Source organism: Homalodisca vitripennis, chromosome 2 (genome assembly GCF_021130785.1).
Source record: "Homalodisca vitripennis isolate AUS2020 chromosome 2, UT_GWSS_2.1, whole genome shotgun sequence".
Taxonomy (NCBI): Eukaryota; Metazoa; Arthropoda; class Insecta; order Hemiptera; family Cicadellidae; genus Homalodisca; species Homalodisca vitripennis.
This window is the reverse complement of record NC_060208.1, coordinates 209,760,634-210,914,066: the sequence shown is the minus strand read 5'-3', so window position 1 is coordinate 210,914,066 and position 1,153,433 is coordinate 209,760,634. Positions and strand designations below refer to the sequence as shown.

At 33.9% G+C, this 1,153,433-nt stretch overlaps 7 protein-coding genes and 1 pseudogene across 10 annotated transcripts in view; 2 read left to right on the top strand and 6 right to left on the bottom strand.

Annotated features, from left to right (window-relative positions):
* Positions 1-17,495: 17,495 nt before the first annotated feature.
* On the bottom strand, positions 17,496-31,375 carry LOC124355985 (annotated as a pseudogene).
* A 45-nt stretch (positions 31,376-31,420) lies between these two features.
* Positions 31,421-58,697, bottom strand: LOC124355984 (trichohyalin-like). The gene is made up of 9 exons (XM_046807133.1): positions 58,675-58,697; positions 57,953-58,124; positions 57,516-57,878; positions 56,929-57,114; positions 56,357-56,602; positions 55,182-55,469; positions 53,864-54,069; positions 52,773-52,971; positions 31,421-31,447 (listed from the first exon to the last, which is right to left on the bottom strand). The coding sequence occupies exons 1-9, from the start codon at positions 58,695-58,697 to the stop codon at positions 31,421-31,423; spliced, it is 1,710 nt and encodes a 569-aa protein (XP_046663089.1).
* Positions 58,698-58,928: 231 nt separating this feature from the next.
* Positions 58,929-61,820, bottom strand: LOC124355983 (nucleolar protein 58-like). Its single transcript, XM_046807132.1, has 3 exons — positions 61,764-61,820; positions 61,422-61,608; positions 58,929-59,257 (listed from the first exon to the last, which is right to left on the bottom strand). Exons 1-3 carry the CDS (start codon positions 61,818-61,820, stop codon positions 58,929-58,931), a joined length of 573 nt encoding a protein of 190 aa, XP_046663088.1.
* A 279,737-nt stretch (positions 61,821-341,557) lies between these two features.
* Positions 341,558-364,910, top strand: LOC124355384. The gene is made up of 2 exons (XM_046806507.1): positions 341,558-341,849; positions 363,159-364,910. The coding sequence occupies exon 2, from the start codon at positions 363,168-363,170 to the stop codon at positions 364,596-364,598; it is 1,431 nt and encodes a 476-aa protein (XP_046662463.1). The 5' UTR covers positions 341,558-341,849; positions 363,159-363,167; the 3' UTR covers positions 364,599-364,910.
* A 91,404-nt stretch (positions 364,911-456,314) lies between these two features.
* Positions 456,315-470,332, bottom strand: LOC124355382. Of its 3 annotated transcripts, XM_046806506.1 has the most exons (3): positions 470,162-470,314; positions 461,273-461,574; positions 457,975-458,256 (listed from the first exon to the last, which is right to left on the bottom strand). In XM_046806506.1, the coding sequence occupies exons 1-3, from the start codon at positions 470,174-470,176 to the stop codon at positions 458,112-458,114; spliced, it is 462 nt and encodes a 153-aa protein (XP_046662462.1). In that variant the 5' UTR covers positions 470,177-470,314; the 3' UTR covers positions 457,975-458,111. The 3 variants fall into 3 exon arrangements, with proteins under 3 accessions (XP_046662461.1, XP_046662462.1, XP_046662460.1); XM_046806505.1 differs by lacking the exon at positions 461,273-461,574 and having other exon boundaries at positions 456,315-458,256; positions 470,162-470,332; XM_046806504.1 differs by lacking the exon at positions 457,975-458,256 and having other exon boundaries at positions 459,701-461,574.
* An 11,389-nt stretch (positions 470,333-481,721) lies between these two features.
* LOC124355381 (multiple C2 and transmembrane domain-containing protein-like) lies at positions 481,722-493,697 on the bottom strand. 2 transcript variants are annotated; one of them, XM_046806503.1, is made up of 5 exons: positions 493,225-493,685; positions 491,395-491,485; positions 488,353-488,459; positions 486,528-486,735; positions 481,722-482,544 (listed from the first exon to the last, which is right to left on the bottom strand). In XM_046806503.1, exons 4-5 carry the CDS (start codon positions 486,633-486,635, stop codon positions 482,461-482,463), a joined length of 192 nt encoding a protein of 63 aa, XP_046662459.1. In that variant the 5' UTR covers positions 486,636-486,735; positions 488,353-488,459; positions 491,395-491,485; positions 493,225-493,685; the 3' UTR covers positions 481,722-482,460. The 2 variants fall into 2 exon arrangements, with proteins under 2 accessions (XP_046662459.1, XP_046662458.1); XM_046806502.1 differs by lacking the exons at positions 481,722-482,544; positions 486,528-486,735 and having other exon boundaries at positions 493,225-493,697.
* Positions 493,698-546,748: 53,051 nt separating this feature from the next.
* Positions 546,749-1,136,828, bottom strand: LOC124355380 (multiple C2 and transmembrane domain-containing protein-like). Its single transcript, XM_046806501.1, is given in 16 exon segments — positions 546,749-546,915; positions 546,917-547,061; positions 552,403-552,599; positions 554,539-554,725; positions 557,309-557,464; positions 564,141-564,289; positions 739,456-739,564; positions 742,086-742,165; positions 742,785-742,927; positions 744,010-744,121; positions 755,672-755,755; positions 826,905-827,044; positions 868,837-869,029; positions 887,825-888,033; positions 921,840-921,956; positions 1,136,719-1,136,828. Coding segments are annotated over 16 exon segments (2,211 nt in total). The 5' UTR covers positions 1,136,759-1,136,828; the 3' UTR covers positions 546,749-546,765.
* Positions 1,136,829-1,151,658: 14,830 nt separating this feature from the next.
* LOC124355379 (thioredoxin domain-containing protein 12-like) overlaps positions 1,151,659-1,153,433 on the top strand; it is an 11,761-nt gene continuing 9,986 nt past the window's right edge. The window contains exon 1 of the mRNA XM_046806500.1: positions 1,151,659-1,152,118. Within this exon, the coding sequence (XP_046662456.1) occupies positions 1,152,013-1,152,118 (106 nt within the window). The 5' untranslated portion in view covers positions 1,151,659-1,152,012. The remainder of the gene's footprint in view (positions 1,152,119-1,153,433) is intronic.

Genomic DNA, 1,153,433 nt, shown 5'->3' with positions numbered 1-1,153,433 from the left:
TTTAAATATTGTATTTTGAAATTATTTGAATATAAACAATGTTTTATTGATAAAGGCATCTCAGGATTTGGTTCATAATCTAAGAATAAAGTTAATAGCAAATTCTAACTTATTTGTATCAGATTTGACATGAAATGAAAATAGGACACTCACTCAGTACTTAAATGTACAATCTCATTCAATTGTACACCTGACGGATAAAGAGAACACCTCTCATAGAGATTACACTCGATATTGCTACAGGTGATTTTTGGATCTCTGATTTCAAAAAAATGTAAGGCGTTTTTTTTTTTTAACAACTCCATTGCCTACATGTTTGTATCTTTTCAGATGGGCATGGACTCCTGATTACATGAGGACTATGGTGTACTCGTGCCTCCTCTTATTATTTATAGGAATAAGGTATTAGATTTACAATGTAAAATGTGATGGAACGGAAAGAGAATAAGTTTTTAAATTTTAAAATAAGCAACGAACAGTACATTCCTATGGTATATAAGATTAATTGGATAAAAATAAAAGATGTATATTTATTGTAAATCTGTGTTATTTTTTACAACATATGAGGTGCATTCATTTAGCCATAACAAGTTCATTATTACATTATCAAAAGGCCACATAGAGGAGCAAGTTTTTAACTCAAAGTTACATTTTTAGCATTTTTGCCCACCATAGCTTTTGTTGGAATTTAGTAATTATTGACATTCCAGAATAACAATAGAACATTTGGAATAAACGTTTCATAGAACATGTAGAAGATGTAAAAACTTTTTATAGGTGAACAAAACAATAATCAGTATTTCAATAATAAAAGTACATAGTATCATTAGATGGTAACGTAAGAATAATAATAGAAAAATATAATTACGAGATTTGAAATACTATATCGGAATGAAATAATTTAGATCTGTTATGCATTTTGCACCAAATAATACGAAATGATCAATAAATAATTGAATAAGTAAGTATATTATTTACTAAAATTTTATAATTATTTTACTCACTTATTGCATTCCACAATTGTAGTAGGAAAGTATATTTCCATATATGGTGGTTACGAGTATCAAATGATAATTAGCAACAATTCTAATTGGAAGAAATATCAGTTACAGCAATCAGTCCGGTATTGTTACTGTATGGCAAATCCATACAGCCCGTAACACAGCATTTACACGAGAGACTAAAATGAACTGGGACATTTACGATACCGTCGCGAAGTAACCGTTACCTGTGGTCATGCTCCATTAACATCCTGTAATTTTCCTGTAAGCGAAATTTTCTCCAGGATCAATAAGGTCGTTCAGGAATACGACATACTTTAAATCTTGTGTATCTGACCCTATTAACTAGAATTTTTATACTGAAAACAAGAAAAAATGAAATTAAATGAAAAATGTATTTATTAGAGACGAAGTTAGTTAGTAATATAAATTCCTCTCTACCACTTAACAACGAGAGTATCATTTATAGTTATGATATGAACCGTGAAATGTTCCCTAGGATCAGCAAGGTATTGTCACTAAAGAATACTACATACTTGAAAACATCCATACGTGGGTCCAAAGTATCCCCTTCAACTTTAAAACAGTTCATTCAATTACAATAATGTTGTACCTTTACTAATAATTTGGTAAACTACATTATAAATATGTGGTTAAAGTTTGTCAATCTAGTTTCAAGAATTGATCGCAAGCATTCCAAATCAAAATTTTTAATTCGTATAGTATTTATGATGATTTAAATTATACAGTGACTCTTAAAAAGTACAAGATGATTTTAATAATTAGTTCTAAATGTTCTAGAATCGTGTTCTTAGGTTTAAGAAATATCAAATTATACGTTCTCAATTCGTGTATTGTTTTATTATTGAATTTTAGGCAGTATTTTTCTATAAAAACCTGTTATTTTATAACAATTCTTTCATTTGCTGTTTTCCAATAATTTTTGGACAAATAAATGATACCAGCTTACCGCCTACTCATTGTAATACAACTATTGTAAAAAAATAACTGTGTTCAACTTTTGCTTATGATATTTCTAGAAAAATCGATTACATTCGGTAACTGTTATTACAAAAATAGCGCTGTGTTTGATTGCAAGCGAACAGACCCAACGGTGTACTCAGCACTATAGAACTACTCTCGGGTTCTAGAGCAATCAGAGTTCATTGTTTGGCGTTCGATTTTACAATGCCATCGCCGGCAGTCTGTATTGTTTGATCGACCATACGTTTCATATAAGCTACGGCACTAAAGATACTTTTGTTCTGTATTGCTTACTTTCAACAACTGTTGTTGTTCTCCATAAAATGAGAGAATTGAAAAAGTATTTGTTGTAAAAACCTGTGAAAATGTTATTAAATACCAAAAATGTTTTTTAAACCAACTGAAACTGTGATTTAATGAACAGGATATAATTACGAAGCTCTGATATAATTAAAGTGGAATGTAATAAAGGCTTTTTTTCTCTATTGTTATTCTTTCAAGTATTTTTAAACTTATCGAGTACGTCCGTCAAGGAAAATACAATTTGAAATACCAGTATAGATAAAAATAGTGTTTTATTTAAATTAACCCTTACAATTTCTTGATAACTGTTTAATTGTTATTTGAGTAATTAAATACTAAAGACAAAAACTGTTCTATATTTAAAGACGTATTTGTTGATACAACTTTAACCTGTTCGAGAAGATCGTATATCTCCTATATATCCTATATTTCCTAAGGTAAGTAATATAAACATAATTACCACAGCCATAGTACAAATACTCGTTCTAGCTCAGGAAAATTCAATGTCAGGTTTAGTATGATTGGCTAATAAATCATAAACATAATATTATCAAAGTTCAGTCCTCTTAGACTTTGTAGTTGAAATTAAACTCTGAGTGTCAATTTTTAGTATAGAAGTAACTAGGCGACGAGTAATTTTAAATCATATATGTGTTAAATGTTAGATATGAAGCGATAAAAAATGAGCCGGCTACTCAAGCTCTAATCTTAAATGCTTCTTGTCACTGTATTCACACCTTGCCTAGATAAACCTACGGTAAAAGTGCACAATCCACCTGATCAGTATGATGCTGTATTACTTGCTGGGAATTACAGAAATCAGCATCTGAGAGAATTTGTAAGAAATATTTTTATATGATTCCATGAGATCTCCACCTCTTCGTCCTTCCAGTCTTTGTAACTTTACAGCTTTTATAAGCTTGTGGTGTTCAGATGATCGTAACTGCTAGAAGCTCACAATGAGTTGCTCTAAATTATATGCGTAATAATAAATATATAGTAACAATTCTCGCTCTATAAGATCATTCCACGTCAGTTTATCTAGCATGTGTGAGTCTCCATTGTATGGCTGTTTCCACGCTCTGAACTTATGGTTTCAGGAAGCCTTTGGCGTCTAGAAGTTTTCAGCCTCTAGCAATGTACAGGCCACGGAATTCTCTAACGCACCCGTTTACATGAAAATCTGGCTTTGCAAGATCCGGTTTGGCCTCTTAGTTTACTAGAGATTTCAGTCTGTGACAGGTCCTAGTCTATGCGAGTTCTATTTCTCCAGTAATCAGGTGATTTCAAAAAGGAGAAAAGTGTTAATCATATACTTGGTTTACTAAACTAATTGATACCACAATTTTAATATATTACTTTGATTATTTCCTTGTCCGAAACAAAATACGTTACCCATCAGCCAAAGGGCCAATATCTGTGGAAATACTTCTCATTCTTTGAAGAACCTCAACCTGTGTAATTTTCCCATAGTAAGTTTTGAAGTAATTACAATGGCAATAGTGCCTCGAGTTGACTTCACTACCGGAGTTAAACACTGGGCTTTTCCTCAGGAAATCAAACTCTTCTTGTAAATTGTATTTATTATGAGTAGTTATACTTTGGCCGTTGCTGGGACAACGCACCCGAGACCGGTTCTGGGACAAACCGGGTGAGACCGAATCTGGGACAGAAAATTGTTAGAGAGCGACTAAGAGTGTGAGTACGGGTAGTCAGAACCGCGCCGCGCGAATCACCAAATTACGTTAATGGAAGTCAAATTACGTTTATGAACGTCAAATTACGTTTATACTTAAACGTCAAATTACGTTTATGAACGCCAAATTACGTTTATGAACGTTAAATTACGTTTATACTTAAAACGTCAAATTACGTTTATGAACGTTAAATTACGTTTATTAACGTTAAATTACGTTTATACTTAAACGTCAAATTACGTTTATGAACGTTAAATTACGTTTATACTTAAACGTCAAATTACGTTTATGAACGTTAAATTACGTTTATGAACGTTAAATTACGTTTATACTTAAACGTCAAATTACGTTTATGAACGTTAAATCACGTTTATAAACGTCAAATTACGTTTATGAACGTTAAATTACGTTTATACTTAAACGTCAAATAACGTTTACGAACGTCAAATTACGTTTATACTTAAACGTCAAATTACGTTTTCGCATATTCTATAATGACCCCATGCTAGGGTTCGGATATTGTCTTCGAGTACGAAACGCTTGTCATCCTTTGATGAAAGTACCACTTTATGGGTGTTCTACGCTGTAGAGATTGTGTGCTTGACTCCGAATTGTATTCATCGTTTTGTAGTGCTCGATGTTACTAAACAAACAGTCTTTATAGTTGCTAAAGGTAATTTCATTTTCAACTACAGCTTTTTTCACGCCCTTAGACCTCTTTATGAAATGGTTGTGTTCTATATTGCTCGCATACATCTTGGATCGTAGTCCTACAAACTCTCGCATGATTCGACCATTAAGTTCATCTTTCATTTTACCCAGAACTTTTTTGTTTACGTGGGGAAGCCCATATTGGTTGGGGTTGGGGTAGTCACTTGTATCAAATAATCTAATTAAATGGTTCATGTCTTCATAGAAGTTTTTCGTTTTGATGTCATATATCAAGGAATCGGTATCGGTGTACACCATTTTTTATATTAGATCCATACTTCTCTTTCATTACATTGTAGTGGAAATCATACATCAGTGTCTTTGATATGTCTAGAATACTCATACCTACGTAAATAGGTTTATTTAACAAAAGTTTTTTCTTACTAAAATGTACAGCAACTAGGTTTTCTGTAAAGATGGTTCGACTCTTAAAGTTCGGTTTGCTAACCCATCTTTCCACTAATTTGGACTTAGTACCCAAACGAATGTCCACACGATTTCTCATATTTTCCATTGTTTTTTCCAAAAACTGAGTTGTTCATAAGTTTGAAAAAGTCTTTCTCAAAATCATTTTTCGCCTTTGTACGCTCCATGGTATTCAGATTAATGTACGGTTGCAACCAATTGCTTTGACTGAAACTAAGAACTCTATGAACATGTTTTAGTTTCATACCCAGACTCAAATAAAGCTTTAAATTTTTGTAGTGTACGACATACTTTTCTTTTGCTGTAGAGAGTTGTCAGAAGCTTTGCCATTTTCGATCCTGGTGGGACTCTACGTTCTGGAGCGAGAGGTAGATCAGAGTGTACGTCGTGTAATTCTTCAGGATATTCCAAATCAACTTCTAATATGTAGCCTGTGGGTGAAATCGTCACTAACTTTCATTACATCGATGTCCTGTACTGCTCCACTGAAAGTTTGCATATGGTAGTTTTACAGACATTGCCCACCCATACAGGTTGTTTGCATCCAAGTACATGAGGTAGTTATTTGGTTTTGATTTGTCGTAGTCTTTCATGTAGGGATTGTTTGCCTTCGCATATCGATGAGAACACTGTGAAATACCACCCACAGAATACCCTTTTCAACCATGAGTTACCATATCGATGTCAGTCAATAGAGACAGTTCGACTTTTGTAATTTTTTAGCATTGCGTTCCAAGCCAACCCAGGTGCTGTGAAATGCCATGCAGGATCTAATTTGTATGTATTGAGACATACATCCCTGAAGTTTTCCATAACATCTGCAAGCAGCAAGACATCGGTTTCGTTATATAGCATTGTATATTCTTTCATGTTCTGAATGTTAAAGGCGGTCCATACATCGCACGCATGTTTGTAATCTTCATTTGTTATGTGTTGTTTATTCAGTCTATTGTAAAATTCTTCTTGACTAGGTAGTGATGTTTCACTATATTTTTCTATACTGTCCATGTAGTCGTAAGGGTTACACTCCTTTTTCGTAGCAATAAATTGAGGTCCTTACCATTGTAATATGTTGAGATGTGTTTGAATTGAGATCTAGTCAGATTCTTTGCCAAGCTATCGAGACTTTGTGACATGAACTTGAATGAATCGATGAATCGTAGTTCAATTCCCACCTTTCCACACTGACCCGTAAAGGAAATGTACCGCTCCTCGTTGTTGGGTATCAATGATATGCGATTTTCAAACTTACCAAACTCTTTAATGAATAGGTGAGTGTCGTAACCTGCTAAATTATGAATGAAAACAGGAATGAACCTAGGTTTTTTGAAATTGATGTTACACTTGTTGTGAGCTGCTCCTCTAAACAAACCCGTCAAATGGTTATGGTCTCTAACACGATCATCACCAAGATAATTTCCACAGATATGACACGTAGTAGTAGATTCAAACATTTCCTGTTGCTCTTTTTGTCATCAACTGCATGGGGACTATTGCTTCACTCTTGTAAAGTTCATTAATCCTTATCGACTCCTTAATCAATGATTTTACAAATACATGTGCAGCATCGTCTCCAAAGTATTTAATCGGTGGTTTGGAAAAGCCGTCCTCTGACACCCCATACATACAGAAGGAAATGGCATTATGTTTCTGATATTTAATAGTGAACGACTGGTGATTACCATTACAATCCACTTTTACACGGTTGACATGTTGAAATAGGTGCTAGACAGCATTCAAAGTCTGCGTAATACACAAAGGGCACTCTCATTGAGCAATTGAAATCTTTAAATCTAATTACAGTTCCTGGCTCTGGTAGTTCCAATTTTACAGCATCGTGTGTGTTACAGTCTTCTCTATGCTTGATGAGTAAATCCTCTCTCGTAAAGTGTTGCAAACACCTATTGCATATCCACATCTTATGTCCATTTCGTGAGATCTGTGAACTAACCAAACGGGACATATCTTTGATCCAGCAGTAGTGAGTGTTTGTTTTTTCTCTGATAAACAGTAGATTAACATGTTTTTTCCATCTCGTTATCAGTTATTCTCAGCGGGAATATATCGAACTTGTCATCATAAGCATAGACATTAACAGAAATGCCACTAAGTCTTTCAAACTTTGCTATATCATCAAGTTTCATGGGGCATTCGCAAGTTGCTAGTGCATGAAGCAGCTCTCGTTTGAAAGGTTCGTAATTGCTGATTCTTTCTGGATGAACCTTAACTGGATGTAAAGCTGCCAGAATAGACCACATAAAACATTTCTGATCTTCGTTTTTTACATTAATAACAGCCTTTTTGGATTGAATCTGTTTTGGTAGAACCACATAGCTGGATCCGTGAAAAGGAACGTATCGGTTGACTCTGATCTCCAAGTCTTTCACACTTTTTAGTGACCATTGAGAACCGTTTGCCTCAAACTCCTCCATCTCAACCAACATCTTAAGTTTTGCTGAGTTATAATAGTCAGACAGAGACGTTGTCGAGTAAAGAATTTCATTTTTCGTTTTAAAGTTCATGACTTGAGTCACCTCCACATCGTTTATTATTTTCTTGAATTCAGCATGATAAACCATGTTTACCTTAAGATTCTTTTCTTTTACAGCTTCCTGAAGTTTGTCAACAACGAGTGGTTTGCATATCTCAAGAAACATTTTTGGATCTTTGATCCCACGTTTGTTCATAATCACATACGTTTTCAATCTTCCCGTGAATGCCGACTGGACTTCTGATATTTCATCAAGTATTGTCTGTGACTCCTCTGGAGTACGTACCGGAACCAGATGAGGTGTTGAAGGTGATTCTGTTTCAGACAGAAGCTGTCTCTCTTCCATGGTAGGACTAATCGAATTCTCACTATTAATTGTACTAGTCGGTGTCTCACTAATAATCTTTTTCAACACCTGTAAGGAATCTTTTGTGGTCTAGTCGGTTTTCGGATCATCGCTTCAAGAGCTATGTCGTTTGTATTGACCTTCGGTACTTGTTTTGACTTCCCTTGGTCGTTTTGGGTATTTCTTTACCAGCATGTTGATGTCTGGAGTGGGTGCCGGCAGTCTTGGTGTCAGTCTCGTAATGGGTAATATTTCATTCCTGTATCGAGGACCTTCATGAAGTTGCTGGACAAACGGATATGGCGTTTCGATTGTTTGTGACGGTTCCAGTTGGATGACTCTATTGGTGTTTCACAAATCCAACACATTTTACTTTTAGGAGCTGGTTTGATTTCCATCTTTTTCAGACGTTCGTTATATGTCATACCATGCTGGTTTTTGGCACATTTCTGAGATTTTTTGGTGCCGAGCCATGTTGGAAACCGTTATTTCCTTACTGCATTTTGGACATGGTTTTCTTCTGGGGTTTTATTTGAGCACGTACATCGGTCAGTCAGACTAAGCACGTTGTATGTTGGACTCTCTGGGATATGTAGTGGTGAATGGTATACAGGACTATATGGTATATTCAGTGAATAGTCTGACTTATCCGGAACTTCAAATGGTGGTGGACCAAGTATTGATATAATTTTCGATGAATCGGGGTGTATCCTTTTTACTGGTGGTTTCAAACTTTGGGGCGTCAGCTGTAGATGGACCAATTATAGCTCTAATTTTGGAATAGAAATCTGGAGTGTCTAACATAGACATATCAAAATCCGGAGTTTGTCTGTCTAACGTGGACATGCATTTCTTTGTTTTTTTATGGCGGGACATGGAGGAGTTCCTGACTTCAGCACCACACCTTGAACATACTTGTTTCATCGAAGGAGTTTTTTCATTGAATCCGTTGGAAGAAGCGTAAGCTGGTGGATTTGACGCTGACATACACTTCTTTGTTTTTTGGTGGCGGGATAGGTTAGATGCAGTAACCTCAGCTCCACAATTCGGACATTTCTTGACTGATGATCTTCGAAGACCATCCGTAGCATTGAGAAATGCTGTTTGCTTGCTAGCAGGAGAAAACGCCATTATTATAGAGCTGGCTACTCTCTTACTGTATGGGCGATTGACGATGGAAAAGGATGAGGTATGGATACACTTCTTTGTTTTTTGGTGGCGGGATAGGTTAGATGTAGTAACCTCTTCTCCACAATTCGGACATTTCTTGACTGATGATCTTCGAAGACCATCCGTAGCATTGAGAAATGCTGTTTGCTTGCTAGCAGGAGAAAACGCCATTATTATAGAGCTGGCTACTCTCTTATTGTATGGGCGATTGACGATGGAAAAGGATGAGGTATGGATGGATGAGAATAGGAAGAGGGTGGGATGAGTGGAAGGAGGGATGATAGCATTATTAATACATTTGACTCTGAAAGGAAGAGGAGTAGGAAGAAGGTGGGTGAGTGGGATGAGTAAGGTGCGGTGTCTCGCGCGGCGCGGTGGTGACTGGACAGTGACAAGGCGCGTACCGATTGTTTTGTATACTTATAGAAACAACACGCGGTGACTCACACGGCGCGGTGGTGGTGACGGTTCAGCAGTCGCGCGGCGCGGTGCTGACGAGGCGCGTGCCGATTGCTTGCATACTTACAGTAACAACGCGTGGTGTCGGTGGCGGGACAGCGATGACACGCGTGGTGATTCGCGCGGCGCGGTTCTGACTACCCGTACTCACACTCTTAGTCGCTCTCTAACAATTTTCTGTCCCAGATTCGGTCTCACCCGGTTTGTCCCAGAACCGGTCTCGGGTGCGTTGTCCCAGCAACGGCCAAAGTATACTACTATTATGGATATTGCAGGATCAAGACCTCACTTAACAGCTTGAGGTCGAGTAGAACTCGTAATGAGCCTCAGTTGGTCGTGACACGCAATGGCCGGGCCACGGGCTGAATAAAAGATGAAGTAGCGTCTGATATTGTGTCTTTATTGACATCACCTGATGTTTGTTCTGTGTAAAATACTGCACAGATATTTTTTCAAACATTAAATTCTAATTTGCTGTTGCAGAATTGACTCCTGAAATCTGGAGTCAAGTTTGTCTGAAGGGATCTAAAAATAGGTGACTACAAACGAAGGCGTTCAATCCTCCCCGTATCATTTCGACATTAGAGACGTAAGAGGAAGGTGAACTGGAGATAAAATTCAAAATTCACTTCGAATGTCCCCTTCCTACCATAGCTGCTTTATGTATACAGAATAATACACTTTCGCATAAACTTAACACACACAAAAATTCAAGTAAAATGGATGTTCAACTCCTTAGAGAGTTGATCTGTGGGCCAATGAAAATGTTACGCATGACTAATATTATTCTTACCAAAATTATATAGAGAAGAACAACTTGGATTTTATTATTATACTAAGCGAGAATTATAATTATCTTCTTTATAAGTCAATGATATGATATTTAATTACAGTTTTAGAATTCGCAAAGATAAACAAGTTAAACATGAATTTACGGGTACCATTACGTATATGAAAACGACGACTGGTAACATGAACTGTTAAAAAGTCAATCTGTTTTATATTTATGGCACATGATAAAATTGAATGGAAGCGTGCTGCACGCGGGTTAGTGAATTGCCTGCACATTCATCATCTTGTAGTTTGCAGTCGTCTATTCCCGCGTAACGATACGCTCGTTCTGTTTTATGTCGGTGTGCCTCCGCACATAATCGATAATGTTTCTTCATGTCAAAGTTTGTGGACCCTAATGTGTGGAGCTTTACCTTGAGTAGTATAACCAATGTTTACTGTTAACCTTAAATTTGTCAAACACCGTGAAAAATGTATGAAAAATATAAAGAAATAATATATGTATTCAAACATAGAAGGTTGCATACACAATTTTAATTATAGAACTCATTTCATGTTTGACATGTTACTATGCACCCATTAGTGGTTAGCCATAAGACCAATGTAAAAATATTCACTAACGATCAGGCCATCCCATGTAGTAACATGCACATCTCACAATCACTCGATTTAAAACAAAATGAAACTTCATATAAAATTGCAATTTTATAGCTCAGTACGTTTCCCCATACATTGTGTGGATGGTTATATATAAACAGGCAGACATTGTGTAGCCTCTCAAGTGATATGCTTCGCTGACGCTCAGCCAATTATTTTCATTATTAATACAAAAGTAAAAAAATATTCTCTAAAGATATTAGCATGTATGTCTGTGAACAAAATAATCAAAATTTTTATGCACTCTAGTGCAAAAGTTTTATAGGGAACATGACTATAAATATGGAAATCTTGAGAATTAGAACAAACACCCCACAATATTAATGAGTCAACGGCGTGGGAGGTATTTTCAAGCTCTAGGCAAATCAAACGCAGGTAATTTTATTCAGATCCATCTCCAGACCCCTTTACGGAAGACCACCAACCAAAGTTTTTATTCAAGAATAGGGGTATTTTAGATATATTTTAAAACTTCTTAAATAAAATACATTGTTATCATCTTTAGTGTAGCTTTTGAACCGTATTTTATGTATATCTGAAACAAATCCTGAAAAAAATGTGCTGAAATTTACTGTTTTGCAAAGGGTGATAGTGATAAATTAGTCACCTCTTTAATATACTGAATGCTTAACTGTCTTTAATTTTTTTAAATACTCTCTTGAATATAATGAAAGCACAAAACCCCTTACTTCATTATAAAATGTAAGAAAAGATTGCTGCTTACTTTTCCCTTTTAAATATTTCAATTGGGGATATTAAAATCTCATCAATAAAAAAGCATTTAAAAATGTTTTTAGATGTCACAATGGCCTATATTATCCAAGCTTCACTCCGCCATTATTGAATATTTTAGTTTTAAAATATGTTTTGGTTTAATATGAATCAGAATGTATATCAACTATATTTCGTCGATTTTTAATAAGCAAATAACTTTTAATAACTTTTATCAGACTTGACATTATTGAAATGAATCATTACGTAGTTCTATTGTGCATAACAGTCAAGTTTGGTAGTCGGCTCTCCTTTGTGTCGACAGCCCTCATTGAGAAACAGTCCCTTAAAGGACTCCCCGTCAGCCTACCCTACCATACTTTGTACTTGTATCATTGTGTCACTGGCTACGTGCGCAGCAATTGTATAGTGTAGTGGGGGTAAAGATTTAATGCAATCTATGTGAAGAGGTATTCTCATTGTTTCGTGAGGTGCACAGTTAAGTGCACTAGTATGTTTTAGGCAAGATCTCATAGCATGTCCGGAGCAAACCGAATATTCTACACATAACATGGCTATGGTAATTAATTCAATGTGAATTTTGATTTTAGCTCCAGTTCATGTTTCTCTTAATGCAGCATCTGAAATCATAACTATTCTTTTGAAAGGTAAATTGCAAGAATATAACAAATATAAATAATAAAATCATCACTGCCTCAATTTTAATAAGTTAACGATGAGGGATTATTTTAGGCTGACACGGTATTTTTACTTTTCCTTTTAGCTACTTATATTAGTTAATTAAAAAAATTGTCAAGAAGCCTACAAATTATTTTAAAATAAACACTGAAACAGATCAGTTTTAAATGCCAAGTAAATAATGTTCACATTATGCTTTTGCATAATTTATGATGGTATGATCTCACTTCGACCATGGCTATGACTTAATACTGAATTATATTAAACACATCGCACTAGCAAATTTACTCCGATTTACTCACACATGCGAGTATTTACATACTGCACAGTTCATTGAAAATTTTTCTTAAAATCACCAAGACAGAAAAATTAATATTTCAAAATCCTTTCTAACTTTTTTCTAAACTTGATGTATATCATTAAAAAAAACAGTACTAAAATGTAAACTCGTATTAATCAATAAGATTTAAAATGCTGGAATTAATTATTAAGTAATTTTATAAACTAAAGAATGTATCTCAACTCTACGGAGCGTATGTCCAGTCTCGCCTTCGGAAGATAACCCTTCGATGTTGACTATTGAACCCACCACGCTAGACACAGCGCGACAGAGTGGGCTTTAGTCCTGAATACACAAACAGCTGTTAACTCCATTAGTATGACTTCACGGCTGCCCTGTAAAATATGGAGTGTTTGCTTGGCATTAAAAGTCCTGCGTGGGTCATGGAACTTTGTTAGTCCATCGGTTAGCGTCCTAAATAAATTGGCGTATTTCAAAAAAACGGTAAGGCAACAAACTTAGAAATCTATAATTAGGTTTTCTTGGTCACCACCCTACCGATGCAAAGGAAAAATAACTCAATACAAAGGAAAATTCAATAACTGTCAGGTCAATTTCAAAGTTTTACTGCCGTGAGCAGTCCGCAAATTTCTTAGGGGAAGTTTTGATTTCATGCAGTTTTCCAGCATGTAGTTGGGACTGTTTTATTTCGTAAAATAAAGAATTACAGAAATCATAAAAAGGAGCTCATTCCTCTTTTTCAGATCCTGGGGTTCTCGGGGTGTGTAAAAACGGGCTCATTATAAACACAGTCATAGGACTCGTTGTCATCTTGCCATAAACCTGCAAAACATTTCGGGATTCCCAATACCTTTTTTTTTTTGCTTGGGCAGAGATGATGTAAGGAGGGTAATTGGTTTCCTTACTGAACATGGTCAAACAAAGAGATTTTTTCATATATAAGTTTCTACAACGAAATTTTTGTAGTTTTTGAAGCCATGGCTGCTTTATCTATACAGAATAATACATTTTTGTATGAACGCAAAAGTTTTAAGTAAAATGTATGTTCACCTCCTTAGAGAGATGATCAGTGGGCCAATGAAAACATTATGCATGACTATATTATTTATACCAAAATTATAAAGAAAAGAAACCTTTTATATATTGCACTAGGCGTTTTTTATAATTATCTTTATAATTCAATGATACAATATGGATTATGGTTTTAGCAATCACAAAGATAAATGAGTTATACATCACTTATCGACTCTGGAACTCTCAACTGGTACCATTACGTAGGTGTAAACGACGACTGGTGACAAGAAGTATAAAAACTCCAATCTCTTTTATATTTATGGCACATGATAAAATTGAATGGAAGCGTGCTGCACGCGGGTTAGTGAATTGCTGCACATTCATCTTGTAGTTTGCAGTCGGCTATTCCCCGCGTAACGATACTCGTTCTGTTTATGTCGGTGTGCCTCCGCACAGAATCGATAATGTTTTCTTCACGTCAAAGTTTGTGGACCCTAATATGTGGAGTTTTACCTTGAGTAAATAAAATCAAACCTGTGTTGTTAACCTTAAAATTTTCATACACCATGAAAAATAGATCACAAATAAAAATAAATACCATATTTAAATTCAAATATATAAATATGTACAAAATTTTCAAGTATTTGACTCACTTAACTTATGACATGTTAAGATATCTTAGGTTAAAATTTTATATAATTGTATTAATTTGTTATTCCAAATTTATTTATTCTGCGATTTTTTTCGTTTCCAACCCATAAGAGCAATATAAAAATATTCACTAACGCTCAGCCAATCCCATGTAGTAACATGCACCATCACACAATCACTTTATTTTCTTATATAAATGAAGCTCCATGTAAAAATTGCATATAAAATTGTAAATTGCAACCCATAGTTCAGTTTCATTCCCGATATAATATGTGTATACACATAATGTACATAAGCAGGCAGACATTGCATCCACCTCTCAAGTGGTAGGCTTCGCTAACGCTCAGCAAATTATTTTAATTTAATTTAATTTTTTTATTATTTTATTTTATCCTTATGGTGTAAAAGTAAACAAATGTCCTTTAAAAATTTTTAACATGAATGTTTTTAAACAAAATAATCTAATGCTCAATGCACTCTAATGAAAATCTTTTAAAGTCTGGTCTAATAAATAAAATTTTTGATCATTGGATTCGAAATTATTCTAATATTAACGGTTTTAAATGTCTTCGATTCAAATAATTTGTACAAAAAAAATGATAAAAAAACCTAGTGATTAGTAAAAGCTTTAATAGGGAACATGATTATAAATGTGCAAATCTCGAGCATTAGAACAAACAACCCCCAGATTATTAATGAGTCAACGGCGCGGGATGTATTTTCGAGCTCTAGGCAAATCAAGCGCAGGTAATTTTATTCAGATCCATCTCCAAACTCCTTTACTGAAGGACACCTTTCCAGATATTTTATTGAAGAATCGAGAGTTTTTAGATATCTTTTCATACTATTTGAATAAAAAAAAATTTTTACCTTTCTTTAGTGTAGCTGTTTGAAACGTATTTTATGTATATGTAAAATAATTCCGGAAAGAAAAGTGCTGAAATTTACTGTTTTAACAAATGGTGGGAGTGATGGGTGACATGTCTTTAATTTGCTGATTACTTAATTGTCTTAATTTATATAATACTCTCTTAAATGGAGTGACAATTAATACAAACAAAACCCCTTGTTTTATTATGAACTGTAGCAAAGTTTTACGGTTTACTTGAAGGTTTCACCTGTTTTCTTTTTGTATATTTCAGTAGTGGCTATGAAAACTTCAATAATGATGACGTTTACTACACAATATGTTTAGTAAATCTGTTATGTTAAGTTTTAGTCTAATCTGAATCAGGATGTATATTAACTATAATTCGTCTATTATTAACTAAATAAACAAACTTTTGTCAGATGTGAAATTAGTTTAAATGATAATGACGTAGTCTTACTTTTCAGAATAGTCGAGTTTAGTAGCCGGCTCTCCTTTGTGTCGGCAGCCCCTCACTGAGAACAGTCCTTGAAGGTATTTTCCGCACTCGAACCCTACCATTCTTTGTACTTGTATCGTTGTGTCACCAAGCAATTGTACAGTGTAGTCGAGTTTGCTAGTCGGCTCTCCTTTGTGTCGACAGCCCCTTACTAAGAACAGTCCTTGAAGGTATTTCCGCACTCGACCCTACCATTCTTTGTACTTGTATCGTTGTGTCACCCAGCAATTGTACAGTGCAGTCGAGTTTGCTAGTCGGCTCTCCTTTGTGTCGACAGCCCCTTACTAAGAACAGTCCTTGAAGGTATTTCCGCACTCGACACTACCATTCTTTGTACTTGTATCGTTGTGCCATCCAGCAATTGTACAGTGCAGTCGAGTTTGCTAGTCGGCTCTCCTTTGTGTCGACAGCCCCTTACTAAGAACAGTCCCTTGAAGGTATTTCCGCACTCGACACTACCATTCTTTGTACTTGTATCGTTGTGCCATCCAGCAATTGTACAGTGCAGTCGAGTTTACTAGTCGGCTCTCCTTTGTATCGGCAGCCCCTAACTGAGAACAGTCCTTGAAGATATTTCCGCACTCGACCCTACCATTCTTTGTACTTGTATCGTTGTGTTATCCAGAAATTGTAAAGTACAGTCGAGTTTGCTAGTCGGCTCTCCTTTGTGTCGACAGCCTCTCACTAAGAACAGTCCTTGAAGGTATTTCCGCACTCGACCCTACCATTCTTTGCACTTGTATCGTTGTGTCACCAAGCAATTGTAAAGTACAGTCGAGTTTGCTAGTCGGCTCTGCTTTGTGTCGGCAGCCCCTCACTGAAAACAGTCCTTGAAGGTATTTCCGCACTCGACCCTACCATTCTTTGTACTTGTATCGTTTGTGTCACCAAGCAATTGTACAGTGCGGTCGAGTTTGCTAGTCAGCTCTCCTTTGTGTCGGCAGCCTCTCACTAAGAACAGTCCTTGAAGGTATTTCCGCACTCGACCCTACCATTCTTTGCACTTGTATCGTTGTGTCACCAAGCAATTGTACAGTGCAGTCGAGTTTGCTAGTCGGCTCTCCTTTGTGTCGGCAGCCCCTCACTGAGAACAGTCCTTGAAGGTATTTCCGCACTCGACCCTACCATTCTTTGCACTTGTATCGTTGTGTCACCAAGCAATTGTACAGTGCGGTCGAGTTTGCTAGTCAGCTCTCCTTTGTGTCGGCAGCCTCTCACTAAGAACAGTCCTTGAAGGTATTTCCGCACTCGACCCTACCATTCTTTGCACTTGTATCGTTGTGTCACCAAGCAATTGTACAGTGCAGTCGAGTTTGCTAGTCGGCTCTCCTTTGTGTCGGCAGCCCCTCACTGAGAACAGTCCTTGAAGGTATTTCCGCACTCGACCCTACCATTCTTTGCACTTGTATCGTTGTGTCACCAAGCAATTGTACAGTGCAGTCGAGTTTGCTAGTCAGCTCTCCTTTGTGTCGGCAGCCTCTCACTAAGAACAGTCCTTGAAGGTATTTCCGCACTCGACCCTACCATTCTTTGCACTTGTATCGTTGTGTCACCAAGCAATTGTACAGTGCAGTCGAGTTTGCTAGCTGGCTCTCCTTTGTGTCGGCAGCCCCTCACTGAGAACAGTCCTTGAAGGTATTTCCGCACTCGACCCTACCATTCTTTGCACTTGTATCGTTGTGTCACCAAGCAATTGTACAGTGCAGTCGAGTTTGCTAGTCGGCTCTCCTTTGTGTCGGCAGCCCCTCACTGAGAACAGTCCTTGAAGGTATTTCCGCACTCGACCCTACCATTCTTTGCACTTGTATCGTTGTGTCACCAAGCAATTGTACAGTGCGGTCGAGTTTGCTAGTCAGCTCTCCTTTGTGTCGGCAGCCCCTCACTGAGAACAGTCCTTGAAGGTATTTCCGCACTCGACCCTACCATTCTTTGCACTTGTATCGTTGTGTCACCAAGCAATTGTACAGTGCAGTCGAGTTTGCTAGTCGGCTCTCCTTTGTGTCGGCAGCCCCTCACTGAGAACAGTCCTTGAAGGTATTTCCGCACTCGACCCTACCATTCTTTGCACTTGTATCGTTGTGTCACCAAGCAATTGTACAGTGCAGTCGAGTTTGCTAGTCAGGCTCTCCTTTGTGTCGACAGCCCCTCACTAAGAACAGTCCTTGAAGGTATTTCCGCACTCGACCCTACCATTCTTTGCACTTGTATCGTTGTGTCACCAAGCAATTGTACAGTGCGGTCGAGTTTGCTAGTCAGCTCTCCTTTGTGTCGGCAGCCTCTCACTAAGAACAGTCCTTGAAGGTATTTTCCGCACTCGACCCTACCATTCTTTGCACTTGTATCGTTGTGTCACCAAGCAATTGTACAGTGCAGTCGAGTTTGCTAGTCGGCTCTCCTTTGTGTCGGCAGCCCCTCACTGAGAACAGTCCTTGAAGGTATTTCCGCACTCGACCCTACCATTCTTTGTACTTGTATCGTTGTGTCACCAAGCAATTGTACAGTGCGGTCGAGTTTGCTAGTCAGCTCTCCTTTGTGTCGGCAGCCTCTCACTAAGAACAGTCCTTGAAGGTATTTCCGCACTCGACCCTACCATTCTTTGCACTTGTATCGTTGTGTCACCAAGCAATTGTACAGTGCAGTCGAGTTTGCTAGTCGGCTCTCCTTTGTGTCGACAGCCTCTCACTAAGAACAGTCCTTGAAGGTATTTCCGCACTCGACCCTACCATTCTTTGTACTTGTATCGTTGTGTCACCCAGCAATTGTACAGTGCAGTCGAGTTTGCTAGTCGGCTCTCCTTTGTGTCGACAGCCCCTTACTAAGAACAGTCCTTGAAGGTATTTCCGCACTCGACCCTACCATTCTTTTGTACTTGTATCGTTGTGTCACCAAGCAATTGTACAGTGCAGTCGAGTTTGCTAGTCGGCTCTCCTTTGTGTCGACAGCCCCTTACTAAGAACAGTCCTTGAAGGTATTTCCGCAATCGAACCTACCATTCTTTGTACTTGTATCGTTGTGTCACCAAGCAATTGTACAGTGCGGTCGAGTTTGCTAGTCAGCTCTCCTTTGTGTCGGCAGCCTCTCACTAAGAACAGTCCTTGAAGGTATTTCCGCACTCGACCCCTACCATTCTTTGCACTTGTATCGTTGTGTCCCCAAGCAATTGTACAGTGCAGTCGAGTTTGCTAGTCGGCTCTCCTTTGTGTCGACAGCCCCTTACTAAGAACAGTCCTTGAAGGTATTTCCGCAATCGACCCTACCATTCTTTGTACTTGTATCGTTGTGTCACCCAGCAATTGTACAGTGCAGTCGAGTTTGCTAGTCGGCTCTCCTTTGTGTCGACAGCCCCTTACTAAGAACAGTCCTTGAAGGTATTTCCGCAATCGACCCTACCATTCTTTGTACTTGTATCGTTGTGTCACCAAGCAATTGTACAGTGCGGTCGAGTTTGCTAGTCAGCTCTCCTTTGTGTCGGCAGCCTCTCACTAAGAACAGTCCTTGAAGGTATTTCCGCACTCGACCCTACCATTCTTTGCACTTGTATCGTTGTGTCACCAAGCAATTGTACAGTGCAGTCGAGTTTGCTAGTCGGCTCTCCTTTGTGTCGACAGCCCCTTACTAAGAACCAACAGTCCTTGAAGGTATTTTCCGCACTCGACCCTACTATTCTTTGTACTTGTATCGTTGTGCCATCCAGCAATTGTACAGTGCAGTCGAGTTTGCTACTCGGCTCTCCTTTGTGTCGACAGCCTCTCACTAAGAACAGTCCTTGAAGGTATTTCCGCACTCGACCCTACCATTCTTTGCACTTGTATCGTTGTGTCACCAAGCAATTGTACAGTGCAGTCGAGTTTGCTAGTCGGCTCTCCTTTGTGTCGACAGCCTCTCACTAAGAACAGTCCTTGAAGGTATTTCCGCACTCGACCCTACTCATTCTTTGCACTTGTATCGTTGTGTCACCAAGCAATTGTACAGTGCAGTCGAGTTTGCTAGTCGGCTCTCTCCTTTGTGTCGACAGCCCCTTACTAAGAACAGTCCTTGAAGGTATTTCCGCAATCGACCCTACCATTCTTTGTACTTGTATCGTTGTGTCACCAAGCAATTGTACAGTGCAGTCGAGTTTGCTACTCGGCTCTCCTTTGTGTCGACAGCCTCTCACTAAGAACAGTCCTTGAAGATATTTCCGCACTCGACCCTACCATTCTTTGTACTTGTATCGTTGTGTCACCCAGCAATTGTACAGTGCAGTCGAGTTTGCTAGTCGGCTCTCCTTTGTGTCGGCAGCCTCTCACTAAGAACAGTCCTTGAAGGTATTTCCGCACTCGACCCTACCATTCTTTGTACTTGTATCGTTGTGTCACCAAGCAATTGTACAGTGCGGTCGAGTTTGCTAGTCAGCTCTCCTTTGTGTCGGCAGCCTCCTCTCACTAAGAACAGTCCTTGAAGGTATTTCCGCACTCGACCCTACCATTCTTTGCACTTGTATCGTTGTGTCACCAAGCAATTGTACAGTGCAGTCGAGTTTGCTAGTCAGCTCTCCTTTGTGTCGGCAGCCTCTCACTAAGAACAGTCCTTGAAGGTATTTCCGCACTCGACCCTACCATTCTTTGCACTTGTATCGTTGTGTCACCAGGAATTGTACAGTGCAGTCGAGTTTGCTAGTCGGCTCTCCTTTGTGTCGGCAGCCCCTCACTGAGAACAGTCCTTGAAGGTATTTCCGCACTCGACCCTACCATTCTTTGCACTTGTATCGTTGTGTCCACCAAGCAATTGTACAGTGCAGTCGAGTTTTCTAGACGGCTCTCCTTTGTGTCGGCAGCCCCCTCACTGAGAACAGTCCTTGAAGGTATTTCGCACAATCGACCCCTACCAATTCTTTGCACTTGTATTCGTTGTGTCAAAAAACAATTTTACTGCTGGGGGGGGGGGGTGGGGGGGGGGGGGGGTGGGGGGGGGGGGGGGTGGGGGGGGGGGGGGGTGGGGGGGGGGGGGGGTGGGGGGGGGGGGGGGTGGGGGGGTAACACCTACTAAAAAGCGCTTTGCAGATGACTTATATAATTTGCTCAAGCAGGTCTGCCTTTGTTAATAAACAAAATCTATTATAAAACTGGTATAACGTCGTAGTGATATCGCGCGCTTACAACGAGATTTGGTAACTCAATCAAATAAAATTAGCACTATACTGAATCTTGCAGAATAATTTCGTGAAGCTAAAGAATACTTTATGCAAAATAATCTGGTCGATGTTAGCTGCACACGGAGCTATTTCTAGCTTCTATTACAGTTCCTGTAAGCATGTAAAGGTATAGATTTCCCCTTAATGTATGACAAAATACAGTTGGTTACGAGCGCCTGGTATTCTGAATGAAACGCAGCACGAACGAACAAATAAATCTGAGCGTAAACAGCGTTTGTTTATTAAAATATTAACTCCATGAATATCCTTTGAAAGCGAACTCATGTCAAGAGAGGTTCTTTATTTGTCAAGTTACGAGTAACAACTGATATTCGTGTCGCACAATGGATCTTTGATTTGAAATATCAATGAACTCTGTATTGAGCTGCCAGGAACCTTACTGATTTGTTCTGGATTTGAGAGCTCTTGATCTAAATACACTTCTTACCTGTTATTTAGTTGTATAAAAATATTTTGCGTTCTTTTATATGCAACTAATTAAAAGTTTTGTCTAAAACTTGGCCAGTTAGCCTGATAGGTTTGGGGTTGTTTTAAGTTCAACAAAGTTTCAACCTTGGTAACTAAATGTCCTTCTTAGACTTCTAAGTAAAACTTTTTCTAGTTGGACTATTAATTGGGAACGTAATCATACTAATATTGGTTCACTTTTAACGATTTTCAAAAAGCCGTTAATGGATAATGATTAACCGACAACTAAATGAAAAATTTAACATTATGCCGAAGCAGGAGTTTTGAAAATTGTTTTAGGAATCAAGTTCAAAGGCTACTTTTGGAGTTTTAAACAAATACAATTTGGATTTGGCACGCTCTCATATACACTATGCAATATAACTTAGTCAAGCAACGTCCGACGTGGCTGCTGCTTGGATAGGTGACAGCTGCGCGATCCTGTCCTTGCAAGCAGCCCGTCTGCCTAGCCATTGGTGGTGGATCGGAAGTCACCTTTAAGCCGTTGGTCCCAGGTTGTGCCATTAGAGGGCTTGTTAGCCTTAGCTTTGGAGCCATGACTATTGCGTTATTGGGGATAAATGTGAGCATATTTGTATTTCTTTCGCGGTCATCTGCAATGGAGCATTTCAAAAATACCAGCTTCATCTTCATCACTCCTCCAGCTTAACTACAAGTCTGATCATCGTGCATAAACATTAAAACATTATGTCACCGACCTCAATACGGTATTCAGGGAAAATCCAACGTCCTGCTCAAACCATTAACTTTTCAGAACGTCAATACTGTATTAGGAGAAAAGGGTTTTCATCGTGTTTGCCAACTAACCTCACAATATACCTCACCTACCTCATAGGCTGATTAGGAGAAACTAGCTAACGCCCAGGTTCACCAGCAGATTGTAGTGTTACTTCATCAACTTTAAAGATAGCGCTTAGAAGTATATTGTTTTCAGTACAGTTATGGGTTGTTTCAATAACAGTCTGAGGCTGTGTTCACTATAATAACTAAAAAATTTTAACATCCCTTCTTGGACCAAAACCAAAATTAAATTCATATTTAACCGTAATTTTACAGTTTAGACAAATTTCTCTGAAAAGTGATTTTTGTACAGTTATAGTTGCTAAGGTTTCGTTAACGTTCATTACATTTCTTTTAGATTCATGCTATTAAAATCGAAGGAGATGCAGTAAGGTAGTCGTAAAAATAAACGGTGCTAGGATATTTTTAAATTAGCGACAAATATGTCAAATTTAATCGAAATTGGAAAATTCCATTAGTTTAATTCTTACCATTAGCAACCACTAATGTGCGGATGTACATCTTAAATAGGATGAATATATTTTACAGTGTTAACAGTGTCTAAATTGATTTTCACCTTCATCATGACATTTTTCCACACTACTCGTACTTACATGGAAGAAGATAGAATATATACATATATATATATCGAACTACGTAATACTGACCTTATAAATCGAACTACGTACCCTTATCACGAGATCCTGAATAAACCTCGCTGTGGTGTGCCACCCGTAGCTTTTGCCGTCAGAGTCGGAGACGTCGTCTACAGGTCCAGAGTCCACCCTCCTCGGGCCATCCCCCAGCACCAGGCTGTACCGCACCTGCACTCTGATGGTCGAACCCCGTACAACGGTTTAGATACACGGAGACAACGCATCTGTAAAATCAAACATTGCATCAATACCGTATATAGTCGTGTCTAGTAACCTTGAGATTGGACTTACAAGGTATAATATGATGTTATGTCGTCCGGTAAAGATAATTTTATTAAGACTTGAGTTTTCAGAAAAAAACCATATAGTGAGGATAAAGAATGTGTCTCATTCTTTAGCATAATACTCAGAAACAAATCAAATGGGACTTGAACATTATTCCTCAAATGAATCTGTGAAATGGGTTTCCATATTTATTGGTGTAAAATTAAGTCTTGATACGCTTGGATATATTCCAAACGGATTGAGTTATCGATGTTAAATTTTCACCATACCTCTAAAATTAATTTTTTTGAACTTTTTGAAGAATAAAAATATTTCCCCCCTTTTTTAATGGGGGTAAAAGGAGTGCGTCAGTTTAAATTTTCAAATTAAGACCCCTATCCTGGATGTTTTGAGGGTGACAAGATTTTCACCATCTTTTCAAAGGGGGGCTGAAAGGGGATAACTTTAAAATTTCAAATTTAAACCCCTATCTTAGGGATCTGTAACTTTAAATGTATATTTAACGGAAACACAATGGTAACTCAAAAAAAACCACTTAATAAGTATGCTGAAGGTTGTATATTGATATCTCATTCTGTTTGGAATATATCCAAACGTATCAGGATTTAATTTACACCCTTAGATGTAACGCGTTGTTTGTCCATAACTTTACTAGAGATTTTTTTTATTCATGCAATTGTGTTTCTTTTGAATTTACCTTTCAAATGACATGTTACAAGATAAGGTTTGCAATTTTAAAATTTATAGTCACCCTCCCTCTACCAACCCGCGGGGGAGAAGGAGGGAAACATATGTTTATCCTTCAAAGAGTTTTATAAAAGTATTTTAATAGCTACGATGAAGAGTTTTACATCGATATCTCAATATATTTGGAATATATCCATGCGTATCAGGATTAAATTTACACCCTGTATAAAGCAAGATACATGACAATATTACTAAAGAGATCATAGAAAGTGGCAAATGAAACAAACTTATTTTCCAAATGATGTGATTAGGGAAGAAAGTCGCAGAGTAATGCATGAATAATGCAAACTATGTTAAATCATAGCATTAAAACTGATTTTAGATGGGGGATAGTTATAGTTAATCTGGTTCAACTAAATAGCGTTGCTTTGTGGCCAGAATCCTTTCAACCACATGTTTCATGATGGAGGAAATTGTGACATAGATTCAAAATTCTTTACTGGATGGTAATTTTAAAGGTACAATATTGCCTGTTTAATTTCAAAGATCATACACGTTTGAACCATGCCAATGCGTTGCACATTACAGTCCAGGATCCAAGAACCAAGATTCTGTACAATCCCACAACCTGGTTTTTCTTTAAATAGTTTTAGATAAATTTCTAAGTTAGAAATCGATCGCCAGCCACGTTAATTCTGGTGAAGGTCGGAATAGGAGGATATTGAAAGGAATAAAAGTACGAACCACATTATTGAAGTGACTACTTCTTTTGGCGGGCTATGGATGTATGTTTTTTGCACGGGGGGAAGACTGTCGTTTCGCGTCATAAAAGCCACGTTACGCTAGTTCTATTTCAGTGGCTACACTAAACTTACTAATTTAAAAACAAATTGTTCTATAGTGTTTTTGGAGAGCAGCGTGAAGGTGAAGTCAACATAGACCCTCATAGCCTCCGAGATGCTCCACTATACTATGTGTGCTGTACACGACGTATGCTGCTAAGACTAATCCTGTTTGACCGAGAACACTTCATTATGACTGAAGTGGTCCCTGTTGAGCAGCGTGAAGGTGAAGTCCACATAGACCCTCATAGCCTCCGAGGTGCTCCACTATAACTACGTGTGCTGCTGTGCACGACTTATATTGCTAGGACTAACCTGCTTGCCTGAGAACGCGCTCATTATGACTGAAGTGGTCCCTGTTGAGCGCAGCGTGAAGGTGATAGTGCAGTCATTGAAGCATTATTGCTCAGAATTTTTGTTTACTGTGAACCGAACTTGTATACAATTTTGGAATTAGGTTCATCTTACCCTTTTACTTCAAAAGTGAAAATGATTTGAACTCCGCAACGGGGGTGAAATCTTTTTTCCAAGATAAACCTCAGATATCGATTAGAAGGCCTAATTTTAAGATAAATTTCTAAGTTAGAAATCGATCGCCAGCCACGTTAATTCTGGTGAAGGTCGGAATAGGAGGATATATTGAAAGGAATAAAAGTACGAACCACATTATTGAGTGACTACTTCTTTTGGCGGGCTATGGATGTATGTTTTAGCACGGGGAAAACTGTCGTTTCGCGTCCATAAAAGCCACGTTACGCTAGTTCTATTCAGTGGCTACACTAAACTTACTAATTTAAACAAATTGTTCTATAGTGTTTTTGGAAAAAAATCATATTTATTGAGATACAGGATTACAGATTACCATATTTCTTCGGATAACCTGAAGAATCGTAAATCGCGTACTAGTCAAAAAATTTATGGTGGTATGCGTGTTTTTTAATAGTTTGGGTAATCTGATTTTATACCATAAAAGTTATAAAAATTGGTTATATATATATATATTTAAAATATTTTAATTTTAATTTCTCTAGGTCAAACTGCTGTTGTATATAAAATTTTGGCAAGTTATAAGGATTGTAACACTTATATTCCCAAGATTTATATTCACATCCCGTTATTAAGAAGGAGTCACTTCTATCAGTCAGTCCCGCGACTACTTTTCTATTTTTTTAGTTGTTTTTTTTTTTAGCTTGGAGTTAGACTTAAAACCGATCGTCACCATACACAAATAAATAGTTATAGTAGTCGGATTAAGAAATGAAAGCCACCATCTTAAGGACCTTGCGTATTCTACTTGTCGCTGATTAAAAATGTTTGTACTTGTCTGACGGTTGGTTTTAATCGTGGAAAGTTAAGAAAGACGTGATATTGGAAAAATATTATCCTTTCAGGATTATTACCTTTATGATACCTTCCCCTAAAGTTAGGGTGGCTGACAACCGATTTATTTCGTGGTGGAAATTTCTACATCTATTTCAAGAAACAGAAAAGATTGTATACATACTATGCAAAATTGTTTCTAGATCGTGGACTATGGTCTATTAAATCTAATACTGTGCCTTTTCTGATCTATTGTTTTGATATTTAAAACTGCCTAAGAATGCGTCAACTAGTTCGTAAAAACCAATTCAAATCCTCACATAAAATCTACCCTAATAGCCTACTACAGTTTATATTGTTAAAGTTTTATTCTCTATTCAACTTCTGTTTTACTAAAATACCTGAGTTTTGTAAAGTGAGTGAAGGATTTTTCTAGTTACCTAAAAAACACTACGAGAATCCATGTATAGGGGTGAAAAGTGAACACTGGACTGTCTAAACAATGGTGCAAATAGGGGTCGCCTGTTTGGTGCTCAACTGAAAGTACATGTTGAAACTAACCAAATAGATGTGAGCAAATCTCTACATTTGAATCAAAACTATACCTGTTGAGGGTATTGTGTGTGCAACTTATGATAGATCGATGCTACATAAGTTTCATACAAAAACGTGTGGCTCCAAAAAAGGTGATTAATAACTGTCATTTAGCTTTTTCTAATGCACGGTTATTTGGTAAGGGTAGGGGGCTAGCAGATGAGGTGGTTTTCTCACAGTGATTGATAACTTAACCTTCATTGCTGTTCTCTAAAATCGGCCGAAGTTTGACGCCGTTCTCATCAGCATCTGAGGAAATGCAAATTCATTTTTATATTTTATTCCTGTAATTTACATGCAAATCTATGATTGAATTAGTCAAAGTGGTATTTTGTGCCTTTGTCATACAAAGAAAAGTGCTTGTGTAGTAATCTGAAAACTAAAAATTAACTCAAGGAACATAAAAAATCTCTGTTAACCTGCATTATTTTGAGACTTTTTCACCTCATTTTCACGTCAAAAAAAAATGTCGTGGATGAACAAAAACAGTTTTCTCAGGCTGGTCATATGGCAACGACCCTACAATATTAATTTTAAATGACCGCTTTATGCAAGAAAGGGGTGTTCTATTAGTAATAAAATACCTAAACGGATGGAACTTTGTTCCAAAGAAGCTTAACGTTAAGTAAATTGGAATATAGAGTGATTATGGTAGTAAAACATAGATAATCGTAACAGCTAACCTGGATTGACGTGTAAAAGGAAATAGTTAGAACCAGAAATAAGATGACAGATAATCATTCCAGGCGAGTTTCTTTATAAACCTTTCCAAAACTGAAGAATATCTTAGTATAAGTAATTTAAGTGTTTAATAATCGCATTGGTATTTAAAACGGTTTTCAATTTTAACATAATCTTATTCTGTCATAATTCGATTATGAGAACGAGTCAATTCTAAGAAATACTAACCGGAAGTTCTATTCCGAAGTTGTATTATTTAAAGTTGCCTTGTTATTATGAGTTAATGAATTCTGAAGAAAAGAGCTACTGTAACTTAAACTTCTTAGAGTTAGCAACAAATAGTTGAATCATTACGTTTCTAGAGAGAGAGTATACGTGCCTAAATATAATTAATCGTATAAAATGTCCATGAACAGCAAACGGATCGTCGAGGAATGTTTTTTTTTACTTAATTTGTGATTATGGATAGTTTAAAGAAACAGGTTTTTACATCGTCATGGGCAAAAGTTTGTGTTTTAATGTATACAACTTGTGTTGATATTTTTTGCATATTATTAGTCTATCCAAATTTTTATAACTTGTATTGCATTATGGACTACTGCATTAATTAGGATTTGAAACATGAAGAAGTGGACATACAACACTTCTCGAAACTTTATGTTAATTTGTTGGCCAAAACGGTGGTACAGTTTATTTATTTGTAGTGATCACTCCAATATAACTCTGTCTTATGATTGTAAAATCCAACTACAAAAAATAATACACCAGTATTACATTTTCTATTGTGGTTTCTTGATATATACTTTATAAACTGTTTAGGTAAACGTTTGGACACAAAAGGCATATGCTGCAGCCTATGATTTTTTCCATAGTTCAACTAGTAAACACTATAAAAACTTTAGTTTTATATTTTAATGTCAGAATGTATATCTTCCACTTAGTTTTTGACCCAGAATAGCTCCACTTAAATCGCAGCTCTCACCGTGAATATCCTTGATGCCATTAGGGTAAAGAGCGAGGTTTCCAGTCGAAGCCGCCGTAGGTGAAGTAGGTGGTCTCTAGTTTGGTGGCCTGTGGAGGGTTCTTGGCGGCGCTCTGGTGGTGCTGGCGCGGCATTTGGTGGCCGAATATCGATGAAGGGACGCGGAAGTCGGTGTCGAACATCGTCCTCACATGGCCCATGCTCAGTTCCAGCTGGAACTCCCCGTTGTTGTCAGCGAAGTTCCGGACGTAAAGTTCACTGACAGCGATGTAGTTACGGTTCCCCTGGGCTGGACACTCAGTCGTGAACTTCACCTGGACATAATGTAAGTAGTAATTTATAGAAGTATGTATAATATGCTAGTATGTCCAAATCAGAGGACCTATGGAATCTTATTTTGCGTGAGAAAGTAAGAGATGGAAGTATTGCAAGTACCGAAAAATTATACTTATTCCAGTCTCTTATGTCCTTCCTGCAAGCCAACCACTTGTATACGCTTTAGTTAACCTCCATTCAAAAGCAAAATAGTACGTGTTTCAAATAAGTACACTTTTTTATATGTATTGATAATTATATTGCAGTGTTGCTAGATGTGGAGTAACCAACCTGTAACAAATGTGTCGTTATTGGAAACTCGAGCTATTGTTCAAACAAATACAAGATAAACATGTTTTAGATTTTCTAAAAATGTGGATTGATTATCTACACATTTAAATTTAAAAATGAATTGTTTAAACTCATCCGTATGTTGAATTATGGCGACCGAACTAAATACACGAATAAAGCAGTACAAGTAAAATGACGTCTACCGTAACTACTTGTAAAATACGAAAATTTCACTTCAAAATAAGGTACTTTTAAAGTTTTCTACAGTGTTTTCAGGTTTAGATTCATGGATGCGAATGGACGGTTTTGTTTCATTCAATTCACTGAAATGATACATGACACAAATTAAATTTCTTCAACTGTTAAGTATTAGAAACCAGTTAGGATAGTTTAATGAAAAGTAAAGTGATATTTTGGTTTTTCAAATTCAAATACACTTATTTTTCATGCACTTTCAAAACGGTAAAAAATATTTTTGGAAATAGTTTATCGTAATAATACTGATACATAAATAGTTTTATCTATAATTTGTTCTTTTTTTTTCAATGTTTAAACACTCTCACTTCTGTGTATTACTGAGTGTGTAATGGAAAACCGATTAAAAAACAAAGCAATAAAAAAGATGTAACTTGAGGTACTCCTCTATATTTCAGGTGCTATACATGGCTTATGTTGCTGACACTAATCTATTTTTACAGCATAATATAATTCCACATAAGCCCTCGTAGCAATATTAAGATAAATTTGGGAATTGCAGGTTTTTTCGATATCAAGAACTGCGTGCAATAATTCCACAGCCTCAATCTCACAATACCCTCTTCAAAACCCAACGTTTTGAATTTTTTTGTGCACTGCTGGCAACCAATTAGGACCTGCGATCTTTATGGGTGACTCTACACTAAAAGTTGTCAGGTTTAAGAAATTTCTAGGAATGTACCTCAATCTACGACTGAATTTAATGAGCGCCAAAATCAGCTCAGACATCTATTTTCTGAGGTATTTAGCAAAGTACTGTCCAGGTCAAGTACTGATTACGGCGTATTTTGGCTTGATATAACCCGGTATGGCCTATAAAGTGTTTCCTTTGGGGAACTATGCTTCAAAGACTATTGGGAATCCGAAAAAGTCGAGTCCAACCATCGCAAAAATCAAATTTAAAATCGTGTAGAAAGGTTTTAAAAGAAATTTCAGCTGATAACTCTGCCATGAGTCTACATATTGGAAAACAACTTTTTAATAAATATACCACAACCAGAGGTAAAGATATACATATATATGAGGCATGTTATAGAACAAACAATCGAACTGAGAGACACATAACGGTGGTTTATGAACGCCTGCCCTCGCAAGCGAGTGTTCTATTCCTCAACAGACTACTCCAAGGCTAAATGCGTTAAAGACTTGCCTAAAACACTGTCTTCTTAGTTTCACAGCCATTTTAAAATGCAGGTGAGTTTTTGGAATTTAACTGAGAACCGCCCAAATAATGGACTGACACCACTGCTCGACGTGGGTTGCATTTGCCACGTATGAAAGAGGGTGATTGTAAAGATCTCCGCTGTATGGCATGTGCTGTACACGACATATGTTTCTGACACTAACCTGTTTGCCTGAGAACGCCTCATTATGACTGAAGTGGTCCCTGTTGAGCAGAGTGAAGGTGAAGTCCACATAGACCATCATTGCCTCCGAGGTGCTCCACTATACTACGTGTGCTGTAACAGGAACTCATGATGCTAAGACTAACCTGTTTGCCTGAGAACGCCTCATTATGACTGAAGTAGTCCCTGTTGAGCAGCGTGAAGGTGAAGTTAACATAGACTCTCATAGCCTCCGAGATGCTCCACTATACTACGTGTGCTGTACACGACTTATATTGCTAAGACTAACCTGTTTGCCTGAGAACGCCTCATTATGACTGAAGTAGTCCCTGTTGAGCAGCGTGAAGGTGAAGTCAACATAGACTCTCATAGCCTCCGAGATGCTCCACTATACTTACGTGTGCTGTATACGACTTATATTGCTAAGACTAACCTGTTTGCCTGAGAACGCTCATTATGACTGAAGTAGTCCCTGTTGAGCAGCGTGAAGGTGAAGTCAACATAGACTCTCATAGCCTCCGAGATGCTCCACTATACTACGTGTGCTGTACACGACTTATATTGCTAAGACTAACCTGTTTGCCTGAGAACGCCTCATTATGACTGAAGTGGTCCCTGTTGAGCAGCGTGAAGGTGAAGTCCACATAGACCCTCATAGCCTCCGAGGTGCTCCGCCACACTAGGTAGACCCCTAGCACTTTGTCGGTACGGGAGAAGGTGATTGCCCATCGTTGGTGACCGCAGGTGAACTCCTTGGAAGTGATGTCCCTCTCCAGGTCCCTGGTCACCGACTTGGTCACGATAAACGTGAACACGTGTGTGTCGGCGCGGTCCGGGATCTTGACGAAACGGTACAGCAACGCCATGTCTCGTCTCTATGTGGCCGGTTGTTTCACATCTTCCTGCAACAAAAGTAAACCGTACAGCAACGCCATGTCTCGTCTTTATGTGGCCGGTTGTTTCACATCCTCCTGCAACAAAAGTAAGAACTAGGCAATGCGTATTTAACAGTCTTGTTTCTTTTTTATATAACAGTCTTTCTCAATTTTGTACCTAAATCATACATAAATACAATAGGTATAGCACCTGCTTCTGTATTATTTTCTTTTCCATCACAGTATGTAATCAAATTAGGATTAAAATTACAGCATTTACCTATGTTATAAGATATTTACTTATTTATTGAAAAAAATAGAAACCTTTTTATTAATTATCACTAAACAAAACTTTTAAGAATTAAAATAATTAGAGATAATTTTTAAATGACTGTAACGATGTAACTTTTTTACGTTATTCATAAATACAATTTAATACAAAAAATTCAATATTTATCTTTAAGTAATAATATAAATTTTATTTCATTCTAATATTAGTTTATTAAATTTTAAATAAATTAAAACTGTGTAAAAAGGTTAAGGAATGTTCTTTGGTCATGTTTATAATATTGTGTACACTAATATAATAAATTAAAAATCCGGGTATTTTTCATATGTGTTAATAAATCTTCTATCTGCAGAAAAACGTTAAGTGTATTTTGATATTGGTCACCTTTTCTCTGATTAGGGATTGTGTCTCTCCCACAGTTTGACATAAATTGATCTGAGTCGGAGGTCGTCATTATCTCTATAACGCTATTAATTTGTGGACAGTTTGATATATATTATTAGTTTGATTTATTCCCCAGTAGGTTCACTTCTGGCTGGTTTATAATTATCAGTACGACCCACACTGGGCTCAGCAAAAAACCGATGTGTCACTTAAATCTTGATAACCTTATAGATGTCCAGAAGGAGCACGTCACTAACCGTAAATGACGAGATTCTGGGGCTTAAGGGTAATTCGATAGGTCTAGTCTTCTGCAGGAGATGTCTGTTGGACTAACTGAGGTTCCCTAAGAGTCAAAGGCTCTTAGACAAGAGAGGATGGTTCATAGCTGGATTCCCTTTCTCTGAGGGGACATGACTGAGAATAAAACCCTAAGTTCTTCCTCATGGAGGCTGCCCCTACGCCCAACCAAACCCTCCCAGAATATACTGTCACTCCCAAAGCAGCACTAATCGACCGTTGTATGGTTACTGGAGTATTATATGATTTGCCTTTCAAAGGAGAACGCGAGTACGAATTATTAGCTAGATTTAAAGTTAATTTTTCAATATGACTTGTTTGTATTGACGTTATTTTGTAACTATATTGCCACAACATTCTATAGTGGACTATTTCTAGAATAATTTGTAACATCGTATGTTACAAAATATATAACACTATTTTTTATTACTATATCTATTATTGAGAGATTACATAATGAGAATTGACAAACCGTTTAGTAAATTAAACAAGTTCCTTTGTCAAGAAATAAAAATATTAATCAAATATATCAAACTAAAAATCAGAGCTCTCGTCTAAAATAAAATAATAAAGTTCTAAAATAAAAATCAACTACAACTTGGAAATAATAACTAAAATAAAAATGTTCACTTCTAAGTTAACTCACAATTAAAAAAAAATTAAAATTTAAACTTCTCTTTCCACTAGTTGGACCTTAACTTTCAAGTATTTGCAATTCAGATTACAACTCTCTCAAAACAATTATTAAAGTTCAATACATTACCAATTACAATTCACTATAAAACAGTTCCAATTAAAATATTAATAAATTACTAAATTTCCATTAAAGTTATTGACAAAGTTCAATTTTACTACAAATTTCTTGCAAGTTTGAACCAAATGTAAATTGTATGATTCTATTATGCTCTATTCTTCATCGAGAATTAATTATGCAGATTGCTCTGTAGTTTCTATGAATTTAATTTTTTCCTATAAAAAAGACAACAAAATTAATTTAATATCAGATCAGGAAGACTATTTCAATAAAACGTACAATAAATTTGGTGCTTACCTCAAAATCCTCGCTGAAAAAAATTTAGAAACACGGCGCACTGTAATACACTTAATTCACAAAAATTACCAAAAGAAGGGCGAAAATAAAATTATAAGTTGTCGCTTATATACTCCATCCCTCCAAGCAATTCTGCTGGATATCCTCGGTGTTTTCTCATTGGTCCAGCTGTATCAAACAAGGAGAACAATAGCCGTAACAAGACGAGTTCTAATCAATTCAAGGCTGTCAACCACCTTCCTAACAATTTAAAACTACCAGTACTAACTTGCCAAAGGATTACTTGTTCGTTTTTACCCTGACTTTTCACAATCTTAATTTAAAATTAAATCCCAATATTTCGTTCCCAAAATTTTCATTTAATTTAAGTTTTAATAAAAAATATAATCCAATGTAGCTTTAAAAACCCTACACATACCAATCTCTTTCTAGCAGTTTATTAAATAGCTTAATTTCATATAACTATTGATGTTTTTAGCGTTTCAAGTCTAACCTGACATAAATCTAACATATATAACTATTTCCAGTCTTATACACATGAACATCTTCTCTAATAATATTATACAGCAATTGCACTGTTAGCTTATTTTGAGCTGATAACTAATATTTATTTGAAAAAATGGCGAAAGCCGTGTCGTTATACGGTTTCTTCCAATTACAAATGTATAGCAAAATCGAATTAAGATCTGTGTACCAAGAGTGATATCTTAAATTAATATTAAATTAACTGAAATAATTTATATAATAGGAAACGCAATGAAAGAGCAAAATTAACCAACCTGCCATAACTTACTTTGGTTACGCTAATGCAGTGCTCAATTTAAAAAGCAATAAAAATAGAAAAGTACTCCTTTGAACTTCATCAAACTAAAAGCGCTATTAATTGTCACATGTAACTTTCCCACGTAACAATAGCCTTTCAATGACGCCCAGGGCGCTTCAGTGGCCTATATTGATAGACCTTTGTGTGCTGGAAGTGCTTTGAAAGGGTGCCATAGTATTCACACTGTACAGCTATGTGTTAAAATGCATCCTCTCTAATAGTTTCAATAAATATTCTACAACTATAAGTTAACATTGAAGAATAGAATTCTTCCATTTAAGTATTTTGTAACAAAATTGATTTAATGTTTATTATTTTCTTATGAATAATAAACTAAAAAATAATCTAAATGGGTATTAAGTAATCTTTATGGTATGCAATACCCATATTCGGGTTTTATTATATCTGATGAGTTGAATAAATTTAGCTCCTTCATGTACAACATACATGATGAATCAAAACTACACAACTACTCCTTTGTTTAAAGTTTTGTTATTGACGATGGAAGTTTTGAAAGGATTTCGGACATTTTCCATCGTTATAGGTTATAAAAGGTAGCCTATAATAGGTTACAACCTACAACGGTGGCAAATGTCCGAAGTCCTGTTATCCTTACACAACTACTGTCATAATTAAGGTTTGTTTAAGTACATTTTTGGAATAATGTTTCAAGAACCCAATCAAATGTGTGTAGTTCACCGAAAAAATGTCTTTATGTACCGTAGAAATCGAGGAATATTTTTATTATTACTTTTGACTAAACCCCATATTGTAACATATATTTGCGCAAAGTATAGCCGCTGATATAGATGTCCAAAAACCTTTTTGGTATAAGTGGGAAAAAAAGTTTTACGACTGGCTAGTATGATCTATCCTTATTACGATTGGGTAGTGCTTTTCATCCACAGCTCCCTGGAGAAAATCCAAATAATTACAAAAGAATACAACCACCAATAGCACCGATCTCCGGGTGGACGTTTCTACACAAACAGCACAAAGCTTCATATAATTTATTTCCTGAACACCTGACTCAAGGGTCTGGTAACCTAGCACAGCTCAATGCACATGGCTGGTCCTACTCCATTAGTGTAATCAGAGCGGAAAGGGAAGGATATCGCCACGTAAAAAGGGTTCAAGGGTCCTGCCATATTATTATCCTTAGTTTGCCGTGGTCTCTGTGGTCCTTTACCTTTAGGAATTCGGCTTCCATGATATTCTTAAATTATATTTTTAACCATAAATCTGTATTAACTGGTAATAGTATTATTTCTTTTTCATTAAATCGTATTTTTACGTAAAATCTGAGAGTATTGAATTTTTGTTTAAAGATGGTTATTGACGATGGAAGGTTTCAAAGGATAACAGGATTTCGGACATTTGCCATAATTATTGGTTATATAAAAAGGTATAACACAACGTTTCGAGGATTAGAATTCATCCTCTTCGTCAGGTGGGGGAGGAGGTATTAAGACATACAAAAATAACGAACAGGAGGAAGTAAAGAAAGGAAAGAAAATGGTTCAAACATACCCAAAAGCGGCTTGGAGTCCAGTCTAGGCGTTGTCACTGCACAGAATGCACATCGCGAGCACAAATCACCTATAAACTTTGTGCTATACCTTTTATAACCTATACAAATGGCAAATGTCCGAAATCCATTTATCCTTGTAATACATTTTTAATATAGCATTTAGCATAGAATAATGTAGTTTTTAAATATTTTAAAGTAAACTCAATGTTATATTTCCTGCTAAATAATATAGATTGTGCAATTAGTAAATGATATACTCCTTAATACAATAAACCATAAGTAAGTAGATTACATTAAATATTTATCAATATTCTTAAGCAATTATTCTAAAAAGAGTTCCTGAGATAGAAATAAACGAAAATTATAATTAGTTTTATTATTTGCACAGATTAACTAAGAGTTTGCACGAGTTTCAATAAGTTTCTTGGTTAAACGTCAACTTAAATCTACTCGAGTTGCTGTGGTCTCTGAACTTGTCATCAGAGTGGCATGACTTTCCACCTACATTTAACTATAAGTTTAAGATTAAAGCGCAATTCCTCTCCAATGCAAATTTGTACTGTGACATTATACGAGATGAAGTAAAGAAATGAGAACTTTTTGGTAGTTTATTTGTCTTGAACTACATATATTGGCTTTATAAAATGTACTTATATGAACACTACGATTTGCTTATAAATACGGTATTTCAGCTCAATACGCTGATGTGGCTGGAATGAATACTCTATAGTAAAGTCAAGTAGAATTGGTGAGGCAAGGTCAGGTTTTAAAAATATTCTTATGTATAATATAAAAATGATTGATCAACTAAATTTAGTTTCGTAACCTTGACCAGTCAGTTCTATTTAATTTTGATATAACACATCGCCTATCTTCATAATATCACTTTTGTTCGAAGGTTTTATTCAACTTAAATGTTAATTTTAGCTGCATTTTACATTCCGCTTACTTCAGCGTTTGAAATACGACATTTGCATTGTGTGTAAATTAATACAATGATAAATAATCTACCTCATGAATGATGAAGGTATTATCAATACTACTTAGTACTTAAAATTAATTCAGTATTCTTGAACGCACCAGCACTACAAGGACACTGAGATATTAACTAACCAATGGTTTAAAATAACCTAGGCAGTCGGCGACAAAGACGTTTAAAACGTAATCACCACAACGTAATGAGTTATTAGATGTTTTTGTATTTCTAGTTTTGACATCAAAGACAAATAGTTTACACAATAGATCTTGCTTGCCAAGCAGAAATTTATGTAGATTAATAATTATTCTCACTGTTATATCAAAAAATACTATTGACTGCACTTCCCTAACTATATGTGATTATGGATGAAGTTTTCACACCATTCCTGTGTTACGTGTAGAATAATTAGTTGATCAAGCCTGCTTTGGGGATAGGGACAAAATAATATCGTAGTGCACTCAATATTGTACCTGGAAGACAATTTTAACTCTTACGGATATTTTCCTATTATCGTAATCATTGTAATCACATCATACGAAAATATCCATATCCTTTTATCGTATACATTATAATTCGCTAAAATGCTAACAATGTATGTACGAATGCGTAAACGAACTGATTTATGAATGTATAGTATCAAATTGAATTACGTGTCGCGTGATAAACCAATAAGAAACCAGTTCCATTCTTGTATCGACGTTTCCTCTTACCAAGCGAAGGCGCTCAATGCAGATTACCTCGTATGACGGGCCCACGTATATGGTGTATCTACGAATATAACTGGTGGAAGTTTTTACAAATTTGTGTGTTTGTTATTTATTCTTACAAGAAATAGAAAATAAGGTTAACTTTGGCAAAAACAGCACTTTAAAAAATCTCTCAGTGCGCAAAAATTGATGAGAGGCCAAATTTTCGTCAGCACTTTAAGGTTAAATGCAGAGCACGTTTAAGATGAATGAATGATGTTTATTTCATCAACTTTTATCAATACAATCTACAAAATATAATACCTATAATTAATACACACGATTTTATTCAATATTCATGTTTTTAAATTTTGAATGTATTCTGAACCTTATGTATTTAGACTTTTTGACAACGGCACAGGATAGATTGTAATCCTCGGGAGATATGTTTTATTTTTGGAACATTTGACGATTAGAAATTTCTGAAATCCTTTCATATGGCATGATGTTCATAAACATTTGTTTTATGTAACGGTATTTTATAATTAGTTTTATAATTACCTATTTCTGATTTAAAGTTACAACATACAGTGGAACCTCGATTAGTCGGATTAATCGGGACCGCGGCCGATCCGGGTTAACTAAAATCCGGGTGAGCTGGAGAATTAGGTAAAAATTAATAAAATACGGTATACTTACAGATAAACTCCGTTATAATTGTAAAAACATCAAACATATGCACATTTAATTATTATTAATCCTTACAGTACATTTATAACTGTTCATTTCCTGGTAAAAAAACTCAGTCAGCTTTGGTTGTGCCAATGTCGTCTGCCGCTTGCGTGCTTTGCGATCTCGCAGTCTCTTCAACATGAGCAATTGAGCCGGCGATGTTTTCTGCCTGCCGCTCGAAATAAACCATTAGTTCGTTTAGTTTGGTCACTGCATCTCCATGACTCATCACTGGATCTTCAATGTCACCGTCTGCCTCCTCAGCGTCCTGATTCATTAGCATCAGGTAAAAACGACGCGATCACTTCCTCGTCAGTAAGTGGAAAGGGTCAGGATTTGGGGAAATACGCGTCTGTTATTGTTTCCGAGAATCCGGGACAATGACCGCCACTCGGCCGCCGTGTGCCATGAGTCACATACTCACTGTTGTACAGTCCCATCAAATACTGATGCAACATCGATTTCACGGATACTACACCACTAAAAAATATTACGTTTTTATTATTGAAATGTTTGTCTAATTTTTTTATTTTTTAATTGAAAATCGGTCCGGGCTAGCCGGACTTCCGGGTTAACGGGAGCTGACTTTCGGGGTTGTACTGTAATGCAGCAATGAAATTATTTGGAAAAAAGAATAATCTACTTCATTCTTCACCGACTTTTGAACATTTATGACTTATTATGCATCTTTTATCAACTCACTATGCAATACCCTTTACCGTTCATTGGCAAGTAAATTTTGCCAATATCAGTCTGAAGTCGACAATATTTGTTTATTACTATATTTAAGGGTACTTATACATTATGTGTAAATTAATTTCAGAGCTTTAGCCTAAATATTCTTTGTAAGCAATATTAACTGTTTTTTAATTAATTTTTTTATTCAGACATATAAAACCCGAAAAAGTCTCGTCTCTAACATTGTTCTAAATCATTAAATAGTAGTTACTGATTTCTAATTCATAACTATCTAAGGTTTAGAAACCGTGAGCTATGGATTGTTAGCGTAAACACATAAGAATTTTAAACGATTATGATTATTATAATACACAATGTCGGGTTTTTTTAACCATGACATCGATTGCTATGGTTAGGTATATCAAAGGTAAAAGTAACAGATCATTATCACTGCCGAGTCTAATTGACACGATCGTCGCACCAACATCTCGTCAGCGTCACAAACAGGACTCTCTCGCATTACTCTTCTATAAACTGTTTTATATATTCGATCTTTGGTACACTATTACGGTTAGGTATATCAAGGTAAAAGTAACAGATCATTATCACTGCCGAGTCTAATTGACACGATCGTCGCACCAACATCTCGTCAGCGTCACAAACAGGACTCCTCTCTCTCGCCTTACTCCTTCTAAAACTTTTTTATCTATTCGATCTTTGATACACTATTACGGTTAGGTATATCAATGTTAAGGGATTCCCTACTGAAACTAGTGATATATATATATTAGGGTTCCTCTGGTCCTAGAATAATGATTGCCACTGTTATATTAAAATTATACTCGTATATATATATATATATATATAATATATATATATATATATACGTACTTTTTGCGATTCAGTGTTTTATTGTAATTAAATAAGGCTATTGCCATTTATACAATATTTAATGTAAATAGAAGTCGTTTGACAGGTATTTGGTCTTAGCCCTAGATCCGATCATATGTTAGTTTGCTTATTTAAACGCATATGTGACAGATACGGCCAAATACAAAATAATTGAATCGGAAAAAGTAAGCGCTCTGTGGTATATATATATATATATATATATAATTTACCTCCTTTTTGGAATTGTTGAGTTGTTTTTTAGAAAAAATATATGGGATTCTGAATGTCTTATAACTTTTGTAACCAATATTATTGTTTATTATCTCATTTTGAAGAACATGACAAGTATTAAGTTTTTTTGCATGCTCAAGTTTATTTCTCAAATATTTTTTAAATTTAGGGCTTTACAGTATAGACACATTTTAAAAACATTTTTTTATATAATATTATTTTCTTTTATTTTTTATTTAAACTTTTGATTAACATATAATAATATCCATGCACAAAAAGTTTTACAACATTATAAATAATATGTAGTAAAAGTTTCACTGCTTTACCTTTTATAGTTAATAATTTTAACCTAAGAAATTTTGTTTGAAAAATATAAAAATTTTAAATCTGAGGTAATCAGCGTTTGAAGTTAACACAAGCTATTTAGTACCTATAGATGAAAGTAACTTACCATACTGGTACTTGTTAGTCGGTGGAATGGTATATTTATACATTGAAGACATATGTAGGTCTAATAAACCACTAACAAGAAAGAGAAAAGGCTATATTTTCTATATTATTACCAAAAAGAGATGGCTGCAGTCTGGTTCTGGCACTGGCTGACTAGACCAAAAGTAGGTATGCATGCTCCTCTTCAAATATTTTAACAGTGATAAAAGTTATATTATAGTAAATGTTATGTTTTTATGGTTTCTTATAAGCCATAGAATCAAAAAAATTAAAAGTTAATTTCAATTTCTTTGCCAAATTGGTAATTTTTCAGTAGGGAATCCCCTTTAAACGGAAAGGTAGTGCTCGTGTGCAGCTTAGTGCAGCATATGAAATGTGACACAGTAACGTACATTACTCCTGGAATCCAGAGTCAACCTCTGTATGGGAATTACTAGCAAGAACGAGACATTTAAGAGTTTTTGCAACACTCCTTAGTACTTTCTATTATTACGGTATAATTAGACGCACCAGAATCGCCAGTGTAATGATTCTCTAATCTGCAGGCTATATAGAATCACCAAAGGTTGACAACTACCTGGCTAGTCGGTGAGAAAAGTTTTTTGACCCGAGTTTTCGTGTTGCATCGTTCTGATACCATATACACCTAGGGTACAAAAGAGATCTGCTTATCCAGAAGCGATGTAGTGTAATCTAGATGAAGAGGTGTTCCCATTGTCTAATCAGTTGCAAAATTGAGTGAACTACGGATATAGTGAGGTATAACTGCACACAATAAACTAAAATAAAACCATAAAGATATTCTAGTACGACGCGGGTTACAATGAATAAAGGATAGTACGGATATATCCTTAAGCGTTTGAAAATTGTCTCTTAGGTGCAAAAATGAGTGCACTACGATATTATTTTAGAAACGATCCCCAAAGCAGAATTGAACAACACAAGAATGGTCTGAAATTTACTTTCAACATTAGTCGTGGTTCATTCAAAATCATATAAATGTAGGAAAGTGCACTCAATAGTGTTTATGATAAAAACAGTGAGAATACTTCTTCATCTACGTTACACTCTTGACAAGCAATATCTATCAAAAATTCCAAATAAATAAACTGAGTACAATCACATGCAATTTTATCATGTGACATAGTAGCACATATAGACTAATGAAATGAGGTAAAGACTTTAAATTTTGCATTCAACTTTAGCGAAGCCTGTTACGTGAGAAGTAACGTGGTAGTAAAAACTCGTATAGCTGTACCCAGTGTATCTTCAACTGGAAGTACTTATAAGAGTCACATGTGACCCCTACTGGACAACAACTGGGTTGGGTACCCAGTCTTAGTTGAGCTGTACCCAGTGTATCTTCAACTGGAAGTACTTATAAGAGTCACATGTGACCCCTACTGGACAACAACTGGGTTGGGTACCCAGTCTTAGTTGAGCTGTACCCAGTGTATCTTCAACTGGAAGTACTTATAAGAGTCACACGTGACCCCTACTGGACAACAACCAGGGTTGGGTACCCAGTCTTAGTTGAGCTGTACCCAGTGTATCTTCAACTGGAAGTACTTATAAGAGTCCACATGTGACCCCTACTGGACAACAACCGGGTTGGGTACCCAGTCTTAGTTGAGCTGTACCCAGTGTATCTTCAACTGGAAGTACTTATAAGAGTCACATGTGACCCCTACTGGACAACAACCGGTTGGGTACCCAGTCTTAGTTGAGCTGTACCCAGTGTATATTCAACTGGAAGTACTTATAAGAGTCACATGTGACCCCTACTGGACAACAAACCGGGTTGGGTACCCAGTCTTAGTTGAGCTGTACCCAGTGTATCTTCAACTGGAAGTACTTATAAGAGTCACACGTGACCCCTACTGGACAACAACCGGGTTTGGGTACCCAGTCTTAGTTGAGCTGTACCCAGTGTATATTCAACCTGGAAGTACTTATAAGAGTCACACGTGACCCCTACTGGACAACAACCGGGTTGGGTACCCAGTCTTAGTTGAGCTGTACCCATTTGTAGCTTCAACTGGAAGTACTTACACCATCCACACATGAATCCCTCTGGGGAAAACTTAGCGTTTACAACGCAACATATTAGCATTTATTCTTATTGTATATGAAATATGGACAATCGATTTTTCTCTTTTGTCCATATTTACGTATATTTATTTTATCATGCTAAACATTATATTTTCTTACTTTTTCTAGAATAAGTTTAAAGACTTATATGACTGAAACAGAATTGTATGACGTTGAAAAATGTTTTGAGATTACTTTAATACATTGTGTTGATAAATCGTTGTATGTCACTTTTCACATGGTGTTAGCGTGATGACAAATTGATCTCGAAGCACTTAAAATGTTAACAAGATTTGTATTTGCATGAAATGGGGTGGATAATCCGTTATAATAGTTGCACCTCGAACCCTATTTTGCGTTATAAAAAGCTCAGTTACACTATAAACAAAAATGTTTGCAGAACGGGTTACAAACTGATTAGTCCAACTATCCAATGTATGTAGATTTAAATTAAATAGTGGTAAGTTAGTGTAATGGAAACATCAAGTAGTTAGTCGGATCCTACACTATTATTCTAGAGAAACTACTGCTAAATTTTCATTGGCGTCAATATTATTTACAGTTCCTTACGTTTTGACACAATTTAACTTACATCATAACTTATAAAGGGCTAAGGGTTTTTGGCGACTAGATACTTCTATGGCGTACCTCCACTATCACTAATGAAGCACACGCTGGACACCAGAATTAGGTCACGCTACGCCAGTAAGCTCTGGCGCACAATGGCACTGGGCCTAATTTGCTCGCACGCAACAGCTTGCAAACTTTTTTTATTTTCACGTTACATGTTTTTAGACTAATTTGCGAAGTGGATAAGTTCTCACTCAAATTACCGTCTCCTCGGGATGTGAATAATTTATTGAACATTTCTGAAAACTTCTAAATATTGTAGATTTCTTCTCGTATACCTTCAAATTAATAGTAGTTGACCTAACCCACCAGGCTGGTCTAAGATAAGTGAAACTAACTTGCAGTTTTTACCCCAACTTAGTTAGAATTATTGAATTCACTCCAGAAATGAGCATTCATATAATTGATTGTTTTCCCAAAATTGAATTCAAAATATTTAACGTGTATAAATTACAATTTAACGTTTCCATTTTAATTACAAAAATCTTTAGTTTAAATGTTTCTTGATTATAATAACTAGAGTTGCAGTTATAGGCCTCGGAGTAGTAACGATGGAATATAAGTATAAGTATAATTAGTAAAATTCATCTTACAACAATTAGATATGTTCAATAATTTATCCGAAAAAAATAAATACTTCATAAACATTGCCATGCTAATTAGGATGTTATGATTGAATGTATTGTATCAGGTATTATAATATTTTAATAAAAGCTCTCAGCAATTAGGCTGAATTTAAGGTATTACAAAATATCTTGTTATCTCCGATTCATCCAACGTTATACTGGTATATTGCTTCTTTTATTACTGGATCTTCCTTCGAGACTTGGTTTCCTAACATGATATGAACTGGAAAACTTGGATGTTAATGAAGTAACTGAGTAGTTTTTATGCTTACGAATATAATACTAATGTTAAATATACTGAGATAAATATTAACAAGGATCAAATACTTTCCCACAACACAGATATGGTGGGAAGGGATGATTCAAAGGCAATATTAAGTTTAGCTCCATGTCACCTTCTGCTTTGAGCGCGAGAGTAACCAGACTGAATTCCTTTGTGGCCTACTGAGAGCCTCTGATCACGAGACGATGGAAAGAGTTCATTTTAAACGTAATCGTCAACGACTTTTATGCGTCTCTTCAGACTGACATCAAACTCCAGATTTCAGGAGTCAACCTTTGCCATTGCCGAATTCTAAGGCGCTGCATTGAGCGGAAGGTGAAATGGAGCTAATCTCACATACGCAGAAAACTTACAACTTGTTACAACGAAAATAATAGTAACAAAAATGTGATGGCCCGTTACTATAAAAATTATATCAAGACAAATTAAACGTACTTAAGGGTAAATTCAAATTAAAAAAATATTTGTAAGATCCTTTAAAATTTGTTCAGGGCATTATTACAGAAATAAAAAACACCACATTAAAAAGTATATATCGAATCCTTTCTTTTCCGTCTGTGGATGTGTTTATTAAAGAGGTTTTTCTTGAATTAAAATTATAAAATGTGACTCTGAAATCAAAATTTACACATTTTGATTATGCATAAGTCCAAGCATTTAGGTTATAACGTCAATATCGATTAAACATTTTTAAAATTTCTTTTGGAAATTTAATTTTGTTATTTTTCAAATCTTATCATATTGTTATTGTTTGTTTTCACGTTGCTCTCTCGTTATTGCTTTAAAAATTTTACTGTTGTTATGGTTGTTCAAATTTTATATATAATTGTTGCCCTCCTTATCTTGTCTAGGACACTAGAAATGTTACACTTGTTTTTGCTCACCAGCTCCTGACTGCCTTTTTGTCTTATTGGCTGTCCACATATTTAAATGCATGTATTATTGTATATTCAAATAGTATTAGTAGGTCTATATTTGTGTATTGTATTAATTATACAAATATTGTCAAATGATATTGTAAAAAATTTTGGATACCGTTGATGAATAAATAATTAATAATAGCAAAATTCATGTAAACTGAATGTGCGTTAACTTAAATGTACAACAATGGCAGAATATTGATTCTCGCTACCAAAATATACCACCCATTGATTCCTGATTAGTCCGCCATCTTGTTCTGGCGTGACAATAACAATTTATGGACTGCTGATCAGTTATCTGTGTTGTGGATTGCGGACAGGCGTATTATTAACTCTTTTTTGCTCAGTTTATAATAATAGATTTTTGTTTTGGAGATAATAAGCATCAACTTGACACGCAACGAATTTGTTGTGACTTCTAACCCTCTGCTTTTCAAAACGACCTGAGAAAGGTGTCAGATTGCCAGTCTCGAAATGTTCTGTTACTTTAGTTTGCTACGGGTAACAAATGGCAAAAATTCGAAATAAATTCAAGTTGCCTTTACTAAACTCAGTGGAACTCAGGTTTCATTATTCACTCACATATAAAACGTGTTATTCTATGAAGCGAATTTGATTTATAACAAATCTATTTGTTTAGATGTACTAATATTACTTGCATTAATTTTGCTCTTGATCTGAACTTTAGGTTAAATTTTTTAAATTCAATGTGTATATCCCAGGATTGATTAGAATGATTAAAATTAGGTATAACCTACAGTCAAACAATCCAATGGACATGTTTTATACATGTTTTTTGTGAACATGATCGTAGAAATATATATATATATAATTCATCCTACACCAAACAAGATTATGTTCAATAAATCCTCGGAAAAATTAAATAGTTTGTAAAAATTTGATCGCAAGCTACGTTATCATGAGTGAAGGGTATCATATAAGGTATTATTACTTTAATCAAAGCTTCTCTTCAATTAGACTACATTCAAGTAATTACAAACTATTTTGTTATATCAGATCCATCCTACGTTATACTACTGGTATATTTGTTATGTTTATTATATGTATGTATTAAACACATATAATTAACATAAAAAATATGGTTATTATTTTATAAGCTACGGTAGACAGGCCAACAAGCTAACCGGTTATAGGTACATCAATAATAGGGCAAGGAAATATATATGTTCGCTAGGTGCGCGATGAACCTACACGTGATGTACCAATCCATGTGGGGGTGGGTGAGGAAAATCCGACGCCTCGTTATCAGGTTAGCCCTCAAGGATTGATTGATTAAACTGTTTATTGTGACAGCCGCCCCTCCTTAAACTTAACCTAAGTCAATAAATACAATAATAAAAACTATTTGTAACTAAGCAAAATAGATAATAAGCAATACAAACATGAAAAATAAAGAGGAAAATTCTTAAAATAAAACTTAAAAGTATTATAACTGCTTTGGAAAAATAGACATATATATATATATATTATATATATATATATATATATTTTATGTAAGGTCCTATTAATTTTTTTTTATTTTACAATGGAAATTGGTATTTTTAGTTGTTATTAGTCTCAATATATATATATATATATATTATATATATATATTATATATATATTATATACTATATATATATTATAGGACTTACTTAAAAAATACAAATAATTAATATTTTTATACATGTAAAAGAAATAATACGAAAACAGTTATATACAAAGATAAAAATAATTTAAATTATCACTAACAAAAACTTGAATTAGAGGACTAAGAGAAGCCTGCCACGAACCAAGGCTAGCCACTAAACGGCCCTCGGCCGCCGTTATCACTGACAATTCATTGTACAATCTTGAACTCTATAGTGTTAAAAAAATAATCAATGCCCAGTTATTACGAGTTTTATTTTGACGGTACTTTACACGTTTTAGTCCGTACTTTACAGGTCCAATGTACTATCTCTTGAATGCGTAAGGTAATGTTTCAATTGTTCGATTAATGTAATTTACGTTGCATTGAGAATATATCTAGAGGTAGCCAGCATAAACATGAAATATTGCGTAAGTAAGTGTGGTGTATATATCATGAAACGTACATTTCCAACATTAAGGGACCAAGTATAGACCTTGAGGTACACCACATGTGGTGTCCAAAAATCTCTCCAAGACTTCTCCTTGGTGGGATAGGACAACTAATTTTAATTCTAAGGGATATCAACAGACATCCACAGTAAATCTGTAAATAAATGTTTAATAAAGTTCCTACACCCCAAGGTCATGGTAATTTTTCGTGACCACTCAAAGAACTCATCCACTTTTCAAATGATTCTACAAACATGTGGGGTTGAAACAAACAACACTTTTTGCAAGCCTTTGCGTGCTAACAAATTAGGGCCCAGTGCCATTGTGCGCCAGAGCTCATTGGCGTAGCGTGTCCTAATTCTGGTGTCCAGCGTGTGCATTCATTAGTGATAGTGGAGGTACATCATAAGAAGTATCTAGTCGCAAGAACTCTTAGCCCTTGAGAAGTTATGATGTATGTTAAATTATCAAAATACGGGAAGAACCTGTAAATAATGATGACGCTAATAAAAATTTAAAGGGCAGTAGTTAATTATAAATAATAGTGTAGGATCCATTTAACTACTTGCGTTTTTCATTACAGTAACTTGTCAATATTTAATCTAAATGTACATAAATTGGGTATTGGACTAATCAATTTCAACCCGATCTAAGAGGATTTGGTTATCACTGCAGCTAAGGTTTTTTATAACTCAAAATAGGGTTCGAGGTGCCACTATTAATAACAGATAATCCATCCCATATCGTACAAATATAAATATTTTCTAATGCTTTAAGTGCACGAGATCAATTCGTCATCACCGGAACACCACGTGAAAAGTGACATGCAACGGTTTATCAACATAATCTATTAGAGTAATTTAAAAACACTTTTTCAACATGATTTTATTATGTTTCACTTAGATAAATCTTTAAACTAAGGTTTACTAATAAACGGTGGCGTAACTAACGCCAATGCAACCAATGCGGTGCATTGGGGCGCAGGCCTTCAGGGGGCGCAGGCCCTAGAAGGGCGCAAAAGTGTTTTTTTTTTTAATTGAAGCTAAATTTGTGGGTAACAAAACATTTGACCCCCGAGTTGTATTCGTTATTCTAACAGTACAATAGTATGAACTATTAATACACTATTTAAAAATATTCTCATGATGAGTATATTTGAAATGAAATATGATAACTAGTCCACTCAAGTCTAGGTTATCTGCGATGTTACTATGCCGGACTGATACGTTCAGTTTGAATGTTGGGACAACTACTGAGCCGCGCGCTGTCCCACAACTCAGTTTTACTCCGTAACTGCTGCGCATCTCAAGGTCATGCGGCATGTAAGTAGGCCGCCGCCCCTCCCCTCTCGTGTGCCGGTGCCTGGGCGAGTCCAAGTTTCGCGGGGGAGGGGTGGCCCGCTGCGCACTCACAGACTAGTCACCCTGTCCTGTCAGTCCGGTCCTTGTTAGTACGATTGTGCGGTTCAGTAGTGTGAGTTTTTATACAAAACAATTTTGTTCTGTGTATTTGTTTATACAATTTAAATCAGTGGACCGTTTTTACCGTATAAATTTGTGCGTTTTTTAATGGATTTCGTTATGATTGTTTTGTGATTGAACGAAATGGACGGAAACAAAAGACCTAGTGGTGCCGAGTTCCGAAAAAGGAAAAAACAAGAAGAAGAAAAAAGTGAAGAAACTACCAAAGATTTGACACGTTTTTTTAAAAAACGGGATTTTTGCTGATACCATCTCAAAGTCAATCAGGTGACGATGGTGTTGGTGAGAATGAATGTGGGCTTGGGGGGTAAAATATCCACGTCAGAAGATATCGTCGAAATTGAATGTTCTTGCAATAACCAAACTTCAGAAGTCCACCAAAATGTGAGTAAGTCTGCTGATTTAAATATTACATATACTGCTCCTTCTACATCAGCAAACTGGCGGAAGTATTTCAGTACAAGAAAATACTGATGTCTTTGGTATAATCTGCAATGATGGTGGAGTAGAGAGTACAGACATAGCTCTTTTCTCAGAAGATATTAACAATGATGAATTGAAATCTCGGATTTTGAACTCCGAACCGTGTAGACCTCAAGGGCCATTCCCTAAAGACATTAAAACAAATAGATCCTTTTCGAAAGATTATTATTTTTCCGAAACGAAAACTGGTCAAAAAATTGAGCGCTTTTGGCTTTGTTACTCTCCGTCTTAAATGGCGTGTATTGTGAACCATGTTGGCTGTTTGCTAACAGACTTGATAAAAACTTTAACAATGCATGGTCTACTGGGAAAATTAATGATTGGAGAAATCTGTCAACAAAAATTAAAGACCACACGAATTGAGTAAGTGCCATATTAATGCATGTATCGCATATGGAATAAGACAAAATAATAAGATATCAAAACTCTTTTCTATGACAAAGAAGATAAACTGGTTGAAGTATTAAAGAGAATATTGGATGTTATCATAACAATGTCAACCTGTAATCTAGCTCTTAGAGGTCATCGATCTGAGAGCATAAAAAATGTTAAGAGTGAGTCAGGAAATTTTCTGAATATTATTGATCTCCTTTCTAGATACGACCCTATTTTAAAGAATCACCTGGAAAACGAAGATAGTAGGTAAAATACTTAAGCCCTTCAATTCAAAACGAGCTTATTCATTTGACATCTACATCAGATTTTGAGTGAAAATATTGACTGATGTTCAACAGTCTCCATTTTTTTTCTCTCATTTTAGATACTACACAAGACATTTCGAAAATTGATCAGTTATCAATAATCTTAAGATATGTTTTATACAAACCAGACCTAAATCAGCTTGAGATAATGGAAATCCTTTTTAGCTTTGTGCAAGTACTAGACCAGTCAGCCGAAGGACTAGAGGATCTTGTAGTTAAATTTATAGAAGAAAAGAAAATATCTTTTGATAAGTGCCCGAGGTCAAGGATATGATGGCGCTTCTGTCATGAATGGAATTTACACAGGACTGCAGACCAGAATAAAATCAAAGTCTCCTAACGCTGAGTATGTCCATTGTGCTAGTCACAATTTTAAAAATTTAGTTTTTAAACGACAGTGTAAAAATCGATTTCAGAGATTTCATCATTCTATGATACAATAAACAGTATTTATGTATTTTTCGGCCAAGAGCCTACCAAGATGGCAATGTTTTAAAAGAGTTGACCGACTCCTGTGTTATCAAGTTAACCTTGAAAAAACTCTGTCCTAACTAGGGGTCGTCAAGGTACGACGCTTTTACTATCAATCAATGTAAATTTTGTCGCTGTGCTGAAGTGTCTATCGAAAAATAATTTGACTTCAAGCAAGAACAATGTAGTCGCAGAAGCAACTGGTCTTAAAAAGGAAATGTCTTCTTTTGAGTTTGTTTTGATATTAGTGTTTCAAAGTCGAATTTTAGAAAGAATCCAGATCACGTCGAAAACCCTACAGAGGTCCGACGTTAATCTAGACGATGCAAAAGAATCTCCTTCAGAAGTGTTAAAATACTGTGAGCCAACTGCGAGGAGAATTCGACGATGTCCTAGATCAACCAGGAGGTTAGCTGCTAAGTGGAATATTGATTCGTCAATGACCTCCAAACGTAAAAGAAAAGTAAAGACTTTTTTTGACGAACTTTCTAGTGACTATGAGTTTAGTGATCCTGTGCATTGCTTTAAAGTTAGGGTATTTGTGAGAGCTGTTGATATTTTAAATTTCACAGTTAAACGAAAGGTTTAAATCTATGTTATGTATAACTGACACGTTCAGTTTTTTAAACCCAGATATAATTTGTTACGGTTTTTCTGACGAACAACTCGTACAGTCAGCCTCTGACTTTTGTAAAAAATATGAATCTGATGTGACTCATGCTTTAGTTAACGAAGTCATTTTGCTTTAGAAATATAGTCAAAGACGACATCAGAAGTAATAAAATAAGCAAAATCAGCCAGCTGGCTGATTATCTATTGATTGAAAATAAGTTATTTCATCAAGTGTGCTCAAACGTATGTACTGCATTCATAATGTTTCTTACATTACCCGTGACTGTGGCAAAGTAGTGAAAAGGTATTTTTTCCCAAACTAAAAATAATTAAGAACTACTTAAGAAATTCTATGTCCAATACTAGACTGTTGTGACCTTAGTGTAATTAGTATTGAACATGAGAGAGCTCGGTCTTTAGATGTAAAAAGGTTAGGCTAGACGGTTCTAGAAAGTAAGAGCCGTAGGGGCTTTGTCAGGGAGTGGGAGTAGGAATTAAAAACCCTCAATTAAAATGTCTATGTTTCATGTTTAGCATAAAATTAACATTAAGATAATGTTGGAGCTTCTTACATCATTTATATGTCACTGAATAAATGTAAAAATAAATGTAAAAAGTAAAAAGAAGTAGTTCCCTTATTTTTATCGTCCTGAAAAGTACAATAATTAATTGAAAGTATGTAATGTGATCCTAGTCTTGTAGTTAGCCCTAATTGAAATGTTTGTACATAATCTTTGACAATCAAAAACATGTAAATGTAAACAAAAGATTCATCATTGGTGTTAACATTTACCAGGTGTTTTGCCAAATTTAACATTAGTGTTTACGTTTACCAATTTACCAGGTGATTGAATGATTGATTTAAATTTTACTAAGTTTGAAACTAATATGACCAAGAAATACAAACAGTAAAAAGTCATAACATCATAATTTTAATAATCCATTGATTATAAAACATTAAAAAATTTGAAAATACCGTCATTTTTTGACAGGATGATAACCTAAATAACCTAGTATATATCAAATATCTTTCTCTAATTGGATAGAGATTAGTGCAATGCCGTATGTAGCGAAGCAGTATCCAGGAAGACTTGCATTGGGGCGCAATCAAACTATAGTTTACGCCACTGCTAATAAATAATGTTTTGTATTGTACAATCAATATAAATACAGTGAAAGCAGACTACATCTTTTTCGAGAACCATTCGGAAGAAAGGACTAACAAGTGGCGTTGTAATGTAAACCTTTCCCCAGAAGGATTCACGTGGGGTTATATAATTACTTCCAGTTGAACCTACACTGGGTACAGCAAACACGATGTGGTCACTTAATTCGGCAAACCTGTGTATGTTCAGGAGACTTAATATTGACTGCCCTACCAGGTAGGGCAGTCAATATAAATAGGGGGAGGTATGTGGGCATTGAGGGGGGGAGGGGGGAGGGCTAGGGTGGGGGGAGGATAAGAGAGGAGAGGAGGGGGGGTGAAGGAGAAAAAAGAAAATAGAGGAGGAGAGGGGAGGTTTTGGGAGGGAGAGGGGGAGGGGAGGGGAGAGGTAGGGGCGGAAGGAGGGGAGAGAAGGGAGAGGGAGGGGGTGAAAGAGGAGAGGGGGAGGGAGCAGAGGAGGAGAAGGGAAGTTATAGGGGAGAGGTAGGTTAGAAAGGAGAAGTATAGGGAGGGGGGAGAAGGGAAAGGTAGGGGAGGGGGGGGAGAAGGGGGGGAGAGAGAAGGAAGGGGGGGGGGAGGAAGGGGGGGGAGGGGGGAGGAGAGAAAGGGGTGGAGGGAGGGGAGGAGTAGGGGGGGGAGGGTAGGGAGGGGAGGGAGGGAAGGGGGTAGGAGGACGAGGTGGAAGGGGCGGGAGAGGGGGGCGTAGGGGGGAGAGGAGAAGGGGGGGAGGAGGGGGGAGGGGGGATAAGAGGATAGGGGAAGAGGGGGGAGAGGGGGAGTTAGGGGGGAAAGAAAGAGGGAGTAGGAGGAAGGATAGGATAGGGGGGGGGAAGAGGAGAGGGCGTCGAACGGACTTGTACGGCGGGGAGGTAGGCCGTGTTGGGCTTGCGTGGAGATGTGGGTCGGAGGGAGGCGCGCGGCGCTGGGTTTGGCGTTGGGCACTGTTGGTGTCTCCCTGGCTGGTCGGGGGTGGTGGGTCCGGGTGGGTTCTTCGCTCGTGGTTCTCGTTGTCGGTTGAAAAAAAATTTGTGTGACGTCGTGTTGCCGTTCCGTCTGTTATTTCCATTTACACTTCGTTATGTGTGCGTACAAATCTTGCTTGTCTGGCGCTGGGTCTGCTGGGTGCCTGGGGGTCGTTGTCAGGCGTCTGACTTGGTCTGCGTCCTTGACGGACTTCCTTCTCCAATCTTAATCGTCTTTCTGCTGCTGTGTTTGTTCGTCTTGTGTGTTTGTTGTCCGCTGTGTTTGCCTTCTTGTGGGGGGTCTTGTCGCCTTTGTTTTGTCGACTGGTATTTTGTCTGTTTTTTTTCTCCTCCTGTTCTGCTTTGTTCCTTTGCTGTCCTGTGATTTGTCTTTTTTTTTTTTTGTCGTTCACTTCTCGCCTCCCTTGTGACTTGTTTTCGTTTCGTTTGTTGTTCGTACGTCTTTCTGTGTCTTTTCTTCTTTTTTGTTTGTTTTCATTCTGGCTCGGCTTTCCCGGGCTTTTTATGGTTTCAAGTTTGTCGTAGGTTTTTTTTTTTTCCTCTAAACTTTTCTTCCTCTCTTCTTGGTGTTTGAGGCGTTTCCTGTCTCTGTTTTTTCTTCTGCTTTTTCGTTTTGAGTTCTCTCTGTTATTTCATTTTTCTGTGTCTTTGCTCTTCACTTTCCTTCTTTTTTCACTGTGTCCTAGTGACGCACCTTTCTTCTTTAAAAATATTGTTCTTTACGTTGCTTTAAAATATTGCTTTTTCCCACCTTGAGACTCTGTGGTTTTTCCTCGGAGGCTTCTGTTTTTTTTCGTTATTCGCTCCTCCTGATTAAGATTTTCTCTCTTCACTCCTTCATCTTTTTTTCTTCCTTAGTACTGTTTGTCTTTACTTCTTTTTCGTTCGCCTTCTTTGCTGTCTCTGACTTGACTTACTTCTTTACACTTTCCGCTGCCTGTCCTCTTCTCCTGTGGTCTCACCTTACTCTTTCTTCTCCTCTCTCTTTTCCCTCTTCTTTCTCTGTGCTGGTCTGGTCTTTAATGTTTTCGTTCCGTTCTTCTTCTACGTTCTCCTTTCTTTCTTTCTTTTGCTCGTCTTTTCCGTCTCGCTTCTGTGAGCTTATCTGTGTTTTTTCGTGCTTTTTCCTTCTTTTTCTTGCGAGCCGTGGCGTATCTTCTTTAACTCTCTTGTTTTTTTCTGATTCTCGGTGAAACTGCTTACCTCTGCCTTTCTTCGTGTTTTGTTTCTCTGTCTCCTTCTTTTTTTTTTGTCTATGCTCGTTTTTCCCTTTGATTTTTTCTCATTCGTCTGTTTTCGTTCCTGCCTGGAACCACGTCCTTCTTTTTTGTCGTGTTTTATTTGTTTTTTCCTTGCTCACAGTCGGTTTCTTTTCCTTTGTGGTCGCTCTTCTCTTTCTTGCGTCCCTTCGTTTTCCTGCTCTTTTTCGTCCGTCTGGTGTCTCTTCCGGGTCTCTTCTTTTTTTTGTTCCAGTTTCCTCCCCTTTATGTGTTTTACTTCTCTTTTTTCTCTTCTGTTCATCTTTTCCTCCTTCGTCCCTTGTTGGCTCGGCTACTGGTCTTTTCTGTGCTGTTTTTTGTCACGTTGGTGCTGTCTTAATTTGTTCTGTGCTTTTTTTGTTCTCTTTTTGCTCTTTCCTTCTTATTTGGCTTTTTACGTTTTTCTACTGCCTTGCTGTTCATGGTCGTGTTCGTGTCTGCGACGGGTGCTGGTTTTGTTGTTTTTTCTCACTCATGTCGTTTCTGTTTTTGTACTCTTCTCTTATTTGATTTTTTTATTACTTGCTCTTGTCTTGTTTGTCTGTCGTGCCTTTCCTTTCTTCTTTCTTCTACCTTTCCTTTTTATTGTGCTTCTTCTTTTCCACTGTTTTTCTTGCTTTACCTCTCTCTTGTTTGTTTTTTTTTCCACTTTGTTTAGAACTGTTACTTTCCTTTCTCTTTTTTTGTTTGTTTTCACTGTCCACGGTGCCCTCCTTCGTTTTTCTTTTTGCTTTTTCGTCTTTTGTCGGCAGGTGGTTTGTCGTGCGCCTTTTTCACGTCTTCTTGTTTTTTGTTACTTTGTTTGCGTTACATTCTTGAAAGAACGTGTTTCGTTTGTCGGCTCTCACGTCTGTGGTCTTGTCGTTCACTCTTCTTTCTCACTGTAACTGTTGGGTTTTCCTTTGTTTTGTTTCGTCTGTTCTTTGTCGTTTCTGCTTAAACATCGCATCTCTTCACCTCTGGAGGTGGTTCCAGCTTCGGTCTTTTTCTTCTGAAAAAAATTCTTAAAAAAACAAAAAACCTCCTCGTCTTGGTCTGCTGTGTGCCTTTTCTGTAAGAAGAATATTTGTCTGTTGTTCGACGTTTCTTCCTTCTTTCCTCTGGCTGGTTTTTCCTTGATGTTCCTTTTCCTTCCCTTTTCTTTTTCCTTTCTTTTTTGTGCACTCACTCTACACTTTCTTCTTTCTTCCGGTCTTGTTTGCTGTGCTCCGTTTGTGTTCCCGGACTTGCTGTGTTCTGGGTTGTCTTGTATCTCCGCCAGACTTTGCTGTTCTGCATGCTGTCTCTTCTTTTGGTTGTTTCTTGCGTTCTGTCCCGTGGTGGTTTCTTAAACTAGGCGTTTTGGTTTCTGTTCGTGGAAAAACCGTCGTGGTCGCCCTCTTGTGTATGCGCTCTGGCTGTCTATTTTGACCTGTCAGTCACTCTTCTCGCTCTTGTCCGCTGTGCTTTCGTCTTTACTCTTTTTTAGGTCTCGTGTTGGATGCCCTGTGGTCCTTATCTCGTTATGTTTTGTTCGTGTTCTCTTTACTGATTGTTACCACCCTTTTTTTCGTGCCCTTTTTTTATCGTTGTCCGGGTTGTCTTATTCTTATTTTCGGTCTTCTACTCTCTACCTCTGAAAGTCTGTTCTCTCGAGTTTCGTCCACTTTCTTCTGTCTAATCTTGTTTTTCTTTCTTGTGTCTTTCTTCGAGTCAACCTCTCTTTCTTCTGCACTGTTGTTCGTTGTTTTGCTTTCTCCCCCTCTTTTCCTTTTTTGTGGCGTTTTGCGTTTTGTCGAGCGACTCTGGTGGTTCGCTACTTTCGTACTCTCTTTTATTCTCACTTTCCTTTTCCTCGTTTGTCTTTTCTTCTTGTTTTCTTTGGTTTATTCTTGCGTCTTCTTCTTGTGGCTCACTCTGGTCTTTCTTTGTATAGCTATTTATTCTGTTAAATCTGTTCCACTTCTCTGTGGTTTGGCTCACGGTGTCTTTTTTTTCGTCCTCTTTCTTTTGGTTTTCTGTCGGCGTGTGTCTTCCTGCCGTCGCGTTGTTCCGTTCTTGTTGCGTCACTATCACTTCTCCTTGACTTCTTTGGGTGAAATAAGAAATCTTTTGTTCTGCTGGTGCGTCTTCTGCTTACCTTTCCTCTGTCACTTCGTTTTTCTGCTTTCTGTTACCTCGTATATTTTCTTTTCAACTTTTTTGCGGGTCGTTTACGTGCTCTGCTGTATCTCCGGCTGTTGTCTGGCGGTGCGGGGAGTGGTCTGGATCTTCTGTGTGTTGTGCGATTTTGACGTGCCGTCCGCGCGGGTGCTTGTCATCCTGTACCCCCCTTTCTCGCTGCTCTGGGCCGTTCGTTCGTTGTTTCTGTGGCCTCTTGGGCTTTGTTTTTCGTGTCGGTGCGCGTGGTCTGTCCTGGGTGTGGTGTTTCGTTTGTGTGGTCCTGTTGTCGGTCTGGTTTGACTGTTTTGTTTACTCCTCGTTGCTTTTGGGCGCTTGTCCCCTTGTCTGGCGCACCTTGTGTCGGGTTTTCTTGTTGTCTGTGTGTTCTTTTCTCGTATCGGTTTTGTCTGTGGTGGGTGTTACTTATCGTCAGTGTGTTTTCTTTCTTTCTTTTTACGGTTTTCCTTTTTTTATTTTTTCTTGCTCTGTTTCTTGTTGTCCCGTGGGTGGTGTTTTGTACCGTTCTTTTTCTCTGCTGATCTTGGCTGTTGGCGTTTGCGTTCGCTGTGTGTTTGCCTGTTTAACCCTTCTTTTTTTCTGTGTGTGTGTGCAATGTGATTACTGACGTGTAGTGCTTGTGTTCTTCTCTGTTTCTTTTCGTCCCGTTCAACTCTCTCTTTTCCTCGTCTCTTTCTCTTTGGTCCTTTGTCGTTGGTGTACGGTGAGCTCTGCCTTTGTTTTCTTGCTCTCCGTTCCTCTTCATGTCTTCTTGTTTTTTTTCTCTTCGTCTTGGTGTGCCTTCTCTTGTCTTCCTGACCCGAATGCCACGTTGTTCTTGTCTGTTTGTTTTCTCTGCTTTTTGAGTGTGTTGTTTGTGCTTCGTGAGGTCTTCCACTTCGTTATTGGCTGTGCTCTCTTGTTTTGTTGCTCTGTCCTATTCTGTTTTCTCTCTTTTTCCTGCTGTGTCTGGTTTGCCTGTATTTTTCCTGTTTGTTCTTCTTCTCTCTCCTGTTTACTTCTTCGTGTTGTTCGGTTCCTTTTTCTTGCGTTCCTTCTCTTCGCTCTCTTCTGTGTTGTGTGATGCGCTTGCTTCCGTGTTTTTTTTGTTGTCTGCTTTTTTCTCCTTATTGTTATAAATGTCAGTTCTGTCTTGCCATTGGATTCTGCGCCGCGCGTCTTGCTTGACTTTTGTTTTTTTGTTTTCTCTTTTTACTCGTTTTCCTCGCTTGCTGGGGGTACGTCGTGTGTCGTCGTTTGCTTGTTGGGGTTTTTTTACGTGGTTTCTTCCGTTTGGTCGTCTTGTCCTGGTCTCCTCTTCTGACCTTCCTCTTGCTTTGTTTGACGGTCGTTTCTGATTTGTCTTCTTCTTTGCGTTTCTCTGATGCGGCGTGCGTTCTTTTCCTACTTTTTCCACTGTGTCGTTTGTACTTTGTGCTCTTTTTTCTCGGTTTCCTTTCTTCTTCTCCTGTGTCTCGTCTGTGTGGTCTTCTTCTTTCTGTGCTTGTCTTGTTCCCTGGGTTCGTGGCGAGTGGTTGTTGCGGCTGTTGTCTGCTTTACTCTTCGCCTGTCCTGCTGTCTTAAAAAAAATTCGCTCTTGTTCTGGTTCTCTATGTTATTTTCTTCGTCTCTCGTTCGGTGCGTCTTCTTTACTTTCGTCCGTTGTTCGTGCTGTTGCCGGCGCTTTTTTGTCTCGTTCTTCCGCTGGCTGCGCTTCCTTGTTCTTTTCTGTTCACTCTTTCGTTTCTCCTCTTTCTTTGCCTTTTTTTTCTTCGTCACCCTCAGTCGGGTCCTCTCCTCTTTCGCTTCGTTGACTTCCTCGTTTCTGTGCTCGTCTTTTTGTACTTTCACTTATGTCTTCTTTTTTTTTTGTTACTTCTTCGTCCCTAGTGCTTTCTGTACCTCTGTCGTCGTTGCTTGCGGTTTCTCGGCCATCTGTTGGTTTTGCTTCTCTTCCTGTTTTCTCTTTATTTTTTGTTTTGTGTTTGCTTGCGTTCTGATCTTTGCCTTCAGTTGTTGGGCTTGTTTTCTCTTAATCTCGTTTTTTTTCTCACTTGCTCCGTTCTTGCCATTTCTTGTTTTGATACCTTCTTCTTCAGTGTCTCGTCGTGCGCGTGTTTGGTTGTGATCGTTCTCGAGACTTCTTCTATCCTTTGTTTCTTCTCAGTTTTTAAAAAAATTCCTGAGGTCTTGTCGCTGGTAGCGGCATTCGTCTTTGTTTGCTTGTCTTATCTCCACTGTTTATTCTTGCCCTTGTCTCCAACCACTCTTCTCCTATTCTTGTTTCCGCTGGTGTGTCTCTGTGCTACTTCTGTTGTGTGCTCTTTTTCTACCCTTGCGTTCTTTAGCTGTTTTTTCTCTTCTCCTCGTCTCACTCTGCCTCCTCGTACTCTGGCATGTCGGGTGTGTGGTTCTGGGCGGCTGTCTCTTACGTAAACCTCTCTGTTAACACTTCTTCTTTTTCTGCTTTGGTATTTCGTCGTTTTTTTCTTGTTCTTTCACGTTTTTGCTAATTCTTTTTCTTTTCTTCTTCTTTCTCTCACCTGCGTCGTCTTCGTGGTTGATGCTTTTACGTTTTTTGGACTCGTGTTTGTTATGTTGTTTAATTTGGCTTTTTCGTCTTTCTGGTTTATACTTTCTCTCTTTTGTTCTTCTTTTTGTTTTGCGCTCCCTTTCTTTCTTCTCTTCGTGGGTACGACAGGTGCTTGTGTCTGATGTCCTCCCTGTGGTTGCCACTTTGTTGTCTCGTTCTTTCTTCCCTTTGTTGGGTTGTTGTCAACTTCCTCTGTCTGTCTCTCTTGCTGTTTCTTTTTTTCTTTGTTTGTTCCTGTGCTGTTGAGTGTAAAATAAAAACTGTTTTTTCTGCTGTCTTGTCCTCACCGTTCTCTTTCCTCTTTTTTTTCTTGCTCTTCTTTTTGTTTCCTTGTTTTTTCTTCTTCTTGTCTTTCTGATCTTTCACTAAAAAAAAAACCTCTTCCTCTCTTTTTGTTCCCTGTTTTCTTTTTACTTCACTCCTCAACGTGTCCTATCTCTTTCGCGTCCTCGTTGGTGCGTTCTCTTGCGTTTTATTGGTCTCGTCGTTCTGGTTTGTTATGCGTCTTGTTTCTTCGGTTTTTTCTTCGTCTGTTCCTTGTTTTCGATTTCTTTTTTTTCGTCCTGTTGGTGTGGCTGTTTGCTCTTGCTTTTCGTTGTGTCTTTTGTTTTCACCGTTCTTTTGTTTGGCACTTCTTCACTTTTTCTTGTAGTCTTTGTCTTCCTGTCTGTCTTCTTTTCTTTTATTCTTGTACCTCCGCGTTTTCGTGTTACTCTTTCTTTTTCGTCCTGTGTTCTCCTCTTCTCTGTCTTTCTTCTTTCTTGCACGTTGCACCTCTGTCTCTTTTCGTTCCGTGAAAATGTTTCTGCTTCGTTGTGGTTTCTTTGTGCCTGGAAAATCTTGGCAACCTTCTCTTCTTTGGCTGGATTTCGTTTGTGTGTGTCTGGTGCGTGGGGAGCTTTTCTGTCTCTTTTCTTTTCGAGTTGCTTCCCTTTGCTTTAGGCTCTTTGTTTTTCTTGCTCGTGTCTTCTTTGTCGGGTGGCCCGTTCTGCGTGTCTACGTGCCCGTTCCGAGTAGGCTTCTTGTCTTTCTCTTGGCTTTGTTCGTCGTTGCTTTTAAAAAAAAAAAAACCATCCTTCTCTTTTCTTCTTGTTTCTGTTGTTTCACCTTACTGTGTTTGTCGCCTTCTCTCCTCTGTTTCGCTTCTTTCTGTTGCCGTGGTTACTAAGTGTGCTGTGAGGCCGGTTGTGGTCGCTTTTCGTCCTTTTTTTCTTTGGTTTTCATTTTCTTTCTAGCTTCTTTCTTCATCTTTTCTTTCTTTCTTTTATTTACTGTATGCAAGATGTTGTGTTCGTTGCCGTGTTTCTTACTTTATCTGGCGTGAGACAAGAGTCGTGTGTTTGTCTTCTGTTTTCTGCGGTGGTTCTTTTTTTGTCCTTCTCTGTCGCTTGTTGCCGCTTCTTTTTGCGCGACTTTTTTGTACTTTTTTCTTCTTTCTTTTATTTTCTTTCTTCTTCCTTTTCGCTAGTCCTTTACTTTTTGTTCCTCTTCCTTCTCTTCGCTGGTCTCGTCTTTTGTTTTTCCACTTAAAAAAATTTGTTGCTGCTGTTTTGGTCACGCCGTCCGTGCTGTCTTAGGCGTCTTCGCACTCTTTCTGTATAGGTTCTTTACGCACTTGTGACCATTGTTGTGTGTCTACTATGCGTCTTTTTTTTCTTTCTTCGACGTCTGCTGTTTCATCTCTCTTCTCTTCCCGCGGTTGTCTCTATCTCTTCGCCTTGTTTTGTTTATTTCCTTGTTTCATTTACTGCGCTGTTTCTTCTGTCTTAAACAGTGCTTTTTTCTTGTTCTTATCGCCTTCTTTTCTTTCCTCGATCTTTGTTTTCTTTCTTTTTGTTCTCCCACGCGTTTCTATCTCTTGTCCTTTTTTTTTTGTGTCGCTCTTAGTCTTGCTTCCTCTCGCGTCGTGTCTTGCACTTTCCTTCTTTTGTGTACTGTGGTGTTGTTTGTGTGTGTTTTTTTTTTTTTCGCGCATTCTGCTTTTTGCGTTGTTGTTCCGGGCTCGGGGGCTCCACCTTGGGGCCTCTTGTGCTCTTGTACTGTTTTCACCAACTTCTTTTCGTGTTCATCTTATCTTCTTGCACTCTCTTTTCTGTTTCTGCGCGTGTCGTTCCTTGTCCTACTTTCTGTTGCTGTGCTCTTTTTTACTGTGTTCCACCTTTTACTTCTTCCTGGTTTGTCTTTCGCTTTCTCTGCACTTTGTCACGTTACTCTCTTTTGCTCTGTCTACGCCCGTTTGCTCTTCTAATGGTCCACTGTGTCTCTGTGTCTCTGCTTCCTGTCTCTACTTGTGTCTTGTTCTTGTTTTCTCTCGTCGCTTTCTTCTGTGTTTGCTCGGTCTCTCTTTCACTCTCTTTTTTTTTTCTAAGTCTGTTTGATTCGTTTTCTTGTTTGCCCTGGCTCTGTTCGTTTTTCTTTTGTTGTCTTTTCCGATGACATGCCACATCTTTTTAAAGTCTCCCACTTTGTCTGTGTCTCGTCTTTTTCTTGTTGTTAAAAATTGTTTGTGCTCTCGTGTGTACTTCTTACCTCCTCGCTTGCTGTTTGTTTTCGTTCGGCCACTCTGGTCACGGTTACGTTGGTTTTCCTTGTGCGTCGCTGCTTCACCCGTTTCTCTTGCTCTCTCCTCACGCGACTGTCTGTTTGTTAAAAATTCCTTTAAATTTGTCTTTTTCTTTTTTTGTGTCCCTTTCTTCTTCTGTCTCTGTTGTCTGCTCTGCGTAACCACTTTTTGTTCTTGTTAGAATTCCTTCTTTTTGCGTTTGTACTCTACTGTTTCTTGTCTCGTCTTGTCTCACCTGTTTAAACTGCTATGTCCTCCGCGTTTGTTTGCTTTTTCCCGTTGCTTTTTTTCATCGTCACGTGGTTTACTGTTTGGTTGCTTTCTCTTTCCGTGTCTTTTTTCACTCTTGCTCCACTTTTGCTCATTTTGCTTTGTCCCTATTTTGTACCCTTTTTTTTTGTCCCCTTCCGCGTCTTTGTTCCCGTCCGTGCTCTGCTCTCTGATTCTGCCGACGTTTGGTGCTCTGGTTTAGGGTGAAAAAGGTGGTTTGTTCTTCTTTCCTTTTGCCTTCTTCTCGTCTCTTTCCACGTCCGCGGCCGCTTCTTTCCTGGTGGTGTGTAAAAAAAAAACTGCTCTGTCATTTTTACTTGTTGCGTTGAGTGAATCCGTTTCTTTTCCTTTTCTCTCTATTTGTCTGGTTTCTCTTGTTCGTCTTTTTCTTTTTTGTTCTGCATTTCTTCGGTCTTGTTGCTGGTGTGTTGCCTTTGTGTCTGAGCTCGTTGTTCTTTCTGTTTTCTGTGCGTCGGCGCGCCTTTTTCTTTGTTTGTTCCTTTGACGTTATGTCTGTTTTTTCGAACTGCTCTTTTTTGTGTCGGTACGTGGTGGTCACGCGGGGGTTGGACTACGACTCATCGTTATGCTTTTGCGCTTTTCTCTTTTTTTTTCCTTTATCTTTCGTCCTTTTGCTATCTCTTTTTCTCATTTTGTACGTAAAACCTTTCTGCTGGCCCTTTGGCTTGCCTCCCTCATCTTCTTGCTCTCATCTGGCTTTGTTGTGCTGTAACCCGTGCCTTGAACTTTACCTTCTTATTCGTTGGTCCTTACTTCCTTCCGTGTTTCTTGCTCTTTTTACTTCTGTTACTACTCTCTTTGTTTTCTCTGTTTTGGCCTGCTTGTGTTACGGTCTGCTGCTTTCGCGTCTATCTCGTGTGGTGCCACGTTGCGTTCTGTTTTTTAGCGTCGTTGTACTGTCATTGGTTAATACTTGATCGTGTTCCTGTTTTGTTGCTTCCGACTTGTTCTTTTTCTTGTGTTAGGTCTTCTCTTCTGTTCTTATTTCTTTTTTTGACTGTTTTTTGCCTGGGTTTCTCTCACTATTAAGTCTTTCCTACTTTCCTCTGTTTGTTTGTCTCCGTTTTTGCTCGGGGCGAGTGTGTCTCACTTGCGTTGTCTGTTGGTTTTGGGTGGTCTCCGGGACGGTGTGGTTTGTTCTTGGACGCCTTGCACTTTCCTTGTTTTCTTGTCGACCGTTTTCTGTGTGGTTTGCGGCTTCCTTTTTTTTCTCTTTACTTCCTGTCTTGTCCTGCTACGTTATTTGACCCCCCCCCCCCCCCCCCCCCTTGTCCTCTCATCTTCTTTGCTTACTGTGGCGTTTCTTTTTTCCTGCTTCTTTTGTTGTTTCTGTCTCTGGTGTGGCTCTCTTCCGTTTCTTTCGTTCTGTTCGTTGTCTGTTCTGCGCGCTCCTCTTTCTTGCGTTGTTCTTGTGTTCTCTTTGCGAGTGTGTGCGGCGGTACCCGTCGCACGTTCTACTATCTCTTCTCGTGCTTGGTGTTCTTCTCGTATTCTTGTTCTTTTCTGTTGCTTCTTGTTGTTTCGTCTGCTGTGCCTTTTGGTTGTCTTTCCTCTTTTGTCGACTCTCCACCTCTTTCGCTTGTGTTCTTTCATCTTTTTTTGTCTTGTGCGCCCTCTGGTCCCTTGCTACTTCAGTTTGTGCACGGCGCCTCGTCTGGTGAGCTGGTCTAACGTGTGCTCCCTTCTCTGTGTGCTTGGGATCCGTGTCGTTTGCGTTACTTTTAAAAGTAGTCTGTTAAACAACCCGCTTGGTGAGTGAATCGTTGCTCGTCCTTTGTCGCGGTGGTGCTGCCTCTAATTTGCTCGTTCTGTTTCTGTGTCACTCTTTCGTGTGGTGTTGCCGTCTGTTGAGTGTGGTCTAACTTGGCTTGCTTTGTTCGTGGTCGTCTGCTGCGGTACTTTGTGTTGGTTGGTTTCGTTCTTGTCTCGGTTACTTTTGTTCGTCGTCCAACACCCCTCTCCTCCTTCTCACCCGTTCGTTCCTTTCGTGTGTTGCGCTGTCCGGTTTCTGTGTTTTCTTTTAGCTTCCATACCTCGTCACGCCGTTCAATTCTGTACCTCTTCCTTGGTTGCCTCTGTTCTGTCTGTTTCGTGTTTCTCTTTATTATACTTGTAACTTTCTTCTTTTTGCTCGTGTGTGAAAATCGTCAGTCGGTTTCGTTTTCTGTCGGTTTTTGTACCACGCTTTGGCTAGTTTTCTTTTCTCACTCGTGTTTCTTTGGCGCTTTTTTTTTCGTCCTACGTTAAATCTTTTTCCTTTCTTCGGTTCGTTCGTCTCTGAGATTTTTCTTGTCGCTGTTGCGTAAAAAAGATTCTACCTGCGTCTTTGGTGGTGGTCTACGTCTTACTCAGTCTGTGTTTTCTGTTTCCTGTGTTTTTTTCTTACTCTTTTTATCTTCGCACTTTCTCCCCTTTGGTCGTGTCGTGCTTTGGTGTCTCGATTCTTCTTTTCGCTTCGGCTTGCGGCGGCTGTTTCTTTTGTTTGCTTTTTGGTGCGCGGGTTCTTGTTTTTTCCCCTAAACCCGCGGTTCTTGCTGCGTGTGGTTCCTACTTTTGTTACCGTCACAACACAACACTGAGACCCTCCCATGCCACGCCCAACCCCCCAATTGCCCACACCTCCACAATCCCCCTGAAAATTAACCCCAATCCAGAGCAACCGTCGCAATACAATTAAGAATAACCACCATGTCCGCCCCATGACCACCTACAACGCACCCGCTACCGCTCCACAAACCCCATGACGACGCCCAACATCTCCAACACACGTCTTGCTGAACTAACCTTAGCAGTCTATACGAGCCCCAAAACACCTCAAGAACGTCAAATATGTATACCGAGCCCTCTGAGCGGCGCGTCCACACTGGACGATCGACCAACAAGTCACTTTTATAGACCTGCCTCTCTGAATACAAAGCTTCGTACATCCAACAACACATCATAAAACACCTTTAAATTGTGATCTCATTTCATTACAGTATCGACTTATTAGTTTAAATTTACTTCTTCTCAGCAAATAATTTAATCGCTTACCATAAACACCGTATACATTTATAAACAATACAAAATATTGTACATCCCTGTTGTATTTAATTATTGTTATACTGTTTACTGTTCATATGCTTAAACAAATAATACCGACATCATAAAGAATAGAATAGCAAAACTATTTTTACTGCAGGAATGTACACCCTCATTTTTCTTTCAAATGAAATGAAACAAATAATACATGTTGTTCAAAACAGTTCATAAATATACAATACATACTTACAACTAACAATAAATACTACCACAAAAGTAAGTACTATAAATTATTGAGTAAAATTCCCGCAAAAGGAAGCCCTTACAGGCTTGAAGCCCAATTATAAGGGAACCCTATGCTAAGGTTTAGCTTTCGCTTGTCAAACGAACAATAACATAGATATTCATTTATATTAAATTGACAGAAACTTTTAAAAGAAATTTAATATCTATGGTAAAAGAGTCTGTGCCAAACTAAAACTAATAATAGTAGAAATTAATCAAAACTTATTTACTTGTTACCATAAACAATATATACCTATAATACACTATAGTACTTTAATTGTATAATAAAATGTATATAAAATACCCTTAATGTAATTTTAAATATACAGTTACTAACTAGTAGAGCTACTAACAAATAAAAAACCATTACTACATGTAAAAGGTTTGCGAAATAATATTAAAATCATAGTAATACTTAATTAATAGTTTATGTCTATTTATTATTTACATAATAAAAATAGCACTTGCAAACAGAAAATATAATTATTTGTTAAAGAATCGTAAAAGTGACCATTATATTCTCAAAATTATATAAGACAAGATTTAGTAAACAAAGTAAATAAATTTATTATGAAACATGGGTGAATTTCCCTCTATGATATTTGGAAGAGAAATTGTATAGAGATAATATGACAGCAAAGATATTCTGATCCCTCCCACCGATATTGAAGCCTACTGATAGTTCGTACAGGGAATTCTCGAGATGTCTTGAGGCGTAAAAAGTCAACCAAAGTCACTCCAAGGTTCACACTACTCATACAGTTACTGGTGAAAGGTTATTTTATTTAGCCACACCACTCTCCTTTAAAACTCTTCCTCATTTGAACGAGTTTTGTACAACCAATAAATTTTCGAAACAGAAATTATATATATTATTTCTTTTTGTTGTACATAACACTTAAATTTTTTGTTGGAATTCCAATATATGGGTTTGACTCGAACGGTATTTCACTATTAATTAATGAATTAGTTTAGTTTAAAAATTATGTTGCGATAATTTAGTACTTGAAGAAGAGGTTAGAAATATACGATTGAGAATTTACAATAAGCAGAAAATTTTATTGATCTAGGGATATTTTTAGAAGTAATTAAAATCCAAAATACATAAAAATTCATATTTAAAATTGTTTCAAGCATAAGCTAATTTTCGTACATGTTTTTTTCCAATAGGTTTTAAAAACATCCCAATAGAAACTAATACTATTTAACCATAGGATTACTAATTCCAGAAACTAATTACTCGTATTTTTCTGTCACTCCTACAGTAAATTGGAATATTTGCTAGAGTTGGATTCTCACAGATGATTTGACATTAAAAAATAAGTTTTAATAAGCAATATTACATTTTTAACCTTCAAAATTTTAACTATGCATTGTTACGTAAAGAATTTTCGATATACAAAACAAAATTACTGTATATTTAAACCGTGTTTTTTAATGTGTCCTTATGTCAAGTCAGATAGTTACAACACATTTTGTCATTCTATTAAGGAGCTAGACGTATTTCTGCCTGTATATCTGCACGATGATTTCAGAAATAATTTATCTATAGACATTACATTTTGCAAGAAACTTCTTTCCTACAGACAAGAATGAGATCTATAACATTGCATATCCTTAGTTACACATTTTATCTTTATACATTTATTTTAAAACTTTTTATTGTTTTGTGAGGGTGTTTTGGGTTGATTTATGAATGAGCTTCATTGAAGCCACATTACAGTTTTCTCTTAAGTCTGTCGGTGGTGATTTTTAAAACTTGTTTTTTCTATATGACTTGTGTAGCCTTCTGTGGGAAATTAAAAAAATAAAAGGGATTTTAGACTTTCCATTTTGCCTGCAAACTTAGTGAAACACTTGGTGTCCAACTTTTGCCATTCTATTTCAAGTGAATTTCTTGCTGTAGTTGGGATAATTCGAGTACATACGTTGTAATTTCGACTAAACAAAATCTATATTTATCTCGTTTGTCCACTAATTATATACAATCCATATACACTTTACCCTCAATGTTGCTTTATGAAAGTGGACATAATATAGCGAGCGACGATGTACATTTTATAGGCACAGTTCAATGAACGGAATATAAAACCCAGTTAAGCACAAAGTGAACGTTGTTGAATATGACGGTCGTTTAAACAACCACAACAATCAACGTTGGTCACACGTTGCACTTAGAGTGATGCAATTTTCATTATGAACAAACAAACATTAACAGCAGATAAAGCAAAGCAGTATGTAAACGTGCAAAATTGCCCCACATGACACCATTCCGTATTTGCAACATTATTCAGAGCGAGACTATTATACATACTGACTCGAATTATTATTGGATTATCAAATGCTTACCTGAACAAATATGAGCCTTTTTATAGTACGCACCAATCCTTTCCTCAAATTTATTGAGTTTAGAAAGAATAGTTGATTGAAGCATTTGGTGGGAAATTTAATTGTTATACACGTATATTTTGTACCCTTTCCAAAGCTTCAGATATACTCAATTTTAACAATACTTATAAAGCTCCTGCATGTTAATTTTTTGAGTTCTTTTTTTGTTCAATTTGTTATTATAAAATAGACATTTTGTAATGTAAGATAATATACAGTGCGGGTACTTAGCGTATGTAAGTAAATTTTCTATACACATACATTTCTCTACCTAAAAAATTGAATGTCCAAAACAAGAATTCTTTAAACTTAAAAAAATTTAATATACACAGCCTTATAAAAAAAAAACCATTAAGGTTTAAAATGTACAATTTTTATTCTAGTATTATTTTTTTTTGTGTATTGAATAATAACTCCTTGATTATTTGAAGCCATTAAGTAATGTTGATCGAATGAATTTTTCCTAAAATTTTTATTACTTAACTAAAGTTTTATAACTAATATTCAAATACAAAACTTTCAACCAGTGGGTTTGTATGGCAATTTTGAAACATTTTAGTGTAATAACTTTTCTAAGCCGGAACATGATTGTAACAAAATTTTTAAAAAGTAAATTTCTGTTTCATCAGCTCCCATTATACTCCCACACTTTACTTTTCAAGAGCATGTAAATAATAAAAATAATATCCCATCTGCCATAGAAACTGAATATCATTTAAAAACTATAACACAGCTTTTAATTTTTATTCCGTGTGGAGAGAAAAAAAAATGTATTAGCCAATTCCCGCTAGAGCATCGCTCCCTCCATCTCCTATACGTTAGTTACTGCTTGTTTCAGTTTAAGTTGGTGACTTAAAATTGCTCTCCACGAAAGGAGCCCGAAGGGTTTGGAAGATTTTAATCGTTCTATCACGTAAGCGTTGTGTAAGCCTGGTGTTAGGGTTTTTCGATATTTGAAGTAATTAACAATGTCAAAATAGAAACTACGCTTGAAATTGCAACCGATTCTCTTTATAATATTTAAAGTACCTTAAAGTACGGCTTAGGCAGAAAAAAAACTGAATGTTCAATTAAATGTTACAAAAAGGATAGATTTTCAACCCTCCGAAACATAGTGATCTATTTCTGTAACTGTTAACGATGCTGATCTCCAAAAAACTTTATTATCATATCAAACTCAGCTATCGTCAATAGTGAACGGTAAACTTAAACGATTCTGTGCATTCACCTCAAATCCACTCTTTATGAAATTTTGCTCTTCTAGAAAATCGTACACCAAAGTTTCAATCTGATTTTAACTAATTAAATGTATACGAAGTAAACTAGAACGAAGGCTTTAATTTATATGCTGTAATATTAAGTACCCATGAAAACCATATAAGAAAAGTTTGATTGCATACAAAACGTTTTTTAATTAAAGGACAATAACATTAACAAGTTTTATATTTAAGTTGAAATGTATATAAATTGTATTTCAACATTCATGTAAAGTATTAAACGTTCCAAATCACACTTTCTGTTATAGTTATAACTGAGTATGGTTATAGGAATATTAACATAAAGTTTGTTAGCTTAACCAAATTTGCAAGGGAACCCCTTCGCAATAATCAAGTTTTTTGATTTAAAATAATATATATATTATAATATAAATAACTAACTATATATATATATATAATAAATATAAAATTATAATATCATATATATATATATTATAAATATATATTATACTAACAAATATAAAAATTATAAATAATATCTTATTAAACATATTTCTTAAATATATATATATAGCTATAAACCTTTATAATTATGATGAATCAATAGTACATCCTGAATTTTTGTAACTTAATCATAAAGAATTTTCATATATATTTGATCTGGAATACATTCGTGCGTATCCTGCATCAAATTAATTGTTACAAAATAGGCAGTCATTCCGTTAATATAAATTAAAGCCTCAATTTATTTTGCTGGGTACAAATAATTCCAGTAAAATTATTTATTTATTTTATTTCCATCAATTTTGCATTTGGAAGACCGCAAATTAAAGAACATCGTGCAAGTAAGTAAATTTTCTCCCAAAAAACTATACACCAATGAATTAATTAATAGTAGGAACTAATTCATAGTGGGTTAAACTGGGGTGGTTTTCAAACTAATTGGTTAATAGATAAAACACTAATATAGTTCTCCTACTAATCTAGTCAGAGACAGAGTTTTCGACTCTAAAACTTAGTAACATTGTTTACCATTAGTTTTTAAAAATAAATTATAAAAATAAGCTCAAATAGTTTATTTAGGATAATCTAATATTAAGGGATAAAGTTTTCCTTATTTTTAGTCTTGTATGTAGACATAATTTATAATAGAGAGGTCCTAGAGACTTCAAACGTAATGCGTAGGTATCTCTGGATCCAAGGAACCAAAGTATTGTGTTGGACTTAAACCTGTTATGCATAATTATTGGAAAGTGAACCATACACTGTTTGTCACTTCAATAACAATCACGCATATGCCACAACGTTATTGTCCAGCTTTCTTGTTAAATTCCAGTTGCAATTAGTTCTTGTTATTATTTTAATATTTCATAAAACGTTTATTTTAACTATAGAAAAAAAGAGACACTAATTGGACAGCAATGATAAATCTTCCCACACAGCTTAAAACAAAGACTGTCCGTTCTTGAAAATATCATTGAAACCAAAGAAAATTAGGATATTGCATACTAAAAAGGTATTAATGTCTTAACAGATGGGAAGAGTGCAGCAAACCTAGAGATTACGAGCATTGAGTGCGTTTAAAAAATGCTATCATCCTGCTTTCCTGTACAACCGAACTATTCCTTGAAGGAAATATGATTACAGGATGCTAGCATACAGAGTTAAACCTCCAAGCGACCATTGTGGGGGGAATTTACTGCTGAAACGTCAATGGAAAACATTAACCTAAACTATTCCAACAATAACAACTTAGGCTCTATGGAAATTTTTAAGAAACTAAATAAATATTAAATTCATTTATAAAGTAATTTTGAGACTAATTGATTTGATAAAAAGTAGAGTGAATGATAACAAATATAAAAGACAAAAATGACAGATATTTGATTGCGCTAGTTCTTCAAAATAAAAGATCAATATTTTATTATAATACGCGTTTAAAAGTATTTTTTCCTATTTGTAATTAGTAACATAGAAATGAAATAAAACGTTTAAAATAAAATTGTATGTAGTAATATTTTCGTAAAGCTTGTTAAGTAAGAGATCGGTTACCAAATTAAAGTGTTATAAATGAAAAGAAAATCGGAGAGCCTAACGATAGAGACGGGGTAGAGTAAATAATGAATGTAATTTACAGTGGCTGGCTGCGCGAGCCAGCTATGCTCTGAGGGTGGCCGGCCAGGCCACCTGTAAGAATCAAAGCCCGGACCTGTATGCTTCCTTTCCATCCCATCGTTCCCTTCACCTGGTCCTGTATATTCCCATCACACATCTTGTATTGTCAGCTCCTACCGCAGTGATAGTTGAGAATTTCAGACTTGCAGAACGAGCGGGTTTAATTATCCCTGTGTGTGTGTGTGTGTGTGTGTGTATGTGTGTGTATTGTGGAAATTTGTATTACAGTGTATTGGGGTACATTCACAGGTCCCTGACCTGATCAGAGAGACACTACAGGTAGAGTGAGGTAGTAGGTAACCTGTAGGCAGTAATCCTGTCAGGTGGAAGTCCCTGGTGACGGTGCCTAGCAGCACGGACCACTCGCGGAGAAACTGACGGAGTGTCTCGTCCCGGCTTGGGCAGGCGCACACACCGGTCTGTCGATGTACGGAGACCCGCCAGGTGAATGGCGACTCCACTCCCACCCCTCGCCGCCTTGCGCCCCGCTTGGGATTCTAATGGCTTATACTTCACTCTAGTGTCGGTCAACGGTCGTGCAACTTGTGGTTATTGGATGTAAGAAGCCTAGGTTCCTTCATTTCAAGTGGACACGTGTAAAAATTATGAATAAATATATCTAAGTGTATTGTTAGAAAATAAAACTTTAGTGTACCAGCCACAATTTTGCCAAGCAGTACGAACAATTCAAAAAAACTAAAAATGGATAAAGTCAATAAATGCAAAACATTTAGATTCTTTTAAATTCCAAATTCCCAAAGTCCAAATTCAAATTCACCTCACTGATCTTAGTTTATAATTATTACAAACACCAGAATATTTTGAATTACTGTTATTATTAATAAACATAAGGACTATTTCATATAATAAATAACACATTTCAAATTCAGTAAGTCAAGTTTCTCCCCTTGAATGTCCAGATAAATCAAAATCAATCGAAATCGAACTTATGTCTATACCTAAGTTATAAAAACACATATATTACGATTTTTCTGTATTAGTCCCAATGCATGGATGAAACGAAAAACAAGTTTTTGTGATGAAATTTCAAAGTTTTTACATACTGGTGCGTATACTCTACAAGCCAAAGCCTTAATTAACAGACTATCCTAAACACCTACTTGAATAGATTTAACTATTGCCTTGAATGAATGTGCAATTACAAATACATTGTTTCTGAACTTTTACTCACATAAATTAAAGTTTAAGGACATTTGTTTGGAATATCCTTACTAATTCTTTGTAAAATATACTATCGATCTTATGAGAATGAATACCTTAAGAGTTTTAAGAGGTTCTAAATATTATTTTAACACATACATAATATGTAATAGCCAGAATTTTTACCAAAAATGCAATTTCTATAAATAATATAATTACTTTATCAAACGACCTAATCAAAATTGTAATTGTGAAGTTTTCAGTTTTAAAATTAGTTTACATTTGTATTTGGATAAAGTTTTAGAGTTCACTTATGGACATAAATGCATAGTGTAAAGAAGAAAAAACACATTAAATAGCTTAATTACTGTGTATATTTACTGAAGTACTATAAACTACAGAATAATTATTTCCATGGCTTACACATACATGATACATCAAAAGTATTTGGTATTATTTTACGTAGGCCTTCATTATTACAACACGATTTTAGGCACTCTTAACCCTCTGGGATGCTTGGGTTTTTCATTTTGTAATTCTTGACTATGACATTAATACGATATGAAGAACATGCATACTTCAGGAAAATTACGAAATAAAATGTATAGGAATTTTAAAAATAGTAACAACAATATCAAGCAAATTAATAGTTTGCTGTCTAATACATTGAAATTTATATTAAAATCTGAAATATCAAACAATAATTTGGAAATATCACAAGGGGTATTGATGACAATAACGGTGGTCACAGTTCTAAATTATACAGCGGTAATAAGCTCTGCGGTACAACCAGATTGGGTCGTAATCATACCGCAAGGTTAACCACCTCATGCTTCACATATGCTCTTTTACTGTGTTTATTACATCCCCCACGGTGGTGAGCCAAAAGTTTTACAAACCCATGAAAAATCAAAGTAATTTGTTACTTGCGCACATGATCTGATCCATACAATTTATGGAGGATTTTTAATCGTTGTTTAATGAAATAGGCTACTTTGGTTCATTATATTGGTATCTGAACAATTGTTTATTTTGGCAATTATAAAATTAAAAGTTCAGTTTTGAAACGAATACTAATGGGACCCTTGTTAATTAGAAGAATATTATCAAAATTTAAATTTTGCTCCACGAGGAAAGAAGACAAATATTAAATTTTTATTTTATCAAAAGAACATACTGATATACAAACAATATACCATAAATAAAAAAGCTAATGGACTGATGGTCTCCAACTTTATTAATAGAGCATTTCGGGATATGAAGGGTACTTTTTTCCTGGATAAAATAAAATGTTTATTTAGGTAAACATAACCAGTAATAAATGAAATAAAAATTCACGTAAAATATAACACACCGCCTCATTACAGGACGGAAAAGGTTATACAATATTGCACCAAATACAGTCAATGCGATTTAATGTTTTTCACAAGTAAATTGAAAATTAATCATGCTTGTATCAATGGATTGGCATATAAAACAATGTACCAAACGTGTACTGCATGCGCCAAAATAAACGTTACTGAAACTGTATCATCACTAGTTTGTTTCTTAATCAGCTGTGTCAACAGTTCATTGTTGTTACAACCTTTGTGTTTGTCATTTGTTTCTCACGTGAAGTTAATTTTTGCTGACATTTTGCTAACTACTACAGAGGTAGCTTGTTTCGTTGAGCATTATTTTCACTCATACGAAAGTACTTTGAGTGCTGGTGGGCTAAGTTTGTCACACACCGCATTACATTTCAGTAAAGTCTTCTCAAAAACCCCGTCTAGTAATGTTCTGACCATAAGATTCTGAGAACGGTTAGTGTTTTCACACAGCAAAATGGCTCATCTACTACTATCAGTGAAACTGAAAATCTAAGGAAGAGATATTATTGCCAGCAAATATAGCGGTAACCAAAAACGAAGCCTAAACCGAGACATCTCTTAAACTAAATATAAGCAATACATCGTTTAGAATAATGTTCAAAGACATTAGTGATTTTCTAACAAGATTCATACTGGGCAACATTTGCACCTTGAGTGAAAAATTCTGAGTTAAATTCTGCGCTTCAATGTTGGCAATTCGCTATGGTGAACCTAAGTTTTCTGAGAAAATGCATGCTTTTCAGATGATTTTCATGTGCACTTCGACGATTCATAATCAAGTATACAATGCATTTTCTTGTATTTGACAATCCGTACGTGTTGTATATAGCCCAAGCATAATAAGCATGTGAACTTTGGTTGCGCCGGATCAGGGAGAAACATAACTGATCCGTACTTTGTTGAAGACAACAATAGAAAATCTTCTCATTGTAAATCAGGGCTATTCATTAGTCATTCTTTATCGTTTAATAGGAGCCCTCAGGAGATTTAGTTATGCATGTAACCTTCGTTCACAATGGTTCCAGCAAGATGGCGCAACATAGTGAAGCAGTTGCTGTCAAGAAACTTTTGGTAACTGCCTCATCTTCCTTATAACAAACTTTCCTTATCCAGCCAACTCTCCTTATGTTTACACAGCCTGAGGCCGATGTTTGAGGGATTGTTTCGAAATCAGAAAAATTTGTCTTCTGAAATTTCCGTAGTTCATGATCAAAAGGCAATGCCCTAGGTATTATAAATACGTTTTTTCACAAAATCATCAGTCACTGACGATATTAATGTTTGTAATTAGTACTTTTGTACATATTACAAAATGTTTTAAGTTAGCTTTCCTGCTGCGCAATATTATTCCTATTTTGTAGTTAACGCTTACTTGTGTATTTATTTTTTATATATTTATTCAATTACATTGTTTTATACAGTTTGGCCTCGCCAAGTTACATAAAAAAAAACTTGTCGGTGAGGTCCAGCGATATTTTCTTTACTTCTACTGTTCCACTTCTACTGGTAATAATTTCTTTAATAAGTTGTATCTCTTAAATCAATTTACGAAATTAAAATACTAATGATAATTTATTTGTGGTTTAGGGCAGGCATCATGTTTCTATTTACATTTGGAAATTGTATGAATACGGTTAGAACTTAATACAACAATAACAATAAAATAATAATATAACGATTACATAACGAAAAACAATATAAATTACAATAACATGGTTATATATTTGAAAACGATTTTTTCTAATAATAATAAACAATATATTCTTCTAGGAGTTCAGTGCTGTGTTATACGTGCATACATGTCTGATTTTGTTCCTCTTTGTCTGTCTCCAGTTGTGTGCAGTAGTGTCGTCTGGTCCACATTCCCGCTTTGGTTGTTGAAGTGCTCAGATCGTTGACTTGTAATTTTAGGTTAATAACCTCTGTGCATACGTCCAGATCAATTACTCTGGTAGTGGTAACTACTTTGTGTATAACTGTTTTGTCTAACATCACACTGACCTCTAACTCAAACTACAAATATTTAATACTTTATATATTTTGTAAATATCTTAACATATAAGCTATTAACTTTGAGCCTGTTTAGGCTGGACCTGTCATGTCGACAGGTTTCAGCCTCGCCTATGGAAGCTCATGTCGAGAGCGACATGGAAAATACAAAAGGCGAGTAAAGTACTATTTTGCCCACAGATCATGACTATTCTAACCTAAATCTAAAATAACAGGGGAAACAAAAAGGGTACAAGAAAATAATGACACCAGATGGTTCAGAACAAATTCAATCTACCAATGATTTTAATCCACCATTACTTAAAAAAGCCTCACATACAACGTCTCTATAACCTGAAAATTCAGGGCCTTTTGAGGTAATCATACAGGATAAAAAAAAAGAACAAAATAAAACCCATTTACAGTAGGAAAAAAATACTTAAAAAACATCATATGGACATTGACCACATTACACGAGCTGGTAAGAATATATCTGTTATTTGTTAAAAATAACTATATAGCAGCCAATAATTTAGTAAAATTCACCACATCTGTTAGAATTTAATGTATTTGTACCCTCAATTAGAGTACACACTCTCGGTGTAGTCTATGCAGAGCCCGAGGTAAAGTGAATTAGAAATTTTATCTGAGGCATCGTCAATATACCCAATTATTCAGGCTGAAAGAATCAGACGTAGACGTGAATGGTAATGGACCAACTCACTAACACTCATTTTGTTAAAATAACCTTCGAGTCTGAAAAATTACCAGATTTTGTGTACCTTAATTATGTTCGTATGAAGGTAGACCCCTATATGATTAGAGTGAAACAATGTTATCGTTGTTTTGCCTATGGACACGTAGCTAACTCACCTTGTAATAAACCTAGAATATGTAGGGACTGTGCTGGACCCTTCCACACAGATCCTTGTCAGGCTCCCCGCAAGTGTGTTCACTGCGGTGATTCACATAGCAGTAACTCTAAATATTGCCCAGAGTATATAAGGCAAAAAAATATTAAAGATCGGATGAGTCTCATAAAAGAAGGTTATCATGTGGCAGCACAGTATTTTCCTATTACTTATAAAAAAACAAGGTAAACCATCTCGATTACTAGGCCTATCTTATTCACAGGTCGCCCAATTAGACTTCACTGATGATGAAATTCTACCCAACACTACCAAGCTCACAGGCATCAACACCTATCAGTCAATTAAATGTAAGTAATAGGTATACACCACTGCTTGCAGTCTCAGAACCAAGTTCATCCCCCCAGCAACCGTTTTCGTCACAATTTTTTGTAGGCCCATAAGAAATAGTATTTTATATAAACCTAAAGGAATAAGTAGGCCTATTGTTGATAAAACCAATTCGCCTACCAAACCAGTTCAGGATGATAAACTTAGTGTTCAAGATAAGTCCCACCTCACATCACTCCTAAAAATAAAAATTGAGGAAATCAGAAATAAATTGAACTCTACAAACATTACCAATCTCAAACAAGTTGATGAAATTTTACTAAGCTATTTAAAGACTGGTACAAACAGTTCAACAGAAAATAAATTCACCAAATATCAAAATAAAATCTACTCCCGGAACATCGCCAAGCAACAAACAGTTAGGCCTATCTCAACAAACGAAATTAGTTAATAAGAATGGTAACAAATAAACTTAACATAGTACAGTGGAAATGCAAGGTCTCTTAAGCCTAAATGGCCTGAGGTCATGCATTTATTTACAAAAAAGGAGATCCACATAGGTATTATCCAAGAATCTTGGTTACAAAAAAATGATAACCTATTAGATAATAATTACATTGTACATAACCTTAACAGACCTGATGGATATGGAGGTACCTCCTTTATTATACATAAGTCAATTTCATATAATGTTGTTACAGAATATAACGATAACTATACACAAATGCAAGCAATACAGGTAAAATAATTACAATAGACCTATTATCATTTATAATATTTACTGCACAAATAATAAGATTAGGAATAGTTTTTGGCACGAACTATTTAGCCAAGATAAAGGTTATACTTTGTTATGTGGTGATTTTAATGCCCATCACCCTTATTGGAATTCGAGCAAAGCAAATCACAGAGGTAATATAATTTCCAATGAGTATAATGAATCACAATACATACTATTAAATAATAAAAACCATACAACATTACCAACCCTTTACCACCAAGCATCTACAATAGATCTGGCCTTCGCCACACCCAATCTTCATGCCTTAGTAGACGTATGGGAGGTAGGTAATGATTCGTTAGGCAGCAATCACCTGCCTATATTCATGCAATTTAATATTTAATTCCCTATCTAAGGGACTTCAATGTTACATACAATTTATTTTAATAATAAATGGAACTTTAAAAAGGCAAATTGGTCTCTATATACAGAGACTGTTGAAAAATTGACTAATGAACTGCCAGACATCCCATTGGAAAAACAATGGGATGAAATGTATAGAATAATTAAATTAGCAGCAGACAAAGCAATACCAAAGTACAATATAGCAATTAATAGGCCTAAATTTACACCAAAAACAATGGTGGAATGAAGCTTGCTCTCAAGCTGTTGCCAGCAGAAGGCTTGCATTTAGTAAATTTAAAAACTGTATGACTGCTCTCAATTATCAAAATTATCAAGCTGCACAAATTAAAGCTAGGGAAGGGAAGTAATTAGAATAGCTAAAAAAACAAGGTTGGGAAAATTTATGTCAAAAAAAATTAATGACAAAAATAATTCCTCATTTGCATGGAAAATAATTAAAAAACTTAAAAACTAATAATAATGCAAATACAATTTCTTCAACCATTGAAGACAACGATCTTTGTGACAAATTCATGTGCCATATAGTTCCGGATTCAGTTCCCATGGAAAAGCGAGATAATTATTCCCAGGTACACCTTCTATGAAAATGCTTCTCCTATAGAAACTAATTAAAGAAATAAATGTAGCCATAGATTTTAAGAGGAAGGATACAACACCTGGTTTGGATGGAGTATCTTACAGCATGTTAAGACATTTACCACTCGTTGCTCGATTATATATCCTAAATATATTCAATAATATATGGAATGGAAGTATAGAATTACCAAGTAAGTGGAAACAAAGCAGAATTATAAGCTATCTTGAAACCGGAAAAAAATAAACATTTGGAGACTTCATATAGGCCTATATCGTTAATACCCTGCATACTAAAATTATTTAATAGAATTATTAAAAATAGACTGGAATGGTTTGTTGAAAACTCTAACATTCTACCAAATACCCAATATGGATTTAGGAAAGGAATGGATGTAATGATTATTTAATTAATTTTGTTTCAGAAATTCAAACTGCACTGACTTACAATGAAACTACTATTGCTGCCTCTTTAGATTTATCAAATGCTTATGATACAGTACACATACCAGAATTAATAGGAAAGCTGAAGTGTTATAATATTCCATGGAAGTTTATTTCTCATATTAATTCATGGCTAATCAATAGACAATTAATTTTAATTAGCTCTAAGTCAACTATAACTAGGGTCACAAATAAGGGATTACCGCAAGGTAGTGTTCTAAGTCCCTTGTTGTTCGCACTGTACATAGCTCACATTAATGATTATATTCCTAATTATGTAAAATCACTTCAATTTGCAGATGACATTGTTTTATACTCCTCTGGAAAAACATATCGAGACAGTCTACACAAACATGCAACACACTCTCAGCACAGTACAATCAAACTTCAGTCAACTCCATCTGGAAATTCAATGCAACCAAAAGTAAGGTAATAATATTCACACGAAAAAAAAACATTAACACTGATAAACAAATTAGAATTAATAATCAAATAATACCTGTAGTAAGTTCTATTAAACTATTAGGTATGATTATAGACAATAAGTTAGATTTCAAAACTCATATTAATAAATTGTTTGTAAAATGCCAAAAAGACGTTGATATAATAAAGTCTGTAGTTTGTGGCACTAACGGTGCAACACCTGAGTTTGCAATGATTATATATAAAAGCTTAATAAGAGCAAAATTAGATTATGGGGCATTTCTTTATGGACATGCATGTAGAAAAGAATTAAAAAACTAGATTCAATCCAAAACCAAGCCATAAGAATATCACTAGGTGCTTTTAAAACAACACCAATTATTGCTCTACAAGCAGAAGCCGGTATTCAATCCTTAAGCAACAGAAGGAAGTTTCTATGTGATAAATTTATTTATAAAATCTTAACTCATGAAAATCATCCAGCATACAGAAATTTAATGTTTCTTAAAAATGTTGACAGACTGTATGTCATACTGGAAGAAAAAGAATCAGCCACTGTACATACAATCTATATCAAAAATTCATTCCTTAGATTTAAATATATTAAAAAAGGAAAGTTACAAAACCTTTTGGGATTTCAACAATCCAATATTAATGATGACCAACAATATTAAATTTAAGCACAATATAGATAATCCACATACTACAAAAAAGGTAAGCAATAGTACAATTACCAAACAAACCTTTTTGGAACTAATCAATACCAACTATGAACAACATTTGCACTTCTACACTGATGGATCAAAATCCACATTAGGGACAGGTGCAGCTTACTATGTCCCAGAGCTGGACATCACAGGTAAGTTTTCATTAGAAAATCAGGTTTCTAGTTACTCAGCTGAACTACTTGCTATTTTAAAAGCAACACAAACCTTTAACTCAATAGAACAACAAGATATAGTAATATTTACTGATTCACAAGCAGCTATACAAGCACTCGATAAAGTCTATAAACAGCTATAAAGGAGAAGGCATTCCAGTGAGTATTATCTATGAAGTTATTAAAAGTGGTAAAAATGTAACATTTCAATGGATCCCGGGACACTCCAGGTATTTATTGTAATGAATATGTAGATAGCCTAGCCAAAGACTCAATAACGAACGGCAACAAGATAAACAAATATTTACATTCCACCAGATGATTTCAAAGCCTACCAACGGAGAAAATCTGCAGCAGAAAATGAACAGGAGTACCAACTATCACAAAAAGCGCAATGGTATAAACAAATTCAGACAACGACTATTCATAATCGATGGTATAGTACTGCAGACTTCAACAGAAGGGAAATGGTAAATATTATTAGATTAAGGTTTGGACATGCCAAGGTAAACGCTAGACTATATGATATTAAAAAAATATTTCACACTATTGTGTCTAAGCTGCACTCAAGCTCAACGCGAAAACACTAGACCATGTAATTTTACAATGCCCAGCCTACGAATATGCAAGAGATCGGTGCTTTAAGGTAATTAAAAATTTAACATCAATATCTAATATTAACTTAACGTATTTAATGAAATTAGAAGACATAAAAGTATATAAAGAAATAAATAACTTCCTCATGACCATAAACAAATACATTTAATAATAAATCAACAAAACACAATACATATATGTATCCTGGTTTTGGCCTTTATATCCGTGGTCCATATTTCGGATTAGGAATGCCTGAAGGACCCCTGGCGGGAAGACTCCCCAAATCCTGAATATCTATCTATAGAATCCCATAGTAATCCCGCTATTTATTAACAAACACAAACAATGTAGGTACACAAAACATATATGTCCAATACATTAAACCCAAACTAATAATAATAACTAATTCTTCCCAATTAAATTACCACAGAGGTTTAACAACACAGTGAACCACGAGGCTGCATGGGATTATGCCCGAGCCTTTATTATAAACAGAAAAAAAAAAAAAAAAAAAAAAAAAAAAGTGTCGTCTGGTCGAAACAGTTTCTGCTAATCGTAGTTAGGTTATGTTTTGTTTTTGGGTTATGTTTATGTTATGTTTGCTCACTGAGTAATTTGGGTTTTAGTGGCTTTTTCGTGGTCAGTGGATAAATTAGTGTGAATAAACAACAGTCTAGTACAGTGAGAGTGAATCTGAGTAATGAAAATAGTTTTGTGTGTTGTGCAGTGTAGTGGAATGTCAGTGCAGGCTATTGGAGATTGGGCCAGGCTAGGCCTATTCCTAAGACATCTACAAAATGGCAAGTTTTGTCTTTATAGTTGATATAGAGGTCTAGTTGTACTTAACCAAATGTAGGCTGCCGATTTAAACTTCTTTAGATTTGGTAAACTTTCTATTTTACTAGGCAGTTGATTAAATAGATTCGGTACTATATATTTTGGTAGCCTGCGCCCATAGTCTGTCCTTGGGGTGTGTATTTTGTACTTAGCCAAATGCCTAGTATTATAGCTTCTGTCCAGGGTTTCTTTAAATTGTTTGTTTTCATAATATATCTGTAAAATTTTAAATATATACAATCCTGTTGGTGTTAGTTGTCCCTTTAAACTATAGTGCTGGTCCAATTGATTATCATTTATGTCCAATTCATATCCGTTAGAGAGTGTATATTTGTATCTCGACCAGATTGGGTATATTTCCAATGCACTGTATCAGGCTAAAACATCATTCACTTATGCTGTGAAAAATTTTAAATCCCTTGTCCTTGACGGTTTATATATGAACACATTTCGGAAAAAACCGTGTTTGAAGTCAGGGTTGTGAAAGTGCTTCCTGGAAACAGTTAATAATCCTTATTCCTTTGAGGGAAACCTAAAACCTAATTATATTATTCCAGCTATAAAATTCGTTTTTCGTTTTTCATTTAATGAAAACAGATTTTCCTAAGCAGACAATATCAAGTTTTTCACATTTCAGGCGACATGCTCATCTCAATTAGACATGGTTTGCCACATTTTCAATGAAAAGAAGGATAACAGTCTTTTGTTTAGATGAGGAAACGCTCAACTAGCTACAAGGAGACGTTAGTGTATGTCAAACTGTACCAGATAACTTATTAGGTGAAAATTTGCATCAAAATTACATACAATTTACAGTCATACATTCCTTCGTGTTCTATATTTCCGTTTACTACTTTTCTTTTGTAGTATACTAGCTGTTTCCCCGGCTTCGCACACTTTTCGAAAGCTTTGCCCTTGTGCGAGCATTTCTGGTTCGAGTGAATTATATTTCCAACGCCGATGTAGAGTTTCCCTTGTTAACTTGATCAACAAAATCTTTCAAAAATATGTTTATAGCCATTGTACACGTACATGTACTTTATTATAAAGTTGCCTAACACTCTTAAAAGCTTTAAGTTCAACCAGAAATTTTATTTCACAGATAAATATACACCATAACTTAGCGCCTTCAAGTGTTGTTTGGCTATTTAATATACGTAATTGTTTCATAATTTCAGTTTCTAATGTGCAGGCGCTTGAAAAACTTTTTATCTTTTGCAGCGCAGCCTGGGGGGCGAGTTACATCAATGGGCATATCGTATAAACCTTCTCCGTAGATAAGGAGAGATCATTTCATATTGACAGTACTCATAGTAATCACATTAGAATTGAGAGCTAAACTTAATTTAGTCTATAAATAAAATAAGGAAAACATTATTGTCAGACTTTGTTATAATTTTGAATTAAAATTAAATGTAATATAGGCCTATTTTATAAAATTTGACCTTAACTGAACTCTTGCAATATTATTTCATTTTTAGTACTATAAGATAATACTGGAAGAGTGATATTAATACCAACTAGTAGTTTTAGAACAATACCAATTGCTCCAAGAGTCTTCAATTATATAATATATGCTGACCATTAGGATAAAAATCATTAATTAATTCATTAATTAGCATTAATTTGATTAATGCTTAATTCAGATTTTAATTCGTATTTTAAGTTTAAGTCAAGTGTCACGAACAATTCAACCACCACAAATGCGTCATCTAGGTGCTGGTAACAGCGAATCGAAACTTGCTAGGATGCTAACTTTTGTGACACTTAGTATATAAACCCTATACATTTATCATGACTTGTGAATATTAAGTTTCTCACCAGTTCACCTTCCTCTAAGTGTAGCGTCTGGAATCTGACTTACCTATGGCCCTGATGAGACAATGAGAATACCATTTCACTTACTTTACACTATGTTTTATAGTCTGGGTGTCTCTGATGTCGAAACGATGTGACGAGTTCACTTTGAGCTTCTTCGCCGCCGACGTATTTTGCATCTCTCAGGACGCATATGACTCCAGTTTTCATAACTCATTTATGTGATAACGTCAGATATTAGACGCTACACTAAAAAAGAAATTGGACTGGAACTAAACTCAATATACACCAATCAACCCTTCCTACCATAGCTATGTTATTATGACCTATTGTACATTAGGCGAACTTCATGGAAGAGATGTTTTATACGAAAAAATAACTATTTTCTCCATTAGAGCTTATATTTTTATGTCACACAGATGGAATTCAGAAATGCACTCATAATTTCCAAAGTTTTAAAGGGTTTCTATTACAAAACATAATGTAGCATGCAGTGAAATGAAAGATTTTAGTAATGTAATTTGAACAACAACACATAATATTTTAATTATTTATGCACTTCTATTACGTACTAGAATTCGTATAAATGTGATTGCATAGTGTATAATTAAAAAAAAATTTAAGTACCCTACATTTGCTTTAGATTAATGAGTCACTCCCATCTACAAAACTATATTTATTCAAATGAATGATGAAAAACTTCACAGTAATTTCTTCCTTTACTTAGTAAGTACTTTACTTAGCCGTTCCTTCACTTCCAGGAAGTGAAAAGTGCAGATTGGCTGGAAGTGTTGTTTGGACTACCCTGATTTACTGCCATCGGTACATTACTTTTACAAGACCTTTCAGAAAGTTGAGAAGATAAATATCTTACTACGATAATAACACAATTTTAAACGATATTTCAAAAGAAGTGTAATAAGTTTTTGAGTGTAAAATATATAACAATCTTATTAATAAATTTCAATTGTTTTCTTTATCCTTTCAATCCTTACTAAATAATTTGTTTTCGTAAAATACACCGTCTGTAAAAACTAATATCTCACAATAATGTCAAAGTATTCTAATAAAATATTTAACTCATTACCTTTGCTTTATATTGCTTGCTTTAACTTCTTTACCTTGATTCATTGATGGCGCTTGCTAAAATCAATTCACAAAAATAAATATATAAATTCACATAAGTACATATAAGTAGTAATTTTTTATAGATTACAATTCTGAATTGTAAAGAATTGAAAATATCGAAAGTCCGTAACTTTGTGTTTAATTTCAGATTATAATAAAATAAAAATACATAATCTGCAATGTTAAAAATATAAGAGTTTGTCTATTCTAGACATTTGAACTTTTTATAAAAATGCTTTCGGATAGATAACTTTAATTTCAAAAGTCATGTCATGTAAAAAAACTCTTAAAAATTAAAAAAGTTAAATATATCGCTGCCAATAAATTTTTAGAATATGCACCTCTATGGTACTATGTGCGTTGATATGAATAAGTACCCTCACACAGGTGCCAAATATGTTCCTTAACAAAATATTTATTAATATTTTTTCCCACTAAAATAATTTTGTAATATTATTTAGGCGTTTAGATAATGTTTCTTCAAAATTGTGTGTGTAGGGGGAATGAAGACTACAGTAGTATAATTCAATTTTATACATTTGTAAATGTTTTGTTTAGTAGTAAATGACATTTGTAAGTGAACGATACAAGTATAACATCAAAATAGTTTTGTGTATACCTAAATAACATTTATTTATACGATACATTCACCGGAAAAACATTTCTATGGAAATAAGCTATAAAATGTATCGTTTATGATGAGAAGGAGCATAGGCGCTGTTTAGATGAAAATAGTTTTACTGCCCTCGTTTACGACAGAGTTCAATTCTGCGAGACTGTTACTTTGAACTTTATTACTATTGTTTATGTGCTACACTTTAAGTTTACATCCATACAGGATGTCCAAAAATTACTTCTTCAAACTTCATGAATTATGTATATTTGCCAAGTTTTCCGTCTACATGACAATTCTGTAATAACATTACATATTTCTGGTTCTCCCATTATTGAATTCTAGAACTCGTTTTTAGAACAAATGTTTATCAAACTAAAGGCTATGTGTAAAAATGTTGTTGAGATGTGTCGCTTCCAGTGTCAAAATTTGGGGCTAAAATTAAAAATAAAATACCGACTTCCATTAGGGTTAGTATTAGATTCATAAGAAAGAACGGAAATATTTTGGATGATTTCGGTACCGACTTCAATGCACTTTAATAATCTTATATGAAGTCAAATGTATTTCCAATGAAAGTTTACTGAAAACAGTAAAATTTAATTTCCTCTGTACTTTGATAAAAACAAACTTATAGCAGATACGAGTATACCAGATTCTATAATGTTTATTAGGAAATATTCAAATATTTCGTAAATATTTACTAAAACCAGCTAGAGAGACTTCTTTAGATTCCCAAACTGTATTTTTAATTTCAAAAAGATTATTTTATAGTAAAAGAAAAAATGTGTATAATTTGTAATGAGCAAAAAAGTGTTCAATGTTTACAAGTATACGGCATCATTAACCATGTTTAACAATTTATTGACCACATTTTTAATTTCAGGGTTCAAAATATTTTTAATTATATCTTTATTTTTTATAATGTTCATAGTTTTTAGAGTGCCTGAAAACGATTTGCAAGAAATTTAAATTTAATATCTTTACTGGTTTTTGAAACAAAAAAAATAAAAAGTAAGAAACAGACAGGCGGCCAACAAAAAGAGATGGACCATTTGTTGCATTTAGTTTTTAGGTCCTTATGATCTTTGGAACAATGTCCAAATGATTATTTGGGGAGTTTTGCTACACCCTGTATATTTTATTTTTTATCAAGGCAAAAAAGCGGTTGCTACTGTAGCATGTGCAATATACCGGAATCGAACCAGAAATTATTCTTCATGTGCTAAACTCGAAGTAGAGCCATTGGGAATTTTGCTTAGCCTCTGAACGACTTTAACGGACCCTGAAGTTATATGTACCTTAAATATGCATTCATCCTATTAAAAATCGTAGAGCTCTATCATATTACAGCTTAGGGGATTTCTCTAAAAATACTAACGCTTTAGTATTCCTCCAAAACGACCTAAAATAGTTCATGTTTGCTGAAATTCGTGGAGGTATTCATTTTAATATTGTAGAATGCTCGAGAAATTTGTGTATTATTGAAGTACTCTCTAATAACCTAAAAGCATGAAACAATAAAATTTAAATTTCGAGTTCTTAGGTATAATAAATATTGAAGTTAGTAATAAGAGACTTGTGCAATTTGAAGTAGTTGAAATTATACAAGTATGATAGAAACATTTTATGAAATTAGTCAATTGCCAATTTGGAAGTAGTACTTAAGATTAAATATACATGCTGACTCAGTAGAACGAGTTGTGAACCTTGTATTAATGACTGATACTGTTTCAAAGAAAGAGTACTTGATTAAGTAAAAATATTAAATGAAATATTGTTAATTATAAAAGCAAAGATATACTTGACTATATACAAAGATTCATTTGAGTAAAGAGAGTATCACATATTACTATTTATAGTATACTCTCTACCAAGACCGGTTTCAACCGAGTTAATCATTTGAATTTATTTTTGGGTATAAAGTTTTTAGTTTTTGTTAAATTTTCGTTTGAAATACAGGACACGAATATGCTACACCACATGTCGCGAAAGAGACTTCGCAAAGGTTGCAGGCACAGTTTGAAGTCTATACCTCATTGTATTAAGCTACATGTGCTACAATATCGCAGATTTTAACATGTTAATGTCAAATTATTGTACGCAGTTTCATTATACATTTATTTGTCCTGTAGTTTTCCTGCGGCCATGGTAACCCACAAGAGCAACATAAAAATGTTCGCCAACGCTCGGCCAAATCCCATGAAGCGACGTGCACCATCACATAACTCAATTTTGCTCAAATTGAAATGAAGCTTTATGCAAAATTCCTAACGTACACGTCATTTCGCTCTCGATATATCGTACAGACAAACAGATACACAGGTAGACTTTTTTGCACACCATAGTCAATAGAGCAATGAACTGTTTAGTTGTTTATATATAAATATTCTCTAAACGTTTTTTGTTCCCATGAATTTATTCCCATGGAAAAAAAGGATACAATTTAGGTATTGAAAAAACTCCAGTGAGGGATCACGAAAAATCTAATTCTTTGTGGCTATACTGGATTTATAATGGCTGTCATTTCTATTTTCACTTTCAATAATTTTAATGTTCTAAACTTTGCTTGTTATACGAACAGATGTAGTCATAAACGTAAAGTCTACATTAGAGGTTTTAGTGCATTATATTTGTACTCTGTAACATGGTGTCGTAAGTGAGATAAAACTAAGAGGATTACGGAGAGTTCCCATTTTCCAGGTATAACGTTGGCAAATGTTGGTAATCCTGTTATCGCTTCAAATCATCCATCGTCAATCACGAATTAAAAACAAAGAATACAACAATTGTTCACGAGTCCATTTTTAGGAGTTCATTGCGTGCGTAGTATCAACAGATAAAATACATATTTCTATTTAGTGAATGGAAACGAAAGCCATTACAGACACAGCAAGACATTTTCAGTGAATTTTAGATACTAATTATCCAAATCAAATATGGTTGAAGTTTAGTTACGTGATCTGATGTAGTAAGTAGTTTTAGTACATCGATCTATCTGACGTGACGTCATCAGATATTTAAGCCTGTATGGACTACAAAAAGGAATATAAAACCGTAACAAGAAGTACAGTTAAGGTATAGTAACGAACTGACGTGGTAAATGTGTATCGTTAATTTCAATTATATGTATTACATGTTTTCGCAATCATGTTATTCATTACTGGTTAGGATTATTTTTCGGAACGTTCTTGGAACTAAATTACTGGCGAAATAATTGTCACGCGTAGTAATCTTTCCCCTTTTTAACTTTGTAACCAACAGACAGCTCACCGTTTACCACCTCGCGCGCCTTGTCCGCAAGTAAAATATATACTTTTTGTTTTATAAATTAGCCCTTTCAAGCGAGACTACTATTTTGAACGTATAAAAAAGTAAATTTACAAATAAAAGAGTAACTTATGATAATGTTTTATTTGCCAGGTTAATACAGATATTAGTTATGGTGATGTCCTTCTGATTAGACTATGTTGTTGTTATTATAAGTTGTCTTAATAAATGACTAATACTGTTGAGATTTTGTTTTTGGCGAGATTCGATCTAACTTTCGGTTTCATCATCGAGTTTTTGAGTGCTAGAATGAATCTTCGTAAAGACCTACCTTTATTTAGTCTTTCCATTATGCAACTACAGGATTAGTGTCTAGTCAAAATGCTTACGCAACTATAAGTTTGTAAAACGATCAAGTTCCTAAGCACAATTTTTTTAAATGGAACCAAAGGGCAACCACCAAATATAATTTTAGTGCATTAATATATTTTGGCAATAATGCGGCAAAGTAATATTTTTATTTAATATCTATAAGTAGTTCATATTAATGTATCTACCACAAATAATCTAATAAGTGAACTTTCCATATCGAGTATTAATTACTACACATCAGAGACCTCCAACTCTACGTGTTTCGGAAAAAAAGGAATGATAATATAAAAGACATATAGAACACAAAACAGTAATACGTGGTACTGTTAAAGTGTAATGACGTGGCCTGACGTGGAAAATGTTGTTGATATATCGATATACCAGTCTTGACATGTCCAGGGCGTTACATCTTGAATAGACTCAACAAAGGTATATAAAACAGTAATAAGTGGTACAGGTGAAGTATAGTGACGTGACTTGACGTTAAATGTTGTTGGTATATCGATCTACCTGACTTCATATGTCCGGAGCGTCACATCTTGAATGGCCTACTTAAGGGAGATAAAATCGTCATAAGTGGTAGCAACGTGACTTGACGTTAAATGTTGGTGGTATATCGATCTACCTGACTTAATATGTCCAGAGCGTCACATTTGAATGGACTACATTAAGGGAGATAAAATCGTCATAAGTGGTAGCGACGTGACTTGACGTTAAATGTTGGTGGTATATTGTTCTACCTGACTTGACATGAGCAGAACGTTAAATCCTGAATGGACTCTGGAAAGGAAGGTAACACAGTAATAAGTGGTACAGGTGAAGTGTAGTGACGTGGCCTAACGTGGTATATGTTGATGGTATATCGATCTACCAGACTTGACATGTCCAGAGCGTTACATCTTGAATGAACTCTACAAAGAAATATAAAACAGTAATAAGTGGTACAGGTGAAGTGTAGTGACGTGACCTGACGTGGTAAATGTTGTTGGTATATCGATCTACCTGACTTGACATGTCCAGAGCGTTATATCTTGAATAAAATTTACAAAGGAATATAAAGCAGTAATAAGTGGTACAAGTGAAGTGTAGTGACGTGACCTGACGTGGTAAATGTTGGTGGTATATCGATCTACCAGACTTGACATGTCCAGAGCGTTACATCTTGAATGAACTCTACAAAGAAATATAAAACAGTAATAAGTGGTACAAGTGAAGTGTAGTGACGTGACCTGACGTGGTAAATGTTATTGATATATCGATATACCTGTGTTGACATGTCCACAGTGTTATATCTTGAATAAACTCTACTAAGGAATATAAAACAGTAATAAGTGGTACAGGTGAAGTGTAGTGACGTTACTTGAAGTTAAATGTTGTTGGTATATCGATCTACCTGACTTGATATGTCCGGAGCGTCACATTTGAATGGACTACATTAAGGGAGATAAAATCGTCATAAGTGGTAGCGATGTGACTTGACGTTAAATGTTGGTGGTATATCGATCTGCCAGACTTGACAGGTCCAGACCGTTACATCTTGAATGAACTCTAGAAAGGAGCGTTAAACATTTAATAGACTCTACAAAAGAAAAAAACAGTAATAAGTGGTACAGGTGAAGTGTAACACCTTTTGGCATAAATGTCTAAAAATTTAATTAAAAACGTTGAAAATTATATAAGTTGAACATAAATATAATCAAGCATTTACATGAGAGAAGCATGTTTACTACAGTCATAAGAAAACACAGTAAAATTATATTACTGCACAAAGCAGGTGTAATGTATAACACACTACACACTCAAGAGATGACAGTATAAGTTGTACATTAATAAATTAACAAAGATACTGTAAAGTACAGTGACGTGTCAAGTGGTCTGGGTTTGTACTTTATCGATCTGATCAGACAACCTGGCACTGGCGCTACCACCTGTGTAAATTATAACAAGGCACAGAAATAGAAACAAGAGGTACAGTAAAGTACAGTGACGTGTCAAGTGGTCTGGGTTTTTACTATATCGATCTGTTCAAGCAAACCTGGCACTGGCGCTACCACCTGTGTGGATTTATAACAAGGAACAGAAACAGAAACAAGTTGTACAGTGAAGTACAGTGACGTGTCAAGTGGTCTGGGTTTGTACTATATCGATCTGTTCAGACAGCCTGGCACTGGCGCTACCACCTGTGTGGATTATAACAAGGAACATAAACAGAAACAAGTTGTACAGTGAAGTACAGTGACGTGTCAAGTGGTCTGGGTTTGTACTATATCGATCTGTTCAGACAGCCTGGCACTGGCGCTACCACCTGTGTGGATTATAACAAGGAACATAAACAGAAACAAGTTGTACAGTGAAGTACAGTGACGTGTCAAGTGGTCTGGGTTTGTACTATATCGATCTGTTCAGACAACCTGGCACTGGCGCTACCACCTGTGTAGATTATAACAAGGAACATAAACAGAAACAAGTTGTACAGTGAAGTACAGTGACGTGTCAAGTGGTCTGGGTTTGTACTATATCGATCTGTTCAGACAGCCTGGCACTGGCGCTACCACCTGTGTGGAATATAACAAGGAACATAAACAGAAACAAGTTGTACAGTGAAGTACAGTGACGTGTCAAGTGGTCTGGGTTTGTACTATATCGATCTCCTCAGGCAACCTGGCACTGGCGCTACCACCTGTGTGGATTATAACAAGGAACATAAACAGAAACAAGTTGTACAGTGAAGTACAGTGACGTGTCAAGTGGTCTGGGTTTGTACTATATCGATCTGTTCAGACAACCTGGCACTGGCGCTACCACCTGTGTGGATTATAACAAGGAACATAAACAGAAACAAGTTGTACAGTGAAGTACAGTGACGTGTCAAGTGGTCTGGGTTTGTACTATATCGATCTGTTCAGACAGCCTGGCACTGGCGCTACCACCTGTGTGGATTATAACAAGGAACATAAACAGAAACAAGTTGTACAGTGAAGTACAGTGACGTGTCAAGTGGTCTGGGTTTGTTACTATATCGATCTGTTCAGGCAACCTGGCACTGGCGCTACCACCTGTGTGGAATATAACAAGGAACATAAACAGAAACAAGTTGTACAGTGAAGTACAGTGACGTGTCAAGTGGTCTGGGTTTGTACTATATCGATCTGTTCAGACAACCTGGCACTGGCGCTACCACCTGTGTGGATTATAACAAGGAACACAAACAGAAACAAGTTGTACAGTGAAGTACAGTGACGTGTCAAGTGGTCTGGGTTTTTACTATATCGATCTGTTCAGACAACCTGGCACTGGCGCTACCACCTGTGTGGATTATAACAAGGAACATAAACAGAAACAAGTTGTACAGTGAAGTACAGTGACGTGTCAAGTGGTCTGGGTTTGTACTATATCGATCTGTTCAGGCAACCTGGCACTGGCGCTACCACCTGTGTGGATTATAACAAGGAACATAAACAGAAACAAGTTGTACAGTGAAGTACAGTGACGTGTCAAGTGGTCTGGGTTTGTACTATATCGATCTGTTCAGACAGCCTGGCACTGGCGCTACCACCTGTGTGGATTATAACAAGGAACATAAACAGAAACAAGTTGTACAGTGAAGTACAGTGACGTGTCAAGTGGTCTGGGTTTGTACTATATCGATCTGTTCAGACAGCCTGGCACTGGCGCTACCACCTGTGTGGATTATAACAAGGAACATAAACAGAAACAAGTTGTACAGTGAAGTACAGTGACGTGTCAAGTGGTCTGGGTTTGTACTATATCGATCTGTTCAGGCAACCTGGCACTGGCGCTACCACCTGTGTGGAATATAACAAGGAACATAAACAGAAACAAGTTGTACAGTGAAGTACAGTGACGTGTCAAGTGGTCTGGGTTTGTACTATATCGATCTGTTCAGGCAACCTGGTACTGGCGCTACCACCTGTGTGGAATATAACAAGGAACATAAACAGAAACAAGTTGTACAGTGAAGTACAGTGACGTGTCAAGTGGTCTGGGTTTGTACTATATCGATCTGTTCAGACAGCCTGGCACTGGCGCTACCACCTGTGTGGATTATAACAAGGAACATAAACAGAAACAAGTGTTACAGTGAAGTACAGTGACGTGTCAAGTGGTCTGGGTTTGTACTATATCGATCTGTTCAAACAACCTGCACTAGCGATACAACCTCAATATGAAATAATAAAAGAATATGATTTAAAAGCAGTAGGTCATTAAATCGCAGTAACGTGATCTCTGAGAAGGAGCATTGGTATATCGATCTCCCTTGTCAAGCCGGCGGCAGCGCCACCACCTGTATGATCTACACCAGGTGCACGTGGGACATTCAAGTAATTCATATTACACATGTGAGGTAATGAACTAATGTGATGTACATATACACTTGTACATTAAACACCATTTCCAATACTACAGGTTCTTTTAAGTTTTTATGTCTAATTACCGTTACGTGTTTTGATAATTATGTCAATTTTATTTTTTCTGATAAAAATATTTTTATGACTTCTTTTTATTTATTTCATCGAATGATTTTTTGCTCTACACGGTAAGAGCACATTCTACCTGAGTGTACCTGTGTACTGTAAATGAATAAATTAAAAAAGTGCTTTGGAGAAGTGGAAACTTACGTTCTGTTATTAGGATGGTAATATGTCAATAAGATGGTAGTGGCTAATCTACTATCGATGGCTACTTTTCAACCTATGAATACACATCAGCACAGGGGGGGGGGGGTAAACATATAGAAATGGTAAGGGATGTACTGTGTAGTGACTTACTCTGTATTCTGTAATTACTGACACTGTACAAGTTATCGGAGTGTTTAACCGTTAATTTTGCGAAAATAGAACCCGAAGTTTCGTCTAATAGAATCTACCGTCTTCCTCAGTTGTCAAGTTCATCGCATAAAATTAATCATATATAACAAATATATATAATATATATATATATATATATATATATAAATATATATATATATATATATATATATAATTTCAATAAACATTGAATTGCAAAACTATACCATGGCTCATAAGTCCGTTTCGATTATTATCAATACACGTAAGAAAAACGGTGCGACGCTTTAATTATTCTGGTGGTTGGTTTATGTTAAATTAACCTATTCAATATATCATTAAACTGTATAAATGGCAATAGCCTTATTTCATTTCAATAAACATTGAATCACAAAAAGTACTTGCTCCGCCGGGAGTCGAACCCGGATCTCTCACTTGCCGGGTGAATGTGCTACCATTACACCACAGAGCGGTTACTTTTTCCGATTCAATTATTTAGTATTTGGCCGTATCTGTCACATATGCGTTTAAATAAGCAAACTAACATATGATCGGAAGACCAAATACCTGTCAAACGACTTTTATTTACATTAAATTGTATAAATGGCAATAGCCTTATTTGATTTCAATTTAATCGGTATATATATATATATATATATATATATATATATATATATATATATCGATAATCGTAAAATTATCGATGAACTCGGTCATCATACTTTGACACCACTTCCCAAACCAGTTTACTCTTTTCTATTTCCAAAGACAAGCCTCGATGCAACAGGAAGTTCTATATATTTTTTTTATCAGTCTTTCACCGTCATTGATGGATGCAGCTGTGTTGTTCAGTGCGCATATTCTGTGTAGTAGTATGCCTGGTACTTGTAATCGCCTTAAACTCTTAGGTACATGCTTTAGTTTCCTACGGTGTTCTTAACTATGCCTTAGATGATTTCATTGCAGAATATTTATAATATTTCATTATCATGTATGACTTAATAATTTTAAACATGAAAAAAAAGGATAGATACGATCCCCTGAACATGTTGTGAACACTATCAATGGAAAGTATAAGAAAAACTTAATCCTTTTTAATTGTCCATTTTACCTTGGCTTTATCCCATCTTTACACAAAACAACATTGGTTTTAATTTTATAATAAATAATTATTGCATTGAAGTCTAAGAAAATGTCTAAAGCTGGAATAGGAGTATATTGAACTGTTCAATACACAGCGCTACATAAAGGAAAGTAGTCACAAAAGGGAAAGGCTTTGATGTGTTGAATGGTAAGCAAGCAGTCATAGTCACTTCTGAATAAAACTGTATGGACTATAAAAATGCCTGGAACAATAGTTAGAGCTAAGTATAGTGTGTTGTCCAATAATCGTCTAGATGAATCCCTAAAGTTTGTAGTTTTTCTACTATATTTACAATTGTAAGTATTAACACCAATAAAGGTATTAACAAAAGCTATTGTAAATTATAGTATAATGATCTACAGATGATTTTGGTAAAATGATGAGCTCAATAATGGGAGCTATAAGGTCTAAATTGAAGAATGATTTGAAAAGAAGTTAAATTTTTAATTTTGTATACAAATACCAGACATATGTTATGTTTCGTACCAATATTTTGAAAAGATAAATGTATTTGGTAACAAACTTTACAAAACTTTTTCTCTCTCCTAGAGGTTTAAAAACATGTGCTATATGTCACAGCATTATATATATATAATGTGTGTGTGTGGTTTTGTGTGTGTGTTTGTGTGTAAAACCAATTATAATAATTTATCTTGGATCTTAGAAGCGCAGAAGCGGACGTATCCCCTCCTATATTATGAACTACATTTGATATGATTGATACTGATATTGGCCATGAAATTGATATTGATATTAGACTGATATTGGCTCTTCAGGTTTTATGCACTATGAAATATGAATGGCTGTTCAGTAATTTAATAACGTTAGTTAATTTATGTTAAGATAAAAAGTTTTATACACGATAATAAATCACAACGAACATTGGGTTCACAGTTTGTAGAATAGTGTATTGTATATACCAATATTATTCAATAGCATAATAGTAATACTTGTGTTTATAGAACTTTCTCCACATGAGGTATTTTTTACTAAAATATTATTGCTTAGTACGTAAACGTTTCTTTAGAATCTGCGTTTTTTTTTCATTACTAAAAATCACCGTTGCAGTGAAATTTATTAAACATTTTGCACCCACTATACGCGGCTTTTGAAAGAAGCTTGAACTGCAGGAAACTATTATAAGCCTTCCATGATAAACCCAAATAAAAGTATAATTTTTCACGAAGATGAAAGCAATTTACAGTGATTTCAAAAGCATTGTTATGAAAATTAACCGAAAGGAGAATCCGTAACGAACAATACATTGTAAATTAATTTACGATTATTACATAGGTGCGATATTGTGTAAATTTTTGGCTTTAAAATTTGCTCTATTGAATCGGAATAATTCTAGATTTGAAACTAGATAATAATGGTCAAGAGTTAACATACGGTTCTGGGAACTAAACCTTCTATCTTTGAACTGAGATAAGGAGCTTGGGCTTATCACTCCTCCGTTCTTCCTTACCAGTACTCAGACGATTTACTCTTAGCAAGGAATGATTTAACTTTTAAATACAGTTATATTTCTTTATTAGGATTTACTGTATCAAAAATATATAACCAAGACGTTGTGTAGTTTTATTTATAACTTTATAGTCAAATTTTTTAAATAAACTTTAAACACATTTTTATGAAAATGACAGTTTATATTTAAATTAATTGTGTAATTCATATGTTTAACACAGTGGATTCTGTATTACTGAATTCTTATACTACTGAAAAGCTATTTATTCAATGAATAGTATTTTGAACGAGAAATATACTAAAGCTAAAGTTTAACGAAATAATATAGAGGGGTAGTTTATTTTTAATTTGACGAAATTAAAGTATAGAATGTTGCTCCCCACAGATAAAAATACAATCCCTTATGCACATGTAAACATTTGATCAAATAATGTTTATCTTAAATGAATTAAAATGATTTGAAAATTAAATACATTTGTGCAAATAATAAATCATATAATTAAAATAAAAAAATAACATTGAATATCTCAGCTCAAAATGGTGTAAGCAATAAAAAAGTCTTATTGCCAACGAAATTTAATGAAATGTCTTACGCCTCCAATATAATGCTACATCGTTCCTATTACCTAACCCTGTTTTTCCCTATTTATGACCTTGCCGTTGTTTGTTACTGATAATTTGTATTGGGTGTTACATTGGTTAATTTGTAACCAGCCTATTAATTTTATTATTAGTGGGTGAATATTATTGTTATTTTAGTTGATTAATGGTGTTTCTATAATATTTACTCTCGTGTTATCCGTTTTGTTATCTATTACGAGTAGGTACCTCCTATAACGCTGATCCTGATACGCTAATACTTCTTCCTCCTCAATAACTCATTCACTCAACAAAACCCCAAATGCTTTTACTTTCAAGAAATAACAATATCAGAAACAATCGCTCCTCTACATACCTTGAAAAATATCTTTGCTATATACGATATGTTTTCTTCACTTTTTCCGATATTTTCTCTTCTTTTCAACTTTCCTTCCAGTCAATGTGGATTTCCTATTTAGTAAAAAATAAATTACATCATCAAAATTCACAAAAATAAAAAGCAAATAGTAATTGTTCAAGCTTTTTTATATCGCTCCAATCTTCTCTAAAGTTAAGAAAAACTTTGTTTAATATAATACGTAATAGTTGTTAGTTGGACAAGACATTCTTTCCCCTATATCAGTTTGGACATAGATCCAATATGAAAACCACAAATGCACTTGGCTTCGTTTAAAAACATATCTTGTCTGTTCTGGACTCTGGAGTACATTCTAAGGCATTTCGCACTCTAAGGCCTTAGCATAGCTTTCGGCCTGGTTGATTGTACAATTCTTGCCAAAAATTTGGTGATATATTGCATCCGAGGGGGTAATGTCCAATGATTTGGACGATTTCAATGAGATAAAACATGAAGGACGATATTTTTATGAGATTATTTATTTATGAACGGGTATACCTCAGAGTTCAGTACTTGGACCTCTTTTAATCTTTCTCTTCGTAAATGACCACATAATAGTATCTCTCCTTGCAGATGATAAAAGCCTCTGTATCAATAACAAAAAGCATTTCAGCTAATGGTATGCCTCAAAATATAATCAATATCCTCTCAACGTGGTTTTTTATCAAACAAACTGTTCTTAAAGTAATCAAAAAGTCATTGTAATGGAACTTCTCACTAGAAAAACCACTCATAATTTTTAAAACCAATTTACTATTAGTAATCAAGCCCTTGAAAATGACACTTCACCAAGTTTTAGGTGTACATTTTGATTCAAATTTAAAATGAGGTGACCCATATTACTGAGACTCGATGCACACTTGCGTTTTATATATTATAACAGACTTGATTCCTATTGAATTCCTTTCCCGACTGTGACAAAAAATATTTCACATTTTTTTATTACCTTCTTCCATTAAAAAGCTTTAACGTTTATACTGTTCTAGCTCGAGTTAAATAAAGTCTCGTTCCGCTCCTACATTAAAAATCAGGTCGTATTCTTGATGACTGCAGAAATTCATTTTTATGGATTTTATTTATTATTCATGTTTTACGTTTCCTACGAATACAATTACATGCAACAACTGGCGTTTATTACGTCTTTCGTTGAACGTCTATCATAAACCTAGCAGGGTCAACGTGTTTTTCTTCCACCCCTTCGCATAAATTCGACTTTTAAAAGCTGGTGTGTATTTCAATTGTTTATGAACGTAAAACACGTTATTATAACGAAATGACATAATCACGTGGTCAGAAAAAGCTTATTTTTTGAACAGTTTACAACACTGAGTAGAGAAGCCTATTTTTAACACGCCGTTCTAATCAGATAAGCGTATGTCAACAATTTTGATGTATGTGCGTGTTGGAAAACTGCGACCATCGCATCAAATGATCCTATGACAAAGCACACCACGCTTTTCTTAGGTTGTATGCAATTTTATTTTTCCAAATGTATTACTACACCAAATATTGATATGATTCTACTCAGTCTGTTTACAAATTTCTTTTTGCTGCGATTTTCTCGTTCCCATCAAGTTTACCCAAAACTCAATGTGGGAATCTGCACAATCCTTCAGCCAAATGCCATGGGGTGAAATTCACCATCATCTTAATCGATGTTGCTTATTTACAAATGAAGCTTCATGTAAAATATCAAGTCTATAAGTCGGCTCGTTTCCAATATAATATCGTTTGAAAAGACAGACTGATAAAAATAAAATGTTCAGCTCCTTGAGTTTTTATTGTCCAGCCCTAAGGCTCCGTTAACTCTCATCCAAAGACGAATGCAATGATATATTTTCATTGTGTAGATTATAAAAAAAAATTAAAACCAAATTTTCAACATTTACAGTTTCGTGCGAAAACAAAATAATATTGAGCCGAATATAGTTACATCATATTGTAGCCTGAAGACATGAGTTACAATCTGTGTCCGATATTTTTAAACTCAATTTTCCCAGTAATACACTCTTCGTTTTGAATTTGTATTTCAGGACAAACTCGAGAGCAGGATATCATGATGTTTCAATCACCCGAAATCGTATCTCAAGTTATAAATAGTTTAGTTATAAGTTTGTCTTATCCCTCAATGTTAAAAAATAGTGTATTTTGAGAACGTTTTTAAACAATTAGGAGTAGGTATCAATATTTATGAATAGACTAAAACAACTATACAAACAATATACGAACTGTGTTCTTTGTACACCTCTACTTTGGGGATTTTTATCATTTTACTTAGGGGAAGTGCGCTTTAAATTGCACCTGTGCCTAAAATGCACCACTGGTGTTGTGGCAAAATGAACAGACATACAGCCGCTCCACGAGGGACCAAGGTGAATCTGTAACAGTAAAAACAGTCACCCCACTCACTTGGGTTAATGAGGGAGTTGATTGCCGTTCATATAAAAAAAACTTTTGTTTATTTCACAGTGCGCTAGTTATTTTTGGTGATTTGACTTTTTGGTGCCACGATCCTGTGAAGGGTGAGTAAAATTCTTATTATATCACTATATAGTAGGCAATCTTAGCTTTTAAATGAAACGTAGTTCGATTTAAAAATATGCAACCTAACCTCAAACACGAAGTAGTTAGTTTCAATATGGCGATTTGCCTAAAATGCACCGCACCGGTTTTCCCTAAATTGCACCATTTTTTTTTACTGGTGCAATTTAGGCTAATATGATGTTCATTTCAGATGGCGAATAAAGGCAGAAAATACGGTATATGGAAGGAAGAGGATATGGAAAGGGCGATTGCGTCATTCAAGAACGGCGATATGGGCATTAATGCAGTTTGTCGGGTGTACGGAGTGCCGAAAAAAACATTAAAACGTCGCCTCGCCGGAACAAATACCTATGCAAACTGATTCTAAACAGGTGTTCGGTCGTCCCCAAGACTTGCCCAGCTGAGTTGGAAAATGAATGGTACAGCACGTATTAGATTTAGAGAAAATGTTTCTTGGAGTTACCCGAGAAGATTTGAAGAAGTTGGCGTATTCAACTAGCTGAGGCTAATAGTGTACCGCATAGATTAAATATGGAAACCAAAATGGCAGGGGATAAATGGTATTATTCTTTTATTTCAAGGCATCCACAGTTGTCTTTACGAAAACCGGAGGCAACATCAATGGCTAGGGCCAGTGGTTTATATAAAGGAGAGAACGGATATTTTCTACGATACCCTAACAAAAATAGTTGATGAAAACAAGCTGCAAGCCTGTGACATTTTCAATGTCGACGAGACTGCCCTTTCAACCGTCCGGAGGCCACGTAAGGTTTTTGGCTCAAAAAGGCAAACATCAAGTAGGGTCAATGACTAGTGCAGAAAGGGGTACCCTGACCACTGAGATATTTTGTATGAGTGCAGCTGGTGTTTTTTGTACCACCAATGCTTGTTTTCAAAGGTTTGGAGATTCAAACCGGAATGGAAAATAGGAGCTCCTCCTGGACCACGTTTGACATGACTGAGAGTGGTTGGAGCAATGCTGAGGTATTTTTGAACTGGCTAAAAAAAACCTTTGTATCTTTTATCAAACCTAGTAAAGATAAAAAATGTCTCATTATACTAGATGGCCATACGTCACATACAAAAAAATCTGGAGGTTATAGAACATGCCAGGGATCATGGGGTCATCTTGTTATCCCCTACCATCACACACAAGTCACAGGCTACAGCCGCTCGATGTCAGTTTTCTTTGGAACCCTTGAAAACAATTTCTACAAGGAATGTGAGGTTTACTTTAGAACTCAATTTGAAAAAAATTACTGTAAGCCATATAAGCCATCTACTGAACGAAAGCTATCCAAAATCAGCCGTCGTAGCTACGGCTATAAATGGCTTCAGAGCCACTGGGATTTGGCCTATAAACAAAGAAATTTTTGAAGATCACGATTTTGCCGTTCATACTAATATGCCTGTTTGTCATCAGGAACGACGACGCTGTCACAAGAGATCAGCCATATGATGACGTCAGACCTTCAACCAGCCAAAATTATGAAGAACGGCTCTGACCGGCCTTTTATGCCAGAAACCCCCAGTTCCACTGCTTCCGTTGGAACCTCTAGAGCTAAGAAAACTACATCTATTAAAGACATTTCCCCTTTACCAGATACTAGTGTTTTGGCTAAAGAAAAAAAGAAAATCAAATTCAACACAAATTGTTGAGGTTCTTACAAGTTCACCCTATAAAGCTGAGCTGTTATTGAAAGGAAAAGAGAGAATGAAAAGAATATAAGAATGAGAAAGAAACTCCGAAGGAAAATCCTTAGCAAAGAATGACGCTAAGGAAAAAAGTGTTTCAGCAAAAAGAAAAATTAAATTTGACTCCGCAGAGGATCAATCTCGTTGCACGGAAAACGGTGAAATTAAATAATGATAGGTCTAACTTTAATGAGTCATCGTGGTTTTGCAAAATGTGCGAAGAGGAGAGAGAGGAAGATATGATTCAATGTCTTAATTGTAGTGATTGGTTTCATGTCATTTGTGTGGGGTGAAACCATCCCAAAATATGTTTAATTGCAATGTATGTAAAGATATGGTATAGTAACTAAACGCAAAATGAAATCCAGTTATTTGAGTTAAAAAAATTATGTTGAAATCATTGTAATAATATAGTAAAGTTTTCTTTCCATGTCTATGATTCATAATAAATTGTTTTTTTTTTATGATGTTTCGTGGTTTTATTCTTCCAAAACTTGATTTAAACACGGTGCAATTTAGCATAATGGAGGTGCATTTTAGGCACATAAAGTGCAATTTAGGAAAAACTTTTTTTGTTTAATTTAGCTCGCAATTTTTTTAAAATGGCTACTTATTCCAAAAATAGCCATGAAATCTTCTTTGTATAATCCCTTAATGATAACATTGAAAAAACAAAATATTCAAAAAAAAAATTTTTCCCTGAAATATACATGAAAGTGCTTAAAAGGGTGCGACATAGGCGCACTTACCCTACCTACGCACCATTTCTTCAAATGATGCTAAATTTATACAGTAACATAGAATATTCCCACATTTTTGTCATTGACACATAATCAGCTAACTGGGATATTATTAAAAACATCGACTGCCTAGAAATAATTACTAGTTACAAATCTGTTTGCTCGTCAACCAAACATTATAACGCGTAAAACTTAATTGATTTCGGGAAGTCGATGCAAACATGTAGAGTAAACAAGTTAATCTGATTGTAGCGAGGCAGAGCATCCTCTTGTCGGCAACAAGTTATTGCTAATTAGTCTACGTGGAAGAGGCTGGTGTGATCAGCTTGGTTGATCAACTCGTCATGTTGGAAATTAGTCTACCATTATACATTGTCGCACTTCTTATTTTTTTACTGTATTTATTAAGACTTGAAATTTTGTAAATGGTGTTTAGTCTAAACCAATCATATTTTGTTTTCTTAAGACTAAAAGGTAAGAAACCTCTCATTCACTTAGTCCTAAAAGGAGCTTTTAGTTTCTTTCAATGTGACAGGATGTTCAGGATGGGTAAGTCTAGGGGTTTAGGGGGACCACCTTCTGTCGAGATCCCTTGAGGATGGATATCAATCAGCTTCTATATCTGAGTATTTTTGGAAGAATGAGAGTACAGCTCTGTTTCAGCCACCTCCATTAAAGCAGTCAGGGGGTGTAAGTTGTTCTACTTACACATTTATAGCTAAATCTGTGCAATATGAGTTACTGACGATAAAAAGTTCACCCATTTGGTTTATATAATGAGTTCAAATATTTTGTAAGTAATATTTATTTTGTTTAGAACAAGTTAGGGTTTTGTTGGCTTAAAATCTTATTTATTGTAATTTTCCGATTTTGGATTTTACTAACACGATCCTGTATGCGTGTAAATATTTCCTCGCTTCTGTTCGATCAAACAACAACAGATTTATTATTATTTTTAGTAGATTTATGTTTTAATATATCAGACTATAAATGTTACTTTTATCTTTCCGCACGTATTACTTAACTGTGGTCCATTTACTGTTTCTATACGCAAGACCGATTAATACCTGATTAGGGAAATGTATACTGATTACTTTATTGAGTAAAAAAACTTTGTTTATGTTTCACTGATATAAATAAATAATAGCTATATGATAAAATTTAGTTTAAATAAAAGCTTAATGTATCTCCAAAATAGCAGCATATGTGTACATCATGCGTAATAAACGTCTCCACTATAACAAAGAGTGTTATATATTATTCCATAATCATTGACTTTTAGTTTAATTAAATTTATATTGGTCCCATTTAATTAGCGGAATAAGAATTTAATTGACTTTTTAAGTGGGAAATGTGTTCACTCACCTATCACAATAACAATTTGCGTACTCTTTTTTTATGTGCTTCGTATTAACTTGTTGTTAACTTAAAAATTATTTCTTGTTATTTTAAGAAAAGAGCAGCACAAAGCCTCTGGGTGTTGTTACAGTGAAGGTATTTCTTCTTTTCAGGTCCATATATTTTGAGTTCTGTAAAGTTCTTCCAATTTTAATGTATTACTTTCAACCTCCTGACGTTCTTATAACGCTCTAAAGAGTGACAAAAATGCATCGTACTTTCAAGTGCTACTAAAATATACATGTTACAAATATTGTATTTAAATGAGGACACAATTCAAATATTTAAATCAAAACTAAATCAAGTACACGGTTAGACAAATAAAAATAATCGTTAAATTGTAAAATACACATGATTTTTTACGGGTTTGCTTTAAGAAACACTCGGCAAATATTAAATTCACTAAATATTTATTAATCTTACGAATAAATCTAAATATATCTACTTCAAACTAGGCTGGCTTTACATTAACTACTTTTCTACAAAATTCACTAAATGTCAATAAATTATTCTGTCACAATCAATGATTAGCTAAATTGACTATCTAACTACACACGGGACTAATTTAACAGTTACACAGTCCATAGTTATTACCACAAATCCATATGTCACGATCACGAATATTGCCACTAATTATTTCACTTCACAAGGTCATTTCTAAAACTGTCCTCGCTGCGTCGCTACACTTTATAAGGCCACTGGCGCTGCTTCCACGACATTCAAGTGGAGAAGTCTAGAACCCACTAGACGAGTAAAGAAGAATCACGGAGACCAAGAAAGGAGGATCTGGGACGATCGGATCAAAAATCCTAACCTAACCCACTGACGGCTCCCCGTCCAACAACGCTATTCATGTATTATCCCTTTGTACCGGGGCTTGGCCCGTTCATCTGCAACATTCCCCCACACTCTCGTAACGATATGACTAATAACAGTTTGTATGCATTATTTCGTGTACATATATTAAACTGGTGCCACAAATCCAATTTTGTTTTCATTGATATTCTGATTTCCTAATTAGGTGCCACATGGTATATGACCTCATCAAACTACTGTTTGGTGATAGCCATACAAATATAAAATATGCAAGAAGATTACGTACGTAACACGTAGACATTTTAGAACTGACCACTAATGGTATGAAATGAATTGAACTGACTTGTTGCTTCTATGATAGTCTGTTTAGGGATTACCAACTTAGTGGCGTGCTACAGCGTGTTCAAGCGTATGACTGAATGGAAAATTTACATCAATGCCGTTTATGCCGCTACAAGGGCATTACGCATCGTTAGCGCCGGGGAGTAATTGCTAATTACTTAATCCTAGTGACTGTGTATTGGTCATGATGCTTGTTGGGTACAGATAATCCTAATCTAATTCCAAATGTTAAAGAGAACTACTAAATACCACATTTTGATAAATACTTTTCAATATAATTGTATTTTTTTAATCTAAATGAATATCTAAGAATATAATTATTCTGGAAAACAAATATTTCGACGGGAAAAATTGTTTCAAAGGGAATTCATAGATATTTCAAAATATAAAATTTAACTTTTCGCACACAGCTTCGCCTACTGTAACATCAAAATTACCAAAAAAAATTTTTATTATCATTTTTTTCACTTTTAGAAACTAGCTTAATTATATTTAAATATTGGATTTTGAAATTATTTGAATATAAACAATGTTTTATTGATAAAGGCATCTCAGGATTTGGTTCATAATCTAAGAATAAAGTTAATAGCAAATTCTAACTTATTTGTATCAGATTTCACATGAAATGAAAATAGACACTCACTCAGTACTTAAATGTACAATCTCATTCAATTGTACACCTGACGGATAACGAGAACACCTCTCATCGAGATTACACTCGATATTGCTACAGGTGATTTTTGGATCTCTGATTTCAAAAAAATGTAAGGCGTTTTTTTTTTAACAACTCCATTGCCTACATTTTTGTATCTTTTCAGATGGGCATGGACTCCTGATTACATGAGGACTATGGTGTACTCGTGCCTCCTCTTATTATTTATAGGAATAAGGTTTTAGATTTACAATGTAAAATGTGATGGAACGGAAAGAGAATAAGTTTTTAAATTTTAAAATAAGCAACGAACAGTACATTCCTATGGTATTTAAGATTAATTGGATAAAAATAAAAGATGTATATTTATTGTAAATCTGTGTTATTTTTTACAACATATGAGGTGCATTCATTTAGCCATAACAAGTTCATTATTACATTATCAAAAGGCCACATAGAGGAGCAATTTTTTAACTCAAAGTTACATTTTTAGCATTTTTGCCCACCATAGCTTTTGTTGGAATTTAGTAATTATTGACATTCCAGAATAACAATAGAACATTTGGAATAACGTGTCATAGAACATGTAGAAGATGTAAAAACTTTTTATAGGTGAACAAAACAATAATCAGTATTTTAATAATAAAAGTACATAGTATCATTAGATGGTAACGTAAGAATATGAGAAAATATAATTACGAGATTTGAAATACTATATCGGAATAAAATAATTTAGATCTGTTATGCATTTTGCACCAAATAATACGAAATGGTCAATAAATAATTGAATAAGTAAGTATATTATTTAATAAAATTTTATAATTATTTTACTCACTTATTGCATTCCACAATTGTAGTAGGAAAGTATATTTCCAGATATGGCGGTTACGAGTATAAAATGATAATTAGCAACAATTGTAATTGGAAGAAATATCAGTTACAGCAATCAGTCCGGTATTGTAACTGTATGGCAAATCCATACAGCCCGTAACACAGCATTTACACGAGAGACTAAAATGAACTGGGACATTTACGATACCGTCGCGAAGTAACCGTTACCTGTGGTCATGCTCCATTAACATCCTGTAATTTTCCTGTAAGCGAAATTTTCTCCAGGATCAATAAGGTCGTTCAGGAATACGACATACTTTAAATCTTGTGTATCTGACCCTATTAACTAGAATTTTTATACTGATAACAAGGAAAAAATGAAATTAAATGAAAAATGTATTTATTAGAGACGAAGTTAGGACTATAAATTCCTCTCCACCACTTAACCTCAAGGAGAGTATCATTTATAGTTATGATATGAACCGTCAAATGTTCCCTAGGATCAGCAAGGTATTGTCACTACAGTAATACTATATACTTGAAAACATCCATACGTGGGTCCAAAGTATCCCCTTAAACTTTAAAACAGTTCATTCAATTACAAAAATGTTGTATCTTTACTAATCATTTGGTAAACTACATTATACATTTGTGGTTAAAGTTTGTCAATCTGGTTTCAAGAATTGATCGCAAGCATTCCAAATCAAAATTTTTTAATTCTTATAGTATTTATGGTGATTTACATTATACAGTGACTCGTAAAAAGTATAAGATGATTTTAATAATTAGTTCTAAATGTTCTAGAATCGTGTTCTTAGGTTTAAAGAAATATCAAATTATACGTTCTCAATTCGTGTATTGTTTTATTATTGCATTTTAAGGCAGTAGTTTTCTATAAAAACCTGTTATTTTATTACAATTCTTTCATTTGCTGTTTTCCAATAATTTTTGGACAAATAAACGATACCAGCTTACGCCTACTCATTGTAATACAAATATTGTAATAAAAATAACTGTGTTCAACTTTTGCTTATGATATTTCTAGAAAAATCGATTACATTCGGTAACTGTTATTACAAAAATAGCGTTGTGTTTGATTGCAAGCGAACAGACCCAATGGTGTACTCAGCACTAGGCTATAGAACTACTCTCGGGTTCTAGAGCAATCAGAGTTCATTGTTTGGCGTTCGATTTTACAATGCCATCGCCGGCAGTCTGTATTGTTTGATCGACCATACGTTTCATATAAGCTACGGCACTAAAGATACTTTTGTTCTGTATTGCTTACTTTCAACAACTGTTGTTGTTCTCCATAAAATGAGGGAATTGAAAAAGTATTTGTTGTAAAAACCTGTGAAAATGTTATTAAATACCAAAAATTGTTAAACCAACTGAAACTGTGATTTAATGAACAGGATATAATTATTATTAGTCACACAGCTCTGATATAATTAAAGTGGAATGTAATAAAGGCCTTTTTTCTCTATTGTTATTCTTTCAAGTATTTTTAAACTTATCGAGTACGTCCGTCAAGGAAAATACAATTTGAAAGTACCAGTATAGATAAAAATAGTGTTTTATTTACATTAACCCTTACAATTGTCTTGATAACTGTTTAATTGTTATTTGAGTACCGTAATTAAATACTAAAGACAAAAACTGTTCTATATTTAAAGACGTATTTGTTGATACAACTTTAACCTGTTAGAGAAGATCGTATATCTCCTATATATTCTATATTTCCTAAGGTAAGTAATATAAACATAATTACCATAGCCATAGTACAAATACTCGTTCTAGCTCAGGAAAATTCAATGTCAGGTTTAGTATGATTTGCTGAGCGTTAGCAATCTTTGGAGGGACAGGAACAATTTAATCTCTCTCTCTCTCTCTCTCTCTCCCTCCCACCTCTCTATATATCTCTCTTTCCGCCTTCCTCTATCTATTTCTATATTTCTAGAAAACGAACTGACCTATAGACTTCAAACATATTTAATGTTAGACTTAGTTTCTACATGAGGAACATCGAGTTGAAGGACGGTACAATTAAACTCAATGGGATGTGGTTTAACGCTAGCGAACATTTTAACATTGGTCTTATGGTATAACCACGATGGCAACGAGATAATCATCAAATTAACGATTTAATAAACATATTTCAGTAAATTCATATAAAACTAACACGAGATACTTGGCGAGTGGGAAGGAAATACTTTCGATACATTTTATCAGGTCCCCTTGATACTCCTTTGTATGGTTTTATTTGTGTATGATAGACTTCGGTGAATTTTCCTTCATGAGCGTTGGCTGAGTGTTAGCAAAATCTATAACTTAGGTCATAGATCGAGAATGAATTGAGTTATCTTGAGTATCTTCTGCTACGTCCTCACAACGGGATTGTGCAAAATAATCTTTTTTGCCTTTATGCCTGATTTCAAGTGGACAACAAAAATTAAAATTTTGCTTGAATCCATTCCCGATGAGTTCAATAAAGGTGAATGTATAACCATTCAATCTGACTGATCATCGCTGAAGTCTATCACTCTGTAAGCCGGCAGACCATCTCCTATTTCTCTCTGGTAGCTGTAAAACTTACCTTTCTTCCTGATTGTCTAGATGACATCTCGAGACCAGAAGGAGCTATATCTTGAGAAAACTGTAACTATAATTTGCATTGATACTGTAACTGTTACTTTTGACAATTATTTTTTTAAATATTAAATTTAAGATAGTAAAAGTGGAAGACAGTTTGTACAAAGTCATAATCATAGAGCGGTAGACTGCTCTTTATAGTTGACATATGTATAATAGAACGATATAAAAGCGTCTAAATTTGAATTATTCATTTGGCTGTTATTATTGGACAGAAGACAAACAAACTGACAAACAAGCGCCAACTTCAAAAACTCACTTGTAGGATAGAATTCACTGTGACTTGGCTGAAGAATTGGAATGTAAATAATGGTAATAACTTCCTATTTATAACACCATGTCATTATATATTATTTTAAGGATGAACTTTAGTGAAGATTATCACTCTAGGCACTGTTGTTTTCCGTCCGGACCATATGTGGAAAAGTTACTCACCAACAGACTAGGTTTCATAAATTTTTTTTTCCACGATACCATGAGATTTGGCTGAGCGTTAGCGAATATTTGTACATTAGTCCTACAGGTAACCCTTAAAGGCAACGAGAAAAAGAATAAGTTTCTTTGTAAACAAACTGGATACAACCATTTGCGATTTTAACGTGTGACTTTTTTCATAGAGTCGTAAGTAAAGAGTGGAAATTCAGTGTTAAAACTCGTTGACAACAATTGTTTTCAGTGATCTTTTGCGTTTTAGAATCCTCCTTTCCTCACTGAAACTGTTATTAATTGAACACTGCTATGAAACCTAATTTAATTAACAAAAATGGAAATGCATTACGTGCCAATGATATTTTGAGAAAGACTTCTTTGTTTACTTTGTATCTGCTTACTTTAAGTTTCGCGTGGGACTCCATTTCAACACACATAGTTGGACGTGTTCTATAATGGTGCACGTCCAATTATAGAAATTGGGCGTCATTAATGACTATGACTCAGCTGAGGCAGTTGCTCATTTTCCTGCTGGAGGAAATCTAAAAATGGATCGCCTTTCCAGAGGAAATTTTCAACAGGAAAATGAAAAGTAAATTTTAAACTTTGCTTGCAACATTAGTGAAGCCTGTTACACGACACGTGTTTTAGTGTACTCCTGCCTTTTTATAACGTTATAATCCTCGTTATAATTTTTTTTTTTCATACAACTTTGCTACAGAGATTTTGTTAAGTGCTGGTAGATCTGTTCGATGTGCCGTGGAAGGCAATTACTACGCATCAGCAATACTGATCCCAGGAAATATGTTAAACGTTACAAAACGATAAAATAGAACAGAAGCATGGGCTAAACGAGGGTTGAGGGGGGGCGACATTCATCATCTTGTACCTTGCGGTTCTCCACAAGTGGTGGTGCTTCTCGTCTATTTGTGTCTGAGGTAGACATGATATTAAACTTCCTTCGTGTTAAGGTACGTGAATATATGGTATACAAAGTAGGTTTATACCGATTACAAAAAAATCTGCATATGTTTCATAGATTCTTATAACTGTAATTACTTTTTTATTTATTGTAATAAGTTTACTCCATATGTCATTCGTTAATTTAAATTTTTCATGTTTTAATTGATGCTAATAATTCTTTTCTAATTTAATACTAAAAATACAACTTTGTATTTGTAGGATTACGATTTTTGGTTCAGAAGGTCATAAGACAAAACTTGCAACTTCAATTAAATCGTTCCAGTTTTCTTTGTTTTGGTTAGTTGCTGACGATGGATGATGTGAAGTGATAACAGTACTTCGGAGTTTTCCCATTGTATGTCACAAAAAAAAAGAAACGTAGTACGTTCGTGAACTTTTTTAAAATTCTATTACACAAGCTTTGATACAAATCCGTTAGTCCAGCTCTGTAAAGAAAATTAAATATATATACTATATATAATATAATGTTATATATATATATATATATATATATATATATATATATATATATATATAGAGAGAGAGAGAGAGAGAGAGAGAGAGAGAGAGAGAGAGAGAGAGAGAAAGAGAGAGAGAGAGAGATTACTAGAATTATTCTGATACTTTTCTTTAAGGCAGTTAGAATTCAATTCCAACAAAATTGTACTCTAATAGTTATAAATGTGTATTGCAAAACAGCAAGTTAAGAATATAAGGAAGGGTAAATAAGGAATCCACAAAACGCTATTCCATACAATTCTTTCCAAACCAGGTGTATTTTTAAATAATTAGATTGATCGTTGTTCGATTGAAACTGCAAAATTTTGTTGGTTGAACCTGTGGCCTTCTGGTTTAAGTAAAAATTCTATATTAGGATGGTTAATAAAATATATTAAACTTATCGAGAAGCATAGAATTTCAAATTATGGATTTCCTAGGTATCCTAATTACTAATTATTTATTTACTGCTTGTTCAAATTATAAATCATAAAAATAATATTATCAAAGTTCAGTCCTCTTAGACTTTGTAGTTGAAATTAATACTCTGAGTGTCAATTTTTAGTATAGAAGTAACTAGGCGACGAGTAATTTTAAATGTAATCTCATATGTGTTAAATGTTAGATATGAAGCGATAAAAATGAGCCGGCTACTCAAGCTCTAATCTTAAATGCTTCTTGTCACTGTATTCACACCTTCCCTAGATAAACCTACAGTAAAAGTGCACAATCCACTTGATCAGTATGATGCTGTATTACTTGCTGGGAATTACCGAAATCAGCATCTGAGAGAATTTGTAAGAAATATTTTTATATGATTCCATGAGATCTCCACCTCTTCGTCCTTCCAGTCTTTGTAACTTTACAGCTTTTATAAGCTTGTGGTGTTCAGATGATCGTAACTGCTAGAAGCTCACAATGAGTTGCTCTAAATTATATGCGTAATAATAAATATATAGTAACAACCCTCGCTCTATAAGATCATTCCACGTCAGTTTATCTAGCATGTGTGAGTCTCCATTGTATGGCTGTTACCACGCTCTGAACTTATGGTTTCAGGAAGCCTTTGGCGTCTAGAAGTTTTCAGCCTCTAGCAATGTACAGGCCACGGAATTCTCTAACGCACCCGTTTACATGAAAATCTGGCTTTGCAAGATCCGGTTTGGCCTCTTAGTTTACTAGAGATTTCAGTCTGTGACAGGTCCTAGTCTATGCGAGTTCTATTTCTCCAGTAATCAGGTGATTTCAAAAAGGAGAACAGTGTTAATCATATACTTGGTTTACTAAACTAATTGATACCACAATTTTAATATATTACTTTGATTATTTCCTTGTCCGAAACAAAATACGTTACCCATCAGCCAAAGGGCCAATATCTGTGGAAATACTTCTCATTCTTTGAAGAACCTCAACCTGTGTAATTTTCCCATAGTAAGTTTTGAAGTAATTACAATGGCAATAGTGCCTCGAGTTGACTTCACTACCGGAGTTAAACACTGGGCTTTTCCTCAGGAAATCAAACTCTTCTTGTAAATTGTAAATTGTACTTATTATGGATATTGCAGGATCAAGACCTCACTTAACAGCTTGAGGTCGAGTAGAACTCGTAATGAGCCTCAGTTGGTCGTGACACGCAATGGCCGGGCCACGGGCTGAATAAAAGATGAAGTAGCGTCTGATATTGTGTCTTTATTGACATCACCTGATGTTTGTTCTGTGTAAAATACTGCACAGATATTTTTTCAAACATTAAAGTCTAATTTGCTGTTGCAGAATTGACTCCTGAAATCTGGAGTCATGTTTGTCTGAAGGGATCTAAAAATAGGTGACTACAAACGAAGGCGTTCAATCCTCCCCGTATCATTTCGACATTAGAGACGTAAGAGGAAGGTGAACTGGAGATAAAATTCAAAATTCACTTCGAATGTCCCCTTCCTACCATAGCTGCTTTATGTATACAGAATAATACACTTTCGCATAAACTTAACACACAAAAAAATTCAAGTAAAATGGATGTTCAACTCCTTAGAGAGTTGATCTGTGGGCCAATGAAAATGTTACGCATGACTATATTATTCTTACCAAAATTATATAGAGAAGAACAACTTGGATTTATTATTGTACTAAGCGAGAATTATAATTATCTTCTTTATAAGTCAATGATATGATATTAATTACAGTTTTAGAATTCGCAAAGATAAACAAGTTAAACATGAATTTACGGGTACCATTACGTATATGAAAACGACGACTGGTAACATGAACTGTAAAAAGTCAATCTGTTTATATTTATGGCACATGATAAAATTGAATGGAAGCGTGCTGCACGCGGGTTAGTGAATTGCTGCACATTCATCATCTTGTAGTTTGCAGTCGTCTATTCCCGCGTAACGATACGCTCGTTCTGTTTATGTCGGTGTGCCTCCGCACAGAATCGATAATGTTTCTTCATGTCAAAGTTTGTGGTCCCTAATGTGTGGAGCTTTACCTTGAGTAGTAAAACCAATTTGTACTGTTAACCTTAAATTTGTCAAATACCGTGTAAAATATATGACAAATATAAAGAAATAATATATTTAAATTCAAATATAGAAAGTTGCATAAACTATTTTAAATATATAACTCATTTCATTTTTGACATGTTACTATGCACTCATTAGTGGTTACCCATGAGACCAATGTAAACATATTCACTAACGCTCAGCCCATTCCATATAGTAACATGCACATCTCACAATCACTCGATTTAAAAAAAATTAAACTTCATGTAAAATTGCAATTTTATAGCTCAGTACGTTCCCCATACATTGTGTGGATGGTTATATATAAACAGGCAGACATTGTGTAGCCTCTCAAGTGATATGCTTCGCTGACGCTCAGCCAATTATTTTCATTATTAATACAAAAGTAACCAAATATTCTCTAAAGATATTAGCATGTATGTCTGTGAACAAAATAATCAAAATTTTTATGCACTCTAGTGCAAAAGTTTTATAGGGAACATGACTATAAATATGGAAATCTTGAGAATTAGAACAAACACCCCACAATATTAATGAGTCAACGGCGTGGGAGGTATTTTCAAGCTCTAGGCAAATCAAACGCAGGTAATTTTATTCAGATCCATCTCCAGACCCCTTTACTGAAGACCACCAACCAAAGTTTTTATTCAAGAATAGGGGTATTTTAGATATATATTTTAAAACTTCTTAAATAAAATACATTGTTATCATCTTTAGTGTAGCTTTTGAACCGTATTTTATGTATATCTGAAACAAATCCTGAAAAAAATGTGCTGAAATTTACTGTTTTGCAAAGGGTGATAGTGATAAATTAGTCACCTCTTTAATATACTGAATGCTTAACTGTCTTTAATTTTTTAAATACTCTCTTGAATATAATGAAAGCACAAAACCCCTTACTTCATTATGAAATGTAAGAAAAGATTGCTGCTTACTTTTCCCTTTTAAATATTTCAATTGGGGATATTAAAATCTCATCAATAAAGCACTTAAAAATGTTTTTAGATGTCACAATGGCCTATATTATCCAAGCTTCACTCCGCCATTATTGAATATTTTAGTTTTAAATATGTTTTGGTTTAATATGAATCAGAATGTATATCAACTATATTTCGTCGATTTTTAATAAGCAAATAACTTTTAATAACTTTTATCAGACTTGACATTAATGAAATGAATCATTACGTAGTTCTATTGTGCATAACAGTCAAGTTTGGTAGTCGGCTCTCCTTTGTGTCGACAGCCCTCATTGAGAACAGTCCTTGAAGGACTCCCCGTCAGCCTACCCTACCATTCTTTGTACTTGTATCATTGTGTCACTGGCTACGTGCGCAGCAATTGTATAGTGTAGTGGGGGTAAAGATTTAATGCAATCTATGTGAAGAGGTATTCTCATTGTTTCGTGAGGTGCACAGTTAAGTGCACTAGTATGTTTTAGGCAAGATCTCATAGCATGTCGGAGCAACCGAATATTCTACACATAACATGGCTATGGTAATTAATTCAATGTGAATTTTGATTTTAGCTCCAGTTCATGTTTCTCTTAATGCAGCATCTGAAATCATAACTATTCTTTTGAAAGGTAAATTGCAAGAATATAACAAATATAAATAATAAAATCATCACTGCCTCAATTTTAATAAATTAACGATGAGGGATTATTTTAGGCTGACACGGTATTTTTACTTTTCCTTTTAGCTACTTATATTAGTTAATTAAAAAAATTTTCAAGAAGCCTACAAATTATTTTAAAATAAACACTGAAACAGATCAGTTTTAAATGCCAAGTAAATAATGTTCACATTATGCTTTTGCATAATTTATGATGGTATGATCTCACTTCGACCATGGCTATGACTTAATACTGAATTATATTAAACACATCGCACTAGCAAATTTACTCCGATTTACTCACACATGCGAGTATTTACATACTGCACAGTTCATTGAAAATTTTTCTTAAAATCACCAAGACAGGAAAATTAATATTTCAAAATCCTTTCTAACTTTTTTCTAAACTTGATGTATATCATTAAACAAACAGTACTAAAATGTAAACTCGTATTAATCAATAAGATTTAAAATGCTGGAATTAATTATTAAGTAATTTTATAAACTAAAGAATGTATCTCAACTCTACGGAGCGTATGTCCAGTCTCGCCTTCGGAAGATAACCCTTCGATGTTGACTATTGAACCCACCACGCTAGACACAGCGCGACAGAGTGGGCGTTAGTCCTGAATACACAAACAGCTGTTAACTCCATTAGTATGACTTCACGGCTGCCCTGTAAAATATGGAGTGTTTGCTTGGCATTAAAAGTCCTGCGTGGGTCATGGAACTTTGTTAGTCCATCGGTTAGCGTCCTAAATAAATTGGCGTATTTCAAAAAAACGGTAAGGCAACAAACTTAGAAATCTATAATTAGGTTTTCTTGGTCACCACCCTACCGATGCAAAGGAAAAATAACTCAATACAAAGGAAAATTCAATAACTGTCAGGTCAATTTCAAAGTTTTACTGCCGTGAGCAGTCCGCAAATTTCTTAGGGAAGTTTGATTTCATGCAGTTTTCCAGCATGTAGTTGGGACTGTTTTATTTCGTAAAATAAAGAATTACAGAAATCATAAAAAGGAGCTCATTCCTCTTTTTCAGATCCTGGGGTTCTCGGGGTGTGTAAAAACGGGCTCATTATAAACACAGTCATAGGACTCGTTGTCATCTTGCCATAAACCTGCAAAACATTTCGGGATTCCCAATACCTTTTTTTTGCTTGGGCAGAGATGATGTAAGGAGGGTAATTGGTTTCCTTACTGAACATGGTCAAACAAAGAGATTTTTTCATATATAAGTTTCTACAACGAAATTTTTGTAGTTTTTGAAGCCATGGCTGCTTTATCTATACAGAATAATACATTTTTGTATGAACGCAAAAGTTTTAAGTAAAATGTATGTTCACCTCCTTAGAGAGATGATCAGTGGGCCAATGAAAACATTATGCATGACTATATTATTTATACCAAAATTATAAAGAAAAGAAACCTTGGATTTCCTTATATATTGCACTAGGCGTTTTTTATAATTATCTTTATAATTCAATGATACAATATGGATTATGGTTTTAGCAATCACAAAGATGAAAGAGTTATACATCACTTGAACTCTCAACTGGTACCATTACGTAGGTGTAAACGACGACTGGTGACAAGAACTATAAAAACTCAATCTGTTTATATTTATGGCACATGATAAAATTGAATGGAAGCGTGCTGCACGCGGGTTAGTGAATTGCTGCACATTCATCTTGTAGTTTGCAGTCGGCTATTCCCCGCGTAACGATACTCGTTCTGTTTATGTCGGTGTGCCTCCGCACAGAATCGATAATGTTTCTTCACGTCAAAGTTTGTGGACCCTAATATGTGGAGTTTTACCTTGAGTAATAAAATCAAACCTGTGTTGTTAACCTTAAAATTTTCATACACCATGAAAAATAGATCACAAATAAAAATAAATACCATATTTAAATTCAAATATAGAAATATGTACAAAATTTCAAGTATTTGACTCACTTAACTTATGACATGTTAAGATATCTTAGGTTAAAATTTTATATAATTGTATTAATTTGTTATTCCAAATTTATTTATTCTGCGATTTTTTCGTTTCCAACCCATAAGAGCAATATAAAAATATTCACTAACGCTCAGCCAATCCCATGTAGTAACATGCACCATCACACAATCACTTTATTTTCTTATATAAATGAAGCTCCATGTAAAATTGCATATAAAATTGTAAATTGCAACCCATAGTTCAGTTCATTCCCGATATAATATGTGTATACACATAATGTACATAAGCAGGCAGACATTGCATCCACCTCTCAAGTGGTAGGCTTCGCTAACGCTCAGCAAATTATTTTAATTTAATTTAATTTTTTTATTATTTTATTTTATCCTTATGGTGTAAAAGTAAACAAATGTCCTTTAAAAATTTTAACATGAATGTTTTTAAACAAAATAATCTAATGCTCAATGCACTCTAATGAAAATCTTTTAAAGTCTGGTCTAATAAATACAATTTTGGATCATTGGATTCGAAATTATTCTAATATTAACGGTTTTAAATGTCTTCGATTCAAATAATTTGTACAAAAAAAGTGATAAAAAAACCTAGTGATTAGTAAAAGCTTTAATAGGGAACATGATTATAAATGTGGAAATCTCGAGCATTAGAACAAACACCCCAGATTATTAATGAGTCAACGGCGCGGGATGTATTTTCGAGCTCTAGGCAAATCAAGCGCAGGTAATTTTATTCAGATCCATCTCCAAACTCCTTTACTGAAGGACACCTTTCCAGATATTTTATTGAAGAATCGAGAGTTTTTAGATATCTTTTCATACTATTTGAATAAAAAAAATTTGTTACCATCTTTAGTGTAGCTGTTGAAACGTATTTTATGTATATGTAAAATAATTCCGGAAAGAAAAGTGCTGAAATTTACTGTTTTACAAATGGTGGGAGTGATGGGTGACATGTCTTTAATTTGCTGATTGCTTAATTGTCTTAATTTTTATAATACTCTCTTAAATGGAGTGACAATTAATACAAACAAAACCCCTTGTTTTATTATGAACTGTAACAAAGTTTTACGGTTTACTTGAAGGTTTCACCTGTTTCTTTTTGTATATTTCAGTAGTGGCTATGAAAACTTCAATAATGATGACGTTTACTATACAATATGTTTAGTAAATCTGTTATGTTAAGTTTTAGTCTAATCTGAATCAGGATGTATATTAACTATATTTCGTCTATTATTAAATAAGTAAACAAACTTTTGTCAGATGTGACATTAGTTAAATGATAATGACGTAGTCTTATTTTTCAGAATAGTCGAGTTTAGTAGTCGGCTCTCCTTTGTGTCGGCAGCCCCTCACTGAGAACAGTCCTTGAAGGTATTTCCGCACTCGACCCTACCATTCTTTGTACTTGTATCGTTGTGCCATCCAAGCAATTGTACAGTGCAGTCGAGTTTGCTAGTCGGCTCTCCTTTGTGTCGGCAGCCCCTAACTGAGAACAGTCCTTGAAGATATTTCCGCACTCGACCCTACCATTCTTTGTACTTGTATCGTTGTGTCACCAAGCAATTGTACAGTGCAGTCGAGTTTGCTAGTCGGCTCTCCTTTGTGTCGACAGCCTCTCACTAAGAACAGTCCTTGAAGGTATTTCCGCACTCGACCCTACCATTCTTTGTACTTGTATCGTTGTGCCATCCAGCAATTGTACAGTGCAGTCGAGTTTGCTAGTCGGCTCTCCTTTGTGTCGGCAGCCCCTACTGAGAACAGTCCTTGAAGGTATTTCCGCACTCGACCCTACCATTCTTTGCACTTGTTATCGTTGTTTCACCAAAGCAATTGTACAGTGTAGTCGAGTTTGCTTAGTCGGCTCTCCTTTGTTCGGCAGCCCCCCTCACATGAGAACAGATCCTAGATGGTATTTCCGCACTCGACCTACCATTTCTTTGCACTTGTACGTTGTGTCAGAAGCAATTGGTAAACGAGTGCGGTCGAGTTTGCTGTCACAGCTTCTCCTTCTGTGTCGGCAGCCTCTCCACTATGAAACAGTCCGCTTGAAGGTATTCGTCCGCACTCGAACCCCTACCATTCTTTGCACTTGTATCGTTTGTGTCACCAAGCCAATTTTTTACAGTGCAGTCGAGTTTGCTAGTCGCCTGCTCTACTTTGTGTTCACGGCAGCCCCCTCACTGAGATCAGTCCTTGACTGTATTTCCGCACTCAGACCATACCATTCTTTGTCACTTGAACTATCGTTGTGTCACCAAAAGCAATTGTTACCAGTGCAGTGTCAGAGTTTGCTAGTCAGCTCTCCTTTGTGTAGGCAGCCTCTCACTAAGAACAGGTCCCTTGAAGGTATTTTCCGCACTCGACCCATACCATTTCTTTGCGACTTGTATCGTTTGTTGTCACCAAGCAATTGTACAGTGCAGTTCCGAGTTTTGCTAGGTCGCTCTCCTTTGTGTCGGCAAGCCCCCTCACTGAGAACAGTCCTGCAGGTATTTCCGAGCACTCGAACCCTACCATTACTTTTGCACTTGTATCGTTTTGTGTCCACCAAAGCATTGTACAGTGCACGTCGAGTTTGCTAGTCGGCTCTCACTTTGTGTTCGGCAGACCCCTCACTGAGAACAGTGCTTGAATGGGTAATTTCCGGCACCTCTGACCCCTACCATTCCTTTGTACTTTGTATCGTTTTGACATCCAGCAATTGTACAGTGCAGGTCGAGTTTGCTTACTTGGCTCTCCTTGTGTGTCGATAGCCCTCCTCACTAAGAACAGGTCCTTGAAAGGTATTTCCGCACTGACCCTACCATTCTTTGTATTGTAATACGTGTGTGGTCTACCTAGCAATTGTACTAGTGTGAAGTCGAGTTTGGTAGTCGCGGCTGGCACTGCTTAGTGTCGCTCCCCTCACTGAAAAATCAGTCTCTTGAAGGGTAATTTCCGCTGACCTCGACCCTCTACCAATTCTTTGGTACTTGTATCGTTGTGTCATCCAAGTCAATTGTACAGTGCGGGTCGAAGTTTGCTAGTCAGTCTCCCCTTTGTGTCGGCAGCCTCGTCACTCAAGAACAGTCCCTTGAAGGGGTATTTCCGCACTCGACATACCATTCTTTGCACTTGTTATCGGTTTTGTATCACACCAAAACAATTGTTACAGTGCAGTCGAAGTTTTTGCTAGTCGGCTCTCCTTTGTGTCGGCAGCCCCTCACTGAGAAACAGTCCCTTGAAGGTATTTCCGCACTCGACCCTACCATTCTTTGCACTTGTATCGTTGTGTCCACCAAGCAATTGGAACAGTGCGGTCGAGTTTGCTAGTCAAGCTCCTCCTTTGTGTTCGGCAGCCTCTCACTAAGAACAGTCCTTGATAGGTTATTTCCGCACAATCAGACCCTTACCATTTCTTTGCACTTGTATCGTTGTTTTCACCATAGCAATTGTACCGTTAGTTGTCGAGTTTGCTAGTCCGGACTCGTCCTTTGTGTCGGCTGCCCCTCACCTGGAGACAGTCCTTGCAAGGTATTGTCCCGCACTCGAAACGACCTACCATTCTTTGCACTTGTATCGTTGTGTTCAGGAAGCAATTTGTTACAGTGCGGTCGGAGTTTGCTAGGTCAGCTTCTCCTTTGTGGTCGGCAGCCTTCTCACTAAGAACAGTCCCTTGAAGGTATTTCCGCACTGCGCGACCCTACCATTCTTATGCCACATTGTTATCGTTGTGTCACCAAGCAATTTTACAGTGCAGTCGAGGTTTGTGCTAGTCGGGCTCTCCCTTTGTGTCGGCAGCCCCTCACTGAGAAACAGTCCTTTGAAGGTATTTCCGCACGTCGACCCTAGCCATTCTTTGCATACTTGTATCGTCGAATCTGTGTTGTGTCACCAAGCAATTGTACAGTGCAGTCGAGTTTGCTAGTCAAGCTGCTTCCTTTGTGTCGGCAGCCTCTCACTAAGAACAGTCCCTTGAAGGTATTTCCGCACTCGACGCGAAGTGAAGAAAAAAAAAGACCGACAAAATCGAACGAAAGAAGAAAAAAAAAGGGCAGAGCGAATACGAAAACCGACGTATATCGAGAAAAGGCTGTCGAGAACTACGAAACGGAAAAAGCCGAATAGACGCCAACCATCTTTGCACTTGTATCGTTGTGTCACAAGCAATTGTAACAGTTGCAGTCGAGTTTGCTAGTCGGCTCTCCTTTTGTGTCGGCAAGCCCCTCACTGAGAACAAGTCACGTTGAAGGTATTTCCGCCACTCGGACCCTACCATTCTTTGTAGCACTTGTATCGGTTGTTGTCACCCAAAAGCATTGTACAGTGCAGTCAGAGTTTTTGCTAGTCGGCTCTCCTTTGTGTCGGCAGCCCCTCACTGTAGAACAGTGCTTGAAAGGTGATTTCCGCGCACTCTGACCCTACCATTCTGTTGTACTTGTATCGTTTTGCCATCCAGCAATTGTACAGATGGCAGGTCGAGGTGTTCTGCCTAACTATAGGCTCTCCTTTGTGTCGATAGACACTCTCACTAAGAATCAGTCCTTAGAAAGGGATATTTCCGCACTCGGACCCCTGACCATATTCTTTGATACTTGTAAATCGTTGTGTCACCCAGCAAATTGTACAGTGCATGCAGTCCGAGTTTGCTGAGTCGGCTCTCCTTTGTGTCGACAGCTCCCCCTATAAGAACTAGTCACTTGAGAGGTATTTCACGCAATACGACCCCTACCATTCTTTGTACATTGTATCGTTGGTTTTGTATCACCAAGCAAATTTGTACAGTGCGGTCGAGTTTGATAGTTCAGCTCTCCTTTGTGTCGGCAGCCTCTCTCTAAGAAACAGTCCCTTGATAGGTATTTCCGACACTTCGACGCCTACCATTGTCTTTGCTCTGGTATCGTTTAGTGTCACCCACCCCAGCAATTGTACAGTGCAGGTCGAGTTTTGCTAGTCGGCTTCCTTTGTGTCGACAGCCCATTAATAGAGAACTAGTCCTTGAAAGTAATATTCCGCAATCGACCCTAAACTATTCTTTGTACTTTTATCGTATATGTCACCAAGCATAATTGTACAGTGCGGGTTCGAGTTTGCTAGTCAGCTCTACCTTTGTGTCGTCAGCCTCTCACTTCGAAGACAGTCTTTGAGGGTATTTCCGCACTCGACCCTACAATTCTTAGGTACTTGTATCGTTGTTCAACAAGCAAATGATAACAGTGCAGTCGAAGTTTGCTAAGTCGGCTCTGCTTTTGTGACGATCAGCCCCTTTACTATAGGGTATAATATAACAGTCCTTGAAGGTATTTTGAACTCCCCCCCCCCCCGGAATGGCCCTGAACGACCCTACCATACTTTGTACGTGTATCTGTTTGTATTTTGATCAGCAGTCGAGTTTGGCTAAAGAATCTCCTATTCTGGTATTATTGGAACTAGTTCCACTTTTAGGTATTTCCGACACCTCGACCCTACCATTCTTAGCACTTGTATCGTTGTGATCCAACCAAGGCAAATTTGGTACAGTGCAGTCGAGTTTGCTTAGTCAGCTCTCTTTTGGTGACGACATCCTCTCATACTAAGAACAAAGTACAGGTCCTTGAAAGGTACTTTTCCGCCGCACTCGACCCTTTACCATTCTTTGTACGTGTGTATCGTAGTGTCCCATCCAAGCAATTGTACAGTGCAGTCGAAGTTTTGCATAGTCGGGCTCTCCTTTGTGTCGACAGCCCCTCTCACTAAAGAACAGTCCTTGAGGTATTTTGTCCGCACTCAGACCTACCATTCTTTGCATTGTATCGTTGTGGTCACCAAGCAATTGTACAGTGCAGTCGAGTTTGCTAGTCAGCTCTCCTTTGTGTCGGCAGCCTCTCACTAAGAACAGTCCTTGAAGGTATTTCCGCACTCGACCCTACCATTCTTTGTACTTGTATCGTTGTGTCACCAAGCAATTGTACAGTGCAGTCGAGTTTGCTAGTCGGCTCTCCTTTGTGTCGGCAGCCCCTCACTGAGAACAGTCCTTGAAGGTATTTCCGCACTCGACCCTACCATTCTTTGCACTTGTATCGTTGTGTCACCAAGCAATTGTACAGTGCAGTCGAGTTTGCTAGTCGGCTCTCCTTTGTGTCGGCAGCCCCTCTCACTGAGAACAGTCCTTGAAGGTATTTCCGCACTCGACCCTACCATTCTTTGCACTTGTATCGTTGTGTCATCCAAGCAATTGTACAGTGCAGTCGAGTTTGCTAGTCGGCTCTCCTTTGTGTCGGCAGCCTCTCACTAAGAACAGTCCTTGAAGGTATTTCCGCACTCGACCCTACCATTCTTTGCACTTGTATCGTTGTGTCACCCAGCAATTGTACAGTGCAGTCGAGTTTGCTAGTCGGCTCTCCTTTGTGTCGGCAGCCCCTCACTGAGAACAGTCCTTGAAGGTATTTCCGCACTCGACCCTACCATTCTTTGCACTTGTATCGTTGTGTCACCAAGCAATTGTACAGTGCAGTCGAGTTTGCTAGTCGGCTCTCCTTTGTGTCGGCAGCCTCTCACTAAGAACAGTCCTTGAAGGTATTTCCGCACTCGACCCTACCATTCTTTGTACTTGTATCGTTGTGTCACCAAGCAATTGTACAGTGCAGTCGAGTTTGGCTAGTCGGCTCTCCTTTGTGTCGACAGCCCCCTCACTAAGAACAGTCCTTGAAGGTATTTCCGCACTCGACCCTACCATTCTTTGTACTTGTATCGTTGTGTCACCAAGCAATTGTACAGTGCAGTCGAGTTTGCTAGTCGGCTCTCCTTTGTGTCGGCAGCCTCTCACTAAGAACAGTCCTTGAAGGTATTTCCGCACTCGACCCTACCATTCTTTGTACTTGTATCGTTGTGTCACCAAGCAATTGTACAGTGCAGTCGAGTTTGCTAGTCGGCTCTCCTTTGTGTCGGCAGCTCTCACTAAGAACAGTCCTTGAAGGTATTTCCGCACTCGACCCTACCATTCTTTGTACTTGTATCGTTGTGTCACCAAGCAATTGTACAGTGCAGTCGAGTTTGCTAGTCGGCTCTCCTTTGTGTCGGCAGCCCCTCACTAAGAACAGTCCTTGAAGGTATTTCCGCACTCGACCCTACCATTCTTTGCACTTGTATCGTTGTGTCACCAAGCAATTGTACAGTGCAGTCGAGTTTGCTAGTCGGCTCTCCTTTGTGTCGGCAGCCCCTCACTGAGAACAGTCCTTGAAGGTATTTCCGCACTCGACCCTACCATTCTTTGTACTTGTATCGTTGTGTCACCAAGCAATTGTACAGTGCGGTCGAGTTTGCTAGTCAGCTCTCCTTTGTGTCGGCAGCCTCTCACTAAGAACAGTCCTTGAAGGTATTTCCGCACTCGACCCTACCATTCTTTGCACTTGTATCGTTGTGTCACCAAGCAATTGTACAGTGCAGTCGAGTTTGCTAGTCGGCTCTCCTTTGTGTCGGCAGCCCCTCACTGAGAACAGTCCTTGAAGGTATTTCCGCACTCGACCCTACCATTCTTTGCACTTGTATCGTTGTGTCACCAAGCAATTGTACAGTGCAGTCGAGTTTGCTAGTCGGCTCTCCTTTGTGTCGGCAGCCCCTCACTAAGAACAGTCCTTGAAGGTATTTCCGCACTCGACCCTACCATTCTTTGCACTTGTATCGTTGTGTCACCAAGCAATTGTACAGTGCAGTCGAGTTTGCTAGTCGGCTCTCCTTTGTGTCGGCAGCCCCTCACTAAGAACAGTCCTTGAAGGTATTTCCGCACTCGACCCTACCATTCTTTGCACTTGTATCGTTGTGTCACCAAGCAATTGTACAGTGCAGTCGAGTTTGCTAGTCGGCTCTCCTTTGTGTCGGCAGCCCCTCACTGAGAACAGTCCTTGAAGGTATTTCCGCACTCGACCCTACCATTCTTTGTACTTGTATCGTTGTGTCACCAAGCAATTGTACAGTGCAGTCGAGTTTGCTAGTCGGCTCTCCTTTGTGTCGGCAGCCTCTCACTAAGAACAGTCCTTGAAGGTATTTCCGCACTCGACCCTACCATTCTTTGCACTTGTATCGTTGTGTCACCAAGCAATTGTACAGTGCAGTCGAGTTTGCTAGTCGGCTCTCCTTTGTGTCGGCAGCCCCTCACTAAGAACAGTCCTTGAAGGTATTTCCGCACTCGACCCTACCATTCTTTGCACTTGTATCGTTGTGTCACCAAGCAATTGTACAGTGCAGTCGAGTTTGCTAGTCGGCTCTCCTTTGTGTCGGCAGCCCCTCACTGAGAACAGTCCTTGAAGGTATTTCCGCACTCGACCCTACCATTCTTTGTACTTGTATCGTTGTGTCACCAAGCAATTGTACAGTGCAGTCGAGTTTGCTAGTCGGCTCTCCTTTGTGTCGACAGCCCCTCACTAAGAACAGTCCTTGAAGGTATTTCCGCACTCGACCCTACCATTCTTTGTACTTGTATCGTTGTGTCACCAAGCAATTGTACAGTGCAGTCGAGTTTGCTAGTCGGCTCTCCTTTGTGTCGGCAGCCTCTCACTAAGAACAGTCCTTGAAGGTATTTCCGCACTCGACCCTACCATTCTTTGTACTTGTATCGTTGTGTCACCAAGCAATTGTACAGTGCAGTCGAGTTTGCTAGTCGGCTCTCCTTTGTGTCGGCAGCCCCTCACTAAGAACAGTCCTTGAAGGTATTTCCGCACTCGACCCTACCATTCTTTGTACTTGTATCGTTGTGTCACCAAGCAATTGTACAGTGCAGTCGAGTTTGCTAGTCGGCTCTCCTTTGTGTCGACAGCCCCTCACTAAGAACAGTCCTTGAAGGTATTTCCGCACTCGACCCTACCATTCTTTGTACTTGTATCGTTGTGTCACCCAGCAATTGTACAGTGCAGTCGAGTTTGCTAGTCGGCTCTCCTTTGTGTCGACAGCCCCTCACTAAGAACAGTCCTTGAAGGTATTTCCGCACTCGACCCTACCATTCTTTGTACTTGTATCGTTGTGTCATCCAGCAATTGTACAGTGCAGTCGAGTTTACTAGTCGGCTCTCCTTTGTGTCGACAGCCCCTCACTAAGAACAGTCCTTGAAGGTATTTCCGCACTCGACCCTACCATTCTTTGTACTTGTATCGTTGTGTCACCCAGCAATTGTACAGTGCAGTCGAGTTTGGTAGTCGGCTCTCCTTTGTGTCGACAGCCCCTCACTAAGAACAGTCCTTGAAGGTATTTCCGCACTCGACCCTACCATTCTTTGTACTTGTATCGTTGTGTCACCCAGCAATTGTACAGTGCAGTCGAGTTTGGTAGTCGGCTCTCCTTTGTGTCGGCAGCCCCTCACTAAGAACAGTCCTTGAAGGTATTTCCGCACTCGACCCTACCATTCTTTGTACTTGTATCGTTGTGTCACCAAGCAATTGTACAGTGCAGTCGAGTTTGGTAATCGGCTCTCCTTTGTGTCGACAGCCCCAACTAAGAACGATAGTAGGACTGTAGGTCCCACGCCTAGTGTTGACGAGGGTAGTTGACGTCACGTTTCTGCAGGGTAGGACAGTTAGTCCTTGTCGACACCCGTGGACTATATGTCCTACTTTTCAAAACTGACCTGGCCGTGCAATAGTTTTTCTACCTGCACTCATTCTTCATTCTGATTCTTTAGTCCTCCTTCCACTACATTCGCACAGCGTAGTTTGCTAAGGCAGTAAATATTAACAACAGATTACCAAAACCAAACCTCAAGCTATCCCATATGAATTAGTTTAATAATTGGAATTATATTTAAAAAAATTCCACACAGCACAGTATACATGAGTTTTTTTATAACAGTCTTTAAATTTATAATAAAGTAATATAGTTAATTTTTCTTTGATATCTGCTTTAGAGTACTCACCAAGCACTGCACACTTCATAATTGCTGAAATGTACACTTTAAACTAGATTTTTGCCAAAACTTTTAATTTATTATCTTAATATTTTTGAAAAAGTTGAAAAAAAGAAGTATACTATCAATCTTATTCTATGCTTTCAATATTAATTGTAAACAAATTGAAAATAGTAGTTAAATTAATGACACATATGATTGCTGTGTTATAAAACACTGTTAATTCTGTCATTTACTCTTAAAAATATTCACAGAGTGAACTTTAAAACTGTTTATATAATAGTTTTTATATATTATTTTATCTCATATTCTAAATATAATATATAACAATTGTTTAAAGTATTGATACAAAGGTTTTCCACTTAATATTACATACAAATCATTCCAAAATATAATTCAAATGTAACATTATTAAATGACATGACAACTGTAAATGATTTTCAGATTATGCTTTTGCATAATTTATGATTGTATGATCTCACTTCGGCCATGGAAATGATTTAATACTGGAATATATTAAGTACTTCGCCCTGCAAATTTATTCCGACATACTTACATATTACTTGCATGTAGATCATTAAAAAATATATAGTTCTCCGTCGGTTGTTTATAAAAATAACCTAGACAGGTAAGTTAAAGCTGATTGTAGTAATACCCTTTCTAACTGTTTATCTAAACTTTATGTATTTCTTTATAAAAACAGTGCTAAAATTTCAACTCGTTTTAGTAAATATAAATTAAAAAATATAATATAATAGCTTCTAGACTAAACACGGTAGTGAAAATTAAAATATAAAGGCAACAATAAATAAGGATATGTCCAGTCTCGCCTTCGGAAGATAACCCTTCGATGTTGACTATTGAGCCCAACCACGCTAGACACAGCGCGAGTCCTGAATACACAAACAGCTGTTAACTCCATTAGTATGACGTCACGGCTGCCCTGTAAAATATGGAATGTTTGCTTGGCATCAAAAGTCCTGCGTTGGTCATGGGACTTTTTTAGTCCATCAGTTAGCGTCCTAAATAAATTTGCGTATTTCACAAAACGGTAAGGCAACAAGCTTTGAAACCTATAATTTAGTTTTCTTGGTCACCACCCTACCGATAAAAAGGAAAATAATTCAATAACTGACAGGTCAATTTCAAAATTTCCTGCCGAGAGCAGTTTAAAAAATGTTAAGGGAATTTTGATTTTGTGCAGTTTTCCTGCATCTAGTTGGATTGTTATATTTCGTAAAATCAAGGATAAATAAAATCATAAAAAGGAGCTCATGACTCTTTTGCAGGTCCTGAGGTTCTCGGGGTGAGTAAAAATGGGGTCATGAAGAACAAAGTCCTAGATGTCAGTATTATCTTGACTTAAACATGGAAGGGACATATAGGGAGCCCCAATGCCTCGCTTGCCGGGTCCTTTGTTTGCTTAGGCTGAGATATCCTAAGAAGAGTAAATTTTTTCCTTACAGGACGTGGCCAGATTAGGAGAGTTCTACAACGAGAATTTTGTAGCCTTTGAAGCCAGGAAACCGAAACTGTTGAGCATATCCTCTGTGACTGTGTAGCGCTGGCACCTAAGAGACGAAGACTGCTGGAATCTCAATCTCTGGATGATATCAATCCAACCAGACTTGGGAACCAACATTCTTCAGATCGTGGATAATGCAGCTTAGGACTTCCCATTTAGGAGTCACGTATTTATAATCGCAATTTCGTACGGAACTAGAGACTGTGATATATCCAAACATCACCTCATAAGTAACGTGCACCTAAGCGAAGCCTGTTACGTGACACATAGTGTAGCTTATTCCCATCCTGTTATTATAACAGAAAAAACTGAGGGATACTTGTTTTTATTCAATACAAGTGCAACGGGTGTCATGACAGCCTGTTTTGACATCCAATGACATTTTCTATTACACGTAAAGTCACATATTATGAAGTGTAAATACACGATATATCAGTATCCAGTTACAGTTTTATACATTTCCCTTCTTTAAAAATATCAGTAGCAACACTTCCTGTATGATATGAATTATTTAACATTTATCTCCAAATATTTGTAAAAATCCGTTGGACAGTAGTTACATTCGCCAGTTATACGTGATGAAATACATGATCAAAGTACATTTATCTAAGATTAATCATTTAGTTAAATTATTGAAACTTAATTATCTTAAAAAATTTTAAATGCCAAAAAAATAAATACCAAATGTTAGTTTTAAATTAACATACATTATTTATAGCAGGATCGAAGATAAAAAGGCTAAGTTTCGTTTGTGCTTTCCCAGAACCCTCAGGAGTATTTTTATCTCACAGATACTTTTCTCACACTGAAATTGGATTTTTGGACGATTTAAAAACTACATTCAGAATAAGCTAAGTGGATTGAAATCGTCACTAAATAAATGCTGTTTACAGTACAATATTACTTTTTGGACCACTTAAAAATTGTGTTTCCGGATTTTTCTATTTTCTATACGTAACAAAATAATGAAGATTATAAAGAAGCTTCTTTAGGCAAAATGTGGCCATATTAGTCCAGCCGTTCACCAATGATACTCTTTGCATCGAATGGCATTTCATTTTTATTTCACTACATGATTTTTCTAAATTTAACACTCAATACAATTTTTATAAGGCTTTCAAAAATAATAAATTTCAATCGGAAGCTATTTTAAATTATTTTCAATGTTTCTATATAGTGTTTACCAATTAAGCTAGCCTATAGAAGAGTATAAATGGGTAACATTGAGATTTCAAAAAGAAAACAAGGTAAGAGTATGGAACATCATGTGTCACAGATTTTCCATGCAAATTTTAAATTTATATATAACTAGCTGTTTCCCGCGGAATCGCACGCTTTTCGTAATGCTTTGCTCGTGTGTGTGCACTTCTGTTCAAGTGAATTATATTTCCAACGACGATGTAGAGTTTGTATTGTTGCCACGATCAAGACAATCTGTAAAAAGTGTATGTTTATAGCCATTTTCTACGTACAGGTACTTATTATAAAGTGGTCTATAACATCTCAAGCTTTAAGTTCAACCAGAAATGTATTTTGAAGGACAAAAAGTACATCAAAGCTTAGCGCCTTCAAATAGTTTTTTGCTATTTAATATACTTAACTGTCTAGTATAATCGCAGTTTATAGTTTGCAGGTGCTTTATAAACTTTGAACTTTTGCAGCCGCCGCCTGAAGGCGAGATATATCATCAATGGGGATAACATATAAACCTTTTCCGGTTGAAAAATACATATACATACAAATTATTCATAACGATTGGTCAAATAGTTAACGATTCCATAAAGGACAAACACACAAACACTCATGTTTATATATATATACTAGCGGGCCCGGCGCGCTTTGCTGCGCATTTCCAATAATTTTTTGCAAAAAGTTGCCCGCGGCTTCGCACGCAATTTCCCGTTGAAAAACAGTACACTATATTCACTTATTCTTTTTCTATCACAATCTCTAAACATTGCTGAGAGATTAATTGATAGTCGTTCCATCGTGAGCCTCTTGGGCGTATTATGAAGGTATGTACCATATTCCCTGCCTCTATCTAGCTGGTACCCACGGCTTCGCACGCAAATCTTAAGAACCGAAGTCCTTATATTACTTAGTAAAATTTTTTTTTTTTACTATAATAAATTTTAGATTAAATTAGTTATATCTCCGATGCCACGATTTGAGCTTGCTTTGTTGTCTCGATCGAGAGAATATGTACACACGGAGTTTTGAGAACCCTTACTTCTGTCAAAAAAAACAACTAAGGTCGATTTTATAACATTTCTTTATATTTTTGTAGCCAACGTAAGATAGTAATTATGATATCCTGCATTACTCTTCTGATCAAGCGGATGAGCATGGTTTATATTAAATAAATATTGCAGTTAAAGGTGAATTTTTACGTCAAATTTGAATTGTATTATCTGGAAAGTAAAGTCTATGTTTAACAGTGATTGCAAAAACAGTTTAAACAAAATTTGTCGTTTCTCTTAACTTACTCTATGCTTTAAAACTATAAGTGTAATATTTGTTTACAAAGAACAGCTGATTAAAAATTTGAAAAAGGGAACGTTAACATATGTATTGCTGCAATGCATTTCTTACTGGGTATTTCTGTAAACCAGTGGGGGCGGAATCCTGAATCGGGAAAGGGATGGGAATAGCTTATAAACCTTCTCCGTGGAAAAAATACATATACGTACAAATTTTCATCATGATCGGTCCAATAGTTCACGATTCCATAAAGGACAAACATACAAACATTCATTTTTATATATATAGATATATAGATTTTTTCTGATAGGCAACATGTAGCTCATTACTGTATCACACGTAAAAATGACAGATAATTGTACCTAGTTATTTTTTATTATTTCTGAAACCTTAGCATTAGCTGTGTTCCCTGTTATGTAAAGTACACCTTTTTATCCTGTATATATTTACGTATTTGGACCTCCCCAGGATTTGAACCCATGATCTCTCAGTTAGAGAGCCGAGACTATATCCATTACTCTGCGGAGGAGGACAAATAAATCAGTTCGCGTACATAATGGACAAATAGACAAATAGAGACAGACATGAAGTACTTCTAACCTCTCGAGTAATAGAATTCGCTACCGCTCAGGAAATTAAAATTTTAAATTATAACATCGCCATGTTCAGGCTGAAATAATTTTACAGAATTTCTTGTTCTAGAATGTAACTTACTCGTGTAATACCAAGAAGAACCTAACATTCTCGCAAATATTGAATGCTTTTAAGCAGCTTTGCGCTGTAATACAAGGACGTGCTCAGGATTTTGATTGTCGCTTTAGCATGTCTCACAGCCAAACCCCTCAGTTAATATAATACCAGTTCTGTACCGTACTTAGTTAAGGTGAGACGTATAACTTAAAGTACCTAAAGCGGAGCAAGTGTTAGATTGTAGTTGCCAGGAGATGCGTCCCATATGTTACAAAACGATTAATTACAATACAATAGAGAAAATGTGTACACGAGGGTGGAGGGAGGGGTATTATGGATATTCATCATCTTATAATCGTACCTTGCAGTTCAGCTCGAGACCTGGTTGGTAATCCACGATTAGGTGTAGTATATTTGTCTTACAAAAATAATTGAGAGGTTTATACAAGGTCATTTTACACATATTTCCAGTTAGAGACAATATCATTCGTATATCAGCAAGAGACCGTCTTTTCTCTCTAGTTCTTTCATCGTAATTTTATCTACAGAGACTCCTTGTAAAATATACTTATTATGGATAACATAAGATCAGGGCCTTACTAAAGGGCGGAGAGGTCAAGTCGAACTTCAAATAGACCTCTGTTAGTCGTGACAAGCAATGGCCGAGTCGTGGGCTGAATAAAAGATGAGGTAGCGTCTGATATTGTGTGTGTTTATGGCCATCTCTAGATATATGTTACTGCCATTTTAACAAATGGTTACGGGACAGTGGATGCTCGATGTCATATCAAATTTAATAATAACAATATTACTTAATAAAAGTATACACAACACGATAATGAGATACACATGAGATTAAAGTTTCTTCAAACAATATTTATCTGAGCTGAACATGAGCACCGTAAATGATTGGGAATTCTTAGAAAACTCGATGGTTTTATTTTCTGTCCGCGTTTTGTTTAATTTACTGTCTGTTTCCTTAAACCACTTATTCCATACATAAATTCAGCGTTTGTCAGAGGAATTTTCATGAAACACTCGACGACACTGAAATGTCAGAATTAAACTTTGCTAACCACGATGTGTGTTTTAGCAGCAACGTCACTCACACACTACTAGGTGACCACGGGTACAAACTCAATTAATTAAAACTAAATTATTAACAGCTGTTTCAATTTACTTATGTTTCATTGACTTGCGATCAGTAATGTAGTAGCACAATGTACAAACAATGTTAAAAGTGGGAAATGTGTTCGTAGCCACATTGTATTTTGGATTTTTTTTGTAATAATTTGCAGAAACAATTTATTTCTTACAGTAAAGTTAAAGGTTAATATTTAGCTTTAGTTTGTATAATAAAATTTGAGATTTTAATTTTAATATAAAGTTTCTTCAAAAAATTTCTTATAATGTGAGTTAAAAATGACACCATAAACTTAGGTTAGAAAATATCAGCTGATACTAAAAATTCATTAGCCTATATGTTTAATTTTATTCTTTGCTTGTATACAAAATATTTATACCCTTTTTGAGAACAACGTTTGTCGAAATATTAAAGGATTGTATGAAGTCTTTTTCTTTTATTGTTATATATAGCCTAGACTTGTTTATTAGAATATGCTATGTACAAAGTTTCACATTTACGATCAATTTCTTGCAAAGTCCTATTATCTAAATTAAAACAAAGACCGATAAGAACTATAAATAATACATTAATTTGTGTATGTAGAATACGATAAAATCCAATGGCAGCTTGTGCTGCACGGTGGAAGATGAATTGCTAGACATTCATCATCGTGTAAGTATATCTCATGCTACGATACGCTTGTTTTGTTAATCTCGACACTCTACCACGGTGGGATGACATGATACGTTTATCAAACTTTTTTTATATCACGATATATATGTAGACCATCATTTTTCGAGCTTCGTTGTGGTTAAAGTAGTATGTTTGCACAGAAATTTAGTATGAACATGTATATTTTGACAAATATGGTGTAATACAACAATGTAAGGATAATGCTAAGTACAGCCCGAGCCACCTGGCAAGATCCACACTTCCCTCTCCAGTTCCCACAAAAGCACGTGGTACAGTCCTCTCCAAATGTGGTACAGTCAGTGTATATTAAACGACTTTGTACTGTCAGTTGCGCGTGGATTTTGAGTTGGCTATTCTCTGTCGAGCCGCTTGATGGGCTTGAGGAGGGTGGGGGAACCTTGTAATGTTCCCCTCACCGAGCTTCACGCTAGCTGGCTCGATCTGTAACAAGTATTAAACATCTATGAGATTAAATTAAACAGTAAGAGACCGATTTATTAATAGTTTTAATCTTTCTAGCTAACTTTTCCGTACGTTTGCAATAATTTTAGACTTGGCCTAATCTGTTACTTCTCACTACCTTGTTGGCTGCCAATATAACCTAAATATGTATGATTGTCCCTTTATTTAATTTTTTATATTAATTAACATTCATTTGCTATGGTTGACGTAAACCATTTAACAAAGTACAACACATAATGTCTGTCGTCGAAACGATGAAACATTGAACAAATGTAACCGTGTAGACATGGATTAAATGTATAATTACGTAGTTGTATTGTTTAAAGCAGTCGAGTTTGGTAGTCGGTTCTCCTTTGTGTCAATTGCCCTCCACTGAGAACAGCCCTTATAAGTCTCCCCTTACTCGCCCCTACCATTCTTTGTACTCGTGTCGTTGTGTCGCTGGTTGTGTTATATTGGCGCAACTCTACTATGATAAGGCGCGTTTCTCGTTATTTAGACTGGGATTAGATTAACTAAATTTTTAAGCATAAAATATTATCTCAAAAATATTTCAAAATAGATACCGATAATTTAATTGGATACTCGTCTATTTCCGGTATTTCATCCCAATTATTAATGTTCATTGTTTTAATTTTTTTGAAATCTAATATATATATATATATATATATATATATATATATATAAATATATATATATTCTTTAACAACACCCTTACTTGTATTTATTTACTTATTAACATTTTTTAAACAGTTTTCTGCAAGAAAGCAATTATTTTTATACTTTGCTGCTATATCAAACCGACTTATTCTTTTTTTAAATAATTTAAGTTCTACAATATATAAATATATTATTAATTAATTGAAAAATACACCTCATAACTAAACTTAAATTAATTTAATTATCTTTATGTTACAACAGATAATGCTCTGATTTAGTGAACTTTCAGTAGAGAAGGTCCAACTTCAGGCTTAGTAGTAAATATCAGTGCAATACCAATTTACCCTTGTCATCCATTTTCAAAGTTACAAATTTAAGATAATAAAGGTGTATATATATTTGCCTTGTGTTTTGCTTTTAAATAGTGGGGCGATCTTCTCCCTTTATAAATGGGGAATCTCGGTATTAAAAGCCCGAGATATCCTATTTAAAACACAACGTATTTTAATAATAATGGTTGAACATAGGAAAAATAGTTTAAAAATATAATTATGTTATTAAATATGTTTTACTTCCAATCCAGATAAATAGGTTTCAAATGTAAGACAATCTACAATATGTAAATGAAGCATTACTGATTTTGTTTATGGTTTTATTATCATATCTTTAAAGAAACAAATGAAAACATAGTCATATGAATACATTCATAAATATAATTAATAGTAATTACAATATGGACCTATTTTAAATTGTTAAGGGATTTTCGAGGTTGAAACACCTGACTACCCGTAGAAGCCTCCGATGTCGACTATGAAACACGCCAAACACAAACACGGCCAGAAAGGGCGTTAGTCCTAAATAAACAGCTGTTACCTCCATTAAAATGACGTCACGGCCAGACCACAAAATATGGAATGTTTACCTGTCACTACAGTCCTGCGAGTCAGGCGGTAATATTTTACACATTTTGATCCCCACGGTAAGACATAATTCAGGGTTATATACAATTGTTGTATTACAAACATTTAATGATTTATCAATTAATTGCTAAATAAGTTTGATGTTTTGATCTTAACCATATGTGTGTGGAAGAAATTTAAAAGCTGCTTCATAAATTTGAAAGTTACTTTGTAGAGAATGATTTATAAATGCTAGAAGTATCATGGATTATGCAGAATTCCCATCATCTCAGATTATAGTGGCTATTTATACACGTCAAATTAGTCTTTTTTCACAACATTTTGCACATTCGTAAAGATACCATTCAGCTATTAGAACTATTAGAAAAGTCGGTACCGAAATAAATCAGAGGATGAATCTTTTTGCCAATAAAATCCCTCTAACATTTAATCCGGGACCAACGGCTTAAAGGTGACTTCCGAACCCCCACCAAAGGCTGTGCAGGCAAGCTGCTTGCAAGTACAGGATCGCTCAGCGGTCACTTATCCAAGCAGCAGCCACGCTCGATTGTACTTGATTCGATTATCTTGCGATAAACGCCGTACCCCCTAAAATACGTCATTGGCATGGAACTATTGAGAATATAACTTGAGCTGGTTAATAACACTGGTAAATAAATGTTGCTTAAATCTGATTTGAAACAATCTCCTGTGTTTAATTCGTTCAAGTGAATTTGTGTAAGGTTGTTTCCCGATTGTTTCTTGTGAAAGTTTTCTAAAATTTGCGCAATTTTATATATTCATTATTAATAAACAACCCAAACTTCTAATTCAGGTAAGAAAAAAATAAAAGAGGAAAACAATTCTTGTCAAAACAAGCATTACAGGACAAGAAAGTAGCTCCCTAACAAGAACCTTACGTATTTGTTATTGTAACTTTATTTATCTTATAAATAAGAATTACAACAAATACATAGGATAAAGAGCATTTATAATGTGTGATAAATATTAAATCTAAAATAGAATATGAACAATTTATAACCAACACAACACTATTATATACCAAAAGAGGATTTTAGGAACCTAATGAATTAGAAATAGTCACTGGCTTGTATTTCTTAGTTTAACATGGATCTGTATCAAATTTAGTATATATATATATATATACATATATATATATATATATATATATATATATATATATATATATATATATATATATACAGGGTGTTTATTATGTCTGGAAAACACCCAAATATATCCTTTAATAATTTTTAAATATAAATTTGAAACCTCTTACAATCGTGATAGAGATTGGGCATCTACTTTTTGGAACAATGTTTTGTTATGTCACACCAACGGGGGGACGTCCTGCCGAGGGTATCGTGAATATTCTTAATGGAAGCCTATACCTTGTGATACATAATTTTAAAGGTAATAGCTTACTGAATTGAATGCCACAAACCCGCATCTCAAAGGAATTATTCTATCAGAAAATAGAGCATTTTTAGTATTGAAAATTTACTGATGTTCAACAATGTAATTTTAACATGATTCTTGCCACAAAATGTGTTACACTAATTTTTTAGCATTTTTTTAAATGCTCAATTAAAATAAAATAAACAATTTATTTTTAAGCTGGTTTCATTAGTACAAATTTACCAGTTTTTATTAAAATGAATAAAACTTATGAGTCACTTTCTCTGATTAGTTATGAATCTGTACTTGGTGTTTTTCCAGTCAGCAGGAAGGTTTAAAGAGACAAAGGTCACTAGCCTATTGAGAAACATTATTGTGTTATTAATCATCTGGTCTACAGGTTTCAGTTTGTTGAGCATGGAGCTTTCACTAGACAGGTCTAAGCTTGGGAATTTACAAATGGACAAGGTCATATCATTCCTGTCGAGTTAATCAGTATCTCTGAAGCATTGCTGTCAACAAGTTATCTAATTACAGTAGTTCAGTTTTTATTTGGAATTTTAATGGAATTGTCTGAAAGAGAACGAATTACTCTGTTGATGATGCGAGGATATGGCGATCGTCAAAGATCTTATCGGGGAAGTTTTGTAATTTGTTTAATGACACTTTCCCAGAAAGGAATCCCATAAGTGTTTCAACAATATCAAAAACTATTGAGCGTTTTGAAATGACAGGGAGTGTACGTAATCGGCCAAAGTCGGGTAGGATACAATCTGCAACAGATGAAGAACATGCACTAGATGTTTTGCAAACATTTATTGAAGACCACATACATCGCTCAGAAAAAGCTGCACAGCAACATGATATGCACCCTATGTCTGTGAGTAAGATTTTGAAAATTAATAAATACAAACCATTTAAAGTTCATTTAGTCCAACAGTTAAGTGAGGATGATTACGACAGAAGAGTTGAGTTTTGTGAACTTGTGATAGGCAAATGTGATGACAATAGAGATTTTCTGACCAACATACTATTTTCTGATGAGGCAACTTTTTTCCTAAATGGCAATGTTAACAGGCACAATTGCCGTTACTGGGCTAGTGAAAACCCACATTGGATTACTGAGTCCCATTCACAGCAACCACAAAAACTGAAACGTATGGTGTGGAATTTTAGGTAACAAAATTGTTGGACCCTTTTTCATCAATGGAAATTTAAATGCCGAACTTTACTACAATATGCTCCAAATGAAATAATCCCAGCTATTCAAATTGCATTCAGGAGAATACTTTGATAATGTATGGTTTCAGAAGGATGGTGCTCCACCCCATTATGGGAGACAGGTAAGAGAGTATTTGGATTTAAGGTTTCCTCATAAATGGATTGGCCGAAGAGGAGAAATCGAATGGCCTCCAAGATCTCCGGATTTGTCACCAATCGATTATTTTCTATTGGGTCATTTAAAATCCAATGTTTATAGAAGAAAGCCTCATAATTTGGAAGAACCTAAGAAACAGGATTATAGAGGAGATTGCTTTGATAACTGAAGAAATGTTAGGCAACTCTGTAGAATCATTTTTACACAAGATTGGCTCATTGTCAAACCGTAGAAGGAACACAGTTCGAACAATTGCTTTGACACCAAATGCAGGTAAAACGTTTATTGTAAGACTTTTCTAACAGCATTACATTATTTTTTATTTGTAATAAGAAATCAATAACATAAGTATTTCCATAATTGTACTGTAATAAAAACTGGCAAATTTGTGCTAATAGAACCAGCTTAAAATGAAATTTTTGTTTTTTATTTAATTGAACATTTAAAAAATGCTAAAACATTAGTGTAACACATTTTGTGGCAAGAACCATGTTAAAATTTACATTGTTGAACATCATTAAATTTTCAATACTAAAAATGCTCTATTTTCTGATGGAATAATTCCCTTGAGATGCGGTTTGTGGCATTCAATTTCAGTAAGCTATTACCTTTAAAATTATGTATCACAAGGTATAGGCTTCCATTAAGAATATTCACGATACCCTCGGCAGGACGTCCCCGTTGGTGTGACATAACAAAACATTGTTCCAAAAAAGTAGATGCCCAATCTCTATTCACGATTGTAAGAGGTTTCAAATTTATATTTAAATTATTAAAGGATATATTTGGGTGTTTCCAGACATAATTATACACCCTGTATATATATATATATATATATATATATATATATATATATATATATATATATATATATATATATATATTCAAGGCTCATGTCCAAAAATGGATACTGAACTTTTTGGATCTTAAAGGGCAAAGCAAAGATAAAAGGGTAAGAAATTGTTAATGCTTTTAGCAGAGCCTTTTTACTTTACATTTACTCACAAAACTCCACATGGATATTTTAGGATTCCCAAAATTTTATTCAGTTGTGCTAGAGTGTAAAGGCTTATGGATACGGAAAGACCGTATAAAGCAACTGACCTAGATCTCTCAAAAGTAGGTATACTCGTATCGTCTTTTAAATCAATCTGATTTCAATAAGTGCTCATCAATTCTTCAACAGCCTTTGTTTAAAATAGTTTTAAGTATTAATTTCCTTTAAAGCTTTATTAAAATATCAAAAATGTCATAATATTCAAACATGAATGAACCAAGTAGGTTGCTAATTATTGATATGTATAGAAGAGGTTTAATAGGTTGAGGGAATGTCTCTCTGTTTACATTGTATTCTGTAGTAGATTTGTATTTATAAAAGACTTGTGGTCACAATGCACTAGTGATAAAGAGAATAAGACCCACAAGCTGTAGGCTTGCCGTGGGAACGTCAGAGACAAACACGGTCTGCACTCACTCAAGAAATAGCCTCTTTGGGTGACGGACCACACATCTCGCCCATTGTCTACTGGACACAAAGGCGCCGACCACTTTGTTACATCTTTAATGAGACTTTCTCACAATGCAGTTATGTCTTTCTGTTTGTGTAAAAACCCAAATGAAGCTGCAATTGCGTTTCTAGACTTTACACTCAATGAAATGCACTCTCATTAAATGTTGTATTATTATAGAGATATACGTTTTATTCGCTAGCAAAATATTTTTACGTAGCTTTCCTACGCGGCTATATAATAAAAGAATACAATATACTATACTTTCGTAAATATTTTATGAAGTTTTATTATGTTATATATTTACAAGCCAAAAAGTTCTTCTTTCCGGATGGCATTGCTAGTTTTTTATTGGACCTTGAATTCAACATCAGATCCAATATGAAGCCGCATTGATCCTTCAGAGATTGAATAGGGTGATAAGAGATGCATTGAAGAAAGAAGATTATGAATAAGCTCAAGTCTACAGATGAAAGAAGTCTACATCCAAACTTATCTCAGATTTTATATGGTTTCGGGATAAGCTCAGATTCTATTCCCTTTTTAAAACATTTAGTCCTACCTGTGCATGCGAGTCTCCAGTATTGATTGATTTAATCATCATCGCTGAAACTTAAGTTACCAGTCAAAAGAGCAATAAGTAAAGCGTGTATTCCTTTTTCCTTTTCATTAGTCCCAATATTACAACAATCTAAAAACTGTATTCTACAACACAATGTGCATACTCTATAACGCTACATGTGTATGAATATAATACAATATTAAAAGTAAACTACAAATAATAAAAATTTATTAAAAATAAATTAATCTCTGCAGAGCCACCATGAACACAGAAAAATATTATATACCAACTTCGTTTTTCAGCATATACAGACTAGGAAATTAAAATTAAAATTCTTCTACAACTTTCCACGGCTATGCCCAACAATTACTTAAGTTATTACCGAAAGCCTAGCGGGCCATTTAAAAAGTTAAAAACATTCAATTTCATCTTATACTTTATTTTTAAAGACGTTTTCAAAAAACTTTAAAACATTGGGCATTTGGTAATAAAATGAAAAACAGATTCGTTTTCTTATAAATTGCGTAACGTGCACTGAAAATTTGCATCTTTCATTCATTGTTTATAGTTTAGATTAATCTATTTTGCTCTCGCTTTGATTACCTAAGAAATAGTATTACTGCATCCTAGAATACGACTGTGTTGTAGCACGCAATTTTCTGCTGAACTACCAAACACCTGAGGTAATTTGAGACGTTGAACTTTGAGAACGAACATTTTTTAATAAGTATCAATTAAATAAAAACATTCCAAAATAAAAATCTCCAAAGTTTCAAAAAGTTTGATTGCGTTACTCCATTGATTACAGTCGTAGGTGAACTATTTTAGACCAATGTGGAGAAATTCCGTAGTCTTCATAGTAAAATTGTAGTTTGATTGGACCCTATAACAATTTTTAAATGGAATTAGGCGTATGTTACTTACATTAGGGACATAGCACTATTAGTGCAGTCATTGAAGCATTATTGCGCCGATTTTTTTTACTGTAAACCGGATTGCATACAATTTTGGAATTAGGTTCATATTACCCTTAACTTCAAAAGTGAAAATGATTTGTACTCCGCAACCACCGTGGGGGTGGTTGCCACCCCTTGTCGGGGGTGAATTTTCTTTTCAAAATAACCTCGGGTATCGATAGAAGGCTTAATTTTAAGCGAAAAATCCTTTATACAGTTTTTCGAAAATTCCAATACTTTTAAAGTTATTGGCAATTGAAAATTCGCAATTTTTTTACGTTTTTCATAAGTTATTTTGCAAATATCTCCAAAAATATACGTTTTATCGAAAAGTTTACAAAGAACAAAATTGTAGCACGTACAAAAATAAACAATTTGGTTTTTTATAAAGTATTCTAAGTGCAATAATAAGCTAGATATTAAAGATCAAAGCAGTTTTTTATTTTGTCTGAACTTTAATCGATGTGGTCAATGCCATCTAGCGGCGAAAAGATGCATTTTAGGCATTCTAATAAAAAAGGTTTTTGTAGTGCTTGAAATAAGCTTTAAAATGAGCACTATTAAAAGTCTTTTTCACGTAAAATAAGTGAGCTGTATTGCAAATTAAGAGGAGCATCTAATGTTTTTTCTTTTAAATCAATGGGTTTCATAAGTGCCATTTCCACCAAAATTAAAATTAATCGTATTCTGCCTAGAATTAACTTTATTGTGAAGAGTTTGATAGATTGTATCAGTTTTGCTGCTTCAGGACACATATTTTTCAAAAAAGTCACGATAAACAAAATTTAAAATAAAAAAAAAACCCACCTTTATTGATAATATCTCAAAAATGACGACAGATACGTATAAAAGTGTAGGGATGAAAAATTTATATATTTTTCTGACAAACAATTTGGTTTTTTCCTGTCAAACAAAAATTGACGGAGATATGATTGTTTAAAGAGCGCGTGGCAGCGCAATCACAGCCTCTTTTAAGCCCTTTAACCCTTCACCGTTTTAGAAAAAGGTTTTTTACTGTATATTGGAATGAAGGATGTTGTAGCTCTCTTAATTACCTTTAAAATGGATTTTTATAAATTGTGATAGCATGAAAATTGAAGGAGTTATGGTCCAAAAACTTATCATATTTTTTTTCTACTTAGTATCTGAAAATTTCGGAGTGTGAATATTTGGAGCAATGTGAAAGTACGAAGTATAATAGAAACCCAAAACTATTGTAATGTGTGTGTATATATATATATATATATATATATATATATATATATATATATATATATATATACATAGTATGGCTCATATATTTTGGAAACGTAGGTATGAATACATACCAACGTTCTTATATGTATATATAACACATTTGAGTGAAGGGGCCAACGAAAAAGCCAGGTGATCAGCTGTGCGCGCTCCGATTATTCGTTATAATGTGACCAGTATATTTCCGTCTGCAAAGGAATGAGCACGTGTTTTGATGAATGAGAATATGATAATCATTTTCGAGACTGTGGAATAATATTTAAATCCTTTTCATTTTATCAAAAATAATGTTTAAAAATTTTTTATCAAGGGGTAATTTTCAAGGGTTGAAAGGGGGTTAAAATTTGATAATTATTATAGAGAATATAAAATATTACTTACTATATACTTACATCTTTTGATGTCATACCAAAGTATCTTTTTGTGATTTTTTCAATTTAGGGGTTGTTTGCAAGGGTTGAAAGATTTTCAAGGGGTTGAAAATGATTTTAATATGAGGTAATTGTGTTAGAAAACACTTTACAATTTCACCACTTACTATTAGACATGTTTTCTAGCAATACAATGGCTCAATGTCAATCTTTCCATTAAGGGGTTGTTTACACCCCTTAAAATAATAGGCGGAGTTCAGATCATTTTCACTTTTGAAGTTAAGGGTAAGATGAGCCTAATTCCATAATTTCATGCAAATCGGTTCACAGTAAAAACATTATTAGGTAAAACCGTATTTTTCGCTTCAATGACTGCACTATATTAATTGTATAAATAAGTTGTAATTGTTAAGCGAATTGTAAATGGCTCTTAATTAAGACCCAAGCGTTGGGGTACTTGCAATATTAAAGTTAACTATATTTCCAATATCACAGTTGAGTTAGCTTTTGGCTCCTATTAGTAAAGTCAATAATATATATAAATGCTCGTATATAGATCTCAGAAGTTCATTTTTCCTAAAAGCGTCTATTCGTAGTAGCGCTAGTAATGTACTTCCGGTGTAAGGAGTAGAGTGAAAAATCTTAACTTTCGGCTTTGTCTTACTCCTCAATAGACGATTATTTCAGCTCAGTCTCTCTTCTACACGTGAACGGTTCTATAAATGAATGGTTTATTTCAGAAACCAGTCAAGTGCAAAATTTTTGATTTTGAGAAAATCAAATAAAACTGCCTGGCAACATTAAATCTTTTTAAATAAGGCTGATATTTTGTTCTATTAAAGTGATACACATTACTAATTGTTTTATGAAAGAAACTAAGAAATATATCTTTTATAAAAAACAATTAAATGTTTGCACTTGACTGGTTTCTGCAAAAAAACCTTCATATGTAAATATTGTGCAAAATATTCTAAAATCATGAGGAAATTTAAAATAAAACGATGATTATCTTTTAATAACGTTCTAGTAGAAATTATTCTTTATTTTTTTAATTCATTCCCTTGTGTATATAGACGCCATGTATATCCGTAAAATTGTAGGATTAAAATTGTATTTAGGATTTTAGGATTTAGAATAAAATTGTTAGATTTCGCGACTCAACTTATACCTTCTTTCATTGACCGATATGGATACCTACTCAAAAATAAATCTTATTGGTTATAAAACTTGGTAAAAATTCCACTCGTGATATACCTATTTTAGGAGTATATCCCGATTTGTATAAAAACGCATGTCTATTGAGAAAACAAATCTTTTATTTAAGTTTATTTAATGCTTTTGATTTGTATGCTAGACTTTTAATACATTTATAATTAAACATTAGTTGCACTCACAAACCGTGGGAAATATGTAACATCGTTAAATCTATCAGCCTCAGCATCGAGTCTTCAACCAGCCCAAGGCTGGCCACGATACCCAAAAGCCAACAAGGCACAATAATATTATAAACAACTATTTAAAAATGTTATTAAATAAATATATTTGTGGTTTTAAGGCTTAATACTATCAACAACTAAAAATAAAAAATAAACTTATTTTATTATAAAATTATTGGTAGATATTGTATGTAATATTCTAAGAAATATGATAATTTACTAATAAACCATAAAATATATATCTTGTTAATACGAAATACTATCAATAAGTCATCTGTCTCAATTACAACGCTTTATCTCAAACAGTTTTCAAATTATAGTTGAAATAAGAAGTCACGTTCGAACCAAGTTTCTCTCCTTCAACAAGTGTCGACCTCACTGCGAGACACCGAAATTGTGTTCCATGATCACTACAAAGCCCCGAACAGTAATCAAGAGTAAAATCACCTCCTGCTTACAGTGCATGCTCAACCACCGCTGTTTTCTGCAAAAAAGCACTTATGACGTAGCAGCAGAAGTTGACAAGCAACAACTAGATTAACCCACACAGAGACACGTCACTTAACCGGGAAATCAATGTCCAGTCCTGCGTCGACCGGGCAGTAGGAGAAAATGGGCCGAGACAAAATAAATTGATTTTAACCTTTTAGCTGCATTTGCCTATGTAATTAATTTGATAAAAATAAAACACTATAAAACGTTAAATCCATTTTAATTCGATTTTGCTTGTTTGCAATAAAAATTATATGCATAGAAATTACACAACATTTAGTAGATTTGTAGGTTGAATATTATTTGGGGTTCTAAACACTATGCTATTGTAACACAAGCAAATAAATATTTTTTTAGTAATAGGCCAATAATTATTGGAAGAGGTGTGTATTGGAAGAGGAGAATTTATTGTACTGCATCTAGTAATATTATAATAGGCAGTTTAAAATAAAACTACTACTAATATTAATTTATACGCGGATAGTGTTGTAATTGTATTACTGATATCGATTAATGAATGTCTAATCTATCTATGGCAAGATTTTACCCTGCAAGTTAAGTTGTGAAGATAAAACGCTAAACTTGTCTTGTCGAAACTGGGTCGGTAACTTCATAACTGAGCGATATTGTCAAGTTGTTAAAGTCTAGGGTGATACACATCGCCTGCGTTTATCTATGCGGCATTCAATTAGAGAGAATGTTGTTTGTTCAACATATTTCGATACCGCGGTCACATGATATGGTACTGCTTTCAGTATGTTATATCTATTACAAACGATTTTCGGTATCATGTAGACTACGTATAATTACAATTACTATGTTGTATGGATATGACTGAATTAAATTACTACTAACATTGACATGGACCGGCTGTGTTGGAATTACCTCGATTAGTACAAAATAAGAACATTGTTAAATGTCAAACAAAAAATGTTACGGTCGTAACATTGTGAAAGACATGGTCTCGTTTTAGAGATATGATCAATACGCATTCTAGCGCTGAATTTATTGAATATTGAAACGATGTTATGCAAACATTTGTGGTATGTTTCTGAACATCCAGTAAAAGAAATACTGAAAATCTTCTGCGTGTGTAGAAATTATATGTTTTATGAAACAACTCCCATATTTATATGACTAAAAATAAGGTTGTAGAAGTGTGCTAAATTTACATTGTTCTTCTGGAGCTAAAATCAAGATTGCCACCAGTGCAACCAGCTCTTAACATTCTGAACAATTGTGAATTGTAATAACTATTTCTAAAGTAATTCCAGTCAGTATTTATATCCAAATATTGTTATTATTTTTGGAGTTAGGTTAAACACGACCACTTATTGATTTAATGACGGACTTTTACAAAAAAAGAAGTTTGAGTTAGCCTACGCTGTTTTAGAAATAATTCAGATATACATTGTCGTTATAAGAGAAAAACAAACGTAAAATGAACTAACTATATGAAGAAACATGGATGAAAGTTTTTCCATGGTACACAAGTTATGAAAACACCAATGCAAGCTAAGGCCAAAATTAATCTTTACTTGTACGTGCATGCAACTGAATTTCTGTGCTGTATTCCATACAAAAACACGGTAAGAGTAACCGTTGTTTGAAAGCCAATTTCATATATCTGGCGGTGGCTATAAACACACACAATATCAGACGCTACCTCATCTTTTATTCAGCCCACGCCTCAGCCATTTCTTGTCACGATCAACTGAGGTCTATTACGAGGTCGACTCGACCTCAGTGTCATTTAGTAAGGCTTGGTTTAGGATCCCATGCTATCCATAATAAGTATATTTAGAAAGGAGTTTGATTGGCTGTGGGAATATTTAGCACTCTGCGTCGGTAGTCAGACATTATTAATATTGTGGATTGCCAACACAACGGATGATATTACAAGGTAGGAGTACGTAACACATAGTGGTTACATGCAAAATTTCAAATCTATAGCCCATTTAATTAGAGTAAATGTGCATACTATGTTAATTTAAAAAAATTAAATTAATTTATATCACAGTCTTTTTCAAATTCATTTATTTTGTGATTTCTATATTACCATCATAGTTACCCATAAGACCAGTGTAAAAATGATCGCTAAAGCTCCCTATCGCTGAGCCAATTAAATATTATATGGTGCTTATACGAATATACTTTTCTTAGTAGATGAGGATATTGATCAATACCTCTTGACCAAGTAAAGCCTCATGCTCATGTACGAGTAAAATGATTTCTTTCATTAGAAAGGTGTAAAAGTGGTAAGGCAAAAACTGATATCGATGGTAAAAGTAAGCCAAATAAATGATGAAAATAAAAGTTTCATTTCCCTGTCAGTTGTTTCCCCCATCATCTAAGAATATTTCCGAAAAAAGTCGTATTGCGCTATCATCAGCTTAAGCTGTACAAATGTTTCCTCTATACTTCTTGAGGGTTTTAAAAGGAATTAATCTCAGAAGAGTTGATAACGATCCAGTATAAGAAATTTATGCACAAGAAATGTGTGTACCAATTTTTTTATAACATAGCTCCTCTGGTATGTCCCAGCATTATCTTATCGTAGTTCTACTACGAATCTCTGCTTAAGCAGAACCAATTTCTTTCTCGGAACTTCATGAAGGCTTTTTTAAGAATTCAAATCATAAGAGTTGAGAAAGATCTAAAATAGGAAATGTGTATTATTATTACACAGTGCTACTAATTTGGTGCTGAAACATAGCTCTCCTAGTATGTTCCAACATTATCTTATCACTATATCAATGCTTGTCCCTAGAGAATTAAGCCCCAGGACACCTTGATTCTATATTAAGAATAAGTCTAACTTTATATTTTGCCTACTAAATAATAATTACAAACCAGAGTAGTTCTTCAGCTCATAACTTATCATTTTAGTTTCTGATCCGCCATTGTCAAATAACTTTTATTTTTAAAGCTGAAATGTCTTTCACCTATGCAAACATTTTAACAACAATAAAAAATTCTTAGGTTTAAAACCGTCCTGTGTAAATAATAGTTACCTTCTACGTTTAAAGCTCATACTACACCGAACAACTGTTGAAGCAGTTGAATGACAATTAAAGAAATTTACATCAAAAATTAATATTTCGTCAAATTGTCACCAAGTTGGAAGCCTGAGAGAAAGAAATCAGATTGATCAATGTTGGTCTTGAACTGTAAAGCTTCAGGCGATTGGCTTTGGTTATTTAGGGGGGGGCCGTGATTACATTACAGTTCCTCCCTCCCTCCAATTCATATGGCATTTTGATTATATTTAATATCTTTCTAGAAATTTATTTCCAGTATTTCCCTTAAAACGATAGAAGTTAGTAATTACCTGTTCAATATATGCATTTATCTAATTCCATTTAAATTAATTATAAAGGAAAATTATTCTTGAATCCTTAATAGCCCAAAGCTTATGGCTTCACTAAGCTGTTTATGATTAATTGTAATAAATCTTAACAATGTATTACAATTAATTTTGTTGGAGGATTCGACTTTACGTGACTTCAAAACTTAAAATGGTCGATCACAGCGGTAAGCTTTGTTTGACCTTCCGACCTTTGGAACTGAAACCCTATAAACTTCCTCACAGTGTCAGATTTCTTGGTTGTTTAATTAGAGAGAAATCCGAGCATTAGGTAAAACCAGGGAAATGTTACAAGTCTATATTTATAAGCATTTTCTTACTATGAATTAATTACTACTTTCAAATAGCAACATCGCAAAATATTTTTTTTTATGATAGAAAGTTCTAGTCTGTGTCATTATGTTTGTTGCATACCTTAACATGAAAGAAGTTTGTATCATGACCCTCTATGACACAAATAGACGAGAGTCAACACTTGAGCACAACCGCAAGGTACGTGTACCACATGATGAATGTCTAGCTTCTCCCCTCACCCCTCGTGTACACAATATCTCTATTATATTTTATCGTCTAGTAACATATGAGATGTATCTCCTGGGCATTAATATTGCTCTCACGTGTTGCTTGTCTAGTGGTTTCTCTCTACACCGTCATAACTTACTATAAAGTAACAAAACTTATATAGCAAGCATGCTAAGTACACAGTTTTACTCATAATTACACAATGAGTAAAAGTTTCGGCTTATATAATTATTTCACAAACAGTGTTATAATGAATAATCAACAAAACATTGAATAAGTAAGAAATATTTTAGGTAACAAACAATCAACAAAAAGGTAAAGAAACACAGTCAATAATAGATAGTTAAATATCAAAACGAGCAACAGTAATACATTTGTGATGTTTGATAAGATAGAAATAACAAGAAAGTCATAAAATAAATTTACAACAAACCATAGGCGAAAATAAGAATATTTATCCGGCGACATGCAATACATAACTATTAATCTACAAAAATTTAAATATCTAAGTAATTACAAATAAACAACAAATTTTAATTAATGTAACAACAAATGTGCTAAGGATCGTCATGCGTAGTCACAGTTTAGTTAAACGCCATGTAACGAGACAATGGAAGTAGTAACCAACCGAAAACAATCGTGTTATAAACAAACAACACGAGTCTAAATGTTTATTGTGAAGTGTTACAGAATGAAAGTTCTAGTTGAAACCCCTCGTTCCAGGATGTGGACTATTTGGGTAATAAGCAAGATACTGCGCTGAATATTTCAAAGTTCTAGTTCCAGGATGTGGACCATTTGGGTAATAAGCAAGATACTGCGCTGAATATTTCAAAGTTCTAGTTGCAATTCACCGCACATTGCCACCCCCCCCCCCCCCTGCAAAATGTCAAGGTTACTGATCTCGGTTTGTATCTGACAATTGTACAGAGCTCGTCGTAAACTGCCCTGACCTCCTGGGAGCTGGGACTTTCACTGTGCCGAGAGGGACTCGCTCGAAGTCAGTTTTCAGTAGGCGTTTCCAGCCAACTTATTACACTCAAAACCACGGCATATCCAGACTCCTGAGGACTGGCGAAGCGGCTTCTTCCTCCGTCAATTTCTTCGGGAATTCTTCTTTCCGGACGGATGCTATTGGTTTCCTGAGAGACTGGAAGTGATGCGTGGTGCATGAGCTACGTAGTCACCATGATATTTCCTTTTGTTTCTTACAATTTGTTTGTTGTATTGTTTTACAATTAGTTCCTATCTGTTAAAATACCTTGATATTATTTTGTTTATTTTTTATTTTGTTTTATTATATACTTGTTATCTATTGTTGGTTTCATTCGGATCTACTAGTAATATTTGTAAAATTGGTGTTGTACCGTTGAAATAAATAAATAAGTAATACGTATGAGCCTATGCTAGTAATAATAATAACTTCTTTATTGAAACGATGCTTCATCGTTGTACATTTTTCACCCAACACACACTTAAACACATTCTGACATACATTTTGCAAAAGTCTTACCACCTTTCACACTCATAATACCGGAATATATGGGCGGGAGTTAATTACTGATTATCTCCGTGGCATTGAATGAACTCCTCATTTTTGTAAAATGTACTTGACACCAAAAGACGTTTTTAAAAAGTTTTGAAAGGTTCTGGGATTGATTTTTTATGCTATTAGGGAGGCAACTGATTATTTTGACACCAACTTGTCTTTACTTTACTTTACTTCTGTTTGTTAATATGATCAGATCTCCACTTTGTACACCTAATATAAAAGTAAAGCACTTCGAGATCATTAATTATTAAATAGAACACGTTTTGCGTGTTATTTTTTAATTTTATGAATGTAACTTGAAAATTTGCCAAGATTTAGACAAAGCACAATCCATGTTAATGAGAAATCCATGTTAATGAGATTAACATGGATTTGCGATTCTGGACTATGAGATTCAAAACAACGGTTGCTAGATTATTGGTCAATCACTTCACTTATAATGTTACTTTTACTTTTTACTAATACTGTCTTCACTTATTTCTTTATTTTTAATATTCAGATGATTTTATTGTTTTAATTTTAGTATAGTAATTTTGGTTTTTTAGTTTAGATCTGTTGAACTTTAATTAGTAGTTCAGATTTTCCACTTCAAGTAAACAAAAAAGCGCGTCACAAAGTATGCATAATTAGGCCAGCGAACATGATTGCTTCTCTCGGTTGTAACTTACATTATGGATGATTGACCTGATGATTTGTGATCGCGTTGGATCAGCTATGCATGAAGAGGATGGGGACCATGATTTATTCTCTCGGTATTAACTGATGTGATGGATGAATGACCTAATGACCTGTGATCGTATTACTCCAACTATACATGAACAGGCCAGCGACCATGATTGCTTCTCTCCGTTGTAACTCACGTGATAGATGATTGACCAGATGATTTGTGATCGTGTCGGGCCAGAAAAGCGTGAACAGGCCGATGACCGTGATTGCTTCTCTCCGTTGTAACTCACGTGATAGATGATTGACCAGATGATTTGTGATCGTGTCGGGCCAGAAAAGCGTGAACAGGCCGATGACCGTGATTGCTTCTCTCCGTTGTAACTCACGTGATAGATGATTGACCAGATGATTTGTGATCGTGTCGGGCCAGAAAAGCGTGAACAGGCCGATGACCGTGATTGCTTCTCTCCGTTGTAACTCACGTGATAGATGATTGATTAGATGATTGTGTAAGGCCAGCTATGCGTGAAGAGGCTGGTGACCGTGATTGCTTCTCTCCGTTGTAACTGACGTTATGGATGATTGACTTGATGATTTTTTATCGTGTAAGGCCAGCTATGCGTGAAGAGCCAGCGGGAAATTGGCTGGGTTTAATAAACCTTCCGCTTAACATTTCCGTTTAGGGAATTTGAAATCAATTTGTGCTTAATAAAGGAAAATCGAACATTGTACATAGAGAACTAAAAATTTAGATATTAACGAGAAAATACATCCAAATTATTGAATAGTTGGTATTCTATGACACTCGCATTATTGAAGAAGTTGTACAATACACAATTTATAGATTGGTATACCTATTATTTTGGATATAGTTTTAAACTAGAGCAGTTTGAAATATTGGCACGAAATTTCACATTTAAAAAGTAGGCATGCCTAAATTACTAATCTGATCAAAATTAAATCAAAGTTCAAATGAATTTTTTTTCTGTTTGTCTGTTCGCACGATATTTTGAAAATAAATAAGACTATAGGCTTGAAACTTATCTTCCATATAAGCAAGATTTGGATGATGGACCTTTTTATTGCTTGGGAATTGGAGGAGATATGATATTATGGGTAACTATGACGGCAATGGGAAAATTGCAGAACAAATTAATTTGTAATCTGAGTATAATTATATGACATTCTATCTATCATGTGACGTACTTGAACTCAAATATTAATATCGTCATATATTCCTAAGCAATAATTGGGCAAAGAGGGCAGTCACTGAATTCGCATCATGTATGGAAATGTATTCTGTAGGGGTAACTTTACTACAATATGTTGAGACTGCAATAAAATTAAGTTTCACATTTATCAACAGTTTAAATATTTTAGAAATTTATTCGACACGTTTCAAGTCTTTATTTTACCATGTTCATTGACCATTAATGACTTCCTCATAAACCAGACTACACAGATGATGCACATCCAACTCATACATCAAACATAGTTTTCCCCATAACGTGACAACAGGTTTATTATATGAATATAAAACACAATTTAGAGTAGTAACCTTATATATTCCAGAAATACATGGTTTATTAAGGTCAAGCCATCCCATTACACTAACACTCAACCCAACCTAAGCCCTGTAATAGCAATTAGTCCCTTCTTTGATGTGGGCTCGTCGCTGTAAATTAGAGTCTGATGTGAACTCTCCTTACTTCTACCAAAATTTCTACATTGGCTGATAAGCTTGATAAGTCATGGTGATAAGTAATTCGGTGGTGGTAATGATCTAATAAATTTACTGCGTTAGTAAATTAACCATTTACAGGCAATATAAAACTAAGTATACATACTTATCTCCTTATCTCATTACTTAATTACGGGAATTGACAGTCGAAACATATTACTACTGAGTTCTGTAAATCACTGATCGATGATAAATGTCCTAAGAATCCATTAAAACTGGAACTAGTGGCGGCCATCTCCATTGTAGATTATGAGAACAATGTTAGACCTCATCACTAATACGATTTTGTCGTACTATTATGGGAGATTATTAACTATATTAAACATATCATTAATATGTATCAACAGGCTTTTCAGGTTTTCGATGTTTTTACAGGTTATTCAGAATTAAAATCTCAAATTTGTTGTGCTTCATGCTAGAAATATTGACAAAGTATATACTTAAAAGAATCAAAGTTATTGCTGCCAAAAATGAAAAAATGTGTTATTCACCCCATGTTTTGCATTCGACACGAGTTTTCTAAAAAACTGCTTAAAGTTCCGGGACCTATTTTATTTAGTTATCAGGTCAAACACATGAAGCTCGCCCAGAAGAAAGATTAAAGTTCTGGCCGGAGAGAGAGAGAGAGAGAGAGAGAGAGAGAGAGAGAGAGAGAGAGAGAGAGAGAGAGAGAGAGAGAGAGAATTGATAATAATTTTTTTATAATTTGTTTATTTCCCCTGCAATGGTTTAGACCAATGGTCCAATCCACCACCATGACAGGCATAAAATACACATTTACAACAAATACATGAGTTATGGCCCTTTTACATTAATATACATTTTTGTTTGTCTTATCATACTATTTACTTACTATTAACACTAATTTATATTTAGAAAAAGAAAACATCCGTTTTACACACCAAACAATACTACTATCATTATATTTTATTCTACATTTTATTACTAAAAACACAATTATTTATATATATATATATATATATACACATATACATAAATATATATATATATATATATATATATATATATATATATATATATATACACATATACATATTCTTTCCACATCTTTATTCTGATTCACACTGATTCACAGCGACATGAGAGAGAGAGAGAGAGAGAGAGAGAGAGAGAGAGAGAGAGAGAGAGAGAGAGAGGGAGAGAGAAGAATTGATTTGTTCACTGCAAGTATACGTAGTGCTATTAACTGAGGTTATTTTTACATGTCGTTACTATCTCCAGTTCACTAATGCATTTAATTTGTAATTTCAGAATATTAATTCACTCCTGGCATAAAGTCTTGGTAACTTGCCAGTTTCCTGTAAGTACTGCTTTGTAATGCGTTATTTAGTTATTTCACTATATTATTGAAATCTCCAGTAATGATGTAATTTTGTAATCTCATGGTGCCTGACCAATTACTGTAATTTATCATGTACATATTTTGTTACTCTATAACATTTCTGTAATGTGACAAATCAGTAATTAAGTAGTGTTAATTTTTTATAAAATTCTCGTGCACGGGAATTATACAATTTATTCAAGAAATAATTCTAGAATTGATGCCTTTATAGATTAATGAAATTTTGAACCTTTTTATAAATATAATTTCAATAGTAAGAAATTAATTAGGTATGGGTCCACAGCAGCGGTATAGTCTTGTTTTCAATAAGAATATGTATATTTTCGTTCAATACTTGAAGAAAGTCCCAATTGGGTTATTTTAGACAAAATACAGAGAACTTTTATATTTAATTGCTTTTGTCGTTACAAATATATATCTGAGATGATCATAACTCAGTTCCATTCCCTAAAAATTAAGACGGGTTTGTATGCCTTTAGTTGTAGGAAAATACTTTTATAAGCTACACACTTCCCAGGGTGTCTTATCTGATCAAAACACTTATTTTGTCCCTTTCTTATTCATCATACTACAGTGTGACCAACGCACAATCACGTGCAGCACCTGCAACTCTGGTTATATTAATTTCCCACCAGGACAGCTCACTTGATTGCTTCGGATTTGATTTTAAAATGTAGGTACGTAATAATATCTAAAGTAGCTATTTGGAAATAAATTATTAGGTAAGAATAAAACTACGCAGGTCATCCGCATTCATTCTTTACATATTTATTCCGTGCCACTCCACCATTTTTACATTGTATTGTAAGCAGAATGTAGTATATAAACAACAGTATGAGTTTTTCCACCAGTGGTTTCTATATCACAGACGCAACTGTTCTGTATGGAAAGTATTCAATCATCGTCAGACTGACTACATACTTGTATTCTTACAAAACAATCAATCTGGAATGAAAGCCAGATTCAATGCCGCAATCAGAGTCATCCTCTACTTACCGAGGCTTGGGAGAACACAGAAGCATACAGTTTTAGCGAGCGCTTTGTGCAGCATCAAGAGCCCAGAACAGAGATGTCACTGTACGAGTACCGCCGCCGCTTTGGTTGCACATCAATGAGTATATTCAGCATCGTTGAATAGCACGGCTACTCAACACCAGCGGCACTACAAAGAGTAAGTGCTTTCAGTCATTTCCATCTCTGCTTTCAGTAGTTACTTGTTCCAATACAGGGGATGTATTGTACTTGTTTTTTTTTGGGGGGGGGAATATTACACGGATTGTAAGTACAAAGTAGATTCGATTAACCGAATGATTAAGTTAGTCGAATCGATTTAGCACTGATCGAAGCTTATTGTATATCCAATGTATCTGAAGGCGTACTCCGGCTTTAATGCCTGTTTTGCTGTAAAAATTATTATTTTGTAAGTTACTCTGTATTGCAAGTTAATACACATTACTCTGGATAAATCGTTAATGTTAACCGTTACCTCGATCCCATCAGTTAAACAAGTGTGTTAAAAAAAATTAATTATAACCAAAATACGTTCTAGTGACGTTCTAAAAATATTTTACATTAAAATATTCCTAGTACTGAAATATATAACGGAATATATATTTACGTCCTAACAAGTTATTACATTTTGCTTTTGATTAGTTCTATTTTTTCTACTACTATGAAAATATTTTTTGCTTGGTATTAGAATTTTTGTTACTAATCAATATTATGAAAAACAGGTGGAGGAAGTATTTTTAGAATTATTTATGATAATCCACAAGGCAACCTTTGAAAATATCCATAAACATTTTGTTCACAGCATTGTAACTCAATAGTTAATTACTACTTTAAGCTATACGTTTATAAACAGTAGATATAAATATGTGATAAATTTATTTCAACAAGTGCTGCACAAATCCTGATGGGTGTTCACTAGGCTGTAAATATAAATTTCAATAACGCCTTCAAATATTAAAGATTACTAATCTGATAATAGTGTGTTTTAAGTTTAACAAACACTTTGCAGGCGCTGCTTCAGGTCCAACCTGCAATGAAGTCGTTAATTGAAGGTAATAACTAGCGACCAAAATCTTGGCACGGGTCCAATACTTTTTTTTAATTTTTGTTATATTTCTTTATTAAGTCATAAACAATAATTGATTTTTATCTTCAAGATTATGATTTTGACCTTCTTTAGAAACTTTTTTATTTAAAGTTTGTTATTGACGATGGAATGCTTGTGTGTGTTAACACCTTCCGCACCTGACTAAGAGGATAGAATCCAATTCACCAAACGTTTTGTTATAACTTTTATAATCTATAACGAAGGCAAATGTCCGAAATCCTGTTATCCCATCAGAATCTTCCCAATAAAATCTTCTCAAATAATACAAAGTACTAAACTGGCTAATAATAAACAATAGCTTTACCAGACAATATGAAATTAGTTCAATTTATAATCATTATTTATCCAACATTAGACTACATTACTACTAATCATTAAAAAATATTTTTATACACAATATTTACGGAGGCTTTTTCATTTTTTTTTGGAAATTACCCATGAAAGGACTACTTAAAGTTGCCCATGAGAAAAACACTGATCGCTTGAATCTAATCCTGCAGCATTGAATATTTGACCCCGTGACTTTTAATGGTAATTTAAAAATACTATTTGACAGGAAATTGTAGCTCCCTTAATTTTATTGGAAACGTATGTCTGTAGGGATTAAAGGAATGCGAGGAATCAACGTAACTTCTCTAGTTTCACATCCAGTTAGGATTTTGCATTCTAGATTTTAAAAAATTTATTTACTAATAATCGCATACCATTGTATAATAAATTATGGGGATTCAGGTTATGCAGCAAAATGACACCCTACTTTCAACATTCATTTATGCGGAGATATTCCAGAGGGCTGCAAGGAATATAGGAGTTCTGTAGAAAAATGCACTGCCTCATCAAGGTCTACACAGTGTCTACAGAGTAAAATGTTTACATCTGTGAATAAATTTTTGAAAGAACAAAAGCATTTACTTTGTATACTTGCTCGCTTGCAAATGATATAACTGCTCTATACCTAGACCAAGCTATAGTATTACAAATGACGTTATTGATTTCTCGGCATCATTTTTCAGACAATTCTTGAACGTCATTTACTGTAACAAAAAGTTTTCTATTGTCCAAATTTGTTCTACCAATTCAGCAACAATTCTGAAAAATACGTGTCTTTATGATTAGACAAATAAACTTTAATGTTATTTTTAAGTTTTAATTTATTCACACTGTTGGCCTATATTATAGCCAGATGTGTGATCGTTGTAGTGATGCATTAGTTTTACCATTTGAATCGAACAATAAAATAACAAGAAACGCTAAATTTGAGGATCTATAAGTATACTAAGGTATATTCTACTATCGGATTTACCTAACTGTAGTTAAAGATTTAGTTTATTTTGGATTTCAGTATGATACTTCGCAACGAAGTGTGGTATGATGCCCGCTAGACCATTTAGAGCACAGGCGCTGTTTTTTGGCCATAAGTCGCGCAACATAAACGCGGGTTTTTAAACGTGAAATCTTTTCCCAAAATATTGATCGAAATTATTTGCTAAAAGGAGAAATGTTTCTTAATCTTTACGTATCTTAATGCATTGTTATGGGTCCTTTATTGATCTAAATAGATTTTAAAATGCTAATGAAAACATAAACTTTAAAAAAGAAAATGGTTATGTGTATTATTCTTTGGAGATAGATATATATGGTATCGCAGACTTTTACTAGGCTTTTTTGAAGTGCAAATTTCTGTAGTACATTATTTTGTTATAAGTCGTAAGATTTAGTCAGAAGTTACAAGGAAAGCGGTAATATATTAATGTTCACATTATACAAACTTTTCTATACATTCTATGGTTAAAAATATCCACTATATCACTTGCCACTGCTGTTGCATACAACATTTAGTCTATAGCTATATTACTATACCATACCTTAAAATGGCATATTTAAATGTACTTGATTTATTTACAAATATTTTAATTATGCAATTCTATCGCGGAAATCATGGTTACAATACGACCGATATAAAAGTGTTCACTAACGCTCATCCGCATTTCTGACAGAAAAGGCAGTGAATATTACTAGTCGAGAATTACAGTCAACCTTTCACTTTGGTACAAAGTGCACACTAATAAACCCTGTGTAACAGAATAGAAATCTGGAATCCTTGTTGAAGAGTTTCAAAATCTTCCAAAAATAAGTTTTTAGACCTACGATTAACACAAGGAGAAATCGTCATGAAATATATAATCACTTTAACATTTATTTAATAGTTATCGAGTTGATTAGAGCGAATAAGAGGTAACTAAATAACTCTATAGCTGTATTACGAAAAGAGAAACGATATACACTCATTCCATTTTTTTAATTCCCTGTCTCTAATAATCAACTCTTTGATGATTCTGCTTTGAAAATATTTCCTTATATTCTGTTTTCTGTGCCTACAGTACAGTACTAATCATGAACTCGTTTCCTATGTGTAATTAACCCTCCGAACATTCTGCTTTTGAAATACTTCCTTATATTCTGTTTATGTGCCTACAGTACCCTAATCATGAAACTAGTCTCCCTATGTGTAATTAACCCTCCGATCATTCTGCTTTTGAAATACCTTCCTTATATTCTGTTTTATGTGCCTACAGTACCCTAATCATGAACTAGTCCTCCTATGTGTTAATTAACCCTCCGATCATTCTGCTTTTGAAATACTTCCTTATATTCTGTTTTATGTGCCTATCAGTACCCTAATCATGAAACTAGTCTCCTATGTGTAATTAACCCTCCCGATCATTCTGCTTTTGAAAATACTTCCTTATATTCTGTTTTTATGTGCCCTACAGTACCCTAATCATGAACTAGTCCTCCTATGTGTAATTAACCCTCCGATCATTCTGCTTTTGAAAATACTTCCTTATATTCTGTTTTATGTGCCTACAGTACCCTAATCATGAACTAGTTCCCTCCTATGTGTAATTAACCCTCCGATCATTCTCCTTTTGAAATACTTCCTTATATTCTGTTTTTATGTGCCTACAAGTTACCCTAATCAATGAACTCGTTTCCTATGTGTAATTAACCCTCCGATCATTCTGCTTTTGAAATACTTCCCTTATATTCTGTTTTTTTATGTGCCTACAGTACCCTAATCATGAACTAGTCTCCTATGTGTAATTAACCCTCCGATCATTCTGCTTTTGAATACTTCCTTATATTCTGTTTTATTTGCCTACAGTACCCTAATTCATGAACTAGTATCCTATGTGTAATTAACCCCTCCGATCATTCTGCTTTTGAAATACTTCCTTATATTCTGTTTTATTTGCCTACAGTACCCTAATCATGAACTCGTTTCCTATGTGTAATTAACCACTCCGATCATTCTGCTTTTTTGAAATACTTCCTTATATTCTGTTTTTATGTGCCTACAGTACCCTAATCATGAACTAGTCCTCCTATGTGTAATTAACCCTCCGATCATTCTGCTTTTGAAATACTTCCTTATATTCTGTTTTATGTGCCAACAGTACCCTAATCATGAACTAGTCTCCTATGTGTAATTAACCCTCCGATCATTCTGCTTTTGAAATACTTCCTTATATTCTGTTTTATGTGCCTACAGTACCCTAATCATGAACTAGTCTCCTATGTGTAATTAACCCTCCGATCATTCTGCTTTGAAATACTTCCTTATATTCTGTTTTATGTGCCTACAGTACCCTAATCATGAACTAGTCTCCTATGTGTAATTAATTCCTCCGAACATTTTTGCTTTTGAAATACTTCCTTATATTTCTGTTTTTATGTGCCTACAGTACCCCTAATCATGAACTAGTTCTCCTATGTGTAATTAACCCTCCGATCATTCTGCTTTTGAAATACTTCCTTATATTCTGTTTTATGTGGCCTACAGTACCCTAATCATGAACTAGTCTCCATTATGTGTAATTAACCCTCCGATCATTCTGCTTTTGAAATACTTCCTTATATTCTGTTTTATGTGCCTACAGTAACCCTAATCATGAACTCGTCTCCTATGTGTAATTAATCCTCCAAACATTCTGCTTTTGAAATACTTCCTTATATTCTGTTTTATGTGCCTATAGTACCCTAATCATGAACTAGTCTTCCTATGTGTAATTAACCCCTCCGATCATTCTGCTTTTGAAATACTTCCTTATATTCTGTTTTATGTGCCTACAGTACCCTTAATCATGAACTAGTCTCCTATGTGTAATTAACCCTCCGATCATTCTGCTTTTGAAATACTTCCTTATATTCTGTTTTATGTGCCTACAGTACCCTAATCATGAACTAGTCTCCTATGTGTAATTAACCCTCCGATCATTCTGCTTTTGAAATACTTCCTTATATTCTGTTTTATGTGCCTACAGTACCCTAATCATGAACTAGTCTCCTATGTGTAATTAACCCCTCCGATCATTCTGCTTTTGAAATACTTCCCTTATATTCTGTTTTATGTGCCTACAATACCCTAATCATGAACTAGTCTCCTATGTGTAATTAAACCCTCCGATCATTCTGCTTTTGAAATACTTCCTTATATTCTGTTTTATGTGCCTACAGTACCCTAATCATGAACTCGTTCTCCTATGTGTAATTAATCCTCCGAACATTCTGCTTTTGAAAATACTTCCTTATATTCTTTTTATGTGCCTACAGTACCCTAATCATGAACTAGTCTCCTATGTGTAATTTAACCCTCCGATCATTCTGCTTTTGAAATACTTCCTTATATTCTGTTTTTAATGTGCCTACAGTACCCTAATTCATGAACTAGTCTCCTATGTGTAATTAACCCTCCGATCATTCTGCTTTTGAAATACTTCCTTATATTCTGTTTTATGTGCCTACAGTTACCCTAATCATGAACTAGTCTCCTATGTGTAATTAACCCTCCGATCATTCTGCTTTTGTGAAATTCTTCCTTATATTCTGTTTTATGGTGCCTACAGTACCCTAATTCATGAACTCGTCTCCTATGTGTAATTAATCCTCCGAACATTCTGCTTTTGAAATACTTCCTTATATTCCTGTTTTATGTGCCTACAGTAAACCCTAAACATGAACGAGTCTCCTATGTGTAATTAACCCTCCGATCATTCTGCTTTTTGAAAATACTTCCTTATATTCTGTTTTATGTGCCTACACTACCCAAATCATGAACTAGTCTCCTATGTGTAATTAACCCTCCGATCATTCCTGCTTTTGAAATACTTCCTTAATATTCCTGTTTTATGTGCCTACAGTACCCTAATCATGAACTAGTCTCCTATGTGTAATTAACCCTCCGATCATTCTGCTTTTGAAATACTTTCCTTATATTCTGTTTTATGTGCCTACAGTACCCTAATCATGAACTAGTCTCCTATGTGTAATTAACCCTCCGATCATTCTGCTTTTGAAATACTTCCTTATATTTCTGTTTTATGTGCCTACAGTACCCTAATCATGAAACTAGTCTCCTATGTGTAATTAACCCTCCGATCATTCTGCTTTTGAAATACTTCCTTATATTCTGTTTTATGTGCCTACAGTACCCTAATCATGAACTAGTCTCCTATGTGTAATTAAATCCTCCGATCATTCTGCTTTTGAAATACTTCCTTATATTCTGTTTTATGGGCCTACAGTACCCTAATCATGAACTAGTCTCCTATGTGTAATTAACCCTCCGATCATTCTGCTTTTTGAAATACTTCCTTATATTCTGTTTTATGTGCCTACAGTACCCTAATCATGAACTAGTCTCCTATGTGTAATTAACCCTCCGATCATTCTGCTTTTTGAAATACTTCCTTATATTCCTGTTTTATGTGCCCTACAGTACCCTAATCATGAACTAGTCTCCTATGTGTAATTAACCCTCCGATCATTCTGCTTTTGAAATACTTCCTTATATTCTGTTTTATGTGCCTACAGTACCCTATTAATCATTGAACTAGTCTCACCTATGTGTAATTAACCCTCCGATCATTCTGCTTATTGAAATACTTCCTTATATTCTGTTTTATGTGCCTACAGTACCCTAATCATGAACTCGTCCCGTATGTGTAATTAATTCCTCCGAACATTCTGCTTTTGAAATATTTCCTTAAATTGTGTTTTCAGTGCCTACATTACCCTAATCATGAACTTGTCTCCTATGTGTGATCAACCCTCCGATCATTCTGCTTTGGAAATATTTCCTTAAATTCTGTTTTCTGTATCTCAAGTACCCTAATCATCCACGCGTCTATACAAAAAGGTCAATCAGATACATTAATATTACTATTGCTTTAAAAAAATGTTTTGGTCTAATTTTCAATTGTTATAGTAGAGCATACATATTTTATACTGCAATATTATCAGCAATAATAATAAATTCCTTAAAAATTAAAATTATTATACAGATAACTACATTAATTTTAAAGATAGATAACGTTCGTAAGCGAAGTTATTCTACGAAAGTAGTTAACAGTACAGAGTAAACGAATTCTTGATCGAATGTTCTAGTTAGCTCTACAACATAGTGTAAAATATGAATATAAATTGTTTATCAATGAGTAATTTAATATATAGCAATAAAAAATTAGAGAGCTATAATCGTAAACGTATGGATAAACTTCGAACTTTAAACGATTAAAGTCTCCATAAATAATATCGCCTATAAAGTATAATTTGAAGTCCTAATTTAACTAGCCGTTTTAGGACATAGTAAAGCTAAGCGTTTAATCACATAAACTATCCAACATTATTCTGCCTACCTATTGATGTACATTAAGTAATTTAATCGCAAATTGAGGAACGGAAGCAAAGTCTTCTGTTAGTTCTATAGTTGCGAGTATATCAGAAAAAAAATAAACAAAAGCTCGTTTTGAACTTAAAACAAAAAATTACACCTACAAAGAGAATTAAAATCTTATATATTCATCTATTAGTTAACGACCATCGATATATATTTACTTCGATGTAAATTCATGTATGCCCTGCGTCTTGAGTTTATAAATGTAATCGTTATAGTTTATTCATGGTATAAAGTGAATTGAAAAAGGTATGAATATTTTACAGCCAGCAAAGTAAATTTTAAAATCTGCTTCCTTCTTTGTTAGCGAAAATATCAGTTTGAAGCCGTGAAAGCCCGCAATTTATTGTGTTCTTATAATTGCTTAATAATATATTTTATTCAGAATGAAATATATAGGAGTAGTTCAATAAAAGTTGGATTTCAAACAATATTATTGGAGTTTTGTCTTTTTTTATCATCGGAAACTGATATTGTTGGTTACACAGATATTTGATACTAAATATTTTATATTTTTCACATCGGTTTTATTTAAAGTTTATCAAAATAGATGCAACTATCCAACTCGCAACAAAAATTTATATTTGATTATTGCATATGCAATTTACTGATGTCAAACATACGTCACGGTGGTAATGGAACTGAATAAATATCCCCTGCAAATAGTAAATATTTTCTTTTAATCCATTGGCAGAGCTGTATACACTGGATGGGTTTTAATGAAACTAAAATACTTTGTTGTTTGTAATAAAACATCCCTTCAATTTGAATTATAACCTTTTGCCTGATATACACAAGGGAATTAATAATGTCGATATGTTGATGTTGTGAAACAGTTCTGTTTTCAATACAACACAAGGTTGTTTACTTTATTATGTTAAATTATTGTGCTGTGAACATTCCCTAGATATTAGGGTAAGTGTTAGTGCTACAGCAAGTGGTCTGTTAACTTCATGCTATGGTCTTATCATAGAGTTGCAGCTCACCACCAAGGGCACGGCTAAGCAATGGTTACCCTATCCTTAGTCCTTAGTTCTTATTCCTTTAAACACACTCAGTATTCATATAATAAGTATGATATTTTGCTATGATCCCTGTGATAAAGCGTAACTAAATTAACAAATTTGGAGATGCCAAGATAGGGGTATATTAACTAGTTTTTTAATATGATAATTTTGTAAAAACAAACTGAGGCAGGACCGTGATTCACTCAAAAAGACAAGGTTAACTTTTCAGTGGTAAAAAGTACTTTAACTAACAGTTTATAAAGTTTACAATGACTATTGTAAAGGGTCCACCATTGTACTGTTAGAAAATAAATGAAATGCCCATTTAGAGGCATGTTAAAGTTGTTTGTAAAAGACATATTCAAAACTATTTTAATGTCAAATATGGCGGACATTATTAATATTATTTTGCGTCATTCAAAAGATGTCCAAGGTATTAGTTCTATTTTCTCTTTCCAGATTAGTTTCTGTTTAAAAACGGTACTATTTATGCAACCAAATCTTGTTATTAATGTGGTCCAACAACTTTCCTTTTACAGAATTTCATTACAATCGCCCAACTCTGAAACACCAAGAAATAAATTAAATGGGATATTAATGTTGAGAGATTTTCAGAATCTCTACATTAAATACTTGAACTTTTCACAATTGATAAATGCACTTTAGATTTTCAAACAAATTTAACGACCATGGTGAGCTCAAAATGGTCATTTTGACTGTCACTGTATTTCAATAATAAATGGTGTTCATTTTCCAACAATCAGAATTTTTTAATCAGTCATCTCAGTCAGCAATATACTGCCAAAAGATATGGAAAGGAAGGCAATGACATACATGATTGTTTATTCTGTAATGTCCTTTTTGTTGTATTCAGCAATTAAGTTGTATTTTTTGTTAATCCATTACTCTTATACTGTCTTGGGGTACTCCCCTAATCTGGCTGGCACTAGTTACATAAAAGTGTCGCGTTTACTAAAAAAAAAACTCAATTATTGTTGGCCTGGCCTAGCACATAACCAGGTGAGGTGTGAGCCTAACCTCTCCGTGAAACGTCGTTTCTCACAATATATACCAAAATGTTAATAGTAGAATGATTAAACTGAAAACATTTTTTTTTCAGGCAAACTAAAAAATATTTATTATACTTTACTTATGTAATACTACACCACGAACAGAATTTAAAAGTATTTTCGCATGGACTGTAAGTTGCAACCACTCAACTTATATTAAACTAGGAGTTTCCCGCGTCTTCACCCGCAATTTTCTAGGCACGTGTACTAGAAATTCCGGTTCAAATGAATACATTTCCAACGCCAATGGTGAGTTTGACTTGTTACTACGATCTAGACAATCTATCAAAAAGTGTATATTTATGGCAATTGTAATTCACTGGATATGTATACAACACAGGCACAGGACAGGAAAGCCTTCTTCTTAAAAAATAGACTTTTAGTTTATAATTAAAGTTAGATAGTCACTTTGTCTTTTATATTTACATTACCAAGCACTACATACTTAACATTTTCGAAAATATACATTAAAAATTATATTTGTTAAAAATTTTAATTTTCCTATTTTTATACTATTTATTACTCTATGACAACGGCGTTTGCAGAAAAGATTGATTTAAGAAGCGATATTACTAAATGCTAATAAAAAACGTAACATTAATGTAACTGTTAATAATATTTCAAGTCCATTGAATTAAAAATTAATTTATATCATTTGCTTTTTCAAATTGGTGGAGTAAAGCTCTATGGTTAGTTTCCACTCTGGTTATTGAAACCTTATAATAAATGTACCTTCTTGTCAACCATATTGATGAACTTAATCGGAGAAAAATAAATGTACTACTCAATCCGCTAACGAATTTTACTGATGAATAAATTTAATCTTCCATTCTACTTAATCCCTTGCTGAGCTTGAACACCAATATGAACTTACCCCTAGACATCTCTATCCCATTATTCACTGTATACCTTGTAAACAGAACTCTCCGGTATATTCAAAACTACTTTTAAGGTACATTGTTTGTGGATGACAACCCTCGTGTAAGGGTGGGGGATTGGCAAACCAAGTGCAAATAACCTGAACTTCGAATCGGATATACCAGTTAGTTAAAATGGACCATGGTTAATTTAAGATAGCTGAAACATAAATTTAATGCTGTAGTGTATTATTTAATGTAGACGAGTAGAGCTTACGTTGTTTTCGAGATCAAAGCACTCCGTTGCTCTAAATTCGCAGAAAATATTATTTTATTCAAATTAGTGGCTTCTTTGTTGAGGTTGTGGATTTTAATGTTAGTTTTAATTGAATGGTTATTATTATTTTTTTTAAGTAACTGTTCATATCAAAACAAAAAGAAATTAAATTATAGAGGAAAACCACGTTTCCTTTGTTTGATGTTACTCATTAAATACCGATAATTGTAATAGATAATAGGATTTAAGACAACTTCCATCATTATATTTTTTAAAAATAGTACACTGAGCTTAATTGATTGAAATCTATCCTCTTATTCAGGCGTCAAATATACTAAGAGATAACGTTAAGATACAAAAGTTGAAGATGACAAGTGTGTGGCATTCAACTCGCTTCAATATAATTTTAATAGAAAAAAAACGTACGTAAAAAAACGAAACATATAAACAGTATGTATAAAACACACGTCGCATGCACCAGGTAAGATGAAGCTATGGATGAAAAAAAAATGTCTGAACATAGAAATACTACACAATACATGTCGCATGCACCATGTAGGGTGAAGGTAAGGATGGACACAAACAATTTCACTGCACAAAAACACTACACAACAATTTTAATGTCGAATGCACCATGTACTGTGAAGGTAAGAATGAACAAAAACAATGTCACTGCACAAAAACACTAAACAACAAATTTAGAATACACTATGTACTGAGAAGGTAAGAATGTACAAAACAAATGTCATTGCACAAAAACACTAAACAACAAATGTCGAATGCACCATGTACTGAGGAGGTAAGAATGAACAAAAACAATGTCACTGCACAAAAACACTAAAAAACAAATTTAGAATGCACTATGTACTGAGAAGGTAAGCATAAGCAAAACAAATGTCATTGCACAAAAACACTAAACAACAAATGTAGAATGCACCATGTACTGAGGAGGTAAGAATGATCAAAAACAATGTCACTGCACAAAAACACTAAACAAAAAATTTAGAATACACTATGTACTGAGAAGGTAAGCATGAAGTAAAACTAATGTCACTGCACAAAAACACTACAAAAACACGTCAACATGCCGCAGGTAAAGTTAAAATTTTACTCCCAGTCTTTCACTGTCCGTGTGTCGGTAAAATATAATTAAAAATTAAATTTTATATTTCTTAATTCATTTTTTTGTATAACATTGAAAATGACTTACAGCCTTAAAGAGGGTCAGTGTTATTTCACGGAGTCCTCATTTCCTACTCACGTAGTATTTCTGGGAAAGACACCCATGCAAAATTTAATATCCAACTTCGAAATATACTCAAAACAGTCAACAAATCTACAGGACATACAAAAAAACAATTTTCCATTAAAACGTAACTGCACGACTTCAAAAATGTAATATACTTTTGCAACAGCTGCAAATTAAATCTATCCATAAATCTTGTGTAGATGTAATGATTTACTTACCTGTTGCTTGGATTTCTTTTTGTATCATGACCAGGTCACACTACAATAAGAACTAAATTTTATATTAGGCTGTTGACTTCACTTTGTGCTGAATAGAACGTGAGGTTATAAGACAGAATGAACGCTGGAAATGTTAAACGTGTATCAGCGTTCATATCACATACGCAATATTAGTTATATCTGTTCGTGAGAAAGTGAGAACTAGCGGTGTTTTATCCTGGGATATTAGTATTTGTGGACTGTTACATTATTTACTATTCTATTATCTACTTTCTTTATACTGAAAATAACATTTTATTTTTATAAAACGAAATCACCGAATCAATTAATTAATGGTAACTGAAAAACGAGATCATAGCCAAAAATTGTGACTGAAAAGCTAAGTAATTTATTGGAAAATCTTATATAAGAATTTATTGTCCTTACATACATGCATTTTCTCTGTTTCCATTTACCTTTCGAAAATGTTTCCACCCAGTTTAGAAATTTCTTTGGTTGCCACAATAAAGTGCATAATGTTTGGTGGTCCACCCAAAAATAAACTGTCACTCGTGTAGCTGTAGAATACACCGTCCACTGCCCTCGCCGCCCGGAGTGTAAAATATTGGGATTAAGCAAAGGATGAGAAATCATAATCTCCTAAATTTCTTACAATAAAGCCATTTTTATTGAGAGAAAGCAAAATTTAGGCGCGGCCAAAAGTGGGCGCTTGAACTGCCATATGTAGTTTTAGGTAAAAATCAAAGGTACGTGACGAGCCCTAATGTCGCCCTTTAGAAACTAACTGACATAATTCTCTAGATTCCAGCATACCACGTTTTCATATAAATGATATATTTCACTGTGTAACTAATACAGAGGTACGTGTCGCAGAGGTTAAACTTAACCAAAAAAATAATAAACCTTTCAAAAACGTTTAGGGACTTTTTATTCTGTGTACGACTAACTATTTCAAACCACTCTTAATCACTTTAAAATGGTAATATTCTAAAAATGTTTAGAAATTAAAAAATATTTGTCGTTTCCAGATTTATTTGAAATGTTAAATATTGTAGTCCTAAATGTCCAAAATGTAATCGGGATACTTTTAAAATTTAAAATGTTTTTAATTTAAAAATTTACATTTTATTATTTATTAAAAATCTAACAGAATGAGAGTATCTGACCAAACCCATTTTATACTTATACAAAATATATAATTGTGTTACATCAATAAAATAAAACTCGCAAAAAGTCTCGCCAGTTCAATGATTAAAACCATTAATCACAAAGTAGATTATTTCACAACACCGATACAAGTCAATTGTAGTTATAAGCATTCTTTCAAGCCCTCAGGAAAATGAAAATTATAAATAATTCAGAATATGTTCCAGTTCGGTTTCCTGATACATGCTGTGCACCGATACTAAATGGTGATTAACCTCCGCTACAAATAGTATCTTTGGTTGTTTTTCAGCTTCATTACAGTAATAAGTGTATGCGCACTAAAATTCAAATACTGTTTTATACAAATAAAAAGTACTATTATATTCTTTGTGTGTTTAACACGGATAACTAATCGATAATTAAGCGGCCCACCTGCTGAATATTCTATCGATATTTGTTGTCCAATGAGACAGATTACCTTAAATAAAATGTATTTTATTACATTATCTACACAATTAAATCAGGAGGAAAAATTGTTAAAAATATTATTTTTTTTAAAGTTGTAAAATATCCATAACTCTGGGAATTGTTGTACGGAAGGGTTTGTAAGTACCGAATAAAAGCACATGAACATAATTTTGAAAAAATATTGGGATGCAGTCAATTATTTTCAATAAGTTATACTTTATTATTGAAACTAGTACATGTTATTGTCATGAAACCATTTTTTTTTTAATTACAGAACTATCCGATTTTACACTGAATTGTTCAACCATTACCCTGTTCTTGCCATTAAATAGTACTTAAAATTAAAAAAAATAATTCAATTTCTTTAATAATACTGTATACATTGAAGAACATTAGCAAAATCTCCATATAAAAAATTACACGAACTTTTTTAGTATTTTTGTACTGTAAAGTACAACTTTCGATGAACTATTGTAGCGAAAGTCTAACACAAAAAACACCTTGTGGGGGATAGATATAACCGAACAGAATTTTTGAATCGCAGCGACATACATCTGAACACAGAACAAGTACTAATACAAAAATAAATTAATAAAATGCTGTTGTTTAAAGGGTTCTTTTCCTTCCAGATGAATTTTTAGTGATTTCACTAAATACGTCTTTACGATAAAACAATCAAAACCCATTCTTAAATGTGTATTGAATTCCCTGGAAATCGAACCCTTAACCTCTCGATTAGAGTGAGTCAAAGATGAAGCTATACATATTGTAGAGTGATACTAAAGTGCCCAAGGATAAAGAAATAGCCTGTGTATAACAAAATGTTTTAGCTAATAAAAGTTTTATAACACAACGTTTCGTGGATCCAAATCTATCCTCTCGTCAGGTCAGGTAGGGGAGGTATTAATACACAAAAATAAAACGAACAGAAGAAGTAAAGAAGGGAAAGAATAGGGGTCCAAACATACCCCAAAGCTGATTGTACAGTCCAGGGCGTTTGTCACTGCACAGGATGTAAATCTCAAACACAAGTCACAAGTACGTAGAGTTCACAACCAATCACACACATTCACACTGTGTCTGTATTGATATTCAATATCCTACTCTAGCCTGTGCAAATGATATCCGCAACCTGACGAAGAGGATAGATTTCAGTCCATGAAACGTTGTGTTATACCTTTTATAACCATATATACGATCTGGCAAATGTCCGAAATCATGTCATCCTTCCCAACCGTCCATCGTCAATAACAATCATTAAACAATGAAACTTTTTCAGCTTTCAAATATGTTTAAGGAGATGATGTGCGAAGATTATTTATCAAAACCCAGACATGTGTCAGTCAACCCGTGTTTACATATTGGAGCATGTGATATGTGATGTAGCTGTCACCTTTCCATACATGACACAACATTCCACTACGATGTTGAGAGGGATATTAAATATTGAAACATTAAATATGCACTTGTTGCTGGAGCGTAAGCACACAATTTTAATCTCACAGTTACTTTAGAATACATCAAAATTAAAATTATAATATTTGATAAAAATACATTTAGTATACTTTTTTGTTTAAAATTCCATTTACAATAATTTATCATTAAGGATTTTACAGGGAGGGCTTTATTAAATTTGAGTAGAGTCCGTCTGTGAGTAACTCTCGAAAGAAAGGGCCTAAAGACTTGTAACTTGGTGCATGGGGTCCTCTTGGTGCAAGGCAGAACGATATAAATTTTAGGTGCTGATTTCGGATGCCAAAAATTAAAAAGGTAGTACGTCTTCTTGTTTGTCTATTTCCAGTCTGCGTCATAACTTGATGTGTTCAAGACTTAAAACTTAGTGCATGGTTTCCTCTTTGTCCAGCGAATAACGCTATACATTTTAGGGTCGAAAGCTAAAATGGCTGTCATCCCCCATGAGAAAAAGTCTTTCGCTACTATCCGATGAGCCCGTTAAAATTCCATTTTATTGGTTTATTAGTACACATATTGAGTTTTACCTGATGACGCATGCTGAATATGACTCGTATTGTAAACTAGTGCAAACAACTATTAATTAATCTTGCTTCTAAGAATTAGACTTCACCTGTAACAGTAAATGATATTCTCTTGGAAATTACCATGACATAATACTTCATCCAAATCTTTTATTAAATTCTTCAAAAAATTGTATTTTGATTAATTATGAATAGAGAGTTGGCAGTTAATCAAAACCTTTCCCTTTGCAGTAAATGTGTGTTTATTTATATTTCAAACTAAACAGTATCATTATTCAGTTTATCATTTAGGTGGTAAAAAGTAAAACAAATCAAATAAGTACCATTAAAAATTAACAATCAGTACTCGAAAAGTATCCGATAACTTTGAGTCAAATTTTCTGGAAGTAATTTGAAAGTAAATTTTAAAACTAACATCATTGTTCAAAATAACATCTAAACCCAGGTTTAAAGAAGACTGTTATAAAATATTATCATCTCGTAATCAGCTCAGACGATCTTGTTTATGCAGTGCTTATTTGGACAAATAGAAGAAACGTGGTTCTTCAGTTTTGGAGTTTACCGACTACCACGATTAAAACAATTAGAAGATTGTGCACACAGCCCTGTTCTAGCAGGAAAGCAAACCTTGCTTATTTTGACAAATAGGAGAAACGTGGTTCTTCAGTTTTGGAGTATATACCGACTACCACGATTAAAACAATTAGAAGATTGTGCACACAGCCCTGTTCTAGCAGGAAAGCAAACCTTGCTTATTTTGACAAATAGGAGAAACGTGGTTCTTCAGTTTTGGAGTTTACCGACTACCACGATTAAAAAAATTACAAGATTGAGCACACAGTCCTGTTCTACCAGGAAAGCAAACCTTGCTTATTTTGACAAATAGGAGATACGTGGTTCTTCATTTTTGGAGTTTACCGTCTACTGCGATTAAAACAATTAGAATATTGTGCACACAGCCCTGTTCTAGCAGGAAAGCAAACCTTGCTTATTTTGACAAATAATATGAGAAACGTGGTGTCTTCAGTTTTGGAGTATACCGACTACCACGATTAAAACAGTTACAAGATTGAGCACACAGTCCTGTTCTAGCAGTAAAGCAAACCTTGCTTATTTTCACAAATAGGAGAAACATGGTTCTTCAGTTTTGGAGTTTACCGTCTACTACTACGATTAAAACAATTAGAAGATTGAGCACACAGTTGAATGGGATTTAGTTGTTAAGAAGTTGAGTTGAGTTTTTTTAACCAGATTATTTCTAGTTGAAGAATATAGCTAGAACAATGAAAGAAAGTTCTACTTGTAAAAATACGTACTGTTTTGCATTATTTATTTTTTTACCAGAAAATTAGTTTCTGTGGTAATAGAATAAGTTAAAAAAAATTTAAACATAAAGTAAAATGTAATTATTTTGCATTTTGCAGGGTGGTTGTGTAAGGAGGAACAAACACAACTAAATTATATGCTTACACAACATGCATGGGCGAAAAATTAAAACATCCCTCCTAGCACAGTTGGAAAAATAAATTTCATGTAACTGTCTTGTTACTTGGCTTCATTTAAAATAAAGGTAATATAATATTACATATAGTTGTTGTTTTCATAAAGTTGTTATGACATATCATTCTTGGCTGGTCTGTCATTACATTCAAAAGCCTGGAGACTAAACTAAGATTTTAAAAGACATAGTTATAAGGTCATAAGTGTTTTCCAAAAATATATTGTATTTAACTTCTTATTTCTGAAAATGCAAATAATAAAACGCACTGAATTATAGATGAAAACATTATTCACAAATAAAAGTGTTGCCACTCAGAAACATTCAATCCAACATATATTGATCAATAGTTCGTCCATGGATTTTCAAACAACAACCCAGTTTTGGATGGAAATAATTAAATATTTTTGATAGGCATTGTGTTTATTTTGTTTTGCTACTGCATTATCGCATACTCGTCAAAATAGTTTACTGTCACCACCTCAAAATATGTGGCATACTTAAATAAATTATAGTTCTTTAAAATTACTTTGGATTCTATGTTAATTTTTCTGTTTTGTCCTGCAATACTTAAAGGTTGATGTATTAAAAAATAGATTTTGTAAACAAATAGAAATTTGAATTAATTTGAATAAAATGTGAAAGATTTAAATACTCATTTTAATTCTATACTTTAAAGTTTAAAAATTCACTTCAATATTCTGTATAGTGTAATAAAGCGGAATAGAAAGTGCTTTGAAACTGAAACTGTTATGAAAATTATTTTTGAAATGAGCTAAAGGGCGAGTCTGAGGCATATTTGTTTAGATGAAATGTACATACCAGATCCAAGCATTTGGCACTTGAATGGGTGTAGATAAATAGAAGTTCTATTTACTATCTTGGAAATTTTCAAGACGTTGAAAAATGTATAGGAATAATATTTAAATAAAAGATGTGAACTTTGCTAAACATGTTAGAAACTACCAACATTTCTATCGTAAAACTGATCGTTAGAAAAGGTTGGTAAAGAACCTACCCAATCCATGTAGATGCTAGTAAAAGAAATGGGTTTTGCATTTGTAAAAGGCATAGCAGTAGTTGTACAACCCCTTCGTCAATTTTGGGTTATAAAAAATATTAAAGGAAATAAAGATGGCTTTAAATAATGCGAGTAGTAAAAACCCCTTTTTGTTTCCCGTAGTTATTTTAGTTCCAGCGAACCAGAACTATTACCAGAACTATTTTTCACGGAATGGTGGTGTGTAAGACTGATAAGCTGCACGCAGAGAGCATTTATATTTGAAAGCTTGTGTTATCTGATAAGTATAAAGTTTCGCGATGGCAACACACAGACGCTCTCAGCAGATATCATGATTGATGCTTCAATATCCCAAAGCTGTTTACCTGACTCTGAGAGGTCGAGGTTATGTGGATTTTCTCCGAAGCTAATCCACGTGCCAGGTAACATTTTGTTCAGCTTTGGATCACTTTTATATCGAACTTATTATATGTATTTATAAATATGTTGAATAAAATGTTCTGTTCTTTTTTAAATATGACAAGAGGAATAAATGAACCTAAAATTAATCCACAGTATACTGTTTTAGCATTTTAAGCCATACTTAACTTTATGAATTCTCAAAATTTTGGTCAGGTTTCTGAGGATGGGTCTTGTTTTGGAAGTATTTTGTAATAAATGGTTACAATATTTACAAAAATGGATAGAAATATTTAAACTTTATGACTAAATTACTTGAATTGATGTGTTGCAATAAGTAAAGATTGGGTAAGTATGGAACAATGTTTCTAAACTATAATATAATTATCTTCTTTATATTTGTCTGTTCAATTTATATTCATTGTTGATGGAGGATATCATGGAAAACAAAACGTGTTTTGTAAAAAAAAATATTTACTATCCTAAATAAATTTAAAACAATATATATTTTTGAAGGTAAATAGAGGTAGCCATAAATGACCGGCAGGTATCCTTGTGCAGATGAATTAAAGTATGGATGTTGTTGATATAGTCGTCATTTTCCAATAAACGACAATGTAAATTCTTCTTTCAAACAAGAAACATGATGTTTATTTTTTATGATGGAAATGTATAAATTAGAAGAAAGAATTAATCTGCACATTGAGTAACCTTTTAAAGCAAGAACGCTATGTTACCTTTTATTATGAATTGTATTGTATTCATTTGTTATTTCTGAATTAAGATAAATATTTAGTAATATATTTATTTATTCTTTATTTCTCCTATACCGTAACTCTGTGCCGTAACCTTGAATCACCTGATAATATTCACATTGCATCCAAAACCGGTCACGTTGGTCATTGACATAGAGTGCTCAGTAAGCCTTTTACCTTCAAGTTTCACTTTACATTAGCTTAAAAATACTTATAATACAATTAAACCTATCTAGATCCAACAATTTGACAAACTTTACTTTAACAAACCTATATTTATTCCATAAGAGCTTTATAATCATTGTAGGAACTGAAGAGATCAAGTTATCCTTACGAGTTACGTAGAGTAAAAGTAGAAACCTTAAAAATGAGTATTTGAAATAAATGCACTTCGTCCATTTTCTGATATAAATAAATCAATTTGTTATTCCATATGTTATACTGCAGAAAGAAATCAACAATATTTGATGACTAGACAACTTTCTGTTCAAAAAACTGTTTTTCTTCCCTGTTTCTTAAATCCTCTAGTTTACATCACTAGTATTATTGGATTACACTCTTACCAAAAGGCTTCGAGGCATTATTAGTGCCAAGAATATTTCTAATTTTGAGCGTTATTTAGTTCAGATAAACATGATATTAATGAAAATCGGGATTCCCTAAAACGTATAGTTTTAAAGGACACCTCAAAGTCTGTCGCAACCATTACAATTGAGATAAAAATTGAGATCAATAATTAAGAAATTTTCCATATTAATAATGAATTGATGTATTCTATTTCATATGACGTATTAATTGATATTGCTATACACCTTTACTACGAGACGTAGTACAGATCATAGACACTAACAATATTAAAAATATTTACAGATGTAAGGTAATAAATTCGATCGTTTTTCTTATTTTTTTTATTAAATACTAATAGGATTTATTGTATTTGATATTCGCTAATAGTCAGAAATTCAAAACATCATTAAAAGCCTACGTCCTCTGCAATTGAGTTTATAGCAGAAATATTTCTAAGTAATGGAAACCCTATCTTGGCTATAAACAATAAAAAATAATATAGGACAGAAACTATGTGTTATTTTAACAAAAGGCAATGAAATGTCCCTTAAAATAAATCAAATAAACACAAAAACAAAATAAATATTGTATTCCAACTCAAAAGATTTGAACCACGAGATCAGTGAGGTTATAAAAATCCAAAACTTTGAAACCTTGCAAAGGTAAAACTGAAATTGTGTACTAAAAAGAAAATAAAGGGTTTGTTAAAGCCTGTGTGGTTTAGCCGGAGATTTGCATGTTGAGCAAGGGTGGATTTTGTTACCCATATCCCACTGTGTCCAAACTGCAAATTAAATATATGTACAAAAAGAATACATATCACTGAAGAAACGTTTTTCGTTCATATACCAACCATTAACCATGAATTACAATAGTTATTGAATAAGTGATATTTATATATTTTATAACTGAAGATATTTCAAGTCAATGTGACTGATTCTCTTGGTGTCTAAAACTGAGACTCTTCGTCTTAATGTATTCTTAGTCATTGTAATGTATTATATGCATAGTAAAAATATTGCATAAAATATTTCTACAAGAATCATTTTTATGATGTTTAATTTTTGTGTTAACTTATTTTCATTTATGAAATTGTCTGTCTATTTATTCGCAGCAGATATCAAGCATGAAATGAGCTCTTGATTTAAAATGTTGCATGTAACCTTTGCGAAACCTGTTGATTGTTATATTTCTCCAGATAAGAGTACGCTCCGTAGGGCGTGGCGTACTCTTATCTGGAGAAATCACGAAATCTAATGAAGTGAAGAACCCTGAGGGGTTTTATTTTCAAAATACAGGTTTAAACTTGTTTAAATTTTCTCAACAAATGTTGTTAAATAAGACCTAATATAATATAGGGCCCGAAATTGGGCTATTATGCTGTACGAACGTGGTCATGTCATTCTTTACATTTTGAGCAAATAAATTTGTTGTAAGTAAACAACTATTGAATTGTAATTGGAATACTGCATGTATTTGTTTCACAGTAAAGAACAACATTTTGAAAAAGATACTATTTTGCGAATTTTTTCAAATAATGTCAATATCTTTGGGCTCCGAGACAAATTATTATTAAGTTTTTTTGTTTTTTTTTGACTGATCCTCATTTTTATATGTTTTTACGAAAAATATTTGTCTGGGGAACACGGTACGCTCTGTTAGTGATGGAGATTGAGGTTGAAAATACAATTACAATTTCCTTTGTGGCTAGTTTACGATGGTGTGCAATAGAAGGATTTTCTTCAAGTAATAAGATATTTTGTTGACGATATTTACTATTATGTACACACTTCTTGTATATACATACATACATATATCATTGTGTATATATATATATATATATATATATATATATATATATATATATATATATATATAAAATACTCTACATAACTAATTCGAGTCATGTTTTAGCGTTTTATAAAATATAATATAGAATAATTAATTATTAGGAACAACGATACTATTAGAAATGAAACATAGTAATACCTAAAGGACGGAAAGGCGTTATGGGTACAAATAAATAAATATAATCGCGGTTTTAACATATAAAATCGTATATATATATATATACGATTTTATATGTTAAAAATAAATAAAGGTTTGTTTCAAAATAAATATAATCATGATTTTAACATATAAAATCGTATATATATATATATATATATATATATATATATATATATATAAATGCCATAGTAATAGTTTGCCTTTTTGTCTTGAAGAAAATATATAACTTATATGCGACTGAAAAGTTATTGCGGTCAAAAAGAGTTATTTCCGGCAGACACAGTTCACTTCCGCTCTAATTGTATGTATTTACGGTCTGACAGTTGTTAATCTCCCAATGAATAAATTATAAGGAATGGTCCAACTAAATCGCACGCTGTTAATTTAAAATTAAACAAAAAGTTTTCAAAGAAATATCTTAATATTTTTTTGTTATCATAGAAGGATCTATGTCAATTATGTGTGATACAAAATATCGGCCAAGTGATCTCCAGAGCTTTGGTAGCATACCTCTATCCGATGGTCGATATTTTCCATGACTCTGAGTCATAATTGAAGTCAAATGTTGTTAATGTGCCGAATTATTTCATCAGTTACTTCTTGGATTGTGCTTGGCTATTGACGTACACTTTACTTTCAAATATCCCCAAAGAAGGAAGTCTAACGGTGACGAATCACATGATCGTGACGCCCAGTTAACATCGCCACGACGACGCAACGTGACATGACTCAGCCATTGAGTTTCTCGAGCGAAAAGCCATTGTTTCGTTGGCTGTGTGACAAGTGGCACCATCTTGTTGGACCCACATATCGTCCAGGTCCATATCATAAATTTTTGGCCACAAGAAGTATGTTATCGTCTCGTGGTAGCGATCACTATTCATGGCAACTGCTTGGCGGCCGCATTTTAGAAGAAGACTTCTTGACAGTGACTGGGATTTGACGCTCTTGGACTTCTTTCTTTGGGAATATTTAAAGGGAAAATTGTACGTCAGTTAGCCTAGCTCAATTCAAGGGCTAAAGGATTAATTAATTAATGTGTAATTCGGCACATTAACGACACTGAACCTCAATTATGTAGATGCTATTATTTTCTACCAGAAAAACTTTTTTTTTTTACTTGAGCCAGAGAACAGATTGCAAATCCCAAAATGTAATGTTACTAATTGTTTTGTATCAGCAAAAATTGTAAATGTCCTGAAAATCCTGTTTCCCTCACATTCCTTCCATCGTTAAAAATAAAACTTCAAACAAAGACTTTGCTTCATTATGCAACGATTCTTTGAGGTAGTTTTAAGCTAAGAAAGTGAACTGTAATTTCCAGTAGTTATCTAGAATTTTTTTCCGCTCGGGGTGGTTGTTTTATGGTAGTTTTAGCAAATAATGAAATTCTCCATGCTATTAGTTTTAGGAATTTTAATTTTGTTAAAAAGATTTAAATACAATAAAATTTATCACCTAAAAGTGTTAACTAGTTGACTGTGTGCGCGATATACTATAACAATATTTCATGTTGATATATCTAGTAGAAGCAACATATTTTGTATCATAGTCTTACTTATCTGCTATTAAGATACAAGATATAGGTATATCTCATCTTAACTTGACTTTACGTTAGAGAGCGGATATTGTGTTTGCAGAACGGTTCTGTGTGTCGAGGGTTTTGGCTGTGAAACATAATAAAACAGCCATCAATATCCTGAGCATGACCTAGTATTACATAAAAAAGCTGTTAAGAGGAATCAATATTTGGGAGCATGTATCTTCCAAGAACATATATTTTTAAAAGCATCTGAAATTCAGAAAGATACATTCTGTACCAACAAGTTCATACTGCAGCAATATACGTATTTCATTTATACTACATAAAGGTAAAAAATATTACGTTTTCATTTTGTTTTGTGCATGATAAATTCAAATAAAGAAACACGTTTTTCACCAACAGTGTATTTGACCCTTAATCTTATATTTTCGATCTCGGTCTCCCTTCACCCATAAAACACGATTGCGCTCCGAAAATAACCAATTTTAATCCTAGTGATGCAAACAAGTATTAAAGCTTCTAGCTTCATTTGTTTGCTCTATTTTTATTATTAAAACCTCGTCATGGAAACGATAGATTGCGTTCTTCACTTATTTTATCTATAAATATAAAATATGATGTTTGTATATATGATATTTATTGGCTCAGAAGCTATTTGACCGATCGTTATGAACATTTTTATGTATATGTATTTTTACACGAAGAAGGGTTTGTATAATATATATACAGGGTGTATATTATGTCTGGAAACACCCAAATATATCCTTTAATAATTTAAATATAAATTTGAAACCTCTTAAAATCGTGATAGAGATTGGGCATCTACTTTTTTGAACAATGTTTTTGTTATGTCACACCAACGGGGGACGTCCTGCCGAGGGTATCGTGAATATTCTTAATGGAAGCCTATACCTTGTGATACATAATTTTAAAGGTAATAGCTTACTGAATTGAATGCCACAAACCGCATCTCAAAGGAATTATTCTATCAGAAAATAGAGCATTATTAGTATTGAAAATTTTACTGATGTTCAACAATGTAATTTTAACATGGTTCTTGCCACAAAATGTGTTACACTAATTTTTTTAGCATTTTTTAAATGTTCAATTAAAATAAAATAAACAATTTTATTTTTAAGCTGGTTTCATTAGTACAAATTTACCAGTTTTTATTACAATGAATAAAACTGTATGAGTCACTTTCTCTGATTACTTATGAATCTGTACTTGGTGTTTTCCAGTCAGCAGGAAGGTTTAAAGAGACAAAGGTCACTAGCCTATGAGAAAACATTATTGTGTTATTAATCATCTGGTCTACAGGTTTCAGTTTGTTGAGCATGGAGCTTTCACTAGACAGGTCTAAGCTTGGGAATTACAAATGGACAAAGGTCATATCATTCCTGTCGAGTTAATCAGTGTCTCTGAAGCATTGCTGTCAACAAGTTATCTAATTACAGTAGTTCAGTTTTTATTTGGCATTTTAATGGAATTGTCTGAAAGAGAACGAATTACTCTGTTGATGATGCGAGGATATGGCGATCGTCAAAGATCTTATCGGGAAGTTTGTAATTTGTTTAATGACACTTTCCCAGAAAGGAATCCTTAAGTGTTTCAAAACAATATCAAAAACTATTGAGCGTTTTTGAAATGACAGGGAGTGTACGTAATCGGCCAAAGTCGGGTAGGATACAATCTGCAACAGATGAAGAACATGCACTAGATGTTTTTGCAAACATTTATTGAAGACCCACATACATCGCTCAGAAAAGCTGCACAGCAACATGATATGCACCCTATGTCTGTGAGTAAGATTTTGAAAATTAATAAATACAAAACCATTTAAAGTTCATTTAGTCCAACAGTTAAGTGAGGATGATTACGACAGAAGAGTTGAGTTTTGTGAACTTGTGATGCGCAAAATGTGATGACAATAGAGATTTTCTGACCAACATACTATTTTCTGATGAGGCAACTTTTTCCTAAATGGCAATGTTTAACAGGCACAATTGCCGTTACTGGGCTAGTGAAAAACCCACATTGGATTACTGAAGTCCCATTCACAGCAACCACAAAAACTGAACGTTATGGTGTGGAATTTTAGGTAACAAAATTGTTGGACCCTTTTTCATCAATGGAAATTTAAATGCCGAACTTTACTACAATATGCTCCAAAATGAAATAATCCCAGCTATTCAAATTGCATTCAGGGGAATACTTCGATAATGTATGGTTTCAGCAGGATGGTGCTCCACCCCATTATGGGAGACAGGTAAGAGAGTATTGGGATTTTAAGGTTTCCTCATAAATGGATTGGCCGAAAGAGGAGAAAATCGAATGGCCTCCAAGATCTCCGGATTTGTCACCAATCGATTATTTCCTATGGGGTCATTTAAAAATCCAATGTTTATAGAAGAAAGCCTCATAATTTGGAAGAACCTAAGAAACAGGATTATAGAGGAGATTGCTTTGATAACTGAAGAAAGAAATGTTAGGTAACTCTGTCGAATCATTTTACACAAGATTGGCTCATTGTCAAACCGTTAGAAGGAACACAGTTCGAACAATTGCTTTGACACCAAATGCAGGTAAAACGTTTGTTGTAAGACTTTTCTAACAGCATATATTATTTTTTATTTGTAATAAGAAATCAATAACATAAGTATTTCCATAATTGTACTGTAATAAATACTGGCAAATTTGTGCTAATAGAACCAGCTTAAAATGAAATTTTTGTTTGATTTAATTGAACATTTAAAAAAATGCTAAAAAATTAGTGTAACACATTTTGTGGCAAGAACCATGTTAAAATTACATTGTTGAACATCAGTAAATTTTCAATACTAAAAATGCTCTATTTTTCTGATAGAATAATTCCCTTGAGATGCGGTTTGTGGCATTCAATTCAGTAAGCTATTACCTTTAAAATTATGTATCACAAGGTATAGGCTTCCATTAAGAATATTCACGATACCCTCGGCAGGACGTCCCCCGTTGGTGTGACATAACAAAACATTGTTCCAAAAAGTAGATGCCCAATCTCTATCACGATTTTAAGAGGTTTCAAATTTATATTTAAATTATTAAAGGATATATTTGGAGGTGTTTCCAGACATAATATACACCCTGTATATATATATATATATATATATATATATATATATAATGCCCATTGATGTAACTCGTCACCAGGTAGCGCTGCAAAAGATGAAAGTTTTTATAGCGCCAACACATCATAAACTGCAATTAAAAGACATTTACGTGTATTACATAGCCAAACACTATTAGAAGGCGCTGTTATGATCTATATTTGTCTTTAAAATAAATTTATGGAGAACTTAAAGCTTAAGTGTTATACCACTTTTTAATAAAGTACTTGTACATGTTAAATGGCTATACAAAAATACACTTTTTATAAATTTCCTTGATCGTAGCAACAAGGCAGACTTTACACCAGCTTTAAAAATATAATTCACTTGAACCAGAAGTGCTTATACACGGACAAACTTATGAAAAGCGTGCGAATCCGCGGGAAACAGCTTGTTTGTTATAAAAATAATAAAAAGGTTTGGATTTAAAGATGTTAAATTAAGAAATACAAAAACCAAAAGGAAATAAAATATGGTGCAATGAAAGTTTTAAACATTGAAGTTTATAAACAAATTGAATTGTAGTTACACAATACATTCATTATATTTACACATCTCATATATGAGACACAATGTGGTAGATAATACAGGTGGAACATATTAAAATTAGAAGCATATCACATGTCCACGTCAAATACAGCGACAAAACGTTCATTTTAATTTGAATGTCACTCTGAGATTACACAGGGGCAGTGTTTGCCGCAGAAGTGCCACAAAATTGACAATATCGTTCTGTTATGAAACTGACCCAGTTTTGGATTGTTAGTCTTTCATCAACATAGCTAATTTTAACATAAAACTCTGCAATAAACGTTTCTATAATTCGGTTGAAAAATATTAACACATAACTAAATTTATAAAGATTTGTTTTTAACACCATTATTTCATTAGTCTGATTTCAATTACAGTACTAGAGTTTATAGACTTAAGGTGAAATAGCATGGTCTCGGAATGGTACATTTTAATCCTATGGGATTTGTCTGACCGTTAGTAAACTATTTAAGTTCAAAAACTATTACTGTATTTGTAAAACTTTATATAAAGTAATAAAAACTTCTATTTCAATATACAGAGTCGGAAAAGACAATATTTTTTAGCGATTGTTATGCTAGAAACAGTTATCAAGAGAACACTATTATTGAATAATCATATAGAAGCACGAAATAGGAAATTTCATTCTGATAACAGATTTTAATTTCTTTTTAATGTGAACAGAGAGTAACATTTTTTGTATTGTAGTATTATTCCAACGATTTTGATACTGATAATAATGCTTCTTTGTATCAATTATTGTAGGAGAAGTGAGCTTATAATTCACTTCTTATTGTTTATCAATTACACTCAGGAAACTGATAATAAAGCTTTTTTGTATCAATAATTGCAGGAGAATTGGGTGCTTAAATCCTTCCGAGGTGTGTATCAATTACACTCAGGAAACAGATAATGATGATTTTTGGCTCTAAAGTTTACTCAGATGTAATAAAAAGCGCGTCAGAAACATATCTTTTCTTTCCGTACTTCCACCATTTTCTTCACTCTCCAACAATAAATGTTAACTCTTATGAGCCTGCCTGTAAACACTAAAAAGACTATATTTTAGTAATTTTTTTTGAAAATATAAAACCATTTTTTGGAAAATTTGGCATTTAAATTTGGTTATTTTGCATCGAAGGAGGCCAAACTTACATGAAACATGTTTTAAAGATTATTACACGCGACGATATTACATCAGAGAACCTGACATAGTGTTTCCATAGAAACATTGTACCGTATTTAATTACTTTAATATATGAAAACACTATTATTTTGCTTTTGTTATATTTCATCCAAGGAGAGTCTTAATTACGAATTTTATTCAGTACCATGGTATGTTACATTCAATATGAGTATTGTACTTACTATAGATCTAAAAATGGTATAATTTATGAACGAGTTATTCCTCTTTTTGCCTATTAGCCCCAGCGTCATGGGGTATTCTTTGAGCTCATAAGGGAAATTTCGACCTAGGGATGAATGAATAAATAATGAATGCGAGTGTTCCATATCTGTCAAACAGGGACATTAGGATGGTATTAAATTTCAAAATTAAATTAACATTCAATCAATAGGATGCGCTCGGCAAAGTTTCAAAGAGGTAATTATTTCTAAATCCCTCACCGAGAAAGATATCACATCTACTTGCAACACTGATACAGTCGATTTAATTTATCTTGGGCCTGCTCTCACTCTAAATGTTCTTTCCTTAACATTTTGGTAAATAGTTGTAATTATAGGATATTGTGAGGCTAGTGATTCGTAACACAAAAAGAATAGGGCGAGAGTGTCTAGGTACAAAATAAGAAACATCCATATGTTAGCAAAAGTATTACAAGTAAAACTTTCAATTAAATATTAAAAGAGAGAGAAATCCCTGGGAGATGGGAAAATTTTATCGAGAGCCTGGTCTGGGTCTCTTTTTATTAACCAAATCCAATTTTGGCTCAGATATTCCCCGGTAAGCCTGGGGTAAGCCTATGAGGTACTGATGAAGATTGGAGCCAAGTCGGCATAACACAGGTTGCTTGCAATGCAAAACTCTGTTTTGTGACCTTTCTGACTGAATACATGGAAAACTTGCGTTATTAAATTCTTTAGTGTAATTATTTTAAGACTTCAAGAAGATTAAGAAGCAATTGTTGTTAAATATGGTCATTTATGTCTTAATCAAGGAATATTGAGCCTCAGTTTGGAAATAGAATTCAACAACACTGAAAACATTGTTCGTAAATGGTATCAAAACATACCTTCGCAAAACATAGTGAGGTGATACGAGGCGTTTGTACCATTTCGATTAAATATGACTAGAAAAAGTGACAACCCTTTACGGTTGGAAGTAAGAATCCAAAGGGTCTGGTTTGGGTCTCTTATTATTGGACTAATCTTTTCAAAATTGAAAGGTGATTTTATGGGATACATCATAAGCAAAGATAGATAATTCACAGTTTCAGAGCTTATTGAGCAAACCGTTAGAGTTTAAAGTATTTATTTTTTAATTTTGGAATAACGATATCTTGCAAGACTTGACATATTTGAAAGGATGACAGGATTCCAGACATTTGCCATCGTTATATGTTATAAAAGGTATAACTCAACGTTTCGAGGATTGGGATCTATCCTCTTTGTCAGATGACACTATGCGGTGCCGATGAAAGAGCCCACATCGCCATTCTTGTTAGTATCCCACTGTAGCCTGTGCTGGTGTGATGTGTGATTGTGATCCTCGTACTTGTAATTTGTGCTCGGAGCTTGCATCCTGTGCAGTGACAACGCCTGGACTGGACTCCAAGCATCTTTCGGGTATGTTTGAACCCTTTTCTTTTCCATCTTTACTTCTTTGTGTTCGTTATTTTTGTATGAAATAATACCTCCCCACATGACGAAGAGGATAGATTCCAAACCTCGAAACTTTGTGTTTTAACTTTTATAACCTAAAACGATGGCAAATGTCCGAAATCAAGTTATCCTTTCAACCCTTCCACCGTCAATAACAAACTTTAAATTTTTTACAAAGAATTTACATATTTAATATATTTTACAACATTGTATAAATTAATCCTAAAATTAAAGCGAAAGTTGAGTAATATATGGGTGAACGTCATTTTTAATTACTCCATTTATTTGTTACAAATAAATTTCAAAAAAATTAGTTCAATCTTTATTATATCAAAACAAATTATCTATTTCAGTTTTTACTTGATAATACTAATTGTAATATTGTAACGGTATTGTATGTACAAAATTGTTTTTACTTACTATTAAGTAAAAGAGAAAGCAATAAGTGTAATAACTTTTGGAGTTACTTTGTGAGAAAGTAAACCCAGTGAATTCTACTTTAGATTATTATTTTTCAAGATGTTATATTAACAAGAGATCTTATAAGAGTAAGACCAACAACCAGAAGCCTTGCCGTGGGAACATATAGGAAAAACACGGCCGGTTCTAACACAAGAAATAGCCTCTTTGGTCGACAGACCACACATTTCTCTATTGTCTCCGTAAGACAAAGGGCCCGATACCTTTGTTATGTCTTTAATGAGACTCACTGACAATACAGTTATGTGTTTCTGTTTTGCAAAGAGCAAAACAGGGCATTTGTAAAGACTCAAATGGGGTTGGAACTGTGTTGTAGGGCTTTTCATTATAATATGTTTATAGGTTATGCTGGCTAAGCATTTTCAAATTATGTGTGGGGTTCTAAGGTAAAAATTTAATTTTTTTTTCAAATTTATACTTTCAACTTCTAATGTTATACGGATTTTTTACTCGTTTTCCAAATAATACCCATGATAAATATCCCGCAAAGCTAATTCTTGAGTTTGAAATCTCGGTTGGATTGTTGGAGGCTAAATTCAATATTATACCGGGTTTAAAAAGTCCCGCACGGGCTTGATAATTCCCGAACGATTACAGGTAAAGCAATAAAACTTGGTACATCATTTGCTGCACCTATAAATATACTTTTTTAAGTAACTGCAATTTGTATCATATCAGGGTGATCGCCCGTTAGGGGTAAAAGAAAATCTTACAGTACAATGCCGCAAATATGACCTGAAAAGGTAACCTCTTTAAAAAAATTTTAAAAACTGGTTTAAAGTTTGAAACATTTACAATTTAGATCCTGTTCTAGGTGGTTTATTATTATTGCCTTGGCTCAAGTTTTAAAGTTGGACTTAGTAAACTAATACTGGGCTTAAGAAATACTATTTATGGTAGTTATTGACTCCTCTTTGAATAAAACTGAGGGTGGTCTACCAATTCTTATATAATGTACATCTTGAGCTATGCTTACGTTAATTCCCCCTTCCCCCTGACTATAGTAGACCATCCTCCATTGGATGTGAAGAGACACTAACACTACCTTAAAAACAATTTTTTTTAGTCTAGTATATTCTTTATATATATATATATATATATATATATATATATATATATATATATATATATATATATATATATATATATACAGTGAAAAATAAATGGAAATTAAAAAAATATTAAATAACGTATACATTCGACTTTAGACTTTGAGCAAGCTTTCGCATTAAAACATATCACTATTTCGATCCATCTTCTGTCGACATATATCCATATTTTCCCCTTTTTATTAAATTGATTTACGTAACCATAGTTACAATGAAATCTCCATTCCATATTTAGTTTATAGGATTATAATTTGGATTTAAACTAACTTATACTATTTTTATTTGTATGCTACTATAAGGTTCACTGTATTCTCAAATGATACTGAAACACAATGCTATTTACTCTGTTACAAAGTTATTGGTGAGTGGAAACTATTGTATCATAAGAATTATTAAAACTTATACATAGTACAAAAAGTTTAATTTGTGAGCAGTATTATCTGGTTTTTATCAAAGTATTATATAAACTCAGAAAAAAAATTGTTTATAAGATTGATATAAATATAATTTCACTGACCAAAATAAACTGTTCACTTTATATGGCATGGAGAAACATGTAATAGAATATATCCTCTCTGTATGCGGGGGAGCACCGACATAAACAGGACGACCACAACGTTACACAGGGGATACCGCGAGTTACAAAATGATGAATGTCCAGCAATGCACTATTCCCTGTGCTCGCCACTCACTCCATTCATGTAACAGAATATAACCTCTCTGTATGCGGGGGAGCACCGACATAAACAGGACGACCACAACGTTACACAGGGGATACCGCGAGTTACAAAATGATGAATGTCCAGCAATGCACTATTCCCTGTGCTCGCCACTCACTCCATTCGTGTAACAGAATATAACCTCTCTGTATGCGGGGGAGCACCGACATAAACAGGACGACCACAACGTTACACAGGGGATACCGCGAGTTACAAAATGATGAATGTCCAGCAATTCACTATTCCCTGTGCTCGCCACTCACTCCATTCATGTAACAGAATATAACCTCTCTGTATGCGGGGGAGCACCGACATAAACAGGACGACCACAACGTTACACAGGGGATACCGCGAGTTACAAAATGATGAATGTCCAGCAATTCACTATTCCCTGTGCTCGCCACTCACTCCATTCGTGTAACAGAATATAACCTCTCTGTATGCGGGGGAGCACCGACATAAACAGGACGACCACAACGTTACACAGGGGATACCGCGAGTTACAAAATGATGAATGTCCAGCAATTCACTATTCCCTGTGCTCGCCACTCACTCCATTCATGTAACAGAATATATCCTCTCTGTATGCGGGGGAGCACCGACATAAACAGGACGACCACAACGTTACACAGGGGATACCGCGAGTTACAAAATGATGAATGTCCAGCAATTTACTATTCCCTGTGCTCGCCACTCACTCCATTCATGTAACAGAATATATCCTCTCTGTATGCGGGGGAGCACCGACATAAACAGGACGACCACAACGTTACACAGGGGATAACGCGAGTTACAAAATGATGAATGTCCAGCAATTTACTATTCCCTGTGCTCGCCACTCACTCCATTCGTGTAACAGAATATATCCTCTCTGTATGCGGGGGAGCACCGACATAAACAGGACGACCACAACGTTACACAGGGGATACCGCGAGTTACAAAATGATGAATGTCCAGCAATTTACTATTCCCTGTGCTCGCCACTCACTCCATTCAGGTTTTTTTTTTAATTTGAAATGAATATACATACATTGTAAATTATTTATAGACCTTTCTATCCGCAGTCTTCCGCTCATGTTTACTCAAATAAATTAATAAGCGTGAAACACTAGCAGTTTTGAGTATGAAAATTAAAAAATATGTATTCTTATTCATATGTATATTTTGTTACTAAACATTAGGTATTTAAAAAAAGTAAAATAAATTGTAACTATTGTTTATAACAACTGTTTAATTTCTGAAATTCTTTCATATTTAAAAAATATAAACAAATATGTCATGACAATTAATGGATATTTTACTACAAATAAATTACTTTTAAAAAGTCGAAAATAATTATATTTACAAAATAATTAAAAAATAGTATAAATTAGTAATTTAGCGTTTCAAAATAATCCCCTGAGTAAATTTTAAACAAAACTAAATATAGACCCACCATTTCAGTCGACTTTTAGGGTCCTTATCTAGTTGTCTAAAGGTTATATATGTCTTATTATTGTTCTTTACGGTCGGTTTCACAACAGATAAGCTAATAAATATGTGATCTGAGAATAATATTATCATTATTTATTTGTAACACTTTTTATTCCTTCCACTTTACCTACACCAAAGCTACCACGACTGGTGGTCGGTTACATTCTGACGGGAAATTCCACTAACGATTTGAAGGAAAACCAAGCTGTTATACAATACTAGGAATCGATTCTTAAGTTATAAAACAATAGTTTTCGCTTATCTGCTTGTTGAAAAACAATCAAATACTTTCAAGACAATCTAACACACATTGATTGAATTGTCGCAAATCAGAAATATCTGTGTGGTCCATAAAGCAAACTTACAACTACAACTAGAAGCCAAAGCTAAGAATAACTATAGTGGGAAACTAAATGTTTGTGTGGTTTTCCACACAGAATACACAAAAAGTAACCATTTGTTTCAACAGCAATAACATATATCGGGCGGTGCCAATAAACACACACAATATCAGACGCTACCTCATCTTTTATTCAGCCCACGCCCCGGCCATTGCTTGTCACGACCAACTGAGGTCTATTACAAGGCCGGCTCGACCTCTCTGACCTGATCCCGTGTTATCCATAACAAGTGTATTTTACAAGGGGTCTGATTTCCTGTGGGAGTGTTCAGAACTCTGCCTTGGTAGTGTGACACTATCGACATCATAATAACCGAACGCTTCGGATATTCAACTGAACGTGATGTGACGTTCAATCAGTCGATTGTAGAGAATTATTTAACAATTGGCTGAGCTCTAGTGAAGCCTTATCGTTCGTTGAGAATGGATGATATCTAGAAAATAAACTGATCAATAGACTTATTATTTTGCAAGAAACTTCATTTATATACTAGCAACACTGACTTCGATGATGGTGCATGTCCATATGATTTATATCTTTAGCTATTGATTTTATTGGTTGTAATTATAATGCCAACTAGAAAAAGGAGAATAAGTATATTTGTAAAAAATATAATCCAATCATGAGATTCCAAAATGTAACTTTGATTCATAGAGTAAAAAGAAAAGAGTTGGAAGTTAATGTTAAATCTCGGTGATAAAACTTGATTTCACCGCACTCTGGCGATGCAGTAACCTCTTTCCCGGAATTTTTATTATTTGAGCACTGCTGCGAAACCTAATTTAACGAATAGAATGGAAATGCATTATGTGGCAATATAATTATCTAGAGAATGATTTCATTTGTTGAATTTAAATATTGCTTTTAACTTCATTTCTACATACACCAGAATCGTTTTTATGATGATGAAACCATGGAATTAGCTGAACGTAGTTGAAAGCTATGACTCAGCAGGTTGACACGTTTTCTTTTTTTACTGCAGGTGGGTTTGTAAAAATTTCTTTATGATTGTCCGACTCTCTATTAATTTACAGCGCTCTTATTTCTCAAAAATGAAATGAGCCATAAATTTTTGAAACTTGCGTACAACCTCAGTATTTTATGCTACAGGTGGTGTGATGTACCCTTACCTTGCTATAATTGGTAAGAAATATCTTGCTGATGTGTATATAATTTTAAGTTTAACCGGGAGAATGTGAACCTTATGTCGCAGGAAGGATTGCATTTATGGAGTTTGTGAGTCAAATACACAATTAAGACATATTCTTGTATGTTATTTATATTTTTCACTGAGAAGTGGGAATTTATGCGCGGAGAAATGCTAGCGTAAATAAGTATAAGTGGATCTCCCGAAGGAAGTTTTATACCTTCCAGTTGAAACTTCACTAGGTGCAGCAGAACCCGATTTGTCACATACCTGGGCAACCCTTTGGGATGTCCTGGAGTGACACATCAGTAACCACATATGTAGAGATATTGGAGTAAAAGATATTAAAGGCTTTTCCTAGCTTCCTAGCTTTTGTGTAAGGCAGTGCTATTCCCTGCCCGCTTTGACTCGAAGATGTGAATGATCTTCCGAGATGATAAGGATGAGATATAGAACATTTACTCTCGCGGCCCCACTCCCAACCTTACTCATCCTGAATATACTGTCACTCAAAATACAAGCACTAAGGTATATTTCAAACTAAGTTAAATGAGAGGTTTCTCGAATTCTTCTCTTAAGTAAACAAAACAAAAACAAGCTCGTAAACGTTTCTGTGTTAGGGTTTAGGCTGTGTGGCAGGATAAAACAGTGATCATAATCCGGAGCACGTCCTTGTATTACAGCGCAAAGCTGCGAGAAGTATTAAATATTTGAAGAGAATTTATGTTCCACGTAGCATTTCATTTTACAAGGACGTGACATTTGCTAGAGAAGAAGTAAAATTTAGACCGTACATTTCGATGTAGGAACAAAAATGTTTATGTCACATAATCAGTGGAATATTTTTTAATCATAGAGACTATTGTGTGAAGTGTAAATTAATTGAAAAACTGGTTGAAGGTTGTAGATCTAAAATATCACTATTTACGTCGTTTTGTTAGTTTAGATGTGGCAACTGTAGTATTTTCTTCGTAATTTATGTAATAAAATGTATATTTTAATGAATTACTTTAGAAAATAAGAAGTCCACATATTACCATCTAACAAACTTCATCAAACTTTTGTTGGTCATCATTTTGAAATCTTACAACAAATCAAATAAAACATCAGAAAATGGACGTTTGACATTGTTCATCGATACAAGAAATCAGTAACACCACTTTCCGAGATCCGCAATGTGATCTCTTCCTTTAGTGAACAACTAACCGAAAACATAACTACAATATAGGTTGAAATAACCAATTTATTCCAGAGCATCATGGCACTCAAAAGTCAGGAATCACAACCACCATGTGTATCAACTCCATGCCCACTATCTCTAAAACATGTACTTCATAAAAAAAACCCAAATCATTAAAAACTAACTAAAGAATGCATGTTACAATAGGTCTGCACTGACCGACCATCCACTGAACACTGACAAGAGGCCAATGGCAATCGCCATATTAAAAAAAAGATGGCGGTAAAACAGGAAACGACAATGAGCCGTTTTTACTATTATTTAATTCTAGAAACTTTATTGTTTAAAAATCAAGTTACGTTTTAATATTTGTTATTAAAAATGTTTGTAATGCAATTATAATGTTTCAGTACCTGGATATTAGACAATGATTTCATCCAAATTTGCCAAACATCATAATATACGTATGATGTCTTCATCCATTATGTTGAGTAAGTCCAAGGGAGTTCTGCTTCGGGCCATTTACCGACGTTGGTCTAGCACATGTCGAGGTACTTTGAGCATAATGATTTTATGGGTTATACCAACTGTAAAACCCCAAATTTGGTAAAGTTTATACATCGTGTAGCTGTAGGGGATATGATAAGCAAAGTGATTAGTCTTGGTCTCTTGTTATTAAACGGATATTATTTTACAATTCAACTAACTTTTAATCAAGGATTGTTGAGAAGTTGTTAATCTGAAATTGCTTGATCATGTAAAACTCCATTGTTGATTTACAATATTGATATTGATATACAATACACAGTATGTTTAATATTTTGTATTGTGTAGTTGATGCTCACTATTGAATAAAATCTTTTAAAAGAGGTAAACTATAGCGAAACTGTCTTTAGATTATTCTCCTCTAAAGTTCCTACGATAACTGTGCACTTGTAGAATAAGACTAAGAACACAAGCCTTACCGTGGGAACATATGGGACAAACACGGGTGGTGCTCACTCAAGAAATAGCCTCTTCGGCTCAAGGACCACACATTTCTCAGATTGTCCACTGGAAACAAAGGCTCCGACCTCTTGTGTTATATCTTTAATGACACTCTATGATAATGCAGTTACGTGTTTCTGCATGTCTCGTAAGAACACAAATGGTGTAGTAATTTTTGGCACAAGACAAGTTTCATAAAAAATTCAAATTTATAAAAATTTTCTATGGTGTAAAGATAAGTGTACTTACACTTACTCAGTGACTAAAGGTAGAGTTTGTCACGCCGGTGCGTAATTTGGGGTCTGGGAAGATCAAATTTCAGAATATTCTGAAATATTGACAACGTAAACAGAAGTGTTTGCAAAAAGGGATGGACATCATACTGCAGATATTTGTAAAATATAAGTCGATGACTTCTACATAATTGTAATCAGGGAACTTTGCCTATTGTGCCTAATATAGTTTATGGCCAGTTAGAGAAATCTGTGAACTTATCCTGTTATGTATACATTTACCATTAATCCAAATAGGCATATTTATGTAGGCATAATTATTAAATTAAAATAATTAGTAAATTATGATTATGTTTTTAATATTCAGTATACTATATTTATTATAATTTTTTTTGACACACTTTAAGTTACCGTTATGATCATTTGTTTGAACTGCCTTAATTGTGAGTACTCCAAAGATGTGTCTTATTATAAAATCCGTTTAGCTCTTTACTTACCTTACCCACTTTCAGTCAACACCGTAAAGGAAAGTGGTGATCATATGTAACAAGGGAGTTACATATTGTTTATTGTATATATTTAAGTCATAGGTGTTATACATAATTCCGTTGATACTTTTTTTGAAACTGGAAATTCACTCCTATAAACTGGCTGGAGGTACGTTAGGTAAAGTCAAGAATCCTATAAGATCTGTTATAACAAAAACCGGAAATATGTTGGTTTACGGTGTAAATTATAACAAGTATAATATTGTTTAATGTATTCTCTTCAGTTTAAATCAGGCGTAAAGGCCCACTAATATATAAACGGTGACATTACTGGTGAAGCATACATTAATATAAATATGATTAAGAAAATAAAATTGTATAATATCTGTTTTATTGAAGAAGTAAATGTATGCAAGGTGTTAAATGAACTTTATGGTTCAGTAATAAAGTCTGTTTATAAATGAACGTCCCACGCAAAACTTGACGAGCAAGTATTCCATATTTTACCGACTAGCCATGACGTCATACTAATGGAGTTAACAGCTGTTTGCTTATTCAGGACTAACGCCCACTCTAGACTTGTTTGTATCTGACGTGTTCAATAGTCGAGATCGAATATTACTCTGCGAACGAGAGGTTTTTATTCCCACCTTTCTTCAACGATTTAAACTATCTTTACATAGTTATTTTCGTATTTGTACCTTCATACTTACCTTAATTAATTACAAACCATTTAAAATATTTAAACTTTTCATTGGATATAAACAGTCGATCGTTATTCCGTATACCAAAATCTCGGATGGAAAGGAAAATGTATAATCAACCAAGGCAAAAATATAAAAAATTTTTTTTATGAAACGTAGATTTGGATTTGGATTTTTAATCAATGTAACTATTTTATACGATAATTTTAGTAAGAATCATAAATAGAGGTTATTTCAAGTACTCACTTTTAATACTATAATTTGGCACTGAAAAACCACCATAAGTCCAATAACCAAGGTTTTAAAACGGTCGCTAACAATAAACTATATTACTGCCGTAATATTCTTGTTAATATTTTATTAGTTTGGAGTAATGTAGGACGTCTCGGAATATCGGATAACAGTCCCATCTAAGATTGCATGTAAATTTAAAATTTCTAAAAAATTTCTTTCTCGAGATTTATGACGAGTGGGGTTATAGACACACATATACAACTTGGTGGGTGCTCCAGAACTACTTGCCTTGATCTCCTTCAGATGCCCCACTGCTCATACTAAGTCCAGGGAGCTTTTCGTCCGTTAGCACGTGGACACCAATTATCGGGCCAACTTTTTCAGCAACAGAGTCCATCATTTGGATAATTTGGTGTGCCAGCATCTGGACTATTTCGCATGTAGCTATAGCTTTTTTAGAAGCAGTCTTTTCACCATGCTCAATGATGCTTAATTTATTTATTTTTTATGTTATTATTTTTTTTCTAATAGCTTGGTGGTAAATTGAACTTATTTGTTTTGTACTTTTTTAATGAATTAATAATTGTTTCTAAAATTGCACTGCTGAATGAGATTGTACATTGTGAATTGCCTGATTTCTTGTAAATGTATAGACTTTTTCAAGTAGATCTACTAATTTTATTTCTTGTTGTTTGTTATTTGCTCTAAATTTATCTTGTTAATTAATTCTTAAATGTTTATCATTGTTTTTTTTTTATCTTGTTGTTGTTGTTATTGTTATTATACTCAAGTTATATTAGTTTTCGAGTTAGTTAGTGTTATTTATGATTTGTTATTTTTTTATTCTTATTCCATAGTCAAAACTAACACTCCATGTTTTATTGTAAAATTGTTCGATTATGCTGTCTGTCTTGAATTAACTAATTTGTATTATTATTATAAAAAATGGTTGTCCGTTGATAAATAAATAAATAATAAATATGATTACACAGAACAGAAATTGATACAAAACTTTCGCCCAGCCAAATTTTATAGTGGGACATGCATCATCATAGAACATAATTCTTGTCTATTTAAAAATTAAATCCCATGCAACATTTATAGTCCACCAATAATATATTGGACTGCATATCATGCCAAATTATACATTCACATTTTTGTTCATTAGGTTAGGTTTCATAGCAGTGTTAAAATAATGAAAAGTTCCATTAAGATAGGCAGAGTACTACAATGCAAAATTAACATGAATTAAAATATTGAATTCGACTATCATCATTGATTGTCCACTGTAGTATTTTTCTTTTTAGTCTATGACTAAAAGAGTTACATTTTCAAATATCATGTGAATGTATTCAATTCATTTGTAAATATATTTATTCTGCTATTTTCTCGGTTTTCATCATGGTTAATATAAATATATTCGCTAACGCTCAGCCAAATCTCTAGGAGGAACATGCACCACCATCGAACTCAGTATCCTCATATCTAAATGAAGATTTGTTGAAAATTTCAAGTTTATAGATCAATGTTTTTTTCGAGATACCGTGCAGAAAGACAGACAGAAATGAGATTTTTTCAGCCTCTTGACTGATATACTTAGCTATAGCTCAGCCAATAAGATATCCTTAAGTACTAATTTAATCAATACAATTTCTCGTGTTTCTGTCTTTAGGTTCTGTTTCTGGGTACTAAGAATTTTTAGAATTTAAACAATATTTACCCCTACTAAAATAATCACCGGCTGAACTACCTTATACGAGAATAAACCAACAGAAACGCACGAATACTGCAGATTCCAAAAAAGAACATACTACAGTTCACGTGACCCGTGACACATCGACACAAATAAACAGAGTGGTAGGGGTGGGGATGAGGGGAGATACAAGTGCTGTTCTCTGTAAAGTACTATCGACACAAAGGAGAGTGACTAACACAGTCGAGTGCATTGAAAAATAGAACTATGCAATGAGTCATCTCATTTATGACGTTAAACTAATGAATCACTGGGAAAGTTTCATACAATGTTAAGTTTTTACCCGTATAGTTGTGACATTTTCATATCATACAAAGTAAATAAAGAAACACACTACACAGATTGATCCTTTAATGATTAATTGTATCCCTTTCAGTTCGCACACGATATTATCAGAGCGGCAGTCTTTTTAACAGTGCTCATACATTTAAAAAGCGTACAAGTGTATTTTTTTAAGATATCTATTTCGTAACATTTTTGTATTATATTATACTATTCAAAGTCTTCTTATAATGTTTAAATTAAAGACAAATACAAAACAATTTAACTTAACTATTGATTAAGATTTGAATAATGCATACGGCTCTTTTATTGGTCTGGCACGAAAACCTTCAATTTTCCCATCATTCTTATGTATCCAAATTAATTAAACACAGTATAGACATTCATCTCTCTCATTAATGAAAAGCTAACTTACGACATAAATAGGTAACTTTCAATTTCAAATATTTGAAAAAGCACACAAATCATGAAAATAACAATGCAAACTAGGGCCAAAAATTAAACTTTATCTGTACGTGCAATGGACTGAATTTCTGTGCGGTATTCCATACAGAAAAACGGCAAGAGGAACCGTTGTTTGAAAACCAATTTCATATATCCGGTGGTGGCAATAAACACACACAATAGCAGACGCTACCTCATCTTGTATTCAGCCCACGCCTCAACCATTCCTTGTCACGATCAACTGAGGTCTATTACGAGGTCGACTCGACCTCCGTGCCGTTTAGTGGGGCCTGGATCAGGATCCCATGTTATCCATAGTAAGTATATTTACAAGGGAGTTTGATTGGCTGTGGGAATATTCAACACTCAGCGTCGAGTGAGACTCTATTGGCATTATGGATTTCCAACACATTGGATGATAAAACAAGGTAAGAGTACGCGATGCAACATGGTTACATGCAACATTTCAAGTATATAGTCCATTTAATTAGGCTAAATATGTGTACTATGATACATTTTAAAACTTCATATTATTTTATATAACAGTCACAAATGCGTTTATTTTGCGATTATCATCATAGTTACCCATAAGATCAGCGTAGAAATTATCTCTAAAGCTCAGCTAAATTTTGCGGAGTAATTTGCACCGTCTTGGAACTCGTCGTTACCTCCATATTAATGAAGCTTTCAAAGTCTATAGTCAGTTCGCTCTTGAGAAATCGTGAAGACAGACAAAAAAATATACATTTTCCTGCCTCCCAAGTATTGGTTTCCCTAACACTCATCCGACTAAGTACTATGTGATGTTCAAAAGAAAGCTTAAAATTTCTTTGTAGATAAGTATATTGCAATTAACATCTATGGAGCAGTAAAGCCTTTAGCTAATGTATGAGTAAAATGAATGTTTAGCATTAGCATTAGAAACATGTAAAAGTGCTGTGGTAAAATGTGGTATTGATTATAAAAGTAAGCCATGTAAATGATAAAGATACGATTCTTGTATCCCTATCAACTCTCTCCCTATCATGTAAGAATGTATTTCCGAAGAAGAATCTGCATTATCACCTGCTGAAGCAGTACAGATTTCTTCTACGTAACTTCATGGGGGTTTTTAAAGGAATTCATCTCAGAGCAGTTGAAAAAGATTCAAAATAAGAAATTTTTACACAGAAAATATTTGTGCTAATTTTGTACTACAGCATGGCTCTCCTAGTATGATTCAATATTATCTTATCACGGTTCTATTACGATATCTGCTAAAGCAGGGAAAATTTCTTCTCTGGAACTTCATGAAAGCTGTTAAAGGAATTCATCTCAGAAGAAGTTGAGGAAGATCCAAAATAGGATATGTGTATTATTATTTAATAATGGTGGTAGATTGGTATTTAAACAGCTCTTCTGGTATGATTCAGCAATTTATAAACACTATATCACTGCTTGTTCTCTAGAGAATTAAGATCCTTTAATTTCCTATTAAGATAAAGTACAACATAATATTTTGCCTACTAAATGATACTAACAAACCAGAGTAGTTACTTACCTTGTAAGTTGCCATATTAGGTACTGATCCACCATTGTCAAACTTTTATTTTTAAAGCTAGAATTTCTTTCAACTATACAAACATTTCAACAACAATAAGAAAGTCTTAGTTCTTATCTTTACACTGCCAGCGCCATAGCTAACTTCTACGTTTAAGGCTAAAACTACATCGAACAAATGCAGAAGCAGTTGAACGTCAGTTAAAGAAATTTATTTCAAAAATTAAGATTTGTACCAAATTGACAAAATTTGGAATCCTGGGTAAAGAAATCAGATTGATCAATGTTGGTCGTGAACTGTAAAGCTTCAGGCGATTGGCTTTGGTTAGGTAAGGGGAAGGGGAGTGTAATTACATTACAGTTCCGCCCTCCCTCCAATTCAAATGGCATTTTTATTATATTTACTATTTTCGAAATTTATTTTCCGTATTTCCATTAAAACATAAAGAGTTAGTAGTTAGCTGTTCAATATGTAGATTTGAAGTCCAGTTAAACTGATTATAAAGGAAATTGATTCTTTAATTCTTAATTGCCTAAAGTTAAAGTGGCAGCACCTAGATATGGGTGTAGATATAATATACTATTGTGTTATTACGACTTCACAATGCTTTTTTTTTATTATTAATTTAAAAGGGCTACACTGATCTTGACAATATATTATAATTAGGTTTGTCAGAATATTCGACTGTTAGTTTTACGTGTCTTCAAAATTTGTATGGCCGATTACAGCCTCAAGTTTTGCTTGACCTTATGACCTTTGGAACTGAAAGTCTCCCTATCAACTTCTTCATAATCTCAAACTTCTTGATTGTTTAAGTAGAAGGAAATCTGAACATTAAGTAAAACCCGGGGGAAATTAGTTTTACAAATCTGTATTTTAAGCATACTTCTTCTTATGAATTAAACACTGCTTTCAAGTATCAATAATAGAAGATCACAAAACAATGTTTTTAATTATAGAAAGTTCTAGTATGTGTCATTATGTTTCCTGCATGCCTTAACATAAAAGAAGTTTTTATCATGACCCTCTCAGGCACAAATAGACGAGAGTCAACACTTGAGCACATCCACAAGGTACGTGTACAACATGATGAATGTCTAGCTTCCCCCCTCACCCCTCGTGTACACAACATCTCTATCATATTTTATAGTCTAGTAACATATGAGACGGATCTCCTGGGAATTATTTTTGCTCACACGTGTTCCTTGTCTTGTGGTTTCTCTCGACACCCTCATAATGTACAATGTAACAAAACTCATATAGCAAGTATGCTAAGTACACATATCGAAGTGAGTAAACATTTTGGCTACTGTCTGGACTCAGAGTTTGTCTGTAACGTGCATAAAAATAGTAGTTTTAAATAACTGTAATAATTAAACAAAATCAATAATTTCTTTTAATAATATAGACATAACACAGTTGATATTTAATTAATTTATTATTTATTCTTCCAACGGAATTACTCAGTAGTACAATTAAATGAGTTAAAAATAGTATTAGCGATTAATAACACTAATATTATTTACCTATATATATTAAATAACAAACAGTGTTATGATAAATAAACAACAAAACAATGGATAATAAGTAATATAAGTTAGTTAATAAACCATCAAAAAAAGGTAAAAATAATGCTAAGGCAATGATAGATTGTTAAATATCAAAACGAGCAACCGTAATACATTTGTGATGTTTGATAAGAAAGTAATAACAACAAAGTGATAAAAAATTTGATAAATAACTAATGCAAAAATAAGAATATTTAACTAGCGACATGCGAGAAAAGTTAAATAATCAGAAACATGCGTAAACATAAAAAATAATTAACAACAATCTTAAATATCTAAATAATTACAAATAAACAACAAATTGTAATTAATGTAACAACAAATGTGCTAAGGATCTTCATACGTAGTCACAGTTTAGTTAAACGCCATGTAACGAGACAATGGAAGTAGTAACCAACCGAAAACAATCGTGTTATAAACAAATAACACGAGTCTAAATGTTTATTGTGATGTGTTACAGAATCGAAGTTCTTGTTGAAACCCCTAGTTCCAGGACGTGGACTATTTGGGTAATAAGCAAGATACTGCATGAATATTTCAAAGTTCTAGTTCCAGGATGTGGACTATTTGGGTAATAAGCAAGATACTGCGCTGAATATTTCAAAGTTCTAGTTCCAGGATGTGGACTATTTGGGTAATAAGCAAGATACTGCGCTGAATATTTCAAAGTTCTAGTTCCAGGATGTGGACTATTTGGATAATAAGCAAAATACTGCGCTGAATATTTCAAAGTTCTAGTTCCAGGATGTGGACTATTTGGGTAATAAGCAAGATACTGCGCTGAATATTTCAAAGTTCTAGTTCCAGGATGTGGACTATTTGGGTAATAAGCAAGATACTGCGCTGAATATTTCAAAGTTCTAGTTCCAGGATGTGGACTATTTGGGTAATAAGCAAGATACTGCGCTGAATATTTCAAAGTTCTAGTTCCAGGATGTGGACTATTTGGGTAATAAGCAAGATACTGCGCTGAATATTTCAAAGTTCTAGTTCCATGATGTGGACTTTTTGGGTAATAAGCAAGATACTGCGCTGAATATTTCAAAGTTCTAGTTCCAGGATGTGGACTATTTGGGTAATGATTAAGACACTGCGCTGAATATTTCAAAGTTCTAGTTTCAATTCAGCACCGCACCTTAAGGTTGCTTATCTCGGTTTTTATCTGACAGTTGTATTAGAAGGAAGGATCCTGTAAGGATAAACGGTCATACATGAAGATATTTAAATAACTGCAGGAGTCAGAGCTCGTCGTAATACTTATGATCCTGAGCTAGTGATATTAATAACTTCTTTATTGAAACGATGCTTCATCGTTATAAATATGTTTTTGATCTAATACACACTTAAACACATTCAGACATACATTTTGTAAAAAGTCATACCACCATTACACTCCTAACACCAGAATAGGTGGGTGGGACAATTATTGATTATACGAGTGGCATTGCAAAAACTCCTCATCTGTGTAATATTCAGTTGGCACCAAAAGACGTTTTAAATAAGTTTTGAAAAAGTTGTGGGTTTCATTTTGTATGCTATTAGGGAGGCAACTTTACTTTGACACCAACTTGTGAAGAGAGACGTTTGAAGATGCAACTTGAACATAATCAGACTCACAACACTGATAAGGATGGGCTCACAAACATAAATCTACTAGCTGTTACGCGTGCCTTCGCACACATCATCCATATTCTGGTATGTGTTTAAATTAACTATATTATCACATGTGATATTACAAATTACTAACTAAATATCTATTCATGTTATACAACACCATAAAAGTATTATTCAATCAAAAAAATAATAAACGTAGAGTTATCAAATACGAGATTTGTTTCATCATACGGTTCTGTTGGTTGTACTAAATATAACTAAACTAAGGCAATATTTCGTAAACAGCTTTGTTTATTAGCATCTATTTACATATAATATTACACAGGGATGTTTATATTGAAAGTAATAAAATATGCAGAGAATAAATAAATTCAAGTACAAAAAATATATAAATCTCCTGTATATTGTGAAAGATAATAGTGATACGTCGAATTATGTGGAAGAATCCATAGAAAGTTTTATTATTTGGTAAAAGGTATACTCACATAACACCCTTCATGGAGATAAATATATATTGGATATTAAAAATTCGACAATTAAATCTGTCTTCTAAAAAAATGTAGTTCTTTAAAAATTTAATACTTAGTTATTTTCAGGTGGAAATTAAAAACAAAATTTAGTAAACGTGCACTAGAAGATCAATAGTAGATGATCAATTCTCGATGTAGTCTCTCATATTATCATTTGCTATAAGAAACATCCAAAAGCGTTCCGAAAACCATAATGCCAATAAAGAAAACCATTTGACTACAAAGAAAAGTGTCTATAAGAGTGTAATGAATTAAATACAATGACCCAACTTAATATGTTTTATTTGTTTTTAACCCTTTCCATACACTCAAATCTAGTCACCAATCGATGACTGACTGTGGAATTTCTATTACGGATAATTCTCTGTCAATTTCATGAAAAATAAGAATGGGTGCTTATAAATTGCATTTAATCTCTCTGCTCAAAAAATTACCGTTACTAAAAATACACAAAAAAACTAACCGTCGTACCTACAAAAATGATATAATATAGCTAACTGTAGATTTCGTTTTTACTTTCGTTTGGCATAATTTACAGTTTTTAGACTTATATAATATTGGGAATAATGCAAAGGAAAAGGAATAAACTCCTTGCTCATATTAGAAACAACTTAGGTTTCAGCGATGGTGATTAAATCAATCATTGCTAGAGAATCGTATGCATAGATACGGCTTAATGTGTTAGTGTGGGAAATAAAATCTGGACTCATCCTGAAACCAGATATAATCTGATAAGTTTGGCTGTAGACTTCTTTCATCTGTAGACTTGAGCTTGCTCATAATCTACTTCCTCCTTTAATGTATCTCTTATAGCCCTACTCAATCTCTGAAGGACCAACGCGCTTTCAGATTACATCTGATGTAAAGGGTCCAAGAAAGAAAATAACTTTTTGGCCTGGAAATATACAAAACACTGAAATTGTATACAACGTTTATAAAAGTGCAGTTTATTGCACCTTTCATTATCGAGCCTTGCAGGGAAGATAAACAAAATATTTTGTTAGCGTGTAAAACGTATATCTCTATAATACTAGAAACTTTAATGAGAATGAATTTCATTGTCTATAAAGTCTAGAAACGCAATTGCAGCTTCATTTGGGTTTTTACACAAACAGAAAGACATAACTGCATTGTCAGAAAGTCTCATTAAAGATGTAACAAAGAGGTCGGCGCCTTTGTGTCCAGTAGACAATGGGAGAGATGTGTGGTCCGTCACCCAAAGAGGCTATTTCTTGAGTGAGTGCAGACCGTGTTTGTCTCTGACGTTCCCACGGCAAGCCTACAGCTTGTTGGTCTTATTCTCTTTATCACTAGTGCATTGTGACCACAAGTCTTTTATAAATACAGATCTAATGTAGAACACAATGTAAACATGAGAAACACACCACCAAACTATTTAACCTCTTCTTTACATATCAATATCTAGCAGCCCAAACGTTTCATTCAATGTTGAAATATTATACCATATTCGATATTTTAGTAAAGCTCTTCAGGAAATTTTAAAATATTAGAATTATTCTTAACGAAATCTGTTGACGAATTCATGAGCATTTATTGAAATCAGATTTATTTAAAGGACGAAATACCTACGTCGTCTGAGTTATGTAAGTAACTGTAAACTAAGAAAGCTCTAACAACGTTTTAACCTACGGTTTTGCTCTTTAGGCTCCTAAAATGTTCAGTACCCAGTTTTGGACATGAGCCATGCATTTGCATATATCTATCTACATTTATTAAAACTTCTTCCAATACTCAGAAATACAAGCCAGTCACTGCTTCTGATTCATTAGGTTCCTAAAATCTTCTTTTAATATTTATTTGGATTTGTTAATGTCTGGCATGCCATCTGTTACTTAGATATGCATGATATGTACGAAATGGTTTACCGTTGACTCAATAAATAAATAAATATATAGTGTTCTGTTAACCTTAAATTTTTCATATTCTTTGTTAGATGTAATAAGTGTCACACATTGTAAATGATCTTTATCTTATGTACTTGTTGTAATTCCTGTTTATGAAATAAATAAATGTTATTACAATATAAAATGCGTAAGGTTCTAGTTAGGTACGTTTCTAAGGAGCTACTTACTTATCCTGTAATGATTGTTTTATTAAGAATTGTGTCCTTCTTTTATTTTTTTAACCTGAATTAGAAGTTTGGATTTTTGATTAATAAGGGAAATGTAAAATTTCAAAAAGTTTAGAAATTTGTTACCAGAAACAATTGGGAGAGACAGTTGTTACTTGAACACATTTGACACAGGAGATTGTTTCAAAACAGATTTATACAGAATTGCTTTACCAGTGTTATTAACCAGCTCAAATTATATTCTAGTAGCTGTTTCCCGCGGCTTCGCACGCTTTACGTAAGCCTTGGCCATGTATTTGCACTTCTGGTTCAAGTGCATTATATTTCTAACACCGATGTAGAGTTTGCCTTGTTGCCACGATCAAGAAAATCTGTGTATGCTTATTATATAGCCTTTATACACGTACATGTATTTTATTATAAAGCGGTCTAACAGTAAAGCTTTAAATTCAACCATATATTTATCATAAAGACAAACATATATTCTAACTTAGTGCCTTCAAATAGTCTTTGGAAAAATATATATATATAAGACCAAATACCTGTCAAACGACTTTTATTTATATTAAATTGTATAAATGGCAATCGCCTTATTTAATTTCAATAAACATTGAATCGCAAAAAGTATTTGCTCCGCCGGGAGTCGAACCCGGATCTCTCACTTGCCGGGTGAATGTGCTACCAATTACACCACAGAGCGCCTACTTTTTCCGATTCAATTATTTTGTATTTGGCCGTATCCGTCACATATGCGTTTAAATAAGCAAACTAACATATGATCGGAAGGCCAAATACCTGTCAAACGACTTTTATTTATATTTAATATAAATAAAAGTCGTTTGCAGGTATTTGGTCTTCCTTATTTAATTTCAATTTAAACGCATTGTGACAGATCGCAAATACAAAATAATTTAATCGGAAAAAGTAGGCGCCGGGTGTAGTCGAACCCCGGCAAGTGAGAGATCCGGGTCTCGACTTGCCGGGTGAAATACTTTTTGCTACCATTACACCACAGAGCGATTGCCTACTTTTTATATATATATCCGAATCATATATATTTTATATTTGGCCGTATCTGTCACATATGCGTTTAAATAAGCAAACTAACCACATCGTGGTGATTTGATCGGATAGACCATATAAACCTTCTCCGTCGAAAAGTACATATACATTCAAATTTTGTAGCGATAAATAGTGTACGATTGGATAAACACACAAACATTTATACAATTTAATATAAATAACCATAATGACGCATTTTAAGGGAAATATCGCAAGATAACCGAATCAAGTAACGTCGAGCGTAGCTGCTGCTTGGATGAGTGACCTTTGAGCGATCCTTTCCTTGCAAGCAGCACGTCTGAACAGCCTTTGGGGGTGGTTCGGAAATTACCTTTAAGCCCTGGGTCCCTGGGTTAAATGTTAGATTACTGGTCCTTATTTCACCTGGTAAAAAAATAATTCTTATGGTTTTTATTCCATATCGACATTTCTTAGCAGGTGCTAACTTCAATACTGCACCGTTATGCTCGATGATAACAGAAAATAGTCCTAATAGTTGAAGGGTGTCTTTAGCAATGTGCATTACGGTTTTGTACAAAAGACTACTTGACTTTGAAATAAATAGCCAATATAATCTGAGATGATGGAAATACTACATAATCCAAGATGCCATTTATAAATCATTCTCTAGAACGTAATTTTAAAATATATGAAGCAGCTTTGAAAATTCTTCACACTCATATGGTTACAATCAAAGCATAAAAATATACTTAATAATTAGAAAAATAATTTAATTATGTTTACTACTTTGTAATACAACAATTTATTTAGAACTCTGAACGATGTCTTACATATGTGATGACCATAAAATGTGTGTACAAATTACCGCCTGACTCGCAGGACTGTAGTGACAAGTAAACATTCCATATTTTGTGGTCTGGCCGTGACGTCATTTTAATGGAGGTAACAGCTGTTTATTTAGGACTAACGCCCTTTCTGGCCGTGTTTGTGTTTGGCGTGTTTCATAGTCGACATCGGAGCCTCCACTCAGATATTTCAACCTCACACTTACCAATTTGAAATACTCGTAGTTCCATGTTGTAATAACTATTAATTATATCTATGTAATTATTGTATAAATGTATGTCTGCATGTAGTTCAGCACTTTTTGGTTACAATGAAACTATAATTAAACAAAATCAGTGATGCTTCATTTACATTTTGGCTATTGTCTTGCACTTAAAATCTATTTATCTGTATTGGAAGTAAAACATAAATAATTATATTTTTTTCTATTCTTCCTATATTCAACCATTTGCTACTCAACCAATTCAACCATTCAACCATTCATTAAAATAAATTGTGTTATAAATAGGATATCTAAGACTTACATTTTAATACTGACATTCCCCATTTAGGAAAGGAGGAGATTGCCCCACCAATCAAAAGCAAACACAAGGAAAAGAAACCATCTCTCTACAACTTTGCATATTTATATTTTAATCTATGACTCTGAAAATGGATAGCAAGGGTGAAAATGGTATTGTACTGGTATCTACTACTAAAACTTGAAGTTTGTGTTTCTCTACTGAAATTTCACTAATTCAGAGCTTTCTGTTATAAATGAAAATAATGCAATGAATTAAAATTTAGGTCTAAGGAGTATTTTTTAATGAAATAATAATAAAGTTATACTTTTAAGAACTTCAATTATTAGTTTAAAGGAGTACGTCGGTTTGCTGTAAAAACAAAGTATAAGAATAATATTGGTTTCTTGCAGAGAAGATTTTTTTTTTCATGATAATACTTTTTAAAAATATAATAAATAAATAAATAAAAAGCAAACGTCTTAAAACGTGTATATATATATATATATATATATATATATATATATATATATAATATTACATATATATATATATATATATATATATATATATATTATATATATATATATATGAGTATATATATATAGTTATAGGGATTTAGTTCAAATAATCCCAGTCTAAATGAGCTAAGAGAAATGCGCTTTATTTTAGTAGAGTTGTGTCGCCAATATAACACAACCAGCGACACAACGACACGAGTACAAAGAATGGTAGGGGCGAGTAAGGGGAGACTTATAAGGGCTGTTCTCAGTGAAGGGCAATTGACACAAAGGAGAACCGACTACCAAACTCTACTGCTTTAAACAATAGAACTACGTAATTATACATTTAATCCATGTCTACAAGGTTACATTTGTTCAATGTTCCACCGTTTCAAGGACAGGCATTATGTGATGTACTTTGTTAATGGTTTACGTCAACAATAGCAAATGAAAGTCTTCCAGTTAAGTAAATAAATAAAAAATATGATTTAATAAAGAGTCAATCATACAATTTTAAGCTTATGATGGTAGCCAACAAGGTAATGAGACGTAACAGATTAGACCGATTGTACAATAATGACAAACGTGCGGAAACGTTTATCAGAACGAAATAAACTATTAATAAATAGGTCTTTTACAGTTTAGGTTAACCGAATAGATGTTTAATACGTGTTATAGATCGTGCCAGCTAGCGTGAAGCTCGTTGAGGGGAAGATTACAAGGTTCCCCCACCCTCCTCATGACCCTCACACGGTTCGACATAGTACAGCCCGCTCAAAATTCACAGTCTCTGACAGCACAAAGTTGTTTAATATAAACTGACTGTACCACGTTTGGAGAGGACTGTACAACGTGCTTTTGTGTGAGCTGGAGATAGAAGTTTGGCTCTTGCCAGATGGCTCGGACTGTACCATAAAAAAAGTGATAAATTTTGTGAGAAGAAAAGATTCGTAACTGTAATTTATAAATTATACTAACAATGTATGCCAAAATAAAAGAATTGTTCATACAAGAATTCTGTGCAAACATACTACTTTAACCAAAACGAAGCTCCAAAAATGATGGTCTACATATGATGATATGAGAAAGGTTTGATATAAAGTTGTCTTCCTAGCGAGGTGGAGTGCCAAGATTAACCAAACAAGCGTATCGTAGCATGAGATATACTTACAAGATGATGCATGTCTAGCAATTCATCTTCCGCCGTGCAGCACAGGCTGCCATTGAGTTTTATCGTATACTAAAAACATAAATAAATGTATTATTTATAGTTCTTGTTGTCGGTATTTGTTTCCATTTAAATAATATAACTTGTAAGAAATCGCTCGTAAATGTAAAGTTTTGCACATAGCACATTGCTAAAAACATACTTTATATTGCAATAAATACGATTTGTCAAGAATATAATCTCTAAAAGTTAGCAGCGTAAAATTGCATAAGACCTGGTGAATTATATCACGCGATAGGCTGGATAAATTTCATTTCTGTCTGTCTCTCCGCACAATGTCTCGAAAAAAACTAACGTATATACTTGACAGTTTTCATAAAATTTCGATATAAACAACATCGAGCTTTTGCATTGTGCTTTTCACTCAATAGGGTTTTGCTGAATGTTAGTAAATATTTATATTTTGGTCTTATGGGTAACTAAGATGTCTACCAGAAAAAGGGTTAAATTTGTACTCAAAGTAAGACATATTAACACACGTCGCCTATTAGACCTGATATTCTGAATGAAAACCGCAGCGAGGTCTGTTTCGGGATACTTTGTGTAGCGTACTTCTATCATGTTGTTAAAGGAATACTTATAAGATTCCACTTGTGTTTCATCTAAGCTTATCCAAAGTACGGTTAAAGGAAGTTATTGTTAATAGATGTTGTCATTATTAACTTTATAACGGTTATCTGTATAACACATAACTGTATAACTTTATAACTGTATAACACATGTAGTGGGTAACTATTATTTTAAGAAAAGCTCAAGTATTTGTAATTAACGTTATAAATTAAAATTTGTGTAAATTCCTGAGGTGTATTGTAACAAACATTTGTAGTAATGGCTCAAATCAAATTTTGGGATTTTATTTTCCAAAAATTAAAATCTGTACATTTTTCATTTAGTTATTTATCTTACATTCTCAAATCTCTCAATGGCATCTTGCTTGACTTATACAACATTTTACGATTTCTTACATACTACAAAACACTAGAATTTTTGATTAAATTAAGAAACTAATATTTTAGCTTTGACACATATTTTTTTATCTTAAGGCAAATAAATTGTGCATCATTATGATTTCTTAAGTACACCTTCTGGGAAGTGAGCTAAAATAAACTGGACAGGGGTCGTGTCTTGATAAATTTTTACATTTCTGAAACCAGAATTTATTGTAGGAAAAATTTGTGTTTAGAACATTAGTTTTGATACGAAAATAATATTGAAAGTCATGTAATTTTCTTAATTTATATATAGTTAAGAATATTATTTCCTTCATGCATACACGAATGAAAATGTGTCATAGCATAATTATGTACGTACTGTACAGTAAAATTTCATATTATTTCTTTAGCTGTATGAATTTTGATCTTATTTTGAAAGTGGCCAATTTTGTGAGCAAAACATGTTTTTGTACCTTCAGTATGTTCAATTAAACATAATAAAACAATGTTTTACGAACCCGACATCAATTTCACTACCTTAAGGAAAAACACAAATTTTTGGCAATATATACCATCAGTCGTTACTTTGTTTGAAGTTTGTTTTTTACGATGTGTTAGGTTAGTTACTCACCTGAAGAAGAAATCAGATTGCAGATCTCAAAACGTAGTGTTACTGATTTTTTTATCACTGAACGATGGCAAATGTCCTGTTTCCTTCATCAGTCAGTCATTGTAACAAATGTTTTTGCTTATTTGTTTGTATTAAGTCTAACCATTATTTATTTACAAAAGTTATTTTATCATCAAGGATTGAAATAAATAATGTTTATGCCATTATCGTTCAGGTGTACATCATTACAACTTTTTAATAACACCATTGTTGTTTTATTAATATATAATACTAGTGTATTGTGTAATATATTAATACAAGTTAATATATAAACGAATCCATATACGTATATATTAATAATATTACTATTAACTAATATATTAAGAATTATAATATATTACTCTTAAAAGACTATTTCTTTAAGGAATGTAAGATTCAGATATAACATAAGAAGGTAGGTATTTGTATTAATATTAATTTCTCAATATCAATGCCTAAAAATTAGTAATATCAGAATATCTCTACTTTTGACAAAATAACTATACATAAACTGACAGTAAATTACAATATTTGTTATACTAAATTGTTTCTGCACAGTACTACACAACAAAATAAAGTGTGTTCACAAAGACATAATATCACACTTTTAATTGTTTGTAGCTACTCTATTACTAATCGCATGTTTATAGAAAAGTGTAAATTGAAACAGCTATTAGTAAAGTTTAGTTTTAATTAATTGAGTTACCTGTTGCCACATATCAGTGTGTGGCTAACATTGCTACGAAAACACACATCGCGGTAGGCAAAGTTTAATTCTGTCATTTCAGTGCAACATTATTATCGTCGAGTGTTTCATGAAAATTCCCCTGATAGGCGCAGCATTTATCTATGGAAGAAGAAGTTTAAGAAAACAGACAGTACACTAAACAAAACGTGGACAGGAAATAAAACCATCGAGTTCTGCAAGAAGTCCCAAACATTCACGGTGCTCATGTTCAGCTCAGATAAAATAAGGACAAACTATTTAAAGTACTCCTCACTCAGGTTTATCTCATTATTGTTTTTTATATTTTTATACACAAAAATATTAAGTAGTTTGACATGACATTGTGAACCCACTGTTCAGTAACCATTTGTCAAAATGGCGATTCCATATATCGGGTGGTTGCCAGAAACACACACAATATCAGACGCTACCTCATCTTTTATTCAGCCCACGCCTTGGCCATTGATTGTCACGACCAACGGAGGTCTATTTCGAGTTTGACTCGATCTATCCGCCCTTTAGTAAGGCCGTGATCCCATGTTATCCATCATAAGTATACTTTAAAAGGAGTCTGATTTCCTGAGGGAATGTTCGGCATTCAGCCTTGACAGTGAGACACACATTAGATGTTAAAATAAAGCTTTTTTGTAGGATCTTCAAAGGATGAGAAATATCTCTGTAGAGAAAACTATTTTGAAACAACTAGAGAGCAAAGTCAGCCTATTGCTGATATACTACTGATATTGTCTAGAACTGGAAATACGTGAAAATGACCTTGAAGAAATCTGTTAATTATGTTAGTAAGAGAAATATACTACGTCCAAACGTGGACTACCAACAAGGTCTCGAGCTGAACTGCAAGGTACGAGTATAAGATGATGAATGTCTATCACCCCCTTCACCCCTTCTGTGCACATCGTCTCTATTGTATTGTAATTAATCGTTTTGTAACATATGGGACGCATCTCCTGGCAACTATAATCTAACACTTCCTCTGCTTTAGGTACTTTAAGTTATGCGTTTCACCTTAACTAAGTACGGTACAGAAATGGTATTATATTAACTGAGGGGTTAGGCTGTGAGACATGCTAAAGCGACAATCAAAATCCTGAGCACGTCCTTGTATTACAGCGCAAAGCTGCTTAAAAGCATTCAATATTTGCGAGAATGTTAGGTTCTTCTTGGTATTACACGATCAAGTTACATTCTAGAACAAGAAATTCTGTAAAATTATTTCAGCCTGAACTTTTTGATGATATAATTTAACGATATTTTATTTTTTCTGAGCGTTAGCGAATTCTATCACTCGAGAGGTTTGAAAAATTTCATTTCTGTCTCTATCTGTCTGCCATAGACTAATGGATATATTGTAGGCTCACTACCTGAGAGATCACGGGTTAAAATCCTGGGGAGGTTCAAATATGTAAAGACACGATAAAAAGGTGTACTTTATTAATAAAAATAACAGTGTACACAGCTAATGCTGAGGTTTAAGAATTAAAAATTAAAAAGAAGTAGGTACAATTATTTGAAAGTTTTTGCATGTGATACAGTAATAAGCTACATGTTGCCTATCAGAAAAAATTATCTTTATACTTGAAATTTCGCAAGCAAAATCTATGACACATGATGTGAAAAAGGGAGTAACTTTTGAAGAATTTTGAAATTTTATTGCTACCTATTTATATTTTTTTATAGGCTAGCTTAATTATGAAAGCACTGTATAGAAAAATTTTATATAATTTAAAATAACTTCCAATTCACATGTATTATTGGTGAATGACTTATACCATTGTATTTTAATCTGTGTTAAGTTTCTAAAAACTATCCATACAAATAAAAAAAACTGCTATTCGTTGCAAAGCGTATTATTTGTGAACGGCTGGACCAATATGGATAAATTTTGTCTTAAAAGGTTCATTATAATCCTCATTAGTTTATTATGAGTAAAAATTTCAAAAGTTTGGAATCAATAAAAGTGGTCCAAAAGGTAATAGTGTTCTGCAAACAGCATGTCTGGAGCCAGTTACGAATTCAGACCACCTAGCGTATTCTGAATATAATTTTTTAATAACCAAAATCCAATTTTAGTGTGAATCCAATAATATATTAAAATAGCGAGAAAGTACCTTTCGGTCTCTGTTCCTAGGACTTTCTAAAATAAGAATTTTTATTAAGGAGACGACTGAGAAAATCATCCTGTTACATATAAAAAATTCCTGATATTATTGTGAAAGCACCAATAAGAATTATCTTTTTTATCTTAGATCCTGCTGTAAATAATGTATGTTAATTTAAAACTTGCATTTGATAATTTTTATGTCGGTGATAATTAGGTTTCAATAATTTCAATAAATCGTTAAAGTTAGATAAACGAACTTTGCTCATGTATTTCATCACTCGCAAGCGGAACTGTTGTATAAAATATAAATTAATTCATATCACACAGGAAATGTGGCTACTGAATCTTTTTAAATAAGGGAAATGCAAAAATGCGCAAAACTGTAACTGGATACTGACAAAATGTGTATTTATTCTTCATAATACATGACGGAACGTGTAATAGAAAATTTCATTGGCTGTCAAAACAGGCTTTCATGACACCCGTTACTCTTGTGTTAAATAAAAACAAGTTTCCTTTACTTTTTTGTGGTATAAAACAAGGCCACACCATGTGTTGCGTAAAAGGCTTCGTTTAGGTGCACGCAATATTTGAAGGCTGTACCTCAGCGGTCAAATAGATAGACATCCATCGTACAGAAAAGACATTTTTACATACCTTAGCAGATAAAAGAGAATTACGGTCTACCTAAGAATGCCTAAATTCTTCAATGACGCTCAGCCAAATTCCATGCTTTATCATACAACTCAGTATTTTATATGTGGAAATGAAGTTCCATGCAAAATGAAAAGCCTTTTTTGATCTTTATCGAGACATCTACTCATGTTATACATTCACATTTGTATATGGTGATCTAAGAAGGAACCACGACGTGGAAATCTAATTTTGTCACTAACATCGACTTTCCACTTACATGTTTTAGTGTGTCGAATGCTAGAAACTCATATAAAACTGTCTTCAGCTTGATTACACTATTTTATCCTGCTATTTCCTCGTTTGAATCGTAGTTACCTATAAGACCAATGTAAAAAGCTTTGCTAACGCACGGCAAATCTCTTGGATTTGCATGAACCATAATAGAACGAAGTGTTGCTAATATACAGGGTGTAAAAATGTCCCGCACTGGTTTTATAAATCCCGAACGATTAAAGGTAAAGCAATAAAACTTGGTACATCATTACTGTAACTATCATTTTTTGTCATGTCAAGGGGATGAACCACAAAGAGTCAAAAGAAAATCTTTAATGAGAGCATAGGTCGAGTAGTACATCAAATATTTCATGAGTCCAGTATTCATTTACTAAGTTTAAATTTCACAACTTGAGCCACGAAAATACCCATTAAACCTTCTACAACAGGGCTTTGTTGTAATTTGTAATTGTAATTGTAATTGTTTCAGATTTTAAACCTGTTCAATTTTTTTTTTAAGATTGGACCCTTTGAGGTCGGATTTGCGGTATTGTACTCTAATAATAAAGATCGTTAATTTCATATACTCCTCGATCTATACTCTTAAAAAATGTTTGATCACTCCTCGTGGGTCCCCCCTTACATGACAAAACTATGGTAGTTACTTCAAAAAGTACATTTATAGGTGCAGTAATGAGGTATGTACCATGTACAAAGCTGCCCTTAAATATATGGTGCATCTCATTGTACCAACTCCACATGTCTTCCTGGATTCAATGGCTACATAAATCTTCTCGTTGTAGAATTATGCAAAATGACTTCTGATGTGGCCATGTCCATTAAGGAAAACATTCACTCTCCTTAGTTTATCTTTGCTCATGGAAAACTAGGACCCAGCAAGCAAGTCATTGGGGCTCCTGAGATGTTTCTTGCAGGTTTACGGCAAGATGACACTGACACCTACAACTGTGTTCATCTTGAGCACATTTTTTACACACCCCCAGAATCTCAGGACCTTAAAAAGGGGTATGAGCTCCTTTTTTATGACTTTTGCGATCCTTGATTTTACGAAAGCAAGCAATCCCAACTAGATGTAGGAAAACTGCACAAAATCAAAATTCCCTAAAAAAATCTTGGACTGTTCATGGCAGTAAACCTTCGAAATTGAACTGTTTGAATTGAATTGTTTTCCTTAGTATAGGTAGAGAAAGAAAGTGCGATAAAGAAAACTAAATTATAGATTTCAGAGATTGTTCCTTTACCGTTTTTTTTATACATAAATTTATTTAGGACGCTAACTGATGGACTAACAAATTCCCATGACCCACGCAGTACTTTTAATGCAAAGCAAACATTCCATATTTTACATGGCAGCCGTGACGTCATACTAAATGGATTTAACAGCTGTTTGTGTATTCAGGACTAACGCCCACTCTGTCCCGCTGTATCTAGCGTGGTTGGGCTCAATAGTCAACATCGAAGTGTTCTCTTCCGAAATTGAAACTGAACATTCCCCTATTTCTTATAACCTTTGCATTGTAATTTTTACCACCAGGTTTAATCTAGAAGCTGATAGCCAATTTTGCACTGTATAGGCTTTGGTCGTCCGCTTTGACCTGATTTAACATTTATTTACAAGTTTGAGTGTTGGCGATAAGCTTATAAGAAAAATAGCATTATATATGTTAACCATTTTCATTCCAAAACTAGAATCACTGAGAAAAATACATATTTTAGGTAAAAATCTGTGCTTAAACAATGCAAATTGGTCTGGGCTCCTTGATTATAATCGGCTAGTTTTGTTAAAGTTCGTAAACAATAACAAACGTTATATTAAAACTTTCCACAGATTTCAGATAGATTTTTTTAGTGTGTAAACATTAATTACTAATTACTTTCGGCTATTTTTTAATCATATTTATATATACTAGTTCACATTTTAGCACTGTTTATTTAAAGAAATACATCAAGTTTAGATATAAAGGTAGAAAGGATATTATTACAATGAGCTTTAATTTATCCGCCAAGGTTATTTTATGAAAACTCCTCAACGAATTGTGTAGTATGAACGACCTACATGCATGTGTAACATGTCAAACATACTTACTTGTAACACATACTTGGGAGGGCGACGAGCTTTCCAATATTAAACCATTTCCATGCTTGAAGTGAGATCATACCATCATAAAGTATGCAAAAGTATAATCTGAAAATTAATTACAGTTGCCTTATCATTTCAACTAATATATATAAATGTATATTTTAAAATAATGTTTATGTAATATTAAATGGAAAGCCTTTGTATCAATGCTTTAAACTATGTTAATATATACTATTTAGAAGATGAGCATAATTTGGTAAAATAATAAATAAAATATATGTATACAAGTTTTAAAGTTCATTCTGTGAATATTTTTAAATTTAAAAATTAAGTAAACTAAGTATAAGTACAGTAGCTAAAAGGAAAATAAAAAATATCGTGTCCACCTAATGAAGTAAGGGGGTTTGTGCTAACTTTCATTACATTTAAGAGAGTATTTAAAACAATCAGGACAATTAATTAAGCACTCACTAAATTAAACAGGTGTCTAATTTACCACTCTCACCATTTGCAAAACAGCAATTTTCAGCTCAATTCTTACTGGCCTTATTTTACATATACATAAAATACGGTTCAACAGCTACACTAAAGGTATTAACAATGTTTTTTATTCAATTACTTTAAAAATATATCTACAAACCCTCTATTCTTCAATAAAAACTTTGGAAGGTATCTTTCACTTAAGGAGTCTGGAAATGGATCTGAATAAAATTACCTGCGTTTTATTTGCCTAGAGCTCGAATATACATCCCGCGCCGTCGATTAATATTCTGGGGTGTTTGTTCTAATGCTCGAGATTTCCATATTTATAGTCATGTTCCCTATTAAAGCTTTTTATAATCACAAGGTTTTTTTATCACGGTCCTGGAAACTTGTAAAAATGATTTGAATTCGAAGACACTTAAAACTGTTAACATTATTTTTCGAATCCAATTATCAAATAATGATTGAATTTATAAGACCATTTTTGGCTCTACAGTGGATTGCATTTAAGATTACTTCGTTTACAGAAATCTGTAGCTAATATCTTTAGAGAATATTTGGTTACTTTTGTACAATAATAATAGAAATAATTAGGCTGAGCGTTAGCGAAGCCTATTGCTTGAGAGGCTGAAGCAATGTCTGCCTGTTTATGTATGTCTATCGGCACGATGTATCGGGAACGGACTGAGCTATAGCCTTTCAATTGTAGTTTAAGCTTCAATTTATATAAGGAAATCTAGTGATTTTGTGATCGTGCATGTCATGGGATTGGCTGAGCATTAGTAAATATTTGTACATTGGTCTACAATAAATAAATATGTAATAATAAATTGGTTCAATCAAATAAAGTTGTAACCTATGACAAAGTAACATGTCATAAATTAAGCGAGTTACATATTTGAAATTCAGCATGCATACATTTTAATTTACATATATTGTTTATTTTTATTTGTGATCTGTTTTACACTGTGTTTGACAAATAAAGGTTAACAACACAATTTGATTTCATTGCTCAAGGTAATATGCCAATCATTACGATCCACAAACTTTAACGTGAAGAAACATTATCGATTCTGTGCGGAGGCACACCGACATAAACAGAACGAGTATCGTTACTCGGGGAATAGCTGACTGCAAACTACAAGATGATGAATGTGCAGCAATTCACTAACCCGCGTGCAGCACGCTTCCATTCAATTTTATCATGTGCCATAAATATAAACAGATTGAGTGTTTACAGGTCTTGTTACCAGTTGTCGTTTAGACCTACGTAATGGTACTAGTCGATAGCTCCAGTAGAGTACCAGAGTCGATAAGTGATGTATAACTCATTTATCTTTGTGAATACTAAAAATATATAATATATCATATCATTGAATTATAAAGAAGATAAATATAATACACGCTTAGTGCAATATATTAAGAAATCCAAGTTTATCATCTCTTTATAATTTTAAATATTGTATGTATAACACAATATGAAATTTTTAAATGAACCATATTTTGTACCTGAAGATGAAATCACAGATTTCAAAATGTACATCGGAAGAAAAATAAAAGTTTAAAAAGTGTTAAAGGTTTATTCATATTGTGTTATACATATTTATAAAACACTTTTTGAGGCTACATCTCTAACATAAATATTGTATTTAACTTCAATGTTAAAGAAAATATCTGTGTAATATTTAAAACAGAACAAACATCAAGCGATGCCAATAAAGACACAATATTAGACGCTACCTCATTTTTAATTCAGCCCGCACCCCGGCCATTGGTTGTCACGACCAACTGAGGTCTATTAAGAGTTCTACTCGACCTCAAGCTGTTAAGTGAGGTCTTGATCCTGCGATATCCATAATGAGTACAATTTACAAGAGTTTGATTTCTTGAGGGAAAGCCCAGTGTTCAACTCCAGCATTGAAGTCAACTAGAGGTACTATTTCCATTGTAATTACTTCACGCGTTATTAGTGAACAATTACACAGGTTGACGTTCTTCAAAGGATGAGAAATATCTCCAGAAATGATGGTACTCTAGCTGATGGGTAACGTATTTTGTCTCCAAAAAGCTTCTAGAAGCTTTAAAGTTACGTAAACTAGAAGGGTGACGAGGTAAATATCTCATGGAACCATATACAAATATACCTTACCAATTCCTCTAGAGGCTGATTTCAGTAATTCCTGGTGAATAAAACATTGTCGATTTTAGGGTTCTAGGGTGTACCTAGAATTTAAATATACCACTACATGGGTCATCTTCCTGACCAGGTGAGTTGTGCACGTTTATTTTAGGTTTACTAGGGGAGATGTAAACACAATGAATGCCTATTCAGGATTATGGGTTAAGTAGTGATCAATCCCTTTTTTGATCACTTCATATTTAACATTTAACACAATCATATATGTATAATAAACTTTAAATTAATCGTCATCAAGTTCGCGTTAAAAAAAGTGACGTTCAGATTTGAAATTCAACTACAAAGTCTAGGAAGACTCAATTTTTATAGTTGTCTGTTTATGATTTATTATTTGAACAAGTTGGAAATAAATAATTAGAAATTAGGACACCTAAGAGATACATAATTTGCAATTCTATGTTTTACGATAAGTTTGATATTTTTATTAACCGTCAAAAAACTGGACTTTTCCTAAACCAGATGGCAACAAGTTCAGTCAACAGAAATTTTGCAAGTGGGTTTGCTCAGTTGTAAAACAATCTTCATTCAGTGTAATCAATTAAAAAAAAAAACTGTATAACATTTTTCTTTGTGGATTTACCAGCTGCCCTTTCTTATATTCTCAACTTGTTTATTTGCAATATAGATTTATCATTATTAAATTTGAACTTTTAGTGGAATTGGATTCTAACTGCCTCAAAGAAAAGCACCTAAATACTTCAAGTAATATATATATATATATATATATATATATATATATATATATATATATATATATATACATAGTTTATTTTGTTTAAAGAATTGGACTAACGGATTTGTATCAAAGTTTTTATAATAGAATTTTAGAAATTTTCCATATTTTTAATTTTAAAGGCTTTATCTTAATTTTCTTCCTTAGGTGTAAAAATAGTTTCTCCCTTTGTATATAGTGGTAAGCATATACAAAACCCTTTAAAAATATATTTTTGACACTTAAGGAAGAGGGTGGATCTTCATCTATGAAGCTTAGTATTTCTTTGTTACTCGTACAATGAGAAAACTTACGAATTAATATTATCACTTAAAATCATTCATCGTCAGTAACAAACTAGAACAAAGAAAACCTGGACCGTCTGAATTCAAGTTGCAAGTTTTGTCCTATGACCTTCTGAACCGAGAATTTAGTATCCTACAAATGCGTATTCGTATTTGAGTAATACATTAGAAAGAAATGTCAACATCAATAAAAAAATTAGAGATTTTATATTAATGAATGTCATTTGGGGAGTAAACTTATTCTAATGAACAAATCAGTGTTTAAATGACAATTACAAGACTTCATAAAACATATTCGGGGTTTTGTAATCGCAATAAACCTACTTTGTATACCATATGTTCACGAACCTTAACACGAAGGGAAGTTTAGTATCATGTCTCCCTCAGACACAAATAGACGAGAAGCACCACCACTTGTGGAGAACCGCAAGGTACAAGATGATGAATGTCGCCCTCCTCACTCCTCGTTTAGCCCACGCTTCTCTTCTAGTTTATCGTTTTGTAAAGTTTTAATATATTTCCTGCGATCAGTTTTGCTAATGCGTAGTAATTGCCTTCCGCTGCAAATCGAGCAGATCTACCAGTAAGCACTTAACGAAATATCTGTAGTAAAATTGTATGAAAAAGAATATTTATAACTAGGAATATATAACGTTATAAAAAGGGAGGAGTACGCTAAAACACGTGTCGTGGCAGGCTTCACTAATGTTGAAAGCAAAGTTTCAAATGTACTTTTCATTTCACTCTTGAAAATGTCCTGTGTAAATTCGATCATTTTTATATTCCCTCCAGCAGGAAACTGAGCAACTGCCTCAGCTTACTGAGTCATATTCTTTAATGTGCTCGAATTCCTGGTTGGACGTGCACCTTCATAGAACTCTTCCAAATATGTATGTTAAATAGAGTCTCACAAAGTAAGCAGTCAAAATGTAAACAAAGTGAACTATTTCTCGCGACATAATGCCACATGATGCATTTCCATTTTTGATCATTAAATTAGGTTTCATAACTGTGTTCAAAAAATAAAAATTTCAGTGAGCTGCGGAGGGTACTACAACGCAAGAGTGCGCTGAAATCAGATATTGTCAGCGATTTTTAACATTGAATCTTCCTAAGTTTTATTTATTACTCTATGAAAAAAGTCATACGTTCAAATATGAAATGATTTTTTCCAATTTATTTGAAAATATATTTATTCTTTTTATCGTTGCCTTCAAAGTTAACCATAAGACCAATGTAAAAATATTTACTAACCCTCAGCCAAATCCTATGACATCATCGAATGAAACATTCATGAAAAATTCCAAGTCTGTTGATGAGTCGTTTTCAACATATCTTTCTGACAGACAAATAGAATTGAAGGTGTTTTTAGCCCATCGAGTGATAGTCTGCACTAAAGTTCAGCTATAAAATAATATATAATAACCTGGTGTTATTAATAAAAAGTTATTAACATTATTTACATCTCAATTCTTTAGCCAAGTCACAGTACATTCTCTCCTACAAGTGAGTTTGAAAAGTTGACGTGTGTTTGCTTCTTTGTCGGTTTGTTTGTCTTCATGTCCAATAATGACAGTCAAATGAATAATTCAAGCTTAGATGCTTTTTGTTGGTCTATATGTATTCGTATGTCAACCATTAAAGAGCAGTCGTAGTTATGAATTTGTACAAATTGACTTCCAATATTATTACCTTAAATTCAATAACTCAAAAGTACTGTATACTTGTGGGTACGTATCAGCTACAGTATCACTGCAAATTATAATTACAGTTCTCTCAAGATATAGCTCATCTTGGTCTCGAGATAGCCTAAGGACAACCAGACAAAGGAGAAGGTCTTACTACTGAGTGATAGAGATCATTGACGATCAGTCAGATCGTATGGTTAGTCATCATCGAACTCATCTGGAATGGATTCACAATTTTTTTTAATTTTGGTTGGCCAATGGAAAACAGACATAATGGCACAAAAGAAGATTACTTTGCAAAATCAATTTTAACAAGTCTATAGGTCAATTCATTCCCGATGTATGACCCTTAGTTAAAGACTTTGCTAACGCTCAGCCATCGCTCATAAAGGAAAATTCACTATAATCTCTTTATACAAATAAAACTATACAAAGGAGTATCGTAGGACCTGATAGAATGTATCAAAATTATTTCCTTCCAATGTACCAAGTATCTCGTGTTAAAATTTTATTTGAATATACTGAAATCTATTTACTACATCGATAATTGTATGATTATCTCGTTGGCATCGTGGTTATTCAATACGACCAATGTTAAAGTGTTCGATAAGGCTCAGCCAAATCCTCTTGAGTTGACATGTACCTATTCAACTCGATGTTCCTCATGTAGAAACGAAGTCTAACATTAAATGTTCCTCATGCAAGTCTATAGGTCTGTTCGTTATCTAGAAATGTAAAACGTTCGAGCGAGCGAGCGAGCGAGAGAGAGAGTGAGAAAGAGAGTGTGAGAGGGGGGGTGGAGATAAAATGTAATACAAGGACTTTAATACTATTGTTTCATGGACCTTTGAGCTGCTTCCGGAGTAACAGGATATTCTCGATAGGTAGGGGCCGCCTCCTATCGAGAACCACGAGGAAGAATTTAGGGCATTAATCTTAATGCATATCCCCCCTAAAGAAGGGGATGCCAGCTCTGAACCAGCCTCTCCAGTCAAAGAAGGTACGTGGTGGCACACCCTTATTTTCAGGCTAAAAAGAACCTCTGAGGTTAGGGAACGAACTCCAACAGTCATTTTCCGTAGAAGACTAGACCTATCGAATTGTCCTAGCACTCCGGAATCACGAAATTTGCGGTTAGCGATGTGCCGCTCCTGGACATCCATAAGGTTGCCTAGATTTGAGTGACACATCGATTTTTGCTGTGCCCAGTTGTACGTTCAACTGGAAAGTATAAACCAGCCAGAAGTGATCCTTGCTGGGTTAAAAATATTTTGCTTCAACATGTTTTTAAATTAAGATATCTACAACATGGATTACATATACATTTATAGTTAATTCCTTTCTTGAAAAGACAAACACTTTTATATAATAGTGGTGGAACCCCAAATCTGGCCAAGGCCATAAGGGCAGTATTGCCTTCTATAACGTGGGTAAGTAAGTTTCATATTTCACAGTCAGCCTGATTTAAACATATAAAGTGATGTTTAAATTAAATCTTTGCTAATTTCTGACACAGAATTTTGAAGAAATAAATGAATTCTGTTTAAAGAGTAATACGAAATTTAAGTTTTATAAAATGGAAATGAGCAAAATTGATAAGAAATTGATGTGTGTATAGTTGTATTCGAAGATTAGAAAAAAGGCATGCTAAAACATTCTCGATGTTTATGCAGATAATTTTACATATTTTAGAAAAAAATATGTTTTTCCATTCTAAGGACAATGTATCTCTGAATGATTTCTAAAACATTAAGTCGTGAAATCAATAATTGTTCATATCAAACTTTTTCTTTGTTAAAAGATTATTTTTAAAAGTTATAACAATATTCGGATTAAAATACTGACTGGAAATACGTTAGGAATGATTCAAAATTCTTCAGAATGCTAAGAACCGGCTGTCCTGATGGCCATCTTGATTTTAGCTCAATGAACATAAGAGCAATAAGAACAATGTAAATTCGCACACATTTGCAACCTTTTTTTTGATCAAAGAAATATGGGAGTTGTTTCATAAGATAATATAACTAACACACACGCAGAAGATTGTCAGTATTTCATTGACTGGATATTCAGAAACATGTCACAAATGTTTTGCATATTCAATAAGTACAGCACCTGAATGTGTATTGTGATCATATCTTTAAAATGAGACCCTATCTTTCACCATTTTACGACCAAAATAAGGGCACCACATTTCTGTTTGATATTTAACATTGATCTTTTGGGTAATAATCGAGGTAATTTCATCACATCCGGTCCATGTCAATGTTAGTATATATTGAATTCAGTTATATCCATACAACACATTGATTGTAATTGAACATAGTTTACACGATACCGAAATCGTTTGTATTGAAGATATAACATAATAAAAGCAGTACCATATCATGTGTCATGTGAACAAACGACATTCTCTGTAATTGAATGCCGCATAGATAAACACAGGCGATGTGTATCTCCCTAGACTTTAACAACTTGACAATATCGCTCCTTTATGAAGTTACCGACCCAGTTTCGACCAGACAAGTTCAGCGTTTTATCTACAAAACTTAACTTGCAGGGTAAAATCTTACCATACATAATTTAGACCTTCATTAATCGATATCAATAATACAATTAATTGTGTAAATATTACAACACTAATCCACGTTTATACCGATATTAGTAGTGTTTTTATTTTAAACTGCCTATTATAATATTACTAGAACCAGCATAAGCGATATTCTTTTCACATCTGTTCCAATCAATTACTGGCCTAATACTTAAAACATATTTACTATTCGCTTGTGTTACAATAGCAGAGTGTTTAGAACTCGAAATCATATTAAGCCCAACAAATGTACTAAGTATTCTGTAATTTTCATGCATATAATTTTTATTGCGAAAAAGAGAAATAGAATTTAAATTGATTACACTTTTTATTGTGTTTTTATTTTTATCAAATTAATTACGTAAGCAAATGCAGCTAAAAGGTTAAAATCATTTGTAGTGTCTCGACTCATTTTTCTTCTATCGCCCGGTCGACGCAGACTGGACATTGATTTCCCGGTTAGGTGCTCTCTGTGTGGGTTAATCTAGTTGTTGCTTGTCAACTTCTGCTGCTACGTCATAAGTGCTTTTGTGCAGAAAACAACGGTGGTTGAGCTTGCACTGTAAGCAGGAGCTGATTTTATTCTTGACTATTATTCAGGACTGTCTAGTGATCATGGAACACAATGTCGGTGTCTCGCAGTGAGGTCGACACTTGTTGAAGGAGGAAAACTTTTTTAACTATAATTTGAGAACTGTTTGAGATAAAGCATTGTAATTAAGAGTGATTACTTAGGGATAGTATTATGTATAAAGAAGATAAAAAGATTTGTCCATAGAAATTGATATATTTTATGGATATACAAGGCACCTGTATATGCGATGGATTGAGCTCTTTAAAGTAAAGAATAATTTCTTTTACAATATTATTTCTAGAACCGTTCACGTTAATAGAGAGACTAAGCTGAAATGTTTATTGTAGAGTAAGACAGCCGAAAGTTATAATTTTCACTGCACTCCTTATACCGGAAGTACACTACCAGCGCTACTACCAGTAGACGCTTTTTTGAATAAAATATGGTGCTGAGACCTATATACAATTATTTATGTATATATATTCTTGATATGAGCAAAAGGTGGTCACTCAACTCTACTGTGGTGTTGGGAATATAGTTAACTTTAATTACAACTGCTCCAACACAACGGTCTTAATTAAGAGCCATTTTCAATTTCAATTAACAATTTATAATGTGATAATATGTCCCTGATGTACGTTACATATACATAATTCCATTTAAAAACTACCATAGGGTCACATCAAATTACTTGATTTTACTATGAAGACTTCGGACTTCATTTGACATTAGTCTTCCTCCACTTTGGCCCAAAATAGTTCACCTATGACTGTAATCAATGGAGTAATGTAACGAAACGTCATGAAATTTAGCAAATTTTTATTTTGGAATATTTTTATTTCATTGATACTAATTAAAAATCTTTTATTCTCAAAGTTTAGGGCTTCAAATTACATCAGGTGTTTGGTAGTTCAGCTGAAAATTGCATGCCAAACTGCAATCATACTCTAGGCTGTAGTAGTACTATCTCTTAGGCAATCAAAACGAGAGAAAAATTTATTAATCTAAACTACAAGCAATGGATGAAAGATACAAATTTTTATCGCAGTTTACGCAATTCTTAAGAAAACGAAACTGTTTTTCATTTTATTACCGAATGCCTAATATTGAAAATCTTTAGAAACATTGTTTTAAAAAGAAGTGTAAGACAAATGAATGTTTTTAACTTCTTAAATGGATGGATTAGTGGACATTCCACTGTAAACTAATAGAAGAATTTAATTTGCCGCTAATATAATCAGCAATTAAACCCCACCCCCATACTCCAGTGTTAGGAGTGTGAATGGAGGTGTGACTGTTTAAACAATGTAAGGCTGAATGAGTATAAGTGTGAGATAGGTGTAAAACATATAGCGATAACTCATCAAAATAGCAATTGTATTATTTCAATAAGGAGGTTATTATTATTATTATGAGCGTCACTACTAGCTCCGGCTCATACGTATTACGATCAGATCTGGTTACTGTAGTTCGGTAAATTTCTTTTGTATGACGGCTTATCCTTCCTTTTACTAAAATTGTCACACACAAACCGAGATAGGTCTTTGAGATGGTGGAGGAGGGCAATGTGCGATTCTAAATAGGAACTAGAACTTTGAAATATTCAACGCAATATCTTTCTTATTACCCAAGTGGTCCTCATCCTGGTACTAAGGGTTTGAACAAGAACTTCAATTCAGTAACCCTTCAAGGATAAACATTTAGCATCGAGTAATGTGATTATATCATGGTTACTACTTCCATTGTTTTGTTACGTATTGTTACGAACTAAACTTTGACTACGTATGATGGTTCTTAGCACTTTTGTTGTAACATTAATTTACATTTGTTGTTTATTTGTAATTATATTTATATTTAAGATTGTTATTAGTTATTTGTTATGTTTACGCATGTTTTTGATTATTCTTATTTTATTGCATGTCGCTGGTTAAATATTCTTATATTTTTCACTTTATTGTTTTTAATTTCTTATCACTCACCACAAATTTATTACTGTTTCTCGTTTTGATATTATTTAACTATTTACTATTTTCTCTGCATTATTTTTACGTTTTTGTTGATTGTTTGTTAACTAACTTATATGTCTTACTTATTCATTGTTTTGTTGATTATGTATTATAACACTGTTTGTTTTTTATTATAAGTAAATATTATTTTTGTTATTAATCGTTAATATTCTATTTAACTTATTTAAATGTACTCCTGGTGTAATTCTGTTGGAAGAATTAATTAATTAATTAAATAACAACTGTGTCTTATGACTGTTTCAATAAATGAATGTATTGATTTCTAAACGACGATTTCAGGTAACTAAAACTAGTATTTATATAAATGTTACATACAAATGCTGAATCCGGACATTAGCCAAAATGTTTAATCACTTCGATATGTGTACTTAGCATACTTGCAACATGAGTTTTGTTACATTATGATAAATCATGAGGGTGTAGAGAGAAACCACAAGACAAGAAACACGTGTGAGCAACAATAATTCCCAGGAGATACGTCTCATATGTTACTAGACGATAAAATATGATAGAGATGTTGTATACACGAGGGGTGAGGGGGGAAGCTAGGCATTCATCATGTCGTATACGTACCTTGCGGTTGTGCTCAAGTGGTGACTCTAGTCTATTTGTGTCATAGAGTGTCGTGATACGAATTTATTTATTTTTGTACAATAACTTCGGGTATCTAAAACTAATATTGATATAAGTGTTACAAACAAACTCAGAATCCGGACAGTAGCCGAAATGTTTACTCACTGTGTACATATGAGTAAATATGTGTACTTAGCATACTTGCTATATAAGTTTTGTTACATTGTGCTAAATGATGAGGGTGTCGAGAGAAAACACAAGACAAGCAATACGCATGAGCAAGATTAATTCCCAGGAGATCCGTCTCATATGTTACTAGACTATAAAATATGATAGAGATGTTGTGTACACGAGTGGTGAGGGGGGAAGCTAGACATTCATCATGTTGAACACGTACCTTTTGGATGTGCTCAAGTGTTGACTCTCGTCTATTTGTGTCGGAGAGGGTCATGATACAAACCTCTTTCATGTTAAGGCATGCAACAAACATAGTGGCACAGACTAGAACTTTCTCATTAAAATCATTACAAAAATTTATTTTGCGATGTTGCTATTTGAAAGCAGTGTTTAATTCATAAGAAGGAATATGCTTATAAATATAAACTTGTTACATTTAATTCCCGATGGTATTAACTAGTGCTCAGATTTCCCTCTAATTAAGCAATCAAAAAGTTTGACATTGTGAAGAAGTTGATGGGGAGGGTTTCAGTTCCAAAGGTCATAAGGTCAAGCTAAACTTGCCGGCTGTGATCGACCACTTAAGCTTTGAAGTCACGTAGAGCTTTTAGTTGAATCCTCCGACAAAATTCATTATAATATATTGTTAATATCAGTGTAAACCTTTTAAATTATTTAAACAGTCTAGTGAAGCCATAAGAATAAAGTAGCATATTCTACCTACTCTCTTATGTAGGTGCTGTCACTTTAAACTCTGTACCATAAACGATTAAAAATTAATTTTCCTTTTTAGTTAGTTTTACTTGACTTAGAAATTCCATAATTGATCAGCTAACCACTAACTCTCATCGTTTTAAGGGAAATACGGAAAATAAATTTCAAGAAAGTTAGTAAATATAATAAAAATGCCATATAAATCGGAGGGAGGGCGGTACTGAAATGTAATCCCGCCCCCCCCCCTTAAATAACCGTGGCCAATCGTCAGGAGCTTAACAGTTCACGATCAACATTGATCAATATAATTTCTTTATTCCAGGCTTCCAAATGGTTGTGTATTGATGCTATTCTTGTTTTTAAAGTAAATTTCTTTAGATGGCATTCAACTGCTTCACCATTTGTTCGATGTAGTGTGAATCAAAGGTAGTTGACACCAGCCGGGTAAACCTAAGAACACAAAATTTCTTATTTTTGTTGAAAGAAATTCTAGCTTTTAAAATAAAAGTTATTTGACAATGATGGCTCAGAACCTAAGTTACCAGCAGAGGAACTGCTCAGGTTTGCCACTATCATTTAGCAGGCTAAATATAATGTTAGTATTAATCCAGGGGACTTGGGGCTTAACACGTTTCCCATTTGGATGTTTCTCAACGTATTAATTCATTTAAAAGCCTTCATAAAGTTCCGGAGAAGAAATTTGTTCTGCTTAAGCAGAGATGGCGTAGTAGAACCACGATAACTTACTAAGAGAGCTATGTTTCAATACAAAATTCGCAAAAACATTTCTTGTGCATAAATTTCTCATTTTGTATCTTTTTCAACTATTTTGAGATTAATTCTCCTCCATGACCTCCAAGAAGTAACGGAGAAGAAATGTGTTCTGCTTAAGCAGAGATGGCGTAGTAGAACGACGATAACATACTGCTGAAACATACTTAGAGAGCTATATTTCAATACAAAATTGGCAAAAACATTTCTTGTGTATAACTTTTAAGTTCTTTTCGTTGTTGTTTATTGTATATTTATTTGTTATGGTATTTATAATCTTGCTATTGGTTATATCAATTGATATAGTAGCTCTATTCACTGTTCACCTAATCTCTGCTTAAGCAAATGAATACGTAGAATCTTCTTCAGAATGTTCTTAGATGGTACGAAGACAAATAATTGGAAACAAGAATCATATCCATTTATTTGGCTTACTATTAACATCGATACCACTTTTTACCTCAACACTTTTACATCTTCTCAATGGAAACATCCATTTTACTCTTACATCAGCAAAAGGCTTTAATGATTTAGAGATATTACTAGTAATATCCTTATCTCCAAAGAAATTTTTAGCTTTCTTATGAACATCACATATTATTTAATAGGAAACCAATACTTGGGAGGCAGGAGAAATGCTTATCTGTTTGTCTGTTTGCACGATTTCAAAGGAACAGTGTGACTTGAAACTATGCACGAAGCTTTATTACTTTGTAGGCAACCCTGAGTCCCAAGATGGCGCTAGTTACTCCACAGAATTGGCTGAGCTTAAGCGATCATTTTACGCTGCTCTTATGGGTAACTCTTATAATGGTAGTAAGAAAATAAAAAAATGTATTTATTTATAAAAGAGTGTGATACGAACTAATATAACATTTTAAAATTTAAAATAGTGCACATATTTAGCCTAATTAATTGAGCTGTAGACTTGAAATTGTACATGCAACCGTCATTTTTCACGTAATCCTTCTTGTTTTATCATTCGTTACGTTGGCAATCCATAATGTCAATAGAGTCTGACTACTGACGCAGAGTGCTGAATATTCCACAGCCAATCAAAGTCCTTTCTAAATATACTTACTATGGATAGAATGGGATCCTAAACCAAGCTTTACTAAATGACACTGAGGTCGAGTCGACCTCGTAATAGACCTCAGTTGATCGTGACAAAGAATGGCTGAGGCGTGGGCTGAATAAAAGATGAGGTAGCGTCTGATATTGTGTGTGTTTATAGCCACCGCCGGATATATGAAATTGCCTTTCAAACAACGGTTACTGTTGCCGTGTTTTTGTATGGAATACTGTACAGAACTTCAGTCGTATGCTCGTAAATGTAAAAGTTAATTTTTGGCCTTAGCTTGCATTGTTATTGTAATTGTAATTTGTATATGATTTCCAATATTTAAAAAATTTTTTCATATTAAATATGCAAAATTAAAAAAATAACTTGCACATTGAAAGCAACCTGCTATGTCATATGTGAGTTTTACAATAATTGCAGGGGCGAATGTCCGCAAAGAGTCAGTAATTTATACTATATTATTTAATTAATGAGGCTAGATCAGAATTATGAAAAAACTGAATGCTCTCGGCACAGACAAATAAGATAGCCGTAAGCATTATTTAAATGTTAAACACTGACTGTGTTAAACTATTTTTTCTATTTGTCTATATTCAAACATAAGAAGATTTTAAATAGTATAATATAAGCAATACGTGTTGCGAAATTGATTTTTTGTATACAATTTTTACGCTTTTTTAAATCTGAATGATTACCGATGAAAAAACAGATCTGTCCATAAGAATAAGTCTGTGTTGTGTTGTACCTTTATTTGTTTTTTATGATATTGCAATTTCACATCTAAACGCGGGGACTTGGGAAAAAAATATTTGTAAATTTTTTTTTTTTTTTTTTTTTTTTTTGTAGTTTGACATTTTCGGAATACAAGGATATTAATATTATCACTCACAAAAATTTCTAAATGCTTCAAATAAATTTTTGAAGTTGCCTCTGCAACGCCATTGACGGCTATATCCAGTGTTGAGCTTTCTTATAGTGCTGATTTTACTGATTTATTATTTACTTACTCTTAGGTTTTGTTTCTCTATGACCTTAGCAGTTTTGACAGATGTCTGCTTGTTTTGTTATTGTCAATTGTTTGTAACCTAGCAACTTTGTTGTTCTGACAATATTTTGTTATTATTGGAAGTTGACTCAGTGTTTATAGACTTTTATTTCTAAGTGATCTTTGATAATATAATGACCAGACCTAAAGGAATCTTTAAAAAAACGTACCAATAAAGGTAATAGGTTTTATAAAAGGTTACCTTCAGTTTCACCAGATGAAGACTCAACAGTTAGGCCTCGGCCTACTACTCCAAAAGTTGTAGTGCCACCCAGTTCTTCTGAGAAGAAATTAGGTAGTACTGATGACCAAGGAAAGTCAAGTGAAGAAAAGAAGGAGAGCTCTTGGAGAGGAAGAGGAGAATGATGAACATTATGTTCCTGGAGGGTTTTAGAGCTCAAGTATTGTGAAAAATATACTTTTTATCTAAATTTTTTGGTTTTTTTGCGTTTTCCTGAAAATTTTGATTTTTCACACAAATGACCCGTTTTCTCTGAAAGTATTAAAGATAACAAGCTGAAATTTTTACGGGATGTTTAGTACTTATCTATGATGCTACTGATCTACAAAGGAACAATTATAACAAGTATTGACTTATTAGGCCTCATTTTACTGAAAAATAGTCTATATTTCAGGGTTATTTTGAACTCGCTAGATAAAAAAAAATCATAACTTGGCCAAACAGAGTTATAAGTTCATAAAAATAGATCAGTAGCTTTGTATAGGACCACATAGTAAGTAATAAAAATATCAGGTTGGTATCTTTATTACTTTCTAAGATAATGGGACACAAAAGTACCTAATTTAACTTGGGTTTATATGGAGCGTTCAAGTCCCCTTAAAAAATTAATATCGATTGGACTATTAAACTTTCCCAGTGATTCATTAGCTTAACGTAATAAACGAGATGACTCATTGCGTTGTTCTATTTTTCAATGCACTCGACTGTGTTAGTCACTCTCCTTTGTGTCGACATTACTTTACAGAGAACAGCACTTGTATCTCCCCTCATCCCCACCCCTACCACTCTGATTATTTGTGTCGATGTGTCACGGGTCACGTGACCTATAGTATGTTCATTTTGTGGAATCTGCAGTGATAGAACGCGTTTCTGTTGGTTTATTCTCGTATAAAATGTCGCAATTGGTAACTATTTCTAAAATGTCTCATGATCTTAGTGCCCAGAAACAGGACCTAAACACAGGAACCCGAACAATTATAGTGGTTTAAATTAGTAATAAAGGATATCTTATTGGCTGAGCTATAGCGAAGTATGTCAGTCATGAGGCTGAAAAATTTCCTTTCTATCTGTCTTTCTGCTCAGTATCTAAAAAACATAGATCCATAAACTTGAAATTTTCCACGAATTTTCCTTAATTTAAATATAATGACACTGATTTAGATGACTTAGCATCGTAAGTATGTAAGTAGAAAGGCGAAACTTCGAAAATAACGATGTAAATGTAGTTTAATTCGCAGAATAAATGTGTGAGTGGAAAATTTCTCGCTCGCAAATATTCGATCTCGACTACTTAACACGTCAGATACAAACAAGTCTAGAGTGGGCGTTAGTCCTGAATAAGCAAACAGCTGTTAACTCCATTAGTATGACGTCATGGCTAGTCGGTCAAATATGGAATACTTGCTCGTCAAGTTTTGCATGGGCCAGGCGTTCATTTATAAACAGACTTTATTATTGAACCGTAAAGTTCATTTAACACCTTGCACACATTTACTTGTTCAATAAAATATATGATATATAATTATATATGCTTAATCATATTTATAATAAAGTTTACTTCACCAGTAATGTTTTGGGTTATATATTAGTGGGCATGTACGTTTAATTTTAACTGAAGGGAATAATTAAAACAATTTATTTGTCATCATTTACACCAGAAACCAACATATTTCTGGGGTTTTGTATAACACATATTATAGGATTCCTGACTTTAACTAATGTACCCCCAGCCAGTTTATAGGAGTGAATTTCCGGTTAAAAAAAAGAAATGGATTTATTCAAAGGACCTATCGCATAAATCCATAAAATAAACAATATGAAACTCGCTTGTATGATAACCACTTTACTTTACGGTGTTGACTGAGAGAGGATAATATAAGTAAAGAGCTAAACATATTTTATAATACGATACATCTTCGGAGTACTCACAATGAAGGTAGTTTAAACAAATGATCATAACGGTAACTTAAGGTCTGTCTAAAAATTATTTTAATAAATAAATTATACAAAATATTTAAAAAAACGAATCATAATTTATCAAGCACTTTAGTTCAATAATTATGCCTACAAAAAGATACCTATTTTGATTAATGGTAAATGTATCACAACAGGTTGAGTTCACATACTTTCTGACTTTAACTGACCTTTAAGTACATTAGGCATAATAGTTAAATTTCCCTGATTAGAATTATGTAGAAGTCACCGCCTTACATTTTACAAATATCTGCAATATTATTTCCATTCTCAAACTTTTATTACATTTTTTTACACTGAAATTTTACTTTTCCAAATTTCAAATTAAGCACCATGTTTCTAAATCTACTTTGGCTTGATGTGCTCTGCCTTTAATCACTGAGTAAGTGAGTACACTGATCTTTAAACAATAGAAAATGTTTTTGAGTGTGAATTTTTGATGAGACGTGTCTTGTGTTAACATTACAACGTCATTTGAGTTTTTACGATATAAACAGAAACACATAACTGCTTTATCAGATTGTCTTATTAAAGATTTAACACAAGAGGTCGGAGCCTTTGTTTCCAGTAGAAAATCTGAGAAATGTGTGGTCTGGCAACCGAAGAGGCTATTTCTTGCGTGAGCACCACCCGTGTTTGTTCCATATGTTCCCACGGTAAGGCTCGTGTTCTTAGTCTTACTCCACAAGTGCACAGATATCTCAGGAACTTTAGAGAAGAATAATCTACAGAAATATTCCCTATAGTTTACCTCTTCTAAAAATAGTTGGATTTATATTTTATTCAATAGCATTCCACGTTTTTAATAACATAAAAAAATATTTTATAAATACTGTGTAAAATATTGAAAATCAACAATGGGCAAACAGTTACAGATTAACAACTTATAAATAATACTTGATTAAAAGTTGATTGGATTATAAAATATTATCCTTTTAATAACAAGAAACTAAGACAAGCAAAGTATATCGCTTTTTTAATTATCCTATCTCCTACGGCTTCACTCTTGTATATTTTATACTAAATTTTAGTTTTAAAAATTAGTAAAACCCATAAATCTCGAGGAGCTCTTCAATAACATCTGCTAGACTAATGTCGGTAAATGAATCGAAGCAGAACTCCCTTGGACGGATGAAGACGGCATACGTATATTATGACGTTTGGCAAATTTGGATTAACTTTATCTAATATCAAGGTACTGAAACATAACTTATAACTTCGCCCTAACTGTTATAATGCAAAATATTAAACCTTAACTTGATTTTGTAAACAATAAAAGTTCTTTAATTAAGCAATAATTAAAAACTGCTCACGGCCGTTTCCTTTTTGACCACCATCTTGTTTTGTGACGTTTGCCATTAGCCTCTGGTCAGTTATCAGTGGTTGGTCTTTTAGTGCAGACCTATTGTGACCTGTATTCTTTAATAATTAGGGTTTTGTTTTTATGACGTGCATGTTTTAGAGAAAGTGGGCATGGACTTGAAACTAATCGTGGTGGTTGTGATACTTGACTTATGCCTGCCATAATGTTCTGGAATGATTTGTTTATTTAAACCTATATTATAGTTATGTTTTCGGTTAGTTATTCACCAAAGGAAGATCAAATTTTCAGAACTCTAAAAGTAGTTTTAATGATTTGTTTTTTATCTCTGAACAATTTCAAATCCATGTTCTGATTTTGTTATTTGATTTATTGTAAAATTTCATCATGATGACCAATAAAAGTTTGAATAGTTAAATAAAAGTGTTAAATGTCAATATTTGGACTCTTATTTTCTTCAGTAACCTATAAAAGTAGTTCATTAAAAACATATATTTTATTATAATAATTACGAAGAACATAGCATAATGGTTAGGCACCTAACCTAACAAAATGGCGTACATAATAGTGATATTTCAGATTTTAAAGCAGTTTTTAAATTTACACACATAGTAATCAATATGATCAAAAATATTGCGCTGATTATATTACATAAAGAGTTTTCTTACTACATCGAAATATTCATTCTGAAGGTTTACTTGTTCTGACAAATGTCGCTATGTGAAACATAAATTCTCTTAAAATATTTCATACCTCTTGCAGCTTTGGGCTGTAATACAAGGACGTACTCCGGATTATGATCACTGTTTTATCCTGCCACACAGCTCATACCCACAGAAACGTTTACAAGTTTGTTGTTTTTGTTTTGTCTACTCAAACAGAGAACTTGAGAAACCCACCATATAACTTAGTTTGAAAAGGACCTTGGAGCTTGTTTTAGGAGTTACAGTATACTTGGGATGAGTAAGGTTGGGGGCCTTGAGTAGGGATAGCGGTCTCTACATCTCATCCTTATCAAGTTGGAAGAACATCAGCATCTTCCAGTGAAAGCTGGCAGAGAACAGAACTCTCTCACACCTAAGCTAGCAACAGCCTTTGACACGGAGACTTCTACCCACTCAAACAGCCATCCTCTACAGTAGACTAGACCCATCGGTCCACCCTTTTACTCCAGTATCTCTACATTTGTGGTTAGTGATGTGTCACTCCAAGACATCCCGAAGGGTTGCCCAGATATAGATACATTGGTTTTTGCTGTACCCAGTGAAAGTTCAACTGGAAGGTGCAAAACTTTCTACAGCAGATCCACTTACAATTACAAGGTTATTAGATACTTGTGATTAAAAACTGCTTCAGCCTTTTGGTATAAAATGTTTTTTTTATGTATTTGGATTTTAAGTCTATACCTCCAGGTAACAAAAGTAATGTATTACTTGCTTGTTTATCTTAATAGCCGTAATGTATCTTCACTTTGGGTTTAGATTAGCAAGAGAGTAAATGAACTATACATTTTCTGTCTGGTGTATTCTAAACTTCCTAAAATAGGATTTTTCCTACTTGAATAGATACATGGTAGACATTTTTTCCAGATATAAATTCCCACTTGTCAGTGAGGACTATAAATAGCTATGCAAGATACGTCTTAATTGACTTACAAGCTACTTCAATACAATCATTTCTGACACATAACTGTCTCATCCTCCCAGTTAAACATATAATTCCAAACACATCAGCAAGATATCCCTTACCAACTAATTATAACAAGGTAGGAGTTCCCCACACCACATGTAGCGTACACTAGTGAGATTGTACGGAAATCTATAATATAAGGTTCATTTCATTCTTGAGAATTAGAGCGCTGTGGACAAACAGAAAGGCGGGCATTTATAAAGAAATGTTTACAATCTCACCGGCAGTAAAAAAAGGAAAAATGTGTCAGCCTACTGACTTATAGTTTTCAATGACGCTCAGCCAATTCCATGATTTCACTACCATAGAAACGATTCTGGTGTATATTGAAATTAAGCTAAAAGCAATGTTAAAATTCAACAAATGAAGTCATTCTCTAAATATATTGCCACTTAATGCAATCCCATTCTGTTCGTTAAATTAGTTTTCGCAGTAGTGCTCAAATAATAAAAGTTCCGGGAAAGAGGTTACTGCATCGCCAGAGTGCGGCGAAATCAAGTATTATCGCCGAGTTTTAACACTCCACTCTTTTTCTTTTTACTCTATAAATAAAAGTTGCATTTTGAAATTTCATATGATTAGATTAGTTTTTGTTTACAAATATATTTATTATGCTTTTTCTCGTTGGTATTATGATTATCCATAAGAGCAAAACAAAGATATTAGCTAACGCTTAGCCTAATCATATGGAAATGCACCATCATCGAAATCAGTGTTGCTAAAATATATATATATATATATATATATATATATATATATATATATGAAGCTTCGTGCAAAATGTTACGTCTATTAATTAGTTTATTTTCTAGATACCATCCATCCCCAACGAAAGATAAGCTTCACTAAAGCTCAGCCAATAGCCAAATTCTTCTTTACAATTGACTGACTGAACGTCCCATCACGTTCAGTTGAATATCGGATGCGTTCGGTTATTATGATGTCGATAGTGTCTCACTACCGAGGCAGAGTTCTGAACACTCCCACAGGAAATTAGACCCCCTTGTAATATACACTTGTTATGGATAGCACGGGATCAGGTCAGAGAGGTCGAGCCGGCCTTGTAATAGACCTCAGTTGGTCGTGACAAGCAATGGCCGGGGCGTGGGCTGAATAAAAGATGAGGTAGCGTCTGATATTGTGTGTGTTTATTGGCACCACTCGATATACGTTATTGCCGTTGAAACAAATAGTTACTTTTTGTGTATTCCGTGTGGAATACCAGACACACATTTAGTTTCACATTATAGTTAATCTTAGCTTTGGCTTCTTACTGTAGTTGTAAGTTTGCTTTATGGACCACACAGATATTTCTGTATTGCGATCGTTCATTCCATATGTATCAGATTGTCTGGAAAGTATTTGTTTGTTTTTAAAAATGCAGATAAGCGAAAGCTACTTTTTTGTTTTATGTATTAAGTATCATTTTCAATTGTACACTACAATGCGTAAAAGCCGGCTCAGAAAAATGGCAGTCATATGAATTAATTATAGTCTAGGGGTCCGGGAACTTATTTTTATTGTATGACAGCTTGGTTTGCATCAAATCGTTACAGGAATACCCGGAAGAATGGAATCGACCACCAGCCGCTACAACTTTGGTGTAGGTTAAAGTGGAAGATATCAAAAGGGTTCCAATTAAGATTTACTCCAGAGATTATTTTTAAACCCTAAATAATTAAGTCGTACTATTTTTTGAACTTTTTCGTGAATATTATTGTCATAAAAATTGTTATTATTATTATTTTTGTGTATTATTGTTTATATTTTAAAATTTAATCTACTATAGGAAAATATAAATTAATTGTCATGCAAAGAAATGTTTAAATTATATTTTTAAATATAAACAGTTATAATTAACAATAGATAAAATGTATTTTACTTTTTTTAAATACTGTATTGTTAGTAACAAAATATATTTGGCATAGTAATCTATTCTTTTGTTCATAGTACTCTTAAATCTGCAAAAGTTTCACGCTTACTAGTTTATTTGAGTATATATGAACTGAAGACTGCGGATAGAAAGGACGATGAATAACTAATAATGCATGTAAATTCATGACAAATAAAAAAACACGAATGGAGTGAGTGGCGAGCACAGGTAATAGCGAATTGCTGGATATTCATCATTTTGTAACTCGTGCTATCCCCTGTGTAACGTTGTGGTCGTCCTGTTTATGTCGGTGCTCCCCCGCATACAGAGAGGATATATTCTGTTACACGAATGGAGTGAGTTGGGAGCACAGGGAATAGTGAATTGCTGGACATTCATCATATTGTAACTCGCGGTATCCCCTGTGTAACGTTGTGGTCGTCCTGTTTATGTCAGTCAGTGCTCTCTTGCACACAGAGGGGATATATTCTATTACATGTTTTTCCATGACGTAGAAAAAGGACAATTTATTTTAATCATTGAAATACATTTATATCAATTACATAACCAAATGCTTTCTGAGTTCATATAATACTTTGATCAAAACCAGATAATACTGATCACACGCTATACTTTTTGTATTATGTATAAGTTAAAATAAATCTTATAATACAATAGTTTCCGATCATTAATATCATTTTAACAGAGTAAATTTCATTTCGTTGCTTAAATATCATTTGGTGCCTTTTGAAAATACAGTGAACCTCATAGTAGCGTATACAGCGTGTTTTATTTACATGTTGTGATTACGTTATGAAAAAAGTAATAATATAAGTTAGGTCAAATAAGATATTAATCTTATACACTAGATATCAAATAGAGATTTCACTGTAACTATGGTCAAGTGAATAAGTTTAATATTAAGAGTAAATATGGATATATATCGACAGAAGCATCGTTTCAATTTAGGTTTCAGCTTTGCAGGATCCATCATGCGTTCAGCTTTACATTGGGAAAGCAATGAACAAATCCTTATAATACTACAAAATATAATATAAATAAATTTAATGATATGAAAAGCCCTACAACACAGTTCCAACGCCAGTTGAGTCTTTATAAATGCTTTACGTTGCTCTTTTCAAAACAGAAACACGTAACTGTATTGTCAGTGAGTCTCATTAAAGGCATAACAAAGAGGTCAGGGCCCTTTGTCTTACGGAGACAATAGAGAAATGTGTGGTCTGTCGACCAAAGAGTCTATTTCTTGTGTTAAAACCGGCCGTGTTTGTCCTATATATTCCCACGGCAAGGCTTCTGGTTGTTGGCCTTACTCTTATAAGATCTCTTGTTAATATAACATCTTGAAAAATAATAATCTAAAGTACATTTCACTGGGTTTACTTTCCCGCAAAGTAACTACATTAGTTATTTAACCTATTCCCTTTTTCCTAATTCTAAGCAAATATATTTTTTGCATGCAATACCGTTACAATATTACAGTTAGTATCAAGTAAAAACTGAATTATATAATTTCTTTTAATAAAATAAAGATTAAAGTAATTTTAATGAAATGTATGTGTAAGAAATAAAAGGTGTAGTTACAAATAACTTTCGCGCATATTTAAATGAATCTTCGGGAACGTCGGGATCCCACATTGAGTGTGTTCCTAGACTTATCGAAAGCATTCGACTGCGTTGACCATGTTACAATGCTTGACAAACTTGAAACTCATGGCATCCGAGGCGTGCCTCTCCAGTGGCTCAGATCATATTTAAGCCACAGAACCCAAATTGTCCAGATCTCAAACAAATTATCTGAACCAATTCACCTGAGCTATGGTGTCCCACAGGGCTCAATTCTCAGTCCAATTCTCTTCCTGATCCTGATGTCAATGACGTAGGTTCATCATTTCTGCACGGAAAACTTGTGCAGTATGCTGATGACACGACTCTCTGTTTCACTAGCAAATCAAAACTGATTCTGGAACAGCATAGTTTTGTTGAGATAACAACTGCGTCCAACATTTCAACAGCCTCAATCTTAAGACAAATTCTGCAAAATCTAATTTTCTAAATTTTGCTTTGCGATCAGTAGACAGGCATGACGAGCCAGCTGTTATGTTGGCTGACACAATGCTGGAAGAAGTCTACTGCTCGAAATTCCTGGGAATATACCTAGATCGAGGGTTGACTTGGAATAATCACATCGATCACGTTTGCTCCAAATTGGCCTCAGGCATTTATGTTTTGAGGTCTCTAGCCAAATACTGTCCTATTCAGGTTCTAATGATGGCGTATTATGGCTTGATTTACCCCCATCTCACTTACGGGTTGGTGTTGTGGGGAGCTTGTGCAATTCAAAATCAATTTATGAGAGTGTTCAAGCTGCAAAAACAAGCGATCCGCATTATCGCTCTGTTGAAATTTAGAGAGTTGTGCAAGGAAGCCTTCAAAAATGTACAACTGTTGACGCTGCCCAGTCTCTACATCTTGGAAACAACTCTGTTTTGTATGTCTAAATGTGCCATGACGAATGGCCGAGACATACATGCGTATGAGACTAGAGGCAGAGATAACTACCGAACTGGTAGAAACAGAACGGTGGTGTATGAACGCTTGCCTTCACAGGCAGGTGTTCATTTCGTCAACAAATTACCAAATTCAATAAAAAAACGCTCCAACGCCCAAGGTGTTAAAAACTCGTTTGAATCGCTTTTTATTGTCACAAGCATTTTATAATGTAGACGAGTTTTTAGCATATGATTGGGAGAACGCCAATTAAAAAGACTGACTGAATCCGTCGCTGGAAGTGGGAATCATTGGCGAATGAATGGATGTATGTAAATTTGAAAATTGTATGTTTGAATGAGATCTATTGTGGGGTGTATGGCAAAATTCTAGCAAGTAAAAAGTTTACTTTTGCCATGCATTATAGAATGTTCCGGCAATAAAAATCTGATTTGATTTTATTTGATTTGATCGCTTAGATTTTAGGATTAGCTTAAACATTCTTTTTAATATATAAAATATGTCAGTTATTGACGATGGAAGGTTTGAAAGGATAACATGATTTCGGACATTAGCCAATGTTTTAGGTTACACAAGGTATAACACAGCATTTTGAGGATTTTAAATTATCCTCTTCATTAGGTAGGGAAGAAATTAATACATAAAAGTAACGAACATAAAGAAGTAAAGAAGGGAAAGAAAAGGGTGTCCAGTCAAGGCGTTGTTATTACACAGGATGAAAGTCCTGAGCACAAATCACAAGTACGAGGATCATAATCACACATCACACCAGCACATGCTACAGTGTGATACTAACAAGAATTTCAATGTTGGCTCTTTCATCGGCACCGCGTAGTGTCATCTGACAAGACTAATAAATTCTATTCATTGAAACGTTGTTTTTGCAAGATATTGTTTACTCCAAAAAAAATGAAACTCTAATGATCTGCCTAATAAAGTCTGAAAATATTCACTATCTATCTTGGGATGTATCCCATTAAAATTACATTTCAAAATTTGAAAGGATGTAATTACCTTCCATTTTTTAAAAGAATCGTCCAATTATAAGAAAGCCAAACAAGACGGTTTGGATTCTTACTTCCAACTCTAAAGCCTTCCCCTTTTATACTCATATTTAATTGAACTTTCAATCTGAGGCTCAATATCCCTTGACGAAGATATAAAAGGTCACATTTAAAACTTACTTCTAAATCTTAGTGATGACTTGAAATAAAGTATTTCAATGGTGTACTCTAAATTATTTATTAACAAATGTTTACCATGTATACGATGAGAAAGGTCACAAAACAGAGTTTGGCATTGCAAGCAACCTGTGCTATGCCGACTTGGCTCCAATCTTCATCAGTATCTCATAGGCTTACCCATAAGCCGGGGAATACCTTAGCCAAAATTGGATTTGGGTAATAGAAGAGTCCCAGACCAGGCTCTTGATAAATGTCCCCATATCCTAGAGATTTCTCTTTCTTTAAATATTTAATTAAAATTTTCACTTCTAAATTTTTTACTAATAAATGGTTCTTTTTTCTTATTTTTTTACCCGAAAATCCTCGCCTTGTTATTTTTATGTTACGAATCAAAAGCCTCACACTATCCTATAAATATAACTATTAATTAAAATTTAATAAATAAACATTTAGAGTGAGAGTGGGTATGATACTAATTGACTATATCAGCGTTGCAAATATATGTTATATCTTTCTCGGTAAGAGATTTAGAAATAACAATCCCATTGAAACTTTGCTGCTGAACGCTTCCATCCGCTTTCATTGGTCGAATGGTAATTTAAGTTTGAAGTGTATTAACATCCTAATATCCCTGTTTGTCAGATATGGTTCACCCGTGGTCATTATTTATTCATCCCTAGGTCGAAATTTCCCTTATGAGCTCAAAAGTTTCCCCATCACGCTGGGGCTTACAAGCAAGAACGAAAATTGACTCGTTACTAACTTATACCATTCTTAGATTTCTAGTAAGTACAATACCCATATTAAATGTGCTATACCACGGCACTGTATAAAATTCGTAATTAAGGCTCTCGATGGATGAATTGAAACTAAAACAAAATAATAAAGTTTTTATGTATTAAAGTAAATAAATACAGTACAATGTTTCTATGAAAACACATGTTTTCTGATGTAATATCGTCAAGTATAATAATTTATAAACAAGTTTTATGTGACCTTTGCCTCCTTGGATGCAATAGGACCAAATTTAAAAGTCAAATTAATATTAGTCTATGAAACGTTTTAGACTATCAAACAGATTTATAGGAATATAGTCTTTTTAGTGATTAAGAGCATACACACTAGAGTTGACATTTATCGATGTATTCTGAAGAGAATTTTGGAAATACGCAAAGAAGTTATATGTTTCTGACACACTTGTTACTAGACCTGAGGAAACAGTACAGCCAAAGACCATCATTATCAGTTTCCTGAGTATAATTGATACACATCTAAGAGTGATTTATACACGCACTTCCCTGTTATTATTGATACAATGAAGCATTATAATCAGTTTCAGAATCTGTTGAATAGTACTAAAATGAAAAAAACTGTACTCTTTATTCACATAAAAAGTGAAATTCTGTTATTAGGATGAAACATCCTATTTAATGTTTCCATTAGTTGTTCAATAGTGATCTCTTCATAATTCTTTCTTGTAAAAAAATTGCTAAAAATATTTTCATTTATGACTCGATAGATTTAAAGGGAAGTTTTAATTAATTTTTAGAAAGTTGGACATATAGTACGGATATTCTACCATTTAGACAAGCTGCATCGACGCTATTCTGATAATGACAGCAGACACAGATTTTCTGCTTAATAGTTTGAGGAATCTAAGGACACAAAAGCCTACGTCCGACCATTACAGATCCACGAGGTTATATTACTAGAGCAGCCCGCCCCAAAATAGCCCGACAGTTGAGGCGGTGTTGCCAAATCGCTGCTGACCACGAGCTGTTTCCACTATAACGAGGCTTTCTCCATTTATAATCTGCTTTATTTCCATATTGTTTATAAAACAGATTAATTTAATCGACTGTACGTAGAGTTGTTTACGATAACACGATTGATTGATTTTAAAATTGATTTCATTTTCAATAAATGTCAAATGGCAGCAGTGGGTGGCACTAGGGGATTGAGACCGTCAACTATAGTACTACTTTAGGACGGGCTACTTTAGTAATATCAGTCAAGTAGAAACATGTAAATGATGGTGCAAAAGTTCTGAACAACGTCGGTCGCAATACAAGACGATAGTAGTGCCAACATACAAGCAGCGAAATCACAACTAAAGTAGCAAACCAGGCACAGAAATAGCTGTACCGACCACTATCGAGTAATCGTCAGACACATAGATAGCCAGGACTCGTCATACATTTATTACAAACCACTGTGAAACGTTTTATATTTCAGTACGTTCAAATCCTAATTTCATCTTGTTGGATAACAATTTTTGCGCACAAAGTAGGAGTGTGCCTCACTGCGATTATGTAAAAGGTATTCCTGAGGTTGCATTCAAAACTTCATGTCTGTATTTTTTTCAGTTTTGAGATTGTCCTTCGGATAGAAAACCCTACATATAAGAAATACGTTCTTCCCCTATAGACAGAAGAGAAATATAGTAGCCTTTTGATTAACAGCCTTCAATGTTGCTTATACAAGCTCATGGACGTGCATGCACCTTCATGATAAAACTCTTTCTTATCTATGTAAAAATAAGTTCAATGCAAAGTTTAAAGTTCACAGATGAGAACTCTTTCAAGATATATTTCGAATAGTTGGCCAACATTTGGTACTACGTCACATGTTAAAATTTCATACGCTTGAAGTCTGATAGTTTACTAATGCTCAGCCAAATCCCACAAGATTACATTTTCCATTCCGAGACCATGCTATTTCACCTTAAGTCAATAAAATCTAGTACTGTACCTTAAATTAGACTAATGAAATAATGGTGTTAAAAACAAATCATTATGAATTTACGTATTTGTTAATATTTTTCAATTGAATTATGGAAAGTTTTATTGCAGAGTTTTAGGGTCAAATGAGCTATTTTGATGAAAGACTAACAATCCAAAACTGGGTCAGTTTCATAACAGAACGATATTGTCAATTTTGTGGCACTTCTGCGGCAAACACTGCCCCTGTGTACTCTCAGAGTGACATTCAAATTAAAATGAACGTTTTGTCGCTGTAGTTGACGTGGACACGTGATATGCTACTAATTTCAATATGTTCCACCTGTATTATCTACCAAATTGTGTCTCATATGTGAGATGTGTAAATATTATCAATGTGTTGTGTGATTGCAATTCAATTAGTTTATTAACTGGAACCTTGAAAAACCTTGAATTGTACCATACTTACTTTCCTTTTTGTTTTTGTTTTCCTCAATTTAACATCTTTAAATCCAAACCTTTTTTTATAACAAACTAGCTGTTTCCCGCGGCATCGCGCTCTTTTCGTAAGCGGGGCCAGTGTATTTCTGGTTCAAGTGAATTGTATTTTTAACGCAGATGTAGACTTTGCTTTTTTGCCACGATCAAGAAAACCTGTCAAAAGTGTAAGTTTATAGCCACTGTACACGTACATGTACTTTACTATAAAGTGGTTTTACACTCACGCTTTAATTCCAACCATAAACATCTTTTAATGGCAAATATACATCATAATAGCGCCTTCAAATAGTATTTTGCTATGTAATACACGTAACTGTCTTGTAATTGCAGTTTATAATGTGTTGCCGCTTTAAAACTTTTATCTTTTGCAGCGCCATCTAGTAGCGAGTCACATCAATAGACATAGGCTATCATATAAACCTTCTCCGTGTAAAAAATGCATATACATACACATTTTCATAATGATCGGTCAAATAGTTTTTGAGTCTATCAAATGTCATTAATACAAACATCCTCTTTTATATTTATAAGTAAAATAAGTGCAGAACTGCAATCTCTTGTTTCCAAGACTAAGTTTTAATAATCGAAATAGAGCAAACAAAAGAAGCTAAAGGCTTTAATAATTGTTTTCGTCGCTAGAATGAAAATTGGTTGTTTTCGGATCTCAATCGTGTTTCATTGGTGAAGAGAGGCTGAGATCGAAATTAAGATTAAAGGTCACAACACACTGTTGATCCGTGTGATGAAAAAAGTGTTTCTTTATTTGAATTTATCGTGCACAAAGAAAATTAAAACACACTATTTGTACTATTATGTAGTATAAATGAAGTACGTTTATTGCAGTATGAACTTGTTGGTACTGAATTGATCTTCCCTAATTTCAGATGCTACTATAAATATGCGTTCTTGTAAGATGTAAGAAATGCTCGAATACAGAATGGTCTTAACAGCTTTTTAATGTAATACAAGGTCGTGGTCAGGATATTGATGGTCGTTTTATTATGTTTCAGAGCCAAAACCCACGACGCGCAAACACAATATACGCCGTCTAACATAAAGTCAAGTTAAGATGAGTAATACATATACCTTGTATCTTAATAGCAGATAAGTAGACTATCATACAAAATATGTGCTTCTGCTAGATATATCAACAAGGAATATTGTTATGGTATCTATAAATTGCTATGGGATTACACAATTATTATAAATTTATGGGTAGAAACAAAATGTGCATATTACTAGGAGACATAAACTTGGACTTACTAAAAAATGACGTACACATTGACGAATATAAAAACTGCTGTGTTGAAGCGGGACTTGTACAATGTATTGATAAACCTACCAGAGTAACTGAAAAGAGTCAGTCCAGCATCGACCATATTTTCGTACGATACAGTGACATGACCAAGGTGAAAGCCGCCATTTTCCAGACGGCTTTCACGGACCATTACAGTACTGCCCTTACGATAACAGAAACTGCTACGGACACTGACACTCAACTCCCCCCTCGCACTTACGTAGACCATGCCCTACTCACTGACAACCTCGCCAAGTCCGACTGGGAGGCAGTGTTGAACTGTCTGGAAGTCGATAGTTGTGCTAATATCTTATGCGAAAATATCAAAAACTCAATAGAAAGTTCTAAAAAAGTAGTAAAAAACGAACAGACGAGAAGAAAAAAATTGAAACCATGGATCACATATAAGCTAATCCGAGCAATACGTGAGCGGGATAAATTAAGTAAAGTGGTAAAATAAACAACCATTTAACCCAATTGTCAGAGAAATCTTTCGAGCACATCGCGCAAATGTCAGTAACTTGATCAAGCAAACAAAAAGGAATTATTATAGATCAAAGATTGATCAATCCGGAAAAGATCCAAAAATTCTCTGGGGAATTATTAAAGAATTGGCAGGGAGGGATGTACAAAAAGACGTTTTTAAAATCCAAAAATATTGTCCACATATTAATGTAAACAACGATTTGTTTAAAAATGTAGCAGACGAATTTAATAACTTCTTTGTGAATGTAGGCGAAATATTAGCAAACAACATTAACCCTAGCGGCGACCCAGTTGTGACTGACGAGGACTATCGACAGAACAGTTGTTTCACACTGCATACTGTTACAGAGGAACACATCTTACGTCATGTATCCGGTCTGCGGGGAGGGTCTGCCCCCGGTTGCGATGGCATTTCAGCTGAAGTTCTTAAATTTAATTTAAATATTCTTTGCAAACCTTTACTACACTTAATCAATTTGAGCATTAGTTCTGGTACTTTCCCAAATATTTTTAAAATAGCTAAAGTTATACCGATTCATAAAGCCGACGAATATACCGATAAAAGTAATTTCCGACCGATATCTCTGCTAAGTGTTTTGTCTAAAATATTGGAAAAAATAATAAAAGAACAGCTGGTAGAATATCTCTTTACTCATGATATTATGTCGAAGAATCAGTATGGATTCCGGTCAGACAAAAACATTTCAAATGCTCTATTCGATGTCTGCAGAGAAATAAATCAAGCAATAGCAGGTCAAGAGCGTCTAATGTTAATTTTTTTAGATCTAAAAAAGGCATTTGATTCTGTAAACAGGAATAAGCTCTTAGATAAGCTTAAGGCTGTGGGTGTTCGGGGCGGCGCTCTTTCGTGGTTCCAGTCCTACCTCACAGATAGGCGACAGATAACAACGATCTGTGGTGTCAACAGCGATCAAATGCCCATTAATTACGGAGTGATCCAAGGAAGCACACTTGGGCCCATTTTATTTCTATTATATATCAATAATATATCTAAGTTGAATATAACAAGTAAATTAGTTCTTTTTGCCGATGACACTCTTATTTTAACGCGGGGAAAGACCTGGAATGAAGTACGCTTAAATGCTATAAGTGATTTGGCAATAGTGAAAACATGGCTCGATCAAAATATTTTAACACTAAACATTTCAAAAACTAAATTTATGCCAATTTCGTTGTCTACACAATCAGATTATGTACTCTCTGACTTGACCATTCACTCTTGTGGAAATTACACAAACACTAATTGTAACTGTGGAAATATACAGCGTGTTAGCAGTTACAAATATCTGGGAATTATATTTGATAATCGTATGAAATGGACGGAACATGTTGAGTATTTGAAAAACAGATTAAGGAAATATATTTTTGCTTTTAAAGAGTTAACAAATATTCTGAACGTAAACGAAATTAGAGTAGCTTATTTTGCATTTGTACAGTCGATTCTGTCTTTTGGTATTATTGCGTGGGGTGGAGCAAATAAAACTTTAATTCATAACCTTAGTATAATTCAAAAATCAATATTAAAAGCTGCTTTTAGGAAGAGTAAACGTTGCCCGACCAGTACCCTATTCCAAGAGACTAGAGTTTTTACTGTCAGACAAATTTTCATTAAAACTTTATTAATACACACGTTCAATAATTTTACCGAAATATTTATTCCAATTACTCATAATTACAGCACTAGATACTCTAGAAACATAGGAATTACTACCTCCAATCTTATTAAATCTTTTTCAACTACTAATTGTTATTACATTTCTCAACTACTCTACCGAAATTTGTGCTTAAAATATGAAGGCGTAGAACTTTTTCAAACAACTGCATTATCGACTTTTAAAAGGAAAGTGTCGGAACTGCTTATCAGTCTCAGTGACGAGGAAGTCGAGGCCCTCATTGTGACCGGGTACAACAGGCGGACCTGACCTTGACCCCCCTCACCTACCCCTCAGTCATTGCGTCGTGTATTGTTGCGTCCGGCTGCCCCTGGAAGGAAATAGTTGTATCCGACAGATATTAGATTGTTATGGTTTGATATATTTTTTATTTATTTTTTTATTTTTAGCTTAAAGAGGTGGGTTTGTTGTCATCGTTAACTGATTGCTCCAAAACTATAAACATTAATGTATTGTATTTCTTTTATTGTTTTACTATTTAATTTTTTCTTAATTACAAAATATTCTATCACATAAACTAATTTTTTTTCTAAAAAAATCCGTTCCTATATCGTTGCCATAATGGCTCGGGTCTACGCACAGGCTACTTGCCCATGTAGACCCTATTTTTCCCTGATGGAATAGTATTATTGAATATTTTGCAGCCGTTTTTTACCATATTTAGATGATTATCTATTATGTTAATAATGGATGTAGGATTTATAGTAATATAGATACATTGTACGTGTTATTAATTTGTATTTGGGAAATAAATATTATTCATTCATTCATTCATCTAACATACCCATACTAATTAGTTTAACTAAAAGTTTTCAATTACTTAACATATTTAGAAGTGGTAATCCCAGGTCGACCTGGAAACGAATTGAGAAGGAAACACCTAATTAATATTTAAATTACATTCAAGCCGTATAATTAATTACATCCCATTCATCAAGCATCACAACTGATGAAACATATTTAAGCTTCTGTGTACTTTAATTAACACACAATTAATATTCGTGGCTTTTTTTATCGTCGAGCGTAATTGAAACTACGCTTAATTCTTCCTTAACAGCATACTGACACAATTCTGCTAAATCGATGTTAGAGAGAATTCTTAAGCTACGAAGTTCCTCCCAAGAATATTAATCATTACTGGTTATTAGGGATTAAATAGCATTTTCCAAGATAGGATCTGCTTAGCCTAAGATGTTTATTCTAATACAGTTTGTAATCAGCTGTAATTTTGCCTTCACAAAAATCCCAAGGTCAAAAGACTGAAATATTTCTCCAACTTCAACCTTCATTAAACGTGTGGAGTTATATTCTAATGTTTAGTAGTCAAGTTTTATATTCGTCTTGTCTCTTTTCAAAACGCACTTTCAACTTATTTTTGACACACATTTCTTTATAAATTAACTCTCTAAAAACATTCGTGGAAAGGATCTTTTAGAAAACCATACACAATGCCAATGGCGCAGTGTAGCGGTCATGGCGGTTATCGCAAGATAACTAGATCAAGCAACGTCGAGCGTGGCTGCTGCTTGGATAGGTGACCGCTGAGCGATCCTGTCCTTGCAAGCGGCCCGCCTGCCCGGCCATTGGCGGTGGTTCGGAGGTCACCTTTAAGCCGTTGGTTCCCAGGTTAAGTTTTCTTAGCCCTAACTTCGCCTGGTAAAATAAAACATTCTTTACTTTACTTTTTTACTTTTTACAATAAATTGCTATTTTTAAGAGGTATTTTTTTGACTGGTTCGCTATTTTCTAATTTAAAATCAGCTTGGGCTGAGAAGTTCCTTCTAATACAATTTGTAATCAGCTGTTATTTTGCCTTCAAGTTCAAAAGACTGAAATATACCACCAACTCCAACCTTCAATATACGTGTTGAGTTGTTTTCTAATATTTAATAGTCAATTTGTATATGCGTGTCATCTTTTTTAAACGCGCACTTTCAACTTATCTTTGACACACAATTGGCACGATTCTAAATTAACTCTTTATATACATTCGTGGGAAGAATCTTTTAGGGAACTATTCACAATAAATTGCAATTTTGGAGAGTTCTTTATTGTCTGGTTCGCTTTAAAAGGTTAAAACAGTTGGTTTAGTCCTTTGTTGCCTATCATGCCAAATTTTAATGAGAATTTTAATAGTTAAAATGTGGTTTCAGTGGATGTGGTGTTGGATTCTGACAATGCAATTAGAGAAGTCTTGCATTAGATTCTAAACGGCCGCTCATACACGTAAGGGTAAGTGTGTTGTAATTAGTCTGTTTTTGAGTTTTGTTAAAAGTAACTTCAGTTCTACCAACTTTGGCTAGTATAATATAAGTAGTAAAACGGCGTGAGTTTTGGTCACAACTATTTTTTTTCCTGTAAAAAGAGTGATAGAACGAAACTACTAAGGGAACTATGGTACTTAATGTATAAATGTACTTATTGATTGCGTGATGAATTAATTAATTAACTCACTAAATCCTATTTGTTGGTGTACTTATTGAAGAAGAGGAAATTCGTTACGAACATCACTTCTCACATCTATTAAAACTCTTTAACTAATCGATGCAATCACGATCCAAGTTCCAGTTGACTATTTGGAAGGATTCCAACTTGTGTAAACCATTTACAATAGTTGGTACCCGATTCATTCTATCAGCTCAAGGTACTGATCCACATTTTTTACCTACATAAACTAAGGACAACCGAGCAAAATTAAAAGATACGGAATGTTTTAATATTTAATATAAATATTTTAGTCACCAGTCAGTTCAGCAAAAGACTCCAGTTAAATGTACCTATGCATTTTTTGCATACACTCGTATATTTTAAAATAGATAATCTATTTAATTATACCATTTTAAAACAATTCGAGTCATATTTTAAAGGTGTTATAAAATATACCATAGCGTAATTAATTATTAAGAATAATTATACTATTTCAAATAAAATATAGTGATTTCTAAAGGACAGAAAGGCGTTTATGGGTACAAATAAACATTCAGGGTGTCCCATGAAGAAACGGAGAAACTGTCAGGACTTGTTCTTACGGTGAAAATAACGAAAAAAGTTCAAATACACATAGGTCCAGAAACGCTTAGTTAGCGAGCTATACAGGGTGAAAGATTTCGCCCAGATTTCAGTGCCACCGTTAAAAGGGAGCCCTATTAAATTATTTTGGGCGTTACCCAGGACGTAAAATTTAATGTATATTATGCAAATTGAACTGAAAAATTGAATAAAATTGGTACCAGACCTCTAGCTGCAGTAACTTTTAAGATATCTGAAGAAATACGCAAAATTCGGTGTCCAAAAAACAAGTTTCATTTAGGTTTCAAGTAGATTAACTTTGTTAAATGTGTAACAAACACGTAAAATTCTTTAAAAAAACTTGTAAAGAATTAATTTCTAAAGATAATGATGTAAAATAAGCCAATAAAAATTATACGTAAACTTTAAGAAAATAAATTTTTAATTAAATAAATAACGTATGAAGAATAGACAAAATCGGTTACACTTTTTTTCTTACTGAATGTACATCCTAATATTTGGAGAAAACATGTTAATTATTGAAAATATTATTGAAAATAATTATGTATAGATTTTATTTATAGAAACATTCTTCTATTTTTTTTATGAATTACATACTAGTAAAAAACTTTAGTGTCATAAAATCTGAAACTTAAGAATAATTGCGAATTAATTTATGTTATTCTACAACTTTTGTAACAAAAATATTATTTTCATATGTTGGCAGTACTAACAGCTGTTCAACAATCACAAATACGAATTTTGAATATTTTATATTGAAGTGTCATACAGATAAGTTAAGTGTAAATATTGATACAGTATGAAAGTTAATATGCCGTTTCAATTTTCTAATGAAGAATATGCCGACATAATGTTCTGTTACGGATATGCTAATGGAAATGCGGAAGCTGCTCGACGTGAATATCAGGAAAGATTTCCTGCAAGGCGGATTCCGAATGCGAAAACCTTTTCTTCAGTTTTTCAGTTTTTAAGAACGAATGGATCATTTCCAACAATTTCGTTTTCGGTTGAACGGCAGGCACATCATTGCGTTAACGATGAACTTCAAGTGATTCAACATATTCATCGTAGCCCGGGTACTAGTACGAGGCGAATTGCGTATCGCACTGGTTTATCGAGAAACAAAGTGTGGCGCATCTTGCGTAAAGAGAGACTTCATCCTTTTCGCCTGCAAAAGGTACAACATTTACTGCCGACAGATTACCCTTTGCGTTTAAACTTTTCTCATTGGTTTTTAGACAATGCTGATAGGGTGAATTCAATTTTATTTACTGATGAAGCAACTTTCACGAGAAACGGATCCTTCTATTAATTGTAGAAATAGTCTTTTATGAAGCGAAGAAAATCCACATGGTACCGTAGAAACCTTTTTCCAACACAGATTTCACATTAATGTTTGGTGTGCCGTTATTGATAACAAAATTCTAGGACCATTCCTTTTTGAAGGAAACCTTACAGTAAATATGTACAAACAATTTCTGAAAAATGATTTACCGGCTCTTTTGGAAGATATCCCTTTACAAAAAAGATTAAAAAAGATTTTCCAACACGATGGTGCAACTCCTCATTTTTCTTTAGTAGCTATAAATCATTTGAATGCTAATTTCTTGAACTGGATTGGGCGTGGTGGTAATAAACTGGCCACCACGATCGCCTGACTTATCGCCTCTTGACTACTTCTTATGGGGACATATCAAAGCTGTGGTGTATAAACGTAAAGTTGATACCAAGGAAGAATTACTCGTTAGAATTCGCAACGCATTTGACAGTATAAGAAACAATCCAGACATAATTCGCAGAGCCACCACAAATATTTTACGTCAAGCAGAGTGTTGTGTGCATTGTGAAGGAGGGAATTTCGAACAGTTACTAAACTAAGGTATTTTGTTAGAATTTATTTTTTTTGCAATATTAAGTGAAAATAAAAGTTTATAACACATGTACGTTCAGCAAAAAAAGTGTAACCGATTTTGTCTATTCTTCGTGCGTTATTTATTTAATTAAAAATTGATTTTCTTAAAGTTTACGTATAATTTTTGGCTTATTTTACATCATTATCTTAAGAAATTAATTCTTTACAAGTTTTTTTAAAGAATTTTACGTGTTTGTTACACATTTAACAAAGTTAATCTACTTGAAACCTAAATGAAACTTGTTTTTTGGACACCGAATTTTGCGTATTTCTTCAGATATCTTAAAAGTTACTGCAGCTAGAGGTCTGGTACCAATTTTATTCAATTTTTCAGTTCAATTTGCATAATATACATTAAATTTTACGACCTGGGTAACGCCCAAAATAATTTAATAGGGCTCCCTTTTAACGGTGGCACTGAAATCTGGGCGAAATCTTTCACCCTGTATAGCTCGCTGACTAAGCGTTTCTGGACCTATGTGTATATGAACTTTTTTCGTTACTTTCACCGTAAGAACCAGTCCTGACAGTTTCTCCGAGTTTCTTCATGGGACCCCCTGGCGGAATCACGATTTCATACTTTGGAATTTGTTGAAAAATAAAGCGTTTACTGGAGGTTAATTTGGGTTAAATATAGGTTATCTCCATAAGAGAGAGTACCGTGTTCCCCAAACAACTATTTTTCGTAAACAATTATAAAAATTAGTATCAGTGAAATAAAAAAACAAACCATAACAATAATTTGTATCTGAACTCAGATATATGAATGTTATTTGAATAAATATGCAACCTATTATTTGTTTTTACTTTTTCGTTATTTACCGTGAACAAGTGCAATATTTCAAGTATAATTCAATAATTTCTTACCTGCAACAAACGTATTTGCTCACAAATATAAAGAATAGCATAACCACATTTCTACAGCGTAATCGCTCTATTTCAATTTAAAAACTAATTTAACCTCATTTTATAACTATTTAATCCTCAAGCTACTAATGGTTTTCATGACTTAAATTAGAACTTATTTAACAGAATTTGTGAAAAAACTTGAAAAAGTTAAAACCGGAATTTTGAAAATAAACTTCCTAAGGGTTCCTTAATTTTATAAGAATTCGTGATTTTTCACTATTTAAGTAAGACAAAATAAGAGTAAGCCACACCCCGCACGCGTAACAGGCTTCCCTGAGGATTTACGCAAAATTTTAAATCTATATTTCATTTCATTCATGAGATGTCCTGCGTAAAGATAGACAGACATAATTTCAGGCAATAAAAGAAGTGAAAACAATAATATTATACATCACCCTTGTCATTCTTGTAGAAAGATTTTATGCAAGATTTTTATTATACATATGAAATCTTTCTCGACATAACTTGCCACAACGATACACTCAGATTTTTCATAAGATTGGGTTTATTATAAGTTTTTAAATGTGATTTAAAAAGTCCACACCACGTTACTATAAAATTATTTTGTATGTGTTGAGATAGTTAGGTTACATGTGTTTTGTATTTTCTTCTCTTCTTGTATATAGGCTTCATGCCACAATTTTAGTCTCTTATGTATGTATTGAGTTTGTTTACAGATGTATTTACTTTGATATTTTCCTATTTCCATCATTTTTCCATAAGAATAATGTAAAAATATTCGCTGACGCTCAGCCAACTCCCATGGAGTGACATGCACAAACAGAGAACTCAGTGTTTCCCATATTGAAATGAGGTGTCTTGCACAATTTCAAGTCTCTCTTGGCTGACTATGCCAGTTTGTTTTATTTTGCGGACAGACAGCTGAAAGTTCAATTTTCGAGGTCTGCGAGTTATAGGCTTCGCTGAAGCTTAGCCAACAACTGAGATTGAAAGATTTGAACAAATGTAAATTCAATTAAGACCTATCTATAAGATGCTCTCCTGCACAATAATATGTGTCCCAAAAGATTAAGATCGTTAAGTAGGCTGCTGAAAATTTGGTGATAATATTAACAAAGCCTAAGAATACATTAGGACGTTATAGGTCAGTTTTAAACACCATAAGAATCAGTCACGTTGAGTCGAATTATCCTCAGTTATTAAATTTTAAATATCACTTATTCAATAATTATTTTAATTCAGGTAATTGGTTTTTATATAAACTAAAATCGTTTCTTCAGTGATAGGTATTCTTTTTGTACATATATTTAATTTGCAGTTAGGACACAGTGGGATATGGGCAACAAAATCCATCCTTGCTCAACACGAAAATCTCCGGCTAAATCCCACCGGCTTTAATAAACCCTTTATTTTCTTTTCAGCCTACAAATTCAGTTTTATCTTTGCAAGTTTTCTAAGTTCTAGATCTTTGTGACCTCACTGATCTCTTATTTCAAATGTTTCAGGTTTGACTATAATATTTATTCTGAAATTTGTTTCAGAGGTATCTCGTTATCCGTTGTTAATATAATACATTATTTCTTTCATTTATTATTTGTTACTGTTTATAGCCAAGATAGGGCTTTCATAAGTTATAAATATATCTGTTGGAAACTCAATTCCAGAAGATGTAGCCTTTTAATTATGTTTACAATTTCATTTACGTTAACCTTTAGTGAATATCAAACACAATAAAGCCCATTAGTATTTTATATTAAACAAAATTTAAAAACACTAATCGAATTGCGAGGTTTTTTGCGTTTATGACCTGCATTGCGTCTTGTGGTAAACTTATATAGCAATACCAATTAATACGTCATAGGAAATAGATTACATTAATCAATATGACACGTTTAAGTAATATATTTACTCAGCACTCAATGTCAATGATCAAACGTGACCGGTTTTGGTTACAATGTTACAATGTTATTATCCTGGTTAAGGCACAGAGTTAAGCTACAGGGCAAAACATAAAAAGAATAAATAAACACGTTTTAAAATATTCTAGTATTTTTTACTCTTTCGAAAATAATTAATAAATACAATATAACGAGTGCTAAAATGCAACATAGCGTTCTTTCTTTAAGAGGTTATCATGGGGCAGAATAACTCATTCTTCTTTTTGTATATTTGTATCATAAAAAATAAACAATGCACTTATTGTTTGAAAGAATAATTTACATATGTGTTGGTAAATAACGGCTATGAAGAAACTATATCAAAACCATTAAATAATACTTCAAATAATCTACAGCAAGAATACCTCTCGGTCATTTATCTTTAAAAATATATTTCTTAAATTTTTAGGACAATAAATCCTTTTTTAACGAAACGCGTTTTGTTTTCTTGATTTTCTCTATCAGCAATGAATACAAATTAAATAAGAACATATAAAAAAGACATATATAGTTTTAAAATATTGTTCCATACTTACCCAATCTTTACTTACTGCATAGAAATCAAATCATTTAGTGTTACAATTTTAACTATCTGTTTCCATTTTTGCACCCATTTACTATAAAATACTTCTAAAACCCGTTTTCATAAATATGACCAAATGTTTTTTAGAGTCTATACATTTAAATATACCCTACAATGTTTAAAACAGTATAATTGTGGTTCATTTATTCCTCGTTTCCTATTTTAAAAAGAACAAAATTTTATCCAACATATGTATAAATATATATATATGTTCAATATAAAACTGGTTCCAATAAATCACATACAAAGCTGAGCAAAATTTTACCTGGCACGTGGATTAGCTTCGGAGAAAATCCACACAACCTCGACCTCTCAGAGTCAGGTAAACAGCTTTGGGATATTGAAGCATCAATCATGATATCTGCTGGGAGCGTCTGTGTGTTGCCATCGCGAAACTTTATACTTATCAGATAACACAAACTTTCAAATATAAATGCTTTCTGCGTGCAGCTTTCAGAGATCTTATCAGTCCTACAAACTACCATTTCGTGAAAAATAGTTGTGGCAATATAGTTGATCGCTGGAATGAAAATCATCACGGGAAACAAAAAAGGGTTTTTTACTACTCACATTATTTAAAGCCCGCATCATTTCAATCAATATTTTTAATAACCCAAGATTGACGACGGGACTGGGAAATGACTACTATGCCTTTTACAAATATAAAACTGATTTCTCCCAATAACATCTACATATGGCTTAGGTATAATATTAACCAATTTATTATAACAGTTTCGAGATGGCAACTTTAGTCAAATTTTTTAGGTTGACTAGTAAACTTCATACCTTTTAGTTAAATATTACTCCTATAATTTTTGTAAAATCTTAAAAAGTTCCAAGATAGTAAATGGAACTTCTATTTATCTACAACCATTTCAAGTGCCAAATTCTTGGATTTTGTATAAAAATCTCATTTAAACAAACAAGCCTCAGATTCGCTCTTAGCTCATTTCACAACTAATTTTCATAACAGTTTCAAGATGGTGACTTGACCATTCCAACTTTTTTTTATTCCGCTTTACTACACCATACGGAATATTGAAATGAATTTTTAAACCTTTCGCATTTTATTCCCATTAACACAAATCTGTATATATTGCAAGGTTCTTTTTTATTGGAAAACAACAACCTTTAAGTATTGCACGGCAGAATATAAAATAAAATTTAATGATTAGCTGTCAACTCTCTCCTTTAATCCTTAGTGTGTTGAAATGTTTGGATAAGTATTATGTCATGAGAACTTCCTAAAAAATATTTACTATAACAAGTGAAGTCTACTTTTTATAAGCGAGATTAATTAATAGTTGATTGCAGTTAATAAATACGAGTCATACAACTCATGCGTAAAACTTATAATAAACCAATGAAGTTTTAACGGACTCAGCGGATCGTAGCAAAAGATTTATGTCATAGGGAATGGATACCATTTTAGCTTTCGACCCAAAAATGTATAGCGTACTTTGCTGGACCAAGAGGAAACCATGCACTACGTTTTAAGCATTTTGGACCTTTCTATCGAGAGTTACTCACAGACAAACGAACAGACGGACACAACTCGATTTCAATAAAGCCCTGTCGGGTCCTTAATAGTACATTATTGTAAAAGGAATTTTAAAATAAGACGTAAACTACATGTATTTCTATCAAATATGATAACTTAAATTCCAATTTTTTCTAAAGAAACTATGAGATTAAAATTGTGTGCTTACGCTCCAACAACAAGTGCATATTTCATGTTGCAATATTTAATATCCCTCTCAACATCGTAGTGGAATGTTGTGTCATGTATGGAAAGGTGACAGCTACATCACATGTCACATGCTCCAATATGTCACCACGGGTTGACTGGCACACGTCTGGGTTTTGATAAATAATCTTGCACATCGTCTTCTTAAGCTCAATGGTAAGAAAGAAAATTTTTTTAGTCCAAAGTTTCTTATTGACGATAGATGGATAAAAAGGAAAAGAGGATTTCGGATATTTATCATCATAGGTAATATAAGACATAACACAATGTCTCGAAGATTGGAATCTATCTGACATGCAAAGAAAACTATTTGTAAACACACAGAGAAAACAATTTTTACAATATTAAGGCACCCCTTGTGCTGCTTGATATCGATTAGTTCTTTGTGCTAACACACAGAGAAAACAATTTGTACAATATTCAGGCACCCTGTGGGCTGCTTGATATATATTATTACTTTGTGCTAACACACAGATATAACAATTTGTACAATATTCAGGCACCCTGTAGGCTGCTTGATATATATTATTACTTTGTGCTAACACACAGATAAAACAATTTGTACAATATTCAGGCACCCTGTGGGCTGCTTGATATATATTATTACTTTGTGCTGACACACAGATAAAACAATTTGTACAATATTAAGGCATCCCGTGGGCTGCTTGATATCGATTATTACTTTGTGCTAACACACAGATAAAACAATTTGTACAATATTCAGGCACACTGTGGGCTGCTTGATATATATTATTACTTTGTGCTAACACACAGATAAAACAATTTGTACAATATTAAGGCATCCCGTGGGCTGCTTGATATCGATTATTACTTTGTGCTAACACACAGATAAAACAATTTGTACAATATTCAGGCACCCTGTAGGCTGCTTAATATCGATTATTATTTTGTGCTAACACACAGAGAAAATAATTTGTACAATATTCAGGTACCCTGTGGGCTGCTTGATATCGATTAGTTCTTTGTGCTAACACACAGAGAAAATAATTTGTACAATATTCAGGCACCCTGTGGGCTGCTTGATATCGATTATTACTTTGTGATAACACGCAGAGAAAATAATTTGTACAATATTCAGACAACCAGTGGGCTGTTTGATATCGATTATTACTTGGTGCTAACACACAGAGAAAATAATTTGAACAATATTTCAGGCACCCCGTGAGCTGCTTGATATCAATTATTACTTTGTGATAACACACAGAGAAAATAATTTGTATAATATTCAGGTACCCCGTGGGCTGCTTGATATCGATGAGTTCTTTGTGATAACACACAGAGAAAACAATTTGTACAATATTCAGGCACCCTGTGGGCTGCTTGATATATATTATTACTTTGTGCCAACACACAGATAAAACAATTTGTACAATATTCAGGCACCCTGTAGGCTGCTTGATATATATTATTACTTTGTGCTAACACACAGATAAAACAATTTGTACAATATTCAGGCACCCTGTGGGCTGCTTGATATATATTATTACTTTGTGCTGACACACAGATAAAACAATTTGTACAATATTAAGGCATCCCGTGGGCTGCTTGATATCGATTATTACTTTGTGCTAACACACAGATAAAACAATTTGTACAGTATTCAGGCACACTGTGGGCTGCTTGATATATATTATTACTTTGTGCTAACACACAGATAAAAAAATTTGTACAATATTAAGGCATCCCGTGGGCTGCTTGATATCGATTATTACTTTGTGCTAACACACAGATAAAACAATTTGTACAATATTCAGGCACCCTGTAGGCTGCTTGATATCGATTATTATTTTGTGCTAACACACAGAGAAAATAATTTGTACAATATTCAGGTACCCTGTGGGCTGCTTGATATCGATTAGTTCTTTGTGCTAACACACAGAGAAAATTATTTGTACAATATTCAGGCACCCTGTGGGCTGCTTGATATCGATTATTACTTTGTGATAACACGCAGAGAAAATAATTTGTACAATATTCAGACAACCAGTGGGCTGTTTGATATCGATTATTACTTGGTGCTAACACACAGAGAAAATAATTTGAACAATATTTCAGGCACCCCGTGAGCTGCTTGATATCAATTATTACTTTGTGATAACACACAGAGAAAATAATTTGTATAATATTCAGGTACCCTGTGGGCTGCTTGATATCGATGAGTTCTTTGTGCTAACACACAGAGAAAATAATTTGTCCAATATTCAGGCAACCGGTGGCCTGCTTGATATCGATTATTACTTTGTGGTAACACAAAGTGAAAATAATTTGAACAATATTTGGGCACCCCGTGGGCTGCTGGATATCGATTATTACTTTGTGTTAACACACAGTGAAAATAATGTGTACAATATTCAGGCACCCCGTGGGCTGCTTGATATCGATTAGTCTTTTATGCTAACACACAGTAAAAACAATTTGTACAATATTCAGGCACCCCGTGGGCCGCTTGATATCGATTAGCCTTTTGTGCTAACACACAGTAAAAACAATTTGTACAATATTCAGGCACCCCGTGGGCTGCTTGATATCGATTAGCCTTTTGTGCTAACACACAGTAAAAACAATTTGTACAATATTCAGGCACCCCGTGGGCTGCTTGATATCAATTATTACTTTGTGCTAACACACAGTAAAAACAATTTGTAAAATATTCAGGCACCCCGTGGGCTGCTTGATATCGATTAGCCTTTTATGCTAACACACAGTAAAAACAATTTGTACAATATTCAGGCACCCCGTGGGCTGCTTGATATCAATTATTACTTTGTGCTAACACACAGTAAAAACAATTTGTACAATATTCAGGCACCCCGTGGGCTTCTTGATATCGATTAGCCTTTTGTGCTAACACACAGTAAAAACAATTTGTACAATATTCAGGCACTCCGTGGGCTGCTTGATATCGATTATTACTTTGTGCTAACACACAGTAAAAACAATTTGTACAATATTCAGGCACCCCGTGGGCCGCTTGATATCGATTATTACTTTGTGCTAACACACAGTAAAAACAATTTGTACAATATTCAGGCACCCAGTGGGCTGCTTGATATCGATTATTATTTTGTGCTAACACACAGAGAAAATAATTTGTACAATATTCAGGTACCCTGTGGGCTGCTTGATATCGATTAGTTCTTTGTGCTAACACACAGAGAAAATAATTTGTACAATATTCAGGCACCCTGTGGGCTGCTTGATATCGATTATTACTTTGTGATAACACGCAGAGAAAATAATTTGTACAATATTCAGACAACCAGTGGGCTGTTTGATATCGATTATTACTTGGTGCTAACACACAGAGAAAATAATTTGAACAATATTTCAGGCACCCCGTGAGCTGCTTGATATCAATTATTACTTTGTGATAACACACAGAGAAAATAATTTGTATAATATTCAGGTACCCCGTGGGCTGCTTGATATCGATGAGTTCTTTGTGCTAACACACAGAGAAAACAATTTGTACAATATTCAGGCACCCTGTGGGCTGCTTGATATATATTATTACTTTGTGCCAACACACAGATAAAACAATTTGTACAATATTCAGGCACCCTGTAGGCTGCTTGATATATATTATTACTTTGTGCTAACACACAGATAAAACAATTTGTACAATATTCAGGCACCCTGTGGGCTGCTTGATATATATTATTACTTTGTGCTGACACACAGATAAAACAATTTGTACAATATTAAGGCATCCCGTGGGCTGCTTGATATCGATTATTACTTTGTGCTAACACACAGATAAAACAATTTGTACAGTATTCAGGCACACTGTGGGCTGCTTGATATATATTATTACTTTGTGCTAACACACAGATAAAAAAATTTGTACAATATTAAGGCATCCCGTGGGCTGCTTGATATCGATTATTACTTTGTGCTAACACACAGATAAAACAATTTGTACAATATTCAGGCACCCTGTAGGCTGCTTGATATCGATTATTATTTTGTGCTAACACACAGAGAAAATAATTTGTACAATATTCAGGTACCCTGTGGGCTGCTTGATATCGATTAGTTCTTTGTGCTAACACACAGAGAAAATTATTTGTACAATATTCAGGCACCCTGTGGGCTGCTTGATATCGATTATTACTTTGTGATAACACGCAGAGAAAATAATTTGTACAATATTCAGACAACCAGTGGGCTGTTTGATATCGATTATTACTTGGTGCTAACACACAGAGAAAATAATTTGAACAATATTTCAGGCACCCCGTGAGCTGCTTGATATCAATTATTACTTTGTGATAACACACAGAGAAAATAATTTGTATAATATTCAGGTACCCTGTGGGCTGCTTGATATCGATGAGTTCTTTGTGCTAACACACAGAGAAAATAATTTGTCCAATATTCAGGCAACCGGTGGCCTGCTTGATATCGATTATTACTTTGTGGTAACACAAAGTGAAAATAATTTGAACAATATTTGGGCACCCCGTGGGCTGCTGGATATCGATTATTACTTTGTGCTAACACACAGTGAAAATAATGTGTACAATATTCAGGCACCCCGTGGGCTGCTTGATATCGATTAGCCTTTTATGCTAACACACAGTAAAAACAATTTGTACAATATTCAGGCACCCCGTGGGCCGCTTGATATCGATTAGCCTTTTGTGCTAACACACAGTAAAAACAATTTGTACAATATTCAGGCACCCCGTGGGCTGCTTGATATCGATTAGCCTTTTGTGCTAACACACAGTAAAAACAATTTGTACAATATTCAGGCACCCCGTGGGCTGCTTGATATCAATTATTACTTTGTGCTAACACACAGTAAAAACAATTTGTACAATATTCAGGCACCCCGTGGGCTGCTTGATATCGATTAGCCTTTTATGCTAACACACAGTAAAAACAATTTGTACAATATTCAGGCACCCCGTGGGCTGCTTGATATCAATTATTACTTTGTGCTAACACACAGTAAAAACAATTTGTACAATATTCAGGCACCCCGTGGGCTTCTTGATATCGATTAGCCTTTTGTGCTAACACACAGTAAAAAACAATTTGTACAATATTCAGGCACTCCGTGGGCTGCTTGATATCGATTATTACTTTGTGCTAACACACAGTAAAAACAATTTGTACAATATTCAGGCACCCCGTGGGCCGCTTGATATCGATTATTACTTTGTGCTAACACACAGTAAAAACAATTTGTACAATATTCAGGCACCCAGTGGGCTGCTTGATATCAATTATTACTCTGTGCTAACACACAGTAAAAACAATTTGTACAATATTCAGGCACCCCGTGGGCTGCTTGATATCAATTATTACTCTGTGCTAACACACAGTAAAAACAAGTTGTACAATATTCAGGCACCCCGTGGGCTGCTTGATATCGATTATTACTCTGTGCTAACACACAGTAAAAACAATTTGTACAATATTCAGGAACCCCGTGGGCCGCTTGATATCGATTATTACTCTGTGCTAACACACAGTAAAAACAAGTTGTACAATATTCAGGCACCCCGTGGGCTGCTTGATATCGATTATTACTCTGTGCTAACACACAGTAAAAACAAGTTGTACAATATTCAGGCACCCCGTGGGCTGCTTGATATCGATTATTACTCTGTGCTAACACACAGTAAAAACAAGTTGTACAATATTCAGGCACCCCGTGGGCTGCTTGATATCAATTATTACTCTGTGCTAACACACAGTAAAAACAATTTGTACAATATTCAGGCACCCCGTGGGCTGCTTGATATCAATTATTACTCTGTGCTAACACACAGTAAAAACAAGTTGTACAATATTCAGGCACCCCGTGGGCTGCTTGATATCGATTATTACTTGGTGCTAACACACATAGAAAACAATTTGTACAATATTCAGGCACCCCTTGGGCCGCTTGATATCGATTCGCTTTTTGTGCTAACATGCAGAGTAAAAATAACCGATACTTTTCATTTGTATAACTCAAATACCGAATTACAGTGAGCATACTTCAACACAAAGAACTGTAATTAAACTGAAAAACAAACGATAATATTGCAGCGGAGTTTAACCACCATTTAGTATCGGTGCACAGCGTGTATCAGGAAACCGAACTGGAACATTTTCTGAATTATTTATAATTTTCATTTTCCTGAGGGCTTGAAACAATGCTCATAACTACAATTAACTTGTATCGGTGTTGTGAAATAATCTACTTTGTGATAAATGGTTGTAATCATTGAACTGCGAGACTTTTTACGAGTTTATTTATGGATATAACATAATTGTATATTTTGTATAAGTATATAATTCGCCGGTCAGAAAATCTCATACAATTAAATTTTAATAAATAATAAAATGTACGTTTTTATTCAAATCACATTAAATCTAAAAGTGTTCCAGTTACATTTTCTATATTTATGGAGCATCTACAAAGCTCATTATCATTGAGGTTTGTCTTATTTAACATTTTGAAACGATGACTATTTTTTATGTATAAATTTCTAGAATATCACAATTTTAAAGTCATTGAGAAGGGTCTGGCATACTTAGTCTCCTAAATAGAAGTCCCTGGTCGTTTTTCAAGGTTTATTACTCTTTACGTTTTCTTCGAGAAACAATCCTGCAAAATTTTACTTTTGCGACAAGAACTTGGACCTTTACCTGTATATTAGGTACACAGGGAATAAATCATTGATATAGACGTGGTGTGCTGGAATCTAGAACATTTGTTCAGTTAGTTCTTAATGCCGACGCTAGGGCTGCGCCCTTTACCGAAAACTCTACAGATGGCAGTTTAGGCGCTCACTTTTGCGTTGCCTCATTTTATAGCACTGGATGAGCTATCTCTCTTGTAACTTATCAGCAAAGTTAATACTTCTAACATTAATATGATAATCATATAATAAATGCTAATGAAAATTAAAATCGCTTTTTAAAAACCCTTGTTTCCTTGCGTCCTTGCAACCATTTAGATAAACCCAATTTCCGGACTTTTCCCGCCCTGATAATTGAGATCTTTAAAGTTTTCAGTGATCTAAAGAAATCCTAACGATAAAAATTTTTCTTGCGTGGTCAGAACACCATATCTACCCATCCTTGAGGTCATTAGCAGCAATCATAAGAAAACCTTATTCCCTCACAATATCTCAATTTCTCCCTACTGGAATTGTATAGTCTCCGGATTTTAACAATGCGTCTCGTAAGAACATACTAAAATGTGATAATCTCTCTTACGTTTCAAAGTGGACAATTTCAAGCATTTTCAATAAATGACTGGCCACTTTCGTTGATTTCCTCAAAATTTACAAGATTTCGTATGAATTTTAAACAATATTACTGTTCACAAATTAGATTATTATAAATTGACAGAACTAAAATTATTAACTTTAGATAACTTTCTGTTTCACCTTGAACAAATATGCATCGCATAGTGGCACTATAGCTACTGTGTGTACTGTTAATAGTTAATAGGATTGGGGCAATTCCTTAGGTCTTCATAACTCATAAAAATGAAAAAGGAAAATTCTAGGAATAATTGGTCCTTTCAGAGATTAAATATATCTCGTAGTGTTATAGAGTAGTAATTTTGTATAAAAAGTGTAAGTTCGATAACATAGTAGAAGTAAAAACAGGGAAAATACGTAAGTCACGTTGATACCAATAGCAAGTACAGGTTGTTGCTCCCGATAGGTATTTACCACATTTTTATAGGTATGTGGATACAGAATTAATGAAAAATTGAATAAATTTGGCGTTTTGTAAGACATTTAGGACTAGGATTTCCCATCTTCCGCTTAATTCAAAAATTGCAAACACCGGGTAGTGAATGAAACGGTAGAGTCTACAGCTACACGAGCGAGAGTTTATTTTTGGGAGAACCGACAAAATAGGATTTTTGGGCCACCAAAGGGTTCTATACACAGAGTTAAAAAGTGTGAAAGGTAAATGGAATCAGAGAAAATGCAGAGAAATAATATAATACAGGAATTATTATGTGGACATTATTTGTTACTTTATATGGGGACTTAAATTCCTGCGAGATTTTTTCCATTTCAATAAAACGGGGTTTCAGCTACTCGTGTTGCTATTGCTTAGTTTTTCAGTAACCATTAATTAAAACGATACGATGATTTCGTCTTATAAAAATAAAATTATTATATTCTGGATGAAGAATAAACTGTAACTAATGTAACAACCCACAAATAATAATACCCCTGAATAAAACACCACCAGTTCTCACATTCGCACGAACAGATATAACTAATACTGCGTATGTGATATGAACGCTGATACACGTTTAACATTTCCAGTGTTCATTCTGTCTTATAACCTCACGTTCTGTTGAGACAAGGTGTAGTCACCAGCCTAATATAAATGTAGTTCTTCCTGTAGTGTGACCTGATCATGATAGACAAAGGAGATCCAAACAACATCTAAGTATATCTCAACTTCTACACAAGATTTTTGGATAGTTTGTTTACAAAAGTCAATTACATTTTTGAATTCTTAGAGTTACGTTTTAATGGAAAATAATTTTTGTCTGTCTGTAGATTTGTAGACTATTTTGAGAATCTTTCAAAGCTGGACATTACATTTTGCATGGACGTCTTCCTCAGAAATACTACTTAAGTAGAAAACGAGGACTCCGCGAAATAACACTGACCCTCTTTAAGGCAGCAAGAGATTTTTAATGTTATAAAACAAATGAATTGAGAAAGACAAAATTAAATTTTACATTTTAATTGACCTAATTTGTTTTTTATGTACTACGTTTTCTATTGTTATATTTATATTCAAGCGAGTTCAACGCCACTCACTCGCCGTCTTATCTTATCGTTAAATCTTAGTATTTTAACGCCTGAATAAATGGATAGATTTCAATCAGTTACGCGTAGTGTACTATTTTTACAAAATAAACTATGGAAATTGTCTGAAATCCCTTCCAATTATTCGTATTTAATGAGTAACTTCAAACAAAGGAAACGTGGTTTTCCTCTATAATTTAATTCCCTTTTTTTATAAAATATGAACAGCTGCATTTGTTAAAATAATAACCCTTCAATTAAAACTAACATCAAAATCCACAACCTCAACAAAGAAGCCACTAATTTGAATAAGGAATATTTTCTGCGAATTTAGAGCAACGAAGTGCTTTGATCTCGATAACAACGTGGGCTCTAGACGTCTACACTAAATAATACACTACAGCATTAAATTTATGTTTCAGCTATCTTTGTAAACTATGGTAAAATTTAACTGACTGGTATATCCGATTCGAATTTCAGGTTATTAGCACTTGGTTTGCCAATCCCCCACCCTTACACGAGGGTACATCCACAAACAATGTGCCTTAAAAGTAGTTTGGAATATACCGGAGAGTTGTTTTTACAAGGTATACAGTGGACTAGGGGATATGGATGACTAGAGGTAAGTTCATATTAATGTTCAAGCTCATCAAAGGTTTTTGTAGAATGGAAGATTATATTTATTCGGCAGTATAATTCATTAGCGGATTGAATTGCATATTTATTTTACTCCAATAAAGTTCGTCAACATTATGAGTTAGGAACATGAAAAATGTATGATAAGATTTCAATCACCAGAGTATTAACTAACCAGAGAGTTTTACTCCACCGGTCTACAATGAAATGATGGAAATATTCGTTGAATTCAATGTATTTTAGTATCTTCGTATTAAGAATATTGTATATGAATATTTAATGAAACACTCGGTGAAACAACTAATTTTTTATTTATCTTATAAATAAATCTAAATATAATATCTTAAAACTAGGCTGGCTTTGAATAAATAATTTATTAAATACTGTCTCAATACCACTATTAATGATATTATCTATTATCTACTTACGCAAGAGCCTATATGACACTGACGCAGTCACAATTCCAGCTGTCTCAAGTAATACCACGACTTCTGTCACTAAAGTTCAGTTCTGGGTAGGTCAACTTAGAATCATCTTATTTTGATACTTCCTTATTCTATGGTAACACCAGATTTATGTAATACTAATAAATTCTAATAAAAATTTCAAATTTGTAAATTATTATTTGGATTTAGATATAAGCCACCGACGACTTTTTAGTAGCCCTTTTTGAAAAGTGCATTTCTCTAGTACATTATTTTGTTCGAAGCTGTAAGGTTTAGTCAGTATTAACAATGAAATAGCTTAAAAATATCAATTTTCCCATTGTTCAAAACGTTTCTCTACTTTAATGATTAAAATAAAGCATGATATTTTGCTTTGATCTTTCTTATATATCGGTAACTGAATTCAAAAATTTAGAGATATGGGGTATATTAACTTATTCTTTGACGCGATTCTTTGTAAATAATAAAATTATGGCAGGACCGTGATACACCCAAAAATACAATGTTTACCTGTTAGTTGATAAAATTACCTTAACTAACAGTTTATAATATTTACAATAACTATACAGATCATAAACACAGAATTATAATATATATCCACCATTGTACTGTTGGAAAATGACTGAAATGTCCATTTAGATAGAGGCAAGTTTAAAGTTGTCTGTGAAACACCTATTAGAAAGTATTATTATATCATTATTATTTGAACAGTGGAACGTTTGAAAGTAATAAGAAACACTGACTCAGGATAGAGTAACCCATTGTTTAGCCGTACCCTTGGTGGTGAGCTGCAACTCTATGATAAGACCATAGCATGAAGTTACCAGACCAATTGTCGTAGGACTAACACTTATCCTAATATCTCGGAAATGTTCACCGCACAATAATTCAACATAATGAAATGAACAAGCTTTTGTTGTTTGGAAACAGAACAGTTCCATACCATCAATAGATTGACAATGTTAATTCCCTTGTGTACGCCAGACAACAAGTTAGAATTCAAATTGAAGGGATGTTTTATTACAAACAACAAGGTATTTTAGTTTCATTAAAACCTATCCAGTGTATACAGTTTTGCCAATGGATTAAAAGAAAATATTTACTATTTGCAGTAAATATTTATTCAGTTCCATTACCACCGTGACGTGTGTTTGACATCAGTAAATTGCATATGCAATAATCAGTGATTACTGTTTGTTGCGAGTTGGATAGTTGCATCTATTTTGATCAACTTTAAATAAAACTGACATACGAAATATTAAAAATTGAGTATCAAATATCTGTGTGACCAACAGTTCAATATAGGTTTCCAGTAATAAAAAATAAACAAAAACCCAATAATATTGTTTGACATTCAAGTTTTATTAATCTACTCTTATATTTCATTCTGAATAAAAATATAGTATTGAGTATTTATAAGAACCCAATAAATTGCGAAATTTAACGACTTCAAACTGATATTTTCTCCATCAAAGAAGGAAGCAAATGTTAAACTCTACTTGCCTACCGTAAAATATTCAAACCTTTCTCAATTCATATCATGAATAAACTATAAAGATTAAAATTTTGAAACTTAATAATTACAGAGGGCATATATAACTTTACATCTAAGCAAATATGTATCGATTACCGTTGAATAATAGATTAATATATAAAACTTTAATTCTATTTGTAGCTTTAGTATTTTTTGTTTTAAGTTCAAAACGAGCTTGTATTTTCTCTGATATACTCGCAACTACAACTAACAGAAGACTCGCTTCCATTCCTCGATTTGCGATCACATTATATTAGGTACATTAGTACATTAATAGTTAGGCGTAATTTTGGGTTTTAAGTTCAAAACGAGCTTTTATTTTTTTTTTCTCTGATATACTCGCAACTAGAACTAACAGAAGACTTTGCTTCCATTCCTCAATTTGCAATTAAATTACATAATGTACATCAATAGGTAGGCAGAATAATGTTGGATAATTAATGTTATTATACGCTTATAGCTTTACTATTTTCTAAAACGGCTAGTTAAATTGGGACTTAAAATTATACTTTATGGACAATATTATTTATGGAGGCCTTAATAGTTAAAAGTTCGAAGTTTATCCACCCGTTTACGATAATAGCTCTCTGAATTGTCATTGCTATAAAGATTAATTTAGCCATTAATGAACAATGTATAATCATATTTTAAACTGTGTTATAGAACTAATTGGAACATTCGATCAAAACGTTTACTCTTCACCATGTAAATGCTTTTGTAGAATAATTAACATACCGAGGTTATTTATCTTTATACTTGAAAAGTTATCCGTATAATAAGTTTCATTTTGAAGGAATTTATTAATTACTACTGAAAAGATTGCAATACAGTATACAATATGTATGCTCCAATATAACAATTGAAAATTACATCTATGGAAATCTTAGAACCAATAGTAATAGTAATTTACAAAATGCATCTTTAATAGACGTGTGAATGATTAGGGTTCTGAAGTTAGAGAAAAGTAAGGAAACATTTCCAAAGCAAAATCATCAGAGGGTTAATTACAGACAGGATATTAAAGTAAATTCTAACGTGCGTATATTGTTTGCCTCTTCGTAATACAGCTATGGAATTATTTATTAACGTCTTATTCGTTCTAATAAATTCGATAAAATTATTAAATACATGTTAAATTGATATTTATTGGCAATATCTCCTTGTCTTAATGATTGGTCTGAAAGCATGTTTTGGGGTGATTTTTAAACTCTTCACTGTTCACTTTGTATAAAAGTGAAAGGTTACTCTAAGAATAATTCCTGACACTAATGTTACTGCCTTTTTTTGTCAGAAATACAGCTGAGCGTTAGTTAGCGAAAGTTTTTAGACCGGTCCTATGGTAACCATGATTCCCACGAGAGAATTTCAGATTTAATAAATTTGTAAACAAACCGAGTACAACAATATGACATTTTAAAGTTTGGCATAGTAACATAAATAGCTATAGACTTTAAATGTTGTATACAACAGCGGCAACACTTTGTATAACGGACTATTGATAAGTTTAACTTACATAGACAAGTAAACTGCAACTTTTACCTCCCCGTCTCGCGGAGGTTCCACCGTATCCCCACTAAATGAATCTTGTATGGGTAGTTTTACTACAATAAGTCGGTCTGCAAGAAAATTCAATTTTAGATTTGTCATCAGTCAAATTGTTTTCATAATTTATTAGGACACGTTTAATGACTTCTTCATAATCGAAACTACACAAGTGATGAACATCCAACTCATACATCCATCATCGTTTTCCCCATAATTTCATTACAGATTTTTTATATATATGAATATAAAATAAAAACTCAATTAGCCTAGTAACCTTATATACACCAGAACTATATGGTTTATTAAGGTCAAGCCATCCCATTACACTAACACTCAACTGAACCTAAGCCCTGTAATAGCAATTAGTCCCTTCTTTGATGTGGGCTCGTCGCTGTAAATTAAAGTCTGGTGTGAACTCTCCTTCTACCAAACTGTCTATACATTATCTCCGCGTACGAGAATTACCTGTCGAAACATAGAATTACTGATTTTTGGCAGTCCTGAACGATGAGAAATGTCCTAGGAATCCATTAGAACCGTTAACCAATTAAACCTCATCATTTTTACTATTTTATGTTTAGTTGTACATTTATGGGAAATGTCTTATTTTAAAGATATAATTAACACTCATCTAAATGTTTTTGAAGTTTTCGGTGTTTTTATAGGCTATTCAGAAAGAAAATCCCAACCAACTGTGCCTTATGATATAAATATTGAAAAAGTATATACTTAACAATATCAAAGTTATTGTTTTCAAAGACGAAATATGTGTTATTCACTCCATCTCTTGCATTTGACACTGGTTTTCCAAAAAAACTTACAATTCTCGGACCTATTTTTTCAGTTATCAGGTCAAATCCTATGAGTAACGATTGAAATCGCCCCATAATCTACCTTATCAGAATTTCAGGAAGACCTCGTTTTACATTATGAGCTGAAATCTGGGCGAAATCTTTCGCTGACAATTTATTTCCATAGTTTATAGAAACTTGTTTTATTATTTTAACATATAGAATGAGCTCCCACAGTTTCTGCATACTTTCTTGAATCACCCTGTATATTTCAACCGGGATATCTCTCATATCGCTACAATCAAAGGCGCAAAAGTGTGTAAGGTTTATCATTATTCCTATAAGGACAAAATTCAAAGTTGTGTTAGCTGCCTATAACGCTGGAAAATGTACATAACATTGTTATTCTTTTAAGTCTTCCATCGTCAATAACAAACTTCAAACAAAAATATGATTAATATCTTACTCTTGAAGATAGAAACGAATGATTGCTTATGATTAATAATAGAAATATAACTAAAAATTTAAAAGGGTATTATACCCTTACGAAGCCAGACTGGGTCGCTAGTTATTACCTTCAATTAACGACTTCATTACAGGTTGGACCTGTAGCGACGCCTGCAAAGTTCATGTTAAACCAACAACATACTGTTATACGTTCAGTAGTATTTAATATTTGAAGGCGTTATTGAAACTCATATTTACAGCCGAGTGAACACCGAGCAGGTTTTGTGCGGCACTTGAAATCAATGTGTCGCTTATTTACAACTACTGTATCTAAATGTAAAACTTAAAGTATTAATTAATTATTGAGTTACAATGCTGTGAACAAAAATTAGATAAACTTTTCTGAAGATGCATTGTGGATTATTATAAATAATTTAAATAATTCTTTCTCTGCCTGTTTTCTTATAATACTGGTTTGTAAAAAAAAAACACTAATATTAGGAAAATTTTGTTTTATAGTACATGGACAGAATATAATTTAATAAAGCAAAATGAAATAAATGGCTAGGACTTAAAGCTATAACCCGTTATATATTTTTATACTAGAGTTATTTAAACCTTCTTGTTCAGAACATTCTTGTTATAATTATTTTCCTTTTAAAAATACACTCGTTTAACCTAATCTGATAAGATCTAGGTAACACGGTGAATAGAAAATTTGGGCAATACAGAATAAAATTTAAAAAAATTCTTTTCGCAGCAATAACATGCGTAAAGGCCGGAGTGCGCCTTCAGATATTATACTACATTGAATATACACTGAGCTTTGAACACTAAATCGATTCGACAAACTTAAACATTTGGTTAATCAAAACTACTTTGAACTTACAATATGTGTAGTATTCCAAAATAAACAAGTACAATATATCCCCTGTATTGGAACAAGTAACTACTGAAAGCAGAGATGGAAATGACTGAAAGCACTTACTCTTTGTAGTGCCGCTGGTGTTTAGTAGCCGTGCTATTCAACGGTGCTGAATATACTCATTGATGTGCAACCAAAGCGGCGGCGGTACTCGTACAGTGACATCTCTGTTCTGGGCTCTTGATGCTGCACAAAGCGCTCGCTAAAACTGCACGCTTCTGTGTTCTGCCAAGCCTCGGTAAGTACAGGATGACTCTGATTGCGGCATTGAATCTGGCTTTCATTCCAGATTGAGTGTTTTGTAAGAATACAAGTATTTAGTCAGTCTGACGATGACTGAATACTTTCCTTACAGAACAGTCGTAGGTAATGTAGAAACCACTACGGGAAAACTCGTGCTTTTAATAATAAAACTACATCTGCTTATAATACAGTTTACAAAATAGTGGAGTGGCACGGAACAAATATGAGAAGAATGAATGTGGATGACCTACGTAGTATTATTCTTACCTAATAATTTATTCTCAAATTAAACCTTTTACCTTTTAAAATCAAATCTGAACTAACCAAGAAAGCTATTTTGGCTGGAAATCAATATTACCAGAGGTGCAGGTGCTGCACGTGATTTTGCGTTCGTCACACTGTAATCCTAGTATTGCATACTGAGGTCGATGAATAAGAAGCGGACAAAGGTAAGTAATTGTCTTTGCAATGTAACACTTAAACACCACTTCTTTTCTATTTAGATTTAAAGTTTTCTGCTTCTATATATGCACGAAATATGCGGTTGATTTAGATAAGACACTCTGGAGAGTGTGTTGTTTATGTAAGGATTTTTCGCAACTATGGGCGCACAAACCCGTCTTAATTTCCGGAAATTCAACTGAATTAGGATGATCTACGATATATATCTGTAATGACAGAAGTATTTAAAAAATAAAACATCTGTATATTTCGTCCAAAATAACCCACTTGGGACTTAAGTCAAGTATTCAATGAAAATATGCATAGTTATAGAAACCAAGGTGATAGTAAAATCAATATTAACATACCTACTTAATGTATTATTAATGCAGTTTTACTTCTAAAAAGGTTAAAAATTTCATAAATTTAAAAAGGCATGGACTGTAGAATTATTTTATAAATGTATGATTTTTGTGAAAGAGAAATTTATAAAAATCAATACTACTTAATTATTCATTGAGTACATTACAACGATGTTATATAGTAACAAAACATTTTATATCATAACTTACAATAATTTGCCAGGCATTAAAAGATTGCAAATGTACATCTTGATTTACTAATTACTGGAAATTTCAATAATATTGTAGTAACTGAATAACGCATTATAAAGAAACCGACAAGTTGCTAAGCCTATGTCAGGAGCGAATTAACATTCTGAAATTAGAAATTAAAATCATTAGTTAACTGGAGATAGCAACGACATGTTAAAATGATCCATCTCAGTTAAAAGCAATACATATACTTATAGGGAACAAATTAATTTTTTTTCTCTCTCTCTTAGGACGACAATCTGAGAAACCTCTTCGCTCTGCATTTGCTTCCGGAGTGACAATTCAGGATTGGTAAGGATGGTGATAGGGTCACCGTCTACTGTCGAGATTCATGAGGAGGGATAGTCGACTCTATACATAAGTTATGTCACCCTGGAGGAAAGGGAGGCTAGCTCTGCTCCAGGCTCTCCAGTCAAAGCGGGCAATGGTCAGTACTCACTCGCGCTGTGTCTTGGCTCAGCGGCCTTTAACACTGAGGGAGCTCCCTCACTCCAACAGTCATCCTCCGCAGTACCTCAGCTGTAGACTAGACCTATCGATCCTCCCCTTGCACCCCAATATATCTACATTTGCGATTAGTGGTGTGCCACTCCTGGATATCCATAAGGTTGCCAAGATATGTGACAAATTTGTTATGCTTTACTCAGTGTTTGGCCTCCTACACATGAGGTTTTACCTGGTAATTGAATAAATTAGGTCTTAGAACTGCAAGTAGTTTTTGAGAAATCCCGTGTCAAATAAAAAATATGGAGTGAATAACACATTTTTTCATCTTTAGCAACAACTTTGATATTAGTAAGTATATACTTTTTCAATATTTATAGCATGGAGCACAAACAGTTTGACATTTGTTCTAAATAACCTTTAAAAACGTCGAAAACACAAAAGCGTGTGGATACGCATTAATATTGTTTAGTATAAGTAATATTCTCACATAATTGTACGACTAAAAATAAATCGTATAAGTGATGAGGTTTAAAACTGTGTTCATAGGCTACAATGGAGGCGTCAATACTTCCGGTTCTAATCGATTCTTAAGACTTTAGTCATCGTTCAGTGATTTGGCAAAAATCAGTAATACTATGTTTCGGCAGCAGTTAATTCTCGTATGCGGAGATTAGTATTTATACTTAGTTTTTTATTACTTGTTAATGGTTGATAACGCAGTCAATTCATTGGTCTTGACAAATTCGTTATCACGGCCATATTAAAATACTTATTAAGCTGATCAGCCAATGCAGAAATTTAGGTAGAAGTAAGGAGAGTTCACATCAGACTCTAATTTACGGCGACGAGCCCACATCAACGAAGGGACTAATTGCCATTACATTTTACATTATTTCCCACTAAAGGCCGCATACTGTGTGGCTTTGTGGTTTGCGTAATCAGTGATCGAATCATCCATCACGACAGTTACAACCGAGAGAAGCAATCATGGTCACCAGTCTGATCATGCATAGCTGGCCCGACACGATCACAAATCATCAGGTCAATCACCGATCACGACAGTTACAACCGAGAGAAGCAATCACGGTCACCAGTCTGATCATGCATAGCTGGCCCGACACGATCACAAATCATCAGGTCAATCACCCATCAAGACAGTTACAACCGAGAGAAGCAATCACGGTCACCAATTTGATCATACATACCTGGCCCGACACGGGGGTTATCGGGGGTTATCAGAATACGTGGTTTTTTTCTGGGGGAAATTTATCGACCAGATAAATCCCAAACTGGAGCAATTTCTACAAATTTTGGTCGCATAGACCTTAAAACCGCCTAATATAGCCAATTCATGACAAATATTTTACCATTGAGAGCGTTTGTCGGGCTTATGCAAGTATATACGAAACAAATGCTTGACCTATTTTGTAGATCTAATCATTGTCCAGTTATAAAAAGGTTACTTTTTAAGTTACAACCAATGGTTCAATCGCTACCGCCTCCAGAAACAGAAATCTCATGTAAAAAATTACTAAATATTTGACTATAAACGAGTTTTGCAGTCAAACCATTGACGATAGTGCAAAAAGTCACTGAAATCTTTTTGTAGATCACGTGATTTGCTAATTCCAGTACCGCATCTATTTTGGGCTACGATCAACGGTTTGGCCGCTATGGAGCTCGGAGTCTAAAATTTCACGTGAATATTACGCCCCCAGGCCCTGAAAGTGAATGCTTAAAAATTCGGGGATTAGATAGATTTGGTGATAGGTTCAGTTCGCATATGAGGTTTCATGTTCCCTGCTGCATCCGATTTGGAGAATCGTATGGGTGATAATGCTTCACTAAAGCTCAGCCAAATTGCGTGTGGTATATAAAAATAAACAATGGATTTCGGCGAAAAATTAAGTGACTTGTTAGCAAATTTAGGAGACAAGAGAATTGGGGAGATAATAAAGTCCGAGATTAGGTTCGTCAGAAAGTGGTAGGTTGAATGTTTAATTTTAACCAGAGTTTTGAATTTGAGGGCGTTTTGTGGCTTAACCGTAGAAGTTATGACAAAAATTGACTGAGCTTTTCATTGACTGGAAACACAATTTAATTTTGTGTTTCCATTCTGCCGTTGGATTTGATGTAGGACCTTTGGTTTAGCCGGCACAGAGCTTGCAAGAAAAGTCTGCACTGGTCAGCTTTTGTGAGTTATTTAATGTAAATATTATAAAAACCCACCCTAAGTATTATCAATTTGTGTAGGAGTTTAATCTGCTCAGCGGTTTATTTAGTCATGCAAGGAAATTACGGTGGGGGGGTGTTTAATGTTACCGGGGGTTAAGACATCAGGGGGTTAAATTTACTAAGGATATTATCTGGTCATACCAGGAAATTCCAGGGGGGTAATGTTACCGGCTGTTAAGACACACGTGGGCCTCTTTTGGAGGGTGTTGTGTTTGTGAGCATAAATAAAGTTCACTCTGTCCCTAACTACTATTGATCTTAGCTAACGCTCAGTCAATTCGCCATGTGCTCTAATAGACGTATTATACTAGTCAGTCGTTTACTTGGTAATACAAAATAAATCTGGAACTGTTATGAATTGCACAATTTTTAGTCGGAAAAAAAATAAAAAATCCCTAAAATTGCCAATTCACAAAAAAGATTTTGCCATTGAGAGCGTATAACAAGCTTACGGAAAGATATACACCAAAAAGCTACTGAAACTTTTTTTGTAGATCCTATCAATTTATAAATGTTTTGAGATTTAAGCTAGCACAATCGGGTCAACCGCTATCGACTCCACTAAAAAAATTAAACCATACAAAATATTAACATTTATTAGCCAAACCAATGGAGATAAGGCAAAAAGCCACTAAACCTTTTTTGTAGATCGCATTACTTTGTATTAATAGATTATTAAGTTGATCAGAGGGTTTAACGTAATTAGGAGTTCATCTACCAGGAAATTCCCTTGAGGGGGGGGGTTTATGTTATGAGGGGCGTTTTTATAAGTACGCGAAGTACTTTTGTGGGAAATGTGTGTCTGTGCTACGAGAATATGTTTACAGTAATTTTTATCAAAATAAAACGTTGATCTGGGGGTTTATATTATTTAAGAAAATATAATTCAATATCAGAGTGTTGACAATGAATCACTATTTCATTAAATTGATTAAAAAGTACTCTGTCCCTATCTATTATTGACGCTTCGCTAACGCTCAGCCAATTAACGATGTGGGGTTGTAGTCACTCGTTAACGTAGTGACAAAAGTTAAATCCAGAACTAGAACGGATTGCACAAATTATAGTCGCATCATATTTACAACACTGATATTGCTAATTACGACCAAGATTTTCCATTATGAGAGATTTTAGGGCTTACGTAAGGATATACGACAAAAATCTACCTAACCTTTGTTTTAGATCTCTAGATTGTCTAGTTATTAAAAATTTAGGATTTAAGTTATGACCAATGGTTCGGCTGCTACCGCCTCCAGAAACAAAATTCTCACGTAAAAACAGGTTTTTCGGCCAGACCATTTAGGATAGGGCAAAACGTTACTGATTTTTTCTGTAGAACACGTCATTTACTAAAACTTATTATGATTCGTGTTTTTGGCTACGACCAACCGTTTAGCAGCTATCAAGCGTGGAAGGTAAAGTTTTAGGCTAAAATTTCCAAATATTTTCACTTAATCACGTTTTGCGGCCAAACCAATGGAGATAGAGTAAAAAGTCACTGGACCTTTTATGTAGATCACTTAATTTCCTAAATCCAATCTTTGTTTTATGTTGACTTCCGACCAATAGTTTCCCCGCTATTAACCCTCTGGTATCGCACGAACATAGATTAAGTAAGATAGTAAGTAAAATAAAGAACCACTAATACCAAATGTAAAGGTTAGGTCCGTATTACACGAACATAGGTTAATTAAGATAGCAAGTAAAGTAAAGAACCACTAATCCTAAATTTAAGGGTTAGGTCCGTGTTACACGAACATAGCTTAAATAAGATAGTAAGTAAAGTAAAGAGTCAATAATACCAATAACCAATAACCAATTTAAATGTTAAGTCCGTATTGCACGAACATAGATTAAGTAAGATAGTAAGTAAAGTAAAGAACCAATAATACCAATAAACAATTTAAAGGTTAGGTCCGTATCGCACGAACATAGATTAAGTAAGATAGTAAGTAAAGTAAAAGAACCACTAATACCAAATTTAAAGGTTAGGTCCGTATTACACGAACACAGATTAAGTAAGATAGTAAGTAAAGTAAAGAACCACTAATCTTAAATTTAAAGGTTAGGTCCGTATTTCACGAACATAGGTTAAGTAAGATCGTAAGTAAAGTAAAGAACCAATAACCAATTTAAAGGTTAGGTCCGTATTGCACGAACATAGATTAAGTAAGATAGTAAGTAAAGTAAAGAACCACTAATACCAAATGTAAAGGTTAGGTCCGTATTACACGAACATAGGTTAAGTAAGATAGCAAGTAAAGTAAAGAACCAATAATACCAATAAACAATTTAAAGGTTAGGTCCGTATTACACGAACATAGATTAAATAAGATAGTAAGTAAAGTAAAGAACCACTAATACCAAATGTAAAGGTTAGGTCCGTATTACACGAACATAGGTTAAGTAAGATAGCAAGTAAAGTAAAGAACCAATAATACCAATAAACAATTTAAAGGTTAGGTCCGTATTACACGAACATAGATTAAATAAGATAGTAAGTAAAGTAAAGAGCCTATAATACCAATAACCAATTTAAATGTTAGGTCCGTATTGCACGAACATAGATTAAGTAAGATAGTAAGTAAAGTAAAGAACCAATAACCAATTTAAAGGTTAGGTCCGTATCGCACGAACATAGATTAAGTAAGATAGTAAGTAAAGTAAAGAACCACTAATCTTAAATTTAAAGGTTAGGTCCGTATTTCACGAACATAGATTAAGTAAGATAGTAAGTAAAGTAAAGAACCACTAATCTTAAATTTAAAGGTTAGGTCCGTATTTCACGAACATAGATTAAGTAAGAAAGTAAGTAAAGGAAAAGAATACCAAGAATAATACGTTATAAGTAAATTTCGTGTGGCCCAACATATTAAAATGATACAGAATATTAATGAAAGGTTAATTATGTATAGTATAGTAATTGAAGTAATATATTACCAATAGCAAGAAAAAATCGATACGTCCGTATCTCACGAACAAGTCGGCAGGAGTGAGGTTAAGATCGCAGCGCAGTGTACGTCTTATCGTCGTGATAGGATGGTGTAGAATGACCTCTCGCTCCTCTGCTGGCCGGTCGGTCTAACGAGTTTGCGTTGTAGCGCATGCGCGACTTATCGTTCATGCCGCAACCCGTCAAGCGGCGAACATGTCGTGGAACGATAGCTGAGGCGAACTTGTTTCATCTCGATCCCGTTAATCTTTGTTGACGGGAAAAACTAATCCCACAATAAATCTTGAATGGACGACCCAAGATAATAAAAAAAAATGCACTGTACTTTTTAGTACCTCACACCCCCCTCTTTCTTTCGGGAAGAGAACAAAGCGAACAAAATTAAACATCTTAGTTAAATTCTACAAATTTCTATTTTAAAGTGTAAAACTATAGTAGTAAGATGTAGAAACTAAATTTAACAAAGGAATTATTTACTTAAAATTATAAACAAATTAACATTCTTTTCTTCTGAACACAACAAAATTGTGTACTAAATTATAATAAACATGATATAAAACAATAAAAAGAACACTCAAAAGAACACCATATGTTGATAAATGTATATAAATGTAGTAATAAATTTGAAATGAAAACATGAAAACGAAACTTAAAATGGCTGACCTTTTATAATAATTTTGTTAAAACTAAAAAAAATAAACTGTTTTCAAATTTTTAAAGAGACACACTTCACTGCAGAAAGTTCAGTTGCCTTGAACTAAATAAAACAAAATATTAATCTTCGGTTAATAAAAATAAAAACATTTCCTTCTTGGTGGCTAAATATATGGTAATGGAATAACCAATTCAGCGTAATTCAGGTGGCAACTTTCGCACATCTATTCGGACAAAAGTGCCGTCCGGATTGAATATCCGAATCCTTTTTGGACGATATCTTTTTTGTTTGTTTGAAGCAGCCTGCACGTTTCTGACGTTCAACGAGCAATCCAGGACGTGCTTTATTTCTTCTGGGGCTTCAGTTTTCTCCGGTGGTGGTGGTTGGATTGGTTGTGGAGTGTCTCGTATTGTGGTAATGCACTTGGTGCTGGAATCCATTGCTAGTTCGTTGTCTACCCATTCCGAATCTTCCATGATGGAAAGACATGGAGAAGATGCTCTCGACAACGTCACATCGCATTCATTAACCATCTCAAAGTCATCCTCGGCGGCGGCTTCTTTTTGGATGTTAACATCTTGATGCGATGTGTCTGGCGTTGGACCACTTTCCTTCCTCAGTTCATCCATTTCATGGCCTGAAAGACACTCGGTTCTATTGCAGGTAGATATTGCGTTTTTAACTTCCCTATCAGGCGGATTTGAAAAGGTAATCGAGGATTCGTTTTCCTCATAATTATTGTCGATGGCTTCCTTGAGGGCTTCCAGCATCGGGTCCCATGCCGTCACTACAGTCTGACGACCTTCGGGGAAACATACTGTGAGTTCTGACGTTTCAGGCTGAGCAGAGGGAAGTCTACAATCTCTTGGGTTTGTAATTACAGCAGAGAAATCCTTGTCTGATTCCTTAACTGTAAAATCAGTTTTCCCTAATAGGCTAGATTTTCTTAAAGTCGAAGCCACGGATCGACGGTAGAGATAGGGGTCAAAAGGTACCCCTAGCACTGCCTGGTTCTGGGAAATTTGATCTGCAAACATGCAAACATATACACCACAATCTGTGTTATTATTCTGCTGGGCACAAGGGGCATTATTTTGAAACAACCAAATGTCTTCCTCGATGGGAAAATTCATATTTTTAGCAAACTCTTTGATGTAGCTGAAGACAACTTCAACCAATTTTGGTCGGGGTTTATTCAGTGAGTCAAATACTTGAATTACATTAAGTTTTGGTCTGGCCACAACCAAAACCCAATGTTGTTCCTCGGGGATGTGAACTGGAAAGAAAACAATGTCTCTTTGGAGAATATTAATTCCCTTTGTCCAGCGTTTAACTCGGAGGTATCCACCTTGGATCCATGCTACAAAAAAGAATGTATCGAAAGACCAAACCTTGGGCAGATTTGGTTGTAAGAAGCTTCTCCGCTCTATTAACCTTAAGAATCCCGACACGATCAAATCGTTTACCATAGCACCCTTCCTAAGCAATGAAGCATACGCACTTTCCGGAACATTAAGTGGACCTCTTATTACATCCATGATTCAAGCACAGTTTCATGCACAAGCGCAAAGCAACAATGTCTATCTACAAGTCTAGAAGACCAGCACATGCAACCAAGCAGCAAGCAGAAGACTACTTGAATTTTCACCCTGTAAAACACACACCTTATTAGTATGAAGAAAAGCACAGTAAGCAAATTAATACTATTTTACTACTAAGCATAAAATGATTTTAAATCTTTAGCTTGTACTGTTCCAGATGATTTTCCTCTATCATCCCTTATTTCGTACATGTTAGCACCAATTTTCTTTGAAATGACAAATGGCCCATCAAACTTTGCTGACAACTTGCTGGTTATTGCATTCGCTGCTGAAGATAAAGTGTGTTGCCGTTTCAACACCGCTTGACCTATTTCAAACTTACTCTCCCGCCTGCGAAGGTTGTAATACTTTGCTTGTTGTTTGAATGCTAACGACAGATTTCTCTTCACCCTTTCGATTAGATCAGACCTCGTTTGGGTCCGTTGCGAATAAACATCCTCCAGTGGTCTGTCCTGCGGATGATGCTTGGTGGTGATTAAACTTCCATGGATGGCATTTGGCATTTTAATTTCGCGTCCAAGAGTAAGCATTGCTGGTGAGAACTTGGTGGTGTCATGAACCGCTGAATTCATTGCAAAGCGAAATTCAGATAAATGCTCATCCCAAGTTCGATGATCATAATTCGCAAATTGTGCAATCATAGTTTTCAACACACGATTATAACGCTCAGTTGAATTCGATTGAGGACTATACGGAGCAGTGAATTCCTGTTTAATGTTCCACTCAAGAGCCAAATCCCTAAAGAGTTTCGACACGAATTGGGTCCCATTATCACACCTGATAGTTTCCGGAGCACCATATCTCAATAACACCAGGTCCTTGATGTTCTGTGTGACTTGTTTGGCCGTCGCCATTTTCAATGGTGCAATTTCAACCCATTTTGAAAAGTAGTCCTGAATGACTAAGGCAAAACGATTTCCTCTTTTAGAACGAGGAAGTGGTCCTATTATGTCGACTGTGATCATTACCCAAGGACCTTCAGGTTTTTTAAAATACATTTTTCCGTATGGTTTATTCTGTTCGACTTTAAATTTTTGACATACAGGACATTTTCTTACATATTTCTTAACGTAATTTTGCCATCCAGGCCAGTAGTATCTACTAGAGAGCCTGAGCATAGTTTTACGTATTCCAAAGTGGCCCGCTTCTGGTCTATCATGATTTTCTTGTAGGACTTTAAGTCGAAGTTCTGGGGGTACACATAGTTTCCACTCAGTTGTGAAATCTCCTTTTATATTTCCTTTAATATTTATTTTCTTTAAAAGTCTACCGTCTTCTAAAATTGTATAGTTGTTGTATTTATTAGGGTGTTTACTGACTTGGGCTAACATTCTCTGATACCATCTCCGATGCCGATCGTTTCCTTGAAGTACGGGTTCACTCAACTGTTCTTCTATTAACATGTTATCAACAATATTTACAGCTACTTCAGGAAGTTTGTTTTCCTCCAAAGTTGTATTTCTAATTGGAACATTTGGTACTGGGTAACGAGACAGGGCATCGGCTACTTTATTGAAAGCACCCTTTCTATAACGAATCTCAAAATCATGTTGTTGCAGTTCTAATACCCACCGTCCGAGGCGACCAGAAGGTTCCGGGAGTTTCATGAGCCATTTTAATGCTTGATGGTCGGTCACCGCTATGAAGTGATAGCCTTCTAAATACGGTCTGAATTTTTGTACTGCCCATACCAATGCTAAGCATTCCTTCTCAGTTGTCGAAAATTTTCTTTCACTATCTGAAAGAAGTCGACTGGCGTAGGCAATGACTACCTCTTTATCGTTCTGAATTTGAATCAACGAAGCACCCAGTCCCTCATTTGATGCATCAACATGTACTTCAAAAGGGATTGAGAAGTCTGGACACACTAGTGTAGGAGGAGAAGTTAATCGCTGTTTAATTAACAAAAAAGCCGTAGTCTGTTTTTCTGTCCAGTCCCATCTAGAGTTTTTCTTTAATAACTTTGTTAGAGGGGCCGATAGTTTGGCAAAATCAGGTACAAATCGCCTATACCACGATGCTAACCCTAGAAAACTTCTTAGGCCTTTCACAGATGTAGGTGTAGGGAATTCAAGAATGGCTCTCAGTTTATCTGGATCAATATGAATTCCTTGGTTATTAACCACATGGCCTAAGTATTTAAGCTCCGTTTTGCAAATGTGACACTTATCAGGGTTTATTTTTAGACCGGCTGCTCTCAAACGTTTGAATACGGTTTCTAATAGGTTCAAATGGTCGTCAAACGTTTTTGTAACTAAAACAAGATCATCTAGGTAGGCGAAGGCCATTGGTTCTAAGTCGGGACCAATCACTCGATCCAGTAGTCGCTGAAATGTGGCTGGTGCTGAATGAAGTCCAAACGGCATTACCTTAAATTGGAATAATCCCCTACCTGGAACCGTGAATGCGGTAATAGGACGGCTGTCTGTGGATAAAGGCACTTGCCAATATCCATTTTTAAGATCCAGTGTTGAAATATACCTGGCGTCTCGTAATTTATCCAAAATGCTATTTATTTTTGGCAGAGGGTAAGCGTCTTTCTCACTAGCAGCATTTACTTTTCTCATATCCACACAAAACCGGTATTTCCCTGTCGGTTTCTTTATCAGAATTACTGGCGAGCTCCACGGACTCTCTGAAGGTTCAATAACATCATCTCTAAGCATGGACTCTATTTCTTCGTCCATTATTTTCTGCATCGCTGGATTCAAAGAGTAATGTCTCTGTTTAATCGGAATATCGCTTTTTAACTTTATAATATGCTCTACTAGATTAGTTCGTCCATTAACTTCATTAAATAATGCTAATTCCTTGTGTAGAAATGAGCCTAACCGTTTATGTTCATCTGCCCTCAAGTTTGCGATTAAGTTTATATTGATATTATCGATGTCATTTTGCGTTTCACGTTTGGAAGACGGTGTGTTTATGTAAACTAGATTTAATTCCTTTATTATATCCATCCCCAATACTAAGGACGTAGTAAGGTTTGGAACATACAAGAGTTCTGCCTCAATGTGGGCTTCGTTAACTTCCAAGTTAACCAAATACGAGTGTTTCACATAGGTTTTAAAGCCATTGGTCATTTGCAAAGGTATATTTGTATTTTGGGGTTTTATAGAATTATATTTTAAGTGTTCCACTAAATCTTCGCCTCCTATGCTAACCATAGCACCAGTATCAATCAGTGCCTCAAATTTTTTTCCAAGAAGGTTAACAGTTACATACGGTCGGTCCGAAACTACCCGAGTAGTGTGTTAATTCTTCTGCACAGGAGATTTTCCTCGTTGGAGGTCGCGTTGGAAAATTATATCGGGATGTCCGCTGATCTCTTTGGTCTGGGATCCACAAAGCGTTTCCCGAATTACATCGGCAATCCGTTGTTTTGATACCTTCCGTTTTGCAGTTATAGCAGCGGAGTCTCTTAGGTTTAGTACACTCACTGAATCTGTGTCCAGTTTCTTCGCAGTTCCAGCAAATTGGAACAGCCTCTCTACGGATATTCCTGGTAGGAGGGTTCACTGTAGGTCCTGGACCTGAATTTGACTTTACCTCGCCGATCTTGTACTGTTTCTGATCGTTTTGTAAAGTAGCCGCTTGTGAATATTGCACCGTTTGAACCAAATTGGGTCTAACCGACTGCCTTAATTGTTGGTGTCCCCGGTTTCCATTATCTGTCCATATCCTGGGAGTGGGGTTGTACTGGCGATGTTTCATTCCTTCCATGCTTACCTGCTTATTTTTGGAATAGTATGCAGTTTCTGGGACCAGTGTTTGTGCAGGGTTAGGTGGAGGTTTGTAAAGAAGACGCTCTCTTTCATAGCTTTCGTAATATTCGGCTTCTTTAATCATATCCTGTATAGACTTTACATTCCCTCTTCTCATAATTAGTTTATATTCTGGTCTCATATTGCAATAAATACGATCGAGTTTTTCTTCTAATTTATATCCTCCTCTTCGTCGAATTAGTGTGGTTATGGCCACAATAAAGCTACGAAATGGTTCAGCCTCTCCTTGTGTACGCTGGCGAATTTCATCCTCAAGATTGCGTTGGTAACCTGGTGGTAAGTATTGCATCTCAAACGAAGTCTGAAAATCCTCAAAACTATCCCAAAATTCTCTATGGTTTCTAAACCACAACAGGGCTTTTCCTCGTAATAGTTCGGGAAGAGCTCTTAAGATTTCTTCTTTGGATATATCGTAACATTCCATTAACTCGTTAAGTCGCTCTAAGAAAGATACTGGATCTCCATTTCCTTCGTAATGCAGATTCCATTTCCTGGCAATATTGCATATATGGGCCGAATTTTTAGCACTAAAGGGGGCAGTATCCCGCAACTCGTTACTTTGAACTCCGTTATCTATTGGTACCGTAGTGGTAAATATAGGATCGCGGGGAGCTAAATAAGTAACGGCCGTATTAGGATTTAAAAGTGTATATGGACTTTGGCTTGCCGGTTGTAAAGGTTCTTGCTGAATATGATTGGTTTCGGATGAAGACATATTTTTTAAATTAACTAAAACACTTTTTACTGTTTCTGCATTAGCGCTCGGAGAAAGACCCAAGATTTCTCGAAAACTGGCAAGTTCAAGTTGGGAGGAATCTTCCATTCTGGTATTAAGAGTAGAGGCAGCAGGAATAGTTGAAGTACCCTGAACCTCAGTATTTTCAGCACTTAAGAGTGTATTATCTAAACTCTTTGTATATGTAGAGGGAGTTCGAACTAATCCTTGGCTCCTTAAGAAAGTCACAAAACGAGAGCGTAGATCTTCACTATTTCCTTCGATTGGTAACCCATATTTTGACATTTCTTCAATCAACTCAGGCTTCTTCAGATTATAAATCCATCCAACTTTTTCGGAAACTTCCCCTCATCGTGGTTTGTTTCCCTGAGGCTAATGATTCAGTAGTAACGGGCAATACTTTTGGTATTGTACCGGAATGGACTTGACTTGATGGAGCAGTAGACGTTTTAGTCGTTGTGGTAGCAACATTTGCGTCTTTAAGAGGGCTAGTAATAGCAACATCTGTAGTTAAAGTTCCAGTCTGTGAGTGTGACTTATTATCCTCACTCTTAGGGTCAGTAGTTTTCGAACGACCAGTAGGCAGTATATTTGAATGAAACAGAAGACATAAGAGCCTCCAGATTCGGAGAAAGCTCAATGGAAACATGATGTGTCAATGTAGATACGGTAGGACTAAAATAGAATACGAGTCTAGATATTTAATTTTTATCGGTTGTTTTTACGTGACGATCACTGCAATGTAAACAATCAGTCGAGTCTGTTCGAATATCCGTCCCTGTTCGGGCGCCAAAATGTGACGTGTCTTTTCTCAACACAACCATTTACTGTTAAGAATGACACGTATCGCATACCCTAGATGAGCCCAATCAAGCGGGGATTCGATCCAGGGGTCTAAATTTTATTCTTATGGATTATGTATGTCAGTTGGGTTCAGATATATTGCTATCACCTAAGGTGGTGGTAACGTTCGAGCATTTAGTAAATCATCATTACCCAACTGGCCTTGAAAAAATTAAGAATTTGAAATAAAATGACGTCGTTAAATAAGATATTTACTATCATCAATTGAAGAAAAGACAAAAGTGTAACTTCCTAGATCTCTATCTAAATCAAAGCTACCTCAAATCGCAACACACTGTATGCTATGTAAAATAGTATGAGCAAAAGTAATATCAACAGTAAGAACAATATATAATGTTTGGTCAGTATCGTATTTACAAATATTAAGTAAGAAAAGTGTAAGAGAAATAATAATAGACCCAGAGCAATAATCTATTTGTTAGGTCCGTATTGCACGAACATAAGATAGTAAGTAAAGTAAAGAACCAATAACCAATTTAAAGGTTAGGTCCGTATCGCACGAACATAGATTAAGTAAGATAGCAAGTAAAGTAAAGAACCACTAATCCTAAATTTAAGGGTTAGGTCCGTATTACACGAACATAGATTAAGTTAGATAGTAAGTAAAGTAAAGAACCACTAATCCTAAATTTAAAGGTTAGGTCCGTATTGCACGAACATAGATTAAGTAAGATAGTAAGTAAAGTAAAGAACCAATAACCAATTTAAAGGTTAGGTCCGTATCGCACGAACATAGATTAAGTAAGATAGTAAGTAAAATAAAGAACCACTAATACCAAATGTAAAGGTTAGGTCCGTATTACACGAACATAGGTTAATTAAGATAGCAAGTAAAGTAAAGAACCACTAATCCTAAATTTAAGGGTTAGGTCCGTGTTACACGAACATAGATTAAATAAGATAGTAAGTAAAGTAAAGAGTCAATAATACCAATAACCAATAACCAATTTAAATGTTAGGTCCGTATTGCACGAACATAGATTAAGTAAGATAGTAAGTAAAGTAAAGAACCAATAATACCAATAAACAATTTAAAGGTTAGGTCCGTATCGCACGAACATAGATTAAGTAAGATAGTAAGTAAAGTAAAAGAACAACTAATACCAAATTTAAAGGTTAGGTCCGTATTACACGAACATAGATTAAGTAAGATAGTAAGTAAAGTAAAGAACCACTAATCTTAAATTTAAAGGTTAGGTCCGTATTTCACGAACATAGGTTAAGTAAGATCGTAAGTAAAGTAAAGAACCAATAACCAATTTAAAGGTTAGGTCCGTATTGCACGAACATAGATTAAGTAAGATAGTAAGTAAAGTAAAGAACCACTAATACCAAATGTAAAGGTTAGGTCCGTATTACACGAACATAGGTTAAGTAAGATAGCAAGTAAAGTAAAGAACCAATAATACCAATAAACAATTTAAAGGTTAGGTCCGTATTACACGAACATAGATTAAATAAGATAGTAAGTAAAGTAAAGAGCCTATAATACCAATAACCAATTTAAATGTTAGGTCCGTATTGCACGAACATAGATTAAGTAAGATAGTAAGTAAAGTAAAGAACCAATAACCAATTTAAAGGTTAGGTCCGTATCGCACGAACATAGATTAAGTAAGATAGTAAGTAAAGTAAAGAACCACTAATCTTAAATTTAAAGGTTAGGTCCGTATTTCACGAACATAGATTAAGTAAGATAGTAAGTAAAGTAAAGAACCACTAATCTTAAATTTAAAGGTTAGGTCCGTATTTCACGAACATAGATTAAGTAAGAAAGTAAGTAAAGGAAAAGAATACCAAGAATAATACGTTATAAGTAAATTTCGTGTGGCACAACATATTAAAATGATACAGAATATTAATGAAAGGTTAATTATGTATAGTATAGTAATTGAAGTAATATATTACCAATAGCAAGAAAAAATCGATACGTCCGTATCTCACGAACAAGTCGGCAGGAGTGAGGTTAAGATCGCAGCGCAGTGTACGTCTTATCGTCGTGATAGGATGGTGTAGAATGACCTCTCGCTCCTCTGCTGGCCGGTCGGTCTGACGAGTTTGCGTTGTAGCGCATGCGCGACTTATCGTTCATGCCGCAACCCGTCAAGCGGCGAACATGTCGTGGCACGATAGCTGAGGCGAACTTGTTTCATCTCGATCCCGTTAATCTTTGTTGACGGGAAAACTAATCCCACAATAAATCTTGAATGGACGACCCAAGATAATAAAAAAAATGCACTGTACTTTTTAGTACCTCACAAATAAAAATGTCATATCAATCGGAGGGAGGGCGGTACTGTAATGTAATCACGCCCCCCCCCCTTAAATAACCAAGGCCAATCGTCTGGAGCTTCACAGTTCACGATCAACATTGATCAATATAATTTCTTTATTCCAGGCTTCCAAATGGCTGTGTATTGATGCTATTCTTATTTTCTAAAGTAAATTTCTTTAGATGTATTCAACTGCTTCACCATTTGTTCGATGTAGTGTGAATCTTAAAGGGAGAAGGTAGTTAACACCAGCCGGGTAAACCTAAGAACAAAAAATTTCTTATTTTTATGAAAGAAATTCTAGCTTTTAAAATAAAAGTTATTTGACAATGATGGCTCAGAACCTACGTTACCAGCAGAGGAACTGCTCAGGTTTGCCACTATCATTTAGCAGGCTAAATATAATGTTAGTCTTAATCCAGGGGACTTGGGGCTTAACACGTTTCCCATTTGGATGTTTCTCAACGTATTAATTCTTTTAAAAGCCTTCATAAAGTTCCGGAGAAGAAATTTGTTCTGCTTAAGCAGAGATGGCGTAGTAGAACCACGATAACTTACTAAGAGAGCTATGTTTCACTACAAAATTCGCAAAAACATTTCTTGTGCATAAATTTCTCATTTTGTATCTTTTTCAACTATTTTGAGATTAATTCTCCTCCATGACCTCCAAGAAGTAACGGAGAAGAAATGTGTTCTGCTTAAGCAGAGATGGCGTAGTAGAACGACGATAACATACTGCTGAAACATACTAAGAGAGCTATGTTTCAATAACAAAATTGGCAAAAATATTTTGTGTGCATAAATTTCTCATTTTGTATCTTTTTCAACTATTTCGAGATATCGATTCTCCTCCATGACCTCCAAGAAGTAACGGAGAAAACATTTGTACTGCTTAAGCAAATGAATACGTAGAATCTTCTTCAGAACGTTCTTAGACGTGAGGGAGACAATTGATAGGAAACGAGATCATAGCTTTATCATTTATATGGCTTACTATTAACATCGATACCACTTTTTTACCACACCACTTTTACATCTTCTCAATGAAAACATCCATTTTACTCTTACATCAGTAAAAGGCTTTTACTGCTCTAGAGATATTACTAGCAATATCCTTATCTCCAAGAAATTTTTAGCTTTCTTATGAACATCACATATTATTTAATAGGAAACCAATACTTGGGAGGCAGGAGAAATGCTTATCTGTTTGTCTGTCTACACGATTTCTAAAGAACAGTGTGACTTGAAACTATGCACGAAGCTTTATTACTTGTAGACAACCCTGAGTCCCAAGATGGCGCTAGTTTACTCCACAGAATTGGCTGAGCTTTAGAGATCATTTTACGCTGCTCTTATGGGTAAACTCTTATAATGGTAATAAGATAATAAAAAAAATTAATTAGGTTTATTAAAAGACAGTGATACGAAATAATATAAAATTTTCAAATTTAACATAGTGCACATATTTAGCATAATTAATTGAGGTATAGACTTGGAATTGTACATGCAACCACCATTTTTCACGTTATGCTTCTTGTTTTTGAGTGCTGAATATTCCACAGCCAATTAAACTCGCTTTTAAATATACTTATTATGGATAATATGGGATCCTGATTATCCACTCCCACTAAAATGTTCGAGTCGACCTCATAATAGACCTCAGTTGATCGTGACAAGAAATGGCTGAGGCGTGACTGAATAAAAGATGAGGTAGCGTCTGATATTGTGTGTGTTTATAGCCACCGCCGGATATATGAAATTGGCTTTCAAACAAAGGTTACTCTTACCGTGTTATTGTATGGAAAGCTGCGTAGAAATACAGTTGCTTGCACTTACAGATAAAGGTTAATGTTTGGCCTTAGTTTGCATTGTTATTTTCGTGATCTGTGTACCATTGTAAATATTTTTAACTTTTTTCATTTTTAAAACATGAAAATCAAAAATAAGTTTGAACTTGAAAGTTACTTGTTATGTTATAAATAAGCTTATCTTTAATGGAAAGTACTAATGTCCGTGAAGGGTCAGTGATGCATACTACATTATTTATTTAATAAAACAAGATCAAGAATAATGAAAAAACTGAAAGGCTCTCGGCACAGACAAATAAAGATAGCCGTATGCATTATTTAAATGTTAAACACTAACTGCGTTGCCCTATTTTTTCTATATGTCTATATTACAATATAAGAAGAAGATTTTGAATATTATAATAAAACCTATACGGGGTATACGCATACAAAATTATCATTAATTGGAAATACGAAACCTTCACAGTGATTTATGTTATAAAATGAGATGACTCATTGCATAGTTCTATTTTTCAATGCACTCGATTGTGTTAGCCACTCACCTTTGTGTCGATAGTTACTTTACACAGAACAGCACTTGTATCCCCGCCCCTTATCACCACCCATACCACTCTGATTATTTGTGTCGATGTATCACGGGTCACGTGAACTATAGTATGTTCTTTTTGAGGAATCTGCAGTATTCGAGCGCGTTTCTGTTGGTTTATTCTCGCATAACATGTTGCAGTTGGTGACTATTTTTTAATTTATAAAATGTCTCATGCTCTTATTCCCCATAAACAGGACCTAAAGACAGGAACACGAAGAAAGAATTATAGTGGTTTAAATTAGTAATTAAGAATATCTTATTGGCTGAGCTATAGCGAAAGTCTATCGGTCGTGAGGCTGAAAAATTTCCTTTGTGTCTGCCTTTCTGCTCAGTATCTCAAAAAAAAAAAAAAACATTGATCCATAAACTTGAAATTTTCCACGAATTTTCCATAGTTTAAATATAATGACAACACTGAGTTCGATGACGTAGCATCGTAAGTATGTAAGTAGAAAGGTAAAAATTCGAAAATAACGATGTAAAGGTAGTTTAATTCGTAGAAGAAAGGTGTGAGTGGAAAAATTTCTCGTTCGCAGAGTAATATTCGATCTCGACTATTGAACACGTCAGATACAAACAAGTCTAGAGTGGGCGTTAGTCCTGAATAAGCAAACAGCTTAACTCCATTAGTATGACGTCATGGTTAGTCGGTAAAATATGGAATACTTGCTCGTCAAGTTTTGCGTGGGCCAGGCGTTCTTTTATAAACAGACTTTATTATTGAACCGTAAAGTTTATTTAACGCATTGCACACAATTTACTTGTTCAATAAAATATATGATATATAATTATGTATTCTTAAATATATATTTATAAAAGTTTACTTCACAAGTTATGTTATGGGTTGTATATTAGTGGGCATGTACGTTTGATTTACCTGAAGGGAATAATTTAAACAATTTATTGGTCATCATTTACACCAGAAACCAACATATTTCCGGAGTTTTGAATAACACATATTATAGGATTCCTGACTTTAACTAATGTACCCCCAGCCAGATTATAGGAGTGAATTTCCGGTTAAAAAAAAGAAATGGATTTATTCAAAGGACCTATCACATAAATCCATTAAAATAAACAATATGAAACTCACTTGTATGATATGATAACCACTTTACTTTACGGTGTTGACTGAGAGGGGATACAATAAGTAAAGAACTAAACATATTTTATAATACGATACATCTTAGGAGTACTCACAATGAAGGCAGTTTAAACAAATGATCATAACGGTAACTTAAGGTCTGTCTAAAAATTATTTTAATAAATAAATTATACAGAATATTAAAAAACGAATTCATAATTTATCAAGCACTTTAGTTCAATAAGTATTGCCTAGATAAAGATACCTATTTGGATGAATAGTGAATGTATTACAACAGGATAAGTTCACATATTTTCTGACTTTAATCGACCTTAAAATACATTAGGCATAATAGACAAATTTCTCTGATTAGAATTATGTAGAAGTCACCACTTTACATTGCACAAATATCTGCAATTATGACTTCCATTCATTTTTGCAAAAAACGTTTTTTTTTTATTTTTTTACGCTGAAATTTTTACTTTTCCAAATTCCAAATTAAGCACCATATTTCAAAATCTACTTTAGCCTGATGTACTCTGCCTTTAATCACTGAGTAAGTGAGAACACTTCTCTTTAAGACGATAGAAAATTTTGTTTGAGTGTAAATTTTTGATGAGACGTGTCTTGTGTTAACATTACAACGTCATTTGAGTTTTTACGATGTAAACAGAAACACATAACTGCTTTATCAGATTGTCTTATTAAAGATTTAACACAAGAGGTCGGAGCCTTTGTTTCCAGTGGGCAATCTGAGAAATGTGTGGTCCTTCAACCGAAGAGGCTACTTCTTGTATGAGCACCATCCATGTTTGTACCGTATGTTCCCGCGACAAGGCTTTCGTCTTCTTAGTCTTACTCCACAAGTGCACAGATATCTCAGGAACTTTAGAGAAAAATAATCTAAAGAAATATTCCCTATAGTTTACCTCTTCTAAAAATATTTGGATTTATATTTTATTCAATAGCATTACACGTTTTTAATAACATAAAAAATATTTTATACATACTGTGTAAAATATTGAAAATCAACAATGGGTAAACAGTTACAGATTAACAACTTATAAATAATCCTTGATTAAAAGTTGATTGGATTATAAAATATTATCCTTTTAATAACAAGAAACTAAGACAAGTAAAGTATATCACTTTTTTAATTATCCTATCTCCTACGGCTTCGCTCCTGCATATTTTATACTAAATTTTAGTTTTAAATTTAGTAAAACCCATAAATCTCGAGGTGCTCTTCAATAACATCTGCTAGACTAATGTCGGTAAATGAATCGAAGCAGAACTCCCTTGGACGGATGAAGACGGCATACGTATATTATGACGTTTGGCAAATTTGGATTAACTTTATCTAATATAAAGGTACTGAAACATAACTTATAACTTCGCCCTAACTGTTATAATGCAAAATATTAAACCTTAACTTGATTTTGTAAACAATAAAAGTTCTTTAATTAAGCAATAATTAAAAACTGCTCACGGCCGTTTCCTTTTTGACCACCATCTTGTTTTGTGACGATTGCCATTAGCCTCTGGTCAGTTATCAGTGGTTAGTCGTTTAGTGCAGACCTATTGTGACCTGTATTCTTTAATAATTAGGGTTTTGTTTTTATGACGTCCATGTTTTAGAGAAAGTGGGCATGGACTTGACACTAATCGTGGTGGTTGTGATACTTGACTTATGCCTGCCATAATGTTCTGGAATGATTTGTTTATTTAAACCTATATTATAGTTATGTTTTCGGTTAGTTATTCACCAAATGAAGATCAGATTTTCAGAACTCTAAAAGTAGTTTTAATAATTTGTTTTTTATCTCTGAACAATTTCAAATCCATTTTCTGATTTTTTTATTTGATTTATTGTAAAATTTCATCATGATGACCAATATAAGTTTGAATAGTTAAATAAAAGTGTTAAATATCAATATTTGGACTCTTATTTTTTTTAGTAACCTATAAAAGTAGTTCATTAAAAACATATATTTTATTATAATAATTACGAAGAACATAGCATAATGGTTAGGCACCTAACCTAACAAAATGGCATACATAATAGTGATATTTAAGATTTTAAACCAGTTTTTAAATTTACACACATAGTAATCAATATGATCAAAAATATTGCGCTGATTATATGACATAAAGAGTTTTCTTACTACATCGAAATATTCATTCAGAAGGTTTACTTGTTCTGACAAATGTCGCTATGTGAAACATAAATTCTCTTAAAATATTTCATACTTCTTGCAGCTTTGCGCTGTAATACAAGGACGTACTCCGGATTATAATCACCGTGTTATCCTGCCACACAGCTCATACCCTAACAACAGAAACGTTTACAAGTTTGTTGTTTTTGTTTGTCTACTCAAAAAGAGAACTTAAGAAACCTACCATCTAACTTAGTTTGAAAAGGACCTTTGTGCTTGTTTTAAGAGTTACAATATACTTAGGATGAGTAAGGTTGGGGGCCTTGAGTAGGGATAGCGGTCTCTACATCTCATCCTTATCAAGTTGGAAGAACATCAGCATCTTCCAGTGAAAGCTGGCAGTGAACAGAACTCTCTCACACCTAAGCTAGCAATAGCCTTTGACACGGAGACTTCTACCCACTCAAACAGTCATCCTCTACAGTAGACTAGACCCATCGGTCCACCCTTTTACTCCAATATCTCTACATTTGTGGTTAGTGATGTGTCACTCCAAGACATCCCGAAGGGTTGCCCATATATAGATACATTGGTTTTTGCTGTACCCAGTGAAAGTTCAACTGGAAGGTGCAAAACAATCAAGGTGCAGATCCACTTACAATTACAAGGTTATTAGATACTTGTGATTAAAAACTGCTTCAGCCTTTTGGTATAAAATGTTTTTTTTATGTATTTGGATTTTAAGTCTAAACCTCCAGGTACCAAAAGTAATGTATTACTTGCTTGTTTATCTTAATAGCCGTAATATATCTTCACTTTGGGTTTAGGTTAGGAAGAAGTAAATTAACTATACATTTTCTATCTGGTGTATTCTAAACTTCCTAAAATAGGATTTATCCTACTTAAATATGTACATTCTAGACATTCTTTCCAGATATAAATTCCCACTTGTCAGTGAGGACTATAAATAACTATGCAAGAATATGTCTTAATTGATTTATAAGCTGTTTTAATGCAATCATTTCTGCCACATAAGTGTCTCATCCTCCCAGTTAAACAAAAAATTCCAAACACATCAGCAAAATATTCCTTACCAATTATAACAAGGTAGAAGTTCCCCACACCACATGTAGCGTAAACTACTGAGATTATAGAAAAATCTATAATATAAGGTTCATTTCATTCTTGAGAATTAGAGCGCTGTAGACAAACAGAGAGGCGGATATTCATAAAAAAATGTTTACAACCTCACCAGCAGTAAAAAAAGGAAAATGTGTCAGCCTACTGACTTATAGTTTCAATGACGCTCAGCCAATTCCATGATTTCACTACCATAGAAGCGATTCTGGTGTATATTGAAATTAAGCTAAAAGCAATATTAAAATTCAACAAATGAAGTCATTCTCTAAATATATTGCCACTTAATGCATTTCCATTCTGTTCGTTAAATTAGTTTTCGCAGTAGTGTTCAAATAATAAAAGTTCCGGGAAAGAGGTTACTGCATCGCCAGAGTGCGGCGAAATCAAGTATTATCGCCGAGTTTTAACACTCCACTCTTTTTCTTTTTACTCTATAAATAAAAGTTACATTTTGAAATCTCATATGATTATGAGCCGGGGCTCAGTTTGGACAATTTATTTTTGTCTTTAATTTTGCCCACCTCGGCCACTCTTGTCAGTCGGTGGGGGAGTCACTCCGTCAGAGTATTGATTTTCTGCCTGGTTGAGGTCAGCTGGTTGACCTTGACTAGTTTACCGACCAGCTGTTCACCGGCACCGGCACTGGCTCTGGCTACTGTTCGGAGCGGTCAGACACGTTCGGAGAAGCTTACTGTGTTCTGGCTGTTCTCTGTTCTTCCCGTTTCTCCATGGCTGGCTAATTCACCGACTTTCGGCAGGTAATTGTCTTTTTCACTTTCTTAACTTATTTAGTTGGCGGTTTTTCTCTCCCACCCAGACATATATTATCGTAGATTAGTTATAAGTAATTTATATATATTTATTTTGTAACTTGTGTTCCTCGTGTACGTGTTCGTGTCGCAAAGGTTTCGTTCCTGTCTTTCGTACATTCTAAAATTTGTTAATTTATTTACTTGCTAGTTTAGTTTTTTATCTTTCGCTCTTGTGCTTTCTAACTGATCCGTTCGGCGAACGGAAATTATTTATTCTGTGTACACACCTTGTTTTTATTTAGTGTAAGCGAGACGGTACAGACTTTGCAAATTTTTGTTACCTCGTGTTTTGTGTTGCGTGCAAATTTGGGTGGCAACATCCATGATTTCAATTTTATTATTTAATTATTGCCTTTATAGTAGCGTGAACTGATTAGAATTTAATTATTGTTATTTGGGAAATAATGTATTGTTATTATTTGTAAATTATATAATTATTATTATGCCTACCTTACAATTAATATTTAATAGCAAAATGTAAATTATTATAATATTATAATAGAATGATTAAAATCCAGCGAATTATAGTTACAAGTAATTGTTATCACGCTTAATCATTTAGTATGGCTGTTCTAGCCTATAAGTAAATGTTTATATATTTGAAAATTTGTTTTGTTTGTAATATTTAATATTGTCACCAAGTAGTGTATCTTTTAATACTTGGTGTCTTGAGGTATTTTTGGGAAATAGTCTTCTGATACTTAAAAGGTACTGTTAGTTACAGATTGTTATTTTTTTTAATTGTTAAATTTAAATATTTTATTATACTTTGGCAAACATAATTAAGTTTTTATTATTTCTCGGGTTGTAGTAAAGTTGTTCTGAATATCTACTGGTTATGTTGGGATTCTATAGGGTCCCCGTGAGTGCCGTCAGCGGGACTGGTGCGGCGAGTCTGCCCGAACAACTGAAAAATTGAATGCCCGCGCCCTGCCAGCGCTATTGGACCGGCATCCAACCGGAGTGTAGTGCTCCCATTCATTTCTTCTGGAACAAGGTTGGATTAAAAATGTGTTTTTTTACTTCTTATACTGAACTTGCGAGGACTGGGGTGCAGGGAGCGCTGCCAGATGTTAGATCTGGAGGAGGGCCAGTACCTAGCCAGTATTTATTTAGTTAGTTACATGACCTGAAGGGGAGGATTTCATCTTTAATTCGGATTCGTGGAGGCAACTAAGCCCCCGCCTCCTTCGAAAATTGGCTTTAAATATATTTTTTTTAAATTTCGGCTACAAACTTGAAACAAAATTACTTTTCAAAAATAGTGGGCCTAGAAATTCTACAACCTTTTTCCTCCCCTCAGTTCATAAAAATTACCAGTTAAAATTTTGCTACTGCCGTACCTGATATATGTTATTTATAGACCAAATTTCTATTTATTGTGTTATTATTATATTATTTATTTATTATGTTATTGTCATTATTGGAATTATATTTATTGTTGTTATTTAGTTTTTAAGTTACGCGGTGCACCGTGGTGCTGCATAATTGTATTTTGCATGGAAATGTTTGCCACCTACTAATTATATTTCTTGTACTCGAAATCCTGTCTCGTTTTTGTCTCTTCCCACTAGTGGCATGTGATTGTTTTTTTTTTATGATTTGCTCCGAGTTTGGGAGGGGCACGCTTCCGAGGCCTCCTGTATTTTTCACTAACTCGGAACAATTAGATTAGTTTTTGTTTACAAATATATTTATTATGCTTTTTCTCGTTGGTATTATGATTATCCATAAGAGCAAAACAAAGATATTAGCTAACGCTTAGCCTAATCATATGGACATGCACCATCATCGAAATCAGTGTTGCTAAATTATATATGAAGCTTCGTGCAAAATGTTAAGTCAATTAATTAGTTTATTTTCTAGATATCATCCATTCCCAACGAAAGATAAACTTCACTAAAGATCAGCCAATAGCCAAATTCTTCTTTACAATTGACTGATTTAACGTCACATCACGTTCAGTTGAATATCGGATGCGTTCGGTTATTATGATGTCGATAGTGTCACACTACCAAGGCAGAGTTCTGAACACTCCCACAGGAAATCAGACCCCTTGTAAAATACACTTGTTATGGATAACACGGGATCAGGTCAGAGAGGTCGAGCCGGCCTTGTAATAGACCTCAGTTGGTCGTGACAAGCAATGGCCGGGGCGTGGGCTGAATAAAAGATGAGGTAGCGTCTGATATTGTGTGTGTTTATTGGCACCGCCCGATATACGTTATTGCCGTTGAAACAAATAGTTACTTTTTATGTATTCTGTGTGGAATACCAGACAAACATTTAGTTTCACATTATAGTTAATCTTAGCGTTGGCTTCTTACTGTAGTTGTAAGTTTGCTTTATGGACCACACAGATATTTCTGTATTGCGATCGTTCATTCCATATGTATGAGATTGTCTGGAAATTATTTGTTTGTTTTTAAAAATGCAGATAAGCGAAAGCTACTTTTTTGTTTTATGTATTAAGTATCATTTTCAATTGTACACTACAATGCGTAAAAGCCGGCTCAGAAAAATGGCAGTCATATGAATTAATTATAGTCTAGGGGTCCGGGAACTTATTTTTATTGTATGACAGCTTGGTTTGCATCAAATCGTTAGAGGAATGCCCGTAAGAATGGAATCGACCACCAGCCGCTATAACTTTGGTGTAGGTTAAAGTGGAAGATATCAAAAGGGTTCCAATTAAGATTTACTCCAGAGATTATTTTTAAACCCTAAATAATTAAGTCGTACTATTTGTCGAACTTTTTCGTGAATATTATTGTCATACAAATTGTTATTATTATTATTTTTGTGTATAATTGTTTATATTTTAAAATTTAATCTACTATAGGAACATATAAATTAATTGTCATGCAAAGAAATGTTTCAATTATATTTTTAAATATAAACAGTTATAATTAACAATAGATAAAATGTATTTTACTTTTTTAAATACTGTATTGTTAGTAACAAAATATATTTGGCATAGGAATCTATTCTTTTGTTCATACTCTTAAATCTACAAAAGTTTCACGCTTACTAGTTTATTTGAGTATATATGAACTGAATACTGCGGATAGAAAGGACTATGAATAACTAATAATGCATGTAAATTCATGACAAATAAAAAAACACGAATGGAGTGAGTGGCGAGTAATAGCGAATTGCTGGACATTCATCATTTTGTAACTCGCGCTATCCCCTGTGTAACGTTGTGGTCGTACTGTTTATGTCGGTGCTGCCCCGCATACAGAGAGGATGTATTCTGTTACATGAATGGAGTGAGTTGGGAGCACAGGGAATAGTGAATTGCTGGACATTCATCATTTTGTAACTCGCGGTATCCCCTGCGTAACGTTGTGGTCGTACTGTTTATGTCGGTGCTCCCCCGCATACAGAGAGGATATATTCTGTTACATGAATGGAGTGAGTTGGGAGCACAGGGAATAGTGAATTGCTGGACATTCATCATTTTGTAACTCGTGCTATTCCCTGTGTAACGTTGTGGTCGTACTGTTTATGTCGGTGCTCCCCCGCATACAGAGAGGATATATTCTGTTACATGAATGGAGTGAGTTGGGAGCACAGGGAATAGTGAATTGCTGGACATTCATCATTTTGTAACTCGCGGTATCCCCTGTGTAACGTTGTGGTCGTCCTGTTTATGTCGGTGCTCCCCCGCATACAGAGAGGATATATTCTGTTACATGAATGGAGTGAGTTGGGAGCACAGGGAATAGTGAATTGCTGGACATTCATCATTTTGTAACTCGCGGTATCCCCTGTGTAACGTTGTGGTCGTCCTGTTTATGTCGGTGCTCCCCCGCATACAAAGAGGTTATATTCTGTTACATGAATGGAGTGAGTTGGGAGCACAGGGAATAGTGAATTGCTGGACATTCATCATTTTGTAACTCGCGCTATCCCCTGTGTAACGTTGTGGTCGTACTGTTTATGTCGGTGCTCCCACGCATACAGAGAGGATATATTCTGTTACATGAATGGAGTGAGTTGGGAGCACAGGGAATAGTGAATTACTGGACATTAATCATTTTGTAACTCGCGCTATCCCCTGTGTAACGTTGTGGTCGTACTGTTTATGTCGGTGCTCCCCCGCATACAGAGAGGATATATTCTGTTACATGAATGGAGTGAGTTGGGAGCACAGGGAATAGTGAATTGCTGGACATTCATCATTTTGTAACTCGCGCTATCCCCTGTGTAACGTTGTGGTCGTCCTGTTTATGTCGGTGCTCCCCCGCATACAGAGAGGATATATTCTGTTACATGAATGGAGTGAGTTGGGAGCACAGGGAATAGTGAATTGCTGGACATTCATCATTTTGTAACTCGCGGTATCCCCTGTGTAACGTTGTGGTCGTCCTGTTTATGTCGGTGCTCCCCCGCATACAGAGAGGATATATTCTGTTACATGAATGGAGTGAGTTGGGAGCACAGGGAATAGTGAATTGCTGGACATTCATCATTTTGTAACTCGCGGTATCCCCTGTGTAACGTTGTGGTCGTCCTGTTTATGTCGGTGCTCCCTTGCACACAGAGATTATATATTCTATTGCATGTTTCCCCTTGCCATATAATGTAGACAATTTCTTTTGGTCACTGAAATACACTTATAACAATTACATAAACAAATGCTTTCTGAGTTCATATAGTTTTTTGATCGAAAACCAGATAATACAGCTCACAGATTATACTGTTTGTATTATGTATAAATTTTAATAAATCTTATAATGCAACAGTTTCCGATTATTAGTATCACTTTAACAAAGTAAATGTTATTTTGTTGCATAAATATCATTCAGTTTATTTAGAGTACAGTGGACCTAATAGTAGCGTATACAGCGTGCTCTATTTACATATTGTGATTAAGTTATAAAAAAAAGATAGGTCAAAGAAAATATTAATCTTATACACTAGATATCAAATAGATATTTCACTGTAACTATAGTCAAGTGAATAAGTTTAATATTAAGAGTAAATATGGATATATATATCGACTGAAGCATCTTTTCAATTCAGGTTTCAGCTTTGCAGTATCCGTCATGGGTTCAGCTTTACATTGGGAAAGCAAGTAACAAATCCTTATAATATTACAAAATATAATATGAATAAATTTAATGATGTAAAAAGCCCTACAACACAGTTCCAACGCCATTTGAGTCTTTATAAATGCTTTACTTTACTCTTTTCTAATCAGAAACACATAACTGTATTGTCAGTGAGTCTCATTAAAGACATAACAAAGAGGTCGGGGGCCTTTGTCTTACGGGGACAATAGAGAAATGTGTGGTCTGTCGACCAAAGAGGTTATTTCTTGTGTTAGAACCGGCTGTGTTTGTCCTATATGTTCCCACGGCAAGGCTTCTGGTTGTTGGTCTTACTCTTATAAGATTTCTTATTATTAAAACATCTTTCAAAATAATAATCTAAAGTATATTTCACTGGGCTTACTTTCCCGCAAAGTAACTACATTAGTTATTTAACCTATTCCTTTTCTCCCTAATATTAAGCAAATGCATTTTTTTACATGCAATACCGTTACAATATTACAGTTAGTATCAAGTAAAAACTTAATTAGATAATTTCTTTTAATAAAATAAAACTTGAAGTAATTTTAATGAAATTTATTTTTAAGAAATAAAATGTGTTGTTACAACTAACTTCCGCACATATTTTAATGAATCTTCGCTTCCATTTTAGGATTAGCTTAAAACATTTTTTTAATATATAAAATATGTTAGTAATTGATAATGGAAGGTTTGAAAGGATAACATGACTTCGGACATTAGTCAATGTTTTAGATTATACAAGGTATAACACAACATTTCGATGATTTTAAATTATCCTCTTCGTTAGATAGGGAAGAAATTAAAACATAAAAGTAACAAACATAAAGAAGTAAAGAAGAGAAAGAAAATAGTGTCCAGGCAAGGCGTTGTCTTTACACAGGATGCAAGTCACGAGTACAAATCACAAGTACGAGGATCACAATCACACATCACACCAGCACAGGCTACAGTGGGATACTAACAAGAATGTCAATGTCGGCTCTTTCATCGGCACCGTGTAGTGCCATCTGACAAGAAGAATAAATTCCAATCATTCAAACGTTGTTTTAACATATAACAATATCAAATGTCTGAAATCCTGTCATCTGTTCAAATGTGTCAAGTCTTGCAAGATATTGTTTACTCCAAAAAAATTAAACTCTAATGATCTGCCCAATAAGGTCTGAAAGTGTTTATTATCTATCTTGGGATGTATGCCACAAAATTACCTTTGAAAATTTGAAAGTTAAATATTTAATTACCTTCAATTTTTGATGAGAATCGTCCAATTATAAGAAAGCCAAACAAGACGCTTTGGATTCTTACTTCCAACTCTAAAGCCACTTTTATACTCATATTTAATTGAATTTTCAATCTGAGGCTCCATATCTCTTGACGAAGATATAAAAGGTCACATTTAACATTTGCTTCCAAATTTTAGTGATGACTTAAAATAATTACTCTAAAGTATTTAATAACAAACGTTTGCCACGTCTACGGCGAGAAAGGTAACAAAATTATGTTTGGGATTGCAAGCAACCTGTGCTATGACGACTTGGCTCCAATATCCATCAGTATCTCATAGGCTTACCCATAAGCCGGGGAATACCTTAGCCAAAATTGGATTGGTAATAAATAAGAAGAGTCTCAGACCAGGCTCTTGATAAATGTTCCCATATCCCAGGGATTTCTCTTTCTTATAATATTTAATATTAACATATCTTCGTTTTATGTTACTAATCAAAAGCCTCACACTATCCTATAAATATAACTATTTATTAAAATTTAATAAATAAACATTGAGAGTGAGAGTGGGTATGATATACTAATTGACTATATCAGCATTGCAAGTAGATGTTATATCTTTCTCGGTAAGAGATTTAGAAATAATATTCTCTTTGAAACTTTGCTGAACGCATCCTATTGGTTAAATGGTAATTTAAGTTTGAAGTTTAGTAACATCCTAATATCCCTGTTTGTCAGATACGGAACACCCGTGGTCATTATTTATTCATCCCTAGGTCGAAATTTCCCTTATGAGCGCAAAAGTTTCCCCATCACGCTGGGGCTTACAAGCAAGAACGAGAATTGACTCATTACAAACTTATACCATTCTGAGATATCTAGTAAGTACAATACTCATATTAAACGTGATATACCACGGTACTGTATAAAAGTCGTAATTAAGGCTCTCGATGGATGAAAACACTATGGCAGGTTTTCTGATCGTAATATCGTTAAATATAATAATTTTAAAACATATTCTATGAGAGTTTTGACTCCTTGGATGCAATAGGACCGAATTTAAAAGTCAAATTAATTAGTCTATAAAGAGTTTTCACTATCAAAAAGATTTAGAGAAATATAGTCGTAATATCGTTTAAAGGCATTCACACCAGAGTCGACATTTATTGATGTATTCTGAAAACAATTATGGAAATACGCAAAGAATTTATCTGTTTTTGACACACTTGTTACTAGACCTGAGGAAACAGTACAGCCAAAAACCATCATTATCAGTTTCCTGAGTGTAATTGATAAACACCTAGGAGTGATTTATGCACCCATTTCTGCAACTATTAATACAAAGAAACTTTATCATTAGTTTAAAATTTGTCGAATTGTACTAAAATAAAAAAAATACTCTCTGTTCACATTAGAAATAAATAAAATGTGTTATCACAATTAAATTTCCTATTTAGTGTTTCCTTACGATTATTCAATAATAGTATTCTGAGATAATTCTTTCTAGAATAAAAATCGCTAAAATATTATTATTTTGACTTAGTATATTTAAAGGGTAGTTCTCATTACGTTTCATAAAATTGGACAGTTAATACGGCTATTTTACTATTTTATACAAGCTGCATCGACGATATTCTGATACTAACAGCAGACACAGATTTTCTGCTTAATAGTTTGAGGAATCTAAGGACACTAAAGCCTACGTCCGCCCGTTACAGATCCACTAGGTTATATTACTAGAGCAGCCCGCCCCAAAATAGAACGACAGTTGAGGCGGTGTTGCCAAATCTCTGCTGACCACCAGGTGGTTCCACCATAACGAGGCTTTCGCCATATACTATCTGCTTGATTTCCATGTTGTATACAAAACAGATAAATGTAATCGCCTGTACGTAGATTTGTTTACGATAACATGATGGATTAGTTTAAAAACTAATGTCACTGTCAATACATGTCACATGGCAAAAGTGGGTGGCACGGGGGGATTGAGACGCGCCAACCATAGGACTACTATAAGACGGGCAACTTTATTAATATCAGTCAAGCAGAACAAGTAAAAGATGGTGCAAAAGCTCTGAACAACGTTGGTCGCAATACATGACGATAGTAGTGCTAACATACAAGCAGCGAAATAACGACTAAAGTAACAAACCAGGCACAGAAATAGCTGTACCGATTAGGCTACTATCGAGTAATCGTCAGACACAAAGACAGCCGTGACTCGTCACACATTTATTACAAACCACTGTGAAACTTTTTATATTTAAGTACGTTGAAATCTTAATACATCTTGTTGGATAACAATCTTTGCGCACAAAGTAGGAGTGTGCCTCACTGCGATTATGTAAATGGTATTCCTGAGGTTGCATTCAAAACTTCATGTCTGTAGATTTATTTCAGTTTTAAGATGTCCTTCGGATAAAAAACCCTACAGAAAAGAAATTTTTACTTCCCCTATAGACAGAAGGGAAATTATAGTAGCCTTTTGATGTAGTAGGCTTCAATGATGTTTATCCAAGCTCATGGACGTGCATGCAATTTCATGATAAAGCTCTGTCTTATTTATGTATAAATGAAGTTCAATGCAAAGTATAAAGTTCACAGATGATATCTTTTTCAAGGTATCTTGCGGAAAGTTGTGCAACATTTAGTACTACTTCATATGTAGAAATTTCACATGCTTGAACTTAGATAGTGTACTAACGCTCAGACAAATCCCATAGGATTACAATTATAAGACCATATTATTTCACCTTAAGTCAATAAACTCTAGTACTGTAATTTAAATTAGACTAATGAAATAATGGTGTAAAATACTAATCATTATTAATTTATGTGCTAATATTTTAAAATTGAATTATAGAACAGTTTATTTCAGAGTTTTGGTTAAACGAGCTATTGATGAAAGACTAGCAATCCAAAACAGGGTCAGTTTCATAACAGAACGATATTGTCAATTTTGTGGCACTTCTGCGGCAAACACTGCCCCTGTGTAATCTCAGAGTGACATTCAAATTAAAATGAACGTTTTGTCGCTGTAGTTGACGTGGACATGTGATATGCTACTAATTTCAATATGTTCCACCTGTATTATCTACCAAATTGTGTCTCATATATGAGATGTGTAAATATTATCAATGTGTTGTGTGATTGCAACTCAATTGGTTTTTTAAATTGAACCTTGAAAAAACTTGATTTGTGCCATAGTTACTTTCCTTTTTGTTTTCCTTAATTTAACATCTTTAAATCCAAACTTTTTATAACAACCTAGCTGTTTCCCGCGCCATCGCGCTCTTTTCGTAAGGGTGGCCAGTGTATTAGCATTTCTGGTTCAAGTGAATTGTATTTTTAGCACAGATGTAGACTTTGCCTTTTTGCCACGATTAAGAAAATCTGTCAAAAGTGTATTTTTATAGCCAATGCACACGTACATGTACTTTACTATAAATTGGTTTTACACTCACGCTTTAATTTCAACCATAAACTTCTTTTAATAGCAAATATACATCATAATAGCGCCTTCAAATAGTGTTTTGCTATGTAATACACGTAACTGTCTTGTAATTGCAGTTTATAATGTGTTGCCGCTTTAAAAACTTTTATCTTTTGCAGCGGCGCCGCCTATTAGCGAGTCATATCAATGGACATAGCATATAAACCTTGTCTGTGTAAAAAATATATATACATACATATTTTCATAATGATCGGTCAAATAATTTTTGAGTCTATCAAATGTCATTAATACAAATATCCTCTTTTATATTTATAGATAAAATAAATGCAGAATAGCAATCTCTTGTTTCCATGACGAAGTTTTAATAATCGAAATAGAGCAAAAAAAGGAAGCTAGAGGCTTTAATACTTGTTTTCGTCACTAGAATGAAAATTGGTTATTTTCGGAGCTCAATCGTGTTTTATGGGTGAACGGAGACCGAGATCGAAAATGTTTTTTTCATTTCAATGTATAATACGCAAAAGAAAATTAAAATGTACTATTTCTACTATTGTGAAGTATAAATTAAATACGTTTCTTGCAGAATGATTATACTGAATTGATCGGCCTGAATGTCAGTCGCTACTAAACAAGTGTGTTCTTGTAATATGAAGTAAATGCTCGCAAATATTTAATGCTCTAGTAATCTAATACTAGGTCGTGCTCAGGATATTGATGGTCGTTTTATTATATTTCAGAGCCAAAACCCAGACACGCAAAACCGTTCTACAAACACAATATCCGCTCTCTAACGTAAAGTCAGGTTAAGATGAGATATACCTATACCTTGTATCTTAATAGCAGATAAGTAGACTATGATACAAAATATGTGCTTCTGCTAGATATATCAACAAGGAATATTGTTACGGTATCTCACATACCCATACTAAACTATTATTATAATTAGAAAGTAATGATTACACAAATGAAAATTAATAAAATCAACAACATGGACAATTTTATTATTTGCTAAAAGTACCAAAAAAGACTATCCTGAGTGAAAAATTTAAGATAACGATTGGGAATTATAGTTCGCTTTCTTAGCTTAAAACTACCTCAAAGTCAAATTGAATAATGAAGCAAAATTTTTGTTTTAAAGTTTTGTTTTTGACGATGGAATGATTGTGAAGGGAATGGGATTTTAAGAACATATTTCCATTTTTCACAGGTACAAAAAAATCAGTAACACTACATTTTGGGATCTGCAATCTATTCTCTGCCTCAAGTCAAAAAAAGTTTTTTTTTTTTTAATTATAGTATCTTATTTCAATTCATCGTACGGGATAATTCTCAAACAAAGGGAAGTGAAGCAATAAGTTTTATATTTTATGTTGTAATTACATGTATATTATTTTCATTACCAATGACAGACTAGTCAATTTTTTCTGTGAACAAATGATTAAAAATGTCAGTGTTAGGACGTTAAGAGAGTATGTCATATATTTTTATAATTTGAAAGTAATTATTTTTGATAATTTATTTAAAGACTTAAGGTTTAATGTTAGAGATTATTTTCATATTATCCGCTTTATTAAAATCTTAACTTGTGTTGATAACAAATCGTACAAGTTTATTTGGTTGAATTTTAACGTCTTATTCATGTACTCTTTAAGGATTAAGTGAAATTTGGATAACTCAAGACAAAATTCCAGGATACTCCATGTAAATATTTAGATTAGGTTTTGTTGCCTGATTACAATTAATAAAAATTTGCTGTAATTGTAGTTTTGATGAAGCAATATATAGCTAATTGCTAAAGAGAAGTAGATCTCTAGCCAGGAGATTCATGCTCGGCTATTAGTCTTCCAAACTTTTTCCGTAGTTTAGTAAGGTTGGTTATTTTAGGGACATTCATATAGCAATTTCTTTATTTTATTCTTAACTTTACATAATATAGAGGACCAGGCATAACGTATGTATGTCTTATCGAACAATCCAACAAAGTAACTGCATTAAAAGTTATGGTAATAAGGTTTTTGTAATTATTTTGGAAATTTGTTTGCACTACCGTGTTATATTTTTCGTTAAGTTTACTAAAGTTAAGGGAATATTATTTAAATTACTTCAATTGTTTCCTTTTAACCCCACATTATTCCTTAAAGCAATATAACCTACTTTAACACCTAGAAGCTTTTTGACCTAAGGAGGTCTTACGGCCTAACATAGGTACATATTTTCTTAATCAGAGCATTAACAACTGTCAGACCTTAAGTACATTCATTCATTTTATATTGTACTAAATTAGACCGGAAGTGAACTCTGTTAGCCGGAACTGGCTGTTTTTTACGGCAATAATTTATCAGTTGTGTAAAAGCTATATATTTTATTCATTTTTATCTATTGCATTTAAAAAAATCGTACGCAGAAAGTAAACTAAAAGAGCCGAAATTAGAAACTTTTTAGTTGAAGTTGCTTTTATTGGTATATATTTTCTTGGTCTGGGGCACACGGAAAACTCGACTGTTGCACTGTAAATAGCTTAGACAGAAAGTGAATTTGACATTTTTTCAAAAAAGTATGCCTTACAGACTTTTCTCATAAAACGAAATATCAAATAGAATCAGTCAAAATGTAATTTAACCTTTCAATTATGGATACTAAAGTAATATGTACCTGATACACATACTTCTGCTCAAAAAATACCATGGGGCTCCATTATAGTACATCACAAAACCTTTAAATAAGCAGAGCTCTTTTGACCGTTGAGTTAGACAATTTCAATACAACCGTTATTTTGTAAAGGGTTTTACAGTAAATTCAGATACCCATTTATTCTTCGGAAAAATTAAAACCAGAAGTAAAACTGTTCATTAAAGAGTTCTGTATGACATAGGTATATAAAACTTCGGGTTCTTGCAACATATTGCATTTACGATTTGTGCTTTAAAATTTCCGTTAGTATATACTTTCCAAGAGATAAACAATTCTCATTCGACATATATCATGTGTTGAAGTATTTATGGCAGGAACCTTACTCCTTATTACCTTCTAGTTATTAGTTTAACTAAAATTTTTCAATTACTTAACGTAATTAGAAGTGGTAATCCCAGGTCGACCTGGAAACGAATTGAGAAGGAAACACCTAATTAATATTTAAATTACATTCAAGCCGTATAATTAATTACATCCCATTCATCAAGCATCACAACTGATGAAACGTATTTCAGCTTCTGTGTACTTTAATTAACACACCATTAATATTCGTGGCTTTTTTTATCGTCGAGTGTAATTGGAAACTACGCTTAATCCTTCCTTAACAGCATACTGACACACTTCTGCTTAAGTACTTTTAAGCTACAAAGCTCCTTCCGTAGCTAATTAATGGTTGGCCTATTAGTAATTAAATAGCATTTTATAAGTTAGAATCTGCTTGGGCTAAGAAGTTAATTGTAATACAGATTGTAATCAGCTGTTATATCGCCTTCGCAGAATACCCAAGATCAAAATACTGAACTAATCCACCAACCTTAACCTTCAATATACGTGCTGAGTTGTTTTCTAATATTTAATAGTCAATTTGTATATGCGTGTCATCTCTTTTAAACGCGCCTTCAACTTATCTTTGACACACATTTGGCACAAAGGTAGTTTCTAAATTAACTCTTTAAATACATTCGTGGAAGAATCTTTTAGGGAACTATTCACAAGAAATTGAAATTTTGGAGAGTTCTTTTTTGTCTGGTTCGCATTAAAATTTTAAAACAATTGGTTTAGTCCTTAGTTGCCATTCATGCCAAAAAAGCAAGTTTAATGAGAATTTTAATAGTTAAATGTGGTTTCAGTGGTTGTTTTGTTGGATTCTGACAATGCAATTAGAGATGTTTTGCATTAGATTCTAAACGGCCGCTCATACACTTAAGGGTAAGTGTGTTATAATTAGTCTGCTTTTGAGAGTTGGAAAAAGTAACTTCAGTTCTACCAACTTTGACTAGTGTAATTTAAGTGGTAAAATGTCACGAGTTTTGGTCACAACTAAATGTTATTTCCTGTAAAAAGTGATAGAATAAAACTACTCAGGCAACTATGGTACTTAATATATAAATGTACTTATTGATTACGTAAATTATTAACACACTAAACCCAATTTGTTGGTTTACTTGAAGAAGAGGAATTCGGTAAGATCATCACTTCTAAATCTTTTAAAGCTATTTAACTAATGAATGCAATCACGATCCGAGTTCCAGTTTACTATTTGGATTCCCAACTTGAGAAACCCATTTACAATAGTTGGTACACTATTTATTCTATCAGCTAAAGCTACTAATCTACATTTTTACTACATAAACTAAGGACAACCGATCAAAATTGCCAACTACGGACTGATCAGCTATTTCTGAAAAATAGTTTATTCATTTCAGCAAAAAATGCTCCAGTTAAATATACGTATGCATTTTTCTCATACACTTTTATATTTTTAAATATTTTATATATATAACCAATATTTAACACAATTCGAGTCATATTTTTAAGGTTTTATCAAATGCACTATAGGATAATTAATTATTAAGAATAATTATTCTATTGGAAATAAAATATAGTGAACTCTAATAATGTAAGAAGGGTGATATGTTTACAAAGACAAAATATAATTAAAATTTTTTGTTTATATTTGTTGTTAAATTAAGCTTTTACAGTTGTTTCTGGAGCTTAATTAAGGTTAAATAAAGATTAAGTATTCTTACTAAAACCAATTGTATATATATATATATATATATATATATATATATATATATATATATATATGTAGTATGTACATAACAGTAAATATCTTAAAGAAAATATCTTATTACTTGAAGAAAATCCTTATATTGCAAGCCACCGTAAACAAGCCATAAAGGAAATTGTAATTGTATTTTCAACCTCAATCACCATCAACCACAGAACGTATCGTGTTCCGTAAAAAACTATTTTCGTCAATAATTATCAAAATTAAATTTTGTGAATAAAAGCATAATAATAATTTGTCTTAAAGCTCAGAAATACTAGTATATTTTAAGACATTTGCAAACTATTAACTTTTTAGGCAATAGTTAATAGGCAATAGTTTTATGCACAAAAAGTTGTCTTCTCATGTATTATTTGTTGATCTATTTCTTTAGTATAACACATGGAATAAACATTTATTTATCTAAGTATAAAATTTATAAATTAATTTCATTTTAATAAGAATTTTTTAATAAATTAAACATTATTTAAAATGTTCTCTTTGATTCTACTTAACTAGTAAGGATAACTTGACCTATTCAGTTCCTTGAATGACTACCACATGGAATACATATAGTTTTGTTAAAATAAACGTTTTTGCAAATTTTAGATTTAGATAGGTTCGATTCTGTTATAAATACTTTTCAACGTAAAATATTGTGAAATTTATAAGTAAATGATTTACTCAGCACTTTTTTCCAATGGCCATCGTCACCGGATTTGGTTGCAGAGTTACTCTATAGCACAAAAATAAAAATATTCTTGCATCCTATACTCTTTCATTACTCTTTCCTATTCCTAAAAGTTCATTTAGCAATAAATACTTTAATTTATTTGTATATTAAAAATATAAATTTATATTATGTTTTAAGAATAGTAGAGATGGTTAATTTATTAATGTGTTAAATTTTAATTATTGCACGTTAAAATATTACATTAATTTCACTACTTTGTGTAAATGTAATTATTTCTTTATTTTATTATCTTTATTATGTTTTGTTTTATTCTTAGGTAATATTTATTATTAATGCTTTAAATTTTACATTGCAACAAGTTAAGTGTAAGAAAGGGCCATGCGGCCCTAACTTTGCCTGTAAAAATAAAGAATTTTTCATTTCATTTCTTTCAGAAATAATTAATAAATATAATATATCTAATACTAAAAGGTAACACAGCGTTCTTGCTTTAGGAGGTTATCAAGTTGCAGAATAATTCTTTCTTCTAATTTATACATTTGCATCGTAAAATAACAATGTGTTTGAAGAAGCACATTGAAAGAAGAATCTACATTGCATTGTGTTGGAAAATAACGGCTACGAAGAAACTATAACAACATTAAATCATACTTTAATTAGTCTACAGCAAGAATACCTCTCAGTCATTTATGGCTACCTGTATTTACCTTCCTAATTATTTTTTTGCTTTGTTTTTTGTTTGTTTTTTTTGCTCCGTTGAAAATATTCTGAATTTAAAAACTACATTCTTTTAAGGAGAGGCCGATCTCCTATAAATATATAAATATATATATATATATATATATATATATATATATATATATATATATATATATATAAAGTATATTATCTTTAATTTATTTAGGACAGTAAATCTATTTTAACCAATCACGTTCTGTTCCTCTTGATTTGCTCTATCTACAATGAATATAAATTGATTAATAACATATAAAAAAGACTAATATAATTTTGAAAATTTGTTTCATACTCACCCAACCTTTAGTTACTGTACAAAACAAATCAAATATTTTAGTGATACAATTTTAACCATTTCTTTCCATATTTTTAAATTTTGTAACCATTTACTTAAAAACACTTCCAAAATATGACTTGTTTTCAGAAACCTGGCCAAATTTTTAAAGTTGATAAAATTAAATATAGCTTAAAATTATAAAACAATATACAGTGGATTCATTTTGTTATTACTCTTTTTATATTGTAAAAGAACATTTCATCCAACACACTTATAAATACATATAATAAGTTCGATGTAAAAGTGATCCAAGGCTAAGGAAAATGCTACCTGACACGTGGATTAGCTTCGGAGAAAATCCACATAACCTCGACCTCTCAGAGTCAGGTAAACAGCTTTGGGATATTGAAGCATTAATCATGATATCTGCTGAGAGCGTCTGTGTGTTGCCATGGCGAAACTTTATACTTACCAGATAACACAGGTTTTCAAATATAAATGCTTTCTGCGTGCAGCTTTCAGAGATGTTATCAGTCCTACAAACTACCATATCGTGAAAAATAGTTGTGGCAATATAGTTGATCGCTGGAACGAAAATCATCACAGGAAACAAAAAAGGGTTTTTTACTACTCATATTTTTTAAAGCCCGCTTCATTTCATTCAGTATTTTTGATAATCCAAGGTTGACGATGGGACTGGGAAACGACTACCATGCCTTTTACAAATATAAAACTGATTTCTCCCAATAACATCTACATATGACTTAGGTATAATATTAAACAATTTATTATAACAGTTTCAAGATGGCAACTTTAGTCAAACTTTGTAGCTTGACTAGTAAAGTTCATAACTTTTAGTTAAATATTACTCCTATAATTTTTGCAAAATCTTAAATAGTTCCAAGATAGTAAATGAAACTTCTATTTATCTACAACCATTTCAAGTGCCAAATGCTTGGATATTGCGTACAAATCTTATCTAAACAAACAAGCCTCAGATTCGTCCTTTAGCTCATTTCACAAATAGTTTTCATAACAGTTTCAACATGGTGACTTGACCAATCAAACATTTTTTATTCCGCTTTACCACACCATACGGAATATTGAAATGAATCTTTAAACCTTTCGCATTTTATTCCCATTAACACAAATCTGAATATTTTTAAAGATTCTTTTTTATTGGAAAACGAAAGAACCTTTGGAAAACAACAACCTTTAAGTATTGGAGGGCAGAATAGAAAAATAAAATAGATTAAAGGAGCTGTCCTGTGTATAAGTATGCCACATATTCTGAGGTAGTGGTAGTGCAGTATTCTGACGAATATGTGATAATACAGTAGCGAATCAAAATAAACACAATACCTATCAGAAAGTTGTAGTTATTTTCATCTAAAACTGGGTGGTTGTTTGAATATCCATGGACGAACTTTTAATCAATATATATATTTTCATCTATAATTCAGTGTGTTTCATTATTTGTATTTTCCGATATAAAAAGTTTGAAACTATATAGTTTTGTAAAATAGTTATGAGCTTATAACTGTGTCTTTTAATATTTTTGTTTGGCCTTCAGGCTTTTGAATATAGTCAGATCAGCCAAGAATGATATGTCATAACAACTTTATAAAAGCAACTACCATATGCACTTTTATATTACCTTTATTTTAAATTAAGCCAAGCAACAAGACAGTTACAATTAAATTTATTTTTTCCAATAGTGCTAGAGGGAATGTTTTAATTGTTTAGCCTTGCATGTTTTGTAAATATATAATTTAGTTTAAAATAGTTTGCTACTCTTTAACACAACTACCCTACGAAATAACTACATTTATTTCATGTTTCACTTTTTTAACTTATTTTATTACCACAGGATCTAGTTTTCTGGTTTTTACACAAATAGTGCGAAAAGTACATATTTTTACAAGTAGAACTTTGTTACATTGTTTTAGCTATAACAAAACTCAACTCAACATCTTAACAACTACATCCTATTCAATTGCGTGCACAATCTTCTGTTTTATCGTGGTAGTTGGTAAACTCCAAAATGATAACGCTACGATCACTGTATGAACAAGAGCATCTGAGTTGATTACGAGATGGTATAAATGTCCTTTTTTTAAACCTAGGTATAGATAGTATTTTGAACAATTTTTTTTTTAAATATACTTTCAAATTATTTTCAGAAAAGGTATCGGATACTTATTGAGTAGTGGTTTTTAATTTGTAATGGTAATTATTTGATAACATTGTTATACAATGCACGGTTTACTTTTTATTGCTAAATACCGAATACTAATACTATTCAATGTGAAACATTAATTGACACACATTTACTGCAAAGGGAAAAGTTATGATTAGCTGTCAACTCTCTCCTTTACTCCTTAATGTGTTTTGATAAGTATTATGTCTTGAGAACTTCCTAAAAAATATTTACTGTAACAAGTGAAGTCTACTTTTTATAAGCAAGATTAATTAATAGTTGTTTGCATTTAATAAATACGAGTGAGACAACTCATGCGTCATCAAGTAAAAACTTAAAACTTATATTAAACCAATGAAGTTTTAACAGACTCAGCGGATCTTAGCGAAACAGTTATATCATAGGGAATGGACAACCATTTTAGCTTTCGACCCTAAAATGTATAGCGTAATTTGCTGGACCAAGAGGAAACCATACACTACGTTTTATTACCTTTGGACCTTTCTCTCGAGAGTTACTCACAGAAGAACGGACAGATGGACACTACTCGATTTCAATAAAGCCCTGTCGGGTCCTTAATAGTAAATCATTGTAAAAAGAATTTTAAACTAAGAAGTAAACTACATGTATTTCCATCAAATATGATAACTTAAATTCCAATGTTTTCTAAAGCTACTATGAGATTAAATTTGTGCGCGTACAGTCAAGCAACAAATGCATGTTTCATGTTTAAATATTTAATATCCCTTTCAATATCATAGTGGAATGTTGTGTCATGTGTGGAGAGGTGACAGCTACATCACATGTCACATGTTCCAATATGTCAACACGGGTTGACTTACACTCTAATTACTGATAAATAATCTCACACATCGTCTTCTTAAGCTCAATAGTAAGAAAGAACATTTTTTTAGTCCAAAGTTTGTTATTAAAGATAGAAGGATAAAAAAGAAAAGAGGATTTCGGACATTTATCATCATAGGTAATATAAGACATAACACAACGTCTCGAAGATTGGAATCTATCTGACATGCAGAGAAAACAATTTGTAAAATTTTAAGGTATTAACATTGATATCGATTATTATTTTGTGCTAACACACAGAGAAAACAATTTGTACAATTTTCAGGCACTCCGTGGGCTGCTTGATATCAATTATTACTTTGTGCTCACACACAGAGAAAACAATTTGTACAATTTTCAGGCACTCCGTGGGCTGCTTGATATCAATTATTACTTTGTGCTCACACACAGAGAAAACAATTTGTACAATTTTCAGGCACTCCGTGGGCTGCTTGATATCAATTATTACTTTATGCTCACACACAGAGAAAACAATTTGTACAATATTCAGGCTCCCCGTGGGCCGCTTGATATCGATTAGCTTTTTGTGCTAACATGCAGAGTAAATAACGGATACTTTTCATTTGTATAACACAAATACCGAATTACAGTGTGCATACACTTCAACACAAAGAACTGTAATGAAACTGAAAAACAAACGATAATATTGCAGCGGAGGTTAACCACCATTTAGTATCGGTGTATAATGTGTATCAGGAAACCGAACTGGAACATATTCTGAATTATTTATAATTTCCATTTTCCTGAGGGCTTGAAACAACGCTCACAACTACAATTCACTTGTATCGGTGTTGTGAAATAATCTACTTTGTGTTAATTGGTTGTAATCATTGAACTGCGAGACTTTTTACGAGTTTATTTATGGATATAACATAATTGTATATTTTGTATAAGTATATAATTGGCCGGTCAGAAAATCTTAAACAATTAGATTTTAATAAATAATAAAATGTACGTTTTTATTCAAATCACATTAAATCTAAAAGTGTTCCAATTACATTTTCTATATTTATGGAGTATGTACAAAGCTCATTATCATTGAGGTTTGTCTTATTTAACATTTGGAAACGATGAATATTTTTCATGTATAAATTTCTAGAATATCACAATTGTAAAGTCATTGAGAAGGGTCTGGCATACTTAGTCTCCTAAATAGAAGTCCCTGGTCGTTTTTCAAGGTTTATTACTTTTTACGTTTTCTTCTAGGAACAATCCTGCAAAATTGTACTTGTGCGACACGAACTTGGACCTTTACCTGTATATTAGGTACATAGTGAATAAATCATTGATATAGACGTGGTGTGCTGGAATCTAGAAAATTGTTTCAGTCAGTTCTTAATGCCGACGCTAGGGCTGCGCCACGCAGATGATTGTTGTGTACGTGTTACGGGGAATCGGAATAAAAGACTGAATTAGTTTACATCATCGACTGTGCTCGGTTAAGGTTGGAGGGTAACTGAGAGAGAGACAAGGGCAGGACCCTGGAAGTGGCAGTGGTGGTATGATCTGGTGGCGTGATGAGAACAGCCAATGGCATTTATTCAAACTGATCACCCCATATGACGTCACAGCATCATACGATTATACAGTTGGTCTTTGGCTGTGGCTTTAACTTGCCAGTAACAACTTATAATATGTATAATAATTATTATTATTATTATTATTGTAATTCAATACATTACATTTCCTCCCTTCCAAATTTCAAAATAAATTGAATTCACACAAGTCATAGATAAATTAAACAATACAAGTGTAATAATAAATATATAATAAACACATTTAAATATAAATAACACATATCATTATTAAATGTCATCCTTAAGTACTGTAAGTTATTTACAAGTTTAATTTCTCTACAGGTTTCCTAATACGAGTTGGGTATCTGTTTGTATGATCAGCTGTTCTAGTGACAGGAGAAGGAACAGCTGAGGGTAGAGAAAAACGTGGTCTAGAATGAGGGGTAGTGACGTGACATGGAGAGGTATGATGCGGTGAGGAGGGGGAGAGACCAGCTGATCTAGTGAGGTCAGCGTTACTAATTCTGACTGGGCTTGGAGTTGGCGGACACTGAGCGCCTGTCTCACGCTCCGCAACTGTACGGTCCTGAGATGGTGGAATTTGACTGTCACTGTCAACAATACTACTGTGTAGTCCTATCAGCTGATCAATATTTCTACTCCAAATTAAACCAGTTTTTGTCATAACAGAATACATCACATTATTTAACTGTTTTATTACAATGCCCTCTATCCATTTGTCTTTAGAGCGATAATCTCTCACTAATACAGATTGATTAGGAAATAGAATTCTCGTTTTTCTACCGCCAAAATATTCTTCTTTTTTTGTCCTGTTTTAATTGCACAGTTCTGGCTACATTAGGTCTGAGTAAATCTAGCCTTCATCTTAGTGGTCTATTGAACATTAATTTGGCAGGTGTCTCGTTAGTAGTACTATGAACGGAGTTTCTGTAATCAAATAACATCCTATTCAAGGCTACTTTAGTATCAATATTTTCTTGAAAAGCCAATCTTATTTTACGTTTAGCATAGTTAACTGAGTTCTCAGCCTGACCATTAGACTGAGGATGATAAGCTGGTGAAAATGTATGTCTTATACCATTAAGTTGCATGAAATTTTTAAATTCAACGGAGGTAAATGGTGGTCCATTATCACTATGGATAGTGACAGGTAATCCAAATCTAGAAAATAGTTCTCTTAACTTTTCTATAGCTAGCTTAGCTGAAGTAGAGCCTACTTCAAATACTTCCAACCACTTAGTGTAAGCATCAATTACTACCAAGTAGGTCTTATCTTTGAAAGGACCCAAGTAATCAATATGCAATCTTTCCCATGGCATAGATGGATAGTGCCAAACATGTAGATTACTCTTACTAGGACTAGAACGTTCCATAAGACAGGAAGAGCAATTGTTCGCTAGGCTTTCAATGTTTTCATCTATATTTGGCTACCAAATATAGGATCTTGATACTGACTTCATTTTTACAATTCCCAAGTGAATCGCGTGTAACTCATTTAATACGTAGCTACGCAACTTGTTAGGGACAACAATTTTATATCCCCACATAACAATGCCATGCTCAACTGTTAGCTCGTCCTTCCTTTGGAAATAAGGCAACAATTCCCTATTCTCTCCTGACAAAAAATTTGGCCATCCGTACATCACATAGTTATGTATTTGTTTTATAATAGGATCATTTTGGGTTTCAGCTTTTACATCTTCAAAAGTTAAAGGTACTGAACTTTCAGCGATACAGTGTAAATAGGTACCTTTCCGCCTTGGTTCATTGTTATTATTTACAACGTGTTTAGTGCTTAATGGTAAGCGTGATAATGCGTCTGCGTTACCATGCTTTTCTGACCTTACATACTGTACATCAAAATTGTATCCACTTAAAAATAATGCGTATCTTTGTAATCGGCTTGCTGCGAAAACAGGTAAACCATTTTTCGGTCCAAATATGCTAATTAAAGGTTTGTGATCAGTACACAATGTGAATTTTCGGCCATACAAATATTGATGAAATTTCCTTACTCCATATACTACTGCTAAAGCTTCCTTATCTATTTGTGAATATTGACATTCTGCTGGTGATAAAGTACGAGAGTGGTATGCAATAGGTTTCTCAACGCCTTCAGGGGTTATGATATTAAGTACGCAGCCCAGCCCTGTCGAGCTTGCGTCTACTGCTAGTTTTACAGGCAACTTTGAATCATAATGCGCCAAAACTGGTGCTTTAGTCAAAACATCCTTGACATGGCTAAATGATTTGAGACATTTTTCATCAAAATCAAATGGCACGTCCTTTTTTAACAAGTTGTACAACGGACTCAAGATTGTTGACAAATTATTGATAAACGTTCCATAATAATTTACCAAGCCAATAAAAGCTTTGACTTGAGTGACAGATTTAGGTACAGGTGCTTGATTTATAGCTTTAATTTTAGATTCAGAGGTATGCAGTCCATCTTTATCGATACTAAAACCAAGATACTCGATTTTGTCTACAAAGAACGTACATTTATCTTTCTTTACGGTAAATCCTTTTTCACTCAGGCGTTTACAAACCTCTTGCAACCTACTTACATGAGTTTCGTTATTAGGTGCGGTGATAAGAATATCATCCATGAACACTGATATGCCTTCTAAATTATGCAAGGATTGTTCAATAACTCTTTGAAATATGCCTGGGGCTGATGAGATTCCATAAGGCATTCTACAATATGAGAAAAGACCCTTATGCGTGCTAATTGTACATAATTTTTGTGACTCACTGTCTAACTTTAATTGCATATAGGCTTGACTAAGATCTATTTTAGAGAAACGTTCTCCATGCTGTAAATTTGCAAATAAATCTTCTATTCTAGGTATAGGGTACTTGTCTACTTCTAGATACTGATTTAGAGTAACTTTAAAGTCTCCACATAGCCTAATTTCACCGTTCTTTTTTAATACTGGTACAATGGGCGTTCCCCATTCCGAGCTGCTTACTGGAATTAACACTTGTTCGTCAACTAAGCGTTGTAGTTCTTTTTCTACCTTACTTTTCAATGAGAATGGTATCGGTCTTGGCTTAAAATACCTAGGTCTAGCATTTTCTTTTAGATTTAGTTTTACTGGTTCGCCTGTATACTGACCTAGTTTCTCAGTGAACACTTCTGGAAATTGATTAGTTAGCTCGGACGTCATTGTCTCGAAATTAGCCTTGTTATCTATAGGTCTGTTTATAACACACAAGTTATTTTTAAACGAAATGTCAACTCCCAGTACTTTAAGCCAATCACGACCCATTAAAGGATGTGAACCTCCTCTAATCACATACAAATCTAAGCATTTATGTATTTTCTCATAGCAAACATCAACATTAACTTTGCCCACAGGTATAATAGGTTCATTAGTGTACGAACTCAAAGTTAGGTCGTTTTCTAACAATTTACAAGAACTAAAATTATTTTCATAAAAATCCTCACTACACACTGTGACACTAGCTCCAGTATCAACTTCAAATATGGTTTCTCGACCTTGCACTAGGACTTTAATCTTAATTGGGTCAACTCTAATTCTTTCACCGTGAGTTTCATTTACTTTAAATAAATTCTGTATGTCCTCGACATAACTCTCAAGATTTTCATCACTCTGAACATAATTCTTAGAATTATTTGAATCTGACAGTTCTGAACTATCATTTACAAAATTATGTTTCTTATAATCTTTGTTTTTCTTGTTTTGAAAATTAGACTGATAAGATATACCTTTCTTAACTTTCGAAAGCTGATTGTCTGGTAACTTACTAATTTCAGTAGATCGACATACCTTAGATATGTGATTTCTTTTACCACATTTGTGACACACAACACCAAACAATTTGCACTGCTTCCTATAGTGACCACACTGCCCACAGCACGTACACTGCACCTTGACTTCGTGCCTTGCGTTGTAGCTCGCGCTGCCACCGCTGCCGCCGACTCTCACATGTGGGTGGTGATGCGCTGCCATCCGCTGGACCCGGCTGCCGCCGTTCACTGTCAATGCCGCCGCATTCTTCTCCGCCGCTTCCACTGAGCAGACGATTTTCACAGCCTGGTCGAAGGTTAGAGTGGTCTCTCCCAACAGCCTCTGCTTGGTCGACTCACTCCTGATGCCGCTCACCAGTCTGTCTCTGAGACAGTCGTTGAGGGATGCGCCAAACTCGCAGTATGCAGACAACTTCTTGAGGCTGGCGATGTACTCTGCGACTGATTCTCCTTCCTGCTGATTCCTTTTGCTGAACTTGTACCTTTCAGCTATGAATGATGGCTTTGGGTACAAATGGTCCTGAATTAACTTCACTAATTCATCGAACTTTTTCACTGAAGGTTTTTCCGGCGTACATAAATCTCGCAACAAACTGTACGTTTTCACACCCACGACTGTTAGTAACGTACTAACCTTTTTGTCGTCACTAATACTGTTACAGTCAACGAATAATTCAAATCGTTCAACATACGAATTCCAAGTTTCTGCACTGTTGTCGAAGTCACCGATTCCGCCAATAATTCCCGCCATTTTTACTGTTTCACTAAATAAAGACGAAATGTTCCAATTTACGACCTTGTCTTCCAACATCAAAATGTACCGATTTTGAGTCCACGTGACGCGAAACTACAGACACACTTCCTCCCACTATAATTTTCGGAGAAATTATTTACGCACAATCGAACAGGTTGCATTGCACTCGCGGGATCGCATTAATACCTCGTCGCCAATTGTTGTGTACGTGTTACGGGGAATAGGAATAAAAGACTGAATTAGTTTACATCATCGACTGTGCTCGGTTAAGGTTGGAGGGTAACTGAGAGAAAGACAAGGGCAGGACACTGGAAGTGGTAGTGGTGGTATGATCTGGTGGCGTGATGAGAACAGCCAATGGCATTTATTCAAACTGATCACCCCATATGACGTCACAGCATCATACGATTACACAGTTGGTCTTTGGCTGTGGCTTTAACTTGCCAGTAACAACTTATAATATGTATAATAATTATTATTATAATTATTATTGTAATTCAATACATTACAATGATCTTTACCGAAAACTCTACAGATGGCAGTCTAAGCCCTCACTTTTGCGTTGCCTCATTTTATAGCACTGGATGAGCTATCACTCGTGTAACTAATCAGCAAAGTTAATACTTCTAACATTAATATGATAGTCATATGATAAATGCTAATGACAATTTAAATCGCCATTTAAACACGCTTGTTTCCTTGCATCCTTGCAACCATTTAGATAAACCCAATTTCTGGACTTTTCCCGCCCTCATGATTGAGATCTTTAAAGTTTTCAGTGATCAAAGAAATCCTAACCATAAAAATTTTTCTTGCGTTATCAGAAGTCCATAGCCACCCATCCTTGAGGTCATTAGCAGCAATCATAAGAAACCCTTATACCCTTACAATATCTCAATTTCTCCCTACTAGAATTGTATAGTCTCCGGATTTTAACAATGCGTCTTGTAAGAACTTACTAAAATTTTATAATCTCTCTTACGTTTCAAAGTGGACAATTTCAAGCATTTTCAGTAAATGACTGGCCACTTTAGTTGATTTCCTCAAAATTTACAAGATTTCGGGTGAATTTCAAACAATCTCACTGTTCACAAATTAGATCATTATAAATTGACAGAACTGCAATTATTATGAACTTTAGATAACTTTTCTGCTTTACCGTGAACAAATAGGCATCGCATAGTGCAACTCTAGCTATTGTGTGACGTTAATAGGTTTGGGGCAATTCAATAGGTCTTCATAATTCATAAAAACGAAAAAGGAAAACTCAAGGAATATTGATCCTTTCAGACATTAAATATATCTCGTAGTAGTAATTTTGTATAAAAAGTGTAAGTTCGATAACATAGTAGAAGTAAAAAGAAGGAAGATAAGTAAGTCAGGTTGATGCCAATAGCAATGCCAGACTTTTTAGTAGGTCCGTGGATATATAAATAATGAAAAATTGAATTAGACACAACTGTATTGTAAGAAAGTTAGGACTAGGATTTCCCACCTTCCGCTTAATCCCAAAATTGCAAACACGAGGTGGTGAGACAGTGGACGGTGGAGTCTACAGCTACAAGAGCGACAGTTTAATTTAGGGAGAACCACCAAAAAATAGGGAATTATTATTCGGACATTATTTGTTCATCTTTATGGAGACTTAAGTCCCTGCGAGATTTTCCATCTCAATATATTACCTGGGTTTTCAGCCACTGTTTGGCTATTGCATCGTTTTTCAGTAACCATTAATTAAAATGATACGATGATTTCGTTTTATAAAAATAAAATATTATTTTCAGGATGAAGAATAAACAGTAACTAATGTAACAACCCACAAATAATAATATCCCTGAATAAAACACCGTCAGTTCTCTCATTCTCACGAACAGATATAACTAATACTGCGTATGTGATATGAACGCTGATACACGTTTAACATTTCCAGCGTTCATTCTGTCTTATAACCTCACGTTCTGTTGAGACAAAGTGAAGTCAACAGCCTAATATAAATGTAGTTCTTCCATTAGTGTGACCTGGTCATGATACAAAAGGAGATCCAAACAACATGTAAGTCAATCTTAACTTCTACACAAGACGTATGGCTAGTTTTACTTATTAGGTGTTACAAAAGTCTATTAAATTTTGTAAAGTTGTACAGTTACGTTTTAATGGAAAATAGTTTTTGTCTCTCTGTAGATTTGTAGACTGTTCTGAGAATCTTTCAAAGCTGTATATTACATTTTGCATGGACGTCTTCCTCAGAAATACTACGTAAGTAGAAAACGAGGACTCCGCGAAATAACACTGACCCTCTTTAAGGCTGCAAGAGATTTTTAATATTATAAAACAAATGAATTAAGAAAGACAAAATTAAATTTTACATTTTAATTGACCAAATTTTTTTTTATGTACTACGTTTTTTATTGTTATATTTATATTCAATCGAGTTCAACGCCACTCACTCGCCCTCTTAACTTATCGTTAAATCTTAGTATTTTAACTCCTGAATAAATGGATATATTTCAATCAGTTACGCGCAGTGTACTATTTTTACAAAATAAACGATGGAAATTCTCTGAAATCCCTTCCAATTATCCGTATTTAATGAGTAACTTCAAACAAAAGAAACGTGGTTTTCCTCTATAATTTAATTCCCTTTTGTATAAAATATGAACAGCTGCATTTGTTAAAATAATAACCCTTCAATTAAAACTAACATCAAAATCCACAACCTTAAAAAAGAAGCCACTAATTTGAATAAAATAATATTTTCTGCGAATTTAGAGCAACGAAGTGCTTTGATCTCGATAACAACGTAACCTCTAGATGTCTACACTAAATAATACACTACAGCATTAAATTTATGTTTCAGCTATCTTAATTATGGTAAATTTTAACTGACTGGTATATTCGATTCGAAGTTCAGGTTATTTGGGTGGGGGTTTCCCAATCCCCCACCCTTACATGAGGGTTGTCACCACAAGCAATGTGCGTTAAAAGTAGTTTGGAATATACCGGAGAGTTGTTTTTACAAGGTATACAGTGGACTAGGGGATATGGATGACTAGAGGTAAGTTCATATTAATGTTCAAGTTCCTCAAGAGATTTTGTAGAATGGAAGATTATATTTATTCGGCAGTATAATTAATTAGCGGATTGAACTGCATATTTATTTTACTCCAATAAAGTTCGTCAACATTATGAGTTAGCAACATGAAAAATGTATGATAAGATTTCAATCACCAGAGTATTAACTAACCAGAGAGTTTTACTCCACCGGTCTACAATGAAATTATGGAAATATTCGTTGAATTCAATGTATTTTAGTATCTTCGTATTAAGAATATTGTATATGAATATTTAATGAAACACTCGGTGAAACAACTAATTTTTTATTTATCTTATAAATAAATCTAAATATAATATCTTAAAACTAGGCTGGCTTTGAAAAAATAATTGATTGTATACTGTCTCAATACCACTACTAATTATAGTATATATTATCTACTTACGCAAGAGCCTATATGACACTGACGCGGTCACAATTCCAACTATCACAAGTAATACCACGACTTCTATCACTAAAGTTCAGTTCTGGGTAGGTCAACTTAGAATCATCTTATTTTCATATTTACTTATTCTATGGCAACAGCAGATTTATGTAAGGCGCAATACTACTAAATTCGAATAACAACTTCAAATTTGTAAATTATTATTTGGATTTAGATATATGCCACCCACGACTTTTTAGTAGCCCTTTTTGTAATGTGCATTTCTATAGAAATATTTTGTGCACTATAGTACATTATTTTGTTCGAAGTTGTAAGGTTTAGTCAGTATTAACAATGAAACACCTTAAAAATATCAATTTTCCCATTGTTCAAACGTTTGTCTACTTTAATGATTAAAATAAAGCATGATATTTTGCTTTGGTCTTTCTTATATATGAGTAATGAATTCAAAAATTTAGAGATATGGGGTACATTAACTTATTCTTTGACACGATTCTTTGTAAATAATAAAATTATGGCAGAACCGTTATACACTCAAAGATACAAGTTTTACCTGTTAGTTTATAAAAGTACCTTAACTAACAGTTTATAAGATTTACAATGACTATACAGATCATATACACACAATTATAATTTATATATCCACCATTGTACTGTTGTAAAATAATAAAAATAGTGGAACGTGTTTAAAATGATAAGAAACATTGACTCAGGACAGAGTAACCCATTGTTTAGCCGTGACCTTGGTGGTGAGCTGCAACTCTATGATAAGACCATAGCATGAAGTTACCAGACCACTGGTCTTAGTACTAACACTTACTATCTTCGGAATGTTTACAGCACAATAATTCAACATAATGAAGTGAACCTTTTTTTTTGGAAACAGAACTGTTTCACAACATCAATAGCTTGACAATATTAATTCTCTTGTTTACATGAGGAAACAAGTTCTAATTCAAACTGAAGGGATGTTTTATTACAAACAACAAAGTAGTTTAGTTTCATTAAAACCTATCCAGTATATACAGCTCTGCCAATGGATTAAAAGAAAATATTTACTATTTGCAGGGGATATTTATTCAGTTCCATTACCACCGTGACGTATGTTTGACATCAGTAAATTGCATATGCAATAATCAATGATAACTGTTTGTTGCAAGTTGGATAGTTGCAACTATTTTGATCAACTTTAAATAAAACTGATATAAAACATATTAAAAACTGAGTATCAAATATCTGTGTGAACAACAGTTCAATATCGGTTTCCAGTAATAAAAAATAAACAAACACCCAATAATTTTGTTTGACATTCAAGTTTTATTAATCTACTCTTACATTTCATTCTGAATATAAAAAATATTATTTGAGCAATTAAAAGAATCCAATAAATTGCGTACTTTCATGGTTTCAAACTGATATTTTCACCAGAAAAGAAGGAAGCGGATCTTAAACATTACTTGGTCTGCCGTAAAATATTGAAACCTTTCTCAATTAACTTCATATAATGAAGAAACTATAACGATTACAATTTTAAAACTCAAGAATTACACCGGGCATACATGACTTTACATTGAAGTAAATATGTATTGATGATCGTTGACTAATAGATGAATATATAAAACTTTCATTCACTTTGTAGATGCAGCTTTTTGGTTTTAAATTCAAAATAGCTTTTATTTATTTTTTCTCTGACAAACTCGCAACTACAACTAACGGAAGACTTCGCTTCCATTTTTCAATGTCCGATTAAACTACATACAGGACATTAATATGTAGCAGATTAATGTTAGATAATATATGTGATTAAACGTTTAGAACTTTTATAGTTAAATCTAGTAAAGTAATAATCTAGACCTTAACAGTTAAAAATTCGAATTTTATCCATACATTAACGATTATACCTCTCTGAACTTTTATTGCTATGGATTAAATTTGTCATTAATAAACAGTTTATATTTATATTTTAGAACTAATTTAACATTCGAACAAAAAATGTTTACAATTCTCCGTGTAAATGCTTTCGTAGAATAACTTATATTACTTCGCTTACGTACAGTGGTTATTTATCTGTATAATAATTTTTAATTTTTAAGGAATCCATTATTATTGCTGAAAAGATAGCAATATAAAATATGTATGCTCCACTATAACAATTGAAAATTAGATCGATAAACATCTTAGAAGCAATAGTACTGTAATAGTAATTTATCTGTTGGACCTTTTTTGACAGACATGTGAATTTAGGGTGATGTAGTCACTGAAAACAGAATGTAGGGAAATATTTTCAAAGCAGAATGATTAGAGGGTTAATTACAGACAGGATATTAAAGTAACTGTTAACGTGTGTATATTGTTTGTCTTTTCGTAATACAGTTATGGAGTTATTTAGTTATCTCTTCTTCGATCTAATTCACTCAATATTTATTAAATAAATGTTAACGTGTGTATATTGTTTGTCTTTTCGTAATACAGTTATGGAGTTATTTAGTTATCTCTTCTTCGATCTAATTCACTCAATATTTATTAAATAAATGTTAACGTGCGTATATTGTTTGTCTTTTCGTAATACAGTTATGGAGTTATTTAGTTATCTCTTCTTCGATCTAATTCACTCAATATTTATTAAATAAATGTTAACGTGCGTATATTGTTTGTCTTTTCGTAATACAGTTATGGAGTTATTTAATTATCTCTTCTTCGATCTAATTCACTCAATATTTATTAAATAAATGTTAACGTGCGTATATTGTTTGTCTTTTCGTAATACAGTTATGGAGTTATTTAGTTATCTCTTCTTCGATCTAATTCACTCAATATTTATTAAATAAATGTTAACGTGCGTATATTGTTTGTCTTTTCGTAATACAGTTATGGAGTTATTTAGTTATCTCTTCTTCGATCTAATTCACTCAATATTTATTAAATAAATGTTAACGTGCGTATATTGTTTGTCTTTTCGTAATACAGTTATGGAGTTATTTAGTTATCTCTTCTTCGATCTAATTCACTCAATATTTATTAAATAAATGTTAACGTGCGTATATTGTTTGTATTTTCGTAATACAGTTATGGAGTTATTTAGTTATCTCTTCTTCGATCTAATTCACTCAATATTTATTAAATAAATGTTAACGTGCGTATATTGTTTGTCTTTTCGTAATACAGTTATGGAGTTATTTAGTTATCTCTTCTTCGATCTAATTCACTCAATATTTATTAAATAAATGTTAACGTGCGTATATTATGACAATGTATCCATCTGTTATCATTGGTCTGAAAGCACTTTCTTAGGAGATTTTGAAAATAAATGACATTTGGGCAAAGAGAGTAGTCATGTATCATGTAGGGGTAGCTGTACTACAATATTACGGGTCTGTAAAAAATTATATTTTAGAATTTTCAACAGACAAGCTATTTTCAAAATGTATTCGGACACGTTTCGAGTCCTTATTTTACTTTCTCCATTACCAATTAAAGACTTCTTTAAACGGAACTACGCAGGTGATACACATCCAAGTCAAACATCAACAATAGATTTCCCCATAACTTGACAACAGGTTAATTATATGAATATAAAATAAAAACACAATTTAGATTAGTAACCTTATACACACCAGAACTGCATGGTTTATCGAGGTTAAACCATCCCATTACACTCACCTCAACTCAACCTAAGCCCTGTAATAGCAATTAGCCCCTTCTTTCATTTGGGCTCGTCGCTGTAAATTAGAGTCCGGTGTGAACTCTCCTTACTTCTACCAAAATGAGAATTAAGGAGCGAGAATTACCTGTCGAAACATAGAATTACTGATTTTTGGCAACCCTGTACGATGAGAAATGTCCTAGGAATCCATTAAAACCGTTAACCAATTAAACCTGATCACTTTTACTATTTTATTTTTAGTAGTACATTTATGGGAAATGTCTTATTTTAAAGATATAATTAATACTCATCTAAACGCTTTTGAAGTTTTCGGTGTTTTTATAGGCTATTCAGAAAGAAAATCCCAACCAACTGTGCCTTATGATATAAATATTGAAAAAGTATATACTTAACAATATCAAAGTTATTGTTTTCAAAGACGAAATATGTGTTATTCACTCCATCTCTTGCATTTGACACTGGTTTTCCAAAAAAACTTACAATTCTCGGACCTATTTTTTCAGTTATCAGGTCAAATCCTATGAGTAACGATTGAAATCGCCCCTTAATCTACCTTATCAGAATTTCAGGAAGACCTCGTTTTACATTATGAGCTGAAATCTGGGCGAAATCTTTCGCTGACAATTTATTTCCATAGTTTATAGAAACTTGTTTTATTATTTTAACATATAGAATGAGCTCCCACAGTTTCTGCATACTTTCTTGAATCACCCTGTATTATTTCAACCGGGATATCTCTCATATCGCTACAATCAAAGGCGCAAAAGTGTGTAAGGTTTATCATTATTCCTATAAGGACAAAATTCAAAGTTGTGTTAGCTGCCTATAACGCTGGAAAATGTACATAACATTGTTATTCTTTTAAGTCTTCCATCGTCAATAACAAACTTCAAACAAAAATATGATTAATATCTTAATCTTGAAGATAGAAACGAATGATTGCTTATGATTAATAATAGAAATATAACTAAAAATTTAAAGGGTATTAGACCCTTACGAAGCCAGACTGGGTCGCTAGTTATTACCTTCAATTAACGACTTCATTACAGGTTGGACCTGTAGCGACGCCTGCAAAGTTCATGTTAAACTAACAACATACTGTTATACGTTCAGTAGTATTTAATATTTGAAGGCGTTATTGAAACTCATATTTACAGCCGAGTGAACACCGAGCAGGTTTTGTGCGGCACTTTTTGAAATCAATGTGTCGCTTATTTACAGCTACTGTATGTAAATGTATAACTTAAAGTAGCAATTAATTATTGTGTTACAATGCTGTGAATAAAAATTAAATGGACTTTTCTGAAGGTTGCATTGTGGATTATTATAAATAATTTTAATAATTCTTTTTCCACCTGTTTTCTTATAATACTGGTTTGTAAAACAAAAACACCAATATTAGGCAAATTTTGTTTTATAGTAGTAAACAGAATAGAACTTATTAAAAGCAAATTGTAATAAATGGCTAGGACGTAAAGCTATAACCCGTTATATATTTGTATACTAGAGTTATTTAAACCTTCTTGTTCAGAACATTCTTGTTATAATTATTTTTCTTTTTAAAAATACACTCGTTTAACTTAATCTGATAGGGTCGAGGTAACGCGGTGAATAAAAAATTTGGGCAATACAGAATAAAATAAAAAATAATTCGATATACAGCAAAAACATGCGTGAAGGCCTGAGTGCGCCTTCGGATATTATACTACATTGAATATACACTGAGCATCGAACACTAAGCCGATTCGACTAATTTAAACATTTGGTTGATCGAAACAAATTTTTACTTACAATCTGTGTTGTAATCCAAAATAAACAAGTACAATATACCTCAAAAATGTCCTGTATTGGAACAAGTAACTACTGAAAGCAGAGATGGAAATGACTGAAAGCACTTACTCCTTGTAGTGCCGCTGGTGTTTAGTAGCCGTGCTATTCAACAATGCTGAATATACTCATTGATGTGAAACCAAAGCGGCGGCGGTACTCGTACAGTGACATCTCTGTTCTGCGCTCTTGATGCTGCACAAAGCGCTCGCTAAAACTGCACGCTTCTGTGTTCTCCCAAGCCTCGGTAAGAAGAGGATGACTCTGATTGCGGCATTGAATCTGGCTTTCATTCCAGATTGATTGTTTTGTAAGAATACAAGTATGTAGTCAGTCTGACGATGATTGAATACTTTCCTTACAGAACAGTTGCGTCAATAATATAGAAACTACTAATGGGAAAACTCGTGTTTTTAATAATAAAACTACATTCTGCTTATAATACAGTTTACAAAATAGTGGAGTGGCACGGAACAAATATGTGAAGAATGAATATGGATGACCTACGTAATTTTATTCTTATGTAATAATTTATTCCCAAAAAGTCTCTTCGGATAATAATACGTAAGCGAGGCCTACCTTTTAAAATCAAATCTGAATTAACCAAGAAAGCTATTTTGGCTGGAAATCAATATTACCAGAGTTGCAGGTGCTGCACATGATTGTGCGTTCGTCACACTGTAGTCCCAGTATTGCATATCAAACATGTATATCATAACTTACAATAATTTGCCTGTCATTAAAAGATTGCAAATGTACATCTTGATTTAATAATTACTGGAAATTTTAATAATATTGTAGAATAACTAAACCACGCATTATAAAGAAACTGGCAAGTTACTAATCCTATGCCAGGAGTGAATTAGCATTCTGAAATTACAAAAAAAACCATTAGTAAAGTGGAGATAGTAATGACATGTTAAAATGATCCATCTCAGTTAAAAGCAATGCATATACTTACAGGGAACAAATCAATTTTTTTCTCTCTCTCTTAGGACGAGAAGGTGAAAACCTCTCGTTACGCTTTGCGTTTGCTTCCGGAGTGACAATTCAGGATTGGTAAGGTTGGTGATAGGATCACCCCCTGCTGATTCATTAGGAGGGATATACGACTCTATACATAAACTATGTCACCTTGGAAGGAGGTGCGGCTATCTCTGTTCCAGCCTCTCCAGGCAAAGCGGGCAGTGGTCAGTACTCACTCGTGCTGTGTCTTGGCTCAGCGGCCTTTAACACAGGGAGCTCCGCTCACTCCAACAGTCATCCTCCACAGTACCTCAGCTGTAGACTAGACCTTTCGATTATCCCCTCGCATCCCAATATCTCTACATTTGCGATTAGTGGTGTGCCACTCCTGGACATCCATAGGGTTGCCAATAAATAAGTGATAAATCTGTTTTGCTTTACTCAGTGTAGGATACTGGAGTATATACACCAGCCAGAACTTTAATCTTTCTTCTGGGGGAGCTTCATGTGTTTGACCTGATAAGTGAATAAAATAGGTCCCGGAACTTTAAGCAGTTTTTTTAGAAAACCCGTGTCAAATGCAAAACATGGGGTGAATAACACATTTTTTCATCTTTGGCAGCAACAACTTTAATTCTTTTAAGGATATACTTTGTCAATATTTCAAGCATCAAGCACAACAGAATTTGAGATTTTAATTCTGAATAACCTGTAAAAACACCGAAAACCTGAAAAGCTTGTTGATACGTATTAATGATGTGTTTAATATAGTTAATAATCTCCCATAATAGTACGACAAAATCGTAATAGTGATGAGGTCTAACATTGTTCTCATAATCTACAATGGAGATGGCAAGAACAACAACAGTTCCAGTTTTAATGGATTCTTAGGACATTTATCATCGTTGAGTGATTTACAGAACTCAGTAGTAATATGTTTCGACTGTCAATTCACTTAAGTAATTATACAAGTAGATAAGTATGTATACTTAGTTTTATATTGCCTGTAAATGGTTAATTTACTAACGCAGTAAATTTATTAGATCATTACCACCACCGAATTACTTATCACCATGACTTATCAAGCTTATCAACAAATGTAGAAATTTTGGTAGAAGTAAGGAGAGTTCATATCAGACTCTAATTTACGGCGACGAGCCCACATCAAAGAAGGGACTAATTGCCATTACAGGGCTTAGGTTGAGTTTAGTGTTAGTGTAATGGGATGGCTTGACCCTAATCAAACATGAAGTTCTTGTGTATATATGCTTATGGTTAGTTTAAAAATTCATTTATTCTGCAATGTTCCTGTTGTCATAGTTATCCATAAGGCCACATCTCACCCCATTCTCAAGGAGTAACATGTTCCATCATCCAAATGTTCCTTATATGAAAGAAAAGTGTCGCGCAAAATTTCAAGCCTATAGCCTATTCATTCTCAAAATATCGTGCGAACAGAAAAACATAAATGAAACCATTTAAACTTTGATTTAATATTGATCAGAATACGAAATTAAATGCCTATTATTGTTTAAATGTACAATTTTTGCCAGTATTTTAAACTGATCTAGTCTAAAACTATATCCACATTAATAGGTATACCACTCGATAAAGTGAATGCGTAAGTTGCGTAATGCGTCTGAGTGACATACAATACCAACTCTTTGATTATTGTAACTTAAAATATAATTTTGTAATACTCAATGTACTATTTACAAATCTCCTCTATTAAACACAACTTAATTTCAAATTCCATAAACGGAAATGTTAAGTGGATGTTTTATTATACCATAGCTATTTCCCACTAAGGCCGCATACTGTGTGGCTTTGTGGTTTGCGTAATCAGTGATCGAATCATCCATCACGTCGGTAATAACCGAGAGAAGCAATCATGGTCACCAGTCTGTTCATGCATAGCTGGCCCGACACGATCACAAATCATCAGGTCAATCTTCCATCACGACAGTTACAACCGAGAGAAGCAATCAAAGTCGCTGGCTTGTTCATACATAGCTGGGCCGACACGCTGAAATCTTCAGGTGAATCATCTATCACGACAGTTACAACCGAGAGAAGCAATCATGCTCGTCGGCCTGTTAATGCACAGCTGGGCCGACACGCTCAAAAATTATTAGGTTAATCAGCCATGAAGCAAGTTACAACCGAGAGAAGCACAAAACAACGACTCATATGAAACTAAACATGGATTGTGCTAACTTTGTCAAAGATTTGGCAAATTTTCAAATTAAATAAAAAATAACATGCAAAACGTGTTCGATTTCATAATAATGATCTTTGGTTGTCTTTACTGATCTCTAAAAAAATGCTTTACTTTTATATGCGACGTAAAAAGGGGATATCTTATCATATTATAAGGAATTCTGGTTATATTAACAAATAAAAGTAAAGATGTCTTATTTTACCAGGCAAAGATAGTGCTAAGAATCTCTCTCTAACACTCATTTACAATATATCGACCGCATCATTTGGTTCATATTGCTAGGGGAATATTGTATGATATGATATATAAGAGGGCTAAGAAGCACTCTCTATCACTTAACTTGAGGACCAAAGCTTAAAGATGACTTCCGAACCACCACCAACGGCCACAGGCGAGCTGCTTGCAAGGACAGCATTGCTCAGCGGTCACCCATCCGAGCAGCAGCCACGCTCGTTGCTGGATTCGGTTATTTTGCGATATCCGTTGTACCCGCTACACTGCGCCATTGACTAATACAGACCCAAAACACGCTTGGTAATTCAATATTACACATAAACACTCTCTAAATGTTATGAAAAACGTAATGTGTGTCAAATTTATAGAACAAAAAGTTTGGTTTCTATTTCATTTACTGTTGTAGGAAATTTCACAATTTGGAGATGAGGGGCGCCAAATCGCCACTTTGCATGGTCCAAAAACTTTCATCGATCCAAAACTGTAAATACCCTTTTGTTCTCAGAGCATTAAAGCTAATCGGTTATGAATTAAATAAAACCAAAAATTGTTACTTGAGAACTCAATTACATATTATTCAGTTTCATGTTTAAAATAATATTGAAGTTATTTTTATGTCGGTAGGTTTTGAGATAAAACTAGTTTATCATTTGCTTCAGAGGAAGTTGGCTGCAAATGCGTCTGCAGTTACAGGCGTGGGAGAATGGTAAGGTGGCTCAATACGAAATAACCGTAGCTTTCTTTTAAAATCCAAGAATGTTTGTTTTTCCTCTTTCGATTTCTAATAGCTTCAACTGATTTCTGATAAACTGTACTGATGGCTGCACAAAGTTACAATAGTTATGACCTTGAAGCCCTTGATATAATACTGACAATATATGTACGAGATAAGCGACGCCAGTTTAATAGAAATAAGAATTCAGAGCTAATGTATTTAAACTCATACCTTTGGTTAGTATCTCTTTGGAGGAAGTATGTTTATATCCTTTGTTCTTTAATTTCTGCTTTCCCAATTGAATTTTTAATGAAAACAGTCAAAACAAGATGCTATAACCCAATCATTAATTCCAACTAGATACTTTCTCATAAAATACAATATTACTAAGTTACTCTAAACACAAACTATTACACAAAATATGACAAGTAAGACTGTGTAATCACGCTATGTTGGAATAATTTCGCGTTCCTGTTTAATTTTGAAAGCGCAGTTGATGAAATTCACAGACATTTAAAGTTGGATACGAAAGATTATATATTAATACTGGAGCAATCTCTTAAGAGTTAATTAATAAATATGGTGCAAAAAAAGTCCCGCACATGCTTGATAATCCCCAAACGATTACAGGTAAACAATAAAACTTGGAACACCAATACTGCACCTATAAATGTACTTTCGGAAAATGTAGGAGTTCGCCAAAAACAATTAACTTAAGCATAGGTCAAGATGTACATTGTTTTAAAGTGTAATGTAAGATGTACATCAAGTGAAGTCCAAAGCCCAATCTAAAAATAATAAATTTCCATTATAATAACTGATACCAGGATTTTCCCTTTAGCATCTATCTCTGCTAAACAAGCGCTTTATAATAACGTACGTCTTGAACTAAGCTTACGCTAAAAACTCCTTACAGTCCATTCTCCATTGGATGTCGACTACCTTAAAAACTATTTCTTAAGTCCAGTATTCATTTACTAAGTTTAACTTTCATAACTTGATCTAAGACGAGAATATTAAGCCATCTAGAACAGGATCTACATTGTAAATGTTTCAAACTTTAAACCAACCTAATTTTTAAAGAGTGAACCCTTCGAGGTTAGCTTCGCGACATTGTACTCTACTAATAAAGACCTTTAATTTGATGTACTACTAGACCTAATCTCATATTTAAGATTTCCTTATGACTCCTTGCGGGCCATCCCCCTTGACATGACAAAAAATGGTTACTTCAAAAAGTAGATTTATAGGTACAGTAATGATTTATCAAGTTTTCTTGCTTTACCTATAATCCTTTGGGAGGTACCAAGCCAGTACGGTACTTTTTACAACAAGCATTTAATTTTTAAATTTAAGTTAAATTCAAACAAAAAATCTATCTAAAATAAAATAGAACAATAATAAAATACAAATTTAGTAATTTGGAAAAATTAAAGCTAACTCACTATACAGCAGTGTTACTGCATATTGTTACTGTATGACATGTTTTCCTATTAACTTGTGTGTTCCCTGTGCTAATTGCAAGTGACATGGGCTTTGTATTAGTCGGCAACTTTACATAGAATGGGATAGTTACAATTTACAAAAATTTATCCGTAATGAATTTTAAGGACGGAACCATGACATGACTGAGTCTGTGGAGTTTTAACTTTGTTTACATTTCGTGTTGCAGCGATGACCTAAGCAGTATATCTTCAACGCTATCTGGTCGGTGCGCTAACCTTTCACCTTTAAACTATCAGCACACTTGCAAAATTGTACCACAATAACAATCAATGTCATTTCCGGGTTAGCATTTAATAGATTACTCACTAAATTTATATACTGAAATTTATGTTTATTTACATATTTAGTGGTAAATCATATAAATACTTCAAACGCCTTTGACGCGTATAAGCGATCTCATGACGCCTTTTATACGCCTTTTTTACTTTTTTGCGTCTTAATGGTTACCCTTAGAACGGTTCTGATGTGTTATTTCACGCATGTCATCATCACAGACTGTAAAATGTAGTTTTACGCCCAGGACGCATATGGCTGGGCGCAGGGGGTGGTTGGGCGCAGGGGGTGGTTGGGCGGCTGAAACTCACGTACCACTGATGACGCATATACGCGTGGCGCTAGTCCTAGTCCAACTATTGTGCTCTTCACTTGTAAACAATATATTTGATTTTATACATTTATGTTCTATATATTACAATGCATTTGTAATGAAAATGATCAAATTAAACATTCGTTTAGTTTCTTTCCATTTTTCACACAGGAATGGTCAGAAAACAAATATGGCGCAAGCAACATTTTTAACAATAAAACTAAATATGGCCGTTGTAACCCAAAAATCTTACAATTCTTTTTTATGTTGGTTCATAAAGGTTACATATGTAAAAAATAAGGTACTTGTTAAAACTAACTTTGGCAAATTAGGCAACTATAGCATGCACTCTAAGGGTTAATGCATTGTTACAGCAAAAAGAGCATTAAAATGTGTGCTTTGTCCTGAAAAATGTGTGATTTACGCGTAGATCAATTAATCACAACTATACCATGCTTCATGTAGAAATGTTTCGTTGTTGGATTAAATGACTTGACTCTTGGATAGCTTGTTGTAAAAGTTACATTGGTTTGTATCTCACTGGTATTTTTGTACTATTGCATGTAATGAGGAATTAATAAATAAACTAAATACATTATGTACAAATCATGTATATAAAGATCACTTGGATTCATCGTAAAACTGTTTCTTTTGCTTAATATAAAATTAAATTTTTCGTTACATTAATATATGAATAGGATTGCAAAGGTTTTTGGAGAAATGACAGTGTAATAAAATTACAAAACCATTCATATTTGTTGTAAACGTGTACGTATTGTAAACGTGTGCTCGTCCTAATCATAATAATACTGTAAATGCGAAAGTAACCTTTTTCTTTGTTTTCCTTTCAAGTGTAAACTATCCAACCGATTGTATTGAAATTTTACATACACATTCTTACAGTGCCTAGGATAAATACAGACCTATTCTTATTTCGAAAATCCCTCCGGGCTATGCCCCACAGGCCTTTAAAATAACGGAAAATACCACATTAGTCTCTAAAGTTGAGAAATATTAATTAAAAGAGCATGTCTAATTTAATTAACTGTACTTTGTAAATATTATTAATTACTTTTAATTTGTTCACATGTACAGTAATTACATTCTAATATCAGTAATTTCTAATAATGGTATGAATAACCATTATTTTTAAGGCCGCTTTAGTTGTTAGCTATTAGGTGAGTACTCCACTATCTTCGAAAATCTCCTAAAACACAAGATAGTCAGAATTTGACTCCGAAGATTCCCTTTGAAGCAGTCAGCAAGAACTATGTTATATGAATGTACGCTTGAATGTGCTTTAGGACTAATGTACCAATTTCAGCTGTAAATGTAGTACAATATTTTTCAGTTCATAAAGAAGTAAACGCGTAGTGTCATTATTAACGATAAAAATACTAAGTAGGATATTAGATCTAAAATAAAATGTTACTATATAACTTTTTTATAAATTTAAAGGCTGATATGAAACCCACCTTAATTTACTTTTGACAGAAGTGGGCTTCTCTGATCTGTGATATATATTTTCTTGATCAGGAAACAAGAAAAAATCAAATATGAAACAATTAATACTAAGAACAAGTAAATTACAATGGCCAAAAGTATAAGCTCTTGACGTGTTTTCTTGATCGTGGTAGCAAGTTAAACTCATCAATGGCGTCGGATACAATTCACTTGAACCAGGAATGGTCATACACGTGCAAACGCCTACTGAATTGCGTGCAAAGGAGCGGGTAACTGATAGCAGTGCAGATATAAAAGACAATGAAGTCTAACCTTTACTTTACATTTAAACACTCATATGAAACAAATTAGTTGTCTTTTGACAAAAGTAAGCTTTTCCGAGCTGTGTATGTATATTGTCTTAATCGGGAAAGAGCCAAAATCAGCTATAGAACAAATATATTAAGATCGCAGTAAACTACATTCGCAAGAAATATACAACATTTTACATATTTTCTTAATCGTGCATATACAAGTGCAAAACCTGCGAAGATTTTTATGTTGTCATGCCGTAGAACCAATAATTATCTGTTACTGATAAGATAACCGCTGTGGATATAACCTTTAAGTAATCATAATTACTGTTAATAAGTACAATTTTTGTTATTGTTGTTGTAATAAAACAATAAAAAACATTCATTATTTACTTTATTAGTTATCAATACACAATAATCACATAATATTTATTTTAGAAACTCATTAGTGGCAAGTACATTCAAAACTTCAGTTGATAAATTAAAAGTCACACAAAATCACTATGTACGCATTATAACAAAAAATTAACAAGAGATAGTTCATCTCTTCTATACATATACTTACTAGATATACTTGCAATTTATCATCATATGTATGTTTTTAAGGCTTCGTGAATTTTCTATCTCACAAGTGGTAATAAAGATAAAACTATTTTATTTTATTGTACAAGAAGCAAAAATGAGATATTTTACAACACCTAAAGTCAATAAATGAGTTTATAGAAAGTCTTACGATTAGAGTAGATCAAATCTTTTCAATAAACTCTCAATTGCCGTACAAAAATTTTTACACGGTTTTGTAAAAGGAGTTAAAATATGGCTCTTATCGCTCCCAGACATATGTTTCTGAAATAAAAGCTGAATTAATTTTAGTGATTAGTACAAAATAAATACCCACAATTTTTGAATAGTATTAATTTTTCCATGAAAGTAATCTTAATATAATTCCACTATATAACAGACAAAACTTAAAGTATTTATGTTAAATTGTAATTTTTATGGATATTTTGTTTATTAAATTGTAATTTTCACTTACTTGGATGTTTAAGTACCTATATAAGTTATAATATTTATATAAGTTGGAGCTTGCTGAAAATGTTGTCACGGATAGCGACAGAATAATAATATTATAAGAGTAAATATTAGGACTAGACTTTATATTAGTTTTAATTGTATCTTAATTTTTTTAATGTTGGCCACATTACTGGGTCAGTGGCCAGTGACCTTTTCTTGTTAGTTTGACTGTTAAATGATTATGTAATCTATAAAGGGAAAAATGTATCATTATTTTAAGTAACTTTCGCAAATCAGTACTTCAGTATGAACAATGTTTGTAGGCTACAATAAATCTCCTCTAAAGCTGTCAGTCAATGCACTTCAAGTCTCATACGATATTTATTTTTCCAATATCATAATTTCAGGCGGCACAGTTGGCAGCTCTGCCGCGTTAGTCATCTACAACGCTTACTGGCCTGCATTCAGGCTATTGTGTGTTGCTGCAATAACTGGTTTAGTAGCGGGTGAAGCTTTCCTCGTTGAGTTCTACGTTTCAGTGCTTGAAAAGTTTCCTTATTATTCATTACACTTATGTTTGATAATCTTTGTAACGTTACACGTAAGTGTAAATTTAACTAAGATGTAACTAAATTTCACTAAACTGTCCGTTAATATTTACTTTCCGTTAGTGCAATTGTCTGTTCTCATCTAGAACCTCAAACTGTTTACATCCAGCCCGAGTTGGCATCTTCAAGTACGGTATGTATAACAATGTATACCTGCTACTTTAATGGATAATTACCTGTTGATTATGGAATACCCAATCCAGTTTTATTCACACACTCATGCTAGTGGAGAGATTAGTTCTGAACACACTTCCAACTTGTTAAGCCTTTCTTCATCAGACCCAGTTTCTTTTTATTTATAATTTTATCCGTAAGCATGTCATATATTTTACTTTTTACATTCCCTGCTTTGTAGATCCCCTATTAAAAAAATAATCTGACAGATTTTAACTAATATTATGTTGTGTAGAGTACGATAAACGCACTCGGTTGTTTATATCGATATTGACTAATCAAATTATTTAATTATAACCATCGATATAACCAACCGGGATAGTTTAATTTGAACAAATATAATTAACTTATTAATTAAATACATAATCATCTCTAACAACTTTAAGCACTCAATCATATCAGACAATTAACGTGATACTTTACTTCTTAGTAAGTGACTGCGTCAAATTTAAAATGAAAGTAAATTTTTGAAAACTCAATGACATTGTTTTAAAATGTGATAAAGAATGTTTTTCTTACATAAAATCTTTATTACCTGTACAGCAATATTGCTACAGACCCATTTAATGTTGAATTTCTCTACTAGTTAATATAGTACAATGCATAAGTAACAAAATAAAGTTTAGTTTCTTGTAGAAAATGACCTGTAGAAGTGTTTGATAATTTTTAATAGATTTATTGCTTAGATAAAAAAATTATGAATTAATTAAACTTGAATTGAACTTTAATTTGAATATTATAAAAAGTCTATAAATTAATCCACACAATCAAACACGATATTGGCAAGTTATTTAAATTTAAATAATCAAGAATTGTATTTATATCTTAATGTTTCCTAGAAAATTATTAAGGAGATATCCTCCAGAATTAGGTGGAAGATTTTCATATAGGCTCCGTCTATGCTTATGTGGCCTAACATGTCCATTAAATGTAACATTCGTGAAGTTACATCCCTACCTTATGTCAACTTACATATATAACGATAAAACATAATCGGTTTTATAATGTACAAAGATGTTAGAGTTAAAAAGGCATCAGCATGATTTAATACTGCTAAGATTGGATATCATCCTCAAAGTCTTTTTTCCAATACAATCTTTGTTATTTTCTTCCTGCACATGTACCTCAGACCTCAATACCATGTAATCTTTATGGACAAATTATTCCATAATATGCAGTTAAGAACATTTTTAGGACAGGTCTATGTGATCATGATAGATGTCTGATAATATATATGTTACCAGACACCTTGCAACATAAGTGATTAATAAACATGTTCATTCCAGGTCAGTTCCTTATCCAAAATATTCCCCAGAATTTAATATAACTGAATTCATTCATAATTTAATTATTTATCGTTATTGTTAGCTATATGCCATCAGTAGGACTACCTCAGAAAGTAATACAGTTAAATTTGTTGTATTTACTTTCAAACCATTTTTATCAAAATATTGTGTTCAGGCATTGGCATCCTCAAACTTCTTATTTTCTAAATCAGGTTTATTTTTTTTAACTGATGCACAAAGTAGTATAGTAAGCATACTGTATTAATTTACTGAATTTGATAGTTTATTCACAATTATTTATATAAGGCTATGTTAAAATGATAAAGGACGAAGTACAGATCACTGAAGGACACCATACTTTATATCTAAATGATTAGATAACTACTTGTTGTTTTCTATTTCTGAGATAGGATTCAAGTCATCCAGATGGGACTCCTCTAATTCCATAATCAAATACTTTTTGTAGCAGAATTTTGTGATCCACACAGTAAAAGACTTTAACAGGTCTAGAAATACCCCTATAGCAGGATTTTTTCCAAGCCATCAACATTAGCATCTACAAGTTTTACTATCGCATCTTCAAGATGTTGATTTTATGCCGAAAATCCCAATATAAGAACAACCAACCATAGTCGCAGACATGTGTAATGAATCTTTTATGGATTTTACCGTTAATCAACCAAATTGAAAACATTTTTGAACAGGTATCTGTTGCTAATACCTTTTCTAAAGCTCTCAGAGGACCTTCAAACGAAGTAAAATAAATTGTCATATCAGCCGACCTGCTTGCCGATCATCTCTGTATTTGTACGGAATAGAGGTATGGTTTTCTTGAGTTGACGCTTTCAACCACTTCCACTTCTTGAAAGTGGTTAACCATTGATGCCCGACAGAAAAAAAATATAAATAGTCCAAAAAATTTTATTTTCAGTTCTTAATGTGTTGCTACAATTTCGTTATTATTTATGAGTTTGTCATGTTTTAATTGTCTTTTTGATCTTTATGGTCCCTTTATTATTTATCACTGTGCACAATAAATTAATGACTCTAGTGCAACCTCTCGCTGTAGATCTTGAAGTCTTGTTCCAAAACAGTACATACTTTGCCGTCAAAAACGTAAAAGTTTGTATACACTTAGTTCTTTGTATTCCGTAAATATTCCAGCAGCTCTAGAAAGCAGTGAAATGGCAGATTATGCGTATGCTGTATCAGCTGTGAATGCATTAAAAATAAGCCCCATGCTATTCAGAATATCTGCACAGCGGAACTCGATGTTTGTGAAACAGACGTGCGGCCAACAGAACGAACCAAGTCGGTCAAGGTCACAGGACTGTACTGCATTACCATACATACGCAAACGAAATAGTAAAGATTACGCTGAGCGATTTCATCATATTGTATGTTTAGAAAATCGCTATGTTTTTAGTTAAAATATATCAACATTCTTCTTATGATAATGTATGTTATGAAGGAAACAGGATTTTCCGGACATCTGCCATCGTCCAGTGATACAATAAAATCAGTAACACAGTTCAAGATCTGCAGTCTGATCTCTTCTTCAGGTAAATAACTAAACTAACTAATAATTACAAACTATGTCAAAATAAACAAATCATACCAGAGCGTTGTGACCACCTGCGACTGAGGGTGGTTGGTCTACTACAGTCGTATGTGGTTGGTCCACCAATGCAGACCTATTGTGCCCTGTATTCTGTAGTATAGATTTAATAATTAGTGTTTTGTTTAGTTTTTTTATTAAGTGCATGTTGACACGTGACATGGTGGTTGTGATTCCTGACTTAAGCGTTTCTCAAAACTCTGGTATGGTTTGATTATTTTAACATATTTTGTAGTTATGTGTTATGTTACTTATTTACCTGAAGAATAGATCACATTGCAGATCTGGAAACGTAGTGTTACTGATTTTTGTGTATCACTGAACGTTGACAAATTTCCGTAAAATCCTTCACAGTTCTTCCATCGTCAAAAGCAAACTTCAAACAAGGAATGTATTGTATGTTTAGTATATGTAATGGAGTAAACAAAGTAAAGTAATTAATTGTTATAACACAATTACAGTGTGTTCGGCAGAATACATACATTATGTCTTATTTTTTTAATTTTAATAGAACTGGAGTCAAAACCGTCGACGATAGTCGAATCGGGAATAGAATTTTCATAAATGGTACATATTGGACAAACTAGCCAATAGCATTTAACGTCAAATCCCACCATATACGCCTAAAGTGTTAGCGAGAAACGAGCCCTCAGTTGAAGAGGTCACCCGGGCAGTTCGACCACAATACGCCGTAATGGTCTGGCATCATTGTTTTGTTATCAATCTTAACTCTGCTTATTTCCACGCTCGGTCTGCTGTCTAGTCCATACATGATGTTCAAGCAGTGGATATCACATTTTCTGGTTCAGAGTTACTGTATTACTCTGGAACTTAAAATGTCAAAATTTACTATTCCATATGCTGCTTTTTGTGAACTTATACTTTACAGTTAGTGATTATTAGAAAAATATGTTTGTGAGAATTACTTGCAGTTTAGTAAAATTCAATCTTTCAGGAATAAAAAATAGATTATAAACCAAATTTCAAACACAAAAATTATGGGTCTGTCATGTAAAGTAACACTTAGAAGAAAGTTCAGTAACTGGGTTCAAAATAAATGACAACAAAGAATCGCCACATAAACGTTAAGTCTACTCATCGTAACGGATCTCAAACATTTTTAGAATGAGACAATGTCAGTACAGCACCATTCCCAGGCCATGGAAAAATAATATAAACCTGGGAAACCAACAATTATGACAGTTGGTTAAACCCAATTTGGTTCAAACGGTTCAATATTGACAAGCGGCTACTTTACAAGACGATCAGACACAGTACAAAGGGCGAGGTAAAGACACACTCCGGTCCAGGATCTACAGCATGCCCTCCTATCAGGGATATCCGAAGAGAGACTTTCCGGATTTGCTGGAACTGCGAAGAAACTGGGCACAGATTCAGTGACTGTACCAAACCTAAGAGACTCCGATGTTATAACTGCAAAACGGAAGGTATCAAAAAAACGGATTGCCGATGTAATTCGGGAAACTCCTTGAGGAACCCAGACTAAGGAGGTCAGCTGAGATCCCGATATCGTTTTCCAACGCGACCTCCAACGGGAAAGACTCGTATTCTGCTTTCGTATTCTTGGTGGAAGCGAGTAGGTTTTAATGTAAAAGACATTTTTTATATAAATTACATTATATATTTATTATATGTACATTTCACTTTAAATAAATTTAATGTTGAAGTATAAAAAATGTCTTTTCCATTAAAAGACTCGTATGCTGAAGAAATTAAACACTACTCGGCTAGTTTCGGACTGTTACAATTCTTGGAAAAACGTTTGAAGCCCTGATTGATACTGGTGCTATGGTTAGCATAGTGACCAGACTTAGTAAGAGTAAATCATGTAAAATATAATTGCAGAAAACCCCAAAATATAAATTTACTTTGCAAAAGGCCATTGGTTTTAAAACCTATGTATAACACTTGTATTTGGTTGACTTGGATGGAAAGGGCTCAGCTTTACATTGTTTGAGAGTGTGTAAAAGACTTGCTCCTAAGAGCTGATTGATACAACTTAATCTGTACGAGTTACAAATAAAGGCAAAGTTTTATATGGGGTATCTACTAAAGCCCTCACAACCAAAGCTAGAATGTCCAAATGTGAGTTTGTGTTTTCCTACAAAGAAATTCAACTACTTCAAAGAGGTCGACATTTTTCCAAATTATGCAAAAGAAATTGAAGCAGGCTTATATATTACTAAGAGAGTATTGAATTATTCAAAGTGCCTGTGAAGAGATCTTACTTTCGACTAAACTTTATATTTCTTCTTTGATGTTCGGTATATTTAAATGCAATTCTATACGAGTATATATTTAATATATTATTTATTAGATTGAGTTATATTAGTTTCTTTTGTTAATTAGTGGTTTTCTGATGAAAAGTTCAGGGAACCAGAAAATGATTAACATGAACACTGATTTCCATATTTTCTATAACTTTAACCGACTTAACGGAGTAATACAGCAGTACTGTATATATATATATATATAGTTGTTATTACCTGTAACTTTAAACCATCATGCAAGCACGATGCTGTAATAAATTAAAATTAATTTTGATGTTGCTTGTGAAAAAATTAATATACACAGTGAAATCGTATTATGAGGCACTGTATCACATAAGGTGCTATTACGTTTAATCACGTGTCGCGGAAGAAGCTTAGCTGTAATTTCATGCAAAATTTTAAGATTGTGGATCAATTCATACACAAGACATTCCCTTGTCTGATACGCTTTGCTAAAGCTCACCCATATCCCACGGACGACATGGGCTATTTAATTGAACTCGATTTTGTCATTGTAGAAATGAAGGCTCATACCACAGGTATTTCGTTATTGAGGTATCATGCGAAATGCAGAGAGAAGAAACATTTTGCTAGCCCACTGAGTGGTAACAAAATATGCCAAATTCAATGCTGTAACTCAATCTATTCTCGAGATATCCTACGGAAATTTAGGTTTCGGTCAGCTGAATAACTTTAATGCAACATAATAGAAATTTATGTTGCATACAACGTCTATACCTTAATTTTTTATACGTCGTGCGGACATACAAACATACAGAAGATAAATCTTTCCAGCAACCAGAGTAAACGCTCACTTACATAAAGTAGCACATTTAAGATGAAGACAGGAAGTTTTTCCCTTCATTTTGTTCTCTTTTTATGCCGAATGCATTATTTCTTAGTGCTAAAGTTTACACAAACAAGTCTGAAATTAATAACACGTTTCATAAAAAACAGCATAATGATAATATATATAAAAAGAAACCAATGATCTGATTATCTCAAAATCGGTTAGTAGTATCAATCTCATATTCTTTGTTTGAAGGTTATTTTTGACGCTAGAAGGATTTTGAAGGAAACAGGATTTTTTCCGAACATTTGCCATCGTCCAATGAACAACTCTCTGGTCAGTCGTAGGTTGTTGGTAGACGAATGCAGACGTATTGTGACCTACATTCCGTAGTTCAGTTCTAATGATTAGTGTTGTGTATAGTTCTTTATTAAGTGCGTGTTTTTAGAGTTAGTGAAGTTGACAAACAACATGGTGGTTGTGATTCCTGACATAGGCGTGCTACAACTCTTTGGTATGATTTGTTTATTTTTAACCTAGTTTGTAAATATGTATTAGGTTAGTTATTACCTGAAGAAGAGATCAGATTGCAGATCTTTAAACGTAGTGTTACTGATTTATTATTTCACTGAACGATGGCAAATGTCCGGAAAAATCTCATATTATTGTAATTGAAGTTAAGAAACGTTAGATTTTTTGTAAAAATATCCCTTCCTGCTCACTCGGAAGAAATGTACATTTCACATGAAGCTGTCATCTCGAAATGTGAAACTGAACATGCATTATTAGTTTAGATGATTCAGACAACACCGATGGGACCGGACCTTAACCCTAAATATTCATATTCCATACGATACATTCAACAACATTGCATATCTGGAACCCTTACTTGACATTGACTGTCCGTGTACACACTGTATACCTTGATTTTATTTGTCCAATTTTGAATTCATGTAAGATCCGGCTATGGAAAACTCACCATAAATTTACCCTATATGAAGGATAAATATACTTTAAATACCTTTACGTCCTCATTGTGTGTCTTATAAATACGGTTGATTTCTAATTTCAAAGAATGATATGGTTAATACGCAACCACACAGTATTAACCCATTAACCACTTATTACGGTACCGTCTCTTGATCGGAGTTTCGGTTAGCGCTTGATGACGACATACGTTATTAAATATATATTTAAACATTATTATAGTCTCAAATAATAAAGTTTATATATTAAATTCCAACTAAATAACATGTACTATACAAATGAATACATATTAACCAATGTGAATCAAGGTGTAATACTGTACCTGCACTTTTTGCGTGTTTGCTAGGAGATAACAAATGTTGTATTTTACTAAAAGCTACGTAAAATTCATAAAAATAAGAAAACCCATTGAAATAAGATTGTTCACTCAATGAGTTACATTTCCTACACAACTACACCAGTACCTGGAGACTGCGGAGTGTAGAGTGGAGCCGAGGTTCGAGTCCCCGGAGTCGGAGGACAGCACGCTGAGTCCTGTCTGTCGTTGGAGGATGTGTTACTTGCGTGAAGCCCACCTGCGGAACAACTGGAGACGATGGAAGTGTACCACAAATGATATACCGGTCGAGTATGCACATCGTAGGGATATGTGTACTTTTGTTTCTAACGACTTTGTTATTATCACACGAGACAAGTTTTGTCACGAATGCCACGACATTGAGGCACGTCAGAAATGTTCCCGTCCGTTCTTAGCAAACCCAGTTCGTATCTCATTCAATGAATGTGATGTAACGGTCAGCGAGAAATGTTTAGTGGTTGTGCAGAGAAGTCACGCGGAAGTTTACAACTGCGAATCTTCCGACGACTCGAAATGGTCCATGAGGTATTGTTTCTTTGTTGATGGAACTGAGACATATTTATCAAGTGACACAGCCAAGTTTATAGCTAATGACAAGCGACACAACTACATCAAATCTTATTATTTAACTGGACATTTGTTTTTTTATGTTACAAGAAAAAATTGTGATGTTCACATATAGAGTCTTAACGAAGGAAAAGAATTAATTCGATTTAAGTAGCCTGTGAATCATGAGCTTGCTGGATCTAAAGAAATCGATTACAGAATTATAAATTCCGAGAAAGATTCAAGAGATTTTGTCATAGTTCTGAGCTATTTATTGGGAAATATAGTTGCTAACGTATTCCATGTTTTACAGCCTCGATAGATTACAGTTCCTCCCTTTCCAAGTGCGCCATGACTTTATCAGCAGTCGTGTTAGACGTGTTTTAATGGACCAGTTCGTCGTTGTTGCTGATAAATATGGTCCTGTTTACATATGCAACTATATGAGGTCTGAACTGATTGTGGAGGTGCCAACCATGGCATTGATCGATAACTCCATCTGATACAGCATGGTGGTCTAGTACGTGATTCAGAAGTAGGGTAGTGAGGCGTCTAGAGGTAACGATAGCGTTCACACATCAAGCTATACGCTGTTAGGGGCAGCGAGATTTAGAGATTTCACCAAATAAACAGACCCGTCTGATAAGACAGACAGAAGATACTGAAACTTACTTAAGTTAATGAAGATGAGCAAACTTAGATTCAAAATCACCATGCCGGTAAGAAATCTCTGCATTGTAAGTCTTAATAGTGCAAGGTTGAATTTGAGCGAGTGGAGGGGGCGTGGATTCAATCTTTCACACAAGCTCTCTAATTTTATTGTCACCTCTTGATAGAGTCAGTCTACTTACGGTAAACTAAAGTTTAGGTTAACGAGGTTAACATTATTTAGTCCTGTAAAATAAAGTATAATTAAGTAAAATAATAGAGACATTACATGAGGTAGGTCAGTCACTTTCAACAACGTTAATAACACATAAACTATTATTACACTATAAATATAAAAAAGAAAAAGAACGTCAAGACTTCAGTTGTAAAATCCACAAAAAAGGAAAGCAATTGGCCTAATATAGATTAAAACGCTTTTTAAAATTTAGATTTCGCTTGATTAAGTATGTTTAATAACAACAAAGAATTTACTACACATAATGTAGCTATGATAGGAAGGATTGAACTGAATTTTGAGTTTAGCTCCAGTTAACCTTCCTGGTATTGCAATGTCTGGTATCTGACGCTGACTCCTGAATTCTGGAGTCTTTTTCGTCTGAAGAGACGACAAAGAAGCTCAAAAGGACAAAAAATTTACATCGAACATGACTTCATATTCTAGGAGTCAAGTCTGCGACAGCGTCAGATACCAGACGGTGCAATAAAGGGAAGGTGAACTGGAGCTAAACTAAAAATTGAACAAAGAGGTAATTTACAGTATTAGAATTGAGTGGCAATAAGTGAAAACTGTTAGAATTAAACGATTATCGTAGCTTATCAGCCTGTAATAAGCTATAACTGACAAGATAAAGTATTTATAAGTATGGCTTGATTACGTAGGCCTTATTATTATAGAGTGATAGAGAATCCGCTGTTTTTATTCAATAACTAGCTGTTTCCCGCGGCTTCGCACGCTTTTTGTAAGCGTTACCCTGTATGTGCACTTCTAGCTCAAGTAAATTATATTTCCAACGCCGATGTAGTTTGCTTTGTTGCCACGATCAAGAAAATCTGTATATGTTTATAGCCATTGTACACGTACATGTATTTTATTATAAAGTGGTCTAACTCAAGCTTTAAGTTCAACCAGGAATTTATCTTCAAGACAAAAATATACATCATAACTTAGCGCCTTCAAATAGTGTTTTGCTATTAAATATTCGTAACTGTCTCGTAATTGCAGTTTATAATGTGCAGGCGCTTTGAAAGCTTTGAAAACGAAAAAGTTGACAACATTGACAACATGAACGTAAAACGAACGTGATTTTTGTGTTTTATGTTCTATTTATTGTGATTTTGCATGTGAGTTAAAAAACCACAAAAATCACGTTCATTTTACGTTTATGTTGTCAATGTTGTCAACTTTTACGTTCATGTTGTCAAATTTGTTGTTAATAAATGGATAAATGTTAAAAAAAATGTTCTACTTGTAACATGGTAAAAGATATTGCAGAATTTGGAAAACAACTCGAAAAGATCAGATCATCTTGTAAAAAATGTATAAATAAAAAACGATTAAATCGATATTATAAAAATAAAAATGATAACAAAGACTGGAATTTTATGACAAAAACGATAATAGTCTTGATCACAGACGCGCAAAATTGCATACCAATCAAGGTATAAATCTGTTAAAACAATATAGAGAATCAGGTTATTTTATAAGAGAAAACTTAAAATTTTAAATAGATCACTAAATTTGTCAATATTTTTCTTAAATAAATGGTTAGTGCAATAACACTATTAAAAAGCGACACAGAAAAAATAAAAGAAGAAAGAAATCAAAAAATCTTAGAATTAATACAAAATGCAGAAGCAAACTTTAAGAATTTGAGAAAAAACTAATACAATCTTCTAGATGACAAATTTAAACCAGAGCTTGTAGAAATACGGTTCAAAAATGGTAAGAGTACTGTACTTACATTAAACAATGAAGAATCAGATTCATTAACATTTGATACAGATGATGAAGAAAAAATTTCTGATATAGTCAAAAAGATTATTACTAGCACAATTGATTTAGATGAGTTACAAAATATTTCTGGAGGCCGACTGTATAAATATAGATTTAGACCAAAATACGGTTGTGAAATAAGAGAAAATCTTAAATTCTAAACAAACAACAAGCTTCTTGATGGACACAATTTTATAAGCTCAAACCAGATATCACTGACAATATACTTTACATTGATTCGAAGCGGATTTGACAATATTTCCAAAAGATTATACATTTCTTCCAAACAGATTTTACATTGATTTCAAGCGGATTTGACATAATTTTTAATAGATAGTTCATGGCTTCGTGATAGCTGGCTCCGTGAGCTTGCTTCGTGGTCTAGCTTCGTGAGCTGGCTACGTGGTCTTCCTTCGTGGTCTAGCTTCGTGAGCTTACTTCGTGGTGTAGCTTCGTGAGCTGGCTTGGTGGTCTTCCTTCGTGGTCTTCCTTCGTGGTCTTCCTTCGTGGTCTAGCTTCATGAGCTGTCTTCGTGGTCTAGCTTCGTGAGCTTACTTCGTGAGCTGGCTTCGTGAGCTGGCTTCGTGGTCTTCCTTCGTGGTCTAGCTTCGTGAGCTTATTTCGTGGTGTAGCTTCGTGAGCTGGCTTCGTGAGCTTACTTCGTGGTGTAGCTTCGTGAGCTGGCTTCGTGGTCTTCCTTCGTGGTCTAGTTTCGTGAGCTGGCTTCGTGGTCTATCTTCGTGGTCTTCCTTCATGGTCTTGCTTCGTGGTCTAGCGATTGAGTAAAGCAGATTTAACTACAATTGTTATAGATTTTCCGTTTATTCGAAACATATATGAGAACATTGGCAATAGATTTTATATTGATTCTAGCAGATTGATTAAAGCAGATTTAACTACAATTGTTACAAATTTTCCGTTTATTCGAAACAGATATGAGAACATTGTCAATAGATTTTACATTGATTCTAGCAGATTGATTAAAGCAGATTTAACTACAATTGTTACAAATTTTCCGTTTATTCGAAACAGATATGAGAACATTGTCAATAGATTTTACATTGATTCTAGCAGATTTATTAAAGCAGATCTAACTACAATTGTTACAAATTTTCCGTTTATTCGAAACAGATATGAGAACATTGTCAATAGATTTTACATTGATTCTAGCAGATTTATTAAAGCAGATCTAACTACAATTGTTACAAATTTTCCGTTTATTCGAAACAGATATGAGAACATTGTCAATAGATTTTACATTGATTCTAGCAGATTTATTAAAGCAGATCTAACTACAATTGTTACAAATTTTCCGTTTATTCGAAACAGATATGAGAACATTGTCAATAGATTTTACATTGATTCTAGCAGATTTATTAAAGCAGATCTAACTACAATTGTTACAAATTTTCCGTTTATTCGAAACAGATATGAGAACATTGTCAATAGATTTTACATTGATTCTAGCAGATTTATTAAAGCAGATCTAACTACAATTGTTACAAATTTTCCGTTTATTCGAAACAGATATGAGAACATTGTCAATAGATTTTACATTGATTCTAGCAGATTTATTAAAGCAGATCTAACTACAATTGTTACAAATTTTCCGTTTATTCGAAACAGATATGAGAACATTGTCAATAGATTTTACATTGATTCTAGCAGATTTATTAAAGCAGATCTAACTACAATTGTTACAAATTTTCCGTTTATTCGAAACAGATATGAGAACATTGTCAATAGATTTTACATTGATTCTAGCAGATTTATTAAAGCAGATCTAACTACAATTGTTACAAATTTTCCGTTTATTCGAAACAGATATGAGAACATTGTCAATAGATTTTACATTGATTCTAGCAGATTTATTAAAGCAGATCTAACTACAATTGTTACAAATTTTCCGTTTATTCGAAACAGATATGAGAACATTGTCAATAGATTTTACATTGATTCTAGCAGATTTATTAAAGCAGATCTAACTACAATTGTTACAAATTTTCCGTTTATTCGAAACAGATATGAGAACATTGTCAATAGATTTTACATTGATTCTAGCAGATTTATTAAAGCAGATCTAACTACAATTGTTACAAATTTTCCGTTTATTCGAAACAGATATGAGAACATTGTCAATAGATTTTACATTGATTCTAGCAGATTTATTAAAGCAGATCTAACTACAATTGTTACAAATTTTCCGTTTATTCGAAACAGATATGAGAACATTGTCAATAGATTTTACATTGATTCTAGCAGATTTATTAAAGCAGATCTAACTACAATTGTTTTAGATTTTTCGTTTATTCGTATCAGGTTCAACAATATTTCCAATAGATTGATTCGAAGCAGATTTTACTAAGTTTCCAATAGACAGATTAAGGAAGTAGAAGTAAACAGCTATAGATTCGGTTATTCGTGATTACTTGGATTCATTTATCAGTAACACAGCTAAAGATTCGATTATTTTTTCATTCGTGATTTCTCAGATTCATTTATCGGTAAAACAGCTATAGATTATGTTATTTTTCATTCGTGATTTACCGTTAGATTTCTCAGATTCATTTATGGTTCATTAGACAGTATTTTACATTGATTTACTGTTGGCTCTAAAGTGGTATAGAAACCCCATATTCATATCTACATATATATACAGGGTGTATATTATGTCTGGAAACACCCAAATATATCCTTTAATAATTTAAATATAAATTTGAAACCTCTTACAATCGTGATAGAGATTGGGCATCTACTTTTTGGAACAATGTTTTGTTATGTCACACCAACGGGGGACGTCCTGCCGAGGGTATCGTGAATATTCTTAACTGAAGCCTATACCTTGTGATACATAATTTTAAAGGTAATAGCTTACTGAATTGAATGCCACAAACCGCATCTCAAAGGAATTATTCTATCAGAAAATAGAGCATTTTTAGTATTGAAAATTTACTGATGTTCAACAATGTAATTTTAACATGGTTCTTGCCACAAAATGTGTTACACTAATTTTTTAGCATTTTTTAAATGTTCAATAAAAATAAAATAAACAATTTATTTTTAAGCTGGTTTCATTAGTACAAATTTACCAGTTTTTATTACAATGAATAAAACTTATGAGTCACTTTCTCTGATTACTTATGAATCTGTACTTGGTGTTTTCCAGTCAGCAGGAAGGTTTAAAGAGACAAAGGTCACTAGCCTATGAGAAACATTATTGTGTTATTAATCATCTGGTCTACAGGTTTCAGTTTGTTGAGCATGGAGCTTTCACTAGACAGGTCTAAGCTTGGGAATTACAAATGGACAAAGGTCATATCATTCCTGTCGAGTTAATCAGTGTCTCTGAAGCATTGCTGTCAACAAGTTATCTAATTACAGTAGTTCAGTTTTTATTTGGCATTTTAATGGAATTGTCTGAAAGAGAACGAATTACTCTGTTGATGATGCGAGGATATGGCGATCGTCAAAGATCTTATCGGGAAGTTTGTAATTTGTTTAATGACACTTTCCCAGAAAGGAATCCCATAAGTGTTTCAACAATATCAAAAACTATTGAGCGTTTTGAAATGACAGGGAGTGTACGTAATCGGCCAAAGTCGGGTAGGATACAATCTGCAACAGATGAAGAACATGCACTAGATGTTTTGCAAACATTTATTGAAGACCCACATACATCGCTCAGAAAAGCTGCACAGCAACATGATATGCACCCTATGTCTGTGAGTAAGATTTTGAAAATTAATAAATACAAACCATTTAAAGTTCATTTAGTCCAACAGTTAAGTGAGGATGATTACGACAGAAGAGTTGAGTTTTGTGAACTTGTGATGCGCAAATGTGATGACAATAGAGATTTTCTGACCAACATACTATTTTCTGATGAGGCAACTTTTTTCCTAAATGGCAATGTTAACAGGCACAATTGCCGTTACTGGGCTAGTGAAAACCCACATTGGATTACTGAGTCCCATTCACAGCAACCACAAAAACTGAACGTATGGTGTGGAATTTTAGGTAACAAAATTGTTGGACCCTTTTTCATCAATGGAAATTTAAATGCCGAACTTTACTACAATATGCTCCAAAATGAAATAATCCCAGCTATTCAAATTGCATCAGGAGAATACTTTGATAATGTATGGTTTCAGCAGGATGGCGCTCCACCCCATTATGGGAGACAGGTAAGAGAGTATTTGGATTTAAGGTTTCCTCATAAATGGATTGGCCGAAGAGGAGAAATCGAATGGCCTCCAAGATCTCCGGATTTGTCACCAATCGATTATTTCCTATGGGGTCATTTAAAATCCAATGTTTATAGAAGAAAGCCTCATAATTTGGAAGACCTAAGAAACAGGATTATAGAGGAGATTGCTTTGATAACTGAAGAAATGTTAGGCAACTCTGTCGAATCATTTTACACAAGATTGGCTCATTGTCAAACCGTAGAAGGAACACAGTTCGAACAATTGCTTTGACACCAAATGCAGGTAAAACGTTTGTTGTAAGACTTTTCTAACAGCATACATTATTTTTTATTTGTAATAAGAAATCAATAACATAAGTATTTCCATAATTGTACTGTAATAAAAACTGGCAAATTTGTGCTAATAGAACCAGCTTAAAATGAAATTTTTGTTTTATTTAATTGAACATTTAAAAAAATGCTCAAAAATTAGTGTAACACATTTTGTGGCAAGATCCATGTTAAAATTACATTGTTGAACATCAGTAAATTTTCAATACTAAAAATGCTCTATTTTCTGATAGAATAATTCCCTTGAGATGCGGTTTGTGGCATTCAATTCAGTAAGCTATTACCTTTAAAATTATGTATCACAAGGTATAGGCTTCCATTAAGAATATTCACGATACCCTCGGCAGGACGTCCCCCGTTGGTGTGACATAACAAAACATTGTTCCAAAAAGTAGATGCCCAATCTCTATCACGATTGTAAGAGGTTTCAAATATATATTTAAATTATTAAAGGATATATTTGGGTGTTTCCAGGCATAATATACACCCTGTATATATATATATATATATATATATATATATATATATATATATATATATATATATACGAGTATATTCTTCACACTCACTATATTACTTATTTACTAATACATACTTTACCAATCAAAACACATACAATCATACTCGTAATATACTTGTTCAAATATAACCCATATGCTTACAATGTTTCAACATTTCCAACGTACCCACGCAACTAACACGCACTCACGCGTACATTTTTATATGCCTGTTACACAAACACTTGTATTAATTTTCCGCCTCCCATCATAACCCACATAATCTATTAACTATAATTTGATGTCACCAATAATTCAGTATGACCTCTTTCCACCATGTTTAGCCAATTTAATATTTTTCTTTCTAAAGAAAACATTGTTATATAGATAATGTTTTTTATGGTATCCAGCAATCTTTTGAAAATGATGTGTGCTAGTAGTATTAGTAGTACAGAAGGTTTTAATTAATTTCGGATCTCTAGTCCGTCCTATAGTAGCATATATTGTGGAATATTCATGAGGCAAAGAGTCAAATAGGTTCGATTGATTTTTAAAAACGTAGATAACAAGTGCTATGATGTTTGTCAGCAGCTTGTCCTAAACTTACATCTCAATATACAAAGCATCCGAAGAGTATCTTCGACACCTCCACAATAGATACACCTTCATAATAGATTTCAGTGTGACGAGAAGCCGATTATCACTGCCCTGTAAGCCCCGCCCCATACTAAAATGTCCTCTCAATAATTGACTGCATATATGCGATATGTACCATCCGAACATCTCTAATTTTCAGTACTTAATGTAATTGTTGAAACGCAAGAATCATTGTCCTTAATCTCTTATAGATATAACTTATGTGTGCATCCACGTCAATCGGTTGTCAAAAATAACACCAAGATATTTATACCCATTAACACAATCAATTATGCCACACGGGCAATCACTTTTACGAGTCAAGTCATCGCATACGTCGAGCTTAATACTAATAATAGAAAAGTCGCTGGATTTGCGTAATGATAAAGGCATACATTTTGTTTTAGCACGTTCAACGTTTGATTAAGCATCCTTTGGAGGGAACTTCACAGGGCGAACTCAGTGTCTATGGGTACCCGGAGAGATTTCCCTCACTATCGTCAATCAGTACGTCTGGTACGAGCATCTTCTGGAGGGAACTTCACAAGGCGAACTCGGTGTCTATGAGTACCCGGAGTGATTTCACTCACTAACGTCAATCAGGACAAGCGCTCTGTGTGGTACGTTTGATTTAGCATCCTTTGGAGGGAACTTCACAAGGCGAACTCGGTGTCTATGAGTACCCGGAGTGATTTCACTCACTAACGTCAATCAGGACAAGCGCTCTGTGTGGTACGTTTGATTTAGCATCCTTTGGAGGGAACTTCACAAGGCGAACTCGGTGTCTATGAGTACCCGGAGTGATTTCACTCACTAACGTCAATCATGACAAGCGCTCTGTGTGGTACGTTTGATTTAGCATCCTTTGGAGGGAACTTCACAGGGCGAACTCAGTGTCTATGGGTACCCGGAGAGATTTCCCTCACTATCGTCAATCAGTACGTCTGGTACGAGCATCTTCTGGAGGGAACTTCACAAGGCGAACTCGGTGTCTATGAGTACCCGGAGTGATTTCACTCACTAACGTCAATCAGGACAAGCGCTCTGTGTGGTACGTTTGATTTAGCATCCTTTGGAGGGAACTTCACAAGGCGAACTCGGTGTCTATGAGTACCCGGAGTGATTTCACTCACTAACGTCAATCAGGACAAGCGCTCTGTGTGGTACGTTTGATTTAGCATCCTTTGGAGGGAACTTCACAAGGCGAACTCGGTGTCTATGAGTACCCGGAGTGATTTCACTCACTAACGTCAATCATGACAAGCGCTCTGTGTGGTACGTTTGATTTAGCATCCTTTGGAGGGAACTTCACAAGGCGAACTCGGTGTCTATGAGTACCCGGAGAGATTTCCCTCACTATCGTCAATCAGTACGTCTGGTACGAGCATCTTCTGGAGGGAACTTCACAAGGCGAACTCGGTGTCTATGAGTACCCGGAGTGATTTCACTCACTAACGTCAATCAGGACAAGCGCTCTGTGTGGTACGTTTGATTTAGCATCCTTTGGAGGGAACTTCACAAGGCGAACTCGGTGTCTATGAGTACCCGGAGAGATTTCCCTCACTATCGTCAATCAGTACGTCTGGTACGAGCATCTTCTGGAGGGAACTTCACAAGGCGAACTCGGTGTCTATGGGTACCCGGAGAGATTTCCCTCACTATCGTCAATCAGTACGTCTGGTACGAGCATCTTCTGGAGGGAACTTCACAGGGCGAACTCAGTGTCTATGGGTACCCGGAGAGATTTCCCTCACTATCGTCAATCAGTACGTCTGGTACGAGCATCTTCTGGAGGGAACTTCACAGGGCGAACTCAGTGTCTATGGGTACCCGGAGAGATTTCCCTCACTATCGTCAATCAGTACGTCTGGTACGAGCATCTTCTGGAGGGAACTTCACAAGGCGAACTCGGTGTCTATGAGTACCCGGAGTGATTTCACTCACTAACGTCAATCAGGACAAGCGCTCTGTGTGGTACGTTTGATTTAGCATCCTTTGGAGGGAACTTCACAGGGCGAACTCAGTGTCTATGGGTACCCGGAGAGATTTCCCTCACTATCGTCAATCAGTACGTCTGGTACGAGCATCTTCTGGAGGGAACTTCACAAGGCGAACTCGGTGTCTATGAGTACCCGGAGTGATTTCACTCACTAACGTCAATCAGGACAAGCGCTCTGTGTGGTACGTTTGATTTAGCATCCTTTGGAGGGAACTTCACAAGGCGAACTCGGTGTCTATGAGTACCCGGAGTGATTTCACTCACTAACGTCAATCAGGACAAGCGCTCTGTGTGGTACGTTTGATTTAGCATCCTTTGGAGGGAACTTCACAAGGCGAACTCGGTGTCTATGAGTACCCGGAGTGATTTCACTCACTAACGTCAATCAGGACAAGCGCTCTGTGTGGTACGTTTGATTTAGCATCCTTTGGAGGGAACTTCACAAGGCGAACTCGGTGTCTATGAGTACCCGGAGTGATTTCACTCACTAACGTCAATCAGGACAAGCGCTCTGTGTGGTACGTTTGATTTAGCATCCTTTGGAGGGAACTTCACAAGGCGAACTCGGTGTCTATGAGTACCCGGAGTGATTTCACTCACTAACGTCAATCAGGACAAGCGCTCTGTGTGGTACGTTTGATTTAGCATCCTTTGGAGGGAACTTCACAAGGCGAACTCGGTGTCTATGAGTACCCGGAGTGATTTCACTCACTAACGTCAATCATGACAAGCGCTCTGTGTGGTACGTTTGATTTAGCATCCTTTGGAGGGAACTTCACAAGGCGAACTCGGTGTCTATGAGTACCCGGAGAGATTTCCCTCACTATCGTCAATCAGGACAAGCGCTCTGTGTGGTACGAGCATCTTCTGGAGGGAACTTCACAAGGCGAACTCGGTGTCTATGAGTACCCGGAGTGATTTCACTCACTAACGTCAATCAGGACAAGCGCTCTGTGTGGTACGTTTGATTTAGCATCCTTTGGAGGGAACTTCACAAGGCGAACTCGGTGTCTATGAGTACCCGGAGAGATTTCCCTCACTATCGTCAATCAGTACGTCTGGTACGAGCATCTTCTGGAGGGAACTTCACAAGGCGAACTCGGTGTCTATGGGTACCCGGAGAGATTTCCCTCACTATCGTCAATCAGTACGTCTGGTACGAGCATCTTCTGGAGGGAACTTCACAGGGCGAACTCAGTGTCTATGGGTACCCGGAGAGATTTCCCTCACTATCGTCAATCAGTACGTCTGGTACGAGCATCTTCTGGAGGGAACTTCACAGGGCGAACTCAGTGTCTATGGGTACCCGGAGAGATTTCCCTCACTATCGTCAATCAGTACGTCTGGTACGAGCATCTTCTGGAGGGAACTTCACAAGGCGAACTCGGTGTCTATGAGTACCCGGAGTGATTTCACTCACTAACGTCAATCAGGACAAGCGCTCTGTGTGGTACGTTTGATTTAGCATCCTTTGGAGGGAACTTCACAAGGCGAACTCGGTGTCTATGAGTACCCGGAGTGATTTCACTCACTAACGTCAATCAGGACAAGCGCTCTGTGTGGTACGTTTGATTTAGCATCCTTTGGAGGGAACTTCACAAGGCGAACTCGGTGTCTATGAGTACCCGGAGTGATTTCACTCACTAACGTCAATCAGGACAAGCGCTCTGTGTGGTACGTTTGATTTAGCATCCTTTGGAGGGAACTTCACAAGGCGAACTCGGTGTCTATGAGTACCCGGAGTGATTTCACTCACTAACGTCAATCAGGACAAGCGCTCTGTGTGGTACGTTTGATTTAGCATCCTTTGGAGGGAACTTCACAAGGCGAACTCGGTGTCTATGGGTACCCGGAGTGATTTCACTCACTAACGTCGATTTTAGTTAAACAGTTCTTGAAATAAATTCGTTGATGATCAGTGAAAACTATCATGTTTTTCACACAAAGGAGTAAATAAATTTCTTTGTAGATAGATAATGTAATGATATAGATAAAATTACATAAATAAATAAATAAATATATATATATATTAATGTAATAAAAATAACATTATATATATATATATATATATATATATATACATTCATTAAATTTACATAAATGGCAATAGCCGAATTTAATTTATTTCAATAGACATTGAATCGCAAAAACTACTTGCTCCGCCGGGATTCGAACCCGGATCTCTCACTTGCCAGGTGAATGTGCTACCATTACACCAGTTACATTGAATCGCATTTATACTTAATGAATGTAAATAAAAGTCATTTGACAGGTATTTGGTCTTCCGATCATATGTTAGTTTGGTTATTTAAACACATATGTGAAATAAACGGCCAAATACAAAATAATTGAATCGTAAAAAGTGAGGGCTCTGTGTTGTAATGGTAGCACATTCACCCGGCAAGTGAGAGATCCGGGTTCGAGTCCCGGCGGAGCAAGTACTTTTTGCGATTCAATGTTTATTGAAATAAATTTTATATATATATATATATATATATATATATATATATATATACACATACATATATTCATATATAAGTTCTTGGGAATACCTGTTACAAGCTTTTGAGTTACAAAAAAAATATATATATAAATATATAGGTATAAAAGAAAACAAAACACGTTTCTTCAACTCTAAATGCTTAATATTTCGTTACTTTTCAGTTACATTATCAAAAGCATGTATAAAATAAAATATAAACAAATATAAGAATGAAGGTTATAAAATCATTGCAAACTATATATAGTTCAAAACTCATAATAGCGGTTTGGTATAAATTATTTCTTTCAGAAAACGTAGTTTTTTAGGAATATAATATAAAAATTAACCTTTATTTTCAATTAACGCTGAAATGAATATTTATTGATCAAATTTGTAAATGGTTCTTTATACAATATTGTACTGCTCATAACAATAGACAATTTAAGATGGTTATAAACATACTGTTTAATATTATTGGTATTATTATAATTGAATTAAGTGTTTTCCCTAAATCGCAATATGTAACTTCCGTTTTAGACTTAAGTATGACAAGGAATAAAATTTGTGTTTCAATTCCAGGGAACAGGGATGGAGTCACTTCTTCTAGATGCGGTAGAAGAGGTCACAAAGTATCTAACTCCACAAGAACTATCAGCGTGTTGTGCCGTCAGTGTGGACTGGAGAGATGCCTTCAACCAGGACAGTCTGTGGAGGCCACACTGTAACAAGGACACGGCAGAGTACCTGGAGACGGCGGAGTGTAGAGTGGAGCCGAGGTTCGAGTCCCCGGAGTCGGAGCACAGCACGCTGAGTCCTGTCTGTCGCTGGAGGATGTGTTACATGCGTGAGATCCACCTGCGGAACAACTGGAGACAATGGAATTACGTGAAAGAAATAATAAAGATTGATTGGGAAATAGAGAGTGATTTTAATAGTTTTGTTTCAAACGATTTCGTCATAATTTCAAACAAACAAGAGGTTACTTTGTGGAACGTCAAAGACTCTCCTGTACGTATGGGAAATCCGTTTAGACCACTGTGTGACACTACTGTGTACTGCTGTTATACAATTGGTAAAAACACAATCGCCCTGGTTTTGAGTAGTCATGTAGAAGTTTACAGCTTTGATTCTGTTCATGACGAAACTTGGCGACTTAAGTACTTTTTCTTCATTGATGATTTGGAAAGTCGTCCCCCAAATGAGGCAGATACATTTAAGGCGAAGGGCAATGAACAAGGACATACATTCACCACTAACTTCATCATCGAAAGTTTCTTTATATGCTTCATAACTAAAGGAACTAAAAGTTTTAAAATCTGGGATCTCAGTGTTGGAAAACTATTAAAATGGAGGGGTTTTCCAAAAAGACCTGAGAAAATTGCTTTCAAGGAAGTAAGTTATAGCATTATCGAACCTGAAAAACAATCATCACACTTTGTTGCCAAAGTGAGGTATGACATGGAAAACATTTACAGGTATTATTTCTACATTTATAGCTTGAGAGAAATGAAGTTCATTTCTTTTGAAGTTTGCTGCGAATTCCAGTCTTCAAATGTCCCTTGTGTTTTAGTCGATCGGTTTCTTGCCATAACGAACTACGAATCAGTTCTCATATACAACTACGTCAAACAACAGTTGGTAGTGAAAGTACCAACTAATCATAGTGAAATCATGGCGGTTGGATCCAACATTTTGATCACTGACAATGAATATATCTATGGAATGTTCAATTCCAGAACTTTAAAAGTTGAGATGTTGACAGTAACGAATGACGAGGAGGTGCCGATACTTTTCTGTGGAGAACATTTGTTTGGTGGATTTTTTTCTACGGCAAATTCAGTCACGGGCCTAGAATTTTGGGCAACTGGGAAATGTTTGAACTCAAAAGAGATAACATGTATCGGTCGTTTTTGCTATGTTCAATCTTATGATACCAATAAATCACACACGAAAATAATCCTTAACTCGTACACTCCTAGTTCAAATCCATCTTACTTCGAAGTGATAAGTTTTTGGTAATCCTGACAGTTAATTAATATAATATAATTAGTTGATATATTTGATTTGAACGTAAAATATTTAATTACATACAGTATTGTGATAGTATTATGACTTGTTTGTAATAATACTAAATATATTGTTGTACAAAGATATTTTCATTATTTTTACACAAATTTTAAAAACTCAGCTGATAATATTATTCATCCACCTCATTAACTATGTATGAACATTGCTTTATAAAGTATTATTCATTAAATAATATTTACTTACATTAACACTTGTGTTAACAAATTTATGTTGTTAGCAAACCAATAGATATGCATATTCTTAGATCTTTGTGTTATTTGTGTCAACCCTAAAAAAGATAAAATTGTCCGTACCATTTATTTTGATAAGACCTCCAAACCATCCATTGTAAGTGAGGTTTATGACTATCAATATTTCTTTAGACCTCAGATAATGTTTTTAGTTCAATAAAGGCTACTGCTAATAAAAAACGGGTTTATACTGTAGTACATACATTTTGACTAGAGTAGTTGATTTACGCTTACGTATGCACATATTTTCTTGATTGGAGTAAATATCAATATTACTTTTAGCGTCAGAAACATCACAGACTGTAAATAAACGTTTTTAAAACTAAGTTGGATTTCAAAACCCCCATATGTGTTTATTTTTTTTTTTTTGTCAATGCTACAGTATAAATTGAACTGTGGAACCGTAAATAGATTAGATAAGTAGTGACTCCTTCGGTAGTTTGTAAGCTATATATTTTAAGCTATATATAATAGAAAACTATAACTATTGAACTTGATAAATCTTAGACAGAAAGTGAACTGAAAGGGTCGAAGGTAGACTCTCTTTAATAGAACTTGATTTTTGTTCGTATACATTTTCTTGATCGAACCACAAGTCAAATTCAACTATGGCACCTAGAAAACCTTAAATAGCAAACTAATTTTAACAGACGGAATTTGACACTTTTGGACCAAATAAGGTTTTTAGTACTTGTGTGTATAGATTTATTCATACAACAAAGTCTATACTAGAACCAGTCAAAATTTTATTTACTTTTTGAATCTCAAACATTGATACTGAAATACTCGTAATATGTACCTGATAAATTTACTTGTGATTTAAAAATGGTAAGGGATCGTATTACATTATAAATGCTTTCACTAAGAAAGCCATCGATTTTGAAAATTGCTTGTGAATGAGCGGGTAACTTCTAGTACGTAGCCTATGTTAAATATGGAGCTGTGCCTGCCCCTGTGTTTACTATGACTCCGCAGGTCTGTTATTTACAGTGCAGCCAACTGATGTGGCATTCTTCAAGGTTAAAACACTTGTATTGCCAACCACAATGGTTAAGAATCACCATATTTTCTTGCCGTCCGCATCGCTCTTCTTACTTCAAACAGATAATAATTAGTATTATAATTTTGTTGATTAATGTGCATATTTTATGTTTATATTAAAATATTGTAATATGTAATAATATAAACATATTTTTCAATATATTAAATTAAATATTAACACATTGTTATTATTAATTACTCAGCAATGGAATCCAGTAGTCAAGTCAGCCTGTGAAAATTAACACATTAATTGTGCCGTGATGTTTATTTCAAGAGAATGTCCCTGTCGATATTGTGAGTTATATAATTTAAAAGAGTTAACAAACGTATGGAAACAATATCCTACCGTCACGTCGTCGGTGCGAATTATGGTTAAACTGGGGACACGTAATTTGTGCCATATTTCACAGCTCTCTCAAAATTGAAATACGATAAATCAGTTTAGGTTTTATAAAATTTATTTAATGTATTCGCATGATTAGCCAAAAACATATGTTTTCTTTATTATTTCGCTACTATAACAACCCAGTACGTCCGATAGTAATATTTATCTCTCTTTGAGACAAAATTCATTGTTTTCTCTCTTAAAATTAAATTTTTTAGCTCCCAGGCTGTTTATGTTCCAACACCCAACTTTCGGCTATATTGTATATATTGTGGTACTTTCTAATTCTTTTTATTGTTTCATTATTATCTGTCTTGTACACTGAAACAGGCCCGTGTTGGCACACCGGACCACCGGACGTGTCCTGGTGCTTTTTCCACTTATGGCACTATTAAATATTTTTCCCCCTCAGTCCTGGTACATAGTCTACAGGGACATCGACCATGCCAATTCACAAAGTGAAACTTTATTGTCAAATGTACATTCACTTGCACTAATAACCTGTACCACTAACTTTCAAATTATTTATAGTATTAGCCTACTTACAATCGACTCTCTCCAAACTTTGCTAAAACTAGCAACGTTGTTACTATAGATAAACTGCTCGCCAATAAACCTGCGCAGAAGCAAACATCTGAGCACCCACGCGCAGGAGGGGCCCCCCTCCATTGGTGGGGAGTGGGACAAGTATCTGCTCACCCCTGTTGTATCACCTGTGTGGATGGATCGTGTCTCGCTCGCGCCATTTTGTTTACACTGCAGCTACTTACATACTCTCTAACTATATTGTGTTTTCCTGTGTAGGCCTATACAGGGGTAAAATATTAATTTAACAGACTATGTATCCAGGGAGCTTGCATTTGGTGTAAGGTTAGCCTTTGGCCGTAACAAGGTCAGGAGATAGAGCAAGCGGGCGAGTGCCGAGCAGTGGTGGGATACTGGAAAAGGGAGGCAATACAGTGGTAAAGGGGTATTTACCCCACCCTGCGTGACCTAAAATCGCCCAGTGTCTTTTTGTAAGTGGTTTACCTATAGTCGTAACACTCTTTAACAATCTTAGATCTCATCCTTTTCAACATCTTTATTATATGTATATTTAAGACTCCAGGAAGATCAAACCAAAGCTTTCGGCTGAGATAACCTTCTGCACTCTCTCAAAAGCCTTCCCAAGTGCTCTAGGTACAGCCTTGGAAGGTTGCCTTACTCTTGTTCTATCCATATTATGATCTTGGCTACCTCCAGAAGGAGATCTTCTGTCATGAAAGACTCTAATATATTTAGCTGCAAATTTGGACAAGATGATCCCTGAGGCTGACGGCTTCCACTCTGGTCACAAGCCTCAAACATTTTCTTCTGGCAAGCGCTTCAAGATAGTTGGGAATACTATCAAGAATCACTTTCAAGATACTACGAGGGAAGTAAAAACCTTCCACCAGCAGAGCTAGACTGTTTAACTAAGTCTGTGAGAGTCAGGTCTTTAACTAGAGGACACTAATGTAATAGGGTGTGAATATGACTTTTTGCACATTAAGCAGCTATGGTGGGAAGAGCTGATTCAAAACCAATGTTGAGTTTAGCTCCAGTTCACCTTCTTCTCACTTGCAACACCTGAAATTTGATGCCGTTTCAGATTCGACTCCTGAAATCTGAAGTCATGTTCGTCTGAAGTGATCCCAAGAATTGCAAGAAGAACGGAGTAGTTCAAACGAACCCTCTGAGAAAAAGGCGAACTAGTGCTAAACTCAACACTTGCATGGTATTTTGTTTAGAAATGCACTTCTGTCAGAGATTGTTCCTTTCGTTTCTCGGTAGTGTCAATAGCGTTAGTGTTTTGATTCAATGCCATGATTGAATAGTACGATTAGAGAAGGCTGATGGTGTTGGTGTCTTATTTTCACCAACAAACTTTAGAATACATTTATCATTATGTAGAATACCCAGATGTATGGTTGTTGAACTGTTTCAGACTACACAGTAAATAAACACATGATAAATATAACATTTGTTCGGACTTTAGAGTTCTTGTTCATTTACCTTTTCATAAAATATCATATGACTTTCTCTCCTTGAATATCTGGGAAACCTTCTTCAAATCTGGTTTCTACAGATAATCCACCCTAGGCTAGTGCAATGAGCAAAAACACGCGATTATAAACCATTCGATGTTTTGTACAAGATACATCCTTGTGCGTTGAGGTATTTCTCTCTCATAACGTATAACTTCTGAATGGCAGAAGTAAAATTTGAATACTTCTTTTTATTGCAGTTATGTTTAAATCTCTAAATTTTTAAAATTAAAATTTAATTTTTGATATTGAAACATTTATTTTAAGATAATTTATTAGACGCAATGCCACTAAATAGACAAATCATGTTATCATGTTTTGTATGACTAAAAATCTAAAACGGAATATAAAACTGTGTAGGGCTAAATACATATATAACCTGTATATATATATATATATATATATATATATATATATATATATATATATATATATATATATATTAAAGTTTCAAGAGTTAAATTGTTTTATGAGTTTGTAAAATGCATGGGGCTAAATGTTATAAAACTGTTATAACAAATTTTGACAGCGATTAATATAAAAAGGCATAAAGAGAGAATATTAACGGATATTACATTTTTCAAAAGAAATTGGATGGCAAAATTTCCCAGTTTTATAAAAGGCTTGCACAATAGCCTTATGTAAACGATTATGGAAAGCGTTTAAGTTAATATACTGCACAACTTTACATTACGTTGTCTCATTCTTCAATAACCTACCCTTACCTACCTTTAAGGAACACTTATAATTGCTTTGATTCTTTTAGTAGTATCATTGAAAAATAGCCAATGTTAATTCTTTTATGTTGAAAGGGTAATATCGCACCACCGGCAATTTGTCTTTTGTCAATTGTTATCCTAAGACTTAAAATAAATATGTTTTTAACAATCTTGGAGATATTTTTATTATCTTAAAAAGTTTTTTTCTCTTTTTAACGTGATATGTGTCGAAACCATAATATTACAAGATACTGTAAATATTGATGATGATAGAAATCTCTCCAGATTCTTCTACAATGCTTAATACTTAAGATGTCAATTTGAAAACTCAAACGCTGCAGCTTGAAAACGTTTCCAAAAATGCTTAATAGTATAAGTTGGTTGGGATTGATCAAACTTTTCAAAACATTATATATACCGTTTATAGTACGTATTTAACAAGGTATCGTTGGTCTTTGATTTTGACATTTTGCATTCTAGTCTGACGCTAAGATTCCAGACACTACACTATAAAAGAAAGAGTAACTGGAACTAAGCTCAACATTCACATTGATCAATCCTCCTCACCATAGTTACATTATGTAGAAAATTGGTAATAATTTTTAATTTTTTCGTCTTAAAACCTAGACACCCTTAAAGACTGTTTTGAACTACTGTGAGTTTTTGAAATCAGTTGGTTATCTCTGGCCTTTGTTGTTCATTAACCTAGATAGAAGTTTGGGTCATTTCTACCAAAACCAAAATCTTATCGACAGTTCCTCAGAGTAAATGTTATCCTGTACATTTTACCGTTCATAAAAAGTGGATATCTTAGGCATTAGCGAAAATACACTTGTGGATAAAATAAAATACCAGCTATCTTTAAATCTCACTGGAGTTTTAAAGAAGAATTAAACTGCTGTTTAAAACTGTCTATTTGTGATACATGTAGATGAAGCTGATTTGCATTGTAGACTATATGTGAATTTGTCATATGTTTTGATCATGGATTCTTTATAGCAATGGTCACATAATATTGCTATTTATGTAATTTTAAAAATAGCATACGATGTCCAAACAAGGTCACGTTCTATTACGTTTATCAAAAACTCACGACTGTGACATTTCCTGTTGAAATTAATAGCTATCGTAATATTATTCTCTTAAGAAAAAGGCACACGAAATTAACCTAGATATAGGTCTGGTAAATCTAAAAATTATTAACATGACTAATTCAACGCCCATGAAACAAAAATGTAGCCAGGATTTTTTTTGGGGAGGGGGAGGGTCTAGACTACTATTTTCCCCCTTAGGGAGGCCAAATACCCCTATACTAGGCCCCTATACCTAGAGAGTAAGGCCAAATTTTGTTCCTTAAAGAGTTCATTGCCCGTTTCTTTGTTGAGAACGATCTTTCAGCAGTACATATCATTAATGCTGAATTATTTTAATAATTATAATCCTTTGATAAAAATTAATTGAAAAAGTCGAAAGTTTGGAAGGGGGTCCGCACCCCTAGGAGTTTTCACAAGGAAATTCCTACATTTTCGATGGTATATTTACTCTTCGCATTAAGTTTCCACAAAGAATTCCCTTCATTTTCGATGGTGCATTTATTCTTCCTACCAAGTTTCTGCAAGAGCATTCCTTCATTTTTGATGGTTTATTTACTCTACGCACCAAGTTTCCGCAAGGAAATTCCTTCATTTCACTGGTAAATTTACTCCTCACATCAAGTTTCTACAAGGAAATTCATTAATTTTCGATGGTTTATTTACTCTATGCACCAAGTTTCCATAAGGAATTTCCTTCATTTTCGATGATGCATTGTTCTATGCACCATGTTTCCACAAGGAATTCCTTCATTTTATCTGGTACATTTACTCTTCGCATCAAGTTTCCACAAGGAAATTCTTTAATTTTATCTGGTACATTTACTTTTCGAATCAACATTCCACAAGGAAATTCCTTAATTTTCGATGGTACATTTTCTCTTCACATCAATTTTCCACAAGAAAATACATTAACTTTCGATGGTGCATTTATTATATTTGTCAGCATCAAATCAGTATTTCAGTATTCGTTATCAGTGAGGATATAGGTACTTCAGTAATACTAAAGTAATCAGTATGATAAAATATATATATATATATATATATATATATATATATATATATATATATATATACATATATCTTAACCATTTCTAGTATTAGATAAAAAGTACTAGATAGTAATCTGTCATCATTACGTTAGTTATCAGTATCCGTTACAGATACTGGTGAAAAGTAACCGTTACAAAGTACTGATTACTGAAATGCCGCTTTAACTCTAATTCACAATGTTGTTTACAAGCTGTCCTGATACGCACAGTTTACTATTCTGTTGTAATTCACACATTGAGTTGTTACTGTTTTATATGGGTTACCTAAAAAGCGAACGTATAATTTTGGAGGTGGAACAAAACCCTGTGTGTATGAACCCTAACTTGAACATTTTTTAAATCGGGAATTCAGGAGGAATGCCTGATGTGAACAACCCTCAACGCACACAATTCATTCGCTGTATTTTATTGAAACGTACTAATGGTTGCTGCTTACAATGTTCAAGTAACAAATCCAACGTGAATACTCCGGTTTTCCACGCGTGGAGTGTGACAGGGCCTCCTGGCGGGATACAAGAGCAGCGGGAACACAAGCTACTTTACCACGGGAAAAATCACACGTGTGGCAGTAGCCTAAAAGGAAAGTAAACTGGAGCTAATCCCAACATTCACAAGTGTTATCCAGTCGCTTATCTCACAATAAGTTTAGTTCTCTCACATAATGGCCAATGATTTTCTTTATGTTCAGATGAAAATGTATAGCATTACAAAATATAAATGGATTAAGGAATGGATTTCATGCAAGCCTGTTAGAGACAGGATAGCCAACTAATTCCATTATAATTCCCAGCCACTTGACAAAGAAGGCAATCGTGCCTCCAGTTTCAGCTTTATTCGAACTGAAAGCAGGGAAATTGTTCCACTAAACGTGTCTTTGTATTAACGTTTAGATTGTTGTATTATTTATATAAACTGCTGTGATGCCCAATATCTCTTTCTTGAAATGATTTATTATTGAGTGTAAATAATATTAATTATATAGCTCCAATAAATCGTTCCAATATCACTATTACATTATAGTTTTCCTTAAATGTTAATTTAATATTCAGATTTAATAAAAATATTTTCACGCTTAAATTCGTAGTATATATTATATTCTTCCATGTTCCTATTTACTAAATACTGAAGTGTAAGTTAACTTAGAGCGTGTTCTACATACGATAAGGCTTATGGAAGTTTCATATTAATATTCAAAGCAAATCATATTTACTTTCAATAAGGTATACATGATGTTCGAAAATTATATATACTGTATATACCTGTATATAAACTTCTTAATTTTAATAAGATGTTCAAATAATTTGACATTCTCTAACAAAATATGTACATTTACTTGGATATTAAAGAATAAATCGAAACTAATTCACTATAATTGAAATAACGTTGTCAGAGCTAAACTTTTCTGAATTAATTGACACGTAGAATTACACAAACCAATAATTTTCCTTATAATAGAAACTGTGAATATTCTATTTTTTTATGTAATAAAATTGAAATATTTAAAAAACAAGCAATATCTTAGCCCCTAAAATAGACATAACAGTTGCTATGTATGTCAGTCTATTAAATCATTATGACTACTTCTCTAGTTTTTATTTTATTTGTATTATATTAGTTTTTTCCTTGTATTAGGTGTTATTCCTTATTACTCCAACAATCCTTACTAAAATTTTCCTATAAAGAATAATATTGTACAGGATACAAAAAGTGTTTGACGTGGCTCCTTTGTTATCATAATTCAGTATCTTCCTTATCGGTTAGTTATCTGGATAATCCCGATTGTCTCAGCCGTAAGATAAACTGAGGATAAAACCTTCATCCTGCACTATCTCCAGAGAAGACAAGTACAATTTTCTACTTCAATAACCATAAATGTATGAACCAATAAATTACTATCAATCCACATACCCTCGTATCAAAATATAGGTCACTTCACGTTCAGCATAGACATCTATATATACAAAACTGTTGTAAACTAACTAATTTGTTTACAATGATAATACTTATTTATTTCATTCTTACATTAAATTGAATTTTAAGTTATGGTATACGGTGTATAAACACGGGGTTCTTCGCCCCCCCCCCCATCACGTACTTTCAGGTAGGCATACTTCTTGATAACGATTGATATTTTCAAAATATCAGTGATTAATATTTCAGGTACCAGGTCCTACTTTAAACGACTAAGTGATTTTATAATCAAATATTAGACACAGTTTTGCTCAGTAGCAATAGTTTTTGCCTGCATCAAAATAGTTCTATCACATTCGAGGCGGTGTTGCCATATCGAAATTGGTGTTGCCATTTTGGGAAAGACATCCTAAAACTATGTTACTTTTGATATGGTACGTGTAAACTCATTCCATGATACAGCAAAATTCATGGAGCTTCCGACTACAGACGTTAAATCCATTAATTGTTATACAACCATGAAAACTGAAGCACTGTATTACTTAATTTTAAACAACCAGTTCTTCCAGATATTTTAAGCTATCCAGTAGTTTTTACAATATTTTAAATTAATACACCTATATCCCTCCTGCCAGTTTTGTCAGATTAAAGATTATAAGTCCTGCCACTTCTTATAAAATGAATTTAGTGGTAGTAACCATTAGAACGATATTTTAGAACAATAATATATAATGAAGTATATAAAACCTTTTTAAACTCTAAAACTATTCATTGTTTTATCAATTCAAGTTAGAATACTAATAATTATGATTAGAGGTAAGTAGCATTGTAAACAATCTAAATTCCCAAACTATTTTTAAATTATCTTTCTATTGTTTATTTGAATTTACATGTATGAGTACTACTGGCCAAAAATTTACTTTGTTCTGGAGAAAAGGTCATTAAACTGTGTAATCAGTTAGCCGAGAGCCTAATTGTATCTTTAAGCACACAACTTGGTTTTTATTGATATAAATAAAACACTTCTTTAAGAAATAAGTCGATCTTCAATAATACTAGTTTTTATGGAGGTCAAAATTGAGATGTGTTAATGAGTTGTCAACTTTTTCACAAATTATTATCCTTAACATAACACATTTAAAACACTGGTCTTCAGATAGCTATATAATAGCTATATCACGGCTAGAAATTATAAAAAGCTAACTTTCAGCTAAATGGTATGTGAATCTGACGCCAATTACGAACAATTTACGTTTAGGGGAAGTTTCTCTGTCAAATTGAAGAAAAACAAGGTAGTTAATACAATGTAAATCTGTTCTCGAATCTTGGACTAATACTCGTACACATACACTTCTTGTGTGAAGATGAACAGTCAAGACCAATAGACCGTTTAAATTAGCAGCAAAAGAGAATTATGGTAGTTTTTAATGGAAGAAGTGTCTGGGTAAGATTTAGTTGTCAGATCACGGTAAGCTCCAGCTGCGAAGCAAAGTGGTGGCTTATCGCTTCTCTTATCTACAACCTTTCTTATCCTCATCGCTATTACTCACCTCAGGATAACAGGGGTTTCAAGGAAAAACTGTATCTTTTATACATTATTTATTGTACGAATTCACCTGCTATCCTTTATACAATATAATGGTAATGTAGGTAAGGTAACAAAAACGTAATTAAAAATGCAAAACTCTTAGAAATACACTACCTCATTCAAAACCTTACTGGTAGTTTACCCAACGACCACCAAAATCTGAAGTAACCCTCTTTTTTAGTAAATTGTTAAAAAAAAAAATTTATTCTTTGCAGCCAAAAAGGTGAAGTGCAAGTTTTAAAATTTTAATGTTTCTCATCTTACTACCTTTTAAATAAACGGGATTACTACAAACAAAAAATGTATAGTAGCCAAACGAAAAATTTAATTGAGGTTTTGGCATAATTTTAATGTAAAATATTTAAAAATTTAATACAATTACAGAACATGAAATATATAGCTTTTAAGCTCATTCAAAAAATTATGCAAATTATCATGTTACAGCAATAATAGGCTATTAAACAAATGAAAAAAATAAGTAAATTTTATTACGTTTACAATCTACAAATTTAAAAATTTGAAATTCTTTATAAAATTGTAGGTCGCATTAAAAATGTTGAATAAATTTTATGTCAAAATTAAGAAATTTAGAATTGGAATTCTTTAAGACAAAGGTAACAGCTAAAGATAATTAATAATAATACGTTATTTGTTTACACTGTAAAAGAGATGTTTGAATATGAACAAAAGATTTTTATCTTTACATAAATAAAAGTATTGACAGCTTAGCAAAATATACAAAATTTCATGTTCGTAGGTCATTTCACTATTGAGATATCACCATGAGTTATTACAAGTTACTGGATTTGCTAAAGCTCAGCCAAATTCCGTTGAGATATATAGAACTAAATCTTGTCTATATAGAAAAATTCCGGTACAACAAAGTATTAAAAGGTTGGACAGAACGTAACGAAAGTCGTAATGAAAAAACATTATGAAAAACATAATAACTTTGAATAAACCATTCTTTTCAAGAAAATAGATGCCAGTCAACAATATATCGTATGACTGGCTACCTATAATTTTTGTGTCAATTGAGTGAAAACGGTGCAATAGATTTTAGTTTTTATGGCACCAAAGTTTTCAGTGGAAAAAGCAGTGTTATCGATATGCCACATAATAGCTTCTTATTAAATATTTTTAGTGTGATCCTAATCACCTTGAATCAGAAATGGGTTCCAAGCTATTAAAAATGCTACGTAATAATATACTGGCAATTTAAGTTATATTTATTTTTTTAATGATTAATGGGTTGCTGGAAAATTAGAGCGCAAAATACTAAGGAGCATTTAAGAGTTGGCTAATACAGTCATCAGACGATACCCGAGAACGAAGAACACACAGGATTCTAAAGGATAAGGATGCTTTAAAACAACTCCACTCCCAAGACAAATTAACTTGCTGTAATGATTGAATTTGTGCATAGTAAACAATTCTTCATTTATATTTTTTATTTTTTTGCTGTTGGTTGCTAACAATTATTGATTGTTATTGTTGATATTTACCATTCTATAATGTTTACTGCTACCTTCTGCATGGTGGTGTGTTGCCATACTTTGTTGTTTTTGTTACTTTATTTTATAGATTTATGCGTGCAGTTTAGTCATTCATTTAGTTCCGGCATTGCACCTATGTTTTTATGTTGTTATTTATAAAGTATATTTAAGTATTATTGTTATTTGTTACTGTTAATGTTAAATTTAGAGTTCTAGAATTTATATATATATATATATAAATTGTTGTTGGTATACTGTTTTGCTACTATTGCTACAGTCTGTTACTTATCTTTGTTGTTTTTGTTACACTGTTATTATTTATTTTTATATGCAATGTAGTCTTTCAAAAATTCATTCAGTTTACATATATTGTTAGTTATCGAAAGTACTATTTAAATTATTTTATTGTGGTTTGATGGTGTTATGATTTCTATAGTACTTACTTTCTTTTTCGTTATTTTTTTATGCAGTTGTTACTTTTTTGTTTTTGTTTTGTAAACTGTTACTTTTATAACATATTTATCAGCTTTTTATATGCCTATACGCTACTGTTAACTATTTATTTACATTGTATTATTTGCCATCTAATTTTCACCTTATTGTAAATTGGTCTGTACCGTTGGAATAAATAAATAAGTAAATAAATTCTAAGCGAGTCATGTGCGAGAAGTATACTGAGAAACGAAAATATTAAGATGAACTTTCAGAGTTTAGTCTTGACATAAATTATAAGTTTGTTCCATTTAATGCAGTTGTGAAAAATAACACCTACGTAATATTAATGTTTGAGCTAGTTTGTCCTATTTGAACAAAAGAGTCTGGAAAAGAATGTTATGACTACTGGAAGTCGGCCACAGTTACATACACAAACACACTAGAAGTATGCAATACATTATTACTTTCGAAGATTTCCTAACGTTGTCCAAGAATAAAAGTGGCATTAAAAAAATTAAATAACTTCAATAAAACATATCAGTAAATTCTGTAACTTGAAGACAGAAATGAAGAGGCCATTTTGATTACTATTGGTTAAGCTTCAGCCAATCCCGTTACAGCTCCGCCCATTCAACTCACCTGTACTGGTAGCAGTGTATTATTGGCGATTTTGTTTAACATCGGTTGATTAGAATTGGCTCTATACAGTGTGATCAAAATGAAAGATTTTTAATGTGTTCGCAATGTTTCAATATGGTATTAGGTCCGGGTACAGTACAATAAGCAGCCACTAACAAAATCTCATGATGATTATCGATTTTAAATATCGATACTATCGAATACTACATTTCACCTATAGTTATTCATAATTTTACTATCATTACTAGCTTTGTTTAAACTGTTGACGTCATTACCAGCAGTTGTTATTTCGTTTACATTAAACGAGGGTAGAAACAGGCTATGAATATGTATTGGCTCAAAATGTTTTCATTAATACTGAACAGTGTTTAAAATGGTTGCAAGAAAAGGAGCTAGCGCCTTTAAATCCAAGATATCCCGTTTGTATTGAGGAGATGGAAACAAGGATTAAAGGTGAGAATCAGACAGTATTGCGCTGCAAGAAAAGCTAGAACAAACATGATGTGTCTAAAAACGGAATGGAGAAGACTTGTTTGAACATTCAAAGTTTGGTATTATTAGAATAATAAAAATCATGTTCTATTTAGTTGGAAGAAATTGCTTACCACATTTTGGTAAGTGAGTGTAGTTTAAACGGTATAAGTACATGCAGAAATACGTTTTCGGATTGGCTTTTCCTATTATAGAGAGGTTTCTTTCCTGTGGTTGGAACAAATTTGAACAAGATTATTGGGTGGCGATGGAGTGGTAGTTGAAATTGACGAAGCTAAGATTGGAAATAAGAAAATATAATCGAGGAAGATTGGTAGAATGTACGTTGATAATAGGCATGATGGAAATAAACACTGACGTACACATGTTTTAAAGATAGAGAAGAGGTGGTATAATCCGTTTATATACTTTCCCAGAAAATAAACGCGATGCCGAATCACTAATTTCATATTAATTGCGAAACATGTTAAACCTGGAACAACAATCGTTACTAATTTATGGAAAGCTTATCTTGGAGTAAAAACACAAGGTTATGACAATTTTACTGTTAACCACAGTACGATCTTCATAGATCCGTTGACTTCTACAAAAACGCAAAAAATTAAATAAAATTTGAGATCCACTATAGAGTGTTTAAAAACCTTTAGGTTACCTTAGGTTAGAAGGCTTAAGATTCAACACGTTAATTTATGCCAAGAAATCAGGAGGATGACTCTGAATTCGGAACTGCAGACGCGTGCAGTACAGAAACCTACTCGGTAAGTATCTAAAAAAGATCTTTCAGAATAATATAAATAACGTAATTGATATTGGGGATTAGCAAATTTGTATTTGTAATGTAGGAAAATTAGTCTTATAAGTAAATAACGGTCTTTGAGTTTATCATAGTAAATAGGTCTCTTGTGGTAACAGAAGCTAATAGATTAATGTCGTTTCTAATTAAACATGCAGATCAGTACAACTTATTTCTGTACAGATAAAGGCTAACTATTGGTATGATAACCAATCAGGTTTTCCTGTACCATCAGCAACTAGAAAATGTCCAAACACTTTTAGCACAAGCGGGACAGGACGTCTGGAAGTTCTCAACTTGGTTATCCTCCTCCATATTCAACGAGCCCGGCTCGAGATCTTCCATGTCTCCGGTCGCTTTCACCTAACTGACTGAAATTGACACTAATTCACACTAACCTCAGCTGAAGTTTCAAAATTAATGCTTCCGAAACTTCATCTCTTAATGGGTGTTACTATCTATGATCCCTTGCAAGAAAGGTATCTACTTATAATCTACCCAAGTGCGCTATACATTTGAATTAGTCTTTTCTACCAAATCCAATGTACAGAATGCTGAATTTAAAAAAAAATTCAAAATTCATTACTTCCGTAGTTCTTCATAACTTGTAATCTCAGTGACAACCTTAAAATATTTCTTGCTTAGGGAATTTTCTCACTTAGATCTTATCTCCTTGCCTATATGGCAATACTATTCGATTTTAAATAAGATACAACAGCTATAGTATACAGTAAACACATTAGCTACCAAGTGTTGTATTGCCTAATTTTTATACAGTAAACTTCCGTTAATCCGGCAATGTCAGGACTTGAGGCATGCTGAATTATCAAATTTTCCGGATTATTGGATAAATATCAGATTATGACGCAATAAATAAACAATCAATCACAGTAAACACGTTGTTATTGTTCAAACATAACCCTTAGGTAGTCCTCGTTATATGTGGATTTATAAATACTATTTTGTAAACGGTCTATTTATAGCCGACGTCCATGGTCAGTCACGTGACTCGAGTGTAATCGATGTTTCCCGAAGTCGGCCGAATATGACGGCCTCTTCCCCACAGTCCAACGCTGTGTCCACCACGAACGGATAAAAACATCATTGCGTATTAATTGATTAATTTTTTGTGTTATACAGGAAAATTTAACTTTTCCAAAAGGCGAGCTGGATCATCAACCGTGCCGAAGTACAGGATGCCGGATTAATGGAATTTTACTCTACATACAAATACTACTCGCTATATTGCCGGTGTAATTACGAACGTATTAAATAATATTTATAATTATTACAATATTTATTTCCAAGGAATTTCATTCAATCTCATCTCATTAGCCCTAATGTAACTAGTAGTTATTGTCTAATATTCATACCTTGGTATTATATTCGACAACCGAATGATACAATGTACGTTAGGGGGGAATTCATTAGTTGAATGACGGTGAGCCATATATCGAAGTAAATCTCACAATCAGTTATTAATGACCAATTCCCATTAGGACATTCATTAATTGGAGCGATTCCACCCTTCATTACATTTATCACAATATAGTCCATTCACAACTATACGTCTCCCCACTCTGTTTGGGACCATGTGGAAATTCCGTGAATTATTACTTAAATTAAAAGTTTTATTCTTCAATATTTCAAAGTACTTCGTATTATTTGTCTAGTGGAAGTAAGAGCAAAACCTGACCTGTGTGCTTTTAGTTAAAAATGTCATACAAAAGCTACATTATTAATATCTTTTTTTGTTGACCAGCCTTAATACTTAATAATTTAGCTACGGATAAATTGTGTGTCTGTACACGCGAGAAAACTATAGATATACACTAGAATTTTATTAAGTGTTATTAGTATTAGTTTTATTAGTAGCTGTCTCATATGTACTATGTAAGCAAAAGCTTTTTAAGACGTAAATTCAAGAATTATAAGTACGTCAAAAATTTTATATTTGTGAATAGTAACTTATGATTCTGAAGATGATGTAAAATAAACTTGTAAGTAAGCAACCTATGTTTCTAATGATGATGGAAATAAACTTGTAAGTAGCTACAGATGTATTTAATAATTATATAAAATCAACTTGTAAGTAAGCAACCTATGTTTGTAATGATGATGGAAATAAACTTGTAAGTAGCTACTGATGTATTAATTAATTATATAAAATCAACTTGTAAGTAATAACTAATGTTTGTAATGATGTAAAATCAAGTTTTAAGTAGCAACTAATATTTTTTTGGATGTAAAATCAAATTGTAATTAGATACTGAGGTTTGAAATGATGTAAAATCGACTTATAAGTAGCAACTAATGTTTGTAATAATGATGTAAAATCTACTTGTAAATAATAACTAATGTATGGAATGATGTAAAATCAACTCGTAAGTAACACCTAATGTTTTTAATGATGAAAATCAACTTGTAAACAGTAACTTTTTTTGTAAAGATGATTAAAAACTCATTTCCAATTAGTAACTTATGTCTGTAATAATGGTTTAAATAGCAACTAATGTTTATAATGATAAAATAAGTTTTAAACTGCAACTGATGTCTGTAGTGAACTAAATAAACAAACAATGTCCAGATACGGCAGCAATATGCGGCTCAGTGGAGGTTGTAAACATCCCAGGCTCGGACAAATTAAGCTACAAACTTTATTGTTCTGTACTTCGTAAACTGGAATACGGCTTAACATTAGTAGTGGAGAACCGTATAAATGTTAGTACAGTATTGTTCTATTGTACTGTACTACCAGTGCCGTACTCAAAACTGAATTGTAGGGGGTTTGTCTAAACCCATTATTTCATATTTCTTGTGATGGAGTACAGGCCTCTATTTAATTTAACCGTTTAAAGAAGGTACATAACGATAAAGTTTGGACAAAATTTATATAAGTGCTTAAATTGGGCTTGACTGTACAAATACGTTTTCTACCACCACAGGTATATTTTTGAAACAGCCTATAGTAAAAGAATGTAGGAAAAATTCCAGAGTGAAATTACCACCATATAAAATTTACATCATTACCCCAGTGTGAGTTGATGTGGTAATGAACACATATTTGACTGCTAGAATTCCTTTTATACTCGGTTATTATTTGTACATATAATATCAAAATGTTTATGTAAAACTACCCCATGTTTCACTGTTTTTAAATATATCTCATAAAAATTACCGTTTTTTACTTATTATATTTTGAAAATGTTTATGCCCGCAATGTTTAAATCTGATATCATGTTTTCCTTTTCACAACAGTTCATAATTATACATATCCCAAATTTTAAAATTAATACGCTATTGATTCAATTTCAATAGATATAATTTTCCTAAAAATACACAAATAGGCATAGAGTCAGTATACTAAGATAAAACTAAATATTATACGACATTTCTTCCCTATTTTGACCTGAAAATTCAAACGATGGAGTTTGGAAGAGTAATTTAATTCATGGACGGAGTATATACGAAAGTCGAGTACTCCAATGCGATCGGTTAATGCACAAAGACAGATTGATCACCTGAGTAATCAAATCAAAAACAAAAGCAATTTTTTTGCTTTGGTAAATCGCATCCTATTTTGTTTGGTGATTCAAAACTAAACGTAACTTATATGTCTCCCCTTAATTAAATCTACTTATCTTTAATACGTAACACTACAGCTGGGTTTCAATGAAGTGTTGCAAAATAACTTTTCACACTGAAGCTGGAGCTTTCAGAGTCTACCATGATTGATGCTCCACGCAGCTTTAATGTTTTTCCTTAACGAAGTCTACTTATCTTTAATACTTAACGCTACCACTGAGTTTCCACTAAGTGTTGCAAAATCACTTTTCACACTGAAGCTGGAGCTTTCAGAGTCTACCATGATTGATGCTTCACGCAGCTTTAATGTTTTTCCTTAACGAAGTCTACTTATCTTTAATACTTAACACTACCACTGAGTTTCCACTAAGTGTTGCAGAATAACTTTCCACACAGTAGCTGGAGCTTTCAGAGTCTACCATGATTGATGCTCCACGTAGCTTCAACGTTTTTCTTACTTTTTTGTTCTTATTTTTTTCTAGGAAGATATAAAAATAAAACCTCAATTGTATTCGAACAAATATTTTACCGACTACTATTAAATCAACTACAATATTATTACTGTAAAATTGTAAAACATACAATCTCGAAAATAAAAATTGTAGTTATTACTGTGCCCCTTGAGTTTTAAGTAATTGTAATTGAGTAAATCCCAAGTGCTTTAGTTGTAATGTAATGCTACGTCAGTAATAGTTTTATTACGATCGCGTGAACAAAAATACGTAACTGTACTTGTTACAAAGTTTTTTATTTAAAAAAATTGTAGTGAACTCATTGCAATCTCTTGATGATAATTACTGGCATGCATAAAAAAAATAATATTCAGAGTACTTGAATTGGAAGGAATTACTTTGGATTGTATTTATTCAACAAAAAAACTTATTAGATTACACAGAAAACTGTGATGCTTGTAATAATCAATGCCATATAAGTATTTTTTAATTCTTATAATTTATTTTCTTATTGCGATAACATTTCGAATGATGTGATATTTGAACATTGTAATTATAATTGTGTAATAAACTTTCTAGGTTAGAACCCACAATGGCAATGGAGTAGTGTAGCGCTTATGGTGGTTATCACAAAATAACAGAGTCAAGCAACGTCGAGCATGCCTGCTGCTTGGATGGTTGACCGCTAAGCGATCCTGTCCTCGCAAGCAATTGGTGGTGGACAGTTATCAAAAGATTATTGAACGTTTCAAAATTGTAATATGCACCGTAATTATTAACAGTGTTATTAAAATCTGTCTACTCTATTTTGCCAAGTTTCTTTTGCCCCTGTTGAGTCATCTTTTTCATGCGATTAACTGCATATTGTGACTAATAAACTTTCTAGGTTAGAACCCATAATGCCAATGGAGTAGTATAGGGGGTAGGTGGTTATAGCAAGATAACCGAATCAAGCAACGTCGAGCGTGCCTGCTGCTTGGATGGTTGACCGCTAAGCGATCCTGTCCTCGCAAGCCATTGGTGGTGGTTAAGTGTTAGAGAGAGCTCCTTAGCATTAAGTTGCCCTGGTAAAGTAAGACATACTTTACTCCGTTTTTACCGATAAAATCTCAAGATATAGTACCTCAAAAGAATTCTTGATGCCATCTGAGAATATAAACTGTGTATATTAAATGAAAATTGGTAAATTCCAAACTGATGGCCTTGTTAAAATATGGGTTTTAATTGACATATTTTAAAGGCATAAAAATTCCAGCTCTTCAAGACTAAATTTTTTCTATAAAATTAATAAACCACACTTACGTAATTTACAGCTTATAAAGAAATATGAAGCTTTTTCACTAATTTCTTGCCACGTTCCCTTTCATTTCCGAGTGAGCTAGATTTCTAACAGCATTCCGAATATAATGGGTGGAATACAGAGTTTAAATCTCTATAGCCAAATATTATAATGAGTAAGTAACAGACACATGGGCACAATTTATTATTTTTTTACCTAATGAAATTGTGGCATTAAAATGAAATGCAACCAATAAACTACTGATAGCTTTTTCCCCTAATAGTAAAGGTTACAAGCTCGTCAATTGATTGGCATTGTTGTTTCTAAGCTATCTCAAATTCTCAGAATAAGATATGACTGAGCTTACTGGGGCAAATAACTGTCAAACACAGCCTTCGGCAGTACAAAGCATTTGTTCGCAACGGTTGTAGAATCGTTGTGTTGCATCTGACATTACAGACTCTGTACATATACCAGGCTGTACTGGTTTATGTAATTCAAGTATTAAAAATAAAATACGTATTAGCTTCTGAACCAAGTACCAGTGTGTTATTTAAGCACTCAATATACTTTTTCTATGAGAGATTTCCCTGAGAAAGAAATAGGTTGTTAGCCGTCAGAGTTTCAGTGACGGTTGAAATGAAAGTTATTGGAAGGGTTAAAAATATCAAATAAAGTCTCCTAAAATCCTATTTATTTAGCTTGTCTACCAGTATACACTGACATAATTGTTTTGTTCTCTTAGGATAAGAAGCTTAAGAAATTGCGCCTAATCCTATAAGGACCTTTGTGATGCATCCAGAGTGACAGGACAATCTGAATGGGTGAGGTTTGGGTGTTTTCACGAGGAAAAATATAGGGCACTAATCTCAAGTCATGTTCCCTAGGAACAAGGGGAAGCCAGCTCTGAACCATCCTCTCCAGTTAAAGCAGGCAGGGGAGGCACACCCTTAAGTCTAGGCTGGCAAGAACCTTTGACCCTTAGGGAACGAACCCCACCAACTCCAACAGTCATCTCCCGCAGTAGACTAGACCTATCGAATTACCCTTGCGCCCCAAAATCTCGACATTTGCGGTTAGTGATGTGCCGCTCCTGGACACCCATAAGGTTGTCCAGATATGAGTGACGCATAAGGTTTTGCTGTACCCAGTGTGGGTTCAACTGGAAGGTATAAACCAGCCAGAAATGAACCCTCTGGGGTTGAAATAATAGTTATATCGCTGTCAGCTAAAGAGATGAATGCAGCCAAATAGTCGGTCTTCATTGGCTGAGCGTCAGCGAAGCCTACCACTGGAGGGTTGGATACATTTCATAACTATCTGTCTGTTGGAACGATATCTCGAAAAAGACTAACCTGGGAAATCGGGTTGCGTCTGGGTGTGACCTGTTCTTCGATGGACTTCACCAGGTTCGCCGGCAGGCCTTCTCTCTTCTTTCTGCTGGGGTTGTACAGGCGCGGACCATCGCGCGGGGAGTGGAAGTTCTCACCAATTAAGCTACTGATTATACAGCAGTGGCCAGCTGTTCAGGAGGAAGGTCACCTCACTTATCGCAGCTCAAGAGTGATTGGAAGCGCCTCTACGGAGTGTCGTGTACTGCAATTTTATATAATAATTTATTTCCTAGCTATTATTAATTACTCATTTTTAATACTAATATATGGTATTCTTGTTATTGCTAAATTACATAGTTTATTAGCTGTTAATATTAGTTCTCATTGCTTTTATATATTTATTATATTTTATTTATTCCTGTTATTGCACTTTTATATAGTTTATTATTGTTGGTATTTATTATTATATATATTGTATTGTTGTTAGTATCTGGTTTTTGTTAATTAATTGCTGTATTTGCAGAACACATCTTGCAGTTTCATTGTTTATGTTTCAATAGTTTATATTTTGTTTACATCTTGTTGTTTATAAGCTTCATAATGTTATTGTATCGCATTCTCTCGATTTATACACTTATTCTTTTTTGTATTTTTATTGCCTTATCGCCTGTATCAGCTATTGTGTAATTTATTGTAAAATGGTTTGTCCGTTAATAAATAAATAAATAAATAACCTGCAGTTTTACAACTATACGTGAAGCTTAATTTCTATTTGATGTACACAGTTGGCGAATGCATCTCCTTGAGAATTGGCTGTGCCTTGGCAAATATTTTTAAATGGTCTTATGGGTGACCATGGTGGCGACGAGAAAATATCAATATACATAGATTTGTAAATGGACTTAAAAGACACTCAAAAGATATTTTAACATGTGATATATTAATACATGTACACTAACTATCCCAGACAATGCAACATAATTGTATGGTCACATTGTGTGTACACCTTTATTATTTAAACAATAATATGAAACCCAATATAATTAACAAAAATGTTAATGCACCATCTGGGAAGATATTTTGAGAGAGATTTCGCTCGTAGACTTATAATTGTGCATGAAACTCTATTTCCGAACAGACAAGAATGAGTTGTATGGTGGTGCATATCCAACAAATGGAATTTGGCTGAGCGTCGTTGGAGCGCATCACTCAGTAGGCTGACACAACTCTTTTGTCTGCGGGAGGATGTAAAAATTTCTTTTCCATACTATTTTCTGCCGTTCTATTTGTCAATAATAAAATGGGCTATAAAAGTGAGGTTTTGCATTGATTCTCAGTGAAACCCTTTTTTATAAATTTCTTGAAAATTTAGATTAAGTTATGCAAATTGAATTCCGGCTACCGCGCTACATAGCTTGATTCTAAACCTGCACAGTTTCGTATCATTTGAAGATATTATATTTTCTAAATTCTAAAATATTTCGGGAAACTTTCCTGGTATTTTTCCCATAAAAAGATTTCTCGTACTTAAACGAATATTAAAAATATTAAAAGCTGCATTGGTAGAGCCGTTTCTGAAATCAGCGCTTAGCAATGCAATTAAGGCTAAAAAATAAGATATTATTTTTTAACTTGACACATTTCCACGGGTTTGCTTGGCGTAATGACCGATCTAGCCTAAGTAAATTTACGAGTTAGAAGAAACGAACTCTGTCTTTAGTTGACGGAACTAGAATTAACTAAAACTGAATACTTTTTAACGGGTGGAGGCGAGAGAAGGAGAAAAAATTAGGGTGAAGAGGAGGAAGAGTGAGAGAGAGAGAGAGAGAGGGAGGAGATATAGAGGCATAGAGAGAGGCAGACAGAGAGGGGAAGAGAAAGGAAGGAGGTGGGAGGGAGGGAGATTGAGAGAAAGGGGAAGAGGGAGAGAGAATAAGAGAGAAGGGGGAGAGAGTGAGAGAGATAGGAGAGAGGAGAGGAGATAGAGGTAGAGCAAGAGGGAGAGAGAGTGGGAAAGAAAGGAAGAGGGTGGGAGGGAGGGAGAGTGAGAAAGAGGAGAGAGAGAGGAGAGAGAGGAGAGAGGGAAAGAAAGTTAAAGAGAGGAGAGGGAGAAAGTGAGAGACCCATAGGAGAGAGGGAGAGGGAGGGATGAGAGAGAGGGAGGGAGGGATGAGAGAAAGAGGGAGGGAGGGATGGGAAGGGAGAGAGTGAGAGAGAGATCACGGGGCATTCCAAATTCAAAGGCATTGAAAATCCTGGCACGACTGCGCCGCTACATTACTCTCTAGTCAGGTATTACCCCAGAATAGAACTGTCGAAGTGGACTCCCCTATAAGTGGTATCGTCACACACACTAGCTAAGCAGATCGCAGCTAATTCCTACCTGCTTGTCCGACTTAACTGTGCTATTCTGCGCATCGAAAGTTTTAAGGTCACACAAATGGACTCACACTGAATTATATATCTCCTCGTGTGTTACTTAATCTAATAACACTGACTATATTATATTTATAGTGTACCATAACTATTTCACCATTAGGAAATTATACTTTTTACGAAAACTAAATATAGTATTGATTATTTTATTTTCTAAAATTCTTTGATTGAGACCGTATATATTATGTCTGCCCTTTATACCGTTGGACGATAACACATGGGGGTGGTGACTTCTGAGGTCGTAGTAATAAATACTAGAATTGCAAAGTGACGATGAGTAGAAGTTAATAAACTGGTAGCCATCTACTCAAATAATATGTGCCCTGTGAGCCGTGAGACACGTGGGACACGTAAACTCGCCTAAAACAAATTCGCGACGGTATTAGCCATTTATGATACAAATTACTATTTATAACAACGTGCTCGTCGCCATAAGGACGACGCCACAACTTTTATCTATCTCAATCAAGCAAATAAAAGATCTTCAAGGGTAAGTTACTTTACTATTCACATCTTTACTCTACGTTACATTCATTTTTATATGTTTGGCATCAAAGGGCTAATTTAATAATACGAAAAGATAAATTTTACTTACGGACAAAGCGCGCGAGGTCTGCTCGGTCACATAGTTGGGCTGCTACAAAGGGTTAGAAGAAAATATTCATACGCGTGCCAATTAGGTAGTTACTCCGCCCAATAATTTAGTTCCGGAACATTGGATGTAAAATAATATTATATTATACTGGCTGACTAGGTTGCGAAATTTACATTGTATGAAATTTAATTAACTAATTTACGGTACACCTTAAACAACTATACCGTATGTAGACGGCCGTCACACAGGCAACCAGCCTGTTGCACGGAAGCTATATCGATCGCTGGTTGGTAATATTCGTCGCTGATTGGTTAAAACTTTTGCCAATCACGATGCAGCTTATTGTCTTTAACGTACACAGATATGTATTACTTGCAGTTTTCGATTACAAGCTTTCCACGCGATGCCGGAATATTTCAGGACTTAATTGTATTTAAAATATTTTTATGCTGTGGAAAATCGTAAAACTGATGATAGTGATGTTGAGTCTGATACAAAAAACGGCACCTGATTATTATGTAAGATTCGCAATTTATTTAAATGACGTAAGGTATTGAGCTGAGGAGGAAATGTATTTAATACTTACATACAGTTTACATAACACCCATCGTTTCCAAACCATATATTACACTTTTTAATAATAATTCAAAGCACTGTTTTAACATGACACAATGTTAGCTTATAGGTTTTAATTGGTTTTTATTTAACTTGATATGTAATTCAAGGGTAAACGAACATGAGACTTAGGGTCGGTGTAGGGGGACTTCGTGTTGGCGCCATAGAGAACAACAGCCAGGCCCGGAGATCGATTTCCAATGGACTGATATTTACAAATTTTAATTTACATATACAAGCAGCAGGGGTAGATTTACCCCTAGTTTTAACACTCTAAGTCATCTTGTTCGGCTCCTTCAACACTGATATCGAGTACACATTAGTAACTCTGGGTATGTCATCAGACACTTGCACTAGTTGGCGGGACAGGCTTCAATATGCACTCAGCCAATTAGATTGAATTGAACAAAATATATAAAGTATAATATAGTTATTTAAAGGTTTATGCAATGTACGACAGTCTGTGCCAGGCTAATCCGGTCCACTAAACTGTTTACTGTTTAATAACGCACTGTTGTTATTGGGTTATAACAATGCCACAAAATACACAATTGCATTCACAAAGTTTACTGTTAACTCTTTTAGCAGTCTGGAGCCAATTGTTTGGTTCATTAGGGCACAGTTTATAGCACGAATAAAAGGCGTGTTAATGTTCACTTCATGTAAATATGAACAAACAACGTACCCTTTAATATAAACAAATCCCCATAATTAATATACTGGGTGTCCCACGAAGAGGTTTAAACGTTTGATTTTATATTACATGCCTATTTATGTACCGAACATTTTATAACTACACAATTCATTAAATAGGTTTTAAAAATGTTCTGTGATATTTTCAGCTCTACGACAATATTCATGAAACAAAATGGAGACTTTTCTAAAAACTATACTATAAAAACAGTAAAAGACAACTATTTTTGGTTTTGTAAAGTTATTTATTGTTGTACTTTATAGAAATAACGCATTTCAGTCATAAAATTAGAACATAGCCTATTAAAAAGCCTACTATTACACTCCACAATTATTTGAACTTTACTCCTTCCACATCGACACACTGATAACAGTGCTTAACAAATACATCGTAAGCTTTTACAAAGAAATACTGCGGTATCCGAAGTGCTTTTTATGACACTTCCAGTTTCGAACAGCAGAGTTTTCCACTTAGTTATTGTTGGATTGCTAGGGGTTTCAACTCCTGGGTAGGCAACCTGAAATTTTCTTCTGTAATTTCTTTTGTAATGTTGCCAAAAGCAATATCCCACGCACAACATTTCACTATTTGTTCAACATTAAAAGCCATTTCTCGAACTTCAATATTAGTAAAACTGTAATAGAGGAGGTTAGGTTATGTTTTTATAGCACAAGCAATATTCTTCAATCAAACAGCTGTTTTCAACAATGAGCGTTGGATGATGAGCGTTGGAATGATTTTTTAAACAGCTGTTCTTTAAAAGTGAAACGCAGTAATCAAATCAGGTAGGTAGTTCAAGAAATGAATTTTTACAGGAAGCAAAATGGTAAAATTTTAATATGTCACCATTTTGTTTCTACAATTGTTAGGGAGCTTAATTGTCACAGAATATTTTTAAACCCTACTTTATTAATTGTGTAGAGTTTGAAAATTTTCAGTGCATAAATGGGCATGTAATATAAAATCAAACATTTAAAACACTTCGAGGAAACCCGGTTATATTACAGTTCGGTTTTTAATGCAAGTAGATAAACTAATAAATTAATTGCTTAATTACTTGTTGTCAAAAGCAATTTTCACGCACAATACCTCTTCTCTGATCAACATTAAAAGCCATTTCTCGAATATCAATATCAGTAAAACTATAATAGAGGAGGTTAGGTTATGTTTTTATAGCACAAGCAATATTCATCAATCAAACAGCTGTTTCCAACAATGAGCGTTATTAAAAAGCTGTTCTTTAAAACTGCAACGCAATAATAAAATCAGGTAATTCAAAAAATGATTTTTTTTTTTTTTTTGAAGCAAAATGGTTAAAGCTTTAATATGTCACCATTTTGTTTCTACAATTGTTAGGGAGCTTAATTTTCACAGAATATATTTAAACCTACTTTATTAACTGTGTGTTAGTTTGAGTCGGTTTGTAATGCAAGTAGATAAACTGATAAGTCGAAAATTTAGGTTTACGCTCAAGTTCCCTCCTTAAGTAAATACTTGAAGTGAACATGGTGCGACGTTTTTCCCCAGTGCGATGATTGGAAACCCGGTCCCCGATGACACACTTCACTTCCCGAGATAGAACCTCCATCACCGGTACAAAAGTGAACCCTTAACACAGCTCTGCGTATTTGAAAACCCATCTATTATAAAACTAAATAAATATATGTTTTATGCACCATAAAATGTGTACTAGTTAAAAGTACTTTTAACTCTTTACCTTTTTCTTACGAAATATTGGTTTTTGTGTTATTTAAATAATAACAAAGAAAACAGCTGATCGCCTCTAATATCTGAGTGATAAAAACTCAAACCATCATCACAAGGACCTGGGTTCGAATCCTGATTTGAGCGTGCCATTTTTTATTTGTACGTAAAATAATGGCATAAATGATTCTTGGATAGAACATCAGATCTCGTATTAATTATTTTCTCGTATGAAAAGAGAAAATGTGAGCAAAGCCATTGAAAATGACAAGAATATATGTTTAATACATTTCAGATTGTAATAGGGGTTTCCTCGTTTAGCATTAACAAAATAATCTTTATATCGTGAAGTTTCAGAACAAATCATTTTAATATAACCCACGCAGTAACTAGAGTCTTCTTACCCACGCATTACCTTCGGCTGTTGGAAAATGTTAAACAGGTTATACGAATTCAAGACACGTTTTTTACGTCATTTTAAGGTTGGTTTACAGACCTCCCATTTACAAGAACCCTGCATCTGTTCATTCTGTCAAAGTATGAATTAACACAATATTATTTCTTTATTTTTTTATTAGACACGTTAAAAACACATAACATGAATTATTATTCTTTAGATTTTACAAGAAAGAGTGTGAAATAAAAGTGTACATTTTATTGCAATTACTTTATGTAAAACCAAAAATTCAAGCATAGTGTTTCAGTTATTCAAGAAATCTATGGTTTTTGCATTATTTTATTTAGAACCTGCAAGAAATTCTTAAAATTGTGCAATCTTTCATTTGTGCTATAGCTCCTGAAAGGATTTTCTCACAGACTTAAGACTTGCTAAATAGATCCCTCTTAGTGTGAGAAAGAGGAATATTGATTTTAGGGTCAAAAAGTAAAAGGTCACTCAATCCGTCTGTGCGCTACTCTTTCGCAATATTTTTGCGGGTTTTTCTATACTCAATTGTATCGGATTGTTTCATTTTGCGCAGGTATTTCGAGTTATTATTTACGCCCTAGATAATTTGTTATTCTTTATTAGCAAGATGAATTTATACGAGTCCAGATAGTAAATTTAATTTTGATTATATGTCCTATTTTACTGCAATTATCCACGGCTTCGCTTCGCTTCAATTTTGAAAAGCTGAAACATAGGAGTGATATTTCTTTTGAATGTCGTTATTACACTCATGAGATAAATTCTAGTCACTGAAAGACATTCCAAGCTCATGATCCATTTAAGATTTAAATTTTAAAACAGTCTTCATAGGCACCTGTGAAATAGCTCAAACTTCTTTACAATATACTATGAGTTTTTGTATACAATTGAACTATATTAGCCCAGCGTAGATATGAGTCATAAAGTCGAAGTCATTAACTTTCAGTTAAAGCACATGGGATGTAATGAATGATGGCGTCCAATGTAGTTGTTTTTTATTTTAGGCTTTGCGCGTGTAAGAGCACTTCTGGGTCGAATTAATTGTATTTCAGATACCATGATTGAGCTTGATTTGTTGTCCCGATCAAGAAAATATGTGTGCAAGTAGTTCTGAGAACCATAATTCGGTCAAAAGACAACTAAGGTGGGTTTTATAACTTCTTGATATTTGTAGGCAACTTAAGATAGTAATTTTGATATCTGCATTACTCTACTGATCAAGCACGAGCATAGTTTATATTGGCTAAATATTACAGTTAAAGATGTATTTTTACTTAAAATTTGCATTGTATTGTGTGGTTAGTAAAGTATGTGCTTAAAAGTGATTGAACAAACAATTAAAATAAACTGTGTTGTTACTTTTAAGCAAGCACGTTGTATGCTTTCAAACTATAAATGTAAATAAATTTAAAATGGTAATTAAATGACGTAAATATGTAAGTTTTGCCACATTATATATGTTTACAAAGAACAGCTGATTAAAGTTTAACACTTTTTCAGTCAATGACATATGTTTGCTGCAATGCATTTCTTATGGGTATTTTCGCAACTTTTAGAGGCCAGTGGGGCGGAATCCTTTGAACTTTGTGATATTTTATACTTATTATTCTATTTTTGAAGAAAACAAATCCAAAAACACAAAAATCATAAATGTCTGTCCAACCGTTCTCGAGTTATAAATGATGTAACTAATACGACTTTTATAAAAATGAAGAAGTAGTGCAAAGGTGGCATATTTTTATTTATTAACTTTTTGTAACCATACAGGGTTAGAGTTGCTATTATTTGCTCTTAATTTAAATGATTTCGTTGTATAAAAATATAATATTTTTTTCAAATCTAAAGGAGCTTTTGTGTTTTTTTTCAAATTACAAAAGGTAATTTGTAAAAATGGGTTAAACATAATATTTAGCAGTACTTTATATTCTAAGGGAAGTAGCTTTTCAATCTCCATTATACATTCGGACAGGCAATATTTATACAAAACAATGGTTAATTCATTGAAAATAATGTTACTTTGTTAGCTAGCATTGTGGAAATTAAAAGAAACATCTTGTAAAGTATGAATTGTACCAAAAGAAAACAAATTAAAGCAAATCTTAAATTGAAACTGTGAATGGGTTGCTTGTAATATAACTAGATCATTATATTTCCCAGATGACAATGGAGAGATGATTACCAGTACAATGGGGTGGAAGTTCCATCAGTTCTTTGTCGTATTTAATTAACTTTAATCATCTCCCCGATGGCATTTTGTTTAACAAACCACCCTCGCGCAATTAGTGTAGCTATTGCTCGTTGTCAGTGTCGATCAAAAATTTGAGTTGTTCGAGTTAGATCGGTTATAATGTCGATCAACAATTCGAGTTGTTCGAGTTAGATCGATTATGTTATAATGTCTACTAACAATTCAAGTTGTTCGAATTAGCTCGATTATGTTATAATGTCGATCAACAATTCGAGTTATTCGAGTTAGATTGATTATTTTATAATGTCGATCAACAATTCGAGTTGTTCGAGTTAGATCGATTATTTTATAATGTCTACTAACAATTCGAGTTGTTCGAGTTAGCTCGATTATGTTATAATGTCTATCAACAATTCGAGTTGTTCGAGTTAGCTCGATTATGTTATAATCGCTCCATCGATCTGTGGCTTCCAAACACTTTTATCGTAACAGTTATCGTAACTAGAGATAAGAACGCGATAAGAACCGCAAACCATCGCCCTAGTGATAACAAATCGCATAGTGAAGGAATTTCTTAAGAAACTCGACTTCGTGCGCCTGTTTCTGTTGTTACATCCGTTTATATATATATATGTTTATGTTTTTAATTGCAATATTAGTGCTAAGTTCTGAGTTTTGTGTACAAAATAAACATATTTCGTTTTTACCTACCATTTTGTTGGTTTATTGCCATGTATTATTGATTAAACTTTTTTATTAATTGATAAATAATGCAATGATAAGATGACAATTGTAACATATAACTTTAGGAGTTATCCATAATAGCCTCAACCTTTCAATATTTTCTTGATATCTATTTTTTTATATCTTCTTTTTCTTTATAAATCTTTATATGTAAACGTTGGTAGATACCCATGGTTCTCTTACCGTTTCAATATTTTCTTGATATCTTTTCTCTTTATCTATTTTCTTTATTGCTCATATTTCTTGATATCTCCTTGTTCTTTATATTTGCTTCATATCTTATTTTTCTTGATATCTAAACGTTGGATGATATCAATGATTATCTCACTCTTCTAATATTGTCTTGATACCTTATTCATTTGATATCTTCTCGTTCAAGGTATTACTTTTTATGCCTTGTTTTTCTTGATATCTAATTTTCTTTGACACAACTTTTTCTTTATACGTTCGTTTTCTTCATAAGATAATTAATCCTCAGGAAATATAGAAACTACTTTCCTGCCTAACTTGCAATGTATGCCTTAGGCCATATATACACCGGTTTTGAAACCTTAACTGTCTACTTTTATCACTAATTTAAAATACGATTCAAATTACTGAAACTTCTGATGGTTATAGTCCAATTTTATTAAGTTAGAAGCTATAAACTTGGTTTCCGACGGAAGTCGTTCAGGTGCAGCGAATGCAACTAACCCCGCTCCCCGTCTATGAGGCCAGTCGGCTGCTCGTGCCTTTCTTGCAAAATTTTATGTACATACCAACAGTTAAAATTCCAAAATCATTGCTATACCTTCGAAGAAAGTTTTATATACTTCCATTGAATTTCAACTTGCCAAAGAACCTGTGTCATCTTTGTTTGAGTAACCCACTATACCTTGCCATTGCCTGTAATGAAGGTATGTTGCGATAAGGATAACACTCAACAATGAACTGCGTTGCAGCCCCAAAATACTAGTTTCTATTAGAAACTAGAATCTTTAGTCGAACTTGGCAATATTCGGTTTGTAACTCCGGCGTAAACGCGGCTTTATTTACCTCATAAGAATGAAGAAGTCCATTCTCTCAAATACTAAATCTTCTGTATACTACATAATATTATACTTTTCAAAAATTATGGATTAATCGTTTTGATTTGTTTTATTCTTTGAAGAAATAAAATTGGATCAACCAATTCTCACTCACTGGACTCGGTTTCGTTAGTCAAAACCAGAATATCCAAATGGCAACCCTAAGTTTACTTATTGTGTGATTATTAAAAAGGAAAATGCATATATCTGTACCGAATGTGCGAAACACGTGTGGTTGGATACCGCTGAGGTCGTAGAAATGAGTACTCGATGTGCAAAGTTTACTTATATGTTTAACTGTGGCAAATAATCATAAAAGCACCACTTCTAGATGTTAAAAATAAAATACTGTATTGCCACGTTGCTGCCAAATAGAGAGATCAAGAACACTAAATTATATCATGGGTGTGGGCTTAATGGTTCCAAAGTTCTATGGGTATATTGCATACGAACTTAATCATTATTTAGAACTTTGAAATTAACTTCCCTTCACGTTGATGTCGACTCATAAGCGAGGGGCGTCAGCATCTTGGCTCGACATTGCAGCTGTAGTCGGAAAAAAGTGAAGATTCGTAGACTATAAGTCTAAAAACATAAATGCTGGAAGCACTCGAAGTTGACATCAGAGATTCGAAGTTAAAATCATAAACTCAAAGTTGAACTCGCCTAAAACAAAATCATGCCGGTATTAACCACTTATCAAGACAACGTGATTCATGACAACGTGGTCTCGTCTGAAGGACATCACCATACTATTATCAATATTAATCTGCCAAATACAACATCAACTAAGGTAAGTTACTTTACCATTTACAACGTTACTTTATATTGCATTCAAAATTAGATGTCTTGCATGAAAGGGCTAATTTATATTACGAAAATATAAATATTACTTACGGACATGGCGCGTGAGGTGTTTCTCGGCAGCAAGATGGTCATCTACAAAGTTCTAGAGAGAGAAAATTTAATACGCGAGCCAATTAGGTTATCAATCCGCCAAGAATTTAGTTCCAAGAACATCGGATGTAAATAATATTAAACAGTAACGATTAATAGGGTTGTGAAAATATGAATTATATAAAAGTACATATCAAAGTTCTTTAACCTTTACTGTAAACGGTTAAACTAGATTCATATTGCAGATAAATATAAATACAAACTTGAAGCATACTGTTGTCAGAGTAAACATCAATGGAAGGATAATAGGGACCTGTTGGTAGCCTAGATCCCAGTGGAATGCAATGCAAATGCAATGTTATCTGTTTATGTTTATCTATTCCGAGCATAACATCTGAAACTAAACATTATTTTATGACGCTAGTCTTAGCGGTAAATACCTGATATTATTACATTATATTAAACTCACTACGTTTAAACTAATTGAACTTCAACCTTAGCGGTGAACTCAGTTAATTGGTTTTTATTCGATCTTATGCCCCTTAATTTTATTATGCCCTTTTATTTTATCTTATGGTCTTTCTTGGTCTTTAATTGGTTTTTATGTTTGTATTAGAGCATTTAAAACAAAGGGATTTTCGAGCATTTTTTAAACTGGGCGTTACGGTGATTTTACAATAAATTGCTTACTTTATTATAATTCTAAAGTAAAATTACCACAAAAGAAAACGCGGGAAAAACAGCAAGGCGTGTTTAAAAAAACGTACCGTATTAGGTGTAGAACATTGTCAATTTTGCGCATTATGCATTGATATGACTTCTCCTCCCGTTACGATACCGCTAAAAAATTTATCTTCATCCCTCCAGATGTAAACTAGTTTTTCGCTACTCTGTTCATATGTTTATTTGGCTGAGCATTAGCAAATCATATCACTCGAGGGGCTAAAATATTTTAATTTCCGTCTACCCGTCTCTTTATCTGGGTGCCTGTCAGCAACTTATCTCGTGAACGTACTAACCTATCGATAGGAACTTAGCATAAAGCAATATTGAGGAGAGAGAGAGAGAGAGAGAGAGAGAGAGAGAGAGAGAGAGAGAGAGAGAGAGAGAGAGAGGAGAGTCCTACCTTGCTTGTAGACTGTAATACCGTATGTCTGTCTGTGTTTTTAGAAAAAACTATATCTTTGGAAAATATTTAGTCTTATTAAGGACCTGTTTTAAAAAGTTTCATAAATATCAGTTTTAGGTTTCAAAACAACAGCCATACAATATTTCCAAAACTATTGTAACAATCAAATGGGAAATTTTGTTAAAAACTTATAACAATTGCAAAATATACTTATAACACACACACACACACACACACACACACACACACACACACACACACACACATATATATATATATATATATATATATATATATATATATATATATATATATATATATTCTTATATCAAGTTTATTTCGCTACGTAAAATAATAGTTGGCTGGTGAAGATTACTGTGCGTCCCTCACATAAAATGCAGTAATTGATGTACTCACGTTGATTAACCTCTAAATAATTAAAATTACCCGCTCATTGTTTTACTGTGTAGAATTTGTATAAACTTTTCCGTTTTAATGTCCTGCTTCTCAGTTCTTACAGTTATAATAATTTATATGACGCCCATTTTGAAATGTAAGATATTTTTCTAAACTGGTCTTGATTTAAATAAATATTGTTCTAATTATATACATTCATTCAGTTTGGAGATAATTTAAGTTTTTTTTCTAAAGAACAGAAATAGATAGACAGACTGTAAACCAAGCAAGATTAGACTGTACGATATTTGAGACTTATTTTGACATGAAAAATTAAATAATGAAGTGATGGAATAATTTTTTTACACCCTGTATAAAAGTGTGGATACTGAATTATACTTATTGCTAAATGTTACTGTTCATAATTTACCGTTCATCACTTGACGTTCCAACAGTGAGTTACAGAATGTTATTTATAACTGCAGAAATTTGTTTTTATTTATTGCACAATCTTTCCACACAATGTTCCATTATTTACACATTACACACTTAACTACAAATTTATTGCATACACCAATTGTGTATTGAATACTGTAGAAAACGTAATACAACCTATGCTGAAAGTATTGAACTTTCAAACCTATTTAGGTTTCTAAATAAAATCCAATTATAAAAAGTTAATCAAAGTTTGGACATTGTGCTTAGAACTTTCATTAGGTGTACAAAGCAAGCAAAAGGTTTAACAGTCATACCAAACGCTGTAAAGCGGTTTATTGTGGCCGTTCTGGTGTATATGGAGGTGTAACTGTGTGGTCGGTGTAAGAAATCGCACCTGGACATCCTAGGAAGAAATTCATTCTCTGATTCTTTGGTTTTATAATCTAAGAATGAAACCTGGTATGGCTTTAAATGTCATCTACCCATCAGGAATATAGTCTATAATTATGTAAAACAAATATCAGAGTTTAAATAATTTTTGTAGACACAGATACGATTATTGTGTCTACAAAAATCACATGACACAATATATATATATATATATATATATATATATATATATATATATATATATATATATATATATATATATATATATATATATTGTGTCATGTGATTTTACGTTTTGTATGTTTTTTTTTGTTTTATTATGTACTATCTATATAGTTTCGTATAGTTTAAATTCATTTAATAGTTAATCAATTTAAATGAATTTATAAAAAAGGCAAATGTAATGTGTATAAATATACACATTCCTGCTTACGAAGAGGATAGATTACAGTACTCGAAACGTTGTGTTATACCTTTTATAACCTTAACGATGGCAAATTTCCAAAATCCTCTTATCCTTTTAAGCTTTCCATCGTCAATAACAAACTTTATACAAAGAGCATAAATAAATAAATATATATATATATATATATATATATATATATATAATCATCTACTTCTCCCTGCCCTGTAATGTATGCCGACTCATGAAACTGATTTTACTTTCAAAGAAGGAATTTTTGATAGTACTTGATGTACAACATATTCGATTTCAAACATCTGTAGATAACATGTCTAAACATCACATTTCTATGTTAATGAAGAAAGTAACATTTTCTAAAGTTAGTCTGCGTTAAATTACTTCACGATCGATAACCTAAACTAAGATTATATTAGATTACTTGACGTATATACCTTTGATTAAAACACTAAACTTTTTTCTTAAAAATTTCATTAGTTAAGTTAGGTTCAGTTACGTTATATGAGGTTAATGTATGTTTGTTAAATTGAGGTTAGGTAAAATTAAGTTTAAATAGGTTAGGTTAAATTTCGTTATTTTGGTTACGATAGTTAATGTAAGTTAAGGTAAGGTAAGATTAGGTTAGCTTACGTTACGTTAGGTTACTTTGTGTATTTACCTTTTTAGAATATACTACACTGTACTTAAATATTATAATGTTGCGTCGATTTAATTTGTAAATTTAAATTAAATTTTGTAGTTGTTGTTAGTTTAAGTTTAGTTAGGTTAGATTTGGTAAGGTTAGGTTATGTTAAGTTTCGCTTATTATATTAAGTAAGGTAATGTAATGTTAACAATTGTTATCTTTCATTACGTTAGGTTACTTGACGTGTTTACTTCAGAGAAAAACACTAAGCAATACTTAAACATTATAAATGATTCTAGGATATAATATATACATTTAATATAAAATAAAATGAATATAAATTTCTGAATGTTTCGCATGATTTAGTTTATTGCCACTAAATTGGTAAAAGGCTGGCACATTTATTTACTGTTTCTCAACACTAAAATAAAGTATAAAGAAATTAAATGTATAGTCACTTTTGTTTCTTTAAATAAATTTTGAGAACATATTAGTATAAGCTTTCAACAAGAAAAACTATCAGCGATAATTTAAAACATTACCGGTAAACACTATAACAGTTTTGGTCTCATTGTTCATTCTTATAATACTGAAGTAACACAAATCTTTTCAAAAAGCTTCAATAGTTTTCGTAAGGAATGTTAATGTTACCACGATACTGTTAACTAACGTTATTTAATTGTTTTTATACAATATAATATTATATAACATCGCCGTTTTATAATTCGTTGTGTACAAGTATATACGTACTTATATATTTTGTTATTATAATGACAAGTTAGTTTGTTTTAAAGATCCTATTTCCGCAGTGCCACACAAGTTTGAGGATCCTATCCTTTAAAAAGTCCTTGCTTCTAATCAATTAAAATCTAAATTTGGGGAATTTTTTATTATATTTTTCTCGTCAATGGTTTTAGAGATACATTATAAAAAGGGTTCGTATCTCCGAATTGAAACTTCAGGCCAAATAATTCTTTGCCTTAAAAGTCTCTGTTCCATATAAACATGAAGCCGCCACCAAAGTATAACAACATGTGAATTTAGCCTACATCATTCTCTAGTGAAGGTTTTGTGGAACACTGCTCTCTGGAATGTTTCCAACTTCAGGACAAAACACAAGGGGCAACCCAACAAGTCCTGTACGTCCCAGGACCGCAATGCGTTCGTTGTGCTTTGGTAGTTCTTTCTGTACACATCGCACAATATTACTTTTTCTTACATTACCATAAATTCAAACAGAACAGATTGTGTTTGCTGGACTTCGCGATATAATTAAGAATAAATAACTAATAGGCAAGTTTATTTCTTTATTAAGCAGTTTAATGTTGAAATATAACCCACTATGTAATTTTTAAATAATTGTTACTTGTTGTTATGCAAACTGTAAATACACATGATCTCTAAGCGTGGTGGAAAAACAGAGTTTTCTACAAATAAAGTAGGGTTGAATCAGTGTGAATGTTGACTTTAGCTCCGTTGACATTCCTCTTAGTGCAGCATCTGGAATCTACTTAAATCGTGGAATATGTCCAGAAATCCTCTTTCCTTCACAATCCTTCTATCGTCGAAAACAAACCAAGAATACTGTTATAAAGTAATACAGTGACAGAAAGCTTTTAAAATGTACTATCTCTAAAAACTTAGAGCCAACGTCCGATGCCTTATACCTCAAAACCACTGACTCTTCCAGCCACATGCGTTTCTTGAAATTTTGTGTGTCATCACGATTAACAAGATCCCAAAGCACGGTGGAGCAACCGAGTTTTTTACACATGAAGCATCTATGGTGGTAAGGACTGATTCAACGTGAATGTTTAATTTATTTCCAGTTAACCTTCCCCTTACGTGCAGCCTTGACTCCTGAAGTCTGGGGTCATGTTCGTCTGAAGGGATCCAAATACGAAGAACAAAGACGCTTTGGGATCGTGCCAGTCAACATCGTAGTGCGCTCAATCGTGCACCTGGTGAAACAATGAGAATGTATCTTCACCTAGATTGCATAATATTTTGTAGTCTGGGTGTCTCTGATGTCGAAACGATGCGGGAGTTTGGTTTTGAGCGTCTTCGTTCTTGGTCACCGACTATTTTTATCCCATCAAACGAACATGTATCCATATTTCAGGAGTCAAGTCTGCAACAGTATTTGATTGTGCCGCACGTAAGAGGAAGGTGAACTGGAGCTAAACTCAACATTCGCATCGAAACAGCCCTTCCTGCTTTATATTACTCGTTAGAGTAAAGTATTTTCGAGCGTTTGAAATATATGTTTACTCATTTTAAATTATCTGAAGAAAATATAAATGCCATTTCAACTCTTAGGTGTACTCTTTCAAGCAATTTTAAAATTGACTGTTCAAAACATTAAAAACGACTAGAATAAGCATCAGTGTACATGATTCAAAGTGTGTACAACTAAACAAGCTCATTTGGCCAGAGGTACTAAAACCACTTTTTACGTACAAATATTTCATTCCTTGATGTCACAGTGTACTTAGTATTCATTTCATACATACATTAAATAATATCTATATGTCATTTATTTTTTTCGGAGCTGATGATAAATAATTTATTAATAATGCTGATGATAATACCGTAAATATGTTACGATCCTGTTGAATCCTTTCGTATTCCTGGCCTCGGTTTCCTTTTATTATGTTTAAAAATAATTTAGTTTTTAAGAAATATTTTTTAAATCCTTCTAAAGAATAGTACTTGCTGATGCAGATTATTGTACTTTCATCCTCAACCACAAATACTAAAGGAGAACACACGAAGAGTAATTTACATAATAAATATTGTGCTATAGGTGGAATGTGGTGAATGGAGCAATATATCCATAAATTTAAATATATATTTGTTTCCACAACTGTATTTTACTATCAGGCGTGGTGTTAATATCAACAGCATAACTTAAAGTAGTTGTTCTAATTTATAAAACGTTTCCAAACTGGTAAACAGGTCAAAAAGTAATGCAAACTAGTTTATAGAAAAATATTCGTAAGCAGGAACTATCCATCCGGGTCTTTGACTACTCTAATCAAAACAGAAACAGTGTAAGTATCGTATGATGAATTTATTTTAGACGTAGTACTATTGCATTCGACATATCTGAAAGTTACATTAAAATAATTGTTCAATATTGACGATACTGACATTTTTTCGCTAAGGTGAATAACCCACAGCGTGGCTTATCTGGTTACCAATGTCTAGTTTGACTGTGTAGAGCAGTTTGTAACACAAACGCTCGACTGCAGTTGACTGACTTCCTGGAGGGGTAACCACAACAACCACCTCGTCAGTCTGCGGCTTCCCCTCACTTACCTCGTTAGATGACTTCCCTCACTTAGAGAGTCATCTGTAACCGTGAATAGTCAACTAATTTCGTAAACTACACGATTTGTTTTAGGTTAAAGTGAGTAAGCCACAGCGTGGCTTATCTGGTTACCAATGTCTAGTTTGACTGTGTAGAGCAGTTTGTAACACAAACGCTCGACTGCAGTTGACTGACTTCCTGGAGGGGTAACCACAACAACCACCTCGCCAGTCTGCGGCTTCCCCTCACTTACCTCGTTAGGTGACTTCCCTCACTTAGAGAGTCATCTGTAATCGTGAATAGTCAACTAATTTCGTGAACTATATTATGTGTTTTACGTAAATGTGAATAACCTCCAGCGTGGCTTATCTGGTTACCAATGTCTAGTTTGACTGTGTAGAGCAGTTTGTAACACAAACGCTCGACTGCAGTTGACTGACTTCCTGGAGGGGTAACCACAACAACCACCTCGCCAGTCTGCGGCTTCCCCTCACTTACCTCGTTAGGTGACTTCCTTCACTTAGAGAGTCATCTGTAACCGTGAATATTCAACTAATTTCGTAAACTATATGATGTGTTTTGCGTTAAAAATGGAAACTGTTACAGGATAGGTTACCTAAAAAACTTTAGTATTGAAATAAATTGGTATTTAAAACCTTTTAGATAACAAGTAAATATAATTTTATACTGACAGCAAACACAAATGACAAAGAGAACAAACTAAAACCATCTCTATTTGAAACATTTCTGGTTTATACTTTTGTACAAAATAAATCAAAAATTTGACATTATAAAAACTGGATATTTTCGTTTCGAAATTTCTTAATTAAATGCATCAATGCAATTCATTTCGAGATGTTATTTAAATACATCTCATTCTCTTAAATTATATTTAATGGAAGATTGTAATATTTTTAAGTTATAAAGCGTTCAAAATGACACCACACAAAAGCTACATCGTTGTACTTATCGTAAAATTATATAGTTTTATCTTCAGTTGCTTGTTAATAAATTGGCTAAAATTTTATACTTTAAACCTCTTCAATTTCTCTTGAAGTGATCAACAATATCTGTACTTAGAGAATTTAAATCAGAGGTGTGTGTGTGTGTGTGTATATATATATATATATATATATATATATATATATATATATGAAACAGTGTTATTTCTTAAAATCCTTTGGTGTTGTGAATCTTGAAATTGTAACTACAAGATGCATTGTGAAGACTTCGCGCGCTACTACCGCGGCTGTTGTGACCTGAAAATACGTGTTATTCTTTCATTAGTCGCGCTAACATCTCTTCAACCCTTTGCCCTTTGAACACTCTCCCAGGATGTACCTAGTTCTCGAAGGCTCTTAGCTACCTAAACTCTCTTCATTCCATACTAATTGCATATCACTTATTATTCTTTTTTAGTTGTTGTCAAAGGAACTTCACGGAATACCTGTATTTAGAGAATTATACAACTTATTACAACTTAAAAATCAAAGAAATTTAGCAAAAAGTAAGCATGAAAAGTTTGAAAGTAAGCATGAAACTGAATGTTCCGAAATTGACGAAAGCATTTAATGATTTATGACATATACATAAATTGGAGGCTGTCTGGGGAGGAGAAATAATTAAAATAAGCTTCTGGATTTAACATTGTACTACAGTATTACATTTTAATTGGTAGATTAAGGTGATCAGCTTCATTGTAAGTTACATTACATTTAAGGGGGAAACACTGCGGAGGAAGGATTAAATTAGATTAGTTACTTTAGCTTCAGCCACGATTTCATTTACCGCGTTTTGTACTGCAGGTCCTTAGAATTTTTTTAACTCGATAAATGATATAAATTAAATGTATATTGGAATTTACATTAAATTTTATTTTAAATTAAAAACAATGTAGAAATCTCAAAACTGCTTGGCCTCTGTTATTAAACAAATACGACTTAAATCGTACGTTTACTTATAGGCAAACAAATGTACGTCTTCGACAGTGCTTTCAACTGTATAAAATTTAAAAAGTATAAACTCATAAAAGGCAGGAGTACGTTACACACGTGCCACGCAACAGGCTTTTCGGAGGTAACATGCGAAATTTCAAGTCGATACCTCATCTCATTAGGCTATATGTGTAACTGTGTCACATTTTAGTAAGTTTGTTTACAGATTTATTTATTCTCCGGTTATCTCGTTGCCATCATAATAACCCAATGTAAAAATGTTCAGTAACTTTCGTTAAAAGTTATAGTGAGACGTACCATCATCAAACTCGGAGTATATGCGTAATAGAGAGATGATACTTCATGCAAAATAACACGTATATAGGACAGGGGGAACTGACATTTACAAAAATTACATTCTTCCACAAATTACAACCTACAAGTATCCTTAATGGATTGGATAGATATGGATAAACAATGCGTTGCACGAGATGCTCTATGACTGGGAAATACCGATACTACACAAATTATGTTTCGCATTGTTTTAGTTATATATTTGTTATGACTGTTCGTTTATTATATCATAGGCATGGTTAGTATTTGAATTTGATTTTTCATACGATACTATGTTTATGAACATTTGCTATTGTTAGTCATCTTAAGTAATGTAATTTTCAAATGGTTATACTGTGGGAATTTAATAAATAAATTACATTCATCCACAAATTACTACCTACAAGTGCTATAAATGGATTAGATAGACATGGATAGTCAATGCGTCGGACGAAACACTCTATGACAGGGGAATTCAGACACCCATACAAATTCATCCATAAATTTCAACCTCCAAGTAGTCAAAATATATTAGAATAGAACTTCGATGGCAAGCAGATGAATTAGTAAGAGAAACATTAAATTTACTATTAATAGTATAAAGTTATTTTTATAAATAATTCATAAAATATTTATATTAATTATAAATATATATAATATATTTTATGTATTATTTGTTTTATTTTTTATGTCGGATTGATTCTTTTTCCTTCTGGAACACATTCTAGAGATACCTTTGGTCGCAAATACCATGATTGAAACTATGAGTATTTTGCTTCTCTGCCTATCTCAACGCATTGGCAATGAACTTTGCAGAAGTGGGTGGACTTTTAAGAGGAGAGTTCCCCAGTTTTTTAATCATACGTGAATGAAAACCCTTATACTGTTTTTACTGGAGTTTTTATTGTAAAATTGTTGAATTATCAGCCGCTTGAAATTATTGTGTTTCTAATTATTCTAGTTGTTTTTAATATGTTTATTTTTTACAATAAAGATTGTTGCAAAAATTTATGTACCGTTCATAAATAACTAAATATTGAGACAATAAAAAAGTCCAATTTTATGTCTGCAATGTCCTACAAAATTCTTGTTATAGAAACAGTTGGTCTTATCAACTGAGTGGGAGATAGAGTGGGGGTTTTCTACATACATTCTACATACAAAACGGGTACAAAACGTAAACTAAATGCCCTTTGTAGTTGAGTTTCATTTTACCGTAACTATATTTCATGAAAGTTTAAATTTTTAAATACGTACAAAAACATGGTCCCACTAAATGCATTATTATGTATGAGTAAATAAATTACGTATAAATAAATGGTGGGAGATGCCTGAGTCAAATACAGTCCAACATATAGAATGATATCCAGCTTGCGTACTGAAGTAGTGAAGCGTACAGTTGAATAAAAGATGAGTTACATCTCCACTGTGTTTGGTCACTGATATGACAGTTACGGTGGCATACCTCATGTATAAAAGTGAGTGAAATGACGAGAGATGCCTGAGTCAAATACAGTCCAGCAGATGGAATGATATCCAGCTTGCGTACTGAAGTAGTGAAGCGTACAGTTGAATAAAAGATGAGTTACATCTCCACTGTGTTTGGTCACTGATATGACAGTTACGGCAGCATACCTCATGTATAAAAGTGAGTGAAATGACGAGAGATGCCTGAGTGAAATACATTCCAGCAGATGGAATGATATCCAGCTTGCGTACTGAAGTAGTGAAGCGTACAGTTGAATAAAAGATGAGTTACATCTCCACTGTGTTTGGTCAATGATATGACAGTTACGGCAGCATACCTCATGTATGAAAGTGAGTGAAATGACGAGAGATGTCTGAGTCAAACACAGTCCAGCAGATGGAATGATATCCAGCTTGCGTACTGAAGTAGTGAAGCGTACAGTTGAATAAAAGATGAGTTACATCTCCACTGTGTTTGGTCACTGATATGACAGTTACGGCAGCATACCTCATGTATGAAAGTGAGTGAAATGACGAGAGATGCCTGAGTCAAACACAGTCCAGCAGATGGAATGATATCCAGCTTGCGTACTGAAATAGTGAAGCGTACAGTTGAATAAAAGATGAGTTACATCTCCACTGTGTTTGGTCACTGATATGACAGTTACGGCAGCATACCTCATGTATGAAAGTGAGTGAAATGACGAGAGATGCCTGAGTCAAACACAGTCCAGCAGATGGAATGATATCCAGCTTGCGTACTGAAATAGTGAAGCGTACATATGAATAAAAGATGAGTTACATCTCCACTGTGTTTGGTCACTGATATGACAGTTACGGCAGCATACCTCATGTATAAAAGTGAGTGAAATGACGAGAGATGCCTGAGTCAAATACAGTCCAGCAGAATGGTTTCCAGGTTGCGTACAGAAGTAGTGAAGCGTACAGTTGAATAAAAGATGAGTTACAATGCCGCTTCCCTGTTAACTGATGTGTTCTCTACAACTCATTCCTCAAAAATAAAAGCGAAAAATAATGAAATTAGATGTGTTGGGACAGACGCATTGGATCTGTAGCTTATTTAAATATGATATGTATCCTGCAAGACATCAAAATATGCAATTTCACAACATGCCACAATAACATGAAATGCACAAATACGGCTAGATTGCTATGCCACTATGGTAGAAAATTAGGAATTCCTGCACTTGCACTTGAATAAAATATGAGTTATGAGGCGGTTGGGTTTATTTGGTGATGTGGCAGCCATGCCGGGGTTCCTCGTAGTGGAATAATGAGAGTTACTGTAATCGCATAAGTCCAACGGATATATCCGTCGTGCTTTGCAGCTCTATAAAATATGACGCAAGTTGCTGATGTGTTATATGGTACTTCATTAAAACTCCTTTTCCGCTAGAGTAAGTAAAGTTACAAGGAATATTATCAGCTAGATATTATATTGGCAATATACCGGGTGTCTTAAAAGACCCATCCCCCACCGACCCTATGAATTTTCATGTGAAAATGCCATCTTGGTCTCTAAAGTTGTCAAATATTATTTTAAAGAGCCTGTTTGTTTACATTTATAGTGAGTACATTCCAATATAAGCAGTTTCTAATAATGGTAGGAATAACCATTATTTTAAAGCCGTTTCAGATTTTGGTGATTAGGTACTCATCTACCTTAGAAAATGTCCTAAAACATCTAAAACATAAGGTCAGAGATTGAAACCGAAGATTCCCTTTGAAGCAGTCGGTAAGAACTGTGCTAGATGAAAATTCACTGGACTGTGCTTTTTACTGACGTAACATTACTAAACAAATTAACCATTTCCAGCTCTAAATGTAATAAAACATTAACAATATTTTTCAGTTTATAAAGAAACAAACGGATAGTGTCACTGTTAATGTAATTTTAACTGTACAAGTATTAGACCTAAAAGACAATGTTGTTATCAAACGTTTACTATAAATTTAAAGACTGGTATAAAACTCATCATAGTTCAATTTTATAGTAGTGGGCTTCACTGATCTGTGATATATATTTTCTTGATCAGGAAACAAGGCAAAATCAAATTTAGAACAAATCATTCTAAGAACAAATAACATTAGCCATAACTATAAACTTTCGACGTATTTTCTTGATTGTGGCAACAAGGCAAATTTAAAATTGACGTCGGAAATATAATTCACTCGAACCAGCAGTGGTGATACACGTGCAACACCTACTAAATTGCGTACAAAGCGGCGGGTAACTGCTAGAATTGTAGATATAAGAGACAATGAAGTCTAAGATTTACTTCATATTTTAAAAATTGTTACGGAACTTAAATTAGTTGTCTTTTGACAAAACTAGGCTTCTCAGAGCTGTGTATGTATGTATATTTGGTTGTTGAAGAAATATGCAAAATCAGCTATGGAACAAAGATACTAAGACGGAGTAAATTACAACCACCATAAATTTATATTTAAGATATTTTCTTGGTCGTAGGAAGAAGGCAGACACAATATTGGCGTCGAAAATAAAATTCACTCGAACCAGAGATGCTAATAAAGGAGCTAAAACTGCGATATTGCGTGCGAAGTCGCGAGTTACTACTAGTACATATATAAAACTGAGATGAATTTTATTATTATATAAATTGAGAGAGTACTGTCTATTTCAACTATAGTATATGTTCTCAGAGACCCTAAGCGTAATAAAAATACTGGGATGAATACAGTAAAACAGAATTTCATCGCAATGTTAGACCTGGAGCTTATCGATCTCAAGTTCGTCAAATTGACTGTAAGAAATCTCTAACAACGTTAATATAATCCCATCGCTGTTTTATGAATACAGATTTGATCACACTAAGATGTAATTAAGTTTAGCTAATAGAAGTTACAATACGTAGAGAAGGCAAAAATTATAATATTATTTAGCACTAGTATAGAAAAAACTCAATAGTCTTTATATATGTAAAACAAATCTACTGTTTCTAATGACTCGTAATAAATGGCCAGAAATGACTTAAATTCCTTGAACATCAGTACTATGAGATATCGAAGAGTATTGAGATTGTGATATCTTTTTATGAATATTACTTATTCAAGGACTTACCCATGTACATATAACAATAATCGGTAATGATGCTATTAAATTCCTTGAATTCTAATTCAATGAGATGAGAATGGGTATTGAGATTGAGATATCTTGTGCTGTATATCACTCACTCAAGAACTTCTCCATGTACGGATAAAAATAAACGGTAATGTTCATGTTGAAGGTTATGAGATTTGGTGCAGTGTGGTTGGAGGTTCCACGTTTTTCGAGAAATTTTTCAGTTACGATTACGTACAAATCTTAATAAACCAAAATAAGAACTAAGAAAAGTTCATAAAAATAAAATATCCAGGACTAAATTTGGAGGAAGAATTTGCTAACAAAGGAACTGCAATGTTGACATTAATAATGACATTTGCTAAATCATAAACAAATGCATTAAAAGCTAAAGTACCAATTAAACTTACTTAGGTATTTATCTAACGCGATATTAAACCAAAACTGTCCAATCGGAGCGCGAGGACGAGCAGCCGAGTGGAAACACCACAGGACGTCGGCTGATGGAGTCATCTAAATGGTAATGTCCTTTCACAACATTATACATCATTGTGGGCTCAGTTTGTGACACATTACATGTCAATCACTGGAGTCATTATTCGTCACTGAGTAAAAGGTAATTATAACGCTCTGGCACAATATCGTATGCCACTGCAGGTGAGGGAACAATTCTGGTGACATTCAGAACAAAGTAGACTCATTTAACAGATAAATATCTTGTTATCAAAGTATTTTAAACAAGTTTCAGTTAACTTACGTTCGTCAAAAGCCAATGTTAAAAGCATTATTATATATATAAATATTTGTTTGTTTGTCCTTTATAGAATCATAAACTATTTGGTATATCATTATTAAAATTTGTATTAATATGTATGCTTTCACTACATCGTAACTGTCTTACTTCTTATATGTATAAAAAATTAATGTTTGTCTATATGTCCTTCATAGAATCGTAAACTATTTGACCAATCATTATTTGTATGTATGTGTATTTTTTCACGGAGTAGATTTAAATGCTATGCTTATTGATGTAACTCGCCAACAGGCGGCGCTACAAAAGATAAAAGTTTTAAAAGCTCCTGCATATTTTAAACTGCAGGAGTAATATATTATAATTACGAAGACAGTTAGTATATTAAATAGCCAAACACTATTTGAAGGCGCTAAGTTATGATGTATACTTACCTTTAAAATAAATTCCTGGTTGAACTTAAAGCTTGAGTGTTAGACCACTTTACAATAAAGTACATGTACGTGTACACTGGATATAAACATACACTTTGACAGATTTTCTAGATCGTGGCAACAAGACAAACTCTACATTGGCATTGGAAATATAATTCACTTGAACCAGAAGTGCTCATACACAGGAAAAGCTTATGAAAAGCATGCGAAGCCCCGGGAAACAGCTAGTACGTTCTAAAAGTTATCGTAAGAAAATATAATGTTGAAGTTATTAAAAGTTTAAGTTTCATCGTCTATAACGTGTATATCTTCTTATGACTCTCTTATCGTATAATCCATTATCAGTCTATTATTCAAATATCTAAACAAGATAGCTGCGCAACGCCATTTTAGACTGAATCGCAAAAAACATACAATCCATCTTTATATCCGTTATCATATATATTATCCTATATTGCGTAAACCAATCATTTTCATTTTCCATAGCATGCGTCAGTAACTCTAGTACTAAAATAATTAATTCTTTGGGGATCGTTTTCTAAATCTGAACATACTTAATAAAAATCAGAACTGTGGTTTTACTTTGATTATATATTATAATATTACGATGATTATCTTTATTATTTGATTAAAGAACACCAGAGAGCAAGAGAGCTAGCCGTTATGGGAAGAACTCTTCAACTGAGTAAAACTTCTTGGACACCAGGAGGTGTGTTTAATATTCTCTGGGAGCTTATTGATATTGCCGTCTCACGCCATTTCGAGACGGCAAGTGTTGAAACGCCGGCGTTCGGTGTACATTTCTAAAGTTGTTCTTGCATCTCATCCTGGAATGGTAACACATATAAAGGGCAGCAAAATTTGACGTTACTTGATTCGGTCATATTACGATAACCAATTAATTAGATTATGCCAACAGAAAATCAAGTACATGTAAACTCCAAGATATGGAGACAAAGAAGAATAAAAGATTGACTTGGAAACAAGAAAAAGTGGCTGGAAGAAAAGGAAATATAAGATTGTTCTTGGACTTGGAGTCTAGGAAGAGCATTGATTCGAAGCCAGGAAGTGTACAAAAAAGAGGGACGAGAAAGAGGACAGTTATGACTTAAGTACAAGAAAGAGTAATATATATATATATATATATATATGATTCAGAGACGAGAAAAAGGAAAGGAGATCTCTCGGACTCGGAAATAGTAGAATTGGTAGTTTGGATGCAATTAAGAATAAAATCAATTGTTCGGAGAAAATGAAGAGTAAAAGCCATTCCTTAAATATAAGGAAGAATAACAATCTCTTGGAGACAAACAGAAGAGCAAAATCGATGACTTTGTGATGAGGATGAGTAAATGTAATTTTTAAATATAAGAGTAAAAACCACAACCTAAGTTGTGACGGAAAAATCACGACTTGGAAACGGGGTTTTTAATAGTTACTGAATACAAGAAAGAATAAAAGGACGATTTTGAGATGAGAGGATCAAAAGTAACTACTAAATACAAGCAAGAGTAAAATCGGTAACTTGGAGACAGGAAGAGTAAAAGCGACGAATTAGTTGTGTTTGCAGAGATGAACTCACTCGAGCTGAAACTCAACTGAACAGAAGTTGGTGAACTCAAGTTGGTGACTCAATAAAATAAACAACTTTTACTGTTCAATATTTAATAGTCTACATTAAATGGTGTTACTCAAACCGCTAAGGAAAAACTCCATCTCAATGTGTTCAGTATCAGAAATGCTTAAACTTTAATAAAGGTATTTATACGAGTAATAAGTAAACTTTTCCATTTTTCTGAATCCAGTTATCACACTTTACTTTCTCTCATAATGTAGTATGGTAATAAAGAATTGGTATGATAGAGTCATTGGTTTTGATGGGTAAATTTACCTTTTAGGGACACTACCTAAAAACTCAAAACGTCTCATAGGGCTATCAAAATATACTGTTTGATTTGGCTCTTGAAATCTTACTTACTTACTCCCACTGCCACTTATATCGGAGGTGATATTTAGCCGCACCAACAAAGCTCCTCCATCTTGAACGGTCCTCTGCATCTTCCTCTGAAGCGCCCATCTTCTCCATATCAGCCTTCACCTGGTTCCACCATCTCACTTTTGGTCTCCCCCGGGGCCGTCTTCCTTCTGGGTTACCGTACATTACCCTCTTCAGTTTGCATTCCTCTTCTCTTCTCAAAACATGGCCTGCCCAACGGAGTCTTCTGCACTTTATTTCTCCTATTACATCCGTACTATTGTAGAGCTCCCTGATTTCTCTATTATGTTTTCTTCTCCATACCCCTTGTTCATATGATAGCCCATAAATTTTACGTAAAATTCTATTCTCGAAAACTAGAAGCTTTTTCTCATCCTTTTTATTTAGCCTCCGCGTTTCGGATCCGTACAAAAGCACTGGACATATAATTGTTTTGTATATTCTAGTTTTAGTTTTGTGAGAGAGAGATTTGGTTGAAAGTATCCTATTGCATCCATATACACATCTATTTGCTGAGTTGATCCTATTTTGTATCTCTGGTTCATCTGTGTTTTTATTTGATATTGTGACCCCAAGGTACTTGAAATCACACAAAAAAATAATAATTAAAAAAATACAAAAACGTGCACAAGCCATTGCTTTAATTTAATACTCGTCTTTGCCTAGCTTAAATCACATTCAACCAAAATTTTACTTAGCGTTTTATTGGCTAAACATTTGTAGACTTCCATTGCGGAATTTCGATTCAAAACAGTTCTGGAGCAGAGAAGACAATTTTGTATTAGATTTCGAACATCTACTCCTGTTCCACATTCCAAGGGAACTTCGTAGTCAACACAACACATCTTACAGGATTATGTGTTTCAGAATACCATTTTATCTGAACTTTTTTAGACTAACCTTTTTTAGACCCCTTGTATTAATGACGAAAACGAAGAAGGTAAACTCCTAAGAACTCATCGGATGTTGCCATAGCGACACAATGCCATTACATTTTCGCAGATGTAGCTCTAAGATTACAAAATGGCTGACAGTGAGATGGCGTTAGGGATTTCGCTCTCGCCGCTTATGCAAAGCTTCTCTTGAATCCGATTACCGGTTTTGGCAATCTGTACTCTCCTTTCTACTCGACACTGAACTGCACTCATACAGCTGTGCATAAAGCCTACTCGTCGTACTTTCTTACTGGATTTTCAATGGACATTAAATTACTCTAATTTAAAACGGTAAGTTTAGAGGTTGGATAATGCGATTTATATCAACATAATGGTTTTATACATACTGATTATTTTTGCATATAAAAATGCAATTTCGAAATCTATAATGGATACTATTTTGATTTCAAATGACATTAATTCATTTCAATACTTTTAAATGTTGTTTTGAAAGAAGGTTTTTTACGTATATGCTACTTAATAAACCAATCATCCAGGGACGTAGCCAGAAAGGGAGCTTAAGGGCTCCGAACCCCCGCCCTCCCCACAATTTTCAATTTTGTAATTTTTTTAGTAAACTATTATTATTATTTAAATAATTCAGTATTACTGACACGTACTGCTGAAAGATCGTTCTCAACAAAGAAACGGGTGGTGGTTCACTCTCTGTCCACTACGGGAAAATATCAGTTGTCTAGACCCCCCCAAATTTTTTCCCTGGCTACGTTCTTGCAGTCTGTTCTAAAACATAATTTTGAATTGTTATAATTCTAAGTCAGTTGTCTCACAAATACATATCTGGAAAATAAGAATCATTCTGAATTTGAACCAGAATTGAAATGAAGTAACACAAGAAGGTAAAAACCTTGAACCTAATTATGATCTTTTACATAATTAAAACGACAATTTTAAAAGAATAAACATAAAAATTGCGAATTTTGCAACCTTGTACTGTCAAGTAATATGAACCTCTCAACATATATTACCAATTAACAACACAAACAAGTATTAATATTAAATTTTATGGGGGATTTACGTATGGTGTATTGTTTTTCACCATGTTCAGAGAAGAGTTTTTAGGAAAATCAATGAACTTTTATAGCTTATTTTAAACTTTACATTTTTTAATCTCCGCAGTACATTTAACTCCGGACTATAACGGCACCGAGCATCAAATTGGAATATTAGACGATACAGAATAGACTATTCTTATCACAGGCATATTGAATTTAGAGGGTAATAGTGAAATCTGTAGACAATTAAACATGTAGCTCATTATTACACATTTTCCAATATTAATATTAACTTTCGTTTTGCAAGGCCTTTAGAAATCAGAGATTCCATCTTTAGGCAACTCCACAAAACACTTGACAGTTGCCTCACGATGGAATCTTTGATTTCGAAAGGCCTAGCAAAAAGAAAGTTAATATTGGAAAATGTGTAAAAATTTACCAGTGGTATTAAATTAAAACCATTCTAATGCTCCAAGAATTTAAGTGTTACAGTTCAGGAAACTGTACTAAATTACAATACTGCATTAAAGACAGTAATTTATTATTGAAAACCTGATTTAAATACTACAAAATTATAGACTTTTTATATAAATTCAGCATCACATTAGGCTACCTAATTAATTACTTGGTTGTGCTTTGTTGGGTGGAGCCCATTCAGCGCTATAATTAAGGTTAATTAAACTTGACAAAGTTCTGACAGAGATTCCGCTACTTTGTGGTTGCAGTCGTCTCTCTGTTGTTAGAATGCAATTATAACGCCATTGTTTTAAATAATGTGACGAAATGTCAGCCTTTTACTCGTCAGTTACTCACTTCATTTATTTATCTATCAAAAATGTATTGCATTTATGTGATATTTACGCTTCACTTACGCACTTCCTCTATAACGGTTCAGTTTATTGTTTGTTTATACATGTTGCATATGTGTCAAAATATTCTCCTTGAACAGTAAACCAGAATACCGTACGTTAAGTGTTGAGATTTGCAACAGTTAGTGTTGTACACAGAGATGATTGAACGAACATTTCGAGATTTGAATAATTCATTAACTGTTTATTAAATTTCAAATAAATATTATTAATTTTAGACATATCACAAGTAAAAAATAAACTAGATTGCACAGTATATTGTAACTACACGTTTGTTATACCGTGGTCATCACTGATGTCGCCGGCGAAAATGTAATGAAAATTGATTTCAAACTATAAAAATGATAAATAGTCTTTAATCGTTGACTGAATTTGTATGCGTACAAAATAATATAGTTATTTTTTAAATAATACTTCTAGGTATTGTTTTATAGAAAACAATTCAAAGGCTTAATATTTTATTATGAGCTAATTAAACATTGAGTTGAAGAAACTTTTGAATTTTTGCATACGATTTTTCTTGCATAGTAAAAAAGATAAAATAAGTCGTACATACAAATAAAAATAATAACCAAGCGTTAGAGAGATAATTTCGTTCTAGTATATTTTTGATAAATTATGTCACACAATAATTTTTATTCTTTTGCCAATAATCGCATAATTGGCAACCTTAAGGAACCGTGATGAGAGGTTTGCATAAATACGGGACCAGATCTCTAGAAGGACTTCTGTAACCTTACTCTGTAAGATAAGATAATATCAGGAAATTCTAGAGAGACTAAGATGAATAAAGTATTTAAAGCATAGAAAACGCGAAGCTTCCAGCTGTCTACACGCTTATTTATGGTTAAGCACCCATCTTCCTTGTGTAATTAATATAATTTAATGTCGTAATAAGTCATTAAAACTCTTTGCCAAACTACTTTTGTTTTTGTATAGAGATTCATGTTTCAATTACAGCGACAAAATTAAAGGGAGAATATTTTATGAGGTTTTCTCTCTTGGTAATTAACAAGACACTTCTACCCCATAGACTTTTACACCATCTGTTTATACTACATAGTTTCTAATTCTAGTCATAAACTAATTTGTAAGAACATTCTAGGTCTATGTCACAATGTTTAAATATAAGTAGCATTCATCAGGTAGATGTTCTTCAAGTGTTCATTGCTACGTGTATCAGAGATTTACTTGACGCTTATATAATGTTCTCAACGTTTAGGAGCATTTCTGGTTTAAATTAATTATACTTTCAACGCTACAGCTGGGTCTGCCTTTTACTCCGATCAAGAAAATGAAAATACACTGGTCTTGGAAACCTCCTACAGTACGGTCAAAAAGCGTTTTAATTCTTGCCTCTACCTGTCTAAGATAATTTTAGTACTATATTAGAGTTTGCCTTTTTCTTCTAATAAAGAAACATAATATACATAAGTAGGACTGAGAAGTCTACTTCAGTTACTAAGTATCTGTTTCCGGCCCTTTAAACTTAGCTTCCGGCCTTTTTTTAGCCCATAAAAAATAAATAAGTATGTAGCTCTCGGAAACCTACTTTGGTCAAAAAGCGTCTACGTCCGGCTCTTGCAACCTAATTTCAATCGAAATATTCCCTGTGGATAGTTTAGTTTGCATTGTTGCCTTCACTTGCAGGACTGGATTTTATCGCTTAGAAGAAAATCCTACCTGCTTCCTATTTGCTTCCGGTATATGGGAGAAATCCTTATTAAGTTCATGCAACCTTCCAAAATAATCGTTTATAAGGTTTGCGTTATAGAAGTCTTGTTTTTTGGACTGTAGTCTGGGAAATATTGGATTTCTGAGACAAGTTTGAGCTTATTGTTTTCCATAAGCCACTGTTAAAATGCCATATGACAATTTAAAGAATGCCCACCAGTTTGGAGTGACCTATATAAAAACATTCACAGCTTTGTTCATTAAGATTGGTTTTATAGCAGTGTTTCAATAGTATTTCAAATGCATTAAATACTTTAAACCTGTCATTTGCACAATCTTTAGTAAAATAATAAATTTGTGTTTGCTATCTACATTACAATACTGATCAAGCACTGCAAAACTTAATATTTTATAAAATTTCAATTTAAATAGACGTTTCAGCAAATTTCAGGCTTCAGCTTTAGCTGAAAGTGTCAACAACTGTTTAGTGTCAGTTAAATTTGGATTGATAACTGTCAGATAAATGCTAAACTATTTTTAGTTCCTAAAAACTTTTCTAATCCTCCTCTTCTTAGAAATCTTCCTCTATGAGTATATATATATATATATATATATATATATATTACTAGCCGAATTGGTCCAGCCGTTTTTAAGTTTAGCACTTATCGACACATTTTGTGATTCATTTTTATCTATAATATTCCTGTCGTTTACTGAACGAACGTGATTTGCTCTTCACCCGTTTCACAGCACTTTGAGAAGAACTTTTTATCTGTCGATGATAAAAATGAAATGTATCTCAGTGTGTTGCATTTCAGTGGATTCAACGTTTGTTGATAAAACATTATTGCTTTCCTTCAACCCAGAACGTGTTGATATATTTTATTTAAATACATGTCAACAATTTTACTAGTGCCATTTAATGCCAGGATAGGGTTTCTTATCGTGAAGTTTGATTACAGGACTAATTGATCAAATTCCAATAATTGACCCCATATGACATATTTTTTGTAATTGAATCCATAAATGTATAAGAATATAATGCTGGGTAGTTTACCTGTATTAAGTCGTTTGCATTTTGCGAAGGAAATGCTATTAGGAGTGAATATGCCGTTGGGTATATTGCCTATATTAAGTCGTTTGCATTTTGCGAAGGAAATGCTATTAGGAGTGAATATGCCGTTGGGTAGATTGCCTATATTAAGTCGTTTGCATTTTGCGAAGGAAATGCTATTAGAAGTGAATATGCCATTAGGTAGATTGCCTGTATTAAGTCGTTTGCATTTTGCAAAGGAAATGCTATTAGGAGTGAATATGCCGTTGGGTAGATTGCCTATATTAAGTCGTTTGCATTTTGCGAGGGAAATGCTATTAGAAGTGAATATGCCATTAGGTAGATTGCCTGTATTAAGTCGTTTGCATTTTTCGAAGGAAATGCTATTAGAAGTGAATATGCCATTAGGTAGATTGCCTGTATTAAGTCGTTTGCATTTTGCGAAGGAAATGCTATTAGGAGTGAATATGCCGTTGGGTAGATTGCCTGTATCAAGTCGTTTGCATTTTTCGAAGGAAATGCTATTAGAAGTGAATATACCACTGGGTAGATTGCCTGTATCAAGTCGTTTGCATTTTTCGAAGGAAATGCTATTAGAAGTGAATATGCCGTTGGGTAGATTGCCTGTATCAAGTCGTTTGCATTTTTCGAAGGAAATGCTATTAGAAGTGAATATGCCACTGGGTAGATTGCCTGTATCAAGTCGTTTGCATTTTTCGAAGGAAATGCTATTAGAAGTGAATATACCACTGGGTAGATTACTTGTGTTAAGTCGTTTGCATTTTGCGAAGGAAATGCTATTAGACGTGAAAATGCCGCAAGAGATCTGAGAGACGCGACGAGGCGTGGGTTCTAAGAAACAAAGAGAAACAAGAACTAAAATCTATATAAATTAATATTAGATTAGATGTCATAATAAAGACAATGTTGTAAATATCATATGACTGTTGAAGCACGAAAATATAATGTGTCTAAACGCATCGCAAGAGACAGTGTTTCAATAACAACATTTTCTTTTATACAATGTTACCAATCGAAAACTCTCGTAAGTAGAACGCCATTTGAAGGAGCGCTCAAAAACAAATCAGACTTTACAGTGACTTTAGGAGATCGCAAACTGGATCTGGGTCAGCTCGTTTTATGATTTTCGTGTTGTATTTTTATTCGTTGACTATATAAAGTTGAATCAAAATGTTCCCTAAATAATGGTGTAAATAGAAAAATTACGTCTTTATTTTAATTTAGCCAATATATTAAAATCAGTATTATATGTACTGTAAATAAATGTTCGTAACAATACAGGGTGTGTCCTGATCGTGTACAGCATCTGTAACTCCAGATAATTACGTAAATGGCGTAGATTGTTTTCAAATAGACTTTCATCTAATGGGCTACAAGGTACAAGGTGATGATCCGATTTCAAATTTGATGTTGGTTCACATACTGAGCTTGTAGAACGTTTGGGAATGGAAAAAAGTAAAAATACCTTCAACAATACTTTACGTTGCTTGTTGAGTGATCCCCAAAACATTATTTGTAATTTTACATTTAATTGAGGAAATATATTTTCATGTGAACCAAACAGATTTGTATAGTTTTGACATAATTAAATTCATATTTTAATTCAGTCAAATAAAGGATTGAAATTTTAGTTTAAATTCAAAATTAAATAGAGAAAAATAAAATAATATGTATTAAAAACTCCTATTTAAATTTGAAAATTAACTCTCATAAAACACGAAAATCTAAGTAAACCCGATTTGTCTTCTAAACACAAAGTCATATACTAACGCAACACCTAATATTGTAATAAACGGAAAAAGATCGTAAACTGCATACAGGTAAGAAAATAGACCAAGAAATTATAAAGAGTAACTTTTAAAATAAGTTTGGGTTTATGGAACAACAACAATCAGCGAAAACAAAATTAAAGATTGTTCGTGATTATTCGAGAATATGAAACAGTTAAACTTAGATGATTATCAAAGAATAACTTTTGTGAGAGAAGAACGGACGCGATATTTACTATATTACTAGCGGAGCAGAAAACAATAAAATCTGTGAGTTCATTAGCAGTGCAATAATCCCAACAATGCAGAAACAGCTGTTGACCTATATTATCCAGATGACATTACCAGTTGCTTTAATAGTTAAAACACTTGCAGCATATTTTTATTGTTACGACATTGTTACGCTTTACCATTCTTGTCCAGTCTTGCCAATGTTTTTATTACAAGTCCCTCATTCTTGCTTAATTTTTAAGGAGTAAAATCATGAAGCTATGATATTCCTCCCCCCCCCCATCTAGTAAAAATATAACAATAATATAGCTTTAGTTTTCTTACGTTTCTCTTCGTGTTTATGAACATAGACACGTAAATAGGAAACAAAACGACTGTGCAAATGCTGAAAAATCTGTTTATGGCGTTAGAATTTGGAAATTAAAAGTATAATTGCTCAAAAACCCGTTTAAAATATTACAATTAAATTTATTATAAATGTAAATACATTTTTGTGGATATACTTTCTACTTCTGGAGTTATATTGCAATAATATGGAATGTATGAAACCTTATAAGATATTGCTCGAACCGCAAGAAAATGAGAGACATGTTTTGAGAAAATATGAATCGTTTATAGACGGTCTTAGGTGAATATCTAGCACAAACAATACTAGACAGAAAATACGAAAGCACTCTCTTGTATATGAGTTTTTCGGTATATAATTCCCTTCGCTAAGTTCAGTTGGCGTTGCAGTGGGAAAACACTCAAAGAACTGTAGTTATTATACCTCTGTAATTCTATAAAAATACATTTTTAATAAATATAAGTCTAATTTAAAATTATTTTCCAATCACATAATTCATACGCAAAAATTATTATTTATATTTATTAATTCTACTAGCTGTTTCCCACGGCTACGCACGATTTTTGTAAGCTTTGTCCGTATATGAGCACTTCTGGTTCAAGTGAATTATATTTCCAATGCCGATGTAGAGTTTTTCTTTTTGCCACGATCAAGAAAATATGTCAAAAGTGTATGTTTATGGCCATTGTACACGTAAATGTACTTTATTATAAAGTGGTCTAACACTCAAACTTTATTTATTTTAAAGACAAATATACATCATAACTTAGCGCCTTCAAATAGTGTTTCGTTATGCTATTTAATATGCGTAACTGTCTCGTAATAGCAGTTTATAATGTGCAGGCGATTTAAAAGCTTTTATCTTTTGCAGCGCCACCCTGTGGCGAGCTATTTCAATGGACATAGCACATAAACCTTCCCCGTGAAAAAAAATACATATAAATACAAATTTTCATAATGATCGGTCAAATAGTTTACGATTCTATAAGTGACATATAGACAAACATTCTTAACAAAATAACAATGATTTTTACTGTACGAAACTGTAGAATATCGTATCTGTCTTATATAAATATATAAAATATTCTACAGTTTCGTATAGTAAAAATAATTTTTATTTTTAAATAAATGTTTACTATTATTAGAATAATAAGTTGTAAACTAAAACCCTTTTAAAATTCTTTTATTTCAGACACGTGTTTTCGGTATAAAACCATCTTCAGTGTGTGAACATTAACCTCTAATTAAATAATAAACAAAACAAATAAATATACACCTGTCGACTATTTAAACAGATGTTCAATTTATATGACACAGTTGTAATTTTGATTTGTATTCTGTGTTTAATATTTTTTCAAAGATAGGATTTTTTTTATTTTTTAAATTGTTATTTAATATGTTGTGAGGATCTTTGTTATAATTTAGATAAATATGTAGTTCTTCTTTCGTGTTTAATTTTTCTCCTTTCCTTTCAATGTCCAAAATTTCCATGTTCTTTTCAATACTTTTGTAGTTATGTCCAGTTTCTAATAAATGTTCAGCGAAATTTGATTTTATTGTAGACATGTTATTTGTTTTCAAAGCTTGTATATGTTCTTTAAACCTTTTATTAACATTTCTGCCAGTTTGTCCAATATAATAGCTTTTACATTCACTACAGTTAATTTTGTATACTCCACATTGTTTGCATAAATCTTGTTTGTCATCTTTTTGGTTTACTTTGTTTTCAATTAATTTAAACGTATTATTTCTTGTTTGGTAACTAATGGAAAAATTTTGAATTTTGAAAGGTTTTTTAAACAGCTTTGTTTATGTTTAGTATTGAAAGGCACACATATATATTTCTGAATTTCATTATTATTAGGATTAGGCTGTATTGTGTTGGTTTTATTGATTTTTCTTGTTTTCTTCTGAATCATTTTGTCTACAATATGGGGTTGATATCCATTTTTGACAGCTAGATACTTTATGATTTTCATTTCTTTAGTTTTTATTTTCATCACTCATGTGGTATATTTAACATTCTGTTAATTCATTGAGTGAAAATGTGCTAATTTGTGTTTCCATGGATGGTTAGAGGATGATGGTATTAGAAGATCTGTTTGGGTTGTTTTTCTATAAAATTTCAAATGAGTGGTTTCCATTAAGATTAGAAATGCTTATATCAAGAAAGTTAATTTTGACTTTTTGGATTTCTTTTGAAAACTTCATTGTTGGGGATATAAAATTGAGGAATGTTAAAAACTGGTCTGCTTGCTTCTCATCTCCTTTGAAAAAGACATAAGATATCATCAACATATCTAAAACCAGTAAATTATTTGATCTGTAAATGGATTAGTACCACTCATTATTTTGTTGTTTTCTAAATGTTGCATGTATATATTTGCAAGAAGGCCTGAAAGAGGAGAACCCATTGCCAACCCATCTTCTTGTTTGTAAAAGTCCTTTTTGTATTGAAAATAATTTTGATTAACAGTAGATTTTGTCAATGATAAGATGTCGTCAATTTCATTAATTTCAAGTTGACTGTATTTTATTATATTATCTTTAAGAAATTTGAATTGATTTCTTGTTTTGGAATGTTCGAGTACATGTTGTTAACATCAAAGGAAATAAAGAATGAGTTTAAATGGTATTTGAATGTCTTTAATTTGATTTGCCAGATTACTTGAATTTAATATACTGTAATTGTCTTCAAAATACATGTTGGTTTTTATTTTGTTATTTAAAAATTTACATACCTTGTAAGAAGGAGCGTTACGAAAGTTGACTACTGGTCTAACTGGGATATCCGATTTATGAGTCTTTGGTTGACCTTTTAGTGTAGGAGCTTTTGTATTTTGTCATTTTGAGTTGGTATTGTTCTGCTTTTGTTTAAACTTTTGCATTTAGTTATTGTGGAATTTATAAGTTTTGTGTATTCTTGGGTTGTGTCCTTTTTTAATTTTTTAAGATTGTTGCTGTCAATGAATGTTTCAATCTGTTCTTGATATGTTTGGCTGTCGATAATTACTACTGTATTCCCTTTGTCGGCCTTTGATATTATACAGTTATTATCTTTTAGTTTTCTTGAGATGGACGATTACTAACTTCATATCATTATTTGAAATTTTTATTAATTTGGGAATTTGTACTTTTAAATACTTTTGTTTAGTTCATGGACAAGATTATATCGGAAAGGTTCTTGGAGTTCTGAGTCTATTTTCTTTATGGCTGTTTCTAAATTGATTAGGTCATCTTTGATTATTGGTATTTTATGATCAAGATTTATATTATATTTTAAGGGATTTATCTAATAGTGCCATCTCATCATCATTAAATTGGATACATGATAAGTTTTTAATTCTTGGGCAGAAATATTGATTATCATCCAATGTATAGTGTTTTGAATAATTGTCTTCTTGTGAGTTAATTAATTTATTAATCTTCTTAAGATGAAACTTGTTTTTTCTTCATGATGATGGTTTTAAATCCATTGTTGTGTATTAATATCAATTTCTTCAATGCTGTCTTTGGTGAAATGTTAATTTAATTTCTGTTTTTATTTCTTCGATTGATCTGTTCATTATATTCATTTTTCCATATAAACTGTTAATTTCTTCTTTTATTATTAAACTTAAAGTTTACAATTATGTATTGAGGTTAGAATGCATGTATAACGAACTTACTACGCGTAGTGTGCCGTCTAATATTAATCATCCTGTAATATACTACGGCTACCTCATTGATTAGTACGGAAATTAAAATATAAGTTACGCCTTAACGCCTTAATTCGTTTCAAACTGTGTTTAATATTTAAGGTGCACTTTAAATGAACAGTAGAATTTTGAAAAAATGCCGTAGATAGTCTGATGCATGAGGAGCGAGACACATTGCTTGTAAAATGAATCAATTAACGTAACGAGGTGATTCAATTTCTCCAGTTTAGGGGAGGTCCAAATGGGAATTGGTCATTTATTACTGACATTGTGGAAAATTACCAGTGATGTATTGGGCATCGTCACGCAAGCCCTCGATTTCTCTAATGTACGAGGTTGTTACTTGAGGCTGTTACAGTTTGTTACAAAATACGAACACTATATTTTACAAAAAAAAAATTAAAATCTTAGACATTTCTACGAGGACTTTTCTTTGTTTTGTTGCTTTATAACTCAATAACTCGTGTATTCAACAAAAGTAACACAATTACACGTACTAATTGCACGAACTGAATTGAATTGAAACGTTGTATTTTTTTCCTATTTATAACATATAATGGTGGCAAATGTCCGAAATCCTGTTATCCTTCGAAACCTTCCTTCGTTAGTTTGTAATATTTTTCTATTTCTAATGTTACATATTTCACATTAAACACAAAAATATTAATTAATTTAATTAAACGTGTTTTTAGGTAAATGTTACATTACTTTTTTGTTTTTCGAATTTACATTATAAAAATAACAACTGTTTGTGTGCCTATTGTTGAACATTTATTTATACAAATGTCGGATATATTGCAGTTTATTTAACAATCAACGTAAATATATGTTTCTTTAAATAAATAAAGCCGTTTTCAGTTCACAGATTGCAAATATTTCAAAGTTTATGATTTTATGGCTTTTTGCTATTCCCATGTTTATTTTACCTAACTCTTAACCTCGTGATTAGAAAAACATGATCTGGTACAGGTTCATCTGGTCAGAGCCTTCAGCCTTCATTTTCTAAGTGGCATCTTCCGTGTGCTGACTAGGCTAATGAAAATCTTGGCAATTGTATTAAGCCATATTTAATTCGTTTACCTAACTCTAAACTTCATGATTAGAAAAATAAAACACTGAACATTTAGAACAGTATCAAAAGTTTTTCAATATGGCCGACCACACAGATAGCACTTAATTTATCTACTTAGCTCTAATTAAAATCTTCATTAACTCATTTACAGGTTGATCTGGTCAGAGCCTTCATTTTCTAAGTGGCATCTTCCAAGTGCTGACCAGGATAGCGAAGATCTTGGCAATTTTATTATGCGCTGTGAGCTTTAAAGTGTCGTCTTTGGGCTCTCTTGTACTTGGGTACTATAGTAGTATATGTTATAATCTCCATATAACAAATGAAGGTGATTTAGGTGATTGAATGTCTTCTTGTTCTTCATTTTGAATTTTTCTTTTATTAATTACAACATATATAAACTTTTCTTTTGTATTTTAAGTTTTTTAAATTCATTTTAATATGTAGATTTTTTACTTTAAGGTCATTTAATTTTGTGTTGGTTAAGAAATTTTATTATTTTATATTTAAATTATAATTTTAATAATTTACCGAATTTGTATTAAACTATTGTAAATATACTTTATATAATATGAGGTTGAGTGGTAGAGAGGGCTTGATAGCCCTAGCTCCGCCTCTTTAATAAAGCATTTTTCAATTTTTTTCATGACTGAAGTCTTGGCTAATATATTGGGATGATTTAAAAGCAGGATCTTGTAAAATTACCTTTAGTTATCCCCACAACAACAATGTTAATCCTTATGTAATTTCACTCTCTTATTTTCAATTTTATAACCATGGAAGATGTCTCATAACTAATACGTATCCAAACACTTTTGAGTTTTTTTTAATAACACGAATTTTTAATAGTTGTATAAAATTTTAAAAAAATGATTGAATAGTATGATGTATATTTTTAAAATGATACCTGTTCCATAATGCTACGCTCAAAATTAAGGGCGTAAATTAGAGGGAGGATGTTAATATTGTTATTATGGAGAAACATTCAAAACCATTTACTAAATTTAATACATAGAGTTAGCTACCAAGTCAATTATCACCTGACTGCATATCTTTGACTGTATTAGTTACACAGAGATAACTCATCAATGCTCTATATTGGAGCACGGGTAATGTGAGCGTTGGTGCTGCCATCTATGGAGTAGGATGCTCAGGTATTCGTGGTTCAGCCCTAGCGTCGAATCTCGGAACTAATTGAAATAATCCCACAGTCCTTAGTAAACTTCATTCGTCTCAATGTCGACTTCTGTCACCGACTTTTAATACATCGATTATCGAATTATTCGATAAGAAGAATTTTTTCGGTTCCGTGTCAATGTTTTTACATCGAAGGGTGAATGTATTACACCATCCTCGTATGCTTAAACAAACAACACTGTAACTGCCAAAGACGCAGTGCAGCGGGTACGGTGGTTGTCGCGAGATGGCCGAATCAAGCAACGTCGAGCGTGGCTGCTGCTTGGATGGGTGACCGCTGAGTGATCCTGTCCTTGCAAGCAGCCCGCCTGTCCGGCCATTGGTGGTGGATCAGAGTAGAATAGAATATAATAGAAACACTTCTTCCTTGAGTCAAAATTAGGACCATATTGTCCTTTCTTACATTTAACCTCTTAAACAAAACAACAATAGTAAAAAATAAGGCTTATCTAACATAGTCACGATTCAAAGAGTAGCTCCGCCGCCCGCCACGATCATCCGGTCCAGGTATCTTCGTCTCAGCTCCGCCACAAACCGTTCCCGGCTCTCAATTATTTTGACAGAATACTGGTAAGGAGTTCCTTAATCTACAGACAGTGACGGCGAAGGATCGATTATAGGTTGTGCTTCTGTGTATTAGAATTCTGAGACTTATTGCATCAGACTGAGTTTTCTTGAACCACTCTCTGCCAATAACTGGAAGGTTTTAGATCAATATTTTTAGAAAACCACCACCAGAAGTCACCATACTTTGATCAGAAGTCACCATTAAGCTGTTGGTCCCCAGTTTAAGTGTTAAAGAAAGACTTTTAACTCTACCTTCGCCTGTTACAATAACATATTATTTACATTTACTTGTTTATAATTGAGATCTAATTGTAGTAAGGTTATTTCTGAACACCCTTTCTGTTATATTACAATATAACAGAATGAAGCAGACAGATAGTAAGTAAAAAAAGTTATAACTTTTTAAATATTATAGAAAGGGTATCAAGGAAACGCGCTTCTAAAATTTGCATTGCATATGCTTACCAAGGGTTCAGTGTGCAATAATCAAAAGAGCGTAACTGGACGTAGTTGAACCAGAGAAGCGATTCACTGCTTCACTTAGTAAAATGGATATTTAATTGTCGTGGTCGACAAAGTTTATCTTGTGAAGCGTGTCGTCGTTTGCATTTTGTTTGTCTTCTCTAACATTGAAGTTCTGTCTCAGTTGGAGAATACTTTTCAAACTCGTAGAACTTTTGTAATGCTGTTCGAGTTGGTCTTGCATTTAAGATGATAATTTGTTTTTAAGGATTTTTCCCTTATATATTAAATTTTTCCCTTGCCTCTAACATTAAAAATTTGAGATTTTTTGGGGTTTGAATTAATTTAGCAAGACGTCATTATAAACTACTAGCTGTTTCCCGCGGCTTCGCACGCTTTTCGTAAACTTTGCCCGTATATGAGCACTTCTGGTTCAAGTGAATTATATTTACAATGCCGATATAGAGTTTGTCTTGTTGTCACGATTAAGGAAATCTGTCAAAAGTGTACGTTTATAGCCATTGTACACGTACATGTACTTTATTATAAAGTGGTTCAAACCACAAGTTTTAAGTTTAACCAGAAGTTAATTATAAAGACAAATATACATAATAACTTAGCGCCTTCAAATAGTGTTTGGCTATTTAAAATACGTAACTGTCTCGTAATTGCAGTTTATAATGTGCAGACGCTTTGAAATTTTTATCTATTGTAGCGCCTCCTGGTGGTAAGTTACATCAATAGGCATAGTATATAAACCTTTTACGTGGAAAAAATACATTTACATACAAATTTTCATAATGATCCTACAAATAGTTCACGATTCCGTAAAGGACAAAGACACAAACATTCATTTATATATATATATATATATATATATATATATATATATATATATATATAGATGTTAAACTAATTACGCATGTTCCTTGAAGTGAGATACTATACAAATGTTTAAATTATTTATCTTATCATTAAGGTAATACAATTGTTCCTTGTCTTGTTTGCTCACCAATTTTATTAAATACAGTTTACAATGGATCTTTATTATTTAAAGTTAAAGTTTGTTATTGGCGATGGATGGCATAAAAACGTACAGGAATTACAGATTGTTAGATTAAAAGGTTGTTAGATTAAAACTAAATTTATTAAGTGGGACTACACAATTCACTTATTCTATACTGTTTTGAGTTACCGTACCTTTACTTATGTTCTTCATTTTTATTTCACAGGTATTTATTCAAGATTTTAAAGTTGATCTGGAAGGCTATTTCATTTTATTTTATATTTGCCAACGATTTGAACTTTGAATATACTAGATATTATTTTTTGGCTAAACCTTAATTATTGCCATTAAAACACAATATGTTCAGTATGGTTCAAGTTTGGAACGATTATGTCTGCTAGAACTGTATTGAAAATTGACAAGTATTCAAATTATCCTCAGTCAAAACTTTATATACATCTTCCTATATAGTTCCTTCATTGAAAATTATTTGAATAAATCGAAACTTCTACAGTGTGGTAAGTAAATATATCATACATTAGTAACTTTTATATACTGCATTAATGAAATTCTTTTTTTTCTAGGTAATGAAATAATCTGGAATTAGGGAAATGGCCTTATATGTATATTTTATATATATATATATATATATATATATATATATATATATATATATATATATAAAAGAGCTATTTTTCACGTTTTTATTCTACGTATACCTAAACTAAAACTACCTATAATTATTATAAAACTTTCAAATCTATAATTATTGGTAGCTGTAATGGTATGTCCTTGTTTATGTGTTACACCCATGGAAAGTTCTGGAAATCCAAACTCGGTGTAGACAAGACAGACTAGTTGTAAAGCAGGAGAACATCCTCTTGTCGCTTCCAAGTGATCGTTAATTACTCAACGTGAGACGTGAGCGGAACGAGATCCGGCAAGACAGATGAGCCATTCTGAGTTTGGCATCTCTTATGATGTATGAAATGTTATTCATCACTTGACTGTATATGATTGTAAGGCAGGAGAACATCCTCTTGTCGCTTCCAAGTGATCGTTAATTACTCAACGTGAGACGTGAGCGGAACGAGATCCGACAAGTCAGATGAGCCATTCTGAATTTGACATCTCTTATGATGTGAATGTATAACTACTTGAATTGTAGATATTAATATTCCAGAGTATTAATATTTCAATTATCAATGAGACATCCAAGACGATATAAAATATTTTTTTATTAGTAAACTCCTAGTGAATATTCAGTACAATTTATTACTAAATTTGTTAACTATTAAATATTATCTGGTTTGTATAAAATAAAATCACAGTTTTAAATAAGAATAATGGATTTATTTTAAACTGGCAAATTAACAAGTTCAACGTTAAGTTTCAGAATGTTCATCACTCTATTTTCCACAAAGAATTAACAAGCCGTTTAGTGAATTTAAAAGTTCCTTTGGCAAGAAATAAAAATATTAATCAAATATATCAAGCTAAAAATCAGAGCTCTCTTCTAAAATAAAATAATAAAGTTTTAAAATAAAAATCAAATACCACTTGCAAAGAACTAAAATAAAAATGTTCACTTCTAAGTTCACCCAAAATTAAAAAATTAAACTTCTTTTTCCACTAGTTGAACCTTAACTTTCAAGTCTCTGTAATTCAGATTACAACTCTCTCAAACAATCATTAATGTTCAATTAATTTCCAATTAATAATTCACAATAAAAAAGTTCCAATTAAATATTAATAAATTAACACCTTTCCAAATCTCAATTAAAGATCAATTTTAATTCACTTTTCTTGCAAGTATGAACCAAATGTAACTTGTATGATTCTATTATGCTCTATTGTTCATCGAGAATAATTTATTGAGATTCCTATGTAGTTTCTATGAAATTAATTTTTTCCTATAAAAAGAAAACAAAATGAATTTAATATCAGATCAGGAAGACTATTTCAATAAACGTACAATAAATTTGGTGTTTACCTCAAAATCCTTCGCGGAAACAAATTAAGAAACATGGCGCACTGTAATCAACTTAACTCACGAAAATAACCAAAAGAAGTGCGAAAATTATGAGCAAGCGCTTAAATAATTCCCTTTTCAATCAACTTTGCAGGACATCCGTGGTGTTCTCTCATTGCTCCAGCTGTATCAAATAAGGAGAACAATAGTCGCAACAAGACAAGTTCTAATCAATTTAAGGCAGTCAACCTGCCTTCCTAACAATTTAAAACTACCAGTACTAACTTGCCAAAGGATTACATGTTCGTTTTTACCCTGACTTTTCACAATCTAATCTAAAATTAAATCCCAATATTGCGATCCCAAAAATGTCATTTAATTTAATTTTTAATTTAAAAAAATAAATATATGTAGCTTTAAAAACGCTACAAAATGTTATTCATCGCTTGACTGTATATTATTGTAAAGCAGGAGAACATCCTCTTGTCGCTTCCAAGTGATCGTTAATTACTCAACGTGAGACGTGAGCGGAACGAGATCCGACAAGACTGATGAGTCATTCTGAGTTTGACATATCTTAAGATGTATGAAATGTTTGCTTTTCATTACTTGAATGTATGTGATTGTATTCCCAACGTTTACTCAAAGGTCAAAAACATTACCTGTACTTGTTATACTCCCTTAATTATATAATAGGATTTTTCACTTCAAAGTGTGAACAAGATTACTTCATGTGTGTTTTACTGTAAAATATGACACAAAATATTAATAATTTTAACATATTACTTGTATATTACATCATAAATACCTTTATTAGTTCAAACGTCATTATTTTTCATTTACAAGGACAACAATATTGCAGAATTTAAACACAATTTAATTGATACAATAAACTGAAAACCGACATTTTAAGAAGTAGCCTCCTTAGATGCCAAGCCAATTTTCTAAACGTCAGTTCCATTTTAATTTCTACAGTCGTGACAAATTATCAAAATAATTTGGTCTTTTCATCTAACATAAAGTTATTTATGACGTACAAAATTTGGTTATGATTTCTTAAACACTCACGTAACATGTCAAACTTGAGATTAGTGAACAGATCTTTTAAACATTAAACGAATTGTAATAAGAAGCTTGTTATATTTATAGCAATTCCCTAGAAGGGTTCATGTCTGGATGGTTTGTACCTTCCACTTGAACTGACACTGGGTGCAACAAAAGCAATGGTCATTCAAATCTGGACAATGTCATTAATGCCCAGACATCACTAACCTCAAATGTCCAGAAAATTTGGTGCACGTGTAGATCGATATGTCTTGTCTATTGTGGGAGATGACTGTTGGAGTTGGTGGGGCTTACGAATGTTAAAGGATGTTGGTGGTCGGTCTAGACATAGAGGCGAGCCACTCATGCCTACTTACACTGGAGAGGCTGGTAGAGAGTTGTCCTTTCCTTCTTCCAGAGGGACATGACTTTCAGATTAGTGTCCTAATTTTTCCTCATGGATCTCGATAGGAGGCGGCCCCTACCCCCTAAACTTACCCATCCTAAATACCCTGTCACTCAAGAAGCAGCGCTAAGGTTCTTATAGGATTAAGTGCAGTTTATAAGCTTCTTCTCCTAAGAGAACAAAGAAAAGAAAAGATTAATGGCCAAAATATTGGATGGATCTTGACAAGAGGTGTCCCCACCCCCAGTTATCCATTCAGAATATCTTAACACTTCGTTAGCAGCGCAAAGGTTCTTTTAGTATTACGTGGAATTTCTCAGCATCTTGATGTAATTAAATAAATATATTAAATAGCAGTTACATCATTTCAATGCATCTTATATCTTAAGTGCATGAATATTTTATGCGATGAAAATTCATTGAAGTGGATAATTAAATATAGGTACTTATCTAGCCTAAGTGTTGCTGATTGATTATTTTCAAGAAAAGGAATAATTATTCTTGTTATTTGTTATGTTATTATCAATTGGTATATCCATTTGAGTAAAAAAACCAAACTATATATTTTTTACTCCGTATATATACAGTATTTACGGATGTTAAATTTTTCCTCCATATTATATTTGCAATAAATCACGATACGTTGTTCCGGTTTTAATAAGTATATTAATAGTGGTCGGTACAAAATTATGTGGTATCTTGTACCTGAGTATGGTATTATTTGTAACTTACTTTTTTGAAAGAACGGAATTCTAAAGAAATACTACCTACTGTCTTAACACCATTTATGTCTAAGAAAATATTGTATTTAAAACTAGATTGTAATTACAGGTTTATTTGATTAATTATCCACTTGAAGAAGATATCAGATTGGAGATGTTGAAACGTAGTGTTCGTAATTTCTCGTATTACTGAACGATGACAAATTTCCGGAAAATCCTGTTTCCTTCCGTCGTAAAAACACTCCTAACCAAGAATAATGAAGTTCGTCATTGATTAATAAATACTCCACGAGCCCAATGACGTCATAGAGTTTGAGAACACAACTACGTTATGACTTGGCTCCTTCATTCCTCAGGCTGCAATTAATAGCGGTTCGTAATTAAGCAAATAAGTCACGAGGTTAAACCAAAGCTCAACAGCCACGAGGCCTAATTGTCTCGTAAATCTCACTCCAGTGTTAACGTTATCAGCGCCGCAGTCTCTGAGAGATTGTGGTTCTCTCTAACATGTGTCTCTGGTAATTGCTGCTTCAGTAAAATCCTGTTGGATTCTATTTGGATTATCCAAATATGCATTAAAGGTTGGTTTTGGAATTTATATATACATAGCCGTGGTTTTATAATCAATCATCGGAACTCTAATGAAAAAACTCGTTAATTGTAATTTTGCCATCAACTGGCATATCGTCTCCAGTTTTTGTTTTTAATATAGCATCATCATCTTCAGCTCTTATGAAACTAATGTAAAATTCGCCTTTATAGATTGGAAAATTTACATTTTCAAAGAATCCTAAGCCGAAATGAGCGAAATCACCGACCGCTTCAAATCGTCCAAATTTAAAAGTTGATTCAAAACTGTTTGAAAATAAATCACTTTTGGAATAAGATATGGTTCCTTTAATAGTACTTAATTGACCGCAATTTTCAATTTCTTCTATCAATTTATTGTGTTTTCCTTACTTCAATTTTAGAGAATAAAAATGGTATGAAATTTTAAAAAAAAATGTGTATATTAGAAAAAAACATATTTTAAGTCATTTCAACTAATTTTCACTTATTAATAATTTTTAAATTATCTGTTTAATTGCTATTAATGTAAACAACTGCTAACTCTGGATTGTTGTGCTTTACTCCTTTCATAATAAAAATCCATAACTTTATTTATTTTGATTACACCAGTAGTTTGTTATCGGCATTACTGTTATGGCTCTTACAGTGTGATTTTGGAACTTTTAAAACACTTTAATATTAAAGATACGTTTTGTGGCTTCCGAATTAGTATATTGATGTTCGATAAGGTGATTTATTCCGTCTGATTAAATAAGCAGGACTTTTATATAGGTGTACAACTAACGTAAGAAAGTGTTATTAGAATACATGTATGATGAGAATATTTTGCGAATCTTCAGTGCATTATGTTATCTGATTTGTAGAGTAAAAAGATTATATCTTCTTCAGACAAGAAGTGGAACATTAGCTTCTACCAATCTCACAAATCTGAAACAACGAAACATCTCACGTTTTTTCACTGTTTACTTATTTCTCACTGCTGTGCAGATAATTACGACAGTTTAGATAAGGATTGTTTAATTACAGTTGCAAGTGTGGTATTTTAGAATTTAACTTTCTTTTTACATTACTTTTATTTATTTATTCACTCTTCACTACATTACATAGACATCTGTGAGGGTTAATTGTAACATAGAAATATAAACCATCAATTTTAACTTTTTACTACTTATGTATTGCTACTAAAATAAAAAATGATTTAATTACATGAATTGAAAATTAGTAGATTAGGGCAGGAATCTACACAATAACATACAAAAATGGCAGCCATTCGTTTAGAATGAACATATTGTATGCAATTTAATTATTGTATAGATTTATGCTAGACATCGAGTATTCATTTAAAACGTAAAGGCACAAAAATAAAAATAATATAAAACAAAACAAACTTGACAGTAACAGTAATGGTAGGCTAGATTGTTAAAAAAGGATAAAATAAGAAACGTGAAAAAGAAAGATGTATAGTTTTTTTTATAGTTCAATCATTTGTTTGTTCTGTTTATTGCTGAATAAGCAAGTAACGATAAATATAAATGAACAAATGTTATGGTTTCTAATAATTATGTTTTGATAATATAAATAAGATTCAATAATCATTCACCTAACCTAAATGACTATGTGGCCGCATATTTGAATCTTGTGCTCTACTATCTTTTTCAAGATAAATTTTATGGATGTATGGATTATTAGTCCCATAAGATCCCGTTTTATGTTGGTTTCAGTTAAGTTACAACTCAGCACCATATTCGGCTTTTTGGTAAAAAGTATAAGTTAACATAAACTAATTATTCATAAAGTTGCCACCCAACGACCCAATCAACTTGTATTTAGAAACACAATTTCATCAAGTGATATTAGTTTATCTTATTTTTATGAAATACAGTATAATAATAAACCACGTTAATAAATGCAGTACATCCCTGTGATAAGTGGCTTTGTCCAACGCGTGACCAGAAGATGAATATAATGTTAACGTTGTTCTGTAAGTAACGTTTTTTTCGAGCCTAAACAGTGCCTTTGCTCTAGGTATGTTAATCTGATTTTAGCTGAGTTTAGCTTCAGTACATACTGACTCTATCCTTCCCACCATAGCTTCGTTGTGTAGAAATATGTCCTATCCTGAAATAGAATTGTAGACTTTTGCAGTGATTCATGGTGAACTAACTTAACCATTTCAATTTTCTAAACGTATAATTAGCAGATGTAGCAATGGTATGGCTTTCAAGTTTTAATTTTTTTGGTCTTTAAACGATTTGGCCGCTAAAATAACTTTTCTTGAATAAATAATAGTGATTAAAAACAAATGAGCATAGGTAAAATAAATTACAACCTCGTCAGACTGTAATGGAATAAATCTGTTTTACACTATTCCGAGATGCCAAGTTTACCGGAACAATTTTCTGCGATTAACAAGAGTCCTGGTGACACTCGAGACACGGCAGTCTCCTGTGTCAAGTGGCTGAGGCTGTAACAGGATTACTTAAGCTTTAAATCTCCCGAAAGTGGTTTTCAAATTATATCTATATATATATATATATTTTTATATATATATATAAATGAATGTTTCTGTGTTTGTCCTTTATAGACTCAGAAACTATTTGACCTATCATTATGAAAATTTGTATGTAGTATATGTATTTTTCCACGTAGAAGGTTTATATGCTATGCCCATTGATGTAACTCACCACCAGGAGGCGCTGCAAAATATATAAGTTACCAAAGTGCCTGCACATTGTAAACTACAATTACGAGATCGTTGTGTATAATAACCACACACTGTGTGAAGGCGCTAAGTTTTTATGGATATTTGTCTTTCAAATGAATTTCTGTTTGGCCTTTTAGCTTGAATGTTAGACCACTTTATTATTAAGTACATGTACGTGTACAATGGCTATAAACATACACTTTTGGCAGGTTTTCTTGATAGTGTCAACAAGGTAAACTCTACATCGGCGTTGACAATATAATTCACTTGAACCAGAAGTGCTCATACACGAGCAAAGCTTACAAAAAGCGTGCGAAGCCGCGGGGAACAGCTAGTTTTTAATAAAACAATACTTGAACGATTTCATTTTTGAGGATTATTCATTATATGGTTAATAGTCACTGATTAGTATATGTGCTTCTGTGTATGATTGGATATTTACGGATAATGAAATGGGTAATTCTAAGCAATATATGGGTCAACCTCGATTTTTCTCATATTACAATATAATGTTCCAATAGTCAATTAGAAAAGGAAATGACTAGAACTTCTTGCCGGAAAGCAGTTATAGGGAGCAGGCAACCGCCAGACGGTTATATATTGCTTAGAGTTACCTATTAGTGATCAGGGGCACTGACGTGATCTGGGCTTCAAATTTGGAACTACTCGAGTTAATTTTTTTTTTAAAGGAGCAAGCAGGCATCGTGCGTGATCCTTTTTTTAATTAAAAATTTCTGATAAATTGTTATTACATATTACAATTTAACGTTGGTTAATGTATGTAAAACAATTTTAAACACATAATTACATGCTGAAAAGCAAAGTAAACCAATATAATCCGCCCAATACAAAATCTCCATAAAAATCTGGTAAAGGAATCTGTGTCATTCCTTTGGCCTGAATCAATTCAGTATATACGAAGATCACGCACGATGCTTGCCCGCTGCGCAGCGCTTCGCGCTGCTTGCTCTTTTAGGAAAAAAATTAACTCGAGTAGTTCCAAATTTGAAGCCCAGATCACGTCAGTGCCCCTGATCACTAATAGATAATTCTCGCGGTTGCCTGCTCCCTATAACTGCTTTCCAGCAAGAAATTCTAGTCATTTCTTTTTCTAATTGACTATTGGAACATTATATTGTAATATGAGTTGCCTGCTCCCTATAACTGCTTTCCGGCAAGAAATTCTAGTCATTTCCTTTTCTAATTGACTATTGGAACATTATATTGTAATATGAGAAAAATCGAGGTTGACCCATATATTGCTTAGAATTACCGAGAAAATGCTACTATAAATGTATACGTAGCTTCTTACTTTTGTGAACAAGTTTTGATTAAAAAATGAAGTGCTACGAGTCGCAATCGCGACTTATTAGCGAGAACCGTTACCCTATAGTTGGTGTGTGATTTACTTGCGGAAAAAATACGATTAAAATGTGCACTATGGCACTGAGGTCTGAGGAAAATATGTATGTATATAGAAATAATTACGGATAGACTTAATAGTAAGTTGTGTACCCGATTAATATTAGGGATTATGAGAATGACTTCTGATGTGTGCTAGTGAGTCTTTAAAAAAGAGTTCTTAGGGTAACTAACTTGTAGAAGTTTTCAAATTCAAAATCACAAACATTTTTTATAAAAATTTATATATGGTAACTTATGGTTTTCTCAACTCTTATCAGAAACCTGAGATGAAAGTCCAATATAAATGTGTAAACTCTACATCATATACAAGTAGATGACGTTACGTAACGTTTTAGAATAATTCCTTTGCTAAAGCCAAAGGAATATTGTGTATTGTGTATAAGGAAATGCTTATTGTGTATAAATAAGCTATTTAAACCTAATTTAAATCACTCATACAATTAAAATTAAAACTTTATTACGTCTTTCCACACAAGCAATGTGGTAATTTATAGTGTGACAATTTTTACAATTATTCCAAAGTATATAATTATTCAAATTTACAAACCAAAATTGAATGTTCCTAAATAATTTTAGATTATATGTCGATTAGGAAGTCTTGTTGGTACTTCTTAAGATGCGGCTCTGAGGGGACCAAATATGGTGTGGGATATACGAGTACCTGTTATCTGCAATGTTCCATTCCGGTGTAAACATGCTCCAGATCATGACAACAGTATCTTAACCCTATCCACTAAAAAACAACTTTGTATCCCAGTAAACATGCCCGTATTTCCCATAGTGAATTACATATATACTTAATACCCCTTGCTATATACTACAAACTATATATTCTGTCTTTGAAATATTCACTTTTTAAATTAAACTTAATATTGGTACTACTGATATTGCTGTAAATAACATATATGTTTATGTAATTAAATACATGAATTGATTTGTCTTTGGAGAATATGTCACGCAGAACTTTTTTTACCATTATTTTAGATTTAGAAAGATTCAAGATGGTCTTTTTTGGACATTTAAATTTGTTTTTATATCAAAAAAGCACTATATGACTCTTCATAAAAACATCTTAATATAGCGTTTAGAAATTTCCCCAAGATGAAATTGATACTCAATCTGTATCACGACGTGATATAATCTTGATTGGTGTTGTCAGGTATGTAATGGAGGGGTAGTACATTCACCCCCCCCCCCTTCTACTCCTCTGCAACGCCGCCTCTAGCCACGTCACATATTTGCTCAGCCACTGCGTTGGAAACAAAGGCAACTGTCCCTAAATAATTTAATTGTGGTCTGTTGTTTGGAAACTATGTTTAGTTAGAGTTCTTTAATTACTGTTTATATGCTGTAATGAACAAACTTTGCTTAATATCATTACAAAGTACTTTCACTCTTAATTTGTAATATAAGATGACACTTAAAATAACATATAAGTCAAGTTTGTGGATTTTTAACTATCATATTATTTTCAAAACAACCATACACATTACAAATTCCCCATTTTGTTCAATAATGTTGGTATTAATAGTTCCATTTTCAATACAAAAATAAATATTCTCTAACCTGCTTTATTGCCAAAAAATATACCAGGTACTATATTTTACGAAATGCCTTACAATTATTTGAAAAGTAATTTATTAGTTCGTACATGGTGAAATCAGAGCTGTTCTTAAGTTTTAAACCTCTTACAAGCTTGGTCGGGTGTTTTTTGGATTGTAATTGAAAAAGCAAGAATTCTTTTAAACGGTGACTTCCAGTTGCTTATTTCATAATCTCGGTATCCTCACAAATAATCCATTAGTAAAAATTCAGTTACATTCAGAAATTAAGTACTGCTGTAGGTAATAAGCACATATGAATTATAATTTTAGATTAATGGTTCAATCCAAGTTTTTTTGTTTTAGATATTGATTCTCGACTTTTAATCGTCAACTATGCCAAAGAATCAACTAATAAGTATCAAATTTAAAGTAAATGCTTTACTACCTTTTTAGTGAATAAATTACTTGAATGAATTGCGTTGCATATGACTAACAGTATTGTAAACGTACTATATTCAGTATAATACTGTATTCAGTTGTACAATACAATCAGCAGTGGTATCCTGACCATACACATTGAATAGAACGTTCCCAATCGATAAGAATGTAATATTTAAAAGCTGCATTCTGCTACCTTTCATTGAATTCCCAAGATGAAATTGAATCGAACCGTATGTTACGCAACGGAGAGTGAATTGCCAGTCATTCATCATTTCGCAGCTCGTGGCGATGTTCTTTATCTATTTATGAGAGAGAGTTTTGGTAAATGAGATAAGTTTTCCTCTTGTAACGCACCACTTTAGAGTTGCTACATTTATATGTTTCGGGTGTAGAAACCCCATCGCTTACACTTCACATATATAAACACAATTTAAAACAATTTACAGCATTTAATATTATTTTATAACACACAGTACAGTTTCGTAACGCTTTACTGTTTAAATTATATCAATTAAAATAATCAATGGGCTATAACATTTTTCATTTCAGTTCAATTCAATTAAAGAATCTTTATTCACAATGAATATTCATGTAAATTTACAAGCGGTTATAGAATCAGGCACTTGTGGCTATAGAAAAGCAAACATTGCTATTTAATTTATGAGTGTTATAAGTACAATTCACAAACCATGTTTAATTTACCACATTACGAGCAATTTGTTCCCAACTCGATTCATTCGGTGGTGTGAGCAAATAATCGGTTGTACAACCATTTCCTGCCGGGCATAGGATAGTCATCGGTTTGAGCCTGGCATTTTTGGGTTGGTTTTACAGAAATGAGTCAATACAAGGTATGATGAGAGTATATTTCTAACACTCTAACATATTTAAATTTACAGACTGATATATTTTTTTTAATCGTTACTTTTTCTTACAGGATTAATATTGCATTTATAAATAAATCTGTCCTAAATGTTGCTGTGAAGGTTACTTAATCTAATTTGAAACGTAGAAAGAATTGATATTGAAATAGAGAGACCGCATTTTTTTCTTAAGTGGAATAATATATTTATTTAATGAAAATAGCTTTCACCTTTTGCTATAAAAGGGATGTACCTAAGCTAAAGGTCACGGGTTCGAATACCGGCGAGATAAAAAAAGATTTGGAAATCGGTTTGAACCTATATGTCTCAAAATGTGTAGTATAATCAGATCAAATGACAAAGGCGTAAGAAGAACCCCTATAAAAGAACAGCAGGGAATTACAATACAACCGAATAACTGAAATGAGACGGATGAAGGAATTCATGAAAGCAGTGTATCAAGGAAAATATTAATCCTCTGAAAACACAGGGCGAGTCGTCCATGTAAAAACAACTCAGAGAATTCGAAAACAACCTGATAATTCATTGCCTCGCTTTAAACCGTTCGTCCCTCACACCGCTGTTTATAGTTCATTCTGTAGACTTTGGGGACAACTGAAGGTAATATCTGAGAAAAAATATCAGACGATATTTTTAACCCTTTTAATAACATTATTAAACCCCCACCGACACTAGCGCTGCTAGCTATTAGCTGACGATGGGAAATTATCTTATTAGAAATTCTCACTTATACAGTGAATATTGGCTCTCAGCTCTTGGATTTTAATCATTCAATACGTGAAAGTGAAAGTCACAATACGGTGAAAGTTATACGTAGTTTTAAAGGATCGAATTTGCTTGAAAATCCTGTAATTTATAACATCACTGGCAAATCCTTTAAAGAAAATAACTGATAGGTTCACGTCATCTTTGAAAATAGACTACTTATGAGGGTTATTCAGATATCTTGATTCCAGGTTAAAACGTTCAATTCAATTCAATTCAAATGACTTTATTTGTATCATATACATAACGCACAAATGGGCGAATTTAGGGCCATAAGGCCCTGTCTTATAATTAACCCTAAGATTGGCCCTTGGTTTGATGTTGACGACAGAGACACTCGCGTGCATTCTATTTGAAGCTATGAACAATAATAAGTTCAATTTTAACTTTTCTCTGATTATTTTGTTACGTCAATAATGTTTACACCCCTGCTGAATGTAATTTTGTTGTATTCATGTCAACAACTAATAACCAAACACCATTATTCACCAATAATTTACGTTGTCTGGTTATTTTGAGTCATTATTCAACTTGGATAACGAAGCCATTATCTTTTGGGCAATACATTAAGGACTGAAATTAAATGAAAACAAAACGCAAGCAATGATAATTGGTCACTCTACAATGATAAACCGAATTAATCTTGATACAGCACCGAAACTTAAAGTTAAAAGTTGTGAACTAAATTACCAAAACAAACTGAAAAATCTCGGACTCAATATGAACACTAATCTCAAATGGACTGATCAAGTTATGATAACGTGCAGAAGAGTCTTTGCTGGCATCCACGGTTTGAAGCGGGGTGCCTTGTACCTGCCATTCAATGTTAAGGTGATGTTCATTTATACTCTTATACTACCACACTTCGACTACTGTGACGTCATGATGAGTGTGACCGTTGAGCAATCTGGCAGACTCCAGCGTGCTCAGAACTATTTTTCAGATTTATTTTTTATCTCAGACGTCATGAGCACGTTACACAATATTGTCAGCAATTGTCACTCATGAAACTTCATCAACTACGTAAATTCCACATTATTTCTATTCTACATTTAATTATCAAAACCAAATATCCTGTTTATCTGTCCGATCATTTCAACTTTATCTCTGATATTAGTGAACGATCTACAAGAAGGGGAGCCACATTACTATCAATTCCAATTCAAACTTCAACAATTTTTATTAGGTCCTTTACTGTTCAGACTTGTCGCCTTTGGAACGCTCTCCCCGATAATATCAGATGTATTGAGGACCGTGCTCGTTTCGGGGCGGGGGTTGGGGGCTTGTTGCTGGGGGTCATGTGGGGGTGACGGGTGGTGCTGCTTGTTGAGGTCATGTGGTCAGTCGGTGTGTTGGAGTGATTGAATGTGTCTTGCTTCTTGCTCTTTATTTTGAATTTTCTTGCATTTATCATAATATGTATAAAGTTTTTCTTTTTATTTTAAGTATTGAATTCAATTCAATATATCATTTAATTTTTTATACATTAAGCATTTTTAATTTTTCTATTTAAAGCATAAGTTAATAATTTACCACAATTGCATTAAACTACTGTAAATTTACTGTATACAATATGTCGTTAAGAGGTCTCGATAGTCCCAAATCCGCCTCTTTAATAAAGGAATTTTTCGTTCATTTCATTTCATTCATAATTTTAAATATATTTATTCCATTATCAAAAATCTAACCTAGGGACCCGTAGGCTTTCAGTACGGCCCTGACGTTAACCCCCAAAAGTTCGAGCGCTACTTTAATTGAGATCAATAAATCTGGGACTGAATAATGAAGCGGACCAAGAGTAGATCTAGCTCAATAAGTTGTATGTCTCTTTCTTGATTAGTCTCAAAAGTTTGAAAAGTCATCAGAAAGTCTAATGATAGCTACGATCGAAATTGAGTGCCATTATGTTTTCAACTCTATTTATAACTTATAACTGTACTTTGCCTATGCCTTATGTGGCCATTTTAAAGACAATCTTTCTAAATGATTTACCGGTTTTAATGTTCATTCTTTGCTTTCGATAGCAGATGTGTGATAAGCAATATAATTTTAAAAGCGATCATAAAGGCATCTTTTATTCCTCACTGCTTGATCCAATTTAAACCGTTAAGATTTCAATTCTGGACGTATTGAAAAATACAATGCATTTTTTAATCAGTAAAGAAACTGATTGTATTCTTTTTATATACAATATTAAACTTTAACTTGCTTTGCACAATCAATTACTCATAACCCATATAACGGTTGTTTGAAAAGAAATGAATTGCGTTGTTTTCATCCAAACTTGGTATGGAGTTAAGTGAGTAATGGGCTACCATTACTTTAAGCAATATTTTTACTTCTACGGACAATAAAGGAATTCATATCGGAACCTATGTTATTTACTAGGCATAGGAAATTCGTTAACTCGTATATCTGATGATGGATTGACATGAGGTCTAACCGTGATGTTTTTGGAGACTAGCGTTAAATTAAACTAAGAAGCTTCTGCTTCAATTTCAACATGACTATTTTAGTGTTACTAAATAATGTAGCGTAACACACACACACGCGAGCGCGCGCGCGCACCCAAATTTTAAAATGGCGGACGTAAGCAGGTTTAAAGTTATTTTGATGGAATAATTTAAACGTTCACCATTTTAAAACGGATAATAGGATTCTATTGTTATATTGAATATAATATTTTATTTTCAAAAATATCTAGCAAAGGTTAATACAATTCTCAAGTTTCATAACTTTATCTTAACTGGTTCAAAGGTATATTTTTTTATAAAAAATACATACTATGTTTTTCTTATTTTTATGTGTATAACGAAATCCCAAATGAACACTTTTACGTAATACCCTGTAGATCTTTCCATTCTGCAGATACCCTGCAAACAGGCAAGTACTCATAAAGAAAAAAAATTTTACATGCACCCAGCAATCATCTTGTCACCGGCTTTTAATTTTGACCTTACTCTTCACTATTTCTTTTTACTTCATAGATAAAATTGTCACACTTTAAAATCTCCTCATTCTACTATTGTCTCGTTGCCATCATTGTTGGGTATGGGTAATTAAGAAGTTATTCACTAACGCTTAGCCAAATCCCATGGGATGGCATTCACCATCATCGGACTCGGTGTTGCATGTATAGAAATGAAGATTGGTGCAATATTTCTCTTATTTGTGTCAGTTCGTTTTCGAGATATCGTGTAGACAGACAGACAGATAGACAAATTGTGATAGACTTTACTAATATTAGCCAATAAAAGAACATAACAGACAAACCTCTTTAAAAGACACACCAGGTTTTCCTTAAACAAGTGGTGAATTTTGGAAGAATACTCTTATTTATGTAACCCCTTCTGAATCATTAAATGTCTACATTTAAAGGTTAATAGGCTTGAGATAAGTCGGAAAGCAAAACAACTTTTAAGTCGTAATATACGAGTGACATGAATGTCTCCGCATCAGGCTAAGGTAACTTCTTAAGTAGTATTTTAAATCTTGAGACAGTAACAGTCACTGTGGAGGATTCAGAGACCATAACCGATTTTCTGTGCCCATCTTACCCCTTAGATCACGATACCCTTGGAACTTCTTTTAGTTGAAGCGTCTAGAAATATTTATATTATGACCGAAACTACAGGATTCCAGTTAAGGGAATAATTGAGTTGAGAGTATAAGAGGATTTCCTAGTTCGCGTCCAACTACATTCAGCAAACATTACATGGATCGTAATCCATATAACGAGTATTGACGTTGCCCTCTCAAAAGCTCCATTAATGTACTTTTCACACGAGTATCCTTTCTGTGAGACAAAATTGGCTTTCGTTAAAGCACTCTGTGATTCATTTACGACTATTTACATTAGTCTAAGTATTGAGTATGCAGTGCTCTAAAGTTTATTACGTTACTATGATGGAACACACGTATGTGCAATAATGGACACGACCTCTAGTCCGAGGATGTATTTACCTTGTAATGTGTAGTCACTATTAAAAATGTAACTTTTATATAAAACATTCAACAGTAGTTTAGTGTATTTTTTATATAATGCTTAATCAAAATGTAATATAAGTTCCTCCTCTCTCTCCCCTTCCTCTCTCTCTCCTCCCCTCACCCTCTTCTCCCTCACTCACTTAAACCACTGCATTTTAACATATTACATATTAGCACATGCAGCTTAACAATCCCATCATCTTGGTGACCATACTTAACCCTATTTAATGATCAAAAGGTGGGAGGGAATGCTTACACTGCAGCTACTTATGTACTCTATAAGTAAATTGTATATTTGTGTTTAGGCGTATACAAGCGTAAAATATTAAATGAACAGACTAATGTAGCCATAGACGTATCCTGGGAGCTTGCGTTTAGTGTGAGGTTAGCCGCTAAGTGGCAGTGGCCAGGTCAGGGGATAGAGCAAGCGGGCGAGTGCCGAGCAGTGGTGGGGATACTGGGAGAGGGCGGCATCACAACGGCGGATGGGTATTTACCCCACCCTGCGTGGACTAAAATCTCCTAGTGTCTTTTTGTAAGCGGTTTACCTATAGCTTGCAAACTCTCTCCCTCTCCTATCCCTCCCTCCCTCCCTGAAACCACTTCGACATTTTAACGTGTGACATATTAAGCACATGTAGCTCAACAATCCCATCATCTTTTGGTGACTTGACACTCATACGAAATAGCCTTTTATTATACGGTACTTAATTATTTAAAAAATTGTAATGTATAATGTAGCAAGATGAAGAGAAAAATGCTATCGGTAAACTTCATTACTTTATGAAGTCATGAACAAGACAAGAGTGAGTTTTATGATGGTGCATGGCCAATCATGGAATTTGGATGAGGTCGTTGAAGCCTATCACTCAGTAGATTAACTCAATTCTCTTTTGTCTGCCGGAGAGAGGAAAAATTATTTCTACATGTCTAGCCAAAGAACAACTTGAGAAAGGAATGAACTATAGGCTTAAAATTTTGCATGCAAGCTCTCTAAATTCTGGCACGTGGTGTGGCGTACTCCTGCCTTGTTGAACTAGAGTGTCGAGAGACTGGGATAAAATTTCAATCTACCCAAAACTCCAAATGAAAAATGTTGTATTATACAAATATAATTGTATAAACAAGTACTATATAAACTTGGTAGGCTAGAATAAAATCTAAATTTCTTTATTTGCAATTTTAATACACAAAAAGACCTCATATTCCTTTTTTACAGTTGACTACATGAATGAAAAACATATATACAAAACTATAATAAAGAAAGGACAATAACATATTTTCAAAGGATAAAATCAAACAAAACTCAAACAATAGTAATTACATCAATAAATCTAAATTACGGTACTTCACAGTTCTATAAATTACTTATTATAATTAAACGAAACTTGTTAAGGTCAAACCATTCATTCTCACAATTATACCGCTTGCTCTGCAGGCTCAACCCAACAGACCCCGAGACCTAGGGCGTACAAGCCGCGACCATCCGCTCCACGAAATACCGTTTTAATGAGGCAAAAAATTGGGGGTGGCTGGATATTGAAGTGATTTGTACAGACAGGGAATTCCACAGTCGGCAAGTAGGAACTGTGAAATGACGTCATACGCAACAGTTCCATAGTGGAGCATACGCAGGACTGGTGACTCATATCTTGACCCACTTGCAGAATGAGTAAGAGAAGGAATTTTTTATAGACCTCTGATCAAAATATGTGATAGGATATAGTCTGGATTTATGTGCTCATCTCTTGCTACGTCAAAAGCGTAGCGTAAACAGTAATTTTGAGTCCTTTGCCGTCTTTCACTAAGTGATGCCATTTAAGACAAAGTTGTAGCAAGTAATGTAAAGGAATATTAGTGATTTCGCCAGCATTAGTTTGACGGTTGGTAAAAGGTTTTGAAGTATTTTCAGCGAGTGCATACCTGCAAACACTTTGTTGGAGATTTCAACTACGGCATTGTTCCAGGTGAGTGTTGTGTTGATAGTTATCCGAAGACTCTTTACTTTTGTACAGTACAGCAGAACTTGTCCATTTACATTTTGAATGTTTACAAAATGTACTGAATTTTGTAGCCGGAAATGAGTAATTATGATTGGTTTAGCCTTACTACTATTTAAATATAGACCGATATTTTTTTGCCCATTCCATTATATTTGAAGTGTCTGAATTAATTATTTGAATGTACAGTATTTGTTTATTACACTTGGCTTAAAGTGGATGTATATTTAAAACTTTTCGGCATACATGTGATATTTATAATAAAAAATACTTCATATTGTGTCATTCACATAATGTGTGGACAAAAGAGGACCTAGTATTTCGAAATAGAAAAAATAAAATTGAAAGTGCAAGGAATTGAATCGCTTTTTCAATTGATATGTTGTTAGAATAAACAAACTTTAAAATTAACTATAACTGTTAGGAAACAATAAAATATAAATGTTTACTTCATTAAATGTTTTCAACACAATGAAGGGATGGATAAAAAAATTATGTGCTTGTATCATAAAATTACTTCACATCATATATCTCAGTTTACTATACGACAAATGATATTTTATGCTCTTTGGCCCTATCAAACTTACTTATACTTATTATTAGATTGTATTTATCACGTATTATGTATTATTTTATATCCTGGGTAGATGAAAGTCAGAACTTCCTCTCACCACATACTATTGAATTTTGAGTTAAGCTCCAGTTCACCTTCCTTTTACTGCAGCGTCTGGTACCTGACATCATAGACGCCTATGAATAGGTGAAGTGGTAGTCTCATTGTCTCATCAGGTACACAACTGAGTGCATTACAACGGGATAGACACGATCTCTAACCACCGTGGAACAACCGAGTTTTTAACACATAACGTAGCTATGGTAGGAAGGGTTGATTTAATTGACTAGTGCACTCAGTTGTGTACCTGATGAGACAATGAGACTACCACTTCACCTATTCATAGGTGTATTTGATATCAAAACGATGTAAATGTTTCGTTTTGAGCTTTTTCGTCGTCGAATTTCTTTGTATCTATTTAGACGAACATGTCTCCAGATTCCAGGAGTCAAGTCTGAGACAGTGTCAGATACCGACGCTGCAATAAAAGGAAGGTTAACTGGAGCTAAACTCAAAATTCAGTTCAAGCAACATTTCCCACCACATCTACTTTATGTGTTGTCTACATAAATACGGTTTTTGTACGTATAATAAATGTTATTTTAAACATTTGGAAAAAGTAAAACTATGAGTGGAAATGTTAATCCTCATAAGCACAATGAAGACTATTGAGTTAACCTACGCACGGTGATGCGTAGATACATGTAGTCAATATTAGCCATATGCAGACTTCAACTGTTACGGCTCTAGCCTCAAGTCAGGTGAGAGTCTGATGACTAACATTACTCCTTCCTGCTGCCAGACTACAGTTAGTAGGAAATGAAAAGCTATTCCCACAATACAATTCCGTATTTGTCTATATATATATATATATATATATATATATATATATATATACATTAACACTATGTTACATAAACAGAGTAGTACGCCTATTAATCAACAAGCACACTACTCCTGGGTAGGTTAGTAGGGACCACTAACCTATCTCGAAGCCCAAGTATGCACCGTGCAAGAAGAGCGATGGCAAGAAGACGCAAGAAGTGGTTGCACAGCCAGTTTGATCGTTAACCTGCGAGAGTGGGCAAATCAAGATCATTAAGGAAGGATCTATAAGAGCCAGTTCACGGACATTCGGAATGCCCTTTCGGAGACTCATAGCACAACTATGCCTAAACCATCTTGCTCTGCTGGAGAAGGTTCAAAGAAGAGATAGAAAAATGTAAGATAGCTAATAACCAACTCCTTGTAGACTCGAGAGATATTGCGGAAGACAGTCTCGGGCCAATTTATTTTGTTCACTCCAAAATTGAACTGGTAAAGGTTTTTAACTAATTCGCTCTAACTGTGATGCTCATAAAATGTGATATTCAGTTGAATGTATGATGTCTGTATGTTCAAACCTGTGGAACGATTGGGCGGGGGGCGAATGGTAATACAGTAATATAGCACGAATCATTGTATTACTGATTGTATTTATATTTACCTGATTATTGACGTTTGCTATACAAATGTGAACATTATCAAACTGCAATAAAAAACAATTGTATTGGGATTTATGTTTTTTTTATGAATGCCTTTAAATATGTGTTGAACAAAACGCTCAAAACAAAGATTTAGTTATCACATCGACATTGGTGTACCCAGTGCGATGACACAATTTAAATACTAACACTCAGTACCAATAGTAATTGTAGTACCAATACCCAGGCGAACTAGGAATTGCATCTCATCGGTGTTGCCAGTTCGATGACACAATTTAAATACTAACACTCAGTACCAATAGTAATTGTAGTACCAATACCCAGGCGAACTAGGAATTGCATCTCATCGGTGTTGCCAGTTCGATGACACAATTTAAATACTAACACTCAGTACCAATAGTAATTGTAGTACCAATACCCAGGCGAACTAGGAATTGCATCTTATCGGTGTTGCCAGTTCAATGTACAATTTAAATACTAATAAGAGTCCTCAAGTCTTTAGTGTTAATACTTAGGCTCTCTAGGAATTGCATCTCATCGGTGATCCCAGTTCGATGCACAATTTAAATACTAATAAGAGTCCTCGAGTCAGGCCCGTAGCTAGGCTGGGGCAACCGGGGCATTGCCCCGGGGCCCCCGGCCAGGGGGGGCCCCCAAATGAAGGTGCAAAAATTGAAAATGAAATTAAAGTTTATGTGAAATGTATTGATTACTGTAGGGTCGTAGGGATATTTCATCGAATCATCAAAATGTCTTTATAAAAAAATATTTAAATAGCTTTTCAATATAAAATAATGGACAGATATTGTTCTCACAGAGATTTCGTAACAAAAATAGACAGACTATCAATCAGCCTGTCAGTTGTTACGCAATTAAAGAAATGCAGTTTGCACTTTTAGTTCACCTTACTCCCCCATCCCCAACAGTAATAAACTCGTCCTGACGTCGACGTGGACGTAGACGGCTCCGTCTGCCGACTGCCTCTGCCACAGCTGACAGACGACAGTGAGAGTGACTACGACTAGTGAGCTAGTGACAGACAGCCCGGATAAGGTAATGTTATGTTGATGGTAAACTAACACAAAAAACTGACGTTTTGGCGTTCGTCCGTTACTCGTTTGTTACGGTGTTAAAGTGTTATACAATTTGTATTCTTATTCTTGTATTTGTTAAAATGAAAAAGAAGCTATCAAAGTGGGGCAAAGAAAAAGGCAAGACAAGAAGAAAAGAGAAGAGGATGCTTCAAAGTGTTCTTCCACCCTATCTGCTTGGTTATGTCCTACTACTAGTACTACTACAACTAAAAGTACTAATGTCACATCTACATCTAGTACTGAAACTAGACCAATAATTGGTGAGTGGTTTGAATTTAGATACGGTATTTAGGCCTAATTAAATTAGCTTGGCCAATAACTATATAATTAATATCTTAAAATTTAACTATGTTAAAATTAACTGTGTTAAAATTTAACTAGAGTTTGGATGTTTGATTGAGTTTAGACCACTGTGTCTGACTCAGACTGCAATCTATTCTAATCTAATAAGCAATGTTTGTTTGTGAATTTATCACTAGTCATATATAGGCTACATATTACCTACTATTGTGTAGTGGTCATTTAATTTTTTTATGTGATTTTTATGATTCCTTTGGTTTCTACTTCTTTCTGTGTAGGTATTGTATTTGTTTATACATGCACAGCAGCACAGCATGAATATCTATCATAGTAATTGTATATCTTTTTTGTGATTTAATATGATGTAAAAATGCACCACACTCGCTTGCACATTCATTATTTATGAGGCCATGTATCTACTCTTTTATATATTTTTTTTATATATTTTTATATATTTTATTATATCTTTACAATGTTATTAAAATTGGCTTTAAATTATATGTTATATGTAACTTAATGTTATTTTGACTTGCTATTTTTTATTGCAGCCTCAGTCCCAGGAAATGAGATTGAAGAGGAAGTTACAGCTCAAGATAACGCTGAAGAAAGTATTGATGAAAGAAGTAACATGCCTAGGGCTAGGGCATCAACAAGAAAATTGTGCCAAACCTCCAACAAGTCCTACGTCAAGCAGTGAACTGATCGGCGTAAATGATCAAGTAAGTAGACATGCCAAGTACAGAATACTTATATTATATTTTTTCAACATAACAACCATATGCTGTTTTTATCGCCCTAAAACATGGAAATCCCTACGATAAAATATTCCATGGTTACATGGAAGTAAACAGTATTACTTCCATGTAAACATGGAATTTACAGTAAGTCCCTATTGTTATGATCATGTTTGTAAGAAAAAAATACTAATGCATTGCAATCTACTTACAGGTGGAATGTAGCCGGACGAATAAAATTAATGAAACTTGTTTAAACACCGGAGAACCCCATTTTCCAGGACCAGATCATCGATCCAGAGGTGAAAAAAAACGAATTATTGAATTAGGACTCAGGACCCTATCAACCAGTTGGCCCATTTCCATATGATGGAAAACAAGGTAGGTCCTTTTCAGACAATTATTTTACCCTGAAGTCAAAGTCTGGGCTCAAACTGAAAAGAACTTGGTTGTGCTATTCGTCCAAATTGGATTGTGTTTATTGCCAACCTTGCTGGTTGTTTCCCCAGAAAGGACCTGTAGGAGGATGGGATTTCAGGATTAAGGGACTGGAAAACATTTGTCTGATCGCATAAAGACACATGAGAATTCACAGCACCATGCTGATTCCTGCTTGGTTTATGAGCAATGGCGACGTCATGGCTCAATAGACGATGCACTAGAAAAAAGGTTTGAAGGAGGAGCGGAATTTTTGGAGGAAAGTTTTGAAGAGGGTCTTAGATGTCTCCCTTATGTTGGCAACATGCAACCTTCCTTTTTCGTGGAGACAGTTGGCATATCACTGATAGAAATAAAGGTAATTTTCTATCATTGATTGAATTGCTGTCAAAATATGACACTATCCTAGAAGAATCTAATTACAAGGCCAAGTGGTACTGTTAATTATCTCAGTCCAACAATTCAGAATGAAATTATTTCTCTGATGGCTAGTGAAGTGCTTAGTGGAATTAAAGAAGAGCTTTTGAGTGCGCCTTTTTTTTCTCCATAATTTACGACACAACACAAGATGTAAGTAAAGTAGATCAGCTAAGCGAAGTTTTTCGCTATGTAAAGATTGACCATGACCAACTCGGAAAACCTTGTGAGTTGAGAATTTGTGAAACGTTTACATCTTTCACAGCAGTTACTGACCAAAACCGCTTCGGGGCTAGAAGACGTCATCATAAAATTCAATTTCAGAAAAAAGGCCTTGACATAACAAAATGCAGAGGACAAGGATACGATGGTGCATCGGTCATGAGTGGTGTGTATAATGGAGTACAAAAGAGAATCCAAGAACTTGCACCCCATGCCTATTTCATTCACTGTGCCAGCCCATAATTTGAATCTGGTTCTTAAAGATGCCGTTGAATGCAATCGAGAAATAGCACAATTTTTTGAGACGGTGCAAAATATTTACAGTTTTTTTGGCCACAGCATTGTTCGGGTGGCAAGAACTAAAAGTCGTTTCTGGTTGTACAGAGAATCCGAAGGCTCCTGTTCCTAAAGACAAGGTAACATTAAAGACTTTAAACCATACACGTTGGGCAGGGAGATATGAAGCTGTGTATGCTTTAAAGGAAAGGTTCGGTGATGTAATGAAAGCCTTAAATAAAATAATTTTGACAAGCAAAAAGCCAAAGGAAAGGAATGAAGCTGAGGGGCTCAAAAAAAGGTTAGAATCTTTTAGTTTTGTTTTGCTCTTTGACTGTCCAGTGCAAAATATTAGGGGAAATAAAACATTGCCTCAAAATCCTTGCAAACGGAATCTATTGATTTAATGACAGCGTACGATCTCCTAGGCAATGCTTTATTGAAAGTAACCGAACTTCGTTGGTCCTTTGAAGAAGTCTGTAGTGAAGCAGAAGAAGTATGTTCAAAATGGGGGATTACGATTACCCATGAATTTATTGGCCAACGTGCAAGAAAGGTAAAAAAGCACTTTGATGAACTTTGTGAAGACCAAAGACTGACAGATCCTAAAAGCAATTTCAGAAGTGACAATATTCTTCCCAATGGTTGATACTATAGTGTCACAAATTGACAACCGTTTTAAAGGCATGAAGCAAGTGATTGTTGCTCTATAAAATTGTTCACTCTTCTTTCCTGGCCTCATGTTCCAGATGAAGAACTGCGTTGTGAAGCTGATAATTTTTGTAAGCAGATTTTCAGATGATGTAACGCCATTGTTCAAAGCTCAGATTTTATCAGTAAGGAATGCTTTTCAATCCAAATTAAAAGGATTTCAAAGAAGTAAAAGAAGTTGCAAATCTCCTACTCACTGAAAACAGTTCCCTAGCATCAACCTACCCGGATGTACTAACAGCATGCTTTATGTACCTCACAGTCCCTGTGACAGTAGCCAAAGCAGAGAGATCATTCTCAAAATTAAAACTCATCAAAAAACTACCTGCGAAGCTCCATGTCCCAACAACGTCTCACTGATTTGGCTCTTTTGTCTATTGAAAATGACAGAGCCCGAAAAATAGATTTTGACCGAATTATTGATGTTTTTGCTAGTGTCAAGTCAAAGAAGAAAGTCTTTTTAGTAAGTTCAGTTGCATTCTCACTATCAAACTAGTTGGGCAATTTTAAACTTGAGAAATGAGTGGGTATTACCACCATTGATCATATATAATTAATGGTATTACCAGTATTACCATAAACACCATAAATAAATATACAATTTATTGTGTATTCAAAGGTATTTACATAATTAATGATATTACTTGTATGTTTATCTACTAAACTACATTGCTTGGATGTAGGCCTAAGAAGAGACTAAAAAAGTTTTAAGACATCAGCACTTATGTCTTTATTTATTTATTATCTATTGTGAATAAAAATTTGAAAAAATAATTATGTTTTTCATTTTCCTTTCAGCACTATAAATAGAATACCAATCACAATGGTAAGCTGAAAAAAATAATGGCTCTAAAAACCAAACTAATGGCACCAGGGCCAGGAGTTCATACAAATTTGCATATAAAATCATTACCAGTTTATGACTTACCGTAGAAATTTGTAAACATAGTTTAAGCAAACAATTAAGTATTATAGATTTAATAAAGAAAAAAAGGTAATAATAATAATAATAGGATAATAATAAAAAAATGCACATAAATTTCTAAGCCTAAAGATTCCAATTACTGTATGCTTATATCTTATTAATTAAAAAAAAACAAAGTGCGAAATATATAACAAAGGGGGGCCCCGAATGGACTTTCTGCCCCGGGGCCTCCAAGGGCCTAGCTACGGGCCTGCCTCGAGTCTGTAGTATTAATACTTAGGCTCTCTAGGAACTGCATCTTATCGGTGTTGCCAGTTCAATGTACAATTTAAATACTAATAAGAGTCCTCAAGTCTTTAGTGTTAATACGAGTACTTAGGCTCTCTAGGAACTGCATCTTATCGGTGTCCCCAGTACAATGCACAATTTAAATACTAATAAGAGTCCTCAAGTCTTTAGTGTTTATACTTAGGCTCTCTAGGAACTGCATCTTCATCGGTGTTGCCAGTTCAATGTACAATTTAAATACTAATAAGAGTCCTCAAGTCTTGTAGTATTAATACTTAGGCTCTCTAGGAATTGCATCTTATCGGTGTCCCAGTACAATGCACAATTTAAATACTAATAAGAGTCCTCAAGTCTTTAGTGTTTATACTTAGGCTCTCTAGGAACTGCATCTTATCGGTGTTCCCAGTACAATGCACAATTTAAATACTAATAAGAGTCCTCAAGTCTGTAGTGTTAATACTTAGGCTCTCTAGGAACTGCATCTAGAACAATGCACTAATAAGAGTCCTCAAGTTAGGATGCATCTTATCGGTGTTCCCAGTACAATGCACAATTTAAATACTAATAAGAGTCCTCAAGTCTAGTGAATACTGCTCTCTAGGAACTGCATCTTATCGGTGTTCCCAGTACAATGCACAATTTAAATACTAATAAGAGTCCTCGAGTCTTTAGTGTTAATACTTACGCTCTCTAGGAACTGCATCTTATCGGTGTTCCCAGTACAATGCACAATTTAAATACTGGTACGAGTCCTCAGGTCTGTATTGCTAATACTCAGATTCTCCGGAAAATCCATTTCATAAATTTAATATGAAAATGTGATTGGTAATACCAGACTGAGTTGACAGTCCTATCTCTTCATTCCATTGTCGATTAGGAATGTATTAGTATCATGGACTCCTGTCAAGCTTCCTAGTGGAATTAAAAATGTATTGTCTTCGTCAGGAGCCCATACCTTGTTACCCTTATATTGAACTTAAGTCCATTACTACTTACAGTATATTTACTCGACAGGTAAGTTGTTAAATATGTAACGCTGTTATTCTATTTCAATTTTTTGGGAATTAAGTATAGAATTATAAACATCATGTACAACAATTTATTTTTCAGACTAAAATCTCAGTCAAGAAACCAATAACTAACATTAAAGTTCTCTAGTTTACAGCGTTGAATCATTTCTTACACAGCTAACTTCTTTAAATATTTCTGCCTCGCTCTGGTTTGTCAAGCTTCGAAAAAAATCAAGTGAAAGTTCCGCCCTTCAACTCGTCTGTACAGACGACTACTTATTATTGGCAATTTCGGTTTATCGTCTGATTACTGAAGATAGCTCACCACAGCGAGGTCGAAATATTTCAAGTTAATAATCGTGTAAGCAATTTCGACACGTTGTGAAGCGCAAGATTTGAGGTTAGTTATTATACCGGCAACGCAAGCCTGAGATTAAGGAAAACCCAATACTTACATTTTGAAATTTGCCTAATGTAGAGATTTTGGATTGTCATTATTAATACTGTCATTGGTTGCTAATAAAAAGAATATTGACATGTTTAAAATTATTTACAAAGTTTCCACGACGACATAATGGTCTTGCTTTTAACGCTACCAAAAACTCATAACATTAAATACATCTCCGTAGAAAGACGATATAAACACAAGCTTTGCGGCTGACTTACAAATTTTATAGCACTCCAAATGCTTAAAAGAATGCATCCACGTAACGTTTATGTGATTCTGAATTCTTTCCAACCTCCCACAGTTGTACTTCTACGTGGTTATCGATAGTGTAGAAGAATCTATCGGATATGCATTTTCCGAACGTTGTTACCAACGGAACTCTGTTGGTGTTCGTGACTCTTAGTGGCTCAATCCGTAAATTTTCTGTGTTGAACATTGCGTGCAATTTATATTTCTCCGTGATCAGAATGTTCCCCCCGACTGACAGGATATCGCAACCCTCGGTTGACACAGTCGCTATCCGTGTTGATGTGACGTAATTGTACACGTTTATAAATGTTTCGTCCGGAACCACTAGGTACTGTTCGTGCAAAACACATTTAAAGTTCCGTTTAGGGAAGTCATGGGTAACTTCGAATGGGAGGTACTTCAACTGGGTCAAACTGTAAATATAAAATTTAATCTTGTAACCGCGTGTTTGGGAGTATCTAACGACCACAACGAAGTCTGTTGATTGTTTCTCAGAAGCTACTAAACTGCAGTAAACTTCCCTACCGTCAAGAACCACTGGACATCCCACTCTCTTCAATTTCCCTCCTTTGTGGAGGTCCCATACATGGAACACGAAACTGTGCTTAGTGGTAAACCCGACAAAAAAACCGCAGGTGACAATGTAAACGTTGAAAAGACGACCGTGTTCGTGTTCCGTTGCCATTAAATCATGACCCTCTTTCGATGAATGAGATTCGGTTCCATCAACGAAGAAAAAGTACTCGAGTGGCCAATTCTCGTCTAATACTGACTCGAATTTGTACACTTCCACGGTGTAAGTTTTCACAACAACAACAGCGTTGTCACTTATCATATCACAAAAATAGCTATTACCTTGAAATAATACACTAAAAGGACTTCCTACGAGTACGGGAACGCCTCTGATGTCCCATAACAAGAACTGTTGTCCACTCGACGTTATTAAATAGTCACGTGAAACGAAAGCGTACATGGCAACTTGTACGTTTTCGTGCGTCGTTATTTCATCTCTGACGAAATTCCATTGTCTCCAGTTGTTCCGCAGGTGGATCTCACGCATGTAACACATCCTCCAGCGACAGACAGGACTCAGCGTGCTGTCCTCCGACTCCGGGGACTCGAATCTCGGCTCCACTCTACACTCCGCAGTCTCCAGGTACTCTGCCGTGTCCTTGTTACAGTGTGGCCTCCACAGACTGTCCTGGTTGAAGGCATCTCTCCAGTCCACACTGACGGCACAACACGCTGATAGTTCCTGCGGAGTTAGGCGTTCTGTGATCATTTCCAAAACCTCTACAGGAAGTGACTCCATCCCCACTTCTGGAATTGAAATATTAAGTTTAATACACTGGTAGCTACTGCATTGGAAACAAGGTAATCCACCTAATTGAAATTTTAAGTTTTAAAATAATTTAGTTTAGAGTGCATTATCACGACCTGGTAAACGAACGAATAGACTAAACTCTTGACCTACCAAAGGTTATTCAGTTTATCACTGAATGATAAAGATGCGACACGAGAATGGGAGATAAACTCAACAACCTACCAATGAAGTAAAAAATCACAATCCTTTCAGTATATGTAAAAGAGAGAAATTGTAAGTAGTATAAGGACATCAATTTTGAAAATTGCATGCAAAGCCGTACGTACCATCTTGCACAGAATTAACCTACAGTAAAACTTAATGTTATACATTATTTGTTGTCACATGTTTTAGGAAAGTTTCTAAGATTGTATTATCAATACACAAAACATTTCCTAACATAAAGTAGGTTAATGGTCATTGTCATTACATTCTACTACGTCATCTGTTTGAAGTTGTTCTTTGTCTTTACAGGTTTTATATAGTATTTAGTTACTAGTAATTAAATATTTAGTTTTAAGAACAACTGTCTGTATCACAAGCCTCGTTAGAGCGTTTACCAACAACCTTATCATTTTGTTTCTTGAGTCACCCACCTGTCATTGAATAAACTTGCTTGCCGTCAGTCTGGCATCGCAAATCTATAAATAATCTGGACAGCCGGAAAACTTGTTACTTAGGTAGCTTCGTAAGCCGATCAATATTAGATTCTGAGGCTTGTATTTATAGCTTACAACACTGAATTGCTAGCAACTATGTCGCTTGTTTCTTGAGTCATTTATTATTAAATAAACTGACATTCCAACCTTACCTGTAGCTTCAAAAATCACCTATAAGTAAATAATTTTTTTGGCAGCAACCTTATAGTTCATTTTTCTTAAGTCACTTATTATTAATTACACTGGCTTGCCAACTTTACCTTTATCCTCGCAAATCACCTATTATTAAATACATGGGTTTGCCAACAACCTCATCGTTTGTTTGTAAATCATTTATTTTTAAATGCACTGGCTTGCAAACCTTACGTTTACCTTCATAAATTCCCTATCATTAAATAAATGTGTTTGGCAGCAACCTTATCGTTTGTTTCTTGAACCGTTTATTATTAATTACACTGGCTTGCCACATTAACCTCTATCTTCGTAAATCGCCTATCACTAAATTCACTAGATTTCCAAAAATCCTTACAGTTTTTTCTTGAGTTAACCACTTATCATGAAAAACACTGGTTTTCCAGCAACCTTATCTTTAGTTTCGTAAGTCACATAATGATAAATGCTTTTTCTGAAATGTGAAAGAGGGTGCAGTAAATGACGTCAATATGTATATTACTTACAAATATATTTATACATTATATAATTTATTATAAGGACATATTTCTAAACAAAATGGCAATAATCATATTATAAATACAAGATAACACATGTATAATCCGAACTTTATTACAAAGTTGGTATAATTAAATACATTTTAAATATATAATAAATGTACAGTAATTCAAACAAACCTATATAGAATAACAAAAACATCCCTATGGGCCTTTAAAAATTGTGGCAGAAAAATAATCAATTAACTAAAACTGGGTTCTTACGATTTGAAAATTTTTCCTGGCCTCCCCGTATGACCCGAGAGTACTCGGCTAGACGTTAAGAACGAAATTAAGTAATCAATTAATTAATTATTACGGCCTTCTAATTTATCTTCTACTCAACTTCCCTTGTACTTGCATCATTGAGAGCATGTATTTCGAAACAAATGCATAGTAAACACACATTAAAGGATGAATATTTGTCTACACCTCGGCGCGGTTATCACGTCTGGAACAGCTACCGTTACCAAAAACTAATTACGCTAAAAGTACTCCTCCCATCGAGCAAGGATTCGACAATGAGTTTCGTGTGGGATTTATTCATTTCAAATCTTAAAATATAGTCATAATCAGAAATCCATGTGACATTCGTAGAGTTAGAGTTCAGTCCGATCTCCCATATTCCTGGTTGTAAGCGATCGTTGAACGTGTAGAAGAACTGACCGAATAAGTGTCCCCCAAGTTGGAGTATCAGGGGTGCGTCATCGTCGTTGGTCACCGTCAAAGGCTCAACCCTCAAAGTTTGTGTGTGGAACATCGCACGTATTTCCTGCTCCTCGGTGATCAAAATACTGTTCCCCACCGCGAGAAGGTCACATCCCGATGGTGCCGGCAAAGTCAACACCAATGATGATTTTGTATAGTCGTAAATGAAAAGTTGCGTATCGTCGGCAACAGCAAGACATTTATCATGAATGACACATTTTATATCCGTTTCGTTAAACTCGTGTTCAACACGGAAACGGAGGAAATCTAGTTTCGTGAGGCTGTAGACGTAGAAAACAGAAATTTTACTGGTTCCCCTTTCGTACTCTGCTATTACAACAAAATCCGTTGACAGTATTTCGGACTTTACAATTTTCCAATTGCTGTTATTGCACTCTTTGGGAATCTCCGGGCATTGTACTCTTCTTAATTTATTTCCTCTCCGGAGATCCCATATGTGCAAAACGTCGCTTTCATTAGATGTAATGCTAACCAAAAAATTTTCTATTGTAAAGCCAGAAGTAATTTCGCCATGTCCATTGTCCTTAAGCTCTCTCTTCCCTGCGTCACTCGCCGAATAAGTCTCTGTTCCGTCGATGAAAAAGAAGTATTCCAGACGCCAGGTTTCGTCACGCAGGGTATCAAAGCTGTAGCATTCCACAGTATAGCTTTGCACTATAACAACAATGTTGTCATCGATAACGTGACATTTATATAATTCATCGTTGAATAACAAGCAAACAGGGTTTCCTAGGCGTACTGGAGTGTTTCTCACATCCCACAATGTAACTACTTGATCATCTAAAAACGCGACGAAATCGCTTGACACGAAAATGTATAGGACATAATTATTAAAGTCACTAATGTCGTTTTCACTCTGTATTTCACTCCTGACATACTTCCATTTTCTCCAGTTGTTCCGCAGGTGGGTCTCACGCATGTAACACATCCTCCAGCGACAGACAGGACTCAGCGTGCTGTCCTCCGACTCCGGGGACTCAAACCTCGGCTCCACTCTACACTCCGCCGTCTCCAGGTACTCTGCCGTGTCCTTGTTACAGTGTTGCCTCCACAGACTGTCCTGGTTGAAGGCATCTCTCCAGTCCACACTGACGGCACAACACGCTGATAGCTCCTGCGGAGTTAGATGCTTTGTGACCTCTTCTACCGCCTCTAGAGGAAGTGACTCCATACCGTTATACTGGAATTTGAACACAAAATTGTCACTAACTAAAAAAAGTGTTATTTAAAAGTGTACTTGGTTAAAAAACACATACATTGTAACTCATTCACTGGCTAGGTGTTAGCGAAAGCTATCGTTCGGAAGACTAGACAAATTTCATTTCTGTCTGTATGCCTGTCTCTCCCTCTGTCTGTATGTTTGTTCGCACGACAGCTCGAGAAGGAATCGATCTATGGAATTTTTCATGAATCAAGAAACATCGAGTACGACGATGGTGGCATGGCGGTCCATGGGATTTTACTGAGTGAGAGCAAACATTTTTACGTTTGTCAAATGCTAAACCATGTTGATAACGAGAATATTGCAGAACAAATAACTTTGTAAACAAAGTGAGTACGTATCTCGAGGAAACTGTGTAGAAATTCATGACATGCCAGTCAAGAAAGAGGGTGTAATTGGAGCTGTTAGGAATGTAGGAAATGCTCTTGGCATGAATATAGAGGAATCTATAATTGATGCATGCCACCTATTAGGAAAAACCCTACTCCAGTGGCCCACCCAATATAATAGTCAGGTTCCTCAGAAGGCTGGATACTGAGGCTATGTTAGCTAAGAACAACAAGAAGGAACAAGAGGCAACTGTGAACACGGCACCTTGGGCTGCCAGGAGGCTTCTGGCCATGGCTCGAGAAACACGGTCCAAGAAAAATTATAAGTGGATTTGGGTTAGGGGTGGAAAAATATGTCTAAGAAAAGAAGACAGAGGCCCAGTATCCACTGTAAAATGCAAGTCTGATCTAAATAAACTGTAAGTACTGTAGATAAATACAACTCAATTATACGCCTGGAATAATTTATGCGAATACTGCATTTGTTTCTGTTAATTTTTTGTTGTAAATATTCCTTGTAGTTTTTTTTTTAACAGGACATATGTGTATTTCTATGTTTCAATATGCAGTATTGCATTGCATGTTTACAGACACTTCTATTACATGTATAGTTGTACATATGAAACAACAGATTTTATTGACAAAGATACTGGATTTGTAGTAGTCCACTAAAATCTTAGAAGCATGAGAGCTAACTTTGATCAGTTTTTGGCTAATATGTCAATCATTAAACACCTTCCTAAAGTAATTGTGTTTACAGAAATTTGGATTTAAAATGCTGAGGTTTCTTTACATCAGGTACCTAATCAAATCAAATCAAATATCCTTTATTTCCATCAGACATATAACATGCATTGGATTGCGTCATAAATATTACAAAAATACAAGTACAGTTTATATCTATACATACAGACTATTTATTTCAAATAACTTCACTGAGGGTGTAGAAACATTCTCTTAAAGACCATTACATAATTTACATTCTTTAGGTCCACAGGAAGAGAACTATACAAAGTTACATATTATAATTATATTTCATAATTCCAAACAAATGAAAATTAAGAGCTGGGGGCGTAGCTATCTATTTCCATAAGAGTATTACTCAGTCCAAAGCAATAATTTCATAATTACAATTTAAATCAGCCGATGTATTAAGTATTTTTTTTATTATTATTTAAGTTATGAGTTCATTCTAATTTCAGTTTATAGGCTACAACCACACGACGAGGAATTGTTTATTAATGAATTATGTACGTATTTGGATATTCCAAAATTTAAATTAAGTTCCAATATCCTAGCCCTTTGAGTGCCACATGTATTTTCCCAATGCATATGCATAAAGTGCCAGGCTGTTTTTTTTTGCATATTTGTAAGCTTTTGGGAAAAGGCTGTTATGTTGTTATTTTTTTTTACATTAAATGCGGAATATCATACATATTGTTACAAACAAAATTTGATTTATGAAAGTATAAAAGTTTAGGAATTACATAGTAATAGTGAAATTTTCACAAAAAATCTAATAAAACATCAATATAACACACATAAATATGATTAGTAAATGTAGAGATAGATACTTGCTAACATATTTCCATAAAAGTTTACATTTACTAAATAATAACCTAATATCCTTACACTGAAAATTCACGTTTGGACACAACTCAAATCACTACATTACTTTTGTAAAGAAATACGGTAAAATACTTTATAAGTTACTATTTTAGTTTGTATTTTACTCAAATGCTTGGTTATCGGCACCTATACAATAAGAAAGGCCGTTACGTAACACGCTACTCGTCCGCTACGTCGCGTGACTAGAAGACAAAATCATCGCATAGGTACTTCGGTATTATCGCAGCAGAAGACAAAATCATCGCATAGGTACTTCGGTATTATCGCAGCAGAAGACAAATCATCGCATACGTACTTCGGTATTATCGCAACCGACTATTTTTGGACGATTTTTCCTTATCAGGGACCAAAATAAACTTCATTATACGTTCCTTTTTCCATAATTAATCGAAAAATACTCGATGAGTCATACTTCCTATCGCCAAATCGTCTCCAAGTAGACACAAGAATGACCTGACATATTCGAATAATAAAACGTTGTTCTTTTAGTTTTTGTTTTCATTGAATGTCTTAATAACTTGTAAATTCCAAAATAGGTTAAAGAAAGTCTTTCCTTTTTAATACTGTAATTTATTTTGTCCCCGACAAGGAAAACTCGTCCAAAAATAGAAGCCTCTTGATAAACTACCCAAACAACATAAGTTTCACAGATAAAATAGTAGAGAAACAACGTAAAAGTCGTATTTATCGATAGTTTGGAACCTATTGAATACAGCTGTCTGGTTATTTGGCCAAAACAATCTTGTACTATATAAACTATTATCGAAATACGAAACGTCAAAATTAGCGACGCTGGCACTTTATGCACTTTCTGTACCGTCAGAATTAGCGACGCTGTGGCACTCAAAGGGCTAGTCATGGGTGATATGAATTTAAATTTACCACAAAATATAACAATAATAGGTAGGTACAAACTTACCTTAGCTTCTAATGGTTTCGTTTCACTTATTAATATTCCCACACTAATAACTGACGCAAAACATACTGGTATTGATCATTTTTCCGCACGAACTAAAAATATAAACAAGATTATGTTTGAATCAGCTGTAGTCAGCTGTGACACAACGGATCATCACATGACGTGCGTCACTCTACTAACTCGGTCAAAGTCACGACATCTCACTCACCACCATCATATCAAATTTGAATCTTCATGATGCACAGCTTAATGACGCGGATTGGGGGGATTTATATAAAAAGGAGAGGCCGATCCCCTTTTAATCCTGATTCAGTCCGTCCTCATGGGCCACTGGCCTGTGCGAGGATCTTATCAAACAGAATAAGGTGGAGAGTCGATACAGTACGAGGTTGATTGTACTGATAAAAAGTGCAACGGTCACAGACAGGATTTGATCCCGCGCTATCTCTAACTCAGACTCAAAGTCCAACGACTTCGACCACTCGGCCATCGGCACTCCCAATGTTACTAATGTTTACTTGGTAAGTAATGCATCACATGATTTTTTTCTGTTTTTATCGAAATACTCGAAAACATGAATGACAAATCTAAAGAATTAATTAAACCAAAGAATTTGGGAGTGTCTAAGTGAAAACTATGGATAAATATTTCAACTTGTAGAAAAATTTAAAATAAGACAAACTCTTCAAAAGGCTAAAAGAGCAACCAAATAATTAGCAACTTAAGCAGTATTTTATTGATTATAGGAATAAGCTGCAAACTCATACACGAGTACAGAGCGATGTTCGAGAACAATAAAGGGAATACTAAAACAGCCTTGGAACACTGTAAATGAAATTACTGGACAAAAATCGAATTTAGTTACATCGGTAGAGTTAGAGAGCAATGGTACTATTATAAGCGAACCAACTGAGGTTTCGAATGAGTTTACTACGTTCGTTTCGTGTGTAGATAGTAAGTTAATAGGGAGTAGGAAAACGCCACACAACTTTGACTCTAATATTTGTAAAAATATGTTTATCGAAAAAACTTCCTGATTCAATGTTCACTTTTACCAGTGACTACTATTGAACTAAATAAAGCTGTAGAATCTTTAAAAAACAAAAATTCAAACGGTATGGATGGAATTGGTTCAATTGTAATTAAAAGGTTTCATAAGAGTTTTAGTAAGATCCTTTTATATTGAATTAATTTAAGTTTTGAAACTGGAGTTTTTCCTCAAAAACTTAAAACTGGGTTGTCTATTTATAAGAAAGGGTCAAATGGACTGTAACAACTATCGACCGATCTCTCGTCTACCCTCTTTCTCGAAAGTAATTGAAAAAATTATAAAGTAAATATTATTAGTTTTTTGGAGAAACGTAATTTTTTTAGCAAAATTCAATTTGGTTTTAGAACAGGTTTAAATACAGAAACGGCGCTTTTAGAGTTTATGAATAACGTGTATAGTTAAATAAATTATATTTTTGGACATAACAAAGGCAATTGATACGGTGAATCATGAGATACTTTTGCAAAAGCTATTCAACTGTGGAATTAGAGGAGAAGTTGCTAAGTTGTATAACAGCTATTTGACAGGTAGAAACCCGTGTGTAAGAATCAATGGTGTGCTGAGTCAGTCGGCAGATGTAAAGTATGGCGTACCTCAATGGTCTGTGTTAGTCCAACTTTTTAATTTATATTAATGATTTATGTAATGCTCAGCTCTGTGGTAGAATAACATATTTTGCAGATGACACTGCACTCTGTTATTGTAAGGGTTCTTTGGCCAAAGATAAGAGGAAAATGATTCTTGATTATTTAGAGGCTTTACAATGGCGGTTCTCTAAAAATGACCTGGTATTAAATACCGATAAAACTAAAATTATAAATTGTAATATTCGTGGAGATAGCAGTTTTAAAAATAAAATTGTAAATAAATTTATTTATTGTGTTTGCAGTAAAAATTTATGTTATCAGAATGTTAAAAAATTAAACAGGAAACTTGTGTAAAAGTATTTAGGGATTTTATTAGATAATGGCTTAACCTGAAAACAACATTTACACGAATTAAGAACAAAATTAACTAGTACTTTTCGTCTCTTTTTTAAGACATTTTTGTGGCAGTAATATATTGAGAACTTTATATTTTTCATTAGTGCATAGTAGGTTAAAATATGGTATTATATGCTGGTGGGAAACGTATTATTCAAATTTGAAAATTCTTGTCACCACTCAGAAGCAGTATTTGCGACTTATAGCCAAAAAGCCTAGGTACGAACCATCCTTTTCCTCTTTTCGATTGCTATACGATTCTTCCACTCAGACACTTGTACTTCAAGGTACTACAAGTTTTTTTTTTTAAGAAGTCAGGGCTGCAATTACAGTAATGAATACAAATCTAAACTAAGAAATGCCGATAACGTGAATGAACCTAGACCAATAAGTACTGATTTTAAAAAGTCTTATAATTACTTCTATTCAACAAAATTCCTTTGAAAATCAGATGCTGTAAAAATGTTCATATTTTTTGTAAACTAATTAGAAGTTTCTTATTTTCTAACGGCAGTGTAGAAGATTTCTTGAAATGGTAAGCAAGCATGGTAAGAATATGTTATACCTTGCTTGCAATGTATTCTTACATGTATTTTGTATTTTTAATTCTGATTGTATTCATTGTTTTAAGACACTTCGTATATAGCCCTAGTGCTCTTTGTTAATGACAAACAAATTCATGAGTAATGTAATATAAATTTCAATATACTTTTTTTAATTTTTGGTAGTTTTTTCTTTTGTTTTCATAATAAAATTGTTTTATAAGTGGGTCACTGTTTAAGCCTATTTCAATTTTTTTTAATTTAAATAGGCCCTCCACACAGGTTTGGCCTTGGAGGTACACCTTTATTTTCTCTTCAAGCTTTTTTTGTGTTTTTTATATTATTGTTATATTAGTATGTACGGCTACATTGTACTGGCCAGACTTGACATTTAGGTTAGGTTTTTACTATCGTAATTGTTATGTAACTCTTGTAATGCTTGATTGAGAGAATAAATATATTATTATTATACAATATCGACACTGTATCACATGTACTCCAACTACAACTCAACTCCACTCGACCCTTGGTTACTTGATGTGTAGACGGTTATATTATCTGCTTTTACACCCAACCTGTTGAAAAAGTATGAATGCATTATGTGACAAGATGTATCAAATAGCTGCAGACTTTACATTTTGTACGACGCTTCACTTCTACATAAACAATAATGATTTATATGTAGGTACGCGTCTACCCATTACATTTGGCTGAGCGTCAATAAAACCTATGACGGTAACCTGGTACAATTCCCCTTTGTCTGCCAGGATGGAAACATATTATTTTTCTGTAGACTATGAGGGTTTGTCTGTTCACAGACCTCCAGATTGAAATGAGCTATAGACTAAATGTTACCTCATCGTAGCCTGTTACTTGACATATGGTGTGACATTATGGCGTCAATAATGTGCCTATCGAATCACTAGTCAAATCACACTGTTTTCAGTTTTGAATCTAGAAATCATATTTCTATAAGGACCGTACATGTGGTATGTGTAATAGTACTCAAAATTTCCTTAAGTATATGTTTCTAGATATTAGTTATCCCAAAATCACATTTGGGAAATGGACAAAGTTATCAAAGTGGCTAAATATTTCACTTCTATTTCCTACAAATGTGTCCATAGTTCCATCCCTCCATCTGTATCCATCAAAAACTAAACAGAGTGTATCCATATTTTTAACTCGTATTGTATTTGTATTGCATTTAATCTCTTATATTTCATCTATTTCATCCTAACATACGCATTTAACAAACTGCTCGTGTTTGGTAATAATAAAAAACTTGAGCTGTAAATATTAAGCTAGGAAGATATTCAACATTAAATTATTTCAAAAATTAAACTAAACTTGATTTATCGTAATTTTATAGTCTACACAAATGTTAAAAGAGCATAAGAAGGTAAAGCTTTACGTGTGACTACCGAGTTTCTATAGAACTTTTCATAAAGACGAAATAAAACAACAAGAACTTTTCAATCACCTCTGGTATGGTTGGTGACATCTCGTCGTCCTTATAGAAAGACCCTTCCGGTGGTTCATTGATTTAGGATGGATTGCAGGAATTAGATTTTCTGAATCTCAATGATAGACCTCAGGCAACATCGAAGATGGCTTTGGAGATCACGATATGTAAATAAGATTGCAAGATCTTAATTGGCGCGCCGCAGCACTCAAAGCCCCACTGGAAATGCTTTGGCTGAGCGTTAGCGAACGGGCTTCTTCCACTAAAGAGCTTGAACCAAAAAGAGTGTTGGTCGAAGACTGTGATTTTGTACTTGTTTTGAATTAAAGATCAATTATAACCCAAACTGCTTTACATTCCAAGGAAGTTTGTTCTGTATAGTTCTTTTTTCCTGAAGGATGGTTTAATAGGATTTAAACTCACGTGGTGATTAAAGGCTTCAAATATTAGAAAATAATCTAAATTATTTGGAAAGAGTAGTTTTCATATTAAAATACTTATGAACACTAATTTTAAAGTCGAGCATATTTCATATGGAGATTACCTTAATTTTGTTTGCTATGAAGATGAATTTTATTGGTTCATTATTTTTATTTAATAGAGGTTTATAGAGTATTTGGATGTGTTAAATTTTGGTTCCCATTCCCGCCCATTTTACGAAGGAGGCCATAAAGTAACTTGAATTAGCTAAACACACATCACAACATTGAACCTTGATCACGAGGTTAATGTATTTCAATCTTAATGTTCACTTTGTACTGTATGGTCTTGAATTTATTGTTCAAGAAACCATATATTTTTATAATAAAAAAAACAGTAAGGTTACCATTGCGATGTTAATGTTATGCCTATAGCTTTTCAATATCCATTACAACTTAAATTTTACTTGTTTACACCTCGTAAAATATTATATATGTAAATTAATATAATTTTCTTCGAATACAGGATACATGTATAATTCATGTTATTGGTTTGTGGATAAGTATTCTGTGAAGCCGCCAGGTCGATAATATCTAGGAATATCTATGATGATGATATGTAGATTGTATTTTTTGTTTTTTACGAGAGCAAAAGTTAGGATCCTGTCCATTTCAATTCACTGCAGGTACATATTATATGGTATATTGAAATAAACATGATTTAAGTAATTCATCTCATTGGGCAAGCACGGTAGCGTAATTAAGGGAAGACGGAGGGGGAAGGTGGATCTACCGCAAAAGTCTTAAAGTTATAAAAAAATATATGTATTACAGCAATGCAACTTGTTTTAAATACAGCAGCTAATCGTTTTACTCTGAATGTTTAATTTATTTAGATTTATTAAAATTAAAATGTATTCTATATTCCTCGGTGTGATGTGCTACTCAATTAGATTCACCCCTTCCCTCAAAGTCCTAGTTACGCTACTGAGTACGCGCAGTGAAAACCTAGTTCCCGCCGTAGGCAGCATAGTTATGAAAAGCAATATACTGAATAAAGAATATACGTTAATTCAAGGAATTAGTTACATCATTCGAATTATAAAACGATACTGATAAGAAACCTAGTAGCCTCGTATTTCTCTAAAGCAAAGAATCAACACTGTGGTAATTAAATGATGAATCTCAAGAGGTACATGTCTACATACCTTGTTTGTAAACATCGTCAAGTGGAGTTCCAAGGACAGAGTTGGAGCTCCCCATCGCTAGATTCAACAGACGAAACACTGTCTGAATGAACTTGGAGCACAAGATGACAAGGAAAACTGACAGCGGAGAAGATTGCCGACGTCGTCAAAACCGGGAATTCCCATCCCAAGAATACGACGAGCTCCTCACGTGTGAGATTTAATGGGGTGATCAACCGAGGCGGAGAGAAAGAGTGGGGATGGAGGGGCCCCTCCTGCCAACTACAGATAGCCCGTGTGAGGAGCTCGTGTCAGTTTTGGATCCATCAGTATAAACATAAACATAACCTAAATGTGATAGTGACATTTTTTTCTAACCACAATTGTTTTAGAGTTTCTTTACTCGTATTCTTTTTACTTACTTCTAAATTGGAATTAATTATATTAATATAGAACTTTCCTTATAACTCCAAAGACACTTTACACGAACATATCTGCAAAACATAGAAATTATATCGAATTAATTATATTAATATTGAACTTTCTTTATAACTCCAAAGACACTTTACAAAATGTGAGATGGTGCACAACGAATAAAATGTCATAATCTTTTTGTGCTATTGGAATATATTCAAATTAATAGGGCAAAAGCAACATATTATAATGTGGAGTCCTTAATTGGTAGTAAATAAATTAATAATTACACTACAAAATCTGTAATAAGAGTTATGTAATAGCTGTAATAAACTAAGGGTATTAAAAAAGATTAAAAAAGAAACTTGCGAGTAAATATTCAACCAAAAACATAATAATAGAAATATGACAAAACCAATGACAACTACCTGACTTAAATACCTAACATAGCACGTGACATCATTAATAAATACAAAATTTTGCTAATTATATTATATTACTGTAACTGACAAATTCAGTTTAAGATCATATATGAGTATATTTTTGGTTTACAATTTTAAACATTTATATTTATGTAAGAAATATTACACTTATATTACAGAAATTTTATGTAATACGGATGATGAAAATAATTTAGTCCTACTGATCTCTAATGCTACGAATATAAAGATTTATGATACAATTACAATTACACAAATTTATTGAAGACTCATTAATTCGGATATAAAACGACTCATTAATTCGTAAGATAATAGAAATCAGAACCGTTCCGAACTGAGGTCGCTATTAGCCGCATGTACAGAGTTTGTCAGGAATTTTCGGGATTTATCGGTACTGCTCGGCTCTGCTCGGCTCTGTCCCCACTCTTTCTCTCCGCCTCGGTTGATCACCCCATTAAATCTCACACGTGAGGAGCTCGTAAGAATACGTGGCCTAAGATATAGACACAGATCATTCTAATATTTTCACACTGTTGCACTGGCTGTTCCGTTCCGCCGTTCCGCGTAGTCCGCGCGGCCTCACAGCAGTGCTGCCACGGATACTAGACTAGTGCTGCCAATAGTGTGGCGCACGGCACGAAATTATGGTACCAGTTGGCAGCGACAGTAGCACGGATTCTGGCTTGGCCCTCTAATAGATTAGGTATTTAAATAAGAAAAGAAAACAAAAAATAGTTCACAGAAATGTGTGTATAGTGCTAAATATTTACTTAGTCTTTAATAATACAAAATATAATTTACCAGTGCAATACTAGAGTAGCCTACCTATCGTTATAATGGGATTCTTGGAACTTTGTCTCGCTCTCGAATTAACAAGTTGTAATTGTGTGCTCAGCGAGCTGGCTGCAATATGTAATTAACAAGTTGAATATACAAGCAGACAAGATATCTGTCAGTACACAACTTTATCTATTGGTTTTCCTAATAAAGCGAGAGGCCGATCACTTTTCAAGACTTGGGCCAGTATGGCCTTTCAAAGGATCTTATCAAACAGAATCAGAGGAGATTCGGTACAGTAATAGGTCGATGGTACTGATAAAAAGTGCTAAGGTCACAGAAAGGATCTGATCCTGTAATCTTACAAAATCTTCAAAATCTTACGTCTTTTAAGATCGTTCCGCCATCGGCACTCCCATGCGTAGATTACAACTGTTTCATCATCTACGTATATGGTATAATTTATCAGCCAATTAGATAAAGACTAATAATGCATATCATATGCCAAGACCATTAGAAAATAACAAAAACAATTTTTTTTTCCAATAATTTTCAAATAAAATGTGTGAGCTAGCACCGCAAGAATGTGAATACAATTCACAATTCGGTAGTAGGCTAATATTTATAGCCTACAAATTGTTGTGCAAGTATATAATTTTGAGTACCTATCATTTAAAAATATATATTTCATTTTTATTTAGTGTATTTGTCTTCAGTGTATTAAGTCTTTTGTATGGTAAAAAATTATTTCATTTTTTTTAATATTACTTAATTACATATTTTATATTTTATTTGTTATTTACAATTTTATTTAGTGATCGTCCAACTTTAGTAATTGTAAAAGAAACCATCCTAAACCATTCCTCACTAAGGTTCGTTTATCAGTTCTGAGCGTTAGAAAACCCCTTCTGCAGATTGGGGAGAGCTATGCATGTTTATCAACCCACAGGTGGTGTGCCAGTCCAGTAGTAACAATGACGTGATCCAAACTGTCAGAGATGTTGTAAGAGCGTTAGGAATGGACATACAACACTCAATGATTGACACCTGTCACACCCTAGAGTAAAAGACGAATTCAAAGGAACCGCAGGGATTATTATAAAGTTTGTTCCAAGATATGACGCCGATAACATGCTGGTCAAGAGACGCCTGCTTTGGGATAGCATGATTCCTGTGAACAGGTTGCTCACCCAGGGGATGGGTAGGTTCCTGAGCGTGGAGAAAGATGAACGAACGAGGATAAAGTGTTGTAGGTAAGGTGTGGAATGAAGTTCGTAAGGATGGAGGACTACTGTTCAGTTAAATCTGTAAAATTCCTGGTTGACCTTGAAAAATTTTAGATCATAAATCAGTAATAATATTAACAACAGTAGTATTGATTAGTATGCAATGGATTAAATGGAAACTTCAGTATTATAACTTAATTTGTAAACAAAAAATCCAATAATTATGAAATTTTATTTTTGTGATGCCTTTCGTGTTTAATGAACACATCATCAGACCCACAAAACTGAAATAAAAGTAAAGTAATAATACAAACAATTTAGACTTAAATAAAAACACACCATTAGAAATACAAAGTGATAAAATTTTAAAGACCAGGAAGTATGTCTACTGTATAAAAATTAATATTTAATTAGATTAAGGACAGTAACGGTGAATTTTGGAAATTACTTTACTTTTATTTTAAGTTATAAGTTATAAGGGTCTGATGATGTGTTCATTGAACACAAAAGCATCACAAAAATAAAATTTCGTAATTATTGAATTGTTTGTTTATAAATTAAGTATTTTATTCTAATAAGAAGAAACTGGTAGGGTAGAAAGTATTCAGTTTTATTATTTATTATTTTTCGTCATTAACGGATATCAAATTAATTCAGTTACAAATATAGATTATTTTAAGACAAAGTGAGATCTAGTTATCATGTATCAAAATAATCGTATTATTTTGATTCTTTCCTGTTGGATTTATCTTCATTGCCACATTTACCTAAAATAAAAATGTTATCGGAGATCTGGATTAAAGTTAATCTTATCGGATTACTGATTATATTCTACATGACAAAACGAATGAGATTACAGGTACGGTGGAATTGCGATCGTTGTACGCAACATAATTACTGAAGTAGAAACAATTCCAGTTTGTGTGATGGACCACTGGACCGGCGAGTGACTCATCCAACTGAAAGGTCAAGGCTATAAGGTCACGCAATATTGTGTAGCCTACATAAGGAACAGCTGATTACTAGTCTTGACATGGCAGACTTGAGCAATGTATCTAGACAGCCGAGTGCATTTAGGCCTTTTTATGTATTTTATTACAAATTTGAATCCATTTTTTTATTCAAAATATCCAAATTAAGTATTAAATCAAATATAAATAGAATTTATAATATATTATAATCTATAAATAGATTTTAATAGAATTAATTCTATTAAAACCTAGAATTAATTCTGCTACTTGCAAACTATTAAAATTAGAAATAAGTTATTAAACAGGCTTAAACAATATCACATGATGAGGTAAAGAGGAATGAATTTTGGGAATATAAAAATAAATAAATCACGAGTCTTAGAAAACCATTATTATTCCAAACTATTAAAATGTCATAACTGTAATTTAAAATATACTTGCAATTATAAACAGTATAAGTGGCTATAAAAACTGTAATTATATCTCTAGATGTACTTGGTAACATAATAAGTAGCCCTGAAAGAGTGGCTAAACAATTTAACAATTATTTTTTATTCACAGAAGAAAAAGTACTAAAATAAAAAGACAGAGTACTGTAGATCATAACAAATTTTAAAAATGTTTAAAAGACAGTGACTCGGTCAATGTGTTTAATCCCTGTAACATTTAACGATCTCAAAATTGCAATCAATTTCTTAAAAGGGGGTACTTCTCCAGGCTTGATGGAATTGACACTTATTGCTGAAAGAAATTATAACAGTGTCTAGTGTTTTTACGGTAGGCTACAAAACGGGAGATTTTGTAGGAAATTTAAAAGAAGCTATGTTTATACTAATGTATAAAAAGTATTCTAAAAAGTTTTTTACTATAATATAGACCAATATCTCTGCTGTCTTTCTTGCCAAAGTATGAGAAAATTCTTTTTAACTGTTGGGGTTCCTAGAAAGTAGAAGCTTTAATAGTGTAAATTAATATGGTTTTTTGACAGAAAATTAACATACCAAAACGGTTTGTTTGGAGTTCATGGAAAGAGTAGTTAATGTATTGAATAATGAAAAACGTTTTAACACTACTTTTATACAGGGTGTCAATTAAGTCTGGAACCTCTTTTTTAATTTTTAAACCACAATATAAAAAAATACCAAAGTTCACACGTGCTTACTGGTGATAGTAACACACATATCTGCCCAATTACCGACCAGATAATCCCTTTGTGGGATGGTCCACAAGGAGTCAGACAAAATTCTTAAATAGCAGCATAGGTCAAGTTTGGTATCAAATTAAAGAGTACATTGCCGCAAACCGGACTTAAAAAGGTGGATTCATTCACTAGTTATAGCTATTTGAATTTTCAAACAATTGAACAATGTAAATTATTAAGTATTACAAGTAAACATCAATTTTTAAGTACCTGTGATCAAAGTAAGTGTTCAAAATGTTCCCCTACCATCGTCTGGCAATGTCCTAGGCGGTTGTAAAAGCCATCCACTGCATTTTGAAGGTAGTCACGGGGAATATCTTGAGCTTCTTGGACTATGAGATTTCTTAGGTGCGCCAAATCTCGAGGCTTAGTATGATAAACTTTATCTTTGAGGTATCCCCAAAGAAATAAATCCAGCGGAGATAAATCAGGGGAACGAGCAGGCCACTCTACTGCACCACGTCTTCCAATCCATCTGTGAAGGAATATTGTATCCAAGTATTTTCTAACAAGGAGAGCAAAGTGTGGTGGCGCGCCATCTTGTTGGAAATAAATTCTTTGAAATTGTCGACCAAGAGCAGCTTGTAGTGCAGGAATTATCTCATTTTGGAGCATTGCTAGATACGAGTCACCATTTAAATTACCATTGATCAATAATGGGCCCATAATTTGATTTCCTATAATACCTGTAATACCTGCCCAAACGTTAAGTTTCTGTGGATGCTGTGTATGACTCAATCTGCCACTTTCACATTCTAACAGTAGTTGTGTTATTGGTAATAATTATTGATTCCTGGCTTCGATTACTACATTGTCAGATGATGGGAGGGGAACATTTTGAACACTTACTTTGATCACAGGTACTTAAAAATTGGTGTTTACTTGTAATACTTAATAATTTACATTGTTCAATTGTTTTAAAATTCAAGTAGCTATAACTACTGAATGAATCCACCTTTTGAAGTCCGGTTTGCGGCATTGTACTCGGCTAAGTAAGACCTTTAATTTGATACCAAACTTGACCTATGCTGCTATTTAAGAATTTTGTCTGACTCCTTGTGGACCGTCCCCCAAAGGTGTAATACATTATCCGGTCGGTAATTGGGCAGATGTATGCGTTACTATCACCAGTAGGCACGTGTGAACTTTGGTATTTCTTTCTATTATGGTTCAAAAATTAAAAAAGAGGTTCCAGACTTAATTGACACCCTGTATATTAAAAATTTTTTTGATACTTATTATAGAATAAGAGTTATTGTTTATAAATTATTTAAAAAGGTATGTAACAGGAAGGAAGCATTGTATTGAAGTTAGTGGGTATGCAAGTGAATTTGGAATGATAAAATATATAGTACCTCAGGTACTATATATAAGCAACTCTCTTCATAGCAACTTTTCTCGGAAATATTTTAAAATAATAATCAGGCAAATGCCGTTTAGTGATTCATTTTTGTATACAGATTTATCTTTAAACCTGAGGCATGGTAATAATTATACACAAGTTACATTTTTTACATACAACAGTACGATGAGTTTGTTCCTTAAATGACGGAAATAAGTCACAAGAGAGAAAATCCTCAAAGATTTTCAAATTGGCTTTTGGTGGGCAGCTTTCCAAATCCTGTACTCCTAAGTATCTAAGCAGGAGGTAATAAATAAAACAAACACCGCTGTTCTCAACATGGCTTTATTAAAATGGTATCAAAACATGTTAAGCTGAATTAATTGAATTGAAAATGTTGATGAAAAGGGGAAGGGAATGTATTGCAAAACATTGCAACTGTTTTTTTTTTTTTTTTACATATACAACTAGATTTGAAAAATATCTATTTTTACTAGTAAAAAACAATTGTTTTATTTGTTTAATTATGGACCAAATATACAATTAACACAGTATGGTTCTAAATTACAAAACATTTTTCATTAAAGTTTGCGTCAATGCTTTCAGTAATTGATACAACACAACTACACACTCATTCAAATTCGTCATAGAATCGAATTGCAAAATTTTACAACCATTGTATTCTACTTCTAAGCAGTATCTCCAAAAGTATTAATTCTGATACTCAGTATCGTTTCATTTCAAATACATCATTGGTCTAAGTAATAATTAAGAAACAACAAAATTTTGGTCTATTTTAAATTAAAATCTCCACGTCTATATGTAGCTCTAACAATCTTAACAACTACTTGGACGGATTTAAACAAAACCAAACTCAGGAAGTTTACTTGCACTAATATTAGAAGAAAGAGAACAACAATTCATGATTACTTTCATTTTTAGTCTGCTAAGAACCTATGATGGATGCTGAATTCTTACTAGCCCAGCCAGCATCCAGATAAGTAAAGATGTCCAATAAGTAGAGTTTAGGAGCTATTTTGGAGCAAGTTTTGGTAAAGCTACATTCTCTGCATACAACGTACTGATCACAACCAAACAGCGCACGAGTACGTTTGACAGAGTGGCAAATAATCCAAGGACATTTCCCACAGATATGCATTTGATGTGAAAAGAGGAAAAGAGCATGGAGAGGAAGCAGGAGAATTTGGATTTGTGGCAGGTCTGATGAAGATTAGCCCTGAAAAGTGCAGGAAGACATGAGTCCTGGTCCAATGTAAGGATGAAATTAGGATTAAGGACAATAGTCTATATAGAAAATTATTTCAGAGGGGACTGACGCACTGGTAGTTTTAGAAATACCCTTCTAAACATGGGTTCGAGAATCTTCCCCATGGACATTTTTCACATTTAAGGCCTCATTAAATGTGTTCTAGACTCACGGGTAAAAATGTATATTTTGTCTTGCAAAATTTCTGAGGGGTGCAGGCCCCCCCCCCCAAAAAAAGCAGTGAGGATGAAAGTTCCGGACAAATTATACTGGACTGTGAGGATTACAAGCTGTGAGGATTACAAGGTGCAGATAAAGCCGGTCTTGGGACAGTAATGTTTGCCATGGGTGAAGAATTATTTGGTACTATGAAGAGTTTTGATTGTTTTAGAAAACTTTTAAGAGCACTGTGATGAAGGAAGAGCTACAATTACTATTTTCATGAAGTTGCTGTTCTACTTTACCAAGAACAATATTTTCCATAACTTGCAAATATCACTATACCACTTTATAAAATTGAGTTTTCAATTAATATCAAAGCATTAAATGTTAATTTAATATAAATTTTACTTCAATTTGCCTTTTGCTGCAATTAAATAGCTGAAAGATTTCACACCTTCAAATACATATTAACTTTATTTACATTAAGTGGTGGCTTCATGTATTTTACATAGTTCTTGTTAGCTATTGTAGCAAAGTTTGTTGTAATTTACTTTTAAATTCAATTAATAACAATTGTAAGTTAAATTGATATTCAACTGTCCAGAACTTTAATTTAGATTTTAGTTTCTAATTTAATTTTTAAATTAATTAGTTTTTAATTGGTAATCATTTTAAACATTTAATTTTTAAAAAGTTACCAATAATCATATTAGTAAATAAATTTAAAAAATATTTGCTCTTCTGTTAGTTTAGTTAATGAAAGTAAAATTTTAAGTTTATAAGCAGAAAGTAATTACGTATAAAAACAAACAGCTGTCAAGATTAAGTCTTTAACCCTCTGAGTGCTTATTTTATTGTTTGTTTGTTGTCACCCAAGTTCATTTGTAATTGTTTTTATTAATATTCTGCCTTGTAGAAACATTTCTTGCATGTCCAAACTAGAAATTCAACCAAATTTCAAGTAAGTCTACCTTGAAAATGTTTAGTTATTTTTATATCTACATGTGAATAAAATGTTTCAGTAATACTGAAAACTGGCAACAAACTATATTTTTATTTCTTTTCTGTAATTCAATCACTATTCTTTTCTTAACCTTACTAGATCTTTTAAATGATTATATTAATTCTTGTGGTACAAAAGCAACTTATATCTCATTTGGTTAATTTTTATAGAAACAACAAATGCATACACAAGAACTGTAAAACATAAATTATCTGTGGAGTGTATTTGACCCAGTTACTGAGTATAATAGCTGTTAAAATATAAAAATTAAAGTTACAAAATAAGCTTTTTTCGATAACTGCAGTTTTAACAGGAAACCATTTTCTTACATTTCTTACACGCTTCACTGTCACATTTGATGTTACACATTGTAAAATATGTTGTACTTTACAGTGCTTCAGATGTTTACGGCCGCACCGTAAAAGCCACTATTTACGATGACATCCACTTTTCTCAATAAACGTAGACAACCTCGTAAAATGTGGACTACAACTGTAGTATATATTGAGACGGAACAAGAAGCAATGTAATTTCTTAGACATAACCAGAGTGTAATAAATATAATAATAATGTCAAGTTATGGCTAACTTTTTATTGATTGCAGAATTTATTGCATGATTATCTTTGGCTATCCAATTTTGTATAAAATGTTTATTATCTAATGCATACCGTTTTAGGTAGATTTTTTACATAAAATCAGAGTATGAATAAATTTTTTTGGTAAATAAAAAATCTGGCAAATAAAAAAATATATTTATATGTACATATATAAATTAATGCATGTGTGTGAGTATATTAAATTTTTTTGGTTTTTTTATATATATATAAAACAAAAAATTTTCTCAAAAATCATAAAATCAGTTATAATAAAAATTATAACTGTTCCAAAAAGAGCCCAAACAAGTGGTAATATGACACAAAAAATTAATTTTTTAAATATCTCAACAAAGTACGTTAAAACCATTTAAACATTTTAAAATTCACAGCTCTATTATTTATAAAACTATAGAAGATATATGACAAGTGTTGGAATGCTTATCACATGTCCTAATCTTTTTGTTATGAACATTTTTTTGTGTCTTGTACGGTTTGTGAGATATTGAGTACATGTGAATTCCTTGGGTACAAATTAATCAGCAGTCACAAAATCTGCTTATATCCTCCGACTGTGCCGGAAGTAATATTTGATATTTGAAAGTGTACCAGGAGACAGACCATTTCAAAACTGTCGATCACTGCAGAACTCATGATTTGTTTTATAAAAGAACGTCGACTAAAATCATTTCTCCATTTCTAACGTTAATTTAAGTGTTATTGTTTTTGCTTACTGCGAAAAGAATTAAAACATACATATCTAAATCCCATATTGCACTTCAGTCCATAATGTTCACAAATATGTAGTAAATTAAGTAGTCAAAGTCGACTGACCAGCATTGTCCTTATCGTCTAGATCTCCGCAACTAACTTAGAGTTATACAACCATTTTATTTCTAGGACCTGTTAAACATTAATAGGTAATCAAGAAAACCACAAGTAGAGATCACATCAAATAAAACAAACTACACTTAGTACAGTACATTATAACCAGCACAGCCACAATCATGAAAAAGCAGGAATGGCTCAACACGTTACTAGCTACATTATCACAATTATGTCTTATTTACACATTTGAGCCGTAGGAAGTTTAAATCGGCACATTTTAATTGTAAAAATACTAAATAGAGACTGGTAACTGTTGCCGTTTCTCTGGAGTTCCCTACGACAATTTGATATTGTGAAATAAATTCATGTTTACTTTTGATTAATAACGATAATTACTTTTAAAAATAAAAATAAATGTAAATTGTCTGCATAGTATTTCTTAACATTAACATCGATATATAAACATACGGATTAATTTTCACTGAATTTGGTATATGGGTGTAGTTTGCGATCACCAATAAGTTTTTGACTTCTTAAAATTTATTTTTTTGAATATTTTTTAAAAAGTTTCATGGTTTTAGTAATTAAACATAATTTCTCAGAAAAATTATTATTTAATGAAATTTTTACTATTACAACTAATTAGATGCTAAAAATAGTACAATTTTTCATCTGTATAAACAATTTAGATTGTACGCTATAAAATTTTGTACTTTGGGTTGAATTTACTTGATACCAAGATGAAGACCATATGATATTATTCAAGTCTAATTTGTAAATATGAATCTTCTATTTTTAACATTTCATAATATAGAACACCTGTTGAATTATGTTAATAACATTTTAATATTTAATTTCATTGACAAGAGAATTTTTATATATTCTACAATTCAAATGAGTGATCATTTTACAAAATTAAAAAGTAAAAAATACAATACATCAATTGTACCATTGGATTATTATATCATAACACAATGGTTCTGAACAAATGGTTAATTATATTACTAACGTTAATTTTACCAATGGATAAAATAAGAAATATTCACCAGTAATCAATATAACAATGTACATCATGGTTTTACAATAGTATTGTACAGTTTTATTTCCACGCAGTTTGGAATAGACATTTCATAAATTTTTATCAATTTCAGTTTCAGTAAAAAAGCCAACAGTCACCAGCCTCACTCTATCCACTTTGTACAAACTAGTCGAATATATGAAAACTGAACTAATTTTTACATATACTACATAACAATGTCTAACCTTAATAAAAACATTCGTATATAACAATAACAATGTATAAAACGTTTCTCACATAAACGGGAGACCGGTAAGGTGTGCGTAACAAGCCTCGACTCCAAACAAGGTTTATTAAGTACAAAATTAACGAATATTTCTTACAATTGACTAAATCACTCCTAAGCGATCATCGGGATTTCTCCCGAACAGCACTAAACATATTAGTTGAACCACTTTCCAAACGTAACAGCTAAAATTCGTTTAACAAGCTAAAATCTAAATGTATTAAGGCAAACAAGCGCTTGTTAAGAAACCCTTCATAAATTGTGCCACTGTACTGGTCATGAGGCGAGTGAAGGAACTTATACGTCTCTGATTCAATGACGTTTTACCAACCACAATCAGCTGTTATCTATTTCAGTAAAATATTCTGGCCATCGGATCAAACAAATGAAGAACGTTAACTGATGAGAAGTTTTCAACGATTAAGAGTTCTTTTAAAGTTGAAGTTTTTTCTATGGCCACTACATAATTTGCTGAGTTTGACGAGAGAGAGAGGGAGAGAGAGAGAGAGAGAGAGAGAGAGAGAGAGAGAGAGAGAGAGGAGGGGGAGTGGAGAGGAATCCCAATGCTGATTTCTCCGTTGTGAAGTGGATATTAAGTTTCTTCACTCACCCATGGACAGTAATGTAATTTAACGGTTTGGGACCAAATAATTAGAATATATCGCAAAACAACTTTCGGCTTTCAACCTTCGCTTCATACAGGTATCAAGTAGAAACACATTGGGGTTTACAAATCTCTAGTATTTACAAACTATGAAGGCTTCGGTGACTCGACAACGGCTGAGAGTGTACTATGAGACTTTGTGTTTCTTGCGTGGATCTCTGCGCCTCTCCACGTCCGTCGTGGGGTGTGGCTTCAGTTCTCTGAACATGATCTGTGTGGACATACAACATTCAGTTAGGCCGATAATAAATAAGGTTAAGAGAGGCTTGTCCGGAAAGTATCTACTGTTTGGATACATTTTGTGATTGGATTTCAGCAAGCAGTTCTTAGTCAGGTATGCAATGCCTCCGTAAACTGTAGTAAATTTCTCACGCACAAACAAATTGTTGAAATGATTTCAAGATGAGCAGATTTCACTGGAAAGACATTTGCAATGGCCAGAAATTCCCAAAGGTTTGAAGCATGCTATAATGTCATGTTATAAACAGCAATAACAATTATTTAATATTTGAAAAATAAAACGATGTTAAAAATTTCAAGGCTCTTGCTTTCAAAGTGTTGTATAAATGTAACCTGTGTTTCCCAGGAATCACCATCCCCCCACATCATTATAGACATTTACCATCGGAATGTGTTGTAATTAAAAAAAAAAAAAAAAAAAAAAAAAAAAAAAACATGTTAAGGACTATAATATCCCCTCTTTTTCATTTGTGCTCTTCTGTACATTGTTCTGGGTTTATGTGTCCTGTTGACATATAGCTCTCATGTTGTTAATTTTGATTTATATTCACCAAATGTTGAAGTATTTACTTTGTTGTATATATACTTGAACTTTAACCCTCGAATTGGCAGTTAATTTTTTTAAGGCAGGCCATTTTTAAATGTTTTATACCCCCCCTATTATGGTATAAAAAACATCATGCATAAACCATAAAAACGGCTACATCCTAATTTTTTTTAAGTGGTGGGACTGTACCTTGTAAAGTGTGATAATAATGTAAATATTAGAAATTTAGAGAATTATATATACTACAAAACAATAAATAAATAAATTAGCTTAATACATTTTATTTTTATAAGTGGTGGGATGTACATACTACATTTGATACTATGGATACAATTATTTTCAAAAAGTAACAAAATAAATGTAATTTCTACACTAAATATTTCCAAAATTATACAAACATTTAGAGTAGTATAGCATAAAACAGAGCTATAAACCAACATAATAAAACATACCCATGGTATATCATTAATTTTCAAAATGGGTACATGAAGATGGTCTTTCTGGCTAGTTTTATGACGTCACTGTTGAAAAAAAAACAGTAAAACAAATTTCACCATTGAAATCAGCAATTATTTCTGCTTGAAACAGTATATAAATAGTGGTAGTAGTGTTGGTTTATGTAATATATGACCTGTCAAAACACGTGCGTGTCAGATTGACATCATCAGTTCTAGGGTTAAACATATGACAACCTGTAAATAGTGAATCCATAACCCAAAAATATTCACCAGTAATATTGCTGGTGATGAGGACAACACTCTATAATTGAAAACCAGAAACAAAATACACTCTTCATAAATTATCAACTCATAAAAGAGGTAAAAAAAAGGAAAACAAAAAAGTTTTGGCTTGTGGAGAAAATCATCAAAAAAGAGCAGGTTACCATTACTGCAGATTTACTTGTCTTTAAGCTACATTAGATTAAATACTTTCACACAAACCTTATATTATTACATTCGGTGTTCAACGAACAATTCTATCTAAAATTTTATTGGTTTGGTTTAAATTGTTGGATTGTTAATAAATCCATCCATTTTTACAATTTACATATTATATAGGTACTTTATTTATTCTAAAGCATGAAACTCTCCAAATCTGGATCTTCATAATAACACAAATCTTGGCTTAATTTCACTCACTGTTAATGTAGTTCAAATTGTTACTCTTTCCCATGGCATCGTTTTAAGATTAAAAAAACAAATGTCTTGTACCAATCATGTACTAAAACAATGTCTAAAACGATTAACATTGGTTGGGATTGGAGAACCAAATGTCAAGTTATAATCTAAGATCTCTCTCGAGTTTTTGGTAACCTGTATCACCCAGAATTAATATTATCTCTTAATAATTTAGGAATCCAAAATAAAGAACTGTAATGGTTCAGATCACATTTAAAAGAGCGGAAGCAATATGTTGAAACAGAGCACACTTCTCCACAATTAAAATCAAATAAATATTGTTACATTAGGAAATTCAAATCTCCAATACAAACCATTATGGAGTCCCACAAGGGTCAATTTTGGGTCCTTACAGTTTGTGTGTTACATGAATGGGATGCCCAAAATAGTCCCTCAGTATTGTTATATTTTCCAGTTTGCGGATGATACTAATATTAACAGTATTTGATAGTTCAGAAGATGACATTGAAATATCTTCTCACATTAGCATAAACTTGGTATAACAATATTTAAATGGCAAAAAATTACTTTTAAATTCCATCAAATCGAATTTTATTTCTTTCTTTACAAGACAAACTGGATCCAAATTTAACATTGGCATCAATGTAAACGAAGAGGAAGTAAACCAAGATGAATACAACATTTTTTGGGACTTGTAACTGATGAAAACCTTTTCTGGAATAAACATGTTGACCATATTATTAATAAAATGTCTTCCGGTATTTATGCACCGAAGCAATTGTCAAGGGTTTGTAGTTTACAAACTTTACGATCCATATATTTTTCTCTAGTGCATCTACACTTATCATATGGAATAAGCATATATGGTGCAACAACAACAAATAATCTGGATAAATTACTAATTCAACAAAAGAGAGCTCTACGAGTTATCATTAGACTTAAAAAGACTGACTCTGTAAATTATTTACACAAAATGGAATTTTAATGGTATACGGTTTATATATTTATGAAACCATTCTTTATGTGAAACAGGAAGAAAATAACACTCCAATTCTAGTTAGTAGTCATCGATATAACACAAGGCATAACAGAAATTTCCCACAACATAATCTTAAGTTTTTCAAAAAGAAAACTGATTTTATGGGACATAAGTTCCTTACAAACTTACCAAGAGTCATAAGTATAGAACAAAACTAAAACAAAACAAAAATAAAATAAAAATCTTACTTGCTAAAACCTAGCACACTTTTGCTCTATTGTTGAAGATTGAGGGTTGAAAAAGACTGACAACTGATCAATTCAATTGAAGTAATAGTAGATTCTAGGAAATTTTCCCCCATAGTTCAAACCTCTCTGTAAATGTGCAGGTATCTTTTCACGGCTGAATGAAAAAAAATAGGTACAGTTTGGTTAGTTTGATTATTTATTGGATACATATTGTGTATTTAAGAAAAAAAAGATGTTTTCAGAAATTAAATTTTATGGTCAATTCAATGTGAATACCTATAAATAAAAGATGCTTTTCAAGGTTAGTTAAGTTGTTTTCTGATATATAAAACAAGTTATTTATTTTGTATAGCAAATCCACTGAATATGAAACCACCAACCCCAATAATGTAAACTTTAATTAGTATCACAGTTTAGTGCAAAACTAATAAAAAGTACCAATTAATCTTCAATCAGAAAAAATTATCATCGGAATACAAGAAAGAATGATGCTTTGAATACTTTTCTTTAAAATTACAATTCTTAATGCCATAATCATTAGTGAATAATAGTGACGAATGAACATCCCAAGGGATACATTCTTGAAGCTCTTGTCTTATTGGAAATTATATATTAATTTAAACAAACTCTTCAATAATATAAAGTTTTTATTTTTGTGAGGCCTTTCGTACTCAATGAGTACATCTTCGGACTCACACAACTCAAGGGATGTTTTTTGTTCATCGCCAGGAATGCAAGGCAACATCAAGGACGCTGCTGTAGATCATACTGAAGGCTACAAGCATACTTGATTTGTCCCTTTGGAATTTTGTCATGTTTCCTGGTACTTCTAATTGATATCCAAAAATCATAAATAGGAATATATTGTAGATGGTTTTAGATTATGAATAGTAGAGCTGATAAACCCAAAATTTTAAGTTAGTATCACAGCTGTGCATGCCTCTGTGTATATTGCATTTCATGTAAAGGTCATAATCACCAAAGATATAAAACAAATGTTTCTAAAAGTGTTTATCAAAATATTTAATTGGAAATACTGACCAAGTCCTCGTTGGTGGGGACCCTAGACAGGAGGTCCAGGACCTCGTTGTTGGGAACCGTGTGAGGTCTGATCAGCTTGCGGGCGAACTTGTTCACACCCCAGGCCATGATGAGGTAGCGAACCGGTACCCAATAGAGTACCACCGCCACGATTGCCAACACTGCCACTGACAGGTAGCTAAGGAACGGCACTGTCCAGTTGAATGTGCTGCAACCACAGAGTAGCATAGAGAGAGGGTGAGTAGGAAAATGTCGAACATTGTTGACAAGTGTAAGGTCGGTCTACTTGTTGACACCCCAGGCCATGATGAGGTGCTCAGACCTCCAAGATTTAATATATTAAATATTTGTTTATAAACCAATAGCCCTTAATTTATGTATAATATACATGTCGGAAATTGATCAAAATACAAATTTAAACAGGCATGCACTGCTAACTCAATGCTTTATCCTAATGTGGGTTCTTCAATCTAAAACTTTTAGAAATGTACATTTTAATTTTACTATTATAGTTAAAGCAGGAGTATATCTTAGTCACAGGATTCTATTATTTTTCTCAAACGGTTTGCAAGCCACCACAAGTTTATTTTTTTAAAATCTTGGTTTATGATCTTAAACGAACAAAACTGGTACTAGAAGTATAATGGTAAAATATACTGTATTATGAGCTAGTTTCAGTTTAAAAAGAATAGACTGTACCCTGGTAATGTAAAATTACAAAAAAAAACACACCTAAATTTATATTTCAAATTTATATTTAAAAAAATTATAAATTTATATTTATATTATGGGTATCTATATCTGGTTTATACCAGCACTTGTTCTTGAGTGCTGGCAGATGTGTATGTAAAGTAATAGGTATTATTTACATGGTGCATCTGTAACATAAAAGTAACTGATACTTTTCGTTTTGGAAAAGTGATTACTCTGCGAATATAGTTATAATCGTTATAAATCTGTATGAAGACATTCTACAATCTCCCGCTATATTTTCACTAATATACTGAAAATTTATGTTTATATTTATAATATTTTTTTACATATTCAAAAGTAAAGTGGGTGTTAAGATAATCTAGAAAAGTTTAATCATAATTTTCACTATCAAATATGAAACATATTAACAATTGAACTTGTCTAAAACATAGCTTTATTCAAATTTGCAACAATTACTAATTTACCTGAATATGATTCTTTGAAGTTATTGTCTCGACAAGTAAAATAATTAAATAACTAAGTAGTAAATCTGTTTATTTAAACTGCGCATTGGTATGTTTATTGTTTATTGCACGTTGAGTATGTTTATTGTTTTTAGCACTTTAAATACATTTTATTGAATTTCTCAGACACTGTAATTGGCTATCATAAGCAACATATTTACATTTGGTTCAAGAGTTAACCCAAATGAGAAAAAAATGTAGAAACAAAGAATAAATAATAATTGTTAAATCTGGCAATCAGTAAAAGTTTTATAAAAAAAAATGTTAAAAACTAGTTTTGCCTATTAGAAGTGGTTTTTAAAATAATGTATAACATTTTTACTTTGAAATCCCTTTTAAGATTGGAAAAGAATCAAGTTAAAAAGCTAGCCTCTGCGATTACTTATTCTTTAACTCTTATATGGTAAAATATTCATAAATTTCATTTGTTTACTTTTTTCAAGGAAAAAATAAAAAACTATGATTTCAAGGATTTTTTATTCCAATTTACCCTTTGATGAAACAGGTTTAATAGTAGCATAATTCTCTGCAGTCAAATTCCTCAAAGAATTTTACTCTGTTAGATATTTCTCTAATCGACTTGGACGGAGTACAAATTTTAAACTTACTTCTTTATGCTCTCTCCTAAAGAAGCTATATATCCTATAGAGTTCTGGACTGTCTGGGTAACCTCCTGTATTGCTTGAAGTCTCTCTTTCAAGCTCTTCTTCTCCTCCTGAAACAACATTTATTAAAATAAATATTCCTTTTGGCACAATCGGAAGAAAGGTAGATTTTAAGTATGGTTGATATCTTGTAGAGGTGTGTATACACAAAACCTACTGGACTTGTGGTGTATCTGAATCAACATCTATTGATATTCTATTGCAGAGACTTTTGGATTATCCTGGCAATAGCTGTATTCCTTTGTAGTCAGGATACACCAATTTTCTGTAGCCTACAGATCTTTATCACTTATCTCACTTACTAATAAAACACTGAAACCAGTAATAATATGTGAAAGATAATCCCCCAGCTTGACTTGTAGAAGTGGACTCTATTCCATTGGACTATTCAGTATTTGTAGAAAACAGCGTAGAAAAGAATTTCTGTTATAGTAAAATTGCTGTAATGTAGTTATTGAAGTCAAGCGTTTTTTCGATTTATCTTTTTATAACTTATAATTATTTCTTGTCAATTTTTACTATGATATATCTTGTCTGTGGTAATTATGTGTAAATATTACAAGAATCATAGTGGCCGGACAAAGATTCATTAGATTTATTTATTTTAACAATGTTAATAGGAGTTTATAATTGTTCTGGAATTTGGAATGTTAATTGTATCAAAGTAGTAATTTAATTTAATACAGTGTGTTCTATAACATGTTACTACTGTTTCATTTAATCACCAATATTATTAGCAGTAATTTAATCAAATATTATTTGTTATCTTTAAAGGTTACCAAGATTAGCTCTGTTGTTAATAAGATCTTTCTACTACGAGGAGCTGTTGACAGGGTAGTCCTTTCTCCTCTTCTGAGGAACCTAGTTGTGGACCTGCTTGTGTCTTTCTTTGAACAGAAGTGGTGTCTTTCCACAGGAGTGTGTGGATGTATTGTGATTCTTGTGAGTGGCAAGTTCAACACAACAGTCACGGAACTGACCAATGCTGCTCTGAACATGGTGGGAAACTGTTGTGATGGGGTAGGCCTTAGTGTCAACCCCACCAATCCTGCCGTGGTTGCCTTACAAGAAGGTGTCATTTGGAGGGTATTGGTCCATTCTTACTGAGAGGTTCCTCCATTGAGTCAAAGTCCGAAGTTAAGTACCTGGGTGTAATCCTTGATAGGGTTCTAAACTGGGGATCCCATCTGGAAAGGGATATCGCTAAAGGGAAAAGGTCTTTGATGCTATGCAGACATGTGATAGGTGGGTCTTGGGGACTTAAGCTGAGGCTTTTGTATTGGTTTTATGTCTCCGTAGTCACACATGCACTAATGTTTGTAGTTCTTATCTGGTGGCCAAAGACGGAGGCCAAGATGGCGGTAGCATCCAAAGGATGGCTTGTCTTGCTATCACTGGGGCTTTTCTAAGCGCAAACAGGCACAGCTCTAGACTGTTGCCTCAACGTCGCTCCTTGGACATTGTCATTCGGACTATGGCTAGGAAGAGTGCCTACTGTCTTCAGCAAGCGGGACTTTGGTTGTCCCTGGGCTGCAGCAGAGGGCACTGCAGAATTAGCATCCTGATGAGAATGCTCTGCACATGATCTCTGATCAGACGCCACAAGGATCCTTCGACAAAACCTTCGAATTATCTTCTCCGTATATGGATCTGATTACGAGATTACAGGGATGGGTTACCTGCAGGAGGATCCATTCAATAGAATGTGTGACGAGCAAGAGGAAACTGCTGAACACCAGCTCTTTGACCATCCTGCAATAGCAAGGGAGCGGTACGCCATCTTTGGTAGTTTGGACAAGGGTGGTGAATTTCCCCAAAAGGACCTGATCGGTTTTTTTTTTTATGGTTTGTGAACTGCTGAAACCGTAGACTGGTCGGCTTCATGGTGTGCTTCCGAGGTGTGCAAAAGGTCCTTGAGACTTAGACCCATAAGTGCATAGCAATAGGCTGCCCCATAGAATAAGAAGAAGATATCACCACAGCTTAATGGCGTTTCAGGCATTTACCTTGTTTGAGTCGGAATACCAAACAAATGTTCCAAACCGATTGAAATAAACAAGGTGGTACCCTCTTTAAAAGGGAATTAAACTGTTTGTGATGTGTTCTGTCTACTTGTACAACCAACCCCTAAACTGAACAAAAACATTTTTTTAAATCTTTAAATGTCAGATATATCTGCAGAAATTCTATTTTTTTACATCAAAATTTATCTTAGACCATCTAAATAACTTGACCATAGGCCACTTCTTAATGCCTCCCCATTTGGATTTTAATAATGTTGTGATGAACAGAGGCTTCCTCACATCCATTTTTCTAGATGCAAGTGAAAAACATAATTTTTGCTATTCTCCCATTAGGTTTTTTGAAAAGAAAAGACCATTAATCCCCGTAGACTTTGAGTCTTGATATAGTATGAAGTAAATAAGTATTTACAAAAAGTGTTCTGGCCCAGACAGGTTTTCAGCTTGTGCTATCTCTAACTTTTTCCAACTCAGATCATGGATTTTCCTACTACCTACTCTCCAAGATGTCACAGGTACAGGAGACTCTTGGTTATGTGTGGAGGTTATGCATTGCATCAATACATGGGGTAACCAATACTGAAGTCATTTTCACATTTGACTTGAATTAAAATGTAACATTTAAATCTTTTCATTTAATTAAACAGATAGTTGAACATATTGTTGAATTGTTGTGTATATCAAGAGTTAGTTCGCTATTACACTGTGTGTAAACATTTACTGCAGAATAAAACTTACTTTCACTACCATCTCACTACACCATAGTTAAAAATAAGAGTGCTTTAATACAAATAAACAATTGTAATTTATATAAAACTAAAAAAATCAATTGAAATGTGTAATATACGTAACAAAGTTTTAGTTTATTCAAGCACAATTCGTATACTATTGAATGTGTTTATTATTTCTAAGATGGACCATTCTAAGAACCTAAAATGAACATAATTTGAGATAATGTACTTACTTTGTCTTTGTCATCATCATCTTCATCATCGTCTCCCAAAGGTTCATCTTCATCATCATATGAAACCCATTCCACCCGTAAGACTTTGCACCTAAAAATTATATTGTTTTTTGAACATTTTCTTTATTATTTTTTCTTAAACTAATGCTAGTGAGAAAGAAATACAGATGGATACAGTATATGGCTTAGGTGAGATGATAAAAAACTAAAAAAGGCCTTGAGAGGTTATTTGCTATAATGAAATAAAAACTCTTCTTTATTTACGATGAATGATTTGAAAGCATATTACAATTTCTAATATTTGCCATTGTTATTCTTTGTAAATATAACAGTGTCAGATTTAAAGCAATAGAATCAGAATATGAATAATCCTGAATGAAGACAGCTTAAAAACTTATCTGGTCCTTCTTTTTTCCAACCAATTATTCAAAAATTTCTGCTTTCCAAATGATTAAAAAAAGATGAGTATCTATTACAAATATTATGTAGGAGTAGTAAACTAAATATTCAAGGAGATATATCGGATTAGATGAAAAATATAACATACAAAGTGTTTCATTATGAAGTGTTTCAAATCAACTTTGATAGAACAGATTATAATGTTTTTATAATATTTTCATGAATTTTTAGGTACAAAGTGTGCTAAATTCCGTAGGTTTTGGGATTTGAATCTTGAGATTTTAAAATGTAAACATAGGCAGGAACGTAGCCAGAAAAAAATTTTGGGGGTCTAGACAACTGATATATTCATCTCCTTACGCTAAAGGGTGGACAGCTCTCCTAGACCAGAATAAGGAGGATATAAGACTGATATTAGGAATGTTGACAGGACATGGCCCTCTGAGGAAGCACCTTATGAAGGTAGGCCTTAGTCAGAGTAGCGAATGTAGACTCTGTGGAGAGGAGGAGGAGTCAGCGGAGCACATTTGGTTGGATTGTCCTGCCATCGTAGAGACCCGGAAAAGATACTTGGGAGCATAACTCCTCAGCCCCAAGGACATTAGAGAACAGGAGCCCTTAAATCTGATTGGTTTTTGCAAAAGCCTCGGTCTTTGAGGGCACAAATTAAAGTAAGGGAGGCGCAAAGGTCATTTTTAGGACAAACTGTCCTCTTCCCTCAGGAAAGGAAAAAAAAACTGATATATTCCCGTAATGGACAGAGAGTAAAGCCCCCTTTTGTTCCTTAAAAAGTTCTTGGCCCATTTCTTTGTCAAGAACGGTCTTTCGGTAGTACATGTCAGTAATAATGAATTACTTAAATAACAATAATTGTTTATTAAAAAAGTAATTGAACAAATTGAAAATTTGGGGGGGTTTGCAATGCTTAGACTCCCTCACTGGCTACGTCCTTGAACATAGATAATTTTATACAACATTTAAATCGTCCGTCACACATTGGACTTCTATAGATTTGAATGATTACTTCAGAATGCATTACTTGGATTGACTTGCACTGCTTTACCATCTTCTTTTGACAAGTGGTACACTGTAGTGGCAATTTTCTAAACTATTACGGTTGTTCCAATGTAAGGAGACCAATGTTTTATTATTATTCTCTGCAATAATGCTTTTATTTTGGTTACTTCAGTGGAAAACAGGGCTGAGCCTTCTGACAAAATTGTCTTTCCAAGTGGTATCATGTAAATGTGACGAGATTATCTTTCTAAACTTCCGAGACAAATTGGATCATCCTCTAGTCCTCTAAATCATTTGTCACTTCATTTTATCATGTCCCAATACATCTTGAGGCCCAAATAAGCTGTACCAGTTCTTAGAATGTGATTCAACGCTAATTTACGAACACTTATTTTCAATTTACATTGTACTTACGATGTAACATTTGAAGAAGATTAGGAGCATAGCTACAGGAACCATGTAGGGCTGGAAGTAGTAGCACATCATGATGAAGAAAATGAGAGCTATCAAACTCTGCAGGGTCGATTCCCATTCAAAACAGTTCCTAAATAACAAAATTTCATTAAAAACTTAACAAACATGACAGTTTTTTGTGAATTAGTGGTTCCATATATTTTAAAATAAAAAAGTTTTATCATGATAACAGGTTATATTGAAATCTTTAATGTACCGGGTGGGTGAAAAGTAACTAGGTATTCTAAAACTGTTATAAATTATTTCATAATTATCCTGATTTATTAAGAAACCACATACATAAGAAAACATAGGAATAAGTTAAATCTCAACGTAGGCACCAGTTTTGTTAACTAACTTCCTCAAATGGCCAGCGATACAATTCACACTTTTCTGAAGGAAATTGAGGAATTGGTGATAACCGCTTGGTTCTGTTTCCCAATTCCTCCAATGTATGAGGTTCAGACTTGTATACCTCCTCCTGATGTAGCCCCACAAAAACAATCACATGGAGTAAGATCTGGACTTCTTGCGGGCCATTTATGCAGTCCACGCTATTCCAGCTAACACCCGCTATTCCAGCTAAGTACAGTAAAAGATGTGTTATTACACTAGACAAACATAGACTGCAGTTTTATGAGAAAAACACTAATTACATGGGAAACATATTTTTAACAAAATTTCATTAACAATAACTGCAGCAAAAAATAATGCAAAATTTACACACACAAAAATTGAAGTCACACTTAATTTCTATCTCTATATTCATTTGACGAGTTTTATAATTCTGGGTTGAGCTGAGTTTTTGTATACAACATCAATATATCAATGTGTGTTTTTGTGTTAATGTATTTATTTGGATCATTTTGTGTATTTATTTAAATTATTGTTGCTAACTTATTGTTGATTATTGAAATATACTATTATTTTTATTGTTACAGTCCCATAGTTTTAAAAATGGTTCTTTTAATTATTTATAATATTGTTAACTATTTCTGTATTTATTAAAATTAATATGTGTTTTGTGGCTAAAGCGACAATTATTGGGGCATTTTAAATTAGATTGACTATAGGATTAGAGTATTTTATCATATTATTACCTCTTAGTTTATAAGTTTATTAGTTAAGTAATTTTTATGACGCTATTTGATGTATACAAAATGTATATTCAATGGATAAAGAATTTGTTTTCAATTTTCAATTCAATTCAATGATTTCCCTTTGCGATACGATAGGCCACATATAGTCTAGAAGCATCTGAAGGTAATAATCAGCATTCATGGTGTTGCATAGAAGATATGGACCAATGAGCATTCTTTCCACACACACACGATCATTTTGGGGAAAGTTTGCAACTTTTCAACCGTCATTTTGGAATCGGTATATCATGTGGTGCCCAAGAACGTAGCTGGGAAAAATTTTAGGGGATCCACACAACTGATATTTTTCTGTAGTGGACAGAGAGAGTAAAGCCCCATTTTTTTCCTTGAATCCATTTCTTTGTTGAGAACGCTCTTTAAGCAGTTCATGTCAGTAATACTGAATTATTTCAATAATAATAATCGTTTGAATAAAAAGGTAATAAAAAAGTTATTGAAAATTTGGATGGGTCTTGACCCCTTGAAAGCCCTCGCTGGCTACGTCCTTGGTGGTGCCCAGTAATGGCAGTTATGACGATTAACAAAACCACCAATATGGAACACGGCCTCGTCACTCCACAAGACATTTTCAAACAGTTGTGGCCAATGTTCGTGCCAACCCAGCATTAATTCCCCATATTCCATTCTTTGGTCACAGTCTTCAAATTTCAACTCTTGTACATAATGAGTTTTCCATGGGCGAAAATTTAGTTCCTTATGGAACACCATACATACTGTATGCCTTGTTAGTCCACTTTTACAAGCTGCCCAAGGTGTTACAAATGGCAAGTAAACATTTCATGAACTGTTGCCACATTTTCCTCCGATCTTGGTGTGCATGGGCAGCCACTTCTTCTTATGTCTTTCACAGAGCCTGTGGTCATCAGTTTTGAATGACAGTTCTTATTGTCTCTCAATGTATTGAAGCATTTTCTCCCTTCTCTCTATGCCACCATCTTTGCAATAAAATAATCGATTTCCACAATAAATAACGCAAAGCAATCTGAGTTCCCTCATAAACAGACAAGTTTTCAGCCATGTTTTGTTTATAGTGCACCAGCTGTTTCCAAAGGACAACAATGAACTACGTTATGTAGGCAGTATAAAATATGAATGCATACTCTGTATTATGCCAGTATTGCCAACATGAAATCGGTAATATAACAGATTCTATAACAGTTTTATAATAACTAGTTACTTTTCACTCAGTATTATCATCACTGAAGGATTGAGCAAGAATTATTAATTGTTAAGGAGGTACAACTGGCTATTGGTTGAAATTTTTTAATGCTAACAGCATGAAAACAGGTCATAAAAATAACAAGTACCTTCAAAAAAAGAAAACGTAGTCAAAAATATCTGTAGGAATTATGGTATTTAATGAGGTTTTACCCAATTTTTTAACCAAATCCAAGGAAAGTACGCTATGCATAAAGATATGATAGTTTTACAGTATGTAAATATATGTATATAACCTAAGATGTATTTTCATGAATTATTATTTAAGGGACTGACACTTTTTAAGTAATATATCTTTCAATAAAAAGATGCTACTGAGGCATAGATGAAATTATTCAAGGCAAATCCTATTATACAATGAAAAGAATTGAATGTTTAAGTAAAAATTCATATTTTCGCAATTTTAAAAAGTTTCAAAAAATATTACGTAAGAAATCTGCAATGAGTCAAAATTACTTATTAGTGAGGGCTTACTAAATTAATTTGCAATGGAAATCTATACAATAAATTTAATACAATAATACAATCTAATAATAGTGGAAACAACGAAAATCTATTATTAATGGCAAATTTGAAATACTGATATTCGAAGTGTATATATTCACTTTTGTACATCTCTTCAGTGAGAATCAACATTGAAACATAAATTTTTAATCACTCTGTGCCTAAATTGTACATTAGTAAATAATTTGCTATATTTTTATTTGGGGAAAAAGTCTATATCTTAAATTGTACCCTTTAAAAACAGAATTAAAAGTGTATATTTTTAACATGGAAAACTGAGACCGCAAAAATTGTAAATTTTGTTGATCATTAGGAGTGTGTCTTTACAATTAAACACCATTTTGGAATTCTGCCTCTAGCTTTACAATCAATGTGCAGCCCACACACCCGGTGTGTTCCTGAATCTGTTAGGAAGCAAAAACCACCATCATGGAAATATTCAACTATTTATATTTTGTTGAAATTCAAAAGGCCTCCACTGTGATTACATTCTACGATTCGTTTTCTTAGTGCTAAAACATGAAATGAAATGCATCGTCAGTTTAGAAGAGTTCATAGAGAAAACATTACAAGCGATGGAATAATCTCAAAATCGGATAGAGATTTCAAAGGTTGTCGCACCAATGTGCATGATAAGAAGTGGGTGACCTCCAATCCAATCATTGAATGTTTTCATCTTTAGTAATATCTGACACCACGCTTGTGTATGAAATAAAAAGTAAGTAAAGTGCTTTGTGGTAATATAATATATCTTAAAAATTACTACATCAGCAAAACGTACACGTCACGTTATGGACTCAAGCATTGCTTGCAAAAGCAAAAACCTTTATTTTTTATCGCTGAAATTGTACATAACTAGGCCTGAAATATTAAATAATACCAAGTTATTCATACATCGCAGTATTTGCATGAAAGTACTTGTACATTAAGCTACTAGTACAATCAGTGTTTTTTTTTTATCATTGTAACACGTGAAGAACAAACTGTGCGCTTTTAGAATTTTTACAATATGTGCTGCATATCATTGAACCTGTTGAGGAGCACTGACGGATATAACCGTCAACCTACCTAGGGTCTACTAGAGTAAGCAACATTATCATTAACACACACCAGCGGATAAAGAACACTTTTTAATTGTATGTTTTCAAAATGTATTGGAACATTATAAAAGACCGAAATAGTGCCTATTTGTACCATCTAGGCGTTGAAAATGTACAGTTTTTAGAATTTTGGCAAAGTTTGATAAGTTTTGAAATAAGCAAATTCACAACAAATACACTCATAAAAGAAGGTTTTTTATTGCGTGTACCTTAATAAGATCACTTTAGTCCAGATAATCATTCATTTGACCACAGTATTCATAAAACGATCGTAATCGCTCCGAGAATAGCGAGTAAGGGAGTTGGCACAAAAAAATTTAAGGAAATTTGGTGGCAAAGCTGTTAGTATATTCTGTCGCAAGGAGCCAGTGTCTTACAGCAATAGTTTTCCCAGTCAAAAGTACATAAGAACGCCACTAGAGAACGTAAACATCCTTAATATTGATTATTCGAACAAGTCTGTGATGGATGGTTAAAAGTGTCAGTACTCTTTTAAAACCACTTTCAGCTACTCCTCAACAGGTTAAGCCAAGTACGGTACCACACACAACCACTTAGTTTTTTTTATATAACCATTACAATACATGGGGGGGGGGGGGGTGGGGGGGGGGGGGGGTGGGGGGGGGGGGGGGTGGGGGGGGGGGGGGGTGGGGGGGGGGGGGGGTGGGGGGGGGGGGGGGTGGGGAATCTTAAGAAGGGACCAATGCTGCATCATCTCCATGGCAACACTGTTGTCTGTCTACCCTGTTACTTAAGACTTAGCTACTTGTAACGTAAGAATCGTTAGAGAAGGGAACAATGCTGCATCATCTCCATGGCAACACTGTTTGTCTGTCTAACCCTGTTACTTAAGACTTAGCACTTGTTACGTAGAATCGTTTAGAGAAAGGAACAATGCTGCATCATCTCCATGGCAACACTGTTGTCTGTCTACCCTGTTACTTAAGACTTAGCACTTGTAACGTAGCATCGTTAGAGAAGGAACAATGCTGCATCATCTCCATGGCAACACTGTTGGTCTGTCTTCCCAGTTACTAATGTTCGTAGACTGACCCACATACACGATAGATTATTATATTGCTAAAGGAGAGAACGTGATAAAAAGTTTACACAAAACTAAGCACGTGCAACATAGAATTATTAGAGAAAGGGAACAATGCTGCATCATCCTCTATGGCAACACTGTTGTCTGTCTTCCCAGTTACTAATGTTTGTAGACTGACCCACATACACGGATAGATTATTATTGCTAAAGGAGAGGAAAGTGATAAAAAAGTTTACACAAAACTATGCACGTGCAACATAGCATTATTAGAGAAGGGAACAATGTTGCATCATCTCCATGGCAACACTGTTGTCTGTCTTCCCAGTTACTAATGTTTGTAGACTGACCCACATACACGATAGATTATTATTGCTAAAGGAGAGAAAGTGATAAAAAGTTTTACACAAAACTATGCACGTGCAACATAGCATTATTAGGAGAAGGGAAACAATGTTGCATCATCTCCATGGCAACACTGTTGTCTGTCTTCCAGTCACTAATGTTCGTAGTACTGACCCACATACACGATAAATTATTATTGCTAAAGGAAGAGAACGTGATAAAAAGTTTTACCACAAAAACTAAGCACGTGCAACATAGAATTATTAGAGAAGGGAACAATGCTGTATCATCTCCATGGCAACACTGTTGTCTGTCTTCCCAGTCACTAATGTCCAGATCGTAGACTGACCCACATACACGATAGATCATTATTGCTAAAGGAGAGAAAGTGATAAAAAGTTTACAACAAAACTAAGCACGTGCAACATAGCATTATTAGAGAAGGGAACAATGCTGCATCATCTCCATGGCAACACTGTTGTCTGTGTACTGCGGGCACTATTATCAAATCACATGCTGTGTTTGCTCAGCATTCATTGTCAACATCCGATTGAAGATCAGTTGGTCAGTTTTCTTTGTCTGCATTAGAGTTAATTCACCCGATTTCTTAGTTACATGTACTTTCAGAGTACGCTTAATAATTTTGTTGCACATTATTCTGGAAGTCAACATAACCGTCTTTTGTATGTATATCTGTCTCAGAAAACTTACACGTTATGTAAAAAATGATTTTCTGAAACTAATTATTTATTAAGACAGAAGGCTTTTTAGCATTTTCGTTCCTCAGGGAAATGTTTTTCGTAAGTGATCTCAGTAATTTAAAATTACTGTAAGACAAGATACAGAACTCTATTTTATTTCATGACAGCTTGCTAAAGTATGAGAATATTAATTTATGTAACTCTCATTGAAATACTAACTCGATTTCTTGGTTTGAATGTTTCGTTTTTTTAAGAGAAGCCAATCCGCTTTTTAGCCCTTTTGGGCCAGTGCGAGGATCTTATCAAGCAAATTGAAGAGGAGAGTCTTTTACAGTGATTACTGTTGACTCTAAACAGTATTGGCAAAAATGCTCAAGGTACTGCTGACTAATACAAAAGTCCATCCTTGGATCATAAGGCTACCTGCTTTATAGTTTTGCCACTGAGTTTTTTTTTTCATTAATTTTATTGTATGTATTGTTATAGCGTTAAAGCAAGCAGGTAATGAAAAAGTAAATAATTTTAAAATCTGTACATAATTGATGAAAAGTCACAAAAATGTAGTACATATACTTTTCAAGTTGAAAATGTATGATATTGGACCTTTAGATTGCACCTGAAGATAGTCACAATACATAAGCAAAATTGGCATCACCTTGAGAGGTCATTAGCTAAAACTACAGATTTTTTTTTATTTCGTCATTTCCTGAATACATACAGACAGACAATAGACAAATTTTTTCTAACGCTTAGCCAATTACATGTCTGGTATGTTATGAAGTGGATGCAGGTACCTTTTACTGTACTGAAATCGATAACGTGGACTTAAGACTATTTCTAAATTTCCTCTACTCTTATATGGGTAGCAACTCATATCTGGGAGTATTGTTTACAGTAAAAAAAGAAAACAAGGAGTTCGAAACGAATAATTAAATGTAAGAGTTTAAATTATGATGTACTCAAACCGTCTAAATAACAACAATAATAACTTTGGATTTCTGGTCTTGTCTAAATTTGTTGGCTGCATATATCTGGTATCCAGTACCAAGAGCCATCTCTTTCGTCCTCCAAGTGACCTTCATAGCATTACTAAACTCTCTATATCATTTAAGTTCATCAGGTAACATCACGGCTCAAATTTCGACTTCCAAGTAGCTGTATTATAAGTCCAGAACCACGTCGACATGTTCACCGAAGCCGCTGTATAGAAACACCGATAGCTAGTGGAACAAAACACCTGGAGTAAGGGATCACTGTTGTTGTCGAAGTCACAATCGATTGTTTGGCCAGATCATCAATCACTCTCTCAAACCGAATAAAGTTCCACCGGTGTACGACAGTTTTAGAAGATACAGAAAGACACTGATAAAATATAGTGAATAAGTTTTCTATTTGTTAAAACTTCCAACTGTTTGTTTTCTTTTCATTTTAATGTAATAGTCTCGTAATTCTTCTAGCCTAATGGGATCCTTAGACGCATAACTATTGTTGCAATAATGTTACTCAGATCAGTTAAAAATTATAAACTACTTGGTGTAGCAAATTTATGATCTTAAGTGCAAATTAAGTTGGTCCATACTCAGTTATTTAATATTGCTGACACATTATATATTGAATGGATAGTTCATTAGATTATAAAAATAATATAGAGTATAGTATACTATATTTTGTTTTCTGATATGGCTATTTCGAACAGGTAATTACACTATATAATAATATTAAGTAACTGTTGAATAATTTTAGGTGTTAAAGTCACATAGTTGTCATTTCCTTACTTCTATGATTAATTTTTATTCAAAGAATTAGGAACTATTTTCCTACTATTAAGTTTATCTAATATATAAAAATAGTTTGAACTACATGTATTTACACTATATATTTATTATTCAATATTTTATTGTTTTGAATTTTCATAAAATGTGGAATCTATAGAATACTTTGAAATGTATAAATGAACCTGAGAGTAATTTACAGATTTTATTTTACTTCCACATCATCAAGAGTATAATAATATTTTTAACGCAATTTTTATAAGTAATTTTTTATTTATTGTACTGTATTTGGTTAATCTTGTAATACAAATTATATTACAGTATTTTTATACATGTATAATAAATTGGTATTTTACATGGATACAGGAGTTTTAATACTCGGTCTACATTGGTACTTAGTAAAAATCAAAACGTAATGTAGTTTAAAATAATTGAAAACATTGTGTTTATAATCAACTATTCCAAAAAAAAAAGGTTTTTAAACTTTGCTTTCATCCCCAGTTTTTTTTTTTTAAATAGTTCTGTTGTAAGCAATTTTTGTAGATAAATACTAATTAGCTACTTACATTTACAACCAACAAGATATTATTAAAAGTTTCTACATATATCTTGAAACTTGATTGTAGTTAGAACCAATTATTAATAAGCAACTAATAGCGGAATAAACTTACTATTTAAATATCTAAAACTTTGAAATTTCAGGGTTGTATAACATTATGAATCCTATTCATTGATAATAATGGTACTAATGAAGTAATTTGCAATAATATTAGAATTGTCTCTATAGCTCATTTTAATTATTGGTGTGAATTAATAGCAATTTATGTGATTTTGTCATATTAAAGGCAGCTTCATTATCATTCGAAACAATAACAGCCGACCGGTGAATGATCATATGACCGAGCGTTGATCAGCAAGTACAGACACCTGCTTCCTGGTGTAGAAACAATGATCTTCGGTATATCATTATATAAAATAGATTGACCTAATTTGAAGCTCTCTTTTTTATTTAACTGTTCTCTAGTTTCTCTTTTTCACAGTTACCAAGAATAAATCATGAAACAACACATCGTATGAGATGAAGCAATGAATGGTCAAAAATAGTAATGATTTTCTTACTTCTATTTACGGAATATGTTAAGTACAATATATACAATAGGAATAGGAACTCATACTTCGAATCAGCATAGTAGACTTCGAGAAGAAAGTGAAAATGAAGTTTCACACAAAATTGCAACCCTCTACAGTATCAACTAGGCAAAGAATAAGTTTTCTTGTGTCTGTAAAACCATTCAAATAAATGATAACTGCGAAAACTCATAGCACCGTAATAATATTCATGCTGACTTTTTCCCATTTTTTAATCAGTAATCCCAATCAACGTAACACAATAAAAATATAGTTTACAGTTTATCTTGTTATGAAGATTATTAAAGCTAAAAGAGACTAGAACTAAAATTTCAATCTTTCTATGAAAGCAACCAATCCAAGAAAAGTACATTTTCATGAGTTAATAAGCTACTGGAAAATGTTTAACCCTCATAATATTCATTATTTTGTTTATTCTTGGGTTTTTATCGTTACCAACATAGTCACCCAAAAGAAAAATTGCCGTCACCGACAAAAATTGCGATTCCCAGTGGACAGTATACTATTTTGAATACCGTTTTAGAAAGGTTGATTCAATTTGAATGTTGGGCTTTGATTCAGCTCACTCTCCTCTTAGTGCAACGTCTGAGATCTGACGCTTTCACAGATTTCAATCTGAAGTCGTACTCGTCTGATTTCAGCCGCTGCACTAAGACGAAGGTGAACTGGAGGTAAACTCAACACAGTTATATAGAGGGTTCTTGGCGTCACTCTTGATTGCCAACTCGACTTTTCTTACCACGTGAAATCCATATGTAAAAGTGTTTACAACCAAGTTTAAATTTATATCTAATCTAAATACAATTCTCCCAGTCTCTTCTAAATTAGGAATTATAAGATCAACAACTTTCCCATTAATAACCTATGCTCTTCCAACTTTTGCTTTTTATTTAACACGGGAAAACGTGATGGTTTTCACCTGTTTGTAGAATAGGTCATCGTGATTTGTTTACAGTTTTGGGGAAAGTTTGATCACATAAGCGAGTAGCGATTAAGAGCTGGGGTGATGTCGGTAGAGGGTTGCTCCCATCTTCAAACCGTTAAGCTGATTCATAAGGTCCTTCAGACGGGAAGGCCAGAATATCTTAGGGGAAAGCTGGATTTTAGGCACGAGGTGAGTCAGCGCTGTACTCGACAGGATGGTCTATTACACCTACCAAGGAAAGTTTAGAGAGACATGGAAAAAAGGCATTTAGACACTTTGGACCAAAAGAATATAATGCTCTGCCCTCTGCAAATAAAAATTCTCAGCGTCTTAAAATTTAAGAAAAGTGTTGCAGGAATGTTTTAAGTGATAAGTGTTACTAGTAATTTTATTTTTGTGTGATCAATGTATAATGAATTTTTATATACTTTCATAGGAGTTGTCATGAAAAGCAGAGTTTGTACTTTGATGAACGCTCGACCAATAAAGACATTTTTATTTACTTATAGAATTGTATTGTCTCCCTAAATTTCAACCCTCGAGGTGACCTCGTTGTACCTCTATTGTGAGTACAGACAGATAACAATCTGGTTCCGTTTATTAGCAAATGGCGAGAGACGCTTCGGTGAACATTTCAGCCAATAATTTATCGGCTGTTTCAATAGGCAATGTTTTCACACCATTCTCATGCATTGAGAAAGAGTAAAAAACTGTTACGGTCTACTCTAAATGCATCGCTATGTCGGTTTATAAAGTTTACTGATGATGAAGAATGTTTTTATCGTTAAAAACGTGATCTAAGGTGGTAAATATGAAACCCTCGCTTGTGCTAACTGTCACACACCGTACAATCCCTGGAACGCATTATTATAACCGAGAGAGCGTAATCATTGAAAACACTCTTTCCATGTAATGTTCAACAAACAGCCGTATGAATATTTTATCTCGTTTGTAATTTTTAATGAACCCAAAGTATAAGTAGGACAATAATGTGATTGCATGTTTATCTTGTTTTAATTGTTTGTTCTGAACACATTTAATGTGATGATCAATATTCACCGGACTGTCAGTCCTTGTGTAACATTTCAGTTTTAATAATGTTTATGGATATGAGTAATTTAAATTTTATACATGACGTTGTTTACATATGACAGTCTATACGTTATCAGTGTACAAATGACTGCTATAACAGTTGTAAAGGCTAGAGTGGTCTTAACATTGGTATTGAAAAGAAAATGGACGTAGCAGACACCACCTTATTTGGAGATACCTTTACCACCAAACGTTTAGCATTTAGGATCCATATTAAAAGCCCCAGACACTTTAGATACTGTGTGTATGTGTGCGTGCGCCTTTGTTCTATACATAGAATATTTAACCGTTTATTTAAAATTCCACGTAAATCTTATAAATGCTCAATGTAGTTGGTAGCAAAATCTGATTCTGGGAGGACAGATTTTTAAATGTTGTTTACTAAATTTATACATATTTGGGGAGAACTTTTCTATAGCACAACTGTTGGATTCCTTGGCGAATCTACAATCCTACATGAAGGCTTTCCAAGTTAATTGCAAAATCGTCCCTTAACCCCTTTATAAGCTTTTACATTATAGAGGCTTTATCTATTTGTATTTTAATGATTTACCTCGTCGTACAAAAACATTTTTACCAGTAAATTTCTCCTAGAATAATAGTTTTTAATTGTGTATTAAGTAATAAATAGCTACAAAATATAATGTACTCCACTATCTAAATATCACTACTATTTTGTGGCGGGCCTTTTTCAAAGTGTTTTGGAACTTTTTGGAAGTGATTTTTTTTCTAACCATTAAGATGGATTAAGAAAACAATAATCTAAATATAAATAATCTGACTTTTTAGAATAATCAAGTAGAACAGAATCGGTTGTATTGGTAAAAGATGTGACCTGATATTAAAAATGTTGCTTGTTAACCGTTGCGTAGACCTCTTACCTAACTTAAACCAATGTCCAGCTGTTATGGAACTAAAGGGTTAAAAACTAAATACCACTACTTATCCTAAAGGCTTTGTGTGGCAGCCGTATGCAAAGCGAAGAAAGTTGACACAGATAAAAGATCGGGGCGAGAAAGCGAGGAAATTGTCTGGAAGCTGAGAGCCAATCTGCATGGAACAAGGACGTAGCCTAGTTCTCGTGGAATCGATAAAAGAATTCCTCTTAGCAGAGGCAGCGATCCTCAGCCGAGCTGGATGTAGCAGGTTTGAAAATGGACTGGTATTAAAAATGGTAAAGTACCATAAAATAAACGGTCAGTCACGAAAAATATAAGTTAAGTTTTTCACTGCAGTTGTATAATACTGAGTGACAATAAATATTCTAATAAGATAGCGAGAACACTGAAGCAGTCAACATTTTAAACTATTGTTACTATAACTGTCTATCTATAATATATGCTGTTAAACTACTGTACGATAACAGTCTATCTATAATATATTGTGTGTTAAACTACTGTACGGTAACTGTCTATCTATAATATATGCTGTTCAACTACTGTACGATAACAGTCTATCTATAATATATGCTGTTAAACTATTGCATGATAACTGTCTATCTATAATATATGCTGTTAAAACTATTGTACGATAACTTTCTATCTATAATATATGCTGTTAACTATTGCACGATAACTGTCTATCTATAATATATGCTGTTAAACTATTGCACGATAACTGTCTATCTATAATATATGCTGTTAAACTATTGCACGATAACTGTCTATCTATAATATATGCTGTTAAACTAATGTACGATAACTGTCTATCTATAATATATGCTGTTAAACTATTGCATGCTAACTGTCTATCTATAATATATGCTGTTAAACTATTGTACGATAACTTTCTATCTATAATATATGCTGTTAAACTATTGCACGATAACGGTCTATCTATAATATATGCTGTTAAACTACTGTACGGTAACTGTCTATCTATAATATATGCTGTTAAACTATTGTACGATAACTTTCTATCTATAATATATGCTGTTAAACTATTGCACGATAACGGTCTATCTATAATATATGCTGTTAAACTACTGTACGATAACAGTCTATCTATAATATATTGTGTTAAACTACTGTACGGTAACTGTCTATCTATAATATATTGCTGTTCAACTACTGTACGATAACAGTCTATCTATAATATATGCTGTTAAACTATTGCACGATAACTGTCTATCTATAATATATGCTGTTAAACTAATGTACGATAACTTTCTATCTATAATATATGCTGTTAAACTATTGTACGATAACGGTCTATCTATAATATATGCTGTTAAACTACTGTACGGTAACAGTCTATCTATAATATATGCTGTTAAACTATTGTACGATAACTTTCTATCTATAATATATACTGTTAAACTATTGCACCGATAACGGTCTATCTATAATATATGCTGTTAACTACTGTACGGTAACTGTCTATCTATAATATATGCTGTTAAACTACTGTACGATAACAGTCTATCTATAAAATATGCTGTTAAACTACTGTACGATAACAGTCTATCTATAATATATGCTGTTAAAACTATTGCACGATAACTGTCTATCTATAATATATGCTGTTAAACTAATGTACGATAACTGTCTATCTATAATATATGCGGTTAAACTACTGTACGATAACAGTCTATTCTCGGATACATGCTGGTAAAACTAGTGTACGACACCCGTGTATCCATAAAATACCCACGTTTAAAACTATTTTACTATTGTATATGTGTATGTGTAATTATTCTGAGTAAAATGGAGGAAACAATCAATATTCTTCTTCTGTCATTTATGGAATATAAAAAGGGAAACTAATAAATTCACTCTCTACCACCGTCAAATATAGCAGCAGCAAAAACGTCTTATTTTGCTGACGGAAAGGGCAGCTAGTGTAGGCGGGTGTAGAAGGGTGGGGAGGGTGCAACGTTCAATTTGCAGCTACGCGCCGCGACTAATTTCGTCCCCAGGGCAGGGAGGGGACAGAGCGTCAAGTTCTAACATAGTTACAACTGACTGGATCATTGGGTTTTATAGTAGCTCACACGTAATTGGGATCTATACAAACACGATTTAGCACTGCGTACTCTAGTCACTACATACAGGGACAGAGCGTCAAGTTCTAACATAGTTACACTGACTGGATCATTGGGTTTTATAGTAGCTCACACGTAATTGGGATCCATACAAACACGATTTAGCACTCCTTACTCTAGTCACTACATACAGGGACAGAGCGACAAGTTCTAACATAGTTACACTGACTGGATCATTGGGTTTTATAGTAGCTCACACGTAATTGGGATCTATACAAACACGATTTAGCACTGCGTACTCTAGTCACAACATACAGAGACAGAGCGTCAAGTTCTAACATAGTTACACTGACTGGATCATTGGGTTTTATAGTAGCTCACACGTAATTGGGATCTATACAAACACGATTTAGCACTGCGTACTCTAGTCACTACATACAGGGACAGAGCGTCAAGTTCTAACATAGTTACACTGACTGGATCATTGGGTTTTATAGTAAGCTCACACGTAATTGGGATCCATACAAACATTATTTAGCACTCCGTACTCTAGTCACTACATACAGGGACAGAGCGTCAAGTTCTAACATAGTTACACTGACTGGATCATTGGGTTTTATAGTAGCTCAGACGTAATTGGGATCCATACAAACACGATTTAGCACTCCTTACTCTAGTCACTACATACAGGGACAGAGCGACAAGTTCTAACATAGTTACACTGACTGGATCATTGGGTTTTATAGTAGCTCAGACGTAATTGGGATCCATACAAACACGATTTAGCACTCCTTACTCTAGTCACTACATACAGGGACAGAGCGACAAGTTCTAACATAGTTACACTGACTGGATCATTGGGTTTTATAGTAGCTCAGACGTAATTGGGATCCATACAAACACGATTCAGCACTCCGTACTCTAGTCACAACATACAACGACAGAACGACAAGTTCTGACATAGTTACAACTCACTGGATCATTGGGTTTTATAGTAGCTCAGACGTAATAATTGGGATCCATACAAACACGATTTAGCACTTCGTACTCTAGTCACAACATACAGGGACAGAGCGACAAGTTCTAACATGGTTACACTGACTGGATCATTGGGTTTAATAGTAGCTCAGACGTAATAATTGGGATCCATACAAACACGATTTAGCACTCCGTACTCTAGTCACAACATACAAGGACAGAGCGACAAGTTCTAACATGGTTACACTGACTGGATCATTGGGTTTTATAGTAGCTCAGGCGTAATTGGGATCCATACAAACATTATTTAGCACTCCGTACTCTAGTCACAACATACAGGGACAGAACGACAAGTTCTAACATAGTTACACTGACTGGATCATTGGGTTTAATAGTAGCTCACACGTAATTGGGATCCATACAAACACGATTTAGCACTCCGTACTCTAGTTCACTACATACAGGGACAGAGCAACAAGTTTCTAACATAGTTACACTGACTGGATCATTGGGTTTTATAGTAGCTCAGACGTAATTGGGATCCATACAAACATTATTTAGCACTCCGTAACTCTAGTCACTACATACAGGGGACAGAGCAACAAGTTCTAACATAGTTACAACTGACTGGATCATTGGGTTTTATAGTAGCTCAGACGTAATTGGGATCCATACAAACATTATTTAGCACTCCGTACTCTAGTCACAACATACAGGGACAGAGCGACAAGTTCTAACATAGTTACACTGACTGGATCATTGGGTTTTATAGTAGCTCAGACGTAATTGGGATCCATACAAACATTATTTAGCACTCCGTACTCTAGTCACTACATACAGGGACAGAGCAACAAGTTCTAACATAGTTTACACTGACTGGGATCATTGGGTTTTATAGTAGCTCAGACGTAATTGGGATCCATACAAACATTATTTAGCACTCCGTACTCTAGTCACAACATACAGGGACAGAGCGACAAGTTCTAACATAGTTACACTGACTGGATCATTGGGTTTTATAGTAGCTCAGACGTAATTGGGATCCATACAAACATTATTTAGCACTCCGTACTCTAGTCACAACATACAGGGACAGAGCGACAAGTTCTAACATAGTTACACTGACTGGATCATTGGGTTTTATAGTAGCTCAGACGTAATTGGGATCCATACAAACACGATTTGGCACTCCGTACTCTAGTCACAACATACAGGGACAGAGCGACAAGTTCTAACATAGTTACACTGACTGGATCATTGGGTTTTATAGTAGCTCAGACGTAATTGGGATCCATACAAACACGATTTGGCACTCTGTAACTCTAGTCACAACATACAGGGACAGAGCGACAAGTTCTAACATAGTTACACTGATTGGATCATTGGGTTTTATAGTAGCTCAGACGTAATTGGGATCCATACAAACACGATTTGGCACTCTGTACTCTAGTCACAACATACAGGGACAGAGCGACAAGTTCTAACATAGTTACACTGACTGGATCATTGGGTTTTATAGTAGCTCAGACGTAATTGGGATCCATACAAACACGATTTGGCACTCTGTACTCTAGTCACAACATACAGGGACAGAGCGACAAGTTCTAACATAGTTACTCTGACTGGATCATTGGGTTTTATAGTAGCTCAGACGTAATTGGGAGTTTGCGTATGTAGCAAACTCTGTCACTACATACAGGGACAGAGTTTGCATACATGTGTGTTTTCCTACTAAATTTTTACCTTCTCAATATGATAGGCAAACTCGTCTTAACCCATAAAAACCATAATGACTTCGAAAATAAAATAGAAATCTTGAACCAGATTGAAGTGTGGTTTCTTGATTTTAAAATTCATAGTTTTCTTTAAAATAGTCAATATTTGTAATCACTCACGAGTGATATATGAAGGCAAAATCCGAGTATAGGCGGCTGTTTTGATTCCGTTATTATTTTACGATACGTTTTATTTTAATCACTTTAGATGTTTTTTAAATACTCATGAAAATTGCTCAATTTTTTTTTAATTTTTAACTCAAACGTTCATACTTAATATGGATACCCTCCCGTGGATTACACCAAATGCTCAAATTTTTAAATCTCTCAGTAAACAACAAAATTCATTCCTTTTCAGTCTTGGTATATAATGGAAGAACATCACTTGTCCAAGTAAAGTTTTCAGCATATAATTTTGAATCAAGAACCACAAGTTAATAATAAGTAAGTAATTTATTCATTGAATTGACGTAACTTGTAGCTTAAATCCCAATTGGGGCGTCGCGTTTCCTTGGTTAGCATATACTTCGTCATTGGTCGTCCAATGACGGTTAAAATGAGTAATCGCTATGTGTATTGGATATCTTTCCTTCCTTCGACCCTTCCATCGACTCTGCTCAATTTTAACTCTTGCCATTAATTTCTTAATGAAAAAAGTCCCACTAAAGTTCTCACTACAGAATGTACGAAAAGAGAATAATGAGACAACTTTTGTGTTGGGATATTGATGTTTGTTCATTTTTATTTTTGGAATAACTAAGCAATAGGTAATCTTTAAAAATTTTCAACTTTTTAAAATATATATATCACATTCCCTAAGAATCCATATAAATTTTGTACTGGGGATCAGGAAATATCCTATGGTAAGGTACCTGAAAGATCCAAACCAGACGGATGAATGCTAACGTAGCCAGGAACAGATTTTTTGGGGGGGACAAGACAACTGATATTGTCCCAAAGTGGACAGAAACTAAGCCCTCATTTGTTCCTTATAAAGTTCTTGACCTTTATCTGTGTTGAGAACCCACCTTTCAGCTGTACATGTCAGTAATACTGAATTATTTAAATGATAATAATCGTTTACTAAAAAGTATTGAAACGTTTTTAAAAAATTTGCGGAGAGAGATCCCGACAGCTTTGACCCTTCAACAAGCTACGTTATTCTATGAAGGCAACACAATACAATCCCTAAATTTACGCAGCACAGCATGTTCAGGCATGTTCCAGGCGCCAACGATACGGCCAGTGTTAATCCTGGTGTAATGATTGCGTCGTCACCGCTACCGCATGTTCCATCCTGCCCCGACATGTCTGTCTATCAATCTGTGCTGTGAGACTACCACATAAAGTCATCAGGAATGAATGGCTTTTGACAAAACACGTTGTATTAGTTTTAAATAGAAACTGTACTTTTTGTTATTACAATGATTATATGAAGTTAGAGTTTCTATTAACCGACACCTTATTAAACTTATTCCCACGTTAACCGAATAAATTCTAACAAAAAAGTGATTATAGATTTTGCTTACGTAAATCATTCGTAGTAACTTAGTCCAAAGTATTTCCAAGATAGGTGCAGGGATGATTAACGGTTTTCACCATAAAGAGAACAACTATTTATATTATTGCCTTCATCCCATGTAATTCGCTTAATCTAGGATTTGGTGTATCTTATTGTATTTCTCTATGGGAACCATGTCAGCTCTATAATGATTTATATTGATCACTGTGAGGAGGAGCAACCAAGTTCTCTTAGCTTACACATTTTTGTTTTCGTCCGAAATTGTTTACCTAACTGAAATGTTCACCTGAGTATACCTGAAGAAGAGATCAGATTGCAGATCTCGAAACGTAGTGTTATTAATTTGTTGTACCACTGAACGATGGCAAATGTTTGGGAAAATCCTGTTTCCATCACAATCCTTCCATCGATAAAAACAAATTTCAAAGAAATAATGAAATCTTTACTTAATTTATTGGGAATACCACTCATCAATAAATCAGGTGACATTGATATACTACTATGGCCTTATGGATAACCGTAATAGCAACTAGACAATCGTAGCAAAAACCAAAGGTCAAAACCACTTTTTATCGTTGAATTGTCTTCTTAACAGAACATTTTAATGTTTCAGATATCTAGAAGTGCGCTTTAAAATATGAATTAACTTTATTTATAAACACTGTAATTATAAAACATGCATATAGATCAAGGAATACACTGATATTACATTACTAGGAAACCTTTACAACGTGATTGCAGCAGTTACAGTGAGAAGTCTAGCAGTGACTGTATAGCACGAAGCGGTTCTCAAAGGTCATATCCACCCCCGACACCACTTCCCAACAACAAACACCCCCTACCCCATCAAAGCTACCCCCCACATGACCGCGTCTACACCACCCCCCCCCCCCCACAACCCCGACGCATACTCAGTTAGTCTCCGAAACTGGAACAACATCCCCGAGCTACAATTACGACAACGAAGAACACGGAATGCGGCTCTTCACTTTCTCTTCATGGATCCCCACTATATCACCTTTATCCAAACGTTCTATTTACTCGTCATGATCCTCAAAAACGTTTATATTATTATATTAATATTGCTCAATAAAATATGTTTGGTGCGTATAAGAGTACTCCCACCAAAATGATTACCTAGCCTTGGGAAGGCAACAAAATTTAAAAAAATGACAACATTATTAGTGGCACTGGCATCAATAAACAAGGAGTACCTCAGAGTTCGGTACCTACTTGGTCCAGTGATTTTCTTTTTAATTTACATCAATGATTTGTGTAACGGAAACGTTGAGGGAATCTTGCTAGCATTTGCTAATGATAATCATATATTTATAAAAACAAAGATAATGACTTTCTCTATAATAAAATAAACAGGAGCCTTTATTGGTGATGAATTTTGTTTCATAAAAATTATATGATATTGAGTGAAAAAAAAAAACAAAATTTATGCTCTTTAATTTAGAAATGAAGTCTTTTTGGAAAATTCACTACAATTTCTGTTCTTTTTAATGTTTTCGTGGAGGAAAAAATGGATGTGATTGTATATAGAAAGGGGGTTAAATATTTATAATTGCTTAGCGACGAACACTTGTGTTTGACGGTACATACAAATAAATTGAAGGATTGGCTTTCTATTTGGTTGAGAAAGTTTTAATTACATCCTCAGCTATATCCTTGTAGAGTGTTGTGCTCTTATATGCTATATAAGTTGTGGGTTCTGGGCTTAGCTCTATAATTACGTGTGGGGGCGGTGCCTACACAAGTACAATTTATCCATTGATCAGTCTCCAGAACCAATTTTCACGGCTGATTAAAAATAAAAACTAAACTACATCATTTATTGCCAATATTTATTGAATTAAAAATTCTTCCACTGAGCCAGGTATATATCTCAGTCTTAATGTTAAGGACATTTTTCATCAGACGTACAGCATTTCCGATACAACGGTAAATGAATTACCGTTTAAAAATATACCAAATTATTTAAGTGCCAAAGTCAAATCTAGCAGCTCATCAAAACTTCTATAACTGTACACCTCGATTCTATAGCTGTATTACTTATACTGTATCGTTTTTAATTAAAGTATATATTTTTTTTTATTTTGAAATATTCAATTTTTTTTAATATCCTTAAGCAATGAGCTTTTCTAAATGAAAATATTCAAGGACGTATTAAAATTGTGGAGTAGAATTATTATTTATAATTATTAAATCTGCAACATAAATTAAAAATTTAGTATAATACTATTTTTATGTGGATATGTTTTCTTTCTGATAAATTCTGGCCCTAGCCGTGTCTTATCAATACTAACTCTGGATATACCGGAGGATTCCTACTCATTTTATCTTGAACTAATAACATCTTTTGAAATTAATTTACATTTATGTAGTTTTGCTATTCTATAATCCATATTCATGCAATTATATTATTTTATAAATTTATAATTATAAAAATATTTTATATTCTTTGTATGCAGGTTGTTGGATGTGTACATTATTTTAGCACAATCAAAATACTTATATACATATAAAATTAATTATAAATTAATTAATTAATAATTTAATTTAATAATTAATTAAATTTGTATAAATGGCAATAGCCGAATTTAATTTATTTCAATAAACATTGAATCACAAAAAGTAATTGCTCCGCCGGGACTCGAACCCGGATCTCTCACTTGCCGGGTAAATGTGCTACCATTACACCACAGAGTCCTTATATTTTATGATTCAATTATTTGGCCGTATCTGTCACATATGCGTTTAAATAACCAAACTAACATAAGATCGGAAGACCAAATACCTGTCAAACTACTTATGTCAATAGCTGAATTTAATTTAATACAATATGGCCAAATACAAAATAATTGAATCGTAAAAAAAAGGGCTCTGTGGTGTAATGGGAGCACATTCATAAGTGAGAGATCCGGGTTCGAGTCTCGGCGGAGCAAAGTACTTTTTGTGATTCAATGTTTATTGAAATTAATTCTATATATATATATATATATATATATATATATATATATATATATATATATATATTATATATATAATAACCCGGATAAATTATATATATATATATATATATATATATATACGGGGTGATTCATGAAGTTCTCCCCCCACTTCTACAGCACATTGTACTAGTAAAAATAATGAAAAAATGTTATATAAACATAGGTCCGAAAACGCTTCGTTAGCGAGTTACAGCTACCGAAAGATTTCGCCTGAATTCCTGGGTAAAGAGTAAAATAAAGCCATACTGAATTTTTGGAAAGGTTAATTAAGTAAGAAATATCGTGGATTCTTATGTATTTTTACCTGATAAAGCTAATAAAATAGGTTTCGGAACTGTACCTGTAGTAGTTTTTGAGGGATTCAGGGTTAAATGCAAAAAATTTTGGGCACGAAACAATGTTTTTTTTTAAGTTTGATGTACAATAACTTTGTTAAATTGGTAATAAATACATAAAATCAACAAACATTAATTGTATAGAATTTAATTCTGAGAAAATTGATATAATCAAAGTCTAAAAATAAAACAGAAATAAGTACCAAAAAATCGATTTTATTCAGTATAATACATTACTAGCTGTAAAAAAAATACCGTACGGTATTTAGTTAAAATAAAACAAAAACAAAATGTTTGTTCCTTAATGATGAGATAAATTGAGAAAATAAGATTAACTGTTAAAATAATTTGTTTGTAAATAAAAATATCATGTTTTATTACGTTGTATTTTTTTTTAATAAAAATTTACATCAAATGTTCGAAAATAAATGAAGCAAACATTTTCCCATTATTGTTTACTAATCATCGAAATGCAGTTTTTTGTTTTATTAATTTCTAAGTTGGTAACGCACGAATAACAGCTGATCAACAATGGTATTCTGTACTGTTACGTTAGAACTGTGTATTAGTGGTGTTTTGCAAGCTACAGCAGGAGATCGGGTTCTGTGAATCGTGTTATTAAATGCAATTTTTCTGTGAGTTATAATTCGATTGTTTATTCAGCGAAAAAATGCCTTACTTATTTACATCAGAGGAATACGCTGATATAGTTTTTATTTTGGGTTACTGTAATGGTAATGCTAGAGCTGCTGTAGAAGAATATGAACTACGTTACCCTAATAGGAGGATTCCAGATACCAAAACAATTTCAGGAACTTTTCGTACTCTTCGGGAAACAGGATCACTACCAAGTACTAGAACCAATTATGAACGAGCTGTCCAACTTGATGATGATATTGTTATTAATGCTGTTCATCGCAGTCCAGGTGTAAGTACACGACGTATTTCTAGGCGGATAGGAGTTTCGCAGTCAACGGTGTGGAGGTCACTTAATCGAAACAAATTTTTTTTTATCCGTTTCATAAACAAAAGGTTCAACATCTACAGCTAGGGTATGGTAGAACTCCGCTTCGCTTGGAGTTTTGCAACTTTTTGAATATTAATAATCAACTCTACAAGCGTATTTTCTTTACGGATGAGGCCACAATTCACTCGGGATGGTGTCAATAACTTGCACAATGAACACTCATGGGCAGAAGAAAATCCACATGAGGTAGTGGAACAGAACTTTCAACACCGATTTAGCATCAATGTCTGGTGTGGCCTTTTGCACAATCGGCTGATTGGACCTTTCATATTACCTGGACGCCTAAATGCTGAGTTCTATTTGCAATTCCTTCAAGAAGAGTTGCCGCAGCTGTTAGAGAATGTTCCTTTACATCTCAGACAAAATATGTACTTCCAGCATGACAGAGCACCTCCCCACTTTTCACGTGCCGTTTCTGCTACTTAAATCATCAATTTCCTGGACACTGGATTGGTCGTGGAGGGCCTCACCCTTGGCCACCAAGATCACCAGATCTATCTCCATTGGATTATTGCATCTGGGGATGGATGAAAGACATTGTATACAAGACAAAAGTGAATTCTCGTGATGAATTAATTGCCCGTATTATGGATTCGGCTGTGCAGATACAGGGAAGTCCTGAAAAATTAAGAAACGCAACAAAAGCAATACACAAACGTGCTGCAAAATGTATTGATAATGATGGCCTCATTTTCGAACATCTATTATAAAAAGGTGCGTACGGTTGGCCCAACCTGATTAATTTTGCTTAAAACTAGTAATGTATTATACTGAATAAAAATCGATTTTTTGGTACTTATTTCTGTTTTATTTTAGACTTTGATTATAACAATTTTCTCAGAATTAAATTTTCTACAATTAATGTTCGTTGATTTTATGTATTTATTACCAATTTAACAAAGTTATTGTACAGCAAACTTAAAAAAACATTGTTTCGTGCCCCAATTATTTGCATTTAACCCTGAATCCCTCAAATACTACTACAGGTACAGTTCTGAAACCTATTTTATTAGCTTTATCAGGTAAAAATACATAAGAATCCACGATATTTCTTACTTAATTAACCTTTCCAAAAGTTCAGTATGGCTTTATTTTACTCTTTACCCAGGAATTCAGGCGAAATCTTTCGCTAGCTGTAACTCGCTAACGAAGCGTTTTCGGACCTATGTTTATATAACATTTTTTCATTATTTTTACTAGTAAAATGTGCTGTAGAAGTGGGGGGGAGAACTTCATGAATCACCCTGTATATGTAATTTATATTTTAAAATATATTTTGCAGTTTGTAAAATATTGTATTCTACCTACCAAGATAACAATAATAACAACAACAACAACAACAACAATAATAATAATGTTAATGATGATGAACCACTTAAATATCAATAATAATATTCTTCAGCTAATTGCAAGATAATGATCTATAAATCTGTTTAAATTTTTACATTTCATCCGGAGAAAAAAAATGGTTCAATTTTATGAATTACCGTAAAAGTTATGTTTTAAAAGTTGATTTAGCGAAAATTGACTTATGATAAATACTTTTTACTTAGTTTTTACCTTTTTATCATACACAAGAAGAATTATTTGACCACTACACACTATCAATTATTTCCTAGGGTTGGGGTCAAATATAAATATAAAATTCATTCGTCAATCTTGATTTTTTAAAATAATTATACATTTTGCATTCTTCCGATTTTGAAACTCATAGTACTGCCAACGTTCGATTCGCGAAAATGAAGATTAAGTGATAGGGTTGTACAATCAAACGTTACTCGGTATATTGTACTTCACGATGTTAACGGTGTTCCTATTCGGACGCTGTACAGAACGTTTAAGGAGTGTCAGATCGAGTTAATTGGGTTAATTACCTTTTAATTAAAACCCGGAGGCGTAATTTGTTGTGTAATTGGATAACTATCTGAGCAAGTTCTGGTGTGAGCCATTTAGTGGAAGGCGTTATCCGAATTCATAGTCTTCAACGCTTAGTAATTAACATGGTAACTTACTGTGACCTAGATCCGTCTATAGCTGAAACCTATCTAAGAGCTACATCTTAACGGCTTTATTTGTAGGACTATGTTTCTATAAATACAGTTAAAAGTTAGATAGTGTTTCTTTAAATGTTCATTTTTCAGCCACCTGTAAAATAGCGCTTAAGTTTACCTAGTGTCTTTCTTGTAAAATATGCATATATTATATTTTAAATAAATTAGTAATAAATTAATATTCCATTGAAAGGGTAACATTTGCTATCGTTGTATTTTACAAAAAGTGTAACACAGCGTTTCGAAGATTGGAGTCTACTCTCTTCCTCAGTTTTAAAAAAATAATATGTAAATATGTAATTAAAGTCTAAAAGGGTAAAAATGGAATGCCACTGAAAAATGTGTATTATACATGGACTTGTACACCCACAACTTGAAGTACAGACTGGAGAAAAGAAAACCAGGTGTCCTAACTGCATTTAAGTCAAGAACACAAATAATACGTTACTCACGCACCAGTGAAAGTGCATCACCAACGATAACATAAATTTCAGCATTTCCTGCGGTATCGCGGAGCGTCATCTGAAACAATGGGATTAGGAAGGGTGGGGAGGGCTGCATATGCATGCAGCCGCTTCCGCTCATAAGCTTTGGTCCTGGATCTCAATGTCATAGCGTGTGTACGATAATGTAGTGTATCAGATCAGACCATTTATAATAATTATTCTAAAGTAGTTTTTATAGTCACTGTATTAATAATTATAATTTTTTGAACTGGGTTTTTATAATACCCATTTCCAGTTCCGTTGGCTCCAAGCAGTTAACCAATATGAGCTCTAAATAGTATATATATATATATATATATATGTGTGTGTGTGTGTGTGTGTGTGTGTGTGTGTGTGTGTGTGTGTGTGTGTGTGTGTGTGTGTGTGTGTGTGTGTTTGGGCTGTACAAAACTGTTTCTTTGGAAATTACATAATATATTTCAAACCTATCAGTTCACAATTTCATCTACAAACTAATAAAATCATTTTTAAACTGGGCTTTTAATTTTATAAAATTATGAAATGTCGTATAGAGCTAAGATGCCTTAGATCTGTGTTATCTCTAAGGTATTATAATTGTGTACATTGTCACTTGTGTTTTGTTGTGAACCTTGTGCAGTGTTGTGTACTTTTTCACACAATTCACACAATGAACTGAGTAGAACTTAAACTAGGTATAAGTATGAAAAAGGAGCATGAATAAATATCAAAAAACATTGGGCTCTTTATGATTTGGATGGTTAAGAGAGCGTGTACTGTACTTAAAGTATATCTCGTTGCTCAAAGTTTATTGTTGCATAGATTCAAGATTTTTATTGTTGAAGACTGTACAGCATAAAAATACTCAAAGATCACGAAGCCTAGAATATTTTCCAATTAAAGCTAGATTTGATTACGCTAAACTACTCACAGACATCATATAGACAGTTTTCGGACTAGGAAGCTCTTAACTGTGGACTTAAATTTATTGTACAACAATTTCTTGACATTTGGTAAAAAAGTACATTTTTATACCCATATATTCAATAGTATTTTGTGTATTAGTGTATATACATCTTTTCGCGTTTAAAATTTTTTTATATTTTTTGTTAAAGCTGTGAATACTGGTTGAGTCATTAAATTTATTAAAAATTTACTTTAATATCCAATAAGTCTTAAAAGACGTACAGTGATGGCAATGAAATTACCTTAGGTATATGAATAAAGGATATAATATGTTTGATCCGGAGCGCCACATATTAACCTGACTGCCCTCTTTTGTGATGTAAAAAATTTTTAGAGCACCCGAAATTACCATAAGGAGATACCGTAGCTAAGATGACTTTGAATGTAAGCATAGTGTATGCTGAGAAGGATGTCAGGAGTAACACTGCTCTTTAGAGATCTCAACAAAAAGAGCCCTTTGCTAGTTTGGTGGCTACATTGTCAATACAATTGCCCCATCTTAAGTCAGTTTGTAAAATTTCCATTGATTTGAGCTCTGCTCCGGTTTTCCAACTCTCATTTCAATTCCAATAGCTTTCAACAACATAATCCTCGGGAAGTCTGTTTCCCTCTAGCCTTTGACATTACATTCCATTCTCGATAGCCTCTAGATATTATAAAAATGTTGTAACATTTTATGTATTAAACCTAATAGACATTCCTTTGTTTGAATTTGTTATTGGCGATGGAAGGATTGTGAAGGAAACAACATTTTTTCGGGACATTTGCCATCGTTCAATGATAACAAAATCAGTGACACTAAGTTTCGAGATCTTCAATCTGATCTCTTCTTCAGGTAAATATTTAACCTAACACTTAATTACAAACTAGGGTAAAATAAACAAATCAGGTAAATATTTAACCTAACACTTAATTAAAAACTAGGGTAAAATAAACAAATCATATCAGAGTATAGTGACACGCGTAAGTCAGGAATCACAACCATCATGTTTCTGCCGTGACGATCGCCATTTGCTATTGGCCTCTGATCAGTCGTAGGTGGTTTGTCGGCAAATGCAGACCCATTGTGACCCGTATTCTGTAGTTAAATTTTAATAATTAATGTTGTGTTTAGTTTTTTTTTCTTAAGAGTATGTTTTAGAGTAAGTGAAGTTAACACACAACATGGTGGTTGTGATTCCTGACTTACGCGTGTCACAACGCTCTGGTATGATTTGTTTATTGTAACCTAGTTTTGAATTATGTGTTAGATTAGTTATTTACCTGAAGAAGAGAAACAGATTGCAGATCTCGAAACATAGTGTTACTGATTTTTTGTATCATTCAAAGATGGCAAATATCCGGAAAAATCCTGTTTTCTTTCACTATTCGACGTGTTTCACCTGCCTTATCATGCAGACATTTTGAATCAGATAGATAGAAGGTGCAGATATATTTACAGCTACAAAGCTGAACTCGAGTAAGGTTGTAACGGTAACAAACAACTCCAGTTATAATGTACAATTTATGAACCCACTGGCTGTGATTCCAGGATCGAGCGCCGTCCTGGCGCACCGCCAATGTTGCCAGGTGCTGGCCGACCCATCCTTAGTTCATGTAACTTCCTTCTACTCCATTAAATCGATGTAATTCCAAGTTTGCCTTACTAACGTTAAAATTAAAACACCAACCTTACTAAGAGTTACGCATTGGAATGTTCAACCCATTATAAAAAAAATTAAGGATTCCTCATTATTTCATATATTAAAAGATTTTTTATCTTGATTCCTAAACAATATAAACATCTATCGGTTAATAGTTCTAAATTGGAATAAAACAATACTCTTCCAAATTATTATATTTTTTGGACGACGCCTTTCGAAACCAAAGTTTTCATCACCAGGCGACTCCACAAATAAATACAATTTAATTTTTGAATAAATTGAGAAAAAAGAAGACTGAAAATTTTCAATAGGAATTAAAGAGCATTTAACACACAAAAAATAAGGAGGAGTTGTAAAATATGCCGTAGCCAAGCACTGTATTGAATCAGGACGCAGAACATCAATTAAAAATCTAAAATTAATAAAAGAAGTAACAAAACCAATGAACTTAAATGCTTGGGAAACACTACACATAAACATAAATAAAAACTCATAAACAATGAAGAAGGCCCTATTGAAAAATTCCAGCCCCCTTTCTTCTCAATTTATCCAAAATTTAAACTGTAGTCATAATAATTTTTCATACTGGCTGAAATATTTCAAAAAAAGTTTGTATTTGCATATTTACACCGTATGGTATTTTAATATTAATTGCAATAAAAATAGTATAAATATTTATTAGTGGAGTCACCTGGTGATGAAACCTTCGGTTTCAAAAGGCCTCGTCCAAAAAATAAATCATTTGGAAAATTATTCTTTTATTAACATTTAGTACTCTTAAACATTGTTTCCAACTGCTCCAAGACTCTTCAAAATCTGTCATTTACTTCATAAATTTATATTTTTAATTTACCAACGATAACATTTACTACCAATACAAAACTATTACAATTTAAAACCTACCTTCATAAATAATGCCTGTAAAAACTGTTTTATATTAATAGCTTGTTAAGGGGGGGGGGGGGGGAGTGGTGGTCAGATGGGCAATTTCTTAAATGCCCATTGTGCAAGTTAAATTGTATTAAACTATTTTGTGAAGAATAATTAAAATAATTCTCATATATTTGAACTAGTGTGAACAGCTATTAATAAATCCAAAGATTTTTGTAAAGTGGCGATATATAATTTTATGTAATACATGTGCCATTTACATTACCAGTAGTAACCACGATCAACTTTCTAAAATTACTTCAATACTTGTTTAGCTAAATAATCAATCTCATTGAACATACACATAACGCAGGTATAGTGTGATGGGTTGATTCAATGTGAGTGTTGAGTTTAACTCTATTTCACCCTCCACTCGGTGCTGCGTCTAGGAATCTGATACTGTGACAAATTGACTCCTGGAATCTGGAGTCCACGTCCGCTTGAAGAAATTTATAGAAGTCTGTGACGAAGACATTGAAAACGAAACTTTTTGCATTGTTTCGAAATAAAAAAGATTTACATTACAAAATGGCTCTGTTTGGTTTATCCAACAACCGCCCAGTGTAATCTAGGTGAAGGATGTTCTCATTGTGTCATAAGGTCCACATTTGTCTGCGATAGTATCCGATTTCAGACGCAGCACTACCTAGAGGGTGAATAAAGATAAGGCCAACATTCACATAAAACTTACTCTACATTTTAAAACATTCCAAAATAACGTTTTCTTTAATTAAAAAATCCTATGTTATCACTATAAATAGCTTCAACTTGAATAAACTGAAATATTTTTTGATTTTTCAAAGATTCAGTTTTTTGTCACGCAACACAACAGGACTCAAATGTCACGCCAGGCTGGACACTGATATTGTATCGTTATTTAGTTGCATTATATATATATATAGGCTATATATATATATATATATATATATATATATATATATTATATATATATATTATAGTATATACATTTTCGCAACCCATTTACTCATTACTCGTTAGTATCATGTTTCTCCGATGTTCCTTGGAACTAAACTCTTCGCGGAATAATAGTCCAATTGGCACGCTTAGTATTTTTTTCTCTCTTGAACTTTGTAGCTGAAAATCTTGCTGCCGAGCAACTTCTGTTGTCCATAAGTAAAATTTTACATTTTTGTATTATAAATTAGCCCTTTCATGCGAAATATCTATTTTAAATTTAATTTAAAGTAAATTTGTAAATACTAAAGTAACTTACCTATGATAATTTTTTGTTTGTCAAATTATTACAGATAATAATTATGGTGGTGTCATTTTGATGAGACCACGTTGTCGTGATTATAAGTTGGCTCGATTATTGGCTAATACCGTCGCGATTTAGTTTTAGGCGACACTAAGTACCGAGTACTTTGAGTTCCAGTTTGAAGTTCTTGACCAAGTTCTTGTTCAACTTCTTATTCGAGTAGAATGATTCTTCTTTAACTTTAATTCTAATCTTCCTTGTTGCGACTACAGCTGCAATGTCGAGCCAAGAGGCTGGCGCCGCGGTGTGTGAGTCGACATCGACGTGAAGGGAAGTCAAATTTGTAGTTTTATTAAATGATTAAGTTCGGAGGCAAAATTCCATAGAACATTGGAACCATTAGGCCCACCCCTAAGATAACAGTTTAGTTCAGTATAACTCTATTTTGGCAGTAACGTGGTAAGCCATTGTTTTATTTAGCATCTAGAAGTGGTGCTTGTAGGTTTTATTTGCCACAATTAAACTTATAAGTAAAATTTGCAAATCGAATATGTATTTCTACGACCTCAGAGATCTACAACCCCATGTGTTTCATCCTTTGGCACAGTATGGTAATGCCAGTTAATTTAAATATAAATGTTCGTTAGGTTTTCTAGATGTGTTGACCTATTCAGGCTAATACCGTATTGTTCGATTACACTAGCAAAAGTTAAATAAACTAAACAATGTCCATAATAAAATCCATAATTTCACAGCACTGATGCCAATACAATTTTTTTGATAATAAGTTTTAAATTGATATATGGTTTAAAAGCATATAAAATTACGTTATGTTGTTTTGACAAAAAATATATTTATTAAAAATATGTATTAAAATAAATATATATATATATATATATATATATATATATATATATATATATATATTTTAATAAATATTTATTAATTAAAAATATATATATTATAAAAATATATATTTATTACAGGTATGTTGCGAGTGAAATTCATCGCTAACTAAGTCTTCAACAAAGCGTGAGTAAAATAAAAATTAACTTACTCAATAAAAGTAGTGCTTGATAATTTGAACGAAGGCAGTAAAACGAGTTGTTAGGTTATCGTACAGAGTGCTTGTTATTGAAGAATGGATGAGATTTCAATGTAACCATCCGTGACAAGCCGAGGTATCTGTTAACACGAAAGTGGTTGTTGGTGTGACTCTGACAGCCGGGACAGCTTAGGGTTAGGCTACATCACACTTACTCTCGGAACCACGATAACATTGAAAATGTTTCTGCTCTCCACAATACACCCCCCCCCCCCCGACCGTGGGGCTCATCTAAATATCCCAACTTTGGGTTTTTGCGTCCCTTTGTCAACTGAGGGAAACTGTTTTACGTTCGCAGGAACAGCTGATAATGTTTTAACACCCTAATAGTACGTATACTTGTGGAATACAATTTTAATTGAAGTAATAGGCCAAAAGATGACGCTGGCACTTAAATTTGAGATTGATGTTGAACGAAGTGGGACGTACAATATCCAATTTGGGCTTTAACGACAGTTACTTCAAAAATGATTCGAACGGACGTGATGAAATTCTATTTATTTATTTATTTCAACGGGAGAAACCCAATACATAAAAAATATACAATGAGAAAATTTACAAGTGGTGGCTAACATACATAAACTGATGAATGACTAGGAGCTACGTATTACTTACAAACAAGCACATAATTAATTTATATCAAAACAAACATCCGTAAGTTACCAGTCAACAACAAAATAAAATAAAATATTTAGAAGAAAAAAAAGGTAACAGAATTAATATCTATGAAAGGATAACAATTTATATAAATATCTGAAAAGTTATAGAAAAAACGAATAATAAATACATTTCCAAAGAATCAAAGTAGTGCATATACATATACAGTATACATACACACATACATAAAAGTGCTTTGTGATACTTGGCGATGTACACATTTGTGATGTTTAAACTGACAGAAATACATTTTTCATCATATCCGTCCGTAGTTGATAACGAAGAAATTTTAGGCACCAACTGTAATTATAAAACGTCTGATAGGAACATCTAATTCACGTTTTTCTAATTATCCAGCAGGATTACATGAACACTCACAATAACTATGGGTTTATTATTTAAAAATTGTTATTTTAATGTTATCTACGAAGTAAAATAAAAAGAAAGCTAACATCCTTGTTAAACATTTATTTTATTGTAGGTACGTTCATTCAAATATTTTTTTTTTGGTAATGGTTTTGAATTTGGAATGGTTTTTCGAACTGCTTTGTTTAATATTTCTGATTGTCTTTAGAGTTAGAATGAGGTTTTATTATGTTCCACGATATAACGTAAACACTTATAAGCTTATGGAGATTTATTTGTAATAATAAATGACTTCATAAGGCAAAAAAAGTATATAAAAAATGGACGTTCACAGAGTGATTGTTTACAAACGGTTCAGTTTTGATTTTGTAGTGACTAAGGTCGGCTTAGGCGGGTATAGTGTGGGTGGTGGTAGGATTTCAGCATTAATCCTAAGACAAGTCCAAAACTTTGCCTACTTATGTCAATGCTGATGGTCTAATGCTGCAAAATTGGCAGAATATAAAGGCAACTCGTAATTAAGCCTGTTTTTTGCGCGATGTAGTTCATAATCTTACTACACGTTCCAATTCATAATCTACAAACAAAGCAAAACATTATAGAATAATAACATAAAAATCAAAAGCTACAGCTCAAGTATGTACAAAAATAAACAGCATACACAGGAAAATTATATGGTAAATCAAATCATCAAAATACATTAAGGAAGTGAAGAAATTTAAATACAAATTAATTTCATTCCAAATAGTAAAATGTACATAAATTGTAGACAGATGAAAATAGTTCGGTATCTTTGGGTTTTCTTTCATTAGACATCTCCCCTATCAATACTACACCATTATGAGTAAAAGCTGTGTACGAATTGCAATTCGAAACGGTCCATACATATTTTTTTAATAATTGTATTTAGCAGGCCTACCTTAAAAAAACATTCTTAGAATAACTATAAGAAGTTTTTAATATAACACAACAATCTGGAAGGAAACGCGATTTGTCCGGACATTTACCATCGTTCAGTGATTAAAACAAACCTTTAACGCCACGTTTCGAGATCTGCAATCTGATCTCTTCTTCAGGTGAATAACTCACCTAACACATAATTACAAACTAGGTTAAAACAAATAAATCATAACAGAGCGTAATAAGTAAAGAGCACTAATTATTAAAACTGTACTGCAGAATACAGGTCATAATAGGTTTGCATTCGCTGACCAACCACCTACCACTGACCAAAGACCAATAGTAAATGGCAATCGTCACGGCAGAAACAAGATGGTGGCAAAAAAGCATGATATGGGATTGGACCTTGTTAACATTGGTTTAATTTAGGTGAACTTCTTAAACCCATACTGTGAATCCGCATCGGCTTACTACGAATACTGTAGTTATATATATATATATATATATATATATCCCATACTGTGAATCCGCATCGGCTTACTACGAATACTGTAGTTATATATATATATATATATATATATATATATATATATATATATATATATATACAAATAATTATGTGTTAGTTTAGTTATTCGCCTGAAGAAGAGATCAAATACCAGATCTCGAAACGTAGTTTTGTTGAGATTTTGTATCACTGAACGATGGCAAATGTTCGGAAAATCCTGTTTCCTTCCCTGCTCTGTCATCAACAAAAACAAACTTCACACAACAAATTTTGTTATTAATCCATATTTATACAATTTTTTTATAAACTCAAAGACAATACAATTCATAAGTGCTCACTCAAAGTATTTTAATAATTTAGAAATAATTTAAATAAAGCCATTTGATTATATTATTAAAAAATAAGTTATTTTACGGTATTTTATGAAATGGAATGGGCAACAGCACTGGATACTCTTCTTAAAGCTCACGCATTATTAAAACACTAAATTAAAACTGACCCGTAATGAACGGCTATAGTATCCGGATGGAAACGATGTCCATCAAATAATTCAACGACACAATGGGAACGACCTGCACGCTCCCAGAACTGGCATTTTGATCCACGGTGAACTCGTTTATTGCGATAATGGAGTGCCAATCAAAGTTGAGTAATGGCTTCTGTGATGAGACGCATTGCTACGTCACGCCTCGGGGAATTGAGGTCTCCTGCGCTCCTGTGAAGCAGATTGAATATTGTCTTACCATTATTATGCTCTCTTCAACCGTTACTATGATACCCTGGTTCTTCACACGTTTTAAATAAAATAAAATTCTGTAATGGTACATACTTTTACGTTTATGACCGCAATTTTCAAATCGGGTGATTACTTTTACATTACGTCTAGTAAATTTTTGCTTGTATTTCATTTGCTGCGATTGTATCATGTAAATTTATTAAATATATGATGATATTGGGTGTTCATAAAGTCCAATGCTTCACCCTAAATTTTGAAAATTCGATAAATCTTAAGCATTGTTCAGAGATGTTTAATGAAATGGAGCAACTTGTGGATTACGCCATTCTCCCCCCAAAAGTGAGCGGGATCATTTTACTTGGGATAAACCTATTGATAGCCTACGGTCTATATCAAATAAATGCTTTGGTGAAGCAGGGCCAATTTTATACAATTATTATCATATTCTAATCCTCTGTCAAGAATAGGTTTTTGACGATGAAAGGACTGTGAAGGAAACAGGATTTTTCCAGACGTTTGCCATCGTTCAGTGAAACAAAAAATCAGTAACACTACGTTTCGAGATCTGCAATCTGATCTCTTCTTCAGGTAAATAATTAACCTAACGTAGGTTGGTCGGCGAATGCAGACCTATTGTGGCCTGTATTCTGTAGTTCAGTTTTAATAATTAGTGTTGTGTTTAGTTTTTATTATTAAGTGCATGTTTTAGAGGTAGTGAAATTGACTCAAAACATGCTGGTTGTGATTCCTGACTTGCGTGTCACAACGCTCTGGTATGATTAGTTTATTTTAACCTAGTTTGTTATTATGTATTAGGTTAGTTATTTACTTGAAGAAGTCAGAACGTAGTGTTACTGTTTTTTTTTTTTTTTTTTTTTTTGTATCATTGAACGATGGCAAATGTCCTTTCCTTCATTTTACAAGCCTTTATAAAAGAAGGAGAATAGTAAAAATTAGGGATCAGCGGAATGGTCCCATTCATCACAGCGATTAATCGAAGCTGGAACTTTACTTCTATTCAACCAGGTTCCAGTTTGGACAAAGTAATCAGAAATTGGGTTTCTTTGTGCCGTTGAGTTAATCTCATCAAGCCCTCTAAGTGGTCAGTTCGGTAGATTATCAATCTAGAATTTATGAGTTATCCCCACCATCTATTTTGGGGCAGGAGAGAAGTAATTTTTAAATCCATCAAACGTGCCCTGCGCGGGGGAGTGATACGTGCCCAAAATAAATTTGAAAATTCTCAGCCGTTTAAAAGTTTAAATAGTGTTCCTTTAGGAAAACTCGGTATGTACGCACATACATGCACGTTCGTATTAAAAAATTTTTAAAAACTACTAAAAACATTTTCTGTATGATTGTATCTGTAGTCATCCACTTTCATGGACTCCCCAGTAGACCATTCTCTTAATGAGAACTTTCCAACTGTGTTCGCGAACACATCACGTGTTTACACTTGTTTTAATGCAGTGCTTTTCTGTATTTTTATATTCGAAAGCTACTACAGAAAGAGGTCTCACTGGAACACTGTTCACAGCGCGATCTGACGGCCAGACCTAGTATCCACCATTGGTGGAACGTAGCACATCAATAGAAGTTCTATTGGGTTGGTTATAGTTATAGTATATCTTAGTGATTGTCGAGATTTGGATTGCCAACTGTTGAATATTGAAATGCTATTTTACAGGGTGGCCCATAAGTCGTTGTCACTTGTAATTTTTTTAGACAATGTTTGTATAAAACAACGTGGAAGCCACTTTGATCACCTATTGTAGGTTACATACTCTTTAAACTAATAATTAAAAATAAATAATAATAATATATTACATTAATAATACAATACTTTGTACAAATAAAAGTATTTGTACTTTTCTGGTAACGTTGTATTTTCATTTCTGACAACTGACTTATGGGCCACCCTGTATAATGGGGTTGAAATTGCTTTAATTTCTATAATGTAAATGAACGTAATCTTAAATAATCTTATGCTCCTTTATTCGTAAGCTATTTCAATATCTTATAATTAAAAATCAATAATATGCTTAATTTATTATCTTGTTTTATAAAATAACCTTAAATGAAGATAACATTTAGATAATAAACTAATAAACCTGAACGAACGGAAAGAGATTAAATCGACTATATCTTAACAGTCTTATTGGTCGGGCCAAGTGATTTATTTATCTGCCTAGAAGCCGAGCAATCAAGAGTGTTCCGGAAGAAGATTAAATGGTTGAATCTTGAGTCAACTCGGCTGTTTCCGAGAGACTTCATTCCGACTCAGTGTTACAAATGTCGGTTATAACTCGTCGTAAAGCACTTGTGGCAATTCCGGGGCGAGGAATTTATTGTCATTTAGTTTCCGGTTACTATGCATAGATTCGGTCACCATCATATGCTTCATAAGTTTTAAAAGCGTCTTCCTTAAATTTGCTCTTCAGTACAACTATCCAACTCTTGTGAAGTGTTAGTTTGTACCCTTCAATCATCATGTATGCACAGCAACGATAATGTATTTGACACTTTTCTTTGAAAATATTTCCAAAATAAGCGTTTTTAGTTTTTATTACACACTTATTTTACTCAAATTAGTATTTTATGCTATTTTTCAATGTTACAATTTCGCTTCTGGATCTCTTGTTTTAGAGATCCTCGTGATTTGTGACTTTCAATTTAATTTATCGTCACGATATCTTAGGTCAGTCATATAGTTTACAACCCAACATGCTGTTTCAGAAGATATACTTAGTATAATTACTTATCGTTAATTGAATTATAATTAATATACTACTATGTGTAATTATGTTGCAGTTGTGAGTAAATTCAGTTTTTCTCGTACATGTTTTGTGTTTGTATGTAAATGTACGATAAATTTCAGTGTGTTATTATACGAAATGCTTAATATATGTTATATTCGAAATCCTAAATATTACAACAATTACTAACTATTCATTATCAATTTAGTATTTTAGTTTTTGCCTACTAATGAACAAGTATACTTTTATTATTACATTGAAAGCTTATAAAGTGATAGCGGAAACATACATTTAAATATTATCTATATATGAAAACGTTTGTTTTTTTTCATGTAAATGAGTTTTTCATAGTAAATTAGTCAAAATTTCTTAGTAATCATGATATATAATGAAATAAATAATTTCTGGAAAAATATATTTAACTATCCTGGATAAGAATTTCCTAATGATTTCTCATTTCAACTCCAACAAAGAAAAGCGCGGCTAACGAAAGATTTCCTTCAAACTCCACTAAAAACTGCAGTAGGTTATGTAGTAATTCAATGCAAATTGGCCTTAGGTCTCTGTACTAACGGGCACTCGTGTGTATGCATGTCAGATCTGCAGTAAAATAGTACTACGGTTAAACTACACAGACTAGTTGTTATTATATTATAGTTTACCTAAAAATCAGTCTTAAACGTTCTTAAACATTGTGTGACAAATGCCCCATCTATCGTTTGCTATCCGTAGGCTATCGTTTGAACATGGATACATCGATATGTATTTAAAAACAAATCTGGTCATCTAAGATATTAGTTTTTAATGTAGTTTTTAATGTATTTTTATTTCCCAAAAACTTCTAAGCTACAATCTCACGAAATGCTTTAAGTGAAGAAGTCAACGTGAAAATTATTCTTTGTTTAAAGTTTGTTATTGGCGATGGATGGTTTGAAAGGATAACAGGATTTCGGACATTTGCGATCGCTACAGCAAACCTTTTATGACCTATAACGATGGCAAATGTCCGAAATCATGTGAAACTTATATTCTATATCGGATTTTAATTTTATTTACATTGAACCGATGTGACAGTGAGATTCTGTCATTTGGTGTTTCCATGCAGCATCGGTTACGTCAGTCTTCAGTAAGCTATAAATATCTGTTTTTAACTTGGGTATTAAATCATATCTGTATAGAAATATTTCGCAGATACATTTTATAAATATAAAAGTGTGTATTCTTCATCATTAGAATGCGTTTAGATGTTTTAGAATTCTTCAGGGTGCAAAAATTTAGAAAATTTTTGTTATTCTGATAAGAAGTGCTGATATTCATCCTCCCGGATAAAACGATACCGTGAAAACGAGCTTAATCGTTAATTTTCGTAGGTAAATTCCTTAAATATGTAGCTTAAAGGCAGTGCCGTACTCAGACCGGGGTTTTCGGACAATTTTAACGGGGCCCGCCACACTTGTACGGTGCCGGGGGGGAGGGGGGCGGCCGAACATCTTTTTCCGGATCTGAGTACGGCCCTGCTTACAGCACTGTCGGGTTTTAAGGCCAATACAGACTGGGGTATATAATATACCAGTAAATGTCTGTAGAATACTGTGTTCCCCATAAACTGAGCGGTTTACATATATCTGTATCTTAATATTATAATGAAAAGTCAACTAAAACCCTTTCAAAAAATGTTTTTTATTGCCATACACGTGTTTCAGTATTACACCATCATCAGTGTGAACATTAGCTTCTAAATAAATAACAAACAATTAAGTATACACATGTGGACCATTGATGGTTGTATGGCAATAAAAAACATTATTTTAAAGCGTTTTAGTTGGCTTTTCATTATAATAATAAAAGATAACACTATAGTGTGGAGTAATTAACATCTGTATCTCGTACTCGTACTGAAAGGCAACAATGAATTAGTTATGTTGACCCGTAAATTAATACCCATTAGTGCAATCGAAAACCGTGAATTTTGTCAAAATTAGTATGCACGTGAAACAGATGTCGATTGAAACGTGGTAATAAACACCACGACACGTGAACTGTCCAACCGCACTGTTATTCCCTGCAGGAAGATGGTATGCTTGGTGAGATACGACCTTTGACCTTACCCGCTTCTGTTTCAGATTTGCACTTTAATTATTTGTGTCTGTGAGCGGTAATATTTATTTCAATATTTATTAGCTGCCACTGTTGGTGATAATTTCAGTTTGTCATTCTGTGGTTCGTGACATACTCGTATTTGTATACCGGGTGTCTTAAAAGTCCCACCTCTCCCCCCCCCCTATTAACTAAACCTATATAACTAATTAAGGACAAGGATCGAAGATGCCTGCTACCTCATCACACCTGAAATTTAAAAAAAAGTGAAACACAGTTTTGATACCATGCTTCATTTTTGTTAAGAAGTACATGGTAGTCATTTCGAGCATCTCATCTGAGTGTAATTGAGGTTAGATTTCAAAATTTTTACCATTTAGTTTCGTTACCAAATTATTCACAAGCAATGGTGGTTTATAAACAATTCAAACTTTAATTGGCCACCAAATTTGATAAGGTAGATACCTCTATTTTGTGCCATTCTTCTTCTTTTTTTAATATCATTAAAAAGAGGTGTCACTTGCTAGGGGTTCGTATTAAAAACTTTAGTTTTACGCAAAAATATCCCACTTTGGGGAGGGAATTCAAAATTTTTCATACATCAAAAACCTCCACAGATGGTCATATAAACATCCCCCAAAGTAATCTTTATTCATAAGAAAGTTAATAGGGGGGAGACTGTTAAGACACACGGTATACTGAACATTATTGCCACTTTGAAATGAAATAAAATGATGAGTCGAAGTTAGGACTGTAAAGTCCTCTCTACCACTTAACCTCATAAAAATAAATTACATATATAAGAAAACATAAATCCATGTTTTTAATTATATATATATAAAACCATACTAACAAGCATCCATAATTAATGTAACTTTATTCATATTTTCACTTCTATTATAAGACATTCACCTTACATTCCATTGCCCCGAGTACTACACCCCAAGGCCGCCAACCGCTATACCCCCTGAGCCCTTTGGGTAGTAGATTAGGTAGATTACGAATCTACTATTCACTTTGTTTTTGTTAACAGTATACTTTTAAACGTATGACCCCATCACTTCATTCTTAATGGATCACTACCAAGTAGTCTATACGCTTTAATCTACTATTCACTTTGTTTTTGTTAACAGTATACTTTTAAACGTATGTCCCATCACTTCATTCTTAATGGATCACTACCAAGTAGTCTATACGCTTTAATCTACTATTCGCTTTGTTTTTGTTAACAGTATACTTTTAAACGTATGTCCCATCACTTCATTCTTAATGGATCACTACCAAATAGTCTATACGCTTTAATCTACTATTCACTTTGTTTTTGTTAACAGTATACTTTTAAACGTATGTCCCATCACTTCATTCTTAATGGATCACTACCAAGTAGTCTATACGCTTTAATCTAATATTCACTTTGTTTTTGTTAACAGTATACTTTTAAACGTATGTCCCATCACTTCATTCTTAATGGATCACTACCAAGTAGTCTATACGCTTTAATCTACTATTCACTTTGTTTTTGTTAACAGTATACTTTTAAACGTATGTCCCATCACTTCATTGTTAATGGATCACTACCAAGTAGTCTATACGCTTTAATCTACTATTCACTTTGTTTTTGTTAACAGTATACTTTTAAACGTATGCCCCATCACTTCATTCTTAATAGATCACTACCAAGTAGTCTATACGCTTTAATCTACCATTCACTTTGTTTTTGTTAACGTATACTTTTAAAACGTATGCCCCATCACTTCATTCTTAATAGGATCACTACCAAGTAGTCTATACGCTTTAAGCTGTATGCATTGCATAGTTGACATTTCTGTGAAACTATAAATAAATGAAACTGTACGGCAACGGAACATATGTTACCACAGACGGGTGCGGATGTACGTGCTGACTACGGGCAACATTGTGTTCTGTACAGCGTTGCCACATAGTGCAGTATGGCAAGCGATTCTCTATGTACAATGGATTCGCTTGGTACATATTTGGCAACAACGCGTTCACTGCCACCCCCTGCTTTGGTAGGTGTACTTACAGGGTCGATAAAAAGTCAGGCCTCCCCTTTTATTTTTTTACAAAGTTTATATAAGGAGATATCCTTTGGGTAGTGTCGCATTGTGGAAAGGAAGTTTCATTTGAGGATTTTTAACACTTTTGAGGTCCCCAAAAATGCGGGATTTTGGGGATAACAAAAAATTCAAATGTAAGCCCTTCTCAAGTGACCCCACATTTTGAAGGTCCTGACTTTTTATTCACCCTTTATACGCAATATGGGAGTAATTCTGAAACCCCATTGTTGGTATAGTCGAAGCATGGATTTCTGAGGTTTAGTTTGTGCTCTACACTCTACTCTACTTGGTTTGTAGGCTTTCAGAGACGAAATTATTGTTCAATGTCAGGAAGTTTCAAAACGTAAATCTATTATGGGCTACGATGAACATTTCCCTGGTCATCAGTTCAGGCAACACCAAACTATCGTTTTATATTCATCGTATTATTGTTATATAAATTCTAAAAAATCGTTTTAAACCAACTGAAGTTACATCAAGTGTTCCTATGGCTTCCATAATGTCCAGACATGGTTCTTAGTAGGTTTGGATGTTTCATTAATTACTGTAGTTTATTTGTAAATTGTGAGAATAAGAGTTCTTAAACTACAGACTCAATAAATTATCTTTGTTTGGAAAAAAATCATATGCATCAAAAAGTCTTTCTCGATGCATACATATTAAATAGTAATTGCGTAGACTATTAATTAGAAATGTTTTACATGTATATGTATAAATAATTGTTATAAATTAGTTTGGATTTGCAAGAAATTACACAGAGTACAAGACAACAATTTCGCCTTACTAAAATGTCGAACAGGATCTCGACGAGGACATTTCCGATTATGGTTTAACCCGAGGGTGGGTTTATGTTTTTACTGCCTTCTGGTCACGTTTGGGACAAAGAGACATTCAGAAAATACAACATGATCGAGGAGTCCTTCCGTATCCGGTCCCGAACACAATGTTCTGTCTTCACTTCCGATCCTTTACGTAGTTCCAGTATTTGCCGCACTAAAGAGCGCTGTATCAGGAAGGAAATCTTTGCGGGATGTTTCGATCTCGTTAGTAGTCAAACCAAGATGTCTACTTATTAATTTTGTTTTCTTTTAATTTAGGAAGGATTGATTTGGAAATAATACAGCTTTATGCTTACATGTAAAAGACAATATTTGGCTTATAAACTGAATTTATATAGAATTTTGATAATTATTTTTGCCCATCGTAATTGAAAGAAAGTATACAATATGATAATTGAAAAAGTAATTTATGCTGTATGATCGGTTCAGTAGAAAAGTTAGGCGGGATTCATTTTGCAGGTCGAAAAGGCGGGAAATTAATTAATATTCGCTTTTTAATAAGGGACGATTTCAGAATTTTTATTGAATACGCGGAAATGTAACCCATACACTGCAGTGTTCCACCCTGAAGCAACTAACGCTTTGGTGGCGTCTGGAGTGACATGACCTTTGACCTTTCCCACTTCTATCACAGTTCTGCAGTTTTTGCATCACATGTTAACGTGAAATGTAATTTTTATTCCGTTAAGACTACACGTTGCATAATGTGACTGCTGATATTGTGTTTCAGTGTGTCGTTCATTAACTGAGAATATTTATAGAAACATTATTAATGCGGAGTTTGTTTGTTGTTTCTACTTCAATGTAATTATACAATATGAGTGTTTGGAAAGAAATTGAGAATTCAATATAGTTCAGCAATTATAACGGTACAATTACGATTCTTAAAGAATATACGTGTAAATTAGGACAATACTATAGCCTATCAATAAATATTCATATATAAATGTGAGATTATTACTCTTTTATAAAATGTTTATAGCTTGGACAATGTAACTAAACTATGTGAACTAATTTTTGTTTAGAATACTTAACTTTTTTATTGTTAAACTTTACAGCTATAAACTTTATCAGCTGTACAAGTTAATTTAAATTAGGAGTTGACTAATAATCAATTTTGTTACTTTCATTTCAATATTTCCCTTAAATGGTGTGCACAAACGCCGAATTAAATTAAATCATCATTATGTCTTTTTTGTTTTAAAGTTAAGCTGGAGATTTGCTTAAATAGTCCGATCAATTTAGCCCAAAATAGGGGTAACCTTGCATTAATTCCCAGAAAGCTGGAGATTTGCAAAGATGTTAGGGACACCATTGTTATGAAATCGAGAAAAGTCCCCATCGATCTCATGTCTGCAAAAATTTTTATTTAAGGTCAAATTTCGCAAAAATGGGTTTTTTTTTAATTTTTCAGCGAAACGGTTAGTTTTCTGTGTTTAATTCGTAGATTTGACACTTTACTGAATTTAGGGAGCAGTTTCGAAAACCTATCCTGTCTGAATAAAAATATGGAAAGTAGAATTGTATAAAGGTTGATGAAAAATCTAGAACGATATGAAGTTAATTTCTTTTGTCTAGTAAGTTCTGAAATCTTAAGATAACTTTTGCATATAAACTCAAGAACTTGTCAGACTCTTAGAAATTCAAGAAAACATGTACAGTTTGAGACAAACAGGAGGTTACCAGCTACAAGGATTTCACCCGTATAATTTTTGTGGTAAGTTCTCGTTTATATTATTTTATTTCAGGTAAATAAATTATCCAACAAGTTTTTAACTCTGAATAATTTTCAAGGATAAAGACACATTTTCCATACTAGTATATGGCCAAATATTCACTTTGCTGTCGTACTATATTCTAACTGTTTTTGTCCGATTTCTTCGGTCGTTATTCGTTAACTAATTATTCTTATTTAATTTTTCTGCAGTATATATTTCTACGTCTATACCAAACAGCTTTTTGTTATATCGCGGAGTTTGTTTTCCATTCCATTTATGGTTGTAAAACTTATACGAGATTTCGCATTTTAAAGATACTACTTTGACATAACATCCAAATGATTTTTAGTTTCTTTACTGTTATTTGTGATTCAATAACAAGATTTTAAACTTTTTTGGCCGTTTTGTTAAAAAGTGTAAGTTTTCAAATAACAAATATTCGACAAAAATAAGGGAGTAAAAATATTTAAAGTTTACATACATATTGTTCTCATTGAGTAAACCTTATGGGTCTTTTACTGTACCACCTCTTTAATACTCGTAAAACCACCTTTAATGGTAAGGTGGATATCAACAAGAGATATTGATAAGACAAAAACAATGATATCACCAAAATTTAGTGTAACTTAAACCAAATAGTTACCTTTAGGATCTGTAATACTTAGTATTAAATGTGCTATATAATTTTGAAAATAAGATATTTACACGTATTAGTGTACAGAAAAACTATTTTAGCATAAATATAAATTAAACATAATGAAATGTGGATTCATTTTATTCTTAAACAAATCCTACTTATTTAGTTCTTTAAAAAAGTTTGAAATATTTCTCGGATCCCTGTAGAATCTTTATTTGGTCAATATAAATTTATTTTTCAGTTTACATTTGATTAGAAGCCGTGACAAAAAAACTCAAATTGATCACCTGTTTAGTATATAAAAAGTTAAATTCTCTCTGATATTTCCGTTGCACCAAGATATTTAAAGCAATTTGTAAATTATGCAGTTATAAATGTTTTCACTTACTGGTACGTAAGTATGATTCATAGTGGTACACATTTTGTGTATTGATAATCAGCAGACCTCTACACTTTGTCACAGGAGAAGATTGTTTAGATCAGGGTAATAAAACATATTTAAATGAAGAACTTGTTTTGTTGTTTATATTTTCATCTGGGACTGTCGTATTACAGTGTAATCTAAGATCCTGGAAACTTCCAGATCCTGGAAACTCTCAGAACATAGTAACCGGATTGCATAGTGTTTACCAAGCGCCTGCAATTCTTGCAACTACCCATCTGCACGTTTATGCCTCTGAATTGCATTCATAAAAAGCAGGCGTTGTCTCCGTTATCAAGGTACCTGTAACGGAGGACGTGTATCCATTACGTATGTATTATTGGATAAAGTTACAAATATTCAATTTAACAATACCATTTACGAAAATTAACCCTCCATCAGGCGCTTAAAATTAGAAACATCATCAGGCGCTCACGGAGGTTTCCTCCAGGTTAGCGAATAATGGATATCATAGTCGTTTAAAAACTGTTTTTATTTGTTTAAATATTCATCATACGGATTTAATTACAATGTAATATATTCATTTTTAGAAGTTAAATAAAAAATTACTCTCTTATGTAATGAATTTTCCAAATAAGAAATTCAAAATCTTAAAAAATGTTATTGTATAGTAACAACATAATTTATTTTAAGGAATAATGCAATTAATTTTAAAAATGTTTAACCTACTGTAATATTATATGGAAATTAACTTAGTTTTTTAACTTCTTACAAAAACAACTTACTTCAATTCTTGAGTTTATTATACAATGTAATGTCAATTATTACTCTGAAATAAAAATGTATTCTTTACTAATTTTTTTTTTAATGCTACACAAAGTTTCAAAACATTTTCCTTCTGGTTCTTATAACGACAATGTTTCACTCCATAAACAGTACTGAAATGTTCCCTAGCACACGGGTACTGTACTGACAAGTCTCTCTTCTTCATTCTCCATTTCACAAAATTCAAATAAAATATATTGTAAAACTTAAAAAGAAACCATCACAGGTCACACATTTAGGCGCACACGGATTTATTACTCCATAAAAACTAAACACAATAAGGCGCTCACAGAGATTTCGTCCAAGCACTACAAACACAACATTGGGCGCTCACGGAGAAATCGTCCAGTCTCGCACGGAAGTAGACGTCATACTGACAGATTTTGACAAAGATAAGCGGGAGGCTAATGTTTCGCTTCTCTGAAAGATGCTCGTGAAGTACACTGCGGGAAACGACTGCCAACATCAGAAAAGTAGTACTATTTTTAATAATAAAAAAATACACGGAGGAAAACTCCGTTTAGCGCCAGATGTAGGCAGAGATGGTACTGCTGTAAATAGTGCCATCTGACAAATATAACATTACCTATTTTTACAATTAAATCTTTAATTAAAGGGAGGCTTATACATTTATTTGTATTAGTTGTAAAATATCAATGCTACAAATTGAGGCACGGATAACTTGAGCGTTCAGACTGCCATCTGTGGTGTGAGAGGTCCAGGTAACGACAAGAGTTATGTGGCGCAGCTCTAGCGTCAGACCTCAGAACTAACTGAAATAATCTCTCAGACCTCAGCACCTCTCGTACTTATGAGTGATTTACCTCCTGTGTAACCAATACAATAAAACCTTACACGCATGTTTTCCGGAACGGTGTTTGTGTGACACACTGTGTCAACAATGAGACGCTTTGTTTTGATTCTATCTCGCAACGCTGGCATTGTTATTGTTGCTATTGAACCCTAATTTAAATCTTTATTTATTGTTACTCTTCCTCAATTGTTCCATCCATGTCTTCTCACAGATTATTACTACTTCTTTGCAGTCATTTGTTGTGACATTTTCCTGTCACTTAATTAATCGCCAATTATTATAATAATTTTACACATTGTGCGTGTCGTCCATAAGTAATAGTAATTTTTTGTAATAAACCATCACTTCTGTTCCTTTTTCAAGGCATTTTCCAGTAAAACGTAGCCTATCACAGAGATATTTTTTAATTATTTTTATATCTCTATCTTGGAATGGATGTTAAAGTATTTTGTGTTCAGAATAGAAATAAAGATAATGTAAGCGTACATTGTCTTCTAGTTACATTTTTGTGTTCAGAATAGAAATAAAGATAATGTAAGCGTACATTGCCTTCTAGTTACATTTGTGATCAGAATAGAAATAAAGATAATGTAAGCGCACATTGCCTTCTAATTACATTTTGTGTTCAGAATAGAAATAAAGATAATTAAGCGTACATTGCCTTCTAGTTACATTTTGTGTTCAGAATAGAAATAAAGATAATGTAAGCGTACATTGCCTTCTAGTTACGTTTTGTGTTCAGAATAGAAATAAAGATAATGTAAGCGTACATTGCCTTCTAGTTACATTTTGTGTTCAGAATAGAAATAAAGATAATGTAAGCGTACACTGCCTTCTAGTTACATTTTGTGTTCAGAATTAGAAATAAAGATAATGTAAGCGTACATTGCCTTCTAGTTACATTTTGTGTTCAGAATAGAAATAAAGATAATGTAAGCGTACATTGCCTTCTAGTTACATTTTGTGTTCAGAATAGAAATAAAGATAATGTAAGCGTACACTGCCTTCTAGTTACATTTTGTGTTCAGAATAGAAATAAAGATAATGTAAGCGTACATTGCCTTCTAGTTACATTTTGTGTTCAGAATAGAAATAAAGATAATGTAAGCGTACATTGCCTTCTAGTTACATTTTGTGTTCAGAATAGAAATAAAGATAATGTAAGCGTACATTGCCTTCTAGTTACATTTTGTGTTCAGAATAGAAATAAAGATAATGTAAGCGTACATTGCCTTCTAGTTACATTTTGTGTTCAGAATAGAAATAAAGATAATGTAAGCGTACACTGCCTTCTAGTTACATTTTGTGTTCAGAATAGAAATAAAGATAATGTAAGTGTACATTGCCTTCTTGTTACATTTTGTGTTCAGAATAGAAAATAAAGATAATGTAAGCGTACATTGCCTTCTAGTTACATTTTGTTTTCAGAATAGAAATAAAGATAATGTAAGCGGACATTGCCTTCTAGTTACATTTGTACATACATTGACACACAGCGGTACATTAGTCGACCAAAATTAATTATTTAAAAACTATTTTTCATTTATAATTCAACAACATGAATGCCAGGATTTATGTGTGCAATCCGAATATCCCAGTTGGGGAGTGGTAACGGAACCTAAATATTCATGACATCGTAGTAGAACTTTGCTTGTGCATTGGCTTAAAAGTTAATTAAAGTGGAGGTGTTGTTTATTTTACTTTGTTTTACATTCAAGGTTTTACTTGTAATGTGTGCGTAAATACCGAATTCACATACGTCTCTTTTATTACTGAGCTGAGTTGAAGAAGTGTTGTAATCGCCATGTCAAGCCGTGTAAATATAACATTAAGTTGTGTGATCATTAATCTTTTCTGCTGAATGTTATAAGATCTTTAACTATCTTGATATGTTATAAATACCCTCTATATCGTAATACCATATTGTTGCCTAGGGTTAATCAATGACATACATGATCTACTTACGTTAATAAAATAAGGAAACCTTGTATACCAATACTTAATTTGGAAACGTATTTATAATAATATTTTACTGCATTATAACATGTAATAAAAGAAAGTGTTTAAAGTTAGGCTATTGAATTGCCTTGATTGTACCATTCACTCGATACAATTGGGCCTTGATGAATTGCTGAATGGCTCGCCGTCAGACGTGGGGGACCTTGGCGCCATGGCGCGCCCCAGCTGTACAGCTAATGATAGAGGGGTGGCTCTAGGAATACGAAAGTAAAGAAATCTTTATTTTGTAGTTATTCAAGATATATGCATTACCTATCAGTTTTCTAATTTTTACAACCTAATATATATATATATATATATATATATATATATATATATAATTTCAATAAACATTGAATCGCAAAAAGTACTTGCTCCGCCGGGAGTCGAACCCGGATCTCTCACTTGCCGGGTGAATGTGCTTACCATTACACCACAGAGCGCTTACTTTTTCCGATTCAATTATTTGTATTTGGCCGTATCTGTCACATATGCGTTTAAATAAGCAAACTAACATATGATCGGAAGACCAAATAACTGTCAAATGACTTTTATTTTACGTTCAACTTTATAAATGGCAATAGCCTTATTTAATTTCAATAAACATTGAATCGCAAAAAGTACTTGCTCCGCCGGGAGTCGAACCCGGATCTCTCACTTGCCGGGTGAATGTGCTACCATTACACCACAGAGCGGCTTACTTTTTCCGATTCAATTATTTTGTATTTGGCCGTATCTGTCACATATGCGTTTAAATAAGCAAACTAACATATGATCGGAAGACCAAATAACTGTCAAATGACTTTTATTTACGTTCAACTTTATAAATGGCAATAGCCTTATTTTAATTTCAATAAACATTGAATCGCAAAAAGTACTTGCTCCGCCGGGAGTCGAACCGGATCTCTCACTTGCCGGGTGAATGTGCTACCATTACACCACAGAGCGCTTACTTTTTCCGATTCAATTATTTTGTATTTGGCCGTATCTGTCACATATGCGTTTAAATAAGCAAACTAACATATGATCGGAAGACCAAATAACTGTCAAATGACTTTTATTATTTACGTTCAACTTTATAAATGGCAATAGCCTTATTTAATTTCAATAAACATTGAATCGCAAAAAGTACTTGCTCCGCGGGAGTCGAACCCGGATATATATATATATATTATATATATATATATATATATATAAATTCGGCTATTGCCATTTATACAAATTTAATGAATGTAAATAGAAGTCATTTGACAGGTATTTGGTCTTCCGATCATATGTTAGTTTGGTTATTTAAACACATATGTGAAAGAAACGGCCAAATACAAAATAATTGAATCGTAAAAAGTAAGGCTCTGTGGTGTAATGGTAGCACATTCACCCGGCAAGTGAGAGATCCGGGTTCGAGTCCCGGCGGAGCAAGTATTTTTTGCGATTCAATGTTTACTGAAATAAATTATACATATATATATATATATATATATATATATATATTCAATTTTCAAAGATTCAATGTTTCGGCTATTGCCATTCATACAAATTTAATTAATGTAGATAAAAGTCGTTTGACAGGTATTTGGTCTTCCGATCATATGTTAGTGTTTTTTATTTAAACGTATAATAGCCTATGTGACAGAGATACGGCCAAATACAAAATAATTGAATCGTAAAAAGTGAGGGCTCTGTGGTGTAATGGTGGCACACTCACCCGGCAAGTGAGAGATCCGGGTTCGAGTCCTGGCGGAGGAAGTGCTTTTTGTGATTCAATGTTTATTGATATTAAATTCGACTGTTGTCATTTATACAAATTTAATTAATGTAAATAAAAGTTTGGCAGGTATTTGGTCTCCCGATCATACGTATATACTATATATATCAGAGATTTCATATATATACATATAAATATATATTTATATGAATTCTCTTCATCAAAAAATAAAAAACCAAATATTGGTAAATTCTTTATAACTTTTCATACGTCTCACCGTACTTCTTCAGGCGTAACATTGTATAAATATTTACAAAATTGAATTATATTACTAACCAGAAATAAAACAAGAAAAAAACTGTAATTGAATCATAAACAATGAAAAATACCTCACAGCTGATGTTTCGTCAGAAATACCTGAAAGTACAAATACAAATTGTAAGAAATCAACGAATGTTCAAACCTAAACGTAATTTTGATTTTAATATAAGTTGATTTGCAGTTTCGCTCCTTTTCAAATTAAATCTATTTACATTTTTATTAGCATGCAATGCAACATTATTGATGCCTTTTCATTTATAACAGTTTCCAATTTTGTCCTGATTGTGTTCCCTGGAATGTACAGCGAGGGGCTTGTCATCTCCATGAACAATACTGTAACGGTGACCTGTCATTCTGATACGAAGAGTGTTAGAGGTTTGGCCAATATATTTTTTATTACATACACACACACACACACACACACACACACACACACACACACACACACACACACACACACACACACACACAAACACGCGCGCAATTTAATATATAAGTGTGTGTGTGTGTGTGTGTGTGTGTGTGTGTGTGTGTGTGCGTGTGTGCGTGAGTGCGTGCGTGCGTGAGTGCGTGCGTGCGTGCGTGCGTGCGTGCGTGCGTGTGTGTGTCATAATTACTGCAAAAGTATAAGTACTATTGAAAAGAAACAAAAAAAAACTATTTTTCACTAAATATGTATTGTTGAAGCCGTACATTCCTGTGTCAGTGTTCTGTTACTTATTCATGTTTTTTTTGGAAAAAAAAATTACAAAAATACTAATGTGCAAAATTAAGTAATAGCATACAGCAATCATAGAGTCCAAAACTGATACCGTTAATACCAATTAAAAGGATGTAAACAGGAATCCAAGATTATTTTCCATAACCGAAGTTGATTAATATTTTTTTTATTGTTTTAGAGAGCTGATGCAAAGTTAATATTTTTCTCAGAGATCTCCTTATTTTAGAAACTGCATATAACACAATCATAATGTGACTAATGGAATATTGTAATACACGGTGTATCCATCTGCGTAATAAAATTTTCTTTGTATCAATTATGTTGTACTCTACTTCATTTTTAAATCTACTATTGGCAGAATAACACAATATAAACAGCACCTTGTTTTATCTGTTTTGCTAATATCCGAGCAAAGGCTTTCGAACTTTCTTCCTGGTTCAGGTAATTTGAACTAATAATGCGATGGGAAAGCAATTTAACTTGGTTTCCTTGTTCACGCTGTGCCTTTAATAAAGTAACATTGCCGCTCGTTTCAATACCTGCTGCTGCATTACTCTATTACACTTGATAATCCACTACAATGAAAAGATAATACAACATAGAATGCAGTTTTGTTCATCTGTTTTGCTCATTTTCAGGACAAAGCTCTCCAACTGTCCACCTGTTTCAGTAAATTTCAACTAACGCGATGGGAAGCAATTTAACTTGGTTTCCTTGTTCACGCTGTGCCCTTAATAAAAGTAACATTGCCGCTCGTTTTCAATAACCCCTGCTGCTGCATTACTCTATTACAATTGATAATCCACTACAATGAAAAGATAATACAACATAGAATGCAGTTTTGTTCATCTGTTTTGCTCATTTTCAGGACAAAGCTCTCCAACTGTCCACCTGTTTCAGTAAATTTCAACTAACGCGATGGGAAGCAATTTAACTTGGTTTCCTTGTTCACGCTGTGCCCTTAATAAAGTAACATTGCCGCTCGTTTCAATATGGGGGGGGGGGGGGTGGGGGGGGGGGGGGGTGGGGGGGGGGGGGGGTGGGGGGGGGGGGGGGTGGGGGGGGGGGGGGGTGGGGGGGGGGGGGGGTGGGGGTCAGTTTCTGGGATGCCATACAGAACCCCATGTCTTGTCTTCTGTCAGCTTCATTAAAGGTTAAGAAACAATAATGCTGCTGCCATTCACTGAGTTTTGTGGTCATTGGACAATATCTTTGGAATCCAAGATAACAACAATGTTCCTTAAAGCTTAGGTGTTCCGTTATAATAGTACAAAAGGCTTAATTTGTAATTTATGGGAATTGATCAGATAGTTCACTAATGGTAAACCTGCGATTGCCTTTTAACGATTTCATCAAGACTAACATATTACCATACCAAAACCATTTTAGAGTTGTTATATAAGGAGTCTACCCACTTAATGGTAGGCCCAATGATTAAAAAATGTAAATTTTTTCGACATTATTGTATTTTCTGAATAAAATACTGATTTTGATACCATTTTTATTGGTCTGCGCTTAGGTTTAGCTTCTTGGAATTCTTAGTGTAAATGTTTGTTGCAATTATTCGAATTCAATACTTTTCTGTGTCACTTTTTTGTGTTATTATCCTTTAATACATTAAAGATAAAAATGAAATTGGTCTTTTATCAGACTCTATATCTGGATTTCGTACTAAAAACATGTCAAGTAATTTTATACAGTGACAGTTCTTTTTTACATTAAACTTATTGTTTTAGCAGTTATTTAGTACTGTATTTCAATGTAAGCTAGCCGATATGCCTAGAAGATCGTAAGGTATTTCAGAATAGACTTGTAAATAAACTTCAATTATCATACACAAAAAACTTTAAATAGCTGCCATTTTTTGCAACATTATATTTCAAAATACATAAGAATATTTTATTACTGCATCTCAGCAAGTTATAGAGTTATGTGGATTGACAAGGAGTCATATACTAAGTATATATATAGGATTTCGGACATTTGCCATCGTTATAGGTTACAAAAGGTATAACACAACATTTCGAGAAGAATTGGAATCTATCTTCTTCATCAGGTGGGGATAGAAGATTCTAATTCTCGAAACGTTGTTTTATACATTTTGTAACCTGTAATGATGGCAAATGTCCGAAATCCTGTTGTCCTTTCAAACCTTCCATCGTCAATAACAAACTTCAAACAAAGAAGTTTAAATAGTTAGCAATAATTTCTCAGTATCTAATGTAGGACAGTAAGAAAACTTGGACATTTTTGGGATTTAGTCAGCTCTGATCCAATATAAACTGAAAATAGAAGTTGGGAACGTCCAAGGAGTCTTATACTCTCTGCTAGTAGCGGAGATGCTAAGAATTTAGAAAACTTTGTACATTCAAATTGGAAACTCCTAACTACCTAGCTCGTCACTATTACTTGAAAAGAGGATTAAAGAGGGCTGGGTCTATTAATTATTTCAAGAAAATTACTTGAACAGTGGACTTTTTTTGTCCGTGGACTACTCACAGGGTTCCAGACAACGTTCATCTCCAGCAGGATCTGAGGAGAGTTTCCCTTGGCCCTACTGTACAGCTTCTTTGTCCTTGAGAGCATACCACCTCTTCTCCCCATTCCTTATCCTCAGACCAGTTGGGATGGCAATCTTGCCCAGGAACTCCACCTTGTGGTCTCTGTCCTCATCATAGACCGTCACCTCGAGCACCGAGTGGATGTCCTTAACATTGCTGCAGACAGAAGCACATTTTCTAAGATAATTGAGAAAAACTACAGGAGCTACATTTTACAAAGGGTGTTAAACTTATCGGCTCATGCAGACATTTTACAAGGCTGGTGGAAACTTCTCTAGAGAGCCATATATCATTTTTAAATGACAGGAGAGGATCTCTAGATGCTCATTTACTACTACTAGTTCAACTCACACTGTGTTTTAAGAGACACAAGGTTTTAAAAAGCAACATCATCTGCTGAATAAAGCACATAAAAGTGTATTATCTGTCTTTATTGAGGCGGATTGTAGCCACAATTATTTATTCGTAACCCTACTAGAACATTTTCAAGAATCAAACAATAACTTAATTATTGAATATCATATAACACACAAAATTAAACTCTTCATTGGATAGAATATTTATGACTAAGTTAAGAAGATTAAAAGTTTCAAAAATAAAATTTCCAAGGTTATATTTTATACATTAAAATGTAGCCTGACTCTGTCTGGGTGACTGATAAAAGATGCTAATCATCTGTAATCTAACCATAAAGACCTTTGCATTTTTAATGCTAGTATAAAGTCCCTTAGATTTGTAATCCAAGAATGTAGATTAGAAGATAACTATGCCAGCTCTACTATGTCTGTGTTCACCATGTTATCAATTTGATAATGTATAAAGATAATTTTTATCTAGAAACACAAAGAAAATATATTACTACATTGATAAACATTTTGACAAATGGTTGGTTATCAATTAGTGTGCTAAAATATTAACATTCTTTTCAATTACCACCATAGTTAATGTGGACCTCAGTAAAATTTACATAAATTAATAAAATACAAAAAAATAAAGAGGTTCTAATGTGTTTGAGTGGAACAAAATACTGCATTCTGGCTAAAAGCGCAAATATGCTCTGGCCCACATGAAAACAATAAAACCACATTTATGTGAGTAAACACTGCAAAAATGAACTGTTGAGAGTTTAATTAGGTCACTGTTTGTGTATCTCTCATCTACAGTGATGGATGGATATTAATAGAAATGGATGGCTGTATTGATTTGACCCAGTATCATCCCACAACACTGAGAGGCAATAAAGCTGCATTAAAAAAGGTTGCAATTGTTAGGCTTTTAGTGAAACCCCTCTTGGCATTTGCTGATGAGCAAAATGTAATTTTTGTCTGTCTGTACGCAGGATGGTCACAGATCCTGGGAAAGGACTATTTTGAAGACATTTTCATAAAAATAATTAATCTCTCTCGTGTTGTAACCATAAAAACTAACCTGTTTGAATTGATTAAAATTTGAGTATTAGTAAATCTTTTCTAAACCGTTTACGTTTCTTTGTATCAAAATAGGAAATCTCTTGTAGCAATATAAAATAAAACCAAGGTGACCCCTCCTGTAAGTCCTGAAAGTACTGGATCCTCTCTGACCCATAATAAATATGAACTAGGTGGCCTCTAGGTTACAATTTAGGGTTAAACTCTACCTCTACTTGCAAGGACGTAGCCAGTGAGGGGGTTCAAAGGGTCCAGACCCCTCAAATTTTCAATTTGTTTAATTCATTTTTTAGTAAATTATTATTATTATTATTTAAATAATTCAGTATTACTGATATGTACTGCTGAAAGATCGTTCTCAACAAAGAAATGGGTCAAGAATTTTTAAGGAACAAAGTGGGGCCTTACTCTCTGTCCACTATGAAAAAATATCAGTTATCTGGATCCCCCCCACATTTTTTCCTGACTACGTTTTTGTCTACATGTGTAGACATTGGTCCAATGGTAGTCCCTGTCTGTAAAAAGGTGACTTTTAATGCATTGGTCTTATGTTTAACCAACGAGAAAAACACGGAATAAACACAGTATAGTATTGTGAATTTTAATCATATTACATTTTTCAGTAAATTATAAAACCATGTGGTAAAATTACTTTTTTGGATTGGTAAATTTCATAAATAAAGCTTGAACATTTTTTAGCTTAACCTCCAATGCAATTGGCTGATCATTAGGCCTACCGAAGTCTATCACTCCAGGGGTTGGAAATATTTCATTTCTATCTCTTTGATTGTCTGTCACAGGATATCTCAAAAATGAATTGACCCATAGTGTCAATATAATTGAAACATTGACAATATTCACAAAAATTACATGAATACAATATTATTTTTACATTCTAGTACACAAATCATACCTGGTAATATTTTTATCTGATGGATAGTATATGAGGCATTATTAATTTAAATTTTGTTACTTATAAAATTTTCTGTCATTTTATTGGCTGAGCATTAGTAAAGCCTAGCACTTGAAAAATGCTGAACAAATTTCATTTCTGTCTGCCTGTCCACATCATATATCTAAAACAAACCTATAGGTTTGAAATTTTGCGTGAAGCTTGAATTCTATACAGGCAACATCGCCTGATGATTCGATGATGGTCCATGTCACTCCATAGCATTTTGTGGGCTTTTGTGAAAATGTTTACATTGGTCTTATGGCAGGGTAACAATGATGGCAACAAGAAAATCATAGAAGAAATAAATTTATAATCAATCCGAATAGAATCATATGAGATTTTAACATGTATTAATAGCAAAAAATGTAGCTATAGACTAAAATTTTTTTGCAACTTCAGCCGAGGCCCAGCAAACCCTGTTACAACACGTGGTGTGGCATACCTTGTCTTAATATTACCTAGCTCATTACATAAATGGAACTCTTTATGGTTGCAAGCTATAATTGGCTTAGTGTATTTTATTATTGATTGTATGATGATTAATGACGATTTGGATTTACAGTTTTCACTCAACACCGTTTACCTATGGGGCACAGAAAATCATCTACAGTTGAACTTTTACAGTTGAATATTCTATGATGTCATATGAAAATTTGATATCCATATAAATTTTGTCTTTAACAATGCATATCAAATGTTAGGTTTTATTATGGGAAATTCAAAGTTTTTTTTCTACCATTGATTCAGTTGAAATGTTGTACAGTTCTTTTGCCAGAAGCAGGTTGGAGTACAGTTCTGTAGTTTGGGATCCATCTTCAATTGGCACTGGCAGTATTTCAGCACTTGAACAAGTAGAAAACAATTTCCTTCTATATTTATATTACAAACAGTTTAACTGTCCTTGTGACCGAGACCTTTCAACGGCGACTCTTAGAAGAATTTTTTCATTTGATACACTTACAACCAGAAGAAACAAATCTGGTCTTACCTTTATTTACAAAATTATTCATGGATTCAACAGACAGTTTATGTTCTTTTAAATAAGATCCAGTTGTTTGTTCCTAGAAGCAACTTGCGCCCATCAATAGCTTTTTTGTCCCCAGATGTAACACAGTCCAACACTATAATTTTTTCATTTCTTTTAAATTTATTTAAGCAGGAGGTAGATGTGTTCAATAACACAGTTGGTGAGCTCAAATCCCAAATTGACAAAGTTTATTGACTTATTATAAAGCAAACCATTCAATTTTAGACTGCCATAAAAATTATTCTTTTGTTTAAATAGATATACTAAGTGTCTGACATGCACAGAGCATTATTTTAGTTTACTAATTTTTGCTTAGTCTAATATTCTTATTTAAGGTATATTTTCCTTTGTACTGAAATGTATTGTATTGTATTTATTTTTATAAAATGTCAAAATAGCTATAAGGTTATTGCATCTGTGGATATTGTGTATATAATTGAAATAAATAAATATAAGAATAATAATAAATCGTAAACTAAAACCCTTTTAAATTTCTTTTATTTCAGACACGTGTTTCGGTATATAAACCATCTTTAGTGTGAACATTAACCTCTAATTAAATAATAAACAAAAACAAATAAATATACACCTGTCGACTATTTAAACAGATGTTAAACTTATATGACACAGTTGTAATTTTGATTAAGATTCTGTGTTTAATATTTTTTCAAAGATAGGATTTGTTTTATTTTTTAAATTGCAATTTAATATGTTGTGAGGATCTTTGTTATAATTTAGATAAATATGTAATTCTTCTTTCGTGTTTAATTTTTCTCCTTTCCTTTCGATATCCAAAATTTCCATGTTATTTTCAATATGTTTGTGAGTTATTGTCCAGTTTCTAATAAATGTTTCAGCGAAATTTGATTTTATTGTAGACATGTTATTTGTTTTCAAAGCTTGTATATGTTCTTTAAACCTTTTATTAAAAATTTCTGCCAGTTTGTCCAATATAATAGCTTTCACAGTCACTACAGTTAATTTTGTATACTCCACATTGTTTGTATAAAATCTTGTTTGTCATCTTTTTGGCTTACTTTGTTTTCAAGTCAATTAGTTTAAACGTGTTATTTCTTGTTTTGTAACTGATGGAAAATTTTGATATTTTGGAAAGGTTTTTTCGAACAGCTTTGTTGATTTTAGTATTGAAAGGTACACATATATATTTTCTGAATTTCATTATTATTAGGATTAGGCCGTATTGTGTTGGTTTTATTGATTTTTCTTGTTTTCTTCTGAATCATTTTGTCTACATAAATGTATCATATAAAATCATCATCCACATTCTGAATCATATTCTAACATAAAGTAACCCTATAATGTGGAGTTCATAACATAACAAATAAATAAAGATTTACACTGTACAAAACACAGTATTGTGATATAATTGCTTTATCAAATGCAACAGTTCATAACATAACAAATAAATAAAGATTTTCACTGTACAAACACAGTATTGTGATATAATTGCTTTATCAAATGCAACAGTGTAATCAGTAGATTGATAGGATTAGGTATCAAAATGCATTCAGCCCCAAGAGGGTCACCCCTAATAACCCTCTTAATCAACACATTTGAGTTGACTGGAAAGAGAGCAGATGTATGTGTGATTAAGTATTCTTCGCAATACAGTTGTTATGACATCCGACATCCAGAGATTATTTACATCTGCAATGCTCAGTGGTGTAACTAAGGGAAGATAAGGGGAATAGAACCTCCCCACAAATATTTAAAAACTAAATAAAATCCTATAACAGCCACGAAAATTCTGTGAAATGCAGTACTGAAATGTTAAAATTACAATAAAGCTAATTTATTTAAGTTCACAGTTATTTGAATTTATTCCTTACCCTCCGGTATGGTGTTCTCGTCAATCAAATTCATCCCCCTCAAAGCCAAGTCTTGTTGCACCAGTGATAATACTGGTAGATAATAATTAAATATATGATTCCTAAACATTGTTCTTTATTCTTTCATATAATTGGCTGTGTAATGTAAGAAGACAGTTTGTGGAAGTTTTGTGTGTTGCTGCTGTTGATTTTCACAGAACCATAAAAATTCAGGCGTATGTAACCGGAAAGCACTTACAAAGTAAATATCTTCTGCCATGAGGGTGTGAGAGTCTTGTACTCTGTCTGCGTCTGAAGACGGGCATTGACGAGTTCCAGCACGCAGAATGGATCAGACTTGCCCCCCAGGTCTGCAGCCGCCAACCCCTGCGCACGGTACACCCGCACCGTCAGATGACCCACATCGCGCAGGTTGTGTAACGTTCTGTGGAATGCCTATAAACATATCAATCAATCAATCAATCAAATATCTTTATTCATTTGAATACATCAAGTGTACAAGAATAGTGTCAAAATGCCATCATAATGGTGGTGATTGAATAACCGATATCTAACTTTCATCAGTTCATGAGCAACAAAATCTCAAATTCAAATAATGAATTTTAAATTTTTAACTATTTTAACATCATTTTTTGTTTTCCTTATTATTTAAAGAGAACTTAGTTCCTTTTTTATCATGGTTTATGACATAAGATGAACTTCTCTCTACCCGTGGGTCTAGCCTGATGGTAATGAGGTTACCTCTGAGAGACGTCTATGAGAAGATGTCATCCAATGCTAAATATGTTGCTGAATGAAATGTTCTTGTTGTACTCTTTCTAGCAGCAAACGGCAGAAACACTAATTACACATATAGCACAGAAAAGTATTAAACTTGTTCCTTTTTTGTGAATTCTGATAGTAATAAAAAGTACAAACATTTTGAATTTAATCGATCCAAGTGAGATCATTACTAGGATATTAAAATGGGTTACAACTGTAAACAAAAAGTTCAGCATGGTAATACTATTGCCAAACACAGAACTGTTATTACCTAAAAAAAATTCTGCAACACATTCCACAGATATATGTAAGGTCTATTCTCCAGTAAAGTCAAAGGCAATAATGAGTACTGTCAAAGTGGTTAATAGTGAAGTTGGGAAAGTTGAAGGGGTTGAAACTCTCTTAAAAAATATAATAGATCTCTTAACTCTAAGAAAAGTTCTAAGATTTCTATTAAAAGTGAGAGTGACATGAAAAAAAGAGGACAGAGGCAGAGAACAATTCTTTCCTAATAATTAAAATCAATTATAGAATCTTTAAAGGTGTTAGAGATTACCTAAATGTTCATGACAGAGTTCAATCTCTTATCATTTTGATAACAGGTATAATCAAGTAAGATAAGCCTTTTGATTTTCTTTTTCTCTTCACCTGCTCTATTGGTTTCTAGTACTGGTATGATAAGCAATTCAAGCTAAGCCAAATATTTCCTTCTAGAAGCCCTTTAACACCAAGAGACAAAAAACCAGAATTAGAAAAGAGCTTCAATTAACAGAATACTCCATGTAACATTAGATGGCAGAGGTGCACTGCCATGAGAAGTAAGTTATCTAAGGTAGCCTAGTTTTTTATCCAAAGTATTCTTAAACTTAAATACCTAGAGATACGTCTTATAATTAAGAATGCCAGGGTCCTTATTTAAATCATGTGATTGTCCGTCCATCTGTCTGTGCTATAACTCTTGATAGAAAGGTCCTAGGAACTTGGAACTTGGTAATTGGTTCTTCTAGGTCAAAGGAAGAACCCTATTGATTCTGAGGTCAAAAAGCCAAAGAGCAGTGCGCCTACTGGTTCTGAGATCAAAAAGCCAAAGAGTAATGTGTTTGTCTCTCTGCCTCTCCTTCTCCCCATCTGTGTGATAAATCTTTATAAAAAAGTCCTGGTACAGGGATTCTTCTTGTCCAAAGGAAGAACTCTATTGATTTTGAAGGTAAAATGTCAAAGAGTAGTGAGTCTGTCAGACAGCAATACAAACGTACTTGTACCTAACTTTGGACCATAGCAGATTCAAGATCTCTAGATCTCTGTGATAATGATATCATTTTTACTGCATTTATTGTTTTAGCATAGTTGGGATCAAGAGAAAATTTCAGACTCTTATTGATTTGTTTACATACCATGAATTTCTAGCCAAAACACAAAATGTGAGAACCCCTATAAACAATGCATATGTGTGTAAAGTCTAAAAAAATCAAAATTAAAAATTTATTGGAAATAAAATAACCTTACATGATTTGTTTAAAGCCAGAAATGTTTTAATGGTACCTTTAGAGATAAAATGATGATCATGAAAGCTATGCTTATTCCAAGACAGTCTGAGGTATTAGATACTCACATATCTCTCCTCTAGAACCTGATGCTCACGAGGGTTCTCTTCGTAGGTTGTGAGGTCAGAGATGGTTTCTGATGCGGTGGTTCCACTGATGGTCAGCAGCAGGAAGATGGTTCCGGCACCTTCATCCAGCTCTTGCTTGATCCGGTGAGTCTTCTCTCTCTCCAGCTGACTCAAGTCTATACTACACCTATAACATCACACCACAGTTGCTGATGGTTTTTTTCACTCAAGCCATATTTAGATCATGAATAAATAGAAGTTATTACCTTGATAAAAACACACAATTAACTGAAGGAGGAGCTCTTCTTATTAGGAAATCTATTTTCTACTATTATATCAAAGAAAACTCACAATTATACAATAACTTTTATACAAGGCCTTTTGACATCAAAGATGCCATCGTCAGGTGTGAATCTACAATTCGAAATAGTATAAATATTTTACAATTTAAAACAATTGTCAGCTGAGTAAAGCTTAATACAAAGTTTCTATAGTTAAAAGGAAAATAGAATAAATATTAATATATGTATCAAAGTTTGGGTCAAAAAGAATTTAGTTATATTTTAAAGGAATGATGAATTTTGAATCGGTCCAAAATCATTGTTTACCATTTTTTTAAAATGTTTTTCATGTATAATGTTTCATAAGCATCGAGTTCTTCCTGTTTATGGACATCTTAATTATGTGAAGCTTTTAAATGTGCGATTTGTTTCTAAAGCATGTTTAGCAATAGCTGATTTTTGAGTATGTCCCTCCCAAAAAAGAGCTGCTTTCTACACCATGATTAGATTACATAGATTACTTACAACTACTTTAAAAAACGATGAGTGCACGAAGAAACTAAGAAATATAAAACGTATAGCAGCTTTAAATGGATAGTAAACAAAATTATTTGACAGTTTATTAAAAAAAAATGAAAGAAGCATTTATCAAAAACATCAAGAACTAATTTAAAAAGTAAACAAGAAGAAAAACTAAATTGGCAATCCATGAGTTCTGGTCCAATTTATAAATAAAGACTTTTATACTATAAAACATAATTACTACATATATTAATATTTATTTTATTTTACTTTTTTATTTTTTTTATTTTACTGTAACTATGCAAATCTTGTATTAAGCTTTACTCAGCTGATAATTGTTTTAAATTGTAAAATATTTATTTCTATTTTGAATTGTTGATTCACACCTGACAAACACAATTAATTTTTAAATATTTTTTGCACAAAACGGAATTTTTTTTAAAAAGGAGAAGCCGATCCCTTTCAAGCCTTATTCTGCCCGCCCTCATGGGCCACTGGCCTGTGCGTGGATCTTATCAAACAGAAAAGGGGGAAAGTCGATACAGTACAGTACTAGGTCGATGGTACTGATAAAAAGTGCAACGGTCTCTGACAGGAGTTAAACCCGCGCTATCTCTAACTCAGACTCAAATTACAACGTCTTAGACCACTCGGCCATCGGCACTCCCATTTTACCTCTCCTTTCTTCTTGAGTTTGTAACCCCTCAAAATCAATTCTTAGAGAGCAACAAATACTTCTTTCTGTTGAGTTGGGATTCAGGTGGAGTCCCTCCCAGAGTCTAATGATTGCGATCTCATTTAGTTCATTACATTTAACATCTTGTATTTAATCGTCAAAGGGTTACATGCTTCTGTTGTTTGGATAGCCAGTATGACCCTGGAAGCAGCCCAATGCTGCTTTGTTACACATGCTGACTGGAATTTATCTGCTGTCTTCATAACATTTGGTAGATCCTGTTTGCTTGAAAATGACTGAACAGCATCATAAGTTTATCTTCTGCTAGCATGTTCATAAGCTCTTCTTGTGCCTCTTGGATCTCATTGCTACCCACTGCAAAGATCAACCCATGTGTACTTTGAAAGTAGAGCTACTACAAAGCTCTGATTTTGTCCTGGGTGTAAACTGTAAACCAAATGTTCTTGTATTCTAGGTAGTAACTGGAACCACTTTTTTAAATTTAATCCCAATATGCTACTTGGTAGTCAAAGTGTATACTGTAACTAGAGCGGTGTTGGAATTTAGGGCATTTTGATTCGAACCATGGTAAATATATTTAAATAATTTATACAAGAGTTTCTGTGGACTATGTAAACAAAATTCTCATTGCTTTACCTACCTATAAAACAAGCAATTGATGATAAACAAAGACTAAGCTGCCCATAAAATCATCTTTGGAGCGATCCTTGTGTCAGACAGTCAACTCCAGTTCTTGGCTCTGATCATCGTAGAGGTGTAGATCAAACTATTTCAGCAAGCTAGTACTTAGTTTCACGTATATCACTTTCTTGCATCTCTTACTGTCTAACTTACATTTAAAACAAACCATTGGTGATAAACACTGACTGACCTACCCATGAAATCATCCTTGGAGCGATCCTTGTCCCAGACAGTCAACTACAGCTCTTGACTCTGATCATCGTAGAGGTGTAGATCAAACTATTCCAGCCATCTGGGGTTTAGTGTCTTCTATACCACTTTGCTTTTGTATTTATTACTGTATAACTTACATTTAAAACAAACCATTGGTGATAAACACTGACTGACCTACCCATGAAATCATCCTTGGAGCTTGGAGCGATCCTTATCCCAGAGTCAACTACAGCTCTTGACTCTGATCATCGTGGAGGTGTAGATGAAACTATTCCAGCCAGCTGGAGTTTAGTGCCTTCTATATCACTTTGCTTTTGTATTTCTCAATGCCTAAATTATGTATAAAACAAGCAATTGATGACAAACAAAGACTAACCTGCCCATGAAATCATCCTTGGAGCGATCCTTGTCCCAGACAGTCAACTCCAGCTCTTGACTCTGATCATCGTAGAGGTGAAGATCAAACTGTTCCAGCCAGCTGGGGTTTAGAGTCTTGTATATCACCTTACTCTTGTATTTTTCACTGCCTAATCTGTATACAAAACAATTATAAAAGTAATTGATCCAAATAGAAGTAGCGTATAGTTATATTAATTTTGGTATCACTAGACAAAGCACTTAAGTATTAGAATCTGTATTAGAAGATATTCCAAATTAATATAGAGTCTAAATTTTAATAATCAAAGTAACTGAATGAGGAGATGGAACAAGATCAGTTGTCCATCAAGATCTTCTTAGCTAAGACAGTTTCAGAAGTAGATATTAGTATCCCAGAAAGGCTAGACGATCAAATACACATTATAAGCAAATCCAAAAAAATCGTAACACATTTCATTCACAGAGTACTTAGTTGAAGATGCTAGGCTGTCTCTTCGAGTACCATCCATCCTAGCCTTTCTGGGAGACTAAAGTCTACAACCAAAGTAATTGTAAGACAATGTGTTTACCACATAATAGATAGACAAAACAGATAATTTCAATCCCAGAAAACCCCAAAACAAATATTCAATAGCAATCAAATCCAAAAATAAGCTTTACATAACTGTAAATAAAATGCCTCAACCCATACTACACTATAATTTTTAACTTGTCAAATACAATGGATTTGTTTGGCTAAACGAAAACACATATTTTCATTCTTTCTTCATTTGTGCCATCATAATCATGAAATAAATAATCCAAAACGCCCTATAAAAATATCTATAAAACTTATAATAGCGGCTGCATTGTACTTGAACGTGAAAAAGCAACAACTATTTTATCAATTTTGAATTTGTTAGTTCTGCAAAACCCAGCGAACAATTTGTAAAGTAACAAAAAGAGCAATATGGTGTCCGAAATAGAATCCCATGAGAGCGATTACGTCATAGAAAGTCAAATACTGAGGAATAGGTATAATTATTTCAAGAACGAATAAGAATTACAACATGAATTTGCAGTATCGCGTTCATTCAATCATGTATTACAGCAATCCAAGATGGCGGCCGAAAATATAAACACAATAAAAAGTGCTTGTTAGTTAGCGTTGTCACTAGCAGTGGTGGTCAGGTGTCGACATCTGAAGAAATGTGCAAAAAAGTAAGGGTAGGGTAATTTAAAAACTCACCCCATATCTACCACTTTATAGTGAATATGGAAAAATTCTTTCTTATTTTATAAGTTTTTGGTGTCTAAATGGAACATTTTAAATAACTTTGTCCAGTATCACCAATATCAAGGGGGAGTACTATAGAAACTCCGCTTAAAAAATAAAAAATAGACCTATTAGAAAATTGTTTTAGGCCGCTACGCAATTTTGGCAAACATTTTTTCTTCGTATTTGTGTTAATACTTGTAATATTAAGGTATCGGGTAGCCAGAGCAGCCCGAAACCCCCCCTCTACACCCCACAACCAACAATGTTGCCAGTTTTTAGTGTTTTTATAAAGAATTACCGACCCGTCTCAGCATCGGGGAACACCTGTTGATCAGCTGGCAACACCGCATGAATGGTACCGGACTATTTTGATGTACAGTAAGCTTCCTCTAATAATCGACACTAATTTACAGGGGAGTTGTGAGACAACAGCTGTACACGTGTTCATTTCAACATTACTTGCTCGTAAATTTTATATATATATATATATATATATATATATATATATCAATTATTAAACTTCTTGATACAAAGTTCCTTTAATATTTCGGGCTTTTTGCCGTTTTCAAAAAGGTATAATACAAAATAACAATACAGCAACAAAATTTACAAAAGTAAATAAATAAAAACTGACATAAATAAATAAACAAGAATTTTTGAACATGTGGTTAACACCAAAGAGAAATAAATAATATCATGAACAGAGAATGAATTTAGAAAAGTAATTTAGAAAAAATAATATATAATAAAAACAATTGATCATTTCATCTTTTATTCAGACCAAAGGGTACTTTTGATTTTAATATTAACTGATGTGCCTGTTCTAAATTTTCTAAGTCAATTTTGTTTCTATCTTCGGGTACTTTGCAAATACCTGTCAGTGCATAACATTGTTCAAAATTTTGTTGGTGGCCTAATGCGTGTTGTGAAACCAATTTTTCATCCTGTTTTTTAGACGAACAACGATGATTATTCATTCTTATGTGCAATGGATTTGTTGTCAATCCAATATAATCCATTGCACAATTTTTACATGTTAATTGGTAAATTACATTTTTACTTTTGCAATTAATTTCTCCTCTAATAAGGTAAGTTTTCTTTGTATTACTACTGGTGAAAAAATTGGACGATTTTATAATTTTGCAAGTATTACATCGTTTGTCTTTTACAGGGTTGACACTTAAAATTTTTCTTCTTTTCTGAATTTTGAATGTCAGTAGGTGGCAATTTGGGCCGTACCAGAAGATTTTTTAGGTTAGTATTTCTACGAAACACTAGCCTGGGTGGTTTTGAAAATAAGTTTTTAGTAATTGGTGAAGATTCAAGAATTTTGTGTGCCGTTTCTTAGAATATTGTTTGTTTTATATAAACCAGGAAAATATTTTGTTATAAATTTTACGTCATCATTTTTTTGGGTTTTATTAACATTAGAGTGTTTAATTTGATTATTTATAAATTTTGAAGGATATTTTCTTTTTACAAATGCATTTCCAAGTTTTTCTAGATAATTTTGAAAATCTGCACTATCAGTACATAATTTTTTGGCCCTAGCTGATAAACCCTTTGGTACTGATTTTTTGACATGTACAGGATGGCAGCTGTTGAAATGTAGATAATCCATTGTGTTACTGTCTTTAATATGAATTTTTGTTTTGAGAAATCCAGATTTAATAAAAACATCTACATCCAAGAATGTTATGATTTCTTTAGAAAATTTCCAGGTAAATTTCAAAATCGAGAATTTGTTTAGATTTTCCAAAAATTCTTTTAAATTTTCAAAGCTATTATTCCAAATCATAAAAATATCGTCAATGAATCTCAACCATACAAGAGGTTTGTAGGATTGAGAATTCAAAAAAATCTTCTTCTAATTTTGCCATAAATAGATTAGCATACGCAGGTGCCATCCTGGTGCCCATAGCTGTTCCATTAATTTGGAGGTAATTTTTATCTTGAAATTTAAAGTTGTTCATAGTTAAAATAAAATTAAGTAATGTCATTATAAATTTTGTGCTGGGACTGGCTTGCTTAGGTCTAGTGGTTAAAAAACTATGTATTGCTTCTTCGCCCAAACTGTGAGGAATGTTTGTGTATAGAGACTGGACATCAATGGTAACCATAATTGCATCGCTGGGAATGGGTTGCTTCATTTCATTCAATCTTTCGATGAAGTGATCGGTGTTCTTGATGTGTGACTTCAAATTTTTCACCATTGGCTGCAAAATGTCGTCGCAAAGCTGGAGATTCTTTCTGTTGGAGAACCATAACCCGAAACTATCGGTCTCCCTGGTGGTGGCCTTGTTTCCTTATGAATTTTAGGCAAAATATAGAAAACAGGGGTTCTTGGTACATCAGGAGTTAGGAGAGCTAAAGTTTCTTGACTTATATCTTCTTTTGGTCCCTCAACTGCGAGAAATTGCTTAATATCATTGTTAAAACGTTCAGTTGGGTCGTATTCGATTTGCTTGTAAAATTTTGTATCATTTAATTGTTTATTAATTTCAAAAAATATAATCATCGAGATCTAGAAGTACTATTGTGTTGCCCTTATCTGCTGGTAAAATTATTATGTCTTTATTATTCCTAAGAGATGTGATAGCTTTTCTTTCTCCTGCTGTTAAATTGTCATTACTCTTTAAGGAATCCGTGAATTCATGATGTGACAAATTCGATAATATGACATTTATGAACTGTTTCGATCGGATGATCAGGAGGTAGATTAGGAGGGGTCCAATTTGACTTCGGTTTGAACTTAGCAACTGAATTTGGGATTTTATTATCATTCATTGTGTTTTGTAGAAAATGAAACTTTAGCCTTATATTACGCGCAAAAGCGAGGGCATCAGCAAGAAAATCCATGTGTGATTGAACTTTGGTGTTGGTGAGAAAGTTAATCCTTTGGATAAAACAGAAACTTCTTCGGAATTCAGATCATATTTGGAAAGGTTAAGTATGTTAGAAGCTACCATGCAATTTTGTTCGTTGTTTTTATCTACAGTTTTTGTCCACACTAGAAAATCACAGTGAAATGTTCTGCCCAATTGTCTTGTAGTATCGTTTTTGGAGATTATGTTGATAGTCTCTGGTGGATCAGTTTTTATGTTTACATCTTTATAACTGTAGCTATATTTTAAATTGACCTTATTCGGTTCAGTTGTGTTCATATAAAGGTTACTGAGTTTTTTGTAAAGTTGTTCAAGTTTAGTTTTCATTAGATGGTTACATTCTAGTAATATGTTATTTACAAACTCCGGTTCATCTCTAAGAAGCTCCAACAGAGAACAAAGTTTGTTACTATGTTCTTTAGATAAATTTTTGTATAATCCAAGAGCAAAAACTAGTGAGTTGAAAACTAGTTTGTCTTGCGAAAGAAAATACATCAATTTCTTAATTCAATTGGAAAAGCAAACACAGGAAATTTAGGCTGTAAACCTTTAGGTGTCAAGCCAAGATTCAAACAGACTGTAAGAAAAGCAATCTTACAATTCAACATGACAATTTTGATAGCGTGGTATCTAAACTGGCTAGGTATACTGTGAAAATTTTGAGTTCTTCTGTTCATGATTACCAAATGTTATTTAAAGTAGAAAGTAGAAGTCTCTTACCAAAAGGCTTTTCTATTCACTTCGTACACTGAATTCTCAATCCTACAAACCTCTTGTATGGTTGAGATTCATTGACGATATTTTTATGATTTGGAATAATAGCTTTGAAAATTTTAAAAGAATTTTTGGAAAATCTAAACAAATTCTCGATTTTGAAATTTACCTGGAAATTTTCTAAAGAAATCATAACATTCTTGGATGTAGATGTTTTTTATTAAATCTGGATTTCTCAAACAAAAATTCATATTAAAGACAGTAACACAATGGATTATCTACATTTCAAACAGCTGCCATCCTGTACATGTCAAAAAATCAGTACCAAAAGGGTTTATCAGCTAGGGCCAAAAAATTATGTACTGATAGTGCAGCAGATTTTCAAAAATTATCTAGAAAAACTTGGAAATGCATTTTGTAAAAAGAAAATATCCTTCAAAATTTATAAATAATCAAAATTAAACACTCTAATGTTAATAAAACCCAAAAAAATGATGACGTAAAATTTATAACAAAATATTTTCCTGGTTTATATAAAAAACAAACAATATTCTAAGAACGGCACACAAAATTCTTGAATCTTCACCAATTACTAAAAAACTTATTTTCAAAACCACCCAGGCTAGTGTTTCGTAGAAATACTAACCTAAAAAATCTTCTGGTACGGCCCAAATTGCCACCTACTGACATTCAAAATTCAGAAAAGAAGAAAAATTTTAAGTGTCAACCTTGTAAAGACAAACGATGTAATACTTGCAAAATTATAAAATCGTCCAATTTTTTCACCAGTAGTAATACAAAGAAAACTTACCTTATTAGAGGGAGAAATTAATTGCAAAAGTAAAAATGTAATTTACCAATTAACATGTAAAAAATTGTGCAATGGATTATATTGGATTGACAACAAATCCATTGCACATAAGAATGAATAATCATCGTTGTTCGTCTAAAAAACAGGAATGAAAAATTGGTTTCACAACACGCATTAGGCCACCAACAAAATTTTGAACAATGTTATGCACTGACAGGTATTTGCAAAGTACCCGAAGATAGAAACAAAATTGACTTAGAAAATTTAGAACAGGCACATCAGTTAATATTAAAATCAAAAGTACCCTTTGGTCTGAATAAAAGATGAAATGATCAATTGTTTTTATTATATATTATTTTTTCTAAATTACTTTTCTAAATTCATTCTCTGTTCATGATATTTATTTATTTCTCTTTGGTGTTATACCACATGTTCAAAAATTCTTGTTTATTTATTTATGTCAGTTTTTATTTATTTACTTTTGTAAATTTTGTTGCTGTATTGTTATTTTGTATTATACCTTTTTGAAACGGCAAAAAGCCGAAATATTAAAGGAACTTTGTATCAAGAAGTTTAATAATTGATATATATATATATATATATATATATATATATATATATATATATATATATATATATTGTAATACACACAATCATTACGAACATTTTGTATGTATTTTTTTCACAGAGAAAGTTTATATGCTATGCCCATTGATGTAACTCGCCACCAGGCAACGCTTCAAAAGATACAGTACTAGCTTTAAAACCGCCTGCAGATTATAAACTGCAATTACGAGACAGTTGCGTATAATAAATAGCCAAACAATATTTGAAGGCGCTAAGTTATGATATATATTTGTCTTTAAAATAAAGTTCTGGTTAAACATAAAGCTTGAGTGTTAGACGACTATAAGAAAGTACATGTAAGTGTACAATGGCTAAAATATAAACTTTTGACAGATTTTATTGATCGTGGCAAGAATATAAAGTCTACTTCGACGTTAAAAATATAAGTAACTTGAACCAGATGTGCTCTTATACGGGCAAAACTTACGAAAAGCGTGCGGAGCCACGGGAAACGACTAGTTTATCATAAAAAAAATATGGCTTCAGAAATAGGCTTCAAGAAATGGGTCAATAGGTGTGAGACGGTAAAACTGACCTAAACTTGACGTAGGGATCACTGAAGCCATCGATGTCCATGGGGAGAAGGTTCTTGCCCTCTACCAGGACTATGGTCACCACCGAGCTCCAGATCTGACTCTTGAGTCTACGGTTGATGTCGGAGATCTTTCCGCTTCTTTGGAAGTACTGGAAAACCAAAAAAAGGAAGATTATGAGCTTTTGAAAAAACGCATCAGTATGGTATATCCAATGAACGAAAATATGATGGTCTTCAATTATACAAGAGACACCAATCAGAATTTTAAATACTATTGTGACGTGCAGTATCTGAATCTTTAAGCCGAACCATTTAAAGTATGCAAACATAATCAAATAAACATCCTACAATCTTAGTTCCTAAAATTGAACTGCCTGTTTTCACTACGTCGAAACATTGCTTAAAGTAAAGTAAAAGTAAATTAAAGATGATATTATTTTACCAGTCGACAGTTAGGGCTATGAAACCCTCTCTACCACAACCTGAGACCAACGGCCTTTCAATAAATATGAAGGTAATAAAGATTAGACAAGAAGGAAAATAAATGTGGCACAGTTGGTCATTAATAGAAAAATATAACCATAAATATCATAAAATATTACTACATTAATTAAGCAATTCTGGAAATATCTCGACTGTTTATGACGCTAATAACAATGAACACAGTAGAAATCCCTGAGAGAGATGCAACAAAAGAAAGAGTTGGAGCGAACATTAGTTTCCAAAGATATTAAACAATGCATGTCCCAGATATCACCTTAACTCCACAATATAAACGAGGGAGGATTGTGTAAGTATATCGCGTTGAAACATTAATAAATTAAGCTGTAATATGTCCGCACTTTGTTAAGTTTTTTTCTATAGTTTGTGCTTTATAAAACATAAATACATATTGTAAAGTAACTAATGTAATAACTAACTCAGAATATTCCAGAACATATTATATTAATATATGGTTGTATATTAAACATCATTATAATCATGTAAATCAGATACACTGAATATCAAAAAGATCTCAGTTTAGTGAAGCAATTAAAATAAATAAATCTAATGATCCTTATTAACCTTAAATGTGATACACCGTAAAGAAGAACTACCCCTCCATATTGGAGAAAGGTCGGTATATTAATATTTTACTTACAAAATACTAATACAAACGCTATGTATAACTATAACATTTTTATATGGTTTATTCCTTGTGCATTTTTTGTAAACTTCTCCTTTTCTATTATTGAGTTGTTGATTCGTCAGCTTGGAAAGTTGATTATAGGTGAGGGGTTCTGATATTTAATGGCTGTAATTGTTTGCTGTTATATAATCACTCTTTTAAAAATATTGTTCACCTTTTCCTTTTAATATAATGAGCCAACATTATATCCTATTCCAGTATTGCCGTAGATATTTTGTATGCCGATGTTTAGCATGGATCTCCACCTAATTTATTATTATTAGCTTGGGTTTGTTTGTAATTTTGGTATCTTTTGCGTGTTATTTATACTAATAAACAATTTATAATTATTTATACAATCGAGTGCCTGTTACAATCGCTTGTTACATTATTTAGTCGTTCTACAGTACAAATTCCGCCATAACACGGTTATTGTAAATTACAGAATTGTAAAAGAGTAGACCGTTGAATAAAAACTGCAATAAATGTAATGTTTTAACTTTAAGGGCCCTTAAAAACGTACTATAGTTGTTATAAATCATAGCAACATTGGAGAGACAAACTAGGCATTAAAAAAAGAAAAAAGTTAATATCTACTACACAATAAAGTTTGACCTGAACTCCAGTGATGTAACTTCATGAGACACCACGAAAATAACTGTTTTATAAACTGGAATCTCTTCGTCTACACCACTTTCGAGGATCCGCCATAGTGGAGGTTTTCCGTATTTCTTCAAAGTGAACTTAAGAACACCACAACCGAGTACTACCAGAATTATTGCAGATGACGTAGCTATGGTGTGGAAGCGGTAGATTCAATGCGAATTGTTGATTTAGCTTCCAGTTCACCCTTCCTCTTACGTGCAGCATCTGATATCTGATTGTGCACCTGATGAGACAATGAGAATACCTCCTCACCGAATTGCATCTAATTTTTAATATGTCTGGGGTGTTTCTCTGAATGTCGAAATGTATTGGTGGGTTTTCGTGTTAAAACTTCTTCTTCTTCGTCGCGGGACTGTTTTTGGATCTCTCAGACGTATAACATTTCTTCAATTTTCAGGAGTCAAGTCTACGTCACAACATATTTTGTATTTAAGTGATTCTCAAGAAAGAATCCCTCTAAAGATGTAAGCTTAAATTGTCGTCAGTCAGCAGTGTGGAATTGTGTTAAATAAATCGCCCGCATAGTAAAGAACAAAATCAACACATATTCAGGGACGGTCTGTACGAGGTGCGATTCCAAAAATCAGTGCAGAGGAAGAAAATCTTGGGAGTACACATGCACTACTTTCAAAGATCGTAACGAACTTTGAATAGTTCCATCGCCAACCGCCCATTAAGAATGGTGTCTTGTATTGAAGGCATAGACTGCAGCATACCTGCAAAAATGTGCTAGATACTCACACTAAGAGCAAAAGTATGTTACTTTATGTAATTATAAATATATAAAGCGTGAGAACAAATGAACATAGTTAGAATTGAGCTTCCCATTGCATAAGTTGAAATTTAACCTGAAACACAGGTGGAAAGTTGGAGAGCTTTGATCCTGCAATGAGCAAAACAGATGAACAAAACTGTCTCAAAAAACTGCATTTTATGTTGTTATTATCCTGTCATTACAGTGGCGATTTTTAATCAAGTGTATTAGAGTAATGCAGCAGCAGGTTATTGAGAACGCACGGCAATGTTGCCTTTATTAAGGGCAGCAGCGTGAACAATGAACCAAGTTAAATTGCTCCCATCGCATTAGTTGAAAGTTTACTGAACCAGGAAGAAAAGTTGGAGAGTTTTGTCTGCAAATATGAACAAAACAGATGAACAAAACTGCATTTAATTTGTATTAACCTGTCATATACAGTGATTATCCAATTGTAATAGAGTAAAGCAGCAGCAGGTATTGAAACGACCGGCAATGTTACTTTATTTAAGGCACAGCGTGAGCAAGAAACCAAGTAAATTGCTTTCCCATCGCATTATTGAAATTTACTGGAACCAGGAAGAAAGTATGGAGAGCTTTGGTGCCTGCTATGAACATAACAGAAGAACAAAACTGCATTTTTATGGTTGTAATTATCCTGTCAATACAGTATTATCAAGTTAATAGAGTATTTTGGCAAGATGATGAGTGTATAAGAGGATTAGTGTAGGGTGTTTATATAGGGGGGGGGGGGGTTGTTGGGGGTGTATTGTGGTATTTTGCTGAAATTAGCGTTAGTGGGGTTTGGGTTAGGTTGGTTTTTAAAGGGGTGTGATTTGTAATGACTATTGGGTTATTTTTATGTTGTTAAAAATACGCTTTGGGTGGTGGGTGGTTGATGGTATGTATGGGGTGGTGATTGGGTTATTTAGGTAGATATGATAAGGGTTGGTTTAAGAGGAATGGGTGGGGTGGGGTGGATATGAGGGTTATTGGGGTTTACTTGGTTTGTTATGAATGGGGATGGTGGGGATTGGGTATGGGGATATGGGGGTTTTTGGTGAGATGTGGGGAAGTAATTGTGATTTTATGTGGTTATTTTTAGATGGGGTAGGGTGGTTTGTGAATGGATGTTATGGGGTGGTTGATTGGGTAGGTGTGGTTGGATGATCGGATGTAGGGTATAGTGATGATTGGTGTTGTGGGTGGATATGGGAGGTTATTTGTTATAAATGGGGTTTGTGAGAAATTGGATGGTGTGGTTTGGGATAGGTTTATGGGATTGGTTAGGGGGGAAGGGATTTGGGTTATTTTATGTGTTTATTTTAGGATGGATTGGGATTGAAGTGGGGGGTGGTGAGTGTATGGGTGGGAGGATGAATGGGGTTGTGGTTGGATGGAAGATGTGTGTAATGGTATAATAGAGGATGTGGGTGGTGGGAAATGGGACGTGTTATTTTAATGTGGTTTGTGGGAGGAATAGAGTTGGGTTTTGGTATGTTGGTGTTGTGTGGTGTTGATGGGGAGAGGTTTGGTGATTTTAAGTGTAAATTTAGGGATTGGAGTGGGGTTGAGTGGATGGGTTTGGGGTGGTGAATGTGTTTTAGTGGAAAGATATGGTGGGTTTTTTTTTGAATGATTGGATAGTGGTGTGATGGGAAATGAGGGTTCTTTGTTACAATGATTGATATGCTTTCCACTGGGATTTTGTTGATAATTTACACAAATACAGGTGGAAAGTTGGAGAGCTTTGGCCTGCAAAGGAACTATAAAGATGAAAAAAACAGATGAACAAATCTGGCATTCTATGTTGTTAGGTTAGCCTGTATTTTACTGGGAGATGATCATGTGTAATAGATTATGCACGCACAGGTAAGTGATTCGAGCTGCAATGTTATTTTGATTAGGGCACAGCGTGAACAAAGAAACAGTTATATTGCGTCCCATCATTAGTGGAAATTTTTACTGAAACAGGTGGAAAGTTGGAGAGGCTGTTGTCCCTGAAATGAAGCAAAACAGATGAACAAAACGGCTTTCTATGTGCGTATTATATTTTCATTGTAGGGTATTACAAGTGTCTAAAAGGAATGGCACATCAGTATTGTTAAAACGACGGCAAACACTTTACTTTATTAACGGACACAGCGGGAACAAGTTAACCAAGTTTAAATTTCTTTCCCATCGCTATTAGTTGAATATTTACTTAATTTAGGTGAAATATTAGGAAGCTGTTGCTCGAAATACTAAAACAGATTGAACACGAAAACAACATTCTATTTGTATATCTTTTCATTGTAGTAGGATTATCAAGTGAATAGAGTAATGCTGCAGGCAGGTGTTGAAACGAAGCGGCATGTTACTTTATTAAGGGCACAGCGTGAACAAGGAAACCAAGTTAATTTGCACTCCATCTGCATAGTTTGAAATTTACTGAAACCGGAAGAAAGTTGGAGAGATTTGTCCTGCAAATGAACAAAACAGCATGATCAAAACTGAATTTTATATTGATAATTAGAACAGGTCATTCCTGTGGTATTATCATTGAAAGTAGAGTAATGGCAGCAGCAGGCTTATTGAAAGAGCGCAATGTGGCTTTATTAAGGGCACAGCGGGAACACGAAACCAAGTTAAATTGCTTCCCATCGCATTAGTTCATATTAACATGAACCAGGAAGAAAGTTCGAAACCTTTACTCGATAATAGCAAAACAGAAAAAAACAAGTGAGCTACTGTTCATCGATTGTGTTATCCAGCAATAGTAGTTTATAAATGAAGTAGGAGTATATGCAAAATTGATACAAAGAAAATTATAACTACACAGATGGAAACACCATGTATTACAATATTCATTAGTCACATTATTAGTGTGTTATATGCCGTTTCCTAAAATAAGGAGGATCTCTGAAAAATTAATAACTTGCTCATCTCTCTAATACAATAAAAAAAATAGTAATCAACTTCGGTTAACGGGAATAATAATCTTGGATTCCCGTTGTACATCTTTTTAAATTGTATAACGGTATCAGTATTTTGACTCTATGATTGCCTGTATGCTATTACTTAATTTTGCACATTAAGTATATTTGTAATTTTTTCCAATAAAAACATGAATAAGTAACAGACACTGACACAGGAAGGCATCGGCATCAACAATACATATTCAGTAAAAAAATATTTTTTTGTTTCATTTCAATAGCTACTTATAACTTTTTTTAGTAATTCTTTGACATTATATATATCATATATAGATATATATATATATATATTTATATCTAAAATCTATGTGTGTGTGTGTGTGGTGTTTGTAGAGTTTAGATATTTGTGTATAAAGCAGAAATATATTGGCCAAAGACCTCTAACACACTCGTATCAGAACGCCAGGTCACCGTTACAGTATTTGTTCATGGAGATGACAAGTCCCCTCGCTGTACCATCCGAGGGGAACACAATAAGGACGAAAATTGGAAACTGTTTATAAATGAAAAGGCATCAAAAATGTTGCATTGCGATCTAATAAAAATATCAAATAGATTTAAATTTTGAAAAGGACGAAACTGCAAATCAACTTATATTAAAATCAAAAATTAACTTTAATAGGTTTTGAACATATCGTTGATTTCTTAAAATTTCTATTTGTACTATAATCAGGTATTATCTTGACGAAACATCAGACTGTGAGGTATTTTGCATTGTTGAATGAGCTCAATACAGTTTTTTTCTTGTTTTTTTCTGGTTAGTAATATAATTCAATTTTGTAAATATTTATACAATGTGACGCCTGAGGAAGTACGGTGAGACGTAATGAAAAGTTAAAAGAATTTATACCAATATTTGGTTATTTTTATTTTTTTTGATGAAGAGAATTCAATATAAATATATATTATATAAATATAGATACTATATAAATATATATATATATATATATATATAATATAAATACTATGAATCAGAAGACCAAACACCTGCCACCTTTTCTTTACATTAATTTAAATTTGTACTAAATGGCAACCAGTCGAATTTAAATAACACAATAAACACATTTGAATCACAAAAAGCACATCCACTCCGCCAGGAGATCGAACCCGGATCTCTCACTATGCCTGTGATGTGCCCACCAATAACAACACAGAACCCTCCACTAATATACGATTCAATTATATTTGTTTTTGGTCCGTATCTGTCACATATTATACGTTTAAATAAAAAACACTAAAATAAAGATCGGAAAGACCAAATACCTGTCAAACGCAACTTTATCTACATTAATTAAATTTGTATGAATGGCAATAGCCGAAACATTAGAAACTTTATATAAAATTTAATATAGACTAATATATATATTATGTTGTTAAAAATTCGAAAACTGATAGGTAACTCAATATATCTTGATTAACTACAAAATAAAGATTCTTTTAGGCTTTCGTATTCCTGAGTACCACCCTCAATCCATTAGCTGTAACAGCCTGGGAGGCGCGCCATGCGGCCAATGAGAGCCCCCACTCTTACGGCGAGCCATTCAGACAATTCATCAAAGCCCATAATGTATCGTGAAGTGAATGGTACAATCAAGGCAATTCAATAGCCTAACTTTAAACACTTTATCTTTTATCCATGTTATAATGCAGTAAAATATTTATTATAAAGTGACTTTTCCATATACGTATTGTATACAAGGTTTCCCTTATTTTTACTAACATAATAGATCATTGTATGTCATTGATAAACGCCTGAGGCAACAATAGGTATTACATATAGAGGTATTTATAACATATTAACTAGATTAGAAAGATTCATATACCAAGCAGCAAAAAGAATTAAAGATCCACAACCAAACTTAATGTTTATAGTTTAGCACGGCCTTGACGTGGCGATTACAAAACTCTTCAACTCAGCTCAGTAATGTAAAAGAGACGTATGTGGAATCCGTATTACGCACGACATTACCAAAGTAAAAACCTTGTAAGGTAAATCTGGGAAAGTAAAATAAACAACACCGTCAACTTAATTAACTTTTTAAGTCAATGGCACAAGACAAACAGTATTCTACTATCGATGTCATGATATTGTTCCGATATACCACCCAACTGGGATATCGATTGCACACACAATCCTGTCAATATCATGTTGTTGAAATAATAAATGAAAAATAGTTTTTCAATAATTATTTTTGGTTCCGCTAATGATACCGCTGTGTGTCAATGTATGTACAAATGTAACTATAAGACAATGTACGCTACACTTAACTTTATTTCTATTCTGAACACAAAATGTAATACTAAAGGCAATGTACGCTTACAATATCTATATTTCCGTATTCTGAACACAATATGTAAACTAGAAGGCACTGTAACGCTTACATTATCTTTATTTCTATTTCTGAACGACAATATGTAACTAGAAGGCACTGGTACGCTTACATTTATCTTTATTTCTATTCTGAACACAAAATGTCAACTAGAAGGCGACTGTACGCTTACATTCTACTTTAGTTTCTAATTCTGGGACACAAAATGAAACAAGAAGGCAATTGTAACGCTTACATTATCTTTCTATTTATATGTCTGAACAACAAAATGGAGTTAACTAAATCAATGTACGCTTACATTACTTTATTTCTATCTGAACACAAAATGTAACTAGAAGGCAACTGTACGGCTTACATTATCTTTATTTTCTATTCTGAACACAAAATTAGACTAAAGGCAGACGTACGCCATTACATTATCCTTTAATTCTATTCTGAACACAAAATGTAACTAGAAGGAGCAATGTTACGACTTACATTAATCTTTATTTCTATCTGAACACAACAATACTTATCAGCCATTCCAAGATAGAGGAATATATAAATAATTAAATAAATATCTCCTGTAATAGGCTACTTTTTACCTGGAAAATGCCTTGAAAAAGGAAACAAAGGTGATTGATTTATTACAAAAAATTACTATTACTTAATGGACGGAACAAGCACAAATGTTAAAAATTATGTATAATAATTTAGCGATTAATTATGTGACAGGAAATGTTAAAAACAAATGCTGCAAAGAAGTACTCATTAATCTGTGAGAAGACATTTTATGAACTATTGAGGAATAGTAACAATAAATCAAATTTCAAATGAGGGTTACAATAGCAACACAATAACAATGGCATCCGATGTGCGAGGATAGAATCAAAACAAAGCGGCTCATGTTGACACGAGTGTGTCACCCAACACACCGTTCCGAAAAAAAAAAACATCCGTGTAAGTGTTATTTAATTGTATGGGTTTACACAGGAGGAAAATCACCTCATAAGTACGTAAGGTCGGAGGGCTGAGAGATTATTTCATTGAGTTCTGAGGTCGGGAACCTAAGCGCTGCGCCCACAAAAACTCTGGTCGTGATCTTGCCTCTCACACCACAGATATGGGCATCCGTCCACCTCCGTCCTCAATTTTGTAGTATTGATATATTTACAACTTAATACAACATACACAAGTATAGAGCACTCCCGAATGATTAAAAGATTTTTAAGTAAAAAAACAGGTACTGGTTATATATAGTCAGATGGCACTATTATACAGCAGTACTATCTCTCTGCCTACATCTGGCGCTAAACGGAGTTTTCCTCCGTGTATTTTGTTATTATAAAATAGTACTGACTTATCTGATGTTAGGCAGCGTACCCGCTGTGTACTTACACGTACATCTTTCTGAAGAAGCGAAAACATTAGCATCCCGCTAATCTATAGTCAACAATCTGTCCAAAGTAATTGTACGTTCTACGTCCGTGCGAGACTGTCATTTCTCCGTGAGCGCCCAAGTTGTCTCTTTGTAAGCTTGACGAAATCTCTGTGAAGACGCCTTATTGTGTTTAGTTTTTATGTGAGTAATAAATATCCGTGAGCGCCTAAATTGTGAACTGTGAGGGGTTTCTTTTTAAGTTTTACAATATATTTTATTTGAATTTTGTGAGAAAATGTAGAATGAAAAGAGAGACTTGTCAGTACAAGGACCCGTGTGGCTAGGGAACATTCATACTGTTTTTGAGTGAACATTGTTCGTTATAAAACTCACGAATGAAAATGTTTGAAACCTTTGTGTAGCATTATAAAAACAAATTATAAAGAATACATTTATATTTCAGAGTAATAATTGACATTACATTAGGTATAATAACTCAGAAATTAAGTAAGTTTTTTGTAAAGTAAGTTAAAAACTAAGTTTAAATTTCCCATATAATATTACAGTAGGTTAAACCATTTTTTAAAATTAATTGCATTATTCCTTAAAATAAATTATGATTGTATACTATACAATCAAGCATTTTTTAAAGATATTTGAATTTTCTTATTTGGAAAATTCATTACATAAGAGAGTAGTGTTTATTTCTAACTTCATAAAATGATTATTGGACATTGTAAATTAAATTCCGTATGAATATTTAAACAAATAAAACATTTTAAACGACTATGGATATCCATTATTCCTAACCTGGAGGAAACCTCTCGTGAGCGTCCTGATGCGATGAGTTTCTAATTTTAAGCGCCAATGGAGGGGTTACTTTCGTAAATGGTATTTGTTAAATTAGCGCACAATATTTATAACTTCTATCCAATAATAAGCAATACGATAATGGATACACGTCATACCTCTTTACAGAAACCTTGATAAAGGAGACAACGCCTGCTTTTTTAGAATGCAATACAGAGGCAATAAACTGCAGATTGGTTTGTTTGCAAGATTGCTGGTCGGCTTGGTAAACACATACCATCCGTTTAACGTATGTTCTGAGTTTCCCGGATCTGAAGATTTCCATTATCTTAGATCACTCTGTAATACGACAGTCCACCCCACAGATCCCCAGCCACCAACCCCCCCACACGGATTACTTATACATTACACTCAGTTATATTTATTAACCCAGTCTCACTAAATAATCAACCGACCTAGATGACAAAGTTTACATTGCTACTATCATCAACACCCATTCCCCCCCAGTATGTAACCCACACGATCCAACCACCCCCCTACCTAGGTCCCCCCAAAATAAACTGCAGAAATTTAACAAATGCTTTAGAAATCTTGGTGCCAACGGAAATAACAGAGAGAATTTAACTTTATTATATATCAAAACAGTGATCCATTTGATTTTTTTGTCTCGGCTGTCTAATCAAAGATTGTTATACTGAAAAAGTAAATTTAAACTGACTCAACCCATAAAGAATTCTACAGGATCCGAGAAATAATATCAAACTTTTTTAAAGATCTAAATAATATAGGATTTGTTTAAGATAAAATGAATCCACATATAATTATTTTTAATCTTCTATTTATGCTAAAATAGTTTTTTCTGTACACCTAATACGTGTAAATATCTTATTTTCAATATTATATGAGCACATTATAAATACTAAGTATTACCAGATCTTAAAGGTAACTATTTGGTTTAAGTATACACCATATTTTGTGATATCATTGTTCTTGTCTTATCAATACGTCTTGTTTAGCAGCTCCACCTTACCATAGGGTGATTTTACGAGTATTAACTGAGGTGTACCGTAAACGAACCCATAAGGTAATTACATCCCTGCAGAACAATATTTATGTACCCCATTTATACTACCCTTATTTTTATGTACGAATAATTTGTATTTGAAAACTTACACGTTTAATAACAAAACGGGCAAAAAAGTTTAAATCTTGTTTATTTAATCACCATAACCTTTAAAGTGCCACCAAAAAATCATTTGGATGAAACATGTCAAATAGTATCTTTTCAAAACGCCCTTTAAATCACGTCAAAAAGTTTTACCCACCCAAAATGGAATGGAAAAAAACACCTCGCTGATATAACAAAAGCTCACTAAAGGTATAAGCCTACGAACACTACTACTGCAGAACGCAATTAAATAATCAATTAGTTTAACGAATAACTAAACCGAAGAAATCGGACAAATCAGTTAATAATATAGTAACGCACAGCAAAGGTGAACTGAATATTTGGCTATACTCGTATGTGTCCCAATGTGTCTTTTTATACTTGAAAATTACTTACAGACTTTTACCCCACTTGTTGGATAATTTATTTACCTGAAATAAAATAATATAAACGAACACGTACCACACCAATTATACGTGTGTAAACCATGGAGTCTTGTGTGACAGTCCCTAAACTGTTAGTGTGTGTCTCAAACTTGTTACCTGTTTATTACATGAACTTCTCAGCTACTGACCAAGTTCTATATGCTTTAATTATATGTCAAACATTAACTTCAAGATTTACATAACTTACTAGCACAAAAGGTAATTAACCTCATATCGTTCTAGATTTTTCATCAACACTTATACCGTTCATACAACCAAAAAAAGATACTGACAGGATAGGTTTTTTCGAAACTGCACCCTAATAATTCAAGAAAGTTCAATTATATCGAATTATACACAAGAATTACTAACCGTATTCGCTGAAAAATCCAAAAACCATTTTTGCGAAATTCGACCTTAAATAAAATTTTTGCAGACATGACAGATGCGATATGGGACTTTTTCTCGAATTGATCATAACAAAGGTGTCCTAACATCTATGCAAAACTCCAGCCTTTCTGGGAATCACGCAAGGCTACGCCCTCCTATTTTGTGCTAATTGAACGAGAAAATTAGCAAATCTCCAGCTTAACTATTAAAACAAAAAGACATAAAGAAGCTTACCAAATCACAGCACTTCTAAAGAGCCCCCCAATTAAAGGCAAATAAATCCCATGTGACACCCGACACGAAAATAATGTATTACTAGACCCCTCCACAAACCCATCCACAAGACCCTCTGCCAATCCCATGATACAAGCTTATGACCTATACACACAAACCCCACAGGATAACAGATAAACATACCCCCCAATATCGTTACACCACGATATCGATAACATAAGTCCACAGACTAATACACATTATAAACCAAGCCTTTCAATAACTCACACCAATAAATAAGAATATTTATGTCATCGGTCAAAATACAAGTGAAGACAAATGTTCTCCACGTACTAATCTATACGACCACACTGTAAATTGAAACCGTTATCAAATTGCTGAACAAATTGAATTTGTTAAGATCTGCTGCAAAAAACCCTCATAGTGAACAATTACATGTAAGTAGTAACAAAAAAGAACACTTCCGCATTAACATATGGTGTCAGATAAATAGAATCCCATGAGAGCGACTTATGTCATAGAAAGTCACAATACTCAAGCAGGACACATTATGCAACGAGTAGTCCCTTAACGGAATTAAAAAATTACATTCCACGTTAAAAGGTGAGCAAAAACTGGCAGATACTGTTGACGGAATGGGCACGGTCAAAGGTCATGTCACTCCAGAACACCAACCAACAGCGTTAGTTGCTTCAGGGTGGAACTCTGCAAGTGTATGGGGTTACATTTACCAGCGTAATTCAATAAAATTTCTGAAATTCGTCCCTTATTAAAAGCGAATATTTAGTAATTTCCCCGCCTTTTCGTAGGACCCTGCAGAAATGAAGCCGCCCCGGCCTAACTTTTCTACTGAACCCGATCATACAGCAAAAATTATTTTTTCAATTATCATAGGTAAAATTATTTCAAGAACGACTGGGTAGAAAAAATTAATCAAAATTACAACATGAATTTGTCAGTTTATAAGCCAAATATTGTCTTTTACATTCAATCATAAAGCTGTATTAGTTTCCACAGCAATCCAAGATGGCGGCCGAAAATTTAAAACACAATAAAAAGGTGCTTGTTAGTTAGCTTGGTTTGTCACTACTCACGAGATCCGAAACACCCGCCAAAGATTTTCCTTCCTGTTACCAGTGCGCTCTGGTCAGGTGTCGACAATCCTGGAAGAACGTAAAGGATCGCAAAGTGAAGCCTGGATCATTGTGGTTCAGGGGACGGATAACGGAAGGACTCCTCGATCATGATTGTATTTTCTGAATGTGCTCTTTGCCAAACGTGACCAGAAGGCAGTAAATACACAAACCCACCCTCGGGGTTGGTCCCTACCATCGGACAGATGAGTCCCATCGACCGATAACGCTGATATCAGCCCACAACGTACCACGGCGAAAATTAAGTACTAGAACTCTGTTGAAAAATTCTTAGCCACAAGCCTCAGTAACAAATCTCCCCTAACCTAAAAACCATACAAACACCCCACACACCCCCACTCCGTCCCAACACACTAACCTCAAACTGTAATCAATGGCAGGAAAGTGTAATTAATAGCCTAGAGATTAAATAAACAACACAGATCACTAAATTATCGTGAAAGATTAGACTCTTCTTCTCCCAATTCAACCAATGACAAACTAACAGAATTAAAAGAAAGCCATGGGCGCACAACCTATCTTCGAAACCCAATGGTCCGTACATGAGGAGAGCCAAAGGAACACTAGATGAACATCCATTGTTGGTTAAAACGATGTTTTAGACATTTATATAACAATAATACGATTGAATATATAAACGATAAGAATTGTTGATGCCTTACACGTGCTGACAATGGAAAAAAATTCTTTCAATGCTATCAGCCCATTATAATAAATTATTGGTGTCCAAACGTCCTGAACATTTTACAATAACTTTGTCCACATAACACCACATAACCAGTAGGAGTAACCTATAAGCACAAAACTAAACCTCAAGAAAATTCCATGCTTGCACTATTCCAAAAATGGGTTTCAGATTTCTCCCATACCATATTGCTAGAAAATAGTCAATAAAAGTCAGACCTTCAAAATGAGGGAGTCACTTGAGAAGGGCAACATTTGGCATTTTTTGTTATCCCGCAACCAACCCGCCACATATATGGTGGTCCCTCCCCCCGTGAACCACCACACCCAACAGCCAACAACCAAACCCCCCATTCGTACACACACCCACACAGGAACACTCTCCTCCACACCACGTTTGAAACCAACCATCACTGGTTGGAGACCATAGCCTATGAGATTAGCCCCCTGTATCACACTCAACCAACCAAAGCAGACACGGTTTATTTAGAGGCCTAGAACTGCAATTGTTTGTCAACCATTTTTTCTTCGTATTGGTGATTTAATACATAGATAATCGCATATCAAGCCATATTCGTTAGCACAGAAGTGCGAACCCTGGTACAGAACCCAGATGTTGCCCTGAGGTACACCACGTACATCCGAACCCAATGGGTAACAATGGTTTGTATCCGTAACAGTTTCATTTAGTGTAAATTTTATAAAGAATTCAACCGACTCCCGTTACAGTATCTTAAAGCGGATAACTACTCTGTAGTCATCAAGCAGGCAACACCGGATAGATGTACACCGGACTATTAAAAGTAAACTGTAAACAAAAACAAAGTGAATAGTAGATTAAAGCGTAAAGACCGACTATGGGTATTGATCCATAAAGAATGAAGTGATGTGACATCACTTATAAAAATGTATCACTGTTAAGACATAAACAAAGTGTAATATTAAATTAAAGGCGGTATGGACCTACTGGGAGTGATGCCAGTAAGAAGAAGTGATGGGATATACGTTTGAAAAGTATAACTGTTAACAAAAACAAAGTGAATAAAATTAAAGCGTATAAGACTACTTGGTATGTGGTCCATTATAGAATGAAGTGATGGGATATACGTTTGAAAGTGATAATAGCTTCGTAGTCTAGTAATTCCGACACTCTAATGGGCTACAGGGGATATAGCGGTTGACGGCCTTGGGGGTGTAGTACTATCTCGGGCCCAAGGACATGAAAGGTGCAGACAACAGCGTGTAGCCACGTGTTCATTTAAATCGTTACATTAACTATGGCTGCGTGAGTTAGGTTGTTTTAGTGTATAATTAAAAACAGGTGATAATTATTTATCCTTGAAACAGATTTTACAATTCTTATAACTGCGTATCTCTAGGTACGTCGCGGACTAGTACCGACCAAACTATCGACTCAACAATAAATAAAAACATAACCCCCAGATAGGCAGATAACATGTTTCCCGTATTAGCGAGATTATACATTAGCACAAAAACCCCCCTATATTAACCTATATATATGATCACACGAATATAAAGTGGTATATATAATATGACCCGCTATAGTATGGAGTTTTAAGTATGAAACAAATTGTTTGCATGTCCTTCACCCAACGTGGGATAGATTTATGCGTAAACACCAATGTAGTACATTACGATCCCCTAGAACTTATGGACACCACTTATGTAAACAGGTTTTCTTCAACAGAAGACAGAAGGCACAAAATAAGTAAACTACCCAAGTCCAACTATATGCTATGGGCCCATTGATGTGTTGAAATTGTGTTTTATAAAATCCAATTGCTTGTGAACTAATTTGGATAAAACGAAACTAAATGGAATAACAGATTTAAAGAAAATCTAACCCTGCCATACACACAGAGAGATGAACGCTTCGGTAAATGAAATACCAAGTACATTCTTAACTAAAAACCGCCTGCAGCATGCTATCAAACACTGTGATACACTTTTAGTAACATGTCAGGTGTTGATGAGGTAGCGGCATCTTTCGATCCTTGTCCGTAAATTAGTTATATAGGTTTAGTTAATAGGGGAGGGGGGGTAGAGAGGTGGACTTTTAAGACAACCCGCATACATATACGAGTATGTCACGAACCACAAATGCCAAAACTGCAATTATCACGAGACAGTTGCGTATAATAAATAGCCAAACCAATATTTGAAGGCGCTTACAGACACAAATAATTTAAGTGCATATCTGAAACAGAAGTGGTAAGGTCGAAGGTACATATCTCACCAAGCATACCCGTCTTCCTGCAGGGAATAACATGCGGTTGGACAGTTCACGAGGATAGTCGTGGTGTTTATTACCAACGTTTTCAATCGACATCTAGTTACACGAGCCTAATACGAATTGGTCACCCAACTTCACGGTTTTCTATTGCACTCCACTGGGTAAAATAAAGTTTCTGGTTAACTAACTAATAACCAGCTTGATTGTATAGACCACTATAAGAACAGTACGAATCCAGCGAGTTATAAAACCCACCACTCTCAGTTATCTCAATTTACTCAATATATAAAATGAAAAGCCAATAAAAACGCTTAATAAACACAAAAGCAGGATACAAGCCAACCACACCAACAACTGGACCACTGAGTATACTAACAAGATTATTATAACTATATTTAGCACTGCTAATGTAACACCGCCCTGAAGAATGGTGTATACTGCAACACGGAATGCTATATTTTATTTTTTTGTAAGTGTACAATAGGTGACTAAAATATAAAACTTTTGAGAGACTGAAATTTCTTGACCGCTCAGTTATGGGCAACAATACAAAGTTCTACATCGACAGTTACTGGTATTATTATAACCACCAGTCTGTATTGTGGCACTTAAAACACCGACAGTGCTGTAAGCAGGGCCTACTCCAGACCGGAAATAAGATGTTTGGCCGCCCCCCAAGTCCCCCGTACAGTGTGGCCCGGCCACGTTAATATTGTCCGAAAACTCCGGTCTGAGTACGGCACTGCCTTTAAGGCTACATATTGAAGAAATTTAAATACGAAACTTGAACCAGATGTAGCTCGTTATTCTCCCCACGGTAGTCGTTTGATCCGGGAAGATGAATATCAATCAGCACTTCTTATCAGAATAAACAAAAATTTTCTAAATTTTGCACCCTGAAGATTCCAAAGCTTACTAAAAGCGTGCTAATAGGATCCGCGGGATTAACACACTAGTTTATCATTTAAAAAAAGTATGGCTTCAGATAATTAGGCTTCACAGAATGGGGTCAATACCCAAGTGTGAGACAAGTATTTATAGCTGACCCTACACTTGACGTAGGGGGTCACTGAAGGCCATCGAAACACCAAATGACAGAATCTCACTGTCCACATCGGTCAATGTAAATAAAATTAAAATCCGATATAGAATATAAGTGTCACATGGGGGGAGAAGGTTCTTGCCCTCGTTACCAGGGTCACTATGGTCACCCACGAGCGATCGCAAATGTCCTGACTCTTGAGTTTCCTTCAAACCAAGCCATCGCCAAATAACAAACTTTAAACAAAGAATACAATTTTAACGTTGATCCATCGGAGATCATTTCCGTGAGATTCTAGCTTGGAAGTACTCTGGGAAACACAAATACATTAAAAGGGAGATTAGATGAGCAGATTTGTTTTTAAAAAACACATCGATGTATCCATATGTACCCCCCTGCCCCTCCTCGCGGCACGTGTTGTACAAATATGTGCCACCCCAAGAAACAGGCTCCATTATAAATCCTGCTAAGAAACGATACTAAATGCCAATACACCACTACCTCAGATGATAACGCCGCGAAGTACAGTATCTCTGTGCCATAAGCTGACATGATGTCCCATGACTTCCCTTTAAGTTCAGAGCACCTAAGGCCAATTTGAAGTTGAATTACTACATAACCCTAAATTTAGTAGGTAGTATTGACAGGAAATCTTATCGAAAAGCCGCGCTTTTCTTATGTCGGTAGAAATGCGAAATCATTTAATTAGGAAAATTCTTATCCAGATATATACATATGATTTGTTTCCAGAAATTATTTATTTCATTAATATATCATGATTACTAAGACATTTTGCCTAATTTTACTATGAAAAACTCATTTACATGAAAAAAAAACAAACGTTTTTCATATATAGATAATATTCAAATGTATGTTTCCGCTATCAACTTTATAAGCTTTCAATGTAATAATAAAAGTATACTTGTTCATAGTAGGCAAAAAGTAAAATACTAAATTGATAATGAATATATCAATATATTTTTTATATTGATATATAAAAATGAATGTTTGTGTGTTAGTAATTGTTTGTAATATTCAGGATTTTCGAATATAACATATATTAAGCATTTCGTATAATAACATAAACGTATACACCACATGTACTACGTACGTGTACGTAGTAAATTTTAGGTCGTACATGTACGAGAAAAACTGAATTTACTCACAACTGTAACATAATTACACATAGTAGTATATTAATTATAATTCAATTAACGATAAGTAATTATACTAAGTATATCTTCTGAAACAGCATGTTGGATTGTCCTTATATTATAAATGCGAATGTTTGTTTGTATGTTCCGTTATTACTCTGGAACCAATGCACGAAACATCATGAAATTTTTGTACAGTGATTCTACACGTTCCTGGAAGTAACATAGGCATACATACTAGAGTAAATTTGGTCCAATTTAAATTGTTTATATAATTAATTTTTTAATTATAAATCGTTGTTGATGTTAGAGTGTTTTATATTAGATCCGACAGACTGCGCTAACGACACATAATACTTAACAGCTGTTAATACCTTCAGCTGAAGTTCATCAAAGAGGGCAGAAACATTTGTTTACATTTAAAATTTAGAAAAATTTTTATTGTAAAGTGTTTGATCAGTAGTGTAATGCAGGTATGCATAGAAGACGTCATTGCCTAATTTTAAATTCAGATTGCACCAATGATCAATAATAATATATAAAAATGAATGTTTGTGTGTTTGTCCTTTATAGACCTCAGAAACTATTGGACCGGATCACTATGAAAAATTTGTATTTATTTGTATTTTTTCTATGTAGAAGGTTTATATGCAATGCCCATTGATGTAACTCACCACCAAGCTGTACTGTAAGATATAAAAGTTATCAAAGCGCCTTCACATTATAAACTGCAATTAAGACACAGTTACGTATATTAAATAGCCAAACACTATTTGAAGGCAAAGAAATATACGGGCAAAGCTTAAGAGACGCGTGCGAAGCCGCGGGAAATAGCTAGTCTATATATATTAAAAATGAATGTTTGTATGTTTGTCCTTTATGGAATCGTGAACTATTGGACCGATCATGATGAAAATTTGTACGTATATGTATTTTTCCACGGATAAGGTTTATAAGCTATGCCCATCCCTTTCCCGATTCAGGATTCCGCCCCACTGGTTACAGAAATTACCCATAAGAAATGCATTGGCAGCAAACATATGTTAAACGTCTTTTTCAAATTTTTAATCAGCTGTTCTTTGTAAACATATATTACACTTATTAGTTTTTAAAGCATAGAGTAAGCTTAAGAGAAACGACAAATTTTGTTTAAACTGTTTTTGCAATCACTGTTAAACATAGACTTTACTATCCAGATAATACAATTCAAATTTTGACGTAAAAATTCACCTTTAACTGCAATATTTATTTAATATAAACATGCTCATGCTTGATCAGAAGAGTAATGCAGATATCATAATTACTATCTTACGTTGGCTACAAATATAAAGAATGTTATAAAATCAACCTTAGTTGTTTTTTTTTGACAGAAGTATGGTTCTCAAAAACTCCGTGTGTACATATTCTCTCCGATCGAGACAACAAAGCAAGCCTCAATCGTGGCATCGGAGATATAACTAATTTAATCTAAAATTTATTACAGTAAAAAAAAATTTACTAAGTAATATAAGGACTTCGGTTCTTAAGATTTGCGTGCGAAGCCGTGGGGTAAACAGCTAGATAGAGGCAGGAATATGGTACATACCTTCATAATACGCCCAAGAGGCTCACGATGGAACGACTATCAATTATCTCAGCAATGTTTAGAATGTGATAGAAAAAGAATAAGTGAATATAGTGTACTGTTTTCAACGGGAAATTGCGTGCGAAGCCGCGGGCAACTTTTGCAAAAAATTATTGAAATGCGCAGCAAAGCGCGCCGGGCCCGCTAGTAATATATAAAAATGAATGTTTGTGTGTTTGTCCTTTATAGACTCAGAAACTATTGGAGCGATCACTATGAAAAATTTGTATTTATTTGTATTTTTCTATGTAGAAGGTTTATATGCAATGCCCATTGATGTAACTCACCACCAGGCTGTACTGCAAGATATAAGAGTTATCAAAGCGCCTGCACATTATAAACTGCAATTACGACACAGTTACGTATTATTAAATAGCCAAACACTATTTGAAGGCACAGAAATATACGGGCAAAGCTTAAGAAAACGCGTGCGAAGCCGCGGGGAAACAGCTTAATAAACTATATGACTGACCTAAGATATCGTGATGATAAATTAAATTGAAAGGCACAAATCACGAGGATCTCTAAAACAAGAGATCCAGAAGCGAAATTGTAACATTGAAAAATCGCATAAAATACTAATTTTGAGTAAAATAAGTATGTAATAAAAACTAAAAACGCTTATTTTGGAAATATTTTCAAAGAAAAGTGTCAAATACATTATCGTTGCTGTGCATACATGATGATTGAAGGGTACAAACTAACACTTCACAAGAGTTGGATAGTTGTACTGAAGAGCAAATTTAAGGAAGACGCTTTTAAAACTTATAAAGAAAAGCATATGATGGTGACCGAATCTATGCATAGAAACCGGAAACTAAATGACAATAAATTCTTCGCTCCGGAATTGCCACAAGTGCTTTACGACGAGTTATAACCGACATTTGTAACACGGACTGGAATGAAGTCTCTCGGAAAACAGCCGAGTTGACTCAAGATTCAACCATTTAATCTTCTTCCGGAACACTCTTGATTGCTCGGCTTCTAGGCAGATAAATAAATCACTTGGCCCGACCAATAAGACTGTTAAGATACAGTCGATTTAATCTCTTTCCGTTCGTTCAGGTTTATTAGTTTATTATCTAAATGTTATCTTCATTTAGGGTTATTTTATAAAACAAGATAATAAATTAAGCATATTATTGATTTTTAATTATAAGATATTAAAATAGCTTACGAATGAAGGAGCATAAGATTATTTAAGATTACGTTCATGTACATTATAGAAATTAAAGCAATTTCAACCCCATTATATAATAGCATTTCAATATTCAACAGTTGGCAATCCAAATCTAGACGTATCACTAAGATATACTATATCTATAATCAACCCAATAGAACTTCTATTGATGTGCTACGTTCCACCAATGGTAGATACTAGGTCTGGCCGTCAGATCGCGCTGTGAACAGTGTTCCAGTGAGACCTCTTTCTGTAGTAGCTTTCGAATATAAAAATACAGAAAAGCACTGCATTAAAACAAGTATAAACACGTGATGTGTTCGCGAACACAGTTGGAAAGTTCTCATTAAGAGAATGGTCTACTGGGGAGTCCATGAAAGTGGATGACTACAGATACAATCATACAGAAAATGTTTTTAGTAGTTTTTAAAACTTTTTTAATACGAACGTGCATGTATGTGCGTACATACCGAGTTTTCCTAAAGGAACACTACTTAAACTTTTAAACGGCTGAGAATTTTCAAATTTATTTTGGGCACGTATCACTCCCGCGCAGGGCATGTTTGATGGATTTAAAAATTACTTCTCTCCTGCCCCAAAATAGATGGTGGGGGTAACTCATAAATTCTAGATTGATAATCTACCGAACTGACCACTTAGAGGGCTTGATGAGATTAACTCAACGGCACAAAGAAACCCAATTTCTGATTACTTTGTCCAAACTGGAACCTGGTTGAATAGAAGTAAAGTTCCAGCTTCGATTAATCGCTGTGATGAATGGGACCATTCCGCTGATCCCTAATTTTTACTATTCTCCTTCGTTTATAAAGGCTTGTAAAATGAAGTTCCAAATGATGAAGGAAAGGACATTTGCCATCGTTCAATGATACAAAAAAAATCAGTAACACTACGTTCCGACTTCTTCAAGTAAATAACTAACCTAATACATAATTACAAACTAGGTTAAAATAAACGAATCATACCAGAGCGTTGTGACACGCGCAAGTCACGAATCACAACCAGCATGTTTTGAGTCAATTTCACTACCTCTAAAACATGCACTTAATAAAAAAAATTAAAACAACACTAATTATTAAAACTGAACTACAGAATACAGGCCACAATAGGCCTGCATTCGCCGACCAACCTACGTTAGGTTAGTTATTTACCTGAAGAAGAGATCAGATTGCCGATCTCGAAACGTAGTGATACTGATCTTTTGTTTCACTACGATGGAAAATGTCCGGAAAAATCCTGTTTCCTTCACAGTCCTTCCATCGTCAAAAACCTATTCTTGACAGAGGATTAAAATATGATAATAATTGTATAATTGACCCTGCTTCACGAAAGCCTTTATTTGATATAGACCGTAGGCTATCAATAGGTTATCCCTCACCCGCTCATTTTGGGGAAGAGTGGCGTAATTTTGAAATCCACAAGTTGCTCCATTTCATTAAACATCTCTAAAAATGCTTAAGATTTATAAAATGTTCAAATTTTAGGGTGAAGCATCGGACTTTATGAACACCCGATATCATCATATATTTGATAAATTTACATGATACAACTGCAGCAAATGAAATACGAGCAAAATTTGCCAAACGTAGTGTAAAAGTAATCACCCATAACCTAAAAGTATGTACTGTTACAGAATTATATTTTATTTCAAAAGTGTGAAGAACCAGGGTATCATAGTAACGGTTGATAATAATGGTAAGACAATATTCAATCTGCTTCACAGGAGCGCAGGAGACCTCAATTCCCCGAGGCGTGACGTAGCAATGCGTCTCATCACAGAAGCCATTACTCAACTTTGATTGGCACTCCATTATCGCAATAAACGAGTTCACCGTGGATCAAAATGCCAGTTCTGGGAGCGTGCAGGTCGTTCCCATTGTGTCGTTGAATTATTTGATGGACATCGTTTCCATCCGGATACTATAGCCGTTCATTACGGATCAGTTTTAATTTAGTGTTTTAATAATGCGTGAGCTTTAAGAAGAGTATCCAGTGCTGTTGCCCATTTCATTTCATAAAATACCGTAAAATAACTTATTTTTTAATAATATAATCAAATGGCTTTATTTAAATTCTTTCTAAATTATTAAAATACTTTTAGTGAGCACTTATGAATTGTATTGTCTTTGAGTTTATAAAAAAATTGTATAAATATGGATTAGAAACAAAATTTGTTGTGTGAAGTTTGTTTTTGTTGATGACAGAGCAGTGGAGGAAACAGGATTTTCCGAAAATTTGCCATCGTTCAGTGATACAAAATCTCAATAACACTACGTTTCGAGATCTGGAATCTGATCTCTTCGTCAGGCGAATAACTAAACTAAAATATCATTATTTGTATATACAACTACAGTATTCGTAGTAAGCCAATGTGGATTCACAGTATGGGTTTAAGAAGTTCACCTAAATTAAACCAATTTTAACAAGGTCCAATCCCATATCATGCTTTTTTTGCCACCATCTTGTTTCTGCCGTGACGATTGCCATTTACTATTGGTCTTTGGTCAGTGGTAGGTGGTTGGTCAGCGAATGCAAACCTATTATGACCTGTATTCTGCAGTACAGTTTTAATAATTAGTGTTCTTTACTTATTACGCTCTGTTATGATTTATTTATTTTAACCTAGTTTGTAATTATGTGTCAGGTGAGTTATTCACCTGAAGAAGAGATCAGATTGCAGATCTCGAAACGTGGCGTTAAAGGTTTGTTTTAATCACTGAACGATGGTAAATGTCCGGACAAATCGCGTTTCCTTCCAGATTGTTGTGTTATATTAAAATCTTCTTATAGTTATTCTAAGAATATTTTTTTAAAGGTAGGCTTGCTAAATACAATTATTAAAAAAATATGTATGAACCGTTTCGAATTGCGATTCGTACACAGCTTTTACTCATTGTGGTGTAATATTTATAGAGGAGATGTCTAATGAAAGAAAACTAAAAAATACCGAATTATTTTCATCTGTCTACAATTTATGTACATTTTACTATTTGGAATGAAATTAATTTGTATTTAAATTCCTTCACTTCCTTAATGTATTTTGGTGATTTGATTTACCATATAATTTTCCTGTGTATGCTGTTTATTTTTGTACATACTTGAGCTGTAGCTTTTGATTTTTATGTTATTATTATTTATAATGTTTTGCTTTGTTTGTAGATTATGAACTGGAACGTGTAGTAAGATTATGAACTACATCGCGTAAAAAACAGGCTTAATTACGAGTTGCCTTTATATTCTGCCAATTTTGCAGCATTAGACCATCAGCATTGACATAAGTAGGCAAAGTTTAGGACTTGTCTTAGGATTAATGCTGAAATCCTACCACCACCCACGCTACACCCGCCTAAGCCGACCGTAGTCGCTACAAAATCAAAACTGAACCGTTTGTAAACAATCACTCTGTGAAAGTCCATTTTTTATATATTTTTTTGCCTTGTGGAGACATTTATTATTACAAATAAATGTCCATAAGCTTATAAGTGTTTACGTTATATCGTGGAACATAATAAAACCTCATTCTAACTCTAAAGAAAATCAGAAATATTAAACAAAGCAGTTCGAATACCATTCCAAATTCAAAACCATTACCAAACAAGAAATGATTTGAATGAACGTACCTACAATAAAATAAATGTTTAACAAGGATGTTAGCTTTCTTTTTATTTTACTTCGTAGATAACATTAAAATAACAATTTTTAAATAATAAACCCATAGTTATTGTGAGTGTTCATGTAATCCTGCTGGATAATTAGAAAAACATGAATTAGATGTTCCTATCAGACGTTTTATAATTACAGCTGGTACCTAAAATTTCTTCGTTATCAACTACGGACGGATATGATGAAAAATGTATTTCTGTCAGTTTAAACATCACCAATGTGTACATCGCCAAGTATCACAAAGCACTTTTATGTATGTGTGTATGTATACTGTATATGTATATGCACTACTTTGATTCTTTGGAAATGTATTTATTATTCGTTTTCTATAACTTTTCAGATATTTATATAAATTGTTATCCTTTCATAGATATTAATTCTGTTACCTTTTTTTTCTTCTAAATATTTTATTTTATTTTGTTGTTGACTGGTAACTTACGGATGTTTGTTTTGATATAAATTAATTATGTGCTTGTTTGTAAGTAATACGTAGCTCCTAGTCATTCATCAGTTTATGTATGTTAGCCACCACTTGTAAATTTCTCATTGTATATTTTTTATGTATTGGGTTTCTCCCGTTGAAATAAATAAATAAATAGAATTTCATCACGTCCGTTCGAATCATTTTTGAAGTAACTGTCTTCAAAGCCCAAATTTGACATTGTACGTCCCAATTCGTTCGACATCAATCTCAAATTTAAGTGCCAACGTCATCTTTTGGCCAATTACTTCAATTAAAATTGTATTCCACAAGTATACTATTAGGGTAGTAAGACATTATCAGCTGTTCCTGTGAACGTAAAACCGTTTCCCTCATTTGACAAAGGGACGCAAAACCCAAAGTTGGGATATTTAGATGAGCCCCACGGTCCGCGGGGGGGGGGGGGTGTATTGTGGAGAGCAGAAACATTTTCAATGTTATCGCGGTTCCGAGAGGAAGTGTGATGTAGCCTAGCCCTAAGCTGTCCCGGCTGTCAGAGTCACACCAACAACCACTTTCGTGTTAACAGATACCTCGGCTTGTCACGGATACATTGAAATCTCATCCATTCTTCAATAACAAGCACTCTGTACGATAACCTAACAACTCGTTTTACTGCCTTCGTTCAAATTATCAAGCACTACTTTTATTGAGTAAGTTAATTTTTATTTTACTCACGCTTTGTTGAAGACTTAGTTAGCGATGAATTTCACTCGCAACATACCTGTAATAAATATATATTTTTATAATATATTTATTTATTTTAAATTAATAACTATTTATTAAAATATATATATATATATATATATATATATATATATATATATATATATTTATTTTAATACATATTTTTAATAAATATATTTTTTGTCAAAACAACATAACGTAATTTTATATGCTTTTAAACCATATATCAATTTAAAACTTATTACCCAAAAAATTGTATTGGCATGCGTGCTATGAAATTATGGATTTTATTATGGACATTGTTTAGTTTATTTAACTTTTGCTAGTGTAATCGAACAATACGGTATCAGCCTGAATAGGTCAACACATCTAGAAAACCTAACGAACATTTATATTTAAATTAACTGGCATTAACTATACTGTGCCAAAGGATGAAACACATGGGGTTGTAGATCTCTGAGGTCGTAGAAATACATATTTGATTTGCAAATTTTACTTATAAGTTTAATTGTGGCAAATAAAACCTACAAGCACCACTTCTAGATGCTAAATAAAACATTGGCTTACTACGTTGCAGCCAAAATAGAGTTATACTGAACTAAACTGATAATATCTTAGGAGTGGGCCTAATGGTTCCAATGTTCCATGGAATTTTTCCTCCGAACTTAATCATTTAATAAAACTTCAAAATTGACTTCCCTTCACGTCGATGTCGACTCACACACCGCGGCGCCAGCCTCTTGGCTCGACATTGCAGCTGTAGTTTGCAACAAGGAAGATTAGAATTAAAGAATCATTCTACTCGAATAAGAAGTTGAACAAGAACTTGGTCAAGAACTTCTAACTGGAACTCAAAGTACTCGGTACTTAGTGTCGCCTAAAACTAAATCGCGACGGTATTAGCCAATAATTGAGCCAACTTATAATCACGACAACGTGGTCTCATCAGAACGACACCACCATAATTATTGTTATCTGTAATAATTTGACAAACAAAAAATTATCATAGGTAGGTTACTTTAGTATTTACAAATTTACTTTAAATTAAATTTAAAATAGATGTTTCGCATGAAAGGGCTAATTTATAATACAAAAATGTAAATTTTACTTATGGACAACAGAAGTTGCTCGGCAGCAAGATTTTCAGCTACAAAGTTCAAGAGAGAAAAAAATACTAAGAGTGCCAATCAGACTATTATTCCGCGAAGAGTTTAGTTCCAAGAACATCGGAGAAACATGATACTAACGAGTAATGAGTAAATGGGTTGCGAAAATGTATATACTTTAATATATATATATATATATATATATATATATATATATATATATATATATATATATATATATAGTCTCTTAAGCAGTTCAAAAGAAAACTACAATTATCTTGTACAATATTTCGTTGTATTAACAACTTTTTCAAGTACTATATATATATATAATGCAACTAAATAACGATACAAAATCAGTGTCCAGCCTGGCGTGACATTTGAGTCCTATTGTGTTGCGTGACAAAAAATTGAATCTTTGAAAATCAAAAAATATTTCAGTTTATTCAATTTGAAGCTATTTATAGTGATTACATAGGATTTTTTAATTAAAGAAAACGTTATTTTGGAATGTTTTAAAATGTAGAGTAAGTTTGATGTGAATGTTGGCCTTATCTTTATTCACCCTCTGGTCAATGCAGCGTCTGAAATCTGATACTATCGCAGACAAATGTGCACCTTATGACACAACGAGAACATCCTTCACCTAGATTACACTGGGCGGTTGCTCAATAAACCAAACAGAGCGATTTTGTAATGTAAATGTTTTTTTTTTATTTCGGAACAATGCAAAAAGTTCGTTTTCAATGTCTTCGTCACAAACTTCTGTAAATTTCTTCAGGCGGACGTGGACTCTAGATTCCAGGAGTAAATTTGTCCCAATATCAGATTCCTAGACGCAGCTCTGAGTGGAGGGTGAAATGGAGCTAAACTCAACATTCGCATTGAATCAACCCTTCCTGCGAATGTATACCTGCGTTATGTATAAGTTTGATGAGATTGAATATTTTGCTAAACAAGTACTGAAGTATATTTTAGAAAGTTGATCGTGGGTACTAGTGGACATGTAAATGTATTACATAAAATTATACTTCACCAATTTAGACAAATGTTTGGATTTATTAAATAGCTGCTTATTCATAACTCATAATATATGAAAATTATTTAAAAAAATTCACATTCTTCACAAAATAGTTTAATACAGTTTAACTTGCACAATGGGCACTTAAGAATTATCTGTTTTAAGAAATTTTTTCTGTCTGACCTCTCCCCCCCCTTTACAAGTAATGAATATATAACGTTTTTTACAGACACTACGAAGAAAATATATACTGTATATATATATATATATATATATATATATATATATATATATATATATATATATATATACATTGGTTTGAAATTCTGATATTTTTTTATTACTAATATTATCCTTGGCAATTAAAAATATAAATTTATATGGTAACTGGCAGATGTTTAGATGTTTTTATTTTTTAGAAATCAAGATAAAAAATTTATCAACGCATTAACTAAATAAGGAATGCTTAATTTTATATAATGGCTTGAACATTCCAATGCGCAAGTCTTAGTAAGGTTGGTGTTTTAATTTTAACGCTTACAAGGCAAACTTGGAATTACACCTATTTAATGGAGTAGAAGGAAGTTCCATGAACTAAGGGTAGGTCGGCCAGCACCTGGCAACATTGGCGGTGCGCCAGGACGACGCTCGATCCTGGAATCACAGCCAGTGGGTTCATAAATTGTACATTATAACTCGAGTTGTTTGTTACCGTTACAACCTTACTCTAGTTCAGCTTTGTAGCTGTAAACATGTCTGCACCTTTTATCTGTATGATTCAAAATGTCTGCATGATAAGGCAGGTGAAACACGTCGAATAGTGAAAGAAACAGGATTTTTCCGGACATTTGCCATCTTTGAATGATACAAAAAATCAGTAACACTACGTTTCGAGATCTGCAATCTGTTTCTCTTCTTCAGGTAAATAACTAATCCAACACATAATTACAAACTAGGTTAAAATAAACAAATCAGGTAAATATTTAACCTAACACTTAATTACAAACTAAAATAAAATAAACAAATCAGGTAAATATTTAACCTAACACTTAATTACAAACTAGGGTAAAATAAACAAATCATACCAGAGCGTTGTGACACGCGTAAGTCAGGAATCACAACCACCATGTTGTGTGTCAACTTCACTAACTCTAAAACATGCTCTTAAGAAAAAAAAACTAAACACAACACTAATTATTAAAATTTAACTACAAAATACGGGTCACAATGGGTCAGCATTTGCCGACAAACCACCTAAGACTGATCAGAGGCCAATAGCAAATGGCGGTCGTCACGGAAGGAACATGATGGTTGTGATTCCTGACTTACGCGTGTCACTATGCTCTGATATGATTTGTTTATTTTACCCTAGTTTGAAATTAATTGTTAGAGATAAATATTTACCTGAAGAAGAGATCAGATTGAAGATCTCGAAACTTAGTGTCACTGATTTTTTTATCATTGAACGATAGCAAATGTCCCGAAAATCGTTGTTTCCATCACAATCCTTCCATCGCCAATAACAAATTCAAACAAAGGAATGTCTATTAGGTTAATATATAAAATGTTACAACATTTTTATAATATCTAGAGTCTATTGAGAATGGAATGTAATGTCAAAGGCTAGAGGGGAACAGACTTCCCGAGGATTATTTTGTTAAAAGCTATTGGAATTGAAATGAGAGTTAGAAAACCCGAGCAGAGGTCAAATCAATGGACATTTTACAAACTGACTTAAGATGGGACAATGGTATTGACAATGTAGCCACCAAACAAGCAAAGGGCTCTTTTTTTGAGATCTCTAAAGAGCAGTGTTACTCCTGACATCCTTCTGAGCATATACTATGCTTACAGTCAAAGTCGTCTTAGCTAAGGTATCTCCTAATGGGGTAATTTCGGATGCTCTAAAAATTTTTTACATTACAAAAGATGGCAGTCAGGTTAATATGTGGCGTTTCGGATCAAACCTATTGTATCCTTTATTCCTATACCTAAGGTAATTTAATTTCCATCACTGTACGTCTTTTAAGCCTTGTTGGATATTAAAGAAAATTTTAATAAATCTAATGACTCAACCAGTATTCACAGCTTTAACACAAAACATAAAAAAAATTTTAACGCGAAAAGATGTATATATACTAATACACAAAATACTATTGAATATATGGGTATAAAAATGTACAATTTTTTACCAAATAATGTCAAGAAATTGCCTTACAATAAATTTAAGTCAGCAGTTAAAAGCTTCCTAGTAGAAAACTGTCTACATGATGTCTGTGAGTAGTTTAGCGTAATCAAATCTAGCTTTAATTGGAACATATTCTAGGCTTCGTGATCTTTGACCATTGTTATGCTGCAGAGTTTTCAACAATAAAAATCTGGAATGTATGCAACAAAATATGTTTTTTCATTCAAGGGCAACAAGATTTACTCTAAGCACATTAAACGCTCTCTTATCGTCCAAATTATAAAGAACCTAATGTTTTTTTTAAATATTTATTCATGCTCTTTTTCATGCTTATAATTAGTTTAAGTTCCACTCAGTTAATTGTGTGAATTCAGTGAAAAAATTCACAACACTGCACTAGGTTTCACAAGAAACTATACGTAACCCTGTACACTCTTTTAATACATTAGAGATAACACAGATCTAAGGCATCTTAGCTCTATACGATATTTCATAATGTTATAAAGTTTAAAGCCCAATTTTAAAAATAATGTTATTAGTTTGTAGATGAAATTGTAAACTGATAGGTTTGAAATATTTTATGTAATTTCCGAAGAAACATGTACAGTCTAAAACAGTTTTTTTGAGAGAATGGGAAGAATCAGACTTTAAGGCTGTCTTACATATATATATAAATATATATATAAATATATATATATATATATATATATATATATATATATATATATATATATATATATATATACTATTTAGAGCTGAAATTGGTTAACTGCTTCGAGCCAACGAAACTGGAATGGGTATTATAAAAAGCCAGTTAGTAAAAATATAATTATTAATACAGTGACTATAAAAACTATTTTAGAATAATTATTATAAATGGTCTGATCTGATACACTACAATATCGTATACACACACGCTATGACATTGAGCTTCAGTACCAAAACATATGACCAGAGGTGGCTGACTTTATCCCTCTCCACCCTTCTATCGCCTTCCAAATATCATTGTTTCAGATAACGCACAGCGATACCTCAGGAAATGCTTAAATTGATGTTATCGTTGGTGATCCACATTCACTGGTGCGTGAGTAACGTATTATTTGTGTTCTTGACCTAAATGCAGTTAGAACACCTGGTTTTGTTTTCCTCCAGTCTGCACTTCAAGTTGTGGGTGCACAAGTCCAGGTATAATACACATTTTTAAGTGACATTCCATTTTTTACTCTTTTAGATTTTAATTACATATTTACGTATTATTTTTTTACAACTGAGGAAGAGAGTAGACTCCAATCTTCGAAACGCAGTGTTTAACTCTTTGTACAATACAACGATAGCAAATGTTACCCTTTCAATGGAATATTAATTTATTACTAACTACTTAATTTAAAATATATTATTACATGCATACTTTACAAGAAGGACACTTGATAAACTTAAGCGCCATTTTACATTGGCTGAAAATGGGCATTGAAAGAAACACTATCTAACTTTTAACTGTATTTATAAAAGATAGTCCTACAAATAAAGCCGTTAAGATGTAGCTCTTACATAGGTTTCTATAAACGGATCTAGGTCACAGTAAGTTACTATGTTAATTACTAAGCGTTGAGGACTATGAATTCGGATAACGCCTTCCACTAAATGGCTCACACCAGAACTTGCGCAGATAGTTATCCAATTACACAACAAATTACGCCTCCGGGTTTTTAATTAAAAGGTAATTAACCCAATTAACTCGATCTGACACTCCTTAAACGTTCTGTACAGCGTCGAATAGGAACACCGTTAACATCGTGAAGTACAATATACCGGGTAACGTTTGATTGTACAACCCTATCACTTAATCTTCATTTTCGCGAATCGAACATTGGTAGTACTATGAGTTTCAAAATCGGAAGAATGCAAAATGTATAATTATTTAAAAAATCAAGATTGACGAATGAATTTTATATTTATATTTGACCCCAACCCTAGGAAATAATTGATAGTGTGTAGTGGTCAAATAATTCTTCTTGTGTATGATAAAAAGGTGAAAACTAAGTAAAAAGTATTTATCATAAGTCAATTTTCGCAAAATCAACTTTTAAAACATAAATTTTACGGTAATTCATAAAATTGAACCATTTTTTTCTCCGGATGAAACGTAAAAATTTAAACAGATTTATAGATCATTTTCTTGCAATTAGCTGAAGAATATTATTATTGATATTTAAGTGGTTCATCATCATTAACATTATTATTATTGTTGTTGTTGTTGTCATTATTGTTATTTTGGTAGGTAGAATACAATATTTTACAAACTGCAAAACATATTTTAAAATATAAATTACATATATATATATATATATATATAATTTATCCGGGTTATTATATATATAATATATATATATATTATATATATATATTATATATATATATTGAAATTAAATAAGGCTAATGCCATTTATACAATTTAACGTATATATATATATATATATATATATATATATATATATATAAAATTAATTTCAATAAACATTGAATCACAAAAAGTACTTGCTCCGCCGGGACTCGAACCCGGATCTCTGACTTGCTGGATGAATGTGCTACCATTACACCACAGAGCACTTTCTTTTTACGATTCAATTATTTTGTATTTGGCCATATTGCATTAAATTAAATTAAATTCGGCTATTGCCATTTATACAAATTTAATTAATGAAAATAAAAGTAGTCTGACAGTATTTGGTCTTCCGATCATATGTTAGTTTGGTTATTTAAACACATATGTGACAGATACGGCCAAATACAATTGAATCGTAAAAAGTAAGGGCTCTGTGGTGCAATGGTAGCACATTCACCCGGCAAGTAAGAGATCCAGGTTCGAGTCCCGGTGAAGCAATTACTTTTTGTGATTCAATTTTTATTGAAATAAATAAAATTCGGCTATTGCCATTTCTACAAATTTAATTAATAAAACAATTAGCAATCTATATATAGGACAAAATGATTGTCAAATGATAGGACAATGTATATAAGTATTTTGATTGTGCTAAAATAATTTACGTATCCAATAACCTGCATAGAAAGAATATAAAATATTGTTATAATTATAAATTTATAAAATAATATAATTGCATGAACATGAGTTATAAAATAGCAAAACTACATAAATGTAAATTAATTTCAAAAATTGTTATTAGTACAAGATAAAATGAGAAGGAATCCTCCGGTATATCCAGAGTTAGGATTGATAACACACGGCTAGGACCCAGAATTTATCAGAAAGAAAAACTATCCACATTTAATAGAAAATAGAAACATATATTCACTGAGCTTTGCTATGTATTAAAAATAAAATTATAATAATAACTTGCATAAATAATCGCAGAAACAAGCAACGGGTGTTACAAACAACAACATAAACAAAGTAAAATGCAATATTTGTCATATAAATTATTTAGTTACCATTATAATACAAAATTATTATGAAAATAATATTATACTAAATTGTAACTTATGTTGCAGATTTAATAGTTATAAATAATAATTCTAACCCATAATTTTTATACGTCCTTCAACATTTTCATTTAGAAAAGCTCATCGTTTAAGGATATTAAAAAAATTGAATATTTCAACAACAACAAAAAATATACTTTAATTAAAAACGTTCCAGTATAAGTAGTAAAGATATAAAAACGAGGTGTTGTACAGTTATAGAAGTTTTGATGAGATACTAGATTTGACTTTGGCACTTCAATAATTTGGCATATTTTTAACGGTAATTCATTTACCGTTGTATCGGAAATGCTGTACGTCTGATGAAAAATGTCCTTAAGATTAAGACTGAGATATATACCTGGCTCAGTGGAAGAATTTTTAATTCAAGAAATATTGGCCATAAATGATGTAGTTTAGTTTTATTTTTAATCAGCCGTGAAAATTGGTTCTGGAGACTGATCAATGGATAAATTGTACTTGTGTAGGCACCGCCCCCACACGTAATTATAGAGCTAAGCCCAGAACCCACAACTTATATAGCATATAAGAGCACAACACTCTACAAGGTTATAGCTGAGGATGTAATTAAAACTTTCTCAACCAAATAGAAAGCCAATCCTTCAATTTATTTGTATGTACCGTCAAACACAAGTGTTCGTCGCTAAGCAATTATAAATATTTAACCCCTTTCTATATTCAATCACATCCATTTTTTCCTCCACGAAAACATTAAAAAGAACAGAATTGTAGTGAATTTTCCAAAAAGACTTCATTTCTAAATTAAAGAGCATACATTTTGTTTTTTTTTCACACAATATCATATAATTTTTATGAAACAAAATTCATCACTAATAAAGGTTCCTGTTTATTTTATTATAGAGAAAGTTATTATCTTTGTTTTTATAAATATATGATGTATCATTAGCAAATGCTAGCAAGATTCCCTCAACGTTTCCGTCACACAAATCATTGATGTAAATTAAAAAGAAAATCACTGGACCAAGTAGGTACCGAACTCTGAGGTACTCCTTGTTTATTGATGACAGTGCCACTAATAGTGCTGTTATTTTTTAAATTTTGTTGCCTTCCCAAGGCTAGGTAATCATTTTGGTGGGAGTACTCTTATACGCACCAAACATATTTTATTGAGCAATATTAATATAATAATATAAAAGTTTTTGAGGATCATGACGAGTAAATAGAACGTTTGGATAAAGGTGATATAGTGGGGATCCATGAAGAGAAAGTGAAGAGCCGCATTCCGTGTTCTTCGTTGTCGTAATTGTAGCTCGGGGATGTTGTTCCAGTTTCGGAGACTAACTGAGTATGCGTCGGGGTTGGGGGGGGGGGGTGGTGGTGTAGACGCGGTCATGAGGGGGGTAGCTTTGATAGAGGAGGGGGTGTTTGTTGTTGGGAAGTGGTGTCGGGGGTGGATATGACCTTTGACCGCTTCGTGCTATACAGTCACTGCTAGACTTCTCACTGTAACTGCTGCAATCACGTTGTAAAGGTTTCCTAGTAATGTAATATCAGTGTATTCCTTGATCTGTATGTATGTTTTATAATTACAGTGTTTATAAATAAAGTTAATTTATATTTTAAACCGCACTTCTAGATATCTGAAACATTAAAATGTTCTGTTAAAAAGACAATTCAACGATAAAAAGTAGTTTTGACCTTTGGTTTTTGCTACGATTGTCTAGTTGCTATTACGGTTATCCATAAGGCCATAGTAGTATATCAATGTCACCTGATTTATTGATGAGTGGTATTCCCAATAAATTAAGTAAAGATTTCATTCTTTGTTTGAAATTTGTTTTTGACGATGGAAGGATTGTGAAGGAAACAGGATTTTCCCAAACATTTGCCATCGTTCAGTGGTACAACAAATTAATAACACTACGTTTCAAGATCTGCAATCTGATCTCTTCTTCAGGTATACTCAGGTGAACATTTCAGTTAGGTAAACAATTTCGGACAAAAACGAAAATGTGTAAGCTAAGAGAACTTGGTTGCTCCTCCTCACAGTGATCAATATAAATCATTATAGAGCTGACATGGTTCCCATAGAGAAATACAATAAGATACACCAAATCCTAGATTAAGCGAATTACATGGGATGAAGGCAATAATATAAATAGTTGTTCTCTTTATGGTGAAAACCGTTAATCATCCCTGCACCTACCTTGGAAATACTTTGGACTCAGTTACTACGAGTGATTTACGTAAGCAAAATCTATAAACACTTTTTTAATATAATTAAAATTCGGTTAACGTGGGAATAAGTTTAATACGGTGTCGGTTAATAGAAACTCTAACCTCATATACTCATTGTAATAACAAAAAGTACAGTTTCTATTTAAAACTAATACAACGTGTTTTGTCAAAAGCCTGTCATTCCTGATGACTTTATGTGGTAGTCTCACAGCACAGATTGATAGACAGACATGTCGGGGCAGGATGGGACATGCGGTAGCGGTGATGACGCAATCATTACACCAGGATTAACACTGGTCGTATTGTTGGAGCCTGGAAAATGCCTGGACATGCTGTGCTGCGTCAATTTAGGGATTGTATTGTGTTGCCTTCATCGAATGTCGTAGCTTGTTGAGGGGTCAAAGCTGTCGGGATCTCTCTCCGCAAATTTTAAAATGTTTCAATTACTTTTGTAGTAAACGATTATTGTCATTTAAATAATTCAGTATTACAGACTTGTGCAGCTGAAAGATAGTTCTCAACACAGATAAAGGTCAAGAACTTTTTAAGGAACAAAATGAGGGCTTAGTTTCTGTCCACTTTGGGAAAATATCAGTTCTATTGTCCCCCCCCCCCCAAAATCTGTTCCTGGCTACGTTTGCATTCATCCATCTGGTTTGGATCTTTCAGGTACCTTACCATCGGATATTTCCTGATCCCCAGTATAAAATTGATATGGATTGTTAGGGAATGTGATATATATTTTTAAAAAGTTGAAAAATGTTAAAGATTACCTATTGCTTAGTTATTCAAAAAATAAAAATGAACAAACATCAATATCCCAACACAAAAGTTGTTTCAGTATTCTCTTTTCATACATTCTGTAGTGAGAACTTTAGTGGGACTTTTTTCATTAAGAAATTAATGGCAAGAGTTAAAATTGAGCAGAGTCGATGGAAGGGTCGAAGGAAGGAAAGATATCCATTACACATAGCGATTACTCATTTTAACCGTCATTGGACGACCAATGACGTAGTATATGATAACCAAGGAAACGCGACGCCCCAATTGGGATTTAAGCTACAAGTTACGTCAATTCAATGAATAAATTACTTACTTATTATTAACTAGTAGTTCTTGATTCAAAATTATATGCTGAATACTTTACTTGGACACGTGATGTTCTTCTATTATATTCCAAGACTGAAAGTGAAAGAATTGTTTTGTTTACTGGGAGATTTAAAATTTAAGCGTTAGCTGAAATCCACGGGAGGGTATCCATATTCAGTACGAAGGTGTGAGTTAAAATTAGACAAAAAAAGAAAGTTTGAGCAATTGTCTTGGGTGTTTAAAATGCATCGAATGTGATTTAACAAAACATATCGTAAGAATAATGTGTAAATGAAACTTAAAGCCTATACTCAAATTTTGGCTTTAAATTTAACACGTTATAAACTAAAAATATTAACTAATTTATAGTAAACTGTGAAATTTGAACTCAGGAAGGCATAATTGAATCAGCCATTACGTTCAAGGCATGGGCATAGCCAGCGAGGCGGTCCATATGGACAGGACGCCCTAAATTTTGTATTTTTTCAATTAGTTTTTTAGTAAACAATTATTATTATTTAAATAATTCAGTATTACTGGAATATACTGCTGAAAGATAGTATTCAAGAAAGAAAGGGACCAATAATTAAAAAAAAAAAAAAAAAAAAAAAAAAAAAAAAAAAAAAAAAAAAAAAAAAAAAAAAAAAAACGGGGCCTTACTCTCTGTCCTCTTTGGGTAATATTAGTTGTGTAGATACCAATCCAAAATGTTTCCTGGCTACGTTCTTGGTTCAATGCATCTTTTATATTTTGGAAATAATTTTGATTTTTATGAGGTTAAGACGAGTTTGCCTCAAATAACGAGAAAGTAAAAATGTTGTGGTAGGATACACGTTTATGTACGCTCTATTGAGTGTACGTATATTATAACTTGAGGGTCTGCCTCTATAAGTTGTGACAAGAGTACAGAGTGCCAAATTGTGTTTGTATGGATCCCAATTACGTCTGAGCTACTATTAAACCCAATGATCCTGTCAATGTAACTATGTTAGAACCTGACGCTCTGTCCCTGTATGTTGTGACAAGAGTACAGAGTGCCAAATCCTGTTTGTATGGATCCCAATTACGTCTGAGCTACTATTAAACCCAATGATCCTGTCAGTGTAACTATGTTAGAACCTGACTCTCTGTACATGTATGTAGTGACTAGAGTACAGAGTGACAAATCGTGTTTGTATAGATCCCAATTACGTCTGAGCTACTATTAAACCCAATGATCCAGTCAGTGTAACTATGTTGTAACCAGACTGTCTGTCCCTGTATCTAGTGACTAGAGTACGGAGTGCTAAATCGTGTTTGTATGGATCCCAATTACGTCTGAGCTACTATTAAACCCAATGATCCAGTCAGTGTAACTATGTTGTAACCAGACTGTCTGTCCCTGTATCTAGTGACTAGAGTACAGAGTGCCAAATCGTGTTTGTATGGATCCCAATTACGTCTGAGCTACTATTAAACCCAATGATCCAGTCAGTGTAACTATGTTAGTAACCAGACTGTCTGTCCCTGTATCTAGTGACAAGAGTACAGAGTGCCAAATCCTGTTTGTATGGATCCCAATTACGTCTGAGCTACTATTAAACCCAATGATCCAGTCAGTGTAACTATGTTGTAACCAGACTGTCTGTCCCTGTATCTAGTGACAAGAGTACAGAGTGCCAAATCCTGTTTGTATGGATCCCAATTACGTCTGAGCTACTATTAAACCCAATGATCCAGTCAGTGTAACTATGTTAGAACCAGACTGTCTGTCCCTGTATCTAGTGACAAGAGTACAGAGTGCCAAATCCTGTTTGTATGGATCCCAATTACGTCTGAGCTACTATTAAACCCAATGATCCAGTCAGTGTAACTATGTTAGAACTTGACTGTCTGTCCCTGTATCTAGTGACTAGAGTACAGAGTGCCAAATCGTGTTTGTATGGATCCCAATTACGTCTGAGCTACTATTAAACCCAATGATCCAGTCAGTGTAACTATGTTGTAACCAGACTGTCTGTCCCTGTATCTAGTGACAAGAGTACAGAGTGCCAAATCCTGTTTGTATGGATCCCAATTACGTCTGAGCTACTATTAAACCCAATGATCCAGTCAGTGTAACTATGTTGTAACCAGACTGTCTGTCCCTGTATCTAGTGACTAGAGTACAGAGTGCCAAATCGTGTTTGTATGGATCCCAATTACGTCTGAGCTACTATTAAACCCAATGATCCAGTCAGTGTAACTATGTTAGAACCAGACTGTCTGTCCCTGTATCTAGTGACAAGAGTACAGAGTGCCAAATCCTGTTTGTATGGATCCCAATTACGTCTGAGCTACTATTAAACCCAATGATCCAGTCAGTGTAACTATGTTAGAACTTGACTGTCTGTCCCTGTATCTAGTGACAAGAGTACAGAGTGCCAAATCGTGTTTGTATGGATCCCAATTACGTCTGAGCTACTATTAAACCCAATGATCCAGTCAGTGTAACTATGTTAGAACTTGTCGCTCTGTCCCTGTATGTAGTGACTAGAGTACAGAGTGCCAAATCGTGTTTGTATGGATCCCAATTACGTCTGAGCTACTATTAAACCCAATGATCCAGTCAGTGTAACTATGTTGTAACCAGACTGTCTGTCCCTGTATCTAGTGACAAGAGTACAGAGTGCCAAATCCTGTTTGTATGGATCCCAATTACGTCTGAGCTACTATTAAACCCAATGATCCAGTCAGTGTAACTATGTTAGAACCAGACTGTCTGTCCCTGTATCTAGTGACTAGAGTACAGAGTGCCAAATCGTGTTTGTATGGATCCCAATTACGTCTGAGCTACTATTAAACCCAATGATCCAGTCAGTGTAACTATGTTAGAACTTGACGCTCTGTCCCTGTATGTAGTGACAAGAGTACAGAGTGCCAAATCGTGTTTGTATGGATCCCAATTACGTCTGAGCTACTATTAAACCCAATGATCCAGTCAGTGTAACTATGTTAGAACTTGTCGCTCTGTCCCTGTATGTAGTGACTAGAGTACGGAGTGCCAAATCGTGTTTGTATGGATCCCAATTACGTCTGAGCTACTATTAAACCCAATGATCCAGTCAGTGTAACTATGTTAGAACTTGACGCTCTGTCCCTGTATGTAGTGACTAGAGTACAGAGTGCCAAATCGTGTTTGTATGGATCCCAATTACGTCTGAGCTACTATTAAACCCAATGATCCAGTCAGTGTAACTATGTTAGAACTTGACGCTCTGTCCCTGTATGTAGTGACTAGAGTACAGAGTGCCAAATCGTGTTTGTATGGATCCCAATTACGTCTGAGCTACTATTAAACCCAATGATCCAGTCAGTGTAACTATGTTAGAACTTGTCGCTCTGTCCCTGTATGTAGTGACTAGAGTACGGAGTGCCAAATCGTGTTTGTATGGATCCCAATTACGTCTGAGCTACTATTAAACCCAATGATCCAGTCAGTGTAACTATGTTAGAACTTGACGCTCTGTCCCTGTACGTTGTGACTAGAGTACAGAGTGCCAAATCGTGTTTGTATGGATCCCAATTACGTCTGAGCTACTATTAAACCCAATGATCCAGTCAGTGTAACTATGTTAGAACTTGTCGCTCTGTCCCTGTACGTTGTGACTAGAGTACAGAGTGCCAAATCGTGTTTGTATGGATCCCAATTACGTCTGTGCTACTATTAAACCCAATGATCCTGTCAGTGTAACTATGTTAGAACTTGTCGCTCTGTCCCTGTATGTAGTGACTAGAGTACGGAGTGCTAAATCGTGTTTGTATGGATCCCAATTACGTCTGTGCTACTATTAAACCAAATGATCCAGTCAGTGTAACTATGTTAGAACTTGTCGCTCTGTCCCTGTATGTAGTGACTAGAGTACGGAGTGCTAAATCGTGTTTGTATGGATCCCAATTACGTCTGAGCTACTATTAAACCCAATGATCCAGTCAGTGTAACTATGTTAGAACTTGTCGCTCTGTCCCTGTACGTTGTGACTAGAGTACGGAGTGCCAAATCGTGTTTGTATGGATCCCAATTACGTCTGAGCTACTATTAAACCCAATGATCCAGTCAGTGTAACTATGTTAGAACTTGTCGCTCTGTCCCTGTATGTAGTGACTAGAGTACAGAGTGCCAAATCGTGTTTGTATGGATCCCAATTACGCCTTAGCTACTATTAAACCCAATGATCCAGTCAGTGTAACTATGTTAGAACTTGACGCTCTGTCCCTGTATGTAGTGACTAGAGTACAGAGTGCCAAATCGTGTTTGTATGGATCCCAATTACGCCTTAGCTACTATTAAACCCAATGATCCAGTCAGTGTAACTATGTTAGAACTTTACGCTCTGTCCCTGTATGTAGTGACTAGAGTACGGAGTGCCAAATCGTGTTTGTATGGATCCCAATTACGCCTTAGCTACTATTAAACCCAATGATCCAGTCAGTGTAACTATGTTAGAACTTGTCGCTCTGTCCCTGTATGTAGTGACTAGAGTACGGAGTGCTAAATCGTGTTTGTATGGATCCCAATTACGCCTTAGCTACTATTAAACCCAATGATCCAGCCAGTGTAACTATGTTAGAACCTGACGCTCTGTCCCTCCCTGCCCTGGGGACGAAATTACTCGCGCCGCGTAGCTGCAAATTGAACGTTGCACCCTCCCACCCTTCTACACCCGCCTACAGTACCTGCCCTTTCCGTCAGCAAAATAAGACGTTTTTACTGCTGCTATATTTGACGGTGGTAGGGAGTGAATTTATTAGTTTCCCTTTTTATATTCCATAAATAACAGAAGAAGAATATTGATTGTCCCTCCAACTTACTCAGAATAATTAGGTACATGTGGTGACAGCAGAAATGTTTATAATTTAATTGTATTGAAACTTACCGTACAGCAGTTTATCAGCACGTATGCTAGCTAGACTGCCATCGTACAGTAGTTAAACAGCATGTATTTTAGCTATAACGTTATTGTATAATAGTTTACCAGCATATATTATACTTCTATCGTTATCGCACAGTGGTTTATTACCTTTATTATAGCTAAAATGTTATCGTACAATAGTTTAAATCGTGTTTATTTTAGATATAACTTTATCATACAGTAGGTTAACATCATGTATTATAGCTAGAATGTTATCATACAATACACATATAAAATAGTTTTAGACGTGTATTTTAGATACACGGGTGTCGTACAGTAGTTTTACCAGCATGTATCCGAGATAGACTGTTATCGTTCAGTAGTTTAACAGCATATAATTATTATAGACAGACAGTTATCGTGCAATAGTTTAAAACGTTGACTGCTTCAGTGTCTCGCTATCTTATTAGAATACTTATTGTCACTCAGTATTATACACCACTAGCTGTTTCCCGCGGCTTTGCACGCTTATCGTAAGCTTTGCCCGTGTATGTGAACTTCTCGTTCAATTGAATTATTTTTACAACGCCGATGTAGAGTTTGCCTTGTTGCCACAATCAAGAAAATGTGTTCATGTTTAAAGCCATTGTGCACGTACATGTACTTTATTATAAAATGGTCTAACACTCAAACTTTAAGTTCAATCAGAAATGTATCTTAAAGACAAATATACATAATAACTTAGCGCCTTCAAATAGTGTTTGCCTATGTAATATACGTAATTGTCTCGTAATTGCAGTTTATAGTGTGCAGGCTCTTTGAAACCTTTTATCTTTTGCAGCGCCGCTTGGTGGTGAGTTACATCAATGGGCATAGCTTATAAACCTTCTCCGTGGAAAAATACGTATACATACAAATTTTCATAATGGTCTGTCTAATATTTTCCTATTCCATAAGGGACAAACACACAAAAATTCATTTATATATATATATATATATATATATATATATATATATATATATATATATATATATATATATAAATGAATGTTTATATATAGATTAGTGAAAACTTAACTTATATTTTTCGTGACTGACCGTTTATTTTATGGTACTTTACCATTTTTAATACCAGTCCATTTTCAAACCTGCTACATCCAGCTCGGCTGAGGATCGCTGTCTCTGCTAAGGGGAATTCCTTTATCGATTCCACGAGAACTAGGCTACGTCCTTGTTCCATGCAGATTGGCTCTCAGCTTCCAGACAATTTCCTCGCTTTCTCGCCCCGATCTTTTATCTCTGTCAACTTTCTTCGCTTTGCATGCGGCTGCCACACCAAGCTTTTAGCATAAGTAGCGGTTTTTAGTTTGTAACCCTTTAGTTCCATAATAGCTGGACATTTATTTTAAGGTAGGTAGGGGTTACAGCTTTTAACAAAACAACAGATTACGTTCTACTTGATTAATCTAAAGTCAGATTATTTGTATTTAGGTTACTTTCTTCTTTATCCATCTCAATGCTCAGCAAAAATTCACTTCCAAAAAGTACCTAAAGACTTCCTAGAAGGTCAAACATTAAATACTAGTGTTTGTGTACAGGCCAGACATGAAAAAAAAAATACTTTAGATTGTGGACCACATTATATTTTGTATCTTAGCTATTTATTTAGTAAGTACAAAAAGGTTTAGTATTTTGTTTTGTTTTGTTTTTGAGATATTTAATTAGTTCAGTTTGTAGATTATTACATTGACACGTTTGGCATAAAAGCACATCTTTTATTGTTTATTTTTTGTTTGTTATATCACAGTAGAGTTGTTAATTGTAAATAAATGCTCCAGAAATCTTTTTATTTTTAGTAGTTATAATTATTATGATGGAACCCCTAGATGGGTTAATTAGTAGCCTTAGGGGCCCTATTATTTTCGTTTTGGGGTCAGCCTGGATCTTAGAATAAATATAATTTTACTATTTCATTGTTTAAGAATGAAACATTTTAAATATGAATCATGTTTGTTTTGTAAAGTACAACTTCATTAGGAAAATAAAGATATTTATTTATTGCTGCTCTATACACAATTAAAACTAAGGGAAACTTACTTGTACACATTTTCTTGTACAAATTAAAGAGGTAAACATCTAGGCAGCGGTTAACAAGTTACATTTTATACGAAGGTCACATCTTTTACCAAAACAGCAGATTATGTTTTACTTTATTATGCTAAAAAGTAAGTTTTTTTATATTTAGATTATTAATCCATCTTAATACTCAGCAAAAATTTCACTTCCAAAAAGTTCCAAAATACTTCCAAAAAGGCCCGCCATTAAATACTAGTATTTTTGTAAAGGCCAGACATGAAATAGTAGTGGACCAAATTATATTTTGTGTCTTAGCTATTTATTGCCCAATACAAGATTAAAAATAATTATCCCAAGAGACATTTACGTGTACACATTTTCTTATACGAATTAAACCATTAAAATACAAATATATAGAGCCTCTATAAAGTCGGTTACTGGCATTTTCTCGGACAAGAATTTGGAAGAAGCTTATGAAGGGGTTATGGACCATTTTGCAACTAACTCGGAAAGTCTTCATGTAGGATTGTAGATTCGCCAAGGAATCCAATAGTTGTGCTATAGAAAAGTTCTCCAAAAGATGTATAAATTTAGTAAACAACATTTTAAAATCTGTCCTCCCAGAATTAGATTTTGCTAACAACTTCATGGAGCATTATAAGGTTTACGTGAAATTTTAAATAAAAGGTTAAATTTTCTATGTATAGAATAAAGGCGCACGCACACATATACACAGTATATAGTGTCTGGGGCTTTTAGTATGGATCCTAAATGCTAAACGCTTGGTGGTAAAGGTATCTCCAAATAAGGTGGTGTCGACTACGTCCAATTCTCTTTTCAATACGTCAATGCTAAGACCACTCTAGCCTTTACAACTGTATATCACTTATTTGTACACTGATAACGTATATACTGTCATATTTAAACAATCTCATGTATAAAATTTAAATTATACTTCTCTCCATAAACAATAGTAAAACTTAAATGTTTCACAAGAACTCAGTCAGGTGTTGAAAAAATTATCATCACATTAAATGTGTACAGAACAAACAATTAAAACACGATAAACATGCAATCACATTATTGTCCTACTTATACTTTGGGTTCATTAAAAATACAAACGATATAAAATATTCATACGGCTGTTTGTTGAACATTACACGGAAAGAGTGTTTTCAATGATTACGCTCTCTCGGTTATGAATAATTCCGTTCCCCGATGCGTTCCAGGGATTGTACGGTGTGACAGTTAGCACAAGCGAGAGTTTCATGTTTACCACCTTAGATCACGTTTTTAACGATAAAAACATTCTTCATCATCAGTAAACTTTATAAACCGACATAGCGATGCATTTAGAGTAGACCGTAACAGTTTTTACTCTTTCACAATGCATGAGAATGGTGTGAAAACATTGCCTATTGAAACAGCCGATAAATTATTGGCTGGATGTTCACCGAAGCCTCTCTCTCCATTTGCTAATAAACGAAACCAGATTGTTATCTATCTGTACTCGCAATAAAGGTACAATGAGGTCACCTCGAGGATTGAAATTTAAGGAGACAATACAACTCTATAAATAAATAAAAATGTCTTTATCGGTCGTGCGTTCATCAAAGTACAAACTCTGCTTTTCATGACAACTCCTGTGAAAGTATATAAAATTCATTATACATAGATCACACAAAATAAAATTAATAGTAACACTTATCACTTAAACATTCCTGCAACACTTTTCTTAAATTTTAAGACACTGAGGGTTTTTATTGCAGAGGGCAGAGCATTATATTCTTTTGGTCCAAAGTGTCTAAATGCCTTTTTCCCTGTCTCTAAACTTGTAATAAACCAGAATGGTCCTTGGTAGGTGTAATAGACCATCGTGTCGAGTACAGCGCTGACTCACCTCGTGCCTAAAAACCAGCTTTCCCCTAAGATATTCTCGCCTTCCCGTCTGAAGAACCTTATGAATCAGCTTAACCCTAGACCGGTCGGGCAGATAAAAGTTCCTAGAACGGTCGGGCTGGGCCTGTGAGACCCAAAAATAATAACTCAAAAATTAATATTTTGTATACGTACATTTAATATATTACATTATATATATTTAGTACATTATCTCCTAGCAACTATAAAAACAACATAAATTTAAAAAGAAATTATATTGATTTTTTAAACGAATTAATGATATAACATGTATTTTGTTGCATCAAACTGTAAACATTACAAATAAAGGTTACTTTCTTATTTTGTAACTAATTTTAATATTTCTTTATACCTATTTAGTGTAGAAGTAACTTGTTTCTTTACTTAAATGTAGAATATTTCAAGAAATTAGAGTAAATATAAGAAACTAGATATCGCTAAAAAACTTTAGTTTTCTAGCAGTCACCGCACACCATTTCTGCGTGCATGAGGCCATATTTAGGTAAGTTGTGTAATTTTGTTGTACAGAGTCAATATAAATATTTGTCGATTCAACTACCAATTCAATCAAAGGTTCGTTAAAAAATAAATTCCAAGAGTCAATTGGTGCGTCTACTTGCATAGCAGCTCTTATCAGCGTCGGTATTGTCACTTTCCTGTTCACAGTTCAATATTCGGTCTATTTCACTATTTCTAAGATTCGTGGTAATGTTTTACAGTTATATATACAAATTTACAACACACTAAAACACAAAATTGTGCAGGTAATTGCCACAACCAACAGAACTTACACAAAATGAGAATGGCCGAAAACAGTAACGAGACGGTCGGGCTGGGTCTCACAGGCCCACGTGCACTTTGACTCCGATCAAACTGATAACTGACGGAAATAATAACCGGATGCAGATAACAGCGCTCTCTTCAGGTTTTTCCTGGAAGGTACACGACCGCTCAGATTAAAATAAAAAACTGAAACTTAAAAAAAAACTATAGAAAAATAAATGCTGGGTCTCACAGACCCAGCCCGACCGTTCTAAGGTTAACGGTTTGAAGATGGGAGCAACCCTCCACCGACATCACCCCAGCTCTTAATCGGTAATCGCTTATGTGATCAAACTTCCCCAAACTGTAAACAAATCACGATGACCTATTCTACAAACTGGTGAAAACCATCACGTTTTCCCGTGTTAAATAAAAAGCAAAAGTTGGAAGAGCATAGGTTATTAATGGGAAAGTTGTTGATCTTATAATTTCTAATTTAGAAGAGACTGGGAGAATTGTACTTAGATTAGATATAAATTTAAACTTGGTTGTAACACTTGGTTGTAACATATGGATTTCACGTGGTAAGAAAAGTCGAGTTGGCAATCAAGAGTGACGCCAAGAACCCTCTATAACTGTGTTGAGTTTACCTCCAGTTCACCTTCGTCTTAGTGCAGCGGCTGAAATCAGACGAGTACGTCTTCAGATTGAAATCTGTGAAAGCGTCAGATCTCAGACGTTGCACTAAGAGGAAGGTGAGCTGAATCAAAGCTCAACATTCAAATTGATTCAACCTTTTTACAACAGTATTGAAAATAATATACAGTCCACTGGGAATCGCAATTTTTGTCGGTGACTCTTATTACAATTTTTCTTATGAGTGACTATGTTGGTAACGATAAAACCCAAGAATAAACAAAATAATGAATATTATGAGGGTTAAACATTTTCCAGTAGCTTATTAACTCATGAAAATGTACTTTCTTTGTTTGGTCGCTTTCATAGAAAGATTGAAATTTTAGTTCTCGTCTCTTTTAGCTTTAATAATCTTCATAACAAGATAAACTGTAAAACATATTTTTATTGTGTTACGTTGATTGGGATTACTGATTAAAAATGGGAAAAAGTCAGCATGAATATTATTACGGTGCTATGAGTTTTCGCAGTTATCATTTATTTGAATGGTTTTGCAGACACAAGAAAACTTATTATTTGTCTAGTTGATAGTGTAGAGTGTTGCAATTTTGTGTGAAACTTCATTTTCACTTTCTTCTCGAAGTCTACTACGCTGATTCGAAGTATGAGTTCCTATTCCTATTATATATGGTACTTAACATATTCCGTAAATAGAAGTAAGAAAATCATTCCTAGATTTGAACATTCATTGCTTTATCTAATATGATGTGGTTTCATGATTTTCCTCTTGGTAACTGTGAAAAAGAAAGCTAGAGAACAGTTAAATGAAAAATAGAGCTTCAAATTAGGTCAATCTATTTCATATAATTATATACCGCAGCTCATTGTTTCTACACCAGGGAGCAGGTAAGTGTCTGTACTACTCGCTGATCAACACTTGGTCATGTGATTATTCACCGGTCGGCTGTTATTGTTTCGAATGATAATGAAGCTGCTTTTAATATGAAAAAATCACATAAATTGCTATTAATTCACACCAATAATTAAAATGAGCTATAGGGACAATTCTATTATGATTACAAATACTTAATTATTACCATTATTATCGATGAATAGGTTCATAATGTTACACAACCCTGAAGTTTCAAAGTTTTAGATATTGAAATAGTAATTTTATTCCGCTATTAGTTGCTTATTAGCAATTGCTTCTAACTACAATCAAGTTCAAATATCTGTAGAAACTTTTAATAATATCTTGTTGGTTGTAAATGTAAGTAGCTAATTAGTATTTATTTACAAAAACTGCTTACAACAGAACTATTTAAAAAAAGTGGGGATGAAAGCAAAATTTAAAAAACTTTTTTGGAATAGTTGATTATAAACACAGTGTTTCAATTATTTTAAACTACATGACGTTTTTTATGTAATTGATTTTTACTAAGTACCAATGTAGACCGAGTTTTAAAACTCCTGTATCCCTGTAAAATACAATTTATTATACTATTAAGTACATGTATAAAAATACTGTAATATAATTTGTATTGCAAGATTAACCAAATACAATAAATAAAAAATTACTTATAAAATTGCGTTAAAAATATTATTATACTCTTGATGATGTGGAAGTAAAATAAAAACTGTAAATTACTCTCAGGTTCATTTATACATTTCAAAGTATTTTATAGATTCCACATTTTATGAAAATTCAAAACAATAAATTATTGAATAATAAATATATAGTGTAAATACATGTAGTTCAAACTATTTTTATATATTAGATAAACTTAATAGTAGGAAAATATTTCCTGATTCTTTGAGTAAAAATAAATCATAGAAGTAAGGAAATGACAACTATGTGACTTAACACCTAAAATTATTCAACAGTTACTTAATATTATTATGTAGTTTAATTACCTGTTCGAAATAGCCATATCAGAAAATAAAATATAGTATACTATACTCTATATTACATTTATAATGCAATGAACTATCCATTCAATATATAATGTGTCAACAATATTAAATAACTGAGTATGGACCAACTTAATTTGCACTTAAGATCATAAATTTCCTATACCAAGTAGTTTATAATTGTTAACTAATCTGAGTAACATTATTGCAACAATAGTTATGCGTCTAAGGATCCCATTAGGCTAGAAGAATTACGAGACTATTACATTAAAATGAAAAGAAAACAAACAGTTGGACGTTTGCAAATAGTAAAAAACTTAGTCACTATATTTTATCAGTGTCTTTCTGTATCTTCTAAAACTGTCGTACATCGGTGGAACTTTATTCGGTTGAGAGAGTGATTGATGATCTGGCCAAACAATCGATTGTGACTTCGACAACAACAGTGATCCCTTACTCCAGGCGATTTGTTCCACTAGCTATCGTGTTTCTATACAGTAGCTTCGGTGAACATGTCGACGTGGTTCTGGACTTATAATGCAGCTACTTGGAAGTCGAAATTTGAGCCGTGATGTTACCTGATGAACTTAAATGATATAGAGAGTTTAGTAATGCTATGAAGGTCACTTGAAGGACGAAGAGATGGCTCTTGGTACTGGATACCAGATATATGCAGCCTACAAATTTAGACAAGACCAGAAATCCAAAGTTATTATTATTGTTATTAGACGGTTTGAGTACATCATAATTTAAACTCTTACATTTAATTATTCGTTTCGAACTCCTTGTTTTCTTTTTTACTGTAAACAATACTCCCAGATATGAGTGCTACCCATATAAGAGTAGAGGAAATTAGAATAGTCTTAAGTCCACGTTATCGATTTCAGTACAGTAAAAGGTACCTGCATCCACTTCATAACATACCAGACATGTAATTGGCTAAGCGTTAGAAAAATTTGTCTTTTGTCTGTCTGTATGTACTCAGGAAATGGCGAAATCAAAAAAATCTGTAGTTTTAGCTAATGAACTCTCAAGGTGCTGCCAATTTTGCTTCTGTATCTGACTATCTTCACGTGCAATCTAAAGTCCAATACCATACATTTTCAACGTAAAAAGTATCTGTAAAACATTTTTTGTGACTTTTCATCTATTATGTAAAGATTTTAAAATTATTTACTTTTTCATTACCTGCTTGCTTTAACGCTATAAATACATACAATAAAATTAATGAAAAAAATACTCAGTGGCAAAACTATAAAGCGGGTAGCCTTATGATCCAAGGATGGACTTTGTATTAGTCAGCAGTACCTTGAGCATTTTTGTCAATACTGTTAAGTCAACAGTAATCACTGTAAAGACTCTCCTCTTCAATTTGTTTGATAATATCCTCGCAGTGGCCCAAAAAGGCTAAAAAGCGGATTAGATTCTCTTAAAAAACGAAACATTCAAACCAAGAAATCGAGTTAGTATTTAAATGAGAGTTACATAAATTAATATTCTCATACTTTAGCAAGCTGTCATAAAATAAAATAGAGTTCTGTATCTTGTCTTACAGTAATTTTAAATTACTGAGATAACCCCACTGTTTTATAACATACGAAAAACGTTTCCCTGAGAAATTAAAATGCTAACAGCTTCTGCCTTGATATAAATAATTTGTTTCAGAAAATAATTTTTCACATAACGTGTAAGCATTCTGAGACTGATATACATACAAACACAGTTATGTTGACTTCCAGAATAATGTGCAACAAACTTATTAGGCGTACTCTGAAAATACACGTTAACTAAGAAATCGGTGAATTAACTCTAATGCAGGACAAAGAAACTGACCAACTGATCTTCAATCGGATGTTGACAATGAATGCTGAGCAAACACAGCATGTGATTTGATAATAGTGCCCGCAGTACACAGACAACAGTGTTGCCATGGAGATGATGCAGCATTGTTCCCTTCTCTAATAATGCTATGTTGTACGTGCTTAGTTTTGTGTAAACTTTTTATCACGTTCTCTCCTTTAGCAATAATAATCTATCGTGTATGTGGGTCAGTCTACGATCTGACATTAGTGACTGGGAAGACAGACAACAGTGTTGCTAAGGAGATGATGCAGCATTGTTCCCTTCTCTAATAATTGTATGTTGCACGTGCTTAGTTTTGTGTAAACTTTTTATCACGTTCTCTCCTTTAGCAATAATAATCTATCGTGTATGTGGGTCAGTCTACGATCTGACATTAGTGACTGGGAAGACAGACAACAGTGTTGCCATGGAGATGATGCAACATTGTTCCCTTCTCTAATAATGCTATGTTGCACGTGCATAGTTTTGTGTAAACTTTTTATCACTTTCTCTCCTTTAGCAATAATAATCTATCGTGTATGTGGGTCAGTCTACGATCTGACAATAGTAACTGGGAAGACAGACAACAGTGTTGCCATGGAGATGATGCAACATTGTTCCCTTCTCTAATAATGCTATGTTGCACGTGCATAGTTTTGTGTAAACTTTTTATCACTTTCTCTCCTTTAGCAATAATAATCTATCGTGTATGTGGGTCAGTCTACAAACATTAGTAACTGGGAAGACAGACAACAGTGTTGCCATAGAGATGATGCAGCATTGTTCCCTTCTCTAATAATTCTATGTTGCACGTGCTTAGTTTTGTGTAAACTTTTCACGTTCTCCTTTAGCAATAATAATAATCTATCGTGTATGTGGGTCAGTCTACGAACATTAGTAACTGGGAAGACAGACAACAGTGTTGCCATGGAGATGATGCAGCATTGTTCCCTTTCTCTAACGATGCTACGTTACAAGTGCTAAGTCTTAAGTAACAGGGTAGACAGACAACAGTGTTGCCATGGAGATGATGCAGCATTGTTCCCTTTCTCTAACGATTCTACGTAACAAGTGCTAAGTCTTAAGTAACAGGGTAGACAGACAACAGTGTTGCCATGGAGATGATGCAGCATTGTTCCCTTCTCTAACGATTCTACGTTACAAGTGCTAAGTCTTAAGTAACAGGGTAGACAGACAACAGTGTTGCCATGGAGATGATGCAGCATTGTTCCCTTCTCTAACGATTCTACGTTACAAGTGCTAAGTCTTAAGTAACAGGGTAGACAGACAACAGTGTTGCCATGGAGATGATGCAGCATTGTTCCCTTCTCTAACGATGCTACGTTACAAGTGCTAAGTCTTAAGTAACAGGGTAGACAGACAACAGTGTTGCCGTGGAGATGATGCAGCATTGTTCCCTTCTCTAACGATGCTACGTTACAAGTGCTAAGTCTTAAGTAACAGGGTAGACAGACAACAGTGTTGCCATGGAGATGATGCAGCATTGTTCCCTTCTCTAACGATTCTACGTTACAAGTGCTAAGTCTTAAGTAACAGGGTAGACAGACAACAGTGTTGCCATGGAGATGATGCAGCATTGTTCCCTTCTCTAACGATGCTACGTTACAAGTGCTAAGTCTTAAGTAACAGGGTAGACAGACAACAGTGTTGCCATGGAGATGATGCAGCATTGTTCCCTTCTCTAACGATGCTACGTTACAAGTGCTAAGTCTTAAGTAACAGGGTAGACAGACAACAGTGTTGCCATGGAGATGATGCAGCATTGTTCCCTTCTCTAACGATGCTACGTTACAAGTGCTAAGTCTTAAGTAACAGGGTAGACAGACAACAGTGTTGCCATGGAGATGATGCAGCATTGTTCCCTTCTCTAACGATGCTACGTTACAAGTGCTAAGTCTTAAGTAACAGGGTAGACAGACAACAGTGTTGCCATGGAGATGATGCAGCATTGTTCCCTTCTCTAACGATGCTACGTTACAAGTGCTAAGTCTTAAGTAACAGGGTAGACAGACAACAGTGTTGCCATGGAGATGATGCAGCATTGTTCCCTTCTCTAACGATGCTACGTTACAAGTGCTAAGTCTTAAGTAACAGGGTAGACAGACAACAGTGTTGCCATGGAGATGATGCAGCATTGTTCCCTTCTCTAACGATTCTACGTTACAAGTGCTAAGTCTTAAGTAACAGGGTAGACAGACAACAGTGTTGCCATGGAGATGATGCAGCATTGTTCCCTTCTCTAACGATGCTACGTTACAAGTGCTAAGTCTTAAGTAACAGGGTAGACAGACAACAGTGTTGCCATGGAGATGATGCAGCATTGTTCCCTTCTCTAACGATTCTACGTTACAAGTGCTAAGTCTTAAGTAACAGGGTAGACAGACAACAGTGTTGCCATGGAGATGATGCAGCATTGTTCCCTTCTCTAACGATGCTACGTTACAAGTGCTAAGTCTTAAGTAACAGGGTAGACAGACAACAGTGTTGCCATGGAGATGATGCAGCATTGTTCCCTTCTCTAACGATGCTACGTTACAAGTGCTAAGTCTTAAGTAACAGGGTAGACAGACAACAGTGTTGCCATGGAGATGATGCAGCATTGTTCCCTTCTCTAACGATGCTACGTTACAAGTGCTAAGTCTTAAGTAACAGGGTAGACAGACAGCGGTGTTTATATGAAGGAAATGCAGCTGCTGAAGACTCTAGTTTTGCCTGAAGACTCTAGTCAATTACTGTGACGTAATCAATAATATGACTGTTGAGTTTTCTCATAAAATTCAGCGGGTACAGAATTATTGTATTAGGTTCATTTTCAATTTAAGACGTGATGATCTTTTATCTCCTTCCTTATTTTGAGCAATTATCCCTATTAGGTCTAAAATCCCAAGAATTTAGAGATCTTCATTTACTTAGTCAGGTGCACGCAATAATCCACAACAATTGTCCACGTAATTTGGCCCACAATTTTTATGTATGATATTAGTGCTCGTAGAACTCGTAGGGGTGCATCTTTATTATCATTTCCAATCCATCGCATAGCCTTACGTAACAAATCTTTTACTGTTTGTGCATGTCGATTGTGGAACGATCTCCCAGAAAATATCATAAGTATTGACAAACGCGATCGCTTTGGGGCTGAAGTTACGGCCTCTCTGCTGCGGACTCGGCGGGAGAGACGTTTGGTGATTCTTGCGGTCTACTTGGGTTATCTGCATGTAAGGTGAGTGAATAGAGAATGAAAACTGATAAGGATGTTATAATCCTATTAGTTGATTATTGCATTAAATATAGTTTTGTTATAGTTCAATCAATATAATCAATTTTTAATTTTTCAACGTACATTTTTATGTTATCGTAATTAATTATTAACCGTAATTCAGTTTTACATGCCAGCTACGATATTGTAATAGGAATGATTTTATCTTATTTCCTTTATTTGTGCTTACAGGTTAAGTGGAAGAGAGGGCTTTTTAGTCTTAACTTTGCCTCTATAAATAAAGGAATTTTTCATTTAATTTTCATCGTCCACTCCTATAATAATGCCAAGTTCCATGTGCTAAATGTTGTGTAAAGTATATTTAATTTTATTCTCTCACAGAAGTAATAATCTCTTGTGTTTTTCAGGGTTAACCTATGGCCTGCCAATACATTGGATAGACAGACGGTGTACAAACTAAATTAACTACCACTGTATAAAATCACAGTAAAATTCCTTGTGGCTCAATGAAAGAATTCATACCATTGAGATTTTCGTCATAAAAGTTTAAAACAAGAGAACAACTCATAGTGTTATTACAGAAGCAAGCCTGTGACATTAAAGTTGAACTTTAAACAGGTTTCTTACAAATAATGCCACGACTTTGTGAAAGATTATAGTATTAACTGTTAGCACCTTACTAGAATATTGCATGTGTTGTTAACGTTTACACCTTCAGTGTGGAATTTATGTGAGTAATGAAAGTCACTGTAACTGCCACGATCTTGTACTTTTTGAGTGAAAGAGGTTTAAAGTGTTTTATGGCCAATTCTTGACCGGGGGTTTAACGAATGTGGCATTGGCCACGTTAGTCAAAATCTAGTGTGTGTAATTTCGTAAACCATTATTGAATACGTTTACTTTTTGGTAGAACCATGAAATTACTCCCGTTGAAAATTAAACACACACACGCACGCGTGCTCGCACGAACCTTAGGAAAAAAACAAGAAGTTTTTTGAAATGCTTATAATTTACTAAACCTCTCTATCGTACGACGTTGTGAGAATTTATATAATATCTCTATGTAGAAGGTACAAATATATTGTTACGTTTACGAAATTGAAGAGATTTAAAAATCACTCATAGCTGATAAGGAAAGTTTAAAATATAAATAAAATCATTTTAATTGTTAAGTAATAAGACAATCCACATAGATCCTAGCAATTTATCCGTTGCTAATAACAACAGCTTAACAAACCCTTTTCATTGTAAGTTTTAAACAATTAAATTTATAGGTTAATGAAAATTATTTATCATAAATAAAGGAAGTTTCGGCAACAATTACTTAGCTGCTGCTCTTAAATAATTAAATTTATATATAAGTAGTAGCTAGTATTGTAATGAAAACAACCTGATCTGATAAAGATGAGTTTCCAGGTATTTATTTGTTCGCCGAAATGATTACCGAGAAACAAAGGTGTAGTTGGGCTGTTCTCGGAAATCTTTATCGGATAAATAGAAGTTTCCTCGTGGAAGAAACCGGTACGATGTATTTCAACAGAATTACAACTAAGTGAACCATTAGTATTCTCGCTCTGGAATAACAACTGATCCTCGATGTAAACCGAGAGAATTTCTTGCTTTGATAACTTGATTCTCCGTCTGCAATCTGTTGGCAATATTTTATCACTTAAGAGTCTACTTTGACGGTATTAGGTTCTGCACTTGACCCCGATATTGGTGCTTTCCTTAACCAGGTCAACGATACGATAAAACATCTTACAATCGTCCAATCTCTTCTCCAACTTTACCAAGCAGAACAAATTTCTGTTTAGGAAAATATTAATGTATCCTAGTTTACTGCAAAAATTATCTTAAAATTATCTCTATCATCCACATTAAAGTCTGTTCCGTAAAAAATAAATCAGTTAAAATAAGTCTTAAATTATAGAAAAAGAACATATTATGTAAGGAAAGGAAATTGATATAATAGTTATCAAAGCAATGGTTGGAGTCATTGAAGTTAAAACAGAACTTTTGCAGTATGTACCTATATACCGTAAGGTTTAATGTCAGTTACATGAAAATTAGGATATATTCACGTATAAGTATTAAAAAAACCTTCGGTTTTAATAAACTAGCGTTAGGTTCAGGAGAGAATATATATCTCCTGTCCAGATCTAAGTACAGTGCCAATGGAAAGCTTCCTGATTAATGAACTAGCGTTAGGTCCAAAATATATCTCCTGTCCAGATCTCAGTACAGAGCCAATGGAAAGCTTCCTAATTAATGAACTAGCGTTAGGTCCAGGAGAAAATATACCTCCTGTCCAGATCTCAGTACAGAGCCAATGGAAAGCTTCCTGATTAATGAACTAGCGTTAGGTCCAGGAGAAAAATATACCTCCTGTCCAGATCTCAGTACAGAGCCAATGGAAAGCTTCCTGATTAATGAACTAGCTTTAGGTCCAGGAGAAAATATACCTCCTGTCCAGATCTCAGTACAGAGCCAATGGAAAGCTTCCTGATTAATGAACTAGCGTTAGGTCCAGGAGAAAATATATCTCCTGTCCAGATCTAAGTACGGTGGCAATGGAAAGCTTCCTAATTAATGAACTAGCGTTAGGTCCAGGAGAAAATACATCTACTGTCCAGACCTAAGTACGATGGCAATGGAAAGCTTCCTGATTAATGAACTAGCAGACAGCAGCGATATAAGTCTTACTCGGAGCAGGGCCTAGTATTATGATACTAGGCCCTGACTCGGAGTTGCCGCTTCAAAACTCAAGGATTGATCTACGACCGCTTCAACCTCCAATAGCTTCGACACACGTAATTTTCTCCTACGGAAGCCTATTCCATTAGGGTTTTAATTGAATTAGCTAAACAATTTTATTTGTCCGTAGTAAGAATCCAAAACTAGCATCAACTGGAATAAAAAAGAAACTCAGCAGCATGTGATTACAGAGAGACTGGTCCAAGGGAGGGTTTACGGGATTTTAATCAGTCTTCTGGCGGGGTTGAAATGTATTGTAAACTGAAAAGATTGGGAGTGACATCTCATAAAACTCTTTCATCAAGTCTGCTTACGCCTAATATCCGGAGGGTAGGCATTACCCTAAGGGGCCATTTAAGAGGGGTAGCCAAAAGAGCACCAGGTAACACCTCTCATTGCCATATTCAATTGAACATCAAATTGTCTCACATGGACACAGTTTACTCATAGATAAAGAGTGGTTCACTCAGACAGGATCACACCTTCCAGCATCTGAGTAGATTAGGGAGAAAATTGATGTTTGTGAGATTTTTGTTTTCGCTCACCAAATTGCTCGTACAACCTGAATATCTTGTTGTTATCTTTACCATACCTGTTGTCCTTTCTTGTCTCTTGAAAGTAAGGGATTGAGTCAGAGTGACCACTAATGCTATGGATATTTCACTGCGTTTGAGAAGGATATCATTTAATCAATTCGTAATCTACCCTATTATTGTGGTAGAACCAGGCTGCTTTAGTTTTTGAACGATTAAACTATAGACTCTATGTTTAAAAATATGATAGTAGCAGAAATACCTCTGAACATAGTGTCCGCCACGTGGATGTCTCTGTGTTTTGTCGCAATTATATTATCACTGGCGTATATAAAATTTCCATACTGAGTTTCTGGAATAAACATTAAAAAGAATAAGAGCAAGTACAGGACCCTCGGGGAGATCATGAGTTGTCTAAATCTCTTCTCTGCTTCCCAGGCACACCTTGACCAATCCATTATTAAGCACAGAACTGACAAGTGGTACATACAGAGCAAAGGCATTAAATACGTCATAAAGTTTCTCTAGAAAGGCCTTTACTCCATTTTACATCGTAAGGAGCTGAGGGATCCACTAAACCTACAAATTGATGCAAGTTTCATTTCATTATCGGCCAAAATGAACAGTTTTACGTGTTAAAAATTACATTAATCACAACAATTAAGATCAGGTCTGAAACCTGGTTCTTCAGTGGTATACAAGCAATACGGATGGGCGAAATACACCTCTCCCCAAACTCAAGCAAATTATAATGTACACTTAGAAGAACTATTGTGATTTAGCTATTTTTACGTCATCTGCTGGATATGCTATCTTCAGAACAGCAACTATCAAACTCCAAGCTTTTGGCGATGAGGCTTTAAATGGTAATAAATCCAAGATCAGTTTTAATATTAGCATGGTTGATACATTTGGCGAAGACGTCGTCCGGATTTGAAACTTCTCTAGTTGGGATAACAAATATAGTCACGCAAAGCACTTTCATAGCATACGGGCTTAGAGTTTGCCAGGGAAAGTGAAATTTTTTTTTTAAATCCATTATTCTGAAGGATATCAGCTTATCAGATGGATTGCGTACTGATTTAGATATGACTAATATTTATTGGCTATCAGAGTAATCTGTAGTATTTGGAGTCGGAGGAATCTGGATATGTAGGACATTTTTGTGCAGGAACGTCTATATTCATTTTAAAAAGGCCAAGTCTTGTTAGTTTCGGGTGAAATATTTACTACATCAATGTACCTCTCACTTATCACGTCAGTTTAATTTAAAATTAGCCGATTTGAACTGTCTCATTCCTGACTCCAACCTCCATCCTGGTGGATCTTCTAGATTCCCGTTGGTGTACAAGAATGTAAAGTAACTATAACTTACTCATGTTACGTTGGTATTAAGCCTTGATTTGAAGGGTCCCACTCGGCTTTCTAGGAATTCCATCCTGGCCATGGAAATGGAAATGTGTACTACTACAACTACCAGTAAGGTCCTACGCTGAGAGCATGGAAATGCATCTAATACGTTCCTTCTGGCTGGTACTTATTTGAGTGGTCGGATATCAAAAGCGACGAATATAAATGACAAGTATTGTTAGTCACGATTAGCCTACGGTAGTAAGTTAGAGAGTTCTCTTCAAGAGTTTTATGCATCACGGAGAGAACACAATACCTCATATTAGTGGAGGAATTACCACCGAACATTAAAGTCGTAGCGGATTAATCCGTTTGGTCACACTGTCCAACATTTTCTAAAAAGAAGAAATTCTTATTTGTTAAATTATTAGGATACAAATTAATATAGGCATTAACAACAATTAATACATAGGGCCACATCACAGATTCAAAACAAGGGGAACGATTGACTTGAATCGGAGTGATAGGATACATCAGTTTAATAAGCACTGAATCCACAATAAACTTAGCTTTAACGAGTATTTCTGTCTAAAAACTCAATGGCAAATAAACTTGAAACATAAACTATTTGATATGTTATGTGGGCGATTAACTTTAGGTAACTGTTGATCGTAAAAAAGGGAAGTTGAAATCATAACACTAATTTACTTCCATTCATTAGCAGTTAAATAGCCTGGAACAGTTATTACGATAAGCGTATCTTTAGATAGCGATCTATTAAAACAGTTTACACAACTACTTTAATCGACAAAATTATTACTGAAGTATTAAAATAATTTACCGAACAGATAGTTTAGCACAATCAAAATAAACTATTGTACTAATTTGCCTAAACAGTTGATCATATTCAATAAGTTGTCAAAATACGAGAGTTAAAATGAAATTTAAAATGTTTTTATTAGAGGCTAAGTTAGGACTATAAACTCCTCTCTACCATGTAACCTCATACAAATTAAACTAACATATATCACCTCACAGTGGTGAATGAGTTGATGGTTAGTTTTGTCATAACGAAAGACGAAATTGACCTGAACATACAGAAAATATGTAGTAAATTTTCTATAAAGTTTGATATGATCACCGATCAAAAAAGCCCTTCGGTATAACACCAAGGGTTCAATATTGCACTACGTACTAATCCACCCAACAACAGCTGATTGTGAAACGTGGATCGGTGGATCGTAACCTGAATACCCAATGTGGCCTTAAAACGATCAATTCCACTCACATCACACAACAGTCTAGATCCCTGCAGCCAATGCTGCATTTTTTGTAATTGAGATCCACATTCAGTCCTACAGCTCACAGTCCTCCCACTGGCATATACCATCAGATAACTAGAACTCTTGAAATGTTATGTGTCCTAAATAGTCCTGACTCTCAGCATGGAATCGATTGTATAAATCACACAGTCAAAGATCACACATCGTTTTACCCTTTTTTTCAGCGAAGGCACTACTAGATCTTAATGTTGAAACTGTTGCAGTTGTACTTATCGGGTCGCACACTCTAAAATGTTGACAAAAGAACAAATTTCTCACTCGAAAGTAATATCGAACAACTCTTAGATCTGTACTATCTTCTGTCACATTTTACCGAAATTTGTAGGAAAAATAAAATTTATCACTGCAGAGCAAGCTTTTCGTCCTGGACTGCCCGCACCGTGCCCGACACGTGAGTCGGCCGATTGATGGCCGTCATACGGTGAAATAATTGCAGTGCAGTATTCAACCTGCTAGTTCAGACATGTCCGCGCCGACACCAGACCGTCGTGGCCGCACCGTCACCGATATTTGGAGTTTGAATTTTGACGGGCACGGTGCGGTCTACGAGCGGCATCAGTCATGGATATACAACACTTATCGAAGAAGTAAGGAAGTTTCCTGTTATTTATCTGTTACTTATCCTGTTATTTATTTATCCTATTATTTAAAGTTATGATCAATCAAGTGAAAAATATCGGAATGCAGAGTATAATGAGAATGTGTGGAAGAAGATTACGGAAAATGAGAAGTTGAAAAAGGATACATTTGAATAAAGTTTTGAAATATAATTCTATGTTGGTTACTGTTGCATTCTTCTTTTTAAAACTATATAAGCAGTATAAACGTTCTATTTTATTGAATTATTTAGTATAGCCTACTAACATTATAATGCGTTCGCGTACAAAATCGCGATAAAAGTATTAATATTTTTTACATTTAGAGTAAACTAGTCATATTTTCTTATTATGCTCAAATTTAAACAAATTTAAAAACTATGTAGTACTATTGTTGTAGTGATTTTAAACGACTAAAAATAACAAGGGCATACTTATTTGCGCAAAATTGTAATTATCTTGGATGTATTGAAGTTACTTGATAAATTTATTCCGGTATTTTGTATGGATAATATTTAGAATGTTTGTTGACATTTTTATTTTTAATTCCTTTCACTACAACAGAGTTAAAATAAAAATATTTTATTTGTAATAAGATTTTCATGCAAGAAAAAACATGTCCTATCCTATGTATGGGGCCAGGTCGATACAAATCTTTACTATTTTTTACAAATTATTATAAAAAGTCTTGAACATGGCAAACTTTTGCCATACACTATAAGCTCTTAGATTTTATACAAAACATACAAAATATAATGTTTATGGTGTATTTGACCGAAATTCACTATAATGAAAACACAATGAACAAGAATAATAAGGATAAAAAATATCCAAGATAATGTTATTTACAAATTTTAAGTATTAGCTGATTGTACTAAGCTTTACTGTAGCATTGCAATGTTTCATTCACCACAGCGATTAATAAAGATTACAACAATAAAATTAACATTCTTCATCTCAAGCAATAATCTTCTGAATATTTTTTAAGTATCTGTCACTTAGAAATCCAATAGGAACATGCTCTTGTCTAAACAGTAAGATTGTTTCGCTCGGACTACGTACGGACATGTGTGGCCTCAAGATAACCGAGCCGAGGCCGAGCCCGCACCGACACTCCGCCGATTCACGTGTCGGGCACGGTGCGGTTATGTGTGTCCCGACCTTTAGGCCTACTCGTATAAGATGTACGTGTTGTGAAAAAATCAGTTTGAAATTTATAATTTTAGCAAATACTGCACGATACACTTTTTTTATCCTGTGTATATATTTTTTTTTGCCTTTAAATGTCCTTCCACCAGCGTAGCATACGTAGAGCGATGCACTTAAAAGGCGAAGTTTACGCTACACTACGCAACGTGGTTGTGATAAAGGCGGGTTTTTACCATTAGATTATATTAAATTTCAAACGACATCAGTTAAGATGCACTTCACCAGTATTGAATGGCCTAAAAGCGTAGCGTCTTTAGAGCCGTATTTCGAAATGTAGTGTAATCTAATAGAATAGTTCAAACCGCAGAAGCGTAACCTTTCTTTAAAAGACGTCACATAAGCTACGATATGCCAGTGTGAAATAGCCTTTACAGCATATGCCCTTTTATTAACGTTTAGGACATTTAGCATTTAATTTTAAAATTGTACTAGGAAGGAATCCCAAAAGCTTGTTTGTATATAAATTGAAACAATATCAGTTGCACTAGTGGCAGAATGAATTCATTGCGAGATGACACGAGATAGTGAATTCCTTGCGTTGCCAAATTAAAGAAATCCAAAGTGAAAAGTAAGTGCCCGCATATTGCAGTACAATTGTGTTCTATTTTCGGAAGCAAAATTTTACAATGAAAGATAGGGTTCAATTAAAGGCTGATGATTACACTTGATATACTTTTACATTATTTTCCAACCCTACTACCCCACAGTGGTGACTGAGATCGATATCAACCGGGCCAGTGTATCCGGTAATTCAATTGTTGACGGCGCGGCGCACCCCACAGTGGTGACTGAGATCGATATCAACTGGGCCAGTGTATCCGGTATTTCAATTGTTGACGGCGCTGAGCACCACACAGTGGTGACTGAGATCGATATCAACTGGGCCAGTGTATCCGGTATTTCAATTGTTTACGGCGCGGCGCACCACACAGTGGTGACTGAGATCGATATCAACTGGGCCAGTGTATCCGGTATTTCAATTGTTTACGGTGCGGCGCAACTTCACAGTGGTGACTGAGATCGATATCAACTGGGCCAGTGTATCCGGTATTTCAATTGTTTACGGTGCGGCGCAACCTCACAGTGGTGACTGAGATCGATATCAACTGGGCCAGTGTATCCGGTATTTCAATTGTTTACGGCGCGGCGCACCACACAGTGGTGACTGAGATCGATATCAACTGGGCCAGTGTATCCGGCATTTCAATTGTTTACGGTGCGGCGCACCTCACAGTGGTGACTGAGATCGATATCAACTGGGCCAGTGTATCCGGTATTTCAATTGTTTACGGTGCGGCGCACCCCACAGTGGTGACTGAGATCGATATCAACTGGGCTAGTGTATCCGGCATTTCAATTGTTTACGGTGCGGCGCACCCCACAGTGGTGACTGAGATCGATATCAACTGGGCCAGTGTATCCGGCATTTCAATTGTTTACGGTGCGGCGCACCCACAGTGGTGACTGAGATCGATATCAACTGGGCCAGTGTATCCGGTATTTCAATTGTTTACGGCGCGGCGCACCCCACAGTGGTGACTGAGATCGATATCAACTGGGCTAGTGTATCCGGTATTTCAATTGTTTACGGCGCGGCGCACCCCACAGTGGTGACTGAGATCGATATCAACTGGGCCAGTGTATCCGGTATTTCAATTGTTTACGGCGCGGCGAACTAATGACCGCGATACAATGATTGAGTTCCATCTCCTGAAGCGTCCACACGTTTCGCAATGGACGTTGATACTAACATTATTAACTAAAATTTTTTAGTTTTTTAAAAGTTTTTTTAAGTCTTACGTTTTTCTGGGCCACATACAACTTTAAGATGTGAGAACATTCATTGGAAAAAACATTAAGTGATACTCATAATTACAGTTCATTTAACGTTTCAGATTTATGGGTATGAGTTCTTATCGTTGTGCAGATTATGTGAACATCAAACAAAACATTATTTGATATGTATTCAAATAGAAGCGATTTATTCTCGTTGACACGTTTCTAACAGATTATAATGGCAGTTTTAACAAACAATCTAAAAAATATAAATATTTAGGGTTAAACTGAGTTCGAAAACTTACAACATTAGTTAATCTGTAAATGTTCAAGTGGTCTTTACCTACTTTATACTAGAACACTAGTACGTGTTTCACCTGCATAATGTTATGTGTACACATGGGTTTACATTCCTAATAAGGTGGTTTGTGGTTGGTTTTAAAGAATAATTCTTTGTAATATTATCCATATAAGGTAATGTGCAAAAAACTCCAGCACCTAAATTTTCAGTGAAACTGTCTACCAATGCTGACGTGTTTACCGTAGTTTCACTTGGACTCATGTCCAGTGGTCGAAAGCAACGCCTCATACTATATCTATTATTATAGATATAGTATGTGGCGTTAGTAATTTAGTAATTTAGTAATATAAGTAATTTAGCACAGATAACAGGATCTTACTAGCAGTAAAAATCAGTGAAGTTTTAAATGGTATGATATTCAAAAGGAGTGTATGCTAAAGCTTCTATTTCTGTCAGCAGCGACAACATTTCTTTATCGGAGACTAATCTCAAAACTAGATTATTATACTGCAAGTAAAACTGGACATTAAATGAAATGGTAACAGATTAAAACAATGGTAACACATTAGAACTAACATTGGCTGCACGTAAAATCATAATTGATTTCTCCATATATTTGGCCGTTAGTTGATGTTCTATATTTTCCTTATCTTTCAACATCCAAACCACATTTCTTCGTCCCGTCTTGAAAACTAATAAGAAATCGCCTCAGTGGACAAAAACACAATTCACATCGTGCGTCGTTAGGTCTGTCAAAATTAATATTTAGTTACGTAACACATAGAACACAAAGGAACAGGAACCGATAGGATTATCAGGTCCGTACATTGCAGCCGCAAGTAGAACACTTTGATGATGGCATCCTTAAAGGCTTAACCGATTTTACTCTTAGATTGTACGAAAATGAATGTTTTAGCCTATAATTGTTGTAGTAGGGAGTGCCTATGGCCAAGCGGTCTTAGACGTTGGACTTTGAGTCTGAGTTAGAGATAGCGCAGGTTCAAATTCTGTCTGTGGCCGTTGCACGTTTTATTAGTACCATCGTCTCTCTCCTGTATTCTGTTTGATAAGATCCTCGCACAAGCCAGTGGCCCATGAGGACGGGCAGAGTAAGGCTTAATAGGGGATCGGCTTATCCTTAAAAAAGGTTTTGCAATTCCGGGGCATCAAAAATAAATTTAAACATAATAGTCGGTGAATATATAGATTGTCGCACAATCCAATCCCCTACCATTTACCAAATCTCAAGAGATAACTGAGTTCAATTTATACATATTATAGAGTTAAATTAAATTGTACGATCTATCTTCCAAGAAGGAAATTTGATGATCATAAGGGAGAGATGACTCTCATCCTCGCAAATTCCATTTGGAGACTGAAGCTCTCATTAAACATCACAGTGGGGCTGAATCCTATGTAGACGTTTACTTACCAAAGTATCAAAAAATTCCTATCGTAGTTTTCTTCGTTCACATATTTTAACACGAATATTGTAATAACAATATGTTGAAGTGAACATAGGTGGTTTAATGGTCTTCATTTTAATAATTATTCACAGTTTTAATGGAGGGGTGTATGTAGGGGGGAAGTGGGGGAGTATGTCGCCTTGCAAAGACAGGGGGTCCCAAATTATTTTTGTAACATTTTTGTAAATGAATTCTGCCACTAATTTTAAACGAATGAGAAACGATTGGAGATTAATTTAAAGATTTGTATAAAGATAAATACACAAAGATTGACCAACAACGGGGGGTTTAAAATCAGAATTATTAAGAAATTTTATTTAATTAGCAATATTTTAATAAATTAACGCTTTTTATATTCTTAGAATCCAGAGAAATATCAGATTGAATATATTTTAGCAGAACAATGACCCTGTCGTGACTAACTCATTGAGGCATAAAGAGGAATGACAAAGGGCTCAGAGAAATCAATGGGGAAGGGAGGTAATGTACATAATTCACGGGCTGGAATTGCTCCCATGGCAGTGAAGTTTGATTTTCTATTGTTACCGCGTGAGTTTTGTAACACTATTTCATTAATAATAACACGTATACAAATGTACATCAATTAAATTTATTTGAAAATTAATTAAATTTCATTGTTAAGTTTAGTTCGTATAATGTAACGAATTTTTATCCAAAACCCTGTAAAAGCTGAATAACTGTGAATTCTGCACCAATTTGAATTTGAATTCTGCACTATATTGTTAAAAATATAGTTAATTATTATCAAATAAAGTTAATTATAAATTTTAGTTAATAATACAGACTTGTGTAGTAGTTGTAGTTTTAAACATGTTACTTTTATGCGGCAATGATCTGAATAGTACAAATTAACAGAAGCAAATGCAAACTCACAATCATAACACAAACGAAAATAAAACGTAGAAAAATTCTGTTTCTTCTAGTAAAGAGGTTGATTTATTTGCCTGTACCAAAAGTAAGGAATTACAAAGATGTAGAAGTAACTTTAACACAACATCAATAACTAGACTATATATTGACATTCAATGTATGTCCCTATTTACAGAGGCATATAGCGACTCTATGTTATTATAATTACTATCAAACTGAACTTATCGAATAATCTTTTATACTACATTCTTCTATTATTGTGCATTCATCTAAATGTTTAATGCTGAAAAATGTTCACATTTAATTCATTGTTCCGATAAGAATGTTAAATTCAGCTCCAGTTTAGCTTCTTATTTGATCAACCCTTCCCAGCATTTCTCTACTTTATGTGTAGGAAATTCAGTTGCTCCACCGTGATTTGAGTTCGTCTCAGAAATATCGTAGTGCACTCAATTGTGTAACTGATGAGACAATGAGACTACCGTTTCATCTTGATTACATTAGTTTATGGACCAGGTGTCTCTGGAGTGAAAACGGTGTAGAGAGTTCATTTTGAGCTTCTTCGTCGCCGACTGTTTTGGATCGCTTCAGACGGATGTTGATTCCAGATTCCAGGAGTCAAATCTGTCAGCGTTAGACTTCAGACGCGGCATTAAGTGGAAGGTGAACTGGAGCTGAACTTACCATTCTTATTAACTCATTGATTTACTCAGTATTATTACTACACTACAGTTTTACTAACTTCTAAAGCATTGCTGATATCTCTAACTTATTTTCATTCAGTATACAAAGGACACTAAAATATTGGTAATGTACCAAGAATGTACATAACTGATTCATAATTATATCACATATAATTCATTTTACGAATAAAAAAACTAAACTCATACAGAAAAGTTAATTTCGTGAGTTTAATTACTTAAAGAAATACTATACAGCCTAGAGAAGAAAGCTTAGAATTTTCTAATTGTTTTCTAAAATAAGTAGTCGGTTCCACACCGTTTTGATACAAAAAATGTTTTAAATATGTAGAAATATGTAGTGGTAATAAGCAGGTTACCAGTCAGCGCCTGCAATGCTCGAGATACAACAAGCATTACATCCGTGCTTGATGGAACCAATCTTCTCTTGCTCACCAACAGTAATGCCAAGCAGCTGGAAGGGCGTGGGCGCGTCTCATTATGTAAATTTCTACTATTGTTGTAAACTGCGTTACTTAACGCGTTTACTCTAAAGGGGTTCGAAACGTTCTAGTGGGTCTTTTCTAGTATGTCCCCACATTCTCTATTTTAATTTCTATAAGTTAGATTACGTTACTAGAACTACAAATGTCATTTCTAAAGGTAATTGAGGTTAGATTAAGCTAGGTTTTTGACAATAATTTGCAAAAACAATTGAAAAAACGAGTTTATTAGTTTGTACGAAAAAAACACAAATTAGTAATGTAAGATGTTTATAATAATATACTATTCTGGTCGCCAGAACGCTTTAATGTCCTCCAGGATTTGTTCGAACAAATCTGTGTTTTGGTGGCGATGTTTCCACAGAAACTCACACAAGTATGAGCAAGTTGTGACTTGTACCGCATTCGTTCCTATTACGCCGTTTTGCCGATGCCCAGAGCGGTTCGATTCTCTGTGTGTGTGCTCCTGTTGTAGGATCAACAAAATTTTCAGAATGGGTTAGATCACGCGATGCTTGCCCGCAGCGCAGCGCTTCACGCTGCTTGATCTTTTAGAAAAAAAAATTAACTCGAGTTTGCAAAGTCCAAGCCCAGATCAAGCGGCGCGCGTTTATCACTGATAAGATAAGACGAGTGGAAAACGCACGCACCTTTTATAGGTAAGAGGTGGCCAAACTCGTGATTCGTCGGTTAAAAGTGACCAACCAGAGTTTCAGGATTTCCCGCTTTTCAATTGACAATTAATTAACCGCTTTAGTTACGATCTTTGTGAATGCGTGGACATATTAGAAAAGACCCGTTCTAGTTAGTACACTAAGAGCCTAAACGTAACCAGTATTTCGTGGTAACGTGGTTTCAATTTATTTTGAATGAGATGCAAATTGGAAATATCAAGCTCTCGATATTAAATTTTTTAAGGTTATGAATAATTGTCATGGGATATTAAACTCTCAAACCATAATAAAGAACAATTGTGTTTTTGAAATGTTTTTAAAGTTCGTATTCTGTTTCGAAATGTAATGACCTATTAATGAGAGAAGCAATTGTATAACTCGACATTCGAGTAATATGTATATATGTGTGCAATCTTTTGGCTTTTAAAACCTCGAACAACCTCGGACTTTTAATAAAAAATAAAAGCAATTCAATAAACCAAAATCAAAATTCAACAATAGTGGAGTATACAAATTAAAATTGCAACGATTGTCAATCCCACTATATTGGACAAACCGGCCGATCCTTCAAAATTAGATTCAATGAACACATAAAAGCATTGAAAACATCAAAATTTAAAATATGCAGACCATTTAAATAACACCGGCCATACAAACACTATCATCGAAAACAATCTTGAAATTTTTTCACACACAAGCAAAAAATGTCGCCTATTGTCTACTTTAGAACATTTTGAAATTTACAAAAGTGCCAAAATTAATCATAATATATTATTAAATGACAAAGATTTTTTAACAACAAATTTATTATTATTATTCGATAGACTTTTAAACAATATACATTGATCACACATAAAATTAAATACAACAAATTTAGCCACCAAGGTAGTGAAAAAACACAGGAAAATTTGGTTTTAATTATTTATTTTCATAATTTAACTTAACCTTAGTACCTGAAGATGAATTCCCAGAATTCGAAATGTACATTGTACGAAAATAAAAAGTTTTAAAAAGTGTTAAGAGGTTTATAATTATATACATATTTATCAAACCCTTTTCGAGGCTACATTTCTAATATTTGAGTAATGTTGGCGAACTAGTAACCACCTCTAAAGTCTACTCTGCTTTCACCACAGCATCGTATCACCTTTGCAACCACCGACGATGCACATGATAGCTGTTATATTTGCAGCAAACACAACAGTATAAGCTGATAAAAGCGGGTGTCCACCGAAAATACAACAGACATTGTGTTTAATTCTACCAAAAAATTAAGATGTTCTATTAATTTAATACTTAGCAAAAACTAAACGGATTTGTTGGTATTGTTTGGAGGTTTAGTGTCAAAAACGCCCCTATTTCTGTGAAAAATTTGATTGGTTGAAGTACATGTCACGAAAACGGATTGCCAAACAACAATGACATATGATAAAGTAAATGAAAGGTAAAGAGAATAAAAATTGAACTGGTGAACCATAGGAAAGAACAGTTGTTTGTATCTTTGGGATATTTTTAAAGTACGAATTTTGTTTAAAAATTTCATGATGTATTAACGTTAGAAACAATTGAAAACTCGACATTCAAGTACAGTTGGCGAACTGGTAAACCACCTCTTAAGTCTACTCTGTCTTCACCACAATATGGTATCACCTTTGCCACCACCGATGATACCAATGATAACTGATAACTTATATTTGCAGCAATCACAACAGTATAAGCTGATAAAAGCGGGTGTGCACCAAAATCCATTTTGAATCACCGAAAATTGCGGCAAAAACTGTGATTACTTGTAATACAAGTAAGATTTTCCGCAATAAAACTAAACGAATTCCCTGGTACTGTCTGGAGGTCTAGTGTAAAAAGCGACCCATTTCTTTGAAAAAAAAAAAAATACTTCTTTACCAAGAGATTGCAGAAACATGTTTGATTGAAATATATTTCACGAAAATAGATTGCCAAACGGAAATGACACGTGGCAAAGTAAAAGCATTCACTTTCCTGCCATCCCCAGTTTGCAGTGCAATAATAGCCCACTCCATGAGATATTCCTGAAGTATACTTCACGAAAATAGATTGCCAAACGGAAACGACACGTGGCAAAGTAAAAGCATTAACTTTCCTGCCATCCCCAGTTTGCAGTGCAATAATAGCCCACTCCATGAGATATTCCTGAAGTATACTTCACGAAAATAGATTGCCAAACGGAAACGACACGTGGCAAAGTAAAAGCATTCACTTTCCTGCCATCCCCAGTTTGCAGTGCAATAATAGCCCACTCCATGAAATATTCCTGAAGTATACTTCACGAAAATAGATTGCCAAACGGAAATGACACGTGGCAAAGTAAAAGCATTCACTTTCCTGCCATCCTCAGTTTGCAGTGCAATAATAGCCCACTCCATGAGATATTCCTGAAGTATACTTCACGAAAATAGATTGCCAAACGGAAACGACACGTGGCAAAGTAAAAGCATTAACTTTCCTGCCATCCCCAGTTTGCAGTGCAATAATAGCCCACTCCATGAGATATTCCTGAAAGAAAAGGCTGGCATTGCGAATCTTTTCAGGACTAAAGAGATTGGCTTTAAAAATACACGTCTGCACGTGGGCGAGACCGTTCAAGTGATTTCGCAGCACAAAGGGACTGACTGCTCTCGCAGCTGAATAGTTCAGCACTGCACTTGATCGATGTTCATTGTGAGCAAGAATAGCCCCTGGGTGAAGGAAGGCATGTTAGCATTAGGTGTTACGTGAGGTCAAATATGGAGATACTAAGGTCAATCATGAAAACGTCGATATGAAATGTTTGCCTTTACAAGTTGCACGTATTTTAGGGTTGTAAGTATGTATTGTGAAGTGTTTTGCAGAAATTTGTCTTGGTTTCAACCTTATTACATTAACGGATGAAATTGTCTAATTACTTACTGGCCTTAATTTTATAACTTTACAGTAAAACAAAGGAAAATACGTTATGCAATTAACAATATATATATATACATATATATATATATATATATATACACACACACACACACACACACACATATATATTCAAAATACACAAAATAATTGAATCGTAAAAAGTGGGGGCTCTGTGGTGTAATGTTAGCAAAATCACCCGGCAAGTGAGAGATCCGGATTCAAGTCCCGGCGGAGCAAGTACTTTTTTGCGATTAAATGTTTATTGAAATTATATATATATATATATATATATATATATATATATATATATATATATATATAGATATATATATATATATATATATATATATATATATATATATATATGCATTCGCTAAATTATTGTTTTCCGCTTGAATCTTTAGATTCTGAACAAAACATTTACCTAAATTCAAAATTATATTATATAATATTATATTATATTATGTTATTCTTTTTTAATTAACAACTAATCAAATCTTGTTTACATGTCAAAATTGTATTTACATTTAGAAAGTTTATTATCAGGTGTTTCTTCTTATGTTTGTTTATTTTATTCTGTGTGTGTTTTACAAGTGTACTTGACAAAGTTGTAATTACAAAGAAATATTGTCCAGTACACAATAATTGTAGTTTTCTCTTGAAACTGCTCTAAGTATATAGATTGCTGTTCCTTATATTAATTATACCGGTTTATAACATCTTGTTATTCATTTCCTAAGGTTGTTTGTGCGTTAGGTTAAAGCCATGGATAAATTGTATATACATATACACATGTATACTGTATATATGTAATATATAAATTGAAATTAGTATTCATCAATGGCTTTTACATAATGCACAGACAACCTTAGAAAACGAATACCAATATGTTATATATATATATAATATATATATATATCTATATCTATATATTAATATAATATTTACAGAAATCTAAACGTTTATGATTTAACCCTTATAAATCTAGCGTCGACTTTATGTGAGCATCGTTCACTACTATAACGCATGAGAAATTTATAGCTAGTGTGTTTAATTAAATTTGACTTACATGGTAAATTTAATTTGCGATAATTCTTTGTAATTTTATGATTATCTCATATCAAGACAATTATGTTTAGATATGTTATAAAGTATCATTTTTAATTTAAAATTAAAAGTGAAATATTGTCTTTTTGTAATTATAATTTGTAAAATTATTTTATTTTTATTTTTTAAATAATTTGGAGTACGGTATTAAACAAAAAAAGTTACAATTAAAGTAACTGCACCTATTTTATGTAATACGGGTATAAAGCTAAAAACTTGCTACATTTTCGAGACCCAATTCCGAATGTAACATTTATTGAATTGAATGAGAAAACATTTTAGTTTTAGAAAACATTAAAAGTCAATTCAACAGATCCATTAACGTGATATAAAATTAAACCTGCAATGTTACAGTTAGTTACAGCAGAAATGTTGACTTCATATCTCTCCTTTTTTTAATTAATGGAAGGACTAATGGACATCATACACAAGCTGCATCATAGTTTCAAAAACCAAACACCATGTACAGTTAGGATTCGTACTAAAAGTTATATTTCATAAATCTTTATAAATTACTTTATACTAAAACCACAGGTACAAAACCCAATTATTACGTTGAGAATTTGTTTGGGAAAAATTAAAATCACTGGGCAAAACAAAAAGGAAACATTTTATTTTAGTATAAAATATACATTTCTAATTAAAAACCAAACAAATCACTATGAAAATCGCCTTCGCCTCCATCATAAAATCACAAATCTATCTAAATCTCTTTTTAGTTTGGAATAAAACTAAATATACGCTTAAGATTTGAAATAGAATACATATCATTTTACAGCGCCACTCTCATGTTCTGAAAAAAAGCTAATTGTATTCAATTTTACAAATTCTGGATACATTAAGTTAAAAACTGTTGTTGAGTGTAAAAGAGTACATCCATTAGCAGCGTGCAACACCTGCTACTTTAGAGTTATTTGTAAAACATAACCTAATGTGTTAAGTGCTGTAGGAAAGTGAATTAGTCATCGAGGGTGTGGCTATCCAGTCCAGCTGCACGCCACCTGCGGCGCTTGGGGAAACGTTAGTGGGATCCAACAGGATCCTCAGAAAAGTCCTAGAGACTTGAGACTTTGTACTTAAGATTCCTCTTGGAAATATTGATTTTAAGTTCAAATATTAATGGACAGCAGGTCTGTCTTAGCGCTATATCTTCCTTGCGGTCTTTTGGGTGCTTTGATATTTTATTGTGTTGCTTTATTTCCACTTCGATTATAATTAATAGAACTTCCAGGGGCTCATAAGGTTATCTGGTACGAACCAGCTTTTACAACAGTCTGGAAAATATTTTATAAGAAATTATGTTCTCCAGGCGTTATGCAATAAGGTAAATGACATGATTAAGGGATTGATCGATTGAAGAATAAATTTGATCTTTGAAAGGAATGCTCTTTAATTTTCAAATATTTCTTGTATTTCATGTTATTTATTTTTGTTTTTTTAACATATTTCCAAAATGTTCCACTCCTACCTTAAGGTATAGCAATTTGTAGCTGTAAAACGTACCTATGTCTGTTTACAAAAATTTCCTTCTTATGTGGCCACTTCGGTTAATTTACTACATGCAATGTAGATATATATGAATGAAATCATATATTTACGGACATTTTCCATCTTTTAGTGACACAAGATATCAGTAACACAACGTTTCGAGATCTGAAATCTGATCTCTTCCTCAGGTAAATAACTAACCTAACACATAACTAAAATCTAGGTTAAAATGAACTAACAGAGCGTTGTGACAAGTTTTATTCAGAAATCGCAAAAAGTGTGTCAACTCCACGCACACTATCACTAAAACATGCACCCAATATAAATAAAACATTATTTATTGAAACCTAACTAGAGAATACAGTTCACAATAGGTCGACACTGACTAACAGCCAGCTGTGACCAATGGCGTAATGTAGCGGGTACAACGGTTATCGAAAGATAACCGGATCAAGCAACGTCGAGTGTGGTTGCTGCTTGGATAGGTGATCGCTAAGCGATCCTGTCCTTGCAAGCAGCCCGTCTGCCCGGCCGTTGGTGGTGGTTAGGAAGTTACCTTTAAGCCGTTGGTCCCCAGGTTTTGAAGAGGTGGCTTCTTAGCCCTAACTTTGCCTGGTAAAATAAGACATCTGTACTTTACTTTTTTTACTTTAACTGTAAATGGCGATAGTCACGGCAGAAACAACATGACGGGACATCAAGGAAACCAGTGTAGGCTGTTTTTATTATTGGTTCATTCTAGAAGGGGTTCGACTGATAGGCGATCGATTGTTTAGCTTGCCAATTTAATATATAGAGACTAAATAAACTTCTTTTCAAAGAAATCGGATTCCCAATGTAGTACATCTTTCGGGAAATTTAGGGTGTTTTCTAAAATTACTCTAAATTGTAGTCGGGAAGTAGCCACGTCTAAGTCTACCCTTTATTGTAGATCACAGTTAAGTAGAAGGGGGTGGTGTTACACACCCCCCTCCATAATTGGAGTAACACTTAGTAGATAATTTACTAATATGGTAATCCTTACAGAGTACCGAGCAATGTACAGCTGTATTGTGACTTATGACTTGCCCTGCCCCACTACCACTCGCCCAGACACTTGAGAGGGATCACCGAACAAGGGATGAACTACGAGTAGTTCATGTGTGGGCAACTAAGTCCGATACTCTAATAGGATAAGCTTCGAGATAGTGTCACTTAATTGAACACGTAAGTACCTTCCTGAACTAGAACAATATCCTAGGTATTTGGCTGTGTCTGTATTGCTTTTATGTTCGTGTCTTAAAGGTCAGATCTTTCTAAGAATTATCATATGTTTGTACTTTTTACTAGACTTGCCACAACCAATTTTACTATTGGTACAATAGTACAATACAAATGATGTTTACTACCATGTACAAACAGATTATTGCCTAAATTCATGTTTATAAATATGTTTCTTTTAATATTAATCATATCTTTTATAAAGAATGGATCGCTAAATGTGTTGCTAAACTCTAATCTAAAGAACGGCTGGACTGATTTGTCTAATTCTTTTTTCAATATATCCCTTAAAGCCCTAGGAAAGTTTATGAAGAGAGACATAGGAAAAGTTTCCCAAAATATTTAAGATCGGAAAAAATAATTAGAATATTTACGACATGTAATTCAAAGTGAACTGATACTTAACAGCTGTAGACACATTCAACAAAAAGGAAAAAAAGATTTAACAATTTAAATTTTAGGGAATGTTACATAACTACACAGTGCTTGATCAGTAGTGTAATGCATACTGCAAAGACGAGGTTACTACCTACTTTTTACTTTAGATTGCACCAGTGACGAATAAACGATCTAATAAAATTGCAAACACTATTTTATCGCTGTTATAAAAAAAATACTTTAGGAACAAAACTGTGAATATTTGCACTTAAGGTAATCGAAATTGGTTGCCTCCCTTGACTCTGTATGGGGTGTTTACTGTAGTTAAAGAAAAAAAAGGATGGCATACACTTCCCGTTATGCCAGAAGCAGAACACAAGTGACCGAAGTAGATGCTATTTGACCAATATAGTCTTTTAAAGCTTACGTACGTAATGTAATACATTCTTGATCGGGTAGAATACCACTTATCGTAGGTCAGAAATTACGCTTTTAATTTAAGTTGGGTTCCAGAAACCACAGATGTGTTTATTTTCTTGGTCAGTACAACAACAAAAACAACAGCACTATCTTCTCGTTGTGTTTGGTCAACTGTGGCACCGTAAATAAATTACACCGGCAGTGAATGAAGCAGCTGGAACTGACACTTTTTACCGCAGTAACTTTTCAGTAGTAAGTAAGTTATATATTTTCTTCATCTGGACAAAAAGGAAAACTGAAAAATCTTAGACAGGAAGTAAAGAGGCGAAAGTAGACATTTTATACCCAAAGTAGGCTCCTGAGACCCATGATTGAAAAGATATTTTCTTAAATGGAAAAACAAGGGAAAATCAACTCGGATGTCGGAAAAATAATTAATTCGAAACATAGTACTCTCACACGCGCGAAGCCTAAAATGAAAGCAATTAGCAATTTTGCTTATCATTTGAAGCTGTTAACCATGAACACTTACATAATATGCATCTAAGATAAGCTTACTTTCCTTCCTAAACTGCACAGAATCCTAATCTATTACATCATCAATTGCTATTGCTTTCCTCTTAAGGATTCTTCCACACTGGCCTTAAATAGTTCAATTGTTACTGAAATCTTCGGAGAAATTCAATCAATTATCATGGTATGCTGGAGGGAAACTCGAATAGTATAAAACTGTTTCACTCTACGACTTCAGGGTCCCAAAACAATGTTCTTTAAACTTAAATCTAAAATGGATCAGGAGATTGGAATAGCTTTGATTGACTATCAATTATCTTAGGAATGTTTAGAAAGTCATAGAAACAGAATAAGTCAATTAATTATAGTAAACCTGATTTTCAATAGGAAATTGCGTGTTAAGCCGCGGGTAACTGCTGTTATTTCATAAATATCTCCTTTTAATACAAATGTACCAATAAATATATCTTGAAAGGCTGTTTAAAAACGAATACCACTTAACAAACAATCACTAAGAAATGTTCATATAGATTATATGACACCGGGATTTTGAATTAATCTTTGAAACCCTATTGGGCTAAAATATTGCACATCAAAAGGCGAAGAGTGATAGACCTCTTATAGATATTAAAGTTTACAACAAATGCTTCCGGTGAAGAAGCCGAACAACTTCGGAACAAAAGAACACCGGAGAGATTGGTGCGGAAACTTAATTAACCCTGTTGTTATTAACATTAATGACTTACCTGAATAAATTTACCTACATTATACCTCTCCCTCAGTCTCTGTTTTGTTACGAAAGTGTAAACATAAAAATAGCTCTTCACATTGGATGTTCAGTTTGGAAGCCGGGTCATACGGTATTAAATAAACTAATCGTTGTTAAAAAGAAAGAATACGGTCTACTAAGAGCGTCCCACTAGAGTAGCCTGCACGAAAGTAGTCCGGTGTTGGTTGATTCATCTATCCCTCCTCTACAACCTGCGTACAACAGTGTTGCCGGTTTTACGTGCATAGAAAAAATACCCTCAACGTTTTATGCAATAAACAGACACATATTTGATTTCATTCCTCTATTTTGAAGACAACATGAAAATTAAACAAGACCTATATGACCTAAACCACGTCATAGCGGGAAATAACTGGTGGTCAACAGCGATTTGGCAACACCGCGTCAAAAGTAATAGCACTATTTGGTGCGGGCTGCAGCACATGAATTGACGAAGCTGTTACATAGTGAATTAGATAGACTGATAAATCTGGTACACTATGCAACACTCTATACACTGATGTTCATTGTTGTATTATACAATACACTGATGGTCATTGATATATTATACATAAGGTGCAGATTAATGATTTGTTTACTTTGCGTAAGTATATTTGATTAAGTACAATACTGATTATAAATAAATAATCGATCCTACAATATCGCAACGGGCAGAAACTCAGTATAAACCAAAAATATAGTTATTGCGAGAAAATTATAACATGACTCATAAAATAAGTATCCCTAGATCTATGGAGCAAGTTTTGGGTGTCAGGAGTCCGAGAGATAAAGTATTAGAATTGGCTCATGAGGAAAAAATCTGAAGAATGTATTGGCTAAACTTCAGAAATGTAATACAGAAACTAAGCTCTGAGATCAAGAGCTATAAAAACAAATCGGGTTTTGCAAAAGCTTTACATTGAGTATTTTGTATTTCTTTTTGGTTTTTGTTTTATTTCAAGTTGGAAAAGATTTAACATTATCTGAGCTAATTTAGAGCAAAATTTAACGAATGTTTTACAATCGTAAATTATTTACAGCAGATTTTAACGCTATTGGTGTCTAAATATCGATTAAAGTTTTAAAAAGAGAACCGTATAAAAAGTATATACTAGTAATACGAGACAATACGATAGCTATAGTAATTATTACTGAGTTAAACTAAACGTAACGCACATAAATTTAGTAATTTACAAAAAAAAACTAGTTCATAGGTCATTTTCATAGCAATAAAATTTGCTAAAACACATTTTCTTGGTTATTTACAATGAAGAATAACCAATTAAACAATGGTTATTACAATGTTAGGTATTTATATTGTACATTTTAATGCAAATAATTCCAATACCAAGATAGCATCTCACGAAGAGAAGATTGCTTTGTTATTTAGCGGAAAGGTTGAATCAATGTTTTAATGTACAATGTTTAAATAACAATTTTCCTGATGATCGCACAAGGTGATTGTAGGACACAGATTTCAGTGTCCATCTCACGACAACTTAAAGATTTAATTCGAGCTCAACAAGAAAGAGTAAAAATAGAAAGGAGTAAGAATCTTCTTCAAAAATTGCACATTATAGAGCAGAATAAAAGTTAAAAATTGTATATATAATTGAGAGATCCGGGTTCGAGTCCCGGCGGAGCAAGTACTTTTTGCGATTCAATGTTTATTGAAATTAAATAAGGCTATTATTGCCATTTATACAAATTTAATGTAAACAAAAGTCGTTTGACAGGTATTTGGTCTTCCGATCATATGTTAGTTTAGTTATTTAAACACATATGTGACAGATACGGCCAAATACAATATAATTGAATCGTAAAAAGTGAGGGCTCTGTGGTGTAATGGTAGCACATTCACCCGGCAAGTGAGAGATCCGGGTTCGAGTCCCGGCGGAGCAAGTACTTTTTGCGATTCAATGTTTATTGAAATTAAATAAGGCTATTGCCATTTATACAAAATTCAATGTGTATATATATATATATATATATATATATATATCGCTCCCACATTAATTACTTTTCAATAATAACGGTCCACTCACTAACAAGACAACACATGAATTCACCTTCAAAACTAAAAAATGCATTTTCAATCTCATATTTCACGGTACTGACTACATATGAAATGCATATTTCATTCAACTATATCTCCAGATAGTAAGAAAGAAATATCTCATATTTTGATCCCTTTACAAAGAAATATTAGAATCGCCGCGTCTTGTTGTTGAGAAGATAAATTAAATAAAACACATTATTTACAGATTTGTAATGTTTTGACAGATACACCAGCATTATCATATTACTTTACAAACAACACAATTGTTTTAATTTGGTAAAATTATTCATATTCCTTTTTGATAAAGTTAAGTTTAATTTTATGCTAATCGACTATTGCTAGTGAGTAGTTAGATCTTTCTCGTATAATAAAATTTACAACTAGAAATATCCAAAGTTAGTTTGAATAATCATCTATAAGGTTATATATAGTAACAAATTAAAAAACATAGATAGATTAACCGAATGAGTCTGTTATGTAATATGATGGAACCCGTGGTTTATAAAAAACATTCCAACAGACAAATTTAATCTATATATTTTTTACATAGTGACATTAAAGTCGAAATATACCGATACAAGGGAGCATGGAAAAGCCTGACGAAAGGTATCAAGCTATCGCATAGACGAACAGACAGTCGGAAAATGGCCCTTTTACCTTTTGACCTGAAATTCAAAAGTATTCTTTCTTGGAACAATATAAACCTGTATACCAAGTTTCTAGTCTCTAGGACCTTTCTAATACCAATTATCGGACCAACGTATGGACAATTACACGATTTCAATAAGGCATTTCGGGTCCTTAATGAAGTTTAAAAGGTATTCTATATACTTATAAAAGTTCGGAAACTTATTACAAATTATGAGGAATTACACAATTACTTACAAATGTCTAGAGAGTTGACTCGCATACCTGCAACAATAAACACAAACAATAGTAATTAATATTTACATGATCGATTAGCTAATTTATAGTTTAATATCAGAATAAAATTAAAACTATAGTTTAGTTTTGGTAATTTTGGTAATCTCTCACTGGTTCGGCTCTGTCTCAAACCTGTCTTACTGGATAACCTTTAAATGTCACAAGCCAAAAGGACATGAATAAGGTTTCATTATTAAGGGCTTTGTTTTCATATTTAGAGGGATATAGTATAAGGCTCTTGCTCGTCTCTCTCATTCTTGATACAATAGATAAGCAATCAGGTATTAATTTAACTATAAAAAAGTAAATGAACTTCAAATAAAATTTATACTATGAATACCACGAACAATATATATGTAAACGATGCACAATGTAACTTAAAAAACTAACATTGTTGGAGTTTTAAACCTTTTGAGTGGGTAGAAAAGTCAGAATTGTAATAATTTAACCGATGTAACGAAGTGTCGAGGGACTGGACAGAACGTAACGAAGGAGTTTTTTTTTCCTCTTTTTTAAGCCTCAGCTTTGAAGCTATGACGGCTTCATTGAACACTGGCTATCATGTTTGTTCCTGATTGGCCCTCCCCGGGATTTGAACCCGTGATCTCCCAGTTAGAGAGTCCGAGACTATATCCATTAGTTCTACGGAGGAGGACAACGAAGGAGTTATTGCACAGCGCGAGAGACAGGCGGTCTTAATGTACGAAGTGAAGTTTGGGCTGGGAAGCCCTCTCTAACGCTTAACCCGGGGACCAACGGCTTAAAGGTGACTTCCGAACCACCACCAACGGCCGGGCAGGCGGGCTACTTGCAAGGACAGGATCGCTCAACGGCCACCCATCCAAGCAGCAGCCACGCTCGGGGTCGCTTAATTTGGTTATCTCGCGATAACCGTTGTACCCGCTACACTACGCCATTGGAAAGTGTAGTTTATCAAGATTAAATACTGAATTATTTATGTACAGTTATCCAAGGTCTCAACTGTGAATCTGATTCTAATACTGCTAAACCTAAAGTTATGTATTGCTGCCTTACAGACAAAGACAGAGGGACTGCCTATTTACCTCTGTCCTCCAATATCAATAGACTTCTTTTTCGACCAAAAGTAACGCATGCACCAATTTCAAACCTCTAGGACCGCTCTATCAAGCGTACGATTACGCTTGATAGAGCATACGATTACGTCTATTGATTACGTCTAAAAATACGATTACGTCTAAAGTTACGTCTATTTGATCATGTAACGTCAACCAGACGACGCCACGAATTGAGAAGGCTCCGCCGATAACTTTAATAATAAAAACAAGCTGAACTTTATTGTATTTTGCACTGAAAAAGTATTTGTTCTGCAAAAAAAACACACACACATGAAAGCTGGGTTCCATTGTAGAACAATGTGGTTGTGTGTTTTGTATAGTGGACCAGCAAATATTTATTTGTGGTCATCTTGATAGGTACACTGACACTGTAATGTATTTATATCAGTAACGTAGCTACGTTGTTTGAAGTATCAAGAAACTGAATGAATGAAAAATTTCTTTATTGTTGTCAGTTGTACATTTTACATACAGTAGATCTTAAACTAAAATCAACAATAAAGCCAGAGGTAACAAAATACCTGTTCGAGAATTACAGTAGTACACAGAAAGAAACAGCAACTCGAAAAAAAAGGACTGCCCTACCAGATCCTCGTAATGATACACTCTAAAACAACTACAACTAGATTAAGATTTCTAAAAAAAGTAACATAAAACGGAATATACGTGAAATGTTGATCAGATTTTCAGGTAAATTATAATATAAGTTACAATTTAAAAGTGTAATGATCATACTATAGTGTTGTAAAACCTGTCTACATCTTCTTCTAATAACAAAAAATGCCGAAGCATTTTAACAAACTTATTTATGATTTTACATTTTCTTAAATATTCTGGTAAACAATTAAAAAACTATGGTCCTAAAAAAAGATAGAATTTTTATAACAAGGTCAGATGGGGTCTAGGAACTTGAACGTTTATTCTTCTCTGACTATAATGTGAATTTGCATTGTAAAAACTGCTGCTTTGATTATAAAATGATTTTAATGATTTTAAACTTCCAATCTAAATCTTGAAATCGTGGATCTGTCTGTCAAATCTATTCAAAAAACTGATAGTTAGTTATATTTTCATGTGATTAAATGGGAAATACTAGTGAAGAACCGAAATTGAGTTTTTTGGCAAGCAAACGATTAAAAGTTATAAATATAATGACGAGTTTGTTCAGCGGAATCTCCGCAGACAAAGTCACTAAATAATTCAAAACCTCCGCCTTGAATGTTCCCGTCTCTTGTACTGGTTTATACAAGGTCCTGGCTTCCACTTCTGTTCAGGATGTAATATTTATTTGGGGAGCAAAACTTTATATACTAGATCCGGTCATTTGTACGTCTTCAAAAGTTCTATTACTTCACGAGATTGCAGATCAATAAATGTGTAAATTGGGTGAACAGAATTTAAAACTTATCTTGAAAAATTACTAACTATAAATGATGAATACAAACTATTATTATATGTTTACGAGATTCTATTTTTTAATATATGCCTAGGTCTCGCTTGGTCTTTCAAAGGGTATGACGATGTACTGGTAATCAAATGCCAATATTAGACCTTCTAATTAAATCCCCATAAACTCACTTTTGGAATTATGCTATACAGAAGGAAAAATAGACAACTACAATCTTATAAAACTTATTATAACCGAAATTACAATTTCACGGGATATTGCCTAAGAATTAAAAAAAGTTCAGTGGTCTTCACATTTTTAAGGTTAACATCGTACTGAAATGTCTACAAAATTGTCTTAAGGTATATTTGCTTAAGAGCATTTTCTGGGTTACTTAACGCTTTCCAATTAAAGTCTAATTAATTAAGGATATATGATGTCTTTTATTTTATTTTTAACCCAACTTTTAAAAATTGATTATTGATTTTTGCTTCAGTTTTTTTTATATTTTTTTAATACTTTTATTTTTAATAAGTAATTGCAATGGTTTTTTTTTGTTTTTAAATGGATATGTTTTTTAATGGATTATATTTTTTATGGTTTAGTTGTTTTAAAAATTATAATTAGAAGTTTAATAATTCTGTCTAGATCATCTATTTTTGGATCTATAATATCATATTTTTTTGTTTTGTTTAAGTAAATTTTTATACGGTACACAGGTGATTTTTTCCCAAAATTATTTTGCTTTCGGGTGTTGTTTTTTTTTCAATATCTCAGTATAAAGGTCAGGCATGATTGCCTATTTTTTATTTTCTTTTTATTAAGGTCCTTGGGCGTCAGTGCATAGAGAAGAGAAATTTAATAGGTCATGAGATGAGAATTTAATCAAATCACTCCTAGCATTCAGCACACATTTGTGAAACTTCACTGTCTGATTAAATGTACCCTGTATTGTTCCTTTTGGAAACTTTAATCCTCCAGCCTTTGTGCTATTATAAAGGACGAGGTAAAGAGAAGCCTTCATGCCACCCAAAAGTTCAAAGCGGTTTCCATAATGTTAGATAAAATCTGTCAGTCTTACTAAGGTTGGCAGATAGTGCCCAATTATAAAGTCCACGAAGTCCTAGATCTTAATTTTTGATACGTGTGACGATTAACTTTTTTAATTGTGATATGTATTTTATTATGTTTCATATAATTTTAGATTTTGGTATGTGATTTCCTTCTTGGTCAACATGGGGTCTAAAGACATATCTCTAAATGAAGATTTTAATTATGACGTAATGTAGTTGGAGCCTTCTCCTAATGAGACAAGAACAAGTGATGACACCATACGAGTAAATATATCCCGTTGCTCATATGAGATACCTCGATGACGTCATATTTTAGTCACAACATTTGAAGAATTCCCAGTGATTGTAAACCTGCCTTCATATAGTAATAATACTAAAAGTAATTAATAAATAATTACTAACAAATCAAAACAAATTAACAGATTAACAAAACTATTGAAATAATATTGTTCATGGTGACGAAAATAATTGCTTTATTTTCAGTATTTCATTTGTTTTTCCATTAAAAATTCTACAGGAATGTTTATGCAGTTAAAAAGGAGTTAAATGTTCTTAATAAAATGTCCTTATATTTATTTTAAACACCACCCGATTCAATTACGGGATCATGCCAATAGAAATTGTTATGGTAGGTGACTTGCTCTATGGTGCAACTGACCAGTGTGCGAAATTCCTCTATGGTGCAACTGACCAGTGTGCGAAATTTCTCTATGGTGCAACTGACCAGTGTGCAAATTCCTCTATGGTGCAACAATCCAGTGTGCGAAATTCCTCTATAGTGCAACTGACCAGTGTGCGAAATTCCTCTATGGTGCAACTGACCAGTGTGCGAAATTCAACTGTCACTCAAGTGGATTCAGATTCGAAAGAAATATAAATATATTGGCTTAAAATAATTGTATAACTATTTGAAACATTTAAACTATCCGTGCTATTATTTATGTTGATGTTAGATCGTAACTACGTAATAAATAATATGAAGTTGCCATACCATTCGTTCAATGTTTAATGAACTCTTAGAAACTCATTAAATGGCAGAAGAGATATGGAAACAGACGTTGACTCGACGTTTAATGAAATCCCAAGTTGATGTGTTGACTCTCCGAGCTGATATGTAGCTTATTTGAAACTAAGGCCACATGGCCTAGATGAACTACTTTTTATAAACAAACTAATATTTCATTGACGGAGAAGCTCTTCTTATTGGAAACTGAAATTATGTTGTAAAAGAAAATTTACGATTGTCCAATGAATTAAAAAATCTATTCGACAACTGTGTATTTACCAAATAAAAGTAATATATTTAATAAAAAGCTTAAGTTTAGCTTATTTCATTTTTATATTATTATTCAATTTAGATATGAATATACGGTAGTTACAAATCCAGATATGATTTACAGAGTTTTGGTAGTTGAAGGTATATATCTGAAGTCCGTAAAATGTCAGACCATTCGATTATTTCATCGACATTGAAAAATGTGTCCTCGTTGTAAAACAATCGAAGATTTATCGAATTCCTATATTAAGAATATCTTTTCGACAATTGTGTATTTATCAAATAAATGTAATATATTTAATAAAAAGCTTAAGTTTAGCTTATTTCATTTTTATATTATTATTAAATTTAAATATGAAATACGGTAGTTACAAATCCAGATACGATTTACAGAGTTTTGGTAGTTGAAGGTATATATCTGAAGTCCGTAAAATGTCAGACCATTCGATTATTTCATCGGAACATGCTACCGATTGCGCAAAATCGACATTGAAAAATGTGTCCTCGTTGTAAAACAATCGAAGTTTTATCGAATTCCTATATTAAGGATATTACGAACAAACATTTTTCAATAACATAATGTAGGCAAGTTATCTCGCCATATTATTGGAAACCGTTCAAGCAAGTCACATCCAAGACGTCCATTATCTCAAGAACAACAAAGATCCAGGAATAGAACGACGCTGAAATCTATGCATTGTGTACATTCACGGAACCAACAGATGGACAAGTGCAAACATTTTAGCTTCCAACGATGTTATTCAAAATGTGCTAAATGAGAGCATAAAACACATTGAACTTAAAGAAAATATGTACAGAAATTCTCTTTCCAAAACGGTGTAAGGTTGGGAAGAGAAATCGCAAAATAATGTTATATAAACCGCAACTCAGTTACCAAATGGACCGAAATACATTTATTAAGATTACATAAATATGATAATCTTCTAATGCTTTCAAGACTTTGTACAAAAGGTAATAGGCGCTGTATCCTATTCATATAAATAAATTTAGTTATTTCTTCTAAAACTTGCATAACGTTCATCTTCCTTTATTTCCATATAAGAATCTGAATTTGATTTATAGTTATTGACTTTTTTAATTCATAAATAATTTAATTACATAACTAAAATACAACGGCTTGTTTTTGTTTAGGTTAAATTTCTTGTTTTTATTTTCATAATTTTGTAATATAATGTTATATAGTTAAGTTGGCTGTATTGAAATGTTTATTTTGCAACTATTACTTAAAATGTATGTAAACAAACTAAGCCTAAGCCCCTCTGAAGCGATATACATGCTTGTTTACCTAATTTAATAAAAAATTCGAAAGTAATTAATTGAAATTGAAGTAAACCGTAATATTCCATTTTGGAAAAGGTTTCAGACCTTTAGTTTTCAAAATTGCCCATATTTTTTAAAGATCCTTAAAATTAAGTACGTATTAAAATACATAATCATTTATAATTGCTGTATTAGGATGCATGTGGTACATACGTATATAATACCTTGGAAAAATATATGATTAAAAAAGATAGAAGTATGTATCATCGTTAACAAAAAATATTGATATTAAAAATTACATAAATACAAAATAAAAAAAAAAATATTCCTTGCTTTATTTCATAGAATCACGAATAAAAACTTTAAAATTTAACCTGAAAACTTAAAATCTTGTTAAATGCAGAAAAAAGTCAAAAATTGTACTTAAAAACTTTCGGAGAAGCTTCAAAAATCACTTTTGATCTGGGAGAGTAAACTATTTTTTTAGGAGCCAGATACACTTCAAGGAAGAATTATAAAAGTTTTATACATTAAAATAGCATTACAAAATTAGTTCTTTTTTAATGTTTAGAAAGATCACTGGTATTATCAAGTGGATACCGTGTTGCACGGGTCTTTATCAAAGTCTGGGATTTAAAAACCGGTAATATTCCGCTGGAATTTAAGAAAAAAAGAAAGGAGAAAGGGAGGGCTTAGGTACACTGTATATGTAAGTAGAATATATGCAAGTTAGTAATTTATTTTAAATTAATAATCGACTAGTTATTAATCAGCTTTTAAACAATGTTAGTAATGTATTTATGTGAGAGATGGTAGTCAGCTAAACCTGTAATTCTCCGTTATTATATTTCGTAGAGAGATAACATGAATTTACCAATTTTATCTCAAATATACCACATTTTATTAATCTGAAAACAATTTCATAAGAGCTTTCTGTTTTAGTTATTACAGTTTTAACAATTTTATGGCTGCCATTATAAAAATCTTACACTAAACCTTTTACAAAAGTATAAAAATTGTACTTCGATTCAATTTATTCCAAAAAAAAAACAAAAAACCATCAGACACACAAAGCACTAAGCAAAGTGGTACTTTATTTGACATTTCTTATTTACTTTAATAAATCATATGTTGCATACACTAATTTTTAGACACGCTGTATAGTTTAGTGAAATTATCTTTAGCAATGCTTAGTGTTTATGAAATGTGTAGCCTACTATGATCCCACGTTTTCCCACGTCCATCTTTTTAGTCTACTAGTAAACAGCGGCTTATCGTACGCCTCGAAGGACTATCGCGCACTCTGGAAATATGAAGTAAACCCTAGCAGTTTACAGTTTCGGAAGTCCTACAAAGCACTGATAGCAATCATTCAGGTCTTCCTGCAGAAACGTATCTTCCTTACCCAAATTTGAGAAAACAGTTCATAGCCAACACAAGCCAGTCAAATAGTAAACGTTCTGCAGTTTCGCCATGAACGCAGCGAACGCATTTGCCTGCAAAAGTAAAAAAAGTAAAGATACAGGACGAAGTCAGGGCTAAGAAGTCCTCTCTAACATTTAACCTAGGGACCGACGGCTTAGAGGTGACTTCCGAACCACCACCAATGGCCGGGCAGACGGGCTGCTTGCAAGGACAGGATCGCTCAACGGCCACCCATCCAAGCAGCAGCCACGGTCGACATAGCTTTATCTGGTTATCTCGCGATAACCGTTGTACCCGCTACACTGCGCCATTGACTGTGTGATACTCATAAAATATGCATAATCTGATTTGGCCTGTTGTCCATAAATCTGTTAATGAAAAAAAGATTAGATGCACACCTACGACAAGATAAATCGCTAAACACGCTTTTCGTCCATAAACCGGCAACAGTCATATATTCTTAGATTTTTGGTGCCCATTCAGTCCGACACCGTGCCCAAATTTGTCAAAACATCAGGGCTTATGGATTTTAAGGCAAAAATAAATTTTTCTAATGTCATATACCAGAGGTAATTACACACAAAAAAAACAATATTTTGTAGTAGTTTCAATAATTGAGTAGTTGAGAGTAAGGGTTGAGGCGAGTGAGAAAAGTATAAAGCACAAAAATGGATATTCTTTTATATTAAAGTCGTAGTGAATACACTAATCAAGCGCCAGTGGTAACATTGAATTACGTGACCTCTCCAGCCTGCCATGTAACTAGCTTCTGTCACGGTATCCACTCGTTTGTGTTGTGTGTCAGGAAACTACACTATATTAACATTATGACATGAAATCTCAATGTCTTCGCCAATCGTTTCAGATGAAGAAATATACCCTCAATGGTTTAAAATATCCTATTTATATGACATTTTGAAATTGTTTAAACTCTTTCAGAAAGATAGTTATCGATTTCTTAAATCCACATCCAAATAAGCTAAAACAGTGAACAACAGAAGTCCTGATCATAAAGATGTTCTTCCATGTAGTATCATTTTGGAAATTATGTTAAGAACCACCGCCTTGTTTTGTGTCCCGGTCTCTATTAGAGACATATAGTTTTAGTTTGGATTCCTCTAACCGAGCCATCCATCAAATGATGACACCAAACAGGGTTAAAAATAAATAAAATTATTACAAATAACTTCAATACGCACATTTCTGTGGTTCAAGACATACGGAGGATTGGAAATAGTGTAATGTACATGCAAATGTAAGGAAAAGATGAGAATTGACCACAAATTATTTAATTAATGATTGGTTTCCAACTGACCATTTTAAAGAAAAGTAGAAGTTCCATCTTAAAATTGTCTTCTAACAAACTAACTCAAAATATTCTAGACTGTAGTATGTGTAATATTTATAATGTTTAATAGTACGATAAAGTATTTTCATGAAACTGCTTCTTTTTAAGTGGCTGAGTTTAAACGTACACTTCCGGTATAACTGTGGTGACATTTGTTAGACATATTGACCTGTCTGTAAGGTAACCCATTAACCGTGAGCTGTGTCCTTAAGTATTAATTTTGCGTATAGTAATTAGTTATTAAGCTGAGCACTTATTGTACAATATTATCGTACTTTAAAGGAAATCATGAAATATATTAAATTCGTACCCTTTTTTGGTTATTAAAGCTACTAGGACAGTTGGCCGTGCTCAACCATTCTGGTGAGTGGCTTCTATTTTATTTATTAGTTACTACGTGAAGCTAATTACGTGGGTTTGTAGTGAAGGATTTCGTAGTCAACATTTGTTTTCAAGAATTTCATGACAGTGTTTCATTTGGCGTTCCATTAGAGTGGTTGAAATTCTATTCCAAAAATTAACGGAAAAAATGTAACTGATTTAGATTTAGCAAAGCCTTTCTCTCCTGGTACAGGAAAATTTAATTTTTGTCTGTCTCTCTGCCTCTCTGTCCGCACGACATGCCGAAAATGAACTAATCTACAGACTTGAAATTGAACATAATTCCTATATGAGGAACACGGAGTTCCATATTGGCGCATGTTACTCCATTGGATTTGGCTGAGCGTTAGCGAATATGTTTACATTGGTCTTAATGGTAATCGTGATGGTAACGAGAAAATTACAAAATATATAAATTTGCAAACAAACCAACACACCTATAAGAGATTAAAACATGTTACATATTAACACATGTGACATATATGCAGAGTGACTATCTCAACACATACTACGTAATTTTATAGTGATTTGGTGTGTGTAGGTTTTATTATTTAAACACTGATAAGAAACACAACTTAATGAAATAAAATCTGAATGTATTATGTGGCAAGATGTCTGGAGAATGATTTCATATGTAGACTTAAAAATATGCATGAAACTTCATTTGTACAAGACTGAGTTCTACGATGCATAATTTTTGTCTGCTAATTTGTCTGCGAGATTCTGGGGAGTAAAATTAGCTATTGACTTAAAATTAAGTATGCAACCTGAGCGAAGACTGTTACGAAACATACTGTGGCGTACTTCTACCTTGTTTGAAGGAGGGTAAAACAAATTCTGGGTCAGTGCCCGAATGAAAGTCTGTTCACTACCCCAGTCAAACGCAGAAGAAGAATGAGGTGCCAAGTGGCTCTCAACAATATTCACACAGCCTTCTTACATTTAGTCATGTTGTCTTCTTAACATTCATCACTATACTAGTAGAAGAGAATTTCAAAAAAATATTGAAAAGGAATTACAAATTTTCTTTAGAAAGAGCTTACAAAACTGTGGGGGGGAATCAAATTTAGGTTTAAATGATTATTATATTTTAAATAAGTTAATTACTATTAGGAACGTGATTATGAGATGGATTAACAAAACATTAGTTTAACAACATCATTAATTAACAATAAATTTATCCTAACGTTAACAAGACATTGTTTAAATGTGGTCTATATTATTGTATTTTAAAGTGATTTCTATTATATTTATGATAAACGAGAGATGAATGATGTATCAAATGTCAAATTTCTTAAATGGTCAGTTATCAAAAAATAACGTAAATTAAACTGCTAATCTCCAGAATACTGTAATATAAAAGTGTCGAGCGAGATTAGAGCTTAACCTCTCCAAAGCAATAATTTCTCGAGGCAACACACTGTAAGGACAGAGCTTTTATGAATTTTTTCATATTAAAATACTTTGCGGTCGTCGTAAAGTAATAATTCTCACAGAACAAGGCTAAAGCGTTTTTCTGGTTTTATTTTTCTGAAATTAAAGTGCAAGTAATTTCACGTTCTACGTCTGAAACTTGACAAAAGCAGAGTATTCTTAGTGTTTAAGCACTTTTCTTCTCTGTTGTGCATTACAAGATGTAAGAGATCTTAAATATGTTTTCCATATTCTGTATTCTCCGTTTACTCCAGTTCTGTTACAAAGTGATGAGGATACAGAAATATTATCTAGAAATGATAGATGCATTAATCATTAGTTAAAATATTTAAATGGTTATTTCTGGTAATCGTTAAAGAAATTAGCTGAAGAGAATTGTGTTTTGAATAGAGTAGCGTGAATGTTACATTTAGAATCTCAAGGAACATTTGCTTTTCCTAATATTAGAGCTGTCAATAATAAATTTAAAGTAAAAGTTGTTTGGTAAACTTTTTAATGAATGGTGACAAACCGTGCATGGTTTCCAATTTGACATTGTAGATTTTTTGGAAGTTTAAAACATCTAAAGTTTAAGTTAGGGGTTAAATCTGCCTGTATTCTATATTTAATTTACACTAATTGAGAGTAAGTGGCTTAAACGATCCCTTTACATTTTCCTACGGAGGGTGTTTGGATTATCAAAGGCCATTTGGAACTATGGTTAGTTTACTTTTCAACGTTTCTTAGTTATGCATGTCTATTTATAAGCTTCCGTAACTTGCACACGGTATTTATTGAACATATAGTGGTTTTTAGACAATATTAACTGGAAAACCTGTCATAAGGAGGTAGTCAGGAGTGGGCGGGCCGCGCTATGGTCATGCTTCCTTTATCGATCCATGACGTCATTAGTAGGGATTGTTCCTATTTTTGTGTCTTACTCACAGAATTTGGCTGACTGCTTGCTACCATACTTATGTCAAGCGAAAAAGTTTTATTTACCGTACAATTCACGTAGACATTTTTTTGCTTCGACTTAAGTAGTGAAAATACGGAGCTAAACATTTTAAATCTCTAATCCTTGAAATTAGTACTGAAACTAAACAAGTATTTATTTTATTTTCTCTATTACTAAATGAATTAAAACAAAATTTGCCTTAAAAATTAATTCAAGTTCGTATTTTAGTTTATCGTTGATGAATGAAAATTACGTTTTGAATATATTTTAATTAAAGCTTGAACTTAAAACTGACATCAGCGTTTTATATTTATAAAACGGTTTAAGTTATTCTTCACGATTAAAGAATATAGCTTAAGACATTTCCAAGTAAAATTCTTTCAGTCCTCTACCCAAGACTGGGCGTGACAACCAATGTTTCAAAATCAGTGCGACGTAAGACTAGCCGTGATTAATTCAACTTCAGATGGTTTATCTTAACGACAATCCATTACCGTTTACTTCTCAAGTAGTAGATTTATCTAGTGATGACAATTTCAGTGATAATCTAGTGTAAATATTTGACAGTTTATGGTGTCACAATAACGTCAAAAAAAGATTTTATTTTATATACTCATTATCAACGGATGGATTTATACCGTTGAAAGAATATAGTCCTGGCAGATTTCATTAGGATAAGAAGCGTAGGGTTAAAATCGATTTTCCAAATCGAGTGGTGCTTGCTTTGAGAGAGCCCATATCCGACCATCACTAAGTACTTTCATCAGTCCAGAAGACGGCCTTTCAAAACTGAAAGGTGCAATGTTGCCAAATTTCATAGAGCGAACTTTTATACATGTAGCACTTGTGACAATAAATTCACATACGAAATGATAAGTAACATTTCGTTGGTATACCTAGTTCGGAAGTGGATGTAGAGAAAAAATTTCTAATGTTTAATGTTTACGTTTACTCTACAAACATTATCTAGATAACCTAACCAAGCCTAAGTATAATTTGTGACTAAGAACTCTAACCCTGCTTGAAAGGTAAGCATACTCTTCTTACCCTGTCTCTCTTTTAGAAATTTACAAAAACATCTGATAAATATATCGAAAACAATAAAATATCTTGACGAGCATAAAATAATTGTTATGGCTGTATAATCACACGTCGTCTACGCCACAATAGGAGCATGTGGCAGACGGCTACGTCAAATTTAAAAACATACGGCAATGCGAGTTTATTATTTTGAAAAATAAAATTTAATACCACTAGGTTTAAGAAGAAATCTATTTTGATCTTTCAACATTGTTTACTATTTTAAAATGTGCACTTAATATATTTGAAAATATTGCTGATCGATAAATCAGGCTATGTAAATGTTGTTTTCAATAAAATTGCTGATGAAGTTCTTTGGTCAAACTGAAACAACAAGAATTAATTGAAAGAATAAATTAAGACTGATGTAGTAATTTATAGTATTTTACAGTGGGCAATTTCTTTTCGGAAGCGAAAAGTACGATTTGTGTGAACTGTAATATTTGTATCAGGCAATTACATTTAGATTCGTCCGGATGCAAAGGCTTTATTCAGCTGCCAAGAGATGATTGATGAAGAGACCTGCCAGAATCGATTGTGTGCAAGATTTATGATACTCTACCAGGGTTGGCTGTTACATTACTAGTATAGACAAACACTATAAAACTGACACTATACAGCTGCCAAGAGATGATTGATGAAGAGTCCTGCCAGAATCGATTGTGTGCAAGATTTATGATACTCTACCAGGGTTGGTTGTTACATTACTAGTATAGACAAACACTAAAAAACTGACACTATACAGCTGCCAAGAGATGATTGATGAAGAGTCCTGCCAGAATCGATTGTGTGCAAGATTTATGATACTCGACCAGGGTTGGTTGTTACATTACTAGTATAGACAAACACTATAAAACTGACACTATTCAGCTGCCAAGAGATGATTGATGAAGAGTCCTGCCAGAATCGATTGTGTGCAAGATTTATGATACTCTACCAGGGTTGGTTGTTACATTACTGGTATAGACAAACACTACAAAACTGACACTATTCAGCTGCCAAGAGATGATTGATGAAGAGTCGTGCCAGAATCGATTGTGTGCAAGATTTATGATACTCTACCAGGGTTGACTGTTACATTACTGGTATAGACAAACACTACAAAACTGACACTATTCAGCTGCCAAGAGATGATTGATGAAGAGTCCTGCCAGAATCGATTGTGTGCCTGCAAGATTTATGATAGCTACTCTACCAGGTTGACTGTTACATTACTGGTATAGACAAACACTACAAAACTGACACTATTCAGCTGCCAAGAGATGATTGATGAAGAGTCCTTTCAGTATGGATTGTGTGCCTGCAAGATTTATGATACTTTACCAGGGTTGACTGTTACATTACTGGTATAGACAAACACTACAAAACTGACACTATTCAGCTGCCAAGAGATGACTGATTAGGAGTCCTTTCAGTATGGATTGTGTGCCTGCAAGATTTATGATACTTTACCAGGGTTGACTGTTACATTACTGGAATAGACAAACACTATAAAACTGACACTATTCAGCTGCCAAGAGATGACTGATTAGGAGTCCTGTCAGTATGGATTGTGTGCCTGCAAGATTTATGATACTTTACCAGGTTTGGTGGTCACATAATTGGAATACTCTGAAACTATAGAACTGACACTATTCAGCTACAAAGATATTATTGATGAATACTGCTATAATCAATCAGTTACTCTTTCCGCAAAAGACACCCTTCACTCGATTATGTATCTGCTGGATATATGAGACTCTACTAAGATTGGTAATTACATTACTGGAATATACAGACACTGTAGACATGTATAGACATCTGCATTCACCAACGTTCTCTTAAAGCTGCCATCATCAATCACTTATGGTCTGCAAAGATGCTATTTACTCGATAAAATACCAACAAATCGATTACAATTAATTATTTGTTCTTTGTCGTATTTTGATTTCTGTAAATTTTCTTGAACATCACTGTATGTTTTGTATGTTTTAAATCGTAAATTATAATTATTTACCCATCAAAGATAAAGTTTTCTCGCTGTGAAATCACGTCTTTCCCAACAAACAACCAAAGATAAGTATCATTTATATCCAGCGCCGCGCCGTTTCTCATTAATAGTAATATTGTTGTAAAAGAATGCAAATGAATTGTTGATATATTAAATGTAAACCATATTGCCCTGCGTGTCCGTGACAAAAATACACATCCAGATATGATACCGTTGAAAGACGTGCTGTTTAGCTTTAGACAACACAGACCCGTTGAACAACTCATTAAAATTCCACGCGGGGAGTACAGTACATGGACGGATTACATAATCACGGACAACAACTGCAGCTCTTACTGTTTACAAAGTTCCATAGAAAAATCTTGATGATTTCACTAAGGGATCAAAATTTGAATTTTAACATTACTAAGAGTTTGAAAGTATAAGTATAGAGTGTTCAGCGACAAAGCAAATACGTACTCTCCTTAAATGGATTCAATAAAGGTAAAGTTTAAGAAACATATTTTATGTCGAATAGTATCAAGGAATCTCGAGGAACTGAGAAGGAATATCTTAGAGCGTAAATTTCAGTATGGTGTAGATTACTCTCCATGAAAGCTCAACAAACATTTTGAGAACTAACAACGTCGTTTAGAAGCGTAAATTTAATAAATTTTAATATTTAGAAATTCGTTTGAAAACGTATTTCGCGAAATTGAAGTTTCAATTAGAAATACTTGTTATTACGTAGTTGTTTTTCTATTTTATTAAACAGTAAAACAAGTACAGTGAATGAAGCTAAAATATGTAATGCAATTGAGAAAATAAACAATTTCTTTTGATTGAGTTCTATGGGTTTTGTGAGTTAACATCAGAAGCTTTAAATACCCAGAAACTACGCACAGACATTCATAGGCATTCACTAGACCGGCTGTCAGGGTGCTGATCTGCTGATGAAGTCTCTCTATTGAATGGCCAGCGGTCAGCACGAAGACATATTTGTTTGTGCTGAAGTGCACCAGTCCATAAAACTCGTGTTGCATTTTATATATGATTCACAAATCTTAATCGTAAAATCGTACTTCCAAAAATATATCTCTATGGCCTGCTTCATCACAAACAGCTGATTCATTTTTTTTATCTCTTTTTTAAGCCTCAGGTACAGCTATGTAGGCTTCGATGTTCACTGGTTTATCTTGTTTTTTTATACATGATTGGCCCTCCCCGGGATTTGAACCCGTGATCTCTCAGTTAGAGAGCCGAGACTATAACCATTAGTCTACGGAGGAGGACAATTCAAATTTTAAATCAGCACTAAGCATTTAAAAACTATACTATTTTTATCAGAGTATTTATAGACCATGTAATATCTAGGTAAGGGAGGAAACACAGGTCACAGTGAGATTACTCTCAGTCAATCCATACCGGTAATGTACATTAAGCTCAACTAACGTACTTTACTACCTTTGCAAAGTTTTAAGTTCCACAAAAAGTTAGCGGTGTTTGTTTAGAACGTTGGGCCGATACCCAGCAGCGCAGCGCCTCGGGGTATAACAAGGTTGCGTGTTGCTTTCCATTACTCGCCTCACGTGCCGCCCAACTTGACCACGCAACTTCTGAGTATTGTTACTCTCAAGAAACCTATTTATAGCCAAGAGAGCGAGCGATAGAAGCGCCTCGGGGTATAACTAGGTTGTGTGTTGACAATGCCGATTGTAGGAACTGTAGGTCTACGCCTAGTTTGACGAGGGTGGCTGACACGTCCAGTTTTGCTGCAGGGTAGGACTTTTAGTCCACGCCGATACCTGTGGACTAACTGTCCTACTTTTTAAAACTGCCCTGGCCGTCTTAGTTTTTCTCTACCTCACTTATTCATTATTCTGGTTAGTTGATGCCTTCCACTACATTCGCACAACGTAATACTGCTAAAGCAGTAAATATTAACAACATTTACTCAAGCTATCACATATGAAAGTGGATTAGCTAATAGGGATTATATCTTAACGAATTCATATAGCATTATATTACTATCATGATTAATTTCGAATTGGCCCTTAATGAATTCATAAACATCTACAGAAATTTGTATTAGTTATTCCTTATATTCGAACCACGTTTGTAAATACTGGTATATACCAGTAGACACGTTACTCTTAGTAAACACGTTAATTTAAATGGGATGGTTTATTGTTTTATTAACATAGTTAATAGTTAAAATAACCATTTAGTTTCATATCTAATATTATCTACTTTTAAAAGTTGTACCAAATAAGTTTAAATAGCATTACGAAGAAAAAAATATTTTATTACCTTAAATGGTGGCTTTTGGCATCTAATCCTAACAGTAAACAAAACATCTGCCTACACAGACATACAAACTCACCAAATAGTGACCTTATGCCGCTAACGATACGATTGTAAATTATCACTCAACATGAATTCGATGAACGGCTAAAATTGTCTAGTTTCATTCAACTTCCAATTGCTATTAACCTATATCCCGCTGCTGAAAAAATGTAACGTTATTTCAAATAGTGATCTCGGAACGACAGGAATAACCATGATTAATTACTGAAGCAGATAAAAGACTTCTTCCGAACGCTCCCAAATTCGTTAAATTTATTATTAAACCCCTATTAGTTTTATTCCGCCTTTTTTAAAATAAACCGTTAAAAGTTTTAAAATTTGGTGTTTAGTTAATAAAAAAGCCCTAGTTTTAATATTGCATTGTTTTCTCGACACAAGGTACACCTTAACAAACTCTGAGAAGCCTATACTTCTGTCAAAAGTCAAATACACTATGCGTTTATATAACTAAATAAAAGTTATATAGTAACATTCCTTTGATATCTGCATACAGTACTCATCATGCATACTCCCCCCAATATTTACTAAAAAGATACAGTTAAAGTAGACTTTTAATAAAACTTTTAGTATTTTTATCTAAATATTTTGTCGTACTTTGTTGCTCAACAGTGTCGCAAAAACGTTTAGAAATAAGAAGTGTTTGTTATTACAAGTTTACTCTAATGCTTTCACACTAAATGTAAAGTAATTTATCGATTGTGCTTCTATAAAGCAATGTTTACCCAGAACAATTGACTAAAGTTTAACAAGCTCTTATACTATTATATAAATGTTTTGTCTTTTCCCTGATTTTTCTGTGCATTCTTACGATATTTTATCGTTGTTCTCCTATCCGGAGCGAAAACGTATCCAATAAAACAAAGACCACTAGAACGTTAGAGACATTCTTAAGTTAGGAATGGCTAACTAAACCTTACTTATGTATTAAATGTTAGTAATTAGATTTGTTTCATTCTTTCTGTCAGCTGTCTTATGTAGTGTTACTGGAAAACTTATTTTAGTTAAAGTATACGAGTTTTAGATCTCGAAACATCCATTCAATGCCAGCAAGTGTGAGTACGATGATCCCTTGTCAAACCCCTCGTCAAAAGAAACCTGTGATCGGACAGTGGGTCCCCACCGGGAACCGTGAACCCACTGTCCACTCCCCTTAAAAAGTAGGTAAGAAAGCTTTTTTTTTTTTCCCCCAGCAGTTTTTATGACCGTGGATCCTACAGTCCGTTTTACCCACAACGCCTTGATATTGGAGTTAATCTCAAGAAAGGTTATTTATACCACCCACGAGACTGAGCGACAGAAGTGGCACAAAGGATTCAATTTCAGATGAGAATAAATAACAAATTAATGTATTTTTAAAAATGTTATATAAAGAATTGTGGGCCCTGAAATCACTTGAAACACGTTGCGGGAATCGCAAGAAATGCACATAATAATTTTAATACCTATTTACTAGTTCTCTGAAACTGTTTTCTTATTGAGTTATCTTATTAACAGATTGTTGGTAATTTATTTATACGTTTAATTATTGTCTTACTTTAAACTAAGTAAATGAGTCCGAAAAGTTTAAAAAGCTCATTCTGTTTTTATATATTAAACTTTTTTTGGGGGATGACTAGTGAAAGTTTTTACTTACATAAAACAGAATATGTAGGTTTCTAATCACACATATGAAATATTAAAATTTGTACACTATAAATGCTTATAGATCTAAGAAACATTGACTTTTCTCAATTTAAAAGACTAATAAATTACCTTAGTATTTGGAGGAAAAAATTAATTTACTTGGAAATAAAATAAAGTTGGGTACACCCTATAAGTAATTAATTTTATCATAAATACGGTAATATTAATTTAATTTAAGGAGAGGCCGATCCCGTTTTAAGTCCTTTTTTCTGTCCGTCCTCAAGGGCCACCCTGACCTTTCGTCGAATAATCAAACATAACCAAGAGCGAGAGGTCGATACAGTACAAGATTGATGGGTGCTGAATATTTTTTTAATTAATGACGAAAATAGAGGCATTAACTTATAAAAAATACATAATTTTTCCTAAATGTTTTATTAATCAAATATTGAATATCTTTATTTTAGCATTCCTGTGGATGTACCAGAAGAAAAAATATGGTTGCCCTGTAAGTCGGTTTTACGGGCGAAGATATTACGTGACACCAGTCTTTATCTCGGTAGAATATTTATAGATATGAATATTATTAAATTGCAACAATAGGAACAAGGAATTGAATGAAAATAAGAATTGCCACAAATTTTTAACTAATAAATTATATTTTGTTTACTAAAACATTGTACATAATTGAAATTAATTAAAATTTGTATATTGTAAAATGTAAAGTTAATAAAACATTTACAAAATTGAATTGAAATTCCTTGCTAAACACAGTTAAATTCTAACTCCGCGCGTGGTGAATTGGTCGTTTAGTTACGTTATGTTTTGTCCAACTGTTATGACAGGTAGAGGTTATAATTTGGTTATTTTAAATGTTTGACTAGCAATACGCGCTGTTTCTTCTCAATCGACCTGAATTACGAATTGATTGCAGAGTGGATTTAAACTAATAAATTACTTAACACTATCAACATTTGTCAAATAGTATGACATAAACCTATAAACCTCCAGTTTCTCAACTTTTTGTGTCAATCTAACAATTAATCTATCAATCATAGTTTTACGATTAAATGAAATATCAGTGTACAATTATTTACCTTTATTGTTGTAGGTTGTTGTAAATGACGAATCTAAGCACTCCCCACATTTTCAAGAATAAACATAGTTATCTGCTTTATCCCGTGCCGGCGAACCCAAAGTTATCTGCTTTATCCCGTGCGGATCCTGTGCGGCGGACCCACAGACGGAGCATCGTATCGTTTTACCGGGCGTTACACTTTTTCATGAGTGAAATCCCTCCTAGCCGCAACCTAATTTTAGACGTTGTCACTCAAAAAGACCTAAGTTTCTGATAATTAACGCTTGCAATCCAAAAACTAAAATTAAAAATAGGTTACTTTTAAATTATCTTCGTTATGTTTAGCGGATTATCGTTCCGCAATTTCATAGCACAGAGGAATGTTAACAAAAACAAGTTTTAAATTTGTCAGAGGACTGAGGTTTGTGACATTGCTAGAAGTAAGGTTTAGCTATAAAAATAATATTTAACACTGTTTGAGGCAAGTAATCTTTTTTGCACTCTACATTCTATTAACAATACTAAGTTCAATTATAACAATACTGTTTAACATTGTAATGTTGCAAAAAAACTGGTTTTAAGTTAGTGTTTCACCATTTACAAGTGTTTCTCTTACAGTTTTAATATTTTACCATAAAAAAACTTATCAAAAAAATAAATACAACCTCATAAGTAACAGTTTTGGTGTTTTAGAATCGACAATTATGCTACTATATTGATTGAGTAAAAATAATATTACTGTATGTATTCTCTTGGGTGTGTCCAAGAAAAATTTCACAAATAACACAAATTGTTCTTTTGTGTTTAGTTGCTTCCAATCAGTTGTAATTAATGAAAAGAAGCAGCGAAGGTCCTGTGTATTTAGTGCTTGTTAAGTTCTTTGTATATTTTAATTATTGTATCATACAAATAAGTGGGCTTTAATACTATCAGGATTAATTTCGAACTGTTCATCAAATTAATTTTGAAATAAAAAATATATAAATTCTAGATAATAATAACTACAGCCTAGAAATAATAACGAAACTTAAATTCGTACTAAAATACATTTCATATAATTTTATTAGAAATAAAAGCAGACACTGCAGATGTTATTCCTTTCTCTTGCCTTCCACAAATATCTATTGAGTCACCACAAGAATAGCATTAGTAATTTAGTACGTGCCGTTTAAATAATACAAAACGTGTTATCGTTACGCCATTAATAGTCAAGTACAATAAATATTAATGAATTGTGTCTCAAACTTGCTCCTTCGGCTTATTCTGAAGCCTACATGTTGTTGTATATATTAAATATGTACATATGGGTTTAAGATTACAATGTTAATTATTATGTTACCATTTAATAAATTGACAGCAATCCCATAATAAAGTTACATAAAGTGGGTTTCTACGGATTCCTGCCGCGATGCAAAGTAAAAACACGTGCCTCAAGTAATCAGGACCACAATATTCTTCTTGTAACACTTTCAAAATGCAACAGTTGGTTTATTATCGTCTGAAATTGAATCTTTTGTGCCGCTTCTGTCGCTCGCTCTCATGGTTATAAATAACGTTTCTTGAGAGTAACAATACTCAGAAGTTGCGTGGTCAAGTTGGGCGGCACGTGGGGCGAGTAATGGAAAGCAACACGCAACCTTGTTATACCCCGAGGCGCTGCGCTGCTGGGTAGCGGCCCAACGTACTAATCAAACATCGCTAACTTTCTGTGGAACTAATCTTTGTTAAGGAAGTAAAATACATTAGGTGAGCTTAATGTACAGACACTGCAGATGTTATTCCTTTCTCTTGCCTTCCACAAATATCTATTGAGTCACCACAAGAATAGCATTAGTAATTTAGTACGTGCCGTTTAAATAATACAAAACGTGTTATCGTTACGCCATTAATAGTCAAGTACAATAAATATTTATGAATTGTGTCTCGAACTTACTCCTTCGGCTTATTCTGAAGGTTACATGTTGTTGAATATATTAAAGATGTATATATATTTTTAAGATTACAATTTTAATTATTATGTTACCATTATTCCTCTGGTTAATTGACAGGGATCCCAGAATAAAGTTATATAAAGTGGGTTTCTACGGATTCCAGCCGCGATGCAAAGTAAAAACACGTGCATCAAGTAATCAGGACCACAATATTCTTCTTGTAACACTTTCAAAATACAACAGTTGGTTTATTATTATCGTCTGAAATTGAATCTTTTGTGCCGCTTCTGTCGCTCGCTCTCATGGTTATAAATAACGTTTCTTGAGAGTAACAATACTCAGAAGTTGCGTGGTCAAGTTGGGCGGCACGTGGGGCGAGTAATGGAAAGCAACACGCAACCTTGTTATACCCCGAGGCGCTGCGCTGCTGGGTAGCGGCCCAACGTACTAATCAAACATCGCTAACTTTCTGTGGAACTAATCTTTGTTAAGGAAGTAAAATACATTAGGTGAGCTTAATGTACATTACCGGTATGGATTGACTGAGAGTAATCTCACTGTGACCTGTGTTTCCTCTCTTACCTAGATATTACATGGTCTATAAATACACTGATAAAATATTATAGTTTTCAAATGCTTAGTGCTGATTTAAAATTTGAACTGTTTATAATTGAACTGACTATAAAAAAATATATATTTGGGAATAAGATTTTACGATTCAGATTTAAGCATTAAAGATAAAATGCAAAAAGAGATTTATGGACCGGCGCACTCAGCACAAATGCCCTCTTGCTGACCGCTGCCCGCTCAATACAGAGGCTTGATCAGCAGATCAGCACGTTTACTTAGCCGGTCTAGAGAATGCCTATAAAAGTAATCTTTGTTTGTTGAGTATGAAAAAACATAATTTACGATTAAAACTTAAAATGACGTTCATAACATAACTTACAAGAATTAAAATAACAACAAATAATTGTAATCAATTTGTTTATGTTTAATCAAGTAAAGAGTGTCTTAGCAATACAAAACTGATTAATCAGTTTAAAGAACATGTGTGTATTTAGGCGTCAATGAATAAATGTATGTGTATTCCAGTGATGTAACCATAGTATATCATAAATCTTGCAGGTAAACACTTGATACTGGCAGGACCCTCCATCAATCATCTCTTGGCAGCTGAATAGTTTCAGTTCTATAGCGTCTGTCTATACTAGTAATGTAACCACCAACCCTGGTCGAGTTTCATAAATATTACAGGTACACAATCGATACTGGCTGAACCCCTCCATCAATCATCTCTTGGCAGCTGAATAGTCTCAGTTCTATAGCGTCTGTCTATACTAGTAATGTAACCACCAACCCTGGTCGAGTTTCATAAATATTACAGGTACACAATCGATACTGGCAGGACCCTCCATCAATCATCTCTTGGCAGCTGAATAGTCTCAGTTCTATAGCGTCTGTCTATACTAGTAATGTAACCACCAACCCTGGTCGAGTTTCATAAATATTACAGGTACACAATCGATACTGGCTGAACCCCTCCATCAATCAAATCAAATCAAATCATTTTTATTTTGCCAGAACATTACAAAAAATGTATAGCAATAGTCATTTTTCGCAATAGTCATTTTTCTATAATTTGGAACAATCACTCCACATTGAGACCAGTCAAACATACAGAAATTTTAGTCGCACCACATTCACTCATGCCAATTTTCCCATTTTCCAACGCCAGTTGTCAGTGTTCCAATTGTGCGGTCACCCAGTCGAATGCCATAAACCCTTCAGCACTATAAAATGCTTGAGACGCTAAAAAGCGTTTTAAACGAGCTTTTAACGCCTTGGGCGTTGGGGCATTTTTGATTAAATTTGGCAACTTGTTGAGAAAACGAACTCCTGCCTGCGAAGGCAAGTGTTCGTAAACCCCCGTCCTGTGACTCAATCAATCATATCTTGACAGCTAAATTGTGTCTGTTCTATAGTGTCTGTTCTATACTAGTAATGTAACCACCAACCCTGGTCGAGTATCATAAATATTACAGGTACACAATTGATACTGGTTGAACCCCTCCATCAATCATCTCTTGACAGCTGAATTGTGTCTGTTCTATAGTGTCTGTTCTATACTAGTAATGTAACCACCAACCCTGGTCGAGTACCATAAATATTACAGGTACACAATCGATACTGGCTGAACCCCTCCATCAATCATCTCTTGACAGCTAAATTGTGTCTGTTCTATAGTGTCTGTCTATACTAGTAATGTAACCACCCAACCCTGGTCGAGTATCATAAATATTACAGGTACACAATCGATACTGGCTGGACCCTTCCATCAATCATCTCTTGACAGCTAAATTGTGTCTGTTCCATAGTGTCTGTCTATACTAGTAATGTAACCACCCAACCCTGGTCGAGTACCATAAATATTACAGGTACACAATCGATACTGGCTGAACCCTTCCATCAATCATATCTTGACAGCTAAATTGTGTCTGTTCCATAGCGTCTGTCTATACTAGTAATGTAACCACCCAACCCTGGTCGAGTATCATAAATATTACAGGTACACAATCGATACTGGCAGAACCCCTCCATCAATCATCTCTTGACAGCTAAATTGTGTCTGTTCTATAGTGTCTGTCTATACTAGTAATGTAACCACCAACCCTGGTCGAGTACCATAAATATTACAGGTACACAATCGATACTGGCTGAACCCCTCCATCAATCATCTTTTGACAGCTGAATAGTGTCTGTTCCATAGCGTCTGTTTATACTAGTTTATGTAACCACCCAACTCTGGTCGAGTATCATAAATCTTGCAGGTACAAAATCTGTACTAGCATTACACTCCATCAATCTTCTCTTGGCAGCTTAACAAAGGTTTGCATCCTATCAAATCTTTTTGATTGTCTGAAATAGCACCGACAGTTCTATTCTAACAACAAAGTCGCGGTTGTCAGTTCTGTTCTAATTTGACTACGCCGCGGTCTCTACTTTAGAACAAAGGCTGTCCTAATCAGATATGGATATATTCACATTCTAATGAAAGAATGCGTTGTTGAACCCGTCATGTATGAAGCATTTCGATGTTTCCTGGAGTGGGAGAAATGGCGGCATCCTGTGACAAAGAGCAGTTTGTTACGTCACAAGAGGGACATCAATCGGCGGATTTACGTCGCTTATCTACATATTTACTCAGCCAGGCGTGACAGAACAGGTTTAGCACTGTGACACACACACCCAACTGTATCGATAAGATGATAACTGAACCACTTTGATACTTACGCTTGAACGTTTGCTGTGATTTTTAACAGTGGCAAGACACTGTTTTAAATTTATAGTAACATGATTGTTTTCTTAAGACTAGAAAGATCATAATTGCTTATTACTTATAAAATGTGATCAAATATGAGCAAGCAAATTGTTTTTTTAACGGTAATCGATTTGTTTTGAAAAATAAATCGATTGTCACCCACCGCTAGATTTTATGGTGGTTGAAAAGGACGGTATCGCAAGGGTTAAAATGACAAAATTATAGTTTTGTCTTAAATTATACTTTCCTTTGCTCGCTAGACTTAAAAACCGACCAATAGACCTATAAATTATAGTTATATATTCATCTTATATCTAAATAAAAAAACTAAAGTGACCACTTTAAGAATCTGCATATGGTTCGATGACATTGATTTAACACATTTTGTTACGTGTCTTACGGTTAGCTTTAAATGTGTGAAGCTAAAAAAATATTATTTGACAAATTTGACTATTTCATATTTTTAACCCTATTGATACTTTTCCATTCCGACCTCCACGACAAGTAGCACAATTAACAGTACAATTGTGTCTTAAAAGAAATTTTTCTATCGCTCAACGTTGAAAAATACTTGTTCAAAATTGTATTATTAATTCAGAAATATATATTTACTCATTTACATAATTAAACACTACCCGACATTGATGTCACGGTTCAGTCATACGTTATTAAGCATTAACTTCCCATTTAATCAAACAGGGTTAGATATTCATGAAAAATTCAGCTTATTTACACTTTTGTAGATGGAGCTTATATTGGTACTGATAACTTACTTACATTAAAACATAAAACCAATATTTAACACTTTTATTATTTTGTGAGGCCTTTCGATGTCAAGGATATCTTCTTCAGACACATCACAAAAGTAAATACAAAAAATACAATTTTTAAAATAATAAAAGTGTTAAATATTGGTTTTATGTTTTAATGTAAGTAAGTTATTTACACTTTATTTACAAAACATAAAAGGTTTGGTATTTGAAACACATACTAAAATATTGAAACACAATAGGCACAAACATCTATTCAAAATTCAGCTATACTGGGCAGTATGTTATTGAGTTCCTAACCACTTACATATGGAGGGCTGGATACTAAATCACGCTTAGACAAACAGAGCAGACGCTATCTGACAAACATGGGTTGCACATATCTCTCTCTGTCCTAATTTTGTCTCAGACTCGCTCTCCTAGTTGGTACTCCAACCACTGAAACTGATCGATGTGCTAAAAGAGCCTTTAATACCCGGTGATGACAACTTCCTATAAGTACAGTGTCTTCAATAATTATTACCACTACGGTACTTTCTCTTTAAGTATTTGTTGAAAATCCAATTTAGTGTACGTAAGCAATATTATAGTACGCGTATAGCATAATATCAGCTGATCGTTATATTTCGTCTAGAAAGATTATCGTAAAATTGGTTCTTTAGTGAACTTGAACAGCTGAGCATTCTAAAGATCTATTAAAAAAAGAGCTTTACGGTTAGCCGTATTTAGCTCTAAACTTTGATCAAAATTATTAACGGTTTTTAGATTCAAAGATACAACTGTTAACCACAAAAACATTGTTGTTACTCCAAAATGCTTATTGGCTATCCATGGTAATAGTTTAAATATTCAATGAGTAGGCTATACACTAATAAGTAAGACTTCGAAAGCATTTGAATGTGTAATGGAAAATAAAGAGGCACATCCAATAATTCAACAAATAAATTATAGGTAAACATTTTATGAACACGAACGTAAAGATTTGTTTAGTCTAGACAGCCGCTGCCATAGTTTCTACTACAGCTAGTCAGCAGGTGCACACAACCACGAAACAATTACTGTCAAACACAAACATGTGGCAAAACACAAACTGGCAGACCACGTGAACGTAAAGATTTGTTTAGTCTAGACAGCCGCTGTCATAGTTTCTACTACAGCCGGTCAGCAGGTGCACACAACCACGAAACAATTACTGTAAAACACAAACATGTGGCAAAACGTAAACTGGCAGACCACGAACGTAAAGATTTGATTTAGTCTAGGCAGCCGCTGTCATAGTTTCTACTACAGCCGGTCAGCAGGTGCACACAACCACGAAACAATTACTGTCAAACACAAACATGTGGCAAAACGTAAACTGGCAGACCGTGAACGTAAAGATTTGTTTAGTCTAGGCAGCCGCTGTCATAGTTTCTACTACAGCCGGTCAGCAGGTGCACACAACCACGAAACAATTACTGTCAAACACAAACATGTGGCAAAACGTAAACTGGCAGACCGTGAACGTAAAGATTTGTTTAGTCTAGGCAGCCGCTGTCATAGTTTCTACTACAGCCGGTCAGCAGGTGCACACAACCACGAAACAATTACTGTCAAACACAAACATGTGGCAAAACGTAAACTGGCAGACCGTGAACGTAAAGATTTGTTTAGTCTAGACAGCCGCTGTCATAGTTTCTACTACAGCCGGTCAGCAGGTGCACACAACCACGAAACAATTACTGTCAAACACAAACATGTGGCAAAACGTAATCTGGCAGACCGTGAACGTAAAGATTTGTTTAGTCTAGACAGCCGCTGTCATAGTTTCTACTACAGCTAGTCAGCAGGTGCACACAAGCACGAAACAATTACTGTCAAACACAAACATGTGGCAAAACGTAAACTGGCAGACCACGAACGTAAAGATTTGTTTAGTCTAGACAGCCGCTGTCATAGTTTCTACTACAGCCGGTCAGCAGGTGCACACAACCACGAAACAATTACTGTCAAACACAAACATGTGGCAAAACGTAAACTGGCAGACCGTGAACGTAAAGATTTGTTTAGTCTAGACAGCCGCTGTCATAGTTTCTACTACAGCCGGTCAGCAGGTGCACACAACCACGAAACAATTACTGTCAAACACAAACATGTGGCAAAACGTAAACTGGCAGACCGTGAACGTAAAGATTTGTTTAGTCTAGACAGCCGCTGTCATAGTTTCTACTACAGCCGGTCAGCAGGTGCACACAACCACGAAACAATTACTGTCAAACACAAACATGTGGCAAAACGTAAACTGGCAGACCGTGAACGTAAAGATTTGTTTAGTCTAGGCAGCCGCTGTCATAGTTTCTACTACAGCCGGTCAGCAGGTGCACACAACCACGAAACAATTACTGTCAAACACAAACATGTGGCAAAACGTAAACTGGCAGACCGTGAACGTAAAGATTTGTTTAGTCTAGACAGCCGCTGTCATAGTTTCTACTACAGCTAGTCAGCAGGTGCACACAACCACGAAACAATTACTGTCAAACACAAACATGTGGCAAAACGTAAACTGGCAGACCACGAACGTAAAGATTTGTTTAGTCTAGGCAGCCGCTGTCATAGTTTCTACTACAGCCGGTCAGCAGGTGCACACAACCACGAAACAATTACTGTAAAACACAAACATGTGGCAAAACGTAAACTGGCAGACCACGAACGTAAAGATTTGTTTAGTCTAGACAGCCGCTGTCATAGTTTCTACTACAGCCGGTCAGCAGGTGCACACAACCACGTTACTGTCAAACTACAATTACTGTCAAAGCACATGGTAAACTGTCAGACCACGAACTAAAGATTTGTTTAGTCTAGACAGCCGCTGTCATAGTTTCTACTACAGTAGTCAGCAGATGCACACAAGCACGAAACAATTACTGTCAAACACAAACATGTGGCAAAACGTAAACTGTCAGACCACGTGAACCTAAAGATTTGATTAGTCTAGACAGCCGCTGTCATAGTTTCTACTACAGCCGGTCAGCAGGTGCACACAACCACGAAACAATTACTGTCAAACACACAATCATGTGGCAAAAAATAAACTGGCAGACCACGAACGTAAAAGATTTGTTTAGTCTAGACAGCCGCTGTCATAGTTTCTACTACAGCCGGTCAGCAGGTGCACACAACCACGAACAATTACTGTCAAAACACAAACATGTGGCAAAACGTAAACTGGCAGACCGTGAACGTAAAAGATTTGTTTAGTCTAGGCAGCCGCTGTCATAGTTTCTACTACAGCCGGTCAGCAGGTGCACACAACCACGAAACAATTACTGTCAAACACAAACATGTGGCAAAACGTAAACTGGCACAGACCGTGAACGTAAAGATTTGTTTAGTCTAGACAGCCGCTGTCATAGTTTCTACTACAGCCGGTCAGCAGGTGCACACAACCACGAAACAATTACTGTAAAACACAAACATGTGGCAAAACGTAAACTGGCAGACCGTGAACGTAAAGATTTGTTTAGTCTAGACAGCCGCTGTCATAGTTTCTACTACAGCCGGTCAGCAGGTGCACACAACCACGAAACAATTACTGTAAAACACAAACATGTGGCAAAACGTAAACTGGCAGACCGTGAACGTAAAGATTTGATTAGTCTAGACAGCCGCTGTCATAGTTTCTACTACAGCCGGTCAGCAGGTGCACACAACCACGAAACAATTATGTACTGTAAAACACAAACATGTGGCAAAACGTAAACTGGCAGGCCGTGAACGTAAAGATTTGTTTAGTCTAGACAGCCGCTGTCATAGTTTCTAATACAGCCGGTCAGCAGGTGCACACAACCACGAAACAATTACTGTAAAACACAAACATGTGGCAAAACGTAAACTGGCAGGCCACGTGAACGTAAAGATTTGTTTAGTCTAGGCAGCCGCTGTCATAGTTTCTACTACAGCCGGTCAGCAGGTGCACACAACCACGAAAACAATTATGTACTGTAAAAACACAAACATGTGGCAAAACGTAAACTGGCAGACCACGAACGTAAAGATTTGTTTAGTCTAGACAGCCGCTGTCATAGTTTCTACTACAGCCGGTCAGCAGGTGCACACAACCACGAAACAATTACTGTAAAACACAAACATGTGGCAAAACATAAACTGGCAGACCGTGAACGTAAAGATTTGATTAGTCTAGGCAGCCGCTGTCATAGTTTCTACTACAGCCGGTCAGCAGGTGCACACAACCACAAAACAATTATGTACTGTAAAACACAAACATGTGGCAAAACGTAAACTGGCAGGCCACGGACGTTAAGATTTGTTTAGTCTAGACAGGCGCTATCACTGTGTAATGTCTCTACCCTGTAGCTCACACAGCTCTTAGGCTTTATCCTTTGTTTACCTGCTGTAATGTACTTCCTTAGCCGTGTCATACAATATATTTCACGCAAAAGGGATTGTCATTAGAGCTTTCTATATCGCTTTCATAATTGGAAGTTTAAATGTAGGATCGAATTGCTTACATACGTGTAAATGATTCAAACATATGGCTTGTGTCAAACAAAATGTTTTTCAATACCGTACAGTTTTAATTTTTTGCTTTACAATTGAGAACAACTTATTACAGGTTTGAATCTATTAAATTATATTTGTCGACGGTCAACGGTTTTAACAAATTGCCTAGTGCGCAGGGCACACTTCATATTTTTTTAGAAAAAAAGACAGAATAAGAAAGTCATGTTGAGTACAAACTGTTCAGTCGTCCATGTTGAGCAAATTTGGTTTATGAGCAACGGAGCAAACTGATTCATGCCAAAACTCCAGGACACCTTACTCTTATATCGGTTAAATTCGTAAATACGAACCATTCGATATTATTGTATGTAGACTAAGAAACACAAAGTTTTTAGTTAAAAGTTCATAATCAACCTCGTATAATGCTGTAGAAGAGAGAAAAACAAACCGTTGTTTGTCGATTTTCCTAGTAAGAACTACAATGGTTACCACACAGAAAAGTGTTTTCAAAAAGTATCATTGAATGTTTACAAAAGCCTAATGTTACTGAAAATTTCGGAATTAAAATTGGACCGTATCTGTATTGACCTTATTATCCTACTAAGTTATCTTATTTCAAATCAGTGTCACCTTTTCGATTCGAAATGAGTATTAGTGTTTAGAAAGGTGTACAGAAGTATTAATTCTGTCACGCGCTTTGAAAGTACAAGTACTCTGTAGAAAGTACTACTTTTAAAAAATACCTACCTTTTAATTGAAACATTAACGTGTGATTTAATTCATTACGGTTGGGATTTTTGGGGTTGTGTCAGTAGTTTGAAACTAAAATTTCAAGAACAACCAATTTGCCACACCACTTGCATAGAAATGTACTATCCAGGAATTAATTTTAATACGTAAACCAAAATATTCTAAATAGGAAGCCTGCTTCAAATTGATGCACAGAAAAATGTAGAAAGTAAAGTTTGAGTAATATACAACACCCAGAAACAAGTGGAAATTGTAATTGTAAGTTATTAATTGGTCTAAATACGTACAGCCTATGCTACATTCCGGTTACTTCAAGCTAACCTTGACCTAATTGTTATATCCTTACCTCAAAAAATGTTTTTCACACTTTATTGCTTTTGCCCATTACTTAACAAGAGTAAAATTACGATATAATTCTACATTTTATCTACTAAGTCAAATAATTCGATAACGTATAACATAAAATCAGTACTTATTGCAATTATATTTTTATAAAAACAATATAGACGCTTCTTAGAGTATAAGTTTTTCCCAACAAAATGAGCTTTATTTTGACTTTAAGTGGTTGATAAATTAACTCAAACGGAGTATCTGTAAGGTAATTAGAGTGGTTCATACCAGAATGTCATACCTGCTTTTGAGCACTAAGCTTGTGTGTTCTCTGAGTATAAGATTTTGAGTATATGCCTAAACTCAAATTTCGTACGTTCCTAAGAGTTCACTGCTATATAACGAACGAATCAAATTAAATCGTGTATCTAAACATAATAAATATATTATTAGCTATTCAACTACTTTTTATTTGCTGCATTACCAGTAGTTCAGTGATAAAAAAATCAGCAACACTACGTTTCGAGCTCTTCAATCTGATCTCTTCTTCAGGTAAATAACTAACCTAAGACATAATTACAAACTAGGTTAGAATAAACAAATCATACCAGAGCGTTGTGACACGCGCAAGTCAGAAATCACAACCACCATGTTGTTGTGTGACAACATCACTATCTCTAAAACATGCACTTAATAAAACACTAAACACAACACTAATTATCAAAACTGAACTACAGAGAATACAGGTCACAATACAGTCGTAGGTGGTTTGTTCGGCGAATGCAGACGTATTGTGACCTGTATTCTGCAGTTCAGTTTTGATAATTAGTGTTATGTTTAGTGTTTTATTAAGTGCATGTTATAGGGTTTAGTTGACACACAACACGGTGGTTGTGAAATCTGACTTAGGCGTGTCACAAACGCTCTGGTATGATTTTTTTTAACATAGTTTGTAATTATGTCTTAGATTAGTTATTTACCTGAAGAAGAGATCGAAATTGGAGATCCCGAAACGTAGTGTTACTGATGTTTTGTATCAATGAACGATGGAAAATTTCCGGAAAAATCCTTTTTTCCTTCGCAAACCTTCCACCGTCAAAAACAAACTTCAAACAAAGAATTACCAGTATGTCTCGTTTTAATACTAAATATTTTTTAAGGATCGGCTTTGACATTACTGATAAATGACTTAAAGTTCAAAAACCCTAGCTCGCAACCCAGGTCATGTTTTGTCCTTACTGATTAGACAATCTATCACTATCGATTGATGTAACGTGGCCCCAGGATGTGACGTTTTAATTAAAATCGTGCCCAATGAACCACGACGAAATTAAATTATTCCACAACATCGAACTATCGATTCCAGATCGAATTGACTGTGTGATCATCTTTCAAGAGAATATGATGATATTTTTTTATAATAGCTTTTTTAATACTTTTTTCACTGTTATATAAAGGTGTTTAACTTCATTATATAATGCGGGGAATTGGAAGGGGGAGGTAATTAAAGTGAACAATTGAAATATCCACACCTAAACTTAACTACCAATGCAGTGGAAATCAATTCCAGCACTGTTTTAGATCTCATTTAAGTATAATCATTTTCTCAGTCTGATTCCCTAATCCAATTAGCACAATAGAAAAACCAATTAGCACAGATTAGAATTCAACTATTGATCGATTAGTAGATTATCCGATACCAAGTATTGATAATTAATAATCTGAGATACTAACGTACCTGGTTATGCATGCAATTAATGTGAACTTGAAAGTACAATGAGTAAAATGGGTCAATAAAGTGAACAATATTTACTATCTGAGACAGATTAAATATTGGAAGATGTAACTGATGAAACAGCTCAAACCACCAACGATAACCAAAGGAGTCGTCAAATTTTAGACAAAGTCAGAATATAACGAGAAATATTCCGGTCCTGGCTTTCAAAATCCATCTCCGATGCCACATTCAATTCCTTCATCGTCCTTTCTTGACCTTGATGCGTCATTGAAGCATTGCGAAAATTTAGTAGCAGAAAAGATTCCAATACCTTCTGGCCTCAAAACATCCGCAGAATAGCATATTCATGTAGTTGGATTACGGAATCATTCCAGAGTCTCCACATATCCGTAAGGTTTTGGCTCAGCATCTTCAGGAGGCAGCTGGGTTTGATCGGTGATTTGTTTCGTCTGTAATTTTGGTAAAACTGTTGCAGTTCCCAGTATTATTGGAGAACGTCAGCCTCAAGGAATAAATACTTTGACTAGGCTGAGAGAGCTAAGTGACTTTCTAAACCAACGTTAGAAATGGCTGAAGAGGTAGTATTATAATATATAGGATGGCTCCTGAGGATTAAAACAAAATATCATTCTCTGAGGTTTAAGCTTTGATATGAAGAACCAGATTGGTGGCCTTAGCTAATGGCTTTCTCTATTCGCTGAATCCAAGTTGAATTATACACTCAGAATAAACGGGCATTGACAATTTATTACGTCAAATCAAGCAAACGCGAATATAATTACAAACTCACTGGCAGGATCACATTCCATTCAAAAGTTCCTTCAAACTCCTCTTGGAATCTAAATAATTCTATTAAATAATGATTCATACTAAGGAAATGGGATGTCAGAAAATTCTGTATCTCAAATATTTTGATTCGTGTTCTTGTATAAAATGCAATTTCAACGTCGATAAGTTTTTATTCGCGTTGAATATCGACTTGCCAATAACAGAGATGAATTATTAGACTGCAAAGAGATAAAATTGGAAATTATTGTTACCATTATTGCAAAAAAGATAGGTATGAAAATCACTATAAATATAAATATGTTAATAAATTAAATTATTTTTTTGCTTTATTGCTATACTTATTATATCCAATTCCAGGAGTTGATGTTTTTACTCTCGCTTACATACATAACAAATTTTAAACTAAATAAATTGTTATTTAATTAAACAAATTTAATTCATCTATATAGAAGTAACATCAGCCGCTAAAATTATAATTATTACTCAACAAAACGATGAACATTACAATGTATTATTCCAACATACTTCACTGCAAATTCTCCAAACAATCCAGACATTGGTAAACTAAAGTTTATTTTCTAGACTCGATTGTAATTGAACTCGTATCTTAGTTTCAGTTAGGAACAACTTAAGATGTTATTTCAGTTCTTCGTGGTTTCATGTCACAAACTGAATCTAATAGCTTCAAGAGTTCTCAGAAACGTTTCTTGCTAACCACAAAACGCTGCAATAAAAACAGGAGTGACTTGGACTTGGATCGGTCCAATTAAATCCACAGTCCAATTAAGCTAAAGGAGCCGACGACGCGGTAAGAAGACAGTAGCAAAAACTTCGGTAATAACGTCATTATGAGTTTGCTTTTGTTTCATCAACCTCGGGATACTCTGCTACTCCAATGCTCCACGGTACATTTACACTGTAGAAGTAAACTTTCTGGGGGCAAAACGTCCTACTTTGTCAGAGAACTACTCTGTTATATTACTTCTGTCATTTATCTTCTTAACGAACCGCACTCGTTACTAGGTGATTAAGAAATGTGGGTCAAACTCTTTGTAACAAGACAACTTCAGCAACAAAGGGAAAACATTTAAAACACTATAACACTTCAATGGCGATGTAAGTTACATCATATATGTTAAACTAAGTTTACATTTTGATTTAGGTCACATGTAAAACCAATAGTAAAAATATACAAAACATGGATATTTAAATAACCACCATATTAAGCAAACAAACAAATCATAGTAACATAACAAATTTAACAGTTCCTATGCCTAAAAATGCTCAGAAGACAGCTTTTAGATAAAATGCATAACTAAATTCCGTTAAATTGTTAGCTTCCAACAGAAATACACACATCAAAACAATTAAGGGATCACTTCTATTGCGTGGTGCAGGATAAATATAGATAACATGAGAGTTATACAGATTAGGGCAACATCTTGATAAGGAAGATAAGCCATTTTGTTTTATTTGCGAAAAGTGCTGTTAGAGATAAATTCTGCTGATTTTCTTATCAGCCTCAGACGACTCATTACAACTATGCCACAGTGTATTCAAGCAGTTATCTCAGCCAGAGGAGATAAAACGAGATAGTGAGTGCGCAATTTAAAAAAAATGATTATCGTTTGTTACATTTTAAATATTTTTATTTATAGAGTTTTTTTTATTTTGTTTTTTACGTTTTGAACGTTCGTTAGCTGCCCTAACCTACATTATAATTTCAAAATAAAATAAATATTCTGTACTTGACTTCTAATATAAGGTTTTAAACATATTTATGTGTTCTAAGTGATAGATATCAAATATGAAACTAAGTACAAACTATTAAAAAAATGAGCCCTTAATTGTTTTGACGTGTGTATAAAATGCACTTTTCACGTTTTGGGGGATATAAAGGTTCTAACAGTCATCTCTCTTGTGTTTTATTGTTAAAGGCCTTTGAGTACAGACAATATAGTTTGTCTTCCCGGTTTTTAAATAAAGGTCAAGTTGTCTTGTGTCAAATTGAAAGCTGATTCAATGAATAACGTCAAATACGAGTAACCAAATTGCTCATTATGTAATTTCTATTCACAATTATATATATATATATATATATATATATATATATATATATATATATATCGCAAAATATGATTACAGTTGAAAAGTTTTATATGAAAGCTACTCTCCCTTCTGGGGCAATCCCATATTTCATATCTAAATTATAAAGTTTATTAACCATGAATACTTCTTCCCCAATAATGTTTTTTATATCTACTACACTTCGTAAAATTAATAGAATGTGCCGGACTTTTCAGCTGCCATAGACTTTTAAATGAGCAACGGTAAAACTACTGATGGTGTGGGGAATTACCGAGAGCAGATTGCGGATTGCCCTTAGAGAATGCAAGGAGAAGGCATCATAAACCACTTCGAGGGTGAGAGTGCTCTGTATAATTCACTAGACCTATGTATAATTCAGAAAATGAAAGTACATAAAGAGGCCGCTTCCTGAGTTGAACCTAGATATAATTAGCTCAACCGTTTGACTAATTTGTAGTCAAATTATATCACAATTTTGGCTTATAGTGTACGTTTTAATGAGGTAAAAAGTGGAATAAATAGTCTTTGCACTTTTATGCAAGTTTTATGAAGAAGATATATTTAACTTTCGACTGATCTATGTGACACAATAAACCTGTAGATGATCAAAATTATCAATACATTCCAATTTATGTTCATAATCCATTACTGTTTACTTTGTGTGTTTGTACGGTTGCAGGTAAAACTAATTTAATTCTCAGGATGTCCTACGGACAGTTAGCTAGGCGAAGTAATCACACAGAAAAGAAAGTGACAAAAAAATTGGGCTCAGTCAATTTCAACGGTTAGACATGCGCCATCATAGAACACATTGCTATCTATGTAGAAATGAAGTTTCGTATGCAGAATTTTAAGTCAACAGATGAAAAAAATATACTGCGAATTATTCGTAAGCTACATAAGTATAATATTAAAATGTGTGATTGAACCACACATAAATGTATATACAATTTTCTTTATAAATATATTTATTCAGCATTTTTTCGTTGCCAAAATAGTTAGCTATGATAAATATGTAAAAATGTTCGCTAACGCTCAGCGAAATGTAGGAATGAAAATTTTCTAGAGATAACATGCCATATGACACATTCTAATGTTCGTTCATTAAAATAGGTTCCATAGCAACTTTCAAATAATAAAAGTTCCTGTGACGTAGGGAGGGTACTATTATGCAAAATCGCACTAAAATAAAATATTATCATCGAATGTTAACATTGACTTACCCCTCGATTATTTTTTCGTTTTACTCTATGAATAAAAATATCATGTTCAATTCACATACGATTGTACGCAGTTTGTTTACAAATTTATTTACAACCAGTTGTCTTCATAAATACTTGATTTTTGCTAGGACCTTTATTTTTCAAACATTTTGAGTGTAAAAAGTCCTATATTCCCAATGAAGAATTCTATGGAAGGCTCAGAATACATTGGAAGGAAGAGAAGTGAAACCCACACCACAAGAGATATTACTAGGTACAAATACATGTATGTACAAGTATAAAATTATATTGATCGTTACCGGTACTCGTATGCGACAATTTATACAGCGACCTGTATTATATTTGAATAGAGGTTAATGCCCCAGGTGGTTACTTTCAGTTATCATAATAACAGTCTTCGTTGTGTTTTGTCCACTAATTGGTCATTCCGGGAAGACCTGATAACCTGATAACTTATCAGTTATTCAAATGGTGTCACTTGCCTACGCACACAATTCCAGAAACAGAACAAACAGTAGGCTACAATCGTTGTAAATTCGTTATTTTTTAATAATTTTGTAAAAACGCGAAAATTTTAATTCGAAAAAAGTCCTTGCGTTGTTTTACGACAAAAACTTTCCAAATCACAGAAGATGAAATACAAGCTAATTTATTTTAAAACCCTAGTAAAATACGAAGTAATGCAAAACATATAAACAGAAGCAATAAATAAATACATCAACCAGAGAAACGTTTTTGAGATATTTGTTTAGCAAAATATATCAACCCAAAAACAATGTTGTTAGGAACATGCTTTATTATTTCGCCTGCAGAAAATGTATACAAGAACAATAAACACAGGACTCAAATATATTTAACAAAGAACACTGTAATGCGATATTGTTTGTTAAAATATTTCAAAATACAATGTTCCTAATAATATTTGTGTGTTTACTTTACTGTTTACTGATAATGTTGATAACAAAAGTAACCTCTTCAGTATTCTCAGATATATACAACCATATTTGGGAGCAAGACCCAATCAGCCACTGATAACATTGTCTTCTGAAGAGCACCAGCTTCGATAGTATTAGTTATCAAAGGTATCAGTGATTTCATTAATCCAACAAACATTTGAAGTTCTCAGTAAATGTAATCTGCACCTAGCAATTTTCTTTACTCTCTCTCTCTTTCTTCACTATACATGTTATAAATCGTATTATAAGAAACTTAAAAAAATAAAATTTTGACGTTTGTGCATTCATACCATTATATAAAATTCTAATGGTGTCTCTCTGTGTGAGTGTGTGTTAAATAACGTAAAAACTGCTGTACCGATTGTACATGGATATTTCTAGGGTCCCTGGGTCTTTATTAACATATAGGGCTATATTCCTATTTCTAAATTGTCTCCGGGCTCTGACTCAAAGTTCTCTAAAGCTGCGAAAAATCCCATCTTGGTCTATAAAGTTACTCGATTAAAGGGCCTGTTAAATGTAATAAAATGTTCTTCGAAAACATTGCTTTATGACAGCACAACCATACTTTTAATTACTAACTACTATTACTACATTTAACTACTATTCTCAATTTATTTACAATTGTAGTATTGAAAGCACAGAGAAAAAACTTGGTAGTAACAGCACTTCTTATTCCTACCTTTTCTGCAACCGCTGTTGAGTACATAGTAAGAAAATATGCACATAAGAAAATTAAAGTTTCACTAAAAATATACTTTAAACTGTACATACTAGAAAATATTAAGTATGCAGTGCTTTATCAGTACTGTAAAGGAGATATCAAAGAAAACGTTACTATCAAACCTTTACTATAAATGTAAAGACTTCACAAAACCCTCTTAATTATCTTTCCAGAGAAGCAGGCTTCTCAGACCTGTGCATGTACTATATATTATTTTCTTGGTCGGGGAAACAAAATAAACTCAAAATTACCGCCGGAAATACGATTCACTCGAAATTGCAAAATCGATACTGAGGGTAACTGCTAGTACTATATAATTGAATTATTTTAGGCCGCGGGTGTATGTGTAGGTGTCTTTGTTCGATCGTACAAAGCTTTGACAGCAGATAATTATAACTGACTGTGAATAGCCTAGAATAGTAAACTAGTTATTAGGTTTATAGCCTAATTAGGCCGTAACTAAATAGTTGCGTAATGATCATTGGATTGTTTGACGGTGGGCTATAAACCTACTTTTTTGTCAGTTAAATAACATTACAAAACTTTACACTCTGTGTTGCATGATTAGATTGACTATACTGTATAACGATTAATTAGGTACATGCACTCTTCTTAAAAACTCGTTCAATAAACAATAAATTAATTAATTTTGCCAGGATAAAAAATTACTCGTACAATATTTTGTTTTAGAATGTTTCCTAATATATATAGACTTTGAATGAGAGTACAACAATCCGATTCTTTTCACTAGAGTTGATAAAATTGTTGTAGACTATGTTTATCAGATTATTTAAATTTGTTTAAGATATTCTTATTTTATACCTATTTTCAAAATTTGGCAATTCCGGTAGGTGTCAACTCAGCATTTTAAAACAACAACGCCCACCTTAGGAACTATAGAATTCTACCCAATAAGAACGATGTAATGCGGTACTGTTTGTTACAATATTAAAAAATACAATGTCCCAAATAATATCTGTTTGTTATCTTTCTTGTTTACTGATAATGTTGATAACAAAAGCAACTCTTCAATATTCAGATAACCACAACCATGTTTGGGACCAAGACTCAATCAGCTACAGATAACATTGTCTTCGGAAGAGCACCAGCTTCGATAGCATTATTTATCAAAGGTATCAGTAATTTCATGAATTCAACAAACCTTAGAAACTTTATTTTCATGTAATCTGAATAATGAATAATGAATAATGATATTTATTCCGTAAGTACATACAAATTAGAAATACGTTTTCGTCTCGGAATTCCACTAACCATCATTATCCAGTATCGATGGTTAGGCAACAAAAATTGAAAACTAATTATTCAGTCTACCTCAAGTTGACACATAATATCTTCGGGCTTGTGCACATAGATAAATATAATAAATGATGTAAATAAATGTTCTATAATAAATAATGTAAATAAATGTTCTATAATAAATAATGTAAATAAATGTTCTATAATAAATAATGTAAATAAATGTTGTATAATAAATAAATATATTAATTAAATATAGTTAACAACACATATAGAAATATCAACAAATCTAAATAACAATAACAAAACTTAACAAAATATATAACAAATCTTTAACCAGTTATCAATTTTCTTTAAGAGTTTAAAGAAAAGAAACAAAAAAAAAAAAATAAAAAAGAGTTCTAACTTAATACCTTTGTCAACTGCATAATTTCCTCATCCAGAAAGAGCCAGCTTTTTAGGGTTTTTTTTAAATATGTTTAAAGATTTAATTCTTTTAATTTTTTCGGGAATTAGATTAAAGATTTGTGGTCCAATAAATACAAAAGATCTAAGTGAAATACTTTTTAAGACCTTATAAATGACATGAAAATGTAAACCAAACGTCGTTAACAAAAACTTCGATCTGTTCCAGCATATTATATACTCTCTGGTCGTGAAAATTGTAATGGTTGTGTTTTAAAATCAGTGTGAAAATTTCAAATAACCATTTCCGTCAATGCCATTGATATATTCCATTGACCAATTCTTCTGTTATGTAAGCCACAAATTCAGTGTAAATTTTAAAGAGACCTTATTTATATGACAGAATATTGTTAAACTTAATATAGATTTATAGAACCAATATTTTATTTTTATTTTTGGACATTACATACTTTACAGAGTTCGAAAATTTGAGTTAGATTTGACCAGAATTGAGACATTACATACCACTGTGACATTACATTATATACCCCGAGAAATGGACAAGTTTATGCCAATGTACGGATAGTTGCTAACAACAAAAACTGTTACAGATGCACCGCCAAGTTCCATCATATAATCTACAATACAGTAGCTCCAGGCTAGACCTGACCTCGTCACCACCTTCGGGGAATTGATAACTCGTTTTATCTCCAATCAGAGTTTCATCGCAAGAACTAAAGTCTTTCTCACACCTTCAATCTTTTTCCTTCGTTCTTTCTATGACCTACATGAAGTTATAACTCAGCTTTTTCCCGGTTATAGAAATTTACTTAAGTTTTACAAAAATGCTGGGTTACGTTATGTAGGAGTAAATAGACCTACTCTTGAAGGTAGAATGGGAGAGAATTTCAGCTTTGTAAAACAGCAAATACACAACAATATATCTAACCATCTTTGGTTCTCTCTCTATAAGAGCGCCAATATGGCCTAAACACTAGCGTCTAAACTTTCGGTGCAAAAGGTCCCGGGTTCGAATATATTCAATGCCATAAATAATTTTGTAGGCAATCTGAAAAGGAAAATGCTTCGAATGTAGACCATAGACAGATAGAATAAAACAAATATAGGACCAGTTATTTATGGTTATATATGGTTTCCCAATACTTGTTTTGTTTTGCAGTTTAGTTCTCTGGCTTATTAGGTTTGAATAGTTGATTTATTACATATTAATAGTGCTATACACCAGAGTTTCATGTTCATATTTCTATTACTTGTTTCAAAGGAATTTTGTTTTGATGAAGTTACTTGCTTAGTTTACTTGTATTTTTTATTTACGATTATTTAAGTTTATCATATCATTGAATATTTAATTTATAAAAAACTGCATTGTCGTTGGTTCCATAAATAAATCTCATTTTAAAAGGTCATTGTGAAGTAGGCCTACTTTTAACGAACCAAATAATGATATTGGGACTGTTTTTTAAATTATTATCAACAGTTTAATTTGGTGAAAATTAAAATGAATGTTCTTGTCAATTAGCATAATAAGATTGTCTGATAAACCACTCAACGAAAGGTGCACACAGTTCCCGAGCGGACTTGTTTTTGTCAGGCTAAAACATCTGGTCTGACAGAGCGAAGGGTTTGCTGATGTATCACTTTCACCTCTTCCCTTAAAAACCTTTCTAATCCCAATCAGAAAAAACTTCCATTTCCACAGTACTGCGATATCAAACGTCTAATAGCAATGTAATTAATTATGTTGACCATTTGAAGAAGGTTAAATGCATCCATGCATGACTTTGTCTATGGATTAATTTCAAAATATTCACAGTGAACAAATTATGAATTTACAAGAAAACGGAAGTTAATATGTAGATCTTACTTAGAGATACTTCCAATACATTGATAACTTTACAATATTGATACACAATCAATACAACTACTCGTATTTTGATAATTCATGTAATGAAAAGAAATTTAGAAAAGTGAAATATGTTCGAATCCACTTTATGAAACAATTTTTGAGCTATTGAAAGAGGAGCTCTTCCTTATTGGATATTACTATTGTAGTAGAACAGTATTTATAAAATTGTCCAGAAATGTTAAATACATTATGCTACGCCTTAAAAATTGAAATTGATGTTGAGGGGTCTGGGCCGATCAATCAAGATATCAGTGATTACCTCAAAACCAGGATGAAGGTTAACCATATATTTTACTACACTGAATCGATCAATATATCTGCCAACCTTCAAAACTCAAGGTAGTACTCTTCAAGAGATAACAAATATCTTGTGCCGAGCACTTCAATACTTCCGTCAAAACTATACAGAGGCGAGATATTGAGGAGGTTATTGTGGAGGTATATTGAGGGAGGTTGTGGGGGTTAGATTACAGTACGTTCACCCTTCGTTCCGGATGTTTGGAGAATAGTGGTAAGAATGGTATCGGTTACATCGCAGCCCAAGGAGAAAGCTTGTTTGTCTTATCGCGATATCACCTACTACAAGCCCTTTCTATATTGAAATTTATACATTATTTTCCCGGCATAAGTTTTAAATTATGAATTGAAAAAGTATTATTTGAAGTGCTCTATCAATTTTATATGTGTAAAAATATTATTCAAATCTGATAATTTTTTTAGCAATTTGACATGTATTGACCATTTTAAAATTTCATTCCTTTTAGATACCTTATTCTGATGGCATCCTGGAGGCATAAAAACTTTTCTAATATTTTTAGCAATTCTTTGAGGAATGTTTTTGAGAATTTAAAGCATTATATGGGATGATATTGGAAAATCACACAGAAATGCGACTAAGGGTGATAATGATTTGTACACTGAAGGAACCTATAGGAGTTTGTGACAACATGCAATTTTCTTAAGTAAAATTTATTTTTATTTTTAAAGGCATATTTTGTTTTAAAACATTACTTTCCTTTAATTAATTAAAAATACATGTCTTTCTTCTTAGCTATAATTCATTACACTACATATTACTATAATTAAATGTACTTATCTCCAGTGAATATTATGGATCTAAAGCTTTTGTGTCTCGAACGTTTTTCAAGATATTGGGTAGGCCTACATGTAGATTCTGTCACAATATCTACATACTTCTTCCATGTAGGCTGGAGGAACTATTTAATGTGTACAAATGTAACTCTAAGGAATATACGGCAAAATAGTAATATAATGTAGGCGTCCTTATCCATCTTTCACTGATTAGAAATCAAATTACAACTATACTATTTCAGACAAGTGAATTTTAAACTTGTGTAGTGGTTTTTTCATTAATGTTCCAGGAGATTTCTCATACTTATATTTATGCTAAGAAAAAAAAACAAATAATTTGTTTTATCATTAAAAATCAAAAGTAAGTATGTTACATATTAAACATAGATAAATCTCGTGCTATAAAGTAACTGTAATTGAAACAAAAGTTTACATTGTTTTTGCTTCTTTCAATAACATTCTCACGTTACTAAATTGTGAAATCAAAATATGGACACAAATAATCAAATTTGTAATTTGAAAATATTAATTTGTTTTAATGTATAAACATTTTTATCTTTTAATTATTTTGTGATTGAAATAACAGTGAGAGCTCTTAGCCCTTCCTTTCATTATCTTATTGAATATCCTACGTTTGTATTTATTAGACACCCTGAACGTTGTAATAGTTATCATGTTTTCGCTTGGCCTAATTTCGTTACGACGTTATAAAAATAATTTAGAAACTGTTTCATTAACCATGAATAAACAATGGGTTTACTGCTGATCACCCACTGGGCCCATTGAGTGTGTTGATAAAGCCGCTTTCCCCTCCCTAGAGCTTTCATCAATGATTAAATTAGCTGCAATGATACTCGTACATTGTTTGCTGATATTATACAATGTTATTGTGATAGTCATTATAAGCAGATTTTGGTGACTATGGGCCGTGTCGTGCCGAGTTTGGTGACGATGGGCCGTGCCGTGCCGAATTTTATGACGATGGCTAAACTGTGCCGAGTTTGGTGACGATTAGCCGGGCCGTGTCGAGTTTGGTGAAAATCGACCGTGTCGTGCCGAGTTTGGTGACGATGGGCCGTGCCGTGCCGAGTTTGGTAACGATCGACTGTGCGTGCCGAGTTTGGTAACGATCGACTGTGTCGTGCCGAGTTTGGTAACGATCGATGTGGCCAAACTGCCGATTTGGTGACGATGGGCCGTGCCGTGCCGAGTTTGGTAACGATCGACTGTGTCGTGCCGAGTTTGGTGACGATGGGCCGTGCCGTGCCGAGTTTGGTGACGAATGGGCCGTGCCGTGCCGAGTTTGGTAACGATCGACTGTGTCGTGCCGAGTTTGATGACGATTAGCCGGGCCGTGTCGGGTTTGGTGACGATGGGTAGGGCCAGACCAATATGACTACAAAACTCAACGTTTATTAGTTTTATATATCCATAGTAATAAGTTAGTGTTTCGAAATTTTCCTGACAAAACTGAATGTATTCTACTTTCTCCATTTAGTTGACTATTAACGAAGCTTAATACTCCGATTCAAGTCAAGGTTCACGAGATAAATACAGGGGAAATTTGCAGTCACTCTCTAAAAAACTTAATTCTTCTGAACAGCAATATAGTTACATTTGTTAAATTGATTTAGAATTGAATTATAATAACCACAATAAGTATGATAATAAAACAGTAGAAACGCCTAAATCGATTTAGTACCTTCAAAACTAAAGGGCCTTTAATTTTTTAGGTCAGTAGATTGCAATCTACTACTTCCTTAATATTTTTAGGTCTTGAGAAGACGACACAGGACATTTGCACTTATTCTTTAGTACGTTAATGACTCTCAGCATCAGTCTGGCTACTTTCGTCAAAATCAACCGAAAAATATAATGCAATGTCAGTATAAAAATACAAAATGAAAACAAGACGGCGATAGACGTATTCTTTATCTTTTACACTCGGACTAATCCTGGAGTGATTCAAACGACACGTTACAGTCTGTAGTTTACAACCGGAGACTACACAGGTCAAGTGTACTCAATTCTTTACTGAAGTCATCCACTCCATTGTCAGTCTAAACAATCTCATAAAAAACTTAGAGAAGAAATTTATTTATACATAAACTAAGGTCTGTTAGAAGCGACAAAGTCACAGTCACATAAACTCGAGTAATGCCAGATTTGATGGAAACACGTAACTGCGGGCGTGAATATAAAGCTTCCCGGAGACAAATAAAAACAACAATGAATGTAGAAAGTACGCTAGCGTAACACGCGGTTGTGACACCAGCGTAGCGTGCAGCGGTTGTCATGACGGTTGCTTTGACATTTTACTGTCACGTGCCAATGTTTTCGTCACTGCCTTTTTATAGTGGATGTTTTAAACGCCAATATAAAATTCAAACTTTGATTTTTACAACCACATTTCAGCTACGGCTAGTGTAGTTCGGTATAAATCTGAGATTATGTCCTCACAGTTTGAGCAATGCAATTTATTCTCGTGACGTGTTCGCTCGATCAAGGCTGTCAAACACATTCTCAGATAATTAAAAAACACAGTATAAATGAAAAAGACTTTATTTATACAGGAAAAGTTGTGGCCACATGACAATTTTTTACACTTTATCTGTAACAACGTAAAATAAAAAAAAAACAAAATATTACCTTAAGAATAAAAATGAAAGAAATAATTACATTTAAACAAAGTTAAGAAATTAATATAAAATTTTAGCAAGAAAAAAATGGCAATTTAACAAAATAATACATTAACTACTTTTGTAATTCTTAAGAACACATTAAAAATATGCACATATGCACAGAAAACTAAAGTAGTTTACTGCTAATAAATCCTAATTTTTATTACACACAATCTCACATTCATCCCTCTGCCAGTGTCACGCCCACAGCTTTTCAGACCGAACCTGCCAACGCTAACGCTGGGATATATATATATATATATATATATATATATATATATATATATATATATATATTTCGCCACAAACCGGGAAAGGCTATCGATGGAAATAATTGTTTGGGGAAGGGCATTCCACAACATACAATCCATTACATGGAATGATTTATCAAACACTGCAGTATAGGTCTATACACAAAAATACGTGAAATTAAATTAATTAATTAGAAGATCGCCTAAATCGTCAAAATTATAATACTTAAAAAACAAAGATGACCTTGACTGTAAGGCCAAGTTGAGCGTCGCGTCGTGCACGGACTGGTTGGTTTGGTCGCGTACATTTTCCTGGTAGAGGCGTTTTCTTCTTTATCTATTTTATCTCGCTCAAGTCGACCGCATTGTTTGTATTCCGGTATTGAGGTCCTGTCATAAATGGGATGGTCCTGCCGCCGATTCTTTCATTTAAAATATTGTTCTCATTTGTACATTAGCCTTTATATAACCTCTTCTACGTCTTATAATCTATTTAATCTTTGTCCTTTGTAGCAAGGATGTAATATTCCCATATTATCTGTTATGCTAGTATAAGAATGATTGTAATTATTCAGATGTTCAGCGAATTTAGACTGTCTGTAAGCTTTATTAAGGGCTGAATGTGCTCTTTGAAGTGGATTTTAAATATTCTTCCCGTTTGTCGTTATTAAAAATGGGAATATACAGTAAATTAATTTGATTTATTAACAGTCGATTAAAAATATAGCACTGGTGAGGTGCAAAATATAGATTTCATATTTTGAACAAATATATAGATTGTAAATAGAGTTTAACGAGGTAAGGATTGCAAACATTTGCCAACGTTATAAGTTATAACAGGTGTAATACAACGTTTCGAGGACTGGAATCTATCCTCTTCGTCAGGTCTCTTCGTCAGGTGGGGGATGTATTAATACATACACAAATAAAGAACATAAAGAAGGGAAAGAAAAGGGTTCAAACATACCATAAAGCGGCTTGGAGTCCAGACCAGGCGTTGTCACTGCACAGAGCGCAAGTCAAGAGCACAAATCACAAGTACGAGGATCACAATCACACATCACACTAGCACAGGTTACAGTGGGATACTAACAAGAATTTGACGAAGAGGTTAGATTCCAATCCACGAAACGTTGTGTTATACCATTTACAACCTATAGCGATGGCAAATGTCCGAAATCCTGTTGTCGTCAATAACAAACTGTAAACAAAAAGAGAGGTAAACTTGTTATCGTTTGCCAACGACGTTAGTGACGATATTAAACGAATAAAATTAAAATAATTATTGTACACAAGCAATAAGTGATTTTATACACCAAACTTGCTAATTAATTACTAAATTGGCTGAATGTAACGGCAACTATACGATTTCCAACAACTGCTGGCGTATCGTTATTGATACATTGAGAAGGTAGCTCACACAATAAAGTTTTCCACTAGTACCTATATCATGTTGATAACTAACACTGAGCACTATAATAAATGCAATAACGATAGCGTGATGACGCTTCGAGTGGTAGTAGAAGGGTTAAGTGCAAACTTAATCTCTTAATCATCACATTTATTGATTTGCTTTAGCAGCAAATGTGTGTCATATCACTTCGAATCAGACTGTTTTATGGCATAAAACAAAAGGATTACGGATATTTATTTTGTCCAATATGTCGGCTCCAAAAACAATTTAAATTCTTCATATGTCTAGTTTTACCTACAATCTCATCAATAACAATACGATTTCAATTTACAATTATATAAATCGACAACCATCCCGTAACTCCCACACCGAAAACCATTCAAAAATTAAAATAAAGTGAGTGGCAAAATGAGTTAACTTGTATTGTTAACCCCAGCAGCAATAACAAATTGCAAGCCGCGTAACAGGCTTTTCTAAGGTTGCATGTACAATTACAGTTCATTTTATTCTTAGAATATCCTGCGGACAGACAGACTTAAGGGCTATTTTCTCGGTAGACAAAAGATACATTACATCAGCCAACTGAGCGATAGGGTCCAATGAACATTAGACATCTACCATCAGGAACACATCTTTTTTGTGCACTAATGAAGTTTTATGCAAAATTTATTCAGATTAAATCATTCCAGTGATATCTTGCAACATTTTACATTCAAATTTGTGTTCTTTGTGTTGGGTTTTATAGCAAGTTTTAAATACGAAAGTCTCCAGTGAAGTCGAGACGGTAATACAACACAAAATTGCGCTGAAATCAAATCTTGGCATATACTTTTTACACTGACTGTCAATCTTTTTTAATTTTACTGCATGAATAAGCTACATGTGTTAATATATCAAATGTTAAAATCTCCTATAATTTTACCTAGCTTTTTAAAAATTCATTTATTCCACTATTTTGACGTTGCTAACACGGTTAACCGTGTAAACATATTTGCTAACGCTCAGCCACATCCCATTGAGTGATAAGCACCATTGTCGAACTCAGTGTTGGCTATACAAAAATGAAGCTGCATGCAGTTTTAAATGTATAGGTCAGTCTTCGCTAACGCTCAGCCAATATAAATAAGTAAATACCAAACAGTAAGTTTTGTGGTTATATTTTCCACCCATTTAAATTCAAAGTAGCCTCGAAGAATCTAGTCGTAATCTTCCTGAGTAATTTGTAACGTACTAAATCCAACCAAACACTCCGTACCAAACGATCGAGTTTAATGAGGCTTTGCTACTACAGCTTTAAACGAGCGAAGGAACAAACTGTCTGTAAAATACATCTGCAGTTCTCCAGGATCTTCAGTCGTCAGAGACGATTATCGTCATCATTTCCCAGCAACGCTGGTAGAATTGCTGAAGGATAATGGTCATGGCGAGGTCACAATAATAATGTTTTATAATGTGTGAAAAATGGTTTACAGACGGCTCTAAAACAAAAAGTAGCACAGGCGCTGGAATTGTGGGGGTGAGACCATGTAGGGAGCTAGTGATCCCTATGGGTCCTTATCCAAGCAGAAGTCGCAGCCATTATGGAGTGTGCTCATGAGAATTTTCGTCTGCGGTATAGGAGTGAGACAACCAATATTTTCACAGTCAGGCAGCACTGATGGCGCTTTACTCTTGTGTGTTCAACTCCAAATTCGTCTGGGATTGCTAGTCGTTTCTTCCATTGCCAGAGTCAACAATGTGGCTGTTGGGTTCCTGGTCATGAGGGGATCCCTAGGAATGAAAGAGCTGATGTCCTGGCCATGGCTGTCCAGGGCTCAGCGCCTAATATAATATGATGGGTCTTCAACCGTTCTGTGGCATATCTAGGTGTGAATACTTTGGGGCTGTCTCGAAATGAGTTCACGCTGAACATGGCTGCATCCGGATCTGAAAATTAACAGAATATTTCTACAGTCGCCTTCCCTTAGGGTGACATCTGACCTCTCACTAAGTAGATTGGTGTCTTCTCAGGTTATGGGTCTGATCACGGGACATGGTCACCTGAGGAAGCATCTTCACAGAGTTGGAATCCTTCGAGGGAATGTGTGATGAACAGCAGAAAACTGCTGAACACCTGCTCTTTGATTGTCTTGCAATAGCAAGGGAGCGGTATGCCACCTTTGGTAGTTTGGACAAGGGTGGTGAATTTCCCCAGGAGGACCTGATAGGTTGTTTTCGGCGGTTTGTAGAACTGCTGAAACCGTAGACTGGTTGGCTATAGAAGAAGAAAAGTGTGTGAAAATCAATTTTGTTGAATACAAGGCGTCAATGCTATATAGTACGAACTCCACTAACCCAACATTCAGACATTGACTGAAAACTCCATGCTACTGGTATAGCCCTCCCCGGTCTAGACCGGGGAGGGCTGTACCCCCACTAGGACTAGTCCTGGTTTGATCACTCCCCAGTTGTGAGACAGGAATTCCACAACAGAGTAAAAACCACCGACGCAAATCGACGCTTAAATCAAAATTTTATCGCCTGACGCTGAGCTCTTTTCATGTTATTTGGAAAGTTGTTCATAAAATAAGCACCTGCCGAGAAGGCAGACGCTCGTACACTACCTCCCGTTGTCGCCCCCGTTCCTTTCGATAGTTGTCCCTCACTCTCAAATTGTAGGTTTGTACTTCTCAACCACGCCGATAAATACATTTGTTCATGCAGAACAGTATGGTCTCCAACAGTTAGATGCAAGGGATTGATAACAGCTATATATGTATGGATGATGGTTTTACGACTATTTGTATATAGTCTAATAATCTCATAACTCATCGTTCAAGCAGCGTCAACATAACGCTGTCCCATACGCTAGGTGCGTATATGACACCGTAATAGGCAATGGGAAGGATCCATTTTTTTATCGTTGATATTGAAAAATTATTTTTTTTTTTTTACTTTATAAAACCACTCGAGTTAACCTATTACACTTTGAAATGTTTAAATACCAACCATTAAAAAAAATCTTTTTGGATTTGGACTGGGACATTTAATGAAGATTTCGTATTTTTTGTCACTGACATTTTTTATGACAGGCAAAAGCTTAAGCAAGATAGGACTGTACATTCTATAACAAAAAATATTTATATTCACCTACAGAATAACCTGGTAAATTCTTGGGCAGTAACTACGGGACACCCTGTAGGTTTGCATAAGGCAGTTCTTTTCGAAGGCGATCATCTTCACCTAATCTATCTGATCCTTTCTCTTCCCCAAAGGAATAAAAAAAATAGAACTAACAAGAGATACATTAAAGAACGTGATGAAGAGCACTGGTGTTCTGGTCCAAGTAGCAAATTAACCTGCCCTAACTATATCCATGTAATAATCCTTTCCGATTTAGTTTACGCGCTGAGGATTTTGAATTTCAGTTGTCTTGATGTTTACTTTGTTTAATGGATCACCTACTTATACCAATTAGTACATATATAGTAATATAGGTACATTTTAACGCCTCCTCAATTATCAAGCATCGCCAGGTTCTAACAACTTACTCTGTCAAAGAAGTAATCGTTAAAGATAACATGGTTTCTTAAGATCTCTCTAACAACACCTGACATGCGACGATATTATAAATTGAAATTTCAACTCCCACTTATCATTCAAATTTGTGTAACACAGTATTGTGTAACAATCAATTTAAAATGCTGTCCTTTATCAAACCACAGTTTCCCACGACTGTCCAAAAAGAACTAAGATCTGAACTTTTGAAATAAAACTAACCCTAGCCATCCAGATTTCATCCCTTACAATTTTTGTACAATATGTTTTAAAACACTATAACAAGCGACAATCATCGCACTCATGAGGATCTTCGAAAAAATTCTATGATTCTGAAAATTTCCAAATTCATTCAAGCACTACCGCTTCCGCTACCAAAGTTATTAAATACCGCATAGAAAAGTTTTCATTTATCCAAGCAAGGTTTTTCACGACGGCTCATGTAAGCCAAGATTTCATTTTTTTGAAATGACGACTTTTCTCCACTCGTCATTCAACACGATTTTAATCATTAACGAACTCCGAGAAGGTTTTATGGTTGCAAAACTTTTTTAAAGTATTTAATTAAAGGTGTTTAATTATAAACTTTTAAGAAAATGTAAAGATTGAAAGAATTCTTAATAAATAATTTCACTTTAATGGTTCCGATTGTACTTTCTTCGAAATCTACAAAAGGCCAACGAATTGGACCTTGCGGCAACCAATTATCCAATCGTTCATATTAAATAAGAACTGATTTCTTTAAAAATAATTTTCAATTCTAAACTTTTAACAGCTACACAGTATAGGCTAAGTCTGCTTTGATACAGCAACGCAAAAATTTCCCAGAACTGGGAATAACAGTTTTCATATTAACATTTCACGTAGAAAAGATATCGTATTTTACGGTTTAACTAAACATGCACTATGATAGACCAACCAAAATCTGGAATGGAAATAATTATACACAGTGTTTACGAACCCTCCGGTAATATTTTGGGGATTCGTTATTCCGTTCAAGGCAAAAATTGTTATTGCAATGTTAAATCGAGAGAAAAGATTGATTATTATATTATTTTATAACATTTCAATATGGCGGACAGACAAAGTTTTGAAAGCTTGATATTTTAAAACTAACGAAAAAAAAGGTTTTTCAAGAATAGTTTCACGCCATCTTGAAACGTGATATAATTATTTTATTTTGTACAGTCTGTATTGATTTCTAAAATAAAACAAACATAGAGACAGAGACGGTAAACTAAGCATTTTATGAGAGCCTTAACGCAAAGCCAAATCCTCAAAATTTTTACCGGATAGTTCGTACACACCCTATCTATATATATTACACGATTAAAGACTTGTTCAGTGTCCTGATCCAGAGATCGATACACTACAATGTAACGTGAGTTCAGTCATCGAATAATCAAGTTCGAATACAAGTAAACCTCAGTGTCCATCCGGTACACGAAGTGGTGGACCGCTTCCGCCTGGCTTACCGTAGATTGGTTTGTTCAGTTCGGTGCCCTTGATGTAATATTGGGTCGATTAACCGACCAGTCGATGTAGGAGGGCGGGGCCTTATCTTACTTCCATCCACTTTGAAGAGTTGTAAAGTGCCGCCTCGCGTTTGGCTTCAAGCCTTAAAAAGTAAGTATTTTTATACACTTCCACACTCAAGTAAGTAGTTTTCCTATGCCAGAATACATGTTTTAGTAGGAAACAGATCGAACAATTAACTTAAATAAAATAGTAGTGGTGGATACTCTGTATATACTTGATTATATCAAAGGACAAAGCAGATTTAGAAATAGGATCACTGAACTATTCCTTGCGTCTTTTATTGTTCAGCATTTTTATAGGTTATAACAATAATAGACGCAAGTTATAAAAAATAAAATAAAATAAAGTTATAAAATTTACAAATCTACTATAAAATTGATTTCGGATTATGCACTCTTTTACATTTAAGTTCAGTTAACATACATATACACTCGTTCAAAATTTAAGACCGGGGCAAGAGTTTATAAGCACCGGTACAATATTGTACGCCCAACTATATCTTACTTCACAATACAGTTCCTTCGATCTTTGTTACTACACAATACTTCCACCGAGTGTTCAGTTTCCAATATAGAGTAAAATATCGTTTGAAACAATAAACCCCATCTGACACTCAATACAGTTCCTTCGATCTTTGTTACTACACAATACTTCCACCGAGTGTTCAGTTTCCAATATAGAGTAAAATATCGTTTGAAACAATAAACCCCATCTGACACTCAATACAGTTCCTTCGATCTTTGTTACTACACAATACTTCCACCGAGTGTTCAGTTTCCAATATAGAGTAAAATATCGTTTGAAACAGTAAACCCCATCTGACACTCAACACAGCTGCGTCCTTATCTTCTTTATGGATATCATATAATCCCTTGTATCCCATTACTCGCTCACCAGGCCAATATTGCCACGTTGGTGACGAAATCCACAATTGAAAACTTGGAAATGCAAGATTAGCGGTTGAAACTATTTTTGACGCATCCTATTTAAAATTAATTGTTGAGTAATGCTCGCAAATGAGAGTAACCAATCCCACAAATGGGTTTGGGTACATAGAATTTTGGAAATAGAACAAAAATCAGTAGGATTGGATCCCAATGTAAATATATTGCGCCACACCGAAGATATATGAAAAATTTCAATCACTAACTAGACGTGTTTCTATGTATGTGACATGTATGTTAAAATGTCATATGAATGCACTAGGTTTATCTACAAATTTATTTATCCTGTGGTTTTCTGGTTAACACTATCGTTACCCACAAGAGCAATGGAAAACCATGCTCACTGATGCTCAACAAAATCCCATGGAGGATTTTGGTGATCCCATGGATGATGGTGATTTGACTGCACCATCATCGAACTTGTTCTTTTGTGGAAATTAAGCTTCATGTAAAATTTCACATCTATAGGTTAGTTCGTTTTCGAGATATCGTGCCAAAAGACAGACATGTAGATGTGGCCATATTACATTTTTCAAACAGTACGGGTTGCAGAGGGACTCGTCATTCCGAAAAATCACTAAGCGCGAGTCTTACTTTTTACTACATGTCAGCTGTTTATAATTAAAATATCTAAATAATCAAAAACAAACTGAACTATGATACATAGTTCGACTACGAATTAACTTTCAGTTCAACAAGAGTTAAAATATACCTTGAATATTTTTTTAACAATAGGGGAGTTACAATACCCAACCCCCCCCCCACTTCTGGATTCCCCTTACGAACGGAATTAACCTAAAAGGCCACACAGGTAATAAACTGTGGTATTTCAGGATCTTTTTGTTTTTGAAGTTTGGTAGTGCTGTTTTGGTAAGTTCTCGATCAGACCTAATTTTTTATCTGCAAACAATAACTATGGATCTAACACATTCACGAAAATCACGATAAGGCAAAGTGGGTTAAGCTGAGATTGACCGTTATAACATCGCATGCTGTGAAGTAGAACTGGGCAGGGAGTGAACTGAAGCGTGATATTGGGTTCCGTGCCATATTTGAACACCTTTCAGACTTATTTGGTCTTGAATGTAAAAACAGGTCGAGAGGCATGAATAAATTTAGTCGTATATGACTCGTATGGTAGATTTCTCCAAACTCTCAGTTGGTACTCTGCCATCTAATGGCGTACATAAGGCAACCCAAACAATGCCAATTTAGACGCTGATATGAAAATACCTGAGTCATTAAAGTGGCGTCAATGATAATTTGTTCATTTGCCATAGTTATAGGTCATGAAAGGTATAACACGACGTTTCGCGGATTGGAATCTATCCTCTTCGTCAGGTCGGGGGAGGTCATAATACATACAGAAATAACGAACAGAAAGAAGTAAAAAAGGGAAAGAAACAGCTTTCTGTTCGTTATTTTTGTATGTATTAATATCTCCCCCACCTGACGAAGAGGATAGATTCCAATCCGCGAAACGTTGTGTTATACCTTTTACAATCTATAACGATGGCAAATTTCCGAAAGCATGTTATCCTTTCAAACATTCCATCTTCAATATCAGACTAAACAAAAGTAATTTGTTAATAGGTTTACGTGAAAATCTCCTCAGGAGAATAATTTTGAGAAATCATTGTAAAATACTACAGGGAAGCACAGTTAATTTGAATATAATTTGAGAGAGAGCATTTGAGATCCAATTTCCTTTAAAGATTAAGATTGAAAATTAAACATTAAAGATTAAGAGATTTAGATTAAAGGTTAAGAGATTAGAGATATATGTCTTGTGTTATGCAATACCTTATTATCCTTTGATGCAGTTACCAAGATCCGCCCTCAATTTATACCACAGTTTTATAATAGACTTTGGTACCGTACCTTGTTTACAGCAAGCGTTGAGAACGTTAGAAGAAACTTTTAATACGTCGCGTCGCCACTTTGGACAGGACTAATGAACTATTCCTAGTGTATTTTAGTGTTCAGCATTCTTTTACAGGCCATAAAAATAAAAAGCCGCAAGTTTTAAATTGCATTTCAAAATGTTGAATTGCTTTCCCTTATATGACTGTGAAATTAAATAATGTACTGTAAAATAGAATTCAGATTATACACTCGTTTGCTAAATTTAAGTTCAGATAACATCCACTCTTTCAAAAGTTAAGAGCGGGCAAGAGTTTATAGGCACCAGTACAATATTTTACGCCCAACTATATCTAACTTCACAATACAGTTCCTTCGATCTTTGTTACTACGCGATACTTCCACCGAGTGTTCAGTTTCCAATATAGAGTAAAATATCGTTTGAAACAATAAACCCCATCTGACACTCAATACAGCTGCGCCCTTATCTTCTTTATGGATATCATATAATCCCTTGTACTCTATTACTCGCTCACCAGGCCAATATTGCCACATTGGCGATAAAAATCCACAATTAAAAACTTGGAACTTCAAGATTATCCGTAGAAACTATTTTTGACGCATCCTATTTACAATTAATTGTATATGAGTGCTTGCCAATGAGAGTAACTAATCAATTGCATAAATGGGTTTGGGTTCATAGAATTTTGGGGAAAAAAAAAATCAGTAGTTTTGGCTCACACTGGAAGTCTTTCTTTTTCAACTAAGTTCATTAAGAAGTTAAAAGTCGTAGTTCTTAAATGATCATTCATACCATTTAGTTTTTAGATATAAAATAAGTTGAAGATTTATATTCCAAAGTAGATCGAGTACTCGGCACTTACATAACAGGCCTACTCCTTAAATCATCTCCCACAACATTATTACTGTTACAAACAAAGTTACAACGTTTAATGCAATTGAACTCAATTAAGTTGCAATTACAAATCCACGAGGAACACTCACACCCGAACGATCATGGCAACCCGACAGTCGGTGATTGGGTGGTGAATTGAGTTATTTCCCCTGTGAAGTCGAGGGATGTTGGATAAATGTGGCAGCCACATACAGACACATTGGGAAGGGGTTAGGGCGTTTCTACGCACTCAAATAATACTGAATTTGCGATAAACTGAGATAGAAGATGCTTTACCAATACGAACCCCAGAAGGTGATAAAGCAGGGTGGCAAACTCAATTAGGTCATTGTAATCAAATAGTAGCTATGGGAGACGCTTGCACGCTTCTTCGGTCGCTGCCTTTTGCATTCCGAACTTCGCAATTACTCGTTCTTAAAGGCTGGTGGACAATTTTAATTTCAATACTCATGCCTGAGATAAGCGATTAGAGATCTAGCTATTAATACTCAAATCTTTTTAACCAAGCCACAAAAGTCTCTCGGTAAAACATGAGATTTTAATAATTAACATATTGCACGTAAAGATTTATTGCTAAATCTGCTAAATCTAAAGATTTATTAACCAAAGGGTGAGTCAGTATAAAATAACTGCACAACGAAAATTCGCCTTAGATTTGTTGCAAATAGTTGAGCTTTCGCTTAAGAGTACGAAAATATCAAATGAACATATCCAATAGAGTCGTGTCATAAGCTGGATTATTACAATATTACTACTATTATAATGCGAAATCTATTTAGACAAAAATATTCGAATGAAACTCACCTTTACCGGAGAAATAAATGTTCAATTTACAAGCAGACTACAACTACAAAATCATATTAATGGGCTGTAAGATGGTCAGCTGATTACATTGTGCCAAGTAGCATTAGGTGACCTTGATACTGGCACTCTCTACATCAACCCAAGGTAGTGTAATCGATGTAGGGTTTGAAAGACATTATGTTGAACTCATAGTCTTTTTACATAAATTACCTGATTAGAGAAGACGTGGAAAAATTTTGTATAAATTCATGTGAAATTACCGGCATTGAAAACAGGTAATTTAGACCATTTTGTAATAAACTTCAAACAAAAAATGTTGCAGATACAAATATTATATTTTTACAGAACGTACATAACTTATAGTTTCAGAGATGAAACTTTTTTTTATTATTTATTAAACATTGATTTCGTTAAGAAAAATACATGTCCTAAGACAATATAATTTCCTTATCTCTTAAATGAATAAATACAATGTTGCTACCTCAATAAATAATAATTTATGTACATATTGTGAATATTATACCAATTTGTATTCACCCGTTTTTTTTTCAAATTTAGAAGTGTATCTCGCTCCCATATGGACAATTATATAAGTTGTCCTTTTACGATTAACTTCCAAGAATAACTAACCTATTTATGTTGTCCAACAAAAACCCGCTGTAAATATTATGCATAAATATAGTTTGTAGTTATTAGTAATAATAATAGTCTAATGCTAGATAAATTAGTGTAAATTGTCTAATTTTACACATCATTCGATTAGTAAGGTTATTGGTTATTGTTAGCCAGATTAGTACATTATATTATTTTGAGGTTTTATGAGAAGATTCTTATCAATATCACAAGCTTGAATTCATATTTAAAGCCGTTTTTATTTGAACTTATTACAAAATAGCATGAATTGTTTACATTAAATGACTGAACAAAAGCTCAACAAATTCTGTATTCAGAGAAATAATCTTAAGAGACTGTGAATTTAATATGAAATTATATTTTCCAAATCATCTTCAGTTACAATGATTTCGTTAAGAAAAATATATTAAAATGGATGTGTTAAGACAATATGATTTTCTTATCTCGTAAATCTATAATATAAAAATGAAACTGTTCGTGTGTAACAGCATCACTCACAAACGGCTGGACGGATTCGCCTAATTATTTTTAAATTTGTTCGTCTTGATCTGTAGAAGGTTATAGGATACTTTTTATCCCTTTCCCGATTCAGGATTCCGCCCCACTGGTTACAGAAATACCCGTAAGAAATGCATTGCAGCAAACATATGTTATTAAGTGAAAGAGTCTTTTCAAATTTTTAATCAGCTGTTCTTTGTAAACATATTAGAGTAAGCTTAAGAGAAACGACAAATTTTGTTTAAACTGTTTCTGCAATCACTGTTAAACATAGACTTTACTATCCAGATAATACAATTCAAATTTGACGTAAAAATTCACCTTTAACTGCAATATTTATTTAATATAAACCATGCTCATGCTTGATCAGAAGAGCAATGCAGATATCATAATTACTATCTTACGTTGGCTACAAATATAAAGAATGTTATAAAATCAACCTTAGTTGTTTTTTTTTTTTGACAGAAGTATCAGGAATGTGGTACATACCTTCATAATGCGCCCAAGAAGCTCACGAAGGAACGACTATCAATTATCTCAGCAATGTTTAGAATGTGATAGAAAATGAATAAGTGAATATAGTGTACTGTTTTCAACGGGAAATTGCGTGCGAAGCCGCGGGAAACTTATTGAAATGCGCAGCGAAGCGCGCCGGGTCCGCTAGTCTTATATATATAAAAATGAAACTGTTCGTGTGTAACAGCATCACTCACAAACGGCTGGACGGATTCGCCTAATTTTTTTTTTTTAATTTGTTCGTCTTGATCTGTAGAAGGTTATAGGATACTTTTTATCCCTTTCCCGATTCAGGATTCCGCCCCACTGGTTACAGAAATACCCGTAAGAAATGCATTGCAGCAAACATATGTTATTAAGTGAAAGAGTCTTTTCAAATTTTTAATCAGCTGTTCTTTGTAAACATATATAATGCGACAAAAAATTGTTGTTATTTTTGACAGTAACTAAGTAAACATAAATATTTTTGACGTTTCTATGTAAACAAACATTTTTTGACATTTACAACGTGTCACAAATGTCAAATTTTTGATAAACGTGATTTGATATCTTTTTTACAATTTCCAAGAAACGCGAGCGGAGCCGCGGGTTTAGGCTAGTAAGTAAATACAATGTTACTCACTCAAGGGATAATAATTTACGTACATATTGTGAATATTTCACAAATTTGCACTCAGCCGTTTTTATTTGAGTCCATTAGAAAATTCGGTACTTACGTATTACATTGACCACAACCCTACATTTCTCCAAACACAATTATTCAACAAAAGCAAATATTACCAAACAAAACTAACTCTTTATTGAAAAAACACACAACACTTGTTTTCATTCTTGATCACACTCCGCCACCCAAAATGCGAGTGCCTCCGGCCATCAGCGCGGCCGAAAAAAAAACATCCCTCGAGATAGTACCTATCAGTAAATTATCAAATTCTAGAGGGTCTGATCAGAAATATAAATTGAATTGTAATGGAAAGGCAATTATGTACCGTGTAAAAAAACTTAATAAATCATGAATACTCCTATTATTGTTATCGCTGGAGCGGCCGGTCGCTGAACCTTGACCAGGGGGAAGGGACAGGTATTGCGATAAGATAACACCAGAAGTCTATTGTGGTCAGTTACCTTAACAACAACCATGCTTCTAAATTACCAAATATGTTGATGTTTTAAAATAATAATAGTGTGGTCGATATAACACGTAAGTACCCAAAATTCAAGTCCAACAATTTTTGTATTCAGAGAAGTTATCTCAAAAGGCTGTGAATTTAATATAAAATTATATTTTCCAAATAATCTTCAGTTACCCACTAATGGCACTTCTTCACGGTCCGTGTGGTACGGATATTCCGTAGATGGTGAACAGTATTCCCGCTGTCCCCTATCCTTCACGTTTGTCTTGCGTCCGTTATCATGTAGTCTATTTTATTTTAAGCTGACGATACAGCGTGTACTACTTAAGAACGACACCTTTATACTACCGGTAAGTAAAGGTGTAACACTGTTACGGTCGTAAAAGTGCAAGAGGTTTAAACATTGCTCTTACATGGGGCTATAACCAAGATGGCCACTGGTACAGCTGGCTCTTAAAAGTCGGCTTTAGCGAAATGACCTTGAGTTTTCTACCATAAAAATAACGTTAAACCTCATGCACTTGTGCGCTCTTATCGTTGATCGTAACTTTATGGTAGATGTCTCATATTAAGGTCAATACGCGTAAAATAACTTTTTAGCTTTCTTGTAAAGTTTATACTTTTAAGTAAACAAGAATAGAAATTTGAACACTTTTGTAGTTTTTATTTCTGCAATGTACATTCGATGAATGTACATTCGTATTCGAAGAATCCATCTTCAGGTACTTGTAGGTTTAACTTTGATTTATTTACATAGGTAAATAAATAATTGAAACCAGTTTGACATATGTGTTTAACTACCTTTGGTGGCTAAGTTTGTGTATTTAATGTTATATTTAATCAATTCATATCGTTTACAAATCTATCAGTATTTTTTTACAAGATTTTTTATTAGAAAAGTTTTGTTATATAACAATACATTACGATAATTTTGGCACTTTTGTAAATTTCAAAAAGTTTCTAAAGTTGACAATAGGTCATGTTTTTGCATGTGTATAAAATGTCAAGATTTTTGTCTATGTTTGTGAATGTAGATGGCCGGTGTTATTTAAATGGTTAGCATATTTTGAATTTGATGTTCTTCAATGCTTTTTATATGTTCATTAAATCTAATTTTGAAGGATCGGCCGGTTTGTCAAATATAGTGGTTTTGACAATCATTGCATTTTAGTTTGTACACTCCAATATTGTCACATTTTGAATTTTTAATATTGTTTTTAAATTACTTTTGTTTTTGATAATAAGGCCGAGGTAGTTAGAAGTTTTGAAAACCAATTTATATCCTTGTTGAAATAAAATGGTTTGTTCATTTTTTAGCAGTGTTTACCAAGGTAGTCTGATCAAATGTATTTGATATCTCTTTCTTCTTTCTTATTATCTTTCTTTTTGTAGTTCTTCATTAATACATCAATCATACTGAGCTTGTATCCATTTATACATTTTTAATATTTAAAGGACGAAATAAAAATTTAAGTTTTGGATTTTTTCAATCAATAAATATATTTTTTTTAACTTTTAAAAAACCGTTTGGATGACTGACTATTAGTAGTTACTTTAAAATGAGCCCATATCCCAACATTCTAAGACTAAAATTAAGGTTAAAAAAGTCCACTAACTTTGACATTGTTCCTAGGGGCTAAAATCAAGATGGCGGTCAAGACAGCCTGCTTTTAAGTAACAAGGTGCATTACTTGTATTTGAGCGCGTAGCTGGGTAGTCTTCCAATGGTTACCAGCTGTTACCCGCAGTTTCATAGACAATTTTCAAAATTAAAGGACAAAGCCTCCTTAGTTTATGGTGTAATATGATGGAGCTCTATGATATTTAAAAAAATAAGCAGATGTATACACCCGTTAAAGAACATGTAGCATAACGTACATAAGCGTAAAATGACGACTTCGGTCAAAAAGCATATACTTGCGTCGTTTGTGTTCTCCTTCCGGTATAACGGTAAGAGTTTGCCGTCCCTTGTTTTCCATAAGTTACAGCAAAAATGTCATATACAATGTCAAGGGAGCCCACCCATTTCGAGTACTGTATGTGGAAACATTCATTGCTTTGTTCAATAATTTGGATTTCATAACATCATTTATACAGTATAGTACCTATTTTCAATGCATTAGGTGCTTTAATTTCATCACTGGCTCAATATGTAGCAAGGATTAGATAGTAACTCCGTATATGCAATATGCATTACACTAATGATCAAGCACTCTATATTTAATATATTCTAAAATTTAAATGTAAATAAATGTTTAAATGTATAAATAAATGTTTCTACCTTTATAGTGAACTTGAGCTGAAAGTTCCACCAGCTGTTTGTGTCAGTTACTTTAAATTACATTTCGTAAATATTATAATTTATTTTCCCGAAATCTCAAAAATATCACATATTGCATTATACAAACCTTTCTCTACATTCTATGACTAACATATTCATATATCATACCTAGAAACCTGCCCTAGTTCATAAAGAAGCCTCTTTAGTTTATACTATGTATTAGTAACAAGTAAAAGGTATTTACTAAACCAAAACCCAACGAGGCTTGGGTAAAACTTAATACTAGGCAAAGGAAATCACGCTTAAGTCGTCTGGGAGGAAAGTGTATTTTAAATCTCACTTAGGGAAGTAATAGAAGGACTGAGCCCTTTGGGATTATTGCTGGAAATGCTTTTAGCCACAACCGTAATTTACACAAGGTCGGTGTAGCTGAGCAAAGACCTATTATTATCCTGAAAATATTATCTCTTATTTTTAACCTCTATTTAGTTCTGAAATTTACATGTTGATAATATCACAACTAAATACAGATCCATCAACTATTTAAATTTTTTGCTAACTTAAAAGTCGAGTAGAAGCGCTCTGGTGAAACGTGAAGGAATTTTCAAACAGAATACAACTTTTACCCTCGGCTCTGCTCGTTTTCCCCCCACAGTGCATCAAGGACGTTACAGCATGTCAAAATGTCCATGGGACTTCAGTAGCTTCTATCCTTAAAATCAACAAAAGTCTGAATCTTGAAGTCGGAGAGCGAAAGTGGCCAGTATGAGATATGAATTCTTCAAAGATTTGAACTTATTTAATAGGGTAGCCTTATTTAATATACTTAAGTGTTCTAAAAGCAAAAACCAATATTGTAAAACCGACATTTTATCCACATTCCTACCCATGTTTTAATAAATTTAAAATTCAATTTCACACTCTCTGGGGACGATTTAGATTAAGAATAACCTTACCTTATTGTTTTCTTTCCAAGGGCCCAGAAATGGTTAAAAAGTAAACAATTCGACTAAAATGTAATTTCTCGAAATTAAAATCCAAAAAGCACCTACCTTATGATAAAACTGTGCACTTTTAATTAATTCATCAATACTTAGTGAAAATTCACTTTTTTGTTAGTCTGTTTGTGCATCGATATTTTTTTACTCAGCAACGGAATTTGAAACGGTGTTCTCTGTCGGCTTCCTTATAAACTAGGACAGGTTCCTAGGTATGAAATATCAATATTTTAATCGTACAGAGTAGACATAATACATAATATCGTCGTAATTTGTACATTTGTATAATGTGAAAATTGATATGTTTCAGCACATCATTCTTCTAATACTGACTAAACCTTTCGCCCTGTAACAAAATAATATAGTAAGGAATTGTACATTTATAGAAAGCCTACAAAAAGTTCGCGGCCTACATAAAATATCCATATCAATGCATTAAGATATGTAAATATTAGGTCAAATTACTCTTTTAGCAAATTCTTTCGATCAATATTTTGGTAGATAGGTATTACGTGTTTTGGTTGGCCCGCGTGGTTTGGTTGCGCGACTTATGACCAAAGAACGGCGCCTGTGCTTCTGCAAACAAAAGCAGAAAATAATTATTAGTTCATATAAAAGCGTTATATACTCAACTTGTAGGTCTACCTTCGCTTATTTCAACAGCAACAAAGGCAGACAGTTAAGAGATAACTGTATCCATCACTTGTCACCAGAAACGTTATTTTAGACATTGACTGATTGATGGGTTTTACTGTACTTTGATAAGTTACAGGAAACGGTGATTGTGAGAATCGAGTTTTGAAACACGTTCCTCTGAATTTGTTCCGTTACAGTACACTTAGCAATTTAACAATATTAAGCAACTTTACGGTGTCTTTGTGGACTACCGAGATAAGGCTTCTAAATTAAATTTGAAATGGCTACATCAAAATTTGGGAAAAATAACATGATAATCCTTCCCAAAGAGAAACATGACTTTCCAGATAGTCGATATGCGATATATTCTTGTGTAAACAAAGAGTCAGTCGCTTCGTGGTTGCCTTTGTGGGTAAGATAGCGGTGTTGCGGTTTGTGTGTATTTGATCTTTCCTTGATGCTTGGTTTTACACAAAGAAGTAGAGTCAGTCCGTCAAAAATGCACCTTTAAAAAATCCAGATTTACATAAATCTTTTTTCACTTAAATTGGATACGATTTACTCATTTTTCGGAAACAGAATTGTATTTATGTTTCTAAAACTTGTCTCATCGATTTAAACTAAAATTTAAACAGCACTGAAATTTGTAAAGAGCAAGGGGAGAAAGAATGAACCCTGGTGGAAAAGAACTACACAGGTCTTCAAAGTTTCGGCGTGATCGGCCAATAAACAATCTGTTATCTCTCAAGCAGATAAGATCCCATCCATAAATGGATAATTTGAACAAGTTTAAATGTTTTTATCGTTCGTAATTTAACGTGGTTGGCAGAACGTAGGAGTTACACGAGCCACGAGTTACCCGAGTTTATAATTGGAAAACTAAACCATCACTGCAAGGCTATAATATACGAGTATAACCTGATATAGAGAAAATTCAGTCACATTGTAAACCATACAGTAAACACGGTACATACACAAAAATGAAAAATAATTTTTTTAATTTTCATCTTTTTTGTTTACAGTTTTTAACGTTATTTTTATATTTATTATTCGTTATTTTTCTATGCATTAATATCTCCCCCACCTGACGAAGAGCATAGATTCCAATCCTCGAAACGTTGTTATATGTCCTGTAACGATGGCATATGTCCGAAATCCTGTAATCCTTTCAACATTTATTTATAAGAGTAAATAAATAAGTAATTATGTAAGTTAGTATTGTCCGTTAGTGTGCAGGGAATTAATATTTCCCCAAATCTAAGTCAATAACAAGGCAAGGGAAAACTCCATTACTTGGATTGTGTAAGAAGAAACATCAGGGATGAGAGTGCTCTTGCCATAATTACATCAGGTCGGTGATGTGAGAGGACTAATAACCTCTCATCCTCTTTCCATTCACTCGAGGTTTCAACATTTCGATGGTATCGTACACTTCATCAGTTACAATTATGAAGTCAATAAGCAAAACATACTGCATTATATATAAATTACACTAAATACTCTGTGCGTATATATTCCGGTATGCTTTCAAAAATAATTACTAAATCTCAATTTTTCCAGAGAAGCTTTGAGTAGTTCCTGCGATACACGAGATACTTCCCATAGCACATCCGTGTGTGGATCAGCTGTTCTTGTAGCTTGTCGATAGTAATATTGTCTTAAATGTCAATGAAAGGAATACATGTAATACTAAGGTGCATATATCTTGGGAATGAATTGAGCTATCCACTTGGAATTTTTACCAGGTATATAGTGTGCTAATACTGACATTGGGTGCAAAAATTAATGCCTTGCAATAAACATAAATTGAAATATAAAATATTTAAAATTTGAAAAACAAAAAAAAATAAAAGTTTTCTTTGTATTATTTTTTTAATTACTTTATTTCTTAACCAAATGTCTGATTTTTACTACCCAATCTAGGGAATATACACATAAATAACCACAAAAATTTTCAACTTATTATCTGTATTAGTTATGGAAATATTTGTACCTAGGTTAACAAACTACAATGTTCCGAAAAGGAAAAATCAAACAAAAGCTGTATTACTTGAGCATTTAAAATTCTCCTGCACCATATTCCTGGTTATCTGTTGTTTCCTTGTCTTCTTTTTTTCTTTTTTGGGTTCTTCTCCTTTGTCTTGCTTCTTTGGAGAGTTGGAGAACAGCTGTTTTGAGCCTCCTTCACTCGGTCACTATCCGCTTTTGCGAACGTATCAATAGCGTTCCGTCCTGGAACGATTCCCAACCTCCCTCAATACTCTCGCCCTTCCTGTAGCCCCATCGTTGAACGTTATGACAGCATCCAACACTCCAATTTTGAGAGTATTAAGTCCTACAAAGTTGGTTTTTGGGACTCTCGACCAAATCACATTGTTCAAACTTTCATTCGGATTTTGAGTCCGACCATTGGTGCACTTCTCAAGCAAGGACTTTTTGGAAAGGTCTTCAAAAATTGGTTTGATTACCTCCATCACTGCAGTAGGCAAAGACTCCTTGTGTTTATATTCTTCACCTTTTATTTTGGCCTTGTTGTATCTACACCAGGTGTCTTCTCCCTCTGGACATAGCCCGTGCTGTGGATCGCTGTCCGACGAAAGCTTGTGGTAGTATATGGCCCATACGTCCTTTTTCATAGCATCCACATTCCCCACATTCCTTCTTATGGCCAAACCATAGTAATTCTGTAACTTGTTGATATGCAAGTCTGTCAGCCTACCTTGTCCACCTAAAACTTTGCCATCAGATAACTTTATTTCTTTCATTTTGGTTTTTAGCCTACGCAGTCTTGACCCTAACCTTTTCTGGACGTGTCCGATGCATTCTAGCTTTTCTATAGAAACATTATCCCCATAGGGTTTCCTTTCACACACCAAAGAATAACTATTAGAGTCCCTCCCCGTCTCCAAGATACTGCAAATACCGCACTCCACGACTTTGCTCCGATCTCGAGAAGATGTTTCAAAACTCCAACACTCTCTGTACTACCACTAGAACCTGTATAGTTTTTTTTGAGCATAGTTCTGTACACTTTTCTTTGCTTACAGCACACTTCTGGCAGTACTTTGTCAAACATTCTACATCTAACTCTTTACCTGTGTCCAAACGATGTAGTTGTAACCACCCCGTTGAGTGAAGAATGACCTCTGCGTTGCCACGTACCGTCAAATGCAGCAGCAATGTCCGTATTGTTTCTAATTTTCTTGTACAGCCTCATTAGCAGCTTGTCGCATTGACATATCACTTACAGTTACAAGGACACTCTCAATATGTCGAATTATGAACATTAAAACGTGTGTTCGAAGGAGGTAAGTTTAGAGTCCACACAGGGTTCTGCCTGCAGCTTCACCTTTGCCGGTAGCACGTAAGCCGTAGGCATAGCGCGTATTCAATTCATAAACCCTATGCTTTGTGACCTTTGAAGACATAACTGCCTTTTCTTCAGTACAGAGTGTACAACTTATCACTAATCTAGAAGCCAGGCCCTTACGAGATTTTACATCTTCAGTAAGAATGATGCAATTCTGCCCATGACAGTATTTACAAGAAACAAAGTCATTTATAAGGTTAGAAACCAAGCTAAGATCAATTATAATGTTCTTTTCAGTGTTCTCTTCCATCTTCTACATTAGCTATAAAATTCAGGAACATAGGATAATTTTCATCTTTGAACTTGAGTTAGGCTGAACTGTCACACGCATAACCTCTCCACTTGAAGGACTAGGGCTAACATCACTACCTGAAGTACCAGGTCTTGATTCAGTGTCTATGCTTACAGAACTACTATTTACATCACTATTTACAGATTTATTTATATACTTATTTTCCTCTAAACTTTCTTTTCCAACCACTCTTATATCTAGGCATTTTCAAAACTAATCACAATACAAATATCTTTCAAAGTTTACTTTCACTTGCCACTGTTTACAATCCAATAACAATCCAAAACAGTATCAAAACAAACAGCTGACTTGAACTTATCTGCTAGATTCAGAAATACTGCACTCAAATGTGCACAGCTGGTAGAATAACATAAACACGTAAAGTAAATATTGTGTACTATAATAAATACTTGGTTCAGTGCAACACGCAAACACTAATTTAAACTGCTGTGCAAGCGCTCACTAAATATTTTTTATCTCTGTTAATAATTTTTTGTTTTTCAGTATATAAACCATATATATTTTAAGTTCAGAAAGAACCATAGAAAAATAATAAACAATAAAATAATGGTGAATTTTTTTTAAGGTTTTCATTGACATCTCCCCTTAAAGAAAACGAATGAACAGAACAAAGGATTTGTTAGCAATTCTCTGGTATATGCGATCTTTATTACATTTGATATTGCTACATACTTGTGTTATACTGCTTATATTGTCATTTCATTGAGATGGACCATAAGGAGTCAGAAGGAAATCTTAAAATTAGAGCATATTTCGAGTAGTACATCAAATTAAAGGTCTCTTCTTACTTTCTTTTTGTTTTTTTTTTTTTAATTTTTTTAGGTCTTTATAAGTAGCGTACAATGCCGCAAATCGGGCCAAAACGTTCTCTATTAAAAACAATTACGCTGGTTTGAAGTTTAAAATGTTTACAATGTAGGTCCTTTTCTAAATAATTTAATATTTTTGTCTTGGCTCAATTTGTGAAAGTTAAACTTAGAAAATTAATACTGGCTTAAGAAATATTTTTTAAGGTAGGTATTACCTCTCCGCATCCAATGGTCTACAAGGAGTTGTGCAAAAGATTTTAATTTAAGCACAGCACCTATAGTAGTTACTTCAAAAAGTAGATTTATAGGTGCAGTAATCGTCTACTAAGTTCCAAATTGTGTACCAAATTCCTCGGTCTCAAAGGAAAAAGCGACGATTCACCGCAAATCGTTTATGACTAATTAACTTTGGCTTATTGTACTTCGATAGTCGTCGATATGCGGAGAACTAAGCCTATTAGGGTAATATAATCCTTCCAAATTATCTCAATAATCTCTGGACACACTGTAATTGCGAGACTCTAGTTTGAATATGTTAGGAAGCAATCAACAATGCAACACTATAGGCTGTGTTACACAACCAATTAACTGTTACAAAGCTCAAGTTACCGTCCAAGGCCAAGGTTTACAATGGCAGCGATAACGACGATGTAACATGTGTAGGCGGTGAGCTCAATCAGGTCATTGTAATACTCGAGTAGTAAGTAACTAGGAGAGACGCCTGCACGCTTCCTCGCTCACCGCCGTCTGCTGGTGGGCAATTTTAATTTTAATACTCATAATTGAGACAGGCAATTAGAGATCTAGCTGTTAATGTTCCAATATTTGCGACCAAACCACAAAAATCTTCAATCGCTCGGTTAAACCTGAATTTTTGAATGGTTAACAAACTGAATGTCAAGATTTATTGTTGAATGTTAAACTCAAATTTAGCTTAATCGCATTACCCACGTCTATTCTAGCGTTAACCATTCAGTGCTTATTATTCATTCAATAAAAATCTAAGATTTTAATAATAAAATTAAACTGTACATTTTTTTGTGAATTTTGCTTTATAGAAAATCCTATTTGATTGAAGGAAATCTCAAATAAAAAAAATCTTCGATGCTTGTGAAACGACTTTTAAGAAGAACCAAAACAGTTTAGGAATTAATGAATCTGGTCCTTTCCAACCTTGCCGTTAATTCATATTTATGATGTTTTTCACATCTTATACATAAGACATACTTTCTAATTTAAAATATTAAACATTTTGCATAATTTTAAATTAAATGTTTTATTATTTCAGAAAAAAATTGTTTATATTTGGACTGTAACTACTTGGCTTTCAATTATGTAAGTCTCATGGTGATTTCCTTGAAAGCAAAAGGCCTCACATAAATGAAATTTAATTATTGGAGTGTTTGGTTTTTAAATGTATTAATGACTAAAATCCAATAAGCACAAATAACCTACAATATAGTGTGTAGATTCGTCTCGCTTTTAATTTACAATCATTCAGTCAATACTCACAATTTTACAGCATGGTAACCACGATTATTTAAACTCAATCTATATTTGATTGAAATCCATTAAGCTAGAAGAAGCTTGAGGAGTTGCAATATTTGTAATCTCATTGTCTTCAATTATAATAGGGATGGATTCCTTGAGTACAGAAATGTGACCCGCATTGCAGTTCTGTACTCAATAACTCCAATTCTGTACTGTAACAGCCACTCCAATATCTTTCACCCTCGTTGAGTTTAGTCGTTAACTGAATCACGCAATATAACTCCAAGATTTGGAGAAACATTTGGATTTACAAACCCATGCCCACCGACATAAAGTGTTCAAATATAATTTAAGACATGTTATGGAGGTTAGGATTGGTAAACAATTCATTTTCCTGGGCTGATGAATTACTGTGAAAGCACTATTTTCCATAAATTATGGAATACACGAATAACTAAACCTTTACTGTTAAAAAGAATCTATAGTTTAATTGACAATCTCCCTTACGTTGAATTATACATTACTCACAAACCTTGAATGGAAAGAGTCGTAACTACAGCTCTGGTTTAGACGAAATACTTATTACCAACAAACTAATGACTCAAGGCAGTCGTCTTATTCTACGAAGGAAAACAAGGAGTAAGAGTACCACTTAAAACTAAATTATGTATCACGTGATGCAAATGAAAATTCTTGATGAGCAACACTGGGATTTAAAAATACATTTTATTGACTTTTTCAGACTGCAGCATTCATAACGGCATCAGTTAATTTGTCTTGTGAAAAAATATCAAATTTTAAAATGAAGCGATCACCTTTTTACATTGAAATGCTAAAGAAATTCTTTCTTAGCTTTATTTAGGCTGAATTTAAACTGTCACAATCCTGTGGTACCCTTTAAAAATCCCCAAATTTGTTCACGGTCATTGAGAGTCCTCCAATTGCAGCAAAGTAACTGAAAATTTACCTGTAATGTTGGTTTTCACTCTACTTTGAGATGCCACTCAAAGTTGTATGTCTAAAATGGTTAGATGCTCTCCACTCTGTATTTTTAGAAATGAAACTGATAAAAATTGCCTCACAATTAACGGACTTGACCTCAATAAAAATATATAAAAGTACCTAAGACGACTATATTACCATTTCCAAAGGGACACTTGAAAACTTTATTTCATTTAAAAGTTCGAGAGAGCAGGGGACTTGAATATTCCCCGACTTCTCTGAATTTATAATTCACCTTCAAACCCATAACTGTAAAAGTTTCATTTGACCTTTATATTTAAAAATCCCATTTAACTTCGTGCATTAAAACTGTGCTAGGAATCGTTTTCAAAGAGATTTTATGTTTCAAAATTAGACGTTCTTTACAGTAATCGAGTATTGTGTGACGTTCAAAAGATCGTGGCTAAAGCACAAAACCAATATTTAAAACGGTACGACAATTATCACAAAATATAATTAGAAATTATTTCTACAGATTCTCTTCCCATCTTTTTTTATATCAATATAGAGAAACACGATAAAGAAATGGATGAATGTTATAAGAAAAGTACTCCGAGCATTTTACGGTATCCCTGACGAAAACATATAGATTATAAATAGTTGCATTCAGAGCAAACAGCAATGGAATAAGAATTGAACCTTTTGGAACACCTTATCAAAGATTTTCAGCCAGATTTGGCGTCAACAACTATAAAGCAATCTATCTATCATATGTCACACAGATAATTTCCCATTCTTATAAAATGCATTTCAACAATTTTCTCTGCCAGTAAGTATAAATAAATTAAATCGAGACCAACAAATGTTTATTGACAGGGTAAAATGTGCACACTAAAAATTGCAACAGTACATTGCCACTGATACACGGCAAACTGGATTGCATTTGTTATTCACAGTGGCGCAGTTTCAGTATTATGATAGTGTCTCCGTCCAAACTGATAAATATTGAAGATTTCCTGGAATTATTAAAACCGAGAAGGTTTTAACGCATCCAATTGTTTTGATTCCCTTGGACAGACCCAACACAATGTTGATTGTACTGTATCCATGTAAGAAAGTTGGGGAACTTAAGTTGTCTTTCAGTTGACCAGGAGACAGTTCAGATGAAATATCTACTTATCGGGAGGAGGGGGGAGGATTATATAAGTATTAAGAAGACAATCTTGTCGGAGAGGCAAGAAACTAACCTGGACAAAAATTGGGTGGGGGTCCAGACAACTGATATTTTCCCGTAGTGGACAGAGAGTAAGGCTCCATTTTGTTCCCTTAAAATGTTCTTGAGCCCTTTCTTTGTTGAGAATGATCTTTCAGCAGTACATGCCAGTAATTATTTAAATAATAATATTCGTTTGAAAAAGTAATTGAGAAAATTGAAAATTTGGGGGCCGGATCCCTTGGACTCCCTCGCTGGCTACGTCCTTGCGAAGGTCTTAAGTAGTAGAATGTAGAATACGCCTCACCATGTTTCGCGTAACAGGGCATGTGAACTTTCAAATCTACAGCTCATTGTTTTCGGACAATCACAAAGCCAAAAGAGAAATTATGCCAGCCTAATGAGTGATAGGCTTTATAACATTCATCTGAATCCCATGGATGAACATGCACTATCCTTGAACTCATTCTTGTCCATGGAGAAATGAAAATATATGCAAATTTTAAGTCTACAGATGATATGATCCTCGAGGTATGTTAATGTCACATGTTATAATTTTATACAGTTTCACTTAGTTTTTTACTAATTTATTCCGTAATTTTTTCATTCGCCATCATGATACCCTTTAGACCAATACCAAATGTTCACTAATGCTCAGCCAAATCCAATGAAGTAACATGCACCATCATAGAAATCGGTTTCCTATGGACCTTCATGCAAAATATCAAGTGTGTAGGTTGGTTCCTTCTCTAGGCATCGGGACAGAAATAAAATGCTCCAGGAAACACCATTGATGGTAAAACTATAGTAACTAATGGGAATATAGTGGATATAAATGTTTTAACCAGAGGGAAAATAGGTTAATTAAATTGACAAAGCCAGTTGCATTAGTGATGATGCAGTTAAGCGCCTGCAGGACAACATAATGCCTCCTGAATTAAAACTAACATTCAACGTATTTGAAATCTCCCTCAAAGAGGTAACTAATTGTGAATATTACTTGCATAAATTTCGAAAACCAAAACAGTGTTTCGTTGAGAATAGAAAATTAAGTGTTTAATGGAATCAGTCAAGAGAATTTGGACTGGGCCTGCAGGGGTCTGTTTTGATAACCCAATCGTTTAAATTACACCAAAGAATACTAGAAAACTACTTCTGCCGATTTATATTTATTAGACGGATCTCAAGTTGGAAAGTCGAAGAGTCTTCTCGACTCAGGGCCATCAATAACCCTGCGAACTCTTTTCTGAGTAAGTAAAAAGTAAAAAAAAAACTCCAGAGTCCTCTTTTAAGTCGTTAAGACGAATGTTGTCCACAGCCCTCTCTCGGCATTTTAAGTCTTTTTCGGTGTTTTGCATTATTCTCACAGTCTATAGAGATTGTCATAACCACTCAAATAAAAAATACAACCAAGTTAAAGTCTTTTACATTGGTAGTTTTAGAAATGCGTGATGTTTTAAAAATCTGAGCTGGCCATAATTTTTTGGACTCTAACCTAGTTTGGCCAACAATCTTTAACTCAGAAAGAAAACATATACTGTGTGGGTCAGTGTGAGGAATAAAATGGTATGTTATTCTACCACAAATTTCAAAATGGTGGTCTTCAAAAAGATGCAAGATGTTATAAACATAAAAACGTTTGATTTAAATGATTTTGAATAGAGATACGAGTAGATTACTACAAATGGTTATCTTGTGACGCTATCTGCATTCAGTAAAGATTGTAACAATGGAGAAACCAAGCAGTGCAATATGGTACGGTACTAACCATTGGTAGTAAATTGTTCATATTACGGTTACCAATAGTCTAATTTTAGTTTCTATCAACATGTTACGAATTAAAAGTTAAATATATTTGTATTACTTATCAATAATGTCTACATTTGTTATTTTTCAATTACTCCAGTTTAAATTTGCAGAAAAGCGTAGAATTTGACGTAGAAGACACTAATTTCTTGAGTTAAACCAAACTATGATTGAATTTGTATATTTTTTATATTTTTTGTTCCCATTATGGTTACCTATTGGACCAAAGTAAAGAAATGCATTAACGCTCAGCCAAATTACAATGTGTGACAAGCACCATCATGGAACCCAGTCTTCCTAGATAGAAATAGAATAGAATAGAATAGAGAAATGATTTACTTCCAAGAACACATACACCTACATACTACAGTTGCAAAATTGTAAGTTACCCATTTTACAATACTTACTAAGCGGCGATAAAATAAAGCAGTTTAAATTAAGTACAGTAGTTGGACAATATGATTAATATAATTTAAATATAAGTTATTAAGACTGCATTTTACATCTAAATATAATGTCTACAATGGAAATTAGGCTACATGGGCAAGCAGTCTGTGCTAGGCTAGTCGTATAAAAAAGATTAATATTATCTAAATGTCGAAAAAAATGTTACTGTTGTGTGTTTTTAAGGCATAAACTGATGAAGAAATATTTAGTTGTGTGGTGAAGGAGTTAAGAGATAATATTGTTGTATCAGACAAAACCATCGGTGGAAGTAAGACTTCATACACAAGACCGTAATATAGTGAGCACAGGGGGAGGGGAAGGGGTCAAGGTCAGGTTGGTCTCCAGGCTGAGTGAATGAAAGTCTCGGATCCTTGGACTCCAATAACTGAATGAAAAATAAATAAATAATAATACATGAAGCTTCGTGCAAAACTCTCAAATCTATAGGTAATTTTGTTTTCGACATATCTTGCGAATTGACAGGCAGATAAAAAATGCTTCAGCTAATAAATAAATGGTGAGTATAAATCTGGCTAAGCATTTTTGTAACACAGATTTTATACATCGAGTGATTGCACGTCTAATATCATGTCAGTAAATAACCACGATACTGGCAATTGTAAATTATGAAGGATCTTTTACAAACTCTATAGGACAATTACTAGATAGATCACAAATGATGCCATTCTTAACCAATTAACGTTTAGGTAGTAAACATATCGGGTTTAATTGGTATTATTTCTTTACTTTTCTGTACTGAGAATAGCCAGTCGTTTTGCTTGAGCGTTAAAAATGTAATGCACAAACTACACCCAGGGGTTTTGAGGGTTGGACATGAACGCTAAGACCATTTTACATCAAAGTGTTGTAAGCACATCAGGACTTGTTTTTTTTTACCGCACTTAACTTTTAGTTGGTTTTTTTTAACATTCAGGATTTATCAGATCTCTTGTACATTATTCAATTACATTAGGAAGCAAGAAGGTAAGAAAAGCTCACTTTTAATGCAGATTTCTCATATAATATGATATTCGCAACTCATTCAATTCTTGTTCTTGTATTTATTCTAATTACTAACAACACTACACTAAACCTTCCTACCATTACTTAACCCCACTTGTTCCACATTTCCTAATTAACGCGAAACTTCAAAACTAGAGCTGGGATATGTTGTGGTTTACTACTTCTACAACACACATTTATTTTTCAATAATGCTCACATATACTTATGCACACAATCATAAAATCTACGATTTATGAACTTATAGCATTCATTATCCTTCAGCGCTTATTTCATAAAAATTTAAGTTATTTCCGAGTTTTATGTCACCAGAAATATCAGAATTCTTAAATAAATAATAGAATGTAAGAAACCTGTCGGACTTTTCTATTAAATAGGAAGTTCAATACAGGGTTTAAATTACAATCTAATTTTCGTAAGTTAATTTTTGGAAATCTAAAATAAAACATCATTTGAGAATACAAGTGTAAATTTATTTTTCTTCTTAATAATACGAAAAACAACACCTAGTAAATAATTTTATTCTAAATCGGCAAGGTTTCGAGGGTTACTACCGATAAATAAAAAAATAGAAACAAGGATGTAGTTTGTGGAATGTGTTTTCCTTTTATAGGTTATTGTTATTTGGTTTTATGAATTAAAAGTGGTAAGCTCTTTTTATTGACTACTTTCTACAACTATCTGTATTTAAATCTAAAAATATAATTCTCGGAAAACTAAGTATTAAAATTGCAGTATATAAACATATTAGTAATTTTTTAGAATATGTGCTGTGAGAAACTACTTTTTTTAAATTAAGAAACTTGCATTCAAAACACTGCTAACTGTTAACTGTATTTAAGTACAATGGTACATTTACCTGCATTTCAAAATTACTCATGACACATATTAAGAAAGGAACAAAACACATATTCGGAAAACGAAATATGTGGCAAGAAACTTGTTGAACTCGTATTTCAAGTACAAAAAAATCCAATTTCCTAAAGTGCAGTATACGAGAAGTAAGTCACATGTGAAGCAAAATATGAGCTTATTATCTTGACGTTCATGTACAATCAATATCGTCAGTTTATACTCTGAAACCGGTTAGGTAGTTATAATAATACAGAGATTAATAGTCAGATAGTTTCATGTATACAAATATTTGCACAGTAAATATTTTCAAAACCAAATATTTTAAAAGATTTTTATTTGCGTCTGAACCTTGATGTCACGGGTTCGGGAAGGTTTAATGTTTAATGGGTTTGGACCTTTTGCCCTTAGAAATGGTTCGTTATTAAATGCCTCTGGCATTGATATTGCCCTTTTAAATTGTACATTAATGATGCAAAATATAATTTATCAGTTATTGAATTCTATGGACTTTCAGGAATCTTCTTATCAACCTCTCACCGATCGAGAATAAATAATTTTTTCTAGAAAAATCTAAATCCTATATGATTTACATATGATCATAAATGCACTAACAAAAACCTCAATTTATGATTGGCCCTTAAACCTTTTTGAATATTAGTTTAACTTTGTATAGATATTAATAGAAAATTCTCCCTCTTTGAAGCTCTACAACAATGATAGATTTCTTCGATACATCCTTAAACTTTTTATGTTGCTATCGGCAATAACAGGATATGTTAGTATGGTCATGAAAGTAAATATATATTGCATGATCTCTTCTTTCACAGTTTTGTATTTCCCTCCTTAATAGCGGAAATAAACTCAAGAGCTAATGAAGATGAGCAGGAACGAACTAATAAAGCTGGTAAGATGGACGATGTAGTATGAGTTAGAGTGGTAGATAGAATAAAGCTTTGATATTTGGCTGAAGGACCCTTGAGGTCCAGATTTATCTTCATTTACTCGGGGAAAGTGGATGGTAGAAAGAGGAGAAGAGAGTATTGAGTATCGAGTATTCTTATAAACCGCTCATCACCTCTAGACTTGTTTATAGGTCGTCTACACCGCATCTTGACTATTCACCCCAGACTAGATATCTTTATTCATCATAAAAAAATACATAAATAGCCAAATTTTCATTTCAACTGTTTATATTTCAATCGATGGTTCTAAGAACGGAATACATTATTAGTGAAAAATATTCTTACGTATGTATCTTGGATTGCTTCATGTAACGGCAGACATATTGACAATCCTTAAAACACTTTAAATTTCCTAATCATTCATTTTGTCTTTTAGGACAAGAAGCTTAAAAATTGCACTTGTCCTCTAAGGACCTTTACGTTGCTTACAGAGTCACAGGATTCTGGATAGGTAAGGTAGGGGGCAAGGGCCGCCTCCTGTCGAGATTCATGAGGAAGAATTTAGGGTATCAATCTCAAGTCATGTCCCCTCGGGGGAAGAGGCCAGCTCTGAACCAACCTCTCCAGTCAAAGCAGGCAGAGGGTGGCACATCCTTGTTGAGGCTAGCAAGAACCTCTAGGATTAGGGAACAAACCCCTCCAACTCCAACAGTCATCACCCGCAGTAGGCTAGACCGATCAAATTACCCTTGCACCCCAGAATCTCGACATTTGCGGTTAGTGATGCGCCGCTCCTGGGCATCCATAAGGTTTAATCGGGGTTTGCCCGATTTAAGTGACACATCGATTTATGCTGTACCCAGTGTGGGTTTAACTGGAAGGTATAAACCAGCCAGAAGTGACACCTCCTGGGTATCATTTAATAAAATATATAGGCTGTTTAATTATAATAACTTCATGGTTTTCACAGTTGTTTAACTCGTTCTATGCTGTTATCAGTCATTTTGCATGTTAAAACGTAGGTTCTGTCATTTCGAGGAAAAGACCAAGTAAATGACAAGGATCATATCAAAGGTTGCTTGCCTCCTTAAGTTTGGAAATATTAACTTTAAAAAAAGTTAGAATAAAAATCAATAAAATTAAATTAAAATAAAATATTCCTCCACCACACCACTATTTGTTGGGAACATCCAGCGGCAAGGCCGCAAGTGTGACGTCATATCCGAAGAGCCATTGGTCGGGATTTCCTTGTGAGTTGGGCAAATACCGTGACCTTGGTCGCGTCTTCTTGCACATCAGTGTCGCTCTTATAGATTCTAACTTAGGATCAATTTTCTGAAGGAAAACATCACCCTGTGCTGCTCAAATGGGACAGGGAAAGAACGCTAATAACTGAGAACATACAGGGTGTCCCACGAGTAACCCGACAAACTTCTCAGGTGGTTTCTTCTCATCAAAGTAATGAAAAAAGTACATATACAAATTTGTCCGGAAACGTTACGGCTAGCCGAAGATTTCACTTGTTTTCTAGGAAAGAACGGAAATAAAGCAAAACTGTCGTTTTTATGGCGTAAAGATAGTTGTTAAATTTATTGGATTGTAGGTAAAATTAACCGGAAATTTGAATAAAATACGTCCCAGACATTTAATAACACCTATTTCTGAGATATCAGAAAAATATGCAAAATTCAGTCTTGAAAAACTTGTTTTGTTTAGATTTAAAGTACATTAACTTCATTAAATGGGTAATAAACACTTTTTATCCAAAACTTTTAGAGAATTTAATTCCGAAGAGCATAATGTAATTAAGCTAATAATTTTACACACAAACAGTTTTTAAAATGTATGCTTAATTAAAGCAACACATACGTCAAATAAGACAAATAATGTAATACCTGTTTTAAATGAACGTTCTTTCTAAAAACAAAACATTCCTAGAATATCGGGCGAAAACTTTCGCTAGCCCTAGTTCGCTAAAATAGCGTTTCCGGACGTAGTCCACAGGTCAATAATCAATTTCTAGGAATCATCAGGGACCGGTACTTAATGGCGAGAAAGTTCTGCTGAATCATCAGATGTTATCATCAGTCACAATATGACCTCTTTCAGGAGACACACTGTATGACGCACAGTCACGCGCACAGTGTGTGTTCTCCTGTCACGCACAGAATGTTTACTGACTCACTAATACACGCATACTCTGTTGTTGTTGAATATATTAAGTTTAAGACATACGATTAAATTGCGTTAAGACTTGCAGATGTAGTTTACACTTCCACACCTCTCAACATTGTTGAATACGTTAGAAACATTTAATTGTGAGAAACTTCAGTATTTTCAGAACAAATTATTCTATTTCCATTGTGTTATTTTCTTTACTTTTTACAATAAGGGTTTAGACAAAGTCCAATCGTAACACTTAGTAACATGTAATTGAAGTATTCTGTAATACACGTCACGAATAAAGTAGAAACAATGCTTTAGATCAAAGGAGAACAAAATATTATATGTTTCTGTTGAATATATATGGAAAATTTAATTGAGAGAAACTTCAGTATTTTAAGAACAAACTCTTCTATTTCCATTATGTTATTTTTTACTTTTTGCAATAGGGGTTTATACAAACTCCAATCGTAATACTTAGTAAAATGTAATTTATCTTACGTTTTCTGTAATACACGTCACGAATAAAGTAGGAACAATGTTTTAGATCACAGGAGAACAAATTATTGTATTTTACTGTTGAATATATTAAGAAAATTTAATTGAGAGAAACTTCAGTATTTTCAGAACAAAATATTCTATTTCCGTAGTTTTTTTTTTTTTTTTTTTTTTTTTTTTTTTTTTTTTTTTTTTTTTTTTTTTTTTTTTTGCTATAAGGGTTGAGACAAAGCCCAATCATACTACTTAGTAAATTGTAATTTAGGTTATCTGAAGTACGTCACGATTAAAGTAGGAACAATGTTTTAGATTACAAGAGAATAAATTATTGTATTTTACCATCTTACACTTTAGTTTTTATTGCTTTTTACGTCAATTTTACTCCAAAAGATAATGGTTATGCCCTTCAAGAATATGGAACAAGTCTTTTAAACTTCCACTACATTACGATGACTCTTTAAACAATTTATGGTTAAGTTATACCTAATTAAAATAAATATTCCGCAGGATAATCAGTTGATTTTTGGAAATAACTAAATTTCACACTTTCAGCACAAATAGCTCTCTAACCGACTTAGAAATATGTACACTAGGATCGAATACTTGGACGCCATACCTTGTGTACTTTATCACTTCTCTCCTTCAATCGGTGTCCCAGTTTCTCCAGAATAGTCTCCAGCGGCAGGTTCTCGGGGATGACCGGGTCGGTATCCGGCGGCTCCAGACACTCCGCGAGGGTCGCACTCCGCTGAACCGTGTGCTGCTGCTTCCTCCCTTTGGGCTCACTATCACTCTCCTCCTCACTGGCGGAGATCTTCGAGAAACTCTCTGTGTCACTGTCATTGCTCTCCTGACAGGTGTTGCTCTTGTGGAGGATCTGCCGGAGGAGTTGTTTGGGGGTGGTCCTGACCGAGGGGGAGGTGACCGGAGCATCCTCGTCCACGCTGTCTGAGGTCGCGGACGTCGCGGTCGCCGAGCGGCCCAGCCGCGCTAGCCGGGACCTCACACGAGTCACCAGTTCGCTCCCCGGCTGACTCATCCACTGCGATCAATGCTGACTGACTGCCAGCAGCTGACTGCTCTGTCCCGCGCACTCGCAGGCGCGCACTCCCGCGCCGCCATCTTGCGCCGTCACTGTTTGTAAACACTGCTCGCGCTAACCGTTCCTGTCTCGTTATCTGCTTCTAGCGCGGCCTTCGACACTTTCATGTCCTGCTTTAATTACATAATTCTATGACAACACGTAGATTTATAAAAACAATTATTTATTACAAAAACACACATGAAATGAAAAAATGCTTTTATCGTGGCCTTTAACCATGTCCTGCTTAAATTACACAATTCTATAACAACTCGTAGATTTATAAAATAATAATAATAAATTATTTATTGCAAAAAACCTTGAAGTGGAAAAATGAAATAAACAGTGTCTTTATTAGAGGCGAAGTTAGGACAAAACATTCCTCTCTACCACTTAACCTCATAAAAAATTAAACTATCATGTATACATTTATCTCTAAAAAAATCCATTTATATATTTACATTATATATTAAGTGAACCTTAACTTAAAAAACAAGCACCATTAATTAATGTGGCTTTATACATATTTACACTACTATAACAAGACACATGGCACGGCCTTCGACAGTTTGGTTTCCTGCTTTAATTACACAATTCTATAACAACACGTAGATTTATAAAATAATAATAATACATTGTTTGTTACAAAAATACGTGAAATGAAAAAATTGAATGAAAAACGTCTTTATTAGAGGCGAAGTTAGGACTATAAAGTTATCTCTACCACTTAACCTCATAAAAAATTAAACTAACGTGTATACATTTATGAGTAAAAATAAATCCATTAATTTAAATTATATATTAAATGAACCTTAGCTTAAAAAAACAAGCGTAGATAATTAATGTAACTTTATACATATTTACACTACTGTAACAAGACACACTCGCATTCATTCAACTTGCATTTAATCGCCCTAAGTACCACACACCAAAGCCGCCAACCGCCAACCTAAGCCCCCAGCAACAAGGCCTGGGGGCTTGCTTTTTGATAGGGCCTCCGCCCCGAAACGAGCGCGCTTATCGATGGCTCTGATGTTTACAAGTAAAGCATTCCACAAGATAAAAATAAAAAAGGATTTAAAGCATGTTGACATGTTATGGCAATCGTCATATATGTTGTAACTAAAATTTTTCATTAATTTCGACATCGAAGTCCCCTTCACACTTACAGTTTATCCATTCACTCAGTTCTCATACACTCGAATAAATTCCACTTAAGCCTCACTGTCAGTCGGCATATGTAATGCATTCTCCCAGTCGTGTGCTCGTCACTACTACAGAATGTTTTTTTGCGATCAACATTTTTTGGGCGAGTTTTAAAAGCCTTCAGCCTTGCAGCATTTGTAATTGAATTTCGCAATCTGTTGAGGAGTTGAATTCCTGCCTGTAAAGTTGCCGCTTATGAGCTGCCGTTCTGTGACTCAGTTCGGCAGTTCTCCCTGTATCTAGTTTCATAAGAGTGATTGTCACCAGAAAACATATTTTCATTTGTGTTTCTAAAATATAGAGTTAGTGTGAAGAATTTTAAATTTTGAAATGCTGGCCTGCACGACTTTCTTCCTTGCAGTTTTTTAATTGTTCTTACTGCTTTTTTTTAGAGAATATAAACTCTATATGAGTTTGAGCTTGAGCATCCTCCCCACAAGTCAATCCGTAGGATAAGTGTGGGCAAATCATTCCGAAATACGCCGTCATCAGTACCTGAATTGGGTAGTATTTTCAAAGTTCTCTAAAAACATAAATGCCTGAGACTAACTTTGCGCATACACTGTATATATTACAATCTCAAGTCAACCCTCGATCCAAGTGCATTCTAATGAATTTTTTCGAGTAATCTCAGTATCGTCCGTCATTATAGTTGGATTACCATCTGAGGTTTTCTGTCGCAATGTAAAATGGATGAATGAAGATTTGGTTGCATTAGTTTTAAGGTTGAGCTCGATGAACGTAATCTGTTCTAGTTCTTGGTTTGACCTTGCTTTGAAACAGAGAGTCGTGTCATCTGCGCACTGAACGAGTTGTCCGTTTTGTACTAATGAACCCATTAACGTAAATCAAGAAAAGCAAAGGGCTAAGTATAGAGCCCTGTAGGACTCCATAACAGCCCCTGTCTTTCCGAGCGAATGACCGAAATAATCTGTAGTGTATCTAATCTTAAGTCCCTGCTTTATATTATTCGCGAAACACACAAAATACCACCTGGATAAAGATTAACAGAAGAATACCCGTAGAGTAAAGGATATATAAATTACATTTGAACACAGTTCAATGTTAAATCATTTTCCAACGTTCAGTGATACAAGAAATCAGTAACAATATGTTTCTAGATCTACAATCTGACCTCTGCCACATTTATGTGGATAAGTAACCTGACACACAACTACAATTTAGGTTAAAATAAATAAATCATACTGAAGAGTTGTGACACACATTAGCCGAGAATTACAACCATGTTGTGTGTTAACTTCATGCACACTATCTCTAAAAAAACATTAAAACCAAACTAAAGAATTCGGGTCACAATAGATTTTCTCTTGATGACCAACCACTGAGAACAGACCAGAGGCCAGTAGTAAATGACGATCTTCACGGGAAAATGACAACATGGTGGTTTAACCGAAACGGAAGCAGACTTATTTATCATTGCTTCATTCTAGATTTCTCTAGAAATCTCTAATATGTTTGGTACTTTAGGTTTTCTTGCTAGTTCAATTTTAAGTTGACTGATGAGTTTCTCCTACAAATTAATGTAGGCTATAAATAAATTCGTACAATGATTTTCGGACCCAAAATTATGTGTATTTTTTAATATTCTGTTATAATGTTTTCATTGTTGTCTTTATCCTAATGTATAATAGTTTTTTGTCTCGCGTATGTACTGTATTTCCTATTACAACTTAATTTTGTATTGCAAATATAGACATCGCGTTATACAGAACAATGGCAAATGCCAGGAAAATCCTGTTTCCGTCACAATCCTTCTAACGTCAAAAACTATAATCAAAGAGTGTGTGGTTGTTAGGACAAACATTACAGGAGGCTATAACATTTGAGATCTAAAGTTACCAATTCAAACGCCACCAGCCTTATTCCAGTGCTCCAATGACCGTGGCGAGATGACGCTGCGGGTGAGATTGTTCCCAGTGATTCATCCTTACACTGCTTGACGTAAGTGACATGGAGTTTTTGCCACACAGTTTGATTCAGTTGCTAGAAGTCAATGTAACCTAATAAACGTCGATGCTTTGAAATTAGTTTTTCTAATAATTAATCAATAAAAAATATGATAAATATATATATGAGGGCCACATTAGTTTCTGTGATACCATGTGGTTGATGGAGACCCACACTGTCATTGTCTTTTTATCTCTTAATTAATTTATTTTTGTTACAAATTCATTGTTATTTTTTATTTCTTGTTAAAATGTATTATCGTTACTACTATTATTACTTCTATATCTTGGTTATTGTTATTATTACGAAATTGTTATTTTATTAACTTGCTTGTTGTTGCTATTGTTATTTTTATTGTTATTACCATTCTCGTTGTTATTACCTAGTTAGTAATGTTATTGTTATTATACTTATATATTTATATACTTTTTTTATTGTTGATACTGTTGATAGGTAACACTATTTTATTATATTATTACTAATTTAGTATAGTTAGTTGTAGTATTAGCCTTCTTCTTGGTTAGACTATTTATGATGCAGATGTGAAATGGTGTATTGCCGGATATTAAATAAATAATCTATGAATGATCAATTTTTGAAATTTTAATAGTGTTACTTTTAATTTATATTTATCTGAATTAAAAGAAAGGCAGTAACTCAAACTGATCAGTGTTCTACAAAAACATTAAATCTCAGTGAACATCATGGTCTTCTAGTTCACACAGCCTTGAAACATCGCTTACACAATTGACTTCTTGACAAATATCGGTCTCGCTGAGGAGAGAGCCATCTTCATAACATGAAGAAGCCATATTGATATTACTAGTCGGTGATTGGTTAGATTTCAGCCAATCACGATAAAGCTCCGCCCCTTCAACTCGCCTGTACAGACGACTGCTAAGTATTGGCAGTTACGGTTTGACTACTGTTCTCAGAGCAGAAATATGCCAAGGAGTTAATTGTCCATAAATACTTCGACACAGTGTGAACAGTGACTTCCAACACCACACATGCTAGCAAGTACCCAGCCACCCTCGCCGTTCTGCGTTTGCGTTCCAAACGGACCCGGCTGCGTTCGGGTAAAAAAGTAAATATTATGTTATTTTACCAGGTGAAGTTAGGGCTAAGAAGCCCTCTCCGACACTTAACCTGGGGACCAACGGCTTAAAGGTTACTTCCGAACCACCAGCAATGGCCGGGCAGGCGGGCTACTTGCAAGGACAGGATCGCTCAACGATAACCCATCCAAGCAGCAGCCACGCTCGACGTTGCTTGATTTGGTTATCTCGCGATAACAGTTGTATCCGCTGCACTGTGCCATTGGTATGTTTGTGGTTTAAAAGCTCCCCGTGCAGCATAATGGAGATGGCCAAACTAACAGTGCAGGGCGCACGTCTTAAGGTTTCCTCAGCAGACGCAATAGGACGAAACCTTTGGAATGTCGTCTTGAATAAAAAAAATAGAAGACATGAAATGAATTAGCATTTATTCTAAAGTAGAAGAAAGATCTACTATCTCCTTTCAATAAACTGAAGAACGTATAAAACCGATTGTGCTTAGTACGCAACATATAAATTGAATTAACACCAAACCTTCAATTTTTTTGGACCACCCGTCTTAAATTTTTAGCATTCAAAAAGCTAACTTATTTCCTTTACGCTCTAAATTGCCGAACTTGTAGAGCCAAGTCGACACCCATAAATAAAATTTACTTGCCGTAGATTTGTGAAAGTTTGAGATAGAAAAGAAGTTTAGTGATAAAGTTGTTCAGTTTTTCACTACCATCCCAACCGTCCACTTGCCATTTACAGTTTTTGGTTACAGCATTTTTATATTTTTTAAAACTAGATTTTACAGTGGTAAAAAATTTACGGCCATAAATTACATGGTATTATTTGAAAAGTCGTGTCATGAAGTATTGAAAAAGTGGTATTGTGAGTTATTTGAAGCAGTGAAATAAGTTTAATATTTTGTGGGGAAAAGTAATTATACTAACTATAAAAATAGCACTTAGTTTTTAGTCCATTATAGTTGCCTAGTAATGATGTACAATTAAAAACGTAAACGCTTGCATACTTTACTTGATGCTGTGAAGAAAGAAATTCAAGAACAAGATTTTATTAAATAGATAGAGATACTTGTAGATTGTGAATAGGCGGAAGACTAATTAATTGGAACACTACCTTCCTATTTTTACGTTTCCTTTCTAACTACAATAATTAGTAATACTAACCAAAACGCTATAATTTCAATTGAGAGTTGGGTGTTTTATTATTCACACAATGAAACATTGCGTCAAACATGTGAGTCACTCACGCGCCTAAATATCCATTACTCACAAATACATATTCCGGTGTATTTCACAAGCGGAGATTTAAGTATACCTGTTGAGATTATGGACTATCTAATGGAAGTATCATGTTATCGGAGGAGTGAGTGAAATTCGAGCGATGGGAAGTGGCTAAAGGTTGGGGAGTCTGCACAGAGCACACCTCACCCACTGACGCTTCACCTTACACCACAGCCACACAGTAAACTGAACTGAACTCTCTTGCACAACAACGCTGGAGTGGTGACGCAATGTCAACAAAGGTTGGGGAGTCTGCACAGAGCACACCTTACCCACTGACGCTTCACCTTACACCACATCCACATAGTAAATTGAACTGAACTCTCTTGCACAACAACGCTGGAGTGATGACGCAATGTCAACAAAGGTTGGAGAGTCTGCACAGAGCACACCTTACCCACTGACGCTTCACCTTACACCACATCCACATAGTAAATTGAACTGAACTCTCTTGCACAACAACGCTGGAGTGGTGACGCAATGTCAACAAAGGTTGGGGAGTCTGCACAGAGCACACCTTACCCACTGACGCTTCACCTTACACCACATCCACATAGTAAATTGAACTGAACTCTCTTGCACAACAACGCTGGAGTGGTGACGCAATGTCAACAAAGGTTGGGGAGTCTGCACAGAGCACACCTTACCCACTGACGCTTCACCTTACACCACATCCACATAGTAAACTGAACTGAACTCTCTTGCACATTACTTGGTGGGGGTGGACGGGGGGTCATTTTCAAATATTTTATAAGTGCGAAGGGGTGGATGTAGATGTAGACAGGGGCTAATAACCCACATTCCATGAGTTCCTATAATTGAACCCAAAGTATAATCTTAATATCATTAGTCGTAATATTTTATCCACAACGTAACAAAATATTTGCTAATCAGCTTACGTATATTAGCATAACTTACAATCACAATTCTAGAACTATCGTATGTACAAATTATCTTTGGTCTCCGTTACACCTTGATTAGACTAAATTACAATCTCAAATAGTTATTATAACTCTGTACAATCTCCGTGTTGATGTAATTGGGGAAGAAAATTGTTTATGTAGTCAAAATTAGTTCTATAGCGATTGTCTCATTCCTGCCAGAAATTTACATTTAAAAATCAATAGAAAACGTCATAAAATGCTTTCAGACTTTCATATTATATCTTTATTACTCAACATATTATACTTCTTACGAGCCTAGCGTCCAGAGAACTACATATAACTATTCGATTTCTGACCAGTAAGATAAAAAATGTGCATATTGATACCAGCTACTCGAATTTTGGGAGATTCAACGGTATTTCAATTTGTAAATTGGGGGTTTCTACAGTAATTGTTTTCCCAGTCATTAACCTTAATTTTACATTTAAAAATAAATTTTATTAAATGTTTAATTAAAAAGTATCTTACGATTTGTGTAACTTAAATTACGTTGTTTGCATATTTTTAAAAGGTTAAAAAACTTAATTTTGAATATCATAGTTTTTCAATTTCTGAATCGGTCTGGACTTACGTTGCATCAATAAAATAGATGGAGAGAACAAATTGTTGCATGCTGTGAAAAATGTTCATCTCAAATAGGTTTGTGACTATAAAATCACAAAATAAAAAATAATATAGTATTAGAAAGTTTTTTCTATTCAAGAAAATAAAATTCATATATTATGTCCTAATAAAAATATCTAAATGTTTTACTAGAGTCTAGTATACAAGGTGCAGTACAAGTGCAATACTGTTGTTTAAATGTTATAAACGTATTTGCATAAAAAGTGACAGCAAGTAGAAAACAAAAATAATACCGCGTGAAGATTTTAGACTTTGTAACAAAACACAATTTTCATAGCATAATTTTGTAATCAGCAAATGTTTAACTTATATTATATACATTTAAAGACCAAGTAATTTTTTAATCATTAAGGATTTTATCACATTTTAATAATGGTGTAAAATATACTCTTTACAAAATAAAATAAATTATAATTTCAACTTGACCAAGCATAAAAAGTTTGGGTGTGCATTGCTTAAAATAATTTTTTAGTATTTATTGTTAACCCACAAAAAACCAATGAAGCTTCAACAGGATTGTATATATTCTAATAATTGCTTACTCTTTAAGAAATTTGTGATTAGACCTATTAGAATTTCATTCTGGTCGATTTTAGTGGTGATTGTCCATTTGATTACGTGTAGCCTGTATTGAAATACTAAAAAGTCCGGGCCAAGGCTGAGAAAATCCGGCCACAGTGCGCGGAGAAGGGCCTATTATATGGTCCGGGCCGGACTGGGCCAGGCCAGGCCGATTGCAGTGGACGGGTGTCCATTTGATTGATTGCATACATTTCGACATTGTATCAAAGTCCGGTCCAGGCTAGGGTTAGCTTACGTTATGACATACGTTGTGTTTAACTAAACACCATAACCTATACAATTATGAAAATTAAAAATAGAATATAATTTTTTGAAAGAAGCCACTTTCAAGTAAAGAATCTTCTTTAAGTGATTCATACATGTACCATGCAGTAGTGTCGTGATGCACGATGCTCATAATCTAACAGTAAGTACGTCAGTGGTTTTTATCGTCGATGTTTCGTAATGAAACTATAAGTTTTCGTGTAATGTATAAGAAATACGAAGTAAAGAAATAACAGGAAAATAAGACAATTTATAATTAGTATAAAAGTCTTCTAACTCTTGTTTACATCCATATAACTTACAACACGTTTTTATTGATACTAAAATAATTTTTAGTAATTAGTATAGTTCAAGAGCTTGTGATCGGTTAAAAATTTGTTATTATATTTAACATGGCAATAATTTGTTATTTTTCCTTAATATTTGAAAAGTAATTAAAGAGTTAACTTTTGAAACGTTTTAAAACTTACGTATTTTAAGAAGTGGTACACGTAAAAAAATGAACACTCTTTATATTACTTCTTGTGGCATATACAACATAATTGGTACCAAATAATTATGTTTTTTCCGTTATCGGAAATAAAATTTAATTTTTTCATCACATATTTCCTACAACACTCACTTAAAACACAATCTTCTAAATGTTTACGTATTTTCACACTTTTCCTATCTATATTTTACAATTCGTGAAACATTTAGTTTAAACTGTGAAAATATATAACTTACCGTGCATAAATATCTATTATACAAATTATTATTTCAATTTCAATTATGTTAATTAATAATTTATTTATTGCGAGACCTGTTCACACACAAACTTCATCAAGAATGCTCACTAACAAAAGTTTAAAACCATGTAATTTCTACTGATTGTAAAATTTAATTGTGAATAATTGTTAATTAAATAAAATTTTATCTACGTACACGCTATACTTTATATTTTTTTAGAATGAGTCGGAACTTAAGTGAACTATTTTCTTATAATATTTTGAGTAAGTTTAGAAAACTGTTAAGGAATTTGTAATATTGTTCATCAGTTTTAAATGTTCATCAATTCTAAATATTCACCCGCTTAATTACGAAGTAGGGCGATTAATTAAAATTACTTTTTAATTAATAAAAATTTAATTATATGTGAAATTTGTATTTTAAATACAGACATGCAATGTTTGGGAAAGAACTACTAGAGTAATACCGAGAAGGATGGAAAGGATAGAGTTTCTTTCCTTATTAACTTTGTGCTGGCACAATGTGTATTGATGTTTCAATGTACACCGTGAAGTGCTGCATTCTGGCGGAGAATCCAGGAACTCTCTCAGTAACAGAAACAGCCTGCTTATTACAGTACAGTCACTTTTGCGTCCGAAGATTGTATAAAATTGAATTATTTTTGGCACAAATACGTAAATGTCCTTAATCCTCAATAGACAGTTTTTGGATTCAGTATCGATTATATTTATGCCTTTTACGCTAGTTTCACTTTACATAATACTCCGGGCGTTTTTTTGTGCAGAGAACTCCTCTGTTATTTATAGATGAGTTCACAGAATTTTCCGAATTCATGTACAATAACGTCAGACCATTTAAATATATTACCTTTTCTAAAAAGATTTTTAAGAGCTATATCTTTTCCCTAAAATGTCAACTAAAAATAATAAAATTTCGAGATTTGCTACACATTTGTCTGTATTTAAATAGCATAAACAAATAATATTAGTTATTTCTAGCAATTTGACAATTAGGTGCATGAAGAATAAAAACTACAATTTTAATATTGTTATATAGTATCTTTTTTAAATTTTAACTACTGCAAAAATTTATATTCCTACAAATATTACTTATTAATAGATACTAAAGAAATATTAAGGACAAATTTTAAGAACGTATAAAATTTAAAGAATCCAAATCGACAATAAAAATACATGTTGATTTTTTTAAAGTAATTAAATATTTGAATGTTTGTGAGAACATTACGGAATTTGTCGTGCAAGCAAGAGTTTGCGATACACATTTTTTCGTAAAAAATTAAAATCGTTATAAAAAAAGCACTACTTTAAAAAATTCTTCGGGGTGCGAATTAATATTTTAAACTTTTACAATTTATAAACTGTTTTGAAGTTGTTAGAAAAATGCCAAATACAACATACAGAAACTAGATTTCATTATATTGCAGCCTTTGAGATGGAATTTATTTTTTTGGGGGGGGGGGGGGAGTGTGTAGAACAACTTTTTGGCAAAACAATAGGATATTTTTGTAACATGGACATTTGCTTTTTATAACAAATGTTAAACATCTACGTAGTGTGAATGAAATATTCGTTAAGTTGGCGCTTCAGAGTTATAGAATTATTGTAAAACAGTTTTGTGTATTAAATATGCGGCAAACGATTACCAATAAATCACAGTCTCTCGTTTATTGGTACGAGCCTGATAATCCTAGTATAATCTGGCCATGGACCTACTCTGTTGAAATACTTAACATAATGTGGGGAAATAGAAACAACCCGTTGTTTATGGTAATTTGTATTTTTGTATTTTGCACTTATATTTAGTGAGATGTTTTTCGTGCTATAAAGAACAAAGTAAACAGTGATTATTTTTAGTCAGAAGAAGGAATTGATTCGTCACTTTTTACTCCGGCTTTACCTAAAGACACCCCATACCAGTCATCATTGTGGTTCCTCGCACCGTTAGATTTTTACAGGAGTGTATCCAGACTTAGGCCTCGCCCTGTATAAATAAACTGTAATCGACTAGTTCGGGTTTAATTATTCGACCCACATACCTCGGCCAAAGTCTGCGTGGGTATTTATTTAACCTTACAATAGAATAGACCGCTCATCCATTTATGAATTGTGACAGACAATTTTGTGGTGTAATAGACAGTTATGTGCGGTGATTTTTTTTATATTGCTACGATACTAAATCAGATTCATTCGAGTCTTATAGTAAGCATTGGTCCTATTAATTAGTTAAATTTATATATTCTGTATTTTTTTCTATGGCCAGAATTGACTTAACATAAGATGTTCAATACTTTCCTATAATATAGTTAAAGGCTAGTTTTTATTATTGACGTTTGTCATTAAAAACTCAATGCTATTGTATGAGAGACTCATTTTTATTAAGTGAACATAACTAAGAACTAGGTAGAAATATTTTGTCGAATACTATTGCTACGTCTTTTATTATTTTTTCATAAATACGACTTTCTATATGTTACTTGCTCATTTATAATTTAAAATAAACCAATTTTAAAACTACATTTCTTTTATACTTGATGATTACACCGGTGCAATGTTCTAATTTCTCATTCTAATGAAAAACTAAAGCTGTTCTTATACATGGTGATTTTATATTTATATTTATTTCAATTATCATACAATATAAACTCCTTTTATTTTGCAATAAAAAGATTACGCCATTAATTAACACAAAATCGAGACCATATTTGTATGATATAAACCAGTATTGTTTATTGAAATTTTATATGATTTATAAAGACATGAGATATGTTAATTCCAGGCAATGAACGAAGTATTAATAAATTTAACGTTTAATTATTACATTCCAAATAACGTTGTACCGTTAGTTAGTTCCATTTTATATAATGCAACATTTCACAACCTAGTTAGCCAGTACAACTTAATATTATTTTTTTATCCAATGTTCCGGAACTAAATTATCGACGGACTAACTTCCTAATTGGCACGCGTATGAATATTTTATTGTGACCCTTCATAGCAGCCCAACTACGTGACCGATTTCACCTCGCGAGCTATGTCCGTAAGTAAAATTTATATTTTCGTAGTATTAAATTAGCCCTTTGATGCCAAACATATAAAAATGAATGTAACGTAAAGTAAAGTTGTAAATAGTAAAGTAACTTGCCCTTGAAGATCTTTTATTTGCTTGACTAAAATGGATACAAGTTGTGGCGTCGTCTTTCTGACGAGCACGTTGTCGTGATAAGTTTTTTTTGTCTCATTAAATGGCTAATACCGTCGCGAATTTGTTTTAGGCGAGCTCACGTATTATTTGAGTAGATGGCTACCACTTTCATAACTTCTACTCCTCTTCTAGTAATTACCGACTAGAAATAACGCTTTTTAGACTACAGCTTCAATGTCTCGTGCCAAGACGCCGACGCCCGGGTTGTGAGTCTACATATTGCGAAGGGAAGTAAAATCTTAAAGTGTTATAAAGTAAAATATCGTAGGCATAATTCCATAGAACATTGAATATCAGCCCACCTATCAGATACACATTTTTTAGTTCTTGTACTCTAATTGGCAGCAACGTGGCAAGGCATAAATTTAATTTACCAACTAAAAGTGGTGCTTGTAAGTATCATTAATTAAATTGAACTTATAAGTAAACTTTGCAATTCGAGTATTTATTATTACGACCTCAGAAGTCACCACCCCCATGTGTTATCGTCATTCGGTACAACGTGATGGAATTTCATATCATAAATTTCGTTAACAGTGATTTTATGTTACGGAATTAGTTATGAATAACCAAATATTAAGTATAATCGATTTTTAAAATTTACTGTTGAAGCCAAATTGTTTTTTCCCAGAAACGACTTCTGAAAAATTTAACCGACTGTACAGAGAAGTGTAACATCGATGTGTGAAACAAATTGCTCATTTTAAATCCCATTTTAAAGTAAAGCGGAAAAATCATAGCTGGTATTGTAATGTTATAATACCCCAAGACAGAAGAGGCGCAGGAAGTCATGAATAAAGACTCCGCGAGATACTGAACCGAGTGTTAGGAAGTGTGAATGGTAAAGTGTATCTGAAACATTTTAAATATGATGCTAATTACATCAGGTACCTAATTAGTAGTTCCAGGAAGCTGTATAAAAGTCAACCAGGACTTTTTCTAAAAGAAGTGTTGCGAGGATTTAATCACGCTCCAAATGATGAAACACTAGACTGTAAAAAAGGTGGCTGATTGAAGTTTCTGTGACAAAAGTTTCTATTGTATAGTGACAACACAAAGGAATACATACAAAATAACAACAAATTATTTGTTTTTATAAGTATATAAATCTATTTTGACCTCTTTCCAAAGAAAAATATAATATGTATTATCGCAATAGTTCTGTATTACAATAGATATTCTGTTTCAGATGGTGTTCATGACGCTTTTGTTTCAGTCAGGTCGCCATTAAGGAGTAAAATTCAAATGAAATATTCTTAAACCCTTAAAACCATAAGGAGGAGTGTGGAATTAGACGGTGAGAGACAGCGGTCTTGGAACATTGCTCTCCGTAACCCACCAGTGACGGTGAGAGACGGCGGTCTTGGAAACATTGCTCTCCGTAACCCACCAGTGACGGTGAGAGACGGCGATCTTGGAAACATTGCTCTACGTAACCCACCAGTGACGGTGAGAGACAGCGGTCTTGGAACATTGCTCTCCGTAACCCACCAGTGACGGTGAGAGACGGCGGTCTTGGAACATTGCTCTACGTAACCCACCAGTGACGGTGAGAGACGGCGGTCTTGGAACATTGCTCTCCGTAACCCACCAGTGACGGTGAGAGACGGCGGTCTTGGAACATTGCTCTCCGTAACCCACCAGTGACGGTGAGAGACGGCGGTCTTGGAACATTGCTCTCCGTAACCCACCAGTGACGGTGAGAGACGGCGGTCTTGGAAACATTGCTCTCCGTAACCCACCAGTGACGGTGAGAGACGGCGGTCTTCGAAACAATGATTTCAATAACGCATCAATTGGTAGAAGTTGGTAGACTTACCTGTTCCTTATCTTCCTGGGACTTGGGCCAGAGGGTGGCGGTCAGGTGTATCTCCCCCAGGTACTCCGCCTTGCCCACGTCCCGCAGGGTGAGCACCACGTCGGTGGGTCTGTAAATGACACATCGGCTGAGCAACAGATCTTGGCATAGAGTTTAAGAGCGGCGAAAGTGATTAATATATCATTATAACACAGTTTTACAAAGTTGAACTAGCACAGTGTTGTTGAAATTACAGCATTGTGTGTTTTATTGCAGTTACTATCCACTAGTTAATGGCGCGGTGTAGCGGGTACAACGATTATCGCGAGATAACCTGATCAAGCAACGTCGAGCGTTGTTGCTGTTTGGATGTGTGACCGCTGAGCGATCCTGTCCTTGCAAGCAGCCCGCCTGCCCGGCCGTTGGTGGTGGTTCGGAAGTCACCTTTAAGCCGTTGGTCCCCAGGTTAAGTGTTAGAGAGGGATTCTTAGCTCTAAACTCGCCTGTTATAGTAAGACATCATCACTATCCAATGACACGGGCTCTAGCAGGCACGGGCTAGAAGAATAATTGATAATCTAATAATATACATCCGATGCATTTTTACCTGTTGTTTGGATACTTCCCCTCATAAATCTGAATATTTTAATATATTAAACTTTATGAATGAGAAAAAATAAAGAGTTATGTTTGGAGCACCAAGAGGTAATACTACATGTGTATTGGTTTGGATAAGATTCTTAGATAACCAATATTACAGTTTTTATCGGGAATTTCCTGTTTTATTACAAGTACTGTAGAGTTAGTGTTGTAACTTACGAAGTAATTGATCGTCCCGCCGAGGCTTTATTAATACACTATTAAACTAAAGTTAATGTGAACCACAAAGCAGGGTATCACGTTGTTAACGAAATACCCAAACTAATAGAGACCATACACTGGATAGATATTCCATCGTAATGACATTTTTCTGTACAGTGATAACGTTTAAATATCTTTTTAATAACAGTGTGGCAATAGACGTTATTCATAGATTTATTTTAAAAGTTTTACGCCGTATTAATCGCCTATTTTGTAAAACTATTACTCATATACATTAGTAGACATATATTAATATTTTTCTTTGTAACATATTCTTATTCGGTCACATCTCTAAACCCATAGTTACAACACTAATGAAAAGTAATAATCTCTCTATAATATTACTCATTAATATACAGTTTTTGTATGTATTTTTTAAGCAATTCAAAGTATAAATGCTCAGAGGATTTTCACTCATACCCTCGAGGGTTTCCAAGGAGTGGAAGTGAGTAGATCTCTAAAGAGTGTGCATGGTGGTATCTGACAAAAGGATAGAGAGAATGGATGGAGGGATGTCGGTCGACGAGTAGTGGGCGAGAGTCAGAGTCTGAGGAATGTACAGGAAACATTGTAGAGTAAGAAGCGATTGTCTCTAAGAAAAGGGTGGAAGATGTTATCTAAGGAGTAAGAAAGGTGTCTGATAGACACAAATTACAGAGCATGAATTGTCTCTGAGTGGAGGGATGGCCTCTAGGAATGGTAGGAGAGATGTGTGAGATGATAGATTACGGCTTTTTAGGAGTGGAGTTACTCTCTCTAAGGAGTAGGTTGGATATTGTCTCTGAGGAGTGGTAGTAAAAATATATTACGAATGAATAGGGGACGGTTTAGAATAGCAGTATGTAACGGCGCCTAGAAGAAGGAGGAGTAGTCTCAGAGAAATGCGTGAGGTACGGTGTTTCAGGAGTGGATAGGGAACGGGTTTTTTTTAGATATAAGGGACTACAGTCTCTCCAGAGTAGGAGAGGTAATTTTCTGAAGAGTGGCATAGATGGTATCAAAAGAGTGGGGAAGCATAGATTACATCGTTTTTACAGACTTGTAACGCCATTTAACATTTATACATTTATCATAACATTTATATACAAAATAAAATTGATAAAATCCAGAAAATATAGCCTATCAAAGGAGAACCAACATTAATTGTTGAAATTAAATTTGTGATTCTTATAAATGTGTATACATTAGTAAGTTTCATTTTAAATAATTGTATTAAAGTCTTCACTTACAATAAATTATGTTCTTATTTATATGCCCTGACCTAGTTTTATCTATAAGATATTATTTAAACAGAATTTACAAATTAGTATATGTTTTCATATCATAATCTAAGAAGTGCAATGCCTACTATTTTTGTCTTTATGACTACAGAAAATTGTGATACATTATTGCTTAGCCTTGGAAAATCTTCAACCATATTTTAAATTACCTTAATTTTGCTCCTTAATGATAAATTTCGATTCCTTTCATGCCTTAGGAAGTGGAAGGATAAAAGAATTGCGGGCATTTGCCATCGTTATAGGTTACACAAGGTTATGACGATGGCAAACTTCCGAAAATCCGTTATCCTTTCAAACCTTCCATCGTCAACAACAAACTATAAATAAGGAAGTGAAATATCCTTCGAGACCTAAGGAAGTAAGGTATCACTAGATTTAAAAAATTAAATTTTCGGCCGTTATTCTTTTGCTGAGCCTGACTTTTGCTTTTAAGTTTAAAGAATGAAAATGCAGGAAATGAATACCATGAACACAAAGTATTAAACGCTCTAACTTGAATGCTTCACATACTTGCCGAGGTCGTACTTGGTGAGGTCTAGGTAGGCCGAACCCATGAAGTCGTCCTGCAGACCCCAATCATAGTCGAACACCTGTAACAGTACGTTTGATCTAAATCGATTCATTTTCAAATCAAATCAAGTAAAAGTATATTTTTATTGCCGGAACATTCTACAACGCATGGCAAAAGTCAACTTTTTACTTTTTACTCAATAAAGTGTTTGTCATACACCCCACATTAGATCTCATTCAAACATAAAATTTGCAAATTTACATACATCCATTCATTCGCCAATGATTCCCACTTCCGGCGACGGACTCAGTCAGTCTTTTTAATTGGTGGTCTCCCAATTATATGCTAAAAACTCGTCCACGCTATAAAATATTTGTTACACTAAAAAGCGTTTCAAACGAGTTTTTAACACCTTGGGAATTGGAGCGTTTTGTATTGAATGTGGTAATTTATTGAGAAATGAACACCTGTATGTGAAGGCAAACGTTCATAAACCACCGTTCTGTGTCTACCAGTTCGGTAGTTCTCTATCTCTAGTGTCATATGCATGTACGTCTCGGCCATTCGTCACGGCACATTTAGAATTACAAAACAGAGTTGTTTCCAAGATGTAGGGAACTTTGATTTAACACTTTAAAAATACTATGCAATTTTAAATTTAAAGTAAAAATCAGACGTTGTTTCGACAAAATGTTTACCTTGATTTGGATGGGGTTGAAGGGGTCCTCGATGGGCAGGATGAAACTCTCATCCCAGATGGGGTTCAGATCTCTGTATATCGTCTTGGACTTGTATAGTAACCTCCCACTCGATTTGAACTTGACATAAGGGTCGCTGGTACCTGGTAACAAGACAGAGAACGAACTTTTACTAATTTTACTAGTACTCAACGTCCTGTACTGCAGAAGTTAAATTAAGTAGAAACTTACTTACGTGGTCGTGGTTTGTACTGGCCGAGTTTGAAATTTGGTACTTAATAAAATTATGTTTGAAATTTTTTTTGACGATGGAAGGATTTTGAAGGAAACAGGATTTTCCGGACATTTGACAAAAAATCAATTCGATTTACAAACAGTTTTTTTTGCAGGAAATCCTGTTTCCTTCATAACAAAATGAGCTAAAATGTTCTTTTCCTTTTTTTCCTAAATATCTATTGAATTTAAGTTGTTTTTTTACATTAAATTAAAATCAAGAATGCGTTACTTTATTTCAAGTTACTTGTTCCAAACCTGAATAATTCTTTATATCAAATACAATAAGGGTACTTTTGCTATCCTAAAAGCGGAAAACAAACAGTTCATTCTCTTTGATAATTAAATTTCCCATTTGTCACTTGCATCTTCAAAGAGTTTTTCACGCCAGCCCAGTATCGTAATTCACACGTTCCATTGAGTCCACGCAGACACCTGGTTATAAACATTACTCAGCATTTCGTTTTTCAGTGTTTCGATTGATCGTTAAAACTGTATATTGCACGTTTTATTCTTTCTACTCCTAACTGAAAATATTTAATTTATTCGACAGTGACAAACTCAATTTCCAGGTTCTAGTTAACAATGAAAACAGGGATGCTACATTTCAACTTTAATAAACATATACGTAAAGGATAAACACAGTCACGCTTAGAATTTATTTATCAACCAACGTTTTGCGTGATGACATTACATTTAAAATAATGACTAAAATATAGTATTTAACTGCAGTGGTGTAATGCAGAAGTAGAGAAAAAAAATGAAATGGTAAATGTTTAACAGTATAGATTAATTAAGTAATATCAATTCCATGGCATGAACGTGCATTATAATTATTAGAACCTAATATGTAACTGTGCTGTATCAAGTTGGTAGTATGAAGAATGTAATGCAAACTTGTTTGTGGAATAAAATAGCACTTCAGAATAGCTGTTTCAAGTCAGTTAATTACCGCTTTTATCCCGCGCTATCAAGTCTTTTCCCCTCTTCAAATGGACCCGCAGTTGGAAGAAGGAATGCTGCCTCAGTTGTGACTCCTTTTGTCGCGTCAGTTCATCTTTTTCCTGAAACAAATCATCACACAATGAATTTTCCAAGTAATTTTTCGTCATACAGTAATACAGTAAATCAGTAACACTACGTTTCGAGATCTGCAATCTGCTGTCTTCCTCAGATAAAACGAATTACCTATGATAAATTTGCATTGATTAATCCCACCAAAAACTAAGACTTATTAGAAATCACTTCACATAATGATTGATATTTGATTGGCAGTTTTAGTATTTATATCACAATGACTGTTATTTGGACGCATATTTTAAATTGATCAGTAACAATTTAGTTCTTTGTTACTATAAACCAGTGTACACTAGTCAAGCCTAAAGATAATTTCAGTGTAGAGCTTATTTAGTATATTGTAGCGTTTTTAAAGCTACATTAATTTATTTATTTTTAATTAAAACTTAAATTAAATAAAAATGTTGGAAAAGAAATATTTGGATTTAATATTAAATTAGATTGTGAGAAGTTAGGATAAAAACGAATATCCTTTGGCAAGTTACTGCTAGTTATTTTAAATTATTAGGAAGGCGGTTCACTGCCTTGCATTTATCAGAACTTGTCTTGTTCTGCAGTTACGTTAGATTTGGCAAGGCTATTGTTCTCCTAGTTGGATACGGCTGGGCCAATGAGAGAACACCGCGGATGTCCATCAGAATTGGTGGGAAGGGGAAGTATATAACCGCCAGCTCATAATGTTTGCCCTTCTTTTGGTAATTATCGTGAATTAAGTTAATTACAGTACGCCGTGTTTCAAAATTTTTTCCGCGAGGGATTTTGAGGTAAGCACCAAATTTATTGTACGTTATTTTGAAATAGTCTTCCAGATCTGATATTAAATTAATTTTGTTGTCTTTTTTATGGGAAAAATTTAAATTCATAGAAACTAGAGAGCAATCACAATAATTAATTCTCGATGAACAATAGAGCATAATAGAATCATACAAGTTACATTTGGTTCAAACTTGCAAGAAAAATGAATTAAAATTGAACTTTGTTATAATTTTGATTGAAATTTGGAAATTTAGTAATTTATTAATATTTAATTTGAATTGTCTTATTGTGAATTATCAATTGGTAATTAATTGAACTTTAATAATTTTTTGAGAGAGTTGTAATCTGAATTGCAAACACTTGAAAGTTAAGGTTTAACTAATGAAAAGAGAAATTTAAATTTTTATTTTTGAATTTTGAGTGAACTTAGAAGTGAACATTTTTATTTTAGTTATTTCCAAGTGGTATTTGATTTTTATTTTAAAACTTTATTATTTTATTTTAAAAGAGAGCTTTAATTTTTAGTTTGATATATTTGATTAATATTTTGATTTCTTGCCAAAGGACCTTTTAAAATTTCTAAACGGTTTGTCAATTCTTTGTGGAAAATAGAGTGATGAAAAGTTTGAAACTTTGAACTTATTAATTTGTCAGTGTAAAATAAATCCATTATTTTTATTTATAACTGTGATTTTTCTTTTAGACAAACCAGATAATATTTAATAGTTAACAATTAAGTAATAAATTGTACTGAATATTCACTCAGAACTTACTAATCAAAAAATATTTTATATCGTCTTGGATGTCTCATTGTTAATTTAAATATTAATATTCTGGAATATTAATATCTACAATCCAAGTCGTTATATATTTATATAACAAAAATATGCTGGGAAGTATTTCTAATGGACCTCAGCCAATAGAGATTCACCATAGGCTGATCGTTAGCGAAGACTGGAAAAAATCTATTTCTGTATGTCTGTCCGCACAATATATTGAGAATGAACTTACTTCATTTGAAAGTTTGCACTTGATTTATTATATGACCAACATCCAGTCCGATGATAGTGATGACACTCCATGGGATTTGGCTGAGCGGTAGCGAAAATTTTTACATCGGTCTCATAGGTAATTGCAACGAGAAATTTCAGAATAAATAAATTTGTAAGCAAACTGAAAACAATCATATGGTATTAAAGCCTGTCATACTGTAACACGTGTAACCTAATTAAACGAGCAATAGACTAGAAATTTTACTTTCAACCCGAGCGAATCCCATTACGCGACAGGTTATGTGGCGTATTTCTACCTAGTAAATAAGAAGAAAAAGACGTAATGTTGAAGACATTTTTTAACGAGTTTAGGTCCACATTATGTACATTTATGCAGAATACTCTTAACAAACATGGTGGATCTACATCTTTCCGGCGGCCAAGTACGTAAAGAGACGATGTACTGGACCTCCACGAGTAAAAAAATAAATTATCGATTACAACAAACATCAATAAATCGTTTATTTCAGTTTTATTACGAATAAAACTATACGAAATATGATTAATGCATCGGAGAAGTATTTTGTAGCAGAGCCTAAATGTGTAGAACCTGAGTAAAGTGAGACCCTACCTCATTTTGCTCGTTCCGTGGTGAAGAAGGATCCTTTCAAATAAGGTAGGGTACTACAAACACCTTTGCTTCAAAGTACCAACATTTGTATTCAAGCAATTTTGCAGCTGTACAAATGTCTAGATGTATTTGGTCGAAAATACAGTAATGTAAAGGAAGAAAAGTACAAACAGTCATAACCAATAGTCTTAGTTAATTGTTTAAAAATTATATAAAAATAAAATTATCATGTTGGAAAATTGTTATTTGATATTTTAGATTTAATATCGGGGTATATATCTTATTCATAGATAGCTACTGACTTGCTGCATTGTATGTACAAACTAATTAAATATAATCAGAGTGCTACATTTTAACAAGTATAAATAATTTTTAATTTAATTTATCATCGTAAAATTCGGAAAGCCCGGAGGGAAAAGGATGTCCGAAAAACACCAGAGCAATAAAATGTACGTGACTAAGAGCTGTCTGCAGTATTTGCTCTAGTTCTCAAGCTATCGCTACCCTTGCCATGTTGATGCCAATATGTGAATAGTTTTGCACAGCAGAAAAAGGTTCTGTTACTATAAGTAGATGTGACTCAATATCCATCAACATTGGAAAGAAAAATATAGTTTCTTTATTAACGAATTCTCTGAGCCGAAGAAAAGTTATAATTGATAGGGCAAGTCATGATTATAGTTTAATAAAAAATATTAATTTATGAACTAAGGTTTACCTGGATGTCTAATTTAATCAGCTACGGTATGATAATGTAGCCTATTTTTAACTTCAAATTCAAGGAAATACAAGAAATAATGTTACATTAGGTACAATACCTTCGGTTTTTCTTACGGTCCTTTGATCACCAAATACGTACTTGTATTAATCAAAATCTTATTTAATTAAAAGTTTACAGATTTCTTATTTTACCAGGCGAAGTTGACGACTAAGAAGCCCTCTCTAACACTTAACCTGGGGACCAAAGGTGACATCCGAACCACTACCAACGGCCGGGCAGGCGGGCTGCTTGCAAGGACATGATCGCTCAGCGGTCATACATCCAAGCAGCAGCCACGCTCGACGTTGCTTGATCCGGTTATCCTGCGATAACCATTGTACCCGCTACACTGCGCTATTGGAAATTGACTTAATTGATTTTTTAACATGGACAGTAAAGTTTAACAAACAAACAAAATTTAATTAACAAGATCGTCTATTCTTTTTGTGAAAATTAGAATTGGGGTCGGTCTCTGTACGTACGATCACTGTATATGTGATGTCCCTCATACTGTTGACTACTATTAATTTGATTCGTGCTAAACATTTGTACACTATTCTAGTAAGTGAGGTTTTACTGCCGAGCCAATTGCAGGAGATCCAGACTGAATGCAGACTATGTGGATCACGGAACAAGAATGCTGGGTTCACCGTGACCGCTTACAGATCTTGGAATTCTATTGTCGATCGTATAAAAGCAATAGAGGCACATTGTCGATTGTGACAGAAATATAGAAATATATTCTTGAGAAGATTGTCAGTTATCTCGCATTGGGAAATGTTTATGCGGTGGAGATACTTGATAAGATAACATTACCGGTAAACTGTTTTTATTTAAATCTTTTTTACATGAAACTTGATGACTTTACTGAACAATATTTTAATATTATAAGATATCTAGACGTGTATGTAAAGTGCATACACAAAGTCATGTCGCTTTTAATCGCTTATAGCCTATATTCTCTACTATTGATCGCCGGTCTACGAAACATATGTAAATTAAAATGTTGTTTTCTTTAATTAAGTTTACCATTGATACAATCTAGTAATTTTTACTGTGAAGTTAGGACAAAACAATTAGGCATGTAATGGTAAATTTGCAAAGAAATGTGCAATGTGTTTTGTGGCCAGCACTCCCTGACAGTCGTGTGTAATATACACACCTTGTAACATCTTGTAATTATACACAAGGTGCAAATTAAGTTCTGGTATGCCTGGATACATCCACCTTACATTAACGGTGGTAGACTTGGGTGGAATTTGACAGAATCAGTGGTTTTCTTATGTGATTGTACCAGACCCAAAACATCAGTTTTGAATTTTTTGCTTTCACTATTATAAAAGAAACCACTTGATTTATGATTATTTTATTTTCTATAATGCTCTTATTATTGAATCATGCCCATAGTAATAGAAAAAAGCCCATTTTTTTGGAATTTGAATAAACACACGAAATATAATAAAGTAAGCACAACTCATACTTCGGGAATTTTCTTTTTTGAGATTGATTAATAATGTTTGTGAGAACGAGGCTTAATAATTAAACGCGTGATGTGATTACTGGAAATAGGTGTATCGCGTGATTCAACACCTGCTTTATTAGAAACAGGATATAACCAGCCGATGTTTAATATTTCTAGTTAGAATTTGGAAGACCCAGATAGTTGAACGCAAAGGTAGCGTATTGCGCTCAGGGGGGTCACCAACCAGCGGTCAGCTGTATTCTCTAGAGACAAGTAACACTGTGTCTGGTGGACGCGGAGAACAATACATCACTTTGGTTTTCCAACAAAACGGAAGGAAGATTCAGACCCAGTAAATCTTTACTTGTACATGTGAATTCTGGTCCGGTAGAAAAGAACAATGAATTAAACGATCTGGAGACAAGTATATTCTGAGGTGTTGATCAGTGCCTTTGAGTTACATTCTGCTGTCGGCGACTGTCCAGAGTGAGACGACTTCATTGAGGATGCCCTTGGGGTATGTATAATTGTACTACAGTAGTACACTAATCAAAGAGTTAAGTTTCTAAACGAAAATTTAAGTATGTGGTTGAATTTTTACATAGAACACTATATCAATACTCACTTTAGTTGCTTTATTCAGTTATAATATTTTGAATCCAATAATATCAGTTTCAAAACTGATTAAGTTGTTCAATATTGAAGAAAAGTTTAATTGATTTATATTAAGCTGCATAAGCTACAGTATAACTGTGGCTAAAAACAAACTAATTGAAGAATTAATATTCAGGATGTCTATCATCGCAATTACAATAAAAGCAACGCCATGTTTTGAGTTCTTAATTTCGTCTCCTGAAAAAATAGGTATATTAATACTAGTTAAAACAATATTTTTGTATTTAGAATTTATAGAAATAACAGATCCTAGTCTGAAATATAATGTTTTTTTATTATTATAGCTTAATTCTCTTTTCAATCTTGGAATGCTTTAACCCTAACAACCTTAAGAAAGGCAGTATAAAATTAAGTAAAAAAGTTTTATTGAAATGATTCTATGAGAAATATAAAAAAATAGTCCTCCCAGCTCAGTTGAAAGAGGTGGGTTTTGTGACAATTGAAATATTATTAATTTATTTTCATGAGACGTTTTACATGTGAACAATATTTCGAACATGAATTGAGGGGAAAACTTTGTTTATTACAAAAACATTAGAAAAGAATGAAGAAAAGTAAAAGTAAGGTAATAAATATCTTAATTTACAAGTAGGACTTAGGACTAAGAAAGCCATCCCTAAACACTTAATACTAAAGTGTTTAAAAGTTGAAATGGCCGCCATATTGGAACAAAACCGCATACCAATCTGGCTAACGAACCCAGCTGACATATGTATAAGATAAATGTTTGTACCAAATTTCAACTTGTTTGGCCTTTGGGCCAACTTGTTGGGCCCGTGTTTTTTTACTAGGCGTGTTAATTTCTATATGGCCATCACTGAGTTCGTTGATAGTGCATGTCACTCCATGGGATTTGGCTAGGCGTTAGCGAATATATAAATGTGCATGTGAGCGCACCCGCGCGCCTGCTTTTAGTGCGTTATACTATCTTCAACAATGTTATTAATAACAAAGGTCACAAATAAATCCCAATGGATTAGATGAGCATAATATAATCACACAAAAAGAAGTGAAAGTCTGAATGGAATTGAATTCAATTCGCGACGAGATCAAGCCGGTTCAATCCGCAGAGTATTTGGTGCCTTCAATCAGGGTTTCCCGTTGTGCAGATCTTTCCCTTTATTCCCCTTTGCTTGGCTTCACGTTTCCTCATCTTTACACACTGCGATTCCACTGAAAGGTGAAATTATTTCCAAGCCGATTTTCTCGCCCATCATTTCACTGTCCGGTCTAAGCTCTTTCTCATAAAGTAACATTTATTATATCCTTGTGTATGCTGTCAAGACGATCACTACTACGATCCTGTAGAATATAAACATGACAGAGGACTGGAAATAAAGAACTTTCCCTATTTAAAACATTAAAAGTATTAGGCTCAAATTTTTCCAATGGCTAGCGGGCGTTTCCTAATACAATACGGCGGTTACTTTTATTTCTTGTTTTGCTACGATTATTAACAAGAATGGGGTGTAGTAATTTTTGTTCTCAAGAGTTTTAAAACCTTTTTGTAATAATATATGTCACGCCCTCTAATAATGTAATTGATTTAATTTACCAACATTTAAGCTAAAAATTAATTTACCTAGAATATTAAAGCAACACCATTTTGATGTTAAAGATTACAGCCACTCAAAAAATATTAATTTTCTCCTAACTGTCTCGGAAGGGATATTTTCAACCGTAACCATTAGTTCAAATAATCTTATCCTGATCATGTCCTATTAAATTTCGTATTTGTTTCTTAATTTGGAGTATTTTTAAATTTTGAAAGTGGAATACTGTACATGATTTATGTCTGAAAGTCAGAAACATGTTTCCGAGCACATTATTTTTGGTAAGGAACAAAATAAAACATAATGGTTATAAATGTGATACAATATACTTGCACGACAGACGTTCATAGAGAATATATGCTTCCCTTAATCACAAATTCTATTGAAATTTATTATACTTGAACAAAAAAAGTAGAAAATAGGTAACATATTAAAAAAAAACTTATGATTTGAAAAGATAACAGTAATTATACTCAAGAAGGGGGAACGCTGAATGTGAAACCGATGATAAGGTATTTCGAAAGGATTGAATGAAGTTGTTGAATTTTAAGAAGGGACACCAAATGCTTTCACGCCCCCCCCCCCCGCTGAACTCTAGCTGAGCCATCGTGGTGAAGAGGTCGTTGGAAAAGGTTGCGTTTCAGGGATTCATGAAAAATCCCATGAAAATTATGAAATAGGAAAACTGAATCATAAAGGCATCAAGCGCGTTTCCTTGGAGATCATCAATCTGTAATTTGCGGCATAGCCTTAAAATAGCTGAAGATTTAAAACCGAAAACCCAGTACATTAAAATAATGAGCATATTCAAATTCAACTTGTTACGACAATTCAATTTGAAAACTAAACAAAATATTAAGGTATGGAAAAACAATTCTTAAATAAACATTCAGTGATGTAACAGATACAAAGTTTAAATACTTTAACGTTATTCATGGAATCTTGAGGTTCCATTTTAGGTGACTTCCGAACAACCACCAACGGTCGGGCAGGCGGCTGCTTGCAAGGACAGGATCGCTCAGCAATCACCCATCCGAGCAGCAGCCACGCTCGACGTTGCTTTATCAGGTTATCTCGCGATGACCGTTGTACCCGCTACACTACGTCATTGTATTATGCAGCTTAGTAACCTACCCAGCCTATCTTAAGACGATGGAATAATATGATCATTAATAAGTAAGAAACTAATAACTTTAAGCGCATCAAAATGAAAGATTAAAACAAAAGTTTGTATTTAAATACTATAACATGCACTCACATCCGTGTTGTTTCGTGATTCTTTTATACCTTTGTGACATGGTAGTTGGGCTATTGAGTTGGTACTTTATAGGAACCTGTTTGCGTAGTATATATTTTTTAAATGTAATTCCTGAAGAAAAGAACTAGCTCTCGAAACTGTTATCTTTTCAAATCATCCATCGTCACTAACGATTTCGAACAAAATGTCCTGCATAGTTACGTTTAAATTAAAAATTGTTAGAATGGTGGCAATTAATAGAAAGGAATTAGCTTTCGTGAATTCGAAGCTGATAATGAACACAAGTTCGAGAGATACATTAAATACCAGCATTCCTGTGTACCAGCTAACTTGCTATCGGCTGTGGGCATAACTGTTTCGAACTCCTTTTGAACAGAGACAATGCTTGGACAGGTAGGGATTACAAGAACGTAGTCAGCGAGTTGGTCCAAGGGGACCGTACCCCCAAAATTTTCATTTTTTTAATAAACGATTATTATTATTTAAATAATTCAGTATTACTAATATGTACTGCTGGAAGATCGTTCTCAACAAAGAACTGTTTTAAAAACACAATGGGGACTTACTCTCTGACCACTACGGGAACATATCAGTTTTCTGTAACCCCCAAAATTTTGCTGGCTACGTTCTTATAGCAAATATCTCTTCGCCTCTTAAAACTTAGGCCCTTATATTGCAATACAGTTTTAATCGTTTGTACCGCATGAAAATAGAAGAAGTGTAACTTAAGAAGGAGATTCTAGTTCTGCAGTTATTAAAATTTTAATATATATACATAAATATATATTAAAAACAGCTTTAGAACATTTAAAATTGTTAGTTGGGGGCTATTGTGTAGTAGAGAAGTTGTTATCATGACAAAACTATACATTTTTAACAATACAGCTCTATTTAAATATGTGTATTGAATCAATAAACGCCTGAGTAAACTTATTTGTCATGGGGTATCTCAACTACATGAAATACAGCGTCTATAATATTGATGCAACAACTAAAACTAAATATGGTACACGATTAGTTTAAAATATAAACGATACGTAAATTAAAAATAAAAATAACAAAGATATACTAACAAAGTATCTGATGAAGAAAAGATTTGTATATTGCATACCTATCGAGATCAGTCTCCTTGGATGGACAAGTGTTCAAGAACTACTTTTCCTTTGCTGACATGATCCATCGGAATGTCCATGTCAATTTAGCTCCTGTTATGGATGAATGTCCAGAATACACGCAGAATAAACTGTTTCAGATTCAGACCTATCCATATCAACTCCGTCTAAAACGTATGGATGGACCAGACTTTTAAATCCATTTGAGGAAAAACAGCATGGCCCTAAAGTTATAGGAGTGTTTACAAAGTATCATCGTTAATAATGTGCCCAAAGAATATCCATACGTGTTTGGTTAAATCCAGTAATGTCACAAAACGTTTCGACGCAGGTCTTTGGTAAAAAAAAAAAAAAAAAAAAAAAAAAAAAAAAAAAAAAAAAAAAAAAAAAAAAAAAAAAAAAAAAAAAAAAAAAAAAAAAACAGAAAAGCCGCGATAAGTTAAGAACTGTACATTTGAAAAGTGCTTAAAAATTCCGACCGTAACAATAACAAACTTGGAGTTGAAATGCCTAAAAATAGTGAAAAGAATGTTTTAAGACTTTGAAAGAAAGATGAAAAATTAATGCACCGGAAAGGCTGCAAGGATCTCGGAGTGGAACTGCAGAAGTACAAAGTCCCTTGAATATTTAATATCTGAGCCAGACATTCGAAACATTTAACACGACGGCTCCACCGGAGGAATTACGGGGTCATTCATGATTCTGTCTTCCTCACCGTGTGTTATACAGTTCGTATTGTCAAAAGCTTAGCTTTGTTGGGAATGTCACATGCTTACGAATGTCAAATGATTTGGTACTTTACATTAAATCATCTTATATACAATGCTAAATCGATAGACAAGGTATTACCACCATACGGAAGTCCACGAAAGTCTGAGCATTTTTGTTTTATTTTTTTGTAACTAGATATGAGGGGAAAATGTCATAATATCTACTAATATTTTAATAGCGTTAATAATATACCTGGATTTTTAATAGGTGTATGATATAAAAATACAATAACTTTCAATTAGTCCCTACATATACGTATTATTTCTTTAGGGTTCACAGAGTAACTTTTCAATGTTTTATAGTTAAGAAAAGTTTTGTTACTAATGTTTGTATAAAACTTTCTAAAATGCTTATCATCATGCAAATATATTTCTGTATACTAGTACGAAATTTAAGAAGTTAATTATAACTATAATAAAATTGTGCTTTGTGTCGGTGTTAATGCAATAGGGCTAATTAAAACAGAACGCCAGTTCAATATTTTTACTAATAAGGAGGCGTGTTTTAGTCTAAACTGAAGTAATGACCCTTTGATCAGATTGCTCGGTCTTTCTCTTTCTTTTGTTTGTAACAAGCACAGCAACTGGTCTCTCGGAGTATGTGTTTTTGATTTGTTTTGTTATATGGTTAAAATTCCCTTTCAGTGTTTTTCTCCTGACAAGAAGAGGAGATACCATAAAATATGTGTGTATCAGTATAATTTAAAAATAAACTCTATAAATATATATATATATATATGTGTGTGTGTGTGTGTGTGTGTGTGTGTGTGTGTGTGTGTGTGTGTGTGTGTGTGTGTGTGTGTGTGTGTGTTTTCGGAAATAATAACAGTATCAATGATAGAAATACAAGGAACACATTAAACAGTATGAAAAATACTCAATATTATTATTCTAGGATAGTGAGAGAAACCTTAAACAATCGAGGAAAAACATAATCTGAAGGAAATAGCATCAAATTATCGAAAAGTCGGCATACTGTAATAAAATTCTATATTGATAGCTGACTGGTTGTTTTGACCAATCTTCAGCCAGTCACGATACAGCTCACCCCTGCTAGCCCCATGTTTATAAGCGAATTTACATTAATAGTACTTTCAGTTTCAGTTAAACTGTACTTGTATCTTCACAGCGTGGCCGAAAATATCTCCAGATTTAAAGTGTGGTAGCGAAATTTCGCAGGGCGTGAATAAAAACAACTAAAATGTTAGAAAACGGCAAATATTTTAGTATTTTTAACACATAAATGCATAAAGCATCCTCATTTGACTCATGAAATTAATAAAGCATTTCACAATTGAAGGCTGATAAAGATGAAGTGACTGAAGCGGACAATAATATAAAAAACTTAGAAGCAAACTGAAGCTTTAATACACTGGTTCCAGATCATACTACTAATATATGACTAATTATTTAACTACTCATTCAGATAACGCAACAGGAACAGAAAATAACCCACGTTTGTTTTTACACTAACAGTGTTTGAAACTATTAAAATACAAGGAACATAGGTTATCAGCAAAGCTCAAATTTTGTGTAACTAAATATTAAGAAGCAGGAACTATACTTACTGCGCATGCGTCATGCAAGGGGTCGGCCATGGGCTCTTCATTACTGTCAGAGTGAACAGCCCCGTTACATACCGTGGCCTCGCCCTAAAACAGACAAGGGGCGTAAGCCATGCGCTACAGCTACGCTACAGCGGGGATGAAAACTACATCAGTCCATGGACTGTGGTGGAGGAAGTGCAAGGAGTCGGCCATGTCATTACTGTCAGAGTGAACAGCCCCGTTACATACCGTGGCCTCGCCCTAAAACAGACAAGGGGCGTAAGCCATGCGCTACAGCTACGCTACAGCGGGGATGAAAACTACATCAGTCCATGGACTGTGGTGGAGCAAGTGCAAGGAGTCGGCCATGTCATTACTGTCAGAGTGAACAGCCCCGTTACATACCGTGGCCTCGCCCTAAAACAGACAAGGGGTGTAAGCCATGCGCTACAGCTACGCTACAGCAGGGATGAAAACTACATCAGTCCATGGACTGTGGTGGAGGAAGTGCAAGGAGTCTGCTATGTCAATACTGTCAGAGTGAACAGCCCCGTTACATACCGTGGCCTCGCCCTAAAACAGACAAGGGGTGTAAGCCATGCACTACAGCTACGCTACAGCAGGGATGAAAACTACATCAGTCCATGGACTGTGGTGGAGGAAGTGCAAGGAGTCGGCCATGTCATTACTGTCAGAGTGAAACAGTCCCGTTACATACCGTGGCCTCGCCCTAAAACAGACAAGGGGCGTAAGCCATGCGCTACAGCTACGCTACAGCGGGGATGAAAACTACATCAGTCCATGGACTGTGGTGGAGGAAGTGCAAGGAGTCGGCCATGTCATTACTGTCAGAGTGAACAGCCCCGTTACATACCGTGGCCTCGCCCTAAAACAGACTTAGAGTGCTTTTTACCACCCATAACACATTCATTTCACCAAATAAAGTCGAATTAAAATTGAAAAATTAGTTTTTTTTACATTAGAATGTTATGATATTGGAGTGTTTTACATTGGATCCGGCAGATTGCGCTACGACACGTAATATAAATTGAACTGATACTTAACAGCTGTTAACACGTTCAGCTGAAGTTCATCAAAGAGGCAGAAACATGTGTTTACATTTAAATTTTAGTAAATATTGAATTATTGTAAAGTGCTTAATCAGTAGTGTAATGCAGATTGCAAATACGAAGTTATTTAATTTTAAATTTAGATTGCGCCAATGATCAATAATCCATCTAATACAATAGAAATGCTATTTATACGCTGTTATAACAACTACCTTATTGTATAAAGCTGTGAATGTTTGCACATAACGTAATCTAATCTGGTTAGTTCCTTTAACATTGTGTATGGTCTTTTTACTGTAGTTATTGAAAAGCAAATGGAGATAACATTGCCCTAATACTTGAAGCATATACCCCTAATACATATTTAGTGACCGGTAAAAATATCAAAATCACTTAATCATCAACATTTAACTTAAGTTAGATTCCGAAACCAACATATGAGCCCATTGTTTTTGGTTAGTGCAACAGCATAAATCAATTGTGGAACTGTAAATAGATTAGACCGGGGGTGAATTTAAACGACCTGACAGACCCATATTGACCGCAGCAACTTTTTAGTAGTACGATACACTTTCGTCATTGGGATAAAAAGGCTAACTCTTATTGTTACTGAAGCCATCGAAGAACTTCAATAAATTATCATGGAATGTGGGAGGAAAATACTAATCTTACAAAAACTGTTTCACTTTACGACTTCAGGATCCTAAACCTCTGTTCTTTAAACTTAAATCTAAATTGGATCAGGAGATTGGAATAGCTTTGAGTAACTATCGTTTATCTCTAGACTGTTTATTATGTCATAGAAAAAGAATATATAAATATATTGTCCAGTTTTTCAACAGAAAATTGCGTGCGAAGCCGCGGGTAACTGCTAGTTAGAAATAAAAGTCTTTGATGACAGTTGGTGTGAGTAAGATATTTCCGAAAAGCCGAGGGTATTTTTAGAACCGTATTTATTTTTGTATTTTTACGTTTATTCCTCACGCTATTTCAGATTCGCTGTATTAAGACATCCAGTTTGGAATGTTCCAGTCTACTCCAAAATGTGCCTTTTAATCTATTACAACACCATAGAAAATTAAGAGTAAGTAGTGCGTAGAAATCATACGACGTTGAAGAAAAACTGTTAATCTTCTACGTACAAAGTAGGGAAACCGAAAATATTTTAATGAATTATTTGTGCATTGTAGATTTAATTGTTGACGATGGGTTATTTAAAATTATAAAAAGAGTCCGGGCACTAAAACATAGTTGTGTATTAAAACAATATAAATCAACGTTTCGAAAACTTGCATCTGTCATCTTCTTCAAGTGCTAAATCCTAACACATGAGGCACATAAAAAACTTGTTTCGTACACTTCTTGTGTTTTTGAGCGTAATCGAATTAACGTCTTACGTTTGTCACCTGAAGACGAGGTAAGGTTTCAATCCTCGAAACGTAGTGTTCAGTTTTTGTAATATGAATCGATGTAAAGTGTCTACAATATAATAACATTTAGAAAATAATACATAAATTTTCCTTCGTTATTCGCGCAACACAACTTAACTCGTGACGTCATTGACGTCAGGTGTTGGTTAAACTTCATTAAGTCAGAGAGCTCTCACTCAACAACGTAACAGCAGAAAGTGATGCTACGATTGATGAGGTTATGTTTGTGACAGTATCAATTTATAAAGTGATGGCTCCACCAAAGTTAACAACAAAGCTCTCAAGTTTTTTGCTGAGCGAATGATTTAATTTATTGATCACACATACATCCATCAAACACCCACCATTGAAACCATAATTCTGAATTTAACTATTGTTTTTCTTTCTATAGCGATTCAAATAATTTGGAGTTGAACTAAATAAAGCCTAACAATTGACTTAAAAATGAATGAAGTCACTGAATGCTATTATGTAAACGTGTAGGAGTATTACTATGTCCTATTTTCGTTAAACATGGTACAAACTATTATTTTGTAAGCACTAAAACTATTCAGGTAAATCCAAAGGAAAAAGCTCTACGATGGACATTTCAACAACTCTATTACTACATACTGTTATTTTATGGGCTGATCTAAATAATAAAGGCCCAATTCCAAATCAGACTGACCACACATAAAAAACGAGCATGGATTGGAGGCATGAACTCAAGCGACAATTCTGGGTCCCTTGTTATTGAACGGACATAATCTAAAATTTACGTAAGTTTCATCAAACGATTGCTACTGGAAAGGACTACTGCTTTATTCAACAATGTATTTACATATTATAAATGAAGATCCAAGAGGGAAAAATTCCAGGTTGAAAACAATTTCGAACAGATCTTTTTTGAAAAACCGTTCAGTTTATTATGTGACTCACATACCTTACATTTTAGGCAATATTCTACAATAAAAATGAGGAATATTCCAAAATAGAGGGATGTAAGATGAAAAGTTTCGACTAGGAAACAGAAGGTATAATAGATGCTAAAATATATGGTACTATACATAAGTGGTTTTGATAGAACCGTTTTTACAATGTATAGAACCGTATTTTTAGTTAGACAAAAGGGTGGTTTGACAAACATTTAACAAATTACTAACTAAATAACGATTTTTTTTATGTTTATATGCCTGAGTAACTGGAACACCACTGTCTGAAGAGTATTGTGCACCAGATGAGACAAACATTTTTTTGTTCGGGAAATAATAAAGAAACATTGTCGTAACACGTTATACAGTATCCTGGAAAGAAACAAAGATAACACGGATCACTTTGTGTTTATAATCCCTCCTCGTCACCCACCAACTGTGTACACTCTGATTGTTATCGTTAAAACAAATCATTAATAAAAGATACTCGTAGGACGATTGTTTAGATAGGTGATTAAACTCTCGCGGTCAATAAGGTGCTAGTGTTAAACACTTGAGCGATGTACCCAGGCGATCTATTACCAATCATCGCCTCTGCCCTCGTGGATATATAATCCTACTTTTTCTTTGGTAAAGAGAGTTTTATTTAGAAGATATCTCATTTACGAATGTAAAGTAAAGTAAATATGTCTTAATTTAGCAGACGAGGTTAGGGCTAAGAAGACCTCTCTAACATTTTACCTGGGGACCAACGACTAAAAGGTGACTTCCGAACCACCACTAATGGCCGGGCAGGCGGGCTGCTTGCAAGGACAGTATCGCTTAGCGGTCACCCATCCAAGCAGCAGCCACGCTCGACGTTGCTGGATCTGGTTATCTTGCGATAACTGCTGTACCCGCTATACTGCGCCATTAATGTAAAAAGTAATGTGTTTCTTATTACACTGAATTATTCCGTTCATATATTTATACCTTTTATTTTCTGGGAGTATGGGGAATTTACAAGGGCCATGGTTATAGTTTAATGGAAGTTAGACGTTACTTTAACATCGACCATTAAAAATTTTAGATCCAAATCTAAAACTGTAAACTATGTACAGACAAAAAAAATTACAATAAAGATTTTTTTAAATCAATATTGGTACATTGTTCCAAATATATTTCATTACTGATGAAGCATATTACTTTGTAATATGTTTCCAATAAAAGTCTGCCAATTTACGATGTTGGACTCAACGGAGGAACTTTATTTTATAGTTTTGGAAATATATCTTCCATTAAGTAACTTTCGTGAACTTTTGTAACTTTGATAACAAAACTTCAGTATTGCTTTCAGACTTGTTATACTGTTTGCAGTTTAAAATTAATTAATAGAAAAGTGTCACTAAAATATACAATAAACAAATTAAATATACGATTAATATATTCTATGGGTCCGGAAAAGCGAATATATCTTTAATGATAAGCATCTCGAATTTTTTTTTTAAGTTCTTATTTCGGTTATATATATTTCATAAATGACGAAAACCAGAGGTTATTTGATATTCAAAATAAAACGAGTTCAAGAAAGATTGTATATTTTGGGGCACAAGTACCATCTCTGCTTACAAGCATGCATGAGCATGTGAATGTGACGTAGTTGCACACAACAGAGACGACTGCTCTTGCTGACGCTGACACAAGACTCAAGAGATGTGCTGAGGTTGTGTTCAACAGTCTCATCAATATCGGGGACAAGTTTGAATATTTATCGACATCACTTGGAAACTGTCGATCATCTCTCGGTGTGCAGCATGGCATGCTCTTGGGGTACCTTTTATTTTGTCAAAATATTGCTGAATATTCTGCTACGGATATTGCCAAATATTTTTTGGAAAGTATCATTGGAAGCCTTGAACTATGCTTTTCAAAATTTGAATTATAAAGTGTGAAAATGATTTAAAAAAGTCCTATAGCTTGTGGTAAAATTAAGATACAAAATCGAATCATCAGACTATAATAATTAAATATTTACTTGCGTAGCTCTTTTTATTAAACCTTTATATCATATGTTATTTATATACTGAGCAATATTTGCCTCCTTAATTTTTAAGAATTATGTATATTTCCATTGGTATTTAACTGAGAAAACTTGCTCCACTCTATAGGACTCTAAATTAAAATCGTCGGTGAAACAAAGTATATGCTAATGAATATGCCTGACCAGTCATATGAACAAAATAATATGAACACAGCTTTTAGAATATATATTGTGAATCGATGTAAATAACCCTTGAAACTATAAATTTAGTCTAAATAATAAATAATTTGTTCAAAGTACCTAATTTGTATTTTGCGTATAAGCTAAAACCTGCATTTAAGTAAACCGTTTTTGGAAATATATGATCGCATAGTTAAGTTAATATTATAAACCATAAAACGAGGAATAGGTTTCCAACAACCGTAACTGCCGTAAGAGGTTGTTTAATTGAAACATCCCAACTACTGCTGCGACATAACCAACGTCAAAATATCGAAAATTTGTATCATATGCTTTCTGACTATAAACTAACGGTATTGTCGTTTCTTGTAGAAAACACCTTAAATACCTTGATAATTTTTAACACAGTTAAAATATAGTAGTTATCAATTATAAGCCTGTCCCTACAAAGGCTTTAAGATAAGCTTCATTGTATGTAATAATTAATATTCTCTCAATGCACATTAATGAGTCATTTCTATTGAGCGTTACGAGTATTAAGTTTGTTTTATGATAATCACGCCCAATAATGCCAGATTACAACATAAACTTGTAATACCTACGGTTCAATATTTGTTCCATGTTCTTGGTTAGGTTATTTAAACAATTTAAAAAAAATTGACAATTGTACGGTAATCGTAATATACCTGATACACCTGACCTTTCGATCTGATGATGGTAGATATGTATGATGTTGAAAGGCCTTATGGGTGAATTATCAAACAATTGTGTACATTAAAAAACTTATTGAGAAAAACTACTTTATTGAAACCACCAGAGAATAGTTTCTACCTATATCAGTTTTTTTTGAAATCATCTTGTTGAACGTAGGTACATCTGTTACATGTTACAACCAGACATTCCGGTCTACTTTCTTGAAACTGGCGTCGTTAAATATTTTATTACGTACGGGATAATACCAGGATGTAGTACCGTTGGACGTATTTTTTGTTTTACATTCGTGTAGAAAAATCTATTCAGGATTTGTTTAGGGCTCTCCCCCAAATAATGTTAGTACTGCCTTCTAAAGAAATTAGTACAATAAGAGGTGAATTCATAAATAGCGAACTACATCATTTTCGTGGGTTGAAACTAGTGATTCAATTAAAATTTTTATTTCTAATACAAAAATAGATTAGCATCGGCCAAATCTGGAGGAAGGAATGATCGCAAAGAAGTGGCCCTACGACATTGAGACAAGGAGAACCGAAATCAATAGGAGATGAACAAGGACAGAGATACGCCTTCACAAAACTCTCTCATACTCTCGCTTGACTTCAGCTCCACTCTGAGATTAACGAGTTCATTATCACATATTAAAACTGTCACGGACCAAAACTGATATTAACATTTTCAATTTCTATTATTATTTTAAGATAAATGGTGGACAAAACTTTGGTGTACTAACTTCATGTTCATTAAGGATTTATAAACTACAATAAATCTAGAATTGATTCAAAAAAGTTTTTCCTAATCTTAATGAATTCCAAAATTTTAAGTAATCAATCCATGATGGCTGTTAGATATTTGTTGGTCCACGTAAATGTTTTATCTGTTCTGAAATAAACAATTAATTCTTTACATCAGCGAATTATAATCAAATTAAAACCAACATCCACGGTTCTTGCAGAAACTTTCAAAAATTTGTTTCTCAGTTCATTAGTTATTATAAATTTAACCAACTTTTTTATAATAGAAATGTATTTTAAATTATTTATTTCATAGTTTTCTAAGATAAACATAAAACTATTATAATTATGCATAAAACAGTCCTCTCTGCTCAGTCACACATAAATTTTGTGACAACTTAAATATTAATAATTTATTCTCATGGGTTTTTTACATGTACTCAATATGTACTGTATAAAACCGTCCGAGATACAAAAAGGTTTGTCTTAAAAAAGTTTAAAAAATGTTATTATAGGCATTCTAGCACACTTTTTATCTTTTCTGTAGGCTCATGAATAATGTAGTTGTGAATTTTTTAAAGTTTTAACGGTCGCCATCCATAATTGAACTAAATGACGCACCAAACATGCCAACGAACCTAGTGAAGATATTTACAAGGCTTTTACGCCACACCATGTGTAGCGTAAAAGAACTCACAATGGAGTTGCTTGCAAAATGTCAAATCTATGGCTCATTTCATCCTTGAGATGTGCGGACAGACGGTAAGACTTACGGAAAATCATTAAAAAAATTAAAACCAAAATCACGCTCAGCCGTATTCTATGGTTAGGCATGCAGCATCATAGAACTCATTCTTGTCCATATAGAAATTGAGTTTCATGCAATATTAATAAAATTTTAAAGACGAAATCTTTCTCGAGATATATTGACACCGTGATAAATTCTCGTTTTACTATTAAATTAGATTGCTCAAACAATAAAAGTTTAGTGCGCTGAAATCAAATCTTGACATCAATTTATATCAAAGACTTGCACTCTGCCATTTTCCTTCAACTCTTTAAATAAACGTGTAAGGTGTTGAAACCTCATATAATTGTACTCAGTTTCTTTACAGATGTGTTAATCCTGCTATTTTCTCGTTGCCATCATGGCACCCATAAGACCAATGTAAAAATATTCCCTAACGCTCAGGCAAAACCCATAGGACACCATAAGCCAACTTTAGTGTTGCCCATATAAAATTGAAGCTTCATGCATAAATTCAAATCTAAAGGTCTGTTCGTTTCCAGATATCTTGAACACAGAAAGACAGGCAGACAGGCAGACAGACAGACAGAAAGACAGAAATTATATTTTAACGGAATATCTCGCCCTATATAAAAGCGAATGGAAGTGTTAATTTGCGAATGGAGTAATCACATCTATAGAAGCAAGCTCATAGCATGAACGACCGAAAACAGAGAGTAGATTTAGTTGGATCCTGATGAATATAACAATCAGATTCGTCGAGCGTATTCTCTCCAATTTGTTTTGGACACAGATTCATTATATAAAAATACAGACCGCTATAAATTATCCAACCACAAGTACTTTACCGGATGAATTGTTTGGACCAGACTAACAAGAACTGAGATGGTATTGTGTGCGTTTGCTTAGATTCCTTTGTTTGCCGGTTTGGTTAAAAATACGCTTTTGTCATAACAATATAAAACATTACGTAAGGTTGCAAAAATGTTTCCGTTATAAAAACTTGACACTAAACGAATAAATTGCTTATAAACTCCAGGTGATCACCCGTGTTACCTGGTATCATAAATATAAATTATATGACCAAACTAATATTTACTTTTTGTATGAACTCACGTTTCATCAGTTTAATTACATTTAGTTGCATAAAATCAGTAAAAATAAATTTCAGCACGTATGATTATATCAGTCTCGAAAACAAGACTCCAAACTGTCTCTTTGTAGACGCCGTTTTTTTGTGTTTCTAAACATGTTTGCTCCTTTGTGTTTCTAAACATGTTTGCTCCTTATACCGTTTGTATATTTTATTAGGACCTAACTTTATTGTAAATTGAAAGAGAATTCGTATAATTTTATGTCCTAATATTATTCAGATTATATATTTAAATTTTTCTCATTAACTTATGAATAAAATAAAGTAAAAATTAGAAATACACATTTAGCACGATCAAAATTAATTTATAACTCGAAAATAATAATTCGTTGTTTCGTGACTTACCTTGCTATTTCAAGTTCTTTAAAAAATCAATTAACGGTGAATGTGTATTTTTTAAACCAGTAGTTCATGTATATATTATTGATATTTTATTATAACATTAACAAAGTATGAATTCAACAACTGTACACTTTTATGACTTCGTCTCAGATCTACGAATACGTTAATATTTTGACCCTTACAGTTTTAAGAGTTTTAACACATTCTAAACAATTAATTATATACACGGCTTTCATGCTTGGTTTAGGAATTTTAAAGTTTAATTAGTGACTGGAATATTTAGCGTGAAATTACTCTAACACTATTCATTTTTTTCTTTATAATTCATTAAATTTCTGATTAACCCAATAATTGTCACTTAACCCAATACTTATCAATAATCCGATACAACTCTGGATGTTAGGGACTTTTGGATTCAACTTTATTGATAGACCCTATCGTATATCATACTTTTGATCGTAATTATTCGATATGACTATTTCCCATATTTTAATTTGAAAACCACTGTCAAAATTAAAATCTCGTCTTTTTAGGCACGTCAGCTTAATGAATTAAGCCATGGGCTTAACGTCAAAAAAATATGATCTGTTCTGCATATGTACAGGTAGAGTCCATGTTCACTGGGCCGTTATAAGAAATGATTTGTTGTGCTTTATGTCTCAAGCAATGTATGCAGGCAAGGCAAGTAGGAATTTTCAGTTATTTAGCGATAGTTTAAGTGTTGCTTCAGGGCCGCAACAGGGACTTTTAGTATACATCAAAAATGTTCCAACGAACCGTTTTCATAAAAACAAACGATATATTAAATTTTATCTTTACTTTAAATTTTGCTATCGATACAATACTGAAGAACATGCACATAACCGGTGATCCTGCCATCACAATCTTTATGGCTGCAAAGCAAACATCACAGTATTTTAACATCGCTATCTTGTCGATTAGCTCGTCATGACATTCCTGGAGCTAATTTGTACAGTTTAAACTCTTCTCGAGTATACCTTCTGATTTGCTGTTTGATAACCACTCAGTTATCAATCAAATCAATAATTAATATAAACATTAATGATTAAAAGTTATTGATATGTAATTAATTATTAAAGTGGTTTAGTTTACGTGTCAGTTACAATGTTGTAATATGTATGATTATATTTTACTTTATTTGTTTTGTTTGGAGTTAAGTGGTAGAGAGGACTTTTAAGTCCTAACTTCACCTCTGTAAATAGACATTTTTCATTTCATTTATCATTTCAATTTCATTTCATTTTTCATTTAATTTCATTTCATTTCAAATCGTACAGATTTGATTGTGAGATTAAATGCCGTCAGGTACACTCACATTGTGGTAGATGAAAAACCTGAATGGAAAATGAACATTGTCATAGATCGGTTGATCCTAGTTCTGAAAGTTCTTGGAAATTGAGGATATTCGAAGCCGTCTTCAACTATAACGGGATCACCAATGATAATTGTTACACCCTATTTGGACGCTGCTGGTGTACGATCCTTCCTTTTTTGGGTCAATCAGGATTATGTTCAGAATTCTACAACAAGCCTTTTACGATTTTGGCCCTGATAATTTTGTATGTGGGTTTATAAAAGGTTTTTGTTTGTAACTATGGAATTGACTCAGGAGGACTGTCACTTACATCAGGGCAAACCTACGGATGTCCAGGAGTAGCACATCACTAACCAAAAGTTTCAAGACATTGAGGTACTTTGAGGATCACCGTTGAAGTAGGTGGAGCTCCCTTGGTGTTAAAGAATGTTGAAAACTTAAACATGATGGAGTACTGCCACCCACCCATCTTGGCTGGAAGAGGCTGAGACAGAGTTAGCCTCTGCTGGGTCAAAGGTGACATGCACAGCCCGCTATCTCTCCTTGCGGGTTTCGATAGGAGGCAGCCTGAATATTCTGTCACTCCAGATGCAAGCGCTAAGATCATGTTGGGACTGAAAGCATAGAAGTGTTTAATCAGCTTCTTGGACCAGTGGACACCTTTTGATTCACTTAAAATTGTCTTTTACGTAATAATTGGTTAAAAATATAAACCAACTGGTTTCACCAATTATTTTCTTTTCATCAAACACACAAAAATGTAAGATGAATCTTCAAGATAATAAATATAGTTTAATAATTAAACGAAATTATGTTCCAAAGTGATGCTCCAAGTATGCATGAGCGTGTGACGTAGTTGCACACAACAGAGACGACTGCTCTTGCTGACGCTGACACAAGACTCAAGAGATGAGCTGAGGTTGTATTCAACAGTCTCATCAATATCGGGGACAAGTTTGAATATTTATCGACACCACTTTGAAACTGTCGATCATCTCTTGTTGTGCAACATGGCATGCATCAGAGGGACTTTTTATCTACTCGATATTTTACTAGGAGTTTTCTACTGTTACAAATAAAATATCACAACACTTTTTCGATACTTAGAGTCCGTCGTTGTAAGTCTCGAATTTTTGCCATACAAAAACGCATAATAAAGTATGAAATTAAGAATAAGAAATAGAACTCTGCATATCGTGGCTTAAAAGTAAATTGTACTATAAGTTATACCAATAAAATTTTTACTTCCATATACGTCTTTATTCGATACAATGATATTGAAATTGAAAAAAAAATTATTAGACCTTTGATATTGGACTCAAAAAGTAATTTTAGACTAGTGTTAAACTTCCAGTGAAGAAAATTAGTTAGAGTAATCTAAACACTAATAATAATACAGTTCAAATAATACTGTTTCAAATTTTGTTGTAACTATGTATTGTAAAAATGAGAAAGTAATCATTTTATTTAAAAATTTAGCAAAGTCAATCTAATATACCTCTTACAATAATAAACTTACATTTTTACTTCCTGTTTCTAGCAACTGAAGTTTTCATTAATTATCTGTAGAATTATTTAGTCACATAGTTATACGAAGAGCACAAAAAACATAAATGAGGGAAACGCGGCTGCTTAGGCAGCAACTGCCGTAATATGATGTTTACTTAAATTGTCCACTTGTGTTATGATGACATTATATACGTTTACAATATCGCCATATTCGTTGCCATCACATTTCAACTGTACTAATAGTTCATTAAAAGGTATTTTTCAATTACATTGTGATACCATAAAACGAATATATATTACATTAATTATTATTTATTAAACTTGTTCGAAAATGTTTATATAATATTAAAGTTGAAAATAAAAAAGGCAAAATCTCTATGAATTGGACGATTTTGAGTTACAGAGTGCTGTCCACAGCTCTAGTGCGTAGGCCAGATCAAGATATATGATCACTATAGCCATCACTATAACCTGAATGGGGCAGTATTTGGTTAGAAGCCTTAAAACATAAATGTCTGAGGCTAATTTGCAGCGAACGAAATCGACATGAACATTTCATCGTCCAACGTACATTCAAAAGAATTTCGAGGAACAGATCTCATCTAACATGACAGCAGGGCCATAATCGCAATCTGTCGAAGGCAAAGAAAATTTTAGAACACTGGATTTTTAATAATGTGTTTTTAGATTGAGGCTGTGAAAATATCGGACACAAATTTTGACGGAATCAGGTGTTTTTTGTTCTAAAACTTATTTCGTAGTTCCGTTAAAGGAGTCGTATCATCAGCATACCGCACGGTTCTTCCGTTCGGTAGTGATGATTCTATCATGTCTTTGACTAGGAGGAACGGAAAGAAGTGGTGATTTTAAAGATTTTAGAGTATACAAGATACTTTCGGGAATATTTAGAAAATTATAGACAGAATTTAGTGACACACAAATACACGATAATACAGCTGGTGCCTGCAGAGTATGGACAAGTTAGACAAGAATCTGAAGGTAATAAGAGTAGTATATTAAATAATGTCAACCCATTATTAAAACTACTGGCATAAAATTAATAATTATTCCTCACGCAGTTACGCGCTTGCCGAATCTAGAGGAAGGAATAATCGCAAAGAAGTGGCCCTACGACATTGAGACAAGGAGAACAGAAATCAATAGGAGATGAACAAGGACAGAGATACGCCTTCACAAAAACTCTCTCATACTCTCGCTTGACTTCAGCTGCACTCTGGGATTAACGAGTTCATTATACCGGTCTGGTGTTTAAATGGGAATTGATTCTCAAAATTTTAAATATGAAATATGTAGTGTTACATGTCATTTTAAATTCATATTTAATACAAAAACGTTTGCTAAAAACAAAACGTGATTATTTTATGTTTTAAAGTGGCGGCAGAAAATCTGTGAGATTTCTGATCTTACGATTACACCAAATTGGCTGCAGATGCGAGTACAAGGTAATATATTTTTTTATATATTTGCTTTCACAATACACTCAAGATTAAACAATACATTTCTCAATAAAATCTTGCACTAAAAATTAAAATTCGACTATTACGATTATTTTCAATTGTCGAAATAATGCACTTAATAAATCAACTTGTTCGCGATAGTACCAAAGAACTTTTTAATCCACACCTTTTTCTCTAAACTGAACAGGACTCACGTAAAATTAAAGAAATATTTTTTTACTGTAATTGGCAAGTTTTTTTATTTATCATAAAAATGTTAAGGAAATTCATAATACTGTAATACATTAAGCCCTATTCAATTAAAAACAACATTTATGTCGAATAAATATTTCGTTTTTATATACATATACATAATCATCTGTTTGCCACTATTAATGGATTATTATACTGGCTCACCTCCAGACATCCGTTTAATAAATAGGAATAATATCTTTCATTAAAATCTTATGTTTTATAAAACTGCAACGATTCTCATTTCCTGAAGAAATGTGATCAAATTATTTTAATAATAACCTTGACCACTCTTACGCAACAGTGAAAAGAACATTTGAATGAGTGAAGTTACGTTTCCACTCAGTTTATTTTATTTATGGTACGATCCATTTTAAATAAGGAATGCACCGAACAGTTTACATATAAAAATTACATAATGAGCATTAATAAATAAGACATGGATTGCTAGACTGAAAGATTAATATAAACGTCATAGTTATACACTATCATACATATTTTTATGAAACCTATTCTTCTGGGTTGCTTCTCAATTTGGGGTCTTTTTCGTTTAAGGGCCAGCACAAAAGACCCTAGCTTGCCTATTCAAAACTCAGATCACGCGATGCTTGCCCGCTGCGCAGCGCTTTGCGCTACTTGCTCTTTTAGAAAAAAATTAACTTGAGCTTGCAAAGTCCAAGCCCAGAACAACTCACCACGCTTTATTGACACAAAACTTTATTGACAGAACTAACGCAGGTTTTATTACAGGCAAAAGATAAGCGGCGCGCGTTTATCACTGATAAGATAAGACGAGTTTATACTAGAAGTAGTACCTGGAATACTGCCCTACGAACTAATAATGCCAAAAAACGATTAAATGCAATGTCAGTCAGGTATAGTATGTTTGTAAGGTGCTGGCCCTTAAACGAAAAAGACCCCTCAATTGGTATATCTAAAAAACTTCAAAATATTTTTTCTGCATAATTGCAACCTCCTGAAGGAGACAGGATTTTTTCGGACATTTCCCATCTTTCAGTGATACAATAAAATCAGTAACACTACGTTTCGATATCTATAATACGATCTCTTTTTCAAGTGAATAACTAAGCTAATGCATGACTGCAATTATTTAGATTAAAGTAAACAAAACATACCAGAGCTGTGTGACATGCATAGCATAAGACAGGAACTATAACAACAACCATGTTGTGTGTATATTCCATGCACACTACTCTAAACATGCATTCCATAAAAACTAAACATTAGTTATTAAAATTCTAATTATTGTAAGGGTTTACATTATTTTAGTCATTCACATGGAAAACATCAGATTTAAGATCTCGAAACGTAGTGTTACTGACTGTATTTTATCACTGAAAGATGACATATGTATGGGAAATCATGTTTCCTTCATAACCTGCCATCGTCAAACTTCATACAAAGAACTAATATTATATAATATTCTCCTCTTTTTGTATGTAAGAGAAATTGAATGACACACGATAAACTTTAGCTTCAATTAGGGCCTCATTGTCCCCAAATGTTGTATGTTGGAGTTCAAGGAATTTTTGAAGCCCAACTTTTCAAAAAACACTAAAAGTATTCAAGAAACCAAGACTGAGCCAATTTTCAAAATGTTGGACTTAGATACCTAGTACTGTGAGAACTGCTGCCATAGGTTTTTTTCCAAAGGAACTTTTCAATTTATTACACGAACGAGAAATTAATTAGTAAAGGTATCAAAATATAAATAACCAGATTAATAACCAAAGTGACATTGTTGTTCTGCTATGTAGTTATCTAAATTCACCACCCCAAAAACAAAGTGATGTCTGTGCCGAAGCAATATTTTAGGAGATTAAAAGCAAAATCATGCCTAAACTCCTTCCGTAAGATACAGTTGTGGATAGCCTATGTTTAGATGTGTAGGCCTATGCCTATTCATAAAAATTAATTTAATCGTGACCTTATCCTTTTTTCACATGGTTTTAAAACTAAACACGTGTAAATAATTTACTTTAAATTACATCAGTTATGTCACTTTTTGTTTTGCAGTGACGAATTGAGCATGTGCTATTAAACTTTCCTGAAATTGAAACAGTTAATTCTTATACAGAATTTTATACAGAATTGTGAAAATCACTCACTTAGTTTTAATGAGATAATTCACCATTAAGATAAGGCATTGCTAAGAGTTATAATATAGCAGAGTGAAAGCAGAGTTAAACCACTAAATGCCACGTGAATACACGTAAAACCAGTTATAAATGTTTTTACACAGGACGAAACATCTCGCCCTAAATAAAAGCAAATGAAGGTGTTAACATGCAAAGGCAGCAATCGTGTTTGGCGTTCAATCGGCGTACCCAAAGAGTAGAGAGAGTAAATCCTGATGGACAAAATAATCGGATCGTCAAATCTCTCCACTATGTTTTGGTCAGTGATTCATTACACAACGTTGCTTTACTGTATGACTTGTCAGGCCACAATGAACGGGCAATACTTGTACCATACTATTTTATATTTCTATCTTAGGAGCCGAGAGCCGATTTACATTGGATAAGCACACAATCTTGCCAGTGGCGCAGTGTAGCGGGTACGGCGGTTATCGCGAGATAACAGAATCAAGCGTGGCTGCTGCTTGGATGGGTGGACGCTGAGCGATACTGTCCTTGCAAGCAGCCCGCCTGCCCGGCCATTGGTGGTGGTTCACAAAGTCACCTTTAAGCCGTTGGTCCCCCGTTGTTGGAGAGGGCTATTAGCCCTAACTTTACCTGATAAAATAAATCATTACTTTACTTTACAACCTGAGGGTTTCTTAAATCTGAAGAGAAATTTCGTTAAAGAAAGTAATCGAACGTCAATTACACTAGTTTAGGTGGGTGTCAAAGTGGGAGAATATCGAAGGGGTGAAAATATGAAATTATAATTTTTTTCAAGTTACATTTTCTTATCTTGATGCACTTTAAAATAACCGCCAGGCACATAAATAATAATTATATCACTATCGGACAAACGGGTAAAGAGTCTGAAAGTCGCTTCTTTAAGGGTCTTTATGGTTAGCTGGCGCTGATTAAACATTTATTTACTTGAGTGACGGTGTGTTTTAAGCTGTATAAATATGCATATATGTATGTAGAAATGATCTGAGAAAAAAATAACTTCACTTGGTTAAATGTTTTAACACCCTCCCATTCCGACTTACACTAAACGTAGCTGACGTTATATTTATTTTTTGGGGGTAGTTTTCATGAAAACATGTTTTTATAAAATTAATATTTTATTTCAACTCACGGACTATTCTGGTTTACTTACTTTTCCACATTTTTGTGAGTATGTGTTAGAATAGTTACGCACAACTTCACCCATGATGTCTTGAGTGTCATATCTTTATAGCAGGTCAAAGCATACATTGAAATTCGGCCCGTTTCTTACTAATACAACGTAAAAATATCTAAGTGTCCATTTTGAAGTATTTAATAGGTACAAGACCTGACCTCGCTCGACAATATTCATATATTCATTGAATTGACAAATCAATAATGTCTCATTACTTTATGAATTAAAGAAATACAAAAATTAATCCGTAATTTATGTTACTGCTATGTTGAGTTACTTTTTCTCATTTAAAAACCGAATTTATAGCCACAGTCGTGTTTAGTCAAATGTTGTCAAAACTATTTTAGATGCAATTCTCGGAATGAAATTAATGCCTAAATAATCTTCTTTATAGACTATATAATAAAAATTCTAACTTGCATTATATAATGCATTTTTCTATAGCAGAAGTGAAGACACTAGCGAACCATGAGTATGCTGTAAAAAGAGCAAATGCATTCTTTACTTATTTATGTTATTTTTATCGCTATTTCACACAATGAAAGTAATTTTCAAGAGAGGGTGCTCAATTCAAGCACAAAAAATAAGTCAGAAGTATTCAAAAAACAATTTTGAAGCAAATCTTAAAATTTAGAATTTTTTCTGTGAAAAATATTACAGAAACCGATACGCAGATCCATACAGAACTTAAAGAAAGGTGTGACGTTCATCAGACAGGCGGACTAAACTCCTATTTTATATTTCAAACCTAAAATAAATAGGGTTCTTGATTAGGACTTCCTCGTGGACCAAGAAAAATATATGTATGAAATTTCCCTCTGAAAAGTCCCTAAGACCTTTAGGGTATCGAGAGCTATCACACGAAAGGACGGGAGGCCATGGACACGATTTGAAAACATGCCAAATTTAAATAACCAGGTAAAGGATAGCTCTGAATATTAAATTTATGATATTTGGGAGATCACGTAAATGCTAACCTTTGGTAATTTATTACATACAACCCAACTGATTGTGTATTAGTAACAACTTATATATTCCCATCCATCACTATGTTTAATAGACTAGTAGGGTCAACTTAGGAAGACATACCTCTAATATTTGACTTTGGACTATTACCAATTACATAATTATTCCAAAAAATTTTATATTTCACCATTATCATTCTACAACTGTGAAACACGAAAAGGTTGTATTCCTTTTAGCTTCATATGTTACGCGTTTACGAACAAAAGCTAAAAAATCAGTAACACTACGTTTCGAGATCTGCAATCTGATCTCTTCTTCAGGTAAAGAACTAACCTAATACATAATTACAAACTAGGTTAAATTAATATTTATTATTTTATAATATTTATTATTTTAACCTAGTTTGTAATTATGTATTAGTTTAGTTCTTTACCTGAAGAAGAGATCAGATTGCAGATCTCGAAACGTAGTGTTACTGATTTTTTGTTTCACTGAACGATGGCAAATGTCCGGAAAAAATCCTGCTTCCTTCACAATGTTTCCATCGTCAAAAATAACCTTCAAACAAAGAAAAGCTAAAAATTATAAAAATTAGTTTTGACGTACCATACAAGCTGTAGCCTAACAAATGAGGGAGAAATGTTTGACTTTTCATCCGTGCAAAGGTAAACAGTGGAGTTGGTGTTCCCCCGACCGTTATAAGAAATGAATAGCAACGCTTTATGTCTGCGAGTATGTATTCAAGCGGGGCGAGTAGGAATTTTGCAGTTGTTTGGTTTCGGTTTATTATTCAAACTACTGCTCAAGGGTTGCAGCATGGATTGTTAATGTATACCTGAAAGTTTTCCAACTATTTATTTCTATAGAAATTTTAATTTCCATATTTTAGCTCTACTTTAAATTACTCCAACGATAAAAATATATAATACAAATTATACACACACTTTAAATATATTATAACTAAAATACAAAGAATACATCTGAATATTAATTACATATGAATATTAATACCAAACCGGTTTATTACTTAAATTAATATATGTAAATAATAATGATATTTATTTGTTGTATCAGTTATACGTTTTTATTTATGCGTGGTAAAAAACAGTTTTGTCATGGCACAGGAATCAAAAGGCGATTTCGTTCATGTTTTTATCTTATGAGTTTATAAAATTCCAATTATTTTGTATGATTGTTTACAATTGTGATTTCGTTGATCTCCAACCAGTGTAAATGGTGTTATTATGAACCACTATTAAGGCTAACAATTGTTTGGTTTTTACGTTACATTCACCAGTACCAGCGGAATAAATATCTACGTTGGGTTTATCCAGCATCAGGATATTGAGTATTTTAAATCCAGAAATCTTACGGAAACAGACTTGCCCTTGAAGAGGAGGTTCACGCATGCGCAATACTCTTACGCATGAGCAGAGTGAGCACTCAACTGTCTCGGTCATGTTTCCACCAAACGGGCATACTGAAAATGCACAGTACTTGGCGTTCATGTCACACCATCCTTCAACCCATCCAACACAAATCCCAGGATTTTTACACAGAGGCTGCTTTTGTTTGGTTAACAACCCAATTAAAATATTTTGGTACAAAGAAAACGCCACTGCACAACAAAAAAAACATAACGGACACAGATTTTTGTGTACCAAAAGTGAAACACTGCTCTCTGCTAAATTTCTCACCGGAGATATAACAGTGCCTAAACGATAAACTATTCCGCAGAATTATGGAGTAGCAAATGACCAAGAATAATGGCAATGCTACGTGAGCAACCTGCTAATTAATTAGGCTGTGTCCACTGACTTTGCTAATTAGCTATGCAAGGTAGGGTTTGCAGGCGAGAAATGAATGTAGAGCGTCTTGTTTCATTACAGTTATAAAAACCTATATAAAATAATCCTAATTTAAGTTATTTTACGTCACCTCATGTGTGAAATATCATTGGAATTGGGTTCTTCAAGAAAAATAGTATTATACTTCGGTATTTTAAAACATATAATACACAAAAATAGCAATCTCTATTTAACTATAATAAACAATATATCGCCTAATCGGAAGCACTTCGAAAGCAGCGTGCTCAAAGTATGTTCACACTACTGTTATGATTTGGAACTAAGGATGGATAATTAAGCGAAGTAATGATTTTTAACAAATAGTTCGACTAAGAATGATAGCCTACCGTCAAACAATTCAATAAACATATATGTCTTCCAAAACCATCAACACATGATCCTAGGCTGTTTAAAATGAACAATTCGACCCGCTTATATCTGAGAGAAGTTACGTCATTGCACGTATTTTAAACCTGTTTGACGATATTTACACAATTGCAGTAACTTGTTAAGTGCTCAAAATGCAATGTATTTTTGTATGCCCATAAAGGTTTGTTTCGCCTATTTTGATGAAATACAGACTATTTCAAAGGAATATTCATTTCCCTCTTTTAAAAAAGTGACTACATTTCTGATTACACAGTACTAATCTAATCTAGTTCTTATCTTGATGGTATCTCATAAAATACTTTATCATGGGCTATTTTTAAGTCCATTCAGCATTCTATAAGTCGGAGAGTTGGTAGGATTAGCTAATTGTTAAAACACCTGACAAGATTAAAAGTAGTTTTACGATCAGCTGTTTATTAATAAAATACAAACCAATACAAAACTTTGGGAAGGCCTACGTGTACTCCTTAAGGCTATCATCACTGGTAATTGGACATAAAATATAATGTCATATTTACCATGTTAACTCATTTAGAGTTTCTATAGCAGACGTAAATTATGAACGTCTTAATTAGTAAATTAGTAAAAAAAAAACATTTTTTTTTTAAATCCGTTACATTTAGAAGTATGACTTATTAAAACTGTATTAAGATATATCGTGTGTTTAAAATATTATGCAATTATTTGATCTTTTTAATTAATTTGCTCATTATGATATTTAAAATATCATAGTATATAAATTTAATTTACATTTCATGTAGAAAACGTTAATATAGGTAAGAGAATACTAAGAAAGTTTGAAGGTCTTGACCAAAAAACAGTTTTATGAGCGCAGCGTGTGAACGACGCAACCGATAATTAACTGAAACGCATTGATTTGTTGGTCTTGTTATTACGCACAACTTTGGTACTTTAATCTTTGCTGCATCTCTTATGTTTTCTAAGATCCCTTCAGTGTCCATAAAGTTTGGAACACACGGTATATTAAACAGTCAGTTCGAAGGTTTTATACCTTTAGTAGGAGATTTAATAAGGCTGGCCGACAAAACGATCCATATTTTTACTACGCAAAATTTACGATTGGCATATAGTACTGAAATAAAAGTACTCCGGCAGTTAATGGTGTCGGTCGTAAAATAACATGAAAATAACATGCAATAAAATATGTCTCTAGGCTATGCTTAATAACTCTGTGTACGCTATATTAAAATAAACTTGATAGTAAAACTTTTACATTTTAGTTTTTACATCGTTGTAAAGTCAGTTCCATAAAATATGTACACTATTAAATTTTATTTAATTTAAAATATTAATACGTGTGAAATTATAGTGGTTAATATATTTCAATAACATAAGGTACTATTAGATGAAACGTTTTCGTAATTAAAATGTTATTCGAGTTTTGGTCTTCGTTGCTAAAAGCCTTAGAATCTTTTCATTTCCCGTAACGCAAAAGATGTTTTAAGAATTATAAGGTTTTATTAAATTATTTAATTATAAGAATAAATTTAATATAAATATTTAATTATAAGAATTATAATTAAATAAGGTCTACCAACTTTCCGTCAGGATCTAGAATTTCCGATTTAAAAATAGATTTATTTCGTAATTTTTACAGTACAATTGGTAGAATTTAATAATAGAACCATATATTTCATAAAGTATTTGTATAGTATTTTCCATGATAAACATTCAAATCGATTAAAAGAAAATGCATAGTAATTATTTAGGACCATTTAGAAATTCTTTTACTCCACTTTAAGGAATATAAAAATTACTTAGATCAATAGAGTCGTCGAGTGCAGGAAAGGAATAGCGTAACTACACTACTATAATGTTTAAATTTTAGTTCTGTTAGTGTTAATGTAGCGTAAACCAAGTTAGTACACGTAACGTAGAGCAATGGTGGGAAGGTTGATTCAATAAGAATCTTAAGTTGAGCTCCAGTTCACCTTTCACTTAGTGCAGCGTCAGAAGTCTAACGCTGTGATAGATTTGACAATTGGAATCTGGAATCAAAATTCATCTGAAGAGATCCAAAATAGTCGGCGACGAAGAAGCTCAAAACGAACTCTCTTTATCGTTTCGACATCAGAGACACCTGGACTACAAACAAATTTAATCAAGATGAAGTGGTGTTGTTTTCACATAGCGTTAGACTTCAGACGCTGCACTAAGTGGAAGGTGAACTGGAGCTGAACTTAAGATTTTATTGAATCGACCTTCCCACCGTTGTTCTACGTTATATGAAATAGTTTTATTTAGAACTTTGTATTAAATTAATGTTAAAAATCTTGAAACCATTACGAACCTCACATTTACAACAAGAATAACTACGAGTATTAAAAAGGTCTTGTAGGTCTTGGATTGGGTTATTTTCCAAAAACTTAATTTAGAACATCAAAGTGAGTTTAGGATTTCTGTCATATCAAATCTGTCATTATGATCATCAGCGAACTATTGGGAGACACTTTCAGAGCTGGCTTAAAAATATGTTAGTTTAAATTTTTCTAACAATTGTGAAATAGATATTATACATTTTACTTTAAATGTGCTGTTATACTATTACTATTATACTATTTAGTAATGCAACATCATCTGTAAGGCCACCTTGAGTTTTGGCGTTTTCAAACCAATAAAAAGTGATGACTGTGTACTTGCGGCTACTACTCATAAAGTACGGCGCCTAAATATAGGTTGCCCCCGAAGGAGGCCGGAGCCACTGTTTACTCGCCATTCGTCCAGCCTGACAGGTTTATCGAGGAATTATCAACGTCCTGTTTGTTATCTTCTTCGCGATAACGAGATGTCCCACTTAATTAATCTTCCTCTGCTGATATGCTGCTATATGCTTACCGAAGCATAAGATAAAAGATGTTCCTGAAGCGTCAATGATAAGCTGTAAATACGAAAACATTACAAATTTAACCTTAGTTTAAATTCGTTGAAATATAGATTGAGTTAAAAACATATTATGTTTCAGGTAGAGTTTAACTTTATCCTACCACGGCGTTTACAAGTTTAACAATTTCAGCTCCAGGCGTCTTTGTTACTTTACAAGTGTAAATATCCTGACTATGAATCTTCAGTTGGAGCTGGGAGCGCTAACACTGTGTTCTTTGCCTTTCTCAAAAACTAAACGGATTTTTTCCCATCAACTTAATCAATCGGGATTAAATTTAATTTGAATTTTCCACCAAACAAAGTCTGTGGGATTATTTTTATGATAAACATAATGGTGAAACGTAGATACAAATACTACTTAATCTCTCACGGGGTAAGATTAACTTTTTTGGAAGTAATAAACGTCAATTTTGAACATCTTTGATTGTTTATATGTTCTATGTCCCCATGTATTTACCCATGAAGTTATTTGTAGGCATAAGACCGGGATGGAAATCTCCACAGGTTTGTTTCTTGTTGAGTCACATCGTGATACTAATACGTCAGTTATTAGTGACGCAGCAAGTTCGAGATTTACCTGACAAAATTATCATTTAATACAATTCACATTCACATTTACATTCACAAGTCACATTTAGCGTACAAGGTATGTCACATGAGTGTTACATACAAAAGTTTACGTCAATAGATTATTCCATTGCAGTGAAGTGTGTTAAAATACAACTTGGTGTATTAGTTTGTTTACAAACTTATTTATTCTACAAGTTTTCATTCCCATCATGGTTACACGTAAGGCCAATGTAAAAATATTCACTAAAGCTCAGCCATATCCTTAATGTTTTTTTTATATGGTGATGAAGCTTCAGGCAAAATAGCAGGTTAGTTATAGCTCAGCAGACGGAAAGATAAAATTTTTCTAGTCCCTGCAGTGAATTCGCTAACGCTTAGGCAATAAATGGAATATAAATTCTAAGATCTAGAAAAGGCGAAGTAATATAAAATCGGACAACTGTGCGAACTTACGGTCAGATTGTGGAAGAGTGCAAAATAGCAGCCAGACCACGTCTGGACGTGACCCTGCTGTACTGTTTGAGTTACCACCAACAGACGTGCTGAATATCAATCCTTGTTTGTATAACATGTATATCGCATTGACGTTCTCGCTTTTTATATATCGTAGGGCTATTCTGCGTACCCAGTTAGCATATTAAAAGCATTCTAGTAATATAAAGTAGCACAACTGTGCAAACGTACGGTCAGATTGTGGAGCGGCACAGAACGGCAGCCAGACCACGTCTGGACGTGACCCTGCTGTACTGTTTGAGTTACCACCAACAGACGTGCTGAATGGCAATCCTTGTTTGTATAACATGTATATCGCATTTACGTTCTCGCTTTTTATATATCGTAGGGCTATTCTGCGTACCCAGTTAGCATATTAAAACATTCAAGTAATATAAAGTAGCACAACTGTGCAAACGTACGGTCAGATTGTGGAGCGGCACAGAACGGCAGCCAGACCACGTCTGGACGTGACCCTGCTGTGCTGTTTGAGTTACCACCAACAGACGTGCTGAATGGCAATCCTTGTTTGTATAACATGTACCTATATCGCATTGACGTTCACGCTTCCATTAATCACGGGGCTACTCTGCGTGCCCAGATGACGTAGAATACTCTTTGTTATACCTACTGACAGGCTTTTTATAACACATGAGGAGTTGACCTGTGCTTGTAGCATTGATATAAATATGTGTGTGTGCAATACGATAAACCTGGTTTCCCAACAGTCCCATCCCCTCCAAATAATTTTGAACAGAAATTATCAATCAAAATCCATTGGAGATTGTTATAAGGAATATATTGCAAATTTTTGATACATGAGTTCTTATACCTCCTATTCGAGATAGGGGTGTAAGTTAACTATAAGTGTTTTTAATTAAGTTACATTCATTGTAAACGAAAAAATATGTCGCAGAACCAGATACCTTTATCTCAATCCAAAAAGAAATGGTTTACTTTCAAAGCCGTACCGGTATATAGTTAAATAACACAAACAAGTAACTAAATGTAAATTATAATTAGTGTTATTTAATTATTAATACAGCTAGTTTGTTATTTAAATTTAAACTTTGACAGGTCGCCACTGATGAGTTAATTTGATGAGTGAGTTTATATTTCTACATTTGATCTTTTCCCTCATTTATATTTTGGACTACATGTATTATAAAACCATGGTTTTCATTCCTATAGCGTTAAAAACAAATAGTGCTTATTAACAAAAATATGTATTCTGTTAATTACTACTAAATGAAATCTTATTTGTTTATTTTTAAAATATCCTTGTACATTTCATCATAGTCATTGTTGTTAAAGTTGAATTTGCAGCCAGTCAACCGTCCTTTTACGTGCAGAATCTGATATCTGATGCTTTTGCAGACTTGACTCCTGAAATCTGGAGTCAAAACGAACTCCCCACATCGTTTTGACATCACAAACACTCAGACTACAATAAGTGCAATCTAACATAGTGCAAAAAGTAGAGGTATTCTCATTTTATTAATACCAAAGTTGAAGGATGGGGTTTTATTTGTAACGGACTTTCAAATATCATTCATATTATAAGAGTCATTTGAACCCGCGGAACGCTTTTCCGTAGAGACACAATATACTATATTACATTTTAAGTCATATTATTGACTGAAACAAAGAATTAACTGTTTTATTAAAGTTTTAAAACAATCTTCAAACTTATGCACGAATTAATACTGTGGAATGCAATAACATTTCTCTATAAAAAGGTCTTCAATTTATCGTAGAGAGCATAAGTGGTTGCGAATACATCTCAGAGTACAGAAAAATAGACAGGACAATTATTGGTGAAGTGAGGCAGACTCAGAGATGTCCAAACTACATGCATTTCTCTGTTTATAATTTTTTGAGTTAATTTATTTGCGGGGTTCCTTCCTTCAAAGTGATTATTTCATAGTTTTTTTCATTAAAATTTGTAAAATACATTTTGTAAACATGACTTCTGGTAATATGCAAAACCTTTTTTAGAATCTGATTAAACAATTTGCACAACACATATGTAATATAATTTTATGACGAAAACAAATCTAATCTCGAATTCGAGATAGTCTTAAAGAGCATAACCATTCGAATAAGTTTACAAACACCATGAACCCAGTTTTATAATTGAGAAGTCGTTAAAGCAAGCGACTAAGCTAGAGCGGCCCGTCGTAAATAAACGGGTTGGAAGTGTTGAGAGTCGTAACTGGGCAGGTTGTGATTTCGTTTTGACCTTTTCTCGTAAAGTTAGAGTGATGAACCTAAAAGAGAACAATATCGGATGCACTTTACGGTGGTTTTATTCCCGTCGCTTATTTAAATTACTGGTGACGACAGTGACGTATCTAGGATTTTATATTTGGGGGCACAAATCCGTCACTGTACTTCACCGCGGTGGGGGCGAGGATAATTCAGGTGTCTATGTATTTATTTAAATATTTTGGGCTGAGCGTCAGCGAAGCCTATCACTCTAGTGCCTGAAAATTAATTTCTGTTTCAGGAAGGAACTAACCATGCCTTAAAACTTTGAAAATTACTTGTTTAAAGTTTGTTTTTTACGATGGAAGAATTGTGAAGGAAACACATCGTTTTTGCCATCGTTCAGTGACACAAAAACTCAATAGTACTAAGTTTCGAGATCTGCAATCTCATCCCTTCTTCAGGTAAATAACTAACCTGACACATAATTACAAACTAGGTGTAAACTAGGGGTCGTAGGTTGTTCCTCACCGAATACAAACCTATTGTGACCGGTATTCTGTAGTTTTGTCTTAATAATTTGTGTTGTGTTTTGTTTTTTATTACGTGCGTGTTTTAGAGTTAGCGAGGTTGACAAACAACATGGTGGATGTAATTCCTAATTTATGCGTGTCACAATGCTCTGGAATGATTTGTTTATTTTAAACTAGTTTGTAATTATAATATATCTGATTAGTTATTTATCTGAATAAGAGATCAGATTTCAGATCTCGAAACGTAGTGTTACTGATTTTTGTATCACTGAACGGTGGCGAATTTCCGGAAAATCCTGTAAACGAGAAAATCACATAATAATTTATATTTGAAAAAACTGAGTACAATCATTATTATAACATTTTAACTTGTGACATCTTTAAGACATGTTGCTTTATTTGTTAAAGGTTAGTGGCGTTAGGCAATTATAGAATACAAATTATACCGGGTGTATTAAAAGACCCACACCACCCCGATTCAATTTTTTATGAATACATACGGAGTGATTTACTTTGGGATAGTTGTTGATCCAATTATAAGAGTTAGTACAAAACATGAATTTAAGTTGATAGCAGATTATCTGTCGAGACAGGTTTTTTTATTTTATAATTGTTAGTTATTTATTTTAGAGTTCTATCTCGATAAAACTAAGTAACGTATAGGCCTACTTTCTGTTTAGGCCTATCTCCGTTCATTGATCTGAAAAGTTGTACAGTAGGCTTAAACAATTGCAATAAATACTGGGAGCTAAAATAATATAAAATAGATGTATCTAGTGATTAAACTTTGAAATATATGTTGACCTAACCTTACAAATAGGTAAAAATATTAATATTTTAATTTATCGCAGATTATTTGCAAAATAGGAAATATATGCTATAGTTCAATCACTTGATACAGTTTTAGTTATTTATGATTAAACCCTATTCCAACAAATATATTCATTTTCCAAATGATGCGTTTAAAATTGCAGTGAAATTAAATTTAATAAAGGTTTAATAAAGTATTGCCAGACTCTACAAAAAGTCTGGCAATACTAGGTAAGAAAACCGTGATAATATGGATGGATGAACAATAACAACGGTAGTCTACCGGAAATTATTTCTCAGACTTGAATTACCCAAATCCTAATAAATATCTGGTGAAAGTTCTGTAGCTTTTACGTATCTTTTAACAACACGCAAAAAGCTATCATGGCGATAGGTTCCTTGACGCTAAACGAAAGTGTTCCCCCTTACATACATAGCCCGCCAATAAGGTTTTGCGTTATAGATGTCTATTTCTAAAAAAGAAACGGATCGTTGAGGCATCTTTTTAACAGTTTTCCCTTAAAGCACTTTTAAAAAGCCATATCACAATGTAAAAGAAGTGAAAGAAGCCCACCAGTTTGGAGGGATGTGAAAGGATCCACTGCTTTTTTGCAATGGGATTGGTTTTATATAAATAGTTGCAAAAGTGTTTAAATAGTATTTACAATACATTAGATGTTTTTAATTCGTCACTTGCGCAAGTTGGTGTAAAATATAGTTATTGTCTTTCCTATCTCCATTACACTACTTAAACGTAAACAGATGTTCCAGTAGACTTAATTTGAAAGTGTCAACAGCTGTTTATTGTCAGTTAAATGTAGACCGTAAAGCATTTCCATCTTTCTCTTCGAATAATCCTTCCTCGGATTTCAACGAATATAAAAATCATATCCAATCGGTTCAGCCGTTCTTGTGATTAGCGCTTAGCAACACATTTTGCGATTATTCTTTTGTTTATAAGATTTAAAATTGACAATTAGTATAATATGAGTAGTTATCAAAGTTTCTCTTAGTAAAACTACACACATATCAGATGATATACAAAGAAAAAGGTAAATAAATAATAAGATTGCAGCAATAAGAAATAAACACCAATATATACAGTTTATATGAACATGAACTTAAAGTTAATAATAGATAAACTTGTAAGACGTTTGTACGAGTAACGCTCCCTGAATTGTGAGTTATTATTACGTAGCTTACTTACTGTCCAATATTAAGAGATTTCTTTTATGGCAGTTTGAGAGATAACGCAAACCATAAAAGTTGGCTTCTCATGCATTTTAAGTGGACCTCTACATTTATACGATCTATGGATTAATACAACATCGTCAGTCTGTTGAGTCATTCTGATATCTTTGCTGATTTAAAAAAACGAAAGGAATTTAAGTTATTCCACTGACCTCTTCTAATTGTAAAATGTATGATAGTAAAAAAAAAACACCCAGTTGCCCATTACTTTTAACTTTTGCAATAAAATTACAATTATTAGACTAGTGTGAGTTTATTTTATAACAAGAAGTTAAGTTACTTGAAAATTGACAGAATTAAATGGGTTTCCAACCTATAATGGAATAGAGTTTTAAAGTAAACCAATCTAAGCACATAAATTTCTGGTAACTGGCAAACGCAGAGTATTGGATGCCTAGTTTATGTGCTATTAACTTGATTTAACAGTTTCCAGTTTCGTTGTTGGTACTTTAATAGGGCTAACGTAGCTTGCAAAACTTTTGCTGAGATAACAGCAGAGCTCATTAAAAATACTCAATTCAGTAGAAGTGGCCAGACCGGAAAGTGCTGTATATATGTAGATGCATGTGGGTATGTCCCCACATGTATGTATGTGACCACGTTGCGGTATGGTGTACAGTGGAGAGATTCAGCACCAAAATAGGGTTTTTAATGAGTAAGAAACAATCGGAAGTTGAGATTTTTTACTCCACCCATTAGAAAGGAAGTAAATGAAATGAAAAATACCTTTTTTAGCTGGAGTTACGGCTGTTTTACTACCTCTTCCACTGAAACTCGAGATATTATAACCCTCGTATAAATATGACTAATAACAATTACTTACAAACAAAAGAATATAATAAACAATATGAAATATTTAACTGAGCTCTATACACTACTCATAAGTTAACAGTAATATAAAAGAATTAAATTAAAATGTTAAATACATTCAGTTACTCTTTTGCAAACTAAACACATAAGAAATTAACATGAACTATCTATAAAATATAATAATAGTTTAAATTAATACTTAAATATATTCGAGAGGCTTAGAATCAAATCTCACTAACTCCAAAAATTATAATTTCGGGAATTCGCAAAAAAAACGTTTTCGCTGCTTGCTCATGGATTAAATTAAAAATAATGACTTGTTAATTTGAAAATTAATTATATAAATTATTTGTTAGAATATATAGTAGCAAAACTTACACCATGTTCTTGTAAATTAGAAAATAAATTTAGAGTAAAAGATAACAATGAGACAGAATAAGTTGCTGCATTATTTCTAGTAATAACTTACCTCACATACGCTAAGGAACATAAAAATGTTAATACTCTTACTAATAAAATCAGTCCTACACTAAAATAGAAGAAGATATGTTTTAACCTTCTAAAACATATCTTATCTCACAAACAATCAAGAAATTTTCTTGCTTATATCACGATTATTCTAGGAGGAATTTGAAACATGTCCTGGAGCAACGAGATGTAATATGTTGCCGAAATGGATTTCTCTACATATTATCATCATTTACTTCATACATGTCAGTAGAAGTAAGTTGATATATTGTGTGAGCTTGAGACAAATTTTGATCCAGTCTATAATAGCGTGAAAGGATAAAGTACGTATTACATACAGAATATTTTGTGATGTAACGTTCGTTGTAATACATACTATGGAATATATGTCATGGAACAGTATGAAGTGCAGGGATTATGATTTCTTCAGTATCACAAATTTTAGACATTTTGTGGGAAGAGTGTAGATTTTTTTCACGAATATATAACAAGAGTACATAATAAGTTTAAGATTCATTGCCTTTATGAATGCTCCACAAAGAATTATTTTTTTCAACTGTAATTTTAATGCTAGACTCATAATTTCATTTTAAAATTCTATTTAAATAACAAAATTTGTTTTTTTTTTTCACCTGGCCACAATACTTGCAAAAGTGGCCAGGAAATTTCCAGATGATTTATGTATGTATATAACTATGTAAAAAATAATTGGAAATAAATCATTATTTCAATTAACACGCTGTCCTAAGAAATAACGAAGCTACTAAATAGATTCATTGTTCTTGTCTCTGAACATCTTATTATGTATTACTGATTAGAAGAGAGTATCCAAGATTAGTCACTAAAAATAAAAAAATAATACAAATTATAAAACCACAACCGATTTAGAAACGCTAAAAATAAAACTAAAGAACTAAAAAGTAAAATTTGTGTTTTTTTTCTTGAAAGAAACTTAAATCCTACACCATAAAAATTAAAGCTTTAATTTAAAGTTTAAATGTTTTTAAATTTTAAATAGACTCAAAACGAATGGTGTGTTTCAAAAGATGTTAGATTTAATTTAAGATTAAACCTAAATTAAATGCTGTCATTGAAATACTTATTTGTAACGTACATTAAATACCTGTATTACGATTCATGCTTTCATTAAGTGTACAACCTCTTGTATACGAGTACATAAACCACAGTATGGTAGTGCATGTAAGTGTACGTTGTAAATTGTACATAATAGCTAATACAGTCTAACTATCGATATTCATGTATGAAATTCGTTATTACTGTCATGTAAACTTCGTAAATGTTTCCTTTCCTTATTATGTAACATTATTAAGGAGGACTGTAATAAAGGCAATTTTTTGCATAATATATAATTTTGGAATTAATTCTAAAATGAGTGTATTATTTTATTTTGCAAACATTGTGTGGGTAACTACTTTAAGTTATTATTTCTTTCTGGAGAAATGTATTACTTTTTAGTTCCTTGATATTAGAATTGGTTTTTGTTTTGTTTTTTAAATTGTGTTATCTTCTCTATTCTCCACATCATATCACCACAAGATTATGTTGTATGTGTTGGTATAATTAGGCTACATGTGTTAATGTTTTACATGTGAAAAATTAATATGATTGATTATATTCAGTGTTTTAAGATATTTATTCATTCGGATATTCTTTCGTTGCAATCATGGTTAAACATAAGACCAATTAAAAACAGAGTTCACTAACGCTCAGCCAGTTCCTATGAATTGACATAAACCACCATGGAAATCAGTGTTGCCTATAGAAAAATAAAGCTCCGTACAAAATTTGAAGTCTCTATGTTATTTCCTAAGATATCTTAAGTTTAGTCAGACAGAAATAAAATTATTCAGCCCTTAAAGTGAGAGGATTCTCTAACACTCAGTTTTGTTTAAATTGGAAACAATTGTATCAATCGGAAACATTTGAAAGTTTATAGAAAGGTCTTGACTTGACAATTCATTAAGAAGATACACTTAAAAGGATTCTGCACTCGCTGTTGGGTGCGAACACATTCAAGGATAGTAAGCAAGCTCTCAGTGTGATAGTCACGTTTATACCTACACACGAGGTCTTAACTGACCGCAGTTTGGAAGATTGGATATTTCACCAACGTTCGGTATACCCTAAGGTTGTGTGAGCTATAACGATTTTTTTCAATATAAAGTCTAAATTTATTGAAATGTTGTATTATTTGAACACCGTACATACATACAAATACACCGTACACCTTTTCTGAGAGAGGTATTTATGGAAACGAAGAGATTTCTTGCGGGAAGTACCAACACTTAAAGATTAACTAAACACAACATAATTATTAAAACTAAACTACAGAATACAGGTCACAATAGGTCTGTATTCACCAACCACCCACCTACGACTGACCAGAGGCCAATAGTAAATAACAATCGTCACGGCAGAAACAAGATGGTGGCAAAAAATACTAGGTAGCTCCTCCAACTTGATTGTATCCCTTATGGTATGCACGACCTGTTTATGTAATCGAAGGAAGTTCTTGCGTGAAGATCAGGCACGTACTAACTTACTGTGGACCTTCTCCAACTTTATTTTATTAGTTATAGTATGCAAGACGTATTCATGCAAACGACGGAAGTTCTTGCGTGAAGGTCAGGCACGTAATAACTTACTGGGGAGCTTCTCTAACTTGATTTTATTAGTTGTGGTGTGCAACACGTATTTATACAAACTAAGGAAGTTCTTGTGTGAAGTTCAGGCACGTAATAACTTCTGGAGAACTTCTATGACTTGATTTATTCCTTATGGTATGCAAGATGTATTTATGCAAACGAAGGAAGTTCTTGCGTGAAGTTCAGCCACGTAGTAATTTACTCTCCACACCGACCAAGTGCAAGAAGTTTGTGTTGACTGAAATATATTTCTCTCTAATTTATCTAACTCGCTTCATCCAATTAACCATTGCAACTGTTGATAGAGATAAGCAAAGTATAAATTTAAAGAAAATATTATTATAAATATGAAATAAACTAGGAAATCTTAAACGCATAGTTTTGGTCAATAACACTTCAGTAACTACCGCCTTTGAACCGAACAAACTTTTAAATTTACTAAACGGCTTAAACAATAAAACTACGACATTTATGTAGAGAAAGTAACAGTTTACAAAGGAGTCACTCGTAATAAAAATATATTTAATATATGCATTATACTAATATCAATCACTTCTTTTATGACCTGAGGTGGACTTCATTCAATTAATTTGTCATTTACTTCAATTTAAGGGTTACTTGCCTACTACATTTATCTCATATGCCTACGTGATAAAAATGGTCAGGGTGCATGTAAACAAAGCATGTTGTTGCTTAGTTCAGTTATCTAAGAATTGCACTCACTAGACAACATCATTTGGAAAAAAGTTATTAATAAGAAAGTTTTAGTATTTACATAAAAATATATATAACCTTAAAATTAATTGCCACAATTAAGTATTAAATTGAGAACATTTGGTATATACATATATAAATAAAAAAAATTATATAGTCAACTTACTATTTAAGAAGACCTAACCAAGCACAAATCGTGCCTGCCAGGAAAGAAAAGCATTACATAGAATAATGTGCTGGCTGCCTGACAAACTTGCTGATTCTGCTGAGTCAAGAAACTAAAGTGCTCTTTTTCTAGTAGTTTTTTATAATGCACTTTACCGTAAGAACTCCATACATTAACCCTAAAGCATATTATAGGAGCCGCCATATAGTTGTTATTAAGTTTTTATCTTGGAAATTACATGACAATATGAAACGGTCACCTTCCTTCACAGTGGGATTATAAACAATCTGAGAGGGTAAAGTATTGATCCTAACATCTACAACACATTTTGAATGATTTTCCAAAATTGAGTATGCGTCATACATGCAAAATTATCTTTGATATTGTCCGGTTAATTGAAAAATTCTAAAAAGTTATATTTACAACAACAGAAATCACAATTGTTAAAAGCTGTTATTACTAAACATAGGTTTTTTTAGGAAAGTGAAATTTGAAATGTGCTCAAACGAATTGCTGGATGTTTTGTTGGCATCAGACATTTAGCTTAAAATTAAAATAATGTGTTATTGAAATGAATATAATATAATTTCATTAATTATTTCAAATCCTAAATGGGTGTGTAATATTTGAATTATGAAAAACGTAAAAATTCATGAATATTCCAGTCAATAAAGTAATTACATTCCAAGACAATACAAGCATAAACTAAAACAAAGTCCTTATTGTATTTAAAAGTTTGGTAAAGCCTTTAGTAGTGTAAAAGCATCAGCAAACGTGCAACGAAACATTATTGAAGTTGCAAATTATGTACTAGATGTTTTGACAATAACAAGTTAGAATGAGGCAACTAGATCAGCTAAACACGCAAAATAGAACAAAACAAAAGAATAGTAACTAGATATAAGTAGACAACGCGAAAAAGATAGCAAAATACACTTAACAACATGCTTCTACTGGTAATAATAAAGTATAAACCTGTTACACAACCTAGAATACTAGTATGAATTGAATAGAGCAATCAATGGCGTTATATTTAGATCTGATAAATTACTTCAGAGTAGTTTATTTTACAAGTAAATATGCAAAATAAAAATATTTTAATTCAACTGTTAATGAAAGACGATTTTTAAATACTAAAACACACTTGGAGTCGACGCTGAAGAGACTAAAATAAGCTAATTATGTTGAAAACATTTTAATAGTGTCATATTTTCCCAATTCTCTTTATGTTATTGATTTTTTAAACGGAGAACGGAGAGTGAAACTAAATAATAAAATACTTTGTTTTAAGACACGAAAATAACTTAAAACAACAAATTGTAATTTCAAGTAAAACAAAATAATGTAATCTTACTTAAGCTGAATCATTCGGTGTAAAGGAATATAAATATATAAACCTTTTTTTATTATAAATATAAACCGTAAAGGCTTTCATATTAATTGTGAGTCAACCCAGGTAAAGCGGCCTTTCAATTTTCTGTTATTAGAGTGAAGGATTTTAGCTGAATTCAGTTTATGTTTGTTTTTTTAATTTGAGTACTCGGAGCGAAATCTTGTGAGTATTGGATTTGAACTCTATAATATATAATATGAGCTATCAACTTACATGTGTTTTAAATGTATTTTAATAATTTATCACAACAATGTTCAAAAATGTTACTGTAATGTATTGTCCAGTGAACGCAAATACAATGGAGATAGCATTGGTTGCGACGGTTATCCGCGGACCGGACAGATTGCTGCTGTCAATTATTGCAAGTTGTGACAGGTTGGTTGTGACAGGTTAGTTGATGTGACATTGTGTTGTCCTACACAGCGTGGCGTTGTGGCTACATGGGAAACAAATATTGAGAGTCAACAATACCTAATGGCCGTTGTGTCGTTAGTTCCAAATCTGAGTTTGAATATAAACGCCTTGATAGTTCTAGTATATGTGCTATATTAATCTCTTACTTCCTTTAAATATCTATTGACCTTTAAAAGTAGGAAGAAACATTCATATCACAAACTTATTCAATTTTGGATTTCCGGTAAAAAATACAGTAAGTGTAGATACTTAGTATAAACAACGTTATTTAGTATTATTAAACAGGCATTAAACTTTTCTTCTGTACGGGACTATATCATGTACTATGTTAGTTAATTAATTAATAAATTATATATTACTATGTTGAATGGTTATTTTGACGTAAGCCAGTGCTTATATTTATGTTTCATGGCAATAATTAATATTTGACTTTGACTTTATACTAAAAGGAATAAATATTAAAATGGCTAAATATTAATAAATATTAACTTCACAGGGAGACCTCTGATTAAGAAATAATTACACTACCTATACATAATGAACAATCTAAATATTTTACTAACAATAATGATAATGATTCGTATTTCTTTTGATTTATCAAGGCAATTAGGGTAAAATAACTCATATATCACTATTACCACAAAAAATCTCATCTTAAAATAATTACACTGAAGCAATATATTTGTGAAAGAAAGACTATACAATAATAGACTTTTTCTATAAAGAAAAAGTTTTGAGGAGGCGTTTTCCAATACTTGGAAAATTGCGAAGTTTTTAATGTTTTTCAAGAAATGTAAGAAATTGTATGTATTAATAATTTATTAGAGCACAAGTACACTTGATATGTACTATGAATTTTTACTGATGTTTTGCTTATTTGTAGATTTTTTATTAAATGAGCTCCGTCTTCTTGTACTGATCAATTTCATTCATTTCACCTTTTTTGTTGACTTATCAAATATGTACTTCTCTAGTTACGAAACTACTTATAGAGAAAGCATAAAAATTATATATTTGAATATTTCCCCTTCAAAATTCGTCTAGGAATACGTTATTTATTTATATACGACACATCATAATTATATGTGACAGTGTTACAAATAAATATCAGACAACATACAAAAGATATAATTGTCTACACGATTCTTGGTCAAGGTGATTAGGTTTTACTATCAAGGTTCTGGAGAAATTCTGGTAGTAGAATTCCTTTAGAACTTCTATAAATTTGTTAAAGTTAAGGTTATTTTAACGTAAGAATACTGCAAGTACTGTAACACTGTGACCGTGTCGTAACTTGAAGTTTTCAAACGCTCTCCTTGTTTTCCACCAGAGTAATAGACCAAACAAGCGAGCAAGTAACATTGATCAGTGCCATATGTAGGCCACATTGGACGTTATCCTGGTCAACCATGTTGTGTGTTAACTGTGGACCACATGTCCACACTACTCTTAATGAAGGCGTTTAAGTTTTATTATCAAGTTTCTGGAACATTCTCGTTCAAATTGTGCCATACTTGCTCGTACCTTCATTCACTTGGGCTGTAGGTAACTTTATGTCGCATTTCGTGAAGGGCTTTTTACATGGAATATAATAAAAGTAACATTTGAGCTTATTTCTGTTACTATCCACAACTTAACTAATTTCGTACAAGTGATTAAGTTAAAACAATTTTCACCTTTGTCCTTTGAGTAGCACACATTATAACTATAATGATAATAATAAATTATTTATTGCGTAAAATACTAAAAGGTGTTATAGCAATCGTCAATGTGTTTGGCAAAATTTTCCATTCATTCCAGCATTAAAGTTCCTTTCAAACGCACAATTTTTGCATTCACTTTCTCTCATTCCTTTGAATTTATCCGCTACTTCCCCGGTCAGTAAACCAAGGTCTCCCAATTGTGTGCCATGAACTAGTCTATACTGTAGAACGCGTGTGTTGTCAATTTTGATTTTAGACGAGTTTTGAATGCCTTCAGCACGGGGACACTTTTTATCAAGTTCGGCAAGTTGTTGACAATTCGAACTCCTGTCTGAGAAGGCGCTCGTGAGCTACCGTCCTGTGTATCCCAGTTCGGTAGTCGTCCCTGTATCTAGTCGCATAAGAGTGTAAATCACCACCTCTGTGTTCCCATGGCTTTGAAAAAAAGACACAAGGATTTGGCGGCAAGGTAATTTAATGAATATATTAAATTCTGTATAAATAAATATAGCTGTTTCCCGCGGCTTTGCTCGATATTCATAAGCCTTGCCAGTGTATAAGCGCTTCTGGTACGAGTGAATTATATTGCTAACGCCGCTGTAGAGTTTGCCTTGTTGTCACGATAATATATCAAAGGAGTATGTTTATAGCCATTCCACAAGTACGTGTAATTTATTATAAAGTGGTCTAACATTTCAGCTATAAGCTCAAACCGATGATAATTTTAAACACAGACATACAACATAACTTAGCGCCTTCCAATAATTGTTTGCTATGTAATACACGTAGCTGTCTCGTAATTGCAGGGTTTAATGTGCAGGCGCTTTGAAAACCTTTATATTTTGCAGCGCTGCCTGGTGGCGAGTTACATCAATGTACGTAGCATATAAACCTTCTGTGTGGAAAAATACACATACATAAAAATGTTCATAATAATCGATTAAATAGTTTACGATTTTATAAAGGACATACGGACAAACATTCATTTGTATATGCATATATAGATGATATATTGCATTACATTTATAACATATACAAAATATATAAACATAGTTATTTTGGAATGAATTACTGCAAATGACAGGTGCATGTTGCAGATTTCCAATTACCGGCCAGCACATATTATCACGCATGACGTCATACCACATGTCCTGTGATTGGTTGTCAAACGGTATTATGGCCCAGTCCACAGTTCACTACGCCTGCATTGAATCTAAGTACAATATGTTATAAGCTGTTGCCTAAAGCTTTGATTCATAGTCGATTCAGTGTCGTACATTCAAATGAGTTATTTTATAGTTTATAGTAGAGATAAGATAATTTTATTGATTAAAACTTACTATTTTATTGTGAACATTTGGTTGAGTGAGAAGGACATTTATAGCGTACACGACTCTATAGGATATACAACACTGAAATGGCTATGATTTGGGGAAAATGCCTTAATATCAGTATTAAATGATTGCTTAAACTCGTTAATACATACATTGAAAAAGAGAAATTCGTTCCATTTAAAAATAATCTGATGTTTCTCTCTTTCCTCCTTTACCCATTCAGAAAACAACAAAACCCTTTTAATCGTGTATTTCTTTGCGAAAATATTAAGAAACTGTTTTAAGTTTTTTCGTATTATTATGAGTATATTCTTGAAATTAATCTTGAAACAGAGATCCATTTCAATTTATAATGAAACTAGTTTAAAATTAAATTCCAAGTCAATATTATTATAATTATAAATTTGCTTGATATTAAATATTTAAATAGTAAGAAAACCTGTAACTATAGAACTTTAAATTGACTAAAAAATATTATACAGATAATGAAAATCTAAAAATGAAAATAAACTGTTCCTGTGTAATTATTTAATGTTTATATATATATATATATATATATATATATATATATATATATATATCTATTTGGATTTCAATGTTGTATACGTATTAATATAATTTCGTGTAACAGTAAAATAGTGATTTATTCGTTGGTATAAATTTTATAAGCAGCACCATTTAAAACTATTTTTATTCCTAAGTAAAAATAAAAATATGACATTATTAGGATCCCTAGTATGAATATAGGTATATTCGGATTTCGAAAATACCTGCGGGCTAAGCCCCACTGATTTTTGAATATGTGAAAAATACCATTTTATTCTCTAAAGTTGCATCACAGCAAACAAATATTATTACTTGACATTGAATTGCCAGTTAAATGTAATCAACTGTTGTGTGGAAACATGTTTTATAAGACAGAACCATATTTTGGTTTAATTAAACCACTATTTTCAATTTGTTCACGTTTGTAGTATTAAAAGCATAGAGTACGCTCATTGTAGCACTTCTTATTTCAACCATTTCTGCAACCGCTGTTGAAAATATCAAAATAAGAAAATTAAAATTTTTGGCAAAAACTTACTTTTAAGTGTAAACTTTAGCAAATATTAGGTAGCCTATGCAGTGTTTGGTCAGTACTGTAATACAGATATCTTACACAAAGTTACTATCTATAAATTTAAAGAGTGTTAATAAACCCATATTAGTTTTCTTTTGACGGAAGTAGGCTTCTCAGACTTGTGTATGTATATATATATATATATATATATATATATATATATATATATATATTTTCTTAATGATTTTTTAGGAAGCAAGGCACAGATAATACTAAGGCCGGAGTAAAGTACAATGGCAAAAAATTTACACTTTTTGCCAGATTCTTTGGTCGTGTCAACAAGGCAAACACAAAATCGGCGCCGTAAATTACTTTACTCGAACCAGAAGCGCTCATACACGAAACTGCGCGCGAAGCTGGGGTTAAACTGCTAATCTTTAAAGTTTAAATTACAATAGATTTTTGCGATAAATTTCTGTAAGAACGTTAAAGTTTTATCTGGAAATTCCTTCGAAGTAAGTAAGGCCTTTTGTTTCTGACTGCAACATCTGTAGTACAAAATTTGGCCCAGACCATTAACAAATACAAATACCTCCAAGAAACAGTCTTGTACTTCTATTCATCCTTTATCATTATAATTTTCTATATCCATCAGTCATACAAGGTGTTAACAAGTTACATATCACTTCTGTCATCAGGATGCTAATAAGACTAAACTGTCATTAAACTAATTTATTGTTACTATTACGCAAGGGGTTGAAAAAATATCATTTATATCTGGTTGTAAGGACATATAAAAAAGAACGTACATATAGGCTTGAATTTTGCAAGAAGCTTCAATTCTATAAAGGCGACATTGAGTGATGCTTGTGCTTGTCACTTTACATTAAACTATGGGTAACCATGATGGCAAAGAAAAAATTGCAGAATAAATAAATTTTTAAGAATACTGAGTGCAATTATATGATATTTTAACAAATGACTTAGTGGCATATGTAACTATTGAACAATAAACTCCAGGTTTTGCATAAACAATCAATGAAGGCAGGTATGCGATACGTGGTGTTAATCTTGTATAAAAACACTGTAAATATTAAAAATATGGGTATGAAAATGTATGTAAAACACTGTTTAACCGCAGTAGGATCTGCATAGCTCTCGGCCTCTATCAATCAATCAATCAATTACTGTGACAGCCAGGTATTGGTTGGCTTTGTTTCGCCGTAATACAAATTGGCGTCCCCAGAGTTTGGAGCCTCTTCTCTCACGTAGTATGCATACAAAACGTACAATTTCGGTAATAAAGTTGAAAATCAAAATACGATCAAATATTTTATTTTGCCAGAATAAAAAAAATTATAGCATCCGTCAAGGTAATATACAAAATGTTTAAATCATTCACACCACATTGAAACCTCAGTGAAACTTACAGTACTCTCACGCATAAAACATTTACTTTTGCCAATTTTCCCACTTCCAGTGCCGGTTATCAGTATATTGATTGTGCAGTCACCCAGTCGTACGCCATAAACTCGTCAGCACTATAAAACGCTTGAGACGCTAAAAAAGCGTTTCAAGCGCGCTTTTAAGGCCTTGGACTTTTGAATTGATATTGGCAACTTGTTTACAAAACGAACTCCTGCCCGTGAGGGTAAGTGTTCATATATCACAGTCTTGTGTCTGTCGGTTCAGTAAATATCTCTATCTCTTTTTTCATACGCAATGTATGTCTTGACCACTTGTCATGGTACATTTAGACATGCAAATTAAAGTTTTGTCTCTAAAATTTAGACTCGGAAAAGTCAAGAGTTGCAGTTTTTAAAAAAGTTTCCTTGCAAGATTTTATGAACTTCAAATATGCGACTATGCGTATTGCTTGCTTTTGCATTTTGAACGCTCTGTGGTACAGTTGTAAAATAGTCTAATTGTTAATGAACTATGATTGACAGAGGTTTTAATTCCTTTAGGGCTGCTTCGAAGTGGGTTCACATGAAAGATGGTGGAGACTGCATCCGGGTCTGGGGATGAGCAGAGTGGTACTATAGTCACCTCCTTCCAGGGTGGCGTCTGAACAGAACATGAGAAAGCATCTTCGCAGAGACGGCATTTTCCCGGAGGATCCGCTCTGCAGAATGTGTGACGAGCAGGAGGAAACTGCTGAACAAATGCCATTTGAGTGTACTGCAGTAGCAAGCTAGCGCTACGCCATCTTTGGTAGTCTGGATAAGGGTGGTGAATATCCCCAGGAGGACCTGATAGGTTGTTCTCGGCGGTTTTATAGAACTGCAGAAATTATAAACAGGTAGGCCTCATGGTATACTTTCAAGGTGCGCCAAAAGGCCCTTGAGGCTTAAGATACATGGAAACAGGCAGCCCCTTAGAAGATGAATAAGAATGATGTTTGACAGCTGATTGCAAAAAGTTTTAGTAACACCTCAGTTTTTAACGTTTCCTACATAACACTTAGTGTCTTTTCGTACGATAATAAGATGTAGACAATAACTGATTTCGACTGTATTGGCTAACAGTCTAGAAACTTTAGAACTTTAGTCTAGAAAAGTTTAGTAACACATTGCACTTTTTTAAAAGTGTACACAGAATAGCCAAATTTGTAAGATTGATATATCCCAGGAATTGATATAAATTGTCTTTGCGGTTCGGTCGGAAGTAGGTAGATTTTGTGACAACTGAGGTATTATTAATTTATTTTCATGGTATTTACATGCACTCAATATCTCTGAAAGTATTCGAGATACAAAATATTGTTCATAACAAATAAGGTTTAGAAAGTTAGCATTCCAGAACACTTTTTATTTCTTCTGCAATTTCAAAACTAAAGAATTTGTAAATTGTATTTCAGTTTAAACGCCTGCCATAATGGGATGAAGTGGCAAACCAAGTTTGCGAACGAACTTTGTCAAGATATTTATAAAAAAATGTTTAGTAGCAAGTCTCACCTTGTTTGAACTATTTTGACACAGTTATTGTTTTTCATGAGCGACGTTATATATACGGGTGTAAATTAATTCCTGATACGCCAGGATATATTGCAAACGGATTGAGGTATCGATTTACAATCTTCACAACGCCTATTAAAACAAGTTTTTTGAACTTTGCGGAGGGTAAAAAAATATTTCACCCCCTTTTCAAATGGGTCACTTTAAATATTTAAACTGCCTCTCTTATCTTGTGACATGTCGTTTGAAAGGTAAATTCAAAAGAAGCAAAATATTAACAAAACATCACTACGACAATCCTAGAAAAATTTATTGTCAAATAATCGCTTACATTGTAATGTCACCTAGAAAAAGACACCTCTTACCAAAACTATGCACACAAGAAACATTATATACTACGTAAAGGGATAAGCTGGGCCCCTAAAAATCTTACTAAGTGATATCACACATACATTTTGTTGATATGCGCAAGAAATTGGCACTGTCCCTACAGATTATGATTATTTTGCGTTATTTGCCCATAACTTTTGATATAAACGGCGTAGAGATGTTTTCTTGGTGTAACTGTGTTTCTATTTAATTGACCTTTCATATGACATTTCACAAGAAAGGAGTTGCAGTTTGAAAACTTTTAAAATTTACTCCCTTCTATGGAGTTGGAGTAGCTCCTCAGTAAGTTACTTCGTGTCTGACCTTCACGCAAGAACTTCCTTCACTTTCATAAATATGTATTGCATACCATAACTAATAAAATCAAGTTGTAGAAGGTCCACAGTAAGTTACTGCATGTCTGAAGTTCACGCAAGAACTTCCCTCACTTTCATAAATATGTCTTGCATACCATAACTAATAAAATAAAGTTGTAGAAGGTCCACAATAAGTTACTACGTGTCTGAAGTTCACCCAAGACGTCTACGGTTTGCATAAATACGTCTTGCAATACTATAAGGAATACAATCAAGTTGGAGAAGCTCCCCAGTATTTTTTTGCCACCATCTTGTTTCTGCCGTGACTATTGCTATTTACTATTGGCCTCTGGTCAGTCGTAGGTGGTTGGTCGGTGAATACAGACCTATTGTGACCTGTATTCTGTAGTTTAGTTTTAATAATAAAATTATGTTGTGTTTAGTTTTTCATTGAGTGCTTGAACTTCACGCAAGAAATTTCTTCGTTTGCATAAATAAATCTCTCAGAAACTTCTGATCGGATACGTACGGTGTCCAATTCATACATTTCAATAATTTTAGGCTTTATATGGAAAACAAAGGAAATCTTTATACCTCACACACCCTTAGGGTAAAACGAACATAGGTGAAATATCCAATCTTCCAAACTGCGGTCAGTTGAGACCTCGTGTGTAGGTATAAACGTGACTATCACACTGAGAGCTTGCTTACTTTCCTTGAATGTGTTCGCACCCACCAGTCTGTGTGCAATCCTTTTAAATGTACTTTCTTAATGAACTGTCAAGCCACACTCGTTCTGTAAGTTTTCAAATGTGTCCGACTGATACAATTGTTACTAATTTAAACAAAACTGAGTGTTAGAGAAGCCTCTCACTTTAAGTGCTGGAAATTTACTCGTATTTCTAACTCACTGTCCTTAAGGTATCTCAGAAAACACTCGGCTTTTACGTTTGACAATCACCTTAATTATATCATAAATGGATGCCATAGGATGTTGGGTTTCATAATTAATTATAAACACAATGTTTGTTCATTCAATTAATTCTATCAGTAAACTATATAATGCATTCGTAAGAAGTAGGCTGGAGTATTGTGCAATAATTTGGATCCCTTATTCATTACATAGCATTGCTTCTCTGGAGCTAATTCAAAACAAGTTTCTAAGGTATTTATATTTTAAAAGATTTAATGTTTCTTGTGAACGAAATCTGTCAAAAACTGTCTTAAGAAGTATTTTTTTTTTCTTTTGAAACCTTGTTAACAAGACGAAACCGATCTATTATTTTATATATTTATAAGATTTTACATAACTTAGTTGATAGTTCTTTTTTAGTTGGTAAGGTTTTTCTGCATGACCCAAGAAGTAATCTGAGACCCTCCTTGGTTTTTTTACACCACGTTGTAATACAGTGCAGTTTTATAACTTTTCATTTTTTAAAGGTATTAGGTTGTTAAACATGTGTAAAAATTAATTAGATATATTTAATAATAATTTTAATTCATTTGTAATTATTTGTAAATATTATTTTTTAAACTGAAGGTAGTAACCGATTTTTGTTAAAGTTTTAAATTATTATCACGTATTGTACTATATTTATATTTTTTCTCGTGCTGTAATAGAAATAGTTAATTTTTACTCAGCCTAATAATGATGTTGTAATTGAGTTTCTACGTATACCTACTTATATTGTAAATTATTATTATTAACTTGTATTGTCAATATAGCTGTTTTGGGATAATATTCATGTAGCTATTGTAAAATAAATTAATTAATTAATAAAAAAAACAACTTAGACTTGGAATTTTGTAGAGAGCTTTATTTTTTTCTATAGGCAACACTGAGCTCGATGGTGGTGCATGCGACTTCATGGGAGCTGGCTGAGCGTTAGTAAACTTTTCGGGTTGGTCTTATGAGTAGCCGTGATTGCAACGAAAAAATAGCCGAATATTTAAAAATACTGAATATAATCAATTATACTGATTTCTCACATATAACGAATTTAACACATGTACACATGTAGCCTAATTATACTAACGCATACAACACAATTGTTTGTCACATTGTGGTGTAGCATAGAGAAGATAACATAATTTTAAAAACAAAAAAATCGATTTTAACACTTAAAGGGTCTTTTTCGTTTAAAGGCCAGCACCAAAGACCCTAGCTTGCCTATTCAAAACTCAGATCACGCGATGCTTGCCCGCTGCGCAGCGCTTTGCGCTGCTTGCTCTTTTAGAAAAAAACTTAACTCGAGCTTGCAAAGTCCAAGCTCAAATCAACTCACCACGCTTTATTGAAACAAGAAAAACTAGACAGAACTAACGCAGGTTTCATTACAGGCAAAAGATAAGCGGCGCGCGTTTATCACTGTTAAGATAAGACGAGTTTGTACTAGAAGTAGTACCTGGACTACTGCCCTACGAACTAATAACACACAAAAAAAAACGATTAAATGCACTGTCAGTCATGTATAGTATGTTTGTAAGGTGCTGGCCCTTAAACAAAAAAAGACCCCACTTAAAAAAATATCAAGGGAATAAAACGTAACAAATGTCTTCAGAACGCAATAGTAACTAAAATCGTATACCACACAGTTTTTGCAACACAGTTTGTTTTTTTTAGTTGCAAAATAAAAAAAACACACTTATTATGGAATTAATTCCATATTTATACATACTGTAGACAATTTACCTTTATTACAGTCCTCCTTAATAGTGTTACATAATAACGAAAGGAAACATTTACGAAGTTTAGTACTTCACATGACAGCAATAACGAATTTAATACATGAATATCGATAGTTAGACTGTATTAGCTATTATGTACAATTTACAACGTACATTTACATGCACTACCATACTGTAGTTTATGTATACATGAGGTTGTACACTTAATGACATTGTGAATCATAAATACAGATATTTATTGTACGTTGCCAGATAAGTATTTCTATGACAGCATGTGATTCACGTTTAATGTTAAATTGAATCCAACATCTTTTGAAAAATACCATTAATTTTGAGTCTATTTAAAATTCGGCGCCGCCCTCAAAATTTTGCGGTGTAGTATTTGAGTTTCTTTCGTTTTAAGGAACATACATCTTTCAATTTTTAGTTCTTTAATTTTATTTTAACATTTTTAAGTCGGTTTTCTTGGGTACTCTCTTATAATCAGTAATACAGAATAAGATATTCAGAGACTAGAACAAACCATTTAGTGAATTTAGGGAGTGCCGGTGGCCGAGCGGTCTAAGTCGTTGGACTTTGAGTCTGAGTTGGAGATAGCGCAGGTTCAAATCCTGTCTGTGACCGTTGCACTTTTTATCAGTACAATCAACCTCGTACTGTATCGACTCTGCCCTTTATTCTGTTTGATAAGATCCTCGCACAGGCCAGTGGCCCATGTAGACGGACAGAATAAAGCTTAAAAGGGGATCGGCCTCTCCTTGAAAAAAAGAAAAAAAAGAATCCATTTAGTAATTATGTTATTTCATAGGACAGCGTATAAATTCTTAGAGGAGCATTCATTTCATCAAGGAAATGGATCTTGACTTACTATGTACTCTTGTTATATATTATGTGAAACAGTCTGTATTAGATCAGACTTGCAAAGTGATTATTTTCTCGTGAAATGTCTAAAACTTATGTTCTTTGAGAAATCAATCCTTGCGATCCATACTGGCCCATGAAATATATTCCAAATATGTTACAACTAAGGTTTCATCTCAAAATATTATGTGTGTATATACGTTTTCTCGCTTTTTAGACTGGATAAAAATTTGCCTTAAGGTCACACAACATAACAACTGGCATCCTTGATGTTATATGACCTTGTCATATTTCACATTCCTTCTTGAATAATCGTGATATAAGCAAAAACATTTCCGAATCGATATCTCAAACCGTGGCGAATATTTAAAAGCGTACCAGGACTTAATTTACACCTTGTATAAACCTTTCAACGGGAGGTATTTTTGGCTCTGTGAATCATGTTCGGTTAGTATTCAAGAAATCTTCGGCAAATGCTGCAATGAGGATAATTACAATAGACTACGCAAATTATATCTAACACAAGTCCGAATTATGTTTGTAGGCCCTACTATAACGTTATGTGGGAAAATAATTACAACTACACCATCACTTGTGTTTATAATGACGTCGACTTTTTCTTTATTTACATTACAAGTACAGTATTAAATGCACAACTGTCTGTGCCGCTTGACTCTTATGTGTGAGCACAGTGTACCAGATTTTTTGCCCGGACAGGTGTACTGCATGTTCGACGCTCAGCAGAAGGATGTTGTCCTGATTGGGTTTAGATTGATAGCCTGAGTCGTACTCTACTACATTTCAACTGAATTCAATTCCACCTGTGTCCTGAATGCACCATTGTTCGTCTCCCACTTACAATCAATCGACTAACAATCAAGTTGATTGTGAAGGACCTTAGTTTCTGTGACTGATACAGTTTTTTGTATTGGTGTTGGACGGCAAAAACGATGACAACCTACAACTACATTTACGATAATCCTAACGATGTAAACTTGTATTAGATGTGTATTAGTGCGGAAACTAATTACAAATCCAGGTAAAGTATCAAAATTCCAGCGAGCCTTATCCATAATATTTCCTGCGATAGATGTCTAGTGGGAAAAAAAATTATTCTTCGATACAATACCTACGAGATAATCAGGATTAAATTAATTCTAGACGTTCGTACCAGGTTGGCAGTACTGTATCACCTCCTAATTCCTACCACAGATTATTTTGAACAAATGGCTATTGAATTAGGATTCTTGTGGTGAGGATGGAAACTTGATTGAAAAGTATAAAATAGTTTAAGTGGTGTCAAATACAAATTTGACATTCGCACAAGATTTGATATAAGATTCAGTTACCAAACGGAAATAGTGTAACGCGAAGTAATATCAATTTCATTTATCGTTTAAATTATTGAAAACCCATTAAATAATCGTTGTATTCTGAGACATTAGATTCGTACTGGTGCGATTTCACTAATGATGTCATACCAAGCTCAATATTACTTTAGTTTATTATATTTTAGGTTTATGTAACATATAGATTGTATTTGCTTATCTTCATAAAAAAATTAAAACATACATAGCACACCTTCTGCTCGTATCAGAATGTCCAAAATCAAATAAGTGAAGAGGATTTACAGAGAGCCGTTGCCACATACATAAATGTCAATATGAGTTTTCAATGAATGCTCCCCCAATATCGTATCCCCAATCCCACTTTGAAACACCACTTAGATGGATTAAACGTCATCGCAAAAAGAAGGTACAAAGTCTGTCACTTGTATCCCTTTACTAACTGAAGAAATTGAAACGCAAATTAGGAGATCACCTGTTGAAGCTTGGAAAAACCAGTTGTTGAGCTATCAAACATTGGCATAGAATAAAATTCCTCCATCCACTTAATCGAGAAAAACAAATGGCAGGTAAAAAGTTTTGTCCAGTTTCAAAGCCCATCGCTAAGAGTTTCTTTAAGGGAACCCGAAGGGGCTTCAATGGCGGAAGCTAAAGGGTAGTACCTACAGAGTATTTGGTCTTTTGAAAACATTGACACACTCAGATATACAGGTGATAGTACAGTCTAAACAAGAGGCCAAAAGTAATAGTAAGAAAAGGCAAACGGCAAGTCGGCTCAACAATTAGAGGAGAGAGAGGTATCAACACAACATTCGTTTGTTGCGCGAGTGCTTTTGGAGCTTACATTTCTCCCATGTTATTGTCATGCCCTAAGCTAAGAATAGCATTATAGTAAAATTCCATTAACCCGGCATCCTATAGTTCGGCACGCTTGATAATCCGGCACGCCTTTTGGAAAAAGTAAAATTTTCCTGTATAACACAAAACATCAATCATAACTCAAAAAATCTATCATTTAATACGCAATGATAGAGGATTTGCTTCCGGGTTCCTGCTGGCACTAGATCCGAATATCTATTTGCTAGATTCTCTGTTTCCTCATCATACTTGGCCAACTCTACGATGCGAAGAATTCAGCTTCATGGAAACCTTCTTCCTAACCACATGGATTTCTTCGCTTCCTCATTCCTAACCTTCAAACGGAATCTCCAGACATTTATCAACCTACAACACACTGAAACCTCTTAATCACAACAAACAAACAAACACACACACACACACACACACACACACACCCACACGCACGCATGCACGCACGCAAGCACACGCACACATACACACACATTTGAAAATCTATAGCCTAAATTATTTATCAATTGTTATCGTTAATACTCTATTATTTGCATTGTAATTTACATTATTTATCTGTTATTGTATGTACTGTTTACTTTTATTATATATTTATTACTGTTATCGCCAAGTTATCTTTAAGTACTATTGTTATTTTTGTTATTACACTCTCTCGTTGTTAACTTGTTGTTAGAATTAATTACTGTTATGTTACTGTTATATTTCACTCTTCTCTATGTAATTTGGTTCTGCCGTTGGAAATAGATTAAAGAATGAAAATGAAAATGAATGACGTTTTCTCAGTTCGTAGTGGACACAGCGTTTAGGCGGGCGTTGAAAAGAGGTCAGTCGTCATATTCGGCCAACTTCGGGGGATATCGATTATACTCGAGTCACGTGACTGACCATGGCCGTCCTTGCATTTTCGGATTTTCGTATCGGTTGAATTGGGTCTAGTGATAGTAGGTCAATTTTATAGTGAATTTGCTTGGCACAGGTTTGGATGGAAGGACGGGTCTATACGACTATATTAGTACGTCTTCTAGGGAGCCAATGAAGAGATTCTAAAAACATTCATGAGAGCAGACATAATGGTTCCTATCATAAAGATGATGACTTCTCAATGGACCTATTGGAACAACCTAGTAAAACCAGTTACCCCTACCTATACTGCTATTGAAACCGAATCATCACTTCCTAAACAAAAAGTAAAAGTCCAATAGCAACTCAAAAACCTTAAGAGGTATAAAGTAGTCCGTATAAAAATAAATTGCTTATGACAAAGTACCCTCAACTAAATAGCTCAAGATAGAGTTTCTATCTAACTAGAATTTCTAATTTTAATGAAGATCAGCGAGAAGTAACTGAAAAATTAAGTATGGCAACACATAAGAATATACATTCCCCAAAAAAGCAACTTGACATAAAAACAACTTCAACTGCTGCTTTAACATCACCAGTTCCTGGAATATCAGAGCAGGTAGATGGTGTGTGTTTAACCGAAATGGTGGCAATTAAATTCTTTTTATGCTATTTGTGAAGAAATAGTTGAGGATATTATCCTGTTTTCATTGCGTAAGCCATGGGTTTTACGAATCAGGTGATGGAGCAAAATCTAGAATAAAGCTACTGTTTTGCGTAAACTGTAAACCTTGAGTACCAAGTATAAATCTTGCCCTTGCAAGGGTTTACAGAAAATGTGAGATAGTTACGAAACGCCATATTTTATGTTTTCAAAATATGAAAATTTCCAAAACGGAGAATTTTCGTTAATATAAAAAAAATTTATTCATACAAACTAAATACAATAAAAAGATAAAAATTAAAATGTAAAAAATGGTACGATATACTACTCTCTCCTGTCACAAATAAATAATACTCTTCAAATAGAAATTAAAAAACCCATTGAAAATATATATATCAAGAAAATATTTGGATTGCAATTCTTCCTCTATTTGGAATGTTCTTCCCATATTTAGAGGACGTATTTAAATTAGTTTCCGCGCTTTCAAAGTTTCAAGTTCAGGAACATCGTAAGTGTGGTCCTAAATCTTTATCAATGGATCCGTTAAATCCAACGTCTATACATTTATGAATAACGCCCTTTATAGTAACTAAACGTTTTGGATTTTCTAATATAAAATGACTGCACACAGCATCCTGTTATCGCTATTAAAGAAGGACAATCGGAAACGTCCGTTATCTGAAGGATATAGATCCTGGGACGTTCGGGTTCTTTACGTGACGTGTTGATCCGACAGTGTGTCCTCATTGTGTCCTTGTCTGTCCTCACAGTTTTACCCTGTCTCGGAGTATTCCAGCAATACCCCTATTTACTGAAATGTAATTAGAACTGGTCAACCATGATTACATCGTGACTTTCTTGTTTGGTACTAGTATTCTTGCTCAAGAGCAAAGTCTTGTATATATTTTTTAGTACTGTTATGCCTATAATAGCGCCTTATATTTAGTACTCTTTTATAAGATTAAAATTTGTGCTAAATTTAATGAAGTGGAAATAAACAGGATTTTCCAGATATTTTCCCATTGTTCAATGATACAAAACATCAGTAACACTACGTTTCGAGATCTGAAATCTGATGTCTTCTTCAGGTAAATAACTAACCTGTGGGCTTTTTACTCTGACGTGTTCATCCCACAGTATGTCCTCATTGTGTCCATCCCTGACTTCATCGCTTTGCCCCACTCAGAGTTCTGTCTATAATACCGCCTTATATGTTACTAATCTTCTGGCTATAAGATCATAATTTGTACTAAATTTAATAAAGTAAAAGTAAACAGGTATTTTTTCCGGACATTTGTCATCGTTCAGTGATACAAAAAATCGGGAACACTACGTTTCGAGATCTGCAATCTGATCTCTTCTTCAGGTAAATAACTAACCTGTGGGTTGTTTACGTAACATTACCGCTTTACCCCACTCAGAGTTATGCCTATGATAGCGCCTTATATTGTAGTACTTTTATGATTATACGATTGTATATTGTGTTAAATTGAATGAAGTAAAATTAAGTCTGTCTAAGTTTATTACTAACGATGGATAATTTAATGATAATACGATTATGAACATTTGCCATATTTGTAGCATAACATATCCCCTATCTTCTTCAAGTGATTTGAAGAAAACGGCGGTCCTGAATATCCAAAATAACTGGCTCTGTCCTCTTTTAAATTTATTTAGTTTTTCCATTATTCTAATAAATATCATCTCAGAATAAAATTCTCGTTTGATATTTTTAACCCTTTTGATACCTTCTCATTTTGACCTTCACCAAATTAGCGTGACTAACGAGCGTTGTCCTTCTCCGGATAAATGTTTTTATCGATTTCTATTAAAATAAGGTTATGTTACACAACGCAATTACCGACTATCGGTTTTTGGACTAAAATCGTTATACTTATGAATAGAAGGTTAAAGAAACATCTATATTATATAAAAATGAAAGTGTGTGTGTTTGTCCTTTATGAAATCACAAAATATTAGACAGACCATAATGAAAATTTGTATGTATACGTATTTTTTCCACGGAGAAGGTTTATAAGCTATGCAGATTGATGTAACTCACCGCCAAGCGGCACTGCAAAAGATAAAAGGTTTAAAAGCGCCTGCACACTATAAACTGCAATTACGAGACAGTCACGTATATTAAATAGCCAAACACTATTTGAAGGCACTATGTTATTATGTATATTTGTCTTTAAGATACATTTCTGATTTAACTTAAAGTTTGAGTGTTAGACCACTTTATAATAAAGTACATGTACGTGCACAATGGCTATAAAAATATACATATTTTCTTGATCGTGGCAACAAGGCAAACTCTACATCGGCGTTGTAAATATAATTCAATTAAACCAGAAGTTCACATACACGGGCAAAGCTTACGAAAAGCGTGCAAAGCTCCGGGAAACAGCTAGTACTGTATAAATTCTGAAAATTATAGTACCCAATAATCCAACTGAAATGTTTTATGGTAGATGCCAGTAAAACGCTTGTTAAGTTTGCGTTTGTGTTACACTATGGTGTAAATGTCTTACAACTCTCGAACTTGGTTCTAGCTGTAGGGGTAATTGAGTCTACAAATGAGAGTAAGATTGTAACTTATTAAAAAGTTGCCTCCGGTCTCTACATGAACACCGTCTCCATAACTACTGTCGATTTTAAGAATAATATTTAAAAAGTACTTCTTTTCGTATACACCCTAAAAAATCAAAATTTGTGTAATGGGGTGGTTATTTATACGTTTTGAACAATTCTGAAATAAAATATCCAAAGCGAGTCACATTAAGTGCCCGAGTGATTATAATTTCAGAGATCGCATTTAGAGAATCTATTTAAAATAGTACCATTGAATTTGTGCACAGCGTATTCCAAAACTAATGGTCCAGGGTTCGAATCTCAAAAAATTCAAATGTAAACCTGTGATAAAGAGTGCATAGCTTTAAAGCTCCAGCCAAAATAAACATTTTGCTAAAATGTTTGTTATTTGCAAACTCTAGTGATTCTTCCAATATTACCTTGAGACATCTTATCTGACTCACCTTGTATCAAATATATTTCTGAAAAACTAACCGATGTACGAGTTAACATCAACGTGTGCAATCCTGACAAGCTCTGCATCACCTGCTAAAGAATGATAAACACAGTTTTGTTATATATTTTATTAAAGTTTTATAGGTGTTTCTATGTTTGAGGTTTTTTGACGATGGAAGGATTATGAAAGATACAGGATTTTCCGGAAACATGTGACAGGTTAGTTATTTACCTGAAGAAGAGATCAGATTGCAGATTTCGAAACGTAGTGTTACTGATTATTTTTTATCACTGAACGATGGCAGATGTCCGGAAAAATCCTGTTTCCTTCATGTGTCTATAGATACTACATTGTTTAATTACAATACATTTAACAATATACAAGATAAACAAATATTGTGTTTTATTAAAATAAATGATTGAAAATATTATAAATCAACCTAACATAACTTAAACTCCCATAGATTAATCTATTCAACCTAACCTAACCAAATCTGCATTATCCCGGCCTAGAACGCACGAACAAACCTAACCTAATCTAACTTGTAACCTACTATAAACTAACTTTAGGCAAGTTAGGGAAGCACGTTGTAACTTCAACGTAGTGTTTCTGAACCCTGGTCACAGAGAGTGGTGTACAGAATTATTCAGCGCTGTATATTTGGTCCATCTATATTATTGGACCATTCACTTTGACAATTTGTGGAATGATCTCACTCTAAGGCAAATCTGGTTACGCTTCTTTGTTTTATATAAATGCAAAGTGTGTCTTAAAAGTCCCACCCTCCCCCTATTACCTTCCTTAGGAATATTGATGGTGTGATTTACTTTGAGAGTAGTTTATATGACCAACATGAGTTTTTTTACGTATTAAATTTTTTCTCTCCTCCCCCCTCAACCACAAATTGGGTATTTTGGGGCTAAGTTAAAATCTTAAAGCAGAAAACCCTAGAAAGAAGAATAATGGCACAAACTAGATGCCTCTAATGTTACGCTATCAAATTTGGTGGCCAATTAAAGTTTGCACCCAAGTTATAAGATCCCCACATCTTAAGTTACATTTTAAGAAATTGTATTATTGTAATGTAATACAGATTAAACATTCACTCACTGGTTAATTTTAGAATTTACGACACCAAATCATAAAAAAGTCATTAAAATAATCAAAAAACATCAACAGCCGTGTATAACATAGCATTTATTAGGTTTTGTTTTGTTTGACCGAAGTAAATTAGGAAATCCTGGGAGTCCAATAGCTGGCTTTGACATGTCATCTCTTATTGGTTACCAATTATTATGTGAGACACATTCAGTACACTTTGACACATTAAATGGACTATATTTGTATATATGTAAATGAGAAAAATAAATCAATGTAAAGTATAACGTAAGTTTAAAATAAATGTATAGGCTAATTATGAGTAAATTATACCAATATTTCAAATATTCGTGTTACACTACAGTTTCTCCTAATTCAAAAAATTTACCATATCACACTTTATGAAATCACCTCAACCCTGAGGTTACATATCGACAAACAAGGACGAAAGGATTGGGAAACTCATTAGTTGGCCTATCGCAACTGAACAGCCCAGATAGCGCGCTCGGCAGGGTAGTTTGTTATAGTGATATCATCGCATGGAGATTGTCGCCCCCTACGCTTCATTTCATTGCAGAATCAGTTTGTTATGTTGACTGCAGCATCATAAACGTGTAACATTCTTACACTTATTGTGGATCAGTGTAAAATATTCCAGTCTACCCATATCAGACACCATGAAACCCCCTCTACATTGAGGTTACATATCGACAAACAAGGGAAACGGATCGGGAAACTCATTAGTTGGTCTATCGCAACTGAACAGCCCAGATAGCGCGCTCGGCAGGGTAGTTTGTTATAGTGATATCATCGCATGGAGATTGTCGCCCCCTACGCTTCATTTCATTGCAGAATCAGTTTGTTATGTTGACTTGCAGCATCATAAACGTGTAACATTCTTACACTTATTGTGGATCAGTGTAAAATATTCCAGTCTACCCATATCAGACACCATGAAACCCCCTCTACACTGAGGTTACATATCGACAAACAAGGACGAAAGGATTGGGAAACTTATTAGTTGGCCTATCGCAACTGAACAGCCCAGATAGCGCGCTCGGCAGGGTAGTTTGTTATAGTGATATCATCGCATGGAGATTGTCGCCCCCTACGCTTCATTTCATTGCAGAATCAGTTTGTTATGTTGACTGCAGTATCATAAACGTGTAACATTCTTACACTTATTGTGGATCAGTGTAAAATATTCCAGTCTACCCATATCAGACACCATGAAACCCCCTCTACACTGAGGTTACATATCGACAAACAAGGACGAAAGGATTGGGAAACTCATTAGTTGGCCTATCGCAACTGAACAGCCCAGATAGCGCGCTCGGCAGGGTAGTTTGTTATAGTGATATCATCGCATGGAGATTGTCGCCCCCTACGCTTCATTTCATTGCAGAATCAGTTTGTTATGTTGACTGCAGCATCATAAACGTGTAACATTCTTACACTTATTGTGGATCAGTGTAAAATATTCCAGTCTACCCATATCAGACATCATGAAACCCCCTCTACACTGAGGTTACATATCGACAAACAAGGGCAACGGATCGGGAAACTCATTAGTTGGCCTATCGCAACTGAACAGCCCAGATAGCGCGCTCGGCAGGGTAGTTTGTTATAGTGATATCATCGCATGGAGATTGTCGCCCCCTACGCTTCATTTCATTGCAGAATCAGTTTGTTATGTTGACTTGCAGCATCATAAACGTGTAACATTCTTACACTTATTGTGGATCAGTGTAAAATATTCCAGTCTACCCATATCAGACACCATGAAACCCCCTCTACACTGAGGTTACATATCGACAAACAAGGACGAAAGGATTGGGAAACTCATTAGTTGGCCTATCGCAACTGAACAGCCCAGATAGCGCGCTCGGCAGGGTAGTTTGTTATAGTGATATCATCGCATGGAGATTGTCGCCCCCTACGCTTCATTTCATTGCAGAATCAGTTTGTTATGTTGACTTGCAGCATCATAAACGTGTAACATTCTTACACTTATTGTGGATCAGTGTAAAATATTCCAGTCTACCCATATCAGACACCATGAAACCTTATCTACACTGAAGTTACATATTGACAAACAAGGGCAACGGATCGGGAAACTCATTAGTTGGTCTATCGCAACTGAACAGCCCAGATAGCGCGCTCGGCAGGGTAGTTTGTTATAGTGATATCATCGCATGGAGATTGTCGCCCCCTACGCTTCATTTCATTGCAGAATCAGTTTGTTATGTTGACTGCAGCATCATTAACGTGTAATATTCTTACACTTATTGTGGATCAGTGTAAAATATTCCAGTCTACCCATATCAGACACCATGAAACCTCCTCTACACTGAGGTTACATATCGACAAACAAGGGCAACGGATCGGGAAACTCATTAGTTGGTCTATCGCAACTGAACAGCCCAGATAGCACGCTCGGCAGGGTAGTTTGTTATAGTGATATCATCGCATGGAGATTGTCGCCCCCTACGCTTCACTTCATTGCAGAATCAGTTTGTTATATCGACTGCAGAATCATAATCTGCCCATATCAGATAACTTGAAACCTCATCTACACTGAAGTTACATATTGACAAACGAGGACGAAAGGATCGGGAACTCATTAGCCTAGTAGGCCTATCGCAACTGAAGTTTAACATTCCCACGCTCATTGCTGTAGTACGTAATTTTATTAGGTGTGTCCACCTGTTCCCCGACATTAATATTTTTATGTTAAAGTTATATCATATTTTTGTACCATTTTTGTACCTTTTTGTAATACCAATAAATAATTTTGTACCACAATAGTTTATTAATAAAGTACTATGTATAAACTGGGGAACAGGTGGACACTTGCACCCGACATTAATATTTTTATGTTAAAGTTACATCATATTTTTGTACTATTTTTGTACCTTTTTGTAATACCAATAAATAATTTTGTACCTCAATAGTTTTTTAATAAAGTACTATGTATAAACCGGGGAACAGGTAGACACTTGCACCCGACATTAATATTTTTATTTTAAAGTTATATCATATTTTTGTACTATTTTTGTACCTTTTTGTAATACCAATAAATAATTTTGTACCTCAATAGTTTTTTAATAAAGTACTATGTATAAACCGGGGAACAGGTAGACACTTGCACCCGACATTAATATTTTTATTTTAAAGTTATATCATATTTTTGTACTATTTTTGTACCTTTTTGTAATACTAATAAATTATTTTGTACCTCAATAGTTTTTTAATAAAGTACTATGTATAAACCGGGGAACAGGTAGACACTTGCACCCGACATCAATGTTTTATGTCATGGAAAATCTACTTTCGTGTCTTATCGACCCTAGTAAAATATAATAAGTAACATAGAACTTGCTCTATACTCTTCCCAATAAGAAGGTATGTAATATATCGGTATCCACACAATTCAACACAACTGTGTGAATATTGCAAGGCCAAATCCAGCCAAGGTCCAAGACGGCCGAAGCGACGTGCCGCTGGACAACGGAAGGCCATCTGGAGGGTTTTATGGTCTTATTGTTGTCAACAGTAGAGATATCCTTCATAATTTATGAGGGTTGCAGGTGTTCGTCGGTTGCTCCCGATCTAAAAAGATTGGTCTTTCCATTCACTTCCAGAATTTTTAAAACGTTTCATTTATTAAAAATACAAGAACTCCTTACTGTCTCAATTACTAGGTTTTTCCTATTAAACCCATTCATAAGTTTAGACCTACACTGAAGTATTCATTCCAAATTTAGAGGAAAAGAAATTTGTTACACTTTTATTTATTTAGTATTAGCCATAATAAACAGTACTGAAACTGAATAAGCTGTAGTTGCCTTCTCGATCAGCTGATTCAATTGTCGATAGTTGCCACGGCTTCTTGTTCATTACTCCTTTCTTATTTGAGGTTTTTGCTAACATGGTGCTAACAACGGTAGAGAAAGTTTTTATAGTAGAGATTATTTTCGCTCATACGGGAATTGGACGTGCGGGTGGGCCAAGCTTGTCACTGCATTACGTTTTTAGGAACATTTCCACAAAAACCCGCCTAGTAATACTGTGATTATTAGTGTTGTTGAAAAATGTCGAACAGGTATTGTGTTGACACAGCGAAAGGGCTTTTCAGGTCGCCCAACTACTGTCTGTACAAATGAAAACCACGGAAGAGTGTTGCAACAACTGTTACAGTCACCGAAAAGAAGCCTAATGCGAGCATCTCTTAAACAGAATATTAGCAATACGTCAATGCGAAGAATGGTCAAAAACATTGGTGTTTTCCCCTACAGGATACAAACTGGACAACCTTTGAACTATAGAAACAAACTAGCCAGAGTTCAGTACTGTGCTTCAATGTTAGTAATATGCTATGAAGAACCTGAGTTTCTGAGTGATGTATGGTTTACAGATAAATGTCATGTGCACCTAAATGGTTTTATAAACAAGTAGACAACACGTTTCCTTGGATTTGAATGTCCTGACATTGTTGTAGAGAAGCCACATCATTGTAAGCGTGTAACCATTTGGTGCGCTGTGTCTGGGAGCAGTGGCGTAGCGAAGTGGGGAGGTCAAGGGGGTCCGGACCCCCCAAAATTAAAAAATAAGACATATTAAAAAATAAAGCATGGAGCAGGAGAAAAAGGGAGAGTTATCATTACCCTTGTCTACAAACATTAAATTGATTGATGTATTTGATTAAAGTGACCGTTGTTAAACATATAATTGTCCTTTCGTTTAAATCAAAGTATCAAACGATACTTTTGGACTCGGCCTTTCGGATAGTGTATTTTAATCACGGTATTTCTACAGGGCGCGGTCACGTGACGTTCCAAAGTAACCTGAACCGTAACACGGCGAACAGTTTAAATTAGGGTTGTCGACCGTCAGTGGCCCAATGTCCCCGAAGGGGTATTTCATTTTCTTCACAGAATATAGTTGTACGCTTGATTGAAGCTCTGTTTTGTTCTTTTTCTTTCTTATCCAGTGAATCCAGCATCACTTTGGTGCCTTCTACTCGGCCAGAATCGAACTTCGTAAAGTTTCTGTAGCTATACAAGAAAATTTGTGGTACTAGAGTTGCTGTGAGAGTTGAATTCGCCTATTACATCTTTCCACTTTCTATAAGGCGTAGTTACTAAAGCTCCAGTATTTACATTTTACCAGTAAACTCATTAGCAAATAACACACAAAACGTCCCCCGGATCCCCCGGTTTCGGACCCCCCCCGAACGAAATTTCTGGCTACGCTACTGATCGGAACAACCCTTAAAGGTAGCTCGGACTGAGAGCGCTCCGACAGTCCCTCTGCTAAAGTACGCGCAAGTCAGTCGCATGGGTCAGTCCGGCTAGTCAGCACATCACATCAGTCTAACCGGTAAGTGGACAGTTAATTTATTCTTAAGTATATAGCGTAAAATTTATTTTTGCTTATAGCCAACATAAATGGTACTGTTTTAATTTTAGTTCCGGAAAGTCTGTAATTTTATTTATTTTCAGTAGGGACCACTATAGAACGGCTCAGTGAGGGATGTAGTGTGCCCTGTATTAGTCTGTAAGGCCCTCAGTGCACTCCCGTTTAACATAAGCCTCAGTGGTATTTATTTTAGTTTATTTTTAGAAAGGTTCCAAAATAATTTTTGTTTTGTATTATCTTACTTTAGGAAAGGCCCCAAAAGGTTGTGGTGACAAACCCAACTCTGATTGTTATACTGATTTAGTTTACAGGTAGAACCCTGAATAGTTGTGGTGACCAGCCCAACTCTTATATTAGGGATGGCTCGATAAAACTGCAACAGTTTATTTCAAACAAGGAGGAAGGTGATTTATGATTTGTAGTCTTAGTTGTTCTAAATCGCAACAGTTTATTTGAAACAGGGAGGAAAGTGATTTATAATTTTGTAGTCTTAGTTGTTCTAAATCGCAACAGTTTATTTAAAACAGGGAGGAAGTTGATTTATAATTTGTAGTCTTAGTTGTTCTAAATCGCAACAGTTTATTTGAAACAGGGAGGAAGGTGATTTATGATTTGTAGTCTTAGTTGTTCTAAATCGCAACAGTTTATTTGAAACAGGGAGGAAAGTGATTTATAATTTGTAGTCTTAGTTGTTCTAAATCGCAACAGTTTATTTCAAACAGGGAGGAAAGTGATTTCAAACAAACTGGAAGATGATTTGTACATTTCTAGAAGGAAAACAAAATATTTCACGTGTTACTTGTCGCGTTTTTTAGAAATGTTACAATATAACAATATGTATTCAATGTGTAATTACAATACATTGTTATAATTTGCTTATATTCTTTCTTTAATTGGAAAAATTGTATATTGGTATACGGCATGCTTTTTATTATTAATCTCATTGTTTCCGTTGTTCTTGTTTTATTTTTATCTATTAGACTATTTTCAATGGTTAGTAATTGTAATGCTTGCAATTTTGTATAACGATTGTAACTGTAGTGGTGTCTGGTACTCCTTCATTATTGGAAATATAATTAGTCTTTAAATAAAACACTTTGGTAACTTATATGTAAAACTTAATTTATGATGGCCTCTTTTTGGATAAACTTGATATTGTTTTAACTATTTTAACTGAAACTTATGAGCATGTAATTTTAGCTGGGGATATAAACATAAATGTATTGCATTGTTCTAAAAGTCATGATAGATTAAGTAATATTTTAAGGCAACATAACATGCAGTACTTGGTGAATTTTCCGACTAGAGTTACCCTGGATTGTGAAAGTGCAATTGATAATATTATAACAAATTTACCGAAAATTCACTTATGGTTGAAGGTGTTATTACTGAGCTCTCTGATCATGATGCCCAACTTTTGAAAGTTAATGTATGTTGTAATAAAAAGACATCTTTTAAGACCGTAACACAGTTTTGTAGAAAATATACAAGAGAAAACATTGAGATCTTTAAACATATGTTGAGCAATGAAACTTGGTTGGAAGTCTACAATGCAACAGTAGACACTAAATACAATGTTTTTCATAAAATTTTGATGTACTATTTTGATGTTAGTTTTCCTCTGGTCAAGTCTAGGGTAAATTTTAATAAAGACAAATGGATAAATTATGATTTGGAAAAAGAAAAAGCAGAAATTATAAGTTTAAGTCAAACTACAAGATTAACCAAAGATAGAACACTAAATAAGCTTTTAAAACAGTTGAAAAAAAATTACAGCAAAAAATTAAACTCTTCAAAAAAGGAATATATTGAAAATAAAATTAGAAATTCTGAAAACGTATGTAAATCTACTTGGAAAATAATTAATAATGAAACAAAAAATTATCACAATTTTAATAAACATATTAAATTGATTTATGAAAACCATGAATATTCTGAACCAGAGGAAATCTGTGAAATTTTTAACAATCATTTTATTGATATTGTAGATAATGAAATATTACCAAACTTGTCATCACACATCACTGTTAACACTGGTACCTTTAAAACTTCTAATGCTAAAAAGTTCCACACCCAACCAGTAAGTGAGGAAGAATTAAATCAGATTATAATGTCATTTCCTAACAAATATTCAGCAGGCCACGATGAAATTCCAATGCCAATTGTCAAGCAAGCTAAAATGTACCTGATTAAGCCCCTGACTCATGTTATAAATTCCTCTTTTGTGTCTGGAATCTTTCCTGAAAAACTGAAAATCTCTAAAATTATAACCGTTTTCAAAAAAGGAAGTGAAACTGACCCTAATAATTATCGACCTTTATCCATTTTGTCTACTTTTTCAAAAATCTTTGAACGTGTGATGTATTTACGACTAGTTGATTTTCTTGAAACCAATAATATATTTGACAGAGAACAGCATAGCTTCAGAGCTGGTAAGTCTGTCATAACTGCTCGGATGGATTTTATTGAAACCATAGTGGACAATATTGATGGAGGGAATTATGTGGTTGGCATTTTTATGGATCTTACCAAGGCCTTTGATAGTGTATCACATGAAATATTAATAGAAATTTTAAAAAATATTGGTATTAAAGATGTTACATTAAACTGGTTTGCTTCTTATATTTCAAATAGACCACAGTATGTTGACTTGCAGTTTGTAACCAAATTAAATCAAATCACTCATGCAAAATCTTCTTTAAAAATATCAAGGCATGGAGTGCCACAGGGTTCCATTCTGGGGCCAATTCTTTTCTTACTTTATATGTTGGGTTTGCCAAATGTTCTGACAAAAGATCAGAGCAAGCTGTGTCTATATGCAGATGACTCTAATGTAATAGTTGCTGGTAAAAGCTTGAATGAAATAGAAATTGCAGGTAAAACGGAACTCATGTGTATTAATAATTATTTTTGCAGTTAAAATTTATTACTAAACTTTAATAAAACAAATATGATCTCTTTCTGCACAAAACAAAATAGAAAAAAACTTATGCCAAACATAACAATAGACAATATACAAATTTCTCAATTAACTAACGCTAAATTTTTAGGATTACTTCTAGACGAGAACTTAACTTGGAACGAACATATTTTGGCTTTGCAAAAAAAGATTTCTTCCGGATTGTTTGCTCTTAAAACCATGTCAAAATATTTCTCAACTGAAATTTTGAAAACCATTTATTATGCCCACATACATTCTCATATAAACTTTGGTGTTGTGTTGTACGGAGCCACTAGTAATTCAAATCTGTTAAGCATTTTTCAACTTCAAAAAAAAAGCAATTAGGATAATCATGAACTTAAAGGATGGGGAATCTGTGAAAGAGTATTTTTCAAAATTAGGAATTTTAACTATTTACGGAATGTATATACTGGAAACTGTTATGATGGTTAGATCAAATTTTGACAAATTACCCCGATTGGGGTCAAATCACAACTACTTTACTAGAAATAGAAATCAATTGGCAGTACATAAACATGCATTGGAATTTCATTATAAAAAACCTAGCTCGGCAGGTATTAAATTTATAAGCCAAGTCCCTAGGAATTTATTTAACATAGAAAATGATTTATTGTTTAAAAAACATTTTAAAAGATTTTTGACAGATAAGGCATTGTATTCATTTGGAGAATATATGGACACATAGGATATAATAAAATAAAAAATGTAAGATGATGCCATTCCTTATTTGTATAAATTCAAATGTAATTGTACAAATAATATGAATAAAGTTAATTTGAATTTGAATTTGAACTGTATTAAGTATTTTAGTTTGCTTGCACTATACAACGCAGAGATAAATACTAGGCTATTGTTGAGTCCCTCTATGTAATATTAATTGGGTATTAATGTAATACAGATAGCTGTTATTGCCTACGCTATTTGTAATGTAGAAAGCTCATGTTCTCTACTCTAGTGAGTTTAGTTCAGAAACCAGGGATTGCCAGAGAAGGAGGAGAGTGGCGCTTGCTCTATATGAGCAGTGGACCCTTGTCCGTAGGTAAACCTATTGTTCTTCCCACGTACGAGGCGATAAGTCTAGGGCCAGAGTCCATTTATGATGACCCTACCATAAACATGGGGTGGTCTCTTGGTTTAATGCAGACCTATTTTCTATTCTATCTGGGGGTGAAAGTTTTGTCCCTTCCCAAGTTCCCACGCTCTGTGAACAAACAATTCTTAATAGGCGATCCTGTCATAAAAATATTACAGACAAGGAGGTGGTGGCACTGGGGTTTTTGGAATTGCTAGTTCGAGGAATTCCCGGAATTCGCTGGAATATACCCCGTCCGCACCACATGTGAGATCCCAAAAGATTATTCACCAGTGTCCAGTATTCGTCCACAATTGACCAAGAACTATATACAAGAAAAGCCAATTGTTTATTCAGCTTGGAAGTTACAGAAGGTGTATCATTTCGATGCCAAGGTCAGAGGATAATCAGAATGAATCCTTCCGACTATCTTATTTTAGAACTAATAGAAACCGTTAGTAGTTCAAGTTTAGTACAGTGCGTACTTAAGGTACGAGACCTGCCGCATTCATTAAAGGTCAATGAAAGAGAATTTATCTTACGTGGATGTATCGGTTTTATTGGTTCAGACAATATAAGAGATGTGGGACACTATGTAACCTATGCGCAAAGGAATGATGGAAAATGGGAAACGTATGATGACTTACAGAATAAAATAATTCCTACAGTAACGAAAGACAACATTAAATGCCAACTCGTACTATACACCATTTAAAATCAAAATTATGTAATAAAATACTAAGTAATGTAATACTAAAGGTTCTGTATTTTTATTGTGCTCTGTAGTTATTAATAAGTTAAAATATGTTTAACTAATATTTGTGTAGCCTATTATTTTTAAAGTTCAATAATATAATATTATGTTCATTAAATTACATTACAACTGCTCAACTAAATGTACATAAGTTGTCTATCGTTATCAGAATTGTATTGTATATTTAGTTTTAATTAATTTTATATTTAAAATGTTTTAAAGTTAATGTATAATATTATTATTTTTATATTAACATATGTTGAACAGAGAAGGGTCTTAAAAATTTGGTGTACTATGTATGTAATTGTTTTATTCATTTATAAAATATTTAAATATTCAATACGAATAGATAGTGGATATAATAAAACATGATATATTCTTATTGATTGTATTGCAAGAGATGGTAATTTATTAAATAATTTATTTTCATTCTCTAGTACGGTAAATTTATTAAAATTGTACATGTTTATAGTTTAATTAAGGGATTATGTTGTCTTTAACACATCAAAAAGTGGTTACAGATTACATTTTTGCTATTTGTAAAACTGCTGTATTACAAAACAAATTAGAATTTAAAAAGCGACATGTATATTACCACCAATAAACTGTACATAAATTAAAAACTGTGTAATGTTTTTTAATCATATTTGCCGACGTCAGATAGCGGTCTCCATTTATTGACAGTCTCAAGCACATCAACTTTTTAGATTTTTACTTCGATAATGAAGTAGTCCTAAAATATTAATAGCTCGTGTTGAGTGTTACAAAAGTAGTATGACAACGTAAAACAAGTTTTATTACTTAATTTGTGGACCACGACTGTAAGTGTCTATATGTTCTCTGTCTGCAGATTATTAATTTATTAATGGTCCAAAAAAAATAAATTAATTCGTTTAATCATTCTTATTATCGACCAAGGATTGAGTGCCCCTTGGTTTCCTTATTGGTAAATACCTATGATGGTACAACAACTTTATAACGTTGTACACAATATTACAAAAATAGTACTAAAATATGATGTAACTGTAACATAAAATATCAACGTAAGGTCTAACTTTTATTCAGTTTATATATAGTAATTTATTAATAAACTAGTCTTGTACAATATTATTCATGGGTGTTACAAAGAGGTACTAAAAAGGAACAAAAATATGGTATTAAATTAACAAGAATGTTAATTTGGAATGCAAGTGTCTACTAATTCCCCGGTTACATATTGCATTTTATTAATAAACGAGTGTGGTACATCATTATTTATTGGTATTACAAAACGGTACAAAAATGGTAGAAAATATAATGTAACTTTAACATAAAAATGTTGATGGTGGGTGCAAGTGTCTACCTGTTTACCGGTTCATAGATAAAGAACATTAACATAGTACTTTATCAATAAACATTAAGGAGTTCTTGTATTTTTAATAAATAAAACGTTTTAAAAATTCTGGAAGTGAATGGAAAGACCAATCTTTTTAGATCGGGAGCAACCGACGAACACCTGCAACCCTCATAAATTATGAAGGATATCTCTACTGTTGACAACAATAAGACCATAAAACCCTCCAGATGGCCTTCCGTTGTCCAGCGGCACGTCGCTTCGGCCGTCTTGGACCTTGGCTGGATTTGGCCTTGCAATATTCACACAGTTGTGTTGAATTGTGTGGATACCGATATATTACATACCTTCTTATTGGGAAGAGTATAGAGCAAGTTCTATGTTACTTATTATATTTTACTAGGGTCGATAAGACACGAAAGTAGATTTTCCATGACATAAAACATTGATGTCGGGTGCAAGTGTCTACCTGTTCCCCGGTTTATACATAGTACTTTATTAAAAAACTATTGAGGTACAAAATTATTTATTGGTATTACAAAAAGGTACAAAAATAGTACAAAAATATGATATAACTTTAAAATAAAAATATTAATGTCGGGTGCAAGTGTCTACCTGTTCCCCGGTTTATACATAGTACTTTATTAAAAAACTATTGAGGTACAAAATTATTTATTGGTATTACAAAAAGGTACAAAAATAGTACAAAAATATGATATAACTTTAAAATAAAAATATTAATGTCGGGTGCAAGTGTCTACCTGTTCCCCGGTTTATACATAGTACTTTATTAAAAAACTATTGAGGTACAAAATTATTTATTGGTATTACAAAAAGGTACAAAAATAGTACAAAAATATGATATAACTTTAAAATAAAAATATTAATGTCGGGTGCAAGTGTCTACCTGTTCCCCGGTTTATACATAGTACTTTATTAATAAACTATTGTGGTACAAAATTATTTATTGGTATTACAAAAAGGTACAAAAATGGTACAAAAATATGATATAACTTTAACATAAAAATATTAATGTCGGGGAACAGGGGGACACACGTAATTTTATTAGCTGCAGTAAAAGGTATACGCTACATTTGTTTTGATGGCTTTGTGTTCTCGTTTAGTTCTCGTTGCGATCATGTTAATCACATGCATTAAATTGAATGAAATTTTAATAATAAAAATTTCTATTACATTACTTTTAAAACTTTCATATTACAAAAAATCAAATCATCACATATACTGTCGTTATTAGTGCACTGCTTATTTTTTTAAATAGTGTAAACTAATAAAAGAACATAAAGCATTAACCACCAATTCAAGGCCTAACAGTATTAAATTGGATGTTTCTCTGTAGGTTAAAAAACCATTAAATATAAGATAATTTATAATGCTTACGGTTGAGTAAGAGACTTGACTGGTTTTGGAGCTGCAACATTTGTAAATTTCAACAGTTAATTATGCTCAAGTCTTCAATACTCTCAATCTTCAAAACAGACGCAATATAATCGATTTCTTGAATTTCGTAGAATCGACTTTGCACGATATAGCAAGTAAAACTAAACCTTGCCTACATGTTGCCAGATACTATGTTTCAAGGTTTTTCTAGGTACTTCAGAATACAACTGAACAACATTAACAATTCACATTGTTCATGTTTGTGTGAATTTATTCTCGGGCGTTCATGTTTCGATGTGATTATGTAAATACTGACCAAGTCAGGAACTGATTACGGTGCTCGAATATTATATTGATACTCTTTATGAACAATGGTAGCATTTTTTCTTACAACTTTATGTAAACATCCCTTTACATTTGTACAGACGTGGTTTTAAAGTGTATTTGCACCGATGATTTTTCTCTTTCAAAAATTTACACCCATGGAACGGTTGGCAATGAATGTGTTCATTCTTTAAAATAATGATTAGTTTTAAAATAAATTCTGTATTAGTTAAATTATTTTATTATTCAAATTTGCTTGCTAATATAACGGGGTTAAAGTTCACTGAAAACTGAAGTTGGCCGGCCACATTCTATTTTCAGTTCGGTTAAACAAACCAACACCGAGACTACAGTGAAGGGTCGTAAATCAAATTGACGTAAACTGTGTACGGCCTCCGTCGTGGCGGTGACCCTCGCTGCGGGAGTTGGAGTGTTCGCGGCGAGGGTCTTGTCTGGCGTTAATGGCCGCCGTGTTAATGGCAGGTCGTGTTAATGTACGTGTTCCCTATCGGTGTTAATTAAACTAGAGGCAAACCTAATGGCCAAGGTAGCAATTTATAGGTGTTCTCCTGTTATATAATATATGTTTATACTATATTGTGTCGCGTATTAGGCTTCGCTAATAATAGAACAAGGGACACTCCATAGAGGGCCGTCTACAATCATCGAAAATTAGATCACCTGAACAGAAAATCAGTTTTATAACTTAATACTTTGTCGAGATATTCTGCAGATTTACAGATGAATAGAAAAAGGAACAGTTAAAGATGCAAATCATATGTAGTCCTTTAAGCATATAATGAGGTTTGCAAGACTTCTGCATTAAACGGGTCGGGGTATACCCTAATTTATTTTGTCTCAATATTCTAGTTTATAGCAATATTGTTAAACATTACTTATTTTGGACTTATGTTAATTTTTTTTACTTGATATATATCCTTACAATATTGAAAATGCGAAAGTGTCTGTTTGTTTGTTTTATTTTCACGCATAAACTACTCAACCGAATGTACTGAAATTTTACATACACATTCTAACAGTTCCTGGGATGAATATAGACTTATTCCCATTTCGAACGTCCCTCCTGGCTACGCTCTACTGGTCTTTAAAATAAAAGATTTAAAAATCCCATCTTGATCTCCAAACAATAACTGTAGGACAGGTAAGCTACAACTCTAGTCAATAAGCTATATAAATCCATTTGCTAGTCTATGCACGTGGAGGATGGACCCTGATGTGATTAGGTTAAGTGATGAAGTCAACTTCTAACAACAAGCGGCAAGGTTATGAAGACAACTAGTCAATAAGCTATATAAATTCATCAACTGGTGTATGCAGGTGGAGGATGGACCCTGATGTGATTAGGCTAAGTGATGAAGTAAAATTCTGACAACAAGCGGCAAGGTTATGAAGACAACTAGTCAATAAGCTATATAAATTCATCAACTGGTGTATGCAGGTGGAGGATGGACCCGGATGTGATTAGGCTAAGTGATGAAGTAAAATTCTGAGAACAAGCGGCAAGGTTATGAAGACAACTAGTCAATAAGCTATATAAATTCATCAACTGGTGTATACAGATGGAGGATGGACCCTGATGTGATTAGGCTAAGTGATGAAGTAAAATTCTGAGAACAAGCGGCAAGGTTATGAAGACAACTAGTCAATAAGCCATATAAATTCATCAACTGGTGTATGCAGGTGGAGGACGGACCCTGATGTGATTAGGCTAAGTGATGAAGTAAAATTCTGACAACAAGCGGTAAGGTTATGAAGACAACTAGTCAATAAGCCATATAAATTCATCAACTGGTGTATGCAGGTGGAGGACGGACCCTGATGTGATTAGGTTAAGTGATGAAGTCAACTTCTAACAACAAGCGGCAAGGTTATGAGGACAACTAGTCAATAAGCCATATAAATTCATCAACTGGTGTATGCAGGTGGAGGACGGACCCTGATGTGATTAGGCTAAGTGATGGAGCGCCGGCCCGACCCCAGAGCTGCAGTTCGGCGATATATCACTCCCAACATGGCAGTCGTCCCTAGGGAAAGACCATGTCCCGAATAGTGCTTTGCACAGGCACGCATATCACTTTCATCCTCAGAGTCATATCAAACAATATAGAAATTTGGATATATAAATTATTCACTTAGTTTTGTATAATGTATTTCAACGATATGGAAGCATTATAGTATTCCATGAGTGTTGGATTTCTGTAAATAATTGACAAAATTCAAAATATTATTTTCAGTGATTGCACACACAGATTCTTATAAATAATAAATACAAATGTATCCCAGGCGCCCCTACAACAAATTTAAAAGAAGTTAACAATCAGAAAATTATAATTAAGAGTTCAATAATAGCAGAGTTATTTAACATTAATCAACATAGCCCATCGCTGAAATAGGTAAATTCATATTCCGTGTATAAATAATAGAGTAACGTAAGTATTTTTGCAAACAATCTCTAGTACAGTTTTCTGGAAATAAAATGTACCATTAATACAACATTTTTAGCATTCGTCAGTTGAATAAAAAGATTGCGTATTGTCTAATCTGAATGATCCAACTAGGGGTTGTATATTCATGTTATGTAGTTAATAAATTTTCCATACAAAGTTTACATTGTTTACTAGTTTTTTTGTATAGGTTTTGGAATATCGCTGTTTACTGTATTCTGCTCTTGTGATGGTAGATGTCATGTCTTTTAATAAATGGATCAAGGTTACTTTTATGCCATAAATCGAAGGTTTCCAATATACAAATAAAGCAACAAAAATAAATAGATATAGTCAAATTAACAATTAGGAATGTATACAATTGTTCCTCAAAGTATACCATAATTTCTTTTGGTATATCCATTGTTCAGTACATGTAATAACCTTAAACTTAAGCACTCTTAAGCTATATTATTTATAGAACTACTAGAGTTTGATTGGCCGGAAAATACATACAGAAATACCTCACTTTTTCCTGATATATAGAGACAAGGAATAACGGTGGTTTCACTTGCGCATTCATTCAGGCAAATCGGAGAGTAAGAAGAATAAGAACAGAAGAGACTTACAAGTTCCAGGGAGTCCAGTCTGGCGGAAGAGTCGGTGGCAGTAGCACTAGTTGACGGCCTCTGTTTGAGCTTGGGGGAGTCGCCGACTAAGGGAGTCGGGGAGTCGGACGAGGGAGCGTGCCCCATCAACAGGGGAGAGTCTGAAAATAAATTTAGTGGTAAATCATCATACTAAATAATCCGGAGAGTCGGAATAGGGTGCTTGCCCCATCAACAGGGGAGAGTCTGAAAATACATTTAGTGGTAAATCGTCATACTAAATAATCCGGAGAGTCGGAAGAGGGTGCTTGCCCCATCAACAGGGGAGAGTCTGAAAATAAATTTGTGGTAAATCATCAAACTACATAATCCGGGGAATTGGACATGGGAGCGTACCCCATCAACAGGGGAGAGTCTGAAAATACATTTGTGGTAAATCATCAAACAACATAATCCGGGGAGTCGGACGTGGGAGCGTGCCTCATCAACAGGGGAGAGTCTGAAAATAAATTTAGTGGTAAGTCATCAAACTATATAATCCGGGGAGACGGACGAGGGAGCGTGCCCCATCAACAAGGGAGAGTCTGAAAATAAATTTGTGGTAAGTCATCAAACTACATAATCCGGGGAATCGGACGAGGGAGCGTGCCCTATCAACAGGGGAGAGTCTGAAAATACATTTGTGGTAAATCATCATACTAAATAATCCGGGGAGTCGGACGAGGGAGCTTGCCCCATCAACAGGGGCGAGTCTGAAAATATATTTGTGGTAAGTCATCATACTAAATAATCCAGAGAGTCGGAAGAGGGAGCTTGCGCCATCAACAGGGGAGTGTCTGAAAATACATTTTATGGTAAATCATCATACTAAATAATCCGGAGAGTCGGAAATTACATTTAGGGGTAAGTCATCAAACTAAATAATTCGGGGAATTGGACGAGGGAGCGTGCCCCATCAACAGACAATTTCCGTTATTGCAAGATAATAATATCGATATGTAATTTTGCATGCACAAGGCTCGTAGGTAGGCCCTACGAAGCCCATGTTATTTGGAACATATTAATGACCTATTTTATCTGGAATTATTTTTTGGATCGCTTCCAAAATTTAACAATCTACTTCCATCGCTATATAACAAATGAATGTGGGGTAATTTCAAGCTAGTTTGTATATTTTGTGAAATCATAATATTTTACTGCATGTCAAAAAAGGATAGAACATTTATATGGATTTTTAAAATTATTTTTTATACACATAAAATATTTAACAATTCCTCTGTTAAAAGTTGTGTGTATATATATATATATATATATATATATATACGGCATGCATAAGCACACACAATTTAATTTGGATATAGTGAGTAGTCTTTGAGATAATGGGTAATTTATGTTTAAATAAATAAGTTGCGGATAACAGCTACAAAAGAAGAATTTGGAGAATACAAATTTACTTTAGATGCCTAATACATTCCAGGAGCATAAAAAGGCATCTCTAGGTCTTCTATAGCTGAGAACTTCTCTTCAGCTTTCTATGAGCAACTAATTTCTTCTATCTTCTTTTTTAATCTATTCAGTAGCTTTTCCCGTTTTTTCCCACTCGCAAAATGTTCATCATTTCTGCACAAACTTTGCTAGTAAGCAACCTCATCTTGTCCATCAAGTACCATACACTTTACCATATACCTTTACAGAACTTTCCTGGTTTCCAGTTGCCTCATAAATCCCTGAGTTTGTAAAACTTCTCACTAGCTGCCATATATTACATGCAAAATTACATGTAGTCACTAGGCCTTCGCTAATCTATTTTGAAGTTAGGTTCTGCCGACAAGGTTTACAACACTCTAAACTTAAAAGGAAACAAATTAATGATGTCAGAGTTATTTTCTGTGAGGAACTTTGAGAATGAAGATGTAATGTCACAAAGTTTTCTTATCGACGAACTCACTTTTATAGGTTAGCTTTGTGAAGGCAGGATTGATTTATTTTGGCTGGAAAAACTGAGCTTGGCAGGACTGACTTTAACCGTGAGTTTCCTTTTACGAACGTTTATCCTCTTTTTGAAACTCCTTTTCGATATTGTTATTGTCACGAAGTATAAGCGTATAGGTGCACAATAATACTTAAAACGGTATGCAGATAAACACTCAAAAGATTTACAAATAAACAATAACCTACACATAAAGAAGAAAAAAATTCTATCTAATCATCTGTTTTGACTGTCGAAACCTCTAAGCAAGCTGCCAACTTATGCGAACAAAAAACATACTAAGTGTAGTGGGCACTATAACAAATTTCCCCAAACTAGTCCTGACCAATGTTGTACTTTTTTGCATGAAATATTATATTATTTAATAAATTATTAAAAATTCTTTCTGATGGCATTTTTGCATGAACTTTATGTAAAATTAAATAATTAAATATATAAATAATGTAGTGAATAATTTCCAATAAAAACCTTTAAATCAAATGTTATTAAACATTTTTGCTTACCGACCTCCATTAAACTTATAAAGGGTGTTGGGGGGGGGTTTATAAAAGGGGAATCACACCCACTGTCCGCTAATTTGTTGCAGGCTGCTGAAGTTGTACAATTGATAAAAACACACACTAACATTAGTTTCACTTTAGTTTGATAACTTTGATTTTGGTGAGTCCATCGACGTGATGTGTTTGTTTACTTTTTACACGCATAAACTTATGTCATAGAACTGATACCTGAAAGAGTTTAGATACTAGTCTTTGAAATGTCGCTTTTCTTATATCTTCTAACATATAAATGGAGCAAAATTCACCATTCTCATATAAAGATGACACAATTTTGTTATTTATATTCCTTAAATTACTGTATAAACCGCATAGACTTTATTTTTATTATATTCTCCTTACAAGCCAATATTGCTAATTTAACCAAAAAACGAACTGACACACAAAGTGTAAATAAATTTAAACATTGGAAAAATGTGTAGAAGAAATTTAACTTGGTAATTTTGATTTTTCTGTAAAGAATTAATAATAATTAATGTGTAATAACTACACATTTACATATTACAATCAAACAAAATGTCAAGAAAAAGTATTTACGCTAAGAACATCATTTTGTTAGTTGTTTATTAAATATTCTTGGTGAAATTCGAGGCTATCTGCGTAACGAATTCGAATACTATAAAGGATGAAATATGAATAATTTTATTCATGACAGAAATACATACAGGACGTGCATAAATTTCTCACTGGCTTACATCAAAACCGACTTTCCTTGCCCGACCGTATTCCTTGGGCAGTGGAACGAATATCAATATGGCGTCAAAGTTATGGGTCCTATACTTATATTCATGACGTTTCCATCACTATAAAAGTATTTTCTCGCGTCATATAGAATTATTCATATAAATATTCTTATGATCTAAAGAGTTTGAACAAGAGCTGTTCCATATTGTTATCCTTGCAAGTAAAAAGGAAAAAAATCTTTTCTAACAAGGTTAATTGGTGTGACGCAAACTGTTCCTTGTTGATTAAAGCTCGTTTGGTTAAAAGTGTCTCTGTAATTGAATGTAGCGGCAGGACAGCTTGTCTTGTAATTACACAATTAATTGTATCCAGACACGATAATTGTTACGGCCACACTTTATACACGTTTCAAAACTACCAAACCTAACCAACTAGAAGTGCTAACTGTTTGTGAACCAGCCTGCAATATCATTCATTGTACATTGGTCCTCATAGTATTGAACTATCCAATAGGTTGGACAAATTTATAAATATTGGAGCAATTTAAAATATAAATTATATTATCTTTGTTACGTGGTGGGAAATCTTTATGTTTACACGCCTTTAATGTAACTGATTTCAACCAAACATTGTTTTGTTTTTCTCCTTCTTTGTTTTGGTTAGAGTTGAGATGATAAATTCCTTTGAGAAAGATAAAGATAATCTTATCGCTCTGATTTGCTTCTCTCGATGCAAGTGTCTGCGCACTTCTTTACTCCGATTTATACTGCAGAAAGTGCACTCCTGATTTTAAAACATCACTGTTTTACAATGTAAAAAAGACTTTCCCAACCATATAAGAGTAGTTCTTTCATTATCATATTTCGAAAGGAATTGCTTGGCTTTCAAACCTCTGATTCACGACATTGGAGAACAGTTATTTACAAAGTTTGAGAGAAGTGGTGAGCAAACTGCTTCATAATCCGCAGCGCGTTTAACAGAAGGAGATCTTTTTAATATTCTATTTCACGTTTGATTCAAAAATAAAAAGCAATACCTTCGTAGTGTTTAACCACTCGAGAAGTGATATTTTGACCTACAACATACAGATTGTCGATTTGTTTATTAATTCACTCATAATCCAAGAGGACCCTAGAATCCAAGGTATTGCACCTAGTATCAAGGGTTCGTAATGGATATAGAATGATTCTGATAGGGCCACAGAAGAGATTATCAGCGGATATGCCTATGGTGTTGGAGTTGTACCTAATAGTCTGAAGGACGCTATACGCAAGATAAGATCTATAAACTGTTAAAGATTTGTAGAATGGATGCTACAGAGGTACCTATTATACCTTGAAGTAACTAATTGAATTTGTCTCAACAACAGAAGGCCAGTATCTCTATATATGACTTCAAAGTTTTTTTATCAAACAGTTTTGGTTATTTTGGACTTTACATTTTGGTTTCTCAGTGGAATCACGAGTAGGCTAACAGGGGATACCTTAAAAAAAACTTTGGATCGGCAGCTCTGACAACCTAAAAATGTTTAAAATATTCCAAATCACATACAACATTATTCTAAATTTATAACAGAATTTTATCCTGATTTTCACAAATGATAATTTGCTACGAAATGTTAATAAAATCACCCTTAACAGAAAAAGTATAGTCCACACAACCAAGACTTACTAAAACTGAAGTTTTAAAGAGTATGCTTGAAAGGCCCAATATTCACGTCAGAAAAATTATCAAAATGTATCTTTTGGCTTTGAACAATGCAATGAACCACGTTTTGGTATCTCTAAAATTATGACCAATAAATTAAAAAGTAGCGTAACAGTAAAAATTTAAACAATAGCTGGCAAAATGGATTGTACCTCCAACAATGCAATGGACCAGCTAATCTGTAAGTTTTCCCCTAATGACTGCATTGGGCAAAGCTAAGATTTTCTTCGGGTAAGAATGACGAGTCACCTTTTTCAAAAAATCATGAGGAAGAAAAAAGCCAGTAGTCTTACACTGCTATTCACCATAACAGCAATTTTTATGATTGTTATGAACTCAAAGAAAGCTATAAACAAAAAAACTCTTGTAATAATACCTCACGAAACTATATGAATTGGCATATTACCTCATATTAAAATCTAAACCCGCTACACAAATATTAAAATTCACAATTTTTTTTATATTCCAATTAATTTTTTAGATATTCATGTATTAACTTAAGCAATTTATAAGATTTTATTTTTATTTGTCAAACGACAACTTATTAAAATTATTTTAAATGTAAAAACTGTTATTTATCTTTTAACATTTATGTTATCAGGCGTTTCTTCTTCTTATATTTGTTTATTGTTATACAGTTTTCAGTTTTGATATTGTGTAGTTACATTAGTATTACAATTACATTACATAAGTATATGTTTACTTTATCAAACTTTTTTAGAACTTTAAGTTCTATCAGAAAGTGTTTTAACTTATCAAGTTTACAAGGTTTTATAAATCATATTCAAGTTTTATTTTTGAAAATGGCAAAAAATACTTACTAATAAGAATTAACCCATAGTACATTTAGCGTTTAAAGGGCTTCTAACAATTTAAATCAGACATGAATAACATACATATTTCTTGTCCCTAACTCGTGAAATATATTGAAATATTCAAAAGCTCTTAAACTCCTCTTTGGAAAGTTCAGAGTGGAAGTGTGTAATATATGTTGAGCTGCTTTTGAGTTTTCCTGAATCTGCATCTGATTTAAACTCACTTGCTCTGTCTTTATTTCTAAGTTTTTCACCTCTACTTTTATAATTGATACGTGTTCAAACAGGTATAATATTGTTCATTATTTAACATCAGAACGGCTTTAAAAACGTTTGTACTATGATGAAAGATGAGAGAACAATTATTGGTAAATATAATACATATTCGGATGAAGCCATTTAGATATTTCGAGTTATTTTTTAGCTCAAATTAGGATGATAATTTATATCTGTGTTTTCAGCGTGAGTTTAAGAAAGGTGAGTTCAAATAATTCATGCATCCGGATTGAGATATTTCAAACGTGCTTGGTGAAAGTGTTAAAATAATTGGAATTTTATCAATATAATCAATTACAAAAAAAGAAATACTGAAAACAGCTCAAAAACACAAAATAAGAAAAGTGTTTACATTTATGATCATAAATCAAATACTAAGGTCACTTCGGAAAATTAGTTTAAAATGCTAAAGATTCTAAACTCAAAAAAGTGTAATTTGTACAACATACTCTTTGTTTAAACTTTGTTATTGACAATGGAAGGTTTACAGGATAACCAGATTTCGGAAATTTACCATCGTTATGGTTATAAAAGGTATAACAAAACGTTTCGAGGATTGGAATCTATGCTCTTAGTCAGGTGCATTCTCTGTAGTGACAACGCCTGGACTGGACTCCAAGCAGCTTTTGGGTATGTATGAACCCTTTCATTTCCATTCTTTTCTTCTATCTATTCTTTATTTGTGTACGTAAAAAATCATGTCTCTGTCTGGCTGTTGGACGACGACGCTGAACACGCTGAGTCGCTGCTCTCATCTATATACTATACTCATATATATGATCACATGTATTTACTTTTCGTTCACGTTCACTTTGTCACGTTCTATTGTTTTACTATGGCTGTCTTATGCCGTTTCGCCTCATATCTCCGATGGTTTTTAACATCTCTAATAACCTAAATTTAACTTTAATTAACGTTAGTAATTAATTTTTTTTTCAATTCAATGATTTAATTCTATAGCAATAACATACCTTATTTTGTTTTTTTATCATTCTATATCAAAGCAATTAGATTATTCAGTATCGTGGCATACTTTATGTAGTCTGTGTCCAACAAATTACAGTTGTCTATTTTTATTGTAGATTACAGATATAGTAACTGTTTTAATAATATACAAAACTGTTAGTCTGCACAAGCCTGAAATAAATTTGATTTGATATGTACTAACACCTCCCCCACCTGACGAAGAGAATAGGTTTCAATCCTCGAAACATTGTGATATACATTTTGTTATCATAACGACGAGAACATAGACATTAAATCTACTGAAAATATCCATATCAGTTAAGTGTAGCTCTTAATTTTAATAATAAAAAAATTGTATTATAATATTATTCACTGTTAATTTAAACCTTTAAAAGATTTATTTACAAAATATATAGTTATAGGTAACATTTAGGGTATTATTTTTCGTAAATAATAATAATAATAAAAATAAAGGGTTCATAAGAAGTAGGCCTACATATTATTTAAACTTCGAAATTGAAATATTTCAAACTAAGCTTTTCTTAAACAGTGAGGAGTTTCTAAATGAGATCTGCATTTCAACAGAGATAGGCTGCAGGATGATGTTCCTGCACTCCCCTTCCCCTTACATTAAGCATTACGTCAGTGTCTCATACGTAGCATGCCGGGTTAAATGAAGTCCTTCCAACCTCTCGAAGCATAGCTCATTTCATTGAAGTTGAAATTAACTTCTTGAAAAATATTTTGCAGAATAGATGTAAGCCGTGAATCTTTAACGTATGATTTTAAGGTTTGCTACAAAAAATTAGAACGTAAATTTAAATCAAATAACAATATTAGGCCATTTAGATATAAAAAAAAATAAAGATGGTTCTTTTACGTTTTTATGTACACAAACGTTGGATCCTGTATAGAATTGGGTACCTTCACTCATGCACTGTTTATTTACTTTAGCAGTGACAATATGTAAAAGCCTGCTTAGTAACTTATTGCAAGTACGAAGTTTTACAAAGAGTTATACGTAGCTAATAATCTAATAATAGAAAGTAAAATACGTACATATTACGATTTCTTCAATTAGTGTAATTTGCTTATAAGTAAATATTAAAGTTGAATTACTCCGCTTAAACCTGCTTAATACTAAATGTTTAATTATAAAACAGAGTCGCCCGCAATAACTTAAGGTGTAAGGCTAAAGTTAAACCGCAAAGGTAGGGTGACTAGCTATCTAATAACTGTAATATTAAACGCCTGCAGTAAAAATTATTTTAAAATCTATTCGGGAATTTAATATTTCAGCCCGGAAAAGATAAAATGTCTTCAACTGTTAATATCAATCGTCACGGAAAGGAATATTCCGGATAGAATATGACTGTCCCTAACACTATTCAAAGTTATTATAAGAAAAGTCGAGCGAATATTTGCTTTAATCAAATACTTCCTTTTTTAGTTTTGAACGTATTTCATATAGTTAAATAAGTGTTAATGAGGAAGTAAAGTAGCTAACTTTAAAACTATTAATACGAGGTAGGAGTACACCACACCACGTGTACATATTAAGTCTCGCTGAGAAATTTCAAGTATACAGCTCGCGTCATTATTGAATAGGCATATATACAATCATGCTGAAAAAAAACTTTTTACATCCTTCGGCAAACAGAAGAGAAGTTCAGTGTGTGCAACATCATAGAACTAATTCTTGTCAATGTTGAAACTAATGCAAAATTTCTAGTCTACAGATAAAATCTTTCTCGAGACACCTTTCCATACGGTACAACCACATTTTTCTATAAAATTGGGTATCATATCGATTTTTAAATAATAAAATTCTACACACAAAGCTACCAAAAATTATATTGGATTATTTAAATAATTAGGTTAAAATATGTGTAAATATGTCACGTGCTGAAAACTTTAGGACTATACTGAGTTTGTTAAAAAAAAATGTATTCATTCTGCTATTTCCTTGTTCCTATCATGGTTAACCATAAGACAAATGTAAAAATATTAACTAGCGCTCAGCCCAAATCCCATGGCGTGACATTTACCGTATTCAAACTCAGAGTTCTTGATATAGAAATATGGACTCATGCACAATTTCAACTTAAAAGGTCATTTCGTTTTCAAGATATCGTGCGGAAAGACAGACAGTCAATCACATTCAGCGTTTCCTCTTTTATACATCTATTTTAAATATATAACTTAAATATATAAAAGTACAAAGATTTTCATAAAAAAATAATAGTCGTCCATGATTACATTCCAGATAAAAACACTGCACCTACTTCAATAGCTCTTAAATTATTAATTTCCCATTAAATAGTATTTTAAACGCGAATTGCGTTAAGTGTCATCGGGTAAAATGTTTAAACGCGAAAAAGTTCAGCTTTGATCTTGCACGCAACGTGCTTAACGAAGACAAAGCGTAAACGATAAGTGGGCAGAGCTTTACTCAAAGGCTTGTAAAGTACTGATGCCTTGGTTGAGTAAACGTCATTTTTTATTTATGGAAGTTTGATGTTAAAAAAAGACGGAATCGTGGGTTGTATTAACTTATTTGACGTTTTTGAGTTAGTATAAGCTGAACATCTTGACGTTATAAAACCAAGGAATAAGGAATTTGGAAGCATAGAAGCGGTAGTTTTAGGTAGATTTCGTATACAAAATCAGACTATTTAGCAATTGTATGCATGGCAGCACTTAAAGGAAATTTCTAGGTAACTTCTGCGAATACGACCCATAAACATCAAAATCATCCCCCGTTCAAAAGTTATATACATATGTACGCTTGCACAAGCCGGGAGCGCCAAACATGTCATTGTTAGTTATCAATGGTTTGTTGCTCCTGGCCTCTACAAGAGTATCTTTAAAGTGGCCGAACTCGCTTATGCATTGACGGATTTCGTTGAAATAAGTAGCGTTCAATTGTAATAACATTTTCCAAATGTTGGTACCTTGTAAATTGTTTATATCTGGTGTGATACAACTGATGCCAATCAAAACACAAAATGTTTACGGCTTCTAGATTGTGAGAGTGTACCGTAGTTGATCTTGCTTATGTCTTGACGGATTCCGTTGAAACTAGTACCGTTGGAATTGCAACTAATTTCTCCAAATAGTTGGTGCCTAGTGCATCTATCTATATATATATATATATATATATATATATATATATATATATATATATATATATATATATAAATGAATGTTTGTGTGTTTGTCCTTTATGGAATCGTGAACTATTTGACCGATCATTATGCAAATTTGTATGTATGTGTAATTTTCAAGGAGAAGGTTTATATGTTATGCCCATTGATTTAACACGCTACCAGGCAGTGGTGCTGAAGATAAAAGTTTTAGAAGTGCCTGCACATTATAAACTGCAATTACGAGACAGTTACGTATAATAAATAGCCATACACTAATTGAAGGCGCTAAGTTATTATGTATATTTGTCTTTAAAATCAATTCCTGGTTGAACTTAAAGCTTGAGGTTAGACCTCTTAATAATAAATTACATGTACGTGTACAATGGTTATAAGCATACACATATTTTCATGATTGTGGCAACAACGCAAACTCTATATCGGCGTTCGAAATATAATTCACTTGATCCAGATTCACTGGCAAAGCGTGCGAAGCCGAGGAAAACAGCTAGTATTTTAGTAATATACTGGTTGTTTTGTTATTTGACTTAAAAAGTTTTCAACAGACGCCATTTTGTTAGTATTAAAGAAAATAACACAATTTTTTTTTTCCTCTTACCTATTTAAACCTATGTGTCAAATTTGGTTTCTTCAGATTTACTAGTTTTAGAGATGATAATTTGTTAATAAAACATACAAAATGGCGGTTAGCGGCTAAACAAAGTGGAAATTGGAAAACCGTTATTCTTTATTTTTAGCTTAGAATCACACATAAAATGCATAGCTAGCCCAACCTTTTTGTTACACCCTGTTATTATACAAAACATCTTTACACCACCAATTAAGTCGACCAATACAGTAAACTAATATTTAATGTATAATGCGCACCTTTTTAGGTGCTTGGGTGCAATGCGTAACATTTCTATGATTTCATGTCGAGAATAAAGTATTTTTGAATTTGAATTTGACTTTGAAATGGAAGGACCACTCCAGGCGCAGCTATCCAAGATAAGGATCACTTGGAGAGATTGATATCGTTGCCTATCGTAATTAACCTGGAATTTTGAGAACATCCAGGTAAAGGTTCGCGATATTATCCCTGATGGTGATTATTGCAGTTATGTAAGAACAAGAAATTATTTCAAAGACATTAAATATGATTGGATATTATACACCGTGTATACAATAATGCCCGTTAGTAAACTTCTGGGGGCCATGAAAATTCCAGTGATGTTCGACCTAAGAGTTGGGATTTTCTAACAACAATCTCAGGACTTTTCAGTGTCTAAGAAAATACCAGAACAATCACCGGTTTCCTGTGAAAAGTTTGTAAACTGTTGAAACACTCTCGTAAACAGAGTTTTCCCAGTAGTTAAAATAGGTTTAATGAAAAATAATAATTGTAGCGAATTCAATAGCTTGAATCAGTACTCAAGTAGTATTCAACTAATTTTCACGAAATCCATCACAATTTATATTCTTGGATATACAATTTTATAAATTAATTCATGAAAGTTCACAACTTATAATATTAAGATACGTACAAAGCAACGGAGTCCCAAATAAATAACTAAAATGTTCTAAACAGATTTCTGCAATTTTATTTGAACTGTTAATTAAAATCAAAAGCTAGGAATCTAAGATGTAAAGTTCTAAATCACAACACGTTTTGCTAAGGTACGTATGCTACAAAACGTTTATTCCGGGGAGACCCTGGTCGCAAAGTAAGTTTAGTTCAAAGAAGTTCTCTTGGTTATTTCCTTGAGGTCACGCACTTTCATACTTGTCAATTTGAATTATAAACTTATGTGTAGTCTCATGTGGTTTGTCTTTTTGTCTCTTAGGAGTCTATTTCCGGTTAAATTTGAATCCAATTTTTAATCCATGGATCCAATTACGTATGAAACAATATTGGAAATATTTTTGAGTTTTTAAAATGAATTAATTGCGTTGTGAGTAACCAAAATTCAATGAACAACGCAAGACGCTTCTCTCTTCAAGGGAATACTTTGCAATGATTGGCCTATTCGAAAACTATTCTAAATCTTCAGTCTTCCAGTATTAAATTAAAGATTACCTGATTTTAATTTTAAGCCTTTAGACAACTTTCGCCTTTTGAAAAAATGAGTTCGTCCTTAAATAATGTAAAATGTGTTAAGAAAATAGTGAAAAGCTGTTCAAATAAATCTAGCTTTATTATAAAATTAATGATTTGTATCTCATCACCTTCGTAAACAAACGTATTCAAAATATTGAGTATAAAATAACAGGTTGTAACTTACTAATTTGATTTTCTTAATGACAAATTTTATAATTAAGTATAAAAGGTTGTTAATTAATATGGGAAATACGCATTATTAATCTGCAGTCTAGTATTTACGCCATACGCATTATTCTAGTTTAAATATTACACTGATATGGAATCAATGAAAAGTTACACCTAGCGCCAGTGTTTGCACAATCAGTTGAGCAGGCACTGTTTGGTGTGAACAAATATTTGATTTATTATAACAATCTTTGCCGACGCTTGTGACATAACAAAATAAATTTAGAAGCGGCAAACTTAAGTTCCAATTTAGAGACAAACATCGAATAGAACTTAAACTAGTAAAAGATTTCCAAATGCGACAGTTAGCTAATTAAATAGACCACCTTTATGTATTGAACGTAAAGCCAATACGTGGATAGCCTAATGAATATTTAATTAGTCAAGCACCGCTTAGTCTAAATGACATGTTGATATGAGCCTACAGCACTGACTGAATATCCCTTTACTCAGTAAACGGTTACTGTTCAAGCAGAATCTGTGCAACAGAAACACTATTTGGGGAGCTTTCAATACAATCGTACTAGTTTTACAGCCAAAGGTAAAAGGCAGAGAGAGGGAGAGAGAGAGAGAAGGGGAGAAAGAGAGAAGGAGGGAGAAAGGGGGAAGGGTGAGAGGGGAGAGTAAGAGTGAGAGGGAGAGAGAGAGGTGGGACATAGGGAGGGAGAGAGAGAGAGAGATTTTTTTATTATTTAAATCTTTATTTTATGGTATTCTTGCATTCTTCTTCATTGAGATTTATTATTTTTGTTTTTCAGGGAATTAATACTGCTATTTATATTTTTTTATATACCTTTTGTGGAATTGTTGTGTGTATGATTAATGGTTGGTGTTTTCTTTTCCTTGTACTATCAATATTGTTATTCACACTGTTTTTGTGTTTTTTTGTTACTTTGCTTTACAATTATTGTAGTATAGCTTGACTACATCCTAGTCTGTTTGTCTTATTTAGATATGGACTATATTAATTTATTTTGTTATAAATAGTACCAAAACTAAATGTTTATATTATTGTTGATTCATATAAATATTGTATTTAAAACTCATTTTGTTGATGGGTTACAAATGGTGGTAACAATGAAAATGTGCATGACACGGTGGCTGTGGGAATCTCCTGTGTTTGGTTGGACTACGACACAGGATCCTTAGTTAGGCGTTGATGGGAGAAGCCTAAACCTGATATGGAGTGTAATGAAATGATCAGCTGTGTATGGCAGACCAGCACAGGAGAGGGTAAATGGGAAGTAAGATGAAGCGATAAATCAGACGTAATTTAATAATCAACAACGGTTCGACATAAAATGCGACGGTGAAAGATGAAATTTAAAACAAAAATCTAAATAAAACCAATTAAAACGAGGTAAGAGTACGGAAGTCTCAAGGTTAGCTTCGCTGAGGTAGCATGCACAATTATAATTCTGTAGCTTATTTTATTAGTCCACATGTATTACAACGTTACATATTAAAATATCATACGATTGTATTCAGTTTATTTACAAATTATTTTATTCTGTGTTTTCCCGTTTCCATTATAGGTACCCATAAAACTAAAAAGTTTCGCTAACGGTAAGCCAAATCCCGTGGAGTGACTTGCCTTGCCATTAGATACGATGTGAATTGTATACAAATTAATCTTAAGTCTATAGGTCAATTCAATTGTCTTGCAGATAAACAGATAGACGGAAAAAGATATTTATAGCTTCTCAAGTAAAGATGTCCTTCCTTTACCAAAATATTATTTTATTTAAACTTGTAACTGTTGAATCTGCCCTGTCTATACATCCTAGATACAGTTTCATTTTGTATGTCCAAATGTACCCTGATAAGAGGTGGTGACGTGCATGTATATGAGACAAGAGGCAGAGACAACCACCGATCTGGAAGACACAGACCGGTTGTTTATGAACACTTGCCATCGCAATTAGGTGTTCATTTTATCAACAGATTACCAGATTTCATAAAAATTAATCCAACGCCTCGGTCATTAAAATCCATTTTAAACGCGTTTTAGAGTCAATGGCATTTTATAACCTCGGCGAGTTTTTGGTATGTAACTGTGAGACCAGCCATTCTGAAAACTGACCCTGGCGTTCAAGATGGTGTAATTTATCGAGTGACGAGTGAATGAGTGCAACATTTTTATGTGTGAATATGACACTGTGGTATGATTACAAAATTTTATATTAAATAGCTGACCTTTGCCATATAATGTATATTATATACGGTAATAAAAGATTTGAATTGCACGTGGTAAATCTTGTTGGCATACCAACTTTAGACGGGTAAAACAATGATAATTTTATAAAGGTTTGAGAAGAAATTTTTTATACTGGTCTTGAACTAAGAATGTATTGTAAACGAAACTGGAAGCATCTAATAAATAACGAACCAGCGGCGTCCGCTAAAGCATCAACCCCCGAGTCGGATCTTCTGTAAGAGCAAGCATAGTACAGTGGATTGCATGCGTATAGCGCGTGCGCTATTACTTGCGGCATGCACAGCGCATGCGTTGTACTTGCACAGGACAGACTCACGGGTTCGCTGCCTCGTTACGCCTGCCAGACGCAATTTTCTCACGATGGCTCGCAATTAGGCAGTAGTGAAAAACACCTTTTCGATAAAAAATTATGAAATATTAGTATATATAAGTATATTTTTATCATACATAATAGCCCTGATAAATAACACTCTGAAGTTTAAAAGAACATTGCTCCAAACAGCTAGTTTTAAATTATTTTACATAACTACATAAATATTGAAAATTTCATGTTTATAAACTTAAAAAATTGTTGTAAAATCAATATCCCTTCAGTCGAAAGAAAGGTATATTCACGTGAGGCCGTCATCTCCATAATGTCAAACCAAAGATGTATTATTAGTTTAGATGCTTTATTTGCACAACACTGAGGGGACAATAACCTTTAATGTTAGCATATTATGTAATGGTAGCATTTTCAAACATTTAGAAACTCAATGTTGAAACCTTACAAGAAAAAAACTATAAAATAATATTAATTTAATTGTAAAAACTTGAACTTCTAAAAACATTTTTTTTTTTTTAATTTTGAATGGGCGCCATTTTTAAATCTTAAAATATATAAAAATTAAGAATAACAGTGGTTTTTACAGAAACTACTCGTAATATAGTGAGTGGAGTGTTTTCGTTCATTGTCAAATTTTCGGTATCACCAGAAATTGAGACTGTTACTGTCTCAGTGGTACAATGTTTGAAATAGTCTTTCCCCGTAGCAAAATATGGTGGTCTCGGAGTTTCGAGATAACATGATCATATATCAAATCACGTGTACTTCTAGAATATCGACAAGGTACTCCGATAGACTTATGAACTTCACTTGACAAACAAAAGTCACCAGAGTTGCGAAGCATGCACGGTTCCTGGTTCTTTGTTGATTCATTTCCCGTGTTAGAATTTGGTAAATTAAAATGCATCATCAATACTTTGTTTTCTATTAGCTTCCTCAACTTACTTCCTTCTCTTATCATTCATTTATTTACATAATTTCTTAACCCTTCCTTTTCGGTTTAGATTGGTGGAAATTTAAAAAATAAATCAATTTCATATTATAACAACTTTAGGTTGAGTCATTTAAAATCAGGTGATCCGAGCGAAAGTTCCTCTGCTGATTAAGGATTTTTAAAGCTAGGGTGTAATGGAATTCAGACCTTCTTTCCTACTTACCCCGTGGGTGGTAAATTCATCCTTAAGTGACGAAGGAATTAAATTTGGCAATCAAAGCCGAATATATAAATAATCGTGAGAAATCGAAGGGTAAAAACGCTCAACTCCATGAATACCGAGTAAATGTCCGAAACTCTCCAAGGAGTTAGTCCAGTCCAAGACTTTTTTCCCAAACGTGCTGAATCTAACCTTCGTAACATTTTCTCATAAACTTTTTCAAGTTATGAATTTAATTTAATCTTATATACCGCAATTTTTTCCACCAAACACTATGAGGGTTTCATACATAAAAATTTTATGTTTATTCTATATGACCCAATAGTTCAGCATGTACCAAGGAAACATCGCTTAGCTGTGGTTAATGCCTTGTACGTGTCAATTATGTAACTACGCTACATTTTTGGTGTGATAGAGTACGCCACTCCAGCGTAGCAATAATTTTTTATTCATCATTATTTTAATTCTCCATTCTTAAACTCAGTGAAATAAGTCTGTATACATTTATAAATTACTTACTAACTAATATCACCGCTAGTGGAAATACACTGAGGTACCTGTACACTAATAAAGGATTATATTTAGGAATCTATCTTCTTAGTAAATTTATAAATTAAATGTTCCAAGATTATTAGTAAAGCTCACAGTAAGAGATCGTGTAGAAGAGTGGAAAGGATACCAGACATGTGGATAAATTAGAAATTGACAATATAAAATTAGAATAAATAAGACCTTGAAGGAATTTTATTACCTAAGTTTGTAGTTGTTATTACCCAAGTTCTCTCCGCGAAGAGATCAGGCCAATTCAATTTGCATATAAACACAATATTGGCAAGGTGATATATACAAAGTTACTGGACATTTACTATTTACAAGTGATGTGGTCAAGTAAGTGTTTGCACTTTCAACCAGCTTCAAAAAATTCAATTTTTACAAAATTTGTAATATGAATTTATTTTATATTCAGTATGATATACTCGTACATATAAGATTCATGTGTGGACCGAACCTTATGAATGCTGTCGTTCGTATGAAGATATGAAGAAACAATCCTACAGAATATTTCCAAATCGCGTATTAAAACCACTTTATTACAATAATAAAAAAGGGGTACATGTTCATCAATACAGTTTAATACACAACACATTGAACTATAATCACATGTAAAGGAAACAGATTGGAAAGGCAAGCATTTCATGATTAGATTAATTATCGTTATACAATTAATACAGTAAATTATACAGTGAAAAGATCATTTATATGATTCAACCCTAATGTACTAGGTTTTCACCAAACTATGAGTTGCATATGCTTTTACTCCATTTCCCTAAGAGAACACATCAGTCACAGTCTCATAATATTCTTTTGCAGTATACTGTACAATAATGAGGTCTTGTACATTGCAGTAATGAATAGTATGTATCTCGAGAACCTTTCAGCAAGTTTTAGTTTGACATCTTTTTTATTATTAAATGTTACTTTTGTATGATTTTGCTCCATTTCTTGTGTTATGCTCGCTTCTTGGGCCACTGGCCTTAGCGAGGAACTTATCGAACAGAACACCGAGGAAAGTCAGGACAGTACTAAGTTAACTGAGTAATTGTGTCACATTAAGGCTATTATAAAACCCCAACTCCACCTAAGGAAAACCAAACAAAAACATAATAAACGAAAGTGCGCATGGATTAACAAAGTATCTCAACACTAAATTGTAATTTTCTAGGAGATTCTGTGAACTTGGCTCCTAAAGCAATACTCAAAGCATGTTTTGGGACCGCTCGAAAGCCTCTTCAACCTCTCTGTTACTCGGGAACGTCTCCTTCCTCTCAAAATCGCCAAAGTCACTCCAATTTTCAAGAAGGGCGATCCACTTTCAAATCAAAATTACCGCCCCATATCACTGTTGCCGGTCTTCAGCAAAATCTTCGAGAAGCTCTTTCTTTCCCGTTGAGTGAATGTTCTGGAGAAACACCATCTGCTGTCTGTAAACCAGTTCGGATTCCGAAGTAGTAAATCGACAGTAGACGTAGTCATGCGTCTAGTCGATAGGATAGATAGAATTGAAGGTCGAGGAGATAATTAGAGTGTTTTCCTTGACTTATCAAAAGCGTTTGACTGTGTCGATCATGAAATCCTCATTCACAAACTGGAGTATTACGGGATGCGAGGAGTGCCTCTCAAGTGGCTAAAATCGTATCTCAGTGATCGAACACAATGTGTAGGCATTTCAGGCGTCAAATCTGGAGAGGAGGGTTTGAGCTATGGTGTTCCTCATGGCTCCATATGTAGCCCTTTACTCTTCTTGATCTACGCAAATGATGTAGGTTCATCGGTACAACAAGGGCGACTCGTCGTGATCGCAGATGACACGACTCTATGTCTCAACTCAAAATCACAAGAAGAGCTAGAAAAAATACTTTCAATGAGCTCAACAGTGCAATTCAACATTTAAATGACCTCAACTCAAAACAAATTCTTAGAAATCTAAATTTATTCAATTTAGTTTGCGACAAATAGATTCAGCATGTAGTCCAACAGTCATGTTTGATGAAACTAAAATCACGGAAGTGTACTCAATGAAATTCCTTGGAATACACCTAGATCGAGGTTTGACTTGAGATTGTCATATGGACCATGTTTGTTCAAAGCTATCCTCAGGCATTTATGTTTTGAGGAAACTGTCCGAATACTGCCCAACTCAGGTACTTATGACACACATGGACTGATCTACCCACATTTTTCTTAATGATTGGCATTGTGGGGAGCTTGTAACAAGTGCAAACTTTTCCAGAGTTTTCATCATTAAAAAGAGCAGTTTGAACAATTGAAAAACCGAAATGGAGAGAATCATGCAGGCCAGCTTTCAAAAATCTTAAACTGTTAACATTACCTTGTCTCTACATCTAGGAAAGGTGTCTTTTTTCAAATCGAAATGCGAACACATAAGAGGTAAGGATTTACACTTATACGCAACTAGAGGCAGGGACGACTACCGAACTGGGAGACACAGGCCGGTAGCTCAATAGTAGCTTCTCAGACAGGAGTTCGAATTGTCAACAATTTACAGAACTCGATCAAAAGTGTCCCCATGCTGAAGGCATTTAAAACTTGTCTAAAAACAACCTTGACTACACACGCGTTCTACAGTATAGACGAGTTTATGGCACACAATTTGGGATACCTCTCAATTGGTTGACTGACCGGGGAAGTGGTGGATAAATTCGAATGAATGAAAGAGATGGTGAACGCAAAAATTGTACTTTTGAAAGAGACTTCGATGCTAGAATAATTGGAAAATTTAGCTAAACAACTTGACGATTGCTATAACATTGTTTTTATATTTTACGCAATAAATAATTTATTATTATTATTATTACCTGTTTTAGTCTACCAGAAACGATTGACCAAGACGTAGAACAAGACGTGATAAATCGGTTGAGCTAGAAGCAACAGAACAGTAGCGAGCCAGGAAGTAATTGTGTCACATTAAGGCTATTATAAGACCCCGACTCCACCTTGCCGATATGAAAGCTCTTAGTGGTGTGCTGTGAGCAAAGCCGCGCCCTTAGTGAAACCCGATACCACTTGTTTCCACAGCTTATGGAATGAAAATGTTTTCGTATAAAAGCCAAAGCCCACAGTCACCCATAGCTCTGAGTGCGTTTACTGCTCCATGGCATATCGAAAAAACCTACAGTTCGATTTATCAAAGATTATAATATAGTTTTATTAGCTTTCTAAAAACATTGGAATTATGAACAGTGTATTTGACTGGTACTTAAAAAACGGTCTGCATAAAGGATATTAATTTGGAAACTGGTATTTTTAACATAAAGATTCAACGAAGAAACGGAAAGCTTACAACTTTGAACATTGTGATTGATATTTGAATATGAATACTTTCTTGATTGTTGACCTCCGGGAATATCTGAAAGTGTAAAGTAAAGTTTTAAGTTGAGGATTTCCAAATAAACCTCTATTCTATGACATTTGTAGTAGTCATTGATGAAGTACAGTGAGATGAATGGAAAGGTATGTTTCTACCGATTGCCATCATTGCCCCAAGGAAGTTAAGGAACAGGGTCGCCCAGATAAGGGTCCTAACTATACCCCTGCAAGCTATCGGGATTACTGAAGTGAGCTGAGATGGATAGATAAAATGTGAAGAGAAGTCACTTACATTTCATAGAAATGTATATCACACAAGTTGGGAGGTTCATTTATCTTTAGCGATAAGGTTCTGTTGATTGCTTCGTTATAAACGCTTATTTTTTTCTTTTATATAGTACTAGCTGTTTCCCGCGGCTTCGCACGCTTATCGTAAGCCTTGCTCGTGGTTGAGCACTTTTGGTTCAAGCGAATTATGTTTACAACAACAACGATGTAGATTTGGCCTTGTTGCCACGATCAGGAAAATCTGTCAATATTGTATGTTTTTATATTTGTATCCTTACATGTACTTTATTATAAAGTGGTCTTCTATTCAAGTTTTAAGTTCAATCAATAATTTATTTTTAAGACAAATATACACCATCTTAGCGCCTTCAAATAGTTTTTGGCTACTTAATATACGTAACTGTGTCGTGATTGCAGTTTATAACTTGCAGGCGCTTTGAAAACTTTTATGTTTTGTAGCACTGCCTGGTGGCGAATTACACCAATGGGCATAGAATATAAACCTTCTCCATCGAAAAATACATATACATACAAATTTTTATAACGATCGGTCAAATAGTTCACGATTCCATAAAGGACAAACACACAAACATTCATTTTTATATATATAGATATATATATTTTATATATATATATATATATATATATATATAAGCGTCTATGTGTATACTATTATAATCATTATATATATATATAGATAATTATTATAATAGTATACACATAGACGCTTATAGACATAGAGTAACATACATATTATACTAGTTATTTCAAACAAGTGTTTAGATTAGACATTTACAAACAGTCTTGAGTGTTGAAAATTGTTTTAATTGATTACTTGATTTGCATTAAAATGTGGATTGTAAAAAATTCAACGGTGTGTAGAACGATTTATTACAATTAATTCATCATGTATCATAATAGGTAAATTACAATGGGTTGGAAGTAATACAATTTATATTTTGTTTAAAATTGATTTATAATAAATTATAACTTCTAACTGAAGATACTTGTTGAATTATACATCTGGTTTTACGAAATTGAATTAAAACTCTGACAGTTAAAAATAATGTAAACAGCACGGTGGTCTTTCTTAAGTCAAGTATAAAAACAATTCCAGGACTAAACAGATTATTTATAAGTTCAAATCTTCTCGGAAAGAAGTTAACGTTTAAAAGTAAAAGTTGGTCTTCAGTGTCTAGTTCATTATTTTATAGCGATTACTTTATACACTAACGTACAGGATTTGTTATTGTTTCCTAAATCATGGAAACCTCGTAATAATAAGGGAATAATAGTTATGGAATATACAATGTAAGATATGTAATAAAAATCATACCATAATGATGTCTAACATAATTTATACTAAAATCATAAATTTATTGTAATTAAAAATATAAATTTTTCACAATTATATGATATGTCTATAAGCAGGATTATACATAGGTAGGGGTTTATTTAAACATACATTTAAAAATGATTATGTAATATTAGCCTATAGTTCACACTTATATGAATAATCATCATATAAATATTAATATAACCTAACACTGTTGAGTATATGGTATATTGGTACATGACAAGTAGCACAACCAACCGCACATTCCACCTACACTAACCTCTGACCTTTGTATTCTCTCCGAACAGTTGACGTTGATACATAGTTACATAGTCACAGTTAGTGTAAACCCAGTTGAAATTACATTTAAAATAAGTGTTTCTTCCACATACTCGTAAAAGTTTAGTGTTGGTATTAAATTAGGAAACGAACATAATACATTGAACACACTTTTAATTGTTTATACTGTATTGTTGATCGCAGGTCTATGAATGATATGTAAACTAAAGTAGCTGTTTATAAAGTTTTGTTTTCATTAATCTAGTTACCAATTGTAATTTAGATAATAGTTGTAATCTAGTAATTTTTTGGTAATGGTTTTTGTAACACAACACCATTGTTGTTTCCTGACCTGAGATCGTATCATTGATGATTTATTGATTTTTATACGCTAAAAACACTATTTTATTCAACAAATAAAATATAAATGTTGTTTTTCAACAATATGGAACACCTCGCCAGTATAAGAAAACTGTTCGTGATTCTATGAACGAGAAATTTCCTGAAAGTTGGATAAGACAAGGTGGGTGGATGGGTTACCCATCACGCTCTCCTGATTGACCATATCCTTCTAGATTTATATTTATGGACTGTGTCAAAAGTCAACTTAAAAGTGAACATATCGAAATGGACACTTGAAGGTTATCGCAGAAATCCTAATCAAGTTCAGATCAAAGTTAGAAGTTTGTTTTTGACGATGGAAAGATTCTGAAGGAATCAGGATTTTTCCGGACATTTGCCATCGTTCAGTAATACCAAACATCAGGAACACTACGTTAAGAGACCTGCAATCTGATCTCTTCTTCGGATCAATAACTAACCGAACACATAATTAAAAACTAGGTTAAAATAAAAAAAATCATAACAGAGCATTGTGACACGCGTAAGTCAGGAATCACAACCACCGTGTGGTGTGTCAACTTGACTAACTCTAAAACGTGCACTTAATAAAAACCTAAACACAACACTAATTGATTATATCTACGGAATGCAGGTCACAATAGGTCTGCATTCGTCGACCAACCACCTACGACTGACCAGAGGCGAATAGTAAATGGCGATCGTCACGGCAGAAACATAGCGGAAAAAAGAAGGGAACAGGAGTGGGCCCTCTTTTTATATTTTTTATTATTGGTTCATGTTATACGATCTACTTAAAACCATACTGTCACTCCGCATTGGTTTATTGCAAATGTCTAGTCTGTTTGATACCTTTGATTAGTTTATTTTAACCTATTTTGTAATTATGTGTTAGGTTAGTTATTTACCTGAAGAAGAGATCAGATTGCATATGTCTAAACGTAGTGTTCCCGATTTTTTTTATATCACTGAACGATGGCAAATGTCCAGAAAAATCCAGTTTCCTTCATCAAAGTTAGCTCGGACGTCTACAGGGTGATCCATAGTGATCCATGTAAAACTGTTTAAAGTACTCTTTTAATCATATGTTATTCTAATTCTTGTGCTGTTTATACTTTTGTAGGTATAGTTATTTTAAGTGTACCATAACCTTGTAGACACATGGTATATGCGAACTGTAAAATTCAACGTCATGCTTATGGTTTTAAAATCTTTGGAGTAAGAGATAATTTCGTTCTCATTATGCTGTAGAGTGGGTTGAAGTAAATCACGCGATCTTGAACCTGAGCTAAAGTAGGTTTACTCGAAAAAAAATAGTTTTTTAACAATTTTTTGGTTCATTGTTGTGTATTTTTAGTTTTTTATGAGAATAAAAACCGGCTGTAGTAAATTGACCTCGAGCTTTTTCCCATAAGAACAAAGTTATACTCATGTAGCTTTACGCTTTTTCTGATCGTAGCGTTTTGAGAGACTCTAAGAGCGTCCAAACTCAGTTAGTTTTATTAATGTGCATACTTCTCGAATATATAAACAATGAAGTCATTAAAAGTTCACATTTTTCTGAGTAATCCATAAAAAGATCGAGATCCATAAAAACCACTGGGTTCGTGTAAGATGGCTTACATATCCGTAGTTTAAGGCTGTCCAGAATGTACTACGATTGTCAGGAATAAGGATAGAAGAAGTCAGATAGATACGACAATCGGGGTTGTGCAGACGCTGCTCCTTCGTGGATGGTCTGGAAGTTTCTTGATTAGCTGAAAATGAAGATACTAGATGAGCTACGTGTTCCTATTTTCGCCAGATTGTCTTTCTGTCAAAGACGATTTGTTCTATATGGTTTTTTTTAATTATTAGGTCCTCTAAAAGAAAATATAGAAATTGGAATTCCGTTGTATATACACTTTTTGCATGATAAATACGTTTTAATCACCGATTTATAGTATTTGAATCGATAATTAGTTACAATTATATCAAAAACTCTTTCCAAACACTTTCAAAAGTAACTTTATGGGGTGTGAAATGTCACGCGAGATTGTGACGTGACTATTGCACACAGCTTCCTCCTTAGTAAGGCCTAATATTCGTGATTAATTGTTGCACGTTCACCTTTCAGAGTTGTTTTGGGCACTTTGTTTTTCGCAAGTTTACTAATCGGGTGCCTTGATCTGTGCGATGGATTTTCCAGATGTATAGATTTGAGTGAAATCCTCACAAAAAACAAAAAGCATATATTTCCAGCATTATGGCGGCAAAAATAAATTACAAAGGGTGTTTACGCAGGTTTAGAAAACTATGAGTACCTCAATTAAGTAAATATATATTTATATATCGTGCAATACTGTATGTGAATCCAAGTCATAACTTGTACAGAATGAAGTGCGTAATTTTAGTTAAATTTTCTGTAGCTTTGGTTTTTATGCAATTTTAAAATTACATCCTCATTTAAGTACATATATGAAGGGTGTAATAGGAAGTTAACGGTTGGAATGTTCAGACAGTTACTGTATAGGAGCTTAAGTACAAATTACGGTTAGAGTGCAGTTTAAATAATTCCGGACTAATTTCCAATTAAGTATTGAGATCTCGAGGAAAATAATGTAAAAGTCATTGTAGAATTATAGTTTTAAATTGCTTGTGTAAAGATGTGTACGATAACGTACACTGTTTGATTATTCACATCATCATACAAAGAATGTCAATAAAAAAACTAGCATTTAAATTCAATTTTAAAACTTTAAAATTATATCTCTATAACATTTCATTGCCAATGGTGTAGTGTAGCGGGTACAACGGTTATCGCAAGATAGTCGGATCAAGCAACGTCGAGCGTGGCTGCTGCTTGGATGGGTGTCCGCTGAGCGATCCTGTCCTTGCAAGCCGCCTGCCTGCCCGCCTTTGGTGGTTGGTCACCTTTAAGCCGTTGGTCCCCAGGTTAAGTGTTAGAGAGGGCTTCTTAGTCCTAACTTCGCCTGGTAAAATAAGAATATTTTACTTTACTTTACTTTATTCTCTAAACTTTGATAGAGAATATTTTATTATTAATTAAAAATTTAGCTCAACTCTTTCTTGTAATATTGAAAATAATGTATTTACCCTTTTTGGATATATCTAATAGGGAATTACTTTTTTATTTATTTAAATACTTTGTGGCATATACTATACATATGAATATATAAGGTACTAAACTATTTGAATTAAATCTTTAAATACAGTAAAAACTTAATGAATAGTAATTTTAAGTATCGTATTATTCCTTAATAATTTATATCTTAAATTTACAATGTAATAATTTTCTTGATATACATTATACAAATATCACAGATAAATTCATAAAATCTAATTATTACAATGGTTTTCGAATAGATTATAAAAAAAATTTAATTGAAATATAAAGAATTAACATGCCAAATCTATCCGAAATAACACGTACTTCATCTAAATTTAAATCTATACAGTCGGTTTCTGGGATTTGCACAAGAGGCAGAAACGTTTTAAAATTTTAGTTTTAAAATGTGGCCATCAGTTCACGTTAGAGTGGTACACTTGCAAGAGAGACACATCACAGCACAACGTGTGTCTACACAAGTTACTTAAGTGGCAATTCCAGAACAAAGCCTCTCACTCTCTGTGTGTCTTCCCAATCTGAGATTGCAGGAGAGGCAAAGTGCGAGGCAGAAACGTTTTTACCTTTAAATAAAGAAAGATGGCCATCAGTTCACGTTAGAGTGGTACACTCGCAAGAGAGACACATCACAGCACAACGTGTGTCTACACAAGTTACTTAAGTTGGCAACTCCAGAACAAAGCCTCTCACTCTCTGTGTGTCTTCCCAATCAGAGATTGCAGGAGAGGCAAAGTGCGAGGCAGAAACGTTTTTACCTTTAAATAAAGAAAGATGGCCATCAGTTCACGTTAGAGTGGTACACTCGCAAGAGAGACACATCACAGCACAACGTGTGTCTACACAAGTTACTTAAGTGGCAACTCCAGAACAAAGCCTCTCACTCTCTGTGTGTCTTCCCAATCAGAGATTGCAGGAGAGGCAAAGTGCGAGGCAGAAACGTTTTTACCTTTAAATAAAGAAAGATGGCCATCAGTTCACGTTAGAGTGGTACACTTGCAAGAGAGACACATCACAGCACAACGTGTGTCTACACAAGTTACTTAAGTGGCAACTCCAGAACAAAGCCTCTCTCTCTTTGCCTGTCTTCCCAATCTGAGATTGCAGGAGAGGCAAAGTGCGAGGCAGAAACGTTTTTACCTTTAAATAAAGAAAGATGGCCATCAGTTCACGTTAGAGTGGTACACTCGCAAGAGAGACACATCACAGCACAACGTGTGTCTACACAAGTTACTTAAGTTGGCAACTCCAGAACAAAGCCTCTCACTCTCTGTGTGTCTTCCCAATCAGAGATTGCAGGAGAGGCAAAGTGCGAGGCAGAAACGTTTTCAGCTTTAAATAAAGAAAGGTGGCCATCAGTTCACGTTAGAGTGGTACACTTGCAAGAGAGACACATCACAGCACAACGTGTGTCTACACAAGTTACTTAAGTGGCAACTCCAGAACAAGGACTATAGTCTCTCACCGTCTGCCCGATCTGAGATTGCAGGAAAGGCAAAGTGCGAGGCAGAAACGTTTTGAGCTTTAAATAAAGAAATATGGCCATCAGTTCACGTTAGAGTGGTACACTCGCAAGAGAGACACATCACAGCACAACGTGTGTCTACACAAGTTACTTAAGTGGCAACTCCAGAACAAGGACTATAGTCTCTCACCGTCTGCCCGATCTGAGATTGCAGGAAAGGCAAAGTGCGAGGCAGAAACGTTTTCAGCTTTAAATAAAGAAAGGTGGCCATCAGTTCACGTTAGAGTGGTACACTTGCAAGAGAGACACATCACAGCACAACGTGTGTCTACACAAGTTACTTAAGTGGCAACTCCAGAACAAGGACTATAGTCTCTCACCGTCTGCCCGATCTGAGATTGCAGGAAAGGCAAAGTGCGAGGCAGAAACGTTTTCAGCTTTAAATAAAGAAATATGGCCATCAGTTCACGTTAGAGTGGTACACTCGCAAGAGAGACACATCACAGCACAACGTGTGTCTACACAAGTTACTTAAGTGGCAACTCCAGAACAAGGACTATAGTCTCTCACCGTCTGCCCGATCTGAGATTGCAGGAAAGGCAAAGTGCGAGGCAGAAACGTTTTCAGCTTTAAATAAAGAAAGGTGGCCATCAGTTCACGTTAGAGTGGTACACTTGCAAGAGAGACACATCACAGCACAACGTGTGTCTACACAAGTTACTTAAGTGGCAACTCCAGAACAAGGACTCATAGTCTCTCACCGTCTGCCCGATCTGAGATTGCAGGAAAGGCAAAGTGCGAGGCAGAAACGTTTTCAGCTTTAAATAAAGAAAGGTGGCCATCAGTTCACGTTAGAGTGGTACACTCGCAAGAGAGACACATCACAGCACAACGTGTGTCTACACAAGTTACTTAAGTGGCAACTCCAGAACAAGGACTCTCTCTAAGTCTCTCTCTGTTTTCTCTGAATACACTCCACTCTCCTTGTAGAATGTCAATACGAAATAATGTATAATAGTTCAAAATGTAACTCATATCATTTTCACATACAAATTTATTATAGTTTGGATATTTTGAAAAACCTTAAAGAATTAATTATCCTTTAATTTATTCTAAAAATCTGTAAAAAGTTTATGTGTAATAAATAATTTGTATTTACTGTCACGTGTTTTTGGGTAGTTCAGATATTACCTTATCACTGAGCTTTATTTATTTTATACTGATCTGATAATTTTGAAAGCCCAGTTGCTTCTATGACAGTCTTAGGTCGTATGTGGTTGGTCGACGAATGCAGACTATTGTGACCTGTTTTCTGTAGTTCAGTTTTGATCATTAGTGTTGTGTTTAGTTTTTTATTAAATGCACGTTTTACGGTTAGTAAAGTTGTCACACATCATGGTGGATGTAATTCCTGACTTATGCGTGTCACAACGCTCTGGTATGATATGTTTATTTTAACCTAGTTTGTAATTATGTCTTAGGTTAGTTATTTATTCTAAGAAGAGATCAGATTAAAAATCTCGAAACGTATCGTTACTGATTTTTTTGTATCACTGAACGATGGCAAATGTCCGGAAAAATCCTGTTTCCTTCACAATCCTTCCATCGTCTAACACATACAATTTATATTTAACTCTTAATATGTTCATCCATTTTACAACAAGTTGAATTCGTATTAATTTGAAATAATCTATTCATTTTCTAACCAAACAGAAGGCCAAATGTGAGCTAAAGATAATGAGACAGCGGGATAATGCTACTTTAGGGAAGCGTTTAGGGACGGGTTAGCCTGGCAGAAAGCCCTGAGAGATCGGCAGTTAATAGACCGTGTAAAACCAATAATGGCTTGATGGGGTTATTCGAAGACGGCAACATTAAGGTTGCATCTGTCGTGTCACAGTTAAAAATAGCTAAGTGGAGTAAAACTGAAATATTTATAATCAATGTATTTGTAGTATGAATTGTCAGTGTACTTTTGTTGGGGGGAAACCCTTCCCAAAAATTGTCTGAGAGAAATAAGTCCTATATTTATTATAGATAAGTACTTTTACAAGCTTAGATTTGTATCACATATAATACTAATTTTTAAGAAAAGAAGAGAGACCTATTGTAGTTCACACTTAAAAATATTGTTTATCCTTTTTTTGCTTACTTATTTTTATTATTCGAGACGAGATTAGTTAAAATTCCCCTCTCTAATGAAATATAAATTGATGGGTTTCATTCTAACCCCTAAAATCCAAATTCTGGATACGGCCCTGTGAGGTGCTGATATTTGCTAGCAAGACTAGTACAGAATCATATAAAGTACATTGTAAAATTAAATTTACGATGCGTTCAGTAACAAACTAGAAGTTACATAATACGTTAGCACTGAAATTAATTCATCATTCATGGCATTCCAGGAAATATTGTCCAGGCCAGAGATGTCTATGTTTAGAGTAAAGTTGGGATACTTTACGATGTTCTATCCAGCACCAACAAGGTAGTCTTGAACCCTGTTGTGGTTGATGTTAATCATTATAGAGCTAACTGAAAAGGTCAAATAGGTGGGTCAAGGTCAATCTTAAAAAATGAACACCTATACGAATGTATGAAGAACGATCACGTGATTTATTAAAAGCTTGACCTTGACCTTCCAGTTCTATTTTAGTTTACTCTAGACATCGTTTTATTTGTTATTAGATTAAAGTGTGTAAAATATCAGTCGTATGCATGTATCGGTTGTTTTATCGAATCTCTTAATCAAAAGTATTAAAAATAACTACATCAAGACTTCAATAATTGCTGTCTCAAATATTAGTTTTATCATACTACACAAATAACCGCTATTTTTGGTTCTTAAGTTGGTCTATAAAGTGATTGTTTTTCGATACCTTGTAACAAAGGTCTGAAAAATCAGGTGGTACACAATCCAAGTTTTTTTCAGAACGCTAACATCAAATTTTGTTATTGTTTCAGTAGAAGTAAATGCAAAAAACAGCTGTTTTTATCTGTAGACTTAGGTTAGGTTGAGTTATGTGATAAAAAAGAAATAGAACGTTCAAGTTTTGTTGTTGCTTCTCGTATATGAACCTTTGTTCACCAAACGGAGCAAAACTTTCTTATGATGCTTTATTGTATTTTCACGTAAACTCGCTGGCGTACCAAAACAACCACTTTTGCTCCTAGCGATGAAACTGCTATTTATTTATTGGGAGAAAATGTGATTGTTTTCGATTCAAAATCGAGTTTAATGATAAGAGGCGATGCCGAATATTTTATTTTTAAATAAATTAAATTGTATTCATTATTATATACTTGAACTAGAATAATAACACAGTTTTAAGTTAGCACGTTAAAAAAATCAATTAAATTTTAAATTTCATAGCAGTTGATTTTTGAAATCCCTGTTCCAAGGTAATGAAGAAAAATAGTGTGCTGTGATACAAAAGCAAAGTTATGTATAGTGTGATGAAAAAGTACGTTTCGTTAATGTGGGCCAAAGGGAGCAGCATACTATAATACCAAGGGCCGGAAATTCCCAGGAAATGATGCGAAAACCAGAAATGATACTATCAAAACCGATGAAGCCATGCTAAAGTTGCGTAATGATTATCTTTATCAAAACTCTGTATTTAGTCATGTCTATTAAAAACCTCAAAGACAGTTGGCTTAACCCTCGTTCAAGGAACTGATAAAATGGTGTAGAAAGAATAGTGTACTTAGGTGTAGTTAGTTTTTCGGTTTTCAGTAGCTGACCATAGCAATTGAAAACTAAGTAGTTAGTTTAAATACAACATGTATTTGTGTTGTAGCAGTATTTAATATACACTGATCCCTAATCAAAAGTCTTAAATAATTTTTACACTAAAGGTCACAATAATTATTCTGTTGATTTGTTTTTGTGTGTAAATACCAATTAAGGAATTGTTTAAAACTAAGTATATTATATATAAAAACCTATGCACATGTACGAACGTTTTTTGTAGAAAATCTTGATACTGCCAGTTACTGTAAACAGATTTGAGTAAAAACTTTTTGCAAGCCCCTGTTTGCTAAGATCAGACACTAAGTTTCTTAGTGCATCTGAAGTTTTTTCAACACTGCCGATCGGTACTTCCAGTAATTATGAGTTTATAGACTGTTTTTGTGAGGTAGTGAGAAGGGTTCCTCTTATATTATGACGAAATTAATTACTAATTGAAAAAATCATTCAACAAAGTTTTACTCCGTTATTTTTATAGATTTAGAACAATTTCCTTAAATTTTATGGCTGTGCACATTCATTATTTAGTTACTGCTAGTTTTTATAGGTAACTAATATACATCTCAAAATTATTTTTTTACCTCCGACATGTAAAATTATTGGTTTACCTTGAATTACAATAACAGTTTCTAACATTTGCCAGTTTCTCACTTAAACATATCGGTTCTACATATTAATAGGTAAGACTATACGCCGATTATTTATTTTTAAACATTCTTTGGTATTATTAAGTTTAAATCTAATTTGCTACTTCTCCCTGTTAAATTAAGCGAAAGAAATTATAGGTACCGAAATGCTCCTTTGTTTCGACATTAGTTTAGTAATCTGACATAAAAATTTCTATCATGCGAATATTCCTAAATCTATTTATACAAACGTAGTGGAACACAACCGCTATTTAAAAAAAGTTTAGAAGCAAAAACTTAAAAGTGGTCACAGTCCAAGAAACCACAAAAGTGGATCGAAAACAATGTCATCATTTGCCTTGTGACTTGGCCAGACACAGCTTGGTAGGTTCCTGACATACTTGTGTCTACCCAACCCCAGTTTTGGGTACACAAGGTGGGTCGGTAACAATTTTCATTATTTTTCTCTACCTGATCGTAAGAAACAAGTTTTACAGCATAAAAGCGAAAAAGCTGGCTTTTACCAAGTAAGTAAATCAATTTTTCAATACTGCTTATTTAAAATGCTACTTGAGAACGCACACCCTGGGGATTGTTTAAACGAAATGCTTAAAGATTACATTCCTGTTGTCGCAGGAAAAAATGAGAGGAAAGTTTCCTATTTACTTTCTTCCCGAGGAAAGCAAATCCAGGGCGACCTTTACTGCTTAGATACTCTTGGTCTGCAATATAATAATATTCTATCTGCGCCAGAACAACAGTTATATCTCTCGGCGTTGTCGGAACCAGAACCTTTCAACGTGACTGATATTCACTCAAAATAAAGTAAACTTGTATATTTTTCTTATAACAAATAAAATTTGTATAAATTTTATGGAACAAAAATATCAAGAGCTCGGGAAAAAATACAAACATGAAATTTTATATAGCTTACGTAACTTAATCTAATCATAAGTTACTATCTGTTTTGATTAATGTAATCGGAAAATGCTATTAACTGATTTTTTAATCTTTAATCCCGTAATGTTTAAAATCCACTTTTATTTGAAGTTTTTTTATAAATATGATTCCTTTGTTAAGAAAACTTTATATGTGTATGCTAGTCATTAATAAAACTGTTAAACGCTTATACTAAAATAGTTTACATGTTTTTAGGGTGATATTCCCATATTCATTCACCACAAAACTGCAGTTGTATCGTTTTTCGTTTCAATTTTTTAGCGGGTCCCGTTTCGGTTCACGATAGCAATAATGATGTTTATAACAGTCCTACAGTAATGAACATTTATTTACAATTGTTTTTAAATTAAATATACTATTATCAAACTTATATTCAGTTTTGAAGGGAATCCCTTTAATAATTTCTAGATAAGCAAATCCAAATGATAGCCTAAGTAACATATACAGGGTGACAATTTAAGTCTGGAAACCCCTTTTTTTAATTTTTGAACCACAATATGAAAGAAATACCAAAGTTCACAGGTGCTTACTGGTGATAGTAACGCACATATCTGCCCAATTAACCGACCGGATAATCCCTTTGGGGACGATCCACAAGGATCTGACAAAATTCTTAAATAGCAGCATAGGTCAAGTTTGGTATCAAATTAAAGGTCTTACTTAGCAGAGTATACAATGCCGCAAGCCGGACTTTTCCCCCCCCCAAAAAAAAAAAAAAGGAGGTGGATTCATTCAGTAGTTATAGCCTATTATGAATTATTTAAAACAATTGAACAATGTAAATTATTAAGTATTACAAGCAAACACCAATTTTAAGTACCTGTGATTCAAAGTAAGTGTTCAAAATGTTCCCCTCCCCCATCGTCTGGCAATGTCCTAGGTGGTTGTAAAAGCCATCTACTGAATTTATAGAAGGTAAAGTCACAAGGAATATCTTTGAGCTTCTTGGACTATGACATTTCTTAGGTGCGCCAAAATCTCTCGAGGCTTAGTACTATAAACTTTATCCTTGAGGGTATATCCAAAGAAAAAAATCCAGCGGAGAATAAATCAGGGGAACGAGCAGGCCACTCTACAGCACCACGTCCTTCCAATCCATCTGTGAAGGAATATTGTATCCAAGTAATTCTCTAACAAGGAGAGCAAAGTGTGGTAGCACGCCATCTTGTTGGAAATAAATTCTTTGAAATTGTCGACCAAGAGCAGCTTGTAGTGTAGGAATTATCTCATTTTGGAGCATTGCTAAATACGAGTCCCACCATTTAAATTACCATTGATAAATAATGTGCCCATAATTTGATTTCCTATAACATACCATGCCCAAACGTTAAGTTTCTGTTGTGATGCTGTGTCATGACTCAATCTGCCACTTTCACATTCTAACAATAGTTTTTGTGTTATTTGGTAATAAATTATTGATTCCTGGCTTCGATTACTACATTGTCAGATGATGGGAGGGGAACATTTTGAACACTTACTTTGATCCACAGGTACTTAAAAATTGGTGTTTTACTTGTAATACTTTAATAATTTAACATTTTTCAATTGTTTTAAAATTCAAATAGCTTATAACTACTGAATGAATCCACCTTTTGAAGTCCGGTTTTGCGGCATTGTACTCTGCTAAGTAAGACCCTTGTAAATTTGATACCAAACTTGACCTATGCTTGCTATTTAAGAAAATTTTGTCAGACTCCTTGTGGATCGTCCCCCCAAAGGGATTACTGTCCGTCGGTAATTGGGGCATGGGCAGATATGTGCGTTACTATCACCAGTAAGCACGTGTGAACTTTGTATTTCTTTCTATTGAGGTTCAAAAATTAAAAAAAGGGTTCCATACTTAATTTTCACCCTGTAATATTTACGCATTAGAACGAACAATTTTAAGACGACTGAGATAGCAATCGATATTAAAACCGATAGCGGTTAATCTGATCCCAATTTCAATTTGTGGAACACCTGAGTGTATGTTTTATCAAGACGCTATTTTTTAGCTTAGTTTTTTAACAGCAACCGGTCTGTGAATTCTGGTGATTCAAATGTCAAATTAAAAACTTAAGTGTTGTCCCGTTTTTTTTTGCCACTACGCTTTCTATTCTTTAAAAGAATATTACAGGTTTATCGTTACAATAGTCTACTATTAAGAAAACGACTTTCAAACTAGTTAATTATAAAATTAGGAGTGCCTGTGTTTATGAGGTTTTTCCCAGAAGAAGGCTAGGTGTTTAACAAAATTATAGAACAAATTCAGTTCCATTGCTTTTCACATGTTTTCGATTCTAAATCGTGTTTAACGAGTGAAGGCGATGCCGAATATTTTATTTTTAAATAAATTAAATCTTTCACCTTATTATAAACTTATACTTGAACAATAATGAAGTTTAAAGTTTAGCACCATAAAAACCCAAAAAATTGTATGGCAATTGATTTTTGAAATCCCTGTTCCAAGGTAATGAAGAACAATTGTGTGCTGTGATACAAAAGCAAGTTATTGTATGGTTTTAATGAAAAGTACATTTCGTTAGTGGGGCCAAAAGGGAGCGGTCCACTATGCCAAGGCCGGAAATTCCAGGAAATGAGGCGGAAACCAGAAATGATGTATCACAACCGATGAAGCCATGCTAAAATTGCGTAATATTATCTTTAACAAAACTCTGTTTTAGTAATTTCTATTAAAAACTTCAAAGACAGTTGGGCTTATCCCTCGTCAAGGATCGATAAAATGGTTTAGAATTGATGTCTTTTCCAAACACAGGGTAGTAGTTTTTTTTTATTTTTCAGTAGCTGACCATAGTATTGAAATGTAAGGTAATAGTTTAAATAAAATATGTATTTGTGTTGTATGTAGCAGTATTTAAATACACTGATCCCTAATCAAAAGTCTTAAATAATTTTTACACTAAAGCTCACAATAATTATTCTGTTGATTTGCTTTGTGTGTAATACCAATTATGGAATTCTTTTAACTAAGTCCGAGTATTATTATATTAAAAACACGTGCATATGTACGAACGTTGTAGAAAATCTTGATACTTCCAGTTACTTAAACAGATTTGAGTAAAAACTTTTGCAAGCCCCTGTTTGCTAAGATCAGACACTAAGTTTCTTAGTGCATCTTGAAGTTTACAACACTGCCGATCGGTACTTCAGTAATTATGAGTTTCTAGACTATTATGTGAGGTAGTGGACGGGTTCCTCTGTTATAATGAAAAAAATATTATGTAACAATTGGAAAACATAATTCAAACAAAGTTTACACCGTTAATTTATAGATTTAGACCATTTTCCTTAAATTTATTGGCTATGTACATTCATTATTTAGTTACTGCTAGTTTTTGAAAGTATCTCATATAAATTTCAAAACTATTTTTGTTATGCAACATGTAGGCTAAGTTATTTTTCTTTGAATTACTTGACTGCTACTTTTTGCCAGTTTAATAAAGCGAAACCAATGATACCGAAACCATTCAAATGCTCTTTGTTCCGACTTTAGTAGTACCTGACAGGAAAATTAAAATCGTTTAAATATTCCTCAAATTGTTTATATAAATTCAGTGGAACTACCACTAATTGAAAGCAGTTGAAGCATCAACTTAAAAGTGGTCACAGTCCAATAAATAACAAAAGTGGGTTGGAAACAATGTCATTATTTGCCTTGACTTGGCCAGACACGCTTGGTAGGTTCTGACATAGTTGTATCTACCCAACCCAGTTTGGTACACAAGTGGGTCGGTAACAATGTCATTATTTTTCTCTACCTGATCGTAATAAACAAGTTACAGCATAAAAGCGAAAAAGCTGGCTTTTACCAAGTAAGTAAACAATTTTAATACTGCTTATTTAAAATGCTACTTGAGAACGCAGACCCTGGGGATTGTTTAAATGAAATGCTTAGAGATTGCATTCTGTTGTCGCAGGAAAAAGAGATGAAAGTTTCACTTTCTTCCCGAGGAAAGCAATACAGCGCGACCCTACTGCTTAGATACTCTTGTCTGGAATATAATATATTCTGATCTGCGCCAGAACAACGGTTATATCTCTCGGCGTTATCTCGGAACCAGAATCTGTCACGTGACTGATATTCTGTCAAAATAAGGTAAACTAAAAAAGGATCAACTGATCATTTTTGAGTTGTTTTCTTAGTGGATGTATATTCTTCTAATAACAAATAAAATTTATAATTTCGGAATAAAATAACAAGAGCTCGCCAAAAAATATAAATAAAAATTTATGTAGCCTACGTAACATAATCTAATTATAACTCTATTTTGCACACAATTAATTATTCTATTGTGTTGGTTGTGACGTATACAAAATAAATTGAAGTACAGAGCAAAACATTAACGAACTCACAGTTTGTATTGATTAAGAATCACGTTTGCAGTATTTTTAGAGCATAGGGAAAATTGGACAAGTCCAAATTAAATCCTGAATTCTAGAAAACCCATCATATGCCATGAGTGTGCTCCTACTTTTCACATCGGTGTGCACAGTTTGGCAACACTGCAACTTGATACCACGTTCTTCTGACACTCACTCACAGCTAAGCTGTTGGTAAATACCACACTTTTCTTCAAAAAGTAATTAATATTTACTTAAAAATCGAATATTAAACCGTATTTTCCTATAATGATGAGTATTAGAACAACATTTCTGATCGGATAAGTAATGTTCTTGAAAGTTATAGTAACAGTAACCAGTAATATGTTAATGCCATATAATAAAAATGAAATAAAGTTTGGTAGTCTCACGAAAAATTGGAGAACGGATGGACCGATTCGGCTAATTTTGGATAAGAAATATTTGTAAAGACCAAGAAAGGTTTAAAAGGTGAGAGACATTGGAAAAGTTTCTCAGAATATTTAATAACTCTGAAAAGTAATTATAATATTTACGACACGTAATCCAAAGTTAACTAACCCTTAAAAGCTGTTGACACTTTCAGCTGAAGTTACCCAAAGTGGCAGAAACATTTATTCACACTTAAATTTTAAAAGACATTGAATAATAATATATCAGTATTGTTGTGCAGAATGCAAAAACATTTTTACTGCCTAATTTTTATTTTAGATTGCACCAGTGACGAATAAACCATCTAATAGATAGAAAATAATATTTAAACTGTGTTCTTAAACCCACCTTGATGAACAAAGAAATGGAAGTTTTGCACATCAGGTTATCCAAACTGGTTGTAAGCTTAACAATTTTACTGTAGTTAAAGGAAAAGTAATGGATGCCACGATTTTCCCTTCTCAGAAGCAGAATACAAGTAACGGAAGTAAGTGGAAGGTTTTGACTGAAGTTGTCTTTTTAAGCTTACGTATGCACATATTTTCTTGATCGAGTAAAAATCAATATTACTTATAGCATCAGAAACATTGCAGACCGCAAAAAAACGCTTTTAAATTTAAGTTGCACTCCAACACTCACATGTGTGATTATTTTCTTGGTAAGCGCAATGTCACAAACTCACCTGTGGAACCGTAAATAAACTAGAGCGGAAGTGAACTTAATCAGTCGTATCTGGTTCTTTTGGACAGCAGTAACTGTTCAGCAGTACGTAAGTATATTTGCTTTATTGGGACAGAAATCAAACTATCACTATGGCACTTGAAAAGTCTTAAGAAATATAAAGAGCTTTTTAACTTAAGATGGTTTTTGTTAGTATATATTTTCTTGATCAGGACAAAAGTCAAATTTAACTATGACACTTGAATTACCTTAGATAGAAAATTAATCTAAACAGACGGAAGTTGACACTTTTTGACCAAATTAGGTTTTCGAGACTTTTATGTTTATTTACACAACAAAACCTGAAAAAATAGAAACAAGTCAAAATTGTATTTACGTTTTGATTCTCTCAACCATGAATACTGAAATCACATGTACCTGATATGTCAACTTACGTTTAAAAATATTTTAGGGCTCGAACATATTACATTATAAATGCTTTCACTAAGAAAGCTACGGACATCGATTTTGAAAACTGCGTGTGAAGCCGCGACATGTACAGTACAGAATATATAAGTACATTGAATTGAATTGATTTAAGATAAAAAATTAATAAAGTTAAAATTAAAACATGTCCAATTATTTTAATCAGACAACTGAATATTAGATATTCCGTCAGTCACTTCTAGGTTATTACAGTCTATTCACTATGATAAGAATGACCTGTAATAGATAAGCAGACCTTCATCCCCCTCCCCCCCCAAACAGGAATGAGGGTAAGAAGACAACAGTCTTGAGAATTCAATAATAGAATATGAAGTTTATTTTTGACGATAGAAGGATTGTGAAACAGTAATACTACGTTTCGAGATCTGCAATCTGATCTCTTTGTTAGGAGAATAACTAACCTATCAAATAATTCCAACCTAGGTTAAAATGAATAAATCATACCAGACCATTGTGACACAGATACGAGTAAATCAGGAATCACAACAACTTCACTAACTCTAAAACACGCACATAATAAAAATAAAACACAACACTAACTATGAAAACTGAACTACAGAAAAAAGACAACAATTGTTCTGCAATCGACGATCAACCACCTAGGAGTAGGACGTGTCCGATTCGCATCAGTTATCTATATTTGTGACCTTGCGTCGCAGTGTTACCAACGTAACAACACTAAACTGCAGATACTCCAAATGTAAGTGCGTAAACAGTTTTGATCACCAGAACCAGAACTCCAGAAGCTTAGTCATGTCAAAGCTCGATGGAGTTGTATGATTTGCACAAGTTCGTGAACGTCAATGCACCGTTGTATACCCTTGTGTTCTGAAATAGTTCGGTTTCCCTATCCCGGTCTATATGTGGTGACATAAATCAGTTGCTAGAGCGGTGACATTGCAGCTACAACGCCTTGAACAACGGTGACTTGAGATTACCTTCTACCAATACGACATACACAACTGTTGTTTACACACCAGTAACACATGTTTTATCGTTCTCCGTGTCTACAGCGTTCTAAAACTATAGGGAGTTCAGTTACATAGGACTTTGTAAAGTTGATTTATGTAGGTTTTGCTACGTACATTGTAGTGGGATTGAAATGACACATAATATGACTGTATTATTTAAAAATATATAATACTGATCTTATCGTAATTATAACTATGAAGCATTTACGTTTTATAATGTTAAAACATTTCAAAATTATTTATAAATAATTTTTTATTTATAAATTATAGCATACTTTAGACTGTTTTACTAAAATAAATAGACACAAACTAAAATCCTATTTGAATTTAATTATGTAGAATATTATCCAGTGCAGTATCCATGAATCGACAAAGTGGCCCAAACTGCACTATTTCCTATTTATCGATCAGGGGAGAACATTTATCCCTAATTTTTGAAAAGTTGTTAAAAGGTGTTCAGAAAGATTGTTATGTACAATAACCAAACATAATTAATACCAAAAGCAGCTCTTCGATTCGCATAGGTAAATTCTGAGTACGTCACTCTCATATACGTGACAAAGCACGTTTGGTTCTAGAGATACTGCAAAGTTATTATTAATTCATTATTAATACATTTGTTCTTGACCGTTGGAATGAAAATAAATGGATTAAAACAGATTTACGGTTCACTAATTTATTTCAACGTATTAATTTAATATTGTGAAGCACGTATGATAATAACAGAGAAATGGTTTTGCCAAAAAATTCTATTTACGACCCTAAATGGGTTTTATATTGCAGTCATATCTTATGACACGTCAACGCCTCTCGGAATTACTTAATATTTACTAAATCAGGATATTTGATTTTAAAAATATAAATTACGTTCATGAAACTTTTAGTTGTATAGAGAAGAGGGCTTTCTGTGCCTTTTTCCTGAACGTTCCACTAATTTGAATAATATTTACCTTTTGTTTATAAATTCCAAAATGTTTCAAAAACACAGTCCCACATTACTGTATATCTTATATATATAAAAATCTTGAGTCACGATGTATGTTGCCAATAAACTCCAAAACGACTGAACCAATTTCAATTAAATTTCACATGTATCCGTAATTTAGTCTAACTTAGAAGATAGGATAGTTATTATCTGAATTATTCGCTTATGTCGTGAATATAAACGAATAAAATGAAGAAAAGTTTTCAAAGTGCCTGCACATTATAACCTGCAATAACGAGATAGATACGTATATTAAACAGTGAAACACTATTTGAAGGCGCTAAGTTATGATGTATAATTGTCTAAACTAAATTTTTGGTTGAACTTAAAGGTTGAGTGGTAGACCACTTTGTAATAAAATACATTATGCATGTACAATACATTTTTGACATATTTTCTTGATCGTGACATCAAGGTAAAATCTACATCGGGGTTGGAAATATAATTTACTTCAACCAGAAATGCTCATACGCGGGCAAAACTTACGAAAAGCGTGCGAAGCCGCGGGAAACAGCTAGTATATATATATATATATATATTAACACATTATTTCATAAAAACTATACCTTATGTAAATGAAGAAAATGGCTGGCAGTAACATAACTCCGAATGCAAAGGTTCCAGCCTAAACAAGATATAGCCTACTTGGTTCAGGAGTCACGTAAATCCATAATTCAACTCGCTTTTACATTATTAGTACGTGAAAATGCGATATATGTGTGGCATTCTAGAATAAACACGCTAATGTATTTTGTGACAAGCAAACACCTGCCTTCCATGTTGACAACTGACGTGTTGATAAACATGTAAAGTACATTAGTGAAATAAACGGTTCTGATAACAGTTACTCCAATACTAGTAAAATTTCGTTTGAACTGTGCCGATTTGAAGGATAGTCCGGAAGAGTAAAGTTTTCACACGAGCGAACAATCTACATTGTTGAGCCGTCACCCGCCTAATCGGCTTCCGGCCACAAGTTTAGTCAAAGAAATCAAATCATTTTTCTGAGGAAAATTTTTAAATTTCAACTTTGAATAAAACACAATGTACCCATACAAGCCTAAATTTACCAAATGCCTTCCAACCTCTAAAGATCGACTTGAATAAATGAATACATTCTTATTCTTTCAATATTTATAGGTATATTAAAGTCAGCTGACACTGAGTAAGCAATGAGGGTCCTATCAAAAGTAGCGTAGGGGTAAGGCTACGGCTCCCTAACCAAGAGGTCGCGAGTTCGATTCATGGGAAGGAAAATAAATATTACTAAATTAGAATGGACCGTTTTCACGTAAAACGTTTCGTATACTCAATTCAAATGCCATTGGCGCACAAAAACACGCTTAAAATAAAATAAAAAGTTACTGAATATCATACACTATTGTATGTTGTTTCATTATTTCATCATTTCATATTTATTAGGTGTTCAGGTGCACACTCTAAAAGCGTTGCAAGTATTGTTTCACTAATATGTTCCGTTTTAAAAGAACTTGCATTTCGATTCATTAGTTATTGCAGCAATATATTTAAACCAAGTAAAGTACAGAATCGAATAAAAAAATAGAAGACGAAAAGAGAGATATTTGCTCCGCCACTGATGAATGCATATGTAAAACGGGAATAAATTTTATATAAATATCTGAATAATTTTATTAAACGTTAATAATATTTGTATTAAACACAAAAAGTCAAAAACTCTTCACAATGTAAACACGAAATATAAAATTTAATTTTTGTATTATCAGAAAATACAATTATTCCCACTACTTAATTAATTAAGTAGATTAACATAATCACTGACCTGGGGTAGGTTGAGGGCCGATGTGGCGATGTCTGGGCGACTGTGTCAGGGGGGTGACAGAGCTGCTGTGTTCGCTAGAGTTGTCGGCAGCATAGTCGGTACTGTGACTCTCCTCCACCACCCGCGGGCCACCCGGCACCCCCTCCCGGCGTCGTGAACGTCTCTCCCTGCTGCGTCCGCGCGACCACCGTTCCTGTACAGTGTCAAGGTCAGTATCAGCTCTCACATGTTATTACTATTTACTGTAACTCCTCCACCACCCGGCACCCCCTCCCGGCGTCGTGAGCGTCTCTCCCTGCTGCGTCCGCGCGACCACCGTTCCTGTACAGTGTCAAGGTCAGTATCAGCTCTCACATGTTATTACTATTTACTGTGACTCCTCCACCCCCCGGCACCCCCTCCCGGCGTCGTGAGCGTCTCTCCCTGCTGCGTCCGCGCGACCACCGTTCCTGTACAGTGTCAAGGTCAGTATCAGCTCTCACATGTTATTACTATTTACTGTGACTCCTCCACCCCCCGGCACTCCCTCCCCGGCCTCGTGAGCGTCTCTCTCCCTGCTGTGTCCGCGCAACCACCGTTCCTGCGTGTCAGGTCCACCAGTACAGTGTCAAGGTCAGTAACAGCTCTCACATGTTATTACTATTTACTGTGACTCCTCCCCCCCCCGGCACCCCCTCCCGGCGTCGTGAGCTTCTCACCCTGCTGCGTCCGCGCGACCACCGTTCCTGTACAGTGTCAAGGTCAGTAACAGGTCTCACATGTTATTACTATTTACTGTAACTCCTCCACCACCCGGCACCCCCTACCGGCGTCGTGAGCTTCTCTCCCTGCTGCGTCCGCGCGACCACCGTTCCTGTACAGTGTCAAGGTCAGTAACAGGTCTCACATGTTATCATAATTTACTGTAACTCTAAAATGAATCATAATGTTTATAAATTATGAAAAATAAATAAACTTATTTGCAGTTACTTGCGACTTACACGTGATTTCCTGTTAAATCACAGTAATGAAATGATTGATTGCGACTGGAAGATATTGTGATCTCCTGATAAATTTCAAAAGAATTAACTTGCAAGTTCAAACAGTAATGTTTTGAGTCCCTGAAATCAGCGTGAACAGTTTTTATTAGTGATGATGAACGAATAGTTGCAATAATTTCAGTAACACTTGAACTATTTTAGGCTAGAACAGGGGAACTTTAAGTGCGTAGTAATCTTAGTGGAAATATATATGATAGCGGTCTATAATAATATTGAATTGGAAGTATACACGGTTTGTGATTCGTTTTATTTTAGTGTTCACCGCTAAGAGGTTGGAAAACACGAAACAAAAGGCAAATGATTCAATAATTGTATAAATAAAAAATGACTACAATTTAAAATTTCTCGTATATCATGCTAAATGGAATCTTGATGTTTCTTTTATAAGATTTATAAATCTAGTTATGACGACTTCAGTCCCATATAACCAGAGATAGCTCGTTGAAACTATCTGGTTCTGTCGCGACAATGCGACCATTGCAACGAGTCCGATTTTATTAATGTATAAAGTTTATGAAATGGGAGTGCTCTTTAAGTTTTGATCCTCTATTTGAAAGGTGCATCTAACTTACCTCGGAAATATTAAAAATAACCGTACAGTAACACATATTAATGTATTTATGGTCAATACATCACTTGTGGTAACGTAGCTACGGTAGGAAGGGTTGATTGAATTGAATTTTGAGTTTATTACCTCGGAAATATTAAAAATAACTGTACAGTAACACATATTAATGTATTTATGGTCAATACATCACTTGTGGTAACGTAGCTACGGTAGGAAGGGTTGATTGAATTGAATTTTGAGTTTATTACCTCGGAAATATTAAAAATAACTGTACAGTAACACATATTAATGTATTTATGGTCAATACATCACTTGTGGTAACGTAGCTACGGTAGGAAGGGTTGATTGAATTGAATTTTGAGTTTATTACCTCGGAAATATTAAAAATAACTGTACAGTAACACATATTAATGTATTTATGGTCAATACATCACTTGTGGTAACGTAGCTACGGTAGGAAGGGTTGATTGAATTGAATTTTGAGTTTATTACCTCGGAAATATTAAAAATAACTGTACAGTAACACATATTAATGTATTTATGGTCAATACATCACTTGTGGTAACGTAGCTACGGTAGGAAGGGTTGATTGAATTGAATTTTGAGTTTATTACCTCGGAAATATTAAAAATAACTGTACAGTAACACATATTAATGTATTTATGGTCAATACATCACTTGTGGTAACGTAGCTACGGTAGGAAGGGTTGATTGAATTGAATTTTGAGTTTATTACCTCGGAAATATTAAAAATAACTGTACAGTAACACATATTAATGTATTTATGGTCAATACATCACTTGTGGTAACGTAGCTACGGTAGGAAGGGTTGATTGAATTGAATTTTGAGTTTATTACCTCGGAAATATTAAAAATAACTGTACAGTAACACATATTAATGTATTTATGGTCAATACATCACTTGTGGTAACGTAGCTACGGTAGGAAGGGTTGATTGAATTGAATTTTGAGTTTATTACCTCGGAAATATTAAAAATAACTGTACAGTAACACATATTAATGTATTTATGGTCAATACATCACTTGTGGTAACGTAGCTACGGTAGGAAGGGTTGATTGAATTGAATTTTGAGTTTATTACCTCGGAAATATTAAAAATAACTGTACAGTAACACATATTAATGTATTTATGGTCAATACATCACTTGTGGTAACGTAGCTACGGTAGGAAGGGTTGATTGAATTGAATTTTGAGTTTATTACCTCGGAAATATTAAAAATAACTGTACAGTAACACATATTAATGTATTTATGGTCAATACATCACTTGTGGTAACGTAGCTACGGTAGGAAGGGTTGATTGAATTGAATTTTTGAGTTTATTACCTCGGAAATATTAAAAATAACTGTACAGTAACACATATTAATGTATTTATGGTCAATACATCACTTGTGTGGTAACGTAGCTACGGTAGGAAGGGTTGATTGATTGATTGAATTTTGAGTTTATTACCTCGGAAATATTAAAAATAACTGTACAGTAACACATATTAATGTATTTATGGTCAATACATCACTTGTGGTAACGTAGCTACGGTAGGAAGGGTTGATTGAATTGAATTTTGAGTTTATTACCTCGGAAATATTAAAAATAACTGTACAGTAACACATATTAATGTATTTATGGTCAATACATCACTTGTGGTAACGTAGCTACGGTAGGAAGGGTTGATTGAATTGAATTTTGAGTTTATTACCTCGGAAATATTAAAAATAACTGTACAGTAACACATATTAATGTATTTATGGTCAATACATCACTTGTGGTAACGTAGCTACGGTAGGAACGGTTGATTGAATTGAATTTTGAGTTTAGGTCCAGTTTACCTTCCTTTTATTGCAGCGTCTGGTATCTGGCTGTCTCAGACTCCACTCCGTTCGTCTTAAGAGATCGTGAATTAGAGTGTAAAAATTACCCACAATGTTGTGTGATAATAATAATAATCTCTTTATTGCGTGTTTGACAATATGTAACATTGTATTGCAATAGTCAAATGCATCATAAAATATATCCTAACTACACATTCACTCACAGTCATACTTACATCTCAGCATTCTCACGACACAATCACACAGACTTCGGATCCATGATTTTTTCAATCATCCCAACGGCTCGTCATGAATTCATCAATCGAGTAAAACTCTTAAGACACTAACAGGCGTCTGAGACGAGTTTTGAATAAATTGATTGAGGTTGTTGGAGTTTTTGATATCCTCAGGGAGCTTGTTGATTATTCTGACACCCACCTGCTGAGGGAGGTGTTGCGATAATGTCAGTCTGCGTTGATGAGTTCGCAAGTTGTCCCTGCCTCTAGTTTCATATTGGTGAACGTCCCTGCCACTTATCAAGGCACATCTCGATCTGCAGTACACGATCACCTCAAAAACGTAAAGGCAGGGCAATGTCATCAATCCCAGCTCCCCGAAAGATGCCCTGCACGACTCTCTATAATTCAGTTTTAAAATTATCCTGACTGCTTTTTTTTTTGAGCCTGAAAACCCGCTCCATTTTGTTTTTGGCACATCCACATTTTTAACATAAATAATGTAGTAGAGTTATTGTTATCGTATTAAAAATAAACAAGTGCTTCCGCGATTATGTGTGTAAAGCATTAAAATACATGAAATACACAATAAATGAAGAGCGCATTATTGTGGCGGCACAGGCATCGACAAGTCTGACGGTGTGCGCGTACAGGCGAGCGCGCGCCGGCTGCGGTAAATACATAAAACCTACTTATTTAAATCAGTGTTAAACATTTGAAGTTTACATTTTGCCTATAAATATTACACGCCCAATACAGGGTGTAGCAAAAATGTTGGACTGGCTATGCATTTTCAGATTCTATGTGTGATTATAAGCTAACAGTAAAGAATAAGTTTTTTTCCAATTTCCATTCCGTTTAGTGGCCATTTTGTTTTTTTTTTTTGTTTTTTTAAATTAAAACAATTTATTTTTGTCTTTTCAATTGTTATAAAACTTGGTAACTGGTCCATATCAGAAGGTACTATTGTCATAACAAAATATTTTAAAATAAGTTATCATATTTTCAAAATGGCGGCCATTTAATTTGTGTTTTATGAAATATCTAATAAACCACGGTTTTCATCAAAATCGTATGCGACACAAAAAAGGTGCTAAATAATGTTTTGTTTCCAAAGACACCTAATTTATGAAAATCGGTTAAGAAATAACCATTTTAAGGAAGGATACGTATTACACATGCAAACCAAATAATCCTTAATCTTACAGTATTTGAACAGCTGTTATTTAAATAAGCTGTTACTGTAATTAAAATGCAACAAACTATCTTGTGTAAAAGCGTCAATAAAGTTTCCGATTATGAATGCTACCTCGATTAAAACCAGCTAAAGAATCCAAAGAAGATATTGCTTGTCTCTGAGGCCAATAATTACGAAACTCCAGTGAGTGCCTATGTTCTTGCAGTCTGGGAGTGCCGATGGCCGAGCGGTCCAAGTCGTTGGACTTTGGGTCTGAGTTAAAGACAGCGCTGGTTCAAATCCTGTCTGTCGCCGTATCAGTACCATCGACCTTGTACTGTATCGACTCTCCCCCTTATTCTGTTTGATATGATCCTAGCACAGGCCAGTGGCCCATGAGGGTGGACAGAATAAGGCTTAAAAGGGGATCGGTCTCTCCTTAAAATAATTATACCTAAGCGTTCCTCATGATTCAATTCGTTGATTCCTGCCCAGACCTCTTCTACAGTGAGTTGTCTATCCCACCGACAGTTTGCTAGTCCGGAGGAGATACCTGTAAAACTGCTGGCATAGCTGATCGTGACAGTAGAGAAAGTAAAGTAAAGATGTCTAATTTTATCAGGTGAAGTTAGGGCTAACAAGCCCTCTCTGACACTTAACCTGGTGACTTCCGAACCACCACCAACGGCCGGGCAGGCGGACCGCTTGCAAGGACAGGATCGCTCAGCGGTCGCCCATCCAAGCAGCAGTCACACTTGACGTTGCTTAATCTGGTTATCGTGCGATAACCGTTGTACCCCGTACACTGCGCCATTGGCAGAGAAGTCGAGGAGGAGAGATTGCCAGCGGGACAGAGGTCTGAACTGGGAGACTTCTGGAATTAATGGGGAAGGATAGTTGTGCCCGACAGTTCACATACTTTGGTTTATTTTGGGAAGAGTACTCGTATTCGTTCAGCATTGGTGGCGTCAGTCAACGGTTACATTTTTTGACACTAATCCACATTTTAGTTTATTGTGCACTTGGATCCTAGCCACCAGCACATCCTTGCTCTTGAAAAACAGGTCATCTGTGCGTTTCTCGTGTATTTTTTACCGATAAATTGTGACACCTAGAGGGTGAGCGGCAAGTCCTGACAGGGGGAAGCGATTGCTGTGAGTGGTGGATTGTTATCGTGATTGTAACACTGTGATTGTTATCGTGATTCGCCACGTCAGTCAGAGCGGCACTTGTTCTAAATCTCTGGGAATATAGAGTTTAGTTTTTATTAAGAGCATGTTTTACAGTTATTGTTCATGGAATAGTATAACATGGCTATTGTGGTTCATGTCGTATGCGTGTCACAACGCTCTAGCATGTTTTGTTTACCTAAACCCAGATTGTAATAATGCAGACTCTAGTCATTTACCTGAAGAAGAGATCAGATTTCAGTTCTTGAAACGTAGTGTTACTTGTATCACTGAACGGTGGAAAATTTCCAGAAAAATAGTGTTTCCAACAAAATCCTCCTATCTTCAAAGTACTGATAATCGTCGGTTGTTGTTGTAATTTTCTTTTTTCAAAATTTGTACTCTACTAAATTATTTTCGAATATTGCTGAATTATTTTGAATCACTTGTATTTATATATTGGGAAATTCTTTAAGATTTGTACAAACATTAAATAAGTCTAAGTTTTTGAAACGCTCGTTGAGTTAAATTCTTTGATCAGTGAATACCAATTGCACTTTATACTGCTTCTTTACCAGTATAATTAAACTTTATGTTGACGATTTTTTAAACAGGACAGAGGTAGTCAAAGATGTCTAAACGTTGGATTACGTAAATTCATGGAACAATAAAACCACCTGCGTTCAGGTTTACAGTCCAAGCCACAGTACTAGCTTGGGTGAATGAATTCTATAATGGAATAGATATATTGGTGACAAGTGGGTGAGTATAAAGGCCAAGCAGAAAGCAGTGTAAACAGTAGTAATGAGATTAGGGCTTCATTAACGCGCACCTACCGATAATTGGATCACCCTAACACGTTTGTCGGATCGTGTAGAGCTCAGTTTGCTGGAAACTTGGGTTCGCTTGTGCCGCGTTATCTCTTACAATATCTGGCATTGCACCAGAAGCAAGATAAGGTTTCTGAGAATGTAGTTTGTAACGTTATAGTTGAAAACATTCAACAACTAAGATTGAGTTTTGCTTTACACATACTTTGTTTTATAGACACCTGTTGCAGGTGTCCGATAATAATTAAGACAAATTTATACCTAACATGGTCACTATAGCCTAAAATCCCCCCTCGTTAAAATGGTATATTTGTCAACATAAAATAAATGTTTAATCTCCATAAATAAAGCTACAAAAAGAGGAAGCTACTAGTAAAACAATTTGACGTATTAAAACGTTTGTCTTTACAAGGTTTATACTTAAATTGTTCTTTTCTAAATATTGAATTTCAATAGGTGGAAATTTGGGCCGCACTAGAAGATTTTTCAGGTTAGTATCTCAACTAAACACTAGTCTGCGTGGTTTTGAACATACGTTTTTTTAATTGGTAAAGATTTAAAACTGTTGTGTGCATTGCTAGAATATTATTTGTTTTATATTAGCCCGGGAATTATTTCGTTATAAATTTTACATAATCATTTTTTAGGGTTTGTTAACATTAGAGTTTGCACGTTTATGAACTTTGAAGGATATTTTCTTTTGACAAAGGCATTTCCCAGTTGTTTCTAGAAGTTTTCACTACCAGTACATAATTTTTTGGTCCTAACTTATTATCCGTAGAATAACGACGAATAATGATTGATTTAACCTTTTCCATCAATATTCAAAAAGGCCAAAATGTCTGCAAATGTTATAGTACATCAAGGAAAAGTGTTTCAAAATTGTTTTAAATTGAAAGGAATTTATTTTAATCAACCTATTTCGGACCCAAACACAAATTTAGAATCGAGAATTATAAGAATAGCCCATCAGTTAGTTGCTCTTGAAATCAAAAGAGCGTGTTAACAAGCGGACTTTACGTAAGATATATTTAAAAATTATTCCACATTTTCAGCTGTTTCATATTTATATTTTTTAACGTGCTCTGTTTAGTAGCCTAATGATGTTTAAAATTTTTAACATTTTTGGAATATGATTAAGTTCTTTCCGGAAAGTGGAATAGTGGAACAGCCATGAGACATGATACAAGACTTAGTGCGATGTGTGGGATACGCGAGCTGACGAAACTGGAACAAGGAAGTACGACTTTGCGAGATGTGTTTAACCGTACCCACAGGAACTGTGTGTGATGTATGAGGGAATTGTGCTCCTACTGGCGGCAGACTTCCGTCTCAGACTGACCTTTCACCGTCCAGTATTATTGAGAATAAGTTTGGTTAAACCAGTATTTCCTACAAAATATATTTAGTTATTTAATATTACACGCTTATAACGTTTATTCTATCACTCTGATATTAGAAATTCTAAATAACATCAGTCAAAATTAACACCCCGAATAATGTGTAGATAAATTGGTTTGCGTACTTTACATGCAATAAGCTTTTCTTATATGATATTTATGTTAGACTTGTAAATGTTTGGTTTTATTATTTTTACAATATACAGGGTGTCCCGTAACTCTCTGGACAAAGGTACACCACGTTATTGCTCAGGTCCAGACAAATATATTTCACCATACGAACATGGGTCTCTGATGCTTAGTTTCCCATCTGTCTGTCTGTATGTGTTTTTTATAAAAAAATAACAACTTAAGAAACAACCTAATGTATAAAATTATACCATATATGACTCAAATGTTAATAACAACAAGGCTAGTTACTGAAAATAATATCATGAAATTATCTTTAATTTTTTCAAAAGGTGGCCATTAAAACTTTTAAACTTTGAACATCTGAACATCTTAAAAACCAGCAATGTTTCTCAAGAATTAAAAGAATATCAGTTTTTAGAGGATTTTATCACAAATTTAATGACACTAAAATTATTTTAAACCGAATAATAAATAACTGATTTATAGCAGATTTACTGTGACAAGACATGCCCACATTGATAGCTGCCGTTTATTCAGTTTTGTGTTGTTGGCTATTCGCTGAGAACCTCAAAAGATAATTTCATGATATTTTATACAGTAAATGGTCTTGCTCTCGTCAAAATTTTAGTTAAATTTTGGTACAATTTAATTTATTACTTTCTAAGTTATTAATTCTTTTATACAAAACACATACAGATAGACAGATGGAAAACTAAGCATTGGAGACCCAAGTTCATATGGTGAAATATGAATGTCTTGACCTGAGCAATAATGTGGTATACCTTTGTCCAGAGAGTTACGGGACACCCTGTATATGAAGCTTGATGCAAACCAAGTCTATATGTCAGTTCGCTTTCGAGATATCCTCCGGACAGACAGAGATATGGAATTTTTCAGTCCCACGAGTGATTGATACTTATTCAATATTTCATTTTTATTTAACAAAGAAATAATCCAGAAGAGAGAGCAAGCTGTACTACGGAGGCAGATTGAACTAGAATCCTCTGTCTCTGTCTCTGTATCTGATCAGATGTAACACACCGAACTAACTCCCACACAGTACTTTGTCTCGAGCTTCTGGTCGTAAGCTGTCGTAAGCAGTCTCGTTAACAAAGGGGTGAGGTTGGGCTTATTTATAGTGTACTACTGTCACACTGTTCAGCGCAAGGAGTGTTTATTTATTTTCAACGGTATCAGTCATTTGGTGCTTTGAATGCAAACATTACAAGAGAATTGTGTACGTACCAAGATGAATTCAATGATGAAAATGCACTTAAATATTACAATAAGTTGCTTGTAACTCAGTAATAGACTAATCGCAATAGAAAATTAAAGTTCATAATATAGGACTAAAAACAATCAAGAACTGGTAATTATGAAAAACTACTATATCCACTGTACAGGTAAAATGACAACTGAGTACGATGAAAATAATAATAAGGCAAAACTAAAAATTAAAATTTAAGCGACTGGACTACATATTACCAAAATGTTCGTAATAACCACAGATATTTTATTAATGAGAATGGTGTAGGCCTACTCATGTTAATAAAAGCACAAATTAAAATGTATTATTAAATAATTTTGAATAATTATCAAATTAAATAATTTGACATGCCACTTTTTAATGGAAGAATGAAAGGGAATAAATAATACTAACATAAATTTACTAGAGATATCATTCATGAATATTTTTCTACGCACTTCCATATTTATCCAACGAGTTCAGTTCAACAGAATGTACTTTGTTCATCCGTAATAGTGATCAGTATATTATACAGGGTGTTCACAAACTTGTAGTAGATTGTATTCATAATTTCAAGCAAAATATGTGCTATAAACATAGATTGATAAAAGTGTCGTTTAGCCGCTAACCGCCATTTTGTATTTTTTATAAAAAAATAATATCTTTGCACATGGGTAGCAATAAATAAGAGAAAGCGTTGAAAAATTTTTCATTGGTTTTAATATTATCAAAACGGTATTTTTTAAATTGTTTAACGTGTTCTGACATAACAGATACCAATTACTTTTAACTGTTTAGAACAATTCCAACGGTACTTTTTTCAACGAAACCATCAACGAATAAGCAAGACCACTTTAAAGGAACGCTTGCACAAGCCGGAATCAACAACATATGACGCCTCTCAACTGTGACTTGTTTCTTGTTTTTTTTTTTTTTTTTTTTTTTTTTTTTTATATATATATATAAAAGGTTTTCTTTTATTCCTTACTACCTGTGTGCAAGGTTTAATATCTTTAGCTTTACTATTTCTAGAGTTATCAATTTTATGAAGGAAACAGGATTTTTCCGGACATTTTCCATCGTTCAGTGAAACAAAAAATCAGTAACACTTACGTTTCGAGATCTGCAATCTGATCTCTTCTTCCCGTAAATGACTAACCTGACACATAATTACAAACTAGGTTAAAATAACCAAACCATACCAGAGCGTTGTGACACGTCTAAGTCAGGAATCACAACCACCATGTTGTGTTGTCAACTTCACTAATTCTAAAACATACACTTTAAAAAAACTAAACACAATAATAATCATTAAAACTGAACTACAGAATACAGGTCACAATAGGTCTGCATTCGCCGACCAACCACCTACAACTGACCAGAGGGCAAAAGCAAATGGCAATCGTCACGGCAGAAACAAGATGGCGGCAAAAAAGGAAGGAAACAGGAGTGGGCCTTTTTTAATTATTAATTTTAAAATTTGTAACGGCTAAACGACACATTTCTCGACCTATGTTTATAGGACTTTTTCAGCTTGAAATGATGAATTCTATCTGCCACAAAAGTTTGTGAACACCCTGTATATGATAACGATCCATGAACCTACAACACCGGCAGCAGCATGCAGCATGCGCTCGCGGTTAGGTGTCTGGATTCAGCGCCTCGCCTGTTCCTACACGCGATATTCCGTGAGCACCTTTTCATTTACAGCTCCGCTGAATTTACGGCAGGAAACAGGTTACTCTAATTTGTTGAATGGATAGTTAATTTACTAATCACTTAACTCTCATTGCGTATTAGAGATAGAGTCGTTCTCGGAGTAACACATTTGATTTGAATGGTTACGCTGGAGATAATCATTCATACGGACAAGGTGTGCTGAGTTGCGGAGGATTATTTCATTTAGTTCTGATGTCCGCCGCTAGGGTTGCGCCACGTGACTTTGATCGTTACCGTTCAAAATATTTGCTATCTGAGCTATCCGAGACTCTTACTTAGCGGCTTTGGATGAATTACGTTGTTAATTAGGCTAATGCAAGGTAGAAGTAGGCCACACCACGTGCCATTCTCGAAATGTTCAAAGTCTTTCAATCTTGCTTGGCATATCCTGGCATATACATTAAGGTTTTTATTAATTACATTTTGTTTCATATTAGTCCTCCAATAATAAAAAACTACACAAACAACTCACCCTAAAATTATATTGTATGTGTAGTGTGAGTTTGGTATATTGAGTTTGTTTACAAATTCATGTATTCTGCTATTTTTCGTTGCCATCATGGTTACGCATAAGAACAATAAACATTTTCGCTAACGCTCAGCCAAATTGCACAGAGTGACATGCATCATAATCAATCTTAGTGTTCCTTATATAGAAGTAAAGCTTCGAGCATATTTTGAGGTCAGTTCGATTTTGAGATATTGTGCGGACAGACAGACAGATAGACAAACAGAGAGACAAAAATTAAAGTCTTCCAACCCCTCGTGTGGGTAGGCTGAGCTGTCGATCAGATAATACAAATGCATATGGGCGTAATGCACGAAGCTTCCTTTCTATGAGGAACACAGAATTCGATGACGATGAATGTCACACTGAGATTTGGCTGAGCTAATATTTTTACATTAGTCTTATGGGTAACCGTGATGTCAACGATAAAATTGCTGAACAAAATAATGTATAAGCAAACTGAGTACAATCGTGTGAAATTTTAACATCTGATATGTTTATTCGTAGAGCAAAGAGAGAAATAATGATTACAGTGCACTCTTGTATTAAAGAATCCTCCCTAGTTCACCGGCACTTTTATTATTTCAACACTGCAATGCAACCTAAAATAATTAACAAAAATGTGAATGTATCATAAATATTAAAAATTATATATGGCCAGGACGAGCTTGGGTACTCATACAATTTATATTATCTGAAGGAATAACGTCTTCCCGCCCTCAACTTCACAAAATTCGCTATAAATAAAAATGCAAAAAGATGATATTGACAAGATATAAATAAGACTTATACATTTGGTACTATCCACAAGAATCCAAATTTGGTAAATTATAGTCTGTTTCAATAACATTAGATAAATACGTAATTTTTAAATGCACGTTATAAAAATAATAATTTAAACGTGACTAAAAATGTTAATTCTGGGTTTTTTAAAACTGAAACTAACGCAATGGAGAAATGATATGTGTCAAGGTAAATTCGAGAATAAATTATGCTGTAATTTATGGCACAACAGTTGAAATTAAAGAAAAATAACTAAAGTACTTCCAATAATCACTTTTATTTGGCCAAGAATAAGAGAAGAAAATCAAGAAAGAAAATAGCTTTAACAAAGAGGAAATCACCAACTACTCAAAAGCCAGCAGTTGTGATAAAGAAGCGATTTTGATAGCGAATACATTTTAATACTAGTTTGATTATATGAGGCGCGACTATTTAAAAACGAGACAACCATCGCCAACAGATAAGCTGATAAGCAGGTAAACAGAGCACTAATTATCTTCTCGGGTGCTGATAAGTCCGTGGATTGGATATCAAAATAACATCGGTCAGAACTGTTCTTTCAAGTGTATTGTTTGGCGGGAAAGTTATCAGTGCAAAGATTGAGCAGCTTGTTGTGATTACATTTCTGGTTAAATTTAAAAATCAGCTACAGCTACAAAGTGTTTGAACATATTAAATGTTGGGTAACTCCACTATGTCGCGAAAAAAATATTCCAAAGAATTGACTAAATCTTAAGAAAAGATGGTCATTTACCCTTTCAAACTATTGTTGATCAAGTCTGATCAACTGTGAAAAAACAACACGTGGACTCTGCACCATGATAATGCACCAGCCTTAACAACTTATCAGATCAGCCTGTTTTAGATGACAAGAAAATGACAGTGTTGCAATATCTAGCCTATTCTCCTAATTTAGCACCATGTGATTTTTGGCTGTTGCCCAAGATGAAGGAAACTATTTTTTCAAGCCGTAAAGGAGGTGAAACGGAATGCTTCACAAGTTTTGAAGAAGCTCTCAAAAGATGACTTCCAGCACTGCTTCTACCAAAAGTATTAAAAGAGAATAAATAGGAGGTAACGTAAAACTTCATCAACTTAAATTTTTACATAATTGATTTCAATTAGCCGTGCCTCCTACCAATCGCTCAATTGGTTGAGCTTCAGCTACAGCTTCCTCCCTTCCACTCACCGTATAAGGGCCGCCGCAATGAATTACTGGTTCTCACAGTTTAGGTTTCATATACTTTGAAAACATGTAATACTCTCCATTGTAAGACCGACAGTTATACGGTCTACTATGCCAAAAATGAAACCTCCAGCGATATTACACCGTTTACGGTGCGATACTGTATTACACTCAGGACGTAAATCTATGCAGTCTAAACAATAATCTTTCCACAAGCCTATTATTTTTAGTGGATAATGACTCCATTATCAATATTACTATCTGACCTTAACAACACTGAATTTCATCTGTTCACATGTAACGTAAAGATAAACCAGGGATGTTAACACAATGAGTGCGAGCTGCTGTTTACCTATTCCATCAACTGGGGCACGACAATGCTGACACAGCAGTGTATAATCATCGCTTCAAACTGATGATATGCAGCAACAGAGAGTCACGCAGCTAGCTTAGAGTTGTTTGGCAGAAGCTTTGCCGGAGGATTACTCACTGAATCTGGTCTAATTTCAAACAATGTGACTCATGATCGTCCCCACGATACCTGGATAATACTTTGAACTGAAATGTGTAAATTATTATTCAACCATTCCGTATCATTCGAAAATTATGTATGCTAATTGGCCGTAAACTAGGTCAATCATCGAGGAGCTGAGATATTTAATTTATACCTTTTTGTCTTTATCTGGACGAAATCTAAAGAGCAAATTGACGTATACGCTGAATTCTATGACAGTGCATGTCACTCCATGGTATTTGGCTGAGCGTCAGCGAACATTTTTATATTAGTTTTACAGGTAACCGTGATGGCAACGAGTATATAGTACATAAATACATTTTTATACTACCTGAATAAAATCACATGACTGGCAATAAACTTGTTTTACTTGAGATGAATGCTCAAATACATAAACAATTATTCGAATGAGACCTTACTCAGAAAGTATGGAATTACTTTAGCCACTTCGCATTTAAATATACATATATAATATTATTCAATGTAAAAATGTCCAGATTATAATGGCATAACCAAAAATACCTTGAGGATAAGAATGACAGGACACCAATTCGATTAAAAGCACCAAGATTTAAATAAATCTGGTAATAAGAAACTATCATAATTTTATTGAATTTTGTTTCAAAGATATTCTTGTTCCAGCAAATTGTGTTCTGTAGTTGGCAGGAAACAGAAAGAAAGTTCCGTGAAACGCCACTAGTATTCAGCACCGGTGCTTCAGCTCTAACACAACCACAGTCTATCGTCAAACACCTCAATGTAATTCAATTTTCTCTAAGTACATTTTCAACACGTGAATATCCGTTTAGTGACTAATATTCTTTCTCAACAACAAGAGAGACAAATCCCTTTCTAAATCTGTCACATTTTACATCAGGGTATTAAATAAATTTTCAGATAATATATTTGTTTTTAATTATCACCTGCTTATAAAAAATACGAACAATGACGCTTGCGGTTTTCACACACACAAATTTACTCCATAAATGAGAATTTAAATTAAATAAACCTGATAACATATGTAATGTTATTTAGTAGGTTGGAATAGAACAGAACAGAACGAGTGTAATGTTGAAGTTCTGGTGTTAATGTATCAGGAGCACTGGCTGTGGAACATTAACAACCGCTCTGGTAATAATGTGCACTCTGCTGTGGAATGTACTGCATTGTGAGATCAAGAATGATATAACATGTGATTTTAGTTACTAGGTTGTGATAGAACAGAACGAGTGTAATGTTGCTGGCTGTGGAACATTAACAACCGCTCTGGTAATAATGTGCACTCTGCTGTGGAATGTACTGCATTGTGAGATCGAGACATGATATAACATGTGATTTTAGTTACTAGGTTGTGACAGAACAGAACGAGTGTAATGTTGAAGTTCTGGTGTTAATGTATCAGGAGCACTGGCTGTGGAACATTAACAACCGCTCTGGTAATAATGTGCACTCTGCTGTGGAATGTACTGCATTGTGAGATCAAGAATGATATAACATGTGATTTTAGTTACTAGGTTGTGATAGAACAGAACGAGTGTAATGTTGAAGTTCTGGTGTTAATGTATCAGGAGCACTTGCTGTGGAACATTAATAACAACCGTTCTGGTAATAATGTGCACTCTGGTGTGGAATGTACTGCATTGTGAGATCAAGACATGATATAACATGTGATTTTAGTTACTAGGTTGTGATAGAACAGAACGAGTGTAATGTTGAAGTTCTGGTGTTAATGTATCAGGAGCACTGGCTGTGGAACATTAACAACCGTTCTGGTAATAATGTGCACTCTGCTGTGGAATGTACTGCATTGTGAGATCGAAAACGTGATATCAAACGTGATTTTTACTCGATTGTGACAGAATAGAACGACTGTAATACTGAATTTCTGGTGCTAATTAGTCAGAGAAATGAGTGTTATTTGTGAAGCATTAACTGTAAATCTGGTAATTTGCGCACTTTGGTATGGAATATACTGCATTGTGAGAACAAAACATGGTATCAAACATGATTTTAGCTAGTAGATTGTGACAGAATAGAACGGATGTAATACTGAAGTCTTTGTGATAATTAGTCAGAAAAATTAGTGTTTTTGAAACATATCTGTATTCCAGGTAATATTGCATACTCCGTATACAATACTGCAATCTTACAGAAAAATTGACTAAAAAGAAAATCCAAGCAGACATTTCAATCTTATTTAATAAATGTTTATTTTCGTCTTGAAATGAAGAAATTCGAATGTTTCAACTCTTCAATTTTTCAAATATTTGTTTAGTGAATTAATCCGCAATATTTAATAACCTTGGTTTATATAGCGTTAGTTTTAAAGAGGAAAATGCCTAAGTAGGAACCGAAACGTTGAAAGTATTAGCAAATGGAAAAAAAAAATCTTTTAATGCTCTTATATTATCTATAAGAGTAAGCACCGCCTGTGAGGTACCGTATGTAAAATTGTATTTTCACAAATATAGTGTATCCAATTAGTATGTGTGTTTGTATTTCTATGTATTGAAATGAAAACTTTACAAAAACGAAACATTGCCTTTTTAACTTGTTATTGGTAACCCCCAATTTTTTATCTTATTATGAAATATAATTAAATTTGTTTATACAGAAAATTTCAAGATTGCACAGCTTCTTGAAGTAGAATTATGTAGGAGTTTGACATTTAATAACGTTGTTTCTATGTCTTTCTTTACCTAGTAGTTTTTTTACGAAATTTCAACATTGATCATTGTAACAAAATTACTTAAATCCTTTTAAAAATTTGTATCATAATTTTTTTGACAACAATAATAGTCAAACCTGTACTTTACCTGTTCAAATAAACGTTGTTTTCAATCAGTTAGGTTGGATTTGAAACAAAAAATGGTATTCTTACAACTGTAATTCATACTAATCTTTTTTAATTACCGATTTTTACAGATCAGACTATTTCGAGTTTCCGAAGAATATTTATTAAAGCCGAAGACTTACGAAGAGACGTGACTCAAATACGCTGCGAAATAGAGGATCACGATGTTATAAAAGGAAACCCAATCTGTGGCGTACACCGGATATTCCACATAGCTCAGGTGGCTTGCATTATACCATCTGAGCATTACTGTCGTCTTTGGAATTTCTTACTGAAATAAGGGCATTGACTCTTCAATTCTGATATTTTTATTAAAACAGTTGTTTCTGGGTTTTCGAGGCCCTTCACTGAAGACGGCAAATGATTAGGGAGGTAGAAGCAGGAGATCCATAGTATAATATTTATTTCTTGAAGATACTGATGAGTATCTTCAAGAAATAAATTTGGTAACCAACGAATCCAAATCAACCTACATGGTATTTAATAGCTAGGGAATTAAAAAAAAATCATCACCATCGGTAATGATTGGTGAAAAATCATTGATCGAAACTTATTACTACTAAATTCCTCGGTATCAACATAGATTGTTGTCTATCCGGAAGTACGAATATTGAAAATATTTTTAAAAGACTTTCGTCCAATATATACTTGCTAAGACATTTATCACACATCATTGTCCTAAGCCCTTATTGAGAATTGCCTACTATGGACTAATTTGTCCACACATATCTTATGGAATTACACTGTGGGGTACTTGTCCAAATTCTTATTTTCAAAGATTATTTATATAACAAAAGAAATCTGTTCGCATAACCAATAACTTAACTTCCCGAGAGTCGTGTAGATAATTCTTTAAGAAGCTAAAATTACTGACATTGCCTGCGCTGTACGTGCTTGAGACGAGCATGTTCTGTCGTTTCAGGTGTACGTTAGTGCAAGGTAGGGATGTCCATGGTTATAATACAAGAGCTGGAGAAAACTCCAGCAGAGTATCAGTGCAGATGGCCGAGCGGTCTAACTAGTTGGACTTGGGTCTGAGTTAGAGACAGCGCTGGTTCAAATCCTGTCTGTGACCGTTGCACTTTTTATCAGTACCGGTACCATCGACTTTATACTGTATCTACTCTCCCCCCTATTCCGTTTGATAAGATCCTCGCACAGGCCAGTAGCCCATGAGGAAGGACAGAATAAGACTTAAAAGGGATCGGTCTCTCCTTAAAAAAAAAAAAAAAAAAAAACTACAGAGTTGCTCAACACAACCTACAGCTTCATGGCCATCTCCTATATCAGATGGGTGCCAGATTTATTAATTGTTTACCAAAAAAAATCAAATTTATCACAAATCAATCAAAATTTAAAACGGCATTGAAAGAATATTTAATAGAAAACACGTTTTATTCCGTTGACGAGTTCCTAGAACTTAGCAACCAACGTTGTCAGAGTTGATAGATGTGGGGAGCTGAAGGGTGTGCGATTTGATTTGACAGTTGATATGATTGATTTTAAAATATGTATAGTTATTTATTGAATGCATTTTTATTATTATTATTATTACTATTACATATTTTAAATGTATTATACATGACGAAGCTTATTGGCTGAAAAATAGGATTAGTGACGCATGTCATACAATTTTATATAACTGTTAAATAATGACAATAAAGAATTGTTGAATTCAACTGAATTGAATCAGTAACAACAACAAGAGTGCACTAATTACAGACCTATCGTGTGCTGCTTGACGTGACTACTGATCGGCTAGTCCGAGTATTAGCTGATTACCTCTTAAGCCTAACCTTGAGCGAGCTGAAGAAGAAGTGCGTCTTCTGCACGACGGACACATGGTGGTGGACGTTGGAGGCTGACTGGGCGGGGGCGGGGGAGGAACTGGAGGCCGTCTCCAGGTGGATGTCCCCGCGGCGGTTCAACTCGCTGGCGGACTTGGAAAGATGGCGGCGCAGAAGACTGCTCGTGTCCTTCTGGGGGCTCGCACTCAGCTGTCGGCCTGCAACAGGGTTTGTCTTATGTTAGCGCAAACAAATTTGGGAAAATTGTATCATTTTATTGGATTACAACTTGATTAATGATCATAAAAAGAAGAGTACTCTTCCACTAGGATCCTCGGAAAAGGTTTACCCGTAATTATCTCTAAAAGAGGGACTATAGTACTTGAGTATTAATTAAAACGTACGTTTGTGGAAATTTAATTGAATGGTGTTGATAAATCAAATGTTCAGTATTCTCTCGCTTTAAATATGAGTTACTGACTTATAACAGTTATAATTTCAGAATTTGGATTTGGTATGTATGTCTGAGAACATGATTGTAACAGACCTTTCCGGTAGACACGTTATTTTTAGCAACGTACAGGGTGTAAAGTAAATCCTAATACTTATTCTATGGATATATTTATTCTAAACGTATTGCATTATCGATGTAAATACTTGACCATACCAATTGAAATTATTTTATGAACATTTTGAAGGATAAAAATACTCTCCCCTTTTTCAAAGAGTGGTAGAGGAGGTCATTTGACATTTTCAAATTGCAACCTCTATCTTGTCACATATCATTTGAAAGGTAAATTCCAAAGAAACACAATGATATGAATAAAATATCTCTACGACGATTGTAGCAAAAGTTATGGCCAAACAACCCCTTACATCTAAGGCCGTAAATTAAGTCCTTATACGCCAGGATACATTCCAAATGTCAAAAAATTATTTTAATAGGTATGGTGAAGGTTTTACATCGATATCGCAATCCGTTTGGAATATAATCCAGACGTATAAAGACTTAATTTACACCCTGTATATTTAATCTTACTATTGTTGTCAAAATAAAAAGATTTCAAATGGGTTAAGTGGGGGGGGGGGGGTGAAGCGGTATAACGGGGCCCCGCCAAAGCTGAATACGGCCCTGCTTATGTGGTCTATGGTAAAACCACTCAGTACTATTATACTTATATTCAACCGTAACTCATCAAATGTTAAAATAACAGAATATAAAAATCCGTATTCCTATGTACAACTTACAAAACATGGATCCATTACCAATTCCGATCTAAATTATTTACCCTCAATATTTGTGGAAGAAACACAAATATTCATAATATTATAAAATATTAGTATCTTTGAAAGTACAAGCATAGAGTGAAGAAATAGAAAGTAAAACCCTAAGAATATAGGGTTCAAAATAGTTTAAAATATATAAATACGTTAAAGGAAATATGGCGAATTTTATTCTTTTACATTAGTCATTAACATGTGTTAACAAAATTGTAATTTAAGATTGGCTGTCACCCACACTTTATTAATTTATAGTTGTTTATCGTGTTATTATTAGGCTACTAAATAAAGATAAATGTTTTAAATATTTCATAATTTTAAATATTTATACATTATGTAATGTGTGCCTAGTATAAGTAATTGTGTAAAATAACTTATAGTTATTTTATAATTTATTAAACATTATTATCTAGAAACTTTTGGCGTACAGAAAGTACAAAAAAGCTTTGATTAGAGCTTTACTAATACTGATTTATTACTTGGTGGTGAAATAAAGTAAAGAGCAAGTGAGTAGTCAGCACAGTTCTACAACAGTGATTCCGGCGCGGAGGCCAGATGCTCCGGCAGCCTCGATAATTCAATAGTTGTCTAGATTGCATCCTGAACTCCTGATTGTGTTCCGCCCAAGGCGGTAATTATTTTGCTCCCGATTTGTTCACCTCAATTTGAAGTTGAATTGGATAAAATGTAGTACAAGTGGTGAACTGTAACCGTACAGCAGTTTGTTAATTAATAATTGTTCAATACAGTGCATACAATAGTATCTTGCTCCTGGACATTCCACAAGTCATAAGTGGTTGTTCGACGAATGGAAATCTATTGTAACCTGTATTCTGTAGTTCAGTTTTAATGATTAGAGTTGTGTTTAGTTTTTTATTAAGTGCATGTTTTGAGTTACTGAAATTAAATGAATGAAAGTTTATTTCTGTTATAACTACAATACTATTACAATTAGTATTATTATATATGAATTGATAATTAATATATGTACAATAAATAACTAAAAATATAATACATAGCGTTTGGAAATAGTCTACGTGGGCAAGCAGCCCGTGTGTAGGCTAGAGTCGTATTATTAATAAATAGTATGTATATACAAATTAATCTCCAAGGAATGTAGCACTGATATATCTCTTACAGTAAAGCTACTGTAGTCTTTATTACATAAAAAAGTTCATCGCCATCAGTGTATTCCAGTACCTGTCAAAAGGGGTTTTTTCGTTTACTGCCGAAGATGGATGTGAAGGGGGAGATAAATTTAGTATTCAGTAATGTCTACTGTAGCAGTGAGTCGTAGGTAAACCATAATCATGAGCAAACTTTTGTACAAGAAATGGTCATGACCGCCCACACTCGGACAGTAACAAGGTCGCGGGCTCCTCAAGTCCAATATTTTAAACTTTATGTTTTAATATTTCAATAGACAAGGTTTCGAATAAAGAAAAATTACTAAATTTGTGTGAAGTTGACACACAACATAGTGGTTGTGATTACTGACATAGGCGTGTCACAACGCTCAGGAATGATTTGTTTATTTTAACCTGGTTTGTAATTATGTGTTATGTTAGTTATGTACCTGCAGAAGAGATCAGATTGCAGATCTCGAAACGTAGTGTTACTAATTTTTTGTATCATTGAACGATGGCAAAAGTCCGGAAAAAATCCTGTTTCCTTCATATTTAACAACCTCTTGGATCTTGGAATAACCTGATATAATCGATCAGGCAACCATTGAAGGGCGAGAACGACCATTTCGAATCCTACAGTTTTTATCTTAGTTGTATAGCCTTAAATAGTATATTATTTTATTTATATCATTAAATAGTGCCTTTGTACTAATAAATCCACAGAAAAGGTAAAAGATAATAAAAACATGTATTTTTTTTACTCCCTAATCTTTTTACATTCAATTCATTGGCGTAAACCTTCTGAACGAGTAAACAGACCATGTAGAGCACTGTGTGCACAGTAGACAGTATACAGAAGTCTCACTCTAGCACAATTAACAGCGCGATCCTACGGAGAGTCTTGGAGTTACTCAGTGCTGTGTGTAGTGCGATACTAGCGAACTCTGTTTAGTGATATTGGTACTAATCTCTGCAGGGTTAGGCTTGTACTTGTCCAGGAATAGGTCTACACTTAATTTATTTACTTCTATATCCATATTGAAATTGTACTGTGAACTGCAATACAATATGAACTAAAACGTGCTGTTTGGTACAGTTATATTAAAGACTACTGTGAAGAAGCACATTGCACCTATGTAGGCCTATGCTTAATTAGACCCTAATCAGAAATTGCTGGACTTATTCTAGAGCAGGCTATGAATTTGTCGTCGGGTCTTATAATAACTTTCGCCTCGCTTACTAGTGTGTGCACTAAATGAATTACTGACTCGATGAGTACGGTTTTTGTAACTATTTATATCCACAAGTGGCATTGTTCAAATTTATTAAATTGTAACATTTCGTATTGAAGAAGACTTTTCATTGATTTAACTTCTTTTTGGAGAGTGAATAAATAATATCACTGAAAATTTTCTTAACTTTACTGTAGCTAGTTTTACGTTTTATGTCTTCAACTATGGCTTGCGCAAAGGCAGTGGATTGATTAAACGTATGGCTATATATTAATATTATTTTTATGCTTGTGTTTTTGTTTAAATTTGTAAGTATAAATCATTTACAGCCGAAATTGCGTATCTTCTCTTATGTGTAACTTATTTAATCAAAGGAATAAACCCGAACCTCTACTTGTCACACTTTAGTATCTTGAAAAGTATCGTAATCCGTGGATTAAGGCCTCTCTGTTACAAATCTCCTACAGCCCTTCCCTGCTTTCTTATCTCTTCCTCCTTCACAGATCCGCCTCTTTTACAGACCATAATATTACTTTGCTTTAAACATGTTAATATTAGCACTCGTACAGTTATACCAAACATAACCTCACATTTTATACTTTAACTCGGTGTGTAAGTGCTGTAAACCTTCCCTTGGCACACACCATTAGATGTTACTGTGAATCCCATAATACACAGCGAAAGGTGAGTTATATATTATAACTTTTACTATTAAGGATCATACTCTTTAAAAATAAATAGTTTTTGAACAAATTTTGCAAACATTCTTTGTTAAATCCTACTCAGGCAAATACGGCATTTAAAATAACACAACTATCTGTTCAACAACTCACAATTAACTATGAATAATGCAACGCTACACTCGGGGCTAGAGTACCTGAAGCTAGAGACAGGTGGTATATTTTCTCAAAGGATCCCCTTCAAGAGGTCTGAATTAGAATTGGTAATGGCCTTCTGCCACAAAACCCGCTACCATCCCCAACCACATTAAACTCACAATTAGTTATGAACAATGCTACGCTACATTTTGGGTTAGAGTACTTGATGCTAGAGAGAGGTGGGATATTTTTCAAGAGAGTCCCTTCAATAGGTCTGAGTTATAATTGGTAATGGCTGTCTACCACAAAACCCGCTACCATCCCCAACCACATTAAACTCACAATTAACAATGAACAATGCCACGCTACACTCGGAGCTAGAGTACCTGAAGCTAGAGAGAGGTGGGATATTTTCTCAAAGGATCCCCTTAAAGAGGTCTGCACTAAAATTGGTAATGGCCGCCACTTCGAGCGTCTGCCAGAACACAGCTGACATCATTATGTCATCTAGCTGGGATGTACTTAAGTGACTATCAGCCACCTGTTAGTGGTTTTTTCTTTTGTAGGGGTTGATATTTTAAAACGAACAGAAGAAATCTTTATTATATCTCAAACAAATAGCTGAAGTCGATGACGAAAATAAATCTCTTGTATTTATGTAATGTCCATCTAAATAAAGTGATCTCGTGAATAAATTCCGTGCAATTTAAAACCAAACATGTGAGAAAATCACAAAAACTGCAATCTAACCCTAATGATGCTACATCTGTTGTAACATTGTTTCTAAATTTACTGATTACTTTAATTTCTATATATTAAAATGTTTCCTACATCATTTATATAAATAATTTTTATTTAGTGATCTGTAATTGTTCCCGTAATCAGCTGAATAATCAATTTTTTAATGGTTGTAATTCGTTAGCAGTACTATTCATTTAAATAGGGTTGTCCAGTGGCGCTCGAGACTGGTGGTGGCGAAACATGGAACTACTTGCGCACACGGGAGTTCAATACATAACACATGGCCCTGGGGCGCTAAGTAAACAAACCGTACAACAATAGGTCTACTATATACTTCAGTTATAGTGCAAACTACCTGCAGCACTAATTAACGTTATTGATTAACTTGTTGACAGCTGAATGTGGTTTATAAAAATTCAAACAATTAGTAATTGTTAAAATCCACAATACACTGTCAATATATGTGTTGTATTGGGTTCATGAACCGACGAAATGTTGCGTGATTTTACTCCTAGCAAAGTCGATGTAAAGTTAAACTTATGACTATGTACGTCTTCCCTGTAATTGAAACAATTTTGTGACAGCCTTTATATTAGTGGACACATAGTACAAAGCCTGGAAATTGAATAACCAGAACTTAGTTTTGATATTAATAATTACTTTGTGTATGTTGAGTTTAGCTCTAGTTCACCTTCCTCTTACGTGCAGCATCTGAATTCAGATACTGTTGCAGCCTTGACTCCTGAAATATGGAGTCATGTTCGTCTGAATGGATAAGAAATAGTCGTCGACGAAGAACTAAGAAGCTCGAAACGAATCCCTCCCCCCCGCATTGTTTCGACCTCAGAGACACCCAGACTACAAAAAGTAGTGCAATCTAGGTGAAGATGCATTCTCATTGTCTCATCAGGTGCACATTTGAGCGCACTACGATGTTGACTGACATGATCCCAAAGCACGGTGGAGCAACCGAGTCTTCTACACATAAAGCGGCTATGATGGGAAGGGTTTCTTCGATGCGAATGTTAGTTTAGCTCCGGTCTCTGATGTCAAAACGATTGGGAGGGGGGCGTTCGTTTCGAAGGGTCTTCCTTCTTTGTCACTGACTATTTTTGGATCCCTTCAGACGAGATTCCAGATTTCAGGAGTCAAGTCTGCAATGGCATAATATTTCCAAGTAAGTGGAAGGTGAACTGGATCTGAATTCAACATACAATAACACACACAAATGCTCGACGTCCTGTATCGTTCGCAGCGAGGTCGAAGTAATTGATATCTTTTCGCTTTCCATTTACTTCATCCAGCTTTGAAATGTACGGTTCCTTGCGCGTACTGTTTGGCTAACAATATAAACTGTTTCTCGTCTACTTCGTCAAACTTGTATTGTGCCTGCGTTTGTTCTAGAAACAAACAAGTTTAAACTTGCTACTTGTATGCACAAAGCCATTATACATTTCTAAAAACATTTAATGTACCCCCAAATAATTTCAGGAATAAATTTTTGTTATTGGATCACCCACCACAGCTCCGGATAAAATATGAATTTCTTAAAAATTCTAGAAGAAATGGAAATATTCTTATTAAAAAAAACTGTAATATAACTTTAGTAACTCAAGCCATTGAGCTCTCATCTATTAAAAAAGTTTAGCCTCTCTTGTGATTTTTAGGGCATCTCAACCTCATATTCAGTAGAATTTTGATTTTATGACGGTCCGTCAGACCTAATTTCCCGCTTTGATGGACGTTGCCATTTGCGGGAAATCTCCCTTGCACTACATTGGAAGGTATATGCACCTAGTACCTAATATTTTTTATTATTATTTTAATACATATAAGTATCGGGTTGAATTAAAACTACATAATACTCAATATTTCCTTTCATTTAATTCTTAAAACCTAGTTTGTGTTTGAAATGTTGTAGTAACAATATTTTTTTAATCTTATAATATATAGGCTAAATTTCTACGTAATGTAACAATATAAACAGTATTGATATTTAGAAGGTCTGCTGTTTAATTAACTGATATCTATCTATTCCAGACCGTTACAGATTATTGTAAACAATTACTTTATATCTCACTATCTCAATATGAGTAGCTTATCAGTTCCTGGAACTGCAGCTGGGACTTTCAAATAAAAACAACAAAACACCTGCATAAAGTGAACGATAAAAATATATAATTGATTATTTACCTTGATTTTAATAATCTCTTGACCTACAATAGTCTTGTATATATTGTAACTATTGTTTGTTTAAGTCACTACATATGTTTCATGATTAGGTTTTTTTTATTCAATAATGTAACGTGTGAAATTCGTTTCCAATATCATTGGTTATTTCTGTAAATAGCTCACAGTGTTTTTTTGAAGTGAAAACTTCTTTAGGCGCGTTGAGCGTTTTGGTAGAGGGTAAAATCCTCGGTTCGCGTCACCGACATGCTAATGATACTAACCTGCATGAAAAAGTCAGTCTCGCTGTGTTTTTTTAACCGTAGACTTGGCCGCGGACTACTAACCTGCATGAAAAAGTCAGTTAGGGACAGCTAAACTGTCCCGGCGGAGTATGAAAACAGACTGCGAAAATCAGTGACCTTTACGGCTTCCTCTCGCGATTTAAAAGTGAAGCCAATGTCGTACAATTCTGTAAGATGCGTCAAATTAAAGCTCTTGATATTGGCAATCTATTGGTTACATTTTTAAATATTAAAAAAATTTCGAAATAATTTTGATTATTGTTTACATTTTACATAGCGTTTACAATGACAAGAAAAAAAGTAGTAAGCGAGGATTTTTTTATTTTTTGGTCAGACAAAATTTGTCAGCGAGAAAGTTGTGTGAAAATAGATGAATATTTTTAATTTATCTTTTTTTTTATTGGAAGTTTAGTTTAGCCTATAGTAGCGTATGAAGTGATGAGTGAACGTTTCTGCCGGAACTGTAGTTGGCGCATTGGCTCACTGATACCGTATTAACTCAATAAATTAGTTTATTGTGCAATAAAAATACCTTTACGAAAGAACCAAGTTAATTTAACTAATTTATTAGTTTTAAAAATATTGTGGGTTTAATTGTTATTGCAATTATATACTTTATCCGTAGCAATAACTGTATTATTTACAACGGTGTTCAACTCACTGTTGTTCACTCGGTGTTTACTCACTTGTATTCTATGTTTATTAATATTTAACCTCTTCATCATGAAATGAGTATTATTACGGTATAAGATTTATCTTACTAGCGTGGTAAAATAGATTTCTAGTTATTTGATAATATTTTTTTCGTGGATTTTAAAATTGGAAAATTAAAAAAATGTTATAATAATTTTAGATTTTATGAAATATGTTCATTTATTGTTTTTATTAAGATATTGTTAAGATAATTGTATATTAATTATTTTTTCAACCACTTTGTATTTATATTTTGTTCATGATTTGTTTAACCCATCATATGTAACTAATAAATAAAACATAAAAAATTTCATATAATTTTTGCATATAGTTTTAATTACTCTCAACTTAATAGTTCCGTTTTCACTTCTATCGGCAGTCCCACGACTGCTACTGTTTTTTTTTAACAAACTTAATGTTTTTATAGAAGAAATTTAAATGTTTGAACTGTTACCAAAGATTTTAATATAGCCTAAACACACACAAAAATTCAATGAGTGAGAGAAAACTCGTTTTTCATATTCAGTAACCTATAAAACTTCGACTTTTAAATTATCTGCAGCTCTAGATTAGTTAAACTGGCAAATATAAAGCCATGGATGTTTGTATGTTTTAAATCCATTATTTGACCCTTCTCTATGTAATGGCCAGTAATTTTTGACAGCCGAGCTCAAAACGTTATTACCTTTTTCTTTTAATCGTAAATTTTAAACGTTTTTTAGCTGTAATAAATGACAATGTTACTATTTACAGTAAAACTAGTATAACAGAATTGGTTTAGAAAATTGCCTCTATTGACAAACATTTAACAAATATACTTCATGTTATGTATGATGATAAGCAAAAACCTGTTATCCTTTCAAATCATCCACCGTCATAAATTCAATGGTAGGTGGATTATGCCCTTCTAGTACACATGCGTTCTAATTTAAACTCTGGATTAAAAGAAAAAAGAAGATAATCAAGCTAGGCTGCATTAATCAAACACAAATTGTACTATTAAATGGTGTTATAATCATTCCTTTAATGTTTTCTTAACAACTATTTGCTTTGTACCTTAAACAAAGCAGGAGTACGCCACCCCACGTGTGGTGATAACAAGCTTCGCTAGGCTACATGCAACTTTTCAAGTTATGCCTACAAGTGTTACAATGTCACATGTTAAAAATGCATATGACTTTACTCAGTTATATACAAATTTATTTATTCTATGATTTTCCCGTTGACAACATTGTGACCCATAGTACCAAAGTAGGAATGATCACTGACGCTCAACCAAACCCCATTGTAGTGAACTGCACCATAATCGAACTCGATGTTGCCTATATAGAAAAGGGGCTCCATACAGAATTTCAAGTACAGATATCAGTTATATATCGACTTACAGCACGGACACCCCTCGAGTGGTAAGACTTCAATATCGCTCAGCCCAAGAGGAAAGACAATAAATAGAAATGTTCAGAGACTAATACACAACATCCTCTATGAGTAATAATCGAACAGTCCTTCTGTAGGAGAACAAATTTTTTACTGAGAGTTTTCAAATTACAAAAAAAAGAAATTCGCATTATCGCTAATTTAAACTTCAGAGAGTCGTGCAGGACAGCGTTTAAAAATTTGCAACTGTTAACTTTGCCATGTCTCTACATCTTAGAAACAACCTTATATTGTTTGTCTAAATGTGCCTTAACCAGAGGACGAGACATACATGAATATGAGACAAGAGGCAGAGATAACTACCGTTCGGGAATGCACAGAACGGTGGTTTATGAACATTTGCCTTCGCAGGCAGGTGTTCATTTTATAAACAGATTGCCAAACAAAATTAAAAATGCCTCAACGCCCAAGGTGTTAAAAACTCGTATCAAACTCTGCCTGGCGTCAAACGCTTTCTACAGTGTTGATGAGTTTCTGGCATTCAACTGGGAGACCACGCGATGAGGAAACTGACTCCAGCGCCGAAAGTGGGCGTAATTGGCATGGAATGAATGGGGAGTGAATGTTTGAATGTTGTAAGTTTATATGTGGCCTTGATGTGGGATGAATGGAAAAAATTTAGATATGAAAATTGACGTTTGCTATGCAATGTATATTGTCAACTGCAATTAAACGATTTGATTTGATTTGATACTTAGTGTTGTTTCAGTTATTGTGATAATAAATTAAAAAAGTATGAGTGAGAGTAAACAACACAGAATAACTTAGAAAAGTGTGGAATATTATTTTCATCTAATATATGAAAACACAAATCGATCATATGCATAGAGATTTCCAAGGATTAAGTGTTTTAATTATCCATTTAGCCATTTAAAATTGTAATAGATCACCTCCCTGTTGAAGCTTAGATGAGGATATTTGGCCGATATTAGCAAGTATAATAGGTTGCCCCAGCTTGAGTTTAACAGCCCTTTTGTCCTGGGCTACGCTAAGTTTGGATGATGGTTGTCAACTTTGACTTTCCAGTTTACACCTTCATCACGTTAGCATTCACCAAAGTCCATTGATCATTACAATGGCAAACTCTACTATTTCTGCACGTGTTTTTTATATATTAATGTAATATATTTTTTATAAATAACTTCTTCTTCTTCTATGTTTAAAGTTTGTTATTGACGACGGAAGGTTTGAAAGGATTAAAGGATTTTAGACATTTGCCACCGTTATAGGTTATGTAAGGTATAACACAACGTTTCGAGGATTGAAATATATCCTCTTCGTCAGGTGGGGGAGGCATTAATAAATCAAAATAACGAACAGAAAGAAGTAAAGAAGGGAAAGAAAGGGTTCAAACATACCCAACAGCTGCTTGGAGCCCAGTCCAGACGTTGTCACTGCACAGGATGCAAGTCCCAAGCACAAATCACAAGCCCAGGATATCAATTTTATTATACATCACACTTGCACATGCTACAGTGGGATGCTGTATGTTACAACCCTTTTCCTTCCCTTCTTTACTCCTTTCTGTTCGTTATTTTTTTATGTATTAATACACCCACCCACCTGACGAAGAGGATGGATTCCAATCCTCGAAACGTTGGGTTATACCATTTATAACCTACAACTTATTGTGTTAATATCAATATTCAAAGTAATAATTAATATCTAAGTTATATCTCTATCGGATATCAAAGACTACTCGTATATCTATTTCGTTGAGTCAAAGCCACCATTTTGATGTTAGTACGATACCACAAGAAGCGACAGAATTTGCCTACAGATTATAAGCGCCGAGGCGCCTTTTTGGTTGCCACAAATAGACCAAAAGCCTAGAGTTATTTTTCTGAGCATGCGCATACAATCTAGCTTTTTCTTAAATCGACAAAGAAATACCCCTAAAAATATAGGTAGATAAATACAAATGCCTTTTATAGCGAGCGTTTCGAAAAAATCTTTTCGGATTACAGAACAACTCAATGTCAAACACCCCACATATGACTAATATTACTACTAAATAAAAATAAATAAACCTAATCGGCTAGACAGGTACAGTGCCCCAAAAATGGTTCTTAAATTTTAAACTGGAAAGATTCTTTAAACTTTTTTTGGAGATTATTATTATACATAGTGAGGCCCAAAGAAGAGAAGCTTCTCCTGCCCAGCTCCAACCTCACTTTTCGAAAGTGAAGTTGTACTACGATAGCCAAAGTAGTTTTTGTAGAAGTCAAAATTGAACATTGAAAGTGTTAAAAACTGAAAAAGATATTTTTCTTTCAGGCTATATATTTTTCATGAAGCTACTGTCAGGTAATGACACACATACATAAATGTTAAACCAGCGCCATCCAACTGCACCAAAACCTGTTAGGATTTGACTAAAAGTGGCTACTGTAATCTAAATACCTCGTTGGCGGTAGCTATGGGACAACTGATTGAATGAAAATCCCATTTTCATCCGGTTATTTCATATCCAATCGGTTTTTTCCACTTAAATAAACAAAGTTGATTGAAAGACTGCTTGAATTCTATTTTTACTTAGTTAACATGTGTAATGAATAGTGCGTAATATTAATTATCTTTAATAATAATCTTTTTTATTGCTCTAATTTTTTACGTTGATACATGAAAATTTATAATTTCATATCAACCCGAAATACCACTCTGTACATCAAAAATAAAATCTTACATAAATAACACAAAGTACATTCACTGTTAAATTTCCAACAATAAATAGAAAATAGAGGAATCTCCCAGACCTAGCCAGTTTGGAGGACAAGATCTAAACTTATTTTAACGGCTAGCAGAATAATATACAAATGAAATACATAAACTAATACGTTGAAAACCAAACTCAGTAATATGTGTACATTTAAAGTATAGTAACAGTGTCAGTAAATAATGTTATTAAAATTACAATATTACAAAGATAGTAAAATAATAAAGCCATCGATAAATTGAGCTATGAATGTAGATTGCAACGACCTCCCCCCGCTCCAGCAGACCGAACAGCTGATAGATAAGCTCTGGCGGGGCAGGGAGGGGAGGTCGCCGACCTAGATTATTCAGGAACAACAATACAAACCAATAAATACTTATGCCATTAAAGTCGTTACTGCGTGCTTGTTGTTTCATTTGTGTGTGTGCGTGTTAAAGTGTTTACATTTGAACTGTGTTTATTAAGATCTATATGGCATGAAGTTGTGTTGGTGAGAGTGAATACAATTTTGTGTAATTGGAATACTGTATCAAGGTATGCTACTATTTAAAACTTAACCTAGAAACTAACTTACACGAATGTTCTAGGGTACAATAACACAGGTTTAAACTTTAGCATTTAATGCATGATAGAAAAGAAACTACTCTTGCTCTACTTTCTCTTGGCTCATAATCCAATCCTTAACATATTTACTAAACACTTGTACACTATTAACATTCCTTAACTTAATTTTTGTAAAATAAGTAACATTGGGCTTTGGGACGGGATAATCATTTGAGTTTCGTAATATCTGTCTATAATCTATAATTGTAGCACAGTTCTTACTTTTTATAAAAAAGTAAAATTGTATTAGCCTATATTGTAAAAAATATAAAGGTTTACTGAAATTTACCCCACATTTACATTGCACTTTTTTAAATCTCAAAATTTTTAATTTTATAACCCCATAGTAAACTAAATATATTGGTAATAATAATAATAACAACAATAATAAATGGTAATAACTGTTACTCTCAACAACCGTTAAAATAGCTGAAATAAAGCATGTTGTTACTAAGTTACATACTCACACTATATTATTTATTTCAAATACAAACCTGGAATGATTAAAGTAAATTCTTTAATTCAATGAAAGCAACTGATGGAACAACATTAACTTACGGGAAAACCGATAAAATCCAGTTGGCTGGGCTAACTCAATCAACCAGTGAATAAAAACAGTTTCAGAACTAAATAAACCGACTGAAACGATTCAAACGATGGAAAAAGCTCCAACCCAATGATTCTGTTTACCAACAACTAGTTCCCATCAATAGTTGGATGACTGTTATAAGGTTATTATTTAGATGTGTATTGGTTTTAATTAATCGTGTTAAGCTCAAAATCTAGCTTAGAATAATTTTCATGTAATATGCTTTGATATATCCTGATTTATCTTTAACTAAAACTAGCCTGCTTGATGATCGATTTCTTTCTTGGGGAAAATTTCTTATCGATTTCGTTAAAAAGTATGTCGTGTCCATAATAATGCACGTTGACTTTCGACTTCTAGACTGATATCGGACACTGCTGCGTTGTAATACAAGACTGTCACAGTACATGGATGATCACGTAAAAACTCATAAGGTTGTCTGCGGTCCAGTGTTTTCTGGACTGTGAAACAATAACAAAGGCTGACACTGATGCCTTAATCCAACATATAGAGTTTTTGCGTCGGGTAAAGATGAAAACAATCTGTGCATCATTGGTATTCAGATGGGAAGCAGAGTTTCTTTGTTTAGTGATTAGCATGATGCCAATTAGAAATTGAAAATGCCTTACTAAATCTGAAAGGAAACGATGATAACATGAGTAGTGTGCAAGATCACGCTCATTTGGATGTTTCAGAGCGTAAAAATATTGTTTCATTTCTAGGATGCCAAAGAAAATCAAAACTCGAAAGCGTTCTCTGAGGTGACTGCAAAATTCACGAGCTGAAATGATATGACCACAGCAGAACGTTCCGTGGGTATTTACACTCATCCTCCAAGTGGGAATTGGTTGAGGTAAAAGCGGACGGGGTGTGTATATAATTTTCTCCTCTTTCGTTCTTCTATTTGCGTGCGTTTTTCCACTGGCTTCATTTGTATGATGGTATTGATTCTTTGCTCTTGTTAAGATCGCCTGCTAAACGTTACCTCTATTACTAAAATAAAAAAAAAATTATTTCCCCGTATTAATTTTCTATCATGTTCATTTAAATAATAATCAAACAGAACTGGTCAGTGCAAAAATCAGCTGTTATGGTCGACTGAAGTGAAACAATCTTGAGTTTTGAACTTCGTACACTTTTACTCCTTTAATTTTTAATGTTACAACCTTATTACATTTTTTTTAGAATACGCATATGCACGGCTTTCATTTTTCTTGTAAATTTTATAATTAATTTAATATTTAAATGGATGAATATAACAATTGTTGTAATTAGTTTTACTGACCAATAAAAATATCAAAATACTAAAAAGGCATTTTGATGCGCATTAATGATGAATTCGAAATATGACATCTCCCATATTTCTACAATTAAAGATAAGGTCTTAAAAGTGCACGAGGTCTTGTTCTTATGGGCTAAAAACAAGATGGCCGCCAGTACAGGCGGCTCTTGTTTTGGGCGGGAGTATTGTGTGATAACATTACCATGTAGTAAAATTTTTGAACTTGAAGCGGGGTACTTTAAAGATGATACAAAAATGAATGTTCTGAAAAAATAGTCTCTGATTAATTGGTTCTTAGTACTAAATGAGTACATAGTACAAAGAACCACATATGATTCTGTGGACGTAGTGATAAGTAGGCTTAAAATAAATATCACTAACTGAAAGGATGAAATTACTTTTTTTACTTATTTACAATATCCGTAATTGTTTAAGGGAGATGCAACACTTAAACTTCAACAGAGAAATGAGGGGATCGCAAAAAGGAATTAAATAACTTTTTATTTATAACCAGACCAAGTTTTTCAAGAGTTTCTGAAAGTAGACGATATGTAACAGTTAATCTCATAGAAACAAAAAGTAATACGTACGGGTACGTGTAACCGATCTTGTACTACAGAACACGGTTTAAGACTGAGTGCGCATGTATACGTATCTAAAATAAAAGTTTATTTCCGTAAACTATCTGTAGTATTACACTAGATTATAATCTGGCAATATTAAATTAAAATAGTGGAGTTCTTATAACAGAATTTACAGAAGTTGCACCTTTTGAGATTTTATCATTTATAAAAGTGCTTTAATAAAGCAACTCGTTGTTCCCTCTTAACTTTGAAATAGAATTTAAAAATGTAATAAATATAAAGAATTCAAAATAAGTATATAGGATTTGTGTACACCGATTGCAATTAAAATTACAAATAGCAGATGTAGAAATGGCTGTTAGGAGTGTACTGCTGTAATTCCATTACTCTCCGAACAGCTGCTCCTATTGTTCACCGCTATTGTTCAAGCTTTATATGTATTGGGCTTTTAAACTTAAGAACCAATATGGCTTGATTGCTTACATCTAGGAAAAGCTCCAACAACCTTAGCAAATTGGGAATGCCGATGGTCTTAAAGATTATGTCTTATTTTACCAGGCGAAGGTAGGGCTAAGAAGCCCTCTTTAGCACTTAACCTGAGGACCAACGGCTTAAAGGTGACTTCCTAACCACTACCAACGGCCGGGCAGGCGAGCTGCTTGCAAGGACAGGATAGCTCAGCGGTTACCCATCCAAGCAGCAGCCACGCTCGACGTTGCATGATCTGGTTAAACGCTACACTGCGCTATTGGACTTTGAGTCTGAGTTAGAGATAGTGCAAGTTCAAATCCTGTCTGTGGCCGTTGCACTTTTTATCAGTACCTTGTACTTTATCGACTTTCCCCCTTATTCTGTTTGATAAGATCTTCGCCAGAGGCTCATGAGTACGGGCAAAATAAGGCTTTAAAGGAGATCAGCTTCTCCTTAAAAAGAAATTGCGAGATAATTGCAGGAAATGCGAAACAAACTACTTAGATTATGAGTGAAACTGTAAAAGGATGTTCCAGGTGTTGATTAGTTGGTAAACTACTGGCGGGACAGAGACAGTCCTGTAGACGACTATCTGCAATGAGTAGAGGTTAACTGCGCCGTGGCACGCTAGACACAATCACGCAAACTCGCTAGTTTCATATCTTACTTTAGACATCCATTACGCGATTGGGGGGCTTTCCGAACTGTCCAGTAATGATCCATTTGAGTTGTACGGGATGAAAGTTCTCATGGAATAATTCTTGAATGGAAATGATGTGTACTCCATTCCGGTTTAGACCAAAATATCCCTTCCGATGCAGTTGAAAAATGGTAAATGGCTGTTGTCTCGCAATAGGAAGCTGAAGAGCGCACTTTCTAAGCTTTGAGGCTTCATTTCTACAATAAGTGAAATGGAGGTTAACTCAACATTTGCATTGAATCACCCATTCCCACCATAGCTACGTTATGGGTGAAAACTATGTTGCTTCGCCGTGCTTAGACATCGTGTCTGAAGCATTTTAGTGCACTCAATCATGCACTTGGTGAGACAATGCATCAGAACACTCTTTATCCAGATTATATGGATGACTGCTGGGTAAACTTGACAGACCTCTTTTGTAGTGTAAGTATCGAGGAAGTCTAAACGATGGAAAACCGTTCGTTTTAAACGTCTTCATCACCGACATTTTTACCTCCTCAGATCGACGTGATCTCCGATTCTAGGAGTCTAGGATTTGTAGGAAATCAGACTTTTAACTACACGGACGGTGGAATGGAGCTAAATTCATATTGCACTGCTGAACATTTACAAACATTTGCATAATCATTTTTAAACTCTGTACCACCTGAACAGTAATATGGATAAAAGTGCTTTTCAAAATGTGTAGGCTTGATTTTGGTCGTAATTAGGTTTGTAAACTTAATCTATACCTACAACGATTTGATGTAATCTTGTAACACTTCCCAGAATTATACAGTTGGATGAATTTAGCTGTGCTCATAGGGCCCTAATACTACCCTTTCAACAAATACACGCTATCTGTGTGGCGGGTTGCGTTTACGTGCTAGCCGCTGAGATGAAGGCGCAACAGTCTCTTTAACGACTTTAAGCTCACGATTTAGATTTGCAGATTAGTATTAACAAATACATATTTTCAAAAACACATTAAACAACACTATAGCAACTGAAAAACAAGGATAAGTCCTATTATTGCTATTATTTGATATTCTCTTATTATTTAATTCCACCACAATCAGCACTGTCACAAAACAGACTAATTGTAGCGAGTGTGATAAGTTATTTGGGCCAATACGATTCCTGAAAGGAGGGTTTTACCCATGAGTCAAAGGAAATGTTTTCGGGACGCAGCGCATAATGCTACCCCGCCACCCCTCCCGCCTATAACCACACACTCAAGGTCACGCGCACAGCTAAAGTCCTCGAACTGTACACTGGGAATTATACAACTGACTTTGCCTAGCCTCTACATTCTCGACGTCGTGCTATACTGCCAATTCAAGTGCGTCTCACTTCGGGGTAGCGACGTACACCAATACGGAACTAGAGGCCGGGACAACTTTCGTATGGCACAGCACAGAACTACTGTTTTTGAACTCTTGCCATCTCAGGTTGGTGTAAGGCTAATCAATAGGCTCCCTGAAGAGATCAAACGCGTCAATAACCACAAACAATTTAAATCTCGATTAAAACACTTCTTAGTGTCCAAAGCATTTTACTCAGTTGACGAGTTTGCGATGGGTCGCTGAGATAGTCTTCACTAACATTAAAAAAAATTCCAACTCCCCTTCTGATATCCAAGAAAATTTGGCCACTATCGAGGAAACGGCGACAGGTGGCACATACCAAAAAAGTAATTTTATTTTAAATATACTTATCTATTATTTTTACTCAGAATTAAAATTAATTGTGTTAGTTATTAGATTAGGACTTTTATTTCTATATGACGCTTGCAATACAATTATTGTTAATTGTTTCCTGCAATAAAGAATATTATTATTATTATTACACTAATATTGATATGCGCACGATTTTCCACATTTTTATGTGGAAACCTTACATTTGCGGAAACATTTCTACTATGCTTAGTAACAGACTTTAAAATTTCTTCCCGAAATTGGAAACGCTAATGTTTTAAACCTTAAGATATATATAAAAAATGTGTGATTATAAAAGTTTTAATTTTTGTTTACAACATATTTAGCATAACTTTAACAATAGCCATTTTCTCATATATATGCACAAATGAGAATGGCTACCCCAATAACTCGAAACTTTTAATTGGTTGATACTTGCTAATGAACTTTCCCAAGTTTAGATTGAATCAATTTATAGCGTTATGGTGTAAACGTGATCACTTTGTATCGTTGGTATATAATAATATAGTTCGTGTTTTGTTTAAATGTTCCTTCAAGAGGAAATCCGCGTCCAAGCAACATTGAAGCGAGTTAGGTTAGCTCATCACTCTTTATTGATATTACTTTATTCATGGAACAAATATTTTAAAAATGGAAATCTCAAATTATGGTGGTTTGAAAATTCTGAAGTTCATGAACTTAGAAAATCTTCGACATTTCAACATTTTACGAGAATTCTGTCATAAGGATGAATATTTTATGAGTTATCCCCAAAAACCTAATGTTAAAGAATGAGTGATTTGAAATTCAAACTAATACTTTTGTTACAATATCAATAAAAATTATTAGATTATGTAGCCTTATTTTGAAAACTTGTTCCAGTTTCCAAGTTCTTCGGAGCGATTTATTACTGCTTCTTAAAGGAAAATAATTAACGTATGATCAATGTATAGTCCTTCTTTCACTTGTAAAGTCATACTTAAGCCTCGAAAATGTCCAGCATGTTTTGCAAAGTTTGTTGAACGAATGAAGGCACCTTGAGTTAGAACACCTCAACTACTACACTGAAAAAGAAGCAGGAGAGAATCCAAGTACGACAGTCCAAATCCAATTAGGGCGCTACCGATAACTTTAAAACTGCCTTGACACGACTTTGTTTGCCCTAAGTGAGGAGCACTTGCTCGGTATGGAGATGTTAAAGCCGGGCTTGTAATTCAATAGGGCCTTCAGTGCAGCACTGGCAACAAGAACCAAATTGTTTGTTAAACAAGAATCCTTTCGGAGCAAATTAAACGCCCCGGGTGGTTGCTTCTGTTTACAAGTAAGTGTTTTCTCCCTTCGCCCGTGTCCCACAACTTACTCTCACTCTATTCCAACGATTCCCTGAATTATTCTTTAAACAAAGTTTAAGTTTTAAAATTAAGTATTTTTAGTTTCAAAATTTCCACAGATTTACTTAATTATTCTTTAATCTAAGTTTAAATTTTAAAATTAAAATTTTTTAACTAACAGGTATTTTACGTTTCAACATTTACAGCGATTCCCTGAATTATTTTATAGTCTAAGTTTCAATTTTAAAATATACATGTTTATATTACAATTACTTTACGTTTCAATATTTCCACCAATTTATTAAACAATTAAACATTTATTGAATTAAACTTTAATCAAAGTTTATTTTTAAAATTACATTTCTATATTAAAATTTGTTATAGCCTACGTTTCAAAATTTCTACCGATTTCCTGAATTTTTATTTAATTAAAGTTTGAGTTTATAAATTAACATGTAGTTTACGTTTCAACATTTTCATTGATTTCCGTAATTATTCTTTAATCAAAGTTTAAATTTTAAAATTAACATTTTTTTTATTAACATGTATTTTACGTTTCAAAATTTTCAGCGATTCCCTGAATCATTCTTAATCAAAATTTAAATTGACACTTTTATATTAACGCGTATGTTACGCTTCAACATTTCCACTAATTTCCTGAATTATTTTTTAATTAAAGTTTAATTTTAAAATAAACATTTTTGTATTAACACGTATTTTATGTTTCAACGTTGAAAGTTCGCTGTACAGTAGCTAAATCACTTTCTCTTACAGAACTTTCTCCCATAAGATAATATCAAACTTAATGCAGTTTTACGCTATTATTTTCATGGTAGCATTATGGGAGTTGCATTATAACCAATTAAAATATATTATAAAAAAGTTAAGATTATTCTTACAGGCACAATCGGGATAGCCAGTACTATAAACCCGTACTTGTGTTTATGGTTTCAAAGACAGATTCAAAATATATGTTTTCCAAAATACAGGAAAAGGTGATGAAATGTTTGTGGCATCGCATAAAAATTGAACAGATATGAAGGAAGACAATATAAAAGTGGGTTTTAATAAAGTTTATTCATCTCAGATTTACATATGGTGAAATGTTCGGAAAATACTTTTTCAACAAACAAAACCTTCGAATTTCAGTGGAAATTAAGATTAATTATTATATAATAAATTCATGACGTTGACTAGGTACTTCGGGATGGCAAACTAAAGTTGGGAAATCAAACAAAGTGGCAAAGTAAGCTATTCTCCATTACATAAAGACAATGTCTCACTAAATAGTCATATTATTATAATTAGTACAGGATGCTCAGTCACCAACGATTAAATTACATCTTATGTTAACTCTCCGCTTTCTTTACAAACCTGTCAGTCAATTATATACATACAGATATTATATATGTTACTCTGTAAATAGTACTTTGTCACAATATGATTAAGAGCCAAAAATTAAAAAAGTAAAATTCTCTGCTTAAAGCTCATTCATATTAACAATAATTTAAACGAGAAAACAGATGTTTAGGTATTTTTACTTTTTTAGAAAAAAGTTCAATTTTTTACAGATTACGAAAAATAAAATGCGATATTGGTATATGACTTATTAAAATATTAAAAACATGAAATTAGGTGTTTACAAAAATAAACAAATAAAATAACGAAGGTGGCCAAATTAAGCCACCTTTGATAGCAGTCAACAAATCAAAAATTTCCATAGACACAACAGCGAAAAGAAAAAGCACAAAACAAATCACTACATCGTTTAAACACATAAGCACATAATTGCTTTTAGATAAGTAGAGACTTATATTCCTGATACAAAATTATATGGACAATTTTTCTTGTACGTTAAAAAATTCAAGTAAAATCTCTATATTTAATTTTTGTTACCTACTAAGACATGATTTTAAAGCATCTTAAACACTATGTCACATTTAACTACAGGTATTTATAACTATATAGTTATAGTACAGTAGTTTAAGTAAAGCAAATAAATTATAAGTAGCAATAACACAATGTTTTAAATGTTTATTAATGTGTAATCAAACTCGTATTTTAACAGTTGTTTTGGTTTCTTTTCTAAAGGCTAAACTCATTACTATACTATTTACATACTAGATTCCAAATTTCTATTGCTACTTGATGACTGGGTGACCAGTGTACTGTAGTTAGTTATAGTGTTATAAAATAAATGCTATAGTATTAATTGGATAGCATTAACTGGAAATAAATCAAAGGAGTACAAAAAGTAAAATTATTTAAACTATAATAATGGTGGTTTACAACACTGAACCCTAACAAGTCTTTGAAACTTTAAAATCCAATTGTTTTATTTGACACGTCAGCTACAACTTGCAGTGTCTGCAGTGTCATGTCGCTCATGATCTCATTACACAGTTTAATCGGAAAATCCTGCTAGAATATGCAATTTGCGAGACGAGCATCTTTTCTTCAGCAATCATTAATTTTGAGATTACAACGACATCTATTCATTGAGATTCTCAGCGAATAGCCAACAATACAAAAACTGAATAAACGGCAGCTCTCAATGTGGGCCATGTCTTGTCACAGTAAATCTGCTCTAAATCATTATCGTTATTTATTATTCGATTTAAATAATTTTAATGTCATTAGATTTGTTAAACACCCCCTTAAAACTGCTGTCCTTGCAATTCTTGAAGAAAATGCTAATTTTAAGATATTCAAAGTTTAAAAGTTTTAATCTTTAATGGCCGCCATTTTAATATATTAATTTTTTTATAAAAAACACATACAGACAGATAGATGGGAAAGTAAACATCGGAGACCTAAGTTCATATTTTTGTCTTGACCTCAGCAATACCGTGGAATACCTTTGTCCTGAGAGTTACGGGACACCCTGTATGATGTAATAACGAGGGTTAACTGATAAATACAGTATCAGAAGAACATTAAAGTTGTAAAAAGTCTAAATCGATAGATCCCCACCTGACCTTGCCGTATTAGGCCAGCGGTTCTCAAACTTTTTACTTCGAGCCCCCCTGCATAATCCAGCTGGTAGTCGGGCCCCCCTTCATGTAAGCGTGCTATATAAGTCAGTCGCTTTTGAAATTGTGTATAATCAACTTTTATTTTCCACATTTTTATGCATACTACATTAGAGCCAAATGGGGCAAGATGTTTAATCGTAATCGAACAACAAGTTTTATACTAAAAATTACAATGTATTATTTATTTATTTCAGCTACTACAGTAAATAATTGTCATTTATAACTCATAGTAATAATAATAAAGAGCTTCAATGTGAAGGATGTGTTTGTTTTCTCTTCGTGCATAGTTTTTTTTCGAAACGCCGTGTCAGTTCTGATAACGCTAATCTGAGTTCCTTGGTCAAAAATAGTAGCGATACTTTGTCTTCATGGCAGCTAAAGGAGTAAACCCAGTTTTCACAAGAATTAGTGGTGTGGATTGGAGTAAGTATTGCTAATGTCTTTTCACTCAAAATTGGGGTACTTCATTTTGTACATAAATCCAGAAGGATATGAGAGAAGATTTGTTAAACTTACTTTCAAGCTCAGTGTCACCCTGGAGGTCAATAAAGATTTTCTTTTTCTATCATGTTGAGGGAGGAGCACTCATCAACGGCATGGTTTGATCGGATTTTAAATCCCATCCAAGCCTTATCAAAACATTTTTTAACGAGATTTGAGGAGTGTTTAAGAAAGCATTTGTTTTGGGTTCGTTGGGGAATAGTTTTGAGACCCATTTCTTCAATCATAATTTTGATCAAAACAAGTCTAGTGTACTTTCCTGATATAGCCCGAGCTCCATATGTGCAAAATTCCGGTACATTTGATCCAAGATATTTCAAGATCCTGCTAAAATGTATCAATCATTCGGAAAAATGGTTTCAACCAGTGGTATCGGCTGAAAAAGTCTCACAAAATAGCAACCCCTCGCGCAACGCATCACCATGGACGAATCTTACATAACATATTCAATAAGCAACTCTATGAAGACCGGTAGCTTCATCAACTTGTATGGCAAAAATGAGAATTTTCCACCTTTTCCATCAATTCCGCGTGAATATCTTCCGAAATGTCAGTTACACGTTTGGTATGGCCTTCAACTTTTGACCTATAAATTCTCTAAATATAGTTGAAGCCATATCAATTGCTGCTGGTAATATGTCTTCTCCAATTGTGTCGGTTTGTTCTTCTGAGTTTTCTGTGAGAAAATCTGATAAGATGCCAACAAAGCCTTTGAAGGTACACTTGTAATGTTGCAAAAAAGCATTTTTTTGTAGATTTAACACTCTTAATTTTTCGTTAATAAAACTCTCTATGTTCGTTTGCGATATTTCCATATTTAGTGTCAAGATGTCTTTTATATTTTGTTAGGTTTCATGCTGTCAGAGGCCAGGTCTAAGAGGCTAAACAGATCGTTCTTGGGACAATTATGACTATTTTTGTAAAACGTAGTGATAATAACAGTCGTTAATACTTGGGAACTTCTTGGCTACACTTGGACTTAAAGAACGAGTGATTACACTTGCGGTGTCGGCCGTTTGGTACTCATTTTGACCTACATTTTTACTGACGACACTACTCTTACCTGCCTTTACGGATGTGTCTTCACTTCCGCCACTTGTTGCAGTTACATGAAATTCTTTTCATTTTGATGTAAATTTATACACTTCTTTGTTTGAAGTTGTTTTAACGATGGGTGGATTTTAAGGGAAAGATGATTTTTCCGGACACTTGCCATCGTTCAGGGATACAAAAAAATCAGTAACACTACTGAGCGGTAGGGGCTTCACGAGTCATTGGGAAACTACAACAACCAGGCGCTACCGCGAGTCATCTCCAGCGCTGTACTGAAAACATAAATATTCGGCACTATTACGACGATGACTAAAAATTATACGTACACTTGTTGAAATTTAAAAATTGCATGACATGCATTAACTATTTTCTACATGTTGCAAACGTGTAAATGTTATATTTATCCAATTATTATTTAATAAGTTCACAATTACTTTGCGTCTATAAAAATAAAACTACGTATATAACTAGTCGGAACTAATACATGCGCATTCCTACTAACTTCTTTAGGATTTGTTATGCTATCAGAATTCATCCGAGGGGTAGTATGCATTTTAATTCAATAATTTCTTAGTTGGAACTTAAATTGTTTTGGATTATTATTTCATTTTATATGTTCCGGTAAGCAATTTGTAAATCTGATACCCATCTGAGACGGCAGACGTTGATGGAATTTCAGTCTATGCAGACTAACTTTCTAGTTTTGTTTGGTTCTTGTATCACACCCATGAACAACCCTGCTCTGCAACAGATGGCGCTTGAAACGGCAGAACATGGTCGTCTCAAGCACGTACAGGCAAGGTAGTGGCAGTAATTCGAGGTCACTGAAGGATTCTCTGCATGCCTCTCGGTAACCCAAGTGCTTGATTATAAGCAGACGTTTCTTTTGCAGTATAAATAATCTTTGAAGATCTGTATTTGCACAACCACCCCACAAAATAATTCCATGGGAAATTTGGGAGAAATGCGTCAATAATAGGCCATTTCAATACAGATTTGTTGCAGTATTTGTAGAGGCTTCTTTATAAAATATTAAATCGCGATGGACCCACCGATATTAATATCAACAACCCGTTAAACACGTGTGCCAAGTTTTATAATAGCAGAACGTGGTAAGTCAGATTTAAAAAAACACACAAGCGTGTCTGGGTTTTATGAATTTATGTAATAATTATTTTGTTTTGTTTTATTTGATTGTAAGCTATTTTTGGTGTTTAATTTTGAAGATTATATTATTATTTATTTATTTACAAGTTTGTAAATATTATTCATGATTGATGGTTTTGTACTGTTTAAATTATTTGATTGTGTGAATTTTATCCATATGGTGAAATAAAATCTTTTTGAAACGAAACAAAATTCTCCTAGGAACTTCCGTATTCGATTTTTATAAGTATGAGTTTTCTAAAACATTTTTAATTATTGGTACATTTCTCATTCAATTTACTTATGGAACAGAAAGAAAAAAGTAAAGATGTCTTAATTTAGCAGACAAAGTTAGGGCTAAGAAAGCCCTCTCCAACACTTAATCTGAGGACCAACGGCTTAAAGGTGACTTCTAAACCACCACCAATGGCCGGGCAGGCAAGGTGCTTGCAAGGACAGGATCGCTCAGCGGTCACCCAAGAAGCAGCTTCGTTCGATGTTGCCTGATCCGGTTATCTTGCGATATTCGCTGTACCCGTTACACTGCGCTAAGTATGAATAGTTACACTAATTTATAACCCATTATGTAGGACTTAAAAAATATATTGTTTAATATTGATAATTTACTTGCTTAATTATCATATGGAGTATTGTTCTATCTGATTTAAATCCAAAAATATAGCACTGAACGTATATTATTATTATTCATCCCTTTAGTTATTTTATCTAAGCTTAGCTTAGTATAGAATAAAGTTAGTACAACAGTCACTGATTAAATTACATTATTATCAATATACCTAAAGGCTAGAATACTTCAAACGAATGTGGGTTGCCATTTAATCAACGGTAATGGAGGTAAAATGAATTTAGATACGGTTCGGACATGTGTATATTTACTGTTGTGTTTGTTTAATGGAGCTTAAATCAGCGCAGAACTGTGTTTAAACTAAAAGGAATTATTTGCTGCAAACATTTCAGTCTGCCAAATGTTCAGCACCAATTAACCTTTCAGAGACCGACTATTCTTTTAAGTGAGTAGTTTGTGGAGTTTTGCTAGGGTAGGAATATAATATTCTTGTCAGCTTTACAAAATAATATGACATTCCTTTTAAATAGTTCACAATTCTGTTTCAAGCTGTAAGCACAACGAGCTTGTTTAGTAAAATATTGTAAATGAAATTCTTTGATACTGTCCAATGTTATTCTAAGGAATATTTATAAACCTCTTGTAATTCTCAAGAAGACTCTACACAAGAAGTTCAAGAAAACCGTTGACCTTGTCGACTATAATAACTTTTGCACCATTCGTGATCGGTGCAGGGTTGTCTCCAGGCACTGTCGTTCGAGCTACATCAATCATGTCAATACTACCATTTCATCTAATGTAAAGATCTTCTGGAGCTTTGTTAAGGACCTCAATCGGACGTCTTCCATGCCAAGCTCCCTTTAAACATGGCGCTACTGAGGCTTTCCGCTCTGATGAGATGTGCGAGCTGTTTGCTGACTACTTCTCGTCGGCCTACTCCACTGTGTCTCAAGATGAGCTGCCTGTGCCCAATTTTTACACTCCATTCATCATATCTGAATGTGCAGTCACTCTTGAAGACGTTGAAAGGAAGTTCGTCCTCTTGGATTCCACCAAAGGCAGCGGTCCTGATAGCATCCCCCCAGCAGTACTCAAGTTCTGTCATTCTGAACTGGTCCATCAAAAACAAAAAAAAAAAAACAAAAATCCATCACTTGTTCAATCTCAGCCTATCTACTGGTATCTTCCCCTCAACATTGAAAGTTGGATTTGTAGTCCCAATACTCAAATCTGGTGATAGTCGTGATGTTACCAATTACAGGCCCATAGTCATACAATCCGTCCTTAGTAAGGTTTTTGAGAGCCTCGTTTTAGATATGGTTCAGCCTCTATTTAAACAAGTTATTATTGATGAGCAACACGGTTTCACCTCCGGTCGCTCCACCGTGACAAACCTTCTATCACTCCAGTACATGGTGATGGAGGCCTTCAGCCGCAGAAATCAAGTTGATACCGTTTATATAGACTTTAGCAAGGCATTCGATAAGATCAAACATCGTCATCTTCTTGCGAAGCTACAGGGCTACGGGTTTTCTGGCACAATGTTGCAATGGTTCAGCAGCTACCTTACCGATCGTCAACTTGCCGTGCGCCTTGGTGCTGGCGTCTCAACTAGCTTTACTGCAAGTTCTGGTGTTCCACAGGGGTCTCACCTTGGACCATTCTTGTTTTCAATCTTTATCAATGATATTAAGCATGCCATCAAGGTCCCCTTTCTTCTCTTTGCGGACGACATCAAGCTGTTCGTGGAAGTTGCATCTCAAAATGATTGCCAGTCTCTGCAGGATGCTCTTGACGATGTTTTTGACTGGTGTCGTGCGAATGATATGACTCTGAACCCTTCCAAGACCAAGTTGATAACGTTCAATAGGAAATTAAATCCAGTGGTAGCCGACTACTTTCTCGATGGTGACCGGGTTGAGACTCTTCTTTTGAGTTTGGTCCCCACATCAGTCAAATCTGCGCCAGGGCCTCTCGTATGTTTGGTTTGGTCTTCCGTTCTTCAAAACATGGCTTGAATACCCATGCCTCTACGATTCTCTACAAGTCCCTTGTCCGCCAGTTACTTGAGTATGCCTCTGTAGTTTGGTCTCCATATCAGCTCTGCCAGATTCATCATCTCCAGTCGGTGCAAAGACGTTTCATTAGGTTCCTGGGATGTCGTGCCGGATTTGACTTTCGTGAAGTTCCAGTCAATGAGGTGTCAGCTGCTTATGGTCTTCTGAGTCTTGAGCGCGGGAGGAGGGTGGCTGATTGTATCTTCCTTTCCAAGCTTCTCAATAACCAAGTCAGCAGCCCCTTCTTACTGGAGTCAATCAACTTCCGCGTTCCTGCCAGATCCACCAGACATCAGCGCCTCTTCGAGCCTGACCATGCTGGGACCAACTATCTTCGATTTAGTCCCATACCTAGACTCATGCGTTTCGGGAACGACATTGGCTCTTCAGTCGACCTCTTTGTTGCAGCCCTGGGTGCGGTTCGGCGAGCTGCTGCTGATGAAAGCCTGATCAGTGTTGCTTCATCCTCCAATGTGCTACTTTTATAATTTATTTTGTTGTTAGCTTGTCATTTAGTTTACGTTGTTATTGTTCATACATATTTATTCCTTGTTATCTTTGTCTATTGTTATATCGTTACATTGTTATTTTTTATTTATATATATATATATATATTATTTATTTATTTATTTATTTATTTTTCTGTTAATATTTACATATTTTATTACAGTTATTTGCTTGTTTTCTCTGCTTATTTTTATACTGTTAACTTATTGTTTTTTTTTCTAAAGTTATTTTCCTAATGATTTTACATTTAAATTCTTGTTTTCGCTTGCATAGTATAGTAGTTGTTGCTTGCTTTTTCTGCATGAACTCCATTATTATATAATAGTTGTCTCACATAATTTATTCATAATTTAATTATTAATACTTATTTTTAATCTAGTTACACTTGTTGGCCATCTTTATTATTATTTATTTTTTGTAATAGTGTAAAATGGTGTATGCCGTTGGTGAATAAAATAAAATATATAAAATAAACCAGCTAATTATAATGCATATTGTGTAGAAATAATTGTGTTTAACGTAGTTGTGTCTTTGAAAACTTACAATGGGTTCTTTGCTTAAGATATAAAAATAGTATATACTATTTTATAAATTAATGATTCAATGAACAATGAAATAATATCGTTCCTGTTTGAATTCAAGCATCGCTCTTAAAATTCAGAATGTATAATGAAGTTCGTTCAGAACTCAGTTTAAGCGTTTATAAATTTGTAAATAGAGCGTGTCTTTAAAGCCCCACCCCTCCCTCTATTAACTTTCTTATGAATAGAGATGAAGTGATTTACTTTAGGACATGTTTATATGACCAACTGAGAAGCTTTTGATGTATGGAAATTTTAGACCTACCCTCCCCTCCCGGGGGAGTTTGGGGCTAAGCCGAAAATTTAGAAATAGGAACTCGTAACAAGAGACGAATCATTCTAAAGGTATTATTAAAAAGAAGAATAGCAAACACTCTTAGTTCAAACGTTCACATGACCTTTCACATCCCGATTTTTTTTCTTTTAGGGGTTCTCAAAAGTCTACTTTATGACACAAAAACAGTAGACCTCGATGAATCTAGGTCCTTACAAGGATAAAATCGCCTGCCACCTCATCACACCTGAAATCTTACATAATGTTGAGACGCCTTTTTTAAATCCAAGCTTTATCTTTGTGAACAAGTACATGGTAGCCATTTTGAGCATCTTATCAAAGTGAAATTGAGGTAAGTTTTTAAGATATTTTACCATTTCTTTTTAATAAGAAAATTATTTTCACGTAATGGTGTTTACAACACAGTTCAAACTGTAATTAGCCACCAAATGTGATGGAGTAACATAGGAGACCTGTAGTTTTGCCACTCTTCTTCTTTTGATAATAATTATGTATTAATTGCTAGGGTTTCCTATTTTATTAAACAATTTTGACTTATTCCCAAACTGCCCAATTGGTGGGGGAATGCCATACATTTTTACACATATAAAACTCCTCAGTTGGTCATATACTATGCCTCAAAGTAAATCACTTAATATCTATTAATAAGAAAGTTAATAAGGGGGAGAGGGACTTTTAAGACACCCGGTATATATGCAGGCTTTCATACTTTTTTTACAAACCTATTCTGTACAACAACACACAGTACAGTATGTTCATGCATACTGCTACAGACCTTTAAGCTAAAATATTAAATATAATATATATATTTCATTACAACGAAATATAAATTGTTGTGGTAGTTTTGGACTACATAATTGGCTGAGCGTTAGCGAAGATTTCAATCCTGCCTTCAAAGTGTCTGTCTCTCCGCACCACACCTCGAAAACGAACTGATCCATGGACTGAAATTTTGCTTGAAATTTCATTTCTACTTAGGTAATATTGAGTTTGACGATTGTGCATGTTTCTCCATGGGATTTGGCTGAGCATTAGAGAACATTGTTACTTCGGTCATATGGGTAATCATGACGCAACGCGAAAATCGTAGGATAAATTAATTGTAAACAAACTGAATACAATCATATAACATTTTAACATGCGACATGATAATACGCAGTGAAGCTTATTACGCTATATGTGGCGTGGCATATTTCTACCTTGTTTTGTAATATAGTGCTTTAAAGCACAAACAAAACATCTTCAGATCTTCTATTTAACGGATCTGTAGAAGTATCCTTGTTGTACAGATTTCAGGATGTTTTTAGAGTTGAGAGGGAGGTCAAGAGGCTATTGGTGGAGTGAGCCTATAAAAGTGTCGGGGTTTTATTGAGCCCTCAGACCAAAACTAGTTTAATGTCAGGTGAAAGGCCACCGGTATAAACTAGTTTATTTTAGCATTCACAAAAATTAATTGAGTACTACTTTAATTAGCCTGGCTAGTTTTTATTTGTAATTAAATTCTTAATCACAATTAATCATCACATATTTTTGTTCACGTTATTGCATTTGAAACCCTTGACACCGCACACAATTATTTAAATAACAAGGACCCTAACAAAGAGGTGTAAGGGGTAAGAGTAGGATAGAATTTACCGATAAAATCTAATCTTTAATGGAGTTCAGCGGGTTATTATAAGCCAAGACTAGAATATCCGCGACCCAAATCTCACATAAAGCTGTACAAATCCTTTGCTTATAATTGGAAACTACACTGACTTGATCTTTCCCATAAACATGTAATCTATCGTCATTAATGGATGTGAACAAACAATCATAAGTTCCTAATGCAGAGCATTGGCTGAGCATAAGGAAAACGTGAGTTAGCAACATAAGGGCTACAACAAACACGACTATGTCTCATACGCGTATTCTCTTTCTACTCGAATATTGGATGAACCATTTCAGTGAACAATTATAAACTTGGCTTTATAAACTTAAACTCCGGTTTTCTCTGTCTTCCAATTATTCATTCATCTGAGCTCCTGAAACTTTTAATTACTTGTTTAAATGTTTAGGATGTATACGTGGTTAAGAGAACGCTACAGCGCGTGTCGTTTCGCTGAAATTGCGTGATCATTTCACATCTATAATTCATTTCATTAGGCTAAATGTGTCACTTGTTAAAATTGCATATGATTGCACTCGATTTGTTCAATAATTTATTTATTCTGCGATTTTCTCGTTTCCATTATGTTTACCCAAGAGTAATGTAAATATGTTCTCTAATCTCACGTGTTTGCATCATCATCGAACTCAATGATGGTTAAATAGAAATCTAGGTTGATGTAAAATGTTAGTCTATAGTTCGATCTTGAGACATTGCGTGGACGGATAGAGAGATAAATAGTCCGAAAGCAATCCCCCCTTTCACCAATTACAACGTATTTATAAGAATCTAAGGGGGATAATGCGGTATCAGCATCTTGAAGAATAGCTGGAGGGTGGATTTCCTTACTCCTGGTAAGGAGCAGATAAGCTGACGGAAGTAAATCTCTCCAGAGGGGGGGGGGGTACTCGTGCTATTGGTATTCTGCTCCTGACTCGCTGTAGAATCGAGACTCAGGATTTTAAACCACTATTTACAAAATATTTTATTCTGAAATAAGTTTTACAAATTTTAAGAACATTAATGGATATTTAAATGAAGTGGCACCTGGGAAATGGCCTAAACGTAGTTTTCACGTAGGAACTCTCGTAGATAAAATAATTTATAGTAGTTGCTCTCGTTATAATTAAAGCCCGAGAAGTTGAAATATAAACCGACTGTTAGTCTCAAGAATATGTTTTAATCCTCAAGAATAGTTTTAATATAATGGGTGTGTTTATTTTGACATATGCAGAGAATTAGGTATAAACTTCAATGATTTGTGTGTAATACTTGGCAGCTTTTTTGGTAAGCAATCCATAATAAGGAATTATCTAATGTTTGACAATAAATTATAGATGACTAAAATTATGCATGTAAAAAAAATATATTTTATGCATATATTTCTTAAGTTATATTTTTTTATAGGACTTCCTTGTATAATTCTTAAATCATTACTATACAAGATGATAGTTTCTACATATTTGCAATTAAAGAACAGATATTTTCTAGAAATTATCTGTTATTAAAACATTTATTTTCTGTGCCAATTTTACGGACGCTATCTAGAAGATGCCTACCACAATAATTTAATTTCCAATCATTCACCTCGTTTTTTAAAACTACACATAATGTTCATAATGTACTACACAAATATGTGTGTTAAGGGTCCATTGTTTTTAATGGTATTTTTTTGAGTTTGACTTCTAATCCCACATTAAAGCCTAATTAATATTATAACATACACTTAGTCATTTACGGACTTGAAATATATTTAAATAGAAATATTAACTGTAATATTTTAACTCTGGCAGTGCTGAGTTTTGATGTTAGTATTGGGGTGATTCACAGATCCTCATCAAAGGGTTAGTACTAACACTATAAATTACTTTCATTTTCAGACCGAACTTTTAATAATTTTACATTTTCTCATATTGTAAGTATAAAAAATGTTAAATGATAGTATAACGTATCACATATTATTAAAAAAAACTAAGAAACATTTCTTATATTGGCTCTTACATTTGTTAAGTTTTTATATCAGGTAACATTTTTTAAGCTTAGTTATTTTTAGTCATAACGATTTATTATAAATGTTTCTGTTTATATGTCTGTGGAAAAGATTAGGTTCAATCACGAACTGCAGTTTAAATCACAATAGAACGATGTGCTTTTGGTTTAAAACACTCCATGATGGAAAATATCTACACCAGAATGACGTTAAACTTTGGAACCACGTGAGTCCTAAATATGCATATATTAGTCGTCCTAACTTTGGGATGAGTGGTCATCCGGTTCAAAGTTACATTCGAAAATGACTTTAATGTTAATAAGTAAAGTAAAGCAACTAGGCGAAGTTAGGGCTAATAAGCCCTCTCTAACACAATGTAAGGACCAACGGCTTAAAGGTGACTTCCGAACCACCACCAATAGCCGGGCAGGCGGGCTGCTTGCAAGGACAGGATCGCTCAGCGGTCACTCATCCAAGCAGCAGCCACGCTCGACGTTGCTTGATCCGGTTATCTTGCGATAACCGTTGTACCCGCTACACTGCGCCATTGGCCAGCATTGGTTCTCTCAAAATACCTGTCTACTCTAAAAATCTCATATGCTTTTAAAACTGTTCAACAAAGTGAAGATATCTTGTCATAGTAACTATTGAATGTCAGTATCTCGGTTTTATTCGATTAATGCTAAAGGATCCAAAGTTTTGCAGTGTATAAAATACTAGTGTTAGTGAAAAATTACTTCGTGTTTATTCTGTTTTACTTTGTAACATTGAAGAAATAAAATCCCGCAACAATCAGTGTTACTTTTGTTAGTAAAGTCAAGTTGAGTTGATCATAAGCTAAACCACACGAAGCGCACAAGAATAGCTTACTGCCTGAGCACAGTTTGTCGTACGAGAAGTTCCCAGGGGTGTTGAAAGACCTCGGGATATTGCCCACGCTAGGCGCCCTCACAACCTTGTGACGGCCATTGGCTTCAGCCTCGGTCTCTGTCAAGACAATAATCACATCTTTAAATAGTCACAAATTATCGAGCCGTAAAACTAAAAACAAAGATGATATTTCACGAAATGAATAAAATATAATATTGATATAGACAACAAAATAATCAAATTAAAATGAATAATAAAATATCCTGTAATTAGTATTTCCTTCAGCAACAAAACGTTAAGGCTCAAATCTTAACATATCATGTGCAAAATAATCATAAAAAAACTGTGTGCATGGACTCCCGTGAGAAGTAACGCCTTCGATAACTTTTGTTGTTAACATGACATAGAACAACGTAATTATAAAATATTACGTCACGTAAGAATCACCAAAACTTTTTTTTCTCATATGTCCGAATATGTTAATTTGATTTCTGATTGTGATTCCTAGAACATTTATTTTGATCGTAGATAGAGGTGGATTGCGATTTCTTGGGTTCTTAGCCCCTGAAAAATGTGTGCCTCTCCCTCCACGAGATTACAAAAAGAAAGACAAGGTTCATAGTACCTATGAAATATATTTTAATCTCTGGCATATTATAGTACATTCGTTTTTAACAACTAAATTATGAGAAATTCTTTAACTAAACAATGTGCCACAACCAAACTTTACTCACATTCTTGTTTTTTACAAAAATTCTTTAATGTGTCATCAAAACCCATGTCAGTTATCATGTATCCAATTGCTTTCAAACTATTCAGAAATTGTAATTTGATTTAATTTTCTAGTTTGCGGCCCTGTTGATAAATCCACCTCTAATTTTAAGGCCACTTCGTATGTTTACACGCACTATTTCACTTACTACCTCGGTTTCATACTATTTATGTAAATAACACTGAGTTTCAAGTACTCTAAATTTTAAGTATAACTTAAGTTTCTGGATATTAACAATTTTATTTTCCTCTTAAAATGTTCAGTAAAAGTCGTGTGAGGTATAAATTGTACTGTAGCAACGGTGTTTATAGATACATATGGACGTGTTAGTGCAGGATGCTACTTGCTAATCCAACACCCACCGTCACATTGCACTAGGAAGCGAGAATATGAATTGTAATTAATATCAGTTTATAATTCAAAAGCAATCAAATGTCCCTGGAGCGGAGTGAGTTAATAATGTTAATTGCTACGGGAAATATGCTACACTTTGTACCGTGTACCATTAGTCGAGTTTATGCGAGTGACGTGAGCTCATTACTGCTACACTCTACATATTCCATGTTGGGTGATTATTCAATTATTTCTACCCCGTATGTGCGTTAGTTCCGAGCGTAGGAGTGCATTAAGCCTCTGGAAACCAGATTAAAATTTCCATATTGGGTAAAACCACATGTGCTCTTTTTCAAATGAGGTTATCTAATTTACAAAAGGTGACAATTGAGATTCACATTGGCCTTGTTATAAAAGCCTGTAACTATGTATAGCGTGAATAAAATAAACATGGGATTTTACGATATTAGATTACTACGTAACAGAGTTAAAATTTTCGATAGCAAAAATTGTTTTTTTACAAAACCAATTTGTAATTTTTACTAAGACCTTTAAATATGTTTAACATGTTCACCCATAATGTATTAACGTAAATGAAACGTAACCATTAGACGTAATATGGACGATCTAATCCGACACTCGCCATGCATTGTTAATGTGTATACTGAAAATATTGCAATTTAAAATTTTGTAATTATTTGACCTGCTTCACTTAAAAAAAATTCGTTTCTGGTTTTGAAGCCTGTACGATAAGACCTGGACGCTATCAAGAGAATTCTTTTCCTTTTGCATGCTGAAAACTTCTGAAAGTGCACTCTTTAGCTGTTTCCTCTACTTCCTAGGGAAAGACAGGAAATCTACCACACAGAATTCCTTGTGAGAAGCAAGGAGAAGCAGGATCAGAACCAGAATATCGAGCTTCTACGAGCAACTGACAGCGTCATTCCTAGTAACAGTAACTTTGTGTATGGCTACAACAGCCAGTTTCTAATGGGTAGCCAGAATAAAGATAAAAGTGGAATCAATGTTTCCTTAAAACCATGATAAAATTAAAACACGTAGGACAACATTATAAAACTAGAATAACACATGTATAATGCATTGTAATGACGTAATAACTTCTTAATTTAATTACGTAACACAATAAAAAATTAGAGTTTGCTTTAACGATTTAGTACATTGACAATACTTAACAATATAATAATAACCTGGCCCAAAATGAAATTATAAAAACCCCATGGGATAATAGTCTCTGTAAAGCATAGAACACTCTAAACGAACATACTTTAATTTAATTAAAACTATTAGGAATGGATTCAGATTTCAAACAATCATTACCGTACTCGTGTACGGAAATACTTTAACACCAGAGTTTACAGAACTTGTTTATTTTAAACTGTAATTAGACGTTTAATTACTGACGTAGAGGTAACAATTAATTTCCATTAATTACCTTTGAACAAATAATTCTACAGTTCAAAATGGGTTAATGTGTTATTTAAATTATAACAATGAAAATAATTTGTTTTACCGAAACAGTACAGTTAATTACTTTAACGTAACTCTCACAAATTTTATTATAACGTAAAATTTGAAGAAATTCTGTTAGGATAAAATACTTGTAATAAACATTACATTAAGAAGCTTCCAGAAGTTATATTGAAATTAAGTCCTGCGCAATTATGCATATATTTTTATTTATAACATCAAAACTTAGGCATGCAAATCAAACCAAATCAGAAAATAATATAATTTAACGGATAAATCTAAGTTTTAGGTGGAGATGAGCCATATAAAAAAACATGATGGATAATAACGTTTTGAGATTTAAACAAAGATTTTTTTTTCTTAAAAGTATTGGTATTACTCAATTGATTGTATTGTTTTGACGTGACAACGTCTTAAATTAGGTTGCGGCTCGGAGTCACTCATGAAGTGTAACGCACGGTAACGTTACGATGCCCGTCCAGTGGGTCCGCCGCACGGGATCCGCACGGGATAAAGCAGATAACTATGTTTATTCGTGAAAATGTGGAGTGCTTAGATTCGTCATTTACAACAACTACAACAATAAAGGTAAATAATTGTACACTGATATTTCATTATCGTAAACTATGATCGATTGATTAATATTGTTAATTGACACAAAAGTTGAGAAACTGAGTTTATAGGTTATGTCATACTATTGACAAATGTTGATAGTGTTAAGTAAATTATTAGTTTAAATCACTCTGCAATCAATCGTAATTCAGTCGATTGAGAAGAAACAGCGCGTATTGCTAGTCAAACATTTAAAATAACAAAATATTCTACCGAGAAAAAGACGTTGTCACGTAAAATCTTCGCCCGTAAAACCGACTTTACAGGCAACCATAATTTTTTTAATCAAAATTTATAAATATGTATTAGTATTTTAAACTAAGTCGAATACAACGTGTTCGTGAGTTTTTATTAAATCAGCCAAGAGAAAAACAACGCCACACATTGAACCATCTGGCGCTTCCGTTGTTTGAAAACACAGTAAACTAATACCTACGGAACTGTACGGAAAGTAAAATTTTATTTTCAAATAAAACAGATCCCAGTTTTTAAACAATTTATTTTTAAATATCTTAAAGTATTTTGTTTAGATTAATTAATAAAAAAGCGATGATTAATTATTTAACGTTTAACTTCACATTTAAAAATTATGTATGTAGTTTTCATTAAAATGAAAGTGTAAATACAAAGTAAACAGTTGCTTATGATACAACCAATAATTTAAAAGTAAATAATAGTGTAGGTTTTGTATCTTTATAAAAACTTAATTGCTTTTTACATTAAAACTTCACTCGTTATCCACAGTAAAAAGTCTGAATGAGTTTAAACCTGTCTTTACATGACTCAAAGCATTTTAAATTGATCAAAACATAAGTTATATAATAGAGGCTGTAACATCACTTAAATATCAGAGATGAGAAGAAATATTATCATATTTCAAATTATACTATAACAAAACACATTATACATAAAATTTAATTCAGTTACTTTGATTCTTATTTTCTGTTTCTTACAGTTCCTTATTATGTGCATATCCTACAACGTTTTTACACACACACCGGAAAATTCGGACCTGGAAAATTGTACTCTCTGTATAGTCACGTATACAGCCTGCTTGTATGACGTAAGGATGTGTCCTAGAGTTATCTACACAATCTCTCATTGATCCTTTATTTGAGGAGGAGGTACCAAAGAAAAATTATTTGTTTCTTTTGTTTATTCAAACCTTTCTTGCTCCTTCTTATCCAGATCTTGGAAGTACGTGAACACTTTCTTCCAGGCCTTATGCTTATAAACTTTATTCTTTAGTTGTCAACTGTGTTTGTTCCACTAACAAAACCTTGATTCTAAAAGTCCAGTTAAGGGCACAAAATCATGTTTAAATGTAGCCATATCTATTTTTATACTACACAGAATGCCAATAATGAAGAAAAAAGGTCACCGCCATCGTCGTTTCTGATGAATCCGAGCCTGTTTGAACAGGCAAGGAAAAAAGCATTGGCCCAGGCTGCCACAGGTCCCACATCCATAGCTGCCACATCCGGACTGTATTCCCGATCACCGGATACCGGACTGAACATTTGTGAACTAGTACACTTAGTAACATCGATCCAGTTACAGGAACTGGATCCGGACCAACCGTGGTGGATTTGGTTCACGTCGTCAAGATTTCTTTTCTTTTTTTTTAAGGAGAAGCCGATCTTCTTTATGCCTTATTCTGCCCGTCCTCATGGGCCACTGGTTTGTGCGAGGATCTTATCAAACAGAATAAGGGGGAGAGTCGATACAGTACAAGGTCGATAGTACTGATAAAAAGTGCAACGGTCACAGACAGAATTCGAACCTGCGCTATCTCTAACTCAGACTCAAAGTCCAACGAGGCTTCGGCACTCCCAATTTCTTAACACTTCAATTAAATTCTTGAAATATTTCGGTTTCGCTGTCAGTGAAAAATTTTTAAATAGAAAGTACTACAGTAGGGACAACCAGAGTGCAGTTGGGGAGGAGCCTATTTGCCACGTGACCTTGGATTAGCCAATGAGGACTGCGCGAAGTTGCCAAACTTATTTCCCTGTGTAACCACAGCACGCCTTGCCGGGCGGCAGTTGACGTATGTGTGGCAACGTCGCGCTGGCCTGTAGATTCTATTGGTCACGACCAACTGCACTCTTTCGTGACCCCTACTGTAGTGATAAACATCTGCGTGTCATGAGAGTAGAAGAGGGAAGCTGTACAGTGATTGGCTCAGGATTAACCAATCAACGAGCAATATGAGCGAACAAGGGTCGATAACGATTGTTTATCACAGGCTGTTAGCTTTTGGACGGCTTCTGATGGATGATTAAAGCTAGTTTCTTAAATATTTTAAGTTTTTAATTGTGTCTGCATTGTTACATTGTCCATACCTAAAATGTAGTTAGTGCTGTAAGGTCCTTTATATGTATTTAATTCCAAAACACAATTGAAGAGATGCAACTCTACTATTTTATTAGCACCACATAGTTGAAGCTGTATTAAATGTAGTTCCACTAAAGTTTTACCTTTTAAAATATGTTATTTTGATTCTGTATAAAGAGTCAGAAGAAACATATTCTCTATCATATCGCAACGTTATCACCCCCAACTCTCTCTGGTGACCAAATATCATGTTTGCCTGTCCAAGCAATATATCATCATATTTTATATTCAAATTCAAAGAGCTTGAGTGTTTTCTGTATAGAAAGTGACCGCTTTCAGACTTACACAATTTCTATCCTGCCTCAAGAGAACACCTCACCTGAAGTCCCTATATAAATGTAATTTAAAGCATTGATAACGTTAAACATAAATAAAATGTTCTCAACTATGTCAAGAATTTTGATACCGTAATAGGAAAAACATTTTTTGATGATCGTTATCGAAAATGTTAGCTGTTTTTCTGGCTTACATGCTTTTGGTATTTAATATTGACGTTTCTTGATGAATTATTGCAATTTTTTATTCTTAACTTCCTTAGCAGTCCGTTATAAATTTACTAGATGCACATATTCAACTCGTCAATATCGACTGAACAATATTTTTATGTCGTCCTTCTATTGATAACCCTAATGCAAATGCAGTTATTTTTAATTTTGGAAAACTGAGATTTAAACAATAATAATATAACAAGTTTAGTGTAAAAAGTATTACAAGTATAATAGGTATGTTGGTAAAGGTCCACAGTTTTTTCACTATATAGGATAAACATAATCAGAATATAAAGTAGATATTTGTGTAATTGAAGTTTTACGTACAATTCATGTTAAAATAGCAGCCTTTTAAAATATTTAAATGCATGAAGCATTTTCTCGTTTTCTATCTTGCTAAACAATATACAATAGAAATATAAAAATATAATACGGCTGTAAATTATTAAAGTGATTTATGAAACAAACGGCAAGAAGACTTAACTTTTCATTAGCGCGACAATCAAAAGGCTTATTAGTTCAGTACTTAGCCCTGGCAGAAGACTAACTCATTATAAGACAACAAAGAGAATGCCGAGTTGGCAACACCGTTGTTTGATTAGTTTTCTCGTACTTTGCTTTCTCTCACTCTTTCCACCTTCGTCCTTAGGAGAACGCTAGAGTCGTTTTGCAGCTTACAAACATTTATGGTTCAAACATTACGTCAGATCTAGTAATGTCTAATAATAAACTTGTCGTGCTGTTCAAACACCGTGCCTACCACCTACGATTTGGATCACCAATTTAGTTTATACTATGTAATTCCTAACTGATTTTACAACATGAATTTGGCAGAGTGTTTTACAATTTTTGGTTTTTATTATCTATTTTTAATTGTGTTTTTATATTATGTTCTGATTTCATTTAAAGTATTTTCGTCTATAGTTGCCGAATAAAATAGTTGTCGACGATATAACGACTCCATTATAAATACTGTTTTGAACTTTTAAGATAATGAAGATTCTTGGAGCATAATTTAATACGACTAGTGAATCATAACATATATTCCAATATTCATTTATTCTTCCAACGCCTTTCAGAATCGAAGATTCCATTGTCTACTGGCAGCTTGCCTGGTGATGAAATCTTCGATTATGAAAGGCCTCGCAAAGTTTAAATATTATTGGAGTATGTGTTATGGTTCACTAGTGGTATTAAACTTGAAGATAATGTTTTGATGACTCTGAAAGTGTTAAAATCACAGCCACTCTAAGTACTATGCTATCTGTATCAGAAGCGTCATAAAGCCAAGTTAATGTAACAAGAGTCTTTTCAGCTACCGCAACAACATTTCTTGTAACACGCTCTTCGAAACCACCTGTAGTTCAAAGTGTTGATACACCATTTTAAAATCTGCTGTCGTCAGTTTAAATTCCTGTATAATACCCATTTTAACGGGTTCTACTTGTACAAATTACTTAACGGAGACAATCGTGTAGCTTTTGTTTCAAATATAACGTAGCTATGGTAGGAAGGGTTGATTAAATAGAATTTTTAGTTTAGTTCTAGTTCATTCTCCTTTTATTGCAGCATCTGGTATCAGACACTGTCTCAGACTTGGACCTGCAATTTGGAGTCATGTGTTTTTGAAGAGATCCAAATAAAATCGACAATGCAAAAGTTCAAAACGAAACATTTACATCTTCTCGACATCAGAGACACCTATAAATAGGTGAAGTGGTAGTCTCATTTTCTCATCAGGTACACAATTGAGTGCACTGCGGCATGATAGACACGATCTCTAAGCACGGTGGAGCAACCAATTGAAAATGACTCCAGATTCCAGGAGTCAAGTCTGAGACAGTGTCAGATACCAGACGCTGCAATAAAAGGAAAGTGAACTGGAACTCAACTCAAAATTCAATTGAATCATCCCTTCCTACCATAGCTACGTTATGTGTAGAAAACTCGGTTTCCCCACTGTGTTTAGAGATCGTATCTAACACATCTTAGTGCATTCAATTGTGTACCTGATGAGACAATGAGACTAAAACGTCACCTATTTCTAGATGTCTCTGATGTCTAAACGATGTTGATGTTTCGTTTTGTTTCACTATAGAACTTACACTTATTGTGTCAAAACGATCTGAAAATTTTTTCAGTGAGACGGTTAATTCAAGTGAAAGATATTATTTTCCAATTTTACCGCATACAAGAACGCTAAATACTTTATGACATTGAAGTGCTGGTTCAATGTTTTAAGACAATTGTACTATTGAAGGCTTCCGCTTCAATAGAGATGTTTTTCAAAACTGCAATTTTCATGGTATTTCCAATTATAAACTTCATTGTTAAGTGAAATTGGAGTGGGAAATAACTTCCAACCTATGGGATATGCAGGAACAAGGGGGTTCTCAACAATTTCGCTTGCAAAATACCAATGAATAACTAACCAATCGCATAATTTGCTGCCTCTGATTTGAATACAGAGTATTAAACTTGAATGGTTGATAAAACATTTGTCCACTCGTGCTTACTACCAACCTACACTTCATATAGAAGAAAAATTATCAGAAATATAATCGAATATACATGCAGGCTGACAAATGCAGATGATTTTTCAGTTCCAAACCAAATAATATATTTTACTAAAGACTTTTGTTTTTTTTAGCACCAAGAATATACAATAAATCACCGGTTTCAATTAAAAATACACTCTTCATAGGTTGTGTTTGAAAACCGTACGTAAAAGGGTGGATGTTTTCTGTTGAAAATAAAGATAAATTGTTATTTTCTCTACGTTTTTGAAAGTCCCACTACAATCATATAAACATAGATACACATACTGTATGCTTTTTAGCATTTAACAATTTAGAAAATCATGATCATGAGTTTAGTTTTGTACCATTTTGAGTTTGTAGTCATTCGTTTTATATCTATATTGTCTTTGTGTTCCGTAGGTATATTTTTACTTTTTTATATATTTAAAAGATTTGTCATTACATTTTTTGAAATAGGATTTTTGTAAAATATTTCAATTTCATTATATGTGTATAATTTATGTAACACTGCTATTCCATTAAATGATGTTGTTTGTTTCAATCTCCTTCCAAACAGGCAGAGCCTGGGAGTAATATTATTTTCTCAAAAATGTTAATTATTTTAATGGTCAGCCCTGGCATTCTGATTAGAAGCTTCCATTTTAAATGTGATTCATATTTTTAATGGGTTGTATAAACAAAATGTTGTTTATATTAATTCAAACAAACACTCCAATAATATGGGTTTTTTATTTTTGTGTCGCCTTTCATACTCAATGATAACATCTTCAGACCCACATTACAGTAACCCAAAATAAAAACCATATCAGCGTATTCCTCTGATGTAAATAAGTAAGGCATTTTTTCGCTGAATAAACAATCGAATTATAACTCACAGACAAATTGCATTTAATAACACGATTCACAGAACCCGATCTCCTGCTGTAGCTTGCAAAACACCACTAATACACAGTTCTAACAGTACAGAATACCATTGTTGATCAGCTGTTATTCGTGCGTTACCAACTTAGAAATTAATAAAACAAAAAACTGCATTTCGATGATTAGTAAACAATAATGGGAAAATGTTTGCTTCATTTATTTTCGAACATTTGATGTAAATTTTTATTTAAAAAAATAATACAACGTAATAAAACATGATATTTTTATTTATAAACAAATTTATTTAACAGTTAATCTTGTTTTCTCAATTTATCTCATCATTAAGGAACAAACATTTTGTTTTTGTTTTATTTTAACTAAATACCGTACGGTATTTCTTTACAGCTAGTAATGTATTATACTGAATAAAATCGATTTTTTGGTACTTATTTCTGTTTTATTTTAGACTTTGATTATATCAATTTTCTCAGAATTAAATTCTCTACAATTAATATCTGTTGATTTTATGTATTTATTACCAATTTAACAAAGTTATTGTACATCAAACTTAAAAAAACATTGTTTCGTGCCCCAAGTTTTTGCATTTAACCCTGAATCCCTCAAAAACTACTACAGGTACAGTTCTGAAACCTATTTTATTAGCTTTATCAGGTAAAAATACATAAGAATCCACGATATTTCTTACTTAATTAACCTTTCCAAAAGTTCAGTATGGCTTTATTTTACTCTTTACCCAGGAATTCAGGCGAAATCTTTCGCTAGCTGTAACTCGCTAACGAAGCGTTTTCGGACCTATGTTTATATAACATTTTTTTCATTATTTTTACTAGTACAATGAGCTGTATAAGTGGGGGGAGAACTTCATGAATCACCCTGTATATCATTTCATTCTCGAGATTTCCTGGGATCTGACAGACAGGTTTGATACAGAGAGGAAATTGTTTTCCTGCGGACAAAAAAAGAAATTGTCTCAGCCTAAACGCAATTGACTCAAAAGTCACTCTTGCAAATTCTATGGTTGGACATGCACTAGCATAGAAATCATTCTTGTCTATGCAGAAAGCCTGCAGATGATCTTTATCAAAGATAATTACCACAAAATATATTCACATTTTTTTAATTGAGTAACGTTTCATAACAGTGATTAAATAACAGAAGTTCCGGCGAGATAAGTACTATGGTACTAAAACGCAAGAGTACGGAACCAAATTTTGTCACCAACTTTTAACATTGAATATACTACATTATTTTTGTGTGTATTTCTCTCTATTCATAAATGACCTGTGTTAAAATCACATAATATGATGACACGCAGTTCGGTTACACATTTATTTATTCTACACTTTTCTCGCTGCTATCATGGTTACCCTTAAGACCAAGTGTGAATATAATCGCTAACGTTCAACAAAACCCCATGGAGTGACGTGCACCATCACTAATCTCAGTGTCGATCAGATATAAATGAAGTTTCATGCACAGTTTCAGGTCTATAGGTAATTTAGTTCGAGATATCAGTCGGAAAGACTGGCAGAATTGATTTTTTCGGCTTTTCAAGTAATAATCCTAAAGGTCAACTAATGAAAAGACTGACAGTAAGGAAATGCATTATTGTTAATTTAAACCACAAGCAAAAACGCTTAGAATACGATAGAAAGTTGAATTAACAAGCCACCTACGTTTTTATTACATGTTTCGTTTTTAAAAGACAACTAACACACCCCAAAATTTATCGTCGAAATTAACATGAAAACGTTGTAGCGGTTGCTGAATACTTCGCATTCTAGAGTATGAATGACGTCATCACCCGAAAGTTTCGGGATTGCTAATAACAGACTTGACCCGACATTGATTAGAGGCAATTGTGACGATTCAGCAAGCTAACTTTCGAGTGCAGAACTCCTGGGTCTGTCCTTCATCTGGCCGCTCTTCTAAACTAATAACAGAGTTGATCTCGACATTGATTAAAGGCAATTATGACGATTCAGCAAGTGAACTTTAGAGTGCAGAACTTCGGGATCTGTTCTTCGTCTGTCTACTCTTCCAAACTAATAGCAGACTTAATTTTAAATTGATTAGAGGTAATTGTGACGATTCAGCAAGCTCACGTTTAGAGTGCAGAACTTCTGGGTCTGTCCTTCATCACGTCGCTCCTCTAAACTAATAACAGACTTTAACCCGACATTTATTACAGACAATAGTGTCGATTCAGCAAGTAAATTTAGAATGACGAACTTGTGGATCCGTCCTTCATCCGGCCACTCTTCCAAACTAATAACAGACTTAATTTCGACATTGATTAGAGGTAATTGTGACGATTCAGCAAGCTACCTTTAGAGTGCAGAACTTCTGGGTATGTCCTTCATCACGTCGCTCCTCTAAACTAATAACAGACTTTAACTCGACATTTATTAGAGACAATTGTGACGATTCAGCAAGTAAATTTAGAGTGCAGAACTTCTGGATCTGTCCTTCATCCGGCCACTCTTCCAAACTAATAACAGACTTAATTTCGACATTGATTAGAGGTAATTGTGACGATTCAGCAAGCTCACTTTAGAGTGCAGAACTTCTGGGTATGTCCTTCATCACGTCGCTCCTCTAAACTAATAACAGACTTGATCTCGACATTTATTAGAGGCAATTGTGACGATTCAGCAGACTCACTTTAGAGTGCCGAACTTCTGGATCCGTCCTTCATCCGGCCACTCTTCCAAACTAATAACAGACTTAATCTCGACATTGATTAGAGGTAATTGTGACGATTCAGCAAGCTACCTTTAGAGTGCAGAACTTCTGGGTCTGTCCTTCATCACGTCGCTCCTCCAAACTAATAACAGACTTGATCTCGACATTGATAAGAAGCAGTTGTGACGATTCAGCAAGCTGAACCTTGGAAGTGCAGAACTTCTGGGTCTGTCCTTTATCCGGCCACTCTTTCAAACTAATAACAGACTTGATCCGACTTTGATTAGAGGCAAAAATGTCTCCAAAACTGGAGTGGTTGACGATTGTATTTTTTTTTTACGGAAATTCATTCTCCGATTTCATTAAAACTTGACTGTGTACTTGTAGTATGCAAAATTGTCCGTCGGATGTATAAGATGTTGTGTGCTATAGCAGATTTAATAGAATATGTGAGTGATAGAGTAGGGTATGACCTGCAACCAGCGTGGATACACTGTTGTTTGACCGGACTATAATAGTTGCACACTAGACGGCTTCGATCGATACGTGGGTAACTTCAACATTGCTTTGAAACTGCCTTGTTCAGATGTGAACTAGTTAACGTTCTTCCAAACTCCTCCCCCTTCAGCATTTGTCGATACAAGGGGAGCGTCAACATCAGTCTAACAAACCCTTTTGTTGATATGTGTGCTAATTAACTTGATACGTTCTTCCAAACTCCTCTCCCTTCAGCTTCGGTCGATACAAGGAGAGCGTCAACATCAGTCTAACAAATCCTTTTGTTGAAATGTAAACTAGATATTCTTCCAAATTCCTCTCCCTTCAGCTTTTGTCGATACAAGGAGAGCGTCAACATCAGTCTAACAAACCTTATTGTTGAAATGTGTGCCAATTAACTTGATACGTTCTTCCAAACTCCTCTCTCTTCAGCTTTTGTCGATACAAGGAGAACGTCAACATCAGTCGAATAAACCCTTTTGTTGAAATGTAATTAACTTGATATTCTTCCAAACTCCTCTCTCTTCAGCTTCTCCCCTCTATACGAGGGGAATGCCAACATCAGTCTAATAAACCCTTTTGTTGAAATGTGAACTAGTTAACTTGATACGTTCTTCCAAACTCCTCTCTCTTCAGTTTCGGTCGATACAAGGAGAACGTCAACATCAGTCTAATAAACCGTTTTGTTGAAATGTGTGCTAATTAATTTGATACGTTCTTCCAAACTCCTCTCTCTTCAGTTTCGGTCGATACAAGGAGAACGTCAACATCAGTCTAATAAACCCTTTTGTTGAAATGTGTGCTAATTAACTTGATACGTTCTTCCAAACTCCTCTCTCTTCAGTTTCGGTCGATACAAGGAGAACGTCAACATCAGTCTAACAAATCCTCTTTGTTGAAATGTGAACTAGTTAACTTGATACGTTCTTCCAAACTCCTCTGTATTCAGTTTCGGTCGGTACAAGGAGAACGTCAACATCAGTCTGGCAAATCCCCTTTGTTGAAATGTGAACTAGTTAACTTTATACGTTCTTCTAAACTCCTCTCCCATAAACTTCGGTTTATACGAGGGAACTGAAGTTTCTACTTGGGTACAGAGCTTTAACTGTTGCTAATAATCGGACGATCGGTCATTGACCCTTTTAATGAATATTTTAGATACACTGAAACTACAAAAAATCTTATAATTTTATAATGCAATCTTTAAAATCTTACCTCTTTTTCTTAAATATTTCGTATATTTTTATATAATAGCATATCGAGTTTAAATATTGTTAATTTGAAAAACCTAAACCTATTGTCAAAACCTAAAATATAACAGTTTTAGAATAACTTATCCATTAAGTATATTTGGTTCTATTAAATATTCATCTTTTAATTGATGACTTTGAGTATATACGGTTATATTTGATAGAGATAATTCCTTGCGGAATAAGAAGGTGATAAATTTATCATTTTACTTTTAAAGCGATGAAAATACCGCGTATTTTTCATTAAACGTAAATTTATATCAAAACACGCTGTTTTGAAGTATCAATATTTTTGGAAAATGTTGTAGCCAAAAAGTTTATTTTGGTAAGAAACAATAAACCCGTGTTTCACAGGATTACGTTTTAAAAATTGTGAGATTATAATTTTATACTTTATCTTGTTTTTAGACACGATGCACATAAATTCTACTTGTACAATTTAAAATTAAGGTCCACATCTAACAAAATGAGTTCGGGGAATATAATTTATGAATTTCTGATTATAGTTCGATTCCAAGATTCATGTAATTCCCGGATTTCAAGATATAGTCGAGTCTATAAGTGTATATTTTCCGATTGTGGGACCACGTATAGTGCAATATTTGTGAATGATACTGTACGGAGGTAACAAGATACAAGTAACAAGTGTTATGATTAGATTTAAACAGAAACAAGAGCAAACTAGACTTTGAGACTAATTTATTAAAGTAGGAGAGAACAAGTGAGTAGCCCTTGACGAGTTAAACGTCTCATCCTGACTGGTCTCGGACACTTATCTCATTCTGTGATGCTACTAATGAGACATTTGCAGTTGTGGACGTTACCACAGAGGCAAGTAATAAGAGTCATGGTTGGAGTTAAACAGAAACAAGAGCTAAACTAGACTTTCAGACTAATAAACGTAGAAGACAAGAAGTGAGTAGCCCTTAACGAGTTAAACGTCTCATCCTGACTGGTCTCGTACACTTATCTCACTCTGTGATATCACTAATGAGACATTTGCAGTTGTGGACGTTACCACAGAGACAAGTAACAAGAGTCATGGTTGGAGTTAAACAGAAACAAGAGCAAAACTAGACCTCCAGACTAATTAACGTAGGAGACAAGAAGTGAGTAGCCCTTGACGAGTTAAACGCCTCTTCCAAAGTAGTCTCGGACACTTCTCTTCTTCTGATGTCACTAATGAAACATTTCCATGTGAATTTGGATAGGAACTCCAAATAGTTTTCTCTTCTTTTCTATTGGTAATATTTAAACTTTATCTACAAAACTTTGCTTAAAATAAGACTCATTTCTAACTTTTAATGTGGAAATCTGTAAAATACGTTAGTAGAGGTGTAACTTACAGTAAGTTTAATCATTCTAAGCATACTGTATTTTCACAAAGTTTGGTACTTAAAGTATAGTGTTTAAATAAAATTGAGATTGTTCAAAATTTAAAAAATTTGCATTGCACTTTCAAAATGAGAGTATCCTGTGTACTTTCCTTGGCATCAAAGTTTAGTTACTTCCTACACAAGGAATTATTATCATTATTAAAAAGTCTTGTATCCAGGGACATTAAGTAGACAACACAAAATGATATTTTTCCAAAGGTGCGGGTCACGTATTTGATTCTCTAGGAGGTCGAAACGATTTTCAAACAGTTTTTCTTAAAGCGTGTTTTGTTCAACCAATTGCTATTTTTTACTATAGAAGACTCTTTAACAAATTTGCGTCACGATGCGACACAGAAGATCAAACTTAGATATTAAGTTATATAAGCTCATATATCATTATGTATTTGGAGGTGTATACGTTTATGACAGGAAATCGTTACAGAAATATAATACCGCTCAGGAATCAGTAATTAATATAATATTTATAATACGTTCTTTTGTTCTCTTAGAAAGAAGCTTTTAAATTACACCTAGTCATATAAGGACCTTTGCGCTGCTTCCGGAGTGACAGGATATTCTGGAAGTTTTGGAGTAGGGGCCGCCTCCTATCGAGATCCATGAGGAAGAATTAGGGCACTAATCTCAAAGTAATGTCCCCTCGAAAGTAGGAGATGCCAGCTCTGAATCAGCCTCTCCATTCAAAGTAGGCAGGGGTGGCACACCCTTATGTCTAGGCTAGCCATAACCTCTGAGATTAGGGAACGAACCCTACCAACTCCAACAGGCATCTCCCTCAGTAGACTAGACTTATCGAATTGCCCTTGCACCGCAGAATTTCGATATTTGCGGTTAGTGATGTGCCGCTCCTGGACATCCAAAGGTTGCCCAGATTTAGGTAACACATCGGTTTTTGTTGTGCCCAGAGGCAGGTACAACTGGAAGGTATAAACCAGCCAGAAGTGATCTTTATAATATGCCATTAGAAATAAAAATTATGAGAATGTTATGTTGTAAATAAAGGTGGTATTAGATATTGACCTTTAACAGTTATACGAGGACAGTTGTAACAGTTTAACAGTTTAACAGTTATAACATACCTCGTATGTTATTTGAGGAATATTCATGGCAATAGTTCAGGCGTGATAAAAATTATTTAAAGCTACAATAAATAAGTTTTATAAACGTTGTAGGCCTACAATAATGGAAAAAGACCTAAAGTTACTTTAATTACCATCATTAATACAATAATTTTTTAACAACATCAATGACTTGGTAGTAAATCATCTCAGATACTATGAAACCTGAATAGTGAAATTTGCATAACCATTCCCCTCAGAGCCCTCAGAGACGCTCATTGGTAGGCGACTTTGTAAGCTGAAGTTAGGACTGAGTTACAATTTTTTAAATACAATAGATAAGGTGGGGGTGGGTTATAAAAATGCAGATGAAATTTTCCGCAAGGGTGGAAGTGATGACGCTTTTGTATTGAATTATTGATAGCAATTACATCAGCACATTAAACTGAGTACTTCCGCCTTGTCACCCCTACGCGAAGTTACTTGACAGTATTTGTGGATCAAATCATGCTGAAAGTGACTGGTACACACTTGCTTTAACATACAAGTTGTTTCAATTCTAGCAAGTAACAATATTATACAAAATCGTTACCATTCAATATTTTTGATAAAATAGTTTTCAACAGACGAACTTAAGTTATTTCCAGTACCTTGTATCATTCCAATCTTAATTTAAAGAAAGTGCAGAATTTACAATGCTCGCTATCGGTAAAACAGACATTATCAAAATTAAACGATGTGGTTATTTGGAATTCTAATCGATAAAGTATTATTTAAAACTTTATTTAAATATAGAATAAAGTAATATTTAGTCTTAATTTAAACAACTTGTCCAAATATAAAGAGGCCTTCTGTAAATTGTAGCATCATGATTTTGCCCTTGAGGTGACGCTGCTCGAATTAGCTTATGCTCCCTTAAACCCTCGGAAACTCGTAATGATGAGCCCATATACCTAAAGATAATTTTGAACACAAAATTATATGAGCATTTTTTAATGGTCTTTATGACAATCAATAGATTGGCCTTAGTGGACGAAAAATGTATTTAATATACACGGTGTAACAAAAAGGTTGAGCTTGCTATGCATTTTCAGCATTTTTTTGTGATTCTTAGCTAAAAATGAAGAATAACTTATTTCCAATTTCCACTGCGTTTAGCCGCTATCCGCCATGTTGTAATCTTTATTAACAAATTATTATACCTAAAACCAATAAAGTTTAAGAAACCAAATTTGGCAGATATGTTTGAATAGGTAAGGGATAAGTTTTAAAAATTGTGTTACTTTCTTGAATAGTAACAAAATGGCGTCTGTTGAAAATCTTATAAAGTCAAATAACCAAAACAAAGTATAGTTAAAAAATATTTAATAGATACCAAATATTTGGACAATGTTATTACGATTCCAACGGTACTTATTTCAACGAAATCCGTCAATGCATAAGCGAGCTCGACCTCTTTAAAGATACTCTTGCAGAAGCCAGGAGCAACAAACAACCGATAACTCTCAACTATGACATGTTTTGCTCTCTTTGCCTGGACAGATTCCGTTGAAACTAGTGCCATTAGAATTGCAATAACATTCTTAAAATAGTTGGTTTCTAGTACATTTTTTATAACTATACTGGTTTTTGTGTTATTTAACTTAAACATTTTTCAACAGACTCCATTTTGTAATATTAAAGAAAATAACACAATTATTTATTTTATTTTCCTCTTTCATATTCAAATCTAGGTGCTAAATTTGGATTCTTTGGCTTTAATAGTTTTAGAGATAATAATTTGTTAGTAAAAAGTACAACATGGTGGCTAGCAGCTAAACAAAGTGAAAATTGGAGAAAAGGTTATTCTTCATTTTTAGCTTAGAATGAAACACTGAATTTGAAAATGCATAGGCAGTCTAAGCTATTTGTTACTCGCTGCATAAATCTTATTAAAGGTGTGACGTTATCTTTCGTAAAAGTTGAAATACAAAATATTTCTGTAAGCTGGTAGACGGACATGCTACTCGTCCCAAATACAGCATATGACACATTGTGATTTTTTATTGGCTTTCATTGAACTAGCCCAGATTTGATTTATTCGCTCATACGGTTTGGACTATTTTATACAAATTCGTTGTGGTTGTCTCGTTCACAACATGTCCATCAATTAGTTTTGTGCATGACACTTGTAATTCTATTGCAGTTTTTCTATATGCACTAATTCCAGTTGTTATAAAAGTGTAGTCGAAGACAGTTAAAAACCATAATATTTCTATTCAGCTAATAGTCCATAGTAGCCTACCTTATTATTACAATATTATTTTAAAAACACAACTTAAGAGACTGTTTTCAAGTCAGCTGTTCACGTCTCCCAGCGCCCCTGTCGGCGGCTGCGGACACTAACAGTATCGACCGGAACGCTGAGTGGTGTATCTCTTACACTGGTGACTCATAGAGATGTTCCGTTACAAAGGGATCAGCCAATCCATTCACAGTAGTTTGAATCTAATTTTGTAAATTGCTTCCACAGTGGTTCAACAAAGGAGCTATAACAAATTTTTACATCTACTCATATGATGATCTATACAATTTTAAATTAAGTAAGATTTTTATCGTCAGCTAATAAATTAAAAGACACAATAAATGTATACAGAACTCCGTTAATCTTAATAGCAATTCACATAGGGAAGTGAAACGAATCCTTTATCTGATAAGTAGTTATGTGAATTTGATTAATTGATCGTGGCTTGTATAAAATAATAATGTTTATTGCGTACTCTTATCGATGATGCTATCAGTATATCAAGAGAATATACTAATTTTTGAAATAAAATACCATATCCCCCTCTTACATAATACAGTGCTTCCTACTCTCTTCTCTACCGCACAATCGCCTCCACATCTTCTCTTCAGACTCCAACAGTATTCAGCCAACGTCTCTGTCCACTTCAACCACACAATTTATTCTTCTACCACTTTTCTATCACCATTCTATATGACCTTCTCCCACCCCCACCAGCATTTCACAGACATGATCATCCTATCGACATCCCATTAAATACAACAAAATATAATACATCATGGGGAATATTCAGTTAGTTTGAACATGAATTAAAACAGCTATTTAAAGTACTGCTACCAATTTATATCGGAATAACAGACTATATGCTCACTAAAATTAGCTTGCCAGACCCTGGACGAGGATGAGAGCACATACCAAAGAAATTCATACTTAGGTCTGTGGATGACACATACTTTGGTACAGACAGAGAAGCCGATGCAATACCAACTCACTAGCTATCACACTCTTAAATCGTGATTCGTAGCCTCGGATTCATAGAACTCTCCAATAAGTAGACTCAAGATATTGGAGGGGGGGGTGTTCTTTAATGTTTTTATTTCAATAGAACTAACTTTAACGACTAATTAGTTTTTATCTGTGAAGTTTTATAAACATAGTAACATCTTCGTCATATTCTTGGTCCCTAGGACCCGATGGAGTTTAAAACTTAATTGGCTATAAGGCACGTGTACAGGAGCACGTAGATATCGGACAAACTGGCCTCCCATAATATAGTCGCATTGATATTGGTCGACAGTTTCTTGTAGGCGTGAAACGTGACAAGGTGATTAAATGTGGTAAGAGCATAATCCCACTCAAGGGTCCTGACAACTGTATTGAACATGTGAAAGAAGAAGTTACCACCGGACAGGTGAGAATTGAAAAAGTAAACCATACAAACTGGTCTCTGGGATTTAAACGACATTATCCTGTCAGTGAGAGACGTGACAAGCCGATTAAGTGTGATAATAGCTTAAGTCCACTAAAAGGTCCTGATAGCTGTGTGATGGATTTGTAAAAGAAGAAGTTACTTCCGACAGGTGAGAGTGTGAAAAGTAAACCACACAAACTGGTCTCTGGGATTTAAACGACATTATCCAGTGTTACTGTTTTCTTGTTTCACTGAACGATGGCAAATGTCCGGAAAAATCCTGTTTCCTTGACATTATCCTGTCAGTGAGAGACGTGACAAGCCGATTAAGTGTGCTAATAGCTTAAGTCCACTAAAAGGTCCTGATAGCTGTGTGATGGATTTGTAAAAGAAGAAGTCACTTCCGACAGGTGAGAGTGTGAAAAGTAAACCACACAAACTGGTCTCTGGGATTCTAGACGATAATCTCCTGTCCATAGTACACGGGACTAGCCGATCGACGTTGGAATCAGTTTGACTACAGCATTCACCTATCTCGATTTCAATAATCTTTACTTGCGTAAATGTAGATTTGAGGAAAATATGCCTTCATATAAAATTACAGTTTCAATGAGCTTTAAGGCTCTGTTGGAAACGTGTAACATCTATAACAATATACAAATGAGAAAAATCTTGATTTTGCTTTTGTCAAGGTTATAATGATAATAGTACTTCGGGAGTCATTCAATAAGAAGAAAGATGCACTTTTTTAAATCCGGTATTAATTAACCCTTACACACTTGTGGCTGGAAGTAGATACATGGTGAATTGTGTGAGTCAGTAATCAATTACCAAATCCTGTGTTAGACTATAATAATAAATGTTTAAATCACTGGAATAATGTGTGTATGTAAATATGGCTTAAAGTCACAACCTATATCCCACTTGTTATTTTAAATTAGGTATTCAGTTAAATTTATAAGTCAATTAGTTATAAAAACAAATATAAGAACCATGAGTAGGTCAGCAATTCAAACACTATTTGCAGACAGCTTTCGAATGCAAACAATACAAATTTAAATTACAATAATTTAGTAAAGAATCACGGGTTTTTTAAATTATACTAATTTATATTACAATTATAATATAATATTATATATTTATATTATACTAATTAATTACTAATTATACCCAAGATTGATTTGATGAGCCGAATGAAGTCACTTAATTATATCGAGAGGTTGGTGCTAAGACAGGATTGCAGTACTTAGATCAAGTAACTCAGACGATATCGTGTTTCACACCCGAGCGCCTACGTCACTGTCGAGCAGAAGGGGATTGTCTAGGTCTCATGGGTTCAGATAAACAGCATGGCACATTAGTTATCTTAATTGTGTACTGTGATTGACTGTATGATTCGGAGATTATGATGTAAGCATTCTGTAGACATTTAGTTGAAGAAAGTTACGAAATGAACCCATAAGTTATTACTACGTACTTTCAACTCCGGCATGAGATAAATGACATTATGAAAACACCTTTTGAAATTTTAAATTGCTCACTCAGCACTGAAATTCATTTCCCAAGATCACAAAGAGTAATATCCAAACAATTAACAAATCTAAAGAGTATATTAGTTACGGACCAAACTTAATAATTATCAATTCAATACGAATTTAAAATTAAGCAAAAAATCTAAACCCTGAAGCAATCATAATGATGGTATATACAAAGTTGTGGAACCAGCCAGCCATTTCAAAATCAAATTTACACAGAACGGCTAGATGGATTGCACTTCAAAAAATATTATTTATCAACTCCCATGTAACATTTGCCCTAAAGAATACATAGGGTAAACTTTAAATACGTTTAGGGTATGAGTGACCGGACATCAGATCGTTACAAAATGTTCGGAACATAATGGAAACTGTTACAAATTAAAAGCAAATCTTTTATGATAAATCTATTATTTAAAGAACATAAATTACGTACAACAGAATTTGCTTAAAAACTCGTTCTAAAATTAAAATAACTGTATTATGGCCTAAATTTTAGTTAAATTTAATTAATTAATGATTTTCAGCAGCTTTTTTATGTATAACTAATAAAAAACTCAAACCGTTTATTATTTATTATGTTTAGCTATTTTTTTGCTATTATTTTAAAAAGGTGTTAATTGTCCTGGAATACTTTAGTTAAATAATGGTGTTAAAGGTTCCTTCAACGACGTATTTAATCTACCAGAAAAGATTACTATATAGATTACAAGCACAAAGCATCCACAATGCTATGAGTTAAAGAAATAGCTCTTTTGATTTTTAATTTCAGTCCAGACACTTCATTAGATTACACAACATGACACTGCATGCATTAATGTGTGCCATGATGGCATTAATTATTTTTTGCTTCACAAATAAATTGGGAATCTATCAGTTAAAGATATAGTTGTGGCTTCTACGTGATCTAAAACTATAAGAGCATTTTCGAGTTCTAATCTGTACATGGCTTAAGCTTTTCCCAGTGCTTTTTTAAAGTGCCATGCTTAATTATAAATAGAAGTCAGTTATGTGTGTTTCTTGATATACCATTACTTATTCCCTTAAAGTCATGAACCGGATTTCGAATTAATTATGACACAAAAGACGAATTCAAAGCAACTGAGTTTTTCACGGCAAAGGTTTCACTAGCCGACCTCTTGTGTTTCTCACAAAAAAGAACTCTAGCTTTGTTTAGACAAGAATGTAAGCACTTCTGTCTGCAGTTTTCCAAAGCTCTAGCGTTTAAACATATGCCAGACTATTCGAAAAGATATTTTCAGGTATCGTGGGATTCTATCTTTTTAGAATTGAATTTTACACTCTTGAGTTAAGAGATACAATATTAAATACTCAAAAAGTGAATTACTACCACCTGATACTCAGAGGCTTAAATGAGTGAATGCAAATAACAAATGTTATTCGATTTTCCGTAAAAACAACAATACATACTACAAAATTGTACTTATAACTATTCTACTTCTGCAAAGTTAAGTTATAACTTAATCATCACATCCTAAATCAATTCAAATCACATTGTAAGTTTGTGTGTACTCCAAGTAATCAATCACTATGTAAGACAAGTTATATGCTAAACGTTTAGAGTTTGAACGGCAACTCCCACAATAACGTGGAGTAATTCAGTTATAAAACTGATAATAATAACACAATAACTATATGTCAGTTATTTTCCTTCCAGCTATAGAGGAAAAATGGATTAAAGTGGTGGGAAGATCAAACTCGCATGAAAGTAGAAACTCGCTCCAGATTGTTTGACAAATAAAATACTGTATACTTCAAGGTTCAGTACTAAGGCCGATTTTATTGGTTATGGATAGATAGTCTTTCAAGGTATAATTCTTAGACTATCATTGCAAAGTGTACGGCTAAGTCGAGGATATTGAGTGCCCGAAGTAATGCTATTAATCGAGTAAGAAGGACCAACTTTCGCTGATCCAAATGTCTAAAAAAAATAATGTTTAAAGTTCATAACTGGGTGTAGATGACTTGAAATAATATTAAGATGGTCAAATAAATATATAACAAAATGCGATACGCGCAACAATTTGAGAACTGTTATATGTTTTCTATTCCAAATGAAGGTTCCAGCCAGATATTACGCATTTAAAAATGTTGCAAAAAAATAATAGTTTGTACCGAATGACGATAACACATGGGGGTGGTGACTTCTGAGGTCGTAGTAATAAATACTCGAATTGCAAAATTTACTTATAAGTTCAATTTAATTAATGAAACTTACAAGCACCACTTTTAGTTGGTAAATTAAATGTATGCCTTGCCACGTTGCTGCCAATTAGAGTACAAGAACTAAAAATGTATATCTGAAGGTGGGCCTAAAAGATCCAATGTTCTATGGAATTATGCCTACGATATTTTACTTTATAAAACTTTAAGATTTTACTTCTCTTCGCAATATGTAGGCTAGACTCACAACCCGGGCGTCGGCGTCTTGGCACGAGACATTGAAGCTGTAGTCTAAGAAGGGTTATTTCTAGTCGGTAATTACTAGAAGAGGAGTAGAAGTTATGAAACTGGTAGCCATCTACTCAAATAATACATGAGATACGTGAGATACGTGAGCTCGCCTAAAACAAATTCGCGACGGTATTAGCCATTTAATGAGACAAAAACTTATTACAACAACGTGCTCGTCAGAAGGACAACGCCACAACTTGTATCTATTTCAATCAAGCACATAAAAGATCTTCAAGGGTAAGTTACTTTACTATTTACAACTTTACTTTACGTTACATTCATTTTATATGTTTGGCATCAAAGGGCTAATTTAATAATACGGAAAGATAAATTTTACTTACAGACAAGGTCAGGCGCGCGAGGTCAGATCGGTCACGTAGTTGGGCTGCTACAAAGGGTTAGAATAAAATATTCATACGCGTGCCAATTAGGTAGTTACTCCGCCGATAATTTAGTTCCAGAACATTGGATAAAAAAAATAATATTAAATTATACTGGCTGACTAGGTTGTGAAATTTACATTATATAAAATCTAACTAACTAACGGTACAAGGTAGAAATCAAGGCAAAAAAGTAAAAGAATATGTGGCAGGGAGTTTTTGCTTGCAACCTCTTTTCTGAAGTGAACACAATTGCAAAAACAATGAGGCCACTACTCCTCAACTGGCAACACAATGTACACTCGTATATTAATCACAGACAAGAACATACACAGCTTCGTGATTCGTGGCTTTTCACGTGAAGAAGGGAGGGAAAGTAAAGTTTCAGTTTTTTTTTTTCAAAAAGACTGCAGAGGAAAGTTATATTAATTTTAAGTAATTTCTTTAAGGTACAAGTCTTATCGTGTACAAGTATATTACGGTGGGATTCGTCAGCGATGAAGTTCAATGTCCTATAATTTATCTGACTAGAATATAATACACAGTGTTTCTCATAACGGTCAAACAAGAGAATCAAAATAAGAAAAATACAAAAGTTAGTTATGAGCCACATTGTATATGATATATAAAGCGAGCATATAATTTGTAAAGGTAATTTTCTTTCGCTAAGTGTGTCCAATAATGCTTTGTTCTTTGACTGTATATCTGTCAGTATATTACTTTTATATCAAGTTTTGCTATTTTAATACGGTTAGTTTAAGCCTGTTAAGCCACAGAATTGAAATTTGGCACGCAAAGTACGAGTGTAATTATGAAATTACAAATGGCAAAAAGCATGTCATGTACAATTTCGGTATTAAAATCTATTAATACATAGTAAATTAAAAAATATATGATGTGTAATGATACCATATTAGTCGAAATTTTATCAAGGATTGTGTTCATTATCTGTTGTTTAAATAATCTGTTACTATAATGTAATCCTGTACGTTTATGTGGCTTTCAATTATTCCCAATTACAATGGATTTAGTGACCACCACGGGTGACAAGCAGAATAGATTTTTCATTGGATATTGAAAATAAAATTGCTCTTATTTCATGGACCCATCATCTTGGAGTTTCCGTCTTTGTAGACGGTCAGACAGACAAACAGACATATTTTAGGAGGCCCTGTTGAGTCCTTAAAGAGTAAGTTAATTAAGTTTATATCGTTCACTTAAAGGCGCTCAAATCTCTCCAAAGCGTCACTGTTATTTTTTGTTTAAGAGCATAACTTTGCATATAGTTTATTACATTTTACTCTAACATTACAATTAATAATAATAATATTTTTTATAATATTATTTATTGTTTATAAAATATCTTAAATATTTGTTTAGAGATAAGGAGATTTGGGAATTCCGGTAGCCGGCGTTGTCAAATTTCTAGATGACAGGGTTGCCATTCGTCGTTGCTGAGGGGAAAATGAATTGGAATTTTTAGTAACTCAAATATGCTTTTAATTTTAACTATTACTACTTTAAGTTTATTTTTTTTAATGTACGGTTTCGATCACTCAATTTACTACACATACCAAGATATCTAAGCTAGTGCCTGCCCTAAACCGCCGAATTTGAGTTTATAGTTTAGTAAATTAAAAGAAAGTTAAAATTTGAATATTTATATCAATGTATTCTACATACTTTTTCAAGTGGACATCACCGACAAGTTTTTTTTTTTGAACGTGGTGAGGCCAAGACTATGTAAAACAACTGTTTAATAAATAAATAATTTTGTCTAGGACATTTTTGTATCTACCGTTAGTTAACATAAACTTTTGATCAATATATTATTTTTCAATACAAAAATTAGAAAACTTTTAAATTAAAAATCTTTAAAAAATTAATAACTGTAATATACCTCAAGGTAGAGTAAAGCAGAGTGCAAACAATCTAAACTAACGAGTTGTGAATTAAACCCCCAGACCCGTGTCATTTCACTAATGAGGTACACTCGAATCACATTCAGCCAATCCCTTGGAGAGTATTAAAATAATCCTAGAAAATAATAAGCTCGTATTCGTTGTTAAATGAGAGGTCATTTTATGTAAACTAAGTTTCGATTTTCTCCTTGTTACAGTTTACGGATTCACTACATTTAGTTTCACTAAAGACCACAATAAACCTCTTATCAACCATATTTTGGTTTTAAACAAAAGTCATTATTTTACAAATGGTCTTGATTGGCAATTTAAATATTAAATGCGGCAGAATTTTCCATGAATTTAAATAGTTAAATTAATATAAACTACATTGGGATCTTTGACTAAACTATTCCAATAACTATTACAATTGAGGTCACTAACAATTAATTACAATTTGAAACAGCGCCGATATTTTGGTTTATTTCAAAATCTAATGAACTAATGTGTACAGGAACCATACTCAGGAACACTTTACAAGGATTACATTATTTCTGCAATATCCTGAATTACTCCAAAAAAGTGAATTACTACCACCTGATACTCAGAGCCTTAAATGAGTGAATGCAAATAACAAATGTTATTCGATTTTCCGTAAAAACAACAATACATACTACAAAATTGTACTTATAACTATTCTACTTCTGCAAAGTTAAGTTATAACTTAATCATCACATCCTAAATCAATTCAAATCACATTGTAAGTTTGTGTGTACTCCAAGTAATCAATCACTATGTAAGACAAGTTATATGCTAAACGTTTAGAGTTTGAACGGCAACTCCCACAATAACGTGGAGTAATTCAGTTATAAAACTGATAATAATAACACAATAACTATATGTCAGTTATTTTCCTTCCAGCTATAGAGGAAAAATGGATTAAAGTGGTGGGAAGATCAAACTCGCATGAAAGTAGAAACTCGCTCCAGATTGTTTGACAAATAAAATACTGTATACTTCAAGGTTCAGTACTAAGGCCGATTTTATTGGTTATGGATAGATAGTCTTTCAAGGTATAATTCTTAGACTATCATTGCAAAGTGTACGGCTAAGTCGAGGATATTGAGTGCCCGAAGTAATGCTATTAATCGAGTAAGAAGGACCAACTTTCGCTGATCCAAATGTCTAAAAAAAATAATGTTTAAAGTTCATAACTGGGTGTAGATGACTTTAAATAATATTAAGATGGTCAAATAAATATATAACAAAATGCGATACGCGCAACAATTTGAGAACTGTTATATGTTTTCTATTCCAAATGAAGGTTCCAGCCAGATATTACGCATTTAAAAATGTTGCAAAAAAATAATAGTTTGTACCGAATGACGATAACACATGGGGGTGGTGACTTCTGAGGTCGTAGTAATAAATACTCGAATTGCAAAATTTACTTATAAGTTCAATTTAATTAATGAAACTTACAAGCACCACTTTTAGTTGGTAAATTAAATGTATGCCTTGCCACGTTGCTGCCAATTAGAGTACAAGAACTAAAAATGTATATCTGAAGGTGGGCCTAAAAGATCCAATGTTCTATGGAATTATGCCTACGATATTTTACTTTATAAAACTTTAAGATTTTACTTCTCTTCGCAATATGTAGGCTAGACTCACAACCCGGGCGTCGGCGTCTTGGCACGAGACATTGAAGCTGTAGTCTAAGAAGGGTTATTTCTAGTCGGTAATTACTAGAAGAGGAGTAGAAGTTATGAAACTGGTAGCCATCTACTCAAATAATACATGAGATACGTGAGATACGTGAGCTCGCCTAAAACAAATTCGCGACGGTATTAGCCATTTAATGAGACAAAAACTTATTACAACAACGTGCTCGTCAGAAGGACAACGCCACAACTTGTATCTATTTCAATCAAGCACATAAAAGATCTTCAAGGGTAAGTTACTTTACTATTTACAACTTTACTTTACGTTACATTCATTTTATATGTTTGGCATCAAAGGGCTAATTTAATAATACGGAAAGATAAATTTTACTTACAGACAAGGTCAGGCGCGCGAGGTCAGATCGGTCACGTAGTTGGGCTGCTACAAAGGGTTAGAATAAAATATTCATACGCGTGCCAATTAGGTAGTTACTCCGCCGATAATTTAGTTCCAGAACATTGGATAAAAAAAATAATATTAAATTATACTGGCTGACTAGGTTGTGAAATTTACATTATATAAAATCTAACTAACTAACGGTACAAGGTAGAAATCAAGGCAAAAAAGTAAAAGAATATGTGGCAGGGAGTTTTTGCTTGCAACCTCTTTTCTGAAGTGAACACAATTGCAAAAACAATGAGGCCACTACTCCTCAACTGGCAACACAATGTACACTCGTATATTAATCACAGACAAGAACATGCACAGCTTCGTGATTCGTGGCTTTTCACGTGAAGAAGGGAGGGAAAGTAAAGTTTCAGTTTTTTTTTTTCAAAAAGACTGCAGAGGAAAGTTATATTAATTTTAAGTAATTTCTTTAAGGTACAAGTCTTATCGTGTACAAGTATATTACGGTGGGATTCGTCAGCGATGAAGTTCAATGTCCTATAATTTATCTGACTAGAATATAATACACAGTGTTTCTCATAACGGTCAAACAAGAGAATCAAAATAAGAAAAATACAAAAGTTAGTTATGAGCCACATTGTATATGATATATAAAGCGAGCATATAATTTGTAAAGGTAATTTTCTTTCGCTAAGTGTGTCCAATAATGCTTTGTTCTTTGACTGTATATCTGTCAGTATATTACTTTTATATCAAGTTTTGCTATTTTAATACGGTTAGTTTAAGCCTGTTAAGCCACAGAATTGAAATTTGGCACGCAAAGTACGAGTGTAATTATGAAATTACAAATGGCAAAAAGCATGTCATGTACAATTTCGGTATTAAAATCTATTAATACATAGTAAATTTAAAAAAAATATATGATGTGTAATGATACCATATTAGTCGAAATTTTATCAAGGATTGTGTTCATTATCTGTTGTTTAAATAATCTGTTACTATAATGTAATCCTGTACGTTTATGTGGCTTTCAATTATTCCCAATTACAATGGATTTAGTGACCACCACGGGTGACAAGCAGAATAGATTTTTCATTGGATATTGAAAATAAAATTGCTCTTATTTCATGGACCCATCATCTTGGAGTTTCCGTCTTTGTAGACGGTCAGACAGACAAACAGACATATTTTAGGAGGCCCTGTTGAGTCCTTAAAGAGTAAGTTAATTAAGTTTATATCGTTCACTTAAAGGCGCTCAAATCTCTCCAAAGCGTCACTGTTATTTTTTGTTTAAGAGCATAACTTTGCATATAGTTTATTACATTTTACTCTAACATTACAATTAATAATAATAATATTTTTTATAATATTATTTATTGTTTATAAAATATCTTAAATATTTGTTTAGAGATAAGGAGATTTGGGAATTCCGGTAGCCGGCGTTGTCAAATTTCTAGATGACAGGGTTGCCATTCGTCGTTGCTGAGGGGAAAATGAATTGGAATTTTTAGTAACTCAAATATGCTTTTAATTTTAACTATTACTACTTTAAGTTTATTTTTTTTAATGTACGGTTTCGATCACTCAATTTACTACACATACCAAGATATCTAAGCTAGTGCCTGCCCTAAACCGCCGAATTTGAGTTTATAGTTTAGTAAATTAAAAGAAAGTTAAAATTTGAATATTTATATCAATGTATTCTACATACTTTTTCAAGTGGACATCACCGACAAGTTTTTTTTTTGAACGTGGTGAGGCCAAGACTATGTAAAACAACTGTTTAATAAATAAATAATTTTGTCTAGGACATTTTTGTATCTACCGTTAGTTAACATAAACTTTTGATCAATATATTATTTTTCAATACAAAAATTAGAAAACTTTTAAATTAAAAATCTTTAAAAAATTAATAACTGTAATATACCTCAAGGTAGAGTAAAGCAGAGTGCAAACAATCTAAACTAACGAGTTGTGAATTAAACCCCCAGACCCGTGTCATTTCACTAATGAGGTACACTCGAATCACATTCAGCCAATCCCTTGGAGAGTATTAAAATAATCCTAGAAAATAATAAGCTCGTATTCGTTGTTAAATGAGAGGTCATTTTATGTAAACTAAGTTTCGATTTTCTCCTTGTTACAGTTTACGGATTCACTACATTTAGTTTCACTAAAGACCACAATAAACCTCTTATCAACCATATTTTGGTTTTAAACAAAAGTCATTATTTTACAAATGGTCTTGATTGGCAATTTAAATATTAAATGCGGCAGAATTTTCCATGAATTTAAATAGTTAAATTAATATAAACTACATTGGGATCTTTGACTAAACTATTCCAATAACTATTACAATTGAGGTCACTAACAATTAATTACAATTTGAAACAGCGCCGATATTTTGGTTTATTTCAAAATCTAATGAACTAATGTGTACAGGAACCATACTCAGGAACACTTTACAAGGATTACATTATTTCTGCAATATCCTTTCCATCGAATTACATTTGATCAAAAATCACTTTGAGAAGAGCAATCGTATAAAAAGTTCAAGAAATTCCTCTTGCAATATCTTGTCAATGAATGTTTCTGTAGTGTTTCAGAATACATGACTTCGTCAGATCGCATTTACTCCCCTATAAGCCATAACTATTAAAGGTTATGTATGTTCTTCCTATTTAATAATTCTGACTTGACCCAATTTAATTTGCATGCAGTTTTATCAATACGATGCATACCTTATAAATCACAGTAACTCTGAAAGAATTAGTATTCTTGCTTGCTAAACGTGTTTCATACTTTTTCTTAAGCACCCTTTGCGCTTGAAAGGCCAGCAGCACTGGTCATACCAAGGTTGTAGACAGCTCACGTTAGTTTTGCCGTAGTTTGTCCTCGCAACTTGTATGGCCACAGATGGCCGCACTACTTTCATTAACAGCTCGTCGGCCATATTTATTATTTGTCTCCCTAGATCAGAATTATTTTTCAATTTCTTTCGCGTTATTTGAATAGTAATTTAAAATGTGTAAAGAAGAGATGTAAAATAATTTAAAATTTATTCATAATGAATACAAAGATAAACATACATGTGGGAAATATAACTCATATATGTATATTGTTAACAAAAATATGTAAATATGTAAATTTTATATAGTAGGCATTTACAGTTATGTTATACATAGACATGAACTATTTTATATTTTTCTTAGTCTTTAAATTTTTTATGGAATAAAACTTTATAAATACACATCAACGTGTGGTCATGAATAGTTAGCACACGTCTTCTAGTAAAAGTGTTTAGATTTCTATCCCTTCTATCACTTCAGTGTATAGGCCCACTACGCATCATTCGTCTTATTTACACAGTCAATATTTAGAAAAGAATTATAAGCCAGTTTAAAAGTTAATGCTTTACCTAAAAATTACTTTATGATAAAGCTACTCGATGGGTTTTAGCACTCACCTACAAAAAACAAACATATTAAGATAATATTAGAAAATAAATATGTTTGGTGGCTAGTGGTGCTGGCCTACAAGCTATGGAAGGATTATATTTTGGCCAGTACAGCTGATAACAGATAGCTTAGATAACATTAAGGCAATAATCCGCGCTGCCGACAAAATTGCCAGTATAGCTGACCATATGAGCCCCAAGGACAAATTATAAATACTGCCTTCACTCGCATAGCACTAACGAATCTTTTGTAATTAAATTCGTATAAGAACCACCTCAATGAAAACATAATGACCACCACCTCAAGAATGCCACATGTAGAGTTAGAGGTTCACACCCAAATAGAGAATTTGGCAACATCCATAAAATGAAGATGAGCACTCTCTGATAAATTTCCCTATGGATCTTCAATTACATCTCTAGAGAATATTCGCATGTCACCAGGCCACTTATTAATCTTTCGTCATTTATAATTTTGTACTTTTTCCTAAATGATATGAGGAACGTTCTTCAGCAAGTTATAAAGGTTCAATAGGGAAATAACAAATTAACACACAATGTTTAGGTCATTATGTTTATAAAATTATATGTTACTACTTATTGCTAGGGAAATAAGAAATTAACAAATACAATGTTTAGGTTATTATATTTGTAATAAAATTATATGTTACTAACTATTGCTAAGGAAATAAAGACAATACATACAATGTTTAGGTTATTATGTTTGTAATAAAATTATATGTTACTAATAATTGCCAGGAAAATAAAGACTTAATACATACAATGTTTAGGTATTATGTTTGTAATAAAATTATGTTACTAATAATTGCCAGGAAAATAAAGACTTAATACATACAATGTTTAGGTCATTATGTTTGTAATAAAATTATATGTTACTAATAATTGCCAGGAAAATAAAGACTTAATACATACAATGTTTAGATCATTATGTTTGTAATAAAATTATATGTTACTAATTATAGTTGTCTCCTCAAGGGAAATTTAACTCATGGACAAAATTAATTCGTTTTGCCTGATTTAATTCTTTTATTGTTTCTTGGAGTATTCAATAAATCATTAATAGACAATTAACGTGGTTAATCCATACAAATCGATGTCTAATGATTGAATCAATTGAAGTATGCAAAGTATACGTGGATTGATTATTTGAGTGCTGTTTAAATCATCGATTTACTTTTACAATATAATCCAAAAAACCGCTTTAAGTGCTTGACCATATAAACGATATTTTGTTGAATAAAATAATATGTACTATTCTTTTAATTTCTATGAATTTAACTACCTTTTCTTAAACAGCTAATCAATATGGAGCACAATTGGACTGTATTATCATTTTCAAGGGTTTCATAATTTGACAATTCATACATATTATCAATTTGGTTCACCAAAATACATAATCACAGTTTCAACTCATTTAATAAACTACTGAATTTGCTTTATATTCCGTACACCATAAAAAGACATAATAATGACCATGACGTAAATTATATTTACTTACAAAATTGTAAATTAAACAAGAAGAATCACTGCACGTCAGTGTCTTAATATATTTTTCTAGTTAAAGATTAAAAATTAATTTGAAGTTTATAGTGTTGTAAAATGACCATTTCACCATCAGAACAATTCATCGGTTGACAGATATACTTCCATTAATCAAAATGTACAATATTTGTTTTACTCTCAAAGAACTTAAATACTTTAATTTTCCATTGCATGATTTTGTGAATTAAGTCATGTTTAAAGCCAATAGTTAACTCCAGCACAGTTAAATTAATCAGCTATAAACAAATAATAAACATAGTTGTTTATATAATTGTTGCATAATTAAAAATGTCTACGTGAAGTCTGTTCAAGTTGTGATTGAGACTGCGTGGTTAATTTTTAAAGTATTAAAAATTTTGTATAAATTTATTGTGTTTATTTCTATTGTACTAATACGCTACAGAAATCTTGTGTTATGATTTATTTATGTAAACTGAAATATAATTTATGGGCAGTGTTTGTTTGGAATATACTTCTAACATTACTCAAAAAATAAATAATATTCATGTTTTCCTATATGAATTAATAACTTTAAAATATTTTTCAGATATGATCCACAAAATTATTTTCAAGCTTCGTCAATACTTACGTCTAGAATAATTACTCAGCATTTTAAGATCAATGTCTGTCATAATTTACAATCACGGAAATTAATTTTAAAAACTCCATAACTGATGAACAAAAGACTGTATTTTTCTTTACTTTTTGTTAGTTATATAAATTGCAACCATAAGAATCAGCTGGGGAAATTTTTGTGTTATATATGAAGATACTTCAAACGTTGTTCTAGTTAGACTCGTTCGCAATTTTTTTTATAAATAAACCAGTTGTTTCCCTCAGTTTCACACGCTTTTCGTAAGCTTTGCCCGTGTATGTGCACTTCTTGTTCAAGTGAATTATATTTTCAACTCCGATCTAGAGTTTGCCTTGTGGGCCACGATCAAGAATATCTATGTATGTTTATAGCCATTGTACACGTACATGTACTTTATTTTGAAATGGTCTAACACTCAAGCTTTAATTTCAACCAGAAATTTATCTTGAACACAGATATACATCATAACTTAGCGCCTTCATACAGTGTTTGACTATTTGATATACGTAACTGTCTCGCAAGTGCAGTTTACAGTGTGCAGGCGCTTCGAAAACTGTAATCTTTTGCAGCGCCGCCTGGTGGCGAGTTATATCAATGACCATAGTATATAAACCTTCTCAGTGGAAAAATACATATACATTCAAATTTTTATAATGATCGGTCAAATATTTTACGATTCTATAAAGGACATACCGATTGTATGCAGAACAACACCGATCGAAAACACTGACTTGTAATTAATAAGTAGGGGTGTACTTCATTAAACTTTAATCAATACTGTATCAATATTTGCACGGAAATTCCCACATAAATAATGTATAAAGATAGACGTAACAGAACTATCTCAGCTGTAATACTATCTGCTTTTTTTCTTACTATATAATACTAAAGTATATATGAAATGGTAAAATGTATCTTCACCAAAAAAGCACCTCAGTTGTGTTGACATGGTCGACATGTCTGACAAACAGACGGTCATTCTTTCGGGAATTGTCCACTTCAAACCGTTTATTCCCGGAGTTGTTTCTATTTCAATAACAAATACATTTTGACTAACATATACCCCTTTGTCCATTTATTATTACAACGTTTTATGTAATTTTTACATGATTCTCAGTGGTTTATATCAAATATATACCTATGTTAGTTAGTTTTAATAATAATACTAATAATTAGTATTACTGTTATCATTGTTATTATATTATTTATTTATTGTTAGTAATCTGTTTTTTATTTTTATTATTTAATTGCAATTAAAAACCCAATATATGTATTATTTGCTGGTTCATTCATAAATAATGATATATAGTGTGGTACATACATAGTTAAAATGATGCAATCTAATTTCGAACCTAACAATTTTTAAGAATATTTATCATATTGTTTCCCCTTACACGTGGGAAGAATAAGGATAATCAACCAACAAGTTTATAAATTGAACATTTAAAAAAATACTTAAAGGTGGTATAAAAACTTCACATTTTATTTGTAATTCCAGATATAGATTGGTTTTAAAAATTAAATTTAGATTAGGAAGTACTAAGAAAATATGTTTAGTTTCAGACTCAATTTAGGTGTGGTTTTAAATTAATCTACTTGTTTTTAGATCTATCTAATTTAATTTGTATGAAAAGATTTGATTTCTCAGCCCCGATGATCCAAATATGTTTTTCTTTTCAACTTAACGTACATTTAGACTGCAAATAACATCTTTATTTTGGTACTGTAGTCTACTTATATAGATGCACTAGCAGTTACCCGCGGCTTCGCAAGGAATTTCTTGTTGAAAAAAGGACAGTATATTGACGCATTTTATTCTGCGACGTTCTAAACATTCCTGAGATAACTAATAGTCACTCAATGTAATTCCAATTCCCTGATCCGTGTTAGATTTAAGTTTAAAGAATAGTGCTTTGAGGCCCTGAAGTCGTAGAGTAAACGAGTTTTTATAAGATTCTAATTTCCTTCCAATGTTACATTATAATATATTTAATTGCTCTTACAATTTCAGTAACAATGGAGTTATTTTCGGTCAGTATGGAGGAATCCTTAAGCCGAATATTGATAGCAATGAATGATATAATGCATGGTGGGGTTCTGTGCGTTTAGGAATGGAAGTAAACTATATTATGTTTGTGTCCTTTGTTGACAGCTTCAAATAACAAGCAAAACTGCTCATGACTCTTATTTTAGGCTCTGCGTGTAGGTTCAAGAGCACAGAAAATATCAGGATCGTTTGATGTAATTTGTACTCTCTCTAACAAACGCTATTCAATCTCTTGTTCATCTGAGCATTACGTAATACAGAACACAGTTCTCCACTGGTGTATTTCTGTGCTTTATTACCACAGCTAACTAGTATGAGAGTGTTTGTACTACGGTGGGCTGTTTGGTACGCTGTAAAGCCAGAAACTAGAACAGAGAACGGTATCAGGATCGTTTGATGTAATTTGTACTCTCTCTACCAAACGACATTACAGGCTCTTGTTCATCTAAGTATTACGTAATACAGAACACAATTCTCCACTAGTTTATCTCTCTGCTTTAGTGTCACTACTAGTTAGTACAGGAGTGCTTGTACTTTGGTGGGCTGTTTGGTACGTTATAAAGCCATAAACAAGAACAGATAACGATATCAGGATCGTTTGATGTAATGTGTACTACTCTCTAACAAACAACATTACAGGCTCTTGTCCCGTCTGAACATAAAACTGACCCATAACATTTTCTTTTGTTTGAGTGGTAAAACTTTGAGAGGATATTTTTTCATTGTTGGATGTTTTTTTTCAATTATTTTTTACGTATTTTTAGGGTGCATGAATTCCAAAAGCAGTGTTATATTTAAATAATGTTCCCTTGCTATTCCATTCTTTAGGTATTTAAAGTCAATGTTAAATAAATAACAATATAAATTATTGGCTCTTGACATACTGAAGCATATTTCATCTCAACGGCTTTATCCGTTCAAATTTTATATTACTATGATATTTTAATAAGTAATCATGCGATACAGTCAGTCTTTCATTGCAGCAAAAACTTTTTTAGTCAAAGTTGCTTTTTTATACTGCATTATTTCTACCGTTATTATGTATATATTAAATACTAACGCTATATCTGGGGAGACTAATGTCCTGGAAAATATATGGGCTAGGAAGATCTCCTCAAACTTGGAATTATTTTCACTTTATGAAATAGGAACTGTAATTGTAATTAGGTCGTTTTGGGAAAAAAGACGTTGATGTTAATTTTGAGCAGAAGGAGGACGTTTTATGATTGCTAATCTTTTTAAGGAGAAGATTAGAAAGGCCATAAGAATTCTGAGATTTATAATTACTTGATGAGTTTAGGGCCTCAAGATTACTTTATTATTGCCTGATTATTACATACTACTATGTAATTAAAAGAGTTCATTTTTTTACAACATGGAATGACAGATGTTTTACTTGTCTGACTGGAGTAATTTTGGCTTAGCAGAAGAAGGAATACGCTCATTAGCAGTGGGTTGCCCCTGACCGCAAAACTCTAAAAAAACAAAAGAAAATCAAAGTTCCCAAGACAGACCCTTGAGGTACGCCTATATATATATATATATACATTCAATTGTTAGTGCTAATTAACGTGGTCAACTATTTATATGTCCTCACTGTGTATTAATTGTATATAATTTACGTATTATTGTTTCTTTTAGATTTGGTACATCACTTACATCAGTCATAATTTATACGAAATTACCCATGTACACAAAATTGGCAATCTATATACATGTTTATCCATAATCACAGGAGAAGATAGACGGGCATACTAAATAACACATAAGATTTACAATTGTAAATCGTTTTATGAAAAATGTATTTTTGAACACGGTCTTTCATATTTTCTTCAAGAACTTATGCCAAAAGAGTCAGCCCACCTCAACATTTATTTTAAACATTAAAGCAAAACCATACATCACACAGCTTAGCAGTCTCTTCCATGATTAGAGCGGAATTTCCAAATGTGTAATACTGTTCTTGGCTTTCGAGGTCATATTTTCCAAGTCATTGAACTGAGCAGTTTAGAGAAGCTCTTCAGACTGTGATAAAGTTCTTAAGCTCTACCTCTACAACCCTTACTTTTGTTTCAAGCACCATACAATATAACACTTGTTGTTTATGTAATACATCCATTTTAAGAATTAAATGTTAACCATTCTTTTTTGTAATGTATTACTCACTTCCAATGTTATAAAAGCCTATTTATTCTATTCCATTTAAACTATAAATGTGAGGCTAAAATTTCTCAAATATGAGAATTTTAAATTTTATCTAAAAACTTTTGTATTTCTTTGAAAGTGAAATATAACGCTTTCTTACTTAGTCGGTCTTCGGCAGTTAACTAACTCATCGAATTAATTCAGAAAGGAAGATTTATGCCACATGTTGGAAGATTTAAAAAAAGAAACAGACAATAAAAGTGTTTAAAAAGGCGCGTTAGGAAAAATTCAAAATCTGTTCTAATAATTGATCTATATCTCAATCTGTGAGCATCAAATCATCACCAATGATACATTAAATCAACCATCATTAAATTAACCAAGATAAGTTTTCAGTTCTTAATGTCCAACTCCCTGTGCATTATATATTGTATCTTATTAAAGAATATCACATATGTTACTTATATGACTCAATTTACAAGATGTTTTAAAATGTTCTATGGCGAGAAGGGTTGAGATTCAATGAGAATGTTGAGTTTAGCTCCATTTCACATTCCGCTTAGTGCACTCAACTGTGCATCTGGTTAGACAATGAGAACATCTCTTCACCTAGATTACACTAGATCTTTTAGTGTAGTTGTCTCTGATGTCAAAACAATGTAATGAGATCGTTTCAAGCTTCTTTGTCACCGACTTTTATTGTATCTCTACAGCCAGACGTAGCCTCCAGATTCTAGGAGTCAAGACGTTACACTAAGCAGAAGGTGAAACAAGACTCTCTCTTAATTTTTATTTCTTTATTTATTTCTCAATCTTTGTGAATACGACTAAATATGGCTAAATGTAAAATGCGTTCAGATAAACACTCATCTAATTCTTTTTTGAAATATATAGTATAATATAGATTGAAACAGAAGCCTGAAACTATTTATTTTCACACAGGTGTACAAAAACAAAATATTTACCATTCCCTCGCTACCAACATCGCTTGTATACTTTATCGCTTTACCACTGGTAGTATAGCCACATCACGGCCCAATATTGACAGTGTCGAAATGGAGGCTGAAAGGGTTATTGAAGGAAAACACAAAGTTATTGTGCAGCGATCGTATACCACAAAGCATCTCTCTTTGTATCTACACCGTATGTGTGCCGGCTGGTGGGGGAGGGGAGGGGGTTATTTTGAAGCGTTATAAAAGTGAATATAAACTTTCAGTTTCAATAAAAACAGAGTTTTATTGCTCACCCCACATGAAGCTGAATTATTCTCTGTTTACTGTGACTGTTTTATGTTATATCAGACTTGCAATGGTAATCCTCCATTGTGGTGTCTGGCTGAAAAATTATTGTTTAGCTCAGGATTTTATGATGCAAGAAATGTTAGACTTTTTAATATGATCCCGAAGGGAACTAAGCTTGGCTGGTTAAAATAACTGCTGGCACAATCGGATTCTCTTAATATTCGGCCACGTTGTAGAGCGCTTTATTTAAAACGTAATAAATATTTCTTTAGTTTTAAATTACAATTTTTTATTACTTTAATACTACGACTGTCATTTTTTTTTAATTGTTTCTGATGATGGAAGGATTGTGGAGGAAATAGGATTTTTCGGATATTTGCCATTGTTGAGTGATGTAAGAAATAGGTAACACTAAGTTTCGAGCTCTAATCTATTCCTTAGTGGAATAAGTAACCTAACAGATAACTAAAGCTAAAATAAACAAGCAATACCATAACGGGATGTTACGCATAAAACTGGAATTATTAATGTACACTATACAAAAAAGTACAATTGGCTCAAAAGCCCAAAAAATTAAGTTGGCTTAAGCTTTGATGGTGATCGGCCTTTCTTTTATATAACAAAATCTCTAAAACATTCACTTAATAAAAATAAAACAATAATTATTGAACTCATCTAAGGAATAAAGACCAAAATATGAGTGCACTGAACCACTGAAAACTGACCAATAGGCAGTGGCAATCGTCACGGCATAAACAATTTGGCGGGAAATTGTTAAACGGGAGTAATCCTGTTTTACTGTAGTACTTCCTCTCCCTGTATTTTATGTTTTTTAACTGTTTTGTTATTTTGAATGATATGTCTTTTATAGATGTCAAGTGATTTTTATAATTCTTACTATATAAGTTATTCTGTCTTACACTTGGTTTCTCAGATTCCTGAATTATAATTTTTCTGTACGGCTTTGAAAACAACTTTTTTAATAAATCGGCTCACATTGCTTGAGATATCATTGAAATCATGACGATTTATCTAGTCAGTAAGTTATATTATTTAAATTTAAAGACTATAAGTAATACGAACTACAGATAAGCTAAATTTACTCAATTCTCCACAAATAAGTTACAAAAGTAAAATATAGTAAATACAGTTTCAAAGTTATTTCCCTAATGATTAACATTATTAATAATAAATAATAAATACATAAGTAAGATATGAGTTGGCCAAAATTTAACGTTTATGAATTATGTTTTATAGTTTAGGCAGATTAGTTTTACCTAATCAGTATTGCAGTTACACGATCATTATATTAAAACCGTATGAATGAAATTTCATATCAAACTTTGGTTGATTGTCCTCCATATTGGGTGTTATTAATCCTATTTTAATTTTTTGCTTTTATGTATATGTTTCGAAATGTAAATATTATATTAAAATATGTATTTGTTGTTCTTTAGCGTTGGAAATTGAATCGGACGACGCTACTGCTACTGCTACGCGTGTCACGTACAAAGACCACAGGGAGGGTGCTCAGAACTCACAAACTCTGCCTCTCCAGTTCTAATGAGGGGACTTCAGAGCTCCATTCTTCTCTTCATTATCCTAGAATGCGTTTTTCAACCTTTGTTCATTTCGGAGTCATGCTATGTGAGTACACACACATCCGAAGCATAATAATAGTGTTATTCGGTTTACTGCAATTAATCTGAAGTTTTATAAATAAACCAGTTACAAATGTACCATTTTTGATTTAGAACCGTATTTGTCTCAAAATATTGGAGGCAAAGTAGCAGCTATTACTATGCAGTCTCAACTTTGTCTCTCAATTTAGGTATATTTTACTTCCTACTGATTAGACAAATTGCTATTCTAATATATTATATGAAATATTTATATTATGGAGTGCCAAAAGGTTTGGTCTTTTACACTGTACACTTCTTTAATAGAAGAGTGATTTAAAATAATCGATTATTTAATATCACTGATTCAGCAAAGAGTGGTTCAGGGTTTAACAACTCTAAAATAAAGAAGAAACGCGCAATGATTGATTCATACTTTCAGTCATTCATTTCTACTGAAGAGCAAAAAATAATAAAGTTGGCGGTTGATACAAAAACCTTTTGAAAATCCATCCCAAATCTGTGTATATTGAATTTTGAATGGTCAAATTCTACTGTGTAGATTCAAATGAATGTAAAACATACGAGTATTTGTCTTATAAAATTATATTGTGCCTATTAATTTCTAGCAAAAAGCTGTGCGGACTCTCCTTAGACTCTCTTTACATCCCCAACTGCATTTTTTCATTGAAACGCATGCAAATATAAATACGTGAGACGGAAATAACTTCTCTTTCGTTAATCACGAAATCATGTGAAACCCATCGTAATGGATTACAGATCCAGTAGCTCAAGAGACAGTTTCCCAACCATAAGGTAAGAATGTGCACGCATCTTCCGCCTATATTAAGGAGCACAAAACATCCCAAATTCAACAAAGTATATAGGGACTGGTTGGAACACAGCATTATACAAGAGTAATGAGTATTTTAAGGCGTTGCTATCCGTTTTAGTTGGGAGTTTTTAAATTTTCAGGTCATATTACTTACATTTCATTTCATTGAAAGAACAAAAGAAAACTAGCAAATCGAACACCATCTATTTCATCGCGGTGGATCTAAAATGAGGAGCTTGTTCTAGATAATAAATTTGCCTGGTATTTTTTACAAAACTACAGTCCATCATTTCCCAATATAACTTCCTAATGGTATGTAGTTATTTTACCTCATCTCATTTACTCTTGAGAGAAGGATGAAATAACGCTTCTCTAGATATATGAACGGCAGTGAACGTTAAAAGGCAAAGCATTAGACGATGATCACCGGTTGAGCGTTTACTGCCAGAGAGTGGAACGAAATATCGGTAATGTGCTCCACTAGATATATGATCAGCACTGAACGTTGAAAGGCAAAGCGTTAGACGATGATCGACGGTTGAGTGTTTACTTGCAGAGAGTGGGACAAGATATCGGTAATGTGCTCCACTAGATATATGATCAGCAGTGAACTGTGAAAGGCAAAGCGATAGACGATGATCGACGGTTGAGTGTTTACTGACAGAGAGTGGAACAAGATATCGGTAATGTGCTCCACTAGATATATGATCAGCAGTGAACTGTGAAAGGCAAAGCGTTAGACGATCATCGACGGTTGAGTGTTTACTGCCAGAGAGTGGGACAAGATATCGGTAACATGCTCCACTAGATATATGATCAGCAGTGAACTGTGAAAGGCAAAGCGTTAGACGATCATCGACGGTTGAGTGTTTACTGCCAGAGAGTGGGACAAGATATCGGTAACATGCTCCACTAGATATATGATCAGCAGTGAACTGTGAAAGGCAAAGCGTTAGACGATCATCGACGGTTGAGTGTTTACTGCCAGAGAGTGGGACAAGATATCGGTAACATGCTCCACTAGATATATGATCAGCAGTGAACTGTGAAAGGCAAAGCGTTAGACGATGATCGACGGTTGAGTGTTGGCTGAGCTTTAGCGAACAAATTCACTCGTGGGCTGGAAAAGCATAATTTTAGTCAGTTTGTCTGTCCGCATGATATCTCGAAAATGAATTTATTTTTTAGACTTGAAATTGTGTATGAAGCTTCATTTCTACACGAGGAACATTTATTTTGATGATGGCGCATGTTACTTTATGGCATTTGGCTTAACGTTAGCGAATATTTTTACATTAGTCTAGTGGGTAACTTTGATAGCCACGAGAAAATATCAGAATAAATAAGTTTGTAAACAAATTCCGTACTCTCATAAGAGTTTCAAGTGTTACATATTTATCTTGGGTCTTTTTCGTTTAAGGGCCAACACAAAAGACCCTAGCTTGCCTATTCAAAACTCAGATCACGCGATGCTTGCCCACTGAGCAGCGCTTTGCGCTGCTTGCTCTTTTAGAAAAAAAATTAACTCGAGCTTGCAAAGTCCAAGCCCAGATCAACTCACCACGCTAAAACTCAGACAGAACTAACGCAGGTTACATTACAGGCAAAAAATAAGCGGCGCGCGTTTATCACTGATGAGATAAGACGAGTTTATACTAGAAGTAGTACCTGGACTACTGCCCTACGAACTAATAACACCAAAAAAACGATTAAATGCACTGTCAGTCAGGTATAGTATGTTTGTAAGGTGCTGGCCCTTAAACGAAAAAGACCCTTTATCTTTACTATTGCAGCACATACACCAACATTTTATAGTGACTTCGTGTGTTGAATCTTACTACTTAAATATTTATATTAAACCTAATATATTTAAAAAATATCTGACCAGATATGACAGAAATGATTTTACATATAGATTTTAAACTTTGCATGAAACTTAGAATGAGTATATGATTTGTCTTTTCGTATCAACTTCTTTTAAAATTGCCAGTCTGTCTATGCGCTAATGAAATGACCTATAGGAAGATAGATCATGCAACCTCAGTGAAACTTGTTACAGCTCTTGGTGTGACGTACATCTGCCTTGTAGTACAAAGGGTATTTGTAACTTCCTGTTTTATAATTATTAGATTTAATCCTCCAACAAGTTTTCTGTTAATATGAAACCAATTGAGTGTAGCAGTAAAATATTAAGTGAAATAATGAAATTAAACATTATATGATATACCCATATGGTTCTTTCGAGAGTTTGTAATATTAAATGTAATGTGTGTATACAAGTAATGTTTTCTTAATAAAGATATCTTACTTTAAAAAAAGTTATGTCATTTGTATTATAAAATATATCTCGCTGAGCAACTTGGTTTCAATTACTTTCTCTTTAACATGCATTATATGTCCCTATGAGTAACTTGAAAGATACAAAACGTCCATAACTCTTATTGGTGGTCTCCATTGTTATGTAATATAAACCATATCAACGTTACGAAAGTACGAATGTGTATCTTGAAATGTATTTTAGGTAATGTAAATTATCCACTTTTATTTGTATATATTAATAACCTAATGAGTGAAGAAACATATAATGTACAGGGTGTTAACAAAAGGGTGTCAGAAACTTCTTTGGTGATAATATTCATCAATTCAAGAAAAAAATCTCCTATAGATATAGGTCGAAAAGTGTTTCGTTTAGCAGCTAGCCGCCATTTTGTATCTTATAAAAACATTATATTTCTATAACTTTATAACCTAATGAAACTAAATTTGACATATGAGATTGAATAAGTAAGAATTTGTTTTCAAATAATTGTGTTATTTTCTTCAAACTTGACAAAATGGGTCTTTTGAAAATATTTAAAGTCATATAACAAAAAAGTATATTTATGAAAAAGTACTAAATACTAACTATTTGATCAATTCATTACAATTCCAATGGTACTTGTTTTAACGAAATCCGCCAATGCATAAGCGAACACGACCACGTTAAAAGGTACGCTTCCACAAGCCGGGAGCAAAAAACAACCAATAACTCAATTGTGACATGTTTGGCGGCAAAAATTACAAAATGACTGCTACTGGCTATACGACACATTTCTCGACCAACATATATAGGTAATTTTTTCCTTGAAATAATAAATACTATCTCTCTCAGAAGACAACTTTTTGTGAACTCTCTTACATGTTATGTAGCGAGGAACTTTTGTTTTTATTTTTAACAAATTCTGTAGAAAATGTCGAAATGAATTATATAATATGCCCCGATCGTAAACAAATAGTCCAGGAATGATCTAACTATAGTACTGTATAATTTTTTTAAAACTAAAGTTACGAAACGTCTAAAAATGCAGATTCAAAACAATTTTGAAAATACTCACATTCCATATTTAGTTTAAATTCCGCTTTTAATTTGGCATTTAGATTATTTCTGTCGAGTACGAAGCGTCTATGCAAAGAAATTAAATGAATATTAAAGTAAAAAACACGTACAATAACAATAAGGTGCCATAACAGCGCGAAGGTGAGATGTTGCCAAGACGTGGCGGTATTTACCCCACGTAAAGTATATACAGTCAGTGACACTGCCAACTTCGTGCTTGTGCTTGATCGTAAAGTGTGATTCATGGGTAAAGCATTCAATAGTTGGCACTCAAGCGGGCACGTACACGTCAGGCACGAATTATTACACGCGTAAATCATCCACAAATACGGGAAAATATTAAAGCATTAAGCTTATTACTTTGGCATATATATACTTCGGTGCATACCTGATTATATTGTAAATCTTTACAAAAATACCTGGAATAGTTTATTGAATAAATGAAATAAACGCACATATAATAAATGATATTTCTCTTGTTTTAACTTATTGCGATTGAGACTTGTAGGATCGAAGTGTAGTAATGTTTGTATAACCTTAAACGTTGTAGTCAAATCCTTATCACTGAGAGAGTCAGCGATTAGGAAATTTATTGTTTGTTTTCCTTTTTTATTTGCACAATAATTTGGCTTTTATCAGCGAATTTTCTAAATCAGTTGAAAAAATAATATTTATGGTTTTTATTGAATTGTTGTATTGGATCAGATTCCTAGAGTACAGTATGTCACTGAAAATATGTAGGAAATAAATAATTGTTAAAAATATATGTACATTTTTTAAATCATAAATTTTTTACATTTTGCTCCCGTGTTTTTTATAGTTCAGGAGATTAGGACCATGTTTTCATTGTGTAAACCATTTAAACTAGTATTTCATGAACTCGATATGAATTTCTCGTAAGAAATATATGAATAGCCAGACGCTCTAGTTTTGGTAAGGGTTTAAGTGAGTGTGTCAAACATTTCGTAATTTTTCTCAGATCGTATTATTTTTAGCTTGACACGTGTAAAAATGAACAGTTAGACTCTAAACAATACTCATTCAACGAGCTAGAAGTACCGAATTCAGCATTTACAACCAAATAATCGGTCTTCATGTGGTTGGCTGACGCTGATTTAAATTTTATTTACTTGTATGATCTCTCAATCAAGAACTGTTTCACTAGTTTCCAGATTGTGGATCGATATAGCTGATATTTATCATGTATCTGGTACTGCACACGTTTGGTAATAAAAGTGTTAAATAACAGAAAAAATGAAAAAGAAAGAAGAAAGTAAGAAAGTTAGTTGTGAAGTAACTCCTTAAAATAGGTTCTCCAGAAGCTTCATTTTGGATGAAATATTTCCATATTACGTAAAGCTCAAATGATGATTCTAATATTTTCGTTTCTGTTTTCATCCACTAAATCAGTGAACATAGTCCTCCCTAAAAATAACACTAGATACATCACTGCTCCAGTACTACACGGCCTGAAAGGGTTGACCAACAAATGAGGTTAAAAGGGGTTGAGGTTAAATATGAGAAAGGGATTTGGCCTTAATTTCGCATCTGTACTCATATACAAATAAAGAAATTATGACTATGATATTATGGAAAAGAGTAGTCTATTAGTACTATGCTTGACAAAGTCGAGTATTATTAGTTTAATGAAAATATGTCAAGATAACGCCCGAATCAGTAATGAATATCAAGATATCTAGATAATCCATGACGGTAATTCATAATTATTAAACCAAAAAAGAAAGAAAATACGCCATTATTAAAGCTACGAAACTCAAATAAAAATATGAATTAAAAAGTGACAAACGAATATAGATGTTGAATTTTTGTTTGTAGCTGCAGCGGAAACTCTCAAAACTAAAGAGTCATGTACACATAATTTAAAAAAAATATGAACACGAGTTACTAAAATTAAAGGTAGGAGAATTATGAGTAGTTCGAATCTGTAATTTTTATTCGACAAGTATAAGCGTATAATACGAATATTGCTAAAAATTAAAAAGAATTTATAACCCCCAAACTAAGTTGGGAAAATCTTCAAATTACTCAGTGGTGAATTAAGTGGGATCGGTGATAAAAAGTCGTAACCTGAGTTCAACTCGGTAACCCTTACTACCTGTGACCTACTCGGATGGGTTTATTTCTTGTACATACATAACGGACTATAACTGGAGTCTAACAAATTCGATTAGAAGGGAACACTCCGTGACGTCATGTTATATAATAATGTTATATAAAGGCAATAACCTATTCGTTTCTGTATTCGAACGAATACAGATTACTAATCTAAGGTCCAAATTACTAATTGGAACTTAGCTACAAAAAATCTATTGTGTTATAATAAATAAAAATTTCACTATTTGGAGTGCATTTAACTTTAAAATAACATAAAACACTGTCAGAACATACTGTACAAAATAATTGCACATTATAATAAATATTTTGAATACAGTATTTATTCAGTAAATTATTTCTAACGTTAGAATAATGAAAACAACTATACGCATATTTAGTTGGGTAAAATCAACACAGTGACTAAATTAGCGTAACGATGGTTACGCCATGTTCTCAGAGTTCATGACTTTTCACATTTACACAGTAAATTCTTTGTCAGGTAATTTATATTTATTTAATAAGAATGTTAGGTTCAGCTCCAGTTCTTCGTTGCAGCATCTGAAGTCTAAACGCTGTGACAGATTTGACTCCTGGAATCTGGAATGGACATCCACCTGAAGAGATCCAAAACAGTTGGCGACAAAGAAGCTCTACGTCGTTTCGACATCAGAGACACATGGACTACAAACAAATGTAATCATGATGAAGTGGTGTTCTCATTGTCCCATCAGGTACACAATTGAACTGGAGCTGAACTTTACATTCTTATTCTCCCACTATGGTTCTGCGTTATGTGTACATCGATTTAACGGTTGTCCTAAAAAGAGGTTTAAACGTTTGATTTTATATTACTCTCCCATTTATGTACCGAACATTTAAAAACTCTACGATATTCATTACATAGGTTTTAAAAATATTCTGTGGAAATTTCTGCTCTCTACCAATTGTTAAAACAAATGGTGGCATTTTGAAAAACTATACTTTAAAAACGGCGGGGTGGCCAATGTAAAAAATCACGGCCACGACCAATCCAACGATAATGAAGGTTGTCGGTCAGTAATTGCTTGACAGGATTTGCGAAATGACGAGGAGAACCATCTTGTTGGAGGACGATTATTTGATCCATTTGGAAATGTAAAATGAAGCAGGACTTGTTCATTTAAAACAGCTGTTCTTTAAAACTGCAACGCAGTAATCAAATAAGGTAATTCAAGAAATTAATTTATATGGGAAGCAAAATTGCAAAACTTTCAATATGTCACCATTTTTTTCTACAATTGTTAAGAAACTTTATTTTTAAAGAATATTTTTAAACCCTCCTTTATTTGTTTTGTAGAGTTTAACAATGTTCGGTGCATAAATGGGCAAGTAATATAAACACAAAACTTTAAACATCTTCGTGGGACACCCAGTACTTTTAATTTGTTTTACTTGTGTGTTAATTATAACCTAAAAAAGCATTAATAATAAAAAATTACCATGGTTTTAGAGAAATCTAAGAAGAATTATTTAAGATTAAAGGAGTATGGGCAACACTCATAATAATTAACTTTTGTACTAACCTATAATTCCTTATAACCCAAAAACAACGGTTCTGTGACTCCTAAATTGCAGTTGTAAGAGATACACCGTCCAGCTTTTTAAAGCCTCATCTTTAGCTAGTCAGGCTTCGAATTACACTGTTTTATAATTTCTATACAACACTGGCCCTCCCCAGGATTTGAACCCGTGATCTCTCAGTTAGAAAACTGAGACTGTATCCACTAGTCTACGGAGAAGGACACAGCACTCAGCTTGCTGGTCGATATAATGCTCGCAGTCGCCGATAGAGGCGCTGGCATTCGTAAACAGCTGATTGCAATCTGTCACTGGTTAGGACGGTAACTTGACCGAACTCCATATTTAGTTGGCATAATTATAATAATCCCATGAGCATAATCCCTTTTTATAGTACCATAATGATGTGAAATTAAATACGGTGTTTTATAAAAACTTTTTGTGTAATAATTTGTTTGACTAGTCAGAGATGAATTTCAAACGGAAGTAGGGGAAACTTCAGTATCATATTTGAGCGTTTATTTGAACTTTCAACACAATCGTACACATTAGCTTTTGCATTACAAGAACACATAAATCTGAAACACGTCAATTATAGTTACGATTAAGTCAAATCCTAGAAGGAACCTTCGATTGTTATTATTGGAAATTAATGATTAAACGATTCATTTTCTTTTCAATATATATACAACTAATATAAAAATAAAAGAAAATATACAATTCTAGTAGTAAACTTTTTATGCAAAAACCTATGTACTATAAAGTGTCACAGAATACTGTGAAACAATTATATATATATATATATATATATATATATATATAAAAGCAGCGGTTACAACAAACTGCTGATAACATTTAATAAAATCTCTTAGTAATAACAAGTGTTTGCTACAATGCATTTCTAATCGGAGTTGGCGCAACTTTAGAGCCCAGTTGCTACAATGGTTGGGACGACAATGAAACTACCCTGATTAAAATCTTAACTATCGATGAAAAACATTTTTTGTAACTGTAAGCTTACGAGCAAGGATTGCCATCATACAGGGTAAGGTCGATCACTCATGATGACACTATTTTGGAAGAAGTTGATTGTTCCAAATTCCTGGGAATATTCCTGGATCGGGGATTGACCTGGAATGCTCACATTGACCATGTTTGCTCCAAAATGTCGTCGGGCAGTTATGTTATGAGGTGTTTAGCCAAATACTGTCCTATTTAGATTCTGACGACGGCGTATTATGGCTTCATTTACCCCCACCTCACCTACAGTTTAGTGTTGTGGGGAGCAAGCACATTTCTCCACAGTTTATAAAATCCAAAAACAAGCGATTTGGATAATCGCAAGATTTAATTTCAGGGAGTCTTGCAAGGAAGCCTTCAAAAAGTGGCAACTACTGACTTTGCCAAGTCTCTAAATTATAGAAACAAAATCATTCTGTATGTTTAAACGTTATATGACTGGCGGTCCAGGCATACATTCGTATGAAACCCGAGACAGAGATACCTACCGGACTGGGGTTTACGAACACCTGCCTTCACAGGCGGGGTTTGCTTCATCAACAAATACCCTGATTCAATAAAAAAATGACACAACGTCCAATGCGTTAAATTCTCGTTTTAAACGTTTTTTAGTGTCTCAAGCATTTTACAGTGCTGACGAGTTTATGGCATACGACTGGGTGCCCGTACGGTTAGCAGACTGTCATCCAGCGTAGGAAGTGGAGAAATTTACATGAACAAAAGATGTATGACAGATTTAAGTTGTAATTTTAGGTTGATATTGACGATTGATTTATTTGATTGATTTATCCAATGATTAATTACACTTCCACATGTCGCATCGGTCGGTGCAGGGGGGGGAGTGAGAGGTATAGAGGCTTTGTTTCCACTTACGACCACCTCGCCCACGCTGGTTTTAGAAGCCATTATCCTGGCGGAAATATGTCATGTCGTTGTGCTGGTTTAGAATGTAATTTTTACTTTTTCAGTGAAGCAAGGTCAAAATTTTAAATTTTCTACATTACTGAATACATCAATAATGTATATCCAAGCAGCTTATGAGTATGTTTGAACCCTTTTCTTTCCCTACTTTTCTTCATTCTGCTCTCTATTTTTTATGTACTAATACCTTCCCCACCTGACGAAGAGGATAGATTCCAGTCCTCGAAACGTTGTGTTATAGCCTACCTTTTGTAACCATAACGATGGCAAATTTCCAAAATACTGTTATCCTGTCAAACCTTCCATCATAAGTAACAAACTTAATAAAAGAACTGAATATATAATATTGATCTACAATTGAGTCGGTATATACCAATTTTAATTGTATTTAACTGAGCGTAAAATATATCTAGTACATTCAAACTAACGTTAGTTTTAGTATGTTTCTTTGACTATCTAAAGATAAACAGTTTTAAAGTTTGATATATAAGATCGTGAAATACGAGTAAAATATGAAGGGATACAATTCTAGCGATATATTTGATATTATTACAGTTCCGTAGTGCGTAAACCGAAATATCGATAGTGTAAACCACTTACGTTCTTTATATCGCAAATCCGTATCCGGCTCTAAAGATATTTGGACTACCTCGTCACCACGTAAAGCCGTATATTATAGGGTTTACAATACGATACCTATTAGAAGAATACACTTACAATCTATGCTGCATTATTTGTCTTTTTTTAAGGAGAGAGCGATCCCCTTTTAAGCCTTATTCTGTCCGTCCTCATGGGCCACTGACCTGTGCGAGGATCTTATCAAACAGAATAAGGGGAAGAGTCGATACAGTACGAGGTTGATGGTACTGATAAAAAGTGCAACGGTCACAGACAGGATATGAACCTGCGCTATCTCTAACTCAGACCCAAAGTACAACGACTTAGACCGCTCGGCCATCGGCACTCCCAAATCCACTCCATCTGTTTATCGTGTAAGTTGATTTGCATGGAAAAATATCAAACATGAACCTTTATATTTTCCAAACACACTTTCTCCAACTAAACAATATTTTTTATCACAATTCATTAAAGTTAGACGTATCGTATAACTGTATTGTTATTACGATTGTAAATTTAAAATTTGCATCCGTCAACTGAGTTTCATGTAAATAACAATAATGACACTCAACTTCGAAACGCTGAAAGTAATTAATACCTTGATAATAGGAACGTGGGTACAATCAGTTTCAAGTAAATGAACTCTGCTCTTAGAAACGCTGCGTAAATTCTCGTTGATTAATTTAAGTCCCGTGTAAAGAGTTCCTGGACCGGTTACATCGCACCTCATTAGTGAGACGTAGCTCGCGTCGCGGGGACCGAGGACAGAATTGAGGACTTGTTTAACTTGTTCCTTTGTACCTCCACTTTTAATAACACCTTCGGGCCGTCCTCCTTTTAAAAACGTTAAACAACTCTTTCTGAATGTGAATTCGTTACAGTACCTTCCATAAATATTGTTTTAAAACTTTTCTTAAGGTCGTAAATGAGAACTTTCCACGCATTAATTTAGTCATAACTATATACTCATTAAAATCCTTTTATGATACTTCTGTATCGGTATTTCAAAAAGTTTTTAAATCTATTGTACCAACTTCCTCATCTCTGTTCTTCTCTGTAACAACAGGAAGAACAATGTACTTAATATAATTGAGCCTTAAATCATTTTTATCTGACCATCTATTGATTTTATAAAGGTTTTTACAGATGGTTCCACGAATTTAGAATACATCTATGATAAATGCAACTGACAGTTATCTGGATACCTATTTCGAATATTGCAGTGTTTCATACATTTAAGGAATTCAAAAGTGTACATGCTGAAAAGAACAGGTACAAAGCAGCTTCCCTGAGGTATACCATGTCGTATAATAAGACGGGCAGATGTTTCATTTCTATCATTATTACTTCTTCTCCAAGATAAGACTTAACCTATTCAATAGCACTGTTACCAAAACCTTAAAAGAGTATATTACCCAACAATGTTTCGCTTATTTTCGCGAATTATAGAGTCTGATATCTGTAACAATTCTAGTATTACAGATGAGGTATGAATCAATTGCCTAGAGCCTCAATTACATGACAGAATATGTCTGATAGAGCATTGCAAGTATTACATATAAAGTCAAATTTAGTTCTTGACAAAATACTTCTCGTGTATCATCATTTGTCTTGTGCCTGTATAACTTCAAACGTTTAGAAACAATAAGCTTAGAAATACATTTATACAGACTGTTTCAAGAAAGGAGTAAGATACTTTACCTTAGGTGTATAAATAAACTTTCTTGTCTGAGAAAATAGTACATTATAAGAGTGAATAATTTATCAGATACGCAAAGGTTCGTTAACTCTGAAAAAGAGAAATTGTAACACTTTAACCTCGCTTGTGTTGCCCGTTTGATAAGAATTGTTTTGTTTGTCAAAATAAGCCGGTAAGGGAAAATGATTATTGCTAAGTTGTCCAAAAATATTAACCTTGATATAAATCAATCTCATTCATTGGTTCACTTATTGCATTTGTCAAGGACTTAATCCCAAGTGCTCGATCATTACAGCGATGTGTCCATCGCTTCAGTGGAATTGGCTCCGTATCTTGGGGGGGGGTTGTTGAGAAAGAGTTGGGGGGGGGGGGTGCGGAGCCGTCTCCCGCACACCAAAACTATCGGAGAAAAGTTGAAACTCCACTTTGTAGTTCAGAGTCTGGATATTAATAAGCCAACTTTGAAATAAACGGAGAAATGAGGAATCCCTGAAACCAAGTTCCAGACGGTTAATACAGCAAATTCATTTGGAAAATTGCGTTGCTTAATTGTTCGCTCAAGGCACCCAAAAAAAACTGCGTCCCCATTTTTTTGTTATTAATATAACATACCTTTTGCTGGGGAACTCTAGATTCGTGTATACAGTTACGACTGTAACTAAAGTAAATTAGTGTATTTTAGTTTATTATCTTTTTATAGGTACTTAAGTTATTACAAATTTAAAATTGTTAGAGACCTGTCTTTAAGAAAACGGGTTTTAACAACAGCGAATGTAAAGAAACAAGCGGTACGTTGAGCGGGGGTTTGTTGGGGCGTAGTAATCAGTAATATTAAGTGTGGATCGATTTGTCACTTAGTAATCACGTTTATTTCGTAAGTTTAACGTATTTTACTTTGGCTCCAAAATTACAGATTCACTTAGTAAGAGAGGTCGAACTGTAAACTATCTTGACCGCAAGTTACGTACAGTCTAGGTCAAAAACATTAAACCTGCTTACAGTGTATCCATTGTAAAGACTTCACGTAACCCGTGTAGTTGGTATACTTAGTCTTCCTGTTTTTGACGCTATTTTACCTAAACTTTCGGCCTGTACATGGGTAGTTCTCAGTCTGGTCAGTGCCAACCATTGAAGTAAATGCGTATGAAGCGTACTGAAAGACACAGAATGGTGGTTTATAAGCACTTGCCTTCGCAGGCAGGTGTCCATTTCATCAACAGATTTCCCAGTTCTATAAAAAATTACCCAAGGCGTAAAAAACTCGTTGTGAAACGCTTTCTGGTGACAAATGCAGTCTACAGCGTTGACGAGTTTTTGGTGTTTAACTGGGAGACCGCCCAATTCGATGACTGACTCTAGCGCTGGAAGTGGGTTGAGATTGGTGAATTATGAATGAGACCGGAATGTATGAACAATGATGTAAGTTTGGTCGTGGCGGTAATGTGGTGTGAGAGTTTAAAAATTTTGAATAAACTATGACGCTTGTCTTACCATTGTAAGGCAAATAAAATGCAATGCATTGCAATTCATGTTAAATATTTTATGCTTGCGCGCATATTTGTGTGTAGGTGTGTGTTTGTGTGTGTGTGTGTGTGTGTGTGTGTGTGTGTGTGTGTGTGTGTGTGTGTGTGTGCGTGTGTGCGTGCGTGCGTGCGTGTGTTTAGTTAGTTTGTATGTGTCAATCTGATAGAATAGAATGTAATACGAGGGTGGTCTAAAATATTTCCGTCCTAACAAAGGTAAAAGACATTTTTTTTAATTACTAACATTTTTCAACATAGTCTCCTCGTAACTCTACACACTCATCCCAGCGATGCTCTCATCTCTGTAACGCGTCCAAATCGTACTCGGTATTTTTGTCTGCAAAATAATTGTTCACGAAAGTTATTTACCTGTTCATTTGACGAAAATCTTGAGCGTCCGAGCACAATTTGTAGATGAGGGAACAAAGAGAAGTCGCTTCCGGCTAGATCTGGTGAGTAAGGTGCATGGCCAGGCAGTTCAAACCGTAATTCGTTCAAACCGCTGAGGTGTTAGACAGTGCGTTGTCTCGGTGAAACATTTATTTTTTTAATAGATTTATTTCACTTAAACTGAATCAAAATAGCGTTTGAAATGTTATTCGAACACGTTTTTGGTCTAACGTGAGAAAACGCAGCACCCAACGCGCGGAAAGCTTTCTCATGCCTTAAATGTTGGTTTTCATATGTGAAAACACGTTTATAACCTCTGATATCTCTCTCACTTTAGTTCGGCGGTTGTCTAGAACCATTCGGAGAACTTTGGCGATGATTTCGTCGGTAGTTACAGATTTTGGACGTTCCAAACGTTCATCGTCTCCCAAGTTCTTATGGCCACGTTTAAATTCCGCAGCCTAAATTTTAACTGTGTTAAATTATAGTGCAGAGTTTCTAACACAGAATCCAACTCATCTTTGATTTGCGAAGGCGTATTGCCTTTCAAAAACAAAAATCTAATGACGGCTCGATACTCAATTTTGTTCATTTTCACATAAAAACTCACAACTCACTCAAACGACTGTTACGTAAAAACCTGCGCGTCAAAATGGCTGAAACTTTGGTGAGTAACTGTCAACAGCTATACAATGAAATCAAGTAACTTTTATTTACGAGTGCTGCCATCCTCAAGTTGTATTCGGAAACTTGTCAGACCACCCTCGTAATACTTTATTGTTCATAGACATATTACAATGTTCCAAAACATGGTCATAAATACTATTTCTTAAAATACTGTTAAATAGGGACTATGAACAAGAGTTTAAAATATCAGATAAGTTGTAAAATACAATATTCATAAGAAAGGATTCCATCATGGATTTAAAATGATGAATTTCAGAGCGGTTCTTTATGGTGTCAGGGAAGAAATAAAATACATTTAGTCCCAAATATAATTACGATTTTTGGAAGAGCTTTCATTTATGTTTAATAATTTTGCAACAGTTTTTGTTTCTTGTATTATACTGATGGGAATACTTAGGAAATAGATTTTATTATTGAAAACAAAAATAAAAATATATTTGAAAAAAGGGAAGGTCAAAGTAAGATTACCACTCGATGAAAATATCCTCTACAACTTTCTCTTTGTCTGAGGCCGCGTATAATACTAAGCGCACATTTTTGAAGCACGATAACTCGCGCCAAAAAGATTCAGAAGCCGCCCCCACAACGTCATACACTTCATAGATAAGAAAAGGTTAAATTTGTTCGAAATATACGTTTTTTCATTTCAGAAACTAGATAAATACCGAAGTCAATATAGCGCCCTGGCAAGCCGAATGCAAACTTGATCAACTTGAGAGTTCCACTGTAAGTCAGAATAAATTTTAATCTGAAAGTACGAGAGAATCGCCATTGTAATGAAATGTCTCGTGAACCATATTCTCCAGGTCAGATTTTATAATTTTATTTAACCTGGTATTTGATATGCGATTGATATGTCTGTAATCGATAGTATAATGTAATAGTGTTTTGCATTTAAACGAAACTTTAGTTTATGTCTTCTGTATTTTTGTTTTTTTTTTTTTTTAGGAGAGGCCGATCCCCTTTTAAGCCTTACTCTGTCCGTCCTCATGGGCCACCGGCCTGTGCAAGGATCTTATCAAACAGAACAAGTGGGAGAGTCGATACAGTACAAGGTCGATGGTACTGATAAAAAGTGCAACGGTCACAGACAGGATTTGAACCTGCGCTATCTCTAACTCAGACCCAAAGTACAACGACTTAGACCGTTCGGCCATCGGAACTTCCAACTATTGGCCGGTTATCTATTTTAATTTTAAAGATAACGTAAAAAGATACACAGTATGCAACAAAAAAGTAAAATTAAGTATTAAAACTGTAAATGGACTCTTTAACCTGACGGATTTTCTTACACATAACTGCAGGTGACAGAATAGGCCAGCCAACCATCGGTTAAATAGTTTGATGTCCTTGGGGTGGCTACCAAATCCAAAGCGAGGTAGAGGCCTAGCCTATACGTGGTAGCGAATGAGCCCCTACCGACCTACCCACACTACCACTCACTTCACGGTAACTTAGTAATAGAAACCATTGTTTTATATTCTGGCTTTAAAAAGTTAATATATTGTAAATTAGGTAGCCTATATTGAAACCTATTTTTACAACCGTTTAGTGTTGAAACGAATTGCAGGGAATTGTTTGTGACTTTGCATTAAAATAGAATATTTGATAAGCTGTTACCAGCGGCTTCGCCCGAAATTTAAATTTTAGAAAACGGAGGAACCATGAGCATTTTCTTTTAAAATGGGAATTGAAATAATTCTGAGATAAATGACAGTCACTGAATATATACTAGTATTACTAGTCATACTGCCAACATATACAATTTGCTCATATGTATATGTATTTCTTAGTGGTATAGTAAGTAACTCTATAATTTATACGCTACTTTAATTAAGTTTTTTTTACGGATCCACCTTCATGTTGCACTTGCTTATAAACTATATTGCTGTTGTAATTTTTCTTTTTATTCACGATGTTGATGTTATTTGGCACTTGTTTTGCTTGTTTTTGCTTTTGTTTGCTTTAGCATGTATGCATATAAACTATTTATGTAAGTTGTTTTTATCAAGTCTCTTGTATTTTCATGATACCTATATCAATGTAAAATGGTGTATACCGTATGTAAATAAATAAATAAATAAATATTGCAATCTCTTCATCCATTTTAACTTGAAGTTTAAAAATGAAACTATTTCTTAAAAGTACCTCTGAACTTTAAAAATTGTATTGAATTTTTTTAATTTCTCCCCAATATTTCATGACTTTATTGAACAGCTAAACGAATTCAGTAAGTATTGAACCAACGAGGCTCATGAGGAGAAATTCTAAGTCTAAAGGGAGACTAAAGTCGAATTTCTAAGCTTTTCGGTTAAAAAACCTATGACGTGTAAAATATGGAATTTTAATGTAGTCTATTCAAATCCAAAAAAAACTATCCAGACATAAGAGAAACTCCTGAATGCAACATGAAATTTGTAAAGTGGAACTAACTTTAACAGATTAGTTACAACAAACATTTACTATTATATGTTTAAATGTGTATAAATTATTGTACTTATTATTCTTGACATTGAAAGAAGATTCCAAAGATATTCACTATCTGCTGATTAAGCTCCATAAGTCCATAAATATAATGGGTAATGGAGCGTTAAGGGAGTTTTCAAGATCATCGGGGCAAAGCCAGGACCCTGAGATTGTCCATGTAAAATTTCAGTACAATCGGCCCAGTAGTGTTTACGCGATTGTCTAACACACTCGCAGACACCATTAAATGTTTAATAATATAGATTATATACAGGGTGTCCCGTAACCTGTGGACAAAGGTACATCAAATTATTGCTCAGGTCAAGCCAAACATGTTTCACTATATGAACATGAGTCTGTGATTCTTAGTTTCCCATATATCTGTCTGTATGTGTGTTTTTATAAAAATAGTAATATCTTAAAAACTAATAAGTTAAATGATACTAAATTTGGCTCAAATTTTTATGATAATAAGGTAAGTTACTAAAAAACCATCATGAAATTATCTTTAGTATTTTCAAAATGGTGGCCATTAACACTTTTAATTAAACATCTTAAAAATCCAGCAGTTTTTCTCAAGAATACCAGATTTCAGAGAACATTATCATAAATCTAATGACGCCAAAGTTATTTAAACCGAACAATAAATAACTGATTTAGAGCAGATTTACTGTCACAAGACATGGCCCACATTGAGGTTCTCAGTGAATAACCAGGAATACAAAAACTAAATAAATAGCAGCTCTCAATGTGAGCCATGTCTTGTCACAGTAAATCTGCTCTAAATTAGTTATTTACTATTCGGTTTAAATAAATTTGGTGTCGTTAGATTTTAGATAATATTCTCTACAAACTGTTATTCTTGTAATTCTTGATTAAAGTTGCTGGTATTTAAAATATTCAAAATATAAAATTCTTAATGGCCGCCATTTTGAACATACTAAAGGAAATTTCATGATTGTTTTGAGGAACTGGCTTTGTTATGATAAACATTTTTAGGCCAATATTGGTATGATTTAATTTATTAGTTTTTGAAATATTAACTTTTTTATTTAAAAAAAACACATAAAGACTGACAGATGGGAAACTGAGCATAGACCCACGTTCATGTGGTGAAATATGATTTGTCTTGACCTGAGCAATAACGTGGTATACCTTTGTCCAGTGAGTTACGGGACGCCCTGTATAATATAAAATCATTTCCCACCGTCTCTAAAACAAATGAAACGTCAGTGTTGCTACATACGTGACTTTATACATTTTTGATGCAATGTGCAGAAATACTTCGGGAATAATCTAAATAAATGAGACAAGTGACTACACTGAAGCAATGAAATCAGCGACAACTGTTAATCTAGCAAATGTTGTAAAATAGTATACTGTACTTACGTACACAAAATACATGTACTTTGCATTACTGGTCATATTACCTGAAACATGAAACAGTACAGTTATTGTATTATATAATTGATGGAAACATGCAATTCATTTTTGTATTTACAGGGAATAACATGCCATCAACAAAATGTAGACGAATTTATGGAAATGTAGATTTTAATATAATTGAAATCATATCATTATAACTATTACTAATTACAACTCTTTTATATTTCTTTCTAACACATTAACAAGAAATTGTATCTCATAATATATATATATATATATATATATATATATATATATAATACTTATTATATAACATACATTATGTAATATATATTACATAAAATATATAATACAATATATTTAATATATTATGTACAATATAATATGTAATATATATAATATATATATATATATATAATATATATATATATATTAGTAATAAAATGTCCTATGGTGTCCCGCAGGGATCTGTCATTGGACCAGTACTATTTCTTGTGTACGTCAACGGGTTGAATTCGTCGCTCCTAACAGGTAAACTGGTTCAATACGCTGACGGTACAACGCTCTGTTTCAAAGATAAAACAAAGAACCAATTAGAAATCAATATTTTTTTAGAACTGAATTCATGTATTCAGTATTTCTCAACATTGAACCTGAGAGCAAACAGTTCCAAATCAAATGTGTTAAATTTTTGCCTTCGGCAATATGAGCCCGAGGATTGCGTTGCTGTGATGGTGGATGATGTCCTCCTAGAGGAAAATGATTCTACCAAGTTCCTAGGGATGTGCCTTGATCGAGGCCTGACATGGGACGATCACATAGAAAGCATCTGTTCAAAGGTTTCTTCGGGCATTTATGCTTTACGAAATCTATCCAAGTTTTGCACCTTGGACTTACTAAGAACGGCCTATTTTCGCCTTGTATATCCACATATAACATACGGGCTGAGACTGTTGGGCAGCTGTTCTAAATACAAATTTGAAAGAGTATTTAGAATTCAAAAGAAAGCGGTCCGACTAATTTAAAAATTGAAATTCAGAGATTCATGTAAAAATTCCTTTAGGAAGCTTGAACTGCTGACTTTGCCCTGTCTCTATATCCTTGAGGTTGCTCTGTACTGCCGATTCAAGTGTGAGTTGGTCCAAGGCAGGGACGTTCACCAATACGAGACTAGAGGCCGGGACAACTTCAGTATTCAACAGCACAGAACTGCCACGTTCGAACGTCTACCATTCGAGGTTGGCGTAAGGTTCATAAATAAGCTCCTTGATGAGATAAAAAATTTAAATGATCCTAAAAAATTCAAAGCTCGATTGAGAAACCTATTGGTGTCGAGGGTGTTCTACTCTGTTGAAGAGTTTATAATGAGCCGCTGGGTTTAAATTTGATGTTACTCGTAATTGAAATTAATTGGTTCAATCCTTTACTTCTGTTCTAAATTGTAATCAGCATAGCTGAAAACTTTTTAATGACTGAAATGACTTGCATTTAAATTAATTTCTAGAATTAGTTTAATTAATTTTAATACATGTATATTGACGATTGTATACAATTTGCTTAAATTGTGAACACAATAAAGATTTATTATTATTATAATATATATATATATATATATATATATATATATATATATATATATATATTATATATTATATATTATATATATATATATATCACAAATGTTTGTGGCTGACAGTTCTCGTAATTCCAAAAAAATGTTCTATAAATGTAGGTCTATACATCCGCTAGCCACCCTTTTGTATTGTTTAATAATGAATTAATTTTCTTTAGATTTATTCAAATTACAGATACCAAACTTTGCAGATTATGACAAATAAGAAAAAAAATTGTGTGATTTGCTTTATTAGTAAAAAAAAATGTTGTAATGGTGCCTGTTAAAAATTTCTAAAGCAAAATAACAATAAACCATAAAAAAGTGACAAAATACAAACTATTTTGTAATTTATTATAAAAATTCTAAAAGTACTTTTTTCAATGAAATCCTTCAACGCACAAGCGTGCACGACCTCTTTATATGTACGCTTGTACAAGCCGGGAGCAATAAACACATTTTCAGTTGAAATGCATCAGATGTTTTGAATCAATCATACAAATTTTAAAATACGTCAACTATTTGGAAATGTTTATAAAAATTCTAACGGTACTGTTTTGAACGAAATCCGTTAATACGTAACGAAGCACAACCACTTGAAATGTACGCTTGCAAAAGCCAGGAGCCAAAAACATCTGATGCCTCTCAACCATATTTTTTTGTATTTTAATTATTTTTGATCCAAAATTAGACTAAATAGTTTTTTCGATAAGATGTATTGTTTTTTATTCTTAAAGGTTCACAAACTCTCTGTATTTGAAAATTTTTCAAATTTTCAAGAAATAAAAAACAACCTGCCTTGAGGTATCAATGAATGCAATATGTGTTTTAGGCCTGTCTTATGGCATTAACTATCTACCATAATAAGTTTAATTTTATTATGGCTTCCAAAATTTAGTTTATTTTCTGAGCGTTAACGAAGCCTATCACTCAGGGGATTGACAATTTTTCTTTTATGTCTGTCTGTCTTTTATGAAGCTTATAAGCTTGCCGTTATTTCCATATAATATCAAGTTTGATGTGGTGCTTGAATAGCTTGAATCCTATCGTTTAGTGTGAATAGAAATCGATTGTGTTGCACTATGACATTTGGATCACAACTCTCAGTGATCAGTTGTTTAAGTGAAAACTTCTGTACTTTGTTTTGTGTTGAAATATAGCTGTTACATCTGATAAATCTTGTTACGGCTTGCTTACTTCTCGCGGTTATACAATATACAGTGTGTTCCAAATTTTAATTTTTAGACGGACCTTGTCTGATCGTTTCTATGTTTTACTAAATAGCTGATTCCAACACTGTGTGCATTGAAATATCAGTCAGGTTTACCAACTATCCGAAGTTAAAAACCACGAGGAAAGTGTAAAATATATAATATTTTTGAAATCAGTAATAGAAATATACCTTGTTTTGATAAATTAAAAAATGATTGTTGCATTAAAAATAATTTTTAGAACTCTACACCTCCTGCTTGCTTTTCTTTAATATTTGTTTGTTATAAAATTTAAGAATTTTATAGTTATTTAATATAAAAACCGTTTCAATGTAGCTACTAATAGACAGCTGTGACAATTTCAACACTGACCAAAAATGTGTTTTGAGCGCAGCGAGTGATTGACGCAACCAATAATTAATTTGACGCATTAATTTGTCAGTCTTGTTATTACGCGTAACTTTGTCCATTGAATACTTCCTTTATCTCTTATATTTTCCAAGATCCCTTTAGTGTGCATTCAATTTTGACATACTAAAGTTTTCCTTAATACGTTACAATATTTATGATAAAAACATAATATTTCGTAAAATTTCTAAATTTATTAAAATGTGAAACATAATTCAATAATATTGAATGTTCACAAACAAGTATTTACGTACGCATTCATCTGTCTTGGGAAAATAAACCACATTCATTATAGTACTTCGTGTGATAACCTTATCTTCAGTAGAGATATCTTTACTTAGTGGCAAATCAGTTCGAGTGATTTTGATTAATATAGATAAGATGTTTCATTAAGGTCGAAGCCTATCTTATCTTCTCTTTCTCATGCCATAAAGCATATTCCTGAGAAATACCGCTCAGGTAAAAAACTAATGGATCTAAATTATCTCGAGAGATAGCGAGATTACGCTTACTATCACAAAAATGATACTGATCCGAAAAATAAAGTTGGATAAATCTGCTTTTAAAAATATATTCATGTACAAAAGATATAATTATTAATTAAATATCATTGTCTTCCTTACCGTGTTAGTGACTTGGCCTCAATTTAGCTCTGAACCTTCAACATAGGAGAATATGGACGCAATTTCCATTTACGAAAGTATGTGGTAAAATCATTACAAAATGAATAGTTACTCTAAATATCATATTCAAGAAATGAGAATCGGTTTAAAAGGTATGAACGTTGAAGTTGATAACTAACTCACTCTAAACAGGAAAATCATCCTTACATGATCCTTTTTCATCGTATTATTATATTCCGTGCATATTCCATTCCTATTATTTCTCCATAGATATTTCATAGGAAACAGTGAAGACCAGAGCCAACGGTAGCATAAATGGTCAATTTACCGTAGAAAATTATACACTCCCTCCTTCCCTCCCCCCCCCCACCCACACAAAATTACATTAAAAAGTCAACAACGGCCATTAACGTCAAACCGTTTTTAGCTCCACAATGTTACGGATAGGCTATCCAATATAGATAGCAAGGAGTATAAACCAAAGTATGTCATTCTTAATTAGTAAACAATTGTAATTACTAATTTGCATGAGAAAAATTCACAGGAGGGTTTCACTTCTGGCTGGTTTATACCTTCCAGTTGAACCCACACTGGGTACAGCAAAAACCGACGTGTCACTTAATTCCGGGCAACATTATGGATGTTTAGGAGCGGCACATCATTAATCGCAAATGTCGAGGTTCTGAGGCGCAAGGGTAATTCGATAGATCTAGTCTACTGCGGGAGATGACTATTGGTGTTGGTGGGGTTCCCTAAAAGTCAAAGGTTCTTGCCAGCCTAGACAAAAGGGGGTGCCACCCCTTGCCTGCTTTGACTGGAGAGGCTGGTTCTGAGTTCGCTTCTTCTTCTTCCGAAGGACATGACGAGATTAGTGTCCTAAATTTTTCCTCATGAATGTTGACAGGACGCAGCCCTTCAACCTTACTTATCTAAAATATTCTGTCACTCTGGATGTAGCGCAAAGGTCCTTATAGGCCTAGGTGCAGTTTTCTAAGTTTCTTGTCCTAAGAGAACAAAAAAAGCAATTGTAAAAAATATCTCCCACCAGGACAGAGCAAGCAATTTTTTTTAGTCTCGCCCACAAAAACTGCTACTTTAAGCAACTGAATTGCGTTGTACGTATTGACATTGGATAATTATTATATTTAATGTCAGGACGATTAGTCTAATCTCGGTTTCTATTTTATGCCAACTAACTTATGCCTTCTCCTGACTTTCTTTCTAAGCTTTCTTTTATTTGGAAACTTTAAATAGCTGTTGTAGATATTATTTTTTTAGAATTGTTATTAGAACCATGCCTCCTAGCATTGCATTATTACGAAAGATCAGGTGCGATGTGATACCAATACGTTTCACTTCACTTTTAGCGTTATTTTACGAATTCACATTTACTCTACACAGAATTGTTTTAAAGTACCTAAATCGGTATGAATTTTAGCGTATGAATAAAAAAGCTTTTTAAATTGTGTTACATTGACGCAATCTGATTTTTAGCATTTTTAGTGCTATTACTAAATATTGTATTAAAGGATAAATTAATTCTTTTTTTTAGAAAATCACAATACGATACAAAACTTTTTTAAGTTTACAAAAATCAAGACGGTTTTCGAAATAATTAATAAAAATTTACAATTTAAATAATATTTATGGAATTTTTACGTAACTTAACTGTTATAAAATTAAGAATTAGAAAAAGTTTGCACTAGATAATAATTTTTACTATTTTCAGTTTCAATTTTAACTAATAGTCATATAGGTCGAATCAAATGTATTGCCGAATTGATAAATTGAAAAGTTTTTAAATGTGTAATGGTCAATATTAAAATTTTACATTTTTAAAATATTATCATAAATTATAATCGTGTCATTTGTTTCCATCGAAAAATGCTCACCTTCCTCAAAAATAACTGATGATTTCAGATTCAAACTTCTCCTTTTGACCCGAATCATGTTCACTATATAACACTACAAGCTATACTTGATATGCAAATTGCATTAGAAGTATGATCAAATAATTCGAAATAACGTTTGTCTAGTCCTTGAAAAAACACCACGGAAGAATAAAACGAGTGAAAGAAATTAAACCGTGAGACAGTCGCGTTACCGCTGGCAACTGAGAGAGCACAATGTTGATAAGGTTGTGGCAGTCAATATTGATAACAGCAGTGATAACAGATACATCTGACAAGTGCGACAGAACTTGGTGTCAAAGTCCTTGAACTCAAAGTGTAACGTTCCTTTCTGATCTTTCAAAGACTTGTTTTACGTTATCGTTTTTACTATTCTATTACAACGATGTGGTGGAGATTTTATTGTAATTTCTTTACAGGACTAAATATTATCTAACTTCAAAACACACAAAAAATACTTATTATTAATAATTGATCATTTTATTTGCTACAGTTGTTTCCATTAAGATTTATATTTTCGTTTAAGACATATAAATTAAAAAAATCATTACATAATTGTACAAAACATTTGTTGAAGTGTGCTAGTAGATGTTTACAAAAAGTAGCTAATTTATTTGAATTTTTTGTGGTCCATTATTATTTGTATGTAATTTCCATAAGTTTTATGTGATAAAGTCTCAAATTAAATAAAATTAAAATGGTGAAGGAGCTGATGATAGTTACAACGTATACAAACTTGGATAGCATCCTTTACGTATACAATAGAAACATACCATTACCTGAACATATATTTACATAATTATTCATTTAATTATTTACCGTGTAGGAACATAGTACAATGGCATACATAATTTATAGACTGTTTACAGATAGGACTTAGCTAATTGTTTGCTGAGAAATAATCAAGATAGTAAGATTTATAATATAATAGACTCTTCTGATGATCTCGAGAATTTTTTTAAGTTTCGAGTAAAGTTTTTAAAATTTGAATAATAAGCAGCCAGATATCCGTGAAATTTGTATATTTGAAGGAAACCTCAAAGAAATTGTTAATGCTACTGTAAATATTTATTTACAATGAAACTAGTATTTATTTCATATTCACAAATTTATTTAAACTGTGGAGGTTCTCATTATATAAAATGGTTTTGAAATTGTTACCTAAACTATAATTGGTCTCTGTGAGACATAACAATGCATGTTTGAACTCTGTAAAATATTTCATATCGACTTAATCATAACAATGTCAGCGATAAAATTGAACTAAAACGCCAAAACCACGGATTGATACCTCAATGCATCAATAATACGTATATAATTCACTACAATAGGTCATTTTTATACAATTAGACTTAGTATTAGTGATCTAAAGTACGGATAGTATGGGTTCTGAATAAATATTATAATTCTTTATAAAAGTTAATATTTCAAATTTTAAATGTTTTAATTTAAAATGGGAGTTAAGAATTTTCTTAATAGTTTGATATCAATAACATAAACCTATCACTAAAATTTGTGAATTGTATTTTTAAAATTACTTGATTAGCGCTGGTGCTGTTTCCTTCCTCACTCAGATTAGTTAATTTGTTCTATTAGCACATTACATGTAGACATTTATTTTTATTTTATTAACATCGCTTATAATGAAATTAATTGATTTTAACTGCAAAAAAGTTAACATTTGTAAAAACGTATATTTCATAGTCTTAGGTGTTCCAGATTTACAGAGAAAAAATTTGCCAAAATACGAAAGATTACATTGATTAAATGGACCTGTTCAACCCGCCTTAAACCTACAAACTAGTCCCGGGGTGCCAAGTTGTACCATCGTTCATGTTGAAGTTGTTGTTCGGGGCAGCCGGTGAACTTGGCGGTTATCGTTGAACTTGTCTTCCCAGTTGCTTACACTTTAATTAGCTAAACTTGAGAACATTCTAAGAATGTCTAATTTTGCCCGGTGAAGTTAGGACTAAGAAGCCCTCTCTAACACTTAACCTGGGGACCAACAGTTAAAGGTGACTTCTGAACCACCGCCAATGGCCGGGCAGGCGGGCTGCTTGCAAGGATAGCTCAGGAGTCACCCATCCAAGCAGCAGCCACGCTCGACGTTGCTTGAATATTATTCTATTTTGTCAATTTTCCACATGCTGTGATACTCAGGAATGTAGGCTGTTGGAAGCAAATGTACTGAAATTACATTACGACGTCATTACATTTGTGTTCCTATAAGGCATTAGGCATAAGAAGTTAGTTTCAAGCTTATCGTTTTTAGAACAATATTATTCAATATTTTAAATAACTATGGCCTATATAGCTTTATGAAGACGGAATTGAATTGTATAAATGAGTTGTGAATACAAGTTGCAGTTGATATTAAAGTTTGTAGGATAGCTTTTTTAGTAAGTTTTCAACCAATTTTCAATCGTTGATTAGTAGCTATATTGTTTGTTGTTATTAATTATTTTTTAATCATGTGCTATAGCAATAAGTAAACATTTTATGATAAATCCGTTTTTACATTTATACCAAAACGTCAGAATTTGAAAATATATTTTATTTATCGGTTTTCTACAAGTATTGTATGTAGTGTAATACTAATTTTTGGTATTTACACCTCATAATAAACAAAAAATAATACTTACCATTCCCTTAATCTTTTTAGTAATTAACCGTGGTGAAACTTAAAATTAGTTCCTAGTTTGAGATTTACAAAATGAAAGTTCAATGTTAAGCAATATAAATACGGTAACATAATTTTTGTTTATAGATTAACGTGAGATAAAAGTGCATATACTAAAGGAAAATATAGGTTTAGACATAATGGAGTAAATTGAGAAACTCCAAAGATTATCCAATTTAATAAACGATTCAATTAGGTAAACGAATGTGACTTTTTACATTTTATGGTCCTTTATTATCCGTATATCCTTGAATTCGTTGTGGATGGCAGATAATGTCCAGTCTGAAACACGGGAATATTTTAAATCATCACTTGTGTAAGTGTATCCGGTATAGTTTTACATATTACATTTTCTTACGTAATGTAATGGTTAAAAACTTTTCTTTGATATTAAAATAAGTTACATTTATACAGTTTTATAAAAAATATATATAAATGAATCAGAAGTGAGAATGGTAGTGGCAATCGTAGCGGAAATCAATCAAAGATTCCAATTAAAGCAACGCCTCAACCTTGATTTATAAAACTACTAAAAGCGAACTGTCATTGCCTGTACTACAACTGTCTGTTTTATTGTTTCGTTGAACTAGATTCATATACAAGTACATGCCAGTAAAGTACATAACTGTACTTAAATAATAATAAAACTATGCATCATGTTTCCTAAAAGATTAAGTTTTGAAGCATTGTCTTTAACATTTGATAGTCCCCAACATTTTTTAAAAAAACAACTGTAAATGTCAGCTTTTTCTGTTATTTTTTCAAAAACTCTCGTTTTTTTGTTTCATTAATATTTCTGGAAATTCAGTCCCATTAAGCGTTATCCATACTTACTCTAAAATTAATTAGAATGCAATGGTGGTAATTAAGTTCAAGAAATATATCGAAATGTTAAATTTACTTACGAAATGTTCCATGTTTTTATTAAAAAACGAAAATAATTTGTATCTGGGGTTTTGTGAGTAGTAAAATCTTTTTATTTGCATATTTGAGTCACATTTCTGTTGCATTATCACCCACAAATATATTTAACATTAGGTCTGGCCACCCTGTATAAATGATATATAAAGCGGATTCAATAAATATTATTCCCAAATGTTCAAACAAGTTAACATTTTCACTTAATACCACTAGTGAATTATAACACATATTCCAATATTAATTTAAGCTTGTGAGACCTTTCAGAATCGAGGATTTCATCTTCAGGCAATTTCACAAATCAATTGCCTGAAGATGGAATCCTTGCTTCTGAAAGGCCTCGCGAAATTAAATTAATATTGAAAATGTTTTATGATTCACTAGTGGTATTAAATAAAATATTTCCAACGCGCTAAGAACCTCCATTTAAGTTAAAATTTGATGAAACCTGTTTTCAAGTTATCGACTACATGTACGAGTGATTCTATAACAACTTTTCTATCACCAAGCACTAGAAAGATAAAACAAATTTTGATTCAGTATTAATATTTTCTCACAAATATCTTGACCAATGTCATACGCGAGTTACCTATTTCGTTTCATTAAGGCAGTCGTTCAAAAATTAAAAAATTCGTAACTACTTTATTTAGTTTCTATGTTAAAAACGACCAGCGTTCAAGTTAAAAATTCAAAACTTCTTTATTTGTACTGCATAAAACTGTTGAAAGTTCAGACTTAGTACAAAAACTGATCTTATACATAGCTTGACTAAGTTTGTTTGGTAGTTTGTTACGCTATTCGATTTATTTTGGTGATCTTAATCCTTTAAAAATTCATAAACTTTTGTTTATAAGCCTAGAAAAAAATAAAAAGTGTTCTGGAATGCTTATAACATTTCCTAAACTCTTTGTTATAAACCTTTTTTGTATCTTGAACAGTTTTCGTTAAAGATTTTTTTACTGTCGCCAGAAATATTTTAAAATTTATGAGAGCTAGTTGCCACTTTTTTGTAACAAGAAAGAAGAAAAACGCCAGCATTAAATAAATCAGGCGCAGCCGCAGCTGGTTTCTGGAATTCTATTGTTTCTTCGAGACAAGTTGGCAGCATTTGTTAGCCAAGAACACTCAGCTGCACTCTCTGACTGATAATGTTTCAGATACACAAATATCATTCAGCATGTTTGTCCTACAGGGCGGAATAAACAAATGTCTAAGCTGCTTGACAGTTATAAACATATGTCCTCTGACTGATAATACTTCAGATACACAAAACATCATTCCAGCGTTGATTTTGTCCTACAGGCGACTAAACAAAATATATTATACTGCTTGACAGTTTTATAACATATGTTCTGAGACTGATAATCACTACAGATACACAAACATCATTCAGACATGGTGTTGTCCTACAGGGCGAATAAACAAATACTTTATACTCTTGACAGTTATAAACATGTCCTCTGACTGATAATACTTCAGATACACAAACATCATACCCATCGTGTTTTGTCTACAGGGCGGAATGAAACAAATATTTATAACTGCTTGACAGTTATAAACATATGTCCTCTGACTGATATACTTCAGATACTCAGATACACAAACATCATTCAGCGTGTTTTGTCCTACCAGGGCGGAATAAACAAAATCTTTATTATACTGCTTGACAGTTTATAAAACAGTAGTGTCCTTCTGACTGATAATACTTCAGATACACAACCATCATTCAGCGTGTTTGTCCTAAGCAGGGCGGAATAAACAAATTATTTATACTGCTTGAACAGTTATAAACATATGTGGGTATTATTCCTGCTTTTCATGACTGATAATACTTCAGAGTATTCACAAATCATCAATGGTTACGCATGCGACCTCTTTGTATGTCCTACAGGACTGCGGAATAAACAAATATTGGTGCTTCGTTTTAATTTGACATGTGTATAAAACCATATGTCCCCTGACGGCGATAATTACTTCATGATAACAAATCATTGGCATAGTGTTGTCTACATGGCGGAAAAACAGATATTTATACTGTGCTTTTGACAGTTAAAAACATCTAATTGTCCTCTGATTGCGATAATACTGGTCAGATACGTATGTTCAAACATACAGCGGTGTTTGTCCTACAGGGCGGAATATAAACGCCCAAATACCACTGGTTTACGACAAGTTTATATACCAATATGTCCTAACCTGACTGATAATACTTCACGATACACGAAACAGTCAAAGACCATACTAGCGCGTGTTGTCCTATCAGGGCGGAATCAAACAACATATTTATACTGCTTGACAGTCTACCCCCATACCCACCATCCCCCATGTCCATCTGACCTGATAATACTTCAGCATACCCACAAACATCATCAGCGTGTATTGTTCCTACAGGGCGAATAAACAAATAATTGTATACTGCTTGACATGATTATAACACATATGTCCTTTGACTTGACATAATACTTCAGATACAGCACCCACAACATCATTCAGCGATTGTTTGGTCCTATCAGGGCGGAATATAAACAAAGTATTTATACTGCTTTATAAACATATGTCCTCTGACTGATAATAGCTTCAGATACACAAACATCATTCAGCGTGTCTTTGTCCTACAGGGCTGTCCTACTGCTTGACAGTTAGATATATACTTCCTGTATCTACTTCAACACACAAACATCAATCCAGCGTGTTTGGTACAGGGCGGAATAAAACAAATATTTATACTGGCTGACATTTATAAACATATGTCCTCTGACTGATAATACTTCTGATACACAAACCATATTAAATACTGCTTTGACCTACAGGGGCGGAAATAAACAACATATGACCTCTGTACTGTGATCAAATCATCATCTAATACTTCAGATACAAACATCATTCAGCGATGGATTTTGTCCTACAGGCGGGCGGAATAAACAAAACAAATATATACTGACTTGCATTACGAACAGTTATAAAAACATCAGATCCCTCTGATCTGAAAAACTACAGGATACACAAACCAAAATTCAAATTCAGTCGTGTTTGTCCTACCAGGGCGGAATAAACAAATAATTTACTACTGCGTGACAGTTATAAACATAATGTCCTCTGACTGATTAATAACTTATCAGATACACAACCATCATTCAAGAGCATGTTTTTCCAACAGGGCGGAATACCACCCAAAGTATTATTTATACAGCTTGACAAGTTTATATAAACATATGTATCCCCTCTGACCTGATAATACTTCAGATACCACAAACATCATTCAGCGTGTTTGTCCTACATGGCGGAATAAACAAATATTTAATACTGCTTGACAGTTATCTAAACATATGTGCCTCCTGACTGATAATACTTCAGATACACAAACATCAATTCAGCGTGTTTGTCCTACCAGGGCGGAATAAACAAATAACTAAGCTGAGCTTGACAGTTTGATAAAAACGATAGTGTTCTCTGACTGACTGAAAATTACATCAGATACACAAACATCATTCAGCGTGTTTTGTCCTACAGGGCGCGGAAATAAACAAATCTTTATACTGCTTGACAGTTATAAACATATGTCCTCATGACCTGATAATACTTCTGATACACAAACCATCATTCATCGTGGTTTGTCCTACAGGGGCGGAATAAACATAATAATTTAATACTGCTTGACAGTTATAAACATATGGTCCTCCTTGACTGATAATCCTTCAGATACACAAAACATCATTCAGCGTGTTTGTCCTACAGTGCTGAATAAACCAAATATCTATACTGCATTGACAGTTACATAGAACATATGTCCTCTGACTGATAATACTTCAGTGATACACAAACATCATTCAGTCTGTGTTTTGTCTACCCTACAGGGCGGAATACACAAATATCTTTATACTGCGTTGACAGTTATAAACCATATGGTCCTCTGACTGATACTACTCTCAGATACACAAACATCATTCAGCGTGTTTTGTCCTACAGGGCTGAATAAACAAATATTTATACAGCTTGACAGTTTAATAAACATATGTCCTCATGACTGAGATAATAACTACTTCAGATACACAAACATTCATTCAGCGTGTTTTGTCACATACAGGGCCGGAATAAACAAATATTTATAGCTGCTTTGACAGATAATAAAGCATATGTCTTCTGACTGTAATACTGAATAATACTTCAGATACACAAACATCATTCAGCATGCGTGTTTGTCCTACCAGGGCGGAATAAACAAATAATCTAAGCTGCTTGATACTGCTTTACAGTTACAAACATGTTTCTAATTTAGCGCCATAACCATGGTAAACCCGGTTTTTAAAAATAGTTATTATTCAATTTAGCTTAATTTTTCATTAAAAAATTAAAAACCGAACAACTCCTACAATTGAAATGAGATTAAATGCAAATAAATAATTAAGAACGCAAATTCCAAATCAATCAAATGACACACCATTTTTATTCATGAGATATGGGATATTCAGCGTTTTTCTCTGGTTTCATTAATAATTTTTCCCACATTTCAATGGTACAAGCAATGCTTTATTTAGTTCCTGAATATATCAAAGAGTGGCATTATTAACACGTAAAAAATCATATGTTATTGTGTATTTTTTATAATAAACAATAATATCCCACAAATTGGCAATGAATACAATAGGTAATACGGATATATACATCATTTACGTTTTAATGCACATAGGAAGTTTGTATAACAATTTTTTAATCTGTGACCGTGAGACAAAATGGGCATCAAGCGTACGAATAAAAGAACACAAAGACAACATGAAAAACAGATCATCGGAAAGTCATAAATTTCTCAACACTGTTTGTAAGAAGGTCACCGTATGAATTGCACGAATTCTTCAAAGCGAAATTATTTGAACCTTCCTACATAGCATTAGCTATTGTTTAAAAACAAACACTATATTTTCATTTAGGTTCTAAAAGGACCCCTGCTCTTGCTCCCGGAGTGGATTTCAAGATTCTTAGTGTTTTGTGGATATCCCATTAGGAGGGATAGGCCATAAATTGGGCACTAAAGATAATGTACTATGGTGGTGGAGAAAATACGTTGATTTTCAATGAACTCAAGTATTTGAAATATAACTAAGTATTTTTATTGATAATTATCATAAATAAATAAATCATATATCATTGCATTAAGCCATTAAACATTGCATGACAGGTCAGTTCCTTTTCGTTTTAAGACAAAATGCAATGTAAAGCAAAATACACGATTTATAGATAAACCGCTCTCAAAGAAACCTGCGCAGAAGCAAATATCTGAGCAGCCACGCGTAGAAGGGGCCCCTCCAGTGGTGGGGAGTGGGACAAGCATCTCCTCGTCTCTGTTTTATCAGCTGTGTGGATCGTGTCTCGCTCGCGCTATTTTGTTTACACTGCAGCTACTTACCTAGTGTAAGTACCTATGTGCAATGTATTTTTGTCTAGCTGAACATTAGTCCTTTAGAAGCGTAAACTATTAATTGGACAGACTAATGTAGCCCTAGACGTATTCAGGGAGCTTGCGTTTTGGTGTGAGGTTAGCCGCCAAGTGGCAGTGGCCAGGTCAGGGGATAGAGCAAGCGGGCGGGTGCCGAGCAGTAGTGGGGATACTGGGAGAGGGCGGCATCACAGCGGTGTAGGGGTATTTCCCCACACTGTGTGAACTAAAACTGTCCAGTGTTTTTTTGGAAGCGGTTTACCTATAGAAAATGTCATGCATATACTTACTAAAGCTGTTTCTCTGTATAATATATTATTAAATTATTATAGTTACATATATCACAGTCATCCTGGAATAAGGATAGTATAGCTATGTTCCCGCCTATCGGGCCAAAGCGGGCAGGGAAAGTTAGTAACTCATATTTAGGCTATTAACAACTCCAACAGTCATCTTCTGCAGTAGACTAGTATACTTAGACTAGGATAGATCCATCCCTTGCGCCCCAATGTCTCGACATTTGTGGTTAGTAATGTGTTGCTCCTGGACATTCATAGGGTTCTAGATATAAATAATTAAGGGTTTTGCTGTCTCCGTGTGTAGGATTAACTGGGTGATATAAGCAGAGACTAAAGATAGTATTCTATATAACTTTAGTCTGTGATATAAGCTAGCGAGAAATGAACCGTCCTGGGGTTAACCAACCTGTCAGCTAACCGACAGTTAAAATTAAGACGCTTTGGTTGCTGTGCTTCCTTCTAGAAGTTGGGTACAACTAAAAACACTACATTCCATTCTTTAACATACATACTAAAACATATTCTAATGTCTAGATAAATAATTTGTACAATTCTTGTTAATTATTGAACCCTTTTATACATTGCAATTTACTCCCTTGTAAACCAGAAATACTCATATTGAATCGATAACTAAGTACCTAACAAAGAATTAAACTCTTTTGGGCACTAAAGATAATGCACTATGTTGGTGGAGAAAATACGTTGATTTTGAATGAACTAAAGTATTTGAAATATAACTAAGTATTTTTATTGATAATAATTTCTGGACTTGATGAGTAAATGATGTAAATGCGTTGGAATTATTACTCAATAATTACAAAAATATGTGAAGTCTCGCCGTTTAAATTAATGTATGCCCCAAAACTCATTATTATTGAAGATTCATCGTAATAATGCTTATTTTTACCGGGAACCCAGTATATGCAAAATATGTTTTTACGTCATTAAACAAAAGCTGTTCATTCCTTGTACGTCTAGCGTATGCTGTTACAGACATATATTATTTATTTAATACCATCTATGTCCTTAGCCAGTTGTTTTATACGAATATTAATGATTCCATTGACGAAGTCCTGAATCTATTTTAATATTTAAAATGTTAAACCCATGTACATTGAACATTTTATTAATGCTGATAATTGATAATATTATTAAGATTTGCTATGAGATAGAAAAGACACAGGAGATGATTTATATGACCGTGTGTAAAGGTAAGTTATCTTTACTACCCAGCTGAACATTTACCCGATGAAGTTCATATCCAGTACAAGACCATAACTTATACTCACTCTATTGCCATCAAACCAGATAAATAAGAAAACAAGAAAGATAATCACGTAAGAGAAATAAGTTCAGTGTTTAGAACGGTGCCGCTATCATTCACTAATTATATATAGTGGGATAAACCATTTGTCTCTCGTTTACTATAAATTATATTACAACTTAAATAGATACCTAGGTGCTATTATTACGGAATTGAACAGGAAAGTTAGCTTATTGAAATTTATATTTGTGTTTACCTATCGTCCTTTAATTCACTACTTAAAATACAAGTATATCCTGGTCCGAAGCATTTGTATTTTTATCTAAGCCATTGATTGGGCACTTAGTTCCAAAGGGTCCATTTATTTCTTCTAGCTCCTCATAATCAAGATTCGTTTGTCATTGGGTGGATGGTCTGGTGTATGAATCAGTTAAATGTTTTATTGCATTTATTGGGCGCATTTTATTCAAAGATTTGGGCGCACTGGTACCCGAAAGAAATAATAGCAGTGAGAGCCAATAATTGAATGTCTGACACACAAGATGGACGGGTGCAAGATTCTATACTCTCACAGTTACCTCGTGACCTGGGTGCTGTCCAAGATTAATATTTAGGAATATAGTAATTGTACCCGTAACATCTTTACATCTGAACTTTTCCCTTCTTTTAACATATGCATGAATGTTTATCGAAACATGTTTCTTTTATACATACATAACCGTATAGTAGCCAGAGGGGCTTAAAGGAAATAAAAAGGTTTACTTTAGCAGTCTTTCATATATATATATATATATATATATATATATATATATATATATATATATATATATATATATATATATATATATATATATATATATATATCTTTAAAACAAGAAACTACTTCAAATTTAAAATGTATAGTTATGAATATACTAATCCTCTCCGATTATTTTCCATGTTAAACTCCTTAAGGAATCAGAACACTTTGAGGTCTTACATATCTGTTACTGAAGAAAACATCAAAGAGTCAAGATGAAGGAGCCTTATAATTACATTTTGAATCGAAAATAATAATTTATTATTATATAGAGTTTTCCGTAGCAAAAAATAAAGTTTATATTTATAGTGGAAAATGGTGGCAGTTTTTAAGTTTACAATATATTTTTAGTGTCATTAAAAAAGACAGTGTCCCAACTCAGATTTTTCTGTCAAATTTACGGTTTACAAGATTCTTTTTAAAAAAAGTCATCTTACAAGTATGTAAAAAATTGTAAGTATGTAAAACATTGTAGTATGTAAAAAAAATACATACAAGTATGTATCTTAAAGAGTAAAATATTACTCGTAATAACGATCACATTTCTTTTTGACAAATTCTTAAATTTAAAACTATCCATCCATTCTATATAAAAAATAAATTAAATTTTATATTGTCAATTGCCTTATTTGTTATCAGCAACTACACTTTAAATTTCTCGAGGGTTTATTCAGATTAAAGTAAAAACGAACTAAAAACGCAAACAATGTGGAGAAATGAAATGAAATGAAATGAAATGAAATGAAAAATGCCTTTATTTACAGAGGCGAAGTTAGGACTTAAAAGTCCTCTCTACCACTTAACCTAAGATGGAGAGAGTGGGAGGGAAGGGAATATTTGGTTTACATGAATAATATATGCTAATGATGTATGCGACTGTCAAAAGAAAAATGGAAAGTAGGATTAATTCATATTTGCATTGTTTGTTTTCATTTCTCAAATTTCTGGTAAAGCATTTTTAAAGGAGGCCGAAAATCCATCTATTATTATGCTATTTTTTTCCAACATACCTCATTGATCTGGTAAACTAGAAACTATTTTTTAAGTTTTATAGATTATATTCTTGTCTAGTATGGTACACAGAATAATTTAAATAAGTAAATTAAAAAAATATTGTTGTGTCTACACAAATTTTTTTATTTTTTGGGAAAAGTTTTACTTATTTATTTCTAAAAATATTGTCAAAATACTGTAAACAAGCTCATATACGATACGAGATAAACTCATTAATAATGTCATGTAAAAATTCTAATCTTTAGAGCTCATAGTAAATGAGAAAAATTACAGATTCTATGCATAGTTTAAACAAGTGTTTGATTCTATTGTGCAAAAACTTAATAATTGTGATTAATGATTTGTAATTAATTGTATGATCTGCATATTTATTTACTGGGTGTTTGTAACATTGCAATAATCGACGGGTCATCAGGACCATTTAATTGCGATGTTATCGTTCACAATATTGTGTCAATGGCAAATTCCACATGTAACAAAACCAATTAAAAGCTGGATCGAATCAACCATTGCAACCGAAGGGTATTAAAAGAGTGGTGCACTCTCGTTATTTAATTGCAAGCAGAGTTACAGATCAGTGTAATATGGGAATGATTAACTGTTGTGTCGGCAATAGCTGTGCCAACTGTTAGTGTTCACTGATTGTTATAGAATTTTATGTGAGAGCTTTAACTTTGTTTAGGAGTCATCGTCTGTAGTGGCTGAGTTTTTAACGGCTCGGCATACTGTCCCGGGGATCTGGGTTCGAACGTCTGATTGAGCGAGCCAATCGTGGCGAAAAATTCGAGATCGGTCTAAAGAAAATTGATAAAATCGTTATTGGAGAACCTCAGATCATCTTTAGGTATTAGATTTTTGGTAATAGCAGGCAAAAAGGCGATTGCTTGTTAGCAAATATAAAAAGGAAAGTACTATGTAAGCTTGTAAGTAATGAGAAGATTTCATTCACAGATTCATCCATTCAAGTCTGTCAAAAAGCTCGCATATGTTCTCTATAACTGCAGAGGATTTTTGTACCTTTAATGAGTAATTTCCTATTAGGAATTTCTTTCAGTCAATGCTGAACTTCGAGTGATATATTGAAGCTCAACTGTCCAATTTTAAAATTAATTATCTTATATTTTAAGTGTCTTTCTATTAGAAACGCAATGTACCAAAAACAAATGGTTGCCCAAACGGACCACTTCATAGACCAATACGAGTTCAAACTAAGGAATGTATAATATGTAGAGTAGTACCTCTATTGCAGTAAGTTAACACAAATGCTCGTTTCACTGATAAAAGGAGCATTTTGACCGTGTTTTTTTACAAAACGTTAGTAAATAAATTATAGAAATCGATCAAAATTATCTTGATAACGTATATTTCACAAAGTTTAATCATTATAAACACTGTGAAAGAAAATTCATTTCTGTATGAAAGACATTAATTTTAAACCACTTAAATCTATGCCGAATATGATTAAATAACTTAGAATACGTATCGTATATCATCCTACATTCGATACGGACACGAAGTTTATAGTTTTATTTATTCCAAAGCATTTGACAAGGAACGTCTCTGAGACATCACTAAGATATTCCTCTCCAGAATTACGTCACGCTCTGCAGCATTTGTTGACACATTCGGAAAATAAACACTGCACAGCCGAGCATTAGCTTACACAAACAAACATGTGTAGTGACTTGCTCGAATACATTGTGAGGATAATTTTTGAAATCGCCTCAATTTATATACGACCGTGAATGTGTGTATAGATATATGAGTATAAATTCGTACAAATTCCATATCAATTGCTTAACAGAGTAACTTATTTTATACATTCCGTTAAAATTAGCCGTAAAGATATGTTTTTCTAGGATGAGGTTCTTAGGATTCCTATGACAGATTGTTTGAGTAAATTCTGAAAATTGTAGCAATATTTTGGAGCTCTTACTGAGTATTTCTTTAATTCATTGTGTATGAGCATGTCCTTAGGATTCCTATGAAAGATTTTTTGATTAAGTTCTGAACTTTGGGGTAATACTCGTTTTTTTTGAGCTATTATTGTTTGTGGTTTAATTCATTGTCTAAGAACTTGTTCTTAGAATTCCTAGGAAGGATTGTTTGAGTAAATACTGAACTTTGCAGTAATGATTTTGGAGCCCTTATTGTTTATTTTTTAATTAATTGTTTAAGAACTTGTTTTTAGGTTCTTAGAATTCCTATGAAGTAATTTTTAAGTAAATACTGAAACTTTGGAGCAATATTTTGGAGCCCTTATTGTTTATTTTTTAATTCATTGTTTAAGAACTTGTTCTTAGATTCTTATTGTTTGAGTAAATACTGAACTTTGTAGAATTATTTTTGAGCTCTTGTTGTAATTTCTCTTATTCATAACTTAAGAACATAAGCCTTCCTTAGATAAAAATTATCCAAAATTATTTATTTGAATATTAACCTTTCAGAAACTAAATTTTTCATTGAAACTAGTGTTTCCAACTTGTTCAAGAAGACTAGTCTTATTTTAATAAGAACTAAACAATCCTCAGCAGGCTAAGAGTTCTCTTCTATAAATTCTTCTACAGTTTCTTGGAAATTATTAACACTATATTTTACTAGTATACGCCAATCCTTCTTTAAATGGTTTAGAATACAAAACTAATACACATCTACGTAAATTTTGTATTCATCTACCTGATGTTTTACCTGAGACTCGCAAATGTTTAAAAGGCATTAAAAACAATGCGTCTTGGTATTGTAAAGATATATGTTATACACATTCATACTTTACATGTTTTGTATCATGTACTGTATCATGTGAATATATCGAATCATCGACAATTAACAAAGATCCATCTCTAAATGCGGTGACTCAACAAATAAATCTGCTTTGTTTTCGAAGTGAAACTTAATTTCCAGAAAAACTTTGTGTAACAGCGGCAAAGACTTCTTAAGATTATTGGTCTGCTCGCTGGAATAAAGCCTCTATGTAAAAACACAGAAATACAGAATTCACAATGTCAGTACCCTACGGAAAAGCTCCACTACAAACAATGTAATTTCCGAACATGGAAGAAATTATAAAAGAATGTTTCTCTGTTACAGTACGTTTCTCTGAAAGAATAAACGAAATCTAAACATCTCTTTCAATATCGTGTGCTTTTTAATTCAGATAAATATCATGAGTTTTTAAAATATAATAATAAAAACTTTAGTTAAATCGTTACTGTATTTTCTTCATAAATTTTGTTTTATAATATACACAAAATAAGGTATAAAGTATCAGAAACTATTCATAGACGAGGCGAGGATACAGAAGATAAAGTAAGCGTAGCGTAAGTACCACTTAGAGTTATAACTTCTCGACAAATCTCTTTCTCTATAATTGATGGATCAAAATATCTCTTCGAGCATTACCAGGATTTCTTCAGTTTCCTCTACAAAGTGTGAGAAATGTGTTGCAGTTTTACTCGGGACTAAATTTAGACCATTCATGAAAACGCGTATTATTCTTATCTTCCAAAGACCAAATTTAATTAACCTTAAAAATTCATTAAAACGAATAATCTTTGAAACTTGTAGTACTTGCGTGAGATCATTAATCTTCATGAATTACCATACCACTTAACTTTCAACTAAACTAGGTTTTTGTCACAGATCTAACAATACGAAATTCACAACCAAATGCCTCATAAAACATATATTTTGTTCCACTTAGTAATGAAAATGAAGGTAATTTATCATGAGTTCCGATTTCTTTTTATAACAACTAACCGTCTCAATGTATTCTCTTCTTATCAGTTTGAAATGTGGCCTCGTATATTGTACTTCGTACGGTTTTTTATTTTATTTTTTTATTATTAAAAAAACTGTTATGCGTTATCATAAATCTTAATTCGTAACAATGCATTACTCTCTGCTCTATTCAGTTTAATTCTATGTTTGGAATTCATTTCTATTACATCAGCACTTCTGATCTGCAAAGGGGAATTAATTATCTCTGTGTTCTTTGCCACATCTACTATACACTGTTGTACATTCTTAGAGAATATCTTTGTTATTTTTAGAGACAACTGTCTTTGCATGTCTAAATGTACCATGACAAGTGGACATGAAACTAGAGACAGAGATATTTACCGAACTGACAGATACAGGACTGTGATTTAGGAACACTTACCCTCACAGCCAGGAGGTCGTTTTGTCAACAAGTTGCCAGTATAAATTAAATATGCCTCAACGCCCAAAGCGTTGAAAAGCGTGCTTGAAACGCTTTTTACCGTCCCAAGCGTTTTATAGTTCTGACGAGTTTATGGCATACGATTGGGTGACTGCACATGGAAGTACTGACAACCGGCACTGGAAGGGGGAAAATGTACAAAGGTCAATGTCGTGATGTAAGTTTGACTGGGTTTCTATGTGTTGTAAATGGTTTAAAAGTTTCGTATCGTACTTTGACGATTGTTATACATCTTTTTATGTTCTGGCAAAGTAACATATTTTATTTGTGCCAGTTGGATTAATCAACAGATGATGAATCAATTTACCCTTTTTTATTTCAAGAACGAGTCAATTTGTTGCTAGCGCGGCAGGTTATTGAGGAGATCGAAATGGGACAGTATGTCACATGAGCTGAACATGTACAATCCGTCTACTTGGCTGAACGGTGATATAACTAATCGCTGCCTGGAGGTCTGTTTAAAACGTGCCAAGCTTACAAAAATATATAATTTGAGGAACAAATATCGTATGACATTATTACCCTTTTGATAGTGTCTCATACTGAACTTTAACAAAACTACAGCGGCAGAGGTTATAAACGATTAATGACTTGAAAATAAAACAGGACTTCGAACATTTGTCATTGCTAAGGTCAAATGTTGTAAAACATGTTGAGGTGCATAGTTAAGAAATCAAGCACAACACTAAACGGTGGATTGGTAACCTACATACAAAACACGTGTTCATTTTATTAGATTTCATAAAATATATCTATAACGTCAAAATTCATTTTTTGATTTACGATATTGTTGGAAATCTAATGTGATTATGTCATTGTTGCTGAGCGTCGGAATAAATTGATTTTTTTTGGCTTTTATAAGCAATAATATTAACAAAAATGTAATCTATTTTTCAAAATCAAGGAATAAAGTGTTTCTTATTTAATAACGCAATAAAACATTGATTATTAGTAGTAAATAATTAGTAATATTAAAAGGGTAAGTTATAATGTACTGACATAAGACATTGCATTTTGTATTTAGTCATTATATGCTGAATAAACATTACCTTGTCTACCCCCTACGTCGGAGATAAGACTGGGCCAGTGCCAGAATATGCTGTTAACGATCGTCTTGTCTCGTCGGTGACTCTGGCCTGCTGTGTACTTGTCAACCCCCCAAGTTGGAGATAAGACTGGGCCAGTGCCAGTTTATGCGGTTAACGATCGTCTTTTTTCGTTGGCGAATCTGGCCTGCTGTGTACTTGTCAACCCCCCAAGTTGGAGATAAGACTGGGCCAGTGCCAGTTTATGCGGTTAACGATCGTCTTTTGTCGTTGGCGAATCTGGCCTGCTGTGTACTTGTCAACCCCCCAAGTTGGAGATAAGACTGGGCCAGTGCCAGTTTATGCGGTTAACGATCGTCTTTTGTCGTTGGCGAATCTGGCCTGCTGTGTACTTGTCAACCCCCCAAGTTGGAGATAAGACTGGGCCAGTGCCAGTTTATGCGGTTAACGATCGTCTTTTGTCGTTGGCGAATCTGGCCTGCTGTGTACTTGTCAACCCCCCAAGTTGGAGATAAGACTGGGCCAGTGCCAGTTTATGCGGTTAACGATCGTCTTTTCTCGTTGGCGAATCTGGCCTGCTGTGTACTTGTCAACCCCCCAAGTTGGAGATAAGACTGGGCCAATGCCAGTTTATGCGGTTAACGATCGTCTTTTCTCGTTGGCGAATCTGGCCTGCTGTGTACTTGTCAACCCCCCAAGTTGGAGATAAGACTGGACCAATGCCAGTTTATGCGGTTAACGATCGTCTTTTGTCTCGTTGGCGAATCTGGCCTGCTGTGTACTTGTCAACCCCCCAAGTTGGAGATAAGACTGGGCCAGTGCCAGTTTATGCTGTTAACGATCGTCTTGTCTCGTGGGCGACTCTAGCCTGCTGTGTACTTGTCGACCCCCCACGTCGGAGATAAGACTGGGCCAGTGCCAGAATATGCTGTTAACGATCGTCTTGTCTCGTCGGCGACTCTGGCCGTATGTGTACTAGACTTATGTCTTAGCAAACTTTAATTTAGCTGGTATCTAAAAGGACAACAGAAGAAAGCTGGCAGATGGCAATAATCATTTTCTACACCTACATCTAAGAAGTAACCATCACAACGCTGTCCCTAGACAACGATGTTTCTATACTATTACAGTATGTATAACAATTACAAAACAAATAATTGTTATCGGTATAAACAATTACATTAAGTGAGTCGGTGTATCTTTTTTTATAGTAATGGAAACATTCCCAATTCATGACAAATTAGTTACCTAAATTACTTAAGGTCTCATATAATTAATTATACATTATATAAGCTGCTTCCTATGTTATATAAATTCAAGAAAGTAATTATAAATAGCATCAGTCCTTTTTAAATTGAAATTGTTTTAAGTGGCTGGCATGGATTTAGAAAAAGAGTACCTATCTATCATTAATGCTATATTCACTCAATTTGTTGTATGAAACATAATCGATAGTTTTTAATAGGGTGCTCAGTTTAAATACCATTCTCAGAGTGATAAATAATTTGTGGTTGGTCTTTCAGTGAAGACCTATTGTGTGACCTGTATTCTTAACTAGTTCAGTTTAAATAATTAGTGTTTTGTTTTATTAAGTGCATGTTTTAGAGTTAGTGTGCATGGAGTTGACACACAACACGGTTGTTGTGAGTCTAATTTATGCGTGTCACACAGCTCTGGTTGATTTGTTTATTTTCATCTAGATTTTAGTTATGTGTACGATTAGTTATCCACCTGAAGAAGAGATCAGATTGCAGATTTCGAAGCTTAGTATCATTAAACGATAGCAAATGTCAAGAAATATTTGGTGTCATTTACGTAAATAAATTTAAAATCTTCGTAAGCTAATAATATACAGACTGATTGTTTGGGTGAAACTGATGACTACTCGTCTCTTTATCCAGTCTGGTCTGATGGCAATATAAATATGATTTTATGTGTCTGAGCAAGAATAACCATCAGAAGAAATATTATTATATTATATTTTTAACCGTTTTAGTAGTCTACAATTTTGACTATTGACAAACGTCCGACGATCCTTGACTGACGATCATTTTTGGGAGAAAGTTCTCTATCATTTCCTAGACAAAATCGGTTGTGAGCTTATGCAATTCAAATTGACCCATGGCTCCTAGCGTTAGACATTGGCCAAATTGAGGAATAACGTCGTTAACATGTTTTCGCATAATCTTAATTAACTGATGAGCCAAGTTTAACGATAACCGCCAAGTTCACTTGCTGTCCCGAACAACAACTTCAACATGAACGATGGTACAACTTGGTACCCCGGAGTTAGTTTGTAGTCAGTTAATTAAACTTAAGGTGAGGTTGATTTAATGAATGTGAAATTATCGCACTTTGTTACATTTTCTTCTCTGAAACCATTCAACGTAAGTATATAAAATATGTTTCATATGTTTTTTTCTTTTTTAAACTTTTTTACTCGTAAAATAAATTTATTTCGTGTTATGTGTTATTAAGAAAATAATGTATAGACTTATACAGTGTAATAATCGATTCTACATCAGAGACACCTAGACCACAAAATATAGTGTAATCTAGATGAATAGGTATATGGTCTCTAATGTCGAAACAATTTAGAGTTCAATTCGAGCTTCTTCGTCACCGATTTTTTTGGGTATCTTCAGACGAACATGACTCCATATTCCAGTAGTCAAGTAATTCTGTGACAGCCTCAGATTCAAACGCTTCACTAACAGAAAGATTGACTGGAGCTAAAATCATTCACATCATTCAGATTCCTACATGAAAATATTAAGATGCATAGTTACGATAACAAAGGTGTCACAATAAGTAGTTAGTAACCTACCAATAACATAATTTGTGTATTTATAATTCGGTTTTTTTATGTGTATTTTTACAATTTCCAAATATTTTTATTTACAATACTTTTGGAAATTTGATGTAATAGCGTAATTCTTCCTAAGCTTCGAGAGAAGTTAATATGTTTCAGCATCGATAAGCATTTATATTAACAAAAAATAAATCTTTTTACGAAATTACGGAGAAAATGTGTCACCCTAAATTTAAACATTGTGTTGTCAAATTTAGTATAAGCATTACAGTATTTTACGTGTAGGTAGAAAATTTGAAAAAGTTAAAAACATTATTTGAAAAACAAGGACCGCACGCAATACTAACATAGGATATTGCTTGTTATATTTATAGTTATCTCCTGAAGATACACAACACTAGTGTTAACTCCAGCATTTGCAATTTGCTAAGTCAGCCCCCTACGTCTGGACTGGACCAGCGCCAGACAAATATATAACGATCGTCCTGTATCGTCGGTGACTCTCGCTGCAGGACTTTACTGTCTTGGCAACGTTTAGTTTAGTCGGACTATAACGGCGTAAAGGAAGAAGTCCGCCATATTAAGATCCTCGGCCACACCTACATCTGATAGATAACCATAGCGACAATACCTAGCTAAGGTCTCGATATGTTACACCAAGGCAAGTCAAATATTCATTTGGTTTGAAAACATTGACATTTAATGAATCAGTGTATCATTCTATATGGTGCTTAATTAATGACAAATAAATTATTAACATTATTTAATGTCTTACCCAATTAAACATGGTAGGCCTCTTCCTGTACTCTCTAAATTTATCAAAGTAATAATAAATTGCTTCAGTACGGTTAGTTTAATTTGTTTTAAGAACTTCATACGGATTTTGAATACATGATAATGCTGTATTCATACAATTCTTGGGTTAACAATAATTAGTAATTTTGAAAAGCTACTAAATTTTAATACCATTCACTCTTAAATAACACATTTTTTTGTTGAATAAACCACTACTGGTGTTTTAGATATCAATATTCACTTTACATTCAAAAACCTTAATTTAAAGTTGCACCAATGTCAATAATTCTTTAAAATATCAGAATCTAGACATTTGTATCATGAATGCTGAAGTTATGCAAATTTTTATAAAAGTAAGTACATTGTTTGCACATTATTGACAAACCTTGGCGCTATTGATAATTTTTGTAAACACACCGAGAAATCCTGTTATTGGTATATCGAAATGGTCTTTTGTAAATATAAAAAATCACTTGTATTCTCTAATTATTAAAATAAATTAATAACAATAAATACATCCCAAATAAACATGTGTAATGTACGCAGTGTTATTGTAGGTGTGAATAAGTTTGTGATTTGAGACATTCGATATTTCGAGAAGAATGTAAGCGTTACCCAATATAGTAACAGGGATTATTCAGACAAAGATTTAAATCTGTCAGGTTACCAGTGTACGTATTTCGTAAACATTATCGTTACTATACTTTAAGCCGATATCGTGATAAAAATTACGAATACTTATAATAACGAGTAATATTGAAGACAAAACCAAACCTTACAGTAAGGACGTCAAAGAATATCCTCGATAAAAATAAAATAATTCCATAATCCATAATATTGATTCAATAACATAAACACATTGCAACTCTTTCAAACACATATTTTAACAAAGACCAAAATCTTCCAGATTGTATGTATTTAATATCACTCAATGTAAGTGATCCAATAAGACTATCAATTCTATAAAAATTGTACAATATGATTTTAAATTTTACTTAAACCCATTACTTTCATACTGAAACGGTAATGTTTACAGTAATTTAGTAATAATTTAAAACACGTGGTACATTTCAACTATCTCATAAAGAAAGCTTTTAGGGAAAAAAGCTTGCGCTTAAAAGTCCCTAAATAAATTTTAATAAATGTAAATTTTTAAAATAATAGATTGGTTGCAACTGATTTTGACTACGTTCTTAGAGACAAAGAAATAGCGTTTCTTAAAACAAAACTATTTCCAATAAAATAAACTTCTATTGATTTTGCCCGTATTTGAGATCTATTAGTTGAGTTAATAATCACAGCAAATATTTTCAAGTTTTACATATACAAATGTCCTAAATAAACAATATACAAATGAAACAGTTACAATATTAGTAACAGAGTAACAACCATTGCAGTGCAAAGTAAATTGCCTCAATCCGCAAATCAATTTGCCTTAACTAAAACACCAGTGACTGGTTGTGTCGTGTGTAATTTTCAAACTATACTAACACATCTTAATATGTTTTCATGTATAACGCTTTGGCTACCAAACGGTAAGCCAAACGGTGACGCAATGGCTAATGTTGGCTTGTACATTACATTCCATTGTAGTCTCTGGTAATGACTGTGCTAATAACAATTAAACACATATTTACACTGACAATATTGATTTAATACATGTTTGGAACGTCACGCTGTCCCAGCCTGAAGCATATTTGCACGTTGTAAAACAGGTTGATGTTAACCCCTCATATACTGAAGGCGTCTTATCGGCCAGTCACTTCCATTAAGATTGTTTATAAACTAACTCCACTTCACACTCAACGTTGTATTTTATAAAACACGATATTGTTCGAGCATTGTTTGTAAGCAAACTCTCACAAGATACAAATACACTTCAATTCACACTCACATTATATTTTAGAAAACACATGTATTCTAGCGCTGTTTGCCTAATGCCGGATTATTTAATCTGATTCCTAAAGGGGTTTCATGGACGGGGTAGTAGGCCAGTGTTAAATTGGCTTTAATTAGTATAATAATAATAAATCTGTATTGCGTTTACAATTTAATAGAAACTGTATACAATCGTCAATATACATTGTATTAAAATACAATTTAACAATGAAAAACAATTTAAACACACATAATTTTACTTACTAAACAGTTTTCAGCTATGCTGATTACAAATTTAGATCAGAACTAAAGGATTGAACCAATTAATTTCAAATTTCAATAAATTTCAAATTTTATAATAATAATAATTTATTCCATCAATAATTTATATAGTATAATTCACAATAACTTTTTTCGGAATTTACTGACCACTATTACTAGTAGTGTGGCCAGTGATATAATTTAATGATAATATTAATACCCTTAATCTAGACTCCAGCAACTTAAATAATTGTTTGAAATTGAGCCTCCAATTGTGGTGTTTTATTTTTATTTTATTTATTTTTAATTCTACTGACGTGAACCAGAGCTGATATGTTTGTATGAATACTCAAATATTGGCGAATAACACCGGCCAACGGTTATTTTATTTTCATAGGTTGGGCACCTGTTCAGAGAGCAAAGTTCAGTTACGCTCTCTGACAGATGTTTGTCCAAACTGTACCGGACTCAAGTCATTCATTAGCCGGCATCATTCTGGACACTCAAATTATTTATTCCAGCAGCTTATCATAAACTCTTCAACAGAGTTGAACAACCTCGACACCAATAAGTTTCTCAATCGAGCTTTGAATTTTTTTGGATAGTTTAAATTTATTTCAATTTCAATTTCAATTTCAATCTTTTTATTGTCGTAGACATGTATTACATGTATGACAAAAGTCAGTAGTACATTATTAATAAATAACATATTAAAATACAATATTTGTATGAAAGTCAAGCTGAGTAGGAACTAATTTTACATTAAATAATAAAAGAATACAAATGATTATTAAATAGAGTTTAGGCTAGGAACTCCCCAACCGAATAAAAACAACCCTCTAATAGGTATTCTTTTAGTTGTTTTTTAAAAATTGTTTTTTCAGTTATATTTTTTAAATGACTAGGGAGCTTCCAAAAAAACCTAGCCCCTGAATTTTGAGGCAGTCCACCCGCCAGAGCCGAGCGATGGTGGGGTTGTCGCAGGTCTACTCGGGCTCGCGTGTTGTGGTCATGTATAGCAGCTCCATCTACTACATTTGCACAATGAAACCTGGCATAGATAATGGTCTCGTAAATATACAAAGATGGAAAGGTCAAAATGCTGTGCTCTTTAAATGCATTTCTGCATGAACTTTCTGCGAGATATGCCAGCCACAACACGCACAATTCGTTTCTGTAATACGAAAACCCTTTTTAGTAAGTACTGAGGTGCCGAGCCCCAAACAAGAAGTCCATACCGCAACCGTGACTCTACCAAACCAAAGTATATTATTTTTAATAACTGAACATGGCGATATTTTGCAAACTGGGAGATCAGGAAGGACGATGAAGACAAAGAGGCACACACAAAGTTTATGTGGGATCGCCAAGTCAAGTCATCGTCCACCTGAAGTCCCAAATATTTTACTGATAATTGGTGTTCTATTTTTTCTTCGTTTATTTCAACACATGGAGGCTGAAGATGATTATTTTTTTTTTAATTCTGTAAATTGTGTTTTTTTGAAATTAAGATGTAAATTCAGATTATTTAAAAATTGATAGGCCTGTGATAAGACTACGTTACTGTTAATTTCGAGTTCTTCTGTACTGTAATTAGAAAATACGAAGGCAATATCATCAGCGTACATAACGGTATTTTCGTGGTTTATAGTGAGCACTAAATTATTTATGTAAAGGTTAAACAAAATTGATCCAAGTACTGATCCTTGGGGGACTCCAAATTTAATCTCAATCAGTTCCGAGCAGTGGTTATTGAGTTTGACAAATTGTTTTCGATCCCTAAGATACGACTCTAGCCACCTTAGTACCTCATTTGCAAAACCTAGGCGTTGCAAACCCTCCATCAGTCTGCCATGACTGACACAGTCGAACGCCTTAGTCAGATCCATCATTACACCAAGTGTCCGCTGTCCTCTCTCCAGTCCCGTGACCACATGGGATATAAAAGTCGCCAATGCCTCACCAGTAGAGCGGCCCTTGACAAAACCGAACTGCTTGTCTGTTAGAATATTATTTGTGAGCAAGTACGGTGATAATCTATTTAAAAAAATAAGTTCAAATTTTATTTCATCAGGGAGCTTATTTATCAACTTAACCCAACATCGGATGATAAACGTTCGAACGTGGCTGTTCTGTGCTGTTGAATACGGAAGTTTGTCCCGGCCTCTAGTCCCGTATTGGTGAAAAGACCCTGCCATGGACCAACTCACACTTGAATCGGCAGTACAGTATGAGACTTTTTTGCAAGCCGAAAATGCTTTCCTTAACGGATTACTGATCGGTCGGATGTTCAAATGTGAAAAGAAAATAGAGCATCAAAAATGAGTTTGAAGTTCGTTTTCAACGATGGAAGGATTTTTTCCGAACATTTGCCATCGTTCAGTGATACGATAATCAGTAATACTACGTTTCGAGATTTGCAATCTGATCTCTTCTTCAGGTAAATAACTAACCTAATCGAGTCGTAGGTGGTTTGTCGACGTACGCAAACCTATTTTAACCTGTATTGTGCAGTTCAGTTTTAATAATTTGTGATGTGTTTAGTTTTATTTTTAAGTGCATATTTTAGAATTAGTGAAGTTGATACAGAAAATGTTGGTTGTGAAGTACGCGTGTCACAATGCTCTGTTATGATTTTTTTTTATTTTAACCTAGTTTGTAATTATGTGTTTGGTTAGTTGCTTACCTGAAGAAGAGATCAGATTGCAGATCTCGAAACGTAGTGTTACTGTTTTTTTTCTGTGTTACTGAACGATGGAAAATGTCCGGAAAGTTTCCTTCATAAAAAGTAAGTTTTGGTTTATTTGGAATTGAGAAGCTTTTGAATGGTTTTAGTTATTTGGTCGATTTTATCACTCTAGTTACAATAGGAAAAGTATTAAAACTGTTTAATTAAATCTAAGAGAAAGCATTGGCTTTATTGGCCGATAGTTCCTACATTATTGCTCATTCAAACCAGGCCGGCGCGGCGTTACGGTTGAACAACAGTTTTACCTCAGTTTTGCAGATAGGGGAATTTTTAATTACTTTCCTATATTGCTTTCATTCTGAATTTTTATTTAAAATGTCGAATTAATCAAACTAAAATTGTGTATATTGAGTTTATATTTATGTGGTAGTTGTCTTTTGGTAAATGAGCTACAGAAGCATGGCCAACTTGTACTCAATGTCATCTTATTAACTGTTTGCAAATTAATTTCCATCATCGAATATTCAAAATGTAGCAATGTTATTTGCTATAAACAAAAATATATTATAGTTATAACAAGAATCTTCATTTCATTACATCATTCCTCCAATAAAAGCAGTGTATAATTTGAAATGCCAATCAAAATTACTGTATAATAACATTATCTATCTTTTACTCTTATCTTTTCAGATATTTTCAAGAGAAAGAAGAGGTTTATGACTAACACAAAATTTCTTCAGTGAATATTCAAAATTCAAGATTATCAGATAAAAATCACGCTGGTATTAAGGGACAGAATAGATATTTTAACTTTAGGTTGACAAAGTGTGTCCTCTCAGTTTCCGATATAGATCCGTTTCTTAAAGAATTTCTTCTTCACACAGCTGTTGGATGTAAATTAAGAGCATGCCTCTATCACATGCTTCCGAGGAAAAAGGAAGGTATTTTCGAGCATTGTGCAAATTGCGAAAATGACAACCCAATTCTTGTCGCACCAGTGTATAAAAGTTCACAAATTCTAACTTATAAACTTTTTCAAACCGATTAAAGAATAAAAGTATATTGCAGTTGCAGGTTACATTAAAAAACGTGGATTTTTTTCCCAGATTCACTTGATGTTCTTAGACTTAACTGTCTATCAGATATTACACCAAATCCCATAGAGTGACATGCATAATCATTGAACTTGAAGTGTTACCTGCATATAAATGAATCTAATATGAAGCTGAAATATGGATTGCTAGTTATAATAAATAAACTAATTGTTCTGGGCTACAAAAAATTTTAAATTCTTACATGGTCAATAAGTGAAGTGATATCTTAGCCGCATCTAAAAATAAGCATTTTTCAGAACTTTCTATCGGTTTGGATCCGAATGAAAATGGTTTTTATATCAGCCGAAGAAAAGAAGCTTTGCTTTTACCTCTAATATATGACTCTAGGTGTATCTTATTGAATCATTATTATAGACCCTATACATGGGATTGCTTTTTTTAAAAATAAATTTAAAGTTTTAATCACACACACGATCCAAAATGTTATTCTGTGTGAACCTATAATTTTGTATATGTATAATTAGGTTTTCATTCGTTTTGAATATATGGTACCCAAATTTTCGTTAGTTGGAAAGTTTGCGACGTTGCCAACGTTGTCAAGCTTGGCTGTTTAAATGTGAACACATTCTTAACATCATACTTTTAGTAAATGCTATATTTCTTACAGTTACTGCATCAGAATATAAAGTATAGTACGAAATTGATTACCTGAATTACTCATGAGTCAACAATGACAATTTTTGCGTCCAATATTATTTATTGCTCATATTTACTACTCAAAGTAATATTATGGTTAGTTAAAACAAGGTTCTTTCTCTTCTATTAACATCTTTATAAGATCTAATGAAATGGAAACTACGGTGCTTCTGATGAGTTCAAAGGGTAATCGACTATGAGGAGTTGCCTTTGTGTTTACTTATTGGCATTTAGCTGCATCACCGCGTATCAGATGTCCAGAATTATAACATTCCTACATTTGAAGATGATATTGGGAACTTCTTATCCATCTTCCAATTATTTATTCAACACGTTATAATGATGTGGTATGTCCCAAATAAAAGTACCCATGAGTTTCATTTCAATTAGATATCCTACCAACACGATAGGAGTCTTGCTTAACAGGTTTCGCTTAGATCAAGTTTATTGCTTATTTCATTTTGAGATGTCGTACGAACAGATAGACGTAGAGGCAGCAATACAAAAAAGACATTTGTACATCAACCTGGCAGACAAAAGAGAAACAGTGGTAGCCAACTGAGTAAAAAGGCCTTGCACCATCATAGAACTCATTCCTGTCTATGAACAAATTACATGAAAAACTAAGATGGTGTTGGTTAGGCTACATTTTTTTAAATATATCGCATGTTACATTCTCAGATGATTTTTCTCAGTTAGTTTAAAACCTTAATTATTCATCTATGTTTGATTACGATCATGGTTATTCATAAGGCGAAAGTGAAAATATTGCTCGTATTGTCGTATATGTCTGTAAGAGTCCATCAATTAAATTAATTCAGTTTTAATCAAACTTAGAAACTCTTTTCAAACCGATGTAAGAATAAAGTATATTGCAATTGCAGGTTACATTGACAACGTTGATTTTTTTCCACATTCACTTGATATTCTTAGATTAAATGTCTATTAGATATTACACTAACGCTCAGCCAATTCCCATAGAGCGACGTGCACATTCATCGAACTCAGTGTTGCCAACACACCAACACATAAGTGAAGCTTCATGAAATATCAAAATTTAGCCTCAATCTTATTTCCCACTGACTGTGGACAATAATTGTCATATACATGGGAAATATTCATACAGATTACAAACTTTTATTTTAAGATTCCCAAAAAAGACAGCTTGAGAGCACTATTCGAAAGAAGAATAAGGTTAAAACAATTTCAAGCCTATAATATCAGTTCGATTTCAAGATATCGTTCGGACAGACAGACAGACAGAAATAAAATGTTTTTTGCCTCGAGTAATAGGCTTCAGATCAGCCAATTATATCTATCTCCATTTATAATTCCATCCGTAAATTTCTTTTGACAAACATTTTTGGAAAGATCCATTTTATATGTTACCAAAAGACTAACAGGTTAGTAAATAAAGCACAATGGAATTCGATATCTACACCCGGATACCATTTTTGGCCAGATCTGATACTTACCCACATGGGAACACATACGCGTATTGAGTTTCAGTTTTAATTTATTTCATTGAGTGCTCCATTAGGAAAATATAGTGCGCACTGTAAAAGAAAGAATAGAGGGTGAAAGGCAGTAATTGAATGTCTGACACACAAGATGGACGGGGTGCGGATTTCTATACTCCCTAGTTACCTCGAGATCTGGATACTGTCCAAGTGTGTATTGTGAATAGAATACTTTTACTCTAAAACTACTAAAATTATTTTATTTGTTAGTAATAACTGTTATAAGGTTTAAAACTGTATTTTACATAAATTACTTTTTTTTATTTTTTTGTTCTTGTAGGACAAGAAGCTTAGAAAACTGCACTTAGTTCTACAAGGACCTCTGTGCTGCTTCCAGAGTGACAGGATATTCTGGATGGATAAGGTTCGGGGTAGGAGCCGCCTCTTATCGAGATCCATGAGGAAGAATTGGGGCACTAATCTCAAGTCATGTCCCCTCTGAAGAAGAGGAAGCCAGCTCTGAACCAGCCTCTTCAGTCAAAGCAGGAAGGTGGTGGCACACCCTTATTGTCTAGGCTGGCAAGAACCTTTGACTCTTAGGGAACAAATCCCACCAACTCCAAAAGTCATCTCCCGCAGTAGACTAGACCTATCAAATTACCTTGCGCCTCAGAAATCTCGACATTTGCGGTTAGTGATGTCCTGCTCCTGGACATCCATAATGTTGCCCAGATTTAAGCGAAACATCGGTTTTTGCTGTACCCACTGTGGATTCAACTGTAAGGTATAAACCAGTCAGAAGTGAAGCTTCCTGGAGAAACACATAAATTGCTTAGTGTATCCTTTAATTTTAAGGAATAGGGTACACACATTTCTAAGGAGATTTTGAGGTTGGTTCAAACTAATTGGAGGAAGAGGTGGAATGTTTGATTGATATTAATAATTAATGAGAATTGTGTAACGGTAACTGTGGCCGTAACAAGTAAATAATTGCACACATAATTGATAGCTTCGTTGTTTCTTTATATTCTGCTGCTTAAGCATTGTTAGAGTCGGTTGTATATCAATTTTGCTAACACCAATTTGTCTACTATGCGATCGTCAACAAAATACGCAGTAAGAGTATTTACTGGATTAATGTGATGAGGTAGTCATCAGGATGCTTTAGAAGGTGTGGCATCTTGGTTGTTCATTTGGATACTGGGTTTTCTTGGGCGTCAGCAAATCGAAACCCTTTGATCTAACCCCTACTCCATACTGTTTTGTTTCTGTCTTTCCAATCTCCTAAATTGCAGTGCACTAAAAATGGTGTACCATGGTTACTTTTCCTCTGTGATGTCGTACGGCGTGATTTGGTGTGGAGCTCCACCTTCTTCGTTACAAAGGGTCTTCAAATTGCAAAAGAGAACTATTCGTCTAGTGTTTGGCCTTTGGTAGCAGGGAGAGCTGTCAGCAACTGTTTATACAAGAACGTATCCCAATCCTTCCCTCCATTTTTATCTACTCTGTAATTATTTTACACCTTTAAACATATTCAAGGTTTTCCTATCCACAATCATATATATTTCTACCAGAAATAAAAACTGCTTTATTTTACTTCATCATAATAATAACATGTTCCGAAAATCAATAGATTATCTTGGACCTAAAGTTTATAATAAATTGCAAGATTATTTCAAAACCAGCCATCCCATTTCATCTTTAAAAAAATAAGCTTAAGACTTCCTAATAAAAAAACTTCATTAATTCACTCTATCAACTTTGTGCCTCACCCACTCATACCAGTAAACATATGCCAGAGTACTGACATTTTAATTCAATTATTCAGTCACATTTATTATTACACCGATAATATAAACACAGTTTAGATTACTTTTAGCATTTAGTTCATTATGTATAGTGATACTATTCTTGATATATTAAATGTCCATGAGAAATAAATTATTTTGATTATGAAAGGTATAACACACGGTACAATTGTACCGAGGTATTATCAACTGGTAATTTCACACGTAACGAAACCAATTAAGCGAATCAAGTGGTGGGTTTTTAAAACATAGACGTGCTTGTCGTTTACAGAAGTTACAGATCAATGTAACATGAAAATGATTTACTGAATTGGACCGATAATAGCTAAGCCGACTGTGTGTATTTGCGGTTTGTAATCAAATTGTATGAGACTTGTGTAAACTTTGTTGACTTACAGGTATTATACCGACAGGCTGAGTTGTTAGTCTAGGTGTTGAAAGCCAATTTGCGTTGTATAAATACACAACCTGGTTTTGTATAGTTTCAAAATTTACCTATGATTTTAACTCATTTTGTAACTTTCCATTTCGACTTCCACGAACTTCCAGTAAACGATGAATTTCTTTCTTATGGGAAATTTATCTCCGGATTACAAGAAAACTAGGCTGAATGCTTAAAAAATACCAATTGGATCTCATATCTTGAACTATTATTATTTTGGGGGACCGGGTTCGAACCTGTGTTTGCATAAGGAATTTCCAATCGTCAGCAAATAACTCTAGACTGAATAATATTCCAGATGAACGACTGATCATTATTGGATATTCACTGTTAAATTGAGAATGTCTCTTCCAAATACTGCATTAAACAATGCGTGTTTCGACTAAGAAAGTATCTTAATTATTACTCCTTAAATTGGGGCAAAATTTCATTTTGTAACATAACATATTTCATAAATTTCAATCAATATACTATATTGAAATAATATTAGTATAAGCAATATTAAACATTTCAATTTTAAAAGCAGTTGTTATCATACATAAATAATGGTAGAGCAGATTAACTCTTTCTAGAGCTGCTACGAATTTTTTTACATGTTATCCCAAAAGTGCTAAGCCTAAAATGGTGAATTTGTAGAGTTTTACTAAAAAAAATCATAAGTTCCTCAAATTTTAACCTATTTTATTGATTTATGTTTTGTTTTGTAGTATAATATGTGTAAGAAAATAAAAAATAATACATTTTGAAAAATACAAAACTATGTAAACAAATAAATAATTTTTTTTTTTGTTTTCTTTTACAAATTTGACATAAAAAATCATATTTAAAAATTTAACTTTTATTTTTTTAAATACATTTTTACCTAAAACCATATGTTGTTTTGAGTACATACTGAAATTTTCATGCAAAAATATAGATTTTTACTTATGTAATGATAAAACACAAATAAACCCTGTGCTATCTAGATCACAGCTGTTTTTGCCGTTAGTGTACTATGAAAACACCAGCAAATACAAGTGTTGTTATTATTTTTTAAGGAAAATTAAACTTATTCAACAGTCATTTACCGCAATCCGCGTGTAAATAACGTAATATTTAGCGCTGAAAAAAAATTCGCAACAACGAATATCGTTCCATAGCATTTTTCGGAACAAAGGCCAACTACGATAATATATCGTTGCATAGCATTTTTCGGCACGATTACCAAAAACAACATATCGTTGCATAGCAGCCAAAGGCATTAAAGTTAACCTCAAAATCGTGTTATAAATATTTGTATGACCTTAACTTAACGTGGATGTAAGTTGAAACAGGCTGAAGCCCGTTGTTAATATTTATCCCAAAGACTTTAACAAGAAATATCTTTGGGACATCACTAAGATATTCCTCTCCAGAATTACGTCACGCTCTGCAGCATTTTGTTGACACATTAGGAAAATAAACACTGCACAGCCGAGTGTTAGCGCACACAAGCAAACATGTGTAGTGACTTGCTCGAATACATTGTGATAATAATATTGGTAGTTAGCTGTAATTATACAAACAACCGTAAGTATGTATAGAGCTTTAATAAACCACTTCAAAGGCTTAAAAAAGTAATTAAACTCTTATGTATTCCACTCTTACGTAACCTCTCAGTTATTGTGCTGTACATTTTCTTTTAGTCAGATATCAATGATAATATGATATTTGATATGTCAAAGCTTTATCAGTACCACACACAATGTATATGTTTAGTTCTCCATTAGTACTCGCAAAACAAAAATTGTATTTTAAACCAACTGAAACTAATAAATTTCTTTTACAACTGAATATATATTGCAAGAAGACAATCTACATTACTAGCGGCAGGCTGAACCACAATTTATTTTTTTGTGATTTGTTTTAAAAACAAAATATTTAATGCACAAGATAATAAGTAATGTTTTGTCAATTTATATTACTCATAATTTGTTTATTGTCGTCCCTGAATGCTTGACCGACACAAATTTTATTCAATATATGTTGCCGACCTAGATAAAGGCGAAAGACATAATTAATTCTGAAGTATAATGACGGTATAATCCCCGTAATTTCCTACAATTTTTAACGACGAGGAACGTCAATCCCTAAATTTAAAGTTAAATTAAGGCGTGAACCGCCAATCTCTCAATTTAAGGTCAAATTAAAACGAGGGCCATCAATGCCGCAATTTAAAGTTTAATTGAAACGAGGAACGTCAATACCTCAATTTAAGGTTAAATTAAAACTAGGAACCTCAATCCCTCAACTTGAAATTAAATTAAGGCGAGGAGTGTCAATTTAAAAATGTAATGTCAAATTAAAACGATGAATTTCAATTCCTCAATTTAAGGTTAAAAATAGGCAAGGATTTAGGCGTCGATCCCTCAATTGAAGGTTCAATTAGGGCGATGAAAGTTTAGAATGCAGAGTTGGTCGGTTATGGAAAGAGTTTTACTGTAAGTTAGTGACGCAAGTTTATCTCAATTTAAATCACCAACTTCATAACTGTAAAATACAGCCATCTCAAAACGAGAAGACTTCATCTTTAAATCTTCATGTTTTGGAATAAGCTAATCCTATGCAATAATAACATGTATGCAGTAGCGAGCAAAGGACCATTTAAAAAGGTTCAGCCTACTCGCCGGTGTAGTCTCTTTGTAACCTAACTGAGAAATATGGATCTGTCAATTTGAGAATTCCGCGAGAAGGCTCGATCTACAAATAAGGCAATTTACAAACATGGAGAAAACATGCAATGAAGGCGGGTTTTATTATATGCCTCTCTATAAAAACAAATGGAATTCAAAAATCTTCAAAATCTTTAGCTTTTTAATTTATTTTATTTATATAAATGAGAAGGTTTTTAAAACTAATAATAACAGTTAAATGATGATTTAAAATTTGTAAATATATTATATTCTGTATTACTCACAAGTAACATGAAGAGTACAACAGATAAAGCAAATACAATGTAAGTTGTACTGCCTTCTCGACGACAGCAAATCTCTTTCTCTGTATTATTAAATTGATGCATCTCACCAACACATCTCAAATATCTCACCAAGCTTCGTGAGATGTTCTGCAGTTATCTCCACAATTGTGTGAGAGGTCGTGTGCTGTAGTTGGATTCAATAGATAATATTGAAATATGTATATAAAGTAAGGTATAATAATGTTTCTCTGAACCAATTTAGACTATTTGATGAAATGATTCTTCTTACGTATGTTACTGTTCCAAATTTGAAATTTGTTCCACCCCAAAAATTACGTTTTTGGTAGTAATCTTTTTGCCAATTTTTAAAATCTTTTACACTATTACATATACAATATTACATAGCGCCTCATACGCTGAATTTGGGTGTTGTGTTAGTTAAAACCACCTAAATGTTTCACCAAAAATCAAATTTTAAAGTTTTTAAAATTGAAAATAAGAAGCATTGATAAACCAAAAACGCTTTCGAATGGAAATGTCATGGTGATAATTTGGCAAACGAGAGTATTTATAAACCAAAAACGCTTTCTAATGGAAATTTTATGGTGATAATTTGGCAAACGAAAGTAGTTGCCAAGCAATGACCATTACACAACATAACGCTTATTATTGGCCAACAATCAATTATATTGCATTTTATCCTTATCTGTCATACGTGATTTTAAATTACTAAAATACTTGTGATTGGTGGTCAAATACTGTCAAATAATCCAACGTTCTTTAAATTAAGCAACACCTAAGTTAAGTTCAATACATTCATTAAAAATAAATACTGACTCCACCAGAACTTAACCCCGGTTATGTCACTTCATGAGTAAACGTTGTACCCATTACACAACAGACGTTTTGATTTATGCCCATCAATCATTCTGTAGAAAAAAATCTACAATCTAATCTAGATATCTTTAATTTTAATTTTTTCTTGGCTCTTTTTTAAATACAAGCTATGTTGTAAATTAGTATAAGGATGATATATCTCTTATCCCCACTTTGTTAACGGAAATTCAGACGAATTACTATACTTCGGATTTAATACATATATATCCAAAGTGCAAAAAGTAAATGGGTTTGTTATATATGTTTTAGTAAATCCTAAAGTAAAATTACAAACACAAAATTTAAACTGTATAAGTTAAAACAATCCTATTCAATAAAAAGTCAAAATTATTACGTTACACCATGTAATATGCAATAAATTAATGTTTACCAAAACTAAAACTTTTACAATAGCAAAAATTACACACAGGTCCAGATTATAGCGATATGAATTTACAGTTATGAACATTAAGATGCATAACTCCTGCAATTGTAATTTGTTAACCCCCCCCCACTTTTGTGAAAAGACTGGATCGGTTCCAGAGAGAACATAACGATCTTAGTGTCTCGTCGGCGACTCTGGCTTGTACACTTGTTTACCCCCACGTTGGTGATAAAACTGGATCAGTGGCAGAGGGGATATAACGATCTTCGTGTCCCGTCGGCGACTTTGGCTTGTACACTTGTTTACCCCCATATTGGTGGTAAAACTAGATCAGTGGCAGAGGGGATATAACGATCTTCGTGTCCCGTCGGCGACTTTGGCTTGTACACTTGTTTACCCCCACATTGGTGGTAAAACTAGATCAGTGGCAGAGGGGATATAACGATCGTCGTGTCCCGTCGGCGACTTTGGCTTGTACACTTGATTACCCCCACATTGGTGATAAAACTAGATCAGTGGCAGAGGGGATATAACGATCTTCGTGTCCCGTCGGCGACTTTGGCTTGTTGTGCACTTGGTAACCCCCACGTTGGTGATAAGACTGGATCAGTGCCAGAAAGAATATAACGATCGTCGTGTCCCGTCGGTGACTTTGGCTTGTTGTGCACTTGGTAACCCCCACGTTGGTGATAAGACTGGATCAGTGCCAGAGAGAATATAACGATCGTCGTGTCCCGTCGGTGACTCTGGCTTGTTGTGCACTTGTTTACCCCCCACGTTGGTGATAAGACTGAATTAGTGCCAGAGAGAATATAACGATCGTCGTGTCCCGTCGGTGACTCTGGCTTGTTGTGCACTTGTTTAACCACCACGTTGGTGATAAGACTGGATCAGTGCCAGAGAGGATATAACGATCGTCGTGTCCCATCGGCGACTCTGGCTTCTTGTGCACTTGGTAACCCCCATGGTCGGAAAAGACTGGATCAGTCCCAGAGAGAATATAACGACCTTAATGTCTCGTTGGCGACTCTGGCTTGTTATGCACTTGTTAACCCCCCACTTTGGTGATAAGACTGGACCAGTGCCAGAGAGAATATAACCATCGCAATGTCTCGTCGGAGACTCTGGCTTGTTGTACACTTGTTTACCCCCCACGTTGGTGATAAGACTGGATCAGTGCCGGAGAGGATATAACGATCGTCGTGTCCCGTCGGTGACTCTGGCTTGTTGTGCACTTATTTACCCCCCACGTTGGTGATAAGACTGGATTAGTGCCAGAGAGAATATAACCATCGTAATGTCTCGTCGGAGACTCTGGCTTGTTGTGCACTTGTTTACCCCCCAGGTTGGTGATAAGACTGGATCAGTGCCAGAGAGGATATAACGATCGTCGTGTCCCGTCGGCGACTTTGGCTTGTTGTGCACTTGTTAACCCCCCACGTTAGTGATAAGACTGGATCGGTGCCAGAGAGAATATAACGATCGTCGTGTCCCGTCGGCGACTTTGGCTTGTTGTGCACTTGGTAACCCCCCACGTTGGTGATAAGACTGGATCAGTGCCAGAGACGATATAACGATCGTCGTGTCCCGTCGGCGACTCTGGCTTGTTGTGCACTTGTTTACCCCCCCACGTTGGTGATAAGACTGGATCAGTGCCAGAGAGGATATAATGATCGTCGTGTCCCGTCGGTGACTCTGGCTTGTTGTGCACTTGTTTACCCCCCACGTTGGTGATAAGACTGGATTAGTGCCAGAGAGAATATAACCATCGTAATGTCTCGTCGGAGACTCTGGCTTGTTGTGCACTTGTTTACCCCCCACGTTGGTGATAAGACTGGATCAGTGCCAGAGAGGATATAACGATCGTCGTGTCCCGTCGGTGACTCTGGCTTGTTGAGCACTTGTTTAACCACCACGTTGGTGATAAGACTGGATCAGTGCCAGAGAGGATATAACGATCGTCGTGTCCCATCGGCGACTCTGGCTTCTTGTGCACTTGGTAACCCCCATGGTCGGAAAAGACTGGATCAGTCCCAGAGAGAATATAACGACCTTAATGTCTCGTTGGCGACTCTGGCTTGTTATGCACTTGTTAACCCCCCACTTTGGTGATAAGACTGGACCAGTGCCAGAGAGAATATAACCATCGCAATGTCTCGTCGGAGACTCTGGCTTGTTGTACACTTGTTTACCCCCCACGTTGGTGATAAGACTGGATCAGTGCCGGAGAGGATATAACGATCGTCGTGTCCCGTCGGTGACTCTGGCTTGTTGTGCACTTATTTACCCCCCACGTTGTGATAAGACTGGATTAGTGCCAGAGAGAATATAACCATCGTAATGTCTCGTCGGAGACTCTGGCTTGTTGTGCACTTGTTTACCCCCCACGTTGGTGATAAGACTGGATCAGTGCCAGAGAGGATATAACGATCGTCGTGTCCCGTCGGCGACTTTGGCTTGTTGTGCACTTGTTAACCCCCCACGTTAGTGATAAGACTGGATCGGTGCCAGAGAGAATATAACGATCGTCGTGTCCCGTCGGCGACTTTGGCTTGTTGTGCACTTGGTAACCCCCCACGTTGGTGATAAGACTGGATCAGTGCCAGAGACGATATAACGATCGTCGTGTCCCGTCGGCGACTCTGGCTTGTTGTGCACTTGTTTACCCCCCACGTTGGTGATAAGACTGGATCAGTGCCAGAGAGGATATAATGATCGTCGTGTCCCGTCGGTGACTCTGGCTTGTTGTGCACTTGTTTACCCCCCACGTTGGTGATAAGACTGGATTAGTGCCAGAGAGAATATAACCATCGTAATGTCTCGTCGGAGACTCTGGCTTGTTGTGCACTTGTTTACCCCCCACGTTGGTGATAAGACTGGATCAGTGCCAGAGAGGATATAACGATCGTCGTGTCCCGTCGGCGACTCTGGCTTCTTGTGTACTTGGTAACCCCCATGGTGGGAAAAGACTGGATCAGTCCCAGAGAGAATATAACGACCTTAATGTCTCGTTGGCGACTCTGGCTCGCTATGCACTTGTTAACCCCCCACTTTGGTGATAAAACTGGATCAGTGGCAGAGAGTATATAACGATCGTCGTGTCCCGTCCGCGACTCTGGCTTATTGTGCACTTGTTTACCCCCACGGTGGTGATAAAACTGGATCAGTGCCAGAGAGGATATAACGATTTTCGTGTCTCGTTGGCCCAATCTAGACATTGCTCTCTGGGTAACTTTTTGGACTTTAGGGGCATAGAAATATATAAATAATCATCCTCGGTTATTTGTGTTATTTCTTAAATACACAGTAAATTAAAATTATAATACTTAAAGTATGCAATGTTTTATAACACAAGTAATAATTAAATAACAATATTAATTTTTCAATATTAATTTTGAGTTTTAGATTACAAAACATAAAATTAATGTTGTCAAATCCTAAATATTATTATTACATTAGTTTAAATGTAAGTGTCATAAATTGTTTCTTTGTATTACCTCCCTACAACATCACAACATTTCATTTCACTATGAATTATTTTGTAATAGATTTAATAAGTAGATAAGTAAGAGTCCATTACATTACAGAAAGATCTTAATAAAAGTAATACACAATTACACCCTTTGTTATCCAAAATGAGAAACTAACTTTATAAAGACGCAGGGAAGCATTTCGGTTCTATATCGGTTGAACCGTGATACAGTTTTGCACAAACCGATTTCAGCCCAAGAAGATAAGTTATTGTCACTTTGCCAGGCAACGCGAAATATCATTTTACAACGCCGAGCAACCCACAGAGATCACCGTTTGATAACCTGTCTTTTAGGGTCAGTCTTTCCAATGCTACAAAATATTCTGGAGATGCCGTTTATTCCATTTTTGTATTGTTGGCTATTGTTGGAGTACCTCAGTGTGGACCCTATCTTGTCACAGTAAATCTTCTCTAAATCAGTTATATCATTCAATTCAAATGATTTTGGTGTGATTAGATTTTTTTATTAAATCGAATTGAAAATTTTATTTTTATAATACTTTAGGAAAATTGCTGATTTTTAAAGATATTAACTATTAAAAAGTTTTAATGGCTACCATTTTGAAAATGTTAAAGATAATATCACAATATTTTATAATAATTGGCTTAAAGTAATTTAATTTATTACTGTTCAGGATATTTTTTATAAAAACACAGACAGACAGACAGATGGGAAACAAAGCACCGGAATCCCATGTTAATATGTTGGAAAGTGTTTTTCTTGACCTGTGCAATAGTGTGATATGCCTTTGTCCACAGTTACAGGACATCCTGTATATCCGCCTGTTCTGGTGAAATGAAGAGGCGGGGATCTATATTATGATTGGTCAAAGCCTCTTCGTGACAGATTTGGCAGCTTTTTGATAATTTTATGCTGTCTACTTTATTGGAGCGTTGTTATTGCTTAACATTAAGGCTTCTCTTATCATTGTATACTATTGTGGAATGTTTGCCTAAGCCTATTGCACATAGAGTTTTGTATTTGTGTTCCACTATCACCATTATTTCCGTATCTTTAATGTATTTTAGTATTATGCAATTTTTAATCATACTTATTTAATTACTTGGATTTAAATATGGTAGCCTACGCTACTGATAATGTGCAACATGTTATGATCCCATTTGATTTTTTTTATTTACTTTTCCAAATGATTGGTTCTTTATCTTCCTGAGAGGGGATATTTTAACACCCAGCTTCCAAGAAAGATTTGAAAAATTGATGCGATACTTAAGTATTCAAATGTAGTTGTAGAAAAGGGATGAATATTATCGTCTATGCAATATATCTCGGATGTATTGAAAGCACTTATTGTTTATTTTATAATATTATGGAGGACTTAATTATTTTGATCTTCCTATTCTTAAATAAGGTATAATTCTGAAAATAAAGCGACACAATGCCAAAGGTTTAAAGCGCACATTTAAGGAAGGTTAACGTAAGTAATAGACATTACTGAGCATGAACTAACCCAAACTATTTTGGCTCCTCTCCAACACCATAATTACAAGCAGACATATGCTGGCTTCAGAGAGAGCAGCTTTAGTATAAGTATAATCGTCAATTGTGAGAGCAGTTTAGTATAAGTATAATCGTCAATTGTGAGAGCAGTTTAGTATAAGTATAATCGTCAATTGTGAGAGCAGTTTAGTATAAGTATAATCGTCAATTGTGAGAGCAGTTTAGTATAAGTATAATCGTCAATTGTGAGAGCAGTTTAGTATAAGTATAATCGTCAATTGTGAGAGCAGTTTAGTATAAGTATAATCGTCAATTGTGAGAGCAGTTTAGTATAAGTATAATCGTCAATTGTGAGAGCAGTTTAGTATAAGTATAATCGTCAATTGTGAGAGTATTTTATTATAAGTATAATCAAAAATAAGTATAATAAGTGTATAAGTATAATCGTCAAATGTGAGGACAGTTGTATTATAAGTATAATCAAGAATAAGTATAATAAGAGTATAAGTATAATCGTCAATTGTGAGAGCATTTTTATTATAATTATAATCAAGAATAAGTATAATCAAGAATAAGTATAATAAGAGTATAAGTATAATCGTCAATTGTGAGAGCATTTTTATTATAATTATAATCAAGAATAAGTATAATAAGAGTATAAGTATAATCGTCAATTGTGAGAGCATTTTTATTATAATTATAATCAAGAATAAGTATAATCAAGAATAAGTATAATAAGAGTATAAGTATAATCGTCAATTGTGAGATCATTTTTATTATAATTATAATCAAGAATAAGTATAATAAGAGTATAAGTATAATCGTCAATTGTGAGAGCATTTTTATTATAATTATAATCAAGAATAAGTATAATCAAGAATAAGTATAATAAGAGTACAAGTATAATCGTCAAATGTGAGGACAGTTTTATTATAAGTATAATCAAGAATAAGTATAATAAGAGTATAAGTATAATCGTCAATTGTGAAATCAGTTTTAGTATAAGTATAATCGTTAATTGTGAGAGCAGTATTAGTATAAATATAACCGTGAATTGCCTATCGAAAAGTAAAGTTCTAAATGAAATGGTGAATTATAACTTTTTACCTTCATCAATCCGTGTCAGTTTAGACTCCAAGTTCAAACTTCTTCTTTTGAAAGTTTTCATCTTAATCAACACCTCACAGGCAAGTAAGTATGATGTCATTAGACGCTCGAACAATCGTATATCCGCGCGATAGAACATGTAAAACACGATGTTCAACTACTGACATTATGTCACGCACTGTCCCAACAGAGATAACCTCCAGGGAATGATAACAACAATGATAACACCTCACAGGCAAGTAAGTATGATGCAATTAGACGCTCGAACAATCGTATATCCTCGCGATATAACATGTAAAACACGATGTTCAACTACTGACATTAATTCACGCACTGTCACGACAGAGATAACCTCCAGGGAGAGATAACAACAATGATAACACCTCAGTGCAAACTTGAGAAGGTAAGCTCACCTATCTTCAACGCAAACAAACCTTGTTTGATCTAAAAATAATTATTATTAAACGTTAATTCATGGTTATAACATATAGGCTACTACAGGATATATTTTGCGTGTATTTAATGGTTCAGGTTTTAATAATTGTTTAAATTTTTAAAGTGTTTTATTGACCTATTATCATTTTTATTTTCATATTTTACTATGATGAGAAAGTGTTTTGCAAACATTCATCTTAATATAACAAGCGTATTCTGTACATTTTATATAAGTTTGTATTGAGTTTAACTTGCAGATGTCCCAAAAAATGTTTCATTTTTTTAATTTTTAAGTCAAAGCAATAAAATATAGATGTAATTCAAGTTTGACTTAGAAAATTAAAAAACCGTTTTCGTAGTTATCCCCGTTAGAAAATATATATTAATTTTTACTCAATTTCAAATTAAAAATTCAGTTGACCGTTACAACATTAGTGATCTATTTATGGTATAATTTGCTATGTGAGCCTATTTATATGCATTTCTAAGTAAATCTCCTATTAAAATTTTTTTCCAAGTATGAAATTTTTAAGCCTATTTAAATTTTACTAAAAAAAAGGTTTTCAGGTTTAAAATTAAAACAGTTCAGCGATTCTAAATAGTATTTTTTACATAGGGATCGCAATATTCGTTTATACTGGTAAAAATATCTACAATGGAATCTACATCTACAACCAAAGACCATTATTTTACATATTAATTTTTATTTCATTCAAAATTTTAAAACTAACATTATTAGGTAAAAACAACAATTTACTGTTAGTTTTTAAAGGAATTATACTGTTAGAAAAGTCACCATGTTAGAATACAAAAGTATATCATTAGTTTGTCGTTTTATTTTCCATTAATGTAAACACACCAAGAAAATCAATCAAGTTTTTAATTATAATTCCATTTCTAAGTGTTATTAACGATATACATATATATATATATATATATATATATATATATATATATATATATATATATATATATATCGTTAATAAAACAACGTAAAATACAATATATATATATATATATATATATATATATATATATATATATATATTGTATTTTCAATTTGCGCCCATTTGGATGTAAATTATTAATTATTACAAACAGTATGTGTTTTCCTTCATGTTGGTAGCAGTTACAGCATATACCAGTCTTTATCAGTTTAAAAAAATATTTATTAGTACACTCAAAATAACAAAATATAAACGTAAATCAGAATTAGAAACCTTCTTCAACATATTATATTATAATTTATTGAATTATTCAACCGTTATATTATAACTTAATGAAATAATCATAATCTAATTTTAACCAGTTAACATAACTTACAAATATTGAAAAATTGCAAATATAAAAAAATAATTAAATGTTTAAAATGTATTTATATGTCACGTAGAATAATATTATAAAGTTGATTATATTAGTAAGATTAATTAGTGAATGTTTCACAATTTAAAGTAAAAAATTAAACAGAAATAAAAAGATTAAGCTTAAAATAAATTAAACAAGATTTGTTCGTGCAAATTTCAGTATTAAATATAAATGTCGTGTATTTTCTGTTTTCGCATCAGACTGCAACACGACACGCAACGATGTCTTGATAAATGTAAAACTTTCCGCTGAACGAAACTTTCCTGCATTTTGAAAAGTCCTGCGGTTAAAGTTAGTTATAATTCATAAGTTAGTGGAGTTGTAACCTTAGCTAAAGATTTAACTCATATCTTATCACTTTACTGCCAAACCAAACAGACGTGAGCTACATAGTATCAGCAGTTCTTATATATGTGGAAATTCAAATAGTGGTTGTATTTTAACACATTTTTGACACTTATGTATAAACACATTATTTTAATGAAATATTCTTATTCGCACATACATTTCACTGTAATTAGATTTGTAGATATTTTGTGTAACAGGCGTCCAAATAAGTTGTATCGAATATGATTGTTTTACTGAGTAAAATAAATACACCCTTGTAAATGTATTTACACACACACCTCACAATTATCTTAATTCGTGGTTTGTGTCATTATTATTATTATGTAACCCTCTCGTTAAGACATTTACACAATTGAAATCTTGAAATATTTTGGCCTCGTTGTGGATATGTTAAACAGAAATTGGCAATAACACACATCCGCTTATACGGGCGAATTGAGGGAGGGCGGAGTTATATTTTGATTGGCCAATCATGATAGAGATCAGCTTGTACCGCCTCACCTGTATTGATTATTGCTGGCGGTTCTGGTTTAACATCAACGGACTGACAAACTCTCTTCCATAGAGACCTAAATATTTCAATATTTGTATTGCATTAACAATTTTAATGAGTTGTAAACCGAAAATGGATCCCCGAATAGGATCCATTCAGACGGACGCGAACTTAAGATTCCAGAAATTAAGTCTGTACCAGCGTCAGATTTCAGATGCTGTACTAAGCAGAAGGTTAATAGGTTGCATTCACATCTAATTAGATTTATAATAATTAAAATCTATTATATTAATCTTCTTTGTTATTATTAATTGAGTATATTTCAGTATTTATACTTTTCAAAACATATCATGCTAACTGAAGGTTTACTTCAAATTGAATATGAATGCTCACAATTTTGAAATGTACTGAAAATTTTACAGAATGCATTGTTTTCACAGCAATAACAGTATTTGTCAAACAAAATTATTGCTTTTTTCAAGATTATGTAAAAAAGTGATTTAATGTGTGTTTTTAAAGTTAGGTACTAGTCGTATGAAATGTTTTAATGCGAAAACAGTCCAAATCCATTAGCAAATATTTATTATCCTCCCCGGGAATCGAACTCACGGCTTCTCGATTTTAGAGCCACAGCCTGAACCATACATGTCAGTAAATGTTGTTTTGTTAAAATAATTAGGGCTGCATTGGAAAATTGTGTATTTAAAATGTATTTAAGTTTATACTCTCTACACAGATAGCGTTATTGAGGATTTCATACGGATCGCAAAATATAAAATATGCCTAAATCTTTTAATTATAAGAAAAGAAACAAAAATTGGGAATTTCACAGCATTTTACGTATGTTAACACCGTTAGAATAGGTTATATAGGTTATTCTCTCCTGTCCCCAAGTTTCGCTTTGCATTAATTATCTCCACTCATCACCTTCTACGGCTATAAAGACCTTTCTTGTGACGTCGAGTGTTCTCAGTGATCTTAAACGTTTCAAAAGCAACAAAGTCATATCAGTGTCCAGTAACCGGAAGAAACTTTTTCGCTTCCCATCTTCAGAGCCCACTGACCTTTAAAATTAGATCATCATTAGACTCAGAAATGGCAATGGCAAACACAAATCCTAGGATTGGTTTTGAATGGCTTTCATAAAAATATTTTGCTCATTAAAGACATGTTTTGCTGCCTAAAATGTAAACTAAGAGCCCAAATTAATGGGTATTAACGCGGTCATCAACGCTTCTGAAAATCAGACTATCTATTTTTATAATACTGACAACACATTATTAGTTTTAGATGGGCGCTGTTATCTTGTGCCAAATCTTATTGCAACGGTAGAAAATATGATTTATTAAGTGTTTGTTTAAATAAAATTAAAATTAGCTGGGTTATTACAATATTCGTCAATTTTGTTGAAACTATTTTGTTAGTAAAATTGAATTATGGCTTTTTTATATAAACTTGTCCGTTTAAATTAGGAATGTAATGTTTTTTCTTATACAATAAATTTGCTTAATATCTTAGAATTATAGAAACACGAAAACGACCACTTGTAAAATTGCAGTAGTTTAACTTTATCCATCGATTAGAAATCCTACAGGCAAAAAACTGTAACCCTACATATATTTAAACAGAAATTACATGCTTTAAGGGGGTTCGGTATGCCCTATCCTTCCCATGTTAATTTGACCAATTTTATGTACCTTTTTCTCAGAAACCTTTAAAGCTATCATCATCAAACTTTAGGACACTACTATTTAGACCTTTGTTAACATTTAGAGCGGAACAAAGTAAAAAAAGAAGTTTTTATTTAATTTGTTGTAAATAAAAAATGTATTAATTTTTTGTAAAATAATTTATAATTATAATTTTTTTAATAATAAATTTAAAATAGATTTTTATAATGTCTTCCGCTCTAAATGTTAACAAAGGTCTAAATAGTAGTGTCCTAAAGTTTGATAATGATAGCTTTAAAGGTTTCTGATAAAAAGGTACATAAAATTGGCCAAATTAACATGGGAAGGATAGGGCATACCGAACCCCCTTAAACATTTTATAGTACTAGTTTTATAGCACTCTAGTTTATCCTACTGTTATCTCAGATTCTTTACTGATGTTAGTCAATTTTATATAGTTTATTTGTTGTTATTCCTTCACAGTATTTTTATTAAATTGTTGTTATTTTTTGTTCTAATAACTCTCCTCAGGCTCTATGTTCTATAGCTATAAATTATTTTCTAGTCTTTATATTTTTCAGTCTCCTTACAGTGTTGTTGCCTATGTTGTTTGCTAGTCATGCCTCCTTATTGTATATTACTATTTACTCTCTACCCTGTTAGCTCCTAAGAAAACATTAGTACACCTTGTCCATATTTATTTTTTGTGATTTCTGTATAAAATTGGCGTTTGCCGTTGAAATAAATAAATAAATATAGTGGTTTTATAAATCCACTACCAAATCCATTACCGAAACCCTTCCATGGTGCTAGAGAAAAGAAGGTAACAAGTTTGGCCGCGAAAGGTAATTGGATTTCTCAGAGGAGATGGACTGTCGGCGGTTTCCTCCGCTTTGTAACAACGTGACCTGAAGGTAAGCTGGGCGAGATAACCAGGCAATAATGGCAGCAAACTCCCATCGTGGGGTGCAGTTTTAGAAATTAAATATCAACTCAAAAGACACGTGTAGTGTAAACTCAAATGATCTTATAAGTCATTTTGATTCAAAGGATGAGTTCCTGCTCTAACTACCATTTTCGAACCACCTCTTACCATTATTTGGTAGGAGATACTTCATTTTGATATAGATGACATTTTCGGCTACCATATTCGATCCAAAACTTTGCAACAATGAATTATATGAGTTTTCAGACCTTTTCATTTTTACCATTTTGGGGGAACATTTATTTATTTATTTATTTCCAACGGCAGCAGCCAATTTACAAAGACAAGCATAGATGGTAACATTTGGTAAACACTGGGTAAAATATCTAAAGTAGTACATTAAAATAACACTGTTTATGATTATTCAATAGATTTTTTAGTTGTTAAATTAATTGGCATAAATAATGCTAATTAGCTCTCAGTTTCTTGTGGTGCAGTACTCAGTAGAAGTTTGAGGTTATGATTAATATGCTAATAAATATGGACATCAACAATTTACCTTTATAAGGCACCATTGAGAAAAGTAACTTTAAAACATTAACAGTTTTAGAAGTTTTGAAACGGAATCTGCATGTAAGGACTGTGTATCTGATCCCAACGATATTTTTGTATTCTTCCAACATATTCACGTGGAGCATGCTCAACACCTGCGTCTATAGTAGTCAGCTAGTTCCATCTTTAAAAATTTATGCTTTAGGGAGTTTCCAAATCAACTGAGGCACGAGGCTCAATTTTCTACACGTAAAAATCATGACTTAAGTAGAAAAACTAAAACATTTTCAGAAATATCGATAGGCAGTGCTTATGAGTACATTTTATTCAATAGGAAATCGCGTGCAAAGCTTGGGTTTAAAATAAAACTAATACCTCATAATAACGCAAACGATAATAAATGAATAGTATATTCCCACATGCATTAGTCCATAAATGCATGAATAAATTACAATAGAAGTAATAAAAAAATATCATGCATTCTTCACAATGGTACTGGTGGATTATGCCATCTGGTAGATATTAAACGTATGGGTTAATCATAATAAAAGGAAAAGAATGACCTATTTTCCAGAAAGAAAAAGTCATGTTTGAAACATGTCATTTCGTCGTACAAAACAAAATGCAGGCTTCCAAGGATGAAATTGCGCTCTGTAAGAGAGTAAGGCCGTGACGTAAACATGCACAGGGAGCCTGGATCTACGCCAGGGGATTGCAGATATAAACCGGGATTAAACATAATATATGGCAGATAATGCTGTCTTTGTCTATATTACTTGATAATTGTTGTTTACTCCATCCAAGTAGTACAAAACTACTATTGTTCTTACAGATATAGCTCATAGATATGTCGGAGTTGATTAAAATTCGTGTTCTGGTGCCGAACTCAAGGAAAAATGTGTTTAAAGAGTTTATATCTTTATATAATTATATTTTGTCTATTGAAGTCCCTTATAATCCTATAATTTATAAACGATTTTCTAGGAAATCCAGTGCTGAATAAAATAATATTAACATCTAAATTATAAAAAAATAAATTTGTGCCAAAAAGAAAATGAAATTAATTATATTTTCGATAAGATTTATTTATAATTCAATAATTGCATGTTATTTTAATAGTCTTAATGAGTTTTAATGTTCCCTAAAAAGTTTTAAAAAAATGTTTAACTTGTTGGACACTAATAAACAATTGATTACATTTTTAGAAACGTATTATTTATTTGTATTTTTTATAATCGCTCTATAATAGATTTAATTTTAAAAAGTTCACGATAATGTGTAATGGTTAGCGAATATTATGTGGAAAGGAAAATAATAAATTAACTCTTTGCATCAGAGATTTTCTTGGATATGGCAACAAGGCAAACTTGAACATTATATTGGGAATATAATTGCCGTCTTCCATAAAAATCAACTAACAAATTTTTTACTTTTATCACATCTAGGTCAAGCAGAGAGGCAAATTTGTTAATGAATTTTTCAGAAACAGTATTCGTTGAAATATGAGGAATGCATAAGTGGAATCTAAATTCTAACCTGCGAAATTACGTCAGGGACGATTTCAAGGTTGTCAATATTGTTTAACAGCCAGGCGACTTACTCAAAACAATCTGTTTATGGTCAAGTTCTGAGGATACACCTGTGAGCAGGACTTTGTACTTGCACATAAGGTACTTGAAACTTGTGGGTAATATGACGTTAATTAGTGCCAACACTAACTGTACCCAAACGATCCATTCTTTCCAAGACTATAATCCTCAAAAAAGCCTTCTTCGTAACTTTTATAATCCTAAACTCTTTTACGTATTAAAATGTTGCAACTTATCATCATGCGTAAAAATGTCCCTCTTATATCGGATAGGATTATCCCTTACACCGCAATAGTCTATTTAGTCCTATTTTATATATAGCTCTTAGAGCAGTTTCAAAAGAAAACTACAACTTTTTTCGTACACACAATTTCGTTGTAAATTAACAAACTCCTTCAAGTAGACTTTTAAACATATGACGTAATAAAATAAACAAACAAAAGAAGAAACACCTGATAATAAACGTGACTAAATGCCATACAATCAGGTACAAATGTATATATCATTGTTCGTGGTCCAGGGCAAACTTAACTATTGCACTGACTTTTTTAAACCACAAATTAATTTGTAGCAGTAAGTAGACTTTTTTGAGGTAAATTAGATTTCTGATAACTGCATACGTATATCTCCTTTTATATCAAGGCTAAGTAAATAGAAATACATAATCTATCGGAACCTTCTTCATTCAAAACGCATTCACTTCTAGACAAACACCTTTGACAGAATCATATTTAAGTCCTTCGTATGTATATATATTTGCATTTCGTTGTTCCGAACAACAACGCAAAATCTATATATACATACGAGGGACTGAGGACTAAATATGTCAAACGCGTTTAGTCTACTTATAGTTCCGAAAATTATGTATTTGTATTTACTTGGCCGGTGCCATATAAAAGGAGATTCAGTCTGTGGTGTCTAAAAAAATTGATTACGTATGCAGAAACTCTCGCTACAAAACACGATGGAATTTACAGGTTTAAGGTATTTTCAGTACAATATTAAGTTTAGCCTGTTGTCCAGATGTAATGGCTAGTTACTGAAAAGACTAATGCGTAAGGGAATTCCTATCATTTCCATAAGTGCTTACAATAAGTAGTGTAAGGACTTTTATTTAAAATTGTGTCATACAACATTTTAGTAACAGCTAGTTATAAAAAAGGTTTACCTAAATAGAAGCTTGTAAAAATAACTGGGAAATAATGGACTGTTTAGGTAATGTTAGTGTTCGATTCTCAGTTTTTTGTCAAGGAGACCCACAAGTGGATTCATAGATCCTCACACGTCAAATTCACAGCTTTATTTAAGCGTTTTTAAACAATATGTCCAATGGGGTATTAAAATTTGTCCCTTAATTAGGCCAAGAAGCTTTTAAAGATAGATTGAACTGGTTCGTATTTCACGAAGAAGGCTTAAAAAAATTAACAAAACTGGTCTAGCAGTTCTTGAAATTGCCGTTTACCAGGGCACATTTTTTATTAAGACGTCATATATAACTACAATTTTCAAGTCTCCTCTTGCACGGGTAAGAGAACTTCGGATTGGAGTGACTTGGACCAACACCATCGTTTTGAGTTTGCCTGGCTAAAGTTGCCACGACCTTAAAATCATGTTCCTAAAATTTCGCATACTATGAATTGTAAATTCACTAATGCTGGTCCCTTTTTGAATTTGTTTCTGGAAATGCTGTTTTTCTCTGCTTGACCTAGAGTGTAAAAAAGTAAACTCTACTCGCTATGGAACCTCTTCTTCAGTCAAAAGATTCAAATCTCGATATTCCACTCCACCTATTCAATCTCGGATGCAAGATTTATTAGACGTTGTGACGCGATATCGCTAAGTTTAACCAACAAACGACTAATATGACCAATCAAATCCGTTCCGTATATTAGGCTACCAGCCTTTTTATAATTTGATGCTATCTTATTTGTTGATGTTTTTTTTTTCTTGTTTATTTCTAAATTTCTCATGCCATTCTTGGATAATAGTATAGAATGAAGTACTTTTCTTTTTTCGGAATCAATTGTACGTTTGGTTTTGGTGACTTTTAATTCTGTGAACCCTTTAAGCATCTTTGTAACTTAAAAGATTTACACAAAACAATTTGAATTACACTGTGAAACTTATTGTGGCCATTTTGCTCAAGATAAAACAAAAATAGCAATATTGCAGAGGTTCATTATTTCAGCATTAACGGCATTATTTCAAACAGCTGCATAGCAAAACATGTAAGCCGATGTGCCATATTTGTTGGGGAATTTCCTCGCTTGAGAACTGTGAGGTGAATTAATTGTGCCTGCCTTCGTCCTCCATCTTACCGCTGAATACATTATCATTAATCCCGTTTTGCCTTCATAACTTTCAATTAAATCATACTTCAATATGAATCTCGATATATATGACTAAGGAGGGAACTTTTCTTAAATCAATTATAATCTCAATTGATTCCTCACGTCTAAACATATAAACAAACTAGCATTATTGAAGTTAAATTTTTTTTTCAATATTTCAGTGGAAATTTTCAATCAAAGATATTAAAAGGTTTGAATTCAAATATTGTAACCAATAAATATTTTGGACACCTTTTTATGGAATCATAATAGTAAAGCTAGGTATATAATGGGTTTTGTTGAATGTGTTATGCACTATTATATGTGCTACGTACATTGACTACATTCTCTTACTTCCGTGAAGTTTTTCATTACAACTACTATGTATATTGAAATGTTTCCAAACTGTAATTGATAAGGCAAAATATGTTAATTTAAAGCACTGTTATGTACTCCACAACGATGTATAAGTTTACTACGGATTTAAATTCTTAAAAGAAGCTGCTGGACAGTGAAAATATCATAGTAAACATTATAGAAATGATAAACATATGTTCAAACTGTGGGTGTAAAGATGTGTTGAGTGTTCAGATGATTTAAATTTACTCTCGAAGATTTAATCCATATGGAAATTTAGATTTAGTGACAATTTGACATGCTTGTTCTAAAATTTCTTAATTTTGATGTAATTGAATTATTCTTTATTGATCGTATGGGAAGTCATTAAAAGTTCTGCCAAAAAAATGAATATAAAATGGTTTTTACCTCAGCAAACTAAATCTTATAACGATTGTTTTCAAAGGGTTTTTCATTTCAACGTGCAAAAAATAGTCTGTCTTTAGACCTTATTTCGAATTTCCATCCTGAAATCATTTGTCAACCTAAGTAACAAGGAAGTAGTATAATTTACTCAAAAACTCTTACTGAATAATAGAAAAATATTAATAATCACTTTTAACGAAAGTAAATTTTAATTCTGAAATTGAAAGAAGGCGTTATAACAACAAGCCGTTAAGTTCACGTTAGTGCACTTAATAACACGGTTTTCCTGTCGCGCAATTAAAACAAACCCATTAACAAATTTAAATTTAATTCTCTATTTAAAACAACAGCCCTCGTGTAAAGCCCCTTACATTAACTTACAGAATTATCGCTTTGAATTATTCATTCAATAAACATCCGTTATGTATTCGAAATGAACCGCGGCGCGCTGCTAAAAACCCATCAGTGAGATATTCCGGAAACCCATTATGGATGTCTTGAATTTGTTGGCCGATGTTATCGCAGATTCCGATGTAGCAGCTCTCCGCCGCATATTTTATTAGTTTCTTATAAAAACTGTTGTATAAGTGTATTGCTATAAAAATCATAAATATTTATCAGGATATTACATTATAATCTAATTGACAATTATTATGTTTAATTTTATAAGAATTAAATAAAACATTTTATCAATTATATAAGGATTAATAAATATCAACACTTATGCCTTGGATCTACAAAAACCATTTTCTTACATGGAAGAGAGTTCTCTTATCTTATCTGCACAATCTGAGTGATATTCCAGAAATGTCCAATCTCTTCACTGATAAGACTCACTCTTCACCTCTTCCGGTTTGATAATGGGTTCCAATGTGATTAAGTGATGAGTGTAAACATTACGATATCTGGCATTGTAAACATTTACCGGAATCGCAAAGAATATGAGTTTAAAGAGATAATGAAATAATTTTTCTATTTAGGATCCATTTATGTTCTGTTTATTTCTCTGACATTTTTTATAAATGTACATGTAGTGATAGAACATGATTTTGATTATGAAGTTTGCGAAAAAAATGTCACACAATCTAAGTAAATTTTAAATAACAATGTGACTGAAAGGTAGAAGAGGGTGCTATAAAAGGGTGGTTATTTACTGACAAAAACCCCTATTTGAAGTATTTTTCGATGATGGAGGATTCTGAAGGAAACAGGATTATATCCGGGCTGAGGTGGTCAGTTTTAGGTGGTTGGTCGGTGAGTGCAAATTTATTGTGATTTGTATTCTGTAGTTCAGATTTAATAATTAGTGTTGTGTTTTTTTTTATCAAGTGCATGTTTTAGAGTTAGTGGAGTTGACACATAACATGGCGGTTACGATTATTAAGCGTGTTACAACGCTATGGTATCATTTTTTTTATTTTCACCTTGTTTGTAGTATATGTGTTAGGTTAGTTATTCACCTGAGGAAGACATCAGATTACAGATTTTGAAACGTAGTGTTACTGACTTTTTGTACCACTAAATGATGGCAAACGTCCAGAAAAATCCTGTTTCCTTGAAGTTCCCCTAATCGTAGTTCTTAGGATTACACAGTCTGTGTCAAAACATAATGCAGTTCTTGTAATCTTAAAATCTTGTGACTGAAGATGGCTAAACACAAAATTTAATTATGTAGGCGATATTTTGGTACAATGTGAACTGCAAAACTTAAATTTTCATTTCCGTAAACTGACTTTAACTACGTTTTTATAAATAATGCGATGACTTTTTGTCTGTAAATCAAATGATGACGAAGTTTTAACTCATTATGCTTATTATTTATTTACTTTTATTCATTTTTGCGGTACAATATAACCAATCATTGTTTCCAAATAACTCAGCGTATAACGAAAAAATATCATAAATTGGAAATATGAGCTATAACAGAATTGATAATAAATCAGGTAGAAAACAAAAATAAGCATAGAAACAAAAGTGATAATGGTCTGCGCTTCACTGTTTCAATATATGAGTATTCTTACGTAGCGTGGTACCACCTAGACAGTTTTCGCAATTTGAAGGTTTACGTGACTACTTGTTTTAGAATGGATTTAGTAATAATTTTGGTTGTTTAATTAATTAAGGATATTTTTAAGTCACGATGAAATGTTACATTATTGTAATATTTTAACATGTATATCGATTGAAGAGTTTGGAGCATATTGATTTTTTAATATGATAACAGATTGGATTCGATATTGGTTTTGAAAATGGTTATATAAAGGTAATTTCACAATTTACCATTGAAGATCGGGGGAGAGGAGGCTACATACGTTGTATTTTTAATTGAGGACAATTTATTGATTCACTGGCACTATAAAGTTTCGAAGTGGCATTTTTCTTTCTTCAGTTTGTTTCATAATAAATTAAGAAACTCATAGATTTTATGTTTACACGGCCGTTTTCAAGCCCATCACCTAAATTTTCACATTTAGAAAGAATCTAAATATTACTAATACATTTAAAATCTCCGGATATTGGCTATAAACAGCTATTTAGCACATTTATGTTACAGGAGACTGGAGAGTTTGTACATATATTTCTGCATTGCAAAAACTCAACCAATAAATCAGTATAGTCTCATTTTATTAAAACAATATGCTCCAACCCTTTATGATCATTGAGTATAAAGAGACCATCAAAACAACACGATGCAGTTAATGGTTGATGGGATCTGTAACAAAATTGAGGTTGCCGGGTAATTTAAGGCAACAAGCTTTAATTGTGGCATTCCTGATCTGGCAGGTCTTATCAGTTAGGGAGCGTCGGTAGGGTCTCAATTAGCAGATCACTGAAAATTATAATGTAAACTAATAAATTTTCAGACGAATACATAATTCGTTGCCACTTTTTTGATAATTTGATGCTGACTTCATTGTTTAAATTAGTAATTCTTATTACCTAATATCGTCAGATAACGGTAGAATAAAAACAGTATAAAACAATTCAAAACTATCGTACCAACACTGGATTCAAAAGTATTCAGCAGCTTTTCTACTCTCCACTCGAAAGACTAACAAGTGATTGCTACCATAATTTGTTACCAATCAGCAGATTTATGGTAGGGTACGTGACCGTAAACCCGAGCAGCTCCGTCTGATTGGTAGTAACGTTACTGTCTACCGCTGCAAGTTACTGCTACTGATTCCATCTCAAGTCACATAATCGTTATCTTCACTTAGATCCCTCAAGGTGGCCTGTATATATAATATGAGAGATAATATATCCTATACCAAAGACGGTGCAACTTGGGTGCAATTAAATGGAAATGGCTTCATTTCATTATATAACTGCAGTCACTATAAAAACTTTAAAATATCTTCAAATCTGAGTCTATAAATTCATATGCCAAAGTAAAGCAAAGTAAAGCTTTCTTATTTTACCAGGCGAAGTTATGGTTAAACAGCCCTCTCTAACACTTAACCTGGGGACCAGCGGCTTAAAGGTGACTTCTGAACCACTACCAATGGCCGGGCTGCTTGCAAGGACAGGATCGTTCAGCGGTCACCCATGCAAGCAGCAGCCACGCTCGACGTTGCTTGATCTGGTTATCTTGCGATAACCGTTGTACTCGCTACACCACGCCATTGGCTAAATTTCAAAAATAGGTGAATTTCAAAGTGATACAAAATTATTTTGCTAGTGCATAATTAGGTAAAAGCTCAAGATGATAAAATAAAAAAGCGTATTAAAGAGTCATCAATTGACAATTATTTACAAATCTGCTACCACGGACATCCCTGGTAACTCAAATATTAAAATATAAATGGAATTTTATATGAATTGGCACAAGGACAAACTACGACCATACATCAACAGATGTGTGTGTTTTTTGCCATACAATACAATCTGTTACTGGCACCTGGGTTCTTTCACAATTAATTAATTATGGGCAACGTTAACTTAACTGCTTCTTTCATACTGTGTAATAACAACTTTCCAGGCAATTTTATTACGAAAAATGTTCCAATATAACAAAAGAAAAAAAATTATTTCTATACCCAACGTTTAAATGTCATATTACTACGATGTGCATCACGATTGTAGTTGTTACAAAAGAAGTTTTCAACAAAGTTTGACGTCCTTTGATTTACAAAATTACGATTTAATAGCCCGAGTATACCCTGCGTCTCAGTTTTAATGGCCTTGAATAAACAGAGAATATAAGGGTCAACGGGGTACAAATTAGAGAATCTCTGCCCCAAGTAAGGAACAGTAAATGTGTGAATTCATGTAATTCGGTTGAGACCAGAAAACTAGACTAGGAAGTTTCTGAAAAATAATGAAAGGATGTACACATCACACATGCTGCTAGTATATAACAAAGTACGGAGAACAGCTTTGATTCAAAAGCACATCGGAATTTTCACGCGTAGAAAGGAAACCTCGTGAATAGCTGTGGGGGAAACATTCACCAGTAAATCGACCCACGAGCACACAATCCCTTTTATAAGCGAAACGCACTCTTCCCTTCATTTCCCCAACCCTTTGTGATCTTTGTGCACAAAAGATCATCAAAACTACACGATCCAGTTAATAGTTGATGGGATTTGTAACGCAAACGAAAAAGGCTAATAGTTTTAGATACCTGTTACCCGGCCGTCGGTAATTTAATAAGCCGAAATTGCTGTATTCCCATGTTGCAATAAATGCCGTCTTGAGTCCAATCAGCCTTATCGGTTAGGAAGCGTTGGGTGCGACTCAATTAACAGAAACTGAAAATTACAATGTAAATTAATACAATTTCAGACCAAGCGATTCGGGCTCCTCTTTTAACTGCAGCCTCGTCATGATAAGCTCTCACTAAATATTTATCAGTGGTCTTAAAGAAGGTTACTCTAAAATAGAAATTGCGTTCTCACAATTTGCAATAAATTGATACCACTTGGAATTGCCATTATTTTCTATAAGTAAAAAAATGAGAAATATAAAAGTAAATATAAACCATCTCAATGTACCAAAATAGAGGTACAATGAGGGCTTTTAATGTCCCATTTCCTTTATGAAGTCCGTCTACAACGCCAAAGTCGTTAGGAGCCATTTAGGCATTACCGTTTCAGATATTTTATTCATAATGCAGTTGTTTCCTTGGCTCAAAACTCAATTATCTTATTTTCACTATCCGTATCTTTGATAGTTTGATGGTTAGTAGCTACAGTAAGTGTAATACTTTTAAGAGACTTCAGTTTGTTAGTGTTTCCAACCAGATTTTAGTTTCATAGTGACTTTCCACTGTTTGGTTTTTCTTTCGTTTTATAACCTCCAACATAGTGGGTAACTATCCTCTAACAACTATCATTGACTTTTGAACATACTTAAATCTAACTATTATTGAATTTTGAATTTAGCTACAAGTTCACCTTCCTTTTATCTCTATCCTTTTAATGAACATTGAATTGAATCAACCCTTCATTACCATACCTACGTTATGTGTAGAAAACTCTGTTGCTCCACCGTACATATAAAAGATCGTCTCTATCAAATCGTAGTGCACTCAATTGTGTACCTGATAATACAATTAGACTACTATTTCACCTATGTAAACTGTCTATGATGTCGAAACGATGTAAATGTTTCGTTTTAAACTTCTTCGACTTATTTTGGATGTCTTTAGACGAACATGACTCCAGATTCCAGAAGTCTGAGACAGTGTCAGATACCAGACGCTGCAATAAAAGGAAGGTGAACTGGCTAAAGTCAAAATTCAATTTGATCAATCTTCCCTACCATAGCTAATAACTGTTATGCTGTTGGTTTATTTGTTCGTGCTCTTATTACAATCGTCGATTTACTTTTTGAAAAATAATAATGAAAACACACTTATTACCCTTTTTTGTATAATATTTGAACTGCAACGTAAAATTGACAAAATTTATAATAATGTGACTGAATTGTGATTTATATTTAACCACTAATAAATTGCTATATCTGAAAAGAATGCGAAGCATAACCATTCGCAACGAATGCTCAATTCATTCGCTTATGATTACGCTCTTTTCATTATGTATTTGTTTGTTTTTCATAAATAAATATAATTTTATTTAAATTACATTGGATGACTGATTACTAGAGCTCTTTTTTACCCTATGTATCTTTCTAATTCAAACGATACACCGTAATAACAACAAAGAACTCATTCACGTTTCCTAGGAAGTTATCGGAAAGTTGGTAAAGCATAATTTTGGAAAAATGTGAAAAATATGTTAAGTATGAAATAACTGTAATCAGTTTTTGTCATATTGACATGTTGAACTTCAGGTTCAACTCATATAGGTGGAACTACTAACCATACAATCGTCTACATTGCTCAAGAAAGCTAACGATGCTTCTGCATCATATGTCCAGCCTACTCTATGGTGAATCCTTGATTGTATTATTTACACAACTAATATAATCATAGGATGTAGAAATTCGAAGGTCACACAACCACGTCGCCTTCTAGTTGATCAGGTTAGCCGTTGTATAAATATTAGTAACGTATTCAACCATAGTTAAATAGTTTGGAATGAAATCTTAGAAATAGGTCAGTAATAAAATTGATTCGCTTATATTTTTTGTAAGATTATCGTTTATCATATACCCGTAGCATATTTACCAGAATATAACATAATTAATACTGGGACGGTACATAATGTTGCCGGCAACCTATTTACACAGCGCTGTTTGATTATTATGCCATAATCAACAGTCCCCTTGTGACCACAGTGTTCATGGCCTACGCAAATAGTAACTCGAATTTGCATTCTGTCCTGTTTCTGTTTGCTTTGTCGCTTTTAACTACAAAGGTATACTTGCTTTAATATTTGACCGCACAAACCTTCTTTCGTCAGTTTTATTTTTATACATCCATTTCTATGAACGCGGTTTAAATTTGGAGCTCTGAATGCACTAGAACTAAACTTATATTCAGGCTCCAAAAGAAAGCAGAGAGAGCCATCTTTAAAAAGTAACAGCGTACTTCAAGCAAACGTCTTTTTAAGAAAAATAAAATTCTAGCGTTCCCCCTTCATTTATATTTTACATGCTACTAAATTTGTCCACAATAACACGATCTTGTTCAAACCAGGCCTACCAACACACAATTACAATCTCCGGGAAAATGTCTAAATTCTCATCCCGAAGTACTGAACTACTTTCTCTGAGCATCACCTTCATTTTAATGGAATCGGGCTTTACAATGTGCTGCTGGAGGAGCTTATGGCCGAAAAGCCCCTTTAGTCATTTGGAAGGAGGTTGAAGAGATATCTTTTGCAGCGATGTTGTTACAGCATCGGGGATTTGTTATCGGTTAAGAACAAATAGAGTTATTTGTGTAGAATGTAGGATAAGGAGGATGATTATCTTGACATGACCAATAACGTGGTATATCTTTGTCCAGAGAGTTAAGGTACACCCTATATTTTATTTAAATAACGCCCGCAATAATATCCTTAACACTAATTTTTAAGTATGAATAAAAAGTGTCTTTAAACAGATTGAATTCACTCGTAGATAATCTAACACGCGTTAAGTCCTCCAAAAATAATTCAGATGCGAGTATGGAAAACTTTAATATGCATTTTCGTACTATAAGATTCAAGCGCATTTTTATTTGTTGCGCCCCAAACAAAATTCCGATCTAGGAGAGTAACTTTATATATGTATAGTTAGTTCGGCTAAAAATACACAACGGTAACGAATTAATTTTGTCGGTATGTTTTAGAGAATAAATTATAAAATTCCAGAGGAAACAAAAAAATTGGTAATGAGTTTCTCCCAAAACGTTGAGACATCACTGGAGTCGAAAATATATTAATGAAAAGTAAATGTGGTTCATCATAAAGAAAGGCTCTTGATAACTACATCCATACATCAACAATTGTGTGTTTTTTCCGAGCAAGCATGAAATTTATTACTGTCAGTAACGTTCTTTCCCAATTAATTATGTGCAGTGTTGAACTGAAGTGTCGCCTCTTTCACACAATTTTACTCACTTCACGCATTGTTATTGTTACTTGAATATCTGAATACACTAGTAACTGAGATTATATCGACCGTTTTGGACGATGGATGGCTTGAATGGATTACAGAAATTAGCCGTCGTTATGTGTAAAAATAATTGAAACAGAGTTTCGAGAACTGATATCTAGACTCTTCTTCCGTTTCTATTTCCTTGTTTTCATATACAAAATTCGTTTTCATTTTTCATTCATTAGTACGTTAACAAAATTTATCAATCAAAATGGCTTGTATATTCATAACGTACTTGTAAAACTTTTGAAATATTTTAATGTTAATAATAAAGGATGGCATTGAATACATTCACGATTTGACTTGACTTTTTACGAGTTAAACTTTATATCATATGGTAGATGCGAAAATCCTCATGTAAATTTCCCCCACATGTGTTTTTACCACTTATCCTCATTGCCTGTCTTCAATGAACGTATAATACATTTAAAACAATGGAGTTTCAATATAATGCTAAACTGATCAGTAAAATTAACCTCAGATGAAACCTGCGTTAAGGATGAGATCTCAAAGAATAAACTATTCAAAGTACCGAATTTTGAGGGATTTAGGGAATTTGAGAGGGGAGACTAGAAGATACGAAAGAAAGAAATGGAAATGCAGAAATAAATGATAAAATGGCCATGGGAAAAGGAACAAGGCTCATAGTAGAGGAAATAACCGCGGGGGGAGTTTATTATAATAATAATTCATAGGATGCAGTTGATCCTAATAAATCTAGGCCCAAATTATCAAAACAAGTTTAATAAATACTCATCGTAGATTATACTTGTATCATAATTACAAGATAATTCGGTGTTGGTATAAGAAAAAGTCAAAGGGTAGACAAATTAATTAGTAAAACTATTGATATCCACCACTACCTATAAACTTCATGTTAAAAAAACTCCTTTATAAAGGATTTATTATGATTCATTACAGGATCATGAAGGAATCCTTTATGTGTCTATTCAAACCTCACTGGAACTTTAACGTATAGAAAGAAAACCACGGGAACTACTGTGGTATAAAAACATTAGTATTGAACCGCCCAAACAATGTCCTTTATTTTAACGCAACACAGCCTTTCCTTGATCTGGCCAACCCCTTTCTGATCTTTGTGCACAAACAGATCATAAAAAATACACCATTCTGATAATTATTGGTGGGATTCATCCAAAAACATAACACCGGTAGCTGTGATTTGGAGACACTAGTTGCTTCATCAGTTTGGGTATTTAAGGAAACAAGGTTTGGTTGAGGTGTTATCAACCATAAACCACGGTGTTACCATAAACCACGCCGTCTGGGTACAAGTTTAGGGATCGTTTTGGTTAGAGTATGTTGTTTGCGCCATTAGGTATAGAAAACTGAAGATAACAATGACTACTTTGAATATTCATCCAATATTTGTGAGGTTCAGAAAAATACAGCTGTAATAAACCGAAGATCACAATTACTATTTTGAATATTCAACCAATATTTGTGAGGTTCGAACACCTATAGGTGTAGTCAACCGATGATCACAATGACTATTTTAAATATTCAATCAATATTTCAATATTTGTGAGTTTCGGACACCTATAGGTGTAGACAACTGAAGATCATAATGGCTATTTTAAATAATTCTACCAATATTTGTGAGTTTCGGACAACTATAGGTGTAGGAACCGAAGATCACAATGACTATTTCGAATATTCGACCAATATTTGCGAGGTTCGAGCATCTTTTTCACTGCAGGCTTGTAATGTATTGATTAATAACGGTCAATAAGGAAACACCCCACATGATACAAAATTGAATCTAGATATCGGAACAGTATTACATTTAAGAATGATGTGTGTTTCTTTGTTTTTACTGTACAACTAAACAAACACTGGGGAACGGCCAACCTGGTTATTGTAATCCACGCCTCAATATACGAACATAAATGGGTATGAGGGCGTTAAAAATCCATTACTTTTATGAAGTCTCCCAGCAACACCATTGCCGTTTGGAACCATTCAAGTATTACCATTTCAGTTCTTTGCCTTTGTTCAGCGTAGTTGCTTCTTCAGGATTAAAACTCAATCATCCGCCTTTCACTATTCGGGTTGTTTAAAGCTCTACAGTCAATCTATATATATATATATATATATAATTTCAATAAACACTGAATCGCAAAAAGTACTTGCTCCGCCGGGAGTCGACTCCCGGCGGAGCAAGTACTTTTTGCGATTCAGTGTTTATTGAAATTAAATAAGGCTATTGCCATTTATACAATTTAATATATATATATATATATATATATATACAAAAATGAATGCTTCTCTGTATGTCCTTTATAGACTCAGAAACAATTTTACCAATCATTATTAAAATTTTTAAATATATTCTTTTTCCGTGTAGAAGATTTATATGCTATGCCCAATGATGTAACTCACCACCAGGCGGCGCTGCAAAGTATAAAAGTTACTTAAGTGTCTGCACATTATAAACTGCAATTACAAGACAGTTACGTATATTAAACAGCCAAACATAATTTGAAGGAGCTAGGTTTTATATATATATATATATATATATATATATATATATATATATATATATTTGTCTTTGAAACTTGGAGTGTTAGACCACTTAAAGTACATTTAAATGTGTGTTATCTTTCCGTATTATTAAATTAGCCCTTTGATGCCAAACATATAAAAATGAATGTAAGGTAAAGTAAAGTTGTAAATAGTAAAGTAACTTACCCTTGAAGACCTTTTATTTGCTTGATTGAAATGGATACAAGTTGTGGCGTCGTCCTTCTGACGAGTACAATATGGTCGTCATAAGTTTTTGTCTCATTAAATGGCTAATACCGTCGCGAATTTGTTTTAGGCGAGCTCACGTATTATTTGAGTAGATGGCTACCACTTTCATAACTTGGACTCCTCTTCTAGTAATTACCGACTAGAAATAACCCTTCTTAGACTACAGCATCAATGTCTCGTGCCAAGACGCCGACGCCCGGGTTGTGAGTCTACACATTGCGAAGGGAAGTAAAATCTTAATGTTTTATAAAGTAAAACATCGTAGGCATAATTCCATAGAACATTGGATATTTTAGGCCCACCTATCAGATATACATTTTTAGTACTTGTACTCTAATTGGAAGCAAAGTGGCAAGGTATACATTTAATTTACCAACTAAAAGTGGTGCTTTTAAGTTTCGCCGATTAAATTGAACTTATAAGTAAACTTTGCAATTCGAGTATTTATTACTACGACCTCTGAAGTCACCACCCCCATGTGTTATCGTCATTCGGTACAGTTTCATTTATTATGAGTTCGCTTACCTATCCACACTAGAAATTCACATCAAAACAATAACCAGAACCAGAGTTTGTTATAAAAAATTTCAGAATTTTACTTTTCTAGTTATTATATAACCTTTACAAGTGAACAGTTTTAGCTTCTACCGCCTTGACTAACTGACAAATCAGCAATTACTGCGGAACGAATCAGAGAGCAATCCACGGACTCTGATTAATTTTTATAAGTGTTAATTTTCAATCCAAAATAAACAATAAAAATAAATTTACCGAAAGTTGTATTGCAACATTAATCTATTGGGTTTTTATTTGAAATAAATGGAGATTTTTCTAAAACAAATTTCGTCAAAGTCTAACCTGAACCTACCTTGTAGGGTTATAGAGACGAGGATCCTTGGGCAGTATGATGTGACTTTGAAGTGACGCTTGTGATGTTTGTGATATAAGGATATCACCATCAAGGTGAGAGCGTCCTATAACCCCCAGTTAGAGGTCAAGAGCCTCTACCCGGTACAGTAAAGGAGGATATTGTGCAGTGTTAAGGCTCACTTCCAGTCAATAGTACGACCTCAGAAATTCCATCATAAGTCCCATTATCCAAGCTATTCCTTTGTATTTTCGAGTTCACAAAATTGAGGCTCGGTGCAGCGAAGGAGGATATTGTGCAGTGTTAAGGACCTATTCCAACAAATAGTACAGGCCTTAGAAACTCCATATACATACCATTATAAAGGCTATCTCTGAGTATTTTCGAGTTAACAAAGCTAGGATTCTGTAAAGCAAAGGAGGATGTTCTGCAGTGTTAAGGATCTCTTTCACCAAATATTATAGGCCTCAGACATGCCATAGTACATCCCATTACCTAGGCTATTTCTTGGTATTCTGGGTCCACAAAAGTAGGGTTCGGTACAGCGAAGGAGGATGGTGTGCAGTGTTAAGGATCTCGACCAACAAAAATAGTACAGGCCTTAGAAACTCCATAGTGCATACCATTATAAAGACTATCTCTTAGTATTTTCGAGTTAACAAAGCTAGGATTCTGTAAAGCAAAGGAGGATGTTCTGCAGTGTTAAGAATTTCTTCCAACAAATAGTACTGGACTCAGATACCCCATAGTACATCACATTATCTAGGCTATCCCTTGGTATTTTGGGTCCACAAAAGGGGTTTGGTACAACGATAGAGGATGATGTACAGTGTTAAGAATCTCGACCAACAAATAGTGCTGGCTTCAGACCCTTTAAACCCACTATCCAGGCTCTCCCATGGTATTTTGGAGTCTAAAAAATTAGAAGGAAGCAGGATTTTTCCGTACATTTTCCATCGTTCAGTGATACAAAAAATCAGTAACACTACGTTTCGTGATATGCAATCTGATCTCTTCTTCAGGTAAAAAAAGTAACCTAGCCCACAATATTACAAACTAGGTAAAAATAAAAAAATTATACCAGACAAACAAAATTAGGTTTATTAAAGCAAAGGGATATGGTGTGTGGAGCAGGTGGATTTAAACCTAAAATTATCAATGTACCTCACATGATTGGATCAACAAGACCTCCGAACAATGGTGGAAATGAAAACTCTTACCGAGTAACTCCCAATCCAGGGCATCTTAGAATTGCAAATCATGAGGTCTGATGCAATAATACGCAATGGAGTGAAGAATAAATTATCCCTCCACCTACTATTCGATATTTCCTTGACCTTTCGGTTACTTTGACTGGTTTGAAATATAACTTAGGATGCTGGCATTCATAGAAACGCTCTATATAAAATATTAGGGAACTTCCAGTGAAACTACAGATAGGCTATTTTATTTATTACAAAAACATGTATATCTGCGAATTGTACCTTTTGAAATGTTTATATTTTACAAAATAATTCACATGGAATTTGGAGCAGTAAGGCAAAAAAAGTGTCCACCTTCTTCCATATACTTATTAGATAGTTCAAAAGTAGCGTTTATAAAAATTATTGGGTAATAAAATCACACAATTAGCGTTTCTAAGAAGATATTGTAAAGTTATACCACAGAATAAACTATTTGTACATGTCTATTTGTTAGTATTATACCGAATTACCAACACGAAACTAACTTTAAAACACGATAGCATTACCGTGAACAATTAATGCTCAAATCAAAGGGTTAATCCCAAGTGGGTGCTTACGCTCTATAAACAATGCATTTCTATGCTTTTGTTCACATCGTACTGCATGTTCGTTTTCCGCTTTTTGTTTACTCATTTAAATATACTATCGCTATATACCCGTACCGGGACCTCTACTTTCCACGAATCATTTCGATGTAATTCTGAGAAATAATGAATGACCTTACCACAATTTCATTGAACTGTTTGACCTAATGGACTTTCTTTGAGCCTTGGACAGGCAGAGCAGTTTTTCAAAAAAATCACCTAAGAGATGGTTTAATTACATCTTTTCTAACTGAAATAATAACACAGAAAGTAAATTTAATACGCATTAGCGTAAATACATGCATAAAAACTAGTGCCATACATCAACAGTTGTGTGTGTTTTGCCGCACAAGCTTGTAATCTGTTACTGACACCAACGTTCTCTCCTAATTAATTATGTACAGTGTTGAATTAAAATGCAGTTTTCACACAATTTTAGTCACTTCGCGCATTTTTATTGCGGCTTATACATCTGAGCACACATAACTGAGAATGTACATATGTAGCAAACAAACTATACTTTGGTCTATACCTAATCTAGATACATAGATAGATAGAAAACATGGATTATCAGTTCCTACTACTATTAGTGTTTTAATTGTTGCAACTGTTTAACATAAAATGATCTTAGTGACAAAGATTTGACATATGATAGGATTTACATTGGTTTTCCCTTCCGAACTTACTCAGCATCTAAGGTTTTAATTTGGAAACTTACATATAACTTTTGGTTTGTGTGACTCCTATAGAAGATGCGATAAGTCAACATTTCACCTCGGGTAAAACTAAGAGGAAGAGATTCCAAAATTCCAAGAACTGAGTACGCCTGATATTAAAAAACGAGATCACCTGAGAACAGCGGAATTTGGAGGAATGAAGGAAAAGAAAAATTACAAGAAAATGCAAAAGGCAAGATGATCGTGGAAAGCATGAATTTTTCTTAGGATGACATTAGGCTTTATAGGTAAGATTACAGAAGTACAACATTCTAAGAGAGTATAAAGTCAGGGTGAATAAAACTACACCCATGTTTCCAACATATTAGGAATAGAATACCAATCATAGTTCTAGCACGGCAACGTTTATCACACTAGAGACTAGATGATTACTTTATATTATGCCCGAATTAGGATTCGAACCCAAGTCCCTGTGTGATAAGCTGACACGCCAAGTTCAGCGCCAAGAGGAGCTTGATATAAAACCTAATTATCTCTTACCCTGTAAATATTTAAGAGAGTTTATTTTTATGGTAGAAAACTCTAAGCTAAGATAAATCAATTAATAAATTCGGAAATAAATTAACTAACAAACTCGGGGACCAACAAGTGCCAGTCTATTATAAAACGTAATGTTTTTAAAACTCCATTGTGAAACTTCCGTCATTAAAAGCACATCGGAATTTTCACGCGTAGAAAGGAAACCTCGTGAATAGCTGTGGGGGAAACATTCAGCAGTAAATCCCACGAACCCACAACCCCCTTTATAAGCGTAACGCACTCTTCCCTTCATCTCTCCATACCTTTGTGATATTTGTGCACAAACAGATCATCAAGACTACACGATCCATTTAATGCTTGATGGGATTTATAACGCAAACTAAAAAGGCTAATAGTTTTAGAGACCTGTTATCTCGGCTGTTGGAAATTTTAAGGCAATAAGCTGTAATTGCGGTACTCCCATGTTATAATAAATGCCGTCAGTATTCAAGAGGCTCTTTCTGATAAGGGTTCATTGTTTGAAACTCAATGAGCAGGAAGCTGAAGATCGCAGTGACCATTTCGAATGTTCAAAACCTTAAGTATGTGGTTCCGATGCGTACTTAAACTGCAGCCTCTTGATCACTGACTTTGTATGTATTGATTAATACTCCGCAATAAGAAAACTCTGATAGAGAACAATATATTCTGGACAATAGAATATATAATTTCTTGTTTTTCTTTTCCATCAGTCGTGAGGTAAAAAATAAGAGTGATATAAAAGGGAATATCCAACCTGATAATTGTGATCCAAATCTCAATATACTTTTAGTTTAGAAAGAGAAGATGAGGGCGTTCATAGTCAATTACTGTTATGAAGTCTGCCTACAACACCATAGCCGTTTGAAGCCATTCAGGCATTATCATTACAGCTATTTACATAATAATCCAGCTAGTAGCTTTCTTATTTGGACTCAAAACTCAATTTTCCGAATTTCCGTATTGTTCCGAGCAAAGTATTGCATTATAATTCGCTACAAAAAACTAGTAATGGGTGGTGTTGGTTACTTACATACTTTTGTAATGTAGCTGCTTTACATGTATTCCTTACATACCTGAAACATAAAGCATTCGATGTACAAAACTTCACAAGATTATATTTTATATTTTGGTCACTTTAAGAGTCAGCTGCTAAAATCGTAAATACTGTGGGTGGTATTTAAACTGTAGCAATATATGAATAACATAGGCCTACATTTGTATTCAATATAATATTTATACAATATGACATATGCGAGATTTTTACTTCTAATATTTCACTACTAATATTTTTATAAATTGAGTTACAATATTTAAAACTTTCTAAAGACCCACTATTAATTAGAGGGCCTTCACTTCAGGGCTAATATTTATTGTTTTTAGTACAAATTTTATCTCTAGGGTCATATACACACACGTAAATATCTTCGACGGGTATGCAATTGGGAGCGGGAGGGGTAAACTTATAAAAATTAAACATTTTAAGAAGGTTACAATGTAAGAGTGTAGAGCCCGAATTATGGATTCACTAGGTAGAAAATGATGAGGAAGTTGGCCAAACGGTAAAATCAGCTTAGGTTAATTCCTAAATATAAATTCCATAGACCAAATAATAATTTTATATAATTAGAAACATAAGCTTTTATTTTGTTATATTACTTTTGCATCTTGTACAGTGGCAACGCCTGGACTGGACTCCAAGCAGCTTTGAGAACGTTTGAACCCTTTTCATTCCCTTCTTTACTTCTTTCTGTTCGTTATTTATGAATGTATTAATACCTTCCCCACCTGACGAAGAGTATAGATTCCAATCCTGGAAACGTTGTGTTATACCTTTTATAACCTATAACGATGGCAAATGTTTGAAATCCTGTTATCTTTTCAAACCTTCCATCGTCAATTATAAACTTTAAACAAAGAAGCTTTTATAAATGGTCATGAATAGAAAAAGTACATTAGACGAGAATATAAGACGTTTGTTAAACGTTAAACCAATCTAAAACCTCAATCAAAATTCCATTCACTCATAATTAGGTTTATTGAATGCTTCAGAAGATAACATGAATGTGGGAAAGAGCGCACCAAACAACATGTCTCAAGACAATTGGCACAATACAACACTGACCAATAAATCTTATGAAATTTTTAATAATAAATCAAAACAAATCTTGAGTTACTGTCTGAAAGTTGCACAAGTTGATGAAAATATATCTATAATAATGGTAAAGCAGTTGAAAACTTAACAATTCTGTGAGACCAGTATATTTCTCTGCACACTCTCTGTGGCTTACTCAAAAGTCAAATAATTAAAGAAACAAAACATTTAATACCTACTCAAGTTCATGAACATATAGAGCACTCACAAAATTTCGATGCGAAATAAATCACAGATAGAAAATTAAATGTGTAGTAAAACTAAATAAAATCAAATAACATGCAAAAAATCGTACCATTAATAAAGTAATAAGAAAATCCTTAAAAGCAATCAAGAAAGAAAAACATCCTCAACAAAGAAGACAGCATACACTATCAGAAAGTTGGCAGTCTGTGTTAAATAAAATACATTGATTGGTCATACTGGTCGCTGATTGGTTGACCTTCACCTACTGACGATATAACTCCGCCATCTTCACCTTTATAAGCGGACGTTCATTAAAGGCTCTATACGTTTTGGCTCGACGTCTAATGGCTGAAAGAATGGTACTCCATAGTAAGGGCGTAAATAAATAAGTCTAATCGAACAACCTTATAGTTTTATCCTAAAGAAGGTTCCTGACAGTGCCTGAAACCTCTCTCAAACGCTATACATCTCACTTCAAACGTCTACCACATTAAAATATACACTTATATTACATCGGCAACAATCTTGTATTGTTTCGTTAGTATTCAACCATGTATTAGAGCGAAGAAAACATTTCTTTTGTTTTTTTATGGATTACGAAAACCAAAATTTTAAATCTCAAAATGATAACTAATAACGGTTTTTGTAACGGTTTACAGAAAAATAAGTAACGTCTGAATGTATAGTGTGATGTTCTGTAAGAGACATACAACAAACTATGTATAATAATATTCTAAGGTCATTATTTTTTTAATAATGAGGAGTTATTGAAGTGGAGAAAACATATTTTTATCAGAAAAATTTGTTTTTCTCAATATTTTTTGTATCACAATCCAAACAAAGATATTTTTCTTTCGCTCTATCCAATAAATGGGTAAATACTAACCAAACAGTAAAATGTTGTTTCCGATGTAATTTAACTGTATAATTTAATGTGGTAGACGTGAGATGTTTAGCGTATGAGAGAGGTCGCCGGAACCCGGCTCCGTCAGGGATCTCCTTTAGAAAAACAAATTATAGTTCTTAGACTTACACAGCAAGGTCGGTGTCATAAATAACATCAAAGTCGTCCGATTCACGCCGTGACCAAACATGGCTTACACAATTACATTCTTGAAATAATGCAACCTTGCTGAAGAGCCATCAGTGCTTCAGTTAACAGATTATTTGTACACTATATTTTAACACAGTAAGACTTTGATTGGTTAGAACAGTGCAATGTATTAGGTTCGTCAAAATATAAGAATACTAAATTTAAACTTCTTATGGTGTTATTGAATTAGTAATTATTCGTAACAGTGAAAAAATTTACAAGATAGAAATGATTTTACTCGTTTGGTGCACTGAACTCTCGTTGGCAAAGTTCTCGGGAGAGTGCCCAAGTTCTTCCTCCCCTTTGGCTATTGTAAACTTATCTTCATTTGTAATCACTTTCTTAAAATTTATACTGAACTATGGCTGGATATATGGCAATAATTTACTTTGAACTTATCTGCACGAATCATGTTTACTGTTCAATTTAATGTATTAATTTACTTAGCATAATGGGAAGAAACATATCATAACTGGAAAGTTTGTAATTTTCTAAGAACATAAATTAAATAAAGTGTCTAGAATCTTAATGTGGTGAAGAATGGCGCAGTGAGTACACCACTGCATACCACAGGCTAGTCTGAATTCTTTATTTTGTAACACGAGTGATTTGTTGGTTGCGGAGTTTTCCGCTAGACATGAGCTTGTGTGAGTGCAAACTTTTAATGTGATCGTAATAATTAAAGAACAGGGCTACCAGTATTACACTATTTCTTAGAAACGCGTGAAGAAGTTATTTTAGGAATTTCTTCCAGTGATCCTATAACCTTATGTCGTTTTGGGTTTAGATTGTATATTAGTATTTTTTAATTTTTAAAACTTTTATAGTATGTCATTTAATTTTTTACACAACAGACTAACATTGATATTTAACCAATATTCTCAGTAGTTATAAACACTATATATTGGATATTTATCAATCATCATTCACAGCAGTCTCATTGTTAAAAATGGACAATAATATTACTATGAAGGGCAAATCCAAATAATCCGATAATTTGAAATGTTGAACTCCGTTAAAAATAAAATCCTTTGTTCGTATATTTTCTTACGCCTTCGCTCACAAACAGTATGAATAAAGCTGGTCCCAAGGCTGAACCATATGGGACTCCATATTTAACAGGTTTTGGAGCAGAAAAGCTAACATTAATTAACATTATATTGTACCTTTTCTGGCTCAGAACTAAATAACTAACTGAAGGAGCAAAACTGTAGTCCATTTCTTTGATTATAATCCTGAGCGATTAGGTTTTACAATTGATTTTGGAAAAAATCGAATTACCTTAATATATAACATATAAGTTTGAGTTTGCATAGTAATACTTTGCAAACTACTTTGAATACTTTGAAAAGTAATTCTTTTCCAGAATCTAAATTTATGGTAAAACATTTGCTTTGTACGTTAAATTTTATAAATGAGTTAAAACTAATGCATCAGTTATATCCTGTGCTCTTTATAACTGCAGCATTTATACAGGAAACAACTGTTATTTACACCATATATTTTTGCATAACTACCCTTAAAATGTTAGTTATTTTTTAATCTTTAAACGAATGCCTATTTTACTAGTTAATGTATCATGCGCCCTTCCTTGGAAATCCAGTTTTGTTTACCCACATAACCTATATATCTGGTAACATGTAACATGTACATACACGTTATATGTATGTATATTGTGTAATATAAATTACACAATGTTGACCTAGAGTGCGATATTGGTCTTGAAATTGGTCTTAGAGCCCCTTCCATGTTCAAGACGCAATATTGCAGCTGTAACCGTATTGCCGCCCCGGCCCCCTGTTACTATACCCTCCCTCCATTACAAGCTCATGTAATCGAGCAATCCAATCGAGGTAACATGTTAGTGTGTGAACTAAAACCCAAACGGATGTAAAATGAGTGGTGTCTTTAAAATGAGGCATAACGCTAAACTGTAAAAAAGTGAAATGGTTACTGCACTTCACAGGTTTTAAGGAAGAAATCTAGGTGCCTGTCAATACAGTCGGATTTTTAAGGGCAGATTTTGGACTGCAATGCTGAATTTTCTACTGTTTTTCTTGTCACAGAATGTTCCAATATGTTTTATTTTTATGAAATTTTAATACGCATCCTTATGACTCTTATACACATTGAATACGCGTTATCCGTACTTTAAAAGGAAAGACTCTGAAACACACCCAATCCCAATGACTGAATATTTTTATACTTGGCTATTTTTATATACTTGTGCCTCACAAGCTCTATGTCCAAAGCCATCGTCAAATTATCATAATCCAACACAGCAGCGTGTCCTTCACATCCCGGAGCGAGCGAGCGAGTGTTTATGTGGATTTCTAATGGTTACCGGAAGAGACCACAAGAGACTGACCACTGGTTGGTTGAGTTTAAGCCAATTACAATATTAGCTCTCCCCTCACTCATCTTTACAAGTGGATGTGCATTAGTAGCTATGCTAGTTTTGGCTTGTCATATTTTGTTTACAAATATGGTTCCCCACAGTGAGGCCATGATATATACCATGAATTTAATAATTATTGTGAGAGTGGTAAAATTATATACATTACAACATGACATATACAATCAAAGGAGTGGGTAGATGAGTAAAGATACGAGTATGGCTGTTATTAAGCATTGTAAATTGTAGTAAAATTCATTGCTTTGTATTACATGTTGATTGACAACCAATTTTTAAGAATAATTTGTACTAAAATCTAGAAATTGTGGTTAGTAATACCTTGAAACACCTCTATTTTACCCAGTTATCATCTATGCGTCTGTTTCCTTTCTCAGGTCTGACAATGACATAAAGCCCTATTTTAAAATAATCGAATTAATCTTTAAAATAATTTATCATGGTATCGACACACTAAGCTGAAATACATAAGGTGTTTAAAATGTGTGTAACCACCATTTTATCTGTTGAGTGGTTAAAGAAAAGAAAATAGATTTTGTATACGGTTATACCATGGTTTTACCTATCTTTTGATGCCTTATATAATGTTTTCATCACTGATAGGGGACGTCCTGAGAAGGATGCAGTAAAAAGTTCTTATGGAAGCCTATGGTAAATGACACCTCATTTTAAAGGCCTTTTTTCTGAGTAAGTAGCCACAAGTTTCATCTCAAAAGTCCACTCTAGCAAAAATTGTGACTGTTCGAAAATTATAAACATTGGTACTTGAGTAGTCAAGATATGTTTTCCTTTAAATGCTATTACAAGGCAGTTACGAAATGTTATTTCATTTAGTGAACTGGAAAATGACTTTTAAAGTGTTAAATAAGATTTTAAATTCTAATTATTCAATTTTTGTGTGTAAAATATAATATAAATGAAATATAATATAATATATAATATAAATACTTACCGATTTATTTGTGAAGATATGGGAATTCAAGTTCCAAAAAGTCTTAATACGAAGCTATAAAAAATTTTCAAAATGTTTTCCTTTCACAGTCTGACAGTGTGCACTTCGAGTGTAGAAATCTGATACAACGTTGTGTAAAGCGTCTTCAGAAATTTTGTTTTTCTTCCATAATTCGTTACCTCAGGTCATCTAAACCACGAGGTTGTGTTTAAAACCATAATATACCCGTATACAAAATCTCAATTTCTTTTCTATCACCACTCAACAGATAAAATGGTGGTTCCACACATGTTCAACAACCTGTATAAAACATTACATAAAACAGAATTACAATTGATAGGCATAATCTCGTTTGACATTTTAATCATTCTTGTATCAAAGTCTAGACCAATCATAGATTGACCCCAAGAGGGACTGTAAAACTACGCAGTTTATAAACATAACAGAGAATATGACATAAATGTTCACTTTATAGCGATGTTAAATGTCTCCAGGGAGCTATAACCTTAGTCTCGTGACAAAGAAACTCATCACTTGTCACAAGTTACTGAAACTTAAATGAACATATAAACAGAAACGTATCACATTTTTTTACTACGGCGTTGTTTCTTTTCTGTATATTTATTTTTGTCAAGTTACATAGCAACAATTCACATTACTCCCATAATTATTTAATCCTCCATACATTTTAGGTGCTATTTTTTTTAAATTTCGTAACAAAACCAGATATTTAGCTTTGTATAATATTAACAACAGTACTCTTCTAAATTTATTTATTTCACCCTAATATTCGTCCAAGTTCTGTTCATTAATTTGCGTTATGGCTTTTCATTATTTGTCCCAGTAATATTCTATTTTCTAAAAATTCTGCAACAGCCAAATTTAATTCTAACCTGAGCAGTATATTATTTATTAAGTGGCTATTACATCTTTATCGTGCAAGTTCATTTGTGATAACCCCAGATCAGAAGAGGCTGAAATTCGCGGTCTCGACCTTTTTGGATGTAACAGGTTCTGGCCTCTCGTGTACATCATCTCTGGGATTAGGTAACTTACAAAAATTCAAACCTTTACTACCTACGTGTTAAAAGGATCAATCATCCAGCTATTATTCCACCTAGTCACTAGAAGACTCTAGTTTCTAGCAAGTATTTGTTGTGGATTCACCTGATCTCTGGGAGCAACTGATCTCTAGCTGAAAAAGCTGGGGAAGAATATTTATCTGCTTCTACCAGACCTACGGAAATTTTCTGCATCTAACTTTAATCCATGATAATCTCCATCTTCAAGGAGCTCTCAGAATATGAACTTTTTAAGCCTTTTAAAGCTTCCAGCCCACCGGAGCCTTGATCCTCCAGACATTTACGCTCTGAAAAATTTCCCGGCTTCTGGAAAATCATTGAATGTAGGAACTTTTGACTGAAAATTTGTTAGACTCTTTAAACTCCCGACAAATCAAACCACCTTGGAGGTTCCAGACTTTTAAAGCTCTGGTGTATAAGAATTGCTAGCCTTTTGGAAGGAAAATTACATCCCTTAAAGTGTTATACGTCTACAAGTTTCCAATCTCTGAAGCCTACGTCCGATCTTTCAACTGGTCCATAAACAAGCATTCGGCCTCATGAAACTCTTGACCTCTGATAGTTCCTAATCTCTGGAGGCTTATTGTGGATTTCGGTTTAGTTTAAAAAATTAAACACTATGTGATTGACAAGTTCTTTATTTACATATTAATAAGTAAAATGATAAGTGACATTGTTCAATCAACTTAAAATTATAACTAGAACAGCTTTGAGTAGAACCAGGTAAGGTTTTCCTTCAGTGTTCATATTTTAGTATTCTTCTAGCGAATAGAAAGAGATCTACCAGTAAGTGAGTCTCATTTTACATGAATGTGCAACGATGTTTTAAACTTATTTCAGCAGCAGGTGAAACAGTACATTTCATGGTTAAACTTGCAATTGTTTTATTTTTATTTAGCTGTCATCATATGTGATATTTAAAATCTTGCAAAAGCAATACTGTTCTTCATATATATATATATATATATATATATATATATATATATATATATATATATATATATATTATATATATATATATATATATATATATTTATATATATATATATATATATATTTATATATATATATATATATATATATATATATATTTGTGTGTTTTTTCCTTCATGGAATCGTACACTGTTTGACCAATCATTATGAAAATTTGAACGTATATGTACTTTTCGACGGAGAAGGGTTTATATATGCTATACTCATTTATAAAACTCACCACGAGATGGCGCTGCCAAATATCAAAGTTTTTCAAAGCGCCTGCACATTATAAACTGCAATTACGAGACAGTTACGTAAATTAATTTGCCAAAGACTATTCGAAGGAACTAAGTTAGAATATATGTTTGTCTTTATGATAAATATATGGTTGAATTTAAAGCATGACTGTTAGACCGCTTTATAATAAAATACATGTACGTGTATAATGGCTATATACAGCATACACAGATTTTCTTGATCGTGACAACAAGGCAAACTCTACATCGGTGTTAGAAATATAATGCATTTGAACCAGAAGTGCAAATAAATGGCTAAGGCTTACGTAAAGCGTGCGAAGCCGCGGGAAACAGCTAGTTTTAGAATATGTTTCTGGCGTCTTTTCTGATTTTTCTGTAAACATCAGATAATTTTAGTTTCCACACAATATGTGTAGCCACTTATTGAGTGTGTGTAGCACAACAATAGAAATTCCAACACATACACCTAGTCGTGGGACTCAGTTTATAACAGGATAACTGTTCCCAGGAACTTTCAAAAACCTTAAAAACGTTGTTATTCTAGATAGAGCAGCAGAGCTTGATTCTTCTCAGTATGTTTGGTATTGAACAATAAAATTCAATTTCCGTTATCTGTTAAGATTGCCTAACATTAAATAACTAAATATATGGTACTAATAACTTCTATAAATAGTTTGCAATGTTGTAGGTTTCACTATATGTTTCGGAACAAAAGCTAGTTGGTTAAAAAACGTGGAAGTGCTCCACATGGGGTTGTCAATGTTTTAGTAATATAACAATAACATAAACACACAAGAATAAGGAAACAAACAGAGACAAACTACACACAAACAGTGGAACAAAAATGGAACTTACAAAACAATGAAACAAACTCACAGCCAAAAAGAAAGCCATTAGAGGCATTTCAAGATTACGTTTTAGAGAGTCGTGTAGAGATGCTTTCAGGGCGCTCGGGTTGCTGACTGTATCCAACCTCTATATTTTGGAGGTGTCTCGGGGGGGGGGGGGGGTTATGGAGGTTCACGATTAAGGGACAATTGGTAGGAGCAACTGTTCACATTTTTCTCATACTTTGTCTTGATGATAGTTTGCCCATGACAGTGTTACTTTGTGAAAACTGAAATCCAAGCACAGTGAAAAAATTTAATGAAATTATGAAAATAGAATAGAAAAAACTAAAATATTTAGAACAAATGTTTTTTTCACTTCAATCATTTTCAATTTGGAATTAAGGTATGAGATATAGGAGCAAAACAAGAAATATAGCATTGAATTTTTGAATTGTTTAATCAGTTTTAATTCTGTTTGTATTTTAACCGTTCACATTTTAAATGTTAAATTGAACAAAGTCACTTCCTTAGGAGACCAAAATCAGGACTACCAATTGATCAACTATTACCATCCACAAAGCCGTTGTAAAGAAAGTAGAGGTAGAGTTTCACGCCAAATTTCAACACGGTACTTTGGTACTATCCGTAGGCCACTCTGTGGCTTGATATTACGGGATATAAGTACGTTTAGATTAGGTTATCATAAATATGTTACTGGTAGTACCAAAGTTAGAGGTAACATTTACCTTTTTAGCTTGAATTTGGATACTGTCTCGAGAGATGTTTTACTTTTTTTCGTTAGAAGTTAAGGGGTAGTACGCACTGATTTCCTGAGGCATTTTCTATGGGTACTTTAAAGACTTTGCCAGATCGCCCAACGTAATCTGAGGTCGGAAAAGTACCGATAGAAATTGCCCCTGCCTATTGGTGCGGGCAAAAAACAACATCCCTCGAGATAGTATCCAAACTCAAGATCAGATCACGATAGCGCTCGTTAATGTTAACTTTAACTTTTTCTATTTGTGATACGTTAGTACGTATTTACCTTCTTATACAGCCTAATATCAAATAGTAGATAGGTATATAGTGGCCTCCGGATTATCGCTCAACCCTCTAGGACTACTCCTTCGACAGATTCCGTGCGTAAGTACGGACATTGGATTATCGTTCCCACCTCGCGGGAGAGGCTTCCCTAAACGGCCAGCCAATAAAAGCGTCAAGAGTAAATACCCCTCATACTTGTACCCCCCCCCCCCCCCACGGTGGTAGGTCTATCGATCCGTTAGTCAGCCCGGTAAACACAACCAGACCGGCTTCGCTAAACCGATTAACCTCCTCTGTTTACTTCTGGCCGTGCACACTACAAAGGAGCTCTCAATTATCAGTAATCTCAATTAGCTCAACAATCGGGTACTATTTCATCTCAACAATGATAGACTGCAGTTACTGTTGTTTAAAATCTGTTAGAGAACTATTGTCCATTGTATACTTCGTACACATATTTGTAATACGTTCTGGTACGCACAAGGGACAGCCATGGGCGTATATAAGGGGGGCTGAGGGGGCTTTAGCACCCTGCCAACCCCCCCCCCACATATTTAAAGACAAACAATAAAATTGCACCTAGTAGTTCCTTTAAACTAGAATACATTTATGAGGCATTAGGGCTCAACAATTTCCCAAGAGATTCTTGAGCCCTATTTTTGAAGTTTATTTTATCCTCCCCCCCCCCCGAAATAATTTTCTATATACGTCACTACGGTGAATACAACAAATTACCGAGGAAAGGCAGAGAAAAAAGTAACAAGAATGTTAAGGCATGATATTGATATAAACATTTAACCCCTTCGATACTGCTAGATACTTCGTATAACAGCCATGTAACGGAGATTGCAGCTAATAATAGACGGCGTTCCTTTCTACAAGACAAGCGCGTTCATTGACAAAATAAATACAAAATCAATTTCGATGGTTTACTACATCTACAATACAAATTTACATCTACAGATTCAATATTAAATCTATATACGTGAAACAAAGTCGGGTTAGTTCCACCATTTATAATTAAAAAATGGCTGATTATAGTAAATCTCTGATATTTTTGGATTCGTCTCCGCCCGGAATAACAGAATAAAAAAAAAACTATTAAAATCAGGTATGTACAAAAAGAAAATATTATATTTATATATTTTTGTATAATAGTGTAGATTGAAAGAGTCTGTTAAATGTAATCAACAGTTCTGGGTAAACATTTTTTACGACAGCACAACCATATGTTTAATAAAATTAATTTAACCACTATTTTCTGCAACCACCGCTGAGCATAGATTAATAAAATATAGAAATAACAATTTTAAAATTCTAGTAAGAATTTTGTCAAAAACACTTGAATTTCATCGCTAAGTGATTGAGTGTCTAAATTCAATCACATAGTTTGTCAAAATTTTAAGAGGTATCTAAGAATCCAATCAGTTAGTTTATCCAAGTTATAGTTTACCCAATACTGATTGATTTCAAGAAATTATCAATGCAATATTTATTGTGCTGTGTATAATATTTGGAATGTATTATCACCAAAGTGTGATCCGTACTTAGTACCAGGTAAGAGTACCACGTGTTGCAAAGCCTAGAATGGTTGGTTATCTACTTACTTGCCCATTACCACAGAATGCAGACAACTCAATTTAGGAACTCCACTTATCACTTAAGTGTCAATTACACACATTCGTCACCTCTTGTTCAGAACTTTTCGAGCTTACGGTATCATCTTCAGTGCCAAAAGCCGCTTCTTTGCCACCACCCGCTCCACGGTCCAATAGCATCGAAAAATATCCAGCCACAGCGAGGTCTGTAGCATTCATTATCTGACCTATCTCAGACAAATAATAACTAACTCTGTGTTGGATCTAGATCTGCTGTTTTCCTCTTGTGTTCCTTATCCTTATTAGGAAGCATCCTTCTGCCCTGAAATTCAACGAAACTGCGAATACTCCGGAGATAGATGCCCACCGCCACTAGTAAGAACTTTCCAAGACCAAATAATTGTCTGGGGGTATATTCTGTACCGATACATTACATTCCATTCCAGGAATATACTTCATGAGTCTTTCCACGATTTTCAAAGGCGAAGATTTCATTTTGTGTCAATAAGGCAAATGAATTCATAAAGAAAAAGAGTTCAACAAGACGTTTGAGCCGCTGAAATTTTATCCATCTTTACTTCAAGCCAAGTTCTTTCTAAATAGCTTATTGTCCAATCCCACAAATATGAGCCCGCAAGTCCCTTCTTGACTTCAGCACACTGACGTAACAACCTGGAAGTCTAGTTGTTTATAGTTGTTTGAAGTCTCTCAAAGTTCATCAAGGATTTTAATATCAACAACGACAAACCTAGAACAAGCTAGATTTGAAATATTCAAGGATCCATTTTACTTTATTAGTAATAGCCATCTCCGATATTTATATTTCGTCACTGCTATAAGACTTCACTAATGGTTATAACGTTCTCATGATTTTATGCGCGATGTAAGGATGATAAATATAAGCTACGTTTTGTGAGCGAAAAGACTTCACTAATGGCTATAACGTTCTCATGGTTTTGTGCGCGATGTCGGGATGATAAATATAAGCTACGTTTTGTGAGCGAAAATATTTCACTAATGGCTATAACGTTCTCATGATTTTGTGCGCGATGTCGGTATGATAAATATGAGCTATGTTTTCTGAGCGAAAAGACTTCACTAATGGTTATAACGTTCTCATGATTTTGTGTGCGATGTAAGGATCACGGTGAAGAGATCTTAACGTAATTAAGAGCGAAACAGTGTCCAATTTATTTATAACATGATGGTTGAAGTTGAAGTCGCTCGAGAGCAGTTTTGTTCTGTTAGAAGCCTTGGTTTCCAGTTCGTTGATCCACTCCGGCAGGATAACGATCCTTTCCACCCGGGTGGACCAGAAACCACTTGTTCAAGTTATTGTAGTTGTTTATGTCAACCGGATATTATTATCTCTCCTGGCCAGGTATGCCTTGCTAAACAATTATAAAGTATGGTCTACGTAGCGTAAGTTAATGAGTTGCTAAAAACGTATCATTTCAAAAGCGTGTTTATTTTGTAATCAATAAACATGTATTTTTTGGACATTTTTTGAATTACGAAATTTATAAAAATATAACTTCCTTTTTTAATTGTTTAATGTATTTTGTATAAAAAAATACAGCGCTTCCTATTATAATAAAATTCTAGGATGTTACACGGTATAAGATAGTTGCTGACCGTCATATTTTTAAATAAAAGTACTAAATAGAGTAAAAACTTTCTCTCCTCCCCCCCCCTCCATAAATACTAGCAGTTCGAGAATACTACATCATAACAGAGTTTCAGGGACTCTGGGATGGGACATTCCCATACTTTTGATTTGTATGTTTATACAAAATAAATTTTTTTGAATTATCGTTCTTGCTGATATGATTTTTACCGCATGAACCATTATACTTCATTATTTAAGAAAGGTATAGACTCTTAACGGATGGAATATACCAAAATCTGGAAAATCGTATAGTTTCGGCAGAATTTTATAGTGGTTGGTAACTTGTAGAATCCAGGTGCTTAGAGAAACTGAAAGTATAGAATATAAAGAGGTGAAGATTTTACAGTGGTTGGTAACTTGTAGAATCCAGGTGCTTAGAGAAACTGAAAGTATCTAGAAACTGTAATCTTCAAATTAGTAGAAGGTAAAAGAGGTGAAGATTTTACAGTGGTTGGAGACTTGTAGACGCCAGGAGCTCCAAGAAGCTGAAAGTATCTAGAAACTGTAATCTTCAAATTAGTAGAAGGTAAAAGAGGTGGAAATTTTACAGTAGTTGGAGACTTCTAGACGCTACGACATTTCAGAATCCATAAAGACCATAGCTAAATTGCAAATATTGGTGGATAGTTTCAAAACAAGGTCTTGGGAATTAGGACTTAAATTTATTCTGGTCTTGTAACTTAAGGATAAATGTTTCATTCGGTAACATTTTATATATGATTCACATGAATTTTGGTACATAACGCCAGTCGTCCATACATGGACCAAGAATAGAGTCTTGCGTACTGTTTGGATACGATGGGGTAAAATTTCAAAAAATAAAATAGATGATCTCGCAGTAGACATCCTAAAGACATGCCAAGATGATCAACATTGATCTGAATCAACATTCATACCATCTTATTCACATTCATAAATTTTACTTATGATCATACCGAAATTCAGGATTCGTGGTTGTTGGTCGTCAAACTAAGATAACATGTTAGTCTCTGGTGTTTTGAAATACATCTATGCAGGCCTTAAATTGCCAAATTTCCTTCGCACTAAAGTTTCACAATTTTCAATTTCGTGCAAAATATCGCAGTAATTGTTAATTATTCTGGGAACCTAACAGTTTCAATTGCCTTTCTTATTTTTCCATTTTAGTGCTTTTTGTGTTTTTGTTAACACATTCAGCGCCATGTGTATCATAAATGATACACACCAGTAGTAACGTTGTGGGCCATGTGTATCATTTATGATACACAAAGCTGTTTAGGCAGGGGCCGAGTTAAAATGTTCATTTTTACCGTCAGAGGCCAAGTGCGATTTTAAGATCAAGAGTGCTTTTAGAAACACAGTACTATAATTCTTTTTGAAATCAGACGAACAGTATTGGCAGTACATTAATTTTTCATGTCTGTGCAAAAATGATACACGTGGGCCAGACTGTGACAATCAACTCAATTTTGTTTGTAGGGGCCATGTGTATCATTTTTGCACACTTGATAATTTTTGTATTATTATACTTGAATTTTACAAATAGCCCTGTTTTTCTGGTTGACATGCTGATTTATTAGTGTTAGAAAATGGAGGAAAATATTCTACAAAAAAATACGATGATGTATGCAAAGGTGACAATTTGACTTCAAGAAAAATTGACAGATTTTTACGAGAGCCAAATGAAGACGATAGTGATGTTGATTTGAGTGGGGAAAAGCGAAGTATTTGACTCTGATCGTGATCCGGAATATCATCCAAGTGTGGACAGTGATTATAGTGACACTCGAAAACCACGATTCAGTGGACTATTTGAAAAACGATTTGAAAGACAAGGTGATCAAGACAATGTAGCAGGACCTTCAATTACAGCCAGAGATGACGTGACTAGTGAAGATAGTGAATATGAAAAACTACCGAAAAAGAAAGAAAGCTGTAAAATGGGGAACTGAAAAAAAAGAAAAATTCAAGCAAGAAATATGAAGAAACATAAAGTTGACCACAAAAAAATAATAACAGGAAAGTTACTGAGAACGAAACTGAATAAGACAAAGATGAAATAGACAAAACGGGTGACACTAGCGAGGAAGAAAATAAAGAGGAAGAGAATTATTGTGAAAAATATGAAGATAATAATGGCGATGATGATTTTGATGAAGATGACGAAGAAGAAAATTATCAAGAGTCTCAAACAGAAGGAAAGGGAAAAAATAAAGAGAAGAAAAGGAAGAGGACTGCAAGGGAGCATGAATATAAATTGACAGTTTTTGGAACAGAAACAAGTTTACACGGTATGTGACACTTGCGAAGGAAATCCCTACATGTGCCTTACGTGTTTCAACAACAAACACTATTCACGAAAACTTACAGTTTTTATTTTAGCAGCTCAACTAATGATCTTTTATAGGTACCCATTTTATATTCATTTTATATTTTACCAGTCGTATATATAGACATTTGTATAATAAAACATGTTTAGAAATAGAGTGTATGTACTTCATTAGAAACCTGTGATCTAAAAGTAATCTGACGTCCTGGGCCGGAACTGGCCGGGTTCTGTGGTAGGCCTGGACCATGAGATTCAGTCTATAGTGTTAAAAGCATTGTAGAAGAGCTCAGTTTTGATATATATGGCTCAAACTAGAAACTTACGTATGTATCAGAAATGATACACGCGGCCCACTTGGTAACATGGGGCGTGTATCATTTTTTATACACATGGCCCTGACCGTTAATATATGGAAAAACCTAATGGCCCGTGCTAAATGAATTGTGTCATATGCCCTGGCGCTGAATGTGTTAAAGTTGTTTACTTTTTATACAATTTCATGTATTAGTTCAACTGCAGTCAACTCTGAAATTCATGAAAATAAATTCATCCACATAAGTTAGAGTATTTGTTTCTTTAAAACCAGGACCTCTCACGACATTTTCTAAGGTATTATTTCGGAAAATTTAATTTAATTTCTTGACAATGACATGATTTGTCGGTGGGAACGAGTAATAATTGACTGAGTATTACAAAGATTTAATTTAGCGCAAAACGTTGTTGATTTGTAACAAACACGAGTGCTGAAGTAGGGGAGGTACAACTCCTTGAGAGCGTACTGTGCTACCCTACGTATCCAGCTAACGACTTAAACATGACAGGCTGAATGTTCAAGAGAGTACGACAGTTCAAGTAGGGGATGCGCGATACGCACTTGACAACTGCTTGAGAGCGTCTTGTGCTACGCTACGTATCCAGCTAACGACTTAAACATGACAGGCTGAATGTTCAAGAGAGTACGACAGTTCAAGTAGGGGATGCGCGATACGCACTTGACAACTGCTTGAGAGCGTCTTGTGCTACGCTACGTATTCAGCTAACGACTTAAACATGACAGGCTGAATGTTCAAGAGAGTATGACAGTTCAAGTAGGGGATGCGCGATACGCACTTGACAACTGCTTGAGAGCGTCTTGTGCTACGCTACGTATTCAGCTAACGACTTAAACATGACAGGCTGAATGTTCAAGAGAGTACGACAGTTCAAGTAGGGGATGCGCGATACGCACTTGACAACTGCTTGAGAGCGTCTTGTGCTACGCTACGTATCCAGCTAACGACTTAAACATGACAGGCTGAATGTTCAAGAGAGTACGACAGTTCAAGTAGGGGATGCGCGATACGCACTTGACAACTGCTTGAGAGCGTCTTGTGCTACGCTACGTATCCAGCTAACGACTTAAACATGACAGGCTGAATGTTCAAGAGAGTACGACAGTTCAAGTAGGGGATGCGCGATACGCACTTGACAACTGCTTGAGAGCGTCTTGTGCTACGCTACGTATCCAGCTAACGACTTAAACATGACAGGCTGAATGTTCAAGAGAGTACGACAGTTCAAGTAGGGGATGCGCGATACGCACTTGACAACTGCTTGAGAGCGTCTTGTGCTACGCTACGTATCCAGCTAATGACTTAAACATGACAGGCTGAATGTTCAAGAGAGTACGACAGTTCAAGTAGGGGATGCGCGATACGCACTTGACAACTGCTTGAGAGCGTCTTGTGCTACGCTACGTATTCAGCTAACGACTTAAACATGACAGGCTGAATGTTCAAGAGAGTACGACAGTTCAAGTAGGGGATGCGCGATACGCACTTGACAACTGCTTGAGAGCGTCTTGTGCTACGCTACGTATCCAGCTAACGACTTAAAACATGACAGGCTGAATGTTCAAGAGAGTACGACAGTTCAAGTAGGGGATGCGCGATACGCACTTGACAACTGCTTGAGAGCGTCTTGTGCTACGCTACGTATCCAGCTAACGACTTAAACATGACAGGCTGAATGTTCAAGAGAGTACGACAGTTCAAGTAGGGGATGCGCGATACGCACTTGACAACTGCTTGAGAGCGTCTTGTGCTACGCTACGTATTCCAGCTAACGACCTAAACATGACAGGCTGAATGTTCAAGAGAGTACGACAGTTCAAGTAGGGGATGCGCGATACGCACTTGACAACTGCTTGAGAGCGTCTTGTGCTACGCTACGTATCCAGCTAACGACTTAAACATGACAGGCTGAATGTTCAAGAGAGTACGACAGTTCAAGTAGGGGATGCGCGATACGCACTTGACAACTGCTTGAGAGCGTCTTGTGCTACGCTACGTATTCAGCTAACGACCTAAACATGACAGGCTGAATGTTCAAGAGAGTACGACAGTTCAAGTAGGGGATGCGCGATACGCACTTGACAACTGCTTGAGAGCGTCTTGTGCTACGCTACGTATCCAGCTAACGACTTAAACATGACAGGCTGAATGTTCAAGAGAGTACGACAGTTCAAGTAGGGGATGCGCGATACGCACTTGACAACTGCTTGAGAGCGTCTTGTGCTACGCTACGTATCCAGATAACGACCTAAACATGACAGGCTAAATGTTCAAGAGTGTACGACATTTCAAGGCCAAGTCGACTCAGCTGTTCTGATAGTCAACAATGACACACGATTCAATAATAGAGTTCGATGAGTTTAAAATGCTTTTCGTCTCTCAGTTAAGATGTGGCGTAAATTATGCATTAATAAACTAAGTATTTGTTGAAATAATAATTATTATTTATTAAAACAAAAATATACAAAACTTTATTGCAAACGTGATATTGATCATAAGTATCGTATCTTGATTAGCGGAGTGTTAGTGAAGTTTTCTTTTTTGTCTTTCTGCCTCATTTCTTTTAAGTAACCCTGAGCTTGTCACCCCATGAAAGTTGGCTTATCGTTCAGAAATATTTTTGCATTGTCGTAATAGTTAATTATGGTGGCAACGAAAAATAGCAGAATAAACAAATTTGTAAAGCTGATCACATTCCTAAAATATTGTGTATTAACACATGTAACTCTCTAACATAGTAAAAAGAAAAATAACACATTCGAAAGTCAATGACTAAACTCTCTGACAAATTGTTACTTAAATGCTTTATATTATCCTTTCTACATCATCATAACTTTAAACACTGCTTTAAACCTAACTCAATAGCCAAAATGTGAATGAATAATGTGGAACGATACCTTAAGAAATATCATACACAAGAATGATTTCTATTGTAGTTCTATTATCTCCAACCATGGACGTAGGCTGACCACCATTGGAGCCTGACTTAGTAAACACACAATTATTTCTCTTTTATCTGCAGAGAAATGTAAAAAAATGTGTTTTCTGTGCGATGGCAACTTGTCTATATGTCCAAAAAACACCTTAAGAAGAAAATTAATGATAGACTTGAAATTGTTCGTGCAAACTTAGCGAAGCTAGTTACACGAAACGCGGTGTAGCTTACCTACCTTGATTATCATAGGTACAGTCAATTCGACGTTTTGTCATATCAGCTTAAGGATAGATTTTGCTTGCAGTGGATATTAGATAAAAGTAATTAAATGATAAAATTATATGCTTCTGAAATGTGATACTGTGACAGACTTGACTCCTAGAATCTGGAGTGCAAGTTAGTCTGCAGGATCTAAAAAGTTCTATCATGAAGAAGTTACAAACGAAGTCTTGGCTTAGAACACCTAGACTACAAAATCAAAGAGTAACTTAATTAAATTATACATCCTTCTATTGTCTGTAGCTAAATTCAACTTCCTTATAGAGTATAACCGACCTATTGTATCGTAATGGAAGTGCTGTGTTACCTTGCCATAATAAAACCTTCTATTACCTGTAGCTGCATTCAACTTCCTTATAGAGTATAACCGTGCTATTGTATCGTAATGGAAGTGCTGTGTTACCTTGCCATAATGTAACCTATTGTCTGTGGCTGCATTCAACTTCCTTATAGAGTATAACCGTGCCATTGTATCGTAATGGAAGTGCTGTGTTACCTTGCCATAATGTAACCTACTGCTGTATGTGCCTGCATTCAACTTCCTTATAGAGTATACCGTGTCATTGTATCGTAATGGAAGTGCTGTGTTACCTTGCCATAATTTATCCTTCTATTGTCTGTAGCTGCATTCCTTATACAGTACAACCGTGCCATTGTATGGTAATGGAAGTGCTGTGTTACCTTGCCATAATGTAACCTATTGTCTGTGGCTGCATTCAACTTCCTTATAGAGTATAACCGTGCCATTGTATCGTAATGGAAGTGCTGTGTTACCTTGCCATAATGTAACCTATTGTCTGTGGCTGCATTCAACTTCCTTATAGAGTATAACCGTGCCATTGTATCGTAATGGAAGTGCTGTGTTACCTTGCCATAATGTAACCTATTGTCTGTGGCTGCATTCAACTTCCTTATAGAGTATAACCGTGCCATTGTATCGTAATGGAAGTGCTGTGTTACCTTGCCATAATGTAACCTATTGTCTGTGGCTGCATTCAACTTCCTTATAGAGTATAACCGTGCCATTGTATCGTAATGGAAGTGCTGTGTTACCTTGCCATAATGTAACCTATTGTTTATAGCTGTATTCAACTTCGGTTCCTAGTTCATGCCTCGGCACACCTGATCTCTAGACTGCATCGATTCTCTGGCGATCAGTTTCCTCTGTAATTTAATGACAATGTTTCTTGCAATCAAATAAACATGTTTCCTTAAATTTGTTTAATAATCTCTAGACTGCATCGATTCTCTGGCGATCAGTTTCCTCTGTAATTTAATGACAATGTTTCTTGCAATCAAATAAACATGTTTCCTTAAATTTTTTTAATAATCTCTAGACTGCATCGATTCTCTAGCGATCAGTTTCCTCTGTAATTTAATGACAATGTTTCTTGCAATCAAATAAACATGTTTCCTTAAATTTTTTTAATAATCTCTAGACTGCATCGATTCTCTGGCGATCAGTTTCCTCTGTAATTTAATGGCAATGTTTCTTGCAATCAAATAAACATGTTTCCTTAAATTTGTTTAATAGTGCAACATATTGTCTGAGCGTACAGTATTCATTGATATATGTTAAAAAACGAAAAATCCTCTAGCATTATTAATGTTTACACTCAAATCGATAAACAAATTTACAAACTCGAGAAGGGTCTATTCTTTATTCTTAGTTCGAGTGTTTTATTAGTTCTGTTTTTAATAAAACATACTACACAGTTTTAGATGGAGGCATTTTTGTTCTTCTAAATGTTATAAAGTCTGGAAATATTAAACATTTTAAAGCATACAACATAGTTGATGTGTGTACTTAATAGTTCTCTTGCAATTTTTTATATATTATTTAGTTAAATTAACACTATTAATTCATTTTTAAATAGTATAATTACAATTTATGTTAATTTTCTCGTGGAGGTTAACATGCTTTTGGGCATTTGTCATCGTTATGGTTACAAAGGTATAACATAACGTTTCGAGGATTGGAATCTATCCTCTTCGTCAGGTGGGGGAGGTTTTATTACATACAAAAATAGAGAACAAAACGAAGAAAAGAAGGGAAATAAAAAGGTTCAAACATACCCAAAAGCTGCTTGGAGTCTTGCCCATGGGTTGCCACTGCAGAGAATGATTCCAATTCTCGAAACGTTGTGTTATACCTTTTATAACCATAACGATGGCAAATATCTGAAATACTGTAATCCTGTCAAACCTTCCATCGCCAATAACAAACTTTAAACAAAGAACTCATGGAGGTATTGCAATATTATCCCAATTGTAGCCTACCACCACGAGATCAATTTCTTCGTAACAAAAACATTTTTTATCTAAGTAAACTTCTAACCCAAAAATGTTGAATCACCGTGTGATAAAACAAATAGTTTTTCTTAAGTACGGTACTTGTTTGCCAATCTCGGCGGTTGGAAAACAACCAACAACAGCACGGACACAATGGAGATAGAAATGACAATCACTGTGTAAATAAACAAAGTGATGGAATGTTCCGAGCTATGTTTGTAATGCCGTGGATTGTGGGAGCCTCCCTGCCTCCCTGGCGAGTGGGGGAGGGTGATAGGTGGGGGAGGGGGAGGTTACGACTTGACGTCACATATCCATTGTGGAAACGCGGTTCGTGTAAGGAGAAACCGATAAACTTGCAGGCATTGTTTCAGAATTACCTTTCTACATTTCACTTTCCTTTCCGCATTTCTTTCTTCTTTTCTAGTGTGGTTTGGTTAATTTTATTAGAATATTGTGTAAACAAATAAAACCAGTGTCTTTTAGTTCACCGTACAAAACGTTAAGGTATATTTCCGTTAAATTTTCGTAATATACTTACGGTTTTCAAACTCACCTCTTCCTGTGACTGATTCACTCAGTCTGGAAGATCTATTGATTTCTACATCCGGTCAAACAGGCTATGGATAGAAATGACTGTGTAGGGTTATACGAAACCTCTAGGTCACATTGTGGTGTTTGGTTTATTGCAGTTACGGCTTCGAGGAACTCCCAGAATTTTAGATTTCTACAATCTGCGAGTTCTCGGTCTTTGGCATCACGTGACCTTAATTCCTTGAACTTTTGGTGCATGGTAAATCCTTGACTTAGATCTTCCTATCTCTAGAATGTCCTGGAATCTAAAATCTTCAAAATTCTAGAATTTAGCACCCTCTGGAAACTTCTGGTATTTTGGAGGTTCCGTCTTCTCGAAGATTTTGTTGTATGGAATTTCCATACTGTCTTGTAATTACCCCTCTGTGAAATTAAATGGTCTATGAAAGCTACCGGCTCAAAAAAGTCTCATCTTCTGTATGCACCTTACATTTAAAACTTGTCTGTTTGTATGTTTTCTCGGTAATTAATCTTCAATAACCTTATAGCTCTTGGTCCATGAAACCGTAAGACTTCTGACCATCAAGTGAGATCTAAATTACACTGTATAACATGTTAACTCGTGAAGCCAAAAAAAGCAATGCTTCTTAAGAAATATATACATTGTGATTCGAACAAGTTTTCGTGGGGACGAAACGAAAAAGTAGCAGGATTTATTGAACATCAAAAATACCATATAATATTTCTTCACATATTATATACTTGAAACTGGTCGTTATCACAGCTTGGCTCACTTAAACATTAATCACTAAATTAAATCAGCGTGATCTCCAACAATCTTCAAACAAGTAGTAAAGAGATTGAAAATTAAAACTTGCACATATGGTCTCTGCTCTGATGGCAGTAGATCAATTTGTATGTTTGTATAGGATAGTATATTTTAGGTAGGTACTATGCAAGTTCAAGAGTCTGCCATAGGTTTGTAATAAAACGTCTGTGTGGAAAAGACTAAATAACTCTTTTAACAAATGTTCAATACAGAGTGTTCTTTTTTATAGGAGGTTTATTTACCAAAAAAGCATCATTTAAACTATATTATCTAACGTGAAAATTCAAATTATAACGAATAGACACACTATTACTGGCTATGAGGAATAAATCAAAATAAAGTAATTTAAAGTTATAATGAATCTCTCGTTTATGTGAACATTGGAACTGATATCACTTAAGCGACGGTAATACAGAAATGTTGAGGCCACTGAAGTGTCACAGCTAATGGTTTCACGATTGATTTACTCACATCGTCACACTTTATTATTGTCACAGTCACTGTCACTGTTACTGATGTTTCATATTTACTGATTCTGTCTACTCACTACATTGAAGCTCTCGTTTATGTGACAAGTCATTAGAACTGATATCAGTTAAGCGTGATAGACGGTAATACAGAGATGTTGAGGCCCCTGAAGTGTCACAGCTAATGGTTTCACGATAGATTTACTCACATCGTCACACTTCATTATTGTCACAGTCACTGTCACTGTTACTGATGTTTCATATTTACTGATTCTGTCTACTCACTACTTTGAAGCTCTCGTTTATGTGACAAATCATTGGAACTGTTATCAGTTAAACGTGATAGACGGTAATACAGAGATTTTGATGCCACTGAAGTGTCACAGCTAATGGTTTCACGATTGATTTACTCACATCGTCACACTTCATTATTGTCACAGTCACTGTCACTGTTACTGATGTTTCATATTTACTGATTCTGTCTACTCACTACATTGAAGCTCTCGTTTATGTGACAAATCATTGGAACTGATATCAGTTAAGCTTGATAGACGGTAATACAGAGATGGTGAGGCCACTGAAGTGTCACAGCTAATGGTTTCACGATTGATTTACTCACATCGTCCCACTTCATTATGATTATCGTTAATGTCTCTGTTACTGATGTATTGTGTTTACGGTTGGTCCGACATGCTTCTTGTAGCAGGAAATGTATAATTGTTATAACACAAACATACATTTTGCGCAATGTCTGGAAAAGATTAGGGAATGTTTTCTAGTTGAACTCTTAGTAAAGTAATATGAAATTAATTTTTTGTTACTAATTATCTAGTTGGGTCTTATGAGCTATTTGTTATATTTACGTGGTTGAAAATAATTTTGTTATTAATTTGTTGTTTTTCATTAAAACTTTTTTCGTATGATTTCAAATCAGGTTTCAAAAGCAGCTACATTGTATTGTGTTAAATAATATTAATAATTAATAATAAACAAAGAATATAGAAAATACCTGTTGCCTGTAGCAGCACAGCATTTGAAATATTGTTGGGAATATCACATCACATATATTTATTAACATTTAATATTAATTTACTGTAAATTAATAATATTAAGATTTATTTAATATTAGTCTTAAATAAGTATTTCTTAAGAAACATTTTTAAATGTAACTTCAATTGGTATTTTTAACTATATTTCAACATCCAATTGCGTCCTCTTTTCTGTTGTCCAAATTCTATATAAACTTCTACTTTTTAAAGTTTTTAATTATACAATTATTAATTGATTATATTGTGGTGCTTGCTATGATACAACAATAGATCATTTTTTAGATGTACAACTTTCATTACATATTACAATATTAGTTAAATTCTTAAAACTCTGAACTTTTTTAATTATAATTATCTACTATAAACAAAAAGGTAAAACAAATAAAATCGTCCATATGATTGTCACAAGGTTACAAAGTATTTATAGTTTCCAAATGGGCTGACAGTCATGCCTCTTTGCCCGCGACTATTGTGCAAGCTGAAACAATAAATAATGGCTGCTAACTAAAAACAACCCCTGGGACATTATATAACACATTACAATTCTAGATAACCTTAGCAAGAATAAGGAGAGATCATAAAAATATTTTTGGTAGTGGCTTTTAGTGAAACCATAACATAACGTTGCCAAATATGTCAGTGTTTGTCAACAAGGTGTAAATAGACCAGAACCAGGACCTGAGTCATTGCGTCCAGAAGGTGCTGTATTGTTTAGCTGGAGCTGGCGCCGACCCAGATCTTTTATGCGAGACCGCTGTAATATTAAGTTTTCACCTCCGTAAATACTGAATCAACGCCAAGATCGATTCCTTCCCGTTCCAGCTTTTGACCTCTAGCAGCAGCAGAGCACTGCTGTACCCGGCATTGTTGGGTCTGGAGCTGGAGCCGACCCAGATCTTTTATCCGAGACCGCTGTATTATCCAATTTTTACCTCCGTAAATACTGAATCAGGGCCAAGATCGATTCCTTCCCGTTCCAGCTTTTGACCTCTCAGCAGAGCAAATCTGTACCCGGCATTGTTAGGTCTGGAGCTGGAGCCGACCCAGATCTATTATGCGATACCCCTGTAATATTAAGTTTTCAACTCCGTATATACTGAATCAGAGCCAAGATCGATTCCTTCCCGTTCCAGCTTTTGACCTCTCAGCAGAGCAAATCTGTACCCGGCATTGTTAGGTCTGGAGCTGGAGCCGACCCAGATCTTTTATGCGAGACCGCTGTATTATCCAGTTTTGAACTCCGTAAATACTGAATCAGGGCCAAGATCGATTCCTTCCCGTTCCAGCTTTTGACCTCTCAGCAGAGCAAATCTGTACCCGGCATTGTTAGGTCTGGAGCTGGAGCCGACCCAGATCTATTATGCGATACCCCTGTAATATTAAGTTTTCAACTCCGTATATACTGAATCAGAGCCAAGATCGATTCCTTCCCGTTCCAGCTTTTGACCTCTCAGCAGAGCAAATCTGTACCCGGCATTGTTAGGTCTGGAGCTGGAGCCGACCCAGATCTTTTATGCGATACCGCTGTAATATTAAGTTTTCAACTCCGTATATACTGAATCAGAGCCAAGATCGATTCCTTCCCGTTCCAGCTTTTAACCTCTTGCAGCAGCAGAGCACCTCTGTACCCGGCATTGTTGGGTCTGGAGCTGGAGCCGACCCAGATCTTTTATGCGAGACCGCTGTATTATCCAGTTTTGAACTCCGTAAATACTGAATCAGGGCCAAGATCGATTCCTTCCCGTTCCAGCTTTTGACCTCTCAGCAGAGCAAATCTGTACCCGGCATTGTTAGGTCTGGAGCTGGAGCCGACCCAGATCTTTTATGCGAGACCGCTGTATTATCCAGTTTTGAACTCCGTAAATACTGAATCAGGGCCAAGATCGATTCCTTCCCGTTCCAGCTTTTGACCTCTCAGCAGAGCAAATCTGTACCCGGCATTGTTAGGTCTGGAGCTGGAGCCGACCCAGATCTATTATGCGATACCCCTGTAATATTAAGTTTTCAACTCCGTATATACTGAATCAGAGCCAAGATCGATTCCTTCCCGTTCCAGCTTTTGACCTCTCAGCAGAGCAAATCTGTACCCGGCATTGTTAGGTCTGGAGCTGGAGCCGACCCAGATCTTTTATGCGATACCGCTGTAATATTAAGTTTTCAACTCCGTATATACTGAATCAGAGCCAAGATCGATTCCTTCCCGTTCCAGCTTTTAACCTCTTGCAGCAGCAGAGCACCTCTGTACCCGGCATTGTTGGGTCTGGAGCTGGAGCCGACCCAGATCTTTTATGCGATACCGCTGTAATATTAAGTTTTCAACTCCGTATATACTGAATCAGAGCCAAGATCGATTCCTTCCCGTTCCAGCTTTTGACCTCTCAGCAGAGCAAATCTGTACCCGGCATTGTTAGGTCTGGAGCTGGAGCCGACCCAGATCTTTTATGCGATACCGCTGTAATATTAAGTTTTCAACTCCGTATATACTGAATCAGAGCCAAGATCGATTCCTTCCCGTTCCAGCTTTTGACCTCTTGCAGCAGCAGAGCACCTCTGTACCCGGCATTGTTGGGTCTGGGGAAATACAAGAAACTACTCAAACCCAGGGACGTAAGGTTGCCTCTTCATCACAGTGTAAGATAGATTAAACAACTATTAATATCTAGTAATTTTGCAACATTTACTTATCCAATATTTAATTTTCTAGCGATGGGCTCATGTACGGTTCTGTGGGATCAGAAAGTTGGAACCTTTTCTAATTATAAATACTTATATACACAAAATCAGACAATACTTAACAAACCGTATATATACGACATTCAAATAAAAACTAAAATATACCTAAAAACTCTTAACAAGTATTTGAGGCACATAAGTAAAAAGAGAGGAAAACAGAGAACTATTTTGTCTTTGCATACAGAACTACAGGGTGGGCCATAAGTCAGTTGTCAAAAATGCATTTGGTGCAATAATATACCAAACAAGCGAAAATACAAATACATTTATTTTACTATGTAGTACAAATACTATTTATTAATACAGGAAAACATGTAGTATTGAACCTACAAAAGATGCTCAAAGTGGTCTCCATGCTGTTCTAAGCAAAGATTGCATCTTTTTAACACAGATTTACAAATTTTGTCGCAAATGTTCCTGGACTGTAAGTTTTCAAATTCTGATTGGATTCGTTCCTTCAAATGCTCAACATTTAATTTAATTTACGAATACCTTGTCGAGATGAGGCTGGATATTTGGAAAACGTGCCACAAACAAATCACAAACATCACTATAATTATGATCATGTTTCCACCATGTTTGCAAAACAAACACACGCTGTTCTGTTGTTAATTTCCTATTCATACTTTCTCAGATATCGGCAATAAACAAACATAACCTCAAACTGCTAGTGTTTGACTTAGTCAAGTTCACAACTACTACGCTAGGAAAAACAAAATCTAAGGATTGCTAGTGACAACTGACTTATGGCCCACTCCGTATAAGTGGCGTAACATATGTATTACAATGTTAGTATAAAACCTGCCTTTGTATTAGTTACACAAGATATAACTCATCTAATGCTACAAATTGAGCGACGGAAAACATATGCGCTCGGACTGCGCTTGTTTTAGGTGGGAAGCTCAGGTAGGAAATATTGGAACTGTTTAGAATCTAAGGCACGTAGCGCAGCCTACAGTAGTGCCGAACCTCATTACTAACTGAAACAATCTTTGGACCTCAATGTAGAACTAATAAAACACCATCAGTTGTATTTTTATTTCGCAAAAATTTATTTTTCGTTATTTTATTTGGTTTAGAAACAATCAAGTTACCAACGTTATAACCTAGGACTTCTTTTAATTAAAGTATGCTTGTTTTGTAGCAATTTTAACGCACATACCAAATAAATATCACTGTTATAATTACAGAAGTAATTAACGTTTAATCATCCCATGGAAAGCTGAATTACTACAAACCCTGTTTAAAACATATAGAATTTTTCCGGACGTTTGCTATAGATCAGTGAAACAAAAAAATCAGTAACAGTACGTTTCGGGATCTGCAATCTGATCTCTTCTTCAGGTAAAGAACTAACCTAATACATAATTACAAACTAGGCTAAAATAAACAAATCATACCAAAGCGTTGTTACACGCTTATTTAAGCCTATTTTGTAATTACGAGTTATGTTAGTTATTACCTGAAGAAGAAATCAGATTGCAGATCTCGAAACGTAGTATTACTGATTTTTTGTTTCACTGAACGATGGCAAATGTCCGGAAAACCACTGTTTCCTTCACGTCGTCAAAAAATAAATAAAAATAAAAAAACACTTCAAATAAAGAAGTAAAGCATATAGGTACTGAAAGAAGTTTCTTATCATTCCGTTTTAATCGTTACTTGTTTTGACCAATATAGGAACTGTTTCTTTATATGTGTTACTGACCCGTTTCATAAGCAATATTATACGTTTCACTTCCGTAAGCGAGATTATTGAACGAGTTTCCGTACTTGACGTTAATACCGGGTGGAAAAATCACTGACGAGAGGCACGCTTACTTATGTTTTCCGCATGTGTGCCCCAGCAGCGGCTGTAAGTACGACTCGGGTGTAAAGTACTAACGGCGTGTAAGGCGGTAATTACACTCATTACCGGCATTACAGCAATGCCGCGGTCTCAGTTATTCGCAGAACTGCCTGACTGTGGTTTGAGATCCAACTCAGCAAAGTAACCTTATGCATTCCCCTTCAATTCCTCGTAAGCTTTTTTCATATTAATGTTGTAATATACTACTGTATTATATACAGGGTGTAACAGAAGTCTCTATACGAATTTCAGAATATTATTGCATGGACAAGAGGAACTAGAAAGTAAATGCAATCAATGACCTTTATCTTTTCGTTTACCGTCTGCTTATTTCAGAAACCAGTGGAGATGAAAAAAATCAAATTTGAAACAGTCAAATCAAATCAAATTTTTCGTGCAGTCTTATATTAGTAGGAATTGTATATTATGTTATTATGTTACGTTACAATATGGTGGACTTTTGAAGTTTTTAAAGCTTTATACCAAAAAACCCAATAAGATTCTTGTTTGAAGTTTATTTTTGACAACTGTGAAGGAAACAGGATTTTTCTGGACATATTCCATCGTTTAGTGATACAAAAAATCAGTAACCCTACGTTTCTAGATCTGCAATCTGATCTCTTCTTCACTACAATAATGTGTTAGGTTAGTTATTTACCTGAAGAAGAGATCAGATTGCAGATCCCGAAACGTAGTCTTGCTGATTCTTTTGTATCATTAAACGATGGCAAATGTCCGGTAAAATCCTTTTCCAATAATATTGTGAAAATTGTTAAAGAATAATAAAAGGTTGCTACATCTAATTACAAACATTTTGACACCTATGTCACAAATGCTTGGCACAATTTTAATTGTTTACTATTAAATTAAACGTATTATAATTTTGGAAGAACTCAGAAACTATAAGCTTTTACTAGGCCCGGTAGCTTGCAGATATCCCGATTATCTAGAGCCGCCTCTTCACTGTGCCACATCATAAACAGGGTTAACAGTCTGAAATGGTTGGAATGGGATTTCTACCAGTAAGCGGCAAAACATTCAGAGCTAGCTTTGAAAAAAGGTCAGGAAGTAAAAGAAACTATTGACTCATGTTTGATCAGATTCACGAAACTCGAGAAAATAATCGAATTCCCAGACCAAACTTGACGTTAAACTCTGGGCACGACCCGCAAGTTTGTCTCATAACTAGACTCAACTCGTTATTTGTGACGTTAACTAAGACTGTCGGTGTCGGTTTGGAAAGTCTCGTTATTTATTACTTCCCGTCGTTTCCGTTTTGTCTCCTTTAAACGATGCCGTAACTCTATATATGTCACTCGAGGAATATCACTACTCTGTCTATCATATTTATTTGTAAACACTTATATTTTTCTATTGATCTCACTAGTTCGAAAATCAAGAGGAGATCTTGATTCTTGATACATTTTAACTTTACATGCGAGAAGCTCATAGATTTTAACAAATGTAAGAGCTCTGTGGATCATATTAATTTTTGGCCACTTTCCTAAATTTTCTAAGCAAATTTAGAACACATTGATATTCACCACAACGTAGCTGTGGTAGGAAGGGTTGATTCAGTTTGATTGTTGCGATTTGCTCCAGTTCACCTTCCTTTTATTGCAGCGTCTGGTATCACTTGTACACCTAATGAGACAATTAGACTGCCACTTCACCTATTTATAGGTGTCTCTGATATCGAAACGATATAAAGGTTGGTTCGTCGCCGACTTTCTCTGAATCTCTTCAGACGAACATGACTCCAGATTCCAGGAGTCAAGTCTAAGACAGCGGCAGACACCCGACGTTCTAATAAAAGGAAGGTGAACTGGAGCTTAACTCAACATTAAAAAGTTAACACATGTTTGAAAGCTTAATTTATTTAATAATACGATTTCGTAAGTAAATACAAAACGTGTTTATTAATGGAAAACATAACCTTATTTTTTAAGCCAAGGCGGTTTATTCAAAAAAATTCAAAATTCTTTATTGTGTAGTATGACAATTTTTACAATAATTGTACACAACCTAACAATCAAACCATCACAACTCCCCCGTATTACCAACACATTGACATCTATGTTCTAAACTCAATATCAATTACTGAAAGCAACTAACACAAACTACAAATAACAAACAGACAGATATCTTTTGTATTTTGTTTTTGAAAATTGGTGATTACTTATTAGCGTAATCTTAGTTTTTTGACTTATAAAATGCAATTATTGAAGTATTTCGACCTCGTTCTGAGAGCAATCTAATACAAGAGTAACTGCCAATAAAATATGTTTGCTAATACAGGTGACAAATGGGGTTGTGATGCTACGTGGCTACCTAATATAAGCTTATCTAAAACAGCCCATACAAACCAATACAATACTCCAATACAACCAATACACCAATACAACAAAAAAGTTATCAATGTACATTCTTTATCATAGGCTACCAGCTTTTTGATAATTTGATGCTAACTCCTTTGTTGTTTCTTTTTCTAACTCCTGTTTTTTTCTATTCTATAGTATCTTTTATGCTTGAATAGTAGAATGTAATATCAGAGAATTCTTTTATGTTGTTAAAGTCTATTGTTTCTTTGTTATTGTAACTGTGTTCCGTTATAGCCAATTTTGCTCTATACTGAGGTTTCGTGAACCATTGTGTTTACTACCTTGGTCACAGATATTAAGCTTTTGTTTACCCATTATATACTGAGTCACAACTCAAACTCATTTCAAGAACAAAACTCTTGAGCAAAACTTTATTAGTAAACTGTTTATTAAAGACATTCCAGACTTATTAAGGGCATTAAATAGGACCTTTCAACTAAATTCGCTAGCGTTGTACTATATCCCATCAATGGTAGTACTAGGTCTGGTCGCCCAAACGCGCAGTGGACATTCTTTCCAATATCACTCGTTTGTGTTCAAGTTTAACTTTATTTTTAAATCAATAGTTTACTATTACAATAACTTTATGTTAAATACATAAGATCGTGACTTACTTCTATGAACGCATCAAAAAGTATATAAAATTTATTTTTACGTTCACTTATTTAAAAGAAAAAGTAACAAATTTAAAAAATGGCCCGATGATATTCAAAATAAATAGAAACAATATGATAAATGTAGTATTAGATCTAGTTATTGCACTAGTTAGTCTTTTACGTCAAGAACCTATATTAAAATTCCAAAATGGTCACAATCATTATAGTATAAAATGTAATTTTATAAGTCTGTTAACATAGAGTGTCTCCAATACAACAATACAAGTCATACAAGCAATTAACTAGTATGTCTTGTCAGTAACGCTGAACTGGAGAGATAATGTGTCAAGGTCGAGCGAAGTTTGCAACACCTGTACAGTATAGTAACATGCCAGCTGTCTCTGTACTCTGTACATAACCTCTCATCGAGCGTAGCTGCCTCAATTATACCACAGAAACCGATTGTAATAGACCACACATAGCACCGTGTTTACATTTGGAAATCAAATTTATTTTACATGTATTGACAATTTTGCTTGAATAAATAAACCCGAACAACGGAATATAGGGGACCCGGCGTAACGAAAGAAGTAGCGCACTGATGGATAGACATATGGACGGACCACCATTTACATCTTTGACTCTGAAATAAATATAGATTCCTTGCCCTAATACCTATGTACCAAGTTTCAAATCTCTAAGGCTTTTCTAAGAAGAGTTACTGCACAGACCGACAGATAAACCGAAAGACTGATGGATGAACCGCCCTTACATATTTTGACCCCTAAATCGTTGGGGTTCATCTTTAAGCCAAGAAAATTCTACGTAAACAATCTCTAAGGTCATTCTATGAAGAGTTACTGCACAGACCGACAGATAAACCGAAAGACTGATGGATGAACCGCCCTTATATATTTTGTTCCCAAATTGATAGGGTTCATCTTTGGACCAGGAGAAATCTATGTATCAATTCCAAGTCTGAAGGACCTTCCTTATCAAGATTTATCGTACAGACGGATAGCGGACAAACGGACGGACAATAATACGATTTCAAAAAAGCCCTGTTGGGTCCTTAACTAATTATGCTTCCAAGTAGACCTTCAATTTTAAAATTTTAGATTGTGTCGTTGCAAAAGTTGGCCCAGTGAATTTTTATTTAAATTGTACTTGGTTCGCCTCAGACTTTTATAACTGAATAGCATTTGTTTTAAATATTATGAGTGTAAAATATCATAAATAAATAAGCTGATATTAAATGTTTTGTGGATTAAGACTAACTGCCTGTTTTAGTATTCAGCTGTTCTGAGCTAAACAAACTCGCATAAGATTAACGTTGGAATTTTGAAACTTCGTATTACAGTCAGATATTTTTTAAAGTCCATAAAATGCACATCTAGAGTTCAAGGGCTTACGTTTGACGCAATATATATACATATATATATATATATATATATATATATATATATATATATATATATATATATATTATGACGCAATATATATATTATATATATAAAATAATAGTATTATATACTTAAAATTTGCCGTGCAAAATTGTATAAATCCTTTTCATAATGCATCAAGTGCATGTGAATCCTTTTAATCCTTATTTTCTTATAAGCAGTACTAAAAGTTGATTTTGATTACCATTACATAAGGATCACTTTGTTTATTAATATAATAATGACGATAATGTTGTTGTTAGTTAAATAATGTAGGCGGGTCCTAAGAAAGCTCGTATTTACGAAAATTTGATCTTGTTATGTTTTTGAAATACCTGTATGGTACCCGGTCATCATTTGGAATTCTGATAGAAACTGATGGACAACTGCAGAAAGCGCCATATAATGGCTAGGCCTAGTACTACCACTTTTGGGAAATAGTAAAACACTATCAAATTCTGTTGACTGGTCCTAATTACTAACCTTGGCATAAGTTTGGACTGTCATTAATTACGATTTTTCTCTAATACGGCTCATTTACTAACTCTCCAGTCTTGTGTTTAGCCTGCTTCATGCAAATATAAAACAATATGCTGATCCCAAATAGTAAATCCATTCTTATGCATATTTTAACATACCATAAACAACTGAGACTGGTCTACTACAGACACAAATAACAATTGTGTTACAAGCAACTCGTAACAGCGAATGACTCAGAGTCGTAACTCGCATAGATAAATAACAGGTCTTCACAATAAGTCGTAAAAGTTTTACAGTTCGCGATAAATGATAGCAATTGAAAGCAATGTGTTCAGTCAAAAGCAATTTCGTCACAGGTAAGTACATCTTATTTTGCCTAAAATCTGATAAGTAGCCTACTTGTAAAACTTAAAATGTAACAAGTGTTAATGTTTAGAAATTTGACACTTGTGTGTTTTTGTTTACAATAGTTTAAGCTTTTAACTAAACTACATTTTAATAAAATTCTGTTCCCTTCTTAAAAAGTGAGAAACAAATAAATGGTATAGAAATATGGCCTACATAATTTGGTGAACCATGCAAAATCAAAGTCTAAAATAAACTTAAACTGAATGAAACTGTATTATCAGATACACATAGTGATAAAATTTAGAGAAAAAAAACTTTTAGTGTTTGAAAACTGAGCTTATGATTAAGTCCAATAATAGATTAAGTGCACTTTCACTACATGACGTTATTACTTAAGCGTGAAACGTAAAAAATACAAAACACGTGGCACTGTTTTGTTTTGTTTTTATCAGAGCATTCGATTTTTAGTACAACGTAAAGTAATATTACTATAGGATTCGTTGTCACATACAATTCTGTATTTTCCGTAGACGAACTTCTTATTTTCTTATTAGTGTAAGAGATTGAACAAGTAAACTACAGCATTAAACATTATCAAAGTAGATTGGATACATTTCATAATAAGGCACAGAGAATACTTTTTTGACAGTAGTTTTGCTGCGAAAAAAAGAAATAAAATTATCACCCCGTTCCAATTCCAAGAAATGGTGAACTTTACTACTCCGTGAACGATAGATGGGTTTTTTATACGGCTATAAATCAATCGTTTGATGGCGCAAAGTCAAGGCCGACGTTGAATAACGTTCTCGCACAGTTTATACTACGGATGAGTAAATGGCAACAGTTTTAAAATCCATAAATATTTATACGTTGTATTTTCAACCTATAATATTAATTGTTCCGAAATCTAATTGTTACAGCTTCAGTGGAAAATGAGAGATCGAAGTGGTTGTAATACATGTAACACAAACGTATTTTAATTCGCCGTCTCCCACGTGTGTTATAGACGATAGGCCCCTAGTCCTGCACAGCCCCTACAGTTCTGGACTACTTAATCCTTTCGAGGGTGTCCCCATTTTTGGTGTTACGTGTCATAAAGGTCTTTTATTAAATGGGTATGTCTACTCAGTGTCATGAAGGCCAAAGTGATTTCAGCCGCAGATTTTTAATAAAAAATGGATAAAAAACTGGATTTTCAAAAAATTTCCAGTTAAGTGATAGAATAAATCAGTAACACTGCGTTTCGTAGTCTGCAATCTGATCTCTTCCTCAGGTGAATAACTAACTGGACAAATAACTACAACCTAGGTTAAAATAAACAAATCAGAGCATACACTGACCCATGTTGTGTGACCTGCCACTAACTCCACGCAACTAACTCACACGATGCAAATAAACGCTAATTATTAAAACTTCACTAATGAATAAAGGTTACACTCACTCACATTAGTCTGCACTCACTCACCAACCACAGAGAACTGAATATCCGAAAATGTTGTGTTTTCTTTACAATCCTTCGATCGTTCAAAAAAGACTTCATATAATGAAAAGTATACTTTTTGAAAAAGTGCATTTTACTCATATTCCTTTGTAAAAATAAAACATATAATTCGACTTTTTTAAGCTTGGTCTATTGCAACGAACATTGCTTTAGAAAAACAACAGTAAAGGCCTTTTTGTAACAAAATACTTAACTTATTGTATTCGTATGTGTTGACCAGCAACGCCGTAACGCCAGCTATACGCGACAATGAAAGTTGTTTATAACACGGTAACGTTAATTGGGTGGGAAATAACAAACACGGAAACCACATAAGCTCACAGCGGCAGCGGCATCCCGCGGGTTCTGTTTTTATTGTCCTCGTTCATTGTGCAGCGTTCGCATGGTATATGGTATATGTCACATGCATAAATAACAAACTCAATACCACTGTCATAACTGAAAATATAAATTCATATTGAAATAACGCTAGCTGCTCCAGGAGTATTTATAGACTGTGGAGAGACGCGCTTAGTAAACAAAGAAATTATATTCCAAACTGTATTTCACAATAAAACTACGAAATCCTAAATTTACTAATACAGTTCAATCAAGCAAACATGAAATTGTAATTTTACAAAATTTAATATTGGTTTACATAAATAATTCTAGTAAATAATTAATTTCTGCTTTCTTCTAGCTAATTTTCAAAGGAAATTATATTTGTTAGAATTTTTTATGTTAGTACCAATTTAAAGAGAACAATGGATTTTGTAAGGGTAAAACTTTGACTTACTATTTAAGATGCAACTATTTATTATTAGCAACAGACATAAAGAATAAAAAACTTAGTACAGGTTACAACCAAAAACCGATAATAAAGTAAGCACACAAAACGGCAAAACGTACACTACCGTATCGGGATCTGGCATTTTAATATATATTGCCGAACAAAACCAATGAATTATTTATATACAAAGGTAACAAACTAAATATTCAGTCAATTGGATATCCTTTGTTGTTAGGAGGAAGAAGAGAGAAAAGAAGAGGACTTAATTTAAAAAGGGGTCTAATGAAATCTGACACAGAGGGAGTCGATAGGGGAGTAATAAAGAAGGTGCAATTTCCGAGCTACTTTTAAGTGTCTCAATTTCCACTTCTCACCCACACGAGTCTGTCAGTCACCCATCCAACTCGGATTCCATCATTTTAATAATTAATAACAGTCAATATTTCATAATTGGTTTCACGAGAAAAAAACACAACGCTTGTTACAACATTTAATATTAGTAGTTGTGAACATTGTTTAACGAAGAGCAAAGAAATCATTAATGTCGAAGATAAACCATTTGTAGCAAACAAATCTTCGCTACTCTTACAATTTTATGTGTATTTAACATTTGACCTAGGGGTAAAATGTAAAGTAGGAGAGGAAAGAATTGTATTATATGTAATACTATCCATAAAAACCAACCAATTTTAAATCACTTAATTCCCACATTTATTGGTTGACCTGATTGTTACCCTTCTTTTATATGTTATTCCATCTACTAAATGTATTACCATGTTTTTGTGTAGGAAATACTAGTTACATCCCTAGACAAGCGAAATACAAAAGCTTTCAAAGATTCTGGATTTAAAATTCTCTTAGCTCTGTCGGTCATCTTCCACATTGAAGACCAATAGCTACCTCTAAGAAAGTCTCCCTACATAGGCAATTGCTGAGTTCAGACTTTCTTAAATTCTGGCCTTCCAAATCCAAGCCCCCGCAGCTCTAGAGGGTATCTTTATCCATCTACTAAAGATTACGAGACTGTCTCGGAGAAAGTTATCCAAACTCCAAGTTCCCACAGCTCTGTTGGATGTCTTCTTTCACCTAAGAAGACACATGGCTGCCTCGGAGAAAGTTACCTCTTGGTAGCCAAGCTCTGATGTCAAACTTACTTAAATCTTTGGCTCCAAAGTTCAAGCCCATATAGCTCTAACGTTAATTTTTTTCCAACTAGAAAAAATCATAGAATTAACTCGGCTTGTGCATTGCCGTGAAGTTATTAACGAGTCGGTGCTCTGAAACAATCAATTTCGCGCTAAGTAATGGTTCACAAAGGAAAGAAAAGATGGTTCCATTTTGGCGTGGCACTTCACTTCGGGAGTGGAGATGGCCTCAATTAAATTACCACTTCAGTGGCGTCCAAGGGGTCCAGTGAAAGTACTCCACTTACAATCTAATTGTCAATAACACACAGGTTCCCCTCTTTACAGGTCTTTTTGGTTATTTAGCGTATCTCATCAGTGGCCAACAACAGCTCACCTGCGTCAACATAGCCAGCTTAGGACATCAACCTATAATATAGATTAATTTTAGGATAACATTAGGAGGTCCAGATTCGTCTATACTATACCTCTCCATGTATAATGTAGAGAAGTAATTTATGGCGAATGGCAGTTTTGGTTTATAATCAGATGACTAAAGTTGGCTCTTCCCAAGAGACAAAAATAATTAGAATTTAATTGTGTTAATAATGTTTTGGCGCTGTGCAGAACAAAAAAGGTAGATGATAGTGATCCCCCTTTGTGATCATAAAAACTAAGATAATTAACTATAAATTTACATTTATTATTCAATTGTTTTTGGATGGTAAAGTTTATATTTCATTTTTATGCTTCGTTATATGTGTGTCACTGTCCTTTTTTTTAATTCCGTAAACAAGTACTTTTATTTATTTACATTTATAAAACTTTTACGATACAATTAATCTGTATTGCATTATATGTGTAGAGAAAACTATGACCAACATTTTAGAACTGGTTTTATTCATTACGATTCTACAGTGGCAACCTAATAATGTTGCACAACTTTAACAAATACGGTAGTAGTGTCTCATTCTCTTGTCAAGTAACTTAATAAGTAATTTCGTTCAGAATGTGTATACCAACTGAGCATGAAATGATCAAGATGGCGTCAGTATAAAGCATTTCCCTTGGGCGCGTGGGCAGGATAATGCGGCATTAATGAAACCTTTCCTGCTCATGCATTCATTCTGTCAGGGCGTCTTAACGTGGCGTCAAAATATTCAGAGATGTAGTTCCCAGAGAGGTGTATTAAACTTAAACATATATTACACTATTATTAAAACTCTGGAACTACTTAAAACAAACAGTATTTTATTGTTTTAAGTCAAATAAAAAGGAGAATAACTAAGCAATTATGTTTCAAAAACATGAAAAACTTACGCAAGAACCATTGCTATATAAAGTATTAGTTGTTTAAGTTGTTTCAGAAAGGAATACTAAATCTTCGATTGTGGACAGACATCTTAAACTTAAACCTAAGTTTAAATACATGTGTAGCTTCTCTTAGTGCTTTAGCTAAAGCATGTATGAATCTATAAGAAAAAAATTCTTTGTTTAAAGTTTGTTTTTGACAATGGCAGGATTGTGAAGGAAACAGGATTTTCCGGACATAGCCATCGTTCAGTGATACCAAAAAAATCGGTAACACTACGTTTCGAGATCTGCAATCTGATCTCTTCTTCACTATAATTATGTGTTAGGTCATTTATTTATTTACTGAAGACGAGATCAGATTGCAGATCTCGAAACGTAGTGTTACTGATCTCTTCTTCAGGTAAATAACTAACTTATCACTTACTTACAAACTGGTTTAATATAAACAAATTATACCTGTACTCTGTAATTAAGTATTAATAATTAGTTTTTGTCTTTAGTTTTTTATTAAGTGAATGTTTTAGAGTTAGGGGAGTTGACACACAACATGGTGGTTGTGATTCCTGACTTAAGGTTGGGACACACATACCCGCACCGCGCCGACACGTCAGTCGGCCGTATGCTGGCCGTCATACGGTGAAAGAATTGCAGCGCAGTTTTCAACCTGCAAGTCCACACATGTCCGCACCGACACCAGACCGTCGTGGCCGCATCGCGCCCGCACCGCCACCGATATGTTTAGTTTGAATTTTGACGGGCACGGTGCGGTCTACGAGCGGCATCATATGTTGTTTACTGTTGCGTTCTTCTTTTTAAAACTATTTAAGTAGTCTACACGTTCTATTTTAGTGAATTATTTAGTATAGCCTACTAACTCTACATCCTGTGTTCGCGTACAAAATCATATTTATTATTAAAAGTATTACATTTTTCTTACCTTAGAGTAAACTAGTCATATTTTCTTATTACACACAAATTTGAAAACCATGTTGTACCTTAAGTGATTTTAAACAACTAAATTCGAATCACGAAAAAACCTATAAATATTTTTCATTAATTAAAAAATAACAAGCATGTAATTATTTGCGCGAAAATCTATTTTTCTTTGATGTATTGAAGTTACTTGATACATTTATTCCGGTATTTTGTAAGGGTCATATTTAGAATGTTTCTATGGCATTTTTTATTTTTATTCTTTTCACTTCAATAAAGTAAAAATAAAAATATTTTATTTACAATAAGATTTTCAAGCAAGAAAACCCCATGTTAAAAATAAATAATAATAAATAAATCATTAGTTCCCCATAATAACAAACTGAATATTACAAATAAATTTTATTGCCAGTGCTTAATAATAAAATAATACTATGACATAACGTATAGCAGTAAATAACAAATACAAAAAATGTTTTCTAATTACTTTATTTCTAATTTATGTACTTAGAGTAATAAAATATAAAAAGTAGGTTACATCCTTTTAGATTTGTCTTTCTTTTTTTTTAAACTAATAATTAGGCCAATAGATTTACAAAATAAGGGAAATTTAGGTACCCCATAAGAGGCTGTGCCTGTGTTGGGATACTATATACAAAAAGGGTAAAAAATTAAAAATAGCGGAATCGAGCAAGAATGAAATGATAAAAATGAGTTATTTTAGCTTATTGTAGTAAATAATGTACTCTTACGTTTCAAAGTTTAAATTTAGTATAACTAGTGTGCTGTATTAAACAAAAAGGATTTATGCATGATTTACAATTAAAATATTAGGCTTTACACATGTAACATTAAATATTATATTATAAATAATTATTTTATAATGCTCTAACGTGTCTATTTAAATATTATTATAACTTAGCAGACAAGACTAACCATACACTAATGTATTATCTTAAACAAATACTCAATATCATTTTGACCGATCAACCATACTCTAATTTTTTTAGAGAATATATTTATGTTTCTACTATTTTTGACTAATTCTGGCAATAAATTATTTGTCCTCGGAGCTATAAAAGAAAAAACATTTTGTAAAAATCTGTTTTTTGTAAGTTCTCCAGTATATATTTTACAAATATTTACTATGTTTTACAAATTATTATAAAAGGGCTTGCAACATGGCAAACTCTCTGGCATCACACTATAGCTCTTGGGTTTAATACAAAAAACACTAAATATACTGTTTATAGTGTATTTGACCGAAATTCGTTGCAAATGAAACACAATGAACAAGAATTATAGGGATAAAAAAATATAACCAAGATAATGATATTTACAAATTTTACATACTAGCTGATTGTACAAAGCTTTTTACTGTAGCATTACAATGTTTCATTCATCACAGCGGATTAATAAAAATAACAACAATGATATTAACAATTTTCTCAAGCAATACTTAATCTTCCGAATATTTTTTAAGTATCTGTCACTTCGAATTGAAAAGAAACATGCTCTAGTACAAACAGTGAGATTGTTGCGCTCGGACTGCATACGGACATGTGTGGCCTCACGGTAACCGAGCCGAGCCCGCACCGACAATCGGCCGACTCACGTGTCGGGCACGGTGCGGTTATGGTGTGTCCCAACCTTTAGGCGTTGCACAACGCTCTGGTATGATTTGTTTATTTTAACCTAGTTTGTAATTATGTGTTTGGTTAGTTATTTACCTGAAGAAGACGTCAGATTGCAGATCTCGATAAGTAGTGTTACTGATTTTTGGATCACTAAACTATGGTAAATGTTTGGGAAAATTCCTGTTTCCTTCAAGAACAAATTGTTAAAATATCTGTGTATTATTTTATAATAAAATAGGTTACTCACATTCAGAATCCTATTTTTAGACAGACGAGGGCTAAAACATAATAACATACCTCACAAAGAAACCGTCTACAAGGTTGCTAGTAAGTGATAGTATTACAACCTATATTTCAGTTTTGTATTTTATATTCAGTGTATTAAACCCTTCGTCATTTAGTTCTGCCATTTCTTAAATTTCACATTATGTTTTAAAATAAATTATCAGTGTCTTTACTTGCAAAATATTGCTAAATCCATTTAAAACTCTTAGCGTATTCAAAGCAATTATCGATAGCTGTGGGAAATACATATACAATTGTAGAACTAAATCAAAAAGATTAATACAAATTAATTTAATAATTACACCTATTTATTGTGTCGTACAGTATTAATGATTGTAAGTATTTTTAAATATATCCTTTAACATTTTTTTTGTTTATGGACTAATTGAAATTAAATTTGTGTATATAATACAGCAAAATCTTAAATTACTCTCTTACCCTCTCTTCACAATAGTCCTGTTCCTTAAAAATGGTAGCTAATTCCTACATCCATAAGTAGCTAAATCATTGCTTGAATAAACTATAGAATGTTTTCTGTTCTCCAATATTAAACTTCCTGCCATAGTGGCCAGAAAAATTATTGTATTAAAGTCTTCTTAGGTTAGGTAGTGTGATTAAACTCAGTTTTTCTCAGTACACCTTATGTTGAGTGGCTAGTATACATAATCAGTAAAAGTAAACTTCCCCGGCTTAATTAAGGAATGTCGGCTATGTAAGCGGCGAAAATTAGTGGGAGCAAGACAGACCCTTGCGGCAGGCCATGTTTAGGTCTCTGAACAAGTTTATCTTTATCCACTGTTACATGTTTATCAGCCTCTCGCTAACCTGCTGCCTAAAATGCAAAATGAGAAGAAGTATGCAGGTTTGTTTTAGGAAGATATTTCCCAAGAAAGGTTAAATAGTGGGAACCTATAGTCTTACGGTTTGACTAAGCCAGAAGCGAACTTCATCTACTCGTATGCTGGCGTTAAGATCAGAGAATAATAAGGAAAAATATCAACTTCAAAGTGGTTTTAGCCGGTAGCTTCGTTTAAGCCATTCTATTTTTTCTCAGATTTGAATTCGGAAGTTTGTTTTAACTGCGGGTAGTTTACTTCTATATAGTGTCCTATAACATTAAGAAGGTAAGAAACCACTTTTAAAATATTTTTACTAAGGGAGAAGACCACTTAATAGTCAATTTATTTTTGTTTTCCCCTTTTTTGTTTTTAAATGGCCTGAAATATCCTCTATACTATGATGTATAACATGTATATGTTTTCTTATGGTAGGTTAGCTTAAAACAATATTTTCGGACGGCTTGCACGCATCCAACCCTCACAACCCAGAACTGAGCGTGCGTTTTCTTTACACCAATGCTACTATTTCAGTAATAAATAATAATAGTGAATAAATATGCAATAAAGAAACTTCAGGTAGTATAGTTTACTTACTTGTTCATTACAACTTTTTAAGTGTTACTTTATCCACATTTTCTTTGCTTTCCGTAACTGTAATTTTTTGTGTTTATGTACCTTTATCTCAGTAACTGTTAGTAGTACAGACATGAAATTCTTTACACACCTTAAGGCAATATTAACACAACTTTATACTAGAGTGATGGTAAAAATACCACTTAAAAATCTAGAAAATGTTTAATATTATTTTTTAGGTTTTTTTAACATTACAAAAAATAAAAATCATAAATACAAAACTAAAGTATACTTTACAAAAGCCTCTAGTGTAAAGAAGTATGAGTGGGCCAATGTCATTACATGAAAAGTTTCAATCCTGCATCTTTTATAGTTTTTGATTAATGGGTACATAAGTTAACACGGTAGAGATAGGGATATTAAAATTGGTCTGCTCCCCTTAAACATTATTATGGATTATGATCAAACATAATCCAAGCCGAATATTTTACAAGTTGACAAAACGGAAATAGCCAAGCTTCTCCATTGTAAAGAGCCTGGAGAAATCTAAAGCTATTCTGTGACTTTTCCAAATATCGTTAACTTTGTTGTATTCAACTTCTTTATCAGACTGTAGCGACAAGTATTAAATTTCTTTATCAGGCGGTAGCGACAAATATTCAACTTCTTTATCAGACGGTAGCGACAAGTATTCAGCTTCTTTATCCGACTGTAGGGACAAGTATTCAACCAACGTCTTTATCAGATGGTAGCGACAAGTATTCAACTTCTTTATCCGACTGTAGGGACAAATATTCAACCAACTTCTTTATCAGACGGTAGCGACAAGTCTTCAGCTTCTTTATCCGACTGTAGGGACAAGTATTCAACCAACTTCTTTATCAGATGGTAGCGACAAGTATTCAACTTCTTTATCCGACTTTAGGGACAAATATTCAACCAACTTCTTTATCAGATGGTAGCGACAAGTATTCAACTTCTTTATCTTAGTAAGGATCTTACTTAGTAAGAACGTAAAGTTCCATTGAACGGGAAACATTATCCAACCTCTTCGCGCATTTTATTTTTCCAATTTCATCAAGGGATTAGCAGATAGAGCTTAGCCACACTGTCCTGTTTGAATTAACATTTATAATTCCTAAAAATATGAATGAAACCTTTACAGATGTTCTTCTGGAAAACCATATTCGTGCAATAGCTTAAAAAATACAGAACCGGAAGACTTTTTTAATTACATATTTGGCAGCATAAAAACTAATTTTGTTACGAAACCTGAAAATTTACAAAGAGAATCGAGAGAACTAAAAAATAGGACTAACTCTTCCAATGTCCTAATATAAAATTCTCGGACTTGCCTAGAAACCCGGGTTCAAATCAGTTTAGCCTATAAACCTTACACGTATGTAACAACTAACGGTTTAACCATTTTTTAATTTTGTAAAACGAAAACGTACACAACATTTCTGTGAGATGGAGATGGTAACACTAATGTTATACAGATTTAGGTATATAAGACATTCCTTCATACAATTCTCAGTATCTCATTAATAAGTTCTAAATAAGGTTTGTACTACATAAGCATATCATACATATTTACTGTTTTAGAGTTAATTTAAAATATAATCTATTTGGATAGACAATAAATTTACAACCACTTCATTTCTTTGCTTAAATTATGTTTCGTTTGCTATGCTATAAACGATGTAATTAATTGATTGTCAAAATGTAAGATTTTTACTGCTTTTTAAAAATTTGAATGTGTAGTTTCGGTACCAGTTAAGTAATTTTTAACACTATATTGGCCATTTATCTTTATTGCCCTTGATTTTTTATTTATGTTTTGATGAGTTCATCGCTATAATTGCTTTAGCTTTTATGTTTTGTGCATGCTTAACATTAAGCAGGCTTTGACACTTGAAGAAGACAATGGATCTCAACCCTCGAAACGTAGTGTTTTATTTATGTACCAAATAACGACGCAAAATGTTCAAAATCCTGTTACGTATCGTTGATCACATATAAAACCGCTTTGCCTGTATTGTACTGGTAATAAAGGTGGAACACAACATTATTAATGAACTGTTTAAACAACACAAAAGAATACCTTTCATGAAAAGATAAATTTGTGTTGAACAAGATAAAGCACTTGTTTCCTATAGCCAAGAGATATTCATTTAACCCTCTTAACCATTGTTGTAGAAACTCTTCGACCAACAATGTTTAGGATAATTTATGAATATGCATATTTAACGGGGTGGAAATATTTAAAATAATACACCACTAATCCACTTATATTATCGCTCCAACTTTTCTACCACAGTATCCCATCAAATAAAACAAGAACCCATTATGCATACATGAAATAGTTGCTTTAATGTATCAATACATCTTCGTTAGACGATGTCTAACTGTATTCTATAGCCACATTTTTCAAAAAGTAGTGATATGACGAAAAATTTATTTTGACGAATTATGGGTAATCTAAGACCCACAACTTTTGTTCCTTACGTAATCGTTTCATTAATTCTATAAATAAAATGATTGCTTAGCCAAACAAATTGGAATTTTCACCCCACATGGAAGTATTTGCCGTATTAACACTTTTGGAGTTGTATATTACGTTTAGTCAAACGACAATAAGTATTTGGTGATGTATTTGCTATATACAAAACGAATTCCGGGTAGTTTGTATCTTAACTTTATCAAAAAATTTATATTTATCTCAGGATGATAACACAACCCATAACGAAAAAGCGAGTAAAGAAAGCAATCCGCTGTAAAATCCCAGCATCGCCGTTTTCCTTTACTTAAAGCAGCAAATATGTCTGGGGAAGGAAAGTAAATATTACTTTTCAAGACTTGCTAACGAAATCGTACTGTGTAAAGTTGAATCAAGTTCCTCTGTAAGCCACCCACGTCTCTAGGCTTCGCTCCAAATTCCCCGCCTTTCTTTGTAGCCCCAACGTTTTCCATCGGGAAACTATTTTCTCGGATTCCATTAACTAATTGTATACTACAGATAACGAAATTTCACCTTAGTCCTCGACCTTGATTCAATATTTTTAATCTCAGTTAAGTGTGTTCCGAAACATATGTGGAAGTAACAGACGTTTACCTATGCATACGAAAATGGGACCTAAGAAACCTCTTATTGATACCTCTTCATCATCTTAGTAGAATTACCTGAGAATATTAGGTGGAATGTATTTAATTTATGTTTAGGTTGAGATACTTATAATTTTGAATGTTACTCGCCTGTTGTGAAAAGGGTTGATGCATGTGAATGTTGAGTTTAGCTTCGTTTCAACTTTCATTTAGTGCAGCATCATAAATCTGCATCTAAACTCAATATACGCATTGACTCAACCCTTCCCAACATAGCTGTGTTAGGCGTAAAAAATCGGTTGCTTCACCTTGCTGTGGCAACGTGTCTAAAACATGGTAGTGCACTCAATATTGCACCTGATGAGATAACGACAACACATCTTAATCTAGATTACACTTGATTTCTGTTGGTGCTCTCTGTTCAACCGAGAACAATACAACACATCTTAATCTAGATTACACTTGATTTCTGTTGGTGCTCTGTTCAACCGAGAACAATACAACACATCTTAATCTAGATTACACTTGATTTCTGTTGGTGCTCTGTTCAACCGAGAACAATACAACACATCTTAATCTAGATTACACTTGATTTCTGTTGGTGCTCTGTTCAACCGAGAACAATACAACACATCTTAATCTAGATTACACTTGATTTCTGTTGGTGCTCTGTTCAACCGAGAACAATACAACACATCTTAATCTAGATTACACTTGATTTCTGTTGGTGCTCTTTTCAACCGAGAACAATACAACACATCTTAATCCAGATTACACTTGATTTCTGTTGGTGCTCTGTTCAACCGAGAACAATGACATGACAACCTCTCACAAATAACGAGTTGAGTCTAGTTATGAGACAAACTTGCGGGTCGTGCATCGAGTTCAACAACAACTTTGGTCTGGATATTCGATTATTTCCTTGCTTGTCATCCATGGACCTGGTAACAATATGAGTCAAGAGTTTGTTCTGCTGTCTAACACTTTTCTAAGCTAATTCTAAATAGTGCTAGTATTTATTAGAGTTATTGAAGTGAATTTATAATTATTGGTATGGTGGTGTATTTCAATTATACTTATCAGCGAAGTAAAATTTAAATATTCTTTCATGTGAAAATCACTAAGAGTTTTCTTCTAGCTTGAATACAAGAACAGAATACACGTTGCTTTAACCTTTGCCGTAATAATGTTGCAGTTATATATTCGAATGTAGGCTACACTTTTTACAAACTACGAGAAGTTAACAAGACTATAAGCTAATATATTTCTATAGAATGTAACTTAGAATTTTTGTCAAAAGAATAATATCTAATATTTCCAAACAACGTTCCCAGACTTAAACTACAATTTTATTATATAAAAAAAATTGTTTCTGTGGATTTTTTAAAATTGTTTATGTTCAAATATTAGACAATTTTTATCTGTATTACATTTCTATGTGTTGTAAGTTTTTACCCGAATGAATTGATCATTTTCAGATCTGTTTTCAGAACACGTGTTAAAATGTTTTACTGAAACTAACTAGGCAATTTTAAAAATATGAATTTTTTAAGCAAAAAGTAGACTACAAAGTTGCGACTGTCTAAGCTACGAATCGTTTAAGGACCTATATTTTATTGAACCTTTTATTAATATTTTTCCAATAGACCATCTTAATTTTGCTACAGTAATTTTGAAACACGATATTTCCTAAGATTTTAAGAAGGTGGCCAATAAAATTAGTGAGTAATTTACGATTATATACTGTCTTGGTGCATTTCAGAGCAATCCTTATCTAATAAGAGCTTCTGTGTTTATCGATAATGGATCTAATTCAAAATATAATTACCCAAATCTAGAGGAATTATATAATAGTAGTCTAGTCAGGTGGGATTTAAATGTAGATAAAGAAATCTATGAAGGAAGTCTAGTTTGACATTTAAAAACGTTGATCTATTTGGTATTCATAGTTGCAACGGAATATTTGTACAAAATTTAAGTAAGAAGTTACATACACAGTTATTATCATTACTGGTAATGTTCAAAATGTAAACTTTATTGAAATTTTCAATATGCTTATGTAAATAAATCAAGGTAAAGTTGAATTGATGTGTTCTCTCAGATGCGTTTCAGGAAAGACCGTGACAGAACTTCAAAGATAGCTCTAATTAAAACAGAAAGTATGGTGTTGATTAAACACCAAAGAACACAACTAACAAGTCTCAACCCATCAAATGCATTTAATTAATTGGCTTAGTATTTCAAACAGTTTACACTTGAATACAACATACTGAAGACATCACTTTATAACTGAATCCAGACTCTTCACTCTATGGTAGGGTGAGAAACTTGCCAACGTTGTATAAATACAATACTGTTCCAGAAGATTCGGGTATGATCATGTAAAACCAGTCAATTGGTGGAACTGCGATTTCCACACAACAGACTCAAATACGAACTCAAAATGGTGCACTAATCAAACCACTGAAGATGCTTTTCCAATCTACAAATGTATTCTTGCATAAAAGACATAGTCTAAAAAAAGGGTAAGACAAAGAAGGTTGCGTACGTCAAATTTTGAATGTGTCCATTGCACTTAGGTTGGAACGATAAAATTTACACCATTTTAGATATACATAAGATTTTAATTTAAACATTCATATTTATATTATTTCTGTGAAGTAAAATACCATTTTTACATTTATTAACATTGTTTAAAATGTAAACAATACTGTTCTTTATGCTTTGAATATTATTATTGTAAATAAATTAAATTATTTTCACGAATTTATTCAGTTGCCTGAGGACAGGCTTTTTAACACAAAGCACAGCGGTCACAAAGAGGAGAGAAGGATCCGGATGTTATGTCAAAGGACTTACTTGAGCTACAATTCCAGCTTTGTAGTTTATTGACTCCTGAACGTCGGAATATTTTACACAGAGTTACTCTGTTTCAGAGAAAACTAATCAGATGAGGAAAGTAAATATACGGTTAGAAGCCTACTGTAAAATACTAGCAAAATTACATGAACATTTATTTAGGGACAGTAGACAGACTAACAATTCCATTCTGGAAGGGTCGGTGTTCACCATTATGTACCAAAGGGTTTATTCAGGATAATCCTATTTTGCTTCACACTGCAAAGTCCCCAAAAGAAAAAATGAAGAAAAATGTCTGCTGTCTAACACATACCGAAAGTATTCATAGCGAACTTTGATCAAGGAACAGAGAATTGTGGGGATCAAAGGAATAGGAATAGGACAGATAGTCTACTGTCATCCGATAAATACAAGGAAATTTAGAGAAAACTTACGCTTAACGAGACAAATAAAACCAACTGTGAATCTTGTCGCCTTTCAAGAGGACGAGAATAATTCATTGAAAAATACTTCAAAGGACGAAACAAATTGGAAGCAACAAACTGATCGGTTTGTTTACAATAGTTAAAAATGTTTTAATTAATTTTCAATTTTATTTTATTTTTCATTGTACGTATGACAATCATGTACACCCTGGCACCTTTCATAGACCGACTTGTGGCTTCGTTCTCAAACATACGGTTCAAAAAAGATTTTGTAGTAATGTTTTAATAAATACAAATAGGCCAGTGTGTAGCCACTTCGTTGATGCTAAGGCAGTTTAATCTTGCAACAAATTAAAAACTAACTTGTTAACTAAATTAATTAATAAAAATTACTTTAAAATTTTGATTATATCTTTCGCAGAATGTCCAATGACCAGTTGGACTAGTTATTTGTTTTATTTCCATTAATTATTAGTTCGTTAGCGTTGTTCAATGATGGCGTTAAGTGTTAAGAATTTCGCTTAAAAGATGTAAACTTCACAAGTCCCAACTTCCAGCAATGTTACAGTTATCTTGTTTGATTTTATAGCACATTATCGTAATGACGTGGGTTGTTTTGTTTACGAGTACAAACAATGCTGATAACAATTATTGGTTGACGTTATGGATTGATAACCTCTGGTTTAATTTCATCGCGTCATCAAACAATGATAGGTTACGCTATCAGCTGAAATGCCGTTTTTAAAACCTAACAGTTGTTTTATTCAAATCGTGTACAATATTATCAAGGTGACGTAATTCAATAACTAATTCCGAATTCTTTTGACAGAATAATCAGAGTTTTCCAACAGCACTCTTATCGTGTAGGTAATAAATGATAGAAGAAAGTATTCTCGGAGGGATTAAGGGACCTGTACAGGAAGTAAGGAATTCGAAGGAAAGCTAACATAGGCCCTACGTGGAGAGCTTGTAGAGTCCTTTCTTAACTTTACGGGCGAATTTCATTAGTCTTGCAGCCGACAAGAAAAGAATTCTATACTGCGTTCTTGCAACGTGAGTAGCATTAACTTTTCGGGCATTATTCTGAACACTTGTCATATTATGTTATTTTAATTTAACAACATTTTTTAAGGGGATTTATTTTATTTTATTTTAACAATGGCAGTAGGCAATTTATATATAATACAATAGATGGCAAGAAGAATATATGCTGTTAAATGCAATGTACAGATTAAGAAAGAAAGAATAATAGCGATTACAAACCCATAAGATAAAAAGTACATAAGGCTAAATATATTTAATCGACAAAAGCAGTTAAAGAAGTAATATAACGGCAGTGATAGTAATAGTATAATTTTTTGTGAATGAGAGTTTCTTTTTCAAAACAAAGAATATTCCAAGCAGTGAGTGGTAGCCTAATTGCAGATGTTTTACCAGCCGAAGTTTTTGACAATTATACAAAGAATAATTATTCCTGGGATCATTGGACATCAATTAACATATAAATCTGGACTTTATAAATTGAAATACAGATCATATATTGAAAAATTAATTTTTTTGATAATAAAAAAATTTCCACATCCCCTTTTGTTTGGAAATTTTGAAAATAGTAGCATAATTTTTCGTAAGTAATTTATCTTTAGCTTTCCATGTGTGAATGATTTACATTAGATTCCAAATTTTTACCCAGATTCGAACTGTTTTTTTTTTTTTTTTTTTTTTTTTTTTTTTTTTTTTTTTTTTTGACAAAAATGACAAAATATTGGCTTCATCTACCAACTAAGTCGGTTTCTGAGGCTGTAGTTGATGATATTATAAGATGGTTTGAATATGGGCTTCTTGATTGTTCAGTACTAAAATCTCTTCGAATGATGTATTTTTGCATTTCGTCTAAAACTGTCGGTAAATAGTTACTTGTTTCTGGTCTAGATCTTGGTGTGAGATCACGAGTATATGAGAATCGCTGAGTTTATTGACTGTAGATACTATGCCCCATTATGGAGTGTTTTTTTTCGTGATGATCATCTGATGTATGACATCACTTTCATTGCGATGATTAATTTATCTAGGAAGTCATCTTTAACACCACTTTCTTCGTTTTAATAACATCTAAGAAGTCATCCTTAACATAACTTTCTTCGTGTTTGTAATATCTAAGAAGTCATCCTTAACATCACTTTCTTCGTGTTTATAATATCTAAGAAGTCATCATTAACATCACTTTCTTCGTGTTTATAACATCTAAGAAATCATCCTTAACATAACTTTCTTCGTGTTTATAATATCTAAGAAGTCATCCTTAACATAACTTTCTTCATGTTTATAATATCTAAGAAGTCATCATTAACATCACTTTCTTCGTGTTTATAACATCTAAGAAATCATCCTTAACATAACTTTCTTCGTGTTTATAATATCTAAGAAGTCATCCTTAACATAACTTTCTTCGTGTTTATAACATCTAAGAAGTCATCCTTAACATAACTTTCTTCGTGTTTATAACACCTAAGAAGTCATCCTTAACATAACTTTCTTCGTGTTTTTAATATCTAAGGAGTCATCATTAACATCACTTTCTTCGTGTTTATAATATCTAAGTAGTCATCTTTAACATCACTTTCTTCGTGTGGATAACATCTAAGAGTGATCTTTAATATTACATTCATCATGGCGATAAATTCTAGGAAGTCATCTAAAGCATCACTTTTATACATTTCACACTAGGAAAATATTATAAAAAGCGTCTGTTGCCATCCCCCTCGAAGAATTCTACAAAATGTTGTGCATATTCACTGATCATGACCTCAGACATAAGGTACCTTCATGCAAGACTAGTCTAAGGTTGTAACGGTAATTTCAACAACCCTGTGACCAGACAAGAACAGTTTAAAAGCTGCCTTTATGGTATTGACTAATTATTTACAGTGCCAAACCCTAAACTGTCTTGTTTAATTAGGACCTATTCAATATTGACTTTCCTTACTTCTCTGGCCAAAGTGTCCATAGCACACATTCGTCAAAAAGAAGTTCGTGTAATTTCTATTAATTGTTGGCTAATAAATAAATAAAAATATACAATTAAGAGAACTTAAAAAATAAGTGAGTACTAATTTCCATTTTTTTTCTGCTGAAGGTTAAACTATTACTTCCTGTACTTTAAATTTGTCACATTCATAGTGTTTTACTACAATTTTGTTATAGATAAGCAATAATTACACGATTATTACAATAAACTTAAGATCTAAAACCACTAACGCCCCCAATGGAACGTTCCTTTTACATACCGAAAGGTAATATTGGTCAGAAATCGCCATTTATGATCGAAAGGCTTGCTAGTTTCAATAATCGAGACTCTGCACCTGTGTATCTATCGATTGCTACATATGGAGAGTGGTGGGGCAGGTGGACGCTTTACCGTCCTACAAGGTGACCCATATAATGCCATACAATATTTTTGTTAGTGTAATAAAACATGTAATATTTCAAATAATAAAATTTAATGAATAATATAACAAAAGAATGAATAGTGTTTTATTTGTCGCGTTGGGAGATAGAATTGCGTCATTAAGCAATTTCCCTTGTTGACTATTACCATTTGAAGACGATTCCTGTAAGGTGTTACCAATTTTTGTGTTCCATCCTCAGGATAAGCGGTGCAACAATATCTCCTCTTGAATTGTTATTTTGAGGTCGTGTTTGAAGTCGATGTGATTAAAGACACGTAGAAAAAATCATTAGTTGTCAGGTCTGAGGGACCACCGATACAATGGTGCGACAAGATTGATATCCACGCATTATTACAAATCCAAACAGTGTGCTGATACCTCAAATCAATGCTATACAAAGTGAGGTATTGTCTATATCAATCAGGCTGGATCAGGTAAGGTCTCCCAACTATATTAGTAAAACGATTAGAGTTATAACAGAGAACAAAACTTAAACTACCTACATCACATATAGGGAATATATTTAAAATATTTTCATCAAATTTTGAGGAACAATATTAGTCAAAACTGGATGACGGATTCAAATATCAAAATTTGCTAATGATAAAACCTATAAGATGTGACATTGTTTTAATGTTCAAGCCGATAGAAACAATTTTTTGTGAAATTCATTTCCAAGAATATTTTACTGTTTTAAAATGGTGGTCCAAAATTTAACAAAACTGAGGTTTTGCATAAAATCCAGTACTTACTACAATTTTTATTTTTTGTAGTAAAACCAGCAAATTATGTATCTGCCAAAATTCTTATAAGAATTATATGCTACTTGAACATATTTACGCAAATTTTTTCCCATAACCGGAAAACCAAAAATTAAAACTTAAAATCACCATAACTAAAAAAACGTAAATCGAAGGATGCATCATATTATACCCCATTACAGCTTTAAAACGTGCCATATGTCACAGATTTACATTTTAAAATCTTGACATTCAAACCCAGGATATTCGAATTTGGTTCACGTTATTTCTTAAATGCGATGTAAATATTTTTAATATGTGTCCTATGTCCTTTAGGCCATTTTGTTTCTTTGCTAAATTCTCATAATATACGTTTAGAACACCTTAGCTGAATCAATTATTAGAATTATGTACTTCTCATTCATCAGTCAGAGAATTGAAGCTTTGCAACGTTTTTGAGGGTTGCAACACAACATTATTGTACGCTATCACTGAATTGCAGATAAGAAAAGTTTCGACTCCGTAAGAGCTCCTGACCAATCTATAATGAAGAGCACTACTACCTCTACTGCTCTTGCCTCTCAATTTGACAAGTCGATAAAAATTTGGGAGGTTTTATTGGGTCATTCTGTACAGTACTAACAGCGTTCTTGTAGATATCCTACCCATATAGGCTGTTAAGTGATGTTAACATAGCTTAGAGTTAGAGTGTTGTAGCATCCTGTTTATAAGAAATGCCTATGTAAGATTCGTTATCTTCCAACAAATTTACATGAAAGATCTCCACTGGGTTTCAAACATTCTTGAATTTATAAATCAGATGATTTGCTGTGTGAATGTGTTCACAAAATGTAATAATCCGAATTGAAAAGTATTATTTTCTGACGAAATCTTAGTACAGCGTAGAAATAATCTGGTAGAAGAATGCATTTGAACCCAAAATAAATACAACTACCAGTCCATATGACACACGTTGTGACAGAAGCATCTGAACTACAACAAAGCCGACAGCGAACAGTGACGTAAGGCAGTGACGTCACAGCAAAGCCGTTTTACTTTATGGCAGAGTATATTCGTAACCCTCGCTGTGTAGAGTTATGGTTGTCAAGACAGGTACTGGAGCACTTAAATCAATAGTTGTATTGTTAGGTTAAGTTAGTGTAAAACAAAGTAGAGATTAGATATCATTTAGTTCGAACCCTCGCTGTGTAGAGTTATGGTTGTCAAAACAGGTACTGGAGCACGTAAATCAATAATTGTATTTATAGGTTCGGTTAGTCTAAAACAAAGTAGAGATTAAATATCATTTAGTTTGAACCCTCGCTTTGTAGAGTTATGGTTGTCAGGACAGGTACTGGAGCACGTAAATCAATAATTGTATTTTTATGTTCGGTTAGTCTAAAACAAAGTAGAGATTAAATATCATTTAGTTTGAACCCTCGCTGTGTAGAGTTATCGTTGTGAAGACAGGTACTGGAGCACGTAAATCAATAGTTGTATTGTTAGGTTAGGTTAGTCTAAAACAAAGTAGAGATTAAATATCATTTAGTTTGAGCCCTCGCTGTGTAGAGTTATGGTTGTCAAGACAGGCACTGGAGCATGTAAATCAATAGTTGTATTTTTAGGTTAGGTTAGTCTAAAACAAAGTAGAGATTAAATATCATTTAGTTTGAGCCCTCGCTGTGTAGAGTTATGGTTGTCAAGACAGGCACTGGAGCATGTAAATCAATAGTTGTATTTTTAGGTTAGGTTAGTCTAAAACAAAGTAGAGATTAAATATCATTTAGTTTGAGCCCTCGCTGTGTAGAGTTATGGTTGTCAAGACAGGCACTGGAGCATGTAAATCAATAGTTGTATTTTTAGGTTAGGTTAGTCTAAAACAAAGTAGAGATTAAATATCATTTAGTTTGAATCCTCGCTGTGTAGAGTTATGGTTGTGAAGACAGGTACGGGAGCACGTAAATCAATAGTTGTATTTTTAGGTTAGGTTAGTCTAAAACAAAGTAGAGATTAAATATCATTTAGTTTGAGCCCTCGCTGTGTAGAGTTATGGTTGTCAAGACAGGCACTGGAGCATGTAAATCAATAGTTGTATTTTTAGGTTAGGTTAGTCTAAAACAAAGTAGAGATTAAATATCATTTAGTTTGAGCCCTCGCTGTGTAGAGTTATGGTTGTCAAGACAGGCACTGGAGCACGTAAATCAATAGTTGTATTTTTAGGTTAGGTTAGTCTAAAACAAAGTAGAGATTAAATATCATTTAGTTTGAATCCTCGCTGTGTAGAGTTATGGTTGTCAGGGCAGGTACTGGAGCACTTAAATCAATAGTTGTATTTTTAGGTTAGGTTAGTCTAAAACAAAGTAGAGATTAAATATCATTTAGTTTGAATCCTCGCTGTGTAGAGTTATGGTAGTGAAGACAGGTACGGGAGCACGTAAATCAATAGTTGTATTTTTAGGTTAGGTTAGTCTAAAACAAAGTAGAGATTAAATATCATTTAGTTTGAATCCTCGCTGTGTAGAGTTATGGTTGTCAAGACAGGTACTGGAGCACGTAAATCAATAGTTGTATTTTTAGGTTAGGTTAGTCTAAAACAAAGTAGAGATTAAATATCATTTAGTTTGAGCCCTCGCTGTGTAGAGTTATGGTTGTCAAGACAGGTACTGGAGCATGTAAATCAATAGTTGTATTTTTAGGTTAGGTTAGTCTAAAACAAAGTAGAGATTAAATATCATTTAGTTTGAACCCTCGCTGTGTAGAGTTATGGTTGTCAAGACAGGTACTGGAGCACGTAAATCAATAGTTGTATTTTTAGGTTAGGTTAGTCTAAAACAAAGTAGAGATTAAATATCATTTAGTTTGAATCCTCGCTGTGTAGAGTTATGGTTGTGAAGACAGGTACTGGAGCACGTAAATCAATAGTTGTATTTTTAGGTTAGGTTAGTCTAAAACAAAGTAGAGATTAAATATCATTTAGTTTGAATCCTCGCTGTGTAGAGTTATGGTTGTCAAGACAGGCACTGGAGCATGTAAATCAATAGTTGTATTTTTAGGTTAGGTTAGTCTAAAACAAAGTAGAGATTAAATATCATTTAGTTTGAGCCCTCGCTGTGTAGAGTTATGGTTGTCAAGACAGGTACTGGAGCATGTAAATCAATAGTTGTATTTTTAGGTTAGGTTAGTCTAAAACAAAGTAGAGATTAAATATCATTTAGTTTGAACCCTCGCTGTGTAGAGTTATGGTTGTCAAGACAGGTACTGGAGCACGTAAATCAATAGTTGTATTTTTAGGTTAGGTTAGTCTAAAACAAAGCAGAGTTTAAATTTCATTTAGTTTTATGATCGAATTATTGAACAGCGGTTGCCCATCATAACTAAAATGTTCAAATGTGCTTTATATATTATTTGCTCATAGTACCAGCTAACGAGTTCAAAATTGCTTCCAGTATTTTCATTCAAGTACTCAATAATTAATGAAATAACTTGTATTAACATCCTGTTGTTTCATAGATATTAACCATAATTTATCGTGATTATTTGTTTGATCGAAAAAGTATATCTATCAAATTATATTGAGTACATGTACCGGTCAACTGGCAATTTTCTCATTACATGTCTAATAATTTAATAATGTATAACGTAATACAGCAATGTTTGGACATGTAGTCATCATTAAGGATAGTGTTTTAGTTGGTGTAAAGTCAAGAGAGTGTGGTGTTTATTACTGTACGTTTAACACAATCCATCGTTAAGTTTTGTGGCCTTGGGTTGTAAAGCTAGTTAGCATTGAAATTCAACGGAACAAATTGTCAATAAAAATGTTCATTTCATGCTTATACAGCCAAGGGAACTTGAAAGTAAGGAATTTGAAACATATCTGATCAAACTGAAAAACAATTCAAGTTATAGACATTTTTACAATTCTATGCGAATTTTACAACTCTCCGGTTGTGTCTCAGAAGCTGTACGTCATTTAACAGAGTCTTGTCCAAAATGAGGAGTTTTATTAGTAGCCAAGGTAATCGATACACTGAATTAAACTCTATGTACGAACCAAAAACAGAGAGAAGTTCTATAGAGACCTGAAAATATTCCGAGACCAGAAGGGATCTTCTAGAAACTAAAACGATATTGTATATGAGATATGAGCATTTAAATGCGATATTTAGTGAGTACGTCGGAGACGAAGGACCAACACCATAACAAACCGAGGTCGCCAGTCTATTATGGTCAGTAAATTATTTTTACTATGCCTAAAACTATGAAAGTTTACATATCCCATGGAGTTATGAGAGTTTGTCATCCCTCGTACATTCGACCGTTTTTTTGTACACTAAAGATACAAACATATACAGACTAATACAAATATAATAATACGTATCTGTATACAAATATAACAATACAAGTACTATCTGCCGTTACAGTTGTGTGTTACAATATCATATCTTTCCAGTAATAACTTTTTCAACTGTTTCTTAAATTGTAATTTATTGTTTTCCTTTATTGAATCATAACATGTTTATCAGCCTAATTGATTGTACGTGGAAAGATTTTGTATAAATAACAGTACGATGAATTGGGAACTGAATCATTACATTACTAAATCTTGTACTTCTTAGATGCACATCGTACATTCGTGTATATCTCTCATACAGGTATGTGGGTTTTTTATTATCTAACACTTTGTACATCATTGAAAATATTCTATATTCTTTGCGCTCTCTCATTTTTAGCCAGCCCAGTTCCCTATAATATCTAGTAACATGATCATCTAATTTGAGGTTTAAAAATATATGTAATGCAAGCGTTCTGAGTATTTTGTAATTTACTTGTCATTTCTACATTTATATCACAGTAAGCAGCAATTACGTAGTCCAACAGGGGAAATACCAAGGATATTACCAGCATCTTAAAAATTGGCTTGACCAAAATATTTTATCCTTAAATATATCAAAAACCAAATTCATGCCTATTTCGTTACGTAAAACAACTGATTACCAACTCGATAATTTAAAAATTCATGTCTGTGGAAGTCCCTTTAATAACGCGTGCTTTTGCAGTGAAATAAACAAAGTGTATTCGTATAAATACCTAGGTATTTTATTTGATTCAAATATGAAGTGGACTGAACATGTACAATTCTTAAAAAATAAATTACGGAAATATATCTTTGCTTTTAATCAGCTTAGTGCAATATTAGAAGAAAAAGAAATTAAAATGGCCTATCATGCTTATATTCAGTCTTTGTTATCGTTTGGTATTATTGCATTTGGAGGAGCTTATAAAACAATTTTACAACCGCTTTGTGTAATTCAAAAATCTATTCTTAAAGTAGCCTTTAAAAAACATCGGAGATATCCAACTGATAATCTTTTCTCAGAAATTGGTGTCCTAACAATTCGTCAGTTGTTTGTAAAATGTATTTTAGTTTATATGTATAAACACTCAGAAAACATTTTCGAAAGAGTATCACATCCTCATAACACCCGCTTCTCTGAGAATGTTGGTATAGTTGTTCCGCAATATGTTAAAACCTTTTCCAAAACAAACTGCTTTTACTTATCTCAAATTATTTATCGTAATATGTGTCAAAAATACCAGAACGTTGATTTGCTCAATTTACCCTCTCTCTTTATTTTCAAAAAGCAAGTGACAGAGTGGCTTATTGGGCTGAGTTCGGAGGACACCGAGGCTGTTATCTCTCTGGGCCGGCCTGACCGTTGACCTCACAACATAACACAACACAATACAATACACTCTCACCGACTCACTTACTGTACCCCTCCCCCACATACCATCACCAATCAAATACTATTAATAGGCACAAGTTCTTTCAGACATAATTAGAATGAGATAGTTATATATTACATATTGGACAGTTCCAAGCTGAAACCCAGACTTAATTTTTCTAAATTATAATAAACTATGTTTATCATTGTTATTTTATTTATTTTTTATTGTTTCTTTCTTTTTTTTAATCGTAATATGTTAGTTAAACTTTCTTTTAACTTCTTCATTATCATTTCCCATATTACTACCTTAGCTCACACTGCAACTTAGTCTACGCACAGGCTCTTGCCCATGTAGACTATTTCCTTTTTTTTATTATATCAAGGTGTTTTAGTTATAATTAGTTACACTTATTTTAAGATTATTAATTTAAAAAATTAATCAACAATATGCTTATTTTTTTTTTTCTTTTCTTTCTTTAGGTATGCACCATGTATATACTTGTGGTTGGGAATAAAACGATTTCATTCATTCATTCATTCATTCATTCATCTTTCTGATATGAAACGGAGGTTTAAAACAGAGATTAATAAATTGATACAAGAATTTATATATTTTCTCATGTATGTAATTAACCTGGTCAGACCAAGTTAGGGAGGAATTTATTCTAAGGCCAAGATTTGTTACTTTGTTTACATATTCTACTACTACACCATTTATTATGATAGGTAAAACTTCTTTATAATGTATTTTGTTCAGTATACGTGGTAACTGTTCTCAATTAATTTACTACGTAGTAACGGCTGTACAACATATAACCAGAAAGTACTTTGAGTATTCACAGGAGAATTAGTCCATCCCCAATAATAGCTGTGTATTTTTACTACAAACTTAAATGAAATAGAATATATCCTTATTTTTGAGAAGGTGTAAGGATATGAAATGAAATGAAATATGCCTTTATTTAAGAGGCGGAGTTAGGGCTATTTAGCCCTCTCTACCACTCAACCTCACATAATATACAGATATATGTACAGTGAATGATCTTAACTAATAACAAATTTTAAATTAAAATAAATGCTTAAAAATTAACCAAAATATATACATATTATTTAATAATTAAAAATAAAATTTATCAGCTTAATATGTAGAAAAATTCAAACAAAGTTAAATTAAAACTTAAATTAACAGATTACTTTTTAAAGAATTTCTTGTTATTGCTACATTCATTCTCTCAAACACACAGCCTGACCACAAGCACGCCACGAGCACCGCCACCCTCCCCTACAGACCGGCCAGCAACAAGTCCTTGACCTTTGCCCCAAAACGAGCTCGACCTTCTATAATACGTATATATCATCAGGAAGAGAGTTCCAGAGGCGGCATGCCTGAACAGTGAACGACTTACTGAAGTAGTTCGATCGATGAACAGGAATTGACAGTAAGGTGGATCTCCTTCTCGTAGGTCGCTCACTTATGTCGGAACTAAATTTGAAATGTTCGGGCAGGTCCTGTTTACCTAACAGGTGACTTTTTTTTGATAACTGAATGTAGAGTTGAAAGAATGTGAAGTTGGCAAAGTTGTTGAAGTTTCAGAAGCGATAGCTGTTTGAAAAATGGAGTCACATGCTCATAACGTCTGAGATTGAAAATAAATCTGATACAATAGTTTTGAGCACGTTGAAGCCTGTCCGAAAGCTCAACAGTCATGTCATTGATCACAGCGTCACAGTAGTTGAAGTGTGGCAGTATGAGAGTTTTAACCAGCATAACCTTGACACTGAACGGTAGATATAAAGCAAAACGCTTTAAACTGTGAATGCCAGCAAATATTCTATAACACGTTACCGTAACCTGGTCATTCCACTTAAGACTTGAGCTCATAGTAAGACCAAGGTTTTTCATTTTGTTTTGAAAATTTAGTACGTAGTTATTGAGTTTTAGTTTTGGTGCAACGTTGAAGTCCAAACGGTCGATCAATCTTGGGTTTCCCAATACCATTGCCTGCGTTTTGTCTTCATTTAATTTCAGCCCATGTTTATTTGCCCAACAAGCAATTGATTCAATGTCTTGATTGAGTAGAACCATAAACGTGCTCAGTTCATCAGGCGAACAGTGTACGTAAATTTGTAAATCATCAGCATAAAGATGAAACTTAGAGTGCCTTATAATAGATGTGACGTCATTAATGTAAAGTGAGAACAATAGGGGTCCAAGAACAGAGCCCTGTGGCACACCTCGTGTTACGGTTTTCCATTCCGATATTGTTATGATATGTATGGATACTACGTGAGGAAGGAGTACACGACGTTCATAATGTAAATATAATTTTTAAAAGTTAGCTTTTTTAAATCCCACCTTTCAAATAATGTTCAGCTATTTTTTTAATGAAGAAACTTTTGTAAGTATAAAGGTTAGAGCTTTGCTGTGAACGAGACAGTTCTAACAACTTAGTTGCGCTCTGATGGAAGCCTTATACAATGGCGTTGATCCGTTTGTGTACAGAGGGGTATTTGTCTTCGAACGTTTATTTATCTAGAGACCGCTTCACTGTTAAACTTTGCGCAAAAGTCTCGTATGTGTGTACATACTATGTACATAAATGTATATGTATTTGTAAATATATATATACATTTTTCTTCTGTGTAACAAAAACGTTTTGTATTGTGCGGAAAAAATTAAAACTTACACGTTTTATTTCATTATTATATACTAACTCAAAATATTCATACTGTCAAGTTTACGCATAAAAGCAACTCGTATTATGTAGGCTACTTGTAATTAAACAAAATAAGATTTAATGTTAGCGTATTGGAATAATCTTAAATTTTTGCTACCTGACTTTTTAGATCTCTACCATAAGTTAACACAAGAATAATCACTTAATTAATCAATTTAAATATAAAACCCCGTTGTTATTTGTGCAGCTTGGTATATTCAGGATGTTAAAGAAAACTAAAATAGTAAAAACATTCTCCCACTGTCACAACTAGTCTCAGGGCTGCCTGCTAATTCACGTGATGATATCCGATGAAGAGTCTTTTGGCATCAGAGGTTCCAGACCGGATTGAGTAAAACATGGAGTGCAACAATAACCATGAATTCCTAAAAATGACGATGACTTCTCAACAATACCATACAAAAGGTTCGAGTTAAAGTTGATTAGAAAGAAAAACAGTCTTTAAACTCTTTTGAATTTGTACAGATTTAAACAGTTCTCCTCTCCGAAAAAATTCAATTTATCAACTTGTTCGGTCCATATGTTAGTGTTTAATTAGTTACTGCACTGTCAGTCAATTACAAATGTTACGATATTAGGTCTTACCTATTAACCTCATTCATTTTGTACTCAACTTTCATTCACATTGGTCTTAAAATCTGAACTGATCTGCGGGTTTCAAATCGGAGCTATGCGGTATTCGTTATGATAGCATTGGGAGGATTCACTTGTGTCAACAAATAATCTTAACAACAATATTAAATTGAAAATGCGATATATTTTGATTTTGCAATCATATAATAATATTTAATATTTTTTCAAAGACAGCATTTCCAAGGAAACCTTCTTAAATACGCGACTCAAATAATTTATCAAATGTGTCTTTGAAGGATGTACTTTAAAATCTAGATGTTCAAGGAGAAAGGATAAACAATACTAAACATTGCTTCGAATGAAACTCCAGAGTTTATTTTCAGTAAGTAGTAAAGAATAAAGGAAGAGTAATAAATCATGACAACACAAGGTATCGACGTAAATGACAATATCTTTTACTACGCTGGATAACCTGCCAGTCCGGGCGGGCTTCAAATTTCCTGTCCTTTCACTTTCTGATTGGTTGGTTCGGTTATCATTTCTTCGATGTCTTAATAAAAATTTGGCACTATTGTATCATCAAAAATAGGGAACCGTTACACTTTCAGAGGATGAAGTTAGTAGTAGTAGAAATACTACGGAATAGTTTAGGTTACTAGACATTCGTTACCTATTTAAGTTAGCTAAACGGCCATGAGACTATCCTTAGCTTACAAACAAATTTTATACAATATGAGTTCTCTGCGAACAATGATCGTTATTATAAGATAAATTTATTAATTTGCAATTATAAATCGTTAACATTTGTTTACCCCATATTTACCATTGTGAAAAATTGAAAAAATGAATTCAACTGTAACAAGTGTTGAATATGTCTCTATTCCACTGAGGCATTACTATCATCTGAGTTTCTTGTTCAAACCGTATTGAAAAATCTTTAACGAATCCTTGAGAAACCTTTCACCTCACTGTAGAAAGATATGTTCAATAAAAACATGAAAAATCCATTCTTCCAGTAATACACATCCGCTTACATGGGCGAGTTGAAAGGGGCGGAGATATGTCGTGATTGACTCATTTTGAAACAATCAACAACAAAAATTACCCAATCAGAGATCAGTATGACTTATTTATTGAGTGAAAAAATTGGAAGAAATTAGCTCGAAAATCTTGTTCAAAGAGAGATATAGTTATGGTAGTGAAATTTTAATCAAAAACGAATAACTGTAAAAAAGACAGCATCAAATTGTCAAAACATTGGCAACCTGTATAAGTACAATATTGTTTCAGTTGTTAGGTTGGTATCTGTTGCCGATTTCCTGCATAACAACCGTTCTAAGACCCACCTATTTCTCGTCGTCAACTTCTGATTATCATATTTATCGATGATTGGTCAAGCTTCAGCCAATCACAACACATATCCCCCATGACTAACCTGTATAAGCGGATATGCATTAACTCCCTACAGTCCCACTGTTCTGCCTAAAGATGGCCCTCGACAGCATGCTGACACAGTTAATCATAGTGTAATCATAGAAGGTAATAGCTCTAACTACAAAAACCTAAGAACTAAGAATTCTCTACGGCGATCTACGGCTTTAAAGCACACTGACCTGCAGATAATTTCTTTAATAGCACAAAGAACAGAGTAGATTAAATTTATCACCCCATTTCTCGAACGGTTTTCTGTTGATACTTTTCGAAATATTTTTCAGTTCCTAAAAATATAAAATAATAGACATGAAGAAGCTCGTCGTTGTGAACCAAACCGATTTGGGGCGGATCACGTGACTACAAATCCCCTTCAGCTAATCCACTGAGTCTTTTATTGGCTTAATTCTCTGTCCTAGATTTGTGAACATCCGCTCGATTTGAATCTGTCAAACCGTTATTAGCTGAGCGTCAGCGAAGCCTATCACTCGTTGTGTTGAAAAATTACATTCTGCCTGTCTGTTCGTACGATGATATCTTGAGTACGAAATGAACTGTAGATATTTTTATTTTGCTTGAAGCTTCATTTCTGTATGAGCTACATCGGGTTCTTTCTTGGTTCGAGTTACTCAATAGAATTTGGTTGAACGTTAGTGCACATTGTTACATTGGTATACAATGGAAACGAGAAAATTGCAGAATGAAGAGCAGTTTGTAAGAAAACTGTGTACAATCATATGACATTTTAACATCTGACAGTAACATGTGGTATAATGAAATGGCTATAGACTAGAAATGCATGTACTGCAGCGTACTCCTAACTAGAACAATAAATAAATATATATATAATATATATATATATATATATATATATATATATATATATATATATATATATATATATATAGATATAGAGAGAGAGAGAGAGAGGGAGAGAGGGTGGGGGGAGGGGGAGGTGAGAGGGAGAGAGCGAGAGCGAAAGGCCAATCATTATTGAATAGGTTTAATTAAACTAAAAATTAGCAAACAAAATTTTGAATTACGTACAAAATAGTATCCAAAGCATACTCTCATGCACGCCGTTGGATTCCTTTAATGCTAAAGTCAAATCACCATTGAGTCGTTTCGTTTTCATTGTTTCATAATTTATCTATATTTAAGTAGAGATGTAATAGAATCTGACCAACCAGAAAAGTACTACTTAAACCGTTCTCAGAGTTAGATTAACTCAAATAGTAACATATGGCATCATATAATTGAGTTGATGTGAAAACGAATTATACATGGCTGATGATTATTTCACTAAGTACTCGTATAAAGAGCTAGAAAACGAGCGTTCTTTACTTTACAGGCAATTACACCCTGAAGCTTTAAATAAAAGTAGAACAGTTAAAAAGTAGACGAGAAGATCGTTGGGATATAAAATGAAATAATTTCACGCTTGATAACATCACAGAGTCGTTTATCAAATGACCCCGGGCTCGCAAGTCGCGCGGAAATAAGCGATAAGAATTTGCAGAACATCGCAGTGCCCGCTTAGCTGTTGATATTATCAGACAAACGGTAATCGTTGAGGTAATTACCATGACTCTGTGATACATCTTAAACCACATTGCAATACCCGCTTAGCTGTTGATATTACCAGACAAACGGTAATCGTTGAGGTAATTACCATCACTCTGTGATACATCTTAGACCACATCGCAATACCCGCTTAGCTGTTGATATTATCAGACAAACGGTAATCGTTGAGGTAATTACCATCACTCTGTGATACATCTTAGACCACATTGCAATACCCGCTTAGCTGTTGATATTATCAGACAAACGGTAATCGTTGAGGTAATTACCATCACTCTGTGATACATCGTAGACCACATCGCAATACCCGCTTAGCTGTTGATATTATCAGACAAACGGTAATCGTTGAGGTAATTACCATCACTCTGTGATACATCGTAGACCACATCGCAATACCCGCTTAGCTGTTGATATTATCAGACAAACGGTAATCGTTGAGGTAATTACCATGACTCTGTGATACATCTTAGACCACATTGCAATACCCGCTTAGCTGTTGATATTATCAGACAAACGGTAATCGTTGAGGTAATTACCATGACTCTGTGATACATCTTAGACCGCATTGCAATACCCGCTTAGTGTTGATATTATCAAACAAACGGTAATCGTTGAGGTATTTACCATGACCTCTGTGATACATCTTTGACTGCATTGCAATACCGCTTAGCTGCTGATATTATCAGACAAACGGTAATCGTTGAGGTAATTACCATGACTCTGTGATACATCTTAGACCGCATTGCAATACCCCCTTAGCTGTTGATATTATCAGACAAACGGTAATCGTTGAGGTACATTACCATGACTCTGTGATACATCTTAGACCACATTGCAATACCCTCTTACTGCTGATATTATCAGACAAACGGTAATCGTTGCGGTAATTACCATGACTCAGTGATACATCTTAGACAGCATTGCAATACCCGCGTAACTGTTGATATTATCAGACAAGCGGTAATCGTTGAGGTAATTGTCATGACTCTGTGGTATATCTTAGACCGCATCGCAATACCCGCTTAGCTGTTGATATTATCAGTCAAATAGACAATAGACAATAGACAATAGACAAATCTCTTTATTTACATGATCGTAAAGAACAGTATAAGCGTCAAATATTTAAAACAGTCATAACTCAGAAATAAACTTTAGAAGAGATAAGTAGAGCAATTTTGGAAAAGTTCATCTGAGATGTGCACTCCTTGCTCTCTCAATAAATTCCTCCAGGCTGTAGATGGTTTCGGAGATGAGCCAGCTACGTAGTCTCTGCTTTAAGGAAATGTGATTCCCCCTTCTTGATTTCAGGTGGTAGTAAAATTGTACAGCCTTGCACCGGCGTAGGACGGTTTTTCATGGCGAAAAGGCTCATTCTGTGTGCTGGAAGGGCAAAAATCATCCGCAAATCTGGTGTTGTGGCTGTGAACATTGGCGTTTCCTGGGCAACCCAAGGTTACTGGCATACAGGATGACTTCCATTATGTATAAAGACGTCACAAGTTAAAATTCCCAATTGCTTAAAAAGCAATCCTGCAGCTCTCACGATATTGAAGACTGGCCATGCACCTAACTGCCTTCTTCTGGAGTACCAGCACCCGCTGGAGGTTACTGGCAGAGGAGCACCCCAAAGAATGATCCCATACCTAATGTGGGTCTCAAATAAAGCAAAATAGGCAGTTTTTAATCGCTGGACTGGTGCAGGTCGCTTTTACTCTTTTCAGAGCAAATAGAGAGGAACTCAGCTTCTGGCATAAGAGAGTCCGATTTGGCTACGCCATGAGAGCCGGTCATCCAAGATTAAACCCAGGTGTTTAATGGATGTTACAGTTTGTACGTTGGGTAGGTCATATACATCATTCTTTATGTCGCCCTACTGACCAGTTGTTTTGTTTTGTCTTCATTAAGTACAAGGTCGTTTGTTAATACAATATTCATGTGCCATATTCATCGCAATGTAGGTTGATATCTCCAATGCTTCAACTGATCTGTTGTTAGTGATCAGGACGGTGTCATCAGCATACATGATAGGGAGGCAGAAGGCCTCTAAGTATCTAGTAAGGTCTTCAGTATAGAGCACAAACAGCACTGGACCCAGTACCGAACCTTGAGGAACACCCCTATTTACTCTCAGGGGAGATGATCTGGCTGTTTTTGTTTGTCCATTTTTGAGCTGCTTCAGCTCTACTATTTGCTGGCGGTCGTGAAGGTAATCTCCAAACCAGTTCAAGGCTGTGTCTGTTATTCCCAGTGATCTCAGTTTTTCTACTGTTAGGCCATGGTCCGAGGCAGTCAAAGGCCTTGCTAAGAACTAGGAATACGTTGACCACAGTATTTCCAGCTTCCAAACTGTCAATAATGCACTCAACCAGATCCACCAGGGCAGTCGTTGTTGACCTTCCAGAAATGAAAACCATGTTGGTTTTTTGGGAATAAGAGAATTTTGCTGTAGTGGTTTAGTAGTCCTGGATAACACGACTTTCTCGATAATTTTGGATACCACCGGGACAAGTGATATTGGCCTATAGTTTTTGTAATTCCTTTTTACTTCCCTTTTTGTGAAGAGGTGCACTTTTGAAATTTTTAATTTTGAATGGAAAAACACCTTGGGCTAGGGATTTATATATTATGTTTGTTAGTGGCAAGCAGACTTCTTCTTTACAGATCTTTAACAACTTGGACGGGATATCATCGAACCCTGTAGAAAGCTTTGGTTTCAGTGCTTTAATGGTCTTAATTACCTCTTCAGTATATGTCGGCTGAAAAATGGAGAGTATTATGTTGGGCCTATGATCAGTTATGGTACTTACAACAGACATTGTACCGTCAACAGGGCTAGCATTTCTGATTGTGGCATCCGCAACATTAACAAAGAAGTCATTAAGATGGTCTGCTTACTCTATTGATGTCCTGGGTAGTTTTCCCCATGATCTCCAACTCCCAATCCATGTTCCTCCTGTCCTCTCGGCGTGGTGCTCTTTCACTATTAATGATGCTCCATATTGCTTTACTCTTATCTGTGGCATTTGATATAAGGTCTTCACTGGCTTCTTGTCTGATCAATTTAAGCTTCAGGTCGTACTCCTTTTTCTTCAGGGAAGCATCTATTTTGTCTTCTTGAGTGCCACTGATGATAAACCTTTTCTTGGGCTCTAATAAACGTTTTCCTTAGTTCTTCGGACTCTAGGTCAGTAATACCTCTTTTGTGTTTTGCTTTCTTCGGGTGAGCTTGTAGGGACAAGTTTGTGTTTCAGTGCCATGAGTAATGTGTTAATGAAGCTATTGTATGCTAAATCAGCACTTTCAGTGTCGTAAACCTCATGCCAGTCTTGCTCAGCTAGAAGATTCTTAAGTGCTGTTAGGTTCTGTTGTGCTGAAGTGACGTCTATAAGATGAGGAATTCTTTGTTATTTTGGACTGGACATCAATACTTGTTAGTTGCGCAGTGTGATCGGAGATCCCGTTGTTATCACGTCAACATGAAACCATACGGTTGTTGAGATTAGTGCCCACAATGTCAATTGATGTTCTGGAGATCTTGGTGATTCTTGTAGGTGGACAGATTAAATCTATTAATGTTGTAGGTGGCCAACATTTCCCTCAAACTAATATTGGTCGTTTTTGTTGTTTGAGTGTTCCAAGCCATCTACATTGAGGTCCCCAACAATACATATGCCACCGTTATTTTGCAGGGATGGTGTCAAATTGTAATCGTTGAGGTAATTACCATGACTCTGTGATACATCTTAGACTGCATTGCAATACCCGCTTAGCTGTTGATATTATCAGACAAACGGTAATCGTTGAGGTAATTACCAAGACTCTGTGATACATCGTAGACCGCTTAATGACCTATTAGTCCTCTGATCATTATATATTGCTCCAGATTTTCTCACATGCCTATGTCGAGTCTATGCTGTGTCTTAATATGATATAACAACACGATATTCCGATCCCTAAACCAGAGTAGGTTTATACCAAACTCCTTTAAAACCTTTTGTGAGCATATTTAAGACGTCAAAGTAATTTATGTAAATAAGGAAATGGTAATGTTTTTTTAGAGCTCTACACGTTACATCATCATTAAATGATTCTGTCCATCATTACCTCTTGAAGAATAAAGGGATTTCAATCTTATTCTCATATTTTCTAAATAATACGTTTGTCAGTAATGTAATCAAAACACAAGTTGGTTAATACGTTTTCAATTCTTTTTTAATGTTTGTAAATTGTATATATGTTTTCCGATGGCTGTTTAACAATGGCTCTGCAAAACATTCGGTAAGTTTCAAATTCTTAATGATTACAATTTAAAATGTTAGATTGAAATATCATAATATAAAATGTTGTAATTGTTCCTTAATTAATTATCTTTGTCAAGAACAGACTATTTTATACTGATCTTAAGAACCATTTACATGTATATTCTGGAAACAGTTTGAGCAATAAAGTACATACTCAAGATGTTTAACATCGGCTCAAGAATATTCCTTTTAAAAGAGGAAGGCTAAGCCATTGGAATGTATGTGACTTTCGGGTTATCATTTCAATTCTCTGTTTCCGAGGGAACCGGACCTTTAGCCTATTATAGAGATAAACCTACTGCGTTTTCAGAGTATTTTGTCTCGATAAATAAATAATAAAGTGGTTATCGTATAACCTTATTTCCAAAACATTAGCTCAGTTAAATCCACTGCTCTAAAACACCAATAACTTGAAATAAATTTAAAATAAAAATGTACGCCATGAATATATATATATATATATATATATATATATATATATCATTAGCTGTTTCCCACGGCTTTGCACGCTTTTAGTATGCTTTGCCCGTGTATGAGCACTTCTATTTCAGGTGAGTCATATTTCCAACGCCGATATAGAGTTTGTCTTGTTGCCACAATCAAGAAAATCCGTCAAAATTGTATGTGTATAGCCATTGTACACGTATATGTACTTTATTTTTTTTAAGTGGTTTAACAAACAAGCTTTAAGTTCAGACATAAATTTATGTTAAAGACAAATACACATCAAAACTTACATAGTGCCTTCAAATAGTGTTTTGCTATTTAATATGCGTAACTGTCTCGTAATTTCAGTTTATAATGTACAGGTGCTTTGATAACTTTTATCTTTTGCAGCGCCGTCTGGTGGTAAGTTACATCATCAATGGGTATAGCACCTAAACCTTCTACGTGGAAAAATACATATACATACACATTTTTATAATGATCGGTCAAATAGTTTCTGAGTCTATAAAGGACATAGAGACAAACATTCATGTTTATATAATTAGATGTATATGATGTGAATATTTTAGATGTCCGTCCCGTTGATTTTTATGTAAATATTAGATAAAATTAAGCGTTTAACTGTAATTTTTTGCTAATCAAAACGCAACACACAGTGAAATGGAACTATGAAAACTTCCATATCGAGAAAATTAATCAGAAATAAATAAACTGCACCAAAATATAGCATAAACTTGTATCAGACTACGGAAAGTCAATTATTAACGAGTTAATTGACACAGTGGAATAATTATTGTATTTATAAGAACCTATATAATAATTACTTTGCATGGCAAAATATGTTTTTAATTGAAATGGGATTTTATCAATTTTTTAAATAGTTAGACAATAGAAAATGTTTTAGACTTTCAGTAAATAAACAAGATACATGCTAAATTTCTTCAGAAAAAAACCTAAATATATTTAGGTTTAAATTACATTTTAATCCAAATATAAAATAAATATTCTATGGCTGACGTTTTGAAATTGCGCTTACACCACTGTGTTGTGCACTGCACACTTTATCGATGCTTTTAGTCCTGAGTGAGTAACAAACAACACATAACAGAGTAACAAAACCGTAGACAACATCAACCATATCGTCCGTCGTCTCGATCTCTCAATAACTAATAAATATTGTTCTTACTCATTTTTACCTTTTTACACTTTACACTTGTTTTTCACTGTATAAATTCTACCAGAGATTTTTAGGTTGAAAAATTGTTAGGTTGAGAAGTTTAGGTTGATAACTTAGGTCCTCCGCAATTTCTGTTGCATTTCTACGTTATATAAAGATTATGTTTTTTTTACTTTGTTACATAGTAGATGTCTCAGACCACTTTTAATATACAGCGTGTAACAAAAAGGTTTGGCTGGCTATGCATTTTCAGATTTTATGTATGATTCTAAGCTAAAAATAAATAATAACTTTTTTCACTTTCCACTTAGTTTAGCCGCTAGACGCCATTTTTTTATTTTTTATCAACAAATTATTATCTCTAAAATTAGTAAAGCTAAGAAACCAAATTTGTCACGTAGGTTTGAATAGGTAAGAGAGAGAAAAGAAATAAGTGTTTTCTTTGATATTAACACAATGGCACAATGGTTTAAAATGTGTAAAGTCGTAAAAAAGTACAGTTAAACAAATGTACTAGACACCAACTATTTAGAGAATGTTATTGCAATTCCAACGGTACTTGTTTCAATGAATCCGTCAACGCATAAGCCAGCACGACCACTTTAAAGATACGCTTGTACAAGCTGTGAGTAGCAAACATTTTGTATTTTGATAGGTATTAGCTGTTTTACATTGGTTATAAAATTTTCAAAAGATACAAACTATTTTGGAATTTTTATAACAGTTCCAACGGTACTTTTTGAACCGGATTTCAACGGATTTCTTGAAATTAGTCCCGTTGGAATTGCAATACAATTTTCCAAATAGTTAGCGTCTAGTATTTCTTTTTTTTTTATATCTACTCGTTTTTTGTTATTTGACTTTAAACATTTTCAACAGACGCCATTTGTTAATATTAAGGAAAATAACACAATTATTTTGTTTTCTCTCTTACCTATTCCAACTTTTGTGGCAAATTTGGTTTCTTTAGCTTTACTATTTTAGAGATAATTTGTTAATACAAAATACAAAATGGTGGCTAGCGGCTAAACGAAGTGGAAATTGAAAAAAGTTATTCTTCATTTTTAGCTCAAAATCACAAACAGAATTTGAAAATACATAGCCCGTCCAACCTTTTTTTGCACCGTGTATATATATATTAAAATTTTAATCGAAATAAACCTGGATTTTAAGTCTAGTCCACCATATTTATTATGTTACCATCAAAATATTTACCCTCATAGTTATTTTTATTATTAATCGGTGGCATTGAAGAAAGGACAATTGTTGCACAGAGTATCAGGTACAGTATGAACAATAAAATGATTTAAGTACCAATCCAAGCTCGTGACTTATTGGCGAGTGGCTTCAAGGTCAACATTCTTCAGTTATTGCAATCACCCATAATAAGTTAATCAAAAGATACACACACCATAGACACCTACTCAGATCTTTATGTCTTTAATTCATATAACTATTAGTTACAGTTGCAGAGTGTATGAGAATAACTGCAACCCAATACAGTGCTACCAAATGGTCCATTATAGTCTATAGTAACCTATTCAATTAGGAATAACAATGCTTGTATTTTTAGTTTTTCTGTGCACCTTTCATTGTTTTTCAAACGTGCGTTGCAGGTAAAAATAGCTGATACGCGTTTATCATTGACACTATCCCTAGAAAAGATCAAAGCAATTCTCAACCAAGTAAACTACGAGATATTTTAGTCGTTCTTAATTTATAACCGTCATAAATTATTTAGAGTTTGCCTCTTAAATGTTGTTGTTTAATTTACTCTTTTCCGCACCAAAAGACACATCTCCCAAACACGCCTTTTGGCCTTATAGCTTACCTCGCGGTACAATGTACTGAGGAATGATAACTAGTACGTTTTCTATATTGTATTTAATACGTTCAAACCTGCTAAAAGGGAGGGTTATTTTATAATTTTCAAATAAACGATGTGTATTCTGCAACATATCGTTTAAAGGCGCAATATACATTTTTATATCTTTCCGGATGAATTTATTCGATTTATCAGTAGTATTTTGTATTGATGTGACTAAACCTAAATTTATTAAAAGCGCCTACTTCAGCATTTGTATTTAATTGCGTAATCTCTTTCAAATTTATAGTTCAAATATTATTATTTTTTTTACTGTAATTTTGAGTTAAAACCTATTACAACCGTAACAGAGACCATGCAGGTGGTTTATTTTTATGCATTAGAACATGTCAAATTGAGAAGTGGAAGAGGACTAATTTTTAAAAATAAATAATATCTAGGATCATTTGTTTTGTTTTAATGAGGATTATGGTATTTTAAGCAAACTCTCAGTATTTCTAAGCTTATGAATAGTTTTAAATAGTATAAACTAATAATACGTAAAACAATGCCTTTCACCACAACTTCCAAATCTCCCTGATTACATGAGAACGCCAAATACAATATCTAGCATCCTATGTACAGGGAGAGCAAAAATAAATGTTTGTGACAATACTCAAACACGTTTTTGATTATTTTGCGCTATTACTCTTTTTTGCAGTATGAGACAAAACACGAGTTGTAATCAATGTTTTTAAAACCGTTATGGATAATTCCATCCACCCAAACATTCGTTTTTTAATCTTCTGTAGTTTTAGACTTAGTGGACCGAATGTGATAGAATATTTGTCAGAACAAACCTGTACTTTATTTTACATGTTAGAAATGTTTCCACATATAAATGTTTCCAATCGAATACTGGTACTCTAAAATAGTTTAAAACTAGTTTCTTGGAAGGTTTGTAAAATGTATTTCTCGACTGTTGAAAGCGAGCAAGTTGCTCAGAATTGCATATAAATTTGAATGAGCAAGTTGCTCAGAATTGCATATGAATTTGAATGAGCAAGTTGCACAGAATTGCACATAAATTTAAATGAGCAAGTTGCACAGAATTGCATATAAATTTAAATAAGCAAGTTGCACAGAATTGCACATAAATTTAAATAAGCAAGTTGCACAGAATTGCACATAAATTTGAATGAGCAAGTTGCACAGAATTGCATATGAATTTCAATGAGCAAGTTGCTCAGGATTTCATATGAATTTGAATGAGCAAGTTGCACATAATTGCATATGAATTTGAATGAGCAAGTTGCACAGAATTTCACATGAATTTGAATGAGCAAGTTGTACAGAATTTCACATCAATTTGAATGAGCAAGTTGTACAGAATTGCATATGAATTTGAATGAGCAAGTTGCTCAGGATTTCATATGAATTTGAATGAGCAAGTTGCACAGAATTGCATATGAATTTCAATGAGCAAGTTGCTCAGAATTGCATATGAATTTGAATGAGCAAGTTGCTCAGAATTGCATATGAATTTGAATGAGCAAGTTGCTCAGAATTGCATATGAATTTGAATGAGCAAGTTGCACAGAATTGCACATAAATTTAAATGAGCAAGTTGCACAGAATTGCATATAAATTTAAATGAGCAAGTTGCACAGAATTGCACATAAATTTAAATGAGCAAGTTGCACAGAATTGCACATAAATTTGAATGAGCAAGTTGCACAGAATTGCATATAAATTTAAATGAGCAAGTTGCACAGAATTGCACATGAATGTGAACGAGTAAAGATGTAAGAGAAGAGCACGGCCGAGGCGAGCTGATGCCCTGTGCAGACAGACAAATCAATGGCTGGGTAAGGCTTCCCGTACTCAAGCCCAGCACATTGCTGATGCCGCTTTTGTCAACACCACTTATCTCTGCTGCACTTGGCGGTCATCAGGCGCTGATTGTTGTCAACGCCAATCAATTCTGCTGCGGTAAAGCGTTAGAAATTGAAACAGTAATATAGTCTTCATGGTAATTTAAATGTGACACTCCCCGAAGTCTTTACATTTTCAATAACACGAACGAAAATGATTAAGGGATGTTAAAGTAATTAGAAGATGAGTTGTGATATCCCCGATTATCCTTATCATGGGAGAATTGAATGGATTACCCTAACCCGTTCATGATTCCTGCAGATCTTGTGACCATTTTATTCCATCAGCTGAGGTTTATTTTTTTGCTTCCAATAATCCCAGACCTGATTCTCCTAAGGAACCCAAGCTCTCCATAAACTTAGGTCCAAACTCAAAAATAACTCCGCTCGCTGAGTCTGCCAAACCTGTCCTAAGTTATCTTCCCACAATCCCAGACCTAATTCTTCTAAGAACCTAAATCTCTCTAAGATATTAAGCCCAAACTCATAAAGAACTCCACTCTCTGAGACACCAAATCCTGTAGTAAGTAATCGTTCCATAGTCCCAGACCTGATTCTCCTAAGGAACCCAAAGGTGTCTGAGAAGCTAATCCAAAATCAGCAAGAACACCGCTCTCTGAGTTACCAAATTCTGTCCCTGGGGGAAGGGGTGGCAAGAGGGGGGGAGGTGGAGGGGGAAAGAGGGAGAGATTTCAAACATGATAACAAGAAGAACTATACCAAGCAACGAATAATACACAAAAGTTGTCACAAAGTATTGCTTACTCATGAGTTTAAGATGTTACAAAATAACCCAGGGCGGACTACATGAGATATATGACATTTAAAATTCAAATATTACTCTATCTGTAATATAGCATGTTTAAACCCTTGGGTAACAAGAGTCTCAGTGTCTAATAATGCAACTGTCATCACACAACACGACTGCTTTGGCAGCAAACGTGTTCTAGGTTATGTAATGAAATAGTAACTAATATTTTACAATAAAAATAGTGCAGATGATGCATGTTCGTCAAGTTATTTTAAGAGGACAGATTGTATTATTTAAGTTACGTTAAAAACGCTATATCATGTGCTTTTTACTTTTTATGCCAAATGTACAATATTTCCAAATAACTCCTTGTTTTAAGTTTGTTTTTGACGATTTAAGGATTGTGAAGGAAACAGGATTTCCCGTATGTGTTAGGTTAGTTATTTACCTGAAGAAGAGATCAGATTGCAGATCTCGAAACGTAGTGTTACTGATTTTTTGTATCACTGAACGATGGCAAATGTCCGGAAAACTCCTGTTCCTTCGCAATCCTCCCATCGTCAAAAATAAACTTCAAACAATGGACTTTCGGTATGTATTACAGACAGCAGACTATTTTTCTTCACTTTGTCTTTTGTGGGCTCTGCTCTCCTCAAAATACCTCTCCTCAAATGTTGCTGTGAACCTCCTCCATCTTGTATATCTAGGACTACACATTGTATCCTTAGTTGAAAACTGAATGTCAGAAAACCTTTTTTTAAGTCTTCCTGATTAGCCGAGAGGAGTTACCCCATATAGTGTGTTTGGAGCTAGCGGATCTGTCACTAAATCAGAGTTGTCCTTTGAGTGTTACTGTGCTAGCATCTCGCTGTTCCGGTTATTTTGTGACGTGGCGATTTGTCCACCAGCGATATCAGCCGTTGAATCTCTCACAGTCGCATTCTTGATGTGCCGGTGCAAGGATTACGAGCGTCTCCTTCTCGCTCGATTCGTCTCGTAGCAATTACTCGTACGCCTACACGAGTCATGGTAGAGTCGTGCCGCGGTCTCGTGTGTAACGTATGTGTAACATGTAACAGCATAGTGTACACGTTATCTTCTTTATCTCCCCCCTTTCGGATTTTCCCGGACATTTACCATCGTTTAGTGAAAAAAACAAAAAACAAAACCAAAACAAAAAACAGTAATACTACGTTTCGAGATCTGCAATCTGATCTCTTCTTCAGGTAAATAACTAACCTAATACGTAATTACAAACTAGGTTAAAATAAACAAATCACACCAAAGCGCTGTGACACGCCTAAGTCAGGAATCACAACCACCGTGTTGTGCGTCAACTTCACTAACTCTAAAACATGCGCTTAATAAAAAACTATACACAACACTAATCATTAAAATTGACTACAGAATACAGGTCACAATACTTCTGTATTCGTCGACCTGTGTCTGAAAGTATTTATGGCGAACGGTTATTGAGGAACACTGAATTGTGGGTATCAAAGAAATATGTATAGGATAGGTAGTACAAATACAATACATCATCTGATAAATACAAGGAAATGTAGAGAAAACTTACCATTAACGAGGCAAATAAAACCAACTGTAAACTTTGCCACCGTCTGAGAGGACGAGAATTATTTTTTGGGAATATTTCAAAGGACGAAAAAATTGGCAACAACAAACTGATCGGTTTGTTTACAATAGTAAAAATTTGTCATTGTATGACATTCATGTACTCATGCACTTAATAAAAAAGCTATACACAACACTAATCATTAAAATTGACTACAGAATACAGGTCACAATACGTCTGCATCCGTCTACCAACCACCTACAACTGTTCTTCAGAAAGAAGAAACTGTGATAATTCGTCTGCATGAACTGTGAAGAGCAAAGATACTCTTATCTGCAAGGAACAGTCCACAGATTGTGAGATACCCGTGAACACCTATCTCTTCGCAACCCTATTGACATATTGCTAATTTTAATCTCAAATTGTACGCGTGGCCTTTACACCTAAAACGTGACGTGCACTGTCCTTGAAAGGTCATCAGTGAGCATCTTGGAATATACGCCAATGTGTCCCCCTACATCCTAAAGGTGAGTAATATCAGTTCTTTCCATCGCTGTACCCTCTCTCATTTCTGTATGCTGGACCCTGAAGCAAAACATCCAAAAGGGATATAGCCGTTACACTGACTCTTCACTGGCAGGTATTTCCTTATAAGGAAAGATAGCCTATCTCTAAGCTTTCCAGTGGTAGTGATGATCAAAAGAATAAATCCTTACCTCCGCGTCCTATATTTTCTTAATGCAATAAAGTAGCTAAACCCAAATATTTGTATTTCTACAAAATTAAATATTTGTTGAAGTTTAAAAGCAGCAGGATGAATCTATGTCGTTAAATTAATTCCTTATAGAACACTGTGATATTGCATGAATAATTGTGCCATTGAGAAATTTCCAGGAGCTCAGAAATAAGAACCTATAGGACACTTGATTTGTTGCTTTAAAAAATGTATCAACCTTCTTTCTTAAAGAGAGAAAGAAAGAAGGTCGAATTACTAATTATGACAAACAGTAGTTAATAGTGATAGTTAATAGATTAAATTAGAATATAACTTAACAGTTCAGTTAAGGTTATATAAGTATAAACATTGTAATAAGCTAGTATTATAAATGACAAATCTATAAATTAAATTCCATTAAATTGTAATTTGGTAGTGATTACTTAATATGTAGATATATGAGCAATTTAAGTTTTAAGAAATTTTAAGAATTAATAAAGTTTATTTATTCATTGTATCAACCTTCTTTCTTAAAGAGAGGAGGAAAGTAGGTCGAATTAATAATTATGATAAACAGTAAGTAATAGTAGTAGTTAATAGATTTAATTAGTATAATACAGCTGGAAAAATAACGTGCAGTGTTGTCAAACAGTATAATATATGCTAATTTTTATTAGCTAATTATAGCTTATCACCTAATAACTCGTCCGATAACATGTTTATACAATTTAATAACAGAAATATGAAAAAGAAATCAAATGTATTAGGAACTAAAATTATTATTTCATAAACAAAAATTTTATCTCAGTCGAGCATATTTGTGTATAGACAGAACTTAAGTTGGCTTTATACAGGTATACATTGTACATAAAGTTTGTGTTGTAAGTAGTCCTTAAGTACGTCTAAATCCGTACTATTAATTTTGCAATTCTTTAAGTTAATTCTCAGTATCAGGTCCTAAAAACGATGTTAGTCAGAAAAAAAATATTCAGCTACCAAAACAGACATAATGCAATATCACACAACTCATTTTATTAGTTCCAAAGTTGGCCGTGGTTCCACAAAAAGTTCCACACCGAAACTATACGCATTACGTGGAACAAACGAACTAATATTGGAACCCCAACTTCACGATGTAATGGCGGAAGTTACTTCGCGATAAGAGATATAACACTCTAAGTTTTTCTTCGCCGTTAATTAAATTACAAGTAAAGTATGATATTGCAACTCTCAACCAGACTTTTCTTTGAGTTATCGATGCGGTTTTGTTATCTCTAACCGCCGCTGTTTGTAAATATGGGGTTAGATGTTTATAAACCGGTTTGAATTTACACTCTTTCCACCTTCATTAGTTGCAGAAACTACGGCTGCAGTATAATAAGAGGCCACCACCACAATGGAATCACATTTATGATTATCTAAAGTATAAAAACAAAAATGTTGACACGAATTACATTACATAAAAACTATCTGTTATGTGTATCTATAAAATGTAACAAACAAAACAGTTTAACATTTAGTTACTTTTTACTGTTTTTAAGGATATACTATGATTATATTGAGGTGGTGGCCTCTTATTATACTGCAGCCGAAATTACGTACGCTTTTGTGGGCTTTTTGCAGAGTCGTAGATCGATTTTCGTATTGTATCGTTCCTACATGATTCTATAAGCGACTGATCAAAGATACACTTTATGATGCTGGAATTGTCTATAGTAGTCTTCGCTGGGCAGGATTATAGGTGATATCTATTTCCACTGATTTCTTGAGTAGCAGCGCGAGAAATTTAGTCCAGGAAACGAGGGCCAATTTGCATTGCATAAGCAGTCAACCTACTAGTTTTTGTGAAAGCAATTGAAGAATTTCACTTACGCTAGTTTTGGTGGAGGTCAAATTGAATATCTTATAATGTTTTTTGTGTATCTACTCGTAGTTCAGGTACCACCATAACGGTTAGTAATCCCAAAGAAAACAACTAGATGGCTCTGCCGCGCATTTTTTCCCCGGGATCTACAAAGACTGACTGTATGGATAGGCCTGGGTTCTTATAACGTAACTATATTTTCTACTCGATTTTTAAAATTTTACGGCTCTAGAAAATATTTTGTGGTCATGGTTATTTTTATGAGGTGTTGGGGTTTTCATGAACACATTTTCTTCTCCACACACAGTGATGCATTCTCTGAGAAAATTATGATCGTGATTGATTATTGTTTATTGAATCAGGCTTATTTTGCTTTTGGTTATTCTGTTCAATATGGATTAAGCAATGATTTTTTGTTGATCTTTTTCCTAAATTCCCGACCGTGTAAACAAAATCTTTTTGGCACTTCATTTGGAAATCCTAGCATTAAATTCATGTAAATTACGTTTTTTTATTTGGAGAATTCAGGATTGAAACTGATAAAGTTTGATTGTACTTTGTAAATTTTTGTACCACTGCATTACTTAGTAGAGGTTTGTCAGTTAAAACTGATTTATCTTGATTTATAAATAAGGTAAAGTGTCAAAAAATCTTTGGAATCATATTTGTACCAGTATACAAGATTCTGTCTGTGCCACTTGCTTTGGGTTCCAACTTTTTATGGCAGATTGGATTGAACGGCAAATTAGATTTCGGCTTTACTCTTATACGTTTCTATCCCACATCCTGAGGCGCTAGAAACTCAAGAATCAGTAATTGAAACACAAACATTTATTAATCCCAGTGTTTGATTGTTGGATAACTTCAGTAATACCAACAGGTATGCTCAATAATTCCTGAATTACTTTCTTTAGTCTACTTTTATGGTTGGTCTTCGCTTTATCGTACTTCTTCAAATTTCTGTAAAGGGAGACAATTAGCAGTTCTCGGGGAAGAAAGCGTTGTGAGGTTGAGGACAAAAGCGGAGGCCTACCGTATTTAATGTGCTTCTCCTGCGGCTGCGGCGAGGCCATCCCGTGAACCCAGCATGAGCACTACACGTCCACACGCGCACACACACACACACGCGCGCACACCCGCTGCTGACCGCGGACTGCTGCGGCAGGCGCCTCTGACAGGCGGCGCGGCGGGCGGGCGGGACAAGGCTAGGCGCGCATGCGCACATCGCCGCTCCCGGATGAATGAAAGCTGGCGCGACCTTACTACGCCACCTCTCGTAGTGGTCACGGGCCGCGCCTGGGTCACTTCATTCATGATTCACCTTGAAATAATGAGACAACTCTTCCAATCTAATTTGGCCATTCAAGAAATTGTCATAGTTTAGGTTCATCACAATGAAACTACTATTTTGTTAACTCTGTTGCTGAAATGAATGCAATTTTGGTGTTGACGATTGTAAAGAAAGAATGAGAACCTTGAAATAATGAGACAACTTTTCCAATAAGCTTATAATTTGGCCATTCAAGAAATTGTCATAGTTTAGGTTCATCACAATGAAACTATTTTGTTAACTCTGTTGCCGAAATGAATGCAATTTGGGTGTTGGCGATCGTAAAAAACTTTAATTAACGTAACATTGGTCGAAATTGATGTTTTAACCTTTATATATATATATATATATATATATATATATATATATATCTTTATATTATATATATATATATATATATATTCGAGTTCTCTGAACCCTTCATCAAAAACGCACTGATTTAATAAAAAAGAGAGATATTACCCAAAACAAGACTTTTTAACTAATAAACACCATAAACTACAAGATTTCACTCAGCTGTAGAATATTTGTAAATCTTTACATAGGGTGAATTTTAGTGTCGAAAAATTTTTTGGGTGATACTAGTCAGTATTATAGACCAAAATATGAAAATAAAAAATCCCTATCCCATCTATCTTTTAACTACGACCAATTTCGCTATTTTGTTAAAAAAAATCATGTTTTGTTTCAATAAAACTCAATTTCCTCCATTATTTTTAATGTTTTTTTTTTATTCTGAATCCATTTTTGAAATCTACACAAAAGTTTACATGGGAATAATGGAGAAAAACTTTCTTGAAAATAAGTTTGATACAAACAAATTGCTAATAAATCAAATTCTTAAGTTTTCGGCAAAAACATTAAAAAGATATTAGACTCGAGGAATTAAATGAAGTTAATTCTGAAGAGAGGCCAATACCACAAAAAACTTGACCATTTTGTGGGCTTTAAAATGACATAATGTTACGTTACTTTTATTTTCATCTTCTACTGGTTATTAAAGAATCAGTATTGGAAAACAAGGTCTACTTAAAATATCACGGTGCCAAATAACCAGTCAAAATTGTGTTTAATTCAGTAATAAATCAAACATAGGATAAACACATAAAGAACAGTTACAAAAAAGAATAATCATAAAAGTAAGTAATCTACAAATTGTTTTCAAATTGCCTGCCTCCGTTTCTAATACAGGCTCTCGCACGCTTCCTCATGGCCCTAATAGATGGGATAGGGATTTTTTATTTTCATATTTTGGTCTATAATACTGAGTAGTATCAAAAAATGTTTCGACACTAACTTAAATTCACCCTGTATAAAAGAATTGAAAGAGAATCGTCTTAGGTTCAACCCATCTGGTTCGTGATTTCAGGCTCTTTCTAATGTATAGGCCTAGTGTTTCCTCAAGAATAATACTTTTAATGGTTTCTTTGTATCAATAACTTTTTAAAATGCATTGTAAGGCTATTTTTAATCATTTCAAACACAATTAACTGCACAGCATTTCAAATTTAAAATTTACACACAAACGTATATTGTAATTCATGTACTTGATACAAATATATATATATATATATATATATATATATATATATATAAATAATATGTATTACACCACGTTATATTACTGACGCATACAATAAAATTGTACAAAATATGCAGTAGTCAAAGAAAATGTGCATTTGAATCATTAAGTCTAAATCTTTAAAGAACTAAAAACAACTCATTTTAATTTTAACAAACCTAGGATTGCTTAAATTTGCTTGATTGAACACTAATTTTCCAGGGGGTTATTGGCAAGAAGTACTTCAATGCTCTGGACAATTTTCAAAGAAAATCACACTAGAAAATATTTTCTCCAGAAAATTAAGACCTGTCGAAATTCTGGGTAACCATTTGACGGTTTGCAAATCGTTATCTAAAGTGAATCATAAAAATAAGATCGAACAATTAAACAGCAACAATAATAATAATATAGTAATAATATGTTGCAATTACCAGTGCAACACATTTATGTATAATTTTAATATTTTATGGCGTGAGACTAATAAATAAAAAATAAATCCCATGTGAAGCTACTACTGTAATTATAAAGCTTACAAAGCCATACTCAGAAAAACTGAAGCAAATGGTAATGGGATGATTACCATGTAAGCGTACTTGGAGTACCAGTCCACCATGATGCTAATTACGAGTAAATCAATGAATACTCGACATAGTTCATTATTAATTGCTAATGATGAGAGCACACTATGAGGCGTATACTCGTATAGAGATGAAGTACTCATTGATACCAGATGGAAATATTAATTGTTCCTTTAAACACAATTGATGCGATTACACTCTCACTTATATTTTTTATATTTACTCTTTTATTCTTCGCAGTTTTCTTTTAGGTCATCTAAACTTTTATTAGTTTTTGACGAATTGGTCAAACACAGTTTTACATTCCTCGATAAACTGTTCTTTGTCTGTTTAACTCGGCTTATATTTGTTTGATTTTGACACCAATCAAACAGCATATTTTACGTCATTTGAGTGCTTCTAAAGTTTCTTCAAAATTATATTTCACCTCAATGACTAAAATATACTAAGACTCAATTTTTTTCTTCCTATGAAACAAATACAACCTGCTATGGAGAATAAAAATAGTTATTCGTGTTCTATTATTTTTATAAAAGAAAACACAATTATCCAATAATTCGCAATAATTTGAAAGACCTCGTGTAAAAAAGAAAAAAATTATTGGATACTTGTGAGTTTTCTTTTATAAAAATAATAGAAAATAGTTTTCCAACAAGAGGAGCTCCTCCTTCAATGAAGTTATTCGTTGTTTATTTAAATCTCCAAGAACCTTATGGTTTTTTTTCTTTACTCAGAAAATACAACTTCAACGGTTCCCATACTTTATATGTAGCCTATGTTCTGCTGTTTATATTAAAGATGTCCTTGAATTCATTTGCTTAAAAAATGTTCGTAATTTACATTTACAAACTCATAGAAACCTTTCAGCAGCTTTGTCAAGTATAAATAGAAATCTGTGGTTTTAACATCTACGTTTTTGTTCCAAATTGCGCTAAATGTCCGATTCGTTTGGTTTGTTTTCAAAATATTTCTCCTTGTTCTATTATTCTATAGGAAAGTAAACTTTTGCTACGCTTTTAAAACAATTGCTGGTAATAGTACGAGTAGGGCCTACTTGTAGTGTCTGCATTGCGGCTAGCATCATTTTAAACTCTCATATAAAATGGATACTGTCTAATCCAGAAACTAATTATTATGAGTGGAGTCTGGATACTTATAATACAAAATTAGTATTTTTAGTACACACTGTACATTGCTACAACCTCAGAGTTGAGATTCGTAAGCAGACGTAGTTCAAAAACACAAACCAATGAACGGAGAGAAATTTACTTCGTACATTTCTGCAACCTCAGAGTTGAGATTCGTAAGCAGATGTAGTTCTTAAACACAAACCAATGAACGGAGAGAAATTTACTTCGTACTTTTCTGCAACCTCAGTGTTGAGATTCGTAAGCAGACGTAGTTCTTAAACACAAACCAATGAACGGAGAGAAATTTACTTCGTACTTTTCTGCAACCTCAGAGTTGAGATTCGTAAGCAGACGTAGTTCATAAACACAAACCAATGAACGGAGAGAAATTTACTTCGTACTTTTCTGCAACCTCAGAGTTGAGATTCGTAAGCAGACGTAGTTCATAAACACAAACCAATGAACGAAGAGAACATTTATTTCCTTTTGATATTATTAAAATACAAATTTTAATTTTTATATTATTGCTAAATTTTAATAACATTTTTCCGAAAACCTAGACAGTTTGGTGCCCAAGAGACTGCTCAGGACAGAAGAAATCCCGTTAACAGTCCTGTACAACCAGATTGTACATCCATGTTTAACCATATAGCCTAGTCTAATCCACCATAATACAACAGCTACAATTCAGTTTTTTTTATTTAAGTGAAATAGCCTTCCAAATTACTTAAAATAGATTTGTTTTTAATTTATATCCGATAAAGTACCAAATCTAAACTATGGGTCATCCTTTTCAAATCCTTCCTTCGTCATGCTTTTTATATAATTTGCGTTGGTACCAAAAGTAACGTAACAAACATCGTACTTTTATCAAATCAAATTTAAATAATACGAGGGGAATTAGAATTATGTGCAATGCACCAGTTTAAAATATATTTTTGCGTTTTTGTCATACATGAAGACATAACAAACCCTAATGTTCTTAAAGGGTGAACACATAATAATAATAATAATATCCGTATGACGTAAACTGTTTGAACACGTTGACTTCGGTAGACGTATTACGGTGTAGAGCAGACGTATTACGGCGCAGAGCAGACGTATTACGGCGCAGAGCAGACGTATTACGGCGCAGAGCAGACGTATTACGGCGTAGAACAGAGTGACAGAAGTCTTTCTCACTCAGTATAGATCAGCAGTGAAGTTGTTAATGTAACCAATAACAAGCTAATTGATTAATTGATGTAGTCTGAAGTAGTAAGGGTACTTTACACAACTAGTGATGTAAAATTCCCGGGAATTTAAAATCGAAGAAATATTCCCAGGAAATAGTAGCCTAGCATCAATATTCTTAAAATTCACAAATTCGCGAGAACTTATGATTAATTTGCAAGATAGCTCAAAAACTGCAAATTAATATTTAATATAAGTAATTATATGTTTAAATCAAACTCAAAAACTTAAATATATTTTGTAAGAAAATTATAATTAAATACAATTTTTGGGGATTTATATTTTAAAAGCGAAATCGCTCAAATTAATAGGTCAATGTGATAATTGTAAAATAAAATAAAACACAAACACTCTTATACAGTATGTCTAGAAAAATATTATTATTGATTCAATAAAAATATCAGAAAAACTTTCCATTTTGCATTATAAATATAGTATTTTGATATACGTCTAGGTTTTTAGATCTGTACTTACCTCCTTATAAGAAATAAACACATTTTTTTGTTTTCAGTGTTTTAAAGATTAAAGAATTGAATAAATATTATATTAAACTTTAATTCCCCTATTGTTTATTATAGCGTTAATGTAATAAATACGTAGTACGGCAACATTGGCAAGTATTGGCCTAACAATTACAAATTGTAAAGCTGAAAAAACATAAACAGACAATTTATAAAAATGTGTAGTTTTGAATATTTTAGACCTAGTATGTTTCAGCATGAGTTCCAAAAAGATATTACTTATTGAAAAATGCTTGGATTTTAATCCTCAAGTCTTCAATAATGGTTTAGGAATACGAAATCCACTGATTTAGTTCTATTAATACTTTCGCTATTGTGTACAAAGGAAATTAATGCATGGAATGATAATTATACACAACGAGGATTAAAACATAACTTACTAGGCCTACAAGTGAATCTCTCCTAATAAAGATATAAGTTTGTTCTATGAAATGAAGAAAGAGAAGAGGATCAGTTACAGTAAAATATGCATAAGTTTATAGAAAAATTTTAACGTTCAGTACTTTTTTTATTGTAACTGTGATTATAGCCGAGTTTTATCTTATATTTATGTACAAGTAATGTAGGCTGTGAACGTATAAATAAAAAATGTATATGTTTGTTACCAAAGACTGTCAGAATTTCGTAACTCCCACGTTTATATTAAAACAGTAGAAGAGAACATATTTTTTGCCGATTCTACCGAAAGGGGTGCTATGAACCTGATGTAGTAGTTTCATGCTTACTACTTCAAGATAATTCCGATTTGGACCATGAAAATCTCGAGTCCATAAGCCGCTACGTCATTTCAAGGTCAACGCTCCGCAGTGCTGCCAACTGTTGAGAGAAACATTCCCAATTGGTATGAGTAAAACTCTTTGAGCTGCTTGTTTCAAAGGAATTGATCAAATGTTGCTATCTTTTATAGTTTTAAAAATATTAATTTTTTAAACCCCGGAGTTCTTTTATAGACACCCTGTATTATGGTGGAGGGAGGAAGGTTATACAGACTGTTTCAGACCACACGGCCGCAATCTCCTGTGGTTGAACTGTTTGACATAGAGTAATGCATTAAACTGTAACCGTAATAAACCTCATGCGGCGAACGTCGAAAAAATTGTTTTCGTTACATATCAAATACAGAATGTGCCAAAAAAAATGAGGGTTTCAGTTTAGAATCTTGATTTAAAAAGGTCTTGTAAGTTCACTATTTTAAAGATCTTTGAACGCTGAACAATTTGGTACAAACATTTGAAAACTATGTTAAGTCGTGTCCAAATGGCAGGGAGTTTCGGAAATGTTTCTTTTTTAATTATTACTGTGGTACTGTTCTTTTGTACTTAAATTTGCAAATGTCAATTTTTGTTTTGAAAAAAGCCACAAGGTACGCTTTATAACGTATGTTTTATGACCACTTTTGCAAGTTTTCCTTTCGGTACCGATTTGTTTTCAAATTTTCAGTCCCTTGCCCAAAAGATTTACTAATATGTGGCACATTAAATTAAATTTTGTTCAAAAAGAAACAATTTTTGAACTTAAATTATATCTCTTCTAGTTTACAAGTTATTTGTAAAAACGTGTTTTAATACGATTCAAGCATTCTTAGTAATTACTAGGATAAAACTAATTCTTAGGGAAAATATTAATCCTTTTACCGGTATTATATATGTTTTTACAGTATAACTTAAAACAATAAGTTTGGAAAAAGTTGGACAAAGTAACTCACTTTTACGGTAACCAACAAGTTATAGTTAGAAATGGCTTACTAAAATTATTGCATACGTTACAAAAAAAAATTGCTTTGTATACACATATAAGTATCATTGTTTATATAGTAAGTCAACTGTTTTAAGGTTTGTACAAAGACATTTAAAAACGTTGTAATGGGTAATGGATCTCATTTAAATACTAACCCTCTATCCTGATTGTAGGGCTTCTGAGCTTATCACAGTAAAGTGAGTTTGTATTAATTGCATTTTGATAGCACATTACGAGGTTATCATACATAGACTATGTCACTAAATTTGACCAATTGTTATTTTAATTTTTGTAATAACTAAGGAGAATTTTTAAATCGTTTTAAAATTCATTCTATAACTTGAAAACCAAAAGAGATAGGAATGAAATTTAAATTTAAAAGATTTTTCTCTTTTTAAAACCTTAAATTTTATGTGCCACACAACCTTTCTTATATACAATTTTTGGGCACGGGACTGCAAAGTTTGTTTAGTTTTAAAAAGTTGGTGCTGTAAGAAAACTTGCAGAAGCAGCCATACAAGAAACCGTTCGAAAGCTTACCTTATACTGTATTAAAAAAAAACTAACCCTCAAATGTTTAAGTACAAAAGTACTATAGTAAATATGAAAATACTCAAAAATTTTCAAAATCCAAAATATTTTTGTACCAAATTGTTCAGCGCTCAAAGATTCTTAAATGATGTTACGCATAATCTATCTTCTCCTTCTTTAGCCAGCCGTGACGATTACCATTGGCTAGTCCCTCTGGTCAGTCGTAGGTGGTTAGTAGACGAATGAAGACGTATTGTGACCTGTATTCCGTAGTTCAGTTTTAATGATTAGTGTTTTGTATAGTTTTTTATTAAGTGCATGTTTATAGAGTTAGTGAAGTTGACAAACAACATGTAGGTTGTGATTCCTGACTTAGGCGTGCCACAACGCTTTGGTAAGATTTGTTTATTTTAACCTAGTTTGTAATTATGTATTAGGTTAGTTCTTTACCTGAAGAAGAGATCAGATTGCAGATCTCGAAACGTAGTGTTACTGATTTCTTGTTTCACTGAACGATGGCAAATGTCCGGAAAAATCTCCTGTTTCCTTCATAATCTATCTTGACATTTGAAATTTATTTTCGAGATTCGAACCATTAACCCTCATTTTCAGGTATAACTATTTAAAATGTGATAAAAACAATATTTTCCACGTTCGCCACATGGCTTTATTAGGGTTACAGTTTATTTCATCGATCTATATCAAACTGTTTAACCACAGAATGTTACGGTCGGGTGGTATGAAATACCTACAGTAGTATATAGGGTTAATGAAATGTGTTGATGGAAAGATAATTCTTATCCCCCATTCCCCTATTTCAAAAAATACAACTAAAACAAACATATTTAAGTCTTGATATTCTCAATTATTATTTCGTTTCTCTAATATTATGATAGAACTGCTAAATTTTCAAATAGCCTAAATTATTTCGAGTACATCTGGTATAGCTTTTATAAAAGAACAACATTCCCAAATTCCAATTTCTGAATACATAATATATGATATAAAATTACACATCACCCCGTTGTCAAGAGACAGAGTTAATAAGATAAAGGGGCGCAAAATCTACTTTTTACGTAAACATTGTTCGGAATATATTAGTTCCGGCGATGTGAAAAGAAAATAACGTTGGACATTTTCTCGGGTGTACACCGCTTCATTATAACAAGCTTACATATAATCCTCTTGTCTCCAAGATTACTGCGGAAGTTGACTTTCATTTTAGAAAAAAAGCAGATTGTGAGTATATAAATAGTGTTGTGTTTGTTTTAAAACCTTTAATTTTTGTAGAAGATTCTTCTGAAAGGTGTAGCTAAAATTTAAAAGTTTCAATATATTACATTTAATGTAAGTGTACACACAATCTTACTGCAACGGGCTGAGTGAACACATTGAAAACAATAAATCTCTGGTAAACTACAAAAATCCAGTATAGGTTGTCCTTGAGCGATTTAAACAGAACACTGTTAAATCTTTTTCAAGAATTATGACAAAAATGCGAGCTGTTATTATATACTTAGTTGAATCAGGATAAACCTTTACATGACGTAGCTATGGTACGAAGGGATGATTCAATTGAACTGAGGTACACAATTGAGACAATGAGACTACCACTTCACCTATTTATAGGTGTCTCTGATGTCGAAACGATGTAAATGTTTCGTTTTGAGTTTCTTCGTCGTCGATTTTCTTTGCATCTCTTCAGACGAACATGACTTCAGATTCCAGGAGTTAAGTCTAAGACAGTGTTCTGAGACAGATACCAGACGCTGCAATAAAATGAAGGTGAACTGGAGCTGAAATCTATAATATACCTATTAAATTCTTAATGAACACTTGTATACTATGCTGTAGATGGAGCTTATATTGGTCACTTTTGTGATGTGTCTGAAGAAGATATCTTGGATATCGAAAGGCCTCACAAAACAATAAAATGTATTAAATATTGGTTTTATGTTTTTAATGTAATAAAACTTGTATACTAGTTAATTTCTCACATATAGCTAGTATATTTAACTGGAATATATATCACTGAAAATAAGGTAATTTTAAGATGGAGGGTATTTTATTACGTTTTAATCTTCAAAACTGCGCTCACTTCACGTTTCTCTACCAATCCAGTACCTGCTCAGATACACATATATTGAAAATACATATTTTCCACTTTCTCCAAAATCCTGGAAAGAATCGTTTTAGCAAGATTAATGGCACACCTTATTCATCACAACCTCTTAACTGACTACCAACATGGCTTTCGGAAGAATAAGTCGACGTCTGCAACTTTAATAGCACTAATTGAGTTTGTCTTAGACCAGACAGAAAATGAACAATACACTTCTGCAATTTTCCTAGACTCTAGCAAGGCTTCTGACTGCCTGGGCCATGACTTGATATGCAGTAAACTTGAAAGACTAGGTATAAGAAACTCAGCTCTAAAATGGTTCAAAAGCTATCTAACAGGACGCTCCCAAATTGTGGAACTGAAAAACGTATCAAATGAAGCTACAAAAAAATGCAGATCTTCAACAATAGAACTGACAAGAGGAGTCAGTTAAAAGGCTGAAAGGGTGAAAAAAGGCTCGGTATTAGATCCGATTCTTTTCATCGTGTTTACGAACGACTTCCCCAAGCAAATCGCAAGCGAAAATGCCACTGCAATCATGTACGCAGATGACACAACAATTTTACTCAACGACAACACAGCTCAAGGCCTTTACCTTAACTCAAAATCAGTCTTAAGCAAAGCAACCACTCAAAGAACAATAACCTCACAATTAACCCTTCCAAAACCACATCTCTAAATTTCAGCACGAAAAAAGACATAGTCCCTCAAATGGATGATGTAACAACAGAAACTCATACAAAATTTCTCGGTGTTATACTTGACAACAAATTAACATGGACAGAGCACATAGACCACCTGTGCAAAAAATCAGTGCTGGAATATATGTCGTCCGAAGAATTAAATACACTGGTGGACTCTCTGCAGCCAAGACATCTTACTTCGCCCTGATGGAATCACATCTTAGATATGGCTTGACAGCGTGGGGAGGAACTTTAGCACACAACATGAACCGAATCCTTATTTTTCATAAGAAAGCTATAAGGATTTTTGCTAATTTTGACCCTCTACAGACTTGCAGACCAGCTTTCACCAACCTAGGAATTCTCACAGTGGCGGCTCTCTACATACTTGAAACCATACAGCATGTAGATGAAATAAACCCTATAAGAAAACATTATCTACACCACTATAACACTCGTCATAGCTCCAAGCTGGTCCTTCCAGTACATCGAACTACTCTCTGGGAGAAAATCCTTCTTATGCAGGCTGTAAACTGAGGAACCACCTACCGGACTGCCTGAGAGACCTGACTGGCAATAAGCTGCATCAGGAGCTAAAGAAGTGGCTAATCAAAAAACCTGTCTACTCATGAAAGGAATTTTTTGAAAATACTGAAAAATAACATGTACTTTTATGTATTTATGACACCATTGTAATTATTCTTAACGAATGTGCAATAAAGAAAATTGTATTGTATTGTATTGTAAAAATAAATCACTAATTTAGTAATTTGCTGTTCGTTATTATAGCTTAACAAGCCTTGCACAATTCATTCGAACACCCGAGTGGTGAACAAAATAAGCTAGTACAAGTAGAATGTCTTCTTGTATCCAAGAAAAATGAGGCGAGAACATTTTCCAATAGCAAAGAAAAAACAGTGGAGAGATTCCTCATTAGGGCCCATTCCGATTGCAAGGGATTATTAAAACCAGATTCAGTAGGACATTGAGACATTTATTGGTGAAGCTTCCCGACACATTTGTGTTGCTACCACTGAGAAGAAATTAAACGTCTTAATAAAGTTTTGGAAGGTAAAGGAGAGACCGGACGTGTTCCACGTGTAGAGAATTAAGAGACCAGATCAAAGAGGGATTTCCAGAATATCTTGATAGAACACCTCGATCCTGTACAGAAACGTGATATAGGCTACACTACAAGAAAACCTCCTATCTAAACGCATGAATGTCACACTCCTGAATGTGATGTGGCATGCTTAAATTAGTAGATATATCAGCCTCATTCTGGCCGGTAGCTCTTCAGTCGGCTTACAGATTGCTAATGCCATAGGTTTTTATATCACATCAAGCCACTCACCTTCACAGCTGGATAAATAGAGGGAACATGAAATACATGTGATGTTGAGCACTTGGGTGCATTAGATTATCAAGAATGGGCATGAATACCAAACGTTCAGAGGAATGACAAGATTGGTCCACGAGACGCGTGATAGTGTAATTTTAGTCTTGGGTGAAAGTATTGAAGTATCTTGATTCTAGAATACAAAAAGCAGAAATTTGGTTACAAGTAGTCAGTCAAGTGGTGTTCACGGAGCATTATTTCCCTCTTGATATCATGAGAGTGCATCTTGGAACATCCAAAGAAAGATTACAAACTCTTTTCTCTGGGACGCAGTTCAGATAGAGGAAACAGTTTCAAAAGAGAACAAAGAGACTTTGGGAGAGAATTCAGTGGCAGCAGATGAAGAAGCTCCAGAAAAGAACCCAGTCTAATTTAGGTAGACTATCTAAACAAAACGAATTCAATCCATACCGAGGATACTTACCCATAAAAAGAGTCCAGACCAAATTAAAGGATCAATAAGACAGATTGTTACATAAACTATGTTTGATTACAAATATTAGTAATATTTATGTATAATTTAAATACTTTATCAATAAAAACTAAATTTTATAAGCATATAAAATGTCGGAGGCAAAAATTTCGGAGGCAATTTGTGTACTTAAGAGACATATTTATATTATACTATATTTTTCTCATGTAAAAAGATAAGTAGTAATTTATAATGTACTATTATTACTACATGTAACACATAAAACTATTTGAAAATGACACTATCCTAAGGAAAACAGATTTCTATTACAATAACTTTTCACTAAGATATATTCAAAGTACCGAGAAGAAAATCATGTAAAAATACTTTCAACAATTATAATATTATTACATATCCTAATGTTTGTGTATGAGAAGTAGTATATGTTTAAAAATTCCTTTCGATCATGGTTTAATGCATAAAAATAATTATAATCATAGTAATTTACATCGAAATTAAATTAATATTAAAAAATAACTTAAATAATCGAAGAAAACTAAATTATTGGCTCAGGTTTGTGCGTTTTAGACTACTAACGTATATAGGATTTAACATATGAATATTTGTTTTAATCCTTATGTATTGTTAATGGTTCTGAATACTATAGTATTGTTAGACCAGTACATGATAAGAGTTAGTATTGTTGTTGAATATCATTTTGTAAGAAAACAATCAAGAGAAATTATTTCAAGTTAAATGAATTTTATCCTGAAGACTCTAGCTGATATTATTGCTAAACCTCTTCATGAACGTCAACCACCTATGATTATCGTCAATGTGCATTCAGTTGTCATAATTATCATATGTGTTAATCCCAAAATGTTTTTCTTCCCTCTAATGTTTTAATTTTAAAAAATATATTTTATAACGTATTACAACTTAAAATTAGATCTATGTTCTTGTTTACTAGTGTCCAAACATCAATATTTTGTTTTTTAATTTCTTGAAAATAAATAATTAGCTATTTTCTCTGCTAAAAAGATGTTTTATTTCAATTCTGGAATCTCAGGATAGAACTGAAAACTAGAAATAGCTTAGACTTCTGTTTGACAATAGAAAACAACAGATCTGGTTTAAAAACTACAATTTATTATATATTGTCTAGTTATTTTAATAAAAATGTTAATAAACGGTGACTGGGCACTTGTTTTATAACTCGAAAAGGATTTAATTGTATACTAATGGAAGACGATTTTTCTTTTGATGCAGAATTTAAATCAAAATTCCATGGAATTCAAATTAACTAATTACCTACCCTGAAAGAACAAATGTTAAAGCTGCAAAGTTGACGATCTCATTGTTTTGTGATGTGATTTACTCCAGCGTTAGCGTTTCGCTCCACCGCGCTACCGCCGCCACTGCCAAGGTTAAATTTTTATTGCTGAACTGGTTTTGTTGCATTACCAGAATTGTGCAGCAAAACCGGTTTCCAGGAATTACTTGCTGGTCTCATTGTACCATATTCACGAAAGAATTTACTATGTAACCACTGTTTCAATGAAATGACAATAAGAACTAAAATGACAAATTTGGTTTTGAATTGTTTAGTAATTATAACTTCGTTGTAGAAAACATTCATTTCCAAATTCAGATATACTGTTTTAGCTTTAGTTTTATACTAGGCATGTTTAAATTTACGTGTTGTGAAATTTTTTGTTTGCTTTTTTGCCCGTGCTTTGTGTAGCATTATTGAATTTCATATTTTGTTTAGTTCTATTACTTGGATATTTAGCGTTTTGCTTCGATTATCTAACTTCAGATTAAGATTAGTGATGTTTAAAATGCATCAGCCTGTTTGGCTCATTATAGTTATAGGGCGTTTGCAGCAAAATTAATTTATATTACACAACAATTTGATTTGAATCCCTAATGATTTCATTACTCCATAGTCACGCTGCGTTAGGTTATTCAACGCAACAATAATGACCATTGCTAGTCTTTATATTGACAACATACATCTGTGTTATTTGTTTCATCCATAACTTCCCTTATTGGCTCTTTCTCTTCAATATCGCTGTGAAATTTGTCAAACCACTTTCCTTTTAAAGAACCTTTTAATTTAATCTCAAACCTTTCGCCCTTTAGTTATCCATCTCAAAGAAGAATGTTTCTTTATATTTCTAACTCTAACTTTATTTGGCCTTACACTACAGTTATACCAAACTAAAACCTCAAATTAATTTTGATTCTAAATCTCAGGGAGGCTCCCGAGCCTACTGGAAGTATTCAACAATAGTAACTGTTCGTGCTATGCGTATAATTGATCGACGACATGAGATATAAATAACTGAAACTTCAAATACATATCAAAGATACTAAACACTATATTTATGAATTCGCTACCTATAGTTACAGGTGAAAGTATTAAGAACCATCGATATTTTTCAACCGTGATAATAACTTTGTTAACTGTTTACTAATCCACAACATGAAAACGTAAATTTATTGTAACACAAATAACCACCAAAATATGAATATATAAACAGTATATTTTTTATTTTATCGATCAAGCTGCAGTAAAGAGTTAATAAAAATTACATATCAATAAAATATAGAGAACATCATTTATACAGATAAAATAAGACCATAGGTTGTATCTTTTCTTTTTACTCTATGATGAATAAAGTACTCGCATACCTAATTAAAAGTTGACAGTCAGCTGACAGATGTGTATAAATAGTCAGTGCGGCAAAACTTGGGCCAAGCGTTGCTCAATTGGGTGGAAGAAACCTATTGTTAGTGTTGTATGATTGTCAAATAAAAAATATTAATTAATTTATCCAGATCAGGTTGTAAACTGGCTTAAACTTCAACTAAATAAGCTAAAGTAATACTAAGAAAGACATGATAAGTCTTGTTTAGATAAGGTTTTTCTTATAGAACACACTAATTAGTGACAAAATATGAATTACATGTAGTGTGTGATTATGAAATTTACCAAGTAAATAACGAGATGTAAAAATAGCAAGTTTTTCATCTTGTGTAGGCATAGCAGTGTTTCTTACAAACTTTCTACAAAACTCAGACATGATAACAAAGCATTTCATGATGAAATTGTTACCAGTTGGAGTTTTTTACTGTGTCGGTTGTTTTATTTTCAAAGTAAAGGCAAGTGAACACAATTTAGCAAGAGGTAAGTGATCCTATCTAGGCTAGTTACAGTAAGACTAGGAGCCTACATAACATTGTAACAGGCTGACTAGGGCCTAACTAATTTTTACATTTCAACTTGTAATTTTATTTGCCTCTTATCCTATTTTTATCAGGTTTATTTGGCATATTTCTCTTAACTCTAGAAATGGAAAGTCTTCATTTCTATAATATATATATATATATATATATATATATATATGCGTAAAAATTTACATTTTACATGAACTACGAAAGTGTGCACTATATCCAATCTCCACCTTTTAAAAACACAAGACCCCATTATGTGGCATAAAAAGGATTAGTAGTCTTAAATGATAGAATACGATAAGTGGACCCTGTGTAAATATTTGCTTACCCAACGATATAATCAACCTAAACTTTAACAATTAATAAATCACAATAACTTAAATCATCTGTACAAACCGTAAACACATTTTCAGATTGTAAGTTAAAAACACAATATTTTATTTAAAAGTGACTTAACCCTCCGGCTGGCGCGCATTTGAGCCTTGACTGGCACCCTGTTTTGAAGCTTTGTGCAGAGTTTTTAATTTTTTATCCTGTACAATTAATTATTGGAAAAAACACAAAAGTGTTATACATCAAATTACTCTGCAGAATATGTTGTACAATATAAACATAATTATAATTTGACTTGCCTAAATAATGGTGGATGTTTGATGGTCAGAACTCAAAACTTTTTTTTCAAAAAAACACTTTTATATTAAGCCATTAAAAAAAAACTCAAAATTAATTTTATTTAAAAATCTTAAATATGCATAATGTTCACTTACTTATGCACAAAAAGAAAATACATAGTTATGAACACTTTTATTTATAAATGAAATTAGAATTGAAAAAAACAAGACTATATACAAGCACTAACAGTTGCCGAGTCGCGTCACGCGGAAGTAGTCGGGAGCTTTTAGTGGCCAGTAAAATAACAAATATTATATATATATATATATATATATATATATAAGTGAAAAGTGAATACATTATTAGAAGGCTTGGGATCTTGTGATTAAAGTGATATAACTTTTATGCGATTCGAGCGGTAATTATCGGAACTATGACGTAATTAGTAGACGATGTTTAATGAGTCGTATATTACGACTCTGCCAGTTCACGGCGGGAAAAAATGAGTCGTAATTTACGACGTTGCCAGCCGGAGGGTTAATTTCAAAATTAAAAAAGTTAGCTTTGATTAAATTAACTTAATAAAAGTTATAACTTATATAATTTAGTTGTTATATAAGTTAACTTTAGAAAACAAATTAAATAGAATTGTAAGA

Excerpts from the sequence above, each read along its gene's own strand:
- LOC124355983 (XM_046807132.1), bottom strand. The coding sequence starts at position 61,820 with ATGAGCAAAAGTGGAGCAAGAGTGAAAAAAGACACGGAAAGAGAAAGC. Across the intron at positions 61,609-61,763 it reads AAAGAGAAAGCAACCAAACA|AGCAGACAACAGAGACAGAA; the intron begins GTAAACCACGTG and ends GTGGTTACGCAG. Across the intron at positions 59,258-61,421 it reads AACAAACAGCAAGCGAGGAG|TGAAAGATCAGAAAGACAAG; the intron begins GTAAGAAGTACA and ends TTTTTTTTTTAG.
- LOC124355381 (XM_046806502.1), bottom strand. The coding sequence starts at position 493,342 with ATGGGAATCGACCCTGCAGAGTTTGATAGCTCTCATTTTCTTCATCAT. Across the intron at positions 491,486-493,224 it reads TCTTCTTCAAATGTTACATC|GTGCAAAGTCTTACGGGTGG; the intron begins GTAAGTACAATG and ends TATAATTTTTAG.
- LOC124355384 (XM_046806507.1), top strand. The coding sequence starts at position 363,168 with ATGGAGTCACTTCTTCTAGATGCGGTAGAAGAGGTCACAAAGTATCTA.
- LOC124355984 (XM_046807133.1), bottom strand. The coding sequence starts at position 58,697 with ATGCCAGAGTACGAGGAGGCAGA. Across the intron at positions 56,603-56,928 it reads GAAGAACACAAGCACTACAC|TCAAACCAGACCGACAACAG; the intron begins GTCAGTAATCAC and ends TAAACAAAACAG. Across the intron at positions 31,448-52,772 it reads CCTACCTCCCCGCCGTACAA|GAGGATGTGAAACAACCGGC; the intron begins GTCCGTTCGACG and ends CTTTTGTTGCAG.